The 1,153,433-nt window shown below is 37.5% G+C and overlaps 3 protein-coding genes, 1 long non-coding RNA gene and 1 other non-coding gene across 22 annotated transcripts; all 5 read right to left on the bottom strand.

The window, feature by feature from the left end:
- Nucleotides 1-556,838: 556,838 nt before the first annotated feature.
- On the bottom strand, nt 556,839-557,781 carry LOC145163180 (uncharacterized). The gene has a single exon (XM_079082041.1). The coding sequence runs from the start codon at nt 557,720-557,722 to the stop codon at nt 556,898-556,900; it is 825 nt and encodes a 274-aa protein (XP_078938167.1). The 5' UTR covers nt 557,723-557,781; the 3' UTR covers nt 556,839-556,897.
- A 196,419-nt stretch (nt 557,782-754,200) lies between these two features.
- Nucleotides 754,201-754,307, bottom strand: LOC145168245 (small nucleolar RNA R71). The gene has a single exon (XR_013741812.1). It is a non-coding gene; the product is annotated as a small nucleolar RNA R71 (small nucleolar RNA).
- A 72,019-nt stretch (nt 754,308-826,326) lies between these two features.
- Nucleotides 826,327-829,265, bottom strand: LOC145164984 (uncharacterized). The gene is made up of 3 exons (XM_079083625.1): nt 829,001-829,265; nt 828,387-828,865; nt 826,327-826,506 (listed from the first exon to the last, which is right to left on the bottom strand). Exons 1-3 carry the CDS (start codon nt 829,263-829,265, stop codon nt 826,327-826,329), a joined length of 924 nt encoding a protein of 307 aa, XP_078939751.1.
- A 2,224-nt stretch (nt 829,266-831,489) lies between these two features.
- On the bottom strand, nt 831,490-832,257 carry LOC145164985 (uncharacterized). Its single transcript, XM_079083626.1, has one exon. The coding sequence runs from the start codon at nt 832,255-832,257 to the stop codon at nt 831,490-831,492; it is 768 nt and encodes a 255-aa protein (XP_078939752.1).
- Nucleotides 832,258-1,051,185: 218,928 nt separating this feature from the next.
- On the bottom strand, nt 1,051,186-1,055,723 carry LOC145167706 (uncharacterized). 18 transcript variants are annotated; one of them, XR_013741374.1, is made up of 11 exons: nt 1,055,353-1,055,723; nt 1,055,160-1,055,230; nt 1,055,003-1,055,056; nt 1,054,881-1,054,928; nt 1,054,684-1,054,770; nt 1,053,903-1,054,008; nt 1,053,562-1,053,647; nt 1,053,329-1,053,419; nt 1,052,649-1,053,214; nt 1,052,240-1,052,542; nt 1,051,186-1,051,502 (listed from the first exon to the last, which is right to left on the bottom strand). It is a non-coding gene; the product is annotated as an uncharacterized LOC145167706 (long non-coding RNA). The 18 variants fall into 18 exon arrangements; XR_013741376.1 differs by lacking the exon at nt 1,055,160-1,055,230; XR_013741375.1 differs by lacking the exon at nt 1,054,881-1,054,928 and having other exon boundaries at nt 1,054,956-1,055,056.
- Nucleotides 1,055,724-1,153,433: the final 97,710 nt, after the last annotated feature.

Below are 1,153,433 nucleotides of genomic sequence, written 5' to 3' on the forward strand. Positions count from 1 at the left end.
GAGGTCAACTATACAACTCACTACCTTGAACTGGAAGTAGTGATATTTGCTCTGAAGATCTGGAGACATTACTTGTATGGCACGAAATGCACAATATTCACGGACCATAAAAGTCTTCAGCATATCTTCGACCAGAAAGAACTGAACATGAGACAACGACGTTGGGTGGAGCTACTGAACGATTACGAATTCGAAATTCGTTATCACCCCGGTAAAGCCAATATAGTAGCTGACGCCCTTAGCATAAAAGACTACTCGGGACGTCGAGTAAAGTCATTGACCATGACTATCCATTCACACCTATCCACACTGATCAAAGAGGCTCAACTTGAGGCCTTGAAACCCGAAAATGTGGCAGGTGAATCTTTATGAGGAATGGACAAGAACTTATAAATCAAAGGTGATGGAACCCGAAATCTCATGAATCGGATCTGGACACCAAAGTTTGGTGGTTGCAGAGAGGTTGTCATGAATGAAGCGCACAAGACAAGATACTCCGTTCACCCGGGTTCAGACAAAATGTATCTGGACCTTAAGAAACTTTATTGGCGGCCAAACATGAAAGCTGAGATTTCTACCTTTGTGGGCAAGTGTCTTACTTGTGCCAAAGTTAAGGTAGAACATCAAAAGCCTTCGGGTCTACTGTAACAACCAGAAATTCCCGAATGGAAGTGGGAGCGGATTACAATGGATTTCATAACCAAGCTACCCAGGACAACGGGTGGTCATGATACCATTTGGGTAGTCGTCGACATATTAACTAAGTCCGAACACTTCCTGCCAATAAAAGAAACCGATAAAATGGATAATTTAACATGAAATACATCAGAGAAATAGTTAGACTGCACGGTGTACCAATATCAATTATCTCAGACCAAGATAGTAGATTCACCTCACGATTCTGGTAGTCACTACAGAAATCTCTAGGAACAAATCTTGAAATGAGTACAGCGTACCATCCTCATACTGATGGGAAAAGCGAGAGAACCAGACAAACGCTGGAAGACATGTTAAGAGCTTGTGTGATAGATTTTGGTAGAGCTTGGGATACCCATTTACCACTAGCTGAATTTTCTTACAACAATAGCTATCAACTAGCATCAAAGTTGCACCCTTTGAGGCTCTCTATGGTCGTAAGTGCAGATCTCCTCTGTGCTGGGCTGAAGTGGGCGATACACAATTGGTAAAGAACCAAGTACCTGATAGTACTCTAACCGGTCCCGAGATCATTCGTGAAACCACAGAAAAGATTGTCCATATCCAGGAACAATTGAAAGCTTCTAGAGATAGACAGAAGAGTTATGCGGATAAACGACGAAACCCTTGGAATTTCAGGTTGGTGACCGCGTCTTATTAAAGGTCTCACCCTGGAAAGGAATGATACGTTTCAGCAGACATGGAAAACTAAATCCAAGGTACATCGGACCATTCGAGATTCTTTCTAGAATTGGCCCGGTTGCTTATAAACTCAAATTACTGCATGAACTCAGTAACATTCATTCTACTTTTCACATCTCTAATCTCAAAAAGTGTATGTCTGATGAGACTCTTGTAATCCCACTTGACGAAATCGAGTTAAACGAGAGTCTACACTTCGTGGAAGAAACAGTAGAGATCATGGATAGGGAAGTCAAACGAACAAAACAAAGTCGTATCCCGATAGTGAAGGTTCGCAGGAATGCAAAACGAGGACTTGAATTCACATGGGAACGGGAGGATCAAATGAAACAAAAGTATCCGCACCTCTTTCCCTAGTCGTACTATATCTCTATAGTCTTAATTATGGGACGAAATTCCCTTTAACGGGGGGATAATGTAACAACTCATTCTTTTGAGTCAACAAAAGTCAATGAAATACACACTAGTTCAATCAAAGCTTGCACTAGATCAAACAAAGGGTTACATTTATTCATATCTAAGTTTAATACTTAGCTTAATTCATATTATATCTTAGTATAATTGTGATTATACCAAGGAATTTTACTTGAAAGCTATACCCTTGAAATCATGTAAAAGCCTAAAACAAGTCAATTGTGTACTAGTGAAAGTTAAAGGAGTTAAACTGAACAATTAAAGGAACTTGTGAAATATATTAATGTATATATATATATATATATATATATATATATATATATATATATATATATATATATATATATATATATATTGAAATCGGTTTTGGATCATTAACGCAATCCAAAAATCGAACACCCTTTTTGGATTAAAAGCAAAACTGAATTCCCCACAAGAAAAGAGGCTTGACTGAATTGTAATTTTTCTTTGACCTTAGAAACCGAATTCTCCATTTGATGACACTAGGACCGAATTCTTCTTTCTATTTGACCAAGAAACCGAACACCCTTCGTTTTATCCCACTTTAGGACCGAAAACATGGTGAATTTGGTCATATAGGACCAAATTCTCAAAGATAAACTCATAAATTGGCCGAAAACCTCCATAGTAATCTCTTAGACACAATTACCAAAGCTTACACCGCCTTATGAATTACCTTCATATTTAAGGAACAAAAAGGATTCATTCAAACAGTTACAGTAAACAAAACTTTCTCATATGCTCTCAAGTATCAAACAGTTACTCAGTTAATCTTCAAACACTCAAGAACACGGCGTACATCTGCATACATATTTCTTTCACAAATTAATACGTAATTCTTATAAACTATTGATTTATTATAATAGTTTACTTAATATTTGATTATTAATCGATATTACGTATATAATATTATTAGGATACGTTTGTTAACACGTATTCTATACCGGGAATCGTCACTACCACCTCGTTATCACCCAAGAAAACACATACAAGGTGAGTTCATACCCCTGCATTTTTACTATTTTTCATTATTTTAGGGGGGATACAAGTTTAACACAAGATTATTGTGTTTACAAATAAATTATTTTTAAATGTTTTATAAACTCTTTTTAACATATATTTTGCCAAAATTATATATATATATATATATATATATATATATATATATATATATATATATATATATATATATATATACTAATAATTCGTTTTATTTCCTTTTCCTTGTTTGGATGTGGGCTTAGGGTAAAGTTACTTGTCCGAAAGTCGTTTCAATTTTATATATATATATATATATATATATATATATATATATATATATATATATATATATATATATATAGGTTTAGGTTCTATGGAAAGCAAAAAAACCCTAAAAATCATAAAAATGCATAAAAGAAATACTTAGAGATCACAAAACTTTTTTTTGAATTTTTTTATCAAAAAATCGCAGCTTTTAACATAAAATCGCTGAAATATTTTTTGAAAAAAAAAATTTAGAAAAAAAAAATGATTTTTTATTTTTTTTTTTCAACGAAATTGTCAAAAAGGCTGCGATTTTTTGATAAAAAAATTCAAATTTTTTTTTTGTAATGTCTAGGTATTTTTTTATGCATTTTTAGGGTTTTTTTGTTTTCCAAATAACTCTTCCCTATATATATATATATATATATATATATATATATATATATATATATATATATATATATATATATATATATATAAAAGTTACTTCAATCAGTTTCATTACCCTTTATAGCATGCCGAGCAAAGGGGTACATTCATGAATAGTCATACTCAACAGAACATACATATAAATTATAATAGGTATAATTTATGATACAAGAACTCTATTTTACTAGTCAAGTATACAAGGTTGCACTATTTTACTAAGACAATGATACAATTCAAGGCTAAACACGTATGTACAATTTACTTTACATTTCTAGTATACTAAACAAGGAACATAGTAACAGTCATTTATTTCAGAATGACTGGGATTTCATTATTATATACGTAAGCGTCAATATGGTTTGACGTACAATGTTCAGTTGCTTATTCATTTAGGCAATACTATTAAAGTCCTGATATTATAACCAGAATCTCACGAAAGAGAGCGAGACAAATGTGTATAGATCTATACGGGATTGACAATCCCGCACTCAGACTGTTCGCTACAGTTCGGCTGGTATGCCTATGAGTGACAAATGTCGTTAACAGTTCTGACGCCTACAAAGCGTCATATCAGGCCATCTAGTCATAGTATGGTTATAATAACTCACAAAAGATATGAACAAGTACGACTAGTATATAAATAATTAAACCAAAGAGTATGAATACAAAGTACTGGTTTTACAATGATACAATTTACAGTAGTATATTATAGTTTACAATCACAGCTGGTGGAGCCAGGCACACTCACATTTACAAGATTTTCAAAGAGTACAATTACAGAATCTGGCAAACATAAATAATACAGAAAACATTTCATTTTATAGTTTTATTGTGAATTAAAACTATGTTATACTATTTCATAGTACAATAACACTTACACAGAACGATTTTATGGGATTAAAACTACTTTTCAGTTACATCAGAAAATATTGGATTTTCTGGAACAGTAAACATACTCTCTATTTCAAGGAACAGAAAACAAGCTCTTAAACATAAATACTGATGCACTCACTCAACTTAAATGTTGATACTCTCTTTTCAAAATACTTGTATTCTCAGGGAACCAGTAATCAGGTACATCCTCGAGATTTTGAGAAGATGGAGCAATATAGAGCCATGCTTTCAATCTTTTGTATATATCTATTTTGGTGTCAATATACAATGATTGAACACGCATGTAAAACTTATACTTTTTAAATGCAATGGTTTTTGTACTTTGATTACTATAATGCATGTGTTGTGATACTTATCATGAAGTCATCCACCCCCGGACGTTTCCGCCGCTCCGGTTTGGGGGTGTGACAGCATGTGAAGAAACTTTCACATTTGGATTGAATGCTTTTTCTTGACAAATGCAGTTGGGATTTTTGGATCTCCTGAAATTCTTTCTTTCTTTCAGATTTTTGTTATATCTCGCATTTCTTTGACCTTTTTGAGCTACGAATTGCTCAGAGGATTTATGACTGATGATGTATCACTTGGAACTTTCTTAGTTCCACTTGGACTCCCCTTTTTATAGCTCGAGTTGACTTTGTTCAGCGGTTCTGCTACGTATCTGCTCTTCGTTTTCCAAGACGTCATTTCAGAGAGACCTTTGTTTTCATCTGCATTGTCGATTGGAGTTGACCAGAAAAATTCAACAAGCCATCCTTATTGTCATCTTTGACCATGGACGTTAGTTCTGCAGTATGATTTTTATTCAATCCCTTGGTTGCGAAAACCTGATTGGGAACAGTTTGAACCTTTGGGAAAAAAGTTTCTTTTTCTTTTAAAACTTTTGATTTAACTTCAGAAAAATGTGCTAACTCAACTGAATTTTCAGAGATTAAGACTTTCGCAGGTTCAGGTTCACTTTTAACAAATTCAGAGCAATCAACTTCATCCTCCACACAGATTTCACTCATATCACTCTCATCATCAAATTCAGATGTATTTTCAACATTAAGTTTATTTTTTGAACTCAACTTAGTGTTTAATGAGTTAAACTTCTATAAATATCAAATATAATTTTCTCATTGTCATTTTCATCCAAAAGTTGTTTCAACATATGTTTGTGATCTTTGGACTGTATGTAAGATTCAATTTTGTCCATCCCTATTCTGTAAGCATACGAGACTTCGTTAGATGAGACGATGGATTCGCACCTGTAACAATCTGCATCGATTTCGTCCTCATTCAATTCGAGAAAGGGAAAAATTATCTTATGAATTTTCTTTCCAATATCACAATGAAGATGTAACCGGGTGATAATAAAATAAAGTCTTTTAGAAATTAAACAAAAAATGTTTCGCTGTTTTAAAAGCCCCAAATTATCTCTTTGCAAATAAATCAACTCATCCCTAGACCTATACAGATCCAACTCCAACTTTTCAATCAACATGCGTCTCTCTTCACATTTGTTCGAAACCCTACCGAGTTGATCGGTTAAGTTAGAATTATTCAAACGAGTTATTTTAAACTTTCACTGAAACTAGAGACTGTATATTTTAGATCATCTAATTCAGTTTCATATTGAGACATAGGAATATTCAGAGATTTAAGAATGGTGTGTACCTTGTTTATCACCTTCTCACACTCGCTAATCTACTCAGGGACAGGTTTCGTAGTGAAACAGTTGTCGGAGACACGGCCGCCTTTAGTAGTGTATCCTCTAAGCTCCGAACCTTCATTTGTCTCCATCAAGAACCTTCCACTGAACTACAAAACATCATCTTTCGCCACGAAGCTTTTCCCGTGAGTCGGCCTACGAACCTCTTCGTCCTCGGAGTCAGTTGACCATACTTCGACTCTGCCAAACTCATCATCCTGTTCTTGCACAATTAAAACAGGTTTAGCATCATCAACACTTTTCTTCTTCTTGATTTCCTCCAGCTTTCTGAGGAAATAAGCCTCATCATCCTCATCTTCCTTCTTCTCATTCATTCTCTGTAGCATGCACTCCTTTGCTAGATGATTTTTGCCATGACAATAGTTACAGTCATAGCCGGAGTCACATACAAGTTTCTTTTCTTTCTTCGCTTCTTCCTTTTGAGAGTTTTTCGTACTCTCATCCTTCACCTTCTCAGAACTATAACTCCCCTACTAGTTTTGGTTTTTGTTGCCACCGAAATTCTTCTTTGCGAACCTCTTTGGGTTGGACACCATCATAGCATAATCTTCCTTGGAGAGTTCACAATCGGAGAGATCTGACTCCGAACCATCATCAACTATCTTATTACCTTTTTCCACAAGAGCTAACGAACCCATGCTAGAAACTATTTTTCCCTCACTTGTCACTTCGTCTTCATGTGATCTCAGAATACCAACGAGAGTTGCCAAGGAGTAGTTTTTGAACTGCTCATGTGCTTTAACAGTCGACACCACAGCTTTCCACTCAGACCTTAACCCGTTCATAAACATTACCTTCTGCATGTTGTCGATTTAATGAAAATCTGTAAGAACCAGATGTGTAAACCTAAAATCTAGTTTAGGGTAAAATAAAGATCAAGATTCAACGTCTGTAATCGATGAAATCGAAGAAGACCGAAAACTCAAAATCCTACTAAAGCGGAAACGCTAATAGCTCTTTTAACAAAAGAGATGTGTATGGATTACATAGTCTCCTGCTCTGATACCAATTGTTGAGAATAAAACTTGAATGATCGATAGATTCAAACAGGTAAATGAATTAAGAACACAGAATGAAGATCAATTGTGTTGAATGATTAATAATCACACCCTTAGAAGAGCTCGATGAAGAACTACTACTGTAAAGGTTGTGTACGGTTTACAAGATTGACAAAACGACGATTACAAGATATGGTGCAAGCATGCACTTTAAATAGCTAAACCCTAAAAATAAATAACCCGGTGGATACGCCTAACCCGCTAGAAAAAACATGGACTAAGTAATAAAACAATTGATGCAATCCATATGACCCAACAGATGTCATGAACAGTTTTGGCATTGTTGATCATGGAAGCCCAATATTTTGCCACGAGTTGATAGCTTCCTCCTTCAGCTACTGTTGTTGCACTTGTTGTGCCTTTCGTGGTTGCACTTCTGATAGGCTATACTTTTGTGGTTTGGGCTAGGCATTCTAATGTATAGGTCTTGGTAGGATGTTAGAGTGTGTTGTGGTGGTTGTGGTTTGTTAGTGGGTGTGTGCGGCCATACACGTGTGTGCGGCCGCACACACTGTGTGTGGTCATACACGTGTGTGCGGCTGCACACTTGTGTGCGGCCATACACGTGTGTGCGGCCGCACATGCTGTGTATGGCCGTACACGTGTGTGCGGCTGCACACTTGTGTGCTGTTTCATGTGGTATAAATAGTCTGAGTCTGTGTCAGTTGATGAAGGACGTATGTGAGTGACGGATGTGTGTATGTTTCCCAAGGTGTACCTGACATTTATACGTAATAGATGTGTGCATGCTTGGCTTTATTATCCTTCTACTCCTTCTACACTCTGTTTGATTGTTTGCATTTCATTGATTACTGATTTGGATCTATAGATCGGGACTTACAATTGGTATCAGAGCCTATTCAGTGTCAATTTAAAGAATCATAAGAGTGTGCGGTTGAAGATAGTTGTGGTTTTTGAGGTGCATTTATAATTTTTATTGAGAAACTGCTTCGAATCATTGTTTTTACTAAGTTTGGAACCAAAATTCATTCAAGAATCTAGTATTTTTGGGTGTGCGGTTGAAACTTTGAAGGAGGACGGTTGAACGAGTGCTGCCAAGTGTACGGTTGACGTGTGCGGTTGAGTGTACTGTTGAGTGTGCTGTTGGAGTGTACTGTTGAGTGTGCGGTTGGAGTGTGCTGTTGAGTGTGCGGTTGGAGTGTACTGTTGAGTGTGCTGTTGGAGTGTACTGTTGAGTGTGCGGTTGGAGTGTACTGTTGAGTGTGCTGTTAGAGTGTGCGGTTGAGTATACTGTAAGGGTGTACGGTTGGAGTGTGCGGCCACACTTATATTAATTAAAGAAATTTTTGTTGTTCAAAAATGGAATCTCAAAGCATGTCTGCTCATCATGAATTGGATGCTATTATGGGTACCACTTCTCGCATTCCCCGGTTGCTGTCGGCAGAAGGATTTCCTGAATGGAAATATCGAATTGAGAAGTACATCAAAATGAAAGATTTCAAGATATGGTTGTTGGATTACTGTCTAAGTCCATAACTATAATTGGTATGTACTTGACCCGACTCGGCATGGTCCATTTGGGTTGCATGGCATCGGAACATTTGGATAGACCGTTTATGAGGAAAAGACATTTTGTGACATATTAATATATTATAAGTTCTAATATATTAATATGAAATCATGTTATTTAATTAGTATTGATCAAGAATTAATTTGGACTTAATTTAGTGATCAAAAAGAGAATAATTAAATATATGGGGATTGATTGTGTAAATCATTCATTCTTATATATGTGGGCTTATGATCCATGATTCCTTTATGTTGGGTTTAACCCATATGGTGATCCATGGATACTCCATGGAGGTTAAAACCCATGGAGCATAAGGAATGGGTAAAGTCATGAGTTACATGGTGTAACCCTAATAGCCACACTATATAAGAACCCCTTTAGTTCAAGAAATTGGCACTAGTGATACATATTTTGAGGGCTAGCCGATTTGAACATGTATGTCTTCTTCTCATGGTTATTCCAAGAGTTCATGATGTTGTGTGAACCATTTGAGGTGTCACACTTGGGGCACTAGGCTCTCAAGCTTCATAGAGTCAAGCAACAACAACAAGGTATGTATTCTATCTATTTTAGTATCCTAGTATCAATGTTTTGGTATGCTAGTTAGGATAATACATTGGATAATCATATTTGCATGTATAATAGAGAAAACATAGATCCAAGGTATTTAGGGTTGCATGTACACTTAGGAGTGTTAGAATGCTCAAAACCCATCAGTGGTATCAGAGCCTAGGCTTGTTTTCAATTATACTTGATGCAAATTGCTAAAAAATGTTGAAAAAGTCGAATTTCGGGCATTCTGGGCACTGGACTCGCCGAGTCCACTGATGAACTCGCCGAGTCCATGAAGAAAATCATCCTACTCGGCGAGTAGGTTGATACACTCGACGAGTAGGAGCCCCTGACAGCATATCTTCGAGTTTTTTGGCTAGAAATGGACTACGAACATTACCATAAGCTGTTTTTGAACCTATAATCCTGTTTTTGATGTGGTAATGTTCATACTAATCCAATTTCAAAGATAATTGTCAATAGATTCATGTTTTGTATTAGTTTAGCGATTAGGCTAATTACATGAAAAAGTTTGATTAAATTATCTTGTTCTTATGAGTTGCTTAGATTAATAGAAAAGTTAATTGATTATGTGTTTTCAATCCATTTTAATCTAAGAGTTGATTCTAAAATGTGTTTTTGTAACTTGTCCTCAAGTTATATGAAAAGTCACATTTAAGTTTCATAAAACTCATAAAAGTTGGTAATGGTTACAAACATGAAGAGTCTTGTCCTCAAGTTATGGAGGTTCAAGAGTCACTTCATTAAGTAATAAAATGTGTAACCTTAATTAATTCCATAAATTACAAAATAAAGAAAAGTTACATTCTTTTTTTAGTTTAAAGTCTTCCATAACTTGTCCTCAAGTTATGGAACTTGAAGAGTTTTTTAATTAAAACTACTTTAAACACATAAGTTATGGAATTAATTAGTTTTGAATAGTTTCAAAACTTGCCCTCAAGTTTTGGAATTTGAAAAGTTTTCTCTTATGAATACTTTAATTCCAAGTTAGCCCTTAGAATTTTAAAAGTTAAAATTCATACCCTTATACTATTATTATAATTTTAATTATATAGATATGTATAAGATAAAGTCAATCTTACCGTTAGTAGGCCTCATTCACGAAGCCGGTCTATAAGGGGGGTATAAGGTTACTGCCTATAAAATGGCAGTTTAATGGGTGTCTCCACTCTCACCCACCGCTTCCTTGACTGGTGGAGGGTCGTTAGCCGAACGGGTAGGAAAGTACTATAATTCTCCCTTCATTAAAAGTATTAATGATAAATACTAAGTAACTAAACACTTGTACATTCCCAATCTTAGTTACTTAGGAAAATGTGAAAAGGTGCTAACCCATGAAATTACACTTTGTACCTTACCAAGTCATTAGTGGAGCGTGTGTGGTTAACCCGCACACTAATAAGGACTAGTAAGAGTGGCAAAGAGTAAATTGACTCTATTATAGATCGGTGGAGCGTGTGTGGTTAACCGGCACATTGATTAGGTGATAAAGTTAAGGGTACCAAGTCAATTTGCATGGTTATTCACACCTTGTTTGTGATCCTCGGCATCCCAGTCACAAACTTGAGAGGGCACAATCGAGATTCAAACATGCCATTGAAAGTTCAATGTATCTCAAAAGATCTAGGAGTTTCAAATCCAATTAAAACTTAATTATATTTCGTTTTTCATGGTGGAAATTGGTAAATCGTCATTTACCTACCTTCAACTATTTTATAACTTGGATTACGGCATCCCTCTTCCAGTTATAAATAGGTTGTTGGGTCCTAGCCTTAATATTTCATATTGGGTGTTATATTAAGGACTTTAAATCAACTCTCTTGAATATCTCCCAAAAGATGATCTTCCCAAATCTCTTGAAACAAGCTTTCCTAAATGAAGATGATGTCCCATGGAAATCATACTTCTTTCACCTCCTCCAATTATTCTCCCTAACCCACAAGTTCCTGAAAAGTTTAAGGTCACTCAAGCAAAGGTCTATATATGATCACATCTTGGAGATGTAGTCAGATATTGACAAGCCGGGAGAGTTGGGTGTCAAAGTCTTGAGAAAGTTGGTGACTCAACTATTTTCTAAGTCACATAGTGAGTTCCTTTGGGACTCCTATGAAACAGACTATGACAAGACCCTTAATGATCTTATCTATTTGCTAAGATCAACTTCCTAAAACTTTATGGACATTGTCAATGATGACATTGGATATCCAGTAAAGCTCTCTCTTCCCAATGGAAAGGGATCGGCCATAGTCAACTCGGTTGACCAAATGGTAAAAAGAACGGCTAAGTCTGAGATAGTCCCATTATCAAGGGTCTATTGCCAAAGAAAGGGGCATTGGTTACGAAGCTGCCAAATTTACCTAAGGATATTAAAGTCAATAAGTTTGACTCTACTTCGGGTAAAGTCCACTATCTAACTCTGCTAAGTTTCTATTCTGAGATTCTTGATACATGATGTGACTGGGTCACATGTTGATGTTTTAAGAATCAAAGAAAAAGTGAAGAAACTTAAAGAAAGAATATGTTGAATCTGATGGCATAGATGGATTTCTATCGCATAGTTTGAAGATCGGATTCTTGAGCTACTTCTTAAGAGTTATGATATATTGCTTAGGAATAAATAACAACAAAGTTTTCATGTGCTTTTGCATTGTAAGGATAGTTTTTCCGCAAAGTTTTAAAATAAAAGGAATTTTTTTTTTTGATTTTATTTATTTTAAAATATCCTTACAATGGCATTTGTGAAAACTTTTGTTGCTTATAAGATTCCATTAAGAGCAAGAGTGGAAATATGAATTTGATTCTTTCATTTGTGGTAGTGTCTAAATTTACCAAATAAGGAAAGATTCACATCACCTAAGTTTCAGTTGGATAGAAACTTGGAATCATGCAAGTTGTATAGCATGATGAATAAGAACTTTCAAGCATTGGAAAAATTAAGACTAACTACTTGTTCACATGGATGTGTGAGTCAAGTAAAGGATCGAGTACACATTCTTGTGCACTGATCAAGCCCACCACAAATAATCGTTAAGACTATTCGTCATTATTTACTAAAATTCAGTAAATATGGTTGTACTTACAAGCTTAAGTGTAATTCTGAGACATTGGAAAAGGTTTCAATGTATGGCAGAGCGAATAAGAAGAATCAACTTAGGCAGAAAGATAAAAGTTTCTCAAATCTGAAAAGATGGGAGAGTACTTTAGTATCATGTTATATAATCATCTTAATGATTAAGAGACCTTATCACAATTCATCCTCTAAGTGCATTCTGGTAGCTAAGAAGAGGAGCTATGAATTGTTGAAGTGGTTAAATCAAGAAGATGATTTATACTTCGTTCCAAAAACAATTCTTAGAGTTATACTCTAAGATTGTAACTTGAGTGACATGTCTTAAAGAAGGTTTAAAACACTTGTCAAATGTAAGAGTAAAAGTTTTCTACTCTTGTACACTTGAAATTGGTAAGTTGTGATGTTTTGGATAAAACAAAGACCAACTAAGGCCAATTGTGTGAAGTGTTTGTCTTGATTAGAATCCACACTATCTCTTGAATATCTGACAAGAAAGTCTTATATGTCAAGAGGACAGTAGGAGTCTTAAAGGTCTTGAAAGTCTCAAGAACTAATCAAGAATAAAACCTGAAGTTCTTCACTAGCACACGACTTGAGGTTTATAACCTATCGTGTCGACATGTCTGTGCCTATTCAAGTTGGCTTTGCATAGGAGTTCTGAGAGTTCTCAATTGGTTGCACAGCTACTTGGAAGCAATGGCAGGCCCTTGAGCTGCCAAATGGCAAGAATTTAAGATTGCACAAGTTTAATCCATATAAGTGTGGATTTGTCAGTAACCTTGTCTTGTGATTATGGTTTTGACAAAATTCATATGGATAGGAACTCATACACCATAAAATCTAAGTGTCATAAGGTTTCTCTCCGATTCATGAAAATGATGGTGAGGAAACACTTTCACTAAGTAGATTTTAGCTAGATAGCAATTGTGATATTTGCATTCTCAAAGTCGTTAGTGGAGCGTGTGTGGTTAACCAGCACACTAACATGGACTTGTGAGAAGTGGTAAAGGTCTAAACAATCGAGACTATGATTACGGCATCCCTTTTCATAGTTCTTAAAATTGTTTAGACACACCTGTGAGCTATCTAAGATAAGGTATATGATATTGATAAAGTTTTATCAAAGCAATCTAGTATCAGAAATCTGAACTTTGGTAAGAAAGTCAATAAAGTATTGATTTGTAGAAGTCCAGCTGATTTCTGATTACATGTCAAAGCTAGTGGGAGCATGAGTGTTATGCTAATAATCATCATGTTAGTGGGAGCATGATAATTATGATAAAGATTGCAAGTTAGCAATGTTAATTATAGAAAACAAAAGTTTCAATTCGTGAGGCTGCAGGGGTTGAAAAAGTTGTTTTGCTATAATTAAGGGAGAGGAAATTATACTTCATTTCAATTCTAAAAGCTTAGATTGAGGTTTTAAGTCGTATTTAGTCAAGGATATATATATGAATTTCATGTTGGAATGACTCAACATAAGGAAATTCTATATATGGGTCCATTATTTGCGTTCTAAAATTCGATTATGATTACAGCATCCCTTTTCATAATCTGAATTATGAGAACTTGGCAAATAGAAATGGAAATGTTATAGCAAAAGACTGGTTTAGTCTTTATGTGAGACATCATGACTCGTGTCCCATATGCTTCAGATATAGGATCGATTACATGTGCTATATTTATCCTTTCTAAAATTTTCCAAATGCCTGGGGCATTAAGAAGGGAAAAGGTCTAGAACTGGATATGACTAAAAGGATTAAGCAATTGTCGAGGACAATCTAAGGTTTACCAAAGATTGGTTGCTCAAGGACAGTTGGAAGTATCGTGTTAATTCTGGAAGGACCATATTGACATAATCTGTAAGGAGGCAACTCTTGTTCAGAAGTGATAGTCAAAATGGAATATGGAAATATTTCAAAGTTGGAAATTATTCAATCTGTGTAAGATTAGGAAACTTAATGCAAGAAGGATGTTTCCAAGGAGTTGATCTCCTTGGAATGCTCTGTAATGGTTGTTGTCAAGTCTTTCTGACTCTGTGCATAATCATTACAGGAGGATCAATGCATATAAGTTTAGAATCTAACAGATTTCAGTAAATGGAATGAATTTGGAATTCTTGCATTTGCAGTAAGGATTTGGGACTGTGAAAGAGGATCATTGGAGTTATGTTCAATTGATCTAATTCACAAAGTGAAGATCATAGACAAACATAGTATGCATACTTGGTGTATGGTATGACTAGTGTTTAGAAAACATAGTGTACATGCTTGGAGCATGGGACAACTATTGTTTTAAATTCAAGAATAAAGTTGATAGCTGAAACAGTATACAATGAATAATGTGTAATCATATGGTGATAAATAAAAGGTGTTTTATTTATGTTCATAGGTTTTGATACCATATTAGATTCTATTATTATTGTGTTTCATTTTGCATGTTTTGACTTCCAGAATAACTAGGTCGTTCTTCCTGATTGACTAAGTTATTCAAACTATCCACAGTCGGTCATATGTTGGAAGTAGATATGAATCAAGACTGTCATGGGTTGGCTTGTAGAGGTCTAAGATGTTGGACAAGGGGCTACAACACTCATGAGTGCTCATAAGTTCTGAGTATTGGATTCAACCCGCGCTCATTGGAATCACTTCATGGATTTTATCACGAGTGATCATGAGACGATAATATCTTATATTCTTCAAACCTAGAGATATGAGTTGTTACTATGAGTTGGTTGTACATTGATTGCACGAAAACGCATTCGGTAACTCGGTGTTATAAAACGTGCCTTTGTGTATGATTCAACAAGTAGTAGAACAAGCCATATGAGTCGAAGTTTATCCATTCCTTTTACCTTCGGGATAAAAGCGATATCTGTGGGCCCCTCGATGATTTGATGATGACAAATGGAAGTGCTCGGCCGAGCCAGGACTGATTTGATTTGTTCAATTAGTTAGTCGTCATAAATCGGAAATCGGGAAACAACAAATGGACAGAGAGAATGATTATAATCCATGTCTCAGTCCATATGATATCTAGAATGGAGGAATATATGATCCCTTATCTAATGGACAAGTCATTGACAAAGGTCAGAGTTCATCTACAAGGTCAGAGTTCGACAGCGGCTTTTGAGAGCTACGATTGCCAGTTGGTTCCTGAAGTCATACGCAAGTGGGAGACTGTTGGATTAGTGTCTAAGTCCATAACTATAATTGGTATGTACTTGACCCGACTCGGCATGGTCCATTTGGGTTGCATGGCATCGGAACATTTGGATAGACCGTTTATGAGGAAAAGACATTTTGTGACATATTAATATATTATAAGTTCTAATATATTAATATGAAATCATGTTATTTAATTAGTATTGATCAAGAATTAATTTGGACTTAATTTAGTGATCAAAAAGAGACTAATTAAATATATGGGGATTGATTGTGTAAATCATTCATTCTTATATATGTGGGCTTATGATCCAAGATTCCTTTATGTTGGGTTTAACCCATGTGGTGATCCATGGATACTCCATGGAGGTTAAAACCCATGGAGCATAAGGAATGGGTAAAGTCAAGAAATTGGCACTAGTGATACATATTTTGAGGGCTAGCCAATTTTAACATGTATGTCTTCTTCTCATGGTTATTCCAAGAGTTCATGATGTTGTGTGAACCATTTGAGGTGTCACACTTGGGGCACTAGGCTCTCAAGCTTCATGGAGTCAAGCAACAACAACAAGGTATGTATTCTATCTATTTTAGTATCCTAGTATCAATGTTTTGGTATGCTAGTTAGGATAATACCTTGGATAATCATATTTGCATGTATAATAGAGAAAACATAGATCCAAGGTATTTAGGGTTGCATGTACAGTTAGGAGTGTTAGAATGCTCAAAACCCATCAATGGCGCAGTATTCTAAGAGGTCCAATCCGCATCACAATTACATTGGAAGATGGAACCATAACTGACAAGTGGATTGAAAATTACATGGACGATGATTTTGAGAGAGTCGAGGAGCACGAAAAGGCTCTTGCTACACTTACCATGGCATTATCTCCGGAAATTACTCAAGGTTTCCGTGAATATACGTCAGCAAAGGCTTTATGGGAAGCACTGATTGAAGTCTATGAAGGCAATGAAGACATGAAACAGAGTCGCCAAGACATGTTGCGACAGAAGTTCAATATGTTTAACCATGTCTTGGGAGAAACAATTGAAAATCAGTTGCAAAGGTTTATCACACTTACCACAGAAATGAGCTCTGCTGGTGTTATGGTTACACGATCTGAGATCAACAAGAAATTGCTGAATTCTTTACCAAAGTCCTGGGATATGAATGTCTCAGTGATCAAAAAGACCAAAGATCTGAACCGTTTAAGTTTGGCTGAAACAACGGCAATCATTAAGGCTTGTGATCTCGATGATAAGCAAAGGGAAATTAATCATGTAATTCATACTCCACGGCAAATCTTGGGATCCAAACCACCAACAACACTGCTTTTTCAAGCTTTACTACCTCTCAATTTCCTCCAGTTTCTCATGTTCCACAAGTTCAACCCTATGTGACTCATCAACCTACCTCCTACGTGATCCCTCAAATGCAACATATTCAAGTTTCTCAACCTCAAACTTTATCTCAAAAAGTTGGTTCTATTGTTGGTTCATCCACAGCTGCACCTAGTCAATCTCAAGGGTTCAGTTCTCAAGAAAAAGAAGAAAATCTGGCCCTCGCCACTGGTCTGGTGAACTGTTATAACGCTTTTGTAGCTGGAGAGCTTTCCCCACAATTATCTTTTGCTGACCTAGACCAGATCCATCCTGAGGATGTGGAGGAGATGGACATCACTTGGCAAATGGCCATGGCTGTCTTTAGAGCAAAGCAGTTCTCCAAGAAGACAGGGAAAAACAACTGGAGTGTAAACTCTGACAAGAAAGTGGGGTTCAACAAAGGGAAGCTGAGATGCTACAATTGCCATGAGCCTGGTCATTTTGCAAGGGAGTGTCCAAGGCCAGACCGAAGAGAGAACTCTGAAAGAACCATGGTACCGGTGACCTATGTCAACAAGGGATCTTCTTCAAGCAATCAGACTGCCAACTTGGCAATGGTAGCCCAATCCTTTGATTGGGAAGATCAAATTCAGGCTCTGAATATTTCAGGACCTGAAAATGCACATCTTGCTCAGATCAAGGATGGTGTTGAGGAAGAAGCAGAAAGAGACCCGGAAGAGGAAATGATGAATCTTCAGTTTGCGTTCATGGTGCAAACTTCTTCTGAGCTAGTTAAACCCGAGGTCAGTGAATTCGGCTGCTCTCAATCTTGTATAAAAACTGTTAAATTCTTACGTGAGCAAATTGAATTAATCAAGAGAGAGAACGAGGACCTTAAGTATGAGGGTTACACACTTAGGAAAAATCAAAAGCCTTTAAAAACACAATTAGATAATAAAATAAAGGACTTTAAGAAACTACAAGAAGATTACAGCAACAAATGCGAAAACTATGATCATATCAAAAGAAAATTTGCTGCTGTGACCGCTGAACTTGACTCATTGAAAAATCGTCTTGAAAATACTGAATTTATTTTTAACAAGTTCGATGGGTCAAGTGAAGTAGTTGCAAAAATGATTGAAAAACAAATGCAGTGGAAGGACATTACCTATGGAAACCAAAAGAAAGTAGGATTAGGTCTTGAGAGTGTCCCTCCTCCATTCAATCATACTTACAATGTTATTCCTCTATCTCAAGAAGAAATTAATAGATAACCTTTCATGATTTATGGAAAGCATGCTGCTGAACAAGCAACATGCTCTACTGATAAAATTTTGGATACTAACATTTCTACCTTAAGTGCAGATGTGTCAGTAGTTCAAGGGGAGCATGAAGCTGAAAAGTCTGAGTCAAATAACTCTGTGTCTAAATTTGGTGTTGAGTTTTGTGATGAGTCTGTCTTAAATTCTAAAACTGATGTGTTTGTTTCTGGTGGCGTGTTATTTCAGAATGATAAGATTGAAAATAATGATGTTGTTTTTTATTATGTTGCTAAATCTGATTCGAGTGCTTCTACTTCTTCCACGTTTGCAACACAACCTAGTGCTTGTTCTTGCAAATGTGAAAATGCTAGAAAAGATAAGAAAAACCAGAAATCTGACAAGAGCAGTACCACTTCAAAAGATAATAATCAAATCTGTTTCAACTGTGGTACTGCTGGTCATATTGCCAGAAATTGCCCAAACCGGATGTTTGTGCATCATATGTCAAAAAGGGGAGAGAATGAGTCTAGAGGACGATCGTTAATTAGAAAATCCTCCAGAACTCGCTCTCGTGATGATGACTGGAAAACAAATCAAAACAAGAAAATGGCAAGTTTTCAAAAGAACAAACAGGTTTTCAATAAATTCACAAACCGTTTGCCTAAATCGACCCAAGCTAAGTCAAATTTGATTTCGTCAAAGAGTAGGTCTGGATCTCCAAACTCTTCGAGTAGAAAATCCACCGGCTCGAAGCAAACTGAGAAGAAAGCTATTTCAAAACCTAATTTTCAATGGCTGCCAAAAATAAAATATGATCAGTCATCATCCTCCTCTGTATCTGTTGAAAAAGAAAAATCAAAGGAAAATTTGAAAAATGAATCTGTGAAAGTTAAGGGTCAACCCAGGACTGTAATGACCTGGGTCCCCAAATCTAAATGATTCCGCTCATCGTGGAGGGACAGTTGCGGAGGAATGTCGTCAGACCCTGGTATGTCGACAGCGGCTGCTCCCGGCACATGACTGGAGATATCTCCCAATTGCAACATTCAGACATTTAATGGGGGATATGTCTCCTTCGCGGGCGGAGAAGGCGGAAAGATAACGCAAAAAGGAACGGTGACGAACGGAGTGCTTAGTTTTGAGAATGTCAACTATGCTCCTGAGCTGAAGCACAGTCTGCTGAGCGTTTCTCAAATCTGTGACAAGGGTTTCTCAACACACTTCACCGATTAAGAATGTCTGATCTTAAAGCCAGGCATTGTCATTCCGGAGGAGTGGATTCTTGTCAAATCTAAGCGGGATGGGAATGCCTATATTATCGACATGAACAGTAATGTACCCGATGAAGTCACTTGTCTCTTTTGCAGAGTCTCAGAACAAAACGCAATGTTGTGGCATTGTCGACTTGGCCATGCAAATGCAAAGAACCAAAACCGGCTTGCTAAGAACGAAATGGTCCGTGGTCTTCCTGTCAGAGATTTTATTACTTTTGAAAAATGTGTTTCCTGCGCTCAAGGCAAACACCATCGGAAACCACATCTACCAAAGCAGGTCAACTTCATCAATCAGGTGCTTTAGTTGTTGCACATGGACTTGTTTGGTCCGGTCAACGTTCTCAGCATCAACCAAAATTCGTATTGTCTCGTTGTGATAGATAATTTATCTCGTTTCACGTGGGTCTTCTTTCTGTCCAACAAAGCTGGGATCGCTGACCTCATCAAGAGGTTCATTGTAATGATCGAGAACCAAACCAACCACCGAGTGAAAGCGCTACGCACAGATAACGGAACAGAGTTCAAGAACGATGTTCTTGATCATTTTTGCGCTGAGAAGGGTATTGTGCGTCAGTATAGTTCTGTTCGGACACCACAACAAAATGGTGTTGTTGAGCGGAGGAATCGGACGCTACAAGACGCAGCAAGGACGATGCTCTGTGATTCCAAACTTCCAGTTTTCTTTTGGGCGGAGGCGATCAACACAGCTTGTTACGTTTAAATTCGTGTTCTGATCAACAAAGCCCAGATGAAAACCCCATATGAGATTCTCTATGGACACAAGCCATCTGTCAGCCATTTCCGAGTATTTGGCTGCCCTTGCACCCTTCTCCGCTTGGAATCCAACCCAAAATTCAATGCAAAAGCCGATGATTGTTACTTTGTCGGTTACGCTGCTCGTACTGCTTACAGGGTATACAACAAGAAGACGAAACAAATCGTGGAGTCTTTTGATGTTCGTTGGCTTGAAGAGAATGAGACGGACGCTAGGGTGGGTCCGGATTGGCTATTTGACTACACATCGCTATTCAAATCTTTTTGTGTGTCGTCCAATAACCAAGCTGGGTCTACCTCTTGCTCGAAGACTATTATTGAAGACGAAGATGAAGAGGTTGTCTACAGACCACCATTGGTTTCTGCTACTGATCCTCCGGTGGAGCCTACTGTTCCAATTGCTTCTCCTGAGTCCTCAACACAACAATCTGCTCCAGATATTGATGCTACTCCTCTAACTCCGGTCGAAAGAGAGTTCATGAACCAAGATGCTTCCGCTGTCACTCAGAATCTGATGGATCTTCTCTTTCCCGATCAAATTGCTGATGAGTTTGTAGCAAATCCACCAAACAAAGCTGGTACATCTACCGTGGATTCTTCAGCACATGAAGGAGCTGTTAATATTCATACTCTTCCCGTTTCACTCAATGACATCAGTCACGAAATCCCCTCTCGCATACAGCGCGATCACCCAATAGAGAACGTTATTGGCCAGCAGGGTGACGGAGTTCAAACGAGAAGTCAGAGTGGAGACGTCAACACATGTCTTTATTCTTTCGTCATTTCTCAAATAGAGCCCAAAAACGTCGAAATGGCTTTGAATGAGCCCAGCTGGGTGGATGCCATGCATGACGAGCTCAAACAATTCGAGAAGCTCAGGGTTTGGAAGTTGGTGGAGCTGCCTAGAGGCAAGAAATCTCTCGACACCAGATGGGTGTTTCGTAACAAGCAAGACGATTCGGGTGTCATTGTCCGTAATAAGGCGAGATTGGTAGTCCGTGGGTTCAGGCAAATTGAGGGTCTTGATTATACAGAAGTCTATGCTCCGGTGGCGCGCTTGGAGGCTATTCTTATCTTCCTCGCCTATGCTTCCTACATGAACTTCACCGTATACCAAATGGACGTCAAGACGGCTTTCCTGTACGGCAAGGTGAAGGAGGAGATTTATGTTGACCAACCTCCTGGGTTTGTTAACTCAAAACTTCCCAACCATGTCTACAAGTTAGACAAGGCTTTGTATGGGCTGCATCAAGCTCCTAGAGCCTGGTATGCTACCCTAGCACAACACTTGCTCAATCATGGCTACTCACGCGGCACTATTGATCAGACCCTATTCATCAAGCATGTCGGTCCAGATCAAATTCTTATTCAAATCTATGTGGACGACATCATTTTCGGGTCGACGAGTCCTCAGCTATGCACGGAGTTCGAGGACGTCATGAAAAAGCGGTTCAAGATGAGTTCATTGGGGGAGATGACCATGTTTCTGGGGCTTCAGGTCAAACAATCTTCAGCCGGAATCCTGATTCATCAAGCCCAATATGTGAACGATATGCTCGAGAAGTTCGGGTTCAGAGACGCTAAACCTGCCTTGACGCCCATGGCGGAGAGACCACTGCTGACTCCTGATCTTGAAGGCGAATCCGTAGATCAAACGTACTACAGATCAATGATCGGATCGCTGATGTATCTGACTGCAAGTCGCCCAGACATTATGTTTACGGTCTGTCAATGCGCGCGCTACCAGGCTAATCCTAAACTGTCTCATCTTATTGCTGTTAAAAGGATTTTTCGGTACCTCAAAGGCAGCCCAAAACTGGTTCTTTGGTATCCGAAAAATTCCGAATTTGATCTTTATGCTTTTGCAGACAACAATTACGGAGGTTGCGAGCTTGACAGGAAATCGACTTCAGGCGGATGTCAATATCTCGGAGATAGGCTGGTGTCTTGGCAATGCAAGAAGCAGCATACTGTCTCGACCTCAACAACAGAAGCAGAATACGTAGCTGCGTCTGCCTGTTGTTCTCAAGTCATATGGATCCGACATCAGCTGTTGGATTACGGTTTGAACTTTCAAGAAACCCCTACATTCTGTGATAATGAGGCTGCGATTCAAATTGCTAAAAATCCGGTCCAGCACTCAAAAACCAAGCACATCGACATCAAAGTTCATTTTATTAGAGATTGTTATGAGCGCTCGCTCATTCGGCTAGAACAGGTTCCCACTACTAATAATGTGGCGGATCTGTTCACTAAGCCGTTTAACAAATCTCGATTCGATGTGCTGGTAAATTTTTTGAAAATGATTCGCTTTGAGGATTAATTTTTGTTTAGGTTAGCTTAAATTTGCGCATTTCAATTTCATTCTCACCCATGCACAAATTTAGGGGGAGAAATAAACTAAAACCAAACAAAAATTAGAAAATCAGAAAATCCAAAAACAATAGAAAATTCAGAAAATTCAAAAACAATAGAAAATCAGAAAAATCAAAAATATTATTGTGAAGTGATGTGCTGGGAAGTGATATCAGATTGTGATAACAGACAATCTGAGTTTGTGTAAAGTACCAAAGCTGAATTGTCTAGGCTTTGTGTTCGATGCGCTGGTAGGCACGAAAAAATTAATGGACTTGACTAGGTGCAGATGAACTTAAGGAATCTAGAGACTTGATAAACTCTGACCTAGATAGTTCCATTTAGCCTGACAATACGACGCTTGGATAGGTTGAGCAGGGAGATATTCATGAGAATCCACCAGTCACATTAAAGAATCTGTATCTAGAACCGTGGTTTAACTTTTCCTTGATGTACGGATTTTGTCCTTAATTCCGATATTGACGGGGCGACTGGGGAATTTCGATAAAGTAGGTCTGTAGGAAATTATTTTCTTTCTCTCCTACTGTTAATCATATGTTGCCTCCTCTGTGTGATCGAAAGATCCGACCTGGACTGCAGCATATGCAACTCTATTTCTCTGCATCTTCTATCTATGCAATTCTTCCTATCTGTTAGCCATATGTTGTCTCCTTTGCGTGATTAACAATCCGACCTGGTACACAGCATATGCAACCATCTACTTCTCAATCCCTCTGACATTCTAGTCAGTCATATGTTTCACTCTCTGCGTGATTGAAAGATCCGACCTAAAGTAAGGAGTATCTCGGAAGCTCTTGATTATTGGGGTATGTCAGGAAGCGGGAAACATGTTCTAGTACACTTAAAATTGAACAATTCTAGATTGTATGTAGATCTCGCTGCTCAACTTAGGTGGACAACAATATCCTTGGTCGTCGTCAGATAAATGGTCCTTAGGGATTTTTATCTAGTAACTTAGGATCAATCTGTCTTGTCACTGATAGCAGTCCTAAATTTTGTCACAATTTTTCGTGCTTAAGTGGACCACAATACCGGCGATCGACCAGATATATTCATGAAAGGAGAGGTACTGACAAATGGAAAATGATTATCTAACAACTTTGATCCCACAATCTCAAAAGGTTATTAATTTCAGTTAGAGGTGAAATTTAGGTTAAAATTCAAAATTTAGTTTTCTTTTTATTTTATTTTACTTTCATTTTTAGGTTTGATAAATTTTTTAGAAAATGTTTTTATTTTATGTTATTTTATTTTGTTTTATTTTGAAATTAATCCTCCAAGAGTTTTATTTTTAAAAAATTGTTTTGGGTTTTGGGCTTTATAATTTTTTAAATGGATGCAGCCCACCGGGTTATGGATCCGGGTTTGGATCAGGTATTTAAGGGAATGGATCCGGTTACGACAGAGATGATGTAGCGGTGAATTGTGGTGTGAATGAGAACCCGTTGTCCAACGAAGTCCTCAATGACTTCTTCATAGATATCGATGATGGTGCCAATCAAACACCGGAGATAAGGGAGAAAGCTGATGCTCAAGAGACGGTGCCTCCGTCTACCGTTCAGATGGTTGATTCTTCAACTCATATGGACACATCATCAGGGACTCCTCCCCTTGATAATGTGGTTCCTACATCCGAGTCAATTACAAGTGATTCCCTGACAACTCTGACCTCCCAGCCTCCTTTGAAGAGACGCAGAAATGATCCAAGGATGGGAGTACTTTTTCCTGACCCAACTCAAACCACAGAGACTCCTTCATCTACAACATGTGCTCATTATTGATAAAGAGTGATTCATGCTAGCCGCAAACCAAGGGGGAGATTGATAGGCTATACTTTTGTGGTTTGGGCTAGGCATTCTAATGTATAGGTCTTGGTAGGATGTTAGAGTGTGTTGTGGTGGATGTGGTTTGTTAGTGGGTGTGTGCGGCCATACACGTGTGTGCGGCCGCACACGCTGTGTGTGGCCCTACACGTGTGTGCGGCTGCACACTTATGTGCGTCCATACACGTGTGTGCGGCCGTACACGTATGTGCGGCTGCACACTTGTGTGCTGCTTCATGTGGTATAAATAGTCTGAGTCTGTGTCAGTTGATGAAGGACATATGTGAGTGACGGATGTTTGTGTGTTTCCCAAGGTGTACCTAACATTTATACGTAATAGATGTGTGCATGCTTGGCTTTATTCTCTTTCTACTCCTTCTACACTCTGTTTGATTGTTTGCATTTCATTGATTACTGATTTGGATCTATAGATCGGGACTTACAACTTCCCTTTTGAATGCTTCAAATTTTCTCATTCCAGACTCTGAATTTGGACGGTAGCGAGTCCAAGAGTCATCTGATGCGTAGCCGTCAAATCCTTGATTCGCTGAGGTGTCCCTCGGGTTCATGGTTCCTTACACATTTGTGCTCTCCATGCCTAAACCACTTGTAAGTAATGATGGTGGTATAGGATTTCCAGAGCTTCCTCGGTCTCCTTGATCTAGAATCAAGTTTGGCCCCGGATCTGTTCTGGAAAGGGATGAGAAAGAAGTGCCCTGCTGTGGAACTTGTGTATCAAGTGTACGTGTGACTCGAAGCAAAATGGAGTTCAACTCCTCAGGTTCAAATACGTGCAACCTGGACGCCCTAGAGACCTTAGGGCGACTCGTAACAATTAGATCCACTTGGGTTCCAATTGGGGGTATGTCTCAATCGTGTGATGAAACAGATACACTTGATGTATCTGAGTGGTGAGTTTGGGTTTTTGACGGTGAGTCTGCGGTGACTCGAACAACTACTGGAGTCTTTTGAGAGACTCTGGTATGTGACATGGTATGCATTTGGCTATGACTAGGGTTTAACTTCAGATTCTTTCTCCTAAACACGTCTTGGGATTCTGAAATCTCATCTTGGTTTTCATCAAGAACATTGACAGGTATGTCATGAACCGGAGTTGTAGGGGTAGGCTCTACGATTTGATCTTTTCTTTTCTTTGAGGGAGCAACTCCCTTTTTCACAATGTTCTTGGGAGTTTTCCTTTTGACAACAAGATATTTGACTCTTTTGGGTTTTGTTTGAGGATCTTGGTATGTGGTAGTCTGTGGGTCCTGTGTTGCGGTGAGCTGACTGGGTCTTGGCGGGGAAGAGTGATATGGGGCAATATCACTCGTAGCCATGACATGGTCATCCACCTCTATGGTAGTGAGTCCAATGGACTCTAGGATGTACATAGGCTGTCTACGAATAGGACCAAAAATAGTTTGATCCTTGGAAGCAGTATACCTTTTGAGATCGCAGGCTGATAAAAGAGTTGTGTCATTGCGCATGCTGAGTTGAGCATCCTTGTGTAGATCATGTATGCACAATGACCAGAACCTTGCAAATGTAAGCTCTGTCATACTTTCTTTCGGTGCTTCCTTGGAGATGTATTGCAAGAAATCATCCCATATGATTTGACCAAAATTGACTGCATTTCCAGTGAAGATGCTTTATATGATTTCTAGCAGCTTGATCCCCATCTTATCTGTCCCTCCTTTTCTGCCTGAGAGACATCTAATCACAAAATGGCAAACGAATTGCCATACAGCTGGTAGTTAGTTCATCTTGAATTCGCCTACACCTTTTAATTTCGCCTGATACCCCATTTGGTAGAGGGCAAAATACACATCGGTTGTGCTTGGAGGGTAAAATTTCGTTGAAGGCAGCATTCTTAGATTAATTACAGAAAGGAACTTTTCCTTGGTGAGAACCACCAAAGAATCATCAATCAGATTCATATGAACCTCATGAAGGTTATTGCTAGGTTGGAAAGCTGAGAAGGAACATTTGAAAAGAACCGTCATTGGAACTGCTTCAGTAAAAGAGTCGAATGCACCAAACAAGGGGTGATTGGGAAGAAACTTGATCATCAACTTAATGGATTCATTATAGGAAGGATGATCTTCAAAGATTCCTCTAAAGTTACTGGCTTCATTGGGCTTTTCTGGTCAAAAAGTGGGTGTGGGTCTTGGTCCAATTAGGCAAACGGTAAAGTGGCCATTTACCCTTAATATATGTTATTAGTCAGGGATGGTAATCCAATTATTAATTGGCTGTTTATTTTCTTGTGATAGTTCAGAGATTTTAGTGAGCCAACAGCCGGAGGTTTTAGTATGATTTATCAGTGTGAGGTGAATCTTCCTTACTATAGTTGTGGGTCGAAGGCACTAATGTCGGCCCTCGGATTAATATCCTGTTATGCATGCTTTGGTACAGTTGAGATCTGCATCCTGGTAGATAGGCTGATGTTATGCCATAGTGATCTGCTAGATCGGTATCCTAGTAGATAGGATAATGTTATGCTTAGTGATGTGTAAGATCTGTTTATTTGTTTGCTGGCTGGTTAATAATATGTTTATCTGTATTATGTGCACATGTGTGGTAGGTGGCTGAGGGTTCACTACTTTTTGCATAAGCCAACAGGCCGGGGCCTTTCAACCCAATGGTTGAGGGCCTAGGGTATTCCATCCCGAGGATGATTGGACCCACAGTATGTTAGCATTCCAACCCGATGGTTGAGGGGCCTAGGGTATTCCAACCCGATGGTTGATTGGACCCATAGTATGTTGGCATTCCAACCCGATGGTTGATTGGACCCATAGTATGCTATTGTTATATACGTGTTATTTGTTGTGTTGGCATTTTGGGGGAACTCACTAACCTTTGGGCTTACAGTTTTGGGTTATGTTTCAGGTACCTCTGATTATTGTGGGAAGGAAAAGGCTTGATCGTGCACCTCCTCATGTTGTGTTTTTGTGATTTTTGGAAAAACTCTGATGTTGAACTTGTTTTGAAAACTAAGATGTAACAATTACGATTTTTGGGTTGGTTTGAAAAAGTTTAAATTTTATGAAATTTGATGGATGTTACATCACTACTTCTTTCTGAAAACCCTAACCCTAGACCGTCACTCTCCATCATTTGTACACCCTTTCTCACCTTCAATATCCAATCTGCCCTTAGTGAAAATTAGGTTCATCTTAATCCAAGTTTAAAATTTTGTATGTTGGTTGGGGAGATGTTGTACCAAAAGGAGGATGTAGTAGCATGGATCTGTATAACACATCCAAGATTGTTTTTGTAAGCATCATCGATTTCTTTATGTATTTTTGATTTTCGTTTTCTTTAGTGTTCAATTGATTTTTTTTTTTTGCTTTTCTTTCCCGTGACTTACAACAAAAGAAAATTGATTTCTACATGTATTTTGATTTTCTCGACCGTTTTCATTTTTTCAATTAAACTTATATATATATATATATATATATATATATATATATATATATATATATATATATATATATACACACACACACACACAAGGTTGGGATTGAGAGAATTATTCTCCGCCAATCATTTAATTTTAACGCAAAACGATTTGGCGTAATTGGTTGACGGAGGATGACTAATATTCATATATGAATTATAAATATAAGTGTATTCATATATGAATTCACCACCTTTCCTCCGCCACAAATTACCACCACCGTCGCCATCTCCACCACCACCACCACCTCCGCAACAAACCACCACCAATCACCGTCACCTCTGCCACAACCCACCGCCATCATATTCAAATATGAATAACCACTTCTATAGTTGTAAAGAAATCGAGTATGAATAACGAGATCAGTGTCAAGTAAGAATGATGAACACAAGATCTAAATAAAGTCTGTTTGGCTCAATTATGCTTTCAGAAGTACAGAGAGTGTTTAGACAAAATCACAAAAGTTCTTATCTATCTCTAGTATGCATACCATATATATAGGGAACATGAAAGCACACAAAAAATACAAGAGACTGAAAATTAAAACTTCGATACATAAAATGCGCTTATAATAAAATAACAACCCATCGAAACTATCCATGACCTTCAACACCTCACAACAACATTCGACATCTACATATTGTACAGAAAAGGATTTGTCATCATATTGCACATCACACAAAACCTGCAATCAGTGAAAGAATTTAGGTCCCCAAGCCTATTTGGGTCCTTGGTGATTAGATTGAAAAACATTGTGAAATGAAGATCCTAAAATCCAATTACGAACTTTAGATTTGAGACTATCAATTACGTCAACTTCGTTAGTTAAAGGCACAGAAATGTAATCATTCACAGGTTTAGAATTTTCACTGACTTTCGCCTTTTGCTTCTCAGTTCGTTTCTCATTATCCTTTGCTTTCTGAATAGCTCTTCATTGCTTGACTGAAGGATTCAATTCCTTCGATGAAGAACTTCCATTTGAAGATTCATTTAGATACTTTTCCTAAGCATCTTTGATTTGTTGTTGAGAAAACTTCCCTGATTGAAATGATTTCCCTTTTCCTTCGAGCCAATGGTTAATGTTTTTCACATCTGACTTGCCTTTGACATACGAAACTTTGGAGATTTGTTTTGTAGGAGGATTGGGAAAATTTGGTTGTTTCGGTGTGAAAGACACATTTCTTTTAGAATGAAATTTATCAAATCTTTGAGTTAAAAATGCCGGTTTCGTTTGAGAAGAAAAACGATTTTGAACAGTCTTTGGATTATTCAAAAATCGATTTTGTCTTGAAAAATGATTTAGTGAAAACCTTGTTTGATGATTTGAATTGAAAATCCTTGATGATTGATGATTTGTAAACTTCGTTGCATTTGATGTGTGACCATATGTTTGGGAATCTGATTTGGACTCTTGAGTTTTAGACTTTGAAAAATCATTTTGTGGTTTATTTGGAGACAAATCTTTTTGAGTTAGAGCGGGATTTTTCTTATTTTCAACTTTCTTTTGAGAAGTAGTCTGAACTGATTTTTATTTTTTTTGTTCAGATGATTTATTAGCAAAACATTTGGTTACTTTATAGACTCAATGTTTTGCCAAAAAAATTTCTTTCTTGCTTGTCTCTTTGAAATACCACTTTCTTTCGAAATCTTTTCAATTTGTTCCTTAAACTCTTAATAATTAATTTTGACATGTTGTGAAACAATGTCAACTTGTTTTGAAACATATTTTGAATTTTCAGATTTTTCAACCCAAATTCGTTATGGTTTTTGTCGTTGAAAAGTGTAAGAATTCTTTGTTAGATTGTTTTCGACAGTACTTTGGTTTGAGAAAAATCCTTCTTTTGATGCCTTCTTGTTATCCTCTTCAATCATTTTATTAAACTCATGTTTAATATTATCACTATTTCCTGTTGTGACAAAAACCTGATTCGGAAAGATAACCTCGTCTGAGCATTTGAAATTTGGATACACAACTGTATTTTTTTCAAGGTAATGAGAACCTTTTTCCTTCATAATTGTGTCGAATTTCTCAGTGTCGTCAAAAACCTAAACAACTACAACACTGGGAATTGATGTTTCTTTCGGAACATTATCATCATCATCATCACTGTCTTTTTGACTATCTTCGACAGTCACACGGTCAAGATCATGAACTTTCGAAGTTAAGGGTAGAGTAGTGTCAATTTTAACCATAGAATCATTACATTTTTCTTTGCCTTTAGCCATTGAAGTGACATTAATGACAGACAACTGAGAACAATCAATAACTTCCTCCTCTTCAATTTAAATAATATCATCAGAATCATCTTCGATATCAACAAAATTAGTTTGAGAGTCAGATTTCGAATTCTCAGTTCTTTTCAAAAAAATTATTTGTTCATTTTTGGTCAAGGTTTCATTTACAATATCAACTAATTCATTAACATCCAGACATTCATCAATTTTCACTATACCATATGCATATCTATTATCTGGAACCTTATCGAATTCAATAATTGTCTTTTCACAATCATAGGAAATATAGACAATTTTCTCCCTTTTGAATGCTAAAAAGGGCAAAAGTTTCCTATGTTGTTCTTTGCTAATATCCGATGAATGATGCAATGCTGTCAATTTAACATATAATCGTTTGGCTGAGTTACAGTAGATATTTCTTTGTTTTAACAACAATTTAACATCAGCACTTAAACTATCCCTATCACACATAAGATTTGTTATATAAACATCTAAGTAATCTATTTTCGCTTTCTTCGATTCTAACATCCTCTGAGTTTCTAAGAGTAGTGTGTTCGACTTCTTAGCATCATTACTAGCAGAAATAAGTAGATCATTATCATAAGTAATAGCTGCATTAAACTCAGATAGAATCGAATCATATGCACTAGAGGGAATATTAAAAGATTGTAAAAGAGAACGTAACTGAGAAGTCATTGGTGATTTGTGTGAAGATGTCGAAAAAAAAGCACTTCCCGGTAATTTTCTCTTCCTCTTCTTCCTCATGCATCGCGAACATAGCCCCATATGTAGGGTGTCACATCTCATCATCATCAGAACCAGATGACCAAATCTGGTATGTTCCCTCTTCTTCATCCATACCTTTGTCTTTGCACGAACCTCTTCCAATCTCTCAACATAGTAAGCTTCGTCTTTATCCTTGTTCTTTTTTTCATCTTGCTTTCGCAGCATACAGTCACTGGCCATATGATTCGCTCCATTGCAATAATGGCAGTCGAATCCAGAATCACCTTTCAGCTTTTTCTCTTTCTTCTCTTCCTCAGCGCGAACTTCCTTCTTTTCAACTTTCTTCTCTTCATTCCCAGATTTTCTAGCAAAACTTCCCTTCACGTCACTTGTATTAGACTTTGCATTGAAAGCCTTCTTGAAAAATTTCTTTACTTGATTGATAGTGTAAAATGCCACTGCTTCGTCATCAGAGTTGACAATCAGGCCTTCATCTTCCTAATTCTCCTTCTCAGCAACCTCTTTCTCAGCAACCTCTTTCTCAGCTTCTCTTCCAGTAACTTTCGAAACAAGTGCAAGTGGACCACCTAAACTGATCTTTGATTCCTCAACAATTTCATTCACTTCGGATTCATGTGCTTTCATCACATTGTAAAGATCATTCAGAGAGAAGTAATCAAAACTTTGTTGTGTCTTTATCATGAGGCTGACATTTCTCCATTCCTTCCGAAGACCCATGATGAAAGTGAGATTAAACTCCATTGTTGACCGTATGACTCCATATCGGTTAAATTTGAATATAAGCTCATTAAGACGATCATAATAAGATTCAATGGTCTCTCCTTCCATCTGCTTGAATTCTCCTAATTCAAACAAACATTGTTTGACTAAACTGATCTTCGTTTTTTCGCTTCTTTGATACTTTTCTTTCAAAGTATCCTAAATCTCTTTTGCAGTCTTAAAGCTACGCACGTAATTGTAAACAACAGGAGGAAGAGCACCTATGAGTTCTCTCATACACTTCTTTTCATTCTTCAACAATCTTCAGACTGTTCATTGAGATTTTGATTGTTAAAAGAAGTTCCAATACTCTGAACAGCAGCAAGAGGACGAACATCACCGAGAATACACTTCAAAAGTTCGTCATCAATTCCGTTCAAGTAATCATCCATTCGATCAGCCCACTGATCGTATAACTCAGGAATCAGCACTGGAATATTCGTTGATGAACCAAGGAGATGAGAGTAAGAAGTCATCATGTTCATGTTGAAGTTCGCCATTGTTGTACGGAAAATTTTAAGAAAAGCTCAAATCAAATTGTGTCACACCCCCGAAACCAGACGGCGGAAACGTCCGAGGGCTCGCGTGACTTAAATTGAATATCATCACAATGAATATACATGAATCATAACATAAACATCACCATGCATCAATACATTACAATTGATATTGTTCACATCCAGTACATTGTTTTAAATATTACACATTCATAACATAAATTGTTTGAGAGTTTTCAAAACATAACATCCTAACCTACTTGATATTACCCTTCAGCTTACCTGTTACCTGAGAATACAAGTTATTTTGAAAACGGTCAACATATGAAATGTTGGTGAGTTCATAAGCAGGGTTGTGATAAAAATGATTTGTGTAGTTTATAAAACCCAGAAAATCCGATATTTTCTGAAAAGACAATTGTTTACCAAAGTGTGAAGATCCATAAGTTGATGCATGAATGATTTGAAAACGTGTATAAAAGGGAGTTTTGTATTATAGTTATAGAAAAATACGAGCGAGTGGTGTTGATTTCCTCGAAAAACCCGATGTTTTCCGATAACATAAAATATAATTGTTTTTCAATTTGCTATACCGCCACAACGAATGATTTTGATTACTCTTCCTTGATTACTCGGATGGTATTGGATTAATTAATTATGTGAGTCGTTATAACCATGCATAATAATGACTATTTCGTCTGTCTTGGCAACCTAACGTACGCCGGGATTGATCTTAAGATTTTGACTATTTCGTCTGTCTTGGCGAACAGCTGAGGTGTGGGGGAGTCACCCCCGTATAGATCTATACACAAACTCTCGCTCTCCTTCCAGGAGACTTTGATTATAACTACAGACTACGAACGACACTTAGAGGTGTCGCCCGTTATTACTCACTTAATCCAAACAACATTGATTACTATTGATTAACGACCTGAATTTGTTTACTTTGATTACACATAAGCCTAACAAACGAGGAGAAGAGGAATACAAAGTCCTGCTACTTTTGTGAGTTATTTTAGACTGTTGGGTATACGAAGGACACGTTGGCCCATTTCGCATTTGATTTACTTGGACCTTACTAGCAATGCTAATGGGCCACTAAGGCCCAATGGCACTTAAAAACCATTGAGGGTCCCTTAAATATGAAATTGGGTCATAGAAGGCCCAATAACATTTATTATTATTATCCATTGGGCCCAAAAATCATGTTAATGGCTCACAAAGGCCCAACAAGCATGATTGGAACTTTCAAGCCCAAAGTTTTGACTGTTTACTTGTTTTAGGTATTGTATAATTGTTGGAAGGTTTGATTGGACGATTGTTATTTTTGTATCGACACGAGACCGGTCGATTTGTTTATAACGATATTTGGATTTATACGTATATTCATCTCTCTATTTTCACGAGTTGTAGTTTTTGGTATTTTTGATTCAATTATCTTAAAAATAAAATAATTGGTTCAAAATGTTGGTTTGACCCTTTTCAGTCCTTCTTTAATAAAAATAACAATTTTAGTCCTTTATATATACAAAAGACATTTTAAGCCCTTAAACCATTTTCTTGACACCTTTGACCCATAGACTTGTTCAAGTGATATTTTTAACCCAAAACTTATTCTTTGGCAGTTTCAGCCCTTCCAGAAAAGTGTTTTTCGGTTAAAGCCCAAACTTTTTGCAACTTTTACAATTTTGGCCCAAGATCCAAAAACTTTACATTTTTGATCCTTTTTGGTAAAGAAAAGCATTTTAACCCTTGAAATAGTTTTGTTTAACTTTTTATCCACTGTTTTGAGGAATTTATCATTTCAGCCCCTTGAAAATCATGTTTTTCGCAATTTTGGGCTTAATGGGCCGAAAAGCCCAAAAATTGGCCCATTAAGCTACAATTTACATTTCAAGTTCTTTGAAGAGCATAATATTCATAAAAATACTTATTTTAACTGTTTTGACTCTTTTGATCCTTAAGAAAACCGTAAATGGCAATCTTTACCCAAACTTTTGTTTATTTGACAAGTTAAACCCAAAAATGGGTTTTATGTTACAATATGTTTATCATAATCTTGGAGGGTAAAAGTCTTAACTTGTTTAGTGTAATACATCTTAGATCATGTTTGTTTTCCTTCTTGGGCCATAGATTTCGAGATTTCATTCCTTTTTGTTTACATATTCAACACATAAGCACATAAAATCACACATACATACATGAAATCATACATAGCATACACATACACATAGATCTACACATTTTACTTGCATTCTCCCCCATAAAAACTTGTAAAAATCGAAAAGAGAGGGCTATGAACTCACCTTGAGTTTGTGGGTTCGGTTTTGAAGAAGAATGGAAGAAGTTTGATGCTATTCTCGGCCTAGCAAGCTTCTTGGAGGATCTTTGGCTTAGATGAGTTCCAAGAGGCTAGATCACGAATTTTGTATGAGTTAAGGAGAGATTTTTGATAAAACAAAGAGTCTAGATTATGGATCCAAGCATCAACTTACCTAAGATGATGTCTCTTATGGAAAATCCTTCTTGAAAGCTCTAAGCTCTTAAATCTCGAAATTTTTTATGAAGAAGCAAGAGTGTTCTTTAAGAGTGTTTGGAGAGAATTTGTGAGGTGTGTCTTTCCCTTGTGTTCTCGGCCGAAGAAGAAAAAGAGAGGAGAAGAGAGAGAGTTGCATGGATGTATGGGATTGAGTATTGTTTAGTGGTTAGTTTGCATGGATATCCCATGTATAATTGTGATGTGGCATGTAGGAAAGTCAACTCTTCCTCCCCATGTTTTGTGGTTTGGGCCGAGAGAGGGAGAAGAAAGAAAAGAAATTTGGCCTTTTGTGCTTAAGCCCATATTATGGTCCAATTAGATGATTTTTGGCCCAATTGGTCTTTGGAGAGGGTTCACGGCCCAAAATAAATCAAGGAATGATTTTTATGGCCCATTAGGGCTATTTAGATTTGTGATGGCCCAATAAGGCCCATTGAATATAACCTAGTTCATTTTAGGCTTATAAGGCCCAAAATATTAAGTTTCATGCATATGGGTCCAATTAGGGCCCATTTAAGAGTTCTAAGTCCAAAATAGTCAAATTGGAAGCTTATTGGTCCATTAGGCCCAATAAGAAAATCCTAATCCAAAAATAAACTTAAATCGGGATTTTTGGGGTTTCCAACCTTTGTTGACTATTTGAATGCTTGTATAGGAATTTTGTTGTCATTGATTTAACACAATACATGTTCTCAAGTTTAACTACAATGTCACTCTTTGTCAAGTGTTTACAGCGTATCAGAATTCCTAGTTGTGACATCATCCCGCCGTTAGAGGGAATTTCGACCCGAAATTCTTTTGAAAGGTAGATTTGAGAATGCGAGAATAGGTGAGGGTACTTCTGTTTCATTTGGTCTTCACGTTCCCATGTGAACTCTGGTCCGCGTCTCACGTTCCATCGAACTTTCACAATCGGAATGCGACTTTGCTTAGTACGCTTCACCTCCCTGTCCATGATTTCGACTGGTTCCTCTATGGACAGAAGATTCTCGTTAATTTCGATTTCTTCTAATGGAATGACGAGAGTCTCGTCGGATAAGCACTTCTTTAAATTGGAAACATGGAACACGGGGTGTACACTGCTGAGCTCAGCGGGTAGCTGCAGTCTATAAGCCACTGGACCGATTCGGGCAAGAATCTCGAAGGGTCCAATGTATCGAGGGTTTAGTTTTCCCCGCTTCCCAAAACGAATCACCCCCTTCCAGGGAGAGACCTTTAATAACACCCTATCCCCGACTCTAAATTCCAAGGGCTTTCGCCGCTTATCGGCGTAGCTCTTTTGTCTGTCTCGTGATGATTGCAGTCGGGCCCTGATCTGAATTATCTTCTCGGTCGACTCGCGTATGATTGCTGGTCCCGTTAGTGCATTGTCTGATGTTTGTCCTTTTGCTAACTGAGTGTCTCCTACCTCAGCCCAACACAACGGTGATCTACATTTATGCCCGTACAATGCCTCGAAAGGAGCGACTTTGATGCTTGAGTGATAACTGTTGTTGTACAAGAATTCGATCAAAGGCAAGTGGATATCCCACGACTTTCCAAAGTCTATCACGCATGCACGAAGCATGTCTTCTAGTGTTTGAATGGTTCGCTCGCTTTGCCTGTCCGTTTGTGGGTGGTAGGCAGTGCTCATGTCGAGTTACGTTCCCATAGCTTTCTGAAGCGATTGCCAAAAGTGTGACGTAAACCTACTATCTCTATCTAAGATGATAGATATTGGCACTCCATGGAGTCTCACGATTTCCTTGATATAGATCCTTGTCAGACGCTCCATCTTGTATGATTCTCTTATTGGCAGGAAATGAGCGGATTTTGTTAATCTGTCAACTATTACCCATATGGTATCCAAACCATCAGTCGACTTGGGTAGTTTGGTCACAAAGTCCATAGTAATCCTTTCCCATTTCCACTCAGGAATTACTGGTTGCTGTAATAATCTCGAGGGCTTCTGATATTCCACCTTTACTTTAGCACATGTGAGGCATTTGCTAACGTAAGTGGCAATCTCTGCCTTCATGTTAGGCCACCAATAATGTTGCTTGATATCTAAGTACATTTTATCTGAACCCGGATGGACGGAGTATCATGTTTTGTGGGCTTCATTCATGACTACTTCTCTGAATCCCCCAAGTTTAGGGACCCAAATGCGGTTCATGAAGTAATATGCTCCGTCCTCCTTCACTTCGAAATTCTTTTCCATTCCACGTAACGCTTCGCTCGTTTTGTTTTCTGCCTTCATGGCATCCGACTGAGCTGCTCTGATTTGCGAGGTCAGGTGGGATTGGATGGTTATGGAGAGAGTCTTCAAACGACGATTTGAGTAATCCTTCCGACTCAAGTCATCAGCTACTACGTTAGCATTACCTGGGTGGTACTTGATTTCGCACTTGTAATCGTTCAGCAACTCAACCCATCTTCATTGCCTCATGTTTAACTCCTTTTGATTTAAGATGTGCTGGAGACTCTTGTGGTCAGTGAAAATGGTGCACTTGGTACGATAAAGGTAGTGCCTTCAAATCTTCAGGACGAAGACCACAGCTCCTAATTCCAGATCATGGGTGGTATAATTCACCTCATGTGTCTTTAGTTGCCGGGACGCATAAGCTATCACCTTTCCACGCTGCATGAGTACACAGCCTAAACCCTGATTCGACGCATCACAGTAAACTACAAAGTCTTCTGTTCCTTCCGGTAGTGATAGTACCGGCGCACTGCAGAGTGCTTGCGTCAGAGTTCGGAATGCAGCTTCTTGCTTATTTGTCCATTCGAAGGGTACGCCCTTTTGTGTAAGCAAGGTAAGTGGCTTGGCTGTTTTGGAGAAGTTCTGAATGAACCTCCTGTAGTAGCCTGCGAGACCTAAGAATTGACGAATTTCGGTGGGTGTTGTTGGGATCGCCCATACTTCGATGGCTTTGACTTTAGAAGGATCCACATGTATCCCTTCTTGACTAACAACATAACCTAAAAAGTTCACACTACGGAGCCAAAACTCACACTTAGAGAGTTTTGCGTACAACCTTTCGGTTCGCAGGGTTTCCAGGATTTGTCGGAGATGTCGGCCGTGTTCTTCTTCGCTTCGAGAATAGACGAGGATATCGTCGATGGAAACGATGACAAAGTTATCGAGGAATGGTCGGCAGTTTCGATTCATTAGGTCCATGAATGTGGCAGGGGCATTCGTTAGACCGAAGGGCACTACGACAAATTCATAATGTCCATAACTAGTTCGGAAGGCGGTTTTGGGGATATCCTCCTCCCGGACTTTGAGTTGGTGGTATCCAGATCGCAGATCTATCTTAGAGAAGTGACTTGCTCCTTGGAGTTGGTCAAATAGATCGTCGATTCTTGGAAGTGGATAGCGGTTTTTGATAGTGAGCTTATTAAGTTCCCTGTAGTCAATACACATCCTAAAGGTACCGTCTTTCTTCTTAACAAAGAGAACCGGAGCTCCCCAAGGTGAGAAGTTGGGTCGGATGAATCCTTTGTCCAAAAGTTCGCTGAGTTGACTGGACAACTCTTGCATCTCCGCAGGAGCCAATCTGTAGGGTGATTTGGCGATGGGAGTAGCTCCTGGCACTAGATCAATTCGGAATTCGACTTGTCTTTCTGGGGGTATCCCCGGAAGATCCTCCGGAAAGACATCCGGGAAATCGCAAGCCACAGGGATGTTTCGAATATTGATCTCTTCTTTGGACTTATCCACTATATGAGCTAGAAACGTCAAGTCCTTCTTTCGTAGATACTTATGTGCCTTAATGCACGAGATAAGACGAAGGTTCGTGCTGGGTTTATCTCCGTATATAATTAGGGTTTCGTGATTTGCGAGGTAAAGGCGAACGGCCTTCTCGTGACACATAATTTTAGCATGGTGGGGGCTTAACCAGTCCATGCCGATAATCACCTCAAAACTCCCAATGGAAACAGGCATTAAGTTTATTTGAAAGACGTGATGATTTAAGGCCAGGGTACATCCGATGTAGATTTCCCCAGCGGATTCTGTTTTCCCATTAGCCATTTCCACCGTAAAGGTTTCATTAAGCTTCTGAGGTTGTTGTTTTAACAAGTGTTTAAATTTATTACTCACAAAGCTTCGTTCTGCCCTAGTATCAAATAGGATGCATGCATAAGTGTGGTTTAGGAGAAACGTACTGGTGACAACAGCAGGATCCTGAACCGCTTCTCCCTGACCCATGGTCAACACTCTTCCTGTTCCTCCATTCCCAGGGTTGTTGTTGTTGTGGCAGTTTCTACGGAAATGCCCAGTCTTTCCACACCCATAGCAGGTGGGGCTTGATCCTGCATTATTGCCGATGTTGTTGGTGTTGTTGTTGTTGTTGCGGTTGTTGTTGTTTCCTTGTTGCTGGTTTTGTGGAGGATAGGTCCTGCAATATTTTGTCGTGTGACCCTTCTGATTGCAACTGGTACAATGCATCTCTCTGCATTCGCCATTATGATGAAGACTGCACTTGTTGCACTTTGGGAGATTCTCGGAATACTGCCTAGGGGAACTTGGATTAGCTGAGACTGGAGCATGTGGTGTGGAGGGAACTTGGGTGGTTGCAGCATTGACTGTCACTGTTTGTTGTTTCTTTGACGACTCTGAGCCTTGTCTCCCTTTTCTCTTGTTGTTCTTTCCCTTCTTATTGGCACTCTCCTTCTTGCCTTCAGTTTCCACTGGCTTCTCGCCCTTCTTGTTGTTGTGGTCGTACAGTTTCTTAGCCAACCTCTTGGCACTGTCGAAGGTTTCAGGATTTGCAGCTATCACATTTCCTTGAATTGGGGAGTTTAATCCCCAGATGAATCGTTCGATCTTCTTTCCCTCTGAAGTGATCATGCCAGGGCACAATAGTCACAGCTCGCTAAACCTTGATATATATGCATCTATATCAGAGTTTCGGACGGTGAGATTCCACAGCTCTTGCTCCATTTTCTGAATCTCGCCTCGTGGGCAGTACTCGGCCATCAGCATTTCTTTCAACTCCGCCCATGGCATAGCGTTGGCTACGGGGAGAGTCATGGCCTCTACATGTCCATTCCACCAAGTGAGAGCCTGGTCAACAAATGTGCATGCGGCAAACTTCACTTTCACCTCCTCGGGGCATTCACATATTTCAAATACTGATTCCACCTTTTCCATCCATCTCTTTAGGGTTATCATTCCACATGTGCCATTAAAGGTTCGTGGCTTGGCGTTGGTGAAATCCTTGTAGGAGAATGTCTTGGTAGGTCCTTGATTTATTCCGTTTTTCGAACTTCCAGCTCCTTGTCCATTGACTCCACCATTGTTCCCTTGGTGGATTTGCGCCATGGTCGCAATAACCGCATCAGATACAGCTGCTTGGAATACAGCTGAGTTGACTTCGGGTGTGGTTGGTTCAGGGTTTCCACGGGTTGGTCGTTGGGGCATCTTTCTGTCATTGAACGGAAAGATGTTGAGCGCCTATGATTTTTGTGAGATTGTGGTCCTATAAACTAGGTGTATGGTGTATACTTAAGTGGTTCCGCATGTTATCATACAATCATGGATACATAACACATAACAGATAACAACATCACAATAGAACACATAAAATTTTCCATTAATATTATCCGCATTTTTGTTACATGAAAATTTGCTCGAAGGGGCATACATAAGTGGTGCAAGTTCGGCAGCGTAACGACTCTATGAGTAGTGTAATCACTTAAACGTAGAGTCGATGGTACATAGCATAGCTCATATAATCATAATACTAAGGATAGATATGACTAGTCCTAGTCATGGTGGGATGTGCCAGGGGGTGGTGCTGAAGAAGTGGACGCTCCCTGAAGGCGAGCCACCTGTTGTTCTGCGTCTCGGAGGCGAGTCTCCCACCTCACATGCCTCATGTGGAACTCTCGGATAACCTCTCGCGTCTCCTGTTCTGCACGCTCAACTCCAGTCCGCATCTGGTGCATCTGATCGACGGTGCTCTGAGCTAGGTCGCCAGTGTTCCGCAATCATCTCACCATGATCGGAAGCGCGCAATCAGCTGGTCCTCCCTCCCTCAAGTCGTAGAACTCGTGTGCCATGCCAAACGGAGGTCGCTGTCCCTGCTGTCTGGTCCACCTCCAAAGATCGATACCCCAGGGGGGTGTAGGACCAGTCGAGCCCATCCGGTGAGCGGGCACCCTAGTTGGGTAAGGGGGGTTGATGACTTCGGACTTCGTGTCCGAATCACCATCATCGCTAGGTTCCTCCTCGAAGTCCTCTTAGGCTTCTTCTTCTTCTTCCAGGACCTCCACGGGCTCGGCAGGTCCGCCCTCGACTTCCACCTCAGGTTCCTCTTCAGACCCTTCATCAGGGTCTTCTTCAGGTTCCTCCTCCAGCCATCCGTTATTTCCCTGATTAGGGAAATACGGATCTCCGGGGTGATGGAAGTCGGCCATACAGTCTGCGAGAGTATATAAATGTACTAATATTATTCCTAAGATGTCTTAGTTATTATGTAATTTGAGTTGATGTTCTTTTCTTGGTAACAAGGGGTATGTTTTTAGGTTTACCGTCCATCGAGGTTTTTACCGAGGCATGTGATAGTTGTACTTCGAAGAAAATGTAGTTGATCAGGCTACATTCACCCCTTACTACAACCATGAACAGTCCCGACTTAACCGAGATGTCAACATTATCTTATTTGATTTGGTATTATGTTCTTTTTCCTATATCGCACAAGTAAAGGTGTTTTTATCGTTGTGTTTTATTTTGTTTTGTTCAAAGTTGTTTTAGTCCCTCTTTGGTTTATAGTTGCATATCAATGTGTGGTTAGATATGCCAGTTCACTATAAACAGAGCTCTGATACCAACCTATCACACCCCCGAAACGAGACGGCGGAAACGTCCGAGGGCTCGCGTGACTTAAATTGAATATCATCACAATGAATATACATGAATCATAACATAAACATCACCATGCATCAATACATTACAATTGATATTGTTCACATCCAGTACAATGTTTTAAATATTACACATTCATAACATAAATTGTTCGAGAGTTTTCAAAACATAACATCCTAACCTACTTGATATTACCCTTCAACTTACCTGTTACCTGAGAATACAAGTTATTTTGAAAACGGTCAACATATGAAATGTTGGTGAGTTCATAAGCAGGGTTGTGATAAAAATGATTTGTGTAGTTTATAAAACCCAGAAAATCCGATATTTTCTGAAAAGACAATTGTTTACCAAAGTGTGAAGATCCATAAGTTGATGCATGAATGATTTCAAAACGTGTATAAAAGGGAGTTTTGTATTATAGTTATAGAAAAATATGAGCGAGTGGTGTTGATTTCCTCGAAAAACCCGATGTTTTCCGATAACATAAAATATAATTGTTTTTCAATTTGCTATACCGCCACAACGAATGATTTTGATTACTCTTCCTTGATTACTCGGATGGTATTGGATTAATTAATTATGTGAGTCGTTATAACCATGCATAATAATGACTATTTCGTCTGTCTTGGCAACCTAACGTACGCCGGGATTGATCTTAAGATTTTGTCACCCTAGACTGGCCGAGTCTAACTGTAGCGAACAGCTGAGGTGTGGGGGAGTCACCCCCGTATAGATCTATACACAAACTCTCGCTCTCCTTCCAGGAGACTTTGATTATAACTACAGACTACGAACGACACTTAGAGGTGTCGCCCGTTATTACTCACTTAATCCAAACAACATTGATTACTATTGATTAACGACCTGAATTTGTTTACTTTGATTACACATAAGCCTAACAAACGAGGAGAAGAGGTATACAAAGTCCTGCTACTTTCGTGAGTTATTTTAGGTTGTTGGGTATACGAAGGACACGTTGGCCCATTTCGCATTTGATTTACTTGGACCTTACTAGCAATGCTAATGGGCCACTAAGGCCCAATGGCACTTAAAAACCATTGAGGGTCCCTTAAATATGAAATTGGGTCATAGAAGGCCCAATAACATTTATTATTATTATCCCTTGGGCCCAAAAATCATGTTAATGGGTCACAAAGGCCCAACAAGCATGATTGGAACTTTCAAGCCCAAAGTTTGAATGTTTACTTGTTTTAGGTATTGTATAATTGTTGGAAGGTTTGATTGGACGATTGTTATTTTTGTATCGACACGAGACCGGTCGATTTGTTTATAACGATATTTGGATTTATACGTATATTCATCTCTCTATTTTCACGAGTTGTAGTTTTTGGTATTTTTGATTCAATTATCTTAAAAATAAAATAATTGGTTCAAAATGTTGGTTTGACCCTTTGCAGTCCTTTTTTAATAAAAATAACAATTTTAGTCATTTATATATACAAAAGACATTTTAAGCCCTTAAACCATTTTCTTGACACCTTTGACCCATAGACTTGTTCAAGTGATATTTTTAACCCAAAACTTATTCTTTGGCAGTTTCAGCCCTTCCAGAAAAGTGTTTTTCGGTTAAAGCCCAAACTTTTTGCAACTTTTACAATTTTGGCCCAGATCCAAAAACTTTACATTTTTTATCCTTTTTGGGAAAGAAAAGCATTTTAACCCTTGAAATAGTTTTGTTTAACTTTTTATCCATTTTTTGAGGAATTTATCATTTCAGCCCCTTGAAAATCATGTTTTTCGCAATTTTGGGCTTAATGGGCCGAAAAGCCCAAAAATTGGCCCATTAAGCTATAATTTACATTTCAAGTTCTTTGAAGAGCATAATATTCATAAAAATACTTATTCTAACTGTTTTGACTCTTTTGACCCTTAAGAAAACCGTAAATGGCAATCTTTACCCAAACTTTTGTTTATTTGACAAGTTAAGCCCAAAAATGGGTTTTATGTTACAATATGTTTATCATAATCTTTGAGGGTAATTTTCTTGACTTGTTTAGTGTAATACATCTTAGATCATGTTTGTTTTCCTTCTTGGGCCATAGATTTCGAGATTTCATTCCTTTTTGTTTATATATTCAACACATAAGCACATAAAATCACACATACATACATGAAATCATACATAGCATACACATACACATAGATCTACACATTTTACTTGCATTCTCCCCCATAAAAACTTGTAAAAATCGAAAAGAGAGGGCTATGAACTCACCTTGAGTTTGTGGGTTCGGTTTTGAAGAAGAATGGAAGAAGTTTGATGCTATTCTCGGCCTAGCAAGCTTCTTGGAGGATCTTTGGCTTAGATGAGTTCCAAGAGGCTAGATCACGAATTTTGTATGAGTTAAGGAGAGATTTTTGATAAAACAAAGAGTCTAGATTATGGATCCAAGCATCAACTTACCTAAGATGATGTCTCTTATGGAAAATCCTTCTTGAAAGCTCTAAGCTCTTAAATCTCGAAATTTTTTATGAAGAAGCAAGAGTGTTCTTTAAGAGTGTTTGGAGAGAATTTGTGAGGTGTGTCTTTCCCTTGTGTTCTCGGCCGAAGAAGAAAAAGAGAGGAGAAGAGAGAGAGTTGCATGGATGTATGGGATTGAGTATTGTTTAGTGGTTAGTTTGCATGGATATCCCATGTATAATTGTGATGTGGCATGTAGGAAAGTCAACTCTTCCTCCCCATGTTTTGTGGTTTGGGCCGAGAGAGGGAGAAGAAAGAAAAGAAATTTGGCCTTTTTGTGCTTAAGCCCATATTATGGTCCAATTAGATGATTTTTGGCCCAATTGGTCTTTGGAGAGGGTTCACGGCCCAAAATAAATCAAGGAATGATTTTTATGGCCCATTAGGGCTATTTAGATTTGTGATGGCCCAATAAGGCCCATTGAATATAACCTAGTTCATTTTAGGCTTATAAGGCCCAAAATATTAAGTTTCATGCATATGGGTCCAGTTAGGGCCCTTTTAATTGTTCTAAGTCCAAAATAGTCAAATTGGAAGCTTATTGGTCCATTAGGCCCAATAAGAAAATCCTAATCCAAGAATAAACTTAAATCGGGATTTTTAGGGTTTCCAACCTTTGTTGACTATTTGAATGCTTGTATAGGAATTTTGTTGTCATTGATTTAACACAATACATGTTCTCAAGTTTAACTACAATGTCACTCTTTGTTAAGTGTTTACAGCGTATCAGGATTCCTAGTTGTGACAAATTGAGATCAAACGGCTAAAACACTCAGAATTCAACAATCGAACACTCGATTTTACAGCTAGAACGCATAATCGACTCACGACAGAAGATCTAAGATGATTTTCTGAACCAAAAGAGCAGAAAATTGAAATCTAGAATGTGACTCAAAACTTTTGCAAAAACTCAGAAAATCAGAACAATTCTGTATGAATCCTGCTCGGATACCAAATGTAGTTGTAAAGAAATCGAGTATGAATAACGAGATCAGAGTCAAATAACAATGATGAACACAAGATCTAAATAAAGTCTGTTTGGCTCAATTATGCTTTCAGAAGTACAGAGAGTGTTTTGACAAAATCACGAAAGTTCTTATCTATCTCTAGTACACATCCCATATATATATATATATATATATATATATATATATATATATATATATATATATATATATATATATATATATATAGAGAGAGAGAGAGAGAACATGAAAGCACACAAAAAATACAAGGGACTGAACATTAAAACTTCGATACATAAAGTGACCTTATAATAAAATAACAACCTATTGAATCTATCCATGACCTTCGACACCTCACAACAATATTTGACATCTACAACTTCCTCTATACTTAATCATATATAAATATATGTATTCATATATGAATACACTTATTCATATATGAATATACATATCCATATACATATTCATATACGAATATGAACAGTTCCATTGGCACGGTACGCTGAAGCATTTAAGCGGCAGATTCGAAATGCGTGACCCATATTCATTCACTATTTCTCAATTTTTTTCTGAATTGAACCCTTATATATATATATATATATATATATATATATATATATATATATATATATATATATATATATATATGTATGTATGTATGTATGTATGTATGTATGTATATATGTATGTACGTACGTATGTATGTATGTATGTATGTATTGTTGAGAGAAAAACTTGAACAAACATTAGTACAAGATAATGTTGCGGAATAATAAGTTAATCTCAAAGGATCTTGTTAGCTCAACAATAATAAATTAGAAGTGTTAGACACCAAGTTGATTCATAACAAGGATTGCATGCAAACACAAGTTAGTAAATGTGATAAACTTAAAGTGAAGAGGGAGTCTCTATTTATAGAGTCCCGAAAAGTTACATTGGAAATAAACAAATACTAAACTACTGACTTTAGTGACCATGCAATGTTCACTGGACAAAACAAAGTAAACACGCTAAGTCAGTAAAGTAACATGGAAGTCTTCATTCAATCGTTCAACTCTACGGTAGTACTCCAAGTCTGCGGTTCGCAACAGATATGTAACATCCAAAAAATCGAGGATAAAAATTTCATTTTCATTGTAATAAAAACATAGATGTAACTCGATCCAAACATTAAAAAACATTTCTAATTAACACATCTATCAGAGTTGAATCCCAAAATCACATATTGCGGAAAACACGGGTGTATGCGTTGCGATCAAGTCGGGCCCTTCACTTCCGAACTGGAAGTACCTGAAACCAAAACCACAAACTATAAGCACGAAGCTTAGTGAGTTCCTCAAATACCACATATAACACAGACATATTGTCAGGCATATCTGGGTGCCCGACCTACCCTTCGGTCTTATTCGAACCGATTACGGGGTCAATCCCACCCCCTACCATTACCATATAAGATCATGCATATCTCACATAAACATCAAACAATACGTACCACCTTAATAACTATCATAAAGACAATCAATAAGCTATATCAATACTAGTGGGTCGGCCTTGGTGCCTTCGACCTACAGATTCTACGAAGGGAGACTCACCTCGAATGCAGAAGCTCACTGAAAGAAATCCTTAGCTACTGCCCTAACAAATTCCCAAGCTATCAATACTAATATATCACCCAATTAGAAATTGAGTTCTAAACCATGATCCATAATCCAAACTCGGGGTAAATTGACCATTTTACCCCTGGTCCAACAAGACTCACAACCAAGGCCCAAGCCCCAAAACCAATCAAGCCTAAAACCACAAGACCCATAAAAGCCCTCTAATGGCCCAATTTTCCAAATTGGCCCCAACCCCAAATGTGCCTTACCCAAAAGTCCAACGATTCCTGGTCTAATGATAATTCTCCGATGGCCCAAAGGTCTAAGCCCATTGGGCCCACTAAAGTCCAAAACCATTGGGCCAACCAAGGCCCAATACAAAATCTTGGCCCAACTAGACATGACCAAAAGTCCCAAAACTCTCAAATTCTTCTGACCAAAAACCTAACAAAAAACCTAACCGAAAACCGAAGCCAAAACATGAAACAAGCCCAAAGAACCATGAACGCGAGGCGTACGCTCAGCCTACACTGGGCATACTTGAGGAACCTGGATCGTGACCAAATATGACGTACGTTGGGCGTTCCTCTAGTTATGCGGGGCGTAACCGCAAATCCTCCAAACTCAATTTATGACTAAACCGATTAAGCACTTTACGTCGAAACTTCAGGGAACCTCTAACTAAAGCTCTTAATGCATAAAGTCGGCACCTTTATGAATTTGCATGACCCAAAGGGACCCAATAACCATTTTAATCCACTAAAACCCAATCAAGAACATGCATAGACCTTATCTAAGCATCAATCAAGCATTTTTATAAACTTACACCCTCATATCTGCTAAGAGTGGCAACTTAAATCTTCTAGAGTGGTCTCCTACCACTAGATCTTGCTCATGTGGTCAAAATGGAACCAAAACCCACATAATCTTAGATCTCAACTTCAAATGATCAAGCTAAGAACTTTTTACCTTCCAGATCCACAAGCCTTTCCTAGAACCACCACCTTGAACCAAGCCACCAGTTCTTGAAATACACTAGAATCCACCAAAAATGCACATACAAGAATCACCACACTCTTGGATGAAGCTATAGCTCGATATTTAGGGTTTATGACAATAGAGGATGAAAGGGAGGCTCACACCTGAAACTTAAGGTATTTAAATAATGAGCCAGGCCTAAAAATTAGGGTTTTGGAACTCAGCACACTACGCTAGGCGTAGTTTTTGTACGCTGGGCGTATAGTTCTAAGTATCGCCTTTCACTTATCCATCATTACGTTGGCGTACCCCCAGCTTACGTTGGGCGTACCCAACCAAACACACGCATGCATCCTTGCATGTAGGGGACTGCCTTGCTAATTATTTCCATTAAGGACCAAAACTGCCAATAACTTCAAAATACCATAACTCCTTCATCGTAGGTCGGTTTCCAACGGACCTTATATCCACAATAAGGTGGCGAGAAGCCCTATGCTCCTAACAACACACCCAAGCCTTAAAACCCCTAAACAAAACCCTAAATCCACAAAAGACTAAGATATTAAATTACGATTATACCTTTGGCTTCCGAAGACACAATCGAATACTTGTATCACTTATACCATGACAACTACACCTGAAATGGGCTAAATCCTTCCTTCCCCAAAGCCCTAAGCCTCATGACAACTAATGACTGGGCCGCAACCTCAAGCAACGAAGCAAATCTGAAACCGAGTGCTACAACTCTCCCCCACTTAAACTAGATTTCGTCCTCGAAATCGCCCCTTACTAACACCCATATCATAACAAACAACCTGAGGAACGCAACCGAGGAATCAACCCATAAGAAAACCTTCCCGAGATAACCGAAATTCCACCCCGAAGAAAACAAACCTTAAGCTCCCGTGAAACCACTTCCGCCTATCCAAAATCTAAAATCTATAGTGGTTTGTCTCCCCGACATACCGCCCATGCTGAATTATTATCATGCCAAAACCTCATCGAATAACTGACCAACCATAGCACTTCCAACCCTAATTATCCTGATGCAACCTACGAAAACAAAGTCACTAACCATAACCAGCTGTAGAATACTTATACCTGATAGAAGGCTCAGATAATCCTTTGAGTAGAAGATTCATCCCTGCAACAGTTAGAATCATACGAGAGTTGCACAACAGGGTCAAATGAATTACTCTGAGATTATTTAACTTAACTGCAAGTGACTTAGCACTTCCGATTAACAAGCAACTCCACACACACGAATCCTCAAATCACTACTTGTGCCCGAAACATCATGCTGCCTCTAATCTGCTCTCCAAATGAACCGAGACCTCCCTGGTCCCAACTTATCTACCAATTATCTGGAATACTTGATTCCTGTCCGGTTGATGAGCCAAAGAACACCCTCACAGTCGCCCACGCAACTTCCGAAAGAAAACTTCAATAGGCAACAGCTACCCGAACCATCTCAACACCAAACCCGGTGCTAAGCTGAATGCTACAGGACCAACCGTCGTCTTACCTCATACCCGGTCTCCCACGACCTACTAATCCTCGATTCCAAACATGTTGTGGCCCTCTCACATCCTTGCGAACAGACCCGCCTTGGACTAAACCATCTGAAGAAATCCGCGAGCAATTCACAGATCTACCACAATCTCATCGCTGAACAGGGACCGATGAATGCTATGGGCCACACCGCAGTCTTACAACACTCCCATACTAACTGAACAATAGTAAATGATACAGGCCACCCCACATTCTTACAACACTTATACACTGTCACTACCGCCGGCTGATGCCTTACCGCTAATCTATCTATCCGAATATCATCCATATTTCAACACGCACTTAACCAAACTCCCCGACCAAGCTCGAATCATGACTAGAACCCCACCCTGGCTTCCCTTCCCGAAGCTTGCTAGCTGACACCAAGAAGATGTGAACCCAATGTTGGGAAGTTTCTTGAACTCCCAACTCAAGCAATCCTCAAACCAGACAGCCACTTGGGCCGCCCTCCTCCCTGACGGGGATGCGAAACTCACCCTAGTTCAACACCTGCTTCTGATCCTGAATACTTGGGCGATTCCCCCCCACTTTCGTTCGACTAAGTTCTCACAGCTCACGGGAATTGATGGATTCCTAATCCTTCTTACCCTCTAATAATCAAACTGCTGACAACCTGCGCTTACCAGGACTAGTGCTTCATCACTAGCCAAACCCCAAAAATCGCACAATCTCTAAAGACCAGATGAATTCTTCCTGAATCCTAGCGAACTAATAACCCTAGATGCCTTTAAATGATACCATGCTCGAATCTTGAATTTCAACTAACCAACGTTCCGACCAAAACCTCAACAATAGACTGCTTCCCTTAGCGCTTCTAAAAGCCAACCCAAGCACAATGGCTGAAATTACCGACTCCTGATGACACTGGAAAACCAACCCACTGAATCCTGGCCGCAGACCTTCTACATAATGCCCCTACACCGATCTTAACCCCAACCCAAGATAACATTTAACACTCCAAACCCGCCAAAAAGGGAAACAACCTTTCGCTAACCACTAACAACTCACGGCATGCAAATGGCATATGACATAACTTTGAAGATATAACCCAAATATAAGAAGAGAAAACAAACCCAGAGGATATGCTTACCCAACCGATGCAAAACAACGAAATACATATAGAACTGAAAAGAAGCAAAAGATACATACCCGCAATCATTGCCTGCTAGAGTCCTGATCTCCTCTGACTTACACTGGTAAGTCCTTAATCCTTTCCGCTCGGACTCCTGCTCTACCCTCTCATCCATCGGTGATCCTCAAAGTAGCCAGAGCAGGCGCACTCACTGATCCTCCCCTCAACATCAGACAGCCGGCCTTCTTGTGGACCACCTGATTGCATATAAAACATAACGGGCTTGCCCCCTAAGGACAATCCCTGTTGACATGACCAACCCTGCCACACTTGTAGCAGCCCAAACCCCTGGAACGTCAAACTATCGTGTGGTTTCTCGCACGTACTGCACAGACCCAAGAACTGATGGCCTCTTAAACGCTTATCAGAAGTTATGGGTCTCTTCCTGGGACCCTCCACTATATGCACCTGATCTAACCCTCTCTTCCCGAGGTGCTCCAAATCAATCTCCCGCTCTTGGGCCCTAAAAACCATATCATTCATGGTCTCGCACCCTGAAATACTCACAAACTTCCTGATGTCATCCTGCAACATATCATGATCCCTCACCTTCTTCATTTCCTCATCTGCGACATACTGCGTTACCAATAAGGCCCTCTCCCTGAACTTGGCAGTGATCTCTGCCACAGTCTCAGTAGTCTGGCGGAGATCCAAGAACTATCGCGCCAACTGTTGTACCTCATTTGTTGGTGCAAACTCAGCTCAGAACCTGGTCGAAAAGTCATATCGTGACATAGCATCAACCGCATCAGCACCCAACTCACTACCAACCTCCTCCCACTAATCTCGTGCCCTGACCTTCAATAGGTTGGAAGCATATCTGACCTTCACCCCCTCGGGGCAGAAACTCACCCTGAACGCGTTAGCTATATCCGCTAACCACCTCCTACTGACAATGGGGTCCCTCTCCCCATGGAACGCAGGAGCTCCAGAAGCACGAAACTCCCGGAAAGAAAGAGTGCGAGCTCCAATGATAGTCATAACCTCCCGCAACTGCTCGCTAATTGGCTCAGCACCTGCACCTGATCCGGAACCCGAACCAGAACCAGAACCACCTCCATGAGTGATCATCTCCAAACCGAAATACGACAAGCCAACAATCAAAACATGCCCCAAGAATCCTCCCCTATAAGCTTCTTAGATTCTCCGAGACTCTCATCGATTCGAGTATGGATCTTGTGCTTTTCGTACTACGGGCCCAATACTACCTTCCACACCTATCCATACTTTCCTCAGCAATCCTCCTGAATCCTCTAAGTGACTTCCTTAAACCAATACACCCAAAACTCACTAAACCGCACTTCTAAACCCACTGAAGCATATCCTAGGCTCTCCTACGTTCCCGACCTCACCCATCCCTCAGCTGTTGAAGGATTCCCATTAATGTCAACTAGCAACCTCATGAATATAGTCTCATGCAACAAAGATCAAATAATCCTTTGAATAAAAGAATCAATCCTAGAACGGTTGGACTCAAACAAGAGTTGCGCAATAGGGCCAAGTCCATCACTCTGAGATTATCCAGCCTGTGTCACATTTTACTTAGCACACTCCCTTAGTAGCTAACTCACATTGCTAAGAGTCCCACAAAGCACAAAGCAAGCAGCATTCGTACAATGGAAAACTAACCAACATACTCTAATCAAGCCATTCTATCCTCTAATCAGGAATCTAAAGTAGCATGAAATTATAAAGCTCATACAATCAGGCATAAAAAGGCATCTCTCCTATCACATAATACTGAGCAGATCCTTAGCCCTAATCTAGCATGCAATTCTCATAATCATAGCATATATCATAATAAACATGTATTAGTATTCTGGGAACCACTTAGTTGAGCTCAGCCGATTGCACACATCACACCCCTTTCTTGATTAAAAAAATTCCTTTTAATTAAATATTAATTTATAAAAAAATTCCACCAACCCTCAGTTTAAGTTCAGGCACACCCGAGAGTATGCCCGAATCCCTCAAACTAAGGCTCTGATACCAACTTGTAACATCCCAAAAATCAAGGATAAAAATTTCATTTTCATTATAATCCAAAAAAAAGATGTAACTTGATCCAAACATTTAAAAACATTTCTAATTAAACTAATTATCAGAGTTGAATCCCAAAATCACATATTGCAAAAAACACGGGTGTACGCGCTGCGATCAAGCTGGGCCCTTCACTTCCGAACTGGAAGTACCTGAAACCAAAACCACAAACTGTAAGCACGAAGTTTAGTGAGTTCCCCAAATACCACATATAATGCAAACATACTGTCAGGCATATCTGGGTGCCCGTCCTATCCTTCAGTCTGATTCCAACCGATTACGAGGTCTATCCCACCTATACCACTACTATATAAGGTCATGCATATCTCACATAAACATCAAACAATACATACCATCTTAATAATTATCACAAAGACAATCATTAAGCTATATCAATACTAGTGGGTCGGCCTTGGTACCTTCGAACCACAGATTCTACGAAGGGAGACTCACCTCAAATGCAGAAGCTCACTGAAAGAAATCCTTAGATACTGCCCTAACGACTTCCCAAGTTATCGATACCAAAATATCACCCAATTAGCAATTGAGTTCTAAACCATGATCCATAATCCAAACTTGGGATAAAGTGACCATTTTTCTCCTAGTCCAACAAGACTCACAACCAAGGCCCAAGCCCCAAAACAAATCTAGCCCAAAACCGCAAGATCCATAAAAGCCCACTAATGGCCCAATTTTCCAAATTGGGCCCAACCCCATATGGGCCTTACCCAAAAGCCCAACGATTCCTTCTACAATAATTATTCTCCGATGGCCCAAAGGTCCAAGCCCAGTGGGCCCACTAAAGTCCAAAACCATTGGGCCCACCAAGGCTGAATACAAAATCTTGGCCCAACTAGACATGACCAAAAGTCCCAAAACTCTGAAATTCTTCTGACCAAAAACCCAACCCAAAACTGAAGCCCAAACATGAAACAAGCCCAAAGGCCCATAGAACCACGAACGCGGTGCGTACGCTCATCCTACGTTGATCGTACTCGAGGAACCTGGATCGCGACCAAAGAGGAGGTACGTTGTCCATACCTCTAGTTACGCGGGGTGTGACTGCAGATCCTCCAAACTCAATTTATGACTAAACCGATTAAGCACTTTGCGTCTAAACTTCAGGGAACCTCCAACTAAAGCTCTTAATGCATAAAGTCGGCACCTTTATGCATTTGCATGACCCAAAGGGACCCAATAACCATATTAATCCACTAAAACCCAATCAAGAACATGCATGGACCTTATCTAAGCATCAAGCAAGCATTTTATAAACTTACGACCTCAGATCTGCTAAGAGTGGCAATTCAAAGCTTCTAGAGTGGTCTCCAACCACTAGATCTTGCTCATGAGGTCAAAATGGAACCAGAACCCACATAATCTTAGATCTCAACTTCTAATGATCAAGATAAGAACTTTTTACCTTCAATGAGCTGAAAATGTAGCAAAGAGTCCAGATCTACAAGCCTTTCCTTGAACCACCACCTTGAACCGAGCCACCACTTCTTGAAATACACTAGAATCCACCAAAAAATATACATACAAGGCTCACCACACTCTTATATGAAGTTAAAGCTTGAGATTTAGGGTTTAAGAAAATGGAGGATGAAAGGGAGGCTCACACCTGAAACTTAAGGTGCTTAAATAGTGAGCCAACCCTAAAAATTAGGGTTTTGGAACTCAGCACACTACGCTGGGCGTACAGCTCTAAGTCCTGTGTTTCACTTATCCATCATTACGTTGGGGTACCCAGCCAAACACACGCATGTATCCTTGCATGTAGGGGACTTCCTTGCCAATTAATTCCATCAGGGACCAAAACTGCCAATAACTTCAAAATACCATAACTCCTTCATCCTAGGTTCGTTTCCAATGGACCTTATATCCATGAAAAGGTGGCGAGAATCCCTACGCTCTTAACAACACACCCAAGCCTTAAAATCCCTGAACAAAACCCTAAATCTACAAAAGACTGAGATATTAAATTACGATTATACCCTTGGCTTCCGAAGACAGATTACAATACTTGGATCACTTATACCATGAAAACTATAATTGAAATGGGCTAAATCCTTCCTTCCCCGAAGCCCTAAGCCTCATGAAAACTAATGACTGGGCTGCAGCCTCAAGCAACGAAGCAAATCTGAAACCGAGTGCTACAAGATAAGATCAGTCTTTGGTAGTCATTTTCTTCTACGGTATCACCAACAATCCAGGTTTGCAATTCCTTAGCTAAAGATGGTCACTTTTTATTTCAACAATTTCCTCCAAAGTGACCTCTTAGTTGTTTTCTTCACTTGTTCAATTTGCGGAACCGGATGATAATCCACCATAATTTTCTAACTTCGAACAACCACTGGATTCTTCTTGAGATTTCAAACTTGACTTCATTAGTAGTGTGCTTCGATTTTTGCACTGAAGCTAGAGTGATGTCTAGTTGTTTCTTGGTCAGTCGATGGATTGCGGTTACCAGAATGAAGTATTTGGGACCACCTTGAGCTCTTTTGTATACGACCCCTAGCTCAGGAAAGTTTGTTGCTCAAAGTGACATTTCTTGGATTCCTTCAGTGTAGGTTGGCACAGGATCGAAGTCAGGAAAATCGAACTTCTTGGCAAGGACTGGATGAATTTCTGCATAAATCCTTCCAAAGTTGCATATCAATGCCTTGAGGAATTCACAAGCTCTTTCATAAGCAACTTTCATCTTTGGATGTTTTTCAGCTTTGAACTGAAACCCCCGAGCTATCAAGAATGTTTCTTTTGGGTTCATGTTCACAAAGTCTGCTTGGGTTCGAATGTATTCATCTCCTCTTCTGGTCAGGGTGTATTGATAGAATTCAGCCTTCATGAATTTTCTCACTTTGTAGTTCTTTACCCCGTCTGGTCTATCATTAGAAGAGATTTAGGAGATAAAATTCAGCCTTCATGGTCTATCAAATGATTGGAAGACTGGAAAAAACTTGGAGTTTAGGGAGATGGGTATGTCCCAGTAACCATCTAATGGTGGTTCAGCGTAGGTGAGGATTGGATGATAATCATCATCAAGTAGTATGCGGGTAGTATTTACCCAATAATTGTTGTTGTACTTGTTCTGCCTTTCGTGCTTGCACTGCCCTTTTGAATGCTTCAAATTTTCTCATTCCAGACTCTGAAGTTGGAAGGTAGTGAGTCCAAGAGTCATCTGATGCGTAGTCGTTAAATCCTTGATTCGGCGAGGTGTCCCTCGGTTTCATGGTTCCTTACACATTTGTGCTCCCCATGCCTAAACCACTTGTAAGTAATGATGGCGGTATAGGATTTCTAGATCTTCCTCGGTCTCCTTGATCTAGAATCAAGTTTGGCCTCGGCTCTGTCTGGCAAGGGCTGAGAAAGAAGTGCCCTGCTGTGAAACTTGTGTATCAAGTGTACGTGTGACTCGAAGCAAAATGGAGTTCAACTCATCGGGTTCAAATACTTGCAACATGGATTCCCTAGAGACCTCAGGGCGACTCATAACAATTGGATCCACTTGGATTCTAATTGGGGGTATGTCTCCATCATGTGATGAAACAGATACACTTGATGTATCTGAGTGGTGATTTTGGGTTTTTGAGGGTGAGTATGTGGTGACTCGAACAACTACAGGAGTCTTTTGAGAGACTCTGTTATGGTCCATGGTATGCATTTAACTATGACTAGGGTTTAACTTCAGTTTCTTTCTCCTAAACACGTCTTGGGATTCTGAAATCTCATCTTGGTGTTCATCAAGAACATTGACATGTATGTCATGAATCGGAGCTATAGGGGTAAGCTCTGCGGTTTGAGCTTTTCTTTTCTTTGAGGGAGCAACTCCCTTTTTCACAATGTTCTTGGGAGTTTTCCTTTTGACAAAAAGATATTTGACTCTTTTGGGTTTTGGTTGAGGATCTTGGTCTGTGGTAGTCTGCGGGTCGTGTGTTGCGGTGGGGTGACTGGGTCTTGACGGGGAAGAGTGATATGGGTCAATATCACTCGTAGCCATGATATGGTCAGCCACCTTTATGCTAGTGAGTCCAATGGACTCTAAGATGTACATGGACAGTCTACGAATGGGACCAAAAATAGTTTGATCCTTGGAAGCAGTATACCTTTTGAGATCGCGGGCTGAGAAAATAGTTGTGTCATTGCCCATGATGAGTTGATCATCCTTGTGTAGATCGTGTATGCACAATGACCAGAACCTTGCAAATGTAAGGTCTGTCATACTTTCTTTCGGTGCTTCCTTGGAGATGTACTGGAAGAAATCATCCTAGATGATTTTACCAAAATTGACTGCATTTCCAGTGAAGATGCTTTATATGATTTCTAGCAGCATGATCCCCATGTTGTTTGTCCCTCCTGTTCTGCCTGAGAGACATCTGATCACGAAATGGCAAATTAATTTCCATACAGCTGGTAGTTTTTTATTCTTGAATTCGCCTACACATTTTAATTTCGCCAGATACCCCCATTTGATAGAGGGCAGAAAACACATCGGTTGTGCTTGGAGAGTAAATTTTCGTTGAAGGCAACATTCTGAGATTAATTGCAGAAAGGAACTTTTCCTTGGTGAAAAAACACCAAAGAAGCATCAATCAGATTCAGATGAACCTCTTGAAGGTTGTTGCTAGGTCGGAAAGATGAGAAGGCACATTTGAAAAGAACCGTCATTGGACCTGCTTCAGTAAAAGAGTCGAATGCACCAAGCAAGGGGTGATTGGGAAGAAACTTGATCATCAGCTTAATGGCTTCATTGTAGGAAGGATGATCTTGAAAGATTCCTCTGAAGTTACTGGAAGCAATCGAAGGAGAGAGGTCCTTGATTGTGGATTCAGACCTTGTTGGACGAACTGAGTCGGAAGCTTTTGATTGCTTCTTTGAGATTCCAGACTTCACCATTTTTGCAGAAAAAGAGTTTGAAGAACTTGCAGAAAGCTTTTGAGCAAGAAGGTGAAGAAGATGAGAGTTTGTCGTAAAGAGTTCAGATAGCGTAAAAGCTATCTTGGGAAGATATGGGGTGTGTCTGATTTGAGTCTCAAGAAGAAGACCCAAATGAAGCGAGTAAAATCATCAACAATAAACAGAATATATTTCTTGTGGTGAAGACTGGCTACGGTATATGGACCGCAGAGATCAATGTGAAGTACCTCTAATGGTTCAACGATTGAAGAATCAACTATCAGAGGATGGCTACCCTTGGTTTGTTTTCCACATTCATAGGCTGGATATAACTTATCATTGTTGTACTTCAGGATTGGTGGTCCACGGACTAATTCATCGGTGACCAGGTTGTTGACGTATCTGAAGTTAAGGTGAGCTAGTTTCCGGTGCAATAGCCAACTTACTTCAGACACTGCTTTGGCCAGAAAACACAACTGCGGTTTGCCAATGATCAAAGAGACGTCCAATGGGTACATTGTCCCTTCAGTTTTGTACTTGATCAAGCAAGTGTTTCTATCATTCGTCAAGATGTAGCAGTATTCATTATCAAATTCAACACGTTGACTAGCCTTACACAATTGACCAACACTTATCAAATTGTGTTTGAGACCCTCTACGTAAGCAACTCGTTGAATGGAGAAGCTTCTCGTAGTCAATACTGCATAACCCCTTATGATTCCATTTGCATTGTTTCCAAAAGTGACGTGTCCACCATTATAGATTGGCCTGAAACCGCAGAGGTATTCCAACCTTCCGGTCATGTGCAAGTAGTAGGAACTATTGATTAACCATTCTTTTTCTTGTTCCTCCTTGCACATTGCCTACAAAATCAGAGGGTTAGTTTGGGCACCCAAACAAGTTTGGAGCCCTGAGTAACGTGGGACGCTTTCTTAACCAATGCATGCTCGTGAGACTTGTGGACAGGTTTCTTTTCTAATTTTAGTCCAAGTCTAGGATGTTTTACATCTTTTGAGAAATTACGTGGACGGATCAGACTTGAGTCTTTGAGTGGGTAGAACCAAAGGCAAGATTTTTCTCGTTTATCCAGAAACCATATTTGGTTAATGGTCTGAAGGAAGTGGCTTTTTCCTTGCGACCGTTCCTTGCAGTGTGTTTTATGAGAGTGTCCTTGGGACTTGAAGCAGGCTTGTCATGTGGTCTAGTCTTAGGTTTTGACTTTGTGACTGACTAAGGTGATTTTGAAAGCCTTGGTGTTGGCAAAATACCCTTCCATTTTGGATTAGTTAAGGAATCTTGTGAAAGTGACATGACTTGTTTTTGACATTTTGAAAAATTATTTTGAAAATATGTTGTCACAATAATTTCCTTTTTGTTTGATCCCTCGTCTGCAGTGTGTTTTTGAAAGGTTTTTGCAGTGAGAATCTTGACTTGATTTTTGAAAGTTTTACTCTTGAAATCAGCTTCCCGTTTTTCACATCGGGATCTAATCTCCTTTTGTAAAGCCAGTTTTGCTTGTTTTCTTAGTGAGACCACATCAGAAACATTTTGTTGCAGTTTTTGAAATTCTGTGATTAAGATGAAAATCGAGGACTTGATTCATCAGAACTAGAAAGTTCATGACTTTGTGAACATTAGCCGAATTCAAAATTATTAATTGGCAATTCGTGCAATATGGGTTGAAGAGTGGTTGTGCATTGGACTGGGGTCTGCGGTAGAGAGATTGAACTACCACAGAGTAAGTCAAAGGTGACTTTTGATTGGGATATGTTTTGGAGGATAAGGATGGACTATTTTCAACTAAATCAGTTCCTTCCAAAATAATTTCTTCACCCACATCTGAACTTGATTGAGAGCCAGGACTAATTATGCCAGTAGTGGGTATGAACTCGTTTGAAATACCCGAGGATTCAGGAAGAATTTCCTCAATGACACAATTGTTGCTAAGATCACGAAGTCTACCGAAGTGACATTGAATATCTTCGAGATACGTTTTGTCATTGACTGGATAATGAAAAGTTCTATCTGGTGGGACATAGGGACATTCAGTTTTGAACCGGGGAGAGATGGTCTCATCGGTTGAGTACCCATTAGACCATCCCCAGTTATAAGTGTTGTCTACGATCCCATTGTTAACTAGATTCTCAATAGCTTCACTTTCATTAAACGGTTTTTCAATTAAAAGATTTTAACGTACAATATCTTTTCGGGAAAGATCTCGTTGATTTAAAGCAATATCTAACTGAGTTTCACTTAACATCCAAGCATCTTTTTCTAACAACAAGTCTTTCTCTAGCATAATGACCTTAAGGTTTTTGTCTTCTAGTCTTCCTCTCACATGGTACATCTCTTGGGAAGCTATGTTCTTTTCATCTAAGGCTTTGTTGTAGTCTGAAAGGACGTCATCACAAGTGTCATTAAGTCTTTCTAAGTAAGGTCCACAATCATGCATGTTGTAATTATTAGACTAAATCATAATTTTTACTTGTTCAACGATGCTGAGAGTTCCATCTTTTGCCATGTAGCAGTAGTTCTTTTGAAGGTTTGATGATCCGTTTTCTTCACTAGTTGCCACCATGCAAATTTTTCCTTTCTTTTTGTTGTTGTCCATTTCTTCATCTTCATCACCTAAAGACCAAACTTGATGATCCCTTCTGAATTGAGCCACATAAGCTCTTGCTTTTTCTCTTTCCTCAATCTCTTGAGCCATTCTAAGATAAAATGCCTTGTCTTTCACCACATTTGCTTTGTAGTCTTTGGCAAAGTGGTTTTCCTTGTGACACTTATGGCAAATAATGACACTATCTTTGTCTTCAGTAGTGGTACCGGAGTCTGAAGGTTTGTTGTTCTGTGGTGGCTCCTTTGAAGAAGTGTTATGCGAATGTGAAGGATGATGAGTAGATGAGGTTGTTCTGCGGTATGTGAAATGAGTTGCGTGTTGGTTTTAATAAAAAAAAGGTTGAGTGTGCAGAGAATTAAGGGACAAAAGGTGATGGGATTGGTCAAGTCACATTGTTTTTGTCTTAGAGGGAAAATAAGTGTGGAGGACCCTTTCCAAAAAGAGTAACAAGGACAAATGTCTTTTTGCAAACCAATTAACACGTTCAAAATCTTCTACACTAAAGATTCACAGCAACAATTTAAAGATGAAAGGCATGAACATCATACCTTTTTTATGATGAACTTAAGAAGTTGCTGGGAAAAAATCTTCACAGAAAATTCTCCACTTTCATCAATAATAAGCCCAAAATTTTGTGTCTCATTTCCAAGGCATAAATAAAATGCCTGGAGCAAAATCTTCAACAATTTTTAGACCACAAAAATTTTCTTCTCCCATTTTCTTCTTCTTCAACAACATCATCAGAACACTTTGTAAACTTGGATTTTTCAGCAGAAAAATAAACAAACAATTGCAACTTTTTATTCTTTTAAGCTTGAATCAACACTCAAAAATAGCAAGAATCATCATAAAATTTTCCAGTTTGAACCCGAAAATTCTTGAAAAAATCGAACAATCTTCAAGATAATCACCGATCAGGAGTCGTTCCCTTGAACTAGTCGCTTAAACCTTCAAGGTACGACTGTGATACCAATTGTTGAGAGAAAAACTTGAACAAACGTTAGTACAAGACAATGTTACGGAAAAATAAATTAATCTCAAAGGATCTTGTTAGCTCAACAATAATAAATTAGAAGTGTTAGATTTTGGAAATATAAAGGAAATAAATAGCAACAAGTTATATCAAGTAAACCCCAAGTTGATTCATAACAAGGATTGCATGCAAACACAAGTTAGTAAATGTGATCAACTTAAAGTGAAGAGGAACTCGGGATATCAGTTAAGATAGATAGAGATGAACGATCTTTGTATTGCGATAATAGTTCTGGAAATGGGTAATTGTTAAATGAAGAGGGAGTCTCTATTTACAGAGTCTCGAAAAGTTACATTGGAAATAAACAAATACTAAACTACTGACTTTAGTGACCATGCAAGGTTCACTGGACAAAACAAAGTAAACACGCTAAGTCAATAAAGTAACATGGAAGTCTTCATGCAATCGTTAAACTCTGCGGTAGTACTCCACTGGTTCACCACAGGTAAGATCAATATTCGGTAGTCATTTTCTTCTACGGTATCACCAGCAATCAAGGTCTACGGTTCCTTAGCTAAAGAGTGTCACTTTATATATATATATATATATATATATATATATATATATATATATATATATATATATATATATATATATATATATATATATATATATATATATATATATATATATATGCTTGTAAAGTAAATATACATTTTTTAGAATCATTAATAAATATTTTATACTTTGTAGAAATATAAATATATATTTTTTTCGTTTTCAGAAGTATGTATATGATTTTAGAAGCATGAATGTGTATTTTTAGGTTTTTCAAAAATATAATTATAATTTTTAGAAATATACATACGTATTTTTACTATAATTATATTTTTTTAGAAATATATATAAATATTTTTACTTTTTTTGAACATATAAATACATTTTATTTGATATCTTTTTAAATACGTAAAAATACATATTTATTCTACTAAGTAACATATTACTATTACAAAAAAATATATTTATACTTATAAAAACATAAAGATATGTGTTTATATTTTTAAAAATGTCACTATACTATTAAATACAAAACCTATGTTTTACGTTTTAACCCATATAAATAGGCAAAAAAAATTATATATAAAAAAATAACATTTAAAATAATATAAATAAGATGCTTAATTAAACATTTTTTGTATATTAATATTTTTTTGCATAAAGACATACAATATGAAAAAAAAATGCTTAGTATGAAAAATGTAAAAAAAATTATAAACTAAAAAGCTTTTTTACGAATTTAATATAAAGGTAATCTGAATACATGTAACTGAATATAACAATGATTTTCATTTTTTCTTGTTTTTTTCTTATTTTTTATTTTTTATTTTTTATTATTTTTTTTTCTAAATTTTCAGTTTTAACACACAAAAAAATGGTGTTTGCACAAAACCGTATTAAAAAAAAAAATAAAAAAAATTGATGTCAATATCCCCATTAAAAATATATACTTCCCATTAAACTCCCATATTTTGCCAATCAAGTTATTAAAGGTATAGAGTCGCCTATTGAATAATCACTCGTAAATTTTTTTATTTTCATAATAGAGCTTTGGTATTGGTTTTGGGAAGAAAGCATACTTCCACAGGAAGACGGAGGTTAATCTAAACAAACTCAAGGAGGACATAAAACTTTGGTTGTTCTCGTTAAGGCGGGGTCCGATTTGTATAAAACTGAATTATATAATTGGATAATTTTGATTTGACTAATTGGTTTGTCTATTCGTATTTTTGGATTGGATTTCATCAAACCGAATCATTATTTTGGATTTGGATTTAGATTTGTTTTGGTTTATAAAATAAGAATCGAATATTAAAAAAACGAATAGCAATTTATTATTTATATATTTTTAATATATCTACAATTATTTATTAATTTTATAAATTATTTTTTCCAAAAAAGTTCAAAAGTTTTCACCTAATAAAAAAATTAATATACATTTTCTCTCAAAAATATTTTATCTATTAAATATTAAATTATAATATACTTTCTTAGTAGTTGTTTATAAATTTTAAATTACAACTAAATAATTTGTTTTTGCTTCTTGTGTAAAAATTGGATAATGTTATAATTATATATCGTTTTAAAATGTTATGCATTTTCAAAATCGAATTATAATTAGATTGGATCGGATCGAGTTTAAATTTAGTTTGGACAATTCAGATCCATATTTTGAAAAACGAAATCAATTTGAATTTACTTAATTGGATCGGATCAAACCGATCCATCCAAATGAACATCCCTAGTTCTCGTTATTTAAATAGAGAGGAAAATGGTTTTAAAAAAAATGAACTTTCATGCCATAACAAATATATATGTTTATTTTCAAACTAAAACAATATAATACCCAAAATGATACTTATTTATGAAAAAAGGTTTATGTTTTCCTAAAAAAGTATTAAATTTATAAAAATTGATAATAATTTGACCTAAGAATAGTAAATAATATAATTAATTAGTTGGGACCATTAACAGCCTTTTTAAAGGCAAAACCACAAGGGTTATGAAAGTGAGAGTATTGATAACAACAAAAAGGAGAAACGTTGGTTCCAAGGATCTGGTCATCATACCATCCACACTAGGAGTTTTAATTCAATAATTTAAAAATTATATATATATATATATATATATATATATATATATATATATATATATATATATATATATATAGAGGTTTAGGTATTCAAAATAATTATTGTGTTATTATATGTATAAATGTGGGCCAATCAAAATTTAAAATAAAAATAAATAATTAAATAAATAAATAAGGGTAAATAGGTAATTTGATAATTAGTTTCCACAAATAATATCCTATAATTATGGTAACCATTGACTTCATCTACCTAGGTTTTCTCCATCCATCGTCGGCTTTTTAAAACCACCACCTATTCGATCCTAACACCATTACTGTCGAGGTTGAAGGGCACATCTGACAGCCCCCAGCCATCGGAGCATCACTATCAACCGACGATGCTCTACCACCGCCACAACCTATCTCAGACATCAATTTCTCTATTGCCGATACACCAGAGGATCTTGATCCAGAGAAAGAGAGAAGGCGTTCGTTGAACACATGAGTAATTAGGAGCAGATGAGGAAAAAGGTCGGGATACGCTTGAAAATCCCCTTCTGTTCAACAATTCTACACAGTGAGGAGTCTGCCAGCAATGGCAGCAATCGGTGGAGGAAGCGTTTCCTCAAATTCAAAATCATCATCATCTGCTTCCACTCATCGGCGACGGTGGTCCTGGCTTCAGCGTCACTCCGCTCCCGCCTTCCCTGTCCGTTTTCTATGCCGATTCTTCTATCACTCAAAATTCAGGTATATGCTTGTATCTGTGTGCGTGAATTGATTATTCCAATCGATTCAATGTAAATGAGACTTTTTTTAACATAAATTGTACCGGTCTTGATTTCAAGGGTTTTATTTGTGTAGAGGTTTAGGGGAGGGTTTAAGCCAGTGGCGATCTGTAAGTGTAACTGTAGTTGCAAATAGGTATAGTGTAAAAGAGGTTGTGTCAATGACCTTCTTCTTATATGTAAAGTACAAAGTGAAGGTAGTTTGTCACTATTTTCACATCAAATTTACTTCTTCTTATATGATAAAAATCAATTTGTTTATGTAGATGATTCAATGGATGATATTGGTGCGATTCCAATTCTTTTGGAATGGAATCACGAATTCCAATTCTGTTGGAATGGAATCATGAATTCTAATTCTATTGGAATAGAGTATGGATATTTTCTCACTGATTTATGCATGTTCTACAATTATTGGTTATTGGTTTTGGTGCAATTCACAAGTCCACATATTTTTCCAAAGGAATTTAGTTTTTTATTTTTCATTTGCTAATGCATTATTGGAATCTAAACTACAATTTGGTTTTGTTTTTACAGAAGTTGATGCTTGAAGAACGGACCACAAAATTGAAAGTGATTCTAAGCAACATTATTCTTTTAGAACGTATAAGTGTCGTTGTTAGATTTTGATGTTTTCTTTCCCGTTTTGAAAGTTTTTTTAGTTTTATTCTTTAACATTATTCTTTTAGAATGTAATTCTTAACAATTGTTACATGTATTCTATAAGAAATAATTATTATTTTTTTATTTTTCAATTGATTGTTCAAGAATTTGTTATTTTATAAGAAGTTTTTAAAGTCATGATCAAGAAATAGGTTCAAGAATATTTTTATTATTTATGGTTCAAGAATATTTTTATTTTCGAATATACCCATAAACATATTCTGTCAGAATGTCCGAATTAAAAAAATTATAATTCGTAAAATTGGATTTTTAAAATTAATAGAATCTATGATTCCTTAAAATATGCAATTTTCCATTATTAAATATATATTAATTGACTAAAATACCCTTGTAATTAAATTATATGATATTTTTCAATTATATTTAATTCAATAATATGTATTAATCACTTTCTTAAAATAAGTAAAAAATTGATTGACCTACATTTATGCATACAATAACACAATAATTACTTTGAATAAAATAACTTAAGTCTATATATATATATATATATATATATATATATATATATATATATATATATATATATATATATATATATATAGGGTTGAGATCGGTTGAGAACTCAAAGTTTCCCGAGAACCCAAGAACTAAAAGTGGAGCGTTGGATCAAAGTTAATTCGTTAAGAACATGATCGTCATCTTACCAATCTCATTTAATGTTTTAATTTTTTTGTGTTATTTAATATATTCATATAAATGTCTAAAAATTAACAAAATAACTAAAAATTTCGGATTTATTTTTTTTAAAAAATTAATTTTCGATTTTTTTAAAAAATGGAGATTTTTTTAAAAAAAATGGAGATTTTTTAATTTTTTTCAAAAAATATGAATTTTTCAAAAAAAAATTAAAAAAAATATTTTTTTAAAAACTGCATCTTTTTTCAAAAAAAACTGCATTTTTTTTCAAAAAAAAAAAACAAAATTTTTTTAAAAAAAACTGCATTTTTTCTAGAAAAAAATTGTATTTTTTTTTCAAAAAACTGCATTTTTTTCAGAAAAACTGCATTTTTTTCAAAAAAAAAAATGCGATTTTTATAAAAAAGTGCAATTTTTTTTTCAAAACTGCATTTTTTTAACAAAAAAATCAACGTTTTAGGTGCATATATGCATATTTCTTATACTATAATATTCGTAAGTAAATTATAAAAAATCTCATTTTTATTAATCAATCTATAAACATAATACAAGTATTTTATTCGATACAAAATAAAATATAAAAAAACTACAAAGATTCACGGTGTTATCATTTCTTCATATCAAGATTTCCATATTTTCTTCAATTTATCACTTTTCACCTCTTCAATATTTTCAACAAATTCTTCAAAACCTACAAGAAAGTTTTAAAAAAATAATTGATTAATGCAAGGACACTCAGAAAAATGCACAAGTATATATCATGTAAGATTCACATGTGATTATATCATGTAAGATTCAAATGTGATTATATAATGTGATATTCACATGTGATTATATCTTTTAAGATTCAAATGTGAAATTCACAAGAAAATTAAAAAAAATAATTAACAAAGACCACTCACACAAAATGCATGTGTGCATATTGATGTAATTCATATGTGATTCACTAGTGATTTACATGTGAATCACATGTAATTCATATGTTATTCACTTGTGATTTACATGTGAATCACATGTAACTGATATGTAATTCACTTGTGATTTACATGTGAATTACATGTGATTAATATGTGAATTACATGTAATTTATATGTGAATCATATATGAATTACATGTGAATCACAAGTAATTCATATGTGAATTAGATATTATATACATGTAAATCACATGTAATTCATATGTGAATTAGATATTATATACATGTAAATCACATGTAATTCATATGTGATTCACTAGTGATTTACATGCGAATCACATGTAATTCATATGTGATTTACATGTGAATCATATGTGAATTACATGTAATTCATATGTGAATTACATGTAATTCATATGTGAATTACATGTAATTCATATGTGAATCACTTGTGATTTACATGTGAATCACACGTAATTAATATATGAATTACATGTGATTTACATATGAATCATGTGTGAATTACATGTGAATCACATGTAATTCTTATGTGATTTACATGTAATTCATAATTACATGTGAATCACATGTAATTCATATGTGATTTACTTGTGATTTACATGTAAACCACATGTAATTCACATGTGAATTACATGTGATTTACTTATAACCGTCACACCATTATTCAGACAAATACAAAAATTCAAGAAAATTCGAACATGAACCATTATCAATTATGATTGACCTGATAGAAGAGTTGTTGGATGACACTTTGAATCATATCGACATGGAGATCCTTGTTCTTCTTCCAAGTCTTGTTCTTCCATTTTTACTGTTGAGTTCTCATGCATATATCATTTTATATTGCATTGCTTCCCGTGAATGCAATCTGTAAAACATGCTTCCTTCCATGCATCTCCAAAGGCCTGTTATGTAACATACATGAAAATAAAAAGAATCCCCTTAATGACTCCATCAATACACTCAAGAAAGACTATATATATATATATATATATATATATATATATATATATATATATATATATTCACCTTTGTGTCATCAGAAACTCCATCTCCAACAGCACCAAAGCTATCAACATTCATAAGAACCCTGACACCACGTTCATCACCTGACAATGATGGCAAGTCAGAATCATCTTCTATTTTTAAACTTTTATCCTCAAGCATGTCCAAGGAGTCAGAAAAATTGCTTTCTGCATACTCACAAACCAACAATAGAGACAGAGAAAGAAAAGAAATAATTACAAGAGTGCTCATGATTTTGTTGTTGTTTGTTTAGATTAAATCATGTTTTGAGTCACCAAATAAGCCTCAAAACAATCTTTCAAAGTCCTTCTATGAGAATTGGTGGTGGAAGAAATCCAAGTTCCTATTTGTGCAACCTACTTTGTATTCCACCAAATATTTTATACATTGATGAGTGGGTTGTGAGTGGGATTGATATTTTTATTGTTTGACATGCCACGTCTGTTAAGAGGCTAATTTTTACCCTTATGGGTGTTCTTAGTGATGGCTTAATGTGTTAAGTGGTCAAAAAGCCTTTGAAATCCAAAGCTGAAAAATTCATGTAACGCCCCGATTCCCAGCTATTGTTTAAATAAGAATTTAATAGGTTTCAAGGCCTACTCGACGAGTTGGTTGCCCTACTCGTCGAGTAGCAACGGGTTTGGTACGCGTGTTTAGTGACCTACTCGCCGAGTCCATGAAGGGACTCGACGAGTAGGAGCTGGCAGAGGAAACCCTAAATCCCGGGGTTTTGTACCCTATTTAAGGAAGCATAAGCCTCTTTTGGCCTCTTTGCAGTTCTAGAGAGCTCTTGAGAAACCCTAATTTGTGTGGTGCTCTATTGTGTGTGTATTAAGCTTGGGAGGAAGATCTTTGGAGAAGAGGAACTTGGAAGGCAAGGGAATTGGAGCAAGGAAAGTGTGGGAATCAGAATCTACCTCAGTTAGCATCTTCCAGAGGTATCAAGTCGCCACCTTTACTTCTTTTCCCTTCTAGATCTCTTTTTGGTTGAGTTTGGGGCTTTTATGGATCTTTGAGTTGATAAGGTGGACTATGGGCTAGATCTGAAGTTGTAACTTCAGATCTGGACCCTTCTTAAGTCCTAGAGTCATAAAGTTTCTGGTTTGGGCGTGAATGAAACCTCTTTGAGTATGAAACCCCCATTGTAAGCTTGGATTTTGACATTAAGAATCTTGGTAGTTATGCATGCACGTAAAGTTTGCAACTTTACGTGAAAAGCATGCCTTAGAAGCTTGGATCTGTAGTTTGGAGCCGTTGCATGGCTCAATTGAGTCTGTATGGCAAAAAGGACTGAAGGGACTCGGCGAGTCGCATGGTCGACTCGGCGAGTCATATGAAGATAGGCATGAACTCGGCGAGTTGGAAGAACAACTCGGCGAGTCCAATGAAGATTGTCGTAGACTCGACGAGTGTATGAACAACTCGGCGAGTCGGATGAGGTTTCCCCAACTTATGTATGCGCGGGTAACTGTCGAGTTGCAAGAAGGAAGCTCGACGAGTGGCCTTAGGGTCTCGATCGTAAACCAAAGGAACTCGACGAGTCACTCGGGTGACTCAGCGAGTGGGTTAGTACTTCAAGGAACTCGGCGAGTAGCCGAGGGTACTCGGCGAGTCCAGGTCAACATGGACTGTTGACCTTGACTGATGACTTTGACTTTGACCAGGATTGATTAGTTGGCTTATGGGTATGATTATACTATGGTTATAGGTGGTGGAGTTTGTGGCAGTGATCCGAGGGTTGAAGTTTATCTACCGAGTCGACATCTGCAAGGTGAGTTATCCTCACTATATCGATAGGGTGTAAGGCACTAAGGCCGACGCTTTTAGTTGTTATCGTTATGGTATGCTACATGTGGATGTGATCTGTTAGATCGGAATCAGGATAGACTGTATGTTATGCTCTTATGATCTGTAGGGATTGATGTGTTAGTGATCTGCTAGGTCAGTGCTCTAGTTATAAGAGATTGCTATGTTTGATGCTCATTGAGATAGATATGTTTGATGGTTGTATATGCCAGTATATGTTAGTTATGCGCACATGGTTTCTTGCTTGTTGCTTGGGTTGAGGCGGTCCTGCTTTGTGCTAAAGGCCAACACACCCTATGAGCGGTCTGGGAATTCTGTAGGCCCATGTGGCGGTCCAGTCATGCCGAAGGCTCGGTATAGATTCAGTTGGACTGTAGGCCCTGTAGGGCGGTCCAGTCAGGCCGATGGCCCAGTATGCATGTTGATTGTTTGATTATTACGGATATGGTATTATCAGTGTGGTATTGGTATTTTGGGGGGTAGATCACTAAGCCCTCGGGCTTACAGTTTTCGGTTTATTGTTTTAGGTACTTCAGGAGTTTATGGCAAGGCGAAGGCGTGACCTTACCGCTCCTCATCCTTATGATTTGGCTTTTGGGACACTCTGATTGAATAATGAATTGAAAACATTTTTGTAAACAATACTATTGGGTTTTATTTATGCTTGAAAATTTTAAATTTGGCGTAAAATTTTTGGATATGACAAGTTGGTATCAGAGCCTTGGTTTGGGTGAATTGGGGGAAACACACGTGTGAACCCCGTCTCAAATCAAGGAAATTTTCGGAATAAATTCTAAAATGGTTTTCAAAATAAAGGATGGAGGATGCAGAGGGTACGATCAGCCGGAGCCTGTAAGTAAACCCCAAAATACCATACAGTTATTATGATATGTTAGAACAGCATGCTAGTGCTAGGCTAGGGATCTTCAGGAATCGCATGATAGACTTGCCTGATTATATCATGCCTACTAGCCTAGGGTTTCTTGTATATGGAATTGACATCATTACTGTAGTCGTTAGTATAGGCGTCACGGCTGCGCGTAATCAAGATCTTATAGCATGAGAATGTTTGATCCAGTCTACGGATAGGATCGGATATTCGAAAGTCTATTGGGTCCAGTGTTATGTGCGACTAGCCTGCACTAGCACTGCAGGGGTTGATGAAAGTTTCATGGATGTGTGGGTTGTGAGGAGCTGTGAGATCAGTTGTGGGATAGGCGATGTTTCCCTAGGAGTAAGGGTTGAGCGCATATTATGTTGATGATAGTGTTAGGGTGTTGTGGTGATACTTGAGACAAATATGGGTAGGTGTGGAAGGTAGTATGGGCCCGTACTACTGAAAGCACATGACCCATACGCGTAGCAAGGAAGTCACAACCCCTAGGGTTTGTAGGTTTTGGTCTCCCGATATTATGTTATTTATATGATGACTTGAATATGTATTTCAGTATGGTGGTGACGAGACGTGTTGCTACTGGATCCGGATCAGGATCAGGATCAGGATCAGGATCGGGAGACGGAGGGTCAGAGGTGCCGATAGCACCTGAGCCCATGGTACAGATAGGGACCGAGGAGTTGGATGCCAGGATCCGGGAGATTATGCACGACGAGATTGCTGCAGTGTTCCAAGCGCAGCTGCCAGAGATGTTTGGGTCGATTAAGACCGCGATGGTCGAGTACTTTGATGAGCGATATGCAGCTCTAGCAGAGACAGCTGCCGCTGCAGCCACTTCGGCTGTAACTGCGGCAGGGGTTGGAGGAGGAGCCAGCAGGGCTTTCTAGTACCGGGACTTCGATAATACGAAGCCCCCAACGTTTGATGGTATACAGGATGCGATCAGGGCTATGAGGTGGTTATCTGACGTGGAGGGATGTTTCTTCACGTGTTCATGTCCTGCTGACCAGAAGGTCAGGTGTGCCCTGAACCTGCTGAGGCTTGGGGCAAAGGACGGGTGGAGATTGACGACAGGGTCGTGCACGGATGATCAGCGAGCTGCTGTTACTTGGGAGCAGTTCCGGGATATGTTCCGCACCCACTACGTTCCACGTGTTGAGCGGGAGCGGCTTGCTCATGAGTTTTTGACATTGAGACAGGATGGGGAGTCAGTGATGGAGATCACTCGTATGTTCACGGAGAGGGCTATGTTCTGCTCGGAGTTTGCTTCAGAGCAGTCTCAAATGACTCGTTATCTGAGTATGCTCAAGACTGATATTTGACAGTTTGTTGCTACGCAACGTTGTGAGACTCTTTTGGATCTTCAGGAAGCCGCGAGGCGGCGCGAGTTGGAGATAGAGCTGCAGTTGAAGGAGCAGGGTCAGGTTCCGGCACAGTCTCAGCCGACACCTAAGCGGTCCAAGACCGCTGATACTCGGACCGGGGGTCAGCAGAGCCGCACTTGTGGAAAATGTGGCAGGGGTCATTCAGGGATTTGTCGAGCAGGAGGTGGTTGCCACAAATGTGGCAAGGAGGGGCACTATGCCAGGGATTGTCGCCAGTCCGCCCCTCCAGCAGATATGAGGATTTGTTATCATTGTCATCAGGTTGGTCACGTGAAGACCAACTGCCCGCAGCTCGCCGCCAAGCCGGCTCAGGGATCCGCACCGGCTACTTTGAGGATTGGGGATGGGAGGCCAGTCAAGGCGGAGCCTCCGAAGGCTCAGGGGCGCGCCTTCCAACTCACGGCTGAGGAGGCCAAGGCAGCACCATATGTGGTTGCTGGTATGTTTCTATTTTCTGTTTCAGTCATTTTATCTATGTTGTGCTTATCGTTGGTGCATGTGTTTAGGTACATTTTTAGTAAACTCTTTGCCTGCATTGGTTTTATTTGACTCGGGGGCGAGTCGGTCGTTTGTATCTCAGACTTTCAGTAGAGAGTTCAGTGTGTCGGTAGATGAGCTTGAGTGTCCGTTGCGAGTTTCGATCGCCAACGAGCACGGGATTTCTGCTTCTTCAGTTTACCGGGGATGCGAGTTGGAGATTTTCGGGGTATCATTCCCGATAGATTTGATTCCTATTCCCATGGGGGAAGTATGTGTGATCGTAGGGATGGATTGGCTCAGCCGGTTTGGCGCCATGATCGACTGTGAGGGACAGCGAGTAGTAGTTCGAACCCCAAGTGGGGGAGAACTGGTGGTATATGGTGAGGGCACCAGAGTAGGATCAGGGTTTTGTTCGGCCGCCAGGGCTCGACAGTATATTCAGCATGGATGTGCAAGTTATTTAGCGTGTGTGGTGGACACGCGGGTCAGGGATCGGACTTCAGTTTCAGAGGTCCCGGTGGTTAGAGAGTTTGCTGACGTGTTTCCAGAGGAGTTACCTGGAGTGCCTCCGGAGAGGCAGGTGGAGTTCAGGATTGATCTGGTTCCGGGGGTGGCCCCTATCGCTAAGGCATCGTACCGACTGGCACCGCCAGAGATGCAGGAGTTGTCATCTCAGTTGCAGGAGCTGCTGGGTAAGCAGTTTATTCGTCCGAGTAGTTCCCCATGGAGAGCATCGATCCTCTTCGTCAGGAAGAAGGACGGTTCGTACAGGATGTGCATCGACTACAGGGAGTTGAACAAGCTAACGGTGATGAACCGTTATCCACTCCCAAGGATAGATGATCTTTTCGATCAGCTGCAGGGTGCATCTTGGTTTTCCAAGATCGAATTGAGATCCGGGTATGACCAGGTCAGGATGAGGGAGGAAGAGGTGGAGAAGACCGCGTTTCGAACTCGTTATGGTCATTACGAGTTCGTGGTGATGCCGTTTGGGCTCACCATCGCACCGGCAGTATTCATGGATTTGATGAATTGGGTCTGCAGGCCGATGCTCGATCGCTCGGTCATTGTGTTCATAGATGATATCTTGGTGTATTCCAAGACCCGAGAGGAGCATGAGGAGCACCTCAGGGAGCTGCTGGAGGTTCTGCGACGAGAACGGCTGTATGCCAAGTTCTCGAAGTGTGAGTTTTGGTTACGATAGGTCCAGTTCCTCAGACATCTCGTTAACCAGGAGGGGATTTTGGTCGACCCGACCAAAGTCGAGGCGGTTATGCAGTGGGAGATTCCGAAATCTCCCTCCGACATCAGGAGTTTCTTGGGATTAGCAGGGTACTACCGAAGATTTATTCGAGATTTTTCCAAGGTTGCAGTACCCCTCACTCGTCTAACGAGGAAGGGGGTGGATTTCCGGTGGGGCCCTGAGCAGCAGAGGGAGTTTGAGACCCTCCGGCGATGTTTGTGTGAGGCGCCAGTGTAGACGCTCCCCGAGGGAGTCGAGGATTTCGTAGTATTTTGTGATGCGTCCATCACAGGTCTGGGGGCGGTCCTCATGCAGAGGGGACGGGTTATAGCCTATGCATCACGGCAGCTGAAGCCGCATGAGACGAAATACCCTACGCACGATCTTGAGTTGGGAGCGGTGGTTTTCGCTCTCAAGATTTGGAGGCATTATCTGTACGGGGTCCGATGTACTATATACACAGATTGCAAGAGTTTGAGGCACATCATGGATCAGCCGAACCTGAATATGAGGCAGCGCAGGTGGCTGGATGTAGTCAAGGACTATGATTGTGAGATCCTTTACCATCCTGGTAAAGCGAATGTTGTTGCGGACGCTTTGAGCCGCAAGTCAGCTGGGTCTTCTACCCTGGCAAGGTGTATGAGGAGAGCGGTGGATTCCCCGCTTGTGAGCTTGATTAGGAATGCTCAGGTCGAGGGCATGAGACCAGAGAACTGGAAGATGGAGCGGATTAAGGGCGAAAACGCCCGGTTTGTTCAGGATAGCCACAGATTATTGACCCGACACGGTCGGGTTTGGGTTCCGATGTCCGGAGGGATCCGGCAGACAGTGATGGAGGAGGCTCATAAGTCTCACTTTTCTATACACCCGGGGGCCACCAAGATGTACCGGGATTTAAGTTTGAGCTACTGGTGGTCGTGCATGAAGCGAGAAATCGCTTGGTACGTCGAGAGGTGCTTGACTTGTAGTATGGTCAAGGCCGAGCAGCAGAGGCCGCATGGTAAACTGCAGCCCCTGGAGATTCCCATGTGGAAATGGGAACAGATCACGATGGACTTTATTACCAAGTTGCCAAGAACGACGAAGGAGCTTGATGCTATATGGGTCATCGTGGATCGATTGACCAAGAGTGCCCATTTCTTGGCCATACGGGAGAGTTCGTCGGCCGAGAGATTGGCTGATATGTACGTCAGCGAGATTGTCTCTCGTCATGGGGTTCCAGTCTCCATTGTCTCTGATCGGGATGTCAGGTTTACTTCCCGTTTTTGGCAGAAGTTCCACGAGGAACTGGGTACGCGGCTGCACTTTAGTACAACTTTCCATCCGCAGACCGACGGTCAGAGCGAGCAGACCATTCAGACCCTCGAGGATATGTTGAGGGCGTGTGTTATTGATTTCGGTGTAAGCTGGGATTCTCACCTACCGCTGGCAGAGTTCGCCTACAACAACAACTATCATTCCAGTATTGGCGCCGTGCCTTTTGAGCTGTTGTATGGTCGGAGATGTAGAACCAAGGTCTGTTGGGGTGAAGTTGGACACAGAGTGATGTGTCGAACAGAGGTAGTCTTGCAGACTACCGAAAAGATCCAGCAGATCAGACAGCGGCTGCAGACCGCTCAGAGTCGGCAAAAGAGTTACGCTGATAGATGCCGATCGGATTTAGAGTTTCAGGTTGGTGACATGGTACTTTTGAAGGTCTCGCCCTGGAAGGGTGTGATCCGCTTCAGGAAGAGGGGAAAATTGGGTCCCCGTTATATTGGGCCATTCAGGATTATAGCCAGGGTTGGCAAGGTGGCTTATAGGCTTGAGCTACCAGAGGAGCTCAGCCGAATTTATAGCACGTTCCATGTTTCGCATTTGCGGAAGTGTATTATGGACCAGGAGGCAGTAGTATCGATGGTTGATATTCAGGTCGATGAGCGCCTGAATTACGTGGAGAGGCCTGTAGCCATCTTGGAAAGAAAGAAGAAGATTTTGCGGAATAAAGAGATACCTTTGGTAAAAGTGTTGTGGGAGCATCAGAGAGGATCCGAGTGGATGTGGGAGCCGGAGGCAGAAATGCGGGAGCATTACCCGTCATTGTTTATTCCAGCAGACTTCGAGGGCGAAGTCTAGTTCAAGTGGGGGAGAATTGTAACGCCCAGATTCCCAGGTATTGTTTAAATAAGAATTTAATTGGTTTCAAGGCCTACTCGACGAGTTGGTTGCCCTACTCGTCGAGTAGCAACAGATTTGGTACGCGTGTTTAGTGACCTACTCGCCGAGTCCATGAAGGGACTCGACGAGTAGGAGTTGGCAGAGGAAACCCTAAATCCTGGGGTTTTGCACCCTATTTAAGGAAACATAAGCCTCCTTTGGCCTCTTTGCAGTTCTAGAGAGCTCTTGAGAAACCCTAATTCGTGTGGTGCTATATTGTGTGTGTATTAAGCTTGGGAGGAAGATCTTTGGAGAAAAGGAACTTGGAAGGCAAGGGAATTGGAGCAAGGAAAGTGAGGGAATCAGAATCTACCTCAGTTAGCATCTTCTAGAGGTATCAAGTCGCCACCTTTACTTCTTTTCCCATCTAGATCTCTTTTTGGTTGAGTTTGGGGCTTTTATGGATCTTTGAGTTGATAAGGTGGACTATGGGCTAGATCTGAAGTTGTAACTTCATATCTGGACCCTTCTTAAGTCCTAGAGTCATAAAGTTTCTGGTTTGGGCGTGAATGAAACCTCTTTGAGTATGAAACCCCCATTGTAAGCTTGGATTTGACATTAAGGGCCTTGGTAGCTATGCATGCACGTAAAGTTTGCAACTTTACGTGAAAAGCATGCCTTAGAAGCTTGGATCTGTAGTTTGGAGCCGCTGCATGACTCAATTGAGTCTGTATGGCAAAAACGACTGAAGGGACTCGGTGAGTCGCATGGTCGACTCGGCGAGTCATATGAAGATAGGCATGAACTCGGCGAGTTGGAAGAACAACTCAACGAGTCCAATGAAGATTGGCGTAGACTCGACGAGTGTATGAACAACTCGGCGAGTCGGATCAGGTTGCCCCAACTTATGTATGCACGGGTAACTGTCGAGTTGCAAGAAGGAAGCTCGACGAGTGGCCTTAGGGTCTCGATCGTAAACCAAAGGAACTCGACGAGTCACTCGGGTGACTCGGCGAGTGGGTTAGTACTTCAAGGAACTCGGCGAGTAGCCGGGGGTACTCGGCGAGTCGAGGTCAACATGGACTGTTGACCTTGACTGATGACTTTGACTTTGACCATGATTGATTAGTTGGCTTATGGGTATGATTATACTATGGTTATAGGTGGTGGAGTTTGTGGCAGTGATCCGAGGGTTGAAGTTTATCTACCGAGTCGAAATCTGCAAGGTGAGTTATCCTCACTATATCGATAGGGTGTAAGGCACCAAGGCCGGCCCTTTTAGTTGTTATGGTTATGGTATGCTACATGTGGATGTGATCTGTTAGATCAGAATCAGGATAGACAGTATGTTATGCTCTTATGATCCATAGGGATTGATGTGTTAGTGACCTGCTAGGTCAGTGCTCTAGTTATAAGAGATTGCTATGTTTGATGCTCAGTGAGATAGATATGTTTGATGGTTGTATATGCCAGTATATGTTAGTTATGCGCACATGGTTACTTGCTTGTTGCTTGGGTTGAGGCGGTCCTGCTTTGTGCTGAAGGCCAACACACCCTATGAGCGGTCCGTGAAGACTGTAGGCCCACGTGGCGGTCCATTCATGCCGAAGGCTCGGTATAGATTCAGTTGGACTGTAGGCCCTATAGGGCGGTCCAGTCAGGCTGATGGCCCAGTATGCATGTTGATTGATTGATTATTACGGATATGGTATTATCAGTGTGGTATTGGTATTTTGGGGGGTAGCTCACTAAGCCCTCGGGCTTACAGTTTTCAGTTTATTGTTTCAGGTACTTCAGGAGTTCATGGCAAGGCGAAGGCGTGACCGTACCGATCCTCATCCTTATGATCTGGCTTTTGGGGCACTCTGATTGAATAATGAATTGAAAACATTTTTGTAAACAATACTATTGGGTTTTATTTATGCTTGAAAAGTTTAAATTTGGCGTAAAATTTTTGGATGTTACAATTCAGCAAAAATTACAAATCTGTCCCTATATTGGAAAAATTATAGAAAAATCACTAGGAATCGAATTAATGATCCGTAAACTTTCAACGTTTCCATTTTGAATCTAGTTTATCCATTAATTTTTTGATAACCTGTTGTTGCTTCTAACTTAGGTGAAAATCACATTTTTCACCAGCTGGTCAGAATTTAGCTGCATTGATAGGCAGTTTTGTAAAAATCATATAAAATTGTAGAAAAATCGTTTGGACCTTCAAAAGTACATTCTGAAAAGATAAAAGTCTAAACTTCTGGAATATGAAATAAAAACGGAAGTTATACAGGTTTCAAGTGTGCTAAAATAGCTTTAAACAGTTGCTGTTTTGGGTCCAAAACTGAGAATTTTAATTGTTAGTTAATTTAGGTGTTTTGGCTCATGATTTATAAGTTGTGAATACTGTTTTTTGATGTATAGAAATCAAATGTAGACGTGATATTTTAATTTATATGTATTAATTAATTAATACATATAAATCAAATGGCTGAACCAATAAAGCCAATTGCATGCCAGATGTGTGTAAAAGATCTGAAGTGCAAGGAGTCTAAACAAACAACAACAAAATCAATCTTACATTAAAACATTTCACAAGAAAAGTAGATGAAAATGAAAGACATTAAGACAACATGTATCACCTGATTAATGGTGCACCTCATGTACCTAGGGCTGCAATTTCCATGTATCACCTGATTAATGGTGCACCTCTTGCCATAACTATAAACAATTCCCAATTGTCCTTCTTAAACTAGAAGTAGTATACCATATATCCTTTGTATATATTCCACAATTCAATATGCTGGTTGTTTTCAACAATACTCTACTACAGACATATATGATATACTAGAAGAAAAGAAAACAAAATAGTCAAAGAGGTCAAACAGAAGTCAAAGCTGGAGTGAAAAGTCAACCGAAGTTGTTAGCATGTAGCTAATGGGTTAGTTACACAACAAAATAGTTACCAGTGTGACTGCATATAGAGAGATTGGAGAAGAGATTAGATCATTCTTGAATTATAGTCATCAAAATAAACATTATGTTTCTTGCCCAATTTCTGTAAATTCTTTTCTTTTTCTATCAATAGTCATCAATATTGTAACATCAATATTAATTACATATGAGTTTATAAAATACTAAAAAAGTACGCTTAAATCCCCTTTCCAAAGTCAATGAACAAAATAGACTGAAACAAGTACTGGTTGATCATTTTACTAAAAATCCATCATCAATATATGATATTAATATATAATGAAGTCTTAACATGTTCCCTAAACCTTGTTCCAGCTATCATTTGGTTGACATCAAATTCTCAATTTCATTAATTACCATTTCTAATTCACTTTAAACATCATTACCCATTTTAACACAGAATTGACAAGATTAGGTCAACAAACACAATCTCAACTCAACTTGTCTTGACTTAGCTTACATCCCAACAACTAATCATCTTACCAACATTAATTTAACACAACTTAAACAAAAACAGAATCATACCTTGACAAAAACAGAATTGACAAGATTAGATTTTGAAACCGAAACGCATGTGAAGAAATCAGTCAACGACTTGAGCAGCCGACGCCGATTGAACCTCTGAATCGAGAGGTCTGACGCGATAGAACCTCTAGTTGATTTGTTAGGGCACCGAACTCCGAGAGAGAAGAATGACGTGATTTACCCCTGAGGATCATCTTCTCTAATCAAATATTCCAGAACTGAGGATCATCGATCTTCTCTAAGACTCTAAATCCGGTGAAGCTTCAATCGACGCCAAAAAAGGAGAAGGAGGAGCAGTTGTCGCGGCTTGCGGTGGAGAAAAAGGAAATCGATTCCATTTTCCAGATCAATGACGACTAAAGATAACGACGATGAGGAAGAAGTGAAGAACATGAGCGAAGAGAGAGAACGGTGGGGGTTGAATCAGGGTAATTCATCACTAAAATGCCCCTGAATCATTTAATTATCATGCCCCCGTGTTGTTTTTTTCAAGTATTTACAAAAATGCCACAAAGGATCCTAACCTTTTATTATTTTGATCTAACGGCCCTGGTTTGGTTCTCGGGTTCTCGGGAAACTTTGAGTTCTCAAAAGATCCTAGCTATATATATATATATATATATATATATATATATATATATATATATATATATATATATATATATATATATATATAAGATTCATGGTTTTGTATTTATTGATGTTTTTCCTAAACTATTTATAAAAATCGGTTTTAGTTTGTTTTATTTATTATTTTTAAAAGGAAATTTTGATTGAAAATTTTAGGACGTTAAAGCAGCGTTATTATTATTATATATATATTATGGAAATTCTTTCTTATGAATAGTGAACTTCCATAATTTTTGTCTATTTTAGTCCCTGGACTTTATGTTGTTTTTTTGGCAGAATTGGTCCATGTACTTTGGCAACTTTGGTCCTCATTTTTTAGCCATTTTGACACTTTTGGTCATTGTAATCGATATTTTAACATTTTTTAGGAAGTTTTTAATATTTAAAGTTTGGCCACAAAACTTTAACGGTTTGACAACTTTGATCCCTTTTCTATTTAGGAACCTTTTAATATTTAAAGTTTGGCCACATAAAGTTGTTTTTTTGGCAGAATTGGTCCATTTACTTTGGCAACTTTGGTCCTCATTTTTTAGCCATTTTGACACTTTTGGTCCTTGTAATCGATATTTTTACATTTTTTAGGAAGTTTTTAATATTTAAAGTTTGGCCACAAAACTTTAACGGTTTGACAACTTTGATCCCTTTTCTATTTAGGAACCTTTTAATATTTAAAGTTTGGCCACAAAACTTTAACGGTTTGACAACTTTAACGGTTTGACAACTTTGGTCCTCATTTTTTGGCATTTTCACACTTTTGGTCCTTCTAATCGCTATTTTTACATTTTTTAGGAACCTTTTAATATTTAAAGTTTGGCCACAAAACTTTAACGGTTTGACAACTTTGATCCCTTTTCTATTTAGGAACCTTTTAATATTTAAAGTTTGGCCACAAAACTTTAACGGTTTGACAACTTTAACGGTTTGACAACTTTGGCCTCATTTTTTAGCCATTTTGAGACTTTTGGTCCTTGTAATCGATATTTTTACATTTTTTAGGAAGTTTTTAATATTTAAAGTTTGGCCACAAAACTTTAACGGTTTGACAACTTTGATCCCTTTTCTATTTAGGAACCTTTTAATATTTAAAGTTTGGCCACAAAACTTTAACGGTTTGACAACTTTAACGGTTTGACAACTTTGGTCCTCATTTTTAGCCATTTTGACACTTTTGGTCCTTCTAATCGATATTTTTACATTTTTTAGGAACCTTTTAATATTTAAAGTTTGGCCACAAAACTTTAACTGTTTGACAACTTTGATCCCTTTTCTATTTAGGAACCTTTTAATATTTAAAGTTTGGCCACAAAACTTTAACGGTTTGACAACTTTGGTCCTCATTTTTTAGCCATTTTGACACTTTTGGTCCTGGCCACAAAACTTTAACGGTTTGACAACTTTGATCACTTTTCTATTTAGGAACCTTTTAATATTTAAAGTTTGGCCACAAAACTTTAACGGTTTGACAACTTTGGTCCTCATTTTTTAGCCATTTTGACACTTTTGGTCCTTGTAATCGATATTTTTACATTTTTTAGGAACCTTTTAATATTTAAAGTTTGGCCACAAAACTTTAACGGTTTGACAACTTTGATCCCTTTTCTATTTAGGAACCTTTTAATATTTAAAGTTTGGCCACAAAACTTTAACGGTTAGACAACTTTGGTCCTCATTTTTTAGCCATTTTGACACTTTTGGTCCTTATAATCGATATTTTTACATTTTTTAGGAACCTTTTAATATTTAAAGTTTGGCCACAAAACTTTAACGGTTTGACAACTTTGATCCCTTTTCTATTTAGGAACCTTTAAATATTTAAAGTTTGGCCACAAAACTTTAACGGTTCGACAACTTTGATCACTTTTCTAAAAACTTGCTAATTCCTACCGCTTTAATTCTTTAGCCATTTTGACACTTCTGGTCCTTGCAGTCAAAACTTTTACATTTTTTCATAAAAACATGAACAAAACGGTCCGGGGCAAAGCCCGGGCTTGTCATCCTTGCACTTTCTACGTCTGTCATATTTATCGATTCGGAAACAACATTGAAAGCTTCTGCCCCCCGCGTAGCGGGGGTAACCTTTCTAGTTTATTATTATAGAAAAATTCCTTAGCATTCCGACGGTCGTGGGTGGAGGTTGTGTTTGGTTGTTTAAACGAAAGTGAAGGACAATGAACTAAGGAAAACTCATGTAGACACACTAGAGGGTTGTCGGATGCTGCGTACCTTTGAGAAGTTCATAGTATACCAGAAATAGAATAAGCCCATAAGTTAAGTTATAGCCCATATCTATTACTTATCAGCCCTCCCAGTTATTAAAATTTAAACGATTATCATATATAAAAAACAATGATGGTGAGAATTGTGACCAAATTAAAGATCATGTTTAACTTAAAAGCCCACTACCTCCACCTTTTTCTTATATTTTAATTGGCCTGTTGATTATGTACGTATCTATGTTAATTCGTCACTAACTATAGTTTTTTTTTATTATGGCCTGTTGATTATGTACGTATCTATGTCAATTCGTCACTAACTATAGTTTTTTTTTATTATATCCTCATATGTTGCTTAATGTATCTTGTAATTGACGATTAACCAAGATTGATTAACCAAGATTGTCAATACTTATTTATATTCCTCCACAATGTTTCACCTATTTATATTCCTCCACAATGTTTCAGTTAAGAATTTGTTTCTGGCTTCACAATTACATCTACATGGTTTCAATTTTCTAAATAAATTTTAATTCTTATTACATATATTATTTTCTATAACTTATAATTAATATTTTAATTATTATTGATAATTTATTATATTATAACTATAGGGTAAATCATGAACAAAGAAAACCATCGATTCTTTTTGTGTGACACACAATTGTATCCGGTTAGTGATACTAATTAAAATCGATTTAGTTCCTACTTCATTATCTATTTCTTTTTGAATTTTACAACCCTTTACATATTTTGATATAAAAAAATATTTTAAATTCTTATTAAAAGGTAAGTCCGTTATCCTACAATTTTGGCTCCGCGGATAAGGGTTTATAGCAAGCCTTGATGAACTAAGAAACTAGCAACAACTCATCAACCACCTGCCTTCTTCGGTGATGATTTTTCGTTGTCTCTGGCTGCGAACTCTTCCTCATCCTCTCTCTTTCTTATATAACATGGAGATTTCGTTCCCAAAGGGTTAGAGTTTAGCCCAATAGATAATAGGTTGAACTATCTTTTGTCTAGTGGTCCATGGGTTCAACCTAACTTTTACACTCTAGTCTTAGACTTTCAAATTTAGCCAAAAATAACCGCTAAGCTAAAAGATTTAATAAAACAAGTTCATAATTTATACCTTTTTAGTCCCTCACTTGAAATGGACCATTTTATATTTAAACAGTTATTTGGAGTTATCTTTTATTAATTTTATTTATTAACGTTATTATTTTTTTAATATATATATATATATATATATATATATATATATATATATATATATATTGTCCAAAGTTTGGAATAGTGAACATGGTGGGTTTTTGGCAGAAATGGTCCTTTGGTTATAGGTGGGGTTGCAACTGTGTTTCTTTTCTTTTAGAGGTTTTTTTATGCCATTTTTTATATTCTTTTGTATACGTGTTGTTTTAAATTTGCTTAACCACTTTATGCTCCAATCAGGTTCGAATTTGTGTCCCATTGCCTCTAGAAAACCCTAAACCACTCTTGGGATGGATTTATCTACAGGTCGGCGACCAATGGATCGACAATGCTTTTGATACATGTTCTTACTAATCGAACCAGAAGCCCACCGCTCTCAACCATCCAAATCGCTAAATCTGTGCCTACTTCCACCGCTTTCGAACCCAAACTCAAATGGCCGTTCATCGGCTTCTTCTTCTCCACATTTACTGTCGCCATCTTTGCTTGAATCTTAACTACGTACTCTACACCTTTCGGCCTTCACCATTTGACATCCCACCATTTGAATCGCTTTAAAAAGAGAAAACTTTGTTGTCGCCGACAACACCGGGAGGTGGTTGGCGGGGACGACGATTGACTCGACTGTACTCGGTGAACTCACTCATTAGTGATTTTTTTCCTCGGTTCCCTGTATACGTCCGTTCTGTTGTCAGTCTATCGTCGGATTCATCACCGCCTAACTCCAAACCGGAATGAGTACAACGTTTGGTCTTCGATTTCGGCTTCAATGTCCGCTTCCATCACTACCTGTTTCTTAGGTTACATGCCATTGAACGAAGCCTCCGCTTGGGCTTCTACAAATTCCGATAATCGATACTTTTACAGGTAAATTCAGGTACGTTGGTGGTGAATAGCCCAAATGTAACACCCCGTTTATTTAATAAATAAATAGACGAATTAATAAATGAATAATAGCCCTAAAAGCGGAATAGTGTAGCAAGGAGTTAGTTTTGGGGTTAAAAAGTTATAATTGAAAGTTTAGGGTGTTAAATGGTAAATTTCGGACTCAATTTGTAAAGAGTTTTGAAGGCTGGGGTTAAAAGGGTAACATATGGACTTTATTTAAGAATAATTTGTAAAGGAGGGGCTGAATGGTAACTGTGGGACTAAATATGAAAGGAATTATATGAGCGGGGGTGGGAAGAGTAAATTATGGCCTTGGTTTGAAAGAAAAAGGGAAGTGAGGGACTGTTGTTGTCATTATGGCAAAATTTTAGAATAGAGTCGGGTATTTAAAGGTTCCGCAAACCCTAACCCTAGTATGAAGCAATCAGCCGCCGCACCACCTCATGTTTCCCCCCACCGGCCGCCACCCTACCCTCTTGCTTCTCCGACCAACCAAGCCACCGGCGAACCATTGTGCCAGCGAAACCGTTCTTTGCTGCTGCTTTCGCTGCCGACGAAGGCAACAACCGTGGTTCCAGCGTGCGAGCAAGGAAGATCGGAACTCGAAGTCGCGATTGCCACCTTTGCCGCCTCCCTCCGAGTCACTTCCTCAAACTGGTACCTCTCCATGGTTCTGCCGTCGCCCAACGCCACCAGGTGGCGGTGCTGTGTGTGCTTTGGGCATGGGGGATCGTACTTCAACCCACCTTGTGGAGTTTGTGCGTGTTTTAGTCATCACCACGGGTGTGTGTGTAAGGGTCGAATTGTTGTAATAAGTCGAATTGTATTTTTGTCTCGTCGAATGTTTTGTTATGTATTTTACTAAGGCGCTTTTTGTTCGAAGCGTTAGTGTATATGCCTTAGTATATTTTTTGTACGCTTTCGGTTCCCTATAAATAGGGATATTTACTAGAGTTAGATAAGAGTTTTTACAGACCTGTCTTTGTTCTCTGTAAACATTCGAAAGCGTAATAGAGCTGAAACAAGATCATATTTACATCTGGTGTTCAATCTCTCATTCTTAATTCATTTGATACTCTGATTCGTTTAAACTCGATTCTTTGATTCATCAATTGGTATCAGAGCAGGAATCACATCTGTGATCTGATTTTCATCCATTCAAAAAGTTTTTGAATCAAAATTTTGGTTCGAAAGTTTCCGCACTTTTTGATCGTGAAAAATTTGTCTAGATCTTAGTCTGTGATTTGATTCTGCATTTGAATTGTTGAATCGAGTGTTCTTCTAGCAATTCCGATTTGATTCAACTAGTTTATTTTAAAATTTCCAAATATTCTTAAGAATTTTCAAAATCAACTTCCATACAACAATGGCGAGTTTCAATCTCAATTCGATGACCTCATTTTCTCATCTGTTAGGATCATCAACCAAAATTCCAATGCTAATCCCTGAATACTATGATCAGTGGGCAGATCGTATGTAGGATTATCTAAATGGTATTGATGAAGAATTATGGTCATGTATCGCTGGTAATGTCAATGTTCCAGTGACTGTTCAAGCAATTGGATCATCTTCTACAAATTCTGGTGTTGATAATCAAACTGATCTTCTGAAGAAACTAGAGAAGAGGTGTATGAGGGAATTACGAGGAGCTTTACCTCAAGTTGTGTACAATTATGTAAGGAGTTGTACAACTGCAAAGGAGATCTGGAACAATCTGAAAGATAAGTTTCAAGGAAGTAAGAAGACAAAAATCAATTCAGTCAAACAGTGTTTGGTTGAGCTGAAAGATTTCAGACAAAAAGAAGGTGAAACAATTGAAGTTTACTATGATCGACTGAACGAGTTAATCTATCGTTGTAATCGCTATGGAATTACCAGGACTTCAATGGAATTCAATCTCATTTTTGTGATGGGTCTTCGAAAAGAGTGGAGAAGCGTAAGTATGATGGTGAAGAATCAGCAAAGTTTTGATACATCAACTCTCAATGATTTGTACAATCAGTTGAAGACACACAAAACTGAGGTAAATGAAATTGCTGAGGAGACGAAGCTGAATTTGGGAGGTCCATTGGCACTTGTGTCAAAGATATCTGAGAAAGAAGCTGAAAATGGTGATTCTGAGGAAGAAGAAGGATTCATCATGAATTCGGATGATGAGGCAATTGCTTTTTACTCGAATAATCGTGTTAAGAAGTTTTTTGAAAAGCCGTTCAATCCGAAGACTAAGCTTGCTGAGGTAAAAAGGAAGTGCAGTGAGTAAAACTGTTGATGAGGAGAAAAAGAAAATTGAGAAGAAAGATTCGAAAATGTCTGAAGGAAAAATCGAGAAAAAGCTGAAAGGTGATGCTGGTGTAGATTGTCATTATTGCAACGGAGCTAATCATCTTGCGAATGATTGTATGCTTCGAAAGAAGGATGAGAGGAAGAATAAAGTTAAAGATGAGGCGTATTATGCAGAGAAGCTTGAGGAGGTTCGTGCAAAAGCCAAAAACTTGTCATTGGTTGCAAAAGGTGAACATGAGGATGAAGATGGAACGTATCAAATCTGGTCATCCGGATCAGACGATGAAGAAATGAGGAATCCAACACATGGAGAAATGTATGCGAAAATGGAGGAGGACTCAGATGACGAGGAATTCGAAGTGAAAGGACGATGCTTCGTATCCAAGACAGCAGACAAATCCCCAATGACAACAAAGGTACGTAAAATTCTCGAATCTTTTAATATTCCTACACATGCTTATGATTCTGAACTAATATCTTTTGATGAGACGGTTACTTATTTTGATTCAATTGTTGTGTCTGCTAGCAATGAGGCCAAAAAGTTGTCAATGGAGTTGTTAGAGACCAAAAAGCGATTAGAAATAAAAATAAGTAAAATTGATTGTTTGGAATTACAAATAACAAATATTATGTGTGATAGGGATACTTTATCAAGTGATGTTAAACTTTTGCTAGCACAAAGAAACATTTATTGTAATGCTGCTAAAAGACTTTATGGAAAATTAACTGATTTACATCATTCATGTGAAATAAGTAAAGAGCTACATAGAAAATTACTACCTTTTCTAGCATACGAAAGAGCTAAGGTAGATAATATTTCGTATGATTGTGAGCAAATTATTGCTGATTTTGACAAAGTTCCTGATGATAGATATAAATATGGAATTGTCAAAATTGATGAATGTCTTGATGCGAATGAATTAGTTAACATAGTGAATGATACTTTGACTAAATCTGAACAAATTCAAATTTTGAAAAAGACTGAGAATTCAACATCTAATTCTCAATCTAATTTTGCTAATATTGAAGATAATTCTGACAATATTAGTGAAATTAGTGAACTTGAGGATGTTGATTGTTCCCAGTTGTCTGTTGTTAATATTGCATCAACATTTAAAGGAAAAGAAAAAGTTAAGGATTTGATGGTTGAGAAAGAAATTGATATACCTTCAACTTCGAAAGTTTGTGATATGAACTTCGTGGATATCAAAGACAGTCAAACTGATGATAGCGATGATGAAAATGAAGAGAAAATTTCGAAGGAAAAGAAATCTTCAAAGGAAGAAGAAACTCCACGAATAGTGGTTCATCAGGTGTATGGTGATACACAGAAGTTCGAAAAAGTAATGACTGAAAAAGGTGAACATTACCTTGAAACAAATACTGTGGTTTATCCAAATTTCAAGTGTACAGATGATGTCATTTTTCCAAATCAAGTTTTCGTAACAAGTGGAAATGTTGATAATATCAAACCAGAATAAAGAAATTAGTTGAGGAGGATAATTCAAAAACAACTGATGAAGGTTTTTTCGCAAATTAAAGCACAGTTGAAAACAACTTAACAAAGAATTCGTACGTGTTTCAACGTCAAAAACCACAAAGAAAATGGGTTGAAAAATCAAAAATTGAAAAAGAGAATCCAAAACAAGTTGTAAAGGAAGATGAAAAAGTTGTCAAACTTAACTCCAAGGAATTTAAAGATCAAATTGACAAATTTTCGAAGGAAAACAACATTTCAAAAAGACAAACAAGAAAGAAAATATTTTGGCAAAATGTTGAGTCGCAAAAGATGTCTGAATCACAATCACCCAAAAATGTTTTCAAAGCTAAAAATTCCTCTTTTTCAACAAAACCTCAACATTCATCTCAATCAAATCATTCAAAGTCTGAAGTTAATAAACAATCAAGGTTTTCGAAAGTTTCAGAAACTAATATTCCAAGAAAATTTTCAAATAACTCAAATCCAAATCAAAAATTTCTTCAACGTCAACATTTTAAATCAACAGTTGATACATCATATGCTCAATCTTTTACAACAAATCCAAAAGTTTATTTTGTTCCTCAAAAGCCAAATTTTCCTAATCAAACGAAGAAAGAAACTATGAAAATTTCACGAGAAAAAGGAATGACTTCAAGGAAGAACATTGATCATTGGCTTGAAGGCAAAGGAAAGATGTATCAGTCGAATACATTTTCAAAGGAGCAAATTCATGAAGCATATGAGAAGTATGTGAATACTTCATCAAATGGTAGTTCATCTTCTAAAGATTCGAACATATCAGTCAAAGCTTGGAAACCAGTAATAAAAGCAAAGAATGTTCATTCACAAACTCAGAATTCGCAGGGTAATGTCAGTGAACATTCGAAACCATCAAATACTTATGTTTCGGTTCGTTTAAATGAAGATGTAAACTTAATTGATAGTCTCAAAACCAAAGTTTGTGATTGGGTTAAAAGTTCTTCATTACATTCTAAATTGAAATCTAATTTCCAAGGACCCAAAATGCCTTGGGTACCTAAATTTTTCCACTGATTGTAGGTACTATGTGACGAGCAATATGATAATAAATGGTACATCGATAGTGGATGCTCTCGTCACATGACTGGGAAAAAGGAGAATTTACGTGATTTTCGAAGTCTAAAAAATGCTGGAGTTGTGAAGTTTGGGAACAATAAAAAATGTCAAGTCAAAGGATATGGGAAAATCACGAACGGACAATTCACAGTGAATCGTGTGGCGTATGTTGAAGGTCTTCAACATAACTTGATAAGTGTTTCCCAACTTGTTGTGGGCACTGGAAATCAAGTTCTTTTTAACGAAGAAGGAAGTGTTATTTCGAATGTCAACACAAAAGAAGTGTTATTGAAGTCCAAAAGGAAAGGTGACATGTTCACTTTGGACATCAATCTGATAGTAGGGAAACCTGCTATATGTCTTCTTTCGAAAGCAACATCAGACTTAAATTGGCTTTGGCATCGAAGACTCTCTCATCTTAATTTTCGAAACATCAATAAACTAGTGGTACAAGATTTGGTAAGAGGTTTACCTGTACTTAAATTTGACAATGATTCTTTATGTGCAGCTTGTGAAGTTGGAAAGCAACATAAACAAAGTCATCCAATTACGATAGATTCGAAAATTATTGCACCTTTGGAGCTCTTATATATTGATTTGTGTGGTCCTTCGACAGTTTCAACTGTCAACAAGAAAAAGTACATTTTAGTTATTGTTGATGACTTTTCCAGATTTACCTGGGTTTATTTTCTCAGGCTTAAATCCGAAGTTGCACAAATCATGATTGAATTTATCAAAAAGATGGAAACAACATTGAAGAAGATTGTTCGAAAAATTAAGAGTGATCATGGAACTAAATTTAAAAACAAGGTCCTTGATTTATTTTTGGTGGACAAAGGGATTTCGCATAACTTTTAATCTCCATACACACCACAACAAAATGGTGTTGTTGAACGAAGAAATAGGTCTCTATGCGAAGCGGCAAGGATTATGTTGGCATATGCGAATCTTCCACAATATCTTTGGGCTGAAGCAGTATCCACCACATGTTTTACTCAAAACAGATCTTTCATTCATCGTCGTTTTAACATTACTCCATATGAAATTCTCAACAATCGAAAACCTAACGTCAAATTTTTTCATGTTTTCAGATGCAGGTGCTTCATTATGAATCTCTAGAATAATCTTACGAAATTTCAAGCTAAAGAAGATGAAGGGATTTTCTTGGGATATTCACATAATTCAGTCGCATATCGTGCGTTGAACAAAAGAACACGAAAAGTTGAAGAAACTTTTAATCTTACATTTGATGATTACTACATTAAACAAACTACATCGCAGTTTGAAAATCATCCTATTCAGAAAAACATACAAGATGAATCTGAATCCTCACAAACCTTAGATATTGATTATGATCTAATTTTTTGGAATTTCAGATCATGCTGTTGATGCTGAAATAAATGCAAATGATAATCATCTCTCTGAATTAACAAAGCTTACTGGTGATTCAACATCAACTTCTCTAGAGAAAGGCGAAAGTATGCGAAACAATCCAGTGGAGGGGGAGCAATTGGATTCGAATATTCTAGTTGAGGAAGAGCATTCTTTCGAGGGGGAGAATGGAAGAGTGAATGCTAATGTTGAGGGGGAGCATGATGTTGAAAGGGAGCAAAATGTTGAGGGGGAGCATTTAGAAAACATTGAGAATAATAATGATTTTGATGATGTTTGTTCGATTGCAGGTTCAGAGAATGATGATATATACGAAGATGCACCATTGGAATTTGATCCAGCATATCCGCCAATGGAAAAATGGACAAGAGATCATCCGAAGAATCAAGTAATTGGGAATCCACAAGAGGGTGTTTTAACAAGAGCTCAAGTTCGTGCAAAGAATGAGGTATTGAATACTCATCAAGAATTTTGCATGTTCAATGTTTTCATCTCTAAAATTGAACCAAAAACAGTTAAGGTTGCAATGGAACACTCAGATTGGGTTGTTGCAATGCAATCTGAATTGTCTAAATTTGAACGCAACAAGGTTCGGAGATTAATTCCTAAACTTGAAATTTTTTCGATTGTCGGGTTAAAATGGATTTTTAAAAATAAAACCGACAAATATGGAAATATTGTTCGAAACAAAGCCAGACTTGTTGTTAAAGGATATTCACAACAAGAAGGAATCGACTATGAAGAAACTTTTGCCCCTGTCGCAAGATTCGAGGCGGTTCGTATATTTCTGGCTTATGCAGCTCACACAGACTTTGATGTTTATCAAATGGACGTGAAATGTGCATTTTTAAATGGAGAGCTTGAAGAAATAGTTTACGTAGAACAACCCCCAGGTTTTATTAACGAAGAATATCCAGATCATGTTTATATTTTAGATAAGGCAGTTTATGGTTTGAAACAGGCACCAAGAGCATGGTATGCAACTCTTACTTCATTTTTGAAACAATCTAAATTTAAACAAGGATCTGTTGACCCCACATTATTTCGAAAGAAAGTTGGGATTCATCTAATGCTTGTTCAAATTTATGTTGATGATATTATTTTTGGTTCAACTGACCCTGCTTTATCTAGAGAATTCGAAGATTTGATGAAAAGTAAGTTCGAAATGAGCATGATGGGAAAAATCAATAATTTTCTTGGATTGAATATTCGTCAAAGCAGAGAAGGGATTTTTATTAATCAAGAAAAATATACGAAGAATCTGCTAGAAATGTTTGGATTGACGAATAGCACAAAGTTACGAGTTCCAATGGCAACTGGCATAAAGTTGACACCTTCGTTAGATAAACCTGCAGTTGACATAACTCTTTATAGAAGCATGATTGGTTCATTACTTTATCTTACAGCAAGTAGACATGATATCATGTTTTCTGTGTGTAATTGTGTAAGGTATCAGTCTAATCCACGAGAACCACATCTCACTGCTGTGAAGAATATATTTCGTTATCTTAAAGGAACAATTTCGTTAGGATTGTGGTATCCTTCGAAAACCGGGTTATTTGTACAAGCATATTCGGATGCAGACTTGGGTGGATGTAATCTTGATAGAAAAAGCACAAGTGGTGGATGTTAATTTCTCGATGGCAAATTGGTGAGCTGGCAGTCGAAAAAGCAAACATGTGTCTCAATTTCAACAACTGAAGCAGAATATGTGGCTGCTGCTGCTTGCACATCACAAATTATATGGATTCAAAGCCAATTGCGTGATTATGCAATTAATATGAAAAAGATTCCATTATATTGTGACTCTCAAAGTGCAATAAGAATTTGTCATAATCCTGTGCAGTATTCGAAGACTAAACATATAGCTCTTCGTTATCATTTCATCAAAGATCACGTGGATGATGGGAATATTGAAGTACATTTCGTGAAAACAACTGATCAGTTAGCTGATATTTTCACGAAAGCTTTAGATGAAAAATCTCTTGTGAAAATTATAGAAGGACTTGGAATGATCGATGGAAATTCTGTTCCATGTGAAAAAGGCGAATGATGAATGACTAGGAATGAATCAGAGGCGCTGAATGAAAGACAAAACAATAACCGTCAGCATTCAGAGGTTACTGTTCATAGTCAACGCTTCGACCCCTTCGAATTCATAAATTTGTCACTTATTTTAAGGGTTCATTCAGAGGTTACTGTTCATAGTCAACGCTTCGACCCCTTCGAATTCGTACATTTGTCACTTATAAGGGGATGATAAAATTTCGTATTTTTGCAACAAGTACAGTTTATTTTCAATTTTCGAAAAATCAAAAATCCAAAAAGATTTTCTTTTGTTTTGTCATTCAATTTTCGAAAACTCAAAAATCCAAAAAGATTTTCTTTTGTTTTGTCATTCAATTTTCGAAAAATCAAAAATCAAAAAAGATTTTCTTTCGTTTTGTCATTCAATTTTCGAAAAATCAAAAATCCAAATAGATTTTCTTTTGTTTTGTCATTCAATTTTCGAAAAATCAAAAATCCAAAAAGATTTTCTTTTGTTTTGTAATTCAATTTTTGAAAAATCAAAAATCCAAAAAGATTATCTTTTGTTTTGTCATTTAATTTTCGAAAAATTCAAAACAACAAAAATATTTTAATTCTTGCAGAACATCATGAAGATATAAAGTGGATTATGCTTGCAGTTCTAGGGTCAGGTACATCTTTTTTCGTATGAATCAATACATTTTTCATCACTTGAACTAGCTAAGTTGTCCCTAGAAGCATGCTGCTGCATGTTGTCCAAAGCCTCCAATGACTCAATGTGTGTGTACAAAAGCCGTAATGAAATTCTTCATATGAAAATTTCTTCCCAATCAGGCTTATATTCACATTAGTCTCTGAGCTACCTGACTCTTCTCAAAATGAGTTAAGAGTTTACTGTTTGGTCCAAATATAACAGAGGTACTTTTCTAGTCTTACATCAATCTTTTTCACCTATAAAGTTCTTACACGATCACACACGAAGACATATGTCCGAGAGGTCTCTGATCAAGCCCATCGAGACTTAGACATATCAAAAATCTGTGTTTATGATCTGACATCATGAGACCGTGATGAAAGTGAAACCCAATTTTCAATATACTTTTAAGGAATTGACGGGGAACAATGTTCCAGATTTTCACGAAACATTTATTTCAGTACCTAAATTCGAAACTCAAAATCATATTCATTTCAAATGAGTGGTCATGATCAAACATTCGAAACCCATGATGTTTGTTACCCAACAAGATCCAGCATAATCTTTTTTTTCCTGAATATGATTTCCGAGTGAGTTTCATTCGAAAGTCAATGACACTTAAAATTTTTCAAAGAAAACTTGTCACTGACTACACTGGTTAAACAAGTAATTTCTGTTACAATTTATCACCTTATGTTTAGGATGATATGTAACGAATTTTTTTTTGCCTACCCACGAATAATTATAAAAGAAGCCCTTTGATACTTATCAACAAGTACTCGATTGTAATTCACGGGAAACCACACAAGCTGTTGATCATTTTTCTTAATGATTAACGAAGCGATCTTTGCCCGGGATTTCATCTGCTTTTGTGTCAAATTGAAATTTTGACATCACTATATCCCAAAATTTTCTTATCTTTGTTTCTTGTCTACATTCTTTGGAACACTGCACTTACGAAATCCTTGAGGTTCTGAGTAATACCAACTCAGGATGATGATTTCAAACATCTGGCATATGACTTCGCTTTTCATCCCAAAAGTGAAAGAGCCCTGCTTCCATACGAAGGGTCCTGACGGTTACAATCATCTTGGGGATAACAATAAAGGTTGTCTATAAATGACGTATGATATTCTGTCCGATTTTCAAGGAGATGTGACAGCTACTTTTTGACGCATGGCTACTTTTACGCAGTAATGGTCCGATTTTCAAGGTGCCACGTCGGATTTCATTAAATACCTATCCCGCTTCAAATTCAAACTTCATGGTTACATATAAAAGGGGATTCAAGGGTTCATTATCAGTTTACGCGATCAAAAAGAAAAATTCCCAAATTCTCTGATCATCAAAGTCTTCAAACCCTAACAATGGCGACTTCTGTTCATGTTGATGCTGATCCTTCTCAGACCACTGAAGATGTCTCTTCATTACCAATAATGAAGATTCAAGCAACAAACTATTACTTGGAGGGTGATGTTTCTCAATACCCGGAAGAATTGAAGATACTAATAGTTGCCTTGAAGAACTCTGTCTTGTCTAAGGCGATGTTTAGTTCATTCTTAGTTCCAATGTCATGGCTTTCTCAAGCAGGATCAACTGCTACTTACAACAAAGCTTCTGATACAATTACTTTTCATCTGGTGAACGACAAAAAGGTCAGACTATCCAAGAAACTCTTTTGCCAAATTCTTGAAATTCCGAATTCACCTCCATATGTTGCTTTCACATTTCCTCAAATTGTCAATATGTTTAATGAGATGGGATATCAGCCTCCACTATAAAAAATCGGTGATTTTAAGAAATCTGGTCTTCCACGACTATGGAATTTCTTATTTGGAATTTTTCTAAGGTGTTTAACTGGGAGAACAGTTGGTCTTGATAAAGGAAGAATGGAGGTTTATGCAATGGTTGCTGGAATCTCTTATGATCTTCAAGTGGATTATTCTACACAATTATGGAAGGAATTCCAAAAGAGTGTAGAACACACGAATGCTATTCATGGTATTTCGTGTGCAAGATACTGGAGTTTGATTTTGCAATACTTTTACAACAAGGAAAGGATTTTGGTACCCAATGATGAAGCAAAAGCTGTTTTTCAATCATACCACTATCCAAAGGATGTCACAGATAGTGCTGATGTGTTTCCATCAGTTGCTCGTATTCCCGATGCAATGCTTAAAAGAGTTGATCCTTCGAATTCTGTCTTGGTGGCATATTTGAAGACCATTGATTCTACAATCGAAACTGGCATACTATTGGGAAGAGATGATAAGAAATCCAAGAAGATGAAGAAGACTGAAACAGAGTTAAAATCTTTGAAATCTCCAAAGAAGAAGCCTCAAACGGCTGAAGTGTCTGTTGCTGAGACTCAATTGATTGAGCCTATTATTGAAGAAACACAAGAGCATGTAGTTATTCCTTCGAAGACTGGAATGTTTCGAAGAATCAAAATGAAGTCAACCCATAAAAGCAAGTCTCCTACACATAAAGTCGTTCGAAAACCTCAAATCACTCATCAAGGTATTTTAATTAGAGAAGTGCCAGCACCTGTTTCTCCGGTGTCCAAGAAACGAAGGGCTGAGGATATGGCAAAACATTTGTCAAAGAAGAAGAAGAAGAAGACCCGGAAACTCATGATTTCTGCTGAGTCAACAGAAGATGATAGTGAAAGAATTCCAGAAACACCAGAGACTACTCTTCATGTACAAAGTTTGACTCCTGAGCAGACAATTGTCATACCACCTGAAGATTCGGTTGCCAAATCAGTTTATGAGGAGGTATGAACTTCAGGCATCCCTGAAAACGTATCTGATACGGATGCAAATGTCAATATGGATGATGGAGATGCGAAGAATGAAGCTCAAGGCCAATCTACTTCTGCTCCTTTCGAAAGTATTGTTTCTTTACCACCATCCATTATTCCCACTACCTCAACCACTGATTCCCCTACCTTCGAAAATATAATTAATCAGCCATTCATTTCTATTTTTTCTTCTCAATCTACTGATACACCCCAACCTAATTCAACTATTCAAGAAACCATTCTTATGGAAACAGAAACTGATACTGAGGGGTTTGGAGGTACGTTTGAAGAATTAGAATTTCATGAAGAGGAAGAGGCGTTTCCAGATCATATGCTGCTGACCATGAAGCAATTTAAAATTCTAAATCAGAAGTTGAATTCTATAATTCAATCTCAAGCTGATCTAGGGGGTGGTTCGTCTGGTTCAAGTTTGGAAGTTGATTCTTTGTTAAAAGTGTTCGAAGCCAGAATTATCAGTAAAGTATCGGGGATGATTAAAGACTCTGAATCTCGACTTTTGGAGAAGGTTGATCATATTGATCAAAATAATGAAATTCATATCAATTCTCAAAATTCGAAGTTTGCCAGTGATGTGAAAGAATTGAAGAATGTCACAAAAGAAAGGCATGTTCTTTTTGTTCAAGAAGTGAAGAAAGTAAGGGAAGATGTCAATTTGCAAATTCGTGAACTCCGTGAAGATATGCAAAAAGAGATTGCAAATGTTCAACAAGATTATGCGTCTCTGAATCAAAAAGTTGACATCATTTGTGACGCAGTCACAAGATTTGTTAAATTGTATGAAGATTTGAGTCCACAAATTACTCAACTTTCCACATCCGAAAGTTCCAACTTTTTGGAAGTGATCACTTTGTTAAAGGAGCTAAAAGATCTATCAGTCAAGCCGGTTTCTTCTTCCCTAATTACTCCTGAATTTTTATCACAAAAATTCATACAATTCGAAGCACTTCTCAACAAGCAACTTGCTCCTATATTTCGCATTACAAGCCTTCTTCCAACAACATATGCCCCACCTGTTTTCACAGGGGTGCAAGGGGGAGAAAGAAAAACTGGTGAATCAAAGGCGAGTGATGAAGATGCGAAAGTTGTAGGAAAGGTATTTTCTTCAAAGATCCCAACAACAAAGCCAATTATTGTTTCTGCTGAGATGGTTACTTCAACAGTCGTGACAACGTTACCTATTACAAGACCTATTTCGAAAGGAATTGTGATTGGTAAATCTACAGAGACTGGTGAGAGTGGTTCGAAACCAAAAGCAGTAATTGATACTTTAGCCTTGAAAGATAAAGGGAAATTGATTGTTGTGGAAAAGTCGAAAGAAGAAAAGAAGGCTGAAGCAGAAGCTGAAATTAAAAAACTAAGGTTGATTCAAAGCATTATGACTCAGCATGCTGGTGATCCGAAGGGAATGGACAAAGGTGACCCATCCAAACACTACAATTACGAAACAATTGAGGCCAAGGTTGCATTCAATCACATGTATTCATTTGAGAAGAAACCAAAACAAAGTTATTTGGTTACGAATACTGATGCAAGCCAGTTGGATTTTCCAATAAACGAAATGATGTTTATCATGCCTCAGTTCAAAGCAGAAGGAAATTTTAAAGGAAAGGATGAAGGTACACACATGAAAATCCGTTTTCATGCTGTTCTTGCAAAAGCCCCTGAGGAAGTGTGGTCATTGATTAAAATCAAGAAAGTGATCAGTATGAAAAAGGATGTGGTATTCGAAAACACAGTCCAAAATTTCAAGTATGTGGTTGTCAGGGCAAATGGAAATATTTGTGAGTTTACTGTTGCAGATTTTCCATTAATGAACTTGTATGATCTTATAAAAGTTGCATTAATTCTAAAAGACAAGTCATTTTCATACCTTAAAAACACAGAACCTGATGAATTCAAGCTTGGAGTTGCTCACATCAAGATTTCCATCGAAAATTATTATGAGTGCTTGGCTCTTACAGATGTGGAGTTTGCTACGGCTAAAGGTATGGAAGTTAAAGTTCCAATGGCTCCTACGAAGACTCAGGCAGAATTGAAGAAGTATGCTGATGGTGAAATCTGCCTAAAGCCTTTTGGAATGGTCTTCGCAGGAAAAGACAAGGCTGGTAAAGCAAAACGTTTCTTATTCCAGGCATGCGAAGTGGAAAGGTATACAACGTCTCAATATACGAATTTAATTGTTCGTATGAATCATTGTAAAAAGAACAATGACGGAGATAAGAAAGAACTAAAGAAGATAATTGTGACAACCGTCAATTTTGGCCAAGTCAAAGTCAACTAAAGTCAACAAGTCAAACCGGTCAACTCATCTAACCCTTGTATATTAGGGTTTCCATTATGATCTTATTGAACAGCTCGCAATCCTAATACAAAGAATCACTTAGAGTTTTTTTCACGTGTTCGGAAATTCTAAACCCTAATCAGGGCAAGTGATGAAACTACTCGATAAAACCTTAATCCTTAACCCTCGGGAGCATATAACAATCATAACAAGACTTAACGAGGTTTACAAACCTTGAATTACGGAGCCAAACACTCAAAAAGGTCACAAAAGAAGTCTCTCCCAATCTCTTTCACTCTAACTCTCCCAAAACTCTCTAAGTAGGAGGAATCTCTCCAAGTATGTGAAATCTCTCCCAGATCTCTCCAAGTATGTGAAATCTCTCACAGATCTCCCAAGAATGTGAAATCTCTCCCAAATCTCTCTTTGTATGAGAAATCTCTCCAAGAATGTGAAATCTCTCCCAAATCTCTCTCTGTATGATAAATCTCTCCAAGAATGTGAAATCTCTCCCAAATCTCTCTCTGTATGAGAAATCTCTCCAAGAATGTGAAATCTCTCCCAAATCTCTCTCAAAATGAGAAATCTCTCCAAGAATGTGAAATCTCTCCCAAATCTCTCTCAAAACCTCTTTTGATCTTTTGTAATCATTTGGGGCATCCCGACACTTGACTTGGTGAAAAACCCTTCGAAACGGGACGATGCCTTGGAAAATAGCCTTTTAGGGCCGAAGTCCCCCTATAGGGACCAAACCTTCCTTGAACCGGAGTCTCCTTGAGTAGCCGCAGCTAGCGAGCCGCAGCCGGCGAGCCGCAGCCACCGACCGCAACCACCGACCGCAGCTACCTGGAGCTCCGCATCCGAGACGCCTCCGGTCCTACCTGCCGAACCCGCCTGCGGTACCAGCTCGGACCGCAACCCCTTCTCCCTTCGGATCCACTTCAGCGACCAAGATCGGAATCACCTCCTGACTTCGGATTTTGCGTTTTTCACCCGGTTTTCGACCCCGACTCCGTTTTAAGCCCGTTTTTAATTATTTTGACGAGGGATTTTCACCCAAACTTATATTTTGATATATAAGACCCCATATATTCATAAATTCAGCATATTTTTAGGGAAAACATTATTTAAGAATAAAATCTATTAAGTAAGATCTTATGGTGGAGTGTTGACTTCGCCTTAGTGTATGACACAAGCAACCACCCACACCCACTCCATGACCAGCCCACACCCCTCCCCACCATACCTGGTCATTCAAGAGTACTTTCCCCACCATTTGACCAGCCATACTCTTGGTCAAGGCTGAAATCTATCCTCTCTCCTAACACTTTCTCTCATTTCTCTCATTTTTCCTCCAAAGAACAAACACTTTTCTCTCACTTCTATCTCTCTCAAATTCGAGATTCAAGGGCTGATCATCAAGTTTTCCTTCACTTTTGGTAAGTATATTCATCCTCCATATAATTATTTCACTTCCTTCTACACAAATCATAGATATCTTACACAAATATCGTCATATTTGTTATTAGATCTTCAAATCTTCAAGCATCTCCCAAGTGTTCTTGAGTTGAACACTTCTTTTCTCCATCATCCATCTACTGAAATCACTCAAGGTGAGTTCATACCCCTATCTTTTCATGTTTTTCTTAAGTTTTAAGGGGGGGGGGGGATACAAGTTAAAACACCAAGAACACAACTAAACTCATTTAACAGCCTTCATCAGAAAAGTTCAACTCCATTCACGGACTGTTTTGGTCAACTTAAACATTTTAGTTTTCAAAACTGTATTAGGTAAAAATATCTCAGGTTCATACCTTTAAAATGACTATTTTCACATCTCCATACGATTTTTCTACGATTTATGGTGATTTTTACAAAACTGCCTATCATTTCAGAAACAAATTCGGAACAGTCTGTGAATATGAACATTTTAACACAAGTTAAAGACTTAAAATCATAATAAAAATTATGAATAAACTAGACACATTTTGTGAACTCGCAGAATTTACGGAATCAGTTTTCGACTTCGTATGATTTTTCTAGGATTTTTCTAAAACAGTGTAGAAAGGTAAAAATCTAGATAACAATTTATAACTTTCATCACACTTTGTAACTTGTTGAGCAAAGTGTTAATATTGAAGATTTCATATATTACATGTGTTTCTTGATGTGGTATAATTACATAACAGATAAATACTCACTGAAGTATAAGAATCCTCCACCATTACCATTAGTACAAAACAAGAATGATAAACATAGTTATATTTTGCCATACATTCGACTTACATAGAAAAGGGTTCTTATACACCACAAACAAATATACTAAACTATAATAGGTATAGTTAGGTTGCATATACATTACAAACATTTTGATAAGCTATAATAGGTATAGTTTATGTTCATTTACATTACAAAAGGTTTTCATACAAAAAGGGGTACAAATACAAAGTACCGGTCTTATACAAAAAGGGGTACAAATACAAAGTACCAGTTTTCATACGAAAAGGGGTACATATACAAAGTACCGGTTTCATACAAAAAGAGGTACAAATACAAAGTACCGGTTTTATACAAAAAGGGGTACAAATACAAAGTACCAGACTTTCATACGAAAAGGGGTACAAATACAAAGTACCGGTTTCGTACCAAAAAGGGGTACAAATACAAAGTACCAGGTTCACACAAAATAGTTTTTATGATATTAAAACTATATTTCATCTAGAATTCTTAGACTTCAGCTATAATTGCTAAGTGTATATGCTAGAGTTATATAAGAATCTAGTCACAATCGACTTAGAATTGGTGGGCCCGCCTCATCTCCTGTTCCTTGTTTGGTTGTGGACCTAGGGCAGACCCATTATATTCAACGGTCTATTTAACTTAAATTTTATATAACTTATATACACTGGGCGATTATAGAAGGAATCTATGGGTCCCTCTAGGGTTCATTATCGCATAACTTAGAAGCATTCATTTCACACTTACTAAAGAAAATATTGGATTTTCTGGAAATCAAACTCTATCGCTTTTACAAGGAAAACGGTTTCATTCTCAAACAAAACTCTTATGAACTCACCAACTTAATTGTTGACACTTTTTCAAAACTACTTGTATTCTCAGGAAATCAGTGAAACAGGAAAACATCAGCACTTTGAGGATGGGACGTTAAATCATCAAACAGTTTATTTTGTCATCATAATGTAATTGATTAACATGTAAACATATACTATGGTGTAACCTTTTCAATTATATTTATGATGGTTGTATTTACTTTGAGCACTATTATACTCGTTGTTGTGATACTTTACATGAAGTCCTCCACCCCCGGACGTTTCCGCCATCCTTGGTTTGGGGGTGTGACAATAATCTCCTGGTACACGGAGATTCGAAGAGTGATGCTGTACTCCATCCAGCTTCTTACAAATTAAGTAGTTCGACTTTGATTACAAAGGGGGAGATTGTAAGGGTCGAATTGTTGTAATAAGTCGAATTGTATTTTTTCTCTTCGAATGTTTTGTTATGTATTTTACTAAGGCGCTTTTTGTTCGAAGCGTTAGTGTATATGCCTTAGTATATTTTTTGTACGCTTTCGGTTCCCTATAAATATGGATATTTACTAGAGTTAGATAAGAGTTTTTACAGACCTGTCTTTGTTCTCTGTAAACATTCGAAAGCGTAATAGAGCTGAAACAAGATCATATTTACATCTGGTGTTCAATCTCTCATTCTTAATTGATTTGATACTCTGATTCCTTTAAACTTGATTCTTTGATTCATCAGTGTGTAGGTGAGATGTTGGCTGGAAAACGTAAGAAGGCCACCATGGCAGCCATTGCTGTGAATGCTTCCCTGCCGCCGTCAAGACCGCCGCTGCCGCCTCTCCATGGTTCTGCCGTCGCCCAACGCCACCAGGTGGGTGGCTATGTTACTGTTCCGGGCATAGGGTGTTGGTGTGTGTTATTTCTGTGATGTAAGGTTGAGTTTTGTGTGGCCGGAAAACCAAGGAAGCCACCATGTAACATCCCAAAATTCAAGACCAAGATTTTCATTTTAATTAAGTTATTATATAAAACCAACAGTATAAAAACATTCATATTAATATCTCATGTCAAAACCAAAGTGTCAATAATCAAAACATATTATTATAAAACCATATCAGAGTGTAATCCCAAAGATCTAATGTTCAGAAAACATAGTGTGATGCGCTGTAATCAAGCCGGCTCCTTTTCTTTAAAAACGAGTACCTGAAACCAAAACTGTAAACCGTAAGCACGAAGCTTAGTGAGTTCCCCCATCATACCACATACCATACAGTAACATACATAGCCAAGCATATCTGGGTGCCGGCCTCCCCTTCGGTCTATTTCAACCGGATAGCTGCCTAGCATATCTGGGTGCTGGCCTCCCCTTCGGTCTTTTTCAACCGGATAACTGCCTAGCATATCTGGATGCTGGCCTCCCCTTCGGTCTGTTTCAACCGGATAACGAGGACTATTTCACCCCTACCACTACCACATAATAACATATCATTAACATACTGCAAGGCATGCATGGGTTCTGACAACCCCTTCGGTATCTTTCAACCGGTATCCGGGGACTATTTCACCCCTACCACTACTAACATGTATCACATAGCATCCTAGCACACAAATATAACATATAAGAGCATAACAGATAATTATCACAGAGACAATCATCTAACAAACAACTCCTACTAGTGGGCCGACATTGTGGCCTTAGACCCACTTCTACTGGAAGGTAACTCACCTCACACTGCTGAAGCCCCGCAGACACAACCCCAACTGCTGGATGACAGGTTCCTGAACTGTCAACATCAAAATAACACCCAATTAATAATTGGGTTCCAATACATAACCATAAGTCCATGCTTGGGGGTAAAAGACTACTCTACCCCTAAAAGTCCAACTATGGCTCAAGGCCCAACATATGGCCCAATTTCATATAACCATTAAGGCCCAAACTATGGCCCATCTATGGCCCAATTTTCCAAATTGGGCCCAAATCCCTCACATGGGCCTTACCCTAAAGCCCATTAAATTATTCTAGTCCATTTGCTTATTCTTGGATGGCCCATTAATAACCCAATTACCAAAGCCCAATAAAAAGGCCCAACTCAAGGCCCAATTAAAAATTAGGGTTTCTTACATGAAATGATGATTAGGGTTAAGTGTTCATACTTAACCCCTTAAAGACTTAATCCATCAAGTCGAATATTGCTTTAGGTTGATTGCAAATGATTATTAATTAATATATTAAGTTTAGTGAATAATTCAAGTGCGGGTCCCGATCAAATTCCCAAATTAGGGTTTCACAAAAAATCACAACTAGGGTTAAGTGTTTCTCACTTAACCCATTAAGGACTTAATCCATTAAGTCCATCACTCTTCTAAATAAATCATATGGTGCGATTGGGCTTTATACACAATTCCCATTCCAATGGCCCAAAAGTGGGTCCCGATAAGTCCAAGGCCCATAAATCCAATATTAGGGTTTTCTAAACCCTAATTAGGGTTTCCAAACCCATCTTAGCCCAATAGGCCAGTAGCTAGTTCTTTTGATCAATTAAGGTTCATTAGGCCCATTAGTCACATGTTTGGGCTTTTATGGTCAATTAGGGCTTCATTGGGCCCACTAGGGTTTTAGTCACTTTGTCCTAACATTCCAAACGAGTCACCATACAAACGAGGCACACCGTCACCCAACACGACGACCGGTGGCGGCAGGAGGCGGCAGCCACCACCTCACAGTGGTGGTTTTGACTTTCTTTCCATTATTCCATTTTTGTTACAATTTACAATGCCAATCCCAAAATAAACACACACACTAATGCTAAATACACACACACACATAACCACCTTGTGGTGGCCGGTGGTGGCGAGTGGCGGCAGCCACCACCTTACAGTGGTGGTGGATTTCCGGCCAACAAATGAGAATTCCACATAACTCCATCAACCCCACACTCAAACACATAGTAAATCGAACATACAACTATATCACACACACACGACCACCTCTCACGGTGGCTGGCGGCGGCAGAAGAAGCATTTTAGCGGCAACAGCGGTGTTGACAGCGACGTCCACCATGGCCAGCAGCCATGGTGGTTCTTCTCGGCTACTAACGACGTCCGGTGGCAAGAGTTTGTTGAGGAAGCGCCGACAGCGTGATCGCAGGTGGAGGAGTGGTGATGAACGCAACAAGGGGCGGAGATCGTGCCTTCATCGGAGACGACCATGGTGTCGCGACACCCGGTTCCTTCAACTGAGGTGGCGGTTAAGAGGACTCTGGAAAGACGGTGGTAGTCGAACGGGGAGGTGGATACCCGTGGTCCTTGTCGTCGTTTTTGATCGGAAATGGCATGTCGGCGGCTCACGTCTTCAGCGGCAGAAGAACAACGCCGGTGGAGGAGGTGTACGGTGGTGCGGCACCGGAAGGGAGGCACAAGGTGGAGAGATGGCGACTGCACTCTATGAGTTAGGGTTAGGGTTGGGACGGGGGTGACGGGTTTAAATACCCTGATCCCCTTAACTAGTTTCCATAATGTCACAATTAGTCCCCCCTTTCGCATTTTCTTTCAAAGTCCGCCCATATTTTTCCCTTTTAACCCCATCCATGTAAATCCCTTACAAATTAAGTCCGATATTTTACTAAGTTGCCCCTCCCTCTACAATTATTTTCAAATGAGGTCCATAATTAACTCTTTAGCCCCTGTTTTCATAAATCCTTTCATATTAGGCCTAATACTTACCAAACATCCCCCTGTCTTCTAAAATCTTTACAAAATAAATCTCCAATTTATACTTTGACCCCCGAATACTCCAACTTATGGCATTTGGCTTCCCAAACCAACAGCTTGCTATATAATATTAATTTTAGGGCTACGATTCATTCATTAATTTTGTCTATTTATTTATTAAATAATCGGGGTGTTACAACTCTCCCCCACTTAAATTAGATTTCGTCCTCGAAATCATTCCTTACCATTCCTTACATGCCACACCACACAAGTAACATGGCCAAAATTCTCGGGCAACCGTAACAAATCCTCGCAGGGTTCTAACACCTGATGATGAACGAATTCCTTGCAACATGATCACATCCATCCAGTCTGAAATATGTAGTCTCAAGATGGTCTGACTCCCTGACATGCTACCCATACCGAATCATTGTCGCTGAATCCAATCCACTTGTCTCTCAACTGACTACTCAACTTCTGCTAACTCGAGGTTCCCACTGGAAAACAGTACCACAGATCTAATTATCCCTGTGGATCCCTTATACTTGGCATAGGCTCAGCTAATCCTGCTGTGAATGTCTTATCACTTACCAACCAATCAGTTTCTTCGTTCGCACCTGCAAACCTGAAGCACTAATACTGCCCGAGACAACATGATGCCACACAGTTGCTTTCCAAAATCTACCGAGACCTTCCTGGTCTCAATTCATTTGCCAGTTATCTGAAAAACTGGGTTTCGGCCCGACTGCGTAGCCAAAGGACTCCCACTTAGTAATCTCCCACAACATCTGAACGAAATTCCTTCTCTGGAACTAGTTGCCACTAGTTATCATGTCACTGTGGCTCTAACAACCTTCTGATCTAACTGGTCGGATCCCTATGCCGAATCCTAACGTCATCAAGTCCAGGGCTAAAAGTGATTGCTACATGACCAATGGTAGACTTATATCACAAACGGCCTCATACAGTCCATTGCTCCCCTGATCTCATAACTGTAGTGGCGTTCCTACAGTCTTATCATTGGGTCAACCAGGTCTAATTCCCTCTGGGGAAATCCATAAAACAATCCGTGGATTTGCCACGCCCTCATTGCTACACTCGAAATGGTGGGTACTACAATTCCTTCCGCGTTCTAACAACGCGCTCATGCCATCTACCAACCTAGTGAATGCTACGACTACACCCCCAGTCTTACAACACTCTAGCACTATCTGGCTGCTAGTGAATGCTACGGCTACACCCGTAGACTTACAACAATTTAACATTATCTGACTGCTAGTGAATGCTACGGCTACACCCGCAGACTTACAACACTTTCCATACTACCTAACTGTTAGTGAATGCTATGACTACCCCCGTAGTCTTACAAAAATTTCCATAACGGTCGAACACGCACTCGACCTAACACATAACTGAACTTGAGTCCTAACTGGAGCTCTAACCTGGTTCCCAAAACTTGTTTTCTGAGAGTCTCGAAGGCTGCCTACTGCTCAGGCCCCCAGTGAAAGGCCACCGACTTCTTGGTCAGTCGGCCAAAGGAATCGCAATCTCGGAGAAGTCCCGCATAACTCTCCGGTAATAACCCGCTAGACCCAGGTAACTCTGAATCTCAGTTGGAGACCTCGGAATCTCCCACTGCATCACGATCTCTATCTTGGCCAGATCGACCAGAATACCCTTCTGGTTGACAAGGTGCCCAAGAGACTGCACCTAGCGCAACCAGAACTCACATTTGGTGAAATTTACAAAAAGTCTCTCCCCCACTTAGATTCGACTAAGTCTTCATGGTACGTGAGAATTGAAGGATTCCCAATCCTTATTAATTCCTAATAGTCCAGTGCCGACAATCTGAGCTTACCAATGCTAACGATCAATTACCAGTCAAACCTTAAGATCGCCCGTCCTCTGAAATCTTGAAGAGTACTCTTGAAATCTGGTACAGTCTGACGCCTCAGCCCATCTCCCATGTTGTCAACTGAAGGCCTCAATCTTCACTCTGGCTGACGAATCCTCGTTCCCACTTCCAATCTTGCAGTACCACTGAACTCTAACCGAACACAGCCCATGCGAAAATACAATTCTCTTGAACATCCAATGAACAACCACTTATGTATCTAACACCCGCAACTGACACTACCATTTTCATGCTACCAGACCTGTCCTAGCAACGGTAGTGCCTTGGGCTTCCAAGGTTCTTCCATAGACAACTGTCGACCATACCGGAACCATGATAGAACCACTGAACGCTGATTTCACTGTAGAACTATCGCTCTAACCCTGACTGAGTATCCTCTAAATAATACTCCTGCACAGATCCCGACAAAGATTCGGAATGATAATGGTCTATGCGGAACCCACTCCGCAAGATGCATCCGCCTGTGGGTTCATCAAGGACTTTTCGGCATGCGTGATGGCATATATGATCCTTGATAACCCAAACAATGGTAGAGAACCGACCCGAGATCTAACTTGTCCAAACTCGATCAGAATTCCAAAGTGGTACGTATTCCCAACATCCATCTAGTAGCAGCAGAAGATGACATACCCGCAACATCTGGAGGAATCCTAATCACCTTTTGCTGACATGACCAACCCCGCTACCCTGTAGCAGCCTAAACCCTTGGAGCGACAAACTCCCTTGTGCACTTTCCCGTATGTGATGCACTGACTCCGGGCCTGCTGGCCTTTCACCCGATGATCAGAAGTCATGGGTCTCTTCCCGAGACCCTTTACTATACGCACCTAGCACGAACTTCTCTTCTCAAAGTGCTCAAAATCGATCTCACATCTGAAACCTCTTGGAAATCATATCCTTCAGGGTCTGACACCCTGTCATGCTCACTAGCTCACTTGCCAATGGCTAAGCTGCTACAACTGGAACATCCTCTATCCCCTAAACCGGGTCACAAACTTCTCCCCGAAGCTTCTCAGATTCTCCAAAACTCTATCGATTCGAGTATGGATCCTGTGCTTTCAGTAGTACGGGCCCAATACTACCTTCCACACCTATCCATACTTTCCTCAGCAATCATCCCGAATCCTCCGAGTCACTTCCTCAAACTGGTACCCTAAATGCTCGCTAGCAGCGCAACCAAGTCCACTAAGTCATTTCCTAGGCTTCCCTAGGTTCCCATACCCACCCAGTCCTCAGCTGCTGAAAGATTCCCAGTAATGTCAACTAGCTACCTCATGAATATAGCCACATGCAACAAAGATCAGATAATCCTTCGAGTAAAAGAACCATCCCTAGAACGGTTGGACTAAAACAAGAGTTGCGCAATAGGGTCAAATCTATCACTCTGAGATTATCCAGCCTGTGCCATATGTGACTTAGCATATTCACTTAATAACTAACTCACATCACTAAAAGTCCCACAAAGCACAAAGCAAGCAGCACATACAATGGAAAATCTAACCATCATATTCCAGTCAAATCATTCTATCCCCTAATCATGAATCTGTACATGCAATTCAAAGGCTCATACAATCAGGCATAACCTAAACAGGCTATCCTATCACTGACTGATCAGTACTAGCATTCAAATCTACAAGCACATACAATAGGCATATAAGGCATCCTCCTAGATCCTCAACCCTAATCTAGCATGCAATTCTCATAATCATATCATAACATAACATATCATAACATGTATGGGTATCTTGGGGAAAACTTTCTTGAGCTCGGCTGATTGCACGCATCCCACAACTTGTTCTTTTCAAATTTCTTTTCTCTTTTCAAACTTCTTTTTATAAGATGCTTTTACTTTTTAATTTTTTTTCATACCAAGTCCTTAGTTTGAGTCCAAACACACCCAAGAGTGTGCCTCAATCCCTCAATCCAAGGCTCTGATACCAACTTGTAACATCCCAAAATTCAAGACCAAAAATTTCATTTTAATTAAGTTATTATATAAAACCAACAGTATAAAAACATTCATATTAATATCTCATGTCAAAACCAAAGTGTCAATAATCAAAAAATATTATTATAAAACCATATCAGAGTGTAATCCCAAAGATCCCATGTGCGGAAAACATAGTGTGATGCGCTGCGATCAAGCCGACTCCTTTCCTTTAAAAACGAGTACCTGAAACCAAAACTATAAACCGTAATTGGGTTCCAATACATAACCATAAGTCCATGCTTGGGGGTAAAAGACTACTCTACCCCTAACTTGGCTTGATTCAAGCCCAAGGCCCAAACAAAAGGCCCAAAAGTCCAGCTATGGCTCAAGGCCCAACATATGGCCCAATTTTATATAACCATTAAGGCCCAAACTATGGCCCATCTATTTATTTATTAAATAAACGGGGTGTTACACACCACCACCACCGTGAGGTGGCGGCTGCCACCACCTACCACCACCGGCCACCACAAGGGTGGTTGTGTGTGTGTGATTATTTTGAGTGTGTGTGTTTATTTTGGGTTATTTCATTGTAAAATTGTAATAGTGGCTAGAATAATGGAAATAAAACTCAAAAACACCACCGTGAGGTGGTGGCTGCCGCCTCCCACCGCCACCAGCCGCCGTGTTGGGTGGCGGTGTGCTTGTTGTGTTTTGATTCGTTGGGATGTTTGGACAAATGGACTAAAACCCTTATGGGCCTAACAAAACCCTAATGGGCCTAATAAACCCTAATTGATCTAAGGACTTGGTATTGGGCCTATTGGGTTGGAAACCCTAATTAGGGTTTAGAAAACCCTAATTTTGGATATATGGGCCTTGGACTTATCGGGACCCACATTTGGGCCATTGGAATGGAATTGTGAATTGCACCCAATCACACCATATGATTTATTTAAAAGAGTGATGGACTTAATGGATTAAGTCCTTAATGGGTTAAGTGAGAAACACTTAACCCTAATTGTTATTTTATGTAAAACCCTAATTTCACTTGGGCTTTATGTTGGGCCTTTCTATTAGGCTTTGGTGATTGGGCTATTAATGGGCCATCCAAAATCAAGTATATGGACTAGAATAATTTAATGGGCTTTAGGGTAAGGCCCATGTAAGGGGTTTGGGCCCAATTTGGAAAATTAGGCCATAGATGGGCCATAGATTGGGCCTATATGATTATGAGATATTGGGCCATTAGAAATGCCAAATGTTTGGACTGGACTATATGGTTGGACTTCAGAATAAGACCATGTAAAGGTTTGAGCCCAATTTGGAAATTTGGGCCATATGTTGGGCTTTGATTCATAGTTTAACTTTTGGGACTTTGGATTGGGCCTTGAGTTGAATCAAGCTAAGGTAGGGGGTAAGACAGTCTTTTACCCCAAGCATGGTTTTATGATTTTTTGTGTTGGTACCCAATTATTAATTGGGTGTTGTTTTGATATTAACAGTTCGGGAAGCTGTCATCCAGCAGCCGGGGTTTCGTCTGCGGGACTTCAGCAGTGTGAGGTGAGTTACCTTCAAGTAGAAGTGGGTCGAAGGCACCAATACCGCCCCACTGGTAGTTGATTATAGATGAGATGATTGTCTTTGTGATAATTGTCTGGTGGGCTACTATCTGTTATGTGTTATGTGCTAGTATGCTATGTTTTATGTGATAGTGGTAGGAGGGGTAGGATAGACCCCAGTATCAGTTGTAAGGACCGACAGGGTAGGTCAGGCACCCCAGATATGCCTGATAGCATGTTTATGATATGTTGTATGTGATAGTGGTAGTAGGAGGGGAATAGTTCCCATGCTATGGTCATAAGGAGCGAAGGGTGGGTCTGGCACCCCAAATATGTCTGACAGTATGTTTATGTTATGTTATTACGTAGTAGCAGTAGGGGGTGAAATAGTCCCCGTAGCCGGTTGAGATAAACCGGAGGGTAGGTCGGCACCCCAGAATGGCGTGACAGGGTAGGTCGAGCACCCCAAAAATGCTTGACATGGGTAGATCGGGCACCCTAGAATTGCCTGGTAGGGTAGGTTGGGCACCCCAGAATTGCCTGGCAGGGTAGGTCGGGCACCCCAGAATTGCCTGACAGTATGTGTATTGTATGGTATGCGATATGATGGGGGAACTCACTAAGCTTCGTGCTTACGGTTTTCAGTTTTGGTTTCAGGTACTTCGTTTTCAAAGGAAAGGAGTCGGCTCGATCGCAGCGCATCACACTATGTTTTCCGCACATGAGATCTTTGGGATTACACTCTGATATTATTTTATGATAACATGTTTGACTATTGACACTTTGGTTTTGACATGAGATGTTATTATGGATGTTTTTATAGTTATGGTTTTATAATAACTTATTTAAAAATGAAATTTTTGGCCTTGAATTTTGGGATGTGTATGGATAAGGTGGTGTTTTATCTATTCAATTTTGATTCCCTTTTCTATAAATTAGCCACTAACTGAAGCTTAAAAGACAAGAGCTCCTTCCATAGTCGGAAGGTAATTCTCTACCTCTATTGTCGGCTTTTTTAGGTATCTTCAATTTGCTATTTTTTTATAAAATTTTCGTAGCTTTTATACGAAATTGGGCGTGCTGGGGAAGATGGGTGATACATGTTCATCAATATCATCACACTCAGAACGAGATATATTGAATTGAATCAATGGAAGTCTTGATTTCAAAGGTAGAGTCGCAAATAAACGGAAAACCGATGGATAGAAAGGTACTCCGTTTATCATTAGTACTTTTTTTTTAATTTTTCATATACTAAGTATTGAAATTGAGGATTTGAAGTTCATCTATTGTATTTAACGAAGGAGATGAAGGAATCGCTTCCAGATGTATGTGAGTGATTGGGTTCAGTTCTCTGAATTGGTGAGAGCCCATGAAAACAACGACATCGATACTTCCTCCATTTCACATCTCTGGTGAACTGCACAGATTTGTTCTTACTTCTCCTTCTCTTTAAGTCAACGACCCTGTCACCACCTAACATCCACAATCGCTTTTGAAAAACGATTTGTTCTTGATTTGCACATATTAAAAGTAAGAAGGAGGTTAATGAAGAAGGCGTAAGTGAAAGTGAGCCTATTTTATTGTTTATTATGATGAAGGTTGTTAAATATTTTTATGTTTTAAAGTGAAGAATATAGGGTAGATGCACTAAAATGGATTGACCTATGCAAATTTCGATAAATTGCAGGTTTTGGATCAAGGAAAATTGGACAAATGCCTTCTTGACACTGAATTCCTTACTACAACTTTAAAGGTATGTCTACATGAAATTAATTAGAAATATATATTATATAGTTTTAGTTGGCATATCAGGGTCTTCAAGAATTTTGCTAACTAATTCGTTACTTTGTTGACTACCTTGTAGAAAGACCAAACGAAAAGGCTAAAAAGTTGCTCGCGAGAAGAATAGAACCTCTTTATTAAGGTATATACTAGAAAATTAGTAACTTTAACGTCGGGTTAATTTGCTCTACTTTTTATCTGTTTCTATTTGGAAGGGGAATCTCAAGGTTCTTTCCATATACATTTTTTTGTTTGTTTGTATTTCACCATTTGTGTCCTATTATACAGATTAAGCTTGTGGTCGTATGGAAGTGAAGCGGCTTCCAAGGTAACTGTGCTAAATTTCCATTATTTTCCTGTTTGTTATAGGATTTTGTTTTAATTGGATTTCATCATGCATAGAGACCATATTCAACTCAAAAGAGAAATAACTCAAAAGACATTCTAGTAAGTCAAGATCTCTAGATTTAAGCTCTTAATTGTTGCATCAAATTCATCGACACCAAACTAAGTCATGCAAGACCACTTTCCAAACAACACCATGGTCTAGAAGCTAAATAAGGAACTCAAGGGCTTTGGAGTTCACTCAAACTCCAAGGACAAGAAGATTGGGACCAAAACACTCATAAAATGACATAGAACAAGATCTAAAGATGCAAGGAGCAAGGTTGCGACTTTATACCTCCACAAGGTCTGAAATGAGATGAAGATGTTCGATCTAAGCTATTACCAAGCTTACAAACCACAAGATGGATTCCTTCTTCCTTCAAGCTTCGCAAAGATGGCTTCACCCACTCAAAATAAACATAAATAGGACATGGTTAGGGTGGCGATCGATTTCAGAGGATGGAGGCTGCCAAATAAGGCAGCCTTAGGAGTTAGTGCCTTTAAATAGGGCACTAATCCTGGAATCTAGGGTTTTAAACCCCATCCGCCACCACATCGTGCCCACGGCCTAGCCATATCGTGGTCATTCGCGGATGCATGCATTCTGAACCGGGCTGCCGCATCATGGTCATTCCATCACCATGTCGTGGCCAAGAAAAAATCCAAAAACTTATATTTAATAAAATTTATTTTGGAAGAACCATACCAGAAATTCGGGAGTAACAACTCTCCCTTACTTGAATCAAATTTCGTCCTCGAAACCTGTTGCTACAAATAACTCAGGGTAATGCTTTCTCATTTCCTCCCCGGGTTCCAAGTCCATTTGGAACCCTTCCGGAGCTGTGAACAAACAATCCAACAACTTGAAAGCGCCCATTTGTAACAAATGATACTCTATCCAACTGTAAGACCCAACTTTAAGCGAAACCCTCTTAAACCGGGAAACTTTCATAGTTGCTACTACAAACCAACTCCATCCACTCCCATATCCTCCCAGAAGAGAGCATCATCATCTCCACTAAAAACCAGCTCATTCAAACTTCATATCACAGGTCCAAACACAAACGAATACCCCTAGGGAATCCACTCCCATACCCTCCCAGAAGAGAGCAACATCATCTCCATTATCACATAGAGCCTCGAAAAGGCCATGCCCCAACCTGAGATGGACTCCTCAGGTAGATGAGTGGATTAAGGAGGACAACATTGGAGTTTATGAGGTAGGTGAGTCATCTCAGGCTCCATTACTAGGTCTCATTCCAAGGTCTCTGACCGATAGGGCGATATCTATATTAGTTCCATGAGTAGCTCGACATTTGGATATGATACATCATTAAGAGGAGGATCTTTGTTCATTGGTGATGGATGTTAGATTGTTGACTGATAGAGTTCGTGAGCTAGAGTAGGGTAGAGATACTGACGAGATGAGATTCCTTGAAACGTCCCAATAATTAAGACAAAAAATTTTCGTTTTTAAATTAATAAAACTATTATCCAAAACATCATCATAAAAATCATGGTGGTACAAGTGTATCAACAACATCACAAAACATCAGAGTAACATAAAATGCAGAACTAAGTGGTGTATGCACTGCAATCATCCCAAGCTCTTCCCCTATGAACTAGAAGTACCTGAAAACATAAACTGAAAACCGTAAGCACAAAGCTTAGTGAGTTCCCCAAAATACCACATACTGTACATAATAAACATATAATAGGCCCTGCCCGTCATCGGGCCCAGCCAGACATCGGGCCCCGCTTGGTATACATATAAACATGTAAACAGATAAACAAATAACATATGCATAAATCACATAGATAAATACTATACAGAATGGTCATCGGGCCCCGCTTGGTAAACATATAAACACATAACATATGCAAGAGTCACACAAACATCTAGCATCCTAAACGTAATAAACCATGGGTCGGTATTGGTGCCTTCAACTCACTAAACACAGTGAGGAAACTCACCTCTAGCTGCTGAAACACTCAAATGAATCTCGGTGTGTTGGTCCGAAAAATCCCCCCGCTATCATCATCAAAATAATATCCAATTAATAAATGGATCTCGACCCATAACCAAGAATCTAAGCTACTTAGCCCATAACCAGGGTAAAAGACCATTTTACTCTTTTTCTTACTTGGCCCAAAACAAAGGCCGAGCCCAATTACTCAAATGGCCCAAATCCTAAATGGCAACCTAAAGCCCAAATGGTCCAATCTTCCAAATTGGGCCCAAAACCCATCATGGGCCTAAATCCAAGGAAGCCTAAAATGCTAGTCAAAAGCCTAAATCAGAAGTCTAATGGCCCAATCTTAAAAATCCAAAGCATGGCCCAAATCTATGAACGCCAAGCCCATGCGTCCATCTGCTGAGCGTACCCCACTCGTATGCCCAACGTATGGCTCAAGCTCCCAAACAACTTCATTAAGCACATAAACAGTTAAGACCTTTTGCCAAACACTCAGATCTAGTTACTAAGGGTGACTTAATACGTAAAGTTGGCAACTTTACACCCATGCATGTAGGATTGTAAGCGAGCCGAACTACTCGTGAGCTACTCGGGATCGACTCGCTAAAAACTCGACTCGCTAAAAACTCGACTCGAGATCGAATTAAACGAGCCTGAGCTGAGCTCGAGCCTAAATGAGCCTATATATATATATATATATATATATATATATATATATATATATATATATATATATATATATATATATATATATATATATATATATATATATATAGGCTCGTTTAGGGTCGTTTAGGCTCGCGATCCCACTAAATGGTTCACGAGCCGAGCTGGAGTATCATTTTAAGGCTCTAATGGAGCTCGAGCTTCTTCAAAATTAAACGAGCCGAGCTCGAGTTTGGTAAGGCTCGGGCTCGGCTCGACTCATTTAAACCCCTACATGCATGGCTTAATTGGACCCAACACTCAAAAAGAAGCTTTATAAAGCTCTTAACACCTGCATGGACCAATATCTTACATAAAGTTTGCATTTTTATGAACAAGGGACCTCCATGGAGCTAAGATCTAAAATCCATTGCTTCTGGTGTAGATTAAAAGTTCAACTTTAACTCAAAAGACTCAAAAATGCATAAATAACACCATAAAATAGATCTAGCAGAAATGACCATCAAGGTGAGATTTTTACGCCAAAAGGCTTGAAAATGTGAAGGTAACTCTGGATCTACAAGCTTAAGCTTTTCCTCCATGTGTTCCTCTTCTTCTTATTCACCACAAAACACCAACAAACTCACTTTCAAGCTCAAATCTCACCAAATGCACTTAGGTTTTCGTTTTCAGGGTATAGGGAGATAGAGGGTGGTTAATAAACGTCCAAGAGGTGGTTTAAGTGGTTTAAATAGGACGAAAACCCTAAAAATTAGGGTTTTCCCAAAACATGCGTACGCCCAGCGTACTCCCACGTACGCCCAACGTACGTGGGTGAAGTCCGCGACCAGCAAAGAGCTAGTATGCTAAGCGTACTCATAGAGTACGCCCTACGTACTAGCCAAGGACCAAAATGTAAAGATTTTTTCAAGAAGGGCTAAAAGGAAACTTACCACAATATGAGTGTTACAATTCTCCCCCACTTGAATCTGACTTCGTCCTCGAAGTCCGCTGCCCCAAACAACTATGGGTAATGCTCCCTCATATTGTCCTCTGGCTCCCACGTCTATTTTGAACCCTTGAGATGATGCCAATGGACTTTCACCAACTCAACAACCTTGTTCCTCAAGGTTTTCGTCTTCCGGTCAAGAATCGCCACCGGTCTCTCGATATAATTCAGGCGATCATCCACCTGAATATCCTCCAATGGAACCACCACTGAATAATTCACTAAACACTTCCACAACTAAAAGATGTGGAATGTGCTATGGATTTGACTGAGCTCCTCGAGAAGTTCCTAGCGATAAGCAACCCGGCCCACTCGGGCTAAAACGCTGAAAAGATTGATGTACCTGGGGCCCAATTTGCCCCTCTTCCTTAATAGGATGACACATTTCCAAGGTGATACCTTCTGGGGAACCATGTCCCCAACCTGGAAATCTAGATCTGATCGGCGCTTGTCGGCATAACTCTTCTGCCGACTCTGAGCTGTCTGGAGTCTACTCCGAACCTACTGAATCAACTCGGTAGTATCGAGTACCACTTTGCTGCTCCCCATGACTCGCTGACCGACCTCACCCCAACATATCAGGGTCCTGCATTTCCTCCCATAGAGCATCTCAAAACGAGGTCGATCAATGCTGGTGTGATAATTGTCGTTATACAAAAACTCCGCCAAAGGGAGATACGTATCCTAACTCCCATCGAAATCAAAAACACATGACCGAAGCATATCCTCCAAGGTTTGAATAGTCTGATCGCTCTGACCATCGATCTGTGTGTGGAAAGCCGTACTGAAATAGAGACGAGTACCCAAGTCATCATGGAACCTCTTCCAATATCTGGAAGTGAGCTGGACATCCCTGTTTGAAACCACCGAAACCGGCACCGCATTCTGTGCTATGACCTCCCTGATGTATACCTCAGCCAACTTCTCCGCAGAGATACTATCCTGAATTAGGATAAAATGCGTGCTATTGGTGAATCGATCCACAATGACCCAAATTGAATCCACTCCGCACACAGTTCGAGGCAAACTCGTAATGAAATCCATGGTAATCTCCTCCCATTTCTAAACGGAAATATCCAACTGCTGCATCTTGACGTGAGGTCCCTGATGCTCGGTTTTGACTTTGTTGCAAGTCAAGCACCTCTCTACATACCAAGCTATATCCCGCTTCATGCAGGGCCACCAAGAATCAGGACGAAGATCTCTATACATCTTTGTCGCCCCAGGATGAATGGAGAATCACGATTCGTGTGCCTCCTCCATTAGAATCTGACGCACACCACCCCAATATGGAACCTATACACTCTGATGAAGATTCAATAACCCACGGCTATCATAATAAAAATAAGCCACCTGAGCCACTATGCATCACTCTTTCGGTGCTCTTCCTTCATAGCCTCGATCTGAGCCTCTCGAATCCGTTCCAAAAGCGGAGTAATCACGGTCATCCTCAAACAAATATCCCTGATCGGAGCTGCGACCGCCTTGCGGCTAAGAGCATAGGCCACAACATTGTCCTTCCCTGGATGGTAAATGATCTCACAATCATAATCCTTCACCACATCCAAAAACCGGCGTTTCCTCATGTTCAATTTCGGTTGATCCATCAGATACCTCAGGCTCTTGTGATCTGTGTAAATAGTACACCGGACCCCATAGAGGTAATGTCGCCAAATCTTGAGGGCGAAAACCACAACCCCCAGGTCTAAATCATGTGTCGGATATTCGCCTCATGAGGCTTCAACTGCCTCGAAGTGTAAATGATCCCTCAACCCCTCTGCATCAGAACTGCACCCACACCCATGATCGAAGCATCAAAATAAACCACGAAGTCCTCAACACCCTCCGACAGGGTCAAAATTGGCGCCTCACACAATCTCTGCCTCAGGGTCTCAAAAGCTGCCTGCTGCTTAGGCCCCCAGCGGAATCGCTATCTTGGAGAAATCCTGAATGAATCTCGGTTAGTAACCTACTAAAACAAGGAAACTATGAATCTCAGATGGAGACCTTAGAACCTCCCATCTCATCACGGCCTCGACCTTGGCCGGATCGAGCAGAATACTATTCTGGTGGACAAGGTGCCCCAGAAACCACACCTAGCGCAACCAGAACTCACACTTGGAGAACTTTAAATAAAGTCTCTCCCTCCTCAGTGTCTCCAAAACCTCCCTCAAGTGCTCCTCATGCAACTTCTGGGTCTTGGAATAGACCACGATATCAACAATGAATATAATCACAGACCGATCCAACATCGGCCTGCATACGCGGTTTATGAGGTCCATGAACGCAGCTGGAGCATTGATGAGCCTGAAGGGCATCACAACGAAGTCGTAATGACCATAACGAGTCCGTAAGGCCGTCTTCTGCATATCCTCTTCTCTGAACCTCATCTGATCGTAACCTGAACATAGATCAATCTTGGAAAACCAAAATGCACCCTGAAGCTGGTCAAACAAATCATCAATCCTCGGGAGTGGATATTAGTTCTTCACCGTTAACTTATTCAAATCGCGGTAATCAATACACATCCAATGAGACCTACCATTCTTCTTCACAAACAAGATCAGTGCTCCCCATGGCAAACTGCTCAGTCGAATAAACCCCTTGTCTAACAGCTCCTGCAGCTGTGTAGACAACTCCAACATCTTTGGAGAAGGTAACCGATATTGTTCCTTGGCTATCGGAGCCGCATCTTCAACCAAGTAAATCCTATACTCCACTTGCCTCTCCGGAGGCACTCCAGGAAAATCCTCCAGAAACACATCCGGGTACTCCCGTACAATCGACACATCATCCACAGTCGCCTTACCCTTATCCCGACTCCCGAGTATCCATAGCATAGGCGACAAATTCGAAACAACCATGATAAAGATAGCGTTTTACTCTAGCCGCTGAACATAGAGTCGGCCCACATTGAGCTCTCTTTCCCTGAACCACCAACTCTCCCCCACTTGGAGTCGGAATACGCACTAACTGATGCTCACAATCGATCACCGCTCCATTGGGGCTCAACCAGTCCATCCTACGATAACCTTGTTCCCATGCAAAGGAATGAGAACCAAATAAATCAGATACTACTCGCTGAACATCTGAAGAACACAACCCTGCTGAAACCTCGGTACCTGAACAAATCGATCATCTGCAATCTCAACGTCTGAAGGACAATCCAGGTCCCCCGGAGTTCCAACAAACCTCTTGCTAAGCGCAAGCGATACAAAAGATCGGGTAGCCCCAGAATCAAACAATATCAATGCACAGATACCAATCACGAGGAACAATCCTAAAATAAAACACACAAATATAAGCAGGCAATACAACATAAATAAAGAGATAAGGAGGAGATACATAACCATCACCACATCAGGTGTTGTGCGAGCCTCATCGGCCATAAACGGAAAATCCATTCTCTTCACTATAGATGCATCCGCCTTGCCCAGGCGGCCATCAGTAATCCTCAACGTCGCTGGAGCGGGTGCTACCACTGGTCCCACTGCTGCCCAACTCGGAAAATGGGCATTCTTGTGGTCCCTCTGATTGCAATGGAAGCAAATCAGATCAGATACCGTGGTGGTGGTGGTAGTAGTAGTAGTAGAATCTCTGCTAATATGACCCGTCCGACCGCACTTGAAGCAGCCAGAACCACCCACCCTGCATGCCTCATTGTGTGTCTTTACACACTTGCCACAACGGCTCTGGCCCTGCTGGACTTTGGACCTCGAATCAAATACCTTGTGCCTCTTGCCTGATCCCCCTGAAACCTGAGCCTGGTTCGACTTCCTCTTCCTCCCCATCTCAAGATCAATCTCCCTCTCACTAGCTCTCGCAATCATATCCTCCACTGTCTTGCAACTGGATCGAATCACAAACTGCCAAATATCACTCCTCAAAATCTCATGGTATCTCGCCTTGTACATCTCTTTGTTCGCCACATACTATGGAACCAACAACGCCCTCTCACGGAACATCGCGGTGATCTCATCCACTGTCTTAGTAGTCTGGAGATGGTCCTGAAACTCCCTCGCCAACTGTTGCACCTCAATCACTGGTGCAAACTCAGATCTGAGTCTAGTCACAAAATCATCCCATGTCATCGAATCAACCGTCTCATCACCAACGGAGCGCCTAACCTCCTCCCACCAATATCGAGCTCTGTCTTTCATAAGATAGGAAGCAAGTCTGACATTTGCCCTATTAGGGCAACTACTAGTGCGGAATGCGTTAGCGGCATCCGCTAACCAGTGCCTACTCGCGATTGGGTCCTTCTCCCCGCAGTACTCCGCAGCCCCACATGTCCGGAAATACCTGAAAGTCAACAAACGTGACCCAATCAAAGCCACCATCTCAAAATGGAAAGAGCCCAAGCACACCTCCAACACCTCCATGATACCCTCCTTGATCGTACCAAAGATCACAGGAGTCTGCTCAATATGATGCGGGTAATCTCAGACGAAATGAACTCCCGTGTCTGATCATCCAAGTGCCCGACTCCAGAACCCGAGCCTGAACCCTCACCAACATCAAAACCACCAACTGGTCTGCCTAGAAGACTCACCATACTGAAAACAGACCGTATAAACCATCAGAATATGCATCAATATATATCGAGGAGTCTCATACTCTACCACTTTTCAACTTTCATCGTAGTTCTCCTTGACTCAAGTACGGATCCTCTGCTTCTAGTAGTACGAGCCCATACTATCTTCTACATCTATCCGTACTTTTCTCAAGGATCGCTTTGTATGCTCCAAGTCACTCCTTATCCACACATACAATCCTCCACAAAACAAGGCTCGCTTTGTATCCTAGGGCAATCACCACACCACTCTCTGCCATCAGCTGCAGAAGGAATTCCTACTAGCACCCTCTAACTAGCTCACGAATACAATTACATATCACTGACACCAGATAATTTTTCGAATGAAAGGTCTTACACTACCACGATTGGATTCAAACAAGAGTTGCGCAATAGAGTTAAAACCTAACCTTCTAAAATTATTTAGTTTCTGTAATATGTAACTTAGCATATTCGCTTACTAGTTAGCTGAAGTTAGTAAGAACTCATACAAAGCACAAAGCAAGCAACATTCGGGCATTGAGTAATCGGAATCAAGCATAACCTAATAAGGCCATCCTATGACAGACTGATTAGTACTAGCATGAAAGTCTACAAGCTTATATAGTAGACGTATAAACGAATCTCTCCTAGCATTCTATCATGTAAATCCTGAGCAGATCTTTAGCCCTAACTAGCATGCACTTCACAGATTCATAAATCAAACATATCATAAAACATGTATGGGTATTTTAAGGAAAACTTACTTGAGCTCGGTCGATTGCATGCACCACACCCTTTTCTTTTATTAGAAACCCTTTTATATAAAACATTTCTTTTTTGAAAAATTCTACTAAACCCTCAGTTTGAGTTCAGACACACCCGAGAGTATGCCCGAATCCCTCAAACTAAGTCTCTGATACCAACTTGAAACGTCTCAAAAATTAAGACTAAAATTTATGTTTTTCAATTAATAAAACTATTATGCAAAACATCATCATAAAAATCACGGTGGAACAAGTGTATCAACAACATCACAAAACATCAGAGTAACATAAAATGCGGAACTAAATGGTGTGTGCACTGCAATCATCCTGGGCTCTTCCCCTTCGAACCAGAAGTACCTGAAAACATAAACTGAAAACTGTAAGCAAAAATCTTTGTGAGTTCCCTAAAATACCACATACCATACATAATAAACATATAATAGGCCCCGCCTGTCATCGGGCCCCGCCCAGCATCGGGCCCTGCCCGTATCGAGCCCCGCTTGGTATATAGATTTTCCAGTCATTAGGCCCCACATGGTATATATATAAACATATAAAATTTAAACACATAACATATGCATAAATCACAAAGATAAATAGCATACAGAATGGTCATCGGGCCCTGCCCGACATTGGTCCGCGAACGGTAAACATATAAACACATAACATATGAAGGATTCACGCAGACATCTAGTATCTTAAACGTAATTAACCATGGGCCAACATTGGTGCCTTCGCCCCGATAAACACAGTGAGGAAACTCACCTCTAGCTGCTGAAACACTCAAATAAATATCGGTCTGTTGGTCCGGAAAATGCCAGCACTATCATCATCAAAATAATATCCAATTAATAAATGGATCTCGACACATAACCAAGAATCTAAGCTACTTATCCCATAACCAGGGTAAAAGACCATTTTACCCTTTTTCTAACTTGGCCCAAAACCAAGGCCTAACCCAAATCCTCAAAAGGCCCAAATCCTAAATGGAAACCTAAAGCCTAATGTGGCCCAATCTTCTAAATTGGGCCCAAAACCCATCATGGGCCTAAATCCAACGAAGCCTAAAATGCTAGTCAAAACCCCAAATCATAAGTCTAATGGCCCAATAAGGCCCAATCCTAAAATTCTAAAGCATGGCCCAAATCTATGAACGCCAAGCCCATTCGTCCATCTGCTGAATATGCGGGGCGTGCCCAGCTCGTATGCCCAGTGTACGCCTCAAGCTCCCAAACAACTTCATTAAGCACTTAAGCAGTTAAGACCTTTTGCCAAACTCTCAGATTTAGTCCCTAAGGGTGACTGAATACGTAAAGTTGGCAACTTTACACCCATGCATAGCTTAATGGGACCCAAGACTCAAAAAGAAACTTAATAAACCTCTTGATACTTGCATGGACCAATATCTTTCACAAAATTTGCATTTTTATGAGCAAGGGACCTCTATGGAGCTAAGATCTAACATCCATTGCTTCTGGAGTAGATCAAAAGTTCAACTTTAACTCAAAAGACTCAAAAATGCATAAATAACACCATAAAATAGATCTAACACAAATGACCATCAAGGTGAGAAATTTTTACCTCAAAAGGCTTGAAAATGTGAAGGTAACTATGTATATACAAGCTTAAGCTATTCCTACAAGTGTTCCTCTTCTTCCTCTTCACCACAAAACACCAACAAACTCACTTTCAAGTTCAAATCTCACCAAATCCACTTAGGGTTTCTTTTTCAGGGTATAGGGAGATGAAGGTTGGTCAATAAATTTCCAAGAGGTGGTTTAAGTTGTTTAAATAGGGTGAAAACCCTAAAAATTAGGGTTAGCCAAAACCATACGTACGCCCATCGTACGTGGGTGAAGTCCGCGACCAACAAAGAGCTAGTACGCTAAGCGTACTTATAAAGTATGCCCTGTGTACTAGCCAAAGACCAAAATGAAAAGAATTTTGAAACAAGGGCTAAAAGGAAACTTACCACATTAAGAGTGTTATAGTCCTACATGCCTACGATCATCCCGAGGAGGCTCATTCTAAGATCCAATAACAACAACTTCAGATAGGAAAGTTGCAGCATCGTGTGGACAGATTAGACCAGAGCGTTATGGTATCTGAGATCAGGGCGGTTACTTCAGAGGTGATGATCGACTATCTTCATTAGCCCAATCATCCTCAGGATGGAATGCCCTCATATCATAAGCAATTTGGTCCAATCAACCATCGGGTTGGAATACCAAACATGTCGGGTTCAATCAACCATCGGATTGGGATACCCCAAGCCTATTGACTGATGCACAAAGCAATCCAGCCTCACCACATACCATACAATCAAATCGGGTCCAATCAACCGTTGAGTTGGAATACCCTAGGCCCAATCAACAATCGGGTTGGAATTCCAATAGACAACGGGTCCAATCATCCTCGGGATGGAATAATGCCCACTTTCTGTTGGCTCATGCACATCGCAGTAAAACCTCAACCACCAAACAACATATAACCAGTCAACAGACAATTAGACAGATCTTACAAATCACTAAGCATACCATCATCCTATATACCAGGATACAGATATAACAGATCACTACAACATACAAACATATGATAAACCAGGATAACAATCCAATGGGCCGACTTTGGTGCCTTCGACCCAAAAGTACAGTGAGGAGAACTCACCTCTGAATCTGAATAGTAGTTGAATAGGTCCCGACCCTGAATATCAGCTCTACCCGCCACCTATTAATCAAACAGTGACTAATCCTTAGATACCACTCAAAATACCTCAAATACCCCTTATGTCAACTTGGTCAAAGTCAAAAGTCAAAGTCAACATTCCATGTTGACTCTAACATGTCGTGTTGCCCCTTGGCCATGTCCCACTCCGCTTGCATCCAAATTGTCGGGAAAATCCCAGCCAACATGACGTGTTGACTTAGAAACACGCTGTGCTTGCTCAAGTTCCAACAACTTAATACATTAAGTCGTTTTCTTTGAATCCAAGAGCTCCAAAGCTCAGATCTAGTCCAAAATGTGACCCAAAAGGATAAAGTTTCCAACTTTATCCATTGGGACTGCCCAAAAAGGTCTAAAACCCAATCCATAAAGCTTAATAATGCAATGGCTTAACCAATAAGCACTTAATCCTTAAAGTATAAACTCCATCCTTTCCAGAAGTGATTCTAACACCAAAATCATCCCAAAGGTTGGTGCTTTATAGATATACAAGTCTAATCCATGTCTTGTACCCATATTAGATCAAAATGGGGATTTATGACCTAATCTCTATGCATGACATCAATACTTGATTATAATCTAGATCCAAGACACTATTAGAACACCTTGACCTGTAGATTCATAAAGTGGCAAACTTTATGAGGTCTAACCACCCAAAAATGAAGAACAAGAAGCTAACAGGAAAAAACTCAAGATCTAACAACTTGGAATGATAAAAATTGAGTCTTGGACACTTACAAAGGTCCAGAAGAGTGCCAAGGTGAAGAATGGGGACTTGCTTTCTTGATCTTTGCTTCCTTCCTCCTCCTCCTTCCTTCTTTAACTTAAAAGAGCACCAAACTAGGTCAAAAATGGAGGAAGGTGATTAGGGTTTCTTTCAGGGTTTGAGGGAGTCTGAGGATAAACAAACCCTAGCCTCCTCATTCTTTAAATAGGGAGCAAAAACCCTAAAGATTAGGGTTTCATTCCAGCCATCAACGCGTTGTGTTCCAAGAGGCAACACACTGAGTTCTCATTAATGAAACCTGTGTTTCTTCTTATCTAGACATGCCGTGTTGGTGCCTCCACACGTCGTGCCCAATCCTCAAAAGGCGATTTATTCCCAAAATTTCTCCTCAAAATTTCGGGTGTTACAACTCTCCCCCCACTTAAATTAGATTTCGTCCTCTAAATCAGTTCTCGCTTCAGCTTCACGATGGAACCCTTAGCCGAAAACCCATGGATTTGATCGACTCTAAACCTCCTTGGCCAATCGTCATCATGCTTATCCCATACATAAATGCATAACTGCAATGAGAACCAAATGGAAAATAGAACCCCTGACTATTTACCGTTGTTGAAACCTCTATTCAATATAAGGCGACTCCCACACAAGTCTAATCTATATAACCACTGCAGGGACCACGTACAACACCAACATAATCCACAACTACCTAGCTATAAGACTGAACTTCTAGTGGGAATCACATATCTGAGGACTCTCAAAACTACAATCACCGAATCAACTATATGAATATGCTTCCCGAGACCCGAAATTAATAATGCACGACTCACATTTACCTATCGTTGAATCCACCCCTTTCTTGAGAGTATGATTACTACCAACCATGCGAGAAAAGAACCCAAACACATAAATCATGAATTTTCCACTATTCCCCAAATCCATAAGATACCCCTAAGAGCCTTTAATTAACCCGTGATTCCCTGACACTCCCTTCCAACCACTGTTGCTATGAGCAAGGATGAGAATTCCAAGAATTCCGCATTTACCTCCGATCCTTAACAACTCAGGTGTACCCCCATCTAGCAACACACACCCGGGGCATCAACGAAGAACTTTTGATTTGAGACTTCATAACCGATTCCCAACCTTGATAATCAACCCCTAAAACAGCTTGTGAACAAACAAGATTTATAATACAACAATTCCATAGAGACTTTCTGATATACGACTCATACTCCCAACAACCTTTAACTGTTCCCTTTATCCAAACCCATTGATTTGCGAGCCTCCCGACTTCCATCAATGCACCATTACGAAAAGTACCATAATCAGAAGAAATCAACAATCATGATTACTGGGCCTGCAGCCTATGCCTGGAATGTTCCCGCTATTACGCCGATTCTGTCGACATTACATCTTTCGTTTGGAACTCGCGACCCACACCACGGGCCAAAAGACTCTCATTCTCTTTCCACCGCCTTTTAGGGACCTAAACAATGTCCCTCTCATCGCTAACCGCACAACAAAACCATAACTATACTACTCCTAATTCCTTTCACAGAACTAGCTGCTACCAATGCAGAGCCCGACGAAATCATGGTCGCCCACGAACCGAGAACAGTGTTAGATAAGGTGTCTAAGTCCATAACTATTTCTGGTATGTACTTGACCCGACCCAGCATGGTCCATTTGGGTTGCATGGCATCATGCATTTGGATAGACTAAATGAGAGAAATAACACTTGTGGTTTATTAATATATTATAAGTTCTAATATATTAATAGTATTATTTAATTAGTATTGATCAAGAATTAATCTAGGATTAATTAAGTGATCAAAAGATGACTAATTAAATATATGGGTTGATCATGTAAATCATCCATAACTTGTATAGTGGGCTAAAAGGCTCCATGGATAATCAAGTTGGGTTAAACCCATTGAATGCTCCATGGGAGTTACAAACCCATGGGTCATGGAAATAAAGAGTCATGCCACATTAGGGTTTACATGGTGTAACCCTAGACGTGACACACTATATAAGCAACATGTTCTCCACCAAAATCGGCGACACTAAGAAACAAGAGGGCTAGAGCCGATTTTGCAAGTGTAAGATTCTCTCAAAGTTTACTCCTTTGCATTTGGTGTTGTGTGAAGCATTTGAGGCATCACACTTGGGGTGCTAGGCTCACAAGGTTTCAAGGATCATAATAGACAACAAGGTAAGTTATTCTATCTTTCATTCAAGTTAAAAATGTTCCCCATGTATGCTAGATAGGAATATAACCTTGGAATTCAACTTTGCATGATTATTAGACAAACATAGATCCAAGGTTATTAGGGTTGCATGTACACTTAGGAAGTGTTAGAATGCTCAAAACCCATCAGTGGTATCAGAGCCTAGGTTTGTTTGTTGTTTTTTTTTTGTGTGCAAACAGCTTGAAAAAAAATCGTTTTTTCTGTTTTCTGCTCGTATGAAAGTTTGCACATTTGTTGCTGGAAATGGACTAGAAACATTACCCTAAACTGTTTTGATGTTTTAAAGCTTGTTTTAGATGGTGTAATGTTTATGCTAATCCATTTACAATGGCAATTATTAAAATTACAAGTTTTTTTTAAGTGTAATTTTTGATTCTTGAAAGTGTTCATATTCATGTTCTTGAACTTATGAAGATTAGATGATAATAGGAATTATTTGTAACCTTCATGGTAGTTTAATTCATGATCATAATGTGTTTTAATGGAGTCCATAACTTGTCCTCAAGTTATGGAAAACCAAAAGTCTCACTTTTATTAAAGCCATTAAAAGAACACAAGAGTTATAAAAATGAAGAGTCTTCATTTTTATTACTCAATTAATTCATAAGTTAGAAGAAATGAAAAGTTTTGGAAGTTTACAAAACTTGCCCTCAAGTTTTGGAACATGTAAAGTCTTGATTAAAACTTTAGTTCCAACCCTTAGAATTTTAAAAGTTAAAATTCAACCCTTATACTTTATATTATTATAAGTTACTAATATATATATGTATAACAACAAGTCGTCTTACCGCTAGTACGCCTCATTCACGAAGCCGGTCTATAAGGGGGGTATAAGGTTGTTGCTTATAAAATGGCAACTTAATGGGTGTCCACTCTCACCCACCGCTTCCTTGATCGGTGGAGGGTCGTTAGCCGAACGGGTAAGACAAGGACTTATAAATTCTCATTAAAAGTATGATGAATATTATAAAGTAACTAAATGCTTTTATTAAATTCCCAATCTTAGTTACTTTAGGAAAATGTGAATAAGGTGCTAATCCATGAAATTACACTTTACACTTTGTTTAAGTCGTTGGTGGAGCGTGTGTGGTTAACCGGCACACTAACTTGGACTTAACAAGGTAGGTAAAGGGTGACTTAAGGTTTACCATAGCATCGGTGGAGCGTGTGTGGTTTACCGGCATATCGATTGAGTGATAAACCTTGAGGGTACCAAGTGATTTGCATGGTTACTTCACACCTCGTTTTGTGATCCTCGGTATCCCAGTCACAAAACTTGGAGGGCACACTCGAGATTGAAACATGCCTTTGAAAAGTTCATTGAATCTCAAAAGAATCTAGGAATTTCTAAGAACCAATTAAAAACCTAATATTTATATTTCGTTTTTCATGGTGGAAATTGGTGAATCGTCATTCACCTACCTTTCAAATATGTTATAGCTTGGATTACGGCATACCTCTTCTAAGTTATAATATATTGTGATTGGATCCTAGCCTTAATATTACATTTGGGTGTTTTATTAAGGACTCTCTTAATATCTAAACTAATCTTGTTCTCTTCTTTTAGATGTCTTCAAACAATGCTGCTTCTGGCCTAATCCTAATGGCTCCTTTACCCTTATGAACTTGTGTGGGAAAGTCACTTTTGATGGATCCAACTTCAATGAATGGATCAGAAACATCAGGATGATTACCCGCTATGAGGACAAAGAATATGTCCTTGACAAGGAGCTTAAGGAGATTGATGAGACCACTGCAACTCCCCAGGAGATCGCTGACTTCCGGGCACATGAAAGGGATGCTACAAAAGTGGCATGCATCATGTTGGCCACCATGACAGCGGAACTCCAAAAGTCCTATGAGGACTTCTACCCTTTTGAAATGCACCAAGATCTGATGGAAAGATACCATCAAAGTGCACGACAAGAGAGGTATGAAATCATATGCTCTATCATAACAACCATGATGAAGGACGGGGAATCCGTCACGAGCCACATGCAGAAAATGCAAAGGTATGTGGATCGGTTGCTGAAGCTTAATGTGAACTTCCCTAAGGAGCTTGCAATAGATATCATTTTGCACTCCTTACCATCGTGCTATGATCAATTCCGCATGACATATCACATGAATAAGGAAGAGGTCACACTCAGCAAACTTCAGGGACTCCTCAAGACCGCAGAAACAGGTCTTAAGGGTAAGTCGGTTGTTAACACTCCTACTCCAAACTCCGCCCCGGTTTTGGCAATCGGGAAAGGTAGAGGGAAGAAGAGGAAGAGCTCTTCGAAGGGTACCAAGGCTAGGACCCTTGATGGCTCTTCTTCAAGTGGAACCAAGAAAGGTTTTGTCACTCCTTCTTCTGACCCTAAAGAGGCTGAATGCTTCTATTGCCATGAAAAGTCACATTGGAAGCGGAACTGCCCAAAGTACCAGCAAGATGTGAAGGATGGGAAAGTTAAACCCAACCATGCAGGTATTTACACTATCTTATCTAATAACTCACCCCATTCTAACTCTTGGGTCCTTGATACCGGTTGTGGTATTCATATCTGTTCTGATTTGCAGGGACTAAGAAGAAGTGAGAATGTGGAGCATGGAAGAATAAACTTAATCATGGGGAATAGGAAAGCTTTACCTGTCACCAAGATTGGAGTTTATACTTTATCGCTAAGTAGTGGGTTTAGTTTAGATTTGAATAAATGTTGTTATTTTCCAGAAATGGCAAGAAATATTATTTCCTTTCATGCATTGTATAAACAAGGTTTCACCTTTTCATTTGATAATGAAGTTGGTTCGATTAATGCTTTCTTTAATAATGTTCTTTATTTTAAAGCATTACCTTGTGATGGTGTGTATGAAACTGTATCTGTGGTTGATAACTTAGGAAATAATGTATTGTGTATAACTTGGATAAAGCATCATTATGGAATTGTCGTCTTGGACATATAAGCAAGAAACGCATAGGCCAACTCCAAAAGGATGGAGTATTGGAGTCATTTGACCAAAAGTCAGATGATAGTTGCGAATCATGCTTACTTGGAAAAATGACAAAGTCACCCTTCACAGGTTCTTGTGAGAGGGGTGAAGGTTTGTTGGATCTTATACACACGGATGTGTGTGGGCCCTTTAAACATGCCACAAGGGATGCTAATCGTTATTATTTGACTTTTATTGATGATTACAGTAGATATGGATATGTCTACTTAATCAAGCATAAGTCAGAGACTTTTGAGAGGTTTAAAGAGTTTAAACAGGAAGTCGAGAATCAATTGGGCAGGAACATTAAGATGCTTCGATCCGATCGAGGTGGTGAGTATCTTAGTTCAGAGTTCCTCGACTATCTTAGGGAATGTAGGATTGTCTCACAATTGACACCTCCCAGGACACCGCAGTTGAATGGTGTAGCTGAGAGGCGTAATCGAACCTTGTTGGATATGGTTCGTTCCATGATGAGTCGAGCTTCGCTACCAATCTCATTTTGGGGGTATGCCTTAGAGACTGCCGCCCATATCCTTAATCTAGTTCCCACAAAGAAAGTTGCCAAAACTCCTCATGAGATGTGGACTGGTAAAGTACCCAAACTAGACCACATTAAGATTTGGGGTTGCAAGGCTTTCTTGAGACGCGAGACTCATGATAAGCTCGAACCTCGAAGTGAGAGGTGAATTTTCATCGACTACCCACAAAAATCCTTTGGTTACCTCTTCTACAGACCTAGTGAGAATGTGGTCTTTGTAGCTAGGAGGGCTTTCTTTCGAGAGAGAGAATTCATAAGCCAAGGAGACAGTGGGAGGCAAGTTGACCTTGAAGAAATTCAAGAGTCAAGTGGTGAAGGGACTTCAAACCCTAGCACTCAACTTGAGGAGGAAACTCCTGTTGAGCCAATTGACAAGTCTGTACCTCTGAGGCGTTCCACAAGGGTTAGGAATGCACCTGAGCATTACTATGGATTCCATATTACTGCGGAAGGTGATACACTTATCAGTGATGAGACACTGATAGGTCTGGATGAACCTAACAGTTACGCGGAAGCCATGGCAGGCCCTGAGTCAGCCAAGTGGAAAGAGGCAATGGACAGCGAGATACAGTCCATGTATGACAATCAAGTTTGGAACTTGGTTGAGAATGTACCAGGTCGTAAGACTATAGGGTGCAAATGGATCTTCAAGAAGAAGACCGACATGGATGGTAATGTACACACTTATAAGGCACGACTGGTTGCAAAGGGTTTCTCACAAACTCCGGGAGTTGATTATGATGAGACCTTTTCTCCAGTGGCCAAGATTAAGTCTATTAGGGTTCTGTTAGCCATAGCTGCATTTCATGACTATGAAATATGGCAAATGGATGTCAAAACCGCTTTCCTTAATGGAAAGTTGGCTGAGGATGTTTACATGAGTCAGCCAGAGGGTTTTGTCAATACAGAGTACCCTAATAAAGTGTGTAAGCTTGAGAAATCCATTTATGGGTTAAAGCAAGCACCTCGCAGATGGAATCTTTGCTTTGATGAGAAAGTCAAAGAATTTGGCTTTTCTAGGAGTGAAGATGAATCTTGTGTATATGTCAAGGCTAGTGGGAGTATAGTTAGCTTTTTGGTATTGTATGTGGATGACATACTACTCATAGGAAATGACATCCCAACTCTGCAGGAAGTTAAGTACTGGCTTGGGAAGTGTTTCTCTATGAAGGACCTAGGAGAAGCTGCCTATATTCTAGGGATAAGGATCTTGAGAGACCGGAGTAAAAGACTAATTGGACTTAGTTAGAGTACTTACTTGGATAAGGTGTTGAAGAGATTCGGCATGCAGGACTCCAAGAAAGGAGAGTTACCCATCCAGAGTAACGCCAGATTGAGTAAGACACAAAGCCCTAGTACTGAGGCTGAGATAGCAGAAATGAGTCGAATACCTTATGCTTCGGCTGTAGGATCGATCATGTATGCTATGACGTGTACTCGACCTGATGTAGCCTTTTCTTTGAGCATGGTTAGCAGGTATCAGGGGAACCCTGGCAAGGCACACTGGACTGCGGTAAAGAATATCCGCAAGTACCTACGGAGGACTAAGGACTGGGTCCTTACCCTCGGTGGGAGTGAAGACTTGAGAGTTGTTGGGTATAGTGATGCTAGCTTTCAGACTGATAGGGATAATTTCCGCTCTCAGTCAGGCTGGGTCTTTACCTTAAATGGAGGAGCAATTTCTTGGAAGAGTTCCAAGCAAGAGACAGTGGCTGATTCAACTTGCGAATCAGAGTATATAGCAGCTAGCGAGGCAGCAAAGGAGGCGATATGGCTGAAGAACTTCATTGGAGACCTTGGAGTTGTACCAGCTATTAAAGAGCCAATGGAAATTTTCTGTGATAGTGAAAGTGCAGTTGCCTTAGCCAAGGAACCAAGGGATCACGGGAGATCCAGACACATCGATAGAAAATACCATTTCATCAGACATCGAATAGAAGAAGGACTCCTCGTGGCAAAGAGGGTATCATCGGATGAGAATCCAGCAGATCCCCTCACGAAGAGACTGACTCGGGTTAAGCATCTCCAGCATGCTCGGAGCATAGGGCTGAAGGATGATATTAGATTTAGTAGTTAGATAACCTTGAAATTTGTAAAGTGTAATTGACATTAGATGATGAATAAAAGGTGTTTTATTTATGTGTAAAGTGTTGCTATCTCTTGTCGATCGTTTACTATATTTCTTTTGCATGTTTTGACTTCCAGAATAATTATGTTTGGTATATCATATTATTCGAACCTCCACAGTCGGTCATATGTCGGAAGTAGGTATGAATCAAGACTATCATGATTGGTTGCAGAGGTCTAAGTTGTTGGACATGGCTACAACACTCATGAGTGCTCATAAGTTCTGAGCATTGGACTCAACCCATGCTCACTGGAATCACTTCATGGAATTTATCTCGAGTGATCGTGAGACGGTAATATCATATAAGTCTTCAAACCTAGATATATGATTTGTTACTTATGAGTTGGTTATGCATTGATTGTACGAAAACGCATTGGTAACTCGATGTTATAAAACGTGCTCTTGTGTATAATTCAATGAGTAGTAGAACAAACATATGATTCGAAGTTTATCTGTTCCTTCTTGGATTAGAAGCTGATATCTGGGCCCCTCGATGATTTTGTTTTGACCTATGTACTGGGCCCGGTCAGAACTAAGTTGATGTGTTCAATTAAGTTCTTTGTCAAACAAATCGGAAATCGGGAAACAAACTGCTGGACACAAAGTAAGACATTGTTCCATGTATTTGTCCGACTGATATCTAGAATAGAGGATTATATGATCACTTATCTGAAATGGCGTATCATCATCTTCTCAGTTCCGAGAAACCTTGAAAAGAGCTACGATTGCTGATCGGATCCTGAAGTCATACTTGCAGTTATAGTTATTAGACTTATCCAAGTGGGAGACTGTTGGATAAGGTGTCTAAGTCCATAACTATTTCTGGTATGTACTTGACCCGACCCGGCATGGTCCATTTGGGTTGCATGGCATCATGCATTTGGATAGACTAAATGAGAGAAATAACACTTGTGGTTTAATAATATATTATAAGTTCTAATATATTAATAGTATTATTTAATTAGTATTGATCAAGAATTAATCTAGGAATAATTAAGTGATCAAAAGATGACTAATTAAATATATGGGTTGATCATGTAAATCATCCATAACTTGTATAGTGGGCTAAAAGGCTCCATGGATAATCAAGTTGGGTTAAACCCATTGAATGCTCCATGGAGGCTCCATGGGAGTTACAAACCCATGGGTCATGGAAATGAAGAGTCATGCCACATTAGGGTTTACATGGTGTAACCCTAGATGTGACACACTATATAAGCAACATGTTCTCCACCAAAATCGGCGACACTAAGAAACAAGAGGGCTAGAGCCGATTTTGCAAGTGTAAGATTCTCTCAAAGTTTACTCCTTTGCATTTGGTGTTGTGTGAAGCATTTGAGGCATCACACTTGGGGTGCTAGGCTCACAAGGTTTCAAGGATCATAATAGACAACAAGGTAAGTTATTCTATCTTTCATTCAAGTTAAAAATGTTCCCCATGTATGCTAGATAGGAATATAACCTTGGAATTCAACTTTGCATGATTATTAGACAAACATAGATCCAAGGTTATTAGGGTTGCATGTACACTTAGGAAGTGTTAGAATGCTCAAAACCCATCAAACAGGACCACAGATGCACCCTTAATCAAATTCAAAGGCTATCACCCAAAAGAACCATACGCATAATTCGTACCAAGCCCCAATGCTATCTTGTCCAACCCACATACACACAATGAATTACCACAATGCACATCCTTAGGGAACCCATAACCTTATCCAAAAGAGAAAAAATACCAAATTTCTATCGAACGACGAGCCTGAATCATTAAGAAAAGACATCCTCATGATCGATCGTAACAAGATTCCATACTTGATTGCGACTGAACATGTTCTACCAATACAAAACCAACTTGAGAAGACTTCTAAAGTGATCATGAATGCCACCCAACCCAAGCCTGCTATAAACTTAAATTCCACACCACCATTGAGGGTAAACATACCCATAGACCAAAGGAACATAAAACGTACTAAACTTGGTTATAGCTGGAAACATCCATAGAACTTCAACTGCCACAATTCAAAACCTTCAAAGTCTTTGTAGAATGACAAACGATGCAACCAATAATCGTGAATGCATTGAAATTAAATCGAATGAACCAAAACCCTCGTGGAGCTGAACGTACCAAATTTTGAAACTGATTCCTTGATCGATCTCTGACCAAGCTAGATTATAATTAGAAATCCATACCACCAGCTGACAATTTCCCTCTGCCACCGGTTCTCAATCTGAGTAATCCCAGCGGCTCCTCATCTATTCATTGGCACCCCCAAAAGGGACCAATAGCTGCAATGAGCTCCTTGATTACCAACCTCTTGCTGAGTGACAATCCATAAGTTGCCTGAACACATGCACACGATTACCACCTACTATATACCCCTTCCTTGGCTAAACCCTGAACCGAGATCCCACATACTCGCACCACAGATCCCTAAAAACATTCCTCAATACAACGAATCCGAACAGATCGATGATCCACCAAGCAGAATACCCAGTTCTCCTCTACTTAGGGTTCGAACTACCACCCACTGGTGTTGAAACCAAACCATAACTCAAACCGGCACAACCAGGCTCAACCATCCCTGACACTGGAATGCATAACACATGCACGATGATCTTCCTGATAAGGATCAAACAAATCCTAAGATAATCTTGAGTTTCAGCTGAATACCTCTGAAATTTTCCAATCATGACAACTTTAACATTAAGGATTCATTTCAAGAGCATAAGCCAAAACATACCCTCCTAGCCTAAAATCCAAACTGCCAATCCGGTACTTGACCTGCTAAAACCCAAGAACACGGACCCTTAATCACATCACAAAGCATCCATAATACATCAATCCACCTGCTCACTCCTTCCCCGAACTCGGAAAACAGAAAGGGAAAAATCCCCACCATAGATAGCGACATACAAAACCATCAATCAACCATTCTACTCCCAACTGCAATTCCCAAGCCAATCATAACGGTCGTCTAGGTCTGCACCAAGCCAACAACCTCGAGGCCTTGAAACCAACAAGCTCATCTAGGTCTGCACCAATCAATCCAACCCGATTTCGCCACTAGAGCCGAATGATTACCAGACCCATCCTCATGCCTGAGCAACCATAACCAAGGATGAACAGATACATAGCTACTATCACGAATCATGGTATCAAACCATGCTATCTTCCCCAACCAGCCCTTAGAATCCCCGAAACTCTCCTCGATTCGAGTATGGATCCTGTGCTTCCATTAGTATGGTACCAATACTACCTTCCATACCAATCCATCCTTTCCTCAAGAATCATCTCGGATCCTTTAAGACCTACTCATAATAATCATATTCCCAATACCTGCTCCCCAACGAAACAACCGCACTAAAAATACCTCATTGGCTCTCCTAGGATTCCCCACCTCCTCTGCCATCACTTGCTGAAGGGATCCAATGAATGTTAGAGAACCACTTCATGAATACAGTTACATGAAACAAAACTTAAATAATCTTTCGACAAAAGGACCCAACCCTGCAATGGTTAGACTCAAACGAGAGTTGCGCAATAGGGCCAAATCCTTCACTCTAGGATTATTTAATCTCCATAGCATGTAACTTAATGTATTCATTTGGTAGTTAGCCCACATCCATGTGAGTCCCACAAAGCACAAAGCAAGCAACATTCGAGCATTGGAGTCGACTGGCACTAAGACTTAATAAAGGCAGGCCGATCCTCATACAAAACTCTCGATCTTTAAATCCCAGCATCTTGTATATACCTTCATCTTGCCCTCACTCTCTTAAGAGTGGATATTCATTCCATGCGCTATCCGACCATGTACTGCAACCACTCATGAAACTTCCACCAGACCTGCAACACTCGTGTATGCTAATCATACATAACACTGAATCATATAGAAAGTAGAATACTCGATTATACCCTAAGCCCTTCATCAAAAAAGAATAGGAAATAAAGCTAAACCAAACATTCTCATCCTATAAAATCTTAGTTATGTACAACCATGATGCATACACTAAGCAACTACAATAATGTTGTCAATTTCATAAAAGGAAGATCCTTGGCTATCAGGCATCATATAATCAGGAAATTCTATCATGCAATTCCTGAAGATCCCTAGCGTATCACTAGCATGCTGCTCTAACATATCGCAATATCAAATAACAGTGTGGTAACTTGGGGTAAACTTACTGGCTCCGACTGATCGTACACATCACATCCTCTTTGATTATTTTGAAAACAATTTTATAATCATTTTTAAAACCTTTTTCCTTAGTTTGAGACTAGATTCACACGAGTGTTCCTCCAATTTGAAAATCATTTTTTTACAACCCATTTACTAAAAGAAGTGTTTACAAAATCATTGTTTCGAAAAAAAATATTTAAAATTAGACACTCCCAAGATCCAATTAGTCGTAAAACCAAGGATGTATACAGTCATGCCTCCGTCTTGCCACAATCACCTGAAGCACCTGAAAAATAAACTGAAACTGTAAGCACCAACCTTAGTGAGTTCCCCAAAATACCACCACACGAACATATAACATATACAAAAAAGCTTCCACAAATACTAATGCCTGACCCAATCAGCCTCGGGCAGGAATACTAGGCATGCTACGATAGGCCCATTCATTCTCTGGATGGAATACCCTCGTATCATAAGCAGTTTGGTCCAATCAACCATCTGGTTGGAATACCAAATATGTCGGGTCCAATAAATAATCGGGTTGGAATACCCAATTCCTATTGACTGATGCACAAAGCAATCCAGCCTCACCACATACCATACAATAAAATCGGCTCCAATCAACCATTGGGTTGGAATACCCCAGGCCCAATCAACTATCGGGTTTGAATTCCAATATACAACGGGTCCAATCATCCTCGGGATGGAATACCCTCGGGCCCAATCAACCATCGGGTTGGAATGCCCCAAGTCTGTTGGCTCACATACATAGTAGTAAAACCTCAACCACTAAACAACATATAACTAGTCAACAAACAATCAAATAGATCTTACAAATCAATAAGCATAGCATCATCCTATATACCAGGATACAGATCTAACAGATCACTACAGCATACCAACATATGATAAACTAGGATAACAATCTAATGGGTCGGCCTTGGTACCTTCGACCCGAAGTACACTAAGGAAAACTTATCTCTGAATCTGAACAGTAGTTGAATAGGTCTCGACTCCGAATATTAGCTCTACCCGCCACCTATTCATCAAACAGTAACCATTACTTAGATACCACTCAAAATACCTCAAATACCCTTTAGGTCAAACTTGGTCAAAGTCAAAAGTCAAAGTTAACGGTCCATGTTGACTTCAACACGCCGTGTTGTCCCTTGGCCACGCCGTGCTCCGCCTGCATCCAAACAGTCGGGAAAATCCCAGCCAACACGCCGTGTTGACTTAGAAACACGCCGTGTTGCCGAAGTTCCAACAGCTTAATACATTAAGTCATTTTCTTTGATTCCAAGAGCTCCAAAGCTCATATCTAGTCCAAAATGTGATCTAGAAGGATAAAGTTTCCAACTTTATCCATTAGGACTACCCAAAAGGTCCAAAACCCAATCCATAAAGCTTAATAATGCAAGGGATTAACCAATAAGAAGTTAATCCTTAAAGTCCGAAGTCCATCCTTTCCAGAAGTGATTCTAGCACCAAAACCATCGCAAAGTTTGGTGCTTTATAGACATATATGTCTAATCCATTTCTTGTAACCATATTAGGTCAAAATGAGGATTTATGACCTAATCTCTATGCATGACATCAAGACTTGATTATAATCCAGACCCAAGACACTACTAGATCACCATGACTTGGTGATTCATAAAGTTGCAAACTTTATGAGGTCTAACCATCCCAACAATCGAGAACAAGAAGCTAATGGGACAAAACTCAATATCTAACAACTTGGAATGATAAAAATTGAATCTTGGACACTTACAAAGGTCTAGAAGAGTGCCAAGGTGAAGAATGGGGACTAGCTAGCTTGATCTTTGCTTTCTACCTCCTCCTTCTTCCTTCTTTAGCTTCAAAGAGCACCAAACTAGCTCAAAAATGGAGGAAGGTGATTAGGGTTTCTTTCAGGGATTGAGGGGGGCTGATGGGGGCTGAGGATGAACAAACCCTAGCCTTGTCATTCTTTAAATAGGGAGAAAAAACCTGAAAGATTAGGGTTTTATTCCAGCCATCAACACCCCGTGTTCCAAAAGGCAACACGCCGTGTTGTCCTTAATTAAAACCACATTTCTTCTTATATGGACACGCCGTGTTGGTGCCTCCACATGCCGTGCCCAATCCTCAACAGGTGATTTATTCCCTAAATTGCCCCTCAAAATTTCGGGTGTTACAATTTAACCATTTAAAATCCGTGACCAAAAATTTCATTTTTAATTATGTAATTATAAAAGCCAGTAGTCTAAAAACATCAATAGTGTCATAATCAAAATTAATATCTAAAACATGTCATAACAACACAACATCAGAGTACAAGTCCCAAAGATCTCATGTGCGGAAAATCATAGTAGGATGCACTGCAATCATGCCGACTCCTTTCCTTTTGAAGAAGAAGTACCTGAAACCAAAACTGAAAACCGTAAGCACAAATCTGAGTGAGTTCCCCCCCCAGCATACCACATACCATACAACAAATACGTTTCGAAGCATATCTGGGTGCTGGCCTCCCCTTCGGTCTATTTAAACTGGATACTATCGAGCATATCTGGGTGATGCCTCCCCTTCAGTCTATTACAACCGGATAATGCCGATCATATCTGGGTGCTGGCCTCCCCTTCAGTCTATTTCAACTGGATACTGCCGAGCATATCTGGGTGCTGGGCTCCCCTTTGGTCTATTTCAATTGGAAACTGGGTGTATTTCACCCCTACCACTACCACATAATATCATAACACATAAGTACATAACCGCAACAGATTATGGCATACCAGACAATTATCACAAAGGCAATCATCTCTACTATAAACAACTACTAGTGGGCCGACATTGGTGCCTTCAACCCACTGCTACCGGGAAGGTAACTAACCTCATAATCGAAAGTCAAATACTGCTGCTCACGCTATCAGTTGCATCAGAGTACTCCACACCAAAGAATTCGTGCAATGAAACCCTTAGACTTACCCTCCTTCTCAATAATTGACAAAAAGTCAACTTAGGTCAAAAGTCAACTCCTTGGGTCAATGGTCAACTTTTCTTATCATTTTGTCCTCACGTCGTGACCTTCCTTGGCTCACGTCGTGATAGTCAACTCGACTTGGGTCGACACAACGAGTCAACTCGGTTCACTCGCCTCAGGGTTTCAGATCGGGGCAGTCGTTATGCTCACGTCATGAGACTATACTTCTCACGTCGTAAGAACTGTTATGTTAGCATTAAGTTCTTAATCCTTTAAGATGTGCATTGGGATTTTCCAGAATACCATATCTAGCCTAAAGGACCGTAAAAGTTATATATTTCCAGTCATTCATGTGCCATGCATGACTTAAACACTAGTTAGGTCAAAAGATGGGTGTAAACATCAAGATTCAAACTTGGAGTCCAAAACTTGCACCAAAATCCAGATCCAACGATTCAAATACAGCAAATAACTCAGTAGTCCATAAACTTGCCAACTTTGTGGACTTTGTGCAAAGAAGGCAACCATAACCTAGATCTAGCAAGGTTAACTGAAAAAGATAGGATCTTTATGACTTACAAAAGCTCACAAGCTCAGAAAATCCACAAGTAAGGGTTTATCTCGCCAAAAAGGAACCACCACAAGAGCTTCTTGCTCTTCTTCACGGAAATCAAAACACCAATAACACAATAATACCACCAATAATGGCTTAAGGGCTCAAGAGGGCCGAATCTAGGTTTTTTCAGTGACTTGGGAGTGAAAGAGGCTGAGGATGGGCGACCCTAGCCTCCTCATTTTGTTTTATAATCAATTTTTAGGGTTTGGAACCATCAGGCATGACTCACGTCGTGAGATCTTATGCCTCAAGTCGTGAGATTCAAGAAAAAGGGTCAAACAGTCAATGGTCCTACTCACGACGTGACCACTATGGCTCACGTTGTGAGCCTCTTCTAAATGCAAAAATTAATATTTTTAATACCTCAGGATTCGGATGCTACATACAAGCTACCTTTTGTCCCGGAATGGTCACCCCAGAATACAAGAAGATTGAGAAATACATTTGGGACTGCCCCAGCCCATTCAAGTATTCGTTACCGCCTCTAATCCGACCACCTATGATAGTGCCAAAAGGTTGGGCTTCAGCCTGACGAACCAAGAAATTCGTCGTGGCACCATGGTCCAAAAGGCTAATCTCCCAAAGGCGAGGAGTAAGAATAGGATGTTTGGAAGAGATTCCAAGGGAAGGGGTAAGTAGCCATTAGATTAGAAGCGTTAAGTGGTAAAAGCGTATCCAATTATAGCAGCAACAATAGAGACTACCACCCCGAGGCAATATACAAGGGGTAGTCCAAAGTGCAATAAGTGTGGTTATGATCACGTTGATGCTTGTTGGATTCATAGCTACTGTGGAAGGAAGGGAAACCTTGTTCAGAAGTGTAGGTTCCTAACACCTGCACCAACACCTATGAGGAATCAAGGAGCTGCAGCGGCAACAAGAAATAAAGCTTGTTATGGATGTGGAGAGGTTAGACATTACAAGTGGTTATGCCCAAATATAAAGGGACAAGAGGGAAATGCCAGAGGATGGGAATTCGTAATAGGTACAAGGGACGTCGTCCATGACTCAGCAATGGTTACTGGTACATACTTAATTAACGATCTACATGCGAACGTATTTTTTGATTATACTGCCGATAGAAGCTATATTACCCCTGAATTTAGGAGGTTACTAAATCAACCAACTAGTAAACTTAAGGAAACCTATATAGTAGAAATGGCCATGGTCAAATTGGTAGCAGCCAGGAAGTACTAGAGAGTTGCACTTTAGATTTAAATAAACACACATTTCGTGTCAACCTCATGTTTATGGTCATTGGAAGCTTCAACATTATAATAGGAATGGATTGGTTATCCCCTGATCAAGCCGAAAGTTTATGCTTTAAGAAAGTAACGCATCTTTCTTTGCCGAGTGGAGAATCCTTAATCGTCAATGAAAAAAAATCCTACTAAGAACCTTAGGATCATTTCCCATATGAAGGCCAGTAAATACCTACAGAATATGTATTACGGATTTCTATCCCATGTTGTCGATAAGAGAGACAAAAAAAAGAGATCAATGAAGTACCTTAGGTGTGTGACTACCCTGATGTATTTCCTAAGGATCTACCAAGATTACCACCAACACGTCAGGTCGAATTTCAGATTGATCTGGTTCCAGGAGCAGCGTCGGTAGCAAAGTCTCCTTATAAATTGGCATCGTCAGAGATGCAAGAGCTATCTGGCCAACTACATGGACTTCTTGAAAAGGCTTCATCAGACCAAGATTTTCACCTTGGGGATCGCCAGTACTATTTTTCAAGAAGAAGGATGGATCTTTCCGGATGTGCATCGACTATCGCGAGTTGAATAAATTGACCATCAAGAATCGGTATCCACTTCCCAGAATCGACAATGTTTTCGATAAAATTCAAGGATCAAGTTATTTCTCCAAGATCGAACTAATATTGAGATACCATCAACTCCGAGTCATGAAAGAGGACATTCCAAAAATTGCTTTCAAGACATGCTACAATCATTATGAATTCTTGGTCATGCCATTTGGATTCACCAATGCTCCACTAGTTTTCATGGATCTCATGAACCAAAAATGCAAACCTTACTTGGAAAAATTTGTGATCATATTTATCGGTGATATTCTAATATATACACAAACCGAGGAAGAGCATGGGCAGGATCTACGGATGATCCCGAAACTCTTAAGCAAAGAAAATATGTACGCCAAATTCTCTAATTGCGAATTTTGGATTAGAAAAGTACACTTTTTAGGGAACGTAGTTAGTAATAAAGGAATTCACGTTGATCCTTCAAATATTGAAGGTGTGAAGAACTGGGAAGCGCCCAAGATGCCAACCGAAGTGCGTCAAGTTCTAGGCCTCGCAGGATATTATAAGAGATTCATAAAGAACTTCTCCCAAATGGCCAAAACTCTCACAACATTAATGCAGAAAGAAATAAAATTTGTTTTGGGAGACAAACAAGAAGCTTCTTTCAAAAAAACTGAAGGAAATGTTGTCTAGTGCACCAATACTATCCCTTCCAGAAGGCACTGAAGACTTCATCATGTATTATAAATCTTCACATCTGGGATTAGGATGTGTATTGATGCAAAGAGAGAAATTTATATCTTACGCCTCACGACAGCTCAAGGTGCAAGAGAAAAACTACAGTAACCACAATCTGGAGTTGGGAGCTGTAGTTTTTGCCTTAAAAATATGGCGTCATTATGTTTATGGAACGAAATGCACAATCTACACGAATCACAAAAGTCTTCATCACATCTTCGATCAAAAGGATCTCAAAATGAGACAACGAAGATGGCTAGAAATTTTGAACGATTATGAATGTTAGATCCGTTATTACCCAGGCAGAGCCAATGTAGTGGCTGATGCCTTAAGCCGAAAGGAGCAAGTCAAACCCTGAAGAGTTAGAGCACTCACCATGACTATTCAGAAAAATCTGACCATATAGATTATGGATGCTCAACTTGAGGTTCATAATGAGGAAAACATAAGTACGGAAGGTCTGCGAGGATTGGAAAAGGCAACTCGAAATTAAGGATAATGGAGTAAGATATTTCATGAACCGAATTTGGGTTCCAAAATTTTGTGATACTAGGAAACTAATCATGAATGAATCTCACAAGACAAGATATTCCATTCACCCCGGAGCAGACAAGAGGAACTTAGACTTGAAGGAGCTTTATATGTGGCCAAACATGATCTAACGTCACAAAATTAAGACCAAAATTTTTCGTTTTTAAATTAAAAAAACTCTTATCCAAAACATATTCATAAAACCATGGTGGTATAAAGTGTATCAAAGACATCATAAAACATCAGACTAATCATAAAATACGGAACGAGGTGGTGTGTGCACTGCAATCATCTCGAGCACTTCCCATTCGAACCAGAAGTACCTGAAACATAAACTGAAAACCATAATCACAAAGCTTAGTGAGTTCCCCAAAATACGACATACCATACATAATAAACACATAATGGGCCCTGCCCGTCATGGGGCCCCGACCGATATCGGGCCCCAACTGGCATTGGGCCTCGCCCGACATCGAACCTCACTCGATATACAGATATGTTAGTCAATGGGCCCCGCCCGGTATACATATAAACATACAAACACATAAAGACATAACACATGCAATAATCACAAAGATATATAGCATACATAATGGTCATCAGGACCCGCCCGACATCGGGCCCCGCCCGGTAAGCATACCGGCACATAACATATGCAAGAGTCACACGGACATCTAGAATCCTAAACATAACAAATCATTGGATGAAATTGGTGCCTTCGGCCCGCCAAATACAGTGAGGAAACTCACCTCTAGCTGCTGAAATACGCAAAAGAATCTCTGCCTGCTGGTCCGGAAAGTCCCCACGCTATCATCATCAAAATAATATCAAATTATTAATTGGATATCAACCTAACCAATAATCCAAGCTACTTAGCCCATAACCAGGGTAAAAGATCATTTTATCCTTTTTCTTACTTGGCCCAAAACGAAGGCCCAAACCAACTACTCAAAAGGCCTAATACCTAAATGGAAACCCAAGGACCAATTATAGCCAAATCTTCCAAATTGGGCCCAAAACCCATCATGGGCCTAAATCTAGGGAAGCCCAAATACTAGACAAAAGCCCCAAATCAGAAGTCTATGGCCCAACAACGCCCAAACTTAGAAAGCCCAACTATGGCCTAAACCGAGAAGGCCAAGCCCAAAACGCCCACTGTTGAGTACACGAGGCGTACTCAGCTCGTACGCGCAATGTACTCCCCTGTCAACTATTGCTCTCCACTGAGCACTTAATCGGTTAAGATTTTTTTCTATACTCTCAGATCTGCTTCCTAAGGGTGACTTATTACATAAAATTGGAAACTTTACACACATGCATGGGTTAATGGTACTCAAAAAGAAGCTTAAAAGAGATCTTAATACATGCATGGACCAATATCCTTCATAAAGTTTGCATTTTTATGCACAAGGGGCCTAAATGGAGCTAAGATCTAGCATGCATTGCTTGTGGAGTAGATCAAAAGCTTATCTTTAACTCCAAGAGACTCAAAGATGCATAAAGAAACCATAAACTAGATCTAACATAAAATGCCATAAGGTGACAGCTTTATACCTCAAATGGCTTGAAATGATAATGATGAAGCTGGATTTACAAGCCTAAGTTACTCCCAAATAACCACTAAGAGTTCTTCTTCTTCTTGTTTCACTAAAACACCACCAAAATCTCACTAATAAGCTTAAGATCTCATAAGAGGCACTTAGGGTTCAATTTCAAGACACAAGATGATGGAGGCTGGTCAAACATGTCCAAGAGGTGTTATAATGATGCTTAAATAGGGTGCATACCCTAAAAATTAGGGTCTTCCCAAACTATGCGTATGCCCAGTGTAATTCCATGTACGCCCAGTGTGCGCCGGTGATGCTGTAACGTCCCAAGATAAAACCCATTTTTTTATTTTTAAGTTTATAAAACAATAAACCATATCGTTGTTATAAAACCAAGTTAATCAAATTTTATCGATACATCGTAATAATTAGAGTGGATCACAAAATGCGGAATCGAGTGGTGTGTGCTCTGCAATCATCCCGGGCTCTTCCCTTTGAAAACAGAAGTACCTGAAACATAAACTGAAAACCGTAAGTACAAAGCTTAGTGAGTTACCCAAAAATACCACATACCATACATATATTTGCCATGGGCTACCCCCATGGTCTTTTCCCTGAAATGCCTTAGGCTACCCCCATGGTCTTTCCTTAATGGGTTGCCCTCATGGTCTGACATCCAAGTGTCATGGGCTACCCCATGGTATTTCATACAAATGCTATGGGCTACCCCCGTGTTTTCCAGGAAAGTATCACGAAGATAACTAGCATTCCACATAAGAAGTAATGGGCCGAAATTGGTGCCTTCGACCCACGGATATAGTGAGGAAACTCACCTCAATCCGTTGATAATCAATTGAATGAATCTATGACTGCTGGTCCGGAAAATCCCCGTACTATCAATATCAATTAACATCCAATTAATATTTGAATTCCGACCCATAACCAAGAGTCTAAGCTACATAACCCAAAACCAAGGTAAAAGGCCATTCTACCCTTTGACTCGGTTGGCCTAAAGCCAAGGCCCAACTCAGCTACTTCCAAGGCCCAAATCCTAAATGATGCTCCAAAGCCCAATATGGCCCAATCTTCCAAATTGGGCCCCCAAAACCCATCATGGGACTAAATCCAAAGGAGCCTAAAAGATACAAACCAGAAGCCCAACATCGAAGTCTAATGGCCCAACAAGGCCCAACTAAGAAACCCCAACAATGGCCCAAACCTCAAAAATCCCAAAACGACGCACTGGGGAGTACGCCCAGCATACCCGAATGGTACGCCCCGTGTACTCGCCCTTGAAGCATAATATACAAGTCCATTATGCACAAGCTCAGCATTACGTTGAGCGTACTCCTAAGTACGCCCCACGTACTCCTCAAACCACCTTTTCACTCTAATAAGTCCTTAATCGGTTAAGACAAAGTGTCAAACTCTTAGATCTGATTCCTTAAGACAACTTATCACGTAAAGTTGGCAACTTTACGTGCTTGCATGGCAAAAAGGGACTCAAAATCTCAATAAGGACTTAACAAAGGTCTTAATGCTTGCATGGACCAAAATACACCCCACATATTACATTTTTAAGAACCATGGGACCGAATGGAGCTAAGATCTAGCACCCATTGCTTCTGGAGTAGATCAAAAACCCATCTTTAACACAAAGACTCCAAAATACATATAATACTCCATGAATTAGATATAACATATAAGATCATCAAGATATGAGCTTTATACCTCCAAAATGTAGATCAAGATGCAACAAACCTGGATCCAAAAGCTTCAAAAAATCCCACACCTCTCCAAGAACTTCCTTTTTCTTCTATGAACACCAAAAAGCATGAAATACCACCAAAAGCTCAAAACCCACTCAAATGAGGGCTAGGGTTTTCATTCTAGGGTTTAGAGGGATGGAGGCTGAAGGTATTAGAGTTAAGTGATGAGATAAGGAGCTTAAATAGGGTCCAAGACCCTAAAATAGGGTTTGGGTCTGACTGGAATACGCCCAATGTACTTTTTGTACGCCCAGCGTACTCCATAAGGCATGCACGATCACACTACTTAGTACACCCAACACACACCATTTTACGCCCAACGTACTGACCTCCTCACTTGTACGCCATGCGTACACATGTGTACGCCCCCGCGTACCTGCTTAGGCCCTAAAACCATGAATTTTTTAAAGGCCATAACTTCTTCGTTATAAGTCCATTTCCGATGATCCTTATATGCACGAAGAAGTAACGAGAATCCCTACACTTCTATCAACTCATAATTGCCTTAAAACTTCTCGAACAAAAATCCAATTTCCATAAAAGCCTGAACTAGCACTTTACCGAAATAGCCCTTGGCTCCAAAACACAAACCGAACACCCAAATCATCCAAATTACATTAACCACACCCAATTGGGTCTAAATCTATTTTACTCAAAGGCCCTAAGCCTGATTATTCTCGGTCTTCGGGTCACCACCCCACATAGGAAACGATTCGAAACAGAGTATTACAGATGCCCACGACCAACAATAGCTTGTACACTAAGCGTACTCATATAGTACGCCCCACGTACTAGCCAAGGACCAAAATGAAAGGAATTTTGCATAAAAGGGCAAAAAGGAAACTTATCAAAAACTTGAATGCTACAATTCTCCCCCACTTGAATCAGACGTCATCATCGAAATCCGTTGCCTTAAATAGCTCTGGGTAGTGTTCCCTCATCTCGTCCTCCAGTTCCCACATCCATTCTGAACCCTTGCGGGTGCTGCCACTAGACTTTCACGAACTCAACAACCTTGTTCCTCAAGGTTTTCGTCTTTCGGTTAATAATCACCATTGGTCTCTCGATGTAATTCAGACGATCATCCACCTGGATATCCTCCAATGGAACCACTGCGAAATCATCCATTAAACACTTCCGCAACTGAGAGACGTGGAATGTGTTATGGATCTGACTAAGCTCCTCGAGAAGATCCAAGCGATAAGCAACCTTACCCATTTGGGCCAAAACCCTGAAAGGACCGATGTACTTAGGAATCAATTTGCCTCTCTTTCTGAATCGGATGACACCTTTTGAAGGTACCACCTTCAGGAGAACCATCTCTCCATCCTGGAACTCTAGATCTTATCGGTTCTTGTCGGCATAGCTCTTCTGCCGACTCTGAGCTGTCTGGAGTCAACTACAAACCTACTGTATCAACTTGGTAGTCTTGAGTACCACCTCAATACTCCTCATAACCCGCTGACCAACCTCACCCTAACATATCGGGGTCCTGCATTTCCTCCCGTAAAGCATCTCAAAAGGAGGTCGATCGACGTTGGCATGATAGTTGTTGTTATATGAAAATTCTGTTAACGGAAGATACGTATCCGAACTTCCACTTGAATCCAAAACACACACCCGAAGCATATCCTCCAAGGTATGAATAGTCTGCTCGCTCTGACCGTCAGCCTGCGGATGGAAAGTCGTACTGAAATGGAGATAAGTACCCAACTTGTCATGAAATCTCTTCTAAAATTTGGAAGTGAACCGGACGTCCCTGTCTGAAAACCACCGAAATCGGCACCCCATGCCATGCTACACCTCCCTGATGTATACCTCAGCCAACTTCTCCACAAAGATACTCTCCTGAATCGGGATAAAATGTGCGCTCTAGGTCAATCGATCCATGATGACCCAAATCGAATCCACTCTGTGCGCACTCCCAGGCAACCTCATAATAAAATCCATCGTAATCTCCTCCCAGTTCCAACAGGAATATCCAACGGTTACATCTTGCCATGAGGCCGCTGATGCTCGACCTTGACGTTCTGACAAGTCAAGCACCTCTCCACATACCAAGCCACAACCCGCTTCATGCAGGGCCACCAATAACCAGGACGAAGATCTCTATACATCTTCGTCGCCCCGTGATGAATAAAGAACCTAGATTAGTGTGCCTCCTCCATTAGAACCTGACGCACTCCACCCCAATACAGAACCCATACTCTCCGATGAAGAGTCAATAACCCTTAGCTATCATAATCAAAGTAATCCACCCGAACCACTGTGTGCTCACTCTTATGATGCTCTTCGTAAATAGCCTAGACCTGAGCCTCATTAATCTGCTCCAAAAGCAGAGTAATCACGGTCATCCTTAACAAATATTCCTGATCGGAGCCGAGACTGGCTTGTGGCTAAGAGCATTGGCCACCACATTGGCCTTCCCGAAATGGTAAAGGATCTTTAAATCATAATCCTTCACCACATCAAACCACTGGCGCTGACATATATTCTGATTCGACTGATCCATCAGATACCTCAGGCACTTGTGATCTATGTAAATTGTACAACGGACCCCATAGAGGTAATGTTGCCAAATCTTGAGGGAGAAAACCATAGCCCCCAGCTCTGACTCATGCGTCGGATAATTCGCCTCATGAGGCTTTAGCTGCCTCGAATCGTAACCGATTATGCGACCCCTATGCATCAGAACTGCACCCAAACCCATGATCGACGTATCACAATAAACCACGAAGTCCTCAACACCCTCCGGCAGGGTCAAAATCGGCACCTCACACAACCTCTGTCTCAGGGTCTCAAAAGTTGCCTACTACTCAGGCTCCCAACGGAAAGTTATGGTGTTCTTCGTCAAATGAGTCAAAGGAACTACTACCTTGGAGAAATCCAGAATGAACCTCCGATAATAGCCTGACAATCCAAGGAAACTCCGAATAACAGATGGAGACCTCGGAACCTCCCACCTCATCACGGCCTCGATCTTGGCCGGGTCGACGAGAATACCGTTCTTGTTGCCCCAGAAACTGCACCTCACACAACTAGAACTCACACTTGGAGAACTTCACAAAAAGTCTCTCACTCCTTAGAGTCTCCAAAACCTCTCTCAAGTGCTCCTCATGCAGCTCCTGGGTCTTGGAATAGAGCAGAATGTCAACAATGAATACAATCATAGACCGATCCAGCATCGGCCTGCATACACGATTTATGAGGTCCATGAACGCGGATGGAGCATTGGTGAGCCCGAAGGGTATCACCAGGAACTCATAATGACCATAACGAGTCCGGAAGGCCGTCTTCTACACATCATCCTTTCTGACTCTCATCTGATGGTAACGCGAACATAGATCAATCTTGGAAAACCAAAATGCACCCTAAAGCTGGTCAAACAGATCATCAACCCTCAAGAATGGATAGCAGTTCTTCACTGTTAGCTTATTCAACTCTCGGGAATCAATACACATCCGATGAGACCCATCATTCTTCTTCACAAACATGATTAATGCTCCCATGGCGAAGTGCTCGGTAGAATGTGATGGGTTTTGAGCATAGAAAACAATCCCTATGTGTGCATGCAACCCTAATATGTTGGATCTAAGTTTTCTCTATTAGACATACAAGCATTTAACACAAAACAAGAAACCCTAGGAGGCAACTATAATTTTTCGAAAATAAGAATAAACTAGGGTTTAGATACATACCTTGATTATTATATTGTAATAACAATGAAATCCTTGAAGATCTTTGACTTGAGAGTAAGTATCACAAGTGTAACACCTCCAATGGCTCACAAGCACACAAAGCAAGAGGTTGAGAGGAGAGAGGAGGAAGATACTTCAAAATTTTGACTATCCTTAGGGTTTGATGGCATGAACGAAATCAATGGGGTTGAGGCTCCTTAAATAGTTGTTAGTTGCTTAGAGCCACAACTAGGGTTTGCTGGAGGAAACCCTAATTGCCAGCTTAAGGCCTAAGCAGCCCAAGGACTCCCATCCCTTAGGCCTTGGACGAAAATTCTAGGTCCTCCCTAGAAGTTTTCCTCCAACCCTTCTAGGGTGGTCCGAGAGCCCAAAACCACAACTATTAATTAATTTCTAAATAGCCCCTATACTTTTAATTAATTCCTTTAAACCAAAATTAATTCCAAATTAATTTCTGATTAAATATTAATTAAATAACATAATTTCTAATTAATATATTACTTTCATAATACATTAATAAATCATTTTATATATTAATTTTTTATTCCAAACAATAAATTCTTCTCTTTCTAAATAGGTCATCCTGTCTAGTTGCTAGTATGAAGGCAACCCAAAATGATTGTGCTTCTATCAATTCAAGTACATACCAATTATAGTTATGGGCTTAGACACCTAATCCAACAATCTCCCACTTGGATAAGTCTAATAACTATAATTGCAAGTATAACTTCAAAAATTGATTAGCAAATTATAGCTCTCAAAACCGTTGTCGAACTCTGACCTAGTCAGTAACGTGTCCTAGGATAAATGATCATATAACCCTCCGTTCTGCAAGATATCATGTGCAAAATGACGTGGAACAAAATCATTCTCATTTTCCAACAGTTTGTTTCCGAATTTCTGATTCGTAATGACAAAGAACTACAATTGAACACATCAATTAATTCTTGACCAGGCCCGACACATAAGTCAACACCAAATCATCGAGGGGCCCAAGATATTGCTTTTCCCGTTAAGGCAAAAGGAACAAATAAACTTTGACTTATATGCTTTCACTTTTTACTCATCAAATCATGTACAACAATACGTTTTGTAACATCAAGTTACTGATGCGTTTACACATTATCAATTCACAACCAACTTGTAAACAATAACTCATATATCTCTGTTTAAAGATTATACGATATTATCGTCTCAGAATTACTCGTGATAAATTCCATAAAGTAATTCTCTGAGCGTGGGTTAATCCAATACTTAAATTCCCCTTTCAAAAGTACCCATGAATGTTGCAACAAACCATTGCTATGTCTAAACACTTAATCAATCTACAACCCAATTCACGACAGTCTTAATTCATTACTTACTTCCAAAGTATGATCGACTGTGGATATTTGAATAATCTAATTGTTCGGGAAGTAAAACATGCAAAAGTGAAACACAATGATAAACAATTGACAAAAGATCGTAAACGATACTCATAAATAAATCTCAATTATTTAATCACCAAATGTCAATTACATTTATTTCTTACAAGTTTCTAAATATCTGTCTAATCACTAAAACTAATATCATCCTTCAGACCAATGCTCCTCGCATGCTGAACGTGCTTAACCCTACTTAGCCCCTTTGTGAGGGGATCAACAGGATTCTCTTCAGATGATACCCTCTTTACGATGAGGTGTCCTTCTTCTACCCTATGTCCGACGAAGTGATATTTTCTGTCGATATGTCTAGATTTGCCATGATCTCTATGTTCCTTTGTTAAGGAAAACGCTCCTTCATTATCATAGAAAATCTCCATTGGCTCCTTTATGGCTGGCACAACTTCGAGGTCTCCGATGAAGTTCTTCAACCATATAGCCTCCTTCGATGTTTCGCTTGGTGCGATGTACTCATATTCACAAGTAGAATCAGCCACCGTTTCCTTCTTGGAACTTTTCCAAGATATAGCTCCTCCAATAAGGGTAAACACCCAGCAAGACTAAGAACGGAAGTTGTCTCTGTCTGTCTGAAGGCTGGCGTTACTATTGATGGGTTTTATGTACTCTAACATTCCTATGGTGCACATACAAACCTAATGCTTTGGATCTAAGTTTTCTCTAATTATACATGCAACATTGTTTTTCCAAAGCATAAAGCCTAGACTAGCATGCAAGGTAACATTTAAATCATAAAAACAGTTAGAAGATTACCTTGTGTAGTAGCTTGCTTTTCTTTAACCTTTAGGAGCCTAGCACCTTAAGTGTCTTATAACAAACCAAGAATAAGAGAATGGACTTGAGTTAGAGGTTTGGGAGATCAAAATCGGCTGGCTACAACTCTAGTGTGCATAGGGTGCCGATTTTAGGTGTTAGGGACTTCTTTTATAGCTTAGGATTACAATCATGCAAACCCTAATGACTCTTCATATTTCTTAGTCTTTTGGGCTAAACCTTCTTGGACTTTCACATAGGTTTAGTCCAACTCTAATCAACATGAGTCATGAGTCCAACTAGAAGTATTACTGATTTACTTAATCAGTCCCTGTATCTTTAATTAGTTTCTTTTGATTACTAAATTAATATCAAATTAATTCTTGACCAATACTAATTAAATAATGTGATTTCTCAATTAATATATTATACTTATAATATATTAATAAATCTCAATAAGCTCTTCCTCAAGTATCCATCCTATCAAATTATTCCAGAGTGTTACAACCCAAATAGACCATATTATCATCGGTTCAAGTACATACCAATTATAGTTATGGGCTTAGACACCTAATCCAATAGTCTCCCACTTGGATAAGTCTAATAACTATAATCACCAAGCAAATGTGGAATCCTGACGCACCATTTAGATAAGGGATCGTATAATCCTCTGTTCTTCAAGATATCATGCGGACAAATACATGGAACATAGTCATACTTATTGTCCAGCAGTTTGTTTCCCGATTTCTGATTTGTTTGACATAGAACTTTATTGAACACGTCAATTTACTCCTGACCGGGCCCGACACATCAGTCAAAACAAAATCATTGAGGGGCCCACGATATCGCTTTTAATCCTTTTAACTAACTATTAGTTAAATCATACACAACACCACATTTTATAACATCGAGTTACTGATGCGTTTTCGCAATATTAGTGTACAACCAACTCATAATTGCCAACTCATATATCTTGGTTTGAAGATTATACGATATTATCATCTCACAATCACTTGTAATAAATTCTATGAAGTGATTCATGTGAGTGTGGGTTGACCAATACACAAATATTATTTCAAGAGTACTCATGAATGTTGTAGCAAACCTTTGCAATGTCTAACTCCTTAGACAATCTTACAAAACCCATTCATGATAGTCTACTTACATAACCTACTCCCAAAGTATGATCGACTGCCGATAGTTTGAATAATCTTATCATTCTGGATGTCAAAACATGCAAAATGAAGCAATAGTAAATAATTAACACAAGAAAGTAACTTTACTTATAAATAAAACTCCTTTTATTCAATCATCAAATGTCAGTTACATCTTAGCTATTACAAGTTTCTAAATATCTATCTAATCATTAAGACTAATATCGTCCTTCAGCCCAATACTCCTTGCATGCAACAAGTGCTTGTCACTGCCGAGTCCCTTTGTAAGGGGATTTGATGGGTTCTTCTCTGACCATATCCTATTCGCTACGAGTTGTCCTTCTTCTACTTGATGTCTTATAAAGTGATATTTTCTTTCGATGTGCCTGGATCTGCCATGATCCCTTGGTTCCTTGGCTAAGGAAACTGCACTTTCATTGTCACAGAAAATATCCATAGGCTCCTTTACAGCTGGTACAACTCCAAGGTCTCCAATGAAGTTCTTCAGCCATATTGCCTCCTTTGCTGTTTCGCTTGCTGCTATGTACTCTGATTCGCACGTTGAATCAGCCACAATTTACTGTTTGGAACTTTTCCATGTTATTGCTCCTCCATTAAGGGTAATTACGTAGCCTGACTGCGAGCGGAAATTATCTTTGTCAGTCTGAAAGCTGGCATCACTGTACCCTGTCACTCTCAAGTCATCACTCCCACCGAGGGTAAGGACCCAGTCCTTAGTCCTCCGCAGGTACTTAAGAATGTTCTTTACCGCAGTCTAGTGAGTCTTACTAGGGTTCCCTTGATATATGTTGACCATGCTCAAAGCAAAGGCCACATCAGGGTGAGTACATGTCATAGCATACATGATCGAGCCAACTGCAGAAGCATATGGTATTCGACTCATTTCTGCTATCTCAGCCTCTGTACTCGGACTCTGAGTCTTACTCAGCTTAGTATTACTCTGGATTGGTAAGTCTCATTTCTTGGAATTCTCCATGCTGAAACGTTTCAACACCTTATCCAAGTAGGTGCTTTGACTAAGTCCTATTAGTCTTTTACTCCTGTTTCTCAATATCCTTATCCCTAGAATGTAAGTAGCTTCTCCGAGGTCCTTCATAGCGAAACACTTCCCAAGCCAGGACTTAACTTCTAGCAAGGTTGGAATGTCGTTTCCTATGAGCAGTATGTCATCCACATACAACACGAGAAAGCTAACTATACTCCCACTAGCTTTGACATATATACAGAAGACTCATCCTCGCTTCTCGAAAAGCCAAACTCTTTGACTTTCTCATCGAAACAAAGATTCCATCTGCGAGATGCTTGTTTCAATCAATAAATGGATTTCTCAAGCTTACACACTCTATTAGGGTACTTTGCATTGAAAAAACCCTCTGGCTGATTCATGTAAACATCTTCAGCCAACTTCCCATTAAGGAAAGCGGTTTTGACATTCATTTGCCATATTTGATAATCATGAAATGCAGCTATGGCTAGCATAATCCTTATAGATTTAATCTTAGCCACTGGTGAGAAGGTCTCATCATAGTCAACTCCAGGAGTTTAAGTAAAGCCCTTCGCAACCAATCGTGCCTTATAAGTGTGTACTTTCCCATCCATGTCGGTCTTCTTCTTGAAGATCCATTTGAACCCGACTATCTTATGACCATGTACATTGTCAACCAAGTTCCACACTTGATTGTCATACATGGACTGAATCTCGCTGTCCATAGCCTCCTTCCATTGTGCAGACTAGGGGCTTGTCATTGCTTCCTTGTAGTTGTTAGGTTCATCCAAGTTTACCAGTGTACTATCACTAATAAATGTGTCACCTTCAGTAGTAATATGGAAACCATAAAACTCAGGTGCTTGTCTAACTCTACTAGAACGCCTCAGAGGTATGGACTCGTCAATCGGTTCAACAGGAGTTTCCTCGTTGGGTTGAGCGCTAGTGTTTGAGGTTCCTTCATCACTTAACTCTTGAAGCTCTTCAAGGTCAATTTGCCTCGCACTATCCTCTTGGCATATGAGTTCTCTCTCGCGAAAGATTCCTCTCCTTGCAACGAAGACAACATTGTCACTTGGTCTATAGAAGAGATTTCCAAAGGATTTCTGTGGGTAGCCGATGAAAATACATTGCTCACTACGAGGTTCGATCTTGTCCTGAGTTTCTTTTCTCACAAAAGCCTCGCAACCCCAATCCTTGATGTGTGCTAACGAGGGAACCTTCCCTGTCCACATCTCGTGAGGTGTTTTGGAAACCTTTTTAGTTGGGACTAGATTAAGGATATGGGCGGCAGTCTTTAAGGCATACCCCTAAAATGAGATAGGTAACGAACCATGTCCAGCAAGGTTCGATTGCGCCTCTCATCTACACCAATAAGTTGTGGTGTCCTAAGTGGCGTCAATTGTGAAACAATTCCACATTCCTTAAGATAGTCTTGGAACTCAATACCAAGATACTCTCCTCTTCGATCGGATCAGAGCATCTTTATCTTCCTGCCCAACTGATTCTCCACTTCTTGTTTAAACTCTTTGAACTTTTCAAAAGTTTCTGACTTATGCTTGATTAAGTAAATATACCCATATCTACTATAATCATTAGTAAAAGTCACATAGAAGCGGTTAGCATCCCTTGTGGCGGATCTGAAGGGTGCACACACATCAGTTTGTGTATGAGATCCAACAAACCCTCACCCCTTTCACAAGTACCATTGAAGGGTGACTTGGTCATCTTTCCAAGCAAACAAGATTCACAAGTGTCATCCGACTTTAAGTCAAATGACTCTAAAACTCCATCCTTTTGGAGTTGGGCTATGCGCTTCTTGTTAACATGTCCAAGACGACAATTCCATAAGCATGCTTTATCAAAAACATTGGACGAATCAATATGCAACAGATTATTTCCTAAGTTATCTAGAACCATCACAGTCTCATATATACCATTACAAGGTAATGCTTCAAAATAAAATGTACCATTATAATAAGCATTAATAATACCGATTTCAATATTAAAAGAAAAGTTAAAACCTTGTTTATACAAACTATGAAAGGAAATAATATTTCTCACCATATCAGACGAGTAACAACAATTATTCAGTTCTAAATTTAACCCACTTCTAAGCAATAAAGTATAAACTCCAATCTTGGTGACAGACGACTTTTTTCTATTCCCCATGATCAAGTTCATCTTCCCGTGCTCCACATCCCTACTTCTTTTTAGTCCCTGCAAATCAGAACAGATGTGAAAACCACATCCCGTATCAAGTACCCAAGAATTAGCATGTGATGAGTTATTAGACAGAATAGTATAAATACCTGCGAAGGAGGGTTTGATATTCCCATCCTTTATGTCCTGCAAGTATTTAGGGCAACTTCGTCTCAGTGCGCTTTTGTAAGTGGGTTGTGATAGACTCTGCATCCTTCATTTTGGTAGTAATCATGGAGGCTATGATTTCATACCTTTCCTGCCTAGCACTTTGATGGTACCTTTCCGTCAAGTCTTGGTGCATTTCATAAGGCCAAAAGTCCTCATAGGACTTCTGAAGCTCAGCAGTCATGGGAGCAATCATAATACACGACACTTTGGTCGCGTCCCTCTCATGGGCCTTGTACTCAACAATATGTTCGGGAGTAGCGGTAGATTCATCAATCTCCTTAAGCTCTTTATCTAGGACATATTCTTTGTCCTCATAGTGAATGACCATTTGGATGTTTCAAATTCAATCATTGAAGTTTGATACGTCAAACATGACCCTCCCACATGTGTTCATGGGGGAGAAAGAGCCTGAAGGGTTTGGGTTTGAAGCAGTGTTGGAAAACATCTGAAAAGAAGGACAAAGTTTAGATTAGATAATGATCCTTAATATAGCACCCAAATGAAATATTAAGGCTAGGACCCAACACGATATTTTACAATTCGGAAGAGGGATGCCGTAATCCAATTGCAAAATATTTGAAGGTAGGTAAATGGCGATTTACCAATTTCCACCATGAAAAACGAAATTGATTATTAAGTTTTAAATGAAATAAAATTCCTAGATTCTTTTGAGATTCATTGAACTTATCAATGGTATGTTTAAATATCGATTATGCTCTTCAAGTTTGTGACTGGGATGCCGAGGATCACAAACAAGGTGTGAATAACCATGCTAATTAGCTTGGTATACTTAATGTTACAAATCACCTAATCAATGTGCCGGTTAACCACACATGCTCCATTGATCCATGATTAACATCAAGCTACCCTTTGCCACACATTGTCAGTCCCAAATTAGTGTGCCGGTTAACCACACACGCTCCACTAACGACTTAACAAGGTGCAAAGTGAAATTTCATTGAATAGCAACATTTTCATATTTTTCCTAAAGTAGCTAAGATTGAGAATTTATAAAAGTTTAGTTACTTTAATAATTATCATTATACTTATTAATGAGAATTAATGTCCTACCCTACCCGTTCGGCTAACGACCCTCCACCAGTCAAGGAAGCGGTGGGTGAGAGTGGACACCCATTAAACCACCATTTTATAGGCATTAACCTTATACCCCCTTATAGACCGGCTTCGTGAATGAGGCTTATAACGGTAAGACTGAATTGTCTTATATATATATATATATATATATATATATATATATATATATATATATATATATATATATATATATATATAAGTATTAAAATTTAATATTATAATATTATAAGGGTTGAAATTTAAACTTTTAAAATTCTAGGGATTTGAATTAAAGTTTCATAAACGAGACTCTTCAAGTTCCAAACTTGAGGACAAATTATGAAACCTTTCAAGATCTCTTGAATTCTATAACTTACAATAGTTAATAGTTTCATAAATAAAGACTTTTCATATTCCATAACTTGAGGACAAGTTATGGAACTTTTCAAGAAACACATAGATCAAATTAAACTAATCCATTTATTATATAATTCATCATTTACCAATTTTACCTACTTCATATTCAAGATAGTTTCAAAATTTTCGAATAATTAGTTTTTCACAAAAAATTAATTATCTTAAAATTTGACAAACTTCATGTTTTGGATGGGGATAAACATTACCATATTAGTAAAATCAAATTTTATGAACCAAAACAGTTTGTGGTAATGATCCTAATCCAAAACAGGCCAAACACTCGAAAATTATGCCATCTGATGAGCCAACTCGTCGATCATGGCTTTGGACTCGTCGAGTTCATGGCAAAACTCATCCAACTCGTCGAGTCCATCTATGGACTCTTCGAGTTCATCAGGCAGTGGTCAGAAAAGTCGTTTTTCCAACTTTGAAAATCACACAATTGCATCAATATAATAGAAAACACCCATGGCTCTGATACCACTGATGGGTTTTATGTACTCTAACATTCCTATGGTGCACATACAACCCTAATGCTTTGGATCTAAGTTTTCTCTAATTATACATGCAACATTGTTTTTCCAAAGCATAAATCCTAAACTAGCATGCAAGGTAACATTTAAATCATAAAAACAGTTAGAAGATTACCTTGTGTAGTAGCTTGCTTGTCTTTGACCTTTAGGAGCCTAACACCTTAAGTGTGATGCCTCAAGTATCTTATAACAAACCAAGAACAAGAGAATGGACTTGAGTGAGAGGTTTGGGAGATCAAAATCGGCTAGCTACAACTCTAGTGTGCATAGGGTGCCGATTTTAGGTGTTAGGGACTTGTTTTATAGCTTAGGATTACAACCATGAAAGCCCTAATGACTCTTCATATTTTTAGTCTTTTGGGCTAAACCTTCTTGGACTTTCACATAGGTTTAGTCCAATTCTAATCAATATGAGTCATGAGTCCAACTACAAGTATTAGTGATTTACTTAATCAGTCCCTGTATCTTTAATTAGTTTCTTTTGATCACTAAATTAATATCAAATTAATTCTTGATCAATACTAATTAAATAATGTGATCTCTCAATTAATATATTATACTTACAATATATTAATAAATCACAATAACCTCTTTCTCAAGTATCCATCCTATCAAATTGTTCCAGAGTGTTACAACCCAAATGGACCATGCTATCATCGGGTCTAGTACATACCAATTATAGTTATGGGTTCATACACCTAATCCAACAACTATACCCCTTAACTCTTAAGTCATCACTGCCACCAAGCACAAGGACCCAGTCCTTAGTTCTTCACAGATACTTAAGAATGTTCTCGACCGCTATCTAGTGAGCTTTACCTGGATTTCCCGGATATCGACTAACCATGCTCAAAGCAAAAGCCACGTCAGGGCTAGTACATGTCATAACATACATGACCGATCCAATGGCGGAAGCATATGGAACTCGACTCATTTCTGCTATCTCTGCATTAGTACTCGGACTCTAAGTCTTACTCAGTTTGGTATTGCTCTGGATAGGCAAATCTCCTTTCTTGAAATTTCCATGATAAAATGCTTTAATAGTTTATCCAAATATGTACTTTGACTAAGTCCAATTAGTCTTCTACTCCTATTCCTCAAAATCCTTATTCCTAGAATATAGGCAACCTCTCCCAGATCCTTCATAGCGAAACACTTTTCAAGCCAAGGCTTAACCTCTTGCAAAGTTGGAATGTCGTTTCCTATGAATAGTATGTCATCAGCATACAATACCAGGAAGGTGACTATACTTCCATAGCTTTGACATACACACAAGATTCATCTTTACTTCTTGAGAAACCAAACTCTTTAACTTTCTTGTCAAAGAAAATATTCCATCTGCGAGAAGCTTGTTTCAATCAGTAGATTGATTTCTCAAGCTTACACACTCTATTGGGGTACTTAGCATCCACAAAACCCTATGGCTGAATCATGTAACCTTAGCCAACTTCCCATTAAGGAAAGTGGTTTTGACATCCATCTTCGAAATTGAGACGCAACAATGGCTAGCATAACCCTAATAGATTTAATCTTAGCCACTGGTGAGAAGGTCTCATCATAGTCAACCCCTAGGTTTGAGTAAATCCCTTTGCATCCAGTCTATCCTTGAAAGTGTGTACCTTTCCATCCATGTCGGTCTTCTTCTTGATGATCCATTTGCACCCAACTGTCTTACGACCTGGTGTATTGTCAACCAAATTCCAAACTTGGTTGCCATACATGGACTTGATCTCGTTGTCTATTGCCTCTTTCCACTTGGCAGACTCAGGGCCCGCCATTGCTTCCTTGTAGTTACGAGGTTCATCCAAATTTACCAGTGTGTTATCACTGATAAACGTATCACCTTCTGTAGTTATATGGAAACCATACAACACGGGCATAACGCTAACTCTACTAGAACGCCTAAGAGGCAATGACTCGTCAATTGGTTCAACATGAATTTCTTCCTCAGGTTGAGTGCTAGTGTTAGAGGTTCCTTTATCGTTTGACTCTTGAATTCTTCAAGATCAATTGTACTCCCACTGTCCTCTTTGCATATGAGCACTCTCTCGTGAAAGACTCCCTTTCGTGCTACGAAGACTACGTTTTCACTAGGTCTGTAGAACAAGTATCCAAAGGACTTTTGTGGGTAGCCGATGAAAATACATCTCTCACTTCGAGGTTCAAGCTTGCCGTGAGTCTCTCGTCTAACGAAAGTTTCACAACCCCAAACCTTGATATGTGCCAACGAGGGAACCTTCCTTGTCCATATCTCGTGAGGTGTTTTGGCAACCTTCTTTGTTGTGAAAAGATTAAGAATGTGGGCAACAGTCTTTAAGGCATACCCCTAGAATGAGATTGGAAGTGAAGCCCGACTCATCATGGAACGAACCATGTCCAACAAAGTTCGATTACGCATCTCATCCATACCTTTAAGTTGTGGTATCGTAGGAGGTGTTAATTGTGAAACAATTCCACATTCGTTGAGGTAGTCATGGAACTCGATACTAAGATACTCACCACCTCTATCAGATCTGAGCGTCTTGATCTTCCTGCCCAATTGATTCTCAACTGCATGTTTGAACTCTTTGAACTTTTCAAAGGTTTCCGATCCATATCTACTATAATCATCAGTGAAAGTCACATAGAATCGATTTGCATCTCTTGTGGTGGATCTGAAGGGTCCACACATATCTGTGTGTATGTGATCCAACAATCCTTCACGTCTTTCACAAGAACCAGTGAAAGGTGATTTTGTTGGATTAGTGTCTAAGTCCATAACTATTTTGGTATGTACTTGACCCGATGGTGCATGGTCCTTTTGGGTTGCCTTCACCAAAGCAACTTGATAGGATGAATTATGGAGAGAGAGGATTAATTATGATTTATTAATATATTATGAGAATAATATATTAAAGGATAAATCATATTGTTTAATTAATAACAGTCAAGAATTAATAAGAATTAATTTTGTGGCTAAAAGACATTAATTAAATAAAGGGGACTAGAACTATCAATTGTGTGACAGTTGAATATTGGGCTAATGGACTCCATATTAAAGGAGTGGACGAATTCTATGGGGAGACCCATTAGAAATCGTCCAAGGCCTCTAAGGAGGAAGTCCATGGGCTGCTTAGGGCCTAAGCATTCATATTAGGGTTTCCTTGTTAGATAACCCTAATAGCCTCACTATTTAAGGACCCCTAGGGCACCAAAAACGTGGTGAACTGATTCCTTAGGGTTTCTAAACGTTTTTGGGTGCCTCTCCTCTTCTCCTTCTTCATCCTCTTGCTCTTGGTGTTTGTGAGCCAAAAAAGGAGTGACACTTGTGACTCTAAGCTTTCAGAAGCAATTACAAGGAGGATTTGAGATTGTTATTACTACATAACAATCAAGGTAAGATCTAAACCCTATTCTTATGCTAATATCGATTATCACATGCTAGATCTGGGGTTTATGGCTTTGGATGATTATTGGATGTTCATTAGACAAACTAGATCCAAAGCTTTAGGATTTGCATGTACACCATAGGAATGATGTATTGTTCAAAACCCATCAGTGGTATCAGAGCCTAGACTGTTTGTTTGATGTATTTGATGCTTAATTGTTCATTGCTTGCTTGAGAATCGAAGTTTTTTTTTTTGCTTCTGACTGGCAGACTCGCCGAGTCCATTAATGGACTCGTCGAGTAGGTCCTACTCGACGAGTTCCATTGTGGACTCGACGAGTCCAGGGCTCTGGTGCCGGGATTTTCGAATTTTCTGCCAGATTTTGTTGAGGATAATTGCCAAAACTCGTTTTTCTTGCCAAAATCCGAATTTTTTAGTTTGGAATGATTATCCTCATCAAAATTGATGGATTTGGTTAAATATGGATAATATAGGATTATTATTAGTCAAATATTTGACCTAGTGGATTGGAAAAGTTTCAATTTACACCCCTTAGGTTTTATACTTTAAATTTGAACTTTAAAAGTTTTAGTTTTGAATTTTAAATACTTAAACCCTAATATTTTGAAAGGTTTTAAAATTTGTCCTCAAGTTTTGGAATTTAAAATTTTAATTAAAAGGTTAATTTGGAAATATTTAAATTCTAAACCCTAATGTTTTGAAATGTTTCAAAACTTGCCCTCAAGTTTTGGAATTTGAATTTTTGATTAAAAGTTTAATTTTTGAAATTTTAAATTCTAAAACCCTAGTTTTGAAAAAGTTCAAATTGCACCCTTATGGTTTTACTAAATTAATTAAGTGTATAATTAAAAGAGAGTTAATAAATCCATAGTGATATGGTTTACATTTAATTAAATTAAAAGTATAATTTATTAAATTAGACCACCTAGTATTTTAAAAGTGTAAAATACACCCTTATGCTATATATAACATTAAAGGTCTAATATTATATATGTATAACTTAAACTGCTAGTCTTACCGTTAGTAGGCCTCATTCACGAAGCCGATCTATAAGGGGGGTATAAGGTTATGGCCTATAAAACGGTCGTTTAATGGGTGTCCACTCTCACTCACCGCTTCCTTGATTAGTGGAGGGTCGTTAGCCGAACGGGTAGGATAGGGCAAACCCTTTCCATTAAAAGTATAATGAAGTATAAAGTAACTAAATGTTTTTACAAAATTCCCAATCTTAGTTACTTTAGGCAAAAGTGAATTTGATGCAATTTCATGAAATTACACTTTGTACCCTTGCGAAGACGTTAGTGGAGCGTGTGTGGTTAACCGACACACTAAATGGTTCTAAGCAAAGGTAGCAAAGGGTGACTCAATGTTTGTCATAGTTCGGTGGAGCGTGTGTGGTTAACCGGCATATCGAATAGGTGAATGTAACATTGGGGGCACCATGTATATTTGCATGGTTATTCACACCCTGTTTTGTGATCCTCGACATCCCAGTCACAAATCGAGGGGCATATCGAGATTTAAACATGCCATTGAAGAGTTCAATGAATCTCAAAGGATCTAGGAGTTCACTTACCTTCAAATGTTCTGCAATTTGGGTTACGTCATCCCTCTCCCAAGTTGTAGAGTATTGTGTTGGGTCCTAGCCTTAATATCTCATTTGGGTGATTTATTAAGGACTCAATCAACTAACTTGATTTTTTTTCCCATTTTGTAGATGTCTGAATCTAACCGTGGTCTTCCCGAATCCCAAGGAAAAGGTTTTCCTGCTCAAAGCGAAAGTCTGTTACACAATGAAGGTGAAAGATCGATCCTTGCATTGTGGACTAGCTTGGTTTCAATTGCTCCACCTCCTCCCATTATTCTCCCAAACCCACAAGACCGAAGAATTGAAAGGTTCAAAATCACTAAAGCCCTATGGGCGATGAAACATGAAGATGGAAAATCCGTGTGTGCTCACGTCCTAGGGATGAAATCACACATCGATAGGTTGATAATGTTGGGTGCGACTTTCCTAAAGGAGTTGGCTGTAGACTGGGTTCTTAAGTCACTCCCTGAATCATATAATAAGTTCAAAAGAGAGTATTATATGATGGATCTTAACGCGACCCTCATTGACCTAACTTACATGCTCATTGCTGCTGAATCAGAAATGATTTGGCAAAGTAATGGAGCATATTTGTCTGGTAATTCAACCAACCATGCTTCCGTGGTCGCTCCAGGAGAAGCCACCTGTTTCTGTTGCCAAGAGAAGGGGCATTGGATACGAAGCTGCCCAGAGAACCTGAAGAATCTAAGAGATGGGAGAGTCAAGAAGTATGACTCTACCTCAGGTAAAATCCACTATCTAACTCCATTAAGTTCCTATTCATTGATTCTTAATACATAATGTGATAAGATTACATTTAAATGTTTTGTAGGATCAGAGAAAAGAGAGGAAACTTGATGGAAGAGAAAGATGAGTCTTGTCACGAAGAAATGGATCACGATCGCATGGATTCAAAGATCAGATTTTGAGCTAGGAAGTTATGATAGATTTGTTAGGAATATTTGATTACATAGTTTTTCAGTTGATTTTGCATTGTAAGGACATGTTTTCCGCTGATTTGATGAATAAAATAATTTTTTTTTGTTTGACTTATTTATTTATATCATTGCAATGAAATCGTTGTGGAAAATTGATGTTTGCGTATTTCTATAATAAATGGATGTGATTCTTAGTTATATTATTTATGGAAATTTTCTTAGTAAGGAAAGATTCCCATCGCCCAAGTTTCAATTGGACAGAATCTTGGAATCATATGATTTGAATCATTTGATGTATGGAAATCTTGATACTTAGAAAATTTAAGACTAATTCCTTGACAAAGAGTCAAGTGAAGGACTAGGAGAACAGGTTCACGATGTTGTGCACCAGTTAAGTCTATCATAAATAACAATTAGATTATTCGTCATATTTACTAAAGGATTAGTGAATGTGGCTATGCTTATAGGATTAAGCATGATTCTGAACCATTGAAAAGTTTCAATGAATGACAGAACGAATGAGAAGAATCAATTAGGCAGAAAGATAAGAAGTTTCTCCAATCTAAGAAGAAGGGAGAGTACTTATGTATCAGATTTTATGATCGTCTTAATTGTAAAGAACCATATTAGAATCCATCCTCTAAGGATACCTTAGTGCACTAGTTTGGCTAAGAAAAAGGAATCAAGAATTGCTATAGTGGCTAAGTCGTTAAGATAAATCATACTTCGTTCCAATATCGAATATTAAAATTAAGATTGTGACATTGAGTGACACATCTTAAGTAGGTTTGTAACACTTATCAATTGTGGAATAGAGAAAGTTTTCTTATTCATACACATTTGGAATTTGTAAGTTGTGATGTCTTGAAGAAGACAAGGACCAACTAGAACAAATTAAATTAAGTGTTAGTCTTGATATAATTCCGCACTAACTCTTGAATATTTGTTTTGTCAAGAAATGTTTCTTGACAAGAGAATCATATATGTCAAGAGGTCAGTGGGAGTATAAATGATCTTGAAAAGCTCCAAGAACAAATCAAGAATAAACCTAATCAATGATCACTAGCGCACGACTTAAGGTTTGTAACCTATCATGTTGACAAAATTCTTTTTCTGTGCCAATCCTGTTGAGTGATTATGCATATGAGTTCTACGAGTTCTCAATAGAATGCATAAGGCAACCACCTTATTCAATGAAAGTACATTGACTGGAATAAGTGAGCTGCTAGATAACTTAGAAGCAACGGTGGGACCCTTGATGGCAAGAAATTAAGAATGAACAAGTTCTGTCCATAAGAGTTTGAATTTGTCACAAACATTATCTTTCGATTATGCTTATGGAAAATTCACATGGATAGGAACACATACACCATAAAATCTAAGTGTCATAAGGTTTCTCTCCTTCATGAAAATGATTGTGAGGAAACGCTTTCACTAAGAGAGATTTTAAGGAGATAGCGATTATGTAAATTGCATTCTCAAATTCGATTATGATTACGACATCCCTTTTCATAGTTCGAATTGTGAGATTTGGCAATCAGTCTGAACATTTGGGACTTAGTAAAATAGGTTCTGAATTAGTTTAGACACACATGTGAGCTGTCTTAGGAAAGGTGTGTGATTTTGAGAAGCTTAGATAAAGGCTTATCGAAGCATATCGTATTAGAAACAATGAACTTTGGAAGTCAATAAGTATTGTTTTCTAGAAGTTTAGCTGGTTTCTGAATACGTGTCAAAGCTAGTGGGAGCATAAATGTTATGCTGGAATGGATATAATCATCATGTTAGTGGGAGCATGATTATTATTTTAAGTATTGAAAGTTGGCAATATTAATTATATAAAAACAAAAGTTTCACTTTGCAAAGTTGCAGGGGTTGAAAAGTTGTTTTTGCTATAATTAAGGGAGAGAATGTTGTACTTCGTTTCAAATCTAAAAGCTTAGATCGAAAAATTTTAATTGAATTTAGTCAAGGATATATTTATTTGCATTCTCAAAGTTCGATTATGATTACGCATCCCTCTTCATAGTTCGAATTTTGAGAACACGGCAAATAGAAATATTATGACAATATTATAGCAAGAAACTTGTAAAGTATCACGTTTTCGCTGCGGATCGTATCACATACGCTTCGAGTATAGGATCGATTGCATATGCTGTAATATTCGACCATTCTAAAATTTTCCAAATGCCTAGGGCATTTAGAGGGAAAAAGGGAATAAAACCGGATTTGACTAAAATAATTAAACAACTGCCAAGGACAATCTAAGGTTCGCCAAGGATTGGTCGCTTGTGGATAGTTGGAAGTATAGTCATGGATGGATCATATTAGCATTATTATGAATAGATAAGATTCTATTTAGAATGAGTTGTCATATGGAAAATATGGAAATGTTTCCATATTGGGTGTTGGATATCGAGAATCATGTCTAGATTAGAAACTTTTATGCAAGAAGAATGTTCAAAGGAATGTACTTTGAATGTGAGACTTCACAGTTATGGAATTGTCTTGTAAACAGTTTCCAATAGAGCACTTTGTGATTTCATTGGCAAAGTCTTGGTGAATTTGGCGCTATGACATTACGAAAGGACCATTGCATAAAGTGTTAGAATCTAACATATTCTAGTAGTGGCGAGAATTTTGTATTCTTACACTAGTGGATTAGGAATTGTGAAATGAGTGTGATTGAAAATGTTATTCAATTATACTATTTCACAAAGTAAGGACCATAGGAAAACATAGTGTGCATGCTAAGAGCATGGGACAATTGTTGATATAATTCAAGTAAGAAGTTGATTACCCGAAACAACAAATAATGAGTAATCAATATGGTGATTAAATAAAATGTTTTATTTATACTCAAAGGTTTGAGGCCATATAGGATTAGTATTATTCTTGTGTTTCACTTTGCATGTTTTGAGTTCCCGAATAATAAGATTATTCAAACCATCCACAGTCGCTCATTCTTTGGAAGTAGGAATGAAAGAAGACTGTCATGAATCTGACTGTAGATTGTCTAAAGTGTTTTAGACATAGCAAAAGTTTGCTGCAGGGTTCATGAGTGCTACTATGAGATTAGAGTATTGGAATAAACCCACGCTTACTTGGATCGCTTGATGGATTTTATCACGAGTGATTGGTGAGATGATAATATCTTGTATTCTTGAAACCGAGATGTGTGAGTTGTATCTTGCGAGTCGGTTACACATTGATAATATGTAAACGCACCAGTAACTTGGTGTTATAATACGTATTGTTGTGTGTAATTCAGTGAGTAAGTACAAGCGAGCATTGAGTCGAAGTTTATCCGTTCCTTTTACCCAAAGTGGGATAAAAGCGATATCTGTGGGCCCCTCGATGATTTAGTGATGACACCCTAAGCGCTTGGCCAAACCAGGACTAAGTTGATGTGTTCAATTCTAGTCTGTTGTCAGTCGTCATAAATTGGAAGTCAGGAAACAATATATAGACAGAGAAAATGATTTAAATCCATGTCTCAGTCTATACGATATCAAGAATGGAGGAATATATGATCCCTTATCTAAAGGACACGCTTCTGATAAGATCAGAGTTGACAGTGGCTTTTGAAAGCTACGATTGCGGATCAGGATCTGAAGTCATATGCAGAATAGTTATTAGACTTATCCAAGTGGTAGACTGTTGGATTAGTGTCTAAGTCCATAACTATTTTGGTATGTACTTGACCCGATGGTGCATGGTCCTTTTGGGTTGCCTTCACCAAAGCAAGTTGATAGGATGAATTATGGAGAGAGAGGATTAATTATGATTTATTAATATATTATGAGAATAATATATTAAAGGAGAAATCATATTGTTTAATTAATAATAGTCAAGAATTAATAAGAATTAATTTTGTGGCTAAAAGACATTAATTAAATAAAGGGGACTAGAACTATCAATTGTGTGATAGTTGAATATTGGGCTAATGGACTCCATATTAAAGGAGTGGACTATGGGGAGACCCATTAGAAATCGTCCAACGCCTCTAAGGAGGAAGTCCATGGGCTGCTTAGGGCCTAAGCAGTCATATTGGGGTTTCCTTGTTAGATAACCCTAATAGCCTTACTATTTAAGGACCACTAGGGCACCAAAAACGTGGTGAACTGATTCCTTAGGGTTTCTAGACGTTTTTGGGTGCCTCTCTTCTTCTCCTTCTTCATCCTCTTGCTCTTGGTGTTTGTGAGCCATTAGAGGAGTGACACTTGTGACTCTAAGCTTTCAGAAGCAATTACAAGGAGGATTTGAGATTGTTATTACTACATAACAATCAAGGTAAGATCTAAACCCTATTCTTATGATAATATCGGTTATCACATGCTAGATCTAAGGTTTATGGCTTTGGATGATTATTGCATGTTAATTAGACAAACTAGATCCAAAGCTTTAGGATTTGCATGTACACCATAGGAATGATGTAGTGCTCAAAACCCATCAGATTTAGTCATCTTTCCAAGCAAACAAGATTCATATGTATCATCTGACCTTAATTCAAATGATTCGAACACTCCATCCTTTAGGAGTTGGACAATGTGTTTCTTATTGACATGTCCATGATGACAATTCCACAAGCATGCCATCACAAGGTAATGCTTCAAAATAAAGTACACCATTTTTGTAAGCATAAATAGAACCATTCTCTTTATCAAAAGAATATATAAAACCTTGTCTGTATAAACCATGAAATGAAATAATATTTCTAGTCATTTCTGACGAATAGCAATAATTGTTCAAATCTAAATATAACCCACTAATAAGCACTAAAGAATAAACACTAATCTTGCTAACAGGTGACGATCTCCTATTGCCCGTAATCAGGTTCATCTTCCCATGCTCAACATCGTCACTTCTTTTTAGTCCCTGCAAGTCAGATAAAATGTGAAAACCACATCCTGTATCAAGGACCCAAGAATTTGAATGTGATGAGTTTTTAGACAGGATAGTGTAAATACCTGCTGAGGTTGGCTTAACCTTGCCATCCTTTATGTCTTGCAAGTACTTGGGGAAGCTCTGTTTCCAATGCCCCTTGTCATGGCAGTAAAAGCGAGTAGCCTTGTTAGGATCAGAGGCAGGAGGAGCATCAGAACTGGATTTTCCTTTTGGTTCATTTCTTGACCCTGCTTGGGACTTTCCCTTCTAATTCTATTTCAAAGGAGCATTCCTCTGCTTCCCCTGTCCTTTTCCTAATGGCTAAGACGGGAGCAACAGCAGCAGGAGTGGAGGCAATATTCTTTCCCTTCATTCCACTCTCAGCAGCTCTAAGCAAGCTCTGAAGCCGCATCAATGTGGTTTCCTCCTTGTTCAAATGATAAGTCATGATAAACTGATCATAACAGCTGGGAAATGAGTGTAAGACTATGTCAATAGCCAATTCCTCCTCGAAGTTCACATTGAGTTTCAACAAACGATCCACATAACGTTTCATGCGTTGCAAGTGGGTTGTGTCAGATTCTCCGTCCTTCATCTTGTTGGTAATGAGGAACTTTACTATCTCGTATCTCTCTTGACGAGCTCGTTGATGGTACTTTTCCATCAAGTCCTTGTTCATCTCATATGGCCACTAATCCTCATAGAACCTTTGTAGCTCAGGAGTCATAGTATCCACCATGATGCATGCCACTTTGGTAGCATCATTGTAATGTCTCATATACTCAGACATTTCTTCAGGAGTAGTTGTTGTTTCATCAATTTCGTTCAACTCTTTTTTGCGTACATATTCTTTTTCCTCGAAGTGCAAAGCCATCTTGATGTTTCGAATCCAATCATTATAATTGGTGCCATCAAAGGTGACTTTTGAGAAAATGCTCAAGAGAGATAAGTGGTTCGAGGAGTTGTTGTTGTTGGAGGAACAAGAAGCATTGTTTGAAGTTGACATCTGAAAAAGAAGAAGGACAAGTTTTGATTAGATAAGAAAATCATTAATATAAAACCCAAATGAAATATTTAGTCTAGGATCCAACTAAATAATTCACAATTCAGTAGAGGGATGCCGTAAGCTAATTGCAAATTATTTAAAGGTATGTAAATGACGGTTTACCAATTTCACCATGAAAAACGAAATTTAAATCAATTAGGTTTCAAATGAAATTCCTAGATCTTTTGAGATTCATTGAACTATTCAATGGCATGTTTAATCTCGATTATGCCCTTTCCATTTGTGACTAGGATACCAAGGATCACAAATAAGGTGTGAATAACCATGCAAATTAGCTTGGCACTCTCGATGTCATTTATCACCTAATTAATCTGTCGGTTAACCACACATGCTCCATTAATCAATGATAATTTACGAGACACCCATTTCCACTCTTTATTAGTCCATATTAGTGTGTTAGTTAACCACACACGCTCCACTAACGACTTATATAAACTGCAATTTGCAATTTCTTGGATTAGCATCAAATTCACATTTTCCTAAAGTAACTAAGATTGGGAATTTAATAAAAACATTTAGTTATTCTATTTATTCCATTATACCTATTAATGAGAATTAAGTGTCCTATCAAACCCGTTCGGCTAACGACCATCCACCAATCAAGGGATCGGCCGGTAAGAGTGCATAACCAATGGCAGCCATTTTATAGGCTGCTTCTTTAAACTCACAGTATACATCGGTTTCGTGAATGAGGCGTACAAGCGGTTCGACTGACTTGACTTATACATATAATAAATATTAAACTTTTAATTTTACATATAGTATAAGGGTGTATTTTAAACATTTCAAAATACTAGGGTTTTTAAATCTTTTAAAATTTCGAAAATTAAAAAAACAATTTTAATTTTAATTTAAAAATTCAGAAACCTTGATTTAATAATTATCTATTAATTAACCTTTAATTAATTTATTAAATAATTTGGGGATTATCCATTAAATTAATCAAAATAATTTAACCTAATCCCAATCCCCTAAATTTCGAAAATATGGGAGGGATATGTATTAAAAATCCTCAGTTATCTTGTAAATCAAATAATAAGATAATTACCAAAAACAAGAACCCTACCCATCACCCTGATTTTCGAAATTACCATAACTTGGGGAGGAAGGCAAGGCTTTCAATCATTTCCTTAAATTCGAAAATCCTAAGGTTAAAAAACCCTAGATTTCGAAAAAATGGAGGCCAAAGGAAAAGGGTTAAAACCCTTTTGCTAATTTTCGAAAATAAGGGTTATAAACCCTAATTTGCGAAAAACACAAGGCCTAGGGTTTAATTGCCATAAACCGTAATTTTGTCAAGTTCAATCAATTGCCTCATATCTAATTGAAAACAAAAAACCAAATAGATCTGATACCACTGATGTGTTTTGAGCATAGAAAACAATCCTTATGTGTGTATGCAACCCTAATATGTTGGATCTATGTTTTCTCTATTAGACATACAAGAATTGAACACAAAAGAAGAAACCCAAGGAGGCAACTATAATTTTTCGAAAATAAGAATAAACTAGGGTTTAGATACATACCTTGATTGTTATATTGTAATAACAATGAAATCCTTGAAGATCTTGGACTTGAGAGCAAGTGTCACAAGTGTAACACCTCTAATGGCTCACAAACACACAAAGCAAGAGGATGAGAGGAGAGAGGATGAAGATACTTCAAAATTTTGGATATACTTAGGGTTTAATGGCATGGCCAAAATCAATAGGGTTGAGGCTCCTTAAATAGTTGTTGGTTGCTTAGAGGCAAAGCTAGGGTTTGCTGGAGGAAACCCTAATTCCGAGCTTAAGGCCTAAGCAGCCCGAGGACTCCCATCCCTTAAGCATTTGAAGAAAATTCTAGGGCCTCCCTAGAAGTTTTCATCCAACCCTTATAGGGTGGTCCAAGAGCCCAAACCCACAACTATTAATTAAGTGCTAAATAGCCCCTATACTTTTAATTAATTCCTTTTATCCCAAAATTAATTCCTGATTAAATATTACTGAAATAACATGATTTCTAACTAACATATTATTTTCATAATATATTAATAAATCATTTTATATATTAATTTGTTATTCCAAATAATAAATTCTTCCTTTTTCTCAATAGGTCATCCTATTTAGTTGCTAGTATGAATGGAACCTAAAAGGACTGTGCTTCTATCAATTCAAGTACATACTAATCATAGTTATGGTCTTAGACACCCAATCCAATAGAATGAACCCCTTGTCTAACAGCTCCTGCAGCTATATAGACAATTCCTGCATCTCTAGAGGAGCTAACTGATACGCTGCCTTGGCTATTAGATCCGCACCAGGTACTAGGTCAATCCTAAACTCCACCTGCCTCTCCGGAGGCACTCCGGACAAATCCTCTAGAAACACATCTGGGTAGTCCCGCACAATCGGCACATCATCCACGGTCGCCTTGCCCTTATCCCGGGTATCCATAACTTAGGCGACAAATCCGAAACAACCCTGATGAATATAACGTCTGGCCCTAGCCACTGAACATAAAATCAACCCATGCTAACCTCTCTCTCCCTGACCCACCAGCTCTGCCCCACTTGGGGTCCGGATATGCACCAACTGACGCTCACAATCGATCACCTCCCTATTGGGGCTCAATCAATCCATACCTATGATAACCTTGTTCCCATGCAAAGGAATGGGAACAGTGACGGAGCTTGAACATATAGTTTGGTGGGCCGAAAGTAAAAGAAAGTAAAATTAACGGATTTACACATAAAAAAACCAAATTTTTTCAGCCTTTAAACACCAAAATACCTACAATTATCGTTTTTAAACATAAAAGAAACCAATTTTTCAGCAATTAAACACCAAAAATACCTAGAATAAGAATTACAATTCAGCCCGACGACCTTTAAGGTCTTTAAATTCATCAATTACTGTCTTTGAATCAATGTTTTCAGCAATTTCCCTTTCTATGTAAACCACCAAATTGTTTGCGAGAAAGTCATCTGACATCTTATTGCGAAGACGGTTCTTGAATATTTTCATTGCAGAAAATCCCCTCTCTGTTGTTGCGGTAGAAACTGGAAGTGTCAAGATTAACCGAACCACTCTATCAAGCAAATAATACGTCTCACGTTTCTGAGTTTCAACAAGACCCTTGCAAAGGTCAGCAATAGGTGATACACCACTTAGCCTGGGATTCTTTGTCATATCGATATTAAAAATCTCCAACAGATATCGTAATTGAATTCTCTCTTGCTCTGTAAAATCTTCAAGATAATACTTCTCAACAAGAATACAAATCTGATCAATGTTAATCACTTTAGGGTGTTCTTTTGAAACTAAAGTAGAACTAAGACGTAACAACTCCATTGCTTGATCATTGAATCTACTATTCAACTCATGTAACTGCTTGTCCAATATGTATGTAAACAAATCTACTCGATAAAAATGTTCAAAACTAACATGATTATCTGTTTTTCGAGGCCGGTATCGAGTAGAAGTATATAGAGCATTCATATTTGGCATATCTATTTGATGTTTCTCACAAAAAAATTGTACCTGCGCAAGTAAAGAATCCCATCCATTGTTTCTGAAATCATTTAGACCCTCCCTTGTTGCTGAAACTAAATCCATGGCATTAAGAATATCTTGGGATTTCTTTTGTAGAGCTTGAGAAAGTATATCAGTTTTTCCCATTATTTCCTTCATCAAGTGAAGAATAAACACAAACTCAAATGATTTCAGGTAACAATAAGTTGCATCAGCATTTCCGCGGTGAGCATAAGTAGCAGATACGTCATCAATTATTCCTTGGAGCACAACACGAGTACAATCAAACATGTTAATCAAACTACAAATGGAATGAAAATGAGAACCCCAACGTGTATCACCAGCTCTTCTTAATGTCCCAACTTGATTCAATCCTTTTCCAGATTCAATTTCACCAAGTTCCAATAAATGTTCAATCTCAGTTGCCTTTGCCTTTTTCAACTCATCATGACGCTTACTAGAAGTGCAAACCACATTAATTGTAAAAATTAAGTTTGAAAAAAATTGGTGTACAGGAATAATTTCTCTTGAAGTAGCCACCGGTGCTAGTTGTAATCTGTGAGCAAAGCAGTGAACATAATATGCATAAGGACAATCTTTAAGAACAAGTGCCTGTAATCCGTTCCATTCCCCTCTCATATTACTAGCACCATCATACCCTTGGCCACGGATTTTACTAGCATCAAAATGATAGTGTAAAAGTTGTCTCCACATATGTGTTTTCAAGGTTAATGATAAGGTATCCCTAACATGAACCAAATCCAAGAACCTTTCCCTTATGATCCCTTCTGCATCAATAAATCTCAACACTATGGCCATTTGCTCTTTTTTAGACTCATCCCATGACTCATCAACCATGACACAAAAGTATGAATCCCCCACTTCACTACGAATATGCTTTCGAACTTTATTTGCAATAATACTAAGAATTTCTTTTTTAATTTCTCCAGAAGTATACTTTGAATTATAAGGAGCTTTCTCTAATATAACATTTGCAACTTCATCATTATAAGATGCTAGAAGTTTTAATAGTTGGAGAAAATTACCACGATTTTTGGAATTAGAACTTTCATCATTTCCTCGTAAAGCACAAGCATGGAATTTTAACCAACGAACTGTGTCAATCGAAGCTTTTAATCGTAAACGATTCTTCAATATTTGTGCTTCATTTTGCTTCACTATGATATTCTCAATCTGTGCTTCTTGGTTCATCAAGTTTTCAGCGAATGGAACTGCATTTTTATGTTGTGAACAAGCAACGCGCTTCAAGAATGCACAATTTTTCCCGTCATTAACTTTTTTCTAATTGTCAAATCCTTTAACAGTAAATGCATCATAACCATGACACACACTTGGTTTATCGTTAAATATATAACAAATAAAACAATAAGATGAGTGTGTTGTTGGAGAATATTCTAACCAATTAGGAAAAATGTTGAACCAAGAATATTGGAATCTACGAGGATGTTTATTTCAACCTTTAGCATGATACTCTTTAAGACGTATTTGGAAAGGTCCTAAAGTCATATAAGCTCGTCTTGCTTCTTCTATTAGATTAACCGGATAATCCCACATTTGTTTTCGTTTAGCAGGATCTCTTTCTAGTTGCTTAAGATCCACCTCATTAGGATTTGATTGTGTGGCTTCAGAAATGTCATTCTCTTGTTGTTGATTTCCATGTTCTTGCGGTTGTGGCTCACTTGTTGAAGCTTTTTGACGTTTACTCTCTTGCTTTTCATCAAGTGTTTCTTCATCATCCCCCATTCTTTTGAAAAAAGAATGAACGGTTTTTAACTTGCCCATTATTGTATCTATAAAAAATCAAAATGGATGAACAATTCATTCAAAATCAGCCAACTAACTTAAATTTCTGAAAAGAAAAAAAACCATTTAACAGTCTGTTCACACTTCACACTAATGTCTAATTACTTGATTCCTAAATTCCAACAAAAAAATGGAGGACCAATTCATAACCATCTAAGCTCATTCTAAACAAACAACAAGCAATTAGAGGAACAATGTGTGAAATCATCATACATCAATCACAGTTTACACTAACCATGTGAAATTCCAACAACAAGCAATTAACAATTAAGCAAATGGAGAGAGACTCAAAGAGGGAATTTAGAAATACTGTAACACATAATTAGAATTTAGAAAATAGGGAAGATAAAAATGGAGGCAAGAAAGTGGGAATTGAGACGCATACCTGATTTTCTTCCGTGAACAAGAACTGAAGAACAGCAGAAGCAGAAAATTGCTGGTGCAGAACAACAAGTATGTTCCGTCTGCGTCTGCAGGTGGACTCGTGGCCGGAGGATGGACCTGCGGTGGTGACTGAGTGGCGTGAGGCAGGTGTCCGTGAGTTCGTCGTTGATTAGCAGTGAGCAACGAACACCAGAGATGGGGATTGGGGATCAATTGGATTCACCGTTCACGTCTTGGGCTCTTGGCATGGCATCAGACAATTCACAATTGGACAGGAGGGGCCACAACCCAATTTACACATTCTTGGGCCTATATCTCAAAAAAATAACTTGTTTGGACTACTTCTGACCCAAAATTCAGGGGGGGGGGCAGGACCCCTCCTGGCACTATACAAGATGCGTCCATGAATGGGAACCAAATGAACCGGATACTGCTCGTTGAACATCTGAAGAACACGACCCTGATGAACCCTCGATACTCGGACATATACATCATCCCCAATCTCAACGTCTAAAGGAACATCCAGCTCCCATAGAGCCCCATCAAACCTCTTGCTAAGTGCAAGCAATACAAAAGATCAGGTAGCCCCCGCATGAAACAATACCAATGCAGAAATACCGTACACGAGGAACGATCCTAAAATAAACACACAAATATAAGAAGACAATTCAATATAAATAAAGAGATAAGGAGAAGAAACATGCCCGTCACCACATCCGGTGTTGTGCGAGCCTCCTCGGCTGTCAGCTGAAAAGTCCTCCTCCTCACCACAGTCACATCCGCCTTGCCCTGGCGACCATCAATGATCCTCAACGTCGATGGAGCGGGTGCTACCACTGGTCTTGCTGCTGCCAAACGTGGACAACGAGCCGTCTGGTGTTCCTTTTGATTGCAATGGAAGCCAATCAGATCAGATACTAGGGTAGTGGTGGTATTAGCAGTTAAATCCCTGCTAATATGTCCCGTCCGACCGCACTTGAAGAAGCCAGAGCCACCCACCCTGCACACCTCATCGTGCGTCTTGCCGCACTTGCCACAACGGCTCCGGACCTGCTGGCCTCTCTACCTGAAATCAAATACATTGGGCCTCTTTCCCGAACCCCCTAAAACCTGAGCCTGATCTTGCTTCCTCTTCCTCTCCATCTCAAGATGAATATCCCTCTCTCTGGCTATCACAATCATATCATCCAGTGTCTTGCAACTGGATTGGCTCACAGACTGCCAAATATCACTCCTCAGCAGCTCATGGTACCTCGCCTTCTTTATCTCCTCATCCGCCACATACTAAGGAACCAACAGTTCCCTCTCACGGAACATCGCGGTGATCTTAACCACCGTCTCAGAAGCATGGCGAAGGTCCTTGAACTCGCTTGCCAGCTGTTGCACCTCAATCACTGGTGCAAACTCAGTTCGAAATCTGGTCACAAGATCATCCCATGTCATCGAATCAACTGCCTCATCACCAATGGAGTGCCCAACCTCCTCCCACCAGTCTCGAGCTTTGTCATTTAGAAGACAGGAAGCGAGTCTGACTTTTTCCCCATTGTGGCACCATCGGGGCAACTGCTAGTGCTGAAGAAGTTAGCAACATCCGCTAAGCAACACCTTCTCGCAATTGGGTCCTTCTCCCTAAAGTAATCCGGAGCCCCACATGCCCGAAACTCCCTGAAAGTCAGCGGGCGAGCTCCCATCAAAGCCACCATCTCAGACCGAAAAACACTCAAATGCTTATCCAAAATATCCAGAATGCCCTCCTTGACCCTACCAAAGTCACAGGAGCCTGAATCCTCACCAGCACCAGAATCACCAGCCAGTCTGCCTCGAAGAGTCACCATACTGAAAATAGACCATATAAACCATCAGAATACGCATCAATATATATATATATATATATATATATATATATATATATATATATATATATATATATCGAGGAGTCTTATATTCTACAAGTTTCCTGGTTTCATCACAGTTCTCCTTGACTCGAGTACGGATCCTCTGCTTTCAGTAGTACAGGCCCATACCACCTTCCACATCTATCCATACTTTTCTCAAGGATCGCCTTGCATCCTACAATTTACTATTTATCCACACAAATAATCGTCCTCAAAACAAGGATCACAACGTTAAATCTCTTCCTAGGTTTTCTTAGGGCAATCACCATACCACTTCCCGCCATCATCTACAGAAAGAACTCCTACTATCACCCTCTAACTTGCTCATAAATACAATTACATATCACCGACACCAGATAATTCTTCGAATGAAAGGTATCACACTACAACGGTTGGACTCAAATAAGAGCTGCACAATAGAGTTAAAACCTCACCTTCTAAAATTATTTAGTTTACATAATATGTAACTTAGCTTATTCGCTTACTAGTTAGCTGAAGTTAGTGAGAATTCCTAAAAAGCACAAAGCAATCACCATACCACTCCCCGCCATCATCTACAGAAAGAACTCCTACTATCACCCTCTAACTTGCTCATAAATACAATTACATATCACCGACACCAGATAATTCTTCGAATGAAAGATATCACACTACAACGGTTGGACTCAAATAAGAGCTGCACAATAGAGTTAAAACCTCACCTTCTAAAATTATTTAGTTTACATAATATGTAACTTAGCATATTCGCTTACTAGTTAGCTGAAGTTAGTGAGAATTCCTAAAAAGCACAAAGCAAGCAACATTCGAGCATTGAGTAATCGGAATCAAGCATAACCTAATCAGGCATCCAATCACGGACTGATCAATACTAGCACGTAAGTCTACAAGCTCATACAGTAGGAATATAAAGTCATATCTCCTATCATTGTATCATGCAAATCCTGAGCAGATCCTTAGCCCTAACTAGCTTGTGATTCATAGATTCATAAATCAAAGCATATAATAAAATATGTATGGGTATTTTTGGGTAAACTTACTTGAGCTCGGTCGAATCCATGCACCACACCCTTTTCTTTTATTAGAAACCTTTTTTATAAAACATTTTTTTAAAAAAAAACTCTACCAAATCCACAGTTTGAATTCAGACACACCCGAGAGTATGTCCGAATCCCTCAAACTAAGGCTCTGATACCAACTTGTAACGTCCCAAAATTAAGACCAAAAGTTTTCGTTTTTAAATTAATAAATCTATTATCCAAAACATGTTCATAAAACCATGGTGGAATAAAGTGTATCAGATACATCATAAAACATCACAGTAATCACAAAATACGGAACGAGGTGGTATGTGTAGTGCAATCATCCTGGGCTCTTCCCCTTCGAACCAGAAGTACCAGAAAACATAAACTGAAAACCGTAAGCACAAAGCTTATTGAGTTCCCCAAAATACCACATACCGTACATAATAAACCCACAATGGGCCTCACCCGACATCGGGCCCTGCCTGGCATCAAACTCTGCTCTTTATACAGATCTATCAGTCATCGGGCCCCATATGGTATACATATAAACATGTAAACACATAAACACAAAACCCATTTGAAGCTCTCTATGGTCGAAAGTGCCGATGACCAATACGTTGGTCGGGAGTAGGAGATACTCAAAGAGCAAAGGAATTTGCAGGAGATACCCTGATAACTGGACCAAAAATTATCCATGAAACCACAGAGAAAATTATGCAAATACGAGAACGTTTGAAGACCGCTCGATGTCATCAAAAGAGTTATGCAGATGTCAGACGCAAATCCCTTAAATTCCAAGTTGGAGACATGGTAATGCTAAAATTCTCTCCTCATAAAGGAGTCATAAGGTTTGGGAAGCGAGGTAAGCTAAATCCAAGATACATAAGACCTTTCAAGATGCCCCAAGGACCTTTCGAAATCCTTGTACGGATCGGTCCAGTAGCTTGCCAGCTCAAGTTGTCCAAAGAACTCAACAACGTGCACAATGTCTTCCATGTGTCAAATCTCAAGAAGTGTATCTCTCATGATGCACTTATCATCCCTCTCGATGAGATTCAATTCAATGCCAAGCTGAATTTCATCAAGGAACCGATAGAAATTACAGATCGGGAAGTAAAAAGGATTAAGCAAAGCCGCATCCCCATAGTAAAGGTACGATGAAACTCTAAGCGAGGACCAGAGTACCCATAGAAGAGCAAGTACCCACATTTGGTTGAGGGATCCCGACCACAAGCTAAATTTTGGGACGAAGTTCTTTAAATGAGCGAGAATATGACAACTGGGAAAAACTTCATCACTGACAACCATTAGAAATTAGCTTAAATGTAATGGAGTATCAATGTTGTATTTCATGTTATAAATAAATATGATTAAGTATACTCTTACATATAAAGATAAATCGACTCATAGGCTCAAGAATTAGTGCCCAAAAAGTCTTGCCGTCATCTAAACCGATTAACATATTCGGAAAGTACACGCTGACATGATTCTAGGGATATAAGCTTCATAAAAATCTAACTTTGATTGGAGGAGTTATGATTTTTGTAAAAAGTAAGATCAACCACGTAATTAAAATTTTTAACGTCAAAATGGTATTAGGAGATCGGTCGAGTTTTGGATAATGTCACCAAAAGGAGAGTCGTAGTACTCCTCGAGATAATAAATTTAGGACAAAGAACGCCAAATGAGGAAGATATGACTTTTTATAAAATCATTTAGTTATACCCCCATTTTGCCAAAAGGTGAAAGTCAAAACTAGGCAAAAAACCTAAATATAAGTTGTAGTACTCGTTGAGATCATTGCAAAGATATAACGAGGGTAAAGATCAGAGCTCATATGCAAGAGATAGGAATTTCCCAAAATCATTTTTGTACGTGTGTCGACCGCGCCATGCACGATGTGCACTCTGCCCGCGGATTCAAGAAGATTGTGGGTGACATGGACCAGCGAGAGAGTGACAAATGGCGACTCCCGGATGGAGCCACGATGCTCATGTGCGATGTGCACAAATATTTATATGGAGTGCACCTCAAAATGCTTCTATAAATCGAAGTGTCCATAGAACCCTAGTACACACCTCTCAAATACCTCCCTCTTTCTCTCTGATCGAGCCAATCCATCCTGAGGCGGTCTCCGAAGTTTCGAGTCCTGAATCTACGCTACATCAACGAATCACGCTACTAGGGCGAGTTCACATCCCTAGTTTTATTGTTTTTAAATGTTTTATTGGAGGGGGGGGGGGAGGGGGAGAGAATACATGCTATCAAGCTATATCAATGAGTTTACAAAAATATTATTATTTGTAATATATATTAGTAGTTTATACAATACATAAAACGTTGGGATAATATTATGCCCTGTAGTTACCCTGCCTAAATTTAAGAATGATATTATGCCTAGTCGTTATAATGCCTAAAATTACACCGGAGTATTATACTTAGTTGTTATGCTGGCTAACTCCCTACGATAACATAGTACCTAGTCGTTGCTGGTCATACTTAAGGATAAACATTGTACCTAGTTGTTATTCTGCCCTAGTATCCTATCAATATCAAAATCATAATAATTATTATATGTATATGGTAATCTATATATATATATATATATATATATATATATATATATATATAAGTATTAGAATAATTATGTAAGAAAACTATATTAAAAGAAAACTTAAGGATAAGCAACGTACTTAGTTGTACTTCACCTTAATATCCTATCTAGAAATATCAATACAGAGGTAATTATATATATATATATATATATATATATATATATATATATATATATATATATATATATATATATAATTAGGAAAGGAAAACATACTAAAGGAAAAACTAAAGGGAAGAATAATAAAGAGAAATAATCATATTTTAAATGTTAAACAAAATAGTTGTTAAATGAGTGTTATTATTCATTCTTTAGCTGATTAAGTTCAGATAAACATGGCCCAAAAATTGTTAATGTTAAGTGAGCGTTAAAGGTATGCATAGTTCTATATGGGTTAACTTCTCCACATGCGGTTGCTTGCTACAACCCCAACATGCATAACTTTATAGTCTTTCAACGTCCAATGAAGCGTTGTGGAGGGGAAATTATCAAGTCAAATAGCTCGATTATAGAAACTCATTGTAACATTGTCCATCAACCTTAATTAATTAGAATACCTAGAGGGTAACACCTTAAAAGTAGTCATAGTATGAAAAGGATAAGAAAAAGGATCCAAATAGCTCGATTATAGAAACTCATTGTAACATTGTCCATCAACCTTAATTAATTAGAATACCTAGAGGGTAACACCTTAAAAGTAGTCATAGTATGAAAAGGATAAGAAAAAGGGATAAAGATCTGTAAAGGAAAAGATATATCATAAGTACAAAATGAGCAATTTATCCTAGAAACATAAGATATAAAGAATATGAATATTTTAATAGAATAAATGCTAAAACTATTCTAAAAAGTATAAAACCATAAAGTGACATCCCCATTTTTCACGGCGAAAAAAGACCAATTTGATTATGCTTATATAATTCAGAGTATTCTTTCGAAAAGTTTATTTATCTGGAATTTGTCCCAAAATGTGGTAATGAAATTAGCAAATTATTTTCTAAGAAATGTGTTTTATTAAAAACCTCGGTATGTCATCGTCAATATAGAAATATAAGCATAACGAACTATTACAGACCTTACGATAATTAAACTAGTGGCCTAATACTCCTCGAATCTTTTAGCAGAATGTATCTTTTATATCACTACTTGTGATACAATAAACTGAGTGGGTCAAGTTGCGAAACCTGGTGAGTACATAGGGTTTTCAACTCACAATAATGTAGTTGATATGTTTAATTATTAAACAATTAACCCAATTTCCCTTCCCCATTATCTTCTTCATTCTTAATGATCTCCCCTAAGGATCATCTATGTGACATCCCCATTTTCACGGCCAGAAAAGACCGATTTTTGTCTATGCTTTATAAAAAAATCAGAGTACTTCTTTTAATAAAAATGTTACGGAATTTGTTCCCAGAAAAACATGATAAATATGTTATCAAATCATTTCCGAAGAAAAGTATTTTTATTCATTTTAAAACATTTGGGATGTCATCGGCAATACAGAAACATAAGCATAAACAGAACTTACATTCATTTACACTAGTGATCTACATCTCTTTTAAATCTTTCAGTGTAAAGTAGCTTCATATGGACACTTGTGATACAAATAAGCTTGAGTGGATCAGGTTGGGAAACCGGGTGAGTACTTAGGGTTTTCAACCCACAGTAATATAATTATTATGTTTAATCATCAAACAATTAATCAACCCAATTACCCATTCCCGTTATCTTCTTTACTCTTAAGGATTTACCCTAAGAATCATCCAAAGGAATTGGCACGAAGTCCATCGTTGCCATGGTTTACTCAATAGGCACTAAGTCTAATAGTCGCCAGGGTTATTCTCTTTTGTCGACAGTATCGATTCTGAGACTCCTCTCACAACACATGTCAAGGGGTTTAGGCACTACGTTGCATAGTCGCCAGGGTTAATCTCTTCTCTCGACAGTGTCGTTTCCGAGACTCCTCTCACAACACATGTCAAGGGGTTTTTGGAGTACAGCTGGTGAGCACACAGTTCAAAACACCTACAGGTTGCGAGCCTGCTAATGTCCACTGTACTGTCTAGAATAATCCATGGTTGTCATCCATACTCTGCTGAATGACGCGACCAACACATGGGTAAAAGGCTTCTCTCATGGTTTACCTCTCACCCTTATCTCACGGTCTATATCACTTCTCATTTCATCATCCAACTCATATTTCATCTACCCTTGTTTTACCCAACATATTTTGTAGATAAAAAAAATACATTTACAGTTTAAATCATTTAAAACTTGTATAAAATCGTTCATCCAGCATACATAGCAAGTATACAGATAATATGCACACATAGCACGTAGTTTATATAAAATACTTCATATCTATGTGTAATATGAAAGTAACTATGCACTCACTTGATTAGGTGGTGACTCTGCACTTGGACAGCACTTCGTTACTTTTAAAACAATTTCGTTCCACAAAACCTAGTATCAATACCACTAGGGTTTAGTCTAATATTTACCGAGACTAATTAATAGTCTAGCCATTATTACTATTATATAAGCGTTAAGAAACACTCTTATATATCTTATAATAATAGCCCAAATAATTATTTTAAGGTCCTAATAATGTTACCATAATTAATTAGAAGCTATATTAAAAATAGCATAGGCGTAGCTTACTTACAGCGGGTTTTCTTAAAAATCGGGCTTCGCTTGGAGCAGCGTTTCCGAGCCGAAAGGCTCTTTTCTCGGGGCTTCGGGAGCCTCGGGGCTTCCTTCGGGTGCTAGGGCGTTTACCTAGACTTTAGGGGGGGGGGGGTTAGGGAGCTTAAAGAGAGAGTATAGAGAGAGAAAGAAGAGGGTTAAGGGCTGAGGAAATGAGGGAACCCGACACCCTTATTAATAGGCTGAATTCCTGATGGACTCGTCGAGTCCAAGTACTGACTCGCCGAGTCCATGCCACATGTCAACTTTCTGGTGGCCAAACGTGTGTGGCCTGTATTGTGCCACGTCACCCCTTTTAGAGCAGCACCCTGCCGACTTCTAAACCTCGTAACTCTCGCATACAAGATCCGTTTTTGGCGTTCTTTTTTTCCACGCGTAGGTAAAGACAAGATCTACAACTTTCATTTAGACTCCATCGGCAAATTCTCGACTGATCTTAAATTTAACAGTAGAAGGAGATTAGACCGTTAATTGACCGCGGAAAATTCGTAACTCCTTCATACGGACTCCGTTTTCGTCTGTCTTTTTACCGTTGAGTTCCTATTAATGAGATATTCAACTCTCATTTAGGTCGCGTAAGCCAAAAACCGCTCGAACTAAAATTCGAGTTTCGGGTCGTGCACTGCTAAGCCGAATCTTAGAAAAATCATAACTTCCTCATACGAAGTCAGATTTGGGCATTCTTTTTTATGGATGTTATCGGTTTAACATATTCTACGACTTTCTTTTAGATTACTCATTCCTAAAACTCTTCTATCGTAAATTCGCTATTTACGCTTCCTGGTGCCGTGCCGGTTCCGTTGCGAAACTTCGACGGGTGATAACTTCTTCGTTATAACTCGGATTTCGGCGTTCTTTATATGTACGGAACCCATGAGACATATTCTAAAACTTTGTTAAGATTATTTATGCTAAATAATCTTTTGTCGAAAAGTCGTTTTTGACCCCTATTATCTCTAAATTGACTAGCCCGGATCTACGGGCGTTACAATTATCTCCCCCTTAGGATGATTACATCCCAGAATCATCAACGAGACAGGGCTCACATGATGAATCAATACGTTATCTCTTCATCCTAAGGAATAACCGTAACTTTGATGATTCTTCGAATGAGTATCTAACTCTAAGACTTCCTGAATGCAGGCGGTGCCCGATCTTGGACCCGCTCTCTATCTCATGTTAGACTTTCAATCATGATCTTCATGTCATGATCTCGATCTTTATTGGAGAATCCTTCTTTAACAAACTTGAGATAAGTTTCTTCCTTCGATTATCATAATAGACCGATGGGTCATGTTCTAATGACCTCTCATCGTGTGATGCATTGCTTGGACTCAGGTATTTTGGAGTCAAATTCCAGAACAGATTATACCTTCCTTCATGTTCTAATCACATATTAAAAGGTAGCATTTCTATCTACAAGAAACTATCGTGATACCTCTACCTATCGCTTTGATTTTATTTCAATCTTCCGGCTTAAGTCAGATGCTACATCAAACTTGGTTCTCTGAACCACGTAACATACTCATCGTAGTCGGACTCAATTCGATATGAACACTACGGTCGGAATAACAATCATCTTCATTATCATTACCAAAACGATGGTAACGACATATTTGAATAAAACTGTATCAATTACTAGCTTCTTGGTAACCTTGTGACTTTCCCTGATCCAAGTGTGAGTCCTGTGCTTCCGGTAGTATAGGCCTCTACTACCATCCACACCTACTAATACTCGTCCCAAGTATTGTCTCGCAGTCCCCTAGTTCTTATTTCTTAAAAGCACAAATCAATTTAACACATATGAATGTGTCCAAATAATCATAAATATTTCCCTAGACTCTACTAGGACTTCTTATATGCATATCTTCAACAACAATTCTGCTTCAACTCGGTTGGTGATGGAAACACCAGACGATAGGACAACTTTAGGAATTACACCAATCGTTCTATCATCCCGCCAATCAAATGTGTACCTTCGTACGTACCATACTCCTCGATACGTAACGCTATTTTATCAGACGTATTCTAAAAGCAAGATACCACTTTTACGATATCTTCCGATAGGTATCATTCACTATCATAAGCCTTCTCACCAAGACGTTATTTATTCAATTCGCTACGAGTCTTCACCAAGACGTTATGTTCACGGAAGCATGCGTTCAGTGTATCGAGACGAGAATATAGATAGTGAAGATTTAGACGCGTATTCCTCCTGATTACTTCGAAAAATTACATGCCAGTTCTAATATCGAAATTAAATGTTTAGAAATTTGAGCACATAAAATTTCCAGATCCGGTCGGCAACAGACCATAGATCCGATCAGACATTTAACATCATAAATCATTTAGCACATAAAAGCATGTTAGGCATTTTCCCTAAATTAGCTAGTGCTTGTGTCTATTCAGGTGTATTACCTAAATTTTATTAGACACACTCCTCACAATCATTGCTTAGCATTCTAAGTTTAAGTCTAGAAATAAATCCATATTCCTAGTTCGCTTAAACTAATGCTCTGATACCAACTGTGACATCCCCATTTTCACGGCTAGAAAAGACCGATTTTTGTCTATGCTTTATAAAAAAATCAGAGTACTTCTTTTAATAAAAATGTTGCGGAATTTGTTCCCATAAAAACATGATAAATATGTTATCAAATCATTTCCGAAGAAAAGTATTTTTATTCATTTTAAAACATTTGGGATGTCATCGTCAATACAGAAACATAAGCATAAACAGAACTTACATTAATTTACACTAGTGACCTACATCTCTTTTAAATCTCTCGGTGTAAAGTAGCTTCATATCGACACCTGTGATACACATAAGCTTGAGTGGGTCAGGTTGGGAAACCTGGTGAGTACATAGGGTTTTCAACCCACAGTAATATAATTATTATGTTTAATCATCAAATAATTAATCAACCCAATTACCCATTCCCGTTATCTTCTTTACTCTTAAGGATTTACCCTAAGAATCATTTATTTCTCGTTCATTTATTCCTAAGGATCATCCTAAGGAATCGACAGGAAGTCCATCGTTGCCATGGTTTACTCAATAGGCACTAAGTCTTATGGTCGCCAGGGTTATTCTCTTTTGTCGACAATATCGATTCTGAGACTCCTCTCACAACACATCTCGTCTATCGACAATGTCGTTTCCGAGACTCCTTTCACAACATATGTCAAGGGGTTTTTAAAGTACAGCTGGTGAGCACACAGTTCAAAACACCTATAGGTTGCGAGCCCGCTAGTTTCCACTGACTGTCTAGAATAGTCCGTGGTTGTCATCCATACTCTGCTGAATGACGGGGCCAACACATGGGTAAAAGGCTTCTCTCATGGTTTACCTCTCACCCTTATCTGACGGTCTATATCACTTCTCATTTCATCATCCAACTCATATTTCATCTACCCATGTTTTACCCAACATATTTTGTAGATAAAAAAAATACATATACAGTTTAAATCATATAAAACTTGTATAAAATCGTTCATCAAACATAGATAGCAAGTATACAGATAATATGCACACATAACATGTAGTTTATATAAAATACTTCATATCTATGTGTAAGATGAAAGTAACTATGCACTCACTTGATTAGGGGGGGTTTACCTAGACTTTAGGGGTGGTTAGGGAGCTTAGAGAGAGAAAGAGTATAGAGAGAGAAAGAAGAGGATTGAGGGGTGAGGAAATGAGGGAACTCGACACTCTTATTTATAGGCTGAATTCCTGATGGACTCGCTGAGTCGAAGTACTGACTCGCCGAGTCCATGCCACATGTCAGCTATCTGGTGGCCAAACGTGTGTGGCCTGTATTTTGCCACGTTATCCCTTTAGCAGCAGCACCCTGCCGAATTCTAAACCCCGTAACTTTCGCATACGAGCTCCGTTTTCGACGTTCTTTTTTTCCTTGCGTAGTAAAAACAAGATCTACAACTTTCATTTAGACTCCATCGGCTAATTCTCGACCGATCTTAAATTTAACTGTAGAAGGAGATTAGACCGTTAAATGACCGCGAAAAATTCGTAACTCCTTCATACGGACTCCGTTTTCGTCTGTCTTTTTACCGTTGAGTTCCTATTAATGAGATCTTCAACTCTCATTTAGGTTGCGTAATCCAAATACCGCTCAAACTAAAATTCGAGTTTCGGGCCGTGCACTGCTAAGCCGAATCTTAGAAAAATCATAACTTCCTCATACGAAGTCAGATTTGGGCGTTCTTTTTTATGGATGTTCTCGGTTTAACATATTATACGAATTTCGTTTAGATTACTAAGGCCAAAAACTTTCTATAGTAAATTCACTATTTACGCTTCCCGGTGCCGTGCCGGTTCCGTCGCGAAACTTCGACGGGTCATAACTTCTTCGTTATAACTCGGATTTCGGCGTTCTTTATATGCACGGAACCCTTGAGGCATATTCTACAACTTGGTTAAGATTATTTATTCTAAATAATCTTTTGTCGAATTGACTAGCCCGGATCTACGGGCATTACAATCTATGCTGACAGTACTAGTTCAGGTATTCCTTTGTGACACTTGTCAGTAGGTTTTCTTCAATGTTCATTCCTAGAGATTTATCTTGGGGATCATCTTCTTTATTGATAGTATTATTTTAGGGATTCCTCCCAATATACATGTCAATAGGTTTTAGAGTACATCTAGTGAACACATAGTTCAAAAACACCTATAGGTTGCGAGCCTGCTAGCGTTCCATGAGAGTGTCTAGAATAGTTTGTGGTTGTCATCTATACTATGCTAAATAAGTATATCTCCTAGTACTGAAGTGCTAGTAAGTCAAGGCCTATTATTGGTTTCATCTTTCATCACTATCTCCCTTTCTATTCTAAAAATCACCTTATAATACTCCATCTAACATAGCACATTTTGGGTACAATTAATAAGTACATATAGTATTTAATTATCTAGATACTTTATAGCTATGCGTAAGATCAAAGTAACAATAAAAGTAACATAACACATTTCGGCAGCGCTTCACTTCATACTTTGAAAAGGCCAAGACGCATTGATTATTAAGTCTTAGTCTAGTTTCGTAATCCTGGTGACTATAATAATTATAATATAGATTCCTTAATAATCCTAATGTATACATCAAGTTCTATCTAGTAAGGTTTATCCAGGCAGGACAGTTGGGAGGCAAGATCATTTTGGCATAATAGCTTTTCTGATATCCAGTAACCAAGCCAACATGACCATTCTAGACACCTCTCCTATAAGTAGACAATCAGTATAACGTCATGAAAATATTGATAAATCTCATTTATAGGCTCATAATAACGACTTATGACTATTAATATAAGTTACATTGAAAGAGATAGAGTGTAGCTTAACTTACATAGATTTTTTTTCCTGACAAATGTCTTGAAATCGCATTGGCAGAACTGTGGCCTGCTAGCTACTAGATGTTGGACTCTCAAGGGTTGTAGGGCTATTCTAGAATACCAAAGACTTGGAAAAAATGGGAATACAATAGAGGGAATTCGAGAGAGAGAGAGAGAGAGAGAGAGAGAGAGACTTGAAGGGATAAGGGAAATGGGCTGCATACAGAATGCTATTTATAGGAGTGAAAATACACATGCGATCCATTCACTAGGCTTGCACAAAATGCACTATGATGACGTCGGTCCACTGGTTGGTTGACACGTATCCTGATCTGAGTGGGGCTACGTGGCTGACTTCGGGTACAAGTTATGTGCGACATGCACACGCGTGCCGATTTTTAGATTTTCAAAATTGCGTATCTTTTTAATACGAGCTCCATTTTTTATGTTCTTTATATCCACATATAGCTATTAATGGGATCTAAAACTTTCACTTAGACCCCATCGGTTAATTTTGACTTTAATTTTAAAGTTATATTTTTAACAGGCTTAGATTGTAAAGTCCGTTAAAAATTCACAATTCTCTCATATGATATCCATTCTCGATTGTCTTTATATCGACATAATCATATGGACGAGATATCTAACTCTCGTTTAGATTGTTTTTCCTAACTATCAACCGATCTCTACTCTGGTTTCCGAACTGTATACTACTACGCTAAAACTTCTAAAAATCCTAACTTCCTCTTACTAAGTCAGATAGGGACGTTATCTATATGCACGCTCACGGTTTAACATATACTATAACCTTCATTTAGATCTATTAGGCGAAAAAGTAATGCATCAAAAATTTACTTTTTATGATATGTAGAGTTATGCCGGTTTAATCGCGAAACTTCGAAGAAGCATAACTTCTTCATACGAAGTCGGATTTTAGCATTCTTTATATGTACGGAATCCTTGTCGCGTACACTATGACTTTGGATAAGAATATTTATCCTAAATAATCTTCTATTTAAAAGTTATTTTTAACACTTATTATCTTTAAATTTACTAGCCCGAATCTGTGGGTGTTAAAATTAACTCCCCCATAGGATGATTACGTCCCAGAATCATCAACAAAACAAGGATTGTATAATGACTCCGCGTGTTACCTTTACATCCTAGGTCATAATCGTAAATCTTTATGTCTTTATATTGAGTTATTAACTCTAAAGCTTCTTGACTGTTAATGGTGCTAAATTTTGTGCTTGCTCTTCCTTCTAAATTTGATCTTTATTGGAGACTACTTGCTCCTTCTTAAGTAGACTCAACCTATTCTACGACTCCTATAACAAACAGAATGGTCATGCTCTAATGACCTTCCATCGCATGATGCAATGGCTAGACTCAGGTCTCTTTGATTCAGTGTCCCTCATGAAGGATACATTCCTTCATGTTCTAATGTTATGTAATTATGTTATAGTAGGTAGCATTTCTGGTTACGGGGTGCTTAGTCTTTAAAGACAACCGAGTTACTTCTATTGATCACTTCAATTATCTTTTCCTTCAATCTAAATTCAGACGCAACGTCAAACTTATTTCGTATATTATCATAGTCAGACTCGATTTACCATGACCACTAAGGTCGAAATAACATCCATCTTCTTAGTGATTACCAAAATGATGGTAACGACAAACATGAACAATATGAATATAATTATTAGTTCCTTGGTAACCTTGTGACTTTCCCTGATCCAAGTGCGAGTCTTGTGCTTTTGGTAGTACAGGCCTCTTAGTTCCTCGCAGTTCACCAAGTCAAAATCACTTAGCCACTTAACACATACTAATGTGTTCAAACAAGCACATATCACAATTATTTGTTGACTCTACAAGAACGCTCTCTCCTTGCAATAGGTTTTACTACTTTGATTTGATGTAAGTTTTACTATCTTCCAAATGTCTTTGTATAAATCCTTTCTTGTGTAGTGCCCTGTCTGCAAGGTACACTTTACCAGAATTTGTTCTAGTAGTATATGGTAAACGTTTTCAATCTTATTCTATTTAGAGTATCGAAAATAATAACTAGGGTTTTCATTAATTCCGAAATAATTACAATCTTTATATACACTATGCCTACTACATTAGGTCACATCTTATAATACAATGTGTATGAGACGACTATTTTATTCCATAGACACCTTGGATAAGAAACTTCCTTCTATTGGCTTCCTGAGTTTACTTCTGCTTCCTCCTTCACTGCCCTAAGTGTCATATGAGATGCTCGAGCACATTGCCTTCTTGTCTACACTCAAAGCATACCGTCTTGAGGCATCTATATTCTTTGGTATAGTGTCGAACTATTCCACACTTGTAACATATCACATCTTCCTTGCATTGTCCAAAATGCTTCTCTCTGCATTTTTCACACCATTTTGGCTCCTTTTTACCCCCAGTCTTCTTGTCGTTGGGGTTTGGTTTTGAAAACTTATTCTTTTTGTTGGACTCTGAGGATCCTGCATTGATCCTTTTTCCTCCGAGTTCAGCTTGGGTGGAGGTCCTTCCTTTAATCATGTCTTCAAGGGATCTGGCAATTCGGATGGTTGTTGTTAGAGTAGTTGCTAATTTCACCATTGGACTAAAATCCGATGGCAATCCATTAGCTAATATTTCTATCTTGGAGTGTTCGGTAGGAACCAAGTGAGGAACTAATTTCATCTTCTCGGTAAAGGTTGTAGGTACTCACTAACGCTCATAATTTCTTTCTTCAGATTTTGGAATTCCTTGCTTATTTTTTAGAGTTATCTTTTTGAGAAGTATTCCCTTTTTAACTGCACAAGGAAGTCTTCCCACGACATCTTCTATTCTTCTCCCTTTGGCATAGAGAAGATCACTCATTTCCACCAAATTAAAAACTTTGTAGTTGTCTGGTTGCGAAGATTGTCTTCTGTCTGTCGCTTCAATCGTAACAGTCAAATGCCATATCCATTTCATAAATCCAATCCATAACTGCCGTTAGCATTGGCTTCCCGGAAAGGCTTGGTCGTTGGGTTGCCATGAAGTCACCATACTTGCATCCATCTCTATAAACCTCTTCTTCAACATTATCCTTTTTACTCCTTTGTGGTTCAGCATGTCTATTGGCGCTACTACAGTTTCCTTTTTGTAAATGTTCCTTATTAAACTTAGATTTCACAATTAGTGCACTAAGTTCATCCTTATTCTTCTGAAGTAGTTGTTTTGTCTCTTCCATTTGATAATCTAACATTTCCTATATCATTGCCATCATGATTGGCTTGGGTGCGGTTACTGCCTCTGGTACATGGTCGATCACCCGAGGCTCAGGCTGATGGTTTGCATTATCATCTACTAATCCGCTACGTACCCTCAACATCACGTTCTATACACTGAAACAGGCGTTTAGTGTATCCACATGTGAATATAGATAGGGAAGGTTTAGAAGCGTAATCTTCCTTATTACTCTGAAATGTTACATGCCAATTCTAATACCGTAATTAAAAATTTAGAAGCCTGAACACATAAAATTTTCTACTTCTATCTTGAAAACATACCTTAAAGTAATCTAGATAGGCAACCTAAGGCATGTTATTCTATAGATCATTTAGCACATAAAAGCAAATTAGGCATCTTATCCTAAAGTAAGCTAGTGCTTGTGTCAATTCAGGCGTACTACCTAAATATAATAGACACGCATCTCACGATCATCGCTTAGCATTCTATGTTAAAGTCTAGAAATCCTCTAAATTCCTAGTTCTCTTAAACTAAGGCTCTGCTACCAACTATGACATCCCCATTTTTCACGCCCAGAAAAGACCGATTTAATTATGCTTATTTAACTTAGTGTATACTTTTGAAAAGATTATCTATGCAGAATTTGTCCAAAAGCGTGGTAATGATATTAGCGAATTATTTTCGAAGAAATGTGTGCATAAAAAACCTCGGGATGTCATCATCAATACAAAAACATAAGCATAACAAAATATTACATGCCTTACATGTTGGAACCTGAAAGTGAACCTTTAGCAATCTTGAATCCTTATGTAAATTCCAAAGTCAGCTGTAGTTCCGAAGTGAAGTCTGCTCCGAAATCTGTTAGTGTCCGGACCTGATGTTAAGTTGGTGATGTGAAGAAAGAGAGTGAAGGCATTCCAGAATGAACCTTGTGTCCGGAATGTTTGCTGTTCCGGAATCTGTATTTTATCTTTATGTATTAAATGTATTTGTGATTTGTTTGATTTAACTTGTCATAGGACTTAGTCCTTTTGTCAACACAGATATTCAGAGTGTCAGATGTAACTCTTTTATCCCGTCCTATGTATGTAATCGGTTAGTACCATGTTTCTTATACTCTTATTTATAGGAGCATTCAATGTTAAATCAACAGACAAATTTGTTCAAACTTTTTAGAAATATTTCATTTACTTCACTCTCTATCCAACATTCTCTTTGTTCTTCATTTATTAACTTTACTTTGATCTTAATTCTCATTCATCATTTATGGCTTGAACATGTGTTGATTACATTAACTCAGACTTGACTAGAATATTCATTATAAAGCAAACATTGATCTTAAAGTATTAATTCAAGGTTTGAGTTTTCAAACCTTGTCCCTGCGCATCAGATCAATTTGTTCTCTCAATTGGTATCAGAGCTTCAATGATTGTCCTTTGAATCCATAAGATCAGATTATAGTTGGTTTGAAATTACCTTGGTATTTCAACCATTTCTGTGTTAAGGATAAAAGTTCTTCTATATACCACTTTTCCTTGAAGATACCTTAACTTCAATGGCTGCTTCTAATACTCAACATATGATTTCAATGCAAATAGCAAATAGTGTGGGTGGCCCTACACGTGCCCCACTGCCAGTTTTTGAAGAATATGATCACTGGAAAGTTATAATGGAAAGATTTTTACTAGCTAAAGGATGTGTTGATATTTGGAGATCCATCAAAGAAGGTCCTCATGTTCCTGTAAGAACAGTTGTGGGAGATGCTGCTGCTCAGCTTATGGGTCAAGATGAGACTCGTCCAGCTCCTTTAACTGCAGATGATATTGAGAAGCTGCATGCTGATCAAGTCGCTTTCTCAGAAATGGTGTTTAGTGTTCCTCCCTCACTCTTTGAACACATTAAGTTGTGTAAATCAGCAAAAGAGATTTGGGACACTCTTCAAGATCTGATCAAAGGTTCGGAAAACATGAAACAAAAGCGTCTCACCTCAGTTGTCAATGATTTTGACACCTTCAGTACCACTCCTGGTGAATCAGTAGCCTCAACATCTAACCGTTACTGAATCGTAGTCAACAATATGACTACTCATGGGATTGTCCAAACTCCTTTGGAGTACAATCTTAAGTTCATTAACAGTCTCGGTAAAGGATGGGGAAATGTGAAATCTTGTCTTCAAAGTAATGGTTATTTGAAAAAGTTAAAGCTTTATCAACTTTTTGATGAACTTCAAGCACATGAATCTAATGTTGCTCAAACTATAAGGGAACTCTCTGGAGTATGTGAAATCTAATGTTTGCTTTTCCGAAATCTGTATTTTGTCTTTATGCATTAAATGTATTTGTCATTTGTTTGATTTAACTTGTCATAGGACTTAGTCCTTTTGTCAACACGGATATTCAGAGTGTTAGATGTAACTCTTTTATCCAGTCCTATGTATGTAATCGGTTAGTACCATGTTTCTTGTACTCCTATTTATAGGAGCATTCAATGTTAAATCAACAGACGGATTTGTTCAAACTTTTTAGCAATATTTCATTTACTTCACTCTCTTTCCAACATTCTCTTTTTTCTTCATTTATTAACTTTAATTTGATCTTAATTCTCATTCTTCATTTATGTCTTCAACATTTGTTGATTACATTAACTCAGACTTGACTGGTCTATCCAGACTTGACTGGTCTATCCAGACTTGACTAGAATATTCATTAGCAATAAGACATTGATCTTAAAGTATTAAATTAAGATTTGAGTGTTCAAACCTTGTCCCTGCGCATCAGATCAATTTGTTCTCGCATTACAGTAATTAAACAAGTGGCCTAATACTCCTCGAATCTCTCAATGGAATGTATCTTTTATATCGCTACCTGTGATACAATAAATTGAGTGGGTAAGGTTAGGAAACTGTTGAGTATTTGGGTTGCGCCATTGGGCTTAGTTAGTTTGGTCCATATGTATTCACGGTTTGGGCCTGTCCAACCATGTATTGTTTTTAGGGTTTAGTATATATAGTGCATGCATGCATTATATTAATAATGCTTCTTGAATATTTCCTTTAACAAGTGTTGTAACCCTAGCACGCCTCTAAAGTAGAAGTTCTTCATCGAGCTCTTCTGAGGTGTTGTTGTTTTAATCATTCGACATTCGTTTGATTCATAGTGGTTATTGTCTGTTTGATATTTGTTTGAATCTATCGATCTAAGACAATATTATTCTCATTAATTGGTATCAGAGCAGGAGGCTGTGTAAATCATACGCATCTCTTCTGTTTGAAGAATTTTTTTAGGGTTTCCGCTTTTATTGGATCTGTTAAGCCGTCATTCCTTCATTGACGTTGTTCATAGATCTCGATATTACCCTATTCAATCTTTACAAATCTGATTCTTAGCAGATATCTGAAAAGGTCATCATGTCTCACGAAGATTCACAAACCAATCCAAACAATATCTCCAACAGCATTGGATCTACAACCAGAATCCCGATTCTATACACTTAAGATTATGAAGTTTGGACGCATCACTTTGAGGACTACGTCGTTGGTTCCGAAGACAATGGTTATCTTATCTGGGAAGCAATAACATTGGGTCCTTTTGTTCATTCTGGTACAAATAGAACTATTAAGACTCAAAAGGAGTACAACAAACTCTTACCTGATGTGGAGAAGATTCCTCAAGAAGAAAAAGATAAGTTGTTGTGTAATGTTAAAGCCATGAGAATGATTCGATTTGCTTTACAGTCCGATACTTTTCGTTTGGTAAGCCCATGCACCACGGAAAAAGAGATCTGGGATAGACTCAAAGTGTTGTATTCCACTGATGAAGATCTAGAGCATTCTATCCAAACTCTATTGCTCTCTGAGTTCGGTGCTTTCCAACAAAAGCCAGATGAAAAACTTATTCAGGCATTCGATCGTTTCAACCATCTTTTGAGCAAGATGATCAAGCACGGTATTGGAAGAGAAGTGATCGAACAGAAGGTCACATTTATGAATGGTTTAAGACCTGAATGGATGGTTGTAGTATCAACTGTGAAGGCTCACGAGCAGTTTAAAACCTATTCATTGGCGAAGATGGTGGGTATTCTCAAGTCTCATGAAAGTGTTGTGACAAAGGAAGCGAAAGTGGTGTCTGGTATGGGATCCTTGGCCCTTCTCTCTAAAGCGGAGAATGTGGCAGAGGATGAAGAAGAGTGAGAGATGTCAGAATGTGATCTGACAAGCGAAGAGTATGCAATGATGGTTTCCAACCCGAAGAGGTTTGCTCGCAAAAAGTTTCCTATTGCCAAGCACCAAAACTGGCAGGGAAGCTATAGCTCAGAAAAGGCGAAAGAGGAGATCAAAAATACTCCTCAGAAAGAAGAAGAGAAGAAGGAGAGCAAACTGGTAGGAGACTCTGGATACGATTGCAACTTCTGCCATGGCAAAAACCACTTTGCCAAAGATTGCATATTAAGAAAGCTATCGGAGAAGAAGGAGGGTGAAGATGATGAAGCATACTATATGCCCAAGCTGGAGGAGATAAAGAAAAAGAAAGCCTCTAACAGTTCAATGAATGCTTTGATTGTGTAGGATAATGTTGTGGATGATGAGTTCGGTGGCATAGAGGTCTGGTCTACAGAATCTGAAGATGAAGAAGTATGTAAACCCACACATGGCAAGGTATTTGTGTCGAAAGAAAAGAATACTGAGTTTACTGGGAGATGCTTGATGGTGACAGCTGGAGTGTCACAAATGAGGGGCTACACAACCGAAGGCGAGTATGATGAGGCGAATCAGAAGGAAGATAAGTTTTTTGCTGCCAAACCTGTGAGCGAGAGGATCAACGACTGCGATCAGTTGATAAAGAAGGTACAATCCATTCTCGAATCACTTAACATACATGTAACAAACTATGAAAAGGAATTAAACGATTTGAAATTCAAATTTTCTAGTTTAAGTGGTAGTCTAATGCAAACACGCCTCACAAATGCTAACCTAACCGATCAAATTAGCAGGGTGACATCTAAGAATGAGGAGCGAAGGATGTGGATAGAGAAGACGGAGTTAGAGTTAGTTAGGACGAGAGATGAAGTTATTTATTTGCAACGTGATAACTAAATGTTTATATACAAATATCACTTAATTGCATTTAGATTGTGAAATTGGCAAACAGATTCACAAAATGATTTTGCCCTTCCTAGAGTTAAAGGAGAACGAAGTTGATATTGATGGTTATAACTGTGAATCTATTATCTCTTCAGATAATATCTCTGAGGCCTATAGGGTTGGTCTGGACAAAATCGAGTCCTTTATCAAGTCAAAAGACCATAAGGACATGCTCAAAAATCTTTTGGACGAGAATGATAAATTGAAAATTAAGACCGAAACCATACAGAAATTTGACTCATTGAATGCCAAGTTAAGTTCATAAAACAAAATAAATGTTGAAAACACTTCTGAATTTGACGAGGACAGTGATATGAGTGAAATTTCTATAGAGGATGTGGTTGACTGTTCAGAATTTGTCAAGAGCGAAACCGAACCTACCAAAGGTCTTATATCTGATAATTCGGTTGAGTCCACTCGAGTGTCCCAAGATAAATCCAAAGTTCTGAAACCGAAAGCAGTGGTTTATCAAAAGGTACAAACTGTACCAAATCAGGTATACACCACGTCAGAAGTTACTAAGAAACACACAATTGAACTGACAGCCATAGTGAACGAAGATAATGCAGGTGACTGTGATAATTATTTTTGGTCTGCTCCAATCGACAATGCAGATGAGATGGTCAGTTTATCAGAGAGAACCTCATGGAGGGTTAAAGGCAGATACGTGGCAGAACCACTCAACAAGCCTACAAGATTTGATGTACCAAGCACAAGTGGTACCAAAGAAATCCCAACCGAACCAATGACGGCTGCAAGCGAAACCTCTTCATTAAAGAGAGAAACTCATGTTGAGAGACCGAAGCCAAGAGCAAACATACACAAGTGTCAAAAGCTTCTTGCTGAACAAAAACGCCAGCGACACAAAAGATATCAAAAGAATCTCAATGAAATGAAGCAGTTTTGGAACTCCCAAAACTCCAATTATGTTCGCACAGAAAAGGCGTCAAATCTCAAGGCGAAATATGGATCAAAGGATAATTCTGATCCATGCACTCACTGCCAATCCTGCAGTCAAGCGAACCGAAAGCCTAGTTTCGGTCCCAATACTTGCAGCGACAAGAACCGAAAGACTAGTTTCGGTCCCAAGACTAACCTTGATAAGAACCGAAAGACAAGTTTCGGTCCTAAATCCCATCCTCCTCATTCTCGACCAAAGCAGAATCCTAACAAGGATGTCAAGGATAGCAAGGGAAAAGGGAAGCTCGTCTCTGAAGACAAAACACAAATAAAGAAGACGTCAGCTAACCCTAAGAATCACGAAAACAAGTACGATAAGAATCAAAACAAAAATCCTCAATCTGATTTAAACAAACTCAAGGTCTTGACCATCAAAAGGAAAGACGCAACCACACTAATAAAAAGAACTTATATGGTTGATCTTTCTATTGTTATTCCCTGTTCCGTAAAAGGCTCATGTGGACCCAAGCATCTTTGGGTTCCTAAATCTGCTTGATTTTTGCAGGTTATAAGTGAGGAGCAGTTCGACGACGAATGGTACGTTGATAGTGGCTGCTCACGTCACATGACAGGAAGGAGGGAAGAGCTAAGGGAGTTTCGGGCTCTTAAGGATGGTGGATGTGTGAAATACGGGAATAATTCATATGGCACAATCAAAGGCTACGGAATGATCACAAACGTAGAATTCTCGATCCGTAAGGTAGCATATGTAGAGGGATTAAAGCACAATCTCATCAGTGTCTCTCAACTGGTTGTGGGAACTGGGTTGAAGGTCTCGTTCGATGATGAAGGTTCGGAGATTGTTGAAAAGAAGATGAAGACTGTCCTGTTAAAATCAAAGCGAGAAGGCGAAATGTATCCTCTAAATCTTAATCCAATTCGAGGAAAGCCGGTTGTATGCCTTTTAACGAAAGCACACTCTGACGAAAGTTGGCTATGGCACCGAAGGCTCTCACATCTCAACTTCAAGGATATCAACAAGTTGGTTATCGAAGATCATGTATGAGGACTTCCACTTCTTAAATTTGATAAGGAACACTTGTGCATAGCATGCGAGATGGGAAAGCAAAGCCGAAAGAGTCATCCCATAATTGTCAACACAACGATCATTGAATCTCTTGAGCTTCTTCACATCGATCTATGTGGTCCTTCGACCATAGAAAACATCGATGGTAGTAACTACATTTTAGTTATTGTTGATGACTTTTCTCGTTTCACCTGGGTTTTCTTTCTTAAACATAAATCAGAGGCAACTCCAAAGCTCAAAGCAAGTGGAACTTTAATTGCGAAAGGTGGTTAGAAATGTCCGAAGTGACAATGGGTTGGAATTCAAAAGCCAAGATTTTGAAGAATTTCTTGCTGAAAAGGGAGTGTCTCACAACTTCTCTGGTCTCTATACTCCACAGAAAAATGGCGTAGTTGAAAGGCGAAACCATTCGTTGTGTGAAGCGGCCCGAACCATGCTCAGTTTCGCTTGTCTACCTATGTACTTCTGGGCTGATGCAATTGCTGTTGCGTGCTATACCCAGAACCGAACCTTCCTCATTAAGAGATTTTCCACTCCAAGGTGCTTTATTTTCAACTCCAAAGAGAACCGAAACAAGTTCGATGTAAAGGCAGATGAAGGGATTTTTCTTGGTTACTCACTAACTTCAAAGGCATATAGGGTTTTGAATAAACGTTCAAAGAAACTTGAAGAAACCTACTATGTCACCTTTGATGATAACTATGTGAAGAAACTTCAATCCAGCAAAGTACCGACAGAGGAAATCTTTCCAAAATCAGGTCAAGTATCGGTTCCAATTTCCAATATATTTGAAGAATGCATGTTGCTCTTTGATGAACTAGAGAGAGCAATTCATTCTGAGGCAAAAGCAACTGACAACAAGATCGACAACTTGAAGAAAATTATCGATGAAGCAGCAAAAGAAATGGAAAGCGAACATGAAGGACCAACCGAACAGCCAGGTCAAAGTGAACCTCACGGTCAAAGCGAACCTCACAGTCCAAGCGAACCTCAAAGCTCAAGCGAACCTCAAGTTCAAGACGAACCCCAAAGCTTGAGTGATCCTACTCATAAATGTTCTACATTCCAGGGGGTAGAGTTCATCTACACCAAGGCGACCTGACTTACCATTCCAGGGGAATAACCCATCTCCAACAATGACCCATGAAAGTCGAATCGAGGGGAAGAATTCTAAACCAGATGTTAAGCTTGTTTCGTCTTTCGAGGGGGAGAAAAACAATACAAATGACGAAGATTCTCAATCAGAATTTGAAGAAGAAATAAATGTCAAATTGTATCTAGCCTATGATCCAAACTACCCTCCTCTCACAAAATGGAAAAAAGATCATCCAAAGACTCAAGTAATCGGTGAAACATATGAAGGCGTTCTTACTCGGTCTCAAATAAAAGCAAAGCAAACTGCTCTGTTCTCCCAAGTAGAATTTTGCATGTTTAATTCGTTCGTCTCGAAAATAGAACCAAAAACGATTTATACTACACTCGATCACTCCGATTGGGTACAGGCAATGCAAGACGAACTCCACGAGTTTGAGCTAAATCGAATCTGGAGACTGATTCCCACACCAAAGGCAAGGCTGGTTGTCAAGGGATATTGTCAGGAAGAAGGTATAGATTACGAAGAAACCTTCGCTCCTGTAGCAAGGTTAGAATCCGTTCGGATCTTTCTGGCATATGCTGCACATAAAAACTTTGAAGTATTTCAAATGGATGTCAAGTGTGCCTTCCTGAATGGAGAACTAGAGGAGACTGTATATGTTGAGCAACCACTGGGTTTCGTGAACGAAAGGTACCCTGATCATTGCTATATTCTGGATAAAGTCGTCGATGGTTTGAAGCAAGCTCCTGGAGTCTGGTATGAAACCCTTACTCGATTTCTAAAAATGTCCAAGTTTAAACAAGGTTCGGTTAACCCAACCTTCTTTCGCAAGAAAGAGGGTGACCACTTAATTATCGTCCAAATTTACATCGATGATATCATCTTCGGTTCCACGATTCCCAGCCTCACAGCTGAATTCAGGAAGTTGATGGAGACTAAGTTTGAGATGAGTTCAATGGGTCCAATTAACTTTTTCCTTGGCTTGAACATCAGACAGGGAACCGAAGGCATATTTATTAATCAGGAGGCGTACACGAAGACACTACTGGCTAATTTTGGCATGATGGGAGATTCCAATGTAAAGGTTCCTACGGCATTTGTGTGACAACCTGAAATTTCTATCTTGTACAACCGTTCAATTCAATCAAAGTCAGACTTGTTATTGACTATCTTTTAGCCCTGTTAAAGGTCTGTTTGGGTGTTTTAAGCCTAGTATCTTAAAGGATAAAGTGTTAGGAAGTATCGCATAGAGTTCAGTGTGCATCATACAAGCCGGAAACTCCACCATAAGGAGTTTACGGCCGTAAACTAGAGTTTACGGCTGTAAACACCTCCTTGGCCGTGAACTCTTCCCTTCACATGAGATATTCCTTCATTTTTCACCTTTTTTTCACACTTCCATCTCAAGAACTCGATTTTCTCTCAAGTATCATCAAGAACTTTCATCTTGATCTTCAATCTTGTAAGTAATGTTTCCATTTTCAAGTTGATATTCTTCTATACCTAGTGAAGATTCATGTTTTCATCCATGAAATATCTCTTTTTGAGTAGATCTTCAAGTTTCTCCACTTTCATCAAGAACACCTACTTGTTCTTGGGTCGTGAACTCATTTAAAGCCTTCAAAAACGTGAGTATATCTTCTATCTCCTAGTTAGACTTGTTAAACTCTTGATTCTAGCCTTAGATCATCATAAAATACATGAACATCAAGAGTTTACGACCGTAAACCCTTGCACGGCCGTAAACTCTTGTGTTGGTGGATGTTTTGGCCCTTAAATTCCATTATATTTGAGCCTAGAATCGAAAGCACTTGTTGAATGCTTGATAGGACCATAAAACACCTCATTTGCAAGTCCTCCCATGAGTGTACGGCCGTAAACCCCCTTGACCGTACATTCTAGGGCCGTATACTCCCTTAGGCCGTAAACACAATGGTCGTAAACTCCATTGTGTGGCCGTAAACCCCTTAGATGCAATCCTTTGTGAATGTAACACTTCCATATAAGTGTTTCTTAGTTCCTAAGGTAAATCTCTATCATGATTAGTTGCTTATACACTAATTATATCCATATATATGTCATTATATGCTTATTAGGATCCGTTTGTGCTCGAGACTTCACTTGACACTTAGCATCCTACAATCGATCTTACTTTCGTATCACTCACTATAGGTGAGTTCATACCCCTTAACTTATCTTTTAAATGATTTTAAATGCTTTTATGGGGGGGGGGAATACAAGTAGAACTATTATAGTTATTATAATAATCACATGTGATTAATAACTATCAAACAAGTGGATTTTCTTATACTTCAAACTGTTTTATCAAGTAAACTATTTCAAAACACTTTATAGACTGACATCAAGTCATCGATAACCATTCAAATGGTCAAAACCCTTTTTATATGCTAAACTCTTTATTAAACTCTTTTAAACTTATATATTGTAAAAAATCATGTCTATATAGATATAGTGTAACAACCCGAAATTTCTATCTTGTACAACCGTTCAATTCAATCAAAGTCAGACTTGTTATTGACTATCTTTTAGCCCTGTTAAAGGTCTGTTTGGGTGTTTTAAGCCTAGTACCTTAAAGGATAAAGTGTTAGGAAGTATCGTATAGAGTTCAGTGTGTAGTATACAAGCCGAAAACTCCACCATAAGGAGTTTACGGCCGTAAACACCTCCTTGGCCGTGAACTCTTCCCTTCACATGAGATATTCCTTCATTTTTCACCTTTTTCACACACTTCCATCTCAAGAACTCGATTTTCTCTCAAGTATCATCAAGAACTTTCATCTTGATCTTCAATCTTGTAAGTAATCTTTCCATTTTCAAGTTGATATTCTTCTATATCTAGTGAAGATTCATGTTTTCATCCATGGAATCATTCTTTTTGGTTAGATCTTCAAGTATTCACACTTTCACCAAGAACACTCACTACTTCTTGGACCGTGAACCCCCTCCCAAGCTTCAAAAATGTGAGTATATCTTCTATATCCTAGTTAGGCTTGTTAAACTCTTGATTCTAGCCTTAGATCATCATAAAATACATGAGCGTCAAGAGTTTACGGTCATAAACCCTTGCATGGTCGTAAACTCTTGTGTTCGTGGATGTTTTGCCCCTTAAACTCCCGTATATTTGAGCCTAGAATCGAAAGCACTTGTTGAATGCTTGATAGGACCATAAAACACCTCGTTTGCAACTCCTCCCATGAGTGTACGGCTATAAACCCCCTTCACCGTACACTCTAGGGCCGTATACTCCCTTAGGCCGTAAACACAATGTCCATAAACTCCATTGTGTGGCCGTAAACCCCTTAGATGCAATCCTTTGTGATTGTAACACTTCCATATAAGTGTTTCCTAGTTCCTAAGGTAAATCTCTATCATGATTAGTTGCTTATACGCTAATTATATCCATATATATGTCATTATATGCTTATTAGGATCCGTTTGTGCTCGAGACTTCACTTGATACTTAGCATCCTACAATCGATCTTACTTTCGTTTCACTCACTACAGGTGAGTTCATACCCTTTAACTTATCTTTTAAATGATTTTAAATTCTTTTATGGGGGGGAGGGGGAATACAAGTAGAACGATTATAGTTATTATAATAATCACATGTGATTAATAACTATCAAACAAGTGGATTTTCTTATGCTTCAAACTGTTTTATCAAGTAAACTATTTCAAAACACTTTATAAGTCACTTTATTTCCTGTTCCTTGTTTGGTTGTGGACTTAGGATTGATAAGTCACTTTATTTCCTGTTCCTTGTTTGGTTGTGGACTTAGGGTATCCGGTTATTTGTCCGAGTGTCGTTTGAATCTTAGTTATATATTATGTATATCTATATAGATATAAAAGTTCTTACATCAGTTCAACACCTTTGGGTAGCAAAGGTGTACAAACATACTCAGTCATTCAAACAACATTCTAGTAAACTATAATAGGTATAGTTTAGAGGTTTACTACTCACTATTTCTAGTACAATGAAACATACAAGAGTCAGTTCATTCACGAGTCAATACAAAATTACTATTATGAGAAACAGAAAGAACAAACTATGATGAGAAACTAAGAGAACATACACTACCCTATACAAAGAGAACATACTATACACTAGAACAGAGAGAACATACAATACACTAGAACTATACAAACACTAGAATACTATAACATTAATGTGAGCCACTACTTCATGGCATGTCAATGTACTGCTGTGTCACGTTTTGTAACCAGAGTCTTCTGGAGGGAGAGCGTGAATTTGTGTATAGATCTATACGGGACTGACCGTCCTACACCTTGCTGCTAGCTACAGTGGGACCTGCAGGTCTACGGGTGACGAATGTCATACCATTTCGACGTCTTTGATCGTCGTGTTTTACTAGTCAATCAAGTATGGTTACAATCATATCACATTTTACCTTAATTAACAAACTAGTTTAAGGTAGTTAGTACATTGGTAGTTACTTATATATAATACTACAGTACATCTTAAATTTTCCCATTGCATTCACATTGTGATCTTCTCACATAATCGGTAATGTAAACTATATTTAGTAATGATAGTCATACTTGGGAAAGATACACACTTTTACAAACAAACAACATACGGAACATTCGGGCCTTCGTAGAAGGCTACTTTTTAGTAGAAAATATAGGATTTTCTAGGAGATACAAACATTTACTACAAACACTTACAAACATTTACATCAAACATTTACAAACACTTTCATACAAACAATGACACTAAATTACTTTTGAACTCACCAGCTTTAATGCTGATCTATGCTTTCAAAATAACTTGTATTCTCAGGTCACCAGTACACAGGTACCGATGACCAGGTTTTGAGAAGACGGAGCTTTCATGACTCGTCTTTATTTTGATTATCCATTTTTGGTGTCTTATAAACTACAGAACACACTTGTATTAAAATTATATTATTAATGCAATGGATGATGTTGTTGCTTGTTTACTATTATGCATTGTTGTGATATTGTACATGACGTCCGCCGCCCCCGAACGTTTCCGCCGTTCCGGTTTTGGGGTGTGACATATAGTTCTATAAGTAAGGTTGAAAGGACTTAGGATTGATAAGTCACTTTATTTCCTGTTCCTTGTTTGGTTGTGGACTTAGGGTATCCGGTTATTTGTCCGAGTGTCGTTTGAATCTTAGTTATATATTATGTATATATATATATAGATATAAAAGTTCTTACATCAGTTCAACAGCTTTGGGTAGCAAAGGTGTACAAACATACTCAGTCATTCAAACAACATTCTAGTAAACTATAATGAGAAACTAAGAGAACATACACTACCCTATACAAAGAGAACATACTATACACTAGAACAGAGAGAACATACAATACACTAGAACATACTATACAAGCACTAGAATACTATAACATTAATGTGAGCCACTACTTCATGGCAAGGGAATCTACTGCTGTGTCACGTTTTGTAACCAGAGTCCCCTGGAGGGAAAGCATGAATTTGTGTATAGATCTATACGGGACTGACCGTCCCACACCTTGCTGCTAGCTACAGTGGGACCTGCTGGTCTACGGGTGACGAATGTCATACCATTTCGACGTCTTTTATCGTCGTGTTTTACTAGTCAATCAAGTATGGTTACAATAATATCATATTTTACCTTAATTAACAAACTGGTTTAAGGTAGTTAGTACATTGGTAGTTACTTATATATAATACTACAGTACATCTTAAATTTTCCCATTGCATTCACATTGTGATCTTCTCACTTAATCGGTAATGTAAACTATATTTGGTAATGATAATCATACTTGGGAAAGATACACACTTTTACAAACAAACAACATACAGAACATTTGGGCCTTGGTAGAAGGCTACTCTTTAGTATAAAATATAGGATTTTCTAGGAGATACAAACATTTACTACAAACACTTACAAACATTTACATCAAACATTTACAAACACTTTCATACAAACGATGACACTAAAATAGTTATGAACTCACCAGCTTTAATGCTGATCTATGCTTTCAAAATTATTTGTATTCTCAGGTCACCAGTAGACATATACCGATGAACAGGTTTTGAGAAGACGGAGCTTTCAAGACTCGTCTTTATTTTGATTATTCATTTTTGGTGTCTTATAAACTACATAACACACTTGTATTAAAATTATATTATTAATGCAATTGATGATGTTGTTGCTTGTTTACTATTATGCATTGTTGTGATACTGTACATGACGTCCTCCACCCCCCGAACGTTTCCGCCATTCCGGTTTTGGGGTGTGACAATTTGGAACGAAGTTAACACCATCTTTGGAGAAACCGGTTGTAGATATGACCCTCTATCGGCAAATGATAGGGTCTCTAATGTATCTTACAGCTAGTCGACCAAATATTATGTTTTCTGTTTGTTACTGTGCTAGGTTCCAAGCTAATCCACGTGAACCTCATATGGTGGCTGTTAAGAACACCTTCAGATATTTGAAGCGAACCTCATCTCTCGGTCTATGGTATCCTGCTAAATCAGGATTTTTCGTTCAAGCATTCTCTCATGCTGACCTTGGTGGATCTGGTTTGGACCGAAAGAGCACTACAGGCGGATGTCAATTCCTCGATGGTAAACTTGTCAGCTGGTAGTCCAAGAAACAAACATGCGTTTCACTCTCTACTGTCGAAGCTGAATATATTGCTGCAGCATCTTGTACTTCACAGGTCATTTGGATACAAAGCCAACTTAGAGACTATGGCTTAAACATGAAGAAGATTCCACTTTATTGTGACTCAAAAAGTGCTATTCGGATATGTCACAATCCAATGCAACACTCCAAAACGAAACATATAGCATTGAGATACCATTTCATCAAAGATCACGTTGAAGATGGTAACGTGGAAATCCACTTTGTTAGATCTGTTGATCAACTAGCTGACATCTTCACGAAAGCCTTACCTAAAGTAAGTTTTAATAAAATTCTCCAAGGATTAGAAATGAAGGAATCTGAATTAGTACCGAAACCACTTTCGCCTCATTAAAAATGATCAAGCGAAATAGAGCGAACGCTCGGTCTATTTCGGCTCCAGAATTTTCGGGAACCGAAATGGATCGAACGCGAAATAGAGCGAACGCTCGGTCTATTTCGGCTCCTGATTTTTCGGGAACCGAAATGAACCGAACGCTTGGTCCATTTCGCTTCACTACTTTTAGGTGAAGTTTCGGTTGTATAGTTTGTACACTATGTACATTTTTTTCAATTCCTTTCTTTTCATAAAACTCAAAAATATTTTCCTTTCTGTTTTTATTTCTTTTTCAGAAAATTGATAAAATCCAAAAATATTTTTTTGTTTTTGTTGCTTTTCATTAAAATCAAAAATTCGAAAAATATCATTGAAAGGTGTCATCGATCATTCAAATGATGGAGTTGGGACAAGTATACATTTCTTTATCTTAGTACTAGCTAAGTGTCCCTAGAAGCATGCTGCTGTATGTAGACTAAAGCCTCAAAGACTTCAAGTGAATCCTTACTGGTTTGATATACACAAATCAAATCTTCCCAATCAAGCTGATAAACCACTTATGTCATGAGCTACCTTACTCGTCTCAAATTGAGTTAAGAGTTGTCTGCTCGGTCCTTATTATATAGTAGAGGTACTTTAGGTTCTTTAACCTCCTTATCACTCTTCTCCATCTCATTTCGGTTCATAATTGTAACCCTTGAGACTCTCAGAATTTACCACTGAGGTTTATGGTTACACAACATCTGTGTTAATGATCTTAACTTCGTTTCACCACGTGCTAAGTGAAACCCAAAATCCAACACCAATAACGAATTGACGGTGAACAATCAAATGTTCTAGTTTTCACCCACGTTTTAACGAAACCACTTTAGTGGACGGTACCAAGAAATCTCTTTTTAATTATTGTGCGATCTTTATGAAATTGTCTGACACCCAGGCTTTTCTTCCCATAAGATCCAGTTTATATTTTTGTTTTTGAGATTTCTACAAATATCACCAAGTCACTGAATATATTATCTAACCTACCTGTTTAATAGGCTACACTGGTCTCACAAGTACTTCATCCCACTTTCGGTCTTATGTCAAGTACTGAAGTTTGGTTGAACTAAGCCACCCTTTATAGCTTAATTTTGACAAGATGCATTTCAATGTTTCTTAATAAACATTTGATCATATTTCAACGGGAAACCACACAGACACTTCTAAGTCTCTCTTGACTTTGAAGGAAGCGATTCGTGCCCGGGATCCATAGTTTCGTGTCTAAATAGACATCACTTAAATCCCACAAATACTTTGCGTTATTTATTTTCTATTGGCACACTCTTGCATGAAGATCATTTTGATTTTCCCAATTCTTGTTCGTGGTTCTAATGGCAATTTTTCAGATTTGATGTTTCGGTTGTAAATGCTATGGTGGTATACTATGTTAAGGCGCGACCATTGCCAGCCTCATATGAAGCGAAAGGGTTTGTCACAGTTTGCAAAGGAATTTGAAAAGTTTTTGAAGTTGAAACGGCGGTAACAAGATAAGATTTCAAACTGGGTCATTGGATAAGATTTGCAACGTGCGCGTGAATTTGAAACGGTTCCTAACATCACGCCTGATGACGTCTTTTTAGGGAAACACAGCTGTCAAATAGCGCTTTTTGAGGCGCCGATTCAGAAGATCGTCGAATCATTACTGTGGATTTTGTATCTCTCCTGGAGATGGTATATAAGGTTTTCTCACACCCCTTGTACCACTTTACCAATTCACAACTCTCTCAAGAACACACCGGCGAATTTCTACTATTCATCTTCTTATTCACACCTGCAACAATGGCTGAATCTTCATCTGTTTATGAACAATCTGCCCAGTCCTCTCTTCTCACCATTAAACCAAATAAAAACCACATCATTGATCTCTCACCTTTCCAGTATGATCCCTACATGCTGCAAGTGGTTGAATGCCTCAAATATTCACCACTTGTAGTTACCCTAACCAAGGTGGAGTATGTTCCAATGTCGCTACTTTCTCAAATCTACTCAATCGCTGTTTACGATAAAGCCAAGGAGCGAATATTATTTGAGATCGTCAATCAAAAGACGTCGATTTCAAAAGCTAGGTTTTGTATGTTGCTAAGGATTGCTATCGACGAATCCATGATTAACCCTGATTCCATCACCAACACTCAACTCTTCACAATGTTCTATGATATGGGGTACACCGAGGTTCTCACCACTGTCACAAAGTTCAAGAAATCATGTCTTCCTCCTCAGTGGAATGGTCTATTTACCCTCCTCTCTAAAGGTTTATCGAAGAGGGTTGTAGGTTCTGATGGCGCGAGCAAGGCGTTCATGACCCTTCTCTACGGTCTGTACCATGGTGTTAACATGGACTTTGGATCTATCTTATGGTCTCAACTGGTTTAAAGTATTGGTTCTACTTCACGCTACTCTGAAATCTCTTGCGCTAGGTTTTGGACTCTCGTTACTCAATGGGCGATGGAGAAGTTTCACGTTCCAACAATGGCGGACTCACTGATTGCTACTTTCCACACGACGAAGATAATTGTCTCCGATCCATCCAAGTTTCTCTTTGTTGGTTCGTGTGACAACCCGAAATTTCTATCTTGTGCAACCATACAATTCAATCAAAGTCAGACTCATTTCTGCTATCTTTTTAGCACTGTTTAGGGTCTGTTTGAGTGTTATAAGCATAGTACCTTCAAGAAGAAATGCTAGGAAGTGTATTCTAGAGTGCAGTGTGCAGCATACAAGCCGGAAACTCCATTCATAAGGATTTTACGGCCATAAACTAGAGTTTACGGCCGTAAACACCTCCTTGGCCGTAAACTCATGTCCATATATGAGTTTTATCTTCATTTCTAGTCATTCCTTACACTTCCAAGCCTAGATTTCGGATTCTCTCTTAACTATCATCAACATTTTCACATTGATCTTCAAAAGACAAAGCATTCCTTCCATGTTATTAGATGTTATTCTTCTTAGTCTAGTATCACCCTTTGATTTCATCCATGAAATCATTCATTTTGGTTAGATCTTCAAGTATTCACACTTACACCAAGAACAACTACTAGTTCTTGGACTGTGAACACCCCCTTCAAGCTTCAAAACGTAAGTACCCTTTCATATACTAGTTATACTATAGAAGCTCTTAACATACACCCTTGATATCAACCATTTCCCAAGATCAATGAGAGTTTACGGCCATAAACATCTCCCTTGGCCGTAAACCCTTGTTAAGGTTCCTAGTTTGGCCATAAACTCTTCTTAAGGCTAGGAATGGGTCAAGACACACTTCCTTGATGCTGAATAGAACCATAAAACACTTTTTGGCATATGTATTCATGAGTGTATGGCCGTAAACACATAGGGCCGTAAACCCTATGGCCGTAAACACATTGGGCCGTAAACACAATGGCTGTAAACTCCATTGTGTGGCTGTAAACCCCTTAGATGCAATCCTTTGTGAATTAAACACTTCAATCCAAGTGTTTCCTAGTCCCTAAGGTGGTTTCCTTGAATGATTAGTTGTATATACACTAATTATATTCATATATGTATCATTATATGCTATTAGGATCCGTTTGTGCTCGAGGCTTCACTTGACACTTAGCATCCTAGATCGATCTTTCATTCATATCACTCACTGTAGGTTAGTTCATACCCCTTAACTTATCTTTTAAATTGCTTTTAAATGCTTTTATGGGGGGGGGGGGGAATACAAGTAGAAACATTATAGTTATCCTATCAATCACATGTGATTAATAACTATCAAACAAGTGGATTTCTTATATTTCAAAACTGTGTTATAAAACAAACTGCTTCAAATCGTTTTATAAACTCTTTTACATATTAAATCCTTTATTAAACTCTTTTAAACTCAAATATTGTCCAAATCATGTCTATATGGATATAGTTATATAAGTAAGATTGGAAGGGCTTAGGACTGATAACTCGCCTTATTTCCTGTTCCTTGTTTGGTTGTGGACATAGGGTATTTAGTTGTTTGACCGAATATCGTTTGAATCTTAGTTATATATTATGTATATGTATATAGGTATAAAAGTTCTTTCTTCCAGTTCAATACCTTTGGGTAGCAAAGGTGTTTAAACAATAACAGTCATTCAAACAACTTTACTAGTAAACTATCATAGGTATAGTTTAGGAAGTCACTACTTACTATTTCTATAACACTGAAACATACAAGAGTCAGTTCATACATGAGTCAGTTCAAACATACTATAATGAGAAATAGAGAGAACATACTATACACTAGACAGAGAGAACATACATTACACTAGTACATACTATACACTAGACAGAAAGAACATACAACACACTAGAACATGCTATACAAATACAAGAATACTATAACACTAATGTGAGCCACTACTTCATGGCGCGACAATATACTGTTGTGTCACGTTTTGTAACCAGAGTCTCCTGAAAGGAGAGCGTGAATTTGTGTATAGATCTATACATGATTGACCATCCTACACATTGTTGCTAGCTACAGTGGGACCTGCAGGTCTACGGGTGATGAATGTCATACCATTTCGACGTATTTGATCGTCGTGTTTTACTAGTCAATCAAGTATGGTTAGAATCATATCACATTTTACCTTAATTAAACAAACAGGTTTAAGGTAGTTAGTACATCGGTAGTTACTTAGATAAAACTACAGTACTCCTTTATTCTTCCCATTTCATTCACATTGTGATCTTCTCACATAAACGGTAATGAGAACTATATTTTGGTAATGATAGTCATACTTTGGGAAAATACTCACTTTTACAAAAGAACAAACGTAAAGAACAGTTAAGTCTTGGTAGAAGACTACTTTAGTAGAAAATATAGGATTTTCTAGGAAGTTTACAAACATCTACATCAAACACTTACAAACTCTTATATCAAACATTTACAAGCACTTTCATACAAACAATGATACTAAATTACTAATGAATTCACCAGCTTTAATGCTGATCTACACTTTCAAAATAACTTGTATTCTCAGGTCACCAGTAGACAGGTACTGATGACCAGGTTTTGAGAAGACAGAGCTTTCAAGACAAGTCTTTATTTTGATTATTCATTTTTGGTGTCTTATAAACTACAGAACACACTTGTATTAAAATTATATTATTAATGCAATGGATGATGTTGTTACTTGTTTACTATTATGCATTGTTGTGACACTGTACATGACGTCCTCCGACCCAGAAGGTTTCCGCCGTTCTGGTTTTGGGGTGTGACAGTTCGGTTCCGGAATCCATGTACAGGTGTGTTTCCAATGAAAGCAAAGTGATAGCTGAGTCCAAGAAGCTACCCCCTACAGGGCCAAGGTAGCTTACTCCCGAAATGCAAAGCTCCCTAGACGCAGCAGATAAACCAGCGAAAAGAGGGAAGAAGCCTGAAAGAAAAGGGGAGAAGGAAGGTCAATCCTTTGAAGTTTCAACTCCCAAGAAGCGAAAGTCTGAACAAGCAGCCCCTACTGCTCCAAAGAAACGAAAGACTAAGAAGAAGGCACACAAGCCGAAGGCTCCTTCTCCTTCTTCAAGTGACTCTGACTACGTTCCATCGGACCCACAGCCCGAACCAGAGTCCAGTGATGAAGACGTTTCTCAACACGAAAGCCCGCCTCAAGGTAATTCACCTCCACCCTCACCAACTCATGAAGGTAAACTCACCACCTCCTTCTCCTACAAAATCGGTTCCTATTACCATTGCTCCGTTCCCTCCTCCCCTCTCATCTTCCACTACAACCTCAATTCCAATTCCAACCCCTTTATTCACTGAAGTTACCACAACTACTAACTACTACAACCGAACCTAATATTCATGTCAACGTATCTGATACGGGGGCACCTACTTCTGAATCTGAACCCCCAATTACCTCCAAACCTTTATCCCCACCTCCCTCACACGAAACTGACACTTTTCTTGGAGGAGCCGAAATGGAATTCGACTCTATTTATTTTAGTCCATATCGAGTACAGAGCGATGATGATGATGACACTCTTGTCATGAAGAGGCATATAAAGGATCTGAATAACAAGCTTGATCAATTGCTTTCTTCCTCTTCTACTTCCAGTAATGCATACTCTGAAGCAGCTATCAAGGCTCTGTTGGCAACCTTTGTCAAGGAGCATGACACTTCCATTACTAATGTTGTCAAAGCTATCGATGCTTCCACTTCCATATGTTAGAAAGCTTCTATTGCAGTCGAAGCCTCCACCAAAGATTGCAAGCAAGTGACTGCAAACGTCGAAAAACTAGTTTCTGATGCTCAAATTTTTCTTGACTCTGTTCAGGCTGCAGCTCAGAAGAATGCTCAAATGGTGAATGCTTCTATTGATAATCTTACCCACTCGCTTCAGGCTGAAAAGAAGCACTTTGAGGAGGAACGCAAAGCTATTCAGACTGCCAACACCGAACTTCACACATCCGTTCATACCCGTCTTACTCAACTTGAAGCCGAACTCGCTGTGGAAAGCAAGATAATGGATGAGCTGGATTGTCGAACTTCTCATCTTAAAATTAAGATTTTGAAGCTCAAGACGGCGACCGAGGAAATTGAAGAACTTAAGTCTGAGCGTGCAATTGTTAAAAGCTTTGTTGGTGATGTGCATTCTATTCTTCTACATCTTTTGGAAGCACATGACTCGGTCCTTACCATCTCGATTCGACGCCACTTGGCTGAGAAATTGAGACCTGCTCTAGACATTCTAAGCAGGATTGAAGGTGTTCTGGAGCCCGTTGTCCCTCCGAAACAAGGGGGAGAAAATGTTACTCAGGGCCAGGGTCAATCACAACAACCTCCAAAAAGCAAACCCATCACCCAACCGAAAGTCACTGCTGAACCGAAGGGTAATGAAGCTTCGGGCAGTATGAAGGACAAACGAAAGAAGAAAATTGGTGATGATGATGAGGATGAAATCGATGATGTGACTGATACAGGAGAAAAAGCTTCCAAAATAAAAAACCTCAAAGTCAAGCCTAGTGATCGAGAGATTGAGGAAAAGGTTCGTAAAGCGAAGGAAGAATTTGATAGGGAGGGGAAACAAAAAGAAGAGAACGATGTATTAGAACAGAGGAAATCTATGTTCCCTCTGTGGACTATGGAAAAGATTCTGAAGGAGGTAATTGAAGCTCCAAGCACACATTGGATCGAACCGGTCCTTTCATTCGATCTTTAGAATTCCAAGTATTCTTAATTTGATATGCCAATCACACGAAAGGCATTCATCTTTCATTGTTTTGAGTCAACAGTTGTCATCCCCTCTCCTGACCCGAAGGTTGATCGAGACCCGATCGAGTACTATCTTGAGTTCTCTCAACCTCAATACCTGACTTGGAGTAAACAGAAAATCACAACAGTCAAGGTGTTGAAACCCACTCTGGCAGGGACGTTTATCAATATCAAATTCAAAGTGACCCGAGGCTCAGACAGTTCGGTTTAAATGATCTCCCTCGCTGATTTGCCAAATTTGAATCCCCATGACTGGATTCTCATGAACAATATTTTGTTGACTAATCAAAAGGAGTATGAGTCTATCATAGATCACATCAAGCGAATGCTTGTGTGCTATATTCTTGAAGTCGCAAAAATGGATCAGGAAATCGCCTCTGCCTTGAGCAGGAGACCCACTATCAAGCCAATAGGGAAGGCAAGCGACATCAACTTGATGATGAAGGGTAAAATCGACCCACAATTTCATACAGTCATGTTCATCAGGGGCGAAGGTCAAAAATACATGTTCGCTCTTGTTGACAAACACCTGTTCTCCACTTCATGCTTGGATCATATTCTCGATATCATACACAGGTGAACTCAGAACAGTGAAGCTGATAAGAAGATGTTTTCAGATATGCTTCGGTGGTACATTAACTTTTGTCAAACTCTTCTTGCCATCATCCCCAAGCTGTTCAAGACTGTGACGAAAACCACAGTTAGTCAACCGAAGTGATATCTCGCCTCAATTGGCGCAAAGGGGGAGATAGTTGAGTTTATGGGTTGCGCCATTAGGCTTAGTTAGTTCGGTCCATATGTATTCAAGGTTTGGGCCTGTCCAACCGTGTATTGTTTTTAGGGTTCAGTATATATAGTGCATGCATGCATTATGCTAATAATGATTCTTGAATATTTCCTTTAACAAGTACTGTAACCCTAGCACACCTCTAAAGTAGAAGTTCTTCATCGAGCTCTTCTGAGGTGTTGCTGTTTTAATCATTCGACATTCGTTTGATTCATAGTGGTGTTCATTGTTTTCTATTACTTGTTATTGTCTTATTGATATCTGTTTGAATCTATCGATCTTAGAGAATATTATTCTCATTAGAAACCTATTCAGTACATAGGGTTTTCAACTCACAATAATGTAGTTCATATGTTTAATAATCAAACAATTAACCCAATTTCCCATCCCCATTATCTTCTTTATTCATAAGGATCTACCCTAAGGATCATCTATGATGACAGTACTAGTTTAGGGATTCCTCTGTGACACTTGTCAGTAGGTTTCCTTCTATATTCGTTCCTAGAGATTTATCCTGCGGATCATCTTCTTTATTGACAATATTATTTTAGGGATTCCTCCCACTATACATGTCAATAGGTTTTAGAGTACATCTGGTGAACACATAGTTAAAAAACACTTATAGTTTGCCAGCCTGCTAGCGTTCCACGAGTGACGAGACTGTCTAGAATAGTCTGTGGTTCTCATCTATACTTTGTTAGATGACTACATCTCTTAGTAAGTCAAGGCTTATTATTTTTTCATCATTCATCACTTATCTCCCTCTCTAATGTATTCAACCCTCATTACATATTTCTACCCACTACATTATAGCTAAGAAAATATATATATATATATATATATATATATATATATATATATATATATATATATATATATATAGTAAATCATATAAAAATCATCTTATAATACTCCATCTAACATAACACATTTTGCGTAAAGATAATAAGTACATATAGCATTTAAGTATCTAGATACTTCATAGTTACGCGTAAGATGAAAGTAACTATACACTCATTTGAAAAAGTGGACGACTAATGATTTCGGGAGTGCTTCACTTCATACTTTGAAAAGACCTAGACACATTGAGTACTAAGTCTTGGGGCGTGTTCGGCAAAATTAGCTGGTAGCGGGTGGCTTGTAGCGGGTAGCGGGTAGCTTGTAGCTTGTACCATTTTGTTTAACGCTACATGAAGTAGCATTTGGATTTGGAGCGTTTTGTTTAAACTAAACGCTAGAAGCTTGTAGTGCCGAACGAGACTTTCTGTTCAAAACGGAGTGTTTTGTCAAACGCTAGAAGCCAGAAGCTCTCAAACGCTCCCAAATGCTCCGTGCCGAACATGCCCTTAGTCTAGTTTTGTACATTACAGTCTAGATTCTTCACTAATCCTAATGTTTACATAAAGATCTATCAAGTAAGGATCAGTGAGGCAGGAGAGTTGGGAGGCAGAACCATTTCAGCATAATAACTTTTCTGAAATCCAATAACCAAGCTAATGTGACCATTCTAGACACATCTCCTGTAAGTAGATCAATAAGTATAACGACATGGAATTAGCCATAAATCTTATTTATAGGTTCATAATAACGACTTATGACTATAAATATAAGTTACACTGAAAGAGATAGAGTGTAGCTTAATTTACACATATTTTTTACTTGACAAAAGTCCGGAAATCATACTGGCAGAACTCCGGCCTGCTAGCTACTAGATGTCGGGCTCTCAGGGGTTGCAAGGCTACTCTGGAATACCAAAGAGTAGGAAAACAATGGGGCTACAGTACAGAGAATTCGTGAGAGAGAGAGAGAGATAGAGAGACTTGAAGGGATGAGGGAAAAGGGATGTATATTGAATTCTATTTATACGAGGAAAAATACACATGTGCGCCAAACAATATGATGAAGTCGATCCACAGGTTGGTTGATACGTGTCCTAATATGGGTGGGGCTTCGTGGCTAACTTCGGGTGCAAGCTATGCGCAACGTGCGTGCGTGTGCCGGTTTTTATAATTTCAAAATTGCGTATATTTTTCATACAAGCTCCATTTTTTGACGTTCGTTATATCCACACATAGAAATTGACGAGATATACAACTTTCATTTAGAACCCAGCGGCTAATTTTGATGATAATTTTAAATTTATATTTTTAATAGGCTTAGACTGTTAAAGTCTGTTAAAAATTCATAACTCTCTCATATGATATCCGTTCTCAACTGTCTTTATATCGACGGAATCATATGGATGAGATCTTCAACTCTCCTTTAGATTGTTTTTCCTAACAATCAACCGATCTCTACTCCGGTTCTCGAGCCGTATATTGCTATGCTGAAACTTCTAAAGATCCTAACTTCCTCTTACGAAGTCAAATTGGGACATTCTCTATAGGCACACTCATAGTTTAATGACTACTAAAACCTTAGTTTAGATTTCTTAGGCTGAAAAGTAATCCATTGAAAATTTACCTTTTACGATACGTAGAGTTGTGCCAGTTTAATCGCGAAATTTTGAAGAAGCATAACTTTTTCATACGAAGTCGGATTGTAGTGTTCTTTATATGTACAGAATCCTTGTGACGTACACTATGACTTAGGCAAAGATTATTTATCCTAAATAATATTCTATTTAAAAGTCATTTTGAACGCTTATTATCTCTAAATTGACTAGCCGAATCTGCAGGTGTTACAATCAAAACCTGTAAACTCACCAATATTATGTTGACGTTTTCAAAACCCATGTATTCTTAGTGAAATGTGTATAAGAGGCAGTGGAGTGTTGAAGAATTCTACAAGTGGCTCGAGGAACTCTTATTTGCTTAGTTATGATTAGGAAGTGTGCTTGTCTATCAAACAATGTAGCCCATTATTATTATTAATTAAAATAAATGTTTGTGTTATATTTTTATGTATTTTCAATAAACCTTCCTCCAAGATCCAACATCCTAATGTCACACAACCCGACGTTTCTACCTCCGATCGGGGGTGTGACTCTCTCTCTCTGATATGTGTGTGTGTGTGTGTGTGTATATATATATATATATATATATATATATATATATATATATATATATATATATATATATATATATATATATGTCATATCTTAATATTTTAGCCTTAATTATTTCTATTTAGAACTAAAACGTACTTATAATGTTTAAATTTTTATTTTACAGGTATAATTGTTGCTAGAGCGGAAACAAAGCGAAAAATGCGAAAAGTGGACTTGGATTGCAAAAAAGCAGAAGAAAGGCTGAAGAGGTCCATTACGCCTAGCGTAATGGGAGTACGCCCATCGTACACTGAGTTTCTCGAGTAAGCCCAGTGTAACGGTGTTGTATGCCCAGCGTACCGGGCTAGGTGTTCGGATGCAGATCGTGATTACTTCCTTATTACACCCCGTGTAAACTGACTTACACCTAACGTACGTAAGTCGGTTCCAAAACAAAAAAATTACGACTTTCGGTCAACCAGAACAGAGAACTCAAATTTCATTGATCCTTGGTCGAGAAGTAACCTTCCTTCTGCAGTTTTGAGAGTGTAGAAGGCGGCCGGAAGGCCGTTAAGCTGACAAGAGCGACGATTTGAGGGATTAGAGAGTGGATACATGTCGGGGTTCATGTGGATTGTTGTCCTGACCATGATTAGCATTCCATTGTGTTTACTTTCTGATTTGGGTGTTAAAGCGTTTCACTTTGTTTTTATGATTGAATGAATCTTTACGTTTATGGTTTAATTCCTATTTGGATTGTTTATTCTTATTTAATTTACTTTGTCAAGTTTGATTAAAAGATCCATATGTGTTAATGATTGTCACTTTGTTCCCTATTGGTGATTTAATAGAGTTTTGATGACCATCTGACTGTGTTAATTTGAATCATAGTTGTCTAGTGACCATTGGCCATTATGCCTAGAGTTGGATCAAAACCTAGGGTTAGGAAAGAAAGTGGTGAAATTTAATGTGTGTGCATGAGTAGATGACCATTCTATGCATGATTTAACTCCTATGATCATGAGGGTTAAATAAGATCAAATCTTTCTTAATACGAACTAAATACTGGTTTGCATGATTGTTTGTTCACTTAATCAATGAATTAATAGTTGTGTTAAAATCAAAGGATTAGTAGCATGAACATGACGCTAGCCATATTAGGAATCAGTGAATAATGAATAAATATCCACTGTATCAGTAGTTAACCATTATTTTGAGATGTAATTTATCTAGAACAAAGTACCTAATGAAATTTATCTTCCTGTCAGTTTATCGATATTTGATGCTAAGTGTTATTTGAGTTTTAATAAAACCTTTCTTATTGCTTTTGTATGTTTTGTGTAACACATAATCAAACATTCTAAAATTAATTCACCACCGTTCTCTATGTGTTCGACACCTGGTTTTACCACAACTATACTATTGCACGACTAGGTACACTGCCTAGTATGTTTATTAGTGATGTTGAGATAAAAATCAGTTTTATAACTTTAAAACTTTAGTAATTTATATAGATATAGATATATAAATAAATATATATATATATATATATATATATATATATATATATGTATGTGTGTGTGTGTGTGTATATATATATATATATATATATATATATATATATATATATATATATATATATATATATATATAACACATCAAGTTTTTGGTGTCGTTGCCGGGAACAATATTTAATTAGTGTGGTTTATTTGATTATTCCTTATTCGTTTTAATTTTTAGGTTTATTTTATTTTATTTTTTAATTTTGTTGATGACATGTCACTTGTCGGAGGGTTTTTGTTGTTGGCTTAAGTATAATTTAATTATAAAAAAGTGTCCAATGGTGGTAGAATAAAAATAATTGAAATTGAACGCATCAACGAATATATGTCCAACGTAAATCTAATTATGCCTTGCATACATTAAAGAGGATCGCGACTTAGAAATCTAACAACCAGTACGCCCAACGTACTTTAGGATTACGCCCCGCATACTTAAGGAAAACGTGATTCCGGAACTGACCCACACCGCGTACGCCCCGCATGCAAAAGGCATACGCCCAGCGTAAATCATCATCACAGGTTATATCGTTCTTCCTTATTTCTTTACTCTTTCATTTCTTTTCCAAAACACGTTGTGTTGGCTTGTACTCAACAAAAAGATCCGCTTTTTCTTATTTCATTGCTAAATTCGACACTAAGGTATGATTCTCGTTAACCTTTTTACTTTAATTTGTGTTTAATTCCAAGCAATTTGCTGCATTGTGCGAAATTAGAAATCTAGGGTTTATACCATTTCTGATTTGGGGTCGATTTTTCGTGCAATTGGTGCTAGAAAATACTTTAATTGACTGATTAAGACCCTAAGAACTAAACATTTGGACTGATTTTGGCCAAGAACTCGACAAGCAACTCAGTGACTTGTGCCTCTATACGTACGCCCAACGTACATTGAACGTACACCCAACGTACAGACATGCACAACTCTCGATTTTTCTATTCTAATTCTGTTTCAAATCTGGTTTTGTGGTGGTTTGTTTTGTGCTTAATGTTTGCAGATTATGGCTAGAGGAAATCAAAGAAGAAACCAAACTCCCGAGGAAATAACCGATCACCGTTTTTTGCAATTCCCACAATCTTTGAACGAAGGAACTCGTGCTAGATATCAAGAAAAACTCAGTTTACTACTCACCAAAGAAATAGAGATCACGCCATCACTCGATTGGGGATTGGCAACTCAAACTGGACTTGATGAACTAATTTGGGATTTTTTGACATGCACCCACTTAGACTCGAGCGAGTGCCTTTGTTTGTATGCCGAGGTTGGGACAGATTGTTCAGGATACAAGAACTTTTTTAGCGGGAATTTTCGCTGGAGTTTTATTCTACAGTTTCCCTTGATACTAGGATGACCCCTGATGACAGGACTGTTGAATAATGTTTTTGTATGTGACCATCACTGAAATAAGACGAACTGTTTTGATACTATCTAACAAATATTATCAGTTATTTCAGGATAAATCAATGCGTAATCAAAACGGCATATACAAAAACACGTGAATGACAAAAACGCAAAGACGTAAATTCACAACTCGACAAGTCTCAAACCGCATGAAGATAAGAATCTCAAGACTCAAGTCATGCAACTCAAACCACTTGCAAAACCGAATACAAGATCAAAAACGAATCAAACCAAAGCAAGATGATTCACGAACCCGACTCGACTCGCATACCAAACCACATGGATCAAAAACAACCGATACCAACACCCAAAACAACCGACACCCAAAACAACCAATACCAACACCCAAAACAACCGATACCAACACCCAAAACAACTGATACCAACACCCAAAACAACCAATACCAACACCCAAAACAACCCATACCAACACCCAAATCAACCAATACCCATACCCAAATCAACCAAGACAACATACCCACCTTACCAACAACAACCTTCCAAAACAACCAGAAATACCTGAAATACAATTACATAAAAACCAGTGTATTTGTCTTACTGTATAAACAATTGAGTAACAGAATTTTGAATAAATTTTATGTTACTTATACCTGATTGAACATTCAACAAATAGAGACACAGTCTATTAAGATCCAGTCCAACCCTAAGCCGTTCAGTCATTTATTTGACAAACGTACTTTATAGACCAGTCGTTCCACAAGTCCAGTTCAAAACCCACCTACTATATCTATATTTATATATTTTATTACAGCTTTATGTCATTTAAATACTGTCATTTATTTCATTTATAGCTTTCAGTCATTTATAGCTTTCTAGTATTTATTTATTTCGCATTCTCGTCATTCGCTGGTTTTCGTATTTTCCGTTTTGATCACGCATTCATGCAACCTGAAATAACTGATAATATTTGTTAGATAATACAAATACAGCTCGTCTTATTTCAGTGATGGTTACATACAATGTCACATACAAAGACATTTTTCAACAATTTCCCCCTATGTGATCATTGCTGAAATAAGGACAGGTATGATATAATCACATTGACAGTTTAACTTTTGATGATTCGAGATAAAAGATTTGTCAACTGATTAAATATATATATCTGTCACCCAGTAACTAGGTATCCGAGCCTTTTATTTGTGGTAATCAGATTGTTATATATTTCTAACAAGGACAATATTTTCATTTCGACTTGGTGGAGTAAGTAGGGAGTGCAGTGCAATTGAGCTTGTCATGAGATTTGGAGTTTATACTTTGGATGAGACAAGGAATGTCCACTTTCCGACGTTTCTTGTTGATCGTGTTATGGGACGGCCTTCTAACTACAACGAAAATACATTTTGGGCTGAGATTACATGAGGAGTGTATATACTGTCAACCGTAAGAGGATAAATGATTCGCTTCACTATGTACAGATTGCTGCATCGATTTGATCTCCATTTCTCTCACACATCACAAGAATGATGAGAGAGTGTCTTCTTCTGATTTGTTTTTCCTGTGGATGTTTGTTACACCAAGGAGGCACCTGAACCTCCTAATTGCTTTAGCCACTTATATGGGGAGGAGGGCCAGGGGGCTTCTAAAGGATAGCCCAATTTGTTGTGGGCACTTCATCACACGTCTGGCTAGATCTTATTTATTATTGACGAGAGATATCACGAGATCGATGGTGTTTTATGACGCTAGAACGATGAGTTTACAGTTGTTGGAGTCGATGAGGGTACTTGAGCGTGTTGAGGATGGTATTCAGAGGATAGGACCAGATGACATGGCTCACGAGGAGGGTGTTGCTGAGCCAGATCCTGAGAGACGAGGGAGGCGTAGACCTGTTCCACGAGGAGCCCATCAGGGACCACAGCAGGAGATTGATCTTAGTTACTTATCTCTGCATATGGATAACCGGTTTGATTACTTTGAGACTAGGAAACAGTGGTTTGAGGGGGCATTGACTGGATTATTTGCTTCACATGCTTATCATCATCCAGTTCCCTTTCCTCCACCATATAGACATAGGGGTGATGGAGCAGGGCCATCTGGGACGGAGCAGGACGACGAAGATGATGATGAGTGACTGAGTTATCCTTTTTATTTTATTTTATTATTACTTTATTTTTGGTTTATTAGACTTAGTTTAATTTTTATATTGGTGTGTATTTAATTTGTTTAATTTAGGATATTTTATTTATTTGATGTAATTTTGTTTTCCATGTTGATGCTCTTTGATCTCTAAGATTTTTGCAGACTTTTCGCCCTTAGAAAGCTGGCAGTAAGTTTAGCCGATAGGACCGACTGTTGTTTTATCACAAGAGAAAAAGTTGTGTGAGAGTTTGAAGTTGACAATCGAGAGCCACAACTTTCAATAAGTGTGGGGTGCGTGTCGATTTCGTGAGAGATTATTTTTTCGAAGAGTGACGTTTCTAACTATATATTGATTCCTATGGCATGGAAGAGCTATTCCCACGCCATCGAGTTTTATTTCGACGCAAAGCAGAAGTATCATCCCGACTGCTACGACATGGTTGACACTTTCCTATGTCGTGGGTGAGTTTTTAATTGCGAGAGGAGGCTGCCATTCTAGACACCATGACGTGGTCAACACTTACCACGTCGTGGCCATGCTATGATTTGCAATTCAGATTTTTCCTCATTCAACGAAACGACGTGGTCGACACTTCCCCATGTCGTGGTCACTATACATGCATTATTTGCAATCCTTTGCACCACATTTCAGAATTCAGTGTTCTTGGTTTTATTTTCCGGCACATTCAAAAGCAGCAGTTCCAGTTTCCAGTCTTCCAGCAAATTTATGGAACAACTTTTAGCAGCCCCATTCGATCTCACCACTACTACCCCAGGGGAGTCTGCTCCCTTTTCTCAATTTTTACTGCTTTTATGTTCTTAAATAGTTGTATGCATACAATGAGGAAATTCTATGAAATAAGTGTGGGGTAGGGGTCAAAAAAAGAATTTAAGTTTCAATTGGAAAATTTAAAATTGCTAGATCAGAAAATTTTAAAATTTTATAAACTTAAAAAATGATTTAATATGAAATCTAGTGATAAATAATTTTTCGTGCTAGTATTGTATGGGGTGATCCGATGCGAGCCCAAATGTTTACCTAAGCCAACACATGTTATAGTGTATTTGTGGATTCCCATTCTTAGTGAAAAGTCATGAAATATGAAAGATAATCTGGTAGTTTGTACGATGTAATAAGTTTTACAGCGTGTACTTGAAATCTATCCAGGAGAGCTTATGTAGTCATTGCACTTAGACTAATACCTCTAACCAATAAAAGTTGAAGTTAAGTTCCTTGCTTAAGCATGTAGGGTTTGAGTGAAAAAAAGAGAGATAAGAGAGAGAGACAAAGAGAGATTGCAAAAGTTGAAAGAATTTTTGAGCTATCAAAGTATGAAAATCAAAAGATCAAAAATTATGAAGAATCAAAAGTTGAAGATACAAAAAATCAAATAAGAAGGTGGTGAATTTAAACAAATTGAAAAGCAAATATCAAAGAATATATGAACTCAAAGAGGTCCATTTTAGTATCAAAGTTGTAATTCTTTCTAGAATTTATGTATGTTTGGTAGTTTAACCAAAAAATACATTGGGGTTAAGAAAGATTTATGGGGATGGATTTGGAGGATTGTAAAAATAAATGTCGTATAAGCTAAGGGGTGAAGGTTCATCAGGATTGTGAGTATTTAGGAATAGGAAGTTTTTAGGAATTATAGACACAAATACATGCATTGTGGTCTTGGGATAATGGTTGGGTTTAAAATGGATTGTTTTATGCGATATTGGTAAATTAAAAGTCAGTTTTCTTAGGGGAAAGAAAAGGTTAAGTGTGGGGTATTTTGATATTTGTATATATATATATATATATATATATATATATATATATATATAGACACACAGACACACACACCATATTTTAATATTTTAGCCTTAATTAGTGCTATTTAGAACTAAAAGTTACTTATAATGTTTAAATTTTTATTTTACATGTATAATTCTTGATGGAGCAGAAACGATGCGTAAAATGTGGAAATTAGACTTGAATTGCAAAATGCGGAAGAAATGCTAAAGAGGCCCATTACGCCCAACGTAATGGAGGTACACCCGGCGTACATTGAGTTTCTAGAGCACGCCCAACATAATGGTGTTGTACTCCCAGCATACTAGGCTAGGTGTCCGGATGTAGATCGTGATTGCTTCCTTATTACGCCCCGCGTAAATCGACTTATGCCCAGCGTACGTAAGTCAGTTCCAAAACCTATAAATTGTAATTTTCAGTCAACCAGAAGGGAGAACTCTATTTTCATTGATCCATGGTCGACAAGTAACCTTCTTTCTGTCGTTTTGAGAGTCTAGAAGGCGGTCGTAAGGTCGTTAAGCTGACATGAGCGAAGATCTGAGGGATTAGAGAGCAGATTCAAATCGGAGATCATGTGGTGTGTTGTCATGACCATGATTTTCATTCCACTGTGATTCCACTATGTGTTTACTTTCTGATTTGGGTGTTAAAACCTTTTACTTTGTGTTTATTATTGAATGAATCTTTGAGTTTATGGTTTAATTGCTATTTAGATTGTTTATTCCTATTTAATTTATTTTTTCAAGTTTGATTGAAAGATCCATATGTGTTAAAGATTGTTACTTTGTTCTCTATTTCTGAATTAATTGATTTTAGGTGACCATATGACTATGTTAATTTGAATCATAACTGTCAAGTACCATTGGTGATTATGACTACAATTGGACCAAAACCTATGGTTAGGAAAGAAAGTGGTGAACTTTAATGTGTATGCATGAGTAGATGACCATTCTATGCATGATTTAACTCCCATGATCATTAGGGTTAAATAAGATCAAATCTTGCTTAATACGAACTAAATACTGATTTGCATGATTGTTTGTTCACTTGATCAATGAATTAATAGTTGTGTTGAAATCAAAGGATTAGCAGCCTGACCATGATGTTAGTCATATTAAGAATCGGTGAATAATGAATAAATATCCATTGTATCAGTTGTTAGCCATTATTTTGAGATATAATTTATCTAGACCAAAGTACCTACAGAAATTTGTGTTCCAGTCAGTTTATCGATAATTGATGCTAAGTATTATTTGAGTTGTAATAAAACCCTTCTTATTGATTTTGTGTGTATTGTGTAACCTGTAATCAAACTTTCTAAAATTAATTCACCACCGTTCCCCTTGTGTTCGACACCTGGTCTTACCACAACTATACTATTGCACGACTAGGTACACTGCCTAGTGTGTTTATTAGTCCGATTAAGATAAAATCAGTTTTACAAATTTAAAACTTGAGTGATTAATATATATATATATATATATATATATATATATATATATATATCTATTCTTCTAATCGTAATCTAAAGACATAGAAAAACTGTTCTCTTCCTCTGATCGTCATTCCCTTCCTTTAATCGTTACCAGAAAGCATAACCCTATCGATTTCATATATACATCAAATCAATTCTATGTGTTCTTCTTCCACTGCTTTGTGTTCTTACTCTGCTGCTATGCCTTCACTATATTCCAATATGATCTATTTTTTTAGTTTTCTATCATACATACATACCCATGTGCGAAACTCTATCTTTCTGTTAGACTATTTGTTGAGTATTTGAGATATTGAAACTGATTTGGCATGTTTGGTTATTTAGGGTTAATCGTTTTATGATTCCCTATGGTGCCTTACAGTAGAAGTTCTTCATCGAGCTGTTCTAAGGCATTGGTTTTATATTAAGGCATTGGTTTTATATTTTTGGTAAATATTTTATGTTCCCTATAAATAATCATTAGGTTAGATTTTGAAAAAAGGCTTTTTCCTGATTAGGGTTTTCTTTGTACGTTCAGATCCTTATCAATATACACAAAACCTTTATCAGATTACATGCATATTATGGTAAGCTTTTTCCTGATTAGGGTTTTCTTTGTACGTTCAGATCCATATCAATATACACAAAACCTTTTTCAGATTACTTGCATATGGTGGTGATTGATTCTTGATTGTTATTGATTTTCCGCATTCGTCATCTCGGATTTACTCCCAACAAGTGGTATCAGAGCGGGTTCTTGTAGATCTCAGCGATTATTTCAAGAATCGATCTTGTTTATGGTGATATTGTATCATAAATCTCACCTTGTTCTTCACGTTTTGTAAGTTTTCTGAAAAGAAAAAGTTAAATATCTCTTACTATTGTAAAATCTTGTTCAGATCTTTTATCTTCTACCCATTCTTTCATCTGATTTGTTCTTGAATCTTGTTTTAGAAGAAAAAGAAGAAGAATTTCGTGTTTTGTCAAAGTATTTGTGACAACCCGATATTTTAAGTCAATGTAATGTTCAAAAAGCCAAATAATATTAAACGATTTTTTATGTAATAAAATGGCGTCAAAAATGAAGTGTTCCAAAGTCCCATTTGGGTTTCATAAAATGCTAGATATATTGTCAAGGTTTCCAAATATATAAAGAACACCCAAATCCGAGTTATAACGAAGAAGTTATGACCAATCGAAAATCCGCGACACAACCGGTAAAACACCGTTAAGCGTAAAAAGTGAAACTTCAATAAAATGCTTTTTAGTCTTAGATATCTAAACTAAAGTCGTAGATTATGTTAAACCATGAGCATACATAAAAAAAACGCCCAAATCTGACTTCGTATGAGGAAGTTATGATTTTTCTAAAATTTCAGAACAGCAGTAGACAGCTAAAAACTCGAAATAAAGATCGAGCGATTTTTAGCCGACGCAACCTAAACGAGAATTGAAGGTCTCGACAATAGTAGTACAACGGTAAAAAGAAAGACGAAAACGGGCATCAGATGAAGAAGTTACGGATTTTTAACGGAATTATCCTGTCCCGGCCTATTTAAAATATAATATTAAAAATTAAATTCAAAATTAGCCGACGGAGTCTAAATGAAAGTTGTAGAGTATATTCTCACCTACGCGTGGATATAAAGAACGTCGAAATCGGAGCTCGTATGCGAGAGATATGAATTTTGGAAGTTCGAGGCACGCACACCAACCTTATCCGAAACTCACAACGTGAGCAAGAGACTCACGACGTGAGTCTATGACTGATGTGTGCCAGAACTAGACCACCGGGCGTCGCGTCTACAGACCAGACTCACGACGTGAATCCCAAGAACTCACCTTATAAATAGCATGCGAGACTTCCGACCTTCCTTGCCCAATTCTCTCTTCTCTCTCACTTTTACTCCCCGTTTAGCATCCCGAGACGATCCCGACTTCCCGGTTTCATACCTCAGTCCCGACGAAGGTCCTAAGCTCCGAAATTCCCAAGAATTACACCACTTTCCGGTCGAGGTGCCGCCCGAGAAAAACTCGTTTCCTTCAAATCACAACACTTTCCAGGTGAGTTCATAACCCTTATTTTCACGTCTTTTTCATGTTTTAGGGGGGGGGGGGGGGGAAATACAAGTGAAACACGAGATAAACTCACATCTAAAATACGCATCGCTAGATATGTTTTCAAATACTTCATCTGCATTTTGTTTATAAATGATAAACAATATTTCTACCAACGTTACTCCTTACATGCAAAGTTGGTATTACACCGAGCTCTTATCCTCAAATGAAACACACTTTCGAAAAACTATAATGGGTATAGTTTACGAGTTATTCATAACATCTTTACATAAACACTGAAAAAGGAACTATTTTCATAAAGACTTTTCATTCCGTAAATCTTTTGATACTATGTTTTGTGAGACACTCATCTTCAACGTACTTTCGAGTATGCATTTCAAGTCCTGTATTATAAACCATAATCTCTTGGAGGGAGAGCGTGATACTTGTGTATAGATCTATATGGGATTGACAATCCCGCACCTAAACTGTTAGCTACAGTTAGACCAGCAGGTCTGGGTGACAAACGTCATAACACTACAACGCCTGAAGAACGTTGTTACAGGCAGTCTGGGTCAATAGCATGGTTATAAAACTCACATGGAAGTATTAAAATAAGTTCGATTTATGAGACTCTTGAATGCATTCAGTAAATACATTATTTGAGTATAAATACACTTTCACCATTTTGAGCACGAAAGATACTATTGCACTCCAGCCTTTGGAACTTTTTCAAACTATATGTAGAAAATATTGGATTTTCTGGAAAACACGTTCAGTTATTTTTAGTAAAGGACATACAAATTTCAGTACAAAAACGCTTATGAACTCACCAACTTAATTGTTGACACTTTTTCAAAACTACTTGTAATTCTTAGGGAATCAGTAATAAAGGTAACCATCAGCTTTCGGAGAAGGAACGCTAAGGCGTCTATTATCAAAACATTTTAAATCATCATATTTGTAATATTCTTTTGAAACTTGTATTACACGCAACAATGTAAGTGTTTATTATATTTATGATGGTTGTGTTTACTTTCTTTACAATATTCAACTGTTATGATACTACGTGAAGTCACCCACCCCCCGAATGTTTCCGCCATTCTGGTTTGGGGGTGTGACAGATTGGTATCAGAGCATTCTTTATAGTGAACTAAGTATATCGAACCACATAAGATATACAAACTATAAATGCAAAGGGACCAAAAACCCTCTGACAAAACGTTTTCATAAACGATACTTTTAATAAATTAAAATGATATATATATATTTTTAAAAGTACAAATACACGCATGCATCGGTCTCGTATCATAGCAAAATTTTTATAAAAGTATTAAGGCAAGTTGCGATACTACGACTAGGCCTTGGGGTGTGTAATCAAATCGAGAATAAATATAGCCTGATCAACTATATTTATCCTGGATGTGACTAACGTATGTCGAGGAATGGTCGTAGTGAGCAACAAGTCAAAAATTTACCAAAGAAAATACTTGAATCAAACTTACAAATTTGAAATACTATAGGAGTATTTTATAAAACCATAAGAGCTATAGAAATCGTGCGAACCTCGATATTTAGTTAAATTTAGGAAATCATCAAATAAATAAATAATATTATTTATCAAAAATTTCCTTTTTACTCCCGAGTTTTTATAAAAAAATTCTCTTGCCTCTATTTCTCAACTAGACAAAATGGCAGGATTCCACATTCCCGGGGATCCCTACTACTCTAACCAGGGTAATGGAGGCTGGATTGAAGAGGACCCAGAGGAAGATCCTGAAGAGATTCCCGAGGAGGGGCCAGAAGAGGATTTCGAAGAGGATCCCGAGGAAGACCCAAATGAAGAGACAGAAGAGGAAGGAGATGGTGGGAGCACTGACTCAGAACCCGAGATTTACAATCCTCCCCGAGGAGCAGCAAATCCCCAAAGGAACTTTCAGGGCCCGGCGCCCCGCTGGGCTGTGGATCTGAAGCGATGGAGCAGGGAACAAGGGCAACGCCCACCCTACGGCATGGCACGAGGCTTTTATAACCTCAGCAATGGGGGTTCAGCTGACAGAGCACTCCTTGTCATGGTTCATCGCATTGCCAACCAAGGCGACCAAGCAAGAGCAAATGCCAGCCAACTCTTGGACATTGGGGCCACCGTTGCTGTCACTGCGGTACGTCTTCGTCGTCTGGACAAAGAACATGAGCAGACAATAGAGCACACCTTTTCCCTTCAGAAAGACATTACTGCTGCTAGAGCCAAAGTAAGGGAGTTCCATAAGAACCAAGCCGCAATGGAGAGGCGTATCATCGAGGCTGAACGACAAGTAGCCCGAGCTAAGGCTTCCACAACCACATACCATGGTCCGCATCGTGCTACCCGCTCGGAGTAGAGCGCGTACTACTGGCGCTATATTTATACCTATCGGCCTAACTGTTGGTGTTACCTTTTCTTGTATAAATGTAAACCCGACGGATTGTGAGTACACAATTCGGAGGCCGGAATGCTGTCAAATTTTCCCATTTTCATTTATGTACCCTAGACCTATAAAAGGTCAAAATTTTCCTGATCGTTGTATCATATACTAATATCAATGAAATTGACACGCATTTATTATTTCCTTGAGTATTCCATTTAATTCTTAAAAGAATCATACACTTATTTTTGAAAGTTTCCATAACATGCAAAAACCAGAACTGTTCAGAACCAAAACTAAAACCTTCCATAATCATTTCTAATGACTTATCAAGGATTCGTCTCTTAACTTGTGGCAGAATAATGCCACCAAGAAGAAATCCTCGACGCTTCAATAATACAGGAACACCAACACCACCTCCACCACCCCCTCCGTCGATGGATGCTGCTACCTTTCAGGCTGCTGTAACAGCTGCCGAAACTGCAGCAATGACACAAATGAGTAACAACGGATCAGGAGGAGGAATAAACAGCTCTACAAATGGCCAAAACCAGAGTCGTTCCGGGGAATGTACTTACAAATACTTCTCCAACAGCAAACCCATCCCCTTTAATGGAACTGGGGGAGTGATGGCTCTATCCCAATAGATAGAGAAAACGGAAGCCGTTCGAGATATGCTCATGCCCCGAAGTGAGCAAAGTAAAATTTGCCTCCTGTACTTTCTCTGAATGAGCCCTAACGTGGTGGAATGGCCACGTCAAGTCACTAACTCTGGTGGTGGCAAACTCCATGGGTTGGGAGAACCTGAAGCAAATGCTATTACGAGAGTACTGCCCAAGGGGCGAGATCCAGAAACTTGAACAGGAACTTTGGGAATTGACTATGGTAGGCTCAGACATCACAAACTATACGAATAGGTTCAGTGATTTGACAATACTTTGCCCAGGGATGATGGCCCTTGAAAGCAAGAAGGTGGAAAGGTATATCTGGGGGCTGTCGCCCTAGCTTCGAGGAAGTGTGCTAGCTTCCAAACCCACGACGTTCGACAGTGCCAAACAACTGGCACAGTCCCTCGTCGATCATGGGGTCTGCCAAGGTGTCATGACCATCGTCCCGGAACCAACCAAAGGAAGCAACAACAATAACAGCAATGCCAACAACAACAACAAGAAGTTTTGGAACAAAAGGAAAGGTCAAACTTCGCAAGTACCTTCAAAGAAACAAATAGTGGCGGTCCATGCTGCTACTGCCCCCACTGTTGTCCCTGATACCCCTACGCCGGTAAAACAATATGTTGGGAACCTACCAGAGTGCAACAAATGCAATTACCATCACAACGGGAATTGCCGGGAGATGCACTGTAAAAACTGCGATAGGAAAGGGCACACTGCCCGTTTCTGTAGGTCACCGGCGCGACCAATCACCCAAGTTCCTGGTGCTGGAGTGAGCCAGGCATGTTATGTGTGAGGGGAAACAGGGCACTACAAGAGGGATTGCCCTAAGGAAAAGAATGCTGGCGGTGTAGGAAGAGTGCTGGCAATAGGGCAGAACGAGGCAATAGCCGATCCCACAGTGGTTACGGGTACGTTTCTCCTCAACAACATTTATGCATGCATACTCTTTGACTGTGGTGCGGAGAGAAGTTTCGCGAGTCATAAATTCAAACACTTACTTAATCAAAAACCCCAAGCACTAAATAAAATATTAACAGTAGAAATGGCAAACGGTAAAACGGAAAGCGCAAACGATATGTACATAGGTTGTACGTTAAATTTAAATGAACACTCGTTCCAAATCGATCTTATGCCGATTACTATAAGGAGTTTTGATGTCATCATCGGTATGGACTGGTTAAGCCTTCACCATGCCAATATACTTTGTCACGAAAGGGCCGTTCGCCTCAATCTGCCAAGCGGCAAAACTCTTATCATTTATGGGGACAAACCCAGTACCAATTTACAAATCATCTTTTGCGTCAAAGCCCGAAAATACCTTCGCAAGGAATATCATGCCTTTCTAGCCCACGTGGTAGACAAGAAACGAGAAGTGAAAGACATTAAAGACATTCCGGAAGTCTGCAATTTCCCCGACATTTTCCCTGAAGATCTTTCAGGAGTCCCACCAGAACGTCAAGTCGAGTTCAGGATCGACTTGATTCCCGGAGCTACCCCAGTAGCAAAATCGTCGTACCGTCTAGCACCGGTTGAAATGCAGGAGTTATCCAGCCAGCTGAACGAACTTCTAAGCAAGGGATTCATCAGACCGAGCTTCTCACCTTGGGGTGCGCCAGTCCTGTTCGTAAAGAAGAAGGACGGATCTTTTCGCATGTGCATCGATTACCAAGAGCTGAACAAACTCACGATCAAGAACCGATATCCCTTACCGCGCATAGACCATCTATTCGACCAACTACAGGGAGCGAGCTACTTCTCAAAGATCGATTTAAGATCTAGGTACCACCAGCTGCGAGTCCTGGAAGGAGATATTCCCAAAACGGCATTCCAGACTCGCTATGGTCACTACGAGTTTGTAGTGATGCCCTTTGGATTGACAAATGCACCGACAGTGTTCATGGACTTGATGAACCGAGTATGTCGTCCTTTCCTGGACAAATTTGTGATCGTATTCATAGATGATATAATCATCTATTCAAGGAGCAAGGAGGAACATAGCCAACACCTCCGACAGGTCTTGGAAACATTAAGGACAGAGAAGCTTTACGCAAAATTCTCAAAGTGCGAATTTTGGATTCGGAAAGTAGATTTCCTAGGTCACGTGGTCAGCAAGGAGGGGATACACGTGGACCCTTCCAAAATCAAGGCAATCGAGAACTGGACAACTCCAAGGACTCCAAAGGAAATCCGACAATTCTTGGGCCTTGCTGGGTATTACCGAAGGTTCATACAAAACTTTTCGAAGGGTGTAACCTTCAGCTGGGGAGGAAAACAAGACGTTGCATTCCAAACCCTAAAGCGATCTCTATGCAGCGCACCTATATTATCTTTGCCAGAAGGAACAGAAGACTTCGTGGTCTATTGTGATGCGTCAAACCAGGGGCTTGGATGTGTCCTGGTGCAACGAGGGAAGGTCGTCGCATACGCCTCGAGACAAATCAAGACGCACGAGGTCAATTATACCACGCACGATCTCGAACTAGGAGCAGTCGTCTTCGCTCTAAAAATCTGGAGGCACTATCTCTACGGCACGAAATGTACAATCTTTACCGACCATAAAAGCCTTCAACACATCCTCAGTCAAAAGGAACTCAACATGAGACAAAGACGGTGGTAGAACTACTAAACGATTACGAATGCGAAATTCGTTTTCATCCCGGGAAAGCTAATGTAGTAGCCGATGCACTCAGCCGAAAGGAATACTCGGGCCGCCGAGTGAAATCCTTAACAATGACCATCCACTCACACCTGTCCGCACAAATCAAAGAAGCACAGGAAGAAGCCTTGAGGCCAGAGAACGTGGTAGGTGAAGCATTGAGAGGAATGGACAAAAACTTTGAAGTCAGGCATGACGGAGTTCGTTGTCTCATGAACCGGATCTGGACACCAAAATTTGGTGGATTCAGGGATGTTATAATGAATGAAGTTCATAAAACTCGCTACTACGTACATCCCGGCTCAAACAAGATGTACTTAGACCTCAAGAGGTTGTATTGGTGGCCGAACATGAAAGTCGAAATAGCTACCTATCTAGGCAAATGTTTGACTTGCGCCGAGGTCAAGGTGGAATACCAAAAGCCCTCGGGATTGTTGCAACAACCGGAAATACCCGAGTGGAAGTGGGAGCGGATAACCATGGACTTCATAACCAAGTTACCCAAGACGGCAAGCGGACTCGACACCATCTGGGTGATCGTCGACAGGTTAACCAAATCCGCGCACTTCCTACCAATCAAAGAAACGGATAAACTGGAAAAGCTAACCAGAACATACATCAGAGAGATTGTACGACTGCATGGTGTACCAATATCCATTATGTCGAACCGAGATAGTAGATTCACCTCGAGGTTCTGGCAGTCGCTACAAAAATCTCTAGGAACAAGGTTAGACATGAGTACCGCTTATCACCCACAGACCGACGGCCAGAGTGAGAGAACCATACAAACCTTAGAAGATATGCTAAGAGCTTGTGTGATCGATTTTGGTAAGGCGTGGGACACCTATTTACCATTGGTCGAGTTTTCGTACAACAATAGCTATCACACTAGCATCAAGGTTGCCCCATTCGAAGCCCTCTACGGCCGTAAGTGCAGATCACCTCTGTGCTGGGCTGAAGTGGGTGACACACAACTAGCAAGAGGACAAGCAACCGACAGCACTGTCACTGGACCATAAATCATAAGGGAAACTACAGATAAGATTGTTCAAATCCGGGAGCGACTGAAGGCTTCAAGAGACAGACAAAAGAGTTATGCGGATAAAAGACGGAAACCCTTGGAATTCCAGGTTGGGGACCGGATACTACTAAAAGTCTCACCTTGGAAGGGATTAATACGTTTTGGAAAGCGTGGGAAACTAAACCCAAGGTATATCGGACCATTCGAGATCCTTGCCAGGATCGGCCCGGTGGTATACAAACTTCGATTACCGCAGGAACTCAATAACGTACACCCTACCTTTCACGTGTCGAACCTAAAGAAGTGCTTGTCCGATGAGACCCTCGTTATCCCTCTAGACAAAATTGAAATCAACGAGAATCTCAAATTCATAGAAGAGCCAGTAGAGATCATGGATCCGGAAATTAAAAGAACTAAACAAAGTCGCATACTCATTGTGAAGGTCCGTTAGAATGCTAAGCGAGGACCTGAATACACCTGGGAGCGCGAGGATCAGATGAAACAAAAGTACCCACATCTTTTTCCTAGTCCATAAACTCTGTCTTAGATTAAATTTCGAGACGAAATTCCCTCTAACGGGGGGATTATGTGACAACCCGATATTTCAAGTCAATGTAATGTTCAAAAAGCCAAATAATATTAAACTATTTTTGATGCAATAAAATGGCGTCAAAAATGAAGTGTTCCAAAGTCTCATTTGGGTTGCATAAAATGCTAGATATACTGTCAAGGTTTCCAATCGAAAATCCGCGACACAACCAGTAAAACATTTGCGACACAACCGCGACACAACCAGTGTTCCAAAGTCTCATTTGGGTTGCATAAAATGCTAGATATACTGTCAAGGTTTCCAATCGAAATTCCCTCTATAACGAAGAAGTTATGACCAATCGAAAATCCGCGACACAACCAGTAAAACACCGTTAAGCGTACAAAGTGAAACTTCAATAAAATGCTTTTTAGTCTTAGGTATCTAAACGAAAGTCGTAGATTATGTTAAACCATGAGCATACATAAAAAGAACGCCCAAATCTGACTTCGTATGAGGAAGTTATGATTTTTCTAAAGTTTCAGAACAACAGTAGACAGCTAAAAACGCGAAATAAAGATCGAGTGATTTTTAGCCGACGCAACCTAAACGAGAATTGAAGGTCTCGACAATAGTAGTACAACGGTAAAAAGACAGACGAAAACGGGCATCAGATGAAGACGTTACGGATTTTTAACGGAATTATCCTGTCCTGGCCTATTTAAAATATGATATTAAAAATTAAATTCAAAATTAGCCGACGGATTCTAAATGAAAGTTGTAGAGTATATTCTCACCTACGCATGGATATAAAGAACGTCGAAATCGGAGCTCGTATGCGAGAGATATGAATTTCGGAAGTTCGAGGCACGCACACCAACCTTATCCGAAACTCACGACGTGAGCAAGAGACTCACGACGTGAGTCTATGACTGATGTGTGCCAAAACTACACCACCGGGCGTCGCGTCTACAGACCAGACTCACGACGTGAACTATCCCATGTTCACGACGTGAATCCCGAGAACTCACCCTATAAATAGCATGCGAGACTTCTGACCTTCCTTGTAACATCCCGAAAATATCAACTAAAAATTTCATTTTTAAATTAGGTTAATACATAAAAAACATCGTTATAAAACATTCATAATATTAATTTATGTCTGAAAACCGGTAACATCATAGTAAAATATTCAGAGTACATCCCAGAAATCCATAGTGCGGAAACAAGAGTGTATGTGATATGCCGCTACCGCGCCAGCTCCTTTTCCCTAGTTGAAGAGATACCTGAAAACAAAACTATAAAACGTAAGCACGAAGCTTAGTGAGTTCCCCCATAATGCCACATACCATGCAATCATATAATGAACAGCTAAGAGATACGGGCCTCGCCCACACCCATAGAGATACGGGCCTCGCCCACACCCTACTAGCTAGGAGATACGGGCCTCGCCCACACTCTACTTTCTGTGAGATACGGGCCTCGCCCACACTCTGCCACTAAACCATAACATACAAGTATCACACAGACAACAAGTATAAGCAATTCTATCATACTGGCATATATCACAATTAAACTCGGCTATGAGATACGGGCTCCGCCCACACTCCGATACTAACAAATCGTCTATACGGGCTGGCCTTGGTGCCTTAGACCCGTCCCTACAGGAAGGAAACTCACCTCGAGAGTAGCTGCCGAAAACCTGCTCCGACTACGCCTGGCTGCCGCACCGGTAATCCCTCCGGCTATAAATCCGTAAACATGGATTAGGTACTCATAAATACCCCTAAGGTCAAATGACCGGTCAAAGTCAACTCCTTGGTCAAAGTCAACCTTCTGATTGACTGGACTCGCCGAGTCCATATGACGACTCGCCGAGTCCTTCTATGTCTAGCCCGACTCTGACTCATCGGGTCCCTGTTGCCACTCACTGAGTCAGCCTGACTCGCTAGACGGGGACAACTAACAAACCCGCGACTGGACTCGCCGAGTCCAAGGGGGTGACTCGCCGAGTCCGACGAACAGATCTCGCAAATCGCTCCAATCTTCCATCAGAACATCAACCTTGGAGATTTGGAGATTCTGGGACTATAGCTACACGTTAAATTGCTAATTCCATGTGCGACTACGGAGGGTTGGACCTCCTACACTTAAACCCTTCTTATCCTAGTGACTGATCATATGAATCGCCGAGTTGGAAGAACAACTCGTCGAGTTCAAGGCTATATTCAAGGGACTCGCCGAGTTTGAAGAACGACTCGCCGAGTACTAGGCAATCTCCATAGGACTCGCCGAGTTGTTTATCCAACTCGCCGAGCCTAAGGCCATCTTCATGGAACTCGCCGAGTGCACTTTGGCACTCGCCGAGTACCCTTCGACTCTTCACCCAATCTGGCCAAAACTGAGACATGCAATGGTTCCAACCCATAAATCTAAGCTCCTAGGGTATAAACACACGGAGTTTGGGAGGTTTAAGGTCTTGAAATCCACATATAAGGGACAAAAAGGGAATCTATTATACTAAAGATTAAGAAGGAGCTTTCTTACCTGGTTAGGAGCTTCTCCCAGGGTAGATTTCGGATCTACCACACTTCCTTGCACCCTCCAACTTCCTCCTTCTTCTCTTAAGCTTCAAGCTTCCTTCACCCAGCCAAAATCACTCACAAGGATCAAAATGGGCTAGGGTTTCGCTCTACAGTTCTTTTGGAAGAGAATGGGATGAAATGGGTGTTTTAGAATGGGTAACATGGGGTGAAATGTCTGAAAATAGAGCTTCATCCAGACAGGTGGACTCGCCGAGTCCATGCATCGACTCGCCGAGTTCACCGCTCAAATCGCGTGTCCACCCTGCTGCTACTCAGCGAGTCGGGACGTAGACTCGCCGAGTTCGTGGCAAAATTAAAATAGAAACTTAAATAAAATCATACCATGAACCCGGTGTTACATTCCTTGCCCAATTCACTCTTCTCTTTCACTTTTACTCCCCGTTTAGCATCCTGAGACGATCCCGACTTCCCGGTTTCATACCTCAGTCCCGACGAAGGTCCGAAGCTCCGAAATTCCCGAGAATTACACCACTTTCCGGTCGAGGTGCCGCCCGAGAAAAACTCGTTTCCTTCAAATCACCACACTTTCCAAGTGAGTTCATACCCCTTACTTTCACGTCTTTTTCATGTTTTAGGGGGGAAATACAAGTGAAACACGAGATAAACTCACATCTAAAATACGCATCGTTAGATATGTTTTCAAATACTTCATCTTCATTTTGTTTATAAATGATAAACAATATTTCTACGAATGTTACTCCTTACATGCAAAGTTGGTATTACACCGAGCTCTTATCCTCAAATGAAACACACTTTCGAAAAACTATAATGGGTATAGTTTACGAGTTATTCATAACATCTTTACATAAACACTGAAAAAGGAACTATTTTCATAAAGACTTTTCATTCCGTAAATCTTTTGATACTATGTTTTGTGAGACACTCATCTTCAACGTACTTTCGAGTATGCATTTCAAGTCCTGTATTATAAACCATAATCTCTTGGAGGGAGAGCGTGATACTTGTGTATAGATCTATATGGGATTGACAATCCCGCACCTAAACTTTTAGCTACAGTTAGACCGGCAGGTCTAGGGTGTCAAACGTCATAACACTACAACGCCTAAAGAACGTTGTTACTGGCAGTCTGGGTCAATAGCATGGTTATAAAACTCACACGGAAGTATTAAAATAAGTTCGATTTATGAGACTCTTGAATGCATTCAGTAAATACATTATTTGAGTATAAATACACTTTCACCATTTTGAGCACGAAAGATACTATTGCACTCCAGCCTTTGGAACTTTTTCAAACTATATGTAGAAAATATTGGATTTTCTGGAAAACACGTTCAGTTATTTTTAGTAAAGGACATACAAATTTCAGTACAAAAACGCTTATGAACTCACCAACTTAATTGTTGACACTTTTTCAAAACTACTTGTATTTCTCAGGGAATCAGTAATACAGGTAACCATCAGCTTTTGGAGAAGGAACGCTAAGGCGTCTATAATCAAAACATTTTAAATCATCATATTTGTAATATTCTTTTGAAACTTGTATTACATGCAACAATGTAAGTTTTTATTATATTTATGATGGTTGTGTTTACTTTCTTTACAATATTCAACTGTTATGATACTACGTGAAGTCACCCACCCCCCCGAATGTTTCCGCCATTCTGGTTTGGGGGTGTGACAGTATTTATGTTCAGATCTACTTTATCTCTCTAGAAATCATCTCAGATCTGTTTTCTCTCTCTAGAAACCATCTCAGATCTGTTTTCTCTCTCTAGAATTCTTATCAGATCTACTTTCTCTCTCTTCAAGTTATGTCACTTGTTGAAGATCTAATGGATGAAACGAATTAATTGTTTGACTCCATTTTAGAACTTGGATTAAAGGTTACTAAACCAATCTATGGTGTTAACAAAGTGACTACGTTTCAAATTAGTTGTCAATATATGTTGAAGGATGTTACTGAGTTGTATAATCTTATTGTTGATAAGAAAATATATGAATACTCATGTGTTAATAACGGTGAGTTAAAAAAGAATAAGAGAATAGTAGAACAATTTCGTATTATTCATAGTCATCTAGATCGAGAAAATAAACAACAGATTTTAGAGATGATAAGAGCTGAAAAGAAAAAGGAAGATGCTCTTGATGTTCTTGGTGTTCTTGGTGAAGTTCATAATGTTGTTCATGTTTCTGAAGAAAAGATTACTCCAGATGTTCTTGTTGAGGGGGAGTCAAGTGCTTCACGTTTTTAAGAAGTTCTACAATTCGAATCTAGATATTCTAAAAACGAATCTCGTTGCAAAAATTTAGAAGTAGTGAATGTGAAGAAGTTTTGTTCAATTGGAACTCAAACAGATGAGTTTTTATGTTCTGATGATGTTTTTGAAGGATTGGTACCTTATAGAAAGCCAATAATTCAAGATGTTCAGATTTACCAAACTCCCAAGGATTGTGTTCAAAAGTTTTCAAATGTTCAGATTCAGAAAGATGAAGAAGTTGTTCATATCTGAAATTCGTTTCTAAAGCCTAGAAATCAGAAAAGAAAGAAAAAGATGAAGAGGAAGAAGAAGAAGAAGAAGAACAAGAAGAAGAAGAACAAGAGTAAAATGAAGAAGGTTTGGATGCCCAATGTATAAGTACCTAATGCATGTGAAAAGTTTCAGAAAGCTGAAGTCTAGAATGTTCAAAGAAAATTCAATTTTTCTTCAGATGAATATGTTAGAAGTTGGAGAAAAGAGAAAAGAGAATTTGGTTGGTTTAATGAAATTTATGGAAATTTTTGTTTTCCAACTAAAAAGCAGGTATTATTTTCAAAAGATGATCGTTTCTCTTCAAATAAATGGGTGTGCAAGAAACCAACTTCAATGTTGAATTTTAAATGGGTACCAAAGGTGTCATAAAAAGTTGTCTTTTATAAAAAAAAGGGACAAAATCTGGTGAAATCTGGTGAAGATTCAGTAAAAGATATGAAATTATGTTGAAAAATCAATTTTTATTGATTTTTAATGGTTGGTAATGACAAAAATGTGAAAAGTTGAAAAAGTGGGTGAAAAAGGACATTTTCTGCAAAAAGAAGGCTGCCATCTGACACTTTTCAGCAAAAGGGATGCAAGCCGTCAGTTCACTGTAACAGGAGGGTCAAATTTGGTTTTATGGAAAAATAGGGGTTAGATTCGGAGTTATTGACAAAAAGAGGTTGTTTTCGGAATTTGGGCGAAATCTGCCATTTCCTTCAATCTTTAAGGGTTACTTTCGGAGTTAACATACAATTGATGGTGTCGGAACCGGTGTGTATCAGGGTCACCTGTAAACGAAGGTTCGGAGCTTCAAAGCTGAAATTGGGGTTCTAATCTCAAAATTGAATTCAGAACGAAAGCGATTGGAATTAATTTTTCTCACCGCCAAGCGTTCAGAATTCACTGTTCATCTTCGAGCGTTCGCAACCGTTCGTAGTTCTGTCGTTCGCAGTTCTAGGCTCGGAGTGATTCGCTACTACAAGACTTTCGGAGTTTATGAATTCGGAGGTTGAAATCGTTCGGAGTTCTGAAACTCGAAATCGCATTATGGTTTTGATGGTCCACTGTGTTCATACACCGAATTCTCGGAATCTCTCTCGGAATCGGAATTTACAGTTAATCCGAACGAAACTGTAATTGATTCGAAATTGAAATTATTCTAAGATCGAGATTGACGTTCGGAGTTTACTGGAGTCGGAAGTAAAAAAAAATGGAATTGGAAGTTGCATTCTTTCGTTGTTAACTGGTCTCGATAATCTGATTCGATGCTGTTATTGGTATCACGAATCGGAGTTATAAATTGAATCGTAGAGGTATGCAGTCGATCGGAGGCATTTGATTTCTTCAAATCTGATTTTGACTTTTGAAAGTCAAATAATGTGTTCGCATGTGATTAAATGAAGAAGACGCTTCAATTTACATCTTCAGTCCCCAAATGTTTGCAAACTTTATAGTTTTAACCCCCTTGGAAGATGTTATTTGTTTCAGCGTTACAATGAAGAAGATGGGTTATATTTTCAACTTCTGTTCCCTGACTTTCAGAACTTCACAGATTTAACCCCATATCCAAAATTCTTTTAAAATTTTATGGGTTTTTCCATTTTTACCTCTTCTTACAAAAATATTTTCACTTATTATCCTTTTCTTTGGTCTTATTCTTTTCAAACCCTTCTAAATAATTGCTTCTTATTCTATTCTTTTTGTCTAATATTTAAAAATCGAAAAATACAAAAAGAATTTTTTTTATTTTTTCGGTTTTAATTTTTGAGAATTGGGTATATTCTAAAAGGATTTAGTTCATCTAAGGGGGAGTTCGCATTTAGAAGATGATATTTGTTTCTCTCGCTTTGATGACCCTGTGTGTTGACGAGTCTCACAATTTAGGGGAGAAATGCCAAGAAAATCGAAAATCATGATCTTCATCAGTTTCAACATCCAGGGGGAGATTGTTGAGTATTTGAGATATTGGAACTGATTTGGCATGTTTGGTTATTTAGGGAAGCCTTTTTAGAGTTAATTGCTTTATGATTCCCTACGGTGCCTTTACAATAGAAGTTCTTCATCGAGCTCTTCTAAGGCATTGGTTTCATATTTTTGGTTTCATATTTTATGTTCCCTATAAATAATCATTAGGTTAGATTTTGAAAAAAAGCTTTTTCCTGATTAGGGTTTTATTTGTACGTTCAGATCCATATCAATATACACAAAACCTTTATCAAATTACTTGCATATTATGGTAAGCTTTTTCCTGATTAGGGTTTTCTTTGTACGTTCAGATCCATATCAATATACGCAAAACCTTTATCAGAGTACTTGCATATTATGGTGATTGATTCTTGATTGTTATTGATTTTTCGCATTCATCATCTCGGGTTTATTCCCAACACTATTATATTTGTTATGTGAAGTATTTTTGTTTCTATAATAAGTCATTTGTTTATCATATTCAAGTCAATAATTTTATTTCAACCCTAATTATATAGATGACTAATTTTTGGATTATAATTATCATATGGATTTCTCGATTTCCCTTTACAAGTAACTAAAATTACCCTTTCCCCATAACCATTCTAATTTTGTTCTGACTATCATATATATCCTCTTTCAATTTGACACGAAACCCATAGTGAAATCAACGATTTAATGTTGATAGGCCTCAAGAATGTATCTCATTTGTTTTCATCTTCTATATCTGTTATTTCATATTGACTCATGATTTGATGCTTTTTTCTCATTATCTATTGGAAATTCATATTATCATCTACTACAACATTCTAAGTTCATTAGCATATCTATAACTTTATTGTGATATGTTTGGTATTTGAACCTCACCTTTAACATGAATTAAAAAGTTGTTTATTGGTTGTTATAAGTATGTCTTTAAGTTTGTTTAGTAGGAAAGATAAATGGGTTTGTACTTATCATAAACTTCCATTTTGATTTTTTCAATGTTTATATTGATAAAGAAGGATATGATCTAATGTTGATGATGTTTTGATGCAGGTTTGATTTTGAGTTTGATTGTTTGGGTTATATTCTTCAGATCATGTTTTAAGATATGTTGATGGCTATAACCTACCACATTGAAACAAGATGTTGTGGGACTAAAAGAAGCAATTAAAGTTGCACATGATAATTATGTGTTAATATTCAATGAAGTTCAAAAAGCCTAGAAAGTTTATTTTTCACTACAGTCAAGTTTGAATGTTTATGACTTTTAAAAACTGTATTTTCATTTTTAATTATCTATAAAGTTTCTCATTTTGCTAATATTTTCCTTTACTGATTTGATACATGCATATAATATTATTCTTGCTGAAAAGCATAAAACAAAGAAGGATGAGAATATTGATATGAAAATTCAACCTACAAATGTTTCCATGAAACATGAAGAAGAACTTCAGAAACATGATTCCCTAACTGAGGTAACCTAAACACATTTAGTAATAAAATTAAAACTAAAAAATCCAATGGGTTGATGCTTTTTTAGAGTTGCATGAAGAAAATGAGAAGCTATGTGTGCGATTGACATAGTAGGTAACTTCACTGGGAAGTCAGGTGGCATTAGGCACACCACCCAAAATTTAAAAACCAGGTCGATGACATTGGAAGGTGAAATATTTATAGTTTCAAGATTTTTCTTTTCATTAACTAATTTTGAACACAATTTTCATTTAATGTAACTTACGAGAATAACATTAATAATATGAAATCATACAACAAATATTGTCCTTTCTCTCCTAAACAACCTAATGGCACACTAGCATTGGTGACAACTCGTCAAGATAAGATAAAGTCAACCCCACTAGGGGAGTATCTCACATATGCTTTGAATGAGTTTGACCTAGAACAATATGATACCCTTCATGCTATTTCTAATGGAGCAAACAAGCTACTAATGCTGGTATAATTCTCTTGTTTTTGGATTTTGAAATAATTTCTTGAATAAATTACATTTTTGGTCCATGCATATGGGTAAATTTGGTCCAAAAAACTTTTCTCTTGTAAAATTTTTCCATATTTGAGGTTCTTCTAACATTTTTGGTCACTTTTTAATTTAGAATGACTAATTTTAGTCCTTGAGTATAGATTATTTTTATAATTTTAGTCCCAGTATGTCTTTTAATACCCTTTATGTAGAACTTACTGGATAACTTATTGTACTTTCCATGAACTTATTTTATTTTCCATGAAATTTTACTGTTAAGTTATTGTATGTTTTTTATGCAGGAAGCATTCCAATATCTTCTTAGAAAGTAGGAAGGTGATCGATCCATGTGGGAATATCATTTTGCTATAGCTGTTGTCACTATCACATTCTTGCCTATTCAAATTCCAGATCTTGAAGTAGGTTCCATAAATATAATAAATTGAAAATTTTGTATTCTAACAGATAATGAGTTACCATTTGACATCCTGTATTGCATTGTGTTCAAGTTAATGGATCATAATTATGCTTTTTTTTATTAATATATCAACAACAATATATTATTATCTAACTAGAAGAAGAACCAATGTTCCGCATGGGTCAGAGTGTATTTTTTGGAAAACTTTTCACATTTAGTCGTCTAGTAATAAGATTTTTAGAAAGTATATAGGAAGTAGAATGTTATAATAAACAAAAAATAGAAACTGGAATGCTATTTTTTGGACATTAAAGTTAACCATGAAGTCAAATAGGAGACTTCTACCTTTACTATACCAACTACAAAACCTTCTATAATGCAACATCAACATCTTATGGAGCTATCAACATGAAGGGTGTTGTCCTGCTGTCTTGGTAGATGAAATTACAAAAGATGATTCATCCCTTCACATGGTGGTTTATCTATAAACAATGTTAAAGTTATTGTTTCAACTGAGAAATCAACATAATCTTGATAGAAGGGTAAAATGGTCATTTGCTGACAGCATAAATCCACTTCCCAAAATACCATTTACCAATGAGGTTATTGAAATGAAGGAGATTGTGATCACATGTAGTTCTGATTAGATCAATTTTAGGAATGTGCTTTGGTTTATTTGTGTGTTACAACATCCTACTTCTATTTCTTTATGTTATATCAATCTACTTTCAATTTCTTCTCTTATTAGGACATTATACTCTAAAAATATAGCAAATTAGGCAGTGAAATTTGCTTTTAATTTGGATGCCATTGTTATAATTTGGTAAAATTTTGAAAATATAATGATGCTATAATGGACATATCAATGAAAATATGTTGCTATTTCTTTCATTAAACCTAAAACAAACAAACGACATAAATTCAGTTATATCATAGAAAAAAAATTGCAAGACGATACCTCCTTAGAAGTATAAGGTAGAAGGATACATCTTTCACGTGTTTGTTGAATGATTCATCAAGTGCAAATGAGAGGTTTACTCGGCTTGAAGAAGAGGTTCAATGCTATTACATAATCTTTTCATTTTTTTCGTTTAATTTACTTGTATTGAGCTTTCACAGTGTGACAAACCTTGAATCGAATATATCATGGCCTGCCCTTTCATCTTCTTGTCGAGCCTTTTCATTACACATCCTACCTTTCATAAAATTTTATAAATTCAATGTTTAGATAGGCAAACTCTTGATTTTTACACAAAAGTTTCCTTACATCCATTTTAGTTAATCTCCAAGTTAGTTTTTTGAGATCTGGAATCATAAAGGTTGTAGAAACTTTCTATAATTTCGTTTAAACTAAGTTACATGGATTTCTATTACATTATCTGAGAGATATGTTGCATATTCTTGTTTTCAACTTGCATATGTAGTTGCAGTTGCAACCTTCACAATAGAGTGTTTATGTTAAGTAAAACCAAAATAATCAAAAACATACAAGGTGATGCACAAAAAAAATTCCATAAATAGATAGACTGACAGACAAATCAAGTCATGGAAGTGTACCATATACGAAGTATCATATCTGCCAAATTTATTATCTTAACGTCAATTTATTATCGATTTTTTATATTATCTGAGATTATTATAGTGTAAAATTGGTTTTCTCTTAATGCGTTTAGTAGATTTGTTTATTTTTATTAAAATATTACCAAATTATTAATTATGTAATATGAAGAATAATGTTGCATGCATTCATTACTTCTTGATTAACACAAAAATAATATAAACTTTTATTTTAATAAATAGCTTACCAAAAAAGTCTATATTACCAACTGAATAAGGTTTACGTGTATAAAATAGTTTATAACGACGACAAAATAAAGTTGGAGTTGGTAGGAGAAAATGGTGGATTTGTGGAAGTTACCTGCAACCTTAATACAAAGGAAATATCATTTTGTTTAAGGTGTTCCTCACATGTTATAAATGACATAGTTTTAGATAAATATGTTTGATTTCAGCAAAAGTGAAAAGCCTTTTTAACACATATACCTCTCCAAGATGTATTTCATTCAGTTCAGTCATTGATGGTGTCCTCTCGATAGTGTGAACCTGAAATTAAATGCAGCAAACAACATTAAATCACATAAATTGACTGGGATATAACAAAAAAATGGTTTGATTATAAAATTATTCAGCCTAACCTACAAGAAAGCAGAATGAAGGGAGATCTTTACAACAATTCACTTTCAAACCATTTAAATATTATCCAATTATAATGAACATTTTACCATTTTTTGCTCCTGTATGGTTTCAAACATACGAACAACAGGCTATATGAAGAAAAGAGGCAAACCATATAATCATAGTTCCAAATAACGTACTTGTATTTATTGCATTATTATAGTAGATCAACATTTGTTCACCTTGCTCACAGCACAACAAGATATCCATCTATTGAAACATCCAAATAGACAAAAGGGTTCTTCTTGCTCATTTTCTTTGTATTTGGGACTAGTGTGACAACCCGAAAATTTTTGCCTTGTAAAGTCAGTACAATCAACCTTAAGTCAGACTCGCTCCTGCTATCTTTTAGCACTGTTTAGAGGCTGTTTGAGTGTTCTAAGCCTAGTACATTCAAGGAATGAGTGTTAGGAAGTACTTGCTAGAGTCACTGTACAACATTCAAGCCTTAAACACCACCAAAAGGAGTTCACGGCCATAACACATGAGTTTACGGCTGTAAACTCATGGTTGGCCGTAAACTCCCCCCTTAAGTCTCATTTCCTTCACTTTTCTTTCATTCTTACACTTTCAACTCAAGAAACTTCCATTCTCTCTCAAGTATCATCGAGCCTTTCACCTTGATCTTCAAATATGTAAGTGAATTCTTCCTTTGTTTAGTTGATTCACTCATTAATATAGTATCACTCCATGATTTCATCCATGAAATCATCCCTTTTTGGTTAGATCACCAAGAACACCAAGAACACACACTTGTTCTTGGTGGCCGAAAACTCCTCAAAATCCCTCAAAACTGTGAGTATTCCATCTATCATCTATTTAGACATGTTAAACACTAGATCATAGTCTTGAAACAACCACCTTAGCATAAACATCAAGAGTTTACGGCCATGGAATCTCCCTTGGCCATAAACCCTTGTTTTGGTCATGTCTTGAACCTTAAACACTTCTAGACACTTGCTATCCGTTAGAACACTTGAACCTTTGAAACCCCTATGATTTAAGACCCAAAATGACACCATTTGGAGTGTTTACGGCCGTACACTCTTGGTGTGGCCGTAAACACCTCAAAACCCTCCAAAAGGTTAGTTTTGCTCATCCTCTTGTTGAGCCATAGTCCCACAAGCTTCCCTATCATTCAATCACCCTTTTGTGCACATTTTACCATGAGTTTACGGCCGTAAACTCCATGGCCGTAAAACCATGGTCGTAAGCACCAGTTGGTGGCCATAAACATCCCTTTGATGAATCACATGTGATTCTAACACTTAGTCCAAGTCCTAAGGGTGTTTCCTAGCATGTTAGTTGCTTTAAACACTATATTCATGCCAATATATGCCATTATATGTCATTAGGACTCGTTTGTGTCTCGGGAATTCATTCGTGGAACTTCTCATCCTTACGCGCTTATTCGTTTAAATCACCCACATAAGGTGAGTTCATACCCCTATAATCTATCTTTAAAACTGTTTTAAATGATTTTAAGGGGGGGGGGGGGAATACAAGTTGAACACAATGATAATTGTATAAACGTTTATTTTAAACATCTTTCAAAGGATTGCTTATGTTTTTATAAGTGATCAAAACATTTCAAAAACTCTTTTTAAGTTATGTTACTTTATAGTTTATAAAACTCCGTTTTTAAAGTACAACCATAACTTAGTGGATAAATGAGTCTTTTCAATAACAGTTCAAGTAAACATACTAGTAAACTATAATAGGTATAGTTTAGGGGTTCAGTTCATACTAGATACTAGAACATACTATAAAAAGAAACAGGGAGGAAGATACAATACAAGATAACAGAAAGAACATACTATGATACTATAACAGAAAGAACATACTAAATGCTATAGCAGAAGAACAATACAGGATCTAATTATACCAATAATCACTAACTCATTGTTCTAAACAAAAGGTGATAGTAAATTGGGTATACATGATCATATAACTTTAAAGTGAATTTACGCGGCCTAGTAATTTGTTTGCGGAAGTCGCGTTTGGTTTCCAGAATCTCTTGCAGGGAGAGCGTATAGTATGGGTACTATTCATCACATTATGACCTTAATAAAACAAACTTGTTTTAAGGTAATTCAGTAGTTCAGGATGTCATTTCAAATGACAACTGTGTACTTACATTTTTCCATTACTTTCATATTGTGACAGTTCCACTTGAAAGTTAATGCAAGCTATTTTCGAGTTAATATAGTTATAAACTAGGGAAAACTTTCATCTTTTCAAACTACAAACAGAACAGTCGAGTGATGCTAACTTTATGATTCCTTAGTGTATACATCAGGGATATATATTAATCGGATCCGACATGTAGTAGGATGTGTGCTTTCCGCTTCATTTCCTGTTCCTTGTTTGGTTGTGGGCTTAGAGCAGATTCACCCAGCCTACTCTTTATTCGATCTTAGCTATTTATATATTCCATATACACCAAGTAATCATAAGGGGTACCAGGTATGGGCCAGGTCATAGGACACTAATTCAATGCATCGTTTTCTAGTACAAAAGATACTTTTCAAATAGAACATTTGGTAGACAAAACTAGAAACTTACCAGTAAACAGTTTAATCCATTTTATTAAACCAATATAACTTAAAGGACCTTAGGTGGTTAATTCTATAATACCTTAGTTTATACATCGGGGTTATATATAATTAATACCCGATAGGTAGTTGGATGTGTGCTTTCCGCCTTACTTCCTGTTCCTTGTTTGGTTGTGGGCTTAGGGCAGATTCACACCACTTACTATCTATTCGATATTAGATTATATATAGCTAGTATAAACTAAGTGATTATAAAAGGAACCATTGTGGTTACCATTTTTACTAAAAGAAATAAGGGTTGTCATAAAGAATGTTTTCATCAAATATAAAGGAACTATTGCAGTTAACTCCGTGAGTACCAAGTGAATACACCAGGGTTATATACAACGATGATCTAACAACCAATGGGATGTGTGACTTCCGCCTCATTTCCTGTTCCTTGTTTGGTTGTGGGCTTAGGGCAGATTCACACAACCGATTGTTTATTTACTCTGGGTTTTATATAACTTGTATCCATTTAGTACTCATAGAAAGGATTGTAGAGTCATTTTTACTTATCTTTCATCAAAGCAGGAAATATAGGATTTTCTGGAGGAACATGCGAACTTTTTTAAAAAGAACTTACAACTTACTTACATCACTAAAATCTTATGAACTCACCAGCTTAAATGTTGATCTACTCTTTCAAAATAACTTGTATTCTCAGGAGACCAGTAGACAGGTACGCGCACCGGGATTCAGAAGCTAGAGCATAATAGCTTCATGTCTTGTTTTGTTATTTACATATGTAGTCTATGTTTTGTGATCCACATACTTTGTAAACACTTTCTTTCTAATGAAATGGTTGTTTATTACTTTGATTACTATGATGCATGTCTTGTGATACTAAACATGACGTCCTCCGCCCTCGTACGTTTCCGCTGTTCCGGTTTTGGGGTGTGACAGATTGGTATCAGAGCATTGTTTGTAGTGAACTAGTATATCAACCGATAAAAAGATATACAACTATAAATACAATGGGGCCGAAGTGCTCTGGGTAATAATATATTTTAAATATATAACAATACCTTATAAAAGTATACATACGTGCTTATACATATATACATACTAGAACAAGTATCACAAGAAGAACAGAACATAAGTATTTAAAGGTTGAACATTGCGGTCAAACCTGGACAGTTATGTAATCATAGCTAGGATCAATATAGTCTGATCAACTATATTCATTTGAGATGTGACCGACATGTTTTTGGGAGTGATGTGGTGTTGCAACAGTCTTAAAACTTACCTAACTCTATTCAAGGGATTACTAGATCAGTACACAAAGTTAGAATACTATGGGAGTATTTTATGATACTATAGCATGATAACAAGTTTAAAACATACCAAGTTCATTACATTAAAATACTATAGGTGTATTTTAGGCACTATAAATAACTTATGTGATACCTTAAAATACCCTTACGGATAGATCTATAATTTCAGAGTCTATACTTTCAAGGTTTTATATAATTGAGATTTTATAGACTTAGAATTTGTGATCTACGCTTTACTACCTGTTCCTTGTTTGGTTGTGGTTTTGGAGTAGGATCACTCATTCGAAGGTCTATTTAATCTTAAATTATATACAACTTGTATACATTGTGTAATTATAGGAGGACTCTGTAAGGATCACCCCATAATGTTTCACTTAAATCTCATAGATTCTTTAGACACTTCCAATCTCGGACGACAAACCCAGATAGAGGTAACTACTTCCTCATAGCAGTCAACAGAAGAGTCAAGGAGGAACAAGAGCAAGTTCATGAGAAGTTTTCAAAGAAGGATCAGCCGAAGTAACCAAAACGTCTTATTCATCACACTAATAAATAATAATCTTGTTTAACTTAATTAGTTCATGGAGACACTGCTCATACTATGTGTTAGGATTGTTTTCTTTTCGTGCAGCTGGTAACAGTTATTCAAGTCACAGAGATTCATTCGAGGATAGCCACTTCTGATTCATAAAGTTTATTTGTATAAACTTCCTTTTATGAATTGTTTCCAGAACCCTGTGAAAGTCCGAACCAATTACATTCAGAACTAGGATAACCTTAGTCTTTCAGCTTTCGGCTTATATCCACTGCTATAGACTTATTTCCATCTCATCTTTGTATTATTTTTTTAGAAAAGATGCCTCCTCGTAGATCAAACAAACGCACTACTCCGATAACTCCAACTCAAACTCCACCACCTCCTCCTCAGTTTAATCCTGCTGCTCTCCAAGCAACGATATCAGCTGCTGTGGCAGCTGCTCTATCTCACATCAGCGAAAGTGGTACCTACGGGACTGGTAGCGGTACCCACTTAACAAACCCAGGAGTTACTCACGGACACCCAAGGGAGTGTTCGTACAAAGACTTCAGGAACTGCAAACCCAAATGCTTTAATGGAAATGGAGGAGTCGTCGCTCTGATGCGATGGTTCGTGAAAACATATTCGGTCTTCGCAATCTGTTCGTGCCCAGAAGGAAGCAAAGTGAAGTTTGTTACCTGCACCTTCTCCGACAGAGCTCTGACATGGTGGAATAGCCATGTTAAGTCTCTGACCCTATCAGTGGCTAACTCAATAGGTTGGGAGAACCTAAAAGATATGATGTCGGAAGAATACTGCCCGAGGGGAGAAGTTCAAAAGCTGGAACAAGAGCTATGGGAGCACACTATGGTCGGCTTGGACATAGTGACCTACACTGACAGGTTTAACGACCTGGTAGCACTGTGTCCAAGGATGGTTAACACGGAAAGTAAGAAGATAGAAAGGTACATCTGGGGTTTATCTACCCCGATTCAAGGAGATGTGTTGTCTTCTAGACCAACTACGTTCGATAGCGCCAAGCGCCTGGCCCAACGACTCATTGACCATGGAGTCCGCCATGGCGTGGTGGTCCCCGTTCCCGATCCATCTAAGAGAGGGGACAATAAATAAAATTTGGGGAAAAAGAGGAAGGAGCGAACCACACAGGAAACCTTGTAGGAGCAACAAAAGGGTTCTATATACGCCGCCACAATGCCTACCGCTCCAGCACCTACCAGTCGATATGCTGGAACTCTCCCGAAGTGTGGAAAGTGAAACTATCACCACACCAGTGTATGACGGGAAATGCAGTGCCTGAACTGCCACAGAAAGGGACACACAGTCCGTTTCTGCAGGGCACCGGCTCAACCGATCTCCCAAGTCCCCGGTGTTGAAGAAAACCAAGCCTGTTATGGCTGTGGTGAGATTGTTCACTATAGAAGGGACTGCCCGATAACAAAGAACTCAGGAGCGGATGGACGAATTCTGATGATCACCGCAGGAGAATCTACCCCGGACTCGCCAGCGAGCAGCAGTACGTTTTCGAAATAAGAATTACTTTAAAAATTAATTTATATTTATATAAGATTAAAACTTGGGGAAAACATTTAAAAGTAATTGTAAATAACTCACTTTTCGGAACAAGTCACAGTATTCAAGAGAACTAAAAGATCCGTTCAGAGAAGCTATGATGGCTTAATATGTACATCAGGGTTGTGCATAGCTAAGATTTTGCAGACTTAGAGTGAGTGATTCCGCCTTAATTCCTGTTCCTTGTTTGGTTGTGGATTTGGAGCAAAGTTACTCAGTCGACTGTCTTATTCATCTTATTTATTCATAACTTGTATATTCCAGGCGATCATAGTGGTACCAAGGAGGATCATAGTATAAAGTATCGACACTAGTTATCAAAACACTTGCATTGTATGTGCTCGCTCATCGCGGTACGATACGTAGAAGTGTTAACATCAAGGGGAAAACAGAAAACACTAGAACATTTACACAGAGTACATTGTCGAACACTCTATGGATACATCATCGTATAACAAACATTTCTTTCAAATTGGCCAAACTTTTGTTCAGTAAAGAGTCCGTTGCTATCATTCGTCATGAGTTGGCGTAGTCCTCACCATACTAAGTTCATATGTTTCCAACGCCTCGACCGTCAAATTCACGAAACCCTTGTCATTTGTAACGACGGCCCAACCCAGACCTCGACATAGTCTACCTCGTATTCAAAACCCCGAAGTACTCATGCGAAGAGTATTTTGCCCTCCGAAACCTTGCCGCCGTATATTCGACAAACCTTTAGAATTACCACTCGTCCAACAGATCAAGTTCAAGCAAAGAGGCTAAGGACGAATACAGCCCACCTATCACTAATAAGTGTATACGCTAGAGTGGTATATAATCATTATTATGTAGATTTAGTATGTGTGTTTCCGCCCTATCTCTTGTTCCTTGTTTGGTTGTGGACCTGGGGCAGATTCGCACATCCGACCATCTTACTAATCGTAATTATATATGACTTGTATACACGAGGCAATGATATATAGACCAGGTATAAATCCTATCATGAGCGTAAGGGCAAAGTCGCCAGATCTACGAGTGAGTTTTCTGCCAATCAAAGGAGCACAATCCCAGCAGTGCTGCTAAGAAAGCTAATTTCGGGACGAAATTCCCTTTAACAGGGGGATGATGAGACAACCCGAAATTTTTTGCCTTGTAAAGTCAGTACAATCAACCTTAAGTCAAACTCGCTCCTGCTATCTTTTAGCACTGTTTAGAGGCTGTTTGAGTGTTCTAAGCCTAGTACATTCAAGGAATGAGTGTTAGGAAGTACCTGCTAGAGTCACTGTACAACATTCAAGCCTTAAATACCACCAAAAGGAGTTCACGGCCATAACACATGATTTTACGGCCGTAAACTCATGGTTGGCCGTAAACTCCCCCCTTAAGTCTCATTTCCTTCACTTTTCTTTCATTCTTACACTTTCAACTCAAGAAACTTCCATTCTCTCTCAAGTATCATCGAGCCTTTCACCTTGATCTTCAAATATGTAAGTGAATTCTTCCTTTGTATAGTTGATTCACTCATTAATCTAGTATCGTTCCATGATTTCATCTATAAAATCATCCCTTTTTGGTTATATCACCAAGAACACCAAGAACACACACTTGTTCTTGGTGGCCAAAAACTCCTCAAAAGCCCTCAAAAGTGTGAGTATTCCATCTATCATCTAGTTAGACATGTTAAACACTAGATCATAGTCTTGAAACAACCACCTTAGCATAAACATCAAGAGTTTAGGGCCATGGAATCTCCCTTGGCCGTAAACCCTTGTTTTGGTCATGTCTTGAACCTTAAACACTTCTAGACACTTGCTATCCATTAGAAAACTTGAACCTTTGAAACCCCTTTGATTTAAGACCCAAAATGACACCATTTGGAGTGTTTACGGCCGTACACTCTTGGTGTGGCCGTAAACACCTCAAAACCCTCCAAAAGGTTAGTTTTGCTCATCCACTTGTTGAGCCATAGTCCCACAAGCTTCCCTATCATTCAATCACCCTTTTGTGCACATTTTACCATGAGTTTACGGCCGTAAACTCCATGGCCGTAAACACCAGTTGGTGGCCATAAACATCCCTTTGTTGAATTTTAAATGGGTACCAAAGGTGTCATAAAAAGTTGTCTTTTATAAAAAAAAAAGGGACAAAATCTGGTGAAATCTGGTGAAGATTCAGTAAAAGATATGAAATTATGTTGAAAAATCAATTTTTATTGATTTTTAATGGTTGGTAATGACAAAAATGTGAAAAGTTGAAAAAGTGGGTGAAAAAGGACATTTTCTGCAAAAAGATGGCTGCCATCTGACACTTTTCAGCAAAAGGGATGCAAGCCGTCAGTTCACTGTAACAGGAGGGTCAAATTTGGTTTTATGGAAAAATAGGGGTTAGATTCGGAGTTATTGACAAAAAGAGGTTGTTTTCGGAATTTGGGCGAAATCTGCCATTTCCTTCAATCTTTAAGGGTTACTTTCGGAGTTAACATACAATTGATGGTGTCGGAACCGGTGTGTATCAGGGTCACCTGTAAACGAAGGTTCGGAGCTTCAAAGCTGAAATTGGGGTTCTAATCTCAAAATTGAATTCAGAACGAAAGCGATTGGAATTAATTTTTCTCACCGCCAAGCGTTCAGAATTCACTGTTCATCTTCGAGCGTTCGCAACCGTTCGTAGTTCTGTCGTTCGCAGTTCTAGGCTCGGAGTGATTCGCTACTACAAGACTTTCGGAGTTTATGAATTCGGAGGTTGAAATCGTTCGGAGTTCTGAAACTCGAAATCGCATTATGGTTTTGATGGTCCACTGTGTTCATACACCGAATTCTCGGAATCTCTCTCGGAATCGGAATTTACAGTTAATCCGAACGAAACTGTAATTGATTCGAAATTGAAATTATTCTAAGATCGAGATTGACGTTCGGAGTTTACTGGAGTCGGAAGTAAAAAAAAATGGAATTGGAAGTTGCATTCTTTCGTTGTTAACTGGTCTCGATAATCTGATTCGATGCTGTTATTGGTATCACGAATCGGAGTTATAAATTGAATCGTAGAGGTATGCAGTCGATCGGAGGCATTTGATTTCTTCAAATTCTGATTTTGACTTTTGAAAGTCAAATAATGTGTTCGCATGTGATTAAATGAAGAAGACGCTTCAATTTACATCTTCAGTCCCCAAATGTTTGCAAACTTTATAGTTTTAACCCCCTTGGAAGATGTTATTTGTTTCAGCGTTACAATGAAGAAGATGGGTTATATTTTCAACTTCTGTTCCCTGACTTTCAGAACTTCACAGATTTAACCCCATATCCAAAATTCTTTTAAAATTTTATGGGTTTTTCCATTTTTACCTCTTCTTACAAAAATATTTTAACTTATTATCCTTTTCTTTGTTCTTATTCTTTTCAAACCCTTCTAAATAATTGCTTCTTATTCTATTCTTTTTGTCTAATATTTAAAAATCGAAAAATACAAAAAGATTTTTTTTTATTTTTTCGGTTTTAATTTTTGAGAATTGGGTATATTCTAAAAGGATTTAGTTCATCTAAGGGGGAGTTCGCATTTAGAAGATGATATTTGTTTCTCTCGCTTTGATGACCCTGTGTGTTGACGAGTCTCACAATTTAGGGGAGAAATGCCAAGAAAATCGAAAATCATGATCTTCATCAGTTTCAACATCCAGGGGGAGATTGTTGAGTATTTGAGATATTGGAACTGATTTGGCATGTTTGGTTATTTAGGGAAGCCTTTTTAGAGTTAATTGCTTTATGATTCCCTACGGTGCCTTTACAATAGAAGTTCTTCATCGAGCTCTTCTAAGGCATTGGTTTCATATTTTTGGTTTCATATTTTATGTTCCCTATAAATAATCATTAGGTTAGATTTTGAAAAAAAGCTTTTTCCTGATTAGGGTTTTATTTGTACGTTCAGATCCATATCAATATACACAAAACCTTTATCAAATTACTTGCATATTATGGTAAGCTTTTTCCTGATTAGGGTTTTCTTTGTACGTTCAGATCCATATCAATATACGCAAAACCTTTATCAGAGTACTTGCATATTATGGTGATTGATTCTTGATTGTTATTGATTTTTCGCATTCATCATCTCGGGTTTATTCCCAACACTATTATATTTGTTATGTGAAGTATTTTTGTTTCTATAATAAGTCATGTGTTTATCATATTCAAGTCAATAATTTTATTTCAACCCTAATTATATAGATGACTAATTTTTGGATTATAATTATCATATGGATTTCTCGATTTCCCTTTACAAGTAACTAAAATTACCCTTTCCCCATAACCATTCTAATTTTGTTCTGACTATCATATATATCCTCTTTCAATTTGACACGAAACCCATAGTGAAATCAACGATTTAATGTTGATAGGCCTCAAGAATGTATCTCATTTGTTTTCATCTTCTATATCTGTTATTTCATATTGACTCATGATTTGATGCTTTTTTCTCATTATCTATTGGAAATTCATATTATCATCTACTACAACATTCTAAGTTCATTAGCATATCTATAACTTTATTGTGATATGTTTGGTATTTGAACCTCACCTTTGACATGAATTAAAAAGTTGTTTATTGGTTGTTATAAGTATGTCTTTAAGTTTGTTTAGTAGGAAAGATAAATGGGTTTGTACTTATCATAAACTTCCATTTTGATTTTTTCAATGTTTATATTGATAAAGAAGGATATGATCTAATGTTGATGATGTTTTGATGCAGGTTTGATTTTGAGTTTGATTGTTTGGGTTATATTCTTCAGATCATGTTTTAAGATATGTTGATGGCTATAACCTACCACATTGAAACAGGATGTTGTGGGACTAAAAGAAGCAATTAAAGTTGCACATGATAATTATGTGTTAATATTCAATGAAGTTCAAAAAGCCTAGAAAGTTTATTTTTCACTACAGTCAAGTTTGAATGTTTATGACTTTTAAAAACTGTATTTTCATTTTTAATTATCTATAAAGTTTCTCATTTTGCTAATATTTTCCTTTACTGATTTGATACATGCATATAATATTATTCTTGCTGAAAAGCATAAAACAAAGAAGGATGAGAATATTGATATGAAAATTCAACCTACAAATGTTTCCATGAAACATGAAGAAGAACTTCAGAAACATGATTCCCTAACTGAGGTAACCTAAACACATTTAGTAATAAAATTAAAACTAAAAAATCCAATGGGTTGATGCTTTTTTAGAGTTGCATGAAGAAAATGAGAAGCTATGTGTGCGATTGACATAGTAGGTAACTTCACTGGGAAGTCAGGTGGCATTAGGCACACCACCCAAAATTTAAAAACCAGGTCGATGACATTGGAAGGTGAAATATTTATAGTTTCAAGATTTTTCTTTTCATTAACTAATTTTGAACACAATTTTCATTTAATGTAACTTACGAGAATAACATTAATAATATGAAATCATACAACAAATATTGTCCTTTCTCTCCTAAACAACCTAATGGCACACTAGCATTGGTGACAACTCGTCAAGATAAGATAAAGTCAACCCCACTAGGGGAGTATCTCACATATGCTTTGAATGAGTTTGACCTAGAACAATATGATACCCTTCATGCTATTTCTAATGGAGCAAACAAGCTACTAATGCTGGTATAATTCTCTTGTTTTTGGATTTTGAAATAATTTCTTGAATAAATTACATTTTTGGTCCATGCATATGGGTAAATTTGGTCCAAAAAACTTTTCTCTTGTAAAATTTTTCCATATTTGAGGTTCTTCTAACATTTTTGGTCACTTTTTAATTTAGAATGACTAATTTTAGTCCTTGAGTATAGATTATTTTTATAATTTTAGTCCCAGTATGTCTTTTAATACCCTTTATGTAGAACTTACTGGATAACTTATTGTACTTTCCATGAACTTATTTTATTTTCCATGAAATTTTACTGTTAAGTTATTGTATGTTTTTTATGCAGGAAGCATTCCAATATCTTCTTAGAAAGTAGGAAGGTGATCGATCCATGTGGGAATATCATTTTGCTATAGCTGTTGTCACTATCACATTCTTGCCTATTCAAATTCCAGATCTTGAAGTAGGTTCCATAAATATAATAAATTGAAAATTTTGTATTCTAACAGATAATGAGTTACCATTTGACATCCTGTATTGCATTGTGTTCAAGTTAATGGATCATAATTATGCTTTTTTTTATTAATATATCAACAACAATATATTATTATCTAACTAGAAGAAGAACCAATGTTCCGCATGGGTCAGAGTGTATTTTTTGGAAAACTTTTCACATTTAGTCGTCTAGTAATAAGATTTTTAGAAAGTATATAGGAAGTAGAATGTTATAATAAACAAAAAATAGAAACTGGAATGCTATTTTTTGGACATTAAAGTTAACCATGAAGTCAAATAGGAGACTTCTACCTTTACTATACCAACTACAAAACCTTCTATAATGCAACATCAACATCTTATGGAGCTATCAACATGAAGGGTGTTGTCCTGCTGTCTTGGTAGATGAAATTACAAAAGATGATTCATCCCTTCACATGGTGGTTTATCTATAAACAATGTTAAAGTTATTGTTTCAACTGAGAAATCAACATAATCTTGATAGAAGGGTAAAATGGTCATTTGCTGACAGCATAAATCCACTTCCCAAAATACCATTTACCAATGAGGTTATTGAAATGAAGGAGATTGTGATCACATGTAGTTCTGATTAGATCAATTTTAGGAATGTGCTTTGGTTTATTTGTGTGTTACAACATCCTACTTCTATTTCTTTATGTTATATCAATCTACTTTCAATTTCTTCTCTTATTAGGACATTATACTCTAAAAATATAGCAAATTAGGCAGTGAAATTTGCTTTTAATTTGGATGCCATTGTTATAATTTGGTAAAATTTTGAAAATATAATGATGCTATAATGGACATATCAATGAAAATATGTTGCTATTTCTTTCATTAAACCTAAAACAAACAAACGACATAAATTCAGTTATATCATAGAAAAAAAATTGCAAGACGATACCTCCTTAGAAGTATAAGGTAGAAGGATACATCTTTCACGTGTTTGTTGAATGATTCATCAAGTGCAAATGAGAGGTTTACTCGGCTTGAAGAAGAGGTTCAATGCTATTACATAATCTTTTCATTTTTTTCGTTTAATTTACTTGTATTGAGCTTTCACAGTGTGACAAACCTTGAATCGAATATATCATGGCCTGCCCTTTCATCTTCTTGTCGAGCCTTTTCATTACACATCCTACCTTTCATAAAATTTTATAAATTCAATGTTTAGATAGGCAAACTCTTGATTTTTACACAAAAGTTTCCTTACATCCATTTTAGTTAATCTCCAAGTTAGTTTTTTGAGATCTGGAATCATAAAGGTTGTAGAAACTTTCTATAATTTCGTTTAAACTAAGTTACATGGATTTCTATTACATTATCTGAGAGATATGTTGCATATTCTTGTTTTCAACTTGCATATGTAGTTGCAGTTGCAACCTTCACAATAGAGTGTTTATGTTAAGTAAAACCAAAATAATCAAAAACATACAAGGTGATGCACAAAAAAAATTCCATAAATAGATAGACTGACAGACAAATCAAGTCATGGAAGTGTACCATATACGAAGTATCATATCTGCCAAATTTATTATCTTAACGTCAATTTATTATCGATTTTTTATATTATCTGAGATTATTATAGTGTAAAATTGGTTTTCTCTTAATGCGTTTAGTAGATTTGTTTATTTTTATTAAAATATTACCAAATTATTAATTATGTAATATGAAGAATAATGTTGCATGCATTCATTACTTCTTGATTAACACAAAAATAATATAAACTTTTATTTTAATAAATAGCTTACCAAAAAAGTCTATATTACCAACTGAATAAGGTTTACGTGTATAAAATAGTTTATAACGACGACAAAATAAAGTTGGAGTTGGTAGGAGAAAATGGTGGATTTGTGGAAGTTACCTGCAACCTTAATACAAAGGAAATATCATTTTGTTTAAGGTGTTCCTCACATGTTATAAATGACATAGTTTTAGATAAATATGTTTGATTTCAGCAAAAGTGAAAAGCCTTTTTAACACATATACCTCTCCAAGATGTATTTCATTCAGTTCAGTCATTGATGGTGTCCTCTCGATAGTGTGAACCTGAAATTAAATGCAGCAAACAACATTAAATCACATAAATTGACTGGGATATAACAAAAAAATGGTTTGATTATAAAATTATTCAGCCTAACCTCCAAGAAAGCAGAATGAAGGGAGATCTTTACAACAATTCACTTTCAAACCATTTAAATATTATCCAATTATAATGAACATTTTACCATTTTTTGCTCCTGTATGGTTTCAAACATACGAACAACAGGCTATATGAAGAAAAGAGGCAAACCATATAATCATAGTTCCAAATAACGTACTTGTATTTATTGCATTATTATAGTAGATCAACATTTGTTCACCTTGCTCACAGCACAACAAGATATCCATCTATTGAAACATCCAAATAGACAAAAGGGTTCTTCTTGCTCATTTTCTTTGTATTTGGGACTAGTGTGACAACCCGAAAATTTTTGCCTTGTAAAGTCAGTACAATCAACCTTAAGTCAGACTCGCTCCTGCTATCTTTTAGCACTGTTTAGAGGCTGTTTGAGTGTTCTAAGCCTAGTACATTCAAGGAATGAGTGTTAGGAAGTACTTGCTAGAGTCACTGTACAACATTCAAGCCTTAAACACCACCAAAAGGAGTTCACGGCCACAACACATGAGTTTACCGCTGTAAACTCATGGTTGGCCGTAAACTCCCCCCTTAAGTCTCATTTCCTTCACTTTTCTTTCATTCTTACACTTTCAACTCAAGAAACTTCCATTCTCTCTCAAGTATCATTGAGCCTTTCACCTTGATCTTCAAATATGTAAGTGAATTCTTCCTTTGTTTAGTTGATTCACTCATTAATATAGTATCACTCCATGATTTCATCCATGAAATCATCCCTTTTTGGTTAGATCACCAAGAACACCAAGAACACACACTTGTTCTTGGTGGCCGAAAACTCCTCAAAATCCCTCAAAACTGTGAGTATTCCATCTATCATCTAGTTAGACATGTTAAACACTAGATCATAGTCTTGAAACAACCACCTTAGCATAAACATCAAGAGTTTACGGCCATGGAATCTCCCTTGGCCATAAACCCTTGTTTTGGTCATGTCTTGAACCTTAAACACTTCTAGACACTTGCTATCCGTTAGAACACTTGAACCTTTGAAACCCCTTTGATTTAAGACCCAAAATGACACCATTTGGAGTGTTTACGGCCGTACACTCTTGGTGTGGCCGTAAACACCTCAAAACCCTCCAAAAGGTTAGTTTTGCTCATCCTCTTGTTGAGCCATAGTCCCACAAGCTTCCCTATCATTCAATCACCCTTTTGTGCACATTTTACCATGAGTTTACGGCCGTAAACTCCATGGCCGTAAAACCATGGTCGTAAGCACCAGTTGGTGGCCATAAACATCCCTTTGATGAATCACATGTGATTCTAACACTTAGTCCAAGTCCTAAGGGTGTTTCCTAGCATGTTAGTTGCTTTAAACACTGTATTCATGCCAATATATGCCATTATATGTCATTAGGACTCGTTTGTGTCTCGGGAATTCATTCGTGGAACTTCTCATCCTTACGCGCTTATTCGTTTAAATCACCCACATAAGGTGAGTTCATACCCCTATAATCTATCTTTAAAACTGTTTTAAATGATTTTAAGGGGGGGGGGGGGGAATACAAGTTGAACACAATGATAATTGTATAAACGTTTATTTTAAACATCTTTCAAAGGATTGCTTATGTTTTTATAAGTGATCAAAACATTTCAAAAACTCTTTTTAAGTTATGTTACTTTATAGTTTATAAAACTCCGTTTTTAAAGTACAACCATAACTTAGTGGATAAATGAGTCTTTTCAATAACAGTTCAAGTAAACATACTAGTAAACTATAATAGGTATAGTTTAGGGGTTCAGTTCATACTAGATACTAGAACATACTATAAAAAGAAACAGGGAGGAAGATACAATACAAGCTAACAGAAAGAACATACTATGATACTATAACAGAAAGAACATACTAAATGCTATAGCAGAAGAACAATACAGGATCTAATTATACCAATAATCACTAACTCATTGTTCTAAACAAAAGGTGATAGTAAATTGGGTATACATGATCATATAACTTTAAAGTGAATTTACGCGGCCTAGTAATTTGTTTGCGGAAGTCGCGTTTGGTTTCCAGAATCTCTTGCAGGGAGAGCGTATAGTATGGGTACTATTCATCACATTATGACCTTAATAAAACAAACTTGTTTTAAGGTAATTCAGTAGTTCAGGATGTCATTTCAAATGACAACTGTGTACTTACATTTTTCCATTACTTTCATATTGTGACAGTTCCACTTGAAAGTTAATGCAAGCTATTTTCGAGTTAATATAGTTATAAACTAGGGAAAACTTTCATCTTTTCAAACTACAAACATAACAGTCGAGTGATGCTAACTTTATGATTCCTTAGTGTATACATCAGGGATATATATTAATCGGATCCGACATGTAGTAGGATGTGTGCTTTCCGCTTCATTTCCTGTTCCTTGTTTGGTTGTGGGCTTAGAGCAGATTCACCCAGCCTACTCTTTATTCGATCTTAGCTATTTATATATTCCATATACACCAAGTAATCATAAGGGGTACCAGGTATGGGCCAGGTCATAGGACACTAATTCAATGCATCGTTTTCTAGTACAAAAGATACTTTTCAAATAGAACATTTGGTAGACAAAACTAGAAACTTACCAGTAAAGGGTTTAATCCATTTTATTAAACCAATATAACTTAAAGGACCTTAGGTGGTTAATTCTATAATACCTTAGTTTATACATCGGGGTTATATATAATTAATACCCGATAGGTAGTTGGATGTGTGCTTTCCGCCTTACTTCCTGTTCCTTGTTTGGTTGTGGGCTTAGGGCAGATTCACACCACTTACTATCTATTCGATATTAGATTATATATAGCTAGTATAAACTAAGTGATTATAAAAGGAACCATTGTGGTTACCATTTTTACTAAAAGAAATAAGGGTTGTCATAAAGAATGTTTTCATCAAATATAAAGGAACTATTGCAGTTAACTCCGTGAGTACCAAGTGAATACACCAGGGTTATATACAACGATGATCTAACAACCAATGGGATGTGTGACTTCCGCCTCATTTCCTGTTCCTTGTTTGGTTGTGGGCTTAGGGCAGATTCACACAACCGATTGTTTATTTACTCTGGGTTTTATATAACTTGTATCCATTTAGTACTCATAGAAAGGATTGTAGAGTCATTTTTACTTATCTTTCATCAAAGCAGGAAATATAGGATTTTCTGGAGGAACATGCGAACTTTTTTAAAAAGAACTTACAACTTACTTACATCACTAAAATCTTATGAACTCACCAGCTTAAATGTTGATCTACTCTTTCAAAATAACTTGTATTCTCAGGAGACCAGTAGACAGGTACGCGCACCGGGATTCAGAAGCTAGAGCATAATAGCTTCATGTCTTGTTTTGTTATTTACATATGTAGTCTATGTTTTGTGATCCACATACTTTGTAAACACTTTCTTTCTAATGAAATGGTTGTTTATTACTTTGATTACTATGATGCATGTCTTGTGATACTAAACATGACGTCCTCCGCCCTCGTACGTTTCCGCTGTTCCGGTTTTGGGGTGTGACAGATTGGTATCAGAGCATTGTTTGTAGTGAACTAGTATATCAACCGATAAAAAGATATACAACTATAAATACAATGGGGCCGAAGTGCTCTGGGTAATAATATATTTTAAATATATAACAATACCTTATAAAAGTATACATACGTGCTTATACATATATACATACTTGAACAAGTATCACAAGAAGAACAGAACATAAGTATTTAAAGGTTGAACACTGCGGTCAAACCTGGACAGTTATGTAATCATAGCTAGGATCAATATAGTCTGATCAACTATATTCATTTGAGATGTGACCGACATGTTTTTAGGAGTGATGTGGTGTTGCAACAGTCTTAAAACTTACCTAACTCTATTCAAGGGATTACTAGATCGGTACACAAAGTTAGAATACTATGGGAGTATTTTATGATACTATAGCATGATAACAAGTTTAAAACATACCAAGTTCATTACATTAAAATACTATAGGTGTATTTTAGGCACTATAAATAACTTATGTGATACCTTAAAATACCCTTACGGATAGATCTATAATTTCAGAGTCTATACTTCCAAGGTTTTATATAATTGAGATTTTATAGACTTAGAATTTGTGATCTACGCTTTACTACCTGTTCCTTGTTTGGTTGTGGTTTTGGAGTAGGATCACTCATTCGAAGGTCTATTTAATCTTAAATTATATACAACTTGTATACATTGTGTAATTATAGGAGGACTCTGTAAGGATCACCCCATAATGTTTCACTTAAATCTCATAGATTCTTTAGACACTTCCATTCTCGGACGACAAACCCAGATAGAGGTAACTACTTCCTCATAGCAGTCAACAGAAGAGTCAAGGAGGAACAAGAGCAAGTTCATGAGAAGTTTTCAAAGAAGGATCAGCCGAAGTAACCAAAACGTCTTATTCATCACACTAATAAATAATAATCTTGTTTAACTTAATTAGTTCATGGAGACACTGCTCATACTATGTGTTAGGATTGTTTTCTTTTCGTGCAGCTGGTAACAGTTATTCAAGTCACAGAGATTCATTCGAGGATAGCCACTTCTAATTCATAAAGTTTATTTGTATAAACTTCCTTTTATGAATTGTTTCCAGAACCCTGTGAAAGTCCGAACCAATTACATTCAGAACTAGGATAACCTTAGTCTTTCAGCTTTCGGCTTATATCCACTGCTATAGACTTATTTCCATCTCATCTTTGTATTATTTTTTTAGAAAAGATGCCTCCTCGTAGATCAAACAAACGCACTACTCCGATAACTCCAACTCAAACTCCACCACCTCCTCCTCAGTTTAATCCTGCTGCTCTCCAAGCAACGATATCAGCTGCTGTGGCAGCTGCTCTATCTCACATCAGCGAAAGTGGTACCTACTGGACTGGTAGCGGTACCCACTTAACAAACCCAGGAGTTACTCACGGACACCCAAGGGAGTGTTCGTACAAAGACTTCAGGAACTGCAAACCCAAATGCTTTAATGGAAATGGAGGAGTCATCGCTCTGATGCGATGGTTCGTGAAAACAGATTCGGTCTTCGCAATCTGTTCGTGCCCAGAAGGAAGCAAAGTGAAGTTTGTTACCTGCACCTTCTCCGACAGAGCTCTGACATGGTGGAATAGCCATGTTAAGTCTCTGACCCTATCAGTGGCTAACTCAATAGGTTGGGAGAACCTAAAAGATATGATGTCGGAAGAATACTGCCCGAGGGGAGAAGTTCAAAAGCTGGAACAAGAGCTATGGGAGCACACTATGGTCGGCTTGGACATAGTGACCTACACTGACAGGTTTAACGACCTGGTAGCACTGTGTCCAAGGATGGTTAACACGGAAAGTAAGAAGATAGAAAGGTACATCTGGGGTTTATCTACCCCGATTCAAGGAGATGTGTTGTCTTCTAGACCAACTACGTTCGATAGCGCCAAGCGCCTGGCCCAACGACTCATTGACCATGGAGTCCGCCATGGCGTGGTGGTCCCCGTTCCCGATCCATCTAAGAGAGGGGACAATAAATAAAATTTGGGGAAAAAGAGGAAGGAGCGAACCACACAGGAAACCTTGTAGGAGCAACAAAAGGGTTCTATATACGCCGCCACAATGCCTACCGCTCCAGCACCTACCAGTCGATATGCTGGAACTCGCCCGAAGTGTGGAAAGTGAAACTATCACCACACCAGTGTATGACGGGAAATGCAGTGCCTGAACTGCCACAGAAAGGGACACACAGTCCGTTTCTGCAGGGCACCGGCTCAACCGATCTCCCAAGTCCCCGGTGTTGAAGAAAACCAAGCCTGTTATGGCTGTGGTGAGATTGTTCACTATAGAAGGGACTGCCCGATAACAAAGAACTCAGGAGCGGATGGACGAATTCTGATGATCACCGCAGGAGAATCTACCCCGGACTCGCCAGCGAGCAGCAGTACGTTTTCGAAATAAGAATTACTTTAAAAATTAATTTATATTTATATAAGATTAAAACTTGGGGAAAACATTTAAAAGTAATTGTAAATAACTCACTTTTCGGAACAAGTCACAGTATTCAAGAGAACTAAAAGATCCGTTCAAAGAAGCTATGATGGCTTAATATGTACATCAGGGTTGTGCATAGCTAAGATTTTGCAGACTTAGAGTGAGTGATTCCGCCTTAATTCCTGTTCCTTGTTTGGTTGTGGATTTGGAGCAAAGTTACTCAGTCGACTGTCTTATTCATCTTATTTATTCATAACTTGTATATTCCAGGCGATCATAGTGGTACCAAGGAGGATCATAGTATAAAGTATCGACACTAGTTATCAAAACACTTGCATTGTATGTGCTCGCTCATCGCGGTACGATACGTAGAAGTGTTAACATCAAGGGGAAAACAGAAAACACTAGAACATTTACACAGAGTACATTGTCGAACACTCTATGGATACATCATCGTATAACAAACATTTCTTTCAAATTGGCCAAACTTTTGTTCAGTAAAGAGTCCGTTGCTATCATTCGTCATGAGTTGGCGTAGTCCTCACCATACTAAGTTCATATGTTTCCAACGCCTCGACCGTCAAATTCACGAAACCCTTGTCATTTGTAACGACGGCCCAACCCAGACCTCGACATAGTCTACCTCGTATTCAAAACCCCGAAGTACTCATGCGAAGAGTATTTTGCCCTCCGAAACCTTGCCGCCGTATATTCGACAAACCTTTAGAATTACCACTCGTCCAACAGATCAAGTTCAAGCAAAGAGGCTAAGGACGAATACAGCCCACCTATCACTAATAAGTGTATACGCTAGAGTGGTATATAATCATTATTATGTAGATTTAGTATGTGTGTTTCCGCCCTATCTCTTGTTCCTTGTTTGGTTGTGGACCTGGGGCAGATTCGCACATCCGACCATCTTACTAATCGTAATTATATATGACTTGTATACACGAGGCAATGATATATAGACCAGGTATAAATCCTATCATGAGCGTAAGGGCAAAGTCGCCAGATCTACGAGTGAGTTTTCTGCCAATCAAAGGAGCACAATCCCAGCAGTGCTGCTAAGAAAGCTAATTTCGGGACGAAATTCCCTTTAACAGGGGGATGATGAGACAACCCGAAATTTTTTGCCTTGTAAAGTCAGTACAATCAACCTTAAGTCAGACTCGCTCCTGCTATCTTTTAGCACTGTTTAGAGGCTGTTTGAGTGTTCTAAGCCTAGTACATTCAAGGAATGAGTGTTAGGAAGTACCTGCTAGAGTCACTGTACAACATTCAAGCCTTAAATACCACCAAAAGGAGTTCACGGCCATAAGACATGATTTTACGGCCGTAAACTCATGGTTGGCCGTAAACTCCCCCCTTAAGTCTCATTTCCTTCACTTTTCTTTCATTCTTACACTTTCAACTCAAGAAACTTCCATTCTCTCTCAAGTATCATCGAGCCTTTCACCTTGATCTTCAAATATGTAAGTGAATTCTTCCTTTGTATAGTTGATTCACTCATTAATCTAGTATCGTTCCATGATTTCATCTATAAAATCATCCCTTTTTGGTTATATCACCAAGAACACCAAGAACACACACTTGTTCTTGGTGGCCAAAAACTCCTCAAAAGCCCTCAAAAGTGTGAGTATTCCATCTATCATCTAGTTAGACATGTTAAACACTAGATCATAGTCTTGAAACAACCACCTTAGCATAAACATCAAGAGTTTAGGGCCATGGAATCTCCCTTGGCCGTAAACCCTTGTTTTGGTCATGTCTTGAACCTTAAACACTTCTAGACACTTGCTATCCATTAGAAAACTTGAACCTTTGAAACCCCTTTGATTTAAGACCCAAAATGACACCATTTGGAGTGTTTACGGCCGTACACTCTTGGTGTGGCCGTAAACACCTCAAAACCCTCCAAAAGGTTAGTTTTGCTCATCCTCTTGTTGAGCCATAGTCCCACCAGCTTCCCTATCATTCAATCACCCTTTTGTGCACATTTTACCATGAGTTTACGGCCGTAAACTCCATGGCCGTAAACACCAGTTGGTGGCCATAAACATCCCTTTGTTGAATTTTAAATGGGTACCAAAGGTGTCATAAAAAGTTGTCTTTTATAAAAAAAAAGGGACAAAGTCTGGTGAAATCTGGTGAAGATTCAGTAAAAGATATGAAATTATGTTGAAAAATCAATTTTTATTGATTTTTAATGGTTGGTAATGACAAAAATGTGAAAAGTTGAAAAAGTGGGTGAAAAAGGACATTTTCTGCAAAAAGAAGGCTGCCATCTGACACTTTTCAGCAAAAGGGGTGCAAGCCGTCAGTTCACTGTAACAGGAGGGTCAAATTCGGTTTTATGGAAAAATAGGGGTTAGATTCGGAGTTATTGACAAAAAGAGGTTGTTTTCGGAATTTGGGCGAAATCTGCCATTTCCTTCAATCTTTAAGGGTTACTTTCGGAGTTAACATACAATTGATGGTGTCGGAACCGGTGTGTATCAGGGTCACCTGTAAACGAAGGTTCGGAGCTTCAAAGCTGAAATTGGGGTTCTAATCTCAAAATTGAATTCAGAACGAAAGCGATTGGAATTAATTTTTCTCACCGCCAAGCGTTCAGAATTCACTGTTCATCTTCGAGCGTTCGCAACCGTTCGTAGTTCTGTCGTTCGCAGTTCTAGGCTCGGAGTGATTCGCTACTACAAGACTTTCGGAGTTTATGAATTCGGAGGTTGAAATCGTTCGGAGTTCTGAAACTCGAAATCACATTATGGTTTTGATGGTCCACTGTGTTCATACACCGAATTCTCGGAATCTCTCTCGGAATCGGAATTTACAGTTAATCCGAACGAAACTGTAATTGATTCGAAATTGAAATTATTCTAAGATCGAGATTGACGTTTGGAGTTTACTGGAGTCGGAAGTAAAAAAAAATGGAATTGGAAGTTGCATTCTTTCGTTGTTAACTGGTCTCGATAATCTGATTCGATGCTGTTATTGGTATCACGAATCGGAGTTATAAATTGAATCGTAGAGGTATGCAGTCGATCGGAGGCATTTGATTTCTTCAAATCTGATTTTGACTTTTGAAAGTCAAATAATGTGTTCGCATGTGATTAAATGAAGAAGACGCTTCAATTTACATCTTCAGTCCCCAAATGTTTGCAAACTTTATAGTTTTAACCCCCTTGGAAGATGTTATTTGTTTCAGCGTTACAATGAAGAAGATGGGTTATATTTTCAACTTCTGTTCCCTGACTTTCAGAACTTCACAGATTTAACCCCATATCCAAAATTCTTTTAAAATTTTATGGGTTTTTCCATTTTTACCTCTTCTTACAAAAATATTTTCACTTATTATCCTTTTCTTTGGTCTTATTCTTTTCAAACCCTTCTAAATAATTGCTTCTTATTCTATTCTTTTTGTCTAATATTTAAAAATCGAAAAATACAAAAAGAATTTTTTTTATTTTTTCGGTTTTAATTTTTGAGAATTGGGTACATTCTAAAAGGATTTAGTTCATCTAAGGGGGAGTTCGCATTTAGAAGATGATATTTGTTTCTCTCGCTTTGATGACCCTGTGTGTTGACGAGTCTCACAATTTAGGGGAGAAATGCCAAGAAAATCGAAAATCATGATCTTCATCAGTTTCAACATCCAGGGGGAGATTGTTGAGTATTTGAGATATTGGAACTGATTTGGCATGTTTGGTTATTTAGGGAAGCCTTTTTAGAGTTAATTGCTTTATGATTCCCTACGTTGCCTTTACAATAGAAGTTCTTCATCGAGCTCTTCTAAGGCATTGGTTTCATATTTTTGGTTTCATATTTTATGTTCCCTATAAATAATCATTAGGTTAGATTTTGAAAAAAAGCTTTTTCCTGATTAGGGTTTTATTTGTACGTTCAGATCCATATCAATATACACAAAACCTTTATCAAATTACTTGCATATTATGGTAAGCTTTTTCCTGATTAGGGTTTTCTTTGTACGTTCAGATCCATATCAATATACACAAAACCTTTATCAGAGTACTTGCATATTATGGTGATTGATTCTTGATTGTTATTGATTTTTCGCATTCATCATCTCGGGTTTATTCCCAACACTATTATATTTGTTATGTGAAGTATTTTTGTTTCTATAATAAGTCATGTGTTTATCATATTCAAGTCAATAATTTTATTTCAACCCTAATTATATAGATGACTAATTTTTGGATTATAATTATCATATGGATTTCTCGATTTCCCTTTACAAGTAACTAAAATTACCCTTTCCCCATAACCATTCTAATTTTGTTCTGACTATCATATATATCCTCTTTCAATTTGACACGAAACCCATAGTGAAATCAACGATTTAATGTTGATAGGCCTCAAGAATGTATCTCATTTGTTTTCATCTTCTATATCTGTTATTTCATATTGACTCATGATTTGATGCTTTTTTCTCATTATCTATTGGAAATTCATATTATCATCTACTACAACATTCTAAGTTCATTAGCATATCTATAACTTTATTGTGATATGTTTGGTATTTGAACCTCACCTTTGACATGAATTAAAAAGTTGTTTATTGGTTGTTCTAAGTATGTCTTTAAGTTTGTTTAGTAGGAAAGATAAATGGGTTTGTACTTATCATAAACTTCCATTTTGATTTTTTCAATGTTTATATTGATAAAGAAGGATATGATCTAATGTTGATGATGTTTTGATGCAGGTTTGATTTTGAGTTTGATTGTTTGGGTTATATTCTTCAGATCATGTTTTAAGATATGTTGATGGCTATAACCTACCACATTGAAACAAGATGTTGTGGGACTAAAAGAAGCAATTAAAGTTGCACATGATAATTATGTGTTAATATTCAATGAAGTTCAAAAAGCCTAGAAAGTTTATTTTTCACTACAGTCAAGTTTGAATGTTTATGACTTTTAAAAACTGTATTTTCATTTTTAATTATCTATAAAGTTTCTCATTTTGCTAATATTTTCCTTTACTGATTTGATACATGCATATAATATTATTCTTGCTGAAAAGCATAAAACAAAGAAGGATGAGAATATTGATATGAAAATTCAACCTACAAATGTTTCCATGAAACATGAAGAAGAACTTCAGAAACATGATTCCCTAACTGAGGTAACCTAAACACATTTAGTAATAAAATTAAAACTAAAAAATCCAATGGGTTGATGCTTTTTTAGAGTTGCATGAAGAAAATGAGAAGCTATGTGTGCGATTGACATAGTAGGTAACTTCACTGGGAAGTCAGGTGGCATTAGGCACACCACCCAAAATTTAAAAACCAGGTCGATGACATTGGAAGGTGAAATATTTATAGTTTCAAGATTTTTCTTTTCATTAACTAATTTTGAACACAATTTTCATTTAATGTAACTTACGAGAATAAAATTAATAATATGAAATCATACAACAAATATTGTCCTTTCTCTCCTAAAAAACCTAATGGCACACTAGCATTGGTGAAAACTCGTCAAGATAAGATAAAGTCAACCCCACTAGGGGAGTATCTCACATATGCTTTGAATGAGTTTGACCTAGAACAATATGATACCCTTCATGCTATTTCTAATGGAGCAAACAAGCTACTAATGCTGGTATAATTCTCTTGTTTCTGGATTTTGAAACAATTTCTTGAATAAATTACATTTTTGGTCCATGCATATGGGTAAATTTGGTCCAAAAAACTTTTCTCTTGTAAAATTTTTCCATATTTGAGGTTCTTCTAACATTTTTGGTCACTTTTTAATTTAGAATGACTAATTTTAGTCCTTGAGTATAGATTATTTTTATAATTTTAGTCCCAGTATGTCTTTTAATACCCTTTATGTAGAACTTACTGGATAACTTATTGTACTTTCCATGAACTTATTTTATTTTCCATGAAATTTTACTGTTAAGTTATTGTATGTTTTTTATGCAGGAAGCATTCCAATATCTTCTTAGAAAGTAGGAAGGTGATCGATCCATGTGGGAATATCATTTTGCTATAGATGTTGTCACTATCACATTCTTGTCTATTCAAATTCCAGATCTTGAAGTAGGTTCCATAAATATAATAAATTGAAAATTTTGTATTCTAACAGATAATGAGTTACCATTTGACATCCTGTATTGCATTGTGTTCAAGTTAATGGATCATAATTATGCTATTTTTTATTAATATATCAACAACAATATATTATTATCTAACTAGAAGAAGAACCAATGTTCTGCATGGGTCAGAGTGTATTTTTTGGAAAACTTTTCACATTCAGTCGTCTAGTAATAAGATTTTTAGAAAGTATATAGGAAGTAGAATGTTATAATAAACAAAAAATAGAAACTGGAATGCTATTTTTTGGACATTAAAGTTAACCATGAAGTCAAATAGGAGACTTCTACCTTTACTATACCAACTACAAAACCTTCTATAATGCAACATCAACATCTTATGGAGCTATCAACATGAAGGTTGTTTTCCTGCTGTCTTGGTAGATGAAATTACAAAAGATGATTCATCCCTTCACATGGTGGTTTATCTATAAACAATGTTAAAGTTATTGTTTCAACTGAGAAATCAACATAATCTTGATAGAAGGGTAAAATGGTCATTTGCTGACAGCATAAATCCACTTCCCAAAATACCATTTACCAATGAGGTTATTGAAATGAAGGAGATTGTGATCACATGTAGTTCTGATTAGATCAATTTTAGGAATGTGCTTTGGTTTATTTGTGTGTTACAACATCCTACTTCTATTTCTTTATGTTATATCAATCTACTTTCAATTTCTTCTCTTATTAGGACATTATACTCTAAAAATATAGCAAATTTGCTTTTAATTTGGATGCCATTGTTATAATTTGGTAAAATTTTGAAAATATAATGATGCTATAATGGACATATCAATGAAAATATGTTGCTATTTCTTTCATTAAACCTAAAACAAACAAACGACATAAATTCAGTTATATCATAGAAAAAAAATTGCAAGACGATACCTCCTTAGAAGTATAAGGTGGAAGGATACATCTTTCACGTGTTTGTTGAATGATTCATCAAGTGCAAATGAGAGGTTTACTCGGCTTGAAGAAGAGGTTCAATGCTATTACATAATCTTTTCATTTTTTTTGTTTAATTTACTTGTATTGAGCTTTCACAGTGTGACAAACCTTGAATCGAATATATCATGGCCTGCCCTTTCATCTTCTTGTCGAGCCTTTTCATTACACATCCTACCTTTCATAAAATTTTATAAATTCAATGTTTAGATAGGCAAACTCTTGATTTTTACACAAAAGTTTCCTTACATCCATTTTAGTTAATCTCCAAGTTAGTTTTTTGAGATCTGGAATCATAAAGGTTGTAGAAACTTTCTATAATTTCGTTTAAACTAAGTTACATGGATTTCTATTACATTATCTGAGAGATATGTTGCATATTCTTGTTTTCAACTTGCATATGTAGTTGCAGTTGCAACCTTCACAATAGAGTGTTTATGTTAAGTAAAACCAAAATAATCAAAAACATACAAGGTGATGCACAAAAAAATTCCATAAATAGATAGACTGACAGACAAATCAATTCATGGAAGTGTACCATATACGAAGTATCATATCTGCCAACTTTATTATCTTAACGTCAATTTATTATCGATTTTTTATATTATCTAAGATTATTATAGTGTAAAATTGGTTTCTCTTAATGCGTTTAGTAGATTTGTTTATTTTTATTAAAATATTACCAAATTATTAATTATGTAATATGAAGAATAATGTTGCATGCATTCATTACTTCTTGATTAACACAAAAACAATATAAACTTTTATTTTAATAAATAGCTTACCAAAAAAGTCTATATTACCAACTGAATAAGGTTTACGTGTATAAAATAGTTTATAACGACAACAAAATAAAGTTGGAGTTGGTAGGAGAAAATGGTGGATTTGTGGAAGTTACCTGCAACCTTAATACAAAGGAAAGATCATTTTGTTTAAGGTGTTCCTCACATGTTATAAATGACATAGTTTTAGATAAATATGTTTGATTTCAGCAAAAGTGAAAAGCCTTTTTAACACATATACCTCTCCAAGATGTATTTCATTCAGTTCAGTCATTGATGGTGTCCTCTCGATAGTGTGAACCTGAAATTAAATGCAGCAAACAACATTAAATCACATAAATTGACTGGGATATAACAAAAAAATGGTTGGATTATAAAATTATTCAGCCTAACCTCCAAGAAAGCAGAATGAAGGGAGATCTTTACAACAATTCACTTTCAAACCATTTAAATATTATCCAATTATAATGAACATTTTACCATTTTTTGCTCCTGTATGGTTTCAAACATACGAACAACAGGCTATATGAAGAAAAGAGGCAAACCATATAATCATAGTTCCAAATAACGTACTTGTATTTATTGCATTATTATAGTAGATCAACATTTGTTCACCTTGCTCACAGCACAACAAGATATCCATCTATTGAAACATCCAAATAGACAAAAGGGTTCTTCTTGCTCATTTTCTTTGTATTTGGGACTAGTGTGACAACCCGAAAATTTTTGCCTTGTAAAGTCAGTACAATCAACCTTAAGTCAGACTCGCTCCTGCTATCTTTTAGCACTGTTTAGAGGCTGTTTGAGTGTTCTAAGCCTAGTACATTCAAGGAATGAGTGTTAGGAAGTACTTGCTAGAGTCACTGTACAACATTCAAGCCTTAAACACCACCAAAAGGAGTTCACGGCCATAACACATGAGTTTACGGCTGTAAACTCATGGTTGGCCGTAAACTCCCCCCTTAAGTCTCATTTCCTTCACTTTTCTTTCATTCTTACACTTTCAACTCAAGAAACTTCCATTCTCTCTCAAGTATCATCGAGCCTTTCACCTTGATCTTCAAATATGTAAGTGAATTCTTCCTTTGTTTAGTTGATTCACTCATTAATATAGTATCACTCCATGATTTCATCCATGAAATCATCCCTTTTTGGTTAGATCACCAAGAACACCAAGAACACACACTTGTTCTTGGTGGCCGAAAACTCCTCAAAATCCCTCAAAACTGTGAGTATTCCATCTATCATCTAGTTAGACATGTTAAACACTAGATCATAGTCTTGAAACAACCACCTTAGCATAAACATCAAGAGTTTACGGCCATGGAATCTCCCTTGGCCGTAAACCCTTGTTTTGGTCATGTCTTGAACCTTAAACACTTCTAGACACTTGCTATCCGTTAGAACACTTGAACCTTTGAAACCCCTTTGATTTAAGACCCAAAATGACACCATTTGGAGTGTTTACGGCCGTACACTCTTGGTGTGGCCGTAAACACCTCAAAACCCTCCAAAAGGTTAGTTTTGCTCATCCTCTTGTTGAGCCATAGTCCCACAAGCTTCCCTATCATTCAATCACCCTTTTGTGCACATTTTACCATGAGTTTACGGCCGTAAACTCCATGGCCGTAAAACCATGGTCGTAAGCACCAGTTGGTGGCCATAAACATCCCTTTGATGAATCACATGTGATTCTAACACTTAGTCCAAGTCCTAAGGGTGTTTCCTAGCATGTTAGTTGCTTTAAACACTATATTCATGCCAATATATGCCATTATATGTCATTAGGACTCGTTTGTGTCTCGGGAATTCATTCGTGGAACTTCTCATCCTTACGCGCTTATTCGTTTAAATCACCCACATAAGGTGAGTTCATACCCCTATAATCTATCTTTAAAACTGTTTTAAATGATTTTAAGGGGGGGGGGGGGAATACAAGTTGAACACAATGATAATTGTATAAACGTTTATTTTAAACATCTTTCAAAGGATTGCTTATTTTTTATAAGTGATCAAAACATTTCAAAAACTCTTTTTAAGTTATGTTACTTTATAGTTTATAAAACTCCGTTTTTAAAGTACAACCATAACTTAGTGGATAAATGAGTCTTTTCAATAACAGTTCAAGTAAACATACTAGTAAACTATAATAGGTATAGTTTAGGGGTTCAGTTCATACTAGATACTAGAACATACTATAAAGAGAAACAGGGAGGAAGATACAATACAAGATAACAGAAAGAACATACTATGATACTATAACAGAAAGAACATACTAAATGCTATAGCAGAAGAACAATACAGGATCTAATTATACCAATAATCACTAGCTCATTGTTCTAAACAAAAGGTGATAGTAAATTGGGTATACATGATCATATAACTTTAAAGTGAATTTACGCGGCCTAGCAATTTGTTTGCGGAAGTCGCGTTTGGTTTCCAGAATCTCTTGCAGGGAGAGCGTATAGTATGGGTACTATTCATCACATTATGACCTTAATAAAACAAACTTGTTTTAAGGTAATTCAGTAGTTCAGGATGTCATTTCAAATGACAACTGTGTACTTACATTTTTCCATTACTTTCATATTGTGACAGTTCCACTTGAAAGTTAATGCAAGCTATTTTCGAGTTAATATAGTTATAAACTAGGGAAAACTTTCATCTTTTCAAACTACAAACAGAACAGTCGAGTCTAGTACATTCAGTAGAAAGGGGCCTATAATGCTAACTTTATGATTCCTTAGTGTATACATCAGGGATATATATTAATCGGATCCGACATGTAGTAGGATGTGTGCTTTCCGCTTCATTTCCTGTTCCTTGTTTGGTTGTGGGCTTAGAGCAGATTCACCCAGCCTACTCTTTATTCGATCTTAGCTATTTATATATTCCGTATACACCAAGTAATCATAAGGGGTACCAGGTATGGGCCAGGTCATAGGACACTAATTCAATGCATCGTTTTCTAGTACAAAAGATACTTTTCAAATAGAACATTTGGTAGACAAAACTAGAAACTTACCAGTAAAGGGTTTAATCCATTTTATTAAACCAATATAACTTAAAGGACCTTAGGTGGTTAATTCTATAATACCTTAGTTTATACATCGGGGTTATATATAATTAATACCCGATAGGTAGTTGGATGTGTGCTTTCCGCCTTACTTCCTGTTCCTTGTTTAGTTGTGGGCTTAGGGCAGATTCACACCACTTACTATCTATTCGATATTAGATTATATATAGCTAGTATAAACTAAGTGATTATAAAAGGAACCATTGTGGTTACCATTTTTACTAAAAGAAATAAGGGTTGTCATAAAGAATGTTTTCATCAAATATAAAGGAACTATTGCAGTTATATACAACGATGATCTAACAACCAATGGGATGTGTGACTTCCGCCTCATTTCCTGTTCCTTGTTTGGTTGTGGGCTTAGGGCAGATTCACACAACCGATTGTTTATTTACTCTGGGTTTTATATAACTTTTATCCATTTAGTACTCATAGAAAGGATTGTAGAGTCATTTTTACTTATCTTTCATCAAAGCAGGAAATATAGGATTTTCTGGAGGAACATGCGAACTTTTTTAAAAAGAACTTACAACTTACTTACATCACTAAAATCTTATGAACTCACCAGCTTAAATGTTGATCTACTCTTTCAAAATAACTTGTATTCTCAGGAGACCAGTAGACAGGTACGCGCACCGGGATTCAGAAGCTAGAGCATAATAGCTTCATGTCTTGTTTTGTTATTTACATATGTAGTCTATGTTTTGTGATCCACATACTTTGTAAACACTTTCTTTCTAATGAAATGGTTGTTTATTACTTTGATTACTATGATGCATGTCTTGTGATACTAAACATGACGTCCTCCGCCCTCGTACGTTTCCGCTGTTCCGGTTTTGGGGTGTGACAGATTGGTATCAGAGCATTGTTTGTAGTGAACTAGTATATCAACCGATAGAAAGATATACAACTATAAATACAATGGGGCCGAAGTGCTCTGGGTAATAATATATTTTAAATATATAACAATACCTTATAAAAGTATACATACGTGCTTATACATATATACATACTAGAACAAGTATCACAAGAAGAACAGAACATAAGTATTTAAAGGTTGAACACTACGGTCAAACCTGGACAGTTATGTAATCATAGCTAGGATCAATATAGTCTGATCAACTATATTCATTTGAGATGTGACCGACATGTTTTTGGGAGTGATGTGGTGTTGCAACAGTCTTAAAACTTACCTAACTCTATTCAAGGGATTACTAGATCAGTACACAAAGTTAGAATACTATGGGAGTATTTTATGATACTATAGCATGATAACAAGTTTAAAACATACCAAGTTCATTACATTAAAATACTATAGGTGTATTTTAGGCACTATAAATAACTTATGTGATACCTTAAAATACCCTTACGGATAGATCTATAATTTCAGAGTCTATACTTCCAAGGTTTTATATAATTGAGATTTTATAGACTTAGAATTTGTGATCTACGCTTTACTACCTGTTCCTTGTTTGGTTGTGGTTTTGGAGTAGGATCACTCATTCGAAGGTCTATTTAATCTTAAATTATATACAACTTGTATACATTGTGTAATTATAGGAGGACTCTGTAAGGATCACCCCATAATGTTTCACCTAAATCTCATAGATTCTTTAGACACTTCCATTCTCGGACGACAAACCCAGATAGAGGTAACTACTTCCTCATAGCAGTCAACAGAAGAGTCAAGGAGGAACAAGAGCAAGTTCATGAGAAGTTTTCAAAGAAGGATCAGCCGAAGTAACCAAAACGTCTTATTCATCACACTAATAAATAATAATCTTGTTTAACTTAATTAGTTCATGGAGACACTGCTCATACTATGTGTTAGGATTGTTTTCTTTTCGTGTAGCTGGTAACAGTTATTCAAGTCACAGAGATTCATTCGAGGATAGCCACTTCTGATTCATAAAGTTTAATTGTATAAACTTCCTTTTATGAATTGTTTCCAGAACCCTGTGAAAGTCCGAACCAATTACATTCAGAACTAGGATAACCTTAGTCTTTCAGCTTTCGGCTTATATCCACTGCTATAGACTTATTTCCATCTCATCTTTGTATTATTTTTTTAGAAAAGATGCCTCCTCGTAGATCAAACAAACGCACTACTCCGATAACTCCAACTCAAACTCCACCACCTCCTCCTCAGTTTAATCCTGCTGCTCTCCAAGCAGCGATATCAGCTGCTGTGGCAGCTGCTCTATCTCACATCAGCGAAAGTGGTACCTACGGGACTGGTAGCGGTACCCACTTAACAAACCCAGGAGTTACTCACGGACACCCAAGGGAGTGTTCGTACAAAGACTTCAGGAACTGCAAACCCAAATGCTTTAATGGAAATGGAGGAGTCATCGCTCTGATGCGATGGTTCGTGAAAACAGATTCGGTCTTCGCAATCTGTTCGTGCCCAGAAGGAAGCAAAGTGAAGTTTGTTACCTGCACCTTCTCCGACAGAGCTCTGACATGGTGGAATAGCCATGTTAAGTCTCTGACCCTATCAGTGGCTAACTCAATAGGTTGGGAGAACCTAAAAGATATGATGTCGGAAGAATACTGCCCGAGGGGAGAAGTTCAAAAGTTGGAACAAGAGCTATGGGAGCACACTATGGTCGGCTTGGACATAGTGACCTACACTGACAGGTTTAACGACCTGGCAGCACTGTGTCCAGGGATGGTTAACACGGAAAGTAAGAAGATAGAAAGGTACATCTGGGGTTTATCTACCCCGATTCAAGGAGATGTGTTGTCTTCTAGACCAACTACGTTCGATAGCGCCAAGCGCCTGGCCCAACGACTCATTGACCATGGAGTCCGCCATGGCGTGGTGGTCCCCGTTCCCGATCCATCTAAGAGAGGGGACAATAAATAAAATTTGGGGAAAAAGAGGAAGGAGCGAACCACACAGGAAACCTCGTAGGAGCAACAAAAGGGTTCTATATACGCCGCCACAATGCCTACCGCTCCAGCACCTACCAGTCGATATGCTGGAACTCTCCCGAAGTGTGGAAAGTGAAACTATCACCACACCAGTGTATGACGGGAAATGCAGTGCCTGAACTGCCACAGAAAGGGACACACAGTCCGTTTCTGCAGGGCACCGGCTCAACCGATCTCCCAAGTCCCCGGTGTTGATGAAAACCAAGCCTGCTATGGATGTGGTGAGATTGTTCACTATAGAAGGGACTGCCCGATAACAAAGAACTCAGGAGCGGATGGACAAATTCTGATGATCACCGTAGGAGAATCTACCCCGGACTCGCCAGCGAGCAGCAGTACGTTTTCGAAATAAGAATTACTTTAAAAATTAATTTATATTTATATAAGATTAAAACTTGGGGAAAACATTTAAAAGTAATTGTAAATAACTCACTTTTCGGAACAAGTCACAGTATTCAAGAGAACTAAAAGATCCGTTCAGAGAAGCTATGATGGCTTAATATGTACATCAGGGTTGTGCATAGCTAAGATTTTGCAGACATAGAGTGAGTGATTCCGCCTTAATTCCTGTTCCTTGTTTGGTTGTGGATTTGGAGCAAAGTTACTCAGTCGACTGTCTTATTCATCTTATTTATTCATAACTTGTATATTCCAGGCGATCATAGTGGTACCAAGGAGGATCATAGTATAAAGTATCGACACTAGTTATCAAAACACTTGCATTGTATGTGCTCGCTCATCGCGGTACGATACGTAGAAGTGTTAACATCAAGGGGAAAACAGAAAACACTAGAACATTTACACAGAGTACATTGTCGAACACTCTATGGATACATCATCGTATAACAAACATTTCTTTCAAATTGGCCAAACTTTTGTTCAGTAAAGAGTCTGTTGCTATCATTCGTCATGAGTTGGCGTAGTCCTCACCATACTAAGTTCATATGTTTCCAACGCCTCGACCGTCAAATTCACGAAACCCTTGTCGTTTGTAACAACGGCCCAACCCAGACCTCGACATAGTCTACCTCGTATTTAAAACCCCGAAGTACTCATGCGAAGAGTATTTTGCCCTCCGAAACCTTGCCGCCGTATATTCGACAAACCTTTAGAATTACCACTCGTCCAACAGATCAAGTTCAAGCAAAGAGGCTAAGGACGAATACAGCCCACCTATCACTAATAAGTGTATACGCTAGAGTGGTATATAATCATTATTATGTAGATTTAGTATGTGTGTTTCCGCCCTATCTCTTGTTCCTTGTTTGGTTGTGGACCTGGGGCAGATTCGCACATCCGACCATCTTACTAATCGTAATTATATATGACTTGTATACACGAGGCAATGATATATAGACCAGGTATAAATCCTATCATGAGCGTAAGGGCAAAGTCGCCAGATCTACGAGTGAGTTTTCTGCCAATCAAAGGAGCACAATCCCAGCAGTGCTGCTAAGAAAGCTAATTTCGGGACGAAATTCCCTTTAACAGGGGGATGATGAGACAACCCGAAATTTTTTGCCTTGTAAAGTCAGTACAATCAACCTTAAGTCAGACTCGCTCCTGCTATCTTTTAGCACTGTTTAGAGGCTGTTTGAGTGTTCTAAGCCTAGTACATTCAAGGAATGAGTGTTAGGAAGTACTTGCTAGAGTCACTGTACAACATTCAAGCCTTAAACACCACCAAAAGGAGTTCACGGCCATAACACATGATTTTACGGCCGTAAACTCATGGTTGGCCGTAAACTCCCCCCTTAAGTCTCATTTCCTTCACTTTTCTTTCATTCTTACACTTTCAACTCAAGAAACTTCCATTCTCTCTCAAGTATCATCGAGCCTTTCACCTTGATCTTCAAATATGTAAGTGAATTCTTCCTTTGTTTAGTTGATTCACTCATTAATCTAGTATCGTTCCATGATTTCATCTATAAAATCATCCCTTTTTGGTTATATCACCAAGAACACCAAGAACACACACTTGTTCTTGGTGGCCAAAAACTCCTCAAAAGCCCTCAAAAGTGTGAGTATTCCATCTATCATCTAGTTAGACATGTTAAACACAAGATCATAGTCTTGAAACAACCACCTTAGCATAAACATCAAGAGTTTACGGCCATGGAATCTCCCTTGGCCGTAAACCCTTGTTTTGGTCATGTCTTGAACCTTAAACACTTCTAGACACTTGCTATCCATTAGAAAACTTGAACCTTTGAAACCCCTTTGATTTAAGACCCAAAATGACACCATTTGGAGTGTTTACGGCCGTACACTCTTGGTGTGGCCGTAAACACCTCAAAACCCTCCAAAAGGTTAGTTTTGCTCATCCTCTTGTTGAGCCATAGTCCCACAAGCTTCCCTATCATTCAATCACCCTTTTGTGCACATTTTACCATGAGTTTACGGCCGTAAACTCCATGGCCGTAAACACCAGTTGGTGGCCATAAACATCCCTTTGATGAATCATATGTTATTCTAACACTTAGCCCAAGTGCCTAAGTGTGTTTCCTAGCATGTTAGTTGCTTTAAACACTATATTCATGCCATTATATGTCCTTAGGACCCGTTTGTGTCTCGGGAATTCATTCGTGGAACTTCTCATCCTTACGCGCTTATTCGTTTGAATCACCCACATAAGGTGAGTTCATACCCCTATAATCAATCTTTAAAACTGTTTTAAATGAATTTAAGGGGGGGGGGATACAAGTTGTACACAATGATAATTGTGTAAATGTTTGTTATAAACATCTTTCAAAGGATTGCTTATGTTTTTATAAGTGATCAAAACATTTCAAAAACTCTTTTTAAGTTATGTTATTTTATAGTTTATAAAACTCCGTTTTTAAAGTACAACCATAACTTAGTGGATAAATGAGTCTTTTCAATAACAGTTCAAGTAAACATACTAGTAAACTATAATAGGTATAGTTTAGGGGTTCAGTTCATACTAGATACTAGAACATACTATAAAGAGAAACAGGGAGGAAGATACAATACACGATAACAGAAATAACATACTAAGATACTATAACAGAAAGAACATACTAAATGCTATAGCAGAAGGACAATACATGATCTAATTATACCAATAATCACTAACTCATTGTTCTAAACAAAAGGTGATAGTAAATTCGGTATACATGATCATATAACTTTAATGTGAATTTACACGGCCTAGCAAATTGTTTGCGGAAGTCGCGTTTGGTTCCCAGAATCTCTTGCAGGGAGAGCGTATAGTATGGGTACTATTCATCACATTATGACCTTAATAAAACAAACTTGTTTTAAGGTAATTTAGTACTTCAGGATGTCATTTCAAAAGACAACTGTGTACTTACATTTTCCCATTACTTTCATATTGTGACAGTTCCACTTGAAAGTTAATGCAAGCTATTTTCGAGTTAAGATAGTTATAAACTAGGGAAAACTTTCATCTTTTCAAACTACAAACAGAACAGTCGAGTCTAGTACATTCAGTAGAAAGGGGCCTATAATGCTAACTTTATGATTCCTTACTGTATACATCAGGGATATATATTAATCGGATCTGACAGGTAGTAGGATGTGTGCTTTCCGCTTCATTTCCTGTTCCTTGTTTGGTTGTGGGCTTAGAGCAGATTCACCCAGCCTACTCTTTATTCGATCTTAGCTATTTATATATTCCGTATACACCAAGTAATCATAAGGGGTACCAAGTATGGGACAAGTCATAGGACACTAATTCAATGCATCGTTTTCTAGTACAAAACATACTTTTCAAATAGAACATTTGGTAGACAAAACTAGAAACTTACCAGTAAACAGTTTAATCCATTTTATTAAACCAGTATAACTTAAAGGACCTTAGGTGGTTAATTCTATAATACCTTAGTTTATACATCGGGGTTATATATAATTAATACCCGATAGGTAGTTGGATGTGTGCTTTCCGCCTTACTTCCTGTTCCTTGTTTGGTTGTGGTCTTAGGGCAGATTCACACCACTAACTATCTATTCGATATTAGATTATATTTTGCTAGTATAAACTAAGTGATTATAAAAGGAACCATTGTGGTTACCATTTTTACTAAAAGAAATAAGGGTTTTCTTAAAGAATGTTTTCATCAAATATAAAGGAACTATTGCAGTTAACTCCGTGAGTACCAAGTGAATACACCAGGGTTATATACAACGATGATCTAACAACCAATGGGATGTGTGACTTCCGACTCATTTCCTGTTCCTTGTTTGATTGTGGGCTTAGGGCAGATTCACACAGCCGATTGTTTGTTTACTCTGGGTTTTATATAACTTGTATCCATTTAGTACTCATAGAAAGAATTGTAGAGCCATTTTTACTTATCTTTCATCAAAGCAGGAAATATAGGATTTTCTGGAGGAGCATGCGGACTTTTCTAAAAAGAACTTACAACTTACTTACATCACTAAAATCTTATGAACTCACAAGCTCAACTTACTTACATCACTAAAATCTTAAGAACTCACAAGTTTAAATGCTGATCTACTCTTTCAAAATAACTTGTATTCTCAGGAGACAGTAGACAGGTACGCGCACCGGGATTCAGAAGCTGGAGCATAATAACTTCATGTCTTGTTTTGTTATTTACATATGCAGTCTATGTTTTGTTATCAACATACTTTTTAAGCACTTTCTTTCTAATGAAATGGTTGTTTATTACTTTGATTACTATGATGCATGTCTTGTGATACTAAACATGACGTCCTCCGCCCCCCGAACGTTTCCGTCGTTCCGGTTTTGGGGTGTGACAACTAGTCAATCCAACATTCCTCAAAAGCACTCTTTCTGCGCCTTACATGTTCAAAAAGAAAATGGTTTAATAGACAAATAACTATAGCATAATATGGACAAACAAATTACAGCCATTGTTATATTAAAACTATTTACACAGAAACTATGAAACATCATAGGGTATCGCGTGCAATAATCCATGCACCCCAAAAGATGTCCACATATGATGTTGTAAATTTATTTTAGTACTTTATAGTGTATTTAAAGAGTTAAATACACTATCTTTTTATGCCATAGTGGCCACTCTTATGTTGCTTAGTATGATGCTAACAGGTCGGCGACAAAATACAGATTTGAAACCAATATATACACATAAGGCATTATAAAAAAAACTAATATATTAACTGAACATAAACCCTAAAACAGAGAAACTTATAATTTACATATAGACATTGAAATTAGCAAATTAACCCCACAAACAAAGTTGGAACTAGGCTTACATCATAAATAATCTTTATGTTGTGAAAAAAATAAACATGTTTATTCAATAGACTACCAATAATTTTCATGGGAAAAGCTACACAATCCACATCTAATTACACAAGCCAAATAAGGGTTGTTGTACTCATTTCTTCTGTGAAAATAAAAACACAAATCGACAGTACAATCAGAAAGAACAAAATACAATTCCAAATGCACCTGACTTATGAAAGAAAAAAACATAATCAATTAGTAATTATTTCTACTTACTTTTTACAGCAGCTCAAAACTTTAGAGACGGAGGCATAGACAATTTTGAAATCAATTTTAGGCTTTTGTTATCCACCACCAGTGGACACATAGGCGATTGGGTGTAGTAACGTTAGTCTGCCTTCTTCTCCCGCCGTTGCTGACGTCAAATGGAAAGCTTTAGATCAATGAAAGATGACGATGCACATTAAATTCCGATTGAGTGTTTCCCTGGTCGATTGGTAAATATCATAGAGCATACCTCGGTGGAGAAGGCGGTGGAGAATGGAGCAAATCGTCTGGTAGTAGCGAATGGAGTTTGATCCAGAGAGATGGAGATGATAGACAGATAATACAATATTATAAGCTTCTGATTGGAATAGATAGGCGTTGATGATGTAAACCCCGAAGACCCGATGAAGACGAAGGATGGAGCCGATAAGGTGTCACTTTTAGCAGGATCCGATAAACAATACCCGACGCGGGTAATGTTCATAAGGGGAACCAACGATTAATGTGTGTGTGTGTATATATATATATATATATATATATATATATATATATATATATATATATATATATATATATATATGACAAAAGTACATAAATAGTCCTTGTGGTTGACAAAATAGACAAATTTAAGTCCTTATGACGAATTGTTTGCATAAATGGTTCTTATTGTTTCAAAATGTTACAAAGATGGTTTTTTAACTAACAGTGATAACTTTTACAGTTAATTCCTTTGTGAAATCACACATATGCCCTTCCTGTCATAGGGACCGTTTATGTAATTTGTTCATGTCATAAGGACCATTTATGTAATTTTGCTGTTATTTATTATCTTCTTATTTTATTTTATTTAAATTTTTTATGAATTAAACTTTTTTGAGGTTTTGTACAAATATAGTATTTAATTTTTTTTGCTTATATTTGTTGATAATTTTGTTCAAATAAGTTTCTTAAATTTTTTGACGTTTTATTCGAGTACATTTAGTAAAGTTTTTTTTTATATTTTGTTCGAATAATTTTTTTGACGTTTTGTTCGAATACATTTTTAATGTTTTTTTTTACTTTTTGTTTTATTTATACGGAAATTGAGTAATTTAACCATTTTTTAATGTATTTTATAAAAAAAAATAACCACTTTCTTTTTTTGAAATAACGACTTAGTCAGCAATGTATACATTCTGGGCCATATGACTAAATGTGTCAAATCCGGCTCGGTACTGTGGTCCCTTAGTCCAAGACATCCATTTCGTACTATGTTTTGGACTTCTGTGTTCCAGTCTATTCCAACTTTGAAAAATGTCTTTTACCGGTGAAGAGTTCTAACATTTATGGATATGTGTCAATTGTTTGTATGATTATATGTGATTATATGTTCAAAATAAAGTTGAAGTGTTTTTTGTATGATTGTATGTGATTATTTGGAAATAATTCGTTTTGCTTCGATTTCGGTAGTTAGTTATGATTAATTGGAATTAATCACATACAATTATAAAAAATCGAAGCAAAACGAATTATTTACAATCCGTACTACTGTAAAAAAATAATTTCAATTAATCAAAATTAATCTTCGAAACCGAATATGAACGAATTATTTCAAATTAATCACTTATAGTCATACAAAAACACTTCAACTTTATTTTGAATATATAATCATACAAAAAATTAACACATACCCACAAATGTTTGAGGTTTTCACTGATAGAAGACATTTTTCGAACCTATAGTAGCCTAGATCAGAGAAATTCAAACATAATACGGAGTGGGGGTTTTTGACAGGGGGACCACAATATGGGGTCAGATCTAACTCGTTTAATATGAATTTCGGACGAAAGTTTTATTTTTCAAAAAAAAAAACGAAATTAAAAGGGGTTATTTTAAAAAATTACAATACAAAAATGGTTAGATTACTCAATTACTCTATAAAAAACAAAACGTAAAAAAATATAGTAAAAATGTTTAAAATGTATTCAAGCAAAACATCAATTAAATTTATTCAAACCAAACACAAAAAAAATTAATACATGTATTCGAATAAAGTGTCAAAAATTTTTAAGAAATTTAATTGTACAAAAAATCAAAAAAAATATAAGAAAAAAATAAAAAAATTAGAAAAAACATAAAAAAATTAATTCATAAAAAATATAAATAAATAAAATATAAAGATAATAAATAATAGACAAAATTACATAAATGGTCCGTACGGCTTTAACAAATTACATAAATGGTCCGTATGGCTTTAACAAATTATATCTTCAATATTACATAAACGATTCAAAAAACTTACAGTTTGTTGATTTGTCAAATATGTTTTGATTTAACAATACCTTTAATATATTTTTAAATAAATATATTTTGAGCTAATTACTAATTTAGCAAAATTGAGAAAGTAATTAATCATTTTTAGCCAAAAATTAGGAATTGTCCCAAAATAGCCCATGAAACCGTAGGTTTTTAGAATCATCTACTGTTTCGTGTTTAGTATAATTATTTTTTTTCATTTTGAAGATATAAAACTATGGTTTTCTCTCTATAAAATACGGTTTCCCAAACCGTAGCGTACGGTTTTGGGTTAAATCTACGGTTTCCTTTTTTTTAATGAAAACTACAGTTTTAGGTTGAAGTCTACGGTTTTGTGTTAAAAAGCTACGGTTTTGTGCGTTGTGGACTTGTACACTGTAGGTTTCGTAAGAAACGTACGGTTTTAATTTTTTTTTTTCAGATTTTTTAAAAAAAAAAGTTATCCTCATATACAAAAAACTACTCCTAATCAACAATACGGTAAAATTTTGATTAAAAATGGACGTATCTCGTTATTCTTTGAGTGTTCTATTGAGAAAAAAATAGTAGACAATAGAAGAAAAAATGAGGAAAAAAGTAATCTAAACTGAAAAATTAGACATTATATACTATGGGCCAATGGGCCACAAAACAGTAGACGGGCCACAAAAAAGTAGTCAATTGCGACGAAAGAGTAGTTTTCGAAGGTTGACCGTAGTCAACCCTCGTTCACCATAGTCAACCCTCGTTCACCATAGTCAACCCTAACCTATCTACTATTTTGTGGGTTAGTTTTGGCTAATGTGTTTTTTTTTGCTAATTTTAGATATGTAATTAGTATATTTGGCTAGATTAGTATTTTCCCCATATATTTTTACAATCTTCATTAAACCGTTTTAAGCAAACATGTCATTTGTCTTATTTAATATTGTTTTTTAATTATCAATCCAATGTCAAAAAAATCCAATCTAAATAATATTAGTCCAAAAATTTTCCGATACCACACGTGTTTATTCCAACAAAAATACAATTGTTGGTAAAATGGTCCAATTTTTTTTACCAACACCAATTATGATGGTTTTAGCAGATGTTCAATCTGCATCAGATGAATGTTACTTATGTCACAAATATTTATGGAGTACATTACTTGGTAAATAATTATTAGCATGTATGGTACTTTCTTGCTAAATATTTCTTAATATATATTGTACTTTCTTTACAAAGTAGATTACTATATAAAAAAATATTTAGGAAAAATCCATTTTCACAAATATTTACAAAGTACATTGCTTATTAAATATGTAACACTCAAAAATTCAAATAAAATTTTCCATTTATAAACCATCAAGTGAGCCATATATTCCAAACCAACAACGTAAAAATGTAATTTTTAAAACGTCAGAGTAAATCAAAAGTAATCAATGTGGAAAAGCCATCATGAGATTATGTGCAATCAAGTCCTTTGGTGCTGGAAGTACCTGAAAATGTTTAAACCATAAAACCGTATGCACAAAGCTTAGTGAGTTCCCTAAAATACAATATACCATACCTGTAATAAGGATTGCTATGGGCCAAACATAGTCTTAAAGTCATTATTAACCATGAGCCAATCATGATCTTTCCTTGATACACAAGGAGCCAAATCCTGGTCTTATGTACAAGTGCCAAGAGCCACCTTCTGGTCTTCCTTGCGAACATGACAAAGACAAATAGCAACATACAATTACTACCGGGGGAGGGGGCGGGGGCAAACTCTGGTCTTGCATAAAATTTTCCAAGAGCCTTCATCTGGTCTTTTATACATATGTCAGGGGCCACGACCTAATCTTCCATGCAAGTATCACTAAGACAACTAGCATCCTACATAGTATAGCGAGAAGACTCACCTCAACCCTATATACAAGATAAGCCACCCACTCGAGCCGACGTTATCAATCCTGCTTTTGCGAAAGATATCCATAATAAAACCCTAATTAACAATTAAGGAAATGCGTAACTTATGAAGGGTCTAGGCTCATGATTAAAACTTCTTTATGCGAAATACCATTTTATCCTTCCAATACTAAGTCTCAACTAGCTGACCAAAAGTCAAACCGATCAAAAAGCCAACGGTCAACCCTCAGTTGACTTACGCTCAACATAGCACAGTAATCTACGCCCATCGTAGAGCTACACCCATCGTACAGAGGCTACACGTAGCATAGGGCCCATGATCCTAATTTTTTTTAAGCTATTAATACAGCAAGCCACACTCTCAAACTCCCAGATCCGATCTAAATGAATGTCTTAATGGATTAAGTCTCTAACTTTATCCCTTTGCATGGACAAGAAGAGAACAACACCAAATTCTAAGTCCATATTGTCACCTTTTGCTCAAGAACTCATGCATGGATAAATGAGAGTGCCCAAGTTCTTATTTTTATGACTCAATAACCTCAAAAATAAAAGGAGGCACTCAAATGGTCTAGAGTAACCCATACTCACAAGGACCAAGATTATGGGGGAAAAAGCATAAAACTCATAACCATACTAGATCTAACATGAAAGGGCATCAAGATGAAAGCTTTATACCTTCCAAAGATAGATGTTGGCTTGGAAATCCGAGATCTACACACCTTGAAGCTTTCCACTTTATTCTATAAACACCTTCCTCCTCCAAAGAGCACACAAAACTTTCTTAAAGCTCCAAAACTCACAATTGGTGGCTACGGTTTCAAGAAGTTAGATCGCTTAAATAAGGCTCAAAACCTTAGGGTTAGGGTTTTAGTTAGCAGTAGCTATGCCTTGCGTAACATAACCTACACCATATGTAGGTCATTAAACTCGCGTCCAGAATTCATCACCTACGCCAGTGTAGACCAAACTTCCCTATTTCCAATTCAATTTCAAACAACCATAACTTCTTAATTTCAACTCAGTATTCGGCGTTCTTTATATGCACGGAAAGGTATTGACGAGTTCTACAATCCTATCTAGTTACTTTTGGCATAACTCATGTCGAACTAAAATCGTAACCATGCAATAAGCGCAACATATAACTTTTCCATATTTACCCCTTCGATTCCAGCATACAAATCAAGGGCTTAGGTCTAATGATCAATATTAACAACATTAAATAAGGTCTAAACTTTATTTCCTCAAAGCCCACAGCCTTTAAAAGATCGAATTACGACCCACAATCCAGAATTAAAAACATCCCAGAATAGGGTGTTACAACTATTCCCCACTTAAATTGGATTTCGTCCTCGAAATCCTTCTCGGTGAAAATATATGAAAATTGTTGGATTAGGTGTCTAAGCCCATAACGATAATTGATATAAACTTGAATTGATTGTAGCACAATCCTTTTGGGTTGCCTTCAAACCTGGAAATTGAATAGGATAACTTTTAGAGAGAGAGAGAAGAATGATTTATTAATTTATTACTTGGTTAATAAATTAATTAGAAATCAAAATAAATGATTTATTAATGTATTATGGAAATAATATATTAAGTAGAAATCATATTGTTTAATTAATACTTAATCAGAAACTAATTTGGAATTAGTTTTGGGATTAAAGGAATTAATTAAAACTACAGGGACTAAAGGTGACAATGGTTAATAGTTGAGCATTGGACAATTTTAGAACCTCCGTAATGAGGGGATAAAGAAATCTAGAGCATCTCTATGGTTTCGTTGGGCTCTAAGGGTGCCTTGGATGCCTTAGGGAGGAAGTTAAGGGATTATGGTTATCTTGGATACACCTGCCTTATCCAATACCTTCCTAACACCTATATAAACCCTCCTTAGGGTTAAATTTTGGTTATTACTCCTCTAAGAGCCTAACGACCAAAATTTCTCTTCTATTACTCTCTCTATAGTATTCATAGGTTGCTTGAGTTTGTTTGGGAACCATTAGAGGCGCGACACTTGTGGCGCTTGCTACCAAAGGTCTTTCAAGCAAGGATTCAAGATTGTTTACAACAACAATCTTAAAGGTATGTTTTATAACCCTTTTATGTGATTTTCGATTATACACTTGGGATATAGGGTTTATACTTTGTTGTTCAATATTGTATGTTCAATTAGAGAAAATATAGATCTTCAGTTAGGGTTGCATGCACACATAGGTTTGTATGGTATGCTCAAAACCCATCTGTGGTATCAGAGCCTAGGTTTAGTTTTCTACTGAATTGATACTAATATAAACTTGAACAAGGGGGAGAAAACATAATCATCATTCTGTTCTTCGAACTCGACGTGTTGGACTGCAACACGACGTGTTGGTCCTCCAACTCGGTGTGTTTGTGTGTCAGATCCTGATTTCGGATTTTCTTGCCTAACTTGATTTATTTGATTAACATTTGGTAATTATCTTTTATTAAATCTGCCATAATCCGATTTTGGTAATATTATATAATTAAATAAGACTTAAATATAAGGAGATAATTATGAATTGGCTAATGTTGATTTTATTTAATTATAATTATCCTTATGGATATGATTAATAATTTAATTGATTGTTTAATTAAAGGATAATTAATATATCCATTATTGGTTACTAAATAATTAATTTGATTATTAAGTGGACTTAATAATTAATGTTAATTTAGGGTTGTTTGAGATTTAAATTAAAAGTTTAATTTTTGAAATTTAAAATGTAAATTCTAAATTACATCTTTATGGATCTCATTGTTAATTTAATTAATTGATTAATTAAAGGATAATTAATAAATCCATAATTGGGTTAAGTTTAATTAAGTTAAAAAGTTTAATTTATTAAAGGATTAAACCCTTGCTATTTTAAAATGTTTTAAATACACCGTTACATTATATGTAGCATTAAAGGTTTAATATTATTGTATATATAAGACAAGTCAGTCGAACCGCTAGTACGCCTCATTCACGAAACCATACTATACGAAGAGTTTAAGCAAGCGACTTGTAAAATCACCGCCATTGGGTATCCATTCTTACCCACCGCTCTCTTGTATGGTGGAGGGTCGTTAGCCAAACGTATTTGATTGGACATAACTTCATTAAAAGTATAATGACATAAAGTAACTAAACTGTTTTCTAAAATCCCACTTTTGGCTACTTTAGGAAAAATGTGAAGCGTATGTGGTTAACCGACACACTAATATGGGACTAATGTTGTTGGCTATGGGTGTCTCGTAAATTATCATTGATTAATGGAGTGTATGTGGCTAACTGGCACATTAATTAGATGATAAATCATATCGAGAGTACCAAGCTAATTTGCGTGGTTATTCACATCTCGTTTGTGATCCTCGGCATCCAAATCACAAAGTGAGAGCATAATCGAGATTAAACATGCCATTGAATAGTTCAATGAATCTCAAAAGATCTAGGAGTTTCATAATATTGAAATTGGTAAATGCTTTACCTACCTAAAATAGATTCGAACTTGATTACGACATCTGTCTTCAACATTCAAATCGAAAATATGGATCCTAGCCTTAATTTAAATTTTTGGGTTAATAATTAAGGGTTAAAATCAACTAACTTGAATTCTCTATTCTCCCTTTATAGATGTAGAGTCAAGACAAGAATGGTTCTCCTCATTCTTCTGGAAATGTTTTTTCCTTATCTGAAGATGATCTTCCACATGTTGATCAAGGTGAAAGAATGTTCCCTTCTTCAAGCATTGGTGGAACTGGAAATCGTGCTTCTCCAATTCTTCCTCCACCTCCTCCAACAACTCTCCCCGAGCCACGTTTTATTCAAGCTGCAAAATACGAAGTCACTCAAGCCCTATTGGCTAGTAAACATCAAGATGGAAAGTTTATGTGTGCGCATGTTCTAAAAATGAAATCACACATTGACAGATTGGGAATGTTGGGTGTTGTTTTCCCAAGGGAGCTACCCATTGACTTGGTTCTACTTTCGCTTCCTGACTCATATAGTTAGTTCATTAAAGACTTCTATGAGAGGGACCACGATGTGACCCTAATCGATCTATGAGAAGGACCACGATGTGACCCTAATCGATCTGACATATATGTTGATTGCTACTGAAGCAGAAATGCTTAAGAGCACAATTCAAGCGAATATGTTTGAAGGATATTTCTCCTAAGTTTCCATGGACATTGTAAATGGAAACATTGGTAGTCCAGAAAAGGTTTCTCTTCGCAATGGAAAGAGATCGACCAAGGTCAAACCGTTTGACCATATGGTAAAGAGAAAGGCTAATCCAGAGATAATCCCATTTTCTAATCTTAAAATGTCCACATGTTATTATTGCCAATTGAAGGGGCATTGAATACGAAGCAGTCCAGAATACCTGAAAGATCTCAGAGATGGTAAATTCAAGTCGTATGACTCTACTTTAGGTACATCCAGTATCTAACTCTACTTTATTAAGTTCTTATTCATAGATTCTTAATACATGATGTGATAGTCACATTTTGATGTTTTTTGCAGGATCTAAGAGAAAGAAGGAAGCTTGAGTAGAGTAATTTGAATCTGATCGTGAGATATGGATTTCGATTGCATGGTTCGATGATCAGATTTTGGAAGCTGCTGCATAGGAGTTATGATAGATTAATAGATTGCTTAGGAAATATCTAGAAACATAGTTTTCATATTCTTTCATTGTAAGGACAAATTTTTCCGCATATTATCAATAAAGTGAATTTTTTATTTATTTACTTTGTATTTCCTTGCAATGACATTTATGAGAATTAGTGGTTATATTTCTATTATTAGCAATGTTAAATATTGATTTGACTCTTAATTATGTCGTTTGTGGAAATGTCATAATCAACCAAGTGAAAAGGAATTCTCATCACCCAAGTTTTATTCGGACAGAAACTTGGAGTCATACAACTCGAATTGTGTGATGTATGAGAATCCTGATCAATTGAAGATCATGACTAATTCATTGATCACATGTTTATGTGAGTCAAGTGAAGGACTAAAGCATCTAGTACACATTGATATGGACTATTCATATCCACCACAAAGGACGATAAGTATATTCGTCATGATTTACTGATAGTCAGTAAACATGGTTGTGCTTATAAGATTAAGCATAATTCCAACACCTTTGAAAAGTTTCAAAGAGTAGCAGAATGAATATGAAGAATCAATTAGGTAGAAAGATAAAATTTTCTCCAATCTGAAAGGAAAGGACAGTACTTTAGTATCATGTTTTATGATCATCTTAATGGTTATGGAACTTTATCACAATTGATCCTCAAAGAATGTCTTAGTGCAATTGTTTGACTAAGAAGAGGAATCAGATATTGGTGAAATGGTTTAATCAAGAGATGAGTCATACTTGTATCAAATCAAGTTTTAGAGTCATACTTTAGTAACTTCAAATCGTATCTTGAAACTTATTTCAAACTAAGTAGGTTTATAACACCTCATGAAATGTGGAGTAATATTGTTTTCTTACTCTAGCACATTTAGAATTAATAGTTGTGATGTTTTGGTTAAAACAAAGGATAAAATAAAACCAATTTAATGAAGTGTTATCTTGTCGAGAATCCACACTAACTTTTGAATATTTGTTTTAGCTTGTCAAGGATTGTTCCTTGAGAGAGAAACTTATATGTCAAGAAGTCAGTGGGAGTCTTATTGGTCTTGAAGATTTTCAAGAGTCAATCGAGAATAAACCTTTTAGTTATCACTAGCACACGACCTGAGGTTAATAACCAATCGTGTTGATACATTTTTGTTTTTGTGCACCTTCCTGTTGTGTTGGAAATGCTTATAAGTTCTATGGTTCTCATTCGACTGCAAAAGGCAGAGCACGTTGGGCATTGATAGTACATTGGTCAATAATGGTGAGCTGCTTAACAACACAGAAGCACTAGTAGGCCCTCGTGCTACCACAGGGAAAGAAACTAAGAATAAGCGAGTTCAGTCCATGAAAAGAAAAACCTAAAATTGATTTTGGTTTTGTCCTATACCTTATCTTATGAGTATAGGTTGGAATTGATAAATTCACATGGATAGGAACGCATACACCATAAAATCTAGGTGGCAAAAGGTTTCACTCTAATTCATGAAAATGATTATGAGGAAACACTTTTGCTAGTAGATTTTAAATCTGATTAATATCATTACGGTTAGCAGTTGTGATAATTGCGTTCTCCAATTCGCATATGATTACGACATCCCTTTTCATAGTTCGAATTGTGAGAAATTGAAAGAAATAGTTTGAACATTAAGGACTTATAGCTATAAGTTCTGAAACGGTTTAAACACACACATATGTTATCTGATGAAGGTGTATAAGCTTTAAAAGTGTAGATGAAGACTTATCGAAGCACCACGTATCAGAAATCAGAACTTTAGTAAGAAAGTCAATAGTATTGATTTCTGGAAGTCCAGTTGATTTCTCGATACATGTCATAGCTAGTGGGAGCATAATTGTTATACTAGTGGGAGCATAATTGTTATGCTAAGTTTTGCAAGTTGGCAATACTATTTGTAGGAAACAAAGTTTACAAATTTGCAATTTGCAAATTTTGGAAACTATTTCGCACGAAGAAATATTTAAGGGAGAAAGCGCTTATACTTCATTTCAAATCTAAAAGTTTAGATTGAAGTTTTAATAAAACTAGTCATATATGAATATCGTGTTGAAATGATTCAACATAGGAAATTCGATATATGTATTATTATAGCAAGAGACTGTCAGGTCTTTATGTAAGACATTATGTATCAGATCCCACATGCTTTGTATATAGGATCGATTACATATGCTATAATATTCACTTATTCTGATTTTTCCAAATGCCTAGGGCATTGAAAGGGAAAAAGGACTAGAACAAGGTGTGACTAAAGTTGTTAAACAACTGTCAAGAACACTCTGAGGTTTACTGAAGAATGGTTTCTTATGGACAGTTGGAATTGTGGTATTAATTTGGACGGACCATATTGACATAATTCTAAATGAAGGTGAATCTTGTTCGGAATTGATGGTCATATGGTAATATGGAAATATTTCCATAGTGGGAATTGGTTATTGAAATCTACATGTGAGTTAGAAACCTTAGCGTAAGGAAGGTGTTCAAGGAGTTACCTTGAATTTTATACTTCATCACCATGAAATTGTTTTAGTAACAAAGTTTTAATGGAGCATTTTGTGACATCATTGGCTAAGACTCCGTGACTTTGACTCCACGTCATCACAAAAGGATACTGCATGCAAGGATAGACTCTAACACATTTAGTGGTGACAAGAATTTTGAATTATTACACTTGTAATAAGGATTTGGAATTGTGAAATAAGCATCGTTGGATTTATGTCCAATTGATCTGTTCACAAAGGAAGGACCATAGAGAGATTTAGTATGCATGTTTAGAAAATGGCGTGACTGATGTTTAATTCAAGCGTGTAGTTGATTAATCGAAACATTATACAATTAATAAAGTCTAATTAATATGGTGATTAAATAATAAGTGTTTTATTTATATTCAATAATTTTGAGACCATAGTTAATTAGATTATTGTTGTGTGTTATTTCGCATGTTTTACTTCCCGAATTATTGGATTATTCTAACATCCACAGTCGATCATACTTTTGGAAGTAAGTAGTGAATTAAGACCGTCATGAATCAAAATGTAGATTGTCAAAGGGGTTAGACATAGCAATGGTTTGCTGCAGTATTCATGAGTACTTTTAAAATGGGGATTTAAGTATTGGATAAACCCACGCTCAGAGAATTACTTCATGGATTTTATCACGAGTAATTTTGAGACGATAATATCTTATATTCTTGAAATGGAGATATATGAGTTGGTTTTTAAAAGTCAGTTGTGCATTGATAATACGTAAACGCATTAGTAACTTGATTTTGTAAACCGTATTGTTGTGCATGATTTTATGAGTGAATAGTGCAAGCATATAAGTCGAAGTTTATCCGTTCCATTTGCCCTGACGGGAAAAGTGATATTTGTGGGCCCCTCGATGATTTGATGATGACATCTAAAGTGCTTGGGCAAGCCTGGACTGAATTGATGTGTTCAATTAGTAGTATGATTTCAGTCGTCATAAATCCGACATCGGGAAAAAAAATCTTTGACAGAGAGATTGATTATAATACATGTCTCATATCCATACGATATTTAGTAGAATGGAGGAATATTTGATCACTTATCTTAGGACGTGTCACTGACTGGGTCAGAGTTCGACAGCGGCTTTTGGTAGCTACAATTTGCTAGTCAATTTTGAAGTTATACTTGCAACTATAGTTATTATACTTATCCAAGTGGGAGACTGTTGGATTAGGTGTCTAAGCCCATAACTATAATTGGTATAAACTTGAATTGATTGTAGCGCAGTCCTTTTGGGTTGCCTTCAAACCTGGAAATTGAATATGATAACTTTTAGCGAGAGAGAAGAATGATTTATTAATTTATTACTTGGTTAATAAATTAATTAGAAATTTAAATAAATGATTTATTAGTGTATTATGGAAATAATATATTAATTAGAAATCATATTGTTTAATTAATATTTAATCCGAAATTAATTTGGAATTAATTTAGGGATTAAATGAATTAATTTAAACTGCAGGGACTAAAGGTGACAATGTTCAATAATTGAGTATTGGACAATTCTAGAACCTCCCTAATGAAGGGGGGGGGGGGGACAAAATATGGAGCATCTCCAGGGTTTCCTTGGGCTCTAAGGTTTCCTTGGATGCCTTAGGAAGGAAGTTAAGGGATTAGGGTTATCTTGGATACACCTGTCTTATCCAATACTTTCCTAACACCTATATAAACCCTCCTTAGGGTTAAATTTTGGTTATGACTCCTCTAAGAGCCTAAGGACCGAAATTTCTCTTCTATTACTCTCTCTCTATAGTATTCCTTGGTTGCTTGAGTTTGTTTGTGAACCATTAGAGGCGCAACACTTGTGGCGCTTGCTACCAAAGGTCTTTCAAGAAAGGATTCAGGGTTCTTTGCAATAACAATTTTAAAGGTATGTTTTATAACCGTTTTATGTGATTTTCGATTATACACTAAGGATCTAGTGTTTATACTTTGTTGTTCATTATTGTATGTTCAATTAGAGAAAATGTAGATCTTCAATTAGGGTTGCATGCACACATATGATTGTATGTTATGCTTAAAACCCATCAAAAACAACACCAATGAATTCTATAAGCTCCATCCAAATAATTCGAAGTCAAGGAATCCATGAAGAAAATCGATATACCACCCAGAATCCCATAACTGCCAACAACAACTTCTATTGATAACTCGAAACGAACAAAGCCTTTCCAACTCCGAATATCTCTCTGATAACTAGAAAATAGAACTCCTGACCATTCACCGATGTCGGCAACCTCGCACCCAAATACGAAGATGATTCCCAACACAAGTCTTAACCATTGTTGCCATACCAACATATAAATCACATCCTGCTAACCAAACATTCACATTTTGATCTATCCGAGATCTCCCTTGTTTCGTGCTGACATACCAATTAACTGGAGTATAGAATCCCTGACCGATTCTGAAGTTGATAACCTCACACACGGATGCACTACGAGACTCTAACCAAGAGTCTAACTGACAAAGGCTATCCTAGAATGTTCTCTAACACAGCTCCAACAACCCTCATGATCGAAAAAAGGACGACATAATTAACTAATACACGAACGTTAGTTAGTCCACTTCACTCCAAACGAATGTTGTCGTCCCATACGTAGTCTTACATCACACCCGGCCCGAAGTCGGCCTACAACCTTCCTCAATCCTATGAATGATGTGGCCCTCCTACAGTCTGAAAACCCTTCCTACAAGATTCTAACTTAACCTAGTGAAGGTTACGAGCCAAATATTAGACCCTCAACTACTCATCAACCTCGGTAATGCTACGTGCCACCACATATTCTTACAACACTTCCACAACTGCCTACCAACCTAGCGAATGCTAAGAGCCACCCCACTGTTTTACAACACTTCCATACTGTCTACAAACCTACTAAATGCTACGGGCTACCCTGATGTCTTACAACACTTCCACTCTGCCTACTAACCTATTGAATGTTACGGGCCACCCCGTAGTCTTACCACACTTCCACTCTGTCATGGGCTCAAGCCATGGTCTAGCAAACTATCCACATGAATACCTCACCAAAAATCAACACCAGCCGAAAATCCCAACTTGCTAAACCCAACCAAGTGTTTGGGTCATGCTTCGAATCTCAAATCCTTAATCAGAAAAAGAACAAGCAGATAGGTCCATACACAACCCTCAACCTGGACCAAGTTACGAAACAAAAATATGTCACTACCGATGCTTTACTTCCTTGAGTGAGATAACCTTAATTCCCAACATTTCTTCTATGTTTACAACAAACCAGTAAACATTATCCTTTGCATAAGCCCTGGCTCAAACCAAAACCAAAATTTGCTATCCACCTGACCTTGGATATGAAACTCCAAGTTGACTCGCACTTAGAGATATTGCCATTAATCCTAACAATTTTAACCCACTTGGATTCAACCAAATTCTACCAACTACATAACTACTCGAATCCCCAATTCGTCCATAATTTCACTACTCAAGATCATCACTATCCGAAGCTTGCTAGAATAAGATTCCATGACCAAGCAATCAAGTGTACACGCACATCCCAAAACGAAAATAAACACTTCGCTAAACTTGACAAAAGATTCACGCCTCCAAAGCATCTTTCATTGATACCACTCCAATATCCCTGAACAAATCAACCGAAGAAAATGAAATAATAAACTAGCTATCTAAATTGGATTGTCAAACAATCCAATAATCCACTTGTTGTTGAGCAGAACCCCAACTGAACACATTTACCACGCTTTGAAGGCATGAATCCGACCGATCCCTAATACCTTGCAACCATGAAGGGTATCTACAATCCTGAACTCAAAAATCCAAAAGACCTACACTGCAACTAACTCGGACCCAACTCATTGAAATCATCAGAGTCAATCCAGTTGTTGATCCTTCAAGTAGAACGCTCAGCTCTCCACCTGCTAGGGATCACCCTTTCATTGGCCGATACCTCCCACCTCGAGCCTAAAACCGTCTCATCCAGACAGCCTCCAAACATGATTCTAAGCATGCGAAAAGGAATATGAAGATTCCTCGATCGGCAATAACTCGACAATTATAAAGAAACTGCGATCCTTAGGTGGAGACTTAAATAATCAAACCATAGCGTTTCACACACACAATCACATAATCATAAGCATATATAATAATAACATGAAGGAATATAATATGATACATACCTACGACAACATCTGATGGAAGTTAGATCTCCTCATCCTGCAACCGAAATGCTCGGCTCCTCACCATGGGAGCCTCCACTCTTCCCTCGCGGCCATTAATAAGCCTCAAAGTAGTTGGAGCAGGTATCCTCACTGCTCCACATGTCAACCCCAGATAGTCAACCTTCTTGTGGCCGACTTGGTTACAGTGAAAACAAACCATAATTTATCCCAGGGGATAATCCCAACTGGCATGACCAATCCCACCGTACTTATAGCAGCCATGCCTCTCGATCGACAGACCCCATTGTGCGGTTTCCCGCATTTTCTATAATGGCCCTAGCCATTCTAGTCTCTAGCTCATGAATTGAAAGTGTTGGGCTTTTTCACTGAGCCCTCTGTTGTCAGAACTAGAATTGGGTTCCGCTTCCTCAAAAGCTTCGAATCAATCTCCTGTTTCCCGGCTCTGGAAATCATATCCTCCAAGGTCCTACAACTGGACATGCTCACAAACTCCTGAATATCACCCCTCAACATATCATGATACATCATCTTCTTCATCTCCTCATCTGCAGCATACTGAGAAATTAACATAACCCTCTCCCAGAACATGGTGGTGATGTACGCCACAGTCTCCATTGTTTGGAGAAGGTCCTAAAACTCCCTCGCCGACTGCTGCACCTCAATGGCATTTTCAAAATCTACCCCAAACCTTGTCATAAAATCAATCCATTGCAGGGCCGCCACAAACTTAGCTCCCAAATACTGACCAACCTCCTCCCACCAGTCGCAGGCTCCATCCATCAAAAGGAAATATACAAATCCTACCTTTGATCCCTCTGGGAAGAAACTAGTTCACTGAGCAATCTCCATGTCAACAATCCACCACCTACTAGCAATGGGGTCCTTCTTCTCGAAGCACTCTAAGGCTATGAATGCTTTGAACTCCTAAAAAGAGAGATTTTGGCCTCGATCTGACTAGCCAAAATCTCTACACGAAAAGTCTGAAACCGATCATCTAATAACTCTATGATCCCCTACTTGATGGTAACGAACATCATAGGAGTTTCCTCCAAAATACTGCGAGCAATCTCAGACATAACAAACTTGCATGTCCTCTCATCGATCGACTCAGCACCACAGCCTGAACCTTAAGCAGAACCGGAACCTCCTCCATGAGTCCTCAGCACCATTCTGAAATGCAGCCAAACAAATAATCAAAACATACCCAAATAATTCCTCATCCTTCAAGCTTCTCAGAATCCTCGTGAATTTCCTTGATTCGAGTACAAATCTTGTGCTTTTAGTAGTAAGGGCCCATATACTACCTTCCATACCTATCCATAATTTCCTTAAGAATCATCCTGAATCCTCTAAGTCACCTCTTTATACTCATACTCCCAAAACCCACTAAACAGCGCACCATTCGCACTAAAGCACTTCCTAGGCTCTCCTAGGATCCCCACCTCACCCTGCCATTAGCTATTGAAGAACTACTATTGATGTCAACTAACTACTTCATGAATACAATTACATGCAACAAAACTTAAATAATCCTTCAACTAAAAGACCCAACCCTACAACGGTTAGACTCAGACGAGAGTTGGGAAATAGGGCCAAATCAATTATTCTAAAAATATTTAACCTTTGCAGCATGTAAGTTAACATATTCATTTAATAGTTAACGCCCATCAGTATGAGTCCCACAAAGCACAAATTAAGTAGCATTTGTGTAGTAACAATCAATAGGCCACAAAACCTAAAAAGGGCATCCCCTATCTCGCTAACTTCTGCAATGTTAGGAACTTCTACCAAAATTATCAGTTGCCTTATGCATGCAAACTATACACAATATGGGATCAAAAATATTGTCGAATAAATGACTCTACCCTAAGTCCATAACCATAATAGGAACATGAAATAAGGCTAAATCAGTCATTCTAGGGCTATATGATCCTAACCGTATAAAATTCTTAAAGATACACTTAGCAAATAATTCCATCAACATTGATTTCAAAATAAGGCAAACATTCAATTCCCCATAGGCTACAAGACATCACAAATCACTAAATTTTATCATGAATTTTCTGAAGCTATCCTTAGAACTTTACTAATATGCTAATATTTCATAACATATAACATATAAACATGTATGGGCATTTTGGGAATCAGTTACTTGAGCTCAGCTGATTGCACGCATCGCACCAATTTATTTTGTAAAAAAAATTTAGAAAATTTATTTTCTTTCAAAAGATTACCAATTCCCCAGTTTGAGTTCGGACACTCCCAAGATTGTGCCCAAATCTCTCAAACCAAGGCTCTGATACCATCTTGTAACGTCCCAAAAAGTCCAATAAAAATTTCCATTTTCAAACCATGAAGTCATACAACCATATATTCCAAACCACCAAGCTAAAAATGTAATTTTTAAAACATCAGAGTAAATCAAAAGTAATCAATGCGGAAAGGCCATCATGGGATGTTGCGCAGTCAAGTCAAGCCCTTCCCTTTGGAACTGTATGTTCTTGAAAATGTTTAAACCATAAAATCGTAACTATAAAGCTTAGTGAGTTTCCCAAAATACCAGATACCATACATGTAATAGGGATTGCTATGGGCCAACTATAGTCTTATCGTCACTATCATCCATGAGCAAATCATGGTTTTTCCTTGCTACACTAGGAGCCAAATCCTGGTCTTATGTACAAGTGCCAAGAGTTCACAAAGACAGCTAGCAACATACCATAACTATCGTGGGCCAAACCCCGATCTTGCATAATATATTCCAAGAGCCACCACCAGTTCTTTCATACGTATGCATGGGGCCACGACTTGGTCTTCCATTCAAGTATCACTAAGAAAACTAGCATCCTACATAGTATATTGAGAAGACTTATGTCAACAATGTAGACAAGATAAAGCTCCTACTCAAGTCGATGATATCAATCCTCCTTTTGCTAAACATATCCATAATAAAACCCTAATTAACAATTAAAAAATGACTAACTCATGAAGGGTCTAGGCTCACAATTAAACTTCCTTTGGGCAAAACACCATTTTAACCTTCCAATACCAAGTCTCAACTATTTGACCAAAAGTCAAACCGGTAAAAAAAGTTAACGGTCAATCCTCAGTTGACTTACGCTCAGTGTAGCACACTAATCTACGCCCAACGTAGGGCCCTTGATCCCAAAAACTTCTATTAAGATCTTGATACAATAAGCCACACTCTCAAATTCCCAGATCTGATCTAAATGAATGTATTAATGGATAAAATCTTTGACTTTATCCCTTTGCATGGCCAAAAAGAGCACAACACTAAATTATAAGTCCATATTGTCACCTTTTGCTCAAGAACTCATGCATGGATAGATGAGAGTGCCCAAGCTCTCATTTTTATGACTCAATAACCTCAAAAACAACAAAGGGGGGATCTTAGATGGTCTGGAGTAACCCATACTCACAAGGACCAAGATTATGGGGACAAAAGCATTTAACTCATATCAATACTACATCTAAGATGAAAGGCCATCAAGATGAAATCTTTGTACCTTCCAAAGATAGATGTTGGCTTGAAAATCTCAAATCTACTCACTTTTAAGCTTCACACTTGATTCTACAAACACCTTTTCCTCCAAAGAGCACATAAAATATCTAAAAGCTCCAAAAATCACAAATGGTGGCTAGGGTTTCAAAGGAACGATATGAGGAGATGGATGTTGGTAATGGGAAGGATTCCAAGACGTTAGAGCCCTTAAATAGGGCTCAAAACCTTAGGGTTATGGTTTTGGTCAGCAACAGCTTCACCCTGCGTATTATAACCTACACCATACATAGGTCATTAAACTTGAATCCAAAATTCAGCATCTACGCCCATTGTAGCTTTCCTACGCCCTACATAGAGCAAACTTCCCTATTTCCAATTCCACTTCAAACAACCACAACGTCTTTGTTTCAACTCCGTTTTCAACGTTCTTTATATGCAGAAAAAGGTATTGATGAGCCCCACAATCCTATGTAGTTACCTTTGGGTTAACACATTTCAAACTAAAACCATAACAATACAAGAAGCCTAACATACAACTTTTCCCATTTTAATGCTTCGGTTACAACACACAAATCAAGGGCTTAGGTCTCATGATCAATATTATGATAAAATAAGGTCTATAATTTATTTCCTCAAAGTCCAAAGCCTTTAAATGATCGAATTACATCCAACAGTTACACGAATATTATTTAATTCAATTGATTAGTTGATTACATGAAACAGTCTACAATAAATAAATTCATAATTGTTATGGTGATTAAATAATACCGATTTATTTATATTCCATAGCTTTGATACCCTAATTAATTAGTTTATTATTGTGTTTCACTTTGCATGTTTAAATCCCTGAGTAATTTAGATATTATTCAAAAATTCCATAGTCCGTCATACTTTTGGGAGTAGGTAATGATTTAAGACTGTCATAGAGTGTTAACAGAATAATTCAAGGTAAAGAGGTATTAGATGAAGACTTCTATTATGCTCATGAGTCCTTAAAATGTTTTAAGTATTTGATAAACCTATGCTTAGAGATTACTTCATGGATAAAATCACAAGTAATTCTAAGACGATAACATCTACTATTTTTCAAACGAAAATACATAAATTGTAATTTGAAAGCCAGTTTTTCATTGGTATTACGTAAACACATCAGTGACTTGATGTTATAAAACGTAGTGTTATGTGCAATTTGATGAGTAAAGGTTATAATTATATAGTTAAAGTTTGTTAGTTCCTTTTGCCTTAACTGGAAAAGTGATATCTTTGGGCCCCCTCGGTGATTTGAGTTGATCTATTTGAACCAGGCCTGGTTTGGACTATATTGATGTGTTCGATTTTGTAGTCTAAATTAGATCATAAAATCGGAGACTGGGAAGAAAACAAATGAACATGAGGTTGAACATTTAATCCATGACTCTATTCATACAATATCTTATAGAACGAAGGAATACCTAATCACTTATCTTAGGGCCAACGTTTGATTTGAATCAGATGTCGGTAGTGGTTTTGGAATGCACACTTTGCTGTTTGGTTCAAGGTTGTATTTTGAATTGTAGTTATTGAATTATCCAAGTGGGAGGCTATTAGATTAAGGTGTCTAAGCTCATAACTAAATTGGGATATTCTTGCAATTAAAAGTGAAGTCCTTTTTGGGTTTTCCTCATAACTAGAAATTGATTAGAATGAAATATGTAGATAGAGGATAATTTATTAATTATTATGTGATTAATAAATTATTTGGAAATTGTAATAAATGATTTGTTAATATATTATATGGTTAATATATTAATTAGAAATAGATAATTTATTTGTTAATTTATTATGTGATTAGTAAATTAATGTGAGATCAATGATTAAATAATTGATTTTTTAATTTATATAGTTTAATAAATTAATATGAAATCAATAAGAATTAGTTTAGAATTAATCATATTTAATTGGAATTAATTTCTGGATTAATTAGAATTAATTAAAGGTCCAACAGTTGAATTGTAGTTGTTCTTAATTGAGCAAAGAAGGAAAATTCTAGAACCCATAGGGTGGTGGACGATTTTGGGAAGGATTCTAGGGTTTCTGGAATATTCCTAAAGCCGATAAAGATTAACATATTTGAATAGATAAAATAGTATTATTTTATTATTCAAATCTAGGGTTTCTTTATGTCATCCACACTATAAATAGGACCCCAATGAGCCTTAATTTCGTTTACGAAATTCCCAAGAGGATACTATGGCCAAAAATTCTTTCCTCCTCTCTCCTCTTCATTTTAGGGTTTCTAGGGTTTTGGTTGTGAGCCATTAGAGGAATTCTAATTTTGATGCTTGCTTTCTGAAGACTAAAGGAAGGATTCAAAGGATTGTGATATGAGCATATTTATACATATATTCTACATCATATCTTAATATTTTTAGCTATTTTTATGCCCATTATAGAACAAAAGGTACTTAATCTATTGTATGATGTGTTGTAGTGGTAAAGACATGCTCGGAGCAAAAAGGAAGCTGGAAGCTGGGAATTTGGATCAAGGCTAAAATGAGGAAAAATATACTTATCTCGTCGTGGTGACATTCCCACAACGTGGCGTTTTGGATTTCCCCGATGGATCTAGAAGACTTGAAAAATACAGGATAAACATGAAGGCCACGACGCGGTGGACTTACCACGCCGTGGTGGTTTGATTTCGGGAAAACTATATATACAAGTCATAATCCTCCGAAAATTCAACTTTTGCTGGAGCTATTTTCATCTTTTGAAGGCCAAGAACACACGTTGGAGCTTTTAGTTGTAGAAGATTCATTATAGATTGGATTTGAGAGATTTGAGGCAATACAACTTCCTATTACGTTTTTCTTCTTGAGTTTAATCATGAATGTTAATTTGAATTTCTTTTTTATGTGTTTACCTGATGAAATCATACGCTAAAAACCTATGACTTTCATTTAGATTAGATTGCTTGACTTTTAATGGTTTGATTTATGGTTTGGATTGTGATTAGTTGGTTATTTGTTACTTTTGCTTATTAAAGAACTCTATATGCTTATAAGATCTACTTTTTTGTTTATTGTTGAGTTTAATTAAGTTTGCATGACCATCACTCTTGATTGAACTTGAATGTTATGATCTTTGTGAATTGCAAAATTGTAGGACTAGTATTTTGATCAAAACCTAGGGTTAAATAGAAAATTGGGTAATTGTAGGAGTTAAAATATGATGACCAATCATATATTGACTTGAATTAATAAACCAAATTAATCAATCAGTTATAAGTCTAATTTAAATCGAACCGAACACTAGTGAATTTGTTATAATATCCGCCTAATCACCGTATGAATGAACTTATTTGTTAAATGATTAGGTTTGTAAACATTAACCTGGTCATTTATGGAATAGGTAACCAACTAAGCACTAATCCATTTCACTTCCATAAATCAACCATAATAGCAAGTATGTCGAAGCTAAACGGAAGTCACTCAATTACCTTGGTTAAAATCATATTTTGTGTTTCTTGATTTTAATTTTATTTTTTTGTTTCATTAGTTGGCAATAGTTAGTTTGGTTAATTAAGTTTCTAGTCTCGCAAAACTAGAGAAAGCCCATTTTCCTTTAATCAAATAGTAATTTATGTAGTTAGTAGATAAAATTAGCTAAACATTTTGTTCCCTGTGTTCGATACCCGACTATTGTACTATCCTATTTTCAACAAGGTACACTGCCTTAGGAACTAATAATTAATTATATTAGTAGGTTAAAGTTGTTAATAATTATTTACTCATCAAGTTTTTGGCGCTGTTGCTGGGGAACAGTCCATTTTTAGTTAATTTGAATATGCTATTTTATTAGGAATTTCTCTGTCTATTTTCTTTTAAATTATCGTTTAGGCTTTTTTTTTCTGTTTGACTTACCACGTCGTGGTCATAAACAGCACGTCGTGGTGTCGTAACAGTTTCAATTTTATTTTTTGTGTTGTTCTTTTTACGCGTCTCATTTGTTTTTGTTTCAGTTAATTATGACCAAAGGATCAATGACACCAATCATACCACCATTTGATGATCCCGAGTCAAAATTCCATATGAAGAAGACAACCAAATTCGGAGAATCAAGCAAAAGGACTCTAGAAAGCGAATTTGATAGTTTTGAGAAGACTCCTCACAAAAAGGAAGCGGGTTACGAGCCAGAAAGCAAACAACAATCAGACAAAGTAAGCAAACCCTGGAGCGAACCAAAAGACAATATGACGAACATTTCCAACATGACGATGAAGGCATACAAGTCATGGATGTGTGAAGACAACGAATCGGGGCTTGTGCAACCCACAATTCCCAATACGGCCAGCTTTAAACTAAAAGGACACATACTTGCTCAACTGAAAGACATACCCTTCTGTGGGAAAGACCACGAGGACGCCTACAAGCACCTTGATGAGGTCAATGACATCGCCGACTACTTCAACATACCAAACATACCATGCGAGATAGTTTTCCTAAGAATTCTCCCCTTTACTCTTAAGGGTGCAACAAAAGATTGGCTGAAGGAACTACCTCTGGGCACAATAACAACATGGGCACAAATGCGGGAAGAGTTCATACAACAATTATGCCTACCATCTAAAGTTTCCAGGTTGAAGAAAGTTATTGCAAATTTTGAGCAACAAGTTTAGAAACTATCCTCAAAATGATCTAAATATGCAACAAGAAGTCTCGATTTTCTATGATGGGGTAAATGTCACTACTAGGCAACTCCTTGATTCTTAAGGGCACTCACAAAGAAAGAATCGGCCGTGATGAAGGAGCTAGTCGAGGAATTTTCCAAACATTCAAGAGAATATCATAACCCTCGGCAATATGTAACTAGGGGAATCGTGAATTCGTCTTTGGATGACATGGAGGTGGTCTTAGAAATGTTTCATAACATGGATAGGAGGATGAATGAAATGGATCAAACAATCCATGCTATAAGAGTGGGGTGTGAAAACCGTAACGGGTCGCATTTAACTAGAGACTGTGATCTTGATGAAAATGGAAACCGAAAGGCCAAAGCTTGCTATTCGACAGGTGATCGTTATAATGAAGACTGGAGAAGGACCAAAAAGAAGTGGTTACCTTTGTTGGATAAGGTTTCTAAGTCCTAAACTATATTTGGTATGTACTTGACCCGATTTAGCATGGTCCATTTGGGTTGCACTTCACCGGAACAATTTGGACTTTTGAGAAGAGGATATGTATGATTTATTAATATATTATAAGTTATAATATATTAATATGAAATCATATTATTTAATTGGTAGTGATCAAGAATTAATTTGTAATTAATTTTGTGATCAAAAGAGACTAATTAAATAAACGGGAATTGATTGTGTAAATCATTCATTCTTGTATAGTGGGCTTATGATCCATAATTCTTTATGTTGGGCTAAACCAATGTGGTGACACATCGATACTCCATGGATGTTAAAACCCATGGAGCATAAGGAATGTGGAAAGTCATGCACATTAGGGTTTGCATGGTGTAACCCTAATCATGATTCACTATATAAGTAACCCCGTAGCTATCAAATTCGGCAGTAGTGTGTGTGTTTGCAAGAGTGTAGCCGATTTTGTGAGCATTAGAGTTCTCTTCCAAGTTTCCAAGTGTTAGTGGTGATTTGTGATTCCACTTGAGGCATTCACATTATTGGTGCTAGGCTCTTGAAACTCCAAGCAACAAGCTACAAGAAAAGGTATGTTATCTAACTTGTTTTATTACCCAAGTATCAAAGCTTTGTATGCTAGCCAGGGTAATACCTTGGAAATTGAGAGTTTGCATGTATAACAGAGAAAACATAGATTCAAGGTATTTAGGGTTGCATGTACACCTTAGAAATGTTAGAATGCTCAAAACCCAATAGTGGTGTCAGAGCCTAGGCTTGTTTTCAATTATACTTGATGCTACTTGTTGTTTGAAGTTGAAAAAATCAAGTTTTATGCATTCTGACTGATGAAATCACCGAGTCCACTGATGGACTCGATGAGTCCATGTACAAATTGAGCTACTCGACGAGTCCAGTTCATGGACTCGCCGAGTTGGCTGGGCAGAGTGCAGAAAATCAATTTTTTGGCCATAAATGGATAGGATCATTACCCCAAACTGTTTTGAATCATAAAAATATATTTTTTAAGATATGGTAATGATGATGCTCATCCATTTGAAATGTGATTGTCAAAATTTCATGTTTTGTATTAGTTTATATGATTAGTCAAATTACATGGAATTTGTTTGATTTGACTTATCTTGTTCATATGAGTTTAATCAAGAATTTGAACATGCTCGTTAGTTTAATTGATGATCTTGATGATTTAATGGACTCCATAACTTGCCCTCAAGTTATGGAATTCCAAATGTTTTTCCATTTAAATGAATCATTAAAAGTCATAGGTTATAGAAAAAAGAAGAGTCTCATTTTAAAAGACCATTAAAGTCATATGTTATGAAGTTGAAAAGTTGTGAAGAGTTTCAAAACTTGCCCTCAAGTTTTGGAATTTCTAAAGTCACACATTAAAATTTTAATTCCAAACCCTAGAATTTTAAAAGTTTAAAATTCAACTATTATACTATTATAATATTATAAGTTTAATAATATATATATATATATATATATATATATATATATATATATATATATATATATATATATATATATATATATATATAAGAACAAGTCAGTATTACCGTTAGTAGGCCTCATTCACGAAGCCGGTCTATAAGGGGGGTATAAGGTTACTTCCTATAAAATGGTGGTTTAATGGGTGTCCACTCTCACCCACCGCTTCCTTGACTGGTGGAGAGTCGTTAGCCGAACGGGTAGGACAAAGACTATAATTATCATTAAAATTATAATGATAAATATAAAGTAACTAAACCATTACTAAATTCCCAATCTTAGTTACTTTAGGAAAATGTGAAATTGATGTTAACCCATGAAATTGCACTTTGCACCTTACCAAGTCGTTAGTGGAGCGTTTGTGGTTAACCGACACACTAACATGGACTAGTAAGGGTGGCAAAGGGTAGCTTAATTTTTGTCATAGATCGATGGAGCGTGTCTGGTTAACCGGCACATCGATTAGGTGATAAATGACATTAAGAGTACCAAGTATATTTGAATGGTTATTCACCCCATGTTTGTGATCCTTGGTATCCCAGTCACAAACTTGAAGGGCATAATCGAGATTTAAACATGCCATTGAAAAGTTCAATGAGCCTCAAAGGAATCTAGGAATTTCAATTCATCTAAAACCTAATAAATCAATTTCGCTTTTCATGGTGGAAATTGGTAAATCGTCATTTACCTACCTTCAAATATTTTTCAACTTAGATTACGACATCCCTCTTCCAAATTGTAAAATATTGTGTTGGGTCCTAGCCTTAATATTTCAGTTTGGGTGTTATATTAAGGACTCTATATCTAATCTAAACTTTGTCTTTCTTCCTGTTCAGATGTCTTCCAACAATGCTGCTTCTGGCTCAAACCCTACCGGCTCCTTCTCTCTCATGAATCTTTATGGGAGAGTCATCTTTGATGGAACTAAATTCAATGATTGGATTAGGAACATAAGGATGGTCACTCGTTATGAGGACAAGGAATATGTCCTCGATAAGGAGCTGAAGGAAATTGATGAGTCTGCTGCAACTCCTCAAGAAATTGCTGATTTTAGGGCACATGAAAAAGACGCCACCAAGGTAGCTTGTATCATGATTGCCACAATGTCCCCTGAACTCCAAAAGTCCTATGAGGACTTCTACCCTTTTGAGATGCACCAGGACCTGATGGAAAGATATCACCATAGTTCTCGTCAAGAGAGGTATGAAATCATCTCTTCCATGATAACACCTAGGATAAAGGATGGTGAAGCCATCACGGGCCACTTGCAGAAGATGTAAGGTTTGTGGACCGATTGCTAAAGTTGAATGTGAACTTCCCATAGGAGCTGGATATTGATATGATACTACACTCCTTACCTCCATGTTATGATCAGTTCCTCATGACCTATCATATGAACAAGGAGGAGGTCACACTTAGCAAACTTCAAGGACTTTTGAGGACAGTCGAAACTGGTCTCAGAGGTAAGTCGGTTGTTACTACTCCTACCACCGCCCCTATTTTGGTAATCGGGAAAGGTAAGGGAAAGAATAGGAAGACCTTTCCAAGGGTCACAAGGGAACGTCTCTTGAATGGTCCTCTTTTAGCAAGACTAAAGTCGGTCCTGCTACTCCCTCCTCCAACCCAAAAGAAGTAGAGTGCTTCTATTGTCATGATAAAGAGCACTGGAAGCGAAGCTGCTTAAAGTACTTGCTGGATGTTTAGGATGGGAAAGTAAAACCCACCCATGTAGGTATTTACACTATATTATCTAATAACTCACCACATACTAATTCTTGGGTCCTTGATACAGGTTGTGGTATTCACATTTGTTCCGATTTGCAGGGACTAAAAAGAAGTGAGGATGTGGAGCACAGAAAGATAAACTTAATCATGGGGAATAGGAAAGCTTCACCTGTCACCAAGATTGGAGTTTATTCTTGATTGCTTTGTAGTGGGTTGAAATTAGATTTGAATAAATGTTGTTACTCGTCTGAAATGGCGAGAAATATTATTTATTTTCATGGTTTGTACAAACAAGGTTTCACATTTTATTTTGATAATGAAATTGGTGCAATAAATGCTTATTATAATGGTGTTTTTTTAAAGCATTACCTTGTAATGGTGTATATGAAAATGTGATGGTTCTAGATAACTTAGGAAATAATGTATTGCATATTGATTCATCCACTAGTTTGGATAAAGCATCCTTGTGGCATTGTCGTCTTGGACATGTCAACAAGAAGCGCATAGGCCAAGTCCATAAGGCTGGAGTCTTGGAATCATTTGAATTAAAGTCAGATGATAGTTACGAATCTTGTTTGCTTGGAAAGATGACTAAGTCACCCTTCATTGGTACTTGTGAGAGGGGTGAAGGTTTGTTGGACCTCATACACACAGATATGTGTGGACCCTTAAAAACCGCCACAAGAGATGCTAACCGCTTCTATGTGAGTTTTACTGATGATTACAACAGATATGGCTATATCTACTTAATCAAGCATAAGTTAGAAACCTTTGAGAAATTCAAAGAGTTTAAGCAGGAAGTGGAGAATCAGCTGGGCAGGAAGATAAAGATGCTCCGATCTGATCGAGGTGGTGAGTATCTTAGTATTGAGTTCCTAGACTATCTTAAGAAATGTGGAATTGTTTCACAATTGACACCTCCTAGGACACCACAGCTTAATGGTGTGGCTGAGAGGTGCAATCGAACCTTGTTGGACCTGGTTCGTTCCATGATGAGTCGAGCTTCGTTAACTATCTCATTTTGGGGGTATGCCTAAGAGACTGCCGCCAATATCCTTAATCTAGTCCCTACTAAGAAGGTTGATAATACACCTCACGAGATGTGGGCAGGGAAGGTTCCCTCGTTAGCACACATCAACGTTTGGGGTTGCGAGGCTTTCGTGAGACGAGACTCATGACAAGCTCAAACCTTGGAGTAAGCGGTGTATTTTCATCGGCTACCCACATAAATCCGTTGGTTATCTCTTCTACAGACCGAGGGACAATGTTGTCTTCGTTGCGAGGAGAAGAGTCTTTCGAGAGAGAGAATTCATAAGCCAAGGAAATAGTGGGAGGCAAATTAACCTTGAAGAGCTTCAAGAGTCAAGCGGTGAAGGAACCTCAAACACTAGTGATCAACCTGAGGAGGAAATTCCTGTTGAGCCGATTGACGAATCTGTACCTCTGAGGCGTTCTACAGGAGTTAGGAATACACCTGAGTTTTATGGTTGCCATATTACTAAAAAAGGTGATACACTTATCAGTGATAGTACACTGGTAAATTTGGATGAGCCTAACAGTTACAAGGAAGCCATGACAGGCCCTGACTCTGCAAAGTTGAAAGAGGATATGGACATCGAGATTCAGTCCATGTATGACAATCAAGTTTGGAACTTGGATGAAAATGTACTGGGTCGTAAGACAGTCGGGTGCAAATGGATCTTCAAGAAGAAGACCGAAATGGATCTTCAAGAAGAAGACTGAAATGGATGGGAAAGTACACACTTATAAGGCACGACTGGTTGCGAAGAGGTTTACTCAAACTCCAGGAGTTTACTATGATGAGACCTTCTCACCAATATCTAAGATTAAGTCTATTAGGGTTATGCTAGCCATTTCTGCATTTCATGATTATGAAATATGGAAAATGGTTGTCAAAACCGCTTTCCTTAATGGAAAGTTGGCTGAGGATGTTTACATGAGTCAGCCAAAGGGTTTTGTCAATGCAGAGTACCCTAATAGAGTGTGTAAGCTTGAGAAATCCATTTATGGATTGAAACAAGCATCTCATAGATGGAATCTTTTTTTCGATGAGAAAGTCAAAGAGTTTGGCTTTTTAAGAAGCGAGGATGAGTATTGTGTATATGTCAGAGCTAGTGGGAGTATAGTTAGCTTTTTGGTACTGTATGTGTATGACATACTACTCATAGGAAATTACATCCCAACCTTGCAGGAGGTGAAATCCTGGCTTGGGAAGTGTTTCGCTATGAAGACCGTGGAGAAGCTGACTATATCCTAGGGATAAGGGTACTGAGAGACAGGAGTAAGAGACTAATTGGACTTAGTCAAAGTATCTACTTGGACAAGGTGTTGAAGAGGTTCAACATGCAGAATTCCAAGAAAGGTGACTTACAGATCTAGAGCAATGCCAAACTGAGTAAGACTTAGAGTCCGAGTACAGAGGCTGAGATAGCTGAGATGAGTCGATTACCATATGCTTTCGTTGTTGGCTCGATCATGTATGCTATGACTTGTACTCGCCCTGATGTGGCCTTTGCTTTGAGCATGGTCAGAAAATATCGGGGGAACCCTGGTAAGGCTCACTGGACTGCAGTAAAGAATATTCTCAAGTACCTGCGAAGGACTAAGGACTGGGTTCTTGTCATCGGTGGGAGTGATGACTTGAGAGTGACAGGGTATAGTGACGCTGACTTTCAGACCGACAAAGATAATTTCCGCTCTCAGTTGGGTTGGGTATTTACCCTGAATGGAGGAGCAATTACTTGGAAAAGTTCCATGTATGAGACCGTAGTTGATTCAACGTGTGAATCAGAGTACATAACAGCAAGCAAAGCGGCGAAGGAGGCGATATGGCTAAAGAACTTCATTGGAGACCTTGGAGTTGTACCAACTATAAAGGAGCCTATGGAAATTTTCTGTGACAGCGACAGTGCGGTTGCCTTAGCCAAGGAACCAAGGGATCATGGCAGATCCAAACACATTGACAGAAAATATCACTTCATAAGACACAATATAGAAGAAGGACTCCTCGTAGCAAAGAGGGTATCGTCAGAAGAGAACCCAACAGATCCCCTCACGAAGGGACTGAATAGGGTTAAGCATTTACAGCATGCGAGACGCATCTGGCTGAAGGACGATATTCGTTTTAATGATTAGATAGCTATTTCTGAAACTTGTAAAAGATAAAATGTAATTTACATTTGATGATTAAATAAAAGTTGTTGTTTATTTATGAGTAAAGTTACTATCTTGTGTCAATTATTTACTATTGTTTCAATTTTTCATGTTTTGACTTCCAGAATAATAAGATTATTCAAACTGTCCACAGTCGATCATACTTTGGAAGTAGGTATTGAATCAAGACTTTCATGAATTTGGCTTGTAGATTGTCTGAAATGGTTAGACATTGCTATGACATTCATGAGTGCTCATAAGTTCTGAGTATTCGATTAAACCCACGCTCACTTGTATCACTTCATGGAATTTATCTCGAGTGATCGTGAGACTATAATATCATATTAGTCTTCAAACCAAGAGATATGAGTTATTGACTACGAGTTGGTTGTGTATTGATATTACGAAAACGCATCAGTAACTTGATGTTATAATACGTGCTGTTGTGTATGATTTGCCGAATAGTTAGTACAAGCATATGAGTCGAAGTTTATTTGTTCCTTTTAGCGCTTATAGGATTAAAAGCGATATCTTGGGCCCCTCGATGATTTTGTTTTGACTTATGTGTCGGGCCCGGTCAGAACTTAATTGATGTGTACGATTAAGTTCTATGTCAAACAAATCGGAAATTTGGAAACAAGCTGCTGGACAATAAGTATGACGTTGTTTGTCACACCCCCGAACCAGACGGCGGAAACAATGATTATACATGAAACACAACATAAACTTCACCATGCATTAATACATTACAACTGACATTTTTCACATCATGTACATTAACTAAATATTACATATCCATAACATAAATTGTTTGAGAGTTTTCAAAACATAACATCCTAACATACTTGGTATTACTCTTCAGCTTACCTGTTACCTGAGAATACCAGTTATTTTGAAAACGTCAACATATGGAATGTTGGTGAGTTCATAAGCAAGGTTGTTATAAAAATGTTTTGTGTAGTTTATAAAACCCAGAAAATCCGATATTTTCTGAAAAGACAATTGTTTATACCAAAGTGTGAAGATCCACAAGTTTGTGCATGAATGATTTCAAAACGTGTACAAATAAGAAGTTTTGCATTATAGTTATTGAAATTACAAGTGAATGGTGTTGATTTCCCTGAAAAACTCGATGTTTTCCGATAATATAATATGATTGTTTCGAATTATTATATCGTCATAACGAATGATTATGATTTTCCTTGATTACTCGGATAGTATTGGATTTATTTATTTATGTGAGTCGTTATAACCATGCATGATAATGACTAGTTCGTCTGTCTTGGCATCCTATCGAACGCCGAAATTGATCTTAAGATTTTGTCACCCTAGACTGGCCGAGTCTAACTGTAGCGAACAGCTGAGGTGTGGGGGAGTCACCCCCGTATAGATCTATACACAAACTCTCGCTCTCCCTCGAGGAGACTTTGATTATAACTACAGACTACGAACGACCCATAGAGGTGTCGCCCGTTATTACTCACTTAATCCAAACGAAATTGATTACCATTGATTAACGACCTGTATTTGTTTACTTGAACTGAAGGTAAGCCTAACAAACGAGGAGAAGAGGATTACAAGGTCCTGCTAATTACGTGTGTTATTTAAGGCTGTTGGTTATACGAAGGACGCGTTGGCCCATTTCACATTTGATTTATTTGGACCTTACTAGCAATGCTAATGGGCCAGTAAGGCCCAATAGCACATAGAAGCCATTGAGGGTCCCTTAAACATGTAATTGGGTCACAGGAGGCCCAATAGACACGTGTTATTATTGTTAGGCCTAAAAGTCATGTCAATGGGCCACGAAGGCCCAATAAACATGATTAGGATCTTTCAAGCCCAACTATTTGAATATTTACTTGTTTTAGGTATAGTATAATTGTCGGAAGTTTGATTGAACAATTGTTAAATTCGCAACGGCACGAAACTCGTCGATTGTTTATAACGATATTTGAAAATATATGTATATTCTTCATTCTATTTTCATAAGTTGTAATTTGGTATTTTTGACCCAAATATCTTAATAATAAAATAGTTGACTCAAAATATTGGTTTGACCCATTCAACCCCTTTCTTTTTAATAAAAATGACAATTTTAGTCCCTTATTTAAAAAAAAAGACATTTTAGGCCCTTAAACCATTTTCTTGACATTTTTGACCCATAAACTTGTTTAAGTAATGTTTTTAGCTCAAAATTTATTCTTTGGCAGTTTCAGCCCCTTCAGTAAGGAGTTATTTTCGGCTAAAGTCCAAGTTTTTCTCAACTTTTACAATTTTTGGCCCAAATTCCAAAAACTTTACATTTTTGATCCTTTTTGGAAAACAAAATCATTTTTACCCCTGAAATAGTTTTGTTTACGCTTTTTACCCCCTTTTTTGAGAAATCTACCATTTCAATCCCTTGAAAACCATATTTTCGCAAATTTTGGGCCTATGGGCCGAAAAGCCCAAAAATTGGCCCATTAAGCTACAATTTACATATCTAGTCCTTTGAAGAGTATAATATTCATAAAAACATTTATTTTAACTGTTTTGACTCTTTTGATCCTTAAGAAAACCGTGAATGACAATTTTAACCCAACTTTTGTTTATTTGACAATTATAGTCCAAAAATGAGTTTTATGTTGCAATATGTTTATTATAACTTTAGAGGGTAATTTTCTTGACTTGTTTAGTGTAATATATCTTATATCACGTTTATTTTCCTTCTTGTGCCATAGATCTTGAGATTTCTTTCCTTTTTGTTACATGTTTACCACATAAACACAAAAAATCACACATACATACATGAAATCACACATAACATAACATACACATAGATCTACACATTTTACTTGTATTCTCCCCCATAAAACTTGTGAAAATCGAAAATAGAGGGGTATGAACTCACCTTTTCTTGTTGTTTTCGATTTGAAGAAGGAAGGGAAGAGTTTGATGCTATTTTTCGGCCCTAGCAAGCTTTCTTGGGTTGATTTCGTAGTTAAGAAGCTTCTAAGGTGTAGATCACGAAAATGGTGTGAGTTAGGAGGAAGTTTTGATGAAATAAAGAGACTAGGTTTTGGATCTAAACAATAACTTACCAATGATGATGATTATTGTGGAATAACCTCCTTGAAAAGCTCCAAATCTCGAAAATTTGGAAGGAGAAGTGAAAGTGTTCTTGAGAGAATTTGGAAAGAGTTGGAATGAATTATGTGTGTGTGTGTGTGTTGATACTCTCGGCCGAGAGTAGTAGAAGGAGAAGAGAGAGAGAGATGAAGGGATGGTGCATGGAAACATGTGAGATTTGCATGGAGATCCCGTAGGTATTAAGGAGGTGGTTAATCCTCCTTAATCCTCTAATTTCCCTTTTTTTTCTTTTACTTGGGCCGAGAGAGAGAGAAGAGAGAAAAGGATTTGGGCCTTTTGTGCTTAAGTCTCCTAATGAGAAGCCCAAGCTATTGGTTTTCGGCCCAATGGGCCCTTAAGAGGTTTTACGGCCCAACTTGTATAAAGAATGAGTTTTATGGCCCTTTAGGGCTAATTAGATTTGTTATGGCCCAATAAGGCCCATTAAAGATAAACTAGTCCATTCTAGGCTTATGAGGCCCAAAATGTTAAGTTCCATGCAAATGGGTCCAATTAGGGTCCATTTAAGAGTTCTAAGCCCAAAATAGTTAAATTGGAAGCTTATTGGTCCATTAGGCCCAATAAGAAAATCCTAGTCCAAAATGGACTTAAATCGGGATTTTTAGGGTTTCAAATTTTTGTTGACTATTTTAATGCTTGAATAGGGTATTTAATGGAATTTTGTTGTCATTGAATAAACACCATACATGTTTTCAAGTTTTAGCTAAAATGTCATTCTTTGTTAAGTGTTTACAACGTATCAGAATTCCTAGTTGTGACATCATCCCCCCGTTAGACGGAATTTCGTCCCGAAATTCTTTTTAAAGCTAGATTTGAGAATGCGAGAATAGGTGAGGGTACTTCTGCTTCATCTGGTCTTCGCGTTCCGATGTGAACTCTGGTCCACGTTTCGCGTTCCACCGAACTTTCACAATCGGAATGCGACTTTGCTTAGTACACTTCACTTCCCTATCCATGATTTTGACTGGTTCTTCGATGAACAGGAGATTCTCGTTGATTTCGATTTCTTCTAATGGAATGACGAGAGTTTCGTTGGATAGGCACTTCTTTAAATTGGAAACATGGAACACGGGGTGTACACTGCTGAGCTCGGCGGGTAGCTGCAGTCTATAAGCCACTGGACCTATTCGGGCAAGAATCTCGAAGGGTCCAATATATCGTGGGTTTAGTTTTCCCTGTTTCCCAAAACGAATCACTCCTTTCCAGGGAGAGACCTTTAACAACACCCGATCCCCGATTTTAAATTCCAAGGGCTTTCGCCGTTTATCGGCGTAGCTCTTCTGTCTGTCTCGTGATGATTGCAGTCGGGCTCTGATCTGGATTATCTTCTCGGTCGTTTCGCGTATGATTTCTGGTCCCATTAATGCATTGCCTGGTGTCTGTCCTCTTGCTAACTGAGTGTCACCTACCTCAGCCCAACACAACGGTGATCAACATTTACGTCCATACAATGCTTCGAAAGGAGCAACTTTGATGCTTGAGTGATAACTGTTGTTGTACGAGAATTCGATCAAAGGCAAGTGGGTATCCCACGACCTTCCAAAGTCTATCACACATGCGCGAAGCATAACTTCTAGCGTTTGAATGGTTCGCTCGCTTTGACCATCCGTTTGTGGGTGGTAGGCAGTGCTCATGTCAAGTTGTGTTCCCATAGCTTTCTGAAGTGATTGCCAAAAGCGTGAAGTAAACCTACTATCTCTATCTGCGATGATAGATATTGGCACTCCGTGGAGTCTCACGATTTCCTTGATATAGATCCTTGTCAATCGTTCCATCTTGTATGACTCTTTTATTGGCAGGAAATGAGCGGATTTTGTCAACCTATCAACTATTACCCATATGGTATCCAAACCATCAGTCGTCTTCGGTAGTTTGGTCACAAAGTCCATAGTAATCCTTTCCCATTTCCACTCGGGAATTACTGGTTGTTGTAATAATCCCGAGGGCTTCTGATATTCCACCTTTACTTTAGCACACGTGAGGCACTTGCTAACGTAAGTGGCAATTTCTGCCTTCATGTTAGGCCACCAATAATATTGCTTGATATCCAAGTACATTTTATCTGAACCCAGATGGATGGAGTATCGTGTCTTGTGGGCTTCATTCATGACTACTTCTCTGAATCCCCCAAGTTTAGGGATCCAAATGCGGTTCATGAAATAATATGCTCCGCCCTCCTTCACTTCGAAATTCTTTTCCATTACATGTAACGCTTCGCTTGTTTTGTTTTCTGTCTTCATGGCATCGAACTGGGCTGCTCTGATTTGCGAGGTCAGGTGGGATTGAATGGTTATGGAGAGAGTCTTCACACGACGATTCGAGTATTCCTTTCGACTCAGGGCATCAGCTACCACGTTAGCCTTTCCTGGGTGGTACTTGATTTCGCACTCATAATCGTTCAGCAGCTCAACCCATCTTCGTTGCCTCATGTTTAACTCCTTTTGATTTAAAATGTGTTGGAGACTCTTGTGGTCAGTGAAAATGGTGCACTTGGTACCATAAAGGTAGTGCCTCCAAATCTTCAAGGCGAAGACCACAACTCCCAATTCGAGATCATGGGTGGTATAATTCACCTCATGTGTCTTTAGTTGTCGGGACGCATAAGCTATCATCTTCCTACGTTGCATGAGTACACAGCCTAAACCCTGATTCGACGCATCGCAGTAAACTACGAAGTCCTCTGTTCCCTCTGGTAGTGATAATACCGGTGCACTGCAAAGTGCTTGCTTCAGAGTTCAGAATGCAGCTTCTTGCTTATCCGTCCATTCAAAGGGTACACCCTTTTGCGTAAGCAAGGTAAGTGGCTTGGCTGTTTTGGAGAAGTTATGAATGAACCTCCTGTAATAGCCTGCGAGACCTAAAAATTGACGAATTTCGGTGGGTGTCGTTGGGATCACCCATCCTTCGATAGCTTTGACCTTAGAAGGATCCACATGTATCCCTTCTTGACTAACAACATGACCTAAAAATTCACACTACGGAGCCAGAACTCACACTTAGAGAGTTTTGCATATAGATTTTCGGTTCTTAGGGTTTCTAAGATTCGCAGGAGATGTCGGCCATGCTCCTCTTCGCTTCGAGAATAGACTAGAATATCGTCGATGAAAACGATGACAAAGTTGTCGAGGAATGGTCGGCAGATTCGATTCATTAGGTCCATGAATGCGGCAGGGGCATTCGTTAGACCGAAGGGCATTACGAAAAATTCATAATGTCCATAACGAGTTCGAAAAGCGGTTTTGGGGATATCCTCTTCCCGGACTTTGAGTTGGTGGTATCCGGATCGCAGATCTATCTTAGAGAAGAAACTTGCTCCTTGGAGTTGGTCAAATAGATCGTCGATTCGCGGAAGTGGATAGCGATTTTGATAGTGAGCTTATTTAGTTCCCTGTAGTCTATACACATCCTAAAGGAACCGTCTTTCTTCTTAACAAAGAGAACCGAAGCTCCCCAAGGTGAGAAATTGGGTCGGATGAATCCTTTGTCCAAAAGTTCGCTGAGTTGGCTGGACAGCTCTTGCATCTCCGCAGAAGCCAATCTGTTGGGCGATTTGGCGACGGGTGTAGCTACTGGCACGAGGTCAATTCGGAACTCAACTTGTCTTTCTGGGGGTATCCCCGGAAGATCTTCAGGAAAGACATCCGGGAAATCGAAAGCTACTAGGATGTCTCGAATATGGACCTCTTCTTTGGACTTATCCACTATATGAGCCAGAAACGTCAAGTCCTTCTTTCGTAGATACTTCTGTGCCTTAATGCACGAGATAAGACGAAGGTTTGTGCTGGGTTTGTCTCCGTATATAATTAGGGTTTTGTGATTTGGGAGGTAAAGGCGAACGGCCTTCTCGTGACACATAATTTCAGCATGGTGGGGGCTTAACCAGTCCATGCCGATAATCACATCAAAACTCCTAATGGATACATGCATTAAGTTTATTTGAATGACGTGATGGTTCAAGGTCAGGGTAGATCCGATGTAGATTTCCCCAGTGGATTCTATTTTCCCATTAGCCATTTCCACCGTAAAGGTTTCATTAAGCTTCTGGGGTTGGCTTAAGGTTTCCACGGGTTGGTCGTTGAGGCATCTTTCTGTCATTGAACGGAAAGATGTTGAGTGCCTATGATTTTTGTGAGTTTGTGGTCCTATAAACTAGGTGTATTGCATGTACTTAGGTAGTTTCACATGTTAACATACAATCATGGATACATAACACATAACAGATAACAACATCACAATAGAACACATATATTTTTCCATTAATAATATCCGTACTTTGATACATGAAAATTTGCTTGAAAGAACATACATAAGTGGTGCAAGTTCGGCAACGTAACGACTCTATGAGTAGTGTAATCACTTAAAAATAGAGTCGATGGTACATAGCATAGATCATATAAGCATAACACTAAAGACGGATACGACTAGTCCTAGTCATGGTGGGATGTGCCAGGGGGTGCTGCTGAGGAAGTGGACGCTCCCTGAAGGCGAGCCACCTGTAGTTCGGCGTCTCGGAGTCGAGCCTCCCACCTTACCTGCCTCATGTGGAACTCTCAGATAACCTCTCGCGTCTCTTGTTCTACACGCTCAACTCTAGTCTGCATCTGGTGCATCTGATCGGCGGTGCTCTGAGCTAGATCGCCAGTGTTCCGCAATCGTCTCACCATGACTGGAAGCGCGCGGTCAGCCGGTCCTCCCTCCCTCAAGTTGTAGAACTCGCGTGCCATGCCAAACGGGGGTCGCTGTCACTGTTGCCTGCTCCACCTCCCAAGGTCGATACCCCAGGGGGGTGTAGGGCCATTTGGCCCATCCGATGAGCGGGCACCCTAGTCGGGTAAGGGGGGTTGATGACTTCGGACTCCGCGTCCGAATCACCGTTATCGTTGGGTTCCTCCTCGAGGTCTTCAGCTTCTTCTTCTTCCAGGTCCACCACTGGCTTAGCAGGTCCGCCCTCGACTTCCGTCTCAGGTTCCTCTTCAGACTCCTCCTCAGGGTCTTCTTCAGGATCCTCCTCCAACCATCCGTTATTCCCCTGATTAGGGAAATACGGATCTCCGGGGTGATGGAAGCCGGCCATACTGTCTGTGAGAGTGTATAAATGTACTAATATTAATCCTAAGATGTTCTAATTATTATGCATTTTGAGTTGATGTTCTCTTCTTGGTAACAAAGGGGTATGCTTTTAGGTTTACCGACCATCGAGGTTTCCCCGGGGCATGTGATAGTTGTACTTCGGAGAAAATGTAGTTGATCAGGCTACATTCACCCCTTAATACAACTAGGAACAGTCCCCACTTAACCGAGATGTCAGTATTATCTTATTTGATTTGGTATTATGATCTTTTTCCTATATCGTACAGTTAGAGGTGTTTTATCGTTGTGTTATATTTGTTTTGTTCATAGTTGTTTTAGTCCCTCTTTGGTTTATAGTTGCATATCAATGTGTGGTTAGATATGCCAGTTCACTATAAACAGAGCTCTGATACCAACCTGTCACACCCCCGAACCAGACGGCGGAAACGTCCGAGGGTTCGCGTGACTTAAATTGAATATCATCACAATGATTATACATGAAACACAACATAAACTTCACCATGCATTAATACATTACAACTGCCATTGTTCACATCAAGTAGATTGACTAAATATTACATATCCATAACATAAATTGTTTGAGAGTTTTCAAAACATAACATCCTAACATACTTGGTATTACTCTTCAGCTTACCTGTTACCTGAGAATACAAGTTATTTTGAAAGCGTCAACATATGGAATGTTGGTGAGTTCATAAGCAAGGTTGTTATAAAAATGTTTTTGTGTAGTTTATAAAACCTAGAAAATCCGATATTTTCTGAAAAGACAATTGCTTATACCAAAGTGTGAAGATCCACAAGTTCGTGCAAGAATGATTTCAAAACGTGTACAAATAAGAATTTTGCATTATAGTTATTGAAAGTACAAGTGAATGGTGTTGATTTCCCCGAAAAACCCGATGTTTTCCGATAATATAATATGATTGTTTCGAATTATTATACCGTCATAACGAATGATTATGATTTTCCTTGATTACTCGGATAGTATTGGATTTATTTATTTATGTGAGTCGTTATAACCATGCATGATAATGACTGGTTCGTCTGTCTTGGCATCCTAGCGAACGCCGGAATTGATCTTGAGATTTGTCACCCTAGACTGGCTGAGGTGTGGGGGAGTCACCCCCGTATAGATCTATACACAAACTCTCGCTCTCCCTCCAGGAGACTTTGATTATAACAACAGACTACGAACGACCCTTAGAAATGTCGCCCGTTATTACTCACTTAATCCAAACGAAATTGATTACCATTGATTAATGACCTATATTTGTTTACTTAAACTGAAGGTAAGCCTAACAAACGAGGAGAAGAGGATTACAAGGTCCTGCTAATTACGTGTGTTATTTAAGGCTGTTGGTTATACAAAGGACGCGTTGGCCCATTTCACATTTGATTTATTTGGACCTTACTTGCAATGCTAATGGGCCACTGAGGCCCAATAGCACATAGAAGCCATTAAGGGTCCCTTTAACATGTAATTGGGTCACAGGAGGCCCAATAGACACGTGTTATTATTGTTAGGCCTAAAAGTCATGTCAATGGGCCATGAAGGCCCAATAAACATGATTAGGATCTTTCAAGCCCAACTATTTGAATATTTACTTGTTTTAGGTATAGTATAATTGTCGGAAGTTTGATTGAACAATTGTTAAATTCGCAACGGCACGAAACTCGTCGATTGTTTATAACGATATTTGAAAATATATGTATATTCTTCATTCTATTTTCATAAGTTGTAATTTGGTATTTTTGACCCAAATATCTTAATAATAAAATAGTTGACTCAAAATATTGGTTTGACCCATTCAGCCCCTTTCTTTTTAATAAAAATGACAATTTTAGTCCCTCATTTAAAAAAAAGACATTTTAGGCCCTTAAACCATTTTCTTGACATTTTTGACCCATAAACTTGTTTAAGTAATGTTTTTAGCTCAAAATTTACTCTTTGGCAGTTTCTGCCCCTTCAGTAAAGAGTTTTTTTTTTCGGTAAAAGTCCAAGTTTTTCGCAACTTTTACAATTTTTGATCCTTTTTGGAAAACAAAATCATTTTTACCCCTGAAATAGTTTTGTTTACCCTTTTTACCCCCTGTTTTGAGAAATCTACCATTTCAATCCCTTGAAAACCATATTTTCGCAATTTTTGGGCCTATGGGCCGAAAAGCCCAAAAATTGGCTCATTAAGCTACAATTTACATATCTAGTCCTTTAAAGAGTATAATATTCATAAAAACATTTATTTTAACTATTTTGACTCTTTTGATCCTTAAGAAAACCGTGAATGACAATTTTAACCCAACTTTTGTTTATTTGACAATTATAGTCCAAAAATGAGTTTTATGTTGCAATATGTTTATTATAACCTTAGAGGGTAATTTTCTTGACTTGTTTAGTGTAATATATCTTAGAACATGTTTATTTTCCTTTTTGTGCCATATATCTCGAGATTTCTTTCCTTTTTGTTACATGTTTACCACATAAACACATAAAATCACACATACATACATGAAATCACACATAACATACACATGCACATAGATCTACACATTTTACTTGTATTATCCCCCATAAAACTTGTGAAAATCGAAAAAAGAGAGGTATGAACTCACCTTTTCTTGTTGTTTTCGATTTGAAGAAGGAAGGGAAGAGTTTGATGCTATTTTTCGGCCCTAGCAAGCTTTCTTGGGTTGATTTCGAAGTTAAGAAGCTTCTAAGGTGTAGATCACGAAAATGGTGTGAGTTAGGAGGAAGTTTTGATGAAATAAAGAGACCAGGTTTTGGATCTAAACAATAACTTACCAATGATGATGATTATTGTGGAATAACCTCCTTGAAAAGCTCCAAATCTCGAAAAGTTGGAAGGAGAAGTGAAAGTGTTCTTGAGAGAATTTGGAAAGGGTGGGAATGAATTATGTGTGTGTGTGTGTTGATACTCTCGGCCAAGAGTAGTAGAAGGAGAAGAGAGAGAGAGATGAAGGGATGGTGCAGGGAAACATGTGAGATTTGCATGGAGATCCCATAGGTATTAAGGAGGTGGCTAATCCTCCTTAATCCTCTAATTTCCCTTTTTTTTCTTCTACTTGGGCCGAGAGAGAGAGAAGAGAGAAAAGGATTTGGGCCTTTTGTGCTTAAGTCTCGTAATGAGAAGCCCAAGCTATTTGTTTTCGGCCCAATGGGCCCTTAAGAGGTTTTACGGCCCAACTTGTATAAAGAATGAGTTTTATGGCCCTTTAGGGCTAATTAGATTTGTTATGGCCCAATAAGGCCCATTAAATATAAACTAGTCCATTCTAGGCTTATGAGGCCCAACATGTTAAGTTCCATGCAAATGGGTCCAATTAGGGTCCATTTAAGAGTTCTAAGCCCAAAATAGTCAAATTGGAAGCTTATTGGTCCATTAGGCCCAATAAGAAAATCCTAGTCCAAAATGGACTTAAATCGGGATTTTTAGGGTTTCCAATTTTTGTTGACTATTTGAATGCTTGAATAGGGTATTTGATGGAATTTTGTTGTCATTGAATAAACACCATACATGTTTTCAAGATTTAGCTACAATGTCATTCTTTGTTAAGTGTTTACAACGTATTAGAATTCCTAGTTGTGACATTGTTCCATGTATTTTTCTGGCTGATATCTTGAGAACATGGGATTATATGATCACTTGTCTAAAATGGCGCGTTCTAATTCAAAAAAGTTTTAAGAGCTACGATTGCTGGTCGGTTCCTGAAGTCGTACTTGCAACTATAGTTATTAGAATTATCCAAGTGGGAGACTGTGGGATAAGGTGTCTAAGTCCATAATTATATTTGGTATGTACATGACCCGATTTAGCATGGTCTATTTGGGTTTCACTTCACCGGAACAATTTGTACTCTTGAGAAGAGGATATGTATGATTTATTAATATATTATAAGTTATAATATATTAATATGAAATAATATTATTTAATTGGTATTGATCAAGAGTTAATTTGGAATTAATTTTGTGATCAAAAGAGACTAATTAAATAAATGAGGATTGATTGTGTAAATCATTCATTCGTATATAGTCGACTTATGATCCATAATTCTTTATGTTGGGCTAAAACAATGTGGTGACCCATGGATATGAAAATCCATGGAGCATAAGGAATGTGGAAAGTCATGCCCATTAGGGTTTGCATGGTGTAACCCTAATCATGACTCACTATATAAGTAACCCCCTAGCTATCAAATTCGGCACTAGTGTGTTTGTGCAAGAGTGTAGCCGATTTTGTGAGCATTAGAGTTCTCTTCCAAGTTTCCAAGTGTTAGTGGTGATTTGTGATTCCACTTGAGGAATTCACATTATTGGTGTTAGGCTCTTGAAACTCCAAGCAACAAGCTACAACAAAAGGTATGTTATCTAACTTGTTTTATTACCAAAGTATCAAAGCTTTGTATGCTAGCTAGGGTAATACCTTGAAAATTGAAAGTTTGCATGTATAATAGAGAAAACATAGATCCAAGGTATTTACGGTTGCTTGTACACCTTAGGAGTGTTAGAATGCTCAAAACTCGACAACCTTATGATGAATACAAGAAAGCCAAGGAATAGAAGTATGAACAAAAGGGAAGACGTTTTTACCGAAAATAGGAACCGACTCCCGAAAAGAAACCCGATTTCGAGACAATGCATGCTCGTTTAGTTGATGCATTAGAGAAGAGATACGAAGATACCGAAGCAGTACTAAGGAATCAGCAACCTACAATAAAGAACATTGAGCAACAAATTGGGTAACTATCAAAGCAATTCAACGAAAGACTACCAGACACACTTCCTGGAAACAACGAACAAAACCCGAAAGGAGCTCACATTACAACCAGAAGTGGGAAAATTGTTACCCATTTGACTCCTATTACCAACAGTACCCCGAATGATGAGCAGGAAAAGCGAGAAGCAAGTAAAGAAAAAGATTTTGAACAGTCACCACGATGTGGTAAAGACACCACGTGGTGGCAAGCACCTGTAAGCAAATTTGTTGAACCCGTTAAGCCATACCGCCCACCGCTTCTTTTTCCCGGTAGAGCAAGGCAAGATAAAAATGAAGAATACTACCAGAAGTTCCTAGATCACATCAAATCCCTTCAAATCAATATCCCTTTCATTGAAGCCTTAGCTCAAATGCAGAAGTATGCAAAATTCCTCAAGAATCTCCTAACAAACCGGAATAAGATGGGGGAGGTATCAAAAGTGTTAATAATGAAATCTGCTCAGCTACTATGTCGAACATGCTACCAAAGAAGATCGGGGATCCGACTAGTTTAACACTTCAGTGCCAATTCGGGAATCTAGCCACAAGCCACGCTCTAACCGGTTCGGGAGCAAGTGTCAGTTTAATACCCTATTCATTCTTCAAGAAAATTGACCTCCCATAACATAGACCAATCCAAATGGCCATCCACTTAGCAAACAAAATGGTGACCTTTCCAAGAGGAATTTGTGAAGATTTATTATTTTAAATTGACAAATTTGTTTTTCGCCCAGATTTCATTGTTTTAGACATGGAGGAGGATGAACAAGTACCAATTATTCTTGGCAGGCCTTTTTTGAGCACCACCCGAGCCTTAGTTGACATAAAAGAAACTAAAGTCACTCTTTGAGTTGGAGAGGAAGTGGTCACTTTTAGGGTTGATAGAGCCATAAAGCATTCAAGAATAAGTGATGGTATGGATTTCTCGGTAGATGTGTTCGATGAAATTTTGTAGAAAGAGCTTGGAGGATGGAAGCTAGTGAAGAATCACCGCGACGTGGTACTAACACCACGACGTGTCAACCTCGATTTACTCGACCAGACATAAAAACTGCAACACCACGACATGGAAAGATGCCCATGTCGTGGTCACTGACCAAAAACACAAAACTGAGTTGAAAGCTTTGCCCAAACATCTGGAGTATGCATTTTTGGAAGAAAATGAAGAAAAGGCAATCATCAAAGAAGCTGATCTCACACAAAACGAGAAGGAAAGCCTAATAGAAGTATTGAAGAAATGAAAGAATGTCATCACATGGAAGATAACCACCATCAAAGGAATTAGTCCCTCATATTGTTCACACAAAATCAATTTATAAGAGGGAGCAAAACCAATGGTGCAACGCCAAATAAGATTAAACCCGAACATGCAAGAAGTAGTGAAGAAAGAGGTAGTCAAACTCTTGGATTCCGGTATCATTTACTCAATATCGGATAGCCAATGGGTGAGTCCGGTGCACGTGGTACCTAAAAAAGGAGGCATGGCGGTAGTAACAAACAAAAAAATGAGCTCATTCCAACAAGAACGGTAACCGGTTGGTGTTTGTGCATCGATTATCGCAAGCTAAACGATGTCACATGCAAAGGGCATTTCCCTTTACCATTTATTAATGAAATTATCAAAAGATTATCAGGTCACCTTTATTACTGCTTTTTAGATGGTTTTTCAGGATACTTTAAAATCCCTATTGATACTCAAGACCAAGGAAAGGCCATGTTCACTTGCCCAAGTGGGTCCTTTGCTTATCATCAGATGCCATTCAGGTTATGTAACGCACCCGCCATGTTCCAAAGATCCATTATGGCTATTTTTCACGATATGGTCGACAAGTTCGTAGAAGTCTTCATGGACGATTTTTCTGTTTTTGGGTCCTCTTTTGAAGATTGCTTGTCCAACCTAGATTTGATGCTTGTAAGATGTGAAAAGACCAACTTGGTCTTAAATTGTGAAAAGTGCCATTTTATGGTCGAAGAAGGGATTGTCTTGAGAGAAAAAGTCTCCAAATAAGGGATAGAGGTGGATCGTGCAAAGGTTGGCACTATAGCCAATCTACTACCTCCAACAAACGTGAAAGGGGTAAGAAGTTTTATGGGCGACGCGGGATTTTACCGCCGATTTATAAAGGATTTCTCAAAAATTACAAGGCCTTTAACCCAAATTCTTTCGAAAGATGCCACATTCGATTTCTCAAACAGATTCCTTGAAGCCTTTCAATTATTGAAAGAAAAAATTTAACCAATACCCCTATAATGATCGCCCCGAATTGGAAACTTCCATTTAAGATCATGTGCGATGCTAGTGATTTTACGGTTGGAGCGGTCCTTGGACAAAGGGTTGATAAACATTTTCAGTCGATATATTATGCAAGCAAGACACTAAATCCAGCTCAAGAAAATTACACTACCACCAAAAAAGAGTTTCTTGTTGTAGTTTATGCTTTTGATAAATTCTGGCCTTACTTAGTTTTATCTAAAACTATTTTCTTTACTGAACATTTTCCCTTAAGTATCTTTTTGCTAAACAGGATATTAAGCCAAGACTGATCCGATGGGTGCTAGTTTTGCAAGAAATTAACATCGAAATAAGGGATAAAAGGGTATGGAAAATGTGGCGACCGATCACCTCTCGAGACTAGAAAAACCGGAAATGGAAAAATTAGAAGAACACAAGATTGGAGACGAATTTCCCGAAGAATATCTAATGGTAATCGCAGGATAGGTGCCATGGTATGCTAATATAGCTAACTATTTGGCTAGTGATTATCTTACAAAAGGATTGACTCATCAATAAGAGTAGAAATTATTTTCCAAGATCAAGTACTACTTTTGGGATGAACCATATCTCTTTAGAAGTTGCACAGATGGAATGATAAGAAGATGTATATTCAAGAAGGGAAGTTTGGAAATCTTGAAGTATTTTCATAACATGCCCACCTGAGGACATCACGGAACGCATTACACGACAAAAAAGGTATTTTTTCGGGATTCTATTTGCCAAAAATTTTCAAATATGCCACCAAATTTGTTAAGGAATGTGATTCGTGCCAACGATCGGGTAACATATCATCCCGAAACGAGATGCACAAAATAGCATCCATGTTTGTAAAGTATTTGATATTTGTGGCAGTTTACTATATTTCAAAATGGGCGGGAGCACAAGCCTTACTAACAAATGATGATCGGGTGGTGATAAGATTCCTAAAAAGATCGTTTTCACATTTTGGTGTACCAAGGGCTTTAATAAGTGATCGGGGAACTCATTTTGCAAATGAACAACTAGCCAAAGTGTTACAAAAATATGGTGTATATAATAGGTTTGCAACACCTTGCCATCCACTAACAAGTGGGCAAACCTAAGTCACAAATCGGGCGCTAAAAAGAATTCATGAACGATCGATTGGTAGCAACAAGAAGGAGTGGTCAGAAAAGTTAGATGATGCATTGTGGGCATTTCGTACCGCCTTTAAAATACATATTGGTACTACACCATATTGGTTGGTCTTTGGAAAAAATTATCATTTGCCGGTAGAGATTGAACACAAGGCATTTTGGGCTTTGAAGACTTGTAATTTTGAGTTGGCTGAACTACGAACTAATCATCTAATGCAATTGAAGGCCCTAGAGGAAATGATAAATGAGCATACACAAGCTCTTTGATCTATAAGGATGTCACACCCCCAAACCGAAATGGCGGAAACGTTTGGGGGTGGATGACGTCATATGTAGTATCACAACAATTGCATCATAGTAATCAAAATAAACACAACCATTACATTGAATATATATAAAAGGTATTTACATCTGTTTGATTCATATTTATATACATCAAAAGTAGCAAAATATAAAGAAGTGACTCTATATGCTCCGTCTTCTCAAAAGTCTGTTGAGGTACCTGTCTACTGATTTCCTGAGAATACAAACGGTTTTGAAAAGAGTATCAGCATTAAGCTGGTGAGTTCATAAGGATGTTTTTGAAATGAAAACTTGTTAATGAAGCAGTGAAAAATGTTTATATGTTTCCAAGAAAATCCAATATTTTCTATTGTATGAGTTTGTTACAGTGATCTATAAGTACGAAAACCCTGGCTATCACTAGTATGTATAGAATGTTCTATTGGAAAACCCTGGTTACCACCAGTATGTATAGTAGTTTCATTAATTAAAATAAAACCAATGAAGAATGAAATCCCATAATCAAAAGGTTAGTTTATACTATTGTGAGTCGTATAACCATGCTTGATATGACCTAATGACCTTTACAACGTTCTTCAAGTGTCAGATATATGACATTTGTCACCCCAGGCATCCATTCCTAACTGTAGCTAGCAGTTCAGGTGTAGGATTGTCAGTTCCAAATAGATCTATTCACAAATCTCACACTCTCCCTCCAGGAGACTCTGGTTATACTATGATAGGATTTAGTTCAGTACCCCAAAGGGTACAATTTGAAGTAGTGTCTCACAATCCTGTATTAACTAGTTTACGTGTTGTGTTATATTCTCATGTACTTAAATCTAAATGTATGTCTTGTAGAGTATAAATAATTATACTTACATAATTATTCAGTAATGTACTATTGTTATCCGAAAGGTAGTTATGTATATCATAAACTAAGTCTGTCATAGTTTATATGCATGTAAATGTAAAACCGTGTATTGAAATCCCGAACTATACCTATTATAGTTTGTATGTATGTATGTTATGTACTTGGTTTGTGTATTGATCTGAAAACTATGCAATTATGCTTGTAAGTTGAAAACGTCCCATTATGCTCAGCATGTTACAAAAGGGATAAAATATCTAAATATTTTATAAAAAATGTGGAAACCGCATGGTTGTATCAATTGCATCAGTTTTAAGCGTGTTGAAATCCTTTTGTATAAATTCACAAAATCATTTGTGTTTGGCTTGTATTCCCCCTGAAAACGTTAAAATAGTAAAAGCATAGGGGTATGAACTCATTGTTGGTTGTGTGAAATGTCGGACAATGAAACTGGGAGTGAAGACCATCGGGTTGATGTACGCGGCACTTAACGGGATCCTAATATCAATTAAATACATATATGCATTTTATTAGCGAAACCATTATTTATAGTGTTGGAAAAACACTTGCTTTTGGGTTAGGAATGTTATCGGGACTCGATTGAATCAGAAAAAGCAGGTTTTCAGCCAAGTTCACGACTTGGGAATGTTTGCGGCCGTGAAGGGGATTACGGCCGTGAACTGTTCTCGGTCGTGATCTGATCTCGGCCGTGAACGGTTTACTGCCCTTGAAGGGTTCACGGTCTATCAAAGGTTTGAAGGGTTCACGGCCGTGAACTCAAGAACAGAAACACTTGATTTTGATGAAAAACTAATATTTTGATGCTCCAAAACGAGTTCCAAGGCGGATAGTGTGATAGATGAAGAGAAATCTTGAGTTTTCGGGTGATGATTTTTAGAGAGAGAAAGGGTGTTCGCGGCCAGAAAAAGTGTAAATGAGGGTAGGGGTCACTTATATATAGGGGGTTTTCATGGTCTGTGGTGGGGGCCAGCAGCTGTGAACGGGTTTACGGTCGTGATCGGTTCACGGCCGGGAACACCAGTCAGGCCGGAAACTGTTGATTTTTGAAAGAATTTCGGGTTTTCGCGCGATTTTGGTTCCGACTCTCCTTTAAAATTTAATTATATATAACTTCAATGATTTTCCAAACCATAAGGATTTAACGGAACTAAATAAAATTCAAAATTTATTTAACGAAATCGGCTAACGTTAACGGAAAAAGGTTCGCATTGTCACAAAGGACAAAACGAAGTAATGGCATGATGCGAGGTTAAGAGGACATGAAGATTTTCAAGAAGGGCAAAAGGTTCTCTGTTTAGCTAAAAAATGAAGCTTTTTCTCAGGAAATTACAGTCACGTTGGGACGGTCCATTTAATGTGAATCAAGTATTTCTACACGGGGCTATAGAGTTGATTGCAAGAGATGGAACTCCTTTCAAGGTTAATGGACATCGGGTAAGTCATTATGAAGAAGGAGTGACAATTGAAGAAACTGAAGGAGAAACCGTGAAGTTTGTAGTAACCGCATCAACTTAGAGCAAGAAGGAGTCTGACTCACGACTCCCCAAAAATAAGCGCTTGTAGGAGGCAACCTATGGTTTAGATTTTGAATTTTCTTTCCCTTTTCTTTTATTTGCTTTATTTTCGTTTATTTTGCTTTATTTTTCACTCCTCTAAATCTCTTTATGGATTCTGTTAAGAGAACTAGCATTAAATGAGTATGGGGTGTAATTTTTTAAGAAAACTTTGCCTAAAATATATTAATTTATTTACCACGACGTGGTGACTTTACTGAAGTCAATAACAAGAATTTCAATAAAACACCAGGACGTGATGTAAAAACCACAACGTGGTTACTGTTCACTTGCAGTCAAATTTAGGGTTTTAATCCTAATCAATCATTTTGTTCTTTTACTTTTCCCCCTCATTCTCGCCGTGTTGCTCCTCCCATGAAATCCTCTACTTTTCTTCTTCCTATTTGAAGCTTTTCTAAGGCAAACGTATGCATTTAACTTGTTTTTCATAGTTAATATTCGAGTATTGTTGTATCCATGGTATGAATTTACCGTTATGAACCATTATTTAGGGATTTAGAGAGTTAGGGTTCCACAAATTAGTTCAATTCGGTCTTGATTTTGGGTGTTCTTCCTATGAAACATTCTCTAAAACATGTATTTTTAATGGCCTAAGTAAAACCCATGACTTAATTTGAGTTTAAATGGCCTGGAATTGTTCGATTACAGTCTCGATATATGTACTGTTCGTCGACAACGACAACTCGTCATGGTGCTCGTTGTGGTCACTATTAATTCAGTTTACGTTGACCGGTTTTCTTTCTAACTTTAAATTTTTTGTTTGGGATTGTGTTTTATGTTTCTTTTGCAAAAAAAGCAGAGCCGAGGTCGCAGAAATCAACCCGGGCGTCGTCCCAACTTCCAATGGTACACTTTTCCGAACATTGTAGCTCCCAAGGTATTGATTCAATGAAACGAGAAGCTTGCTTGGTCGAAGGAACGAATAGTTCATGTACTGGCGTAGATTAGTTGGACTTAGATGGATAAGGTCGGTTTGTCCGAATCAATGGAATTGTTTCTCACGAAATCTTTTGATGGGGTTCAAGGTTGTTTTGTTTGTATGGCGTGGAGACACCTTTTCCATATCCAAGAACATGTGTATAAGGAATTGTGTGTGGAATTTTTAGGTATGGTGCATTTCCGAAGAAAAATAGGCATCCATGATCCAAAAAATATCACTTTTTGCTTAGGGGGGGAACAGAGAGAACTAAGTTTGGCTGATTTTGCTATGAGGATGGAGCTTTATCAACCATCCAAGGTGCACAGAGAATCATAAATTGAGTTTACTGCTCAATGTCTCAGGTTGACTGAAGGGTTCAAGGAAGACCACTGTTGGCCAAACATTGCTAATGGGGTGTACTAATTTAGGACAACCCAAAAAAGTGAAATGCGGCCTCCTCTCCATCGCCTTTTGCACTGACTAATTACCAAAACTATAAACCAAAGGCATGAGAGGGACAAGATCATAAGTTTGGATGTTTTCTATTTGTGGAGCCGTATTACTCCGTAGGCACGTATTAATTTTCCTTATCATGTGGCTGATTTTTTGGCAACCCACGCAGAAAAAGATCACCAGGGGTCTCCTTTGTATGGGGGAATGTTGATCACCAGGTTGGCAAGGTCGTTTGGAGTTCTCCAGAAACGGGGAGTTTTTATGTTGAAACTGGAGCGTAGTAAACCTTTTAGTCCACTCCTCTACAAACGAGAAAAATATTGTGGTGGACACTGGGTATGGTAACTTTTCTATTCCAAATGACAACCCACGAGACCGACCCGAAAGGCGAGTATGAAAATGGCCTGATGATCATGAATAAGAGCCACCCGTCATTCCTATTGAGGATGCGTTGCCCATGGACCCATAAAATGTTGCTTTGCGCCGGTATCAAGACAACTTAGGGCAAGGTGTTAATTACACCAACATGCTCCTCGACCTTTTGCAGCATAAGAATCTACAATGCTAAGAGAGTATCCAATCTCGTACCCATACATTCCGACATGGGATGAGCTTTGGGAGGAGCATCGACGTTGAGTCGGCGGTAACAGGAGTGGAGAAAATGATGAGCAGGAGTGAAATTACCCTTTTATTTTTTTGAAGTGGATTTAAGACAATTTTATTTTAGTTGGTTTTCTTTGGTTTGTTTTATTTTATTTTCTTACATAATGGTAATTTAGGATTTAAATGTTTTGTTTTATTTGTTTCCTTGTTTTACCATGTTTTGTCTTTAGATTTCCCAGTGGTTTGAGTTTGAGAGAGGAGTATTTTTTGCGAGAGAATTTGATGAGTTTAAGTGAGGGTTTAGGAAAGCGGTGAGAGAGGCGAGATTTGAGCATATCAAGCATTAATTTGATCACCCAAGTTGATGAGTCACGTTTCTAGAAGTTCACATCATCCTTAGTGACGAATTATTGAAGATATCTATTGTGAAATGCACCTATTTTTCGCATTCTTCCACCCACCATGATTTGGTCACAGTTACCACAACGTGGTGTCATTACAGAAAATGAAACTTAATTTGCACCCATTTACCTGTATGTGGTGACTGTTTCAAGTCAACTTTTTGATTCTTTTTCCGACACCTTACGAAGTACAACAAGTCCAAGTCTTGAAGACAAGTTCCATAGCAGTCACAAACTTCCATTAATACACATATAGGCGAGCGATCCTACACACAAGCAACACGATCAATATTGCAACTTCTATCCCAAGGGAGTCTATTCCTTTTTCTCCCTCTTTACTTTTATGTGTTGCATAGTTTGAAATGAGAGCATTGCATCAAATAAGCATGGGGTAGGGGGTTTATTGCATTAAGAAAAGCATTTGATTTTTCAAAATTTGTATAAAATTGCCAGTTTTTACAATATGCAGTCATATAAACTTGAAATAATAGCTTAATTTAGGAAAATGTAGCTAATTAAAAAAAATTCTAGTATTGTGTGGGATGATCCGATGAGAGCCCAAATGTTTACGTGGGCCAACACATGTTATAGTGTATTTGTGGCTTCCCATTATTAGTGAAAAGCCATGAGATATGAAAGAGAATTTGGTAGTTTTTATGATGTAATAAGTTTTGCAGCGTGTAGCTGAAATCCATCAACGAGATCTTATGTAATCATTGCATTTAGACTAATACCTCTAAACAATAAAGGTTGAAGTTAATCTCTTTGCTTAATCATGTAGGTTTTGAGTGAAAAGAAGTGAGATAAAAAAAAGAGAGAAATTACCAAAAGTTGAAAGAATTTTGGAGTTGTCAAAGTATGAAATCGAAAGATCAAAATTTTTGAAGAATCAAAAGTTGAAGATACAAAAAATCAAACAAGAAGGTGTTGAATTCAAAGAAATTGGAAAGCAAATATCGAAGAGATGAATTCCATTGATATCCATTGTGGTATCAAAGTTGTAATTCTTTCTAGAATTTATGTATGTTTGGTAGTTTAACCAAAAATACCTCGAGGTTAAGAAAAATTTATGGGGATGCATTCAGAGGGTTTCAAAAAAAATGTCGTATAATCTAAGGGGTGAAGGTTCATAAGGACTGTGATTATTTACGAATGGGAAGTTTTTTAGGAATCATAGACACAAATACATGCATTGCGGTCTTGGGATAATGGTTGGGCTTTAAATGGATTGTTTTATGCAATATTGGTAGGATAAAAATCAGTTTGCTTGGGGGTAAGCAAAAAATAAGTGTAGGGTATTTTGATATGTGTATATCTATACATATATTTTACATCATATCTTAATATTTTTACCTATTTTTATGCCCATTATAGAACAAAAGGAACTTAATCTATTGTGTGATGTGTTGTAGTGGTAAAAGACATGCTCAGAGCAAAAAGGAAGTTGGAAGCTAGGAATTTGGATCAAGGCTAAATGAAGAAAAATATACTTACCATGTCGTGGTAACATTCCCACGGCGTGGCGTTTTAGATTTCCCCGATGGATCTAGAAGACTTGATGAATATAAGATAAACACGAAGGCCTTAACGTGGTGGACTTACCACGTTGTGGTGGTCTGATTTCGGGAAAACTATATATAGAGGTCATCATCCTCTGAAAATTCAACTTTTTATGGAGCTATTCTCATCTTTTGAAGGCCAAGAATACACCTTGGAAGTTGGAGTTGCAGAAGATTTATTATAGCTTGAATTTGAGAGATTTGAGGCAATACAACTTCCTATTATGTTTTTCTTCTTGAGTTTATTCATGAATGTTAAGTTGAATTTCGTTTTTATGTGTTTACCTACAGAAATCATGGGCTAAAAACCAATGACATTCGTTTAGATTAGATTGATTGACATCTTATGGTTTGGATTGCGATTAGTTGGTTATTTGTTACCTTAGCTTATTAAAGAATCTCTCTATGCTTATGAGAACTACTTTTCTATTTATTGTTGAGTTTAATTAAGTTTGCAAAATTGTAGGACTAGTGTTTTGACCAAAACCTAGGGTTAAATAGAAAAGTGGTAAATAATTGTAGGAGCTATTATATGACGACCAATCATATATCGAATTGAATTAGTAATCCAAATTAATCAATCAGTTATAAGTCTAATTTAACTCGAACCGACCACTAGTGAATTTGTTAGTTTATCCACCAGATCACCGTATGAATGAACTTATTTGCTAAAGGATTAGGTTTGTATAACGTCCCAAAGCGTATGATCCAGAAATTTCATTTTTAATTTAAATAAAACAATATTCCAAAATCATTATCCACACATTTCAAATAAAAATAAGTGTATCAAACGTCATATCAATCAGAGTATTATCACAAAAGCAGAATCCATGTGGTGTGTGCAATGCAGTCATCCCGAGCTCTTCCCCTTAGAACCAGAAGTACCTAAAACATAAACGGAAAACTGTAAGCACAAAACTTAGGGAGTTCCCCAAGGTACCGCTTACCAAACATACAAAACATAATGTTCCCTTCCCAAACACTATAACGGGCCCCACCCTAACTCGCATAAAGGGCCCCGCCCAATGAGTATAACGGGCCCCGCCCTAACACACATAACGGGCCCCTCCCATATACAATTCATAATACATAACATGAAATAGCATACTGAATATTCATCGGGTCATGCCCAGTAATCATACATGCACATAAACATACTAGTGTCGTACATATAATAGGTAATCTAGCATAACATATCATAGGTCGGCATTGGTGCCTTCGATTCACTAAACATGGTGAGGAAACTCACCTCTGAATCTGAGCGATAGTTGAATAGGTCCCGACTCCGAATATTAGCTCTACCAGTCACGTAAACAGTAACCAATCCATAGATACAATTGAAAATACCACAATACACCTCCCCCTAGGTCAAACTTGGTCAAAGTTAAAAGTCAAAGTCAAGGTCAACAATCCATGTTGACCCCACGCTGTGTTGACTTGCAAACACGCCGTGTTTCACCATCATCTAAATATCCGGGAAAACCCCAGCCAACACGATGTGTTGACTTGGAAACACACCATGGTTGCCTGAGTTCTAACAACTTAATACATTAAGCTGCTTTCTTCAACTCCAGGAGCTTCAAAGCTCAGATCTAGACCAAAATAAGATTTAGAAGGGTAAATTTTCCAACTTTATCCATTAGGACTACCAAAAGGTCCAAAACTAAAACCAAAAAGCTTGATAATGCTAAGGCTTAACCAATAAGCACTTAATCCTTAAAGTCTAAAGTCCATCCTTTCAAGAACTGATTCTAACACCCAAACCATCTCAAAGGTTGGTGTTTTGTAGACATACATGTCCAATGCATGTCTTGAACCCATATTAGATCAAAATGAGGATTTATGTGCTAATCTCTATGCATGGATTCAAAACTTGATTATGGACCAGATCCAAGACACTACTAGATCACCTTGACTTGGAGATCCATAAAGTTGCAAACTTTATGAGATCTAACCATTCTGATATTCAAGAACTAGAAACTAGAGGGACAAAACTCAAGATCTAACAACTTGGAATGATAAAAATCGAGTCTTGGACACTTATAAAGGTCCAAAAGAGTGCCAAACTGAAGAATGAGGGCTTGTTTGTTGGATCTGTGCTTCCTACCTCCACCTTCTTCCTTCTTTAGCTTGAAAACACCAAACTTGCTCAAAAATGGGAAGGAAAGATGATTACGGTTGCAAAGGATCATTTAGGAGAATGGAGGCCGATAAAGAGACCAGCTTTTGGGGACTTAAGGAGATCATATAGGGTGCAACACCCTTAAAATTAAGGTTTTCTCCACCAGCCACCAACTAGCCGTGGAACGAAACCATCACGTCGTGTTGGTCTAGTAAACTTCGCGACCCAAAGGCTTATCAGCATGCTATGGTGAGGCTTCAACATGCCGCGGCCAAAGAGAAATCATGGACAATTTGGAATTAATTTCATACCTCAAATCGAGTGTTACAAATCTCCCCCACTTGAATCAGACTTCGTCCTCGAAGTCCGCCGCCCAAAATAACTCTGGGTAGTGTTCTCTCATCTCGTCCTCGGACTCCCAAGTCCACTCTGATCCCTTGCGGTGCTGTCACTGCACCTTCACCAGCTCTATTACCTAGTTCCTCTAGGTTTTCGCCTTCCTATCCAAAATCGCCACCGGTCTCTCAATATAATTCACGCGCTCATCCACCTAAATATCCTCCAATGGTACGACTTCGGAATCATCTGCTAGCACTTCTACAGCTGAGAGACATTGAATGTGCTATGAATCTGACTGAGCTCCACTGGAAGATCCAAACGATAAGCAACCCAGCCCACCCGAGCCAAACCCCTAAAAGGACCAATATACTTGGGGCCCAACTTGCCCCACTTCCTGAATCGGATGACACCTTTCCAAGGTGACACCTTTAATAGAATCACATCTCCCACCTGGAACTCTATGTCTGACCGACAGCTGTCAGCATAACTCTTCTGCCGACTCTGAGATGTCTGGAGCCTACTTCGAACATGCAGAATCAGGCCAGTTGTCTTGAATACCACCTCAGTACTCCTCATAACCCGCTGACCGATCTCGCCCCAAAAAATCGGGGTCCTGTATTTCCTCCCATAGAGCATCTCAAAACGAGGTCGATGAATGATGGCTTGATAACTGTTGTTATACGAAAATTACGCTAACGGAAGATACGTATCCCAACTCCCTCCAAAGTCCAACACGCACACTCGCAACATATCCTCAATAGTTTGAATAGTACGCTCACTCTGACCATCGGTCTGCGGATGGAATACTGTACTGAAATGAAGACGAGTGCCAAACTCGTCATGAAACCTCTTCCAAAACCTGGAAGTAAATCGGACGTCCCTGTCGGAGACCACTAATACCGACACCCCATGACGTGCCACCACTCTCTGATATAAAATACTCTCCTGAACCGAAATGAAATGTGGGCTCTTGGTCAAACGGTGATAAAACCCACTCTGTACGCAGTCGTGGGAAGCTTGGTGATAAAACCCATGGTGATGTCTTCCCATTTCCATACGGGAATCTCCAACGGCTGCATCTTGCCGTGAGGACGCTGATGCTCGGCCTTGACCTTCATGCAGGCCAAGCACCGCTCCACATACCATGACACATCTCGCTTCGTGTAGGGCCACCAATAATTAGGATGAAGATCCCTAAACATCTTCGTATGAATAGAGAACCTCAACTTGTGAGCCTCCTCCATCAGAATCTGGCGTACACCGCCCCAATACAGAACCCAAACTTGCCGATGCAAAGTCAACAATACACGACTATCATAATCGAAGGGAGCTACCTGACCCACAATACGCTCGCTCTTCCTTCATAGTGTCAACCTGTGCCTCACGAATCCACTCCAGCAATCGAGTAATCACGGTCATCCTCAAACATATGTCTCTTCTTAGAGTCGCGACCGTCTTGCGGCTGAGAGCATCGGCCACCACATTGGCCTTCCCCGGGTGATAAAGAATCTCGCAATCATAATCCTTAACCACATCCAACAATCGACGCTGCCTCATATTCAAATTCAGCTGATCCATCAAATACCTCAGGCTCTTGTGATCCGTTTAAATGGTACAACAGACTCCATAGAGCTCATGCTGCCAAATCTTGAGGGTGAAAACAACCGCTTCCAACTCCGGAACATGCATCGGATAACTCGCCTCATGAGGCTTCAGCTTCCTCGAAGCGTAAGCGATCACGCAATCCGTATGCATCAACACATCCACCAAACCTGTGATCTAAGCATCACAATAAACCACAAAATCATCAACACCCTCTGGCAGGGTTAAAATCGGTGCCTCACGCAACCGCTATCTCAGAGTCTCGAAAGCCACCTGCTGCTCAGGCCCCTAGCGAAAAGTAATCGTCTTCTTGGTCATTCGGGTGAAAGGAACAGCTATCTTGGAGAAATCCCGGATGAATCTCCGATAATAACTAGCCAAACCAAGAAACCTTTGAATCTCAGATGGAGACCTCGGAACCTCCCACTGCATCACGGCCTCGACCTTGGCTGGATCGACCAAAATACCCTTTTGGTTGACAAGGTGCCCCAGAAACTGCACATCGCACAACCAGAACTCACAGTTGGAAAATTTTGCGAAAAGTCTCTGCCTCCTCAAATTCTCCAACACTTCCCTCAAGTACTCCTCATGCTGCTCCTGAGTCTTGGAATAAGCCGAGATATCATCAATAAATACTATCACAGACCGGTCCAACATCGGTCTGCACATGCGGTTCATGAGATCCATGAACGCGGCTCGAGCATTGGTGAGCCCAAAAGGCATCATCACGAACTCGTAATGACCATATCGAGTCCGGAAAGTTGTCTTCTGCATATCCTCATCCGTGACCCGCAATTGATGATAACCCGATCGCAATTCAATCTTGGAGAAACAAGTTGCACCCTGAAGCTGGTCAAAAAGATCATCAATCCTCGAAGGTGGATAATGGTTCTTCACTGTTACCTTATTCAACTCCCGGTAATCAATGCACATACGATGACACCCATCCTTCTTTTTCACGAATAAGATCGGTGCTCCCCAAGGCGAACTGCTCGGTCGAATAAATCCCTTGTCTAACAGCTCTTGCCGCTGTGTAGACAACTCCTACATCTCGGGAGGAGCCAACTGATATGGTGCTTTGGCTATCGGAGCAACAAATAGAACCAGATCAATCTTGAACTCAACCTGCCTCTCCGGAGGCACCCTAGGCAAATCCTCCGGAAATACATCCAGAGCATCCCGCACAATAGGCACATCATCCACGGTCGCCTTACCTTTATCTCGGGTATCCTTAACATAGGCATCATAACTAGAACAACCATGTTAAAGTTAGCGTCTGGCCCTCGTTGCTGAACAAAAAATCGGCCCACGCTGAGATCTCTCCCCATGAACTACTATCTCTCCCCCACTAGGGGTCCTAATCCGAACAAACTGTTGCTTAAAATCGATCACTGCCCCATTAGGGCTCAACCAATCTATGCCCACGATAACATTGTTCCCACACAGAGGAATGGGAACCAAATCGACCGGATACTGCTTGCTAAATAACTGGAGAGTACAACCCCGATGAACCCTCGCAACCCGAACAGACCTATCATCAGCAATCTCAACATCTAGAGGACAATTTAGCTCCACAGAGCTTCAGAAAACCTCTTTCTCATCGCAAGTGATGCAAATGATCGGGTAGCCCACGAATCAAACAATACCACTGGAGAGATACCGTTCACAAGGAACGATCCTAAAATAAAACACATAAACATAATCAAGAAATTTAATATAAATAAAGAGATAAGGAGAAGATAGACCTGCTCTTCACCACAGGTGCATCTGCCCGACCTTGGTGGCCGTCAGTAATCCGAAGAGTTGCAAGAGCGGGTGCTGACACCAGTCCTACTGCAGCCAAACTTGGACAATGGGCCTACTTGTGGCCCCTCTGATTGCAGCGAAAGCAAATCGGATCAGATACCAAGGTGATGGTGGTGGTAGCACTACAATCATTGCTAATATGACCATTTCGACCGCACTTGAAGCAGCCAGAACCACCCACCCTCCACTTCCCCTAGTGCGACCTGCTGCACTTGCCACAGTGGCCTCGACCTTGGTGGCCCTTTCCTCTCGAATCAACAACCTTGGGCCTCTTGCCCGAACCCTCAGCACTCGACACAAAATTTGGCTTCCTCTTCTTCTCCATCTCCAGATCCATCTACCTCTCCCTAGCTCGTGCTATTATATCCTTTAGCGTCTTGCAGCTGGATCGGCTCGCAAACTGCTGAATGTCACTCCTCAACATCTCATGATACTGGGACTTCTTAATCTCCTTGTCTACCACATACTGCGGAACCAGAAGTGACCTCTCTCGAAACATAGCAGTGATCTCAGCCACCTTCTCCGTAGTCTGGGGGGATCTTGAAACTCTCGCGCCAACTGTTGCAACTCGATCACCGGTGCAAAATCGGCTCGGAACCTGGTCGAGAAATCATCCCATGACATCACATCAACAACATCACCACCCACTGCGCGCCCTACCTCCTATAGAGTTTTGAGCATTCTAACACTCCTAAGCTGTACATGCAACCCTAGAAACCTTGGATCTATGTTTGACTAAGATACATGCAAAACGATTTTTCCAAGGTTCATAATCCTATCTAGCATACATGGGGAACTTATGAACATAAAAGTTAGCTAGGAAACATACCTTGTAGTAGATTGGATTCCTTGAAACCTTGTGAGCCTAGCACCTCAACTGTGATGCCTCAAATGTATCACACAACACCAAATACACTTGGATTAAACTTTGAGAGAAATGTCACACTCCTTGAAATCGGCTAGCCCTCTTCTTTCTTGCTTAAGTGCTAATTTTGGTGAACATATGGATCCTTATATAGTGTGTTACAATTAGGGTTACACCATGTAAACCCTAATTGTCATGACCTTTCATTTCCATGACCCATGGGTTCTATAAACACCATGGAGCATCCTATGGGTTTTAGCCCAACTTGATAATCCATGGAGCATAAGCCCACTATACAAGTATGGATGATTTACACAATCAACCCATATATTTAATTAGTCTTCTTTTGATCACTTAATTAATTCCAAATTAATTCTTGATCAATACTAATTAAATAATCCTATTAGTATATTAGAACTTATAATATATTAATAAACCATAAGTGTTATTTCTCTCTTTTTAGTTTACCCAAATGCGTGATGCCATGCAACCCAAATGGACCATGCTAATCGGGTCAAGTACATTCCAAAAATAGATATGAACTTAGACACCTAATCCAACAGTCTCCTACTTGGATAAGTCCGATAACTATAACTGCAAGAATGACTTCAGGAACCGATTAGCAATCGTAGCTCTTTCAAGGTCTTGCGGAACTGAGATGATGATGATACGTCATTTAAGATAAGTGATCAGATAATCCTCTGTTCTAGATATCAGCCGGACAAATACATGGAACAATGTCTTACTTATTGTCCAGCAGTTTGTTTCTCGATTTCCTGATTTGTTTGACATAGAACTTAATTGAACACATCAACTTAGTTCTGACCGGGCCCGATACATGGGTCAACACAAAATCATCGAGGGGCCCAGATATCGCTTCTAATCCAAGAAGGAACATATAAAATTTGACTCATATGCTTGTTCTACTACTTGTTGAATCATACACAAAGGCACGTTTTATAACATCGAGTTACCAATGCATTTACGTACAATCAATGTACAACCAACGCATAGGCAACAAATCATATCTCTAGGTTTGAAGACTTATATGATATTACCGTCTCACGATAACTTAAGATAAATTCCATGAAGTGATACCAGTGAGCGTGGGTTGAATCCAATACTCAGAACTTATGATCACTCATGAGTGTTGTAGCCATGTCCAACAACTTAGACCTCTACAACCAACTTATGACAGTCTTGATTCATACCTACTTCCAACATATGACCGACTATGGATAATTTGAATAATATGTATACCAAACATAATTATTCTGGAAGTCAAAACATGCAAAATGAAATGATAGTAAACGATCGACAAAAGATAGCAACACTTTACTCACAAATAAATACACATTTTATTCATCATCAAATGTCAATTACACTTTACACATTTCAAAGTTATCTAACTACTAAAACTAATATCATCCTTCAGCCCTATGCGCCTTGCATGCTGGAGATGCTTAACCCTGCCTAGTCCCTTCGTGAGGGGATCTGCCGGGTTCTCATCCGATGATACCCTCTTTGCCACGAGGAGACCTTCTTCTATTCGATGTCTGATGAAATGATATTTTCTGTCGATGTGTCTGGATCTCCCGTGATCCCTTGGTTCCTTTGCTAAGGCAACTGCACTTTCATTATCACATAAAATCTCTATTGGCTCCTTTATAGCTGTTACAACTCCAAGGTCTCCAATAAAGTTATTTAGCCATATAGCCTCCTTTGCTGCCTCGCTTGCAGCTATATACTCTGATTCGCAAGTTAAATCAGCCACTGTCTCCTGCTTGGAACTTTTCCAAGAAATTGCTCCTCCGTTTAAGGTAAAGACCCAGCCTGACTGAGAGCGGAAATTATCCCTATCAGTCTGAAAGCTAGCATCACTATACCCAAATACTCTCAAGTCATCACTCCCACCAAGGGTAAGGACCCAGTCCGTAGTCCTCCGCAGGTACTTGAGAATGTTCTTTACCGCAGTCCAGTGAGCCTTGCCAGGGTTCCCCTGATATCTGCTGACCACGCTCAATGCAAAGGCCACATCAGAACGAGTACAAGTCATAGCATACATGATCGAGCGTACAGCGGAAGTAGACGGTACTCGACTCATTTCTTCTACCTCAGCCTCTGTACTTGGACTCTGAGTTTTACTCAGTCTGGCGTTACTCTGGATCGGTAACTCTCCTTTCTTTGAATTCTGCATGCTGAATCTATTCAACACCTTCTCCAAGTAGGTACTCTGACTAAGTCCAATTAGTCTTTTACTCCTGTCTCACAAAATCCTTATCCCTAGGATATAGGCAGCTTCTCCAAGGTCCTTCATAGTGAAACACTTCCCAAGCCAGGACTTAACTTCCTACAGATTGGGATGTCATATCTTATGAGTAGTATGTCATCCACATACACTACCAAAAAGCTAACTATACTCCCACTAGCCTTGACATATACACAAGATTCATCTTCACTCCTCGAAAAGCCACACTCTTTGACCTTCTCATCAAAGCAAAGATTCCATCTGCGAGGTGCTTTCTTTAATCCATAGATGGATTTCTCAAGCTTACACACTCTATTAGGGTACTCTGTACTGACAAAACCCTCTGGCTGACTCATGTAAACATCCTCAGCCAACTTCCCATTAAGGAAAGCGGTTTTGACATCCATTTGCCATATTTCATAATCATAAAATACAGCAATGGCTAACATAATCCTAATAGACTTAATTTTCGCTACTGGTGAAAAGGTCTCATCATAATCAACTCCCGCAGTTTGAGAAAAGCCCTTTGTAACCAGTCACGCCTTATAAGTGTGTACATTACCATCCATGTCGGTCTTCTTCTTGAAGATTCATTTGCACCCGACTGTCTTGCGACCTGGTACATTGTCAACCAAGTTCCAAACTTGATTGTCATACATGGATTGTATCTCGCTGTCCATAGCCTCTTTCCATTTAGCAGCCTCAGGGCCTGCCATAGCTTCCGTGTAGCTGTTAGGTTCATCCAGACTCACCAGTGTGCTATCACTGATAAGTGTATCACCTTCCGCAGTAATATGGAAACCATAATAATGCTCAATTGCATTCCTAACTCTCGTGGAACGCCTCAGAGGTACAGACTCTTCTGTCACTACTTGACTCTTGAATTTCTTCAAGGTCAATTTGCCTCCCACTGTTTTCCTTGGCTCATGAATTCTCTCTCACGAAAGACTTCTCTCCTTGCTACAAAGACCACATTATCACTTGGTCTGTAGAAGAGGTAATCAAAGGAATTTTGTGGGTAGCCGATGAAAATACACCTCTCACTTCGAGGTTCGAGCTTATCGTGAGACTCGCGTCTCATAAAAGCCTCGCAACCCCAAATCTTGATGTGGTCCAGATTGGGAACTTTTCCGGTCCACATCTCATGAGGTGTTTTGGCAACCTTCTTTGTAGGAACTAGATTAAGCATATAGGCAACAGTCTCTAAGGCATACCCCCAGAATGAGAATGGTAGCGAAGCTCGACTCATCATGGAACGAACCATATCCAATAAGGTTTGATTGCGTATCTCAGCCACACCATTAAGCTGTGGTGTCCTGGGGGTGTCAATTGTGAGATAATCCCACTTTCCTTAAGATAGTCAAGGAACTTTGTACTAAGATACTCACCACGTCGATCAGATCGAAGCATCTTAATGTTCCTGCCCAACTGATTCTCCACTTCTTGCTTGAAATCTTTGAACCTTTCAAAGGTCTCTAACTTATGCTTGATTAAGTAGACATATCCATATCTACTAAATAATCAGTAAAAGTCACATAGAAGCGGTTAGCATCTCTTGTGGCGGTTCTGAAGGGTCCACACACATCAGTGTGTAGGAGGTCCAAAAAAGCCTCACCCCTAGCACAAGTGCCAGTGAAGGGGACTTTGTCATTTTCCCAAGCAAACAAGATTCACAACTATCATCTGACTTCAGCTCAAACGAATCCAAGACTCCATCCTTTTGGAGTTGGCCTATGCGTTTCTTGCTTACGTGTCCAAGACGACAATGCCATCAAGATGCTTTATCCAAGCTAGTGGAAGAATCGATACACAATACATTATTTCCTAGGTTATCAACAACCGACACAGTTTCATATACACCATCACAAGGTAATGCTTTAAAATAAAGGACATTATTATAGAAAGCATTAATACCACCACAATCATTATCAAATGAAAAGGTAAAACCTTGTTTGTACAAACCATGAAAGGAAATAATATTTCTTGTCATTTCGGACGAGTAACAACATTTATTCAAATCTAATACTAATCCACTACTTAGAAACAAAGAATAAACTCCAATCTTGGTGACAGGTGAAGCTTTCCTATTCCCCATGATCAAGTTTATCTTCCAATTCTCCACATTCTCACTTCTTCTTAGTCCCTGCAAATCAGTACATATGTGAATACCACAACCTGTATTAAGGACCCAAGAATTAGAATGGGGTGAATTATTAGACAGAATAGTGTATGTACCTGCATGGTTGGGTTTAACTTTCCCATCCTTCACATCTTGCTGGTACTTTGGGCAGTTGCGCTTCCAGTGCGACTTTTCATGGCAATAGAAGCATTCCGCCTCTTTAGGGTTAGCAGAAGGAGTGACGAAACCTTTCTTGGTTCCACTTGACGAAGAGCCATCAAGAGACTTTCCCTTGGTACCCTTCGAAGGGCTCTTCCTCTTCTTTCCTTTGCCTTTCCCGATTGCCAAGACAGGAGCCACGGTAGGAGTAGGAGTGGTAACAACCGATTTACTCTTAAGACCAGTTTCTGCGGTCTTCAAGAGTCCTTCAAGTTTGTTGAGTGTAACTTCCTCCTTGTTCATGTGGTATGTTATACGGAATTGATCATAACACGATGGTAAGGAGTGCAAAATGATATCTATTGCTAACTCCTCGGGGAAGTTCACGTTTAGCTTCAGCAAACGGTCCACATACCTCTGTATTCTCTGCATGTGGGCCGTGATGGGTTCACCATCCTTCAACCGGGTTGTTATCATGGAGGAGATGATTTCATATCGCTCTTGACGAGCACTCTGATGGTAGCGGTCCATCAAATCCTGGTGCATCTCAAAAGGATAGTAGTCCTCATAGGACTTTTGGAGCTCAACTGTCATAGTGGCCAACATGATGCATGCCACTTTAGTAGCATCTCTTTCATGGGCCTCGTATTCAGCGATCTCCTCAGGAGTGGCAGACGGCTCGGGTACCTTAAGCTCCTTGTCGAGAACATATTCTTTGTTCTCATACCGAGTGACCATCTTGATGTTCCTGATCCAATCCATAAAGTTGGATCCATCAAAGATGACACTCCCACAAAGGTTCATGAGAGAGAAGGAGCCGGTGGGGTTTAAGCCAGAAGCAACATTGTTGGAAGACATCTGAAAAGAAGAAAGACAAGTTTAGTATAGATATAAGGATAGTCCTTAATAACACCCAAATGTCATATTAAGGCTAGGATCCAATCACAATATATTATAACTTAGAAGAGGGATGCCGTAATGTAAGTTATAACATATTTTAAAGGTAGGTGAATGACGATTCACCAATTTCCACCATGAAAATGAAATTAATTATTAGGTTTTAACTGGTTTTGAAACTCCTAGATTCTTTGAGATTCATTGAACTTTTCAATGGCATGTTTCAATCTCGAGTGTGCCCTTCAGGTTTTGTGACTGGGATGCCGAGGATCACAAAACAAGGTGTGAAGTAACCATGCAAATTACTTGGTACCCTTAATATTTACCCCTCAATCGATGTGCCGGTTAACCACACGCGCTCCATCGATACTATGATAAATATTAAGTTACCCTTTTCCTACCTTTTTAAGTCCAGATTAGTGTGCCGGTTAACCACACACGCTCCACTAACGACTTAATCAAAGTGCAAAGTCTAATTTCATGGGTTAGCACCTTATTCACATTTTCCTAAAGTAACTAAGATTGGGAATTTATAAAAACATTTAGTTACTTTATATTCATCATACTTTTAATGAAGATTTAAAGTCCTTGTCTTACCCATTCGGCTAACGACCCTCCACCGATCAAGGAAGCGGTGGGAGAGAGTGGACACCCATTAAGCTGCCATTTTATAGGCAACAACCTTATACCCCCCCTATAGACTGGCTTCGTGAATGAGGCCTACTAATGGTAAAACGACTTTGTTCTTATACATATATAATTATTATTAAACTTATATTATTATAAAGTGTAAGGGTTGAATTTTAACTTTTAAAATTCTAGGGGTTGGAACTAAAGTTTACTAGATGACTTTACATGTTCCAAAACTTGAGGGAAAGTTTTGTAACTTTACAAAACCTTTCAATTCATAACTTATGAGTTATTGTTTATTAAAAATGAAGAATCTTCATTTTTGTAACTTATGTGTTCTTTTAATGGATTTATTACAAAGTGACTTTTGGTTATCCATAACTTGAGGACAAGTTATGGACTCCATTAAAACACATCATGATCATGAATTAACTATCAATCAATAGCACATAATTCCTATGATCTAACAAGAACTCATAAGAACATGAATATTCATATCAAAATTTCAAGAACATATGAACACATATAAACATGGAATTTTGATATTAGCCATTGTAAATGGATTAGAACAACCATTACACCATCAAAAACAAGTTTTAAAACACCAAAACAGTTTAGGGTAATGTTTCTAGTACATTTCCAGCAGCAAAAGTCAAAAATCTGCACTCTGCCTGACCAACTCGTCGAGTGCAAGAACTGACTCGCCGAGTTGGTTGAATATAGGCTTGGACTCGTCGAGTCCCCCCATGGACTCAGCGAGTTCCCTGTGCAGCCAGCAAGAATTTCGATTTTTTTCACTATTTTGCATCAAGTATCAAACAAACAAGCCTAGGATCTGATACCACTGTAGGGTTTTGAGCATTCTAACACTCCTAAGGTGTACATGCAACCCTAGAAACCTTGGATCTATGTTTGACTAAGATACATGCAAAATGATTTTTCCAAGGTTCATAATCCTATCTAGCATACATGGGGAACTTTTGAACATAAACGTTAGCTTGGAAACATACCCTGTAGTAGATTGGATTCCTTGAAACCTTGTGAGCCTAACACCTCAAGTGTGATGCCTCAAATGTCTTACACAACACCAACTACACTTGGAGTTAACTTTGAGAGAAATGTCACACTCCTTGAAATCGGCTAGCCTCTTCTTTCTTGCTTAAGTGACGATTTTGGTGAACATATGGATCCTTATATAGTGTGTTACAATTAGGGTTACACCATGTAAACCCTAATTGTCATGATCTTTCATTTCCATGACCCATGGGTTCTATAAACACCATGGAGCATCCATGGAGCATCCTATGGGTTTTAGCCCAACTTGATAATCCATGGAGCATAAGCCCACTATACAAGTATGGATGGTTTACACAATCAACCCATATATTTAATTAGTCTTCTTTTGATCACTTAATTAATTCCAAATTAATTCTTGATCAATACTAATTAAATAATTCTATTAATATATTAGAACTTATAATATATTAATAAACCATAAGTGTTATTTCTCTCATTTTAGTGTACCCGAATGCATGATGCCATGCAACCCAAATGGACCATGCTAATCGGGTCAAGTACATTCCAGAAATAGTTATGAACTTAGACACCTAATCCAACACCTCCTCCCACCAGGAAGCAAGCCTGATCCTGTCCCGCTCGGGGCAACAGCTAGTGCGCAAGGCTTTACCAACATCTGCTAACCTCCTCCTGTTAACTATCGGCTCATTCACCCCGTGATAATCCGGAGCTCCACATGCAGGGAACTCCCTGAAGGTCAAAGAATGCGTCCCAACCAATGCTACCATATCTTTGAGAAAGGCGCTCAACCGCTCGTCGAAAATCTCCAGAATACCCTCCTCGATCATGCCAAGGAGCACATGAGTCTGCTCGAGGATACTGCGCATAATCTCATACAAGATGAACTCCCTTGTCTGGTCATATAGCTGCCCGACTCCAGATCCTGAGCCCGATCCCTCGTCAGCACCGGAGCTGCCAACAGGTCTGCCTCGCAACGTCACCATACTCAAAATGGAACATATAAACCATCAGAATATGCATCGATACATATATATATATATATATATATATATATATATATATATATATATATATCGGGTAATCACACACTTTACAAGCTCCCTGGTTTTATCACAGCTTTCCTCGAATCGAGTACAGATCCTTTGATTCAAGTAGTACGGGCCCGTAATACCTTCCACATCTATCCATACTTTCCTCAACAATTGCCTTGACTCAACCAAGTTAATTTATATGCATACAACTTTCCCTCACAAATATGGTTCCCAACACTAGATCCCATCCTACATTTTTCCTAGGGAAAAATCTATACCACTCTCTGCCATCAGTTGCCGAAGGAACTCCTGCTAACTCCCTCTAACTAGCTTATGAATACAGTTACATATCACTAAAACCAGATAATTCTTCGAATGAGAGGTCTGACACTACAACGGTTGGACTCGGACAAGAGTTGTGCAATAGAGTTAAAACCTAACCTTCTAAAATTATTTAGTTCTCATAATATGTAACTTAGTATATTCGCATACTTGTTAGATGAAGCTAGATAGAACTCCTAAAAGCACAAAGCAAGCAGAATTCAAGCATCAAGTAACCAGAACCAAGCATAACCTAATTAGACCATCCTATCGTTGGCCGATCAGTACTAGCATGCAAGTCTACATGCTCATACAATAGGCATATAAAGGCATCTCTCCTAGCATTCTACTATGCAAAAACTGAGCAGATCCTTAGCCCTAACTAGCATGCAATTCATAGATTCACAGATCAAATCATATAAGTTAACATGTATGGGTAATTTGGGAAAACTTACTTGAGCTCGGTCGATTGCATGCACCACACCATTCTTATTTTATTAAAACTCTTTTTATAAAACATTTTCTTTTTGAAAATTCTACCAAACCCTCAGTTTGAGTCAAAACACACCCGAGAGTGTGTCCGAATCCCTCAAACTAAGGATCTCATGCCAACTTGTAACGTCTTAAAGAGTATGATCCAAAAATTTCATTTTTAATTTAAATAAAACTATATTCCAAAATCATTATCCACACATTTCAAATAAAAATAAGTGTATCAAACATCATATCAATCAGAGTATTATCACAAAAGCGGAATCCTCGTGGTGTGTGCGATGAAGTCATCCCAAGTTCTTCCCCTTAGAACCAGAAGTACCTGAAACATAGATGGAAACCGTAAGCACAAAGCTTAGTGAGTTCCCCAAGGTACCGCATACCAAACATATAACACATAACAGGCCCCGCCCAAATAGTATAACGGTCCCCGCCCTAACTCGCACAACAGGCCCCGCCCAATGAGTATAATGGGCTCCGCCCTAGCTTGCTTAACGGGCCCCGCCCACATACAATTCATACTACATAACAAGTAATAGCATACATAATAATCATCAGACCCTACACATACACATGCTAGTGTCACACAGATAGTGGGTAATCTAGCATAACAGATCATGGGTCGACATTGGTGCCTTCCACCCGCTAAACATGGTGAGGAAACTCACCTCTGAATATCAGCGCTACCCGTTACCTAAACAGTAACCAATCCTTAGATACAACTCAAAATACCTCAATACCCCCCCCTAGGTCAAACTTAGTCAAAGACAAAAATCAAAGTCAAGGTCAATAATCCATGTTGACCCAACACACCGTGTTGACTTGCAAACATGTCGTGTTTTGCCATCATCCAAATAGTCAGGGAAACCCAAGCCAACATGCCGTGTTGACTTGCAAACACGTCGTGGTTGCCTGAGTTCCAACATCTTAATTCATTAAGCTGCTCTCTTCAACTCGAGGAGCTTCAAAGCTCAGATCTAGACCAAAACAAGATTTAGAATGGTAAAGTTTCCAACTTTATCCATTGGGACTACCAAAAGGTCCAAAACCCAAACTATAAAGCTTGATAATGAAAGGGCTTAACCAATAAGCACTTAATCCTTAAAGCCCGAAGTCCATCCTTTCCAGAAGTGATTCTAACACCCAAACCATCTCAAAGGTTGGTGCTTTTTAGACATACATGTCCAATGCATGTCTTGAACCTATATTAGGTCAAAATGAGGACTTATGAGCTCATCTCTATGCATGGCTTCAAAACTTGATTATAGACCAGATCCAAGACACTACTAGATCACCTTGACATTGAGATCCATAAAGTTCCAAACTTTATGAGAACTAACCATTCCAATATTCATGAACAAGAAACTAAAGGGACAAAAATCAAGATCTAACAACTTGGAATGATAAAAATCGAGCCTTGGACACTTACAAAGGTGCAGAATCCAAACTGAAGAATGAGGGCTTGCTTGCTGGATCTTTGCTTCCTACGTCCACCTTCCTCCTTCTTTTGCTTCAAAAAGAACAAACTAGCTAAAAAATGGGAGGGAAAGATGATTAGGGTTTTCTCCACCAGCCGCCAACATGCCGTGGAACGACACCATCACGCCGTGTTGGTACAATAAACTTCGCGTCCCAAAGTCTTATCGCCACACCGTTTAGAGGCTTCACCACACTATGTTCAAAGAGAAATCATGAACAATTTGGAATTAATTTCATACCTGGAATCGAGTATTACAGCAAGTATATCGAATCTAAACGAAAGTCACTTATTTACCTTGGTTAAAATCATCTTTTGTGTTTCATACTTTTAATTTTAGTTTTTGTTTCATTAGTTGACAATGGTTAGTTTGGTTATTTAAGTTTCTAGTCTCGTAAAACTAGAGAAAACCCCTTTTCCTTTAATTAAATAGTAATTTAGGTAGTTAGTAGATAAAATTAGCTAATCATTCTATTCCCTGTGTTCGATACCCGGCTATTGTGCTAGCCTATTTTCAACAAGGTAGAATGCCTTAGGAAGTATAATTAGTTACATTATTAGGTTAAACTAGTGCATAATTATTTATGCATCAGATTGCTTTCTATAATAATTCAAAGGTATGTAACCCAACTTTATAGATTTCGATTTTACTAAGGTTAGGGTTCTTGTTGTTCATTGTATGTTGCATTCATTGTATGAAAACATGGATCCTTATATGTTGCATGTAACATTAATTGTTAAGAGTTTATATGAAAAGTATGATTTCTATCTAGTAGATACCTGGAGTACTATTCTCTTCCAGACTTTCTTTCCAAATAAGAGGAGCAGATCCTCTTCCAGTGTCTAGTTTCTCCACAAAAGAAACAACATCCATCTATGTGGGCCTTATTGGATTTCTTGGGCTTGGAGGTGTTCAACACATGGGCCTCCTAAATTACACAAGGTGACTATTTTGGGCCTTGAACTATTCCTAGTTTGATGTTAGAAACATATTTAGCATCACAGTGATGCCTTTACTAGGTATCATGTTCAGGCTTATTGCTCAAAGAAAATAGTTTAGGACTTGGACCTTTACATGTATACAATTTCATATCTCTCACGAGATTGTCTCTTAAGACATGAACCCATTCATTGAAGTTGTATCTATTGAATGTTATTGTTTCATTAAGTCATTAAAGAAAATGACAATTTCATGGTAATGAGAATGAATTATTTAATACAAAATTTTAACAAAATTCATTTAGAATTTTTAAATATTTAAACTCTTTAATATTTAATACCCTTTTAGTTTCGAAAAACATTAATTATCAAAGACTAGGATTCAAGTTGCAAAACAAATAAATGGTTAGGTATCATTTATCCCGTCCATTTGGATTTAACCTGGTAGAATCGATTATCAAATATATCTTACTATATAATTCCTAGAGTTATGGGATCGCTAATAACAAAATTTAATTAGACATGTTTGATCTCATTTATGCCTCGAAACTCTCTTGCTTAGGCATCCTTTATCAGAAAAGATTTCTGATCAAATCGTCCAATTTGAAAAACATGTGTAATCGGCCTATAACTTGGTTATAGAAATCGCGAAGGCATCCCGACCATCAAAACATAAACAATAAGCGGTTTGGTATCCTTTATCCCACTAGGGCATACAAGCATTGTGAGAGTGCTTTTGAAAAAGGATTGCATAGATTTGAGGTTTGTAAAATGGTCTTTTATATGTTTTATAATTCTAGTTTTAAAAAACATATGATATCATGGTTATTACATGCATATAATAAACCATGGTACCAATTTTCTAAAGAAAATCACCTTTTAAAGGTTCTATATGAAAAGCTAGTTTTTGTATAATTTGACGTGATTCACTTTTAATAACCGTTATTAAGTTTCAGTGCATTTCAACCTTTTATATCTTTAATAAAACTTCATTTTGTTACTTATATATTTGGAGTTTGTATAAGTTATAAAAATCACCATTTTAAAACATATATTTGAGTATTTCAAAATTTTACATTATCAACGTTTTATAAAAAAAGATTTTATTTTAAACCAATAACTTGTTACATATTATGTCCAAATTATAAATTCTGAAAACTAAACTTAATGTGTCTATTTTGTCCAAAAATTATTTTAGCATGTCAAAAACTAATTTATCAACCATACATAATAATTGCATAACAACACAATCATGCATAAAATTATATGTGCATAAGCATAACCAGCTAATGATATTTTTGTGAGTCAACACAAAAAACGCGAAGTCCATTACTAAAGGGACATTTTAAGGGACCAATAATCTTCTTGTAATGTTGTTGTAGATGAACCTACTTGAGAAAACACCTCTTGCTTGCAAAAGATTGGAGAAACTGCTTTAAAACAATATTTCATCAATATGAAACACTTTTCAAAAAAGGTTGCATTAGGTCCAACAGCTCCAAGGGAAGCTGTCGACAACAAAACCTTTTGCAACATATTGCTGAAAAGGTTGCCCTTGTCCCCTGCACACCTACAAACCTCAAAATTTGCATTCTTCTCTTCAAAAAATGGCTCCAACTTCATTTCTTGTTACATTTTTGTACAAATAAATTATTTCTACCCACTAATCTATTATTTACAAAAATAAACTGAGAAAACTAACCTATTTAATTTATTACATACCATATGAATAATTAAATTATTACAACCATTTTTATAGTAAAAACAACAAACACAACAACATAATAAACATAATGGTCTTTTGCAAGTTTATGCACATCATACGTATCAACATATACATAAAACAATCTTTGTTTTTCTAAGACAACTTTAAATGACAAAAGATGCATGAAACTTTTGTCACATAAAATAACAATTAAAAAAGTTGTCAAAGAAAATATGTATGAACTTGTTTTTATACAAAACTAAGTTATCCATGTTCTCCAAAAACTAAGATTTCCAAAAATCAAAAAATCTAACCAAACTTGTAAGGTGGCTCTGCTACCAATTGTTGGGTTTTTATTCAAAAATTATTTTCATAAACATAAATTTAAGGCAACGGAAGACTTCATAATTTGAATATCATAAAACAAGTTTATAACCCACCAAGGATCTTCTTGCAAAGTTTGGATAGAAAACAAGAACCAAAGAAGAAGATGGAGAAAAATTACAACCTTTGTAGTTCTTTGGATCCTCTTGGGAGGCTTGGTAGTTTATGGATAATGATGAAATTTAGAGACACCGACAATATATCAACTAGATGTAGAATGCTAGTTTTTTTGTATATAACTCTTAAGACTCTTAAGCTTTACGTTCTTATGAAAATAAGAGCATAAAGAGAGAATCAAGAAGCATGTGACCTCCATGTGTTCTTAACGAAACTAGAGAGAGTGAGATGAAGAGAACAAATTTCGAATTTTTGCATGGGTTAAGACAAGATAATGAAAGCCTCACTTTATATACAAAATATTTGGTCCAGAAGTTCTTAAGACTTTAAGAACCCATGCCCCTAAACGTAATGTGTTCCCAATGGTTCAAGGCATGCCTTTCTTTTGAACAAATTAATCAAAAGACCATCACTCCTTATTTTAATCATATTATCCACGCTTTTCCTTTTAGAGGAGTGTTCTTTTCATTAAACAAATGAAAAGACCATACTCACTTTTGTCTAGCCATATTTCGAAAATGTGAAGGCAAAAGAAGACAAAAGCCTTTTATATTTTATAAACCAAGTTTATAAAATATAAACTTTAACTTTTTGATAAAATACAAAAGAATTTATCTAGTCCAAAATGTTGTGCATGACTTATTACTTCATACCATATGAATTATATATAATGTCACTTGCTAATGAAAAAATTATTATTTCCTAGAATTAAATAATTTCCAATTTAATTATAAGAGTTTATTGAATATTTAATAAAATCAATTTCTAATAAATAATCAATTATATCAAGTTGTTGTTAGTGTGACCCTTTACTATCATATGTTAATTAGCAATATCACTTTAATATGATTCTTGAACATACTAGATCTTTCAATCTCTCAGTTGTGCAAGATTCATATTAGACTGATATAGAAAGTGGTGAACGGCTTGCAACATTTCATTGCCCCCATCAACATACGACTTTGTGCCATTCTATCAACACCCAATTCCCAAAAAGCTCCAAGCTACAATTGGTGTATATAAGGTAAGTTAATCAGTTATTGCTTTGTCACAGACATCATGTTAAACATGAGATACGGATCGCTATCAATCTCATATGGTGTTCAACTTTTGGTAAGGCGCCTTAGATGTCTAAATCTCAACACATAAGAGGAAAAAAAATCCCATATTCACTACATAAGCCTCTTGCATTGTCTATACCATACCTGAAAATGACGTTTATAACTGCCCGGTTAAGGACCAGCGTTTGACCATATCTAAGCATAATACTCCCTACACTTAAGTCCTACTATGCATGTCAGGTGTTAAGGATACAAAGATAGTACCTTTTAATCGATTATCATTCATGATATCGATCCATGAGATGATGTTGATGCAGCTCAGTTCAATATTACTTCTCTAACAAGTACCTATGAAACTTGGTTACATTCATGTAGTGAAAGTCAACCAATCCAATTCATATTAGTCTTACTTCATAATTGCTCCCACAATCATAACCTACTATGAAATTTTAGAATAATAAGATTATTCATGGATTAAACATGTTAATATAGAACACAACAAGTATTGATGTTATGATCATATCACAGTATATCAAAACATTAAATAATAGTTGTTGTTATTGTATTCCAATATCCAAATACTAAACCCAAATCAGACTTTCGAGAATAATAAAGTCTTATAGTTAAAGTGTGACCAGTCATACTTATCTTAAAAGAAGGACTTTATTAATGGGTTCGACTAAACTTAATTTGTGTGAATTATGTGAATACTATCATATCCATATTTGACTTTACTCTAGGTATAGTTAAATATCTTGGAGTATATGATTGGTGTTCTTTTGTGACATAGAGTCTCTTAGCTCGATTTAAGTAAACATTCGATGTCACAAAGATTTATATGTAATCCTTGAATGGCTGAAATCAACATAGTTTTTCAATGAACTCCTTCATCCAATCATATTAGATTTCAACTTATAAAGTAGTGTATTCTTTTTTTTGTAGTATATTGTGTCATTTTATTTTGATTGTACCTCATTCCAACAAAAATTACTCTTCATCCCTCAATGAAGTCATAATCCAAATATAATTCATGATTATACATATTTTCTTAGAAATCATAAGCTTATGTAGCTGTATACATGAAGATTTTATTCTAAACTATATGTCTCATATACATTCTCTTAGAATGTTCCTATTATCATCTGGTGACTTAACCATGTATTCAATTGGTATATTATGATATGCTAATAGCATGATCATATACCAGGTCTTATGCATAATATGGCATAAATGATGGATTTATTTTCCAAGAAAATCAAATATAAATTATTTCAACTAGTTCAAACCTATGAGCTAGGTTCCTTTTGAGGGTGAATCAAATTCAGTTCCATGTGACAATGCTAAGGTTCCACTAGAGGAATGTTCTATCTTGATCTTTTTCAAGATGTTGTCAATATATGTGTAAATATATAAAACTTTAAACGTTCATTTTATCTATCTCTATATATTTTACATTCCAAGAATGTATCTTATCCTTCCCAAGTCTTTCATTTCAAAAACACATTCTGAGTCAAGTTGAAAAGGCCTGACATGGTCACAGTGTAATTTCTAATGATTAAGTATTTCTCATTCATACAATTTTAGGAATGTCACTATGAACCCACAAGTTCTTAGTAAACACATATGTTCTATTCATTTTGATATAAAAGCATACCTTGTGGTTTTACATTAAAATGATGATTGAAACATTGAGATGTTTGCTTTATATCCAAAAGTGGATCTCAAGGTTTACACATTTTGTTAGGATAACATGGATTAAAAAAATCTTCAGGCTAATCCATATAGATGTCTTCTAGTAGATGTCTATTAAGAAAAGCGGTCTTTCTTGAAATCTATTTGCTATATTTCATATTGAGAATATGAATTTGTAGTAAATAATATCCTTGTTGATCTAATCATAGCTAGTTGTGAAAAAGGTTTGTGATGTGATTTATGAGCTTTGGTTTGGCTTGCGGAATTAAAGAACGCACAATGAACATGGTGATTTTGGTGTTTAAGAGATGCATTCGATTATGTATGGTGTTAGAAAAAGGGATCTAGATCTAAATCTACATAAATAACACACACTTGCACACTCAATTTTACATCTCTCAAGCACACCTCCATAAGTGGTATGAACCCACCTTATATAGAGGTGTTTCCATGTCTCTCTCTCACTCTCTATCTCATGTCACAAGGCTAATGCACCACATGCAAGTGGGTCTACAAAAGTCAAACCATTTACAAAGTCATACATGGATAACTTTGTACCCCAACATTCTCCCCCTCAAAGTTTGGAATGAATGACCCACTTCAAATCTTCCAAAATCGAGCAACTACGCGATCTGAGCCTCAAGCGTGACGCATGTAGAGATGATCTTCAAATCTTCAATTCTTCCATGTTTTTTCAATTTGGGCTCTAGGATGTGAGACCAAACGAACCGAGCATCAATAAATGATCAAGAGTTTCTCAATCTCCAAATAATCACCCTAAAGTTGAGCATAAAAATACACCCTAAAAATCTTCAATAAGTCCAAACCCATCTCGAACCGAAATCACTTCCGAATCTCTAATCGCATCATTTCATAAACTTCAAAAATTCAAGGTCACTTCGGTCTTCAAGTTCGCGTAATATGAAAAATTCAACTTTGAATTTCCATATAAATTTCTCCCCCTTTTTATAATCGAAATATGATTATAAAACCATCAAGGAAAGAAAACGTGCTCTATTCAGAATTTTTCGTGTCAAAACTCTGCCTTAACATGTGGCATAAACTTTGTGCTTCAATCCGGAAAATCCAAAAAATCTTCAATTTTTAGCTTCGTTCACGGACCGCCTTTGACAAAATTTCTCAAAAATGGGTACAAATTGTCTATTTCCAAATTCTGCAGTGACCCAGTGCGCCCAAAACAGCCAAAAATGCGAAACTCTCCCCCTTTTTCGAAACTGGGTAGAAAGCGTCAGTTCGCATAAACTGCAGGGGCCTGAAATGCATATTCTTCAATTTCTCAGGAAAATCAGTCCAATTTCGAAATTGGGTATGAACAACCAAAATTTTGAAACTTCAGGGACTACTTTTGAAATTTTTTCCACTTTTCTTCAAACTTTCGAAAATGTCCCCAAATATCGAAAGTGTGTAAAAGGTGTCAAACATTTAAAAGTTCAAGGGCCAATTTCAAAACTTCTATTCCTTCTCCATTCGTTACCCAAAATATCAAAAAAATTTCCTCAACTTGCGAAACTTTATCCCAATACACAAACTTTCGTTAGTTCCAGCCAAGAAGTCGACACCAAATAAAACTTTCGTTAGTCAACACCCGGTAGAAACTTTCGAAATTTTCAGCACTTTCCGATTCGTTATCAAATTTTCGAATCATTGTAACCCAAATTATCCTTTTCTTTTTCATTCTCAAATTCGTGAATCCTGTAACAATGTTCATCAAAACCTTCGTTAGTCCTTGAACACCAAAACCTTAGTTTCGTTATTTCCCCAACCCAAATTTTCGAAGCATTCAATTACCCTCTTCAATTGTTCGTGAATCAAGTGACGAAAGATTCCTTCTCCTTCCCAACTTGTTACCAATTTTCGAAATGAACACAAAATCTTCGCTAATCTCAGCCACTTCCCAAACACAGTCTTTGTTCTTAGATCAATCCCAAACTCGTGTAGGGACTGTCGACAGTGAATTCCATTGACCCTAAGCCTTCGAAATCCAAATCACCCAAGTCGATATCGATTACACCCATTCGATTATCACACCTTCAATTATCGACATCAAAAAATTAAGACCCCAAAAACGAATTCCAAACCTTCGCTTTTCAACAAATAATGTCGACTTCAGGAACAAATCAAATTTCAGAATTCGATTTTGACTAGATTAACTCCCAACTCCAACACCTTTCGACTTTGAATCAACATCAGGAACCATCTGTTCATCCCAAATTGATGACCGTTGACAACGAAATTAATAAACCTTCAAAATCGTTCTTACAGTTCTTCCCAAACCCAACATATCTCCATCATTATTCTTCTTGCAATTATTCATACGAACAATGAAGTTCGTATATTGCGAAGTAGTATCTCTTTCTATCTCTGAAGACTGGAATAAAAACCTCTTAGCTTTGCCATTCTTATCTTTTCCTGCAAAGACCAATCCAAAAGGCTTTAAGCATATCTCCCCATCAGCATATTTCTTCAGTTCAGCTTGAGTCTTCGAGAATTCCATAGAAACTTTCACTTCCTTTCCCATTGCTGATTCTAACTCCACATCAGTCAATGCTAGACAATCATAGTAATTGTCTATGAAGATTTTGATATGGGCAAGACGAAGCCTCAATACAACTTTGTCAGTCCCTTGAAGTTGCGAAGCCTCCATGTCTTTCAAAATTAATGCAACTTGAATCAGGTCATTCAAGTTCATTAGAGGAAAATCAGCAACCGAGAAATCACATACTTGATTTTTCGCTCTTACAACATGATACCAATTGATGTGATTTATGAGCTTTGGTTTGGCTTGCGGAATTAAAGAACGCACAATGAACATGGTGATTTCAGTGGTTAAGAGATGCATTCGATTATGTATGGTGTTACAAAAAGGGATCTAGATTTAATCTACATAAATAACACACACTTACACACTCAATTTTACATCTCTCAAGCACACCTCCATAAGTGGTATGAACCCACCTTGTATAGAGGATTTTCCATGTCTCTCTCTCTCACTCTCTATCTCATGGGCTAATGCACCACATACAAGTGGGTCTACAAAAGTCAAACCATTTACAAAGTCATACATGGATAACTTTGTACCCCAACAGTTTGATCATAGTCAATGTCATGAGTATGATAAGAACCATTGTCAATGACATGAGTATGAGAAAATCCTTTTATAACAAGTTTTGCTTTAAATGTGCATAGTAATACATGTAATGTAAAATTTCTAGAAGAACCACTTACTCCTTCTAGCATTGCTATAAAGAGAAAGTTTAATCAAGACCATACTTGATTATCATACATGGATTAAATCTCATATTCATGACTCTAAGTCAGTAATCAAATTTGAGATCTGACATAAAATTTTGGTATTTGATGAATTTACTAGAAATCATCAATAAAAGCTCATCAAAGATAGATTCCACATTTCTGAAGTCATAGATGATTTCTACCACTAACGCGAACAATTTATGTTTGGGACTAGCTATTATTCATGTAACATCCCGATGTCAAAGTAATTTCAATCACAACCCTATGTTTGGATAATTTGTTTATTTTAGCCCTTGGAAATGGAAAAGATTGCATGAATGGCCCTTGGTGGAATTGTGGTAATTTAGGCTTTAAGTTAGTAGGCTAGGCGTATGATGCGTACGTTGAGCATACTAGGGCAGACCCTAGTACACTGGGCGTACACCTCGTATGTAGGGTCTACACATAGGATGTCGAAACCCTAGTTTTTAGGGTTTTGTCCCCTATATAAACGTCATTATAACCTCATGTCCCCTTCCTTCTTCAGCCTCCCTCTGTGAGATCGACCCCAAGCAAACTCTAAGTGAAGAAGTGCATTTTTTGGAGCCCATTGGAGTGTTTAGACTAGTTCTTCAAGGTGAAGAGTGAAGTATGAAGGGTTTGGAGTTGGGAAGAACCTTGGATCTGTGATTTCTACCTTGTTTGCAACCTCCAGGAGGTACAGAGCTTGCAACTATAGCACTCCACCTTGTAGATCTATATTTTTATTATTTTAAGACACTTTTTGGTCCTAAAATGGTGATTATTAAGCGGGGCATGTTCTTGACCCATAAAGTCGTCCTTTCATACCTTAAGAAGGGTCTTAAGTCATAAAAATGGAGTCTTAATGGTTAGTTTTGCTCCATGCCTTTTTTAGAAGGTCTTAATGTATTAAGATGTTGAGTTAAGCACTTAATGCACATGCAAAGACATAAAGTTGGAAACTTTATAACTCTTGAGGAAGATTTAGCCTCGGATCTGAAAGTTGGATGTAAGAGCTTAAGGCATTAAGCTCTTAATAAGTTTTGGGAAGGTTGGGCGTACGTATTGTGCAACTTGAGTACGCAGCGTGTACGAGGTTAACTCTCACGTCTGGGGTCAAGGTTTGGGTACGCCCCACGTACCTTTGGAGTACGCCCCGCATACGAGTTATGTGTCGACTCGACTGAGTTGACTCATCTAGGTTGACTCGCATGGGCTGACTCAGTTCACTTATTGATTTTGACCGGTTTGACTTTTACTTTGACTTTGACCAAGTTTCACATAAGGGTATTTTAGGTATTTTGGATTGTTGGTAAGAATTGCTCATTTGTATGTATAGGTGACAGTTAGAGTTGAGATTCAGAGTCCGGACCTCATCAACTATTGTTCAGACTGTGAGGTGAGTCTTGCTGACTATACTTACGAGTCAAGGGCACCAAGGTCGGCCCAATGGATTGTATATCCTGTTACATGATAGTATGTTGTTATGCTGTAGAGATTAGGGATGAGCATATGGACCGGGGAACCGGGTGGAGCCGGTCCCGACACCGGTACCAGAACCGGAACCCAATGTAACCGGTCGGGCCGGGACCGATACTATAATTTCGTCAATTTTTTGGAACCGGGACCCGGTAAGAATCGGTTGTTGTTACCGGCCCAAAACCGGGAACCGGACCGGATAACTCACTCAAATTTTGAAAGTTGCATAACTCACTCAATTTAACTTTTTTTGACCTGAATTATTTTCCTACATGTATATTATCATTTGTAGTTAAGTTTAGACTATAAAAACACTTGATTTGGTTAAAAATTGAATGAGTTACAAGCCCCGCAAGGAAGGGTGTCAAATCAGAATTTTTTTTATGTTTCAGCAATTAAATGCAATGTGACTTTGTTGTTCAAATATGCATAACTCACTCAATTTAACTTTTTTTGACCTGAATCGTTTTTCTACATGTATATTAGGATTTGTAGTTAAGTTTAGACTATAAAAACGCTTGATTTGGTTAAAATTTGAACGAGTTACAAGCCCCGCAAGGAAGCGTGTCAAATCAGAATTGTTTTATGTTTCAGCAATTAAATGTAATCTGACTTTGTTGTTCAAATGTGCATAACTCACTCAATTTAACTTGTTTTCACCTGAATCCTTTTCCTACATGTAGATTAGGATTTTAGTTAAGTTTAGACTATAAAAACACTTGATTTGGTTAAAAATTGAATGAGTTACAAGCCCCGCAAGGAAGGGTGTCAAATTAGAATTTTTGTTTATGTTTCAGCAATTAAACGTAATCTGACATTGTTGTTCAAATGTGCATAACTCACTCAATTTAAGTTTTTTTGACCTGAATCCTTTTCCTACTCTTATTTTAGGTTTTGTAGTTAAGTTTAGACTATAAACGCTTGTTTTGGTTAAAAATTTGAATGAGTTACAAGCCCCGCAAGGAAGGGTGTCAAATCAAAATTTTTTTTTATGTTTCAGCAATTAAATGTAATGTGACTTTGTTGTTTAAATGTGCATAACTCACTCAATTTAACTTGTTTTGACCTGAATTTTTTCCTACATGTAGATTAGGATTTTTAGTTAAGTTTAGGCTATAAAAACGCTTGATTTGGTTAAAAATTGAATGAGTTACAAGCCCGGCAAGGAAGCGTGTCAAATCAGACCGGTTCCAAAATCGAAAACCCGGCAAAAATCGGACCCGGAACCGGAACCGGTAGAACCGCCGGGCCGGTTCGGTTCTTGATTTTAGCCGAAGCCGGTTCCCGGGTCGGGTCCGGGTTGGGCCGGTTCAGGCCGGTTCGGTCCGTTTGCTCATGCATAGTAGAGATCTGTTAGATTGGTATCCTCGTATATAGGATGTTAGCATGCGGTAATGATATGTGAATCTACCTGTTTGACTGATGGAAGCTTATATGTTTATTGTTATATGTATGTCGACATGTTATGGTTGGTTGGGTTGAGGCGGTCCTACTTTGTGTTGAATACCAAGATACCCAGGGCGATCTGGATAGACTGTAGGCCCTGCGAGGAGGTCCAGTCAAGCCTAAGGCCCGACGAGCGGTCCGAATAGGCTGTAGGCCCTGTGAGGCGGTCCAGTTATGCTGAAGGCTCGTGAGCAGTCCAGATAGGTTGTAGGCCCTGTGGGGCGGTCCAGTCAGGCTGAAGGCTCTGTTATGCATGATGTTGTTTGATATGTTGTATGTGGTGGTACTTTGGGGGAACTTACTAAGCTTTGGCTTATGGTTTTTAGTTGTTGTTTCTGGTACTTATGATGACTGCGGGAAGGCGAAGGCGTGACCGTACACATCCTGGATTTTTATTTTGTTGATCTTGGGAGACTCTAATTTTAAATATTTTTTTGGAAACAATGGTTTTGTAAACAATTTTATTAGTAAAACGGTTGTTTTAAAAAGTTTAAATTTGTTGTGATTTTTGGGATGTTACAAGTTGGTATCAAAGCCTTGGTTTGAGCGAATTGGAAGAACATCTGTGAATCCAATCTCAAACTAAGTAACTGCAAAGGCTTTAAAAATGATTTTCAAATTGTTTTAAAAAATAATCAAGAAAGGATGTGATGTGTACGATCAACCGGAGCCTGTAACTAGACCACAAGTTACCACATTGTTATTTGATGTTATGTTATGTTAGAACAACATGCTAGTTGTAGGATAGGGATCTTTAGGAATTACATGATAGAATTACCTGATATAAGATGCCTTATTTCCTATAGAGTTTTCTTGCTGATTATTGTATCACTCTTGCGGGTGTAAACTAACTACTAATTGAATACGTTAAGTCACATCCTGCATGGGTTAAATAAGTTTTGGGTAAAGGATTTGGTCCTACCGCGCAACTCTTGTCTGAGTCCAACCGTGGTATGGTTGAATCTTTTAATCTAATATTATTTAGGTTATGTTGTGTGTGATTGCATTCATGCAGCAGTTAACTGGCACCAATAAGGGTCGTTTGGCAATTGATGGCAGGGTGAGGTATGGAACCTAGGATAACCTAGGGGTATGTAGTACTCATGATGTGCTTTTATCAAGTGTTGGGAGTGTCATTATGGATGAGTAATTGTGTGAGTGGTCGGCATGAGAAGGAATGTTTTACCCACTCTCGAGAGAGAGTAAAGATAGGATGGATGTGTATTTTCGTTGTTGTATTAGTTTTGGGTGGTTGTAATGATGCTTGAGACAAATACGGGTAGGTGTGGAAGGTAGTATGGGCTCGTACTACTGAAAGCACAGGACCCGTACGCATAACAAGGAAGTTACAACCCCGATGGATAATCTTGTCATGTGGTTGTAGAAATATGTATCGAGGCATTTCTAATGCTTTTGCTTTGTTTTCAGTTTGGAGGCATTTTTAATGCTTTTGGTTTGTTTTCACAATTATGTTTAACCAAGTATAATATAACTAAAACTACTATAGTTTTTAATAAAGTTAATTTGGTATCTTATGCTAAATATTAGAAATTTATTAGAAAGGAAGTCATAGACCATAGTGTATAGTTCCTTAATAATTATTTTCTCTACTACGTAGTGAAAATATTATTAGGAATCTTTTATATATAAATAAGATCTACATATGTCAAATAGACTACATTATTTTCCTTCAAGGATCCCTTTCTTGAAGTTGGAATATGTGAATATTATTTATATAATAAAGATAACAATGTCAAAGATGAGTTTGATTTAAAACAAGTTTCAGTCAAAAGTATTTTGCATATAGAACTTGTTATTTATAAAACATTAATATTTACTTTGCATTAGGTCCAACAGCTCCAAGGGAAGCTATCAACAGCAACACCTTTTGCAACACATTGCTGAAAAGGTTGCATTTGTCCCTGCACACCTCTAAACCTCGAAAATTGTATTCTCGTCTTTAAAAAATGGCTCCAACTTCATTTCTTGTTACATTTTTGTACAAAGAAATTATTTCTAACAACTAATCTATTATTTACAAAAATAAACCAAGAAAACTAACCTATTTAATTTATCACATATCATATGAATAAATAAATTATTACAACTATTTTATAATAAAAACAACAAACACAACATCACAACAAACATAATGGTCCTTGGCAAGTTTATACACATCATACGTATCAACATACACATAAAACAACCTTTGTTTTTTTCTAAGACAACTTTAAATGACAAAAGATGCATGAAACTTTTGTCACATAAAATAATAAATTAATAAAGTCGTCAAAGAAAATATGTATGAACTTGTTTTTATACAAAACCAAGTTATCCATATTCTCCAAAAACTAAGATTTCCAAAAATCGAAAAATCTAACCAAACGTGTAAGGTGGCTCTAATACCAATTATTGGGTTTTTTATTCAAAAATTAGTTTCAAAAACGTAAAATTTACGCAACGGAAGACTTGATAATTTGATTAACATAAAACAAGTTTATAACCCACCAAGGATCTTCTTGAAAAGTTTGGAAAGAAAACAAACACCAAAGAAGAAGATGGAGAAAAATTACAACCTTTGTAGTTACGTGGATCCTCTTGGGAGGCTTGGAAGTTGATGGAGAATGATGAACTTTAGAGACACCAACAATATATCAACTTGATGTAGAATGCTAGTTCTTTTGGATAAAACTCTTAAAACTTTTAAGCTTTATGTTCTTATCAAAATAAGAACACAAAGAGAGCATCAAGAAGCAAGTAATCTTCATGTGTTCTTAACAAAACTAGAGAGAGTGAGATGAAGAGAAAAAATTTCGAATTTTTGCATGGGTTAAGATAAGTGAATGAAAGCCTCACTTTATATAGAAAATCTTTGGTCCATAAGCTCTTAACACTTTAAGAACTCATGCCCCTAAAGCCTATGTTTTCCCCATGTTTGAAGTCATGCCTTTCTTTTGAATAAATTAATCAAAAGACCATCACGCCTTATTTTATTCATATTATGCATGCTTTTCCTGTTAGAGGAGTGTTCTTTTCATTAAACAAATGAAAAGCACATACTCTCTTTTGTCTAGCCATATTTCGAAAATATGAAGGCAAAAGAAGACAAAAGTCTTTTATATTTTATAAACAAAGTTTATAAAATACAAACTTTAACTTTTGGGTAAAAGAAAAAAGAATTTATCTAGTCTAAAATGTTTTTCATGACTTATTAATTCATACCAAATGAATTATATATAATGTTATTTGCTAATGAAAATTATTATTAACTAGAAATAAATAAATTCTAATTTAATTATAAGAGTTTATTGAGTATATATTAAAATAAATATCTAATAAATAATCAATTATATCAATTTATTGTTAGTGTGACCCTTTAGTATCATATGTTAATTAGCAATATCACTCTAATACGATTCTTGAGCATACTAGATCTTTCAGCCGACCCTCGAATAGTTTTGATTTCTTGCCATTTACGAAAAAAAATAATGTCCTCTGCACGAGCGATGGAGCGGAAAGCCTCGTCCACCTCCCCTTGAAGTGAAACACAAGAGGGACAAAACCTCACATCAAAACTTGCAAGAATTAACACAAGAAAAAAATAAGAGGAAGGAAGGAAATGAAAACATACATACCATTTACAACATGACACTGATAATTAACCAAAGCAGGAGGCAAGGGATTAGGCACCATCGTCATATCTCGTATGAAATCCTCAAAATGATGAGGCGTCGGTGGACATTTGTGTTTACGAGAAGAGGACAAAGTCGATGATAACATAGCTTCAGGATCAAAAGACAGGAGAAGCAGTAGTGTTGCATTAGAAGAACATACAAAATGAATACCTAAAAGTTGCTCGGGGGAAAACTCTTCCGACCAGAATTTGGGTCAAAGCATATCTGAATCGGAAACATGGAATGTCAGATTGGACTCCTCATCAACAACCACACATCTAACATTATTTTTTTAGGAGAAATGTCACCAACAATATACGAAATCAAGTCAAAAGAGCTTCTGCTTCCCTCTATAACATTAAATATGCAAAGGAGACAAAAAAAACATAAGCATTTATATTAGGTGAAAGAATAAGGGGCACACAAAAAAAACAAGGATATATTACCAAATCAAGAAAAATATAACATTTATTACTAACCTGGATGATGGACTGATAAAACTGGCAGTTGATGTCTAGCTTCCAGAATCGGGCTCATATGACACAGAGCTAGCACAGGTTCTCCATAAAAGGATCTTTTAATACAAAAACGAGAAAAAAAAGGAATATATTTGAACATATACATGGTCAATGGTACATCTTCATCTAGATCAGGCAAGGGCCCAAGAGTAAAAGGATGGTAGATACTACTTGAATCAATCCAACAAAACTTACTCTTCCATCCACTGTTCGTACCAGGAAGTTCAGGAGAAAGTGGGAAGTGATGAATACTAAAGGAATACCAATCCCTATACTTTTTAAACGATAAAAGTGTCGAAACAACAAAACATGCAAAGGAATGTGATGAGCTACACAAAAGGCTTCGAATGTAATAGACTTTAATACGTCGTTCGGGAAGATATAAATCAGATGGACGATATAAAAACATAAAACCTCTAAGAAAAAAGAGTTAGGAGGAAGCCTCAATCCATATACAATGTACCAAAGATAGACTTTATTGGTATTATGCAAAACATATAAATCCTATGTGTGCATGCAACCCTAAATAATTGATCTACGTTTTCTCTAATTGAACATACCACTTGAAAAACAAAATAGAAAACCCTACCATACTACTACATATTTCGAATTTCACCAATAGGGTTAGAATAATCATACCTTGATCACTATATAGTAATAGCAATTCAAATCCTTGTGTTGTTGAAGCCTTGAGAGCAAGCGTCACAAATGTCACGCCTCTAATGGTTCACACCCAACACTAGCAAAGGAAGATGATTGAGAAGGAGGAGAGATGTTGCAAAATCGGCTGGAATTATTCTAAAGAACAGATGGCCGAAATTCATTGGGTACTAGCCCTATTTATAGTGCAGTCTGGAAACCCTAGATAAGCCCAAATCCAAGATTATCTTAAATCGGGTAATTATCCACTTTCTTATTTATTCACCAGGGATTATTCTAGAAACCCGTAGGCTCCAAGAAATCATCGCCACCTTATGGACGGTTCTAGATTGCCTCTTGCTTACCTATTGAACAATTACAATTCAGTCCCTTCACTTTTAATTAATTCTTTTAATCCTAAAAATAATTGCAATTAAATTCTGAATAAATATTAATTAAATATTCATATTTCAAACTAATATATTATTCTCATAATATATTAACAAATCATTTATATTAATTTATTAATCAAATAATAAATTAACCTCATTCTCCAAAATCATCTTTCCAGTTGCTAGTTTTGAGGGCAACCCAAAAGGACTGTGCTACTATCAATTTAAGTACATACCAATTATAGTTATGGGCTTAGACACCTAATCCAACAGTTTCCCACTTGGATAAGTCTAATAACTAAAGTTGCCAATATATTCTTCAAAAACCGATTAGCAAATTGTAGCTCTCAAAGTTGATGTTGAACTCTAACCCAGTCAGTTACGTGTCCTAAGATAAGTGATCAAATATTCATCTGTTCTACAAGATATCGTATGGACATGAGATATGGATTATAATCAATCTCATTGTCCATGTTTTGTTTCCCGATTTCTGATTTATGACAACTAAGATCAAACTAGTAATTGAACACATCAATTCAGTCTAGGCTTGGCCAAGCACTTTAGATGTCGACATCAAATTATCGAGGGGCACAGAGATATCGCTTTTCCCATTAGGGCAAAAGGAATGGATAAACTTCAACTTATACACTTGTACTATTCACTCATCAAATCACACACAACAATATGTTTTATAACATCAAGTTACTGATGTGACGTATTATCAATGCACAACCGACTTGTAAACAACAACTCATATATCTCCGTTTCAAGAATACAAGATACTATGTGACAACCCGAAATTTCTATCTTGTAAAGTCAATCAATTCAATCAAAAGTCAGACTTGTTTCTAGTACACTCAAGGATTGTGTGTTAGGAAGTGTTGGCTTGAGATCATTGAGTTGCAATCGAGCCGGAAACACCATCAAAAGGAGTTCACGGCCACATCTAGGTTCACGGCCGTGAACCCATCCTTGGCCGTGATCAACTCTCATATATATGGAGTTGGCTCATTTTTCTTCACTTCTTCAAAATCCAGCCGTGAACATCAATTCTCTCTCAATTATCTTCAACCGTGAACACTTCTAAAGGCCTCAAAAACATAAGTATCTCATCCATCTTCTTGTTGTCCATTTAAAACACTTGATTCCACCTTTGATTCAACACCTCTTTGCATGATTCTTCAAGAGTTCACGGTCGTGAACCCTTCATAGGGCCGTGAACCCTTCTTAGATGCAAGTTTGGACCGTGAACCCTCCATCTTTGGCTGTAAACCCTTCATAGGATCAAGCTTGGACCGTGAACACATCATGTGTTCTTAAGCCGTGAACCCTTCTAAGGCCGTGAACTCCTAGAGTTTGGCTGTGAACACCTTTCAACCAATCATTTGTGATTCTAACACTTCATTGAAAGTGTTTCCTAGTTCCTAAGGTTGTTTCCCTTACATGTTAGTTGTTATATACACTAATTGTATACATATATGTGTTATTATATGATTAATAGGATACGTTTGTGCTCGAGACTTCACTTGGCATACTTAGCATCCTATATCGAAATTTCATTCGAATCACTCACTACATACGAGTTCATACCCCTACCACTACACTTTTAAATGCTTTTTAAATGCTTTTAGGGGGGAATACAAGTAGAACACAATGAAATTGTGTTAACCATTTACATGTGAAAACAACATCCAAAAGGATTTCTTATACTCAAAACTTGTTAAAACTATTTTAAAGCTTTTATAAACTTCTTTTATATCAAATCATATTCGTCTATCTTTTTTCGAATAAGTATTCTTTAAAAGACTTAGGACTATTGCTAGATACCATGACTCCTGTTCCTTGTTTGGTTGTGGGCTCGAGGTAGGATCACTAGTCCGAATGTCGGTTAAATCATAGTTATACTTATTAAATACATATATGAATATTAAACCCATTTTTAAGGATTATACTTAACTTAGTTGCTTGGTGAGTAATTGAGTCTTTTCTACAAATCAGTAACAGTCAAACAATCATACTAGTAAACTATAATAGGTATATTTTAGAGGATTACTACATACTACTTCTAGAACAGTGAAACTTACATGAGTCGGTTCTTACATACTATAACTAGAACAGAAAGGAACATACATACTATAACTAGAACAGAAAGGAACATACATACTATAACAAGAACAAGATAACAATAATGTGAGCCACTACTTCATGGAATAGCAATATACTTGTTGTGTCATGTTTTGTAACCAGAGTATCATGGAGGGAGAGCGTGAGTTTGTGTATAGATCTATACGGGATTGCCCATCCTACACCTTGCTGCTAGCTACAGTGGGACCTGCAGGTCTATGGGTGACAAATTTCATACCATTTCAACGTCTTTTGCTCGTCGTGTTTTATACTAGTCAATCAAGCATGGTTATAACCTCATCACATTTTACCTTAATTTAACTTATTGGTTTTAAGGTAGTTAGTACTTCAGTAGTTACTTTATACAATACTACTGTACATCTTCATTTTCCCATTACATTCATATAGTGATATTCTCACATAAAAGTAATGCAAACTATTTTCTAGTAAAGGTAGTCATAAACTTGGGAAAACATTCATTTTTACGAGAAAACAAACTTACAAAACAGTCGGGTCTTGGTAGAAGACTACTTTCCATTTTAGTAGAAAATATAGGATTTTCTAGGAAGAATACAAACATTTATATCAAAACACTTACAAACATTTTCATCAAACTAATGCAAACATTTGACACAAAAATACTTATGAACTCACCAGCTTAAATGTTGATCTGCTCTTTCAAAATAACTTGTATTCTCAGGTCACCAGTAGAAAGGTACATATGACCAGGTTTTGAGAAGACGGAGCATATTCAAGACTCGTCTTTATTTTGATTATATATTTTTGGTGTCTTACAACTTTGTACAGAACACACTTGTATTAACTATATTATTAATGTAATGGATGATGTTGTTGCTTGTTGTACTATTGTGCATTGTTATGATACTGAACATGACGTCCTCCACCCCCGAACGTTTCCGGCGTTCTGGTTTAGGGGTGTGACATATTATCGTCTCAAAATTACTCGTGATAAAATCCATGAAGTAATTCTTTGAGCGTGGGTTTATCCAATACTCAAAATCCCCATTTTCAAAGTACTCGTGAACATTGTAGCAAACAACTACTATGTCTAAGCCCCATAGACAATCTACAATTCAACTCATGACAGTCTTAATTCGCTACTTACTTCTAAAAGTACGAGCACCTGTGGATTTTTGAATAATCAAATTATTTTGGAAGTAAAACATGCAAAGTGAAACGAAATAATAACCTAATTAACTATGGTCTCAAAACAATTGAATATAAATAAAACTCTTATTATTTAATCACCATATTAATTAGACTATATTCATTGTATAATGTTACGAGTAATCAACAAAACAGTTGAATTAAACATCAGTCATGCCATGTTATAAACATGCATACTATGTCTCTATATGGTCCTTACCTTGTTAACAGATCGATTGGACACTAATCTAATAATGCTCCTTTCACAATTTCAAATTCTTGTTACTACTTAATGTGTTAGAGTTCAACCTTATATGAAACATCCTTTTTGAATTGTTGAGGCTTCAAAGTCACAGAGACTTTGCCAACAATATTACAAAATGTTCCATTGAAACGTTTTTACTTAAAACAATTTCAAGGTAACGAAGTCTCAAATTCAAGATACACTCCTTGAACATCTTCCTTGAATTAAATTTTTTAACTCATACATAGATTCTAATCATCAACTCCCATTACTGAAACATTTCCATATTCCCATATGACTATCAATTCTGAACAAGAGTCACCTCCACTAAGAATTATGTCAATATGGTCCGTCTAAATTAATACTATACTTCCGACTGTCCACAAGATACCAATCCTTTGGTAAAACCTCAGAATGTTGTTAACAGTTGTTTAACTACTTTAGTCACACAAAGTTCTAGAATTTTTCCCTCTCAATGCCCAAGGCATTGGAAAAAATCAGAACAAGTGAATATTATATCATATGTAATCAATCTTATATCTGAAGAATATGGGACTTGATTCATAATGTATTACATAGAGACTTGATATCCGATCAATCTCTTGCTTATAATATTTCGATATATTGAATTTCATATGTTGAACCAATTCAACACGATATTCATATATGTTTGATGTCGAAAAATATATACCTACTATTAGTTTTACCAACTATTTAACTAGCTATTCGACTAAAGGCAGTGTACGTTTTCGCAATTAGTATAGCACAAAATAGTCGGTTATCGAACACAGGGAAAGTATTTAATTAATTAACCTAATTACTACTAAATTAACCTAAAATTGAAGCAAAAGTTAAAAATGGTTTTTTTATCAGATTTTGCAAGTTCAAAAAAAATTTATTCACTCAACTATCAAATTCAATCAATGACTAAAAATACTTCTGTTTAATTTGAATCCACTTCTCCTCAATGGTTAGATACTAATTATGGATAATTCACATTCGTTACCAATTATTATATTATTAGTAATTTAAGTATAAATATACTAATGTTTAACTAATTCATGTAGAACTATACATGGTCACACATAATATAACACATAATCAATTATGAATTATGAATGGAGCTATGTAGGATTGATTACACAAACACAATTACGGTCATAATCTATCTTCTCCAGCACAGCTAAATTTAATTACCTTAATTACTAATCTAAGATTTTGTCGACCCTAGCTCTAGCAGTTCAGTGGTCATTAAATTACTAGGTGTCAAGTTCATGTAATTTGATAATCACTAAGCTACACAGAACATGAATTAAAGCAATTTACGTATCAAATATTAGCATGCTAGGTATTAACAATCAAACACACGCATTTAACCAACTAGTAAGATCCATAGTTTATAAACTAATTCATGAGTTGAAGCTTCATCTAGCTAAAGAGAAGCCACTAGATTCAGCTACTCATGGATGAAATCGAACACACAAACTCAATTATTAAAAACATAGTCAAATGTACCAACTTAAAGTAAAGGTTATAATCTCCAATCACTTCTTCTTCCTTGGATACTAACACTTGAATTCTATGGCTTGTTTCCCTTCAGAAATTATCTTCTAAACTTTCCAATCTCCAGAAGAGCTCCCCAAATCGTAAGTACCAAGGATTTATATAGGTTTTGAAAATTACCCTGCTCAAGTCGTGACATAGGGAAGCTCACGTCATGAGCTCAGTCATAATCCATATCGAACACGGATTCTATCCTCCGAATGTTTATCTTCTAGAATGTTGTTACACACGCCGTGAGAGGTTATTTCTCACGTAGTGAGGTCGTCTTTTATCTGAAATATTCATCTTTTAAGCATCAATCCTCCAAAGTTCCGATCTTTGTTGCTTTTGGTCCTTATTCTTCAAGATTGCTCATTTTGGCTGCAAATTACAATTAAATCTTATAAGTACCATATATCTCTGCAAATAACCAAAATATTAATAAAAATAGATTACAATATTGTCTAAAATGTGTATAAATATGGCAATATCAATGTCCAAGACTAAGTTCTTTTAAACCCTTCAATCTAAACTTTTAGATTCGAAATGAAGTATAAGTGCCCTCTCCCTTGAGCCTTTACTATAGCGAAACAATATCCAAAGTTTGCAACTTGCAAATTTGTAGACTTTGTTTCCTATAATTAGTATTGCCAACTTGCAAGACTTATCATAACAATTATGCTCGGATTTGCACAACAATTATGCTTCCCCTACCTTTGACATGTACCCAGAAATCAACTGGACTTCTAGAGATCAATACTTTTTGACTTCCTTACTAAAGTGTAAATTTTTGAGACGTGATGCTTCAAAAAGTCTTCATCTAGACTTCTCAAGCGTATACACCTTCATTAGATAGCATATGTGTGTGTTTAAATCCTTTCAGAACTTATAGCTATAAGTCCTGAACGTTCAAGCAGTTCCTTGCCATTTCTCATAATTCGAACTATGAAAAGGGATGTCGTGATCATATTGCGAATTTGAGAATGCAATTATCATAACCACTAACCATAATGATATTTATCAAATCTTTAAAATCTACTAGCAAAAGTGTTTCATCATAATCATTTTCATGAATTAAAGAGAAACCTTTTGCCACCTAGATTTTATGGTGTACATGTTCCCATCAATGTGAATGTATCATTTCCAACCTACAGTCATAAGACAAGGTTTATGACAAATTCAAATTCTAATTTAGCTTTCATGGACCAAACTTTACTTGTTCTTAATTTCTTGCCCTCTGGTAGTACAAGGGCCTACCAGTGCTTCCATGTTGTTAAGCAGCTCACCCATATTGATCAATGTACTATCACTAACCAACGTGCTATGTCTTTTGTAGTCAAATGAGAACCGTAGAACTCATAAGCATTGCCAACCCAACTGGAAGGTGCATAGAAACAAGAATGTCTCAACTTAACACGATAGATTATAAACCTCAGGTCTTGTGCTAGTCATAAATAAAATGTTTATTCTTGATTGACTCTTGAAACTTTTCAATACCAATAAGACTCCCACTAACTTCTTGACATATAATTTTCTCTCTCAAGGAGTATTCCTTGATGAGCAAAAAAATATTTAAAAGTTAGTGTTGATTCACGACAAGAAATACTTCATGAATCGGTCTTAGTTCATCCTTTATTTTTAACCAAAACATCACAACTTCCAATTCCAATGTGTTAAGAGTAAGAAAACATTATTACTCCACATTTCAGGAGGTGTTATAAACCTACTTGGTAAGCTTCAAGATACAATGTGTAGTAATTAGAGTATGACTCTAAAACTTGATTGGAACACGAAGTGTGACTTATCTCTCGATTGAATCATTTCAACAATATCTGATTCCTCTTCTTACTCAAACAATTGCACTAAGATATTATTTGAGGATCAATTTTGATATACTTCCACAATGATTAAGATGATCACAAAACACGACACTAAAGTACTCTCATTTCCTTTCAGATCGGAGAAACTTTTATCTTTCTGCCTAATTGATTCTTTTTATTCGTTGTGCTACCTATTGAAACTTTTCAATGTATCAACATTGTGCTTAATCTTATAAACACAACCATATTTACTGAAGCATCAGCAAACCATGACAAATAGAGTTATTATCCTTTGTGGTGGATCTGAATAGTCCATATTCATATGTACAAGATCCATTGGTTCTTCACTTTGACTCACATAACATTTGATCAATGAACCAATCATAATCTTCCAACGATCAAGATTCCCATACATCATGCAATTCAAATTGCATGACTCCAAATTTCTATCCAATTGAGACTTGGTCGATGAGAATTGCTTTTCACTTGGCTAATTATGACAATACCACAAGCGATATAACAAGAATCAAATCCACAACTAATATTGCTAATAATAGAAATGTAACCAACATTTTCATAAATGTAATTAGAAGGAAATATAAAGTAAACCAACCAAAATTTCACTTTTATTAATAATAAACAAAAAAATTGGAACTTGTCCTTACAACGCAGAAATGAAAAAAAAAATTCTAGACATTTCCTAAGCAATCTATCATAACTCCTAAACAGTAGCTCAAAAATATGATCATCGACCCATGCGACAGAAATCCATCTCTCGCGATCAGATTCAACTTACTGTTCTTAAGTTTCCTTCTTTCTCTTAGATCCTGCAAAACATCAAATTGTGAATATCACATCGTGTATGAAGAATCTACGAATAGGAACTTTTTAAAATAATGGAGTTAGATAATGGATGTACTTGAAGTAGAGTCACACGACTCAACTTTACCATCTCTAAGATCTTTCAGGTAGTATAGACAGCTTCGCAACCAATGTTGCTTCAATTGGCAATAGAAACATATGGAGTCTTTGGGGTCAGCACATGGAACTTTCTCAGAACCAACCTTTCTCTTTACCATACGATCAAACGGTTTGACCTTGGCTGATCCCTTTCCATTGGGAAGAGAAATCTGTTCTGTACCACCATTGTCGCTATTGTCCATGGAAACTTTGGAATTAGATCCTTTAAACACTTTTGCGTTTTTTGTGTTGTTAAGCATTTCTGCTTCAACAACAATCAACATTTGTGTTAGATCAATTAGGGTCACGTCGTGGTTGCTCACATAAACGTTCTCAATGAACTGACTATATGAATCAGCAAGCGAGACTAAAACCATGTCAATGGCTACGTCATTTGGGAAAATGACACCCAGCATATCTAATCTGTCAATATACGATTTCATTTCCAGAATATGCATAAACACAGACTTTCCATCTTGATGTTTAAATATCAATAGGGCTTGAGTAATTTCGTACTTTTCAACATGAAGAAAGCATGACTTAGGTAGAGTCAATGGAGGTGGAGGAGGAAGAGTTGAAGAATCTTGACTTCCAGTTCCACCATTGCTTGAAGAAGGGAACATACTTTCACCTTGATCAGAATGTGAAAGATCATCTTCAGAAGGAAGAAGAAAACCAATTCCTAAAGAACGAGGAAGACCATTGTTGTCTGAACTTGACATCTATAATAGGAGAAAAGATAATTCAAGTTAATTGATTTTAATCCTTAATTATTATCCCATAAATTTAAATTAAGGCTAGGATCCATATTTTCGATTCGAACCTTGAAGAGGGCTGCCGTAATCAAATTTGAATCTATTTTAAGTAGGTAAAACATTTACCAAATTTAATCTCATAAAACTCCTAGATCATTTGAGATTCATTGAACTATTTAATGGAATGTTTAATCTAGATTATGCTCTCACTTTTGTGACTGGGATGCCAATGATCACAAATGAGATGTGAATAACCATGCAAATTAGCTTGGTACTCTCGATGTCATTTATCAGCTCGTTTTAATGTGTCAGTTAACCACACATGCTCCATTAATCAACGATAATTTTGATGACACCCATTACCACCCTTTATAAGTCCCCCATTTGTGTGTCGGTTAACCACACACGCTCCACTAACGACTTGCAAAGTGTAATGTGAAATTTCATGGATTAGCATACAAATTCACATTTTCGTAAAGTAACTAAGAGTGGGATTTAAAATAGTTTAGTTACTTTATATCATTATACTTTTAATGAGATTAATTTGTCCTATAAAACCCGTTTGGCTAACGATCCTCCATCATACAAGAGAGCGGTGGGTAAGAATGGATACCCAATGGCAGTCATTTTGTAGGCCGCTTCCTTAAACTCCCCTTATAGTATGGTTTCGTGAATGAGGTGTACTAACGGTTCGACTGACTTTTTTATACATAATATACATACATACATATATATATATATATATATATATATATATATATATATATATATATATATATATATATATATAATATATACCTTTTAATTATATACATAGTATAAGGTTTATTTTAAAACATTTTAAAATTCCAAGGGTTTAATCTTTTAATAATTTAAACTTTTAATTAATTACTTAATTAAATTAATAATAAGATCCATAAAGAAGTATTTTAAAACTTTTCAAAATACCAAATATTATTTGACATTAATTATTTATATCAATTAATATCTAGATTTATTTATACACTTAAAAATAATCATATTAATCAAAACAATTAATTAAGTCAAATACTTATCTCCTAACTTCTAGGCTTGTAATTTATCATCATAGATACACCAAAATCGGATTTGGAGGATAAGAATAGCAAGTAATTATCATATAATAGCAAACTAGGCAGATAAGGCACAAAGCCGTGTTAGGTCGATTTTTGCGGTCAACGCATCGTGTTGGAAGAATAACACGATGTGTTTGATGAATAGAATGACCATTCTGTTTTCTTCTCCTTGTTCAAGTTCAACCATTGTATCAATTCAATAGAAAACTAAACCTACGCTCTAATACCACTGATGGGTATTATGCAAAACATATAAATTCTATGTGTTCATGCAACCCTAAATAATTAATCTACGTTTTCTCTAATTGAACATACAACTTGAACAACAAAACTGAAAACCCTAGCATGCTACTATATATTTCAAAATTCACAAATATGGTTAGAGTAATCATACGTTGATCACTATGTAGTAATAGCAATTCAAATCCTTGTGTTGTTGAAGCCTTGAGAGCAAGCGTCACAAATGTCACACCTCTAATGGTTCACACCCAACACTAGCAAAGGATGATGATTGAGAAGGAGGAGAGAGGTTGCAAAATCGGCTGGAATTCTTCCAAAGAATCGATTGTCGAAATTCATAGTGTAATAGCCTTATTTATAATGCAGTCAGGAAACCCTAGATAAGCCCAAGCCAAAGATTATCTTAAATCGGGTATTTATCCACTTTCTTGTTTATCTACCAGGGATTATTCTACAAACCCTTAGGCTCCAAGAAACCGTCCCCACCTTATGGATGGTTCCAGATTGTCTCTTTCTCAACTATTGAACAATTACAATTCAGTCCCTACACTTTTAATTAATTCTTTTGATCCTGAAATTAATTCAAATTAATTTCTGATTAAATATTATTATTTTAAATTAACATATTATTCGCATAATATATTAACAAATCATTTATTTCAATTTATTAATAAATAAATAAATTAACCTCATTCTCCAAAATCATCTGTCGAGTTGCTAATTTTGAGGGCAACCCAAAAGGACTGTGTTACTATCAATTTAAATATATACCAATTATAGTTATGGGTTTAGACACCTAATCCTACAAGAATCCCACCTTACCATCAGGAGCATCAAGAATGCATGAAGAACAACACCATGCACAGAGGAGAGTTGGTATTCATGCGCATACTTGTCCAATATAAAACTGTCAACCTCAGAAGAAATGGAAGACTCATTACAAGCCATAGCAGACATGACGCGAAAAGCAAGAAGGATAAGAGATTAGAAGATTCTAAAATAATGTTTACCCACTATATAAAGAATGAGACCTATTAAAGCATTAATTAAACAATCCAGTCATCTAAACATATATGACTAACCGGCTACCGGAGCATCTAATGCAAACCTATATTGCTTACGTGTGAGACATTTTGCCTATTAAGAAAGATTTCAAAATCTAAGCGACAAAACAAATTAGCGCCATTATTTTACCCTTCAGACTAGGGGCTAAATGGTGTACAGGGAACTGCCGATTGGCCCAACACCGACCTACTCACAACAAACCAACAAGTAGTAAAGAATATAGGTGTAGGCCAAAAGCAAACCATGTCATCCCAGCAATTACAAACCGATTTAGCAAACGACAAAAGACAATTGTCTAAAATAATCAACCATAAGGCAATATGAATACACAACAAGTAAAGATGCAAGAAGAAAACACATATCCCCAAAGGTCCGCAACCACAAGATTGCAGCAACAATACAATAATAAAATGATATCAAGGACTTAGTTGTCTTTACCAGTGTAATGTGCACCATCGGGTAAAGAGTTGCACCGACCCCGACCGACTTGTCTATAAAAACCCTCAACAACATGGAAAGAGGGTAAGGCTTTCTAAACCTTAGAACTCTTCGCAATTTATATTTACAACACCAAGAGCAATATTTGATTTAGGCATCGGAAAGCAATATCGGGGTCCAACCGTCGATATGACTTTCTAACCTATTTGTTGTTCCATTTTGCAGTGGGTCTTCGTGAGTGCCCATTAGGAAAGGTTGTGGATAACCATCTACAGTGTATCCGGAAGCCCATGGAGCAACACCCGAGCAACTACTCAATTTCATCTTACAAGGGTAAAAAAATTAAAAATTTAAATTTGTATTACGATGCAACTACTTAAAAAAAGTATTTCTAACTACTATATTCTCTAGGTCCAAAAACAAAGTAATATGTTATTATATTTGATCGGAATTTGTTTGGATACCACTATTACTAGATATTCCTATGTCCGCCCCTAGATAAGGGTGTGGATGTTGATTCAGTGCTTTGCCCAATTTACAATGGACAATACGAAACTTTGGCCAAATTGCTTCTTTATTGTTCCTTGCCTATGCTTATTTAGTCACTTTGTAGTACTTGTTTGGATAAGACAAGTCCTCATAATTAAGTGTTTGAAAGAACCAAGTGAGCGGATTCGATCAAGTTTTCAAGCTAATCAACAAAAATGTCTTGAGGTCGCTATTTTTTATGGTTCTCTGGGTTATTTGGATCTTTTGGAACAAAATCATTTTCAGAATGACAAAATCTATGAACGCAGAGCTCGTTGAGAGGATCTTTACTTAATCGTTTTTTCCCACCGTTCCAAAAATAAAACCTTCTATTTTTTATAGTCGAATAAGTTTAACATTTTCAATTGATTAAAGTTTAAAACTAATTGAATTTTAGATATCAAATTAAAGGAGCAAAAGTTTAACATATTCAATGATTACTTATAGTACAACTTTCAACATAAAATTGTTATATTATTATCATTTAACTATTTGTTTCTAAGAATGATCTAGAAACTTATGGGTTCTATTTTATTCATTACCAATTATTCTTATTCTCTTTTATTAAAATAGAACGTGAGATTGGATTTGTGTTGTAATAAATAAGTTAAAAGTATATACCGTCCAGTCCTCCACCATCCCAATCATTTCATTCTAAAGATTATAGATACGTTGTATTAATTTTATAATATTATATGGAAACATAAATATTCTTTAAAATTTTAAAATGGAAAAATCAGTTGGCCCATGTCAACTACTTCTGTCAATACACCACGATGCACAACGGCATCTACTTTTTTTATTTGTATTTTTTTTAAATATCTATTGTTCGTAGAAGGTCTGGAATAAATATAAATTAACAGAAAAAAGTGGATTTAAAAGGATTGATTTTAACAATTTTTTAACGGTATAAATGGTATTAAAAACTAGTAAGAAGCTAGTCTAATAAAATAAAAGTTACATCGCATAAATTAAAAAAATCGAATTATGAAGTCCCAATAAAAGGACGACGACATGCACTTGTCAAATAAATCTATTTTCTCTAGTGCTCACTTTGTCAAAAAAAAAAAAAAAAAGCATTCCAAAAATACCAAAGAGGCGACCACAACGTTTAAGGAGTTTGCTTCAAAAAAATCCTTATTCATTAACATGTTTTAGACAATTAGACGTAACGTTGTATCCCTGAAAACCAACACTAACCAATCTATACATGTATCAAAGACCACGACTAAGCCCTATCATAATACCGAAGGAAGGTCAATGTATCCCTTATCCGTATTATCTATATTAAGAACCTTAAGTGTTTTTTTGTTCTTTTTAAATGTAAAAGGTCCATAGTTCGCGGACTATATCTGCAGACATCTAAAGAAGAAAAAAAAGTGAACCACACGTCTCTAGTCCGTAAAAAAAATTGAAATATAAATAAACTCGTTATAATTACATCTTAATTTTTTTATATTTTTTTATATATCAACCAACACTAAATTGTATACTACAAATTGTAATTACTTCACTAATCAAAACAAAATTTAACAATATTATTATGAGGAACATTTAAAAAAAATAATTGTATATTTTTAGAACATTAATGGAAATGAATATGTTAAAAGAAAAAAAATTAATTTATAAAAGAACACTAATTTGTTAAATGGAGAAATTAAAAAAAATAAAGATATAAAATATTTGTAAACAAGTTTCTCAAAAAACTAATTTTGTAAAGACTTCATAAAAATGTTATAAAAAACTTATAAAAAAAAGTAATATATATATATATATATATATATATATATATATATATATATATATATATATATATATATATATATATAGCTAGGTTCATGTGTTTTTTTACATCTATTATTTACTCGTAAGGATAATTCTGGACCAACAGATAAGTAGAATCAATGATCATGATCTGAGGGTCTTTGTATATTACAATAGCGTAACATGTACCACATAATCACATAAATTTCTGCATAAGGGTATTGTTGCTAGGTGGTTGCGCGGATGCATGTGTGGTTACCCATGTACGAGCTTCTTCCAATGAGCACTCACGACAACACACTGCCTGAAGTTGACAAATATAGGTTAGAAAGCCATACCGAGGGTTGGACCCCAATGGTGCTCTCCGATGTCTAACTTAGAAGTTATATATGGGGCATGTATGTGGAACTTGCTAGAATTGCGAAGAGTTAGGAGTTACCTCCTTTGAGTTGGACGGGGTCATGCTTTATAAGCAAGTCTGGGACCGGTTCATGGTTGCTTCTTTTGGGTTTTGCGTTGATCCTTATGATGCTTTCCTTTTTATTAAAAATTGTATTACCTTTTCCGTGATTCCTGGGGATGCTTCATAGGGTGTGTACGGAAGTAGGGTGATTCCTGTCCTATATTCTCGATATCATTCCTGCACTTGCGACTATTTTACTGGGCGGGGTGCATTGGCTGGCCTGGTGTTATGTGGGATTGAGCTCATACCCCATTAGATAATTTTGGTCAATTAACCTATATTAAAAAAAGGAAAATTTTGGATTTTAAGGGATAATTAATACCCTTATTTTTTGAAAATCTGAAAATTTTAAATTAATTCTAATATAATTTTTTTAAAAAAATAACTGATTTTATTCTGCCAGAATGACAGAAAGCCAACCATAAACTAGTAAATATATTTTCGATTTTATTCTTGCAGAATATGGTTCCATTCAACATATTTTTACAATTAACACGCTTAAAGCATTATACAACATACTATCAAGAATATCATTTTCTAAAGAATACAAATGTTATTCTTTAACAATCACAAATTACATTAATTCGTAATGTATAAGACTATAAACAAATATTACATTCATTTTGAAAAAAATATGATTAATAATGGTTTAAGAATTACATTTATTCTTAAAGATTAAAACTAAGAATGGTTAAAAAACATCAAAATCTAACAAAAACAGTAATCCATTCTGAAAGAATATTATTGTTAAGAAACACTTTATACATTGTGGAAGAATACATTTTGTTAGAATACACTTTCATTCTCCATGTTTTCTTCCTTTTACACATCAATGACAGCTTCTTTAAAACCTAAATCCACAAAGACAACATAATCAACTTTCAAATATTAAAAAATTCCGTGCATTATAAGAGAATAAAAACTATAAATTCTGACAAAATATTGTACGTATTAAAGAATTGTAATTTATTCTAATAGAATTTAATCCTCACACTGCAATGAAAAAACATGGGGTCTTATAGGCATGAAAAAATTTATGCAAAACCTCAAGAAATACATATAATTTTCAACAAATATACCTTAGAGTAACATTAAAAGAAATAACATTGAATCTTTCAAAACAAAAAACATAACCCAATATTTAATACCCACAATGAATATAAAAGAATTAAAGAATCAAAAGAAATAAAAAAAATAAAAAATGGACACAGTGGTTGTATCTTCAAAAAGTAATTTGATTCAAAGTTATTTGAATCATCATACAAAACATAAAAATATCAAAAAATATCATAAGCAACAATATTTACACAATCAAAACCCAAAAATCTCATTACCTTTGAAGAATTTCAGTTTTTTTTGTTGTAACGTCCTGAAAAACCAATGTAAAATTTTCATTTGTTTAAAAAAAACAAATAATCATACAACGAGTTGTTTTAAAACCAATCAAAATGAATATATGATTACAACATTAGAGTAACATTATCAATTGTCAATGCAGAAAACTCAGAGGATATGTGTCGTCACGCCGGTCCCTTCCTTTTTGAACCGAAAGTACCTGAAACCATAAATATGAAACTGTAGGCACAAAGCTTAGCGAGTTCTCTAAAATACCACATATACAGACATATACATATAACAACACATGGTTGTGTCAGGTCCGTATCAACCCAATATGACAACATGTAGTTGTGTCGGGTCCGTATCAACCCCGAGTCCATAATGACTCTATATAACAACTTGTAGCTGTGTCAGGTCCGTATCAACCCATGGGTCCATTTCACGCCACATATATAAGCATACAAACATATAAGAATGAGTCAGAAAGACAACAAGCACATACAAACATATTAGCAAGTGTCACAAAGACAACCATCATCCTACAAACATAATCCAATGGGCCGACATTAGTGTCTTTGACCTACGAGTATAGAAGAGGCTCACCTCTCAATCTGAAAGAATAGCTGCATCGATCACTACTCTAAAAGTTATCTCTATTGGTCACCTATACAGTTAATAGGAACCCAAATCTCAAACTATAAATCAAATTACCTAAAATGCCCTTAGGTCAAACTTTGTCAACCCTGGTCAAAGTCAAAGTCAATGGTCAAGGTCCAAAAGTCAATATTTCTTCCCATCGGGGTACTCCCTACCTACCAAGAGAGTACACCCAACGTACTCTGATTTTGACCAAAAAAGGGGCGCTGACCGTGTGCGCGCAACGTACCACTAGGTATGCCTAACATATGCATCCCAGTCTCAAAACTCCGTTAAGAGCTTATTCCATTAAGTCCTTATGTCCAAAACTCAGATCCAATAAGACATCACAACTCTTGTATGGAAGGTATAGAAGGGCCAAGATCATATTTTTATGCTTCATAATAGCTCCATAATAGATAAGGTTTCCAACTTTTTCCATTAGAATGGTCCCAACAAACAAGATCTAGTCTTTAAGTCTCAAAGGGACCCAAAATAACATCTTTTTCAACTTAATCCATTAAGTCCTAGTCTCTAACCTTCAGATATGAATCAAAATGATGTTTAGATGGATAAAGTTTCCAACTTTATCCATAACAAGGTCACACACTTTCAAGATATAAACTTTATGCACTTAAAGTGACAAAAAGCTCATAAAACCCAAACCTAGCTAGATCTAACATTTTCATCATCAAGATTCAAACTTTATACCTCTAAAAGAAAGATAAAGGCGAACAAAGTCTGGATCAACAAGCTGTAATGCAACCAACACTTATTCAATGAGTTCTTTCTTCTCCAAGGTGCACCAAGAACACTCCAAAGCACTTAAAAGCACATTCTTTTTGCTCACAAGTCTCAATCTAAGGTTAAGCTTACAAGAGAGGGTGTTGGAGAGGTGGAGGCTGAGAATGGAATGGGTTTAGGGAAATTAAGGAGCTTAAATAGGGCTCAAACCACGAAAATACGATTTAGGTACTGATCGCGTACGCCCTGCGTACTATGGATGCCCTAGTACACCCTGCGTACTCCGCTTACGCCATTCGTACACGGCTAACCTAAAACCCATCCTAACTTCAAACAGTCGTAACTTCTTCATTCCAACTCCGTTTTTAACGTTCTTTGTGTTGGGTTTTATGTACTCTAACATTCCTATGGTGCACATACAACCCTAATGCTTTGGATCTAAGTTTTCTCTAATTATACATGCAATAGACGTTTCCTAAAGCATGAATCCTAAACTAGCATGCAAGGTGATATTTGAATCATAAAAACTAGTTAGAATGTTACCTTGTATAGTAGCTTGAATGACTTGGCCTCACGAAAGGTTAGCACCCCAAGTGTGATGCCTCAAATGGAATCACAAAACACCAAGAGCCACTTAGGATGAATATGGAGAGGTTATGGAGACTAGAAATCGGATTCTCCTTTTTGGAAAGCAAGGTGTAGCCGATTTTAGCTTATCAATACATATATATATATATATATATATAATATCAAGGGTCATGTGTAACCCTAATGCATACACATTAGCCCATGACCCATCTATTTGATTTGGATAAATACTTCATGTATTAATCCATAAGCCCATCACAAATCAAACCATGGCTCATTATCCCAACTCATATGTATCAATTTAATTAGTCTCTTTTAATCACTAAATTAATTCTTAAATTAATTCTTGATCAATACTAATTGAATAATATTATTTATCAATTAATATATTATACTTATAATATATTAATAAATCATAAATAACCTCTTACTCAAATATCTTTCATAACATATTGCTTTGATGAATGCAACCCAAATGGACCATGCTACTATCGGGTCAAGTACATACCAATTGTAGTTATGGGCTTAGGCACCATTTCCAACAGTCTTCCACTTGGATATGTCTAATAATTGTAATTGCCAATGTAACTTAAAATCCGATTAGCAATCGTAGCTCTCAAAAAGGCACTGTCGGACTCTGACGCGTCCATTAGATAAGTGATCATATAATCCTCTGTTCTACAAGATATCATGCAGACAGATTCATGGAACATAGTCATACTTATTGTCATGTAGTTTGTTTCCCGATTTCCGATTTGTTTGACATAGAACATAATTGAACACATCAATTTAGTTCAGACCGGGCTCGACACATAAATCAAAACAAAATCATCGAGGGGCCCAAGATATCGCTTTTAATCTTCTTAGGATAAATGGAACAGATAAACTTCGACTTATATGCTTGTGCTAACTATTCATTGAATCATACATAATAGCACGTTTTATAACATCGAGTTACTGATGGGTGTTCGCATTATCAATGTACAACCAACGAATAATCACCAACTCATATATCTTGGTTTAAAGATTATACAATATTATCGTCTCACAATCACCCGTGATAAATTCCATGAAGTGATATGTGAGCGTGGGTTTAGTCTAATACTCAAATCTTATTACATGAGTACTCATGAATACTACAACAAACTTGTGCTATGTCTAAACACCTTTAGACAATCTACAGACCCATTCATGACAGTCTAGCTTCAATACCTACTTCCAAAGTATGATAAACTGTGGATAGTTTGAATAATCTTATTATTCAGGAAGTCAAAACATGCAAAGTGAAACAAAAGAATAATCGCATCCAATATGGTCTCAAAACTTTTGAAGATAAATAAAACACCTTTTATTCAATCACCATATTGATTACAAATTATTCATTGTATAATGTTTCGATTAATGAACTTAATACTTGATTTAAAACAATAGTTATCCCATGCTCCAAGCATGCACACTATGTTTACCTATGGTCCTTTCTTTGTGAAATAGATCGATTGAATACATCTTCCATGAAACTCATTTCATAACTCCAAATCTTTATCCCCAGTGTAAGAATACCAAATTCTTGTCACTACTAGAATGTGTTAGGTTCTAACCTTTATGCAATGATCCTTTTGTAATGTCAATGCACCAAAGCCACAGAGACTTGGACAATGAAATTACAAAGTATTCCACTGGATATTGATAACAAAACAATTCCATGGAAGCGAAGCCTCAAATTCAAAGTACATTCCTTTGAATATCCTTCTTGCATAAAAGTTTCTAACCTACACATAGATTCTTAATGTCCAACTCCCATTATGGAAACATTTCCATATTTGCCATATGACAACTCATTATTAATAGAATCCTGTCTATTCATAATAATGTCAATATGGTCCATCCATTACAATACTTCCAATTGCCCACAAGCAACCAATCTTTGGAGAACCTTAGATTGTTCTTAGCAATTGTTAAACAACTTTAGTCATATCCGGTTCTGGTCCTTTTTCCTTCTTAATACCCTAGGCATTTGGAAAATTCAGAACACATAAATATTATAGCATATGCAATTGATCCTATACCCGAAGTATATGGGATACGATTCATAATGTCTTGAATAAAGACATGATACTTTACCATTCTCTTGCTATTATATTTCCATATATAGAATTTCCTTATGTTGAGGTATTCCAACATAACATTCATATATATCCTTGACTAAATTTAATTAAAATCTTACAATCTAAGCTTTTAGATTTGAAATGAAGTATGAGTTCCTCTCCCTTAATTATAGCAAAACAACTTTTCAAACTCTGCAACTTTGCGAATTGAAACTTTTGTTTTCTATAATTAACATTGCTAACTTGCAACACTTACCATAATGATTATGCTCCCATTAGCATAACAATTATTTCTTTAATAGCATAACACTTATGCTCCCACTAGCTTTGACATGTACCCATAAATAAGCTGAACTTCTAGAAATCAATACTTGTTGACTTTCTTACCAAAGTTCAGATTTCTGACACGAGATGCTTCGATAAGGCTTGATCTAGGCTTCTCAAAGTCATACACCTTTCCTTAGATTGCTCACATGTGTGTCTAAACTATTTTAGAACATACAGTAATAAGTCTCCAATGTTTAGACATTTTGTCATTTCTCACAATTCGAACTATGAAGAGGGATGTCGTAATCATAATCGAATTTGAGAATGCAATTAACACAACCGCTATCTTCTCAAAATCTACTTAGTGAAAGTATTTCCTCACACTCATTTTCATGAAGTGGAGAGAAACCCTATTACACTTAGATTTTTTGGTGTACGTGTTCCTATCCATGTGAATTTGTCATAACCATAATCATAAGACAAGGTTAGTGACGAATCCAAACTCATATGGACTGAACTTGCTTAATCTTAATTTCTTGCCACCTGGTAGCACAAGGACCTACCATTGCTTCCAAGTTGTTCTGCAAACAATTGAGCACTCATAGAACTCACATGCATTGTCAACTTCAACTGTAAGGGGCATGGAAACAAGAATATGTCAACACGATAGGTTATAAACCTTAAGTTGTGTGCTAGCGATAAACAATAGGTTTTATTCTTAATTAGTTCTTGAAACTTTCAAGATCTTTAAGACTCCCACTGACTTCTTGACATATAAGATTCTCTTGTCAAGAAACATTCCTTGACAAGCAAATATTCATGAGTTAGTTTGGATTCTTATCAAGAATGACACGTCATATAATCGATCTTAGTTGGTCTTTGTTTTATCCAAAACATCACAACTTACCAATTTCAAATATACAAGAGTAGAAAACATTTTACTCTACATTTGATAAGTGTTATAAACCTACTTAAGAAATGTCACTTAAGTTACAGTCTTAGAGTACGACTCTAAGACTCGATTTTGGACCGAAGTATGATTCACCTTTTGATTTAACCATTTGAACAATTCCCGGTTCCTCTTCTCAGCCATACAAGTGCACTTAGAGGATTAATTGTGATATGGTTCCATAATCACTAAGATGATCATAAAACACGATAATCAAGTACTCTTCCTTCTTTTCAGATTGGAGAAACTTTTATCTTTCTGCCTAATTTGATTCTTCTTATTCGTTCTGCTATACATTGAAACTTTTTCAACGATTCAAAATTACACTTAATCTTGTAAGTATAACCATGTTTACTAAACTTTTAGTAAATCATAACCAATGGCCTTTATCATTCTTTATGGCGGACCTGACCAATGCACAACCAAGTGTACCCGATCCCTTAGTCCTTCACTTGACTCACATATACATGTGAATAAGGAATTAGTCTTAATTTCCCAAAGACAAAAGTTCTCATTCATCATACAATACAAGTTGCATGATTCCAAGTTTCTATCCAATTGAGACTTGGGTGATGATAATATTTCCTTATTTGGTAAATCTTGACACTACCACAAATGAAAGAATCAAATCCATTGCTTAAGAATAGAAACACACAAACATAAGTTTTCACACAAGCCATTGCAAGGATAAATATAAAACAAGATAAAATCAAAATTTTATTTATTTATAAAATGAAGAAAAACTTTTTCCTTACAACGCAATTACAAATGAAAACTATGTTACTAAATATTTCTAAAAAATCTATCATAACTCCTAAGCAGCAGCTCAAAATTCTGATCTGAGAACCATGCCATCGAAATCCATCTATGCGCGATCAGACTCAACTTACTCTTCCTTTAAGCTTCCTCTCTTTTCTTTGATCCTACAAAACATCAAAATGTAATCTTATTACATCATGTATTAAGAATCTCCAAATAGGAACTTAATAGAGTTAGATAATGGACTTACCTGAAGCAGAGTAAAACATTTTGACTTTACCATCCTTGTGGTCCTTCAGGTAGCTATGGCAGCTTCACAATCAATGCCCCTTCTCTTGGAAATAGAAGAAAATGGACACTTTCGGAATGGTACATGGGACAATTTCAGACTTAGCTGTAGGAACCTATTTTTTATACGAACGTTGGATGCAGAAGAATAATCTTGAGATTTATCGTGTATCAAAATATAAAAATATGAAGAACATGATGAGAATTCTTAGAAGATGAGAAAGAAAAGAGAGATAATAATAATATTCATGAAGAACATTGGTGGGAGAGAAAACTCTCCCTAGATAGGAGAAATCCCACCACTTTCTCTCTCTAGAGATTACATTTTAGAAAAGATGCATAGAAAGAAAATGACCACCTCTTCCTTTATATAGGAGGGAGAGATAAAATACCCCAATGATACAATAAAGGGAAAAATACAACCTAACTATCACTCATTATTTGTAGAGCATTTCCATGCTCCAACATTAGCCTTTCCCTTTCCTGTGGAAAGAGAAAACTTTTCTGGACTTCCAATGTTTCCATTTTCAGTGTCCATGGAAGTTTGGGAAGTAGATTTTTGTAACAACGTAAATTTTCAAACCAAATTTTTCATTGTTAAAACACATAAAATTCATATATCATACTTAATAAAAATCATAAGTGTCTCAATGTCGACATAAATCAAAAGTCAAATCCCAGAACCCTCAACATAATCTTGAACAGATGTGTACAATCACGGCGGTGCCTTCCCGCGATCCTCGGAAGTAACTGAAACACATAACACATAACACGGTAAGCACGAAGCTTAGGGAGTTCCCCAAAATACCACGCACAAAATAATTAGCCTCTCGAGGCTATAGCTCTGTAAGACCCTCCGGTCAATGTGTATTAGTGGGACCCTCCAGTCCCACGACTCGTTGGACCCTCTGGTCCGGTCTCTGTGAGGACCCTCTGGTCTCACTGTTCGTTGGACCCTCCGGTCCGGTCTCAGTGAGGACCATTCGGTCTCATGGCTCGTTAGACCCTCCGGTCCGGTCTCAGCAATACATAATATAGCAAATATCACACAGACAAGATGCATAATATCACATAACCCAAATAAACATATAAGAATCTCCGGTCACACAAAAATTACCACTCTAGGTAAAGTATAGTGAGAAGACTCACCTCGTAAGCTAGCTAGTGAAATCGCATGATCGGAATCCTCGATCTAGCCTTCGCCTATCACAAGGAAAATATCTCTAATTAATACTCTCCTCTCACTCGACTGCACCATTCATTGGTCTCTCTTACGCTCTTAGCCCTAGAAATGGGTAAAAGACCATTTTACCCTTCCCTAACCTCCATTACTCAATTTGACCAAAACTTAAAGTCAATCGAAGTCAAAATCTAGTCAATAGTCCCGAAACTGACCAGACTCGCCGAGTGCACTCGTGCGACTCGTCGAGTCCCATCAATTCTCGACCATCTCATGAAGATCCAGCTCGTCGAGTTGACCCCTAACTCACCGAGCTCTCGCATGATCCAGCTAATCGGGACAACCCTAATCTACTTGTCGAGTTGGCTCATCAACTCGGCGAGTCCATTCAGACTCAACTTGCATTCAGACGATTTTAAGGTAGGATACTTTCCCAAACTCCATATCTAAGCTCTCTAGGCTTGAATATCACGTAAAGCCTTGAGCTTTACGTTCATGCATGGCACAAAAAGGCTAGAAGTGCCATGAACAAGCTTGAGAAGAAGTTTCTCACTCAAAGGGCTAACATGGCTGAATAAAGCAGGGGACTTTCGACTCTAGGGACCTCACAAGGTCTAGATCTGATGTCCAACTCTAAGAAGGTGCTCAAAACCTTCAAGGTCTTCGTAGAAGTTGAAAATTAAATCCTAACTCTAAGACCAAGAGATCTATCCATACAAAGAGAAAGGTCCGAACTTTATACCTCAAACAGAAGCTCCTGGACGTATAAGCAATAGATATAACATCCTCTTTACAATCCTTGATTGGAATCCTCCTTCCCTCTACCAAAATTCACCCAAAAATATTAAGTAAGGCTCAAAACTCTCTCAAAAGCTCAAGGGGGCGATTAGGGTTTCTTCTTAGTGAGGTGTGGCTGCAAATGAGGCTATAAGTGCCTTTAAATAGGCCCCAAACCCGGGGATCTAGGGTTTCCACTCACAGCGCCTACTCGGCGAGTCTACTCTCGGACTCGTCGAGTAGATCATTAAACTCACGTGCCCAAACCCGCTTCTACTCGGCGAGTTATAGTACCAACTCGTCGAGTAGATCAATGAACCTCAAAATAAATAATTAAAATAACATACCTGGGAATTCAGATGTTACAATTCTCCCCCACTAGAATCAGACTTCGCCCTCGAAGTCATGCTCCACAAATAACTCTGGATGCTGCACCCGCATCTCTGACTCTAGCTCCCAAGTCAAATCAGACCCTCTCCGATGCTGCCACTGGACCTAAAATAGGGGCACTTCCTTGTTCCTCAGAACCTTCACCTTTCGATCCAAGATCGCGATCGGCCTCTTAATATAATTCAGGCTCGCATCTACCTGAATGTCCTCCAGTGGTACCACTGCCATTTCATCGGCTACACACTTCCTCAAATGCGACACGTGGAAGGTATTATGGATCTGACTCAACTTCGCAGGTAGCTCCAACTGGTATGCTACCCTACCCACTCTGGCAGTCACTCTAAAAAGGACCGATGTATCGGGGTCCCAGCTTACCCCGTTTCCGGAATCGGATCACCCCTTTCCATGGGGATACCCTAAGGAGCACAAAATCCCCGACCTGAAATTCTAGCTCAGACCGTCGTCTATCCGCATAACTCTTCTGGCGACTCTATGCCATCAGTAACCTTTGTCTGACCTGCTGAATCTGCTCAGTCGTTTTCAGCACTATCTGTTGGGTTTTGAGCATTCTGACACTCCTATGGTGTACATGCAACCCTATAAACCTTGGATCTATGTTTTCTCTATTATACATGCAAATATTAAATATTCCAAGGTTTCATCCTAACTAGCATATTATGAAGCACCTATACTACAAAGTTCTAGTTAGATGACATACCTTTTGATGTAGCTTGATGTCTTCAAGCTTTAAGAGCTTAGCCCCAATAGTGTGGAAGCCTCAAATGGAATCACAAATCACCAAAACACCTTGGAAGAAATTGAGAGAATATGTATGCATACTAAAATCGGCCCACTCTTATTTTCACACACTTGTTCCAATTTTGTGAGCCAAGGACCCCTTTATATATTATGGAGGATTAGGGTTACATCCATGTAAACCCTAATACCCATGACCTTTCATTTACATAGGATCCATGGGTTAAAAGCTCCATGGACCATCCATGAAAGCTTAGCCCAACCTAAATGAACTTGGCCCATTCCATATATATAAGAGTCCATATTTAATTAGTTCTTTTTGATCACTTAATTAATTCTAAATTAATTCTTGATCAATACTAATTAAATAATATGATTCCATATTAATATATTAGAACTTATAATATATTAATATAAATCATAAATATACTATTCTCAAAAGACTATCCATATAAATTGTGCCGGTGAAGTGCAACCGAAATGGACCATGCCGGGTCGGGTCAAGTACATACCAAATATAGTTATGGACTTAGACATTAATCCAACACTATCTTCGTGCCACCCATCACTCTCTGACCTACTTCTCCCCAGCAGATGGGAGTCTGACACCTTCTCCCATACAGAAGCTCGAAGGGAGGCATACCAATACTCGAATGATAGCTGTTGTTGTAGGAAAACTCAGCCAGTGGTACGTAGGTGTCCCAACTTCCTCCGAAGTCGATGACACATGCCCGCAACATGTCCTCGAGCGTTTGAATCATCCACTCGCTCTGCCAGTCCGTTTATGGGTGATACGCCGTACTGAAATGCAAGCGCGTGCCCAACTCCTCATGAAACTTCTTCCAAAACCTGGAAGTAAAATGCACGTCTCGATCCGACACCATTGGAACCAGTACACCATGACGCGCTATCACTTCTCTCACATAGATCTCAGCCAATATCTCCACAGAAGAGCTCTCACTAATAACAAGGGAGTGAGCACTCTTCGTCAGTCGGTCCACAATCACCCAAATCGCGTCAACTCCTCACGTAGTCCTTGGCAATTTGGTGATAAAGTCCTTCCAGATCTGTTCCCACTCCCACTAGGGAATCTCAAGAGGCTGCAATGGACCATGTGGGCGCTGGTGCTCTGCCTTGACCCGACGGCAGGTTAAGCACCTCTCAACTACCCAAGCAACATCCCTCTTCATACAGGGCCACTAATAGTCTCTCTTTAGGTCCAAATACATCTTAGTAGCCCCGGGATGGATCGAGAACCTCGATCTATGAGCCTCCTCCATCAGTATACGCTGAGCTCCGGCCGTATAGGGCACCCAAATCCGCCTTCGGAAAGTCATGAGTCCTCGACTATCCGACACAAACTCGGATACCTGCCCAATCAACCGTTCCCTCTTGCGGTTCTCCGATTTCACGGCCTCCGTATGAGCCTCTCGAATGGTATCCAAGACTGGAGTCATCACTGTCATCCTCATACACACATCTCGAATCGGGGCACTCTCCGCTCTACGGCTCAGGGCGTCGGCCACCACGTTAGCCTTGCCCGGATGATACAGGATCTCACAGTTATAGTCTTTCACCACATCCAACCACCTCCTCTGCCGCATATTTAGGTTGGATTGATCCATGAGATACTTCAGACTCTTGTGGTACATATATATGGTACACCGAACCCCATACAAGTAGTGGCGCCAGATCTTGAGGGCGAACACTACTGTCCCTAGCTCTAGATCGTGGGTGGGATTGATGGGTTTTGAGCATTCTAACACTTCCTAAGTGTACATGCAACCCTAATAACCTTGAATCTATGTTTTCTATATATACATGCAAATTTCTTTTTCAAGGTTATTTCCTAACTAGCATGGCATGGGGATTACATAAAACATAAAACTAGTAGAAATACATACCTTGTTGTTGCTTGGATTCCTTCAAGACTTTGTGAGCCTAGCACCCCAAATGTTGTGCCTCAAATGCTTCACACAACACCACAAGACTTGGAATAACTTGAGAGAATACTTCTAGCACTCAAAATTGGTTATGCCCTCTCTAGTAACACTAGGTCCACTAGCTCTACTAGGTTTTGCTAGCCATAGGGTTCCTTTTATAGTGTTGTCACAATTAGGGTTTACACATGAATGCCCTTAATTGTCATGACTCTTGATTTCCCATGACCCATGGATTTGTAACTCCCATGGACTATCCATGGAGCTCCATATGGTTACATCCATAACCCATAAACCATGGATCATTAATCCACCATAAAAGAATTGATGATTGTCATAATCAACCCTATATATTTAATTAGTCTCACTTTGATCACCAAATTAATACTAGATTAATACTTGATCAATACTAATTAAATAATACTATTATTAATATATTAGAACTTATAATATATTAATAATGATAAGTGCCTTATTCTCTCATTTAGTCTATCCAAGTATTGCAATGCCATGCAACCCAAATGGACCATGCCGGGTCGGGTCAAGTACATACCAAATAAAGTTATGGACTTAGACACTATATCCAACAGTCTCCCACTTGGATAAGTCTAATAACTATATTTGCAAATATGACTTCAAAATCCGACTAGCAATCGTAGCTCTTTCAAAGTCTCTCGGAACTGAGATGATGATGATACGCCATTTAAGATAAGTGATCATATAATCCTCTGTTCTCATGATATCAGCCGGACAAACACATGGAACGTGGTCTTACTTATTGTCCAACATTTGTTTCTCGATCTCTGATTTGTTTCGACATAGAACTAAATTGAACACATCAATTAGGTTCTGACCGGGCCCGGTACATAGGTCAAAACCAAATCATCGAGGGGCCCAGATATCGCTTCTATTTCTAGAAGGAACAGATAAACTTCGACTGATATGCTTGTACTAACTACTTGTTGAATTATTCACAAAGGCACGTTTTATAACATCGAGTTACCAATGCGTTTTCGTACAATCAATGAATAACCAACTGATAGTCAACAACTCATATCTCTAGGTTTGAAGATTTATATGATATTACCGTCTCACGATCGGTCGAGATAAATTCCATGAAGTGATGCAAGTGAGCGTGGGTTGGATCCAATACTCAGCCCTTATGAGTACTCATGAATGTTGTAGCAACCATTGCATTGTCCAAAGCACTTTTAGACAAATCATACAAGCCAAATTCATGACAGTCTTAAATCAATACTTACTTCCAAAGTTTGACTGACTGTGGATGGTTTGAATAATAACATAATTATTCTGGAAGTAAAAACATGCAAAATTGAAACATAGTAAACAATCAACACAAGATAGTAACACCTTACTCATAAATAAATAACAACTTTTATTTATCATCAAATGTCAATTACATTTTACAAGTTTCAGGAATCTAATTATTGAAACTAATATCATCCCTCAGCCCAATGCGCCTCGCATGCTGTAAATGCTTAACCCTGCTCAGTCCCTTCGTGAGGGGATCTGCCGGGTTCTCATTTGATGATACCCTCTTAGCCACGAGGAGTCCTTCTTCTATTCGATGTCTGATGAAATGGTATTTTCTGTCAATGTGCCTAGATCTCCCATGATCTCTTGGTTCCTTAGCCAAAGCAACCGCACTTTCGCTGTCACAGAAAATTTCCATTGGCTCTTTTATAGCTGGTACAACTCCAAGGTCTCCGATGAAGTTCTTTAGCCATATCGCCTCCTTAGCTGCTTCACTTGCTGCTATGTACTCTGATTCACAAGTAGAATCAGCTACTGTCTCCTGCTTGGAACTTTTCCAAGTAATTGCCCCTCCATTTAGGATAAAGACCCAGCCCGACTGAGAGCGGAAATTATCCCTATCAGTCTGGAAGCTAGCATCGCTATACCCTTCCACTCTCAAGTCATCACTGCCTCCGAGGGTAAGGACCCAATCCTTAGTCCTCCGCAGATACTTGAGAATGTTCTTTACCGCTGTCCAGTGTGCCTTGCCAGGGTTCCCTTGATATCTACTGACCATGCTTAAACCAAAGGCCACATCAGGGCGAGTACAAGTCATAGCATACATGATCGAGCGCACAGCGGAAGCATATGGTATTTGACTCATCTCAGCTATCTCAGCCTCTGTACTCGGACTCTGAGTCTTACTCAGCTTGGCATTACTCTGGATTGGTAATTCTCCTTTCTTGGAATCTTGCATACTGAACCTCTTCAGTACCTTCTCCACATAAGTACTTTGACTAAGTCCAATTAGTCTCTTACTCCTATCTCTCAATATCCTTATCCCTAGGATATAGGCAGCTTCCCCAAGGTCCTTCATAGCGAAACACTTCCCAAGCCAGGACTTAACCTCCTGCAAGGTTGGGACGTCGTTTCCTATGAGAAGTATGTCATCCACATACAACACCAAGAAGCTAACTATGCTCCCACTAGCCCTGACATACACACAAGACTCATCCTCACTCCTAGAAAAGCCAAACTCTTTGACTTTCTCATCAAAGCAAAGATTCCATCTGCGAGATGCTTGTTTCAATCCAGAAATGGATTTATCAAGCTTACACACTCTATTAGGGTATCTTATATCGACAAAACCCTCTGGTTGAGCCATGTAAACATCCTCAACCAACTTTCCATTAAGGAAAGCGGTTTTGACATCCATTTGCCATATTTCATAATCATGAAATGTAGCTATGGCTAACAATACTCTAATAGACTTAATCTTAGCTACTGGTGAGAAGGTCTCATCATAGTCAACTCCTGGAGTTTGAGTAAAGCCCTTCGCAACCAGTCGCGCTTTATAAGTGTGTACCTTCCCATCCATGTCGGTCTTCTTCTTGAAGATCCATTTGCACCCAACTGTCTTACGACCTGGTACATTGTCAACCAAGTTCCAAACTTGATTGTCATACATGGACTGAATCTCGCTGTCCATAGCCTCCTTCCATTTAGCAGACTCAGGGCCTGCCATGGCTTCCCTGTAGTTATTAGGTTCATCCAAATCTATTAGTGTACTATCACTAATAAACGTATCACCTTCAGTGGTGATGTGATAACCATAATAAAAATCAGGTGTGTTCCTCACCCTAGTGGAATGTCTTGGAGGTACAGACTCATCTATCGGATCAACATGAGTTTCCTCCTCAGGTTGGTCGATAGCATTTGAGGTTCCTTCACCACTTGACTCTTGAAGCTCTTCAAGGTCAATTTGCCTCCTACTGTCCCCTTGGCTTATGAATTCTCTCTCACGAAAGACTCCTCTTCTTGCTACAAAAACCACATTATCACTGGGTCTGTAGAAGAGGTAACCAAAGGATCTTTGTGGGTAGCCGATGAAAATACACCTCTCACTTCGAGGTTCAAGCTTATCATGAGTCTCACGCCTCACGAAAGCTTCACAACCCCAAATCTTGATGTGGTCCAAATTGGGAACTTTCCCAGTCCACATCTCGTGAGGTGTTTTGGCAACCTTTTTAGTAGGGACTAGATTAAGGATATGGGCGGCAGTCTCTAAGGCATACCCCCAGAAAGAGATTGGTAACGAAGCTCGACTCATCATGGAACGAACCATATCCAACAAGGTTCGATTGCGCCTCTCAGCTACACCATTCAACTGTGGTGTCCTGGGAGGTGTCAATTGTGAGACAATCCCACATTCCTTAAGATAGTCAAGGAACTCAATGCTAAGATACTCTCCTCCTCGATCGGATCAGAGCATCTTGATGTTCCTGCCCAATTGATTCTCAACTTCCTGCTTAAACTCTTTGAACTTTTCAAAGGTTTCTGACTTATGCTTGATCAAGTAAATGTATCCATATCTACTGTAATCATCAGTAAAAGTCACATAATAGCGATTAGCATCCCTTGTAGCAACTCTGAAGGGCCCACACACATCCGTGTGTACAAGGTCCAACAAACCTTCACCCCTATCACAAGTACCTGTGAAGGGTGACTTTGTCATTTTTCCAAGTAAACAAGACTCGCAACTATCATCTGACTTGAGGTCAAATGATTCCAAGACTCCAGCCTTTTGGAGTTGGCCTATGCGCTTCTTGTTAACATGTCCAAGACGACAATGCCACAAGGATGCTTTATCCAAGCTATCTGAAGAATCAATATACAACACATTATTTCCTAGATTGTCTACAACATTCACGGCTTCATATACACCATCACAAGGTAATGCTTTAAAGTGAAATACATCATTGTAATAAACATTAATAGCACCATTTTTATTATCAAATGAAAATGTAAAACCTTGTTTGTACAAGCCATGAAAGGAAATAATATTTCTCGCCATTTCGGGCGAGTAACAACACTTATTCAAATCTAACATTAACCCATTATTAAGCAATAAAGAATAAACTTCTATCTTGGTAACAGGTGATGCTTTCCTGTTGCCCATGACTAAGTTTATCTTCCCGTGCTCCACTTGCTCACTTCTTCTTAGTGCCTGCAAATCAGTACAAATGTGAATACCACACCCTGTATCAAGCATCCAAGAATTAGCATTAGATGAGTTGTTAGACAATATTGTGTAAATACCTGCATGGGTGGGTTTAACCTTCCCATCCTTTAGATCTTGCAGATATTTGGGGCAGCTTCGCTTGAAGTGTCCCTTATCCTGGCAATAGAAGCACTGTGCTTCCTTTGGGTTTGAAGAAGGAGTAATGGGACCTTTCTTTGTCCCACTTGAAGAGGAACCATCAAGAGTCTTACCCTTGGTACCCTTCGAAGGGTTTTTCCTCTTCTTACCCTTTCCCTGCCCAATAGCCAGAACAGGGGCTATTGAAGGAGTAGAAGTAGCAACCGCTTTACCCTTAAGGCCATTTTCAGCTGTCCTTAAGAGTCCTTGAAGTTTGCTAAGTGTGACTTCCTCCTTGTTCATATGATAAGTCATACGAAACTGATCATAACTTGGAGGTAAGGAATGGAGAATGATGTCAATCGCCATTTCCTCAGGAAAGTCAACATTTAGCTTTAGTAACCGGTCAACGAACCTTTGCATCTTCTGCAAGTGACCGGTGATGGGTTCACCATCCTTCATCCTTGCGGTTATCATGGAGGAGATGATTTCATACCTCTCCTGACGCGCACTCTGATGGTACCTTTCCATCAGATCCAGGTGCATCTCATAGGGGTAGAAATCTTCATAGGATTTTTGAAGTTGAGGAGTCATGGTGGCCATCAGGATGCATGCTACTTTAGTAGCATCCTTTTCATGTGCAACAAACTCCGCAAACTCTTCAGGAGTAGCAGTGGCTTCACTCACAACCTTAAGCTCCCTATCGAGGACATATTCTTTGTCCTCATAGCGGGTAATCATTCTGATGTTTCTGATCCACTCATTGAAATTTGATCCATCAAAGATGACCTTACCACACAAGTTCATAAGGGAAAAGGAGCCTGTTGGGTTTGAGCCAGAAGCATTGTTGGAAGACATCTGAAAGGAAAGAAAGACAAGTTTCATTAGATTAGGAATCCTTAATAATTCACCCAAATGAAATATTAAGGCTAGGATCCAACAAACTATTTATAGTTGGAAGAGGGATGCCGTAATCCATACTATAAAATATTTGAAGGTAGGTAAATGACGATTTACCAATTTCCACCATAAGAACGAAATATTTTTATTATTAGGTTTTATTGGTTTTGAAACTCCTAGATCTTTTGAGATACATTGAACTTTTCAATGGCATGTTTGAATATCGATTGTGCCCTCTCAAGTTTGTGACTGGGATGCCGAGGATCACAAACAAGGTGTGAATAACCATACAAATTGACTTGGTACCCTCAACAATATTACCTAATCGATGTGCCGGTTAACCACACACGCTCCACCGATCTATAATAAAGTCAAGTTACCCTTTGCCACTCTTACTAGTCCATGTTAGTGTGCCGGTTAACCACACACGCTCCACTAACGACTTGGTAAGGTACAAAGTGTAATTTTATGGGCTAGCACCAATTTCACATTTTCCTAAAGTAACTAAGATTGGGAATTTATAATGTATAGTTACTTTATAATTCATTATACTTTTAACGAGTATTTAAAGTCGTATCCTACCCGTTCGGCTAACGACCCTCCACCGATCAAGGAAGCGGTGGGTGAGAGTGGACACCCATTAAGTCACCATTTTATAGGCAACAACCTTATAGCCCCCTTATAGACCGGCTTCGTGAATGAGGCCTACTAACGGTAAGAATGACATATTCTTATACATATCTATATAATAAAATTATAATAATAGTATAAGTGTTGATTTTTAAACTTTTTTTAAAAATCTAAGGTTTAATTTGGAATTAAAGTATTAAAGTGTAAGACTTTTCAAATTCCAAAACTTGAGGGCAAGATTTGAAACTATTCCAAGTCTCTTCAATTTGTAACTTATGAGTTTTAATGGTTCATAAAATGAACACTCTTCATTTTATGAAACTTCTTTAGTTCTTTAATCACAATTAAAAGAAGTGACTTTTGGTTATCCATAACTTGAGGACAAGTTATGGACACCATCATTGCCATTAAGATCATGAATTAAACATACATGGAGGTTACATATAATTCCTATGATCTTCTAAAAACTCATAAGAACACAAATTCATGTCAAGCAATCATTATCATTTTGAAAGCCATGTAAAATGGGTTAACATAATCATTATCATTTTGAAAAACAGATTTTACAAGTCCAAAACAGATTGGGATAATGATCTTAATCCATTTCCAGCAACAAAACTCGAAAAAACTGCCCAGCACGCTCCTACTCGTCGAGTGCATTATTCTACTCGTCGAGTAGGATGAATTTGTTCATGGACTCGGCGAGTCCTCCCCATGGACTCGGCGAGTCCAGTCGTCAGAATGCAGAATTTTCGATTTTTAAGCAGTTTTGCATCAAGTATACATAAAACAAACCTGGGCTCTGATACCACTGATGGGTTTTGAGCATTCTAACACTTCCTAAGTGTACATGCAACCCTAATAACCTTGAATCTATGTTTTCTCTATATACATGCAAATTTCTTTTTCAAGGTTATTTCCTAACTAGCATGGCATGGGGATTACATAAAACATAAAACTAGTAGAAATACATACCTTGTTGTTGCTTGGATTCCTTCAAGACTTTGTGAGCCTAGCACCCCAAATGTTGTGCCTCAAATGCTTCACACAACACCACAAGACTTGGAATAACTTGAGAGAATACTTCTAGCACTCAAAATTGGTTATGCCCTCTCTAGTAACACTAGGTCCACTAGCTCTACTAGGTTTTGCTAGCCATAGTGTTCCTTTTATAGTGTTGTCACAATTAGGGTTTACACATGAATGCCCTTAATTGTCATGACTCTTGATTTCCCATGACCCATGGATTTGTAACTCCCATGGACTATCCATGGAGCTCCACATGGTTACATCCATAACCCATAAACCATGGATCATTAATCCACCATAAAAGAATTGATGATTGTCATAATCAACCCTATATATTTAATTAGTCTCACTTTGATCACCAAATTAATACTAGATTAATACTTGATCAATACTAATTAAATAATACTATTATTAATATATTAGAACTTATAATATATTAATAATGATAAGTGCCTTATTCTCTCATTTAGTCTATCCAAGTATTGCAATGCCATGCAACCCAAATGGACCATGCCGGGTCGGGTCAAGTACATACCAAATAAAGTTATGGACTTAGACACTATATCTAACAGGGATATCTCATCTCATGAGGCTTCAACTACCTCGATGCATATGCTTTCACGTGTCCTCTCTGCATTAGTACCGCACCCAACCTGGATATAGATGCATCACAATAAACCACAATGTCCTCCATTCCCTCGGGAAGAGCTAACACCGGGGCTTCGCACAACCTCTGGCGAAGAGTCTCAAATGAGGTCTGATGCTCGGGACCCCATGTAAAAGTAATGCCCTTACGGGTTAATCTGGTGAGGGGGATGGCAATCTTGGAGAAATCTCGGATAAATCCCCGATAGTAGCCGGCCAATCCCAGAAAACTCCTGATCTTGGTGGGGGATCTCGACACCTCCCACCTCATAACAGCCTCAATCTTAGACGGATCGACCAAAATCCCATTCTGATTTACGAGGTGTCCCAGGAACTGGACCTCTCGTAACCAGAAATCACACTTGGAGAATTTGGAATAAAGCCTTTCCGATCTCAATACTCCAAGAATCTCTCTCAAATGCTCCTCATGCTGCTCTCTGGATCTCGAATACACCATAATATCGTCGATGAACACGATCACCGATCGATCCAGCATAGGCCTGCACACCCGGTTCATGAGATTCATGAACGCCGCCGGTGCGTTGGTGAGTCCAAAAGGCATCACCAAGAACTCGTAATGCCCACAACGAGTTCTAAAGGCCGTCTTCTGGATATCCTCCTCACGAACTCTCATCTGATGATATCCAGACCTCAAATCGATCTTGGAAAACCAAGAGGCACCCTGCAACTGATCGAACAGATTATCGATCCTCGGAAGTGGATAACGGTTCTTGACCGTCAGCTTGTTCAACTCCCGGTAATCGATGCACATCCGATGTGAACCGTCCTTTTTCTTGACAAAAAGGATCGATGCTCCCCACATCGAGCTACTCGGTCGGATAAAGCCCTTCCCCAACAGCTCCTGGAGCTATAAGGATAACTCTTGCATCTCCGGTGGCGCAAGGCGATAAGGTGCCTTGGCGATAGGCACCGCTTCCGGAACCAAATAAATCTGGAACTCCACTTGCCTCTCGGGAGGCACACCCGGTAACTCCTCGGGAAAGACATTCGGGAACTCACTCACTATCGGGACCTCAACGATAGAACTCGGTCTCACAACAGCAACTCGTGTATCCATCACATACGCTACACAACCCTTGCAACCCTACTGTAGACTTTGCCTCGCTCTGGCAGCCGAGCAGAATGCTGTCCCAGATCGGGTACCCTCGCCATACACTGTAAGCACTCCGCCACTAGGGTCTCGTATGGTCACCAACTGGCGCTCGCAGTCGATCACAGCTCCGAATCGACTCAACCAGTCCATGTCCACAATGACACAGTCATCACCCATCGCGATTGGTACCAGATATATCGGGAACTCAACACCAAAAATATCAAGTACACGTCCCCGGATCACATCAGAAGCAAACACCACACGCTCATCAGGTATGGAAACTCTCATAGGTCGACTCAACGTCTCTCGCTGGATGCTGATGAGACGACTAAACGCTAATGATACAAAGGATCGACTCGCACCCGAGTCAAACAACACAAGGGCAGGTACATAACTCACAAGAAAGGTACCTAAGCATATTACAATATAAGCACAATGCAACTTAACAATAGAATAAGTAAAAGAACACATACCGGCCACGACATCAGGTGCTGCGCGAACCTCCTCCGCCGTCAGCTGAAATGCTCTACCACGGGCTCTCGGTGTCTCGGCCTTCACCGACCGTCCATCAGTAACGCACAATGCAGTAGGCACAGATCACTGTGCTGATCCCTGAACGAGCTGGGGACACTCGGCCTTCCTATGGCCGGTTTGGCTATAGTGAAAGCAGACCGCAAACCCCTTGGGGCAATCCCTCGCTATGTGCCCCTCCTTTCCATACTTGTAGCAAGTCCCTTCTCGACATGTCCCCTCATGACTCTTGCCACACTTCCCACAAGTACGGCCCTTCTGGCCTCCTGGTCTCGAATCTGCGGGCTTAGCCCGCTTGGCTGCCGGCTGAGACTGTGCCTGCCGCCAATCCCTCCCCTGAGACTCCGCCTCCTCCCTGGCCTGAGTCTCCAGCTCAATCTCCCTCTTCCGGGCATTTGCCTGAAGGTCTGTAAATGTCCGATAAGTCGAGTTCGACACGAACTCACGTATATCCCTCCTCAAAATGCTCAGATACCGACTCATACGTGCCTGCTCAGTAGACACGTGCTCAGGGCAGAACATCGCCCTCTCGTGGAACATCCTCGTAATCACTGCGAATGAATATGTCCTCTGCTTGAGGGACAGGAACTCCTGGGCCAATCGTTCCCTCTCCACCGGGGGAATATACTCATCTCGGAACATGGAAGTAAACCTCTCCCAAGTCACGACAGTGTGCTCTGCGGGAGTAAAGTGAGCTGTCACAAACTTCCACTAATCCTTCGCTCCCAAGCGAAGCTGGTTCAATGCGAATTGCACCCTCAAGTGCTCTGGACATGAACAAGTGTAAAAACACCCCTCGATATCAGAAATCCATCTCATCGCGGCAATCGGATCCTCAGTCCCATCAAACTCTGGTGGCTTCGTGTTGCTGAACTCCCGGTACAACAATGAGTCACCCCCCTGTGGCCTGGCAGCAACGACAGCGGCGGTGGCTGCAGCGGCAGCCGCCTCGGTAACAGCATCATATCACTCTTCAAACGTCTCAATCAAAGTGGTCTTAATAGACCCAAACATCTCCGGTATCGCCTCTCGAATGGATGCGGCCACCTCCTCGTGGATCATCCTGCGAATCTCCTCGTTGCTGGTACCACTGGTACTACTGCCCCTTGGGTTGTGGCGCGTACCCACCATGATGTCTCTGAAACACTACACAAAATAATCAGAGACTCGCTCGAGTATACTCACACTCGATCGCTCGACCCTACCCATTCCATAGCATCCCAAGGATTCTTACTTGGACTGCTCACTTACTCGGTGTTTCCTGTGACATCCCCTAATTTCTCGGCCAGAAAAGACCGATTTTCGTTTATGCTTTTTAAAATAAAATCAGAGTAATCCTTTTAAAAGGTGTTGCGGAATTTGTTCCCATAAAAACATGATAATTATTTATCAAATCATTTATGAAGAATTGTATTTTATTCACTTAAACCATTGGGATGTCATCGTCAATACATAAACATAAGCATAAACTGAACTTACACTCACTTACACTAGTGATCTACATCTCTTTTAATCTCTCAGTGTAAAGTAACTTCGTATCGATACCTGCGATACAAACAAACTGAGTGGGTCAGGCTTGGGAGCCTGGTGAGCATATAGGGTTTTCAACCCACAATAAATAATTTATTATGCTTAAACATCAAACAATCAACCCAATTACCCAATCCCCATTATCTTATTTATTTCTTAAGGATTTACCCTAAGAATCAAATCTCACTCATTCCTAAGGATTCATCCTAAGGAATAGACACGATGTCCATCGCTGCCCAAGGTTCATACAACAGGCACTACGTCACATAGTCGTCGGGTTTATACAATAGGCACTACGTCTCATAGTCGCTAAGGTTTATACAATAGGCACTACGTCTCATAGTCGCCAGGGTTTATACAATAGGCACTACGTCTCATAGTCGCCAGGGTTTATACAATAGGCACTACGTCTCATAGTCGCCAGGGTTTATCTAATAGGCACGAAGTCACATCGTCACGAGGGTTTATCTAATAGGCACGAAGTCACATCGTCGCCAAGATTTATACAACAAGCACTAAGTCCATAGCTGCCAACATACTAAATCCGTAGCTACCAACGTACATCTATACTGTACAAAATTCATAGCTACCAACGTACATCTATACTGTAATTCTATCCCTCATACTTTATCTACCCATGTTTTACCCAACATATTCGAAGATAAAATATATATACATTTTAAATCATTTTAAACATGTATAAAACATTCATTCAACACCCATATCGAATAAACAAACAAATATATACACATAGCACGTATTTTACATAAAATACTTCAGATCTATGTGTAAGATGAAAGTGACTACACACTCACCTGATTTAATGAAAATCGGGCAGCAATTCGTTTCCTAAAACGATTGTTTCTAATAAAACCAGGAGTTTTATTGAGAAATCGGGCTCTGCGAAAGGTCGGGCGTCAAAACCGAAAAGATAAATTTTCCGGGTCTTCGGGCACTTCGGGGCGTGTTTCGGGCGTTGGAAATAATCCCGGGGCTTCGAGGGAAGTCAAAATAGTAAAAATATGGAATAATGGGTGAAAAATGGCAAAATACTCAAAATACCCGGGTAATCTCGCAAGGCCACTATTTATAGGGGAGAGCTGAGAGGGTTCGGGCGAGAAAGAGGAGTCAGCGAGGCATGTGGCATCAGCAGCGAAGCCCAGGTGGTGACCGCGGAGCGAAGCAGCTGGCTCGGACACGCGGCAGCTTCTGCGAGGCCTCGGTTCGGACAGCTGGAGGCTTCTTAGCGGACCGAGCTTCGGTCCAATGGGGAAAAAGGGTGACGACTTCGGACCAATCAGAGGGTGACACGGGTACTGCGGTCCAATCAGCAGCGAGCACATGTCCGACACGTGTAAGCCTCGCATGCGAGGGTGACGTGTCCAAAGATGACTCATCCGAAATTTCTCGAAAATTGTGCCAAATCTTGTAAAATCCATAACTTTCTCATACGGGCTCCGTTTTTGACGTTCTTTATATGCATGCGTAGAGAAAACTATGCTCTACAACTTTCGTTTAGATTTCGTTGGAAAATTTTGATTTTCTTTTTATATTATTATTTTTAACAGTTCGGGACTGGTAAATCCGTTAAAAATTCATAACTTCTTCATCCGACGTCCGTTTTCGTCAGACTTTTTACCGTTGTACTACTAATGACGAGACCTTCGATTCTCGTTTAGGTTGTGTCGGCTAAAATCACTCGATCTAAAATTCGAGTTTTTAGCTGTCTATTGCTAAGCTGAAACTTAGAAAAATCATTACTTCCTCATACGAAGTCGGATTTGGGCGTTCTTTTTATCGAACTTCTCGGTTTAACGAATACTACGAGTTTCGTTTAGATTACTAAGGCTAAAAAGTAGTTTATCAAAAACTCACTTTTTATGACATTCGGCACCGTGCCGGTTTGTCGCGAAACTTCGACAGGTCATAACTTCTTCGTTATAACTCGGATTTCGGCATTCTTTATATATCCGGAAACCTTGAGACATATACTACAACTTGGTTAAGATTAATCCTTCTAAATAATCTTCCATCAAAAAGTTGTTTTTGATGCTTATCGTCTCTAAATTGACTAGCCCGGATCTACGGGCGTTACATTTCCAGTAGTACGGGCCTAATACTACCTTCCACACCGTGTCTGTATTCACCCCAAGTCCTCCTCCTAGGATCCGAAATCGCAAGTACGCTATATCTCGACAAACACAAACTATTCTCTTAGTAAGCTCCTCATAACTCCTCTCTGCTACATACTTGTACTCAAAGCAAATCATAGGTAACAGTAACTCCTAGGCTAAGGCATCACAAATCAGGTCACTCTAGCCCTGAAATATGAAATACCTAGCCTACTCTCTAGCATGCATAATATATCCCATAATATCTGATAACACAGAAAGAAATGGTATTTTGGGAAATCACCGTTCGGGCTCTGGCTGATTGTACACTTCGCTCTTTCTCGTTTTTCTCTTAGAATTCTTACTTGTTTTTAAAAAAATCGTTTCTCTTGAAATTTTTTCTCAAATCCTCAGTTAGAGTCCAGACATACCCTAAGGTGCATCCGAATCCCTCAAACCAAGGCTCTGATACCAACTTTTAACAACGTAAATTTTCAAACCAAATTTTTCATTCTTAAAACACATAAAATTCATATATCATACTTCATAAAAATCATAAGTGTCTCAATGTCGACATAAATCAAAAGTCAAATCCCAGAACCCTCAACATAATCTCGAACAAATGCGTACAATCACGCCGGTGCCTTCCCGCGATCCTCGGAAGTACCTGAAACACATAACACATAACACGGTAAGCACGAAGCTTAGTGAGTTCCCCAAAATACCACGCACAAAATAATTAGCCACTCGAGGCTATAGCTCTGTAAGACCCTCCGGTCAATGTGTCTCAGTGGGACCCTCCAGTCCCACATATCGTTGGACCTTCTGGTCCGGTCTCTGTGAGGACCCTCTGGTCTCACTGTTCGTTGGACCCTCCGGTCCGGTCTCAGTGAGGACCATTCGGTCTCATGGCTCGTTAGACCCTCCGGTCCGGTCTCAGCAATACATAATATAGCAAATATCACACAGACAAGATGCATAATATCACATAACCCAAATAAACATATAAGAATCTCCGGTCACACAAAAATTACCACTCTAGGTAAAGTATAGTGAGAAGACTCACCTCATAAGCTAGCTAGTGAAATCGCATGATCGGAATCCTCGATCTAGCCTTCGCCTATCACAAGGAAAATATCTCTAATTAATACTCTCCTCTCAGTCGACTGCACCATTCATTGGTCTCTCTTACGCTCTTAGCCCTAGAAATGGGTAAAAGACCATTTTACCCTTCCCTAACCTCCATTACTCAATTTGACCAAAACTTAAAGTCAATCAAAGTCAAACTCTAGTCAATAGTCCCAAAACTGATCAGACTCGCCGAGTGCACTCGTGCGACTCGTCGAGTCCCATCGATTCTCGACCATCTCATGAAGATCCAGCTCGTCGAGTTGACTCCTAACTCGCCGAGCTCTCGCATGATCCAGCTAATCTGGACAACCCTAATCTACTCGCCGAGTTACCTCATCAACTCGGCGAGTCCATTCAGACTAAACTTGCATTCAGACGATTTTAAGGTAGGATACTTTCCCAAACTCCATATCTAAGCTCTCTAGGCTTGAATATCACGTAAAGCCTTGAGCTTTACGTTCATGCATGGCACAAAAGGGCTAGAAGTGCCATGAACAAGCTTGAGAAGAAGTTTCTCACTCAAAGGGCTAACATGGCTGAATAAAGCAGGCGACTTTCGACTCTAGGGACCTCACAAGGTCCAGATCTGATGTCCAACTCTAAGAAGGTGCTCAATACCTTCAAGGTCTCCGAAGAAGTTGGAAATGAAATCCTAACTCGAAGACCAAGAGATCTATCCATACAAAGAGAAAGGTCCGAACTTTATACCTCAAACAGAAGCTCCTGGACGTATAAGCAGTAGATCTAACAGCCTCTTCACAATCCTTTCTTGGAATCCTCCTTCCCTCTACCAAAATGCACCCAAAAATCTCAAGTTAGGCTCAAAACTCTCTCAAAAGCTCAAGGGGGGTGATTAGGGTTTCTTCTTAGTGAGGTGTGGCCGAAAATGAGGGTATAAGTGCCTTTAAATAGGCCCCAAACCCGGGGATCTAGGTTTTCCACTCACAGCGCCTACTCGGCGAGTCTACTCTCGGACTCGTCGAGTAGATGATTAAACTCACGTGGGAAAACCCGCTTCTACTCGGCAAGTTATAGCACCAACTCATCGAGTAGATAAATGAACCTCAAAATAAATAATTAAAATAACATACCTGGGAATTCGGATGTTACAATTTTCCAATCAAATTTGCTTTACCAGTACGCCAAATCATTGCTGATTCAGCAGCAACAAGCAAATAGGTAAGATCGATAAGGGTCACGTCGCGGTCTGTCATATAGTAATCTTTAATAAACTCACTATATGAATTAGGAAGTGATTGAAGAACCAAGTCAACATCCTACTTCCTTGAGACAACGACTCCTAACATTCCCAGCCTGTCAATGAGTGACTTCATCTCCAAAACATGTGTACACACAGACCTTCCATCTTAGTGTTTGCTTGCCAATAGGGCTTGAGTGACCTTGAACTTTTCAAGTCTTTGAACTTGTGGGTTAGGGAGAATAATTGGAGGAGGTGAAGGAAGTGAAGTATGATTTATGGGAATATCTTCTTCATGAGGAAAGCTTTTTCCAAAAGATTCGGGAAGACCATAGTTGTCTGAACTAGACATCTAGAAGGGAGAAATTCAAGTAAGTTGATTTAAGCCCTTAATATACCACCCAAATTAAATATAAAGGCTAGGACCCAACACAATAATTTACAATTCGGAAGAGGGATGTCGTAATCCAATTGCAAATTATTTGAAGGAAGGTAAATGACGATTTACCAATTTCCACCATGAAAAATGAAAATGAATTTTAGGTTTTAAATGAATTGAAATTCCTAGATCGTTTGACATTTATTGAACTTTTCAATGGCATGTTTAGTCTCGATTATGCCCTCTGAAGTTTGTGACTAGGATGCCGAGGATCACAAACAAGGTGTGAATAACCATGCAAATTAGCTTGGTACACTTAATGTTACAGATCATCCAATCAATGTGCCGGTTAACCACACATGCTCCATTGATCCATGATTAACATCAAGCTACCCTTTGTCACACATTGTCAGTCCCAGATTAGTGTGTCGGTTAACCACACGCGCTCCACTAACGACTTAACAAGGTGCAAAGTGCAATTTCATGGGATAGCACCATTTTCACATTTTTCCTAAGTAACTAAGATTAGGAATTTATAAGTGTTTAGTTACTTGGTATTTTCATTATACTTTTAATGGAAGTTTGTGTCTTGTCCTCCCGTTCGGCTAACGACCCTCCACCACTCAAGGAAGCGGTGGATGAGAGTAGACACCCATTAAACCACCATTTTATAGGCAGTAACCTTATACCCCCTTATAGACCGGCTTCGTAAATGAGACCTACTAACGGTAAGACTGACCTTTAACTTATACATATATAATATATTAGAATTTTAATTTTGTATAGTATAAGGGTGTATCTTAAACTTTTAAAATACTTGATGGTTTAATCTATTAATAAATTATACTCTAAATTTAATCAAACTTAAACCATATGATTATGGATTTAATAATATTCTTTTAATTAAACATTTAATCAACTATTAATAAAGTTCATCACGGTTGAATTTTAAACTTTTAAAATTCTAGGGTTTGGAATTAAAGTTTCATAAATGTAACTTTTCAAGTTCCAAAACTTGAGGGCAAGTTTTGTAACTTGTCAAGAATTTTGACATTCATAACTTATGAACTTTTATGTTGCATGAATGAGACCTTTCAAATTCTAAACTTGAGGACAAGTTATGAAACCTTTCAAAACTCTTTGAATTCTATAACTTACATTAGTTAAAGGTTTCATAAATAAAGACTTTTCATGTTCCATAACTTGAGGACAAGTTATGGAATATTTCAAGAACACGCATAGATCAAATTAACTAATCCAATTATGATAGGAAGATTATTTACCAATTTGACCTAATTTGATTCACATTCAAGATAGTTTCAAATTTTACAAATAACTAGTATTTCACAAAAAACACGTAGTTATCTTAGAATTTGACAAACATCATGTTATTGGATGGGGATTAACATTACCATATCATTAAAATCGAATTTTATAAACCAAAACAGTTTGTGGAAATGTTCCTAATCCAAAACAGGCCAAAAACTCGAAAAATCTCCCATCAGATGAGCCAACTCGTCGCGTTCAAGGCAAAACTCATCCAAATCGTCGAGTCCATATATGGACTCGTCGAGTCCATCAGACAGTGGCCAGAAAATTCATTTTTCAACTTTGAAAATCACACATTTGCATCAATATAATAGAAAACCAACCTGGCTCTGATACCACCGTTTGGTTTTATGTACTCTAAGATTCCTATGGTGCACATACAACCCTAATCCTTTGGATCTAAGTTTTCTCTAATTATACATGCAATAGACATTTTCCAAAGCATGAATCCTAAACTAGCATGCAAGGTGATATTTGAATCATAAAAACTAGTTAGAATGTTACCTTGTGTAGTAGCTTGAATGACTTGGCCTCAAGAAAGCTTACCACCCCAAGTGTGATGCCTCAAATGGAATCACAAACACCAATAACAAATTAGGATGAATATGGAGAGGTTATGTAGACTAGAAATCAGATTCTCCTTCTTGGAAAGCAATGTGTAACCGATTTTAGCTTATCAATATATATATATATATATATATATATATATATATATATATATATATATATATATATATATATATATATATATATGTGTGTGTGTGTAGAATATCAAGGGTCATGTGTAACCCTAATCCATACACATTATCCCATGACTCATCCCTTTGATTTGGATAAGTACTTCATGTATTAATCCATAATCCCATCACAAATCAAACCATGGATCATTAGCCCAACTCATATGTATCAATTTAATTAGTCTATTTTGATCTCTAAATTAATTATTGATCAATACTGATTAAATAATATGATTTGTCTATTAATATATTATATTTATAACATATTAATAAATCATAAATTAACTCTTACGCAAATATCCTTCCTAACATATTGCTTTGATGAATGCAACCCAAATCGACCATGCTACTATCGGGTCAAATACATACCAATTATAGTTATGGTCTTAGACACCTTTTCCAACACTTTATATCCATGAAAAGGTAATGAGAAGCTCTGCAATCCTATCAACCTCCTTTGCCACAAAACTTAAATATTCATAAAAGTCCTGAACTATCACTTTACAATTATACCCTTGGGCTCAAAAACACCAATCGAACTCTTGGATCACCTATTCTACATTACCCACATCCAAATGGGTCTAAAACACTCTTTCCCCCAAGGCCCGAAGCCTTATGATAAATGATCTTCGGGTCACGACCCCAAATTACGAAAGGATTCGAAGCACGGTGTTACCTTTGTATCAATCGCAAAAATTACATCACTCGGTGGCTGATGATGACTTCTTTTCTCAGATGTCAGTACTCGAACAGTAAGCACATTGTTAATATATGCAATCTGAGTTATAAAAAAGACTTCTGTGAGCTACAAAATGTAAACTTTAATTCAAAAAGAGAAGAAGGATTGGTTATTTAAAAACATACCCATCTAAGATGTTGCATAATGAGATTTTATCAGATAAATCTTCAAGAATCCTTGAAGCTTTAGAAGGTGAACCGCTAAGAAACATCGTTGACAATGGAACAGTTGGGCACCGGAGCACACATCTAGTGTCATAAAACTAGGGATGTCAACGAGACCAAACGAGAATGGAAATAGCTGCCCCAGCACCCGCCCATGAAATAGGTTATTGCCCCCGCCCCCGCCCCCGAATCCCCCATTTACATAGCCCCCGATCCCGCCCTCGAATACCTTTATCACCCCGATCCCGCCCCCGTTCTCCCATTTTATAGTCTTAAAATTGACTTTTTTTTTTTGCTAAAAAATTGTTATATTTTAGGCTAAAAAAACTATTTTTCATAACTTTAAAAGCTTAAAATCTAGTTTTTTAACAACTAAGAAATTGAAATCCAACATTACAAAATGACAAATCCAACAAACTTACAAATATAAAATACGAAAAATCCAACATTACAAAAAAAGTATGTGTCCAAAAATATATGATGAATTCACTATCGTATCGTCGTATGTTGTGAAGTGGAAGAAAGTCAAGAAATCCTAAAATTAGATAATGTATTGTTATTTTCTATATATATATATATATATATATATATATATATATATATATATATATATATATATATATATATATATATATATATATATATACTAAATATATATTTTTTATATAAATATATAAATTGAGCCCCGCAGGAGTACGGGACGAAAATATCTACTCCCGCCCCCGGTCCCGAAAATAAAATGAGGTGTAATTCCACTCCCGCCCCCGAATGTGTTAAAAAAATTAATCTCGTACGTAATTGGGGTCCCACGGGAGCATGGTCCCACAAATTTTTTTACCATCCCTACATAAAACTTTATTCCAGATCATAATATAGATATGATGAATGTGAGCTAAAATGAAAATTTCATCTGATAGAAGTTCATCGATAGCAGATCTTGGGGAAGGGAGGGGGGAGAGAGAGAGAGAGAGAGAGAGAGAGAGAGAGAGAGAGATGTACCAACTTTTATGGAGGCATCACCTTATGTGATATTACGAGGGATGACATATAACAAAAAATTGTGGGTTTCATATCATTATTTACATTGTTGTTGTGATTTTGAGCCACAACGCTCATAATCTCATCTAAAGACCCTTCTCATCGTCATCACCATTGATGCTGAAAAAAAAAGTGAAGGAGTATGAGAAAACGATCATCAAAAAAGGTTAAGGAGAATCACCTGAAACGATTTACAGGGAAGTAGGGGAGTACCGGTAAAGAAAGATGGTGATCAATAGTCGATCATTTGAGCTCTAGAATTACATCACACTCTCATGATTTTGTTCTCATGGTGTCGGGAATTGAGTAGAAGGACCGACCTTTTTAGAGAAATTCCATTTTCTGATTTCCAACTAGACGATGATGATGATGATGATGATGATGATGATGATGATGATGATGATGATTGTTTGCTGTTCGTGGAGACGGGATATAGATTTTAATAAGGTTTGGAATGGGGAAAAATTAGACCGATTCAATCGGTACGTGTGTGTTTGTTTGTATGTGTGTGTGTGTATGTGAAGACCATTGGTAAATATATGATGTTTGTTACCTTAATTTTAGGGTATATATTAATTGAATTATTATTTTTACCATAATTTGATATACTAAGATTTCTATTATACCCTTTTATGAGTTATTAATGATTTTGTTTTTGTTTAGTTCTAATTGTTTCTTACATACATATAATATTTGTTGAAAACATATTAACCCAACTCTCTCTCTCTCTCTCTCTATATATATATATATATATATATATATATATATATATATATATATATATATATATATATATATATATATATATAATAATAATAATAATAATAATAATAATAATAATGACTAACTTATTCCACCTAAAAGGAATACTATTAAGATGTGTTGGTCAATATAATTGCTAGTCGAAACAAGTGTATTTTTATATTCAGGGCTATCATTGATAAACAGAAAATGAAAATGACTAAATTTTTGTATCGCTTCAATGCGGGGCAAAGTATATTGATGATGAGGGTTGAATTGAGAAATAATGTTGATAATCAAATCATTGGCAATCAAAGCCTTGAATTTTTATTTTGAATGATAATTAATATTTATTTGTTTTCAAAATCAAGAGGCTCGTTTATGTGCTTTTTTGTCTTAATAAAACATTCATCTTCGTATAATTAATTTGTGCTAATATGATAATTATTATTCAGCCACTCCATCATACATAATTGAGTGGAGAAAATTGTATAAAACTTAGAAATATTATCAAAATGACACACTTGAATCAATAACATTGGAACTGTAGAACCTCGATAATTTAATACTCGATAAATTAATAACATTGGTACAGTAGAACCTCTATAATTTAATACTCGATAAATTTATAACCTCGATAAAATTAATAATTTGTCTGGTTCCAACTTGAGACCAGTAAAAAATTGGACACAATCCATAAAATAAAGAAATAATAATTTTTTTTAAAATCCCAATGTAAATATATTGGTCCCAGCGAAAATATAAATTAATAATTACTAAAATATTCCAAAATTCTAGAATTGTCTGGTAAAAAATGAATCTAAAGTCACTTTTTTTTTGTGAACTTCAAATCTATATTGAGTTCATCTTTAGATATGTCAATTGCACTTAAAAGTTGAAGCACTGTATTCTCGTATTGTAACAAAAAGTTATGCATAGTTGTTGCTGCTTGCAATGCTTCTTTCCGAGTGACTGGTTCCAAAGGTACTGAATCATCATCAACTTCATCATCACCGAGTATTGAACGGTATATGCGATAATTTCTTCAATGCTTTGAACCTCGTACCATTCATTATTTTCACCTGGATAATCCAACAACTCATTTCACATCCATTTTGTGTCGATAATGCATTCCCGTAATCAAGTTCTCAAGCTCACGAATGTCTTCTCTAGAATTTACATCGTATAAATCATTTGAGCCGGCTGGATTAGCCGAACAAATTTTACAGTATCGAAAGCAATTTGCTAGGGACTCTTGTTTCATATTTCTCCAAGCCGAGACGACCATGTTCATGACATCTAAAATATTAATCTTTTATGGGGAAGATATGTCCAACTGATAACCTTCCAAAATCCTACGATAAAACCTTTTTCGGTAGTACATTTTAAAGGCTCTAATTATCCCAACATCATCTGGTTGAATTTTTGAAGTCATGTTCGGCGGTAGAAAAAACATCTTGATGTTTTGCAACCCTTTAATATTTTTTGAATGGGCTGGACAATTATCCACTACCATGAGAATTTTTCAACCGTGTAATTGATAATCTAGCAAACAAACATATTCTTCGAAAACGAACCCAGTCATCCATGCTCGTTTGTTGGCACGGTATTCACAATCTTGGCTATTCATGTTGACATTGTTAAAACAACGTGGCTTTGCATACTTATCCGTAGAGGAATTTTTTCCGAGCCATCCGCATTGCAGTAGATAACAATTGTAAGTCTTTCCTTGTCCTGTTTCCTACCTTCAAGTTGTTTTGTTGCAAGTGAATGGTCAGCTTGTAACCTGTAAAACAAACCAGTTTCATCCATATTAAAAACATCTTTCACTAGAAATTTATTATTTTTTTCCCTTATAGACTCCAATTTATTCTCCATGTCATGTTTGTCGACTGAGCCACTTTCTCTGAATCGGTGATACGATTTGATATCGTGCCGTAACTTGAATTTCTCAAGCCAACCCTGTGAAAGATTACGCTCAGAAGAATCATGTGGATACAAAAGCTTCAACGTCACAACCGCCTTCTTTATGATTAACTCTCCTGTTATATTCACATGCTCTTGATGTTGGACAAACCATTCATAAACAACTTTCTCCATGCCCGAATACTTGGCTGGTTTGTGACGCTTGGAAGATCCATCTTTGTGAAAGTTAGCCGACTCCGATGATCTGTTAAAAGTGTTTGATATTGTTCCTTGATTAACTTTCAAATCGAAAGTTTTGTCAACCCACTTCACTAAATCTTTTTGAGTGCATCCTTGGTGATCTCTTGATACTCGCATAACAGTTTTCGTTTTTGATTGGTCATCATTGATTTTTTAACACATTTTAGTTTAGAAGCCATAGTTGATGTGATTTTAAAATTTATCATTAGACATTTTATAGTGATCAATCTAGATCTATGTACATTGAACTTGACAAGTTCATTAAAGTGTGAATGTATATAAGAATTTTGAAGGTCTTTGTTTCTGTTTTATTGAAATAGGTAAAGTGAGCGGACATGGAAATTTTGAAGGTCGATGCATTAATTTGAGAGTTGCTCATGAATAGAAGTCAACTCTTTAAATTAATAATTTATTAATTTATCGATATAATAATATCTTCCTAAACTAATAAAATATCTCAGCGAAAAATTATTAATTTATAGTGGTTTTACTGTATTAGTAAAAGGCATATTGTATATAAGAATCCCTAAAAATAGCCCCATATAATTTGCATTAAGTATCAAAGTGTCCTTTACACAAAGCAACACAAAAATCATATTGAAAATAAGTTCAAATATTAATATAAATAATATATAATTTAAAGTTGATATACTAAAAAATAATACAATTTACATTATAGAGCAAAAATATTATAAACTGATTATATAAAACATATATAAATTATTTGTGGCAACTAGTTAAAAAGAAAGAAAATATTTGTGGCAACTATGTTTCACATTTATGCAACATATATAAATTATATAACCACGATACACACAGTTAAAAAGGTAACCATAATATGCAATGCCCTAAACTGAAACATGTTAAAGAAAATTATGCGAATGGTCTTTGTGGTTTGGGGTTACTTGCACGCTTCGTCCCTAGAACTTTTTTTAACTCGGACAATCCATGAAACTCTATTTTTGTTACCCGACCAGTCCCTCACTTAAGATTTCCGTGTGTTAGGTGTTAGTAATCCCCACGTGAGTAGCACGATGGGGGCATTTTTGTCCTTTCACATGTATAACAAATTAGCAGAAACACATACACACATACACTAATCAGAGGAAACCTTTTCATTCATCAAACCCAAAACCCAAATCGACTGATAATTGTAACTTCCCAAAAATAAGACCCAAAAATTTCATTTTTAAATTAGTAAAAACTAGTATTCCATAAACATCATCATAAAAATTCAAATGAAACAAATGTATCAATCATCATATCAGATCAAAGTAAGTCAAGAAAATGCAGAACAAGGTGGTGTGTGATCTGCAATCGTCCCGAGCTCTTCCATTTGAAAACTGAAGTACTTGAAACATAAACTGAAAACTATAAGCACAAAGCTTAATGAGTTCCCCAAATAGTACATACTATACATATGTTTTCCATGGGCTACCCCCATGGTCTTTTACATGAATGCCATGGGCTACTCCCATGGTCTGACATCCAAGTGCCATGGGCTACCCCCATGGTATTTCCTTGAAATGTCATGGGCTACCCCCATGGTCTGACATCCAAGTGCCATGGGCTACCCCCATGGTCTTTCCTTGAAATGTCATGGGCTACCCCTATGGTCTGACATCCAAGTGCCATGAGCTACCCCCATGGTCTTTCATACAAATGCCACGGGCTACCCCTAGGGTCTTCCAAGCAAGTATCACAAAGACAACTAGCATTACAGAAAACAAGTAATGGGTCAGCATTGGTGCCTTCGACCCAATGATATAGTGGGAAGACTAACCTCAGACAGCTGAAACCCACATATACTCTCTGTCTGTAGATCCACTAACAATCTCGCGTTATCAATTACCCAAAATAACATCAAATTAATAATTGGGTCACGACGCACACTAAGAGTCCAAACTAGGGTTAATGTCCTTTTTACCCTTCCCTATGCTTTGCCCAAGGCCCGAGCCCAAACCAATAATCCAAAGGCCCAACTTCCATATAAACACCCAAGACCCAAGTATGGCCCAATTTTCCAAATTGGGCCCCCAAAAACCCTTTATGGCCCTAAAATCCAAAGGAGCCCAAAAGGCACAGCCTAGAAGCTCAAAAAGAAGTATAATGGCCCAAAAAAGCCCAAACTAGAAAAACCCAACAATGACCCAAACCTCAAAAGCCCAGAACGACTCTCTGCGGAATACGCCCAACGTAGTAGAGACGTATGCCTCGTGTACTCGAGCATAAAGCACAACATACAACAGCCTGATGCATAATCCTCGCATTACGCTGGGCGTACCTCCTCGGACGCCCAACATATTAGTCAGGAGTCCAAAACCCATATTTTGCTCTTAATGGGTTAAGTGAAGATGTCCAAAACATAGATCTGGTCCCTATCAAAGGTCTTAACCAATAAATTTTACAACTTTACTCATAAGCACGACTTACTGTGACTCTACACTTAAAGAAAGAACTAAATAAGAGCTTAATACATGCATGGACCAAAGTCTTTCATAAAGTTTCCATTTTTATGAACAAATGACCTTATTAAAGCTTAGATCTAACATCCACTACTGCTGGAGTAGATCAAAAGTTCACCTTTTTCATCAAGGGACTTAACAATGCCAAAGAACTCCATAAAATAGATCCAACCACAAAGATCATCAAGGTCAAACCTTTTTACCTTTAGAAGCTTGAAAATGGAAAGATACTCCTTGATCTAGAAGCTCAAGCCACACCTCTAAATGATTCTATTCTTCTTCATCTTCTCAAGACACCCATCAAGCACATACCAATATCAAATCACCAAATTGCACTTAGGGTTCGGTTCTAGGGTTAAAAATGGGTGGAGAAATGTAAATATAACTTAAGAACAAAAAGAATGATGGATAAAGATATTTGACTTGAAAGATTTTTGTATTTGATGTGAAGAGAATATTGCTACTTCATGGTTAAAATAAAAATCATCTCCTTAAATAGGGAAGGAGAGCAGTAAGACAAAATACAAGACTTACATAGAGAATGTAAATCTGATAAGTCAGAAAAGCTGACACACACTATTTACTCAATTTTGTCCTCGGAACTGTTCAATCAATAAAAATGACAAGGAGCATTTAATGCTTTTACAGACTCTATTACATAAAAAACTAGGAATGTCTCAGATAAGTCTTCATCTTCGAAGAAGACTGATTTAGGAGTTCTTTACATCTCGGAATGGAATTGACTTCGATTCTGGTTTGGCTTCGGATTGCTAGAGGTTCCCTTTTATGTATCAACAATCTCCCCTAAGTGAACTTAGCAATCAATAAAATCATTTGGCTTCATCAAACACAAAGATATAGGCATTGTGTATCTAGTTTCAGACTTCCAAATACCATTTTAGGTGTTTGATGTACTTCTTCTTCACATGCTTAGGAGAATCACTTTTTGCAGCTTTGGAGATGAATTTTTGAAGGCTCTTCGTTAGAACTAGATATTTTTCAAGAACTCTAAAGAATTCTTTTCGGTTGGTCTTCTTTTTTAGAGAGACATAGTTGAGTTCCGGTTTTTCAATGGGGCCTTCTGCCAAGATCTGAGCTTCAGGTATTTCGTAAGTGATTTTCGCCAAAACGTTATCGGTTCCGAATAAGTGAGAAAATTCAATGTCGGACCTGAAAATTTTAAAATGTAGTCCTTCAAGCAACTGATTGCAGCACTGTAAGCTAAGATGCTTGAGTGAGTTGTTTGGCGATGGTGATAATATCATTGGGGTTGGAGGTGACTTTGGGAGAAGTATTGCGATAAAAACCCTTCTATGACCCTTTGGGGTCGATTTTGAAGTTAGGAAGTAGATTGGAGCAAGGATTCGTATCTACACATTCAATTTGCTTAGTTTAATGATGTTTTTCTTAGTTTACCTTTTGTTTATGTATTCATCAGTTGTGATTATGGGATAAAACCCTTTCTTTTGTTTAGATTAGATGAACTCCTGAATACTATGTGTTGATTTCTTGTTTTATGGGTTGATGAATTTTGTTTTTGCTTTAAATATTGTTTGATAAATCTAGACCTAGTTTGTTAAAGTTTCTATCTTTGTTACCTTGTCTCAAGTTTTGTGTACTTAAACTGTAGTTAGTTGCATGAACTTGGTTTACCTAGTTGTTTATGACCATTAAACTGCTAGAGCTAGAGATTGACCATATCCTAGTATAGGTGATAAGTTAGTTGCTTAACTGTGTTAGAGAGCAGTATCTGATCATAATATTTGCTCGCTTACTAGACTTGACCAAAGAATAGTAGTCTGTAGATTATATCATTCCGAGTCCAAATTACCATTAAAATCAATTTGATGTCCTTAACTTGCATGATCATTGGGGTTAAAGTTTTTAAATTGACTTATGCTATTTAGTCTGACCATGATGACTAGTAACTATTATTTGGTAACTTAGAAAATTAATCCATTGTCTTGAAATCAACCATAGGAAATAGGCGGGATTCAAAGCTAAACGAAAGTATCCTTTAGTCTTGATTTAAAATCGTCTTGCTAGTTGTTTACTTTAGTATTTAGTTTGTTATTTTAATTTAAGTTTTTCTGAATTTATAAAATCAGATAACAACCCCCATTTTAGTTTGTTTTTCTTAGTTTAGCTTTTAGGAGTTATTTTATTATTTAAATACCATTCCCTGTGATCGACACCTGACATACCTAAACTATCCTATAATTCTACTAGGTACACTACTTAGGTACATTCTAGCTAGTTAAGTTCGTTAGGTTATAAAATTAAAACTAGATAGGTATAACTTTTGCACACATCAAGTTTGGTGTTGTTGCCGGGGAACGACTATTTCAGTTGTTAATTTAATTGCTTTAGGTTAATCGATCCATTTTATGGGGTAAAAACCGCAAAAAGTTATTTTCCTGCATATATTTTTTTTGTCTGATTTGTAACCATGTAGTGGTTATCTTTACCAGGTCGTGGTCACGTTGCAGTTATTTTTTAGTTCGTTTTTAGTTTTTATTCGTTTTACGCGTGTGTTTTCTAGTTTTTTCTTGCAGAAAATATGGGGGACATCACGACCATGTCAATGGAAGAGTACAATCGACATATGAGGAACGAAAACATATGGGGTCTTGATCCACCAAAAATCCCAACCACGACAAAGTTTGAACTACTAGGACATATTCTTGGCATGCTAAAAGATCTAACTTTTTATGGGAAGGAGCACGAGGACGCCTACGAGCACATAGAAGAGGTGGTGGAGATTTCAAATTATTTTAATGCTCCAAACGTGAGTAAAGATGCGGTGATGCTTCGACTGTAACACTCCAAATCAGGTAAATACCCTTTGTACCCTTGATATGAAAAAGTATAGCATAATGGTCCCTTCAGTACGATGGGCGTACTTCAGGAGTACGCTTGGCGTACTAAGGATGGATGATCGCAGAGGGCCAACACGTACACTGGGGGTACCAAAGGGTACGCGGGGCGTACGTGACGAATATTCAAAACCCTAATTCTCGGACTTGACACCTATTTATTCATCCTTAAGACTCTTGGACTGAACCCTAATCAGCCTCCATAGCCTGATTTCGCCCTTTTACCCCAGATTTCCTTGTACGAGTATTCTTGAGCTTAAAAAGTGTATTTGTGGCCATTTTAGAGATTATTCAAGAAGAAGAAGTTAGTGAGCAAGCTTGGTGTGGCATTAAGCTTCAAGATCCTGCATCTAGTTCATCTTGAGGAGCTTCTGGAGGTATAAAGTCTTAATCTTGCCATCTTATTCATTAGATTGACTTAGGGTTTGCTATATTGTCCCTTTTTATGTTCATGAATCATCTATTGGGAGTTAGAGCAACTCCAGAGCTTAGGAAGAGTAGATCTGAGGTCCCTTAGTTCATTCATACCATAAAAATGCAGTCTTGATGGGTGTTTTGACCTCATACATGAGTTAAGACCCTTGGAAAGGTCTTAATTGGTTGTAAAGGGTTGTGGGGAGCATATGGAGCATGCAAAGGAAAAAAGTTGCCAACGTTATGCCTTAAGACATCTTAATGGACTCAGATCTAAAGTTGGACGTTAATTTCTCAAAGATTAACAGCTTAACGGTCATTTGTGCATGCCTGACTTCTACGCCGCACGTAGTAGCATGTACGCAATGCGTACGGCTTGAAGAGCTAGTACGTTGAGCGTACTAGAGTGGTATGCAAGGCGTACGCACTCAGATTGGTTTGGTCTTGTTTTGGGATTGAAAGCCTATTGGGCCTTATTCAACGTTGGGTTTGGTTCCCTTTTAGAGTTTTGGGCGGATATTGTGTTTTGGGGCCATAGTTATTTTAGTTGGGTCTTATTGGGCTATGTGGCCCATTAATAGATTTGGACATGGATTTTGAGCCCATTAGCAAAGGGAAGACCCTTGGGCCATTAAGAAAGGACTTGGGCGTAGGTAATTGGGTCCTTCAATCAGATTGTGTTTAATCCTAATTTTGGGTTAATTGTATTATTGTTCAGCACTCGTGGTTTCAGACTGTTAGGCAAGCAGTGTTTGAGTTCAGCAGACAGAGGTGAGTCTCCTCACCATACCAATGGGTCGAAGGCACCAAGGCCGGCCCATTATTTATTATGTGGTATGCTAGTTGATTATGTGGTATGTGTTATGCTAGTTTTCTTTGTGATACTTGCATGGAAGACCCCGGGGGGAGCCCGTGGCACTTGAATGTCAGACCGTGTGGGGGAGCCTATGACACATAGGTGTAAGACCCTGGGGGGAGCCCACAGCATCTTGGAGTAAGACTGTAGTGGTAGTCCACAACATCCTTATATGTTTAAATACATGTCTTATGTAGTATATATGTGATTATATTGTTATGTGATTATGTGGTTTATGTGGGGTATGTTACGGGGAACTCACTAAGCATTATTTTACAGTTTGTTGGTTGTTTCAGGTACTTCAGGATCTAAGGGCAAGGCCCGTCATGATGGTGCGGCGTGCACTCTCCGACATTTTAGTTCGGACACTCTGATGTTTTGAATAATTTATCTGATGTCATGGATTTTTGATAACAAATGTGATTGAAATGCTACATTTTATGAAAATGATTTTGTACTAAAAATGAAGAATTTTATTGGAAATTTGGGCTGTTACAAGTTGGTATCAGAGCCTTGGTTTGAGGGATTCAGGCATACTCCCGAGTGTGTTAGAACTCAAACTTCTTAAAACTAATTTCTTGTAAGAAAAAGGGAGAGTGCAATGCGTGTAATCGGCCAAGCCCAAGTAAGTATTTTCCCCAATATGTTAGCCATGCTATATTGATTTTTGGAATGTGATAATTGGATGGATTTTCACTACGTGTATGCTTTAAAAATTGTATACAGTTAGGATCTTATAGCCTTAGAACAATTGATTTGGCCTTGTTTCCTGTTCTTTGTTTGGTTGTGGTCCTAGGGTAGAGTCTGCTATTCGACAATCTATTTAATCATGTTCTGCGTATAATTTGCATGCATAAGGAAACCTGTTAGGATTGATTTGAGTTCGGGTTTGATGGGGTTGTGTAAATCTTAGGATAGTCTAGGATTTGAGTTATGCAGTAGCCTGTGAGATATGTTTTGTTCTGGGACGAATTAGAGTTATCAGGCAGAGCCTTGGGGAAGGTACAGGTAGGTGTGGAAGGTAGTATTAGGCCCGTACTACCGGAAGCACATGACCTGTACCCGAACCAATGTTAGATTTGGAAGCTCTAAGGAGACTGGTGTTGAAGGATCCCCTATTTGAATATCTTGATCATTCTGTCTTATGGTATTTCAGTGCAGTATGGTGGTGACACGTCATGGAGCAAGGGATCAGGATCAGGATCTGGGTTGGGCTACGCTACTGAGCCTATTGACGAGAGGCTGCACGAGCTTATTGTAGCCGAGGTTACGAGGGGCATTCTTACCACTACCCCAGTGATTTTCGGGACCGTCAATAAGAGGATGCTGGAGATCATGAAGGAGCGGCTCAGCTCTTTCCGAGCCGAGATTGCTGCAGGCCAGGTCGGGGCCCGAACTCCATCGTTCCGGGAGTTCAAGGCATGCGGGGCGCCTGAGTTCTTTGGGGTTAAGGACCCCATTGTTAGTCAACGCTGGGTGGCAGACATGGAGAATAGCCAACACACGACCTTTTTCCCCGAGGCGGAAAAAGTGGGGTTTGCTTCGTTTATGTTGATGGACCAAGCCAGGGACTGGTGGGAGGAGGTGACCCACCAGGTGGGATCAGTTGGAGTGGCTGAGATGTCATGGGAGGAGTTTGTCAGGCGTTTTGATTTGGACTTTGCACCATACATCGAGGTGAAACGGATTATGAGGGAGTTCCAGGAGCTACAACAGACCACCGAGACTGTGGCGGAGATCACCGCCAAGTTTCGGGAGCGAGCATTGTTGATTCCACAGTACGCTACGAATAAGGATATGAGGAGGACGATGTATCATTCCATGTTGAGGGATGATATCCATGAGTTCGTGAGCTTTTTAGAGTGTAAAACCCTGAATGAGATAGCGGAGAGGGCCCGGGAACGAGAGATTGAGTTAGAGCTCCGCACAAAACGGAAGCCGGAGCAGGTTCAGGCGGATGTAGGCCAGGCTAAAACGCCTAAGACCTCTGATTCTTCTAGTAAGGGCCAGCAGGGTCGTGGCCGGTGCGCCAAGTGTGGTAGGCTGCATGTCACACCCCCAAAACCTATGAACGGCGGAAACGTTCTGGGGTGGAGGACGTCATGTACAGTATCACAACAATGCAAGTAGTAAACAAGCAACAACATCATCCATTTCATTAATAATATAATTTCATACAAGTGTGTTCTGTCAAGTTTTAAAGACAGCAAAACAATATACATCAAAAATGTAAGATGAGCCTTGAACGAGCTCCATCTTCTCAAAACCTGGCTCCGGTACCTGCCTACTGGTGACCTGAGAATACAAGTTATTTTGAAAGAGTTTATCAGCTTTAAAGCTGGTGAGATCATAAGTATATTAGTGTCTGTGTTTGTATGAAAGCATTTGTAAGATGTTTAGTAAAATGTACTGTATATGTTTGTAAAAAGTTTGTATTTGTTTGAACTCTCCTAGAAAACCCTATGTTTCCTACTAAAAGTAGCCTTCTACCAAGGCATCTAGTGTCTGTGTGTGTATCTCTTGTAAAAGTGTGTATTTTCCCAAATCCGACTATCATTAACCAAAAATATAGTTTTTACATCATTGTTTATTGTGTGAATAACACAAAGTAAAATGTAAGGGAAAATGTTATAGTACCGTAGTGCTGTATTAAGTAACTACTGCTGTACTAACTACCTTAAGCCAAATGTAAAATTTTAAGGTAACATGTGATCGGCTTGTATCTTGCTACCGACTCAATAGTAAAACGACAATGTAAGATGCCGTAAAAATGACGTTTGGCACCCGTAGACTTGCAAGTCCCACTGTAGCGAGCAGCAAGGTGTAGGATAGTCAATCCAGTATAGATCTATACACAAACTCATACGCTCCCCAATTAAGGAGATTCTGATACAAAAACAGTCATGGCAGGTAGTGCCATGCCCTGTTTAATGGCTCACATAAATGTATTATTGTAAATGTTATGTGATTTGTGTGCTAGCTGTATTGTGTGTTCTTTCTCTGTCTAGCCTGTATGTTTGTTTCTCGTCATAGTGTCTATTGTTTGTTTCTCATCACTCTGTTTTATGTTTGTTTCTCATCACTCTGTTTTATGTTTGTTTCTCATCACTCTGTTTTATGTTTGTTTCTCATCATAGTATGTACTGACTCATGTATGAACTGACTCATTGTATGTTTCATTGTTCTAGTAATAGTATCTTCCTAAACTACCCCTATGATAGCTTACTAGCAATGTATGAACATGTTTGTATACCCTTGCTACCCAAGGGCATGTAACTGAATGAAGGAAATAACCTTTCATATCCATATACATATACATAATATATAACTAGGATTCAAACGACCTTCGGACAACTAACCTTGATACCCTAAGTCCACAACCAAACAAGGAACAGGAAGTAAGGTAGGCTAGCAGTCCTAAGTCTTTTCAATCCTACTTATATAACTATATCTATATAGATACACATAATATAAGTTAAAAAGAGTTTAAGTAAAAGTATTTGATAAGTAAAAGCGTTTGTAAGTAGTTTGAGGTAAAACAGTTTGATCAACAGTTTGAAAAGTAAGAAAACCATTTGTTTGGTAGTTATTAATCATAGGTGATTGATATAATAACTATAGTTGTTCAACTTGTATTCCCCCCATAAAAGCATTTAAAAACATTTAAAAGGTTAATTAAGGGGGTATGAACTCACCTGTAGTGAGTGGTTTGGATGTACTGAAGAGATAGGATTGCTAGGTGTCAAGTGAAGACTTGTACACACATAATGATCCTATTTAACATATAAATACACATATATGTATTCAATTAGTCTTTAAACAACTAATTTATAAAGTTAAGACATCCTAAGACAAGTTAAACACTTTATATAAGTGTTATAAGTCCCAAGGATTGCATCTAAGTGTTGTAGGACCAAGCTATGGGGTTTTGGGTTCAAGGGAATCCCTTTCATGAGTTTACGGTTTCTTGACCATAACCACATGAGTTTACGGTCGTAAACACATGAGTTTACGGCCGTAAACTCACACCCCTTTGACCATTTGTTGTTTTGAAGGTTTCTAAGTCCTTAGAAGTGTTTCCACTTGAAGTATAAGTCTATGGAAGAAGTTAGGGCACCATTTCACTCCTATTTGGAGTTTACGGCCCTAGGACCATTTCCCTTTGGGTTTACTGCTGTAAACCGCTATGGATGATGGTATTTTGATGTTTTCAAGTCCTAAACACATTAAGGTATAAGTCTAGACTAGTTTCCAAGGCTAAGGAAGTGACTAGGGTCACTTTGGCCCCTTAAGAAGGGTTAACGGTCCAAGGTGTTCTTGGACCGTAAACACCTTTGATCTTGGTGTTTCCTTGTGTTTTCTTGATGTAAAGATGTGTAGCAAGCTTAAACATACTCTAGGATAGAAGTACTTACAATATAGAAGCTTGAAATGAGCCAAAAGTCCAAGAACACTAGTGTGTGTTCTTGGTGTTCTTGGTGAAACTTGAAGATTTGATCTTTTGGAAAGATCTAACGGATAGAAGTGTGTTAAATCACTAGATTAAGTGATATACTAACTTAAAAGGGCTAGAAACACTTACTAGATTGAAGATCTTGAATAAAACTTGGATGATACTTGAGAGGATTTGATATTTGTTGAGAATTTGTAAAAATGATATAAAATGACTAAGTGTCATATATATACTCTCAAATTTAGGGTTTTTGGCTGTACATATTTTATTCAGGCAGTAAACTCCAATTTCTTGGAGTTTAGGAATAACAGTGATGCACTATAACCCTAGGGCATCCTCTCCCCTGATATCTCCTAAAGTGTAAATCCTAAAATACTCAAACTTATTCCAAAAAGTCTGAAAATTTAACAGTAACTGTTTTGACTTCTATTGACTTGACATGTTGTACAGAATAGAAATTTCGGGTTGTCACATCATCCCCTCCTTAGAAGGAATTTCGTCCTGAAATTAGAATTTAAGCAAATAAGTAGTTACAGATAACTAAGTAAAAAGACGAGGATATTTCAGTTTCATCTGATCCTCTCGCTCCCAAGTGAATTCAGGTCCTCGCTTGGCGTTCCAGCGAACCTTCACTATCGGGATGCGGCTTTGTTTCGTTTGCTTGACCTCCCGGTCCATGATCTCTACTGGTTCTTCCACGAAGTTGAGGCTCTCGTTGATCTCGATCTCGTCGAGTGGGATTACAAGAGTCTCGTCGGACAGACACTTTTTCAAGTTCGAGACGTGGAAGGTAGAATGTACGTTACTGAGTTCGCTCGGTAAGTTAAGTTTGTAAGCTACAGGGCCGATTCTGGCAAGAATCTCGAAAGGCCCAATGTACCTTGGATTTAGCTTTCCACGCTTTCCGAAACGTATTAAGCCCTTCCAGGGTGAGACCTTTAATAGAACACAGTCGCCCACCTGGAATTCCAACGGTTTCCTTCGTTTATCAGCGTAGCTTTTCTGTCGGTCTCTGGAGGCTTTCAATCGTTCACGAATCTGAACGATCTTCTCCGTTGTTTCCCGAATGATTTCCGGACCTGTGAGAGTGCTTTTAGGAACTCGTCCCTTAGCTAACTGGGCATCACCCACCTCAGCCCAGCACAGAGGAGATCTGCACTTGCGGCCGTAGAGGGCCTCGAATGGAGCAGCCTTTATGCTTGTGTGATAACTGTTGTTGTAGGAAAATTCGACAAGGGGTAAATGAGTATCCCATGATTTCCCAAAGTCAATCACACAGGCTCGTAACATGTCCTCCAAGGTTTGGATAGTCCTCTCACTTTGCCCGTCTGTCTGTGGATGGTAGGCTGTACTCATATCCAGCCTAGTTCCTAGGGAATTTTGTAGCGACTGCCAGAACCTAGAAGTGAACCTACTATCTCTGTCCGAGATAATGGATATAGGAACACCGTACAGTCGTACAATCTCTCTAATGTAAGTTCTTGTAAGCTTCTCCATCTTGTCTGTCTCTTTGATAGGCAGGAAGTGCGCGGACTTGGTCAATCTGTCGACGATGACCCATATGGTATCAAGTCCACCCGTTGTCTTGGGTAACTTGGTTATGAAATCCATAGTGATCCGCTCCCACTTCCATTATGGGATCTCAGGCTGTTGAAGAAGACCTGAGGGTTTCTGGTACTCGACCTTGACCTTTGCGCAAGTAAGGCATTTACTTATGAAGGTAGCAATCTCTGCTTTCATGTTAGGCCACCAGTATAACTTTTTAAGATCCAGATACATCTTATCTGAACCTGGGTGGACGGAATAACGAGTGTTGTGCGCCTCGTTCATGACCAAGTCTCTGAAACCACCAAGTTTCAGGGTCCAGATCCGATCCATGAGATAATAGGATCCGCCACCTTTGACTTCCAAGTTCTTATCCATCCCACGAAGGGATTCACTGTTCACATTTTCAGGTTTCAAAGCGTCGAGCTGAGCTGCCTGTATTTGTGTGGATAAGTGTGAATGGATAGTCATAGTCAATGATTTGACTCTACGACCATAATATTCTTTCCGACTTAGGGCGTCAGCTACTACATTGGCCTTGCCGGGATGATAACGAATTTCGCATTCGTAGTCACTGAGTAGTTCGAACCACCGTCGTTGTCTCATGTTGAGCTCCTTCTGGTCGAATATATGCTGCAGGCTCTTGTGGTCTGTAAAGATTGTGCTCTTCGTACCGTACAGGTAGTGTCTCCAGATCTTCAAAGCAAAAACAACTGCTCCTAGTTCAAGATCGTGGGTCGTGTAGTTGACCTCATGTGTCTTCAACAGTCTCGAGGCATAGGCGATGACCTTACCTCGCTGCATCAGAACACATCCGAGACCTTGGTTTGATGCATCACAATAGACAACGAAGTCTTCTATCCCTTCGGGGAGGGATAGTATTGGTGCGGTGCACAAGGCTCGTTTGAGCGTTTGGAATGCTCTCTCCTGCTTTTCTTCCCAGTCAAAGGGTACGCCCTTCTGGGTAAGCGTTGTAAGAGGCTTTGAAATGCGGGAGAAGTTCTGAATGAACCTGCGATAGTAGCCAGCGAGGCCTAGAAATTGACGAATTTCTGTAGGCGTCTTCGGTGCTGACCAGCTCTCAATGGCTTTGATTTTGGATGGGTCCACGTGGATTCCCTCTTCGCTAACCACGTGCCCTAAGAATTCGACTCGTCGGATCCAAAATTCACATTTCGAGAACTTCGCATAAAGCTTCTCTGCGCGCAGGGTTTCTAAGACTAATCGCAGATGTTGGGTATGCTCCTCCTTACTTCGAGAGTAGATAAGTATGTCATCGATGAAGACGATGACGAACTGATCCAAGTAAGGACGACACACCCTATTCATCAAATCCATGAATACTGCAGGCGCGTTTGTTAATCCGAATGGCATCACTACGAATTCGTAGTGCCCATAACGAGTTCGGAAGGCTGTCTTTGGAACATCCTCTCCTAGTACTCGTAGCTGGTGATATCCGGATCTTAAGTCGATTTTGGAAACGAAATTCGCCCCTCGAAGTTGATCGAATAAGTCGTCTATCCGAGGCAAAGGATAACGATTTTTGACGGTCAATTTGTTGAGCTCCCTATCGTCGATGCACATACGAAATGATCCGTCTTTCTTCTTGACGAACAAGACTGGAGCTCCCCAGGGTGAGAAGCTCGGTCTTATAAAGCCTTTGCTGAGCAGCTCGTTAAGTTGACAGGATAGTTCTTGCATCTCTGCAGGTGCTAGACGATAAGGCGATTTGGCTACGGGAGTAGCCCCTGGAACTAAGTCGATTCTGAACTCGACTTGTCGTTGCGGAGGTAATCCTGGTAGCTCTTCTGGAAAGATGTCGGGAAAGTCGCGTACTACTGGAATGTTCTGAATAGGTTTCGTTTCTTGGTTCACATCGACCACATGAGCAAGGAATGCGCGACATTCCTTTCGCAAGAATTTCTGAGCTTGAATGCTCGAGATGATACGAAGGTTCGTGCCGGGTTTGTCGCCATATACTACTAGGGTTTCGCCAGACGAAAGATTAAGGCGGACAGCCTGTTCGTAACACATGATGTCGGCACGATGAAGACGCAACAAATCCATGCCAATGATGACGTCGAAACTTTTAATTGAGACCGTCATGAGATCGATCGAGAATGAATGGCTATCTAGGGTTAAGGTACACCCTATGCATATGCAGCTAGTGCTCTCTGTCGTCCCATTAGCCATTTCTACTGTGAATGGTTCTTTGAGTGCTCGTGATTTTTGCTTAAGTAAATGAGCAAATTTTTGGTTCACGAAGCTCCTCTCCGCTCCACTATCCAATAGTATACAAGCATAAGAGTTGTCGAGGAGAAACGTACCAGTGACCACTGTGGGGTCGGCAACCGCCTCCTCATGGCCTATAGCCAGAACTCTTCCTACTCCACCGACAGTCCCTGCCTTGGGGCAGTTCCTTTTGTAGTGGCCCACATCGCCACAATTGTAGCAAGCTTGGCCCACTCCAGCGCCGGGGACTTGGGTGATTGGCCTCACCGGAGATTTGCAGAAACGGGCTGTGTGCCCCTTCCTGTTGCAGTTTACACACTGCATTTCCCGGCAGGCTCCCACATGGTGGTAGTTACACTTGTTGCATAGCGGCAAACTTCCAGAATACTGCTTTAATGGAGCAGCAGCAGTGGCAGGTGTTGTCGCACTATGAACTGCCACGATCTGCTGTTTCTTGGCAGCCTTCTTCTTTTTCTTGTCATCCCAGAATTTCCTCTTGGACTCTGCAGTTCTGGCGGTTTCTGAGATGGCCAGGGTGGTTGTTGCAGCAGGGGTACGGACCCTGTGGTCAATTAGCTGCTGTGCCAATCGCTTGGCACTATCAAATGTAGTGGGGCGTGATGACAATACATTTCCCTGGTATGGTGACATTAGCCCCCATATATATCTCTCGATCTTCTTTCCCTCTGTATGAATCATGTTGGGATAGAGGGCCACCGGTTCACAGAACCTGGCGGTATATGCGACGATGTCGGAGCCCTTCATGGTTAGGCGCCAAAGTTCTTCCTCCAGCTTTTGGATCTCGCCTCTCGGGCAGTACTCCTCAATCATGAGGTCTTTCATGGTGCCCCAGCCCATATCATTTGCCACCACTAGAGATAGTGACTTAACATGGCTATTCCACCATGTTGGGGCTTTTGATTCGAAGGTGCAAGCGGCAAACTTGACCTTGCTTCTCTCCGGGCACGAGCAGATTTCAAAGACCAATTTTGTCTTCTCGAACCATTGTGAGAGTACAATGACTCCGCCAGTTCCCCTAAAGGACAATGGCTTGCAGTTTGTGAAGTCTTTGTAGGAGCACTCTCTCGAGCGCACAGGGGTTTCAACCTGAATAGTCGGAACAGGAGTCCCTCCTCCAGTGGAACTTGAGGAATGATATTCAGCCATGGATGTAGCCACAGCCGCAGCTATAGCAGCATTTAGAGCTGCTGTATCAAATTGAGGAGTAGGTGGAGTTGGTGCGGGAGGATTGAGTCTTGTTGATTTACGTGGAGGCATCTTTGAACTGAAAGTTTAGAAAGATGAAAACATTGATAAGAATTTGATAGAAATATGATGAGAATGACTCATGGACTAACTCTTCATAGCCCAACAGCGTAATTGAATGAATACTTGAATGAAGATGAAAGCCTTTGGATAATAATTTCCATTAGATTAGATATCTGTCAAAGACACTGGGATTACAGATGTAACAAGTTCGGGAAAAATGACCTATAAGTAGGTCTTACATCAACCAAGATTGGAAAATTTTGACAGAACTACGACCTAATAATTGACCTAACAGGTCTAAGGTTGAACAAGATAGGAAATTAGCCTAAAGTTTTTACATAAACTAGGTTATATCCAAAAGAGAAGTCGATAAGACTCTAACGGCGACGAGAACTGCTAGAGTGAGTTCTTGAATCCGATAGGAGACGCTCTATGTCCCTCACACGCCTATCAGACCTTGCTTGCTGAGTTCGAAGTTCCCTGACTTCGGCTCGGGTTTCAGCAAGTTCCCTCTGAAGCATTGCATTACTAACCTGAGCCCTTTCATGAGCGGACTCCAGCTGGCGAATGCGGACAGTGTTAACACCAGAATTGGCATCCACTTCTACTACCCGGTCGATAGCTGCTCGACCCTGCTCGGTGTTCCGAGCAATCCTACGAACCATGATAGGTAGGACCCTATCAGCTGTACCTCCCTCAGTAAGGTTGTAGAAACTTCTGTCTCCATTGTAGGGAAAAGGTTGACCTTGTTCCCGACTCCACCTATTCAAGTTTGTGGCCCATAGAGGTGTGGGTCCTTGGAATGCGGGACGAGGGTTTGGGTTTTGAACAGCTGGGGGTTGGTTGTTGACTTCTGGCTCCGAGTCGGAACCATCAGAAAAACCTTTAGCTTCATAATCATCTAAAGGGATTGGGTGATTATCTTCTGGTTCTTCTTCCAGCCATCCTGCGTTGTCGTGGTTGGGATAGTACGGGTCTCCGGGAAGATGAAATCCAGCCATTATATCTACGCGAGAAAAGGGATATAAGAAATAACTAAATTAGACTAACTAATTAGATAATTATAAGATGATCTTTATTAGTTGCTTCAATACTTGCTTAAAGCAAACTAGTTACATGTAACGCAGACAGGATAGACCTTCGAATAAGTGACCCTAACCCTAAGCCCACAACCAAACAAGGAACAGGAAGTAAGGCAAAGATCACAGATTCTAAGTCTATGACATCTTAGCACATATGACCTTAGTGTATCCACTAAACAACCATTGATATACTAATAAAGACCTTTAGTTTTCAAATAAGTAATTATTGTAACACAAAATACTCCTATAGTATTTTTAAGTTTAATGTTCTGTTCTACTGTTCTCATTGTAGTAGTGTTGGTAAGTTTTTAGACTTGTTGTAACCTCACAACCACACTTAGGCACATGCTAATCACTCCTCAGATAACGTAGTTGATCAGGCTAGATCTTCCCAGGGTTGACCATATGTCTCTAAGTCTACTTGTGCTGTCCAACAATCGTAATACTTTTGTTCTGTCCTAGTGACACTGATTTTAGTATGAATGCAGGTATGTATACTTTATTAAATATTTTATTATTTAAATTATAAACTCTTCATCAGAGTATTTTAAATCCCGCTTGTGTTTATAGTTCGTATATCTTTAATGGGTTGATACACTCGATTCACTATAAACAATGCTCTGATACCAATCTGTCACACCCCCAAAACCTATGAACAACGGAAACGTTCTGGGGTGGAGGACGTCATGTACAGTATCACAACAATGCAAGTAGTAAACAAGCAACAACATCATCCATTGCATTAATAATATAATTTCATACAAGTGTGTTCTGTCAAGTTTTAAAGACACCAAAACAATATACATCAAAAATGTAAGATGAGCCTTGAACGAGCTCCATCTTCTCAAAACCTGGCTCCGGTACCTGTCTACTGGTGACCTGAGAATACAAGTTATTTTGAAAGAGTTTATTAGCTTTAAAGCTGGTGAGATCATAAGTATATTAGTGTCTGTGTTTGTATGAAAGCATTTGTAAGATGTTTTGTAAAATGTACTGTATATGTTTGTAAAAAGTTTGTATTTGTTTGAACTCTCCTAGAAAACCCTATGTTTCCTACTAAAAGTAGCCTTCTACCAAGGCATCTAGTGTCTGTGTGTGTATCTCTTGTAAAAGTGTGTATTTTCCCAAATCCGACTATCATTAACCAAAAATATAGTTTTTACATCATTGTTTATTGTGTGAATAACACAAAGTAAAATGTAAGGGAAAATGTTATAGTACTGTAGTGCTGTATTAAGTAACTACTGCTGTACTAACTACCTTAAGCCAAATGTAAAATTTTAAGGTAACATGTGATCGACCTGTATCTTGCTACCGACTCAATAGTAAAACGACAATGTAAGATGTCGTAAAAATGACGTTTGACACCCGTAGACTTACAAGTCCCACTGTAGCGAGCAGCAAGGTGTAGGATAGTCAATCCAGTATAGATCTATACACAAACTCATACGCTCCCCAATTAAGGAGATTCTGATACAAAAACAGTCATGGCAGGTAGTGCCATGCCCTGTTTAATGGCTCACATAAATGTATTATTGTAAATGTTATGTGATTTGTGTGCTAGCTGTATTGTGTGTTCTTTCTCTGTCTAGCCTGTATGTTTGTTTCTCTTCATAGTGTCTATTGTTTGTTTCTCATCACTCTGTTTTATGTTTGTTTCTCATCACTCTGTTTTATGTTTGTTTCTCATCATAGTATGTACTGACTCATGTATGAACTGACTCATTGTATGTTTTATTGTTCTAGTAATAGTATCTTCCTAAACTACCCCTATGGTATCTTACTAGCAATGTATGAACATGTTTGTATACCCTTGCTACCCAAGGGCATGTAACTGAATGAAGGAAATAACCTTTCATATCCATATCCATATACATAATATATAACTAGGATTCAAACGACCTTCGGACAACTAACCTTGATACCCTAAGTCCACAACCAAACAAGGAACAGGAAGTAAGGTAGGCTAGCAGTCCTAAGTCTTTTCAATCCTACTTATATAACTATATCTATATAGATACACATAATATAAGTTAAAAAGAGTTTAAGTAAAAGTATTTGATAAGTAAAAGCGTTTGTAAAGTAGTTTGAGGTAAAACAGTTTGATCAACAGTTTGAAAAGTAAGAAAACCATTTGTTTGGTAATTATTAATCATAGGTGATTAATATAATAACTATAGTTGTTCAACTTGTATCCCCCCCCCCATAAAAGCATTTAAAAACATTTAAAAGCTTAATTAAGGGGGTATGAACTCACCTGTAGTGAGTGGTTTGGATGTACTGAAGAGATAGGATTGCTAGGTGTCAAGTGAAGACTTGTACACACACAATGATCCTATTTAACATATAAATACACATATATGTATTCAATTAGTCTTTAAACAACTAATTTATAAAGTTAAGACATTCTAAGACAAGTTAAACACTTTATATAAGTGTTATATGTCCCAAGGATTGCATCTAAGTGTTGTAGGACCAAGCTATGGGGTTTAGGGTTCAAGGGAACCCCTTTCATGAGTTTACGGTTTCTTGACCATAACCACATGAGTTTACGGTCGTAAACCCATGAGTTTACGGCCGTAAACTCACACCCCTTTGATCATTTGTTGTTTTGAAGGTTTCTAAGTCCTTAGAAGTGTTTCCACTTGAAGTATAAGTGTATGGAAGAAGTTAGGGCACCATTTCACTCCTATTTGGAGTTTACGGCCCTAGGACCATTTCCCTTTGTGTTTACGGCCGTAAAACCCTATGGATGGTGGAATTTTGATGTTTTCAAGTCCTAAACACATTAAGGTATAAGTCTAGACTAGTTTCCAAGGCTAAGGAAGGGACTAGGGTCACTTTGGCCCCTTAAGAAGGGTTTACGGTCCAAGGTGTTCTTGGACCGTAAACACCTTTGATCTTGGTGTTTCCTTGTGTTTTCTTGATGTAAAGATGTGTAGCAAGCTTAAATATACTCTACGATAGAAGTACTTACAATATAGAAGCTTGAAATGAGCCAAAAGTCCAAGAACACTAGTGTGTGTTCTTGGTGTTCTTGGTGAAACTTGAAGATTTGATCTTTTGGAAAGATCTAACGGATAGAATTGTGTTAAATCACTAGATTAAGTGATATACTAACTTAAAAGGGCTAGAAACACTTACTAGATTGAAGATCTTGAATAAAACTTGGATGATACTTGAGAGGATTTGATATTTGTTCTTGAGAATTTGTAAAAATGATATAAAATGACTAAGTGTCATATATATACTCTCAAATTTAGGGTTTTTGGCTGTACATATTTTATTCAGGCAGTAAACTCCAATTTCTTGGAGTTTAGGAATAACAGTGATGCACTATAACCCTAGGGCATCCTCTCCCCTGATATCTCCTAAAGTGTAAATCCTAAAATACTCAAACTTATTCCAAAAAGTCTGAAATTTTAATAGTAACTGTTTTGACTTCTATTGACTTGACATGTTGTACAGAATAGAAATTTCGGGTTGTCACACTGTATAGTGGGGTTTTCCAAGCGGCAGGGTTAGGATGTTATGCGTATGGCCAGCCGGGCCATGTGAGCAAGGATTGCCGCAAGAAGGGCTTGATATGTTTCCACTACAACCAGAACGGCCATAAAAAGGCCCGATGGTCCGAAGTTGCAGGGAGGAGGAGGAGCAGTGGCGGCACATGCACCCGCTACAATGAGGATCACTAATGGCCGCGCTGCCAAGGCGGAAGCTCCTGCGGGGAAGAGCAGCGCATTTTAGCTGGCCACAGAGGAGGCTCAAGCTGCACCAGACGTCGTGGCTGGTACGTAATCTATGTTTCCTGTTTGATATTATTTTTTTATGCTTATATGTATATATGTGTGCTTGTATAGGGACCTTTTTGGTCAATGGTATCTCGACTCATGTTCTTCTCGATTCAGGAGCTGCCCGATCATTTGTATCACTTGCGCTTAGGAAGAAGTTCCGGGATGCTCCCGGGACTTTGGATTCCCCGCTGGAGGTTGAGATTGTGTATGACCGCATCGTGAGTGCTACGAGGATATATCGGGATTGCGTCCTGAATGTGTTTAGGGAGAGGTTCCGTGTTTAGGGAGGGGCCAATGGGGCCATGATAGACTACGAGCGGCAACTGGTAAGAGTTCAAACCCCAAGTGGAGGAGAACTGGTTATACAGGGAGAGAGGGCCTCGCAGGGGCCAACTCTCTTTTTAGCTGCGAGGGCTAGGAGACTTCTCCATCAAGGTTTTTCAGGATTTTTGGCATACATCTCGGATATGAGGGTTAAGACTATTGGATTAATGTCTAAGTCCATAACTATATTTGGAATGTACTTGACCCGACCCGGCATGGTCCATTTGGGTTGCACTTCACCGACATAATTTATATGGATAGTCTTTTGAGAATAGTATATTTATGATTTATATTAATATATTATAAGTTCTAATATATTAATATGGAATCATATTATTTAATTAGTATTGATCAAGAATTAATTTAGAATTAATTAAGTGATCAAAAAGAACTAATTAAATATGGACTCTTATATATATGGAATGGGCCAAGTTCATTTAGGTTGGGCTAAAGTTTCATGGATGGGCCATGGAGCTTTTAACCCATGGATCCTATGTAAATGAAAGGTCATGGGTATTAGGGTTTACATGGATGTAACCCTAATCCTCCATAATATATAAAGGGGTCCTTGGCTCACAAAATTGGCACAAGTGTGTGAAAATAAGAGTGGGCCGATTTTAGTGTGCATACCTATTCTCTCAAGTTCTTCCAAGGTGTTTTGGTGATTTGTGATTCCATTTGAGGCTTCCACACTATTGGGGCTAAGCTCTTAAAGCTTGAAGACATCAAGCTACATCAAAAGGTATGTCATCTAACTAGAACTTTGTAGTATAGGTGCTTCATAATATTCTAGTTAGGATGAAACCTTGGAATAGTTAATATTTGCATGTATAATAGAGAAAACATAGATCCAAGGTTTATAGGGTTGCATTTACACCATAGGAGTGTTAGAATGCTCAAAACCCAACAGTGGTATCAGAGCCATGGGTTGTTTTCTGTTATATTGATATATTATAAGTTCTAATATATTAATATGGAATCATATTATTTAATTAGTATTGATCAAGAATTAATTTAGAATTAATTAAGTGATCAAAAAGAACTAATTAAATATGGACTCTTATATATATGGAATGGGCCAAGTTCATTTAGGTTGGGCTAAAGTTTCATGGATGGTCCATGGAGCTTTTAACCCATGGATCCTATGTAAATGAAAGGTCATGGGTATTAGGGTTTACATGGATGTAACCCTAATCCTCCATAATATATAAAGGGGTCCTTGGCTCACAAAATTGGCACAAGTGTGTGAAAATAAGAGTGGGTCGATTTTAGTGTGCATACCTATTCTCTCAAGTTCTTCCAAGGTGTTTTGGTGATTTGTGATTCCATTTGAGGCTTCCACACTATTGGGGCTAAGCTCTTAAAGCTTGAAGACATGAAGCTACATCAAAAGGTATGTCATCTAACTAGAACTTTGTAGTATAGGTGCTTCATAATATGCTAGTTAGGATGAAACCTTGGAATAGTTAATATTTGCATGTATAATAGAGAAAACATAGATCCAAGGTTTATAGGGTTGCATTTACACCATAGGAGTGTTAGAATGCTCAAAACCCAACAGTGGTATCAGAGCCATGGGTTGTTTTCTGTTATATTGATGCAAATGTTTTATTTTTAAAGTTGGAAAAAAAAAGAAAAAAAAACATGACGTTTGTCAAATTTTAAGATAATTACTTGTTTTTGTGAAAAACTAATTATTTGTAAAATTTGAATCATTTGTTATATGAGCTGAATTAGGTCAAATTTAGTAAAAGATAAAATGATATGATTATTTTATTAGTTTTAAAAGTTTGATCTAAAGAGTTTTTTGAAACCTCCATAAGTTATGGATATGAAAAGGTTTTTAAAAAAAATTGATTCAAAGTTTTTTATGGAGTTACAAAACTTGGTCTTAATGTTTTAAAGAATTCCATAACTTGTTCTTAAATTATGGAACATGAAAAGTTTCATCATAAAACAAGTATTTAACTCCATAAGTTATGGAATCCAAAAGTTTTACAGAGTTACAAAACTTGCCCTCAAGTTTTGGAATTTGGAAAAAGCTTTTTTATGATAAAAAAAGAATTGAATTCTAAAACTCTTGGGTTCATAACTTAAACAATTAATTAAATGGTTTTAATTTTGAATTTAATAATTGGAATTATGATGTTTTATTGAATAATTCAATTAACTCTTATGGACTTTATTAATAGATAATTAAACTGTTTAAATAAAAGAGAATTAATAATTCCATAATGACATGGTTTAAATTTAATTAAATTAAGAGTATAGTTTAATTAATAGATTAAACCACCAAGTATTTTAAATGTCTAAAATACACCCTTATACTATTATAATATTAAAAGTTTAATATATTATATGTATAAGAGCAAGTCGTCTTACCATTAGTAGGCCTCATTCACGAAGCCGGTCTATAAGGGGGTATAAGGTTACTGCCTATAAAATGGCAGTTTAATGGGTGTCCACTCTCACCCACCGCTTCCTTGACTGGTGGAGGGTCGTTAGCTGAACAGGTAGGACAAGGACTATAATTATCCCTTCATTAAAAGTATTAATGAAAAATACTAAGTAACTAAACTTTTTATAAATTCCCAATCCTAGTTACTTAGGAAAATGTGAATAAGGCGCTAATCTATGAAATTACACTTTGCACTTTGTTTAAGCTGTTACTGGAGCGTGTGTGGTTAACCGGCACACTAACCTGGACTTAACAAGGTAGGCAAAGGGTAACTTAATGTTTATCATAGTATCGTTGGAGCGTGTGTGGTTAACCGGCACATCGATTGAGAGGTAAATATTAAGGGTACCAAGTATATTTGCATGGTTACTTCACACCTTGTTTTGTGATCCTCGGCATCCCAGTCACAAAACCTGAAGGGCACACTCGAGATTGAAACATGCCATTGAAAAGTTCAATGAATCTCAAAAGAATCTAGGAGTTTTAAAACCAATTAAAACCTAATAATACATTTCGTTTATCTTGGTGGAAATTGGTGAATCGTCATTCACCTACCTTCAAATATTTTATAGCTTGGATTACGGCATCCCTCTTCCAAGTTATAAAATAGTTTGTTAGGTCCTAGCCTTAATATATCATATTGGGTGTTATATTAAGGACTTAAATCAACTTTACGTGAATTTCTCCCATTGTTGATGTCTGGTTTTAGACAACAATGATCTTCCCAAACCAAGCTTTCCTAATGAATATGACTTCCCGAGTTTGGCTCATGGAAGTCATACTTCTCTTCCTCCACCTCCTCCAATTATTCTCCCTAACCCACAAGTTCAAGGTCACTCAAGCCCTAATGGCAAGCAAGGTCTATATGTGGTCACATCTTAGAGATGAAGTCACATATTGACAAGCCGGGAGAGCTGGGTGTCAAAGTCTTGAGAATGTTGGATGTTCAATCACTTTCTAAGTCACATAGTGAGTTCCATTGGGACTACTATGAAACAGACTATGACATGAACCTTAATGATCATATCTATTTGCTTGGTGCTGCTGAATCAGCAATGATTTGGAACGATAGTAAAGCAAATTTGATTAGAAGATCAACTTCCCAAAAAACTTTATGGACAGTGACAATGGTGACACTGGAAATCCAGAAAAAGCATTCTCTTCCCAATGGAAAGGGATTAGCCATAGTCAACCCGGTTGACCAAATGGTAAAGAGAAAGGCTAAGTCTGAGATAGTCCCATTAGCAAAGGGTCCATATGTTTATTTTGCCTAAGGAAGGGGCGTTGATTGCAAAGCTGCCAAATTTACCTAAGGATGTTAAAGTCAATAAGTTTGACTCTACATCAGGTAGAGCCCATTATCTAACTCTGTTAAGTTCTATTCTGAGATCCTCATTACATGATGTGACTGGGTCACATGTTGATGTTTTAAGAATCAAAGAATAGAGAGAAATCTTAAAGGAAGTATATGCTGATTCTGATCGCGAAGGTGGATTTCGATCGCATCAGAATTTTGAGCAGTTGCTTAAGAAGTTATGATATATTGCTAAGGAATAGATAACAACAATTTTCCATGTGGATTGTAAGGATAAGTTTTTCCGCAAAGTTTTAAAATAAAAGAAAATTGTTTAATTTTATTTATTTGAAGTATCCTTACAATGACATTTGTCGAAAATTGTTGCTTACATGATTCCACTGACAGCAATATTGGAAAATGGATTTGATTCTTTCATTTGTGGTAGTGTCTAAATTTACCAAATCAGGAAAGTTCCTCATCACCCAAGTTTCAATTGGACCGAAACTTGGAATCATGCAAGTTGAATAGTATGATGAATGAGAACTTTCAAGCATTGGAAAATCAAGACTAATTACTTGTTCACATGGATGTGTGAGTCAAGTGAAGGACTAAAGGGATCGAGTACACATTCTTGTGCACTGTTCATGTCCACCATAAAGCTCGTTAAGACTATTTGATTTACTAAAGTTTAGTAAATATGGTTATACTTACAAGTTTAAGTATAATTCTGAAACATTGGAAAAGTCTCAATGTATGGCAGAACGAATGGGAAGAATCAAATTAGGCAGAAAGATAAAAGTTTCTCAAATCTAAAAAGATGGGAGAGTACTTTAGTATCATGTTTGTGATCATCTTAATGATTTAGAAATCATATCACAATTAGTCCTCTAAAGGTCATCTTAGTGCATTATTATGACTAAGAAGAGGAGTCATGAATTGTTGAAATGGTTAGATCAGGAAGATGAGTCATACTTCGTTCCAAAACAATTCTTAGAGTCATACTCCAAGATTGTAACTTGAGTGACATATCTTAAAGAATGGTTTAAAACACTTGTCAAATGTAAGAGTAAAAGTGTCCTACTCTTATACATTTGAAATTGGTAAGTTGTGATGTTTTGGATAAAACAAAGACCAACTAAGGCCAATTGTGTGAAGTGTTTGTCTTGATAAAGAATCCGCACTATCTCTTGAATATTTGGCAAGATAGTCTTATATGTTAAGAGGATAGTGGGAGTCTTAAAGATCCTAAAAAGAATTTCAAGAACTAATCAAGAATAAAACCTGAGGTTCTTCACTAGCACACGACTTGAGGTTTATAACCTATCGTGTTGACATAGTATGTGCCCATTCCAGTTAAAGTTGGCTTTGCATAGGAGTTCTGAAAGTTCTCAATTGGTTGCATAACAATTTGGAAGCAATGGCAGGTCCTGTACTGCTAGGTGGCAAGAAGTTAAGATTGCATAAGTTCAGTCCATATGAGTTTGGATTTGTCATTATCCTTGTCTTGTGACTATGGTTTTGACGATTCACATGGATAAGAACAAATACACCATAAAATCTAAGGGTCATAAGGTTTCTCTCCGATTAATGAAAATGATGGTGAGGAAACACTTCCACCAAGTAGATTTGAAGCAGATGGCAAAAGGTCTAAACAATTGAGACTATGATTACGACATCCCTTTTCATAGTTCTGAAATTGTTTAGACACACATGCTTGCTATCTAAGGAAAGGTGTAGGATTTTGATAAAGTTTTATCAAAGCATCTCGTATCAGAAATATGAACTTTGGTAAGAAAGTCAATAAAGTATTGATTTTTAGAAGTCCAGCTGGTTTCTGAGTACATGTCAAAGCTAGTGGGAGCATAAGTGTTATGCTAATAATCATCATGTTAGTGGGAGCATGATAATTATTGTTAGTGTTGCAAGTTAGCAATGTTAATTATAGAAAACAAAAGTTTCAATTCGTGAGGCTGCAGGGATTGAAAAAGTTGTTTTGCTATAATTAAGGGAGAGGATATACTTCATTTCAGTTCTAAAGGCTTAGATTGAGACCTTAATCATCCTTAGTCAAGAATATATATATATATATATATATATATATATATATATATATATCTATATATATATATATATATATATATGAATTTCATGTTGGATTGGTTCAACTTAAGGAAATTCTATATATTGCGTTCTCAAAATTTGACTATGAATGATATACTTCATTTCAGTTCTAAAGGCTTAGATTGAGACCTTAATCATCCTTAGTCAAGAATATATATATGAATTTCATGTTGGATTGGTTCAACTTAAGGAAATTCTATATATTGCGTTCTCAAAATTCGATTATGATTACGACATCCCTCTTCATAGTCAAATTTTGAAAAACATGGCAAATAAAAATATTGTAGCAAAAGACTGGTCTAGAATCATGTCTTTATGTGAGACATCATGAATCGTGTACCATTTGCTTTGGCTACAGGATCGATTGCATGCGCTATAATATTTGTCATTTTGGAAGGACCATATTGACATATTCTGAAAAGAGGCATCTCTTATTCAGAAGTGATAGTCAAAATGAGAATATGGAGTTGTCTCCATAGGTGGAAGTTATCTGTGTAAGATTAGAAAACTTAATGCAAGAAGCATGTCCAAAGCAATGTACTTTGAATATGAGACTTAGTTTCCATGGAGTTGATCTCCATTGGAATACCTTATAATGACTGTTGACAAGTCTTTGTGACTTTGTACATATTCATTACAGGAGGGACAGTGCATATAAGTTTAAAATCTAAACAGATTTCAATAAATGATAGGAATTTGAAATTCTCACATTTTTCGATAAGGATTTGGGAGTGTGAAATTAGAATCATTGAAATTATGTTCAATTGGTTTATTTCACAAAGTAAGGATCATAGACAAACATAGAGTGCATACTTGGTGTATAGCAAAGCTATTGTTTAAGAAAAACATAGTGTACATGCTTGGAGCATGGGACAACTAGTGCTTTTAATTCAAGTATAAAGTTGATAAAACCGAAACAATGAATAATGAGTAATCAGTATGGTGATAAATAAAAGTGTTTATTTATATTCATAGGGTTTGATACCATATTTGATTCATTTATTCTTGTGTTTCACTTTGCATGTTTTGACTTCCAGAATAACTAAGTTGCTCTTCCTGAATGATTAAGTTATTCAATCCATCCACAGTCGGTCATATGTTGGAAGTAGATATGAATCAAGACTGTCATGGGTTGGTTTGTAGAGGTCCAAGTTAGTGGACAAAGTGGTGCTACAACACTCATGAGTGCTCATAAGTTCTGAGTATTGGATTCAACCCACACTCATTTGAATCACTTCATGGATTTTATCACGAGTGATCATGAGACGATAATATCTTATATTCTTAAAACCTAGAGATATGAGTTGTTACTATGAGTTGGTTATACATTGATTGCACGAAAACGCATTGGTAACTCGATGTTATAAAACGTGCCTTTGTGTATGATTCAACAAGTAGTAGAACAAGCCATATGAGTCGAAGTTTATCCATTCCTTTTACCTTCGGGATAAAAGCGATATCTGTGGGCCCCTCGATGATTTAGCGATGACACATATGAGTGCTTGGCCAAGCCAGGACTGATTTGATTTGTTGAATCAGTCAGTCATCATAAATCGAAAATCGGGAAACAACAAATGGATAGAGAGAATGATTATAATCCATGTCTCAGTCCATATGATATCTAGAATGGAGGAATATATGATCCCTTATCTAATGGACAAGTCATTGACAAGGTCAGAGTTCGACAGCGGCTTTAAGAGCTACGATTGCCAGTTAGGTTTTGAAGTCATACTCAATAATAGTTTTAGACTTATCCAAGTGGGAGACTGTTGGATTAATGTCTAAGTCCATAACTATATTTGGTATGTACTTGACCCGACCCGGCATGGTCCATTTGGGTTGCACTTCACCGGCACAATTTATATGGATAGTCTTTTGAGAATAGTATATTTATGATTTATATTAATATATTATAAGTTCTAATATATTAATATGGAATCATATTATTTAATTAGTATTGATCAAGAATTAATTTAGAATTAATTAAGTGATCAAAAAGAACTAATTAAATATGGACTCTTATATATATGGAATGGGCCAAGTTCATTTAGGTTGGGCTAAGCTTTCATGGATGGTCCATGGAGCTTTTTGTTGGGTTATGAGCATTCTAACACTCCTAAGTGTACATGCAACCCTAAATACCTTGGATCTATGTTTTCTCTATTATACATACAATTATGAACATCCAAGGTATTATCCTAATCTAGCATACAAAATAATAAATATAACAAGATAGAATACATACCTCTTTGATGTAGAATGTCTTCATGAAGCTTGAGTGCCTAGTGCCCCAAGTGTGACACCTCAAATGGTTCACACAACACCAAATACACTTGGAATAACTTGAGAGAAACTTGAACACTCCTTGAAATCGTCTAGCCCTCGCACTCACACATTAGTGCCCGATTTCTTGAGCCATGGGATTCTTTTATATGGTGGCTATTAGGGTTACACCATGTAACTCATAACTTTACCCATTCCTTATGCTCCATGGATTTTAACCTCCATGGAGTATCCATGGGTCACCCCATGGACTTAGTCCAACATAAGGAATCTTGGATCACAAGCCCACATATATAAGAATGAATGATTTACACAATCAACCCATATATTTAATTAGTCTCCTTTTGATCACTTAATTAATTCCAAATTAATTCTTGATCAATACTAATTAAATAACCTTATTAATATATATTAGAACTTATAATATATTAACCAACCTTAAGTGTTATTTCTCTCATTATAGTCTATCCAAATGCATGATGCCATGCAACCCAAATGGACCATGCCGGGTCGGGTCAAGTCTTACCAATTATAGTTATGGACTTAGACATTAATCCAACAGTCTCCCACTTGGATAAGTCTAAAACTATTATTGCGTATGACTTCAGGAACCGATCAGCAATCGTAGCTCTCAAAAGCTTCTGTCGAACTCTGACCTTGTCGATGAACTCTGACCTTTGTCAATGACTTGTCCATTAGATAAGGGATCATATATTCCTCCATTCTAGATATCATATGGACTGAGACATGGATTATCAATCATTCTCTCTGTCCATTTGTTGTTTCCCGATTTCCGATTCATGATGGCTGACTGATTGAACAAATCAAATCAGTCCTGGCTTGGCCAAGCACTCACATGTATCATCTTTAAATCATCGAGGGGCCCACATATATCGCTTTTATCCCGAAGGTAAAAGGAATGGATAAACTTCGACTCATATGGCTTGTTCTACTACTTGTTGAATCATACACAAAGGCACGTTTTATAACATCGAGTTACCAATGCGTTTTCGTGCAATCAATGTATAACCAACTCATAGTAACAACTCATATCTCTAGGTTTTAAGAATATAAGATATTATCGTCTCATGATCACTCGTGATAAAATCCATGAAGTGATTCAAATGAGCGCGGGTTGAATCCAATACTCAGAACTTATTAGCACTCATGAGTGTTGTAGCACCACTTTGTCCACCAACTTGGACCTCTACAAACCAACCCATGACAGTCTTGATTCATATCTACTTCCAACATATGACCGACTGTGGATGGTTTGAATAACTTAAGCATTCAGGAAGAGCGACTTAGTTATTCTGGAAGTCAAAACATGCAAAGTGAAACACAAGAATAAATGAATCAAATATGGTATCAAACCCTATGAATATAAATAAACACTTTTATTTATCACCATACTGATTACTCATTATTCATTGTTTCGGTTTTATCAACTTTATACTTGAATTTAAAACAATAGTTGTCCCATGCTCCAAGCATGTACACTATGTTTTCTAAACACTAGTCATGCCATACACCAAGTATGCATACTATGTTTGTCTATGATCTTTACTTTGTAAAATAGATCAATTGAACATCACTCCAATGATCCTCTTTTCACAGTCCCAAATCCTTACTGCAAATGCAAGAATTCCAAATTCATGCCATTTACTGAAATCTGTTAGATTCTAAACTTATAAGCATTGATCCTCTTAATGATTATGCACGAAGTCAGAAAGACTTGACAACAATCATTACAGAGCATTCCAAAGGAGATCAGCTCCTTGGAAACATCCTTCTTTCCTTAAGTTTCCTAATCTTACACAGATTGAATAATTTCTAACTTTGAAACATTTCCATATTCCATTTTGACTATCACTTCTGAACAAGAGTTGCCTCCTTACAGATTATGTCAATATGGTCCTTCCAGAATTAACATTATACTTCCAACTGTCCTTGAGCAACCAATCTTTGGTAAACCTTAGATTGTCCTCGACAATTGCTTAATCATTTTAGTCATATCCAATTCTAGACCTTTTCCCTTCATAATGCCCCAGGCATTTGGAAAATTTTAGAAAGGATGAATATAACACATGTAATCGATCCTATATCCGAAGCATATGGGACACGATTCATGATGTCTCACATAAAGACTAAACCAGTCTTTTGCTATAATATTTCCATTTCAATTTGCCAAGTTCTTAAAATTCAGATTATGAAAAGGGATGCCGTAATCATAATCGAATTTTAGAACGCAAATAATGGACCCATATATAGAATTTCCTTATGTTGAGCCATTCCAACATGAAATTCATATATATATCCTTGATTAAATACGATTAAAATCTCAATCTAAGCTTTTAGAATTGAAATGAAGTTTATTAAATACGATTGAAATCTCAATCTAAGCTTTTAGAATTGAAATGAAGTATAATTTCCTCTCGCTTAATTATAGCAAAACAACTTTTTCAACCCCTGCAACCTCACGAATTGAAACTTTTGTTTTCTATAATTAACATTGCTAACTTGCAACCTTTGTCATAATTATCATGCTCCCACTAACATGATGATTATTAGCATAACACTTATGCTCCCACTAGCTTTGACATGTACTCAGAAATCAGCTGACTTTCTTACCAAAGTTCAGATTTCTGATACTAGATTGTTTTGATAAAACTTTATCAAAATCATACACCTCTCTTAGATAGCTCACATGTGTGTCTAAACAATTTTAGAACTATGAAAAGGGATGCCGTAATCATAGTCTCAATTGTTTAGACCTTTGCCACTTCTCACAAGTCCATGTTAGTGTGCCGGTAAACCACACACGCTCCACTAACGACTTTGAGAATGCAAATATCACAATTGCTATATAGCTAAAATCTACTTAGTGAAAGTGTTTCCTCACCATCATTTTCATGAATCGGAGAGAAACCTTATGACACTTAGATTTAAAAAGTGTATGTATTCTTATCCATGTGAATTTGTCAAAACCATAATCACAAGACAAGGTTAGTGACAAATCCAAACTCATATTGATTAAACTTGTGCAATCTTAAATTCTTGCCATTTGGCAGCTCAGGTGCCTGCCATTGCTTCCAAGTAGTTGTGCAACCAATTGAGAACTCTCAGAACTCCTATGCAAAGCCAAATTGAATAGGCACAAAAATCTCAACACGATAGGTTATAAACCTCAAGTCGTGTGCTAGTGAAGGACTTTAGGTTTTATTCTTGATTAAGTATTGAAACTTTCAAGAGCTTTAAGACTCCCACTGTCCTCTTGACATATAAGACTCCCTTGTCAAATATTCAAGAGATAGTGCGGATTCTTTATCAAGACTAACACTTTACACAATTGGCCTAAGTTGGTCTCTGTTTTATCCAAAACATCACAACTTACCAATTTCAAATGTACAAGAGTAGATAACCTTTTACTCTTACATTTGACTAGTGTTAACAAACCCTCTTTAAAATATGTCACTCAAGTTACAATCTTGGAGTATGACTCTAAGAATTGTTTTGGAACGAAGTATGACTCATCTTTTTGATTTAACCATTTCAACAATTCATGACTCCTCTTCTTAGTCATAAGAATGCACTAAGATGACTTTAGAGGACCAATTGTGATATGGTATCTTAATCATTAAGATGATCATAAACATGATCATAAACATGATACTAAAGTACTCTCCCATCTTTTCAGATTTGAGAAACTTTTATCTTTCTGCCATACTTTGATTCTTCTTATTCGTTCTGTCTCACATTGAAACTTCTCCGATGCTACAGACTTATACTTAAACTTATAAGTATAACCATATTTACTGAACTTAAGTAAATCATGACGAATAGTCTTCTTGATCTTTTATGGTGGACTTGACCAGTGCACAAGAATGTGTACTCGATCCCTTAGTCCTTTCCTTATTCACATAAGGAATTAGTCTTAATTTTCCAAGCTGAAAGTTCTCATTCATCATACTATACAACTTGCATGATTCCAAGTTTCGGTCCAATTGAACCTTGGGTGATGAGAATCTTTCCTTATTTGGTAATATTAGACACTACCACAACCGAAAGAATCAAATCCATTTTTCCAATATTGCTATCAATGGAATCTTATAAGCAACAACTTTTTCACAAATGCCATTGTAAGGATACTTAAAATAAATAAAATCAAAACCTTTTTCTTTTATTTTAAAACTTTGCGGAAAAACTTATCCTTACAATCCATATGAAAACCTTGTTGTTATCTATTCCTAAGCAATATAAATATCATAACTCTTAAGTAATAGCCCAAAATTCTGATCACCGAACCATGCGATTGAAATCCATCTTCGCGATCAGAATCAGCATGTACTTAATAGAGTTTGACAATGGACTTTACCTGAAGTAGAGCCAAACTTATTGACTTTAACATCCTTAGGTAAATTTGGCAGCTTCGTAACCAATGCCCCTTCCTTTGGCAATAGTTACCTATGGACCCTTGATAATGAGACTATCTCAGACTTCGCCTCTCTCTTTACCATTGGGTCAACCGAGTTGACTATGGCCGATCCCTTTCCATTGGGAAGAGAGAGCTTTACTGGATATCCAATGTCATCATTGTCAATGTCCATAGCGTTTTAGGAAGTTGATCTTAGCAAATAGATAAGATCATTAAGGGTCTTGTCTTACTCTGTTTCATAGGATTCCCAAAAGAACTCACTATATGACTTTGAAAGTAGTTGAGCCACCAACTTTCTCAAGACTTTGACACCCAACTCTCCCGGCTTGTCAATATGTGACTACATCTCCAAGATGTGATCACACCTAGACCTTGCCTTGCCAATAGGGCTTGAGTGACCTTAAACTTTTTAGGAACTTGTGGGTTAGGGAGAATAATTGGAGGAGGTGAAAGAAGCATGATATCCATGGGACATCATCTTCATTTAGGAAAGCTTGTTTCAAGAGATTTGGGAAGATCATAAATGTCTAGACCAGACATATTTTTGGGAGATATTCAAGATAGTTGATTTAAAGTCCTTAATATGACACCCAATATGAAATATTAAGGCTAGGACCCAACAAACTATTTTATAACTTATAAGAGGGATGCCGTAATCCAAGCTATAAAATATTTGAAGGTAGGTGAATGACGATTCACCAATTTCCACCATGAAAAACGAAATAATTTATTAGGTTTTAATTGGATTTGAAAGTCCTAGATCTTTGAGATTCATTGAACTGTTCAAAGGCATGTTTCAATCTCGAGTGTGCCCTTCAGGTTTTGTGACTGGGATGCCGAGGATCACAAAACAAGGTGTGAATAACCATGTAAATATACTTGGTACCCTTAATATTTACCCATTAATCAGTGTGTCGGTTAACCACACACGCTCCACCGATACTATGATAAATATTAAGTTACCCTTTGCCTACCTTGTTAAGTCCAGGTTAGTGTGCCGGTTAACCACACACGCTCCACTAACGACTTAAGCAAAGTGCAAAGTGTAATTTCATGGGTTAGCACCAAATTCACATTTTCCTAAGTAACTAAGATTGGGTATTAATAAGAGTTTAGTTACTTAGTATTTATCATTAATACTTTTAATGAAAGGAGAATTATAGTCCTTGTCCTACCCGTTCGGCTAACGACCCTCCACCAGTCAAGGAAGCGGTGGGTGAGAGTGGACACCCATTAAACTGCCATTTTATAGGCAGTAACCTTATACCCCCCTTATAGACCGGCTTCGTGAATGAGGCCTACTAACGGTAAGACTGACTTTACTCTTATACATATATATAAATATTATTAACTTATAATATTATAAAGTATAAGGGTTGAATTTTAACTTTTTAAAATTCTAAGGGCTAACTTGGAATTAAAGTATTCATAAGTGAAAACTTTTCAAATTCCAAATCTTGAGGGCAAGTTTTGAAACTATTCAAAACTAATTAATTCCATAACTTATTAGTTTAAAGTAGTTTTAATTAAAAAAAAAAACTCTTCAAGTTCCATAATTTGAGGACAAGTTATGGAAGACTTTAAACTAATTAATAAAAAAAATAACTTTTTTTTATTGTAACTTATGGAACTAATTAAGGTTACACTTTTTTTTAATTTAATGAAGAGACTCTTGAACCTCCATAACTTGAGGACAAGTTATGGAGTCATAAAACCATTTAATTAGAACTAGACTCTTCATTTTGTAACCTTTGCGAACTTTTATGAGTTTTATGATTCTTAAATGTGACTTTTCATATAACTTGAGGACAAGTTACAAAAACACACTTTGGAATCAACTCTTAGATTAAAATGGATTGAAAACAACTATTTCACACAACTTTTCTATTAATCTAAGAACCTCATAAGAACAAGATAATTCAAATCATCAATCTTCAAGAAATTAGCATGAACATACAAACTAATACAAATCTTGAAATTATGACAATTATCTTAGAAATTGGATTAGCATGAACATTACCACATCAAAAACAAGTTTATAAGTCCAAAAACATCTTAGGGTAATGTTCCTAGTCCAATTCCAGCCAAAACAATTGAATATATGCATCCAACTCGATTTTTCAGCTACTTTTGCAAGTATAACAAGAAAACAAGCCTAGGCTCTGATACCACTGTTGGGTTATGAGCATTCTAACACTCCTAAGTGTACATGCAACCCTAAATACCTTGGATCTATGTTTTCTCTATTATACATACAATTATGAACATCCAAGGTATTATCCTAATCTAGCATACAAAATAATAAATATAACAAGATAGAATACATACATCTTTGATGTAGAATGTCTTCATGAAGCTTGAGTGCCTAGTGCCCCAAGTGTGACACCTCAAATGGTTCACACAACACCAAATACACTTGGAATAACTTGAGAGAAACTTGAACACTCCTTGAAATCGTCTAGCCCTCACACTCACACATTAGTGCCCGATTTCTTGAGCCATGGGATTCTTTTATATGGTGGCTATTAGGGTTACACCATGTAACTCATAACTTTACCCATTCCTTATGCTCCATGGATTTTAACCTCCATGGAGTATCCATGGGTCACCCCATGGACTTAGTCCAACATAAGGAATCTTGGATCACAAGCCCACATATATAAGAATGAATGATTTACACAATCAACCCATATATTTAATTAGACTCCTTTTGATCACTTAATTAATTCCAAATTAATTCTTGATCAATACTAATTAAATAACCTTATTAATATATATTAGAACTTATAATATATTAACCGACCTTAAGTGTTATTTCTCTCATTATAGTCTATCCAAATGCATGATGCCATGCAACCCAAATGGACAATGCCGGGTCGGGTCAAGTCTTACCAATTATAGTTATGGACTTAGACATTAATCCAACAGTTTTAACCCATGGATCCTATGTAAATGAAAGGTCATGGGTATTAGGGTTTACATGGATGTAACCCTAATCCTCCATAATATATAAAGGGGTCCTTGGCTCATAAAATTGGCACAAGTGTGTGAAAATAAGAGTGGGCCGATTTTAGTGTGCATACATATTCTCTCAAGTTCTTCCAAGGTGTTTTTGGTGATTTGTGATTCCATTTGAGGCTTCCACACTATTGGGGCTAAGCTCTTAAAGCTTGAAGACATCAAGATACATCAAAAGGCATGTCATCTAACTAGAACTTTGTAGTATGGGTGCTTCATAATATGCTAGTTAGGATGAAACCTTGAAATAGTTAATATTTGCATGTATAATAGAGAAAACATAGATCCAAGGTTTATAGGGTTGCATGTGATGGGTTTTGAGCATTCTAACACTTCCTAAGTGTACATGCAACCCTAATAACCTTTAATCTATGTTTTCTCTATATACATGCAAATTTCTTTTCAAGGTTATTTCCTAACTAGCATGGCATGGGGATTACATAGAACATAAAACTAGTAGAAATACATACCTTGTTGTTGCTTGGATTCCTTCAAGACTTTGTGAGCCTAGCACCCCAAATGTTGTGCCTCAAATGCTTCACACAACACCACAAGACTTGGAATAACTTGAGAGAATACTTCTTACACTTGAAAATCGGTTATGCCCTCACTAGAAACACTAGGTCACGATTTTGCTAGCCATAGGGTTCCTTTTATAGTGTTGTCACAATTAGGGTTTACACATGAATGCCCTTAATTGTCATGACACTTGATTTCTCATGACCCATGGGTTTGTAACTCCCATGGACTATCCATGGAGCTCCATATGGTTATAACCAAACCCATAAACCATGGATCATTAATCCACCATAAAAGAATTGATGATTGTCATAATCAACCCTATATATTTAATTAGTCTCACTTTGATCACCAAATTAATACTAGATTAATACTTGATCAATACTAATTAAATAATACTATTATTAATATATTAGAACTTATAATATATTAATAATCATAAGTGCCTTATTCTCTCATCTAGTCTATCCAAGTATTGCAATGCCATGCAACCCAAATGGACCATGCCGGGTCGGGTCAAGTACATACCAAATAAAGTTATGGACTTAGACACTATATCCAACAGTCTCCCACTTGGATAAGTCTAATAACTATATTTGCAAATATGACTTCAAAATCCGACTAGCAATCGTAGCTCTTTCAAAGTCTCTCGGAACTGAGATGATGATGATACGCCATTTAAGATAAGTGATCATATAATCCTCTGTTCTCATGATATCAGCCGGACAAACACATGGAACATGTTCTTACTTATTGTCCAACATTTGTTTCTCGATCTCTGATTTGTTTCGACATAGAACTAAATTGAACACATCAATTAGGTTCTGATCGGGCCCGGTACATAGGTCAAAACCAAATCATCGAGGGGCCCAGATATCGCTTCTATTTCTAGAAGGAGCAGATAAACTTCGACTGATATGCTTGTACTAACTACTTGTTGAATTATTCACAAAGGCACGTTTTATGACATCGAGTTACCAATGCGTTTTCGTGCAATCAATGAATAACCAACTCATAGTCAACAACTCATATCTCTAGGTTTGAAGATTTATATGATATTACCGTCTCACGATCACTCGAGATAAATTCCATGAAGTGATGCAAGTGAGCGTGGGTTGGATCCAATACTCAGCCCTTATGAGTACTCATGAATGTTGTAGCAACCATTGCATTGTTCAAAGCACTTTTAGACAAATCATACAAGCCAAATTCATGACAGTCTTAAATCAATACTTACTTCCAAAGTTTGACTGACTGTGGATGGTTTGAATAATAACATAATTATTCTGGAAGTAAAAACATGCAAAATTGAAACATAGTAAACAATCAACACAAGATAGTAACACCTTACTCATAAATAAATAACAACTTTTATTTATCATCAAATGTCAATTACATTTTACAAGTTTCAAGAATCTAATTATTGAAACTAATATCATCCTTCAGCCCAATGCGCCTCGCATGCTGTAAATGCTTAACCCTGCTCAGTCCCTTCGTGAGGGGATCTGTCGGGTTCTCATCTGATGATACCCTCTTAGCCACGAGGAGTCCTTCTTCTATTCGATGTCTGATGAAATGGTATTTTCTGTCAATGTGCCTAGATCTCCCGTGATCTCTCGGTTCCTTAGCCAAAGCAACCGCACTTTCGCTGTCACAGAAAATTTCCATTGGCTCCTTTATAGCTGGTACAACTCCAATGTCTCCGATGAAGTTCTTTAGCCATATCGCCTCCTTAGCTGCTTCACTTGCTGCTATGTACTCTGATTCACAAGTAGAATCAGCTACTGTCTCCTGCTTGGAACTTTTCCAAGTAATTGCCCCTCCATTTAGGATAAAGACCCAGCCTGACTGAGAGCGGAAATTATCCCTATCAGTCTGGAAGCTAGCATCGCTATATCCTTCCACTCTCAAGTCATCACTGCCTCCGAGGGTAAGGACCCAATCCTTAGTCCTCCGCAGATACTTGAGAATGTTCTTTACCGCTGTCCAGTGTGCCTTGCCAGGGTTCCCTTGATATCTACTGACCATGCTCAAAGCAAAGGCCACATCAGGGCGAGTACAAGTCATAGCATACATGATCGAGCCCACAGCGGAAGCATATGGTATATGACTCATCTCAGCTATCTCAGCCTCTGTACTCGGACTCTGAGTCTTAGTCAACTTGGCATTACTCTGGATGGGTAATTCCCCTTTCTTGGATTTTTGCATGCTGAACCTCTTCAGCACCTTATCCAAGTAAGTACTTTGACTAAGTCCAATTAGTCTCTTAGTCCTATCTTTCAATATCCTTATCCCTAGGATATAGGCAGCTTCCCCAAGGTCCTTCATAGCGAAACACTTCCCAAGCCAGGACTTAACCTCCTGCAAGGTTGGGACGTCGTTTCCTATGAGAAGTATGTCATCCACATACAACACCAAGAAGCTAACTATGCTCCCACTAGCCCTGACATACACACAAGACTCATCCTCACTCCTAGAAAAGCCAAACTCTTTGACTTTCTCATCAAAGCAAAGATTCCATCTGCGAGATGCTTGTTTCAATCCATAAATGGATTTATCAAGCTTACACACTCTATTAGGGTATCTTGTATCGACAAAACCCTCTGGTTGAGCCATGTAAACATCCTCAGCCAACTTTCCATTAAGGAAAGCGGTTTTGACATCCATTTTCCATATTTCATAATCATGAAATGCAGCTATGGCTAACTATACTCTAATAGACTTAATCTTAGCTACTGGTGAGAAGGTCTCATCATAGTCAACTCTAGGAGTTTGACTAAAGCCCTTCACAACCAGTCGCGCTTTGTAAGTATGTACCTTCCCATCCATGTCGGTCTTCTTCTTGAAGATCCATTTGCACCCAACTGTCTTACGACCTGGTACATTGTCAACCAAGTTCCACACTTGATTGTCATACATGGACTGAATCTCGCTGTCCATAGCCTCCTTCCATTTAGCAAACTCAGGGCCTGCCATGGCTTCCCTGTAAATATTAGGTTCATCCAAATCTATTAGTGTACTATCACTAATAAATATATCACCTTCAGTGGTGATGTGATAACCATAATAAAAATCAGGTGTGTTCCTCACCCTAGTGGAACGTCTCGGAGGTACAGACTCATCTATCGGATCAACAGGAGTTTCCTCCTTAGGTTGGTCGATAGTATTTGAGGTTCCTTCACCGCTTGACTCTTGAAGCTCTTCAAGGTCAATTTGCCTCCCACTGTCCCCTTGGCTTATAAATTCTCTCTCACGAAAGACTCCTCTTCTTGCTACAAAGACCACGTTATCACTGGATCTGTAAAAGAGGTAACCAAAGGATCTCTGTGGGTAGCCGATGAAAATACACCTCTCACTTCGAGGTTCAAGCTTATCATGAGTCTCACGCCTCACGAAAGCTTCACAACCCCAAATCTTGATGTGGTCCAAATTGGGAACTTTCCCAGTCAACATCTCGTGAGGTGTTTTGGCAACCTTTTTAGTAGGGACTAGATTAAGGATATGGGCGGCAGTCTCTAAGGCATACCCCCAGAAAGAGATTGGTAACGAAGCTCGACTCATCATGGAACGAACCATATCTAGCAAGGTTCGATTGCGCCTCTCAGCTACACCATTCAACTGTGGTGTTCTGGGAGGTGTCAATTGTGAGACAATCCCACATTCCTTAAGATAGTCAAGGAACTCAATGCTAAGATACTCTCCTCCCCGATCGGATCAGAGCATCTTGATGTTCCTGCCCAATTGATTTTCTACTTCCTGCTTAAACTCTTTGAACTTTTCAAAGGTTTCTGACTTATGCTTGATTAAGTAAATATATACATATCTATTGTAATCATCAGTAAAAGTCACATAATAGCGATTAGCATCCCTTGTAGCAACTCTGAAGGGCCCACACACATCCGTGTGTACAAGGTCCAACAAACCTTCACCCCTATCACAAGTACATGTGAAGGGTGACTTTGTCATTTTTCCAAGTAAACAAGACTCGCAACTATCATCTGACTTGAGGTCAAATGATTCCAAGACTCCAGCCTTTTGGAGTTGGCCTATACGCTTCTTGTTAACATGTCCAAGACGACAATGCCACAAGGATGCTTTATCCAAGCTATCTGAAGAATCAATATACAACACATTATTTCCTAGATTGTCTACAACATTCACGGCTTCATATACACCATCACAAGGTAATGCTTTAAAGTAAAATACATCATTGTAATAAACATTAATAGCACCATTTTTATTATCAAATGAAAATCAAAAACCTTGTTTGTACAAGCCATGAAAAGAAATAATATTTCTCGCCATTTCGGGCGAGTAACAACACTTATTCAAATCTAACATTAACCCATTATTAAGCAATGAAGAATAAACTCCTATCTTGGTAACAGGTGATGCTTTCCTGTTGCCCATGACTAAGTTTATCTTCCCGTGCTCCACTTGCTCACTTCTTCTTAGTGCCTGCAAATCAGTACAAATGTGAATACCACAACCTGTATCAAGCACCCAAGAATTAGCATTAGATGAGTTGTTAGACAATATTGTGTAAATACCTGCATGGGTGCGTTTAACCTTCCCATCCTTTACATCTTGCAAGTATTTGGGGCAGCTTCGCTTCCAGTGCCCCTTTTCTTGACAATAGAAGCATTGTGCTTCCTTTGGGTTTGAGGAAGGAGTAATGGGACCTTTCTTTGTCCCACTAGAAGAGGAACCATCAAGGGGCTTACCCTTGGTACCCTTCGAAGGGGTTTTCCTCTTCTTACCCTTTCCCTGCCCAATCGCAAGAACAGGGGCTGCTGAAGGAGTAGAAGTAGAAGTAACAACCGCTTTACTCTTAAGGCCATTTTCAGCTGTCCTTAAAAGTCCTTGAAGTTTACTCAGTGTGCCTTCCTTCTTGTTCATATGATAAGTCATACGAAACTTATCATAACTTGGAGGTAAGGAATGGAGAATGATATCAATCGCCATTTCTTCAGGAAAGTCCACATTAAGCTTCAATAACCGGTCAACGAACCTTTGCATCTTCTGCATGTGACCGGTGATGGGTTCACCATCTTTCATTCTGGTTGTTATCATGGAGGAGATTATTTCATACCTCTCCTGACGCGCGCTCTGATGGTACCTTTCCATCAGATCCAGGTGCATCTCATAGGGGTATAAATCTTCATAGGATTTTTGAAGTTCAGGGGTCATGGTGGCCATCATGATGCATGCTACTTTAGTAGCATCCTTTTCATGTGCAACAAACTCCGCAAACTCTTTAGGAGTAGCAGTGGCTTCATTCATAACCTTAAGCTCCCTATCGAGGATATATTCTTTGTCCTCATAGCGGGTAATCATTCTGATGTTTCTGATCCACTCATTGAAATTGGATCCATCAAAGATGACCTTACCACACAAGTTCATAAGGGAAAAGGAGCCTGTTGGGTTTGAGCCAGAAACATTGTTGGAAGACATCTGAAAGGAAAGAAAGACAAGTTTCATTAGATTAGGAATCCTTAATAATTCACCCAAATGAAATATTAAGGCTAGGATCCAACAAACTATTTATAGTTGGAAGAGGGATGCCGTAATCCATACTATAAAATATTTGAAGGTAGGTAAATGACGATTTACCAATTTCCACCGTAAGAACGAAATATTTTATTATTAGGTTTTATTGGTTTTGAAACTACTAGATCTTTTGAGATACATTGAAATTTTCAATGGCATGTTTGAATCTCGATTGTGCCCTCTCAAGTTTGTGACTGGGATGCCGAGGATCACAAACAAGGTGTGAATAACCATACAAATTGACTTGGTACCCTCAACAATATTACCTAATCGATGTGCCGGTTAACCACACACGCTCCACCGATCTATAATAAATTCAAGTTACCCTTTGCCACTCTTACTAGTCCATGTTAGTGTGTCGGTTAACCACACACGCTCCACTAACGACTTGGTAAGGTACAAAGTGTAATTTTATGGGCTAGCACCAATTTCACATTTTCCTAAAGTAACTAAGATTGGGAATTTATAATGTATAGTTACTTTATAATTCATTATACTTTTAAGGAGTATTTAAAGTCGTATCCTACCCGTTCGACTAACGACCCTCCACCGATCAAGGAAGCGGTGGGTGAGAGTGGACACCCATTAAGTCACCATTTTATAGGCAACAACCTTATACCCCCCTTATAGACCGGCTTCGTGAATGAGGCCTACTAACGGTAAGAATGACATATTCTTATACATATCTATATAATAAAATTATAATAATAGTATAAGTGTTGATTTTTAAACTTTTTAAAAATCTAAGGTTTAATTTGGAATTAAAGTATTAAAGTGTAAGACTTTTCAAATTCCAAAACTTGAGGGCAAGATTTGAAACTATTCCAAGTCTCTTCAATTTGTAACTTATGAGTTTTAATGGTTCATAAAAAATGAAGACTCTTCATTTTATGAAACCTCTTTAGTTCTTTAATCATAATTAAAAGAAGTGACTTTTGGTTATCCATAACTTGAGGACAAGTTATGGACACCATCATAGCCATTAAGATCATGAATTAAACACACATGGAGGTTACACATAATTCCTATGATCTTCTAAACTCATATGAACTCAAATTCATGTCAAGCAATTTCAAGAAAATCATATAAACATATACAATACTTGAAAATTGATAAAAGTCATGTAAAATGGGTTAACATAATCATTATCATTTTGAAAAACAGATTTTACAAGTCCAAAACAGATTGGGATAATGATCTTAATCCATTTCCAACAACAAAACTCGAAAAAACTGCTCAGCACGCTCCTACTCGTCGAGTGCATTATTCTACTCGTCGAGTAGGATGAATTTGTTCATGGACTCGGCGAGTCCTCCCCATGGACTCGGCGAGTCCAGTCGTCAGAGTGCAGAATTTTCGATTTTTAAGCAGTTTTGCATCAAGTATACAGAAAAAAATCCTAGGCTCTGATACCACTGATGGGTTTTGAGCATTCTAACACTTCCTAAGTGTACATGCAACCCTAATAACCTTGAATCTATGTTTTTTCTATATACATGCAAATTTCTTTTCAAGGTTATTTCCTAACTAGCATGGCATGGGGATTACATAGAACATAAAATTAGTAGAAATACATACCTTGTTGTTGCTTGGATTCCTTCAAGACTTTGTGAGCCTAGCACCCCAAATGTTGTGCCTCAAATGCTTCACACAACACCACAAGACTTGGAATAACTTGAGAGAATACTTCTTACACTTGAAAATCGGTTATGCCCTCACTAGAAACACTAGGTCACGATTTTGCTAGCCATAGGGTTCCTTTTATAGTGTTGTCACAATTAGGGTTTACACATGAATGCCCTTAATTGTCATGACTCTTGATTTCTCATGACCCATGGGTTTGTAACTCCCATGGACTATCCATGGAGCTCCATATGGTTATAACCAAACCCATAAACCATGGATCATTAATCCACCATAAAAGAATTGATGATTGTCATAATCAACCCTATATATTTAATTAGTCTCACTTTGATCACCAAATTAATACTAGATTAATACTTGATCAATACTAATTAAATAATACTATTATTAATATATTAGAACTTATAATATATTAATAATCATAAGTGCCTTATTCACTCATCTAGTCTATCCAAGTATTGCAATGCCATGCAACCCAAATGGACCATGCCGGGTCGGGTCAAGTACATACCAAATAAAGTTATGGACTTAGACACTATATCCAACAGCATGTACACCATAGGAGTGTTAGAATGCTCAAAACCCAACAGAGACCACGGCAGATTTGGGCAGTGTACCGGTTGTACGGGACTTTCGAGATGTCTTTCCTGAGGAGTTGCCCGGGGTGCCTCCGGAGAGGCAGGTAGAGTTTCGCATTGATTTGCTTTCGGGTGATGCTCCGATAGCCAAGGCACCGTGCCAGCTAGCTCCGCCTGAGATGCAGGAGCTGTCTATTTAGCTTCAGGAGCTGCTAGACCAAGGGTTTATTCGTCCAAACAGCTCTCCGTGGGGAGTACCGATCCTGTTTGTAAAGAAGAGGGATGGGTCACACAGGATGTGCATCGATTATCGGGAGCTGAGCAAGCTAACGGTGAAAAACCGTTATCCGCTTCCGGGGATCGATGATTTGTTCGATCAGCTTCAAGGTGCATCTTGGTTTTCCAAAATTGATCTTCGGTCAGGGTACCATCAGATGAGGATATACCGAAGACAGCTTTCAACACTCGGTACGGTCACTATGAGTTTGTGGTGATGCCATTCGGGCTCACCAATGCCCCAACAACATTCATGGACCTCATGAACAGGGTGTGTAGATCGATGTTGGATCGGTCTGTGATCGTTTTTATCGATGATATCTTGGTCTATTCTAAGACCAAGGATCAGCACGAGCAACATTTGAGAGAGGTATCAGAGACACCGAGGACGGAAAATCTTTATGCCAAGTTCTCAAAGTGTGATTTCTGGTTACGGGAGGTGTAGTTTTTGGGGCACATCATGAACCAAGAGGATATTTTAGTTGATCCAGCCAAGATTGAGGCAGTGATGCGATTGGAAATACCGAAGAATGCATTTGAGATCCGTAGCTTCTTGGGCCTAGCGAGGTATTAAGGGATATTTATACAGGATTTCTCCAAGATCGTTGTACCTTTGACTCGCTTGACCAAGAAGATTGTGACTTTTTGGTTGCGCCCGGATCATCAGGTAGCTTTCGAGACCTTGAGACAGAGGTTATGTGAGGGCCCAATTTTAGCACTACCCGAGGGGTTGGATGATTTGGTGATGTATTGTGATGCGTCTATCACATGGTTTGGGGCTGTTTTGATGCAGAGGGGGCATGTTATCGCGTACGCCTCGAGGCAGATGAAGCCTTACGAGGCGAACTACCCCACTCACGACCTGGAATTGGGTGCGGTGCCCTCAAAATCTAGAGGCATTACTTGTATGAAGTTCGGTGCACCATCTATACTGACCACAAAAGTTTGAAATGTTTGATGGATCAACAGAACCTGAATTTGCGGCAGAGGAGCTGGTTGGATGTATTAAAAGATTATGATTGCGAAATTTTGTACCACCCCGGAAAGGTCAACATGGTGGCCGATTCCTTGAGCCGCAAGGCGGCGAGTACTCCGATTGGAGATGTCTGTTTGAGGATGACGATGATTTCCCCCTTGTTAGATATGATCAAGGAGGCTCAGGTGGAGGGTTTGAAGAAAGACAACTGGAAGATAGAGCGGACTCGAGGACAGATTCCCTTGTTTGTTCGGGATGGTCGGGGTCTTTTGACACAGTGTGGCCAGGTGTGGGTACCGGTATCTGGGGGAGTGAGATAGAATATCTTCAAGGAGGCACACAAGTCCAAGCTCTATTCATCATGGGGCTACAAAAATGTATAAATATCTATGGTTGAGTTACTGGTGGCCCTGCATGAAGCGAGAGATCACTTGGTTGGTGGAGCGGTGATTGACCTGCAGAAAGGTGAAGGCCGAACATCAGAGGCCTCACACCAAGGTTCAGCCGCTACCCATTCCCATGTGGAAATGGGAAGAGATCACCACAGACTTTATCACGAAGTTACCGAGGAAGGCGAGGGGTGTGGATTCCATTTGGGTCATTGTGGACAGATTGACGAAGAGTGCCCATTTTATTCCGACCTCTGAGAGTATCTCTGCTGAGAAGTTAGTAGATATCTATGTGTGAGAAGTGGTTGTCATACGTGGTGTGCCGGTATCCGTGGTCTCGGACCGCGATGTACGATTCACCTCAAGGTTTTGGAGGAAGTTCCATGAAGAATTGGGCACCTAGTTACATTTCAGCACCGCTACCACCCTCAGACCGATGGTTAGAGCGAGCGGAAGATTCAGACGCTCGAGGATATGCTTCGATCTTGTGTACTGGACTTTAGAGGGAGTTGGGATACATTCCTCCCACTAGCAGAGTTTTCATATAACAATAGTAATCATGCTAGTATTGACCGACCCTTGTTTGAGATGTTGTATGGTCGGAGGTGCAAGACTCCCGTATGTTGGGGCAAGGTAGAACATCAAGTTATGGGAAGCACTAAAGTGGTGCTTAAGACTACCGAGTTGATTCAGTAGGTGCGTGATAGGCTGGGAGTCACGCAGAGCCGTCAGAAAAGTTATGCTGACCGGCGCTAATCAGATCTCGAGTTTCAGGTGGGAGATTTCGTTTTGCTGAAAGTGTCACCATGGAAGGGTGTTAGTAGGTTTAGGAAGAGGGCAAGTTGGGGACCCGGTTTATTGGTTCGTTCAGGATTTCTGCCCGAGTCGGCAGGGTTGCTTATTGACTGGACCTCCCAGATAAGCTGAGTCAGATTCATAACACCTTCCATGTGTCCCAGCTTCGGAAGTGTGTCACTGACGAGGTTGCAGTTATCTCTTTAGACGACATTCAGGTAGATGAGAGCGTAAACTACATCGAGAAACGCATTACGTTTTTGGGTAGGAAGACTAAGGTTTTTCGTAATAAGGAGGTGAAGTTAGTGAATGTGCAATGGCAGCACCGAAAAGGCTCCAAATAGACATGAGAGCCGGTAGATGAGATGCGGGAGCATTATCCGGATCTGTTTGCGTCTGTGGACTTCGAGGATGAAGTCTAGTCCAAGTGGGGGAGAGTGGTAACACTCCAAGTCAGGTAAATACCCTTTGTACCCTTGAAATGAAAAAGTATAGCATAATGGTCCATTAAGTATGATATGCGTACTTCAGGAGTATGCTTGGCGTACTAAGGATGGATGATCGCGGAGGGCCAGCATGTACGCTGGGCGTACCAAAGGATACGTGGGGTGTACGCGACGAATATTAAAAACCCTAATTCCCAAACTTGACACCTATTTATTCATCCTTAAGCCTCTTGGACCGAACCCTAATCAGCCTCCATAGCCTCATTTCCCCCTTTTACCCCATATTTCCTTGTGAGAGTGTTCTTGAGCTTAAAAAGTGTATTTGTGGCCATTTTAGAGATTATTCAAGAAGAAGAAGTTAGTGAGCAACCTTGGTGTGGCATTAAGCTTCAAGATCCTGCATCTAGTTCATCTTGAGGAGCTTCTAGAGGTATAAAGTCTTAATCTTGCCGTCTTATTCATTAGATTGAGCTAGGGTTTGCTATATTGTCCCCTTTTATGTTCATGAATCATCTCTTGCCAGTTTGAACAACCGCAGAGCTTAGGAAGAGTAGATCTGAGGTCCCTTAGTTCATTCTGTAAGTCCCCAAAAACTAAGAACCAACTAGTGATCAACACAAAGAACAAGCCAAAATGATAAGAACAAGAAGGAGTAGAAGCAAGATTGATCCAAATTGCACACGTTTATAACAGCTGAAAACGACAGGTACAATGGACTCAAAACACACACACTTGACCGTAAACTACTTCTGCAATCTGACATCTACTGACACTATTTACAGGGAACAGAGACTAAAAGCATATGTACAGCTGTAAACCCGTTTACAGACATAAACACGTTTACAGACATAAACACCATACAGACCGTAAACACCACCCAACCATAAACCCATACAAATACATGAGCAAATACAAACACAGCGTATACAAATGAATGCCTAGCTTAAACCAACTAAACGTGACCTAACAGTCTCCCCCTTGGTTTGATGCTAGCAAGAACTCAATCTTTCTCAATGATCAGCACGTCAGATCTTCCCATGACCCCCAACCACATCTTCTTGTTAATAATCTCAGCGATCATACTCGTAAACTCTTTAGCGGCATACTCGAGAATCTCTTTCTTGACCATCATTTCATGTTGAGCCAAAGTGTGAATGTCACATTCACCAAACTGTAGGAGATCCTACGCCTCAACAACACGAAAGACACCAGCTGGGAATTTGATTACAGCAGTGGCTGTGGCCTCTTCGAAAACCCAATATTCCATATCGTGAATAGATCCATCACAGAAATGCTAAATAATGGTAACTTCATTCATTTGCTTTGGAGGAGGCCACATCATAGTTTTCATGGCTTTTTTGGTTTTTGGGTCAAGAACATCTTTGGCTTTCTTCACAAAGATTATGCTGTCTTCATTCCATCAAACTTCCTCTGTAGTTGATTCTCTAAAAAGAGTTTGAAGTCACTCCCTCGAGGATCATTTGATGGGTTGTATAATGGAGCATTAGCAAGTTCAGTAAGATCTACTTTTGTCCAAGAACCAAATTCATTCTTGTGCCGATAGTATTCTGATTTTCCGCTCTTTCTTTTTACCATCCAAATATCTAATTTATCATGAAATGCCCACATCAGAATTCCTGATCGGTCGCCATATTTAGTTCTGAACCACTTGTTTTCGAGCTCAGTCACTGTCTATTGAGGCTGGTCTCCACGAACATTCTTGTCAGAATTCTTCATGAAAATCCATTTCCCCTTCTTTTGAGTAGAGATTCGCTTCTAGGCTAGCTTCATGGTAACTCTGGGAATAGCTTGAGCAGGTTCGACCTCAAAGCGGTCAACAATACGAGTGGTTCTGACAGGTGGAGGATCATCAAGTGGATCTTGTTGAGATGCTTGGGCAGGGGCACTGAGAGGAGTCTCGACCGCACTTGTCTCTCCGCTGGATGTTGTGAATTTGTTGCCAAATTCACTTATCATCTTGTTCTTCAGATCGAAGTATCCAACAGAGAGAGAGCCGAGATTGAGCTGCAGAACTGAAATTTGTTGTGATTTTTCAAGGTTTTCTTTTTCAAGATCAGAAACTCTAACGTATAGAGTTCCTATCAAACATCTTTCTCAATGATCTTCTGGTTTAAAAGTCCAATCTCTGCTTGGAGCTCAGAAATTAATGGATCAACTCCCCTGGAACTCCCTGCACCAATAGATATCCCTTTGCCTCGGGGTGCAGTGTTAAAATCCTTTTGAGCTAAGAACCTGGCAAGCCTCTCCGAGGCAACATCGTGCGCAGGTTGGGGAGTTGATGCGCCACCAGGAGCTGAAGAACTCCCGGCTTGAAAAGATGAGCGAACAGTGCTGGGCTCCTCATGCACTGTCTGACTGTCAGAATGGGTTGGTTGGGTTGGAGTATTGGCTGCAACAGACTATTGAATATCTTGAGCTTGTTCCATGATAAGCACTCCCAGCCTTGGATCGGCTCTTCTCCTTTTAAGTGGAGGCTGGGAGGCTTGTGTCTCATGAAGATCACTCTCAGATGGCGTAATGGTTGGAGTAGCATCTTCTCGGGGAGGAATCCTCACAGTAGATTCCAGATTAACAATAACATCGACCATCTGATCAGTTGATGGAGGTGGCACTTTAAGAACATTAACTTCTCCCCCAGTCTCCGTTGAAGGATTTACAACATCATTGATGCCAACAAAAAACAAATTGAGGTCATCATTGCTTGGCTCAAAATCAATACTCTGCTCGAAATCAAAGCATAAATCATCATTATCAAAAACTGATAAATCATCACCTTGAACCATTTCAGCTCCATCATCATCCTCATCATCATCAAAATCTAAGACATTTTCCTCTTGACCCATCTCATCATCACCTTCGTCATTATCATCATCATCATTGTCATCTACATTAGTCACTGGCAGATGTTCCTCTGTTGTTCATCACTGGTACCATTGTCCTGTCATGGTTCTCTCTTCTATCTGGCTTCGGACAATCACGAGCAAAGTGTCCTGGCTCGTGACAGTTGAAACATCTTAGCTTTCCTTTGTTAAACCCAACCTTCTTATCAGCATTCATGCCCCATTTGTTTAGCCCTGAATACCACCATTGCAATCTGTCAGGTAATATCCATTTCCTCCACATTCTTTGGGTGAATTTGGTCAAGATCAGCAAATGAAATTTGCGGAGGCAAGTCTCCAGCCACGAAGGCATTGTAGAAATTTACTAGACCAGAGGCGGGGTGTGGGTTTTTGGAAAGGCATGATTATATGGAATGGTGAAAGCTTGATTCTATGGGACAGTGATTGAAGAGAAGGCATTGTTTGATGAAATGCTCAGATTTGCTGTGGAGTAGGAGTTCACCTGGTTTATCTCACATTTCTTATCATCCAAATCGCAAGCTTTAGTGATAGCCATCGTTTCCTCCAGAGTGAGTCGGTTGAGATCTTTGGTTTTCTTGATGACAGAAACGTTCATGTCCCATGACTTGGGAAGATAATTCAACAGTTTCTTGTTAATCTCAGATCGTGGTACAAAAATTCCAGCTGTGCTCATTTAAGTGGTGAGTGTAATGAATCTTTGGAGTTGTAAGTCCCCAATCTACTTGTGTATCAATTAGATCCGTTTGATGGTGCGGAATCCCAATCAAACGGATGATGCCAGATCAAATGAAGAAGAAGGAGAAGAAGAATAACTTGAATCTATGATGTATTGACGATATGAATGAAGATCCTTACAATAGATTCACACACACTCTCTTCTTCTCTCTTGTTTCTCTCTCTAGAACACACCTTAGAATACACACACTTAAGCTCCTTGTCCTACTTACACCCATATGCACTCCTCACCCTATATATATGAGACATGGGCCGTGAACAGGTTCACGGCCGTAAACCTGTTCACGGCCGTAAACACAGCCGTAAACTCATAAAACAATACAGAAAAATACAATTGCCTAGAAAAGCAAAGTATAAACCATAATTTTGACCCAACAATCTCCCCCTTGGTTTATAGCTTTATTTTCTATTGACCCAACAAACCCCCCCTAAAAAGTAGCTGGATTTTCTTGTTAATATTCATTGGGAGCTTGGCTTCAGCATTAATCTTCAAATTTCTTCACAGCATCGAACATATGAATCTTCAATAAATGACTTCATCTTGAGCAGTTGGGATTTCTGCAGAATTTGACATTGAACGCACATTGGGCGAGGAGGCTTCTTGTACTGATTCTTGAAAGATAGCGCTTTCAGCTTGAGAATCTTCAGAGAGAATATCAGAGAGAACTAATCTTCTGGATCACTTCAGCAGGTTTAAGATAGCAGCAGACTGATTGAGGAGGCTTCAATGCAATCCGTCACATAATCTTCAAGTGCAACTTCACCTTGCTTCTGGGGTTGAAAGATTGAATGTTGAAAGAATAATCTTCATTTCTTGCTCCTTCGAATGAAAAATTCTTCGATGCTCACGGATGAAGCATTGGCTTAGAAATTTTCGACACAATCTCCATGAGTCTTATCTATAACTGAAATCACTTTTCAAGACAAAACAAAACTAAAAGAAAACTTAGCACACAAATTAAAACAAAAACAAAAATATTTTTTTGGATTTTTAATTTTCTGATTTTTGTTTGATTTTTTTTTTATTTTTTTAATTTTAATTTTTTTTTATATTTTTCTGATTTTTGTTTGATTTTTGAATTTTTAATTTTAATTCTCCCCCTAAATTTGTGCATAGAGGAAAACTATGAACAAATTTAATAGAAACAAAAATTACTAACTAGATTTAAAGCATTTTGGGATCAGAGTTGTGAGACAATCTTAACTTGTTTATCGGTACCTTCACCTTCATGAATAGATCTGGTCAATTGCCGGTATTGTGGTCCACTTAAACACAAAGGATTTCGACAAACTTTTCTAAATAAACCATTTAGCTAACGACGACCACGAGTATTGTTGTCCACTTAAATTAAGCAGCGAGATCTACATGCAAACTCTAAATGGTTCAATTTTAGTTGCACTAGAACGTATTCCCCACTTCCCGATATACCCTGATTATCAAGAACTTCCAAAGAACTCCTTACTTTAGGTGAATAGACAATTATTAAGGAGGAAGTTAGATTTAGAGATAGATGCATATGTTGTGTCCCAGGTCGGATCTCTTTCAATCACGCAGAGGGGACAACATATGACTAACATAGATAGAAGGATTGAGAGGTAGAATATTGTATATGATGTGTTCCAGGTCGGATATGTTTCAATCACGCAGAGGAGACAACATATGGCTAACAGATTGAAATAGTTTCATAGATAGGGAGGTGCGTAGAAATAGAGTTGCATATGCTGCATTTTAGGTCGGATCTCTTCCAATCACGCAGAGGAAGCAACACATGACTGACAGATAGAAAACAAGAAAATAATTTCCTACATACCTACTTTATTAGAACCCCTAGTCGCCCTATCAGAAACAAAATTAAGGACATAAGTCCGTACATCAAGGAAAAGTTGAACCACTATTCTAGATGCGTATTAATTTAGTTTATCCCGTGGGTTCCCGTGTTTATCTCACTGCTCAATCTACCCAAGCGTCGTATGGTCAGTCCAAACAATTCTATCTAAATCCACACTATCAAATCCTTCGTGCCTACCAGCACATTAAACACAGAGTCTAGACAATTCAGATTCAGATTGCCTGTTATCACATGATTATATCACTTCCCGAACAATACCTACTGACGAAAAACTATAAGAAAATAAAGTTTGTCTTCAAAATGAATCAGTATAAGATAAACTCAGGAGTATAGAGAAGAAAACGCAAACCGTAATTCACCAACTGAATTTTCATCCTGAAGGTCTGAGAACAGCACGCATAATCTCATAACAGATCCGAAAATTCTTCATGCCATTAAGCACTAACCCCATTTGTGATCTGTTCCTTTCCTCCCTTCCGGCAAAGGACACATACTCTCAAACAATGTTCTGAGTGTTGTACGGTTAAGAGATGTCCCCTGTCATGTGCCTGGAACAGCCACTACCAACAAACCGAAGTCTGATGATATGCCTCCATAGCTGCTCCGACACAGAGCGGGATCAGTTGGTCTTTGGAACCCAGTCCATTTTGAAATTGGGTCGACCTTTGTCATCTACGCAAGATACATTCTCCCAGGACATGTCCTGTTTATCACAAACAGAGGATGTAGAAATATTAGACGGATTAGGTGACTTAGGAGATTGAACCTTTGGTACCCATCTGTTGTTAGGTTTAACCCATTTCTTTTTCGATCCGATGGATGCCTCGGCACTTGATTTTGAACTTGTAGTCGGCTGCCGAGATGACTTTGACCTAACCGGTCTTGGCCTCACAGGAGCATCTCTTGAAATTGGCTTCTTAGTCGGCATTCCCTTCTTGCCCTTGGGATTTTGATTCTTGGCCTTTGGAGTTTGATTCTTGGCCTTCTGGGCATTCCGGTCACCATGGTCTGAACGTGACCTTGAGGGGTTTCTTTTGAAGTATCTCCCTCTTGGTGCGTTCTGCCAGCCTTGTGCATAGTAGGGAACGTATGCGCGATTAGGATAATTTCTGGCAATGTGTCCAGGTGTTCCACAGTGAAAACATGTCTTTTTCTTCACTTTGAAGTTGTTTCTTCTTGCCCCTAGTGGCATATCCTTGCCTTGTCTCTGATTGTTCCCACATGCACACTTGCAACAAGCCGTCGGTTGTTTCACTTGATTTGGTGGCCTGTACTTCTCAACAGCAGGTTAATTAGAAGCAGCGAAGTTTGAAGCAACAGATTCAGAGTTCAAGGAGACATTGGTTTGTTCAGTGGTGTTCTCCTTGTTCTCATCCTCTGCTACTTTACCTCCTGGCACAAATGCAGCTGGTTTGCCATATTGAAGATGTGTCTCCCTGTCAATTTCTTCCTGTGTCATAGGGATGGATGTGTAGTTATGATTGAAAGGTGGAGGAACACTATCATACCCTAGACCTTTTTGCTGGTTATTTTTAAATTGCAAACAATGGTCTATCATGTTCGCAACTACTTCGCTTGACACATCAAATTTTCTAAAATCAAAATCTGCATTTTGAAATTTGCTTTTTAATGTGTCAAGCTCAGCAGTTAATTCAGCAAGTTGTCTCTTAACATAGTCATAGTTTTCACATTTATTACTATAGTCTTCCTGAAGCCTCCTAAAGTCTTTGATTTTTGCTTCTAATTCAGCCTTTAGGGGTTTCTGTCCTTTCCTGAGTTGATATCCTTCGTATTTTAGGTCGTCAACTTCCCTTTTTAGCAAATCATTATGTTCACGAAGAATTTTAATATATCTTCACAAGATGGAGTACATGAAACTTCATTGACCAGGATGTTTGCGGAACTCATTGTTTTTCCACACTTCAAAGCGTCAAGTTCTTCAGTTACAGCAGCAAGACTAAGACAATTGAGATCTTTTGTCTTCTTGATGACAACCACGTTCATATCCCACGATTTCGGAAGTGAATTCAGCAACTTTTTGTTTATCTTAGATTTAGTTAAGAAGATCCCAGCTATATTCATCTCAGTAGTAAGTGTAGTAAATCGCTGCAACTGAGCTTCCAGGGTTTCTCCAGGGATATAATTGAACATGTTGAACTTTTTTCTTAACATATCCTGACGACTCTCTTTCATGTCTTCAATTCCCTCGTAGACCTCAAAAAACATTAAAAGCACAACTAGAACCCAAAATCAAACTTAAAAGTCAAACTTAAAAATTCAAACCGAAAATCTAAATTTGAAAATCAAAGTCTAAAGTCAAAAGTCAAATTTTAAACGTTAAAGTCAAAATTTTAAGTAAAAAGTCAAAATTAAAAGTCAAAGATTAAAAACTAAAATTTTGGTTTGAAAATGGAATTTAAAATTAAAAGGAAATTGAATTTGGGGTTAAAAGTGTCAAAAATGCGAAACTAGAAGCGACTGGGAGTCCTTTTAAATTAAATCCGGAGGAAATGAAAGAAGTGACTTGGTAGTTCAACTGGTAAGGCGCAAGGGAAAGGAGGCGGATGATCTGGGTTCGATCCTTGCAACCCCCAAAATCTATTTTGATTATTTGCTGCAGCGCGTGCAGGAGGAGCTTGAAGCATCTGAGGCGAATTCCCTAGCCGCACACGTCCTAGCCGCACACGGAGTCGCACACCTTTAACCAGCCGCACACCTTCAACATATGCGAAGAAAAAAACGACGTTTTTCACACTTTTTGCTCCAAAACTCGATCCAAAACTCGTTTTTATGAAAAACGCGAAGAACAAACCCCCCCTAATTTTCAGAGATCTATCCAAAAACGCAAAAATCCTTCAAAAATAAGATCAAATAAGCTCCAGATCTGACAAAATTGACTGATACAATTCAAGCTTTGATACCACTTGTAAGTCTCCAATCTACTTGTGTATCAATCAGATCTGTTTGATGGTGCGGAATCCCAATCAAACGGATGATGCCAGATCAAATGAAGAAGAAGGAGAAGAAGAATAACTTGAATCTATGATGTATTGAAGATATGAATGAAGATCCTTACAATAGATTCACACACACTCTCTTCTTCTCTCTTGTTTCTCTCTCTAGAACACACCTTACAATACACACACTTAAGCTCCTTGTCTTACTTACACCCACATGCACTCCTCACCCTATATATATGAGACATGGGCCGTGAACAGGTTCACGGCCGTAAACCTGTTCACGGCTGTAAATACAGCAGTAAACTCATAAAACAATACAGAAAAATACAATTGTCTAGAAAAGCAAAGTATAAACCATAATTTTGACCCAACAGGAGTTGAGCCTCAAGAGATTCCCCAAGAACATGGTTAAACAAGTTGAACTTTTTCGAATCATGTCTTGTCTACTCCGCTTCATGTCATCATTACCCTCATAAACCTCAATCAAGAAATCTCGATATTTTATGATGGAGTCAATGTGTGCACTCGCCAACTTCTAGACTCTCAAGGGCCCATGCAAAGAAGGATCCGACAACAAATAAAGCTTTAATTGAAGAATTCACCAAGCATTCAAGGGAGTATCACAACCCAATTGGGAGGATCTCACAAGAAGAAAAGCGAATATAGATGGAGTTTCTGAAGTCTTAATGATTGTAATGGCGAAACTCGACACCATAGAAAATAGGCTTACAAAGATGGATGGATCAATTAATGTGGTACACGATAGATGTGAATCTTGTAAAGCACCTTACTCTACAAGGGATTGTGAATTGGAATACAATAGAGCTCAATACACGGCAAAATATCAACAACTAGAGCATAATCTCTACCAACTAGAACGAGTCCAATCCGAGAAGATAGATGCTCTCGAGTCGATGCTATTTATATTCATGCAAGCTAGCGAAAAAAGACATGATGCAACTGATGCAACACTTATAGATCAACAAGCATATGTTTTGAGCATCCACACACAAGTTGGGCAATTAACAAAACTTGTGCAAGAAAAGCTATCGGATCTATCTTCAAGAAAAGTCGAGTCAATCCCTATAGCTCAAGTCATGGCCATTGATACTGAAGAAGAATATGAATTGGTGCATATGAAGAACCTTGAAGAGGAGTCTAATCAGTACCTCGAAGTAAAAAAGAAAGAAGAAGAAGAGTGTCGTGAAGCTGCCCACGTCGCGGCAACACTTGATGGCCATTTGCTCGACACCACAACGTGGCGTTGCTTTCCCACGTCGTGGCAGCGGTTCAACACATTTTTCAAGAATGGTTCTTTGATTTCATTCGATCCGGCACATTTGCATTCACATGAAGAAGGTCCAGAAGTACTGTTTCTAGCGATTATATGAGAAGTCTAAGCTTTCCACACAAGTCTCAGAGTTCGATCTCGCCACTACTACTCAAGGGGAGTCTTTTCCAGTTCTTCTTTTTAAATTTTTATGTTCTTTAATTGTTTTAGTATGCAATGGGGACATTGCATCATTTAAGTCTGGGGTTGGGAGTTGAATTTAGGAAAAAAAAAAGCATTCTGATTAAAACAAAATGACTAGGATTAAAAAAATTATTAGAAAGATTTCAAATAATAATCTAAAATTAAATCCAATGATAATTAACAAATTAAATGCTAGTATTGTGTGGGATGATCCGATGAGAGATCAAATGTTTACCTGAGCCAATATTTGTTATAGTGCATTTGTGGCTTCCCATTCCTAGTGAAAAGTCATGAGATATGAAAGGTAATCTAGTAGTTTGAATGACATAAAAAGTTTTGCAGCGGGTACCTAAAATCTATCCACGAGAGCTTATGTAGTCATTACACTTAGACTAATACCTCTAACAAATAAAGGTTGAAGTTAACCTCCCTTGCTTAAGCATGTAGGATTTGAGCAGAGAAAAGTGATACATATATATATATATATATATATATATATATATATATATATATATATATATATATATATATATATATATATATATATATAAAGAGAGAGAAATTGCAAAAGTTGAAAAAATCTTGGAGCTATCAAAGTATGAAGATCAGAAGATCAAAATTTCTGAAGAATCAAAAAGTTGAAGATACCAAAAATTAAAGAAGAAGTTGTTGAATTCGAAGAAATCAAAGAGCAAATATTAAAGAAGAGATGAATTCGAAGAGTCCATTGTGGTATCAAAATTGTAATATTTCTTTCTAGATATTATGTATGCTTGGGAAGCCTAAACAAAAATACCTTGAGGTTAAGAATGATTTATGAGGATGGTTGCCGAGGGTTGCAAAAATGAGCGTCGTATAAACTAAGGAATTATAGGCACAGATACATACATTGCGGTCTTGGGATAATAGTTGGTGATGTGTGCAAATAGCTACACCTAATTTTACGACCTATCCTACTAGCTATTCGACCCAGGGAAGTGTACCCTTTCATAAATAGTATAGCACAAACAGTTGGGTATCGATCTCAGGGAACGAAATTAATTATTTAACCTACTCCCTATTAAATTAACCTAAAATTCATAGCAAAAGTAAAAGGGTTTTTTTTATCTAATTTTGCAAGTTTAGACAAACTTAAATTCTCAACAACTATTCAATCAAATATTAAAAACAATTTTGTTAGTTTGAATCCACTTTCCCTCAATGGTTAGCTATTAATTATGGACAATTCTCGTTGATTACCAATTATGTATTATTAGCAATTCAAGTCCAAATTTACTAATGTTGAATCAATTCATGTAGAGCTATGCATGGTCATACATAATTTAACACAGAATCAATTATTATATAGGATTGGAGCTATGTAAGAGTGAGTTAACAAACACGATTATGGTAACAATATGTGTTCTTCAACACAACCAAATTTAATATATAATTACTTATCTAAGATTGGTTCGATCTTAGCTCTAATAATCTGATGGTCACTAAATTACTAGGTAGTCAAATTCATGCAGATTAATGGCCACTAATTACACAGAATATGAATTAAAGCAATCTAGTATCAAATTTAGCATGCTAGGTATAAACAATCAAACACAAGCCATTAACGAACTAGAAAAATCCATATTAACATAACCAAACCATGGGTTCGAGCTTCATCTAGCTAACTGAAGCAGCTAGATTTAGTTACTCATAATAACAATCAAGCAAGTAAACTTCATAATTGAAAACATAATAATGTACCAAACTAAGAATAAAGTATGATCTTCTTTTTCTTCCTTGGTTTCTGACGTCTTTTTCCTCTGAAAAACGTCTCTGGAAACTCTATTCTCTCCAGCCAACCTCTAAAATTCGTAAGAATTAAGGATATTTATACTTTTCGAGATTTTGAACTCCACGTCGTAGATTAGGATTCCATGTCGTGAATTTGGATGAATCCTTATCGGGCAAGGACTTCGACTTTCCGTGTACTCATCTTCCAGAATTATCAATGCCACGTCGTGGAAGTGAAGTCCACGAGGTTGCTTCAACTTTTTATGTGAGCTTTCTTTTCTTTAAATTTCCAAGCGTCCAAAATCCATCACTTGTCACTTTTAGTCCTTGTTCTTCAATAATGCTCCTTCGAGCTGCAAAATACAATTTTAATCTTTTAAGTACCACTTATATATGCAAATAACTAAAATATTAATCAAATTACAACCAAATATTGCCTAAAAATATGTATAAATATGGCAATATCATATACCACACACTTAGCTTTTGCTTGCCCTCAAGCGAAACTAATTATGTTTAATTCAAACCTTCATCACTAGCATCACATAGAACAATCGATTTTGAACTCAGCCATTATACCAAGACCTCAACGCGCATATTTGTGTCTAAATCTACTAATAACCTCCCCAATCCTAGCTACTCACAATCCTTATGATCCTTCACCCCTTAGCTTATACGACACTCATTTCTGCAACCCTCAAAATCAATACTCATAAATCTTTCTTAACCTCAAGGTATTTTTGGTTAAGCTACCCAAACATACATAATCTAGAAATTACAACTTTGGATACCACAATGGAGCTCTTTGGAATTCTTCACTTCTTTGATATTTGTTCTTTGATCTCTTTGAATTCACCACCATTTTGTTTGATTTTTTAGTATCTTCAACTTTTTGATTCTTCAGAATTTTGATCTTTTGATCGTCATAATTTCATAGCTCTAAAATTCTTACAACTTTTTGGTAATTTCTCTCTCTTTTTTTTAACATGTATCACACTTCTCTTTTTTTTATATACCTCACTTTTTTCGCTCAAAACCTACATGCTTAGGCAAAGGGGCTTAACTTCAACCTTTAACTTCCCGCTCACGAAAACTCATGAAATCTACAACAAAACAAGTTATAGATAAGAAAAGAAAATACCCATCCATCATTTGGTTACAAGTTTTAAACATAAAAACAAACAAGCAAATTTCAAATATAGGAATATACGGGAAATGAGGTGGTATTGTGGGAGGTCGCTCCATATTCATATATGTACATAAAGCATCGAGCACTTTGGTGTTATAGTTGACTCCTCCACGGATATTATCCAAATATAAACCAACCCGACTTTGAAATGGATCGATCGGTATCCCACTCTCAAACTGTTAAGGTGGTTGTTGCGAATGGCCTCTCTCTCCGCGAGATCTAACATTGCGTCTCCCTCGATGCCTAGGTTGTTCCCCTTGTTCCTCCACGGGTTGCTCAACCTCTTATGGAGGTATAACAAATCCTCCTCCTATGTTTACCACGACCGAAATTACACTCAAAACTTGGATAGTCAATTCATTATCCGGAAAGCATGTGGGGTTCCTAATAAAATTAGGACTCAAGATACCATAAGACCGGGCAAGTCCGGTGACTAAGTGTCCACCCGTAATGGGAATACCAAGTCTAGAATTAGTCGCCTTCCTCCCCATGAACCGTGCAAGCATATAAGGGATGTCACAAAAAACGTCGGGTGTAATTATGCTCCACAAATGAAACAAATTCTGAATAGGCAACGGATCCCCATGATTCTTATGATTGAGAACGTGATGAGGCGATGCAGAAAACGGTAAACGGGGATTCTGGATTTGTCCTTCGCTTGCATCATGAGAATTGTACCCGTGATTAGAAATCGTTCTCCAAAACTCGACATCAATAACGTCTGAGGTGAAATCTCGATCACACCCTTGTAAAAATAGCACAAAATATGGTGATTGTGTTTCCTCCTCAGTGTAAAGTCGCATGCTCCATGCAAACTCCCTAAGGATACACTCGCGGTACACTGCCCCTAAATGAAAAGCAAGTGCCTGATCGTAGTTGGGATTGGTGGTCTTATCCTCAAAATTTACGTTAGCGAAAAAGTCAACCGATAATTCCCGATAAACTGGATCTTGAATAGCAAAGAGATTCCTCCAACCGTTGCATGTGAATGAAAACCCATCTCCCACAAATAATTTTGACCAAAACCTTTCCAACTCCACAACCATCCCTACTCCGCACAACCATGCCCAATCCACAATAGGAGCAATTGCGAACTCGCGTTTGTAAAACCACCCCAACCGATTCTCATAATTATTTAGCATAGCACGAGAGAGGTTTTGAGGGAACCGGTAAAGTGGGTGGATACATGACACATCAATAGGATCTTGTTCTTGTGGAATTTCTCTGTGAGGGCACATTGCTCCTGAAATAGAAAATAACAAACCTAACAAACCAAACCCACCAAGAGATTAAATAACAACACAAAATTGAAAAAAAAAACTTGTCGCCCAGAATCCACGTCGTGGATTTCCAACCACATCGTGGACACAGTTTGTGTCGTGACTTCTGGACGGACCAAGTAAGGTCAAAATCAACCAACAATTTCACTTGGGGTATGTCTATCCTGTATATCTAAGTTCTTACATGACACATGCATTCTAAAATAATCAACCAAGCGACTAAATTTCAGGTATTTCATCTCCAAGAAAAACCCTAACCACTAAATGCACAAAATTAGGAGAAATTAAGAAGAGCATGGAATGAAACACTTAGCAAATGTTGTTTTATAACATGTAAAGCAAGAAATTGTAGGAGTGTATTGCAAAAATCAGGTGTGGGGTTACTGTTTGTCTCGTTCGTGTGGATGAAAGGTAAAAGAGAATGTTTTGGTCAAAGACTTAGTATAAACTGGTCCCCCTGCCTTTTCAGAGCCCGCGTCGTGGGCTAGAGTCCACGTCGTGGGCTCGTCTGCTGGGATTAGAAGGAGCGGGTCAATTTAGTTCACCACTAGGTGGCTGTTAGGCCACGACATGGTGTCGCAAAAATGCCAACAAGTCCAAGTTTGTTCCTTAAAACCTTAATTTTATTTCTAAAAATTATTTCAAGCAATATTTATGAACCCACCACCAGATTTCTTCTTTTCTAAACGTTAAGAGGACTTAGATGATTTTTATCCTAGAAATGCAAAAACTAAACATGCCAAAACGAAAATAATTTCAAACCGAGCTCGGGTTGCCTACCGAAAAGCGCTTCTTTTTGTTTGAGTCATGAGCCGGACTCCGTGCCGCTCCATGTTGAATTTGTTAGAGTGTCCATCACCAATTGTGTTTTCTGCTCCTTCCATTTTCTTTTATAGGCTTGAAATCTTCTAATATAAGCCTTTTTAGAGTTCTCCTTTTTACTCTTCGAATTCTCTTCTTTAAATTTTCTCTTTACCGCTTTGTTCACCACCAGTGTCCATTTTTCTTCATTCTTCAGCTAAAATGATTCAACTTCCATAGTTGTCTGGTTAAACCTTGAAGTAACCTCTTCATCATCACTAGAAATTAATTCTTCTTCACTCTCCTTACTTACCCAAGATGTTGGAGTTTTATAAGCAATTACTTCAAGGACCTTTGGAATGGATGCTCTTGGCTTTGTATTCCTAACTTGTTGGATAGACTTAAGTTCTTCTTCCATAAGTTCTTCACCTTGAGCATTACCATTTTGAAATCCATTTTCTACCCCAAAGGTAACTTCATCATCTCCCACTCTTAAAGTAATTTTGGACTCGCGAATATCCACCAAGGCCCTAACAGTATTTAATAAAGGATGACCAAGAATGATTGGGAAATTGGCATCTTCCTTCATTTCCAAAACAACAAAGTCAATTGGAAACACGAATTTCCTAATTTTTACCAAAATATCCTCCACAATGCCCCTTGGATGTGTCACTGATCGGTTAGCCATGTTAATTGTCATTCTTGTAGCCTTTAAATCCGGAAGATTTAGCTTTTGATAGAACGAGTATGTGACAACCCGAAATTTCTATTCTATACAACCACTCAATTCAATAGAAGTCAGAACAGTTTCTGCTAACTTTCAAGCTTTTTGGAATAAGTTTGAGTGTTTTAAAGTTAGTGCTTCAGGAGATAACAGGAGAGAGGATGCCTTAGGGTTTATTGTGTATCAATAAAGTTCCAAAAACTCCAAGAGTTTGGAGTTTACGGCCCAAATGGTATTAGGGTCGTAAACCCTAATGACTATATAAGTGACACTTAGTTTATTTTTAACTTTTTTTCACACTTCCAAGTCTAGAACCAATTCTCTCTCAAGTATCATCCAAAGTTCTTCAAAAATCTTCAAGAAAGTAAGTGTTTTCTTCCTTTTTTAGTTGATATCTACCCTAATCTAGTGATCTTACATGATTTCATCCATGAAATCATTCCATTTGTGTAGATCTTCAAGTGTTCTTAGTTTCACCAAGAACACCAAGAACACACACTAGTGTTCTTGGACTTCTAGCACCTTTTCAAGCTTCTACATAGTAAGTACTCTTACCTTGACTTGTTATAAGACTTGTTACACTTCTAAAACATCTAGAAATCACAAGGAAACACTAGATCAAAGGTGTTTACGGTCCAAGATGTTCTTGGACCGTAAACCCTAACAAAGGGGCCAAAGTGTGCCCTAGTCCCTTACCAAGCCTTGGAAACTAGTCTAGATCCCATCCTTGATGTGCTTAGGACTTAAAACATCAAAAAGACCATAAACCATATGGGTTTACGGCCGTAAACACATGGAGAAGTGGTCCATGGGCCGTAAACTCCATTTAGGAGTGAAATGATGCCACAAACACTTCCTAGGGCTTATACTTGAAGTAGGATGCTTCCTTATGACTTGAAAGGCCTCAAAACACAAAATGGTGGAAGTGCCATGAGTTTACGGCCGTAAACTCATGGGTTTACGACCGTAAACTCCAAAGGAGTTGGTCACAAAACCGTAAACTCTAATAGAGGGTCCCCTTGAACCCTAAACTCAATAGCCAAGCCCTACAACCCTTAGATGCAATCCTTAGGACTTATAGCACTTAAATGAAGTGTTTTACATGTCTTAGGATGTCTTAACTTGGTTAATTAGTTGTATTATAACTAATTGGATACATATACGTGTCATTATATGTTAACTAGGATCCTTGTGTGTGCTCAAGTCTTCACTTGACACTTAGCATCCTATATCAATCCGTTCATCCAAACCACTCACTACAGGTGAGTTCATACCCCTTAATTAACCTTTTAAATGTTTTTAAATGCTTTTATGGGGGGATGCAAGTGGATCTATTATAGTTATTATATCAATCACATGTGATTAATAACTACCAAACAAGTGGATTTCTTAGTTTTCAAACTGTGTTTTCAAACAAACTTCTTCAAACTGTTTTATCAAACTCTTTTACATACCAAATGCTTTTATAAAACTCTTTTACATGTCAAATACTTTTACTTAAACTCTTTTACACTTATATTCTGTTAAATGTATATCTTTATAGATATAGTTATATAAGTAGGATTGAAAGGACTTAGGACTGATAACTCACCTTACCTTCTGTTCCTCGTTTGGTTGTGGACTTAGGGTATCGGTTATTTGTCCGAAGGTCGTTTGAATCCTAGTTATATATTATGTATATGTATATAGATATAAAAGTTCCTTCTTTCTATTCAATGCCTTTGGGTAGCAAAGGTATACAAACATGTTAATACATGAAAATCACATTACTAGTAAACTATAATAGGTATAGTTTAGGGAGATACTAATACTATTACTCGAACAATGAAACAGACAATGAGTCAGTTCATACATGAGTCAATACAGTACATTACAATACATATAGTACATACTATACATTATACAAGAGAACATACATGCTAGATAGAGAATACTATGATGAGAAACAAACATAATACATAGTGATGAGAAACAAACATAATACATAGTGATGAGAAACAAACATAATACATAGTGATGAGAAACAAACATAATACACAGTGATGAGAAACAAAACATACAGGCTAGACGGAGAAAGAACACACAATACAGCTAGCACATACATATATATATACATATACATATACATTACTTATAGTTATGTGAGCCACTTAACGGGGGCATGTCACTACCTGTTATGACCCGTTTTATATCCAGAATCTCCTTAAGTGGAGAGCGTATGAGTTTGTGTGTAGATCTAAACTGGATTGAGTATCGTACACCTTGCTACTCGCTACAGTGGGACTTGCAAGTCTACGGGTGCCAAACGTCATTTCTTATGCCGTCTTACATCGTCGTTTTTCTATTAGTCGGTAGCAGGGTACAGGCCGATCACATGGTACTTTAAATAATAATTGGTTTAAGGTAGTTAGTACAGCAGTAGTTACTTAATACAACACTACAGTACTATTTCATTTTCCCATTACATTCACTTTGTGAACATTCACACAATGCACTGTAATGTAAAAACTATATTTTTGGTTAATGATAGTCAGATTTGGGAAAATACATGCTCTTACAAGAGACACACACACAGACACTAGATGCCTTGGTAGAAGGCTACTTTTAGTAGGAAATATAGGGTTTTCTAGGAGAGTTCAAAACGTCTTACAAAACATCTTACAAAACATCTTACAAATACAGACATTAATATACTTATGATCTCACCAGCTTTAAAGCTGATAAACTCTTTCAAAATAACTTGTATTCTCAGGTCACTAGTAGACAGGTACCGGAGCCAGGTTTTGAGAAGATGGAGCTCATTCAAGACTCATCTTTCATTTTGAATTATATTCTGGTGTCTATAAAATTTGGCAAGAAATACTTGTATTAAAATTATATTATTAATGCAATGGATGATGTTGTTGCTTGTTTACTACTATTCGTTGTTGTGATACTGTACATGACGTCCTCCGCCCCAGAACGTTTCCGCCGTTCTTGGTTTTGGGGTGTGACAGATTGGTATCAGAGCATTGTTTATAGTGAATTGAGTATATCAACCCATAAAAGATATACAGACTATAAATACAATGGGATTAAAATACTCTGACCAAGAGTTTATACTTTTAAATAATAAAATATTTAATTAAGTATACATGCCTGCATTCATACTAATATCAGTGTCACTAGGACAGAACAAAATTGTTACGATTGTTGGGCAGCACAAGTAGACTTAGAGACATATAGTCAAAACTGGGAAGATATAGCCTGATCAACTATATTATTCGAGGAGTGACTAGCATGTGCCTAAGTGTGGTTGTGAGGTTGCAACAAGTCTAAAAACTTACCAACAATACCACAATGAGAACAATAGAACATAACATAAACCTAAAAATACTATAGGAGTATTTTATGTTACTATAAACTATTTATGTGCTATATTCTTATATCCCTTTTCTCGCATAGATAATATGGCTGGATTCCATCCCCACGGCAACTTGTACTTCCCTAACCAAGGTAATGATGGAGGGTTTGAAGCAGAGCCAGAAAATGATCACCCAATCCTTATGGAGGATCACCAGGCTGAAGGCTTTGCAGATGGTTCTGACTCCGAGCCTGAAGTTGAGAACCTACCCCCGATGGCTCTTGTCCCAAATCCTAACCCTCGTCCGGCTTTTCAAGGCCCGACGCCTCCATGGGTGGAAAGCTTGGAAACATGGAGCCAAGGGCAAGATCAGCCCATGCCATTTAATGGAGACCGAAGCTTTTATGACCTGAGCGAAGGGGGCTCAGCAGACAGAGTCTTGCCAATCCTGGTCCGCAGAGTGGCCCGAAATGAGATTCAAGGCAGGACAACTCTCCATCAAATCACGGAAGTTGTCACCAATGAGAGAATGCATACCCTCCGCACCATTCGTCTAGAAGATGCTCGTGATAGATCTAGAGTAGACCAGGAGACCTTGCAGGAAGAGCTAGCTGAAACTCGAGCTGAAGTCATAGAGCTCCGAGTACGTCAAAGGGTGTACGAAAGATACTTACTTGATATGGAGCGTCAGCTGGCTGAACTGAGGGTTCACCCAAGGGATAATCATCCCCATTAGGAGATATTCTACCTTCTCTCCCGGATAGAAAGAATAGTCCTCCTATCTATGCTCCAAGTAGCACTTTTCTAAGTAACTAACTTTGTATTGTAAGGGCTTTCTAGTTAGGCCAGTATGCTTTTGCTACTTCGGATATGATGTAAGACCTACTCCAAGGTTATTTTTCCCATATATATTACATTTTAAATATCAATGATATTGTCAGTCGGCTAAATTCTATGCCAATCTCTGTTCAGATACTTTCGTTTTGCTATCGTTAGAATCCTATCTAAACCCTCACTTCATCGAATTAATGAGCTATGGTGAATTAGCTCAACGATTCCTTCCAATCCTTGTCAAAGGTTGGATAGCGATCGTCTTATAACCATTCCAGGAATTTACTTCTACTCGTTACTAGGACTGCATCATAGGGATGTAGGTCAAACCCTCGACAACTTACTCCTACTCTTTTCATGAATGGTCGAAATACTCCTAAGTTCAACCATAATCACTCACGAACTCTTTTTCTTTTCCATAACATAATCATGTCATCACCCAGAAATAACAAGCCGAGCAATGAAACCCCTATCCTTCATATCGACGCCGCTACTTTCCAAGCCGCAGTATCAGCTGCCGTGGCAGCTGTCCTTGCATATCTCAGCACTAACAACACAAGCAAGGTTGACAAGGGGGTTGACGATTCCGATCGTTGTATCAATCCGGGAAACCAACAAATGATAACAGTCACAGACTTGCAAAGCCGTAAAACCGAGAAAAGAAAACGAAAGCGCCAAGCCTAAAAGGAGCGCAAGCGATCCCAAAGACTTGCCATGTAACAGCAACAAGTGGCAACCCCTGCCATCCCAGTACCGATCAGACCATACGAGGGAAAGCTTCCAAAGTGTGAAAAGTGTAGCTTTCATCATAATGAGGCTTGCCATGAAATGCAATGCTGTAATTGCCACAAAATAGGGCACCATGCTTGTAGCTGTGGAGCACCGGCACGATCCGTCACTCAAATCCCTGGCATCGGAGTCAGCCAGGCTTGCTATGGTGGTGGTGAAATCAGACACTTTAAGAGGAATTGTTCGAAAAGGAGGAACAACGAAAGCAACCGTGTCCACATAACTCTGACCCGACACATCATTTCCGCCACTGATGCGGGTGCAAGCCAGATGTGTCATCTATGTGGTGAGATAGGACATCTCAAGAAGGATTGTCCAATAACGAATAACTCTGGCGCAGATGGGAAAATACTAAGGATCACAGCCGCAGGAGAAACTACTCCGGACCCACGTTGAAATATTAGGGCGTTTCGTTTTAGTAGACTTATAAACTGTTAAAAACTAGTGCAACTCGAGTCTTATCTTTTTGGCAAGACCCCGTCAGTCAAGGGACTCTCGTGCTGCGTATACTTGCTTTTTGTAGTATACCCTGTTCGCAGCAGTAGTCTTATAGATAAATCTGAAGTACTTAAACTCTGTAGAAGTTGCACTGTCATATTTTGTAACACCTTTATGACCTAGTCTAACGCCTTTTATTTCGAGTAGTCCGACATTATCGTTTAACTTGAGTAAATTCGTTCCTCGCAATGCCAGTTTCATGCGTAAATTCTTTTCTCCGAAATCGCCTTTCTGGCAAAGCCGTCATTCCAGAACTCCGAGGTACTCATGCAGATAGTACCTTATGCCTCGTATCCTTCCCGAAGTCACTTCAGCAAAACTCCCCAGAGTACCACTCGTATAGTACGTCAAGTTCAACCCGAAGATCCATAAGGTTGATCTATCGCTAGAGAAGGTATATGCAAGGGTGGTATATAATCAAGGTTCTAAAGGCTTAGAATTGATGATTCCGCTTTAACTTCTTTTCCTTGTTTGGATGTGAGCTTAAGGAAGAATCATTTATTCGACTGCCTTTTCAGTCTTAATTATATACGACTCGTATACACGAAGCTGTGATTGATGAACCAAATATGACTTCTGATATGAACTTTAGGACGGAGACTGTCCAAGACTACGAGTGATCGTACTGCCATGAGGATAAACTTAGAATCCAATCAGGTACTTTTCCCACCAATCGAGACAATAGATTCAAATAGAATAGAAAACTCCCAGGATTTCCTCCGCAACGTCAAGACGAGTTCAAAATCGACTTAGTTCCAGGGGCTACTCCAGTAGCCAAATCGCCCTATCGTCTAGCACCTGCAAAGATGCAAGGACTGTCCTGTAAACTTAACGAACGGCTCAGCAAGGACTTCATAATCAAGTTGCCCAAGACAACGGGTGGACATGATACCATTTGGGTCATTGTCGATAAATTGACCAAGTCCACACACTTCCTGCCTACCAAAGAAACAGACAAGATGGAGAAGCTTACAAGAACTTAACTTACCGCGCGAGCTCAGTAGCGTACATTCTACTTTCCACGTCTCGAACTTGAAAAAGTGTCTGTCCGATGAGACTCTTGTAATCCCACTCGACGAGATCGAGATCAACGAGAGCCTCAACTCCGTGGAAGAACCTATAGATATCATGGACCGGGAGGTCAAGCAAATGAAACAAAGCCGTATCCCGATAGTGAAGGTTTGCTGGAACGCCAAGCGAGGACCAAAATTCACTTGGGAGCGAGAGGATCAGATGAAACTGAAGTATCCTCGTCTTCTTACTTAGTTATTTGTAACTACTAATTTGCTTAAATTCTAATTTCGGGATGAAATTCCTTCTAACGGGGGGATGATGTGACAACCCGAAATTTCTATTCTGTACAACAACTCAATTCAATAGAAGTCAGAACAGTTTCTGCTAACTTTCAAGCTTTTTGGAATAAGTTTGAGTGTTTTAAAGTTAGTGCTTCAGGAGATAACAGGAGAGAGGATGCCTTAGGGTTTATTGTGCATCAATAAAGTTCCAAAAACTCCAAGAGTTTGGAGTTTACGGCCCAAATGGTATTAGGGCCGTAAACCCTAATGACTATATAAGTGACACTTAGTTTATTTTTAACTTTTTTTCACACTTCCAAGTCTAGAACCAATTCTCTCTCAAGTATCATCCAAAGTTCTTCAAAAATCTTCAAGAAAGTAAGTGTTTTCTTCCTTTTTTAGTTGATATCTACCCTAATCTAGTGATCTTACATGATTTCATCCATGAAATCATTCCATTTGTGTAGATCTTCAAGTGTTCTTAGTTTCACCAAGAACACCAAGAACACACACTAGTGTTCTTGGACTTCTAGCACCTTTTCAAGCTTCTACATAGTAAGTACTCTTACATTGACTTGTTATAAGACTTGTTACACTTCTAAAACATCTAGAAATCACAAGGAAACACTAGATCAAAGGTGTTTACGGTCCAAGATGTTCTTGGACCGTAAACCCTAACAAAGGGGCCAAAGTGTGCCCTAGTCCCTTACCAAGCCTTGGAAACTAGTCTAGATCCCATCCTTGATGTGCTTAGGACTTAAAACACCAAAAAGACCATAAACCATATGGGTTTACGGCCGTAAACACATTGAGAAGTGGTCCATGGGCCGTAAACTCCATTTAGGAGTGAAATGATGCCACAAACACTTCCTAAGGCTTATACTTGAAGTAGGATGCTTCCTTATGACTTGAAAAGCTTCAAAACACAAAATGGTGGAAGTGCCATGAGTTTACGGCCGTAAACTCATGGGTTTACGACCGTAAACTCCAAAGGAGTTGGTCACAAAACCATAAACTCTAATAGAGGGTCCCCTTGAACCCTAAACTCAATAGCCAAGCCCTACAACCCTTAGATGCAATCCTTAGGACTTATAGCACTTAAATGAAGTGTTTTACATGTCTTAGGATGTCTTAACTTGGTTAATTAGTTGTATTATAACTAATTGGATACATATATGTGTCATTATATGTTAACTAGGATCCTTGTGTGTGCTCAAGTCTTCACTTGACACTTAGCATCCTATATCAATCCGTTCATCCAAACCACTCACTACAGGTGAGTTCATACCCCTTAATTAACCTTTTAAATGTTTTTAAATGCTTTTATGGGGGGGATACAAGTTGATCTATTATAGTTATTATATCAATCACATGTGATTAATAACTACCAAACAAGTGGATTTCTTAGTTTTCAAACTGTGTTTTCAAACATACTTCTTCAAACTGTTTTATCAAACTCTTTTACATACCAAATGCTTTTATCAAACTCTTTTACAAGTCAAATACTTTCACTTAAACTCTTTTACACTTATATTCTGTTAAATGTATATCTTTATAGATATAGTTATATAAGTAGGATTGAAAGGACTTAGGACTGATAACTCACCTTACCTCCTGTTCCTCGTTTGGTTGTGGACTTAGGGTATCGGTTATTTGTCCAAAGTTCGTTTGAATCCTAGTTATATATTATGTATATGTATATAGATATAAAAGTTCCTTCTTTCTATTCAATGCCTTTGGGTAGCAAAGGTATACAAACATGTTCATACATGAAAATCAAATTACTAGTAAACTATAATAGGTATAGTTTAGGGAGATACTAATACTATTACTAGAACAATGAAAGATACAATGAGTCAGTTCATACATGAGTCAATACAGTACATTACAATACATATAGTACATACTATACATTATACAGGAGAACATACATGCTAGATAGATAATACTATGATGAGAAACAAACATAATACATAGTGATGAGAAACAAACATAATACATAGTGATGAGAAACAAACATAATACATAGTGATGAGAAACAAACATAATACACAGTGATGAGAAACAAAACATACAGGCTAGACGGAGAAAGAACACACACTACAGCTAGCACATACATATACATATACATTACTTACAGTTATGTGAGCCACTTAACGGGGGCATGGCACTACCTGTCATGACCCGTTTTGTATCTAGAATCTCCTTAAGTGGAGAGCGTATGAGTTTGTGTATTGATTGACTATCCTACACCTTGCTGCTCGCTACAGTGGGACTTGCGAGTCTACGGGTGCCAAACGTCATTTCTTACGACGTCTTACATCGTCGTTTTTCTATGAGTCGGTAGCAGGTTACAAGCCGATCACATGGTACTTTAAATAATAATTGGTTTAAGGTAGTTAGTACAGTAGTAGTTAGTTAATACAACATTACAGTACTATTTCATTTTCCCATTACATTCACTTTGTGAACATTCACACAATGCACTGTAATGTAAAAACTATATTTTTGGTTAACGATAGTCAGATTTGGGAAAATACATGCTCTTACAAGAGACACACACACAGACGCTAGATGCCTTGGTAGAAGGCTACTTTTAGTAGGAAATATAGGGTTTTCTAGGAGAGTTCAAAACATCTTACAAAACATCTTACAAAACATCTTACAAAACATCTTACAAATACTTTTGTACAAATACAGACATTAATATACTTATGATCTCACCAGCTTTAAAGCTCATAAACTCTTTCAAAATAACTTGTATTCTCAGGTCACTAGTAGACAGGTACCGGAGCCAGGTTTTGAGAAGATGGAGCTCGTTCAAGACTCATCTTTCATTTTGAATTATATTCTGGTGTCTATTAAATTTGGCAAGACATACTTGTATTAAAATTATATTATTAATGAAATGGATGATGTTGTTGCTTGTTTACTACTGTTCGTTGTTGTGATACTGTACATGACGTCCTCCGCCCCAGAACGTTTCCGCCATTCTTGGTTTTGGGGTGTGACAGAGTAAGACATTAGATTTATGCTAGCTCCAGAATCACCTAAAGCATAAGTCTTCAAATTATTCCCAAACTCACATGGAAGAGTGAGGCATCCAAGATCTCCCATCTTCTTTGGTAACTCTCCCATAATCACTTTAGAAATCTACTAACTAATTATTACCTTGGAATTCCTTTCTAATTGCTGGTGAGTGTCAAGTAGATTTTGCAAGAATTTGGCATATTCAGGCACTTGCGACAATGCTTCAATAAAAGGAGTATTAACTGAAATACCCTTTACTTGTTTCATAAACTTCAAATGCTCCTGCTCCAGTGGATGAATATGAGCTCTTGACGGAAACGGTAAAGGAGGACGATAAGCTTGAACGTTATCAAAAATCTTCCGATCAGACCCTTCCCACATTGTGGGATTTGATTCCCCACGTCGTGAGTTTGGTGTTTCAGCAACATTTTTTTCTTCGAGTCATGACTTCTTCGAGCTTGGTCCGGATTGATGAGGGTCGACTTCAAGTGCTTCAAGGGACTCAGAGATGGTATCCTCTTCAGTTTCTATTACCATTACATGTGATTGAGGCTTTTTCTCAGGAATTTTTGTAGATAATTTTTCTTGTACAAAAGTAGTTAGTTTACCTAGTTGGACTTTGATATTTTGGATTGATGCTTGGTGATTTCTTAGCAAAGCTTGATGGTCCTTCATGATATTTTGATGTTCCCTTATCACTGCATCGATCTCATCGTGTCTTTTCTCGGAAGCCTCCATAAAGCTATGTAACATAGACTCAATATTAACTTTCTTCTTAGGAGGTGGTTGATCTTTTTGGTATAATCCTCGGTCAGTCTGCCGATATTTTTCTTCTTTCCGCTTCTTATATTCGTCATACGCGGTAACCACTCCTTCTTTGGTTTCCTCTAATTTTCATCATACTTATCTCCACTTGAGTAGAAAACTTGCACATTTTTATTCCCATTATAATCCAAGTAGCAGTCTTTGGTCAAGTGTGGACCATTGCACCTTTCACATCGAACTCTAGTCGCATGAAATGACTGGTCCATCTTTGTCATTCTCCGGTCCATAGTATTTAGCATGGCTAGTACAACAACCATGTCTTCGGAATTTCCTCCCCCAATTCCTTTTACTCAATCATGTCTTGGATTGTGGTACTCATGAGAATGCTTCGAGAACTCTTTAATTAAGTCCTTAATTTCAGCCGGATTTTTCTTCGTAAGTGGTCCTTGAGAATCAAGGAGTTGCCTCGTCATGACATTCATCCCGTCATAAAAGAGAGACACTTCTTGTTGTATGTTAAGGTAATTTTAGGGAAGTTTCTTAGTAACCCTTTATAGCGCTCCCATGCCTCATAAAGTGACTCACCGGGTGGAAGTGCTTTCAACCAATCTTTTGCAGTTCCCTTAAAAGTAACGGGAAGCATCCTTAACAAAATTGTCTCTCTAGGAACATTCAGGACATTGAAATAGTCTGCAATGTCATTGACCTCATCTAGGTGCTTATAAGCATCCTCATGATCCTTCCCAGAATATGGTACGTCCTTAAGCGCAGTAAGAATGTGTCGTTTCAATTCGATTGTTGCAGCGACGGGAATTTTGGGTTGTACTAAACCGGGACCGGTGTCCTCTCGGATTCTCTTCCTGTATGCCTCCATGGACATATCATCAATGTTTTCCATCTCGTTCTTAGGCTCGTCCTCAAAATCACTTTCTTCAAACTCGGGTTCAGTCTCGTATTCGGTATCTTTTGGATTAGAATTTTCTTCAGAGCTTTCAAACTTGCTCTCGTCCTTCTTTTGATTGCTCGACTCTCTACGTTCATCCCTTTCTCCTTTCGAAAAAATGATTTAAGGTCTTTAAAAGGCGACATCTTTGGTGGTTGGTTTTCTCCTACGTTTTTATCCGACTTATTGTGAAGGGCCGACTCCGAATCTTCAAGTGGTGGTACTAAAGGTGTGTTGGAACCTCTGGTCATGAACTACTGTAATAAAAAAAATGTAAATCTAAACAAAAACTAAACAAAAATCGCCTATTGACTGGTCACCACGACATGGTATAGAGCACCACCTCGTGTTGTCGTAGAAAATCTAAAAAGAAGCGAAAAACGTAAAAAAAACGTAAAATGACTGGACTCATGTCCTAAGCTTAAGGCTCACATTGTGAGTTTTGTAACTAAACAAAAACTAATGCTGAAACTTAACTCTTTGCAGGTTTTACCCCACAAAAAGGATCAATTAACCTAAAGCAAATAAATTAACAATCAAATAAGCCGTTCCCCGGCAACGGCGCCAAAAACTTGATGCGTGCAAATAGCTACACCTAATTTTACCTCCTATCCTACTAGCTATTCAACCCAGGGCAGTTACCCTTTCACAAATGGTATAGCACAAACAATTGGGTATCGATCTCAGGGAACGAAATTGATTATTTAACCTACTCACTATTAAATTACCCTAAAATTCTAAGCAAAATAAAAGGTTTTTTTATCTAATTTTACAAGTTTAGACAAACTTAAATTCTCAACAACTATTCAATCAAATATTAAAAACACTTATGTTAGTTCGAATCCATTTTCCCTCAATGGTTAGCTATTAATTATGGATAATTCTCGTTGGTTACCAATTATGTATTATTAGCAATTCAAGTCCAAATTTACTAATGTTGAATTAATTCATGTAGAGCTATGCATGGTAAAACATAATTTAACACATAATTAATTATTAGATAGAATTGGAGCTATGTAAGATTGAGTTAACAAACACAATTTTGGTCACAATATGTGTTCTCGAGCACAGCCAAATTTAATACTTTAATTACTTATCTAAGATTGGTTCGATCTTAGCTCTAATAATCTGATGGTCACTAAATTAATAGGTAGTCAAATTCATGCAGATTAATGGCCACTAATTACACATAATATGAATTAAAGCAATCTAGTATCAAATTTAGCATGCTAGGTATAAACAATCAAACACAAGCCATTAACCAACTAGAAAAATCCATATTAACATAACCAAACCACGAGTTTCAGCTTCATCTAGCTAACATAATCATCTAGATTTAGCTACTCATAATAACAATCAAGCAAGTAAACTTCATAATTGAAAACATAGTAATGTACCAAACTAAGAATAAAGTATGATCTTTTTCTTCTTCCTTGAGTTCTGCCTTCTTTTTCCTCTGAAAAATTGCCTCTGGAAACTCTATTCTCTCCAGCCAACCTCTAAAATCCGTAAGCATTAAGGATATTTATACTTTTTAAGATTTTGTACTCCACGTCGTTGATTAGGATTCCACGTCGTGAATTTGGATGAATCATTATCAGATAAGGACATTGACTTTCTGTGTACTCATCTTCTAGAATTATCCATGCCAATCCGTGTAACTGAAGTCCATGGCGTGGCTTCAACTTTTTACGTGAGCTTTCTTTTCTTCAAATCTCCAAGCGTCCAAAATCCATCACTTGTCGCTTTTAGTCCTCGTTCTTCAATAATGATCCTTCTAGCTGCAAAATACAATTTTAATCTTATAAGTACCACTTATCTATGCAAATAACTAAAACATTAATCAAAATACAATTAGATATTCCCTAAAAATATGTGTAAATATGGCAATATCAGTTGGATTTAAAAAGGATTGTTTTTTGCGATATTGGTAAGTTAAAAATCAGTTTTCTTGGGGGAAAGCAAAGGTTAAGTGTGGGGTATTTTGATATGTGCATATCTACATATATAGTTTACATCATAGCTTAATATTTTTATCTATATTTATGCTTATTATACAACAAAAGGTACTTATTATGTTTAATATCTGTTATGTAGTGTAAAAGACATGCTCGAGGAGCTAGAAGCAGGAAAATGCAATCTTATGCACGAAGAAGAAACAAGAAGGATATTGTTGGACAGCTTGACCACTCGTCAGTATTTTAACCATATCACATGACTCGTCAGTATTTTGGCACGCACCACACCCTTTCTAATCTTAGAACCCTTTTTCTTAAAAAATACTTTTATTTTTCAAAACTTTACCAAATCCTCATTTTGAGTTAAGACACACCCAACGGTATGTCTGAATCCATCAAAGTAAGGCTCTAATACCAACTTGTAATGTCCCAAAAATAAGACCCGAAAATTTGATTTTTACATTAGTAAAAACCAGTATTCCATAAACATCATCATCAAAATTCAAATGAAACAAATGTATCAATCATCATATCAGATCAGAGTAAGTCAAGAAAATGCGGAATGATGTGGTGTGTGCTCTGCAATCATCCCCAACTCTTCCATTTGAAAACTGAAGTACCTGAAACATAAACTGAAAAACGTAAGCACAAAGCTTAGTGAGTTCCCCAAATACCACATACCATACATGTGTTTTCCATGAATCACTCTGTATTATTCACGCTATATGAGGTAACTTGAGAGTGTGTACGGTAGGAGCTATAATAATTGGTTTTATTATAAGTACTGTAATTTAGCTAATGATCCTAATGAACTATTTGTCATATATGAAGTTAACACTTTTGTTATCTATAAAAAAACATGTTTACATGAAACGGGATAACAGTAACACCTAGTTTTTGGATGTTTCTATTATTAGGATAGCATACCATAAATGGATCTAGTAAAGGTTTTGGGCTTTGAAGGAAATATACTTTAGACCCTATCAGATTTTCATAACGTTAAGTTAAGTGATTAAAGCCATAAAATTCTGCTTCGAAGCAAAAATGGTAAAATAGGGAAAGTTATATATTGGGCTTCTTGCATGGATCATGCTTTTAGTTGAATATTTATTAATCCAAAAGTAATTACATAGGGTTGTGGGGCTCGTTAATACGTTTCTGTGCATATAAAGATCATCCAAAACGGAGTTGAAACGAAAAATTTATGGCTATTGGAAGCTGGATTCGAATTTAGTGAAAACCCTTTGTCACGATTTGACAGCAATGGTGTAACGATGTGAGGGCTGTCATGAGGTGAAAACTAGGCAGCCTAAGCCCACAAATTTTTAGGGTTTTCTATGTATTTAAAGTGTGGTTCCATGTTTTTGGGGTATTTTTCTATCCTCCATCTCATTTAAGGCCTCCTGAGAGAAACCATAGCCTCCCTTTCACCACTTTGATCCTCCCCTCTCCTCTCTCATCCATTTTTGGAGTTCCTGGTGGATTTTTTAGAGAATATCTTTCAAGATGGAGTTTTGGAGACTTTCTTAAGAAGATGTGAACTTCCAACTATCTTTTGGACCTTGGGTATGATTCAAGTTTTCAACTTTATGCTTATAAGTTGCTAGATCTAGATTCTAATCTTGTTTTTGGCCTATTAAATGAAGATTGTGTTTTGGATGTGATAAATTTACTACTTCATCATTCCACCTTATCACAATAGTATTTTCGTCTATGGATATGATGTTTCATGGTCTTTTGGGCACCATGCTTTTAGGATCTTATTTTGGTTATTTTCACGTGGCTTGTATTCAAGACATGAATGACTAAAAACCTATGATTTTTATGGTCCTTTGGGTTGGGGAGATCCTTCTGGAAAGTTGGAGTTGATGACTTAATGGATTAAGGAATCATTAGTATTATTTTTTAGACTGTGGTCATGTCGTGACCTACAGAGTACCACAACGTGATAATGGTGGATCTCGCGACTATCTTGTCTTGTTATCCTTACGACGTGATGAATGAGGGTTCACGTTGTGGTGCGTTCTCATGACATAAACAAAGGTTGGTCACGAAGTGAGGGTCATCTGTTAGTGTTGATTACTATTGACTTTGACTTTCAACATTGACTTTTGGCATGGGTTGACTTTTGGTCAAACTAAGGGTTTTGGAGTGTATAGTGAGATGGTACTCTTTATCGGTGTTTGGTGCCATGTAGGACCAGTCGTCACTGGGAGAAGAGTTATGGTGTTTAGTTGTTACTTGTGAGGTGGGACTTCTCACTACACTCCTTGCTTGAAGGCACCAGTTTCGGCCCACTGAATTATATAAGTAGAATGCATGTGTCTATGGGGCTATTGTTCGTATGAATGTATGTTGTATACATGGATCCGATCTAGTTTCAGAGTCACTACGGACTCGGGGTTGATACGGACCAGATGGAGTCGATCTAGACTCAGAGTCAACATATGTTGAGAGACTGCATGAAAGGAAAAGGAAAAGGCAAGGGTTATTGTTGGTATGATTGTGCTATGTGAGCCATTCTAAGATACCCAAAAGTGTCACATATGACCGCAGCCAAATAGATACTACGGTATCTGAAAGGAAGCAAGTCTCTTGGATTATGGTACCCCGCAGGCAATGATTTCAGCCTTCAAGCATTCACAGATGCGGATCACGCCGGATGCAGACTAGATCGAAAAAGCACTTCAGGTGGATGTCAATTTCTGGGTGGAAGACTCGTCAGCTGGTCATCAAGGAAACAAAGTTGTGTATCTCTGTCTACCGCAGAAGCTGAATATGTGGCCGCAGCCAGCTGTTGTTCACAAGTCCTATGGATGAAGACACAACTTATGGACTACGGATACAAAATGTTGCGGATACCAATTTACTGCGACTCTGAAAGTGCTATAGCGATTTCTCATAATCCTATTTAGCACTCCAAGACCAAACATATTGAACTACAGTATCACTTCATCAAAGACCACATCCTGAAGGGTAATATTGAACTCATATTTGTTCATACTCATGAAGAGATTGTTGATGTATTCACAAAGGCACTTGACTCTTCAAAGCTCAACACTTTCTTACAAATGTTAGGAATGATGAATACGGACCTACAATTCTTCTTGAATTGATAGGCATTGCAGACCATCCTTGGTCTCTGTTGCGGTCCTAACTGAAAGATACTTATGAGAGATGGTTTTGGTATATCCTGTGTACTGCAGTCTATGTATCGCAACCATATATCATATTTATCCTTCACTGGTCCTTCTTGTTTGTTATTACTAACTTATTGTACAAGTGCTCTCCTCAGTTCTTCTACCGCAGTCTATGTACCACACATCTACTCATCCGCAATAGCAAAGGATCCATCCGCAATGAAGTTTCCATCCGCAATCACAGTGATAATTTCTCAACTGTTTCATTAATCCTTGAATCATGGTGTGCTATTTAATGATCTTTCATTAAATAAAACATTAAATAAAAAAAACATTCCTTGAGAAACTGTCTCATTCTCTTTTTGAATAAACCTTGTGTCAGACCTATTTTAGGTATGATGACAAAAAGAACGTTTTTCCATAAACACATCCTTAATCTGTCTTTTCCTCTTACCCAGCACGTCCCATCCGTTACAACTTCTTTTCCCCTTACCACACGATCACCTGACGTGATGATGTACGTCTGACTTTTCATTAAATGCAAATCCCTTTTTGGTAAAATCCAAAAATTTTGAATCGTTTCATAATGTGTGGCTAAGATTTCATCTCCCAAAATCAAAAGAACCCCCAATTTTTTTTACCTTATCTTTTTCTTACCTAGGGTAATATGCCCTTGCCTTTTCCTTATCTTCCAACTCTTGAGGCATTCTAAGGTAGAATGCTCTGTCTTTTATTACATGGGCCTTACAATCTCTTGCAAAGTGATTCTCTTTGTTGCATTTGTGACAAATTACAACATCAGTCTTGTCTTCTGAGGGAGTACCGGAGTCAGTGGTTTGAGTAGACTGCGGAGCCTCCTTTGGTTGATTATTTTGAGATTGTGCTGGTGGATGAGAACTTTTGGGATATCGAGGATGGTTATTCTGGCAACTGAAGTTATGGTTGAATGGAGGTTTGTTGAACTGATGATTCTTGCGGAAGGAAGGAGGTGGTAGACGGTTGAACTGTTGGCTAACCAGAGCAATAGCCTTCTGAAATTCTTCTTCATCGTCATACTCTGAGTCAGCTTCGTATGACTGCGGTGGAGTGTCATACGAGGGAGAGTAAGATTGATTATGTGGAGCTTGTGCTATGAGAGCAAGTGGTCCTCCGAAGTCAGCACAGTCTTTGAGTACGGTGGATTCTTGTGCTTACAGTTCTCCATAGAGCTTGTAGAGTGACAAAGAATGAATCTTTCTATCGCCTTGGACTATCATCTTAGCCGTAGTCCAATGTCTTCACAAACCATTCAGAAACTGAAGATTTGTTTCATGGTTACTGTGGATGGTGCCCGCATTGGATAACTTGGTGACTATCAGGTTGAGCCTTTTGAAGGAGTCTTCCAAGCTTTCGCCAGTATGAGCTTTGAAGTTGTTGAATTCATTGAGTGCGGTAGTAAGCTTCTTGTCTTGTGCTTGTTCTGAGCCTTCATACAAATTCTTGAGAACTTCCCAGATCTCTTTTGCTTATTTGCAATTTATGATAATATCGAAGTTGTCAGGAGCAACTCCACAGGAGATTTCATAAAAAGCAACAACATCATTTTCCATTTTATCGAGATCATCCTTGGTGGGACGGTTCATGACTGGTTGAACTCCTCCTAGTCTGGTTGTAGCTCCGTCAGTTTGGACTGGTGTAAGGACTGGGACATGTGGTCCTTCTTCTACGGATCGCCATACATCTCTACCAAGTCTCCTTAAGTATCTTTCCATTCTCTGTGACCAGTGATGATATTCTTTTGCTACCAGTATTGGGGCTCGATTAGAACCACCAACACTGTTGGAAACATTCAGAGATAACGATTGTGCCATATTTTTGAAGTTTTTTTTTTAAGAAATGAGCTTTAGTGGTATAGAAGGCCCTTTGAAAATCAGAGTTCCGTTTTCAAAAAGCAACCACTATGGCTCTGATACCAATTGTTGAGAGAAAAACTTTGAGACACACTTGAATAAACGTTAGAACAAGTAGATTGCGGAATAGTTAATCTCGAAGGATCTAAAAGCTCAACAATAATATTAATAAGTTAGAGTTAGATTGTTAGAGGCTTAGTTGCGGAAAAGTAAAGAAATAGAAATGACAACAATTGTTATATCAAGTATACACATAAGTTGATTCATAACAAGGAATGCATTCAAACCAAGTTAATAAGGAAGATCAAACTTAGTGATTAAGTCCCAGAAGACTTGCTCCGGAGAGAGGTTATAATCAGTTATGTTCTAGTACGATTTGAGAGTAAGAAGGGATGTGTAGTAAGATAGAGAGATAAAAAAGATATCTTCAGAAATGTTAAGAGTTGTAATTAAGTAAGAACGAATGAGCTCTATTTATAGAGACTCAGAAAGTACACTAGATTACATCTCTAAGAGTAGCCATGCAAGGCATACTGGACACTAGAGAGTATTACAACAAAAGACAAGTAAAGTAATCTAGTAAAGAGACTGCGGTAGATAGTGACTCCGGATGCGGTTGCTGATGAAGGAGCTTGACTGCGGGTGCTTGTCGGCTGCGGTAGCTGAAGTTCAAGAGGGTCACTTTTCATGATTCAATAGAATACATTAAGTTGCATGCAACAAGGATTAAATAGTTTTCGAGTGTTTAATTTGGCCTATTGTGCAGCTGTTGTCTGAGTCCAAACATTGTAGTGCAGGATCTTTCACTCGAAGGACTATTTAGTCCTTGATACATGTAATGTATTTGTAAGATAGTTAGTTGACATTGGTAGGAGTTTGTTTTGTAGCTGATAGAAGGGTGGGGGTGAGTGTTCGTAGTGATCTTGGGGGAGTACTAGAGTGTGTTGGTGTGAGAACTTGTGTATGAGGAAGTCTAAGTTAGGAATTTAGGCAATTTGTGATGGCTTTCCTAAGCATTCGGGTGTGCTCATACACATAGCAGTGGTAGATTTCCTAGAAAAGCATTCTAGCACGTGCTCATGCATGAGAAGAATCCTAGAAAGAGAGAGTCTAGGATGAGCGGTGGTGTGTGCATGTGGTGGCGCGACTATCTAAGATTGATACTGGTCTGGTGTAGTGACTTAGGGACTTTGAGGCAATTCTTGGGACACGTACATATATGTGTGGAAGGTAGTATCGGCCCATACTACCAAAAGCAACGGATCCGTACGGGGATGAGGAAGAGTCAAAAAGGTTCTAAGGAGCTGGTGGAGGATAGATAGTGTGGTATTGCACTATTGTTGATTGCAGTCGTCTCCGTCATCGTCGGCCTGTCAGCTATGATTTTTCAGATTGAGACCGGTAATCATTTGTGAATTAGTGTACGTAGCTTTTTGGGTTTGGTTAGTTCAGACCTGTGTGGGTTAGCTGATTTAGAGGTATCGAGGGCCTTGCTCGAAGTAGTAACAGTTTGAGTAATAAAACTCAAGAAGGAAGTTGTTGTGATGATTGACTCGAGGATTGTAGCCTAAAGCTGAGTGGTCAGCCGATGGCAAGGGATGTTACTTTCTGCATTAGGGTGGTGTTTTCCCTGCCTCTTATACTCGAGGGAGGAGAAAGCGGATGTGGGTCAGTCGATGGTTAAGATAGGAGATGGTGATCTCCTCATCGGTTTTGCTGAAAGAAGGTGCATTTTCGTTCGCAAAAAATCGTCTCTTTGTCACAACAACGGGATGTTGTGACACGATTGTTCTTATGGTTCGATGGCCAAGGTGAAGGCCATGTCGCAAGTAGAATATGTATCATGAATTGGAGAAGATCCGGTGTAACCGAAGAGACATCGAGTTGTTCCTATTTTGGGTAAAAGTGTTATGTAGATATGATGGGTTTGTCAGAGCTATGGTTTGAGCATATGTAAGGGATTCCTGAAGTTTCAACAGGAGGATGAGGTTGTGGATCAACTCTCTAAGTGTAAGGTTTTATGTGCATAAGATCAGTTCGGAAGGTGCTTAGTCTATCTAATGCTGTTCTGGTCATATTCTCTATGTTTAAGTTGGCAATGTTGGGGGAAAGGCTGAAGTCTCCTTATGAGATTCAAAGTTTTCTTGTTCGAAGGTCCATCTTGTGCTGTTTCATGCATTCTGAGAGTCAAGTCGAGTATGTTCATGGTTAAGCCGGTCTGAGGCTTGGGTGTTGTAGACGTCAGTCGATGAGGGTTCGAACCGTAAGTGGAGGGCGAACTGGGTATCCTGCTTGGAATATTATTGGTCAATTCTATTTTTATGGTTTCATCACGATGGTTCAGAGGAATCTGCAGTTCAAGTAACCTAGATTTTGGTTCAGGTTTATGGCTGCGTGGCGGAAAGAAAGTGTGTTGCCATAGAAATGCTTATAAGTAAGAAGTTTCTCATTGTAAGGATCTATCGGAGTCCTGCATGGTTACGGAAAATTTAAAGATTGTGAGTATAGATTAGGTTATTTTGAAGTTTATACTTTCAGGGGCACAAGCATTGTCTTCGCAACAGGAATCTAATTGGTAACAAACTTGTTATGGTCAGTAGTTCCTTTCAGAATCCCCATGGATCTTGATAAAGGAGCATAGAATCGCTCGAGTTGTGCCTCAGATTTATTGATCATGGTAAGCCCAAGATATGAGTTAGTTATCCTTGGTTGAGATGGGCAAATTGTTAATCGGCCTCAGATTTTGGTAAGAGTATTTTTGCGTGGACTTTTGTTTAGTACGTGTGGGTTCGAAGGGTTTAGCTTTCAATCCAATTCTCATCGTTGGTTATTTCGTTCTTCATCATCATTTGAGGATATTCGAAGGCTTCAATCTGTATCAGCTAAAGGTGCAATCGATGCGTCAACCATTCTTCAAGTTCTGTGAAGTATATATTTTGGTCTCTGTATAGGTGTTCTATCGATTGCATGGTTATGGAATTGTTATTCCTAGTGGGTTTGAGGTGGCATTTGTCCTTAGTTATTTCAAGTTTGGATAATGGAGCAATGTTGTTTAGTTTTTTCAGGAATTATCGTGGTTACACAAAGTTAGGTTTCGTCCGGTCATGTCGAGTGGGTTGGTATTTGGATTGATTCAATCAGGATTTTGAAAAACTTTTCGTTTACTTTAGGAATTTTTCTCCGAAATTAGAAGTTTTATTAGTCTATTTGCGCATTGGATGGATATGTTTGGCTAGATTAAGGTGTGGGATCTTGTTTTGGTTGATAGAAGAATGCGTCTATTAGCGGTTGAGGTTCGTCGTTTCGTTGGTAGTTCACTCTTTGGGTAAGGTTATGTTACAGAAGAAACACAGTCGGCCTGAGGAGCATTATAGTTTCTCCAGAGAAGTATACAATGTTGTGTTCTGAAGTTCAAGCAAGCGCCCAACTATCTATCTTGTTTCAGGTTTTATGCGGTCATGTTTCGTTTGATGATGTGTCGGTGGCAGTTTGGACTGTGGAAGAGTTGTGTGTTGCAGAATGGTATGGCTCTTTGGTTTTGGCAAGTGTTGAGTGGGTTATTATTGGGTCCCTGCACATCAATAGGAGGATGGCAGTGTGCTAGTAGGTCAACTGGGTGGTGGTTGAGAGTTTTCATGTATGCGGTTGGGTAATGGCAAGAACAGTGAGGAACCATGAGAGTCTCATCCAAATTGTTTGATGATATTACGATGTGTCATGAGCCATTGTGGATTTCACTTGTATGAGCGGGGCCAACAGTTGTGATGGGATTTATGTACTCTAACATCCCTATGGTGCACATACAACCCTAATGCTTTGGATCTAAGTTTTCTCTAATTATACATGCAATGTTCTTTTTCCAAAGCATGAAGCCTAACTAGCATGCAACTTTGATATATGAATCATAAAAAAAAACTAGTTAGATGATTACCTCTTGTAGTAGCTTGTAGAACTTGTCCTTATAAAAGCTTAGCACCTTAAGTATGATGCCTCAAACAAGTCACAAACACCAAGAACAATTAGAGGGATATGAGAGAGGTTTAGGAGACAACAAAGTTGGCTAGCCACTTCTAGGAATACATGAGTGCCGATTTTGGAGCTAAGGGAACACATTTATAGTGTAGAATTCCAACAGTCACTTCTTAACACTAATTCATACACTTTGGCTTTTAATCCAATAACACTTCACGAACTCTTATATGAACTTAGTCCATTACTAGTTAATCATGGATCATTAGCCCAAATTATATGTTTCACTGATTTACATAATCAACCCCTAATAATTTAATCAGTCTCTTTTGATCACTAAATTAATTCCAAATTAATTCTTGATCAATACCAATTAAATAATATGATTTCTCAATTAATATATTATTCTTATAATATATTAATAAATCACTACTAACCTCTTTCACAAATATCCATCCTATCAAATTGTTTTGGTGAAGGCAACCCGAAATTGACCATGCTACTATCGGGTCAAGTACATACCAAATATCCATCCAAAAACCGACTAGCAATCGTAGCTCTCAAAAGCCGCTGTCGAACTCTGACGCGTCCATTAGATAAGGGATCATATATTCCTCCATTCTACAAGATATCATATAAACTGAGACATGAATTATAATCATTCTCTATGTTCATGTGTTGTTTCCCGATTTCCGATTTATGACGACTGACTAATTGAACAAATCAAATCAGTCCAGGCTTGGCCAAGCGCTTAGGGTGTCATCACTAAATCATCGAGTGGCCCACAAATATCACTTTTATCCCTTTTAGGGTAAAAGGAATGGATAAACTTCGACTCATATGCTTGCTCAATTTACTCATCAAATCACACACAACAATACGTTTTATAACACCAAGTTACTGGTGCGTTTACATATCATCAATGTGCAACCGACTTGTAAACTTTAACTCACATGTATTGGTTTCAAGAACATAAGATATTATCGTCTCACAATCACTCATGATAAAATCCATGAAGTGATTCAGATGAGCGTGGGTTTAATCCAATACTCAAATCCTATTGCAGGAGTACTCATGAACACTGCAGCAAACTTGTGCTATATCTAAACACTTAAACATTCTACAGTCAGATCCATGACAGTCTTACCTCATTACTTACTTCCAAAGTATGATTGACTGTGGATGTTTGAATAACCTAGTTATTCGGGAATTAAAACATGCAAAGTGAAACACAAGAATAATCGAATCCAATATCGTCTCAAAACTTTTGAATACAAATAAAAACACCTACTATTTAATCACCATATTGATTACATATTATTCACTGTATAGTGTTTCGACTAATCAACTTAGTACTTGAATTAAACAATAGTTATCCCATGCTCCAAGCATGCACACTATGTTTACCTATGGACCTTAATTTGTGAAATAGATCAATTGTAAAAATTTCCAATGACACTCATTTCACAATTCCAAATCCTTATTGTAAGTGTAAGAATATGAAATTCTCGCCACTAGAGATTGTTACAGGACAATTCCACAGATACGAAGTCTCATATTCAAAGTACATTCCTTTGAACATCCTTCTTGCATGAAGGCTTCTAACTTACACATAGATTCCCATTATGGAAACATTTCCATATTTGCCATGTGACAATCCTATCTATTCATAATCATGCCAATATGGTCCATCCATTACTATACTTCCAACTGTCCATAAGCAATCACTCTTTGGCGAACATTGGATTGTCCTTAATAGCTGTTTAACAACTTTGGCCATATACGGTTCTGGTCCATTTTCCTTCTTAATTCCCTAGGCATTTGGAAAATTCAGAACACACAAATATTATAGCATATGCAATCGATCCTATACCCGAAGCATATGGGACACGATTCATAATGTCTTGCATAAAGACATGATAGTTTACCATTCTCTCGCTATAACATTTCCATATATAGAATTTCCTTATGTTGAATCATTTCATCATAACATTCATATATGCTCATGACTAAATTCTCTTAAAGTCTCAATCTAAGCTTTTAGATTTGGAATGAAGTATGAGTTCCTCTCCCTTAATTATAGGAAAACATTTTTTTTCAAACTGTGCAACTTTGCAAACTTCTGTTTTCTATAATTAGCATTGCTAACTCGCAATACTTAACTTAATAATTCTACTCCCACTGGCATAATAATTACATTCTTACAAGCATAACACTTATGCTCCCACTAGTTTTGACATGTACCGAGAAATCAGCTGGACTTCTAGAAATCAATACTTATTGACTTTCGTTCCAAACTTGAGATTTCTGATATAAGATGCTTTGCTAAGACCATATCTAGGCTTCTCAAGCTCATGCACCTTTCAGTAGAAAGGTCATATGTGTGTCTAAACAATTTTAGAAGTTACAGCAGTTAGTCGCGAATGTTCAAACCTTTTGCTATTTCTCACAATTCGAACTATGAAGAGGGATGTCGTAATCATAATCAAATTTGAGAATGCAATTAACACAACTGTAATCTCTTTAAAATCTACTTAGTGAAAGCGTTTCCTCACAATCATTTTCATGAAGCGGAGAGAAACCTTTACCACTTAGATTTATTGGTGACAAATCATATCCATGTGAATTTGTCAAAACCATTATCACAAGACAAGGTTTGTGACAAATCCAAACTCATATGCACTGAAATAGTTCAATCTTAATTTCCTATCATCTAGTAGTGTTACACCCCGGCCGTCGGCGGAAACACCGGGCGGTGTAACGTCATTTCTTGTATCATAGTTATCAACATCCTGAAAACACATGCATTTAAATATACGTCAACATAAAGTTGGTGAGTTCACAGGTTTTGACTCCATATAAAAATAATACTTTTTCCGCGTTCAAAAGTATAGTTTTGAAAGTATCATTTTGACTCTCCAAAATTTAGTATATATATCCTAGGTATAATGGTTTACTTACCAAATAAGTCTATACCTATAAGTCTCATATATTATAAATATAAATGTTTGTAATTCCATACAAATGAAAGTTACTACGTATAAACCTTATTTCAATTCTATACGAGTATGTGTGTTAGGTATAATTATCTAGTTAATATACGAGTAGTACCTAGGGTATAAGTAGGGGAAACTTATACTTAACATTAATACTTGTATACGACAAAGTATAATGTTTCTAACAATTTGCTACCATGAACCTATAACCGCTGCTATGACATAATACCTCTGATAAAACCCACTCATGATTTCCATGAGGACAACCCACTCATGATTTCCACGAGGACAACCCACTCATGATTTCCATGAGGACAACACCGTACGATTCATCGATGCCAGAATAATAACAAGTAAAAAGGATAGTTCGTCACTTGCTTATGGTTGACTGTAGCTAACAGTCACAAATGGGGTGGTCAACCCGTATATTAATTATACATGACTTCCTCGCTCACACGGGATTAACGGTTACAGTTTAGAGGATTTCCGCTAAGATCTTAGTTGATGAATACAATTACTTATGTAGACTTCGACGGCTTCCTATAGCTCTAACAACAAAAGCATCTTCATGTATAAAACCCTAAGTTACTAGACTATGCTTTTAAACATTACTCCTAACTTCATAACATTTAGGCAGTATAACAGTAATAGCTTGAAGTAAAATCAGGTTTTATCTTGACATAAAACCAATAACAACAACAACATATAGCATACCAAGTTTTATCTTGTCATAAAACTAACAATAACAACATACTTTATAAATTAACATATAGAACTTCCGAATATAACTTCGGAACTATATCGCACACAACATATATATAGAATCCTAAGTATAACTCAAGATCTACATTAGTATACTACTATAACAATAACATGCTAACAACTTTACGATATTTGTATACTTTCAGATACAAAATAACTATATCCCGGTTATTATAACTATCTATGTTGATACTAATATACTATCATATAGATATAATAATAAAATTTATATAATATTTAGCATGCATTTTCCCCCGAAATATTAGAAAGTGGGGCCGTGAAACTCACCCTAGTAGCGTGATCTATAGAATCTAAACGGTCAGAGGCTCATCATTGTCAGGCTCGGGAAGGGAAACGGCATTCGGAAACGAGAGAGAATGAAAGGAAAAGGTGTAAGGAATGAATGAGCTTTGATCGCTATTTATAGGCTGTTCTGGGCCATTTCACGTCGTGACATACCTTGGGTCACGTCGTGAACATCCATGAGTCACCACGTAGCTTTAACACGTGTTTTCTAGCCCCTATTAGTGTCTGTGACACGTTTCACGTCCTGAAATTAATGTTCACGTCGTGAACCATGGCGGCTAGGGTTTCGGCCACGTGTCATGCACTTAGACAGCTGCATCTTCTGAAGCTCATAACTTTTGCATACGAACTCCGTTTTTTACATTCTTTATATCCACGCGTAGGTATTTACGAGTACTACAACTTTGTTTTAGACTACAATAGCTAACTCTAAGTGTATTTTAAAATCATATTATTATATAAATTTATAGTGTTCGGTTTATCATAACTTCTTCACGCGAAGTCAGATTTGGACATTCCCTATATTTTTGGAATCGTATGGACGTATAAAGAAAGTTCATATTTGTATTAGAATTTATCATGAACTACATAGTACGTTTATCACATTACTAGTTTACAAAATCACATTACATGATTGGCATAATCACATGTGATTGTTATTGACCTATTTTGACTGGTGTTACATTCTCCCCCCGTTATAATAACTTCGTTCCGAAATTTATCTTGTGGATGGGGTTTTGTTAAATAGTTGGGGAAAATATTATGTATACTGCTTAGCTCTTGAGGTAACTTGAGTTGGTATGCGACAAAACCAATTCTTGCTAGAATTTCAAAAGGTCCTATATACCGTGGGTTTAGTTTGCCTCGTTTCCCAAATCGAATTACGGCTTTCCAAGGAGAGACCTTTAACATTACTCTATCTTGAACTTGGAATTCCAAAGGCTTACGTCTTACGTCAGCATAACACTTCTGACGATCACGTGCTGCCTTTAATCGATCCTTAATTTGCACAATCTTTTAAGTTGTCTCGTGGATTATTTCTGGCTCGGCACATAAGGAATCACCTATATGTTCTCTAGCCAATTGTGTGTCTCCAACTTCTCAGTGCAAAAACTACAGCTCCCAATTCAAGGTCATGAGTAGTGTAATTATTCTCATGCACCTTAAGTTGTCATGATGCGTAGGCAATAACTTTTCGTCTTTGCATTAACACACATCCCAATCCTTGATTTAATGCGTCGCAGTATACCACAAAATCTTCTGTCCCATCTGGAAGGGATAGGATTGGTGCACTACACAACATTTGCTTTAGTTTCTGAAAAGTTGCTTCTTGTTTCTCTTCCCAGTTGAACTTCATATCCTTCTGGGTTAGTGTTGTAAGTGGCTTGGCTATTTTGGAGAAATTCTCTATGAATCTTTGGTAATAGCCATCAAGTCCTAAGAATTGACACATTCTATTGGCGTCTTCGGTGCTTCCCAATTTTTGATTGCTTCACCTTTGGAGGGTTCGACATGAATCCCTTTTGTTGCGAACCACATGCCCTAAAAATTGTACTTCTCTACTCCAAAATTCACATTCGGAGAATTTGGTGTACAACTTTTCTTTTCTTAGTAGTTCCAAGATTATTTGCAAGTGTTGACCGTGTTCTTCCTTGGTTTGTGAATATATCACTATATCATCGATAACTACTATCACGAATTTATCCAAGTACGGTTTGCAAACACTATTCATGAGGTCCATGAACATTGCTTAACTAGGAACTTAGATTGACCATACCGAGACCTAAATGTTGTCTTCGGAACATTGGCTTCTTGTACTCCGAGTTGATGGTATCCTGATCTGAGATCAGATCTATCTTGAATCTTCTAAAATCTTCAAGTGTTTTAGTCTATTAACCACCGTATCCAATTTTAGTTGTGCATCGGCCTGACCATAATTAAACATAGGTGATCAGTCTACGTTTAGTTGTGGTTCGTACCATATACAATAAAACTCGACTAAGTAGTTTGACCTAAAACCTTGCGTTGAATTATTATCGAGGGTTTGGGTTTTCTATATTTTTGGGTTATATACATGTGTTCTCATCGCGGGACTGAGTTCATACATAACTCTATATCTTTGTGTTTGATGTATTCACGAGTATTATTAACTATTGTTTGTTACTTCAGGTCTAGCTGATAAGGCACCGGCCAGTCAGGACAGTCGGTGGGCAGGATCATTTTAGCATATAGTTGTTCTGAAATCCAGCAACCCAAATCGACATATATATCCTGTCACCACTCCCGTAAGTAGTCCTTCAGTAGAATATTTAATAATACTTTATCTTATAGGCTAAGGGATATACCTAAACCTAACAGAGTAAGCCCTAAACTATAGTCGTGCTTTCCTAAGAAAGTACTAATTCACTATAGTTAATAGCTCTGATACCAATCTGTCACACCCCGGCCGTCGGCGGAAACACCGGGCGGTGTAACATCATTTCTTGTATCATAGTTATCAACATCCTGAAAACACATGCATTTAAAAATACGTCAACATAAAGTTGGTGAGTTCACAGGTTTTGACTCAATATAAAAATAATACATTTTGCCACGTTCAAAAGTATAGTTTTGAAAGTATCATTTTGACTCTCCAACGTTTAGTATATATATCCTAGGTATAATGGTTTACTTACCAAATAAGTATATACCTATAATTCTAATATATTATAAATATAAATGTTTGTAATTCAATACAAACGAAAGTTACTACGTATAAATCTTATTTCAATTCTATACGAGTATGTGTGTTAGGTATAATTATCTACTTAATATACGAGTAGTACCTAGGGTATAAGTAGGGGGAAACTTATACTTAACATTAATACTTGTATACGACAAAGTATAATGTTTCTAACAATTTGCTACCATGAGCCTGTAACCGCTGCTATGACATAATACCTCTGATAAAACCCACTCATGATTTCCATGAGGACAACCCACTCATGATTTCCATGAGGACAACCCACTCATGATTTCCAGGAGGACAACACTGTACGATTCATCGACGCCGGAATAATAACAAGTAAAAAGGATAGTTCGTCACTTGCTTATGGTTGACTATAGCTAACAGTCACAAGTGGGGTGGTCAACCCGTATACTAATTATACATGACTTCCTCGCTCACACGGGATTAACGGTTACAGTTCATAGGATTTCCGCTAAGATCCCCAATATTAGTTGATGAATACAATTACTCATGTATTCTTCGACGGCTTCCTATAGCTCTAACAACAAAAGCATCTTCATGTCTAAAACCCTAAGTTACTAGACTATGCTTTTAAACATTACTCCTAACTTCATAACATTTAGGCAGTATAACAGCTATAGCTTGAAGTAAAACCAGGTTTTATCTTGACATAAAACCAATAACAACAACAACATATAACATACCAAGTTTTATCTTGTCATAAAACTAACAATAACAACATACTTTATAAATTAACATATAGAACTTCCGAATATAACTTCGGAACTATATCACACACAACATATATATAGAATCCTAAGTATAACTCAAGATCTACATTAGTATACTACTATAACAATAACATGCTAACAACTTTACGATAGTTGTATACTTTCAGATACAAAATAACTATATCCCGGTTATTATAACTATCTATGTTGATACTAATATACTATCATATAGATATAATAATAAAATATATATAATATTTAGCATGTGTTTTCCCCCGAAATATTAGAAAGTGGGGCCGTGAAACTAACCCTAGTAGTGTGATATATAGAATCTAAACGGTCAGAGGCTCGTCGTTGTCAGGCTCGGGAAGGGAAACGACCTTCAGAAATGAGAGAGAATGAAAGGAAAAGGTGTTAGGAATGAATGAGCTTTGATCGATATTTATAGGCTGTTCTGGGCCATTTCACGTCGTGACATACCTTGGGTCACATCGTGAACATCCATGAGTCACCCCGTAGCTTTAACACGTGTTTTCTAGCCCCGATTAGTGTCCCTGACATGTTTCACGTCGTGAAATTAATGTTCACGTCGTGAACCATGGCGGCTAGGGTTTCTGCCACGTTTCATGCACTTAGACAGCTGCATCTTCGGAAGCTCATAACTTTTGCATACGAACTCCATTCTTGACGTCTTTATATCGATGCGTAGGTATTTCCAAGTACTACAACATTGTTTTAGACTCTAATAGCTAATTCTAAGTCTAATTTAAATTCATCTTATTATATAGATTTATAGTGTTCGGTTTATCATAACTTCTTCACGCGAAGTCAGATTTGGACATTCCCTATATTTTTGGAATCATATGGACGTATAAAGAAAGTTCATATTTGTATTAGAATTTATCATGAACTACATAGTACGTTTATCACATTACTAGTTTACAAAATCACATTACATGATTGGCATAGTCACATGTGACTGTTATTGACCTATTTTGACTGGTGTTATAAGTAGCATAAGGGTCCTACCATTGCTTCCATGTTGTTGAGCAGCTCACCCCTAGAGATCAATGCACTTTCCATTGATCAAGGCGCCTTGCCTTATGCATTCAAAGAGAACTCAAAAAACTCACATGGATAGTCAAACTAACTGGAATAGGCATAGAAACAAGAATATGTCAACACAATAAGTTATCAACCTCAATTCGTGTGCTAGTGATAAACAATAGGTTTATTCTTGATTAGTTATTGAAACCTTTTTCTAGATCTTTAAGACTCCCACTGTCCTCTTGACATATAAGATTCTTTTTTCAAGAACTATTCCTTGAAAAACAAATATTCTAGAGTTAGTGTGAGATCCTATCAGGACAACACTTCATGTAATTGGTCTTAGTTGATCTTTTTTTTGTCCAAAACATCACAACTTACCAATTTTAAATGTGCAAGAGTAAGAAACATTTCTACTTCACATGTCATGATGTGTTATAAACCTACTTAAGATTATGTCACTAAAGGCACAATCTTGGGGTATGACTCTAAGACTCGGTTTTGGAACGAAGTATGATTCACCTTTTGATTTAACCATTTCAACAATTTCTGATTCCTCTTCTTAGTCATACAAGTGTACTAAGGTGTCCTTAGAGAATCAATTGTGAAATGGTTTGATAATCACTAAGATGATCATAAAACACGATACTAAAGTACTCTCCTTTCCTTTCCGATTGGAGAAACTTTTATCTTTCTGCCTAATTGATTCTTCTTATTCGTTCTGCTAATCACTGAAACTTTTTCAATGATTCAGAATTACACTTAGTCTTGTAAGTATAACCATATTTACTAAACCTTTAGTAAATCATGACGAATAGTCTTTATCATTCTTTGTGGTGGATCTGACCAGTCCACATCATTGTGTACTAGATCCTTTCATCTTTCACTTGACTTACATATATATGTAAACAAGGAATTAGTCTTAATTTCCCAAGTACCAAGATTTTCATTCATCACATGATTCAAATCATATGATTCCAAGTTTCTGTCCAATTAAAACTTGAGTGATGAGAATCTTTCCTTACTTAGTAAATTACAACACTACCACAATTGATATAGCTAAGAATCAAACCATTTTCAACATTGCTATTAATGGAAACACATATAAACAACAATTTTGTCACACCCCCAAACCGGAACGACGGAAACGTTTGGGGTCGGAGGACGTCATGCTTAGTATCACAACACATGCATCATAGTAATCAAAGTAACAAACAACCATTGCATTAATATTAAAGTGTTTACAATGTATTAGATTCACAAAAGATTGAATCCAAAATTAAATAACAAAACAAGACATGAAACTACTATGCTCCATCTTCTGAATCCCTAAGCGTGTACCTGTCTACTAGTTTCCTGAGAATACAAGTTATTTTGAAAGAGTAGATCAGCATTTAATCTGGTGAGTTCATAAGGATTTTAGTTAAGAAAAGTATATTATAAGTTCTTTAGAAAAGTTCGCATGTTCCTCCAGAAAATCCTATATTTTCTGATGTGATGAGTGTTAAGTAAAAATGAGTCTATAATTCCTTCTATGAGTACTAAATGGATACAAGTTATATACAATTTAGGTTAAACAGACAATCGATTGTGTGAATCTGCCCTAAGCCCACAACCAAACAAGAAACAAGAAATGAGGCGGAAGTCACACATCCCATTGTTTGTTAGATCTTCATTATATACAACCCTGGCGTATTCATTTGGTACTTACGGAGTTAACTGTAATTGTTCTTTTATATTTGATGAAAATATTCCTCAATAAAATCATATATTTCCTTTATTAAAAATGGTAACCACAATAGTTCCTTCTATAATCACTTAGTTTGTATTAGTTATATATAATCTAATATCGAACGGACAGTTAAATGTTTGAATCTGCCCTAAGACCACAACCAAACAAGGAACAGGGAATGAGGCGGAAGTCACACATTCCAATGCCTAATGGATATTAATTATATATAACTCTGATGTATAAACTAAGGTATTATATAATTAACCACTTAAGGTCGTTTATGTTCTACTAGTTCAATAAGAAGTATTAAACCTTTTATAAATGATTTTCTAGTTTCACTAACTCTATTGTGAAACATTGTTTTCGGTACTAAGTGTTATTGTTTTCAGAAAGATCTAACGAAACTGATTACCTTAAAAGAACGATGTTTACCATAGAAAATCCTATATTTTCTATAAAACCGACTGGTTGTCTATGTTGTTCCTAGATTGAAAAGCACAAGTATGCTCAAAATACTTACTTTGATGAAATCTAGTTTTATTGATATGTTAAACTGAATAAAGTCGTGGTTGTTTTGGAAAACCTGGTGTGACGATACTACCCTCCTATGATCAGTTAATACACACGAGTTGTATATAACCGAGATCGAACAGACAGTTGAATGGGTGAATCTGCCCCAAGCCCACAACCAAACAAGGAACAGGAAATGAGGCGGAAAACACACATTCCACTGTCTATCGGACTTTAGTTTTATCTAACCCTATGGTATGTACTGAGTAATCACATAGTTAATATCCCTTGAGATTTTTCATGGAAAGTATATTACTACGTAAATATATCGTTTTTATCTATTTGTGAGTTTTATCGACCATACTAATTTGACTAGTGTAAAACACGACGTATTGTAGACGTAGAAAAGAATATGACATTTTTCACCCGCAGACCTTCCGGTCTGGCTGTAGCTAAAAGCGAGGTGCGGGATTGTCAATCCCGTATAGATCTTTACACAAACTCACGCTCTCACTCCAGGAGACTATGGTCATAAGGGTAGACTTCCATTGGTACTTAAGTAAGTACCGAAGGCGTGTCTCACAAGCTGGATTAATGACTTTACAAGTAATAATGCGGAAAAAACTTTTTTATAATTAACAGATAAGTTTATAAAAAGATCATTTTGTTTTTTAAACTAAACTTATTAAAGTTTATAAGTTTATTTCCATGTTCTATTCAAAGTTTCCTGCTCTAAATACGGTTCATTGGTACAAAGACATAATAAGCAATTTATATTTTAAAACACAACATTTCTTGTGTTTTACTTATATTCCCCCCCCCCCCCTAAAACATTTAAAAACTTTAGAAAAGACATGGGGGTATGAACTCACCTTATGTGGGTGATTCAACCGAAGGTTCGATATAGAATGATAAGTTCCACAAGTTAAGTCCTGAAGCACAAACAAGTCCTAAATGACATAGAATGATACATATAGGCATGAAATTAGTGAATCTAACTACAAAGGTGATCGGGAAACAACCTAGGATGCAAGAATAACTCACCAAAGGAGCGTTAGAAGCAAGTTAGAAGGGTGAAATGGAGTTCACGGCTAGGCTTGAGGTGTTCATGGCCCTATGGGGTGTTCACGACCCAAATGATGAATGGTTCATGGCCCACTTGAATGGTTCACGACCCAAAGGTGAAGAACACTTGAAGATCTTGTGCATTGGTGAGTGTTTGAAGGCCTTTTGTGGTATACCAAAGAGATGTACAAGAAAAGGGGTGTTTAAGGGAAGAAGAGGGTGTTCTTGAGGATGATACTTGAGAAAGAATGGGAAGGATTCACGGCCATACGATGAATAATGAAAGAAAATGAAGTGAACATATATATATATATATATATATATATATATATATATATATATATATATATATATATATATATATATATATATATATATATATATATATATATATATATATATATGGGAGTGTTTGCGGCCGAGGAGTTCACGGCCATGAACCGAGGGTTCACGACCTCGTTTACGGTCCGAGGTTCACGGCTCCTTTCACGGCTGCGAAGCTTTGTGGTCAATATGAAGGTTCTCGGTTTCTAAGGCTTTTCCCTTCCAAACTATAACACACTTAGTGACAAGGCTTCAAAACTTATAAACCAAAAATCCATCTAATTTAAGATCATGGAAGGAATAAGTTTGACGAAAGTGGACTTTTATAAGAATAAAATTTTTGGGTTGTCACAAATTTTCACAAATGCCATTGCAAGGAAACATAATCAAAAATTTTCTTTATTTATAAAAAGTGCGGAAAAACTTGTCCTTACAATGCAATTACAAATGAAAACTATGTTGATATCTATTCCTAAGGAATCTATCATAACTCCTATGCAGCAGCTCCAAAATCTGATCATCGAACCATGCGATCGAAATCCATCTCTTCGCGATCAGACTCAGCTTACTCTTCCTTTAAGCTTCCTTTCTTTTCTTTGATCCTACAAAACATCAAAATGCAATCTTATCACATCATGTATTAAGAATCTATAAGTAGGAACTTAATAGAGTTAGATAGTGAACTTACCTGAAGTACAACCATACAATTTGATTTTACCATCTCTTAGATCTCTCAGGTAGTCAAGGCAGCTTCGCAACCAATTCCCCTTCTCTTGGCAATAGAAACAAACAGACTCTCTCGGAATGGTACACGGGACAATCACAAACATAGCCTTTCTCTTTACCATTTGGTCAAATGGTTTGACCTTGGCCAATCCCTTTCCATTGGGAAGAGAAATCTTTTCTGGACTTCCAATGCCGCCATTGTCAATGTCCATGGAAGTTTGGGAAGTAGATCTTCCAATCAAGTTTTCTTTACCAGTGCGCCAAATCATTTCTGATTCAGCAGCAATTAGCAAATAAGTAAGATCGATAAGGGTCACGTCGTGATCTTTCATATAGTACTCCTTAATGAACTCACTATATGACTCAGGAAGTGACTGAAGAACCAAGTCAGAAGCCAGCTTCCTGGAGACACCGACACCTAACATTCCCAGCCTATCAATATGCAATCTCATCTCCAAGACGTGAGCACATACAGACTTTCCATCTTTGTGTTTACTTGCCAATAGGGCTTGAGTGACCTTGAACTTTGCAAGTCTTCGAACACGTGGGCCAGGGAGAATAATTAGAGGAAGTGGAGGACGAGAAGTATGATTTCCAGTTTCATGATCGAAACGTGGAACATCACCTTCATGAGGAAAGCTTTTTCCAAAAGATTCAGGAAGACCATAGTTGTCAAAACTAGACATCTTAAAGGGAGAAATTCAAATGAGTTGATTTAAGTCCTTAATATAACACCCAAATGAAATATTAAGGCTAGGACCCAACACAATATTCTACAATTCGGAAGAGGGATGTCGTAATCCAATTGTAAAATATTTGAAGGTAGGTAAATGACGATTTATCAATTTCCACCATGAAAAACGAAAACGAATATTAGGTTTTAATTGAATTGAAATTCCTAGATTCTTTGAGATTCATTGAACTTTTCAATGGCATGTTTAATCTCGATTATGCCCTTCAAGTTTGTGACTGGGATACCGAGGATCACCAACAAGGTGTGAATAACTATGCAAATTAGCTTGGTGCTGTAGAAGACATTTATCACTTAATCAATGTGTCGGTTAACCACACATACTCCATTGATCTATGATAATCTACGAGCTACCCATTGCCATCCTTCATTAGTCCAATATTAGTGTGCTGGTTAACCACACGCGCTCCACTAACGACCAATAAGGTGCAATGTGCAATTTCATGGATTAGCACCAAATTCATATTTTTCCTAAAGTAACTAATATTGAGAATTTATAAAAGGTTTAGTTACTTTATATTTTATTATTCTTTTAATGAGGATTTAAATGTCCTGTCAAACCCGTCCGGTTAACGACTCTCTACTGGTCAAGGGTGCGGTGGGTAAGAGTGTATATCCAATGGCAGTGATTTTACAGGTCGCTTCCTTAAACACCCCTTATAGACTAGCGTCGTGAATGAGGTCTACAACCGCGAAGACTGACTTTTAACTTATACATATATAATATATTAAACTTTTAATTTTATAAAGTGTAAGGGTGTATTTTAGAGATTTAAAAATACTAAGTGGTTTAATCTATTAATAAATTAGACTTTTAATTTAATTAAACTTAAACCATGTCATTATGGATTTGTTAATTCTCTCTTTTAATTAAACACTTACTTAATTTAATAAAGCCATAAGAATTGAATTTTAGACTTTTAAAATTCTAGAGTTTAGAATTAAAGTTTCATAAGTGACACTTTTCAAGTTCCAAAACTTGAGGAAAAGTTTTGTAACTAATCAAAACCTTTTTTAATTCCATAACTTAAGGAGTTAATATTTCATGAATGAGACTTTTCAAATTCCATAACTTGATGACAAGTTTAGTAACTCCTTAAAAAAACTTTTGAGTTCCAAAACTTGATGGCAAGTTTTGTAACTCTTCAAAAACATTTAGATCAAATTTTAAACTAATAAAATAATCATATATCTTTATCTTTTAGCAATTTGACCTAATGCAACTCATATAGCAAGATGATTCAAATTCTACGAATACTTAGATTTTTCACAAAATCAAGTAATTATCTTAAAATTTGACAAGATAATCACAATTCAAAATTTACAAATGATTAGTTTATCATATAATCTAATAATTATATTAAATTTTGACCACTATCTTTTAATTTAGATGAGGATAATTATTTTCATAACATAAAAATCAAATTTTGATCAACAAAACAATTTTTAGTAATTATCCAAATACAAATTAAGCCAAGAAATCCGAAATCTACCATCAGACCCGTCACCACCTCATGGTGATTTTGACCACCTCGTGGTCATTAGGCAGAGTCCAAAAAAAAACGATTTTTTCAGCTCTGAATAATTACCAATGCATAAATATAACAGAAAACACCCATGGCTCTGATACCACTGATGAGATTTATGTACTCTAACATCCCTATGGTGCACATACAACCCTAATGCTTTGGATCCAAGTTTTCTATAATTATACATGCAATATTCTATTTCCAAAGCATGAAGCCTAACTAGCATGCTGTCACACCCCCAAACCAAGGATGGCGGAAATGTCCGGGGGTGGAGGACTTCATGTATAGTATCATAACAACAATTGTAATAGTAATTCAAGCAAACACAACCAACATATATATAATTGAAAAAGTTACATCATTGTATAAATTACATGTTTACGAATCAATTACAATATGTTGACAAAATATGAAATAGTAGACGCCTTAGCGTCCCATCCTCAAAAGCACTTGGTTACCTGTTTAATGATTTCCTGAGAATACAAGTTGTTTGAAAAAGTGTCAACACAAAGGTTGGTGAGTTCATAAGCTTTTGTTTGGTATTATTAAAAGTCTTTCGTCTGTAAAAGTAGTATTTGTTTTAGAAAAATCCAATATTTTCCTTAAAATGTATATGTAGTCTTAAATCCAAAGACCGAAATGTATAAGTAACTTTTCTTACTTATAATAAATAATGTAAGTTTAAATCGACATAAACTCGTTTAATTTTAATGAAGTTCCCGTAAATTCCAATATTCATTAATACTTTATGTGAGTTTATTAAAGCCTTTTCTTGTAAAAGTAGTGTTCGTTCCAGAAAATCCAATATTTTCCTTAATGTGTAAATGTAGTCTTAAAACCCAAAGACCGAAATGTACAAGTAGTGTTCGTTCCTTATAGTAAAACAATGCAAGTTTAAATCGACATAAACTCGTTTGATTTTAGTGAAATCCCCGTAAATTCTATGTTTGTTAATACCACATGTGAGTTATTATAACCATGCTATGACCTAGTTGGCCTGAAACGACGTTCTTCAGGCGTCGGAAATGTTATGACATTTGTCACCCCAGACCTGTCGGTCTAGCTGTTGCATGCAGCTAAGGTGTGGGTTTGTCAGACCCAATATAGATCTATACACAAGTATCACGCTCTCCCTCGAGGAGACTCTGGTTATAATACAGGACTTATTTGTAAATTGAATCGAATGTCTCACAGAAGTCATTAACGAATTTACGTGTAGTGTAATGAAAACTTGGTACCGTATGGCCGTACCTTGCTTAATGAAAATATCCTTTGTATAAATGTACCCTTTTTAAATGTATGTGTTATGTAATGTTTCATAAAGTCATTAACGGAATTACGTGTTATGAAAACTTGGTACTGTATGGCCGTACCTTGGTTAATGAAAATATCCTTTGTATAAATGTACCCTTTTTAAATGTATGTATTATGTAATGTATCATAAACTATACCTATTATAGTTTATCAACCAAGGGTAGTACGTAGTAATGTATGCAAACTATATTCAAAATAGTTTATTAAATGTTTGAATGTATCGGTTGTACTTTGATTATAATCACTTGTTATTCTTTATATTTTATATGTCCAAATCCATTTGTAAACTGATGTGTGTCTAAATATTAAGATAAAATGTCATATATTGCAATAACATATAATCACATAAAGATATACACCTTGCTCAACATTTTACAAGGTGAAATGAAATTGACAACAACTTTTTGTTGTATACAGTTTTTGTTACTGTTCTTAGAAAATTTATAGAAAAATCATCAAAGCTCTAAATCCAAATCCACAAATTCTGAGAGTTTGGAATATGAGTCTAGTTTGTTTGTAAATTTTATCATGATTTTTAGTGATCTATAACAGAGGTGAAAATGTTCATAATCACAGACTGGTCCGGGTTTGCCTCTGAAATGATAGGCAGTTTTGTAAAAATCACCATAAATTGTAGAAACGTTATATGGAGATGTGCAAGTAGCCATTTTAAAGCTAAGAGTTTGAACTACTTGCACATGGAACAGTTTTGAAAACTAAAATATTTAAGTTGACCAAAACAGTCCGTGATCGAAGTTCATCTTTTCTGATGTAATCTGATAGAAAAAGTTTAATTGTGTTCTTGATGATTTTACTTGTATTCCCCCCTTAAAACTTAAGAAAACATGTAAATATAGGGGTATGAACTCACCTTATGTGGTTTCAGTAGATGAAAGTGAGAGAGAGGAAGTATTCAACCCAAGAACACTAAGAAGATGTCTTGATGATTCGAGAATCTAACACCGAATAAGATGGAATTTGTGTAAGATATCATTGATTTGAGTATAATGGAGTGTAATAATTATATGAATGATGAAGATACTTACTAATTGAAGAAAGAAATCCCTGGAGAAAGCCTTGAAGTTGAGAGAAAAGATGAGAGAATTTTGGAGAGTGTTCTTTGGTTGTTAAGTGTAGAATGAAAGGACTTTATGGAGAATGAGGAGAGAGGATCAATCCTCCAGCTCTTAGAACGTGGGAAGAGCTGGAGATTGGGTGTAAAGGTCCACTAAGGTGACAAGGAGTAGTGGAAAAGAGTGGCTGATCATAGAGTGAGGTGGTGGTGGTTTGCTTTTGCCATAAATTAAGGAAAAAGCAAATATTCCCTCAATAATTAGTTCCACCACTAATTCTTTTAATATATTTTTATAAAAACCCTGGGGATTTATATATTTTGGGACCTTAGTTTATAAAATAAAGTTTTGGGTGAAAATCCCACGGTAAAATAATGAAAAACGGAGTTAAAACGAAATCGTAGTCGAAAAACCGGTAAAAATAGGCTGTCTGTGAGGCCTCTCGGATGGGGGTCGAGACTTCGGATTCGGACAAGGACTTCGGTCCTGGGGCTTCGGCCTGAGAGCTTCGGATCCTGCGAGCTTCGGATCCTGATCCCTTCGGATGAGAGGCTTCGGTCATGAAGTTTCCGTTTTGGGTCCTTAAGGCTATTTTACCCGTTTTTACCCCGTTTCAAGTGGTTTTTGACCCGGTTAAGGGTCGGGATGACCCGAATGATTCCAAAAAGTTATGGGAACTTTTAAGAGAGATTTGGGAGAGATTTCAAATAGAAAGAGATAGAGTGAAAACGATTTAGAGAGGTTTCGTTTGTGATTAATTTGAGTGTCCGGCTTCATAACGCAAGGTTCGTAAACCCCGTTAAACCGTGTTTTAGTGTCGTACACACTCCCGATGAGTGTGCAATAATGTTTTATCGTTTTGGTTCAATGTTTATTGCATTTGAGACTTAGGAAATTCAACACACGAACTTTCCAAATGATGTTTCTCTCATTAAAATATTGCATTGTACAGTAATTACATAGTGTAAACCCTAATATACAAGGGTTACTTGAGTCGATTGGTTTTGACTTGTTGACTTTGTTTGACTTGGACTTGACTCAATTTTTGACGGTTGTCACATCATCCCCCCGTTAGAAGGAATTTCGTCCCGAAATTTGCATTTGACTGGGACATCAAGAGTTTGGGAAAAGATGTGGGTATTTTTGTTTCATTTGATCTTCGCGTTCCCAGGTGAACTCAGACCCTCGTTTAGCGTTCCAACAGACCTTCACGATGGGAATACGACTTTGTTTCGTTCGTTTGATTTCCCGATCCATGATTTCGACTGGTTCCTCCACGAAGTGGAGATTTTCGTTAACTTCGATTTCGTCGAGTGGTATTACGAGTGTCTCATCAGATAAACACTTCTTTAGGTTCAACACGTGAAATGTGGGATGTACTTTGTCGAGTTCCTGAGGTAATCGAAGTTTGTATGCTACTGGCCCAATCCTAACAAGGATTTCGAATGGCCCGATGTACCTTGGATTTAGTTTCCCGCGTTTGCCGAATCGTATCATTCCTTTCCAAGGGGAAACTTGTAGTAGTACACGATCACCCACCTGGAATTCCAAGGGTTTGCGTCGTTTGTCTGCGTAACTCTTTTGCCGATCGCGAGACGCTTTCAGTCTTTCTCGAATTTGAACGATCTTTTCTGTGGTTTCCCTTATGATTTCAGGGCCAGTGAGGGTGCTATTAGAGACTTGCCCTCTAGCTAGCTGTGTATCCCCCACCTCAGCCCAACACAGGGGTGATCTGTATTTGCGACCGTAAAGAGCTTCGAATGGAGCGACTTTGATGCTAGTATGATAGTTGTTATTGTAGGAGAATTCGATAAGCGGTAGATGGGTATCCCATGCTTTACCGAAGTCTATCACACAAGCTCTTAACATGTCTTCCAATGTTTGAATGGTTCGTTCGCTCTGTCCGTCGGTTTGTGGGTGGTAGGCCGTACTCATGTCAAGCCTAGTTCCCAATGATTTTTGTAGAGACTGCCAAAACCGTGAGGTAAATCTACTATCTCTATCGGAGATAATGGATATCGGCACACCATGGAGTCGTACAATCTCTTTGATGTACGTTCTAGTCAGCTTCTCCATCTTGTCGGTTTCTTTTATCGGTAGGAAGTGTGCTGATTTGGTCAATCTGTCTACGATTACCCATATGGTGTCAAGCCCGCCCGATGTATTAGGCAGCTTGGTTATGAAGTCCATGGTTATTCGTTCCCACTTCCACTCAGGTATATCCGGCTGTTGTAATAGCCCGGATGGTTTCTGGTATTCGATTTTGACCCTGGCGCAAGTCAGACACTTGCTCACATAGGTAGCAATCTCAGCTTTCATGTTCGGCCACCAGTATAATTTCTTGAGGTCCAGATACATCTTATCTAACCCGGGATGGATGGAGTATCGAGGCTTGTGTGCTTCATTCATGACGACGTCTCGGAGTCCACCGAACTTCGGTGTCCAGATTCGATTCATGAGATAACGTACTCCATCATCCTTGACTTCTAAGTTTTTATCCATTCCCCTTAATGTCTCTCCTGCCACCTTTTCTGGTTTCAAAGCTTCTAGTTGAGCTTCCTTGATTTGTATGGTCGTGTGGGAATGGATCGTCATTGTTAAGGATTTTACTCGGCGGCCCGAGTACTCCTTCCTGCTTAGAGCATCAGCCACTACATTGGCCTTGCCCGGATGATAACGAATTTCGCACTCGTAGTCATTCAGCAACTCTACCCATCTCCTCTGTCGCATGTTGAGCTCTTTCTGATTGAGGATATGCTGAAGACTTTTGTGATCAGTGAAGATAGTGCATTTCGTGCCGTAGAGGTAGTGTCTCCAGATCTTCAAAGCGAATACCACTGCTCCTAATTCCAGGTCGTGCGTAGTATAATTAACCTCGTGCGTCTTAAGCTGTCTTGATGCATACGCGATAACCTTCCCTCTCTACATGAGCATACATCCGAGGCCTTGATTCGAAGCATCACAGTACACTACGAAGTCTTCGGTTCCCTCTGGGAGAGACAAGATCGATGCGCTGCATAGGGCTTGTTTTAACGTTTGGAAAGCAGTTTCTTGTTTATTTTCCCACTTGAATATCACACCTTTCTGCGTCAAGGTGTTGAGTGGTTTCGCAATCTTGGAGAAGTTTTGTATAAATCTTCGGTAGTAGCCAGCAAGCCCAAGGAATTGTCGAATTTCGGTTGGCGTCTTGGGTGCTGACCAATTCTCGATTGCCTTGATCTTGGAGGGATCCACATGTATGCCTTTCTCACTTACCACATGGCCAAGGAAATCCACTTCTCTAATCCAGAATTCACACTTAGAGAACTTAGCATAAAGCTTCTCCGCTCTTAGTGTCTCTAGCAGTTGGCGTAGATGTAGGCGATGCTCTTCTTCGCTTCGCGAGTAGATCAAGATATCGTCGATGAATACGATTACAAACTTGTCTAGGTAGGGTCGACACACTCTATTCATTAGGTCCATGAATACCGCAGGTGCGTTTGCTAAACCGAAGGACATCACCACAAACTCGTAGTGCCCATAGCGAGTTCTGAATGCAGTTTTGGGAATATCTTCTTCTTGAACTCGTAGCTGATGGTAACCTGACCTTAGGTCGATCTTTGAGAAGAAATTTGCTCCTTGGAGTTGGTCGAAAAGGTCGTCGATTCGGGGTAGAGGATATCGGTTCTTGATGGTGAGTTTGTTTAGTTCTCGATAGTCGATGCACATGCGAAAGGATCCGTCCTTCTTCTTTACAAAAAGGACTGGTGCTCCCCAAGGTGAGAAGCTTGGTCTGATGAACCCTTAGCTCAAAAGCTCGTTCAACTGACTAGACAACTCTTGCATTTCTGTTGGTGCGAGGCGGTATGGAGCTCTGGCTACGAGGGTAGCTCCGGGTATTAAGTCAATTCTGAAATCGACTTTCGTGCGAGTGGTACACCAGGAAGATCTTCTGGGAACACATCCGGGAAGTTACACACTTCGGGGATGTCTTTGATGTCTTTCACGTCTTGTTTCTTGTCTACTACGTGGGCCAAGAAGGCGTGGTACTCCTTCCGGAGATACTTTTGGGCTTTGATGCATGAGATGATTTGTAAATTCGCACTAGGTTTGTCACCATAGATGAGTAGGGTTTCATCATTTGGTAGATTGAGGCGAACGGCCCTTTCGTAACATAGAATGTCGGCACGGTGAGGAACTAATCAATCCATCCCGATGATTACGTCGAAGCTTTTTATGGTGACCGGCATCAGGTCAATTTTAAATGTATGGTTGTCTACAGTGAGAGTACACTCTGAGTATATATCGCTAGTGCGTTCTACTTTCCCATTTGCCATTTCTACTACATAAGTATCCTTTAGTGATTGGGGATTTTGTTCAAGTAATTGTTTATATTGGTGGCTCACGAAACTCCTCTCCGCTCCACTATCGAATAGTACGCATGCATAAGAGTTACTGAGGAGAAACGTACCGGTAACCACCGCGGGATCCTCAACTGCTTCCCCATGTCCTATTGCCAGGATTCTACCTACTCCACCAGCATTAGGGGCTTGTGCTTTGGGGCAGTTTCTTTTGAAGTGACCTGCGTCTCCACAGTTGTAGCAGGTTCGGGTTGCCCCCGTACTGGCGACTTGGTTGATTGGTCGAGCCGGCGCTTTACAGAAACGAGCAGTGTGCCCCTTCCTGTCGCAGTTGTTACAGTGCATCTCCCTACAAGCACCATTGTGGTGAAAGTTGCACTTGTTGCACTTGGGTAGGGTTCCAGCATATGGCTTCGGTGGTGCTGGAGTGGTAGCAGTAGTGGCAGCATAGACAGCAACAGTTTGTTGCTTCTTAGCGGGGTCTTGTGCTGGTTGGCTCTTCTTTTGGTTCCAAAACTTCCTTTTGTTGTTTCCCCCTTTTGATTGATCAGTGGTGGTCGCTATAGTGCCTTGGCTGGCTCTATGGTTGATAAGTTGTTGTGCCAATTCTTTGGCACTTGCAAAAGTAGTGGGTTTCGAGGCTAGTACGCTATCGTGAATCCGGGATGTTAGTCCCCAGAGGTATTGTTACACCTTCTTATCTTCTGGAGTGACCATTGCTGGGCAGAGGAGGGCCAATTCATTGAATCGGGTGGTGTAGGTTTCAAGGTCGGAGCCCGTCATCCTGAGGTTCCAAAGTTCTTGTTCTAGCTTTTGAATTTCGCCTCTCGGGCAGTACTCCTTCATCATCAAGGTTTTTAGTTCTGCCCAGGTTATGGAGCTAGCCACTTCGAGAGTAAGTGAACGAATCCGGCAGTTCCACCAAGTAAGGGCCCGACCGATGAATGTGAAGGCTGCAAACTTAACTTTGTTCGCTTCGGGGCAAGAGCACACTTGAAAGACTACTTCGGTCCTTTCAAACCATTGCATTAAAGCGATGACTCCCCCGCTCCCATTGAAACTGTCGGGTTTGCCATTGGTGAAGTCTTTGTAAGAACAGTCTCTTGTGCGCACCCATCTGTCGCCCTGGTTAGAGGGTGTAACACCTGGCCCAGATCCACCATTCCCATTAGAGACAATTTGGGACACGGCTGCCGCTACTGCTGCTGCTATTACAGCTTGGAGTATTGTTGGATCAAATTGTGGAAGCGGCGGCAGAGGTGTTGGTGATGGTGGTGGAGGTGTCAGTGATGGTGATGGTGGTGGAGGTGTCGGTGATGGTGATGGTGGTGTTGGTAGTGGTGGTGGAAGTGTCGGTGATGGTGAGGGAGGTGTTGGTAGTGGTAGTGGGGGTGGTGCTGTGCTGCTAGATAGTCTAGTCTCCTTCCTTGGCGGCATGGATCTGTCATAAGTTGTAAACCAATGTTCTTTTAGTAAAAGTATATTTATAGGAAAATATTTTATACATAAAGTATATTATTACGTTGTTTTCCGGTATGTTTACGATACATACGATTTTATACTTTTAATTGACCCAATACATTGGGTTATGAGGTAAAATGAAAGTATAAAATATTTTATTTGAGTTTCCTTGTTTCCAAGTATATGACCGTTTGTAAAAGTTTCACACTTGTATTCCCCCCTTAAAACTTAAGAAAACATGTAAATGTAGGGGTATGAACTCACCTTATGTGGTTTCAGTAGATGAAAGTGAGAGAGAGGAAGTATTCAACCCAAGAACACTAAGAAGATGTCTTGATGATTCGAGAATCTAACACCGAATAAGATGGAATTTGTGTAAGATATCATTGATTTGAGTATAATGGAGTGTAATAATTATATGAATGATGAAGATACTTACTAATTGAAGAAAGAAATCCCTGGAGAAAGCCTTGAAGTTGAGAGAAAAGATGAGAGAATTTTGGAGAGTGTTCTTTGGTTGTTAAGTGTAGAATGAAAGGACTTTATGGAGAATGAGGAGAGAGGATCAATCCTCCAACTCTTAGAACGTGGGAAGAGCTGGAGATTGGGTGTAAAGGTCCACTAAGGTGACAAAGAGTAGTGGGAAAGAGTGGCTGATCATAGAGTGAGGTGGTGGTGGTTTGCTTTTGCCATAAATTAAGGAAAAGCAAATATTCCCTCAATAATTAGTTCCACCACTAATTCTTTTAATATATTTTTATAAAAACCCTGGGGATTTATATATTTTGGGGCCTTAGTTTATAAAATAAAGTTTTGGGTGAAAATCCCACGTTAAAATAATGAAAAACGGAGTTAAAACGAAATCGTAGTCGAAAAACCGGTAAAAATAGGCTGTCTGCGAGACCTCTCGGATGGGGGCCGAGACTTCGGATTCGGACAAGGACTTCGGTCCTGGGGCTTCGGCCTAAGAGCTTCGGATCCTGCGAGCTTCGGATCCTGATCCCTTCGGATGAGAGGCTTCGGTCATGAAGTTTCCGTTTTGGGTCCTTAAGGCTATTTTACCCGTTTTTACCCTGTTTCAAGTGGTTTTTGACCCGGTTAAGGGTCGGGATGACCCGAATGATTCCAAAAAGTTATGGGAACTTTTAAGAGAGATTTGGGAGAGATTTCAAATAGAAAGAGATAGAGTGAAAACGATTTAGAGAGGTTTCGTTTGTGATTAATTTGAGTGTCCGACTTCATAACGCAAGGTTCGTAAACCCCGTTAAACCGTGTTTTAGTGTCGTACACACTCCCGATGAGTGTGCAATAATGTTTTATCGTTTTGGTTCAATGTTTATTGCATTTGAGACTTAGGAAATTCAACACACGAACTTTCCAAATGATGTTTCTCTCATTAAAATATTGCATTGTACAGTAATTACATAGTGTAAACCCTAATATACAAGGGTTACTTGAGTCGATTGGTTTTGACTTGTTGACTTTGTTTGACTTGGACTTGACTCAATTTTTGACGGTTGTCACACATGCAACTTTGATATATGAATCATAAAAAAAACTAGTTAGATGATTACCTCTTGTAGTAGCATGTAGAACTTGGCCTTATAAGAGCTTAGCACCTCAAGTGTGATTGCTGAAACAAGTCACAAACACCAAGAATAATTAGAGGGATATGAGAGAGGTTTAGGAGACACCAAAATCGGCTAGCCACTTCTAGGAATACATGAGTGCCGATTTTGGAGGTAAGGGAACACATTTATAGTGTAGAATTTCAAGAGTCACTTCTTAACCCTAATTCATACACTTAGGCTTTTAGTCCAATAACACGTCATGGACTCTTATATGAACTTAGTCCATTACTAGTTAATCGTGGATCATTAGCCCCAATTATATGTTACACTATTTTACATAATCATCCATTATTAGTTTAATCAGTCTCTTTTGATCAATAAATTAATTCCAAAATAATTCTTGATCAATACCAATTAAGTAATATGATTTCTCAATTAATATATTATTCTTATAATATATTAATAAATCACAAATAACCTCTTTCTCAAATATCCATCCTATCAAATTGTTTTGGTGAAGGCAACCTGAAATGGACCATGCTACTATCGGGTCAAGTACATACCATATATAGTTATAGGCCATAACAAGTTGTGGAGTGGATAGCCGTGTGTTGGTTTGTTTGTCGTGTGGCATAGACGGGTGTTTATGCAGTATAGTGTTCTTACTGGTAGCTTAGTGACCGACAGGTTGAGTTGGACAGTTATAAGGCGTTGACTGGAAAGGTCTTGATTATATATTAGTATTTTAGAATTGGTTTTCTTCCTTGTGGATTCATGTTCCCTTTATGATAAGGTTTCGCGTGAATTAAGTTACAAGTGATGTGGGAGGTTATAAGTATTTTGGATGTTTTGATAGATGGTTGTGCACCTGATCTGTTGTGGGAGATTGAGTGTCACGTGAGAGTTTGTATTGACCATGATCATGCTTATGGGAACATTTGGTTAGTCATGACTCGTTTGTATTTGAGAACTTTTAGGCGATTCCAAAATTTAAGATGTGTTGGAATCCTTAATTGAAATGTTTGAGTGTTGTTATGCACAGCTTAGCTGTGTTCCTGGTCAGAGACTTGGGGTAAAATGAGAAGTGGATGATCGTCAGCCATTATGTATGTCTCTAGAGTTTGGACTGTTGGGCTCCCGATTTTATGTAGTACATTGATGGAGATGGTTAGTAGATACAGTTTTGGAAGTTCCCGTTTAAGTGGCTTCACAATGAGTTGGGTCTTAGGTTTTGAGAGATATGTAGTTATTGCAATTGATCGTTTTAATTGACTAGGTTTGTTTGTTTGCATCAGTTAGGCTCCAGAAGGTCTCTTGATCTTTCATGATCTTTTCGGGACCATGCTTGAACATAGGATCTTATTTTCGTTATTTTGACCTAGCTTGTGTTCAAGACATGCATTGGACGTGCATTATCAAAAATCTATGACTTTTATGGTCCTTTGAGTTGGAGAAAGCCTTCTGGGAAGTTGGAGTTCATGAGTTAATGGATTAAAGAATCAAACTATTAGGATTATGCTTGAGACTATGGTTACGTCATGACTAGGAGAGTGTCACGATGTGACGACGGAGGATCCCGGGATTATCTTGTCTTGTTTTTTTCACGACGTGACCAAGGAGGGTTAACGTCGTGGTGCATTCTCACGACTTTAACCATTGACTTTCGGTATTGGTTAACTTTTGGTCAAACTAAGGGTTTTGGAGTGTAGACTGAGACGGTACTCTTTATTGTTGTTAGCTGCCTTATAGGATCAATCGTCACTGGGAGACGATTTGTGGTGTTTAGCTGCTATATGAGAGGTGGGTCTTCTCACTATACTCGTGGGTCGAAGGCACCAATGTTGCCCCACTGAATTGTGTATGTAGGATGCATGTGTCTATATGAATATTGTTGGTACGATTGTATGTTGTACGTATGGAGCCGATTTGGGCTCAGATTCACTACAAACTCGGGGTTGATACAGACGTGATGGATTCGATCAGGACTTGGAGTCAATACAGAGTCATGGTTGATACAGTCTCGAGGTTGATGTGGACTCGATGGTGTCGATCTGGACACGGAGTCAATACATACTTGGGGTTGATATTTACCCTATATAGTTGTGGTATGTGGTATTTTGTGGAACTCAGTTAGCTTTGTGCTTACAGTTTTGAATTAAATATTTTGCACGTTCTTATCGGATTGCGAAGGCGGGACTGCGCATACACATCAACAGTTTTATGATTCAATATTCTGCATTTTCTTCTTTATAACTCTCATTTCTGAATATTTTTTTATGAACAACTGGTTTGAAATGAATGTAATTTTTAAAAGTGGGTGTTTATTCTATTTTAAAAATAAAAAAAAAATTAGCGTGGGTATTTGGGATGTTACAAAAACACTAAGCATACCTCGCTATAATTCTTCTTTACACATGAACAATAAACAATTCAAAATGGTGAAGTGCAACATATTAGATCAGAGAAGAATCATGTAGACTTGTTCACCAAGTCACTCTCACAGTATTCGTTCCAAAACATTATTACAACCATTGGACTTTGGAAGCTCTCTGAGCTACCTAAATGACATCATTGACATGTATCTGTTGGATTAGGTGTCTAAGCCCATAACTATAATTGGTATGTACTTGAATTGATAAGAAAACAGTCCTTCTAGGTTACCCTCAAACCTAGCAACTGCACAAGGAAATTATGAAAGGAGAGAAATTAATTTATTATAAGATTAATAAATTAATATAAATGATTTATTAATTTGTTATGAAAATAATATATTAATTAGAAATCATAATATTTAATTAAGAGTTAGGCAGAAATTAATTGGAATTGATTTTGGGGTTAATTGTATTAATTATAAAGTACAGGGACTAGTTTGCAATTATTAAATAGTTGGATGGAATGTTCCAGAACCTCGTTGGAGGAGGTGGACGAAATTCATAGAGGAAACCCTAATGATTTCATCCAAGGGCCTTGGATAAGGCTTCTGGATTAACTTGGGCCTTAAGCAAAGGAACATTAGGGTTATCTCTTAAACCCTAACTACCTCAACTATAAAAAGAGCCTTCTAGCTCCCAAATTCGGCCACTCCTTCTTGAAGAAACCCTAGGCCAAAATTACATACTCCTCTCTCTCTCTCTCTCTATAGTTTCCTTCTTGCTAGCTCTTGGGTGTGATTCCATTAGAGGCATTACAATTGTGATGCTAGGCTTCCAAGAAGATCAAGATCTAAGGATTACCCATTGTTTACTTTAACAATTGAAAGGTATGTGATTCTATAACCCAAATTAGTTATTTTAGAAAATAGCCTCTTCTCTTATGGTTCTTGTCTTTGCAATTCAAAGTTATATGTTCAATAGTTAAAACATAGATCCAAAGTAGGTTGCATGTGAACTTAGGAATTTTTTTTCTAGTTTATTTGTTTTACCTAAAACCCATCAGTGGTATCAGAGCCATTGGTTTTGTTGTAAATTGAATTGCTATAATAGTTGAATTGCAAATTAGGGTTTATAGTTATTAAACCCTAAAGGTCAATGTAATCGAAATTAGGGCTTTGGTTTGAGGGGTTTTCGAAAAACCCTAGCCTCCATAAACCCTAATCGAAATTAGGGTTAGGGTTTTGAAATACCATAGCAACTCTCCCTTGATTTCGAAATTGCCTTAGGGATTTAGGGTTCCTATTTTGGATAATTGTTATTTAATTGGTTTAATTGGATAATTGGTTTACCAAGTATATTTACATGGTTATTCACATCTTCTTTGTGATACTCGACATCCAAGTCACAAATAGAAGAGCATAATCTGAGATTAAAACATGCCATTGAAAAGTTTCAATGTATCTCAAGAGAATTATTTTACTTCATTTTGTTTCGTGTTATGGTGGAATTAGTGAATCGTCATTCACTCACCTTTATGAAATTCACACTTGGATCTCGGCATCTTATTTCTAAGTTGTGAACCCTCATAGTTGGATCCTAACCTTAATATTATATCTTTGGGTTATTATATTGAGGTATCCTAAAATGTAACTAAAACTATCTTCTTTTGCAGATGTCTACTCCTGGAAAAACTTATGCTTCATCATCCTCCAACCACAACTTCTTTTTGCTCTGCATTTGCTCCAAAGTCGCTATGGATGGCTCAAACTATAACGATTTGATGCGAAATATCAAAATGGAGCTTCGATTTGAGCACAAAGAATATGTCCTTGAGAAGGAGCTCATTGAGATTGATGAAACCAAAGCCACTCCCGAAGAATATGTTGCCCACAAGAAGTATTATGACGATGCAACCAAAGTGGCTTGCATCATTGTCGCAACCTTGTCTCCAGAATTGTAGTGGTATTATGAGGACTACTGGCCTTTTGAGATGAACAAGGACCTTATGGAAAAGTACCATAAGAGAGCTCGTCAAGAAAAATTTGATGTAGTCAAGTCACTTATGGCATGCAGGATGAAGGATGGGGACTTGGTTGTTAGTTATGTGCAAATAATGCAAAATTACATAGAGCGTTTGCTCAAGCTCAATGTGCATTTTGATGAGGAATTGGTCATTTACATGGTCTTGAACTCATTGCCCGATTGTTACAGTCAGTTCATCCTAACTTACCATTTGAACTGCACCGAGCAGACATTGGCCCAATTTCACAACTTGTTGCAGACAGCTGAGGCAGGCATGAAGGGTAAAAGTATAGCCTCCACTCTTGCTAGTGCCCCCGTCTTGGCTATTGGAAAGGGAAAGGGGAAGAAGAGGAAAGGTCATCCTAAGAAAAATTGGAAGGGCAAGGCCCAAGCTGGGTCGTCTGGTAGTGGCCTAAAGGCCAAGCCCAATGCTGTCATTACCAATGTTTCTGACCCAAAAGATGCTGATTGCTTTTTTTGCAATGACAACGGGCACTGGAAACGAAGCTGCCCAAAGTATCTGGAGGATATCAAGGATGGCAAAGTAAAGCCATCTTCAGCAGGTATTTACACTATTTCTTCTAATAACTGATTATCTTCTCATTCTTGGGTCCTTGATAAAGGATGTGGTTTTCACATCTGTTCTCATTTGCAGGGGCCAAAATAAAGTGAGGAAGTGGAGCGAGGAAGGATAAACATGATCATGGGAAACATAAAGTCTTCACCAACAACCAAGATCGGAGTTTATCAACTTTTGATTAGTAATGATGTTAGATTAGATTTATTGAATTGTTCAAACATGGTTTTAAATATTCTTTTAATGATTTGAATGGTTCAATTTCTGTTTATAAGAATGGAAATCTTGTGGTTGAAGCTTTACCTTGTGATGGTGTGTATGAAACAGTGACTTGTGTTGATAGCTTAGGTAATAGTGTGTTTAATATTGACTTGTCAAATAGTGTAGACAAGGCATGGTTGTGGCATTGTCGTCTTGAACACATTAACAAGAAACGCATAGCCCAACTGGAAAAGGATGGAGTGTTGGAATCATTTGACCTAAAATTAGATGATATGTGTGAATCTTGCCTTTTGGGAAAGATGACAAAATCACCTTTCACAGGAGCATGTGAAAAAGGTGAAGGTTTGTTGGACCTCATAGATACTGACGTGTGTGGACCCTTCAGATCAACCACAAGGAATGCTAATCGATTCTATGCGACTTTCATCGATGATTATAGCAGATATAGGTATATCTACTTAATCAAGAATAAGTCAGAAACCTTTGAAAAGTTCAAGGAGGTTAAACATGAAGTCGAGAATCAATTGGGCAATAAGATAATGATGCAGAGAGTATCTCAGTATCGAGTTCAACGACTATCTAAAGGAATGTCGAATAGTTTCACAATTAACTCCTCCAAGGACACCACAGTTAAATGGTGAGGCTGCGAGATGTAACCGAACCTTGTTAGACAAGGTTCGTTCTATGATGACTCGTGCTTCACTTCCTATTCATTTATGGGGGTAGGACTTAGAGACAGCCGCCCACATCCTCAATCTTGTCCCTACAAAGAAGGTTGCCAAAATACCTCACGAGATGTGGACGGGGAAAGTTCCCTCATTAGCACATATTAAAGTTTGGGGTTGTGAAGCTTTCATAAGACAAAAGACTCACGACAAGCTAGCTGCTAGAAGTGAGAAATGTGTTTTCATTGGTTACCCGAAATAGTCTTTTGGATATTTATTCTACAGACCTAGTGAAAACGTGGTCTTTGTAGCACGAAGATGAGTCTTTGTAGAAAGAATGCTCATATTCAAAGAGGACAGTGGGAGTACCATTGACCTTGACGAAATTCAAGAGTTAGTCAATGAAGGAACCTTAAATGACACTAGCACTCAACCAGAGGAAACATTTCTTGTTGAACTAGTTGATAACTCATTACTTCTTCGTAGATCCACTAGGGTTAGTGGGCCAACTAAGTTATATGGTTTCCATATTACTTCAGACGGTGACACATTTATAGGTGATTGGACAATGGTAAATTTGGATGAACCAGCTAATTACAGGGAGGCAATGGCAGGCCCAGAGGCTTCCAAGTGCAAAGAGGCAATGGACAGCGAGATAAAGTCCATGTATCACAACCAAGTTTGGAATTTGGTTAATAATGTACCAGGTCGGAAGACAGTTAGGTGCAAATGGATCTTCAAAAAGAAGACCGACATGGATGGAAATGTTCACACATTCAAGGCTCGACTGGTTGCAAAAGGTTTCACTCAAACCCTGGGGGTTGACTATGATGAGACCTTTTCACCAGTACCTAAGTTTAAACTATTAGGATATTACTCGCCATAGCTGCCTTTCATGACAATGAAATTTGGCAGATGGATGTCAAGACTGCTTTCCTTAACAGGAGGTTGGCTGAGGATGTTTACATGAATCAGCCAGAGGATTTTATTGATGAAAAGTTTCCCAATAGAGTGTGCAAGCTTGAGAAATCCATTTATGGATTGAAACAAGCATCTCGCAGCTGGAATCTTTGCTTCCATGAGAAAGTCAAAGAGTTTGGTTTCTCTAGGAGTGAATATGAGTTTTGCGTGTATTTTAAGGCTAGTGGGAGTAGAGTAACTTTTCTGGTGCTATATGTCGATGACATATTACTCATTGGTAACGATGTTCCATCCTTGAAAGTTGTTAAGTATTAGCTTGGAAAGTGTTTTGCCATGAAAGACCTTGGAGAAGCTGCCTATATTATTGGGATTAGAATATTGAGAGATAGAAAGAAGAGACTAATTAGACTTAGTTAGAGCACATACTTGAACAAGGTACTAAAGAGATTTAGTATGGAAAATTACAAGAAGGGAGAGCTACCTATCTAGAGCAATGCCAAATTGAGTAAGACTCAATGCCCGAGTATAAATGAGGAAATAGCTTACATGTGTCGTGTACCTTATGCTTCCACTGTCGGATTGATCATGTACGCTATGACATGTACTCGCCCTGATGTGGCCTTTGCTTTGAGCATGGTCAGCGGTTATCAGGGAAATATGGGTAGAGCTCAATTGACAGCGGTTAAAAATATACTCAAGTATTTGCAAAGGACAAACGACTAGGTCCTTGTACTTGGTGGCAATGATACTTTGAGAGTAGATGGTTACAGTGATGCCAACTTTAAAACGGACAGGGACAACTTTCGTTCACAATCTGGCTGAGTATTTCTACTGAACGGAGGAGCAGTTACTTGGAAAAGTTCCAAGCAAGATACGGTGGCTGATTCTACTTGTGAATCAGAATACATAGTAGTGATTGAAGTGTCGAAAGAAGTAGCTTGGTTGAGGAACTTCATCGGAGATATCAAAGTTGTTCCAAGCATTCAGGAGCTTATGGAACTGTTCTGCGATAATTAAGGAGCGGTTGCCTTAACAAAGGAACCCATAGATCATGGTAAAACCATACATATCAACAGAAAGTACCATTTCATCATACATAGAGTAGAAGAAGGCCATCTTGTTGTAAAGAGTGTATCATCTGAGGATAACCCAATAGACCCCCTCATAAAGGGTCCGAGTAAGGTTAAGCATATTCAACATGCTCGTAGCATTGGACTGAGAGATGATATTAGTTTTAGCAGTTAGATTAGTTTTTTTCTGAAACTTGTAACAAAGTAAATGTAATTGACTTTTGGTGATTAAATAATAAAGTATTATTTATAAGTTTGTTTAATGCCTTCTATCAATTGTTTATTATTGTGTTTCATATTTTGCATGCGTTACTTCCCGAATAATATGATTATTCAAATTCCACAGTCGCTAGTACTTTTGGGAGTAAGTAGTGAATTAATACTGTCATGAATTGGATTGTAGATTGTCTAAGGGAGTTAGACATAGCAATAAAATTGTTGCAATGTTCATGAGTACTCAGAAATGGAGATTTGAGTATTGGATAAACCCTCGCTCAGAGTATTACTTCATGGAATTCATCACGAGTAATACTGAGGCGATAATATCTTCTAATATTGAAACGGAGAAATATGAGTCTGGAATTTACAAGTCGGTTATGCATTGGTGATACGAAAACGCATCAGTAATTTGGTGTTATAAAACATATTGTCATGTATGGTTTGACGAGTAAAAGATACAAGCATATGAGTCAAAGTTTATCCGTTCCTTTTGCCTAACAGGAAAAGCGATATCTATGGGCCCCTCAATGATTTGGTGTTGACTTATGTGTTGGGCCTAGCCAGGGCTAAATTGATGTGTTCAATTCGAAGTCCTATATCATCACAAATCAGAAGTCAGGTAACATAGATTCTGGACAAAGAGATTGATTGCATTCCATGTCTTATGTTCGGGGATATCTTGCAGAATGAAGGATTATATTAACACTTATCTTAGGACACGTAACTGACTGGGTCAGAGTTCGGCAACAACTTTTGGAAGGTACAATTTGCTGGTCGATTTAGAGGTCATACTAGCAATTATAGTTACAAAGTTATCCAAGTGGTAGACTGTTAGGTAGGTGTCTAAGCCCATAACTATAATTGGTATGTAATTGAATTGATAGTAGCACATTCCTTTTGGGTTGCCCTCAAACCTAGCAATTGGATAAGGAAATTATGAAAGGAGAGAAATTAATTTATTATAAGATTAATAAATTAATATAAATGATTTATTAATATGTTATGAAAATAATATTAGTTAGAAATCAATATACTTAATTAATAGTTGGCTAGAAATTAAATGGAATTGATTTTGGGGTTAACTATATTAATTATAAAGTACATGGACTAGTTTGCAATTATTAAATAGTTAGATGGAATGTTCCAGAACCTCCTTGGAGGAGGTGGACGAAATTCATAGGGGAAATCCTAATAATTTCGTCCAAGGGCCTTGGATAAGGCTTTTAGATTAGCTTGGGCCTTAAGCAAAGGAACATTAGGGTTATCCCTTAAACCCTAGCTAACTCAACTATAAAAGGAGCCTTCTAGCTCCCAAATTCGACCACTCCTTCTTGAAGAAACCCTAGGTCGAAATTGCATACTCGTCCTCTTTCTCTCTCTCTCTCTCTCTCTCTGTATATATATATATATATATATATATATATATATATATATATATATATATTCCTTCTAGCTAGCTCTTGGGTCTGATTCCATTAGAGGCATTACAATTGTGGTGCTAGGCTTCCAAGAAGATCAAGATTTAAGGATTACCAATTGTTTAATTTAACAATTGAAAGGTATGTGAATCTATAACCCTAATTAGTTATTTTCGAAAATAGCCTCTTCTCTTAGGGTTCTTATGTCACACCCCCAAACCGAAACGACGGAAACGTTCGGGGGTGGAGGACGTCATGTATAGTATCACAACAATTGCATCATAGTAATCAAAGTAAACACAACCATTACATTGAATATATATGTATTTACATCTGTTTTATACATAATTTGTATACATCAAAAGTATAGCAAAATATAAAAGATGTGACTCTATACGCTTCGTCCTCTCAAAATCTACGGGAGTACCTGTCTACTGATTTCCTGAAAATACAAGCGATTTTGAAAGAGTATCAGTATTAAGCTGGTGAGTTCATAAGCATGTTTTTGTTAATGAATCTGTGAAAATATTTGTATGTTTCCAAGAAAATCCAATATTTTCTAAAATATGAGTTTGTTACAGTGTTCCATAAAGTATTGGTTTGTATGCCTGATTACCACCAGATGTATTGTATGATGTTGTTTTGAATGAAAACCCTTTTGCATGCAAACCCTGGCTATCACCAGTATGTATAGAATATTTTATTTGAAAACCCTGGATAACACCAATATGTATAGTAGTTTCATTAATGAAAATAATATTAATGAAGAATGAAATCCCGTAAACAAAAGGTTAGTTTATACTGTTTTGAGTTCGTATAACCATGCTTGATATGACCTAGTGACCTCTACGACATTCTTCAGGCGTCAGACGTTATGACATTTGTCACCTCAGGCATGTCTGCCTAACTGTAGCTAGTAGTTCAGGTGTGGGATAGTCAATCCCGAATAGATCTATTCACAAATCTCACGCTCTCCCTCCAGGAGACTCTGGTTATACTATGATAGGATTTAGCCCACACCCCGAAGGGTACAATTGAAGTGATGTCTCACAACCCTATATTAACTAGTTTACATGTAATGTAATGTTGACTTGTACTTGAATCTAAACGTATCTCTTGTAGAGTAAAAATAATTATACTTAAATAATTATTTAGTATGGTACTCTAGTATTCAGAATGTAGTAATGTATCCCATAAACTATATCTGTCATAGTTTAATTGTTAATGTATAATGCTGAGATGATAAAACTGTGTATTGAATCCCAAACTATACCTATTATACCTTGGATGTGTGTTAAGTACTCGGTTTGTGTATTAATCTGGAAACTATGCAATTATAGTTGTGAGTTGAAAACTTGCCTTATGCTCAGCATGTTACCAAAGGGATAAGATATATAAACATTTTATAAAATGTATTAATCTTTTGGTTGTATCAATTGCATAATTTTTAGTCCTGTTGAAATTCTGTGCATAAAGTTCACAAAAACCATTTGTGTTTGACTTGTATTCTCCTCCTAAAACGTGAAAATAATAAAAGCGTATGGGTATGAACTCACTGTTGGATGCGTGTATGTCGGACAATGAGACTGGAATGAGGACCCTCGAGTTTGTTTTACGCGAAGTTAACGGAATCCTAATAATAATTAAACACATATTTGTATTTAAATTAGCGAATCCATTAGTTAAAGTGTTAGAAAAACACTTGTTTTTGGTTAAGGAATGTTACCGAGACTCGATCGAAGAGGAAAAGTGGGTTTGCAACCAAGATTCACAATGTAGGGCTGATTGCGGCCGTGAAGGGATTACGGTCGTGAACTGTTCTCGACCGTGAACAGTTTACTTCCTGTGAAGGGTTTATGGTCTTTGAATGGTTCACGGCCTGTTCTTGGTGTTCTTGAAGAAAATATGAAGATTTGAAGGGTTCACGTCCGTGAACTGATTTCGGCCCTTGAAGATTTGAAGGGTTTACGGCCGTGAACTCAAGAACAAAAAATGCTTGATTTGATGAAAAGACGGATGTTTGATGCTCTAAAACGAGTTCTAAGATGGATTGAGTGATAGATGAAGAGAAAACTTGGGTTTTCGGGTGGTGGTTTTTAGAGAGAGAAAGTGTGTTTTTGGCCAGGAAAGTATAAATGAGGGTAGGAGCACGTATATATAGGTTGGGTTCATGGTCGGTGGTGTGGTCCACCAGCCGTGATCGGTTTACGGTCGTGATTGGGTTCACGGCCGTGAACACCAATCAGACTGGATTTTGCTGATTTTCGAAGAAAAACTCGGGTTTTCGCGTGTTTTTGGTTCCAACTCTTATTTAAATAAATAAAACAATTTTCTAAATCATAAGAATTTAACGGGACAAATAAAATTCGAAATTTTCTTTAACGGAATTTGATTAACGTCGACAGAATAAGGTTCTGGTTGTCACATCATCCCCTCGATAGAGGGAATTTCGTCCCGAAATTCAAAAATGAATACGATTATGGACTAGGTAAAAAGATGTGGATAATTCTGTTTCATATGGTCTTCGTGCTCCCAACTTAATTCAGGTCCCCGCTTGGCATTCCAACGGACCTTCACTATCGGGATGCGACTTTGTTTGGCTCGTTTGACTTCCCTATCCATTATTTCAACTGGCTCTTCCACAAAGTTAAGACTCTCATTGACCTCGATTTCATCGAGTGGAATTACATGGGTCTCGTCGGATAAACACTTTTTGAGGTTCGAGACGTGGAAGACGGGATGTACGTTGTTAAGTTCTTGGGGTAAACGGAGTTTGTAAGCTACGGGGCTGATCCTGGCTAGGATCTCGAAAGGCCAAATGTATCTTGGATTTAGCTTTCCACGCTTTCCAAAGCGTATCTTGCCTTTCCAGGGTGAGACGTTCAATAGAACGCGGTCACCAACCTGGAACTCTAAAGGTTTTCATCTTTTATCGGCGTAGCTCTTTTGTCTATCTCTTGAAGCTTTTAGTCGTTCTCGGATTTGTACGATCTTTTCTGTGGTTTCTCGGATGATTTCTGGGCCAGTGAGAGAGCTATCAGGGACTTGACCTCTAGCTAGTTGCGTGTCACCCACCTCAGCCCAACACAGAGGGGATCTACACTTACGACCATAGAGGGCTTCAAACGGTGCAACCTTGATGCTAATGTGATAGTTGTTGTTGTAAGAGAACTCGACCAATGGCAAATGGGTATCCCACGACTTACCAAAGTCGGTAACGCACGCTCTCAACATATATTCTAGGGTTTGAATGGTTCTCTCACTCTGCCCGTCGGTCTGTGGATGGTAAGCTATGCTCATATCCAGCTTAGTTCGAAGAGCCTTCTGCAATGACTGCCAAAAACTCGAAGTGAATCTGTTATCACGATCAGAGATAATGGACATAGGCACACCATGCAGCCGAACTATCTCTTGAATATAGGTTCGGGCCAGTCTCTCCATCTTATATGTTTGTTTGATTGGTAGGAAGTGGGCAGACTTAGTCAATCTATTGACGATTACCCAGATAGTGTCATGGCCACTCGGGGTCTTGGGCAGTCTGGTAATGAAGTCCATTGTGATCCGTTCCCACTTCCACTCAGGTATTTCTGGCTGCTGAAGTAGACCTGAGGGCTTTTGATATTCCACCTTCACCTTGGCATAAGTCAGGCACTTTCCTACGAAGGTAGCAATTTCTGCTTTCATGTTTGGCCACCAATATAGCTTTTTGAGATCCATATACATCTTATCCGAACCTGGGTGAACGGAGTATTTAGTCCGATGAGCTTCGTTCATGACAACCTCCCTGCAACCGCCGAACTTTGGGGTCCATATCCGGTTCATGAAATAATAAACTCAGTCTCCCTTGATCTCTAAGTTCTTTTCCATTCCCCTCAAGGCTTCATCCAATATGTTCTCTGGTTTTAAGGCTTCCAGCTGAGCCTCTCTGATTTGCACGGACATATGGGAATGGATGGTCATTGTAAGTGCCTTCACTCTGCGACCTGAATACTCTTTCCTGCTGAGGGCATCTTCTACTACTTTGCCCTTGCCTGGATGATAGCGTATTTCACACTCGTAATCATTGAGTAGCTCAACCCATCGCCGTTGCCTCATGTTCAACTCCTTTTGATTGAAAATGTGTTGTAGGCTCTTATGGTCGGTGAAGACGGTGCACTTGGTTCCGTAGAGATAATGTCTCCAAATCTTTAATGCGAAAATCATTACTCTCAACTCCAGGTCGTGAGTTTTATAATTGACTTCGTGTGCCTTCATCTGCCTCGAGGCATAGGCAATAACCTTTCCTCGCTGGATGAGCACACAGCCTAGGCCCTGATTGGATGCATCATAGTAGACAACGAAGTCCTCCGTCCCTTCTGGCAGAGACAAGATAGGTGCGTTGCATAAGGCCTACTTCAATGTTTGGAACGCAGTGTCTTGACTTTTTCCCCAACTAAAGGTTACACCTTTACGAGTCAGGGCGGTTAGATGCTTAGCTATTCTGGAGAAATTCTGGATAAACCTGCGATAGTAGCCAACAAGACCCAAGAATTGACGGATTTCTGTGGGTATGGGATAGTCAATCCCGAATAGAACTATTCACAAATCTCACGCTCTCCCTCCAGGAGACTCTGGTTATACTATGATAGGATTTAGCCCACACCCCGAAGGGTACAATTTAAGTGATGTCTCACAACCCTATATTAACTAGTTTACGTGTAATGTAATGTTCACTTGTACTTGAATCTAAACGTATGTCTAGTAGAGTAAAAATAATTGTACTTAAATAATTATTTAGTATGGTACTCTAGTATTCATAATGTGGTAATGTATCCCATATACTATATCTGTCATATTTTAATTGTAAATGTATAATCCTGAGATGATAAAACTGTGTATTGAATCCCAAACTATACCTATTATAGTTTGCATGTGTATTAAGTACTCGGTTTTTGTGTTGTTCTGAAAACTATGCAATTATAGTTGTGAGTTGAAAACTTCCATTATGCTCAACATGTTACAAAAGGGATAAGATATCTAAACATTTTATAAAATGTGTTAATCTTTTGGTTGTATCAATTGCATAATTTTTAGTCCTGTTGAAATTCTGTGCATAAAGTTCACAAAAACCATTTGTGTTTGACTTGTATTCTCCCCCTAAAACGTGAAAATAATAAAAGCGTAGGGTATGAACTTACTAATGGATGCGTGTATGCAGGAAAAAGAGTGGAATGAGGACCCTCGAGTTTGTTGTACGCGAAGTTAACGGAATCTTAATCATAATTAAACACATATTTGTATTTAAATTAGCGAATCCATTAGTTAAAGTGTTAGAAAAACACATGTTTTTGGTTAAGCAATGTTACCGAGACTCGATTGAAGAGGAAAAGTGGGTTTGCAGCCAAGATTCACGATGTAGGGCTGATTGCGGCCGTGAAGGGATTACGGCCGTGAACTGTTCTCGACCGTGAACAGTTTACTGCCTTTGAAGGGTTTACGGTCTTTGAATGGTTCACGACCTGTTCTTGGTGTTCTTGAAGAAAATATGAAGGTTTGAAGAGTTCACGGCCGTGAATTGATTTCGACCCTTGAAGATTTGAAGATTTCAAGGGTTTACGACCGTGAACTGAAGAACAACAATGCTTGATTTGATGAAAAGGCGGATGTTTGATGCTCCAAAACGAGTTATAAGATGGATTGAGTGATAGATAAAGAGAAGACTTGGGTTTTCGGGTGGTAGTTTTTAGAGAGAGAAAGTGTGTTTTCGGCCAGAAAAGTATAAATGAGGGTAGGAACACGTATATATAGGCTGGGTTCATGGTCGGTGGTGGGGTCCACCAGTCGTGATCGGTTTACGGCCATGATTGGGTTCACGGCCGTGAACACCAATTGGACCGGATTTTGCTGATTTTCGAAGAAAAACTCGGGTTTTCGCATGATTTTGGTTCCAACTCTTATTTAAATAAAAGGAACGATTTTCTAAATCATAAGAATTTAACGGTTCAAATAAAATTCATAATTTTATTTAACGAAATTTGATTAACGTTGACGGAATAAGGTTCGGGTTGTCACATCTTATCTTTGCAATTCAAAGTTATATGTTCAATAGTTAAAACATAGATCCAAAGTAGGTTGCATGTGAACTTAGGAATTGTTTTTCTTGTTTATTTGTTTTACCTAAAACCCATCGGTATCATGTACCCAGTTGTGTACATGTAAACATAGCTTCAGATGTATGCTTAGCAACCTCTTGAGTGCATGTGATGGGGAGTATCCTGACAAATGTTTGTGTACTTTTTTATCTTTAGTTTAAAGAATTTCCTATTTGGTGTACCTCGAAAAACTTGTTTTTAATGAGACACAAAGCGTATCCCATTCTCACTAAGCATTGATAAATCAGGGGGAGAAGCTAATTGAAATACTTTGTTAACCATTGTTTACATTTTTGTCTTTTGTTTAGAGTTTTTGTCCCACTAGGTCTTGTTGTAACAAGGTTTTAATGAGATACTTCACATATGATTATTTCCTTCGCGCTAGTGTAACATCCTAAAAATCAAGGTAAAATATTCATTTTTAAAACCCAACCAAAAACCATAATTCTTTACAAAACATTATTTTCACAAACAATAATAAAAAATTAGATTATCTCAAGAATCCAATAACATAAAACCATAAAAGATGTGCATAATTACGTCTTTGCTTTTCCACGATCATCTGAAGTACCTGAAACATAAAACTTAAATCGTAAGCCAACGCTTAGTGAATTCCCCAAAGTACCATAAACAACCAATACAAATAACAACATGCATATATGAGCCTTCAGCCTGACTGGGTCGCCTCGCAAGGCCTAAAATCTATCTGGATCGCTCTCCATGCCTTCGGCATGACTGGACCGCCTCGCAGGCCTTCAATCTATCTGGAACACCCCGGGTATCTTGACCTTCAGCACAAAGCAAGACCACCTTAACGCAACAAACCACATGTTGTTGACATATATACAATAACAATCAATAACCAGCAACATAAGTAATCATACATATCTAGCAATCTAACGCATACTTAGTTAACATAGGTTATCATACAAATATACCGGTCTAACACATACTCAGCATAACATCAATCCAATATATTAGGATACAAAATCCAGTGGGCCGACCTTGGTGTTTTCGACCCACAAGTTCAGTGAGGAAAACTCACCTTACAGTCTGACGAAATAGTTGAACAACACGTTGCTTTGAATACGAACTCTATCGATCACCTTTACAGCAAACAGTGACCAAATCTCAGTCTACAACTCAAAATACCCAAAATACCCCTAGGTCAAACATGGTTAAAATCGTGGCCAAGGTTAAAGGTCAAAAAGTCAATCGAGTTTACTCAGGCAGAGTATGCCCGACGGACTCAGATATTACGCCCATCGTAATGCATTTCACTCGGCCAGAAAGCGGGGTCTCGACCAGGTACGTGCACCGTACAATAAGGTACGCCCAGCTACGTACCTGCCAACTTTTCCTTATAATAAGTGCTTAATCTATTAATTCCTTTCGTCCAAAGCCCAGATCTAGTCCCAAATAGTGTTCTAAATCATAAAGTTTCCAACTTTATGATCTTACATGGCTATTAAGTGTCCAAATATTAAAATCCTAACATCTTTACACATTAAGACATCATAACCTTTGCATGGTAGGAAAAAAAGTGCCAAGATCGTAGTTTTATCACTCTAAACACTCTAAAACGTCCAAAATGACAACTCATTTGGTGTAGAGTAGCTTCTACCCAAATGGACGAAGATTATGGGGCTAATAAGCACAAAACTCCACATCTAATAAGATCTAAAGAAATAGCCAACAAGTTCAGAGCTTTATAGCTTTTGGAGGTTGCCCAAGGAGTGTAAAACTCAAATCTACCAAGCTTGGAGTTCCTTCCTTGCTTTCCAATGGTTTCCTTCCTTCAAGAGTGGACAACAACACCGAAAATGAGCTCAAAACACCACCAATTATAATTAAGGTTTGTAAGGGACGAAGTTGGCAATGGAGACTGATGAGGGGAAGAGGTTTTTGGAGTTAATGATACTTAAATAGGGTCCGAACCCTAAAAATTAGGGTTTTGCCTTCAATGACATATGCCCAACATACTAGACAAAAGGCGTGTTCCTCATAATTCAACCATGGGACCAATTTTGCAACAATATCTCATATTAAGGGTCAAAAATATAAATTACATGGATAATGAACGTTACATCAAGACTTCCACATCTTACTTTTTTATCTTTCGACTATAGTTTTTGTCCCAAAGGGTAATCCACAACAAAGTTTTTTAACGAGGCAAATGTTTGATGTATTATCTGAATATAGAAAACGAAGAAGTACTAGTACAATGTAAATATAAATAGCAAGGGGGAGTCTTGTAAATCATAATATACAAATAGTTGCTTGCGTTTAAGTCTTTCATAAGTAAGACTTATTTATATAAGCCATACAACCTTTGGTTTACCCAACATTTGACTTATTGAGTTGTTATGTCCTTGTAACTACATTTGAAACAATCAATGAATTGAGCTGCTTACCATACATCACAATTCAAATTATTACCAACACATCCAAAAAAATTAACGTCGGAAAATAACAGAATATAACATGAATCGTCATCGAAAAATAAGAAATGGAACAAATTTAACGCTAACCAGGAAATTATCTTTGGAAGTTCTTATACCAGGTATTGAAAATCCTCGCGAATCACTGTAGCATTTCTACTTTACTTCTTAACTAATCACTACCCTCGTTTTGTGTTTACATAAACCAGAAAACATATCACAAAAATTCCAATGTTCAGTCTTTTTATATACCTTTTGTGATAGTTACGAAACTGGCATATCTCTAAAAGCATTTACAAACCTGTTTTGTGGACAGATCGGACCTGGGTCGGGTCTGGGTCAAATATTTCCAACATATGTGTTTGTCATATTTTTGCGAAGTGCTTGGTTGCTTTATAAGTTGCTATCTTTTTTCTAATATTTTGTATTTGTATTAGTCATCATTTTGCTGACAAAAAAATGAATCGATCATCTCTTTTATCAAGCTTTCTACTATCATGTTCAACATCTGGTGCATTTTTTGATCCTTGCTAGTTGATGAGCTATACTATGTTTGAAACTTAAACAATGTACGAATGTTTCATTTATTTATTTTATAACCATAACAAGAAGCATATCGTACCATGATTCTGATTCTACTATACTTTACAACACATTTTATATGGAAAGTTATCGGGATTAGCCTATGTATTTTAATTAAGGGCTTCGCATGTGTTTCTGTTTCCATGTTTGATGTTTCTACCGATGCTTCTTATTGTGTTTTTGATGTATCTCTGTTGTCTGTAATACATGTTTTGCAATTGGTTTTTGTTATTGAAATAAAAAATCAAATGTGGATAATCTGACAGCATCAACTAGACACTCGTGTTGCATTGTTTAAAAAAAAAAAAAAAAAAAAAAAAAAACTTTTATGAGACTATTCAATGCAGAATATTATATATGCATGCAACCATAATATAACAGTTTGCATGTGTCATCATTTCCTTATTTTAAAATTCTTGTGATCCCTTAACCAAACACAGTTCAATCACCACGTGTTTTCCACTATATTGACTACGTAAACCCTAATTATGGATCAGAGTTTAAGTCCACCTATGTTATGTAGTTACTGCACAGAATTTGAACTTTTCCATGTCGATTCTTGAGACCAAGAAATGTCAAAAGAAATTAATCTGTAAAATATACAACTTCATTATTGTTTTTAAAATAAAGATACAAAAAAAAAGTCAATGTTCGGTTTCCGTTTTGAAGCCTTTGTTTTTTAACTTGCATTCCAAAGCTACTTGTGACAAAGAACATAAAGGTTTTATGGTTTTTGATCCGATCAGATGTGGGAAGTTAACCATGGCTCGTGAACCCCGAATCTTGAATGCTGCTTGATCGTAAGCCAACGCGGCTTCTTCAGGTGTAGAGAATGTTCCAAGCCAAATTCGAGCACCTTTCTTACATGGGTTCTTTATCTCAGCTGCAAACTTTCCCCATGGTCGTCTCCTTACGCCTCTAAACCGTCTCCAATCTTTAGGTTTTTGATCACTTTTCTGTATCTTTTCGACTTTTCCAAGTGAGAAATCAAGTTTAAACTGCGCTTCCTCCGTTAAAATCTGTGAGCACGGGCTATGAAGTGTAGGTCCGACTTCCCAATTTGTAACTTGAAAGATATTTGAGTTATCTGAACCAAGAATTATCGAGGAATGCGATTGAGATCTGCTTGAACTAGGGCTCTTAGTCGATTCACTGCATGAACTCTCTATAGAATTATCATGAAAAACTTGATTGTTGATACTATTGCTAGCCCTAGGGCTACACACCCTTGAATTGCAAGAACTTATTACAGAAGAAAGAGAATCGACATATGAATCTACAGTGAATGATTGTTCGATGGATGTATCAAACGAGTAAGGGCTTGTGAAGCTTGAACTCCGGCTGTAAAGTCGTTTGTCGAATGATGAATTCCTCGCCGGAAAAGAACAAGAGATGTCGTGATCTTCAAGAAGGTGTTTTCGAACAAATTCAAGCATGGCAGTATCAGAATCTGAGAGACTTTCTGACATATTGATAGTAAATATCTGGCTTTTGGTTAATAAAAGTGATCCGGTTTATAGAGTTTCTTCTTGGTGTGCGGAACGAATGGTTTGAGGGTATATCCTAGGACTTCTATATATATATATATATATATAGCCAATCTATAAAATATATAATCATGTAACGAGAAATAAGATTTTAGAATTGTTTGATTTGAACAAATATATAATTAATATTTTTAGTAATTAATATATTAGATGCCAAATCAAGTACTCTTACTACAATACAAGATAATGTGTGTGTTGAAGGAAAAGAAAAATACCTATCATGACAGATCGATTTTTTTTTAATCAACATATCGATTTTCTTATGTTATTAGAACTTTGTTTAATCCTATTTTAGATTGTTTTCCATTATCAAAAAGAATTTGGTTTTATCCAACGATCTTGAAAACGAAAACTAATTATTAACAGAAGGATAGTTATCAAAAAGCTTATAATTCAGCGGCATCAGATGATGCTTCTCTCTTGAGGTCGAGAGTTCAAGTTTTATCAAATCCCGCCGTGGACATAAGTGTTAGTTTAGAAATATATTATATATTTATATTTGCCGGTTAAAATTTAAAAAAAAATAGCTAATGCTTTTATAATTGGGCTTACCATGTACCAAATAACATCCATTAATTATATATCATTTACAACACACAAAGGTTAAAATATTTGTGATGAATTTAAACATTTTTTTTAATTATGAATTGATCACCACTACACAATATGAAAATATAATATCTATTTTGGAACTTCATAATTATATCATACCACTCGTAATTAGGGCTGTAAACGAACCGAACGAACACGAACAAAGGCTTGTTCATATTCGTTCGTTTAAGTTAGCCGAACAATCAAACGAACACGAACGGATAAACGAACAGATTTTTCTTGTTCATGTTCGTTCGTTTAACAAATTGTCTTGTTCATGTTCGTAAACATGCTAAACGAACATAAACAAACAAAGATAAACAAATACAATTGAACATATATGAACATAAACGAACTATAATATAGTAATGTAATAAAAAAACAATTGAAAATATATGAACATAAAAAAACTTAAACGAACGAACATAAATGAATGGAAATGAACAACATAAACGAACGTTCACGAACGTAAATGAACGAACGAGACCATTGTTCATGTTCGTTCGTTTAACTAAGTGAAAGAGAATTTGTATTCATGTTTGATCATTTATTAAATAAACGAACATAAACAAACTTCCCGCCGAACAGTTCACGAACGGTTCGCCGAACGTTCAGTTCGTTTACAGCCCTACTCGTAATATTACATCTTTCTTACCTTTTGAATATCTACCACAACAATAATGTGATGTTTGTTTTTTTGAGGTAATTATTTACAGTCTACGAATCACATCTGTAGACCTCTGCAGTAGAAGAGGTGGACCGAAAGTTTGCTGCATGAAAAAAAAAGTCGTTTGTTTTTTTAACATATACAGGCTATTAAAATAAACTAAAATATAAATAAATTGATTTTTTTAAACTTCAAAGTGATTTTTTTTAATATTTTTATGACTTTATTATAAATAATTAACAAATGTAGATAAACTTTTATGTATTATTGTAAAAAAGAAAACAAGGTTGCAGAAATCAGGATTAATCGTGGATAAATCGTTTGACGTTCTCCAACCGATTAAGATGAGGGGTGCTTGTCGGAAATTAAGGATTAATCAGGTTTGACGGGATTAATCGGTCTTTGCGGAATTAATCGGTCAACAAAAGTCAACAAAAGTAAAAAAAAAGATTAAAAAAAGTCAAAAAAGTTAAAAAACAATTCAAAAAATCAACTATTTTTTACTACAAAATTTTCAAATCTTCAAAATTTCAAATATTATACCAAAATGTGAATATTTTCGTATTTTCAAATTTTCAAATTTTCAAATTACAAATTTTCTTATTTTCTAATTTTGAATTACTTGTTTTTCTTAAGATATATTAATCTGTAATTAATTTTAACAACTTATTAACAATCTATGGTCCCCAATTAATCTTCGTCAAAGCTGATTCATCTCTTAACCGCAGTCGACCGTGGAGCTACAGTCGAACGATTTTTACAACCTTAATAAAAAGTGAAACTAAAATGTTATGACTTAACGTATATATTTGATAAAAACCAACAATTTTGATCGCAAATTTATACATAAACATTGTAACTAGGAATCAAAGAACTTGATACATAAATGGATAGAAATAAACTTAGATTTTTTTCAATTAAATCAATTAAAAACGTACTATAAATATTTTCCCAATAAATTGACGATACTGTATTGAATAATGTTTTATAAAATTTTGTACAGAAAAAATAAGAATATATGATGATTTTATTTTCATATTTATATAAACAACTGCAACAACCATTATTGTAATAAATCTTAATTATTTATAAATTTATAAAAAATATCATGTTTGTGTCGTTGAACCTTTTTTTTAGGTATTGTAACTTTTTTTTTCAAATTGTTTATCATTAATAAAATTGAAATAAATAAAAATTAAAAAATACTAAAAAAATAAAGATATATGTGTTTTTTTAGGCTAGAAGATATCTGAAGATATTAGAAGACTCTGATCCACATCTGCGTCAAGAAGAGGACGCCCAAACATTTTTAGGTCTGCAGTCTTCAGGAAAATAAACAGTCTGCGAAGGCTAATGTCTTCGCATGGTCTGCACGATGCAGATAGAAGAGGCCAAGAAGATATGCAGACAAAAAACAAACAACAACTAAGTAAGCATCTGCAATGATATTTTTCTTTTGTCACCCCATTGTACCTTGGGTTGGGTTGTCAACCCATTGTATCTCACTATATAACTCTTTTCTTTAAAAATAAAGTCTTGATGTTAAAAAAAATTAACGTCGCCGTATTTTAGAGGCGACACACTTTAACAACAACATCAGGTCAGACACACGTGGTCTCGTCACTATAGTATGTGTCACCACTAAAAGTGACGCCGCTAATGCTTAGGGTTGTGATCTGTGTGCCTTCATTCGTAGTTGTTAAATCTATATGTATATCTAATAAGTATGAGGCCGTAACATATGAAATGGAGGACCCCTTTAGAGGTGTTATTGTCGCCGCTAAAGTTTGTGAGAATAATATTGAGTAACTTTCCCCCAAATTAATTATGTGATGTCACAAAAGAGTATCAGGGATCGCCACTAATGCTAAACCATGTCGTCGCTAATGCTCTCAGTAGATAAAGCACGACCTCACATTCACTTTTCTAGTTTACATGCACACAAAGCTTCATTCCACACCGCCGACAATCATAAACTCGAAACCACCAACAAATCTTACATTTTGGTGAAGAGCTAGTATTCCGACGGCGAACTCGATTAGCAATCACCGCCTCTGTTGGCCTTCCTCCCTTTGGTTGCATTCCTCTTTATTGGAGCACAAACCACCACATTGACCACTCTGCTGCACCATCGACGATGAAGCTCCAAACACCGACAAACCCTTGCTTTCAGGGAAGAAGTAGTATCCACCAACAACCACCATGTAATGTCCAAAAAGTACTACATAAAATTTTGTTTTAAATCAACCAAAATATTTATTCATTACTTTCAAAAATAGAGATAGTAAAAAAAAGTATTTCCATATCAGAGTGGTAAGAAAATCATAAGTATGAAATCTTCTCTGGGTGCAATGCAATCGTGCCAATCTCTTCTCCTTAAAACCTTAACTCAACGTAGTCAATAGCTAACCAGCTCACACATCCAAGAAATGAGTACTACACACCACATGATCATAAAGGTCAGAAATAAGATATAGATGCTAGATCAAAGCCAAAGACAAGCTTCTAATCCACAAAATGGACTCATTTTTCTTCCAAGCATCACAAAATAGCTCCAAGCTCTAAAAACACACACGAAAAGGCTAGGGTTTGAGTAGACGTCATTGTCAAATGATGGAGGTTTCCTAATGAGGCAGCCCGAAATCTAGGGTTTTGAGCCCTAGCCTCCGTCATGTCGTGGCCAAGAGCGTGCCACGTTGTAGAGGTTCACGAATGCGCGTTTTTTAGAATCGGGCTGCAACCTTGTGGTCATTCCATCACCACGTCGTGGCCTAGGAAAACTACCAAAACTCAATAAATGAAATTAAATTAAGAAAAACCATACCAGGAAACATGTGTTACAACTCCCCCCCCCCCCACTTGAATCAGATTTCATCCTCGAAACTCATTGCTACAAATAACTCTGGAAATTACTCCCTTATCTCATCTTCAGTTTCCCATGTCCATTCGGAACCCTTACAATGTTCCCATTGTTGGGTTTTGAGCATTCTAACACTCCTAAGTGTACATGCAACCCTAAATACCTTGGGTCTATGTTTTCTCTATTATACATGCAATTACGAACTTTCCAAGGTATTGTTCTATTCTAGCATACAAAACTTGAACAACACAAGTTAGAATAACATACCTTTTGTTGGTGCTTGTCTTCATGAAGCTTGAGTTCCTAGTGCCCCAAGTGTGACACCTCAAATGGTTCACACAACACCATAAGCACTTGGAATAACTTAGAGAGAAATTAGTACACTTCTCAAATCGGCTTGCCCACCATGTAATACACTAGACCCGATTTTCCAAAGAAAGAGATCATTATATAGTGTGTTACAATTAGGGTAAACCCTAATTGTCATGCCTTTCCATTTCCTTGGATCCATGGGTTCAAATACACCATGGAGCATCCATGGAGCATCCTATGGGTTTTAGCCCAACTTGATAATCCATGGAGCATTAGCCCACTATATAAGTATGGATTATTTACACAATCAACCCATATATTTAATTAGTCTTCTTTTGATCACTTAATTAATTGTAAATTAATTCTTGATCAATACTAATTAAATAATCTTATTAATATATTAGAACTTATAATATATTAATAAACCTTAAGTGTTATTTCTCTTATTTTAGTCTATTCAAGTGCATGATGCCATGCAACCCAAATGGACCATGCCGGGTCGGGTCAAGTATTACCAATTATAGTTATGGACTTAGACATTAATCCAACAGTCTCCCACTTGGATAAGTCTAAAACTATTATTGCAAGTATGACTTCATAACCCGACTAGCAATCGTAGCTCTCAAAAGCTTATGTCGACCTCTGACCTTGTCGATGAACTCTGACCTTTGTCAATGACTTGTCCATTAGATAAGTGATCATATATTCCTCCATTCTAGATATCATATGGACTGAGACATGGATTATAATCATTCTCTCTGTCCATTTGTTGTTTCCCGATGTCTGATTTATGACGACTGACTAGTTTGAACAAATCAAATCAGTCCAGGCCCGGCCGAGCACTTACATTTTATCATCACTAAATCATCGAGGGGCCCACATATATCGCTTTTATCCCATTAAGGGTAAAAGGAATGGATAAACTTTGACTCATATGCTTGTTGTACTACTTGTTGAATCATATACAAAGGCACGTTTTATAACATCGAGTTACCAATGCGTTTTCGTACAATCAATGTATAACCAACTCATAGGCAACAACTCATATCTCTAGGTTTGAAGAATATAAGATATTATCGTGTCATGATTCACTCGTGATAAAATCCATGAAGTGATTCCAAATGAGCGTGGGTTGAATCCTATGCTCAGAACTTATGAGCACTCATGAATGTTGTAGCAACCATTGTTATGTCTAATGCACATTAGACAAATCATACAAGCCAGATTCATGACAGTCTTGATTCATATCTACTTCCAACATATGACTGACTGTGGATGGTTTGAATAGCTTAGTCATTCGGGAAGAATGACCTAGTTATTCTGGAAGTCAAAACATGCAAAGTGAAACACAAGAATAATACTTATCTAAGCACCATATTGATTACTCATTATTTATGTTTCGATTAATCAACTTAATACTTGAATTAAAAACAGTAATGATGCCATGCTCCAAGCATGCACACTATGTTTGTCTAAACAATAGCTATGTCATACTCCAAGTATGCACACTATGTTTACATGGTCCTCTCTTTGTGAAATAGATTGATTGACAACATTTCAAATGATGCTTATTTCACAATTCCAATCCTTATTGTAAATGTAAGAATACCAAACTCTTTCCATTTACTATAATCTTTAGATTCTAAACTTATATGCAATGATCCCTTTGTAATGACTATGCACAAAAGTCACAAAGACTTGGCAACAGACATTGCAGAGTTTTCCAATGGAAAGCAATTCCATGAAGTCTCAAATTCAAAGTACATTCCTTTGAACACCCTTCCTCGCATTAAGTTCTTTAATCTTACACAATTTCAAAGAATAACTTCCACCTATGGAAACAATTCCATATTCCCATTTTGACCATCACTTTTGAACAAGAGTTGCCTCTTTTCAAAATATGTCAATATGGTCCTTATTCTATACTTCCAATTGTCCATGAGCAACCAATCTTTGGTAAACCTCAAATTGTCCTCGACAATTGTTTAATCATTTTAGTCATGTCCGATTCTATTCCTTTTCCCTCTTAATGTCCTAAGCATTAGGAAAATTTAGAAAGGATGTATATTATAGCACATGCAATCGATCCTATATCCGAAGCATATGGGACACGATTCATGCTATAAATTTTTTTATTTACCATGTTCTCACAATTCGAACTATGAAGAGGGATGTCGTAATCATAATCGAATTTTAAGAACGCAACATATATAAAATTTCCTTATGTTGAACAATTCCAGCATAACATTCATATATATCCTTGACTAAAGTTGATTAAAATTTCAATCTAAGCTTGTAGAATTGGAATGAAGTATAACATCATCTCCCTTAATTATAGCAAAACAACTTTTCAAAACGAATTGAAACTTTTGTTTTCTATAATTAACATTGCTAACTTGCAACATAATCATCATGCTCCCACTAGCATAACGATTATTATCTTACTAGCATAACACTTATGCTCCCACTAGCTTTGTCATAACCATAATCACAAGACAAGGTTAGTGGCAAATCCAAACACATATGGACTGAACTTGTTCAATCTTAATTTCTCGTCACCCGGCAGCACAAGGGCCTACCATCGCTTCCAAGTTGTTATGCAAACAGTTGAGAACTCTCAGAACTCCAATGCAAAGCCAACCTTAACTGGGATGGGCACAGAATATGTCAACACGATAGGTTACAAACCTCAAGTCGTGGGCTAGTGATTAACAAATCTCTTGATTAGTTCTTGGACCTATCTTAAGATCTTTTTAAGACTCCCACCGACCTCTTGACATATATGATTCTCTTTGTCAAGAACCATTCCTTGACAAAACAATTATTCAAGAGTTAGTGCGGATTCTTATCAAGTTAAACACTTTTCACAATTGGTCTTAGTTGGTCTTTGTTTTATTCAAAACATCACAACTTACCAATTTCAAATGTACAAGAGTAGGAAACATCTCACTCTACATTTGACAAGTGTTATAAACTTTCTAAAGATTATGTCACTCAAGGCTCAATCTTGGAGTATGACTCTAAGATTTGATTTTGGAACGAAGTATGATTTATCTTTTGATTTAACCATTTCAACAATTCATGTTTCCTCTCCTTAGCCAAACAAAATGAACTAAGGTGTCCTTAGAGGATCAATTGTGATATGGTTTCATAATCACTAAGATAATCATAAAACAAGATACTCAAGTACTCTCCCATCACTTCAGATTGGAGAAAATTTTATCTTTCTGCCTTATTTGATTCTTCTTACTCATTCTGTCTATCATTGAAACTTCTCCAATGATCCAGAATTATACTTAAACTTGTAAGTATAACCATATTTACTAAACTTTAGTAAATCATAATGAATAATCTTATCAACTTTTGTGGTGGATCTGACTAGCACATAGCCAAGTGTACCCAATCCTTTAGTCCTTCACTTGACTCACATATCCATGTGAACAAGGAATTAGTCTTAATTTCCCAAAGATGAAAACTTCTCATGCATCACACAATACAATTTGCATGATTCCAAGTTCCTAACCAACTGAAACTTGGGTGATGAGAATCTTTCCTTATTTGGTAAATTATACTACCACATATGAGAGAATCAAATCCATTTTCCAATATTGCTGTTAATTGAAACATATAATCAACAATTTTTCACAAATGCCATTGTAAGTATATTTAAAATAAATAAAATCAAAACTTTTCTTTTATTTTAAAACTTTGCGGAAAAACTTATCCTTACAACCCATATGAAAACCTTGTTGTTATCTATTCCTAAGCAATATGTCTCAACTCTTAAGTAACAGCTCAAAATTCTGATCACCGAACCATGCGATCGAAATCCATCTTCGCGATCAGAATCAGCATATACTTCCTTTAAGTTTCTTCATTTTTCTTTGATTCTTAAAAAATCAACATGTGACCCAGTTACATCATGCAATAAGAGTCTCAGAATAGAAACTTAATAGAGTTAGACAATGGACTTTACCTGAAGTAGAGTCAAACTTATTGACTTTACCATCCTTAAGATCTTTCAGGTAAATTTAGCAGCTTCGCAACCAATGTCCTTCCTTTGGCAACAGAAACATATGGACTCTTTGGAAACGGTACATGGGACTATCACAGACTTAGTCTTTCTCTTTACCATTTGGTCAACCGAGTTGACTATGGCCAATCCCTTTCAATTGGGAAGAGAAAGTTTTTCTGGACTTCCAATGTCACCATTTTCAATGTCCAAATAGGTTTGGGAAGTAGATCTTCCAATCTAATTTGTTTTACCAATGCTCCAAATCATTGCTGATTCAGCATCATCAAGCAAATAGGTAAGATCATTAAGGGTCATGTCATAGTCTGTTATCACGAAGTGACTCAAGAACCCAGTCAACAGCCAACTTTCCTCAAGACTTTGACACCCGACTCTCCCGGTTTGTCAATATGTGACTTAAACTCTAAGATGTAAGCACATATAGACTTTGCTTGCCAATAGGGATTGAGTGACTTAGAACTTATCAAGTCTTGAAACTTGTGGGATAGGGAGATTTATTGGAGGAGGTGGAGGAAGTGAAGTATGATTCCCAGTCCCACTAATGCACACCAAAGGGATTGATCTTTCACCTTAGTTGCCATTTGGGATATCATCTTCATTAGGAAGCTTGTTCCTAAAGATTTGGGAAGACCATAGTTGTCTGAAGGAGACATCTATAAGGGAGAAATTCAAGTTAGTTGATTTAAAGTCCTTAACATAACACCCAATATGAAATATTAAGGCTAGGACCCAACAACCTATTTATAACTGGAAGAGGGATGCCGTAATCCAAGTTATAAAATAGTTGAAGGTAGGTAAATGACGATTTACCAATTTCCACCATGAAAAACGAAATGTAATTAAGTTTTAATTGGATTTGAAACTCCTAGATCTTTTGAGATACATTGAACTTTCAATGGCATGTTTGAATCTCGATTGTGCCCTCTCAAGTTTGTGACTGGGATGCCGAGGATCACAAACAAGGTGTGAATAACCATGCAAATTGACTTGGTACCCTTAACTTTATTACCTAATCGATGTGCCGGTTAACCACACATGCTCCACCGATCTATAATAAAGTCAAGTTACCCTTTGCTACTCTTACTAGTCCTTGTTAGTGTGTCGGTTAACCACAGACGCTCCACTAACGACCTGGAATGGTACAAAGTGTAATTTCATGGGTTAGCACCTATTTCACATTTTCCTAAGTAACTAAGATTGGGAATTTATAAGTGTTTAGTTACTTAGTATTTATCATTATACTTTTAATGAAGGGAGAATTATAGTCCTTATCCTACCCGTTCGGCTAACGACCCTCCACCAGTCAAGGAAGCGGTGGGTGAGAGTGGACACCCATTAAACTGCCATTTTATAGGCAGTAACCTTATACCCCCCTTATAGACCGGCTTCGTGAATGAGGCCTACTAACGGTAAGATTGACTTCATCTTATACATATCTATATAATTAAAATTATAATAATAGTATAAGTGTTGAATTTTAAACCTTTTAAAATTCTAAGGTTCTATTTGGAATTAAAGTATACATGAGGGGTAACTTTACAAATTCCAAAACTTGAGGGCAAGTTTTGAAACTATTCAAGACTTTTCATTTCATAACTTATGAGTTTAATGGTTCATTAAAATGAAGACTCTTCACTTTAATGTAACCTCTTATTCTTTAATAACACCTTTTAAGAAGTGATTTTTCAACATCCATAACTTGAAGACAAGTTATGGAGTCATTAAACAATTTAATGGAATAACTCTTCATTTTTTATGTAACCTACAACACTTTTATGAGTTTTTAAGATTCATAAATATGACTTTTCACATAACTTGAAGACAAGTTACAAAAACATATTTTATGAACTTCTTTTAGATTAATATGGATTGAAAACAACTAAAACACAATTTTTTCATTATCAATCTAAACTAACTCATAAATCAAGGAAACATAAAATTCTTGGAAATTCATAGCTTGAGGACAAGTTATGAACTCCATACAATTTTTCATCAAGATCATGAATTATACTAACAAACAATTTGCACATAATTCTTATGATCTAACAAAACTCATAAGCATGATCATTCATAATCAACAATTTTCAAGAATAACAAAAACACATATAAACTTGAAACTTTGATTATAGCATTTAAATTGGTTTAACATAATCATTACCACATTAAAAACAAGTTTTATGAGTCCAAAACAGTCAAAGGTAATGATTCTAGACCAATTCCAGCACCAAAACTCGAAAATATGCTGTCAAGGGGTCCAACTCGTCGAGTGCATGAACAAACTCGACGAGTTGGATGCTTTTTGCCTTGGACTCGTCAAGTCCCTTCATGGACTCGACGATTCAGCTGTGCAGACAGCAACAAAATTCGATTTTTAAGCAGTTTTTGCAAGTATAACAAGAAAACAAGCCTAGGCTCTGATACCACTGTTGTGTTTTGAGCATTCTAACACTCCTAAGTGTACATGCAACCCTAAATACCTTGGGTCTATGTTTTCTCTATTATACATGCAATTATGAACTTTCCAAGGTATTGTTCTATTCTAGCATACAAAACTTGAACAACACAAGTTAGAATAACATACCTTTTGTTGGTGCTTGTCTTCATGAAGCTTGAGTGCCTAGTGCCCCAAGTGTGACACCTCAAATGGTTCACACAACACCATAAGCACTTGGAATAACTTAGAGAGAAATTAGTACACTTCTCAAATCGGCTTGCCCTCCATGTAATACACTAGTCCCGATTTTCCAAAGAAAGAGATCATTATATAGTGTGTTACAATTAGGGTAAACCCTAATTGTCATGCCTTTCCATTTCCTTGGATCCATGGGTTCAAATACACCATGGAGCATCCTATGGGTTTTAGCCCAACTTGATAATCCATGGAGCATTAGCCCACTATATAAGTATGGATGATTTACACAATCAACCCATATATTTAATTAGTCTTCTTTTGATCACTTAATTAATTGTAAATTAATTCTTGATCAATACTAATTAAATAATCTTATTAATATATTAGAACTTATAATATATTAATAAACCTTAAGTGTTATTTCTCTCATTTTAGTCTATCCAAGTGCATGATGCCATGCAACCCAAATGGACCATGCCGGGTCGGGTCAAGTATTACCAATTATAGTTATGGACTTAGACATTAATCCAACAGCCATTACACCTTAACCAAACCCACATACGTGTTAGGTAAGTTCTTCATCCTCTTGTTAATAATTGCAACAGGTGTGTCCATGTAATTTTGGCGCTCATCAACCTGAATGTCATCTAAGGGAACCACTACGGAATAATCAGCCAAACACTTCCAAAACTAAGAGACATGAAATGTTTTATGAATTTGGCTAAGTTCGGTGGGGTAAATACAGTCTGTATGCAATCGTGCCCACCCGGGCGATAAATCTGAATGGGCCAATAAATCTAGGGCCTAACTTGCCCCGCTTCCGAAACCAGATGACACTTTTCTAAGGCGACACTTTCAAAAGATCAAGATCTCGCACCCGCTAAATCAACTCAGTAGTCTTGAGCACCACTTTGGTGCTCCCCATTACTTTTTGACCGACCTCACCCTAGCAAATCGGAGTCCGACATTTTCTCCCATAAAGCAAATCAAAGGGAGGCATACCGACGCTGGCGTGGTAACTATTGTTGGAGTAGAACTACGCTAAAAGAAGGTAGGTATCCCAACTCCCACCAAAATCCAACACGTATGCAACAACATATCCTTAATTGTTTGAATAGTCCGCTCACTCTATGTATCAGTGTGCGGGTGGTAGGCGGTATTGAAAAGTAACCGACTACCCAACTCCTCCTCAAACTTCAAACAGAATCGGGAAGTGAAACGGACATCACGATCTGAAACCACCAAGACGGAAACCCTATGTCGTGAAACCACCTCCTTTATGTAGATCTCGGCTACCTTTTCCGTGGATGAACTCTCCTGAGTTAGGATGAAGTGGGCGCTCTTGGTCAACCAGTTGACAATAACCCATATATAATCAACCCCACGTGCCGTCCTCGACAACTTCGTGATAAAACAGATACTGATCTCCTCCTATATCCACATGGGAATGGGTAACAACTGCAACTTGTCGTGTGGTCTCAGATGTTTGGCCTTGACATTCCGACAAGTCAACCACCGTTCTACGTACCACGTTATCTCCCTCTTCATATAGGCCACCAATAGCTTAGTCTCAAGTCTCTATATATATTTTTAGCCCCCGGATGGAACTAAAACTTCGACTTGTGTGCTTTTTCTAACAATGTTTGCCTAACCCCATCAGATGACGTAACCTAAACCCTATCACATTGACTCAGTAACCCACGCCTATCCTGATAAATAACGGAAAATGGCCTTCGATCCTCTCTTCCTTCCAATTCTACTTCTTCAATCCATCAACTTGCGGAATGCTTATTTGGAAATCAGAGTATTCATTTTAAAGAATAATATTGCGGAATGTAAGGGTCGAAATTATATTGTAAGGTGTCGAAATGTAATGTTATTTTACAAAGGCATTTTGTGTCGAAACTAGTATGCTTAGTCCTTTCTAATATTTTGTATGCTTTACTGTTTTCCTATAAATAGGAACTGTTACTTAGAGTTAGATAAGAGTTTTTTGTGAGTCTGTCTTGTCTATTCTCTCTTTGTAATCGTGAAGCATAATTGAGCTGAAACAAGATCTTATTTACACTCTGTGTTCTTAATTCTCGTTACTCTGATTCTACGTTCATTACTTGATTCAATACTTCATCAATTGGTATCAGAGCAGGAATCATATCTCTGCGATCTGATTTTCATTCTGAATCAAAAGGTTTTTGAATCAAATTCTGGATTCAAAAGTTTTCGCACCTTTTGTTTTGAAAATCATAATTGATCTACAGTTGTGATTCGATTCTGCAACTGACTTGTTGAATCGAGTGTTCTGCTTGAAATCTCTGATCGTTTCAGCTATTTGTTTCCAAAAACTCTTAAGTTTTTCTGAAAAATTCATCCGTACATTCATGGCTAATTTCAACCTGAAGTCAATGACATCCTATTCTCACCTGCTAGGATCTTCAACTAAGATTCCTATGCTCATCTTTGAATACTATGATCAGTGGGCAGATCGCATGCAAGACTACTTAAACGGGCTGGATGAGGAGCTCTGGTAATGTATTACTGGAAATGGTACCCCTCCACCAAATGTTAAAGCAATTGGATCTTCATCTGGAACTTCAAGTGTTAATGATCAATCTGATAGACTGAAGAAAGTTGAGAAAAGATGTATGAGAGAATTGTGTGGTGCGTTGCCTCCTGTTGTCACTATTGTCATGATGCAAATCATATGTCTACTGATTGTATGCTTCGAAAGAAGGATGAAAAGAAAAATAAAGTGAAAGACGGAGCATATTATGTTGAACGCTTGGAGGAAGTAAGGGCAAAAGCAAAAGGAATCTCTCTTGTGGAAAAAGGTGAGGATGATGATGAAGGAACATACCAAATCTGGTCCTCAGGTTCTGATGACGAGGAAATGCGTAATCCTACGCATGGGTCGATGTATGCCAAGTTTGAGGAAGAAAGTGATGAAGCGGTGACTGTTGTTTTTTTATGACCAAAGGAGGAGATAAATCACCCATGACAACAGAGGTACGTTCTATTCTTCAATATTTTAATATTCCTTTAAGTGCATATGATTCTGAATTAATTGCTTTTGATGGTACTGTTGCTTATTTCGATACTTTGGTTATCTCTGCTAGTAATGAAGCTAAGAAATCAACTTCTCAGTTGCTAGAGGTTCAGAAGCAGTTAGATTTCAAGAAAATAAAAGTAGAAAGTCTAGAGTGACAGATTACAAATATAATGTGTGATAGGGATTCATTGAGTAGTGAAGCCAAATTGTTGTTAGCTCAAAGAAACATATATTGTAATTCTGGAAAAAGACTCTACGCAAAATTAACTGCTTTGCATCATTCATCTAATATAAGCAAGGAACAACATAGGAAGTTATTACCTTTTCTAGCTTACGAGAGAGAGAGAGAGAGAGAGAGAGAAGGTTGATAATATTTCTTATGATTGTGAGAAAACAATTGCAGAATTTGATAAAATTCCTGATGATAGATATGCTTATGGAATTGTGAATATAGACGACAATCTTGATGCAGATGAATTTGTTGATATTGTAAATAATACATTGACCAAAACTGAACAGATTAAATTTTTGAAAAGAACTGAGAATTCGACATCTGATTCTCAATCTAATTTTGCTGATATTGAAGATAATTTTGATAATATTAGCAAAATTAGTGATTTTGAGGATGTTGATTGTTCTCAGTTGTCTATCATTAATGTTGCCTCTAAGTCTAAAGGAAAAGAAAAGTGTAATGATTCGTTGGTTAAGATTGACACTGACAAACCCTCAACTTCGAAAGTTTTTAATTTCGATCATGTGAGTGTGAGAGATAGTCAAACTGATAGCAGTGATGATGAAACTGGTGATGAAGTTTCGAAAAAACCACCACCAACAAGTAAAGATTCGAAAGAAACAACAATTCCACGAATTGTTGTTGATCAGGTGTATGGTGACACTGAAAAATTCGACAAAGTAATGACTGAAAAGGGTGCTCATTATCTGGAAACTAATCAAGTGGTGTATCCAAACTTCAAATGTTCAGATGATGTTGTGTTTCCAAACCAAGTGTTTGTGACAAAAGGAAATGTCGAAAACATTAAACCAGAATTTAACAAATTGATTAAAGAAGATAACAAACAAACATGTGATGAAGGATTGTTTGCAAATCAAAGTATTATCGAAAATAATCTCACAAAGAATACATACAGTTTTCAAAGACAAAAACCTCAAATAAAATGGATTGAAAAACAAAAGGTTTCAAATGAAATTCCAAAACAAATTGAGGAGCAAACTGAACAAGTTGTCAAAATCAACTCAAATGAATTTAAAGATCAAATTGACAACTTTTCGAAAGATAATGAAATTTCAAAAAGAGAAGCTCGAAAGAAAATTTCCTGGCAAACTGTTGAGTCTCGAAAGAAACAAAATGGATTGACAAAGAAAACATCTGAAAAGACAGAGTTCAAATCTGTTAAGACAAAGTCTTCGTCAAATTCAGACAATCAGAAAAATCCCGCTCATTTGAATAAATCATTGTCTGAATCCATTTCACAGACTATATTTTCGAAAGATAAAACTCAAGCCACTACATCATTTTTGAAAAATTTCAATCATTCATCACAGAAAATTCGAAACCAAAATTTCACAAATAGGTTTTCTCCTCATTCACAACAAAGATTTTCTCAAAATCAAAATTTAAATCACAATCCTCCACCAACTCAATCAAAGAATTTTCAAAATCGATTTTCACGTAACACAAATGTCGAAAACAGTGTTAAAAATCGATAATTTGGAAAATATTGATTTCACTCCACAAAAACCAAATTTTCCAAATCCTTCTGGGAAGCAGAATTCTAAAGTTTCATACACAAAGGGTTCATCAAACGTGAAGAATATCGACCATTAGCTTGAAGAAAAAGGAAAGATGTTTCAATCTCACAATTTTTCCCAACAACAAATTCGAGAAGCTTATGAGAAATATGTGAATGATTCTTCAAACGGAAGTTCATCTTCAAAAGAATCAAATATTCCTGCGAAAACATGGACATCAGTTTCAAAAGATAGACATGTTGAGAAACAAACTGAGAACAAAAAGGCGAATGTCAGTGACAATCCTAAACCTTTGAAAACTTATGTTTCTACTCCTTTACCTAATGATGTCGACTTAATTGATACTTTCAAATCAAAAGTTCGTGATTGGGTTTTAGGTTCTTCATTTCACTCGGTTTTCGAAACTAATAACCAAGGACCGAAACAGCCTTGGATACCTAAAATCTTTCATTAATTACAAGTTTTGTGTGACGAGCAATATGATGATAACTGGTACATTGATAGTGGTTTCTCTTGTCACATGACTGGAAAGAAGGAGAATTTGCGTGATTATCGAAGTTTGGAGAATGCAGGAGTAGTTAAATTTGGAAACAATCACAAGTGTCAGGTGAAAGGATATGGCAAAGTCACGAATGGGAAGTTTAATGTTAAGAGAGTCGCATATGTCGAAGGTCTTCAACATAACTTGATAAGTGTTTCACAACTTGTTGTGGGCACTGGCAATCAAGTGGGGTTTAACGAAGCAGGAAGCATCATTTATAATGTTAACACTAAATAAGTTTTGCTCAAATCCAAACGACATGGGGACATGTTTACTCTTGATATCAAACCAATCGTTGGAAAACCCTCAGTGTGTTTACTCTCGAAAGCTTTAGCTGATGTTAGCTGGCTTTGGCATCGAAGACTTTCTCACTTGAATTTTCAAAATATCAACAAATTGGTAGTTGATGATCTTGTCTGCGGTTTGCCTGTGTTAAAATTTGATAATGATACTTTATGTGCAGCTTGCGAACAAGGAAAACAACATCGCAAAGGTCATCCTGTGGTTATTGATTCAAAGATTGTTGAACCTTTGGAATTACTTCACATTGACTTAAGTGGACCATCGACTGTTGAGACACTCAACAAGAAACGGTACATTTTAGTTATTGTTGATGATTTTTCAAGGTTTACTTGGGTTTATTTTCTCAGGTTAAAATCTGAGGTTGCTCAAGTAGTGATCGACTTTATCAAGAAGATAGAGATCAGCTTAAAGAAGAAAGTTCGAAAAATCAAAAGTGACAACGGTTCTGAATTTAAGAATAACTTTCTTGATTCGTTTTTAGTTGATAAAGGGATTTCGCATAATTTCTCTTCACCATATACACCTCAGCAGAATGGTGTAGTGGAGAGAAGAAATCGTTCTCTCTGTGAAGCAGCACAAACAATGCTTACATATGCGAATCTTCCTCAATATCTTTGGGCTGAAGCTGTTTCCACTGCATGTTTTACTCAAAACAGATCGTTTATTCATCGTCATTTTAACATTACTCCGTATGAAATTCTTAATAACCGAAAACCTAATGTCAAGTTCTTTCATGTTTTTGGTTGTAGGTGTTTTATCATGAATCTCAAAGATAATCTTTCGAAATTCCAGTCCAAAGCTGACGAAGGAATTTTCTTGGGATATTCTCATAATTCGGTTGCATATCGAGTTTTGAATAAACGGACACGCAAAGTGGAAGAAACATTTAATATATCCTTTGATGATTATTATGTTAAACAAGTTGAAAAATGTTTTGATCAAAAACCAATTATTAATGAATCAAATGTTGAGTCTTAAATTTCAAATTCGACAGATTTTGATTATGAATTAATCTTTGGTACTCCAGATATGGCTGCTGATGCTGAAGTTAATGCAACTGATAATCGCATACTTGAAGCTTCAAAGCATTCTGATAATTAGACATTGACCCAAGATACTTTAGACTTGAATTCAACATCGAATTCTCCAAGAATTGGCAAAAGCATGCTAAATGATCAAGTGGAGGGGGAGCACTTGCATTCGACAACTCAGGTTGAGGGGGAGCATTCTTTCGAGGGGAAGTATAGGAGATTGAATAATGATGTTGAAGGGGAGCATCCTATTGAGGGGGAGCAAAATGATTCAATTTTTTTGAATAGTGATCATAATGAAAATTTTCATGATTCAAATGACAATGTTTCTGTTGAAGGATCTGAAAATGACGAAATGTTTGATGATGCACCATTGGATTTTGATCCAGCATATCTACCGTTAGATAAATGGACAAGAAATCATCCAAAGGAACAAGTTCTTGGAAATCCACAAGACGGTGTATTAACAAGAGCTCAACTTCGTGCAAAGAATGAGGTACTTAATGTTCATCAGGAGTTTTGCATGTTTAACGTTTTCATTTCGAAAATTGAACCAAAAATAGTTAAGGTTGCAATGGAACAATCAGATTGGGTTGTTGCAATGCAATCTGAATTAGCTGAATTAGAAAGAAACAAGGTTTGGAGATTAATTCCTAAGCCAAAAGACGTTTCACTAGTTGGGTTAAAATGGATTTTCAAAAATAAAACAGACAAAGAGGGTAATATTGTTCGAAATAAAGCTAGGCTTGTAGTAAAAGGTTATTCGCAACAAGAAGGAATAGACTATGAAGAAACCTTCGCCCCTGTCGCAAGACTCGAGGCAGTTCGAATATTTTTGGCCTATGCAGCTCATAAAGATTTTGATGTTTATCAAATGGATGTGAAATGTGCATTTTTAAATGGAGAACTCGAAGAGACAGTGTATGTGGAACAACCTCCAGGTTTTGTAAATGAAGAATATCCTAATCATTGCTATATTTTAGATAAGGTTGTTTATGGGTTAAAACAAGCACCAAGAGCATGGTATGGAACTTTAACTTCTTTCTTAAAACAATCGAAATTTAAACAAGGATCAGTTGATCCCACTCTCTTTCAAAAGAAAGTTGGGGATCATCGAATGCTTGTTCAAATTTATGTTGATGATATTATTTTTGGCTCTACTGACCCTGCTTTGTCTAATAAATTCGAAAAACTGATGAAAAGCAAATTTGAGATGAGTATGATGGGAAAAATCAACAATTTTTTTGGTTTAAATATTCGTCAAAACAGAGAAGGGATATTTATCAATCAAGAAAAATATACCCAGAATTTTCTTGAAAAATTTGGGTTGACGAATAGCATGAAATTACGAGTACCAATGGCGACTGGAACAATGCTCACACCTTCGTTAGATAAACCTGTTGTTGATTTAACTTTATACAGGAGCATGATAGGTTCGTTACTTTACCTCACTACAAGTCGACCTGATATTATGTTTTCTGTTTGTAATTGTGCTAGGTATCAGTCAAATCCTCGAGAACCATATCTCACTGCAGTCAAGAATATTTTTGGATATCTCAAAGGCTCAACTTCGTTAGGATTGTGGTATCCTTCAAAAACTGGATTCTTCATACAAGCTTTTTCAGATGCTGATTTAGGAGGCTGTAATCTTGATAGAAAAAGCACAAGTGGCGGATGTTAACTTCTGGATGGGGAGTTAGTAAGCTGGCAGTCGAAAAAGCAAACATGTGTTTCGATTTCCACAGCAGAAGCTGAATATGTTGCTGCTGCAGCTTGCACTTCACAAATCATATGGATTCAAAGTCAACTACGTGATTAAGCAATCAACATGAAGAAAATTCCGTTGTATTGTGATTCACAAAGTGCAAAATGCATTTGTCATAACCCTGTGCAACATTCGAAAACCAAGCATATTGCTCTTCGTTATCATTTTATAAAAGATCATGTGGAATATGGAAACATTGGAGTTCACTTTGTGAAAACAACTAATCAACTGGCTGATATTTTCACAAAACCATTAGATGAAAAATCATTTGTGAGAATTTTTGAAGGACTTGGAACGATAGATGAAAATTCAATCCCTGGAACAATTTCAAAGAATGAAGAGAGTCAAACTGCAAAAATGTCGAATCAGAGGTGCTGAATGATCTTCAAAAGAATCTCGTTAAGTGTTCAGTAGTTACTGTTCACATTCAGCGCTTCGACACGCTTCGATTTCGACATTAAGTGAAATTTTCTTTATTGATTAATTTTCGTTAGTTTGTCAAAATTTTGTTAGTTTCACATAAAAAAAATTTCGATAGTATGGTACAAAATTTTTGGTAGATTGCTAAGTTGTTTTTCTTTTTGAAAAATCAAAAACACCAAAAATATTTTTGTTTTGTTTTGTTTTTGAAAAATAAATTCCAAAAATATTTTCTTATTTTTGTTATTGTTTCTAAAATAAAAAATACAAAAATATTTTCTTTTTGTTTGATTTGTTTTGTAGAAAAGCTTGGAACATGAAACAGAGGATGAACAAATTTTAAGAAGTAACATGCTTGCTGTTTCACGGGAAGGTACATTTTCGACATCTTATGTACTAGTTAGGTTGTCCCTAGAAGCATGCTGCAGCATGTCGACCCAAGCCTCTTTTGACTCAATGTGTGTCTGAAGCCTTAATGAAATATTCATCACGAAAATTTCTTCCCAATCAGGCTATATTCACATTAGTCCATGAGCTACCATACTCTACTCAAACGAGTTTAGAGTAATCTGCTGAGTCCATCAAAAAGTAGTGGTACTTTTGAAATTCTTTAACCAATATTTTTCATCACAACGTTTTTACACTTTCACACACAATGACATATGTCCAAGAGATCTCTGGTCAAACCAATCAGGATTTAGACATATCAAACTTCTGTGTTAATGATCTAACATCATGAGACCGTGATGAAAGTGAAACCCAAAATGTCCAACTCACTTAAGGAATTGACGGGGAACTTTGTTCCAGATTTAATGAAACATTTGTTTCAGTACCAACTTTCGAAACTCCAAATCATATTCAATTCTTTTGAGTGATCTTGATCAAATAGTCGAATCCCACGATGTTTGTTACCCAACAGGATCCAGCTAACATTTTTTTCTTGAATATGATTTTCGGGTGAGTTTCATTTGAAATTCGATGTCACTTCATATATTTCTTCCAAAGCATATTTGTCACTGACTACACTAGTTATACAAGTAGTTTTTGTTACAATTACTCGCATTTATGTTAAGTGCTGATATTTAACGAAATCACAAACCACCCAAGAAGCTTGTCAAAAAGAGGCCCTTCGATACTTCTCTACAAGTATTCGATTGTAATTCACGGGAAAACACACAAGCTGCTAGTCATCTCTCTTGATGAATAGCGAAGTAATCTTTGCCCGGGATTTATCTGCCTTTATGTCGAAATAATTTTTTCGACATCGCAAAACCAAAATTTTATTTTCTTGCTTCTTATATTTTTCTTTGACACACTGCACTCACGAAATCCTTGAGGTTCCGAGTATTACCAACTCAGGCTGATGATTTCGACAGTCTGGCATATGACTTCGTATTCAAACCCTAAAATGAAAGAGGGCAACCTCAATTCCGAAGGTTTTGTTCTTATCCACTTGTACTCACGAAGAGACTATTGATGTGACGGTTTGGTTACTGTGCTTATTTCTCGGAGATCATGTCCTATACTTTTTCTGACATGGCGTATATGACGGTTACTGGTGCAACTTTCAAGGTCCACGTGCCATGATCTTTTATTATAACCGTTTGAAATTCAAAAGCGGATACATATATAAAGGGCAACTGGATCAGCATTCCAAGTTTACGCGTTCTACAAACTCTCCAAATGATTTGTTCTTTATTCCTTTCTTGATTCTCAAAGAAAACCCTAATCATCGCTGATCTTCAATCAAACAACACTGACGATGCATCATCTTAACAACCCCTCGTGAAGATTCAAAGTACAAATTACCAAGTTGACGATGATCTTTCTATCTACCCTGAAGAACTCAAGATGCTAATTGTGGCTTTACAACATTCTGTTTTATCGACTGCAATGTTAAGTGCATTTGCAATACCAATGTCCTGGTTATCAATGGCGGGTTCTACTGCATCCTACAGCAAGACGATGGATACTGTGACTTTCAATTTAGTCAATGAGAAGAAGTTTCGTCTAACCAAGAAGTTGTTTGTCAAAATCCTTCAAATCCCTAATTCTCCACCTTTCTACAAAGTCTCTAATGAACAAGTGTTACACATGTTCAATGAGATGGGTTAGCAACCTACTCTCACAAAGATCAGTGATTTCAAGAAATCGTCTCTTCCAAGTTTGTGGAATTTTCTGTTTGGGATTTACTTTCGATGTCTTACTGGTCGAAGCGTTGGTTTAGACAAAGGGTGTATGGAGGTATATGCTATGGTTGCTGGTATTTACTATGATTTACCTGTCGACTATGCAACTCAGTTGTGGAAAGAATTCTTGAAAAGCATTGAAAATACGAATGTGGTTGATGGGATTTCATGTGCAAGATATTGGAGTCTCATTCTCCAATTTGTCTATGAGAAGAAAGGTATTTTGGTGCCGGCTGATGAATCTAAGGCTGAATTCTTGAAGTATCACTATCCCAGGACGATTGAAGATGATGTAAATATTGTTCCCACAGTTGCTAGAATTCCTGATGGGATGCTCAAGAAGGTTGATCCTTTGAATCCTGTATTAGAGGCTTATCTACTTTCCATCAACACAAATGATGGACTTGGTATTTTGCTGTCAAAACCTGATGAAGGCTCTTCGAAGAAATCTCGGAAGTCAAAGACTGTCTCAACTCATGAGAAAATTGATAAAAACACAACTGTTTCTAAGTCACCAAAGCAGCTAATTCGAAGAAGTCTGAGAAATCTCAGGAAACTGCCCAACCTGATTCTACCAAGCAGCTAATTCCCACAAAGTCTGGTGTCTTAAAGCGTATCAAAAAGATGTCTTATAGACCCAAAACATCTCCTGAGAGGTCATCTAGTTTTTCACCATCAATGATTCGGAAGCCCCATGTCACTAGAAAAGGTGTTGTTCTTCGTGAAGTTCCTATGCCTGTATCACCATTATCAAAGAAGCGCATGGCTGAGGATGTTGCAAAGCATATCTCTAGCAAGACCAAGAAGCCAAAGAAGCGAAAATTGATTCTTCAGACTGATGAAGACGAAGAAATTGTTCCTGATTCTCCACTTGGTAATCCTTCCTCTCCACAGAACTCACCTGTCAAGTCAACTTTCGAAATGACTGGAGTTGTAAGTAGCTCTGTGGAAACTTCGATAGTTGACACATCTACTATTTTTGGTGAATCCACTCATGTGTCGATTCATATGAAGAATTTGGACATACCACCCGAGGTTTCGTTAACTGAATCATCCTATGAGGAGGTTCGAACCTCAGACATTTCTACACACATATCTAATACAGATGTAAATGTCAATATGGGTGAAGGAGTTTCGAATGATGAATATATTGTTGTTTCTCAAGGTATTCTTGAACCTGTCACTGTTCAAACCAATACTTCTTTACCACCAATAGTCACCTCTATTGCTACACCCACTCATTCTCCTACTTTTGATATGGTCATTGATCATCCCATCACTTCTCTCTTTTCATCCCAATCCACTGACCCGCCTAAACCTCTTAACGATGATGATACTGATGATGGAGGGTTTGGAGGATCATTTGCTGATTTGGAATTTGATCCCGAAGAAGAAGATATCCCAGATCATATGTTGATGTCCGGGGAGCAGTTTAAGATTCTAAACAAAAAGCTCAATTCAGTACTTTAATATCAAGCAGATGCAGGGGGTAAGAATTCGTGAGAACGTCAATCACAAGATTGAAGAACTGAAGGTTGATGTATCCAAAGAGCTTCATGAGATGGATACCAAATACTCTTCTCTTCTTGAGAAAGTTGATATTATCGCGGATGCTGTTACAACATTTGTTAAAACTCATCAATCCTTTGATCATAAGTTTGATGAGAAAGCAGCAACTGATGTTATAAGTTTTGAACGAGTTACTTCTATGCTTGACGAATTGAAGAGCATTGTTTCGAAACCTAGTTCATCATCCCTTTTTACTCTTGAGTTTCTTGATCAGAAGTTTCGTTATTTCGAAGCTGTAATTCAAAAGATGTTGGCTCTGTTGTCTCAGTTTGCCACTATCTTACCAACGAATGCCCCACCTGTTATTATAGGGGTTCAAGGGGGAGAAAAGGTGAATGTTGGTAAAGGAGAAGGTGCATCCGGTATTACAAATGAATAAGTAAAAGTAGTTGGCAAAGTTTTTACAACTCACATTCCCAGTTCAAAACCAATAATTTCGCAAGTTGAACCCGTACCATCAGTTGTTGTTATTGCAAGGCCAATCTCAAAAGGCATTGTAATTGGGTAAAATGTTAAAGAGGGAAGTAGTTCGAAACCCAAGGAAACAACAAAACCTTCAGACAAAGGGAAAACAATTCTTCTAGAAAAGACAAAAGAACAAAGAAAGGCAGAAATTGAAGCGGAGATGGAGAAGCAGCGTCATATTCCGAGTATTTTGATGCTTCGTTCAAGTGATCCACCTACAATAAACAAAGGTGATCCAACAAAATTGCACAGTTATGAAAACATTGAAGCCAAAGTTGCATACAACGAAATGTATGAATTCGAGAAAAAGCCAAGAAAGAGTTATGCAATTGAGAACTCTGATATGAATCAGCTTGAGAAAAAGGATGATTTTTCTCACATGAAGCTGAGATTTGAGAACAAGCATGATTTTTATCACATGAATCTGAGATTTCATGTAGTGTTGGGGAAGGAACAAGAAGAGGTTTGGTCACTGGTGAAGATTGTTCGATTACTTGGTATATCGAAAGGGGAAATGTTCGAAAATATGCTTCAGAATTTTCGATACCATGTGGTGAGGGCAAACAAAGTACCTTTCGAATTTTCCATTGTTGATTTTCCTTTGATGAACTTGAATGATTTGATTCAAGTTGCATATATACTCAAGGATTTGGATGCTTCTAAACTCCATAACACAAGCAAGGATGTGTTTAAATTGGGTCTAGGTCATCTAAAACTTTTCATAGACAATTACTATGATTATCTTGCTATGAAAGACATTGAGTTGGCTGCTACAATGTAAAAGGAAGTTGTTGTTCCCAAAATCAAGGAAATGAATGAAGCTCAGATGAAGAAGAATGTGGATGGTGAAATATGTTTGAAGCCTTTTGGTATAGTTTTTGCTGGGAAGAATAAGAAGGGAAAACCATCGAAGTTCTTTTTCCAAACAAGCAAAATTGAAAGATATACAACTGCTCAGTATACGAACTTAATTTTTCGTATGAATAGTTGTAAGAAGAATAATGATGGATATAAGGTGGAACTAAAGAAGGTGATGAATTGGTATGCTGAGATTCGAAGAACATTACACTTGGCTGCTTAAGTTTTGATCAACTGATTTTGACACTGCTTACAAAGGGGGAGATTGTAAGGGTCGAAATTATATTGTAAGGTGTCGAAATGTAATTTTATTTTACAAAGGCATTTTGTGTCGAAACTAGTATGCTTAGTCCTTTGTAATTTTTAGTATGCTTTAGTGTTTTCCTATAAATAGGAACTATTACTTAGAGTTAGATAAGAGTTTTTTGGGAGTCTGTCTTGTCTATTCTCTCTTTGTAATCGTGAAGCATAATTTAGCTAAAACAAGATCTTATTTACACTCTGTGTTCTGAATTCTCGTTACTCTGATTCGATGTTCATTACTTGATTCAATACTTCATCACGAAATTTGTTCCCAGAAAACATGATAAATATATTATCAAAGCATTTCCAAAGAAATGTATTTTGTTTATATTAAAACTTTGGGATGTCATCGTCAATACGGAAACAAAAGCATAAACAGACCTTACATTCATTTACACTACTGATTTACATCTCCATTAATCTCAGTGTAATGTAGCTTCGTATCGATACCTATGATACAAGTAACCTGAGTGGGTCAGGTTGGGAAACTTGGTGAGTACATAGGGTTTTCAACCCACAATAATAAAGTTATTATGTTTTATCATCAAACAATTAACCCAATTACCCATCCCCATTATCGTCTTTATTCTTAAGGATCTACCATAAGAATCATCTATTCTTTCATTCATTCACTCCTAAGGATTGTCCTAAGGAATAGGCACAAAGTCCATCGCTGCCAGGGTTCATCTAACAGGCAATAAGTCCATAGCTGCCGATGTTATCAGTTAGGAATTAAGTCCATAGCTGCCAATATCCATTTATATGACACAAAATCCATAGTTGCCAACGTTCATTGGTAAGGCACTAAGTCTATAGTTGCTGGGTTTATCTATTCGGCAATAAGTCCATAGTTTCCAGGGTTTATCTATCAGGCACTAAGTCCATAGCTGCCAGAGTTTATCTATCAGGCACTAAGTCCATAGTTGACGATGTTCATGTATATCATCTTTCATCTCTCATCATTCATCTCATCTTTCATCTCTCGTCTCATCTCATCTTTAATTTACCTATTTTTACCCATCATAATTTTATGTATAAAATACATATATAGTTTAAATCAAGTGAAACATGTATATTTTATTCATCCAGCATAGATATCATGAACACATATAATATACACACATAACACGTAATTTATTTTAAATACTTTATATCTATGTGTAAGATGAAAGTAACTATGCACTCACTTGTTAAAGTGATGATTCCAAACACGGGCAGCGCTTCGCTTCTAACGATTCTATTTTCCTTCGACGAAACTTAGAATTATTATCGCTAAGTTTTAGTCTAATCTTTATTGCGACTAATTATTAGTCTAGATTCATCATTAATTCAAAGTCTACTTTCATGATCTATCAAGTAAGGAACAATCAGCGAGGATCATATCAGAGGTAGGGTCCGTTTGGTATACGAAGTATACTGTTTGGAAATCCCACTTTAAACACCTCACTAAATCACATCCTAGACATCATTCCCATAAGTAGATCAATCAACATAATGACTTGCAATCGCTGATAAATCTTGTTTGTAGGTTCATAATAATGAAAATGAACTTAAACATATGTTATACTTAAAGTACGACAAACATAACTCAACTTATAGTGGGTTTAGCGAGGAACCAGGCTCTGCGTGGCAGAACTTCTGAGCTGAAAAGCTCTTTTTCTCAGAGCCTTCGGGCGCTCCAAGGCTTTCCTCTAGCACCTTGAGGTTACTAGGGCTTTGGGAGGGTTTTGGGAGGCTTAGAGAGAAGTTAGAGAGAGAAGTGAAGGGGTTTTGGTGTGAGAAATGAAGGAACCCTCGTATACTATTTATAGGCTGTATTTTGGACCTACTCGTCGAGTTTTGGCCTCCAACTCGTCGATTTGGTGCCACATGTCACCCTCTGGTGGCAAGGCTTGGGGAGAAAGCAATGGTCCAGATTAAGCCACGTCACCCCCTTCACAACAGCACCCTTCCGTCTTCTAAATTCCGTAACCTTCACCTACGAGCTCCATTTTTGACGTTCTTTATATCCATGCATAGGTATTGACAAGATATACAACTCTCCTTTTGACTTGATCAGCTAATTCTGTTGGGTTTTGGTATAATACAACATCGTATGGTGCACATACAACCCTAAATACCTTGGATCTGTGTTTTCACTAATTATACATGCAAATGGTTTCCAAGGTATTGAACCTATAGCTAGCATGCAATTGTCATACAAACTACATAAAATACTAGATAGTGTAACATACCTTTTTGTGTGGCTGGAAGTCTTGATGTATTTGGCCTTAAGAACTTAGCCCGAATAGTGTGGAAGCCTCAAATGAAGTCACAACACATCAAGGACAAAGGTAGGACTACAGAGAGAATCTACATGCACTCTAAAACCTTCATGAACTCCAAGAACATGCACGCACTCTAGGGTGTGACTAGCGGTGGCGGTTTTAGGTCATAACATATGTATTTATATGTGTTGAATTCTAAGAGTCATGGGTATAACCCAAACCCATATCCATGGGTTTTATGATCCATGATTCATGTGGCCCAACTATTTATGTATCCATACATAAACTTGGTCCAACATGGATCATAAGCCCAACACATATAAATATAACTAATTACCATAATTAGTCCCCATAGTTTTAATTAGTCTCTTTTGATCACTAAATTAATTCCAAATTAATTCCAAATTAATTCTTGATCAATACTAATTAAAACATATGACTTCATATTAATATATTAGAACTTATAATATATTAATAAATCATATATAACCTCTTCTCTCAAAAGTCCATCCTAACAAATTGTCCTGATGATATGCAACCCAAATGGACCATGCTACTCTTGGGTCGAATACATACCAATAATAGTTATGGGCTTAGACACCTAATCCAACAGTCTCCCACTTGGATAAGTCTAAAACTATTATTGTATATGACTCCAAAACCCGACTAGCAATCGTAGCTCTTAAAGCCGCTGTCGAACTCTGAACAAATCAATGACGCGTCCATTAGATAAGGGATCATATATTCCTCCATTCTAGATATCATATGGACTGAGACATGGATTATTATCATTCTCTATGTCTATTTGTTGTTTCCCGATTTCCGATTTATGACGACTGACTAATTGAACAAATCAAATCAGTCCAGGCCCGGCCGAGCACTTACGTTTGTCATCACCAAATCATCGAGGGGCCCACAGATATCGCTTTTATCCCTCCAAGGGTAAAAGGAATGGATAAACTTTGACTCATATGCTTGTTCTACTACTTGTTGAATCATACACAAAGGCACGTTTTATAACATCGAGTTACCAAATGAGTTTACGTGCAATCAATGTATGACGAACTTATAGGCAACAAGTCATATCTCTAGGTTTGAAGAATATAAGATATTATCGTCTCATGATCGCTCGTGATAAAATCCATGAAGTGAGTCAAATGAGTGTGGGTTTAATCCAATACTCGAATCCTTATTCCAGGAGTACTCATGAATGTTGTAGTAACTCTTACTATGTCCACTACCTTGGACATCTACAAACCCGATTCATGACAGTCTTGCCTTAATACCTACTTCCAATGTATTATCGACTGTGGATGGTTTGAATAGCTTAGTCATTCGAAAAGAATAACCTAGCAATTCTGGAAGTCAAAACATGCAAAGTGAAACACAAGAATAATACTAATCATTCTATGGTCCCAAGCACCTTTGAGAGTAAATAAAACACCTTTTATTTAAACACCATATTGATTACTCATTATTCATTGTATAATGTTTAAAATAATCAACTTTATACTTGAATTAAAACAATAGTTGTCCCATGCTCCAAGCATGTAAACTATGTTTTCTAAACACTAGTCAAGCCATACACCAAGTATGCACACTATGTTTAACTATGATCTTTATTTTGTGAATAGATCAACTGAACATGATTCCAATGATGCCCATTTCACAATCCCAAATCCTCATTGTAAATGTAAGAATTCCAAATTCCTGCCATTTACCGAAATTTGATAGATTCTAAACTTACATGCATTGATCCTCTTGTAATGACTATGCACAAAGTCACAAAGACTTGTCAACAATCATTACAGGGTATTCCAATGGAGATCAATTCCATGGAAACAAAGTCTCACATTCAAAGTACATTCCTTTGAACATCCTTCTTGCATTAAGTTTTCTAATCTTACAAAGATTTGAAGAACAACTTCCACCTATGGAAACCTTTCCAGATTCCCATTTTGACTATCACTTCTGAACAAGAGTTACCTCTTTTCCGAATATGTCAATATGGTCCTTCCAAAATTAACACTTATACTTCCAACTGTCCATGAGCAACCAATCTTTGGTAAACCTCAGATTGTCCTCGACAATTGCTTAATCATTTTAGTCATATCCAATTCTAGACTTTTCCCTTCTTAATGCCCTGAGCATTTGGAAAATTTAGAAAGGATAAATATTACAGCACACGTAATCAATCCTATATCCGAAGCATATGGGACACGATTCATGATGACTCTTTTGCTACAATATTTTTTATTTGCCATGTTTTCAGAATTTGACTATGAAGAGGGATGTCGTAATCATAATCGAATTTTGAGAACGCAATATATATAGAATTTCCTTGTGTTGAACAATTCCAACATAAAATTCATATATATATATATATATATATATATATATATATATATATATATATATATATATATATATATAAAGATGATCAAAATCTCAATCTACGCTTTTAGAATTGAAATGAAGTATAATTTCCTCTCCCTTAATTATAGCAAAACAACTTTTCCCAATTGAAACCTTTTGTTTTCTATAATTAACACTTAACATAATGGTCATGCTCCCACTTACATGATAATTATTAGCACAACACTTATGCTCCCACTAGCTTTCACATGTACTCAGAAATCAGCTGGACTTCTAGAAATCAATACTTTATTGACTTCCTTAACAAAGTTCAGTTTTCTGATACGAGATGCTTTCATAAGAATTTATCAAATTCATACACCTTTCCTTAGATAGCTCATATGTGTGTCTAAAAAATTTTAGAACTATGAAAAGGGATGACGTAATCATAGTCTCAATTGTTTAGACCTTTGCCACTTCTCACAAGTCCATGTTAGTGTGCCGGTTAACCACACACGCTCCACTAACGACTTTGAGAATTCAAATAACACAATTGCTATCTACTTAAAATCTACTTAGTGAAAGCGTTTCCTCACCATCATTTTCATGAATCGGAGAGAAACCTTATGACACTTAGATTTTGTGGTGAATGAGTTCCTATCCATGTGAATTTGTCAAAACCATAATCACAAGACAAGGTTAGTGACAAATCCAACCTCATATGGATTGAACTTGTGCAATCTTAACTTCTTGCCAACTGGCAGCACAAGGGCCTGCCATTGCTTCCAAGTTGTTATGCAACCAATTGAGAACTCTCAGAACTCCTATGCAAAGCCAACTTTAACTGGAATAGGCACAAAAATGTCAACACGATAGGTTATAAACCTCAAGTCGTGTGCTAGTGAAGAACTTCAGGTTTTTTTCTTGATTAGTTCTTGGAACTTTCAAGAGCTTTAAGACTCCCACTGTCCTCTCGACATATAAGACTCTCTTGTCAAGAACCATTTCTTATCCAGGGTCAGTGCAGATTCTTATCAAGACTAACACTTCACATAATTGGCCTTAGTTGGTCTCTGTTTAACTCAAAACATCACAACTTACCAATTTCAAATGTACAAGAGTAGAGACACATTTTACTCTTACACTTGACAAGTGTTACAAAACTTCCTTAAGATATGTCACTCGAGTTACAATCTTGGAGTATCACTCTAAGTCTTGTTATGGAACGAAGTATGATTCATCTTTTTTATTTTAACCATTTCAACAATCCACGATTTCTCTTCTTAGCCAAACAAATGCACTAAGATGTCCTTAGAGAAACAATTGTGATATGGTTTCATAATCACTAAGATAATCATAAAACAAGATACTCAAGTACTCTCCCATCTTTTCAGATTGAGAAACTTTTATCTTCCTGCCTTATTTGATTCTTCTCATTCGTTCTGCCATACATTGAAACTTTTGCAATGTTTCAGAATTATACTTAACCTTGCAAGTATAATCATATTTACTAAACCTTAGTAATCATGACGAATAGTCTTATCGATCTTTGTGGTGGACTTGACCAATGCACAAGAATGTGTACTCGATCCCTTAGTCCTTCACTTGACTCACATATACATGTAAACAAGGAATTAGTCTTAATTTTCCAAAGATGAAAATTCTCATTCATCATACAACTTGCATGATTCTAAGTTTCTACCCAACTGAAACTTGGGTGATGAGAATCTTTCCTTATTTGGTAAATTATGACACTACCACAGTCGAAAGAATCAAATCCATTTTCCAATATTGCTATCAATGGAAACATATAAACAACAAATTCTCACAAATGCCACTGTAAGGATATTTTAAAATAAAATAAAACCTTTTCTTTTATTTTAGAACTTTGCGGAAAACCTTATCCTTACAATGCAAATGCATGTGAAAAACTATGTTGTTATGTATTCCTAAGCAATCTATCACAACTCTTTAAGTAACAACTCAAAATTCTTCCTTTAAGCTTCCTCTTCACTTTGATTCTTAAAACATCAAAATGTGATCTAGTCACATCATATAATAAGAATCTCCAAATAGGAACTTAATAGGGTTAGATAATGGACTTTACCTGAAGTAGAGTCAAAACTTTTGACTTTACCGTCCTTACAGACTATCAGGTAAATTTGGCTAGCTTCGCAACCAATGCCCCTTCCTTTGGCGATAGAAGGTTTGGGAAGTCGATCTTCTAATCAAATTTGCTTTTACAGTGCTCAAAATATTTTACAACTCAATATTTTACAACTTGGAAGAGGGATGCCGTAATCCAAGTTATAAAATATTTGAAGTTAGGCGAATGACGATTCACCAATTTCCACCATGAACAACGAAATAATTTATTAGATTTTAATTGGTTTTGAAACTCCTAGATCTTTTGAGATTCATTGAACTTTTCAATGGCATGTTTCAATCTCGATTGTGCCCTCTCAAATTTTGTGACTGGGATGCCGAGGATCACAAAACAAGGTGTGAATAACCATGCAAATTCACTTGGTACCCTTAATATTATCACCTAATCGATGTGCCGGTTAACCACACACGCTCTACCGATCTATAATAAACATTAAGTTACCCTTCGCCACTCTTACTAGTCCGTGTTAGTGTGCCGGTTAACCACACACGCTCCACTAATGACTTGGTAAGGTACAAAGTGTAAATTTCATGGGTTAGCACCAAATTCACATTTTTCCTAAGTAACTAAGATTGGGAATTTATAAGTGTTTAGTTACTTAGTATTTATCATTAATACTTTTAGTGAAGGGAGAATTATAGTCCTGTCAAACCCATTCGGCTAACGACCCTCCACCAGTCAAGGAAGCGGTGGGTAAGAGTGGACACCCATTAAACTGCCATTTTATAGGCAGTAACCTTATACCCCCCTTATAGACCGGCTTCGTGAATGAGGCCTACTAACGGCAAGACTGACTTTTACTCTTATACATATATATAAATATTAAACCTATAATATTATAATAGTATAAGGGTTGAATTTTAAACTATTAAAATTCTAAGGGTTTAACTTGAAACTAAAGTATTCATGGGGGGAAACTTTACAAATTCCAAAACTTGAAGGCAAGTTTTGAACAATTCAAAAACCTTTTCAATTCCATAACTTATGAATTTAAAGTAGTTTTAATGAAAACTCTTCAAGTTCCATAACTTGAGGACAAGTTAAAAAACATTTAAGGAAAAAATAAACTATTCATTTTCATAACCTATGAGTTTAAAGTAGTTTAATGAATAAACTCTTCAAGTTCCATAACTTGAGAACAAGTTATGGAAGTCTTTAAAATCATTCAAGAAAATAAGACTCTTCATTTTTCCTAACTTACGGAAATCTTATGAGTTTTAAAGAATCATAAATGTGACTTTTCATATAACTTGAGGACAAGTTACAAAAACACATTTCATTAGAAACTTTAAGATTAATATGGATTGAAAACAAATTATCACATAACTTTTCTATTAATCTAAACTAACTCATAAGAACAAGATAATTCAAGTCAAACAATTTACATGAAATTAGACTAACCATTAAACTAATACAAAACATGAATCTATTGACAATTATCTTTGAAATTGGTTTAGCATGAACATTACCACATCAAAAACAGGTTTACAAGACCAAAAACAGCTTAGGGTAATGTTTCTAGTCCAATTCCAGCCTTAAAAGTCGAAAATATGCTGTCAGGGGGTCCAACTCGTCGAGTGCATGAACCAACTCGACGAGTTGGATGAATTTCTTCATGGACTCGGCGAGTCCAGCACTCAGACAACCAAAATTTTCGATTTTTTTCAGCCATTTCAGCAAGTATAACATGAAAACAAGCCTTGGCTCTGATACCACTGTTGGGTTTTGGTATAATACAACATCGTATGGTGCACATACAACCCTAAATACCTTGGATCTATGTTTTCACTAATTATACATGCAAATGGTTTCCAAGGTATTGAACCTATAGCTAGCATGCAATTGTCATACAAACTACATAAAATACTAGATAGTGTAACATACCTTTTTGTGTGGCTGGAAGTCTTGATGTATTTGGCCTTAAGAACTTATCCCCAATAGTGTGGAAGCCTCAAATGAAGTCACAACACATCAAGGACAAAGGTAGGACTTGAGAGAGAATCTCCATGCACTCTAAAAGCTTCATGAACTCCAAGAACATGCACACACTCTAAGGTGTGACTAGGGGTGGCGGTTTTAGGTCATAACATATGTATTTATATGTGTTGAATTCTAAGAATCATGGGTATAACCCAAACCCATATCCATGGGTTTTATGATCCATGATTCATGTGGCCCAACTCTTTATGTATCCATACATAAACTTGGTCCAACATGGATCATAAGCCCAACACATATAAATATAACTAATTACCATAATTAGTCCCCATAGTTTTAATTAGTCTCTTTTGATCACTAAATTAATTCCAAATTAATTCTTGATCAATACTAATTAAAACATATGACTTCATATTAATATATTAGAACTTATAATATATTAATAAATCATATATAACCTCTTCTCTCAAAAGTCCATCCTAACAAATTGTCCTGATGATATGCAACCCAAATGGACCATGCTACTCTTGGGTCGAATACATACCAATAATAGTTATGGGCTTAGACACCTAATCCAACAAATTCTTGACCGATTTTAAATTTAACAGAATGAGAAGATTACACTGTTAACGCCGTATAAAATTCATAACTTCTACATACGAACTCCGTTTTCGACTGTCTTTTTATCGTTGAGCTCCTATTAATGAGATCTTCAATTCTCATTTAGGTTGTTTCGGATAAAAATGACTCGGTCTAAAATTCGATTTTCGGGTTGTGTACTGCTATGCTAAATCTTAGAAAAATCATAACTTCCTCATACGAAGTCAGATTTGGACGTTATTTTTATGCACGTTCTCGGTTTAACGTATACTACGACTTTCATTTAGATCGTTAAGGCTAGAATGTAATTTATCAAAAATTCACTTTTTAATTTAGGCGGTGCCGTACGGGTTTTGTTGTAAAATTTCGGCGGGTCATAACTTCTTCGTTATAACTCAGATTTCAGCGTTCTTTATATGTGCAGAACCCTTGCGACATATACTATAACTTGGTTAAGATTATTACTTCTCAATAATAGTCCATAAAAAAGTCATTTTTGATGCTCATTGTCTGTAAGTTGACTAGCCCGAATCTGCGTGCATTACAATTATCTCCTCCATAGGATGATTACGTCCCAAAATCATCAACGAGATAGTGCGTGTATAATGACTCCATACATTATCTCTTTATCTTAGGTAATAATTATAACCTCTATGTTGGATTTCCAACCGTAACCTTCGAGTTACAAAATTGATCCGTATTGGAGACTCCTACTTCTTCTTAAACAAACTTAACTTAAGAGAAGTTCTTTCCTTCGATTATCATGACAAACTGATGGGTCATGTTCTAATGACCTCTCATCGTATGATGCAATGCTTAGAATCAGGTCTCTTAGAGTCAAATTCCCGAATGGAATATACCTTCCTTCATGTTCTAATGTGATATAATCACATTCTAGCATGTAGAACTTCTAGCAACAAGCTTCTTACTTTAATAATGATCGCGATACTTCTATTGACGGCTTCAATTATCTTTTACTTCAATCTTATAGCTTAAGTCAGATGTTACATCGATCTTGGTTCTCTGAACGATGTAACACACTCACCTTAGTCGGACTCGATTTGATATGACCACTAGGGTGGGAATAAAAATCATCTTCTTAGTCATTACCGAAACGATGGTAACGACAGACATGAACTAAACAAAATCTATTACTAGCTTCTTGGTAACCTTGTGACTTTCCCTGATCCAAGTGCGAGTCTTGTGCTTCCAGTAGTATAGGCCTCTACTACCTTTCACACCTACTCATACTCTTCCCAAGCATTGTCTCGCAGTCCCCAAGTTCTTATTTCCTAAAATCACAAAACAATTTAACACATACGAATGTGTCCAAAATAATCATAAAAATTTCCCTAGACTCTATTAGGACTTCTTCCATGCGTATCTTCAATCATCAATTCTGCTTCAACTCGGTTGGTGGTGGAAATTCCAGACGATGGGATAACTTCATGGATTATACCAAAAGTTCTTTCTTTCTGCTAATCAAAAGTGTACTTCTCCTGTACTAGACATATTATTTATTAGACATTTTCTAAACGCAAGATACCGCTTTTATGATATCTTTCGATAGGTATCATTCACTATCGTAAGCCTTCTCATTTTCTCCATTTTCTCAGTTCGCTACGAGTCCTTATCATGACATTCTATACACCAAAGCAGACGTTTGTTGTATCGAGACGAGAATATAGATAGAGAAGGCTTAGACGTGTAATCCTACTAATAACTACGAAAAGTTATATGCCAGTTCTAATATCGTAATTAAACGTTTAGAAATATGAACACATAACGTTTCCAGATCCGGTCGGCAACATACCATAGATCCAATCAAATAATGACATCATAAAGCATCACAAATCATTTAGCACATAAAAGAATTTTAGGCATCTTCCCTAAATAAGCTAGCGCTTGTGTCTATTCATATGTACTACCAAAATTTATGAGACACACTCCTCACGATCATCGCTTAGCATTCTAAGTTTAAGTCTAGAAATTTCCAACAGATTCCTAGTTTGCTTAGACTTGGCTCTGATACCAACTATGACATCCCCAAATTCACGGTAATTTTAAAATTTTTATTTATGCTTATTTGGAACTTAAAGTATTCATTTTAAAGAATAATATTGCAGAATTTGTTCCCAGAAAACATGATAAATATATTATCAAAGCATTTCAGAATAAATGTATTTTGTTTACATTATGACCTTGAGATGTCATCGTCAATACAGAAACATAAGAATAAACAGACCTTACATTCATTTACACTAGTGATTTACATATCCTTTAATCTGTCAGTGTAATGTAGCTTCGTATCGATACCTGTGATACAAGTAAACTGAGTGCGTCAGGTTGGGAAACCTGATGAGTACATAAGGTTTTCAACCCACAATAATAAAGTTATTATGTTCTTTATTCTTAAGGATCTACCATAAGAATCATCTATTCTTTCATTCATTCATTCCTAAGGATTGTCCTAAGGAATAGGCACGAAGTCCATCGTTGTCGGGGTTCATCTAACAGGCACTAAGTCCATAGCTGCCGATGTTATCTGTTAGGCACGAAGTCCATAGCTGCCAATATCCATTTATCGGACACTAAATCCATAGTTGCCAACGTTAATTAGTAAGGCACTTAGTCCATAGTTATTGGGTTTATCTATTTGGCAATAAGTCCATAGCTGCCAGGGTTTATCTATCAGGCACTAATTCCATAGCTGCCAGGGTTTATCTATCAGGCACTAAGTCCATAGCTGCCAATGTTCATCTATATCCTCTTTCATCTCTCATCATTCATCTCATCTTTCATCTCTCATATCATCTCATTTTTAATTTACCTATTTTTACCCATCATAATTTTATGTATAAAATACGTATACAATTTAAATCAAGTAAAACATGTATATTATGTTCATCCAACATAGATGTCAAGAACACAGATAATATACACACATAGCACATAATTTATAATAAATACTTCATATCTATGTGTAAGATGAAAGTAACTATGCACTCACTTGTTAAAGTGATGGTTCCAAACTCGGGCAGCGCTTCGCTTCTAACGATTCTATTTTCCTTCGGTGAAGCCTAGCATTATTATCGTTATGTTTTAGTCTAATCTTTATTGCGACTAATTATTAGTCTAGATTCATCATTAACTCAAAGTCTACTTTTATTATCTATCAAGTAAGGAACGAACATGTAGGATCATATCGGAGGCAGGGTCCGTTTGGTATACGAAGTATACTGTTTGGAAATCCCACTTTAAGCACCTCACTAAATCACATCCTAGACATCATCCCCGTAAGTAGATCAATCAGTATAATGACTTGGAATCACTGATAAATCTTGTTTATAGGTTCATAATAACGATAATGAACTTAAACATAAGTTATATTTAAAGTATGGTAAACATAACTCAACTTACAGTGGGTTTAGCGAGGAATCGGGCTCTGCGCGGAAGAACTTCTGAGCCGAAAAGCTCTTTTTCTTGGATCCTTCGGGTCCTCCGGGGCTTTTCTCTAGCACCTTGAGGTTACTAGGGCTTTAGGAGGGTTTTGGGAGGCTTAGAGAGAAGTTAGAGAGAGAAGTGAAGGGGTTTTGGTGTGAGAAATGAAGTCACCCTCACATGCTATTTATATGCTGAATTTTGGACCTACTTGTCGAGTTTTGGTCTTAACTCATCGAGTTGGTGCCACATGTCACCCTCTGGTGGCAAGGCTTGGGGAGAAAGCAATGGTCCAGATTAAGCCACATTACCCCTTCGCAGGAGCACCCTTCCGTCTTCTAAATTCCGTAACTTTAGCATACGAGTTCCATTTTCGACGTTGTTTATATCTACACGCAGGTATTGACAAGATCTACAACTCTCATTTTTACTCGATCGGCTAATTCTCGACTGATTTTCAATTTAACAGTATGAGAAGATTACACTGTTAGCGACCGTGTAAAATTCATAACTTCTACATACGGACTCCGTTTTCGATTGTCTTTTTATCGTCGAGCTCCTATTAATGAGATCTTCTATTCTCATTTAGGTTGTTTCGGCTAAAAATCGCTCGATCTAAAAGTTGATTTCCGGGCTTTTCACTGTTATGCTAAATCTTAGAAAAATCATAACTTCCTCATACTAAGTCTGATTTGGACGTTCTTTTTATGCACGTTCTTGGTATAGCGTGTACCATAACTTTCGTTTAGATCACTAAGGCTAAAAAGTATTTTATCAAAAATTCACCTTTTATGTTACGCGGTGCCATGACGGTTTTTCCGTAAAACTTCAACGGGTCAAAACATCTTCGTTATAACTCGGAGTTCAACATTCTTTATGTGTACGGAAACCTTGTGAAATATACTATAACTTGGATAAGATTATTCCTTCTAAATAATCTTCCATCAAAAAGTATTTTTTGACGCTCATTGTCTCTAAATTGACTAGGTAAAATTTGCGGACATTACATATAACTTTTCCCTTTTTACCCTTTGGCTCCAGCATACTAATCAAGGGCTTAGATCTGATAACCAATATTATCAACCTTCAGCAAGGCCTAAACTTTACTTCCTTAAATCCTAAATCCTTTTCAATGATCTAATTATGGTCCACAAACCATGAATTAAGAAACTTCTTGAAACAGGGTGTTACAACTCTCCCCCACTTAAATTAGATTTCGTCCTCGAAATCATTCTTTAATACTTCCTCTGCCAGACCAGTCGACCTTGCCCAAACTTCCTGAGTTTTTATTAGGTCTGAGAAGTAATCCCATAGAGACGACCTTCTTCTAACACTTCTATCAAAGCCCAATCTTAGTAGAAGTCACTTATCCTGACAAAGAAATGAACCTTAACACTCTGTCCTCATCCAACGAAAGATAACCCAACTGCTTTGGCTAAAAGTTGAATCCTTAAGCCATATCTGACTTCCTGACAGATAGAACCATCCCATCTCACATCCATAAAGACTCTAATCTGCATCCTGAAGCGTACAAGACCCTTCCGACTCTGAATATCTCACTGACAACTGGGAAACAAAACCCCTGACCATTCACTATGCCATACCGACATACAAATCACATCCTTCTAACCAACATTCACATTTTCAATCTATCTGAGATCTCCTGATTCCACGCTAACCTTCTGGTGAACTCTGATGTAAAATCCTTAACTGTATGCTGAGTCTGACAACCTCGCACATTTTCGTACAACGATACTCTGCCGAATAGTCCAACTGATAAAGGCTACCCTAGCTTATCTGCCACACGGTTCCAACCCGCTGATCACTGGGCTTTCCTACTCTACACTTTTTCTAACTCCGATTATGCCAGGTACTACCGGTTCCGACCCTCATGAGTCATACACTTACTAATTCACGATACACCGTGACACCATCTAATCTGCTGGTACACTAAAGATCAAAGATCCTACTGATATTTCCATCATTCCATCACTTGTTCGGAGACTTATGAACAAGAGAACATTCACTGAGCATATCCTCGAATTTCTGAATCGTCTGCTCACCCAAGATAACCTAACCAGATAGGCCTTGCCTACGGGTATCACCCAAACTATCGTAGCCAAATGGGCCTCTCCCATGGGTCTCACCCAAGCTAACGTAGCCAAATAGGCCTCACCTATAATTGAGAGCTATACTAGCCTAAAACATCGTCACCGCTCTAAAAACCCTCATGTCCAGCAAGGAGCGGCCCAACACCAATAACGGTTCCGAATTAAGCCATGTGAACGTTGTGATTCTCCCACAGTCTAACAACCACTCCGACGATGGAATAACTTGTCCTATTGAGAGATATGTTCTAATTCATAGACCTACAACACTTTGATAATAGACATGGGCCCGGTCCACGGTCTTTTCAGATATATACAAAATACCCGACTAAAGTCAATATGGGCCGAAACCCCATCCTGCTAAACCCCAATCAGGTGTTCGGGTCATGCTTTGAACCCCAAAGCCTTCATTAGACAAGAACATGAAAATGTATTCTAACCCAACTGTCTACCTAAACAAAATCACGAACCCATAATACACCACCACTAATGCTTAATGTCATCAGGAAAGACAACTTAAATTCTTAACATATGTCTCTGTGCTTACAACCAACCAATGAACATTGTTCCTTACATAAACCACGACTCATACCATAATCAGAAAGTGGCTATCTACTTGCCCTTGGTTATGATATTCCAAGTTGACCCGCATTTAGTATTATTACATTAATCCCAATTGATTCTCCCCCCACTTGGATTCAACTATGTCCTAACATCTTCATAAGCATTCGAGTTTCCTAGCCAGCCCAACACGTCCTCTAGTTGGTTCTTGCCACCCACGCCTTTCATGACTTGGTCATGAGAGGATCTGAATTCCTCAAACAATTCCACAAGTTTTACTATATGACTACAACTCATAGCGACAAAACCCCAAGATTTCCAACTTGTGATCACAAACCGTATCAATGCACAACCCAACCATAAACTTCCTCAACACAAAACAATATCCAAATTTTAAATAACCGAACCCACATGAGCACAACTTATCAACAAAACTCCGGGAAATGAAATACACTTCTCCACCATCCTAACCAAAAGTACAAATGTCCATCGCTCCATATTTTACAAAAGATCGACATAGCCAAAGGTTCGAGAACTTATACAACTCGAACACCCTTGAACAACCTCGACGGCTAAACAATCTTTACGACGTAACTCACTGAAAGCATGAAGATGACAATAACTCACCTTGTATTTTCTTTCTGACCAATCTCTTATACCCCTCAAACACAAAAGATATCAACCGTCTTGAATTCCAAAAACATCCAATGTACTTACACTGCAACTTCCCTCTACCCATCCCGATGAAACCATCAAAATCAATTCGGTTGCTGATCCTCCAAGCATGATACTTAGTCTTCCTTTACTTAGGGCTTAATCTGTTGTTGGCTGATGTCTCTCATGTCGAATCCTGAAACCGATTTATCCAAATACCCTGTAAACATGACAATTAAGTGATGGAAAACGTAGGTTACAAAATCTATGCACTAAGCAGAAAAATATTTAACAATTAAATGATTAGGGCACATGAGACCTTTTGAGGATCTATGTCTTTCCCATATAGGCAACATACTATGAATTATCATCCTATAAACCTTTTCTATGAAAAACAAATTCATAAGAACAAGAAGCTTACCTTAAAGATTGTTATTGCAAACAACATTGAATCATTCTTAAAATCTTTTAGCAGCTAGCACCACAAGCATCGTTCCTCTGATGGTTCACACCCAAGAATAACAACTAAGGATTATGGAGAGGGAGAGGTAATTTTCGGCCAGATCTTTATCTTGGGAAGGATTACCAAATTTGTGAGGGGTATAGCGCTTTATATAACTGAGGTGACTTAGTGCTAAAGCTAGGAAACCCTAAATCCCTTTGCTTGGTGACTAAGCAGCCCATTCCCCTGATCTAAGGCGCTTGGACGAAAACTCCTTTGGCTTGCCCAAGTGATTTTCGTCCACCTCATCCAATGAGGTCCATGGGCGTCTTTCCTTAACTTTCAATAAATAACCAAACAGACCGTACACATTTAATTAATCCAATTAATCCCAAATTAAATTCTATTAACTTATGATTAATTATTAATCAAATATTACTATTTCCCATTAATATATTATTCTCTTTATATATTAATAAATCCTTTATTCCAATTTATTAATCAAATAATAAATCATCTTTCTCTCCAAAATAATCATTTCCAGTTGCTAGGTTTGAGGGAAACTCAAAACAACTGTGCTACTACCAATTCAAGTTTATACCAATTATAGTTATGGGCTTAGACACCTAATCCAATAGTCTACCACTTGGATATGTTTGTAACTATAGCTGCCAATATAGATTCCAAATTGATCAGCAAATTGTAGCTACCAAATGTTGTTGTCGAAGTCTGACCTAGTCAGTTACGCGTCCTAAGATAAGTGATCATATAATCCTCCGTTGTGCAAGATATCATTCGGACTTGAGACATGAAACAGAATGAATCTCATCGTCCAATACTTTGTTTCCCAATTTCTGATTTGTAATGACATAGAACTTCTAATCAAACACATCAATTAAGTCCTGGCCGAGCCCGACACTATAAGTCAACACCAAATCACTGAGGAGCCCAAAGATATCACTTTTCACGTTAAGGAAAAAGGAACATATAAACATTGACTTATATGCTTGCACCTTTTACTCATCGAATCATGCACAACAATATGTTTTTAACATCAAGTTACTGATGTGTTTAAGTATCATCAATGCATAACTGATTTGTAAACCACAACTCGTATATCTCAATTTCAAGATTATATAATATTATCATCTCAGAATTACTCGTGATAAATTTCATGAAGTAATTCTCTGAGCGTGGGTTAATCCAATACTTAAATCTCCATTTCAAAGTATTCATGTACATTGTAGCAATACCATTGCTATGTCTAAAACTCTTTAGACAATCTACAATTCAATTCATGACAGTCCTAATACATTACATACTTCCAAAAGTACGAACAATAGTGGAATTTGAATAATCAAAATTATTCGGGAAGTAAAATATGCAAAAACGAATCACAATAATAAACAATTGACAAAAGGTGGTAAACAAACTCATAAATAATTCTCTATTATTTAATCACCAAAAGTTAATTATATTTGCTTTGTTAATAGGTTCAACTAACTATCAAACTACTAAAACTAATATCATCTTTCATACCAATGCTCCTAGCATGTTGAACATGCTTGACCCTACTCAAACTCTTTGTGAGGGGATCTGTAGGATTCTCTTCAATTGACACCATCTTTACAACGAGGTGACCTTCTTCTACTCTATGTCTGATGAAATGGTATTTTTTGTCGATATGTCTTGATTTGCCATGATCTCTTGGTTCATTAGTTAAGGCAACCATTCCTTCATTATCACAGAAAATTTCCATTGGGTCTTTGATGGCTGGAACAACTCGAAGGTCTCCAATGAAGTTCTTCAACCAAATTTCCTCCTTTGATGTTTTGCTCACTATTATGTACTCTAATTCACAAGTAGAATCAGCCACTGTCTCTTGTTTGGAACTTTTCCAGGGTACGGATCCTTTGTTCAAGGTAAACACCAAGCCAGATTGAGAATGGAAGTTATCTCTGTCTGTTTGAAAGTTGGCATCACTATACCTTGTGACTCTCAATGTATCACTGCCACCAAGCACAAGGACCTAGTTCCTAGTTCTTCGCAGATACTTGAGAATATTCTTAATTGCTACTCAATGAGCTCTTCCTGAATTTCCCTGAAAACGAATGACCATGCTCAAAGAAAAATCCATATCAAGATAAGTACATTTCATAGCATACATGATAGATCTAACGACAGAAGCATATGGAACTCTACTTATTCGGATATCTCTACATCATTAGTCGGGCTCTGAGTCATACTCAGTTTGGTATTACTATTTATAGGCAATTTTCCTTTCATGTAATTCTCCATGCTAAAACGTCTTAGCACCTTTTCCAAGTATGTACTTTGACTAAGTCCAATTAGTCTTTTACTCCTGTCTCTCAAAATGCTTATCCCTAAAATATAGGAAGCCTCTCCTAGATCTGTCATAGTGAAACACTTTCGAAGCAAAGACTTAAAATCTTGCAAAGTTGTAATGTCGATTCCTATAAGAAGTATGTCATCAACATAAAATACTAGGAAGTTTACTATACTCTCACTAGCTTTGACATATATACAAGATTCATCCTCACTTCTAGACAAACAAAACTCTTTTACCTTCTCGTCAAAGCAAAGATTCCATCTACGAGAAGCTTGTTTCAATCCATAGATTTATTTCTCAAGCTTACACACTCAATTTGAATACTTTGCATCTACAAAACCCTCTGGGTGACTCATGTAAACAACCTCAACCAACTTCCCATTAAGGAAAGCGATTTTTACATCCATTTGCCAAATTTCGTAGTCATGAAATGCCGCTATGGCAAGAATTATCCTAATAAATTTAATCTTAGCTACTGATGAGTAGGTCTCATCATAGTCAACCCTTGGGGTTTGAGTAAAGCCCGTTGCAACCAGTCGAGCCTTGAAAGTGTGTACCTTTCCATCCATGTCGGTCTTCTTCTTGAATATCCATTTGCACCCAACTGTCTTACGACCTGGTACATTATCAACCAAATTACAAACTTGGTTGTCATGCATGGACATGATCTCGCTGTCCATTGCCTCTTGCCATTTGGCTGCCTAAGGGCCTGCCATTGCTTCCATGTTGTTAGCAGGTTCATCCAAATTTACCAATGTACTATCACTAATAAACGTATCACCATCTATTGTAATATGAAAACAATATAACTCATGTGGCATTCCAACTCTACCGGAACGCCTAAGAGGTAATGACTCGTCAACTGGTTCAGCTGGAATTTCATCCTCTGGTTGAAGCCTAGCATCTTTAAAGGTTCCTTCATCGTTTGATTCCTGAATCACTTCAAGATCAATTGTACACCCACTGTCCTTTTTGCATATGAGCTCTCTCTTGTAAAAGACTCATATTCGTGCTACAAAGACCACGTTCTCACTAGGTCTGTAGAACAAATATCCAAAGGACTTCTGTCGATAGCCGATGAAAATACATCTCTTACTTCGAGGTTCAAGCTTGTTGTGAGTCTTTCGTGTAACAAAAGCTTCACAACCCCAAACCTTGATATGTGCTAACGAGGGAACCTTCCCTTTACACATCTCGTGAGGTGTTTGGGCAACCTTCTTAGTTGGGACAAGATTAAGAATGTCGACGTCAGTCTCTAAGGCATACCCCCATAATGAAATTGGAAGAGAAGCTCGACTCATCATGGAACAAACCTTGTCAAACAAGGTTCGATTGCGCCTCTCAGCCACACCATTAAGTTTTGGTGTCACAGGAGGTGTCAATTGTGAAACTATTCCACATTCATTTAGGTAGTCGTGGAACTCGATACTAAGATACTCACTGCCTCTATCATATCTAAGCATCTTTATCTTCCTACCCTATTGATTCTCGACTTCTTGTTTACACTTTGAGCTTTTCAAAGGTTTCTAACTTATGCTTGATTAAGTAGAAATAGCCATATGTACTATAATCATTAGTAAAAGTCACATAGAATCGATTAGCATCACTTGTGGTGGATCTAAAGGGTCTACACACATCTGAGTGTATGAGATCCAACAAACCTGTGAAAGGTGATTTTGTCATCTTACCAAAAAGAAAAGATTTGTATGTATCATCTGACCTAAGTCAAATGATTCCAACACTCCATGCTTTTGGAGTTGGGCGATACGTTTCTTGTTAACGTGTCCAAGACGATAATGCCACATGCATGCATTGTCTATACCATTAGATGAATTAATTTGAAAAACACTATTACGTAAAATGTCTACAATCATCACATTTTCATACACACCATCACAAGGTAAAGCATCAAAATAAAAAAAAAACACCATTTTTATAAGTAGAAATAGAACCATTTTCATCATTAAAAGAATATCTAAACCTTGTTTGAACAACGCATGAAAGGAAATAATGTTTCGTGTCATTTCTGATGAGTAGCAACAATTTATTAAATCTAATCCTAACCCACTACTAAGCACTAAGCCATAAAATCCAATCTTGGTGACAGGTGAAGATCGCCTAATCCCCATGATTAAGTTCATCCTTCTGTGCTCCACATCCTCACTTGTTTTTAGCCCCTGAAAATCAGAACAAATGTGATATCCACATCCTGTATCCAGGACCTAAGAACAAGAATATCATGAGTTATCAGATAAGATAGTGCAAGTACCTGTTGAGGTTGGCCTTACATATGCCCCGTGTCATTGCAGTAGAAGCAAGTGGCCTCTGTAGGGTCAGAAACAGGGGAGCATCAGAAATGGGTTTTCCTTTGGGTCCATTCCTTGATGAACCAACTTGAGACTTTCCCTTCTACTTTTTCCTAGGAGGACCTTTCCTCATTTTCGCTTTCCCTTGACCAATGGCGAGAATGGGAACACTAGCAGGAGTGAAGGCAACACTGTTTCCCTTCATTCTTGATTCAGTTGTTCTCATGAGGTTGTGCAATTGAGACAAAGTAGTTTCATTGTTGTTTAAATGATTGGTAAATATGAACTGATCATAACAACTTGGAAAAAGGTTTAACACTATGTCGATTGCCAACTCTTCATAAAAATTCACATTCAACTTGATAAGTCTGTCCATGTATCGTTCCATTCTCTAAATGTGGCTGCTAAGAGAATCACCCTCTTTCATCTTGCTAGATATGAGGGACTTTATGTTGGATTTGGTGTCTAAGCCCATAACTATAACTGGGATGTAGTTGACCCGATTGTAACATGGTCCTTTTGGGTTGCCTTCACCAGTGCAATTTGATAGGATGGAATTTTGAGGATAAGGTTATTTATGATTTATTAATATATTATAAGTATAATATATTAATTGAGAAATCATATTATTTAATTAGTATTGATCAAGATTTAATTTGAAATTAATTTAGTGATCAAAAGAGACTAATTAAATATACGAATCTGATTAAGTAAATCAATTATTCTTATAGTGTGGGCCAATGATCCATGGTTAATTAGGATGGGCTAAACCAACATGGATAGTCCATGGAGGTTTAACCCATGGACCCTAAGTAATGTGAAGCGTTATGGTGCATTAGGGTTTGCATGGATGAAGCCCTAGACTTTGTAACACTATAAAAGCACACCCCTTGAGCCAAAATCGGTTGCCCCAATCATTCTAAGAGAGTGATAATTGATTTTGAGCTAACTAGCCTTTTCTCTCAAGTATCCTCATGCATTTGGTGTTTGTGACATATTATAGACATCACACATGAGGTTCTAAAGCTTACAAAGGCCAAGAGCAACAACTACATCAAGAGGTATTCATCTAACTATGAGTTTTGTATTGTACATCCTCCATTGTATGCTAGTTAGGATGTATCCTTTGGAAAATTGAAAATGCATGTATAATTAGAGAAAACATAGATCCAAAGCATCTAGGATTGCATGTGCACCATAGGAGTGTTATAGTGCTTAAAACCCAACAGTGGTATCGGAGCCGAGGATTGTTTTCTGTTATATTTGATGCTTGTTAATTTTGAAAGTTGAAAAAAATCGATTTTATGGCCTATGACTGATGAACTCGACGAGTCCACCGGCTGACTCGACGAGTCCACTCAGTAAAAGGGCAACTCGACGAGTCTAGTTCATGCACTCGTCGAGTAGAGGCTCCTGTTTGCAGAAATTCGAGTTATTGGCCAGAATTGGACTAGGATCATTACCACAAACTGTTTTGTAATCATAAAAAATTATTTTCTGATTTGGTAATGATGATCCTCATCCAATTAAAGGACAATTGTCAAATTTTAAGATAATAAGATATTATTTGTATTATTTGATATGAATTTCCTTGTAATGAGTTAGATTAGATCAATAGTGAAAATATATGATAATGTTGTTAGTTAAAATTGATCTAAGTTTTTCTTGAAGTGAGTTTTTGTAACTTGTCCTCAAGTTATATGAAGAGTCTCATTCATGAACATTAAAAACTCATAAGTTTTCATATGTTATGGAAGCCAAAAGTTTTGAAAGTTACAAAACTTGCCCTCAAGTTTTGGAATTTGTAAAGTCTCACTAATGAAACATTTAGTTCCAAACTTTAGAATTTTAAAAGTTTAAAAGTCAACCCTTACACTATTATCATATTAAAAGTTAATAATATATTATATGTATAAGTAAAAGGTCAGTCTTACCGTTAGTAGGCCTCATTCACGAAGTCGGTCTATAAGAGGGTATATGGTTACTGCCTATAAAATGGTGGTTTAATGGGTGTCCACTCTTACCCACCGCTTGCTTGACTGGTGGAGGGTCGTTAGCCGAACGGGTAGGATAGGACATTAATTTTCGCTAAAAGTATAATGATAATTAGAAAGTAAGTAAACTTTTATTAAATTCCCAATCTTAGTTACTTTAGGAAAAATGTGAAAATGGTGCTATTCCATGAAATTGCACTTTGCACCTTGCTAAGTCGTTAGTGGAGCGTGTGTGGTTAACCGGCACACTAATCTGGGACTGGAAAGAGTGGAAAAGGGTAGATTGAAGTTAATCATAGATCAATGGAGCGAGTGTGGTTAACCGTCACATTAATTAGGTGATTTGTAACATTAAGAGTACCAAGCACATTTGCATGGTTATTTACACCTTGTTTGTGATCCTTGGCATCCCAGTCACAAACTTTAAGGGCACAATCGAGATTTAAACATGCCATTGAAATGTTCAATGAATCTCAAAAGAATATAGGAATTTCAATCCACTTAAAACTTAATAATCAATTTCGTTTTTCATGGTGGAAATTGGTAACTTGTCATTTACCCACCTTCAAATATTTTGCAATTGGATTACGACATCCCTCTTCGGAATTGTAAAATATTGTGTTGGGTCCTAGCCTTAATATTTCATTTGGGTGCTATATTAAGCATTCTCATCTAATATAAACTTTGTTCTTTTTCTTTTTAGATGTCTATCCCAAACAATGCTTCAGGCTCCAACCCTTCTAGCTCATTCTCCCTCATGAATTTGGTTAGGAGAACTATCTTCGATGGGTTAAACTTTAACGATTGGATAAGAAACATTTGTATGGGTTTTCGCTATGAGAACAAAGAATATGTCCTGGATAAAGAGCTGAAGGAAATTGCTACTCCTTCAACCAATCCAAAGGATGCAGAGTGCTTCCATTGTCATGGAAAGGGGCATTGGAAACGAAGTTGCCCCAAATACTTGTAGGACATTAATGATGGGAAAATAAAGCGCACCTTCACAGTTATTCACACTATTCTTTCTAATAACTCATCACGTGTTAATTCTTGGGTCCTAGATACAGGTTGTGGATTTCACATTTGTTCTGATGTGCAGGGACTAAAAGGAAGTAGGGATGTGGAGCACGGGAAGATAAACTTAATCATGGGAAATAGGAAAATGTCTTCTGTCACCAAGATTGGAGTTTATTCTTTATTGCTTAGTAGTAGGTTAGAATTAGAATTGAATAATTGTTGTTACTCGTCGGAAATGGCGAGAAATATTATTTCCTTTCATAGTTTGTATAAACAAGGTTTTACCTTTTCTTTTAATAATGAAATTGGTAGTATTAATGCTTATTATAATGGTACATTTTATTTTGAAGCATTACCTTGTAATGGTATATATGAAACTGTGATGGTTGTAGATAACCTAGGAAATAATGTGTTGAAATCAGAGTACTTCTTTTAATAATGTGTTGAAATCAGAGTACTTCTTTTAATAATAATATGAAACTGTGATTGTTGTAGATAACCATTTTCACGGCCAGAAAAGACCGATTTTGTGTATGCTTTATAAAAATCAGAGTACTTCTTTTAATAAAAATCTTGCGGAATTTGTTCCCAGAAAAACATGATAAATACGTTATCAAAGAATTTCCGAAGAAATGTATTTTTATTCATTTTAAAACATTTGGGATGTCATCGTTAATACATAAACATAAGCATAAACAGAACTTACATTCATTTACACTAGTGATCTACATCTCTTTTAAATCTCTCAGTGTAATGTAACTTCATATCGACACCTGTGATACAAATAAACTGAGTGGGTCAGGTTGGGAAACCTGGTGAGTACATAGGGTTTTCAACCCACAATAATATAATTATTATGTTTAAACATCAAATAATCAACCCAATTACCCATCCCCGTTATCTTCTTTACTCTTAAGGATCTATCCTAAGAATCAATTATTCCTCGTTCATTCATTCCTAAGGATCATCCTAAGGAATCGGCACGAAGTCCATCGTTGTCAATGACACAGCTGTCAAGCACAACTACTAGTTCTATCACTTAGCCGCAGCTACCAGAATTGTGACATTCTATGTGAGCCGCAGCTACCAGTATTGTCCTTCGAGCACAGCTGCTAGGGTTATCTCGTTTATTGACAGTATCGTTTTCGAGAGTCCACTCGCAATACATGTCAATGGGTTTTTAGAGTACACCGGTGAACACATCGTTCACAACACCTACAGGTTGCGAGCCTGCCAGTGTTCCACTGGACTGTCTAGAATAGTCCGTGATTGTCATCCATACTCTGCTAGATGACGGGGCCATCATTTGGGAAAGGCTTCTCACATCGTCCACCTCTCACACTTACCTCGTGGTATATAACGCCTCTCAACTCATCATCCAATTCATATCCCATCTATTACATCTACCCATGTTTTACCCAACATATTCTCGTAGATATATATATATATATATATATATATATATATATATATATATATATATATATATATATTTATACAGTTTAAATCATTTAAAACATGTATAAAATCGTTCATCCAGCATAGATAGGAAGTATACAGATAATATGCACACATAGCACGTAATTTATTTAAAATACTTCATATCTATGTGTAAGATGAAAGTAACTATGCACTCACTTGAAAATGTGGTGAATCTGAACTCAGACAGCGCTTCGCTTCTTAAAAATAATTTCCTTCGACGAAACCTAGTATTATTACCACTAGAGTTTAGTCTATTATTCGCCGAGACTAATTAATAGTCTAGCTATTATTACTATTATATAAGCGTTAAACAATACTTATATAACCCATAATAATAGCCCAAGTACTTATTATAAGTTCCTAATAACGTTACTATAATTAAATAAACGATATATTAAAAATAGCGTAGGCGTAGCTCACTTACAGCGGGTTTTATAGAAAACCGGGCTTTGCTTGGAGCAGCGTTCCTGAGCCGAAAAGCTCTTCTTCTCGGAGCGGTCGAGCACTCCGGAGCTTCCGCCTCGTGCTAGGGAGGTTCCCTAGGCTTTTCGGGGGGTTTCGGGGCTAGAGAGAGGTTCTAGAAAGAGAGTAAAGAGAAGAAAGAATGAGAAAGGTGTGAAGAAAATGAGGGTGGGAGAGGTTCTATTTATAGGGTGAAAAATGGCTGAACTTGGTGCCACATGTCACCATCTAGTGGCAAGACTTGGGGAGAAAGCAATGGCCAAGATTGTGCCACATCACCCATTTTCGCACAACACACTTCCGACTTCTAAACTCCGTAACTTTCACATACGACCTCCGTTTTTGACATTCTTTATATCCACGCGTAGGTAAAAATAAGATCTACAACTTTCATTTTGACCCTGTCGGCTAATTATCGACCGATCTTAAATTTAGCAGTACGAGGAAATTATACTCTTAAATGTTCGCGTAAAATTCATAACTTCTACATACGGACTCCGTTTTCGTCTGTCTTTTTACCGTTGAGTTCCTATTAATGAGATCTTCAATTCTCCTTTAGGTCGCGTAGGCCAAAAACCGATCGATCTAAAATTCGAGTTTCGGGTCGTGCACTGCTATGCCAAATCTTAGAAAATTCATAACTTCCTCATACGAAGTCAGATTTGGGCGTACTTTTTTTGTATGTTCTCGGTTTAACGTTTTCTACGACTTTTGTTTAGATCGTTAAGGCTAAAAGTCGCTCTATCGTATATTCACTATTTACGTCTCCTGGTGCCGTGCCGGTTCTGCCGTAAAACTTTGACGGGTCATAACTTCTTCGTTATAACTTGGAATTCGGCGTTCTTTATATGTACGGAAACCTTGAGACGTATTCTACAACTTGGTTAAGATTATTTATTCTAAATAATCTTTTGTCGAAAAGTCGTTTTCGACCCCTATTATCTCTAAATTGACTAGCCCGGATCTACAGGCGTTACAATTATCCCCCTTAGGATGATTACGTCCTGGAATCATCAACGAAACATGGATCACATGATGACTCCATACGTTATCTCTTCATCCTAAGTCATAACTTTGATGTTTCTTCGAACGGGTATCTAACTCTTAGACTCCTTGACTACAGGCGGTGCTCGATCTTGCATCCGCTCTCTATCTTATGTTAGACTTCCAATCATGATCTTCATGTCACGATCTCGATCTTTATTGGATACTCCTTATTTAACAAACTTGAGATAAGTTTCTTCCTTCGATTATCACAATAGACCGATAGGTCATGTTCTAATGACCTCTCATCGTATGTTGGAATGCTTAGACTCAGGTCTTTTAGAGTCAAATTCCGGAACAGACTATACCCTCCTTCATGTTCTTATCACATCTTAAAAGGTAGCATTTCTAGCTACAAGCAACTGTCGTGATACCTGTGCTGATCGCTTTGATTATCTTTCATTTCAATCTTCCGGCTTAAGTCAGATGCTACATCGAACTTGGTTCTCTGAACCTCGTAACATACTCATCATAGTCGGACTCGGTTTGATATGAACACTAGGGTCGGAATAACAATCATCTTCTTAGTCATTACCGAAACAATGGTAATGACATACCTGAACAAAACGGAATCAACTACTAGCTTCTCGGTAACCTTGTGACTTTCCCTGATCCAAACGTGAGTCCTGTGCTTCCGGTAGTATATGCATCTACTACCTTTCACGCCTACTCATACTCGTCCCAAGTATTGTCTCGCAGTCCCCAAGTCACCATACAAGAAAATCACATAACAGTTTAACACACCAGATAACAAAACGAAGGCTTTATTATTTCTTGAAACTATTACATAGGTGTTCGAGTTCACCCTATACTATGCCTCTAACAGGTTACATTATACGATACTATCCCTTGGTTACTTCATAACTCGATCTTTGGATATTAAGCATTCACTCCTGAATCCTTGCATTGTTATCTGCTTCGTCAAGGATCATTTGAAATGCTCTCGCCTTTGGCTTTGGCGGCACATTTGGCTTTGTAGCCCCTTCTCTCTTTGGGCAGTCTTGCTTGAAGTGACCTTCCTCGTTACATGCGTAACATACCCTTTTGTTGAATGTACACTCATTGGCGTAATGCCCATGCTTTCCGCACTTGAAACAAGTCACCTTTTCACCGCATGTTCCAGAGTGTTTATTTTTGCACTTCTCGCACCATCTTGCTTCACTTCCTCTTCCTCCTCCAGACTTCAGGAATTTGGTCTCCTTGTTAGACCTTGAAGATCCTTCAAATTTCCTCTTCTCGCCAACTTCAGCTTTCTCCAGACCCTCTTCCCTAATCTGAGTCTCAACATTCCTGGCTGCCCAGATGGCGGCTTTCAAAGTGGTTGCTTGCTTAACCATTGGACCAAAGTCCGTTCATAATCCATGGGCAAACTTGTTGACCTTGGAGAGCTCAAATGGAACTAGGTAAGGAACAAGCTTCATCTTCTCCGTAAAACTTGCAGCATACTCAGTGACACTCATCCTTCCCTTCTTCAGATTTTGAAACTCATTGTTGATCTCTAGGATATCCTGCTCAGAGCAGTACTGCATTTTCAGTTGCACCACGAAATCTTCCCAAGACATCTTGCTTGCTTCTCCCTTGGGCATCGTGTTAGCTAGTAGCTTCCACCAGCTCAATACTCCAGACTTTAACAGAGGGATCGCGAGAGAGGTCTTCTGTTTGTTGCTACACTCGCAACTCTCAAACATTGTCTCCATCTCTGAGATCCTGTCCATAACTTCCACCGGTGTTGGGATTCCAAAAAGACTTGGGGGTTTTGATGCCATGAAATCATTGTACTTGCATCTACGTCTGTCATTTCCTCCATCCTAATTGTTTCGTCTAACTATCGGTGGGTCGGCTCGACCAACCGTCCCACTGTAGTTCCCTCCTTCTGACTGCCCATCACTGAGCTCGGGCTGTTCAATAGGCACCGTAAGTTCCTCTCGATTTTGTTGAAGTAAACACCTTGTTTCCTCCATCTGACGATCCAACATCATTTGGATCATCGCTTGTACTCCGGCCATGGTTATTGGCTCAGTAGCGGCTACCGCAACCGGTATTTGCTCAATCATTGGGGGTTGGTTTCTGTTCCCATTAGCATTTCCGTCTCCACTGCGGGTTCTTGCCATTTTGATCTATACACCGAATAAGGTGAATCTAGATCTTTATTTAGGATAGTCGTTTAAATCGTCCTTATCACTCCGAAACGTTTACATGTTAGTTCTAATATCTTAGTCGTACGTTTAGAATCCTAAACACATAAGGTTTCCAGATCCGGTCGGCAACAGACCATAGATCCGAACAAATAACAACATATTAGGCATAAATCATTTAGCACATAAAGTATATTAGGCATACTTTCCTAAATAAGCTAGTGCTCACATCTTACAATCATCGCTTAGCATTCTTAGTTTAAGTCTAGAAATAAATCCATATTCCTAGTTCTCTTAAACTAATGCTCTGATACCAACTGTGACATCCCCATTTTCACGGCTAGAAAAGACCGATTTTGTTTATGCTTTATAAAAATCAGAGTACATCTTTTAATAAAAATCTTGCGGAATTTGTTCCCAGAAAAACATGATAAATACGTTATCAAAGAATTTTCGAAGAAATGTATTTTTATTCATTTTAAAACATTTGGGATGTCATCGTTAATACATAAACATAAGCATAAACAAAACTTACATTCATTTACACTAGTGATCTACATCTCTTTTAAATCTCTCAGTGTAATGTAACTTCATATCGACACCTGTGATACAAATAAACTGAGTGAGTCAGGTTGGGAAACCTGGTGAGTATATAGGGTTTTCAACCCACAATAATATAATTATTATGTTTAAACATCAAACAATCAACCCAATTACCCATCCCCGTTATCTTCTTTACTCTTAAGGATGTACCCTAAGAATTAATTATTCCTCGTTCATTCATTCCTAAGGATCATCCTAAGGAATCGGCACGAAGTCCATCGTTGTCAATGACACAGCTGTCAAGCACAGCTGCTAGTTCTATCACTTAGGCACAGCTGCCAGAATTGTGACATTCTATGTGATGCGCAGCTACCAGTATTGTCCTTCGAGCACAACTGCTAGGGTTATCTCGTTTATTGACAGTATCGTTTTCGAGAGTCCACTCGCAATACATGTCAATGGGTTTTTAGACTACACCGGTGAACACATCGTTCACAACACCTACAGGTTGCGAGCCTGCCAGTGTTCCACTGGACTGTCTAGAATAGTCCGTGGTTGTCATCCATACTCTGCTAGATGACGGGGCCATCATTTGGGAAAGGCTTCTCACATCGTCCACCTCTCACACTTACCTTGTGGTCTATAACGCCTCTCCACTCATCATCCAACTCATATCCCATCTATTACATCTACCCATGTTTTACCCAACATATTCTCGTAGATATATATATACAGTTTAAATCATTTAAAACATGTATAAAATCGTTCATCCAGCATAGATAGCAAGTATACATATAATATGCACACATAGCACGTAATTTATTTAAAATACTTCATATCTATGTGTAAGATGAAAGTAACTATGCACTCACTTGAAAAGGTGGTGAATCTGAACTCAGACAGCGCTTCGCTTCTTAAAAATAATTTCCTTCGACGAAACCTAGTATTATTACCACTAGAGTTTAGTCTATTATTCGCCGACAGTAATTAATAGTCTAGCTATTATTACTATTATATAAGCGTTAAACAATACTTATATAACCCATAATAATAGCCCAAGTACTTATTATAAGTTCCTAATAACGCTACTATAATTAAATAAACGATATATTAAAAATAGCGTAGGCGTAGCTCACTTACAGTGGGTTTTATAGAAAACCGGGCTTTGCTTGGAGCAGCGTTCCCGAGCCGAAAAGCTCTTCTTCTCGGAGTCGTCGAGCACTCCGGACCTTCCGCCTCGTGCTAGGGAGGTTCCCTAGGCTTTTCGGGGGGTTTCGGGGCTAGAGAGAGGTTCTAGAGAGAGAGAGAGTAAAGAGAAGAAAGAATGGGAAAGGTGTGAAAAAAATGAGGGTGAGAGAGGTTCTATTTATAGGGTGAAAAATGGATGAACTTGGTGCCACATGTCACCATCTAGTGGCAAGACTTGGGGAGAAAGCAATGGCCAAGATTGTGCCACATCACCCATTTTCGCACAACACACTTCCGACTTCTAAAATCCGTAACTTTCACATACGACCTCCATTTTTGATGTTATTTATATCCACGCGTAGATAAAAATAAGATCTACAACTTTGATTTTGACTCCGTCGGCTAATTCTCAACCGATCTTAAATTTAACTGTACGAGGAGATTATACTGTTAAATGTCCACGTAAAATTCATAACTTCTACATACGGACTCCGTTTTCGTCTATCTTTTTACTGTTGAGTTCCTATTAATGAGATCTTCAATTCTCCTTTAGGTCGCGTAGGCCAAAAACCGCTCGATCTAAAATTCGAGTTTCCGGTCGTGCACTGCTATGCCAAATCTTAGAAAATTCATAACTTCCTCATACTAAGTCAGATTTGGGCGTACTTTTTTTGTATGTTCTCGGTTTAACGTTTTCTACGACTTTTGTTTAGATCGTTAAGGCTAAAAGTCGCTCTATCGTATATTCACTATTTACGTCTCCTGGTGCCGTGCCGGTTCTGCCGTAAAACTTTGACGGGTCATAACTTCTTCGTTATAACTTGGATTTCGGCGTTCTTTATATGTACGGAAACCTTGAGACGTATTCTACAACTTGGTTAAGATTATTTATTCTAAATAATCTTTTGTCGAAAAGTCATTTTCGACCCCTATTATCTATAAGTTGACTAGCCCGGATCTACGGGCGTTACAATATGGCTATATCTACTTAAAAAAGCATATGTCAGAAACCTTTGAAAAGTTCAAAAAGTTTAAGCAAGAAGTGGAAAATCAATTGGGAAGGAAGATAAAGATGGTACGATCTGATCGAGGAGGAGAGTATCTTAGTATCGAGTTCCTAGACGATTTTAAGGAATGTGGAATTGTTTCAAAGTTGACGCCACCTAGGACACCGCAATTGAATGGTGTGGCTGAGAGGCGCAACCGAACCTTGTTGGTTATGGTTCGTTCCATGATGAGTCGAGCTTCATTACCTATCTCATTATGGGCGTATGCCTTAGAGACTGTCGCCCTTATCCTTAATCTAGTCCCCACTAAGAAGGTTGCCAAAACACCTCACGAGATGTGGATAGGGAAGGTTCCCTCGTTGGATCAGATCAAAGTTTGGGGTTGAGAGGCTTTCGTGAGACACAAGACTCACGACAAGCTCGAACCTCGTAGTGAGCGATGTATTTTCATCGGCTACCCACAGAAATCCTTTGGATATCTCTTCTATAGACCGAGTGACAATGTTGTCTTCGTTCCGAGGAGAGGAGTTTTCCGAGAGAGAGAACTCATATGCCAAGAGGATAGTGGGAGACAAATTGACCTTGAAGAGCTTCAAGAGTTAAGTGATGAAGGAACCTCAAACACTAGTGCTCAACCCGAGGAGGAAACTCCTGTTGAACCAATTGACGAGTCCGTACCTCTGAGACATTCCAGTAGAGTTAGTGTTCCACCTGTGTTGTATGGTTTTCATATAACATCTAATGGTGATACATTTATTAGTGATAGTACATTGCTAAATCTGGATGAACCTAACAACTACAAGGAAGCTATGTTAGGTCCCGAGTCTGTTAAATGGAAAGAGGCAATGGATAGCGAGATTCTGTCCATGTATGACAATCAAGTTTGGAACTTGGTTGACAATGTACTGGGTCGAAATACAGTCGAATGCAAATGGATCTTCAAGAAGAAGACCGACATGGATGGGAAAGTACATACATATAAGGCGCTAATGGTTGCGAAGGGCATTACTCAAACTCATGGAGTTGACTATGATGAGACCTCTCACCAGTAGCGAAGATTAAATCCATAAGGGTTATGCTAGCCATAGTTGCATTTCATGACTAGAAATATGACAAATGGATGTCAAAACCGCTTTCCTTAATGGAAAGTTGGTTGAAGATGTTTACATGTGTCAGTCAGAGGGTTTAGTCAATGAAAAGTACCCTAATAGAGTGTGTAAGCTTGGAAATCCATTTATGGATTGAAACAAACATCTCGCAGATGGAATCTTTGTTTTGATGAGACAGTCAAAGAGTTTGGATCTTCGAGAAGCGAAGATGAGTCCTACGTATATGTCAAAGCTAGTGGGAGTATAGTTAGCTTTCTGGTATTGTATGTCGATGACATACTTCTCATAGGAAACGACATTCCAACTTTGCAGGAAATTAAGTACTGGCTTGGGAAGTGTTTCGCTATGAAGGACCTTGGAGAAGCTGCCAATATCCTACGGATAAGGATATTGAGAAACATGATTAAAAGACTAATAGGACTTAGTCAAAGTACCTACTTGGATAAGATGTTGAAGCGTTTCAACATGGAGATAGCAAGAAAGGTGACTTACCTATCCAAAGCAATACCAAACTGAGTAAGAGTCAGAGTCTGGGTACAAAGGCTGAGATAGCAGAGATGAGTCGAGTACCATATGCTTCTGCGGTTCGCTCGATCATGTATGCTATGACTTGCACTCGCCCTGATGTGGCCTTTGCTTTGAGCATGGTCAGTAGATATCAAAGGAATCCTGGTAGAGCTCATTGGACTGCAGTAAAGAACATTCTTATGTACATGTGGAGGACAAAGGACTGGGTCCTTACCGTCGGTGGGAGTGATGACTTGACAGTGACAGGGTATTGTGACACCGGTTTTCAGACCGACAGAGATAATTTGCGCTCTAAGTCGGGCTGGGTGTTTACCCTAAATGGAGGAGTAGTAACATGGAAAAGTTCCAAGCAGGAGACTATAGATGATTCCACGTGTGAATCATAGTACATAGCAGCGACTGTAGCATCGAAAGAGGCGATATGATTGAAAAACTTCATCAGAGACCTTGGAGTTGTGCCATCCATAAAGGAGCCTGTGGAAATTTCCTGCGATAATGAAGGGGCGGTTGCCTTAACCAAGGAACCGAGAGATCATGGTAGATCCAGGCATATCGACAAAAAGTACCACTTCATAAGACATCAAGTAGAAGAAGGACACCTCATGGTGAAGAGGAAATCGTCAGAGGACAACCCAGCAGATCCCCTCACGAAGGGGCTGAGTAGGGTTGGGCACTTCCAGCATGCAAGGGGCATCGGGCTAACGGACGATATTAGTTTTAGTGATTAGATAAATAGAAACTTGTAATAGCTAAATTGTAATTGACATTTGACGATTGAATAAAAGTAGTTTTATTTATTTGTAAAGTTACTGTCTTGTGTCAATTATTTACTATTGTTTCACCTTTGCATGTTTTGACTTCCAGACTAATAAGATTATTCAAACTATCTACAGTCGATCATACTTTGGAAGTAGGTTATGAGGTAGACTTTCATGAATCTGACTTGTAGATTGTCTAAGGTGTTAGACATAGCAAAAGTATGCTACAACGTTCATGAGTGTTCCTGAAATAAGATTTGAGTATTGGATTAAACCTACACTCCCCTGAATCACTTCATGGAATTTATCACGAGTGATTGTGAGACGATAATATCATATTGTCTTTAAACCAATATAAATGAGTTGTTGACTACGAGTTGGTTGTGCATTGATGATACGAAAACGCGTCAGTAACTTGATGTTATAAAACCTATCATTGTGAATGATTTAGTGAGTAGTTAGTACAAGCATATAATGTCGAAGTTTATTTGATCCTTTTATCCTAAGAGGATTAAAAGCGATATATTGGGCCCCTCGATGATTTTGTTTTGATTTATGTGTCGGGCCCGGTCAGAACTAAATTGATGTGTTCAGTTATGTTTTATGCCAGACAAATAGGAAATCGGGAAACAAACTGCATGACAATAAGTATGACTATGTTCCATGTATTTGTCCTCATGATATCTTGAAGAACAGAGGAATATATGATCCCTTATCTAAAGGACGTGTCACTGACTAGGTCAGAGTTCGACAACGGATTAGGAAAGCTATGATTGCTAATCGGATTTTGAAGAAGCATTGGCAGTTATAGTTATTAGACTTATCGAAGTGGGAGACTGTTGGATTTGGTGTCTAAGCCCATAACTATAACTGGGATGTACTTGACCCGATTGTAGCATGGTCCTTTTGGGTTGCCTTCACCAGTGCAATTTGATAGGATGAACTTTTGAGAACCTAGCCTTTCTAACACTATAAAAGCACACCCCTAGAGCCAAAATCAATTGCCCCAATCATTCTAAGAGAGTGATAATTGATTTTGAGCTAACTAGCCTTTTCTCTCAAGTCTCCTCTTGCATTTGGTGTTTGTGACACATTAGAGGCATCACACTTGAGGTGCTAAAGCTTTCAAAGGCCAAGAACTTCAACTACATCAAGAGGTATTCATCTAACTATGAGTTTTGTATTGTATATCCTCCATTGTATGCTAGTAAGGATGTATGCTTTGGAAAATTGAAAATGCATGTATAATTAGAGAAAACATAGATCCAAAGCATCTAGGGTTGCATGTGCACCATAGGAGTGTTATTGTGCTTAAAACCTAACACTTTACCACATCGTACTTTTCCTTAGGAGCTCGCTTATGGTATTTCTCCATAAGGTCCTTGTTCATCTCCTATGGCCAGTAATCCTCATACTGTCTCTGCAATTTAGGAGTCATAGTGGCCACCATGATGCAAGAAAGTTTTCTTGCATCACTGTAGTATTTCTTGTAGACGACCATTTCTTCAGGAGTGGCATTTTCTTTGTCGATATCATCCAATGGTCGCTCAAGGACATACTCCTTATCTTCGAAACGAAGGGTCATTTTTATGTTGTGCATCCAATCGTTGTAGTTGGTGCCAGCCAATGGCACCTTGGAGCAGATGTTCATCAAGGAGAAATTGTTGTTTTTATAGGAGGAAGATGAACAAGAAGCATCATTTAGAGCAGAGATTGTTGTTTTTAGTTAGATAAGAATAATCCTCAATATAACACCCAAAATGAAATATCAAGGCTAGGAACCAACTAAATAATTCACAACTTAGAAAAGGGATGTCGTAATCTAAGTGTAAATTATATAAAGGTAGGTAATGACGATTTACCAATTTCACCACAAGAAAACGAAATTTGAACAAATTAGGTTTTTTTAATAATTCCCAGATCTTTTGAGATTCTTTGAAACTATTCAATGACATGTTTAATATCGATATTGCTCTTTCATTTGTGACTGGGATACCGAGGATCACAAGCACGATGTAAATAGCCATTCAAATTTGTTTGGTACTCTCGATGTCATTCATCATCTCATTTTAATGTCTCAGTTAACCACACGCGCTCTATTAATCAATGATGATTTTCGAGACACTCATTGCCATTATTTATTAGTCCCTATTAGTGTGTCAGTTAATCACACATGCTCCACTAACGACCTATAAAGTGTAATGTGCTATTTCATGGGTTAGCATACATATCACATTTTTCCTAAAGTAACTAAGATTGAGAATTTTAATAAAAATGTTTAGTTACTTTTTAATTCATCATACTTATTAATGAGATTTAATTTGTCCTATCAAAACCGTTCGACAAACGACCATCCTCCAATCAAAGAAGCAGTAGCTGAGAGTGGACACCCATTCAACTACCATTTTACAGGCAGTTTCCTTATAACCCCTTATAGATCGAATTTGTGAATGGGACGTATGTAACATACACGTTCAGTTATCATGTTTTGTAATTTTAAAAAATGAATAATATTATGAAATATTATGTGATTTTGAGCGTTGAGTTCTAACAGATAGTTTTTTTTAGAAATGAAGTAAAACTATGTTTAGAATCACTCGGAAAATATTGGAAGTCTTATGAGATTCCAATCTAATGTCAAATATTGAAATTTAAAGAAAATATAAAATTTGAAATAAGTAAAATTTTATTATTGAAAGTTTTAGATAATTTCATTAGAAACATTTAGGCGAAAACCTCATCGAAATCCGAGTTATAACGAAGACGTTATGACCAAACAAAGATCCACGACAAAACCGGAATTTTCATAAAAAGAAAGTCATGAAAGTCGTAGTTTTCGTTAAACCGAGAATTTTCATAAAAAGAACGTCCAAATCTGACTTTGTATGAGGAAGTTATGATTTTTCTATGTTTCGGAATAGTAGTAGACAACTAAAAACTCGAAATAAAGATCGAACGATATTTAGCCAACACAACCTAAACGAGAATCGAAGGTCGCGTCAATAGTAGTACAACGGTAAAAAGACTGACGAAAACGGACGTCGGATAAAGAAGTTATGAATTTTTAACGGATTTTCTTGTCCCGGTCAGTTAAAAATAATAATATTAAAAATAAATTCAAAATTAGCCGACAGAGTCTAAACAAAAGTTGTAGAGTATATTCTCGCCTACGCGTGCATATAAAGAACGTCAAAAACGGAGCTCGTATGCGAAAGTTATGGATTTTAGAAATTAGGGACACAAAAATCGAGAAAAATGTGAAATCTGAGAAAAATCGCATGGTCAGAGTTCGGCCACGTCACCTTGCATGCGAGCCTGCCCCGTGTCTGATGCCGATGTGTCATCCGAAGCAGTTGCCGACGCGTTTCCGACACGTGTCGCCGAATCTCGCACCCGAATGCGCGGTCCAATCTGAGACCGCCACCTGCCCTCGCCTCGAATCCGACGCCAGGCCTCGCATCTGTTGCCGTGTATCTCCTTCTCGGCCGTCGATCTTCGGACTCGCACCCTATATAAAGGAGGGTGCGAACCCTCCCGGATATATTTTAGAAAATTGCCCATTTTCACCCCTAAACTAATATTTCTTTCATTTCAACCTTCCCCGAAGCCCCGGGATCATACCAAACATCTGAAATACGTTCCGAAGTGCACGAAGACCCCGACAAATTTATCTTTTCGGTTTTGAAGCTCAACCCTCGCAAGGCCCGGTTTTCAATAAAGCTCCCGGTTTTCATCAAAGAAAGTTATTTATTAGAATGAAGTGCTTCCCAAATTACTATTTTAACCCCCGATTATTTCACTGTTAGTTTAGTATATAGGAACAATTGTATGTTATGTGTTATATGTGCTATGTGCTTTTTCCATGTTATTTTCCCGTGTTATTATTTTGTTCTATTTTGTTAGCAAAGTTGTACCTTTGGCCATGTGATAAGTGAAAGGACTTAGATTCAGAGTGGTATTCGTATGTAGCCTCTGGCCGTGTAGAGCATGTGTCGCAAGAGAATGACTTCTACCCCTATGGCATTGGCAGAAGGTTAGATAGGGTTGAAAGCCTGAAATCTACCATAATGTTTAATTAGAAATTGTATGTCTTTTGTGCCATTTGGGCCGAAGCGTTATTGATGTATATCAAGTATTGAAATTGTTATGTCTTATTAATTGATATGAAAAGCTTGTCGCATGATTCACATATGCCTTTGTTGTTCCTTGTTCCCTTTGCTTCTGCCATATTGAAGTATATATATGGCATAACATTATATTGTATCTATTATTGAACTCACTAAGCGTCATCGCTTACCCCTCTCAGTGTTTAACAATTCCAGGTAATGAGAATCTAGTATAGCCACATACTGTTGGAAGATTTAGATTAAGTTTATACTATTATTTTTGTACTTGGGTTTACGTTTGTATAAAAGCTTAAATATCCTGGGTAGTTATGTAATATACTAAAACTTAGTCGGTTTGTATCCAGTCTTTTGTAATCAAATTATCAATGTAAAATATTGTTTATAAATATGCATGTAGCATGTTTTGGAGTAACTTGGAGTGATAATATTGTGAAGTATGAAAGTTAGGGTCTTTCAATCATGGTACCAGAGCTGTAGTTTAAGTGAACTAAATACCACGGATTGGTATTTAGACTTAAACCATCGGAAGTTCAATATATGAACTGATTCGTTGTAAGTATATGGATACACACCATACGAAAGATTTAAGTGGGTTATTGGGTAGTGATAAACCTTAGTATTCTAAAATATTAAGTTACTTCAAGAATTTTCAGAGAATTAGTTTAAGTGAACTAGGATTTTTGAGAATTTCTAGACTTAAACATGGATTGCTAAGGGATGATCATACGACGTGTATCTAGTATATTTTAGGTTGAATACCTAAATGGACACAAGCACTAGAATATTAGAAGATATATGCCTTATATTCTAATATGTGCTAAATGATAAATGAATATAGTGTGCCTTAGGTTGCTTACCTATATTGCTATTACTTGAGAAATTTTAAGGTCTGTTACCGACCATAGTATGGAAGAGGAAATTTTATGTATTCCAGATTTAAAAATTTCTATATTAGAACTGATATGAAACTTTTCTAAGTGATAAAAAGACTTATGATAGTCGTCATCGATAATTTTATAGATAAACGATCGAGGGATATTGTAAAATAATATTTATCAAGTGATATCGTAAATAGTGTATTAATACCTATAGAGTGGTGTTGCACATTTCAAACTATGTCTAGTGAAATAATAACACCGTTGGAAGAATGTTGTGTATTCGAAGTACATTCAGACGAGATGAATGTTTTGGCATAACCGATGAAGTTGTTCCACCACTGTCCAAATTGAAGCAATAATTGCTTATAGAGTAGGAAGAACCGAAGATGGTGATCAATACTTCGGCAGTATCGTAATTGATGTTGTGTAATATTTAGAAGAATTAAATGAAGATCAAAGGAAAGGCTAATGAAGTTTTCAGACTCAATAGGCCAAGACTTTGCCAAAACATTTGATGTAGTATGTATTTCAGACTTAGTATTTAATAATACTGAGTGACAATTTACTTCTATTACATCCTTATGAAAGTTCCATCGTGTGATTAGGATGGTGAAATAGGTTATTTTGTTGTGAAAAGGCTGAGTGACTTACTTGTTAGAGTAGGTAGAGTACTTAGTTGAAGAAGATATACACTTATAGTATTGTATTAGAAGAGATGTTTGGAATGAAAGAGAACCAAGTTGAAACTAGTAGAACATGCTGAGATGCAGCTATAATGCAGACTTCTTTGAATAGACTCCTATGAAGAAGACATAAAAGATACAACCATGAGAAGAAGACTTACTCAGATACAGGAATGACGATGTCATGAAAGGATAATGAAATGAATAAATATGCATAGTGACTTGCATGAGTTAGAAGATGATGCAGATAGTTAGAGACCGTTTATCTCTACACTACTATAGTAAATTCTGGCATAGTGTGTCTTGCAAAGTATACACTACCCGAGAAAGAATTTATATGAAGAATTGGAAGTAAAATTTCTATCGACCTATGAAAAAGTATTAGGATATACTAAATCGAGCATATGCATGAGAAGAATCTTAGAAGGCGATTATAGGAAATCGAAGATATGATTGATAGAAACGTGAAATCCCTAGTTGAGTCTAGGAGAAATTGTTCTATGTACTTGTTTGAACACACTCAGGTGTGAAAAGTTGTTTTGTGAAAACTTTTGAATGGTGACTTGGGAATTACGAGACAATACTTGGGACGAGTATGAGTAGGTGTGAATAGTAGTAGAGGCCTATACTACTGGAAGCACAAGACTCACACTTGGATCAGGGAAAGTCACAAGGTGACCAAGAAGCTAGAAAATTGATTCCGTTTTTGTTCGAGTATGTCATTACCTTCGTTTCGGTGATGACTAAGAAGATGATTTTCGTTCAGACCTTATTGGTCATAAAGAGTCGAGTCCGATTAATATAAATCTGCGAAGTGAGTTGATTGGTTCAGAGAACCATATCTTGTGTAGTGATGAAATTTCAATCAGAATATTGAAGAAGTAGATGGTCAAAGTAGTCGATAGAAATATAACAATCTTCATTAAAGGATTGAGCAACCATTAGCTAAAGATGTTACCTATTATGAAGACGATGAAAATTTAGTTATTCATGGAAGGATTACAGTATGAAATCCGTGAATTCGTAATTAATCGAAATATTCTATCATTTGAAAAGTTATTGAGTATGCCCGAAAGCGTGATCATGACTTAGAAATACATGGTGCTACTCTTTCTGTTCCGACACATCCACTTTTCGATAGAACTGTTTCTGTTTCTTCTATTTTATTGGCTTGATCTGATACTAGCAGAGTAGCACTATCTCATAATACTTTTCATGACCGCGGTCGGTCACAATCTTTTCATCTTTAGTCATCATCATGTCGGAAATGTGGGAAGAATCAGCAAGGTCAATGAAGAACAGAAAAGGACCGGTGATTTGCTATGGATGCGGAGAAACGGGTCATGTAAAGCCCGTTTGCCCGAGGATGAACGTTACATGCTATGCTTGTGATGTTACTGGCTATAGGAAACGTTTCTGCCCTACTCTTATTAGCCAAACGGCAGGAAGTCAAGTTTCCGTTCAACAACCAATAGGTACTTCAACTAAAAAGGACGAGGTGCCAAAAGCTAAAGACCGAGCATTCCAGATTACCGCAGAGATGGCACGTGAGGACCCGAATGTTGTGACTGGTTCATTTCTCGTCAACTCTAGACCTGCTCACATTGTATTTGATTCTGGCGCCTCAAATTCTTTTGTGCCTCATGAATTCACGTATTCCTTCCAAATTTCTTATTATTTATTCGCCCAATCATTTCATATAGATACCACGGGAAGTGTATCATTACTTGTTGATAAAATCTATAGAGATTGTGTCATAGAAATTGAAGGTTATAATTTTCTTGCTAACCTGATTCCTATCTCCTTGCCCAACTTTGAAATTATTCTCGACATGAATTGGTTGTCAAAGAACCGCACAGAACTCTTGTGTTACGAAAAGATGGTACACATCCCTATCGAAGGGAAGAATCCTATTTATGTCTACGGTAAACAAAGACTTAAAATCTTAAAAAAAAAATCTCTTTCATGGAATAATTGGTCCAATAAACACTAATTTCTAGGACCCAATTAAACACTCAAATGAGAAATTAGGGCTAGGACCCAACACAATTATTTACAATTCAGAAGAGGGATGCCGTAATCTAATTGTAAATAATTTGAAGGTAGGTAAATGACGATTTACCAATTTCCACCAAGAAAAAACAAAAAGGATTTTAAGTTTTAAATGAATTGAAATTTCGAGATTCTTTTGAGATTCATTGAACTTTTCAATGGCATGTTTAAATCTCGATTATGCCCTTCAAGTTTGTGATTGGGATACCGAGGATCACAAACAAGGTGTGAATAACCATGCAAATGTACTTGGTACTCTCGATGTCATTTACCACCTAATCAATGTGCAGGTTAACCACACACGCTCCATTGATCTATGATAAACATCGAGCTACCCTTTGCCACCTTTGCTAGTCCCAAATTAGTGTACCGGTTAACTACACACGCTCCACTAATGACTTGGCAAGGTGCAAAGTGTAATTTCATGGAATAGCATACATTTTCACATTTTTCCTAAAGTAACTAAGATTGGGAATTTATAAAACATTTAGTTACTTTAGTAAATCATTATACTTATTAATGAGGAATTAGTTGTCATATTCTAACCATTCGGCTAACGACCCTCCGCCAATCAAGGAAGCGGTGGGTGAGAGTGGACACCCATTAAACCACCATTTTATAGGCAGTAACCTTATACCCGCTTATAGACTGGCTTCGTGAATGAGGCCTACTAACGGTAAGACTGACTCGTCCTATACATATATATAACTATTAATCTTATTATATTATAATAGTATAAGGGTAGAATTTTAAACTTTTAAAACTTTAGGGTTTAGAATTTAAATATTAAGATTTTTAATCAAAATTTAAATTCCATAACTTGAGGGCAAGTTTTGAAACTTTTCAAAACCTTCTAGATCAAATTTCAAATAATTTAGTTAATCAAATAATTTGTGATTATCTAAATTTGACCTAATTCAATTTATGGCAAGATAATTCAAATTAAATAAGAAAAATAATTTATTTTATCACATAAACAAGTAATTATCTTATTATTTAACAATTATCTTCTAATTGAATGAGGATAATCAATACCATATTGAAAAAATCGGATTTTATCAATTAAAAACATTTATGGTAATTATCCCAACCCAATTCTAGTCAAAATCCTGAAAAATCTACTAATAGATGAGCCGACTCACCGAGTCACAGAATGGACTCGTCGAGTAGCCCTGAGTCGTCGAATTCATCAGGGGACTCGACAAGTTCATCAGGAAGAAGCAGATTTTTTGACTTTTTAAGCTTTGAATAATTTAGATATGCATCAAATACAATAAAAAAACGACCTAGACTCTGATACCACTGATGGATTATGAGCAAAACATCAATCCTATGGTGCACATGCAAACCCTAAAGCTTTTGTAACACCCATAAAATTCGAGCCAATTTAAAACTTTTTAAATCATTTGAAACCATTCAATTATTACACTTTGTTTTCAAAACAGTTTATACATCAGAGTTCCCAGAAATCATAATCATCAATTGAGGAAGTGTATGGTCACGCCTTCGCCTCCCCGCGGCCATCCGCTGAACCTGAAACAATAAACTGAAACTATAAGCCCGAAAGCTTAGTGAGTTACCCCTAAAATACCAACCTCATATAACCATAATCATATCATATCAACAAATACAGAACAACATGCATACTGAACCCTCAGCTTGACTTGACCGCCTTGCAAGGCCTACAGTCTACCTGGATCTATCTCGAGCCTTCGGTATGACTGGACCGTCATGCAGGTTCACAGTCTATCCGCACCGCTCGTTGGGTATGTTGGCCTCAACCGCATGAAGCAGGACCCTGCCTCAAACCACCCATCAACAATAACCATGTGCACATAAATAACATATACTGGCATATATATAATAGCCATACCGATCTAACAGATCATCAATCATAGCAACATGCTATAACCAAGATACCGACCTAACCAGGCCACTAACATAGCATCATCCTATATACCAGGATACCAATCTAACAGATCATAATAGCATAGCAACATCCTAATCATGATACCGACCTAACCGGTCACTAACATAACATCATCCTATATACCTGGATACCGACCTAAACCAGGTCACTAACAAAGCATCATCCTATATACCAGGATACCAACCTAACAGATCATAATAGCATAGCAACATCCTAACCAGGATACCGACCTAACCAGTCACTAACATAACACCGTCCTAATTACCAGGAGGCAGATCTAACAAAACAATAAGTATATCATGGGAATACTCGGATACAAATCCGATAAAGGGCCAGCCTTGGTGCCATAGACCATGTTGATATAGTGAGGATAACTCACCTTGCAATTCCGGACTGAACCATGAAATCACGCTCCCGAAACACTGCCCCAAGTTCTAACACCTATAAACATCAATGATCCAATTCATAAATACCCGCTTATCAATTATTCTCAAAAGTCAAAACGGTAAACCCTCGGTCAAAGTCAAAGTCAACTATCAAGGTCAATAGTCCATGTTGACCTCAACTCGTCGAGTACCCTCAGCTACTCACCGAGTTCCTTGCATAACTTGCCAACTCGCCAAGTCACCATGCCACTCGCCGAGCCCAAGGCTATCTTCATCGGACTCGCCGAGTTGTTCATCCAACCCGTCGAGTTCAAGACCATCTCCCTATGACTCGCCGAGTCTACCATGCGACTCGCCGACTCCCTTCAGTCCTTCATCCATACAGATGCTTTTTAAGCCATGCTAAGACTCTATACTGCAGATCCAACTTCCCAAGGCATGCTTATCACATAAAGTTGCAAACTTTACGTGCATGCAAGGCTATAATGACTCATAATGCCAAATCCAAGCTTTAAATGGGGTTTTACACTTTAAGAGGGATGGGTTCATACTTGCCAAAGCTGATAGCTCTATGAACTTAAAAATCAAAGAGAGTTCAGATTTGAAGTTACAACTTCAGATCTGAGCTCATACCCAAGAATAGCTTCATAACCAAGCCAAGAAGCCCTAAACTTCATCCAAAGAGATCTAGAAAGGAATGAGGCCAAGATCATGAATTGATACCTCAAATGAAGCTAGCTAAGATAGACTTCAGACCCACAAACGTTCTTGCCTCTAACTTCTTGATCTTCAAGCTTCTTGCATCAAGGTCTTCTTTCCAAGCATGAAATTTACACTAATATGGAGCACACACACGAATTAGGGTTTCTCGACTCTCAAGAGGTTGCAAAGGGACTAAGGGAGGCTAATGATCCCTTAAATAGGGTGCCAAACCCCGAAAATTAGGGTTTCACCCTCCAGCTCCAACTCGTCGAGTCACTCTTCCGACTTGGCGAGTTGGTCACTTAAACAAGTGGCCCAAAGTCGCTGCTACTCGACGAGTCAGGCAACCAACCCGTCGAGTAGATCTTGAATTCACGAGAATTTATAACCATAAATTGGTATTCGAGAATCGGGGCGTTACAATTCTCCCCCACTTGAACTAGACTTCGTCCTCGAAGTCTGCTGCGGTGAACATCCTCGGATAGTGCTCCCGCATCTCTGCCTCCAGCTCCCACATCCACTCGGACCCTATTTGGTGTTCCCACTGTACCCTTACCAAAGGTACCTCCTTGTCCCACGGAACCTACACCCCTCTCTCCAGAATGGCCACAGGCCTCTCCACATAATCCAGGCGCCCAACGACCTGAATGTCATCGAACGATACTACCGCCTCCTGATCCATGACGCACTTTCGCAAGTGTGAATCGTAAAAGGTGATGTGAATCCCAATCGAACCTCTTCGTAAGTTCTATCCTTCATGCCACTTGCCAACTTGAAAAATCCTGATGATCCAAAGTATCACAAACCCAACTTTCCCCTTCCTGAAGCGAACCCTTTTTGCTGACATGATAATGCATCCTTCAGCTCTCAGAATATCATACATAATCAATCCACTAATGAATACAACACTCATGCCTGGCCCAATCAGCCTCGGGCTGGAATACCAGGCGAGCCTACAATGGCTCCAATCATCCCTAGGATGGAATACCCTCGTATCCCTCACATGTTTAGCCTATGTAAGCGTTGGTTTTGTTGTAATTAGTCGAAGTATGTTTAGCACACTTCGTATATTTTGTAATGTATTTTCCTAAGGCGCTTTTATGCGAAGCTTAAGTGTTTATGCCTTAGGATACTTTTTGTACACTTTCTGTATCCTATAAATAGGGTCATTTACAAGAGGTTAGATAAGAGTTTTTACAGACATGTCTATTATTCTCTGTAAAACACGAAAGCGTAATTGAGCTGAAACAAGATATTATTTACATCTGGTGTTCAGTCCCGCAATCTTACTTACGTTTATACTATGATTCATTTCATACTCGATTCTTTGATTCATCAATTGGTATCAGAGCAAGAATCACGCATGTGATCTGATTTTCATTTGTTCAAAAAGTTTTTGAATCAACTTTTTGGTTCATAAGTTATCGCGCTTTTTGAAAGTGAAAAATTCATCTAGATCTTAGTTTGTGATTCGATTCTGCACTTGAATTGTTGAATCGAGTGTTTGTCTAGTAATTCCGATTTGATTCAATAAGTTTGTGATCAAATTTTCAAAGTTTCATTAAAATTCTCAAAATCATCTTCCGTACAACAATGGCGAGCTTCAATCTCAATTCCATGACCTCGTTTTCTCATTTGTTAGGATCATCGACCAAAATTCCAATGTTAATTCCTGAATACTATGATCAGTGGGCTGATCGTATGCAGGATTATCTGAATGGTATTGATGAAGAATTATGGTCATGTATCTCTAGAAATGTCAATCCTTCGGTGAATGTTCAAGCAATTGGATCATCTTCTGCAAGTTCTGGAGTTGAAAATCAAACTGATCGACTGAAGAAACTGGAGAAGAGATGTATAAGGGAATTACGAGGAGCTTTACCTCCAGTTGTGTACAATTACATAAGGAGTTATACAACTGCTAAGGAGATCTGGAACAATCTGAAAGAAAAGTTTTAAGGAAGTGAGAAGACGAAAATCAATTCAGTCAAACAGTGTTTAGTTGAGCTGAAAGATTTCAGACAAAAAGAAGGTGAGACTATAGAAGTGTATTATGATCATCTGAACGAATTAATCTATCGTTGAAATCACTATGGAATCACAAGGACTTCAATGGAATTCAATTTGATCTTTGTTATGGGTCTTCGGAAAGAGTGGAGGAGCGTGAGCATGATGGTGAAGAACCAACAAAGCTTTGATATTTCAACTCTAAATGATCTGTACAATCAATTGAAGACACACGAAAGTGAGGTCAATGAGATAGCTGAGGAGTCGAAGATTAGTTTGGGTGGTCCATTGGCTTTGGTCTCAAAGGTTTCGGAGAAAAAAGTGCTTGAAAAAGATGATTCAGAGGAAGAAGAAGGATTCATCATGAATTCAGATGATGAGGCGATAGCATTTTATTCGAACAATCGTGTTAAGAAGTTCTTCAAAAAGCCGTTCAATCCGAAGGCTAAGCTAGCTGAGTTGAAGGGAAGTTCTGTGAGTAAAGTTGCTAGTGATGAGAAGAAGAAGGTTGAGAAGAAGGATTCAAAACTGTCTGAGGGGAAGAGTGAGAAGAAGTTAAAAGGTGATGCTGGAGTAGATTGTCATTATTGCAATGGTGCCAATCACCTTGCAAATGATTGTATGCGCAGGAAGAAGGATGAGAGGAAGAATAAGGTGAAAGATGAGGCATATTACACGGAGAAGTTGGAGGAGGCTCGTGCGAAAACTAAGAATTTGTCACTTGTTGCTAGGGGTGAACAAGAGGAGGAAGGAACTTATCAGATCTGGTCATCTGGATCAGACGATGAGGAGATGAGGAATCCAACACATGGCGTAATGTTTGCGAAGTTAGAGGAGGACTCAGATGAAGAGGAGTACGAAGTAAAAGGGAGATGCTTCGTATCCAAAGGAGCAGACAAATCTCCAATGACTACAAAGGTACGTAATATTCTCAAATCTTTTAATATTCCTAAACATGCTTATGATGTTGAACTAATATCTTTTGATGAGACTGTTACTGATTTTGATTCAATTGTTGTGTCTGCTAGCAATGAGGCCAACAAGTTGTCCACGGAGTTATTAGAGACGAAAAAGAGATTAGACAAGAAAATAAGCAAAGTTGATTGTTTAGAATTACAGATAACAAACATAATGTGTGATAGGGATACTTTATCTGCTGAAGTAAAACTTTTGCTTGCACAACGAAACATTTACTGTAATTATGCTAAGAGATTATATGGCAAATTAACTGATTTACATCATTCATGCAAAATAAGTAAAGAACAACATAGAAAATTACTGCCTTTTCTAACATACGAAAGAGCTAAGGTAGATAATATTTCGTATGATTGTGAGAAGATAATAGCTGAATTTGACAAAGTTCCTGATGATAGATATAGATATGGAATTGTCAAAATTGATGAATGTCTTGATACAAATGAATTAGTTGACATAGTGAATGATACTTTGACTAAATCTGAACAAATCCAAATTTTGAAAAAGACAGAGAATTCAACATCTGATTCTCAATCTAATTTTGTTGATATTGAAGATAATTCTGATAATATGAGTGAAATTAGTGATCTTGAGAATGTTGATTGTTCCCAGTTGTCTATTGTTAATGTTGCATCTACATCTAAAGGAAAAGAAAAAATTAAGGATTTGATGGTTAAGATTGAAACTGATAAACCTTCAAGTTCGAAAGTTTGTGATTTGGACTTCGTGGAAATCAAAGATAGTCAAACAGATGATAGTGATGATGAAAATGAAGAGGAAAATTCGAATAAAAAGCAATCTTCAAAAGAAGATAACATTCCACGAATTGTGGTTGATCAAGTTTATGGTGAAACCGAAAAATTCGAGAAAGTGTTAAATGAACAAGGTGCTCACTTTCTTGAAACGAATACTGTGGTTTATCCAAATTTCAAGTGTACAGACGATGTCATCTTCCCAAATCAAGTATTCGTAACTACTGGGAATGTGGAGAATATTAAACCAGAGTTCAAGAAGTTAGTTGAAGAAGATAATAAGAAAACGTCTGATGAAGTGTTCTTCGCAAATCAAAACACCGTTGAAAACAACTTAACAAAGAATTCGTATGTTTTTGAACGACAAAACCACAAAGAAAATGGGTTGAAAAATCAAAAATAGTGAAAGAAGTTTTGAAACCAGTTGTTGAGGAAACTGAAAGTGTTGTCAAACTAAACTCAAAAGAATTCAAAGATCAAATTGACAAATTTTTGAAAGAAAATAACATTTCAAAAAGACAAGCAAGAAATAAAATATTTTGGCAGACTATTGAGTCTCAAAAGATGCCTAATGAAACGACAAACCTTGTTAAGTCAGTGAATTCAACAATGTTTTCAGAAAAGAAGAAAATTCCCGCTCAAACAAATAAATCTTTGTCTGAATCAAATTCATCCAAAAATGTTTTCAAGTCTAAACATTCATCTTTTTCGATAAATAAAAATACACCTTTTCAAACAAATCATTCAAGGTCTGAAGGGAATAAGCAAACTAAATTTCGAAAGTTTCACAAACCACACTTCCAAGAAAATATTTCCATAAACAAAATGAAAATCGTTTTTCTTCAAATTCACCAACGTTTTCTCAACGTCAACATTTCAAATCGACTGTGGATACATCTTATGCTCAATATTTTCTTGAAAAACCAAAAGTTGATTTCGTTCCTCAAAAGCCAAATTTTCGCAATCTTACGAAGAAACAAACTTTGAAACTTTCGCATGAAAAAGGGATAACTTCAAGAAAGAATATTGATCATTGGCTCGAAGGAAGAGGCCAAATGTATCAGTCATACAAATTCTCAAAGGAACAGATTAACAAAACCTATGAGAAGTATGTGAATACTTCATCAAACGAAAGTTCATATTCTAAGGATTCGAACATCTTGGTTCAAGCATGGAAACCAGTAGAGAATGCGAAGAAAGTTCAATCACAAACTAAGAATGTGAAGTCTTATGTCAATGAACATCCGAAACCAACAAAATCTTATGTTTCGGTTCCTTTAAATGAAGATGTAGACTTAATTGATACTCTCAAAACCAAAGTTTGTGATTGGGTTAAAAGTTCTTCATTTCATTCTATGTTGAAATCTAATTTCCAAGGACCCAAAAAGCCTTGGGTACCTAAATTCTTTCAATGATTGCAGGTTCTATGTGACGAGCAATACGATAACAAATGGTACATTGATAGTGGTTGCTTGCGTCACATGACAGGGAAGAAGGAGAATCTACGAGATTTTCGAAGCCTGAAAAATGTTGGAGTTGTTAAATTCGGAAACAATCAAAAAATGCCAAGTCAAAGGATATGGGAAAATCACGAATGGTAAATTCACAGTGAATCGAGTTGCTTATGTTGAAGGACTACAACATAACTTGATAAGTGTTTCACAACTTGTTGTGGGCACTGGCAATCAAGTACTCTTTAACGAAAAAGGAAGCATTATTTCGAATGTCAACACAAAGGAAGTTTTGCTCAAATCGAAGAGGAAAGGTGACATGTTTACATTGGACATCAATCCGATTGTAGGCAAACCGGCTGTATGTCTTCTTTCGAAAGCTACATCAGACATTAGCTGGCTTTGGCATCGTAGACTTTCACATCTCAACTTTCGAAACATCAACAAACTTGTTGTTCAAGATCTGGTAAGAGGTTTACCCGTACTTAAATTCGATAATGATTCTTTATGTGCAGCTTGTGAAGTTGGCAAGCAACATAAACAAGGTCATCCGATCACGATCGATTTGAAGATTGTCGAACCACTGGAGGTTTTACATATTGATTTGTGTGGACCATCGACAGGTTCAACAATCAACAACAAATGGTACATTTTAGTAATTGTTGATGATTTTTCAAGATTCACGTGGGTTTATTTTCTCAGGCTAAAATCCGAAGTAGCCCAAATCATGATTGACTTCATCAAAAAGATGGAAATAACGTTAAAGAAGACTGTTCGAAAAATCATGAGTGAGCATGGAACTGAATTTAAGAACAATGTTCTTGATTCGTTTCGGGTGGACAAGGGCATTTCGCATAATTTTTCGTCTCCATATACACCACAACAAAACGGTGTAGTTGAACGTAGAAATAGATCTCTATGCGAAGCCGCAAGGACTATGCTGGCATATACGAATCTTCCACAATACCTTTGGGCAGAAGCAATATCCACCGCATGTTTTACTCAAAATAGATCTTTCATCCATCGTCGTTTTAACATTACTCCATATGAAATACTCAACAATCGAAAACCTAATGTGAAATTCTTTCATGTTTTCAGATGTAGATGTTTTATTATGAATCTCAAGGATAACCTTTCAAAGTTTCAAGCAAAAGCTGATGAAGGAATTTTCTTGGGATATTTGCATAATTTCGTCGCATATCGTGTGTTAAACAAACGAACACGAAAAGTGGAAGAAACTTTCAATCTTACCTTTGATGATTACTATATTAAAAAAACTGAAAATTATTTTGAAAATCAACCAATTCTTCAAGAAACACAAGATGAATCTGAACCTTTACAATCATTGGATATTGATTATGAATTAATTTTTGGTATTCCAGATCAAGCTGCTGATGCTGAAATTCATGCAAATGATAATAATATTCGTGAACTATCAAAGCTTAATGTTGATTCAACATCAAATCCTCAAGAAATAGGCGAAAGTATGCCTCATGATCCAATGGAGGGGGAGCACTTGGATTTAAACACTCTGGTTGAGGGGGAGCATTCTTTCGAGGGGGAGAATGAGAGAATGGATGTTGATGTTGAGGGGGAGCATCAAGTTGAGGGGGAGGATTCAGGTAATAATGAAAATTTTCATGATTTTAATGATGAATGTTCAGTTGCAGGTTCATAGAATGATGATTTATATGAAGATACACCTTTGGATTTTGATCCTGCTTATCCACCAATAGAAAAAATGGACAAGAGATCATCCGAAGGATCAAATAATTGGAAATCCTCAAGAAGGAGTATTGACAAGAGCTCAAATTCGTGCAAAAAATGAGGTATTAAATACTCATCAAGAATTTTGCATGTTTAATGTTTTCATCTCTAAAATCGAACCAAAGACAGTTAAGGTTGCAATGGAACACTCAGATTGGGTTGTTGCTATGCAAGATGAATTGTCTGAATTTGAACGAAACAAGGTTTGGAGATTAATTGCAAAACCTGAAGATGTTTCGATTGTCGGGTTAAAATGGATTTTCAAAAACAAAACCGACAAAGATGGAAATATCATTCGAAACAAAGCCAAACTTGTTGTTAAAGGATAATCACAACAAGAAGGAATTTATTATGAAGAAACTTTTGCCCATGTCGCAAGACTCGAGGCTGTTCGTATATTTCTGGCATATGCAGCTCACAAAGACTTTGATGTTTATCAAATGGACATGAAGTGTGCATTTTTAAACGGAGAGCTCGAAGAAACAGTTTACGTGGAACAACCCCCATGTTTTATTAACGAAGAGCATCCTGATTATGTATATATTTTAGATAAGGCTGTTTATGGGTTAAAACAAGCACCACGAGCATGGTATGCAACTCTTACTTCTTTTTTGAAGCAATCTAAATTTAAACAAGGATCTCGTTGACCCCACATTATTTCGAAAGAAAGTTGGGAATAATTTGATGCTTGTTCAAATTTATGTTGATGATATTATTTTTGGCTCAACTGATCCTGTCCTGTCTAAAGAATTCGAAGATCTAATGAAAAGTAAGTTTGAAATGAGCATGATGGGAAAGATTAATAATTTTCTTGGACTGAATATTCGTCAAAGCAGAGAAGGAATTTTTATTAATCAAGAAAAATACACGAAGAATCTGCTAGAGAAGTTTGGATTGACGAATAGCACGAAGTTACGAGTCCCAATGGCAACTGGAGTAAAGCTGACCCCTTCGTTAGATAAACCTGCTGTTGATCTAACTCTTTACCGAAGCATGATTGGTTCATTACTTTATCTTACGGCTAGTAGACCTGATATCATGTTCTCTGTGTGTAATTATGCTAGGTATCAGTCAAATCCAAGATAACCACATCTCACTGCTGTGAAGAACATCTTTCGTTATCTCAAATGAACTATTTCGTTAGGATTATGGTATCCTTCGAAGACTGGGTTCTTTGTTCAAGCCTATTCAGATGCAGACTTGGTAGGTTGTAATCTTGATAGAAAGAGCACAAGTGGCGGATGTCAATCGCTCGATGGCAAGTTGGTGAGGTGGCAGCCGGAAAAGAAAACATGTGTATCAATTTCAACTGCTGAAGCAGAATATGTGGCTGCAGCTGCTTGCACATCACAAATTATTTGGATCCAAAGTCAATTGCGTGATTATGCAATTAATATGAAAAAGATTCCATTATATTGTGATTCACAAAGTGCAATAAGAATTTGTCATAATCCTGTGCAGCATTCGAAGACTAAACATATAGCTCTTCGTTATCATTTCATCAAGGATCACGTGGAGGATGGAAATATTGAAGTGCATTTTGTGAAAACAACTGATCAGTTAGCTGATATTTTCACAAAACCATTGGATGAAAAATCGTTTGTACGAATTTTAGAAGGACTTGGAATGATCGTTGGAAATTATGTTCCATTCGAAAAAGGAGAATGATCGTTGACCAAGAATGAGTCAGAGGCGCTGAATAAATGATAAAGCATTGTTGTTCAGTGTTCAGAGGTTACTGTTCATAGTCAACTCTTCGACCCCTTCAAATTCGTATATTTGTCACTTTTCAGGGGTTGATAAAATTTCGTGTGTATGCAACAAGTATCTTTCATTTATTTTGTCAATTTTTTTTTCGAAAAACTCAAAAATCCAAAAATATTTTCGTTTGTTCTATCTTTATTTTCGAAAAATCAAAAACATCAAAAAGATTTTCACTTTATTTTCGAAAAATCAAAATTACAAAAATATTTTGCTTCTTATTTTCTTTTAAGAACTTTGTTGTAGATATTCATGAAGATACGCAGAGGATAATGCTGGCAGTTCTAGAGTCAGGTACATCAATCATATGAATCTTTGAATTTTTGAATTAGTTAAGATGTCCCTAGAAGCATGATGCAGCATGTTGTCCAAAGCCTCCATTGAATCAATGTGTGTGTACGAAAGCCTTAATGAAAATTTTCATACGAAGATTTATTCCCAAATATCTAACATTTTTACGAATTGACGGGGAACCTTGTTCTAGATTTTTACGAAACATTTGTGTCAGTACCTAAATTCGAAACTCCAGATCATATTCGTTTCGTATGAGAGGTCTTGATTAAACATTCGAAACCCACGATGTTTGTTACCCAACTAGATCCAGCATAATTTTTTTTTTCTTGAATATGATTTCCATGTGAGTTTCATTCGAAATCCAAAATGCCACTTAAAATTTTGCAAAGCATACTTGACACTAACTACACTGGTGAAACAAGTAATTTCTGTTACAATTACTCACCTTATGTTTAGGTTGATATGTAACGAAATTTGTTAAGCTACCCATGGAGCCTTATAAAAGAAGCCCTTCGAAACTTCTCTATAAGTATTCGATTGTATTTCATGGGAACATACTCAAGCTGTTGATCGTCTCTCTTGATGATTAACGAAGCAACCTTTGCCCGGGGTTTAACTGCCTTCGTGTCAAATTGATATTTTGACATCACAATATCCCAAATTTTTTTTATTGCTTCTCGTCTAAATTCTTTGGAACACTGCACTCACGAAATCCTTGAGGTTCTGAGTAATACCAACTCAGGCTGATGATTTCAAACATCTGGCATATGACTTCGCTTTTAGTTCCAAAAGTGAAAGAGCCTTGCTTTCATCCGAAGGGTTCTGACGATTACAATTCTCTTGGGGCAAATAATACAGGCTGTATTTCAGTGACGTATGTTATTCTGTCCGTGTTTCAAGGAGAAGTGACAGTTACTTTTTGACGCATGGCTATTTTTATGGAGTAGTGGTCCGATTCTCAAGATGCCACGTCGGATCTCATTAAATGCACATCCCGCTTCAAATTCAAAATCCAGGGTTACTTATAAAAGGGGATACAAGGATCTTTTATTTGTTTACGCGTTCAGAAGAAAGATTCTCAAATTCTCTGTGATCTTCAAAGCTTTCAAACCCTAACAATGATGACTGCTGCTAATGTCAATGCTGATCCTTCTCAAACCACTGATGATGTGACTTCATTACCGATTATGAAGATTCAAGGAACAAAGTACCAAGTGGAGGCTCATGTTTCTCAATACCCTCAAGAACTAAAGATGTTAGTAGTCGCTTTGAAGAGTTCTGTTCTTTTTCTATTCCGATTTCATGTCTTTCTCAAGCAGGATCAACGGCTACATACACAAAAGCTTTTGGAAATCCCTAATTCACCACCGTATGTCGATTTTTCCTTCCCTCAAATTGTTCATATGTTCAATGAGATGGGCCATCAACCTCAATTATCAAAGATTAGTGACTTTAAGAAGTCTAATCTTCCTAGAGTTTGGAATTTCTTATTGTTGGATTAATGTCTAAATCTATAACTATATTTGGCATGTACTTGACCCGACCCGGCATGGTCCATTTGGGTTGCACTTCACCGTCACAATTTATATGGATAGTCTTTTGAGAATAGTATATTTATGATTTATATTAATATATTACAAGTTCTAATATATTAATATATAATCATATTATTTAATTAGTATTGATCAAGAATTAATTTATAATTAATTAAGTGATCAAAAGTAACTAATTAAATATGGACTCTTAGATATATATATGTGTGGTGGGCCAAGTTCATTTAGGTTGGGCTAAGTCTTCATGGATAGTCCATGGAGCTTTAACCCATGGATCCTAGGAAATGAAAGGTCATGGGTATTAGGGTTTAACCCTAATCCTCCACACTATATAAATGGTCTTATGGTTCATGAAATTATGCTAGTGGCTAGTGTGGATACACTAAAGAGGGCAATAACCGATTTCATAGTGTGAGCCAAGTATCCATATTCTCTAAAGGTTTTCCAAGGTGTTTTTGTGATTTGTGATTCCACTTGAGGCTTCCACACTATTGGGGCTAAGCTCTTAAAGCTTGAAGACATCAAGCTACATCAAAAGGTATGTCATCTAACTAGAACTTTGTAGTATAGGTGCTTCATAATATGCTAGTTAGGATGAAACCTTGGAATATTTAATATTTGCATGTATAATAGAGAAAACATAGATCCAAGGTTTATAGGGTTGCATGTACACCATAGGAGTGTTAGAATGCACAAAACCCAACAGTGGTATTAGAGCAAGGTTGTTTTCTGTTATATTGATGCAAATGTTTTATTTTCAAAGTTGGAAAAAAAGGAAAAAAACATGACGTTTGTCAAATTTTAAGATAATTACTTGTTTTTGTGAAAAACTAATTATTTGTAAAATTTGAATCATTTGCTATATGAGTTGAATTAGGTCAAATTTAGTAAAAGATAAAATGATATGATTATTTTATCAGTTTTAAAAGTTTGATCTAAAGAGTTTTTTGAAACCTCCATAAGTTATGGATATGAAAAGGTTTTCAAAAAAATTGATTCAAAGTCTTTTATGGAGTTACAAAACTTAGTCTTAATGTTTTAAAGAATTCCATAACTTGTTCTTAAGTTATGGAACATGAAAAGTTTCATCATAAAACAAGTATTTAACTCCATAAGTTATGGAATCCAAAAGTTTTCAAGAGTTACAAAACATGCCCTCAAGTTTTGGAATTTAGAAAAAGTTTTTTTATGATAAAAAAAAAGAATTGAATTCTAAAACTCTTGGGTTCATAACTTAAACAATTAATTAAATGGTTTTAATATTGAATTTAATAATTGGAATTATGATGTTTTTATTGAATAATTGAATTAACTCTTATGGACTTTATTAATAGATAATTAAAGTGTTTAATTAAAAGAGAATTAATAATTCCATAATGACATGGTTTAAATTTAATTAAATTAAGAGTATAGTTTAATTAATAGATTAAACCACCAAGTATTTTAAATGTCTAAAATACACCCTTATACTATTATAATATTAAAAGTTTAATATATTATATATATAAGAGCAAGTCGTCTTACCATTAGTAGGTCTCATTCACGAAGCCGGTCTATAAGGGGGGTATAAGGTTACTACCTATAAAATGGCAGTTTAATGGGTGTCCACTCTCACTCACCGCTTCCTTGACCGGTGGAGGGTCGTTAGCCGAACAGGTAGGACAAGGAGTATAATTCTCCCTTCATTAAAAGTATTAATGATAAATACTAAGTAACTAAACCTTTTATAAATTCCCAATCTTAGTTACTTAGGAAAATGTGAATAAGGTGCTAATCCATGAAATTACACTTTGCACTTTGTTTAAGCTGTTAGTGGAGCGTGTGTGGTTAACCGGCACACTAACCTGGACTTAACAAGGTAGGCAAAGGGTAACTTAATGTTTATCATAGTATCGTTGGAGCGTGTGTGGTTAACCGGCACATCGATTGAGGGGTAAATATTAAGGGTACCAAGTATATTTGCATGGTAACTTCACACCTTGTTTTGTGATCCTCGGCATCCCAGTCACAAACCTGAAGGGCACACTCGAGATTGAAACATGTCATTGAAAAGTTCAATGAATCTCAAAAGAATCTAGGAGTTTCAAAACCAATTAAAACCTAATAATACATTTCGTTTATCTTGGTGGAAATTGGTGAATCGTCATTCACCTACCTTCAAATATTTTATAGCTTGGATTACGGCATCCCTCTTCCAAGTTATAAAATAGTTTGTTGGGTCCTACCCTTAATATATCATATTGGGTGTTATATTAAGGACTTAAATCAACTTTACGTGAATTTCTCCCATTGTTGATGTCTGGTTTAGACAACAATGATCTTCCCAAACCAAGCTTTCCTAATGAATATGACTTCCCGAGTTTGGCTCATGGAAGTCATACTTCTCTTCCTCCACCTCCTCCAATTATTCTCCCTAACCCACAAGTTCAAGGTCACTCAAGACCTAATGGCAAGCAAGGTCTATGTGTGATCACATCTTAGAGATGAAGTCACATATTGACAAGTCGGGAGAGTTGGGTGTCAAAGTCTTGAGAAAGTTGGATGTTCAATCACTTTCTAAGTCACATAGTGAGTTCCTTTGGGACTACTATGAAACAGACTATGACATGAACCTTAATGATCATATCTATTTGCTTGGTGCTGCTGAATCAGCAATGATTTGGAACGATAGTCAAGAAAATTTGATTAGAAGATCAACTTCCCAAAAACTTTATGGACAGTGACAATGGTGACACTGGAAATCCAGAAAAAGCATTCTCTTCCCAATGGAAAGGGATTGGCCATAGTCAACCCGGTTGACCAAATGGTAAAGAGAAAGGCTAAGTCTGAGATAGTCCCATTACCAAAGGGTCCATATGTTTATTTTGCCAAAGGAAGGGGCGTTGATTGCAAAGCTGCCAAATTTACCTAAGGATGTTAAAGTCAATAAGTTTGACTCTACATCAGGTAGAGCCCATTATCTAATTCTGTTAAGTTCTATTCTGAGATCCTCATTACATGATGTGACTGGGTCATATGTTGATGTTTTAAGAATCAAAGAATAGAGAGAAATCTTAAAGGAAGTATATGCTGATTCTGATCGCGATGGTGGATTTCGATCGCATCAGAATTTTGAGCAGTTGCTTAAGAAGTTATGATATATTGCTAAGGAATAGATAACAACAATTTTCCATGTGGATTGTAAGGATAAGTTTTTCCGCAAAGTTTTAAAATAAAAGAAAATTGTTTAATTTTATTTATTTGAAGTATCCTTACAATGGCATTTGTGGAAAATTGTTGCTTAGATGATTCCACTGACAGCAATATTGGAAAATGGATTTGATTCTTTCATTTGTGGCAGTGTCTAAATTTACCAAATCAGGAAAGTTCCTGATCACCCAAGTTTCAATTCGACCGAAACTTGGAATCATGCAAGGTGAATAGTATGATGAATGAGAACTTTCAAGCATTGGAAAATCAAGACTAATTACTTGTTCACATGGATGTGTGAGTCAAGTGAAGGACTAAAGGGATCGAGTACACATTCTTGTGCACTGGTCATGTCCACCACAAAGCTCGTTAAGACTATTTGATTTACTAAAGTTTAGTAAATATGGTTATACTTACAAGTTTAAGTATAATTCTGAAACATTGGAAAAGTCTCAATGTATGGCAGAACGAATGGGAAGAATCAAATTAGGCAGAAAGATAAAAGTTTCTCAAATCTGAAAAGATGGGAGAGTACTTTAGTATCATGTTTGTGATCATCTTAATGATTTAGAAATCATATCACAATTAGTCCTCTAAAGGTCATCTTAGTGCATTATTATGACTAAGAAGAGGAGTCATGAATTGTTGAAATGGTTAGATCAGGAAGATGAGTCATACTTCGTTCCAAAACAATTCTTAGAGTCATACTCCAAGATTGTAACTTGAGTGACATATCTTAAAGAAAGGTTTAAAACACTTGTCAAATGTAAGAGTAAAAGTGTCCTACTCTTGTACATTTGAAATTGGTAAGTTGTGATGTTTTGGATAAAACAAAGACCAACTAAGGCCAATTGTGTGAAGTGTTTGTCTTGATAAAGAATCCGCACTATCTCTTGAATATTTGGCAAGATAGTCTTATATGTCAAGAGGATAGTGGGAGTCTTAAAGATCCTAAAAAGAATTTCAAGAACTAATCAAGAATAAAACCTGAGGTTCTTCACTAGCACACGACTTGAGGTTTATAACTTATCGTGTTGACATATTCTGTGCCCATTCCAGTTAAAGTTGGCTTTGCATAGGAGTTCTGAAAGTTCTCAATTGGTTGCATAACAACTTGGAAGCAATGGCAGGCCCTGTACTGCCAGGTGGCAAGAAGTTAAGATTGCATAAGTTCAGTCCATATGAGTTTGGATTTGTCATTATCCTTGTCTTGTGACTATGGTTTTGACGATTCACATGGATAAGAACACATACACCATAAAATCTAAGGGTGATAAGGTTTCTCTCCGATTCATGAAAAGGATGGTGAGGAAACACTTCTACCAAGTAGATTTGAAGCAGATGGCAAAAGGTCTAAACAATTGAGACTATGATTACGGCATCCCTTTTCATAGTTCTGAAATTGTTTAGACACACATGCATGCTATCTAAGGAAAGGTGTATGATTTTGATAAAGTTTTATCAAAGCATCTCGTATCAGAAATCTGAACTTTGGTAAGAAAGTCAATAAAGTATTGATTTCTGGAAGTCCAGCTGATTTCTGAGTACATGTCAAAGCTAGTGGGAGCATAAGTGTTATGCTAATAATCATCATGTTAGTGGGAGCATGATAATTATTGTTAGTGTTGCAAGTTAGCAATGTTAATTATAGAAAACAAAAGTTTAAATTCGTGAGGCTGCAGGGATTGAAAAAGTTGTTTTGCTATAATTAAGGGAGAGGATATACTTCATTTCAGTTCTAAAGGCTTAGATTGAGACCTTAATCATCCTTAGTCAAGAATATATATATGAATTTCATGTTGGATTGGTTCAACTTAAGGAAATTCTATATATTGCGTTCTCAAAATTCGATTATGATTACGACATCCCTCTTCATAGTCAAATTTTGAAAACATGGCAAATAAAAATATTGTAGCAAAAGACTAGTCTAGAATCATGTCTTTATGTGAGACATCATGAATCGTGTACCATTTGCTTTGGGTACAGTCGGTCATATGTTGGAAGTAGATATGAATCAAGACTATCATGGGTTGGTTTGTAGAGGTCCAAGTTGGTGGACAAAGTGGTGCTACAACACTCATGAGTGCTCATAAGTTCTGAGTATTGGATTCAAGCCGCGCTCATTTGAATCACTTCATGGACTTTATCACGAGTGATCATGAGACGATAATATCTTATATTCTTCAAACCTAGAGATATGAGTTGTTACTATGAGTTGGTTATACATTGATTGCACGAAAACGCATTTGGTAACTCGATGTTATAAAACGTGCCTTTGTGTATGATTCAACAAGTAGTAGAACAAGCCATATGAGTCGAAGTTTATCCATTCCTTTTACCTTCGGGATAAAAGAGATATATGTGGGCCCCTCGATGATTTAGTGATGACACATGTGAGTGCTTGGCCAAGCCAGGACTGATTTGATTTGTTCAATCAGTCAGTCATCATAAATCGAAAATCGAGAAACAACAAATGGACAGAGAGAATGATTATAATCCATGTCTCATTCCATATGATATCTAGAATGGAGGAATATATGATCCCTTATATAATGGACAAGTCATTGACAAAGGTCAGAGTTCATTGACAAGATCAGAGTTCGACAGCGGCTTTAAGAGCTACGATTGCCAGTTGGTTTTTAAAGTCATACTCAATAATAGTTTTAGACTTATCCAAGTGGGAGACTGTTGGATTAATGTCTAAGTCCATAACTATATTTGGTATGTACTTGACCCGACCCGGCATGGTCCATTTGGGTTGCACTTCACCGTCCCAATTTATATGGATAGTCTTTTGAGAATAGTATATTTATGATTTATATTAATATATTATAAGTTCTAATATATTAATATATAATCATATTATTTAATTAGTATTGATCAAGAATTAATTTATAATTAATTAAGTGATCAAAAGGAACTAATTAAATATGGACTCTTAGATATATATATGTGTAGTGGGCCAAGTTCATTTAGGTTGGGCTAAGTCTTCATGGATAGTCCATTGAGCTTTAACCCACGGATCCTAGGAAATGAAAGGTCATGGGTATTAGGGTTTAACCCTAATCCTCCACACTATATAAAGGGTCTTATGGTTCATGAAATTATGCTAGTGGCTAGTGTGGATACACTAAAGAGAGCAATAACCGATTTCATAGTGTGAGCCAAGTATCCATATTCTCTAAAGGTTTTCCAAGGTGTTTTGGTGATTTGTGATTCCACTTGAGGCTTCCACACTATTGGGGCTAAGCTCTTAAAGCTTGAAGACATCAAGCTACATCAAAAGGTATGTCATCTAACTAGAACTTTGTAGTATAGGTGCTTCATAATATGCTAGTTAGGATGAAACCTTGGAATATTTAATATTTACATGTATAATAGAGAAAACATAGATCCAAGGTTTATAGGGTTGCATGTACACCATAGGAGTGTTAGAATGCTCAAAAACCCAACACTTATTTGGTATTTTCTTAAGGTGTTTAACTGGACGATCAGTTGGACTTAACAAAGGACGAATGGAGGTATTTGCCATGGTGGCTGGGTTATACTATGATCTGCAAGTGGGTTATTCTACTCAGTTGTGGAAGGAATTTCAAAAGAGCATAGAAAACACGAATTCTCTTCATGGCGTTTCGTGTGCAAGATATTGGAGCTTGATTTTGCAGTACTTCTACGACAAGGAGGGGATTTTGGTGCCCAATGATGAAGAAAAAGAAGTTTTTCACGCATACAATTGTCCGAAGGATGCAACAGATGATACTGAGGAGTTTCCCTTTATGGCTCGTATTCCTGATGCTATGTTAAAATGAGTTGATCCTTCGAATTCAGTTTTGGTGGCTTATTTAAAAACCATTGATACTACTATTCAAACTGGGGTATTGTTACAAAGGGAGGAGAAAAAGTCAAAATGATTGAAGAAGAATGAATTTGGTTCTTCTGAAAAGCCTGTCACGGCATCTAAGCCTAAAAAGTCTCCAAAGAAGAAGCCAATTACTGTTGAAGAGCCAGTGGTACACGAAGTATCTGTTGCTGAGACTAAATCGATTGAGCCTGTTGTTGATAATCCTCTAGAGAAAGTGAACATTCCTTCGAAGACTGGTGTTTTTCGAAGACTCAAATTGAAATCTAAACATATATGCATGTCTCCAACACCTAACGTGGTACGAAAGCCACAGATTTCTCATCAAGGTGTTTTATTTCGTGAAATACCAACACCTGTTTCTCCATTGTCAAAGAAACGAAGGGCTACAGATATGGCCAAACATATTTCACAGAAGAAGAAGAAGAAGACAAAAAAGCTAGTGATCTCTAATGAGTCAACAGAAGATGATGAACAAATTCTAGAAACTCCAGAAGAAAAACTAAACAACGAATGTTCAAATCCTGAGCAGACTTTTGTCATTCCACTCGAAGCTTCGGTTGCCAAGTCATCTCATGAGGAGGCACGAACTTCAGACATCCCTGTAAACGTATCTAATACGGATACAAATGTCACTATGGGTGAGGAAGGTTCGAAGAATGATGAACAAGGTAATCCTGATACTATTATCTCAGAAACTTTTGTCTCTTTACCTCCACAAATCACACCCATTACATCAACCACAGACTCACCCACATTCGAAAATATCATCAATCAACCTTTTACTTCTATCTTTTCTTCACAATTCACTGATCCACCCAAAAACGATTCTCCTGTTCAAGAAACAATTGTTATGGAAACTGAGACTGATAACGAAGGTTTTGGAGGAACCTTTGAGGCGTTGGAATTTGATGACGGAGAAGATGATTTCCCAGATCATATGCTTATGACGATGAAGCAGTTTAAGATCTTGAATACGAAGTGAAATTCTATCATTCAATCTCAAGCTGATCTTGGTGGTGGTTCATCTGTGTCAAGTTTGGAGGTTGACACAATGTTTGAAATGTTTGAAGCCAAGCTGGTGACCAAAGTCTCTAGGATGATTAGAGACTCGGAAACAAGAGTTTTGGAGAAAATTAATCATAATGATCAAAACAATGAGATCCGGATCAATGCTCAAAATTCGAAGTTTGTTGGTGACTTGAAAGAATTAAAGACAGTGGCCAAGGAAAGACATGTCTTGTTTGTTCAAGATGTCAAGCGCGTTCGTGAAGATGTTAATTTGCAGATTCGTGAACTTCGCGAAGACATGAAAAGAGAAATTACAAGTGTTCAACAGGATTATGCATGTTTAAATCAGAAAGTTGACATAATTTGTGATGCTGTCACCAAATTTGTCAAATTGTACGAAAATATGAGTCCTCAACTTACTCATCTTTCTACAACAGAGAGTAAAAATTTTGGAGAAGTGATTTCTATGCTAAAGGAGTTGAAAGAATTGTCAGTCAAGCCTGTTTCGTCATCTTTGATCACGCCTGAATTCTTATCTCAGAAGTTTGTTAAATTCGAAGCAATTTTACAAAAGCAACTGGCCCCTTTATCTCACATATCAAGCCTTCTACCAGCAACAACAGATGCCTCACCTGTTTTCACAGGGGCGCAAGGAGGAGATAGAAAAACTGAGGATACGAAGGCTGGTGGTGAAGATACGAAGGTTGTGGGAAAAGTGTTTTCTTCGAAGATTCCGACAACAAAGCCAATCATAGCATCTGCTGGGCCAATCACTTCGACTGTTGTAACAACTGTGCCAATGACAAGACCAATCTTGAAAGGAATTGTGATTGGTAATACTATTGATACGAGTGGAAGTGGTTCAAAACCAAAAGAAGTGATAAATGAGCCAGCCTTGAAAGATACAGGTAAAGCCAAGATTGTGGAAAAGACAAAGGAAGAAAAGAAAGCTAAAGTTGAAGCTGAACTGGAAAGAATCAGGGTGATTCAAAGTATCATGGTTCAACGTGCGAAGGATCCTCCAGGTTTGGAAAAAGGAGATCCTGCTAAACTCTATAGTTATGAAACTATTGAAGCAAAGGTGGTGTACAACAACATGTATTCTTTTGAGAAGAAACCGAAGCAAAGCTATGTGATTACAAATACTGATGCAAGTCAGCTTGACTTTCCAATAAATGAGATGATGTTCATTATGCCACAGTTCAAAGCTGAAGGAAACTTTAAAGAAAAGGATGAAGGAAACCACATGAAAATTCGTTTTCATGCTGTTCTAGCAAAAGCCCCTGAGGAAGTATGGTCTTTGGTTAAGATCAAGAAAGTGATTAGTATAAAGAGAGATGTGATATTCGAAAACATTGTGCAGAATATCAAATATATTGTGCTCAGGGCAAATGGAAAAATTTGTGAATTTACAATTGCTGATTTTCCATTGATGAACTTGTATGATCTTATACAAGTTGCATTGATTCTTAAAGACAAATCACTTTCATTTCTTTAAAACACTGATCTAGAAGAATTCAAGCTTGGAGTTGCTCACATCAAAATTTTCATTGAGAATTATTATGAGTGCCTGGCACAAACTGATGTTTAGTTAGCAACAACAAAAGTAATAGAGATAACTGCTCCTATGGGTCCAACAAAGAAACAAATTGATTTGAAGAAGTATGCAGATGGGGAAATTTGTTTGAAACCGTTTGGGCTGGTCTTCGTAGGGAAGGACAAGGCTGGAAGAGCAAAACACTTCTTATTCCAAGCATGCGAAGTGGAGAGATATGCAACGTCTCAATATACGAATTTAATTGTTTGTATGAATCAATGTAAGAAGAATAATGAAGGAGATAAGAAGGAGCTGAAGAAGATTATCTCCTTGTACACAGAGATTCGAAGAGTGATGATGTATTCCATCCAACTTCTTACCAATTGAAGACTTCGACTATGATTACAAAGGGGGAGATTGTAAGGGTTGATTTTGTTGTAATTAGTCGAAGTATGTTTAGTACTCTTCGTATATTTTGTAATGTATTTTCCTAAGGCGCTTTTATGCGAAGCTTAAGTGTTTATGCCTTAGGATACTTTTTGTACGCTTTCTGTATCCTATAAATAGGGTCATTTACTAGAGGTTAGATAAGAGTTTTTACAGACCTGTCTATTATTCTCTGTAAAACATGAAAGCGTAATTGAGCAGAAACAATATATTATTTACATGCGGTGTTCAATCTCGCAATCTTACTTACGTTTATACTCTGATTCATTTCATACTCGATTCTTTGATTCATCAGCCTAATTAACCCTCGGGTTGGAATACCAAACATATGAAATCCAGTCAATCATAGGGTCCGGTCATCCTCAGATTCGTCACAACCGAGTGCAACTCCCCTGAATCTTCAACAATACACCCAATCCTAATGCGCTCCTACAACAGACATAACTAACACCATCTCTATGCCCACAGCCTATGACTGGAATTCCCTTACGTGGTCCTCAGCATAGGTCTGGATTGCCTCTAAGCCCACAACATGAGTCTGGTATGCCCTCCCCGGCCCTCAACTCATGACTGGAATGCTCCTGATGACCGATCGACACTACTGTCGTCACTTCAGTTGCCCAACACTCCGACCCTGCGGATATCCACTTTCCTCTGCCACTCGAAGGGCCTAATCAACGCTCCTATCATCAACGAACAACATAACGATACAAAACTACTACTACACATGAATCCCAAGTCATAAACCCACTTCAACTCTTCCTGCTGCCACATGACGTTTCTCAAGCGAAGTCGAAACCTCCTTGGTCCCAAATTGCATGCCCACAACCCGAACATCGGACACCTCACCGATTACTGAACCAAAACACACACACAAACAGCAGTCCCATGCGTCTTCCCGAAAAGAAACCGACTGGCTGGACTTGCTTCCACGCCCTGCCACCATCTCCTGCCAACATAATGAACGTTAGATGACCCACGCCAGCCTCACATCCCACCTGGTCTTTAGTGACCCATCTCCTCCTTACTTCAGACACGCTATGGCTCTATCGCAGATGGAACCGACCCAAGACACATCACAATAACTCAAACCATCATCAACATACCTACCAGTACGACACTCAAATCTAACCCATATCACCCCCTTCGGGTTAGAATACCAACATGTCTAATCAATTCAACTATCGAGTTGAAGTTCTCAGGGTTTGTTGGCCTACCGCCTCAACCCTACCGCTCCCTTCGAGCCTTCGTGCCTACGACTTAAAGTCGGCCCGCACCGGGCATCTTGGCTTACTGCATAGATCAGGACCGCCTCAACCCTATCCAAATGTCATAGACGATCATGAGAAAGATCTAACCCGGTTCCCAGAACCTGAATGACAGGATATTCTAACCCCAAACCTTCCCAAAATTGACGAATACTCATTCGGATCCACTCTCAGTCCCCAACTGGAGTATTACCCGATCCCAGAAGATGAAACCTCGGAGACACTCCGAACTGATGAGATCACAAATATCCTTTAAACTCCTTTCGTCCTCTAATAACGACTTCCAATCAACCAAAATACATCAGAGTCCTCATCCTACTCCAACAGAATGTTCAATACTTGGAACAGACCTATTGATTGCTATAGCATAGCAGTATACTCAATACCCCAACATAGATCTACAAACATATACAAAGTCTTCAGCATAACTGGACCGCCTTACCAGGCCTTCAGCCTATCTGGACCACTCTCAGAACTTTCAGCATGTCTGGACCGCCTTCCGGGCCTTCAGCCTGTCTGGAACGTTCTCCGAGCCTTCGGTCTGACTGGTACGCCCCACCGGCCTTCAGTCTATCCGGACCGCCCTAAATTGTTGAGCATTTCCTTAGCCCACCACTCCAGACGCTCTCTCCCATGCATCCTATTCTAACCCACTTGGGGCTTTGAACCCCTGATCTACTCCGGGGACTACAACCCCGGCCTAACCCTAGGCCACAAGCCGATCGTCCACACTCTCGGAAACCGTGGTCTGTTCCCTGACCCGCGTATCTACCACATACGCTAAATAACCCATATACTCGTGATGGATGTACTGCCGAGCCCTGGCAGCTAACCAGGCCCTTGATCTATCAATGCAAACCCTCCGAGCTGAGCACACACTCCACCGAACACCTGTACTGAACTCGGTTCATGACTAGAACCCCAACCTGGTTCTCCAAATTCCGCTATCATGCACCTCGAAGACACGTTTCTTATACTGGGGAGTTTTACCGAACCCCCAACTAATACGACCCTCAAACCAAACAACCACTTGGCCTCCATTCTCCCTGTCGGGTTGTGTAACTTATCCTGATTTAAAACCTCTCCTGCTTTTCATCCCGGGGAAACTCTCCGCCACTTAGATTCGACTAAGCCCTCATAATAAATGAAAATTGGAGGATTCCCAATCATTCTCACTTCCCAACGATCAACCCGTGACAACCAACTCTTTCCCACTAGTGCTCCATTACCAGCCAATCCTAATTGATCACACACTCCTAAGAACCTGATGAACACTTACTGAATCCCAGGGAACCCGGAAAATCCCTAATGCTCGAATACTCCCACATTCAATCTTGAAGTCCAAAAAGCAGATGCCCCAACTGATATACCAACAACGAGCTACCTCCCTTGGCGCCTTCACCCGCCAATCACTAACGATTACTAAAACTGCTGAATCCTGACAACGTTGATTAACCATCCTGTGGAACCCTGTCCGCAGACATCCCACATAATAACCTTCTTTCCAATGTGCCCCAAGTGAATCTCCCGCTCTCGGCTCTAGAAATCATATCTTTCAGAGTCTCGCGCCTTGACTCACTCACCAGCTCAATCATCCACAGCTGAACTGCAGTAGCTGAAATAACCTTTGCCCTAAACCGAGCCACAACTACTCCAAGACATAGTCTACAATCCCAAAAGTGCGATAGATCGCACAATCCATCCTTACCGCCCGATACAAGAGATCGAAGGTGAACCGGACCTCACCAAATACTTATGCAACATCGACCCACCCGCGCTCACCAGCGCTGAACTACTGTCGCCTATCCCGACGACTAACTGACCCCGAGCTGGAAATACAACCTGATCCTAGGGTCACAAGCCTGCTCATTCCTTTGAGCTCGCAAAGCTGAAAAGGGCACGATCCTTGCCCTAGAACGACATTCATATCCATCAATTAACCATTCTGCTTCCAGCTGTAAAACTCCAGCTGATCATAGTCGTCACTCCCTTCCGGAGTCCTCGCGACTCGCATTCCGGCATCGAGCAAATCCCGCAGAATGTAATGAGTACAGAACATCTCTCGGATCACAAATAACCGCAGCCCTCGGCTCATTAGAATAAGATCCTATAACAAGTCCCGGTACTGGAAAGCTCGACTAGCTCCTCCCCCTGCGTCGTTACAGCTGCTGTAGCTGCTGCGGCAGCCGTATCAGCAAGGCTGCATAGCGCTCATCGAAATACTCAAACATGGCGGTCTCTTAATAGACCCGAACATCTCTGGTAACTGTCCCCAGACGAACTCGATCACCTCCTCCCGGATGATCTTACTGACAAGGTCCTCTGACAATGCTGGCCTATCCTGGCTGCCAGCTCCCGATCCTAACCTGGATCCGATCTCAAGATGTCTCGTAACCACCATTCTGGTAAGACACCAGAAAGATCTCTGGTAATCCATATAATGACAGGGGACCAACTCCCAACCCAACCCTAGGGGTTGTGACTTCCTTGCTACGCGTATGGGTCCTGTGTTTTCAGTAGTACGGGCCCATACTACCTTCCACACCTACCCATATTTGTGTCAAGTATCACCACAACACCCTACTAATACATATAGCGAGCGCTCAATCCTCACCCCTAGAGGAATGCTAAATCTCTCATAACTGGCCTCACGGCCTCTCACGACCCATCCATCCATGAAACTTCCACCAACCCCTGCAGCACTAGTGTATGCTAGCCATACATAACGCTGGACCCTATAGACTTTCAAATATCCAATCCTACCCTAAGCACTAATCAATAAGAATAGAACATAAGGCCAGATCAAACATTCTCAAGCTATAAGATCTTAATTATATACAGTTGTGATGCATGCACAAGACAACTACAGTAATGATGTTAATTACACATAAAGGAAACCCTAGGCTAGCAGGCATCATGTAATCAGGCAATTCTATCATGCAATTCATGAAGATCCCTAGCCTAGTACTAGCATGTTGTTCTAACATATCACAATATCAAATAAATGTATGGTATTTTGGGGTCTACTTACTGGCTCCGACTGATCGTACCAAGGCTCTGATACCAACTTGTAACACCCATAAAATTCGAGCCAATTTAAAACTTTTTAAATGATTTGAAACCATTCAATTATTACAATTTGTTTTCAAAATAGTTTATACATCAGAGTTCCCAGAAATCATAATCATCAATCGAGGAAGTGTACGGTCACGCCTTTGCCTCCCTGCGGCCATCCGCTGAAACTGAAACAATAAACTGAAACTGTAAGCCCGGAAGCTTAGTGAGTTACCCCCAAAATACCAACCTCATATAACCATAATCATATCATATCAACAAATACAGAACAACATGCATAATGAACCCTCAGCTTGACTGGACCGCCTTGCAAGGCCTACAGTCTACCTGGACCTATCTCGAGCCTTCGGTATGACTGGACCGTCATGCAGGTTCACAGTCTATCCGGACCGCTCGTCGGGTATGTTGGCCTCAACCGCACGAAGCAGGACCCCGCCTCAACCCACCCATCAACAATAATCATGTGCACATAAATAACATATATTGGCATATATATATATATATATATATATATATATATATATATATATATATATATATATATATATATATATATATATATATATATATATATATATATATAACAGTCATACCGATCTAAGAGATCATCAATCATAGCAACATCCTATAACTAGGATACCGACCTAACCAGGTCACTAACATAGCATCATCCTATATACCAGGATACCAATCAACATATCATAAAAGCATAGCAACATCGTAATCATGATACCGACCTAACCGATCACTAACATAACATCATCCTATATACCAGGATACCGACCTAAACCAGGTCACTAACAAAGCATCATCCTATATACCAGGATACCAATCTAACAGATCATAATAGCATAGAAACATCCTAACAAGGATAACGACCTAACCGGTCACTAACATAACACCGTCCTAACTACCAGTACGCAGATCTAACAAAACAATAAGTATATCATGTGAATACCCGGATACAAATCCGATAAAGGGCTGACCTTGGTGCCGTAGAACCTGTTGATATAGTGAGGATAACTCACCTTGCAATTCCGGACTGAACCATGAAATCACGCTCCCGAAACACTGCCCCAAGTTCCAAAACCTATAAACATTAATGATCCAATTCATAAATAACCGCTTACCAATTATTCTCAAAAGTCAAAACGGTCAACCCTCGGTCAAAGTCAAAGTCAACTATCAAGGTCAACAGTCCATGTTGACCTCAACTTTTCGAGTACCCTCAGCTACTCGCCGAGTTCCTTGCATAACTTGCCAACTCGCAGAGTCACCATGTCACTCGCCGAGCCCAAGGCAATCTTCATCGGACTCGACAAGTTGTTCATCCAACCTGTCGAGTTCAAGACCATATTCATATGACTCGCCGAGTCTACCATGCGACTCGCCGAGTCCCTTCAGTCCTTCATCCATACATATGCTTTTTAAGCCATGCTAAGACTCTATACTGCAGATCCAACTTCCCAAGGCATGCTTATCACGTAAAGTTGCAAACTTTACTTGCATGCAAGGCTATAATGACTCATAATGCCAAATCCAAGCTTTAAATGGGGTTTTACACTTTAAGAGGGATGGGTTCATACTTGCCAAAGCTGATAGCTCTATGGGCTTAAAAATCAAAGAGAGTTCAGATCTGAAGTTACAACTTCAGATCTGAGCTCATACCCAAGAATAGCTTCATAACCAAGCCAAGAAGCCCTAAACTTCATCCAAAGAGATCTAGAAAGGAATGAGGCCAAGATCATGAATTGATACCTCAAATGAAGCTAGCTAAGATAGACTTCAGACCCACAAACGTTCTTGCCTCCAACTTCTTGATCTTCAAGCTTCTTCTATCAAGGTCTTCTTTCCAAGCATGAAATTTACACTAATATGGAGCACACACACGAATTAGGGTTTCTGGACTCTCAAGAGGTTGCAAAGGGACTAAGGGAGGCTAATGATCCCTTAAATAGGGTGCCAAACCCCGAAAATTAGGGTTTCACCCTCCAGCTCCAACTCGTCGAGTCACTCTTCCGACTCGGCGAGTTGGTCACTTAAACACGTGGCCCAAACCTGCTGCTACTCGACGAGTCAGGCAACCAACCCGTCGAGTATATCTTGAATTCACGAGAATTTATAACCATAAATTGGTATTCGAGAATCGGGGCGTTATAGCTTTGGATCTAGGTTTTTCGAATTGTACATGCAATAATCATCGAAAGCTTATAAACCCAAATACTAGCATACAAGATCGAAAACTACATCTAATAAACAAGTTAGAATGTTACCTTTGATTGTAGCTTGATAACCTTGAGCTTTTGAGAACCTAGCACCTCAAACGCGATGCCTCTAATAGATCACAAACACGAAAGCAATTGGAGAATATTACAGAGAGAGGGGAGAGGCTATCTTCGGCTCTAGTAATCCTTCTAGGGTTGTGGTAGCCGAAAATGTGACGCCTAGGGGTCTTTATATAGGTGAGGAATTAGGGTTTCTGTTAAAGACCTAATCCGATTGCTTCGGCTCCGAGCAATTCATAGGAATCTTCCAGAACGCTAGACTTGGACGAATTCTTATGGGCTATCCATAAGATTTCGTCCACCCCTATCTTTAGGGATCCTCGGCCCATTTTGCAATTATCTGATAATTACAATATCAGTCCCCTGAATTCACTTAACCTCTTTTGACCACAAAATTAATTCTAAATTAATTCTTGACCAATGTTAATTAAATAATATGATTTCTCTTTCTATATATTATTCAAATAATATATTAATTAATCATATTTATCCTCTTTCTCAATTATTCTTCCAGTCAAGTTGCTTTGGTGAAGGCAACCCAAAAGGACCATGCTACAATCGGGTCAAGTACATTCCAAATATAGTTATGGGCTTAGACACCTAATCCAACACTTACTTCGGTTCAAACTAATGGTGCTCAAGCTAGACTAGGTGGAGGTCAAGTTGTAATGAATCGTCCCACTAAAGATAATTTGGATAAAATGGAAAGTGATGCAGTTGCTTTTTATGAAATCTCGTACGGAGTGGCCCCATAAAACTTTGACATCATCATCAACTGCAAACCAGTCAATGAAATTTGGGATGTTGTAAAAAACTTGTATGAAGGTTTTGAGCAAGCTCAAGACAAGAAACTCACCACCACACTCAACGAGCATAACAACTTCAAATTCTATGCAGGTGAGAGTCTTGAAGACTCATTCAAAAGATTCAATCTTATCATCACAAAGTTATCAAATGTTGGCACCGTCCGAAGCAATCATAAAACAAACCTTCAGTTTCTCAATGGTTTGGGAAAGCATTGGACTACGACAAAGATGATAGTCCAAGGAGATAGGAAGAATCACACACTATCTCTATTCAAGTTGTATGGTGAACTTCTGGCACATGATTCAACCGTGCTAAAAGATTGTGCAGACTTCGGAGGTCCACTTACCCTCATAGCTCAAGCCCCACAAAGCAAAACCACCCAATCATACGAACCTTAACGTCTTTCATATGACAATCTACCGCAGTCCAATGAAGCTGATACGGAATGTGATGATGAAGAAGAATTTCAAAATGCCATTGCCCTGGTTAGCCAACAATTCAATAGGCTACCACCAACCCCATTCCGTAAAAATCAGCAGTTTAACAAACCACCCTTCAACCGCAACTACAATCCTCATAGAAATCATTCTCGATATCCCAGAAATCCTCACCCGTCTCCGCAACCACAAAATACTCATCAACCCAAAGAGGCACTGCAGTCCATCAAGACAACTGACTCTGGTACGTCAACTGAGGACAAAAATGATGTTATTATTTGTCACAAAATGCAACAAAGAAAACCACTTTGTTAAAGACTGCAAAGCAAATGTGGTAAAATATAAATCATTCTACCTTAGAATGGCTCAAGAGATGGAAGAGAAAGAAAAGACAAGGGCATACGTGGCCCAAGTAAAAAGGGTTCATCAAGTGTGGTCATCCGGAGATGAAGATGAAAATCTTAACAACATCAAGGGCAAAGGAAAAATTTGTGTGGTGGCAACTACTGATGAGGATGGATCAACACAGCTGGATTTACTACTGCTTCATGGAAAAAGATGGAACTGTAAGATTTATCGAACAGGTAAAACTCATGATCCAATCTAATAATTACAACATGCATGATTGTCAACCCTTTTTGGACAAAATTAATGACACTTGTGTTGCCGTCCTTTCAGACTATAACAAGGCATTAGATGAGAAGAATATAGCGTCCCAATAAATGTTTCATGTGAGAGGACGTCTTGAAGACAAGTGACTTAAAGTTGCCATGTTAGAAAAGGATTTAGTGTTAGAAAAGGATGCCAGAATGTTGTGTGAAACACAGTTAGGAATTGCTTTGAATCAAAGCGATCTAGCCCAAAAAGAAAATGTATGCTTAAAGGTTTTAATCGAAAAGTTGTTTAATGAAAGTGAGGCTATTGAAAATCTTATGAATAATAGGAATATAAATAATACATACAATTGGGGTTTGTCCATTGGGTCTGCAACCGTAAATGACTCATCACCTCGATTTAACAAAGATCGTCCATATGTCCCTCCGGATCGAGAGTTTCATTTCCCTGTCAATGATAAAACATTTCCCAAAGACATAAGATGTCGCTTAGGTAAACTTCATGAACTGAGTAACAATTGTGTTATTGAGGAAATTCTTCCCGAATCCTCTGATCCAATACCAGTCACTAACACAAATTGTCCCAATTCTCAGTCATCTTCGGATGTAGATGAAGAAATTGTTTTGGAAGGACCAAACTTAGCCAATAATTGCACATCTTTACCTTCCGTAGAGTGTCCCAACAAAAATTCATCCTTGACATACTTTGCGGTAGTTCAGACTTCCTTACCGCAGACCGCAGTTAAAAGCACAGTGATCATTAAGCCCATCCATCATGAATTACCAATTGAAAATTTTGAGTATGGTCAATGTTCATAAAATCCTGAACTCTCTAGTTTAGATGATTCCAGTCCTCATTTTTCAAAGCAGTGAAAATATTCCAAGAAACCGCAGTTTACATTTCAGACTACGGTTCTCCAAAAACTCTTGCAAAATTGGTTTTTAAAGAACATCTCAAGTCTCGAAACAAAAAGCGGGATGATAAATACAAAAAAAATTTCACACATCCCAACGTTTTCAAAACAAAAGAATTTAGAAAAACCCATCAATGACAAAAATCTTTCGAAAATCACTGCATTTAGAGACTTAGCCAAAAAGCAGAGTTATGTAACAAAAACTTTTTCAAACTCTCCGGCAGAACCCCAAAAGAGAGTCGCATCTTTACAAAGGTATATTTTTCAAAATTATTCCTTAAAATATCCAAAATGGAAAGGTCTTTTCCCAACCCCTAAATCTGTAATGTCACCTCAGTCACCTCTTAAGTCAAAACCTTGGAGAAATTGACGTGTAATCACCTTTTCAAGTCCCAAGGTTTCTGCAGCCAAAAGTCATTCATGGACCAGACAAAAGACTAGGACTACACACTCCGGACCAATGTCCAATTTCGGTGTCTCGGTAACGCCTCTTTCCTTTGAACTTTATCTTTTGAAAACATCCCGTCCAACTCCACCTCGTAACACTCCCAAAGTTCCCAAATACCCAGGACTAGGTCTAAATTCATACACGAAATCTGTCTCTAAGATACACATACATGAATCTAGTCAGAAAGTTTCTCATTTGTCCCCGGGCTCCAAACTCGTTTGGGTGCCCAAAATAACCCATTAATTTTGTAGGCAATGCGCAAGGTGGAACAAGAAGATGAGTGGTTAATTGATAGTGTCTGCTCCTTGAACATGACCGGGAGGTTAGAATAGCTTCGGGACTTCAGCCCTATATGTAACGGTGGACATGTCACATTCGGCAACAATCCGAATGGTATCATCAGGGGTTACGGTGTGCTAACAACATGAAATTTCTCAATCCAAAAGGTTGCTTACGTGGAAGGCCTCAAACACAATCTCATCAGTGTAGGACAACTATGCAAAGCAGGTCACAAGGTTGAATTTGATAATGAATACTGCTACATCATGAATAGTGATAGAAGCACCTGCTTGATCAAATCCAAGTCCAAAGGGACAATGTATCCTTTGGATGTCTCATTGATTGTTGGCAAACCGCAGCTGTGCTTTCAGTCCAAAGCAGTGTCCGAAGTTAGCTGGTAGTGGCACTGCAAACTAGCTCATCTTCACATTCGGTATATCAACAACCTGGTCACCAAGGAGCTTGTCTGAGGTCTCCCCATCCTAAAGTACAACAATGATACACTCTGCCCAGCTTGTGAGTGTGGAAAGAAAACAAAGGGAAGCCATCCACTCATTATTGATTCTTCAATTTTAGAACCATTAGAGTTGCTTCATATTGATCTCTGCGGTCCATCTACCGTAGCCAGTCTTCATCATAAGAAATATATACTGGCTATAGTTGATAATTTCACTCGTTTCACTTGGGTCTTCTTCTTTAGACTCAAATCAGAGACACTGCAGGTCCTGATTAACTTCATCAAAGAGATCGAGCTCCAAATCAAGTTACCAATCCGAAGAATCAGAAGTGACAATGGAACAAAGTTCACTAATCACCTCTTGAACAATTTCTTGGTTTTCAAAGGCATCCGTCACAATTTTTCAGCTCCCTACACACCGTAGCAAAATGGAGTTGTAGAGCGAAGAAATTACACATTGGTTGAAGCAGCCAGATCAATGTTGAACTTTGCCAACCTTCCACTATACTTCTGGACTGAAACAGTGGCAACTACGTGCTTTGTGCAAAACCGATGCATCATTTGCAAGTGTCTAACAACCACAAACCAATTGTCAGATTCTTTCACTTTTTTGGTTGCAGATGTTTTGTGATCAACAACAAGGATCATCTTAACAAATCTGCACCCAATTCAGATGAAGGCATTTTTCTTGGCTACTCTACCAATAAAGTGGCCTACCGGGTTCTCATTAGACGAACGAGACTGATAGTAGAAAGCTTCGATGTTAAATTTAATGAATATTATGTCCGCAACACTGCTCCTTTAACTGAAACAAATTTATCCTGGAAATTGATATCCCAGCCTCTTCGGGTAACCTAAACATAGTTGAAGTTAACTATGATGACCTATTTGATCCCACAGAGACGGCACATCTTTCTGAAGTATCTGGTCCATCTCTCTCTGATGATTTGTCACTCAATAGTTCCACCTCGCCGGTTCAGGAGGAAAGTTCAACTCCGGTTCAGACAACCAACGAGGTTCCAGTACTTGAAGATGCATCACCGATATCTACTCACATAATCCAAACTCAATCAAATGCTACTTCAGACACTGAGGATGAAGAAATTGAAAACAGTGACACATTATCAGACTCAAGGACACATTCATCTGTTCACGGGGAACTCCCATCTGCAATTCAGGAGGAACCTCATTCCACAACTGCAGTTCAAGCTCCTACAGTCCAAGATTCTTCTGTGGGGTGCTCTCCAGTCGAGGGGGAACTACCGTCTCCAACTGCAGAATGCTATGATGTTGAAGATATTCCCTCTACCGCAGCCGCTGATCACCTACAAACCTGCCTTCACATCTGGACAAAAGATCATCCTCCGGGTCAAATCATGGGTAACCCATCCGTAGGCATACAAACTCGATCTTCTAGTAATCTAACGGACCACTGCCATTACGCAGCCTTCATGTCTGCAGGCGAGCCCCGAACCATAAAAGAAGCACTCATGGAGCCCGACTAGATCACTGCAACGCAAGAAGAACTAGCTGAGTTTGAAAGAAACACGGTGTGGAAGCTTGTACCGAAGCCAAAAGACCACTCAATCGTCGGTACTAGGTGGATGTACAAGAACAAGCTTGACGAATCTGGTGTGGTGATAAGAAACAAAGCAAGACTTGTTGCTAAGGGGTACAGTCAACTGGAAGGCGTTAACTATGATGAAACTTAAGCCCTTGTAGCCCAAATGGAAGCCATATGCATCTTCTTGGCGTATGCGGCACATAAGAACGTCAAGGTTCACCAAATGGATGTAAAAAGTGCCTTCCTCAATGGTGAACTGAAGGAGGAAGTTTATCTGCAACAACCTCCAGGCTTCGAAAGTCATGAATTTCCAAACTACTGCTACAAGCTTGAAAAGGCAGTCTACGGTCTCAAACATGCTCCAAGGGAATGGTATGAGACTCTTTCAGAGTTTCTCGTCGTGTCCGTGTACAAAAGAGGTGTGATTGATCCCATTTTATTTAGAAGGGAAAATGGTAATCACTTAATGCTCGTCCAAATATATGTAGATGATATCATCTTTGGTTCAACAGACCAGAATATGGTGGATTACTTCGCAAAGCTCATGACAAGCAAATTTCAAATGAGCATGAATAGAGAGACCAATTTCTTTCTAAGTCTTCCATTAAAACAAGTCCCTCAAGGGATTTTCATCCATCAAGAAAAATACACCTCGGAGCTACTGAAGAAATATTCAATGGACAATTGCTCCTCAGCTAAAGTCCCAATGGCTTTTGGATACAAGATCTCTGCTGATCCTACCGGAGAGTCAGTGGATCTCAAAACTTGTCGAGGAATGATTGGGTCATTGATGTACCTAACAGCAAGTAGACCAGACATTGTGTTTGCCACATGGTAATGTGCTCGATACCAAGCCGAACCTAAAGTATCACATCTGACCGCAGTCAAACAAATCTTCAGATACCTTAAGGGAAACAAAGCTCTAGGCCTCTCGTACCCAGTAGGAAACGACTTCAGCCTACAAGCCTTCACTGATGCGGATCATGCCGGTTGTAGATTAGATCGAACGAGTATCTCTGGTGGCTGCCAATTTCTAGGAGGAAGATTAGTCAGCTGGTCTTCGAGAAAACGAAATCGTGTCTCGTTGTCTACCGCAGAGGCAGAATATGTGGCCCCAGCCAGTTGCTATTCTCAAATTCTTTGTATGAAAACTTAATTGATGGACTATGGGTACAAAATGCTGCGGGTACCAATTTATTGTGACTCAGAGAGTGCAGTTGCGATTTCTCACAATCCAATTCACCACTCAAAGTCGAAGCACATTGAATTGCAGTACCACTTCATCAAAAACACATATTTAAATGTAACATCAAACTAATTTTTGTTTCCACACATGAGGAAATAGCTGATATTTTCACAAAAGCACTTGATGCGACTAAACTGAATAGCTTTCTAGAAATGTTAAGAATGATGAATCCTGACTCGTAATTCTTGAAGCATTCTCTTCACTGCGGATCTAGAACAATATATTTATCATATGTGTACTGTAATCAAATATGATATATATATATATATATATATATATATATATATATATATATATATATATATATATATATATATATATATATATATATGTTCTTTGGGTCCTTAACTCCTTTTATTTCTAACTGTTTGATCAAGTGTTTCCTCAGCTCAAGCTACCACAGCCATACCATATCTCAACCATAGTCATCATCTTTCACCGCAGTCTCATTAAAGGATCCCACAATTACTTCATAAATATTTTGATAACATCGTATGTTATTTAATGGTTCTCGTGAAATAAAAATTCCTCATAAAAGCGAAACATTCATTTTGTAGCATACAACGTTTCAGTTTCTTTCAAAATCACTTTTTTGTGTCAGACCTATTTTGGGCTAAGAAACAAATAAATCGTTTTTCCATAAAAGAAGTATTTTGAGAAAATCTTTTTGTTTATTGTGTCATGTCTCATAGCCCCCAAACTGTCAATTCTGTTTTAACATCTTCTTTTTTACAAAGGATAAAACCCCGTCAACACATATTCCACAACGTGTGATCATGGGCCTGATAGTCATTAAATGCCCCGGTTTCCAAGCAAATCTTTTATTTTTTTTTAATTTTCTTTTTCTGTGGTGGATAATGGCTAAAATCCAAAGGTTTTTACCATTAACAGTTTAAAAAAGTTAATTCCAACAAACTTTGAAATCCGGATGTATAAAAACCCTCTTTTCCTCCCAAGAAAGCTTTACGGTTTCTGAATCGCTAATCGACGAACAAGCTTCATCTTCTTCCTTCTTGCACAAAACATTTTTCCTACAAGTTCCTCAAAATCTTTCTTTTAACAATGGTGAAATATGGTTTTTCCAAGAAGCAATCAAAGGCCTCAGGGCCAGCGAATCCAACTGGTTCAGACACAACGATCAAGGTTCAATCTCCAGCCATTGCTTCAAGCAACTTTAAGGTTGTATTTGAAGATCAACCTCACTACAATGACACAATTCGCCTAATGATCCAGTTCATTCCATTTCATCCATTTTTTGGTGCTTTTGATGCATTCACTGATGTCGTGCCACTCCCCACACTATTCAAATGTGCTTTTTCTGCATATCGACCACTCCATAACCTTCAAGAAGTGCACCTGCACTTAATTGATGATTCACTGGTCGTGCTCACAAAGAACAAGTTTCTTGAAGCCATCAATCTCCGAGCTCCTCCCAACACCAATTTTTTCTCACCAAGCACATCCTACATCATCATGACTCTGTATCAGATGAGGTACCAAAAGAAACTGAATGGGATTGGCGAGTTCAAGAAGAATCAATTACCGACGGTGTAGCAGTTCATCTGTCACTTTGTGATCAGAAGTTTGTCCGGCAGAACAGGTGGCACAGACAACATGGGGATCAAGCTTCTCGAGCTTGTGTGGAGCATCTTCACCGGCAACGCGGTCAACTTCGGTCAAATATTGTGGGATGACTTTCTACTATACATCTCGAAGGAGACTCCTCGACAAGATGCTACATAACTTACTTTTGCTCGTTTTTGATCTCTCTGCGTCTCAGATCTTCACAAGGAGGTGAACCTAGATATGGGTGACGATTCCACACTTTTTATCACCCGTGACTTGAAAAGGTACACCCCTTCCAAAGATCAATCTATTTTTGGACCTCTTAGGAGACTACCTGGACACATCCTGGAGTCTATTAGACTCAATTCTCATGAAGTCACTGACCACATTGAGGTTACAGATGGTATTGACCCACACCATTCCTCCCCACCTCATCCCAGTCAGGCTCTTGTAGTTCCTACCAAAACCCAAGGTCCTTCTAGTACCGCAGTTCCTACTTCAACCTCAGTCTCGTATATCGAAGAACAATCTTGTCAACCAAATCCCAAGCGTCGTAAGCAAATTGTTTTCTCTAATAAAGCTCCCCGCAACATAGTAAGAAAGGGTGAAAATCCCTCCAAGAAACGCAAGTCCATGGCTATTGAGTCCTCAGATGAAACTCCTCCCTCTCCCTCTGAATCTCATGACATCCCTGTCAATGTTGAAAAAGGCTCTGATCACGACTCCAGTGATCTTTTCAGACACAAAAAGCTGAAACTTACCCCTAGTCATAGCCAAATTCGTGACCAGGCTCATACCTCAATCTCTAGAAAGACTCTGGTAGTCCTTGGAGCCCCTGCAGGCTTATTCGATGCAACTCTCTCTTCCTACTCAGATACAAAAGGTGTATCTGTTTCAACAGAACATGGAGACAGCACCCTAGTTGAATCCCAAGAGGATCTTATTGGTACAAAATGCCCTAAAGTCTCCAGGGTAGCACACTTACATAGTTTTGAACCTGGGGAGTTGTGCTCCATCCTTCTTTCTATAACAGAAACACTATAAACACCTGACCAACTGCAGGGCAATTCTTCCGAACTTGCCAAAACCGAGTCGAGGCCACACTTGACAACAGGTCAAGGAGACCAAGGAAGCTCGGGAAATCCTACTCCGCCACCATTACAGACAAGTCGTTTAGGCGTGGTGAGAGCAAACGTGCAAGGATCCACGAACCCAGGGGACACCCCGGTGCAAACTCAAGGATTTGACGGATACTGTTCTGACGATTCCTGGACTCGGTACCAACCCAGTACTGAATCCGGAATCAGAAAATATGAAGCTTTTCATAGGGCGTTTCAAGCACGTAAGGCTCATCAAACTCAAGAACTTCAGCAATGGGAAAAGGATATCCAAACCATAGCTAAGTACTGGGATGATGCATTCAGCAACGCGAAAACTGTCCATGATATCCTGCGGATTCAAGAATGGATGTCCACAATGGAAGCCACGGTGCAACAAGCTCATAATCTTCAAGATGGTGCTGGTCCATCTCAGCCTCCTCCAAATGCTAAAAATCATGACTCAAACGCTGATGATACCGCAATAGAGATCAGCTCAAGTCCGATGTTTAGACTTGATGATCTGGATGTTGATGAAATTGATCAACCTGCTCATTCAGACGATTTTGTGATGATTTTTAATGAAGAAGAAGAATCAAGTGGATCCCAACACTCCACCTCAAAGCCAAAGGTGTAGTTTCGATTGTATCGAGTAAATCAAACAAAATCAGAGTTAGAAATGATTTAGAACACAAGATCTAAATATAATCTGTTTGGCACGTTGTAATTGTTGGACCAGTTAAATACAAGAGGTTGAAAGAGAATACGAATACAATGACGAAAGTTCTTGACCTCTAAAGTATCCTTCTCATATTTATAGGGAAAACTGAAAGCAAAAAAAATATAAGGACTTCGACATCTAAGCTTCGTTATAAAAGTAGTCCTTAAAATAAACATACAATCCTAAATTTCGACATTACAAGTAGCAAAGATAATTTTGATATCTCACAACTTTCGAACCCCAACATTCTCCCCCTTTGTGAGAAGTGTCGAATCTAAGTCATTAATATCTGGATTTATTGATGCCTCGAACTTCTAATTGTTGCATATCAATTCATTATCATCCTTAAATCAGCCTTGTCTTTATCATTGTTTTTGTTACAGTGATTCATACGAACCATCGGATTCATATAATGAGCTGTAATATATCTTTCAATATCACAGGCTTGAAACAAAAACTTTTTTTTCCTTCCATTCTTGCTTCTTCCAACAAAAACTATTCCAAGAGTCTTTAGGCATATCTCTCCATCATCATAAGGCTACAGAACAGCTTTGCTCTTAAAGACTGATTGAGGAACAGTAATATCCTTTCCCATTGTTAAAGCTAATTCAACGTCTGTCAAGGCTAGACATTCCAAATAATTGTCTATGAAAACCTATATATGAGCAAGACCTAGCAAATAATCTTATTTTCTTGTACTCTGAAGTTTTGTTTCATTGTTGACCTTAAGAATCTTCGCGATTGAGATAAATTCATTCAGATTCATAAGAGGAAAGTCAGCAACAATTGTTCGCCCTGATCACATGATATCAAAAGTTTTGAAGTACACCCTCGAATAAAACATCTTTCGATATATTCAAAACTCGAACTATCTTGACGAGTGACCACACTTCTTCTTCTTCTTTCCCAAGTACTGCATGAAATAACTTCTTGAAATCTTCCTTGTCATCAAACTTGTCAACAATCTGATATTGCAAAGTAAGATACATCATCTTGTTGATAGGAAAATCAAGCTGATTCAAATCTAAGTTATCAGTTGCATAACTCATCTTTGGTTTCTTCTCAAAGTCATGCATTTCTGCAAGAACTACCACAGCTTCAATATTCTCATAGTTATGAAATCAACTGGGATCACCTTTGTTCAAAGTTTTGGGATCATTCTGAAGAAGTCTGAGAATACTTTGAATATGTCGTTGTTTTTCCATTTCAGCTTCAATCTCTGCTTTTCTTTCTTCCTTTGACTTTTCAACAACAACTGTTTTTCCTTTGCCTTTATCTTCTTTAGTGGGTGTGGGTTTCGAAGATGAACTTGAACCACCAATAACAATCCCTTTTTCCAAAGGTCTTGTTGTTGCTGCTGTTGAAATTACTGGATTTTTCCTCATTGGCATAGTTGTTGAAATTTGAGTTGTCAGGACTTTTCCCACAATTTTTGCATCACCACTAACATCTCCACTTTACTTCCCAGAAGATCCTTCACCTTTACTTACTCCAACCACCTTTATTTCTCCCCTTTGCACCCCTGTAACAACAGGTGGGGCATCCGTTGGAAGTAAGTTCAACAATTTTGAAAGCAGAGCCAATTCGGATTGAATTTTTGACTCGAGCAGATGAAACTTCTGAGTGAAAAACTCAGGAGTGAATAGAGAAGAAGAACTTGAACTCGACACCATAGTCTTGAATTCACCCAGCATTGCATCAATATTTCCAAACTGTTTCATTTCCAACTCAGCCTGCGCATCCATCTTGGGAAGCATAGAACTGTAAGACTGAGCTAGTTTAGTTACAGCCCCAACAATAATATCCACCTTCTCAAGAATTAAAGAGTAAATTTTTATCACTTCCTGTAATTCCTTTGCCATGTCTGATCTTAGCTCTTCAAGCTTTTGATTGACATCTTCTCGAATAGTTTTGACATCCTGAAAATACATAACATGTCGTTGTTTGGCAACTGTTTTCAATTCCTTCAGTTCACCATTGAATGTCGTCGTTTCGAAAGTACCCAGTGGATAAGTATCAACGAAGGTTACAAAGCACATCTAAACATAAGAGTGACAACTTGTAAACAAAATTACATGTTTGACCAGTGTAGTAAGTGACAAGTAGGCTTTGGAAAATTTATGAATTAACGAAGGTTAAGAATGACACTCATACAAAAACCATATTCTTTAAACCAAAATTATTCCTAAATCCTATTGCGTAACAAATGTCGTGGATTTCAGACATTTGATCAAGATTACTACAAAAGAAAGAATATGATTTTGAGTATTGAAAATACGTACTGAAACAAAAGTTTAGTTAATATCTGGAACAAAGTTCCCCATCAATTCCTTATTTTTCGAATGTTTGGGTTTCACTTCCATCACAGTCTCATGATGTTAGGTCATAAACACAGAGGGTTGATATGTCTAGATTCTGATTGGTTTAGACCAGAAATCTCTTGGACATATGTCATTGTGTGTGATCGTGAAAGAACTTTAGGATTAAAAAAGGTTGGTTCAAATGAGTAGAGTATGGTAGCTCAATGACTAACGGGAATATAGCCTAGTTGGGAACAATCCTCAAAATGAGAGATTCATTAAGGCTTCAAAACCCGTTGAGTCGTGGAGGCTTGGGTCGACATGCAGCAGCATGCTTCTAGGGACATCCTAACTAGGACATATATTCGAAAGTATACCTTTCCCTTAAGCAGCAAGCATAAACCACCAAAAATCATCGCTAGAAACTACACAAGAAAATATTAACAAAAACACAAGAACACAAAAATCGAAAGAAAATAAAATCTTTTTGGTATTTTTGATATTTTTGAAAACGAAATACAAAAAAAATGAAAATCTTTTTGTTGTTTTTGATATGAAATGAAAATGAAAATATAACAAAAAATATTTTTGGTATTTTTGATATTGAAATTGAAAGAAAAAAGTAGAGTAAATTTAAGAATTGACTAAATTAACAAAGATTTTTGTCAAACCATTGAGCATGATGTCGAAAGCAAAGCATGTCGAAGCGTTGACTATGAACAGTAACTGCTGAATCATGAACAATAACCACTGAATCGACATATTTTCGACACTTTTGGCTTTTCATTCTAACGAAGGTAGTCCATGAGCTGATCAGTGGTCTTTACAAAATGAACTTCTATGTTTCCATCTTCAACATGGTCTTTTATAAAATGATAACGAAGAGCAATGTGTTTGGTTTTCAAATGTTGCATAGGGTTATGACAGATGCGAATGGCACTTTGTGAGTCACAATACAACGAAATTTTCTTCATGTTGATTACATAATCACGCAGTTGACTTTGTATCGATATGATTTGAGAAGTGCAAACTGCAGCAGCAACATATTCTGCTTCTGCTGTGGAAATCAACACATATGTTTGCTTTTTCGATTGCCAACTTACTAACTTCCCATCCAATAGTTGACACCCACCACTTGTGCTCTTTCTATCGAGATTGCAACATCCTAAGTGAGCATCTGAGAATGCTTGTATGAAGAAGCCTGTCTTCGAAGTATCCTACAATCCTAACGAAGTTGTGCCTTTGAGATAGCGAAATATATTCTTGACTGCAGTTATATGAGGTTCTCTGGGATTTGATTGGTACCTGGCACAATTGCATACAGAAAACATAATATCGGGTCGACTAGCCGTGAGGTAAAGTAATGAACCTATCATGCTTTGATACAATGTGAGATCAATAGCTGGTTGATCCAATGATGGATTTAGCCTTGTTCCAACAACCATTGGTACTCTCAGCTTTATGCTATTCGTCATTCCAAATTTTTCCAGCACATTTTGTGTATACTTCTCTTGATTGATAAATATGCCTTATCTGCTTTGACGAATGTTTAACCCCAAAAAATTATTTATCTTCCCCATCATACTCATCTAAAACTGGCTTTTCATCAATTTTTCAAATTCTCTTGACAAAGCAGGGTCAGTAGAACCAAAAATAATATCGTCGACATAAATTTGAACAAGCTAAGATGATCCCCAACTTTCTTTCGAAAGAGAGTGGGATCAACCGATCCCTGTTTAAATTTCAATTGTTTTAAGAAATTTGTAAGAGTTTCATACCATGTTATTGGTGCTTGTTTTAACCCATATACAGCTTTATCTAAGATATAACAATGATTAGGGAATTCTTCGTTAATAAAACCTGGATGTTGTTCAACATACACCGTCTCTTCGAGTTCTCCGTTGAGAGAAGCACATTTGATATCCATCTGGTAGACATCAAAATCCTTGTGTGTTGCACAAGCCAAAAAAATCAAACTGCCTCGAGTCTTGTGACGGGTGCGAAGGTTTCCTCATAGTCTTAACCTTCTTGTTGTGAATAACCTTTAACTACTAGCCTAGCTTTGTTTCGAACAACATTACCATCTTTATCAGTTTTATTTTTAAAGATCCACTTTAAAACCACAATAGAAACATATTTTGGTTTGGGAATTAACCTCCATACCTTGTTTCTTTCGAATTCAGGTAGTTAAGATTGCATAGAAACAACCCAATCAGGATGTTCCATAGCAGCCTTGACTGATTTCAGTTCAATTTTCAAAAGAAAAACATTGAACATGCAAATTTCCTGGTGAGTATTAAGTACCTCATTCTTTGCACGAATTTGAGCCCTTGTTAATACTCCAGCTTGTGATTCACAAAGAATTTGTTCATGAGGATGATTTCGAGTCCATCTATCCAATGGAGGATATGCTGGATCGAAATCCAAATATGCATCTTCGAATGGTTCATCATTCTCTGAACCTACAATAAACACATTATCAGTCGTATCATGAAAAGTTCCAGTTTGTGTATTAGAATTATTTGTTTGATTTTCATTTTGCTCCCCCTCGACAAAATTTTCTTCTTAATACTCCCCCTCGACATCAACATTCATCCTCCTATTCTCCCCCTCGAAAGTATGTTCCCCTCAACCTGAGTAGTAGATGTCAAGTGCTCCCCCTCCACTTGATCACTTTGTAAAACTGGCAGACTTTCGTTATAGACCAGAGAATTTGTTGTCGATTGATTATCAGCAATTTGTTCGATTACTGTCGAATCTTCGGAATGTTTCGATGCTTCAGGAATTCGATTATCCTCAACATGGATTTTAGAATCAATTGCCCTATCAGGATTACCAAAAATTAAATCAGAATCAAAATCTAATGAATTAACACTTTCAGATTCAAAATTTGATTCATTAATGATTGGCTTTTGTTCAAAATGTTTTTCAACACTTTTGACATAGTGATCATCGAATGTGAGATTAAAAGTTTCTTCGATCTTCCTTGTTCACTTGTTGAGCACCCTGTATGCCACAGAATTATGAGAATATCCTAAAAATATTCCTTCATTAGCCTTAGACTGAAATTTTGAAAGATTATCCTTAAGATTCATAATGAAGCACCTGCAACCAAAAACATGGAAAAATTTTACATTCGGTTTCCTTTTGTTAATGATTTCATAAGGGGTAATATCGAATCTTCTATGAATAAAAGACCGATTTTGAGTAAAGCAAGTAGTAGAAACAGCTTCTGCCTAGAGATATTGTGGAAGATTCACGTATGTCAACATCGTCCTTGCTGCCTCACATAACGAACGATTTCTCCTTTCGACAACACCATTCTGTTGAGGTGTGTAAGGAGAAGAGAAGTTGGGCGAAATTCCTTTACCATTCAAAAGCGAATCGAGAACCTTGTTTTTGAACTCAGATCCATTATCACTCTTGATTTTGCAAACCTTTTTCTTCAGACTTAATTCGATATGTTTGATAAAATCAATCATCATTTGAGTTGTTTCTAATTTCAAACGAAGAAAATATACCCAAGTAAACCTGGAAAAATCATCAACATTACCAAAATGTACCTCTTTTTCTTGAGTGTTTCAACTTTCGAAGGACCACAAAGGTCATTAGGAAGAAGTTCCAAAGGTTCGACAATCTTGGAATCAATCACAACCGAATGACCTTATCGATGTTGTTTTCCTTGTTCGCAAGCTGCACAAAGAGAATAATTATCGAATTTTAACACAGGCAAACCTCGAACAAGATCTTTTACCACTAATTTGTTCAAATTTTTAAAATTCATATGTGACAATCTTCGATGCCACAGCCAGCTAATATCTGAGGAAGCCTTCGAAAGTAAACAAACTGAAGGAACACCAACAATGGGTTTGATGTAAACATATCTCCTATTCGTTTTGATTTAAGAAGATCTTCTTTTGTTTCAATGTTAGATATTACACTTCCTTCTTCATTAAAAACAATTTGATTGCCATTTCCCACAACTAGTTGTGAAACATTGATCAAATTGTGTTGAAGACCTTCGGCATAAGCAACTCTGTTAACTGTAAACTTCCCATTGGTCACTTTCCCATAACCGTTGACTTGACATTTGTTGTTATTTCCAAATTTCACCACACCGGCATTGTACAGACTTCGAAAATCTCTCAGGTTTTCCTTCTTCCCAATCATGCGACAAGAGCAACCAATTTCGATATACCATTTGTCATCTTATTGCTCGTCACACAAAACCTGCAATCATTCAAAGAATTTAGGTCCCCAAGGCTGTTTGGGTCCTTGGTTATTAGAATAAAATGCTTGATGTATCGAAGAACCAATTATCCAATTTTGATCTTTTGATTGAGACTATCAATTAAGTCCACATTGTTATTTAAGGGTATCGAAATGTAATCATTCGAAGATTTAAAGTCAACATCAACATGCACCTTATTCTTCTTAGGTTCTGTCTTACTGACTTTTTCTGTCGGAACTTCTCTCCATTTTTTAACAGAAGGATTTGATTCTTTTGACAAAGAACTTTCATTTGAGAATTCATTTAGATACTTCTGATATGCATCCTTAATCTGTTCTTGAGAGAATTTCCCATACTGAAATCGATTTTGATAACCAACGTTATTATTTGGAAAAAAATTTGTGAATTTGAAAACTAATTTTGATAAGGAACACGATGATAAGTCCTTTGTTTGTTTGATTGAAAATCACTTATCTGAAAGTTATTTTGTGAAAACCTTGGATTGTTAGAATTCTTAACAAAATCTTTTTGTTAACTTTTCACATAATTCTCATGATAAGTATTAGACTACATTTATTTGTATGTCTCTTTGTATTCTTTGTGTAGGTTATATGTAATTATTGTATGTCTCTTTGTATTCTTTGTGGGGGTTATATGTAATTATCTCCACTATATAACGAGCATAACCCCATGTCTTTTGATATGGATTCATTTACACATGGTATCAAGAGCCAACCCCCTTCCTTTCCCTCATTAAACTTTTGATCCCTCCTCTCCTCTTTACTTCTTTTTGGTTTTCTTCTTCCCCTCTCACCGGAATTCCATCACCACCGTCGCCTCATCATGTCAACATCCAACCCCAATGATACCACCCTTCCCATGAACACCATCCTTCACATCATCACAATCCGCCTCTCCTCCACTAATTACCTTCTATGGGTAAATCAAATGACCCCACTCCTCTCCTATCAACAACTTCTTGGCCATGTTGATGGCTCTTCTAATGCCCTTCCATCATCTATTACGATTGATAACAAGACCACCGTAAACCCGGAGTTTGTGTAGTGGCAAGCCGTGGACAAACGCGCCCTCATTTTGCTTCAAGCATCTCTCACCGAAGAGGCATTTTCTGAGGGGGTGGGTCTTTCCACCGCCCATGCTGTTTGGACAGCTCTCGAGTCCGCCTACGGAAACTCTTCTATGGAGCGAGTTCAGAATCTTCATGATCAACTTCGTCTCCTTTCTAAAAGTACCGCTTCTATTTCAGATTATGGTCGGCGTTTTAAGGCTATTTGTGATCAACTAGCAGCCATTGGTCACGCAGTTGATGAATCCAGCAAGTGCCATTGGTTTTTATGTGGTCTTGGTGGCTCTTTTGAATCCTTTTCTATGGCGATTCATGTGTCCCATCATGCTCACCTTTTGAGTGATTTGCTTGCCCAAGCCGAGGGGCATGAAATGTTTCTTACCTCGATCCTTGGTTCGTCGCCACCTCCCGTTTCTTTCACTACCGAGAATCCTCCCGAGTGCACCTCATCAGCTGTTGGGCGAGGCCGTGGGGCTCCTCGTGGTGGCGGCGCTCGCGGTGGTCGTGGCTGTGGGCGTCGTTCCCATCATTGCCAACTATGTCGTACCAATGGCCAATATGCAAAACAGTGCCTGCAACTGTCCTCATTTGCCTCTTCGGCCCCCATGAATGACACCGACTTGGTGAAAGTCTTTCTAGCCAAATGTAATGTCAATAATACTCCCGGCCCGGATTGGTATGTTGATTCTGGTGCCTCGGTTCATATGGTTTTCCTCAGGATCGGTTTCTCAACCCGCACCGTTCAATGGTGATGGCTCGGTTCAATTTGGTAATGGTAATACTCTTCCTATTTTTTCTATTAGACATTCTTCTCTTGCTAATAGACTTCGATTACGGGATGTGTTAGTGGTTCCCCGTCTCTTGAAAAATTTACTCGCCATTATCCGGTTAACTTATGATAATGATGTGGATGTTCTTTTCTCCAAATATAATTGTGAAATTCAGGACCGAGAAATGAAGCGGGCTCTAGCTCGCGGACGATGTGATCATGGGCTCTACTTTCTTCCTAATAAACCGGTGGCGCATGCTTTCTTTGCTCGGAATGGATCGAAGGACTCTTTTGAGTTATGGCATTCCCGTTTGGGACATGTGTCGTTTGACACAATTTCTTTGTTAAATAAACTTGGACATGTTTTGGTGTCTTCTATTTTACCTAAACCGGTTGTATGTTCGCCGTGCCAACTAGTGAAATCACATCGCTTACCCTTTTATAATAATGATAAACGTGCTGCTTGTATTTTAGATTTGGTGCATTGTGACCTTTGGGGCCCATCTCCGGTTACTTCGGTTGATTCTTATCGCTATTATGTGACGTTTGTTGACGATTTTTCCCGGTTCACATGGCTTTATCCGCTTAAGTCCAAATCGGACTTTTATATGTTGTTTGAGATGTTTATTACATTTGTTGAAACGCAATTTTCCACTAGAATTAAAACCTTTCACCGTGATGGGGGTACAAAATTTTTGAACAAAATTGTTAAAATTCTTTTGCAAAAACATGGGATTTTTCGCCAAATATCATGCCCGTATACCCCACGACAAAATGGGTGGGTTGAACGGAAACATCATCATATTATGGAAATCGGGCTCGCTATGATGTTTCACGAGCACATTCTTGCGTCTTACTGGGTGCATGCTTTTAGCTCTGCCGTGTTTATTATTAATCGGTTACCCACCAAGGTTATTAACATGAAGTCGCCATTTGAGGTGCTGTTTCATCGGGTGCCCTCATATGACACTTTTCGTCCTTTGGGATGTCGTGTGTATCCTTATTTGCGTGATTATGCAGCTCATAAACTCTTTCCTCGGAGTATATCGTGCGTCTTCATTGGTTATCATCCGCAATATAAAGGCTATCAATATCTTGACCCGGTTTCCTCACGCATCTTTATTACTCGACATGCCTAGTTTGATGAGACTTATTTTCCCTTTGGTGGGTCTTCCGACGCAGCTCCCATGACATCTTGGCCTTTACATGAGTTTTTTTGGAGATGTTTCAAGTATCCCGATGCCCTCCTCCTCGCCTATGGCTCCTCCAAGGTCGGATGCCCTGTCTCCGCACACTGCTCCGTGTGCAGTTTTCCCGTAGCCTGTTTCTGTCGCACTTGAGATCACCGGGCCTCCCTCAACAGCCATCGATCCCGCCTGAGATTTTTCTCCAAATATTTTTGTGAAATTCACCTGAGGTCACCCCTTTCAGTCTGAATATCTTTGACATTCACATAGTCAGGGTAAAACACTTTTGAAGTAGAGGGTTGGTCTTTGTCAACTTTAATATTCGAATCATGACATATTTCTTTACCCTTAGCTAATGATTTGACATTAATGACAGATAACTGAGAACAATAAACTACTTCCTCTGCTTCAGTTTCACTGATAGTGTCATCTTCGATATCAACAAAGTTGTTTTGAGGGTCAGAAGTCGAATTCTCAGTCTTTTTCAAAATCTTGATTAGTTCATTTAAAGTGAAAGTCTTGTTAACTATATCAACAAGATCATTAGAATCTAAATGTTCATCGATTTTCACTATTCCGTAGTGATATCTATTATCGGGGACTTTATCAAATTTTGAAATAGTCATCTCACAATCATAAGAAGTTGCATCAACTTTTTCCCTTTCATATGATAAGAATGGTAGAAGCTTCCTATGTTGTTCTTTACTTATCTCATTAGGATGATGCAATTCAATCAGTTTACAATAGAGTCTTTTAGCAGAATTACAATAAATATTCCTTTGCTTTAACAAAATCCTATTATCTGCATTCAAACTATCTCTATCAATCATAATGTTCATTATTTGCAACTCTAGATGATCTATTTTCGCCTTCTTCGCCTCCAACATCCTTTGGGTTTCTAGTAACCGAGTACTACATTTTTTAGCCTCATTGCTAGTAGAGATCACTAGATTCTTAACATAAGTAACAGCATCATCAAACTCAATTAACATAGAATTATAAGCACTTGAAGGAATATTAAAGGATTGAAGTACAGAACGAACCTTTGAAGTCATTGGCGCTTTGTCTGCTAATGTTGAAACAAAGCAATGACAAATAATCTTCTCTTCTTCATCCTCCTCAAACTTCGCAAACATGGCTCCGTGTGTTGGATTTCACATCTCTTCATCATCCAAGCCAGAAGACCATATTTGGTATTTGCCCTCATCCTCATCTTTTCCTCTTGCAACCAGTGACATCCCTTTCGACTTTTCCCTCACTTCTTCCAGCTTTTCGGAATAATATGCCTCATCCTTAACCTTATTCATCTTTTCCTCTTTCTTTTTCAGCATGCAGTCATTAGCCCTGTGATTTGCTCCATGAAAGTGTTGGATTAGATGTCCAAGCCCATAACTATTATTGGTATGTACTCGACCCGAGAGTAGCATGGTCCATTTGGATTGTATATCACCGGGACAATTTGTTAGGATGGATTCTTGAAAGAAGTTTATATATGATTTGCTAATATATTATAAGTTATAATATACTAATATGAAATCATATGTTTTAATTAGTATTGATCAAGAATTAATTTGGAATTAATTTTGTGATCAAAAGAGACTAATTAAATCTATGAGGACTAATTATGGCAATTAGTTATATTTATATGTGTTGGGCTTATGATCCATGTTGGACCAAGTTTATGCATGGATACATAAAGAGTTGGGCCACATGAACCATGGATCATAAACCCATGGGTATGGATTTGGGTTATACCCATGACCCTTGGAATCAACCATATAAATAGGTTGCTTCATGACCAAAAATGTGTACTTCTTTTCTTAGAGAAACATGTTGGTTTTTGGATGCATGGAATTCTCTCTCAAGTTCCACCTTTGTTCATGATGTGTTGTGACTTCATTTGATGCTTCCACGCTATTGGGGCTAAGCTCTTAAGGCCAAATACATCAATACTTCAAGCTACATAAAAGGTATGTTACCCTAACAAGTATCTTGTATGGTATATGTCAATTGCATGCTAGTTATAGGCTTAATACCTTGGAAACATCATTGCATGTATAATTAGTGAAAACATAGATCCAAGGTATTTAGGGTTGTATGTGCACCATAGGATGTTGTAGTATACTAATCCCAACTGTGGTATCAGAGCCATGGGTAGTTTTCAAATTATATTTGATGCTACTTGCTGAAAAAAAGCTGAAAAAATCGAATTTTTTGCTGTCTGGATAGGGGACTCGATGAGTCCACTGAGGGACTCGACGAGTCCATGTGTAATCTCATCCAACTCGTCGAGTTGGTTCTTGCACTCGGCGAGTTGGAGCCCCTGACAGCATATATTCGAGTTTTTTGGCCTGTTTTGGATTAGAATCATTACCACAAAGTGTTTTTGTTCATAAAATTTTATTTTGATGTTATGGTAATGTTTATTCTCATCCAAATAAAGGATAATTCTCAAAGTGTCAAGACTTGTTTTTGTTATGTGATTAGCTAAGATCTTGAAAATTGTTGATGAGAATTATCTTTGCTTATAAGTTTGATCTTGTTCATAGAAAAATTACATGATTATTGTGTTAATTGGTAATTTGATCTTAATGGTTTTTGTGAACTCCATAACTTATCCTCAAGTTATGGAAAATGAAGAGCTTTTCATTTAAAAGCACATTAAGATTCATAGGTTATGAAATTGGAAGAGTCTCTTAATTTTAATGTTTTCATAAAATGATTTTATGTCTTCCATAACTTGTCCTCAAGTTATGGAACTTGAAAAGTCTTTCATAAAAACCATATTAAACTCATAAGTTATCGAAACCAAAACTTTTTGAATTGTTCAAAACTTGCCCTCAAGTTTTGGAATTTGTAAAGTTACCCCCCATGTATACTTTAATTCCAACCCTTAGAATTTTAAAGTTTAAAATTTAACCCTTATACTATTATAATATTATAGGTTTAATATTTATATATATGTATAAGAGTAAGTCAGTCTTACCGTTAGTAGGCCTCATTCACGAAGCCGGTCTATAAGGGGGGTATAAGGTTACTACCTATAAAATGGCAGTTTAATGGGTGTCCACTCTCACCCACCGCTTCCTTGACTGGTGGAGGGTCGTTAGCCGAACGGGTAGGACATGACATTAATTCTCCCTTCATTAAAAGTATAATGATAAATACTAAGTAAGTAAACTCTTATGAATTCTCAATCTTAGTTACTTTAGGAAAATGTGAATTTGGTGCTAACCCATGAAATTGCACTTTGCACCTTGTTAAGTCGTTAGTGGAGCGTGTGTGGTTAACCGGAACACTAATATGGGACTGACAATGTGTGGCAAATATTAGCTTGATGTTAATCATAAATCAATGAAGCGTGTGTGGTTAACCGGCACAATGATTGGGTGGTTGTAACATTAAGTGTACCAAGTTAATTTGCATGGTTATTCACTCCTTGTTTGTGATCCTCGGCATCCCAGTCACAAACTTCAAGGGCACAAATCAAGATTTAAACATGTCATTGAATAGTTAAATGAATCTCAAAAGATCTAGGAGTTTCAATTCATTTAAAACCTATTGTTACATTTCGTTTTTCATGGTGGAAATTGGTAAATCGTCATTTACCTACCTTCAAATATTTTGTAGCTTGGATTATGACATCCCTCTTCCAAGTTATAAAATATTGTGTTGGGTCCTAGCCTTAATATTTCATATTGGGTGCTATATTAAGGCCTTAAATCAACTAAACTTGAATTTCTCCCTCATAGATGTCTAGTTATGACAACTATGGTCTTCCTTATCCTTTTGGATAAAGCTTCACCAATGAAGATGATATCCCAAATGGAAATCAAGGTGTAAAATTAATCCATTTGTTGTGCATTAATGGGACTGGAAATCATACTTCACTTCCGCCACCTCCTCCAATTATTCTCCTTATCCCACAAGTTCTTGAGAAGTTCAAGGTCACTCAATCCCTATTGGCAAGCAGTGTCTATATGTACTCACATCTTGGAGATAAAGTTTCATATTTACAAGCTGGGAGAGTTGGGTGTCGAAGTCTCAAGGAAGTTGACTGTTGACTGGTTTCTTCAATCACTTTCCGAGTCATATAGTGAGTTCATTAAGGACTACTATGTGACAGACCACGACATGACCCTTAATGATCTTACCTATTTGCTTGTTGCTGCTGAATCAACAATGATTTGGAGCACTGTTAAAGCAAATTTGATTGGAAGATCTACTTCCCAAACTTACATGGACATTGACAATGGAAACATTGGAAGTCCAGAAAAGTCTTCTCTTCCCAATGGAAAGCGATCGGCCATAGTGAACCCGGTTGACCAAATGGTAAAGAGAAAGGCTAAGTTTGATATAGTCCCATGTACCATTACTAAAGAGTCCATATGTTTCTATTTCCAAAGGATGGGGCGTTTGTTGCGAAGCTGCCTTATTTACCTGAAAGTTCACTAGGATGGTAAAAGTCAAAATTTTGACTATGTTTTAGGTAAAGTCCACTATCTAACACTATTAAATTCCTATTTGGAGATTCTTATTAAATGATGTGACTAGGTCGCATTTTGATGTTTTGTAGAATCGAAAAAAAGGGAGGAATCTTAGAAGAATAGTATGTTGAATCTAATCGCGAAGATGGATTTCGATCGCATGATTCGAAGATCAGAATTTTGAGCTGCTGCTTAAGAGTTATGATAGATTGCCTAGGAATAGATAACAACATAGTTTTCATATGTATTTGCATCGTAAGGATAAGTTTTTCCGCAATTTTAAAATAAAAGGAAAATTTTGATTTTATTTATTTTAAGTATCCTTACAATGAGATTTGTGAAAATTGTTGTTTATATGATTCCATTAATAGCAATATTGGAAAATAGATTTGATTCTTTTATTTGTGGTAGTGTCATAATTTACCAAATAAGGAAAGATTCTCATCACCCAAGTTTCAGTTGGATAGAAACTTGGTATCATGCAACTTGTATTGTATGATGAATGAGAATTTTCATCTTTGGGAAATTAAGACTAATTCTTTGTTCACATGTATATGTGAGTCAAGTGAATGACTAGGAGATTGGGTACACTTGGTTGTGCACTGATGAGGTCCACCACAAAGAACGATAAGGCTATTCGTCATGATTTACTAAAGTTTAGTAAATACGGTTGTGCTTACAAGTTTAAGTATAATTCTGAAACATTGGAAAAGTTTCAATGTATGGCAGGACCAATGAGAAGAATCAAATTAGGCAGAAAGATAAAAGTTTCTCCAGTCTGAAAAGATGGGAGAGTACTTTAGTATCGTGTTTTATGATCATCCTAATGATTATGGAAAACCATATCACAATTGATTCCCTAAGAATATCTTAGTTCATTTGTTTGGCTAAGAAAAGGAATCGTGAATTGTTGAAATGGTTAAATCAAAAGATAAATCATACTTCGTTCCAAAAATTGAGTCTTAGAGTAATACTCTAAGATCGAGCCTTGAGTAACATAATGTTAAGAAGGTTTAAAACACTTATGAAATGTAGAGTAAAATGTTTTCTACTCTTGTACATTTGAAATTGGTGAGTTGTGATGTTTTGGATAAAACAAAGACCAACTAAGGCCAATTGTGTGAAGTGTTTGTCTTGATAAGTCCGCACTAACTCTTGAATATTTGCTTTGTCAAGGAATGGTTCTTGACAAAAGAATCTTATATGTCAAGTGGTCAGTGGGAGTCTTAAAGATCTTGAAAAGTTTCAAGAACTAATCAAGCGTATTGTTTATCACTAGAACACGACTTGAGGTTTATATCCTATCGTGTTGACATATTCTTATTTATGTGCCTATTCCAGTTAAAGTTGAGTATGCATATGAGTTCTATGAGTTCTCAATTGTTTGCATAACAACCTGGAAGCATTGGTAGGCCCTTGTGCTTCCAGGTGGCAAGAAAACTAAGATTAAACAAGTTCAGTCCATATGAGTCTGGATTTGTCACTAAACTTGTCTTGTGATTATGGTTATGACAAATTTACATGGATAGGAACACATACACCATAAAAATCTAAGTGTCATAAGGTTTGTCTCCGATTCATGAAAATGAGGATGAGGAAACGCTTTCACTAAGTAGATTTTAAGTAGACAGCACTTGTGATATTTGCATTCTTAAAGTCGTTAGTGGAGTGTGTGTGGTTAACCGGCACACTAACATGGACTAGTGAGAATGGAAAAAGGTCTAAACATTATGATTACGGCATCCCTCTTCACAATTGTTTAGACACACATGTGAGCTATCTAAGGAAAGGCGTATGATTTTGGGAAGCTTAAATAAAGTCTTATTGAAGCATCTCTTATCAGAAATCTGAACTTTGGTAAGAAGGTCAATAAATAATGATTTCTAGATAAATGTCAAAGCTAGTGGGAGCGTAAGTGTTATGCTAATAATTATCATGTTAGTGGGAGCATGATTATTATGTTGAGTATTGCAAGTTAGCAATGTTAATTATAGAAAACAAAAGTTTCAATTTGCAAAGTTGCAGGGTTTGAAAAGTTGTTTTGCTATTATTAAGGGAGAGGAAATTATACTTCATCCCAATTCTAAAAGCTTAGATTGAGATTTTAATTTAATTTAGTCAAGTATATATATGAATGTTATGTTTGAATTGTTCAACATAAGGAAATTCTATATATGGAAATATTATTTGCGTTCTAAAATTCGATTATGATTACGACATCCCTTTTCATAATTCGAATTATGAGAACATGACAATTAGAAAAATATTATAGCAAAAGACTGGTTTAGTATCATGTCTTTATGTGAGACATCATGAATCGCGTCCCATATGCTTCGGATATAGGATCAATTACATGTGCTGTAATATTCATTCGTTCTAATTTTTCCAAATGGCTAGGGCATTAAGATGGAAAAAGGACCAGAACTGTATATGACTAAAATGATTAAACAATTGTCGAGGACAATCTGAGATTTACCAAAGATTGGTTGCTCATGGACAGTTGGAAGTATAGTGTTAATTTTAGAAGGACCATATTGACATATTCTGAAAAGAGGCAACTCTTGTTCAGAAGTGTTAGTCAAAATGGGAATATGGAAATGTTTCTGTAGGTGGAAGTTATTATTTAAATCTGTGTAAGATTAGGAAACTTAATGCAAGAAGGATGTTCAAAGGAATGTACTTTGAATGTGAGACTTCGTTTCCATGGAATTGCTCTCCATTGGAATACTTTGTAATGTCTGTTGCCAAGTCTTTGTGACTTTTGTGCATAGTCATTACAAGAGGATCATTGCATATAAGTTTAGAATCTAACAGATTTCTGTAAATGGAAAAGAATCTTGTATTCTAACATTTATCATAACGATTTGGAATTGTGAAATGAGCATCATTGAAATGTTGTCAATTGATCTATTTCACAAAGAAAGGACCATAGGTAAACATAGTGTGCATGCTTGGAGCATGGCATAACTATTGTTTTAATTCAAGTATAAAGTTGATTATTCGAAACATTATACAATGAATAATGAGTAATCAATATGACTCAAAAGTTTTGGGACCATATAGGATTAGTACTATTCTTGTGTTTCACTTTGCATGTTTTGATTTCCCGAATAACTAGGTTATTCAAACCGTCCACAGTCGATCATACTTTGGAAGTAGGTATTGAGGCAAGACTGTCATGAATGGGTCTGTAGTTTGTCTAGGTGGCGTAGACAGTTGCAGCATTCATGAGTGCTCCTGGAATAAGATTCAAGTATTGGATTAAACCCATGCTCATTTGAATAACATCATGGATTTTATCACGAGTGATCATGAGACGATAATATATTATATTCTTCAAACTGAGAGATATGAGTTGCAGTCTACAAGTCAGTTACACATTGATAATGTGAAAACGCACCAGTAACTTGGTGTTATAAAACGCATTGTTGTGTGTGATTTGATGAGTAAATAAATCAAGCATATGAGTTGAAGTTTATCCATTCCTTTTACCCTTGGAGGGATAAAAGTGATATATGTGGGCCCCTCGATGATTTAGTGATGACAAACGTAAGTGCTCGGCCGGGCCTGGACTGATTTGATTTGTTCGATTAATAGGTCGTCATAAATCGGAAATCGGGAAACAACAGATAGACAGAGAGAATGATTATAATCCATGTCTCAGTCCATATGATATCTAGAATGGAGGAATATATGATCCCTTATCTAATGGACATGTCATTAACTAGGTCAAACTTTGACAGCAGCTTTAAGAGTTACGATTGCTAGTCGGGTTTTGGATTCTGACTTGCAATAATAGTTTTAGACTTATCCAAGTGGGAGACTGTTGGATTAGATGTCTAAGCCCATGAATATTATTGGTATGTACTCGACCCGAGAGTAGCATGGTCTATTAGGGTTGCATATCAGGACAAATTGTTAGCGGTGATTCTTGAGAGAAGGTTATATATGATTTGTTAATATATTATAACTTATAATATATTAATATGAAATCATATGTTTTAATTAGTATTGATCAAGAATTAATTTGGAATTAATTTTGTGATCAAAAGAGACTAATCTATGAGGACTAATTATGGTAATTAGTTATATTTATATGTGTTGGGCTTATGATCCATGTTGGACCAAGTTTATGCATGGATACATAAAGTGTTAGGCCACATGAACCATGGATCATAAACCCATGGGTATGGATTTGGGTTATACCCATGACCCTTGGAATCCACCATACAAATAGGTTACTTTATGACCAAAAACATGTACTTCTTTTCTTAGAGAAACATGGTGGTTTTTGGATGCATGGAAATCTCTCTCAAGTTCCACCTTTGTTCATGGTGGGTTGTGACTTCTTTTGAGGCTTCCGCACTATTGGGGCTAAGCTCTTAAGGCCAAATACATCAAGACTTCAAGCTACATAAAAGGTATGTTACCCTAACTAGTATCTTCTATGGTATATGTGAATTGCATGCTAGTTATAAGCTTAATACCTTGGAAACATCATTGCATTTATATTTAGTGAAAACATAGATCCAAGGTATTTAGCGTTGTATGTGCACCATAGGATGTTGTAGTATACTAATCCCAACAGACAGTAGTGAAAATCAATTCCCGAATTTCCCTTTAGCTTTTTCTCTTGTTTCGAATCTTCACTCTTAACCTCTTTCTTCTCAAACTTCTTCTCATCACTAACTTTTCTAGTGTTACTTCCCCTCATTTCAACAACTTTCGACTTTCTATTGAATGGCTTCTTATAAAACTTCTTTACTTTGTTGTTAGAGTAAAAAGCCACCGCTTCGTCGTCAGTGTTGACGACAAGACCTTCGTCTTCAGAGCTTTCCTTCTCATTAACTTCCATCTCTTTTAATCTTTCCGATACTTTCGAAACCAATGCTAATGGACCTCCCAGATTGATTTTTGACTCTTCGGCTATTTCATTTAGTTCTGTTTCGTGAGCTTATAACAGATTGTAAAGATGATTAAGAGTCAAAAAATCGAAGGTTTGTTGTGACTTCATCATCAAGCTCACATACCTCCATTCCTTGCGAAGCCCCATTATGAAATTAAGGTTGTATTCCATAGTAGACCTGGTAATTCCATACCTATTACACTTGTAGATGAGCTCGTTTAGACGATCATAGTATTATTCGATCGATTCATAATCTTTTTGCTTAAACTCCCTTAATTGAATCAAACATTGCTTGACTGAACTTATTTTGGTCTTCTCACTCCCCTGATACTTTTCCTTTAGTGTATTCGAGATTTGTTTTGATGTTTTTCAAGATCGAACGTAATTATACACAACAGAAGGAAGAGCACCACGAAGCTCTCTCATGCATCTTTTCTCATTATTATGTAGCCTTTTAGTTTGTTCAGTAACACTTTGAGCTGATGCAGAAATTCTAATGCTTTGAACAGATGAAGGTGGATGAACATAATCAGTAATCCACTTCCATAGCTCTTCATCGAGTCCATTCAATTAATCCTCCATTCGATCAGCCCATTGATCATAATATTCTGGAAATAGCATAGGAATCTTAGTTGAAGATCCTAGCAAAATGCGAGAAATAAGCCATAGTATTCATGTTGAAGTTCGCCATTGTTGTACGGAAAAATTCAGAGAAAAGCTTGAGAAATTTGAGATGAATAAGATGAATCAAACAACAAATGAACACCGGAAACTCAATTTGACAATCGGAATGCATAATAAAATCAAAACTGAAGATCTACAAGGTTTTCAGGATCAAAAAGTGCAGAAACTTTTGAATCTAGAACGAGATTCAAAAAGCTTTTGATACAGAAGAATATCAGATCAAAACAGTTTGATTCATACTCTGATACCAAATGTAGTTCCGACTGTATCGTGTAAATCAAACAAAATCAGAGTTAGAAATGATTTAGAACACGAGATCTAAATATAATATGTTTGGCACGTTGTATTTGCTTGAACAGTTGAATACAAGAGGTTGAAAGAGAATACGAATACAATCAGGAAAGTTCTTGACCTCTAAAGTATCCTTCCCATATTTATAGGGAAAACTGAAAGCACAAAAAATATAAGGACTTCGACATCTAAGCTTCGTTATAAAAGTAATCCTTAAAATAAACATGTAATCCAAAATTTTGACATTACAAGTAACAAAGAATATTTCGACATCTCACAACTTTCGAACCCTGACAAAAGGAAAAGAAGAAAAAGAAGAAGCTGACAGTGTCTAGAAAGGAATTTCTCTCGTTACAATCCAAAGTCGACTAAATTCTGGCCGCAGTCATCATTCAGCAACCGCAACAATCAGATACTGCTGGACCGCAGTCTCTGGCTGAACGAGTGGAAAGATTAGAAACCAGAGAACGATTGGCTGCAGAGAGAATAAACTTGAAGGTTGAAATGGGTATTCGAGCCCTTGACAACAATCAAACTACGGATCACAAAAAATTCCTCTCCACTGCTGAAAACCTTATCAAAGAGGTGACCGCACTCAAAACAAAAATGAAGTCTTCTTTGGAAAGTCAAGCCATTAATTCAAAGAACCTCGTAGAAGAAATGAACAATTCTTATGAGTCTGCTCTTGTGGTGCTACAAACAACCATCAATGGCCTGAGACGTTCTCTCACGGAAACTCGACTGTTGACGAAATTTTGCGTTTAACCAAAGAAATCTACAATCTTCTATTCAACACCGAAGTTCCTTCTAATGTTCAACTCTCTGACCTGATCAAGTCTCAATTTGATAAAACTTTTTTGTAGATTGATGGCCTCAGACAGTGGTTTGAGGAGCAACAAATAGTTTCTGCCTCAAAAGGGGGAAGTGAACACTCTAATCAACATCAATCTTCCCCAAGAAACTCCACTGCTGGTCCTTCTCATGAAAGGATAGTGACTCCGCAACCATCCCCACAACAGACAACTTCGGTTCACTCTCCACTTCATCATCAAACTCCTCCAGGTGTGGCTCTAAACAAGCTTCCAACTCCGGTGCAATCTCATCATTCTCCTCCACCGCAACAAGATCCCCCGCAACATGAAGTTCAACATCAAGAAACTCCTCTTCCAGAACTCCTCATCATCTCAAGAATTTGGAACCCCATATGTCTTCGGATCACTCCAATGACTTGCCCACTACTTGTCAAAGGAAAGAACACTGGAGAGCAGCCAAATTAGCAGAACAAATCTGGAGAGAGCATGGTTTTGACACTACCATTGATGGAACTCTCATTCATTCTTGGGTAAACCCCACCAGAAGGTTACTTGATTCTGATTACAGGCCAGTTTTGACTTATGCTGAGCCACCTTCTGATGGATACTAGGACATTCCGATTTTTCCCAACTCTAAATTCTTTCCTGTCTTTGAACCTTTCGATCTTAGCCTCCCAGAGCATCAAAGGCTGCCGCTTGAGTTTGAGCGTCTAAACCAGTTCCAACCCAAGCATGGATCTAAGTTTGAAAGCATTTGGTCTAATGATAGACCATCAGCAGTGAAGAGCTACAAGACTAGAAAGTTCATGAAGACGAAATTTGTTCAGTATGAGCTTACGAGAAGAGAAGATGATTACATCAGGACTCCAGCAGATTTCCCTTGCATGAATCCTGAGGAAGTGTTTTTGATTGCAAGGGTGTTTCAAATCAAGTGTGAGAAACATCCGAATATGAAGATTGCGTATCAGAAAGCCTGTGAGTTTCTCAAGTCAGCAGTTTGTGACGTTGCTAAGATCGATGCGGATATCCATCCAGTGCTTGCCCAAAAGTACAATCTCCCAGCTCTTGAACTTGCACCAGTGTTCACCGAAGGATATCAAGAAAGGTCCTTAGGAGTAACCAACTTCCCTGAACTTGGAGTTGTGTTTAAAAGAGTCAACAGTAATATCAAGTACTTTATTCCAATCACCGCAATGCACCGTCTGACCCGCAGACAACTTGATGTTACTATAACTTCAGTTCAGAGATCTAAGCACACCACCGAGGAAGTGAAGTTTGAGATTTCGAGAAGAATCACTTGGCTAGGTGAAGTGAGGAAGTTATGGTGGCTTCTTATCAAATTTCTGAAGCTCAATCAGTAATGGAGAATTTGAAGAGGTCACTTAGGGGAAAATGTTAAAGCAAAAAGTGACCCTCTTAAACTTAGTCATACGCAATCATCCTTGTCTACCGCAATCTGTTCTTTTCTGTACTGCAACCTGACTTAGCATGATAACCTTAGTTTATCCAATGGACCTTGCATGGCCATTCTAGTCAGTAGTTTTATTATTTTTTTTATTCCTAATGTAACTTTTGGAGACTCTATAAATAGAGTGCTCATATCTTTTATCAAACACACTCTACTCACCGCTTCTACTTCTTATCTCTTATCACTTATCTAAAACGATCTTTTGATCTCTCTCTCTGAAATATAAAGATCACTTTCTCTTATCTTTATCTTAGTTACTTACTGATCATAATCAAAGATCCTCTTCACTTTAACCTGATCTCATTTACTAACTCGTGTTTGAATGAAAACTGTGTTACAAATCAGTTTGGTGTTTACTTGATATAACTTGTCTTTACATTTCCTTTACATTTCAGCACTTTACATTTCCGCAACTAACAATCTAACAAATCTAACTTATTATTGTTGAGCTTTCATGATCCTTGAGATTAACTTATTCCGCAATCATATACTTGTACTAACGTTTGTTCAAGTATTTCTCCAAAGTTATTCTCTCAAAAAAACTGTATAGGAAATAACGCATAATACAACAGGCAATTCTATTATGCAACTCCTAAAGGTCCCTATCCTACAACTAGCATGTTGTTCTACTATATAATAATAAATAGAAGTGTGGGTAACTTGGGGTATACTTTCTTGCTCCAGGTAATCGTACACATCACATCCTTCCTTGGTTGTTTTTTTGAAAATAATTTTGAAAACCATTTAAAAACTTTTGCAGTTCCCTAGTTTCAGTATGGATTCACACGAATGTTCATCAAATTCTATCAAACCAAGGCTCTGATACCAACTTGCAACACTCCATAAATAAAAAAAATTTAAAATTTTCAAAATCAACCATTAACCAACATTGTTTAAATATGGGGTCATCATTTCAAAAAAACCTTATTTTCTGGACCGCTCTACGAGCAGCCGGCCTGATTGGACCGCCTCGTAGAGCCTATAGCCTATCCGGTCCGCTCTACGTGCTGCCACCCTAACTGGACCACCTCACATGGCTTACAGTCTATTCGGTCATCCCCGGATGTCTTGGCCTATAGCACAAAGCAGGACCGCCTTTACCTAACACAATATATCTACATATGTAACAAACAATAATAAACATAGAACCAAAAAATACAGATAATCATACAGATCTACCAATCACTCAAATGCTAGCATATCACTATCCTATAATCAAGATACATAATCTAGTGGGTCGGCATTGGTGCCGTCGACCCATGGTACAGTGAGGAAAACTCATCTCTCAGTCCAAACAAATAGCTGAATAAATCTCTACTCCGAATATCGCCTCTACCCGTCACCTATTATTCAAATCATGGCCCTACTTAACAAAATATCAAAATACCCTTTGGCCAAAAAATTTCAAATCCTAGTCAAAGTCCAAAAAGTCAAAAAGTCAACCGAGCCAACTCAGCTGAGTACCCCCAACATACTCAACTTGTACGCTTCATGTACACAATGTCCAAAATTCGGGCTCTCATTGCATACGCACGGCGTACGCTCATGTACAACTAGCGTACATTGGCTGAATGAAATCCTTCCGTTTAAAGGCTTTGTCCGTTAAGTCTTTTCATCCAAATGCAGATCTAGCCCCCAAATATCATCTTAAGTCATAAAGTTTCCAACTTTATGACTTTGCATGGATAGGAAGTTCTCAAAACTAAAAGACCTAACTTCTTAGCCCATTAAGACATCACAACTCTTGCATGGAAGGGATAGAGGGGCCAAGATCATACTTTTAAGGTTCATAATAGCTTCATAATGGATAAAGTTTCCAACTTTATCCATTAGAATGGTCCCAACAACCAAGATCTAGTCTTTAAGTCTAAAAGGGACCCAAAAGTGCATCTTTTTCAACTTAATCCATTAATTCCAAGTCTCTAACCTTCATATCTGAATCAAAATGACGTTTAGATGGGTAAAGTTTCCAACTTTATCCATACCAAGGTCACAAACTTTCAAGATCTAAGCTTTATGCACTTAAAGTGACCAAAAGCTCATAACACCCAAAACTAGGTAGATCTAACAATTTCATCATCAAGATTCAAACTTTATACCTCTAGAAGAAAGATCAAGGTGAACAAAGTATGGATCTACAACCTCCAATGCAACCAACACTTCTTCAGTGAGTTCCTTCTTCTCCAAGGTGCACCAAGAACCCTCCAACGCACTTAAAAATGCCTTCTTTTTCCTCACAAGGGTCAGTTTAGGGTTAGCGTTTCAAGAGAGGGTGTTGGAGAGGTGGAGGATGAGAATGGAATGGGTTTGAGGAAGTTAAGGAGCTTAAATACGGCTAAAACCACGAAAATAGGGTTTTGGCAATAATCGCGTACGCCCTGCATACTCCTGCTACGCCCAGTGTACTAGGGATGCCCAAGTACGCCCAACTTACTCCCTGTACGCCTTGCGTATGCGGCTAGCCAAAAAATCATCCTAACTTCAAACGGTCGAACTTCTTCGTTCTAACTACGTTTTCGTCGTTCTTTATATCCACGAAAAGGTGTTCAACTCTACAATATTATCTAAATATCTTGGACTAAACCTCTCTAGCAAAAATCCATATTTCATGCAAGAACCTGGCCGGGTGACTTTTCCCTTTCTACCCTTAGGTCCAAAACGCATTTCAACAGTAAAATCTCTTAACTATCATTACCTCCATCCACAAGGACTAAACTTAGCCTCCTTAAGGCCCAAAACCTTACAAAATCGACTTCCAGTCCATGGCTCAAAAACAGAAGGAAACAGGATGTTACAAAGTATACTCATATCTCATTATCATTCCTGGTGGAATGATACTCGTATCTCAGTCTCATTCATATAGTAAATATACTCATATCTCATTCTCATTCCTAAAGGAAAGATACTCATATCTGCATCTATTTCCCAAAGGAAATATACTCATATCTCATTCTCATTTTTGAAGGAAAGATACCATATCTTAATCTCATTCCCAAAGGAAATATAATCATGTTCCTAACGGAATATCAATCTCATTTCCTGAGGGGATTATGTTCATGCTCCCGAAGGAATATTAATCTTGTTTCCCAAAGGAACTATGCTCATCGCATGATCTGCTACATGTATATATATATATATATATATATATATATATATATATATATATATACTCTAATCATATACTTACATACTCGGATACATGATATCTCTGTATTTTCATCCTCTATCTTTAGCCCATATTTTGATGGCATTCACTTAGGGGCACAAAGTTCTCATACATACATGTATAAATAAAAAATTTAAACATATAATAATCATAAGAAAGTGAGAGAGTAATAACTCACCTTATCAGTTAGTAACGCTAACTGTCCCACTTTAGCTCCTTTGTCAATTATTGTATCTTGATCAATCCTTTGCTCTTAGGCCTACTCATACACATTCACAAGCATCTTAATACCTATCTTAGCCTATTAAGAGCTAAATTACTCTTAAGATCAACATAATCACTTAATAGGCTAAAACTCTATCTTAAAATCTTAGTTAATTGAGAACTTAATCTTTTCAAAATACCTAATTCATTATAAACTAACTCTAAAGCATCAATTACTTAAAATTACTAGTTAGGGTTTCAAACCCTAATTCTCAATAGGTTGATTTCACCATGGAAATCACTTCCCAAGCTTGCTCAAAACTTCTAAATACTCTCAATAAAATTTTAGACAAGAAATAGGTCAACGAATTTAACGTATCTTACCTAACTAAAAATTTCACCAAATGGATAAATCTTTACCTTAATGGAGACATGATGAAAATCATTTCAATCCACCATCTCTAGCTCGTCTTAGCATCAATTTGGCAGCAAAATCACCCCATCTCAACCCCCAATCGATCCCCCATGAAGAATGATCAAAATGATCTATTAAACGGTTGTTGTGATAAAGGTTGGTCATGTCGTCGTATTTGGGAATCAACAAAGTATGTTGTTGATTCCATCCTAACTCAAGACAATTTTTCTTCCAACGTCAAATGCACATAACTTCTTCGTTTATTATACGTTTTCAATGATATATATATCCACACGAAGCTAGGAAGATATTATACAACTCTATTTAGTCATTCTCACTGAATTAATACTTTTCTTAATCAATTAAGTCAAAAATTTGGCCTAAAAGCATAAAAATACCAAGTTTACCCTTTTGGCCAAAAACGCATTTCTCATGCATTCTTTCTCTAGAACTCACTCATCTAACCTCTTATAGTGACTTAAACTTGTTTTTCCATCTTAATGAAGTTAAAATGTAACGCCCCATTTCTGGTATGTAATCTAAATAAAGTAAGTTTCATTTCTTAAGGGGTACTCGACGAGTCTGTAGCCCAACTCGTCGAGTAGAGACGGGATGTTCATGCATTTTAAGTTGGCTACTCGGCGAGTCCATATGAAGGGACTCGGCGAGTCTGCCTGTCTGGATGAAGCCCTAATTTCAAGGGTTTGTACCCTATATAAACGTCATTATAGCCTCCCACCCCAGCCTCCAGCACCTTCAGAGCATTTCCCCTGTAAACCCTAACCCCCATTGTTGAGCTTGAGTGTGTTTGTGCTAGTTTGGAGGTTTTGGAAGAGAAAGAAAGAAGGAAGGATCCAAAGGAGAAGAAGAAGATCCAGAGTCTTTTGATCATCAGCCTCACATTCTGGTACTAAATCTTGTACCTTGCTTGTTATTTCCATTTGATAGTCTTGTATGCTTAAATGTGCTTCTTTTTGGGACTTTTTGGATCCAAACTCGAGATTGGGACTCCTATAAGGAAATGGATCATAGATCTGAGTATATTTGAGTTGTAGGAGCTCAAAGTAGCTGCCTTTATGCACCCAAGGTCGAGTTCCAAACCTTAAGACCCCATTCTTAGCTTATTTTGATGTTGTAGCCTCATTTCTTCATGCATGCACATAAAGTTGGAAACTTTACGTGTAAAACCAACCCTAAGAGCCTAGATCTATGATTTGGAAGCACTGAAATCGATTAGAATCGACTATATAGTAATAGCATGCTTGGGACTCGGCGAGTTGTTCTTCAACTCGGCGAGTTGTTCTTCAGGCTCGACGAGTTGTTCTTACGACTCGGCGAGTCGCAGACTGGACGTGTTCATATGATGAAGGAGAACTCGACGAGTTGTTCATATAACTCGGCGAGTCGGATGAAGTTAGACTCGATTTATGTATCGAAGAAGAACTCGTCGAGTCTTCGCCAAACTCGACGAGTAGAAGCGAGTAGAGGACTAGAACGGATGAAAGGGACTCGGCGAGTTGACGGCCCAACTTGGCGAGTCCGGTCAACTGGAAGTTGACTTTGACCAGGAAGTTGACTTTTATCGGGGGTAAAATAGTCATTTCACCCTCAGTTTAGTTATCAGTATTTGATTGAGTATATTTATGGGAATTGTAGTCGGGGAGATACCGGAGCAGCAGCAGACAGTTCCTGAGTAGCTTTTTCAGCATCCAGCTTACGAGGTGAGTTTCCTTCCAGTAGGAACGGGTCTACGGCCACAATGCCGGCCCCTTTAGTTAGCAGTAGTTCCAGACTTCGGTCTGATGTAGTAGTTGAGAGTGCTTGATGTCTTTGTGATTCAAGTATGATTTTGTGTTATGTGTTCTGGATTTCGGTCCAATGCAGTATGCAGTATATGTGTTGATGCTACTAGTTGTGATTATGCTATGCTATGTTCAGTTAGTTCCGGACTTCGGTCCGATGCAGAGGGCAAGGCCCTGGTTAGTTCCGGACTTCGGTCCGATGCAGTTTCCGGACTTCGGTCCGATGCAGAGGGCAAGGCCCTGGTTAGTTCCAGACTTCGGTTCGATTCAGTTTCTGGACTTCGGTCCGATGCAGAGGGCAAGGCCCTGGTTAGTTCCGGACTTCGGTCCGATGTAGTGGGCACGACCCAGTAGTTGCTTTATATGTTATTATGTGGTATGTGGTATATTAGGGGAAACTCACTAAGCTTTGTGCTTACAGTTTCAGTTTTTGGTTTCAGGTACTTCCGCAAGTAAAGGGAAGAGCTCGGGATGATGGCATGGCACACACCACAGTTACAGTTTTATCTTGGGAGTTTTATTCAGATATTTTGATATGATTGATACAGTATTTGTTTTGACACATTTACATGACTTTTGAGTTACTCATTTTATGGTTCTTAGTATGTATGACATTCGATGATGTGATTTTAGTAATATTAAAACAAAAAAATTTTGGGTAGTATTTTTGGGTTGTTACAAGTTGGTATCAGAGCCTTGGTTTGAGGGATCCAGGAACACTTTCGGGTATGACTGGACTCAAACTAAGGAAATGGTAAGAGATTTTCAAAAAGAAAAAAAATGTTTTCGAAAGAATTTTTGCAAAAGAAACTTAAAAAGTTAAGAGTTTTGAGAAAAGGAAAAAGGGTGTGGTGCATGCGATCAGCCAAGCTCAAGTAAGTACTCCCAAATTACCCATACAAGTTTATGTTATAATTATCAGTTTCAGTTTCAGTAGAACAGCATGCTAGAATAGGACTAAGGATCTAGGAGGATGCCTTATGTGCCTGTTATATGTGTTTCAACTTATTGAGAATTCTATGCTAGTATGAAGTAGACAGCAATAGCGTAGCCTATTTAGGTTATGCCTGATAGTGTGAGCTTAGCATTGTATGCTAGTACAGTTTCTCGTTATGAGGATAGATTTGCTTGAGTGGTTTCCTGTGTCCGAATGCTGCTTGCTTCGTGCTTAGTAGGACCCGGAGTAATGGGAGTTAGCCATTTGGTGAATACGTTACGTCACATGTTATCAGGGTTGAATAGTCTAAAAGTGTTGGATTTGGCCCTATTGCGCAGCTCTTGTTTGAGTCTAACCGTTATAGGGACGAGTCCTTTACTCGAAGGATTATCTGAGCCTCATCACATGTGATGGTATTCAGGTGACGGCTAATTGGCATTACAAGGAGGCCTTCAGCGGCTGAGGACTGGGTTGGGTTGAGTCAGAGATTTCCCTAGGGCAAGCCTAGGATGAGAGTAGCAGAGATCAGTAGCAGTAGAAGTGGCTTGGTGGAGTCGAGGCAGTACTTGAGGAAAGTACGGATAGATGTGGAAGGTAGTATGGGCCCGTACTACTGAAAGCAGAGGATCCGTACTTGAACCAAGGAAAGCTGAGATGAGACCAGGAAACTGGTAGTAGTAGAGATCCCTCGAGATATATCAGCGTTTCGGACGTTTGTCATGATGTGTTTCAGAATGGTGGTTTTACGCCCTAGACCAGCAGTCGGCAGTTCAAGTGTCGGGGAGGGATCAGGACCAGGCTCGGGGACCGAGCAGTTGGACGAGCAGACTAGGGAGTTTCTCTATTCAGAGATTACTCGCACCATAGTTGAGCAGACTCCTGTGATCTTCGGTTCGATCAAGGAGGGTATCTTAGAGCTGATGGACGAGAGGTTGAGCACCTTTCGTGCTGAGGTGGCGGCCATGATGGGGTCGCGCACACTCACTTTCAGGGAGTTTCGGGCTTGTGGAGCTCCAGATTATCATGGGGCGCGGGACCCCATAGCGAGTACCAGATGGTTCGCTGATGTTGCCAACGCTTTCTGCACCAGCAGATGTCCCGAGGGGGACAAGGTCAGACTAGCATCCTGTCTTCTGAAGGACAGGGCACGAGATTGGTGGGAGGAGGTCGGACATGTCATCGGGGATGATGCAGCGCTTGATGCCATGACTTGGGTTGATTTTACTACCAGGTTGAGAGCCGAGTTTGCACCGGTTATTGAGATGCAGCAGTTAGCCAGGGAGTTTCAGGATCTCACTCAGACTTCAGAGACAGTGGCGGAGATTACCGCCAAGTTCAGGGAGAGGGCTCTTCTCGTTCCTCAGTATGCAGCTGATGAGGAAATGAAGAAGGCCCGTTATCATGAGATGTTGCGGAGTGATATCCGCCAGTTTGTGAGCCGGTCCAGCTGTAAAATGTTGGATGATATGATTGCGAGGGCTCGTGAGAGAGAGATAGATTTAGAGATGGAGAAGAAGAGGAAGCCAGAGGCGGTATCTGGCATAGGGAGTTCGGGCAAAAAGCCCAAGGTATCGGATCACAGACCTAGAGGACAGCAGAGCCACAGTCGGTGTGGCAAGTGTGGGAGATTGCACGATGGGGCGTGCATGGCAGGTAGTTCTGGTTGCTATAAGTGCGGCCGGACCGGGCATATGAGTAGAGATTGTTCAGCTACTACTACCGCCACTGCAGCAGCTGATCTGATTTGTTTCCATTGCAATCAGAGGGGACATAAAAAGTCCGAGTGCCCGAGTTTAGCAGCAGCAGGGAAGGTGGCAGCACCTGCCCTTGCTACTTTGAGGATTACAGACGGCCGTCAGGGCCGGGGTGAGGCGCCAGTGGCGAAGAGTAGAGCTTTTCAAATGACAGCAGAGGAGGCACGAGCGACTCCTGATGTGGTGACGGGTATGTATATTCCTCTTAACTCTTTAGTGATATTGATTGTTTCTCATGATTATATGTTTTCGTATAGGGTCGTTCTTAGTGAACGGCATTTCAGCTACAGTATTGTTTGACTCGGGGGCTACCCGATCATTTGTGTCTCTTGCACTTAGCAAGAGGTTTAGCAGAGCTCCGGGGGAGCTGGATTGCCCACTAGAGGTTGAGATAGCTGAGGACAGGACCGTCAGGGTCGCGAGAGTTCATAGGGCGTGTTCGTTGCAGTTATTAGATGAGCAGTTTTCAGTGGACTTGGTTCCCATTCCCCTGCGAGGGAATAAGGTTATAATGGGTATGGATTGGCTGAGCCCCAATGGGGCAGTGATTGATTGTGAGCTGCAGTTAGTGAGGGTTCGCACTCCCAGCGGGGGAGAGTTAGTGATTCAGGGCGAGAGGCTACAACGCGGACCGATACTGTATTCAGCAGCGAGAGCGAGGCGCTACGTTCAGCAGGGTTGCGTAGGGTACGTCGCCTATGTCATAGATGCTCGGGAGAAGGGTAAGGCGACGGTTGACGATGTGCCAGTAGTACCAGAGTACCCGGACGTATTCCCAAAGGATTTGCCTGGAATACCTCCAGAGAGACAGGTCGAGTTTCGGATTGACCTGGTTCCGGGTGCGGCTCCGATAGCCAAAGCACCGTATCGGTTGACTCCTCCAGAGATGCAGGAGTTGTCTACGCAGCTGCAGGAGCTGCTAGACAAGGGTTTCATCAGGCCGAGTAGTTCACCATGGGGAGCCCCGATCCTTTTCGTGAGGAAGAAGGATGGGTCGCACCGTATGTGCATAGATTACCGGGAGTTAAACAAGGTAACGGTGAAGAACCGTTACCTACTTCCGAGGATAGAAGACTTGTTTGACCAGCTTCAGGTAGCATCTTGGTTCTCCAAGATTGATCTACGGTCAGGATATCACCAGATGCGGGTCAGGGATGAGGATGTGCAGAAGACCTCTTTTAGGACCCGCTATGGTGATTATGAGTTTGTGGTGATGCCGTTCGGGCTCACCAACGCTCCAGCCGTGTTCATGGATCTCATGAACCGCGTATGCAGACCGATGCTGGATCGGTCTGTGATAGTGTTCATTGATGACATCTTGGTTTATTCCAAGACTCAGGAGCAGCATGAGGAGCACCTGAGAGAGGTGCTAGAGACGCTGAGGAGGGAGAGACTTTTCGCAAAGTTCTCCAAGTGCGAGTTCTGGTTGCGCGAGGTGCAGTTCCTTGGACACCTCGTCAACCAGAAGGGTATACTAGTGGATCCGGCCAAGATAGAGGCCGTGATGCAGTGGGAGGTCCCGAGATCTCCAACTGAGATTCGGAGTTTCCTAGGATTAGCAGGGTACTACAGGAGATTCATTCAGGATTTCTCCAAGATAGCAGTTCCGCTCACCCGACTGACCAAGAAGTCGGTGGTGTTTCGCTGGGGGCCTGAGCAGCAGGCAGCATTTGAAACCCTCAGGTAGAGATTGTGTGAGGCGCCGATTCTCACCCTGCCAGAAGGAGTAGAGGATTTTGTATTCTACAGTGATGCTTCGATCACAGGTATGGGAGCAGTGTTGATGCAGCGAAGGCATGTGATAGCTTACGTCTCTAGACAGTTGAAGCCTCACGAGCCTAACTATCTGACGCATGACTTAGAGTTGGGGCAGTAGTGTTTGCCCTCAAGATTTGGAGACATTACCTCTATGGGGTCCGCTGTATCATTTACACGGATCACAAGAGTTTGAGGTACCTCATGGATCAGCCGAATCTAAACATGAGGCAGCGCCGATGGTTAGATGTGGTAAAGGACTACGATTGTGAGATGCTTTATCATCCGGGCAGGGCCAACGTAGTGGCCGACGCCCTGAGCCGCAAGCCGGTAGCCGCCCCGATCAGGGATATTTGTTTGAGGATGACGGTGATTACTCCATTGTTGGAGCAGATCAGAGAGGCACAGGTTGAGGGCCTGAAGGAGGAGAGACAGAAGTGTGAGAGGATTGTGGGTCGAGTAGCTTCCTTTGACTATGACAGTCGAGGATTGTTGACCCTTCATGGGAGAGTTTGGGTACCGTACTGGGGAGGAGTAGGGCAGGTACTGATGGATGAGGCCCACAAGTCTCGGTTTTCCATCCATCCAGGGGCGACGAAGATGTACAGAGATCTTCGACCCGACTATTGGTGGCCCTGCATGAAGCGGGACGTAGCTTGGTACGTGGAGAGATGCCTGACCTGCAGGAAGGTCAAGGCGGAGCATCAGAGACCCCACGGCAAGATGCAGCCGTTAGACATTCCCGTGTGGAAATGGGAGGATATCACCATGGATTTCATCACTAAGCTTCCCAGGACCGCACGTGGAGTTGATTCGATTTGGGTCATAGTGGATCGGCTGACCAAGAGTGCGCATTTCATACCGATTCAGGAGAGTATATCGGCCGAGAAGCTAGCTGATATTTATGTGCGCGAGGTAGTGGCACGGCATTGAGTGCCTGTCTCGGTGGTGTCAGACCGAGATGTCCGGTTTACTTCCAGATTTTGGAAGCAGTTTCATGACGAGATGGGTACTCGTCTCCATTTCAGCACCACTTTCCACCCTCAGACGGATGGACAAAGCGAGAGGACGATTCAGACCCTCGAGGACATGCTTCGGGCATGTGTACTAGATTTCGGCGGCAGTTGGGATACGTATCTTCCGTTAGCGGAGTTTTTGTAAAACAACAGCTACCACTCCAGTATAGACCGACCTCCCTTCGAGATGCTCTACGGGAGGAAGTGCAGGACCCCAATATGTTGGGGTGAGGTCGGTCAGCGAGTCATGGGGAGTACAGATGTGGTACTCAAGACCACAGAGTTGATCCAGCAGGTCCGTAGCAGACTGCAGACTGCGCAGAGTCGGCAGAAGAGTTACGCCGACAGAAGGCGTTCGGATTTGGAGTTTTAGGTGGGCGATATGGTCCTCCTGAAGGTATCACCCTGGAAGGGTGTTATCAGGTTTCGAAAGAGGGGCAAGCTGGGCCCCAGGTTCATTAGTCCTTTTAGGGTTTTGGCCCAAGTAGGTCGGGTCGCCTATCGGTTGGATCTTCCAGCAGAGCTTAGCTAGATCCACAACACTTTCCATGTTTCACAGTGGAGGAAGTGTTTGGTGGACGAGTCAGCGGTTGTACCCTTGGAGGATATTCAGGTTGATAACAGCCTGAATTATATCGAGAGACCAGTTGCGATCTTGGATCTGAAGACGAAGACCTTGAGGAACAAGGTGGTTCAGTTAGTGAAGGTGCAGTGGCAGCACCGAAAGGGTTCGGAGTGGACGTGGGAGACCGATGAGGAAATGAGGGAGCATTATCTAGAGTTGTTTACAGATTCAGCAGCAGCAGACTTCGAGGACGAAGTCTAAGATAAGTGGGGGAGAGTTGTAACGCCCCATTTCTGGTATGTAATCTAAATAAAGTAAGTTTCATTTCTTAAGGGGTACCCGACGAGTTTGTAGCCCAACTTGTCGAGTAGAGACGGGATGTTCACGCATTTTTAAGTTGGCTACTCGGCGAGTCCATATGAAGGGACTCGACGAGTCTGCCTGTCTGGATGAAGCCCTAATTTCAAGGGTTTGTACCCTATATAAACGTCATTATAGCCTCCCACCCCAGCCTCCAGCACCTTCAGAGCATTTCCCCTGTAAACCCTAGCCCCCATTGTTGAGCTTGAGTGTGTTTGTGCTAGTTTGGAGGTTTTGGAAGAGAAAGAAAGAAGGAAGGATCCAAAGGAGAAGAAGAAGATCCAGAGTCTCTTGATCATCAGCCTCACATTCTGGTACTAAAGCTTGTACCTTGCTTGTTATTTCCACTTGATAGTCTTGTATGCTTAGATGTGCTTCTTTTTGGGACTTTTTGGATCCAAACTCGAGATTGGGACTCGTATAATGAAATGGATCATAGATCTGAGTACATTTGAGCTGTAGGAGCTCAAAGTAGCTGCCTTTATGCACCCAAGGTCGAGTTCCAAACCTTAAGACCCCATTCTTAGCTTATTTTGATGTTCTAGCCTCATTTCTTCATGCATGCACATAAAGTTGGAAACTTTACGTGTAAAACCAAACCTAAGAGCCTAGATCTATGATTTAAAAGCACTGAAATCGATTAGAATCGACTGTATAGTAATAGCATGCTTGGGACTCGGCGAGTTGTTCTTCAGGCTCGACGAGTTGTTCTTACGACTCGGCGAGTCGCAGACTGGACGTGTTCATACGATGAAGGAGAACTCGACGAGTTGTTCATACAACTCGGCGAGTCGGATGAAGTTAGACTCGATTTATGTATCGAAGAAGAACTCGTCGAGTCTTCGCCAAACTCGACTAGTAGAAGCGAGTAGAGGACTAGAACGGATGAAAGGGACTCGGCGAGTTGACGGCCCAACTCGGCGAGTCCGGTCAACTGGTAGTTGACTTTGACCAGGAAGTTGACTTTGACCGGGGGTAAAATAGTCATTTCACCCTCAGTTTAGTTATCAGTATTTGATTGAGTATATTTATGGGAATTGTAGCCGGGGAGATACCGGAGCAGCAGCAGACAGTTCCCGAGTAGCTTTTTTAGCATCCAGCTTACGAGGTGAGTTTCCTTCCAGTAGGAACGGGTCTACGGCCACAATGTCGGCCCATTTAGTTAGCAGTAGTTCCAGACTTCAGTCTGATGCAGTAGTTCAGTGTGCTTGATGTCTTTGTGATTCAAGTATGATTTTGTGTTATGTGTTCCGAATTTCGGTCCGATGCAGTATGCAGTATATGTGTTGATGCTAGTAGTTATGATTATGCTATGCTATGTTCAGTTAGTTCCGGACTTCGGTCCGATGCAGAGGGCAAGGCCCTGGTTAGTTCCGGACTTCGGTCCGATGCAGTTTCCGGACTTCGGTTCGATGCAGAGGGCAAGGCCCTGGTTAGTTCCGGACTTCGGTCTGATGCAGTTTCCGGACTTTGGTCCGATGCAGAGGGCATGGCCCTGGTTAGTTCCGGACTTCGGTCCGATGCAGTTTCCAGACTTCGGTCCGATGCAGAGGGCAAGGCCCTGTTTAGTTCCGGACTTCGGTCCGATGCAGTTTCCGGACTTCGGTCTGATGCAGTGGGCACGACCCAATAGTTGCTTTATATGTTATTATGTGGTATGTCGTAGATTGAGGGAAACTCACTAAACTTTGTGCTTACAGTTTCAGTTTTTGGTTTCAGGTACTTCCGCAAGTAAAGGGAAGAGCTCGGGATGATGGCATGGCACACACCACAGTTTCAGTTTTATCCTGGGAGTTTTATTCAGATATTTTGATATGATTGATACAGTATTTGTTTTGACACAGTTACATGGCTTTTGAGTTACTCATTTTATGGTTCTTAGTATGTATGACATTCAATGATGTGATTTTAGTAATATTAAAACAAAAAATTTTTGGGTAGTATTTTTGGGTTGTTACATAAAACATCATATTATCATCTTTTTTCTCATAAATGACCAAATTACCCTTTTTGGTTAATATTTAACTAAAAGCCAATCTTTCTAAATTTTGGTTTGTTAAAACTCTTCCCCCCTTTAAGGGATTTTGTCCTAGAAATCTTTTCTTACTCTCTCCGTAATTTTCTCACTCCATTACCTCTTTTCTAAAGTTATTCTCTTCCTTAACATCATAACCTAAAATAACAAACTACTTTGTAATTATTTGTATTTTCAATTCAATGACCAAACTTTCTCAATTCCTTTACTCTAAATGGTTGTTAAGGGACGTCTATTGCTTTATCTACTCCTATGAAATCTTGTGGCATGATCAATATCGTTTTTCATCTTTTGTACCACTTTTACCCACCCATTGGCATTACTTATCTTTTTCTTTCCATTTTTCATATGTGTGGTGTGAAACCAACAAATATCTTAACTATGTACTTTTTTCTCGCCACTCATCATACTCGTACTCTCTCTCATATCGTGTATTATTATCTCCTACTATTCTCAAGATTTTTTCTATTTTACTCTTCACCTTAATAGGTTTATCATACATCTTGTTATACTCGGTGTTCTCTTATCTTACATAAAATGCTTTATCGCATCATATGTTTATCTTAACTAGTTATAATATTCTCAATATAAGTGATTTATATTCTTTCTACATAAACATATATGTCAAGGTGAACATTTTAGTTAGCAACACCATTCTATAAAAAAAATCTTGTATCGGCTCTTGTAATAAAAAGATTTACATCTCATTTTTTATCATTAACTTAATTCCTTTTCAATCATATCTTTTAAATTCTCCTTTGATCCTTAACCTTTTCTCAATTATCTTGATCATTCAACATCCTTACTCTTACTTTGAATCTTAATCATTTCTTTCGCAACTTGTAGTATCTTATGTATCACCACTTAAATTTAGTTATTTTCTCTTGACCCTTTTCTCACACATCATTTTGGTACTCGACTTACAACTCATCTATTAAGTCACGGGTATATCACTAACATCAATAAATTGATACTCATAATCGTGTAATCATTCTATTAGGTATTGTTACTTATTTTCCAACAACTTCATACAATTCTCAATCTTTACGGAATACATGAATCTTAAATCAATCGTTTTAATTGTCTATACTTCAGACCTTTCCACTATTAGTAAATAAAAATAATTTGTCTCCCTTTTTGGTTCTTAAAACATTCAAATCATTCTCAATGCGAGAAATCTCTTCAATACTCGCATCATCGCTACTCTACTCAGATAACTCATATTTATCACTCAACTTAATTGGATTGGTCATTCAGATAAATATTAATCATTCTAATCATTACCACTTGCTGGAATCAATCACTCGAATCACTCAATTAGATCTCTCAAATCAATCACTCGTGGTAATCACTCTAATCAATATCACTTGCTCAATTTAATCACTCGAATCGCTCAGATCAATTGGATCGACTTTTAACATCAATAACTTAGATTAGTGACTCCAATCAATCATTTAGACCAATTGGATTAGTTACTCAGATCAATGTCACTCTCTCATTTCAAACACTCAAATGACTCAATCAACTACATCACCCACTCTAATCAATCACTCAAATCAGTTTCTAATCGCTCAGATCAACCACTCTAGTAAATGTCAATTACGCAAATCAATCTATCAGATTAATCAATCAAATAAATATTAATTTCTCAATCAATCACTCGAATCTCATATTAATTTCTCAAATTAATCACTCATGTCAATTTCTGAAACGAATCAATCAAATTCACTCGTTTGAATTACTCATGTCAAATGGATCAACTTCTCATATTAATCACATGAATAAGTGACTCACATCAGTTATTTAGGTCAGTTAGATCAATTGCCCAAACTCATATCACTCACTTGATTCATTTTCCCAGATTAACATGATCAATTGGATCAATCACTCAAATTAATCACTTTGATCAGTTACTCAATTCAATCAAACAAATCTCATATTGGGATTAGGTTTCATTATCTCTCGATGGCCCATCCTCACACCCCATAACGATCATTATAGATAGAATATTATGTTATTAGGTCTCGTCACCTATCAGAGACTCAAATCACGACCATCATCTACATGAGTAAACTCAATAATCTCTCATGGATCTATCATATAAATCTCCTGATCTCAATCAAAATCATCATCATGAAGCTTCAATTTATATATGTTTATATCTTACATTTTTTTACCCAAATCTTTAATGTTGGTTAATCTACTATACTCATAATAAATCAGGTTCTTTGTCTTCACATATCTTTAACCGTGTATCATGATCTCTTAGTATGGTTTATCATAAACCGACTCATAATCTTTGCTCCTCATATATTCTCTATAGTTTAAGACTAGAATTGAATACACCAAACCTAATTCACTTAACCTATAAGTCTAACACTAACTTGTGACACCCTCTTTCTATAATATATAATCTATGATAATTATCAAAATTTTATTTACAAACACAGAAAATATACACAAAACTTCAAAGTTTTTATATCCCATGTTGAATCGATTAAACACACTATAAATTTATCTATTTATGTAAAATGAAGAATACAAAAATAGCATAATACTATTTAAATCTTAATTTTGTGCTCCTGTCTTTTCTTCCAGTACCACGACTGCAAATACCTGAACCTGCAAAACATAAATCTCTTCTACATTAGACACTAGGTCTTGTTGTGACATCCCTTGTTTCTCGGCCATAAAAGACCAATTTGTTTATGCTTTCTTTAAAAATCAGAGTATCCTTTGTAAAGAATAATATTGCGGAATTTGTTCCCAGAAAAACATAATAAATATGTTATCAAAACATTTCTGAAGAAATATATTTTAATTATATTAAAACATTAGGATGCCATCGTCAATACAGAAACATAAGCATAAACAGACCTTACATTCATTTACATTAATGAATTACATCTCCTTTAATCTCTCAGTGTAATGTATCTTCGCATCGATACCTATGATACAAATAAACTGAGTGGGTCAGGGTGGGAAACCAGGTGAGTACATAGGGTTTTCAACCCACAATAATATAGTTATTATGTTTAATCATCAAACAATTAACCCAACTTCCCATCCTCGTTATCTTCTTTATTCTTAAGAATCTACCCTAAGAATCATCTATTCTTCATTCATTCATTCCTAAGGATTGTCCTATGGAATAGGCATGAAGTCCATTGACGCCAGGGTTTATCTAACAGGCACTAAGTCCATAATTGCCAATGTTTATCTAATAGGCACTAAGTCCATAGCTGCCAACGTTCATCTATAGGGCAGTAAATCCATAGCTTCTATCGTACATTCTTAAGGCGCTAAGTCCATAGCTCCCAGGGTTTTTAGAGTACTTCTAGTGAACACATAGTTCAAAAACACCTACATGTTACGACCGTGCAAGCGTTCCGCTGGACTTTCTAGAATAGTCAGTGGTCGTTATCTATACTCTGCTAGATGACTGGATCATCGTTTCAGTCAAGGCTTCTCGTCATCTTCCACCACTCATCATCTATATCATCTTTTATTTCTCAACATTCATCTACCAAGTGTGAGTCTTGTGCTTCCGCTAGTATAGGCCTCTACTATCTTTCACACATAATCATAATCATCCCAAGTATTGTCTCGCAGTTCTCTAATCACCATACAAGAATTTCACATAGTCATTTAACACATCGGATAACATAATTAACGTTTATATTATTTCTTAAAAAGATTACATAGGTATTCAATTTCAACCTACATTATGGCTCTTATATTAGGCTACAGCACATGATACTATCTATATGGATACTTTATAGATCCTTACTCCTAATCGCTTGTATCGTCACCTGCTTCATCAAGGATCATCTGGAATGCTCTTGCCTTTGGATTTGGCGCATTCAGTCTTGCTGCTTCATTTTTCTTCGGGCAATCTTTTGACATATGCTCCTTGTCTCCACATCCGTATCATACCTTATCATTAAAAGTACAATCCTTGGAATCGTGACCGATCCTCCTAATTTATATCAAGTCACTTATCCATCGTATCTCCCATAATGCTTCTTTTTACACGTTGCACACCACTTGGCTCCATACTTTTGGTCATTCAAGTTAGACTTCGAGAATTTTCCTTTCTTAATGGATCTTGATGATCCGTAAAGCTTCCTCTTTTCTCCTACCTTATCTTTTTCTAGAGCCTTTTCTCTTACCTAGGTCTTTACATTCTTAGCTGCCCAGATGGCGGCTTTCAAGGTGGTCGCTTGTTTGACCATTGGACCAAATTCTATCGGTAATCCATTGGCAAACTTGTTGACCTTGGAGATTTCAGTTGGAACCAAATAAGGAACAAGCTTCATTTTCTCCGTAAAACTTACAACATACTCGGTCACACTCATCCTTCCCTTCTTCAGATTCTAAAACTCGTTGTTGATCTCCAGAAGATCTTGCTCAGAGCAGTACTGTATTTTTAGTTGCACCAAAAAGTCTTCCCAAGACATCTTCCTAGCTTCTCCCTTGGGCATGGTATCAGCTATTAGCTTCTACCAGCTCAGTACCCCTGACTTTAACAGTGTAACTACGAGAGCGGTCTTCTGTTTCTTGCAGCAGCCACAACTTTCAAACATCATCTCCATCTTAAAGATCCAATCCATGACTTCCACTGGTGTTGGGCTTCCAAAAAGACTCGGTGGTTTGGATGCCATGAAATCCTTGTACTTGCATCCACATCCATCATTTCCTCAATTGGGTTGGTTTCTTCTAACCATACGTGGCTCAGGTTGACTGACAGCCTGACTAAAGTTTCCTTCCTCTAACTGTTCAATGTTCAGTTCAGGTTATACAATGGGTACAGTAGGCTAATCCATGTTCCGTTGAAGAAGAAGCCTCACCTCTTCCATCTGACGATCTAACATTATTTGTATCACTGCTTGTACTCCTGCAATTTTGATTGGCTTGGGTGCAGCTGCTACCTCTGATGCATGCTCAATCACTCGTGGTTCAGGCTATTGGTTTCCATTAACATTTCCTAATCAACTGCGAGTTCTCACCATTTCGATCTATATACTCTATCAGATGTTCAGTATATAGCGACGGAAATTAAGATAGGGAAGGCTTTATTTACGATAGACATATAAATCTCCTTATAACTCCCAAAAGTTACACGCGAGTTCTAATATTGTAATTAAACTTTTACAAATTTGAACACATAAAATTTCTAGATCCGGTCGGCAACAGACCATAGATCTGATCAAACGATAGCATCATAAAGCATATAAGGCATCTTATTGCATAAATTATTTAGCACATAAAAGCAATTTAGGAATCTCCCCTAAATAAGCTAGTGCTTGTGTCTATTTAGGTGTACTACCTAAAATATATTAGACACACTCCTCACGATCATCGCTTAGCATTCTAAGTTTATGTCTAAAGTTTCCTACAAATTCCTAGTTCGCTTAAACTAATGATGTGATACAACCTGTGAAATCCCTAATTTCTCAGCCAGAAAAGACCAATTTATTTATGCTTTTTTGAAAATCAAAGTATCCTTTTTAAAGAATTATATTGCGGTATTTGTTCCCAGAAAAACATGATAAAGATGTTATCAAAGCATTTCCAAAGAAATGTATTTTAGTTATTTTAAAACGTTAGTATGTCATCATCAATACAGAAACATAAGCATACACAGACCTTACATTCATTTACATTAATGACTTACATCTCCTTTAAAATCTCAGTGTAATGTATCTTCACATCGATACCTGTGATACAAATAAATTGAGTGGGTCACGTTGGGAAACCTGGTGAGTACATAGGGTTTTCAACCCACAATAATATAGTTATTATGTTTAATCATCAAACAAAACCCAACCTCCCATCCCCATTATATTTTTTTATTCTAAGGGATCTACCCTAAGAATCATCTATTCTTCATTCATTCATTCCTAAGGATTGTCCTAAGGAATAGGCACGAAGTCCATTGCTGCCAGGGTTTACCTAACAAGCACTAAGTCCATAGCTGCCAATTTTTATCTAATAGGCACTAAGTCCATAGCTGCCAACGTTCATCTATAGGGCACTAGATCCATAGCAACCAATGCCATTCATAAGGCACTAAGTCCATAGCTTCCAAGGTTTTTAGAGTACATCTGGTGAACATGTAGTTCAAAAGCACTACAGGTTGCGAGCTTGCTAGCGTTCCAATGGACTGTCTAGAAGATCTGGGTTTAAGTCAAGGCTACTCATCATCTTCCACCACTCATCATCTATATCTTCTTTTATATCTCATCATTCATCTACCCATCTTTACTCATCATAATTATAGGTATAAAATACATATACAATTTAAATTGAATAAAACATGTATATTTTATTCATCCAGCATAGATATCAAGAACACAGATAATATGTACACATAGCATGAAATTTATATTAACTACTTCATATGTATGTGTAACATAAAATTAACTATGCGCTCACTTGTTAAAGTGATGACTCCAAACTCAAGCAACGCTTCGCTTCTAACAATTTTATTTTCCTTCGACGAAACCTAGTATCATTATCACTAGATTTTAGTCTAATATTTATTGCGACAAATTATTAGTATAGAGTTATCATTAACTCAAGGTATACGAGCAATATTTTTTTTCTTGTACTATATATAAGTGTTAAACAATATATTTCAACTACTATGTACAGACAGGGGCCAGACAGGAAACACCAGAGGGCTGTACCATTTTGGCATTTAAGTTATTCTGAAATCCAACAACCCTATGCGGCCCTTCAAACCAGATTCCCCGTACCGCGAGCAGTTAAAAGGTATTATAATAACACTTTCTATAACTTATAAAACGTAGCACATATATTGTTTATAGGTTCATAATAACGATAATGAACTTAAACGTAACTTATACTTAATGTAGGGTAAGTATAACTTACTTACAAGGGGGTTTTAGCTAGGAGTCGGGCTGTGAGCCTTCTGGTGCTCCGGGACTTGCCTCTAACACTTGCAAAGTGCTAGGGAATGGGAGGGGCTAAGGAAGGTATTTGAGAGAGAAAGAATGGGAAATGTGTGAGGTAATGAGGCGATTTACGCCTCTACTTATCGGATGTATAGGGACGATTCGTGTCGTGAACTTTGCATTCGCGTTGTGACCTTGCGTAGGTACCAAGGATTTGCCTGGTGCTGACACATGGCGTAGGACGCAGATAAAACAACCATTCTTAAAAAATTGATAACTTTCACATACGAGTTCCGTTTTTGAATTTGTTTATATCCACGCCTAGGTATTGACAAGATCTACAACTTTCGTTTAGACTCTGTCGGCTAATTTCGATTTATTTTTAAAGTTATATTTTAATAGGATTAGACAGTTAAAGTCCGTTAAAAATTCATAATTTTGTCATCCGACGTCCGTTTTCATCTGTCTTTAAAATCGATCGATAAAATTCAATTTTCAGGCTGTGTACAGTTATTCTGAATCTTAGAAAAATCATAACTTCCTCATATGAAGTCAGATTTGGATGGTCTCTATATGCATGCCCTCGGTTTAACGTATACAACGAATTTCGTTTATATCTCTAACTCTAAAAAGTAGTTTATCAAAAATTCACTTTTTACGTTACACGGCGTCGTGTCGGTTTAGTCGTTAAACTTCAACGGGTCATAACATCTTCATTATAAGTCAGATTCAGCATTCTTTATATGCACGGAATCCTGGTTACATATACTATAACTTTGTTAAGATTATTTACTATAAATAATCTTCTATAAAAAAGTCAGGTTTTTTGTGCTTATTACCGCTAAATTTACTAGCCCGAATCTGCAGGCGTTACAATGGTGAGTTATTCTCCTATATTTTGTTACTCTCTTTTCTCGGAGTTCATAATCGTCATCATAGTTACTTCTCCAATCATCACATACTCTGTCTCTCATACTCTATTCAATGTCATCTATACTCATCCTAAAATGTTCTGTTATATCGCATTTCTGTTAAGTCTTGTTCACTCTGTATATCTCTACTTAATCTTATATATATATATAAAATCAAGATCAAATAAGAAGGAAATTTGCGTAAGAAGGTAAATTTTTTATATACGTATTCTTTTAGCAAAGAAACGAAATGAATCATTAGATGATTCACAAGAAAAAATTCTCAAAAAAAAACTTCATTATTCATTTTTAATTAAATTAAGCAGAATTTCACTTTTATGACAGTCTTAGTGAATATCAAGAAAATCGTTGAAATGTTTTTTTCTGGGAATTTGTTTTTTTTGTAAATCATGTTATTTTTGATTCATCTAGTGATTGATTTGTTTTTCTCGCCAAAAAAATATGCCAAAAAAATACCTCTTATCTTCCTACCAATATATATATATATATATATATATATATATATATATATATATATATATATATATATATATATATATATATATATATATATGTAGCATCTCATGCTCAATCTCGTATACTCTATACATCTCATTTCATATTGAGTCTCGTAAACTCCATATAGCTTATCTCATACACTTTGTATGCCTCATCAAAATTAGGTATCCTATACTATATGTATATCTCATCTCATTCTAAATCTCAATCTCATGTACTTTGTATATATCATCTTTCTCTATCTTGTATACTTTGTCGTATCTCATTTCTGCTCATTCTCATATGCTTTGTATATCACATATCTACTCAATCTCGTGTGCTCTTATCTCAATCTCATTATCGAAGGAAATCTACTCATATCTCAGTCTCGTTCTCGAAGGAAGTACACTCACATGTTAATCCTATCTCCGGAGGAAGTATACTCATATCTCATTGTCATTCCCAAAGGAAAGATACTTATACATTAATGTCATTCCCGAAGTAAATATACATATATCTTATTTTAATCCCTGAAGGAAAGATACTCATATCTCAATCTCATTCCTAAAGAAAATATACTCATATCTCATTCTCATTCCTAAAGGAAAGATACTAATATCTCAATCTCATTCACAAAGGAAATATAATCATGATCCTGAAGGAATATCGATCTCAAATATATATATATATATATATATATATATATATATATATATATATATATATATATATATATATATATATATTCATGCTCTATCTTTAACTCATAATTTGAAGGCATTCAGTTAGTGCCACAAGGTTCTAATACATACAAGCATACATATAGAATTTAAATATAGAATAATCATAACAAGTGTTAGAATCATAGCTAACCTTATCAGTTAGTGAACAATCATTGTCCCACTTTATCTCATTCGTCAATTACTGCATCTAGATCAAACTTTTTCTCTTAGACCTATTCATACATATTCACAAGCATCTTCATACTTGTATTAGCCTATTGAGAGCTTAATTACTCTTGAGATCAAAATAACCACTTAATGGGTTAAAACTCTATCTTTCTTTCTCTATCTGAAAATCTTAATTATTTAATGAATTAAGGACTTCACAATACCTAATTCATTATAATATAACTCTAAAACATTAACTACTAAAAATTACTAGTTAGGGTTATAAACCCTAACTCTAAATAGGTTGATTTCACCATGTAAATCACTTCTCAAGATTGATTAAAGCTTCTAAAAACTCTCAATAACATCTTAGACAATCAATAGGTCAATCAGTTCAACCAGTCTTACATAACTATCAATCTCACCAAATGGATACATTTTTACTATAATGGTGAGAGGATGAAAATCCTTGCAATCCACCATCTCCAGCTTGTCTTGGCATCATTTTGAAAGCAAAATCGCCCCATCTCAACTCCCAATCGATCCCCCATGAACAATGATCAAAATGAGCTCTTAAAACAGATTATATTATGTTTTCAGTGTGTTTCCATGTCGTGACAAATGTTGGTCACGCCGTCGTATCTGGGAATCAACAAAGTACATTGTTGATTCCATCCCAGCTCGAGACAATTTTTTTCCAACTTCAAACGGGCATAATTTCTTCATTTCTTATCCGCTTTTAGTGATTTTTATGTACACGCGAAGCTAGGAGTATATTATACAACTCTATTAAGTCACTTTTCACTGAATTAATATAGGTCGTAATCTATTAAGTCACGAAGTTGGCCTAAAAGCATAAAAATACCAATTTTACTCTTTTGGCCAAAAATGCATTTCTGCTGCATTCTTTCTCTAGAACTCACTCATATATCCTATTATAGTTACTTAAACATATAAGGATGATGACTTTTCATTTTGATTTAAGTTTCCCATGTGAGGTTCGACCTTGTCGTATGTTTCCATCGCACTAGCACCAAGTCAATCATCTTATGTCGTAATTTCTTCCTTTTATGGTCAATGATTGCTTCAGGATCTTCAACCAACCTTCTATCTTCACCAATCCTTAATTTTGAAAGTGGAAGCATATCCACTTATTATCCTGAGTAGTCCCTTAGGTGACAAACGTGAAAGGTATTATGGACACCTTCTAGCTCAGTGGACAATTCAAGCTTGTAAGCTTGATTCCCTATTCTTTGAAGTACTTTGAATGGTCCTATAAAATGAGGACTCAACTTTCCATGGGGAGGCTTTAAGTAAAACTTGATCACCGACATCAAATGTTATCGGTCATCGCTTCTTGTCTGCATAGCTTTTCTGACGACTTTGAGCAACTAGAATCCTTTACATCATTAATTTAAACTTCTATGTGGTTTGATGTACTATCTCAGGACCTGCAAAGTGTTTCCCTCTTGCTTCCAACCAACATGATGTTGGATTTGGTGTCTAAGCCCATAACTATAACTGGGATGTACTTGACCCGATTGTAGCATGGTCCTTTTGGGTTGCCCTCACCAGTGCAATTTGATATAATAGACTTTTGAGAATAAGGTTATTTCTGATTTATTAATATATTATAAGTATAATATATTAATTAAGAAATCATATTATTTAATTAGTATTGATCAAGAATTAATTTGCAATTAATCTAATGATCAAAAGAGACTAATTAAATATACGGGGACTGATTAAGTAAATCAATGATTCTTATAGTGTGGGCCAATGATCCACGGTTAATTAGGATGGGCTAAACCAACATGGATAGTCCATGGAGGTTTAACCCATGGAGCATAAGTAATATGAAGGGTCATGGTTCATTAGGGTTTGCATGGATGAAACCCTAGCCTTTGTAACACTATAAAAGCACACCCCTAGAGCCAAAATTGGTTGCTCCAATCATTCTAAGAGAGTGATAATTGATTTTGAGCTAACTAGCCTTTTCTCTCAAGTCTCCTCTTGCATTTGGTGTTTGCGACACATTAGAGGCATCACACTTAAGGTGCTAAAGCTTTCAAAGGCCAATAACTACTACTACATGAAGAGGTATTCATCTAACTATGAGTTTTGTATTGTATATCCTCCATTGTATGCTAGTTAGGATGTATGCTTTGGAAAATTGAAAATACATGTATAATTATAGAAAACATAGATCCAAAGCATCTAGGGTTGCATGAGCACCATATGAGTGTTGTAGTGCTTAAAACCCAACAGTCGTATCAGAGCCTAGGATTGTTTACTGTTATATTTGATGCTTGTTAATTTTCAAAGCTGAAAAAATGATTTTCTGGCCTCTGACTGATGAACTCGACGAGTCCACTGGCTGACTCGACAAGTCCACGCAGTAAAAGGGCAACTCGACGAATCCAGTTCATGCACTCGTCGAGTAGAGGCTCTTGTTTGTAGAAATTCGAGTTCTTGGCCAGAATTAGACTAGGATCATTACCACAAATTGTTTTGTAATCATAAAAAATGTATTTTCTGATTTGGTAATGATGATCCTCATCCAATTAAAGGACAATTGTCAAATTTTAAGATAATAAGATATTATTTGAATTATTTGATATGAATTTTGCCTTGCTATGATTTAGATTAGATTCATAGTGAAATTATATGATAATGTTGTTAGTTAAAATTGATCTAAGTTGTTCTTGAAGTGATTTTTTGTAACTTGTCCTCAAGTTATATGAAGAGTCTCATTCATGAACATTAAAAAATCATAAGTTTTCATAAGTTATGGAAACCAAAAGTTTTGAAAGTTACAAAACTTGCCCTCAAGTTTTGGAATTTGTAAAGTCTCACTAATGAAACATTTAATTCCAAACCTTAGAACTTTAATAGTTTAAAATTCAACCCTTATACTATTATAATATTAAAAGTTTAATAGTATATTTATATGTATAAGACAAGTCAGTCTTACCGTTAGTAGGCCTCATTCACGATGTCGGTCTATAAGGGGGTTATAAGGTTACTGCCTATAAAATGTTTGTTTAATAGGTGTCCACTCTCACCCACCGCTTCCTTGACTGGTGGAGGGTCGTTAGCCGAACGGGTAGGATAGGACATTAATTATCGTTAAAAGTATAATGATAATTATAAAGTAACTAAACTTTTACTAAATTCTCAATCTTAGTTACTTTAGGAAAAATGTGAAAATGGTGTTATTCCATGAAATTACACTTTGCACCTTGCTAAGTCGTTAATGGAGCGTGTGTGGTTAACCGGCACACTAATTTGGGACTGGCAAGAGTGGCAAAGGGTAGCTTGATGTTAATCATAGATCAACGGAGCGTGTGTGGTTAACCGACACATTGATTAGGTAATTTGTAACATTAAGAGTACCAAGAACATTTGCATGGTTATTCACACCTTGTTTGTGATCCTCGGCATCCCAGTCACAAACTTGAAGGGCACAATCGAGATTTAAACATGCTATTGAAAAGTTCAATGAATCTCAAAAGAATCTAGGAATTTCAATCCAATTAAAACTTTATAATCAATTTCATTTTTTATGGTGGAAATTGGTAAATCGTCATTTACCTACCTTCAAATATTTTGCAATTGGATTACGACATCCCTCTTCCGAATTGTAAAATATTGTGTTGGGTCCTAGCCTTAATATTTCATCTCGGTGTTATATTAAGGATTCTCATCTAATCTAAACTTTGTTCTTTTTCTTTTCAGATGTCTATCCCAAACAATACTTTAGGCTCCAACCCTTCTAGCTCATCCTCCTTCATGAATTTGATTGGGAGAACTATCTTCGATGGCTCACACTTTAACGATTGGATAAGAAACATTCGTATGACCCTTCTCTATGAGGAAAAAGAATATGTCCTGGATAAAGAGCTGAAGGAGATTGATGAACAAACTGCTACTCCCGCACAACTCGAGGAATACAGGGTTCATGAGAGGGACGCGACAAACGTGTCGCATATAATGATTGCTACCATGACTGTTGAGCTTCAAAAGTCCTATGAGGACTTCTGGCCCTTCAAAATGCACCAAGATTTGATGGAAAGGTATCATCAAAGTGCTCGGCAGGAAAGGTATGAGATCATTGCCTCCATGATCACAACCAAGATGAAGGTAGGAGAATCCATCACGGCCCACTTGCAAAAGATGCAGAGATATGTGGACCGCTTGCTGAAGTTGAATGTGAACTTCGATGAAGAGTTGGCCATTGATATCATCCTACACTCATTGCCTTCTTGTTATGATCAGTTCATAATGACCTATCATATGAACAAGGAGGAGGTCACTCTTAGCAAGCTTCAAGGCCTTCTAAGAACTGTAGAAAGCAACTTGAAAGGTAAGTCGGTTGTACCTACTACTACTATTGTTACCCCTGTTTTGGAAAGTGGACATGGGAAAAGGAAGAAGAGGAAGGCTCCTTCTAAGATCTGCAAGGAGAATTCTCTTGATGGATCCTCTTCCAGTAGGACCAAAGCTGGTTTTGCTAATCCTTCTACCAATCCAAAGTATATAAAGTGCTTCCATTGTCATGAAAAAGGGCACTGGAAATGAAGCTGCCCCAAATACTTGCAGGAATTAAGGATGGGAAAATAAAGCCCACCTTCGCAGGTATTTACACTATCCTTTCTAATAAACCATGACATGCTAATTCTTGGGTCCTTTATACAGGTTGTGGATTTCACATTTATTCTGATGTGCAGGGACTAAAAGGAAGTAGGGATGTGGAGCAGGGGAAGATAAACTTAATAATGGGAAATAGAAAAATGTTGCCTGTCACCAAGATTGGAGTTTATTCTTTATTGCTTAGTAGTTGGTTAGAATTAGAATTGAATAATTGTTGTTACTCGTTGGAAATGTCGAGAAATATTATTTAATTTCATAGTTTGTATTAACAAATTTTTACCATTTCTTTTAATGATGAATTTGGTAGTATTAATGCTTATTATAATGCTACATTTTATTTTGAAGCATTACCTTGTAATGGTATATATGAAACTGTGATGGTTGTAGATAACCTAGGAAATAATGTGTTGAATATTGATTCGTCCAATGTTTTGGACAAGGCATGCTTGTGGCAATGTCGTCTTGGACATGTCAACAAGAAGCGCATAGGCCAACTCCAAAAGGCTGGAGTTTTGGAGTCATTCGACTTGAAGTCGGATGACACTTGCGAATCATGTTTTCTTGGAAAGGTGACCAAGTCACCCTTCACTGGTACTTGTGAAATAGGTGAAGGTCTGTTGGATCTCATAGACACTGGTGTGTGTGGACCCTTCAGAACCGCGACAAGGGATGCTAACCGCTTCTATGTGACTTTTATTGATGATTACAACAGATATGGCTATATCTACTTAATCAAGCATAAGTCAGAAACCTTTGAAAAGTTCAAAGAGTTTAAGAAATAAGTGGAGAATCAATTGGGCAGGAAGATAAAGATGTTGCGAGCCAATCGAGGAGGAGAGTATCTTAGTATCGAATTCCTAGACTATCTTAAGGAATGTGTAATTGCTTCACAGTTGACGCCAACTAGGACACTGCAGTTGAATCGTGTGGCTGATAGGTGCAACCGAACCTTGTTGGATATGGTTCGTTCCATGATGAGTCGGGCTTCGTTACCTATCTCATTCTGGGGGTATGCTTTAGAGACTGCCGCCCATATCCTTAATCTAGTCCCTATTAAGAAGGTTGCCAAAACACCTCACGAGATGTGGAAAGGGAAGGTTCCCTCGTTGGATTACATCAAAGTTTGGGGTTGCGAGGCATTCGTGAGACGCGAGACACACGACAAGATCGAACCTCGTACTAAGCGATGTATTTTCATTGGCTACCCACAAAAATTCTTTGGATATCTCTTATATAGACCGAGTGACAATGTTGTCTTTGTGGCGAGGAGAGGAGTTTTCCGAGAGAGAGAACTCATATGCCAAGAGGACAGTGGGAGGAAAGTTGACCTTGAAGAGCTTCAAGAGTTAAGTGATGAAGGAACCTCAAACACTAGCGCTCAACCCGAGGAGGAAACTCCTGTTGAACCAATTGATGAGTATGTACCTCTGCGACGTTCTAGTAGAGTTAATGTTCCACCTGTGTTGTATGGTTTTCATATAACATATGAGGGTGATACATTTATCAGTGATACTACATTGATAAATTTGGATTAACCTAACAACTACAAGGAAGCTATGGAAGGTCCCGCGTCTGCTTTTCCTTTTATTGGGCATTTTACAGAAATATTCCCTGGCTTCTTGTACTTGAAGCAGACGACAAAGTCGCTGAAATGCTTCTTCTTGCACTAGTCGCACCACTTCCCTTTTTGGTTGCTCCGAGACTTGCTATTTGACTTTGAATACTTGTTATTATTGTTGTTGTGGTTTTTGTTATTGTTTCTTGAGGACCCATCAACTTTCCACTTTTCACCGACTTCAACCCTGTCGACTAGTTTTTTATGATCATACTATCCACAAACTTTGCATCCTAGATAGCTGTTTCTAAAGTTTGTGCCAGCTTAACTGGCACATAATAGTCCGATAGAAATCCTTTGGAGTACCTGTCAATCTTAGCCAGATTGTTAGGGACCATACGCAGTGAAAAATCCATTTTATCAATGAAAGCATTAGTGTACTCATCAATAGTCATGCTTCCCTTTTTCAATGTCAGGAGTTGATTCTCTAACACGAACATATCTTCAGCTAAACAATACTTCCTTTTCATGTTGGTCAAAAACTCTTCCCATGTCAGTTGTAACAACTTTTTTAGGGCTTAATGTCTTCTCTAACGTGTTCCACCAATGGATCGTTGCACCCTTAAATTGTCTTACGATGTAGGTGGTTTGAATCTTTCTAGTGCAACTTCAAGTGACGAAAGCTAGTTCCATTTTTGAGTTCCAATCCATTACTCCCATTGGATCCCCCTTCTCATTAAATGATGATGGATTGCAAGTAGTGAACTCCTTATACCTGCAGTAGCCCCTTGGTTCATCATTTCTTCGGATCTTCGAGTCTTTCGGAGGAGGGAGTGGTCCTTGATGACTTTTCGAGTCATCATTTCCTTCCTATACCGTCATTAGATGAGTAGGAACCGGTCCATTATTATCTTTCTTAATGACTATTGGTTCGTTAACCACTGGTGTCCCAACTCTTGCAGTGGCCAAATCTTGAGCTAAGAGCTCCCTACACTCACGTTGTTGTTGATCGAGCGTTTCTTGCATCATTGTTCGAGCTTCATTCATCGAGATTTGAGTAGCTCCTACTCCGACGTTCTGAGGCGTTGGACCTCCTTTGTTATTGATGTCTCTACTGCTCCTCATGATCGTCAATTCGTTTTACAGTCGTAGAGGCGAGTAGTCTAGTATGACAATGTACTACTTAATATTTATATGTATATTTAGCACATAATAGTAGCTAAGGCATTTTAGCAATTAAGGCCTCTTGCTATAGCTTGCTAAAGCTTAGGTATATAAAAATTTGGGCATCTATCCTAAGCATCCTATCGAATAACTCACCTATCATATTTAGCTTCTAAGTCTAAGTCTATACATCTATCAAAATTCCTAGTTCACTTAAACTAATGTTCTAATACCAATTGTGACATTCCCTATTTTTAAAAACCAATTAAAACACTTTCTTTATGCTTTATAAACTGAGATGTGAAAATTCTTAGTTAAATAAAACTTTTTTAATATAAAAAAAGTTATTTTATTAAAACCTTTGAGGATATTATTCGTTCGTACCCGAACATACATTACATCGTAAAATATAAAAAGGTCCTGAAAACTACTTATTACAGGCGCATCTATTTATTCCACTCAACATCCTAACTAGACTATAGTAGCCTTGATTCCACTACCTGTGATGTATAAAAATGATTGCGTAGGTTTGGGAAACTTGGTGAGATGTATAGGGTTTTCAAGCCCATAATATATTAATGCTAATATGTAGGGTCGAAACGTTTATAGTGACGAGTCAAATTGGTATAAGTCTCTAAGGAATCGAAATCCAAATGATTTCGACTGTCTATGTATTTACAAGGCAGTATTTGTATTCGAAGCTAGAATGTTTAGTCCTTGTATTTTTCGTTGTGTCTGTTGTACCCTATAAATAGGGTAAATACTAGAGTAGAGCGTAACTTTTGAGCACTACCCACTGTAAACACTCTTGATACTTTATAGTCTCTTCAGACTTAATACGAGCCAACCAGATTATATTTACATCTTGTGTTCTTAACTGTTTTTTCTTGAATCGATTGTGTTTGTAAATCAAACCTAGCACACTACATTTGGTATCAGAGCAAGATTCATCCAATCGATTCTAGTTTTCTCGTTTTTTCATCTTTTTTTTACTTACTCTTTCCAATTCAAAAACTTCCGCAATTTGAATCAGGAAAAATTGATTTATCGATTGTTTTGAATAGATTATGCACTCTGCATGTTAGATCGATTATTTTCTAATCACTATTTTTTTGATTACCTTCCAAAATCTCGTTTTAAATCCAAAAATCCTCTTTCTTCTAAAATTCCGTAAAATAATGGCGAACTTCAATCTTAACACAACGATAAACTTCTCTCACCTGCTCGGATCATCAACTAAGATTTCGATGCTGATTCATGAGTACTATGAGTAGTGTGATAATAGGAGGGAAGACTATCTCAATGGAATTGATGAATATCTAATGAGATGTATCAACAATGGAGAATTCAATCAGGGGATGTTAGTCAACATTGGTTCAGCTGCTACAAGTGATGACATTATCACTCAAGGAAAGAAGATGAAGGTGAACGACAAGAAATGTCTACATGAACTACGTGGTACTCTTCCAAAAGTAGATTATAATTACATCTGAAGTTGTAAAACTACAAAGATAGATATGGGATACATTGAAGGAAAATTATCAAGGTAATGAGAAGATAAAGAAAAATTATGTGAAGAAGTGTTTGTTGGAATTAGGTGAGTTCAAGAAAAAGGACAACGAATAAATCGAGTCATACTATGATCGATTAATTGAACTGATATTCAAATGTTCTCGATACGAAGTGACTCGTTCGTACTTGGAGTTCAATCTCATGTTTCAGATGGGATTGAGAAAGGAACAGAGAAACATAAGCTTGATGATCAAAACTGAAGAAAGTTTTGATGGTTACTCATTGGCAAATCTGTACGATGTTCTGAAAGATCATGGGAGTGAAATTAATGAAATTGTTGAAGAAGGAAAGTTAAGTTTGGGAGCACCATTAGCACTGATGTCAAAAGTGACTGCAAGGAATCTGAGGTCGAATCTGCTAAAGAAGATAAACTTAAGCAAGAAGGTTTTATGTTTAACTCTGATAATGAAGTGGCTGCTTACTACTCAAACAAAAAAGTAAAGAAATTATTCAAGAAGCCGTTCAATCCAAAGTTCAAGAACAACAATAAGTTTCAGGGAAAAAGTTCAAATGGAAAGAATGTGAAGGTTGAGTCAAAAGAAGAAAAGAATGATGTGAAGAACTTGGTTGAAAAGAAAGAGCTGAAGCTAAAAGGTGAATCTAGTTACAACTGTAACTATTGTAATGGATCGAACCATCTAGCAAAGGGTTGCATGCTCAGAAAGAAAGAAGAAAAGAATGAGAAAGTCAAGGATGAAGCATATAAATTTGTTCTCAAACAAAGGGAATTTCTTTCATGGCCAGAGCAGGAGATGAGGAAGAGGGTACTTATCATATTTGGTCATCTAGTTCTGATGACGATGAGATACGTAATCCGACTCACTGAGCCATGTACACGAAGCTGGAGTAAGATGATGAGGAGAAAGTGAATTTTGAAGAAATGAATGAAGAAGAAATAACTGGACGTTGTTACGTGTCCACTAAATCAAGGAAATCACCAATGACTGTCAAGGGATGTGATCTTCATAACTCATTTAAAATTCCTTCATCTATTTATAATAATGCTTAAGCTGGATTTGATAATACTTTTTCTTATCTTAATGACGTGTTAATCTCCATGAGTAGTGATGCAGAACTATCCAAGTCCCTTGACTATGATGCCAAAAACATATTAGAGGAAAAGAAGCGTGTGATAGAAGCTTTAGATTTAAGAATCACTAAATAGTGTATAGTGGTGAAGGGATCGAGGCCAACAAAATTAATAACCCTAAATATTACACACTAAAATAGTGTATAGTGGTGAAGGGATCGTATCCACGGAGATTGGTTCAATTTATAACTCTATGGGAAATCTCTTTGCAAAAGTACTTGTAAAATGACAATAAAATAAAAATGGGGGTTTTGATCTTTTTGAAATACTTTAATTAAAACTAGAATTAAACTAGAACTTAAATGAACAATTTGGCAAAAATAAGAATTTGATGTGAAATCAATAAGAGAAAGATGGTTGACTTAAGGTTTCCTCACTTTGACTTTTGATGAACATATCATTAGAATCCAATGGTGCAATACTTGATTTAAATCTTTAATTTGGCTATAGTAATCCAAGAAGCTTGAGATTACCTAGACTTTTCTCAGTTTTTAAAATGGTTAGAGAAGCTCATAACAATTTCCTTAGTCAAAGTCACAATTTCCATTAAGCATGTAATTAGTGAAAGTCAACTAGCATTAAGAACCAAAACGTCACCAAATCCAAGAGGAGTCAAATGCTTTCACTACCATGTTGGAGGAAATGTTTTTATGATTGTGTGAAGAAAAAACAACACAAAAACCATTTTTTGCTTGCTAATTTGAGGATCGTTTACTTAATCAATAAATTAGCCAACTAATCACCACAAACACATTTAAACTCATGAATAAAAACATACAAGTAGTGATAAGATGTTAAGACACAAAACATTCCCATAAAGATTTAACAACATGCTCATGGATTCTTCAACATTCAACAAAAGTTCAAAGGATTCAACAAAAGTCAACCAAGATTAGTTTAGCCAAGCATGGCTAAACTCAAATAAACAAAGTTAGAGAAGATTGTACCAAACATTAAACAAGAATCAAGAGGTAAAAAGATGATGTTCTTGAGGTGTTCTTGGCCTTCCAAAGTCTTCAAAACTCTAGAGAGAATGCTCAAAAATGGGATGTCCAAGAGTGTGCAAAAGTGGCACACCAACCTTCCCCATATAGCTCAAAAGAAGAATTTCCGGAATTTCCCCTGCAGGAGGTTGCGCGACCCACGTGTTATTGCGCGGGTGGTCCCTGGATGTAGCATTTTTTAGGTTTGGGCCTCCATAGCTTAGCCCACTTGGCCCAGTTCGAGTCCAATCAGCTCCAAGTCCATTTTTCTTCAAGTTTTCTTCATTTTAAGCCCAATTTGGCTTCTCCAAATCCTCCAAAGCTCGTGAACTCGCCCGATTAATAATCTACACACGCTTGAATATTCTACCGCATCTTGTAAGTTTAAAGTTTATTTCTACCAAGCCTTCAATTAATCATCAAGCCCATAATCCTTGTTTTCTACGAATTCCCATCGCTTTCCATACGTCCCGACACTCTCGCTCCGCTAGACCCGAAAACCTGCAATTATGCTCACAAAATTCGAAAGTACCCGAAATAGTCATAAAATAACAAAAAGGAAAATATGCATGGAAATTATCTAAATTATGGATGAAATAAACTAAAATAAACTATAAAAAGAAGTAAATAAAATAAACTATCAAATCACCCCAAGCTTAAACCTTACTTGTCCTCAAGTAAGACAAGACTAAAATGAACTCGGGATGAACTATCTTAAGAAAAATAAAAAGAATGGATAAAACCGCGGAACCTGATCACAGTTAGTCAACATGGTCAGAATTAATCTTGCTATTATCTCATGACTTTTTCATCCGATGACAATGGAACCATAAACCACATCCAGGACAACTCCTCTAGGTGAGTAAGGAGGGATGGTCAGTCGCAGCCCCAATGGAACATGCATACAATGAAGAACATCTGTAGTAGGGAGAAAGCAGTTGGATGGGCTCGAGTGGAGCTCTTCTTTAAGTGTACACTCTTATCACGAAAGTTGTGTGATCTCACGTCTGTCGGCCACTCGCAAATGTGATTGGGTTTCATCGCTCGGGCACCATTGTAGGAATCAGTTCACTTAGTGTTGGCCCAAATCTCCTGTAGTATCCGACTCGACAGTCTCTCTAACATCACTAATTTGCGAAAAGAAACAACTCGATCTTATACAACAAAACATTCCTAAACAAATAATTAAGTATCAAACGCCGGTTGACCAAAATGTAGGAAAATTTGTTCAATAATTGAACCGGTCACCCATCCAAGATAATCGTGGCTTGGAATCTGCTTGGGGTTTTTTTTTTAAGAACACAAATACTAGTAAACTTGAAGGTAATTCACTAACATATTGAATTTTTTATCAAGAACACTTTTTTACTCGAAATTTGGTTCCCAAAAATATGTAAGTGGAACCGCAGGGTAATAATAATAATAATAATAATAATAATAATAATAATAATAATCTGAATGGTCTAAGTGTGAAAATGACCATGTGTGGAGCATAGAGATGTAAGCTCCTTTTCAAACTTGTGATTTTTCAAAAATAATGGAAATGTCCAAATGTGGACTAAAAGACTCTCTAATACCCTAAGAAAATCGGGAAAAAATATGGTGATGCAAGGAGACCGGATATAGATTCTACTCGGGGACAAGCACCAGTGCTTCATCCTAACGGTTCAAACATGATCAAGTGTGATCCTCTCGGCGGCATGGACCGCAAGGCTAAAAAAACATCCATTGCTATAGTATATCCTACAGTTGTTGGTATTGCATGCATAATTCTTCATGAAACTACATGGCCATGATTACTTACCCCTTTAAGCTTCCAGCATCTGATCCTGAGTATGAAGTCCCAAACTGTAGCTAGTGGTTCCCGGTTCGATGGGTGAGATTACAACAAGATCCTGGACCAATAATGATACAATAACTATGAACCTGTTCCATAACATCCAAGGGGGTGAGAATAAACAGACAACAAAATGCATGAATGCTAATGCCCTAAGCTAAATGTTATGCAAGTTAACCTAAAACTAAAATGATATGCAACCTAACTAAAAATGCATGAAAAAATAAAAGGAAAAGGAAATGCCCCACCCCAAGCTTAAGAACAAGCATTGTCCTCAATGCTTAAGGTAAGGGCAGAAATGACCTAAATCGGAGGATCGGGAGGCGGAAAGTGTCTGTGGCGGTGGTTTCGTGAAATTCCGACCGGTAGAACTCCGACAATCTTGATTTTTTTCGGCGAGGTGGGTATTGGAAGGTTATGTTCTTGAGAGGAATGGAGTGAGAGGTCAAGATAGTTAAATGAAGAAGAATGGAAGCTGAACATTTTAATCTATGGGTCAACAAGGGTCAATTCCGGTCAATGTTGGTCAAGAAAAGTCAAAAGGTCAACTCATTAAAACCTTTGGTCAACACCTGGTCAAATAATAGCCAAAAATAGCCCAAATTGCCCATCAAAGTGCGCGGGTCGCGCAGAGTAGCAGACGGGTCGCGCAGACCTTGCAGTTAAGTCTTGGCCCAATGTCGCTTCATCACAACTGGCCACGCAACCCACCCGCGCAACAGCACGCGGGTCGCGCAACCCGCTGATTCCGATCTTCATTTTTGCTTCTTTTTCTTCGTTTCTTCGCATTTTCTTGGATTGGAAGGCCCCGAACATATGGAAACACTTAATTCGTCAAAGATAACTCCAAAAGAAACATTAAAACATCTTCAAAACTTCTTTATTGGAATTCAAAGACACGAAAGCACAGTGCTTTCCAAAAATGCCCTTCTTTAACGTCTTTGGCGAGACGCCCCCAAACTTCACTTGAACACTTTGGGGCGTCCAAATGGATGAAATCTTGTACATTTGAATCAAGACCTTCATTGAATGGCTTCAATCGATGTCCATTAACCTTGCAAATTTTCCCCGTGTCGACATTTTTTAATTTCCACACCTCCATTGGGACTCTTTTCTTGTATTTGACTTTCTTTTTATGGGAGAACCATATCAGACTTAGACCTTTGATAATAGCAATCATCCAACCATATTCTTTCTTGTACTTGCTCATTAAGGTGACCAACTCTTCCCTATTTGACATGGTGGTTGAGTAGGTGACCGGTTGGGCGTCTTCTTTCTCGGGATACGTATCCTTTGAAGGGTCCGACATATTTATCGTTTCTGGATCTTGTGGTTGTTCTACCACTGGATTTAGTTTCTCAATGGTAGTGGGTGGCTCAAAATCTCTTTTGTTAACCTTTATTACTTCCTTTACAGTTTCATTGACAACATTCTCAAATTATTCCTCCTCTTTGACAGCCTCTTCCACTTCTCCTTCTTCCTCTTCTTCATATAACACTCTTGGGCCATCAAAACTTTTATCATCTTTCAAAGGAATGGAACATGTGCTATGCGATGGGATCTCTTCGGATGGTACATTATATTGAGCTTCCATTATACTCATTGATTGAGCAATTTGTGTTATTTGTTGCTCTAAGCTTTTGAGACTAGCTTGGGTTGTTTCCTGGAAAATTTGGGTAGAAGTGGCAATGCTTTTCACAATGTCCTCTAAGGACATGCTTGGCGTTTCAGTTTGTTGAGGAGGGTAAGGATAGGGTTCTTGGAACTGTGGAGTTGGTTGGTATTGGTTATTTCCCCATGTTTGGTATGGGTTTTGGTATTGGTTATTCCCCAAACTTGGTTGTTGTCCCACCATTGATCATGTTGAGGATGATCATAACTCCATTGGTTTGACCGGTAGTAGCTTCCCTTATCTTGTACTTCTTCCCATTCTCCTTGTAAATATGGACACATGTCGGAATGTTGTCCATTTTGGGCACAAAAATCGCAAAGAATAGGCATTGGCTGCACACTTTGGTCACTTTCAATCATCATAACTAACTGAGCTAGCTCAGAAAGTTGGTCTTCAATGCAAGGAGTGTTCATTTCCAAGCCATACTATTTTTTTTCAATTTTTGAGTATTAAACTAGAGTACCTGCACAATGAGATCTAGGCATAGAGAAACAAACTGATTAAATATAAACCAATCCCCGGCAATGGCGCCAAAATTTGGTGGTTGTCGAGGCCAACAAAATTAATAACCCTAAATATTACACACTAAAATAGTGTATAGTGGTGAAGGGATCGTATCCACGGAGATTGGTTCAATTTATAACTCTATGGGAAATCTCTTTGCAAAACTACTTGTAAAATGACAATAAAATAAAAATGGCGGTTTTGATCTTTTTGAAATACGTTAATTAACACTAGAATTAAACTAGAACTTAAATGAACAATTTGGAAAAAATAAGAATTTGATGTGAAATCAATAAGAGAAAGATGGTTGACTTAAGGTTTCCTCACTTTGACTTTTGATGAACATATCATTAGAATCCAATGGTGCAATACTTGATTTAAATCCTTAATTTGGCTATAGTAATCCAAGAAGCTAGAGATTACCTAGACTTTTCTTAGTTTTTAAAATGGTTAGAGAAGCTCATAACAATTTCCTTAGTCAAAGTCACAAATTTCATTAAGCATGTAATTAGTGAAAGTCAACTAGCATTAAGAACCAAAAAGTCACCAAATCCAAGAGGAGTCAAATGCTTTCACTACCATGTTGGAGGAAATGTTTTTATGATTGTGTGAAGCAAAAACAACACAAAAATCATTTTTTGCTTGCTAATTTGAGGATCATTTACTTAATCAAGAAATTAGCCAACTAATCACCACAAACGCATTTAAACTCATGAATAAAAACATACAAGTAGTGATAAGATGTTAAGACACAAAACATTACCATAAAGATTTAAGAACATGTTCATGGATTCTTCAACATTCAACAAAAGTTCAAAGGATTCAACAAAAGTCAACCAAGATTAGTTTAGCCAAGCATGGCTAAACTCAAATAAATAAAGTTAGAGAAGATTGTACCAAACATTAAACAAGAATCAAGAGGTAAAAAGATGATGTTCTTGAGGTGTTCTTGGCCTTCCAAAGTCTTCAAAACTCCAGAGAGAATGCTCAAAAATCGGATGTCCAAGAGTGTGCAAAAGTGGCACACCAACCTTCCCCATATAGCTCAAAAGAAGAATTTCCGGAATTGCCCCTGCAGGGGGTTGCGCGACCCGCGTGCTATTGCGCGGGTCGTCCCTGGATGTAGCATCTTTGAGGTTTGAGCCTCCATAGCTTAGCCCACTTGGCCCAGTTCGAGTCCAATCAGCTCCAAGTCCTTTTTTCTTCAAGTTTTCTTCATTTTAAGCCCAATTTGGCTTCTCCAAATCCTCCAAAGCTCGTGAACTCGCCCGATTAATAATCTACGCACGCTTGAATATTCTCCCGCATCTTGTAAATTTAAAGTTTATTTCTACCAAGCCTTCAATTAATCATCAAGCCCATAATCCTTGTTGTCTACCAATTCCCATCGCTTTCCATACGTCCCGACACTCCCGCTCCGCTAGACCCGAAAACCTGCAATTATGCTCACAAAATTCGAAAGTACCCGAAATAGTCATAAAATAACAAAGAGGAAAATATGCATGGAAATTATCTAAATTATGGATGAAATAAACTAAAATAAACTATAAAAATAAGTAAATAAAATAAACTATCAATAAAACTTTGATGGTTGTAGACAATTTAGAAAATGATGTGTTGTGTATTGATTCTTCCAATGATTTGGATAAAGTATGCTTGTGGCATTGTCGTCTTGGACATGTCAACAAGAAACGCATAGCCCAACTCCAAAAGGATGGAGTGTTGGAGTCATTCGACCTTAGGGACGATGACGTGTGCGAGTCTTGTTTACTTGGAAAGATAACCAAGTCACCCTTCACTAGCACTTGTGCGAGGGGTGAGGGTTTATTGGACCTCATACATACAGATGTATGTGTACCATTTAGATCCACCACAAGGGATGTGTGCCGCTTCTACGTGACTTTTACCGATGATTATAGCAGATATGGCTATATCTACTTAATTAGGCATAAGTCAGAAACTTTTGAAAAGTTCAAAGAGTTCAAGCAAGAAGTGGAGAATCAGTTGGGCAGGAAAATCAAGATGCTCCGATCAGATCTAGGTGGAGAGTACCTAAGTCTTGAATTCTACGACTACCTCAAGGAATGCGGAATTGTTTCGCAATTAACGCCACCTAGGACACCACAGTTGAATGGTGTGGCTGAGAGGCGTAATCGAACGTTGCTAGACATGGTTCGTTCCATGATGAGTCGTGCTTCACTACCTATCTCATTCTTGGGGTATGCCTTAGAGATTGCCGCCCATATCCTTAACTTAGTCCCTACGAAGAAGGTTGCCAAAACACCTCACGAGATGTGGACAGGGAAAGCTCCCTCGTAGGCATACATCAAGGTTTGGGGTTGCGAGGCTTTCGTAAGACGAGAGACTCACGACAAGCTCGAACCTCGTAGTGAGCGATGTATTTTCATCGGCTACCCGCAGAAGTCCTTTGGATATCTCTTCTATAGACCGAGTGACAATGTTGTCGTCGTTACGAGGAGAGGGGTTTTCCGAGAGCAGGAACTCATAAGCCAAGGGAACAGTGGGAGGCAAATCGATCTTCAAGAGATTCAAGAGTCGAGCGATGAAGGAACCTCCAACACTGGTGCTCAACCCGAGGAGGAAACTCCGGTTGAACCGATTGACGAGTCCTTACCTCTTAGACGTTCCAGTAGAGTTAGTGTTCCACCCGTGTTGTATGGTTTTCATATAACGAGTGAGGGTGATACGTTTATTAGTGATAGTACACTAGTGAATTTGGACGAACCTAACAACTACAAGGAAGTCATGGCAGGCCCGAAATCTGCGAAATGGAAAGAGGCTATGGACAGCGAGATTCAGTCCATGTCTGACAACCAAGTTTCGAATTTGGTTGACAACGTGCCAGGTCGTAAGACGGTCGGGTGCAAGTGGATCTTCAAGAAGAAGACCGACATGGATGGGAATGTACACACCTATAAGGCTCGATTGGTTGCAAAGGGTTTCACTCAAACTCCTGGAGTTGACTATGATGAAACCTTCTCACCAGTTGCGAAGATAAAGTCTATCAGGGTGATGCTGGCCATTGCTGCATTTCATGACCATGAAATATGGCAGATGGATGTCAAAACCGCTTTCCTTAACGGGAAATTAGCTGAGGATGTTTACATGGCTCAGCCAGAGGGTTTTGTCGATGTGAAGCACCCTAATAGAGTGTGTAAGCTTGAGAAGTCCATTTATGGACTAAAACAAGCATCTCGTAGATGGAATCTTTGTTTCGATGAGAAAGTCAAAGATTTTGGTTTTCAGCGAAGCGAGAATGAATCGTGTGTATATGTCAAAGCCAGTGGGAGTATAGTTAGCTTTCTCGTATTGTATGTTGATGACATACTACTCATAAGAAACGACATCCCAACCCTGAAGGAAGTTAAATTCTGGCTTGGGAAGTGCTTCGCTATGAAGGACCTCGGAGAGGCTGTCTATATTCTGGGAATAAGGATAGTGAGAAACAGAAGTAAGAGAATGATAGGACTTAGTCAGAATACTTACTTGGACAACGTACTAAAATGTTTTAGTATGGAGAATTCAAAGAAGGGGGAGTTACCAATCCAAAGTAATGCCAAGTTGACTAAGACTCAAAGCCCGAGTACCGAAGTCGAGATAGCAGAAATGAGCCGAGTACCATACGCTTCCCCAGTTGGCTCGATTATGTATGCCATGACTTGTACTCGCCCTGATGTAGCCTTCGCTTTGAGCATGGTCAGCAGATATCAGGGGAACCCTGGCAAAGCACATTGGACGGCAGTCAAGAATATTCTTAAGTACCTTCGGAGGACCAAGGAATGGTTTCTAGTCCTCGGTGGGAGTGATGACTTAAGGGTGCGAGGGTATAGTGACGCCAGTTTTCAAACCGACAGGGACAACTACCGTTCGCAGTCGGGCTGGGTCTTTACTTTAAATGGGGGAGCAGTGACTTGGAAGAGTTCCAAGCAGGAGACCGTAGCTGATTCAACATTTGAATTGGAGTATATAGCGGCGAGCGAAGCGTCAAAGGAGGCAATATGGTTGAAGAACTTCATCGGAGATCTTGGAGTTGTTCCAGCCATAAAGGAACCCATGGAAATTTTCGGTGATAATAAAAGGAGCGTTTGCCTTGACCAGGGAACCCAGGGATCATGGCAGATCTCGACATATCGACAGAAAATATCACTTTATTCGACATCGGGTGGAAGAAGGACTCCTCGTAGTGAAGAGGGTATCGTCAGAAGATAACGCAGCAGATCCCCTTACAAAGGGACTGAGTAGGGTTAAGCACTTGCAGCACGCTAGGAGCATCGGGCTGAACGACGATATTAGTTTAGATTAGATAAGTTTAGAAACATGTAATAGATAAATTTAATTGACATTTGATGATTAAATAAAAGGGTATTATTTATAAGTAAAGTTACTGTCTTATGCTTATTATTTACCTATTGTTTCATTTTGCATGTTTTGACTTCCTGACTAATAAGATTATTCGAATGTTCCACAGTCGCTCATACTTTGGGAGTAGGTATGAAAGAAGATTGTCATGAATTGGTGTGTAGATTGTCTACAGTGTATTAGACATAGCAAAGGTTTGTTGCAACGTTCATGAGTGCTTATGAGTTTGATTTGAGCATTGGATTAGACCCGCGCTTGCTGGAATCACTTCATGAAATTTATCACAAGTGATCACAAGATGATAATATCATATGGTCTTAAAACCTAGATATATGGTTTGTTGTTTACTAATTGGTTGTGCATTGATAATGCGTAAACGCTTTAGTAACTTGACGTTATAAAACGCATTGTTGTGTTTGATTTGATTAGTGGATAGCAAATGTGTATAAGTCGAAGTTTATCTGTTCCTTTTATCCAAAGAGGGTAAAAGGGATATCAGTGCCCCTCAATGATTTTGTTTTGACTTATGTGTCAGGCCCGGTCAGGACTGAATTGATGTGTTCAATTAAGTTCTATGTCAATGATTTTGTTTTGACTTATGTCTCCGGGTCTTGGGAAAACTCAGATTTGAAATAATGCTTTTGAAACAATGACTCTTTTTGTAAACAATATTGATGCATGGTTGGTTTTTAATATTTTAAATTTATTTGATTTTTGGAGTGTTGCAATATTTTACCTTGAAAGCATATATAAATATGTTTAGGTTGTAGTCAATTTGTAGTTTTATTTTTGTACTTTGTTGGGATGAGTGGGGTTGTGAAGTTTTGTAAATACGGTCTTTAGTTGACAGTACAATTATTCCCAAACTATCCAACCAATTCATGTATCATGATATTCACAAACAAAAAACTTTAAAACGATATTCTATAAATAAAATGTATTTTATCTTTAAAGTGTATATAAATATGTTTAGATTCTTTGTCAATTTTTAGTTTTATATTTTTTTACTTTGACGGGATGAGTGAGGTCATGAAGTTTTGTGAATACCGTCTTTAGTTGACTGTACAAATTACAATTATTCCCAAATTATCCAACTCCAAGGACATCTACGTTGCCAAAGAAACCATTAGTTATATCAAAACAATTAGAATTGATATTTTAAAATTAATTATATGTCAAATTGATGTATCATGATATTAGCAAGCATAAAATTTTAAAACGATATTTTATAAATAAATGTATTTTACCTAAAATGTGTATATAAATCTTTGTAGGTTGTACACCAATTTGTAGTTTAATTTTTTTACTTTGATGAGATGAGTGAAGTTGTGAAGTTTTATAAATATCATCCTTAGTTGATTGCTAAATTGTTCCCAAATTATCCAACCCCAGTGATATCTACATTACCAAAGAAACCATTATTTACATCAAAACAATTACAAATGATATTTAAAAATTAATTGTAAATGGTAAAAGACATGATATATATTTAATTACTCAAAGTTGGATACAAAGGCTAAAAATCTTCCTTCACAGTTTAACAAAGCAACCAGCTGTAAACCCCCTCTTGCAAATAATATAGCAAACACACATGAACAACAACCTCGTTTGATAAATGATTAATAGATTTATCAATTGTGGTCTTTATATGTTCCATCCTCACTAGGTCACTTGGAACAACCATATGAAACACACGAAATCAGAATTAGTAACCTTCCGAAGATGGGAGATAATCATCAAACTGGAAACTAGTTACAAGGTAAAATTTCTTCCTCCCAAAGGTTAGCTTGTAGTCCCCGGTCTCATAAAATATTTCCTCTACATCACTTTGAGCATTTGTGACAACTTCTTCGTAAAAAAATCATAATAAAAGGGTCTCATTCTATCCATGTAGGAATATCAATGGACCTACCACACCACATTGTCTGAAGATAGACTCAAATGTTAGTCGATGTTTTAGCTTATCAAGAATATCCGCACCAATTGCAAATTTGCATGACATAGTAAGAGATGCATAAAAAATACAAAGATAAGTCTGAAGTATTCATCACGACACTAAAAGGTTATGAACGTGAACATAAACTAGTTATCTAATGTAACATGTTACCAATGGAAAATAAGTAGCTTTCAATGGCTTTAGGTACGAATTAACATTCCATTCTGACACCTTTTTTGGATTTCAGACATCTTCTTTGCATACCAGACCACCTTATTGCGGTTAATATTATTTAATAAAAATATGACAAAATTGCAAAAAATGGTCCCTGTGGTATGCATTTTTTGGGGGTTTTAGTCCAAACCTCGACTTTTTTGGATTGGTGGTCCTTTGAGCTAGTTTACTTGTAGTTTTGGTCCCTGTCGAAACTAAAAAGACTATTATACCCTTAATGAATTTCGTTTTCATTTTTCTTTCATTTTTTAAAAATTGTTATTATTATTAATTATAAAATTGGGCCCACGTCTCTCTCTCTCTCTCTCTCTCTCTCTCTCTCCAAGCTGAATCATAGAGTCCCCATCGCCAATTTCTTTCCTAGCCCCAACTTTCATCGAAATCCAACAGCCCTCCTACACCTCAAAACACATACACACACATAAACATACAATGAAGAACACCATTAATAATGCTAAAGAGATGGTGGCAGACCCCATCATCTTTCTTCGACCCCACTTGCTCTATTTTTGGGTTGTTTTCTCCAGCGAAAGAATATAGGAGGTTTCAGGATTGGGTGATTTTTGGGGATGGACAAAACTACTTGAAATCAAAGAAGATTACCAAAGATTAATTTGCATAAGTGAGCTTAACTACCTTGAAATCGAACCTACTTGGTATTAGGTTTACCTTAATTGTTGGGTAAGAAGAGGAACAAATGAAGGGCTCTGGTGGTTTCAGATGATGCGAAAGGGGTTTTCTCTGATCAACGTCATTTCTTTGCGTCACCAGGTTGATCAAGAACGGATTCAAGATATCTATCGAGAACGATTTTCTGGAGGTCCACCCAGTGAATATCCGAGGGGATTGGCTGGCTTCTTCAATGTTACATGTACGATGGAAGATGGAAGCTTGAGGGTGAGAGAAAGACAAGATTGAAAACAGGTGTGTTTGTGATCCCCCGCTAAAATCTCTCCAATTGACGATGGAATCTCACCGGAAAACTGATTTTGTGAGAGACCAAGTTCCAAAAGTGACCTATGAGATTAGCAAATCTCTGGTGGGATCCCCCCTGCTTAAACGATTATCACTAAGGCATAACTTTGTTTAGCCATAACAGGAGTCGAAAAGTAGGAACTGAACTAGAAATTTATTGGCATCAAGAAACGAATGGGTTAGACGTGAAAGTTTTTCGAACTCCGGTGGGATCCGACCCGTTTAATCTTTGAGTTTGCTAAGGTCATAGAAAGAGAACGAGAGAGGGTAGCGGGCATGGATGTGTCGAGGATGGAATCCCTGAATTGGGGGTGAAAGGGATGAACTTTTTTTTTCTAGGTTGTTTCTTTGGCAGGGAGAGAGAGAGAGAGAGAGAGAGAGAGAGAGAGAGAGAGAGGCCTTATATTTTAATTTAATAAAACATTAAATTAAATAAAAAAAAAGATAAAAAAATATTATGAGGGCATATTAGACATTTCAGTTTTGCGAGGGACCAAAACCACAACCAAAGTAGCTCAAAAAGACCATCAATCCAAAAAACCCCAAAAAAATGCATACCACAGGGACCATTTTTGCAGTTTTGTCTAAAAATATATATACAAGTAAGGAAAGCAAGAACTAACCTAAAAATACATATACAAGTAAAAAAAACAAGAACTAAGTTGTAAAACCTCGGAATTGTAAGATATATAATTAATTGTGCATAGAAAATACAGCATTTAATATATAAAAAATAATCACAGTTTTATTATGTGCAATTTAATCGTTTTCTACGATATTTGTTTAATTTCAGTTGAATCAATATCAGTGACAATACCTACCATAAACTTTTTGAAAAGATGTTTAGAATTTTTTAAACTATTAAAAATTCACAAGACAAAACACATTTAGATACAATGCATTTACATATGGAGGTTATCTGAAATAGAGAAATTTCTATTTACAAAACTTAATAGCATTTCACATTCAATTAAAATATCAAAATATTTAAATAACCAAGAATCCTTTCTATTATGAATTTACGGAAGCTATTTTAAGAATTGTCATTATAGGATTCTTTGAATTATGAAAAAACAGTTAACATTCCATAAAGTTTTGGACTATATATAAGAGATGTTCCTATGAGTTTGAGGGGATACATAAAATTAAGTCGTCTAGCCTTAATCAAATTAATGTTTTGAAATTAAAAACAATTTAATTATTTGATCGTGAATGTTATCGATTGCATTTATTTATTATTTTTCGGAAGACTGTTGTCTTAGACGATATATTTGAAATCTATTATTTCGCCTAAATCGACGTAGCATGGACATGTACCCCGGGTCGTAGAATCTGTGTATATGTTCATGCATGAGCATGAAGGAGAATGGAGGCTAAAGAAAACTAGTTTTGATTATTCAACTTCTAGAAAGTAAGGGTTAATTAATATTATTGAAGTTTCAAAAGATGATTATTATCGTGAGATAGAATTTAGATTTAAGTGAGTTGGTGAAGGACCTTTGTTAGGTAAAAATAGATAGCAACATGAGATGTAATATTCAAATAAATAAATATAATAATAGGATAGTCAAAATTTAGTTTACTTATTATTGTGTAATGAAACAAATATTTTCCCTCAAATGAATGGAGTATGGCGAACCCATAAAGGTATATCCTTTATACTCTTATACAAAATTTGATGTGAATTAGTGGGTTGTTAAATGTTGTCAATTCTTTTTAAATTGTACATTATTGTAATATAAAAGCAGTAACATCTACCTGGTCTCCACCTCATTTTAATTTATATATCTTTTCTGGCTATTCAATAAATATACATAAATAGAGACATGTGTAAGAGTTTCTTATATGTTGTGACAAGTTGCAAAGATTAATCAGTTCCGTATTTTGTATCTTGTAATAGATGTTTTGAGTTTCGGATTTTCTTTCCCTGAATAATGCTTAGCACTGCTATTATGCTCTTTACTGAATGTGTATGTTAGTGTGAGTTGTTTCTTAGACATTCACATGGTCCGGTCCTAGGTGTCCTTATTTGATTGAATAGCATATACCTTCAGTTCATTTTTCCAATAAATGTGTGTGTAAGACCGTCTGAATTTCTAGTTCCATCATCAACGTTAGTTTTCATTATGTTCCTTTGTTAAACTAATCTTTTTGCTTGATTACATTAAAATATGAGGTTCAAAGTGTAATAAAATGTTTCTTCAACATGTACATGTGTTAAGGAGTCATTTTGTGATACTCCGAGGGTCAATTATGGAAGTTGTAGGGTATTTAAGTGAGGCTAACCCTAGAATCTGGGTTTGTAACCCTATTTGCAGCCAACATCATCTATTTTGAGTGTGTTCTTGTGAGGTCCCTTTTCCTATTAATCAAGTGTGATTCAAGTGAAGAAGAATTAGATTTTTTTTTATATTTTGGTGGTGTAGTGATTGGCTTCTTGTTTCATTATGTCATGTGAAGTTATTTGAGGTAAGAGCATATTCATTAACTCATTTTTTTTATAGTTATTCAATAAAAATCGGAGTTGTTGAGTTTATGAACAAGCATGGTGATTTTTAGCAAAAGTTAGAAATCTGGAAATAATTGTAGATTTGTCTTGCAAGGGTTGTAGAGGCCATTATGATCCAATTTAGACAACATCACCATAGAACAAAGTTGTGGTAGATCGGGTCTAGTTTCTAGAATCTCCTATATCATCCAATTTGGAGTTGTAGATTATGTTTTATGCTCAAACCCTAAACATGGGTCAATTTGGGAAATTGTAAAACCCTAATAAAATGAGCATAAACCTAGTTGTAATGTTAACTGTGTATTTGTAGACATAGTAAAATTGAAAACACTTAGTAATATGACTATTTGTGTTGTATTAAGAGAGGTTGTGATAATCTCAAGTGTTTATGAGACTTTAAGTGGGAATAAGCACTTTTGTGACAAAGGTGAGTCAGTCTTTGTTGCAAATCTAGTACATAGTTCGGAATTCGCATTTAGAACAAATCAGTTGATCTAAACTTAATATGCTATGTTATATGTCCTTATTTGTGTGTGATATATGTGTTGTATATTTGTTGCTCTACTGTGCAAGATGTTATTCAGATGTTGTACATGCTATATAATCTTTGTGATGAATTCATATGAAATGGGATGTTAGGTAGTGTGATAAATATGTTTTGAATGTGTTATGTGACGATTTATGCATGCTACATTTCTGGAGATATGCTTGTCTATGATGTAGGAAATCTACATACCAGTGATGTATTATGCTTTAATATGGTGTTGATAAAATACGCTTGATTACATAATGTAATATGTTATAATATGGTGTTGTTAAAATGTTCATTATTGTATAGTGATGTATAGTGTTCTATAGTAATGTAATATGATTTAATATGGTGTTGATAAAATATGCATGATTTCAAAGTGATGTATAGTGTTGTATAATGATTTCATATGCTTTAATAAGTGTTCGATAAATTATGAATGATTACCTATTGAAGAATAGTGATGATTGGTGTGTAGCCCTTGTGTGTGAATTAATAATAAATGACTTAATATGGGGAATACACTTAAAAAGGGCAAGGGTAGTAACCTAAACTTAGTTGTATATCCTATGCTGATTTAGTGATGGCCTAATAAGTTAATAGAGTACCTATAGGAGAAGAGCTTAATCCAAGGTGATGTAGAGCGGTTTTTCTAGACATCCATCTCGATACAAGGTCTCTAAAGGAGGGTCTAGGGTGATGATGGTGTGGTGTTGACATTAAACATCATGTTTTAATGGGGGTAATGGTGATAAAAATACCAATTGTACCAGTCTCAAACGACAACACATTTTAGTTCTACATGCAAGTCGAATTAGCAAACGTAACGTATCGAGGGCAATGTTATGTGTGCGACTCGCACCTCACTTAGTGCATTGGTTCGTGTCGTTTCTGTTAGAAGTGAATGATGTAATTCCTTATTCAGTTAACGATGATATAGACCCATAACAGCAAAGAATAAGGCGATTTATTATGCAGAGAAAAAATACGATGAATTAAGTGAAGAATAATCTGATGACGTAAGCAAATAAACAATGCAATGTAGAAAGCAAAGAATAATAAAATTAGTAATCATAACGAAGAGAAACTATTAATAACTACAATGAAGATTAAGAGTTTTAATACATTTTAAGCTATAATTTGGTAAAATGCATAGATGTTTGATACTGATTAAATTAAATTACATTTTGCAGCCAAAAGGGACATTCTTGAAGAAAAAGGCCCAAAAATGACAAAAGTTGAAACCTAGAAGGACTGGAGCTGAGTTAGGAGTTTAATGGAGCTTAAAAGAAAAGAAAATCATGCATATACAAGTCCCACGACCTGACATTATGAAGCCCATGACATGGAATCAAGAAGAATCTCAATGATATGCATGATAATAGAGCACACGAAGTGAGTTATTACCATTCACATCGTAAGAAGCAAGTGCCAAAAGATTACTATGCGGAGTACAAGTTTCCTTGCTGATTACGGATATCTACTAAACTCACGACGTGAGCACTATAATCCCACGAGGTCAAGAGCAATTTTAGGAAAACTATATAAACCAATTGCTAGATTGACAAGAGGGAGATGGAGGGGAGTTTTTCTAGAATTCTATGTCGATTTCAGAACGAGAAAAGTGCGAAAAAACAACCCTTGGAAGGAGAAGTCGATTGGAGATTAGAGATTTGAAGATTTTTAGCAAGAATTCACATTACACATTCGGTTTGCATTAGATTGCATGTATAACTTGAATTCTTATGTGTTTTTGTGCTTATTGTGTGCTATGAGTAACTAAATCATTAGGCTTTCATTTAGTGTAAATGAACCATAATATTATATGTTAGTTTCTTGCTTTATAGGGATTTTTATGAAGTTGGTTTAGCTTGTGTTTGATTTTTCATTGCCTAACATGATAAATTTCTAATCTTTATTGCTTGGATTCAAGTTAAGTGTAGTTGAATGGCCATTTTGCTTGCATAAGCTTGATTACCTAGTATTTTATAATCATTAAATTGGTAGAGCTAGGATTTGCCCAATCTTATATTAGATAATAAAGGTAATAAATATATGTGTTAAGAACATAATTTATCATAATTGTGTTTGGTTATTTGTCTTGATCATAGATAATAATATAGATATTTCTCACATAGCCAATAATCATTAATAATCAATTCTTTGTTTACTCGTGTATGATCATTACATAGTAGTTCATGAATTGGTGAAATCATTAGAGATCGGATCAAGTCTGCTAATAATATTTATATTGGTAACCAACCGAATAAATCCATGTTTACAAACTAACCATAGGAAAAAGGGGTATTCAAAACTAAACATAAGTGTCTTCATGATCTTGATAACTTTCGTTCTTAGTTAAGTGTTTTGATTACCTAATTAAATTGTTAAGTTAATCTGAACTTGCAAAATCAGATAAAAAAACCGTTTTAGTTTATGTTTTTAGATTAATTTTTATTAGTTATTTTATAGATAAATTCCATTATGTATGTTCTAATAGGGAATCTAGGTTACAACTACAATGACTTAAGCGGAAAAACAATCAAACAATTCAATTGATTAGGGCACATGCAACCTAGTTTGATCTATGTCTTTCATCTATTAGCAACATACTATGAACACTAGCATACAAAAACTTTCATATGAATAAACTAATTCATAAGATACAAAAACTAACCTTTAGATTGTTATTGTAAACAATCTTGTATCCTTCTTCTTCAAAACATTGGTAGCTAGCACCACAAGCGTCGTGCCTCTGATGGTTCACACCTAAGGCTAGCAACTAAGGATTATGGAGAGGGAGGAGGAGAATTTCGACCAAAAGTATCTTAGGGTTAGGATTGCCGAAAGTGTGAAGGCCAAGGCTCCTTATATAGGTGAGGTAGCTTAGAGCCAATGCTAGAGTTTAAGGGAGGAAACCCTAATCCATTTGCATGGTGAGCAAGCAGCCCACAAGCCTCCATCCAAGCGACTTTGGAAGAAAATTCTAGCCCCTTCCTAGAAGATATCATCCAACCTCTCATAAGGAGGTTCTAGAGCCTTTTCCTCAACTATCAATAAATTGCTAAACAGCCCCTACACTATAGATTAATACAATTAATCCCAAAATTAATTCCAATTAAATTTTGATTAATCATTAATCAAATATCATAATTTATAATTAGTATATTATTCTCATAATATATTAACAAATTATATATTTCAATTTATTAATCAAATAATAAATCATTCTCTCTCTCTCTCTCTCTCTCTTTCTCCAAAATACTCCTATCCAATTGCTAGCTTTGAGGGAAATCCAAAAGGATTATGCTACTATCAATTCAAGTTTATACCAATTATAGTTATGGGCTTAGACACCTAATCCACCTGTCTCCCACTTGGATAAGTCTGATAACTATAACTGCCAATACAACTTCCAAATTGATTACCAAATTGTAGATACCAAAATCCGTTGTTGAACTCTAACCCAGTCAGTTACATGTCCTAAGATAAGTGATCATATAATTCTCCATTCTACAAGATATCATTCACACATGAGACATGGAATATAATCGATCTCATTGTCCAATACTTTGTTTCCCGATTTCGGATTTCTAATGACATAGAACTTTAAATCAAACATATCAATTTAGTCATGGTCGGGCCCGACACTATAAGTCAACACCAAATCACCAAGGGGCCCAAATATATCTCTTTCCACGTTAATGCAAAAGGAACGGATAAACTTTAACTTATATGCTTGCACCATTTACTTATCAAATCATGAACAACAATATATTTTATAACATCAAGTTACGGATGTGTTTTCGTATCATCAATGCACAGACAACTTGTAAACTACAACTCATATATATTCGTTTAAAGATTATAAGATATTATCGTCTCAGAATTACTCGTGATAAATTCAATGAAGTAATTCTCTGAGCGTGGGTTAATCCAATACTTAAATCTCCATTTCAAAGCACTCATTAATATTGCCGCAACACTATTGCCATGTCCAAAACTCTTTAGACAATCTACAATCCAATTCATGGCAGTCTTCATTCACTACTTACTTCCAAAAGTATTATCGACTGTGGATGTTTGAATAATCCAATTATTCGGGAACTAAAAAAATGCAAAATGAAACACAAAATAAACCATGGACAGAAGGTAATAATCCAACTCCTAAATAAATCTCCATTATTTAATAATGAAAAGTCAATTACATTTATTATGTTACAAGTTTCAAAATAACTATCTAACTACTAAAACTAATATCATCTTTTAGACCAATGCTCCTAGCATGTTGAACGTGCTTGACCCTACTTAGACCCTTTGTGAGGGGATCTGTAGGATTCTCTTCTGATGACACCCTCCTCATGAAAAGGTGACCCTCTTCTACTTTATGTCTGATGAAATGGTAATTTATGTCGATATGTCTTGATCTGCCATGATCTCTTGGCTCCTTTGTTAAGGCAACCGACCCTTCATTATCACAGAAAATTTCCATTGGATCCTTGATGTTTGGAACAACTCGAAGGTCTCCGATGAAGTTTTTTTTAACAAAATAGGCTCCTTGTATGCTTCGGTTGCCACTATGTACTCCGATGAAGTTTTTTAACCACTAGGTTACCGCTACTCCATTTAGGGTAAACACCCAGCCAGATTGAGAATGGAATTTGTATCTGTCTGTTTGAAAGTTGGTGTCCCTATACATAGTTACTCTCAACGTATCACTGCCACCAAGCACAAGGACCCAGTCCTTGGTTCTTCGTAGATACTTAAAAATATTCTTAACTACTATCCAGTGAGCTCTACCTGGATTTCCCTGAGAACGATTGACCATGATCAAAGGAAAAGCCACATCAGGGCGAGTATATGTCATAGCATACATGATAGATCCAATGACAGAAGCATATGGAACACTACTCATTTTTGCAATCTCTGCATCAGTACTCGGGCTCTGAGTCTTACTCAGTTTGGTATTACTTTGTATAGGAAGTTCTCATTTCTTGGAATTTTCCATACTAAAATGCTTTAGTACCTTTTCCACGTATGTACATTGACTAAGTCTAGTTAGCCGTTTACTCCTGTCTCTCAAAATCCTTATCCCCAGAATATAAGCAGCCTCTCCCAGATCCTTCATAGCGAAACACTTTCCAAGCCAAGACTTAACCTCTTGCAAAGTTGGAATGCCAGTTACTATAAGCAGTATGTCATCAACATACAATACCCTGGAAGGTTACTATACTCCCACTAGCTTTCATATATACACAAGATTAATCTTCACTTCTAGAGAAGCCAAACTCTGACCTTCTCCTCAAAGCAAAGATTTCATCTGCGAGAAGCTTGCTTTAATCCATATATTTATTTCGCAAGCTTACACACTCTATTTGGATACTTTGCATCCACAAAACCCTCTGGCTGACTCATGTAAACATCCTCAACCAACTTCCCATTAAGTAAAGCGGTTTTTGACATCCATCTACCAAATTTCATAGTCTTGAAACGCAACTATGGCTAGCATTACTCTAATAGATTTTTATCTTAGCTACTGGTGAGAAGGTCTCATCATAGTCAACCAATGGGGTTGGAGTAAAGCCTTTCATAACCAGTCGAGCCTTGAAAGTGTGTACCTTTCCATCCATGTCGGTCTTCATCTTGAAGATCCATTTGCACCCAACTGTCTTACGACCTGGTACATTATCAACCAAATTCCAAACTTAGTTGTCATACATGGACTTGATCCTGCTGTCCATTGCCTCTTGCCATTTGGTAGCCTCAAGGCTTGCCATTGCTTCCTTGTAGTTAGAAGATTCATCCAAATTTACCATTATACTATCACTAATGAATGTATCACCATCTGTAGTAATATGGAAACCATAAAAATCAGGTGACATTCTAACTCTACCGGAACGCCTAAGAGGTAATGACTCATCAATTGGTTCAACTAGAACTTTTTCCTCAGGTTGAGCCCTAGCGTCTTCAGAGGTTCCTTCATCATTTGATTTATGAATCTCTTCAAGATCATATGTACTCCCAATGTCCTTTTTGCATATGAGCTCTCTCTCGCGAAAGACTCCCCTTCATGCTACAAAGATCACGTTCTCACTAGGTCTGTAGAGCAAATATCCAAAGGACTTTTATGGATAGCAGATGAAAATACATCTCTTACTTCGAGGTTCAAGCTTGTCGTGAGTAACTCGTCTAACGAAAGCTTCACAAACCCAAACCTTGATATGTGCTAACGAGGGAACCTTCCCTGTCCACATGCCGTGAGGTGTTTTGGCAACCTTCTTAGTTGGGACAAGATTAAGAATGTGGGTGGTAGTCTCCAAGGCATACCCCCAGAATGAGATTGGAAGAGAAGTTGGACTCATCATGGAAAGAACCATGTCCAACAAGGTTCGACTACATCTCTCAGCCACACCATTAAGTTGTGGTGTCCTAGGAGGTGTCAGTTGTGAAACTATTACACATTCCTTGAGGTAGTCGTGGAACTCGATACTAAGATGCTCACCTCCTCTATCGAATCTAAGCATATTCATCTTCCTGCCAAATTGTTTCTCAACATCATGCTTAAAATCTTTGAACTTTTTAAAGGTTTCTGACTTATGCTTGATTAAGTACATATAGCCATATCTGCTATAATCATCAGTAAAAGTCACATAGAATTGATTTGAATCCCTTGTGGTGGATCTGAAGGGCCCACATACATTTGTGTGTATGAGATCCAACAATCCTTCACCTCTTTCACAAGAACCAGTGAAAGGTGATTTTGTCATCTTTCCCAATAAACAAGACTTGCATGTATCATCTGACCTTAAGTCAAATGATTCCAACACTCCATCCTTTTGGAGTTGGGCGATGTGTTTCTTGTTAATGTTTTCTAGACGACAATGCCACAAGCAAGCTATGTCTATACCATTAGACGAATGTAAGTCCCTAATCTGCTTGTGTATCAATCAGGTCCGTTTGATGGTGCGGAATCCCAATCAAACGGATGATGTCAGATCAAATAGAAGAGAAGGAGAAGAAGAATATGATGAATCTTGTATGTATTGATATGAATGAAGATCCGGATACAAGATTCACACACACTAACACACACTCTCTTTTCTCTCTCTCTAGAACACCTTCAAATACACACACTTAAGCTCCTCTAGTGTTCATCAATCTATTCCTCACACCCTCACCCCTATATATACTCGACTGGGCCGGCCTTGGGTTTACGGCCGTAAACGGAGTTTACGGTCGTAAACACCCATTGGGCCGTAAACAGAGTTTACGGTCGTAAACCTGTTTACGGCCGTAAACACTACTTGGTCGTAAACCTGACCGTAAACACATATAATATTACAGAAAATTACAATCAACTAGAAAAGCAAAGTATAAACCATATTTTTGACCCAACAATCTCCCCCATGGTTTATAGCTTTCTTTTCTTTTCTTAATTGACCCAACAAGCTCCCCCTAAAAATTAGCTGGTTTTTCTTCATAATCTTCATTGGGAGCTTGGCTTCAGCTTTAATCTTCAAATTCTTCACGACTTCAAGATGAACTTGATGAATCTTCAATGAATGACTTCATCTTGAGCAGTTGGGCTTTTCTTCAGAATTTGGCATTGAACGCACATTGGGTGAGGAGGCTTGACGTACTGATTCTTGAAAAATAGCATTGAGAATCTTCAGAGAGAACATCAGAGAGAACAAATCTTTTGGATCACTTCAGCAGGTTTAAGATAGCAACAGACTGATTGAGGAGGCTTCAATGCAATCCGTCACATAATCTTCAATTGCAGCTTCACCTTGCTTCTGGGGTTGAAAGAATGAATGTCGAAAGAATAATCTTCATTTCTTGCTCCTTCGAATGAGAATTCTTGGATGCTCACGGATGAAACTTTGATTCAGAAATCTTCAACACAAACTCCATGAGTTTCATCTTCACCTGAATTCACTTTTCAAGACAAAACAAAACTAAAAGAAAAATTTAGCACACAATATTTTTGGATTTTTCATATTTTCTGAAAAAGAAATAAAACAAAAATAACACTATTTTTTTAATTTTTTTTTAATTTTTTGAATTTTTTTAATTTTTTTTTTTTTTTTTTTTTTTTGGTTTTCAAAATTTTTAATTCTCCCTTAATATTTAAATTAGAAGAAAACTATGAACAAATTTAACAAAAATAAAATGATATCTAACTTTAAGAGTGATTTGGGATTAAAGTTATTAGAGAGCCCTAATCCACTTTTCGGTACCTTTTATCTTCACATCTTTGTCTGGTCGATCGCCGGTATTGTTGTCCACTTAAACACGAAAAATTGTGATAGATTTAGGACATACTATTTGTTATAAGACAAGGTGAACCTAAGTTCCTAGATACTATATCTGATCCTAAGTTCCTAGATATTACATCTTAAGGACCATTCATCTGACAACGACCAGGGATATTGTTGTCCACCTAAATTGAGCAGCGAGATCTACAGACAATCTGTAAGTGTTCAATTGTTAATTGTACTAGAACATGGTTCCCGCTTCCTGATATGCTCCAGTAATCAGGGATTCCAGAATACTCCTTACATCGGGTGAGCAGACAATCATTAAGATAGAAGATAGATTTAGAATGCATATGCTATACACCCAGGTCGGATTTCTTCCAATCTCGCAGAGGGTGAAACATATGACTAACTGAAGTTTTAGAGGGATTGAGAAGTAGAATGGTGCATATACTGTGTACCAGGTCGGATTATGAGTCACGCAAAGGAGATAGTATATGGCTAACAGACAGAAAGAATTGCACAGATAGAAGATGCAGAGAAATAGAATTGCATATGTTACAGTCCAGGTCGGATTTTGAGTCACGCAGAGGAGGTAACATATGACTAACAGATAGATAGAGAAAGAAAACGATTTTCTACAGATCTAACTCATCGGAATTTACCAGTCGCCCCATCAATACCGGAATTAAGGACATAATCCTCACATTGAGGAAAAGTTAATCCACAGTTCCAGATACGAGTTCTTTAATATGACCAGTAGATTCCCATATATATCTCCCTGCTCAACCTATCCGAGCGTCGTATTGTCAGGCTAAACGGATTTAACTAGGTTAAGATTTGTCAAGTCTAAGAATTTCTTAAGTTCAACTCTGCCTAGTCAAGTCCATTTAGAATCTTTCATGCCTACCAGCGCATCAAACCCAGAGCATAGACCCTTCAACTTTGGGTACGTTACGCAGACTCAGATTGCCTGTTATCACTTGATAATATCACTTCCCAAAACATCTCACTCAAACTCATTTCATTAACCAACATATTTTTGGATTTTTGGATTTTCTAATGTTTTTGGATTTTGTTTAAAACTTTCTAATTTTTTTTGTTTTGTTTTTATTTCTCCCCCTAAATTTGTGCATAGGAGAGAAACGAAAGTAAATGCGCAAATTTAAACTATCCTAAAACAAAAATTAGTCTTTAAAGTGAATCAGCTTACGAAAAACTCAGGAGTATAGAGAAGAAAACTCAAACCGTAAGTCACCGATTGAATTTGCATCCAGAAGGTCTGAGAACAGCATGCGTAGTCTCAGAACAGATCTGAAAATTCTTCATGTCATTAAGCACTAACCCCGTTTGTGATCTCTTCCTTTCTTCCTTTCTTTCCTTTCCCGCAAAGGACACATACTCTCGAACAATAGTTATGAATGTTGTACAGTTGAGAGATGTCCCCTATCATGTGCCTGAAACAGCCACTACCAACAAACCGAAGTCTGATGATATGCCTCCATAGCTGCTCCGACACAGAGCGGGATCAGTTGGTCTTTGGAACCCAGTGCATTTTGAAACTGGGTCGACCTTTGTCATCCTTGCACGATACTCTCTCCCATGACATATCCTGCTTATCACAAACAGAAGATGTAGAAACATTAGAAGCATTAGGAGATTTGGGAGAGTGAACCTTCGGAACCCATCTGTAGTTGGGTTTAACCCATTTCTTTTTCGATCTGATGGGTGGCTCAGTACTTGCTTTTGAACTTGATGTCGGCCGTTGAGATGACTTTGATTTTGACTTCACGGGAGCATCTCTTGGATTTGGCTTCTTGGCCGGCATTCCCTTATTTCCCTTGGGATTCGGATTCTTGGCCTTGTAGGTTTGATTCTTGGCCTTCTGCGCGTTCCAGTCACCATGGTCTGAACGTGACCTTGAGGGGTTTCTTTTGGAGTATCTCCCTCTTGGTGCGTTCTGCCAGCCTTGTGCGTAGTAAGGAACGTATGCGCGATTTGGACAGTTTCTGGCAATGTGTCCAGGTGTTCCACAGTGAAAACATGTCTTTTTCTTCACTGTGAAGTTGTTTCTTCCTGCCCCTGGTGGCGTATCCTTGCCTTGTCTCTTGTTTTTCGCACAGTTACAACAGGCACTCTGTTTCACTGGAAATGGTGGCCTGTATTTCTGAACAGCAGGTTGATCAGAAGCAACTGAGTTCGAAGCAACCGATTCAGAGTTCAAGGAGATGTTGGTTTGTTCAATGGTGTTCTCCTTGTTCTCATCCTCTACTACTTTACCTACACATGTAACAGAAACATCAGGAGCATCAGGATTATCAACATTAATAATGCCTCCTGATACAAAACCAGCTGGTTTGCCATATTGAAGATGTGCCTCCCTGTCAATTTCTTCCTGTGTCGAAGGGATGGATGTGTAGTTATGATTGAAAGGTGGAGGAACACTATCATACCCTAGACCCTTGTTTTGATTATCTTTGAATTTTAATTGGGTTTCAAATAAGGAGTCGACTGTCTTACTTGACGCAGTATAATTTTTGAAACTAACATCAGTTTTTCCACACTTAATTTTCAAGGCGTCAAGTTGTTCGGTTACAGCATCAAGTTGTCTCTTAATATAGTCATAATTTTCACACTTGTTGCTGAATTCTTCCTGAAGCTTCCTAAAGTCCTTTATTTTTGTTTCTAACTGGGCCTTTAGGGGTTTCTGTCCTTTCCTGAGTTGATAACCTTCATATCTCAGGTCCTCAACTTCTCTTTTTAATAAATCATTATGTTCACGAAGAAGTTTAATCGTGGCTTCACATGATTGAGAACATGAAACTTCACATGATTGAGAACAAGAAACTTCATTGACCGGAAGGTTTGTGGAACTCATTGTTTTTCGACAATTCAAAGTGTCAAGTTCTTCAATTACAGCAGCAAGACTAAGACGATTGAGATCTTTTGTCTTCTTGATGTCAGCCACGTTCATATCCTATGATTTCGGAAGTGCATTCAATAGCTTTTTGTTTATCTCAGATTTGGTCAAGAAGATCCCAGCTATATTCATCTCAGTAGTGAGTGTGGTAAAACGCTGCAACTGAGCTTCCAGGGTTTCTCCAGGGATATAATCGAACATGTTGAAATTTTGTCTTAACATCTCCTGACAACTCTCTTTCTTGTCTTCAATTCCCTCGTAAACTTCAAAAACTATTAAAAGCACAACTAGAACTTAAAAGTCAAACTTAAATTTAAAAAAAAGCCCTTTGACTATAAACCTCAAAAGTCAACCTTAAAAGTCAAATTTAAAAAGTCAAACTCAAAAGTCAAACTTGAAAAGTCAAACTTAAAAGTCAAACCGAAAATCTAAATTTGAAAATTTAAAAGTCAAACAAGAAGGTCAAAGTTTAAAGTCAAAGGTCAAACTTTAAAGTCAAAGTCAAAACTTTAAGTAAAAAGTCAAAAATAAAAGTCAAAATTTAAAAACTAAAATTTTTGGTTGAAAATGGAATTTAAAATGAAAAGAAATTGAATTTTGGGATGAATTTGTCAAATTGCGAAACTTGGATGCGAGAATGAGATGTTAAGTTTAAAATTTCGAGGGATTGAAACAAATGATCTGTTGGTCGAGTTGGCTAAACGCGCTGTGGCAATGACCTAGAGGTTCCGGGTTCGATCCCCGGCACCCCAAACTTCGCGTCCCTTTTTATTGAAGCGCGCCTGAATCCCACTGATGCTGCCGAGCCGAGCCGATCCGTCCTCCAAGCAGCGATCCACCAAGCCGTATTCCGAGCCGAGCCGCAGACGATTCGAGCCGTAAACCGCCGAGCTAAGTACTCCGAGCCGCAAGCCGCCGACCGTAAACTCCGGACCGTAAACCTCGGACCGTAAACTCCGGCGACCGTAAACACGTTTACGGCCGTAAACTCCGGACCGTAAACTCCGGCGACCGTAAACACGTTTACGGCCGTAAACTCCGGACCGTAAACTCCGGAAAACCCTAGCCGCAGCCGCCGCCGACCGTAAACACTTCGGAAATCGCTGTTCTTGACGAAAAACAGCGTTTTTGCCCCTTTTTGCTCCAAAACTCTATCAAAAACTCGTTTTTAGGAAAAACGCGAAGAAGAAACCCCCCTTATTTTGCCAAGATCTATCCAAAAACGCAGGAATTTTTCAAAAATAAGATCAAATAAGCTCCAGATCTGACAAAAATTGATTGATACAACCAAGCTCTGATACCAATTGTAAGTCCCTAATCTGCTTGTGTATCAATCAGGTCCGTTTGATGGTGCGGAATCCCAATCAAACGGATGATGTCAGATCAAATAGAAGAGAAGGAGAAGAAGAATATGATGAATCTTGTATGTATTGATATGAATGAAGATCCGGATACAAAATTCACACACACTAACACACACTCTCTTTTCTCTCTCTCTAGAACACCTTCAAATACACACACTTAAGCTCCTCTAGTGTTCATCAATCTATTCCTCACACCCCTCACCCCTATATATACTCGACTGGGCTGGCCTTGGGTTTACGGCCGTAAACGGAGTTTACGGTCGTAAACACCCATTGGGCCGTAAACAGAGTTTACGGTCGTAAACCTGTTTACGGCCGTAAACACTACTTGGCCGTAAACCTGACCGTAAACACATATAATATTACAGAAAATTACAATCAACTAGAAAAGCAAAGTATAAACCATATTTTTGACCCAACAACGAATCAATTTGAAAAACACTATTACCTAAATTGTCTACAATCATCACAGTTTCATACACACCATCACAAGGTAAAGCTTTAAAATAAAAAACACCATTTTATAAGCAGAAATAGAACCATTCTCATCATCAAAAGAATATCTAAAACCTTGTTTAAACAATGCGTGAAAAGAAATGATATTTTGTGTCATCTCTGACGACTAGCAACAATTTATTAAATCTAATCCTAACCCACTACTAAGGACTAAGCCATAAACTCTAATCTTGGTGACAGGTGAAGATCGTCTATTCCCCATGATTAAGTTCATCCTTCCATGCTCCACATCCTCACTTCTTTTTAGTCCATGAAAATCAAAACAAATGTGAAATCGAAATCTTGTATCAAGGACCCAAGAACGAGAATATGATGAGTTATTAGATAAGATAGTGTAAATACCTGCCGAGGTTGGCTTCACCTTGTCGTCATTGATATCCTGCTAGTATTTCGGGTAGCTTCGTTTCCAATGCCCCTTGTCGTCATTGATATCCTGCAGTAGAAGCAATTGACCTCTTTGGGGTCAGAGACAGGGGAGCATCAGAACTAGATTTCCTCTGGGTCCTTTACTTGACGAACCAGCTTGGGATTTTCCCTTCTAGTTTTGTTTGGGAGGACCTTTCCTCTTTTCCCTTTCCCTTGCCCTATGGCCAGAATAGGAGCACTAGCAGGAGTGGAGGCAATACTTTTTCCCTTCATTCCTGCTTCAGCTCTTCGAAGAAGGTTTTGTAATTGAGAAAAAGTAGTTTCATTGTTGTTCAAATGATAGGTCAATATGAACTGATCATAACAACTAGGCAAAGTGTTCAACACAATGTCGATTTCCAACTCTTTATCAAAATTCACATTCAGCTTGATGAGCCTATCCACGTATTGTTGTATTCTTTGTATTGTTGCATTCTCCCTCCTTCATCTTGCTATAAATAAGGGACTTTATCACCTCGCACTTTTCTTGACGAGCTCGCTTATGGTATTTCTACATAAGGTCCTTGTTCATCTCGTACGACCAGTAATCATCATAGTGTCTTTGCAATTTTGGAGTCATTGTGCCCGCCATGATGCACATAAATTTTGTGGCATCATTATAGTGTTTCTTGTTAGTGACCATTTCTTTAGGAGTGATCTTCTCTTCGTCGATCTCATCCAATGGTTTCTCGAGGACATATTCCTTGTCCTCAAAATGAAGGGTCATTTTAATGTTGAGCATCCAATTGTTATAGTTGGTGCCAACCAATTGCGCCTTATAGTAGATGTTCCACAAGGAGAAGTTGTTGACTTTGGAGGAGGAGTAGGAGGAACCAGAAGCATCAGTTGCAGTAGACATCTATAAAAGAAAGACAATTTTAGTTAGATAAGAATAATCCTCAATATAGCATCCAAAATGAAATATCAAGGATAGGATCCAACTAAATAATTCACAACTTAGAAAAGAGATGCCATAATCAAATTGTAAATTATATAAATGTAGGTAAATAACGATTTACCAATATCACCATCGAAAAACGAAATTTGAATGAATTAGGTTTTTAAATGCAATTCCTAGATCTTTTAAGATTCATTGGACTTTTCAGTTGCATGTTTAATCTCGATTATGCTCTTCCATTTGTGACTGGGATACCGAGGATCACAAACAAGATGTGAATAAACATGCAAATTATCTTGGTACTCTCGATGTTATTTATCGTCTCATTTGAATGTGTAAGTTAGCTACATGCGCTCCATTAATCAATGATAATTTTCTATACACCCATTGCCACTCTTTATTTGTCCCTATTAGTGTGTCGGTTAACTACACACGCTCCACTAACGACTTATAAAGTGCAATGTGCAATTTCATGGGTTAGCATACAAATTCACATTTTCCTAATGTAACTAATATTGGGAATTGAAAAATAAAGTGATTTAGTTACTTTTTAACTCATTATACTTATTAACAAGAATTAATTTGTCCTATCAAAGCCGTTCGGATAACGACCCCTGATCCATCAAGAAAGTGGTGGGTGAGAGTGGACACCCATTTAACCGTCATTTTATTTGTAGTTTCCTTATACACGCCTAATAGATCAACTTCGTGCATGAGGCGTACTAGCGGCTCGACTGACTTAGTCTTATACATATACTATATATTAGACTTTTAATGTTACATATATTATAAGGGTGTATTTTAAACTTTTCAAAATACTAAGGTTTATAATAAATTTCAAAATTAAAATAATTTAAATTTAAGATAAATCAAATATTATTTGACATTAATTATTAAGTTCCATTAATATCCAAATTAATTATTTAAACATTTAAAAACTCAATCATATTAATCACAAAACAATTAATCAAGTCGAATATTAATCTCCTAAGTTCTAGGCCTTAATATTATCATCATAGATACACCAAAATTGGATTTGAGGATAAAATATAGCAAGTATTTATCATATAAAAGTTGTCAAGGCACATTTGGTCCAAATGTCTGGATCTGACCGAGCTCACGTCGTGAGCTGCGACTAAACCAAAACCAGGTTTCTTTTTCGATTCACTAATGTGCAAATACATGAAAGAAATCCCTAGGCTCTGATAGCACTGATAGGGAATATAAGTTACAACTACAATTCCTTAAGCGGAAAAACAATCAAACAATTCAATTGATTAGGGCACATCCAACCTAGTTCGATCTATGTCTTTCATCTATTAGCAACATTATATGAACACTAGCATACAAAACCTTTCCTATGAATAAACTAAGATACGAAAACTAACCTTTAGATTGTTATTGTAAACAATCTTGTATCCTTCTTCTTGAAAACTTTGGTAGCTAGCACCGTAGGCGTCGTGCCTCTGATGGTTCACACCCAAGGCTAGAAACTAAGGCTTATGGAGAGGGAGTAAGAGAATTTTGGCATGAAGTCTCTTAGGGTTAGGAATACCAAAATTGTGAAGGCCAAGGCTCCTTATATAGGTGAGATAGCTTAGAGCCAAAGCTAGGGTTTAAGGGAGGAAACCCTAATCCATTTGCTTGGTGACTAAGCAGCCCACAAGCCTCCATCCAAGAGCCTTTAGACGAAAATTATAGGCCCTACCTAGAAAATTTCATCCAACCTCTCATAAGGAGGTACTAGAGCCTTTTCCTCTACTATTAATAAATTGCCAAACAGCCCTTGCACTATGGATTAATCCAATTAATCCCAAAATTATTTCCAATTAATTTATGATTAATTATTAATCAAATATCATAATTTCTAATTAATATATTATTCTCATAATATATTAACAAATTATATATTTCAATTTATTAATCAAATAATAAATTATTATCTCTCTCTCTCTAAAATAATCTTGTGTAATTGTTAGCTTTGAAGGCAACCCAAAAGGATCATGCTACTATCAATTCAAGTTTATACTAATTATAGTTATGGATTTAGACACCTAATCCAGCATGTTTGATACCCAACTTACTTTACTATACTATAAACTTACTAGGTACACTGCTTATAAGTGCATTAGTAGATAAGTTAGTTAGGTTTTTAAATTTAAAAGTTGATAGGTAATATATTGCATGCACATCAAGTTTTTGGCGCCGTTGACGTGGAGCGGCTAATTTCAATTGTTAATTTAATTACTTTAAGTTAATCGCTCCTTTCTGTGGGGTAAAAACCACAAAAAGATAATTTTCTATAAAAAATAAATTATCCTGATTTTACAGATTTCACGACTTGAGCTTCACCTCTCACCACGTGAGTTCTAATGTTTTCAGTTTTTCGTTTATTTTATTTTTAGTTCATTTTTACATGCTTTTATTTGGTTTTATTTCAGTGATTTATGACCCAAGGATCCAGAACTCCAATAGTTCCACCATTTAAAGATTCTGAGACGCCTTTCCATAAAAAGAAGGACAAAAAGGTTGACAAATCGAGTAGCACCTTCCAATTTGACACGTACGAAAGGTTTGAGAGAACTCCAAACAAGAAAGGAAGCGAATACGAGCCAGGAACTAGAAGCGAATCGAAATATGATGCAAAAAAAGAGGTCGGAGAGATGGCGAACATAACCACCATAAAGATGGAGGAATACAAAAGTAGAGTGCAAAACGACAATGGTCCAGGTCTAGTTCCACCAGAAATTCCAATAGCAACAGGTTTTGAGCTAAAAGGACATATCCTCTCGATGCTCAAAGACATACCATTTTCCGTGAAAGACTATGAAGATGCTTTCAATCATATCGATGAAGTTTTGGAAATTGTCAGCTATTTTAATGTTCCAAACGTTACAAGCGATGCGGTTTACTGAGAATGCTTCCATTGACACTTACTGGAGATGCAAAAATTTAGTTGAAGTGTTTAGCACCTGGCACTATTAGAACCTAGCAGAACCTTCATGAAGCATTCATCGAGCAATTCTACCAGCCTTCAAACATCCCCAAACTCAAGAGAACGATTGCTAACTTCCAACAAAACGATGGTGAGTCCTTGTACAAAGCTTGGGAGAGACATAAAGGTCTTTTAAGAAATTTCCCTCAACATGACTTCAACGTGCAACCAGAAGTCACTTTTCTCTATGATGGAGTGAATGTGACTGCAAGGTAATTCATTGATTCTCAAGGACCAATGACTAAGAAGGATCCATGTAACGTCCTAAAATTTAAGACTAAAAATTTTGATTTTTATATTAGCAAAGCCATTATCAAAAACATTCTCATAAAACCATAGTGAAATCAGAGTATGTCAAAATCATCCAATACATTGGAGTCAAACAAAATGTGGAACAATATGGTGTGTGTGGCGTGATCATCCTGAGCACTTCCCCTTCGAACGACAAGCACCTGAAACATAAACCGAAAATCATAAGCATGAAGCTTAGTGAGTTCCCCAAAATACAGCATACCATACATATCTTCCAGCTCAAGGCTGTGTCAGGTGTATTTCACCCTCGGGTCTATTTCACCCCTAGTCTATTTCTATTAATGTGTCAACCCAAGCCGTACCGGGTCTATTTCACCCCTGGGTCTATTTCACCCCTGGGTCTATTTCAACTCATATGTCGGCCCAAGCCTTACCGGGTCTATTTCATTCCACATACATATAGCAAATAGCCACACTAGCAAATAACACATACAGCAGGAGTCACAAAGACTACAAGCACATAACATATCCTAGTGTCCTACAGTATAGTGATCATACTCACCTCGATCCTCCTGATAAGGAAATATGTATATTGTTGCAATCGGTAATCACCTCATTAACCAAGCAAAAAAATCCCTATTTAATAATTACGTCAATAACCATAACTGTGGTCCCTACTCCTCAACTTCACTCCTAGGGTAAAAGACTATTTTACCCTTCCCTCATTAGGCCCAACTAACTTGGCCCAAAAATCCAATAATGGCCCAAGGCCTAAAAATGGCCCTACTCATAAACCTAAGGCCCAACCATGGCCCAACAGACATAAGGCCCAAAATCCAGTTAAGGCCCAAAGCGTAAAAGAATCCCGAGTCCAAAAAGGGCCCAAAAATGCTGAAAGTCCACTTCACCGAGTACGCTCGGCATACTCCTCGTACTCGCGAAGTACGAGTGTTGACTCGAAAACGGGAAGTTGACCTAGTACCCATAATATACCAGGAATTACGCCCCGCGTACCGCCCAGAGTCCCGTTTGTCCAATTTTTTCTTAATCACGTAAGCTCTTAACGTCCAAACCTCAGATCTACTTCATTTCAAGGTATTAATACATAAAGTTTGCAACTTTATCACTTCGCATGACTTAATGGGACCCAAAACCAGATTTTGTCCATTAAGACCCATAGTAAGGGCTCTAACTCATGCATGGTCAACTAAGATTCATCAAGATAGCATTCCTTTGCACAAGGAACATCACAGGGGTTAAGATCTAGCATTCCTAGCTCCTGGAGTGGCTCAAACTCACAAGGAGACTCATAAGACCATAATAAGCCCAAAAGAAAGCCCTAGTCTCAATCTAACACAAAGAGGTATCAAGATGAGAACTTTATACCTACAGGAGCTAGCAATTTTGATGAAGATTCTAGATCTACAACCACAAGTCTAACCAAAGCTTGATCACCAAGCACCACCTTCTTTAATGCATACAAAAACAACACAATTTTACTTCCAAAGCTCAAGAACGCACTATAGGAGGCTAGGATTTTGTGGGGAACCGTTAGAGGGAAGGAGGCTGATGAGGAAGCAGCCTCATGCCTCATAATGATGATTATATAGGGTACAAACCCTAAGATTTAGGGTTTGTGCTCTACTTGATTACACCCCACGTACGCATGGTACGCCCAACGTACATAGGGGTTGTCCGAAACACACATGCAAAGGGAAGTACGCCATGACTACCTTGTGTACGCCTATCGTACTCATTCATAGACCAAGGTTAATTGAAATAAGGCTAATGCTCATACTAGCAACTCGGGCGTTACAATTCTCCCCCACTTGAATCAAACTTCATCCTCAAAGTCTGCTGCCAGAAATATCTCTGGGTAATGCTACCTCATCTCATCCTCAGCCTCCCAAGTCCATTCTGAACCCTTCTGGTGCTGCCACTACACCTTCACCAACTCCACAACCTTGTTGCTCAAGGTTTTCTTCTTCCTGTCGAGGATCGCTACCGGTCTATCAATGTAGTTCAGCCGGTCATCCACCTGAATATCCTCCAGTGGAATCACTGTGGAATCATCAACCAAACATTTCAGCAACTGAGAGACGTGAAATATGATGTGAATTTGATTTAGTTCCTCCGGGAGATCCAAATGATACGCTACCCTCTCCACCCGGATTACAACCCTGAAATGACCAATATACCTGAGGCCCAGCTTGCCCCACATCCTGAATCAGATGACACCTTTCCAAGGTGAAACCTTCAGGAGGACCATATCCCCAACCTGGTACTCCAGGTCTGACCGACGCTTGTCGGCATAGCTCCTCTGCGGACTCTGAGCTGTCTGAAGTCTACCACGGACCTGCTGAATCATCTCAGTCATCTTGAGTACCATATTGGTACTTCCCGTCACCCGTTGACCGACCTCGCCCTAGCATATACGGGTCCTGCACTTCTTCCTATAGAGCATCTCAAAAGGAGGTCGGTCGATACTGGCATGATAATTTCTGTTATACGAATATTCTGCTAACGGAAGATACGTATCCCAACTGTCGCCGAAATCTAGAACATATGCACGTAGCGTATCATCCAATGTCTGGATGGCCCGCTTGCTCTGACCATCCATCTACGGGTGAAAGGTCGTGCTGAAGTGCAGAAGAGTACCCAACTCCTTGTGGAATTTCTTCCAAAATTTGGAAGTGAACTAGACATCCTTGTCTGAAACCAGTTAAACCAGCACCCTAAGCCGTGCGACAAGCTCCCTGATGTAGATGCCAGCCAAATTCTCCTCAGAGATACTCTCCTGAATTGGAATGAAATGAGCGCTCTTGGTCAATCGATCCACGATGACCCATATCAAATCGACTACGCGTTTTCTGTAGGGTCGAAATATATTGTAATATGTCGAAGTTTGTGTAATTGTACTCTTCGTATGTCTTGTTATGTATTTACTAAGGTGTCTCATGTACGAAGCTTAACGTCTAAGCCTTAGTATTTTTCGTACTTCCTATTTCCTATAAATAGGAGTTGAGTATTGAGTAGATAGTAAGAGTGAGAGAGTGATTGTAAGAATTCACCCTTTTTACTATCGTTTTGTACTCGTGTTCATCGGAAGTAATAGAGCTGAAACCATATTCTATTTACTTCTCATGTTCAAATTACATTTGATTTACTCTGATTTGTTTCATACTCAATTATCACTTCATCAATTGGTATCAGAGCGGGTCTTCAAAGATCAACGTGATTTTTTGAAGAATGATTCTCGGTTTGGCAACATTTGTCATAATTGGAGCATTATTGGTGAGTCTCTCTCTATGATCTCTCTTAATTTCATTGAATCGTGCGTTGCGTTCTTGATTTTGATCGTTTTGATTCATTGGATTAAATTTGTTTCAAACCCCATTGATGATCCAATAAAATTTTTTTAGATCAAGCCTAAATCAATTATTAAATTCATTCGATATTATTGTTAATTGATTGAATATCATTTGACCATATATTATTTTATCATTCACTGTTCATCACGAGCCCAAACAAAAATTTTGAGTACTGTTCATCAAATTCCAAGCCCAAACTTCTTGAATCTGTTACTGTTATGAACCTTTTTGAGCCCATAAACCAATCGATCCGATATCAATATGATTGAAGCCAAAAAATCATTAAAAGTTACGTTTGAGTGAATCTATTCGTCATCTGCTCTCACGAACATACATATGTTCATAAATCGAGTTCCGATTCTAATGATCAAACATTTCGTTTTTGTTTCTTCATTCCTAATATTCGATTTCTACTTGTGATTCAAAACTTGTGAATCAATTTAATTTGTTTTGTTCTATTACAAATCGATTGTGATCAAGTTGAAGCTAAGAAATCGTCAATTTCTTCCTTGATTTGGATGAATATGGTCATGAACAGTTGAAGGAGATGAAGAACAGTTGAACAAACACTTTTTGATCTGAAATTTGTTTTGAGAATCATCAATTTTATGTTTATTGATCTTTGACTTCGAAAAGTCAAACTGTGAAAAGTTGGAATTCAAGAGATGAATCGGTGAATCGTATGATGAAATCGATAGTTACAAGATATTTTGAGGTTAAAAGAGTCGAAATCTATTCAGATTTTAGTTTAATTTCGAATTTGGAGGTGTCGACATTCTTGATGACGAACTCTATTGGAGTTGGTGGGTGTGTTTTTGGGATGGTTGACGATTCGTGAATGAGAGAATCAGTTAATGAAGGTCAATATGGGTTTGAGTATCGAATGATTTGGTTTTGGATCGATTTTGAGGTAACGATTTCGTGAAGTTGGGTTCTTGAATTAAAAGGCGAAACTTTGCTGGTTTTGTTAACGAAGTTGAAAGATGAATTGAGAAGGACTGTAATAACGAAATATCGATTCAGTGGTTGAATGATTCAGCGGCTTCGCATGCCTTCGTTTTCGTTAAAATGGTGTTGGGGAAATTTTTCGTTAGAATGGGCTATGGATTTTTAACGAAGTGACGAAGAACAAAAATTTTTAAAAATGGTGCAGTGAAAAAAAAAATATGTGTTGGAAAATATTTTCGTTAGAATGGGTTGTGAATTCGTGATTGAAACTAACGAAATTGGGGAAGAAAAATTTTTGTTGCTGTTTAACGAAAATGGGCAGATGATTTTGTACTAAGGGATGAAGTTTCGTACGTTGCCTATAATTTTGTTAAAACGAGAATGGGGAAGAAGAAACCCAAAGTTTCGTAAATGGCCCTTGAAGTTTTGAGAGTATGCCACATATTCCAAATTTTCGACAGTTAGAGAAAATTTCGACAATTTAATGCAATAAGGCAAATGTTACGAAAATGGCCCCTAAACTTTCGATAGTTTAACACTTTTTCCAAATTTTCGACAATTGGATAAAAGTTTCCTTAGTTTTGAAGGGACATAAAGAATTTTCGACAACAGCCCCTGGTGTTTCGACAGTTTGACACTATGGTCAAAATTTCGACATTTTTTTGAACAAAGGGCAGAATTGTCGAAATTAGTCCCTGAGGTTTCGAAAATTTGGCTGTTCATACCAAAATTCGAAAAAGGATTGATTTTGCTGAAAATTTGAAGAATATGCATTTCAGGCCCCTGCAGTTTGTGCAAATTGACGCTTTCTACCCAGCTTTGGAAAAGGGGGAGAGTTTTGCATTTTTGGCTGATTTGGGCGCACCGGGTCACTGCAGAATTTTGAAATTGACAATTTCTACCCATTTTTTAGAAATTTTGTCAAAGGCGGTCCGTGAACGAAGCTAAAAATTGAAGATTTTTTTCGGTTTTTCGGATTGAAGCACAAAGTTTATGCCACATGTTAAGGGGGAGTTTTGACACGGAAAATTCCGAATAGAGAACGTTCTCTTTCCTTGAAGGTTTTATAATCAAAATTCGATTATAAAAAGGGGGAGAAATTTATATGGAAATTCGAACTTGAATTTTTCATATTACGCTGATTTGAAGACCGAAGTGACCTTCAATTTTTGAAGTATACGAAATGAAGCGATTGGAGATTCGGAAGTGATTTCGTTTCGAAATGGGTTTGGCTTTATTGAAGATTTTTGGGGTGTGTTTTTATGCTCAACTTTTGGGTGATTATTTGGAGTTTGAGAAGTTCTTGATCATTCGTTGATGCTCGGTTTGTATGGTCTCACATCCTAGAGCCCAAATTGAAGAATCATGAAAGAATTGAAGATTTGAAGTTTATTTCGACATGTGTCACCCTTGAGGCTCGGATCGCGTAGTTGCTCGATTTTGGAAGATTTGAAGTGGGTCATCCATTCGTAACTTTGAGGGGGAGAATGTTGGGGTACAAAGTTATCCATGTATGACTTTGTAATGTGTTGACTTTTGTAGACCAACTTGCATGTGGTGCTTTAGCCTTTTGACTCAGGATATAGAGAGTGAGAGAGAGACATGTAAACACCACTATAAGGTGGGTTTATTCCACTTGTAGAGGTGTGCTTGAGAGGTGTAAAAGTTGAGTGTGTCCCCCACTTGGATTTTTCGAACGTACTTTTTATTCTCCTTCTCTATTTCATGTTCCTCACTCATCATAAGGTAAAATTTATGTGTTTAAACCCTTTTATTTTACTGATTTTATGTATTTAGAACCTAGGGGTCGTTTTTAGGTAAAATTTATGTGTTTAAACCACTAGTGTTACTTGGGTTTGATTTGGCTAAAGTAGTGTTCGATTTCAACATTGCCCGACTAACTGTACTCGGGACGTGAGCTATGAGTCCCACGACGTGAGAATTTGGTAAGCAACCTCATTTGTTTTCCGTTTACTTAATATGTTTTGGTTTTCGTTTTGGTTTTGTTTGTTGGGTATTTTATAGGTCCGAAGGTGATGTGTCCAACCTTCACCCATTTTACGATTTCCCGAACGACCTTCCGCAAGAAATTTTGAACAATTATACCAAGAAGTTGGGGTGGCTTCATAACCGAGAATTTGAAACCGTATCTTACAAAAACATTTGAAGAAAATGGTTTTTCAATTATTTATAATGGTTGGAGGAACTTGTTCTCAATTAAGGAGCTCGTTTACAAAGAATTGTGTGTCGAATTTTTCTCAACCATGTAATTTGAAACAAGTACGGTGGACCCACATTTAACGGGTGCACAAATGTTCCGACATGGCGGCCATTATCGAAAGAGTAGTCTAGTTGAGTTCGCATGGAGGATGGGATTGCACAACCAACATGAAGCCATGTCTCTTCCCTTTGACATATTTGTACGGTCTTTTGAACGATACTATTCATTGGGGGCAAATGGTTATGGGTTTTGGATGACTATAGCTAATGGAGCATTTCACTAGGGGGTATCTCAAGAAATTCATATCCGGTCTCCTATCCAACGCCTCATCCATCGCCTCGTTACATTTTCAATGAATCACAAGAAACATGGTGACAGTATAACGAGTCTCAAATTATTTTTCATTTAGAGTATTATCACACCCGGAGTTTGCTGCAGCATCCCTATTTCATTGCTCAATACTTGGGGGGGACAGTTAGTTCGAGAGCTGGAAGTCCAATATCGGGTGGACACTTTGTAACATACTTGGAAAAATCGTATGGAGTATTTATTCTGGGGTTGACTCGTACTTAGACTTTCATCGAGGAGAATGATCTTTCCTGGAGTTATTTGGAGTCCATGATGTGATAGTGAACTTGGGCGGATTCTGGGGGATACCAGCTGACGATGAAGCAAGACCTTTAAAACAACCGGAAGAGCCACAGAGACAGTGGGGACGAAGGAACATGAGAAGTAGAGGTGAGAGAGGGGTTGACTCGTAATTACACTTGCATTAAGGGTAATGATATTTCCTTGAGTTATTTGGAGTCTATGAATGTGATAGTGAACTTGGGCGGATTCTGGGGGATACCAGCTGACGATGAGGCAAGACCTCTAAAGAAACCGGAAGAGCCACAGAGATAGTGGGGACAAAGTAACATGAGAGCTAGAGGTGAGAAAGGGCAACCCCAACAACAGGACTTACCATTAGGAGCAGTACCAACCGACCAATTCCAAAGTCGGGTTGGTTATTATTTGGACAATATTTGATGGGTAGCGCATTACCGAAATCAGGGGTTGGATGGTATTTATTCGCATTTTCATATGGAGTGCCAACCCAACATGCCACCGCATCCCTACATTCGGAATTGGGAAGAGATATAGGCGTCGCGCAACTTTGGGGCTGGATCGAGTGAAGCACAAGGAGATGGAGATGATGAATGATAAAATTATCCTTTTTATTTTTAATTGAGTTTTATTTAGTTTTTATTCTTGGTTTATTTTTTATGTGTTTAATTTGTGTTTTAATTTTGGTTTGTTTAAAACATGTAACCGAATGGTGTTATGTTTGTTTTCTTATTGCAACCAAGGTGTTTTTTTATTTTTGCAGAGTTGTTAAATTAATGAGAGATAAAGTCGTGACAGTTTCCATTTAAGAATCGAAGAACAAAATTTTTGATAAATGTGGGGTGACATTCGTGTGTGAAGGAAGAGATATTAATGAAAAGATAGAGATGTAGAAAAATTAAGAGTCTTTAAAAGGGTCTTAAGCAGTTAAGAGCTTAATTGAAAGTTTTCCACATGAAGAATTTGTGAAGATTTCATCGCGATTTGAAATTCAATTTATCTATACTAACATCGTAACTCCTCTATTCTCACGACGTGAGGCTTCAGATGATTGTAAATTTCGCTCTACCTTTCGACCTTACAACATGGCATATGCTTTCCCACATTATGATGCATTATTTTGAAGTTTCTTGCACCACACTCCTTGAAGATGCAAATCTTTGGTTCAATATTTTATCCGACACCTTCACAAGTAGCAGCAAAAGTTAAGTTCCATTATATATTAAAGATGTTCGAGCTTTCCCACCAATAAATCATATTTCGATCTCGCCACTACTACCCTAAGGGATTCAGTTCCTTTTTCCCCTTTTATTGTTTTTCATGTTCTTTAGTTATTTTAAGCAAATGAGGGTATCATATGAAATAAATGTGGGATAGGGGGTCAAAAAAGGATAATCAATCATACAAATAATATAAATTAGAAAAATACTAGAAATTTAAAATTAATTAATATGCTTGCAAAAATAGTCTAAAAATTCTAGTTATTTTTAGATTTTTGATAATATTGCATTTGGGCTAGTTTTGCTAGTGCTATATGGGATGATTTGATGCGAATCCTAAGATTTAGTTGAGACAATATGTTATAGTATATTTGTGGCTTCTCAGTCTTAGTGAAATCGTAGGACAAAAACGCAATCATATTTAGTTTAAGGGACATAAAATGTTTAGCATTCTGTACAAGGTACTGTATTCAGGAGAGATTATGTAGTCATTGCACTTTTGATTAATACATTTAACCAATGAGGGTTTAAGTTAAGTTCTCTTTCTTAAACATATGTTTTTCTTTTTAGGATTTTTAATTTTTGAGTGAAAAAAGTGAGTTATGAAAAAGAAAAAAAAAGAGAAAAAAATTGCAAAGTTCGAGTATAAGAGTCTACAAACTCATAAAGATCAAGAAATATTATGAAGAAAAAGTTCAAAAAGTTCAAGTTATTGAAGACTCAAGTTAAAGAATAAGAAAAAATTGCCAAGTTATTATTTTTGTAATTTTTCTTTCAAGGTAATTTTTCCATATGTATGCTTGGGAGCTTAACCAAAAATACCTTGAGGTTAACAAAGATTTCCAATGATGGATTCTGAGGAATGCATAAAATAAATGTTGTATAAAATAAGAGGGGAGAGTTTATGAGAATCGTAAGTATTTAGGGCTAGGAGGTAATTAGGATCTAGACACAAATACATGCATTGAGGTAAGGCACAATTATTGGGTTCAATTTGGATTGTCTTTTGTGATATTGGTGGGCAAGGTCTATGTGATGTATAAAAAGATATGTTTTGTATGAGGGCAAGTAAAAGGAAATTGTGGGGTATTTTGATATTTCCATATTTATACATATATTAGGCACTATTTTAATACATTTTAAGCTATACTTTGCTTAAATGTGTAGAAATTTGATACTTATTGGGTTAAATTATATTTTGTAGCCAAAAATGACACTCTTCAAGAAAAAGGAACAAAAATGACAAAAGATGGAACCTGGAAGGACTGGAGCAGAGCTAGGAGCTTAATTGAGCTTAAAAGACGAGAAAATCATGCAAATACAAGTCCCATGACGTGGAATTATGAAGCCTACGATGTGGAATCAATAAGAATCTCGATTATATGCATGATAAAAGAGCTCACGACGTGAGCTATTACCATTCACGTCGTGAGAAGCAAATTCCAGAAGATTAATATGTGGAGTACAAGTTGCCTTGCTTATTAAGGATATCTACTGAACTCACGACGTGAGCACTATAACCTCACGACGTGAGGAGCAATTTTAGGAAAAATATATAAATCCATTGATGGATCGACAAGAGAGAGAGGGAAGGGAGTTATTTTGGAATTCTGAGTCGATTTCAGAACTATAAAAGTGTGAAAAACAACCCTTAGAAGGAGAAGTTGATTGGAGATTAGAGATTTAAAGATTTGTATCAAGAATTCGCATTAAACATTTGGTTTGGATTAGATTTAGCATGTATAGCTTGAGTTCTTATGTGTTTTTGTGTTTATTTTATGCTATGAGTTGCTAAATCATTAGGCTTCGTCTAGTGTAGATGAACCCTAATAGAATGTGTTAGTTTCTTGCTTTATATGAATTTTATGAAGTTCGTTTAGCTTGTGTTTGATTTATCATTATCTAGCATGTTAAAGTTCTTGTAACACCGGGTTCATGGTATGATTTTATTTAAGTTTTTATCCTAATTTTGCCACGAACTCGACGAGTCTGCGTCCCGACTCGCCGAGTAGCAGCAGGGTGGACACGGGATTTGAGCGGTGAACTCGGCGAGTCGATGCATGGACTCGGCGAGTCCACCTGTCTAATGAAACTCTATTTCAGACATTGCACCCTATTTTACCCATTCTAAAACACCCATTTCGTCCCATTCTCTTCCAGAAGAACTGTAGAGCGAAACCCTAGCCCATTTTGATCCTTGTGAGTGATTTTGGCTTGGTGAAGGAAGTTTGAAGCTTAAGAGAAGAAGGAGGAAGTTGGAGGGTGCAAGGAAGTGTGGTAGATCCGAAATCTACCCTGGGAGAAGCTCCTAACCAGGTAAGAAAGCTCCTTCTTAATCTTTAGTATAATAGATTCCCTTTTTGTCCCTTATATGTGGATTTCAAGACCTTAAACCTCCCAAACTCCGTGTGTTTATACCCTAGGAGCTTAGATTTATGGTTTGGAACCATTGCATGTCTCAGTTTTGGCCAGAATGGGTGAAGAGTCGAAGGGTACTCGGCGAGTGCCAAAGTGCACTCGGCGAGTTCCATGAAGATGGCCTTAGACTCGGCGAGTTGGATAAACAACTCGGCGAGTCCTATGAAGATTGCCTGGTACACGGCGAGTCGTTCTTCAAACTCGGCGAGTCCCTTGAATATAGCCTTGAACTCGGCGAGTGTTCTTCAAACTCGGCGAGTCATATGAACTGTCACTAGGATAAGAAGGGTTTAAGTGTAGGAGGTCCAACCCTTCGTAGTCGCACGTGGAATTAGCAATTTAACGTGTAGTTATAGTCCCAGAATCTCCAAATCTCCAAGGTTGATGTTCTGATGGAAGATTGGAGCGAATTGTGAGATCTGTTCGTCGGACTCGGCGAGTCCAGTCGCGGGTTTGTTAGTTGTCCCCGTTTAGCGAGTCAGGCTGACTCAGTGAGTGGGAACAGGGACCCGATGAGTCAGAGTCGGGCTAGACGTAGAAGGACTCGGCGAGTCGCTATATGGACTCGGCGAGTCCAGTCAATCAGAGAGTTGACTTTGACCAAGAAGTTGACTTTGACCAGTCATTTGACCTAAGGGGTATTTATGAGTACCTAATCCATGATTACAGATTTATTGCCGGAGGGTTACCGGTGCGGCAGCCAGGCGTAGGTTGAGCGGGTTTTCAGCAGCTACCCTCGAGGTGAGTTACCTTCCAGTAGCGGTGGGTCTACGGCCACAATGCCGGCCCACCAGTAGGAGTTGTATGTTGGATGATTGTCTTCTTGATATCATCTAGGTTTGCTACTACCTGATATGTTATGTGCTAGTATGATATGATGTTATATGCTAGTAGCAGTAGGGGAGATAGTCCCCAGGGTTTCCGGTCGATAGGGCCGAAAGGGGTAGTCATACCCAGTCATGTTAGACAGATTATGGTTATGTGATATATGTTATGTGGGAGTAGTAGAGGGGTGAAATAGTCCTCAGTATCCGGTCGAAAGGACCGAAGGGGAGGCCAGCACCCAGATATGCTGGGCAGTATCCGGTCGAAAGGACCGAAGGGGTAGGTCGGGCACCCAGATATGCCTGACAGAATCTGTATGTTATGTGATTGTATGGTATGTGGTACGATGGGGGGAACTCACTTAGCTTCGTGCTTACGTTTTATAGTTTTGTTTTCAGGTACCTCTTCAGCTAGGGGACAGGAGCCGGCGCGGTAGCGGCATGTCACACACTCTCATGTTTTCCGCACTATGGATTTTCTGGGATGTACTCTGAATATTTTACTATGATGTTACCGGTTCTCAGACATAACTTAATATTATGAATGTTTTGTAACGATGTTTTTATGAATTAACCTAATTTAAAAATGAAATTTTTAGCTGGTATTTTTGGGATGTTACAGTTCTAATCTTTATTGCTTTCATTCAAGTTAAGTGTAGTTGAAGGACAATTTTTATTACATGAACTTGATTACCTAGTAGTTTATGATCATTAATTTACTAGAGCTGGAATTTGCCCAATCTTAGATTAGGTAATAAAGGTAATAACTTTATCTATGTTAAGAACATAATTTGATCATAATTGTGTTTGGTTATTTGTCTTGATCATAGATAATAATCTGGATATTTATCAAATAGCCCAATTATCTTTAATAATCAATTGTTTGTTTACTTGTGTATGATCAATACATAGTAGTTCATGAATTAGTGAAATCATTAGAGATCGGATCAAGATTGCTAATAACATTTAAATTCGTAACTAACTGAGTAAATCCATGTTTAAAAACTAACCATAGGAAAAAGGGGGATTCAAAGCTAAAAAGAAGTGTCTTCATAATCTTGATGACAATCGTTGTTAGTTAAGTGTTTTGATTAGTTAATTGAATTGTTAAGTTAATTTGAACATGCAAAAATCAAATAAATACGCCCCATTTTAGTTATTGTTTCTAGATTAATTTTTATTAGTTATATTATAGCTAAATTACATTCCCTGTGTTCAATACCCAGCTTACTTTACTATACAATAAACTGACTAGGTACACTTCCTATAAGCACATTTGTTATATTATAGCTAATTTCCATTCCCTGTGTTCAATACCCATTTTATTAGTTATATTATAGCTAAATTCCATTCCCTGTGTTCAATACCCATTTTAGTTATGGTTTCTTGATGACAATTGTTGTTAGTTAAGTGTTTTGACTTCTAATTAATTTATTAACCAAGTAATAAATTAATAAATCAATTTTCTCTCTCCAACAGTTTTCCTATTCAATTGCCAGATTTGAAGGCAACCCAAAAGGACTATGCTATTATCAATTCAAGTTTATACTAATTATAGTTATGGGCTTAGACACCTAATCCGACAAGAACTTCATGAATTCCAATTAAGATGGAGAAGTCATCTCACACCGAAGACCGCCTACCAAAACTGCTATCGAAGCCCAATCTTAGCAGAAATCACATACCCTAACGAAGAACGAATCTTACCATTTTGCCCTCAGCCAACAAAACAAGATCCAACGGCTTCGCCTGGAAATTGAAGACACTATAATATGTCTGACTTCCAGACATAATCATTCAAACCATGACCATGATAACTCTAATCAACAATCAGAAATGAGCCAAGCCCATCCGATTCCAAATATCTCACTAATAACCAGAAAACAAAACCCTTGACGATATGCCTGCAACATCATTCTTGAATATGAAGGTGACTCCTTATACGAGACATAACTAAGGGTGCCACACCAATATATATATATATATATATATATATATATATATATATATATATATATATATATATATATATATATATATATATATCGCATCCTGCTAACCAACTAGTTCCAAGGTATCCTACTAAAAGAATGAAATGCAAAACTCGTAACCGATTGTTGAAGCTGACACACTCACACACGGGTGCCTATGAGACTCCAACCAAGAGTCTAAATGGTAAGGTTATCCTAGCCTGACCATAATGGCTCCATCGGTAAACTTTGCAACCTGGGAACCCATCAGTCTAATTGTAGAAACAATGCGCTAGAATCGAAGATCATCCCTTGATCGTTCTTACCCCTACTCCTGACTAGGATCACTGCCTAGAAACGCATAATGAACTCTCAGAACATTCCGAACGTGAATTACAACAAATTCCAATACATAATTCATGCCCAAAAGATTTTGTATACACACTTGACTTCCTACAAGTTGTCATGCCATCACTGGCCTGGAGACTATCGACTAACACCAAATGCCCTGACCATATCCTAGAACGTCTAAATGCACCGTTTACCCAAAATAACATACTTAATAGGCCTTGCCTACAAGTCTCACCCCAGCTAACATATCCAAACGACCTCTCCCGTAGTCTAACAATCACTCCTTTGATAGTCTAACTCATCCTAGTGAATGCTACGAAACAAGTGATAGAATTACGACACTTCAACAATTGTCTACTGACCTAGTGAATGCTACGGCTAACCTTCAGTCCTACAACACTTCCATAACTGTCCACCAACCTAGTGAATGCTATGGCTACCCCGCAGTCTAACAACACTTCCATAACTTCCTACTAACTTAGTGAATGCTATGTTAGGTTTTAAGCATTCTAACACTCCTAAGGTGTACATGCAACCCTAAATACCTTCGATCTATGTTTTCTCTATTATACATGCAAACTTGAACTTTCCAAGGTATTACCCTAACTAGCATACAAAACTTTGATACTTGAGTAATAAAACAAGTTAGAAGACATACCTTTTGTTGTAGTTGGAAACCTTGGACCTTTAAGAGCTTAGTGCTCCAAGTGTTGCACCTCAAATGGAATCACACAACACCACCAACAATTGGAATAACTTGAGAGTAGATTATATTGCACCAAAATCGGCTAGTCCTCACTTGTGTATCCACTAGTGCCAATTTCATGAGCCTTGGGGTTTCTTATCTAGTGTGCACATTAGGGTTACACTATGTAACTCATGACTTTCCACATTCCTCATGATCTATGGGTTTTAACCTCCATGGAGTATCCATGGGTCACCACATGGGTTTAGCCCAACATGAAGAACTATGGATCATAAGCCCACTCTATAAGAATGAAGATTTACCAAATCAATCCCTATTTATTTAATTAGTCTCTTTTGATCACAAAATTAATTCCAAACTAATTCTTGATCAATACTAATTAAATAATATGATTTTATATTAATATATTATAACTTATAATATATTAATAAATCATAAATATCCTCTTCTCACAAAAGTCTATCCAAATTGTTCTGATGTCATGCAACCTAAATGGACTATGCTACTCTCGGGTCAAGTACATACCAATAATAGTTATGGGCTTAGAAACCTAATCCAACAGTCCCCCACTTGGATAAGTCTAATAACTATTATTGCAAGCATGACTCCAACCCAAATAGCAATCGTAGCTCTTAAAAGTCGATGTCGAACTCTGACCTAGTCAATGACGTGTCCATTAGATAAGGGATCATATATTCCTCCATTCTTGATATCATATGGACTGAGACATGGATTATAATCATTCTATCTGTCCATCTGTTGTTTCCCGATTTTCGATTTATGACGACCGAATAATTGAACAAATCAAATCAGTCCAGGCCTGATGGCATCACTAAATCATCGAGGGGCCCACATATATCGCTTTTATCCACATGGGGTAAAAGGAACGGATAAACTTCGACGCCAATGCTCGCTTGTACTTACTCATCAAATTACACACAACAATATGTTTTATAACAACCAAGTTACTGGTGCGTTTACATATGTCAACGTGCAACCGACTCGCAACTACAACTTACACGTCTCCATTTGAAGAATATAAGATATTATCATCTCATGATCACTCGTGATAAAATCCACGAAGTGATTCAGATGAGCATGGGTTGAATCCAATACTCGAATCTTATTCCAGGATCACTCATGAACATTGTAGCAAACTTGTCCTAGACAAACTACAGACTCATTCATGACAGTCTTGCCTCAATACCTACTTCCAAAGTATGATCGACTGTGGATGTTTTGAATAACCTATTTATTCGGGAAGTCAAAACATGCAAATCGAAACACAAGAATAATACTAATCCTATATGGCCCCAAAACTTTTGAGCCATATTGATTACTCATCATTCATTGTATAATTTTTCGAATAATCAACTTAATACTTGTAACGCCCTCGTTTATTGCTTGGCATCATTTTAAAATTTGTATTTACGGCGGTCGACGATTGTAACCTTTTAAGAATAAGTGAAAGAGAATTATTCAAGTATATGCGTTTATATATTATATGCATGGAAATTTGACAAATATTATATGATATTTGTGTAAATATATATATATATATATATATATATATATATATATATATATATATATATATATATATATATATATATATATATATATATAAAACAAAATAAATATGGCTAAAATAAACGTTAAAAATAAAAAGATTATTTAAGATAAATAATCTTAACGAAAATTGTAAGGATAGAAAATCTCAAACTATATAAGATGTATTTGGTTTAAATACATTCAAGAGTAAACCCAAGTAGTAAAACGGTATTTCTATGTTACACTCGTTTTTCGATGATATATTTTACGATGTTAGTCATCAATTATTAAATTTAGATAGTCGTAAAATAATATATTTGGTGATATTTTGATATAAGGATAATAATAATTTGATTTTATATTATATATTTGTAAGTTATGATTCTTACAAACTATGTGTGTATATATATATATATATATATATATATATATATATATATATATATATATATATATATATATATATATATATATATATATATATATATATATATATATATATAAGAGATCAACTTATGTAATTGTAACAAAATAGACGTTTTATGCAAGGTTCTAAATAATGTGAGGTGTGACTTGGCGGCAAGGTAAAAGTTAAGCCATGACAAGCCTTGGCGAGCCATGACGTTTTTCAAGGCGTGACTATTTTATATATATTAAAAGAGATAAATCATATAATTATTGATTTTTATCAAGTATATCAAGTTTTTAGAAGTGTTATATTAGTATTTAATATAAAAAGTTAACAAAAACTCAATTATTTTAGGCCCGATAAAAAAATTCAAAAAAAACAAAAAATACTCGCGCCTTGAAAAAAAACTCGCGTCATATCGCGATAAGGCGCCTTGCCACGTTATTTGGGCGCCACGCTTAACAAACCCGTCTTGGACGTTTTCGTAACGGCTACACCACACCTCGCGCCATGGCACGCCTTGAGGCACGCCATGGCGCGTTCTTAGAACCATGGTTTTATGTGCTATTGCTCTAAACAACTATTTATAAATATTTTATATCCAAATAAAAATAAATAGAGAGAAACCCCCTAAATAACGTGTACATGGACTATTGGCCAATATACGAGAGATATATTAAAATAAAAAGAAATGATACATGTATCATGTAGATAAAGGAATGCAGTTTGTAGGTGATACGTGTCCATCAAATTAAGAGATCCATACCCTCCAATTGATTGTTAACAGTATACTTGTAATTTAGATGAATGACCAACGTTTAAGAATTGTATGGAGCCTTTCAAGAGTCGGTTTATATTTTAGTATAAATAGGAGAATCATCTTTAAGTTTTGATCGTACCATATAATTATTATTTTAGAGAAAATAAAGCCATTGTTTTAGAGAGAATAGATTATCATGGAAATTATTCAACCACTCCGTAAGTCAGAAATATACATCCATCGTATCAAGTGAGTGTGTAGTAATTTTCATCTTACACTTAGATATAAAGTATTTTCAATAAAATATGTGCTATGTGTATATTTATTGTTTGTTTATTTGAGATGGGTGTTGAATGAATGTTTTATACAGGTTTTAAAATGATTTAAACTGTATATGTATTTTTATCTACAAAAATGTTGGGTATAACATGGGTAGATGAAATAGTTGATGTGTGTTAAAATGATGAGAGGTCTCGATGTTGTAGTTGTTGTTGTTGTTGTTGTAGTCATCTAGCGGAGTATAGATGACGACCACGGAACTTTCTAGACAGTCTAGTGGAATGCTAGCAGGTTCGCAACCTGTAGGTGTTGGTGAACTATATGTTCGTTGGTGTACTCCATCCCCCTCATGGTTGTCTTATTTGACATAAATTGTTGAGGAATCCCTAAAGCAGTGTTGTCACCCTGATGAAAATCCTTAGACTAGGTCCCTTATGATAGGTGTTTAGGGACGTAAAGTGAGGATAACAGGAACGGGTAATCAGGGTTATTGTTGGTAGATGAAATTAATAAATTTATTTTTGGTTGATGAATTTAATAAATTTATTATTATTTGTGGGTTGAAAACCATGTATGCTCACCAGGCTCCCAAGCCAGACCCACTCAGATTTTTATATTACAGGTAGTGGACCCCGAGCATAGTCGGATGATGATGAGAGATTTTTGGATTATAAGCCAGTAGTTGTATATAACTGTTGTAAGGCTTATAATGTACTGTTTATGCTTTTGATCTGTGTCGGAACATGACATCCCGAGGTTTTGATATATAATGAAAATATATATTTCTTTAAGAAATGTTTTGATAATTTTTTTTATCATGTTTTGTTTTGGGGACAAATTCTGCAACATCTTTTAAAATATTACTCTGATTTTATTTTAAAAGCATAAATTAAATCGGTCTTTTCTGGCAGAGAAATTTGGGGATGTCACAGTACTTGAATTAAAACAATACTTATGCCATGCTCCAAGCATGCACACTATGTTTGTCTATGGTCCTTACTTTTTGAAATAGATCAATTGAAAAACATTTCATTGATGCTCATTTCAAAATTCCAAATCCTTATTGCAAGTGTAAGAATTTCAAATTCTTGTCACTGCTAGAAAGTGTTAGATTCTAAACTATCATGCAAAGATTCTTTTGTAATATCTAGGTGCCAAAATTCATGGAGACTTGACCAATGATATTACAAAATATTCATTTGGAGATTGTTACAAGACAATTCCATGGAAATGAAGTCTCAAATTCAAAGTACATTCCTTTTAACATCTTTCTTGCATAAAAGTTTTCAAACTTTCTCATTTATTCTTCAACTATCAATATGGAAACATTCCATATTTTCCATACGACAACTCATTATTAATAGACTCCTGTCTATTTATAATAGTATCAATACGGTCCATCCATTACTATCTCCCAACTGTCCTTAAGCGACCAGTCCTTGACAAACCTTAGATTGTCCTTAACAGTTGTTTAACCACTTTAGTCATATCCGCTTATATTCCTTTTTCCCTCTTAATGCCCTAGGCATTCGGAAAATTAGAACACGAGAATATTATAGCATATGAATCGATCCTATACCCGAAGCATATGAGACACGATTCATAATGTCTAACATAAAGACATGATACTCAATCAGTCTTTTGCTATAATATTTCTATTTCCCAAGTTCTCATAATTTTGATTATGAAGAGGGATTCCGTAATCATAATCAAATTTTGAGAACGCAACTAACATTTCCATATATAGAATTTCCTTATGTTGAACCATTCCAACATAACATTCATATATATATATATATATATATATATATATATATATATATATATATATATATATATATATATATATATATATATATATATATATGACTAAATTTGATTAAAATCTCAATCCAATCTTTTAGAAGTGAAATGAAGTATTAATTCCTCTCCATTAATTATAGCAAAACACCTTTTCAAACCCTGCAACTTTGGGAATTGAAACTTTTGTTTTCTATAATTAACATTGCTAACTTGCAACACTTACCATTATGATTATGCTCCCACTAGCATAATAATTATTATCTTACTAGCATAACACTTATTCTCCCACTAGCTTTGACATGTATTCCGAGATCAGCTAGACTTCTAGAAATAAATACTTATTGACTTTCTTACCAAAGTTCAAATTTCTGATACGAGATGCTTCGATAAGACTTTATCTAGACTTCTCAAAATCATACACCTTTCCTTAAATAGCTCACATGTGTGTCTTAACAATTTTAGAACTTACAGCCATAAGTCTGAAATGTTTAGACCTTTTCCATTTCTCATAATTCGAACTATGAAAAGGGATGCCGTAATCATAATTGAATTTGAGAATGCAAATATCACAATTTCTATCTCCATAAAATATACTTTTGAAAGTGTTTCCTCACCATCATTTTCATGAATCGGAGAGAAACCTTATGACACTTAGATTTTATGGTGTATGTGTTCCTATCCATGTGAATTTGTCATGACCATAATCACAACACATGGTTAGTGACAAATCCAAACTCATATGGACTGAACTTATTCAATCTTAATTTCTTGCCACCTGGCAACACATGGGCCTACCATTACTTCCAGGTTGTTATGCAACCAATTGAGAACTCTCAGAACTCACATGCATAGTCAACTTTAACTGGAATGGGCAAAGAAACAAGAATATGTCAACACGATAGGCCACAAACCTCAATTCGTGTGCTAGTGTTTAACAATAGGTGTATTCTTGATTAGTTCTTGAAACTTGTCAAGATCTTTAAGACTCCCACCGACCTCTTGAAATATATGATTCACTTTGGAAAGGAACATTACTTGACAAACCAATATTCAAGAGTTAGTGCGGATTCTAATCAAGACAAACACTTCACAGAATTGGCCTTAGTTGGTCTTTGTTTTATCCAAAACATCACAACGTACCAATTTCAAATGTACAAGAGTAGAAAACTTTTTACTCTACATTTGTTAAGTGTTTTAAACCTTTCTTAAGATTATGTCACTCAAAGTTACAATCTTGGAGTATGACTCTAAGACTTGTTTTGGGAACGAAGTATGACTCATCTTCTTGATTTAAACTATTTCAAACAATTCACGATTCCTCTTCTTAGCCATACAAATGCACTAAGATGTCCTTAAAGGGTCAATTGTGATATGGTTTTTCCATAAACTTTAAGATGATCATAAAACACGATGCTAAAGTACTCTCCTGTCTTTTCAGATTGGAGAAACTTTTATCTTTCTGCCTAATTTGATTCTTCTCATTCGTTCTGCCATACATTGAACCTTTTTCCAATGTTTTAGAATAATACTTAAACTTGTAAGCATAACCATGTTTACTAAACTTAAGTAAATCATGACGAATAGTCTTATTGATCTCTGTGGTGGATCTTGACCAGCGCACACCCGGTGTACCCGATCCCCTAGTCCTTCACTTGACTCACATATACATGTGAACAAGGAATTAGTCTTAATTTACCAAAGATGAAAATTCTCATTCATCATACAATACAATTTGCATGATTCCAAGTTTCTTTCCAATTGAAACTTGGGTGATGAGAATCTTTCCTTATTTAGCAAATACTCGACACTACCACAAACGAAAGAATCAAATTCATATTGCTAACATAGAAACATACAAACATCAATTTTCACAAATGCCATTGCAAGGAAATATAATAAAATAAAACAAAATTTTATTTATTTATAAAATGCAGAAAAAACTTTTCCTTACAATGCAATTACAAATGAAAACTATGTTATTACATATTTCCTAGCAATCTATCATAACTCCTAAGCAGCAGCTCAAAAATCCGATCTTCGAACCATGCGATTGAAATCCATCTTTGCGATCAGATTCAGCATACTCTTCCTTTAAGCTTCCTTCCCTTTGCATGATCCTACAAAACATCAAAATGCAACCTTGTCACATCATGTGTTAAGAATCAACAATTAGGAACTTAATAGAGTTAGACAGTAGACTTACCTGAAGCAGAGTCAAACTTTTCAATTCTACCTTTTCTCAGATCTTTCAGGTAGTCAGGGCAACTTCGCAACCAATGCCCCTTCTCTTGGCAATAGAAACATATAGACTCTTTGGGAATGGTACACGGGACAATCTCAGACTTAGCCTTTCTCTTTCCCTTGGAAAGAGTAATCTTTTCTGGACTTCCAATGTTTCCATGGTCAATGTCCATGGAAGTTTGGGGAGTAGATATTCCAATCAAATTTGCTTTTCCAGTGCGCCAAATCATTGCAACAAGCATAATAGTCCTTAATGAACTCACTATATGACTCGGGAAGTGATTCAAGAACCCAGTCAACAGCCAACTTCCTCGAGACAACAACACCGAATACTCTCAGCCAGTCAATATGTGACTTCATCTCCAAGGCGTGAGTACACACATGCCTTCCATCTTGATGTTTCATTGCAAGTAGGGCTTGAGTGACCTTGAATTTTTCAAGTCTTTGAACTTATGGGTGAGGGAGAATTATTGGAGGAGGTGGAGGAAGTGAAGTATGACTTCCACGATCCAACCGCGGGACATCATCTTCAAGAGGAAAGCTTGTTCCAAAGGATTTGGGAATACCATATTTGTCAGAACTAGACATATACAATGAGAGAAATTAAAGTTAGTTGATTTAAGTCATTAATATAACACCCAAACGAAATATTAAGGCTAGGACCCAACACAATATTTTACAATTTGGAAGAGGGATTGCGTAATCTAAACTGCAAAATATTTGAAGGTAGGTAAATGACGATTTACCAATTTCCACCACAAAAAACAAAAAAGAATTTTAGGTTTTAAGTGAATTGAGACTTCTAGATCCTTTGAGATTCATTGAACAATTCAATGGCATGTTTAAATCTCGATTGTGCCCTTCAAGTTTGTGACTGGGATGCCGAGGATCACAAACAAGGTGTGAATAACCATGCAAATTAGCTTGGTACACCCAATGTTACAACCACCTAATGAATGTGTCGGTTAACCACACACGCTCCATTGATCTATGATTAACATCCGGTTACCCTTGCCACAAACTGTCAGTCCAGATTAGTATGCCGGTTAACCACACACGCTCCACTAACTGCTTAACAAGGTGTAAAGTACAATTTCATGGGTTAGCACCATATTCACATTTTTCTAAGTAACTAAGATTGGGAATTTATAAGTGTTTAGTTACTTTATATTTATCATTATACTTTTAATGAAGGGAGAATTAGAGTCCTATCCTACCCGCTCGGCTAACGACCCTCCACCAGTCAACGAAGCGGTGGGAGAGAGTGGACACCCATTAAATTGCCATTTTATAGGCAGTAACCTTATACCCCCCTTATGGACCGGCTTCGTGAATGAGGCCTACTAACGGTAAGACTGACTTTGGTCTTATACATATATATATATATATATATATATATATATATATATATATATATATATATATATATATTAAACCTATAATATTATAATAGTATAAGGATTGAATTTTAAACTTTTAAAATTCTAGGGTTTCGAATAAAATTTTTCTAAAGTGACTTTACAAATTCCAAAACTTGATGGCGAGTTTTGAAACTATTCAAAACCTTTCATTTCTAAAACTTATGAGTTTTAATGATTTTAATGGAAAAGACTCCTGGAATTCCATAACTTGAGGACAAGTTATGGAGTCCATTAAAAAACATTTAGATCAACAATTAAACTAACAAGCATGTCAAATAATTTCTATGATCTAACAAACTCATAAGCATGCATAATTCATATCAACAACTTTCAAGAATTAAATAAACTTAATATAAAACTTAAAACTTTGACAATTATCTTTCAATTGGACAAGCATGATCATTACCATATCAAAAAAACAGGTTTCATAGCTCCAAAAACAGTTTAGAGTAATGATCCTAATCCAATTGTTAGCCAAAACTCGAAATTCTGCAACCAGGTGCATCACCACGTTGTGGTAAAAGCTGCAACGTCGTGGTGAGCAGTCAAATGCAAAAATAGCAGAATTTCAACTTTTGAAAAACAAGTAGCATCAAGTATAATGGAAAGCAAGTCTACGCTCTGATACCACTGTTGGGTTTTAAGCATTCTAACACTCCTAAGGTATACATGCAACCCTAAATACATTGGATCTATGTTTTCTCTATTATACATGCAAACTTGAACTTTCCAAGGTATTACCCTAACTAGCATACAAAACTTTGATACTTGAGTAATAAAACAAGTTAGAAGACATACCTTTTGTTATAATTGGAAGCCTTGGACCTTTAAGAACTTAGTGCCCCAAGTGTTGCACCTCAAATGGAATCCCACAACACCACCAACAATTGGAATAACTTGAGAGAAGATTATATTGCACCAAAAATGGCTAGCCCTCACTTGTGTATCCACTAGTGCCAATTTCATGAGCCTTGGGGTTTCTTATATAGTGTGCACATTAGGGTTACACTATGTAACTCATGACTTTCCACATTCCTCATGATCCATGGGTTTTAACCTCCATGGAGTATCCATGGGTCACCACATGGGTTTAGCCCAACATGAAGAACTATGGATCATAAGCCCACTTTATAAGAATGAATGATTTACCAAATCAATCCCCATTTATTTAATTAGTCTTTTTTGATCACAAAATTAATTCCAAACTAATTCTTGATCAATACTAATTAAATAATATGATTTCATATTAATATATTAGAACTTATAATATATTAATAAATCATAAATATCCTCTTCTCACAAAAGTCTATCCAAATTGTTCTGATGCCATGCAACCCAAATGGACCATGCTACTCTCGGGTCAAGTACATACCAATAATAGTTGTGGGCTTAGACACCTAATCCAACATGCTACAACTACCGCACATTTTTATAGCACTTCCACAACTGCCTACCAACATAGTGAATGTTACGGCTACCCTGTATTCTTATAAAACTTCCACAACTTCCATGGGCCCAGCCCATGATCTTGCAAGCTACCCACAACAATACCTAATAAAAAATGAATATGAGACGAAACTCCAACTGGCGTTCAGGTTGTACTTCAAACCCTAGATCATTTATCAAAAAAGAACATGTAGAGATGTCCTAACACAACCCTGAACCTGGACCTAATCATGAACCCGTAAAGTGCCACTACCGATGCTTCATGTCCACGGACAGGATAACCTGAACCTTCAACATTTGCCTCCTCGATTACAACCGAACAATGAACATTATTCCAAGCATAAACCCCGACTCATGCCACAACCAGAACTAGATCTCCACCTGCCCTAGTATATGAAAGTACCCATTGATACTCACTTGGAAATATTCCCATCAATCCAAACGATTCTCCCCCAGTAGGATTCTGTTGCACTCCGCCAACCTCATAACCATTGGATTTCCGAATCATCTCATAACCTCACTACTCTACCACTATCATCCTGAGATTACAAGAACCAAGATTCCAAGACTAAACAATCTAGGGTACACCCACCCCAAAACCAAGTTAAGAACTTCATTGTTCTTGACGAAAGAATGCCACATCCAAAAGACCTTTCCCTGAAACAATTTCAAATCCTTGAACAAGCTCAATTGATGACAAAGAACGAGTAAACTCACTATTGGAACAGATAGATAACCAATCTAACAAATCACTTGCTACTAGGAAAAACCCAAGCGAACAAGAATAAACCACGCCCTGAAGGTATGAATCTGACAACAGCTAACCTTATACCAATAATTTGACCAATACTTCATTGCCTCACAACCATGAACGATACCTGTAAATCCCGCATTCAAAGCCAATATGCTCACACTGCAATTTCCTCAGACTAGTTATGCTGAAACTTCATGAAAGAAAAATCTTGCACACAAAGCTCATCAAAAGAAAGAGGAGGAGGAACACTAATATTGCATTCTTGTACATGAAACATATTCCACCGATGATGATGATGATCATCATCATCAGCGAATATAATTTTAGGATGACAAAAATACAAATGTAGTACTTCTATACATAGGACATACCCACGAATCATCCATCTCATCGAGCAGAGTTCTACTCTCCGTTCTCATCACACACATACCCTGAATCTGATACTACACATCGTCAAAACTTAATTGAACTAAGCATCCACTGTAGGTCTTTAGGTTATAACAATGACCATTTCGTAATTTAGTGTACATATTTTACATAGAGTATTAGGTATTTTAATTTCTCATTAATAATACTTTTATTATTATTACCATAAATAATATCATATATACACATCTTAACACATATAGAACCATATCTGGTTCGCACAACGTATAACATCGAATATACTTCTAACACATATTTCAGTCAGTAAGCATATATATTTTACATATAAACTGTCAACATATATTTAATACTTTTAATTAGTACTTGTATTAAAATCATGTTCATGAAATTACCTATGCACTCACCTAACTAGTTAGTGGAAACTAACTACTATCGTGGTTCCAAGCCCAACACTGCTTGCCAACTTATTATCTTGCCGAAACACCAACCAATGTGATTCCTTCATCTTAAAACTTCTATAATCTTCAACTTTCTTTTATGTTTGCTCATATTCCTTGGATGATATAATTTATTTATCCAAAGATTTATATATATATATATATATATATATATATATATATATATATATTTATCTTTTTCTATAAATATATTTCCATCTAAATTGTATATTATATATAATGTTAATTGTAGGGTACCTTACCAACAGTATACTATCGGTTTTAAGATTTTGTCCACATAGGTTTCTCATATTGGAAATTTGTTCCCTAGACCCCTTTTGGTGGTCAACAGGTCATCAACTGGTCAATGGTGGCAACATCAATTTTGAGTCGGCTACCCGATAACTTTAATCCACTTCTCGACCTTCACAGTTATTGACTCTTTTTAATCGGTGACTTGCTCTTGCCAGCGACAACATATTCCTTCTACTTTCCACCACCTTCTCCACCGACGTCTGCTATCAGATGTTTACAAATCGACCAGGGAAATGGTCCCCCAGAGTTTAATCTGTTCCATCCTCTTGCATCGATTTGCAACTTTTGATTTTGGGATGGAGTTGTTTAATCGCGTCTTCCTGCTCTAAAATGGCTTCTTCATTTACCCATTTCATGTTTACAGTGGTAGGACAATTTGGAGCTGGTGAAAGTATTTGGTTGAATCGGAAACAAATTACACAACTCGGAAACAATTTCTCTTACTCTCCTTCTTTAGCTGGTAGAAGAAAGACAAAATCATTGCAATATATGTCTCACTTATCTAGAAAATCCTAGACATGTTCTTCTTTATTTCAAGATTGGAATGTTCTTCTTCATTTATTTTGATTATTTGTTGATGTTTCCTTGATTCTTTTTTCTGCTCTAAAGGCATATTGGTTATTCTTTTTTGTTCAGTTGATTATCATTACACATGTCGCACAGAGGTATGTCTTTTTTAGATATATCTTTTTTTTAGATGTGATGAATGATCATTTTAACGAATATCTGGAGTATCAAAATTATATCACTCAAGGAATTATAGTGTTTCATCTTCTTTACACTTATTAATTAACATTTGGTGGTATTTACTTTGTAGCTGACAAAGTAAATTGATGTCACCCTGAGATCTGATTCCGGAAAAAGAAATTCAAGATTTCAACCGATCTTGAGTGGTATCTTTTTGACATCTCTCCCTCTCTCTGAGCATCAACTTTGTCTTTTCTTTCTCCCTCTCCTCTGTATCTTGACTATGAAGGCTTCTAATATGTTCTTATTTTTCTATGGAACTCGATTTCTAATTCATAATACATAAATCTGGACTATTCTATTTTTTATTGTTTGAATTTTATTATGTCAGATACTGAAAATTGAGGGTGGGATAGTGTATGGAGTTATTTGTTATATAGAGTTATGGTTTGGAAATGATGTGAGGTTTAATTGTGAGGCAACCCTGATTTACATATTCTTTAACAATACTTTTGTGTTAATTATGCAGGTTCTATAAGATATTATTTAAAAAGCAACAACCTTTATTTCCTTGAAGTACAATGTCTGGAAACAACATTTTGAATGTACTAGGTCTAGAAAAAAGCATACAACTTTCATCTTCTTGAAGACTTTTTATGGAGTATTTTCCTTACCTTTTTCGAAATCAAGAATTGGCTTTGGTTGAAGCTCGATGGACAATCAGAAAGGGTCTTACCCTTCAAAGTAATGTTCAAATTAATTATCTCCAATCACATTCAATCAATAACCCAATAACAATCTGTGCAATATACTTTTTTCTATATGAGGTATCATGTTATACCAATAAAATTCACATAGACTCTATATTTATAGTTATTATCATTAATCCCTAGAAAACTCATGGATCATCTACCTATATGTTTCAATTTTCTCTTTGCTTACTTTAGCAAAATATTTTTTTCTCATTTTATTTGATTTTTCTTATTCTATCATTATTTAGATATAGATCAATCATATAGCATATGGTCAAGCAATACATCTCTTCTTCTCCTTTTTCTATAAATCACATCCAATTGTTTTCACTTTTCCAGATTCCGTATACAACAAGCACATGTTTAATGTGTTGGAGGTAAATGAAACCAGCTAAAAAAGTTGAACTGATCAAACATTCATATTTATCATCACGAGAGGTGTTGGAGGTGATGTGTTTGAGCTCACTAATTTGCATGCATGTAATCATATCATTTTCTTTCTACTCGTTTGTCTGTTTTCTAGTTTTGATGTAAAGGACCAATGATGGTTGGGAAAGAGGGTGATATATTTTTTTATCATGCTAAATGGCAACAAAAACAAAATTGGTTCATACAACCCCTATAACTACTCAAATATTTGATCACCACATGCTTTTACAGGTATCTAAAAGTGAAATATGATGAAAACTAATATCGGTAATCTGTGCGTAGTGATAAGTAGTTTTAATTAGAAACAAATTTTGGAAAATCCAGTGAAATCCAAATGAATAGGTAGAGTTTTATGACTACAAACTCTTTAAACTTGGTTCTGGACCTCAAAATAACACATTATTGATACGTAATTAAAATCTAAAAATTTCACTCTCTTTTGTAGAGACCATAATACTTCAAAAGTGTTCTTTCTTATCAGAAACAAAAGAACAAATCTCCTGAACCAAATGTAACTTTTTTCACGTTTTTATTGCTTACATGGGAGCTCTCTCAGAAGGCGAGTATTCAGTTGAATTTGTATCACTATGAGATCTTGAAAAAAATGCCAATTCTAGATATATTTTTGAATTACATATTTCTATTTATGACCATATATATATATATATATATATATATATATATATATATATATATATATATATATATATATTGTTTTTTATCTTCAAACATCATGTACACAAGCAAATCACTAATAACGAGTTACCAAAGAAATTTTAATGGATTTACTGCCCTTTTTGACAGTTCTGCTCATGCTTCATTTTGATTAGGTGTGCTTTGGTGTTTCTCTCGGCTGCTTTGCTCCTGTGCTGTGCTTATCTGTGTTGTGCTTATCTGAAATTTGTCCCAAATTATTGAACAGGCTAGAAACCAAAGGTGGAGTGTTGAGGTGTTTGTAACCTTTTTTTGTCAATCTTCCAAATAAAATGACTAATTTGGTCCCTGACTATAACTGATTTTTTTTTCAATTTTGGTCACATTTTGTTGTTATAGGGACCAAAAATGTTACAAAAACCTAAAACAATGACCAAATTTACAAGACAAAACTTATTTTGGATAAAAATTGAAAAAGTTAGTTATAGTCGAGGGGTAAAAATATGATTTACCCCAAATGAAAATAACTTGCTTTCTTTTCAAAAACTCTAATCCAAAATTTTCAACAGTGTCGATCAATAATCATAACAGATATTACAAAGATTGATTACATTTAACTGAGAATTTCAAGTATTTATTTCAGGATTATAATGCCACGGTGAAGTTTTATTGGGCCCCATTTTTGGTACAATCAAACTATGATGATCGAGAGATACACAAAATAATAGACATAATCATCATGCCTGAATATATCAATATGTATGGTGAAAACTGGAAAAATGTTGACTACTTGCTCTTCAACGCATACATTTGGTGGATGAACACAACAAGCATGAAAGTCTTGTAAGCATCACTTCATATACTTTTTTTAAAATTTTACAATTTCCCTATTTTATTTTATTTTTATTTGCAAATAATTCATCGTAAATTTGATGAAACAGGAGAGGATCGTTGATGAAGGAGCAACCAAATATCATGAAATCAAGAGGCCTTTAGCATATGCAACGCATTTTTGATTATTCGTTTGTTATAGCGTTTCTTCTTATTACATCATTGTATTTTGAAAAATCAACCCACTTCTAGCAAATGCCATTTAAACAAATAATTTGAAAGTACGATGCTATAATTAGACATATATATGCAGAGTTCAGGAACACACTTGCCTATTAACTTTTGGTTTGTCTTTTTTCCTACCAGCAATGAATTGAATAGAAGAAAGCGAACGCCAAATATGTTGTGAAACGAGATAAAAAAGATAGAGCCAAAGCTGCGAAAACTGCAATCCGGAGAGCTAAACAGATTATAGAGTTGATTATTTCATGTGGGTGGGATTTCTTTGAAGGTACAAGAATCCATTATTTCGTGAGTTTGGGATTACTTTGCATGCATTTGTTTCATTTCATGTGTATATATATGTTGCCAAAACCAAACCAGAAATCATATTAGCTTCATTTTGTAAATGATAGAAATATATAATCTTGTGCAATTATGGATTCGAAACTGATCCAATCAGCAATGGTATTTACTATAGCTACCTTCTTTTTCATATCTTATATGTAGTGTGTATATTTAAGTGTAATTTTCATTTACCAAATGCAACACCAAAATATTGTGTTATGTCTGTCATATCGGGGAACTGAAATCACCTTTTACATCAAGAAACACATGGATCTCCAGCAAATTAAAGGGTGGGAATCCCCAATGCTCATCGAGAACTATTAAGAGATGAAAATGTATTTCAATACATATGTAAGTGGTTAGGACTCCAACAACATAACAACAATACACCTGCTAAAATGTAATGTTGGAGCAATGAATGAAATGCTGAACAGACAGTTTACACTGCTACACTTACGTACGGTCCTTGGAAGAACGAATGTAATGCTGGGATGTACATAGTACTTTATTTCCACAATTCCATATAAATATTTTAACATGAAGTTTTATGTAGTTTGAAATGATTACAATATGTAATTCAAGTAGTAAAAAGGAAGTTTTATCACTTTAAAATAATTGCAGTATACCACTTTAAAAAATAACACCTCCGAACCTCGCAACGCGGACGAATCTTTTCTAGTTTATAGTTGAAAGTTAAACTACTATCTGAATAATACGTATTACCCAAATTCTTAATCACCTACAAATATTAAAACGTGTATTTTTTCTATCTTAGTACAAATAAATCTAATTACAAACAAGTATCACTTAAATTGACACCAACTATAAACATACATATAAACATACATATGGATATGACTCACTTCCTAAACACGTAGTTTTTCTTATGACCACTCATTATGCGAGTATCATATATATATATATATATATATATATATATATATATATATATATATATATATATATATATATATATATATGCTTAGGTTATTATATTCAAAGTAATTATTGTGTTATTGTATGCATAAATGTGGGTCAACCATTTTACTTATTTTAAGAAAGTGATTAATACATATTATTGAATTAAAGATAATTAAAAAAATACTATCTAATTTAACTAGAAGAGTATTTTAGTCAATTAACTTAAATTTAAAATAGGAAAATTGCATATTTTAAGGAAAAATATATTCTATTAATTTTAAAAATCTGATTGTAAGGATGATAATTCTCCTAATTTGGATATTCTAATAGAATATGTTTATTACTATATTGAAAAATTAAAAAAATGCTTGAACCATAAAAGAATACACATTCTAACATAATATATATTTTGATTTTATGAACTTATTGTAGAATAACAAAATTTTGGATACAAATTAATTTTTTTTCATTACATTCTTAGAAAAGAAAATTTTTTATATAATATTCTATGATAATGTTATACTTATTAATAACAAAGAAACGCGATATATAAATAATTCTACCAGAATATACTATTACATATAGTTTTTTCCTTATATTGTATATTATTCTGCTAGAATAATCCATTCTTTTTGGAAGATTGGTGGTCATTGTTCATCTTCATCCCATACAATGTTATCCATTCTTTTTGGAAGATTGGAATTCAAGATTCTATTCTGACAGAATCGGAATTCAAGATTCCATTCCAATAGAATGTTGTAAGGTTCATATGTACCCTGTCTTGCTTCGATATCTCTCATTTCGTTCCCAGCCAAGAAAACAAGAACATTCTTGCTTCGATGTCTCTCCACTTCTAATTAATATTGATACAATGTTGAATTTTAGGAATATGGAACTCACAGATTCAACAAAATCATCAGCAATACTAACAAGAATGTCATCAACTTTAGGATCCAATCATTCACCTGGATCAATCTGTCCATTACAGATACCCAAAAAAGTTTTTTCAAAAGTTTCAATTGTTTTAACTTATATTATGTAGCACTTCATATGAAAGAAATTGATGAAAGATGCTCACTTGAGCAACGATCTCATGGATGCTTCTTTTGCTTATAATCCTATTACAAAGCTCTTGAAAATTCTGCAGATAAGATGATCATAACTTGACATCATCATCAATGATCAATCTAATGCATTCATATGTATCATGAATGTTATGTAGCATTACAATTTGATATTAGAACAGGAGAGACAAAAATACTAACTTGTGATGCAGTCTGATTATTAGCACCTGTCTATGGTCTAAGAGAAGATTACAGAGGTCTCTGGGGATGCGATGCAAGAACTCCACTTGGTCGCAGTGAAGAATTGGAACCAAGAGATCCGATCATTCCTACTCCCTGCATTCCAGATATTGATTGCCTCACCATAAATATAAACACGGATTTTAATGTTGGAGACAAAAAACTGCGATAATGAAATTAGGGCAGAACGAAATTGCCATACCTGTGGAGTGCTAGTACTGGTTGCATATTCTGGCATACTAACAGTACCAGGATGGCCTAATCCTTTATGAAACTGTGAACCGAACGAAGATGGAGTCAATGACGAAAACGAAGTGGGAGGCTGCAGAGAAGGATCATGTGCAGGAACTCCTATGGCCATCCCGCCCCTCTGCGTCGGTGGGATTGAAGTTAACGAGGAAGAAGGGATTGAAGAATGGTTGGTTATGGAAGAAAATTGAGAGAAAGGAGAAAGAATTGTCACTGGAGGCGCTCACTCCCTGCAATCCCTCTATGAAACTGTGGACCAAACGAAGATGGAGTCAATGACGAAAACGAAGTGGGAGGCTGCGGAGAAGGACCATGTGCAGGAACTCCTATGGCCATCCCGCCCCCCTGCGTCGGTGGGATTGAAGTTAACGAGGAAGAAGGTCGATGTTTTCTATCTAGGGTTTTAAAGCGGTAAATGTAAACGATTTTGCCTAAATTAAAGGGTTTATGATTTGAATAATTAATTATGAAAATTAATTAAAAGCTAAGATTACAATTTTACCCATATCTAGGTTTTTAAATTGATTGGTCCACATTTATGCATACAATAACACAATAATTACTTTAAACACCTGAACACACACACACACACACACACACATATATATATATATATATATATATATATATATATATATATATATATATATATATATATATATATATATATATATATATATATATATATATATATTGGCGGCCTTGGGGTGGTGTGAGTGTGCGGTTGCATTGGGTCTCCAATCGTAATGGGCATCAGAATGTGAATTTTCTTTAATAGTATATTACTAAAAAAAGTTCGAAGAAAATAATAATATGCACATTGAAGTACAACCGCATGTTACAAATCTCATTTATATTATTAGCAATAAAAATTATGTTTGTCAAAGTAGTTGATTTTTTTTTGTCTATAACGGAAAGAAATTTTCTTAATAATATTTTTCAAAAAAGATATGAGGCCTTAATCTAATTTTTAAACTGGGTTTTTAAAATCTCAGGACCGGATATATATATATATATATATATATATATATATATATATATATATATATATATATATATATAGAGAGAGAGGTTCATGTGTTCTAACTATTTATTAGTAGGCGAATCCCCGCGCGTTGCGCGAGAATAGAATTATATAGTTAAAATAATAACTTTTACCAAATTATTATTTAATATTTCTACTTTGAAACAAAATGTTATTAGTAAAGCAAATATATAGTTAACATATTAGTTTTATTAAATGTTATAGTTTAATTTTTATGTCATTGTGATATATACAATTATTTGATAATTTTATAAACCGTTTAAAATTGTGTAAATTATATTTCAAATGAATGATAATATAACGGGTAACAAAACGTATGAACAAAAATATGAATTGCAACTTTTAGTAACATAAAAATAGAAAATCATCTATTATAACATTTGTATTAAAAAAGATATATATACAACGAATAATAACAAATATTAAAAATAAACACTATAACTTTTAATAACATAAAAACACTAAAACATCTATTATAACATTTATATTAACTCTTCGTATTTAAATCACAAATCTCTTCAAATACATTAATGTTTTAATGAGCAAAACTTTACAACCTTATAAAAAAAATGAAAATAAAAAGTTATTAGTGATTACTAATTAATAATCATAAGTTAAAAACTCTTGAGTTGTAACTAATAAATATACATAAATTAAAAAACTCTTGAGTTATAGTGTGAGTTTCAAATGAATGCGGTAGTTGGAAATATATTATTATTATTATTATTATTATTATTATATTCGTCTAAATATATGGTTTTAATGCATCATTTTAATCATTTCAATTATTAAACATAAAGATTTTTAATTATAAATTTATAACATACATAAGTGCATATATATGTTAAACAAATCACATATAATATATATATTTTCGTAAATGTCATATGTAATTCTTGTCGTAGTAATATGGATAAATTATTTTCATATGAAGAACATATCATGATAAGTCTATCATAATTACATATCAAATGTTCAAAATTATGTTATATTTTAAATATTGTCTTTTAAATATGTCGTGTAGAATAACCCAACAAAAAAATAATAGAAAATAAACATAATCAAAATAGAAAAACTACAGTCAAATAAATAAGAGCATTGGGTGGTTGAATATATAAATAAAGATGTTACATAAACATACATTTTAATCAAAAGAAAAAACTAACATTCGTCAACTTTGCTTAAACAAAAAAACCTATATCCATTTTATGAATCTTCTTTCTTCATTTAACATCATTCAACCATAGAAACTTGATGACAATTCTTCACTAACCTGGAATCAAAATATTTTTCTTGAAAAAGAAGAATCAGAAAGATATTCCAAGCAAAACATTGATGTTTGGAGAATCACATTCAAGATTGAGTAATACACACAATTGGCATATAAAGATTAAATGAGAAACTGAATATAAAGAAAGAATAGAAAAACTTCATTTGTTTTGGTTGAAAGAAAAAATCATATTACAATTACCATCGTTGCGACATAACCCATTTCTTCAAATCATCATATTTGGATCGTGAATGCTCAACTATATGAAAACTTTTGAATCACAATATCTTCAAATCCTTCTTACATGTAAGATTTTATATAACACAAAAGACTGGCCTTTTTATAGTAAACTTTTCACTAAATGTTAATTAAACATAATATAAGTTATAAAACTTTTGAGTGTTAAATCATAATTAAGAAAACTTTTGAGTTGCATTAGTTAAAAAATGGGGTTTCAAATGAATGTGGTCTGAGGAAGTTAAAAAATGAGTTTCAAATGTATGAGATTCAAGAAAAAATGTTAGCTTTATAAGTATGTATGATGTGGATGTAGGAATGATTACAAGCCAATCATTTCAAAAGGGTAATTTTGTACTTATATATATATATATATATATATATATATATATATATATATATATATATTCATTTTTATAAAACAAAAATAAAATCTATTATATATGGAGAATCCCTAAGAAAATGCAACAATTCTATTTAAATCTAGATGTTCTAAATTACAGAAACCCTACGACTCGAAGTTTACTACCAATCTCCAATTTTATTTTAAATCTCTTTCGTTCATCACTCGGAAGTCGCCGCCGATTCCATTATCGTCTTTTGCTTCTCCCTTTCTCGTCGTTGAAGCCCGCCCCTAGTAAGAAATCTTCTCCAAATTCCGATTTTATTATTTGTTCATTTTCATTTTCTGATTTTGCTTTGTGTTGAAGTATTCGTCGTCAATCCATAAAAGAACATCTCGATTTTTTATTAATTTTCAATTACTACACATAGCAAAAGTACTTTTCAATTGTTTATTAATTTTCAATCACTAGATATATTTTGACAGTTTTATACTTTTGTTGTATATTAACAATTTTTTTGTTATATCATAGTAAATCAATAATCGTTTTAATGTATATTAAGATGGTTATAGTAAATCCATAAAACAAATCATAGTCAAAATACTTTTGATGTATATCTTTTGAGTTACTTTTGAATATTATCAAATTTCACAGTAAAAAACATTTCTACATTACTCGATCATTTATATGATTTGTTGTTTAGCTTTTCATTAGTTTATTTTTTAACCACTAAAACCATTATTGATTATAGGTTGTTAAACGATTAGTGATGATAGGTTGTTAAATGATAAATCCACACAGGTTATTTAAGCTTCATTTTAACTATTCTAATATCAAACAAGAAGGAATCAAAAGCTTATAAATGTATTTCAATATTTTCCTATGATTTTGCATACTCACCAACCGAATGATTTTCATGCCCACCAACTGTTTGATGTTATTTCTTAAACAATCATTTATTTTCTTATTGCCTTGTTCCCAAGTTTTTTTGCAAATTTATTAAAGGAAAGGGAACGAAAATTTTGACAGAAAGAAATGGAGGTGAAGGAAAATATTCATTATTCCGTCTTCCCGAGTTCGAGAGAAATGAAAGGTGATGAAAGGAAAATTTGTTTTGTGTTCCCAAGTTAGGAGGAAAAGAAAATAAAACTTAAAATTTTCCTTCCCATCACTTTCTTCCCAAATCCGCCCAATTTGGGAGGAAAATTTGGAAGGCAAATATGACTCTAAAATCCTTCCCCTCCCCTCACTTTCCGTCCATTAATGAAACTCGGGAACACGATTTTCCTTCGACACCCCTCACTTTCTCTCCGTATCCTCCCATTTCTATCCTTAAGTAGAACTCGGGAACAATGCGTATATGTTCGAACTAATCTGAGTCTTTTTTTTCTTTATTCAGCCATGTGGATGAGTTTTATAAGTACCTTAATATGCTACCATCATTCTTACATAAAGTGTGTATCATATTCTGGTGTTGTTATAACTATCTAATCATAATCGACAATTTTATAATTTTATTAGAATAATCTGTACAGAGTGTTATATTCTAACATAATCATATAAGAATCACTTTGTCAGGATTCTTTTGGAATTATATTTTAGGTAACAATTTAAAATGGCTAATTGTATTGAACTTTTTGTATGCGTTCTTTGAGATATATTGTTTACGTTTTTACTAAATATGTTAGTTGACCACTCTGTTAGAACATACATAAAGTCAATCTCAAAAAGTTTTTTGATCTTGAAAATTTGTCAATTCTTTTAGAAACATTCTTTTAGATTAAGCTATATGTATTGCTTTTTATATTTATAAAATTCTGAAAGAATTAAAGTTGATGATAATATTCTTGTAGTAGTATGCTACTTATATAGTTTTTTATGGGTTTAGGTTTTGAAGAGGTTGTCATTGATATGGAATCAAGTTCAAGAACATACGAACATATACATGAGAAAGACTTGGAATCGAGTTCAAGAACAAGTGTATTCTACCAAAAATTACATTGTTATGATTATACATCACATTTTCGTAAAAATGGTTTGAATCAAGTCGAGTATTTTAACCATTCAAGGAGATCAAGTGTATTTGTTCAAGTATTGTATATTTAAGAATGCTATTTGTTAAGAATGTTGTTCATTTTTATGACATTTTGTTAGAATATTTTGTAAAAATATGTATGAATTTGTATTTAAGTTTGGATGTCTATAGATATATAAGAATGTTGTTAATATTCAACTGGGGGTTCAAGAATTTTGTTATGCTTCAATAACATTCTAACAGAACGTTTTCATAGAATATCTTTTTAACAAAATAACATTCTGACAGAATAAAATCAATTATGCTTACAAATTTTGAAATTAAATTAATTTAGAAAAAAAAAATCAAATTTTTAAAGTAAGAGAATTGATTATTTCCTAAAATCCGAAATTTTCCTTTTTCAATTTATGTTAATTGACTAAAATACATTTGTAATGAAATTAGGTGATATTTTTCAATTCTTTTTAATTGAATAATACATATTAATCACTTTCTTAATATAACTAAAATAAGTGGCTCACAATCATTCCTACATCCACACAATAATTAGTTAGAATGCAATAACCTAAGCCTATATATATATATATATATATATATATATATATATATATATATATATATATATATATATATATATATATATATAGACACAATTGCAAAAATGGTCCCTATGGTTTGCCAATTTCTTTGGGTAAGGTCCAAAAAAAAGTTTATTAGCAAAAAAAGGTCCTTATTTGGTGGTTTACCTGTGGTTTTGGTCCCTATTTAATTAACTTTAACATTTGGCTGTTAACTTTTTTAAAATGACAATTGTATCCCTAGGGACTATTTTTGCAGTTATCTCTTTTTACCAAATTACAAGGACCATTTCTGCAATTCTTCTTTTTAAATATTTTAAATTATTATATATTAATTCTTCTTTCTTTTTAATTTTATTGAACTATTATTCATTAATTCTTTTTTTAATTTTTTGTTGGATTAATTTTTTTATCTGATTATTATATATAAGTTAATTTTATTTTTAATATATAATATTTATATATTAATAAATATTATATTAGTATATTATTAATTTCTTTTAACTATTTTTTAAAATCTTTTTATTGGATTATTTTATTTTAAAAAAATTATTAGGTTTTTTCATTGGATTATTACATTTAATTTATTATATGCTATATATAATAATAATATTTTTGTGGATCATTAATTTTTTTTAAATGTATAATATTAATTCTTTTTAATTGTATGGTTCTACCACAAAGTCTTCGGAATACGCAAAAGCACCGCATCCCATTGTCGAAAATCGCCGAGACCACCGCTAATCACCTTCATCGGAGGTCCGACGGAAACACTACTAACTTGTTTCACCCAACGCTGCTATCCAGTAGCCACCTGCGACAACCTCTTCACAATCCGTCAGAATCCTTTATATTTGCCACTAAGCCGATCGTTTTTCACTAGAACCATTACTATTTGAACCACCAAGAAGTCCAACCCAAATACCCCTGTCAGTTCCTCCATTTGTTGCCTTTTACCAGCTTACGCCACAACTACCTGGTCAGTTCCTCCATTCGTTGCCTTCCACAACCCATGCATAACCTTATAACATCGAAGCTTCAAGCCTGCACTACCTAAAAAGATCTAGCGGTGGATCTGGTAGTTTGAAAACCCTATATCTAACATTGTAGCCATTGATTGCAGTGTGGGTAGTCAATTGGTGTAGTTTTGGTTGAGAATGATGGATTGTAGGCAACGATGGACGATTTCCGACAAGATGATGTGGCGGTGCAAGGTGGTAGAAAGCAACGAATGGAGGAACTGACGAGGTAGTATGATTTTGTGGCGTAAGCTGGTAAAATGCAACAAATGGAGGAACTGACAAGGGTGTTTGGGCTGGACTTCTTGGTGGATCAAATAGTGATGGTTGTAGTGGAAAACGATCGGCTTAGTGGCAAATATAAAGGATTATGACGGATTGTGAAGAGATTGTCGTAGGTGGCTACTGGATAGCAGCGTTGGGTGAAACAGGTTGGTAGTATTTCTGTCGGACCTCCGATGAAGGTGATTAGCGGTGGTCCTGACGATTTTCGACAATTGGATGCGGTGCTTTTGCGTATTCCGAAGACTTTGTGGTAGAACCAATAAATTAATAATAATTAATAATATACATTTAATAACAAATTTATGATCCACTAAAATACTATTTATTATATATAGAATATAATAAATTAAATGTAATAATCCAATAAAAAAATCTAATAATATTTAAAAAAAATAATCCACTAAAAAAATTTAAAAAAATAGTTAAACGAAATTACTAATATAATAATACAATATTTATTAATATATAAATATTATATATAAAAAATAGAATTAACTGATATATAATAATCAGATAAAAAATTAATCCAATAAAAATAAAATTAAAAAAGAATTAATGTATAATAGTTCAATAAAATTAAAAAGAAAGAAGAATTAATATATAATAATTCAATAAATTTAAAAAGAAGAATTGCAGAAATGGTCCTAGTAATTTGGTAAAAAGAGAAAACTGCAAAAATGGTCCCTGAGGGTAAAATTGTCATTTTAAAAAAGTTAACAACCAAATATTAAAGTTAACGAAATAGGGACCAAAACCACAGCTAAAACATCAAATAAGGACTTTTTTTGCTAATAAACTTTTTTTGGACCTTACCCAAAGAAATTAGCAAACCACAGGGACCATTTTTGCAATTTTATCATATATATCATCTTAGTTACGTGGCTTCTTTTTATATACATGCACAGTTAAATGCAAATCGTTATAATTTCCAATCAAATATATAATAATAAATTTAAACCACAAAGTATAACTTGCTCTTTCTCTTTTAGTCATATAAACTTTAACTTTATTGATTAATATAAATGTATATCTTTTTACTACTACTTCAAACTATATAGAAATATTTCCTAGTGAATAATATAAATCATAATACTGTAGGTACCACAAAATATTTTCAAATACATAAAAGATATTACTTTACAACCGATCTAAATTTGAATATTGATAACTAACCTCGTAAAATATACTTGAACAATTATTTTCGAAAAATGGGTGTAACACAAAATTACCGTAAAATATTGTTTCACTACTCGAGTTCACCGTCAAATTTATTTTGACCTAATACATCTTATAATATGCACAGTGAGATTATAGGATCGTTATAACTTTCATTAAGATTATTTATCATAAATCATCTTTTTATTTTTAAACATAATTCTATAAATTTATAATAAGGTTGTATACAAATATTATAATATGCAGAGTGGACAAATATTATTTTCGAAAAACGTAATCATCTTTTTATTTGTGGTTTGCCTGTTTTGAAAATTTGACAATGATTCGTTATGTGCAGCTTGTGAACAGGGTAAACAACATTGTCAAGGTCATCCAATCACAATTGATTCAAAGATTTTTGAATCGTTGGAACTACTTCAGATTGACTTGTGTGGTATTCGACTGTTTAGTCTCTCAATAAGAAGAAGTACATGTTATTGTTGATGATTTTTCATAATTTACTTGGGTTTTGTTTCTTAGATGGAAGTCGGAAACAACTCAAGTAATGATCTATTTTATCAGATACATTGAACTAAGTTTGAAGAAGAAAGTTCGCAAGATAAAGAGCGACCATGGATATGAGTTCAAGAATCGAATTCTGGATTTGTTTTTGACAAATTTGGGAATTTCTCATAATTTTTTGTCTCCTTACACACAACAACAAAATGGTGTTGTCAAGAGGAGGAATCGTTCTTTGTGGGAGGCGTCTAGGACCATGCTCACATATGCAGATTTGCCTCAATACTTTTGGGCAGAAGCAGTTTCAATAGTTTGTTTTACGCAAAATCGTTCATTTAATAATCGTCGTTTCAACATCACACCTTATGAAATCATTAACAAAAGGAAACCTAATGTGAAGTTTTTCCATGTTTTTGGTTGTAAATGTTTCATAATGAATCTCAAAGATAATCTTTCTAAATTGTAGATGAAAGCTGATGAGGGAAATTTCTTAGGATATTCAGAGAACTCTATCACATATAGGGTGTTGAACAAGAGAACAAGAAAAGTTGAAGAAACATTCAATCTCACATTTAACGATTATTATGTCAAATAAGTTGAACAAGAATTTCCAAAGAAACCTATACTATCTGAAATAAATGAAGAATTTGAGCAAATGCTTATTTTTTATGTTGATCTTGATTCAATCTTTGGTATACCTAACATGGCAATTGATGCTGAGATCAATATTGAAGATACTCAAGTACCAGAAGCGTCAAGCACTCAGATGATCCGTCAATCACTAACGAAGAAAATGAAGCTCATTCGTCATCAACCTCAAGAAGCAATGTCGAAATAACAGAAAGTTCAGCTGATGGTCAAGTGGAGGGGGAGCACTTGATTTCTTCAACTCATATCTGAAGGAGAATTTTGAATTCTCGATCTCTAGTTGTGGGGGAGTTGTTGACTTCTCAAGCTAGTTTTGAGGGGGAGCACTAGACAATGAATCCAATGGTTGAGGGGGAGCTAAGCGGAACGAATCATGATGATAGTGATGCTCATGGTGATGAATTTCATGATCTTAATGATAATATGTCTATTTCAGATGAATTATCGGAAGCAGAAGAGACATTTGAGGATGCACATTTGGAGTTTGATCCTACATTTCCTCCTATGGAGAAATGGGTGAGGGATCATCCCAAAGAACAAATTCTTGGTGATCCCAGTTCGGGTGTTTTAACACGAGCACAGGTTCGAGCCAGGAATGAGGTTCTAAATGTTCATCAGGAATACTGTATGTTTAATGTCTTTATTTTAAAATTGAACTGAAAACAGTCGATAATGCATTAGAACATGCCGATTGGGTTGTTACGATGCAGTCTCGGTTGGCTGAATTCAAAAGGAACAAAGTTTCGAGGTTAATTCCCAAACCTGGTGATGTTTCGATTGTTGGTATTAAATGGGTTTTTAAAAAATGGACAAATAAGGAAATATAGTTCGTAACAAATCTAGATTAGTCGTGAAAGCTTATTCTCAACAAGAGGAAATTGATTATGAAAAAACTTTTGCCCCTGTCGCAAGACTAGAGGCTGTATGAATTTTTCTTGCTTATGCAGCTCATAAGAATTCTGACATCTACCAGATGGATGTTGAACAACCATCTGGTTTTGTAAATAATAAGTATCCTCATCATTGGTATATCCTTGACAAAGCAGTTTATGGGTTAAAACAAGCACCTCATGCTTGGTAGGCAATGCTAACCAATTTTTTGAAAATCATTAAATTTAAGCAAGGATCAGTTGATCCCACTTTATTTAGTAAGAAATTAGGGGATCACCTAATTCTTGTTCAAATTTATGTCAATAACATTATATTTGGTTCTACTGGCCCTTCATTATCAAAGGAGTTTGAGGAGCTTACGAAGAGTCAAATTGAAATGATCATGATGGGGGAAAATCAATCATTGGGTTTGAACATTCATCAGAGCAAGGAAGAAATATTCATTAATCAAGAAAACTATACACGAAACCTAATTGAAAGATTTGGAATGGCGAATTGCTCGAAAGCTAAAGTTCCCATGGTAGCCGTCACTCGCTTAGGTCATTCGTTGGATAAGCCAACGGTTGATCTCAAAACATATAGAAGCATGATCGGCTTGTTATTGTACTTAAATGCAAGTCGACAAGATATAATGTTTTATGTGTTTAATTGTGCTAGGTATCAACCGAATCCAAGAGAAACCCATCTTATTGCTATGAAAAACATTTTTCATTATCTTCATGGAACTTTGACTCTTATATTATGGTATCCATCGAGTACATGATTCCGTATTCAAGCTTTCTCAGATGTTGACATGTGTATCGACTTCGATAGTTGAGGTTGAATACATTGTTGTTGCGGCTTGTACTTCCCAAGTGATCTGGATTTAGAGTCAACTACGTGACTATGCGATTAACATGAAGAAAATTTTAGTTTATTGTGATTCTCAAAGCGCAATTTTCATATGTCATAATCCAGTTCAACATTCCAAAACTAAGCATATTGCACTTCGATACCACTTCATTAAAGATCATCTTGAATATGGGAATATTTAAGTTTATTTCGTTAAAAAAACTGACCAACTTGCTGATATTTTCACAAAACTATTGCACGAAAAATCATTTTTGAGAATTTTAAATAGGTTAGGAGTGATGGAAACTTGTTATATTCCTAATTCTAACTATTTTTTTTTTAAATTTGATGTGCGAAATTTCTGGACTGACTTTCGTTATTTGTCATACTTTCGTTCAGAGGTTACTATTCCAATTAAGTGTTTGACTTGCTTTGCATTCAACATTGTTTTTGATTCATTCAACACAAGTTAACATTTAGCGAATGGGAAGAGTCTCTCAGTGGGAAGCACATACTTTTGGGTGTTGATACATGAAAATGACCCTCGAAAGCGATGGATCATGTTGAAATATCGGAGACTTGCTTTTAATGATTGCAGTAAAGCCTTTGTTTATGGATCGTTAGTGAAGAGTTGTGAGGGTCAATACTAAATACTTTGAATACTGTAATGGTGGATAGTGACCCATAGAATATTATGTTTTTTTGTCTTTTGTAGGCCGAAGTGTCACAAACGTAATGTTCACCTTTTCTAACATTGTGTGTTAGATAAGTTTTGTTAGTCCAGGCATGGCAAGCATAGCATCCTAACTTAGGAGTATTTTATTGTTTATCATGTACTAAGTTTTACTATAAATAGATGATTATGTTAATCGATGTATTTACCACTTCTCATAATTTCATTGTATTACTCTTTATTTAATGCAAGTCTTCATTATCTATTGCTTATGTTGTTCGTCATTTAATAACTAGTGTTTGAATGCAAACCTTGTTAAGAATCACCTAAGTATTATTACTTGTTTATGTTTATTGATTAATCTTGTTGATGTGTTCTTCCATATTCTTCTGCATATTTCTCTATTGTTAAGCTTATCAAAGATCCATTGAGATTAACTTACGTTTTCCGTAAATCAATATCTCAACCAAAGTTTTTCTCTCAACAACTGGTATCAGAGTCATACTGTTTGATTTTTAATCTTCTTTTAGAACATAACTCATTTTGTAAAGAAAAACTCTGATTTAAAAAGCCCTTTATACCACTTAGCTCAATTCTTTTGAAAATCTATGGAAATATGGCACAAGCTTACTATTTAAATGTATTTAACAATGTTGGATGTTCGAATAGAGCTCCAATACTTGTTGCAAGTGAATATCATTACTGTTCATAAAGAACGGAGAGATATTTTCAAAAGACTTGGCAAGGATGTTTGGCGATCTATAGAATAAGGACCACATGTACCTGTCCTTACACCTATTGTCAATGATGGTGCTCAAGTTAGACTTAGAGGTGGTCAATTTGCCATGACCAGAACCACCAACAATGATATTGAAAAGATGGAGAAAGACGCAATCGCTTTCTATGAAATATAATGTGGTGTTTCTCCTGATAACTTTAACATCATTATTAACTGTAAATCTTCCAAAGAAATTTGGGAAGTGCTAAAAAATCTTTATGAAGGTACTGAACAGGCACAAGACAAGAAGCTCACCATTGCACTAAATGAGTTAACACACTTTAGAGCTCTTCCTAGTGAGAATCTTGATGACTCCAAAAGATTCAATCTCATCGTCACCAAGCTATCAAAAGTTAGAACTGTAAGAATCAATCATGAAACTAACCTCCAGCTTCTTAATGTTTGGGAAGATAATGGTGTTGGATTAGTGTCTAAGTCCACAACTATATTTGGTATGTACTTCACCAGACTCGGCATGGTCCATTTGGGTTGCATGACATCATGCATTTGGATAGACTAAAATGAGAGAAATAACACTTAAGGTATATTAATATATTATAAGTTCTAATATATTAATAAGATTATTTAATTAGTATTTATCAAGAATTAATTTGGAATTAATTAAGTGATCAAAAGAAGACTAATTAAATATATGGGTTGATTGTGTAAATCATCCATACTTGTATAGTGAGCTAATGCTCCATGGATTATCAAGTTGGGCTAAAACCCATAGGATGCTCCATGGTGCTTTTGTACCCATGGATCATGGAAATGAAAGGCCATGACAATTAGGGTTTACATGGTGTAACCCTAATTGTGACACACTATATAAGCATCTTATTCTTGACAAAATCGGTCACTATGTGTGTATGGTGAGGGCTAGCCGATTTCATGAAGTGTATCATTTCTCTCTAAGTTATTCCAAGTGCATTTGATGTTGTGTGAACCATTTGAGGTGTCACACTTGGGGCACTAGGCTCTTAAGCTCCATGGAATCAAGCTACATCAAAAGGTATGTCTTCTAACTTGAATTATTCCATATGAATCAATGTTTTGTATGCTAGTTAGGATAATACCTTGGAATATTCATATTTGCATGTATAATAGAGAAAACATAGATCCAAGGTATTTAGGGTTGCATGTACACTTAGGAGTGTTAGAATTCTCAAAATCCATCAGTAGTATTAGAGCCTAGGCTTGTTTTCAATTATACTTGATGAAAATTGCTGAAAAAAGCTGAAAAAATCAATTTTCTGGCTGTCTGGGCACTGGACTCGTCGAGTCCACTGATGAACTCGCCGAGTCCACTGATGAACTCGCCGAGTCCATGAGGAAAATCATCCTACTCGTCGAGTAGGTTCATACACTCGATGAGTAGGAGCCCGTGACAGCATATTTTCGACTTTTAAGGCTGGAATTGGACTAGAATCATTACCTTAAGCTGTTTTTGAACCTATAAACCTGTTTTTGATGTGGTAATGTTCATTCTAATCCAATTCAAAAGATAATTGTCAATAGATTCATGTTTTGTATTAGTTTAATGGTTAGGCTAATTTCATGAAAAAGTTTGATTTGAATTATCTTGTTCTTATAAGTTGCTTAGATTATTAGAAAAGTTATGTGATAATGTGTTTTCAATCCAAATTAATCTAAGAGTTGATTTTGTAACTTGTTCTCAAGTTATGTGAAAAGTCACATTTAAGATTCATAAAAATTCATAAAGTTTTCCATAAGTTATGAGTAAGGAAGAGTCACATTCTTTTAATGGTTTAAAGTCTTCCATAACTTGTCCTCAAGTTATGGAACTTGAAGAATTTTTTAATTAAAACTACTTTAAACTCATAAGTTATGGAATTGAATAGTTTTTGAATTGTTTCAAAACTTGCCCTCACGTTTTGGAATTTGTAAAGTTTTCCCCATGAATACTTTAATTCCAAGTTAAGCCCTTAGAATTTTAAAAGTTAAAATTCAACCCTTATATTTTATAGTAATATAAGTTAATAATATATATATATATATATATATATATATATATATATATATATGTATAAGAGCAAGTCAGTCTTACCGTTAGTAGGCCTCATTCACAAAGCCGGTCTATAAGGGGGGTATAAGGTTACTGCCTATAAAATGGCAGTTTAATGGATGTCCACTCTCACCCACCGCTTCCTTGACTGGTGGAGGGTCGTTAGCCGAACGGGTAAGACAAGGACTATAATTATCCCTTCATTAAAAGTATTAATGATAAATACTAAGTAACTAAACCCTTTATAAATTCCCAATCTTAGTTACTTAGGAAAATGTGAATTTAGTGCTAACCCATGAAATTACACTTTGCACTTTGCTTAAGTCGTTAGGGGAGCGCGTGTGGGTAACCGACACACTAACCTGGATTTAACAAGGTAGGCAAAAGGGTAACTTAATGCTTATCATAGTATCGGTGGAACGCGTGTGGTTATCCAGCACATCGATTGAGGGGTAAATATTAAGGGTACCAAGTAGATTTGCATGATTATTCACACCTTGTTTTGTGATCTTCGGCATCCCAGTCACAAAATTTTAGACGGCACAATCGAGATTGAAACATGCCATTGAAAAGTTCAATGAATCTCAAAAGATCTAGGAGTTTCAAATCCAATTAAAACCTAATATTCCTATTTCGTTTTTCATGGTGGAAACTGGTGAATCGTCATTCGCCTACCTTCAAATAATCTATAGCTTGGATTACGGCATCCCTCTTCCAAGTTATAAAATATTGTGTTGGGTCCTAGCCTTAATATTTCATATTGGGTGTTATATTAAGGACTTTAAATCAACTATCTTGAATATCTCCCAAAAGATGTCTGGTTCAGACATTTATGATCTTCCCAAAACTCTTGGAACAAGCTTTCCTAATGAAGATGATGTCCTGGAAATCATTCTTCACTCCCTCCACCTCCTCCAATTATTCTCCCTAACCCACAAGTTCTTGAATAGTTCAAAGTCACTCAAGCCCTATTGGTAAGCAAGGTCTATATGTGATCACATCTTGGAGATGAAGTCACATATTGACAAGCCGGGAGAGTTGGGTGTCAAAGTCTTGAGAAATTGGTTGTTCAATCACTTTCTAAGTCTCATAGTGAGTGTCCTTTGGGACTACTATGTAAAAGACTATGACATGGCCCTTAATGATCTTATCTATTTGCTTGGTGCTGCTGAATCAGCAATGATTTGGAGCACTGGTAGAGCAAATTTGATTAAGAAGATTAACTTCCCAGACCTCAATGGACATTGACAATTGGTAACATTGAATATCCAAAAAAGCTTTCTCTTCCCAATGGAAAGGGATCGGCCATAGTCAACTCGGTTGACCAAATGGTAAAGAGAATGGCTAAGTCTGAGATAGCCCCATGTACCATTCCCAAAGGGTCCATATGTGTCTATTGCCAAAGGAAGGGACATTGGTTGCAAAGCTGCCCTATTTACCTAAAAGATCATAAGGTTGGTCAAAAAGTTTGACTCTACTTCAGGTAAGTCCACTATCTAACTCTATTAAGTTCCTAATTGGAGATTCTTATTACATGATGTGACTGGGTCACATGTTGAAGTTTTAAGAATCAAAGAAAGGAGAGGAAGCTTAAAGAAGAGTAAGCTGATTCTGATCGCGAAGATGGATTTCGATCGCATGGTTCAGTGATCAAAAATTTTGAGTCGCTGCTTAAGAGTTGTGATAGATTGCTTAGGAATAGATAACAACATAGTTTTTCATATGCATTTTCATTGTAAGGATAAGTTTTTCCGCAAGTTTTAAAATAAAAGAAATTTTTTTGATTTTATTTATTTTAAGTATCCTTACAATGGCATTTGTGAAAAATTGTTGTTTATATGTTTCCATTGATAGAAATATTGGAAAATAGATTTGATTCTTTCATTTGTGGTGGTGTCATAATTTACCAAATAAGGAAGATTCTCATCACCCAAGTTTCAGTTGGATAGAAACTTGGAATCATGCAAGTTGTATTGTATGATGAATGAGAATTTTCATCTTTGGAAAAATTAAGACTAATTCCTTGTTCACATGTATATGTGAGTCAAGTGAAGGACTAAGGGATCGAGTACACATTCTTGTGCACTGGTCAAGTCCACCACAAAGTTCGATAAGAGTATTCGTTATGATGGTTATACTTACAAGTTTAAGTATAATTCTAAAACATTGGAAAAGTTTCAATGTATGGCAGAACGAATGAGAAGAATCAAATTAGGCAGAAAGACAAAAGTTTCTCAAATCTGAAAAGATGGGAGAGTACTTTAGTATCATATTTTGTGATCATCTTAATGATTAAGAAACCATATCACAATTGGTTCTCTAAGGACATCTTAGTGCATTCCTATGGCTAAGAAGAGGAATCATGAATTGTAGAAATGGTTAGATCAAGAAGATGAGTCAGTCTTCGTTCCAAAACAAGTCTTAGAGTCATACTCTAAGATTGTATTTTGAGTGACACATCTTAAAGAAAGGTTTATAACACTTGTCAAATGCAAGAGTAAAAGTGACCTACTCTTGTACATTTGAAATTGGTAAGTTGTGATGTTTTGGATAAAACAAAGACCAACTAAGGCCAATTGCGTGAAGTGTTTGTCTTGATAAAGAATCCGCACTATCTCTTGAATATTTGGCAAGAGAGTCTTATATGTCAAAAGGACAGTGGGAGTCTTAAAGATCCTGAAAGAATTTCAAGATCTAATCAAGAATGAAACTTGTAGTTTATCACTAGCACACGACGTGAGGTTTATAACCTATCATGTTGACATATTCCTATTTCTGTGCCCATTCCAGTTAGATTTGGCTTTGCATATGAGTTCTGAGAGTTCTCAATTGGTTGCATAACAACATGGAAGCATTGGCAATCCCTTGTGCTGCTAGGTGGTAAGAAGTTAAGACTGCTCAAGTTCAATCCATATGAGTTTGGATTTGTCACTAACCTTGTCTTGTGATTATGGTTTTGAAAAATTCACATGGATAGGAACACATACACCATAAAATCTAAGTGTCATAAGGTTTCTCTCCGATTCATGAAAATGATGGTGAGGAAACGCTTTCACTAAGTAGATTTTAAGTAGATAGCAATTGTGATATTTGCATTCTCAAAGTCGTTAGTGGAGCGTGTGTGGTTAACCAGCACACTAACATGGACTTGTGAGGAATGGAAAAGGTCTAAACAATTGAGACTATGATTACGGCATCCCTTTTCATAATTCTGGAATTGTTTAGACACACATGTGTGCTATCTAAGGAAAGGTGTATGATTTTGATAAAGGTTTTATCAAAGAATCTCGTATCAGAAGTCTGAACTTTGGTAAGAAAGTCAATAAAGTATTGATTTCTAGAAGTCCAGCTAATTTTTGAGTACATGTCAAAGCTAGTGGGAGCATAAGTGTTATGCTAATAATCATTATGCAAGTGGGAACATGATAATTATGATAAGTATTTCAAGTTAGCAATGTTAATTATAGAAAAACAAAAAGTTCAATTGGGAAAAGTTGTTTTGCTATAATTAAGGGAGAGGAAATTGTACTTCATTTCAAATCTAAAAGCTTAGATTGAGGTTTTAATCATCTTTGGTCAAGGATATATATATGAATTTCATGTTGGAATGGCTCAACATAAGGAAATTCTATATATGGGTACATTATTTGCGTTCTAAAATTCGATTATGACTACGACATCCCTTTTCATAATCTGAATTATGAGAACTTGGCAAATAGAAATATTATAGCAAAAGGACTGGTCTAGTATCATGTCTTTATGTGAGACATCATGAATCGTGTCCCATATGCTTCGGATATAGGATCGATTCATTTGCTATAATATTCATCCTTTCTAAAATTTTCAAAATGCCTGGGGCATTAAGAAGGGAAAAGTTCTAGAATTGGATATGACTAAAACGATTAAGCAATTGTCGAGGACAATCTAAGGTTTACCAAAGATTGTTTGCTCAGGGACAGTTGGAAGTATAATGTTAAATTTTGGAAGGACCATATTGACATGCTCTGAAAGGAGGCAACTCTTATTCAAAAGTGACAGTCAAAATGGGAATATGGAAATGTTTCATAGTTGGAAGTTATTCGATCTGTGTAAGATTAGAAAAACTTAATGCAAGAAGGATGTTTCCATGGAGTTGATCTCCATTGGAATACTCTGTAATGTCTGTTGACAAGTCTTTGTAACTTTGTACATAGTCATTACAAGAGGGTATGTGCATATAAGTTTTAAATCTAACAGATTTCGATAAATGATAGGAATTTGGAATTCTTACATTTTCGATAAGGATTTGGGAGTGTGAAAAGAGAATCATTGAAATTATTTTCAATCGATCTAGTTCACAAAGTAAGGATCATAGATAAACATAGAGTTCATACTTGGTGTATGGCAAAGATATTGTTTAGAAGAACATAGTGTACATGCTTGGAGCATGGGACAACTAGTGTTTTTAATTCAAGTATAAAGTTGATAAAACCGAAACAATGAATAATGAGTAATCAGTATGGTGATAAATAAAAAAGTGTTCTATTTATATTCATAGGTTTTGATACCATACTAGATTCAATTATTCTCGCGTTTCATTTTGCATGTTTTGACTTCCAGAATAAACTAGGTCATTCTTCCCGAATGACTATGTTATTCAAACCATCCACAGTCGGTCATATATTGGAAGTAGATATGAATCAAGACTGTCATGAGTTGGCTTGTAGATGTCTCAGATGTTGGACATAGCAAAGAGGTGCTACAATACTCATGAGTACTCATAAGTTCTGAGTGTTGGATTCAACCCGCGCTCATTTGAATCACTTCATGGATTTTATCACGAGTGATCATGAGACGATAATATCTTATATTCTTCAAACCTAGAGATATGAGTTGTTACTATGAGTAGTAGAACAAGCCATATGAGTCGAAGTTTATCCATTACTTTTACCTTCGGGATAAAAGCGATATCTATGGGCCCCTCGATGATTTAATGATGACACATGTGAGTGCTTGGCCAAGCCAGGACTGATTTGATTTGTTCAATCAGTTAGTCATCATGAATCGGAAATCGGGAAACAACAAATGGACTGAGAGAATGATTGATAATCCATGTCTCAGTCCATATGATATCTAGAATGGAGGAATATATGATCCCTTATCTAATGGACAAGTCATTGACGAGATCAGAGTTCAGTTACAACGTCAAAGTTCGACAGCGGCTTAAAGAGCTACGATTGCCAGTCGGTTTTGAAGTCATACTCAATAATAGTTTTAGACTTATCCAACTGGGAGACTGTTGGATTAGTGTCTAAGTCCATAACTATATTTGGTATGTACTTGACCCGACTCGGCATGGTCCATTTGGGTTGCATGGCATCATGCATTTGGATAGACTAAAATGAGAGAAATAACACTTAAGGTTTATTAATATATTATAAGTTCTAATATATTAATAAGATTATTTAATTAGTATTGATCAAGAATTAATTTGGAATTAATTAAGTGATCAAAAGAAGACTAATTAAATATATGGGTTGATTGTGCAAATCATCCATACTTGTATAGTGGGCTAATGCTCCATTGATTATCAAGTTGGGCTAAAACCCATAGGATGCTCCATGGATGCTCCATGCTGTTTTTGTACCCATGGATCATGGAAATGAAAGGCCATGACAATTAGGGTTTACATGGTGTAACCCTAATTGTGACACACTATATAAGCATCTTATTCTTGACAAAATCGGTCACTATGTGTGTATGGTGAGGGCTAGCCGATTTCATGAAGTGTATCATTTCTCTCTAAGTTATTCCAAGTGCATTTGATGTTGTGTGAACCATTTGAGGTGTCACACTTGGGGCACTAGGCTCTTAAGCTCCATGGAATCAAGCTACATCAAAAGGTATGTCTTCTAACTTGAATTATTCCATATGAATCAATGTTTTGTATGCTAGTTAGGATAATACCTTGGAATATTCATATTTGCATGTAAAATAGAGAAAACATAGATCCAAGGTATTTAGGGTTGCATGTACACTTAGGAGTGTTAGAATGCTCAAAACCCATCAAATGGACCACCACAAAGATGATAGTCCAAGGAGATAGCAAGATAAAACTCTGTCACTATACAAGCTCCAAGGTGAACATCAAGCTCAAGAGTCTACAGTAATGAAAGACTGCACAAATCTTGGTGGACCACTTGCCCTGGTAGCACACACACTGCAGCTTACCAATAGAACACCTCAATATCCTCATACATGAGAGTCGTCATATCAAGTTCCATATGAAAACACTCCTCAGTCTTATGAAGCTGATACAGAACCAGAGGACAAAGAATAATTTCAAAATACCAATGCTCTTGTAAGTCAACAATTCAACAGACTTCCACTGCCATTTACTCGAAATAACCAACAGTTTACCATACCTCCTTTTAACCGTAACTACAACTCATAGAACAACTTCTCTCAATATTCACATCAAAGATACCCTAGAAATTCATCATACCAACCACATCCTTAGAAAACACCTCTGAGGTTAACCAATCCCACCGAAGCATCACAGACAGACAAATCAACTGACACCGGAAGTAACACCGAAGACAAAAAGGATGGAGTTCTTATCTGTCATAAATGTCACAAAGAGAACCATTTGGCAAGGGATTTTAAAGTCAATTTGGTGAAAGAAAAGGCATTCTATCTTAGAATGGCCCAAGCGATGGACGACAGGGAAAGAGAAGTTGGAAAAGCCTTCATGGCACAAGTGCGAAGAGATCATCAAGTATGGTCTTCGGGAGATGCAGATGATGAACTGGACAACAAAAGAAAAAGAGGAAAGATTTGTTTGGTTGTTCGGAAAGGCGACAACACCGAGGATGGTTCAACTAATCTGAATAAGAACTACTACAACATGGATAGAGAAGGAACCCTCAACATCGTGGAACATGTAAAACTTATGATCCTGTCAAATAATTATAGCATGCATGACAGTGAACCTTACCTAAAAAAACTTACTGAAACGTGTGTTGACGTCCTTACAGATTACAACAAAGCCTTAGATGAGAAAAACATAGTGACCCAAGAGTTGTATCACTTGATAGGAATACTAGAATACAAGAAGCTTAAGGTCAATATGTTAGAAGCAGATTTAAAACTATAAAAGGATGTTAGGTTGCTTAGTGAAACTCAGTTAAACATTGCTTTCAATCAATGTGATTTAGCCCAATCAGAAATTGTACGTCTGAATCTTTTAATTGAAAAACTGTTTAATGAAAGTGAAGCTATCGAAAATATTGTGAACAAGGGCTCCATTGACAACATGTATAACTGGGGATGGTACAATGCTTGTCTCACCAAAGAGAAATCTTCACCGAGATTTGGTGTCGATCATCCATATGTAACACTTGACATCTATTTCCCAGTTAATGACAAGACTTACCCTGAGGACATTCAATGTCACCTCAGAAAATTGCATGATTTAAGCAAAAATTGTCTAATTAAAGAGAACCTCCTTGAGAATTCGGGTATCTCTGAAAGTTGTCACTCAATAAACAAGTTGAATCAAAAGTTTTTTCTTATCATAAATATTTTGAATCATATTATGTTCAATATTTTTGTAAAACTTAATATTTCTTAAAATTAAAAATAAATACTTAATAATTTTATTTTTGAAAAATTCTTTTTACAAAGTCAATAGTATATTTAGTAGAAGTATGACTTAAATTTTTATTATTTTTGTAGATTTTTTTTCTAGGATTTTTATAAAAATAAAATAAAAAAGTATTTTTTTTTTTCAAATTTTTATGATTGTGCTTATTTTGTAGACAATTAAATTTTAAGAACTTTGATCTTTTCAGATTTTTTTTTTCAAAAAAAAAAGTTATGGCCAAAAAACGAAGTGGGAGAGAAAAAACTCAACAAATGATGGTTTGACATGTGGTAGAGAGAGAAGAATGAGGGGAGGGGGGGGGGGGATTTCTTTATTTATTTATTTCATTTAACCTCGAAAAAGTTAACCTTTACTGTAAAATAAATAAAATCAGTTTTTTAAATCATGTGACAAAGATTTGTACTCGCAGTCCTCACTTATTTTTGAATACTCTCTCTCTCTCTCTCTCTCTCTCTATATATATATATATATATATATATATATATATATATATATATATTCGTTTTAGAAAGTGTAAAAGTAAATCAATATGAAGTTTGAGTAAACTATATAAAAACAAATATGAGTTGGGAAATACTATAAAGAAAAAAATGAGAGGCACCAAAAATGAACCATAATTTGAATAACTTGAAATACATATAAACGATTAAATTTTAGAGGTTGTAACATTCTAAAATAACAAAAGTCTAACAAAAACGAAGGACCGGTAATTTGTGAATAAGAGAAGAGTTTAAGGACTTTAGATAGCTTATGAATATTGAACATGATCCAAGGGCCATTTATGTAAATTTGTATCATCAACGCAACATAGCAATACTCCTAGTATATATATATATATATATATATATATATATATATATATATATATATATATATATATATATATATATATATATATATATATAGGTAGAGGTTCATTTGAGACCAAAAGTTTTTTGTGAGACATGGGAACAACATCTTAGCCTTTGATCAAAATTGATCCTATGGCTCATAAAAAACATGATTAAGACTTATTAATGTACCTGATTTGTTAATTAAGGGCAGATTAGTCATTGTTAGGTTAAACAGATCATCAACATACATGTTACAAAAATTAGCTTCATATTCACGTAATCAGGATTTTATCTCCTTCGATCTTCAAGTCTCACACCAGATCATCATTGCTATAGGATAAATATTCATTGATCGATCAATCATCCTTCATATCAAAATCATCATATTCAGGAAATCAAGATCTTCATCGCCTTGAATAGGTATGTATTTCTACCAGATCTACGTGATTTTGAGATTGACATTCATTGATTTATCAATTATCCTCTCCTATCAAAATCTCAGCTATTAAATTCACGATTTTAGTGATTTGCTAGTTCATCTTCTTTATTCTTCATCTGGTGATTGTTTGAGTTGGAGTCGTTCAATTGTAATTGCAAAAATAAGTCAATATTTTCATGATTTTCTTAATCAATTTTGTTCAATCGCAAATTGCAAACCACAGAAGGATAAGTAAGAATCGATTTTATTCAATTCATCATCAAGAATGAACAATTTCTCCATTATAGAACTTCAACAACTCATCATTAGTAGCAATTGATGTACCATCTATTTGAGGACAGAAGAATTGGAGAAGTAATTATTTGATACGCCAACTGTTTGATGAAATGCCTAAGAGAATAATCATAAATTAAGTTCTAATGCATTTAAACTCTAGACATGCTCCTAATTAACTGCTATCTAGTAGCAATTTATGGCGTTGAAGTGTGAACTTTACATATATAGGTTGAAGATAAGCACAATAGAACAAAATCGTTACATCAAGTCAAGTGATCATGCACCTTCACTAACCTTGAAATGGAAATGGATACTTATCAAAAGTTTTTTTTCCTTTGGTTTGTCTCTACATGATTAAATCATATTCTTGTTGATATAAATGTTATTCTTTTTCCATAATATTTATACAAGTACACTAAATGGTGTATATATGAAAGATTGGTGCAATTATTGTAGGGAAATCTCAGACCATGTTGATGCTTGAAGCTTGAAGCTTGAAGCTTGAAACATGTTTCCTCATTGTTTTTATTATTTTGATTATTTGAGTGAAAGGTTTAGATTAGTTACTATCCTCCTTGTCAGTAGTATGTGAAGTAAATGATGAATTTGGACCAGTTTAGCATGAAGCAGAAGTGGTACTTGGTCCCATTTCATCATATTTTTATCACATTACATAGTACATAGTATATTATTCTGATTAGAATAACTGAAAAGCATTACTCATACCTCCTTACATATTCAGAAAATTAAGTTTAGAATACAATTTTGTAAATATTTATACAATAATAAATATTAATGGAATACTTTTTTGTAGGTCAAATTAATGATGGTGCTGAAGAATCACACTCAAGCAATGAATTCGTTTCATCTAATGATTATTTAGTTTGAATTCTGGACATTCTACATGTACAGATATATAATGTTATAGTCTACTTTGATTTTTGTTTGTTGAACTACTCAATTAGTTCCATATTTCGTTTAGAATATGATACATGATATAGTGCATACATTTAATGATATAGTCTATTATTATATGTTCTATATTGATGATACTGATATCTTATTGAAGTGTATAATTCTAATTTTAATAATTTATAAGTGTAATATTCTAATATACATTTATAAATGATGATGTAATTGAATTTGTTTTCTTACTATGACTAATATTCTAGATTTGATTATTGTTATGTGTTACATTCTACATTGATATTTGTTGTTGATATAATCAAGTAGTGTTATATTTTAAAAAGCTCATTACGTATAAACTTCTGAAAACTAACAACATATAACATTATTCTAATAGAATGTTCTACATATACTACACATTATTTTCATGTAATAAATTAACTTATTTATTTAAAAACCTATAACATAATTCTATTAGAATACAGATAACATATAACATTATTCTATTTGAATATTCTACATATACATACTATTTTTATTTAATAAATGAAATTATTTAACAAGAAACCTATAAAATTATTCAATTAGATTATCAACATGATACATCATGCGTTAGATTCAAATGAGATGACCCTAATATTCTACGTATAACTTAAAATATCCGAGAACATTATTCTATCGTAATATTCTATATATAACTTTTGAAAAGATGTCATATATAATATTATTATATTAGAATATTTTATATAAACACATTATTTACATGTAGTAAATCAACTTATTCAATTGAAAACTTAGAATATTATTCTATTAGAATATTCTACATATAACTTCGAATATCCTAGGACATTATTCTATAAGAGTATAAAAACAGCCAATTATTAATTAAGAAATATTTTATTAGAATATTTTACATATAACTTAAAATATCCGATAACCTTATTCTATTATAATATTCTACATATAACTTTTGAAAAGATGTCATATACAATATTATTATATTAGAATATTATATATATACACATTATTTACATGTTGTAAATCAACTTATTTAATTGAAATCTTAGAAGATTATTCTATTAGAATATTCTACATATAATTTAGAATATCATAGAACATTATTTATAAGAGTATAAAAAAGTCTAATTTAATTAAGAAATATTTTATTAGAATATTCTACATATAACTTAAAATATCTAAGAACATTATTCTATCATAATATTCTACATAAAACTTTTGAAAAGATGTCATTTACAGTATTATTATATTAGAATATTCTATATATACACATTATTTGCATGTAGTAAATCAACTTATTCAATTGAAAACGTAGAACATTATTCTATTATAATATTCTACATATAACTTAGAATATCCTAGAACATTATTCTATAAGGGTATAAAAAGCCTACTTTCAATAGAATGTTATACATATAAACTTTAAATATAAACTCATGTAATATGAGAAAGATGTTACTGACATTACATGACACAAAACTAAAACATTACAAGTACTATTCTTGTAAATACATAACTGAATATCGACATTATACATCATATATTCTAAAATTACAACTATAATGTCATTTGTACTTGTTCATATTCTGTTGACGCGTCTTGATCATATGACGAGCTATAAGACGAGATATCATGAAGTATGACTTTTTTTTGCCTTTATCTATTTCTGATGATAGAAATTGTTCAACATTCTTTCTTTTAGGATCAAAAACTCCTTTTTCCCTTGATTTAGTAGTTTTTTCATTTCAACTGTATCAAAACATAAGCCATACTTTTATTAAAACAATAAAACTAAGATATAAACAAACAATTTATTATACCAGAATATTCTAACATTCTGACAATAATTAACAATATGAAAATTGTTTAATAAATAATTTACAATTACAGGATTTTATTTTATTTTCACATTTAATTTTACACAAATCTAATATGATCCAGACATTATTAACAATACATAAAGTAGAATATATGAGATAAAATAACAAAAAAACATAACTGTCCAAATGGGGTACTGACTCCAAATAAAGTTTATATTCCTTTAATTTTGATTGTAATATCTAGTATAATTCAAACAGGAGATTTAATATTATATAAAATACAAAAGATCAGATAACCTAATCACCTAATCAGACCTTTATGTTAATAGACACCACTAACCTAAACCAACAATTTCATTAGCTTTCGATGTGTATCAAACACTAATCCTAGCTACAGTAAACAATTTCAAAAATATTTAACCAAAACTACAATAAAGAAATTCATTTCTAGCCCCAACTATAGTGAATTTGAATCAAACTCTAACCATAACTACAATATAAATTTCAGAAAAATAATTCATAAATTTGAATAAATAGAATAATAACTTCCTGAAGCCTATTACAACAGATGATTTAAAATCTACATTATCTAGAATCCAAATCTGAGTCAGATATTACTGAACTAAAACATAAAGAGATGAATTCGATTATATCAAGATAGAATAACAAATTCTCACAAAATATTACAGTTTTGACTTATCAAAGTAAGCAGTAACAACTGGTTAATCAATAAAATAACATCTGAAATCAAATTTATAAAGTAACACCTAACTTAACAAATCAGAATACCTAGAATATTAAGTTATCAAATGTTATTTTACTAATATTTTTACTGGAATCTAACTAATCAAACGAAGTAACATCTTAATCAAATTAAGAAGTATCATATGACTTATCAAACCAGAATACTCAGAATATTAAGTTATCAAACAATATTTCACTAAATTTTTAATAGATAATCCAATTACTCAAACAAAATAAAATCTAAAATCAATTTAGGAAGTAAGTTATGACTTATCAAATTAGAATAAGTAGAATATAGTTGCATCATTTTATAAATTCAATCAACAATCCTCATTCCATTGCATCTCATTTTATAAATTCAATCAACAGTCCTCATTCCATATCATAAAGTAATACTAGTATATGAATTAGCTTTGACTTATCAAATTAGGGAGTAAAATTATGATTAATTAATAAAATAACATCTTAAATCAAATTAGGAAGTAACATCTGATTTATCAAATTAGAATACCTAGAATATCAAGACATTAACCACTATTTTACTAAATACTTTTTTAGAAGTTCATATATTTATTCCAACAAAGTAACATCTAAAACTAAATTAGAAATTAACATGTGACTTATAAAATCAGAATACCTAGACTATAAAGTTATCAAAAACTATTTTACTAAATGTTTTTCCAAATCATCTAATTAGTCAAAGAAAATAACAGATTGAATCAAATTAGGAAGTAACATGTGACTTATAAATCAGAATATCTAGAATATCAAGTTATCAAACATTATTTTACTATTTTTTAATAGATGATCTAATTAATCAAATAAAACATCTAAAAGCAACATCTGACTTATCAAATTAGAATATGTAGAATATCAAGTTATCTAACAGAAATGTCCTTAGTGTTTACTACATCATGTAATTACCCAAACAAAATAATATATAGAAATAAAATTATACTGATTAGAATACTTAGAATACACATATATGATAACCTATTTCACATCATTTGTAATAGTAGATAATTAATCGATTTTGGGGAACTGGGGTTTACGTGATTGTTATTGCTCATGTGTTGTGTTCTTACCGATATAAATATCAACTCTATATTTATTTATGACATATGAAACTTTGACAATGACTAAACACGACAGTTAAATAACAATCACACTGTTAGCACATGCGTTAGATCTTATATATTCTATCGTTCAAGAAATATAAGCTCAAGCCTACACTTCAAAATTGTTATGAATAAAAATTTATATGTAATATTTTTAAAGATTTACAGCATTCACACAAAATCAAAATCTAGAATACTATTAGATTTCGAAAATTGGCATATTCCACTATTATATTATAACAACTGTGGATTTAATTCAAACATAAAAGATTGAATTTTGAAAATCAAAATGGGTTGTAACTTACTGTCGAGTCTTGGCACACGATCATAATCAGAATCCTCTAAAATTTAGAAAAGCAAGAAAGTTCAAGTCCCCAAAACACAAGAAAATTTGGTTTTAACAAAAAAATAAAATTGATATGAAGTTATAGCTGAAATACCTGTAATATCTTGACAATTTTTGGTAATAATGTCCTCAAGATCATCTTATGGTGTAGATTTTGAATCACGTTGTGTTGATGTAGCCATTTTCGATGATAGAAGCCTATGTATTCTATTTTAACATGAAATAATTAAACGAATGATAGATTCCCACATAAAAAACATAATTCATTTGATCGGTGAATAAAAACCAACATAAATATATATATATATATATATATATATATATATATATATATATATATGATTTAATCCTCAAAATAGATTAAAACAGTGAAGGAGAAGACATAAACTTAGCGAAATTAACTCTTTTTGAGAAACATTGGGTTAATTGGGAGAATGGCTAAAAATGTGGATACGATCTAGGGTTTGATTTGACCAACTAGGGTTTTCTGAATTAGAATATGTAGAACAAGAATTATTCAGCAGGTTAATTACACAATCTGAAATCTAAAGGTTTGAATTAATACCTGTTTTGCGAAGTGAAGTAGTGTATAATCATAGTATGCTTCTGTAGAATGAGGCATCTCCCTGATTGTTTCAATGTGTCTATCATGGTGAAGTGTAAAACAGATTAAAACCAAAAACAAATTGTTGAATTTAGAAAGAGATGAAAGATTTATGAATCAGTTTCTAGGGTTTTGAATGCACAAATCTGAATCGATATTAAATTTGAGATCATCTGTAAATAAGGTTTTTTTTGGAGGAAGCAAGATGCAACATGAAGAGATGTTGAATGACAGTGGATTATGTTGACGGATAGAAGATATATTGTCAAAACTACCCCTCTGTGTCCTTCCTCTAATCCTAAAGTTTGATCAATTTGCAAAATTGCCACCGCCCTTATTTTTCAATTTGAGTTAATTATACACATAGATTATTATAGATTAGTGGTTCAGATTTTGTCCACACGTCTCACAAAATATCATTGTCTCATATGAACTCAACCCTATATATATATATATATATATATATATATATATATATATAAAGAGAGAGAGAGAGAGAGAGAGAAAAGAGAGAGAGAGAGAGAGAGAGTGAGAGAGAGAGAGATAAAAAAAAGTTTTATTGAGATCATTATCTATTAGGCTATGGGGAGTGGCTGCGATACAACTGCACATCTGCCACGCTAGAGTTGAGGAACACCGCCCCCATTATGCGCTTTGGGACACGGTTTGGCCGCATGCGGCTAACTTTGGCCGCACTCCTTTTCTTTTTCTCCTCTTGTGTTGTATCTTGTTAGTCCACTACGCCCACCCCACAGTTTTCTTTCTATGTGGAGGTCTTTTTCATGGTAAAATCATGACAGCAGTCATCGTATGATCAAATTTTCAACCGATAGATTAAAAAGGCACACCATTAAAATTATAAATGCATAAAACTGAGTTAAATACCCCTAAGCCCCATCTCGTGTATATCATTATTAAAGTATCGCTTCATGCTTCCTTCGTGTATATCCGACACTTCATCACCTGGCATAATTGATCGGAGGTTACGCTACGATCCAACGACTGAGTTTTGTTTTCTGTTCTTTATAAAATATTAAGCTTCTTTTTATGGTTATCCGATTTTGCATCTGATGATACACGATATGAACAAGAAATCATTCATTTTTTGTGTTGAATTCTCCTTTACTATTTTGTTACATGTTACGTTCGTTGATTTTTTAACTTCATAACATGTCGTATTTCCTTCCAACATATGCATAAGAACTATCTTCTGTCTAAAATCAAAATCATACGTTTTTATCTATATCTTTGCAATGATTTTCATCTTCATATCTTAATTTGATACTAATTTCTGCAAGATTCATTCTAAATTCATATCATTTTTGTATATCGTAAAAATATTCAAAACATAATAGACTCTGATAACATGTCCAATAAGTTCCTTTTTCTCCTCATTCACTTTGTTGCCTTCTACCAGATCAAGAAATAAATGATTTTCAGAAGTTAAATGAAAAAGATTAGAGATTTGAGAATTACATACAAAGTGTTTGTGAAAATGTCACAAAGAGATTTATTGTAGGTAAATTCATGTTGGAACATTTTGCTTGGTTTGATTGTGCCAGAGACCAATTTAAGGGCCGATGTAATCACAAATTTAGCTAGGTTTGTGAATTTAAGGTAGATTTGGTTTCTTTTTGCGCTTTAAGAATAATAAAACTTGAGAGATTATAGAATGTAAATTGTTGAAAAAAATTCAAAAAAATGTTTTTTTTCTAGTGAGGTGTATATATGCACATTTTACGTGGACAAACACAAATGTGCATGCACACATCACCACTATAGACATATAAAAACCATAAACATACATATATGCATATTTTAAATATAAATAATGTATATAAGTCTAATGAGTTAAGGTGCAACCATTTAATTTTAGTGGTTGATATTTGATCCTAATGGTACATGTGTATAAAATGCATATGTGTACACATGTACTGCGCATATATATATATATATATATATATATATATATATATATATATATATATATATGTATGATATATATATATATATGTATGTATGTGTATGTATGTATATTTATGCATATATATAAATGTATATATGTATATGTGCATATATGAATATATGTACGTCTACACTTCCATATATATATATATATATATATATATATATATATATATATATATATATATATATATATATATGTGTGTGTGTGTGTGCGCGTGCGTGCGTGCATAAGCACGTATTTTTTCAATGTTTTTAATATGTATTTTAATCATTTTATGAATGTTCTTGTAGATTTAGAAGCATTTGTGGAGGAAACCCAAGAATTGAAAGCGATAAATTGAATAAAATATGGTAGTCAAAGATTGAACAAATGTAGATACTTTGAATTGTTCTTGTATTTTTTTTGTTATAGTTGGCGGAGATAATATGAAATATGAATATTATACATGTTTTTTTATTAATTTATTTGAATATGTACACATACGAATTATTGGATGTTTATATAGACACATTTTACGTGTACAAACATAAATGTACATATTTACACATCACCAATATAGATGTGTAAGTCCCAAATTTGCTTGATGTATCAATCAGATCCAATTGATGGTGCGGAATCTCAATCAATTGGATGATGCAAGATCTAATGAAGAAGAAGGAGAAGAAGAATAAGATGAATCTTGAATTATTTGATGATTAGAATGAAGTTCCTTACAAGATTCACACACACACTCTTCTTCTCTCTACTTTCTCTCTCTATCACACATTGAATTACACACACTTAAGCTCCTCTCTCTTTTGGCTGTGTACACTCCTCGCCCTTACAACTATATATATTAACCGCAAATGGGTTCACGACCGTGAACATGTTCACGGCCGCGAAACACCTTACAACCGTGAACACCCAAACTTTTAACCCAAACAGCCGTAAACACCAGACCGTTTACGGTCCTAGACTGAAAAATACAATTGCCTGGAAACCGTGAACACCCAAACTTTTAACCCAAACAGCCGTAAACACCAGGTCGTTTACGGTCCTAGACTGAAAAATACAATTGCCTAGAAAAGTAAAGTATAAACAATATGTTTGACCCAACAATATGTTTAAAAAAACATTGAATATATATATATATATATATATATATATATATATATATATATATATATATATATATATATATATATATATATATATATATATATATATATATATATAGATGTCTACTTATAGTGGCTAAAAAAATTATGAATTATGGTACATTTTTTTTTTTGCAAAAAACTAAGTTCTAAAAGTTCGAAAAACGAAAAAAAAAAAAACAAATAAACCGTGTTTTGTTGTGATCCGGTATACGTACAGTTTACTATGGTACAATCTTTTAGATTAATGGTTGAAACGTTGATCCTAATGATCTCAAAAAAATTAATAATCTTAAAGGATCACATATAATCTTAAAGGAATATATATATATATATATATATATATATATATATATATAGAGAGAGAGAGAGAGAGAGAGAGAGAGAGAGAGAGAGAGAGAGAGAGAGAGAGAGAGAGAGAGAGAGAGAGAGAGAGAGAGAGAGAGGTTCATATGTGGATACATAATTATTGTTTGGATGTAGGGATTGTTGTGCAACACTCAATTTCAAAAACTTGAATAAGGGTAAAATTGTAATCCTAATTATTAATTAATCTTGATAATTAAATAATTAAATCATTGATCCCTTTAATTTAGGCAAATGAATTTAATTATTTAAAACCCTACCACAAAGACGTCGACCTCGACTTACCTTCTTCATCCTCCCTCTCTACCGTCGGCCACTTCTATCGCCTTCACACCACCGTAATTCTCCGATTCATATCTCCTATTTCTTTAATATTCTTAACTGTCTTTACCAAAATCCAAAAGCAATCCTCAATCCATGATGTTCAGAAGCGTCTATTGGTTTTCAAAAAAACAAGATTATTCACCTTTTTTAACGTTTGCATCGGTAATGTTTTTATTAGATTTTTAAGCGAGTTTCATAATGAGATTCTAATTTAATCTTTGTAAAATTATTTTAATTATGCCATCCTTCTTGGACGTAGTTACGACATACGAGGAACGCCATTTTATTTGACTCTCAATAAAAGAGGTTTATCATATGTTCATTTAACTTTATACAATTATTTTAATTTAATCATAGTCCTCATACTCCTTTTAGTTCATTTAATCCTTTTGTTTTTTACATTTTGGTTCCAGCCTATTTTTACTTCTTTAGTGTTATGGATTCTATGACACATTTTGATTACATGAAACAAAATTGTATGTATATTTAAGCATTTATTTCTTAAAATTCATGAATTTGTGTTTGTTTTGTTAAATATCTGTTTCATAAAACTTGAATATGAATGGAAGGTTTACGAGATGAAAGATCAACCGTGTCGTAAATAAAGAAGCAAGAACAAAGATCGATCGTGTCGTCAATAAAGAAGCAAAAGCAAAGTGTAACATCGCATCCTTTCGTCACAACATTCTTTTAAGAATAAGAATGTTCTCCGTTCTTAAAGAATATCGACAATTTCTTAAATAATGGTGTTTTATTCTTAAAGAATGACCCATTCTAGCAAAATATCTCACTCATTCATTTGTTTATTTTTTCATTGTTAAAGAATGTAGTTGGTTTGAATTCTAAAACAAATATATCAGTTTTTTTTTTCATTTTGACTATATGATTCTTTTGAGAATGTAAGTATGAGCACGTCATTTAAGTCTTATTATTTTAAGAATTTATTATATTTCCTTTAATTTTTTTTAAAACTAATATAAAGAAAGAAGTCATGTTATTAAAGAACGAGTCGTATTCTTTAAGAATCAATTTCTTTCAAAATATTTACTGATTATTAAAACATATAATATATTAGATTACATCCACGTATTCTTAAAGAATAATATGCATAATTAATAGTACTTATGAAATAATAATTATAGGAAAAAAATTTAAACAAATTGAAATACTAAAATCCATAAAATTTTTTAAAAAGTAACAATATATGGAGGTATGCAAGAATTTTGGGATGAGGTAATCGGTTACAAAAATATACAACGTTTCCTATTTTGATAGCAATGCTAATGTACAAAAATCCCCGTTTTCATTTAATGAAAAGCTATTAATTTATTTGTTTAATTTAATTATATGGGATAATTAATTTCTTAATTTAATAAAAATGATTGGACCACAATGATCCCTACATCCACAAAATTTTTTTTTTTTTTTTTTTTTTTTTTTTTTTTTTTTTTTTTTTTTTTTTTTTTTTTAGAGAACCTGCAAATCTAATCTACTCCTAAGCTAACAATACCTATTCCACCTAAGTCCACGACGAGACTTGAACCCTCGACCTCAAAGAGGAAGGACATCACCTGATACCGCTGGGCTACAATAGTTATCATCCACATTATAACCTAACTCTCTCTCTCTCTCTCTCTCTCTATATATATATATATATATATATATATATATATATATATATATATATATATATATGTGTGTGTGTGTGTGTGTGTGTGTGTGTTCAGTAGATAATCAACTGCAAAGGAAAGGGTTGTAGACTTTACAATTGACGCACATACATCAGATTATAACAAAAGTCACTTCCTTTTTTTAATTTAATTTTAGGCTATTTTTTATGAAAATAAAAGCCGAATATACCGTTGTTCATGATTTTTCGTTCTTTTTCAACAGAGATGCATGTTGATATATAATATGACTTTTTTTTCAAAAAAACTCCACTTCATTTATTTTGTTTTTTTTAAGTTAAGGTCTATTTTTTATGGAAAAAAATTCATAAATATATCAAAATTCATATTTTTATGGTACTCTTTATCATAGATTCATATTGATGTTAAAAAAAACAAAATTTCAGTTCGGATTCACATTGTGAATTTGCTTAGATTCGCATTGTGAACATGCTCAAATTCGCAGTGTGAACCTGCTCAGATTCACAGTGTGAATAATAAATAGTAAGTTAGATTCACAATCTGAATTCTGAAAACTAAATTATATACAGTTCAGATACATAATGTGAATAAATCTATTTGTTGATTTTATAAAACTAAATTACGAGTAATCAAAACGTTAAAAAATTATAAAACTACACTGAAATATATTTCAATTCATATGTAAATTTAACTTAATTTGTTAATGATCAAAAGAGTTGAAATAGTATGTCAGATTTACATTGTGAATGTTCAAATTAAAATATTTACAGTTCAGATTCACAGTGTGAATCTAAACTGATCGAGTTTTTTAATCAATGTTGATGTTTATTAATAGAGGAAAAAAATTGAGATTTTTGGTATAATTAGTTTTTTTTTATAAAAATATAGTTATTGAAAAAAAACAACAACAAAACGAAAGGGGTTTCCTTCGGAAAAAAAATTTGTGTTTTATATCAACATGGTTCTCTATGAAAAGATGACGAAAAATCGTGAACAACGTGTTAAAACCGTTGGCGTGCACGATTTAAACAAATAAAAATGCTCTATTGCACTAACAGGTAGTACACGTAAGCAGGGTCGGATCCTCAGGGACACGTCCTAAAGTTTACACCTCTTTGCGTAAGGCGTGAACTAATTCTTGATGAGTGCAATAAACATAAAAGGGGGGGGGGGAGTATTTCTGAAAATTTAGACTAATAAAAATAAAAAATGATAAAAGATTAACTGAATTTAAAGTGATGAAAATTCAAGTAAGAGAGAGCAATTTCAGTTTCGCGGTGACTCCCCTGATCATGTAATTAACCTTCAACACAATGTTTGACTGTGCACTTGTTCAAACTGGTATTGAAGTTCATTAACAAGCTCTAATGACCTATATTACAAAAATTATTTAATCAAAATAAGTTCTTTAAATTAAACCTAACTTTTTACCCAATTAACCAAACAAGCTCTTTATTAACAAATAAAAGTTGCATTAAACACAGTGTAATTTCCCAGTAAAGTCCAATACCTCTCATAAGCTCGAAGCGTAAAAACTTGTTTGATCAATCCATATTATAGTTAACCCTAAACGCAAAATTAATCTAATATATGTCACTTTTTACCAACTAATCTAGACAATTACTGATCTAAACAATTAGATGACTAGAATGATTCACAAACAATTTAAGTGGGCAACAGAAATTGAAATCAAAATCAAACACTGAATTAAACACAAAATTGATCAAACTAAGCAGTAATCACAGTTAAACATAGTGCCTAATGATTAATCATACGACAAGGTTATGTCTTGCGAAACTAAAATCTGAGTTTTTAGCTTGACATGGCTAAAAACGGATTACAAACAGTAGAAAATAGAGTCTAAACGACAAATCATACTAAACAATGAAAAGAAATTGAATCGTCTCCTTTATATATGCGTTCTTCACTTGAAACCCTCTGAAAATCGCCTTAGAATCGCCAATTAGGGTTACTGGATAAGTGTGGGGCTCTATTTATACGTCCAGAATCAAAAACTCCGTTCATGCGATCACATAGAGACAACCTGCGATCGCATGTATCATCAAAAACGCGTCACAGGTCTTTTAAATGAAGTACGATACCATTTCGAGACATTTTGACCAACCTGCGATCGCATATACAGAACCTGCGATGGCATGTATCTCTTTTTTTCAGCCTGATGAATTTTTGGCACGAAAAATCCACGAAGCGAAGCTGCGAGCCAACCTGTGATCGCAAAGGGTATACCTGCGATCGCATAGGGACAACATGCGATCGCATGTTGTCATTTTCGCGTCTTTTGATCGTCGTTCCTCCTTCGAAGCAGTTCTTGATCATTCCTCGGCATCCTTCTCTAGTCTAGGCTCTAGTTAAGCTCCAAAGCATCCACTAACGCATCCCGAACTCGCGTAATCCTCCATGTGCTCCAAATTGCCCTGAAAAATTATAACAAAAGTGAGCAGTACGGGAGTTAGTTAGCATTTTATGACAAAATACCGAGGAAATCGTGCTAAAAGATGCATATAAAAGGCATCTAACTAATCTCCCCAAGTTTAGACCTTACTTGTCCTCGAGTAAGGAAAGGATAAACGTGGTAATCAGGATGGAGGGCAAGAGTAGTAAAGGAATAAACAAGACACACTAACAACCTAAGGAAAAACCTAACTACAAGAAGGATAGGAAAAGAACAGAACAAGAAATAAAATGTGGATGCCAAAAATAAAGAAAATGAATAATGAACGAAAATAATATGAAAAAGAGAAACAAACAACTAAAATTAAACATGCTTCTTTTTTTTATATTTTTTATACAATCAGACTTTACATCGAAATAGGGCTCCAATCACTAACACCAAAGCAACCATCCTGCTACCTTCCATGTATCACAGACTCCCAAAGTGAGGAAGACCACAAAACGGTGTAACCCAATAATCAAACTCTAGTTTTATTTAAACTTTATACCTTAATTAGCTTTATGAGCAAAAATAACATAGTCTGGATCTCATGTCCTTAAGACTAGATGGTCAAGAATCGGAATCGACGCATCCTTAAGAACCCGCATGACCAAATCAGCTTTCGCCGAAGCAGCAAGGACCAACCCCCGTAGGAGCCCGAGCTCTATGCTTTCACTTTTTCGAGAGCCACACGTATCATATCACACAGATATTTGTTCGCCAGATGTAACTTTGAAACGGCTTCTAACTTGATTGAACTTTGATTTGTACTTCGTTTTGAGCTTGAATTCTTCAATCTCTCTCTTTTTTTTTGGAATTTCTTGAAATTTCTTCACTTGAGTACTTGAAATTCATTGATTTGGGCACTAGATATAACGTTGTACCTTTTCTTGTTTCTTGACTGTGTGGTTCTGATACTTAAGCTTTCTGTTACTGCAAGGGTAACGCGTGTCAACAAATAGGGCCATGTTCTGTGGGTTCAGAGTTGCCGATAAAGATTCTTTTTAAACATTCAGAAGCAAATCATCCTAAAGTTGTTATTACCGCCCACTAAACATTTCAGTACGCCATTTTTTTATTATCTAAGGTTGGGGTCTCGAATCACGGTGTCTTGGGTCCCCAAGTTATGACATCTGATTCTACACTTCCAATAACAATCAGGTCGCTTCGGATTTTTTCATTTTTAATTCTCAATATCCCACTTCATGGAGCTATCATATGTAAAAAATATCATCATCTCATATATATTTTTAAAATATTTTTTTAATTTTTTTTTGAAATCATGCAAATGTGAAATGCAGCAAAATGGAAATATATTTTTTTAGAAAAAACTAGGAAGAAAATAAAATAAAAATTAAGGACATAAATGAAAATTCTTTTTGGATTTTTTTTAAACTTTTTGTTTTTAATTTTAGAAAAAAAAGACAAATTAAAACTTTTTACAAAAGGATAGCTAATCACCTCCCCAAGCTTAAAATTAAGCATTGTCCTCAATGCTTAGGGATGAGTGGAAGACGACTACTCTGGCGAGGATGGAAAGCGACGGAAGAACTCGTCGCAGAAATCAGTAAAGTCCTCGCGATAACCTAAGACCTCGTCACGATACCCGGAAACCTGAGTGCTATAAAGCTGATAATTGAGGCAGAGACCGGTCATAGTCTGCTGAAGAGCAGCAATATCCTGACGGAGGTCAAGATAGTGCTGGTAAGTGAAGGGAGAGTTGGGGTCAGGGTGAGATGGCTGGGTGGGCGAGGGGTGATCCTGAAATTTAGTCTGCATTGGATGAGGCTGGCTATAGGAGATCGGTGGGGGGTCTATGTAATCTGGGTGCATAGTGGACGAAGATGGTCGATTAGAATGTGGACACGGGGCCTGCAGTGACCTACGTGGGCGAAGAGGTGGTGGAAGGTTCGATGGAAGAACCCACACAGTCTCGCTAATGGGGTCAACGAGGGCGATTACATCAAGAGTAGTGACCTTGAAGTAAGTGGATCGGCCAAGCATCCAAACATACCCACCCGGGGCGGAACGTAACATGTGCATTGCCCGAAGCTTCTGCAGGGTCAAACAGAAGGATTCAGTCGTAAAGAAGGTGTACTCTGGGGGACTCAACTCTACGAGGGTGCGACAATGACGGTGATCAGACCACCACAACGAATGACACCGTCGATGCGAAGGTTCGAAACTCTGTGGAATCTTTTGATGATCAAATCACCAAAATGAGGGCGGTACGATCCGGTGATCATGCACCACAAGATAAAAAGCTCGGCTTTGCCGGCATTGGTAGTCTCAATCTGTGCGTAAAGAATATTGCAAATAATTTTCAAAGCGATTTTTAGGACTGGGTGGACAATGCTGGTCTGAACGGATTGGGACGAGTCATAATGATCCAATCCTGTAATGGAGTGCCAAAAATCGCGCACGTCGAAAGCAGGGGCAGGCTAAGATAAGTTGGTGGCGGGGGTATGGGAAAAGGTGCACAACTCGTCAATATAGATAGAGTGAGGGGTGCTAAAAATGCGAAAAGCAAAGTTTCCCTCCTGGTTGACCTCACTCAGTGTAGCTAGGAACTCTCGGGTCAATAAATGACAAGTACCAAAATCTGCACCTAAAAGACGCTCCCAATTAATGTTGGCGAAGAGTGCACGAACACCATCATAAATATGGAGTTCCCGCATTAATGTGCGGCTGGGGGCAAGAGCTGTGGCAAAATTTCTCGTTCCTGAAGCCGCTGAAAACAGTCTAAGGTAGCCTGGGAGCCTAAATCTAAGGTCACATTGTCCACTTAGACGGTGTACGATGGGTCCGGGATGTCAACATTTCGGAGTGAACGGGAAGGGATAGGAGGCATTTTCAAGTCAAGACTGGGACAGATTTGGCACAATTTCTAGATAATCAATTATCAAGCAAAAAAAAATTATAACTACTCCCAAAGTGGATACGCAAGCCCGCACAAATATATGACAAAAAAAAAGAGTTCGGTTTCAGAACGAATATACCTGACTGCGCCCTGAGCAGCAGTATATTTTTCACGTCTGAAAAAGTTTTGATTTTTGAAATTCCGTCTGGATGAACCTCTTCTGAATTGCGTCCCGAGCAAATGTTTCAACTTTTCGGGGCCTGCGGAGTGCTAACGGAGCGTAGATCTAAAAAAGAAACTCACAAAAATTCAAATTTCAAAATGAAGAAAAATAGATTTTTAGAGAATTTTCAACCGTTAAAACATGATTTCGTTACCGTAGAGATGTTGTAGAAGTAAAACAGAAGAGATTGATACCTTGTTTGCTTGATTTGGTTGAAAAATGAGTGGTTTGAGTGATTTTTGGTGACAGAACTTGGAAATAAATGGAATCCAGAGAGAATTTTGTAGTTGTGGTGGTTACAAATGAGGCATGCGACCCGTATATATAGGAAAAAGTAAACCTGCGACCGCATGTACTGGGCCTGCGATCGCAGGTTTTTTAAAAACTATACCGTTCGTTGATTTTTCGATGCAGGTAACGTCTAGATGTGCAAATTTGATACATGCGATCACATGTATATAACCTGCGATCGCAGGTTTTATGAAAAATACTGGATTCGATTATTAAAGGTTCAAGGGTATGGAAGGGTGCTAAAAACTGATCCATGCGATCGCATGTATAGAACTTGCGACGTAGGTTGTAAAACAATTACCTTATTTCGTTCTCTTAAGGGTCGAGGGTATAACTGTGATAAAAACTTGATACATGCGATCGCATAGGATAAACCTGCGATCACATGGACCCTTTCTTTGTCAAAAAATCGTTCCAAAAATCTTCGACTACGTTCTGCGACCCAAAAAGCATGCCATGCGATCGCATGGACTGGGCTTGCGACCGCATGTACCACCAAAACTGAATTTTTCAACATTTTTCAAATTCTATCCGTTCCTTTTTTATTAAAAACACGATTCAGTTAAAAAGAGACGACCTAAGTAACTAAAAACACACCAAAAATGAAAATAAGTTGGAAAAACGAAAACCAAAACAAATGCCAGGGTTGCCTCCCGGTAAGCTGCCCGTTTTTACTGTCGTTGGCTCGACATTGTTACTTGGTTTCCTCAATTGCGGTAAGTCGGGGCCTCGACGACCTCCACTTCTTCATTTGTAACTTGAATCCCTTCGTAAAATGGTTTGAGACGATGACCATTTACCTTAAAAATCTTTCCTGTTTGTTCACTCTTAATTTCTATGGCACCATGATCAAACACGTTAGTAACAACAAAAGGTCCCACCCAATGAGACCTCAATTTACCGGAAATAAGTTTGAAATGAGAATGATATAAGAGTCCCTTTTGACCGGTAGTAAATACCTTTCTTGAGATCATCTTGTCGTGAAAAGCTTTTGTCTTCTCCTTATAAATTGCTTCGTTCTCGTAAGCATCGTTCCAAATTTCTTCTAACTCTTGGATATCCAATCTTCTTTTCTTACCCGCTTCATCCATGCTCATATTCAACTTTTTGACAGCATAATATGCTCGATGATCCAATTCAACCGGTAATCGACACGGTTTGCCAAAAACAATTCGATATGGTGACATACCGATAGAAGTTTTGTATGTTGTCTGGTGAGCCCATAACGCATCATCCAATCGAATAATCCAATCTTTCTTGACCGGATTGATGGTTTTCTCTATAATGCCCTTAATCTGTCTGTTTGAAGCTTCATCTTGCCCGTTGGTTTGTGGGTGTTATGTTGTGGAGACCCGATGTGTGACATCATATTTCATGAGGACTGCTTCGAGGGTGCGGTTGCAGAAATGTGTACCCTGATCACTAATGATGGCTTTTGGTGTCCCAAACATAGAAAATATATTTGTCTTGACAAAATCAACTACAACCTTGGCATCGTCTATTAGTGTAGCTTTTGCCTCGATCCATTTGGACACGTAATCAACATCAAGTAAGATGTACACAAACTCGAAAGATAGCGGAAACGGACCCATGAAATCTATACCCCAAACATCAAAGATTTCACACACTAAGATTGGAGTAGGTGGCATCTGATTACAAGATGTCAAAGACCCAGTCATTTTGCACCTTTCACATGTTTTGCAAAACAGAAAAAGTCACGAAAAATATGAGGCCAATAAAGACCGATGTCCAAGACCTTGTGTGCAGTACGTTGTGGACCATAATGCCCTCCACAAGCTTCTGAATGGCAGAAATTCAGAATTGACTTGACTTCATTTTGAGGCACACATCTTCTAATCACCTGATCAGCACAGTGCTTCCATAGATACGACTCGTCCCAAATGTATCTTTTTGCCTCCTTCTTTATTTTATCTTTCTGGGCCCAGGTAAGATGTGAAGGTAGTTCTCTGGAGACCAAGTAGTTTACTATATCAGCAAACCAAGGAGGGTTCTGAATAGCGAATAGATTTTCGTCAGGAAACGTTTCGCGAATCGGTGTCGGGTCTTCAGGTGGAGTGAGCCGGCTCAAATGATCAGCTACCAAGTTTTCTCTCCCGCTTTTATCCTTGATCTCTATATCAAATTCCTGTAGCAGCAAAATCCATCTGATCAACCTTGGCTTTGAGTCTTTTTTAGCAAGAAGGTACCAAATAGTTGCGTGATCAGAAAAGATTTTAACTTTCGTGCACAACATATATTGTCTGAATTTTTCCAATGCAAACACAATTGACATCAACTCTTTTTCTGTGGTGGAGTAATTTTCTTGGGCGTTGTCCAAAGTTTTTGATGCGTAGTATATAACGTGGGGATCCCGGTCTTTTCTTTGTCCTAAAACAACTGCAACAGCAGTGTTATTGGTGTCACACATTATCTCGAATGGTAGACTCCAATCTGGGGGCTGAATAATGGGGGCAGAAGTAAGAAGATTTTTCAGCACATCAAAAGCCTTCTTGTAGTCTTCATTGAAGTCAAACTCAACATCTTTTTGCAACAAGTGGCACATGGGAACGGATATCTTCGAAAAATCTTTTATAAACCTCCTGTAAAAACCTGCATGGCCAAGAAAGGAACGCACCTCCCGAACATTCTTCGGGTAGGGTAAGCTTTTTATAACATCTATTTTTGCTTTGTCTACTTCCAAACCTCTTTTTGAAACAATATGACCAAGAATCAGACCTTGTTCAACCATAAAGTTACATTTTTCAAAATTTAAGACCATTGTTTCAATACATCTTTGTAAAATTTTTGTGAGGTTTTTCAAACAAATAACAAAGGAGTCTCCATAGACGGTAAAATCATCCATGAAGACTTCTATTGTATTCTCGACATACTCAGAAAAGATACTAACCATACACCTCTGAAAGGTAGCGGGTGCGTTGCAGAGTCCAAAGGGAATACGCATGTACGCGAATGTCCCGAAAGGGCAGGTGAAGGTCGTTTTCTCCTGGTCTTCTGGAGCAACTGGAATATGATGGAAGCCTGAGAATCCATCCAAACAGCAGTAATGGGATTTTCCAGCAAGCCTCTCTAGCATCTGATCTATGAATGGGAGAGGAAAATGATATTTCCAGGTGGTTGCGTTTAATTTCTGTAATCGACACAAACGCGCCATCCATTCTGAACCCGAGTTGGAACCAGCTCTCCTTCCTTGTTCTCTACCACTGTCACCCCAGCCTTCTTGGGTACAACTTGAACTGGCCTGACCCATTTGCTGTCAGATATTGGGTATATCATCCCAGCATCAAATAACTTCACAACTTCTTTTTTAACCACCCCCATCATTGGTGGGTTTAATTTGTGTTGGGCTTACCGCGATGGATTATAATCTTCTTCCATCAAGATTTTATGCATGCAGAGAGATGGGTGAGTCCTTTGATGTCTACAATAGTCCACCCAATTGCGCTTGTATACTCCTTCAAAATTCTGATCTGCTCCAACTCTTCTTTTTTTGACAACTTGTTGGATATGATAACTGGTAATGTTTCTTTTTCTCCTAGATATGCATATTTCAGGTGCTCCGGAAGTGTCTTCAGCTCCAAGATGGGAGCTTGCACTACAGAAGCAAAAAGTTTGGAGTTAGAAATTGGTAATTTAAGAGTTTGGGTACCATACCTCAACTTTCTCTGCTGGTCCAGATGGGCTGACATCTCTTGAACTTCTCTGTCAAACACATAATTTTTTAATAAAACCTGAGCTGCATTAATAGACAAATTTCTGTGGAGCACTAATGCTAGTGACTCATGGTTAGCAATCTCAAAATATTTTGCAGATAATGGTTCAATTACATCAATAAAATTAAGGGCTGAAACATCATCAGGATAACGCATGGCGTCAAAAGAATGGTCACCCCAAAAGATTGGAACCTGAATTTGGTGAGTCATCATCTCCCATATCTAAAACATAGAAATCAGCTGGAAAAATGAGTTTATTCACTTGAACCAAAACGTCCTCCAGCACACCTTTTGGGTGCACCAGATAACGATCAGCTAACTGAATGATGACTCCCGTTCTTTTTAAAGGCCCTACCCCGATAGTTTTAAAAAGTGAATATGGCAAAACATTTATAGAAGCTCCTAAGTCCAACATAGCTCGTGCCACTGAAAGGTTCCCCAACTTGCAAGGAACAGTAAATACGCCTGGATCCTTACACTTTGGGGGTGGCCTTTTCTGTAAAACAGCTGAAACATTCTCACTTACTTTAACTGTTTCGTTTCCTTTTAATTTTCTTTTTAAAGTACATAACTCTTTTAAAAATTTAGTGTATCGGGGTAGTTGTTTAATTGCATCAAGAAGGGGAATATTTACCTCAACATTTCTAAAGAAATCAATAATATCTTTGTCTTCCTTTTCTTTTTTCGTGTTTTTCAGTCTTGAGGGAAAAGGAGGAGGTGTAATTTTCACTTCAGCTTCAACATGTCTATCTTTTTTCTGCACCTCTTCAGTTGCCTCAGATTCTTGCTCAACCACGATCTCTTCTTCCTCATCTTCTTGCTGATCTGGTCCTTTGTTGTTTTTACCACTTCTGAGGGTGACAACACAAGCATTGTGCTTCGGTTTTTTCTCAGTCTGAGATGGGAATTTTCCTTGTATTTGTGCTTCTAGTTTGCTCATAGAAGTCGCAAGTTATGATACCTGTTGCTCCAGATTTTTGATGCTGGACTTTGTTTCATTCTAGAAAGATTGGGTACTGGTAGCAAGAGTTTTAACTATGTCTTCCAAAGACATGCTGGAACTACTAGCTTGTAACTGAACAGGTGATTGCTGAAAGTTGCTTTGGTGCTGATTTTGCTGAAATCCAGGTGGAGCTTGGTATTGGTTCCTTTGCTGGAAGTTCTGCTGAGGCCTTCGCTGGAAATTGTTATTTTGAGGCCCTCCCCAAGCTTGGTTGTTGCGATGCTGATCAAATGGCCTTTGCTGAATTCCTCCCATAGCTTGAACAGATTCAGTGTCTTCTTGAGGTAGTGGGCACATGTTTGTTGGATGCCCAGTTTTGCAGCAGATCCCACAAGGTTTGACTTTTGCTTCAATACCTTTTTCTTTTGTCAACAAAAGGACAACCTTTTTCAATTCTGAAATCTGAGATTCCAGGTGGGCATCACTTATTTCTTTGACTCCTCTTGGCTGGTCTGGGTACCATTCTTCTTCAGTTGTTGAATGCCTAGATTCATTTGCCAGCTTTTCAATCAAGGTCCGGATCTCTGTTGGTGTCATATCTGAAAGTGACCCTCCACTTGATGCATTTATGAGTCGCCTCTCCATGGGTATCAAGCCTTCACAAAAAACATTGGTACAACCGATAATCACTAATGCGATGTTGAGGGCATCGGACCAGCAACTTCTTGAAACGCTCCCAATAAGTGTGGAGAGCCTCTTTTTTGCCTTGCTTTATACCAAGAATCTCTCTGCGTAGGTTTGACACTTAGCCTCAGGAAAATATTTCTCTAGAAAAAGTTTGGCGAGTTCATTCCAGCTTGTTATTGAACCAGACGGGAGGTCATATAACCACTCCTTTGCTGCATCTTGAACTGAAAAAGGAAACGCCCTTAGTTTGATCTGGTCTTCAGTAACTGTGTGGGGTTTCATTCCAAAACAGGCGACATGGAATTCCTTAAGAAATTTGTGAGGGTCTTCATTCTCAAGGCCTCGGAACGGGGGAAGCAGATGGATTAAACTGGATTTGAGCTCAAAGTTCTGAGCTTCTGGAAAGGTGATACACAGAGGTTGTTGGGTAACCTCTTGTGTTGCCCATTCGCGGAGAGTCTTTTCAGCATTGTCTCCGTTTTCGCTCATGATGGATTTTGTTTCGGTTTCAGAAGAATCTGTGAGTTCGGGTTTGTCTGAAGATGATGATGAGTATGTTTTGAACGGGCTGTTAATGGGTGAAGTAGGTGGTGCTTCTGGAAAATGTTGAAATGAGGCTTCAGATTCATTCCACAAGGGAGTGCCTTGTGGTGTGGATATTTTGTAATGCGAGGGGGAGGGGGGGGGAGAGGTTGAGGTTCCTGCTTGTTGCTTCCGAAGTTTTGCCTCCTTCTTTAGCTTCCTAACAGTCTTCTCAATCTGTGGATCAAAAATTAGAACACCTGTACGTGAAGATCTTGACATAAAACTATTAGTGTTTACCGTGTCCCCGACAACGGCGCCAATTTGTTATAACCGTTGTCGTGCACGATTTAAACAAATAAAAATATAAATAAATATGCTCTATTTCACTAACAGGTAGTACAGGTAAGCAGGGTCGGATCCTCAGAGACATGTCCTAAAGTTTACACCTCTTTGCGTAAGGCGTGAACTAATTCTTGATGAGTTTAATAAACATAAAAAGGACCGGGGGGGGGGGGTGGGTTATTTCTGAAAATTTAGACTAATAAAAATCAAAAATTATAAAAGATTAACTGAATTTAAAGTGGTGAAAGTTCAAGTAAGACAGAGCAATTCCAGTTTCGCGGTGACTCCGCTGATCATATAATTAACCTTCAACACAATGTTTGACTGTGCACTTGTTCAAAATGGTACTGAAGTTCATTAACAAGTTCTAATGACCTCTATTACAAAAATTATTTAATCAAAATAAGTTCTTTAAATTAAACCTAACTTTTTACCCAATTAACCAAACAAGCTCTTGATTAACAAATAAAAGTTGCATTAAACACAGGGTAATTTCCCAGTAAAGTCCAATACCTCTCATAAGCTCGGAGGCGTAAAAACTTATTTGATCAATCCATATTAGAGTTAACCCTAAACGCAGAATTAATCTAATATATGTCACTTTTTACCAACTAATCTAGACAATTACGGATCTAAACAATTAGATGACTAGAATGATTCACAAACAATTTAAGTGGCCAACAGAATTTGAAATCAAAATCAAACACTCAATTAAACACATAATTGATCAAACTAAACAGTAATCACAGTCAAACATAGTGCCTAATGATTAATCATACGAGAAGGTTATGTCTTGCGGAACTGAAATCTGAGTTTTTAGCCTGACATGGCTAAAAACGGATTACAAACAGTAGAAAATAGAGTCAATGAAAAGAAATTGAATTATCTCCTTTAGATGTGCGTTCTTCACTTGAAACCCTATGAAAATCGCCAGGAATCGCCAATTAGGGTTACTGGATAAGTGTGGGGCTCTATTTATACGTCCAGAATCAAAAACGTCGTTCATGCGATCACATAGGGACAACCTGCGATCGCATGTATCATCGAAAACGCATCATGGGTCTTTTAAATGAAGTACGATACCATTTCGAGACATTTTGACCAACCTGCGATCGCATATACAGAACCTGCGATCGCATGAATCTCTTTTTCTCAGCCTGATGAATTTTTGGCACGAAAAAACCACGAAGCAAAGCTGCGAGCCAACCTGCAATCGCAAAGGGCCTACCTGCGATCGCATACGGACAACATGCGATTGCATGTTGTCATTTTCGCGTCTTATGATCGTCGTTCCTCCTTCCAAGCAGTTCTTGATCATTCCTCGACATCCTTCTCCAGTCTAGGCTTTAGTTAAGCTCCAAAGCATCCACTAACGCATCCCGAACTCGCGTAATCCTCCATGTGCTCGAAATTACCCTGAAAAATCATAACAAAAGTGAGTAGTACGGGCATTCTACAAAATAATCACGAAACGCGAAATACATGAAAATAATCGGGAGTTAGTTAGCATTTTATGACAAAATACCAAGGAAATCGTGCTAAAAGATGCATATAAAATGCATCTAGCACAACGGTATATTCGATTTCTTGTTTCGATAAAAAATATGGCTTAAAAAAATTTTAACGAAAAAAAGGTGAGTTTTTTGGCAAAGAGTTGAGTTTTATGGTATAATCTGAGGTTTGTGCGTCCAATGTACAAGTGTACACACATTCCCTCCCTTGACTGTTGATCATTATGTTTTCTGACGCTCAAGATTGGTTCATTGGTTCCTTGTTAATATGTAACATCCCAAAAATCAGAGTAAAATTTTCATTTTTCGAAAACAACCCCAAGACAGTATTTGTTTACAAAAACATTGTTTCAAAAGTATAACTCATAAATCAGAGTATCCCAGAATCCAATAACCTAAAATCTGAAGGATGTGCACAATCATGCTTTCGCCTTGTTACAATCATCTGAAGTACCTGAAACAAACTGAAACTTTAAGCACGAAGCTTAGTGAGTTCCCCCAAAGTACCACTACACAAACATATAACATATACAATAATGCATGTTGGGTCCACAACCTCCTAGTTGGATTACACTAGCCCACAACCTCCCAGTTAGATTGCCCTGCATATAATGTACTGGGTCCAGAACCTCCCGGTTGGATTGCTCTGGTCTGTTGACTAACCTCACTAAGCATTACTCTCAACCCCAACATAACATGTCGACATATAACAGATAATATACACATTCAACAAACAGATAACTATATAGCTAGTAATCATGTAGTCCTATAGATCTACCAGTGTAACGCATATCAGTAACTATCATATAATTAAATAGGTATATCACATGATCAACAAATCATAACTAAGTATCTAACAGGATATCAATCTATTGGGCCAAATTTGGTAACTTCGACCCATAAGTACAATAAGGAAAAATCACCTCTAACAGAAGATAGCTGTAGCAACACTCGGTCTGTTGCGAACACTACTCCTCACACTAAACATAATCTAGAAACGACTCTAGTCAATAACTAAGGTTTTATCCCATACCAATGGTCCACTCATCCTTCATCATATTAAGGGCAAAAGACTATTTTGACCCTTTCCCTACAAGACCCAACTAATCCAACCCCAAAACCCTAAATGACCCAAGGCTCAAAATCGATCCAATGGGCTTCTGAGAGAACACCTGACATCCACTCAATGATGCCTGGCGTCCAAACATCCATCGTTCTAACCCAAATGCCTGGTGTAACCACAAAATCCCAAATCCTTAACCAAGGTCTTAATAGATTAAGACCTAACGTTCAAACTTCAGATCCAATGTTAAAAGAACGTCTAAAGTCATAAAGTTGCAACCTTTTTGACTTTGCATGGCTACAAAGCGACAAACACCAAAATCTAACTTAAATCACACTCTAAAGTTCCAAAACTCTTTCATAGAAGAGTATCAAGGTCCAAGCTTCCATTTTTATGCTTCGAGACCCTCCAAAATGCTTGAAAGGACACCCCAAACCTCTAGAGCATTCCAACTCACAAAAGTCAAGTTCTTGGGACCAAAACACCATGAAACTACACTTAAGCAAGATCTAATAAAGATGTCATCAAGATCTAAACTTTATACCTCCAAAAGGTGCTCCAAGATGCCAAGAGTCCAGATCCAAAGGATAGAGAGCTACACCAACACTCCAAAGATGTTGCTCCTCCACCAGGAACACTAAAATGATACCAAAATGCTACTCCAAGGCTCCAAAACACTCACACACACACTTAGGGTTTCGAAATGAGGGATATAGGGGACGGATGTTGGAGATAAGAAACGTTTTGAGGCTATAATGGCCTTTAAATAGGGTGGAAACAGTAAAATTAGAGTTCGTCCTCTGCATGCGAACGCCTGGCATCCAAAACTTACACCTAGAGTCCATTCCCAAGGCCTGGCATTTGGGACCAAAATGCAAAGTTAATACAAAGCAAGGCCAATCAATGATAATACCTAGAAACTGGCATTACAAATCTCCACCACTTGAAACAGACTTCGTCCTCTAAGTCACTCCTTGCCACTCTCTAGGCATACCTGACAATTTTGACAATTCATCCCCATGCGAGTCTCTACTAGAGAGTCATTATAGAGAACAACACCGATATATTCCAAAACTTCCTTAACCACCTTAAATTTAAGGCTTCATATAAAGAAAATTCGAGGAACCACTCGGAAGCCCGCATCTGCCGACCAACAACTCCTTAACTTGAAAATGCCCAACCGCAAACAGAAGTGTAAGACCCAACGTCCACAAAGCACCATTCAAACTGGGAACTCTCAAATTTACAACCGCGAATCAACTCCATCAATATACTTCCCAAACCGTGTACCCATCAGTCTAAACCTCAGAATCCATACCCTAAGACTGATTATCATATACATGTCGTACTTACCCTTAGTCCCTAACTAAGAACACCACCAACCCATGCAAAATAATACTTAAAATGTAACATCCGAAAAATGAAAATAAAATTTTCACTTTTATATTCATTTAAATTATACGATAATCATATAAAAACAGTCGAGAGTATATCATAATAACAAATTATTAGAGTATAAAATCCCAAAATCACGTGATGTGGAAAATCATAGGTGGATGCGGTGCGAATAGGCTGGGCCCTTCCCTTTCGAGCTGGAACTGCCTGAAACATAAACTGAAAACCGTAAGCGCAAAGCTTAGTGAGTTCCCCCAAGATACCCCATACCATACATATATACATAACAAACAAGCTTATCCAGGTACTCACAACCCCTTCGGTCTCTTTCAACCGGTACCGGGTATATTTCATCCCCTTCAATCTCTTTCAACCGGTAATGGGTATGTTTCAATCCCTTCGGTCTCTTTCAACCGGTATCGGGTCTATTTCATCCCTACCACTACCACATAACAACATAAAAAAAAGAGTCATAGAGACATCAAGCAAATACAGGCATAATAGACAATTGTCACGAAGACAATCATAATACTACAAGAATAAACGAGTGTGCTAGTATTTGTGCCTTCGACCCACAAATATAGTGAAGGAAACTCACCTTAGACTGAAGATATCAAATCACACTCGGTCTCCTGACTCGCGAAATCCTCTCACTAGATCACAAGTATAAAACCCTAAATAGAAATTAGGTCAATAATCTTACCCGAGAGTCCAAACCCTAAATTCAGACTTAAGGGTAAAAATGATGCTTAAACCCTGCCTTATTGGGCCTACCCTATCAAGGCTCAAATCCAAACTAGCCTAAAATGCATTCCAAGTCCAACTAAAAAAAGGACCCTAAGGCCCAATCACGGGCCCAAGAACTCTATGATGGCAAAAGGCTCATAAATGACCTAATACTCAAATAGGCCCAAGGCCCAAACTTGACCAAGGAAGAAGCCCAAAAAATCCCTAGCCCAAAACAACAAAGCCCCATAGACAGACGTATGCGTGACGTACCTGGCACATACGCCCGACGTACGCTGCTAATCCGGAAATCGGGGCGCTGACCTAGTACGCGCAACGTACTCATGAGTACGCCCGACGTACTGGTCAGACAACGATTCATGAAGAGTTTATCTTAACCCATTAAGCTTTTGACGTCCAAAATCAGATCCAAAGTCATTATTGTTTATTAATCCATAAAGTTTCAAACTTTATGCTTTTGCATGACTTAAGGGGACTCAAACCATGGATTAAGCCTTTTTTCTCCCTTAAGTGGTCACCAACTCATTCATGGTTGAGTTCTAACCTCCAAGATATGATTTTCAGGACATCATGCAACCCTAAGAGCCCAAAAGGACACCTCAAATGTTCTGGAGGAGTCCATACTCCAAGAGACCAAGTTATGGGACCAAAAGATTCTAAGTTTTTCCCTAAACCTAGATCTAGAATTAGAAAGAGCAAGTTTCATACTTTATACCTCAATGACATAAAAATGATGAACAACCCATGGATCTACAAGCTTCTTCTTGTCCTTTGCTTCTCCTTAAGCATCCTTCTTCTTCAAGATCACAACAGGAACATCCAAAACTCTTAGTAAGCTCAAAAATGCTTTTCAAGATGGCTAGGTTTCGAGATTAGCACAAAAGGAAATGGGTGTTGATATGGTGAAAGGCTTGAGGGGTTTAATGAGCATAAATAGGGTGCAAAACCTAAAAATTAGGGTTTTCACCTGGCTCGCGTACGCTCTGCGTACGCATGGGTATGCCCAGCATACGTAGGGGACGCCCTATCTTTCCGCATGCATGGGAGTATGCCGTACATACCTTCTGTATGCCCAGCGTACTCGGGACGTTACCTGGCGAATCCGGACGTTGCAACTCTTCCCCACTTGAATCAAACTTTGTCCTCGAAGTCTACTGTCCCAAATAATTCAGGGTAATGCTCCCTCAATTTTTCCTCAGGCTCCCATATCCACTCAAAATCCTTGCGGTGCTGCCACTGTACTTTCACCAACTCAACAACCGTGTTCCTCAAGGTTTTCGCCTTCTGGTTAAGGATCGATACTGATCTCTCAATATAATTCATGCAATCATCCACCTGAATATCCTCCAATGGAACCAATATGGAATCATCAACCAAATATTTCCATAGCTAAAAGTCATGAAATGTGTTATGGATCTTACTAAGCTCCTCGAGAACATCCAAGTGATAATCCACTCGGCCCACCCGGGCCAAAACTCTGAAAGGACCGATGTAACTGGGGCCCAACTTGCCCATCTTCCTAAATCGAATGACACTTTTCCATGGTGATACCTTCAGTAGAACCATATCCCTGACCTGGAATTCCAAGTCTGACCGACGTCTGCCTGCGTAGCTCTTTTGTCGACTCTACGATATCTGAAGGCTACTCTGAACCTGTTGAATCAACTCGGTAGTTTTGAGTACCACTTCCGTACTCCTCATGACTCGCTGACCGACCTCACCACAACATATATGGGTCATGCACTTACTCCCATAGGGCATATTAAAAGGAGGTCGATCGATGTTGGCGTGATAACTGTTTTTATATGAAAACTCTTCCAAAGGGAGATATGCATCCCAACTCCCACCCGAAATCCAATAAACATGCCTGAAGCATATCCTCCAGGGTCTGGATAGTCCGATCACTCTGTCTGTCAGTCTGTGGGTTGAAAGTCGTGCTGAAGAGCAGACGAGTACCCAACTCCTCGTGAAACATCTTCCAAAACCTGGAAGTAAACCGGACATCCCTGTCTGAAATCACTGAATCGACACCCCATGCCATGCTACAACCTCCCTGATATATATTTTAGCCAACGTCTCCTCATAGATACTCACATGAATCAGAATAAAATACTCTCCTGAATCGAATCCCCTACGTGCGTTGTCCAAGGCAACTTCGTGACGAAATCCATGGTAATCTCTTCCCAATTCCAAACGGGAATGTCTAACGGCTGCGTCTTGCCGTGAGGCCGCTGATGTTCGGCCTTGACTTTCTTGCAAGTCAAGCACCACTCTACATACCAAGTTACATACTGCTTCATAAATGGCCACCAATAATCAGGATGGACATCTCTACACATCTTTGTCGCTCGGGGATGAATAGAGAACCTCAACTTATTCGCCTCCTCCATCAAAACCTGCCGCACACCACCCCAATACGGAACCCACACCCTCCGATGCAGGTTCAATAACCCTAATTTATCATAATCGAAGGAAGCCACCTGACCCACAATGTGCTCACTCTTTTGATGCTCTTCCTTCATAGCCTCAATCTGAGCCTCTCGGATCTGCTCCAAGATTGGGTTAATCACTGTCAGCCTCAAGCACACATCCCTGATCGAACTGTAAGTAATAATGTGACCCCTATACAACAGAACTGCACCCAGACCTGCGATCGGCGTATCACAATAAACTACAAAATCCTCAACACCCTCAAGCAGGTTCAAAATCGGTGCCTCACATAATTTCTGCCTTAAGATCTCAAAAGCTGCATGTTGCTCAGGGCCCCAACAAAACGCGAAGGTCTTCTTCATCAACCGAGTCAAAGGAACCGCTATCTTGGAGAAATCCTGAATGAATCTCCGATAGTAACCTCCCAGACCAAGGAAACTCCAAATCTCAGATGGAGACTTCAGAACCTCCCATCCCATCACCACTTCGACCTTGACCGGATCGACCAGAATACCATTTTAGTTTACAAAGTGCCCCATAAACTACACCTCGCGCAACAAGAACCCACAGTTGGAGAACTTCGCATACATTCTCTCCCTCCTCAACGTCTCCAATACCTCCCTCAGATGCTCCTCATGCAGCTCCTGGGTCATCGATAAACACAATCACATACCGATCCAACATGGGTCTGCATATGCGATTCATGAGGTCCATGAATGCGGCCGGAGCATTGGTGAGCCCGAAGGGCATCACCAAGAACTCGTAATGACCATAACGAGTCCGGAAGGATGTATTCTATGTATCCTCCTTTCTGACCCTCACCTGATGATAAACCAAACGCAGATCAATCTTGGATAACCAAGATGCACCCTGAAGCTGGTCAAATAAATCGTCAATCCTCGGGAGTGGATAATGGTTCTTCACTGTTAGCTTATTCTGCTCCGGTAGTCGATACACAACCGATGGGACCCATCCTTCTTCTTCACAAATAGGATCAACGCTACCCATAGCGAACTACTCGGCTGAATGAACCCTTTTGTCTAACAGCTCCTGCAGCTATATAGACAACTCCTCCAACTCTGGAGGTGCTATCCAATAAGGTGCTTTGGCTGTCGGAGTCAGACCGGGAACCAGGTCAATCCGAAAATCCACTTTCCTCTCCAAAGGAACTCTAGGAAAATCATCAGGGAACACATCCGGATATTCCATAACGACCGACACATCATCCACAGTCCCCTTACCCTTCTCCCGAGTATCCATAACAAAAGCGACAAATCCAGAACAACCCTGCTGAAGATAGCGACTGGCCTTAGCTGCTGAACATAAAATCGGCCCGCGCTGAACTCCCTCTCCGTGAACTACCAACTCTCCCCCATTTTCAGCCCGCATACATACCAATTTCTGCTCGGAGTCAATCATTGCCACATTGGGCCTTAACCAATCCATCCCTACAAGAACCTTTCTCTCACGCAGGGGAATAGGAACCAAATCAATCGGATACCACTCGATGAACATAAATAAATAAAGAGACAAGGACAAGAGACATACCCATCACCATATCTGGTGCTGCACGAGCCTCCTTGGCTGACAGCTGAAAATCCATGCTCCTTACAACAAGCGCATTCGCCTTTCCCTGGCGTCCATCAGTAATCCGCAAAGTCGCTGGAGCGGGTGCTACCGTTGGTCTCGCTGCTGCTAGACTCGGGAAATTGGCCTACTTATGGCCCTTCTGATTGATATGCAAGCAAATCAGATTTGTCATCTGGGCGGTGGTGGTGGTAGGAGTATAATCCCTGCCAAAGTGCCCTGTCCTACTGCACTTATAGCAGCCCGAACCACCCAACCTGTAGGCTCTGTCATGAGTCTTGTCGCACTTGCCAAAGTGTCACCGACCCTGTTGTCCCCTAGATCTAGAATCAAATCCCTTAGCTTTCTTAGCCGAAACCCCAGTCATCTGCCCCTGTTCTTCCTTCGTCTTGCCCAGGTGCTCCAAATCAATCTCCCGCTCTCGGGCCCTAGCTATCATGTCATCCAATGTCAGACAAGCGGAAAAACTAACAATCTCCCGAATATCTGATCTCAACATATCGTGGTACCGAGTCTTCTGCATCACCTCATCTGCAACATAATGGGGTACGAATAGAGCTCTCTCCCATAACTTAGAAGTGATCTCAACCACGGTCTCAATCGTTTGTCGTATATCCAGGAACTCCCTCACTAGTTTTTGCACCTCAACAGCTGCTGCAAACTCTGCTCTGAATCGGGTCACAAAATCTGGACAAGACATGTCCTCAATGGTGGGGGCTCCTAGAGTATAGCTAACCTCCTCCCACCAATGCCGAGCTTACTCCCTTAGACATCCCGTAACTAGTCGAATAGAGTCTTCTGCATCACCTCATCTGCAACATAATGGGGGTACGAATAGAGCTCTCTCCCATAACTTAGAAGTGATCTCAACCACAGTCTCAATCGTTTGGCGCCCCACATCCCTTGAAATCTCTGAAGGAGAGAGTGCGGGCCCCAGACTGGCTAGCAGTCAGGTCGACCTAAAAATCCGAAGACGATCCTCCATCAACTCGATGATATCCTCCTTGATCAACCCAAGCATCAACAGGGTTGCATCAAGGATCCTCTAGTAATCTCAGAAGCAATGAACTCCCGTAAACCCTCATCAATTGATCCGGTGCCAGTGTCCAAACCGGATCCAGATCCTGAACCTCCTGCTCGACCGTGTGTCATCACCATGCTGAAACATAACACATAAACAATCAGTACACACACAAAGAGGTTCACGCTCTCGAGCTTCCTAGATTCATCGTGGTCCTCCTGGTCTCAGGTAGAGATCATGTGCTTCCAGTAGTATGGGACTAATACTACCTTCCACACCTATCTATAACCTTCTCGAGGACTACCCCAACTCCTCTAAGTCACTCTCTTTTCATCTAATACTCATCCCCTAGTACCAAGCATCCATAATCTAGGAACTCCCTAGGGTTCCTTTCCTCACCACTCGCTGCTATCAGCTGTAGAAAGAGCTCTCACTAATATCATCCAACTACCATACGAATACAAATACATACTATCACTACTAGATAATTCTTTGAATGAAAGGTCCCACACTACAACGGTTGGACTCAGACAAGAGTTGCACAATAGAGTTAAACCTATCCTTTTAAAATTATCGAATCCCTATAATATATGACCAAACACATTCATCCAGTAGTTAGTTGGTACTAATAAATTCCTAAAATCACAAAGCACGCTACATTCAAGCGTCAAGTAGTTCAAGTCAGAAAACAGCCTAAACAGGCCATCCTGTCAGATAACTGATCTCATACTAGCATGAAACTCTATAAGCTTATACAATAGGCACATAAATGTATATCTTCTAGCATTTTATCATGCAATTCAAAGCAGATCCTTAACCCTAATCTAGCATGCGATTATCACATCATATCATGAAATATAACACGTATGGGTATTTTGGTAAGACTTACTTGAGCTCGGCTGATTGCACGCATTGCACCCCTTCGGTCTCTTTCAACCGGTATTGGGTATATTTCAACCCCTTCGGTCTCTTTCAACCGGTATCGGGTCTATTTTCACCCCTTACCACAACTTGTAACATCCCAAAAATCCAAATGGAATTTTCATTTTTAAATTCATTTCAATCATACGGTAATCATATAAAAATAGTCGAGAGTATATCATAATAACATATTATCAGAGTATAAAATCCCAAAATCACATGATGCGGAAAATCATAGGTGGATGCGGTGCGATCAGGCCGAGCCCTACCCTTTCGAGATGGAAGTACCTAAAACATAAACTGAAAACTGTAAGCATAAAGCTTAGCGAGTTCCCCCAAAATACCCCAAACCATACATACATAACAGACAAGCATATACGGGTGCTCGCAACCCCTTCGGCCTCTTTCAACTGGTATCGGGTCTATTTCACCCCTACCACTACCACATAACAACAAAACAAAAGAGTCACAAAGACATCAAGAAAATACAGACATAACAAACAATTGTCACGAAGACAATTTTCATACTACATGCATAAATGAGTGGGCCGACATTGGTGCCTTCGAACCACAAATACAGTGAAGGAAACTCACCTCAGACTGAAGATATAAAATCACACTCGGGCTGCTGACTCATGAAATTCTCTCACTAGAGTCCAAACCCTAAATTCATACTTAAGGGTAAAAAGGTTGCTTAAACCCTGCCTTATTGGGAGTCCAAACCCTAAATTCATACTTAAGGGTAAAAAGGCTGCTTAAACCCTGCCTTATTGGGATTACCCTAGCAAGGCCCAAATCAAAACTAGCCTAAAATGCATTCCTAGTCCAACTAAAAAAAGCACCCTAAGGCTCAATCACGGGCCCAAGACATCTATGATGGCCTAAAGCTCACAAATGACCTAATACTACAAACGGGCCTAAGGCCCAAACTCGATCAAGGAAGAAGCCCAACAAATCATGAGCCCAAAACACCAAAGGCCCACATATAGACGTACGTGCGACGTACCTGGCATGTACGCCCAACATATGCTTCTAATCTGGAAATTGGGGCGCTTGCCTTGTACGCGCAGTGTACTCATGAGTACGCCCGACGTACTGGTCATACAACCATTCATCAAGAGTTTGTCTTAACCCATTAAGCTTTTGACGTCTAAAATTTGATCGAAGGTCATTATAGTGTATTAAGCCATAAAGTTTCAAACATTATGCTTTAGCATGACTTAATGGGACTCAAACCATGGATTAAGCCTTTTATCTCCCTTAAGTGGTCACCAACTCATGCATGGTTGAGTAGTCCATACTCCAAGAGCCCAAAAGGATTACTGAAATGGTCTGGAGTAGTCTGTACTCCAAGAGACCAACTTATGGGACCAAAAGATGCTAAGTTCTTCCCAAAACCTAGATCTAGAATTAGAATGAGCAATTTTTAGATTTTATACCTCCAATGAGCTAGACATGATGAACAACTCCTAGATCTACAAGCTTATTCTTGTCCTTTGCTACTCCTCAAGCCTCCTTCTTCTTCAAGATCACAAAAGGAACACCCAAAACTCTTAGTAAGCTCAAGAATGCTCTTCAACATGGCTAGGGTTTCGAGATTAGCACAAAAGGAAATAGAGGCTAATAAGGTTAAAGGATTGAGGGGTTTAATGAGCTTAAATAGGGTGCAAACCCTAAAAATTAGGGTTTTCACCTGGCTCACGTACGTCCTGCATACGGATTGGTATTCCCAGCGTACGTAGGGGACACCCCGTCTTTGCGCATGCATGGGAGTACGCAATACGTACCTTGTGTACGCCCAGTATACGTGGGTCTAGTTCACAGGTAAAAGGAATTTAATGCAAGAGTTTTTACCTGGCGAAGCCGGATGTTACATAAAAGACACTGATCGTGAATTTCACCCAACCCTAATTCGGAGATTGTGCTAAAAAACATAAATACACACTTAACTTCCTGACAAGTCATCATTATCCCATTGCTCCCACATGCATAATGATGGTCCATCCAATAATTTCACGTTGTATCCAAATCCCTTATCAGCCCATGTGTACCTACACCTGACAGATCACTAGAGACATCTACAACAAACTTCGTGACTCGAGATTCCAGAACCAATAGCTAACACTGGTAACCAAGCTTCTAATAAACAACCTACATGGAAATGGGATCCACCAATGCAAGCATTCATTAAGTGACTTCCGATGTAGAACCAATACATCAACCAAACAACTTTTTCTAACCACGTGATTCAAACCAGCCGGTCCCTGAGTCTCCCGAATCCCAACAATGCACTACCATCCAATGAATTACATACAGAAATAAATAAACATGATCACTGGGCCCACAGCTTATGTCTGGAATATCCCTACACGGTCCTCAACATAAGTTCAAATTGCCTCCGAGCCCACAACATGTACCTGGAATACCCTTCCCGGCCCTCAGCCCATGACTGGAATGCTCTTGGTATCTTGGCTTTCCAAATGACTACCTATCCCAAACAAGTTAATGAGATAAACGATCTTGATACCTAGGAGTCTCATCCCATTGACTACTGGTTTCTGCCCACATGGAACATACAACCACTTGTTCACGATACATCGTGACACCTTCTAACCACTAAAACGATAAGCTTATGGTACTACGCCTTTCTTGTCGTCGTTCCATTATTAGCCTGAAGACTCACGACTAGCGCCACGGGGTCTAAAGATACTCAACCATCAAGCCACTGTTTTGCAGAAAACTCATTCAACATTCCTTTCGACACTAATCGAACACGACCCTAGCCATACCCTTTTATCACACACAATTCCCTCCACAACACGGGTTGTTACTAATGCAAAATTTAGGCGAAAAAATGTTCGCACACATTCAGAGAATGAGATAGGTGGTTGCATTCTTGTTCTAATTCAAAGGATATAACCCAAATTAGAACTATGCATATAATTCGAACCAAGTGCTCCATTGTTGTCTTGTCTAGCGCTCATACGCCCCTCATGACAATATCTAATGAACTTATCTCCGTACACACCCTCAAGAGAATCCTCTAACCAACCCTGGATCTACTGCAATATTCCTTCCTCACAACCTTACCCAAAGGGTGAAGTGTCAGTAGATCTAATGAAATTACGATCCTTAAATGTTATCAGAAACATCCTTATGAACGACCAAAACTAGATCCCACACCTTGATAGAAACTGGATAGATTCCAACAATACATAACTAGCTCGATAAGACTTCCAAGGTGATCTAGAAATGCTGCCAAAACTTTAGTCAGATCAATCCCACTACAACTTCTACCGACACGACATGCCAAAATTAGATTCTACTCAGATCAAAGTCACACCTAGAAAACTAAACAACGATGCCCCAACATCCGAACTTTCAATAGCAAAGGACAAGTGCCAAAATTGAGGCTGCTATGAACCAAAATTCCACACCACAGTTCAGGGTAAAAATACCTAGAAAACAAAGAAAATATAAAACATATGGTACTTGACGATAGGTTGACGCATCCATTGAACTTCAACTGACACAACTCGAAACTTTTGAAGAACCTTCTCTTTGATGATGAACGAAATGACCAATAATCGAGGATGCATTAACATTTAATCCAATGAACCAAAACCCACGCGGAGCTGAACATACCCATCTCTGAAACGGATTTACCGATCAACAACTGCCCAATCTAGATTATAAATAGCAATCCATACAACGAGCTGCCAAATCCTTCAACAACCGATACTCAACCTGAGCGATTGTAACAACCCAAAAATACATATGAAATTTTGTTTTTAATTTCATTCAAATAACACGAAACTAATATCAAATTAGCCAAAAAGAGTATCATAGTGACATATTATCATAGTACAATTTCCCAAAATCTCTAAATGTAGAAACCATAGGGTGATGCGGTGCGATCATGTTGGGCCCTTCCCCTTCGAATTGGAGGTACCTGAAACATAAACTGAAACTGTAAGCACAAAGCTTAGTGAGTTCCCCCAAAATACCACATATTAAACAAACATACTGCCAAGCATATCTAGGTGCTTGCATACCCCTTCGGTCTATTTCAATAACATATTATCAAGCATATCTGTCTGATTGCCTACCCCTTTGGTCTATTTCAACCGGATACTATCAAGTATATGATGAGTTTTGAGCATTCTAACACTCCTAAGGTGTACATGCAACCCTAAATACCTTGGATCTATGTTTTCTCTATTATACATGCAAACTTTCAATTTCCAAGGTATTACCCTAGCTAGCATACAAAACCTTGAGACTTGGGTAATAAAACAAGTTAGATAACATACCTTTTGTTGTAGATTGTTTCTTGGAGTTTCAAGAGCCTAGCACCAATAATGTGAACGTCTCAAGTGGAATCACAATTCACCACTAACACTTGGAAGCTTGGAAGAGGACTCACTAGCTCACAAAAATCGGTCACTCCTTTGTCAAGACTCTAGGTGCCAATTTCTTGAACCAAAGGGCTTCTTATATAGTTTGGCTACATTAGGGTTACACCATGTAACTCATGACTTTCCACATTCCTCATGATCCATGGGTTTTAACCTCCATGGAGCATCCATGGGTCACCACATGGGTTAAGCCCAATATAAGGAATCATGGATCATTAGCCCACAATATAAGCATGAATGATTTACACAATCAATCCCTACATATTTAATTAGTCTCTTTCGACCACAAACTTAATTCCAAATTAATTCTTGATCATTACTAATTAAATAATATGATTTCATATTAATATATTATAACTTATAATATATTAATAAATCATTACATATCCTCTTCTAAAAAGTCCAAATTGTTCCGGTGAAGTGCAACCCAAATGTACCATGCTAAATCGGGTCAAGCACATACCAAATATAGTTATGGACTTAGACACCTTATCCAACAGTCTCCCACTTGGATAAGTCTAATAACTATAGTTGCAAGTACGACTTTAGGAACCGAACAGCAATCGTAGCTCTTAAACTTTGTTGAACTAGAACGTGCCATTTTAGACAAGTGATCATATATAATCCTCTGTTCTCAAGATATCATCCAGACAAATACATGGAACAACGTCATACTTATTGTCCAGCAGTTTGTTTCCCGATTTCCGATTTGTTTGACATAGAACTTAATCGAACACAACAATTGAGTTCTGACCGGGCCTGACACATAAGTCAAAACAAAATCATCGAGGGGCCCAAGATATCGCTTTTAATCCTCTAAGGACTAAAAGGAACAGATAAACTTCGACTCATATGCTTGTACTAACTATTCGCCAAATCATACACAACAACAGGTTTTATAACATCAAGTTACTGATGCGTTTTCGTACTATCAATGCACAACCAACTCACAGTCAACAACTCATATATTTTGGTTCGAAGACTTATATGATATTATCGTCTCACGATCACTCAAGATAAATTCCATGAAGTGATACAAGTGAGTGTGGGTTTAATCCAATACTCAGAACTTATCTCATGAATGTCATAGAAATGTCTAACCATTTCAGACAATCCACAACCCAAATTCATGACAGTCTTGATTCAATACCTACATCCAAAGTATGATCGACTTTGGACAGTTTGAATAATCTTATTATTCTGGAAGTCAAAACATGCAAAATTGAAACAACAGTAAGTAATCGACACAAGATAGTAACTTTACTCATAAATAAACAACAACTTTTATTTAATCATCAAATGTCAATTACATTTTATCTATTACAAGTTTCAGAAATAACTATCTAATTATTAAAACTAATATCGTCCTTCAGCCCGATGCGCCTCGCATGTTGTAAATGGTTAACCCTATTCAGTCCCTTCGTGAGGGGATCTGTCGGGTTCTCTTCTGACGATACCCTCTTTGCTACGAGGAGTCCTTCTTCTATCTTGTGTCTTATGAAGTGATATTTTCTGTCAATGAGTCTGGATCTGCCATGAGCCCTTGGTTCCTTGGCTAAGGCAACCGCACTGTCGTTGTCACAGAAAATCTCCATAGGCTCCTTTATAGCTGGTACAACTCCAAGGTCTCCAATGAATTTCTTCAGCCATATCGCCTCCTTCGCCACCTCGCTCGCTGCTATGTACTCTGATTCGCACGTTGAATCAACTACGGTCTCCTACTTGGAACTTTTCCAAGTAACTGCTCATCCATTCAGGGTAAATACCCAGCCCGACTGAGAGTTGAAATTATCTCTGTCGGTCTGAAAGTTGGCGTCACTATACCCTGTCACCCTCAAGTCATCACTCCCACCGAGGACAAGAACCCAGTCCTTAGGCCTTTGCAGGTACTTGAGAATATTCTTTACCGCAGTCCAGTGAGCCTTACCAGGGTTTCCCTGATATCTGCTGACCATGCTCAAAGAAAAAGCCACATCAGGGAGAGTACAAGTCATAGCATACATGATCGATCCAACATCGGAAGCATATGTAATTGACTCATCTCAGCTATCTCAGCCTCTGTACTCTGACTCTGAGTCTTACTCAGTCTGGCATTGTGCTGGATCAGTGAGTCACCTTTCTTGTAATTCTCCATGTTGAACCTTTTCAACACCTTGTCCAAGTAGGTACTTTGACTAAGTCCAATTAGTCTCTTACTCCTGTCTCTCAATATCCTTATCCCCAGGATATAGGCAGCTTCTCCAAGGTCCTTCATAGCGAAACACTTCCCAAGCCAGGATTTTACCTCCTGCAAGGTTGGGATGTCGTTTCCTACAAGTAGTATGGCATCCACATACGGTACTAAGAAGCTAACTATACTCCCACTAGCTCGAACATATACACAGGACTCATCCTCACTTCTCGAAAAACCAAACTCTTTGACTTTCTCATCGAAACAAATATTCCATCTGCGAGATTCTTGTTTCAATCCATAAATGGATTTCTCAAGCTTACACACTCTATTAGGATACTTAGCATCGAGAAAACCCTCTGGCTGACTCATGTAAACATCCTCAGCCAACTTTCCATTAAGGAAAGCGGTTTTAACATCCATTTTCCATATTTCCTAGTCATGAAATGCAGCAATGGCCAGCATAATCCTAATAGACTTCATCTTCGCCACTGGTGAGAAGGTCTCATCATAGTCAACTCATGGAGTTTGTGTAAAGCCCTTCGCAACCAGTCATGCCTTATAAGTCTGTACCTTCCCATCCATGTCAGTCTTCTTTTTGAAGATCCATTTGCACCCGATTGTCTTACGACCCGGTACATTGTCAACCAAGTTCCAAACTTGATTGTCATACATGGACTGAATCTCGCTGTCCATAGCCTCTTTCGACTTTGTAGACTCGAGGCCTGCCATGGCTTCCTTGTAACTGTTAGGCTCATCCAAATTTAAAAGTGTGATATCACTGATAAATGTATCACCTTCTGTAGTAATATGGAAACCATAAAACTCAGGTGTGTCTTATATATTTTAGGTAGTACACTTAAATAGACACGAGCACTAGCTCATTTAGGGAAGATGCCTAAAATGATTTATGTGCTAAATGATTTGTGATGCTTTATGATGCCCTTATTTGATCAGATCTATGGTCTGTTGCCGACCGGATCTGGAAATTTTATCTGTTCAGATTTCTAAATGTTTAATTACGATATTAGAACTGACATGTAACTTTTCGGTGTAATAAGGAGGAATACGCGTCTAAATCTTCTCTATCTATATTCTCATCTCGATACACCGAACGCATGCTTCCGTGAACATAACGTCTTGGTGAAGACTCGTAGCGAATTGAATAAATGGAGGAAATGAGAAGGCTTACGATAGTGAATGATACCTATCGGAAGATATCATAAGAGTGGTATCTTGCTTTTATATACGTTTGATAAAATAATGTTACGTAAAGAGGAGTATGGTACGTATGAATGTACACATTTGATTGGCGGGATGATAGAACGATTGGTGTAATTCCTAAAGGTGTCCTATCATCTGGTGTTTCCACCACTAACCGAGTTGAAGTAGAATTGTTGTTGGAGATATGCATGGAAGAAGTCCTAGTAGAGTCTAGGGAAAATTATGTGATTGTTTGGACACATTTGTATATGTTAAAATTGTTTTTGTGATAATAACATGGAAAACTTCTAGGCAATACTTGGGACGAGTATGAGTAGGTGTGAAAGGTAGTAGAGGCCTATACTACCGGAAGCACAAGACTCACACTTGGATTAGGGAAAGTCACAAGGTTACCAAGAAGCTAGTAATTGATTCCATTTTGTTCAAGTATGTCGTTACCATCGTTTCGGTAATGACCAAGAAGAAGATTGTTATTCCGACCCAACTGGTCATATCAAATTGAGTTCGACTAAGATGAGTATGTTACATGGTTCAGAGAACCAAGTTCTATGTAGCATCTGACCTAAGCCAGAAGATTGAAGTGAAAGATAATCGAAGCAATCAAAAGAAGTTCCGTGATCGTTTTTAAAGTAAGAAGCTTGTAGCTAGAAGTGCTGCATGCTATAATATGATTATCTCACATTAGAACATGAAGGAAGGTATATTCCTTTCTGGAATTTGACTCTAAGAGACCTGAGTCTAAGCATTGCATCATACGATGAGTGGTCATTAGAACATGGCCCATCGGTCTATTACGATAATCGAAGTAAAGTCTGTTTACGAAGGATCAGAAGTTTCCAGTAAGGATCAAGATTGTAACTCGAAGGTTACAGTTGAAAGTCCAACACCGTATGAAGAGCGGGTGCAAGATTGAGCACCGCCAATAGTCAAGAAGTCCAAGAGTTAAATACTCGTTTGAAATGACATAAGAGTTACGATTATTAACTAGGATTAAGAGATAACGTATGGAGTCATTATACAAGCCCTGTTTTGTTGATGATTCCGGGACGTAATCATCCTAAAGGGGAGATAATTGTAACGCCCGCAGATTCGGGCTAGTCAATTTAGAGACAATAAGCGTCAAAAATGACTTTTTAATAGAAGATTATTTAGAATAAATAATCTTAACCAAGTTATAGTATATGTCACAAGTGTTCCGTACATATAAATAACGCCGAAATCCGAGTTATAACGAAGAAGTTATGACCCGTCGAAGTTTTACGGCAAAACCGACACGACACTGGGAATCGTAAAAAGTGAATTTACGATAAAATACTTTCTAGCCTTAGCGATCTAAACGAAAGTTGTAGTATATGTTAAACCGAGAGCGTGCATAAAAAGAACGCCAAAATCTGACTTCGTATGAGGAAGTTATGAATTTTCTAAGATTTGGCATAGCAGTGCACGACCCAAAACTCGAATTTTAGATCGAGCGGTTTTTGGCCTACGCGACCTAAATGAGAGTTGAAGATCTCATTAATAGGAAGTCAACGATAAAACGACAGACGAAAACGGAGTCCGTATGAAAGAGTTACGAATTTTTCACGGTCATTTAACAGTATAATCTCCTCCTACTGTTAAATTTAAGATCGATCAAGAATTATCCACGGAGTCAAAATGAAAGTTGTAGATCTTATTTGTACCTACGCGTGGATATAAAGAACGTCAAAAAAGAAAGTTGTAGATCTTAGTTGGCCATTGCTTTCTCCCCAAGTCTCGCCATCGGATGGTGACATGTGGTACCAAGTTCAGCCATATTTCACCCTATAAATAGAACCTCTCCCACCCTCATTTTCTTCACACCTTTCCCATTCTTTCTTCTCTCTACACTCTCTCTAAACCTCCCCAAAGAAATCCCCGGAGCGGTCGACGGCTCCGAGAAGAAGAGCTTTCGGCTCGGAAGTTCTGCCCCTGTAGAGCCCGACTTCTAGCCAAACCCCCTCGTAGGTAAGATACGCCTACGCTATTTTAAATATAGTTTTTATTTAAATATATTAATGTTATTAGGACCTTATAATAAATATTTGGGCTATTATTATGAGTTATATAAGTGTCGTTATAATATATTTTTAACCACTCGCGGTACGGGGAATCTGGTTTAAAGGGCTGCATAGGGTTGTTGGATTTCAGAAGTGCTATATGCCAAAATGGTCCTGCCCTCCGGTGTTTTATGTGTTGCCCCTGTCTGTACATAGTGGTTGGAAAATATTGTTTAAACGCTTATATAATAATAATAATGCTAAGACTAATAATTAGTCACGGTAAATATTAGACTAAAATTTAGATATAATAATGCTAGGTTTCGTCGAAGGAAAATAGAATCGTTAGAAGCGAAGCGCTACCCGAGTTTGGAATCATCACTTTAACAAGTGAGTGCATAGTCCCTTTCATGAACATGATTTTAATACAAGTATTGATTGAAGTATTAATTATATGTTTATGTGCGAGTTAACTGATGTTGCCTGAAATACATGTTAAAGAACATACCTGATTATATATGATGATTTAGGATAAAGAATAAACCTAAATTAATTATGAGGAATATTGGGTAGTATTTTCTTACGAGTACGAGTGAGTTATACTCAGAGAATAGAACTTTAGTACATGTCATTGATCCGGGAGCATGGATTAGACATAGTCATTGTCCCTAGTCCGAGAGTATGGATTGGACATAGTCAACTGTCATTAATCCGGGAGTACGGATTAAGACATAGTCAGTTGTCCTTAGTCCGGGAGTAAAGATTAAGACATAGTCAGTCGTCCTCAGTCCGAGAGTATGGATAGGACATAGTCATTCGTCGTTAATCCGGGAGAATGGATTTACACATAGACACTTGTCCCTAATCCGAGAGTATGGAATGGGCACAATTATTGATCCGAGAGCATGAATTAGGTCCGAGAGTATGGGTTAAGTAAGAGGTAAAATTTAAGGTCCGAGAGTATGGATAGTCTCGTTGTAAGGATTAACGGGGTGGGGTAAGAGTTGCGTATATATATATATATATATATATATATATATATATATATATATATATATATATATATATATATATATATGGTGAAATTGTATATTTTGTGAGTTCTAAATTAAATATATGATATAACATTGTGGGATTGAAATCCCTATGTACTCACCAGGTTTCCCAACCTGACCCACTCAAGCTTATTTGTATCACAGGTGTCGATACGAAGTTACATTACACTGAGAGATTAAAGAGTTGTAGATCACTAGTGTAAAAGAATGTAAGTTCTGTTTATGCTTATGTTTTTGTATTGACGATGACATCCGAAATGTTTTAAAATGAATAAAAATACATTTCTTCGGAAATGCTTTGATAACGTATTTATCATGTTTTACTGGGAACAAATTCCGCAACATTTTCACTAAAAGAGGTACTCTGATTTTTATAAAGCATAAACAAAATCGGTATTTTTTGGCCATGAAAATGGGGATGTCACACACACCCCCAGAATGAGATAGGTAACGAAGCTCGACTCATCATGGAACGAACCATGTACAATAAGGTTCGATTGCGCCTCTCAGCCACACCATTCAGCTGTGGTGTCCTAGGAGGTGTCAATTGTGAAAAAATTCCAGATTCCTTAAGATAGTCTAGGAACTCGATACTAAGATACTCACCACCTCGATCAGATCGGAGCATATTTATCTTCCTGCCCAGCTGATTCTCCGCTTCCTGCTTAAACTCTTTGAATTTCTCAAAGGTTTTTGACTTTTGCTTGATTAATTAGATATAGCCATATCTGTTGTAATCATCAGTAAAAGTCACATAGAAGCGGTTAGCATCCCTTGTGGCGGTTCTGAAGGGTCCACCCACATCTGTGTGTATGAGGTCCAACAAACCTTCACCCCTCTCACAAGTACCAGTGAAGGGTGACTTAGTCATCTTTCCAAGCAAATAAGATTCGCAACTATCATCTGACTTTAAGTCAAATGATTCCAAGACTCCAGCCTTTTGGAATTGGCCTATGCGCTTCTTGTTGACATGTCCAAGACGACAATGCCACAAGGATGCTTTATCCAAACGAGTACAAGAATCAATATACAATACATTATTTACTAAGTTATCTACAACCATCATAGTTTCATATACACCATTACAAGGTAATGCTTTAAAATAAAAAACACCATTATAATAAGCATTTATTGCACCAATTTCATTATCAAAAGAAAATGTAAAATCTTGTTTGTACAAACCATGAAAATAAATAATATTTCTCTCCATTTCAGACGAGTAACAACATTTATTCAAATCTAATTTCAACCCACTAAAAAGTGATAAAGAATAAACTCCAATCTTGGTGACAGGTGAAGCTTTCCTATTCCCCATGATTAAGTTTATCTTCCCGTGCTCCACATCCTCACTTCTTTTTAGTCCCTGCAAATAAGAACAAATGTGAATACCACAACTTGTATCAAGGACCCAAGAATTAGTATGCGGTGAGTTATTAGACAATATAGTGTATATACCTGCACGGGTGGGTTTTACTTTCCCATCCTTAATATCCTGCAAGTACTTTGGCAGCTTCGCTTCCAGTGCCCCTTATCATGACAATAGAAGCAGTCTGCTTCTTTTGGGTTGGAGGAGGGAGTTGCAGGACCGACTTTAGTCTTGCTAGAAGAGGACCCATCAAGAGACTTTCCCTTGAGACCCTTGGAAGGGGTCTTCCTCTTCTTTCCCTTGCCTTGCCCGATTGCCAAAACAGGGGCGGTGGTAGGATTAGTAACAACCGACTTACCTTTGAGACCAGTTTCGGCTGTCCTCAAAAGTCCTTGAAGTTTGCTAAGTGTGACCTCCTCCTTGTTCATATGATAGGTCATGCGGAACTGATCATAACATGGAGGTAAGGAGTGTAGTATCATATCAATAGCCAGCTCCTCAGGGAATTTCACATTCAACTTTAGCAATCGGTCCACAACCCTTTGCATCTTCTGCAAGTGGCTCGTGATGGCTTCACCATCCTTCATCCTGGTTGTTATCATAGAAGAGATGATTTCATACAGCTCTTGACGAGCACTCTGATGGTATCTTTCCATCAGGTCCTGGTGTATTTCAAAAGGGTAGAAGTCCTCATAGGACTTTTGGAGTTCAGGAGACATGGTGGCAAGCATGATACAAGCTACCTTGGTGGCATCTTTTTCATGTGCCCTAAAATCATCAATTTCTTGAGGAGTTGCAACAGCCTCATCAATTTCCTTCAGCTCCTTATCGAGGACATATTCATTGTCCTCATAACGAGTGACCATCCTTATGTTCCTAATCCAATCATTGAAATTAGTTCCATCAAAGATGACTCTACCACAAAGGTTCATGAGAGAGAAGGAGCCGGTAGGGTTTGATCCAGAAGCAACATTGTTGGAAGACATCTGAAAAGGAAGAAAGACAAAGTTTAGATTAGATATTGAGTCCTTAATATAACACCCAAAATAAAATATTAAGGCTAGGACCCAACACAATATTTTATAATTTGGAAGAGGGATGCCGTAATCCAAGCTGCAAAATATTTGAAGGTAGGTAAATGACGATTTACCAATTTCCACCATGAAAAACGAAATCAAATCATTAGGTTTTAGATGAATTGAAATTCCTAGATTCTTTTGAGATTCATTGAACTCTTCAATGGCATGTTTAAATCTTGATTATGCCCTTCAAGTTTGTGACTGGGATACCAAGGATCACAAACAAGGTGCGAATAACCATACAAATATACTTGGTACTCTTAATGTTATTTATCACCTAATCGATGTGTCGGTTAACCACACACGCTCCATTGATCTACGGCAAACATTAAGCTACCCTTTGCCACCCTTACTAGTCCATGTTAGTGTGCCGGTTAACCACACACGCTCCACTAAGGACTTGGTAAGGTGCAAAGTGTAATTTTATGGGTTAGCATCAATTTCACATTTTCCTAAAGTAACTAAGATTGGGAATTTATAAAAGGTTTAGTTACTTTATATTTATCATTATACTTTTAATGAGAATTATAGTCTTTGTCCTACCCGTTCGGGTAACGACCCTCCACCAGTCAAGGAAGCGGTGATGAGAGTGGATACCCATTAAACCACCATTTTATAGGCAGTAACCTTATACCCCCCTTATAGACCGGCTTCGTGAATGAGGCCTACTAACGGTAAGACTGACTTGTTCTTATATATATATATATATGTATATATATATATATATATATATATATATATATATATATATATATATATATTAAACTTATAATATTATAATAGTATAAGGGTTGAATTTTAAACTTTTAAAATTCTAGGGTTTGGAATTAAAGTTTTAATGTGTGACTTTACAAATTCCAAAACTTGAGGGCAAATTTTGAAACTCTTCAAAACTTTTCAACTTCATAACATATGAGTTTAATGGTCTTTTAAATTGAGACTCTTCATTTTTCTATAACCTATGACTTTTAATGATTCATTTAAATGGAAAATTTTTTGGAATTCCATAACTTGAGGACAAGTTATGGAGTCCATTAAAATCATCAAGAACAACAATTCAACTTACAAGAATGTTCAAGTTCTAGATTAAACTCATATGATCAAGGTAATTCAAATCAAAAAAATTCCATGTAATTTAGACTAATCATATAAACTAAAAAAAAGCATGAAATTTTGACAATCACCTTTCAAATGGATGAGCATGATCATTACCATATCTTAAAAAACATATGTTTATGATTCAAAATGGTTTGGGGTAATGATCCTATCCATTTGTGGCCAAAAAATCGTTTTTCTGCACTCTGCCCAGCCAACTCGGCGAGTCCATGAACTGGAATCGTCGAGTAGCTCAATTTTTACATGGACTCGTCGAGTCCATCAGTGGACTCGGCGAGTTCATCAGTCAGAATGCATAAAACTCGATTTTTTTCAACTTCAACCAACAAGTAGCATCAAGTATAATTGAAAACAAGCCTAATCTCTAATACCACTGATGGGTTTTGAGCATTCTAACACTCCTAAGGTGTACATGCAACCCTAAATACCTTGGATCTATGTTTTCTCTACTATACATGCAAACTTTCAATTTCCAAGGTATTACCCTAGCTAGCATACAAAACTTTGATATTTGGGTAATAAAACAAGTTAGATAACATACCTTTTGTTGTAGATTATTGCTTGGTGTTTCAAGAACCTAGCACCAATAATGTGAATGCCTTAAGTGGAATAACAAATCACCACTAACACTTGAAAGCTTGGAAGAGGACTCACTAGCTCACAAAAACCGGCCACTCCTTTGTCAAGACTCTAGGTGCCAATTTCTTGAACCAAAGGGCTTCTTATATAGTGTGGCTACATTAGGGTTACACCATGTAACTCATGACTTTCCACATTCCTCATGATCCATGGGTTTTAACCTCCATGGAGCATCCATGGGTCACCACATGGGTTAAGCCCAATATAAGGGATCATGGATCATGAGCCCACAATATAAGAATGAATGATTTACACAATCAATCCCTATATATTTAATTAGTCTCTTTTGACCACAAACTTAATTCCAAATTAATTCTTGTTCAATACTAATTAAATAATATGAATTCATACAATATATTATAACTTATAATGTATTAATAAATCATACATATCCTCTTCTAAAAAGTCCAAATTGTTCCGGTGAAGTGCAACCCAAATGGACCATGCTAAATCGGGTCAAGTACATATCAAATATAGTTATGGACTTAGACACCTTATCCAACAGTATATATGGGTACTTACAATCCCCTTCGGTCTATTTCAACCGGATATCGGGTCTATTTCACCCTACCACTAACACTTAATACCATAACATGAATCGCAGAGTCATCAAGCATATATTGGCATAACTGACAATTATCACAAAGAAAATCGTCTCACTACATCATAAACTAGTGGGTCGGCATTGGTGCCTTCAACCCACGGATACTGCGAAGGAAGACTCACCTCAGACTGAATATATGAAATCGCACTCGGTGGATGACTTGTGAAAACCTCTTCCTAACGCACAAGCATAAAACCCTAATTAGAAATTAGACCACATTCTAACTCGAAGGTCCAAACCCTAATTCTTGACTTAAGGAAAAAGGGATTCTTTAACCTTGCCTCATTGGGCCTCCCTCCCTCCATGTCCCAAATCCATACAAATTCCAAAAAGGCATCCAAGCCCAACTATAAGGCCTCTAAGGCCCAATATGGCCCAAGAACACCTAACATGGCCTTAGGCCTAAACATGTCCTGATACAACAGGTGGGCCTGAGGCCCAACCTAAAAAAGTCCAAAAGCCCATCACTAATCAAGCCTAAAAATTATCTAAGCCCACAGACTGCGTACATGGCTTGTACGCCCAACGTGTGCTGATGACCATTCGGAGTTGGGACACTAACCGAGTTCGTGCAGCGTACTCTAGAGTACGCCCAACGTATTGGCCAATCAACCCATTCTCATTCCCAAGTCTTAATCCATTCAGCCTTTCTGTCCAAAACTTAGATCCAAGCTCAAAATAATGTTTTAAGCCATAAATTTGCAAACTTTATGCTTTTGCATGCATGGATGGGGCTCAAACCATGAATCAAATCCATTAACTCACTTGGATGGTTACTAACACTTGCATGGTTGAGTCTTAACCACCAAGATCCGATATTTATGACTCAAATCACTTCTAGGAGTCCAAAAGGACAGCTCAAATGGCGTAGAGTTGCTCATGCTCCAAGAAACCAATCTATGGGACCAAAAGATGCCATATTCTACCCTAAATCCAGATATAATCTTGTAATGATCAAGGTTCAAACTTTATACCTTCAATAGGCTAGAAATGGTACATAAACCTTGGATCTACAAGCTCCTTCTTCTTCTTTGCTTCTTCCCAAACCTCCTTCTTCTTCAAAACCACCAAAGAACACCAAAACACTCAAGGTAAGCTCAAAGATGAACTCAAGAAGGCTAGGGTTTGATATTGACACTAAAAGGGCAGTGGAGGCTAAGAGGGTAACAGACTAATGGGACATAAGTTCTTTAAATATGATGTAAACCCTAAAAAGGGTTTCCCCTAACTTGAGTACGCCCAACGTACCTTGGGGATCACTCGATGATGTGCATGCAAGGAGTATGTCGTGCGTACCAAATGTATTCTCAGTGTACTCACGAGTCCTCCACCACCTTTTCACTTGAATTAAAATAGAATGAATCATTAAATTCATACCTGGTGACTCGGGTGCTACAAATCTCCCCATTTGAATCAGACTTTTTCCTCGATGTATGATGTCGAAAATAACTCTCATTAATGCTCCCTCATCTCATCCTCCTGCTCCCACGTCCACTCTGAACTCTTGCGACGCTGCCATTGCACCTTAACCAACTCAACTACCTTGTTCCTCAAGGTCTTCATCTTCCTGTTGAGGATCACTACTAGTCTCTCAATGTAGTTCAGGCGGTAGTCCACTTAAATGTCCTCCAATGGAAGCACTGCGGAATCATCAGCCAAACATTACTACAGTTGTGAGAATTGAAAAGTATTGTAAATCTTACTAAGCTCCTTCAGAAGAACCAATTGATAAGCTACCCTGCCCACCCGGGCTATAATCCTAAAAGTACCGATACACCTAGGGCCCAACTTGCCCCGCTTCCTGAATCGAATGACACCTTTCCAAGGTAACACCTTCGGGAGAACCATATCCCCAACCTAAAACTCTAGGTCCAATTAGAGTTTGTCGGCATAGATTTTCTGCCGACTCTGACCTGTTTGAAGTCTGCTACGAACCTGCTGAATCAACTCGGTGGTCTTGAGTACCACCTCGGTGCTCCCCATGAATCGCTGACCGATCTCGCCCCAACATAATAGGGCCTGCATTTCCTCCCATAGAGCATCTCTTAAGGAGGTCAATCAATACTGGCGTGATAACTGTTGTGATACCAAAACTCCACCAAAAGGAGATACGTATCCCAACTACAATCGAAATCTAAAACACACTCCCAAAGAAAATCCTCCAAGGTCTGAATAGTCCGCTCACTCTGACCATTTGTGGGTGGAAAGCCATACTGAAATGTAGACGAGTACCCAACTCGTCGTGGAACCTCTTCCAACATTTGGAAGTAAACCAGACGTCCTTGTCAGAAACCATAGTAACCGGCACCCCATGTCATGCTATGACTTACCTGATGTATACCTCAGCCAACTTCTCTGCAGATATACTCTTCGCGCTCTTGGTCAATCGATCTAAGATGACCCAAATCGAATCCACTCCCCGCACAGTCTGAGGCAACTTCGTAATGAAGTCCATGGTAATCTCCTCCCATTTCCAAATGGGAATATCTAACGGCTGCATCTTGACGTGAGGTTGTTGATGCTCGGCCTTGACTTTCCTGCAAGCCAAGCACCTTTCCACGTACCAAGCTACATCTCACTTCATGCAGGGCCACCAATAATCAGGACAAAGATCTCTATACATCTTCGTCGCCCCGGGATGAATGGAGAATCTCCATTTGTGCGCCTCCTCCATTAGAATCTGACGCACACCACCACAATACAGAACCCATACTCTCCGATGGAGAGTTAATAGCCCTCGGTTATCATAATCAAAAGAAGCCACCTGACCCACTATGCGCTCACTATTTTGATTCTCTTCCTTGATTGCCTTAATTTGTGCCTCTCGAATCTGCTCGAAAAGCGGAGTAATAACTGTCATCCTCAAACAAATATCCCTGATCGGAGCCGCGACCGCCTTGAGGCTAAGAGCATCGGCCACCATATTGGCCTTCCCCGGATGGCAAAGGATCTCATAATCATAATCCTTAACCACATCTAACCACCGATGTTCCCTCATATTCAAATTCAGTTGATCTATCAAGCACCTCAGGCTCTTGTGATCCATGTAAATAGTAAACCAGACCCTATAGAGGTAATGTCGGAAAATCTTGAGGGCGAAAACCACAGCCCCCAACTCCAAATCATGCGTTAGATTGTTCGCCTCATGAGGCTTCAGCTTCCTCGAAGCGTATGCAATAACATGACCCCTCTGCATCAAGACTACGTCCACTCCCATGATACAAGCTTCACAATAGACTACAAAATTCTCAATACCCTCTGGCAGGGTTAGAATCAATGCCTCGCACAATCTCTGTCTCAAGGTCTCAAACGCTGCCTGCTGCTCAGGCCCCAATGAAAAGTGGCAGTCTTCTTTATCGGTCGGGCCAGGGGAACTGCTATCTTGGAGAAATCATGAATGAATCTCCGGTAATATCCTACCAACACAAGGAAACTCCGAATCTCAGATGGAGACCTCGAAACCTCCCACCTCATTACGGCTTCCACCTTGTCCGGATCGACCAGAATAGCATTTTCGTTGACAAGGTGCGCCAGAAACTGCACCACCACCTCGCACAACCAGAACTCTCACTTGGAGAACTTCACATAGAGTCTCTCCCTCCTCGGGGACTCCAACACCTCTCTGAAAGTGCTCCTCATGCTGCTCCTGGATCTTGGTATAGACCAAGATGTCATTGATGAATACAATCATAAACCGATCCAACATCGGTTGGCACATGTGGTTCATTAGGTCCATGCATGCGGCTGGAGCATTGGTGAGCCCAAATGGCATCACCACGAACTCGTAATGACCATAACGAGTCCGGAAGGCCGTCTTCTGCACATCGTTCTCTTTGACTCTCATCTAAGGATAACCCAAACGTAGATCAATCTTGGAAAACCAAGATGAACCCTGAAGTTGGTCATACAATTGATCAATCCTCAGGAGTGGATAACAATTCTTCACCATTAGCTTATTCAGCTTCTGGTAGTTAATACACATCTGATGCGACCCATCCTTCTTCTTCACAGACAGGATTGGTGCACCTCACGGTGAGCTACTCGGTCGTATGAATCCCTTTTCTAACAGTTCCTATAGCTGTGTAGAGAACTCATGCATCTCTGTTGGAGATAACCGATATGGTTCTTTGGCTATCGGAGCCGCACTAGGAACCAAGTCAATCTAGAACTCCACCTGCCTCTCTGGAGGCACCCCAAGAAAATCCTCTGGAAAAACACATCCGGGTACTCCCGCACAATCGGCACATCATCAAATGATGCGTTACCCTTCTCTCGGGTACCCACAACTTAGGCGACCAAACCATAACAACCCTGATGAAGATATCGTCTGGCCCTAGCAGATGAGCATAGGACCGACCCACGCAGAGTTTGCTCTCCATGGACCACCAACTCTCCTCCACTTTGGGTCCAAACACGTACCATCTGGTGCTCACAATATATCACCACCCCATTGGGGCTCATCCAATCCATTCCCAATATAACCTTGTTCCTGCTCAAAGGAATAGGAACCAAGTCGACCGGATACCGCTCACTAAATATCTCTAGAACGCAATCCCGATGAACCCTCGATACTCGGACAGATCGATCATTTGAAATCTCAACCTCTAACAGATGATCCAGCTCACTCGGAGCTCCAACAAACCTCTTGCCGATTGCAAGAGACACGAAAGATCAGGTAGCCCTCGAATCAAATAATTTCAAAGCAGAGATGTGTTCACAAGGAACGATCCTAAAACAAAACACACAAATATAAGCAAAGAAATCAACATAAATAAACGGTTGAGGAGAATAGACATACCCATCACCACATCTGGTGCAGCACATGCCTTCTCGGCAATCAGCTGAAAGGCCCTGCTCCTCACAACAGGTGCATCTGCCTTGCACTGGCAGCCATCAGTAATCCGTAGAGTCGTTGGGGCAGGTGCTACCATTGGTCCTCCTAACGGTAAACTCGGGCATTTGGCCTTCTTGTGGACCCTCTGATTGCAACGAAAGTAAATAAGATCTGATATATGGGTGGTGGTGATAATAGCAGTACAATCCTTGCTAAAGTGCCCTGTCTTGCCGCACTTGTAGCAGCTCGAACCACCCGCTTTGCAAACCCCATCATGCGACGTGCCGTATTTGCCACAACGGCTCCGACCCTGCTTGCCCTTCGACCTAGAGTCAAAACCCTTGGGTTTCTTCGCTGAAACCCCAACCATCTGCCCAGAATCTGCCTTCCTCTGCCTTATGTGCTCCAAATCAATCTCTTGCTCCTGCGCCCTGGATATCATTTCCTCTAAAGTCGGGCAGGCAGAAAAACTAACGAACTCCCTGATTTCAGATCTCAACAAATCATGGTATCGGGTCTTCCTCATTTCTTCATCAGCTGCATACTGGGTTACAACAATGCCCTCTCTCTGAACTTGGCTGTGATCTCTGCCACAGTCTCAGTCGTCTGCCTCATGTCAAGGAACTCCCTGGCTAACTGCTGCACCTCAACAGCTGGTGCAAATTCTGCTCGAAACCGGGTCACAAAATCTGGCCAGGTCATGGCCTCAATAGTTAGGGCTCCCAAAGCATAGCCGACCTCCTCCCACCAATATTATGCTCGCTCCCTCATATATCTTGCAGCGAACCTGACCTTCGACCCCTCGGGGTAGAAGCTCGTCATCTGAGCACACTCGATGTCGGCTATCCAATGCCTGGCTGCGATGGGGTCCTTCACCGCAAAGAAATCTAGTGCCCCACATCCCCTTAAGTCCTTGAAGGAGAGTGTGCGGGCCCCCGACTAACTAGCGGCTAGATCGTCCTGAAGATCCGAAGGTGATCCTCCATCAGATCCATGATACCCTCCTTCATCGACACGAACATCACCAGGGTCGCACCAAGGATGCCTCTAGTAATCTCTAGCGCAATGAACTCATGCAATCCCTTATCAATTGGACCGGTGCCCATGCCCGATCCAGATCCAGATCCTAAACCCCCTGCTTTGTGACGTGTCACCACCATACTAAAACATAATAAACGATTAGTAAACAGACGATAAGGTTCACACTCTCGAGTTCCCTAGATTCATTGTAGTCTTCCTGGTGTTGGGTCTAAATCCTTTGCTTTCAGTAGTACTAGCCCAATACTACCTTCCACACTTATTTAGACCCTCCTCAAGGACTACCCCGATTCCTCCAAGCCACTCTTCTTAAGTGATACATTCCTCAAACTATAAGGCGTCCTACACACCGAAGTATCTCATAGGGACTCCCTAAGACTCCCTTCCTTACCCCTCTTTGCTATTAGTTGTAGAAGGAACTTCTACAAATACTACCTAACTACTACATGAACATAATTACATAGTACTAGTAATAGATAATTCTTCGAATGACTGGTCCCACACTACAACTATTGGACTCAAACAAGAGCTATGGAATAGAGTTACACCTATCCTTCTAAAATTATCCAATCACAATAATATGTAACCGAACGCATTCATCCACTAGTTAGTTAGTACCAACAAAATTTCCTAAAGCACAAAGCATGCAATATTCAAGCATCAGACAATTCGACTGAAAACATACTCTATACAGGTCATTCTAATAGGTATCTAATTTGATACTAGCATGCAAATCTAAAAGCTCATACATATAGGCACATAAAGACATCTCTCCTAGCATTCTGTCATGCAATTCTGAGCAGATCGTTAGCCCCTAATCTAGCATGCAATTCTCATATCATAGCATAAAACGTATAAATTGTAGGGGTATTTTGGGAAGGCTTTCATGAGCTCGGCTGATTGCACGCATCACACCCCTTGTCTTTTATTAAAAATGCTTAGGTTAAAATGTTTCTTTTTATGAAAAACCTACCAACCCCTCGATTTCAGTCCAGGCAAACCCGTGAGTATGCCCGAATCCCTCAAACCAATGCTCTGATACCAACTTGTAACATCCCAAAAATATAGATAAAATTGTGTTTTTAATTTCATTCAAATCACATGAGACTAATATCAAAGTAGTCAAAATAGTATCATAGTAACATATTATTAGAGTAGAATTTCCCAAAATGTCTAAATGAGGAAACCATATGGTGATGTGGTGCGATCATGACGGGCCCTTCCCCTTCAAACTGAGGGTACCAGAAACATAAACCGAAACTGTAAGCACAAAGCTTAGTGATTTCCCCCAAAATACCATATAGTAAACAAACATATTGCCAAGCATATATGGGTGCTTGTCTACCCCTTCAGTCTATTTCAACCGGATACTATCAATCATATATGGGTGCTTGCCTACCCTTTCCGTCTATTTCAACCAGATACTATAGAGCATATTTGGGTGCTTGCAATCCCCTTCGGTCTATTTCAACCGAATACCGGGTATATTTCACCCCTACTACTACCACATAATATCATAACAGGAATCACAGATTCATCAAACAAATACAGGCAGAACTGACAATTGTCACAAAGACAATCATCACACTACATCATAAACTAGTGGCCGGCATTGGTGCCTTCGACGCACGGATACTGCGAATGAGGACTCACCTCAGACTGAAGAGATCAAATCGCACTCGGTGGATGACTTGCGAAAACCTCTTCCTGAAGCACAAGCATAAAACCCTATAGAGAAATTAGACCACATTCTAACTTGAATGTCCAAAATCTAATTCTTGACTTAAGGAAAAAAGGGCTTCTTTACCCTTTCCTCATTGGGCCTCCCTCCCTCCAAGGCACAAATCCATAAAAAGTCCAAAAAGGCATGCAAGCCCAACTATAAGGCCTCTAAGGCCTAATATGGCCCAAGAACACCTAACATGGCCTTAGGCCCAAAAATGTCCTGATACAACAGGTGGGCCTAAGGCCCAACCTAAACAAAACCAAAAGCCCATCACTAATCGAGCCCAAAACTCATCTAAGCCAATAGACTGCGTACACACGCCGTACACGGCTCATACGCCCATCATACGCGGATGACCATCTGGAGTCGGGACACTGATCCAGTACACGCAACGTACTTTAGAGTACGCCCAACGCATTGGCCAATCAACTCATTCTTATTCCCAAGTCTTAATCCATTCAACCTTAACGTCCAAAACTTAGATCCAATCTCAAAATAACATATTAAGCCATAATGTTGCAAACTTTATGCTTTTGCATGCATGGATGGGGCTCAAGCCATGAATCAAGTCCATTAACTCACTTGGATGGTCACTAACACTTGCATGATTGAGTCTTAACCACCAAGATTTTTATGACTCAAAACACGTCCAAGAGTTCAAAAGGACATCTCAAATAGCCTAGAGTTTCTCATACTTCAAGAAACCAAGCTGTGGGACCAAAAGATGCCATATTCTACCCTAAACCTAGATCTAAGCTTGTAATGATCAAGGTTCAAACTTTATACCTTCAATAGGCTAGAAATGGTTCATAAACTATGGATCTACAAGCTCCTTCTTCTCCTTTGCTTCTTCCCAAACCTCCTTCTTCTTCAAAACCACCAAAGAACACCAAAACACTCAAGGTAAGCTCAAAGATGCACTAAAGAAGGCTAGGGTTCGACATTGACACTAAAAGTGCAGTGACGGTTGAGAGGGTAAGAGACTTGAGGGACATTAGTTCTTAAATAGGGTGCGAACCATAAAAATTAGGGTTTGCCCCTGACTTGAGTACGCCCAGCGTACGTCGGGGATCACCCAATGATGCGCATGCATGGAGTATGCCGTGCATACCAAATCTACGCCCAACGTACTTACGAGTCCTCCATTATTTTTTACTTGAATTTAAATAGAATGAATTATTAACTTCATACCTGGTGATTCGGGTGCTACAACGATCCTAGCGCCACCTCATTTATTCATTGGCATTCCATAAAGAACCAATGGCTACAACGAGCTTGTTGACCGACTACTTCTTGCTGAGAGACAACTCGTGTATCTCCAGATCACATAAATCCGATAGCCACTTGCTCTACACCCCCGGCTTGACCAAATCTTGAACCGAAATTCCGCATACTCGCACCGCAGATCCCTATGAACCATTCTTCCGACACCACAACTCAAACAAATTGATGATCCTCCAGAGAAGGACCAAGAAAACCTTAAGAGATTATGAATTTCAGATGAAGACCACATAAAGTTTCCAATCATAACCACCTTTACTATCCAAGCAAATGTGTAAGCAAAACACCAACTTACTATTCAAAACATACTCTCGTCACCTGCAATCCCGACCGTCAACCTGGTACCTAACCTGCCTATATCCAAAGAAAACGGACCATTGATCGTATCACTAGGCATCCATATAACATCAATATTCATGCGCATTTCCACGATGTCATATTGACGCCAAACACCGCAACCAACTAGCCCCGTGTTGGGTTTACATCCTAACTCTGAAAGTCACAAGCCTGCTCACTCCTTCTACGAACTCGGAAAACTAAAAGGACATAATCCTTGCCATAGATAGCGACGTTCCAATCCATCAGTCAACCACTCAGCTTCCAGCTGTAATCCTCAAGCCGATCATAACAATCATTTCCTTCTAGAGTCTTTGCAACTCAAATGCACGGCCTCGAGCGAGGCCCTCAAGAACTCAAAACCAACAAGCTTACCTAGGTCTGCACCATACAGACCCAAACTGACATGGACACCTAAGCCCAAACAATCACCAGACTCATCCTCAGCTTGAACAACCATAACTAAGAGATCGATTGATATGGAACCACTTCCACGAATCATAATGTTAACCATGCTATCTTCCCCAGCCAACTCTTTAGAATCCCCGAGATTTTCCTTGTATCGAGTATAGATCATGTACTTCCAGTAGTACAGGCCTAATACTCCTTTCCACACCTATCCATACCTAATCAATACCTAATCAATAGCATAACAACCACTCTAAAGAACTTCCTAGGCTCTCCTAGGATTCACCACCTCCCTTACCACCAGCTGCTGAAGAACCCATATTAATGTCAGCTAACCACATCACGGATACTATTATATACAACAAAACTTAATTAATCTTTCGACTAAAAGACCCAACCCTACAATAGTTAGACTTAGACAAGGTTGCACAATAGGACCAAATCCCTCACTCTAAGATTATTTAACCTTTGTGGCATGCAATTTAACATATTCATTTAATAGTTAACTCAAATCAATATGAGTCCTAAAAAGCATAAAGCAAGAAGCATTCGAGCAGTGGAGTCGACTGGCACTAAACACAATAAAATCAAGCAGATCCTCATACAAAATTCACGACCTCTAGGCTCAAGCGTTTAGGATACACATTCATCCTATCCTCACTCTCTCAAGAGTGGCTAATCATTCCCCACACTATCCTATTATGAACTGCAAGAACTCATGAAACTTCCACGCTAATCATACATAACGTTGGATCCCATAGAGAGTAGAATACTTGACTCTACCCTAATCCCTTAATCAGACAAGAACATGAAATAAATCTAAATCAAACATTCTCAGGATATAGAATCTTTGTTATATACAACTATGGTTCACAGACTAAGCAACTACAGTAATGATGTCAATTTCATCTAGCATATAAGAGGTTCTTGTAGGCTATCAGACATCATACATCAGGCAATTATATTATGCATATCCAGAAGATCCTTAGTCTATCACTAACATCCAGTTCTACCATAATCATCATAAACAAGTAACAGTGGTAACTTGGGGTAAACTTTCTTGCTCTGGCTGATCGTACACGTCTCACCCTTCCTTCGTTACTTTTGAAAATAATTTGAATTTAATTTAAAAATAATTTGAAAACTTTCACAGATCCTTAGTTTGAGTCTGGATTCACACGAATGTTCATCCAATTCACTCAAACTAGGGCTCTGATACAAACTTGTAACATCCCAAAAATCGGAATAAAATTTTCATTTTTTCAAAACAACCCCAAGACAATATTTGTTTACAAAAACATTGATTCAAAAGTATAATTCATAAATCAGAGTATCCCAAAATCCAATAACATAAAATCCGAAGGATGTACATGATCACGCCTTCGCCTTGTCACAATTATCTGAAGTACCTAAGACAATAAACTGAAATTGTAAGCACGAAGTTTAGTGAGTTCCCCCAAAGTACCACCACACAAACATATAACATATACAATACTACATGTTGCGTCCACAACCTCCCGGTTGGATTACCCATGCCCACAACCTCCCGGTTGGATTACCCATGCCCACAACCTCCCGGTTGGATTGCGCTGCATATAACGTACTAGGTCCACAACCTCCCGGTCGGATTACTCTGGCCCACAACTTCCCGGTTGAATTGCCCTGCATATACCGTACTGAGTACATAACCTCTTGGTTGGATTACCCTGGCCCACAACCTCCCGGTTGGATTACACTGGTTTGTTGATTAACATCACAAAGCAGCAGTCTCAACCCCAACGTAACATGTCTACATATAACAGATAATATACAAATTCAACAAACAGATAATTATACAGCCAGTAATCACATGTAGTCTTATATATCTTCCGGTCTAATGCATATCAGTAACTATCAGATAATCAAACAGGTCTATCACATGCTCAACATATCATAACTCAGTATCTAACATGATATCAATCTATTGGGCTGGCCATGGTGCATTCGACCCATAAGTGCATAGAGGAAAATTCAGCTCTCACAGAAGATAACTGAATCAACACTCGATCTGCTGCAAACACTACTCGTCACACTAAACATAATCCAAAAACAAATCAAGTCAATACCTAATGTTTTATCTCATACCAATGGTCCAATTATCTTTCATCATATTAAGGGAAAAAAACCATTTTGCCCTTTCTGTACAAGTCCCAACTAATCCAAACCCAAAATCCTAAATAGCCCAAGGCCCAAAATCGATCCAATGGGCTTCTCAGAGAACGCGTGGTGTCCACTCCATGATGCCTGTCATCCAAACGTCCAGCGTTCTAACCCAAATGCCTGACGTAACCATAGAATCCCAAATCCTTAACCAAGGTCTTAATGGCTTAAGACCTAACGTTGAAACTTCAGATCCAATTCTAAAAGAACGTCTAAAGACATAAACTTGCAACCTTTATGACTTTGCATGGCTACAAAGAGCCAAAAACCAAAATCTGACTTAAATCACACTCTAAAGTTCCAAAACTCTTGCATAGAAGAGTATCAAGGAGAAAGCTTGCATTTTTATGATTCTAGACGCACCAAAATGCTTGAAAGGACAGCCCAAACCTTTGGAGCATTCCAAACTCAACAAAGTCAAGTTCTTGGGACCAAAAGAACATAAAACTATACTTAAGGAAAATCTAATAAAGAACTTTATACCTCCAAAAGTTGCTCCAAGATGCCAAGAGTCCAGATCCAAAGGCCAGAGAGCTAAACCAACACTCCAAAGATCTTTCTCCTCCACCAAGAACGCTAAAATGATACCAAAATGCTACTCCAAGGCTTCAAAACACTCACACACACACTTAGGGTTTCGAAATGAGGGCTATAAGGGATGGAGACTAGAGATAAGAAATGTTTGGAGGCTATAATGGCCTTTAAATATGGTTAAAACGCTAAAATTAAGGTTTGTCCTCTACGTGAAAACGCTTGACGTCCACAAACTTACGCCTAGCATTCCATTCCCAACGCCTGGCCTTTGGGACCAAAATGCAAAGTAAATACAAAGCAAGGCCAATCAATGCAAATACTTGGAAACTAGTGTTACATAATAATGGTTTTTATTGAACCTCATATATATATATATATATATATATATATATATATATATATATATATATATATATATATATATATATATATATATATATATATATGGTCCAGTTCCGGTGAGGACTCAATAAATAGTGAAGACTATGAGGACAATTCTCCACCACCCATTCCATGAAGGGTACAAACGTCAAACCTAAATGCTTGGCCGTGGTGTGTTCGCATGCGACCCACGTCCGTTGTAACTAATACGGATTTGAGGATTTAAGCACGTGTGGTGAACGTCCATGGAACGCCAATTAAGTGGGTTTTATCATTTATTTTCGTTTAGTTTGGTTTTTTTATTTTTCCTTAAAAAATATCGCAAGAGAATTAAACAGATATATGCTCAGTTTTAATGTTTTTATTTTTTTTTCATTTTTCTAATTTTTTTTTCGTTTTTTTATTTAATTTTTTTCGTTTATATATATATATATATATATATATATATATATATATATATATATATATATATATTTGTTTTTTTTAAATATCTTTACTACATACTTGAAGATACTAATGTTTTTCTTTATTTTTGTTTCTATTTTTTATTTTTATTTTTGATTTACATTTTTGATTTTTTAAACTAAATATCGATTTGAGTTTTTAATGTTTAACAATTATAAAATTTTAAATAAGAAGAATATTAAGGCTCATAATATTTTTCGTTTATGCTTTTCTTGAATCGTATTATTTTTGAAGTAAAAAATTTTGAATCAAATTATTTTGAGGAGTAAATTACACGAATCGTCCATCGTGTAGGTGCCAAAAGGCACTGTTAGTCCCTATTTTCAAAAATAACTCGGACCGTCCCTAATATGTTTAAAAGTTGCACATTTCGTCCCCAATTTCGTTAATTTGACCTAAAAAGACAAATTTACCCTTATTTATTTCTTTTTGATTTTATATATATTCTTATATAATTATTTATGTTATTATAAAAGCTTATGAGTCCCACCTCTAACTCCTTCCCCTCTCTCTAACAGGAGAAGACTCTATTTCAAGCCATCGGAGTTTCAAATATAAGTTTTAGATTGGAGTTTCTGATATGGGTTTGGAGGTAGAGCCACATCGTCGTTTCAGAACGGACAACTCACAAAGCATACCGTTTCTTTCTTTTTTTTGTTGATAACCTCTCCGGTGAACAGAATAACCACACCAGAGGTGAATTGGACCATACCTTCTTTTTTTTGTTGTTATCTTCTCCGATGAACGGAATAGATGCAAATTTGATGATCCGGTGGAGCTCGTGGTGTTTAGGGGGATTTATGAAGAAAAAAAAACGATCATCCCTCTTTCTCCTTTAAACCCACTGATCGGAGAAGAGGAGACGACGCCATGGTTGACTTCTCCGATGTGCATCTAGAAGAGACATCGTCTCCATTGTTGGTCCATGGTTGCTCGATTTCTGGTTCATCATGATACAAGAACTTCAGGCACGATTTATGGAACACGTTTGAATCTGAATATGGGTTTTATCCTTTGTTCATTCTAGGAGAGACATTGTCTCTATTATTGGCCAATGGTTACTCGATTTTTTATTCATCTACTATTCTTACCGGAGACGACATCTTCATGTCCACCGATGTCATCATCTCTTGCACCAACCCTATTATCTATCTTTCATAATCCCCTTCCCCTCTCTCACCAGACCTCCAACACCATTACCCTAAGATTTGTTATTTACTATGACAACGATTAAGCATCTGTAATTTAAAATCAACAAATCAAACCAAGGATATGAGAGATCAGGGAGCTTGAAGAGTTCCAAACCAAAAATAGAACATATCATCGTCATGAGGGCGATTCCCAGACGATTTAACAAGAAATCGATTTAACCAAGTGATTTAGAGTTTGTTCCAGGTGGGGATTATATATTGACGTGAAATTGGATGTGAGTTCAGGTCTTACTGGTGCAATACCGATAGAGAGGGCAAGAGAGATGGAGAGATATAGGGTGGTCGTAGAAGATGACCGGTGTAGGATTAAAGGAAGGGGAAGAAGAATGTCGATCGAAAGAGAAGGATAACTGGTGGGTGTGGCGTGATTTGGGGGGGGGGGTGGTGGTTTCGAACGCATATAGAGGTGGCGATGGTTGCGACGGCGACGACAGAGAAAGAAAAAGAAGAGATGTGTGGTTGTGGTTGGTGACGACTTCATGGTTGGTGGCGACTTCGTGAATGGTATGCAGATCTATGACGGTGGTGCACAGGCAGCGAACAGAGAAGCAGTGATGGAGCGGTAGATGGTGGTCTTCATCTGGAGACCTGGTTTCAATGATGTAGAAGGAAAATGGGAAAACGAAGGGAAGGGGGAGCCGGTAGGGGTGGGTTGATTGGTAGGGTATTTTGTTTTTTGTTTTTCCTTAAATATAGAAAAATGATAAATAAATATTAAAAAATTAAAAAAGAAATTATTAAGGGTAAAAATGTCATTTTATGTCCACAGGGACGACCCGAGTGAAAAAATAATTATACATGGACGGTCCGAGTTAATTTTCAAAAATAGGGACTGAACGTGCTCTTTGGCACCTGGACAAGGGACGATTCGTATAATTTACTCTATTTTGAATCTATTTTAAATAAAATCATGTTTAAAACAAATGATTTTAGATCAATAATATATTCAATTAAATATTGTTTTTGTTCAAAAAAAAATTATGAATCATTATATATTTATAATTATTTAATTTTGAATCATAAAATATATAATTAAGGATTATAAAATATTTGAGTTTAAATATTTTTAGCTCATAACAAATTAAGTATCTTGAACAAGTTGAATCTAAAGTTTTTTTTAATCATAAATAATTTGAATCATCACATTTTGGATTACAAGTATCTTTTAAATTTTTATGATCTTCGGAAATCTTTTTTGGGTTTTTTTATAAAAAAAATAAAAAAATAAATTTATTTTCAAATTTTCATGATTGTACTCATTGTAGAGAATTAAATTTTAAAAACTTTGTTTTTTCATATTTTTTTCAAAGAAAAAAAAATTATGGCCAAAAAAGAAAATGGGTGGAAAAAAACCCACCAAATGAGTACGGCAAAGATTTGTCATCGTAGTCCTCACTTATTTTTGAGTGGTCACTCTATCCAACTTATATATATATATATATATATATATATATATATATATATATATATATATATATATATATATATATATATATAGGCTTATGTTATTCTATTCTAACTAATTATTGTGCGGACGTATGGACAATGTTATTCTTTGAGAATAATAAAGAAAATACGTTGTTTGATAATATAAATACGTTTAATCTTACATAACTATTGTCATTGACACAAATTCTCAGTAATTAAATCGTCTATAAGGTTATTATTATACACTTATTATTATTATTCATATTTATGTCAGAATGTTGTCAGAATGTTTATTGAGTCGTATTCTGTCAGAATGAAAATGAGTGAAAAACAATGTATGAGAACAAAAATAAATAATAATTAGCGAGAATGAATGAAAATGACGATATTTTTGTAAGGTTGAACGTATTCGCATTGCTGAACAACTTATTCTCTTAGTTCTCATAGAATAACATTGTCCACACATCCGCACAATAATTACTTATAATACTTGAACGTAGCTCTCTCTCTCTCTCTCTCTCTCTATATATATATATATATATATATATATATATATATATATATATATATATATATATATATATATATAGGTTTAGGCTCTATGGAAAACTAAAAACCCTAAAAAAACCCTAAAAATCATAAAAATGCATAAAAAAAAATAGTTAGAGATCAGAAAAACTTTTGGTTGAATTTTTTTTATAAAAAAACACAGCTTTTTCTTAAAATTCGCTAAAAAAAATAAAAAAAAAAAAAAAAAATTTCCAAATTTTTTTTCAGCGAATTTGTATAGAAAGCTCCGATTTTTTCAAAAAAAAATTCAAGAAGAAGTTTTGTGATCTCTAAATATTTTTTTTATGCATTTTTAGAGTTTTTTTGTTTTCCAAATAACTATTCCGTATATATATATATATATATATATATATATATATATATATATATATATATATATATATATATATATATATATATATATATAAAATAGAATTGTTTTGATAAACTGAGTTTTCATTTAATATAAGTGCCATGATCATATAATATAGTATAAAAGCATATATAATTAAACAATGTATCCATGCATCCATTTGTTTTAACCTTTACAGATATCCAACAAAGAATAAGATCCTATTGTTCTTTTTTTAATCAATTAAATTTTAGCATATACGCATTGTTTGGTATCATTTTCATTATTTTAAACGACTGTAATTTCGTCGAGTGTTTACGTAAGATTCGTAAACATATGTTTATTCGTTTATATTCCCTGATCCTATGCGCTACAAACTGTGTAGGGTGCGATATGTTATATGTAACACGCATCCGCAAAGTGAAAGTGATGTCCTTTTGACATTTTTTTTCCTACAGATAGGGTGGCGGTGAATTTATTACAAAGTAATAGATTTAGAGCATCTTCATTTGAAGTAGGGGCGAGCATTTGGACCGAACCGGACCGGACCGGACCGGACTGCGCTTGGACCGGACCGTTTATGGAGAATATTGTGGACCATGGACCGGACCGGATGAGTCGTGTCCGTGTCCGTGTCCGGGTCCGGGTCCGTGTCCGGGGTTTCCGCTTCTTGGACCCGTTTGGACCGGTACAACTTTAATTGCATAGAGTACAAGTCGTTAAAATAAGATTTTAGGTTTGATATGATACAACTTGTAAAAATGATTATGTTTCCGTTTCATGCATAACTAATCTACCTTGATGATATAATATTATAAGTTGCAAAATTAATTTTCCAAATAAAATCAACTAACATATAAATCAAGCTCACCAAGATCCCTTTCATATGATTTATCTATCAAATATACATAAAATTCAAAATTATAGTATAAAATGATAATTAAAAAGTTGAAATATTTCAGCTTTGATAGCTCAAATTTGAAGGATTGTAACTCACTGAATATAATACCAAAATCAATAAAATTATAGTCTAAATTTATCTACAAACTGTAAACTAAATGTTGGAAAAAACCTCAGGTCAATCCGACTTAAAACGAATGAGTTATGATTGTTTAAAAAATTTTACAGATTACAAAATTTTAAAAAACTTGCTGAAAAGCTGAAAATTTTCAGCTTTGATAGCTCAACTTTGAAAGACTATAACTCATTGAATATAATACCAAAATCAACAAAATTATAATCTAAATTCATTTACAAACTGTAAATTAAACGTTGGAAAAAACCCCGTGTCAATCCGACTTAAATTGAATGAGTTATGGTTGTTTAAAAATTTTCACAGATTACAAAATTTTAAAAATGTTGCTGAAAAGCTGAAAATTTTCAGCTTTGATAGCTCAACTTTGAAAGTCTGTAACTTATTGAATACTATACCAAAATCAACAAAACTATAGTCTAAATTCATCTACAAACTGTAAGTTAAACATTGGAAAAAACCGCGTGTCAATCCGATTTAAAACGAATGAGTTATGGTTGTTTAAAAATTTCACAGATTACAATTTTTTTTTTTTAAATCAGGTCCAACCGGTTCTAAACCCGGTAAAAACCGGACCGGACCGGGACAAAAACCGGACCGGACCGGGATGGATTCCTAGAACCGAGAACCGGCCCGGGGGTCCAAAAAAACGGTCCGGTCCGGTCTACCGGTCCAAATGCTCACCCCTAATTTGAAGTGTCTTGTAGAGATAATTAGAGTAAGTTACAAGCATGGTCTTTGAGTTTCCAAAATTTATAATTTTGGGATTCAAACTTTTAGTTTTGCAATTTTGGTTTTTATTTTGATATTTCATGTTAATTTTGGGACCTTTCCGATTGGCATTAAAGTTCACTCTTTAAGATGTGCATGTACGTTGCTCAATAGGGTATTGTGATTCTCTTTTCTCTGATTGCCGTCATGTTCGCATCATTGATCTTTATTTACATAGGACCCTTGTCTTGGGGATTGGTTTATTCCAAAAATGTTTAATGGATCAACACAGCAGAAGAAAATACAATTTTAAATTTCATTGTTATATCTAAAGTCAGATTTAACTAAAACTAACTATGACCACCAACAACAACCGTAGGATGTATCCTCAAATATAGGGATCATTTGGTGTCAAGAAACAGTAATCATGATTGATCACCTGTACCGATATCCATACAAATTGGAAAGAGTACTAGAAAACCAACCGATCATAACTAGTCCTCCTACTTTATTTACCTAAGGTCTTCGATATATGACCTCAAAAAGTGAAGAAAAGAGTGCCAATTTTGGTAGATTAAGAACAAGCTAATTAGGGTTTGTGTTATATAAGATCATCCACAATACCCACCACTAACTAGGGATCTTATTCGAGTCGGAACATGACCGAACCGATTCGAACCCGAATAACCCGAAAACCAAATAAGGATATTTGCATGAACCGAAAACCGAACTGATTAACCAATACGGGTTCGGTTCGGTTATTACCCGAATAACCCGAATAATATGTAAAAGATGATTAAGGACCAAATATAACCGAAAAAAAACGAATAAACCATATTAGAATTTTATAACCCGAATAACCCGAATAATAGAATAACAATATGTTTTTATACATCAACATAAACATTCAAGGACTAATATAACACAATAACACATTGAGAGAATAACGTTTACATAGTATACTAACATAATGATAATTAATTATTACTTGAGTTTCTTGAGTTGGAGCCCAATTTTTCATGACTAGACAAAGTAGGAATTCGTGAATCATTAAAGACAATAATAGGATTTGTTGATTTTTGAAAGCTTGAAACAAGAGGAAAGACCGATAGAAGTGATTTCAAGTTTGAAAATAGATGAGAAGATTGATTGATTTTGAAACGACGAGAACAAGCGTAGGTTTTTTTTTCCTGTTATGAACGACGATGATAGAAGTGTGAATCATGATTTTGATTTATATCGATATGAGAAAGGGGAGGAGGAATGCTTATTCGGTTTGGGTATTTAGAACAAAATAAACTCTTATTTGGGTAACCCGAACCAAACAACGCTAGAACCAAATAAGCATAATATAGATACCCGAAACCCGAATCGAATTGCTTATTCGGGCCTAATTCGGTTCGGTTCGGGTTTTCAGACCAAATTCTCATCCATTCCACTAATCACAACGGTGAGTGTCACATCATCACAACAATCAACCACTAAAACTATGTTATACCTATCACTAACACTCCATTCCACATCAAATCGTTTTTTTAATTCAAAAGTATAATAAAACCATACAATTTTTTTTAGCTGTTTTTTCATTAAAAAATCATTACATTAATTTAAAATACTATATTACTTAAAAAAACTAGAATAAAAAAAAACAAACAAACATAAAAAATAATAATCTTCGTTCATGTTTTGTTGGTACAAATACTCTGTGACAAATTCTCGAAGATTGAAACACGTTTTACTGTTATGTATTTCAACAACTCATGCTAAAAATTCTGTCGTTCCGGGTACAAACTCTTCAATTGTGTTAGAATCAATAATTTCCCATGAAGATTTCTTGTATTCCATACGAAACATATACATACCAATTACAATAATGGGCTACCATAAGTTGATTACATACAATAGGCCACTTAGGATAAAAGGCTAACAAGTTAAGTAAATATACACAAAACATATATACACTAACAACCCCCCGTAGTCTGGACGGGAGATCTCGAGCGGATGTTCAGACTAGATCTGAAGTCAAGAAAGAAAGAAGACGGTAGCTCTTTCGTGAAAATGTCAGCATATTGAAATGAGGATGGGACATGAAGAACGCGAACCTGTCTCATTGCAACCTTATCCCGCACAAAATGAATGTCAATCTTGATGTGTTTAGTGCATTGATGTTGAACCGGATTGGAAGATAAGTAAACGACACTGACATTGTCACAATATACCAGAGTAGCAGAGATTGGTTGGTAAAGTGGCTCACGGAGAAGATTGCGTACCCAACTTGTCTCAGCAACAAAATTAGAAACACCTCGATACTCAGCTTCGGTTGTAACATCCAAATTTTCAAGGCCAAAAATTTCATTTTTAATTAAGTAACTTGTAAAATAGTTTACCAAAAACATTGCCAATGTCATATCAATTTATAAAACCGAACAACGTGTCTCAAAACCATATCACCAATAGTAATAAAAATCAGAGTACAATCCTAGAAAACTCAATGCGGAAATCATGTGTGTGTGTGTGTAATGCGCTGCTACACCGCCGGCTCCTTCCCTTTAGATGAAGAGGTACCTGAAACCAAAACTAAAAACCGTAATCACAAAGCTTAGTGAGTTCCCCCCATCATACCCATACCAAATAATGCATAATCCTCGGTATCTTTCAACCGGTAACTGGCAGGCATAGCCGGGAGCTGGACTCCCTCTCGGTATCTTTCAACCATTAACTGGGAATTAACCTCCCCTTCGGTATCTTTCAACCGGTAACTGGGAACTAACCTCCCCTTCGGTATCTTTCAACCGGTAACCGGGGACTATTTCACCCCTACTACTGCTAACACATACTAAGCATAATAATCATATCAAGCACATTAATTATATCAAGCACAGTAAGCATATCACATATCAATCCTAGATAATCAAAAAGATAATCATCTATCCAACACTCTCACTTGTGGGCCGGCATTGTGGCCGTAGACCCACCCCTACTAGAAGGAAAGTCACCTCGAAGTCGTGTAGTGTCTGTACTGATCTCGGTGTGGAAATCGACTCTCCCCGACTCCTAAATCCCTACACGACAACTCTTCTAAGTTATCAACTCATACTCGTAACCCTTACAAGGGTCACTCAATCCAAGTCAAAGTCAAAGTCAAATCTATGGTCAAAGTCAACTTTGGGTAAAAGTCAACATCTGGTTGACTCAACTCGCCGAGTTGGCCCATCAACTCGTCGAGTCCCCATATCCACAAAAAGCCATAATCCCGTCCCTACTGGTCGCGTCTAGCAAGAGCTCGACGATTTCGCCTTCAACAACACATCGGACAATCTTCAACCGACCCGCCAAGTTCGTCCTTGAACTCGCCGAGTTGATCTTCATCCATAAGAATATGTTTAGCCTATAGCTCGCTGAGTTCCCTTTGAACTCGCCGAGTTCGTCTTCATGTGGCTGGGACATTGCCTTGAACTCTCCGAGTCTCTTCATCCACTCGCCAAGTCCTATGATTCCCAAGTCCCTAGTGAACCTGAACAACTGGGGGAACCTTCGATCCTAACAACTGGTCCATAACAAAAAGGATTTGGTGGAAAATACACCCCGACTCGCCTTGTCCCAAGAACGACTCGCCGAGTCCCTCTATGTCCAAAACTATACATTCGATTATAATGGGTCTTAACGCGTCAAAACCATAGATATGGCCTCCCAGGGTCCATTTTATACGTAAAGCTTCAAACTTGATGTACATGCATGGGGCCTTTGGCTCAAAAAGCCATAAAAGGAGGTCTACAAGATGCATGGGTCTCTCATGGCCACAAAGTTGGCACCTTTATGCCATGAGAACCCTCCAAAGTCCAAGATCTGAAGCCATATCTCCATATTACACCCCACAACCCAAAAATGGCTTAGAAATGCCCTAAAGGTATCAAAATCCAAGCCCTAAGTTGATTAAGCACATGGAAAGTCAAGATTGAAGCTTTTTACCTTAAATGAGCTGGAAATGGAACACAATCTCTGGACCTTCTAGCTTCAACTTGAACTCCCAAGCTCCTTCCTTCTTCTCAAGCTTCACAACCCCCAAAAATGCACAAGAAAAAGCTTAAGAGCACTCAAACAAGACTAGGGTTTCAGTTTAAGGTCTTCTGGAAGTGTGAGGGACGATGGAGGCTGAAATGGGAAGAGATAAGTTGTTTAAATAGGGTGCAAAACCTAAATATTAGGGTTTTGTCCAGACAGCTCCTACTCGTCGATTCGGTCTTCCGACTCGTCGAGTAGGTCACTTAAACCCCCGATTAACAGTCGTGTCTACTCGACGAAGAAATGTTGAAATTTACTCTAGGACTCGACGAGTTGGCCATCCAACTCGCCGAGTCCTAGAGTAAATTTCAACATTTCTTGAATTTAAATACGTACCAGGAATCAGGTGTTACATCAGCACTAGACCGGGAAATAGTGCCTTGTCGTTTAAAAGACCAAGATAGCAGATTCGCGCCAAGAAGAACACAATAGCCGGATGTCGAGCGTCTAGTAGAGGGACAACCGACCCAATCAGCATTAGAATAAGCTACTAGACCTCGTGAAGGAGAAGAGTATAACTTTAAACCATGATCCATAGTCCCTCGAACATAATGAAGAATGTGTTTGAGAGCCGAGAAGTGGGGCTCCCATAGGTCATTCATAAACAAACAAACTTTTTGAACATCATATGTGATATCGGGGCGTGTGAAGGATAAGTATTGCAGAGATCCCACCAGGCTGCGATAAAGAGTAGGGTCGGATACTGGAGGACCTATGCCATCAAATTTGGCATAAGTGTCTGCCGGTATGTGAGCAGGTTTGCAGTTAAGCATGTTTGCTCGTTCCAGAATCTCATGGGCATATTTTTGTTGAGAAAGAAACATGTTGTGACTGTTGCGAGTAACCAAAATGCCCAAGAAATAGTTTAAAGAACCCAAATCTGTCATAGAGAACTCGGATCAACGATTCTTTATAATCTGTTGAAGAAGACCTATGGATGAGGCAGTCAAGACAATGTCATCAACATAAAGCAGTATATAAGCAATTTGAGCACCCTGCTGATAGATGAAAAGAGACAAGTCTGATTTGCTGTTAATGAACCCAAGTTTAGTAATAAAATGTGTGAATCTATGATACCACGCCCGAGGAGCCTGTTTGAGGCCATAAAGAGACCTCTGAAGGAGACATACATGATCAGGAAGAGATGGATCACGGAATCCTGGTGGCTGATGCATATATACCGTTTACTAAATATGTCCATGAAGAAAGGCATTTTTCACATCTAACTGATGAACAAGCCAATGGTATGAAATAGCAAGGTTGAGAATAGTCCTGATACTAGATGGTTTGACTACGGGACTGGATTAATGTCTCATCATAGTCAATGCCTGGTTGTTGGTTGCGGCCGTTTGCAACAAGTCTTGGTTTATATCGTGCTAGAGAACCATCTGCATTAATTTTCTTTTTGATAAGCCAAATACAGTTAACAATATTAGCATCGGGTGGTCGAGGTACAAGTACCCAATTTCTATTAGATATAAGTGCATTATATTCTTCTTTCATTGCATTTAGCCAATTAGGATCTCGAAATGCTTAAGAGTAATTACGAGGAAGAAGAGAGATAGGTAAGACATCAGGGTTAAGATTGAGCCTTTGTATTTGTTTAGAGATCCCGCATCGAGCACGGGTTAGCATGGGACGAGTGTTTATAGGAGCGGAAGACGTGACAGGAGATTGAGAATTGGCGGTGGATGGTAAAGAAGCACTGGGAGGGGATGTACGGACGATATTAGTGTTGGTTGGAGAGGGAACGTGGACTGGTAAAGAAACATCGATAGGAGAGTCAACGTCGGCAGTAGGAGCATCACCGGTGGATGAATCAAGGGGGTGAAGAGGGTTGGTTGGGTCGTTGTAAGAATTACGAGACTCCTTGTGATCCATGTAATCGGGAGGTTGGTTTGGTGTCATAGAGCCAAAAGGAAAAACAGATTCGTCTAATGTGACATGACGAGAAATAATAATTTGCTTTGTATGAAGATTAAGACACCTGAAACCTTTGTGGTGAGACAGATAGCCAAGGAAAATGCAAGTCACAAGTTGAGGTTCAAGTTTGTGAGTGTTGTTTGTTTAAGGATATCAAAGACACCCGAACACACGAAGGTTATTATAGGAGAGAATTTTTCGAAACAGTTTGTGATAGGTTGTATCATTTTGAAGAGTAGATGACGGGAGAATATTGAGGAGGTGAGTTGCGATATGAAGGGCTTCCACCCAATATGTAGGTGGAAGAGGATCTTGAAAAAGAAGAGTGTGAATGGTGTTGTTTATGGAACGAATCATTCTCTCAGATTTACCGTTTTGAGGAGATGTATAAGGACATGAAAAACGCATGTGTATGCCATGATTGTCACATAAGTCATGAAATTGATGATTGTCAAATACGTTGCCATCATCACGTTGAAACATTTGAATATGAGTATGAAATTGATTTTTGATATATGCACGGAAGTGAAGAAATTGGGAAAACACTTCAGATGTCATACGTAAAGGGTAAACCCATAGAAAATGAGAGAATTGATCAAGAAAAATGGCATAATATTTAATACCACTATGAATTATGACATGAGAAGTCCAAACTTCCGAATGTATAATTTGAAAAGGAAACATAGAATGAGTTTTAGATAAAGAAAAAGATAAACGAGTATGCTTCCCAAGTTGACAAGCATGACATAATAACTTAGAATCTCTTTTGTTACAGGAGATGGAATTATTGGAAAGTAAATGCTGAAAAACTTGTTGGCCTGGATGTCTAAGTCTTTGATGTCATGTGGAAGAACTGACACTAAGGAAAGATTGAGGAGTTGAAGAAATAGTTGGGTAGAGATAACTCGTACTATCACACCGAAGGAGGGTTTGTTTGGTCAGGAAGTCCTTCACAGAAAAACCAACATCATCAAACTCGATAGAACATTTGTTATCATGAGTAAATTTACGCACATAAACAAGGTTTTTAATAATTTAAGGAGTAATAAGGAAATTGTGTAAATGAAAAGTACGAAAGGGGTTAAGACCGAGAGTGGATTGACCAACATTGGTGACCGGAATTCGAGATCCATTACCGACTAACACAAAAAAATTATTACACTTATTACTAAAGGAGTTGAGTATACCTGGATTACTGTGAAGGTGCGTGGTGGCCCCAGTATCCCTATATCATTCTGAGTTTCCTGGATCTTGAAGACTCATAGAACTAAATTCTTGAGGGAGCGAGGTGGCTTGATCCGTATTAGAGGGATACTAAAAAAAATACATTGTGTGAGGCTACATCGTAGGCTGAGCTGTTGAATACATGGCCTGAGGGTATTGGACTGCATTGCTGTTGGGCCAAGTACAATTATTTGGAGCCAAATTGGGCCAATATTGTTGTGGGTTGCGAGTAAAGTTGTTATTATTAGGCCAGTGGGCCATTGTAGGATGCAAAGGAAGTAGCCCACGTTGAAGTGGATAGTTCATCTGCCAAGAACACGCACCTCCCCAGCCGCCAACGAAGGGAGAAGGTTCGTTGCCGCCAGACCTGCCATGACGACCGCCTCTACCATTGCAACCCCCTCTGCCACGACGGTGGTTCCGACCACCACCCCTTCCGCCGGTTTGAATGCCGCCACGAGATTGTCGGCTGTGATGTTTAATATTCAACATTGTTGGAGAAGAAGGGTTGCCGGAATGGGAAGCCTAACACATATAAATATAACTAATTACCATAATTTGTAACACCCGGTTTCAGGTACGTATTTAAATTCAAGCAAAACTTCATATTTTACACGGGGACTCGGCGAGTTGGAGGCCCAACTCGTCGAGTAGGTTCGACTTCGGATATGGAGGGGTTAAGTGACCTACTCGACGAGTCGGAAGACCGACTCGGTGAGTAGGAGCTGTCTGAGTGAAACCCTAAATTTGAGGGTTGCACCCTATTTAAACACTTTATGAGGCCTCCACCCCAGCCTCCATCGCCTCCAAACCTTATTCACAAAACCCTAATCAACTTTTGAGTGTTCTTGAGCTATTTTGTGCCATTCTTTGTGATTTGAAGTTTGAAGAAGGAAGGAAAGACTTGGAGATTCAAGAAGAAAGTCAGTATATCCAGAGATTTGGTTGCATTTCCAGCTTGTTGGAGGTAAAAAGCTCCAACCTTGACTTCTTATTTGTTAGATCTACTTTATGGCTTGGATCTTGACATCTTTGGGGGTAATTCTAAGCCAGTTCGGGTTTAGAGTGTAATGTAGAGTAATGGATTCAGATCTTGAACCTTGGAGGGTTCTCATGGCATAAAGGTGCCAACTTTATGGCCATGAGATCCCCATGCATCTTGTAGACCTCATTTTTGGGTCTTTTGAGCTTAAAGACCCATGCATCGACGTAAAGTTTGTGACTTTACGTGTTATATCGACCCTAGGAGGTCAGATCTACCCTCTGGATGAGATGAGTTCAAAAGAAATTGAGTTTATGTACATGGACTTTGGGGGACTTGGCGAGTCGTTCATGGGACTCGGCGAGTCGGGTATTGCTTCCCCAACCTTTTCTGTTTCTGAGGAATATGGTTGAGTCTAGAAGGGCACCCATCAAGATGGACGTGATTATGGACTTGGAAATCATGGGACTCGGCGAGTGTATGAACAAACTCGGCGAGTCCAAGGCAATCTCCCAACCCATGAAGACGGACTCGACGAGTTGTTCATAGAACTCGACGAGTCGTAGACTGGACACATTCATATGATGAAGATGAACTCGACGAGTTGAAGGATGAACTCGGTGAGTCGGTTGAAGATGGTCCCGATTTTATGGATGAAGGAGAACTCGTCGAGTTCTTGCTAGACTCGATGAGTAGAGACGGGGGTTGTATCATTTTGAAAGAATAGGGACTCGACGAGTTGGTGGACCAACTCGGCGAGTCAAGTCAACTGGAGGTTGACTTTGACCAAAGTTGACTTTGACTTTGACTTTGACCTGGACTTAAGTTGACCCTTGTAAAGGAGGGTTGTGGGTACGGATTAGTAATCAAGGAGGGTTGTTGTGTAGAGATTGAGGGTTTGATACGAGAGGATTTCCGTACCAAGGATTGTGCAGACACTACGCGACATCGAGGTAAGTTACCTTCCAGTAGCGGTGGGTCTACGGCCACAATGCCGGCCCACCAGTAGGAGTTGTATGTTAGATGATTGTCTTTGTGATATTCATCTAGGTGTGCTACTACCTGAGATGTTTATGTGCTAGCATGATATGTTTTATGTGGTAGTGGTAGTAGGAGGGGAATAATCCCCAAGTTCGGTTATTAGGAACGAGGGGTAGGTCGGACACCCCGGTATTTCTGATACGGGTAGGTTGAGCACCCCAGTATGCTTAGCAGGGTAGGTCGGGCACCCAGATATGCCTGGCATGGGGTAGGTCGGGCACCTCAGTATGCCTGACAGTATGTGTTATGTATGGTATGTGGTATGATGGGGGAACTCACTAAGCTTCGTGCTTACAATTTTCAGTTTTGTTTCAGGTACCTCTTCAGCGAAGGGGAAGGAGCCGGCGCGGTAGCTGCACATCACATTCACACAGGATTCTGCACTTTGAGATATATGGGATTGTACTATGATTTTATTACTATTTTTATGACATGATTTTGAGACATGAGATTATGTTTTTATGAAATGATGTGAGTCGATGATGTTTTCTTATAAATGTTTTCTAAATTATTATATCAAAATGAAATTTTTGGTCTTGAAAATTGGGATGTTATATAATTAGTCCCCATAGATTTAATTAGTCTCTTTTGATCACTAAATTAATTCCAAATTAATTCTTGATCAATACTAATTAAAATATATGATTTCATATTAATATATTAGAACTTATAATATATTAATAAATCATATATAACCTTCTCTCAAGAGTCTATCCTAACAAAGTGTCCTGATGATATGCAACCCAAATGGACCATGCTACTCTCGGGTCAAGTACATACAAATAATAGTTGTGGGCTTAGACATCTAATCCAACAGTTTCCCACTTGGATAAGTCTAAAACTATTATTCCAAGTAAGACTCCAAAACCCGACTAGCAATCGTAGCTCTTAAAAGCCGTTGTCGAACTCTGACCTAGTCAATGACGCGTCCATTAGATAAGGGATCATATATATTCCTCCACTCTAGATATCATATGGACTGAGACATGGATTATAATCATTCTCTCTGTCCATTTGTTGTTTCCCGATTTCCGATTTATGACGACCGACTAATTGAACAAATTGAAATCAGTCCAGGCCCGGCCGAGCACTTACGTTTGTCATCACTAAATCATCGAGGGGCCCACAGATATCGCTTTTATCCCTCCAAGATTAAAGGGAATGGATAAAATTTGACCCAAATGTTCGCTTGTACTTACTCATCAAATTACACACAACGATATGTTTTATAACAACCAAGTTACTGGTTGCGTTTACATATGTCAATGTGCAACCGACGCGCAACTACAACTCACACGTCTCCGTTTGAAGAATATAAGATATTATCGTCTCATGATCACTCGTGATAAAATCCATGAAGTGATTCAAATGAGCGTGGGTTTAATCCAATACTCGAATCTCATTCCAGGAGCCCTCATGAATGTTGCAGCAACTTTTGCTATGTCTAAACACTTTAGACATCTACAAGCCCAATTCATGATAGTCTTGATTCATACCTACTTCCAAAGTATAATTGAATGTGGAGAGTTTGAATAACCTAGTTATTCGGGAAGTCAAAACATGCAAAGTGAAACACCAGAATAATCGAATCCAATATGGTCTTAGAACTTATGAATATAAATCAAACACCTTTTATTTATCACCATATTGATTACACATTATTCATTGTATAATGTTTAGAATAATCAACTTAATACTTGAACTGAAACTATAGTCATGCCATGCTCCAAGCATGCACACTATGTTTGTCCAAACAATGGTTATGCCATACTCTAAGTATGCACACTATGTTTGTCTATGAGCCTTACTTTGTGAAATAGATCAATTGAACATGATTCCAATGATGCTCATTTCACAATCCCAAATCCTTACTGCAAATGTAAGAATACAAGATTCTTTTCCATTTACTGAAATCTGTTAGATTTTAAACTTATATGCATTGATCCTCTTGAACGACTATACACAAAAGTCACAAAGACTTGGCAACAGACATTTACAAAGTATTCCAATGGAGAGCAATTCCATGGAAACGAAGTCTCAAATTCAAAGTACATTCCTTTGAACATCCTTCTTGCATTAAGTTTTCTAATCTTACACAGATTTAATGAATAACTTCAACCTATGGAAACATTTCCACATTCCCATTTTGACTATCACTTCTGAACAAGAGTTGCCTCCTTTCAGAATATGTCGATATGGTCCTTCCAAAATTAACACTATACTTCCAATTGTCCATGAGCAACCAATCTTTGGTAAACCTCAGATTGTCCTCGACAATTGCTTAATCATTTTAGTCATATCCAGTTCTAGTCCTTTTTCCCTCTTAATGTCGTAGGCATTTGGAAAATTTAGAATGGATGAATATTATAGCACATGTAATCGATCCTATACCCGAAGCATATGGGACACGATTCATGATGTTTCTCATAAAGACATGATACTTGACCAGTCTTTTGCTACAATATTTCTTATAATTTGCCTTGTTCGCATAATTCGAATTATAAAAAGGGATGTTGTAATAATAATTGAATTTTAGAACGCAAATAATGTAATCATGACTAAATTTGAGTAAAATCTCACAATCTAAGCTTTTAGATTTGAAATGAAGTATAATTTCCTCTCCCTTAATTATAGCAAAACAACTTTCCAAACCCTGCAAAGTACATTTTGCAAACTGAAACCTTCTGTTTTCTATAATTAATATTGCTAACTTGCAACACCTAACATAATAATCATGTTCCCACTAACATGATAATTATTATCATAACACTTATGCTCCCACTAGCTTTGACATGTATCCAGAAATCAGCTGGACTTCTAGAAATGAATACTTTATTGACTTTCTTACCAAAGTTCAGATTTCTGATACGAGATGCTTTGATAAGACTTTATCAATATCATACACATTTCCTTAGATAGCTCACATGTGTGTCTAAACAATTTTTAGAACTATGAAAAGGGATGCCGTAATCATAGTCTCAATTGTTTAGACCTTTGCCATTTCTCACAAGTCCATGTTAGTGTTCCAGTTACTCACACACGCTCCACTAACGACTTTGAGAATGCAAATATCACAACTGCTATCTACTTAAAATCCATTTAGCGAAAGTGTTTCCTCACCATCATTTTCATGAATCGGAGAGAAACCTTATGACACTTAGATTTTATGGTGTATGTGTTCCTATCCATGTGAATTTATCGCAACCACAAGAGGAAGTTAGTGACAAATCCAAACTCATATGGACTGAACTTGTTCAATCTTAACTTCTTGCCACCTGGCAGCACAAGGGCCTACCATTGCTTCCAAGTAGCTATGCAAACAATTGAGAAGTCATAGAACTCACATGCATAGTCAAATTTAACTGGAATGGGCACATAAACAAGAATATGTCAACACGATGGGCTATAAATATAGTGATAAACAACAGGTTTTATTCTTGATTAGTTCTTGAAACTTTTCAAGATCTTTAAGACTCCCGCTGATACTTGTCAAGAACCATTCCTTGACATCACAAAGACATATAAGATTCTCTTGTCAAGAACCATTCCTTGACAAAACAAATATTCAAGAGTTAGGGCAGATACTTATCAAGATAAACACTTCACACAATTGGTCTTAGTTGGTCTTTGTTTTATCCAAAACATCACAACTTACCAATTTCAAATGTACAAGAGGAAGAAAACATTTTACTCTACATTTGACAAGTGTTATAAACCTTCTTAAGATTATGTCACTCAAGTTACAATCTTGGAGTATCACTCTAAGACTCATTTTTGGAACAAAGTATGATTTATCTTTTGATTTTAACCATTTCAACAATCCACAATTCCTCTTCTTAGCCAAATAAATGCACTAAGATGTCCTTAGAGAATCAATTGTGATATGGTTTCATAATCACTAAGATAATCATAAAACAAGATACTCATGTACTCTCCCATCTTTTCAGATTGAAGAAACTTTTATCTTTCTGCCTAATTTGATTCTTCTTGTTCATTCTGCCTTACATTAAAACTTTTCCAATGTTCCAGATTTACACTTAAACTTTTAAGTACAACCATATACACTAAACTTTAGTAAATCATGACACAATCTATCCCAACTCTTAAGCAACAACTCGAAATTCTGATCACCGAACCATACGATCGAAATCCATCTTCGCGATCAGAATCAGCATATTCTTCTTTTAAGCCTCCTCTCTTTTCTTTGATTCTTAAAACATCAAAATGCGACCTAGTCACATCATGTAATAAGAATCTCAAAATAGGAACTTAATAGACTTAGAGAGTGGACTTTACCCGAAGTAGAGTCAAACCTTTTTGACTTTACCATCCTTATGATCTTTCATGTAAATAGGGCAGCTTCACAACAAATGCCCCTTTTTTGGCAATGAAAACATATGGACTCTTTGGGAATGGTACACGGGACTATCTCAGACTTAGACTTTCTCTTTACCATTTGGTAAATTTGGTTGACTATAGCCGATCCCTTTCCATTGGGAAGAGAATACTTTTCTGGACTTCTAATGTTACCATTGTCAATGTCCATGGAAGTTTCGGAAGTAGATCTTTCAATAAAATTTGCCTTACGAGTGCCCTAAATCACTACTGATTCAGCAGCAACAAGCAAAAAGGTAAGATCAATAAGGGTCATGTCGTGGTCTGTCGCATAGTAGTCCTTACTGAACTCACTATATAACTCGGAAGGTGATTAAAGAACCCAGTCAACAGTCAACTTCCTTGAGACTTCGACACCCAACTCTCCCAGCTTGTCAAAATGTGACTTCATCTCCAAGATGTGAGTACATATCGACACTGCTTGCCAATAGGTATTGAGTGACCTTGAACTTTTCGAACTTGTGGGTTAGGGAGAATAATTGGAGGAGGTGGAGGAAGAGAAGTATGATTTCCATGATCCAACCACGGGACATCATCTTCATTAGGAAAGCTTGTTTCAAGGGATTTGGGAAGATCATGGCTGTCTGAACTAGACATCTACAATGGGAGAAATTCAAGTTAGTTGATTTAAGTCCTTAATATAACACCCAATATGAAATATTAAGGCTAGGACCCAACACAATATTTTATAACTTGGAAGAGGGATGCCATAATCCAAGCTATAAAATATTTGAAGGTAGGTAAATGACGATATACCAATTTCCACCACGAAAAATGAAAAAGAATTTTAGGTCTTAAGTGAACTGAAACTCCTGGATCCTTTGAGATTCATTAAACTTTCCAATGGCATTTTTAAATCTCGGTTGTGCCCTTTCAAGTTTGTGACTGGGATGCCGAGGATCACAAACAAGGTGTGAATAACCATGCAAATCAACTTGGTCCCCTTAACTTTATCACCTAATCGATGTGTCGGTTAACCACACGCGCTCCACCGATCTATGATAAACATTAAGTTACCCTTTGCAACTCTTACTAGTCCATGTTAGTGTGCAGGTTAACCACACACGCTCCGCCAACGAATTGGTAAGGTACAAAGTGTATTTTAATGCGTTAGCACCAAATTCACATTTTCCTAAAGTAACTAAGATTGGGAATTTAATAAGGTTTAGTTGCTTTATATTTATCATTCTACTTTTAATGAAGGGAGAATTAATGTGCTGTCAAACCCGTTCGGCTAACGACTCTCCACCAGTCAAAGAAGCGGTGGGTGAGAGTGGACACCCATTAAACTGACATTTTATAAGCAGTAACCTTATACCCCCTTATAGACCGGCTTCGTGAATGAGGCCTAGTAACGGTATGACTGACTTCCTATTATACATATATATATATATATATATATATATATATATATATATATATATATTAAACATATAATATTATAATAGTATAAGGGTTGAATTTTAAACTATTTAAAACTAGGGTTTGGAACTAAAGTATACATGGGGGGGGGGGTAATTTTACAAATTCCAAAACTCGAGGGCAAGTTTTGAACAATTCAAAAACTTTTGGTTTCCATAAATTATGAGTTTAAAGTAGTTTTAATGAAAAAACTCTTCAAGTTCCATAACATGAGGTCAAGTTATGGAAGACTTTAAAACATTTAAAAAAATGAGACTCTTCATTTTCATAACTTATGGAAATCTTTTGAGTTTTAAAACTCATAAATGAGACTTTTCATATAACTTGAGGACAAGTTACAAAAACACATATTATGAACAACTCTTAGATCCATTTGGATCGAAAACAATTATCACATAATTTTTTCCTATTAATCTAAACTAACTCATAAGAACAAGATAATTCACATCAACATTTTTCAAGAATCAAATGAACTTAATATAAAACTTGAAACTTTGACAATTATCTTTGAAATTGGATTAGCATGATCATTACCACATCAAAAACATGTTTATAAGTTCAAAAACAGCTTAGGGTAATGATTCTAGTCCAATTCCATCCAAAAAGGTCAAAAATCTGCACTCTGGGCCTCATACTCGCCGAGTGTATGAACCTACTCGATGAGTAGGATGAATTTGTTCATGGACTCGGCGAGTCCATCAATGGACTCGGCGAGTCCACAGTCCAGACAGCCAGAAAATCGATTTTTTCATCAATTTGCATCAAGTATAAATGAAAACAAGTCTTGGCTCTGATACCATTGATGGGTTTTCTATGCTATAACATCCTATGGTGCACATACAACCCTAAATAACTTGGATCTATGTTCTCACTAGTTATACATGCAAATGGTTTCCAAGGCATTAAAACTATAACTAGCATGCATTTTACATAAACCATATAAGATACTAGTTAGGGTAACATACCTTTTATATAGCTTGAAATATTGATGTATTTGGCCTTAAGAGCTTAGCCTCAATAGTGTGGAAGCCTCAAATGAAGTCACAACACATCATGGACAAAGGTAGAACTTGAGAGAGAATTCCTTCCACACCAAAATCAACTCCATGAGCTCCAAGAACTAGAAGTGGCGATTTTGGCTATGGAGTGACCTATTTATATGTAGGATTCCAAGGGTCATGGGTATAACCCAAATCCATACTCATGGGTATTATGATCCATGGTTCATGTGGCCCAACTCTTTATGTGTCCATACATAAACTTGGTCCAACATGGATCATAAGCCCAACACATATAAATATAACTAATTACCATAATTAGTCCCCATAGATTTAATTAGTCTCTTTTGATCACTAAATTAATTCCAAATTAATTCTTGATCAATACTAATTAAAACATATGATTTCATATTAATATATTAGAACTTATAATATATTAATAAATCATATATAACCTTCTCTCAAGAGTCTATCCTAACAAATTGTCCTGATGATATGCAACCCAAATGGACCATGCTACTCTCGGGTCAAGTACATACCAATAATAGTTATGGGCTTAAACATCTAATCCAACAATAATAACCAATGCAATGTGTTTTAAACAACTCTTTCCAGGAATCGTAGTTCAGACGATCCAGGTCTAGGAGGAGAGGAACATAAGTTTTTATGTTCCTGATGCCATAGATCTTATCATTGACATGTCGTTTGGGATCAGAAGAACTTGTACCAGTCATTGTAGATGAAGTAAGAAAAGAAAAAAGAAAAGAAGATGATGAAGATCAGCAAAAGAAGAAAACGAGAAGGGCTGAAACGATGGAAAAATACGTTGTTGTGGGATCGGCTAGGGTTGATACCATGTTTAATTCAATAATTTCCCATGACGATTTCTTGTATTCCATACAAAATTTATACATACCAATTACAATAATGTGTTGGATTAGTGTCTAAGTCCATAACTATTTTGGTATGTACTTGACCCGATTATGAGCATGGTCCTTTTGGGTTGCCTTCACCATAGCAATATGTAGGATGAATTAAGGAGAGAAATGTTTAATTATGATTTATTAATATATTATAAGAATAATATATTAAAGGAGAAATCATATTGTTTAATTAATATTAGTCAAGAATTAATTAAGAACTAATTTAGTGGCTAAAAGAGATTAATTAAACTTAGGGGACTGGATTTGCAATTATAAGATCATTACAATTAGGCTATGGACAACCTAATAATATATAGGTTGGACGAATTCTATGGGAAACCCATTAGAAATCGTCCAAGGGATATGTTAAAGGAGTCAATGGGCTGCTTAGGGCTTAAGCAGCCAGATTAGGGTTTCCAAGTTGTAAACCCTAATAGCCTACATGTATATAAAGGACCCTTAAGCCCCAAAAACGTAGTGAATGATTCCTTTAGGGTTTCCAGCCATTTTTGGTGCCTCCTCTCTCCTCCCTCTTCATCCAAGTTGCTTAGTGGTGTTTGTGACTGCATTAGAGGTGCAACACTTGAGGCACTAAGCTTTCTAAAGCCAAGGATTGATTGTTATTGCTATATAACAATCAAAGGTAAGATCTAAACTCTAATTTCAGTTATAGTTTATTAGATCTAGGGTTTATGGCTTTGGATTATCAATTGCATGTTCATTAGACAAACTAGATCCAAAAGCTATTAGGGTTTGAATGTACACCATAGGAATGATGTATTGCTCGAAACCCATCAGTGGTATCAGAGCCTAGGGCTGTTTGTTAGTGAATTTGATGCTTATTTTATCGAATTTTGGCTGAAAATCGAAAATTTTGAGGTTTTTCCACTGGACTCGCCGAGTCCATGGCTGAACTCGCCGAGTCCATAGTGAACTCGACGAGTCCAAGCCTGACTCGACGAGTCAGAGAGTCAGATGGAGCTGATTTCGGGATTTTGACCTATTTTGGCTGTGGATAATTACCTAAAACGTTTTTTATTAATGAAATCCGATTTTATCAATATTTGGAGATTATCCTTGCCAAAATAGAAGATAATTGTCAAAATTTAGATAATCTTTTGTTTTATTAGATAAAGATTGATTATTTGTAATTTGGATTTGAATTATCTTGTGAAAAAGTTTCAAATTTCCCCTTTAGGTTTTATAGTTTAAATTTGAACTTAAAAGTTTTGTTTTTGAAATTTGAATAGTTAAACCCTAATGTTTTGAAAAGTTTCAAAACTTGCCCTCAAGTTTTGGAATTTAAATTTTTTATTAAAAGTTAATTTTGAAATATTTAAATTCTAATCCCAAATGTTTTGAAAAGTTTCAAAACTTACCCTCAAGTTTTGGAATTTAAAAGTTGATTAAAAGTTTGATTTTGAAATGTTAAATTCTAAAACCCTCGCATTTTGTAAAGTTCAAATTACACTTTTATGGTTTTATTAATTAATTAAGGTGTATAATTAAAAGAGATTTAATAAACCCATAAAAGTTTAAAATACACCCTTATACTATATGCAACATTAAAAGTCTAATATTATATATGTATGAGTAAAAAGTCAGTCTTACCATTAGTAGGCCTCATTCACGAAGCTGGTCTATAAGGGGTGTTTAAGGAAATTGCCTATAAAATGGCGATTGAATGGGTATCCACTCTTACCCACCGCACTCTTGACTAGTGGAGGGTCGTTAGCCGAACGGGTAGGATAGGACGAAACCTTCCATTATAAGTATAATGAAGTACAAAGTAACTACATGCTTTTACAAATTCCCAAATTCTAGTTACTTTAGGCAAAATGTGAAATTATATGCTAATCCATGGAATTACACTTCGTACCCTTGTCAAACGTTAGTGGAGTGTGTGTGGTTAACCGGCACACTAATTTGGGATTGACATTGGTGGCGAAGGGTGGCTCGATGTTTATCATAGATCAATGGAGCGTGTGTGGTTAACCGGCACATTGATTAGGTGATAGTATCATTGAGTGCATCACGTAGATTCGTATGGTTATTCACACCTTGTTTGTGATCCTCGGTATCCCAGTCGCAAATTTGAAGGGCATAATCGAGATTAAACATGCCATTGAAAAGTTCAATGAATCTCAAAAGATCTAGGAGTTTCAATTCATTTAAAACTTAAACTTCATTTTTGTTTTTCATGGTGGGAATTGGTAAATCGTCATTTACCTACCTTCAAATATTCTGCAACTAGATTACGGCATCCCTCTTCTAGGTTGTAGAATGTTGTGTTGGATCCTAGCCTTGATGTTTCATTTGGGTGTTACATCAAGGATTCTTATCAACTAACTTGAATTTTCTCCCGTTTTGTAGATGTCTAAATCTTACAATGGTCTTCCCAAGTCCCTTGGAACAAGCTTTCCAAATGAAGATGCCGTTCCACGATACGATCAAGGAAATGAGAGTCATGCTTCACTTCCTCCACCTCCTCCAATTATTCTCTTTAACCCACAAGTTCAAAGGCTTGAAAAGTTCAAGCTCACTCAAGCCCTTTTGGCAAGTAAACACGAAGATGGAAAACCTGTGTGTGCACACATCTTAGAGATGAATTCACACATTGATAGGTTAAGGATGATGGGTGTCGATATCTCAGAAATGTTGGCTGTTGAGTGGGTTCTTTAGTCACTTCCTGAATCATATATTGAGTTCGTTATAGAGTACTATATGATGGACTATGACGTGACCCTCATTGATTTGACCTATTTGCTTATAGCTGCTGAATCAGAAATGATTTGGCGTGCTGATCGAGCAAATTTGTCTGGCAAATCAAACTCCCAAACTTCAATGGACATTGAAAATGGTGACATTGGAAATCCAGAAAAGGTAAATTCTGAGATAGTTCCTTGTGCCATTCCAAAAGAGTCCATCTTCTTCTACTGCCAAGAGAAGGGGCATTGGAGACGAACGTGCCCTGTTTACCTGAGAGATCTAAGAGATGGGAGAGTCAAGACGTATGGCTCTACTTCAGGTAAAATCTATTAACTAACTCTATAAGTTCCTATTCTTCGATTCTTAATACATGATGTGATAAGATTACATTTTGATGTTTTTGCAGGATCGAAGAAAAGAGAGGAAGCTTAAGGAAGAAGCATGCTGAATCTGATCACGAAGAAATGGATTTCGATCGCATGGACTCGAGGATCAGATTTTTGAGCTGCTACTCTAGAGTTAGGATAGAATGATAAGAAATATGAAATAGCATAGTTTTTCAGTTGAATTGCATTGTAAGGACAAAATTTTTTCCGCAATAAAATAAATTTTGATTTTGTCTTATTTATTTATCCTTGCAATGGTGTGTATGAAAAATTGATGTTTGATTCTTTCTATTGTTAGCAATAATGGATTCTTTATTATGTTATTTGTGGAAATGTCGAGAATTTGCCAAATAAGGGAAGATTCTCATCGCCCAAGTTTCAGTTGGACAGAAACTTGGAGTCATGTAACTTGGTTGCGTGATGAATGAGAAACTTCATATTTGGAAATTAGACTAATTCTTTGACAAAGTGTCAAGAGAAGGACTAGGAGATCGAGTACACTAGGTTGTGCATTGATCAAGTCTACCACAAGAGTGATAAAGATATTCGTCATGATTTACTAAAGTTTAGTAAATATGGTTATACTTATAAGATTAAGTATAATTCTGAGTTGATTGAAAGAGTTTCAATAAATAGCAGAACGAATAAGAAGAATCAAGTAGGCAGAAAGATAAAAGTTTCTCTATTCTAAGAAGAAGGGAGAGTACCTTTTATTGTGTTTTATGATAAGTCTTAATGATTAAGAACCATATCTCAATTGATCCTCCAAGTGAGTCTTAGTGCAATTGCATGTCTAAGAAGAGGAATCGAGAATTGTAGAAATGGTTAAATCAAGAAGTCAATCATACTTCGTTTCAATATCAAGTCTTAGAGTCAAGATTATGACATGAGTGACAAGTCTTTAGTAGGTTTATAACACTCAACAAATGTGGAATTGGAAAAAGTCTCCTTATTCCTGCACATTTGAGATTGGTAAGTTGTGATGTCTTGGATAAGACAAAGACCAACTAGAACCAATTATGTGAAGTGATAGTCTTGATAAAAACTACACTAACTCTTGAATATTTGTTTTGTCAAGGAATGTTTCTTGAGAAGAGAATCTTATATGTCAAGGAGTCAGTGGGAGTCTTATTGGTCTTGAAAAGTTTCAAGAACAAATCAAGAGTAAACCTAGTTAATCATCAGTAGCGCACGACTTAAGGCTTATAACCTATCGTGTTGACATTATTTTGTTTCTGTGCCATTCCAATTAAGCTAAATATGTATGTGAGTTCTATGAGTTCTCATTTGAATGCATAAAGACAAAGCACCTTGATCAATGGAAAGTACATTGATATGTAAGGGTGAGTTGCTAAACCACTTGGACGACATGATGGGCACTCGTGTTACCATGAGGCAAGAAATCAAGATTGAACGAGTTCAGTCCATATGGTTTTAGATTTGTCACAAACTTTCATTTTTGACAAATTCACATGGATAGGAACACATACATCATAAAATCTAAGTGTCATAAGGTTTCCCTCCTTCATGAAAATGATTGTGAGGAAATGCTTTCACTAAGAGAGATTTTAAGAAGATAGCAATTGTGAAAATTGTATTCTTAAATTCGATTATGATTACGGCATCCCTTTTCATAGTTCGAATTGTGAGATTTGGCAATTGGTCTGAACATTTGGGACTTAGTAACATAAATTCTGAATTGTTTAGACACACATGTGAGATATCTAAGGCAAAGGTGTATGAGCTTAAAAAGCTTAGCTAAAGGCTTATCAAAGCATTAGGTATTAGAAATATGAACTTAAGGAATTCAATAAGCAGTGTTTTCTGGAAGTTCAATTGTTTTCTGAATACATGTCAAAGCTAGTGGGAGCATAAGTGTTATGCTGGTAAGAAAATAATCATCATGTTAGTGGGAGCATGATTATTATGTTAAGTATTGCAAGTTAGCAATATTAATTATAGAAAACAAAGATTCACTTTACAAAGTTGCAAGGGTTGAAAAGTTGTTTTGCTATAATTAAGGGAGAGAATATTATACTTCGTTTCAAAATTCTAAAGCTTAGATCGAGAAACGTTAATAAATTTAGTTAAGGATACATAGTGCATTCTCAAAATTCGATTATGATTACGGCATCCCTCTTCATAGTTCGAATTGTGGGAACAGGGCACATAAAATATTATGGCAGAAGACTGATAAAGTATCACGTCTTTATGTGAGACATTATGCATCATGTCCAATACGCTTCGGGTATAGGATCGATTGCATATGCTATAATATTTGACCATTCTAAAATTTTCCAAATGCCTAGGGCATTAAGAGGGAAAAACGACTAGAAATGGTTTTGACTAAAATAATTAAACAACTATGAAAGGACGATCTGAGGTTCACTGAGGATTTGTCGCTTGTGAGTAGTTGGAAGTATAGTACTGGATGGAATATATTGACATTATTATTAATAGATAAGATTCTATTAAGAATGAGTTGTCATATGGGAAATATGGAAATGTTTCCATTAATGGGAGTTGGATATTAAGAAATATGTCTAGATTAGAAACTTTTAGGCGAGAAGGATGTTCAAAGGAATGTACTTTGAATGTGAGACTTCACGTCTATGGAATTGTCTTGTAACAATTTCCGACAGAATACCTTGTAATTTCATTAGCTGGGTCTTGGTGACTTTCGTGCTGTGACATTACGAAAGAATCATTGCATAAAATGTTAGAATCTGACGTATTCTAAAAGTGGCAAGAATTTGGTATTCTTATACTAATAATAAGGATTGGGGATTGTGAAATGAGCTTCATTGGAAAAGTTTTTCAATTGATCTATTTCACAAAGTATGGACCATAGGAAACCAAAGTGTGCATGCTTGGAGCATGGGACAATTGTGGTTATAATTCGAGTAATAAGTTGATTTTTTGAAACAGTAAGCAATGAATAATGAGTAATCAATATGGTGTTTAAATAAAAGTGTTTTTATTTACGCTCAAAAGTTTTGGGGCCATATATGATTAATATTATTATTGTGTTTCACTTTGCATGTTTTGACTTCCAAAATAATTGGGTTATTCGAACCTCCACAGTCGGTCATACGTTGGAAGTAGGTATTGAGGAAGACTGTCATGAATTTGTCTGTAGATTGTCTAAAGTGTTTAGACATAGCACAAGTTTGCTGCAGAGTTCATGAGTGCTTTGATAAGATTAAAGTATTGGATTAAACCCACGCTCACTTGAATCACTTCATGGATTTATCACGGGTGATTAGTGAGACGATAACATTGTATATTCTTGAAACCGAGACGTGTGAGTTGTTATTTGCTGGTCGGTTGCACATTGATGATAAGTAAACGCACCAGTAACTTGGTGTTATAAAACTTATTGTTGTGTGTGATCCGATTAGTAGGTGCAAGCGAGCATTTGAGTCGAAGTTTATCCCTTCCTTTTACCCAAAGTGGGATAAAAGCGATATCTGTGGGCCTCTCGATGATTTAGTGATGACACCCTAAGCGCTTGGCCAAGCCGGGACTAATTTGATGTGTTCAATTGTAGTCTATTGTCAGTCGTCATAAATCGGAAGTCGGGAAACAGTATAGAGAGAATGATCGAAATTCATGTCTTGTGTCTATACGATATCTTGAGAATGGAGGAATATATAATCCCTTATCTAAAGGACACACGTATCATAAGATCAGAGTTGACAGCGGCTTTTGAAAGCTACGATTGCTGATCAGGTTCTGAAGTTATACAGAATAGTTATTAGACTTATCTAAGTGGGAGACTGTTGGATTAGTGTCTAAGTCCATAACTATTTTGGTATGTACTTGACCCGATTATGAGCATGGTCCTTTTGGGTTGCTTTCACCATAGCAATATGTAGGATGAATTAAGGAGAGAAAGGTTTAATTATGATTTATTAATACATTATAAGAATAATATATTAAAGGAAAAATCATATTGTTTAATTAATATTAGTCAAGAATTAATTAAGAACTAATTTAGTGGCTAAAAGAGATTAATTAAACTTAGGGGACTGGATTTGCAATTATAAGATCATTACAATTGGGCTATGGACAATCTAATAATATATAGGTTGGATGAATTCTGTGGGAAGCCCATTAGAAATCGTCCAAGGGATATGTTAAAGGAGTCCATGGGCTGCTTAGGGCTTAAGCAACCAGATTAGGGTTTCCAAGTTGTAAACCCTAATAGCCTACATGTATATAAAGGACCCTTAAGCCCCAAAAACGTAGTGAACGATTCCTTTAGGGTTTCCAGCCGTTTTTTGTGCCTCCTCTCTCCTCCCTCTTCATCCAAGTTGCTTAGTGGTGTTTGTGACTGCATTAGAGGTGCAACACTTGAGGCACTAAGCTTTCTGAAGCCAAGAATTGATTGTTATTGCTATATAACAATCAAAGGTAAGATCTAAACCCTAATTTCAGTTATAGTTTATTAGATCTAGGGTTTATGGCTTTGGATTATCAATTGCATGTTCATTAGACAAACTAGATCCAAAAGCTATTAGGGTTTGCATGTACACCATAGGAGTGATGTATTGCTCGAAACCCATCATAATGGGCTACCATAAGTGGATTACATAGAATGGTCCACTTAGGATAAAAGTCTAACAAGCTAATTAAACATACACAAAACATATATACACTAACAAATTGGAATAACTACGTCATCTGTATCATATGTGCAGATCGATCTATCTTCATTTTCAATAAGAATATTAGGCGTTATAATACATGAACTTAACATTTGTTTAATTCTATCCTTATCCCAGAGTCATGTAGAGTATTTCATAACATGTCTGGTTTGATTGAAGACTCCAAATGCCCTTTCGATATCCATCCTAGCTGATTCTTGTTTTTTTTGTGAGCAACTTTGTCTTTTCACTTCGCGGAACCAAGTATAACTTCATGAATGTAGAATAATCAGGGTATATCCCATCACAAATGTAGTAGCCATATTGTACGAATGCACGTTCACCACGAACGACATATCAGGTGCTTTGTCGGTCCAAATATCGTTGAAAATAGGGGACTGACCAATAACATTAATGTCCTTGTTAGACCCTGCAACTCCAGAGAACGAATGTCATATCCACAAATCCTGAGATGCAACAACTTCTAGTATTATACTTGTTTCACGTATATCACCTCGAGTAAATTGATTGTGCCATACATTTGAACATTTTTCACACGCGACATGCGTACAATCAAGACTACCAATCATTCCCAAAAATCAATTTCTCTCTTCATGATCCATATATAATATTCGAATATCATTTGTGGTAGGTTTACACAAATATTCTTGGTGAAAAATCTCATACAAAAATGCGCAAAACCAATCTACACAATCAATTGCGGTCCTCTCAGGTACTTTCAATACTCATCGGATGCATCAAAGGCTATACTGTATCCCAAATATCTAAGTGCAGCCGCATATTTTTGTATACTACTAAAACCCATTCTTCCTATAGGATCAGGTTTTTGTTGAAAATAATCATAACGGACATCTAAAAACATTACTAATAGGTAAAAATAGAGCCTTATTTAGACGGAAACGACGCCTGAACGAGTCATCATTATAAAGACAATTATCGTCAACGTAATCACATACCAATAAGTCATGTGCAACTTTGCGAACTCGATTGACAATCGCTCTTGAATACGAAACAGACGAACTTTCTTCATCTTGTATGTGTTGCCCAACATTAAAGAACATCGAGATGAATTCTCCGTAATCATCGGAATCGAAATTCTTAAATAAATCCGTAAATATGTTTTTATGAGAGTATATGGTTTGAATGTAAAAAAGTTTATGTAAATACAATGTTTATATAGGTAAGGTTTATATATTTTAAAAAAAATAATGAATTCAATTTTTTGACCGTTGAACGGCTCAAAGAGAATAAATTGTTTTGATTGGTCGTGATCGATCGTCGAAAGCAACATGTAGAACTACGAAAGTGCCCGACCACGAATGGTCGGGGTGGTGTGCTTGTACAACGCTTGTGGCCATGTAGACCACGTGTCGTTTCATCATTGGTATTCCGGAAGGTCTAAGCTTATTTGGTTTAACTACCTATCAACTTTCTTTTTTACATAAACTTTTTAGTTAGATTTTCAAATTTGTTCTCAAGTCAATCAGTTTATTAACTCAATCTATTAATTAATTAACTGGTTTCATTAAACAAATTGTTTTTTATTTAATAAATTAACTTTATTTTCTATTTCTGTTGCCAATAATAATAAATAACAAATTATGTCTAACCTTAAGATTGTGAAAGAATTGACATTTACAAATAATGGTGCTTCCCATGTGAATAATAAGACTAAAGGATGACTATGTCGACCATGAAAGCTTTACTATAATTCTTTTATTTACGTATTCACTTCATGAAGATCAATAACGTTGTTAACCTACGTTTTTACATTGTGTTGTAAATGGGAAAGTCTATGCACTTTTAAATTAAAATGTATCATGGGGTATATATAATGCCTACATGGTCACTATATGGGTAGTCAAACGAACTATGTAAATTTATACACGAATTTGATTGCATTGCATAACACTTAGATTACATTGTTGGCATACCATTGTTCTATCAATATATAAAAGTTGATCTATATTTTATATGATTTTCTTTAGGAGGTGATTTGGATGTCTGATGTTTTATAGATATATTTGTAAGCATAAGTTGATAGATGTGTACATTTAGCACACAAACACAACTGTATACACATAAACCATGCCATCCCAACATCAAGTGTTTTCATCGAAGACTACCTTAACATATAACTACAAAATACCAATATGTAGTCATATATCATGTTAACACACTATAGTTGTTATGGCATGATCTAGTAGGACCATTTTTGCATCGATTTGGTGACTTGACCATTCATGAAGCTCCCTTATTTTTGGAAAACATCTAGCAACATGTTTACATTTATTATGTTGGAAAGTGATATGTGGTAACATGTATATGATACTCACTCTCATAAAAGATTATTATCATCAAGATGTTTTGATAATACATACTGAGGATTCGAAATATACATGGAGGATGATGTAGAAGAGTTTGATGACCGCAACTATAAAGTAGAATGACATACTACTAGATATTGTAAGGAAAAACATCTTCACGTTAAAAGAAAATGACAAATAAATGAGGATGACAAGAAAATGGGAAGTTGGTATAAGTATGCAACATCCATCGCATGATGATTTTAAATAAGTTCAGAAATCAATTTGCATAATCCAAATATAGTTCTAGTTTGAAGATTTAAAAGTTGCAGAAATAGTTGGGTCCTAGAAGTCTAAAAATCCATAAGTAGCTAATCATACATGAGGAATTGATATTTGGTAAAAAAAACATAAGTTTAAAATATTTGTGGTCTTTTAAAATCCCATGCTTTTCCATTTCTATTTTTATTCTCAAAACCTAATTTAAGCACATACTAAAATACAAGTGTTAAGCTCGGTGAAGCCTAGTGAGTCTACTTGGGGTCAACGTTTTTAAGGAAAAAATGGTTGCGATCATCCAATTTCAAAAGCATACCCTCATAAAAATTATTATCAACACTATTTCATTCAAACATTTGAGAATAATCTTCTAAGTGATATCAAAAGTTTCAACTTTTTTAGTAAAAATTGAACATGTAATGCACATGCAACTACTCCTAATCGCAAGTCCCAAATAATGGCATGGACTTTGGGCTCATTTAACAATCAAGCAAGAGGTGTTGGAAAGGAGGAAGAAGGATGTGGCAATCAGCTTAAGGGAAACGAAAAAGATCTCTTATGTTTAAGCATGAGATGTGTAGACGGGAGTCTTGATGTTGTAGAAGCTACTCATGACGTATGCTTAGAACCTGTGAAGCAAACAAATATGTGTGACATGTCCATTTTCATGGCCCGAAAAAAACTTTTTCTTTATGCTTATTTAATTTAGAGTATTATTTAGCGCGGAATTTGTTCCCAAAACATTATTTTTATCGAAGCCTTTTCGAAGAAACAATTTTCATTAATATATAAAATTTGGGATGTTATAACAAATACAAAACATAAGCATAAACTTGTCTTAACAGGCCTTACAACATCTTATTGTCCTAATGGTCCACATCTCCTTGAATCTCTCATCAGATCCAAACATCACTACTTATGTACATTTGTACCGCTACCTGTGATACAAAGAAATTGAGTGGGTCAGACTTGGGAGGCGTGGTGAGTACATATGGTTTTCAACCCATAATATTATAAATAAATTGTTTACTTACATATTTCACATCAAACAATTAACCTGATTACCCATCCCCGTTTTCTTGTATATATTCATCTCGGAGGACATGTCCTAAGGATTATCACAAGCAATAGGTTGACACTACTTCTTCGGGGATTCCGAAGCAATAAAGAGACGATAAGGGAAATAGAGTACACCGCATGAACACGTACTTCATCACCTATAGGTTGTGAACCTGCCACTGTTCCACTAGACTATCGAGAATAGCTTGTGGTTGTCATCTATACTATGTTAGATGACTACATCGCACATCGCTAGTAAAGTCATGACCTCTCCTCATTACTTTTCATCTCTCATCACCCATCTCTACTAGTATATTATAAGTATGAAAATATATATACGATTAAATAAAAATCATATCATAATGATTCATCTAACACATAATATCTTAATCACATATAGCATTTAATTATCTAAATATTTCATATATATATATATATATATATATATATATATATATATGTGTGTGTGTGTGTGTGTGTGTGTGTGTAATACGAAAGTAATTATGCACTCATTTGTTAAAAGAGGATGACCGGTGATTTTGGAAAGACCTAGGTACAAATATCACTAAGTCTTAGTCTTATATTCCTTATGACCAATGATAGTGTAGATTTCTCATTAATCCCAATGTCTACGTCAATATCTATCAAATAAGGAACAATCATGTAAGATCATATCGGAGGTATGGTCCGTTTGGTATAAATAGTATACTGTTTAGAAATCTCACTTTAAACACCTCACTAAATCTAGTCTAGATACCATTCCCATAAGTAGATCAATTAATATTATGAGTGGTATCACTGATAAATCTTATTTATAGATTCATAATAACGAATATGGATATAAATATAAGTTACACTTGAAGCATAATAAGTGAAACTTAACTTACATAAATTTTAGCGAAAACCGGGAAATTTGCAGGAGGAATCTCGACCCAAAAGCTTCTAATTGTCAGGCTATCTGACACCTAGAGCCTCACTAAAGATCTTCCAGAACTCCGAAGAAAACCTCAAAATTTTGGAATTATGGCCAAAGAAAACTCGGAGAGGAGGGGATTAATTAGTGTGAGGAAATGTATGCATAAACCACATCTATTTATAGGATTACAGAAGACACGCCACGCCTTATGGTGGTCGTGTCCGGTTCATCTAGGTGTCATGTGTCAAGTGCTCATTCATCTGCGTCATTCTTCTAGAACATGCCATGTGTCACCATTTCGTGTTGTCACGTGTCCAAATCTTGTGGTGCCACGTCACTTGGTCTCGCGGAAGAGTCGGACACCGAAATGCCACGTGGCGCCTTTCTGGTGGTGCAACATCATCACAACAGGTAATTTCCTGAAATCTTCGAACGGCCATAACTTTTGCATACGAGTTCCGTTTTTGACGTTCTTAATATTCTCATAATCCAATTGATGAGCTCTACAACTTTCCTTAAGGTCTCAACAGCTAATTCTCATTCTATTTTAAATTCACATTTTTAAAGAGATTAGATTGTTAAAATCCATGTGAAAATCATAACTCTTTCATACGAACTCCGTTCTCGACTTTCCTTATATCGACAGGTTCATATTTACGAGATCTTGAATTCCCGTTTACATTGATTGGCTAACACTCAATCGATCTTAATTTCGGTTTCTGTGTCGCACACTGCTATACTGAAGCTTTGAAAAATCATAACTTTCATCATACAAAGTCCGATTTCGGCGTTGTTTATATACACACTCTCTCTTTTACGATTACTACGGATTTTTTTAGATTACTTCAGCTAATAAACAACCTATCTTCAATTTAGTTTTTATGACGCGTATAGTTGTGTCGGGTTGATCGCGAAACTTCGAAGAAGCATAACTTCTTCATACGAAGTCGAATTAATCACTCCTTATATCCATGAGATAGTCATTACGACCAATACATCTTTAGCTATGATTATTTACTATATCTTAAATGTCTAACACGAATTTGCGAGCATTACAATATGTGAGCTTCTATCTAGTAAAAGGACGAAAGGCAACCTCATACACTCTCCATCTCAAAGTTATTTTCTTGTGTGTGTGTTTGTGTATGGGTCTCTCTCTCTCTCTCTCTCTCTCTCTATATATATATATATATATATATATATATATATATATATATATATATATATATATATATATATATATATAGTGTTTGTAAATTGTAGATTTCTTTAAAACAAATATATTATGTAGAAGACATATTCATAGTTTTAAATATCAAATTCATAGTTTAATAAAAATATTAATTCACTAATACTCGGTTTAATATTTTCATACATACATTCATTCATATTTTAACACAAAATTTATATAAAATATACAAATTAAAAGAATCCATTTTTAGTTTAATTCATAAAATTCACAACATAATACAATCCAATATAAACAAATTCACTTATTTAAAGAAGTCAAACCCAAACTCTACGACCACCCCCACCAACTACCACACACCACTACCAACCACTTGTGTAACCTTCGTAATAAACCAATTAATTTAATTATTCAAAGTTTAATGCAACATATTTATAAAAACTAATACATTCTAACATATTTATACATCACAAAAAATAAATATATTCACAAGAAAGTTAATAAAAACATTCATACATAAATCTTTCATATTTTAACACAAAATTCATAAAAAAAAATCACCGCTTAATACAATCAATTTACAAATTAATAGAGTCAACTCACAGTCCAATACACAAAATTCACAGTTTAATATAATAAATTCACAATTTGATACACAAAAATTATGTATTCATATCTCTATTTTTAACTTAAAACTTATATTTCTACATTCAAATATGAAGGCTAGTGCATCTTTCAAAGTTTCTTTTACATAATATTCACAATTTAAATTTCACATACTTTATTCAAAATTAGATAAAATCAGATATATGTATAATGCTTATTTCATCTTATATTTCAGAAGCAAACAAAAAAATTATTAAAAAATCACAACTTAATACTAGTCAATTCACAACTTAATATAGTTAATTCACAGTTTAATAAAAAAAATTACAGCTTACAATAGTCAATTCACAATTTAAACAAAAAATTCACACGTTAGTGCAATCAATTCACAGTATAAAACACAAAAATAACAACTGAATACATAAAATTCACAGCTTAATACAATAAATTCACAGTTTAGTTCACAAAAAAATGCATTTACACCTATATTATCAACACTCTTAATCAGTCGATTTACAGTTTAATACACAACTTTCACAGCTTAATACAACAAATTCACAAGTTAATACAAAAAATTCATAGCTTAATATAGTCAATTCATATTTTAAACAAAAAATTCACATCTTAATGCAGTCAATTCACCGTTTAAAACATAAAAATCATATCTTAATACACAAAATTCACAGCTTAATACAAAAAGTTCACACTTTAATACACAAAAAGTATGTGTGCATAGCCATATTAACAAATGGAAACAAAAAAATAAGAGATTTAAACATTAAATTCACAACTTTATAGAAGAGAAAATAATCAAAGCAAAAATCAACATACTTGATGCATATCTGGTGGAGTTTCACCGGTGACCAGAGTAAAAGAGATGAATATGAGTTGTCGGTGTTTCACCGGAGTTGAAAAGCAGCAGCAACGGAGACGCTGCACGGAGGTCTTTGATCTGGTCTGTCAATCTCACTGGAGCTTCTAGACCTGAAGGCGTAAATCATAGATCTAAAGTCAAAAATAATAGATTTGTCACCGAAGATCATAGATATGGACCAAACCACTTCAGATCTAAGAGTCTTGTTGATGGAATCACATGTCTAGGGTTATGCCTAGGGTTTAGAACGAGAGGTAGCGGAAGGAACATTGTTCAGACGCTTTGGTAAAAGTGGTGATGTCGTCGGAGAAGGCAACAAAGGGAAGAATTGGCGACAGTGGGGCGACGGTGGTGGGTTTCAGTTGCCAGGAGGCATCAATGGTCATTCTAATGGTTGTTCACAGTAGTGATTTCTAGATCAAGATCTGATTCGTGGTGGCGGTTTTGAGATATAGATTTGATGTATATCCGGTGAGATTTCATGTATAACTGATGTAAATCTAGTGAGATCTGATGCAGATCTGGTGGTTCATTGGAGATCGGAGATGACAGTAGCCGAAGTGAACAGAGGATATGGTAATAGAAATGAATGGAGGAAGAGGTGGTGGGGTTGGTGGAAAGTCATTGGAGTAACGTTTAATTCACCGATGGTAGGGGCGACGACGGTGGGTATAACCAGAGGAAAAAAGAAGGAAATATGAAGAGTGTTTTTGAAGTTTTGTGAAATGAAGCATCTGATCATATCTATGTTGCACAAAAGTAATGTTGACCTAAATGTCATTGTTGCTTTTTGGCCATCTATAAAAAAAAATCAAAATATTTGAAAATACGAAAATACGAAAATACCTTAATGATAGCCTAAAAATAAGTGGTTCTTAGGTGTAGCATCTATAACGCCCCGATTCTCAGGTAGTGCTTAAATAAGATTTTTGGGTTGAGCTCTACTCGACGAGTTGGTTGACCTACTCGTCGAGTAGCAGCGGGATGGGATCGCGTGTTAAGTGACCTACTCGACGAGTCCATATTGGGACTCGGCGAGTAGGAGCTGGCAGATGAAACCCTAAATCCCGGGGTTTTGAACCAAATTTAAAGGAACCTTAGCCTCCCTTGGGCCTCTTTACAGTTCTAGAGAGTCCTTGAGAACCCTAATTCGTGTGTGTGTGCCTATTGTGTGTTTGGAGCTTGAGAAGAGGATCTTTGGAGGGAGAAGGCTTGGAGGAGAAGGAGATTGGAGCAAGTAGAGTGCGGGAATCAACACTTATCTTAGTTATCATCTTCTGGAGGTACCCAAATCACCGTTTTTCCCTTGTAGATCTCTTTTATTGGTTGAGTTTTAGGGTTTTGTGGAATATTAAGTTGGTAAGATGAGCTATGGGCTAGATCTGAGGTTGTAACTTCAGATCTGGACCCCCCTTGGATTCTAGAAGCATAAAGTTACAGTTTTGGTCATGATTGAGGTCCCTCTTGAGCATGAAGCTCCATTAAGAACTTAAAATAGGCATTTAGAGCCTTTATAGTCATGCATGCACGTAAAGTTTGCAACTTTACGTGATAAGCATGCCCTAGAAGCTTGGATCTGTGATTTGGAGCCGCTGCATGGCTCAAATCAAGTCTGTATGGAAAAAGGACTGAATGGGCTCGGCGAGTCGCAAGGTTGACTCGACGAGTCACATGAAGATGGCCGTGAACTCGACGAGTTGGATGAACAACTCGGTGAGTCCGATGAAGATTGCCATAGACTCGGCGAGTTGAAGAACAACTCGGCGAGTTTGATGAGTTTTCTCCAGGATATGTATGAGTGTGTATCCGTCGAGTTGCAAGGAGGAAACTCGACGGGTGGCCTTAAAGTTTTATCGAAAATCGAGGGAACTCGGCGAGTCACCCCGATGACTCGGCGAGTTGGAATGTGCTTCAAGGAACTCGACGTGTAGCCGAGGGTACTCGGCGAGTTGAGGTCAACATGGACTATTGACCTTGACTGAGGACTTTGACTTTGACCAGGGGTTGTCTAGTGGGTTATGGAGTACCTTATAAGGTTAAGGACTTATGAGTATGTTGTACTATGATATTTGGTGGTGGGGCCTATGTCAAGTGATCCGAGAGTTGGAGTTTACCTTTCGAGTCGACATCTGCGAGGTGAGTTATCCTCACTGTATCGATAGGGTCTACGGCACCAAGGCCGGCCCTTTAGTTGTTATTGTTATGATATGCTTCATGTGATTATGATCTGTTAGATCGGAACCAGGGTAGACAGTATGTTATGCTCTTATGATTCGTAAGGATTGGTATGTTAATGACCTGCTAGGTCGGTACTCTAGTTACGAGAGAATTCTATGATAGATAGTCAGTGAGATAGATATGTTTGATGTTTGTATATGCCAGTATATGATAATTATGTGCACATGGTTATTTTCTTGTTGGTTGGGTTGAGGCGGTCCTGCTTTGTGTTGAAGGCCAACATACCCTATGAGCGGTCCGGGGAGACTACAGGCCCACGTGGCGGACCAGTCATGCCGAAGGCTCGGGATAGATTCAGATAGACTGTAGGCCCAGTAGGGCGGTCCAGTCAGGACGATGGTGTTTTTCCCTTGTAGATCTCTTTTATTGGTTGAGTTTTAGGGTTTTGTGGAATATTAAGTTGGTAAAATGAGCTATGGGCTAGATCTGAGGTTGTAACTTCAGATCTGGACCCCCCTTGGATTCTAGAAGCATAAAGTTACAGTTTTGGTCATGATTGAGGTCCCTCTTGAGCATGAAGCTCCATTAAGAACTTAAAATAGGCATTTAGAGCCTTTATAGTCATGCATGCACGTAAAGTTTGCAACTTTACGTGATAAGCATGCCCTAGAAGCTTGGATCTGTGATTTGGAGCCGCTGCATGGCTCAAATCAAGTCTGTATGGAAAAAGGACTGAATGGGCTCGGCGAGTCGCAAGGTTGACTCGACGAGTCACATGAAGATGGCCGTGAACTCGACGAGTTGGATGAACAACTCGGCGAGTCCGATGAAGATTGCCATAGACTCGGCGAGTTGAAGAACAACTCGGCGAGTTTGATGAGTTTTCTCCAGGATATGTATGAGTGTGTATCCGTCGAGTTGCAAGGAGGAAACTCGACGGGTGGCCTTAAAGTTTTATCGAAAATCGAGGGAACTCGGCGAGTCACCCCGATGACTCGGCGAGTTGGAATGTGCTTCAAGGAACTCGGCGTGTAGCCGAGGGTACTCGGCGAGTTGAGGTCAACATGGACTATTGACCTTGACTGAGGACTTTGACTTTGACCAGGGGTTGTCTAGTGGGTTATGGAGTACCTTATAAGGTTAAGGACTTATGAGTATGTTGTACTATGATATTTGGTGGTGGGGCCTGTGTCAAGTCATCCGAGAGTTAGAGTTTACCTTTCGAGTCGACATCTGCGAGGTGAGTTATCCTCATTGTATCGAGGGTCTATAGCACCAAGGCCGGCCCTTTAGTTGTTATTGTTATGATATGCTTCATGTGATTATGATCTGTTAGATCGGAACCAGGGTAGACAGTATGTTATGCTCTTATGATCCGTAAGGATTGGTATGTTAGTGACCTGCTAGGCCGGTACTCTAGTTACGAGAGAATTCTATGATTGATAGTCAGTGAGATAGATATGTTTGATGTTTGTATATGCCAGTATATGATAATTATGCGCACATGGTTATTTTCTTGTTGGTTGGGTTGAGGCGGTCCTGCTTTGTGCTGAAGGCCAACATACCCTATGAGCGGTCCGGGGAGACTGCAGGCCCACGTGGCGGACCAGTCATGCCGAAGGCTCGGGATAGATTCAGATAGACTGTAGGCCCATTAGGGCGGTCCAGTCAGGCTGATGGCCCAGTATGCATGTTCATTGATTGATTGTTACTGATATGGTATTGTCAGTGTGGTATTGGTATTTTGGGGGTAGCTCACTAAGCCCTTGAGCTTATAGTTTTCAGTTATTGTTTCAGGTACTTCAGGAGATCGTGGCAAGGCGAAGGCGTGACCGTACCGATCCTCATCTTTATGATCTGTTTATGGGACACTCTGATGAAAAATGATTTGAAAACAATTTGTAAACAATCACTAATTTGGGTTTTAATTGTGAATGGAAAAGTTTAAATTTGGCGTAAATTTTATGGATGTTACAGCATCCCACAAAATATATAGATATTTTTCATTTATAAAATAGATTAAACAATTGAAACTTTTATCTCAAAACCCATTTAGTGACATTTTTTTGATTGCAACCATCCATTATCAGAGTTGAATTTACAAAACCGAAGAGCTTTTCTCACGAACAACAGGCAAAAAATATTTAATCCACAACTATAAGTATAAAGTATAGTGAGTTCCCCAACATACCACATATGTTACCATATATATAATGCATCCACATAAAATCCTCGGCTCTAAGGTTGAACAACAAAATCTCTTATCGACATTTATATATCATATGTAACGAGACCAACCTAATAGTGTACTGGTCCAACCTTACTCACATATTGGGCCCTGGCCAACCTGTATAACGGGCCCTGTCCACATACATAATGAACCCCACCCACATACGTAACGAGCGCCGCCCACATACAACATAGGGAAGACCTAACCGATCTAGAATGTCATCATATTAAATGTCCTACACTGCTCAATCAACCGTATTACACAATCAATAGGCAAGACCCTTCGAGTCTATAACACAATGAAACTGAGTGTCCTAAACTTCGCATGCATAACAAGGAGCGATCCTAGTCAACTAGAATACTGGTACTCTAACAGTACCACTACCCTAACATACAAAATATATACAATGAGATACATGGTGTAGTGAAACTCACCTGAATACAGCTGGAAGTCCACACCCCTCGAACGCGAGTCAACACTGGCGAAACCGCAAGCACGTACCACCTATTAAAAATTGGAGTGTAATACTTAGTCCAAGAATCAAATCCTACCAATTTTGACAAAAAACTCAAAATGATCAAAAGTCAAATTTTCGGCGCTACGGTTATCGTAGGCCAACGCTCGATGTAGCTCAATGCTACACTTATCGTAAACTATTTATAGGATCAACTTTTTGTTTATGTGCTTAATATGTTAAGTGAATAACCCAAACATTCTAGAAGTCCAATATAATCAGAAAGGACTCATAAAAATCAAAACTTTATGGACATGCATGTCCTATGAATGTCCTACACCATTCTAGGTAAAAATGGTGGATGTATGACCTTGAACCCATACATGACACTAATACAAGTCCAAACTCTAGATCCAAAAGACAGAACCTTCCAAGTACATTCAAGAATGATAAAGTTGCAAGCACTATCTAGAGTTTTTCCTTGAACTCCAACCAAAACCACAAAAAAGAGACCCAAAGACCATAATATGCAAGATCTAGTAAGATAAAATTATAATGTTAGGAACTTGATGACATACATAGGTCCACAAGATGCACAAGAAGTTAGGTCTCTTCTGGAAACACTCACTCAAGCTCCAAAGAATGACGAACTTCCTTGAACACTCCCAAAATGGAACCCACAAGAAGCAAAAGGGGGGAGAAGATGGAAATAGAGGTTATGGTTTCATTCTTTGGAGGATAGAGGTTGATATAAAGAAACCCTAATAGTTAGAGATGCTTGAATAGTGTCCAAGCCCGAAACCTAGGCTTTTGTGCCAACAGCAGCACTACGCTCAGCGTAGCACATACCTACGCTCGGTGAAGCCCTACGCTCGACGTGGCTCCCATATGCTCAGCGTAGGAACGTAATCTCAAAATTCATCAATTAATACTAACAAAGGGCATTCGAAAAACGAGTGTTACAACTCTCCCCCACTTAAGTTATATTTCATCCTCGAAATTTGTCCTTACCAGTTACTCCGTAAACACCCTCCAGTCCATTTGTGAGATTTGAAAGCCCACTCCCCTATAAATGGACTACCAATATTCCTACCACTGGAATCTATAACTACGTTGTAAGAATCCTGAATCCAAATGAAAGTTCATTCCCAAGCAAAAATTTACAAAAGGTCGAAATCTCATCCACTGTAGCACTAAGACAATACTCTAAACAAACGACCTCCTTTTGAATCAAAAGTCAATTCAATCCTTAGTGAGAAAGACGTGACCTGATGAAGAACGGACACAATCATGCCACAACTAACCAACATTGAGAAGAGCTAACTTCCTTAACCATAGTTTGAAGAGTCCAAGATGATGCCTGCATTATAGGTAGACAGGGTCACCCTGTACATCAACCATGCTGACCAAAAAACTCATAGATCTGATCCAACCAAAACCTCTTCCAGGCTCGCGCTGTCTTTCTTGATAACTTGAAAATGAAATCAACGACGTACAACTGAAGTCGACAACCTCATACATAGACGCACACGAAACTCCGACAAAAGCCTAACCGACAAAGGCTAACCTAGCCTATACACCAACGTGCCTATAATAGCCCTAAAGTATAAAGAAAATGACAAATAAACAAACAATGACAGGTATGTTTCAAACCAAGTGAATTCTATGGTCCTCCCATAGTCTTGCAATTACTACCCCACTGCATTTTTCTTGCCATGGTTCCTGACATGGTGTTTCATATGGCTGCCATGGTACCCACCATGGTCTTTCATACAGCTGCCATGGTCTTTCATACGTTTTCCATGCTACCCACCATGGTCTTTCATATGGCTACCATAGTACCCGCCATGGCCTTTCATACAAGCTACAAGATGACAAACATAAACTGACACGAGACGGACCCCTATTCTACTTGATCCCATCAGGCATTCGAGTCATGCTTCGAACCCAAATGCCTTCATCAAACAAGAACGGGAAGAGAGGCCCTCACACAACCCTAGACATGAGCCTACTCACTAACTCTATCTTGCGGTGTTACCGATGCTTCTAGTCTTCCAAACGAGATAACCTTGAATCATCAACATTTGCTTCCCTGATCACAAGTGACTGCTGAACAACATTCCTTGCATAAGCTCTAATCCTAAAAACATTCTGAGCCTTCTAACCTTTAACCTTCAATAAGAAACTTTGGGATGACGTACAACTCTAAAATCATTCCATCTGATAAAGCGATTCTCCACCACTTAGAGTTGGATAGATTCGGATGACCTCATAACCATTCAAAATTCTGGCCCAATGTCATAACTTCATCATTTGGTTCCTAATAACCATACCTGATATCAAAAGGCATAAGAGAATCTGAATTCTAAAAAAAAAGACCAAACACTTCTTACATCTACTACCCCACAACAAAAAGAAATCTAGCCATACATAATCATTCAAAATAGAACCAGGGTTGGTTTAGAAAATACCATTCAACAGATCAGTCAAGATTACATATTAAACAATCAAACATAACTAAAAAGGAATAGAATGCACCATAAAATACTACATTTGACCACATTAAAGAAAACCGATAACTCAAACCCAAGCCCTTGGGACTCCAAGTGTCTTATGTCGTCCATTCTGGTAACTGCCAAGCTAAAGGTGTCGGATCGAAAACCATCCCTTTTGCTCTCTAAGGACAATCATCCATAACATGGCCTGGATGAATACAAATGAAACACACCCTCGATTCCCTCTGACTATAGTCCCGACTGTAGTGACCCTCCTGACCGCTTCTGAAACATCTAGAAACCGACATACGACAACTAACCGAATGAGCCAAACCATACTGACCACAAAACCCCTGAGCCTTTCGATCTTCTGAATGAATGTTAGAATCACTGACCTTCTTGAATGTTGTTTTTGATGTGTGAATTTGATCTTATTTTCTCTTTCGTTTCTAGCTCTCCAACTCCAACTCTTTTTCCATAGATGCCTCCACCAAATCGGAAAGAGTCTTATGACTTGAGATGCTTACGTGGTCCCATATTTTATTCCTCAACATATCATGGTAACAAGTCATCCTTATCTTCTCTGAAGCCACATACTGTGGGCAAAACAATACTCTCTCTCTGAACTTGCCGGTGATCTCAGCCACCGACTCTGTAGTCTTCTCAAGTGAAAAATATTGATAGGCCAACTGTTGAAACTCAAACGTCGGCAAGAACTCATTCTTGAATATAGTGATAAAATCCTCCCATGTCATAAACTCGAATGCACCTGGTTCGAGACTCTCAACAACCTCGCACCACCAATCCCTAGCTCTATCGCGCAAAAGACATGTTGTAGATATGACCTTGGCCTCTGACGGACAAAACTGGTGCAAAAGGCATTCTCTATATTGGCAATCCATTTCATAATGACAATAGGCTCCTTCCTCCCAATAAAATGTGGAGCCGTGAAAGCATCAAACTCCTTGATGGTGACTTTGCTGCCCCATGGCCGACTGGCGTCCAACTCGGCTCATAGAATCCTAAAGCGCTCGTCTACCATTAAAATCAACTCATCTTTGATAGTGTTGTTCAAACAAGGAAAACCCTCTTTTATAAACCTCGAAATCTCTACACCTATGATGTCGCAAACATCCCTCTCACTCACACTTAAATCTCCAACACGAAAGGTCACCCTTCTAAATCTAAAAAACGAAAAGAACAAACAGAATCAATGCACAATGATAATCCACACCATGCATACCCACCTAAAAGTTCCTTGGTATTTTGGTAAAAGTTCCTTGACCCAAGTATGGATCTTTAGCTTTCAGTAGTATGGGCCGAGTACTACCTTCCATACCTATCCATACTCGTAACAAGGACTGCTCTAAGTCTCCCAAGTCACTTCCCATCACTCCTATAAACTCCTTACACACACGTAAGCGTCTAAACATATGCATAATACTATACTTCTTAGACTCTCTCTCTCTCTCTCTAGAATTATCCCTAAACTCCGAACAATCCTCAACTTGCCATACAAGAAATGACTCATGAATGCGTAGTTATACATAATTCAAAATGAAATAGACATTCAAATAAATTTCTTAACCCTAAAACTACAACCAGACAAGAAACAAGCAATAAGGCCAAAACAGAAATTCGCAGGCTATAAGAATGTAGATATGTACAACCGTTATGACATTCATTTAACAGTTCAACAATATCTTACAAAGATTCTGAAACACATACTGCAATCATCACACACAAGGCATAGGAGGCATCTATACAAATCGGGCAGCTCTAGCATGCAATCCCTGAACAAACCCTTTGTCTACAATGTAGCATGCTTAGTAATTCATAGGACAAATACATAAGTATATGAGTATATTAAGAATCATTTACTTCCTGAGTTTTGACTAACTATACGCATCGCATCCTCCAATTATTATAAAACATTTTTAGAAAATCATACTATTGAATAAAAGCATTCTCTCTCAAAAACTTATTTAGAAAAAATATATATGTCCTTTGTTTCAGTTCAGATACAGCGTAAGGAGCGCCTGAATCCCTCAAACCAAGGCTCTGATACCAACTTGTAACGACCCAAAAATTACATTGACATTTTTCATTTATAAAATAGATTAACCAATTAAAAGCTTTATCTTAAAAAACATTGGGTTACATTTTTTGATTGGTACCATACATTATCAGAGTTGAATGTACAAAAGCACGGAAACGGATATCTTCAATGTGTGTGTACAGTCCCATCGAGCTCTTCTCATGAAAAACTTGAAAAACATTTAATGCACAACTGTAAGCATAAAGCATAGTGAATTCCCAAGTATATCACATATTCTACCATACATACAATGCATCCACATGAAATCCTCGAATCTAACATCGAACAACTAAATCTCCTATCCTCATACATATATCATACGTAACGGGCACAACCCAAGAGTGTACTTGCCCAACCCTACTCACATAACAGGCCCCGCCCAACCTGTATAACAGGCCCCACCCACACACTTAATGTGCCCCGCACACAAATATAATGGGCCCCCCCAAGGAGTATAACGTGACCCACCCACACCCAACCTTAACTAAATTTCCAAGGGCCAAATCCTAGTCTTTCATACAATACACAAATTAGTATGTGGTCATAGATAAGATAGACAGTCGAAAATGTGGTCCACCTGAAAGCAATAAATCAGACAAGAACCATGCAACCAAGCTATAAAGTCCCAAAAATCAAAACACAATTTTCATTTAAAAATAAAAGTATTTATTTGAATTACAACCTCAAAGATCTAGGTAAAACCATTTGATTCAAAAGATTTATCAAAGTATCGTCAAGAAGTTATTGTGGATGTGGTGCAATCGATCTGTGGCCTTCCGTTAATATATGAAACCCAGAAAACATTTAAACATGAAACCGTAAGAACAAAAATTAGTGAGTTCCTCAAAATACCATGTACCATACGTAGTAGGTTGTACTTAGACACAATTTTGTACCCAATTCCTCTTGTAGACTTCTCCAAAACCTTGACGTGAAACGACTATCACAATCTGATACAATCGTTAAAGGAACACTGTGAAGTCTTACTATCTCATTCACGTAAGTATTTGCAACATCGAGCTTTCTCGTCGGCCACCAGTAGTAGGGTTTCAAATCCCTATACATTTTCGTGCTGCCAGGATGAATCGAGTACATGGTCTTGTGAGCTTCCTCCGTCAGAAGATCTCTTATTCCTGCCATCTTAGGTACCCAAATCCTATCTTGGAATACCTTCAGTCCTTGACCGTTTGTGTCGAACACTAACGTTTTGCCCAACCGTTCTTCCTTTCGGTTATTTTTCTCTAAAGCTTATTCTTGAGCTTTCTTGATACTTTCTACAATCGTTGAGACAACTTCGATTCTTAATGCCCATGGCCTTTTCTTTTCAAGACTCACTTTTCAGCTTAAAGAATCAGCTACCACATTTGCTTTACCAGGGTGCTAAAGGATTTCACAATCGTAATCCTTAAGCAACTCTAGCCAGCGTCGTTGTCTCATATTCAATTCCTTCTGATTAAAGAGATACTAAAGACTCTTATGATCAGTGAAAAGTTTGTACTTTGTGCCATTAAGTTAATGCATGCATATCTTTAGGGCGAATACTACCGCTGCCAACTCCAAATCATGAGTGGGGTAGTCCTTTTCATGTTCTTTCAATTGCCTCGATGCATATGCTATCACCTTATCCCTTTAGGTCAGAACACAACCTAACCCAACTCCAGATGCAACTCTATAAACTGCGAAGTCTTCAACTCCTTCAGGTAAAGAATGAATCGGTGCTTCACATAATTTCTTCTTTAACTTCTTAAATGCTTCCTTATGCTTCTCACTCCAAGTATAAGTAGCTCCTTTGTGGGTCAAAGCTGTCAATGGAGCAGCTATCGAAGAAAAGCCTTGGATAAATCTTCGGTAATATCCATCTAATCCCAGAAAGCTTCGGATCTCCTTGGGACTTTTCGGTTGTTCCCACTTCATCACAACTTCAATCTTCGCTGGGTCAACCATGATCCCTTCTTGGTTAAACACATGACCCAAAAATTGGACTTCTTGAATCCAAAAATCACATTTGGAGAACTTTGCATACAACTTCTCCTTTTTTCAGTACTTCTAACACTTCTCGCAGATGCTTGTCATGCTCCTGCTTGCTTTTTGAATAAATCAAAATATCATGTATGAAATAGATCGAACCTTGCAGCTGATCGAACAGGTCATCAATCCTTGGCAATGGTTACTTGTTCTTTATTGTTGCCTTGTTCAGCTCTCTGTAATCTATGCACGTTCTCCTGCTCCCATCTTTCTTCTTTACGAATAACACCGGAGCTCCCCAAGGCGATGAACAAGGTCTAATGAAACCGTTGTCCAACAACTCCTGAAGTTGCGTCATGAGCTCCTTCATCTCCGTCAGTGATAATCGATATGGTACTTTTGCTATTGGTGGTGTTCCTGGTAACAAGTCTATTCTAAACTCCGCTTGTCTATCAGGGGGCAATCCAGGAAGATTTTTGGGAAAAACTTCCGGATAGTCACACACCACTGGTATACTTTGCATATGCTTTTTCTCCTTCTTAGCATCGATTACAAATACCAAGTATGAGGTGCATCCTTTAGACAAATATTTTTTGGCTTTCATTAGGGAAATGATTCCAGAATTTACTCTGCGATTGTCTCCGTATACCATAAATGACTCTTTTCCAGGCGGGTTTACCCTCACTATCTTATTCTTGCACAGTATCTCGGCATCATTGGCGCTAAGAAAATCTATCCCTAGAACGATGTCGAAACCATTCAACTCAATGGGTAACAGCTCCTCGTGGAATTCGTTTCGGTTTAAGTCGATGACAATATTCTTAATACAATCGCTAACAGGTATGAATTTGCCACGAGCAACTTCTAGAATTAGGGCATTATCAATTTTTCTGTAGGCAATGCTAGTCTTTCATCAAATTTATGTGATATAAAGGAGTAATTCGCTCCAGAATCAAACAATAAATTGGCAGGCAATCCATTTACAAGAAAGGTACCCGAAGCGACATCTGTTGCATCCTTTGTGGCTTCCAATGTCATCTGGAAAGCTCTGGCTTTTGGCTTTAGTGGGAGATTAGGCCTTTCTACATCCTTCTTCTTCGGGCAATCCTTCAAAATGTGCCCTTCTTTGTGGCATCCACAGCACACCCTTTTGTTGAATGTGCACTCGTTGGCATAGTGCCCTGACTTTCCACATTTAAAACAAGTGACCTCCTCGCCACATTTCCCAACATGTTTCTTCTTACACTTGTCACACCACTTCGCTTCGGCTCCTCCTCTGAATTTCCTCGAACCGGACTTCAAGAACTTGCTCTTCTTGCTGGACCTCGAAGATCCATCAAAATTTCTTTTCTCACCAACCTCTACCCTCTCCTGACCCCTTTCCTTTAACTGGGTTTCCACATTTTTAGCTACTCGGACTGCTGTCTTCAGAGTACCTGCCATCTTGATCGTTGGGCCGAAGTCCGCTGGTGGTCCGTTTGCGAACCTCTCAATTTTTGAGAGTTCAGTTGGCACTAATTATGGAAATAACTTCATCTTTTCGGTAAATGCGGTAGCATAGTCGTCAACGCTCATTTTCCCTTTCTTCAAGTTCTGAAATTCATTGTTTAGATCTATCAGATCTATTTGTGAGCAGTACTGCATCTTTAACTGCTCCAAGAACATTTCCCAAGACATTTTCAGGGCTTCTCCATGTGGATTCGTGTCTGCCAATAACTTCCACCAGCTTAAAACTTCGGTCTTCAGTTGTCCGACCGCAAAAACAGTTTTTTTGCTTGTCACTACAGTTGCAGCTTTCAAATACCATCTCCATTTCGGAGATCCAGTCCATAATCTCTACACGTTTTGGGCTTCTGGGAAGACTTCGAGGTTTGGCGCCCAAGAAATTCTTATACATACGCCCATCTCTGTTGATTTCCCTTTCTGAGTTATTCCTTTCTGCCACTATGGGTTCCACTTGACTGACAGTACGACTGTAATTTCCTTCCTCTGACTGTCCGTCATTTAGTTTAGGTTGTTCAAAAGGCACTGAAGTTTCATTCCTATTATTCAGCAATATTTGCCTCATTTCTTCCCTTTGTTCAGCCATCATTGTCTGAATCAAGGCTTGTACTCCAACCAGTGTAATTGGTTCTGGTGCAGCTTCTGCTATAGGCACCTGTTCCATCACTTGGGGTTGAGGTTGCTGATTTCTATTTGCATTTCCAGATCCACTTTGTGTTCTTGCCATTTTGATCTATACACCAAATTAGGCGAATTTAGATCTTTATTCACGATAGATTTTAAAATTCTCCTTATCACTCTGAAACGTTTACATGCTAGTTCTAATATCGTAGTTGTACGCTTAGAATCCTGAACACATAAAGTTTCCAGATCAGGTCGGCAACAGACCATAGATCTGCACAAATAATATCATATATGGAAACATATAACATTTAGCACATAAAAACTATTTAGGCATCTTTCCTAAAATATACTAGTGCTCGTGTCTAAAATATGGTAGACACTCATCTCACGATCATCACTTAGCATTCTAAGTTTAAGTCTATAAATCCTACAAATTCCAAGTTCGCTTAAACTAATGCTCTGATACCAACTGTGATATCCCCATTTTTCATTTCCAGAAAAGACCGATTTAGTTTATGCTTTTAAAATAAAATCAGAGTAATCTTCCAAAGGGTGTTGTGGAATTTGTCCCCAAAAAAAAATATGATAAAAATTTACCAAATCATTTCTTAAAGAAATGTATTTTCATTATATAACAAAACCTCGGGATGTCATGTTCCGATACAGGCCAAAAGCATAAACAGTACATTATAAGCCTTACAACAGTTATTTACATCTATTGGCCTATAATCCAAAAATCCCTCGTCATCATCCAACTATGCTCTGGGTCCACTACCCGTAATATAAAAAGCTGAGTGGGTCAGGCTTGGGAGCCTGGTGAGCATGTAGGGTTTTCAACCCAAAATAAATAAATTTATTAATTTCATCAATCAGCAATAAATTTATTAATTTCATCAACCAACAATAACCCTGATTACCCGTTCCCGTTATCCTCACTTTTCGTCTCTAAACACCTATCATAAGGGACCTAGCCTAAGGATTTTCATCGGGGTGACAACACTTCTTTAGGGATTCCTCAGCAATTTATGTCAAATAAGGCAACCATGTGGGGGATGGAGTATACCGGTGAAGACTAAGTTCATAAACACCTATAGGTTGCGAGCCTGCTAGCGTACACTGGACTGTCTACAAAGGTCCGTGGTCGTCATTTATACTACGCTAGATGATTGAAACAACAACAACTTCGAGGTCTCTCATCATTTTAAAAGACATCAACTATTTCATCTACCCATGTTTTACCCAACATATTTTTAGAAAAAAAATACATATACAGTTTAAAACTTGTATAAAACATCTATTCAACACCCATCTCAAATAAACAAACAATATAATTACACATAACACGTATTTTATAGAAAATACTTCATATCTATGTGTAAGATGAAAGTGGGTATACACTCACTTGATTTAACGATGATTGGACAAAACTTCGTCTCTTAAAAAAATCTTTTTTTTATGACGCCGGAATATTTTCTTAAAAACCGGGCTTCACGAGGGCAGAGTTTCATCTCGAAAAAACTCTTTTCTCGGGATCTTCGGGCTCTCCGCGGCTTGCTTACGATGCTAGGAAGGTATTCTAGGCTTAGGGGGTTTTAGTGTAGTTTAGAAGAGAGAAAAAGGGTGAAAGATGAAAATTTTATAAACAAAATCAGGATGCCTCGCATCCTATTTATAGGAGACCGAAGCTCCTTATTACGTTGGGCGTAACTTCCTGGTACGCGGGGTTTACTGCTTCGTTTAGTTCTTTGCTGGGCGAAACTTCGTACGTTAGACGTACGAAGGGATCAGCTTGGACGCGTCAAGGATACGACACGTATCCATCATGCAAAGGAGTAGGGGGTGACTGACTCCGGATCACGTACACGAGTACACTGGGCGTACTTCTGTACACTGGGCGTAATCCTTCGGACCAGCCTCAAAGTTTGTGTCTAAAACTTCAAAAATTCGTAATTTCGCATACGAACTCCATTTTTTACGTTCTTCATATCCACGCGTAGGTGAGATTATACTCTACAACTTTCATTTAGACTCCGTCCTCTAATTTTGACTTTATTTTTAAAGTTATATTTTTAACAGGCCGAGACAGTAAAAGTCCGTTAAAAATTCATACCTTCTTCATCAGACGTCCGTTTTTGTCTGTCTTTTTTCCGCTGCACTACTATTAACAAGATCTTCGATTCTTGTTTAGGTTTTGTCGGCTAAAAATCGTTCGATCTCATATTCGAACTTCGGGCTCCATACTGCTAAGCCGAAACTTAGAAAAATTATAACTTTCTCATACGAAGTCAGATTTGGGCGTTCTTTTTATGCACGCTCTTGGTTTAACCAACACTACAACTTTCGTTTAGATCACTAATGCTAAAAATCACTTTATCGTAATTTCACTTTTTACGTCACAGAACGTCGTGCCGGTTCTGTCGCGAAACTTCGACAGGTCATAACTTCTTCGTTATAACTCGGATTTCGGTATTCTTTATATCTCCGGAATCCTTGTTTCGAACACTACAACTTTCTTCATAGATATCGGGTTCATCAAATATTTATTTTCGATGCTTATTTTTATCCTTAACTTATTAAATCATAATAATTAAGCATAAAACACATAATACTCAAATAATACATCTTATTATTTCAAAACAAATTACAAAGGTTGGCCTAGACTATTACATCATCTTTATTGCCTAGCCTAGAAACACGGGCGTTACAGTAAAGGTTTTTCGTAACAAGGAAGTACCTTTGGTAATGGTATGGTGGCAGCACCGGAGGGGCTCCAAGTGGACCTGGGAGCCGGAGATTGAGATGAAGGAGGATTATCCGGATTTGTTCACCACAGCAGACTTCGAGGACGAATTCTAGTTCAAGTGGGAGAGATTTGTAACATCGTAAGGTACATGTATTTCCTAATTCATCCCTATAATTTTATTATATGACATTTTGGTCCCCAAGTCCAAGAGAATGTGCCTTGAAGCCCTAGTGGCAATATTGTAATTTCAGGTACTAGGGCGAGGACTGATCTGGTCGGGGAGCAAGCCAGACATAAGTTGTGGTCCCCGAGGGCAAACCAGACTTATGTTGTAGGCTCAGGGGTAATCCAACCTTTTAGATGTGGACCCATCACATGTTGTTATTGCATATGTGTTATTTGCTATGTGTTGGTATTTTGGGGGAAACTCACTAAGATTTGGGCTTATAGTTTTGGGTTATGTTTCAGGTACATCAGATGACCGCGGGAAGGAAAAGGCGTGATCGTGCACCTCCTCGTGTTTTGTTTTATGATTTTGGGAAAACTCTGATAATAAACATGTTTTGAAAACTATTTTGTAAACAATGATGGTTTGTGGTTTGTTTGAAAAGTTTAAATTTTTCATGAATTTTATGGATGTTACAAAAATTATCCAACGATGTCTAAATAAAGTTGTAGCTCTCGTCCATAGCTACATGTGGATATAAAATCTGTCGAAAACGGAGCTCGTATGAAGATGATATGATTTTTTATGAAAATATAATTTTTCACATGCACCCGCGCACAAAGATAGCATGAGCGACGTGCACTGACACTCCACCCAAAAGGTGACACATGGAACCATCCATTGATCGACGCATCACCCTTATCTGACCAGATATGCGGCGTACACCACATTTCAGCCTATATAAACCCTCGAGTTCCAACCATTTTCTCACCCTAACTCCACCCTAATCCTATAGAGCTCTTTCCAACCCTTAATCCAGATACTCCAGAGTTTCTAGTTACTTTAGCGAAGCCCTGAGGTGTCAGATAGCTAGTGAATTGAAGCTCCGGGATCAGAGTTCTGCCAGCATAATCGCTAGTTTTGAACATAATACTTTGTAAGTTAAGCTACACTTAATTTATTCAAGTGTAACTTTTAATTATAGTCATATTCATTATTTTGAACCTATAACTAAGATTTATCACTGATTCCAAAGTCATTATACTAACTGATCTACTTACAGGCATGATGTCTAGGATGGATTTAGTGAGGTGTTTAAAATGCGATTTCCAAACAGTATACCCTATATACCAAACGGACCCTACATCTGATATGATCCTACCAGGTTGCTTATTACTTTGCAACAACCCGTTATTTTAAGTCAATGTAAATCAAACTTATTCAAATAAAAATCTAAACGGTAACGATCCAAAATTTCAAATAAAATTTTCATTTTTAATTAACCAAACATTCCCATAAAATGTGAAGTAACATCAACCGTTTTTTTCAAAATTCATAACATTAACATTTTATTCAAAACATCAGAGTATCCCATTAAAACAATTATCGGAGAGTGCACGTGTGACAACCCGAAATTTCTATCTTGTAAATCCATTTAATTCAATCAAAACTCAGACTTGTTTCTGCTATCTTTTAGCATTGTTAAGGGTCTGTTTGAGTGTTCTAAGCCTAATAAATTCAAGGATTGTGTGTTAGGATGTATTAGCTAAAGTTCAACGTGTTGCATTCGAGCTGGAAACTCCATTACAAGGAGTTTACGACCGTAAACTCTTGACAGCCGTGAAATCCTCCCTATATCTTATACTTCCTTCATTATTTCTTCGCTTCTCACATTTCCAAGTCAAGAAACACTCATTTCTCTCTCAAGTATCATCAAGAACACTTCCATTTCTTTTCAAATTTGTAAGTGATTCTTCATTTGTTTCTTTATATCTATCTTGATCTAGTTAAACCCTTTGATTTCATCCATGATTCAACTCTTTTGGGTTAGATCTTCAAATCTTCATTCTTTTCTTCAAGAACACCAAGAACACACACTAGTTTCTTGGGTCGTGAACACCCTATAGGCTTCCAAAACGTAAGTATCTCTTCCATATACTTGTTATTCATTAGAAGCTCTTGATTTCCATCCAAGAATCAACCATTTTATGCATGAACTTGAAGAGTTTACGGCCGTAAACCCTTCATGTGGCCGTAAACCCTTCTTAGTTCCTGAGTTGGCTGTAAGCCCTTCAACCCATGGCCGTGAACTCCCATTTATACAATCATATGTGATTGTAACACTTCATTTCAAGTGTTTCCTAGTCCCTAAGGTCGTTCCCTTACATGATTAGTAGTTATATACACTAATTGTATGCATATATATGTGATTATATGTCTAATAGGATCCAATTGTGCTTCGGGACTTCATTTGTGATCTCAAGCATCCTATATCTATATTTCATTCGAATCACTCAAAACAAACTGTTTCAAATCATTTTATAAACTGACATCAAGTCATCAATAACCATTCAAATGGTTAAAACTCTTTTATATAATAAACTCTTTATCGTTTTACAAAACTCTTTTAACTTATATATTGTCAAAATCATGTCTGTATAAATATAGTTATATAAATAAGGTTGAAAGGGATTAGGACTGATAACTCGCTTTATTTCATGTTCCTTGTTTGGTTGTGGACTTAGGGTATAGGTTGTTTGTCCGAAGGTCGTTTGAATCTTAGTTATATATTATGTATATGTATATAGATATAAAAGTACATACAATCAGTTCAACACCTTTGGGTAGCAAAGGTGTACAAACGTGAACAATCATTCAATTACAGAGTTTACTAGTAAACTATAATAGGTATAGTTTAGGAGAATAATACTTACTATTTGTATAACAATGAAAACTTATAAGAGTCAGTACATACATGAGTCAGTTCAAACATACAATAACTAGAAAATAAAGGAACATACAATAACTAGAACAGAAAGGAACATAAAATAACAAGAAAAGAAAAGGAACATACGATAACAAGAACAGAAAGGAACATACAATAACAAGAAACAGAAAGGAACATACACCCTTTGACAAGAACAAGATAACATTAATGTGAAACTACTTCACGGCTTAGCAATATACTTGTTAGGTCGCGTTTTGTAACCAGAGGCTCCTGGAGGGAGAGCGGGCATTGTGTGCATTGATCTATACGGGACTGACAAGCCCGCATCCCAACTGTTCGCTACAGTTTGGCCGGCAGGCCAAGGGGTGACAAATGCCACATCAGTTTCGACGCCTGCAGGTTGTCGTGTTAAACACTTGTCAATCAGTATGGTTATAACCACATCACATTTTAACCTTAATTAAACAAATTGGTTTTAAGGTAGTTAATGTTTCAGTAGTTACCTATTACAACATTACTGTACACTGTCATTTTCCCATTACATTCATATAGTGATCTTCTCACATAAAAAGTAATGTAAACTATTTTCTGGTAATAATAGTCATATATTTGGGAAAACACTCACTTTTACAAAAGAACAAACATACAGAACAGTCAGGTCTTGGTAGAAGACTACTCTCCATTTTAGTAGAAAATATAGGATTTTCTAGGAAGTATACAAACTTTACATCAAACATTTACAAACTTTACATCAAACATTTACAAACTTTACATCAAACACTTACAAACATTTTCTTCAAACTTATACAAACATTTGACACTAAAATACTTATGAACTCACCAGCTTTAATGCTGATCTACTCTTTCAAAATAACTTGTATTCTCAGGTCACCAGTAGACAGGTACACTGGACCAGGTTTTAAGAAGACGGAGCATGTTCAAGACTCGTCTTTTATTTTGATATATATATTTTTGGTGTCTTACAAATACATTAAGAACACACTTGTATTAACTATATTATTAATGCAATGGATGACGTTGTTGCTTGTTTTACTATTGTGCATTGTTATGATACTGAACATGACGTCCTCCGCCCCCAAACGTTTCCCCCGTTCTGGTTTGGGGGTGTGACAGCACGCCACGCCATCATGCCTTGCCCTTGCCCTTAGGCTCAGATGTACCTGAAACAAATCAACAAACTGTAAGCTAATGCTTAGTGAGTTCCCCAGAGCATACCCCACACACAATCCACATAACACATATCATATTAGCTATAAAAGCTACATATATCACATAAGCCATGCATACAAACATGTAAGGATGTCGTGGGCTCCTCCCAAGGTCTTACTCCAAGATGCCATGGGCTCCCCCACATGGTCTTACACCTGAGTGACATGGGCTACCCCATGGTCTTTAGCTGGAAAGCCATGGGCTCCCCCACATGGTCTTACATCCAAGTGTTATGGGCTCCTCCCATGGTCTTTGCTTGAAAATCTATGAGCTCCCCACATGGTCTTACATCCAAGTGCCATGGGCTCCTCCCATGGTCTTCCCTGCAAATATAACACATATAGATAACATAACACTAAGCATAACTAACTATCATACCACATATCTCTACCACAACAAGTGTACCACATATCACAAAATGGGCCGACCTTGGTGCCTTAGAGCCATTGGTATGGTGAGGACACTCACCTCTCGAGTGTTGAACTGACAAGCTAAGATAAGATATATCCCATACATTGCTCATCATCAACTGCCTATAATCAACATATTATTAACTACTCATAATCCCGTAAATACCCTTAAAGTCAACCCTGGTCGAAGTCAAGGTCAACGGTCAAGGTCAATAGTCCATGTTGACCTCAACTCGTCGAGTGCATCCTAGCAACTCGTCGAGATCCTCCCGAGTTCATTCCACTGAATCCCGAGTCAACTCACTGAGTCACCTTTGTGACTCGTCGAGTTCATCAAATGTACGGAAAACATATAGTGCATTCAGACTAAAACCCTAATCCTTCACTACACTTAATCAGAAACTCAAAACCGGGTAAACCATACCCCGACTTGTTGAGCCAACTCAGGGACTCGACGAGTTCCTTCAGTCCCTTTTATGTTCAACCCTTTTTAGTGGGATCTAAGGTCCCAAACTTCATATCCAACCTCCCCTAGTGCAGGTACCACGTAAAGTTGCACACTTTACGTGCATGCAAGGCCCTCCAAGGCTATAACATCATAACTAAGCTTACTACAACGTTTTAGTGCATGGAAAGGGCCTAAGCTGGATAAAGTGAGCAAATTTATGTCATTGGGGACCTATAGTGGTCCAGATCTGGAACTATATCCTTGTGATAGTCCAGATCCGAGTATGACCCTATTTTGCACCTAAAAGTGACCATATCCTTCCATGAAATGAGATCTAAGAAAATAGAGATCAAGTTGGTAACTTTTTACCTCTAATCTGATGCTCACATCCAGTAGATGTTGGATCCCAAGCCTTCTCCTCTCTTCAACCTCCTCAACCTTCAAGTTTCCTTCTCAAAAGCACAAGTTTTACTCTCTAAGACTCACACACACTCAAGGAAGCTCAAATATGAGGCTAGGGTTTCTTTTCGGGCTGTAAAGACGATGAGGGAGGCTACAAATGAGCCATAAATCCTTTAAATAGGGTACACACCCCTGAAAATTAGGGTTACTCTCTACAGAGCCTACTCGTCGAGTCGGGGCCTTCCGACTCGTCGAGTAGGATTTAAATCCCGCGTCCACCTAATAGTCTCTACTCGACGAGTTGGAGCTCTCCAAGTCGTCGAGTCCATGCACAAAACCCAAAAAAATTAGATAAATTAAATAATACTTGGAACAGGCGCTACAAATCTCCCCCACTTGAACTAGACTTCATCCTCGAAGTCTGCTGGCCCATATAAATTCGGGTAGTGGTCTGACATCTCGTCCTCCGGCTCCCATGTCCATTCGGAGCCCCTGCGGTGCTACCATTGCACCTTCACCAACTTCACTTCCTTGTTCTGAAGAACCTTGTTCTTCCTATCTAAGATCGCAACAGGCCTCTCAATGTAGTTCGGGTTCTCATCCACCTTAATGTCGTCCAGAGAAACGACTGCGGCCTCCTCGGTGACACACTTTCGAAGTTGTGACACATGGAAGGTGTTGTGAATCTGACTGAGCTCATCTGACAGATCGAAACGATAGGCCACCTTTCCTACTCGGGGTAAAATCCTGAATGGGCCAATATATCATGGCCCTAGCTTGCCCCTCTTCCGAAACCTGATGACTCCCTTCCTTGGCGACACCTCTAGTAACACAAAGTCCCCCACCTGGAACTCAAGATCCGATCACCGCCGGTCAGCATAGCTCTTCTTATGACTTTGTGAGACTTGTATCCTATCACGCACCTTCTGAATCAACTCGGTCGCTTTAGCACCACCTCGGTGCTCCCCATGACCTGGTGCCCTACCTAGCCCTAACAAACATGGGTCCTACACCTTCGACCATACAACATCTCAAACGGGGGTCGGTCAATACTGGCGTGGTAAGTGTTGTTGTTTGAAAACTCTGCCAATGGGAGGAATGTATCCCAACTCCCTCCAAAATCCAACACGCATGCCCGAAGCATATCCTCAAGTGTATGCATCGTCATCTCACTCTGGCTATCCGTCTGGGGTGGTACGCCGTCCTAAAATGCAACTGATTGCCCAGTTCCTCGTGGAACTTCTTCCAGAACCTAGATGTAAATCGAACATCTCTGTCAGAGACTATCGACACTGGTAACCCGTGTCTAGCCACGACCACTCGCACATAAATATCCGTCAGCTTCTCCGCGGATATACTCTCAGAGATCGGAATAAAGTGGGCACTCTTCGTCAACCTGTCCACGATCACCCATATGGCGTCCACACCCCTCGCTGTCCTCGGTAACTTCGTGATGAAGTCCATAGTGATTTCTACCCACTTCCACATGGGAATGGATAGCGGCTCAACCGTGCCATGAGGCCGCTGATGCTCGGCCTTAACCTTCCTGCAGGTCAAGCACCGCTCCACGAACCAAGCGATCCCCCACTTCATGCAGGGCCACCATTAGCTCAGTCTCAGATCTCTATACATTTTGGTAGCCCCCGGATGTATAGAGAACTTGGACTTGTGTGCCTCCTCCAGTATTTTCTACCTCACTCCTCCAGTCACCGGTACCCACACCCGGCTGCATTGTGTCAGAAGACCTCGGCTATCCCGAACAAACAAGTGATACTGACCCTAGATCCGCTCTATCTTCCAGTTCTATTTCTTCACCCCCTCTACCTGAGCCTATTTGATCATATTCAATAATGGAGAGATCACCGTCATCCTCAAACAAACGTTCCCAATCGGGAACCGGCCTCCTTGCAGCTCAAAGCATTGGCCACCACGTTGTCCTTCCCTTGGTGGTACAAGATCTCACAATCATAGTCTTTCAGGACGTCCAATCACCTTCTCTGCCGCATGTTGAGGTTATGCTGATCCATTAAATACTTCAAACTCTTATGATCAGTATAAATCGTGCATCGTACTGGATACAAGTAGTGCCTCCAAAATGTTGAGGGAAAATGTAACATCCCCATTTTTACGGCCAAAAAAACCGGTTTTGTTTATGCATTATATAAATCAGAGTTGCTATTTTAATAAAAATGTTGTGGAATTTGTTCCCAGAAAAACATGATAAATACGTTATCAAAGTATTTCCGAAGAAATGTGCTTTTATTCATTTTAAAACATTTGGGATGTCATCGCCAATATAGAAACATAAGCATAAACAGAACTTACATTCATTATCACTAGTGATTTATATCTCCTTAATCTCTCAGTGTAATGTAACTTCATATCGACACTTGTGATACAAATAAACTTGAGTGGGTCAGGTTGGGAAACCTGGTGAGTACATATGGATTTCAATCCCACAATTTTATATCATTATATAATTTAGATCTCACAAAATATACAATTTCCCTTATATATAATCGACTCTTTCCCCACCCTGTCAATCCTCACAACGAGACTATCCATACTCTCGGACCTTCAATTTTACCTCTTACTCCCGGATCTAATCCATGCTCTCAGATCAATATTTATGCCCATTCCATACTCTCGGATTAGGGACAAATGTCTATGTTTAAATCCATACTCCCGGATTAAGGACGAATAACTATGTCCTGTCCATACTCCCGGACTAAGGACAATTGACTAAGTCTTAATCCATACTCCCGGATTAATGACAGTTGACTAAGTCCAATCCATACTCTCGGACTAGGGATGAATAACTATGTCCAATCCATGCTTCCGGATTAATGACATGTTTAAGGGTTCAATTATCCATGTATATCTCACTTGCACTCATAAGGAAATACTACCCGATATTCCTCATAATTAATTTAGGTTTACTCTTTATCCTAAATCATCATATATTATCAGGTATGTTCTTTAACACGTATTTCAGGCAACATCAAATAATCGGTACATAAACATATATTTAATACTTCAATCAATACTTGTATTAAAATCATTTTCATGAAAGGGACTATGCACTCACTTGTTAAAGTGATGATTCCAAACTCGGACAGCGCTTCGCTTCTTAACAATATAATTTCCTTCGACGAAACCTAGTATTATTACCACTAGATTTTAGTCTAATATTTACGGTGACTAATCATTAGTCTATATTTGTCATTAACTCAGAGTCTACTTCATGATCTATCAAGTAAGGAACAACCAGGTAGGATCACCCGACACCTCTATTTATAGGCTGGCTGGCAGCCCATCTCGTCGAATAGGAGGACCTACTCGTCAAGTCCATGGCCAGGTGTCACCATTTGGTGGCTAGCTTTGGGGAGGAAGCAACGGCCAGGATTTCGCCATGTCACCCGATTTCGCACAACTCATTCCCGATTTAGAAAAATCATAACATTCGCATACGATCTCCGCTTTTGACGTTCTTTATATCCACGCGTAGGTATTGACAAGATCTACAACTCTCCTTTTAACTCTATCGGCTAATTCTCGGCTGATTTTAAATTTAACAGTAAGAGAAGATTATATTGTTAAATGACCGCGTAAAATTCATAACTTCTACATACGAACTCCGTTTTCGTCAGTCTTTTTATCGTTGAGCTCCTATTAATGAGATATTCAATTCTCATTTAGGTCGCATTGGCCAAAAACCGCTCGATCTAAAATTCGAATTTTGGGTTGTGCACTGCTTTGCCAAATCTTAGAAAAATCATAACTTCCTCATACGAAGTCAGATTTGGGCGTTCTTTTTATGTATGTTCTCGGTTTAACGTATACTACAACTTTCATTTAGATCTCTAAGGCTAAAAAGTAGTTTATCAAAAATGCACTTTTTACGATTCCCGGTGCCGTGCCGGTTTTGCCATAAAACTTTGACATGTCATAACTTCTTCGTTATAACTCAGATTTCGGCGTTCTTTGTATGTAGGGAACCCTTGTGACATATACTATAACTTGGTTAAGATTATTTATTCTAAATAATCTTCTATTAAAAAGTCATTTTTGACTCTTATCGACTCTAAATTGACTAGCCCGGAGCTGCGGGCGTTACAGCAAACACCAGTGCCCCAATTCCAAGTCGTGAGTGGGGTAATTTTGCCTCATGAGGCTTCAACTGCCTCGAGGCATAGGCTATCACATGCCCCCTCTACATCACTATCGCCCTAACCCTGAGATCGACGCATCACAGTACACCACCAAATCATCTAATCCCTCGGGTAGTACTAGAATCGGAGGCTCGCATAACCTCCGTCTCAGCGTCTCAAAAGCCAACTACTGCTCCGTGCCCCATCGAAATGTCACATTCTTCTTAGTCAAGCAGCTCAATGGCACAACAATCTTGGAGAAATCCTGGATAAATCTCCGAGAATAACCTGCTAAACCCAAGAAGCTACGAATCTCGGATGCGTTCTTCGATACTTCCCACCGCATCACTGCCTCAACCTTGGCTGGATCAACCGAAATGCCCTCCTGATTAATGATGTGCCCCAAAAACTATACCTCTCGCAGCCAGAACTCACACTTGGGGAACTTTGCATAAAGCTTCTCCGCCCTCAGAGTCTCCAATACCTTTCTCAAATGCTGCTCATGCTGCTCGTTGGTCTTAGAATACACCAGGATATCATCAATAAAAACGATCACCGACCGATCCAGCATCGGTCTGGACACTCTGTTCATGAGGTCCATGAACGCTGCTGGGGCACTGGTGAGCCCAAATGGCATCACCACAAACTCATAGTGCCCATACCGAGTCCTGAAAGCTGTCTTCGGTACATCCTCCTCTCGAATCCTCATATGATGATACCCTGACCAAAGATCAATCTTGGAAAACCAAGACTCACCCTGTAGCTGATCAAACAAATCATCGATCCTCGGTAGCGGATAAGTGTTTTTCACCGTTAGCTTGTTCAACTCTCGGTAATCAATGCACATCCTGTCGGATCCATCCTTCTTTTTCACGAATACGATTAGAGCTCCCCACGAGGAACTGCTCGGATGGATAAACCCTCGGTGTAGCAGCTCTTGAAGATGCGTAGATAACTCCTGCATCTCAGGCGGTGCTAGACGGTACGGTGCCTTCACTATCGGAGCGGCACTCAGCACCAAATCAATGCGAAACTCCACTTGCCTCTCCGGAGGCACTCCCGGTAACTCCTAGGGAAAGACATCCCGAAACTCCTGTACAACCGGCACACTGCCCACGTCTGTCGTGGGCTCGACCCTCGTATCCGAGATATATGCCAGAAATCCCATACAACCCTGCTGCAAAAATATCCTACCTCTCGCAGCTGAACAGAGGGTTGGCTCCTGCGATGCCCTCTCCCCATGAATAACCAGTTCTCCCCCACTTGGAGTTCGAACCCTCACCAACTAGCGCTCGCAATCCATCACAGCCCCGTTGGCCCCCAAACAGTCCATCCCAGAAATCACCTTCAGCCCTCGCAATGCTATCGAAACTAGATCAACAAGAAACCTCTCTCCAAGCACATTCAGGACACAGTCTCGGTACACCCTCGCAACACTCACAGTGCGGTCCTCTGCAATCTCAACCTCAAGCGGGGAACCAAAAGTCCCCGGCGCATCCCGAAACTTCTTGCTAAGTGCAAGAGATACAAATGACCGGGTAGCACCAGGGCCAAATAGAACGTGAGCCGACATACCTTTGACCGAAAAGGTCCCTATACATAAGCACGGTACACACATAAGCAATGCAAATAAATATAGAGCAGGAGAATGGAATACGTACCAGCCACAACGTCTGGCGCTGCCCGAGCCTCCTCAGTAGTCAACTAAAATGCGCGGATCTTCACCATTGGACCATCCGCCTTAGTAGGGTGCCATCAGTAATCCTCATCGTGGCGGGCACAGGCACCGCCACTGCTCCTCCCCCTCCTTGCAACCTCAGACAATCGGACCGCTTGTGGCTGGTCTGGTTGCAGTGAGAACAAAACAGGCCCTTCTTGGGGCAATCCCTGCTCAAGTGACCCCGCTGGACACACGCATAACATCCTGAGCCCACTATCCGACAAGCCCCACTGTGCGGTTTACCGCACTTGCCACACCAGCCACGGCCCTGCTTGCCTTTACTAGAAGAATCTGAGGTCTTAGACTTTTTAGCCTGACCTACTGATGTCTGTTCCTGCTCCGACTTCCGTTTTGTACGGAACTCCAACTCCATTTCCCGCTCACGAGCCTTCTCCACCATCTCATTTAGGGTTTTGCACCCTGTAAAGCTCACAAACTCCCGAATATCATCCCTCAGCATGGAATTGATGGGTTTTGAGCATCCTAACAACCTTAAGGTGCACATACAACCCTAAATGCTTTGGATCTATGTTTTCTTTAATTATAGATGCAATTTCATTTTCCAAAGCATTATCCTAACCAGAATACAATCATGGGTACTTGTATAATAAAAAAAAACTAGTTAGATGACATACCTTTTCTTGTAGCTTGATTCCTTGGACCTTTAAGATCCTAGCACCCCAAATGTGATGCCTCAAAAGCTTCACACAACACCACCAACAATGGAGGGCTTGAGAGAGAGTATCTTGCACTAAATTCGGCTATAAAGGGGGTTCTTATATGGTGTGGCAAAACTAGGGTTACACCATGTAAACCCTAATGTGCATGACCTTCCATATTCCATAGGCTCCATGGGTTTAAACATCCATGGACCATCCATGGGTTGTGACATTGGTTTAGCCCAACTTAAAGAACTATGGATCATTGGCCTACATTATAAGAATCATTGATTTACACAATCAATCCCAAATATTTAATTAGTCTTTTTTATCACAAAATTAATTCCAAATTAATTCTTGATCAATACTAATTAAATAATATGATTTCATATTAATATATTAGAACTTATAATATATTAATAAATCATAAATAACCTCTTCTCAAATGTCCATCCTTCATATTGTTCTAGTGCCATGCAACCCAAATGGACCATGCTACTCTCGGGTCAAGGACATACGAAATATAGTTATGGACTTAGACACCTTATCCAACAGTCTCCCACTTAGATAAGGCTAATAACTATAGCTACAAGTATGACTTCAGGATCCGACTAGAAATCGTAGCTCTTAAAAGCCTCTGTCGAACTGTGACGTGCCATTTTAGATAAGTGATCATATAATCCTCTCTTCTCAAGATATCAGCCGGACAAATACATGGAACAACGTCATACTTATTGTCCAGCAGTTTGTTTCCCGATTTCCGATTTGTTTGACATAGAACTTAATTGAACACATCAACTGAGTTCTGACCGAGCACGACACATAAGTCAAAACAAAATCATCGAGGGGCCCAAGATATCGCTTTTAATCCTCCAAGGACTAAAAGGAACATATAAACTTCGACTCATATGCTTGTACTAACTACTCATTAAATTGTACACAACAGCACGTTTTATAGCATCAAGTTACTGATGCGGTTTCGTACTATCAATGTACAACCAACTCATAGTCAACAACTCATATCTCCTTGTTTGAAGACTTATATGATATTATCGTCTCACGATCACTCGAGATAAATTCCATGAAGTGATACAAGTGAGCGTGGGTTTAATCCAATACTCAGACCTTATGAGCACTCATGAATGTTGTAGAAAACCTTTGCTATGTATTATATAATTCAGACAATCTACAAGCCAAATTCACGACAGTCTCGCCTCAATACCTACTTCCAATGTATGATCGACTGTGGATAGTTTGAATAATTTAATTATTCTGGAAGTCAAAACATGCAAAGTGAAACAATAGTAAATGATTGACATAAGATAGTAACATTACTTATAAATAAAAAACACATTTTATTTAATCATCAAATGTCAATTACATTTCAACTATTACAAGTTTTAAAAAAGCTATATAATCATTAAAACTAATATCGTCCTTCAGCCCGATGCACCTCGCATGTTGTAAGTTCTTAACCCTACTCAGTCACTTCGTGAGGGGATCTGATGGGTTCTCCTCTGGCGATACCCTCTTTGCTACGAGGAGTCCTTCTTCTATTCGATGTCTTATAAAGTGATATTTTTTGTCAATGTGCTTGGATCTGCCATGATGCCTTGGTTCCTTGGCTAAGGCAACTGCACTCTCGCTGTTACAGAAAATCTCCATAGGCTCCTTTATAGCTGGTACAACTCCAAGATCTCCGATGAAGTTCTTCAGCCATATCGCCTCCTTCTCCGCCTCGCTTGTTGCCATGTACTCTTATTCGCACGTTGAATCAACTATAGTGTCCTGCTTGGAACTTTTCCAAGTTATTGCTCCTCCATTAAGGGTAAATACCCAGCCCGACTGAGAGCGGAAATTATCCCTGTCGGTCTGAAAACTGGCGTCACTATACCCCATCACTCTCAAGTCATCACTCCCACCGGGGGTAAGGACCTAGTCCTTAGTCCTCCGCAGGTACTTGAGAATGTTCTTTACTGCAGTCCAGTGAGCCTTACTAGGGTTCCCATGATATCTGGTGACCATGCTCAAAGCAAAGGCCAGATCAAGGCGAGTACAAGTCATAGCATACTTGATCGATCCAACCGCGGAAGCATATGGTATTCGACTCATCTCAGTTATCTCAGCCTTTGTACTCGAACTCTGAGTTTTACTCAGTTTGGCATTGCTCTGGATCGGTAAGTCACCTTTCTTGGAATCCATCATCCTGAATCTTTTCAACACCTTTTCCAAGTAGGTACTTTGACTAAGTCCACTTAGTCTTTTAATCCTGTCTCTCAATATCCTTATCCCCAGAATATAGGCAGCTTCTCCGAGGTCCTTCATAGCGAAACACTTCCCAAGCTAGGACTCACCCTCCTGCAAGGTTGGGATGTCATTTCCTATGAGTAGTATGTCATCCACATACAACACCAGAAAGCTAACTATGCTCCCACTAGCCTTGACATATGCACATGACTCATCCTCGCTTCTCGAAAAACCAAACTCTTTGACTTTCTCATCAGAACAAAGATTCGATCTGCGAGATGCTTGTTTCAATCCATAAATGGATTTCTCAGGCTTACACACTCTATTAGGGTACTCTGCATTGACAAAACCCTCTGGCTGACTCATGTAAACATCCTCAGCCAACATTCCATTAAGGAAAACAGTTTTGACATCCATTTGCCATATTTAATAATCATGAAATGCAGCTATGGCTAGCATAACCCTAATAGACTTAATCTTCACTACTGGTGAGAAGGTCTCATTATAGTCAACTCCCAGAGTGTGAGTAAAGCCCTTCGTAACCAGTCGTGCATTATAAGTGTGTACTTTCCCATCCATGTCGGTCTTCTTCTTGAAGATCCATTTGCACCCGACTGCCTGCCAAGGCCTCCTTATAGTTGTTAGGTTCATCCAAATTTATCAGTGTGCTATCACTGATAAATGTATCACCTTCTGCAGTAATATGGAAACCATAAAACTCAGCTGGAACTCTAACTCTATTGGAACGCTTCAGAGGTACGGACTCGTCAATCGGCTCAACAGGAATTTCCTCCTCAGGTTGATCTCTAGTGTTTGAGGTTCCTTCACTGCTTGACTCTTGAAGCTCTTCAAGGTCAATTTGCCTCCCACTGTCTCCTTGGCTTATGAGTTCTCTCTCATGAAAGACTCCTCTTCTCGCCACGAAGACAACATTGTCACTCGGTCTGTTGAAGAGATAACCAAAGGATTTCTGTGGGTAGCCGATGAAAATACATCGCTCACTTCGAGGTTCGAGCTTGTTGTGAGTCTCACATCTCACGAAAGCCTCGCAACCACAAACCTTAATGTGTGCTAACGAGGGAGCTTTCCATGTCCACATCTCGTGAGGTGTTTTGGCAAACTTCTTAGTTGGGACTCGATTAAGGATATGGGCGGCAGTCTCTAAGGCATACCCCCTAAATGAGATAGGTAACGAAGCTCGACTCATCATGGAATGAACCATGTCCAACAAGGTTCGATTGTGCCTCTCAGCCACACCATTAAGTTGTGGTGTCCTAGGTGGCGTCAATTGTGAAACAATTCCACATACCTTAAGATAGTCAAGGAACTCGATACTAAGATACTCAGCACCCCGATCGGATCGGAGCATCTTTATCTTCCTGCCCAGCTGATTCTCCACTTTTTTTTTAAACTCTTTGAATTTCTCAAAGGTTTCTGACTTATCCTTGATTAAGTAGACATAGCCATATCTATTGTAATCATCAGTAAAAGTCACATAGAGGCGGTTTGCATCCATTATGGCAGTTCTCAAGGGCCCACACACATCGGTGTGTATGAGATCCAACAAACCTTCACCCCTTTCACAAGTATCAATGAAGGGTGACTTGGTCATCTTTCTAAGTAAGCAAGATTCGCAAGTGTCATCTGACCTTAATTCGAATGATTCCAAAACTCCAGCCTTTTAGAGTTGGCATATGCGCTTCTTGCTGATATGTCCAAGACGACAATGCCGCAAGAATGCCTTATCCAATTCATTGGAAGAATCAATATGCAACACATTATTTCCTAAGTTGTCTACAACCATCACAGTTTCATATACACCATTACAAGGTAATGCTTTAAAATAAAAAAACACCATTATAATAAGCATTAATAGCACCAATTACATTATTAAATGAAAAAATAAAACCTTTTTTGTACAAACCATGAAAGCAAATAATATTTCTCGCCATTTCATACGAGTAGCATAAATTTTTCAAATCTATTTCTAACCCACTACTAAGTAATAAAGAGTAAACTCTAATCTTGGTGACAGGTGAAACCTTCCTATTCCCCATGATCAAGTTTATCTTCCCGTGCTCCACATCCTTACTTCTTTTTAGGCCCTTCACATCAGAACAAATGTGAAATCCACAACATATATCAATGACCCAAGAGTTAGAATATGATGATTTTTTAGACAGAATAATATAAATACCTGCATGGGTGGGTTTAACCTTCCCATACTTGACATCCTGTAAGTATTTCATGCAGCTTTGCTTCCAGTGCCCTTTCTCATGACAATAGAAACACTCTTCTTCCCCTTCCCTTGTCCAATTTCCAGAACAGGGGCAGTTGCGGTAGGAGTAGAAACATCATTTTTACCTTTGAGACCACTTTCAGCAGTCCTCAAAATCCCTTGAAGTTTGCTAAGTGTGACCTCCTCCTTGTTCATATGATAGGTCATGCAGAACTGATCATAACATGGATGTAAGGAGTGTAGAATGATATCTATAGCCAGCTCCTTAGGGAAGTCCACATTTAACTTTAGCAACCGGTCCACAAACCTTTGCATTTTATGCAAGTGACCCGTGATGGGTTCACCATCCTTTATCCTTGTTGTTATCATGGAAGAGATGATTTCATACCTCTCTTGACGAGCACTCTGATGGTATCTTTCCATTAGGTCCTGGTGCATCTAAAAAGGGTAGAAGTCCTCAAAGGACTTTTGGAGTTCAACTGTCATGGTGGCCAACATGATACAAGACACCTTGGTGGCATCCTGCTCATGAGTCCTAAACTCAGCGATCTCCTCAGGAGTAGCAGAAGACTCCTCGATTTCCTTAAGCTCCTTGTCTAGGACATATTCCTTGTCCTCATAGTGAGTGACCATCCTAATGTTCCTAATCCAGTCATTGAAGTTGGAACCATCAAAGATGACTCTCCCACACAAGTTCTTGAGAGAGAAGGAGCCAATACGGTTTGAGCCAGAAGCAGTGTTGGAAGACATCTGAAAAGAGAGAAAGACAAAGTTTAGATTAGATAATAGTCCTTAATATAACACCCAAAGAGAAATATTAAGGCTAGGACCCAACACAATATTTTACAATTTAGAAAAGGGATGTCATAATCCAACTTGCAAAATATTTGAAGGTAGGTAAATGACGATTACTAATTTCCACCATGAAAAACGAAATTGATTATTAAGTTTTAATTGGATTGAAATTCCTAGATCCTTTGAGATTCATTGAACAATTCAATGGCATGTTTAAATCTCGATTATGCCCTTCAGGTTTGTGACTGGGATACCGAGGATCACAAACAAGGTGTGAATAACCATGCAAATGTGCTTGGTACTCTCGATGTCATTTATCACCCAATCAATGTGTCGGTTAACCACACACGCTACATTGATCTTATGATAAACATCGAGCCCACCCTTTGCCACCCTTACTAGTCCAAGTTAATGTGTCGGTTAACTACACACGCTCCATTAACAACTTGGCAAGGTGCAAAGTGCAATTTCATGGATTAGCATCAAATTCACATTTTCCTAAAGTAACTAAGAATGGGAATTTAATAAAACATTTAGTTACTTTATTATTATCATGATACTTTTAATGAGAATGATAGTGCTATCCTACCCGTTTGGCTAACGACCCTCCACCAGTCAAGGAAGCGGTGGGTGAGAGTGGACACCCATTAAACCACCATTTTATAGGTAGTAACTTTATACCCCCCTTATAGACCGGCTTCGTGAATGAGGCCTACTAACGGTAAGATTGACTTGTCCTATACATATATATAATTATTAAACTTATAATAGTATAATAGTATAAGGGTTGAATTTTAAACTTTTAAAGTTCTAGGGTTTGGAATTCAAGTATTCTTAAGTGTGACTTTACAAATTCCAAAACTTGAGGGCAAGTTTTCACACTATTAAAAACTTTTCATTTTCTTAACTTATGAGTTTAACAGCTTTTATGAAAATGACTTTTGGTTTTCCATAACTTGAGGACCAGTTATGGAAACCATTAAAAGGCATTTAGATCAAAAATTAAACTAGCAAGGAGTGTCAAATAATATATATGATTTAGTTAAACTCGTAGGCAAAGATAATTCACACCACCAATTTTCAAGAAATTAGCTAATCATATAAACTAATACAAATCTTGAAACTTTAACAATTATCTTTTAACTGCACAAGCATGATCATTACCTTATGAAAAAACAGGTTTCATGGTTCAAAAAACAGTTTGGGGTAATGATCCTAATCCAATTTCTGGCCAAAAGTCGAAAATATGTCCACTGAAGCACCAACTCGGCGAGTACATGAACTGGACTCGTCGAGTTGATCATTTTCTAAGTGGAATCGGCGAGTTCACTGAGCAGAATGTAGAAATTCGATTTTTTCAACTTTGAATACCAATAAAACATCAAGTATAATAGAAAACAATCCTAGGATTTGATACCACTGATGGGTTTTGAGCATCCTAACAACCTTAAGGTGCACATACAACCCTAAATGCTTTGGATCTATGTTTTTTCTAATTATACATGTAATTTGATTTTCCAAAGCATTATCCTAACCAGCATACAATCATGGGTACTTGTATAATAATAAAAAATACTAGTTAAATGAAATACCTTTTCTTGTAGCTTGATTCCTTGGACCTTTAAGAGCATAGCACCCAAAATGTGATGCCTCAAATACTTCACACAACACCACCAACAATGGAGGACTTAAGAGAGAGTATCTTGCACCAAATTCGGCTATAGCTCTTCCAAAGACTACCTGGTGCCGATTTTAAGAGCCAAGTGGGTTCTTATATAGTGTGGCAAAACTAGGGTTACACCATGTAAACCCTAATGTGCATGACCTTCCATATTCCTTATACTCCATGGGTTTAAACCTCCATGGATCATCCATAGGTTGTAACATTGCTTTAGCCCAACTTAAAGAACTATGGATCATTGGCCCACATTATAAGAATCATTGATTTACACAATCAATCCCCATATATTTAATTAGTCTCTTTTAATCACAAAATTAATTCCAAATTAATTCTTGATCAATACTAATTAAATAATATGATTTCATATTAATATATTAGAACTTATAGTATATTAATAAATCATAAATAACCTCTTCTCAAATGTCCATCCTTCAGATTGTTCTGGTGTCATGCAACCCAAATGGACCATGCTACTCTCGGGTCAAGTACATACCAAATATAGTTATGGACTTAGACACCTTATCCAATAGGAATGATACCTCGTCCGCCTCATATCCTCGTCTATAGCATACTGTGGGATCAACAGTGCTTGTTCCCGAAACTTGGCGGTGATCTCTGCCACAGTCTCGGTGGTCTGCTGAAGGTCATGAAACTCCCTCACAAGACATTGCACCTCAATAGGTGGTGCAAACTCCAAGTAAAACCACCTAACAAACTCGGCCCAAGTCATCTCATCCACACCGGCTGCTCCCACCTGGCTAGTCACCTCTCCCCACCAGTCTCAGGCTCTGTCTCTTAGCATACATGAAGCAAAACCCACCGTCGCCGCATCAGGTCAAGAAATCGTGCGTTGGGCATTCTCTATATCCGCCACCCAGTGTCGGCTAACAATGGGGTCCCTGACCCCAAAAAACTTCGGCGTCCCACACGCCTTGAACTCCCAGAATGAGGGAGTTCGGGCCCCAACCTGGCCTGTAGCAATCTCGGCTCTGAATGCCCTGAGCCTCCCCTCCATAATCTCCATCGTACCATCCTTGACCGTCCCAAAGATAACTGGGGTAGCATCAAGGATTCCCCTCATAACCTCAGCTGTAATGAGCTCACACAACCTCTCATCGATAGGCTCGGTACCATCGCCGACCCAGATGCAGATCCCAATCCGGATCCCCCAGCTCCATGTCGTCTCATCACCATACTGTATTGCAATACCATAAAATAGGTCTTATGCTTTCAGTAGTACAGGTTCAATACTACCTTCCACACCTGCTTGTACCTTCCCTAGGGGTCTACCTGATAACTTCAATTCGTCCTAAAATAAATCATATCCTGCAGACTACAAAATATCTCAAACCTTAGGCGACCCTAATATTTGCTCTACCCATATCAATCATACCAATCATAACCGGTTGCCTTTATGCATGCAAATTATACACAGAAAAGGATGAAATAGGCTTTCGAATAATAGATTCTACCCTAGGACCACAACCAGACAAGGAACAGGAAATAATACCAAATCAATCATTCTAAGGCTATAAGCTCTTAACCGTATACAATTTTAAAAGCATACACATAGCAAAATCCATATGATTATTATAACTCAAGTATCAGTATAACATGGAATAAGAAGCTTTAAATTAGTCAGATCTAAACTTAGGTTGAATGTCTTAACGGATTAAGATATTTAGTAAACGATTTGAAAATCCAGGGAGTACGCTGTGTGTACTCCTGACTACGAATAGCGTAGTCTGACTGTTCCCCGTTGCATGCTTGATCAGCTGTACGCCCAGCGTTAGGAGTAGTACACCCAGCGTACTCGCGGGGTGTTGAATTTCTGTTGACTGTTGCTGACTTTGACTTTTGGTCAAAGTTTAGGGTTATGGACCTAGGGAGGGAAAAAATGGTCATTTTTGCCCGTAGAAGGATTACCCGTCGACCTTGGACTCGTGAGTGGTTTGGACCTTAATTTTAATTAAGGTTAATTATTTTGTTAATTAGGCGGAGTCTAGATCCGGCAGTTCGGGTGCTAGGTTTTCATGTCATTGGTATCAGGTGAGTCTCCTCACTTACTCTTACCTGTATGGTAGCATAGTTGTCATATTATGACCAGTTGGGTCTAGATGTTTTGTTATGTTATGTTGTGTGCTGATATGATATTCGTTGTGACTGGGGTTGCTGATAGCCAATCTAGTGTTACGGATAACCTTTCGAGCACGCTGTTAGCTCACCGGGACTAATGATAGTCCCAGGGTTGCTAATAACCCATAGCTATTTGTTTATGTTGTGTTTTATATGGTGTATTGGGGAACTCACTAGGCTTTGTGCTTACTGTTGTTGAATTGTATGTGACATGTACTTCGGAGGACCTCGGGAAGGCGAAGGTCTAATTGTACAAACGCATTGGGAATTTATTAGTGGGACATGATCTTTTTGTACAGTGATAACTATGACAATTGTGTTTTGAAATGACTTGTAATTGATGTGGTTGTGAAACTATGTCTTTGGAAGTTTTTAAAATCAAAAACAATTTGGTCTGAAATCCGAGATGTTACAATTTGGTATCAGAGTCCTGGTTTGAGGGATTTGGATGAACCTTTGGGTGATTCCAAACTTAAACTGAGGGTTTGAACAATTTTAAGAACTTAACAAGGAATGAAGACTTTTTACAAGAGGAAAAACCCAGAGAAGCAGTGTGTACAATCGACTAGCGCTCGAGCGACAGTTTCCCAAAATACCTCATTTTTATTTTAGTATTGCAGAGCAGACATGTTATATTAAGAGAAATTAGGATTACATGGTAGCTAAGTGTAGGATAAGGAATGTTGTTGAAACAATATAAATGTTGTGTGATTAATGATGCCTATGCCTAAGAATTCATTCCTTATGATATCGAATGAGCATTAATTATTTGTTTTGCGTATGCCTTATAGTTGTACATAGCTAGGATTTTATAGCCTTAGAATGTATGATTTAGCTTTTCTTCATGTTCCTTATTTGGTTGTGGATTTAAGGTTGGATCATTTATTTGAATGTCTATCGAGTCTCGTACTATGTACAATTAGCATACGCGAGGAAAATGGCGAGGGCAACGGAGATCCCGTGAGGTAGAGCAGTGTTGGGAGTGGTCTAGAACTAGTATCTAGACGTTTGTTGAGGTTCTCAGGAACCAGTAGGGCGAGTCCATTGCTATTATGAGGAGGTAGAGTTCTTGGGGTCTCAAGGGTGCGACCCGAGACATAGTACGGATTAGTGCAGAAGGTAGTATTGGGCCCATACTACTGAAAGCAATAGATCCGTATGCGACTCGAGAAATAATCTTGAGGGAATAGAGAGCTTGTAGGGGTGTGAGAGTCGATATATGTGTTTAGCTTGTGCTGATGATTTTCTTATGCATTTCAGTATGGTGGTTACCTGAGGTTCAGGCTCCAGCGACCCTGAGAGGCCGAGTGTCAGTGATGATGAGATTCACAGGATTATTGCCGCGGAGGTGGCAGTGGCAATCTGAGAGGCTATTCCAGAGATGTTTGGGTCTATTAAGACAACATTGATTGAGACCTTTGATGAGCGTTATGCCGCTGTCTCTGAGGCTGGTGCTACTGCAGGGGGTGATTCGTTGTGGTACCGGGAGTTCACCAACACGAAGCCACCCGAGTATGATAGGACCTAGGATCCAATCGCCGCTATAAGATGGATCTATGATGTTGAGGGATGTTTCTATACTTGCTCCTGCCCGAAGAATTTGAGGGTCCGGTTCTCTTTGAACCTGCTTCGCTTGGGAGTGAAGGACTGGTGGAAGTTTGTGACAGTTGACTACACGCCTACAGAGCATGTTGCGATGAGTTAGGAGAGGTTTACTGTGATGTTCAGGGATGAGTTTGTGCCCACAGTTGAGCGGGAAAGGTTTGTTGGATAAAGTGTCTAAGTCCATAACTATATTTGGTATGTACTTGACCCGACTTGGTATGGTCCATTTGGGTTGCATGGCATCACAACAATTGGATAGACAAAATGAGAAAAAAGGACACTGATGATTTGTTAATATATTATAAGTTCTAATATATTAATATGAAATCATATTATTTAATTAGTATTGATCTAGAATTAATTTGGAATTAATTTTGTGATCAAAAGGAGACTATTTAAATGTATGAGGATTGATTGTGTAAATCATTCATTCTTATATAATGGGCTTATGATCCATGGTTCATAAGATTGGGCTAAAACCCATAGGGTGCTCCATGGATGCTCCATGGAGGTTAAAACCCATGGATCATGGAGTAAGTGAAAGGTCATGCACATTAGGGTTTGCATGGTGTAACCCTAATTGCATGACACTATATAAGGAGCCTCATATTGAGCAATATCGGCACTTAGACTAAAAGGAGAGGGCTAGCCAAATTTGTGATACAAGTGTTCTATTCTCAAGTTATTCCAAGAGTTTTGGTGTTGTGTGAAACATTTGAGGCATCACACTTGGGGTGCTAGGCTCAAAAGGTCTTAAGGAATCAAGCAACAACAAAAGGTATTTCATTCTACTAATTTTACGTTACATATACCTCATGATATGCTAGATAGGATGAAACCTTGGAAAAATCAATATTTGCATGTATAATAGAGAAAACAGAGATCCAGGGCTTCTAGGGTTGCATGTACATCATAGGAGTGTTACAATGCTCAAAACCCAACAGTGGTATCAGAGCCTAGGCTTGTTTTCTGTTATATTGTTGTTTGTATGTGATTTTGCAAAGTTAGAATGCTGTCTGACAGATCAACCCGCCAAGTCCATAAACAGACTCGACGAGTTGATGGTTTTATTCATGGACTCGACGAGTCTGTTCTTGCACTCGGCGAGTCTGATGAACAGACAGCATGATGTTCGGCTTTTTTGGCCATAATTGTGTTAGGATCATTACCTGTAACTGTTTTCAATCATTTAAACTGTTTTTTACGATATGGTAATGATTATCCTAATCTAATTACAATGTAATTGTCATAATTTCAAGAATTGAATTAATATGATTATGATAATGTCTTGAACTTTGATGATATGAATTGTCTTGCTTCTATGAGTTTGAATATGATCATGCTTGCTTGTGTGATGATTATGATTAAGTAAATCCATTATGCATATGTTTTAATGTAGTTCATAACTTGTCCTCAAGTTATGGGTAACCAAAAGTCTTTTTCCTTTAAAGAGCCATTAAATAAAACTCATAGGTTATAAAATGAAGAGTCTTCATTTTATGAGCCATTAAACTTATAAGTTATAGAAATGAAAGGTTTTGAAAAGTTTCAAAACTTGCTCTCAAGTTTTGGAATTTGTAAAGCCACTTAGAAAACTTTAATTCCAAATCCCTAGAATTTTAAAAGGTTAAAATTTAACCCTTATACTTTATAATATTATAAGTTAATAATATATATATATATATATATATATATATATATATATATATATATATATATATATATATATATATATATATATGTATGTATAAGATCAAGCCAGTCTTAGCGTTAGTAGGCCTCATTCACGAAGTCGGTCTATTACGGGGTATAAGGTTGTTGCCTATAAAATGGCAGCTTAATGGGTGTCCACTCTCACCCACCACTTCCTTGATTGGTGGAGGGTCGTTAATCGAACGGGTAGGACAAAGACTATAATTCTCATTAAAAGTATAATGATAAATATAAAGTAACTAAACCTTTATTAATTCCCAATCTTAGTTACTTTAGGAAAATGTGAAATAGGTGCTAACCCATGAAATTATACTTTTCACCTTGCTAAGTCGTTGGTGGAGCGTGTGTGGCTAACCGACACACTAACCTGGACTTAACAAAGGTGGCAAAGGGTGGCTTAAGGTTTATCATAGATCGATGAAGCGTGTGTGGCTAACCAGCACATTGATTAGGTGATAAAATTAAGAGTACCAAGTTAATTTGCATGGTTATTCACACCTTGTTTTGTGATCCTCGGCATCCCAGTCACAAACTTGAAGGGCACAATCGAGATTTAAACATGCCATTGAATCGTTCAATGAATCTCAAAAGATCTAGGAGTTTCAATCCAATTAAAACTTAATAATTTATTCTTTTTTTCATGGTGGAAATTGGTAAATAATCATTTACCTACCTTCAAATATTTTGTAGCTTGGATTACGGCATCCCTCTTCCAAGTTATAAGATATTGTGTTGGGTCCTAGCCTTAGTATTTCATTTGGGTGACTTATTAAGGATTTTTTATCTAATCTAAACTTGTCTTTCTTTCTTTTCAGATGTCTTCCAACACTGCCACTGGCTCAAACCCTACAGGCTCCTTTTCCCTCATGAACTTGTGTGGGAATGTCACTTATTATGTAACTAATTTCAATGATTGGATTAGGAACATCAGGATGATTACTCGCAATGAGGGCACGGAGTATGTCATTGATAAGGAACTGAAGGTTCTTGATGAGTCGTCTGGTACTCCTAACGATATTGCTGACTACACTACCCATTAGAAAGATGTCACTAAGGTGTCTTGCATCATGTTGGCTACCATGCCAGTGTTGTATAAGGTGTCTAAGTCCATATCTATATTTGGTATGTACTTGACCCGGCTTGGCATGGTCCATTTGGGTTGCTCGGCATCTCAACAATTGGATGGACATAATGAGAAAAAGGACACTTATGGTTTGTTAATATATTATAAGTTCTAATATATTAAAATGAAATCGAATTATTTAATTAATATTGATCAAGAATTAATTTGGAATTATTTTTGTGATAAAAAAGAGACTAATTAAATATATGAAGATTGATTATGTAAATCATTCATTCTTATGTAGTGGGCTTATGGTTCATGATTCACTAGATTGGGCTAGGACCCAATGGGTGCTCCATGGAGGTAATAACACATGGATCATGGGGGGAATGAAAAGCTATGCACATTAGGGTTTACATGGTGTAACCCAACGTGTGACACACTCTATAAAGAACCTCATATGTAGTAAAATCGGCCACTAAGACAAGACAAGGAGGGCTAGCCGATTTTGTGATCAAAGTGTTCTTCTCTCAAGTTATTCCAAGAGTTGTAGGTCTTGTGTGAAACATTTGAGGCATCACATTTGGGGTGCTAGGCTCACAAGGTCTTAAGGAATCCAAGCTACAAGAAAGGTATGTCATTCTACTAGTTTTTTATATTACAAGTACCCCATGCCATGCTAGTTAGGATGAGAACCTTGGAAAATCAAATTTGCATTAATATTAGAGAAAACATAGATCCAAGGTTTCTAGGGTTGCATGTACACCATAGGAGTGTTAGAATGCTCAAAACCCATCAGTGGTATCAAAGCCTAGGCTTGTTTTCTTTGTATTTGATGCAAACTGCTTGAAAAAAATCGATTTTTCTGCTCACTGTTCAGTGAAATCGCCGAGTCCATGGGGGCACTCGACGAGTCCAAGTTAAAATGCATCCTACTCGTCGAGTAAGTTCTTGCACTCGGCGAGTAGGAGCCCCTGTGTGCACAATTTCGAGTTTTGCTGCTGGAAATGGACTATAATCATTACCCTAAACTGTTTTAGACTTATAAAACCTGTTTTTGATGGTGTAATCATTATGCTAATCCATTTACAATGGTTATGATCAAAATTTTATGTTTTATATGTGTTTATATGATTCTTGAAATTATTGATATGAATGATCATACTTATGAGTTTTAGATTAGTGTAATTCTTGATCTTGATGCCTATTGATGGAGTCCATAATTTGTCCTCAAGTTATGGATTACCAAAAGTCACTTCTTTAAATTGTCATTAAAGAGCCATAGGTTACATAAAGTGAAGAGTCTTCATTTTAATAAACCATTAAACCCATAAGTTATGAACATGAAAGGTTTTTAATAGTTTCAAAACTTGCCCTCAAGTTTTGGAATTTGTAAAGTCACTTTAGAAAACTTTAATTCCAAACCCTAGAGTTTTAAAAGTTAAAATTCAACCCTTATACTTTATAGTATTATAAGTTAATAATATATATTTATATGTATAAGAGAAAGTCATTTCTACCGTTAGTAGGCCTCATTCACGAAGCCGGTCTATAAGGGGGGTATAAGGTTGTTGCCTATAAAATGGCAGCTTAATGGGTGTCCACTCTCACCCACCGCTTCCTTGACTGGTGGAGGGTCGTTAGCCGAACGGGTAGGACAAAGACTATAATTCTCATTAAAAGAATAATGAAATATAAAAAGTAACTAAACCTTTTTTAAATTCTCAATCTTAGTTACTTTAGGAAAATGTGAAATTGGTGCTAACCCATGAAATTACACTTTGTACCTTACCAAGTCGTTGGTGGAGTGTGTGTGGGTAACCAACACACTAACATGGACTAGTAAGAGTGGCAAAGGGTGACTTAATATTTATCATAAATCGGTGGAGCGCGTGTGGGTAACCAGCACATCGATTAGGTGATAAAGATTGAGGGTACCAAGTAAATTTGCATGGTTATTCACACCTTGTTTGTGATCCTCAGCATCCCAGTCACAAACTTGAGAGGGCACAATTGAGATTTAAACATGTCATTGAAAAGTTCAATGAATCTCAAAAGAATCTAGGGGTATCAATCCAATTAAAACCTAATAATTTATTTCATTTTTAATGGTGGAAATTGGTGAATCTTCATTCACCTACCTTCAAATATTTTATAGCTTGGATTACGGCATCCCTCTTCCAAATTATAAAGTATTATGTTGGGTCCTAGCCTTAATATTACATTTGGGTGTCTTATTAAGGATTCTATATCTAATCTAAACTTGTCTTTCTTCTTTTCAGATGTCTCCCAACAATGCTGCTTCTGGCTCAATCCCTACCGGCTCCTTCTCTCTCATGAATCTTTGTGGGAGAGTCATCTTTAATGGTTCAAACTTTAATGATTGGATCAGGAACATCAGGATGGTCACTCGTTACGAGGACAAGTAATATGTCCTCGACAAGGAGCTGAAGGAAATTGATGAGTCTACTGCTACTCTAGAGGAGATCGTTGACTTTAGGGCACATGAGAGAGATGCTACCAAGGTGGCATGTATCATGTTGGCCACAATGAAAGCTGAACTCCAAAAGTCCTGTGAGGACTTTTACCCTTTTGAGATGCACATGGACTTGATGGACCGCTACCATCAAAGTGCTCGTCAAGAGAGGTATGAAATCATCTCTACCATGATAACAACCCGAATGAAGGATGGTGAAACCATCACGGGCCACATGCAGAAAATGCAAAGGTTTGTGGACTGTTTTCTCAAGTTGAATGTGAACTTCCCCGAGGAGTTGGCTATTGATATCATACTGCACTCCTTACCTACTTGTTATCATCAATTCTGAATGACATATCACATGAACAAGGAGGAGGTCACACTTAGCAAACTTCAAGGGCTCTTGAAGACCATTGAAACTGGTCTTAAGGGCAAATCGGTTGTTACTACTCCTACTCCTACCGCCGCCCTTGTTTTGGCAATCGGGAAAAGTAGAGGGAAGAAGAGGAAAAACCCTTCGAAGGGTACCAAGGGAAAGTCTCTAGATGGATCCTCTTCAAGTGGAACCAAAGGTGGTTCTGTCACTCCTTATTCCAACCCAAAAGAAGCTCAATGCTTCTATTGTCAGGAAAAGGGGCATTGGAAACGAAACTGCCCCAAGTACGTACAAGATGTTAAGAATGGGAAGGTCAAGCCTACCCATGCAGGTATTTATACTATATTGTCTAATAACTCACCACATACTACTTCTTGGGTTCTTGATACAGGTTGCGGTATTCATATATGTTCTGATTTGTAGGGCCTAAGAAGAAGTGAGGATGTGGAGCACGGAAAGATAAACTTGATCATGGGTAATAGGAAAGCTTCACCTGTCACCAAGATTCGAGTTTATTCTTTGTTGCTAAGTAGTGGGTTAGTATTAGACTTGAATAAGTGTTGTTACTCGTCTGAAATGGCGAAAAATATTATTTCCTTTCATGGATTATACAAACAAGGATTTACTTTTTCATTTGATAATAAATTTGGTGGTATTAATGCTTTTTATAATAATGATCTTTATTTTAAAGCATTACTGTGTGATGGTGTATATGAAACTGTGTCGGTTGTAGAAAACTTAGGAAATAATGTATTACATATCGATTCTTCCACTAGTTTGGATAAAGCATCCTTGTGGCATCGTCGTCTTGGACATCTTAACAAGAAGCGCATAGGCCAACTCTAGAAGGCTGGAGTCTTGGAGTCATTTGAATTAGAGTCAGATGATAGTTGCGAGTCTTGTTTGCTTGGAAAAATGACAAAGTCACCCTTCACTGGTACTTGTGCTAGGGGTGAAGGTTTGTTGGACCTCATACACACTGATGTGTGTGGACCCTTCAGAACCGCCACAAGGGATGATAACCACTTCTATATGACTTTTACTGATGATTACATTAGATATGGTTATGTCTACTTAATCAAGCATAAGTCAGAAACCTTTGAAAAGTTCAAAGAGTTTAAACAGCAAGTGGAGAATCAGTTGGCCAGGAACGTTAAGATTCTCCGATCTGACCGAGGAGGAGAGTATCATAGTACAGAGGTCCTTTACTATCTTAAGGAATGTGGAATTGTTTCACAATTGACACCTCCCAGAACACCACAGCTTAATGGTGTGGCTGAGAGACGCAATCGAACCTTGTTGGACATGGTTTGTTCCATGATGTGTCGTGCTTCGTTACCAATCTCGTTCTGGGGGTATGCCTTAGAGACTGCTGCCCATATCCTTAATCTAGTCCCTACCAAGAAGGTTGCCAAAATACCTCACGAGATATGGAATGGGAAAGTTCCCAATTTAGACCACATCAAGATTTGGGGTTGCGAGGCTTTCGTGAGATGTGAGACTCAGGATAAGCTCGAACCTCGAAGTGAGCGATGAATTTTCATCGGCTACCCACATAATTCTTTTGGTTACCTCTTCTACAGACCCAGTGAGAATGTGGTCTTTGTGGCAAGAAGAGGGGTCTTTCGTGAGAGAGAATTCATAAGCCAAGGAAACAGTGGAAGGCAAATTGATCTTGAAGAACTTCAAGAGTCAAGCGGTGAAGGAACCTCAAACCCTAGCGATCAACCTGAGGAGGAAACTCCTATTAATGAGTCCGTACCTCTGAGGCGTTCACGAGAGTTATGAATCCACCTGAGCATTACTATGGTTTTCATATTACTGCAGAAGGTGATGAATTTATCAGTGATAGGACACTGGTAAATCTGGATGAACCTAACAACTTTAAGGAAGCCATGGCAGGCCCTGAATCTGCCAAATGGAAAGAGTGCATGGATAGAAAGATTCCGTCCATGTATGACAATCAAGTTTGGAACTTGGGTGACAATGTACCGGGTCGTAAGACGGTCGGGTGCAAGTGGATCTTTAAGAAGAAGACGGAAATGGATGGCAATGTACACACTTATTAACTGCGACTGGTTGTGAAGGGCTTTACTCAAACTCTGGGAGTTGACTATGATGAGACCTTCTCACCAGTAGCGAAGATTAAGTCTATTAGGGTTTTGCTAGCCATAGCTGCATTTCATGATTATGAAATATGGCAAATGGATGTCAAAATGGATTTCCTTAATGGAAAGTTCGTTGAGGATGTTTACATGAGTCAGCCATAGGGTTTTGTCGATGCAAAGCACCCCAATAGAGTGTGTAAGCTTTAGAAATCCATCTATGGATTGAAACAAGCATCTCGCAGATGGAATCTTTGTTTCGATGAGAAAGTCAAAGAGTTTGGTTTTTCGAGGAGTGAAGATGAGTCATGTGTATATGTTAAGGCTAGTGGGAGTATAGTTAGCTTTTTGGTATTGCATGTGGATGACATACTACTCATAGGAAATGACATCCCAACCTTGCAGGAAATTAAGTCCTGGCTTGGGAAATGTTTCGCTATGAATGACCTTGGAGAAGCTGCCTATATCCTAGGGATAAGGATATTGAGAGAAAAGAGTAAGAGACTAATTGGACTTAGTCAAAGTACCTACTTGGATAAGGTGCTGAAAAGGTTCAGCATGCAGGTTTCCAAGAAAGGTGACTTACCAATCCAGAGCAACGCCGAATAGAGGTTGAGATAGCTGAGATGAGTTATGTACCATATGCTTCCGCTCTGGGCTCAATCATGAATGCTATGACTTGTACGCACCCTGATGTGGCCTTTGCTTTGAGCATGGTCAGCAGATATCAAGGGAATCCGGGCAAGGCTCACTGGACTGCGGTGAAGAATATTCTCAAGTACCTACGGGGGACTAGGGACTGGGTCCTTACCCTTGGTGGGAGTGATGACTTGAGAGTAGTGGGGTATAGTGATGCTGGTTTCCAGACTGATACGGATAATTTCCGCTCTCACTCGGGCTGGGTCTTTACCCTAAATGGATGAGCAATCACTTGGAAAAGTTCCAAACAGGAAACAGTGGTTGATTCAACTTGCGAATCAGAGTATATAGCGGCAAGCGAGGCAACAAAGGAGGCAATATGGCTAAAGAACTTCATTGGAGACCTTGGAGTTGTACCAACTATTAAGGAGCCTATGGAGATTTTCTGTGACAATGAGGGTGCATTTGCCTTAGCTAAGGAACCAAGGGATCACGGCAGATCCAGGCACATCGACAGAAAATACCATTTCATTAGACATCTGATAGAAGAAGGACTCCTCGTGGTGAAGAGGGTATCATCGGATGAGAACCCAACAGATCCACTCACGAAGGGACTGTGTAGGGCTAAGCATTTGTAGCATGCGAGGAGCATCGGGCTGAAGGATGATAATATTTTTACAGATTAGATAGTTATTCTGAAAATTGCAAAATGTAAATTGACATTTGATGATAAATAAAATTTGTTGTTTATTTATAAGTAAGGTGTTGCTATCTTGTGTCAATTATTTACTATTGTTTCAATTTTGCATGTTTTGAGTTCCAGAATAATTACTTTATTCAAACTCTCCACAGTCAGTCATATGTTGGAAGTAGATATGAATCAAGACTGTCATGAATTGGGTTTGTAGATGTCTAAGGTGCTAGACATAGCAAACGGTTGCTACAACATTCATGAGTGCTCATAAGTTCAGAGTATTAGATTCGACCCACGCTCACTTGTATCACGTCATGGAATTTATCTTGAGTGATCGTGAGATGGTAATATAATATAAGTCTTCAAACCTAGATATATGAGTTGTTGATTATGAGTTGGTTGTGTTTTGATTTTACGAAAACGCATTGGTAACTCGATGTTATAAAACGTGATTTTGTGTATAATTCAACAAGTAGTTAGTACAAGCATATGAGTCGAAGTTTATCTATTCCTTCTAGTCCTTGGAGGATTAGAAGCGATATCTGGGCCCCTCGATGAATTTGTTTTGACCTATGTATCGGTCCCGGTCAAAACCAAATTGATGTGTTCAGTTTAGTTCTATGTCAAACAAATCGGAAATCGGGAAACAAATTGCTAGACAATAAGTATGACATTGTTCCATGTATTAGTCCGACTGATATCTAGAACAGAGGATTATATGATCACTTATCTTAAATGGCGCATCATCATCATCTTAGTTCCGCGAGACTTTGAAAGAGCTACGATTGCTGGTCGGTTCCTGAAGTCATACTTGCAACTATAGTTATTAGACTTATCCAAGTGGGAGACTGATGGATAAGGTGTCTAAGTCCATAACTATATTTGGTATGTACTTGACTCGGCTTGGCATGGTCCATTTGGGTTGCTCGGCATCTCAACAATTGGATAGACATAATGAGAAAAAAGGACACTTATGGTTTGTTAATATATTATAAGTTCCAATATATTAATATGAAATCGAATTATTTAATTAGTATTGATCAAGAATTAATTTGGAAATAATTTTGTGATCAAAAAGAGACTAATTAAATATATCAGGATTGATTATGTAAATCATTCATTCTTATGTAGTGGGCTTATGGTTCATGATTCACTAGATTGGGCTACGACCCATTGGGTGCTCCATGGATGCTCCATGGAGGTAATAACCCATGGATCTTGGGGGAATGAAAAGCCATGCATATTAGGGTTTACATAGTGTAACCCTACATGTGACACACTGTATAAAGAACCTCATATGTAGTAAAATCGGCCACTAAGACAAGACAAGGAGGGCTATCCGATTTTATGATCAAAGTGTTCTTCTCTCAAGTTATTCCAAGAGTTGTAGGTCTTGTGTGAAACATTTGAGGCATCACATTTGGGGTGCTAGGATCACAAGGTCTTAAGGAATCCAAGCTACAATAAAGGTATGTCATTCTACTAGTTTTTTATATTACAAGTACCCCATGCCATACTAGTTAGGATGAGAACCTTGGAAAATCAAATTTGCATGAATATTAGAGAAAACATAGATCCAAGGTTTCTAGGGTTGCATGTACGCCATAAGAGTGTTAGAATGCTCAAAACCCATTAGTCAGCAGAACTCCAGAAATCCTATGAAGATTTCTAGCCTTTTGAGATGCACCAACACCTGATGGAAAGGTACCATCAGAGTGCTCATCAAGAGAGGTATGAAATCATCTCTTCCATGATAACAACCAAGATGAAGGATGGTGAACCCATCACCGGCCACTTGCAGAAAATAAAAAGGTTCGTGGACCGGTTGCTAAAGCTAAATGTGGACTTTCCTGAGGAGAAGGCTATTGATATCATTCTACACTCCTTACCTCCAAGTTATGATCAGTTTCGCATGACTTATCATATGAACAAGGAGGAGGTCACACTTAGAAAACTTCAAGGACTTTTGAGGACCGCTGAAAGTGGTCTAAAAGGAAAATCGGTTGTTACTTTTACTCCTACTACTACCCCTATTCTGGCAATCAGGCAAGGTAAGGGGAAGAAGAGGAAAACCCCTTCGAAGGGTACCAAGGGAAAGTCTCTTGATGGCTCCTCTTCAAGTGGAACCAAAGGTGGTCCCATCACTCCTTCTTCAAACCCAAAGGAAGCACAATGCTTCTACTGTCAGGAAAAAGGGCACTGGAAGCGAAGCTGCCTCAAATACTTGCAGGATGTTAGGGATGGGAAAGTAAAACCCACCCATGTAGGTATTTACACTATATTGTTTAATTACTCATCGCATACTAATTCTTGGGTTCTTGATACAGGTTGTGGTATTCACATTTGTATTGAATTGCAGGGCCTAAGAAGAAGTGAAGAAGTAGAGCACGGGAAGATAAACTTAATCATGGGCAATAGGAAAGCATCACCTATTACCAAGATTGGAGTTTATTCTTTATTGCTTAGTAATGGGTTAACATTAGATTTGAATAAATGTTGTTACGAATCTTAAATGGTGAGAAATATTATTTCCTTTCATAGTTTGTACAAGCAAGGATTTACCTTCTCATTTGATAATAACATTGGTGTTATTGATGTTTTTTATAATGGTGTATTTTATTTTAAAGCATTACCTTGTGATGGTGTATATGAAACTGTTTGATTGTAGACAACATAGAAAATAATGTATTACATATTGATTCTTCCATTAGTTTGGATAAAGCATCCTTGTGGCATTGTCGTCTTGGACATGTTAACAAGAAGCGCATAGGCCAACTCCAAAAGGCTGGAGTTTTGGAATCATTTGACCTAAAATCAGATGATAGTTGCGAATCTTGTTTACTTGGAAAAATGACAAAGTCACCCTTCATTGGTACTTGTGCTAGGGGTGAAGGTTTGTTGGACCTCATACACACTGATGTGTGTGGACCCTTCAGAACCGCCACCAGGGATGCTAACCGCTTGTATGTGACCTTTACTGATGATTACAGCAGATATGTTTATATATACTTAATCAAGCATAAGTCAGAAACCTGTGAAAACTTCAAAGAGTTTAAGTAGGAAGTGGAGAATCAGCTGGGAAGGAAGATCAAGATGTTCCGATCCGATCGGGGTGGTGAGTATCTTAGCATCGAGTTCCTTGACTATATTAAGGAATGTGGAATTTTTTCACAATTGACACCTCCTAGGACACCACAGCTGAATGGTGTGGCTGAGAGGCGCAATCGAACCTTGTTGGACATGGTTCGTTCCATGATGAGTCGAGCTTCATTACCAATCTCATTCTAGGGGTATGCCTTAGAGACTGTCGCCCATATCCTTAATCTAGTCCCTACTAAAAAGGCTGCCAAAACACCTCACGAGATATGGACTGGGAAAGTTCCCACTTTGGACCACATCAAGATTTGGGGTTGCGAGGCTTTCGTGAGGCGCGAGTCTCACGACAAGCTTGAACCTCAAAGTGAGAGGTGTATTTTCATCGGCTACCCACAAAACTCCTTTGGTTACCTCTTCTACAGACCCAGTGATAATATGGTCTTTGTGGCAAGGAGAGGAGTCTTTCGTGAGAGAGAGTTCATAAGCCAAGGAAACAGTGGGAGGAAAATTGACCTTGAAGAGCTTCAAGAGTCAAGTGGTGAAGGAACCTCAAACCCTTGCAATCAACCTGAGGAGGAAACTCTTGTTGAATCAACTGACGAGCCCGTACCTCTAATACGTTCCACTAGAGTTAGGAATGCACCTGAGCATTATTATGGTTTCCATATTACTGCGGAAGGTGATACATTTATCAGTGATAGTACACTGGTAAATCTAGATGAACCTAACAACTATAGGGAAGCCATGGCAGGCCCCGAGTCTGCTAAATTGAAAGAGGCTATGGACATCGAGATCCAATCCATGTATGACAATCATGTTTGGAACTTGGTTGACAATGTACCGGGTCGTAAGACAGCCGAGTGCAAATGGATCTTCAAGAAGAAGACCGACATGGATGGGAAGGTACACATCTACAAAGCGCAACTGGTTACGAAGGGCTTTACTCAAACTCTGGGAGTTGACTATGATGAGACATTCTCACCAATAGCAAAGATTAAATCTATTAGGGTTGTGCTAGCCATAGTTGCGTTTCTTGACTATGAGATATGGCAAATGGATGTCAAAACCGCCTTCCTTAATGGAAAGTTGTGTGAGGATGTTTACATGAATCAGCCAGAGGGTTTTGTCGATGCCAAGTACCCTGATAGAGTGTGTAAGCTTGAGAAATCCATCTATGGATTGAAACAAGCATCTCACCGATGGAATCTTTGTTTCGATGAGAAAGTCAAAGAGTTTGGCTTTTCGAGAAGCGAAGATAAGTCTTGTGTATATGTCAAAGCTAGTGGGAACATAGTTAGCTTCTTGGTATTGTATGTGGATGACATACTACTCATAGGAAATTACATCCCAACCTTGCAGGAGGTAAAGTCCTGGCTTGGGAAATGTTTCGCTATGAAGGACCATGGAGAAGCTACCTATATCCTAGGGATAAGGATATTGAGAGAGAGGAGTAAGAGACTAATTGGACTTAGTCAGAGTACCTACTTGGATAAGGTGCTGAAAAGGTTCAGCATGCAGGATTCCAAGAAAAGAGACTTACCGATCCAGAGTAACGCCAAACTGAGTAAGACTCAGAGTCCGAGTACAGAGGCTGATATAGCTGAGATGAGTCATGTACCATATGCTTCCGCTGTGGGCTCGATCATGTATGATATGAATTGTACTCGCCCTGATGTGGCCTTTGTTTTAAGCATGGTCAGCAGATATCAAAGGAACCCTGGCAAGGTTCGCTAGACTGCAGTGAAGAATATTCTCAAGTACCTGCGGAGGACTAAGGATTGGGACCTTACACTCGGTGGGAGTGATGACTTGAGAGTGGTGGGGTATAGCGACGCCAGCTTTCAGACTGATAGGGATAATTTCCGCTCTCAGTCGGGCTGGGTCTTTACCATGAATGGAGGAGCAATTACTTGGAAAAGTTTCAAGCAGGAGACAGTAGCGGATTCTACTTGCGAATCAGATTACATAGCAGCAAGCAAGGAGGAAAAGGAGGCGATATGGCTGAAGAACTTCATTGGAGACCTTGTAGTTGTACAGCTATAAAGGAGCCCATGGAGATTTTCTGTGATAGCGAGAGTGTAGTTGCCTTAGCCAAGGAACCAAGGGATCACGACAGATCTAGGCATGTCGACAGAAAATACCATTTCATTAGACATCGTATAGCAGAAGGACTCCTCGTGGCAAAGAGGGTATCATCAGATGAGAACTCAGAAGATCCCCTCACGAAGGGATTGAGTAGGTTTAAGCATATACAGCATGCGAGGCGCATCGGGCTGAAGTATGATATTAGTTTTAGTAGTTAGATGGCTTTCGAAACTTGTAATAGTTGAAATGTAATTGACATTTGATGTTTAAATAAAAGGTGTTTTTGTTTACTAGTATGTTACTGTCTTGTGTCAATCATTCACTATTGTTTCATTTTGCATGTTTTGACTTCCAGAATAATTTTATTATTCAAACTATCCATAGTCGATCATACTTTGGAAGTAGGTATTGAAATAAGACTGTCATGAATTGGATTTGTAGATTTGTCTAAAATGTATTAGACATAGCAATGGTTGTTGCAACATTCATCAGTGCTCATAAGGTCTGAGTATTGGATTCAACCCACGCTCATTTGTATCACTTCATGGAATTCATCTCGAGTGATTGTGAGACGGTAATATCATATGAGTCTTCAAGCCAAGAGATATGAGTTGTTGAACTGTGAGTTGGTTGTACATTGATAGTACAAAAACGCATCAATAACTTGATGTCATAAAACGTGTTGTTGTGTACAATTTGATGAATAGTTACTACAAGCATATGAGTCGAAGCTTATCTGTTCCTTCTTGTCCTTGGAGGATTAGAAGCGATATCTTGGGCCCCTCGATGATATTGTTTTGACTTATGTTTCGGGCTCGGTCAGAACTAAATTTATGTGTTCGATTAAGTTCTATGTCAAACAAATCGGAAATCGGGAAACAAACTGCTAGACAATAAGTACGACGGTGTTCCATGTATTTGTCCAGCTGATATCCTGAAAACAGAGGATTATATGATCACTTATCTTAAATGGTGCATCACCCTAGTTCCGCGAGACTTTGAAAGAGCTACGATTGATGGTCGGATCCTGAAGTCATACCTGTAACAATAGTTATTAGACTTATCCAAGTGGGAGACTGTTGGATAAAGTGTATAAGTCCATAACTATATTTGGTATGTACTTGACCCGACTTGGCATGGTCCATTTGGGTTGCATGACATCACAACAATTCGATAGACAAAATGAGAAAAAATGACACTTATGATTTATTAATATATTATAAGTTCTAATATATTAATATGAAATCATATTATTTAATTAGTATTGATCAAGAATTAATTTGGAACTAATTTTGTGATCAAAAAGAGACTATTTAAATGTATGAGGATTGATTGTGTAAATCATTCATTCTTATATAATGGGCTTATGATCCATGGTTCATAAGATTGCGCTAAAACCCATAGGGTGCTCCATGGATGCTCCATGGAGGTTAAAACCCATGGATCATGGAGTAAGTGAAAGGTCATGCACATTAGGGTTTGCATGGTGTAACCCTAATTTCATGACACTATATAAGGGGCCTCATATGGAGCAATATCGGCACTTAGACTAAAGGGAGAGGGCTAGCTGAATTTGTGATACAAGTGTTCTATTCTCAAGTTATTCCAAGAGTTTTGGTGTTGTGTGAAACATTTGAGGCATCACACTTGGGGTGCTAGGCTCACAAGGTCTTAAGGAATCAAGCAACAATAAAAAGTATGTCATTCTACTAATTTTATATTACATATACCTCATGATATGCTAGATAGGATGAAACTTTGGAAAAATCAATATTTGCATGTATAATAGAGAAAACAGAGATCCAAGGTTTCTAGGGTTGCATGTACACCATAGGAGTGTTAGAATGCGCAAAACCCAACAAGGTTCGCCCAGGAGTTCCTGTACCTCAAACAGAGGACAAAGACAGTGACTTAGATCACCAGGATGTTTCATTAGAGGGCTTTGTTTTACCCTGAGCAGGTATCGACGGAGCAGACCTGTATGGCCTGGTATTTGAGTGTTCTGAGGAGGGATATCAGGGAGTTTGTGGTGAAAACACGTATAGGAAATTGGCTGAGCTACATACCATTACCAGGAGGAGAGAGATCGAGCTAGAGACTCAGGCTAGGGAGGAGTGAGAGGCCCAGGGTAGGGACATGAGGCCAGTGCAGTCCTAGCCGATGACTAAGGAAGCTAAGCATGTTGATTTGAGATCTGGAGGCCAGAGGGGCCGCACTTGCAGAAAGTGCGGCAAGACTCAAGAGGGACCATGGCGGTCTGGGTAAGCTTGCTACCTATGTGGCAAGGAGGGTCATATGGCTAGGGAATGCCCCAAGGGATTTCGAGTTTGTTTCAGCTGCAATCAGATGGGCCACATGAAGGCCGATTGTCTGCAACTTGCATCCAGGACGGTTCAAACTCCCGCCCCAACGACGTTGCGTATGACCGATGACCAGCAAGGGAAGTCCGAGGCACTGAGGGCTCGAGGCAGAGATTTTCAGTTGACAGCAGAGGAGGCCCGTGCAGCTCCAGATGTTGTGGCTGGTTTGTATTCCTAATATTTATGTTGATTTATTTATGCTTCTTATATTGTTGATTGTGTTGGTACATTCCTTCTGAATTATATGCATGCGCTTGTGCTATTTGACTCAAGTGCAAGTCGGTCTTTTGTGTCATCATCTTTTAGTCGTAGTTTTAGTATTCCGCGAGAGTCTTGAGTAGGCCCTTGAGGGTCTCGATACCAGATGAGTGTCATGTCTCAGCTACGGATGTCTACGGGGGTTGTGTGCTGGAGATTTTCGGTGGTGGATATCCGATTGATCTCATCCCTATCTCGATGGGGGATGTTTGTGCGATCATGGGTATAAATTGGTTGAGCCAGTTTGGGCTCTGATCGACTGCGAGCGCCAGTTAGTGACACTCTGAGATCCTAGTGGGGGAGTGTTGACTATCTACGCTGAGGTTACTAGATCGCGATCAACCTTCTGTTCTGCCGCCAAGGAAAGGCATAGTTTACAACATGGGTGTATGGTTTTTGTGGCATATGTGGTGGATGCTGTTGGGTTTTAGTATACTACAACATCCTATGGTGCACATACAACCCTAAATACCTTGGATCTATGTTTTCTCTATTATACATGCAAATATGAAGTTTCCAAGATATTACCCTATACTAGCATACAAATATCATATACTTGGGTAATAAAATAGATAGAATACATACCTTTTTTTATGTAACTTGTCTTCATGAAGCTTGAGTGCCTAGTGCCCCAAGTGTGACACCTCAAATGGTTCACACAACACCATGAACACTTGGAATAACCTTGAGAATAAGGATACTTTGGTTCTCTCTAGTGAAATCGACCTTGCCCTTTTTGTGTACACACACTAGTGCCAATTTCACCAACCAATGACATCTTTATATAGTGTGGAGATTAGGGTTAAACCCTAATACCCATGACCTTTCATTTCATATGATCCATGGGTTAAACACTCCATGGACTATCCATGAAAGCTTAGCCCAACCTAAATGAACTTGGTCCATCACACACATATATCTTAGAGTCCATATTTAATTAGTTCTTTTTGATCACTTAATTAATTATAAATTAATTCATGATCAATACTAATTAAATAATATGATTATATATTAATATATTAGAACTTATAATATATTAATATAAATCACTAGTATCCTTTTTTTTCCCCATCTTGTCTATCCAATTGTCCCGATGCCATGCAACCCAAATGGACCATGCCGGGTCGGGTCAAGTACATACCAAATATAGTTATGGACTTAGACATTAATCCAACAGTCTCCCACTTGGATAAGTCTAAAACTATTATTGAGTATGACTTCAAAACCCGACTAGCAATCGTAGCTCTCAAAAGCTTCTGTCGAACTCACGTGTTAACTGAACTCTGATCTTGTCAATGACTTGTCCATTAGATAAGGGATCATATATTCCTCCATTCTAGATATCATATGGACTGAGACATGGATTATAAATCTTTCTCTCTGTCCATTTGTTGTTTCCCGATTTCCGATTTATGACGAACGACTGATTGAACAAATCAAATCAGTCCTGGCTTGGCCAAGCACTCACATGTGTCATCGCTAAATCATCAAGGGGCCCACAGATATCGCTTTTATCCCGAAGGTAAAAGGAATGGATAAACTTCGACTCATATGGCTTGTTCTACTACTTGTTGAATCATACACAAAGGCACATTTTATAACATCGAGTTACCAATGCGTTTCCGTGCAATCAATGTATAACCAAGTCATAGTAACAACTCATATCTCTAGGTTTTAAGAATATAAGATATTATCGTCTCATGATCACTCGTGATAAAATCCATGAAGTGATTCAAATGAGCGTGGGTTGAATCCAATACTCAGAACTTATGAGCACTCATGAGTGTTGTAGCACCTCTTTGTCCAACATCTTAGATCTCTACAAGCCAACCCATGACAGTCTTGATTCATATCTACTTCCAACATATGACCGACTGTGGATAGTTTGAATAACTTAGTCATTCAGGAAGAATGACCTAGTTTATTCTGGAAGTCAAAACATGCAAAATGAAACACAAGAATAAATGAATCAAATATGGTATCAAACCCTATGAATATAAATAGACCACTTTTATTCATCACCATACTGATTACTCATTATTTCATTGTTTCGGTTTTATCAACTTTATACCTGAATTAAAAACACTAGTTGTCCCATGCTCCAAGCATGTACACTATGTTTTTCTAAACAATAGCTTTGCCATACACCAAGTATGCACTATATGTTTGTCTATGATCCTTACTTTGTGAAATAAACCAATTGAACATAATTTCAATGATTCTAATTTCACACTCCCAAATCCTTATCGAAAAATGTGAGAATTTCAAATTCTTATCATTTACTGAAATATGTTTAGATTTTAAACTTGTATGCACTGACCCTCTTGTAATGAATATGTACAAGGTCATAAAGACTTGTCAACGGTCATTACAGGGCATTCCAATGAAGATCAACTCCATGGAAACTAATTCCAACAACATTGCTTTGAATATCCTTCTTGCATTACGTTTTCTAATCTTACACAGATAACTTCCACCTATGGAGACAACTCCATATTCTCATTTTGACTATCACTTCTGAACAAGAGATGCCTCTTTTCAGAATATGTCAATATGGTCCTTCCGAAATTAGCACTATACTTCCAACTGTCCCTGAGCAACCAATATTTGGTAAACCTTAGATTGTCCTCGACAATTGCTTAATCCTTTTAGTCATATCCAATTCTAGACCTTTTCCCTTCTTAATGCCCCAGGCATTTGGAAAATTTTAGAAAGAATGAATATTATAGCACATGCAATCGATCCTATATCCGAAGCATATGGGACACGATTCATGATGTCTCACATAAAGACATGATACTAGACCAATCCTTTTGCTACAATATTTCTATTTGCCAAGTTCTCATAATTCAGATTATGAAAAGGGATGTCGTAATCATAATCTAATTTTAGAACGCAAATAATAGACCCATATATAGATTTTCCTTATGTTGAGTCATTCCAACACAAAATTCATATATATCCTTGACTAAAGATGATTAAAACCTCAATCTAAGCTTTTAGAATTGAAATGAATTATAATTTCCTCTCCCTTAATTATAGAAAAAACAACTTTTCAACCCCTGCAACTCCACAAATTGAAACTTTTGTTTTCTATAATTAACATTGCTAACTGGCAACCTTTATCATAATTATCATGCTCCCACTAACATGATGATTATTAGCATAACACTTATGCTTCCACTAGCTTTGACATGTACTCAGAAATCAGCTGGACTTCTAGAAATCAATACTTTATTGACTTTCTTACCAAAGTTCAGATTTCTGAGACGAGATTGCCTTGATAAGACTTTATCAAAATCATACACCTTTCCTTAGATAGAATGCATGTGTGTCTAAACAATTTCAGAACTATGAAAAGGGATGTCGTAATCATAGTCTCAATTGTTTTGACCTTTTGCCATCTGCTTCAAATCTACTTGGTGGAAGTGTTTCCTCACCATCATTTTCATGAATCGGAGAGAAACCTTATGAACCTTAGATTTTATGGTGTATGTGTTCTTATCCATGTGAATCTGTCAGAACCATAATCACAAGACAAGGTTAGTGACAAATCCAAACTCATATGGACTGAACTAAATCTTAATTTCTTGCCACCTGGCAGTACAAGGGCCTGCCATTGCTTCCAAGTTGTTATGCAACCAATTGAGAACTCTAAGAACTCATATGCAAAACCAACTTTAACTGGAATGGGCGCAGAAATAGAAGTATGTCAGCACGATAGGTTATAAACCTCAAGTCGTGTGCTAGTGAAGAACCTCAGGTTTTACTCTTGATTAGTTCTTGAGACTTTCAAGACCTTTAAGACTCCCACTGTCCTCTTGACATATAAGACTCTCTTGTCAAATATTCAAGGGATAGTGCGGATTCTTTATCAAGACAAACACTTCACACAATTGGCCTTAGTTGATCTTTGTTTAATCCAAAACATCACAACTTACCAACTTCAAATGTACAAGAGTAGGACACTTTTACTCTTACATTTTACAAGTGTTATAAACCTTTCTTTAAGATATGTCACTCAACTTATAGTCTTGGAGTATGACTCTAAGACTTGTTTTGAAACGAAGTATGACTCATCTTCTTGATTTAACCATTTCAACAATTCATGACTCCTCTTCTTAGTCATAAGAATGCACTAAGATGTCCTTAGAAGACCAATTGTGATGTGGTTCTTAAATCATTAAGATGATCACAAAACATGATACTAAAGTACTCTCCCATCTTTTCATATTTGAGAAACTTTTATCTTTCTGCCTAAGTTGATTCTTCCCATTCGTTCTGCCATACATTGAGACTTTTCCAATGTGTCAGAATTATACTTAAACTTGTAAGTATAACCATATTTACTAAGCTTTAGTAAATCATGACGAATAGTCTTAACGAGCTTTGTGGTGGACATGACCAGTGCACAAGAATGTGTACTCGATCCCTTTAGTCCTTCACTTGACTCACATATACATGTGAACAAGGAATTAGTCTTAATTTTCCAAAGATGAAAATTCTCGTTTATCATACTATACAACTTGCATGATTCCAAGTTTCTATCCAACTGAAACTTAGGTGATGAGAATCTTTCCTTATTTGGTAAATTTAGACACTACCACCAATGAAAGAATCAAGTCCATTTTTTTTCCTTAATATTGCTATCAGTGGAATCATATAAACAACGATTTTTCACAAATGCCACTTGTAGGGATATTTAAAATAAATATAAAATTAAAACCTTTTATTTTATTTCAAAACTTTGCAGAAAAAACTTATCCTTACAGTACAAGTGCATATGAAAAAGTTGTTGTTATCTATTCCTAAGCAATATATCATAACTCCTAAGTAACAGCTTCAAAAATTCTGATCACCAAACCATGTGATCGAAATCCATCTTCGTGATCAGAATCAGCATGTACTTCCTTTAAGTTTCTTCACTTTTCTTTGATTCTTAAAGCATCAACATGTGACCCAGTCACATCATGTAATGTGAATCTCATAATAGAAACTTAACAGAGTTAGATAGTGGACTTTTACCTGAAGAAGAGTCAAACTTCTTGACTTGATCAACCTTATGATCTTTCAGGGAAATAGGCAGCTTCGCAATCAATGCCCCTTCCTTTGGCAAGATAAACATATGGACTCTTTGGTAATGGGACTATCTCAGACTTAGCCTTTCTCTTTACCATTTGGTCAACCGGGTTGACTATGGCGCCTTTCTCTTTACCATTTGGTCAACCGGGTTGACTATGGCCAATCCCTTTCCATTGGAAAGAGAATGCTTTTTCTGGGTATCCATTGTTACCATTGTCAATGTCTATTGAAGGTTTTGGGAAGTTGATCTACTAATCAGATTTGCTTTACTAGCCTTCCAAATCATTGCTGATTCAGCAGTACTAAGAAAATAGATAAGATCATTAAGGGTCTTGTCATAGTCTGTTTCATAGGAGTCCCAAAGGAACTCAATATGTGACTTAGAAAGTGATTGAACCACCAACTTTCTCAAGACTTTGACACCCAACTCTCCCGGCTTGTCAATATGTGACTTCATCTCCAAGATGTGATCACATCTAGACCTTGCCTTGCCAATAGGGTTTGAGTGACCTTGAACTTGTGGGTTAGGGAGAATAATTGGAGGAGGTGGAGGAAGTAAAGTTCCAAGAGATTTGGGAAGATCATAGATGTCTGAGCTAGACATCTTTTGGGAGATATTCAAGATAGTTGATTCAAAGTCCTTAATATAACACCCAATATGAAATATTAAGGCTAGGACCCAACACACTATTTTATAACTTGGAAGAGGGATGCCGTAATCCAGGCTATAAAATATTTGAAGGTAGGTGAATGACGATTCACCAATTTCCACCATGAAAAACGAAATAATTTATTAGGTTTTTAATTGGATTTGAAACTCCTAGATCTTTTGAGATTCATTGAACTTTTCAATGGCATGTTTCAATCTCGAGTGTGCCCTTCAGGTTTTGTGACTGGGATGCCGAGGATCACAAAACAAGGTGTGAATAACCATGCAAATATACTTGGTACCCTTAATAATTTACCCATTAATCGATGTGCCGGTTAACCACACGCGCTCCACCGATACTATGATAAACATTAAGTTACCCTTTGCCTACCTTGTTAAATCCAGGTTAGTGTGCCGGTTAACCACACACGCTCCACTAACGGTTTAAACAAAGTGCAAAGTGTAATTTCATGGGTTAGCACCAAATTCACATTTTCCTATGTAACTAAGATTGGGAATTTATAAAAAGTTTAGTTACTTAGTATTTATCATTAGTACTTTTAATGAAGGGAGAATTATAGTCATTGTCCTACCCGTTCAACTAACGACCCTCCACCAGTCAAGGAAGCGGTGGGTGAGAGTAGACACCCATTAAACTGCCATTTTATAGGCAGTAACCTTATACCCCCCTTATAGACCGGCTTCGTGAATGAGGCCTACTAACGGTAAGACTGACTTGCTCTTATACATATATTTATTATTAACTTATAATACTATAAAGTATAAGGGTTGAATTTTAACTATTAAAATTCTAAGGGCTAACTTGGAATTAAAGTATTCATGGGGAAAACTTTACAAATTCCAAAACTTGAGGGCAAGTTTTGAAACTATTCAAAACTCTTGGATTTTCATAACTTATGAGTTTAATTAAAGTTAAACATTTTATTTAATGAAGAGACTCTTGAACCTCCACAACTTGATGACAAGTTATGGAGTCATAAAACCATTTAATGAGGGCAAAACTCTTCATTTTGTAACCTATGACAATTTTTATGAGGTTTAAGATTCATAAATGTGACTTTTCATATAACTTGAGGACAAGTTACAAAAACACATTTTATGAACTATTTCTAGATCAATTTGGATTGAAAACAACTAACACACAATTTTTTTTATTAATCTAAATTAACTCATAAAACAAGGTAACACAAAAAAAACTTTTCATGTTCCATAACTTAAGAACAAGTTATGGAATTCTTTAAAACATTAAGACCAAGTTTTGTAACTCCATAAAAAACTTTGAATCAATTTTTTTTAAAACATTTTCATATCCATAACTTATGGAGGTTTCGAAAAACTCTTTAGATCAAACTTTTAAAACTAATAAAATAATCATATCATTTTATCTTTTACTAAATTTGACCTAATTCAACTCATATAGCAAATGATTCAAATTTTACAAATAATTAGTTTTTCACAAAAACAAGTAATTATCTTAAAATTTGACAAACGTCATGTTTTTTTTTCTTTTTTTTTCAACTTTGAAAATAAAACATTTGCATCAATATAACAGAAAACAACCCATGTCTCTGATACCACTGTTGCGTTTTAGTATACTACAACATCCTATGGTGCACATACAACCCTAAATACCTTGGATCTATGTTTTCTCTATTATACATGCAAATATGAAGTTTCCAAGATATTACCCTATACTAGCATATAAATATCATATACTTGGGTAATAAAATAGATAGAATACATACCTTTTTTTTATGTAACTTGTCTTCATGAAGCTTGAGTGCCTAGTGCCCCAAGTGTGACACCTCAAATGATTCACACAACACCATGAACACTTGGAATAACCTTGAGAATAAGGATACTTTGGTTCTCTCTAGTGAAATCGGCCTTGCCCTTTTTGTGTACACACACTAGTGCCAATTTCACCAACCAATGACATCTTTATATAGTGTGGAGATTAGGGTTAAACCCTAATACCCATGACCTTTCATTTCATATGATCCATGGGTTAAACACTCCATGGACTATCCATGAAAGCTTAGCCCAACCTAAATGAACTTGGTCCATCACACACATATATCTTAGGGTCCATATTTAATTAGTTCCTTTTGATCACTTAATTAATTATAAATTAATTCATGATCAATACTAATTAAATAATATGATTATATATTAATATATTAGAACTTATAATATATTAATATAAATCACTAGTATCCTTTTTTTCCCCATCTTGTCTATCCAATTGTCCCGATGCCATGCAACCCAAATGGACCATGTCGGGTCGGGTCAAGTACATACCAAATATAGTTATGGACTTAGACATTAATCCAACAGATACTCGGGTTGAGAAGAGGGATCGCCTTTTTTTCTGATGTTCCGTTGGTATGGGACTTTCCTGATGTTTTTCATGAGGAGTTACCGGGTGTGCCTCCTGAGATGTAGGCGGAGTTCCGGATCGATCTGATTTTGGTTGCGGTGTTAATCGCCAAGGCACCATACCGTCTTGCATCTCCTGAGATGCATGAATTATCCTCTCAGCTGTAGGACCTGTTGGGAAAACGGTTCATTAGACCGAGCAGGTCTCCATGGGGAGCTCCGATCCTTTTCATCAGGAAGAAGGACGGTTCGCACCGTATGTGCATTGATTATCGAGAACTGAACAAGTTGAAGGTGAAAAACCGTTACCCTTTGCCAAGGATAGATGAACTTTTTGACCAACTGCAGGGGGCGTCTTGGTTTTCCAAGATTGATTTGAGGCATCAGCAGCGTTCATGGATCTCATGAACCAGGTATTTCCAACTGCAGCGTTCATGGTTTTCCAAGATTGATTTGAGGCATCAGCAGCGTTCATGGATCTCATGAACCAGGTATTTAGGCCCATGTTGGATCGATCAGTGATCTTTTTTTCAATGATATTTTGGTATATTCGAAGACTAGGGAACAACATGAGGAGCACCTGCGAGAGATTCTTGGGATCTTGAGGATGGAGAGGCTTTATGTCATATTCTCCAAGTGTGATTTCTGGTTGAGAGAGGTTCGGTTTTTAGGACACCTTGTCAATCAGAGCGGTACTTTGGTCGACCCAGCCAAAATTGAGGCGGTGATGCAGTGGGAGGTGCCGAGATTTCCTTCTGAGATTCAGAGCATCCTTGGTTTGGCAGGATATTATCGGAGATTCATCAGAGATTTCTTTAAGATTGTTGTTCCTCTCACCAAGTTGACCAGGAAGGATGTTGCATTTAGTTGGGGGCCTGAGCAGCAGACATCATTCGATACTCTTCGTCAGAGGTTGTGTGAGGTCCCATTACTTGCCCTCCCGGAGGGAGTTAAGAATTTTGTAGTCTATTGTGATGCATCCATTGCGGGTATAGGTGTTGTGTTGATGTAGAGAGGGCATGTGATAGCCTACGCTTCGAGGCAGCTTAAGCCTCACGAGATGAGGTACCCCACTCATGATTTGGAGATAGGGGCACTGGTTTTTTCCCTCAAGATTTGGTGCCACTATCTCTATGGTGTTCGGTGTACCATCTACATAGACCATAAGAGCCTGAGATACCTTATGGATCAGCCTAATTAAATATGAGGCAGAGGAAATGGTTGGATGTATTGAAGGACTACGATTGTGAGATCTTGTATCATACAGGCAAGGTCAATATGGTGGCCGTTGCCTTGAGCCGGAGAGCCACGAGTACCCCGATGCGAGATGTGTGTATAAGGATGACAATGATGACTCCAGTTTTAGAGATCATCAAGGAAGCATAGTCTGGGGCCATAAAAGAAGAAAACCGTAAGATTGGGCGGGTGATCGGTCAAGTTTTGGCATTTAATATGGACAGTAAAGGGCTTTTGACTCTCCGTGGGCGGGTATGGGTGTCGTATGCGTGTGGGGCCTGACAGATTTTGACGAAGGGGGCCCACAAATCAAGATTCTCTATCCACCCGGGGGCCACAAAGATGTATCTTAACTTGAAGCATGATTATTGGTGTCCATGTATGAAGAGAGATGTGGCATGGTTTGTGGAGAGATGTTTGACCTGCCGAAAGGTCAAGGCAGAGCATCAGCGCCCTCATGGCAAGTTGCAGCATCTGGAGGTTCCCCTATGGAAAATGGAATACATTACTATGGATTTCATTACTAAGCTATCGAGGACAGTGACAGGTGTTGACAATATCAGCATGATAGTGGATTGTATAACAAAGGGTGCTCACTTCTTAGCCATTAGTGAGAACTCTTCTGCAGAGAATTTGGCCAAGATTTATGTTTGTGAGGTGGTTGCTCGGCATGGGGTGCCGACATCTATTGTGTCTGACCAGGATGTGCGCTTTACTTCCAGATTCTGGAAATGATTCCATGGGGAGTTGGGTACCCGACTACATTTTAGTATCGTGTACCTGTTGGTGCATGTAAATGCTCCACAAATAATGAGTCTTTATTAGGTTGTATTTTCCCTTATTGTATTTTAGGTGTATTTACTCTCCCTCATATATAAAGGGAGAGGTGGTCACTTTTTATGTAGTACTACTATTGCACTTTTCTAGCATGTAATCTCTAGAGAGAGAAAGTTGGTGGGTTCTCCCACCCAGGGAGAGTTTCTCTCCCACCATGTTCTTCATGCAATATTATGATTATTCTCTCTTGTTCTTGGTCTCTTTTTATGAACTCATAATATGTTCTTTGTGTTCATACTTCTAAAAACACGATTAATCTCGAGATATCTTACTTCCGCATTCACCGTTCGTTATAAAAATGAGTCTCTACAATTGGTATCAGAGTCGTACCTTGAAGATCTCACGATTAGTTCAAGGGAACGACTCCCGTTCGGTGATTATCTTGTGATTTTTCCGTGTTTCTTCAAGAAAAAATTTTCGGGTTTCTTACCGGAATTTTTTTTATGAAGTTCGTTCTTAGCTCTATTTTCTGGGTGATTCTATCTTAGTAAAATAAATTGGTGCTGCTGCTGCTCGTTCTATTTATTGCTGGAAGAAGATGTTCTTAAAAGTGATTATTATTTTGCTGTTGAAGAAATGAAGAAAAAAAAATGGGAGAAGAATTAATTTTGTGGTCTCTTAAAAATGTTGAAGATGTTCTCCAGGAGGTTGTTTTTCTTGGATGTGAAGACACAAAGATTAATGGGCTTATTATTCATGAAGAAAGTGGAGAATTTCTTTTGAAGACTTTTTCCCTGCACTTTTTCTCATCATAAGAGGTATTATCTTCATATCTCTCAATTATAAAATTGTTGTTGTGGATCTTTGATTTGAAGAAATTTGGACGTATTATTTGTTTGCAAAAAGTCAATTATCCTTGTTACTCTTTTGGGTAAAGAGTATTCCACTATTTGCTCCCTCAAAAAGACAAAAACCATGTGACATTGTCCTTTCTCATCACCTTTTGTCCCCTAAAAAACCCCCTGCACACTCTTCCTTTTGCCTTCCCAAGACCACATGTTGACTTAAAATGCTTTATAAAAAGATTCCCTTATTAAAATATGAATAAATGGCCTTTGCGGTACCATTTTTCATGAAAAAATAGCATTTTTCGTCACCTGTTCAGCCCTTTCCGGACCCCCGAACCGCAGCCAAAAACTGCCTACCGGAGTCCCCTTAGAAGCCTACCCGCAGCCCTTCTCAGCCCCTGATCCGAAGTCCCTACCCGCAGCCTCTTGGTCCGCAACCGAGAGACCGAACCCTATTCCTTACCTGCTGACCGCAGTTGCGGTACCTGCCTGCTGACCGAAGTCCTTCTTCTCAGACCGAGGTCCTCGCACCGCAGGCGCTCCACTGCAGTTCGGTTCGGACCGCAGGCGTCTTTCTCCATCTCGGACCGCAGCTCGCTTCCTCTTGCCTCCTCGCCTACCGCAGTCAGCCTAGCCACTTCGTCCACCGCACTCAAGACCATCCATCCGCAGCCCACCATCCGCACCCAACCCTTCCCACCGCAACCACCTCCCACCCAAGCCACCCTCTCTCATCCGCAACCACCCTCCAACTTCGGATCTTCTCCTCTTCAGTCCCTCCTCAACTTCGAATCCCTTTCTTCAGCCCCCCTTCCTCCTTCTTCTTCCTTCAGCCCCTCTCTCCTCCTCCTCCTCCCCCCTCCTTTCCACCTTCTTTTTCCTCCCCTCCCCTCCTTTTTCCCCTCCTTTTTTTTAAAAACCCTCTTTTTTTCAAGACTTTATTTTTTTTTTTTTATTATTCAGATTTTTTTTCTGCATTATTTTTTTTTAATTAAATTTTTTTTCAGCCAATTTTTATTTTGCCATTTATTTTTTTTAACACCAATTATTTATTTTAGCCATTTTTTTTATTAAAACCAATTTTTTTATTACACCAATTATTTTTTTTAACACCAATTTTTGCTACAACCGAACCTTGGATTGTCACATTGGTTCATTTCATGCCGGTTATTATTATTGAAAGAATATTCCTACCGCAGTCGGACTTCATATTATTTTTGTGATGCTTGCACCGCAACGGAGATTAATCAACAAAGTTGTTTCGCATTCTTCACATTATGGGATTTTATGACTTGTCGCTCTTGATTTTTGGTTGACGAATCATGTATCTTGAGCATGTGGACTTTACTTTCTATTGAAGACCACTTCAAGTGTTCCGGCACCGCAGTTTGTATATTTGGATATATTTTTGGCACAACAGATTATTCTCAGCATAGTTTCAGCAACTATGTCACCCGCCTCCTCATGACCGCAAGAATATCTCTTTTACTCTGTCTCGTTTCTTATCGAGACCCTTCATACATCTAGGGAGAGCTTCTCTATTAGCTCTTGGTATCCGACACTCTCCATCCGATGATTTGTTGATTTTTGATATCCGGTCATTGGTTATCAAAAATAGGGAGAGAATATCATCCGGATTTGGTTATTATGATTGTTTGAGTTTGGATTTTTGAAGATTTCTGAAGACGATTATTTATTTACTGATGCGATGTGGCACTTCTTTTTGGTCTTTACGGATCAAATTTTTGGCATTACTCGATGTTTTCCAATTCAGATTATTTATTATTCGGACTCTACCACAGGATGATTTTGTGTTCGCATCCGGTTCAGATCTTATGGTTTCACGAGTTTGGATTTGTGATATGTTGAAGACGAAGATTATTTTGGCAATGTGACGTGGCACTTATTTTTGGTCCTTGGATCAAATTTTCGGCATTGCTGGACCATGTTTTTGGACTCACATTATTTTTATCCGGACTTCATTTTATGGATGCTTCACATTTTTAGCAGGTTATTCTTTGAAGAATTTCGGTGTATTATGATTCGAGAACTCGAGATGTTTTTTAGACTTTTGAAGCCGAAGTGTTTCTTTTATTGGATCTTCTACTTGCTCATGGTGACCTTCTTCTTCCGGTGATTATGACTGGTTTGAAGATTTGGATCTTATTTTTTCTGCTTCATTGGTTGTGCTTTGAAGACGAAGACCTTCATTGTTAGAGATCCATGGCCAATTTCAGACTTCACAGACACTTCAGAGTTTCAGAGACATTTCAGCACTTGGTTTCATTTTATTACCACACTTGCTAGTCGGATTACTGTATTATAGCCTTGTATCACTTATTGGATCTCTCATCATTTGTAAGCATTTAGGGAGAGAATGTTGGTGCATGTATATGCTCCACAAATAATGAGTGTTTATTAGGTTGTATTTTCCCTTATTGTATTTTAGGTGTATTTACTCTCCCTCATATATAAAGGGAGAGGTGGTCACTTTTTATCTAGTATTACTATTGCACTTTTCTAGCATGTAATCTCTAGAGAGAGAAAGTTGGTTGGTTCTCCCACCCAGAGAGAGTTTCTCTCCGACCATGTTCTTCATGCAATATTATGATTATTCTCTCTTGTTCTTGGTCTCTTTTTATGAACTCATAATATGTTCTTCGTGTTCATACTTCCAAAAACACAATTAATCTCGAGATATCTTACTTCCGCATTCACCGTTCGTTATGAAAATGGGTCTCTACAGTACCATTCGCAAATGGATGGACAGAGCGAGCGGACGATTCAGACGCTCGAGGATATGTTGCGCGCTTGCGTTATTGATTTTGGTGGGAGTTGGGACTCCTATCTTCCTTTGGCTGAATTCTCTTATAATAATAGCCATCATGCCAGTATCAGTATGCCCCCGTTCGAGCTCCTTTATGGTCGGAGGTGTCGAACTCCTATTTGTTGGGGCGAAGTGGGGCAGAGGGTCATGGTGAGCACGAAAGTTGTGCTCCAAACGACAGAGCTTATACAGCAGGTTCGGCAGAGGCTTTTGACTGCACAGAGTCGTCAAAAGAATTATACGGATCAAAGGCGCTTTGAGTTAGAGTTTCAGGTGGGGGATTTTGTGCTCTTGAAGGTGTCACCCTGGAAGGGTTATATCCGCTTCGGGAAGTGGGGCAAGTTGGGCCCCAGATCCGTTGGTCCTTTTCAAGTGTTGGCCTGTGTAGGCAAGGTGGCTTACAGTAACAACCGGAAAATTTAGGCCAAACAAAGTCAACAAGTCAGCTCAGTCAACTCGAGTTGTACTAATACATTATGGTATAAAACTATGTTTCCTAATGTATGTCTTCCAAGTATAATACAAAGTATATATATATATATATATATATATATATATATATATATATATATATATATATATATATATATATATATATATATATCTCCCATATCTCTCTCTACCTCAAATGTCTCCCAAATATCTCTTGCTATCACAAATCTCTCCCAAATCTCTCTATGTATTTCAAAAATCACACTTCTTACCCCGGAACACTTCTTACCCCGGAACACTTCTCACCCCGGAACACTTCTCACCCTGGAACCTTCTGACTCCAGAACTTCTAAGTGACTCCGGAACCCTCGCAAATCTGAACCCCACTCTGGATTTTTGACCATTTCGAACTTTTTCGTCATTTTATGAGATTTTGACGTCGGTAATTCCATCAAACTCGTATTTTTCATAACTTAGACCCTCAAAACTCCTATTTTAGGCCAAATATGAAGCTTGGAACATATTTTCTTAAGATTATATTATTATAATCACTCACTTGTGTAGCCACTTGTATGGACACTTAGCTTCCCAAATTGATAAGTACACCTTCGAATGCAAACATCAACTCAACATCACCTCACTTTTCTTCATATATAATGCACAAAATGGAGTTCATTCACACTTCCAGTAAACGAATATTCTCCTTATTTCTCTCCAACTCAAACTCCTTTACTTTCAATACTCATATTCAAACCATTTCAAGGAGCACATTTCTTCAAGATTTACCCTCAACTCATTATTGTAAGTTTATATAACTCTAATTTTTTTGCAAAAATATCATGGTTAGTATCATCTAAATCACACATTATTATGTGTTTAAAACCATTAGGATTACGACATCCTTCCTACACTTTAACTCGAAGATCACTGATTTTTATGTCGTTATCTAACCGCAACTACACATAAGGTGAGTTCATACCCCCATATTTTTCTCATCTTTTTTTCTATGTTTTAGGGGGGGGGGGATACGAGTAACACACAACAATATTCTTGTTATAACGCAAACATTTAAATACATTATTTTACTATTTTTACGAAGAGTGTTAAATACACGAAACGGTTTTACTAGCAATCGCATATAATTTCATGAACAACATTTTTATAAACGTTACATTATTCACAGAAATACATACATACATACATACATACATATATATATATATATATATATATATATATATATATATATATATATATATATATATATATATATATATATATATTTCGAGTACAAACCAAATTATTTCATCAAAACGTTACAAATATAGTTTACGAAACTTTACCCCTTTGTAACTCGTTGAGCAAAGGGTAATATTATACAAAGTGCATATAATTGTTTTACGACAATTTCGACGTTATCCTGGAAATATTGGATAATGTCATTTACAAACGTTTTCCTTCCAAAAACGCGTACACTCGTTGATTGGAAATTGTGAGACGCTGCCTTCAAATCGTACCTAACTGAGGTATATTCACAAGTCCTGTATTTATAACTGGAACCTCCGATACGAGGACGTGATACTTATGTATGGATCTATACGGGACTGATGATCCCACACCCTAGTTGTTAGCTACAGCCAGACCTGCAGGTTATGGGTGACAAATGTCATAAATATCTCGGCGCCTGAAGAACGACGAGGCAGGCACCATATCTTAAAAGCACGGTTATAGAAAACTCACATATTGAGACAACGTTACGTATGTTTTTACACGAAAACACCCTTCTTCAAACGGTTTTATATACAAATAAAACTACCTATTACTACTTTAATGTATGGAAAACACTGGTACATTTCGGTTTCGGAACTGTTACAGCTTGCATCTCATTCATTAGAAAATATTGGATTTTTCTGGAACAAACATTAACATATTACAAGTGAAAGGGTTATATTTCATTATTAGAAAATATTGGATTTCTGGAACAAACATTAACATATTACAAGTGAACAGCTTACATTTCATTATTATAAAATATTGGATTTTCTGGAACAAACATCCTTATTTTACAAGTGAACGGCTCACATTTCATTATTAGAAAATATCGGATTTTCTGGAAACAAACACGATATCTTTTCACGGAAAGGCTTACTATTTTCATATAAACTCTTATGAACTCACCAACTTAAATGTTGACACTTTTTCAAACAACTTGTATTCTCAGGAAACTAGTAAAACAGGTAAAAACCACCTTTTGAGGATGGAGCGCTAAGGCGTCTAACAAGTTTTTTTTGTCATCATATTATTATTGACTTTTGGAACATGTAACACTTACAATGATGTAACTTGTTCCAATTATATATATGATGGTCATGTTTGCTTTCTTTACTATTATTCAACTGTTATGGTACAATACATGAAAGTCATCCGCCCCCGGACGTTTACGCCATCCTGGTTTGGGGGTGTGACAGATTGGTATCACAACATTGTTTATAGTGAACTAAGTAAATCGAACCACATAAGATATACAAACTATAAATACAATGGGACTAAAACTCTCTGACGTAACATTTTCGGAAAAATATACTTTGGAATATTATAAGTATTATTTTTATAAAAGTATACATATACCTACTAGGAACAGTGTCATAATAAGTAACATATAAAAAGTATTTAGATAAATTGAACCCTACGGTTAAGCCTAGACAGTTATATAATCATATATGGGATAAATATAGCCTGATCAACTATATTTATTTGAGATACGACCAACATGTGTTTGAGAATAGTCGTGGTGAACAACGGGTCTAAAACTTACCAACACTACATGCCAAGAAACACAAGAACAAAACATAAAGTTAAAGTACTATAGGAGTATTTTATAACACTATAGGACTATGCAACTAGACCCTTCGTGTGTCTCTTACTGCTATTCTTATGCAGTAGTTAAGACACTTTGTTTTGGATAATGCTCGATTCTTAGACATTATCAAAGACTTATCCTTATTCCACTCTCAAACCTTATGACAAACAGATGCAACCATGTAAATCTATTAGGCATATCAACAAACACCTCATACAAAGACACTCTAGAACCAAACATAAAGTTGAAAATACTAAAGGAGTATTTTATGATGCTATAGAACCACACACTTAGATTCTCTAGGTACCTCCGTTCTCGCACAGACAACATGACCGGATTTCAACACAACGACCCCTACTACCCGACCGCAATAGCCAACAGATGAATAGATGAAACGATAACCGCCATAAGACGAAAAATCCTTGTAACTGAAACTAGAATAATCATAACAGAACAAGGAACGAAAGAAGCCAATCGCAAGATGTGCGAGATGACAGGACACTGTGTGTACCATTTTGATATACGATAGACTAGTATTGTCTAGGGAGATTAGTGACTATACTACTCAGACTACGTGGTGGGCTCATTACACCTTTTATCACAACTAGTAATAGTAAATCGAGCAAGGTACTCCCTCCCAAAACCCATGAAACCCGACCAACTTGAAATTTTCGACACCTATATTCTATTTTGTAAAATATAACATTTGTACCATACCTACTCCCCCTCACTATCTTAAAAATATCACTGGGATGTTGGCCGAAACATTGAGAATCGTACAGTAAAATGTAAAAATTTATATGTGTATATAAATAGATGGAATACAACTAGCAACGACCATAGTTACTTACGAACTCCTTTTATTCCATACAGCAAGAATCATGCCATCACACGGAAGTAACCAGCACACCGACACAACACCCGCTCTACATATGGACCTCGCCACATTCCAAGCCGATGTAGCAGCCGCTTCAGCAGTCGCCGTGACAGCCGCCATGACACAACTTAACGCTAACAATACAAACGAAAATAAGAACGGCGCTGACAAGTCAATTCGCAGTGACAACCAAGGACATCAACGAATGTGCTCCTACAAGGGCTTCCCAAATCATGAACCTAAGGACACCCATGGAGATAAAGGAGTACTACCCAAGAAACAAAAGCCCTGGAACAAGATAAAGGGCCGTCCGACTCAAGGACCCACCAAAAGACAACAAATTGTGGCAGCTCATACCACCACTGTCCCTACCACCTCAGTATCGGCTAAACCATATGTTGGAAACCTTCCAAATTGCAGCAAGTGCAACTGTCTTCACCGTGGAGCCTATCGGGTGATGCATTGCGAGAATTGCAATAAGAATGGGCACACCGTCCGTTTCTGTACGACACTGACCCCACAAGTCACTCAAACCACAAATGTCAGAGTAAGCCGAATTTTCTACGAATGTGGTGAAGCATGACATTTCAAGGGGGAGTGTCCGAAAGCTAGGAATTTCGGAAATGTAGGCATAGTTCTAACAATAAAGCAGGAGGAAACCGGGAATGAACCGACCATGGTTAGCGGTACGTTTCTCCTCAATCACTCGTATGCATGCATACTTTGCGTTAGCAATATCAAGAGGAATTCGCGAATCACAATTTAAAAATATATTTTGATAAAAGCTACAATCACTCAACGAAACATTCACAGTACAATTAACAAATAATAAAATTGAAAGCACCTAAAATATATGTGTAGTATGCACTCTGACCCTCAAACAACCAGTTCTTTCAAATAGACCTAATGATAATTACAATAGGGAACTTCGACGTGATCAACAATATATTTTAAGTTAATCTTCACTATGCTAATATCATGTGTTATGAAAAAGCCGTTAGCCCTGATATACCAAGTAGCAATCCCCTCGTCAATTATGGCGACAAACCCGACACAATCCTTCAAAACATCTCTTATGTCAAGACTCAGAACTATCCACACAAGAGGTGCCACTCCTTCCTAGCATGCGCTGTAGATGAGAAAAGGAAGCGTAAAACACCTAGGACGTCCCAGAAGTCCGTAAACTTCCCAAAGTATTCCCAGCAGACCTCTCGGGGATACAACAAGTCAAGTTCAAGAATCGGCCTAAAATGCAGTAGTTATGGAAAAAGTAGTTGTAGTTACCCTCTAACCCCAAACTAATCACATCACTCCTGTAGGAAACTAAGGACCCATGCTGGTAACCTATCACTGCTAAGTGCATACGCGAGTGTGGTATATAATTAAGATTCTACGGACTTAGGATGTGTGTTTCCGCCTTACCTCCAGTTCCTTGTCTGGTTGTGGACTTAAGGCAGAGTCACTCATCCGACCGTCTTATCAATCTTAATTATATACGACTTGTGTACACAAGGTGATGATAGATGAACCAGGTATGACTCCTACCATAAACTCCAGGACAAAGCTGCCCGGGACTATGAGTGGACAAACTACTATTCGGGTAAACGTAGACAAATAAACCAAACCCACACCCTCCCTACCGATCAAAACAGCAGACAAAATAGAGAAGATCCGCTAGAACGTCAAGCGAGGATCTGAATTTGCTTGGGATCGAGAAGATCAGAAGGAACAGAAGTATACACATCTTTTTCCCCGCGCTTGGAGTCCCACTCAAAAATTCTAATTTCGGGACGAAATTCCCTCTAATGTGGGGGATGATGTAACAACCAGAAAATTTAGGTCAAACAAAGTCAACAAGTCAACTCGACTTGTACTGATACATTAAGGTTTAAAACTATGTTTACTGATGTATGTCTTACAACTATAATACAAAGTATATAGCTCTCTCTCCCATATCTCTCTCTACCTCAAATCTCTCCCAAATATCTCTTTCTGTCTCAAATCTCTCTATGTATTTCAAAAATCACACTTCTTACCCCGGAACACTTCTTACCCCGGAACACTTCTCACCGTGGAACCTTCTGACTCCGGAACTTCTAAGTGACTCCGGAACCTCCTGACCACCTCCGGAACCCTCGCAAATCCGAACCTCACTCCGGATTTTTGACCATTTCGGACTTTTTCGTAATTTTATGAGATTTTGACGTCGGTAATTCCATCAAACTCGTATTTTTCATAACTTAGACCCTCAAAACTCCTATTTTAGGCTAAATATGAAGCTTGGAACATATTTCATAAGATTATATTATTATAATCACCCACTTGTGTAGCTACTTGTTTGGACACTTACCTTCCCAAGGTGATAAGTACACCTTCCAATGCAAACATCAACTCAACATCACCTCACTTTTCTTCATATATAATGCACAAAATGGAGTTCATTCACACTTCCAGTAAACGAAAATTCTCCTTATTTCTATCAAACTCAAACTCCTTTACTTTCAATACTCATATTTAAACCACTTCAGGATCACATTTCTTCAAGATTTACACTCAACTCATTATTGTAAGTTTATATAACTCTAGTGTTTTTGCAAACATTTCATGGTTAGTATCATCTAAATCACAAATTATTATCTGTTTAAAACCATTAGGATTACGACATCTTTCCCGCACTCTAACTCGAAAATCACCGATTTTTATCCCGTTATCTAACCACAACTACACATAAGGTAAGTTCATGCCCCTACATTTTTCACATCTTTTTCCTATGTTTTAGGGGGGAATACAAGTAACACACAACAATATTCTTGTTATAATTCAAACATTTAAATACGTTATTTTACTATTTTTACGAAAAGTGTTAAATACACCAAACGGTTTTACTAGCAATCGCATATAATTTCACGAACGAAATTTTGATAAACGTTGCATTATTCACACAAATACATATATATAAATATATATATTTCGAGTACAAAACATTTATTTCATCAAAACGTTACAAATATAGTTTACGAAACTCTACCCCTTTGTAACTCGTTGAGCAAAGTGTAATATTATACAAAGTGCATATAATTGTTTTACGACACTTTCAACGTTATCCTAGAAATATGGGATAATGTCATTTACAAACGCTTTCATTCCAAAAGCATGTACACTCGTTGATTGGAAATTGTGAGACGTTGTCTTCAAATCGTACCAAACTGAGGTATATTCGCAAGTCATGTATTTATAATCGGAACCTCCGATACGAGGGTGTGATACTTGTGTATAGATCTATACGGGACTGATGATCTCACACCCTGGTTGTTAGCTACAGCCAGACCGGTAGGTTATGAGTGACAAATGTCATAAATATCTTGGCGCTTGAAGAACGACGAGGCAGGCACCATATCTTAAAAGCACGATTATAGAAAACTCACATATTCAGACGACGTTACGTATGTTTTTACACGAAAACACCGTTCTTCAAACGGTTTTATATACAAATAAAACTATCTATTACTACTTTAATGTATGGAAAACACTGGTACATTTCGGTTTTGGAACTGTTACAGCTTGCATCTCATTCATTAGAAAATATTGGATTTTTCTGGAACAAACATTAACATATTACAAGTGAACGGCTTAAATTTCATTATTAGAAAATATTGGATTTTCTGGAACAAACATTAACATATTACAAGTGAACGGCTTACATTTCATTATTATAAAATATTGGATTTTCTGGAACAAAAATCCTTATTTTACAAGTGAACGACTTACATTTCATTATTAGAAAATATCAGATTTTCTGGAAACAAACACGATATCGTTTCACGGAAAGGCTTACTATTTTCATATAAACTCTTATGAACTCACCAACTTAAATGTTGACACTTTTTCAAACAACTTGTATTCTCCGGAAACTAGTAAAACAGGTAAACACCAGCTTTTGAGGATGGAGCGCTAAGGCGTCTAACAAGTTTTTTTTGTCATCATATTATTATTGACTTTTGGAACATGTAACACTTACAATGATGTAACTTGTTCCAATTATATATGTGATGGTCATGTTTGCTTTCTTTACTATTATTCAACTGTTATGGTACAATACATAAAAGTCATCCGCCCCCGGACGTTTCCACCATCTTGGTTTGGGGGTGTGACAGATTGGTATCATAACATTGTTTATAGTGAACTAAGTAAATCGAACCACATAAGATATACAAACTATAAATACAATGGGACTAAAACTCTCTGACGTAACATTTTCGGAAAAATATACTTTGGAATATTATAAGTATTATTTTTATAAAAGTATACATATACCTACTAGGAACAGTGTCATAATAAGTAACATATAAAAAGTATTTAGATAAATTGAACCCTACGGTTAAGCCTAGACAGTTATATAATCATATATGGGATAAATATAGCCTGATCAACTATATTTATTTGAGATACGACCAACATGTGTTTGAGAATAGTCGTGGTGAACAACGGGTCTAAAACTTACCAACAATACATGCCAAGAAACACAAGAACAAAACATAAAGTTAAAGTACTATAGGAGTATTTTATAACACTATAGGACTATGCAACTAGACCCTTCGTGTGTCTCTTACTGCTATTCTTATGCAGTAGTTAAGACACTTTGTTTTGGATAATGCTCGATTCTTAGACATTATCAAAGACTTATCCTTATTCCACTCTCAAACCTTATGACAGACAGAACCACACATAAAGTTGAAAATACTAAAGGAGTATTTTATGATGCTATAGAACCACACACTTAGATTCTCTAGGTACCTCCATTCTCGCACAGACAACATGACCGGATTTCACCACAACGACCCCTACTACCCGACCGCAACAGCAAACAGATGAATAGATGAAAATATAACCGCCATAAGACGAAAAATCCTTGTAACTGAAACTAGAATAATCATAACAGAACAAGGAACGAAAGAAGCCAATCGCAAGATGTGCGAGATGACAGGACACTGTGCGTACCATTTTGATATACGATACACTAGTATTGTCTAGGGAGATTACTAACTATACTACTCACACTACGTGGTGGGCTCATTAGACCTTTAATCACAACTAGTAATAGTAAATCGAGCAAGATACTCCCTCCCAAAACCCATGAAACCCGACCAACTTGAAATTTTCGACACCTATATTCTACTTTGTAAAACTTAACATTTGTACCATACCTACTCCCCCTCACTATCATAAAAATATCATAGGGGTGTTGGCTGAAACATTTAGAATCTTACAGTAAAATGTAAAAATTTATATGTGTATATAAATAGATGGAATATAACTAGCAACGACCATAGTTACTTACGCACTCGTTTTATTCCATACAGCAAGAATCATGCCATCACACGGAAGTAACCAGCACACCGACACAACACCCGCTCTACATATGGACCTCGCCACATTCCAAGCCGCTGTAGCAGCCGCTGCAGCACTCGCCGTGACAGCCGCCATGACACAACTTAACGCCAACAATACAAACGGAAATAAGAACGGCGCTGACAAGTCAATTCGTTGTGACAACCAAGGACATCAGCGAATGTGCTCCTGCAAGGGCTTCCCAAATCATGAACCTAAGGACACCCACGGAGATAAAGGAGTACTACCCAAGAAACGAAAGCCCTGGAACAAGATAAAGGATCGTCCGACTCAAGGACCCACCAAAAGACAACAAATTGTGGCAGCTCATACCACCACTGTCCCTACCACCTCAGTATCGGCTAAACCATATGTTGGAAACCTTCCAAATTGCAGGAAGTGCAACTATCTTCACCGTGGAGCCTGCCGGGTGATGCATTGCGAGAATTGCAACAAGAATGGGCACACCGTCCGTTTCTGTAGGACACCAACCCCACAAGTCACTCAAACCACAAATGTCGGAGTAAGCCGAATTTGCTACGGATGTGGTGAAGCAGGACATTTCAAGAGGGAGTGTCCAAAAGCAAGGAATGCCGGAAATGTAGGCATAGTTCTAACAATAAAGCTGGAGGAAACCGAGAATGATCCGACCAGGTTACCGGTACGTTTCTCCTCAATCACTCGTATGCATGCATACTTTTCGTTAGCAATATGAAGAGGAATTCGCGAATCACAATTTAAAAACATATTCTGATAAAAGCTACAATCACTCAACGAAACATTCACAGTACAATTAACAAATAATAAAATTGAAAGCACCTAAAATATATGTGTAGTATGCACTCTGACCCTCAAACAACCAGTACTTTCAAATAGACCTAATGCTAATTACAATAGGGAACTTCGACGTGATCACCAATATATTTTAAGTTAATCTTCACTATGCTAATATCATGTGTTACGAAAAAACCATTAGCCTTGATATACCAAGTAGCAAGCCCATCGCCAATTATGGCGACAAACCCGACACAATCCTTCAAAACATCTCTTATGTCAAGACTCAGAACTATCCACACAAGAGGTGCCACTCCTTCCCAGCATGCGCAGTAGATGAGAAAAGGAAGCGTAAAACACCTAGGACGTCCCAGAAGTCCGTAAACTTCCCAAAGTATTCCCAGCAGAGCTCTTGGGGATACAACAAGTCAAGTTCAAGAATTGGCCTAAAATGCAGTAGTTATGGAAAACGTAGTTGTAGTTACCCTCTAACCCCAAACTAATCACATCACCGATGTAGGAAACTAAGGACCCATGTTGGTAACCTATCATTGTTAAGTGTATATGCGAGTGTGGTATATTATTAAGATTCTACGGACTTAGGATGTGTGTTTCCGCCTTACCTCTTGTTCCTTGTCTGGTTGTGGACTTAAGGCAGAGTCACCCGTCCGACCGCCTTATCAATCTTAATTATATATGACTTGTGTACACAAGGTGATGATAGATGAACCAGGTATGACTCCTACCATAAACTCCACGCCAAAGCTGCCCAGGACTACGAGTGGACAAACTACTATTCTAGTAAACGTATACAAATAAACCAAACCCACACCCTCCCTACCGATCAAAACAGCAGACAAAATAGAGAAGATCTGCTAGAACGTCAAGCGAATATCTGAATTCGCTTGGGATCGAGAAGATCAGAAGGAACAGAAGTATACACATCTTTTTCCCAACGCTTGGAGTCCCACTCAAAAATTCTAATTTTGGGACGAAATTCCCTCTAATGTGGGGGGATGATGTAACAACCGGAAAATTTAGGTCAAACAAAGTCAACAAGTCAACTCGACCTGTACTGATACATTAAGGTTTAAAACTATGTTTCCTGGTGTATGTCTTACAACTATAATACAAAGTATATATCTCTCTCCCATATATCTCTCTACCTCAAATCTCTCCCAAATATCTCTCTCTATCTCAAATCTCTCCCAAATCTCTCTATGTATTTCAAAAATCACACTTCTTACCCCGGAACATTTCTTACCCCAGAACACTTCTCACTGTGGAACCTTCTGACTCTGAAACTTCTAAGTGACTCCGGAACCTCCTGACCACCTCCGGAACCCTCGCAAATCCGAACCTCACTCCGAATTTTTGACCATTTCGGACTTTTTCGTCATTTTATGAGATTTTGACGTCGGTAATTCCATCAAACTTGTATTTTTCATAACTTAGACCCTCAAAACTCCTATTTTAGGCTAAATATGAAGCTTGGAACATATTTTCATAATATTATATTATTATAATCACCCACTTGTGTAGCCACTTGTCTGGACACTTAGCTTCCCAAGGTGATAAGTACACCTTCCAATGCAAACATCAACTCAACATCACCTCAGTTTTCTTCATATATAATGCACAAAATGGAGTTCATTCACACTTCCAGTAAACGAAAATTCATTATTTCTATCAAACTCAAACTCCTTTACTTTCAATACTCATATTCAAACCACTTCCAGGAGTACATTTCTTCAAGATTTACCCTCAACTCATTGTTGTAAGTTTATATAACTCTAGTGTTTTTGAAAACATTTCATGGTTAGTATCATCTAAATCACACATTATTATGTGTTTAATACTATTAGGATTACGACATCCTTCCCGCACTCTAACTCGAAGATCACCGATTTTTATCCCGTTATCTAACCGCAACTACACATAAAGTGAGTTCATACCCCCACATTTTTCACATCTTTTTTCTATGTTTTGGGGGGGGAATACAAGTAACACAAAACAATATTCTTGTTATAACGCAAACATTTAAATACGTTATTTTACTATTTTTACGAAAAGTCTTAAATACACGAAACATTTTTACCAGAAATCGCATATAATTTCACGAAAAAATTTTTGATAAACGTTGCAATATTCACACAAATACATATATATAAATATATATATTTCGAGTACAAAACATTTATTTCATCAAAACGTTACAAATTTAGTTTACGAAACTTTACCCCTTTATAAATCGTTGAGCAAAGGGTAATATTATACAAAGCGCATATACTTGTTTTACGACACTTTTGACGTTATCCTGGAAATATAGGATAATGTCATTTACAAACGCTTTCATTCCACAAACATGTACACTCCTTGATTGGAAATTGTGAGACGTTGTCTTCAAGTCGTACCTAACTGAGGTATATTCGCAAGTCATGTATTTATAACCGGAACCTCTGATACGAGGGTGTGATACTTGTGTATAGATCTATACGGGACTGATGATCCCACACCCTGGTTGTTAGCTACAGCCAGACCGGCAGGTTATGAGTGACAAATGTCATAAATATCTCGGCGCTTGAAGAACGACGAGGCAGGCACCATATCTTAAAAGCACGGTTATAGAAAACTCACATATTCAGACGACGTTACGTATGTTTTTACACGAAAACACCCTTCTTCAAACGGTTTTATATACAAATAAAACTACCTATTACTACTTTAATGTATGGAAAACACTGGTACATTTCGGTTTTGGAACTGTTACAGCTTGCATCTCATTCATTAGAAAATATTGGATTTTTCTGGAACAAACATTAACATATTACAAGTGAACGACTTATATTTCATTATTAGAAAATATTGGATTTTCTGGAACAAACATTAACATATTACAAGTGAACGGCTTACATTTCATTATTAGAAAATATTGGATTTTCTGGAACAAACATCCTTATATTACAAGTGAACGACTTACATTTCATTATTAGAAAATATCGGATTTCCTGGAAACAAACACGACATCTTTTCACAGAAAGGCTTACTATTTTCATATAAACTCTTATGAACTCACCAACTTAAATGTTGACACTTTTTCAAACAATTTGTATTCTCAGGAAACTAGTAAAACAAGTAAACACCAGCTTTTGAGGATGGAGCGCTAAGGCGTCAAACAAGTTTTTTTTGTCATCATATTGTAATTGACATTTGGAACATGTAACACTTACAATGATGTAACTTTTTTTCCAATTATATATATGATGGTCATGTTTGCTTTCTTTACTATTATTCATTTGTTATGGTACAATACATGAAAGTCATCCACCCCAGACGTTTCCGCCATCCTAGTTTGGTGGTGTGACACTTACCGGTTGGAGCCACTGGAGGAGTTGAGTCAGATCCATGATACCTTCCATGTATCCCAACTGAGGAAGTGTATAGCCGATGAGGCGGCTGTGGTTCCCTTGGAGGACATTCAAGTCGATGATTGCCTGAATTATGTGGAGAGGCTTGTAGCCATCTTGGATCGTAAAGTGAAAACCTTGAGGAACAATGTAGTGAACTTGGTCAAAGTTCAGTAGCAGCACCATAGGAACCGAAGTCCGAGATGCGTGAGCAGTATCCTGAGCTGTTTTCGGAGGATGACTTCGAGGGCAAAGTCTGATTCTAGTGGGGGAGAATTGTAACATTCCAAAATGAGGTGCAATTATCGTTCTTGAATCTTTCCTTAAATTGTCAGAATTAGTCCCTAAAAGAGAAATATTGGCTTGTGAAGTATGTGGGGCGTACGCATGAGTACGTACAGCGTACTCATGCACCATGTAGAATCGCGGAGGGCACCTAGTATGTTGGGCGTACCCAGGGGTACACTGGGTGTACTAAGCTCAGATGCAAAACCCTAATATTTCTTTGGTATCTATATAAAGAACATTATGGTCTCATTTCTAGCCACCCTTATTAGCCTCCAACCCTCTCTAAAACCCTAATCTCGTGTGTGTGGCTTGTGTGTGTGTTTTTGCAAGTTTTGATTGATTCTTGGCTCATTTGGTTCAAGCAGAAGGTACCATCAAGCTTAGAGATCCAAAAACTCCTCACCTTTATGCATCATTTTCAGGTATAAAGCTTATACCTTGGCTAGTATTCTTTTACATCTCTTTAGTGTAAGATTTATGAGCTTAATCCCCAAGTTTGGACCTTTCTGATTTTGGGACTCTCCAGAGAGTTTAGGTTGTCCTTTTATGCATCTTAAGGCATCTAGATGGATAAAAATGCTTGCTTACTTCCTTTTTGTCTCATGCATGAGTAAAGTAGTTTGGAATTGATGAAATGATGTTTTAGCCTCCCACAGCCATGCAAAGGCTTAAATCCCACGACTTTATGAAATAAGAAGATTTAAATTAGTCAGATTTGAAGTTGGGTTGAATGTCTTAACGGATTAAGACATTTCGTAAAGGATTTGGAAATCTGTGGAGTACGCCGTGCGTACTCCTGACTACGCGCCGTGTAGTCTGGCTGTTCCCCATTGCATGCTTGATCAGCTGTACGCCCAACGTTATGAGTAGTATGCCCAACGTAGTCGTAGGGTGTTGGCTTTTTGTTGACTTTCGTTGACTTTGACTTTTGGTTAAAGTCTAGGGTTTTGGACCTAGGGAGGGGCAAAATGGTAATTTTTTCCCCTAGAAGAATTAACCATGTACCTTGGACTCGTGAATGGTTTGGACCTTAATTTTAGTTAAGGTTTATTATTTTGTTAACTAGGCGGAGTCTACATCCGGCTGTTCAGGTTCTAGGTTTTCGTGTCATCAGTATCAGGTGAGTCTCCTCACTTACTCTTACATGTTCGGTAGGATAGCTGTAATATTATGACCAGCTTGGTCTAGCTGTTATGTTATGTTATGTTATCTGTTGATATGATATTCGTTGTGACTGGGGCTGCTGATAGCCAACCGGGGGTTGTAGATAACCTTCCGAGCATGTTATTAGCTCACCGGGATTGCTGATAGTCCCAGGGTTGCTGATAACCCATAATTGTTTATTTATGTTGTGATGTATGTGGTATATTAGGGAACTCACTAAGCTTTGTGCTTACAGTTGTTGAATTGTATGTGGGAGGTACTTCGCAGGACCGCGGGAAGGCGAAGGTCTAATTGTACACACGCACCGGGAATTTATTACTGGGACATGATCTTTATGTACTCTCATAACTATGACACTTGTGTTTTGAAATGACTTGTAATTCATCTGGTTGTGAAACTATGTTTTTGGAAGTTTTAAAAATCGAAAAAAATTTGGTCTGAGATATGAGGTGTTTAAAATACCCCCTGATTTATTTCAGTACCATACCCTTGTTTAGTTCTCGGGTTCTCATGAATATATGGGTTTTCAATTGATCATTCCTCTCTCTCTCTCTCTCTCTCTCTCTCTCTCTATATATATATATATATATATATATATATATATATATATATATATATATATATATATATATATATATATATAGTTGTTAACCCGTGACTCGACTCGTGACTCGAAACTATAAATTTCTACTCGCGACTCGACTCGTAAGAGTCATGATTATATATTTCTATTTTGTTATTTATTTATATATTTATAAAATAAGGAATATAATACACATGTTTACACATAATATTGGTTGAATATTAATGACAGTTTACAAAAGTATTATAACTTCACTAGTTATGACTTATGAGTAAGACTCATAATTTTCTCCATATACATGTCACCTGTACAAAAATCATACAAAATAGAACATAGTATGAAAAAATAACCCAACTAGCGAGATAGAATAAAGCCAAATGCAAAACACCAAAACCATTAGCACAACATCGTATTCAAGCTTCAAAGTCATCATCAACATCGTCCTTATCTCCATCTAAAACAATGGTTGTTTCATGGAGTTCGTCCTTATCTCCCTCCTTAACTTCAAACTCATCCTCTATATCATTATTAACAAGTTTCATTTTTCTTTTGTCACTAGAAAGAGGCACATTGTTAAGGTTCCTGTGTCCTACAAAAGAATTAAAAGTATACATAAATGTCGAGTATTTTATAAATTAAGGTAAAATAAGATATATGGTTTGTATATTGTAATACACATAGTTACCTCTCTTTATTTTGTTGCTACTTGTTCCCTCATCCTCTTTAAAGCATTCGTGAATATCCATCCACGAGATATTTTCCGAGAGACATGTATCTTCCTTCTCTATAATCCATTCATCATCGAATCCATATCCGATAAAGAAATTGGATTGTATGTTTCACCTCTTTCTTGTCGCTTTTGAAGCCTTGTATTAAGGTTAATGTTGTATTTCACAAATACTAAAACATTTAACCTTTATTGCTCCAAACGATTCCTCTTTTAAAAGTGTACATGATCAAATGTGCTTCAATTCCGCTCACATCCTGTGCCACTACATGTGAGACTTGACACACGAATGGCTAGATGTGGAAGTTTCGGGTACTCATCTCCATAGTTTATCCACGACTTCGCTAGTTGCATCTTCTTTCTCATTTCAACAGTTGCGGATAAACCAAACATTCCAATGCTATCATTGAACTTATCAAGTTGTTCATGGATTTTTATGCATGTTGGTCTATCATACATCTTCTCAGTCACACTGTACAATCCAAGTTTAACTTCATAATCGGCCTGAAAGTTCTTGTCAAAATGGAGGCTATTTTAAAAATAAAAGTAACAATAATATATTTTTACAATATAAATGTAGTAAATAGTTTTAATCTCATAAAGAAAGGTTAGACCTTGGATTAAAATTGTATCTCGTGACATGAAGGGGCCTATGGAGTTGCATATCCCACCTACGATCGATCTTTTCCCAAACGGGTTGATATCTTTTTTCAACACCATTAAAATTCCCCTTTATTTGTTCTTTTGCATGATCCATGGCTTCATATACATATCTCATTATTGGTTTTACAACTCCATCTATAAGCCTCAATACTTTGTAAATGGGAATTACACAACTCATGCCATATTTGATTGCTTTCGAGAAGTTAACATCAACAAGAATTATGTTTTCAACCAATATCCCATCATTTGTTCCAACAAGTTTAGAATCAATTTACTCTTCTGAAGCAAACAATTCTTGAATAGAAGTCCTTAACTCATGATACCTTTTCAATGTAAGAAATGAGGTAGGAAATCTTGTAACCCCCGCTCGAGTCAACACCCGATCACCGGTAAACCTTTGAAACAATGACATCAAAACACCATGTCGATAGATGTACACGGTTACTTTCTTTGCTTTTTCTATGGTGTCCTTGAAAGTTTTACCGTCTCCTATGTCTTGTAGCATCAGGTCAATTAAATATGCAGCACACAGTTACCAAAATAAGTGAGGTCTCTTTTTTTCTAGCATGGTACCAACTAACACATAAGTCGAGGCACTATCGCGACGACTTGAACTACGTTCTCCTCTCCAACTTCCTCCACAAGTGCATGAAGCATTTAAAATAATTTTTTGGCATCTTTAGCAAATGAAGATGTGTCTATGGATCTCACAAATATTGTGTCGCTTGGACTATTAACTAGAAAGTTAGTTATTGACCTTTGCTTTCCATCTGTCCAACCATCCGACATAATAGTGCACCCGGTCTTCTTTCATTCATTTTTGAATTTTTTTTAACCCGTTGTCCACGCATTCTACTTCTTATTTTAAATATATAAGTCTTGCTTCATGATAAGAAGGAAGTTTTAATCCAATACCATACTCCCCCACAAGTGTCAAAGCTCCTTTCCATAAAGGAGACTTCACAAAATTAAACGGTAAGTCTTCACCATATAAGAGTCAGCAAAAAGCACGTACTACAAGCTCTATTTTCTTCAACGTTTGATTCATATTTGCATGTATTTGTTTCTTAACAAATGAATTTAAGGTCCCATCTTGGTTCGTGCTCTCTTCATTACTAATAATTTCAAAGCATTCATCATCTTTAGCCTTCGCCTTTTTTGCTTTAAACACCGACAACATTTTTGCAAACCTGTCTTTGATTATTTCATCAACCACTGAACATGCTACACTGTCTTTCTTGGTTCTTGCAATATGATTTTTCATTTGATAGATTCCTCTAGACATAATTTTTTGGCAATAGCTACATTGCACTCTCAATCAGTTTGTTGGGTCTGCCTTTGTATAATGGTTCCAAGTGAGATCATGCATTGCTTTTTTGTTTTGGCATGATTAATATCTACACATGACAAATCAAAGAGAAAATTGATAAATATTTCAAAACAACAACTAAAAGTAAGACTAAATATGTATTTATGTAATCTTTATTTTGATAAGGTATTGATTTGTTTTTGTTTTTGCAAATCATGCCTGTGAATAAAACAAACACCTACTGCAAGATGATGAAACTTTATTTTATTCTAGGCCATAAAGCAAACGCCTACATCACGTTACTTGGGAGTAGATGGGTTCATGGGGTGATATATATATATATATATATATATATATATATATATATATATATATATATATATATATATATATATATATATATATATATATATATAAAAGTAAAGTGGGAGGAAAAGATGTAACCTCAAAGATAGTAAGAGAGCTTGCTCCACCCCTTTAATATATTTGTCTCACTCCCGATATGCATATCACTTAAATAAGGAACAACTATATGCACAAAAATCTAACACGCTTACCAGGTTAAGTGACATGAAAAAAACACAACAATTTACAAATGCTAAAGAAAAGAATGTAGAAAGATTACCAGTGAAGTGAAGAATTGCCAACACTACTTGCTGCAAAACCTTGATCGGTGACTTAACATGAAGAAGAAACATGAAATCGCAGAGAAAAATGGAACGGGACGGGAACATGGGTTACTATCGGCATTTTTTTTAAACGATATTATATGTTATTAGCTGTAAACGATATCTAGTAACTGTGAAACCCATAGATATTAACCAATGGATATTAGACATTAAGTCAAGCCTATTTCTGAGTCCATTTATGAGTCACCTCTTTTTAGGTTATATTTGACTCGACTCGTACGAGTCTAACAACTCTTTATATATATATATATATATATATATATATATATATATATATATATATATATATATATATATATCTTGAAATTCAACTTCAGCCACTTATTTCTCATTTACAGCTATAACGTTACAGCGTACCGGTGCAGCTAAAGAGTTATAATCATAAAGAATTATTCAGCGTCACCCGTTCCCTTTTCCTCCGCTACCTTTCCCACCACAACAACCGCCACCACCACCACATTTGCCACCAATCGACCATACCACTGCCACTTCCTTCACCTATGCCACTGCCACCACCACCTCCTATGCCACCAACCACCACAATCAGATATGATTACTCAATCTGTAAACAAACATATATGTACAATCATTTATAATTACACATATATATAAACATGTATAATCGTATATGATTATACCTCTCTGCCATATAATCATTTATGATTAGGCATACCCCGTTGTTGTCGGTACACTAGAGATTTCGAGCGACAAATGAAAAATATGTGGCTGAAATTAAATCTCAAGATCTCTATTGCTTTAGAATCTCAAATAAACCGTCATATATATATATATATATATATATATATATATATATATATATATATATATATATATATATATATATATATATATATATATATATATATATATATATATATATATATATATATATGGTGAGGTTCAATAGAGAACCATAATTAACAAGAAACCAAGGAACCAATCGTGAACGTCGGAAATCATAATGATCAACGGCCAAGAAAATAGATATACATTTGTACATTGGACGCACACACACCGGATTATATCAAAAAATCCACCTCCTTACCAAAAAACTCACCTCTTTTTTTTCGTTTAAATTTTTTTAGGCCACTTTTTTATCGGAAAAAAAGCGAATATACCGGTGTTCACGATTTTTTGTCCTCTTTCCATAGAGATCCATGTTGATATATAAAAAACGAAAAAAAAAATTTCGAACAAAATCCACTTCATTTTGTTATTTTTTTCAATATTTAAGTTTAATTTTACCCAAAAAAAAAGTAATTATACCAAAATATTAATTGTTTACTCTATTAATAAACATAAACAACCGATTAAAAAAAAACTCAATCTGTGTAGATTTACAATGTAAATCTAAACTTTAAATATTTCAATTTTTAACATTCACAATGTAAAAAAAACTCGATCAGTTCAGATTCACACCGTGAATCTGACTTACTATTATTCACACTGTAAATAATAGTGTGAATCTGAACAGGTTCACAATGTGAATCTAAACTGAAATTTTGAATATTTTTTAACATCATTATGAATCTATGTTTAAAGAGTACCAAAAAATATAAATTTTGATAAATTTATTAAGTTTTTTCTATAAAAGAATAGACCTTAACTTTTCAAAAAATAAAGAAAATTAAGTGGGTTTTTTGAAAAAAAAATCTTTTTTATATATCAATATGGATCTCTATGGAAAGAGAACGGAAAATCACGAACAATGATATATTCGGTTGATCGTTTTAAATTTCGACGCTTTAGATTGGTTGATTGGTTCTTTGATTAATAATGGTTCTCTATTGAACTTATATATATATATATATATATATATATATATATATATATATATATATATATATATATCTTACACCTTTATAAAGCTTACATAAATTGGACCCCACTAATTTTTAAGACTTTATCTTAAAAAACAAGGAGATTGATTAATGGCCATTGGATTTTTGATGGATGGTATAGATTCAAAGTTACATGATCCGTGTGAAATAGAACGAACCAATCAAAATCTAATTCAATTCTTTAACCTTACATATAAATATCATCGGCCATTATGAGTAATATAGCCACAAAACCATCAAACTTCATCAGCATCCTCATCTCTCTAACCTTGTACGTGCCTTCTCCTCAACCCTAATTACCGCCACAAAAACACCGCCACCACCCAAAGAGAAACACATCATCGGTTCCACATTCTTACGTCGCTTTTTCTTCTCCAAAACGTTTTGAGCATACTATTTACAAACCCTAAGACCCTAAGAAGTTCATCCATCTCCGCCACCTATTTCACACAGTAGTGCTAGCTGCGAGCCACCCTCAGTGAACCACCTGCATGACATCCTCAACGCATTGCAAGGGAGTTACATTCACCGCAACCACCCTTACCGTCGACACATCCGCTGAACACCAATAGTTTTCAATGTCATCATTAAACCATAGATGTATATTGTCACTGCCTCCATCAACGTTCTTTACCGCTGCCTCCGACGACACAGCTGCTGAATACTAGCAATACCCGCCGGCACCAAGAAATCCTAAATGTATACTTTCGCCACCACCATCAGTCTCAGATACTCGCTCTATCTTCCGAAGTCACTTCTGGGTTTGATAAAAAATACAACTAAATATATGGCTGTTTTGAAACGAAATTTTGTTAGATCGATAACATTTAGGCTGTGGTGTTTGTTTCTTTACGGATCTTGAAACAAATATGTGTTAGATATGTTTTAAGATAAAAAAAAATCCTCATTTTCAGTGTGTAAATATGTCTCGATCCATATAGAGATCCATTTGTGTGCGTTATTTATATGTGCAAGCTACAGATCTGTTTGTTTATTATATATACGTAATTTGTCTTTTGATTATGTACTAGAATGTTATGTGAGGTGTATTTAGATGAGATCTGAGAAAAGAAATGAAGGTCCGGTTCTCCCATTTTTTCTGATTTGTAGTCAGTATTTTGAACATTGTGATAGGGAGAGTACCTATATATATATAGAGAGAGAGGGTGTAATTTGTTTTATATAATGGAGAATGTAATTAGATTGATTTTAATATTTTATCAAGAAAATGACAGAATGTTTGATTTTTGTGAGTTTTTGTTAAAAGTAATTTAGAAAATGTGGTTGTTTCCATTACAGTATATATGTTGTATTGTAATGAGCTTCATCTTAGTTAATTATTGTCTATGAGCTTCATTTTTGTTCTAGGTTGTATTTTTCTTGGATTTTTCCTTAGTAAAATCGATTTAATGTTTTTACCCTTCACTTTTCAACTTTTGAACAATCTTAAAAGGAATACATCAGTTCTGATGCTCCAACTTTGAACAAATTATATGTGAAGGCAAAAGTTTCTTATATTTTTGGTGCTGAGAAAAGCTCCATCAATTTATGATAAAGTTTAATAGAAACTTGGATTCGGGTTTAGTATGTTTATTTTTTTGATGGTAAATATGTATTTTGGTTATCCATTTGTCATATGATCTTTTGTTGAATTTCTCTTTGTTTGTGTAGGAGCAACTATTTGCAGATTATCTCTGTCAAGAAATTTGATGGTCACAATAAAATTGCTGAAATCTTTGTGTTTATTTGTGTGCTTTATTTTACTTTAAATGTCCCAGATCTATAATTTTTCTTTGTCATTTATTTCTTATGACAAGACTTTTGTCTATTTTGAAGGTGAAGGAGGCATGGATTCTGAAATTTAGGTTTGTGATTATTGGTGTCGAATTGAAATGATATATTTGAAGCCTCACTTAACAAAAAGTCACCTAATGCTTTTGAACCCTTCATTTTTTTTAAATGTTTCATCCTTGCAAAAGGTTTAGAATTGTGTAGTTCATGGAATTTTTATCCTTGGTTTTTGTTTTTATTTTTAGTTTATTTGGGATTTTTTTCTTATTAGCTTGTATATTTTTGTAACTATTTTACCAGGTAGTATTATTTAATTACAGGAACTTAATCTACTCCCAAGATCAAGAACTGAAGTTAGTTGATATGGATTATGGTGTAAAATTCATTTTGGTTGGTAAATTTATAATTTATCATTTACTGTTTATGTTCATTTTTTAGTAAACCTAGAACAAATCAATTAGTCAATACACTTGAATTTTCTGTTAATTTGAAGAAAGCACGTTTATGCAAAACACTATCATTTCAGAAGGACAATCATTGGTGTCATTCCATATGCTAACTATGAAATTTGTTTGAAGATCTTAAAAGGGTATTTATTATGTCAAAACTGTTTATGCTCATTTTCTTTTTTTGTTAACTTGTGTTTGGGAACAAAAATATTGAATCAAAGTTAGACACTTCATACAACATCAACCACCAAACTTGTGATGAATAAAAGTGAAACACCTTACATTGAACTACGAGCATTACTTCTTTTTTGTATTTTGGTAAGAAACAGTGTTTGATTTGCAATGAATGGACAGTTATAAAGATTCAAAAACTCATTACTGTTGTGTGTTTCAAATTATTATACTTGGTTGCCATTATTGGCTTTGGTGCTGTTTTTTTAGCTTAGTCTATACATGTATTGGTATCTTTTTACTTAATGTCTCAATTAGATTTCATTCATGTAGGGTTTGTGATGTCATTAATGGTGCACTGTGCACATGTGTCATGTGGTTTCGTTCACGTTAAATATTAGTGCTAAATACCTAAATAAACGAATCAATCAACTGATTTTGATGGCTTATGTAAAAATGAAAAAATAATGTGATTTAATATGTGGTATTTATATACTTTTATGAGTAAGCAATGTTGACTTAAAATAGTTTTAAAAAAATTCAATAAAGAATCAATAACAAAAAGTTAATTAAATTTTCCTTACTTTTTTATAATATTTAAATTTAAGAATTATTTAAAATACAAGCAAATATTAAAAGGAAAAAAAGACAACTTCGACAAAATGAGCATAAATTGTTTATTTTGACAATCAATTGTTTAAATAAAGTTCATTGAAAATAAAGTTTATTTCAATCTAATTATTGAACCTTATAATCAAAACGGTTTAAAGATATAAATAAGAATTTGTTTATAATTTGTTTGGAAATGCGATGTCTTGGAAATAGAATAGAAGTTGTATCATATCTTTTATATTGCATTACAATTTATAAAATACTATTAATGTTATACATGTATAAAACAATAATAAAAATAGCGAATATAAAAGTTGTATCCCATCTTTTATATTGTGTCACCATTTATAATATACTATTAACATTATATGCATAATACAACAATAAAAATAATAAACCATAAATTTAATAAATAAATTTGAACTATTCATAAAATGAACATGAATATAATATTACTAATTTTACGCCAATAATTCTATATATAGTTTTCTATATATTTCATATTATTTATAAGAAACTTATATCGACATATAAGTGTTCGATTCATACTTCACTGAAAGGAAACGATGTTACGGGCCCCAAAACGAAACAAATTTTTGGAAGGAAACTAATCGTCGGAATAAAACAAATCGTCGCCGCCACACCACGCGGGTATCCTACAAGTACATATATATATATATATATATATATATATATATATATATATATATATATATATATATATATATATATATATATATATAGAGAGAGAGAGAGAGAGAGGATCGGGTGAGAACTCATTTTTAAGTGAGGACTCGTGAGTACACCTTAAAAAAATTGAAAAACAAAATCTAAAAAAAATACAAATCATAAGATCGAGCATAGATCTATGTCCGAGAGAAAAAAAATTGGATCATTAAAATTGAATCATGGATCATAATGATGCAAAATAAAATATTAAAATTGAATCATGGATCAATCTTAATGATGCAAAATATTTTTTTCCAAATTTTTTTCTCCCCGACATAGATCTATGCTCAATTTTATGATTTGTGTTTTTTTTAGATTTTTTTTTCAAATTTTTAAGGTGTCCTCACTTTAAAATGAGTCCTCACAGAAACCGGACCCTGTATATATATATATATATATATATATATATATATATATATATATATATATATATATATATATATATCTGTTGAGAACTCATAATTTCCCGATAACCCGAGAACAAAAGATAGAGTGTTAGATCAAAATTAACTAAATCAGGGCATGATCGTCATCTTACCAATCTCATTTAATGTTTAATTGTTTATGTTATTGGAAATATTAATAAAAATGTCTAAAATTTAACATAATAAATTAAATTTTTGGATTTTGTTCTATAAAAAATAATATTTTTTTATTTTTTAAAAATGCAGATTTCTTAATTTTTTTTTTGAAAACATGTATTTAAAAATATATATATTTAAAAAAAAAACTGCAGTTTTTTTATAAACAGTAATTTGTAAAAATCCGTAATTTAAAAAAAAAACTATAATATTTATAAAAAAACTGTAATTTTCTTATAAAAAAAATTAAAGTTTGAGATGCATTATATGCATATTTTTTCAAGTGAATATACACATATTCTTATACTATAATATTCGTAGGTAAATCATAAAAACCCATTGTTATTTACTAATCCATAAACACAAAAGTAAAAGTATTTTATTCGATACAAAATAAAATATAAAACACAAAAAATGTTATAAAATTTCAAAGCGTTTTCATGTCTTCGTGTCAAGATTTTCATATTTTCTTCAGTTTATTACTTTTCACATCTTCAATATTTTCCATAAATTCTTCCAAATCTACAAGAAAATTAAAAAAAAAATTATTAATGCAAGAACACTCACAAAAAAGCATATGTATATATCATGTAAGATTCACATGTGATTATATAATGTGATATTCACATGTAATTGTATCTTTTAAGATTCAAATGTAAAATTCGCAAGAAACTTTTAAAAAATAATTAACGAAGAACACTTACACAAAATACATGTATGCATATAGACGTAATTCATATGTAATTCACTTGTGATTTACATGTGAATCACATTAAATTCATGCGTGATTTACTTGTGATTTACATGTGAATCACATGCAATTCACATGTGATTCACTTGTGATTTACATATGAATCACACGTAATCTGTATGTGATATACATGTGATTCATATGCAAATAACATGTGATTTACATGTGAATCACATGTAATTCATATGTGATTTACTAGTGATTTACATGTGAATCAGATGTAATTCATATATGCTTTACTAGTGCTTTACATGTGAATCACATGTAATTCATATGTGATTTTGTGATTTACATGTGAATTACATGTGATTCATATGCAAATTACATGTGATTTAAATATGAATCACATGTAGTTCATATATGATTTACTAGTGATTTACATGTGATTCATATGCAAATTACATGTGATTTACATTTGAATCACATGTAATTTATATGTGATTTACTAGTGATTTACATGTTGTGAATGACATGTAAGTCATATGTGATTTTGTGATTTACATGTGAATTACATGTGATTTATATGCAAATTACATGTGAATCACATGTAATTCATATGTCATTTACTAGTGATTTACATGTGAATCAGATGTAATTCATAGGTGATTTTGTGATTTACATGTGAATTACACGTGATTCATATGCAAATTACATGTGAATCACATGTAATTCATATGTGATTTACTAGTGATTTACATGTGATTCATATGCAAATTGCATGTGATTTACATGTGAATCACACGTAATTCATATGTGATTTACTAGTGATTTACATGTGAATCACATGTAATTCATATATGATTTTATGATTTAAATGTAAATCACATGTAATTCAAATGTTCAAAACTTGTTATGCTTGGTGGATTAGGTGTCTAAACCCATACATATAAGTGGTATGTACTTGACCCGAGAGTAGCATGGTCCATTTGGGTTGCCTTCACCTGAGCAATTTGATAGGATGGACTTTTGAGAATAGGTTATTTATGGTTTATTAATCTATTACAAGTATAATATATTAATATGAAATCATAATATTTAATTAGTATTTATCAAGAATTAATTTGGAATTAATTTAGTAATCAAAAGAGAATAATTAAATTAAAGGGGACTAATTATGTAAACTGGTGATATATATGGTTTAGGTTTTTGATCCATGATGGACTAAGTTTATGCTAGAGTCCATGAAGAGTTAGTCCACATGGATCATGGATAATAAGCCTAAGTGTATGGATTAGGGTTTACCCATTACTCTTGGATTCCTACACTATATATATGATACCCTATAGCCTAAAATTGGTTGCACAAGTTTTGCACTAGAATGTTCTTGGAGTTCATAACCGATTTTGTGTGCTAGTAACCTCTCTCTCAAGTCCACCATTTGTGCATGGTGTTTGTGAACCATTTGAGGCATCACACTTGAGGTGCTAAGTTCTTAAAGGCCAAAACTACAAGCTACAACAAAGAGGTAATTCTATAACTCAATTATATGTTGTTTATGTTAATTGTATGCTAGTTGTAGGCTTCATGCTTTGGAAACAATATTGCATGCATAATTAGAGAAAACATAGATCCAAATTATTTAGGGTTATATGTGCACCATAGGTTGTTGTAGTATACAAAACTCAACAGTGGTATCAGAGCTAGGTTTGTTTTCTGATATATTTGATGCATGGCTTATTTTTTCCAAGCTGAAAAACTGTTCTGGCAGCACCTACTCGACGAGTAAATAATTGGACTAGACGAGCAGGTTGTTTTTTTCCTTGAACTCGATGAGTCCTTAGTTGGGCTCGATGACTTGGTTGATCAGACAGCAGTTTTTCGGGATTTTTGGCCTGTTTTGGATTAGGATCATTACCACAAAATGTTTTAGTTCATAAAATTTGATTTTGTTGGTATGGTAATGATTATAGTCATCCAATCAAAAGATAATTGTCAAAATTTCAAGATTTGTATTAATTTATATGAGAGGCTAAATTCTTGTAAATTGTTGATATGAATTGTCTTGCCTTATGAGTTAATTTAGAACATCAATATTATATGATAATTTTGCTTGGTAAATTTGATCTTAAATGGTTTTTAAAGTCCTCCATAAATTGTCCTCAAGTTATGGAACATGAAAAGTTTTTTCATAAAAAAACCATATTAACTCATAAGTTATGGAAAGAGTTACAAAACTTGCCCTCAAGTTTTGGTATTTGAAAAGTGTCAAATTAAAAAACTCTTGTAATTAAAAATGTGTAACTCTTGGGTTCATAAATTAAAAAAAAATTAATTAAATAGTTTTTAATTTTGAATTTTTATATTTAGAACCTTGAAGTATTTGAATAGCTCAAATTGCACCTTATGGACTTTATTAAATTAATTAAAGTGTTTAATTAAAAGATAATTAATAATTCCATAATGACATGGTTTAAGTTTAATTAAATTAAGAGTATAATTTATTAATAGATTAAACCATCTAGTATTTTAAAAGTTTAAAATACACCCTTATACTATATAAAATTAAAAGTTTAATAATTATATATGTATAAGTTAAAAAGTCAGTCTTACCGTTACTAGGCCTCATTCACGAAGCCGATCTATAAGGAGGGTATAAGGTTACTGCCTATAAAATGACGATTTAATGGGTGTCCACTCTCACCCACCGCTTCCTTGACTGGTGGAGGGTCGTTAGCCGAACGGGTAGGATAGGACATTAATTCTCATTAAAAGTATAATGAAAATACCAAGTAACTAAATACTTATAAATTCCCAATCTTAGTTACTTAGGAAAAATGTGAATTTGGTGCTAACCCATGAAATTGCACTTTGCACCTTGTTAAGTCGTTAGTGGAGTGTGTGTGGTTAACAGACACACTAAATTGGACTAACAAGGGTGGCAAAGGGTAGCTCGATGTTTGTCATAAATCAATGGAGTGTGTGTGGTTAACCGACATATTGATTAGATGATAAATGACATCGAGAGTACCAAGCTAATTTGCATGGTTATTCACACCTTGTTTGTGATCCTCGGCATCCCAGTCACAAACCTGAAGGGCACAATCGAGATTTAAATATGCCATTGAAAAGTTGAATGAATCTCAAAGGATCTAGGAATTTCAATTCACTTAAAACTTAATTCATTTAAAATTTTGTTTTCGTGGTGGAATTGGTAAATCGTCATTTACCTACCTTCAAATAATTTGCAATTGGATTACGACATCCCTCTTCCGAATTGTAAATTATTATGTTGGGTCCTAGCCTTAATATTTCATTTGGGTGTTATATTAAGGACATAAATAAACTAAACTTGAATTTCTCCCTTGTAGATGTCTAGTTCTGACAACTATAGTCTTCCCAAATCCTTTCTTTATAAAGATGATATTCCATAAGACGATCAAGGTGAAAGATTAATCCCTTCTTCGTGTTGTAGTGGCACTTCACTTCCTCCACCTCCTCCAATAATTCTCCCTAACCCACAAGTTCAAAGACTTGAAAAGTTCAAGGTCACTCAAGCCCTATTGGCTAGCAAACACCAAGATGGAAGGTCTGTGTGTGCACATGTCTTGGAGATGAAGTCACACATTGACAGGATGGGAATGTTGGGTGTCGTTGTTTCAAGGAAGTTGGTTGTTGACTTAATTCTTCAATCACTTCCTAAGTCATATAGTGGGTTCTTTAAGGACTAATATATGGGATATCACGACATGACCCTTATTGATCTAACATATTTCCTTGCCGCTGCTGAATCAGCAATGATTTGGCGCACTGGTAAAGCAAATTTGGTTGGAATATCTACTTCCCAAACTTCCATGGACATTGACAATGGCAACATTAGAAGTCCATGTAAGCTTTCTCTTGCCAGTGGAAAGGGATCGGCCATGGTCAAGTCATTTGACCAAATGGTAAAGAGAAAGACAAAGTCTGAGATTGTCCCGTGTACCATTCCAAAAGAATCTGTTTGCTTCTATTGCCAAGAGAAGGGGCATTGGTTGCGAAGCTGCCATTTCTACCCGAAGGACCACAAGGATGGTAAAGTCAAAATGTATGACTCTACTTCAGGTAAGTCCACTATCTAACGCTATTAAGTTTCTATTTGGAGATTCTTAATACATGATGTAATGTAATTACATTTTGATGTTTTGTAGGATCGAAGAAAAGAAAGGAAGCTTAAAGGAAGAGCATGTTGAATCTAACCGTGAAGAGATGGATTTCGATCGCATGGTTCGATGATCAGAATTTTGAGCTGCTGCTTAATAGTTATGATAGATTGCTTAGGAATATATAACAACATAGTTTTCATATGTATTTGCATTGTAAGGAAAAGTTTTCCGCAATTTAAATAAATAAAAGATAAATTTTGATTTTATTTTATTTTAAGTTTCCTTACAATGGCATTTGTGAAAATAGTTGTTTATGTGTTTCCATTGATAGCAATATTGGAAAATGGATTTGATTCTTTCATTTGTGGTAGTGTCAAGATTTACCAAATAAGGAAAGATTCTCATAACCCAAGTTTCAATTGGATAGAAACTTGGAATCATGCAACTTGTACTGTGTGATGAATGAGAACCTTCATATTTGGGAAAATTAAGACTAATTCCTTGTTCACATGTATATTTGAGTCAAGTGAAGGACTAGGGGATCAGGTACACTTGGTTATGCGCTGGTTAGGTCCACCACAAAAAACAATAAGACTATTCGTTATGATTTACTAAAGTTTAGTAAATATGGTTATGCTTACAAGATTAAGTGTAATTCTGAATCTTTGAAAAAGTTTCAATGTATAGCAGAACGAATAAGAAGAATCAATTAGGCAGAAAGATAAAAGTTTCTCCAAACTGAAAAGTAGGGAGAGTACTTTAGCTTCATGTTTTATGATTATCTTAGTGATTATGAAACCATATCACAATTGATCCTCTAAGGACATCGTAGTGCATTTGTATGGCTAAGAAGAGGAATCGTGAATTGTTGAAATGGTTAAATCAAGAAGATAAATCATACTTCGTTCCAAAATCATATCGTAGAATCATACTCCAAGATTGTAACTGATGGGTTTTGAGCATTCTAACACTCCTATGGTGTACATGCAACCCTAGAAACCTTGGATCTATGTTTTCTCTAATATACATACAAATTTGATTTTTCCAAGGTTCTCATTCTAACTAGTACCATGGGGTACTTGTAATATAAAATTAGTAGAATGACATACCTTTGTTGTTTCTTGGATTCCTTAAGACCTTGTGAGCCTAGCACCCTATATCTGATGCCTCAAATGCTTCACACAACACCACAACTCTTGGAATAACTTGAGAAAAGAACACTTTTACTCAAAATCGGCTAGCCCTCCTTGTTCTTGTCTTAGTGGCCGATTTTGCTTACTATGAGGTTCTTTATATAGTGTGTCACATGTAGGGTTACAGCATGTAAACCCTAATGTGCATGGTTTTCATTTCCCCCATGATCCATGGGTTTTAACCCCCATGGAGCATCCATGGAGCACCCAATGGGTCCTTGCCCAATCTAGTGAATCATGGACCATAAGCCCACTATATAAGAATGAAAGATTTACATAATCAATCCTCATATATTTAACTAGTCTCTTTTGATCACAAAATTAATTCCAATTTAATTCTTGATCAATACTAATTAAATAATATGATTTCATATTAATATATTAGAATATATTAACAAATCATAAGTTTCCTTATTCTCATTTTGTCTATCCAATTGTTGAGACGCCATGCAACCCAAATGGACCATGCCAAGCCGGGTCAAGTACATACCAAATATAGTTATGGAGTTAGACACCTTATCCAACAGTCTCCCACTTGGATAAGTCTAATAACTATAGTTACAGGTATGACTTCAGGATCCGACCAGCAATCGTAGCTCTTTCAAAGTCTCGCGGAACTAAGATGATGATGCGCCATTTAAGATAAGTGATCGTATAAACCTCTGTTTTAGATATCAGCCGGACAAATACATGGAATAATGTCGTACTTATTGTCCAACAGTTTGTCTCCCGATTTCCGATTTGTTTGACATAGAACTAAACTGAACACATCAATTTTGTTCTGACCGGGCCCGGCACATAGGTCAAAACAAAATCATTGAGCGGCCCAGATATCGCTTTTAATCCTTCAAGGATTAAAAGGAACAAATAAACTTCGACTCATATACTTGTACTAACTACTTGTTGAATCATACATAAAAGCACGTTTTATAACATCAAGTTATTGATGTGTTTTCGTGCAATAAATGCACAACCAACTCATAATCAACAACTCATATCTCTAGGTTTGAAGACTTATATAATATTACCGTCTCACGATCATTCGAGATAAATTCCATGAAGTGATACAAGTGAGCGTGGGTTTAATCCAATACTCAGAACTTATGAGCACTCATGAATGTTGTAGAAAATTTTGCTATGTCTAACACCTTAGACATCTACAAACCCAATTCATGACAGTCTTGATTCATACCTACTTCCGACATATGACTGACTGTGGAGAGTTTGAATAAAGTAATTATTCTGGAAGTCAAAACATGAAAAATTGAAACAATAGTAAACAATTGACACAAGATAGCAACACTTTACTTATAAATAAACAACAACTTTTATTTAATCATCAAATATCAATTACATTTTACAAGTTTTAGAAATAGCTATCTAATTACTAAAACTAATATCATCCTTCAGCCCGATGCTCCTCGCATGCTGCAAATGCTTAACCCTACACAGTCCCTTCGTGAGGGGATCTGCTGGGTTCTCATCTGATGATACCCTCTTTGCCACGAGGAGTCCTTCTTCTATTCGATGTCTAATGAAATGGTATTTTCTGTCGATGTGCCTGGATCTCCCGTGATCCCTTGGTTCCTTCGCTAAGGCAACTGCACTCTCGTTATCACAGAAAATCTCCATAGGCTCCTTTATAGCTGGTACAACTCCAAGGTCTCCACTGAAGTTCTTCAGCCATATTGCCTCCTTCGCCGCCTCGCTTGCTGGTATGTACTCTGATTCGCAAGTTGAATCAGCTACTGTCTCCTGCTTGGAACTTTTCCAAGTAATTGCTCCTCCATTTAGGGTAAAGACCCAGCCCGACTGAGAGCGGAAATTATCCCGATCAGTCTGAAAGCTAGCATCACTATACCCCACTACTCTCAAGTCATCACTCCCACCAAGGGTAAGGACCCAGTCCCTAGTCCTCCGTAGGTACTTGAGAATATTCTTCATTGCAGTCCAGTGAGCCTTGCCTGGATTCCCTTGATATCTGCTGACCATGATCAAAGCAAAGGCCACATCAGGGCGAGTACAAGTCATAGCATACACGATCGAGCCTACAGCGGAAGCATACGACACTCGACTCATCTCAACTATCTCAGCCTCTGTACTCGGGCTCTGAGTCTTACTCAGTTTGGCGTTCCTCTGGATTGGTAAGTCACCTTTATTGGAATCCTGCATGCTGAACCTTCTCAGCACCTTATCCAAGTAGGTACTTTGACTAATTCCAATTAGTCTCTTACTCCTGTCTCTCAATATCCTTATCCCTAAGATATAGGCAGCTTCTCCAAGTTCCTTCATAGCGAAACACTTCCCAAGCCAGGATTTAACCTCCTGCAAGGTTGGGATGTCATTTCCTATGAGTAGTATGTCATCCACATACAATACCAAAAAACTAACTATACTCCCACTAGCCTTAACATATACACAGGACTCATCCTCACTCCTTGAAAAACAAAACTCTTTGACTTTCTCATCGAAACAAAGATTCCATCTGCGAGATGCTTGTTTCAATCCATAGATGGATTTCTCAAGCTTACACACTCTATTAGGGTGCTTTGCATCGACAAAAGCCTCTGGCTGACTCATGTAAACATCCTCAGCCAACTTTCCATTAAGAAAAGCGGTTTTGACATCCATTTGCCATATTTATTAATCATGAAATGCAGCTATGGCTAGCAAAACCCTAATAGACTTAATCTTCGCTACTGGTGAGAAGGTCTCATCATAGTCAACTCCCGGAGTTTGAGTAAATCCCTTCGCAACCAGTCGCGCTTGATAAGTGTGTACATTCCCATCCATGTCGGTCTTCTTCTTGAAGATCCATTTGCACCCGACCGCCTTACGACCCGGTACATTGACAACCAAGTTCCAAACTTGATTGTCATACATGGACTGAATCTCGCTATCCATGGCCTCTTTCCATTTGGCAGACTCAGGGCCTGTCATGGCTTCCTTAAAGTTGTTAGGCTCATCCAAATTTACCAGTGTACTATCACTGATAAATGCATCACCTTCCGTAGTAATATGAAAACCATAATAATGCTTAGGTGGATTCCTAACTCTTGTGGAACGCCTCAGAGGTACAGATTCATCAACAGGAGTTTCCTCCTCAGGTTGATTGCTAGGGTTTGAGGTTCCTTCACCGCTTGACTCTTGAAGTTCTTCAAGGTCAATTTGCCTCCCACTGTTTCCTTGGCTTATAAACTCTCTCTCTCTCTCTCTCTCTCTTTCTCTCTCTCTCTCTCTCTCTCGAAAGACCCCTCTCCTTGCCACAAAAACCACATTCTCACTAGGTCTGTAGAAAAGCTAAACAAAAGAATTCTATGGGTAGCCGATGAAAATACATCGCTCACTAAGAGGTTCGAGCTTGTCCTAAGTCTCACGTCTCATGAAAGCCTCGCAACCCCAAATCTTGATGTGGTCTAAATTAGGAACTTTCCCAGTCCACATCTAGTGAGGTGTTTTGGCAACCTTCTTGGTAGGGACTAGATTAAGGATATGGACAACAGTCTCTAAGGCATACCCCCAAAATGAGATTGGTAACGAAGCTTGACTCATCATGCAATGAACCATGTCTAACAAGGTTCGATTGTGCCTCTCAGCCACACCATTAAGCTGTGGTGTTCTGGGAGGTGTCAATTGTGAAACAATTCCACATTCCTTAAGATAGTCAAGGAACTCTGTACTAAGATACTCTCCTCCTCGATCGGATCAGAGCATCTTAATGTTCCTGCTTAACTGATTCTCTACTTCCTGTTTAAAATTTTTGAACTTTTCAAAGGTTTCTGACTTATGCTTGATTAAGTAGACATAACCATATCTATTGTAATCATCGGTAAAAGTCACATAGAAGCGGTTAACATCCCTTGTGGCGGTTCTGAAGGGTCCACACACAACTATGTGTATGAGGCCCAACAAACCTTCACACCTAGCACAAGTACCAGTGAAGGGTGACTTTGTCATTTTTCCAAGCAAACAAGACTCACAACTATCATCTGACCTTAATTCAAATGACTCCAAGACTCCAGTCTTCTGGAGTTGGCCTATGCGCTTCTTGTTAACATGTCCAAGACGACAATGCCACAAGGATGATTTATCCAAACTAGTGGAAGAATTGATATGCAATACATTATTTCCTAAGTTATCTACAACCGAAACAGTTTCATATACACTATTACAAGGTAATGCTTTAAATAAAAGAACACCATTATAAAAAGCATCAATACCACCACATTCATTATCAAATGAAAAGGTAAATCCTTGTTTGTACAAACCGTGAAAAGAAAAAATATTTCTCGCCATTTCGGACGAGTAACAACACTTATTCAAATCTAACACTAACCAATTACTTAGCAATAAAGAATAAACTCCAATATTGGTGACAGGTGAAGCTTTCCTATTCCCCATGATCAAGTTTATCTTTCCGTGCTCCACATCCTCACTTCTTCTTAGCCCTACAAATCAGAACATATATGAATACCGCAACCTGTATCAAGAACCCAAGAAGTAGTATGTGGTGAGTTATTAGACAATATAGTGTAAATATCTGCATGGGTAGGTTTGACCTTCCCATCCTTAACATCTTGCATGTACTTGGGGCAGTTTCGTTTCCAGTGCCCCTTTTCCTGACAATAGAAGCATTGAGCTTCTTTTGGGTTGGAAGAAGGAGTGACAGAACCACCTTTGGTTCCACTTGAAGAGGAGCCATCAAGAGACTTTCCCTTGGTACCCTTCAAAGGGGTATTCCTCTTCTTCCATCTACTTTGCCCGATTGCCAGAACAGGGGCGATGTTAGGAGTAGGAGTAGTAACAACCGATTTACCCTTGAGACCACTTTCGGCGGTCTTCAAAAGTCCTTGAAGCTTGCTGAGTGTGACCTCCTCCTTGTTCATGTGATAGGTCATCCGGAACTGATCATAACAACTAGGTAAGGAGTGCAGTATGATGTCAATAGCCACCTTCTCGAGGAAGTTCACATTCAACTTCAACAAACGGTCCACAAACCTTTGCATTTTCTGCATGTGTCCCGTGATGGATTCACCATCCTTCAATCGGGTTGTTATCATGGAAGAGATGATTTCAAACCTCTCTTGGTGAGCACTCCGATGGTAGCGGTCCATTAGGTCCATGTGCATCACAAAAGGGTAAAAGTCCTCATAGGACATCCGGAGTTCAGCTCTCATTGTGGCCAACATGATACATGCCACTTTGGTAGCATCTCTCTCATGTGCTCTAAAGTCAGCGATCTCCTCTGGAGTAGCAGTAGACTCATCAATTTCTTTCAGCTCCTTGTCGAGGACATATTCCTTGTCCTCGTAACGTGTGACCATCCTGATGTTCCTGATCCAATCATTAAAGTTTGAACCATCAAAGATGACTCTCCCACAAAGGTTCATGAGAGGGAAGGAGCCGGTAGGGTTTGAGCCAGAAGCAGCATTGTTGGAAGACATTTGAAAAGAAGAAAGACAAGTTTAGATTAGATATGGAATCCTTAATAAGACACCCAAATGTAATATTAAGGCTAGGACCCAACACAATACTTTATAACTTGGAAGAGGGATGTCGTAATCCAAGCTATAAAATATTTGAAGGTAGGCGAATGACGATTCACCAATTTCCACCATGAAAATCGAAATAAATTATTAGGTTTTAATTGGATTGAAACTCCTAGATCTTTTGAGATTCATTGAACTTTTCAATGGCATGTTTAAATCTCGATTGTGCCCTCTCAAGTTTGTGACTGGGATGCCGAGGATCACAAACAAGGTGTGAATAACCATGCAAATTAACTTGGTACCCTTAATCTTTATCACCTAATCGATGTGTCGGTTACCCACACGCGCTCCACCGATCTAGGATAAACATTAAGTCACCCTTTGCCACTCTTACTAGTCCATGTTAGTGTGTCAGTTGCCCACACATGCTCCACCAACGACTTGGTAAGGTACAAAGTGTAATTTCATGGGTTAGCACCAATTTCACATTTTCCTAAAGTAACTAATATTGGGAATTTATAAAAGGTTTAGTTACTTTATATTTATCATTATACTTTTAATGAGAAATATAGTCCTTTTCCTACCCGTTCGGCTAACGACCCTCCACCAGTCAAGGAAGCGGTGGGTGAGAGTGGACACCCATTAAGCTGATATTTTATAGACAACAACCTTATACCCCCCTTATAGAGCGGCTTCGTGAATGAGGCCTACTAACGGTAAAACTGACTTGCTCTTATACATATATATATATATATATATATATATATATATATATATATATATTATTAACTTATAATACTACAAAGTATAAGGGTTGAATTTTAACTTTTAAAACTCTAGGGTTTGGAATTAAAGTTTTTCTAAAGTGACTTTACAAATTTCAAAACTTGAGGGCAAGTTTTGAAACTATTCAAAACCTTCATACTCAATAACTTATTAAGAAAATTCTTTTGGAATTCCATAACTTCAGGACAAGTTATGGAGTCCATTTATTGACATTAAGATCAAGAATTACACTAACAAACAATTTGCAAATAATTCATATGATCTACTAAAACTCATAAGCATGAACATTCAAATCAACAATTTCAAGAATCATATAAAACATATATGAAACTTGAAAATTTGATAATAACCATTGTAAATGGATTATCATAATCATTACCACATCAAAAACAGGTTTTATAAGTCCAAAACATTTTAGGGTAATGATTCTAGTCCATTTCCAACAGCAAAACTCGAAAATCTGCACACAGGGCCTCCTACTCGCCGAGTGCAAGAACCTACTCGACGAGTAGGATGAATTTTCACTTGGACTCGTCGAGTCCCCACATGGACTCAGCGAGTCCATTGAACAGTGAACAAAATTTCGACTTTTTCAAGTAGTTTGCATCAAGTATATAGAAAACAAGCCGAGGCTCTGATACCACTAATGGGTTTTGAGCATTCTAACATTCCTATGGTGTACACGCAACCCTAGAAACCTTGGATCTATGTTTTCTCTAATATACATGCAAATTTGATTTTTCCAAGGTTCTCATTCTAACTAGTATACCATGGGGTACTTGTAATATAAAATTAGTAGAATGACATACCTTTGTTGTTGCTTGGATTCCTTAAGACCTTGTGAGCCTAGCACCCCAAATGTGATGCCTCAAATGCTTCACACAACACCACAACTATTGGAATAACTTGAGAGAAGAACACTTTTAATCAAAATCGGCTAGCCCTCCTTGTTCTTGTCTTAGTGGCTGATTTTGCTTACTATGAGGTTCTTTATATAGTGTGTCACATGTAGGGTTACACCATGTAAACCCTAATGTTCATGGCTTTTCATTTCCCCCATGATCCATGGGTTTTAACCCCCATGGAGCATCCATGGAGCACCCAATTGGTCCTAGCCCAATCTAGTGAATCATGGACCATAAGCCCACTATATAAGAATGAAAGATTTACATAATCAATCCACATATATTTAATTAGTCTCTTTTGATCACAAAATTAATTCCAAATTAATTCTTGATCAATACTAATTAAATAATATGATTTCATATTAATATATTAGAATATATTAACAAATCATAAGTGTCCTTATTCTCATTTTGTCTATCCAATTGTTGAGATGTCATGCAACCCAAATGGACCATGCCAAGCCGGGTCAAGTACATACCAAATATAGTTATGGACTTTGACACCTTATCCAACAGTAACTTGAGTGACACGGTCTTAAGAAAGGTTTATACCACTCATCAAATGTAGAGTAAAATGTTTCTTACTCTAGTACATTTGAAATTAGTAAGTTGTGATGTTTTGGATAAGACAAAGACCAACTAAGACCAATTGTGTGAAGTTTTTGCCTTGATAAGAAACCGCACTAACTCTTGAATATTTGTTGTCAAATAATGTTTCTTGACAAAGAGAATCTTATATGTCAAGAGGTCAGTGGGAGTCTTACAGATCTTGAAAAGTTTCAAGAACTAATCAAGAATGAACATATTGTTAATCACTAGCGCACGACTTGAGGTTTGTAACCTATCGTGTTGACATATTCTTGTTTCTCTGACCATTCCAAATGGAAAGAAATTAAGATTGAACAAGTTCAGTCCATATGAGTTTGGATTTGTCACTAACCATGTCTTGTGATTATGGTTATGACAAATTCACATGGATAGGAACACATACACCATAAAATCTAAGTGTCATAAGGTTTCTCTCAATTCATGAAAATGATTGTGAGGAAACGCTTTCACTAAGTAGATTTTAAGGAGATAGCAATTGTGATATTTGCATTTTCAAATTCGATTATGATTACGACATCCCTCTTCATAGTTTGAATTATGAGAAATGGCAAAAGGTCTAAACAGTTGAGACTTATTGTTGTAAGTTCTAAAATTGTCTGGACACACATGTGAGCTATCTAAGGAAAGGTGTATGAGTTTGAGAAGCCTAGATAAAGTCTTATCGAAGCATTTTGTATCAGAAATCTGAACTTTGGTAAGAAAGTCAACAAGTATTGATTTCTAGAAGTCCAGCTGATTTTTGGGTACATGTCAAAGCTAGTGGGAGAATAAGTGTTATGCTAGTAAGATAATAATTATTATTCTAGTGGGAGCTTAATTATTATGGTAAGTGTTGCGAGTTAGCAACGTTAATTATAGAAAACAAAAGTTTCAATTCGCAAAGTTTCAGGGTTTGAAAAGTTGTTTTGCTATAATTAAGGGAGAGGAATTCATACTTCATTTCGAATCTAAAAGCTTAGATTGAGATTTTAATCGAATTTAGTTATGGACATATGTGGATGTTATGTTGAAATGGTTCAACATAAGGAAATTCTATATGTGGAAATATTATAGCGAAAGACTGGTAAAGTATGATGTCTTTATGTGAGACATTATGAATCGTATTCCATATGCTTCGGATATAGGATCGAGTACATATGCTATAATATTAATATGTTCTAATTTTCCAAATGCCAAGGGCATTAAGAGGGAAAAGGGACTAGAACGAGATACGACTAAAATGTTTAAGCAATTGTCAAGGACAATCTGAGGTTTACCAAAGATTGGTTGCTTATGGACAGTTGGAAGTATAATATAAGTTTTGGAAGGTCCATATTGACAAGTTCTGAGAAGAGCTAACTCTTGTTCAGAAGTGCTAGTCATATGGAATTATCGAAATGTTCCAAAAGTAGAAGTTAATCATAAAATCTATGTAAGATTAGAAAACTTAATGCAAGAAGGATGTTTAAAGGAATGAACTTTGAATATGAGACTTCATTTCCATTGAATTGCTCTCCATTGGAATACTTTGTAATGTCTGTTGCCAAGTCTCTATGACTTTTGTGCATAGTCATTACAGGAGGATCATTGCATATAAGTTTAGAATCTAACAGATTTTAGCAAATGGCAAGAATTTTGTATTCTTACATTTACGATAAGGATTTGGAATTGTGAAATGAGCATCATTGAAATGTTTTTCATTGATCTATTTCACAAAGAAAGGACCATACGAAAATATAGTGTGCATGCTTGGAGCATGGCATAACTATTGTTTTAATTCAAGTATTAAGTTGATTAATCTAAACATTATACAATGAATAATGTGTAATCAATATGGTGATTAAATAAAAGGTGTTTTATTTATATTCATAAGTTCTGAGACCATATTGGATTCGATTATTCTTGTGTTTCACTTTGCATGTTTTGACTTCCAGAATAATAAGATTATTCAAATTATCCACAGTCGATCATACTTTCGAAGTAGGTATTGAGGCAAGACTGTCATGAATCTGACTGTAGATTGTCTAGGTGTCTTAGACATAGCACAAGTTTGTTGCAGCGTTCATGAGTACTCCTGGAATAAGATTCGAATATTGGATTAAACCCGCGCTCATCTGAATCACTTCATGGATTTTATCACGAGTGATTGTGAGACGATAATATCATATATTCTTAAAACAGAGATGTGTGAGTTGTAGTTTACAAATCGGTTGCACATTGATGATGCGTAAACGCACCAGTAACTTGGTGTTATAAAACGCATTGTTATGTGTAATTTGATGAGTAAATATAGCAAGCATATGATCGAAGTTTATCCAATCCTTTTACCCTTAGAGGGATAAAAACGATATCTGTGGGCCCCTCGATGATTTAGTAATGACAACCCTAAGTACTTGGCCAAGCCTGGTCTGATTTGATTTGTTCAATTAGTCAGTCGTCATAAACTGGAAATCGGGAAACAACAGATGGACAGAGAGAATGATTATAATCCATGTCTCAGTCCATATGATATCTTGTAGAATGGAGGAATATATGATCCCTTATCTAATGGACGCGTCATTGACTGGGTCAGAGTTCGACAGCAGCTTTTAAGAGCTACCATTGCTAGTCGGTGTTTGAGTCGTACTTGCATTTATAGTTATTAGACTTATCCAAGTGGGAGACTGTTGGATTAGGTGTCTATGCCCATAACTATAATTGGTATGTACTTGACCCGAGAGTAGCATGGTCCATTTGGGTTGCCTTCACCAGGGCAATTTGATAGAATAAACTTTTGAGAAGAGGTTATTTATGGTTTATTAATATATTACAAGTATAATATATTAATATGAAATCATAATATTTAATTAGTATTGATCAAGAATTAATTTGGATTTAATTTAGTGATCAAAAGAGACTAATTAAATTAAAGGGGACTAATTATGTAAATTAGTGATATATATGGTTTGGGTTTTTGATCCATGATGGACTAAATTTATGCTAGAGTCCATGAAGAGTTAGTCCACATGGATCATGGATAATAAGCCCAAGTGTATGGATTAGGGTTTACCCATGACTCTTGGATTCCTACACTATATATATGATACCCTATAGCCTAAAATTGGTTGCACAAGTTTTGCACTAGAATGTTCTTGGAGTTCATAACCGATTTTGTGTGCTAGTAACCTCTCTCTCAAGTCCACCATTTGTTCATGTTGTTTGTGAACCATTTGAGGCATCACACTTGAGGTGCTAAGTTCTTAAAGGCCAAAACTACAAGCTACAACAAAGAGGTAATTCTATAACTCAATTCAATGTTGTTTATGTCAATTGTATGCTAGTTGTAGGCTTCATACTTTGGAAACAATATTGCATGTATAATTAGAGAAAACATAGATCCAAAACATTTATGGTTGTATGTGCACCATAGGATGTTGTAGTATACAAAACCCAACAGTAGTATCAAAGCTAGGTTTGTTTTCTGTTATAATTGATGCATGGCTTATTTTTTTCAAAGCTGAAAAACTGTTCTGACAGCACCTACTCGACGAGCAGGTTGTTTTTTTCCTTGAACTCGACGAGTCCTTAGTTGGGCTCGATGAGTTGGATGATCAGACAACAGTTTTACGGGATTTTTGGCCTGTTTTAGATTAGGATCATTACCACAAAATGTTTTAGTTCATAAAATTTGATTTGTTGGTATGGTAATGATTATACTCATCCAATCATAAGATAATTGTCAAAATTTCAAGATTTGTATTAGTTTATATAAGAGGCTAATTTCTTGTAAATTGTTGATATGAATTGTCTTGCCTTGTGAGTTAATTTAGAACATGAAGATTATATGATAATTTTTCTTGGTAAATTTGATCTTAAATGTTTTTTAAAGTCCTCCATAAATTGTCTTCAAGTTATGGAACATGAAAAGTTTTTTCATAAAAAACCATATTAACTCATAAGTTATGGAAAACCAAAAGTTTTCAAAAGTTAAAAAATTTGCCCTCAAGTTTTGGTATTTGAAATGTGTCAAATTAAGAAACTATTGTAATTAAAAATGTGTAACTCTTGGGTTCATAAATTAAAAAAATAATTAAATAGTTTTTAATTTTGAATTTTTATATTTAGAACCTTGAAGTATATGAATAGCTCAAATTGCACCTTATGGACGATATTAAATTAAATAAAGTGTTTAATTAAAAGAGAATTAATAATTCCATAATGACATGGTTTAAGTTTATTTAAATTAAGAGTATAATTTATTAATAGATTAAACCATCTAGTATTTTAAAAGTTTAAAATGCACCCTTATACTATATAAAATTAACAGCTTAATAATTATATATGTATAAGTTAAAAAGTCAATCTTACCATTAGTAGGCCTCATTCACGAAGCTGGTCTATAAGGGCGTATAAGGTTACTGCCTATAAAATGGCGGTTTAATGAGTGTACACACTCACCCACCGCTTCCTTGACTGGTGGAGGGTCGTTAGCCGAACGGGTAGGATTGGACATTAATTCTCATTAAAAGTATAATGAAAATACCAAGTAAATAAACACTTATAAATTCTCAATCTTAGTTACTTAGGAAAAATGTGAATTTGGTGCTAACCCATGAAATTGCACTTTGCACCTTGTTAAGCCGTTAGTGGAGCGTGTGTGGTTAACCGACACACTAACTTGGACTAACAAGGGTGGCAAAGGGTAGCTGGATGATTGCCATAGATCAATGGAGCGTGTGTGGTTAACCGGCACATTGATTAGGTGATAAATGACATCGAGAGTACCAAGCTAATTTGCATGGCTATTCACACCTTGTTTGTGATCCTCGGCATCCCAGTCACAAACCTGAAGGGCACAATCGAGATTTAAACCTTCCATTGAAAAGTTAAATGAATCTCAAAGGATGTAGGAATTTCAATTCACTTAAAACTTAATTCATTTAAAATTTTGTTTTCGTGGTGGACTTGGTAAATCGTCATTTAACTACCTTCAAATAATTTGCAATTGGATTACGGCATCCCTCTTTCGAATTGTAAATTATTGTGTTGGGTCCTAGCCTTAGTATTTCATTTGGGTATTATATTAAGGACATAAATAAACTAAACTTTAATTTCTCCCTTGTAGATGTCTAGTTCTGACAACTATGGCCTTCCTGAATCCTTTCTTTATAAAGATGATATTCCACAAGACGATCAAGGTGAAAGATTAATCTCTTCTTCGTGCTGTAGTGGTACTTCACTTCCTCCACCTCCTCCAATAATTCTCCTTAACCCACAAGTTCAAAGACTTGAAAAGTTCAAGGTCACTCAAGCCCTATTGGCTAGCAAACAACAAGATGGAAGGTCTGTGTGTGCACATGTCTTGGAGATGAAGTCACACATTGACAAGCTGGGTGTTGGGTCAAAAATATGGTTTATACTTTACTTTTCTAGTCAACTATATTTTTCAGTTTAGGGCCGTAAACTATATGGTGTTAGCGGTTGAGTGTTCACTGTTGTAAGGTGTTCACGGCCATGAACCCATTCACGGCCCATGTGCCATATATATAAGTGTTAGTGGTGAGGTCATAAAAAAAGGACAGTTCACGGCTAAGAGAGAGAAGAGAGAGAGAAAGGAGCTTAAGTGTGTGTAAGTGTGTGAATCTTGTGTAAGGGAACTTCATTCTCATCATCAATTCAAACAAGATTCATATTATTATTCTACTCCTTCTTCTTCATTTTGATCTGGCATCATCCACTTGATTGGGATTCCGCACCATCAAGCGGATCTGATTGTTGCACAAGTAGATTTGGGACTTACAAGTGGTATCAGAGTGTTTACGGTCAAGGGGGAGAATTAAAAAAAATTCAAAAATAAAACAAAAATCAGAAAATTTAAATGCAACAATGACTGAAAAGCAACTAAAATTTAAAGATAATCAAATTAAAAAATATTCAAAAATCAAACAAAAATCTAAAAATTAAATATCCAAAAATAGTGTTATTTCTGTTTTATTTCTTGCTCAGAAAAAAAAATCAAAAATCCAAAAATATTTTTGATTCCGTTTTAATTTTCAGAAAATATGAAAAATCCAAAAATATTGTGTGCTAAGTTTTCTTTTAGTTTTGTTTTGTCTTGAAAAGTGAATTCAGATGTAGATGAGACTCATGGAGACTGTATCGAGATTTTCTGAGCCAAGGCTTCATCCGTGATCATCGAAGAATTCTCATTCGAAGGAGCAAGAAATCAAGACTATTCTTTCAACATTCAATTTTTCTATCCCAGAAGCAAGGTGAAGCTGACTTGAAGATTATGTGACAGATTGCATTGAATCCTCCTCAATCAATTTGCTGCTATTCTTGTACCTGCTGAAGTGATCCAGAAGATTAGATCTCTCTAATGTTCTCTCTGAAGATTCTCAAGCTGAAAGCGCCATCTTTCAAGAATCTTTTCAAGAAGCCTCCTCACCCAACGTGCGTTCAAAGCCAAATTCTGAAGAAAAGTCCAACTGCTCAAGATGAAGTCATTTATTGAAGATTCATCATGTTCATCTTGAAGCTGTGAAGAAATCAAAGAATAATGTTGAAGCCAAGCTCCAAATGAAGACTGACAAGAAAAGCCAGCTACTTTTTTAGGGGGAGTTTGTTGGGTCAGTTAGAAAAGAAAGCTATAAACCAAGGGGGATATTGTTGGGTCAAAAATATGGTTTATACTTTACTTTTCTAGTCAACTATATTTTTCAGTTTAGGACCGTAAACTATATGGTGTTTGCGGTTGAGTGTTCACTGTTGTAAAGTGTTCACGGCCGTGAACCTGTTCACGGCCGTGAACCTGTTCACGGCCCATGTTTCATATATATTAGTGTTAGTGGTGAGGTCATAAAAAGAGGACAGTTCACGGCTAAGAGAGAGAAGAGAGAGAGAGAAAAGAGCTTAAGTGTGTGTAAGTGTGTGAATCTTGTGTAAGGGAACTTCATTCTCATCATCAATTCAAACAAGATTCATATTATTATTCTACTCCTTCTTCTTCATTTTGATCTGGCATCATCCGCTTGATTGGGATTCCGCACCATCAAGCGGATCTGATTGTTACACAAGCATATTTGGGACTTACAAGTGGTATCAGAGCTTGGATTGTATCAATCAATTTTGGTAGATCTGGAGCGTATTTGATCTTATTTTTGAAGGATTTTTGCGTTTTTGGATAGCTCTTAGCAAAATAGGGGGTTTGTTCTTTGTGTTTTTGATAAAAACGAGTTTTTGATCGAGTTTTGGAGCAAAAAGAGGTGAAAACGTTGTTTTTCACGTCATCTGAAGCAGTGTTCATGGCCCAGAAGAAGGGTTCACGGCCCCGAGTCCGAAGAAGCTTTCACGGCCTAACTTGGTTGCGGTCCTTGGAGTTCACGGTCCTCAGGTTCACGGTCGGCCTCGCGTTCACGGTCTTCACCTCACACAATCACGGTCCTCGCGTTCACAGTTCTTCGCCTCGTTCCCGGTCCACCTCGTTCTCGGTTCCAGCACGTGTCCGGTCGGTCCTCACACGCGTCTTCTTCGCAGCTTCTTATTAAAAAAATTAGGGGTTGCAAGGATCGATCCCAGGTCACTTGTTTTCAACTTCCAGCGCCTTACCAGTTGAACTAGCTTGCCTCATGTTACATTCCTCCCGGATTTAATTCAAAAGGACTCCATTTCGAACCCAATTTCGCAATTTTGACAAATTTTGCCCAAAAATCAATTTTTCTAATTTTCAAATTTCATTTTTAACCAAAAGTTTTGACCTTTAATTTTTGACTTTCTAAATTGACTTTTGACTTAATATATACATATATATATATATATATATATATATATATATATATATATATATATATATATATATATATATATATATATATTGAGTTTGACTTTTCAAGTTTAACTTTTAAGTTTGACTTTCTAAATTTGACTTTTAAGGTTGACTTTTGAGTTTTTAGTCAAAGGGCATTTTTGATAAAAATGAGTTTTGCATCCCTTCCGATCAATGACGTTTCATGTACTCCATCTTGTGAAACTACTATTAAGTTTCTTCGTGAATAAATCGATTTATTAAAAAGAGAAAATGAGGAACTTAAATATGAGGGGTACCAACTTAGGAAAGGCCAGAAACCATTGACAGAACAACTAGAGGCCAAGACTAAGGACTTTAGGAAATTACAGGCAGAGTACAGGGACAAGTGTGTCCATTATAGATATCTTAAGAAAGATTTTGATGTTGTGACTGCCGAACTTGATGCATTAAAAGCAAAATATAATGATGCTGAATTCAACTTTAAGAAATTTGATGTATCAAGTGAGGTAGTTGTGTCCATGATTGACAATTGTTTAAAATTTAAAGGTAACCAACAAATGGGTCTGGGGTATGAAAGTGTTCCTCCTCCTTTCAATCATGCTTTCACTTTCACCCCTTTGACTCAAGAAGAAATATAAAATGAAGCACACCTTCAGTATGGCCAACCCCCTGCTTTAGCTTCAGTTAAAACTGAACGATCAGGACCAACTGAGGGTGTTGAGGTGAAGAATATTGATGAATCTACTTCATGTGCACGTAAAGTAGCGGAAGATGAGAACAAGGAGAACACTACTGAACAAACCAATGTCTCCTTGAACTCTGAATCTGTTGCTTCTAATTCTGTTACTCCTAACAAACCTGTTGTTGAGAAATACAGACCACCAATTCATGATAAATAGAGTGCTTGTTGCAAGTTTGAATGTGGGAACAACAAGAGACGAGGCAAGGATACGCCACCAGGGGCAGGAAGAAACAATTTCCCAGTGAAGAAAAAGACATGTTTTCACTGTGGAACACCTGGACACATTGCAAGAAACTGTCCTAATCGCGCATACGTTCCCTACTACGTACAAGGCTGGCACAACGCGCCAAGAGGGAAATACCCCAAAAGAAACCCTTCAAGGTCACAATTACGAAATGGTGACTGTAATGCGGAAAAGTCCAAGGATTCATCTTCCAACAACAAGAAGGGTATGCCCGCCAAGAAGTCCAATCCAAAAGATGCTCCACCGAAATCAAGATCAGTCAGATCAAAGTCATCTCAACGATCGGCTTCTAGTTCAAAAGCAAGTACTGAGGCACCCATCGGATCGAACAAGAAATGGGTTAATCCCAACTACAGATGGGTACCAAAGGTTCAATCTCCTAAATCTCCTAATGCTTCTAATATTTCTACATCTTCTATTTTTTATAAGCAGGATATGTCATGGGAGAGAGTACCTTGCAAAGATGACATAGGTCAACCCAGTTTCAAAATGGACTAGGTTCCAAAGACCAACTGATCCCACTCTGTGTCGGAGCAGCTATGGAGGCATATCATCAGACTTCGGTTTGTTGATAGTAGCTGTTCCAGGCACATGATAGCAGGCATCTCTCAACTGTATAACACTCAGAACATTGTTTGATAGTACATGTCCTTTGCGGGAAGGGAAGAAAGGAAAGGATTGTAACGCCCGTAGATCCGGGCTAGTCAATTTAGAGATAATAGGGGTCGAAAACGACTTTTTGACAAAATATTATTTAGAATAAATAATCTTAACCAAGTTGTAGAATATGTCTCAAGGATTCCGTACATATAAAGAACGCCGAAATCCCAGTTATAACGAAGAAGTTATGACTCGTCGAAGTTTCGCTACGGAACCGGCACGGCACCGGGAAGCGTAAATAGTGAATTTACGATAGAGGACTTTTTAGCCTTAGTAACCTAAACAAAATTTGTACTATATGTTAAACTGAGAGCGTGCATAAAAATAACGCCCAAATCTGACTTCGTATGAAGAAGTTATGAATTTTCTAAGATTCTGCATAGCAGTGCACGACCCGAAACTCAAATTTTAGTTCGAGCGGTTTTTGGCCTACGCGACCTAAATGAGAGTTGAAGATCTCATTAATAGGAACTCAACGGTAAAAAGACAGACGAAAACGGAGTCCGTATGTAGAAGTTATGAATTTTACGCGGACATTTAACAGTATAATCTCCTCGTACTGTTAAATTTAAGATCCATCGAGAATTAGCCGACAGAGTCAAAATGAAAGTTGTAGATCTTATTTTTACCTACGCGTGGATATAAAGAACATTGAAAACGGAGCTCGTATGCGAACGTTATGATATTTTGAAAATCGGCTAATTTTCACCATGTGTGCGATGCCACGTGTCAGCACCAGGCGAAACCTTGGAGCCTACGCAACACCACGACGTGGTGAGAGGCACCACGACGTGGTGACGCCCCAGGAAGCCTATAAATAGAGGTGTCAGGTTCCCTTCATTCTTCGCACCATCCATCTTCAGTTTCTCTCTCTACTTTCTCTCTCTAAGCCCCAAAACCCCCCCAAAGCCTAGGGTAACTCCCTAGCACGAGGCGGAAGCCCCGGAGCGGCCGACGGCTCCGAGAAAAGAGCCTTTCGGCTCGGAAACGCTGCTCCAGTGAAGCCCCGATTTTCGAGAAAACCCGCTGTAAGTGAGCTACGCCTAACCTATCTTTAGTATAGCCTATGTTTCAATATAGCAACATTATTAGGACCTTAAAATAATTATTTGGGCTATTATTATGAGTTATATAAGAGTGTTGCTTAACGTTTATATAATAGTAATAATGGCTAGACTATTAATTAGTCTCGGTAAATATTAGACTAAACCCTAGTGGTAATGATACTAGGTTTTGTCGAAGGAAGTTGCTTTAAAAGTAACGAAGTGTTGTCCAAGTGCAGAGTCACCACCTAATCAGGTGAGTGCATAGTTACTTTCATCGTACAAATAGATATGAAGTATTTTATTTAAATTACGTGCTATGTGTGGATATTATCTGTATACTTGCTATCTATGCTCGATGAACGATTTTATACAAGTTTTATATGATTTAAACTGTATATGTATTTATATCTACATAATATGTTGGGTAAAACATGGGTAGATGAAATATGAATTGGATGATGAGTTGAGAGGTGATATAGACCATGAGGTAAGGGTGAGAGGTGGACGATGTGAGAAGCCTTGTTCCCAAATGCTGGCCCCGTCATCTAGCAAAGTATGGATGACAACCACGGACTATTCTAGACAGTCCGGTGGAACACTAGCAGGCTCGCAACCTGTAGGTGTTGTGAACGATGTGTTCACCTGGTGTACTCTAAACCCTGGCGACCATGCAGACTTGGTGCCTAAACCTTGGCGATCATGCAGACTTGGTGCCCGTTATATAAACCCTGGCGACCATGCAGACTTGGTGCCTAAACCTTGGCGATCATGCAGACTTGGTGCCTGTTGTATAAATCCTAGCGACTATGCAGACTTAGTGCCTAAACTCTGGCGACTATGCGGACTTAGTGCATGTTGTATAAATCCTGGCGACTATGCAGACTTAGTGCCTAAACCCGGTGACGATGGACATCGTGCCGATTCCTTAGGATGATCCTTAGGAATGAATGAACGAGGAATAGTTGATTCTTAGGGTAGATACTTAAGACTAAAGAAGATAATGGGGATGGGTAATTGGGTTGATTGTTTGATGTTAAAACATAATAATTATATTATTGTGGGTTGAAAACCCTATGTACTCACCAGGTTTCCCCACCTGACCCACTCCAGCTTATTTCTATCACAGGTATCGATATGAAGTTACATTACACCGAGAGATTTAAAAGAGATGTAGATCACCAGTGTAAATGAATGTAAGTTCTGTTGATGCTTATGTTTCTGTATTGACGATGACATCCCAAATGTTTTTAAAATGAATAAAAATACATTTCTTCGGAAATGATTTGATAACGTATTTATCATGTTTTACTGGGAACAAATTCCGCAACATTTTTATTAAAGGAAGTACTCTGATTTTTATAAAGCATAAACAAAATCGGTCTTTTCTGGCCGTGAAAATGGGGATGTCACAGTTGGTATCAGAGCATTAGTTTAAGCGAACTAGCAATATGGATTTATTTCTAGACTTAAACTTAGAATGCTAAGGAATGATTGTGAGGAGTGTGTCTAATAAAATTTAGGTAATACACCTGAATAGACACAAGCACTAGCTAATTTAGGGAAAATGCCTAACATGCTTTTATGTGCTAAATGATTTATGATGCTTTATGATGCTAAATGTCTGATCGGATCTATGGTCTGTTGCCGACCGGATCTGGAAATTTTATGTGCTCAGATTTCTAAACGTTTAATTACGGTATTAGAACTGGCATGTAACTTTTCGTAGTAATAGGGAGATTCACACGTCAATCGTAAATAAAATCTTTCTTATCTAAATTCTCGTCACTACACACCAAACGTTTAAATTGGTGTATAGATCGAAATGGAAAGAACCCGAAGTGGAGTCGGGAACGCAAATGGAAACAGGAATCAACCTCCAGTGGCTGAGCAAATACCTGTTGTAGTAGAAGCTGCATCTGAACCAATCACCATGGCTGGAGTACAAGCCATGATTCGGGCTATGTTAGTTGAACAAAGGGAAGAAATGAGGCAGATGTTGCATGAAAATAGGGACGAACCTACCATGCCCATTGAGCAACCTGAGCTGATTCCCGAGCAATCTGAGGAAGGGAACTAAAGCAGGACCGTTGGTCAAGCTGATCCGCCGGTGATTAGGAGAAACAATCAAGATGGAGGAAATGACGGACGTGGATGCAAGTACAAGGATTTCATGGCATCTAAACCCCGAGTCTTTCTGGAAGCCCAACACCGGTGGAAGTTATGGATTGGATCTCCAAGATGGAGACAATGTTTGAGAGTTGAGAGTGTAGCAACAGACAGAAGACCGCTCTCGCGGTTCCTCTGTTAAAGTCTGGAGTACCGAGTTGGTGGAAGCTACTAGCTAATACGATGCCCAAAGGAGAAGCAAGCAAGATGTCTTGGGAAGATTTCATGGTGCAACTAAAAATGCAGTACTGCTCTGAGCAGGATCTTCTGGAGATCAACAATGAGTTCCAAAATCTGAAGAAATGAAGGATGAGTGTCACTGAGTATGCTTCAAGTTTTACGGAGAAGATGAAGCTTTTTACTTACCTAGTTCCAACTGAGCTCTCCAAGGTCAACAAGTTTGCCCATGGATTACCAGCGGACTTTGGTCCAATGGTCAAGCAAGCAACCACCTTGAAAGCTGCCATCTGGGCAGCCAGGAATGTGGAGACCCAGATTAAGAAAAAGGGTCTGGAGAGAGCTGAAGTTGGCGAGAAAAGGAAGTATGAAGGATATTCAAAATCTAACAAAGAAAGGAAATTCTCAAAGTCTGAAGGAGGAGGAGGAGGCGAAGCTAAGTGGTGCGAGAAGTGTAAAAAGAAACACTTCGGGAAATGTGGCGAGGAGGTGACTTGCTACAAATGTGGAAAGACAGGGCATTACGCCAACAAGTGTACATCCAACAAGAGGGTGTGCTACAGATGTAACAAAGAAGGACATGTTTCTAAAGACTGCCCGAAGAAAAACGAGGCAGCAAGGCCAGAAACGCCACCAAGGCCAAGGGCATTCCACATGATCCTCGACGAAGCAGAAAACGATGCAAGAAATCGAGGATGAGTAGTTCATATCCGAAGATCGAGTTATGCAGTAGCCATAGTATCGTATGATGTAGCCTACTAGAGGCGTAGTTTAGGGTGAACTTGAACACCTATGTAATCATTTCAAGGAATAATATAAAACCTTCGTTTTGCTATCTGATGTGTTAAGCTGTTAAGTGATTTTCTTGTATGGTGACTTGGAAAACTACGAGACAATACTTGGGACGAGTATGAGTAGGTGTGAATGGTAGTAGAGGCCTATACTACCGGAAGCACATGACTCACACTTGGATCAGGGAAAGTTACAAGGTTACCAAGAAGCTAGTAATTGATACCATTTTATTCAAGTATGTCGTTACCATTGTTTCGGTAATGACTAAGAAGATTGTTGTTATTCCGACCCTAGTGGTCATATCGAATTGAGTCCGACTAAGACGAGTATGTTACATGGTTCAGAGAACCAAGTCCGATGTAGCACCTGACTTAAGCCGGAAGAATTAATCAAAGCGATCAGTAGAGGTATCACGACGGTTGCTTGTAGCTAGAAATGCTACCATTTAAGATATGATTAGAACATGAAGGAAGGTATAGTCTGTTATGGAATTTGACTCTAAAAGACCTGAGTCCAAGCAATACATCATACGATGAGAGGTCATTAGAACATGACTCATCGGTCTACTATGATAATAGAAGGAAGAAACTTATCTCAAGTTTGTTAAAGAAGGAGTCTCCAATAAATATCGAGATCGTGACATGAAGATCATGATTGGAAGTCTAACATGAGATAGAGAGCGGGTCCAAGATCTGGCACCGCCTGCATTCAGGAAGTCTTAGAGTTAGATAATCGTTCGAAGAAACATCAAAGTTGCGGTTATTACTTAGGATGAAGAGATAATGTATGGAGTCATCATGTGAGCCCTGTTTCGTTGATGATTATGGGACGTAATCATCCTAAGGGGGAGATAATTGTAACGTCCGTAGATCCGGGCTAGTCAATTTAGAGATAATAGGGGTCGGAAACGACTTTTTGACAAAATATTATTTAGAATAAATAATCTTAACCAAGTTGTAGAATATGTCTCAATGGTTCCGTACATATAAAGAATGCCGAAATCCGAGTTATAACGAAGAAGTTATGACTGGTCGAAGTTTCACGACGGAACCGGCACGGCACCGGGAAGTGTAATAGTGAATTTATGATAGAGGACTTTTTAGCCTTAGTAATCTAAACAAAAGTTGTAGTATACATTAAACCGAGAGCGTGCATAAAAAGAACGCCCAAATCTGACTTCGTATGAAGAAGTTATGAATTTTCTAAGATTCGGCATAGTAGTGCACAACCCGAAACTCGAATTTTAGTTCGAGCGGTTTTTGGCCTACGCGACCTAAATGAGAGTTGAAGATCTCATTAATAGGAACTCAACGGTAAAAAGACAGACGAAAACGGAGTCCGTATGTAGAAGTTATGAATTTTACGCGGACATTTAACAGTATAATCTCCTCGTACTGTTAAATTTAAGATCGGTTGAGAATTAGCCGACAGAGTCTAAACGAAAGTTGTAGATCTTATTTTTACCTACGCATGGATATAAAGAACGTCGAAAACGGAACTTGTATGCGAAAGTTATGAATTTTTGAAAATCGACTGATTTCCACCCTGTGTGCGATGCCACGTGTCAGCACCAGGCGAAACCTTAGAGCCTACGCAACATCACGACGTGGTGACACCCCAGGCAGCCTATAAATATAGGTGCCGGGTTCCCTTCATTCTTCACACCATCCATCTTCACTTTCACACCATCCATCTTCACACCATCCATCTTCACTTTCTCTCTCTAAGCCCCAAACCCCCCCAAAGCCTATGGTGACTCCCTAGAACAAGGCAGAAGCCCCGAAGCGCCTGACGGCTCCGAGAAAAGAGCCTTTCGGCTCGGGAACGCTGCTCCAGCGAAGCCCGGTTTTCGAGAAAACCCGTTGTAAGGGAGCTACGTCTAACCTATCTTTACTATAACCTATGTTTCAATATAGCAACATTATTAGGACCTTAAAATAATTATTTGGGATATTATTATGAGTTATATAAGAGTGTTGCTTAACGCTTATATAATAGTAATAATGGCTAGACTATGAATTAGTCTCGGTAAATATTAGACTAAACCCTAGTGGTAATGATACTAGGTTTTGTCGAAGGAAGTTGCTTTAAAAGTAACGAAGTGTTGTCCAAGTGCAGAGTCACCACCTAATCAGGTGAGTGCATAGTTACTTTCATCTTACACATAGATATGAAATATTTTATTTAAATTACGTGCTATGTGTGCATATTATCTGTATACTTACTATCTATGTTGGATGAATGATTTTATACAAGTTTTATATGATTTAAACTGTATATGTATTTATATCTACATAATATGTTGGGTAAAACATGGGTAGATGAAATATGAATTGGATGATGAGTTGAGAGGTGATATAGACCATGAGGTAAGGGTGAGAGGTGGACGATGTGAGAAGCCTTGTTCCCAAATGTTGGCCCCGTCATCTAGCAGAGTATGGATGACAACCACGAACTATTCTAGACAGTCCATTGGAACACTAGCAGGCTCGCAACCTGTAGGTGTTGTGAACGATGTGTTCACCTGGTGTACTCTAAACCCTGGCGACCATGCAGACTTGGTGCCTAAACCTTGGCGATCATGCAGACTTGGTGCCTGTTATATAAACCCTGGCGACCATGCAGACTTGGTGCCTAAACCTTGGCGATCATGCAGACTTGGTGCCTGTTGTATAAACTCTAGCGACTATGCAGACTTAGTGCCTAAACCTTGGAGATCATGCAGACTTGGTGCCTGTTGTATAAACCCTGGCGACTCTGCAGACTTAGTGCCTAAACTCTGGCGACTATGCGGACTTAGTGCCTGTTGTATAAATTCTGGCGACTATGCAGACTTAGTGCCTAATCCCCGGTGACGATGGACTTCGTGCCGATTCCTTAGGATGATCCTTAGGAATGAATGAACGAGGAATAGTTGATTCTTAGGGTAGATCCCTAAGAGTAAAGAAGATAATGGGGATGGGTAATTGGGTTGATTGTTTTATGTTAAAACATAATAATTATATTATTGTGGGTTGAAAACCCTATGTACTCACCAGGTTTCCCCACCTGACCCACTCCAGCTTATTTCTATCACAGGTATCGATATGAAGTTACATTACACCGAGAGATTTAAAAGAGATGTAGATCACTAGTGTAAATGAATGTAAGTTCTGTTTATGCTTATGTTTCTGTATTGACGATGACATCCCAAATGTTTTTAAAATGAATAAAAATACATTTCTTCGGAAATGCTTTGATAACGTATTTATCATGTTTTACTGGGAACAAATTCCGCAACATTTTTATTAAAGGAAGTACTCTGATTTTTATAAAGCATAAACAAAATCGGTCTTTTCTGGCCGTGAAAATGGGGATGTTACAAGGATCACACATGGGGATTGTGCTTAGCGATGTGAAAAATTTTCGGATCTGTTTTGAGATTATGCGTGCTGTTCTCAGACCTTCTGGATGCAAATTCAATCAGTGACTTACGGTTTGATTTTTCTTCTCTATACTCCTGAGTTTATATTAAACTGATTCATTTTTAAGACAATTATTTAGACAATTTTTTATTTTCTTATATATTTATTGGGAAGTGATATAAATATGTGATAACAGGCAATTTGAATCTGTGTAAGGTACCAAAGTTGAATTGTCTAGGCTCTGTGTTCAATGTGCTGGTAGGCACGAAGGATTTGACAGTGTTGATTTAGATAGGATCGTTTGGACTGACCATACGATGCTCGGGTAGATTGAGCAGTGAGATAAACACGGGAACCCACGGGATACACTAAATTAATACGCATCTAGAACTGTGGCTTAACTTTTCCTTGATGTACGGACTTATGTCCTTAATTCTGGTTCTGATAGGGCGACTGGGGAGTTCTGATAAAGTAGGTTTGTAGGAAATTACTTTCTTGCTTTCTATCTGTCAGTCATATGTTGCTTCCTCTGCGTGATTGGAAGAGATCTGATCTGGATTGCAACATATGCAACTCTAATTCTACCCACCTCCTTCTCTATGCAATTCTTTCTATCTGTTATCCATATGTTGTCCCCTATGCGTGATCGGAAGATCTGACCTGGGATACAGCATATGCAACATTCTACCTCTCAATCCCTCTATCTCTGTTAGTCATATGTTGTCCCCTCTGCGTGATTGAAAGAGATCCGACCTGGGACACAACATATGCACCTATTTCTAAATATGACTTCCTCCTTAATAACTGTTTGCTCACCTAAAGTAAGGAGTCCTTAGGAAGTTCTTGATAACCAGGGTATATCGGGAAGTGGGAAACACGTTCTAGTGCAACTAAAATTGAACCATTTAGAGGTTGTCTGTAGATCTCGCTGCTTAATTTAAGTGGATAACAATACCCGTGATCGTCGTCAGCTAAATGGTATATTTAAAAATTTTGTCGATATCCTTCGTTTTTAAGTGGACCACAATACAATTGACCAGATCTATTCATGAAGGTGAAGGTAATGATAAACAAAGTTAAGACTGTCTCACAACTTTGATCCCAAATATTTTTGTTTTTGTTAAATTTGTTCATAGTTTTCCTCTATGCACAAATTTAGGGGGAGAATTAAAAAAATTCAAAAATCAAACAAAAATCAGAAAAATTAAATGCAACAATGATTGAAAAGCAACTAAAATTTAAAGATAATCAAATTAAAAAATATTCAAAAATCAAACAAAAATCTAAAAATTAAATATCCAAAAATAGTGTTATTTCTGTTTTATTTCTTGCTCAGAAAAAAAAATCAAAAATCCAAAAATATTTTTGATTCCGTTTTAATTTTCAGAAAATATGAAAAATCCAAAAATATTGTGTGCTAAGTTTTCTTTTAGTTTTGTTTTGTCTTGAAAAGTGAATTCAGATGTAGATGAGACTCATGGAGACTGTATCGAGATTTTCTGAGCCAAGGCTTCATCCGTGATCATCGAAGAATTCTCATTCAAAGGAGCAAGAAATGAAGACTATTCTTTCAACGTTCAATTTTTCTACCCCAGAAGCAAGGTGAAGCTGACTTGAAGATTATGTGACAGATTCCATTGAAGCCTCCTCAATCAATTTGTTGCTATTCTTGTACCTGCTGAAGTGATCCAGAAGATTAGATCTCTTTATTGTTCTCTCTGAAGATTCTCAAGCTGAAAGCGCCATCTTTCAAGAATCTTTTCAAGAAGCCTCCTCACTTAACGTGCGTTCAAAGCCAAATTCTGAAGAAAAGCCCAAGTGCTCAAGATGAAGTCATTTATTGAAGATTCATCATGTTCATCTTAAAGCTGTGAACAAATCGAAGATAAATGTTGAAGCCAAGATCCAAATGAAGATTGACAAGAAAAGTCAGCTAATTTTTTAGGGGGAGTTTGTTGGGTCAGTTAGAAAAGAAAGCTATAAACCAAGGGGGATATTGTTGGGTCAAAAATATGGTTTATACTTTACTTTTCTAGTCAACTGTATTTTTCAGTTTAGGACCGTAAACTATATGGTGTTTGCGGTTGAGTGTTCACTGTTGTAAAGTGTTCACGGCCGTGAACCTGTTCACGGCCCATGTTTCATATATATTAGTGTTAGTGGTGAGGTCATAAAAAGAGGACAGTTCACGGCTAAGAGAGAGAAGAGAGAGAGAGAAAAGAGCTTAAGTGTGTGTAAGTGTGTGAATCTTGTGTAAGGGAACTTCATTCTCATCATCAATTCAAACAAGATTCATATTATTATTCTACTCCTTCTTCTTCATTTTGATCTGGCATCATCCGCTTGATTGGGATTCCGCACCATCAAGCGGATCTGATTGTTACACAAGCATATTTGGGACTTACACTGGGAATGTTGGGTGTCGTTGTTTCAAGGAAGTTGGCTGTTGAATTGATTCTTCAATCACTTCCTAAGTCATATAGCGGGTTCTTTAAGAACTACTATATGGGATATCACGACATGACCCTTATTGATCTAACATATTTCCTTGTTGCTGTTGAATCAGCAATGATTTGGCGCACTGGTAAAGCAAATTTGGTTGGAAGATCTATTTCCCAAACTTCCATGGACATTGACAATGGCAACATTGGAAGTCCAGAAAAGATTTCTCTTCCCAATGGAAAGGGATCGGCCATGTTCAAGTCATTTGACCAAATGGTAAAGAGAAAGGCTAAGTCTGAGATTGTCCTGTGTACCATTCCAATAGAATTTGTTTGCTTCTATCTCCAAGAGAAGGAGCATTGGTTGCGAAGCTGCCGTATTTATCCGGAGGACCACAAGGATGGTAAAATCAAAATGTATGACTCCACTTCAGGTAAGTCCACTATCTAACTCTATTAAGTTCCTATTTGGAGATTCTTAATACATGATATAATGTAATTACATTTTGATGTTTTGTAGGATCGAAGAAAAGAAAGGAAGCTTATTTATTGGGGAAAGAGGACAAATCCTCGGAAAATTTATTGATTTGTTTGAATTAATAATGGAGGTATTTTGGTATTTCAATAAAGAAAGGAAGGATAGAATTCAGTCACTTCCATCCATTTGCCGTCAAAACACTCCCAATTCCGACAGGAATCCACAAACCAAAATTTAGCTAAAAAGGTTAAGTTAAGGGGTTATACCTTGGAAATCACTTTCCCTAGATGCTCAGAGCTCATTTTACAAGCAATATGCTTGTATTCGGGAGTAGTATTGAAGTATTCTCATTCCTTCATCCGGGAAACAATCATGTCAACGCTTTTGTTAATATCAGCTTGAGACCGATTCACAACACCAATCCGTGGAAACTTTAGCCTATAAGATTTCCCTTCCAACATCTATTGTAGTACAACTCACAATTACATTACATTACCTTCATTATAAATAAACAAAAACAAGAATGCTAATTTCAAGACCCAAATCACATCAACTGCATCAGTACCCTTCTCCATTAGGTCAATCTTAGTCAGAACTCCAAAAGTCCTCTCCCCTATACATTCACATTAATCAAATTAAAATAATAACCAACACAACAAACATCAATAAAAAAGGCATACATCAAAAAACAACACAATATGTTTACAAAACTTATGGATGTACTTTACGATCAATTTTGATAGCATCAGATGTAACAAGATCTTGGTTGGCGGGAGAAACTACCAGAATAATGAAATTAGGCTGCAAGGCAAGCAGTTACAAAAATAAGTATGTTTTCAGTAGTTGACCATTATCATTGAGGGATAAATAAGTAAATAGTTGTGTGATCAATAGGAGTTCTAAATATCTGTTGAAGTATAAGCATATAAATAAACACCAAAATAATAAAATAAGTATCTGTTTAAAAGGAAGAGAATGATTAAAATGCATGCTCGTGTGATCATTTCTTTCAAAAGTTTCCAATGAGGGTCTTTATCAAAATTTGATGAACATGTGAGAAGAGGCCTAGAGCCTTTTGAGATGGTTTCCAATGAGTTTAACTCTTCCATTGTATAAACTAGAATAAAACATTGAGAAAATTAACATATATGTTTTTTTATTATCATATATAAAGATTCAACATAATCAAATCAGAAGCAATTTTAATCAATTACTTGTATTCACTAAAAACTTTACAGATGAACCATTAGGGCATTTGGACATCCACAAGTAAAGATCTTTGTGTTTTCTGCATTGAAAATGAGAATGAAAATGTAACTAAGATAAACCATTGAAATATACTATGAGATGTTGATTACCTATAATGGATCTTTCTCTGATACATGACAGAGGTGTTGATGTTAATTGGTATGAGAAAATTACTGATACATAAAAATGAAAATGTTGAAAAACTATTCAATGGCCATGTTTTCATAATGGATTCGTTTTTGTGATAAGATGAGCAGCTCTTAAGTTCATAGATAATCTATGATTCAGAAACAGGTCAGGGAGAACAAATGTATCAATAGCGGCGGTCAAATCGATTCACAGTAAAAGCATCTTCAGTGGAGAATGTATCCATTCGAGGAGATGAAGGAGACTCAGGCATGGATTAGATCAGTTGATCCATGGAACGAAATCGATCAATTGAAACGTGATATATGCAGAAAGCAAGGTAGAGAATTCAAAACTTTGAAACCTGATATATGCCTTAGCTATCCTTTTTGGATCTTAGGAACCGAACAAAAACTAGAAAATTCAATGATCAGAAGAAAATTAACTTTAATGATAAATTGTTGATGGTCGACGGAGAGAGAGGGAGGCTGATGTGGAAGATCTTTGACTGAAAGAGTAGTAGACCGATGTAGGGAAGAAGGAGAAGAGATCGTCAATTTATAGGAGACGATGGCGATGGTGTAGGTCTTACAGGATGTGATGGCGGTGATGTGGTTTCTAGGGTAGATTGACGAACTTCATGGCAGTCATGTAAACATTTACATAGAAATCATCCACCAGAAGGTATCATCATCGAAACTCAGAACGAAGCGTCTGGTTTGATGTTCTCTAAACGGGGTCAATATCTATATCCCTAAAATACCTCCAATTCCATTTTGTTTCAGTACCCCCGTTCGTTTACTTTTCTAATTATTTATAAAAATGTCACAAAACATCTTGACCATCCTTTTTTTGATCTAACGAATGACTTTTAGTTATCGGGTTCTCGGAAAAATATAGGTTTTCAAATGATCATTCCTCTATATATATATATATATATATATATATATATATATATATATATATATATATATGTTCAATGGAAAATATTTATTTTTTACTGTGAAAACATTTGAGAACAAAATTTGGTCAACACAATTTTATTTATATATTTATAATTTATTTATTTGATAAGTAAAAATAACATTCCCCACCCCACGCATCCCATCCCACCACCCCACCAACTCTACCGAAAGTCTTGTTTCTCTCATCATCTTTTAACACCGGAGCACTATTGACACCACCGGACCTCCGCCAGGTTACCCGACCTCCACGAGAATCTCATAATCATTGGACTGTCTATACTCGTCCCTACATCGGAAACCATAGGTCTCGCTAGCTCCGTCTCTTCTTGCTTCTTTGATTTGCTTGTCACCACCTCTCCGCTTCACTCGTTCCTCATCCGACATGAGTTTCCAACAGAACACGAGCATCCCTAGATCGAGCCCTTACAAGTCACAAGTCACAACCTCCTTATTCAGATCAGATGGCTAGCCTATGGCGAGTCTTGATGGGCGATTCACATCCCAACGCTGATGACGAATCCATGAGACTACCACCTCTTCATTCTCTCCAGATCTGCTTGTGTACCTCCTACCGTCAAAAACCAGCTGTATTTGCCTCTCATATTCCAAAATCATCATCGGATCTTGTTATACCAGTCACAACCACCAGATTTCATTTAGCGGTCATCAGATCTAGTTTCACCAAATCGATCTGAAGCAGAAAAAACAACCAGTTCCTCTCTCTCGTTATAACATTTTACAGACACAAAATTGAAAATGTAGATCTACTCTTTCTTTTTTCCTTCACCTCTGTGACGGTGCCTTGATGAAGGTCCGAAGACGTCGAAGGCTGTCCGACGACATCCACGGCAATCCGACGACGTCAACGGCGGTCCGACGACATCGACTCCGGACAAACGATTATTTAGGAGTAGAGAAAGCTTGAAGTAATTCATTACATGTTGATGGATTTTAGAGCTCTAGGGTTACGTTTTGTAGGAAACGGTGCAATTAAAAGAGCAATTGTGGAAGGTTGTGGTGGTGTGTCCGGTGGGTGGAGAAGCCAAGAATGAAATCCAGCTTTTCCTTGAAAATGCAGAAAAAACTAATACATCCATTGACTGCTACAGTTAATGCGTCCATTGACTGCTACAATTACTATTGCAGGAGGTAGCTCAAGATTTCAAGGTAATTTTAATTAATGTTTTTATAAAAATATCTAAACCTTTGTATGAATTAATTTTTTTTTATAAAAATATCTAAACCTTGGTATGTCTAGTTATGATGCACGTGTAAGTTTTTTTTTATTATTATTTGATTTTTTCTCTACTGTGAATGAAGTTGCATAAGATTTATATGTATCATATTTATAAATAGCCTCTTAATAATTATACATGCCATGTATTTATATATATTTTTTCTCCAATGGAGAATAAGGTTGTAATAATTTTTTAAGTATGTAATTGTTAGCTCATGTTAGGCTTATTTTCACGAAAATGTCGAGCTTTGATTTAACTATTTTAGTTTCAATTTTAGTTTATTTTATTATTTACGGTTAATATGTTTATTTTACTAAATTTATTCGGTTTTGAAATACATAATAATTTTGTTTTATTTCCTTAGAAATTTCACTTTAGCAGTTATAGTTTAAATAAGTCATTAGGTTATCCTAATATTTCATAAATAGTCATGGGAGTCAAATTCGACATTGAATCAAAAGTACAATTCTCTTAAAAATGAAAATGGAATATGATCACCGTTCCAATAGATTTTTTTGTATTTTGCTTGAAAAGAATGGGATAAAATAGAATCACACATCCAAAAAACATCCAAAAAACGTATGTCATCATGTTACTTAGACCTTTTTTGATGTATGATATGTATAAAAATTTATGGTATTGAATACATACAATCAACTATGATTAAATACTTGAGAAAAATTATTGAATCGAGACGTGAAAATGAATATTGTCCATATAAATCATATGTGATTAGATACATGTAATCATATGTGATTATATGTATCTAATCATATATGATTTATATCTTACTAAATATACAAAATCACATGCGATTAAATAAACGACAAAAAAATATGTGATTAAATATATAAAATCACATGTGGTTAAATACACAAAAAAAATTGAATCGATAATTCATATGTAGTTAGATACATATAATCACATGTGATTAAATCCTATGTGATTAGATATGTAAAATCATATGCGATTAAATACATATAATCATATATGATTTAATCATATATGATTCAATCATATGTGATTAAATCACATGTGATTTAATGACATATAATATATGTATCTAATTACATATGATTTACCGTGTATTTAATCACATATGATTTATATATTTAATCACAGAGGATTATACATGATTTATATGGATAAAATTAATTTCCATGTTTTTGATTCAATAGTTGTACTTTGTCCACCTTAATCATATGTGATTAAATATATATAATCACGTGTGATTAAATAAATGAGAAAAACTATTGAATCGACGTGAAAATGAGTATTATCTACATAAATCATATATGATTAAATACATGAGTACAATTATTGAATGAAGAACGTGAAAACAAATATTGTCGACATAAATCATATGTGATTAAATATTAATCACATGTGATGTGATTAAGTACATGAGACCAACTATTGAACCAGAAACGCAAATATGAATATTGTCCAAATAAATTATATGTGATTAAATACATATAATGTGTCTAATCATATATGATTTATGTAAACAAGTCATTTACGCGTTCTCGATTAAATAGTAGTTCTCGTATATTTAATCACATATGATTATATGTATTTAATTACACATGATTTATATTGACAAGATTCATTTTCGCGTTTTCGATTCAATAGTTCTCGTGTATTTAATCACTTATGATTTCTACGCACAAGATTCATTTTTGTGTTTAAGATTCAATAGTTGTTCTTTTCCCCATTAATCATATGTGATTAAAGATATATAATCACATTTGATTAAATACATTTGATTAAATACATGAGAAGAATAATTGAATCGAAAATGCAAAAATGAATTTTATCCACATAAATCACATGTAATTAGATACATATAATCACATGTGATTATATATATCCAATCACATATGATTTATGTGGACAAGATTGATAATTTCCACATCAATCATATGTGATTTTCATCACGTGTGATTAAATACAAGAAACTAACTATTGAATAAAAAAATATGAAAATGAATATTATCCACATATGATTATATGTATTTAATCACATATGATAAATATAATCACATGTGATTATATGTATTTAATAACATGTGATTTATATGATTAAATAAATATAGTCACACATGATTTATGTGATTATATGCATTTAATCACATATTGTGTTGGTGGTTATAGGTAGTTAGATATGGATGTATAGTTTCCAACATATAAATGGACTGATGTAATTCTTAATAGATTAATACAGTTTATTCTAAGAGTGTTGAGTGGTCCAGAAAGTGACAACTAAAAGTTTCCAACTTGTAAATTTAATATAAAATAAGCCAAAAATCATTCGAATGAAATCTTTATATTTCTGAAAAGATAAAAAGGGGAACTTTACCAATATAATTTTATCAAAATTTAATAATGGGTTGAAAGGTAAGAAAACGTATCCCAAATAGAGGACTATAATCAAAGAGAAAATAAGGAAATATGTACATAAGTTTTTTAAGATTAATACAACAAACACAAGCTAAATAATGTCATAATTTTTGTGTAGGTTCTCGGAAAGGAAATGATCCATCTTGCTCATGCTAGCTAATTTTCAAGATCAAGGAGGTGAGTACTAACTCTCCTATTATGTAGGCATTACTTGTTTTATTTTATTGTTCACACATACCCTAATAAAATGTGATTATGTGTATCTAATCACATATGATTTATGTAGCTAAGATTATTTTTTGCGTTCTCGATTCAATAATTGTTTTTTATTTTCCACTTTAATCATATGTGATTAAATACATTTAATCAGATGTGATTATATGTTTCTAATCACATATGATTTTATTTGGAAAAAACAAATATTGTCTATTTAAATCATATGTGATTAGATACATACAATCACATGTAATTATATACACGATAACAAATATTGAACCAAGAACGCGAAAACAAATCTTTATCCAAATTAATCATATGTGATTAAATACATATAATCACATGTGATTATATGAATCTAATCACATATGATTTATGTGGAAATAATTCATTTTTGCTTTGTCGATTCAATAGCTGTTCTCATGTATTTTATCACATGTGATTATATGTATAATCATATGTGAGTAAGTACATGAGCACAACTACTGAATCGAGAAGAAAAAAATGAATATTGTCCACCTCAAATCATATGTGATTATATACATATAATCACATGTGATTAATTACACAAAAGCAATTATTCAGTCGAAAACGCAAAAATAAATATTGTCTACATAAATCATATTTGATTAAATACATATAATCACATGTGATTATATGTATCCAATCATATATGATTTATGTGGATGATATTCATTGTCACATTCTCGATTCAATAATTCTTCTTTGTCCACTGTAATCATATTTGATTAAATATATATAATCATATGTGATTATATGTATCTAGTCACATATGATTTATTCCGACAAAAAATAATGATGTCTATACTGTAATTATATGTATCTAGTCACATATGATTTATTCCGACAAAAAATAATGATGTCTATATAAATCATATGTGATTAGATACATATAATCACATATGATTATATACACAAGAACAACTATTGAATCGAGAACACAAAGATAAATATTGTCCACATATATCATATGTGATTAAATGCATATAATCACATGTGATTATATGTATCTAATCACATAGAATTTATGTGGAAAATATTTATTTTCGCGTTCTCGATTCAGTTATTGTTCTTGTGTGCTTAATTACATGAGATTATATGTATCTAACTAGATATGATTTATATGGACAATATTCATTTTCACATTCTTGTTCAATAGTTGTTCTTGTACATTTAGTCACATATGATTTCTGTACACAAGATTCATTTTCGCGTTTTTGATTAAATAGTTTTTCTTTTTCCACATTAATCATATGTGATTAATACATACAATCATAAATGATTAAATACATAAGAAAAAATATCGAATCATGAATATTATCAACATAAATCATATGCGATTTGATACATATAATCACATGTGATGGGTGGTGGTGGTGGCGGGTGGTGGGTGGTGTTGGTTGGGTGGTGAGTGAGTGGTGTTAGTGAGTTTTTTAATTGCTTGTATCTATTTTTTGATTTATATGAATATTATTTTATAATTTTAATTAAAAAATTGTGTGGTCTAAATTTGTTCTCAAATGTTCTCGCGATAAGAAGTGTTCTCGATTGAACGCTCCCCTATATATATATATATATATATATATATATATATATATATATATATATATATATATATATATATATATATATATAAATTAAAGATTAAAATTAAGTACGGAAACATTATCACGTTTGATTTTAATTTCAATGTAATAGACGGTGATTAATGTGATACGAACCAATAACCACCATTAATTTACAAACATATTGTAATATATATATATATATATATATATATATATATATATATATATATATATATATATATATATATATATATAAAGTTCAATTGAGAAAAAAAAAAGGTTGAGAATGGGAGAATTATTCTCAGTCACACATTTACTTTGCCGCAAAACACTTAGGCGTACCGTCGGAAATGGATAACGGATAAATATATATTTTCCAACCAAACATTTTTCATTAAATTATGCTAATCATTACTTTAATATACACAAAAACATACTTTTTTTGTTTTTTGTATTTTTAGAAAGTCATTTTTATCGAAAATTTATTTTAAATATATCAAAATTCATAATTTTTTATTCTCTATAAATAGACATCTATATTGATATAGTTTTAAGATAAAATAATTTTATTTTTTTTTAAAGTTTCAGCTTTCGTTATTCATAAATGAATAAAAATCTATCAGATTTTTATTACAGTACATTCGTTATTCACTTATGAATAAAACGTATGCTTAACTCTGTTTTTTATATTTTAAGTATCGTTCATATATCAATATGACAAGTAATAAAGTTTTCTTACTTAAAATATATTTTTTACATCATCTTTCGTCATATATTATGTTTATATATGAATAAAACGTGTATTAGTTGTCGTCATATTTTATATTCATATATGAATAAAACATTTATCCGATTTTTGTTACAGTTAATTTGTTATTTATATATGAATAAGTAGTATAAATGATACTTAAACTGTAAAAAAAAATTAATTATATATTTTTATTAATAAGTGAATAACGAATGTACTGTAGCAAAAATCTGATGCATTTTTATTCACTTATAAATAACGATAGTTGAAAATATAAAAAAAAAATTTATTTTATCTTAAAAGTATATCAATATGGATGTCTATTTGTAGAGAATAAAAAATCATGAATTTTGGTATATTTAAAATCATTTTTCGATAAAAATAGCTTCTCAAAAATTAAAAAAAAAAAACGAAAAAAACTATGTTTTTGTATATATTAAGGTAATGATTAGCATAGTTTAAGGAAACATGTTTTGTTGGAAACACATGTGTATTCCTTATCCATTTTCGCTGGTACAACGGAGGCTTTTGCGGCAAAAATAAATGAGTGGCTGAGAATGATTCCCCATTTTCAACCTTTTTTATTTTCTTAATTGAACTTACCTCTCTCTCTCTCTCTCTCTATATATATATATATATATATATATATATATATATATATATATATATATCTCTTAGAAAACTGTTATATAAAATTTCTTTTTCTTTTAAATAATCTCTAATTGTTAGAAATAGTTTAAATTTCCCTTTTCTTCAAATTGGTGTTATGATATAGAAAGTATTTATTTTGAACCAAATTGTAACCATGTTTATATATATATATATATATATATATATATATATATATATATATATATATATATATATAGAGAGAGAGAGAGAGAGAGAGAGAGAGAGAGAGTGTGTGTGAGAGATGTTCATGTGTTCCTTATATCTATTGTGTGTTAGAATGCACAAATAAAAATTTAATAATAATTAAATTCTTTAATAAAATAAAAATAGATATAAAATGATTTCCATAATTATATGTATATTAAATGATATCGATAATTATAATTCTAGTTTTATGGAAACTAATTAAATTTGTTATTAGTGTCAGCAATGATATTCTGTATGAATGAATTCACATCTAGTTTTTCATGTATGGGTTCGAGTTTTATTTCAGGACCAACTCACTTAAAATACAAAAAAGTTGTCTGAAACATGGTGAATGAGAGTGTATTCTACTAGAATACACTTTTATTATACTAGAATACATTCTTAGACGGTGTTTAGGAGTGCTTTTAGATAAAATTGCTTATTGTCTTATAGTGGTGTTAAAGGAAGTTTTTTAAAAAGGGTTAGGATTAGCTTTTATGGTGAAAAAGTCAATAAACCAATAAGTTCAAAAGTATTTGACTTAAAAAATGCTTTTTGAAGTTATTTTGGTTAAAAAGTCATAAGCAGTTTTAAAAAACCAAGTTTTACATGCTTATTAAAAAATGTTTTTTGAAGCTTATGGAAAAACTATTCTAAAAAGTGTTTTTGAGTTTGTCAAACACTTTTTTTTTTTACTTATTAGCTTTTCAAAAAGCCAATAAGCCAGTAAGCTGTTTTGAAAAGCAATCTCAAACGCCTCCTTATTCTGCTAGAATAAACTCTCATTCTACTATAATACACTCCCGTTCTCCATGTTCTACGCAACCTTGTTGTATTTTAAGTGAGTGAGTCCTGAAACAAAGCACAAACATATACATGAAAGCCTAGATGCGAATTCATTCTGAAAGAATATTATTGCTGACATTAATGACGAACTTAATTAATTTCCATAAAAAATGAATTGTAATTATTGATATCATTTAATATTCATATAATTATGGATATTATTTAATATCTATCTCTATTTGATTAAATAATAATTTAATTTTTAGTAAATTTTATTGGTGTATTCTAGCAAATAATAGATTAGGTGTGAGACTCATGTATTACATGAGTTTATTTAAAAGAAAAATTAAATATGAAGTTCTAAACATTTGAAGTCTGAATGTATAAAAAAATAAGAAAATTATTGAATTATTAAAATTAAAGTGTTTTTTCTCTTTTAGATTTAAACAAATAATTTATATAAATAAATAAAGGTAACTAATAAGAGTTTAATTTAGTAATTTTGAAATTAGAAGGGAAATATATTAATGAAAGTTGATATGCATTTATTATTATATTTAAATATTATGTGAAATTTAATAAAATAGAAAAACAATAAAATGACATGTGTAAAGAAATTTTTAAAAAATAAACATATTGCATAATACATTAGAAAAGAACAAATGACAAAATGATTTTGATTTATTAGGGAGTACACCGGAAATACATAAACCTCTTTCGAGATGATAATAAAAGTGGGACTCACCAACATTTCTAAAAAAACACTGCATGCGTGTGTGCTTAATAAAACCCACCTTCCGTCCTTTGTCAATTTCAGTACCGATTCACTAAATAAATAAATAAAACTGCATGTTTTTTTTTTATTATTAGCCGGATTGATTCAAGAAATCGTTTACAAACCCTGTAATATCGAGTCAATCACAGTCACAGTGGGCTACAAGAAATTTAATAAACTAAACCTAATATTTAAAATTGCATGTGGCATAAAAGTAATAAGATTGTTTAACCATAATGATAAAATGTATTGGCGATATGTTTGTTTGGGAAGCAAAATTAATAACTAGGTGGGAACCCCGCAAGGTGGGAACCCCGCAACATGCGACAATTTTTTCCGTTGTGTGTTATTTGTAAATGTTATTTGATCAATTATAATTTTTTTGTTGTGGGTCGTCGGATAAGTTATTTTTCGAAAAATATACTTCATGGGTTTATCGTTTGGTTGATGGGATGGAACTGGACAGCCGGCCACCTTTTGCAATAGTGAATCTGCGTCCTTTTTCGCAGAAATTGTCCCTTATTATCGTTTAGTTGTTGTTTTGGTTTTGTTTTTATACCTGGATTGTATTTGTTTAACTACTTTGAAAATAAATAGTGTAATTAAATACATAAATAAATAAATAAATATGAATATTTTGTGTTATAGCTCTTTTCGTTCTAAGAGAATCGATTATTTATGTTATTAATGTATAGTTTGTTGGGAATTGTGTGATAGGTGTAGTGATGACAACATCGTAAAAATCAACAGAATGGTATAGTATCAATTTACAAAACATAAATGCATGATGGATTGATGGAAAATCAAATAATCAATGCACCATTCGACTTTGTTATCAAACTTTATGGCCTTTAGAAATAGCTTCTCGACTGAAAATCAAATACCATAAACGCAGGAGTAAATGGTTGTAAGCAACGATAATTATATTTATATCTAATATTGTATATACTTAATCCATTAAATTTTAAATACCATAAACAAAAAGGAGAACAGTGTTCTCCTGTCCATTAACATAATATCTTGGTCCTACACTATTTCCACATGTGTTTTGTTAAAACATTTGCATCTAACTTCAAACTCCCTTTTTTATGCCCTACAAAAAGTTGTGAAAGTGATGCCTTTTTGCCAAGAAAAAACCTGCTTCTTAATTATGTTACCTTCCAATCCGTTTGTCGTAGCTTTCACTTGTTCTCTTACTTCAATGAAAGTTGATGTTGAAGAAGGATACCTAAATCAGACGACTCTTCGTTCATAACTTTGACAGCACTAAACCCGGAAATAAGTAAGAGGATGTCAATATTGAATTTAAAGCAAGAAAAATGTTTTTATTTGCTTCCCAATTCCAATTTTCATATTAGCCCTCACAAGTGTGATTTACTCAAATTTTATGCATCCATGTGTTTAACACAATGTCATATAGCTAAATAATATGCCCAGAGTGTTCAAAACATTCAGAAAGCTTCATGGAGCATTTTTAGCCATTTTCCACTTCGACCCCTTTTTGACATTTTTCTCATTTAGGCATCCTACTTGCCTAAATGTGTTTTATTTAGGTTCTAGAATGAAATTTCATGAATATTTCATACCAAACCTGTTTTGATAATAAAAAAAAAAATACCTAGGTTGTCAAACCTCTTTGAATCATTTACTATATACTCATTTTAACAATCTATTTTCAACAAAGCCTCTAAAAATGACAAGTTGTCAAGTTTATGAAGTTCATAGCAACATATTTGTGTTTTTGCTTTAAATTTCAAGCTTCTAATCATGCATATAATTTTCATTAGTTGCTATTTTACTCAAAGTCAAGGTTTGACCAAAACAGAAAAAGTCAACTGTCACTATTCATCATCTTCAACCTCAAGAAAATGGAATTGATTCATGCATTTATGTTCTTGAACTCAAACTATGATGCATTTCTATAATCTATCATAAATTTCAACATGTATGGCATTATTTCAAATACTATCTCAAGAAAGTACTTAGGGTTCCATGGATTAAACCTTAATATGAAGAAGTTGCTGAAATTGAAATCATTAGGGTTGTTTTATGCTTAATCGACCATTGTAGCCCCATCACCCACCTCTATTGATTGTCTGGTCGACATGGTCACCATCTTCGATAAAAGAACAGAAACAGCACACCAGCGCTTCCTTCCCCTTTCTTCCAACTGTTTCCCTTTCTCGTCTTGTTTCTCTGAATAGATTCTTTTATCTAATATTGTATATACACAATCGATGTGTGTGTGTGCGTCTTGTTTTTGGTTTGAGCACACAAAGAGAACACAAACCTGCTTCTTTTATTTCCTGCATCAGGTAGAACTTATCAAACCCGGTTAGTGTGCAAAAGACCAGATTACCCTTACTTCCTTGACTTGGATAATTTCAGCAAAATTTATGATTTTTTTCTTACCTTTACAGCCTCGTAACTCGGCCATACGAACTCCGATTTGGACAAACTTTATATCGTTGGAAAGCCTGTTAGGAGTAGTACTAAAAGTTCCATGTTATTTGTTTCATCCGAATCTCTCCAGATCTGAGGTTATTCAGCCCTGAACATGGTGGTCAATGAACGTTTCAGCATTTCATGTGTTTGAACAACCAACTTCAAGCAACCATATCTCATTCATTACAAACCCATTCTGTCCGATTCTTTTTTCTGTGTATTCTTTGCTTTACATACTACAACTTTCCAGAACAATGTTATTTCTAATTTGCCATAGATTTTGACTTATTAAGCTCCAAAGCAAACCTCAGTCTTATCCTAGCTGATTATTACCCACAAAGCAAACCTCAATATCATAGATGAAGATAAATATTAGTCATTTGGCTTCATGTTGAATGGCTTCAGAAACAGAACAATTTCTACAGAATAACAAACAAAAACAAATGGGAGAAGACAAAAAACACTTCCTTTCCAAAAGTGGGAATCATCCGTTGAAATGCTGCAATTATATCTCGTAATTTCTCCATTCTAACCTGCAGAAAACATAGTCTATAAATTACTTAAAACAATCTCTCAGTTCATTCTATTTTTCATATAACTTACCAAATTTTCACAAATACATAAATACTTTATAAGAAATCAATTACCAATATACAAAACTGTTGAAAGAGGATATTTGCTTTTGTATACTTCATCTTTACCTTCAACGAATACTATTAAATCTTTGTATACACCAACCTGAAACATTACCAAAATCCATTAAAAACTTATACAACTCATAAGAACAACTTAAAGCAGCATTTACTCAACTTATCTTTATTATGTTTTCCATAACAATTGTAAAGTTATAGAAAAAACAGATGAAAGATGGAAAGTTTACCCTCACCACATGCCAATGATGAAGGCAATGTCGATGAACATACTCTGATGTCCCTCTGCAGTTGCAGGGTGCACCAAAATCACGGCCTAAACAATTGCAGAAACAACTCATATATATATATATATATATATATATATATATATATATATATATAAGTTTAGCAAGGAAGTTATTACAACTTTTAATCATAGTCAATAAAAATAAAAATTGTAATAATAGGCCCATAAAATAATTACTGAAAATAATCCATGTTGACATAAGATGAAGTGTTATAACCCAAAAATATAAAATAAGAAAATTTAATTTAAAATCCAAATCAGCAATAAATAGATCAATCTTACCTCCTTCAGTCGCTAGCTTAGGACTTAGGTTACTATGTTGTTGACATTCTTGCCCCACTTACACACAACCCGTCACTCCCATGGCAGTTTTGAGATGGCAAAACCCCTAATCCAGCCGACACAGATTTCATATGTGTAAGAATTAATAGCCATGTCAGCAAACCGAACCACATATTGAGACAAAATTAGAATCTATGTTTGTTTATTTCTTATATAATAGTATAACCTATCCCGATGTCATTCACTAATGGACATTTTTCATTTTCACCCTTTAAACACTAACGCAAAAAGCTGAGCGAATTGAATATATATAATATGTGAAAACAAATTCTTCATTGGTGTTTGGTTTCAAAAGTTGATACAAATGGAAACGAAACAAATAAAAATCATTTGAATCATATGGAAGCCTTCAATGATAGTTCATAACAGCTTCAGGAAGATAAAAAGCACACATTTGTAAATATAAATGCATTTTATTGAAATGGGTGGTTATCAAATGCATTTTGCAATCGCCTTGCAATCTATTTTCCAAAAGTACTTACAAAAGACCATAAATTTAAACTAACTTGCTTTAAAATAAAAACAGAAATTGGAAATCAACCTTTAAACAAAAAATCTCATTCTATGGATTTACCTACTGTGCCAGACTCCCAATTACAAATTTAGTGGGAGTAACCAACAAAACATTGAGATGAGCTGATTGATGAAATTCACATGGTCATTACATATAATACATGCTGGGCAGAAGATACATAAAGGAAAATTTAGCTAAGTGATTTACCTGTCTACTCGAAATATCTCCCTCTCAATCGATCTCCTCTATTCTTCAATTTCATATGTCGGTGGCTGGACATAAAAGATGTACACCCTGTGTGGCAGAAGTCGAGATAATAGTCAGTTTCGAGACAAATTTGACAGTAAATTGGCACCCTGTGTGGAACAAAACCTCCAAATCAAACAAAAAATGCTAAAAAATACCATTAAATATTAGCTTCATATACGTCGGTCAGACTACGAACATAAACCCTAGAAAAAAATGAACGAATATAAAACCTGGTTATAAACATCGAAATTCGAGAAATCGAGTAGCAGCTCCTAACCGACACAGCAGATAATCGAAATCGCCAACAACCATCAACCCATGATTCCTCAATCTTGACAAAAGAAACGGAAAAAGCATCGAAATCTATGAAACCTTCGTGAATTAAAGCGGGAATTTAAATCCATGAACCCCCAAAATTGAAATCAATAGACTACCGACGGTGATGGGAAGAAAGGTGATATTATGAGTCATCCATACCGACCGCCTTCGTCGCCGGTGTTGGAGACTTTGGGGAACACGGAAGTGACGAAAAAAAAAGACAAAAAAAAAAAGAGTTGATCAAAATCAACGATTGAGATTATCGACTGATATTGGCAACCGGTTTGAAGCATGGGATGAACTACTAACCTCTTATGAAGAACCGAAGTCACCTGAATCGAGTTGGTAGAGACAATCAGCCAACGGTGTTCACTCGCTAGACGATGACGGTTACCAACCACAACCGACGCCGTTGGCACTTGTCATAGAGGAATCGAGAACTCAGAACAACTGTGAGTTCGATTTGTGGCATTCGATTTGGATGTGTTTGTTTCCAAACGATGATCAACACGTGTAGGGACCAAATTGTCAATACCACAACAAAAGAGGCAGAGTTGGTGGTGGGCAATCGCCTATAGGGCGGTGGTGGAGAGACCCTTTTTGGGTTTATTGAGACGAAGAATCTAGAGCTCAGGTAAAATCAGAGATAACAAAAAAGAAGGAAAATATCTACGGAGGGACTAAACTGTAATTCACATTGACACACAAAGCAATATAGAGGGACCGGAAATGTAATTCAAGCGAAGAAACATGGACAAAAGGAGCAATGTTTACTGTTCTTTTGTTCCACAATTTTAATATATATATAATAATGATCTAATTCAAGCGACCAAACATGGACAAAAGGAGCGATGTTTACTGTTCTTTTGTTTCACAATTTTAATATATATATAATAATTATGTAATCCAACAAAATCAATCTAAAAATATCAATGATTTAAAAATTGGTTTTTTAGTTGAACCGGTATGTTATTAGTTTATGATTTAATCGATTTGATCGACGGATCGTTTTCGTCATTTTTTTTCTTTTTCCTTCATATACATACATATATTAAAACAAGCAACCACAACCATTGTATAAATATTAAAGTGTTTACATTATATTTGATTCATAAAAGATTGACTCCAAAAGTAAATAACAAAACAAAGACATGAAGCTACTATGCTCCATCTTCTGAATCCCTATGCGTGTACCTGTCTACTAGTTTCTTGAGAATACAAATTATTTTGAAAGAGTAGATAAACATTTAAGCTGGTGAGTTCATAAGCATTTTTGTTATAAAAAGTGTACTCTAAGTTCTTTTTGGAAAAGTTCGTCAGTTCCTCCAGAAAATCCTATATTTTCTGATGTGATAAAATGATAAGTAAAAATGACTCTACAATTTCTTCTATGAGTACTAAATGGATACAAGTTATATACAATCTAGAGTAAACAGGCAATCGATTGTGTGAATCTGCCCTAAGCCCACAACCAAACAAGGAACATGAAATGAGGCGGAAGTCACACATCCCATTGTTTGTTAGATCTTCATTGTATATAACTCTGGCGTATTCATTTGGTACTTACAGAGTTAACTGTAATAGTTCTTTTTATATTTGATGAAAATATTCCCTTAAGAAAATCATATATTTTCTTTAGTAAAATGGTAACCATAATAGTTCCTTCTATAATCACTTAGTTTATACTAGTTATATATAATTTAATATCGAACGGACAGTTAAATGTGTTAATCTGCCCTAAGCCCACAACCAAACAAGGAACAGGAAATGAGGCGGAAGTCACACATTCCACTGCCTATCGGATATTAATTATATATAACTCTGATGTATAAACCAATGTATTATAGAATTAACCATTTAAGGTCCTTTATGTTATACTAGTTTAATAAGAAGTATTAAACCCTTTTATAAATAAGTTTATAGTTTCACTAACTCAATTGTGAAACATTGTTTTCGGTAACAAGTGTTATTGTTTTCAGAAAGGTCTATTGAAAACTGTTTATCTTAAAAGAATGATGTTTACCATAGAAAATCCTATATTTTCTATAAAACCGACTGGTTGTCTATGTTGTTCCAAGATTTAAAAGCATAAGTATAATCAATATACCTACTTTAATGATATCTAGTTTAGTTGGTAAGTTAATACTGAATAAAGACTTGGTTGTTCTGGAGAAACTGATGTGACGATACTACCCTCCTATGATCACTTAATACATACGAGTTGTATATAACCGAAATCGAACATACAGTTGAATGGGTGAATCTTCCCCAAGTCCACAACCAAACAAGGAACAGGAAATGAGGCGGAAGTCACACATTCCACTGTCTATCGGATTTCAGTTTTATCTAACCCTATGGTATATACTGAGTAATCACATAGTTATTATCCCTTGAGATTGTTCATGAAAAGTATATTACTACGTAAATATATCATTGTTATCTATTGTGAGTTTTACGACCATACTAATTTGACTAGTGTAAAACACGACGTATTGTAGACGTCGAAAAATAGTGACATTTGTCACCCGCAGACCTGTCGGTCCGGCTGTAGCTAACAGCGAGGTGCGGGATTGTCAATCCCGTATAGATCTATACACAAACTCATGCTTTCCTCCCAGGACACTCTGGTCATAAGGTTAGGCTTCTGTTGGTACTTATATGAGTACTCGAAGATGTGTCTCACAAGCTAGATTAACGACTTTACAAGTAATAATGTGGAAAACCCTTTTTATAATTAATAGATAAGTTTATAAAAAGATCCTTTTGTTCCTTAAACTAAACTTATTAAAGTTTATAAGTTTATTTGTATGTTCTGTTCAAAGTTTCATGTTCTAAATACAGTTAATTGGTACAAAGACATAAGAAGCAATTTATATTTTAAAACACAACATTTCTTGTGTTATACTTGTATTCTCCCCCCTAAAACATTTAAAAAGTTGGAAAAAGACATGGGGGTATGAACTCACCTTATGTAGGTGATTCAATTGAAGATTCGATATAGAATGATAAGTTCCACGAGTGAAGTCCCGAACACAAATGAGTCCTAAATAGCATGAAATGATACATATAGGCATGAAATTAGTGAATCTAACTACAAAGGTGATTAGGAAACAACCTATGATGCAAGAATAACTCACCAAAGGAGTGATAGAAGCAAGTTGGAAGGCTGAAAGGGAGTTCACGGCCGTATGGGGTGTTCACGGCCCAAGAACACATGAGTGTTCACGGCCCAAGTTGAAGGGTTTACGACCTTGAGGAAGGGTTCACGGCCCTATGAGTTGTTCACGGCCCAAGAACTTGAAGAACACTTGAAGATTTTGGTGTTTAAGCAAGTGGTTGAAGGCCCTTTGTTGTATTGTAAGGAGATACAAAAGAAAAGGGATGTTTAAGGGAAGAAAAGAGTGTTCTTGAGGATGATACTTGAGAGAGAATGGAAGAGATCACGGCTAGAAGAAGGATAATGAATGAAAAATGAAGCAAACTCTTATATATAAGCCTAGTTCACGGCCTAAGAAGGGTTCACGGCCGTGAACATGGTTTACGACCGTGAACCTCACTTGATGAGGTTTATGGCCCGAATGCAATACTCTTAACTCGTTTCCTTAGTGGTTCACTTCTTAACACGCAACCCTTACACATACTCGGTCTAGAAACCTATAAGTTTGACCTTAAGTTGATGTGTTTGACCTCACAAGATAGAAATTTTCGGGTTGTGACAGTTTGGCCGTATTTTTCAAATTTTGACCAATAGAAACATTGCATCTGCTTCTCGATCTTGCTTCAATGAAAACACATACCATTAAAAACATCAGTTTCATATCATCATCAAAACCATTTTGTAACATCCGCTTTTCAGATATGCTTCTTTTGAGTTAAAATCTTTTAAATCTATATTTTTAGGGTTTTGGCTTGGTCACGACGTGGTGATGGAGGAATAAAAACTTGGCATCTTCAATTGAGGAACGCTTATTAACGAGGCACCACGACGTGGCAAGGTCTTGGCTATGACGTGGTGGCGACCGGGGTTCAAAACCCTAGATTTTGGGATTGATGTCCTATTTAAAGGCACTAACTATAACGTCCCAAAAATCCAGAACCAAAAATTTTGTTTTAATATTAAATAAACACCAACCAATCGTGGTAGTCAAACCCATAAGAAAGTCATAGTGTATCAATAATCATCCAAAATACATCACAGTCAATAAAGCGGAAAAATCATGGTGTATGTGTGATGCGATCATCCCGAGCTCTTCCCCTTCACATTGGAAGTACCTGAAACATAAACTGAAACCGTAAGCACAAAGCTTAGTGAGTTCCCCAAAATACCACATACCATACATAAAATGGGCCCCGCCCACCATCGGGCCCCGCCCGATATACATACAAACACATATAATACATGCAAGAGTCATAAAGACAACTAGCATATTATAACATAATCAAATGGGACGACATTGGTGCCTTTGACCCGGAAGTACTATGAGAAGACACACTTCGATAAAAAATATCAAATCTCAAACCCGAGTCTGCTGCACAACGACTCCTCACACTAAAAACAATCAATACCAACCCTAGTTACTATCTAAGGTTAAGCCCATAATCATAAGGCCCAATAATGACCCAAAACCAAACTAGGCCCACTAATGGCCCAAGCCCAACTAGAGAACCCTAAGGCCTAATATAGGCCCAAAAGTTCCAAAATGGCCTAAAGCCAACGGTCCAAGCTTCAACAGCCGAACATCACGTCGTGACCATATCAACTTGCCCAGTCGCCATTCCAATCATCGTCACGTCGTGGCCACTCCCGGATCATGTCGTGACCTAAACCGAACAAAACAGTCGCGAATGGCATGTATTCTCATGACATGGCAGGCTCATCCTCACGTCGTGAGCGCTGCCTTGGCCATCTTTGAGCATTAAGCTCTTATTCCTTAAGCCATCACTTGGGACTTTCCTGAGGGTCTTCCCTCACGCAAAGGATAATAAAAATCATAGCTTTTTTAGTCATGCATGTCCAATGCATGACTTAAACACTCACTACGTCAAAAGAGGGAAAATGAGATCAAGACTCATGCTTGGAGTCTAAAACTAACTTCAAAACTCAGATCCAAAGCTTATAATACAGAAGTTGTCTCAATGAACGATAAAGTTGCCAACTGTATGGATCCCATGCATGTTATCCAACTCAACCATGCAAAAAGGAGCTTAAAAACCTAGATCTAGCATGCATGAGGTAAAAAGGCCAGAGCTTTACGACTTACAAAGGTCCTAAATCTATGCAGGAAGGTGAGGTAGAAGCTGGATTGCCAAGACAATGCTACACAAAGTCTTCTTCCACTTCAGTGAGCCAAAGATTATCAAATAAGTTCTTCAAGGTCAACAAAAATGGCTAAGGACCTCAAGCAGGTCGAGATTAGGGTTTTTAGGAAACTAGAGAGTGAGGTAGGTTGAGGATGGGCAACTCTAGCCCTCTCATTTCATTAAACACTCAAGCATTAGGGGTTTGGATCATCAGGCCATTCTCACGTCGTGAGGCTTCATACTTCACGTTGTGAGATTCGAAAATGCAGGTCAAAAAGTCAATGGTCACTCACAATGTGACCACCATATCTCACGTCGTGACCCTCTTCCAAAAGGTTAGAAATTCAAGAAATTAAGTACCTCCATGATTCGGATGTTATAATTCTCCCCCACTAGAATCTAATTTCGTCCTCGAAGTCTGTTTCCACAAATAACTCGTAAGAATGCCCTATCATATCGACTTTCGGCTTCCACATCCATTCCAAACCCTTTCGGTGTTGTCACTGCACCATCATGAGATCTACAGCCTTGTTTGGTAGAGTATTCGTCCTCTTGTCAAGGATCACTACTGGTCTCTCTATATAATTCCGCATCTGAGAGACATGAAAAGTGCTATGAATCTAACTGAGCTCCTTTGGCAGATCCAAACGATACGCAACCCTGCCTACCCATGCTAATACCCTGAAAGGACCAATATACCTCGGGCCCAACTTACCTCGCTTCCTGAATCAGATGACTCCTTTCCAAGGTGACACCTTTTGGAGTACCATATCTCCAACCTGGAACTCCAAGTCTGACTGGCATCTGTTTGCATAGCTCTTGTGTCGTCTCTGTGTTGTCTGAAGTCTGCCGCAGACCTGCTGAATCAATTCTGTCATCTTGAGTACCACTTTGTTACTCCTCATGACCCGTTGACCGACCTCTCACCAATATATCGGGGTCCTACACTTCCTCCCGTAGAGCATCTCAAAAGGAGGGCGATCAATGTTGGCGTGATAACTGTTGTTATACGAAAATTCTGCCAAAGGAAGATACGTATCCCAACTACCGCCAAATTCCAGTACACATGCCTACAACATGTCCTCAAATGTCTGGATAGTCCGCTAACTCTGACCATCAGTCTGCGGTTGTAAGGTCGTACTGAAATGCACACGAGTACCCAACTCCTTGTGGAACCACTTCCAAAAAATGGAAGTAAATCGAATATCCCTATCAGAAACCACAGAAAGTGGCACCCCATGTCATGCCACAACCTCCCGGATGTAGATATTTGCCAGCTTCTCTGCCGAAATGTTCTCCTGGATCGGAATAAAATGTGCTCTCTTGGTCAATCGATCCACGATGACCCATATCGAATCAACTCCACACGCTGTCCTAGGCAATTTATTGATAACATCCATCATAATCTCCTACCGTTTCTAAACAGGGACTTCCAACAACTCCATCTTGCAGTGGGGTCACTGATGCTCTGCCTTGACTTTTTTGCAAGTCAAACACCTCTCTACATACCAGGCCACGTCTCGCTTCATACATGGCCCCCAATAATAAGGTCAGAGATCTCCACACATGTTTGTCGCTCCGGGATGAATAGAGAATATCGGCTTATGCGCCTCCTCCATACATGTTCTGGTGCTCTTCCTTCATAGCCTCAACCTAAGTCTCGAAAATATGCTCTAATAGTGGGGTAATCACTGTCATCCTAAAACACTAATCCATGATCGGGGTAGCAACCGCCTTGTGGCTGAGAGAATTGGCCACCACGTTGGCCTTCCCCGGGTGATAAAGGACCTTACAATCATAATCCTTCACTATGCCCAACCATCTACGTTGCCTCATGTTCAGATACGACTGACCCATCAGATACCTCAGACTCTTTTGGTTCGTGTAAATAGTAAAACGAACCCCATAGAGGTAATGTCACAAAATCTTGAGGGCGAACACTACGACCCCCAACTCTAAATCATATGTAGGATAATTCACCTCATGAGGCTTCAGTTGCCTCGACGCGTAAGCGATCAGATGACCCTGCTGCATCAGTACTACACCCAAACCCATGATCGACACATCACAATATACCACAAAGTCCTCAACGCCCTCCGACAGGGTCAGGATCGGGGCCTCACATAATTTTTGCCTCAGAGAAATCCTCAACCCGTGATTAGGCCCCTAATGAAAAGTGACTGACTTCTCCGTCAACCTGTTCAAAGGAAACGCTATCTTGGAGAAATCCTGAATGAATATCTGGTAGTAGCCTGCTAATCCTAAGGATACTTTGAATCTAAAATGGAGACCTTGGAACCTCCCACCTCATCACCGCCTCAATCTTGGCTGTATCAACCACAATACCGTTCTGGTTGACAAGGTGTCCCATAAACTGCACCTCGCACAACCATAACTCACACATAGAGAAATTTTCATAAAATCTCTCCCTCCTCAGGGTCTCCACTACCTCTCTCTGATGCTCCTCATGCTGCTCCTGGGTCTTGGAATAGACTAGGATGTCATCAATAAACATAATCACAGACCGATCCAGCATAGGCCTGCATACGAGATTCATGAGATCCATGAATGCGGCTGGAGCATTAGTGATGCCCTTCGGGCATCACCACAAACTCGTAATGACTATAACGAGTCTGGAAGGATGTCTTTTGCATATACTCATCTCTGACCCTCATATGATGACAACCCGGACACAAATCAATCTTGGAAAACCAAGATGCACCCTGAAGATGGTCAAATAAATCGTCAAGCCTCGGGAATGGATAACAGTTCTTCATCGTTAGCTTATTCAGCTTCCGATAGTCGAAACACATTCGATACGACCCATACTTCTTCTTCACAAACAAGATCGGTGCTCCCCATGGTGAACTACTCGGCCGAATAAACCCCTTGTATAACAGCTCCTGCAGTTGTGCAGACAACTCCTGCATCTCTGATGGTGCTAACCGATAAGGTGCTTTGGCTATTGGAGTCGCACCAGGAACTAAATCAATCTGAAACTCCAGCTGCTTCTCCGGAGGCACACTAGGAAAATCCTCGGGGAACATATCCGGGTACTACCGGACAATCGGTACATCATCCACATCCTCCCTACCCTTTTACTAGGTATCTATCACTTAAGCAACAAATCCATAACAACCCTGTGGAAGATAGTGTCTGGCCCTAGCTGCTGAACAGAGGATCGGCCCACACTGAACACCCTCTCCATGAATCACTAACTCTCCCCCACTTGGGGTCCGAATATGTACCAACTGATTTTCGTAATCAACCATTTCTCCATCGGGGCTCAAGTAATCCATCCCTACAATCACCTTGCTCTCACACAGTGGAATAGGAACCAAATCAATCATGTACCACTCACTGGACAACTCCAATATACACACCCAAAGAACCCGCGATACCCGTACATGACGATCGTCATCAATCTCAAAATCTAATGGATAATCCAGCTCATTTGAAGCATCAACAAACCTCTTACCGAGTGCAAGAGATACAAAGGATCGGTTAGCCCCCAAATTAATTAAGACCAGAGACGAGATATCGTTCACAAGGAACGAACCTATAAGAAAAACACAGATATAATCAAGAAAAATCAAAATAAATAAAGAGATAAGAAGGAATACATAGCCGTCACCACATCTGGTGCCACACGAGCCTCCTCGGCTATGAGTTGAAATGCCCTGCTCCGCAAAACAGGCGCCTCCGCCTTTCCCTGACAGACATCTGTAACCCGCAAGGTCGCTGGAGCGGGTGCTACAACTGGTCCTCCCGTTGCTAGACTCGGGCAGTGGTCCTTTTTTATGGCCCCTTTGATTGCAATGGAAGCAAATCAGATCAACTACATGAGTGGTAGTGGTGGCAGTGCAATCCCTGCTGATATGACCCGGCCTGCCGCACTTGAAGCAGCCAGAACCACCCACCTTATAAGTTCCCTCGTACGTCTTGTCGCACTTGCCGCAGCGACCCCGACCCTTTTGTCCCCTCGATCTTGAATCAAATACCTTGGGCCTCTTGCCCAAACCCTCTGAACTATGAGCCTGATTTGGTTTCCTCCTTTTCTCCACGTCAATCTGCCTAATTCGGGGTCGTGACCCGAAGATCAGTTATCATAAGGCTTTAGGCCTTGGGTAAGGAGAGATATACACACCTCTGTGTGTGGATAATCTAGATTAGGTGATCCAAGAGTTTGGTTTGTGTTTTGAAGCTCAAGGGTATAACCGTAAAGTGATAGTTTGGGCCTTTTATGAATTTTGGATTTACGTTTGAAAGGTTTTAAGGCAAGAGTGAGTTGATAGAAGTGTAGAGCTTCTCATTACCTTTTCGGGGTATAAGGATCGTTGAAATCGGTCTTAGAATGAAGAAGTTATGGCCTTCAGAAGTTTGGTAGTTTTAGGGCTAATCCTAGTAATTTGGGCGTGCATAAGAGTATGTTGGGGCATCCTAGGAAGGAGGATTGCGGGTGCCCATTGGAGTACATTGGGCATACCAGGAGTACGCAGGTCATACTCTAGTAAGGTGCAAACCCTAATTTAGGGTCTTGGACCTTATTTAATGGCCTTAACTCATCTCCAAACCATCCCTCCTTCAGCCTCCATCCCACTAAACCCTAAATATGAAACCCTAGCCTCCATTTGAGTAATTATTGAGTTTTGGTGTGATTTCATGTGTTTTGGTGCCCATTGAAGAAGAAGGTGCTTCTTGAAGGAGAGTTGGATTGCTAGGAGCTTTTAGATTCAGGCTTGGTTTTCCTTTCTACATCTTCTGGAGGTATAAAGTCTCAATCTTGATGGATTCTTTGTATAGATCTAGTTTTGGGTGGTATTTTATCATGTTTTGGTCCCATGGTTGTGGTTCTAGTGAGTAGAAAATACTCCAGAACCTTTGAGTCTCATATTTGGCCCTTGTTGAGGTTATTAAGTCATAAAGTTTGGATGTTGTGGAGTTTATTCCCTTCACGCAATTATTGGTGACATTTTATGAAGATTAGGAAGATTAGATAATGGTTTGGACCCCATTAAGCCATCCAATGTCATAAAGTCATGAACTTTGTGACTTAAGTCACCCCTTTAGTGTCAGATCTGTGTTTGGATGTTCTTCTCTTAACCATTAAGAGCTTAATGGCGACTTTTGGCCCTCTGATGAGTACGTTAGGCGTACGTAGGAGTACGCTCAGCGTAATGGATGGTTCATGCTTCAGCGACTTGTACGTTGTGGATTAGCGGGCTATACACGGGGAGTACTCCCGAGAAGTCCCCATTTGTTTGCTTTGTCGAGTTGTAGTGTGCGCATAGATGGGCCGTACGCAGGGCGTACAAGTTGGTATGCAGGGTGTATGCTTCTTGATTTTCGGCCACCTTTTTATACTCTAGTTTTGTGGACCTTATGGACTTGGGCCTATTTTGGGCCTTAGGACTCTCTATTTGGGCTTGGGCCATTAGTCGGACTAGTTTGGGCTTTAGCCATTATTAGGCCTCATGATTTATGGTCTTAACCTTAAGAATGTAGCTAGGGTTGGTAATGATTGTGTTCAGTGTGAGGAGCCATTGTGTAGCCGGTTTGGGTGCAAGATTTTCTATCTTCTGATTGAGGTGCGTCTCCTTATTATGCTTGGTGGGTCGAAGGCACCAATGCCGGCCCACGATTTATTAGGATTAGGATGCTAGTTGTATGTGTGACTCTTTCATGTGTGGTATGTGGTCTTATATCGGGCGGGGTCCGATGCCAAGTTGGGCCTGATGAGTGTATTGTATGCTATTTATCTTAGTCATTCTTGCATATGTTTTATGTGTCTATATGTATGTGGGGCAGGGCCTGATGCCAGGCGGGGCCTGATGAGTGTGATGAGGCGGGCCCATTTCATGTTATTGACATATCTGTTTCCAGCAGGGCTCGACGCGGGGCGGGGATCGATGTTTTGTCGGGCATGGCCCATTGTATGTTTAGTATGTATGGTATGAGGTATTTTGGGGAACTCACTAAGCTTTATGCTTACGGTTTTATGGTTATGGTTTCAGGTACTTCCGGTACGAAAGAGAAGGGCCTGACTTGATCGCAGCACTGTTGGATAAGATGTCTAAGTCCATAACTTTATTTGGTATATACTTGACCCGACCCGACATGGTCTATTTGGGTTGCACTTCACCTGAACTATTTGTATGGATAGTCCTTTGAGAATTGTATGTTTATGATTTATTAATATATTATAAGTTATAATATATTAATATGAAATCATATTGTTTAATTAGTGTTGATCTTAAATTAATTTAGAATTAATTTGGTGATAAAAAATGTGACTAATTAAATATGGGCTCTTGTATTTATATAGTGTGGGCTAATACTCATTTGGAATGGGCTAGGCTTGCATGGGAGACCATGAATAGTCCATAAAGCTTTTAACCCATGGATCCTTGGAAAGGAAGAGTCATGGGTATTAGGGTTTACATGGAATGTAACCCTAATCCTCCACACTATATAAAGGATTCCTTGGCACTTGATTTGGTACTAGTTGTGTGTGAGAAAGGAGGTAGCCGAATTCTAGAGTGTGCACATACATTCTCATAGTTTTCCAAAGTTTGTGGTGATTTGTGACTTCCATTTGAGGCATCCACATTATTGGTGCTAGGCTCTCAAACTCCAAGGAATCAACCACTACTAAAAGGTATGTAATTCTTCTAGCATTTTATGATTCAAGTTCCCCATGCCATGCTAGTTAGGATGTAATCCTTGGAAATTTATCATTTACATGTATCTTAGAGAAAACATAGATTTAAGGTTTCTAGGGTTGCATGTACACCTTAGGAGTGTTAGAATGCTCAAAACCCATCAGTGGTATCAGAGCCTAGACTTGTTTTCTTGATACTTGATGCAAATTGTGTGAAGTGTTTGTCTTGATAAGAATCCGCACTAACTCTTGAATATTTGTTTGTTTGTAGGAATGGTTCTTGACAAAGAGAAACTTATATGTCAAGAGGATAGTGGGAGTCTTATAGGTCTTGAGTGTTTCAATAACTAATCAAGGATGAAACCTATTGTTATCGCTAGCACACGACTTGAGGTTTGTAACCTATCGCGTTGACATAATTCTTGTTTATGTGCCTATTCCGGTAAAGTTGACTATGTATGTGAGTTATGTGAGTTCTCAATTGTGTGCATAACAACTGTTGGATAAGGTGTCTAAGTCCATAACTATATCTGGTATGTACTTGACCCGACCCGGCATGGTCCATTTGGGTTGCATGGCATCATGCATTTGGATAGACTAAATGAGAGAAATAACACTTGTGGTTTATTAATATATTATAAGTTCTAATATATTAATAGTATTATTTAATTAGTTTTGATCAAAGATTAATTTGGAATTAATTATGTGATCAAAAGATAACTAATTAAATATATGGGTTGATTGTGTAAATCATCCATAACTTGTATAGTGGGCTAAAAGGCTCCATGGATTATCAAGTTGGGTAAAACCCATAAGATGCTCCATGGATGCTCCATGGGAGTTACAAACCCATGGGTCATGGAAATGAAGAGTCATGTCACATTAGGGTTTACATGGTGTAACCCTAGATTTGACACACTATATAAAGAACATGTTACTCACCAAAATCGGCTACACACACAAAGAACAAGAGAGGGCTAGGCCGATTTTGAGTGTTATACATTCTCTCAAAAGTTATTCCAAGGCATTTGGTGTTGTGTGAAACATTTGAGGCATTACACTTGGGGTGCTAGGCTCTCAAGGTTTTTTCAAGGAATCATAACAAATACAAGGTATGTAATTCTAGCCATCTTTTATGATTAAAGTTCCCCATGCATGCTAGATAGGTTTATGAACCTTGGAAAAAGTATTTTGCATGTATTCTAGACAAACATAGATCCAAGGTTTTCTAGGGTTGCATGTACACTTAGGAGTGTTAGAATTGCTCAAAACCCTTCAGTGGTATCAGAGACTAGGCTTGCTTGTCAATACTTGATGCAAAATAGTGTTAAAAATCGATTTTTGAGCTCTCTGCACAGGGGACTCGCCGAGTCCATGGGGGGACTCGACGAGTCCAAGCGAAAATTCAACCAACTCGGCGAGTCAGTTCATGCACTCGACGAGTTGGTCATGCAGAGTGCTATTTTTCGATTTTTGCTGCTGGAAATGGACTAGAAACATTACCCTAAACTGTTTTGGTGTTTTAAAACTTGTTTTAGTTGGTGTAATGGTTGTTCTAATCCATTTACAATGGCTAAATATCAAAATTCATGATTTTATGTGTTCTTGAATTTTTGATGTTCATATTCATGTTCTTATGAGATTAGATGATCATAGGAATTATTTGTAACTTTTACTAGTTTTAATTCTTGATCGTTATGTGTTTTAATGGAATCCATAATTTGTCATCAAGTTATGGATCACCAAAAGTTGTTATCTTTTAAAGTTTATTAAAATCACATAGGTTACATAAAATGAAGTGACACTCATTTTAATGAACCCATTAATCTCATAAGTTATGAATTGAAGAGTTTTGTAAAGTTACAAAACTTGCCCTCAAGTTTTGGAACTCGTAAAGTTAACCTAATAAACTTTAGTTCCAACCCTTAGAATTTTTAAAGTTAAAATTCAACCCTTATACTATATAATATTATAAGTTTAATAATATATATATATATATATATATATATATATATGTATATATATATATATATATATATATATATATATATATATATATATATGTATGTATAAGATCAAGTCGTTTTACCGTTAGTAGACCTCATTTACGAAGCCGGTCTATAAGGGGGGTATAAGGTTGTTGCCTATAAAATGGCAGCTTAATGAGTGTCCACTCTCACCCACCGCTTCCTTCATTGGTGGAGGGTCGTTAGCCGAACGGGTAGGACAATGACTTAAAATTGTTATTAAAAGTATAATGATTATTATAAAGTAACTAAATGTTTTATAAATTCCCAATCTTAGTTACTTTAGGAAAATGTGAATAAGGTGCTAATCCATGAAATTACACTTTGCACCTTGTTTAAGTCGTTGGTGGAGCGTGTGTGGTTTACCGGCACACTAACTTGGACTTAACAAGGTAGGCAAAGGGTGACTTAAGGTTTTTTTTCATGAGGTCGGAAGGGGCGCGTGTGGTTTACCGGCACAACGATTAAGTGAAAAACATTAAGGGTACCAAGTAATTTGCATGGTTACTTCACACCTTGTTTTGTGATCCGCGGTATCCCAGTCACAAAACATGAAGGGCACACTCGAGATTGAAACATGTCATTGAAAAGTTCAATGAATCTCAAAGAATCTAGGAGTTTCTAAAACCAAATAAAACCTAATAACCATATTTCGTTTTCACGGTGGAAATTGGTGAATCGTCATTTACCTACCTTTCAAATATGTTATAGCTCGGATTACGGCATCCCACTTCTAAGCTATAATATATTGTGATTGGATCCTAGCCTTAATATTACATTTGGGTGTCTTATTAAGGACTATCTCTATATCTAAACTAAACTTGTTTTCTTCTTTTCAGATGTCTTCCAACAATGCTGCTTCTGGCTCAAACCCTACAGACTCCTTCTCTCTCATGAACCTTTGTGGGAGAGTCATCTTTGATGGATCCAACTTTACAGATTGGATCAGGAACATCAGGATGGTCACTCGGTATGAGAACAAGGAATATGTTCTCGACAAGGAGCTTAAGGTACCCAAGCAAACTGCTACTCCTGAAGAGCTTGCTGAATATGAGACACATGAAAGAGATGCTACCAAAGTGGCATGCATCATGATGGCCACTATGACAGCCGAGCTCCAAAAGTCCTATGAGGACTACTATCCTTTTGAGATGCACCAGGACTTGATGGACCGCTACCATCAAAGTGCTCGTCAAGAGCGATATGAAATCATCTCTTCCATGATAACAACCCGAATGAAGGATGGTGAACCCATCATGGGCCACATGCAGAAAATGCAAAGGTATGTGGACCGTTTAATGAAGTTGAATGTGAAATTCCCCGAGGAGTTAGCAATAGACATCATTTTGCACTCCTTACCATCGTGTTATGATCAATTCTGCATGACATATCACATGAACAAGGAAGAAGTCACCCTCAGCAAACTTCAAGGACTCTTGAAGACCACCAAAAGTGGTCTAAAGGGTAAGTCGGTTGTTACCACTCCTACTCCTACTCCAAACTCCGCACCTGTCCTAGCAATTGGGAGAGGTAGAAGGAAGAAGAGCAAGAACCCTTCGAAGGGTACCAAGGGTAAGACCCTTGATGGCTCCTCTTCAAGCGGAACCAAGAAAGGTTTCGTCACTCCTTTTTCTGATCCCAAGGAGGCTGAATGCTTCTATTGCCATGAAAAGGTGCACTGGAAGCGAAACTGCCCAAAGTACCAGCAAGATTTGAAGGATGGGAAAGTAAAACCCAACCATGCAGGTATTTACACTATATTATCTAGTAACTCACCCTATTCTAACTCTTGGGTCCTTGATACCGGTTGTGGTATTCATATTTGTTCAAATTTGCAGGGACTAAGAAGAAGTGAGAATGTGGAGCATGGAAAGATAAACTTGATCATGGGGAATAGGAAAGCTTCACCTGTCACCAAGATTGGAGTTTATACTTTGTTGCTGAGTAGTGGGTTTACTTTAGATTTGAATAAATATTATTATTCGCCTGAAATGGCAAGAAATATTATTTCCTTTCATGCTTTGTACAAACAAGGGTTTACCTTTTCTTTTGATAATGAAATTGGTGGAATAAATGCTTTCTATAATAATGTGTTTTATTTTAAAGCATTACCTTGTGATGGTGTGTATGAAGCTGTGTCTGTTGTAGATAACTTAGGAAATAATGTGTTGTGTATTGATTCTACTAATGATAATAACTTGGATAAAGCATCATTATGGCACTGTCGTCTTGGACATGTAAGCAAGAAACGCATAGGCCAACTCCAAAAGGATGGACTTTTTGGAATCATTTGACCTAAAGTCAGATGATAGTTGTGAATGATGCTTACTTAAAAAAATGACAAAGTCACCCTTCACAGGTTCTTGTGCTAGGGGTGAAGGTTTATTGGATCTAGTGCACACGGATGTGTGTGGACCCTTCAAAACTGCCACAAGGGATGCTAATCGTTATTATGTGACTTTTACGGATGATTATAGTAGATATGGATATGTCTACCTAATCAAGCATAAGTCAGAGACTTTCGAAAGGTTTAAAGAGTTTAAACAGGAAGTAGAGAATCAATTGGGCAGGAACATTAAGATGCTTCGATCCGATCGTGGTGGTGAGTATCTTAGTACAGAGTTCCTCGACTATGTTAGGGAATGTGGGGTTGTCTCACAATTGACACCTCCCAGGACACCACAGTTGAATGGTGTAGCTGAGAGGCGTAATCGAACCTTATTGGACATGGTTCGTTCCATGATGAGTCGAACTTCGCTACCAATCTCATTCTGGGGGTATGCCTTAGAGACTGCCGCCCATATCCTTAATCTGGTCCCTACAAAGAAGGTTGCCAAAACACCTCACGAGGTGTGGACTGGAAAAGTTCCTAATCTAGCCCACATCAAGATTTGGGGTTGCGAAGCTTTCGTGAGACGCGAGACTCACGATAAGCTTGAACCTCGAAGTGAGAGGTGTGTTTTCATCGGCTACCCACAGAAATCCTTTGGTTACATCTTCTACAGACCTAGTGAGAATGTGGTCTTTGTAGCAAGGAGGGCTGTCTTTCGAGAAAGAGAGTTCATAAGCCAAGGAAACAGTGGGAGGCAAATTGACCTTGAAGAAATTCAAGAGTCAAGTGGTGAAGGAACCTCAAACCCTAGCAATCAACTTGAGAAGGAAACTCCTGTTGATCCAATTGTACCTCCAAATGTGCCTCTAAGGCGTTCCACAAGGGTTAGGAATGCACCTGAGCATTACTATGGTTTCCATATTACTGCGGAAGGTGAGACACTTATCAGTGATGTAACACTGGTGAGTCTGGATGAACCTAACAGCTATGCGGAAGCCATGGCAGGCCCCGAGTCTGCTAAATGGAAAGAGGCAATGGACAGCGAGATACCGTCCATGTATGACAACTAGGTTTGGGACTTGGTTGACAATGTACCAGGTCGTAAGACAGTTGGGTGCAAATGGATCTTCAAGAAGAAGACCGACATGGATGGTAATGTACACACGTATAAGGCACGACTGGTTGCAAAGGGATTTTCTCAAACTCCGGGAGTTGATTATGATGAGACATTTTCACCAGTAGCCAAGATTAAGTCTATTAGGATCTTATTAGCCATTGCTGCATTTCATGACTATGAAATATGGCAAATGGATGTCAAAACCGCTTTCCTTAATGGAAAGTTGACTGAGGATGTTTACATGAATCGGCCTGAGGGTTTTGTCAGCACAGAATATCCTAATAGAGTGTGTAAGCTTAAGAAATCCATCTATGGATTGAAACAAGCACCTCGTAGATGGAATCTTTGCTTTGATGAGAAAGTCAAAGAGTTTGGCTTTTCGAGGAGTGAAGATGAATCTTGTGTATATGTCAAAGCTAGTGGGAGTATAGTCAGCTTTTTGGTACTGTATGTGGATGACATACTACTCATAGGAAATGACATCCCAACCTTGCAGGAAGTTAAGTCCTGGCTTGGGAAGTGTTTTGCTATGAAGGACCTTGGAGAAGCTGCCTATATCCTAGGGATAAGGATTCTGAGAGACCGGAGTAAAAGACTAATTGGACTTAGTCAGAGTACATACTTGGAGAAGGTGCTGAAGAGATTCAACATGCAAGATTCCAAGAAAGGAAAGTTACCCATCCAGAGTAACGCTAGATTGAGTAAGACTCAGAGCCCGAGTACCAAGGTTGAGATAGCAGAAATGAGTCGAGTACCTTATGCTTCTGCAGTAGGTTCGATCATGTATGCTATGACCTGCACTCGTCCTGATGTGGCCTTTACCTTGAGCATGGTCAGCAGGTATCAGGGGAACCCTGGTAAGGCTCACTGGACTGCGGTAAAGAACATTCTCAAGTACCTGCGAAGGACTAAGGACTGGGTCCTTACCCTTGGTGGGAGTGATGACTTGAGAGTTGTAGGGTATAGTGATGCTAGATTCCAGATTGATAGGGATAATTTCCGCTCTCAGTCGGGCTGGGTCTTTACCTTAAACGGAGGAGCAATTTCTTGGAAAAGTTCCAAGCAGGAGACAGTGGCTGATTCAACTTGCGAATCAGAGTATATAGCGGCAAGCGAGGCAGCAAAGGAGGCTATATGGCTAAAGAACTTCATTGGAGATCTTGGAGTTGTACCAGCTATTAAAGAGCCTATGTAGATCTTCTGTGATAGTGAAAGTGCAGTTGCCTTAGCAAAGGAACCAAGGGATCACGGGAGATCCAGACACATTGACAGAAAATACCATTTCATCAGACATCGAATAGAAGAATGACTCCTCGTGGCAAAGAGGGTATCATCAGATGAGAACCCGCCAGATCCCCTCACGATGGGACTGGGCAGGGTTAAGCATCTCCAACATGCAAGGAGCATAGGGCTGAAGGATGATGTTAGTTTTAGTAGTTAGATAACTTTGAAATTTGTAAAATGTAATTGACATTTGATGATGAATAAAAGTTGTGTTTATTTATGAGTAAAGTGTTACTATCTTTTGTCAATCGTTTACTATTATTTCTTTTGCATGTTTTGACTTCCGGAATAATTATGTTTGGTATATCATATTATTCAAATTATCCACAGTCGGTCATATGTCGGAAATAGATATGAATTAAGACTGTCATGAGTTGGTTGTAGAGGTCTAAGATGTTGGACATGGCCTCAACACTCATGAGTGCTCATAAGTTCTGGGTATTGGAATCAACCCACGCTCACTGGCATCACTTCATGGAATTTATCTCGAGTGATCGTGAGACGGTAATATCATATAAGTCTTTAAACCTAGAGATATGTCTTGTTGCCTATGAGTTGGTTATGCATTGATCGTACGAAACCGCATTGGTAACTCGATGTTATAAAACGTACCTTTGTGTGTAATTCAACAAGTAGTAGGACAATCATATGAGTCGAAGTTTGTCTGTTTCTTCTTGGATTAGGAGCGATATCTGGGCCCCTCGATGATTTTGTATTGACCCATGTACCGGGCCCGGTCAGAACTAAATTGATGTGTTCAATTAAGTTCTATGTCAAACAAATCGGAAATCGGGAAACAAACTGGTGGACAATAAGTAAGACATTGTTCCATGTATTTTTCCAGCTGATATCTAGAACAAAGGATTATATGATCACTTATCTTAAATGGCGTATCATCTTCTTCTCAGTTCCGAGAGACCTTGAAAAGAGCTACGATTGCTGGTCGGTTCCTGAAGTCATACTTGCAGTTATAGTTATTAGACTTATCCAAGTGGGAGACTGTTGGATAAGGTGTCTAAGTCCATAACTATATCTGGTATGTACTTGACCCGACCTGGCATGGTCCATTTGGGTTGCATGGCATCATGCATTTGGATAGACTAAATGAGAGAAATAACACTTGTGGTTTATTAATATATTATAAGTTCTAATATATTAATAGTATTATTTAATTAGTTTTGATCAAAGATTAATTTGGAATTAATTATGTGATCAAAAGATAACTAATTAAATATATGGGTTGATTGTGTAAATCATCCATAACTTGTATAGTGGGCTAAAAGGCTCCATGGATTATGAAGTTGGGTAAAACCCATAAGATGCTCCATGGATGCTCCATGGGAGTTACAAACCCATGGGTCATGGAAATGAAGAGTCATGTCACATTAGGGTTTACATGGTGTAACCCTAGATGTGACACACTATATAAAGAACATGTTACTCACCAAAATCGGCTACACACACAAAGAACAAGAGAGGGCTAGGCCGATTTTGAGTGTTATACATTCTCTCAAAAGTTATTCCAAGGCATTTGGTGTTGTGTGAAACATTTGAGGCATCACACTTGGGGTGCTAGGCTCTCATGGTTTTTTCAAGGAATCATAACAAATACAAGGTATGTAATTCTAGCCATCTTTTATGATTAAAGTTCCCCATGCATGCTAGATAGATTTATGAACCTTGGAAAAAGTATTTTGCATTTATTCTAGACAAACATAGATCCAAGGTTTTCTAGGATTGCATGTACACTTAGGAGTGTTAGAATTGCTCAAAACCCTTCAACAACTTGGAAGCAATGGTAGGCCCTTGTTCTACCAGGTGGCAATAAATTAAGGTTGAACAAGTTCAATCCATATGGTTTTGAATTTGTCACTAACCTTGTCTTGTGATTATGGTCGTGACAAATTCTCATGGATGGGAACACATACACCATAAAATCTAAGTGTCATAAGGTTTCTTTCTGATTCATGAAAATGATGGTGAGGAAACGCTTTCACTAAGAAGATTTTAAGTAGATAGCAATTGTGATATTTGCATTCTCAAAGTCGTTAGTGGAGCGTGTGTGGTTAACTGGTACACTAACATGGACTTGTGAGAAATGGCAAAAAGGGTCTAAACATTATGATTAGGGCATCCCTCTTCATAATTGTTTAGATACACACATGTGAGCTATCTAAGGAAAGGTGTATGAGTTTGAGAAGCTTAGATAAAGTTTTGTCAAAGCATCTCGTATCAGAAATCTAAACTTTGGTGATGAAAGTCAATAAAGTATTGATTTCTAGAAGTCCAGCTGATTTCTGAGTACATGTCAAAGCTAGTGGGAGCATAAGTGTTATGCTAGTAAAAGAATAATTATCATGCTAGTGGGAGCATGATTAGTATGTCAAGTAAAATAATAATTATTATGCTAGTGGGAGCATAATTAATTATATTGCAAGTAAGCAATGTTAATTATAGAAAACAAAAGTTTCAATTCGTGATGTTGCAGTGGTCGAAAAAGTTGTTTTGCTATAATTAAGGGAGAGGGTATTATACTTCATTTCAATTCTAAAAGCTTAGATTGTCAGATTTTAATTATCTTTAGTAAAGGATATATATATATATATATATATATATATATATATATATATATATATATATATATATATATATATATATATATATATATATATATATATATATGAATTTTATGTTGGAATGGTTCAACATAAGGAAATTCCATATATATTGCGTTCTCAAAATTCGATTATGATTACGGCATCCCTTTTCATAGTCAAATTATGAAAACATGGCGAATAAAAAAATATTGTAGCAAAAGATTGGTCTAGGATCATGTCTTTATGTGAGATATCATGAATCGTGTCCCATATGCTTCGGATATAGGATCGATTACATGGGCTATAATATTTATCCTTTCTAAATTTTCCAAATGCCTAGGGCATTAAGAAGGGAAAATGTCTAGAATTGGATATGACTAAAATGATCAAGCAATTGTTGTGGACAATCTGAGGTTTACCACAGATTGGTTGCTGATGAACAGTTGGAAGTATGGTGTTAAATTTTGGAGAGGAACCATATTGACATATTCTGAAAGAAGGCGACTCTTGTTCAGAAGTGATAGTCAAAATGGGAATATGGAAATGTTTTTCCATATTGGGAGTTGGATATTAAGAATCTATGAGAAAGTTAGAAGCTTTTATGAAAGAAGGATGTTCAAAAGAATGTACTTTGAACTTGAGACTTCGTCGCCTTGGAATTGTTTTGTAACAATTTCCAGAGGAATGTATTGTAATATTGTTGGTCAAGTCCTTGTGAATCTTGGTACCTAGACATGACAAAACAATATTGCATAATAGTGTAGAATCTAACACATTCGAGCAGTGACAAGAGTTTGGAATTCTTACACTTGCAATGAAGATTTGGGATTGTGAAATGAGCATCATTGGAATCATGTTCAATTGATCTATTTCACAAAGTAAGAATCATAGAAAAACATAGTGTGCATACTTGGAGTATGGCATAAATATTGTTTAGAAAACATAGTGTACATGCTTGGAGCATGGGACAACTATTTTTTTAATTCAAGTATGAAGTTGATAAATTGAAACATTATGCAATGAATAATGTGTAATCAATATGGTGATGAATAAAAGGTGTTTTATTTATGTTCATAAGTTCTGAGATCATATTAGATTCGATTATTCTTGTGTTTCACTTTGCATGTTTTGACTTCCAGAATAACTAGGTTATTCATTCCGAATGACTAAGTTATTTAAACTCTCCACAATCAGTCATATGTTGGAAGTAGATATGAATCAAGACTGTCATGAATTGGGCTTGCATGGGAGACCATGAATAGTCCATAAAGCTTTTAACCCATGGATCCTTGGAAAGGAAGAGTCATGGGTATTAGGGTTTACATGGAATGTAACCCTAATCCTCCACACTATATAAAGGAGTCCTTGGCACTTGATTTGGTACTAGTGTGTGTGAGAAAGGAGGTAGCCGAATTTTAGAGTGTGCACATACATTCTTATAGTTTGCCAAAGTTTGTGGTGATTTGTGACTTCCATTTGAGGCATCCACATTATTGGTGCTAGGCTCTCAAACTCCAAGGAATCAACCACTACTAAAAGGTATGTAATTCTTCTATCATTTTATGATTCAAGTTCCCCATGCCATGCTAGTTAGGATGTAAACCTTGGAAATTTATTATTTGCATGTATCTTAGAGAAAACATAGATCCAAGGTTTCTAGGGTAGCATGTACACCTTAGGAGTGTTAGAATGCTCAGAACCCATCAGGCACATCCACCCATGTTTCAGCAACTTGATGATTTTGGGATTGTACTCTGATAACTATTTTATTATGATATACTTTTGGATGTTTGGAAGTAGATAAATGGTGTTTTTGGTTGGATTAATAAAAAAAATTACCTTAGAAATTTTTGGGTCGTTACAAGTTTGTATCAGAGCCTTGGTTTAAAGGATTCGGGCACACTCTCGGGTGTGCCTGAACTCAAACTGAGGAATTGGTAATCCTTTTGAAAGAAAATAAATTTTCTAAAAAAAATTATAAAGAAAAACGGGGGAGGGGTGATGCGTGCTATCTGCCGAACTCAAGTAAGTGATTCCCAAAATACCCATACATCTTTGTTATGTTATATGTTATGAGAATAGCATGCTAGATTAGGGCTAAGGATCTGCTCAAGATTTCATGCTAGGAGAGATGTCTTTATATGCCTGATTATTTCAGCTTTTAGAGTTGTATACTAGTATGGATTTCAGATGATTGGATGGATTGGCCTGAGATGTGATGCCTTGTAGCCTAGGAGGAATTGGATGCTATATTAGATTTGGAATCTTTCTTGGTACAAAGTGAACTCGTGATGTCCTTGTTTGGTTGTGGTTTGGAGTATTATTGTATGAATGTTGCTTGCTTTATGCTTTGTGGGACTCTTGATGATGTGAATTAATTATTAAGTGAATATGTTAAGTCATGTGTTACATAGGTTAAATATTCTTAGAGTGACTGATTTAACCCTACTGCATACCTCTTGTATGAGTCTAACCGTTGTAGGGATGAGTCTTTTACTCGTAGGATTATCTATGTTGTGTTGCTTGTGATTGTATTCATGAAGTAGTTAACTAACATTATTGGAAGTCCTTCAGTAGCTGATGGCAGGGTGAGGTTGGGAACCTAGGAGATCCTAGGAAGTCTTATACCCGATTTTTATGCGCAGTTCAACGGGTATGTGGGGTACCAATTTGAGAAAGTTATTTAGAGGATTCGAAGTGATTCTTGAGGAAAGTATGGATAGATATGAAAGGTAGTATTGGACCCGTACTACTGAAAGCACAGGATCCGTACTCGAATCAAGGAACGTCACGAAAATTCTAGGAAGTCGGTAGAGGGTTGGATTGCAGAGATTTTAAGTATTGGCTAAAGTATGTTGGATTGATGATAACATTTTGGGTATGAGATGACACTTTGGTCTTGTTGAATAGGATGTTACTGTCTGGACGGGAAGCAGATTCCTCTGAGATGGGTACATAAAGCACAAGATTTCGTGACTGGATTGTCACCGAGGTTTAAAAGATTTTACTAGAGGAGTTTCCCGGTATCGTTGGTCGGATCACTGACAGGCTGATTGTCAAATTCAAGGAGCGAACCGTAATCTTGCGTGCTACGAGAGTAGTTGATGAGGCTGCTAGTGAGAGTAATCTGGATGTGGAGGCACGACAAGGAAACAGAAGGCGGACACATGACTCAGGACAATTGGAGGGAATTGGGAAGTTCGATACATCTGACCTGGGTACTGGAAGTCAAAAGAACTATGAGATATGTGGCAAGTATGGGGGAACTCACAGGTTTGTTTGTCACAAGTTCATGTGTTTCAAATGTGGGGAAAGAGGGCATGTGCACGGGGATTGTAAGCAGGATAATATATGTTTTCATTGTCACCAATCATGTTATTTCAAGTCCAGCTATCCAGCATGGGTGGCAGAAGGGGTGCAGGCCCCAACACTCATCGTCCCTCGGGAGATCAAATTCAAGCCGCAAGTAATCATCGGTATGTATTTTGAGCTCAATTTCATAATGATATTTGTATCTAGAATAAGTATGCTTTTGGCTAGTGTTGTATCATCGGATCAAAAACCTTTTTGTATGGTATGATTGTTAGAACCATATCAGAATTTCTACAACTTCATCGGGTCAGAGTTCAGTCCTCAGGGCACTTCATAATTCAGATGTGTGTAGATCGCTCTTGCTAGGTTAGAAGTTGTGTCATTGGAAAGCTTCCAATAACCCCATTTAAGGTTTAGGGTTCCTCTGTTATTGACTAACTCATCGTTCATAGAATTTTCATATGCCATTTTGCATACAAAATATCATGTTGAAAGGTGGTTGGATGAGCGGGTTATAGGCATCAACTCAAGAGGAGACAATGAGTGTTAGCATGACCCTTACAGAGAGTGAGAGTAGTGCTTTACTTGGAAGATCAACATTTGGATTAATTATGTTTGTTACGACATAATGGGTTGGAAAGAGTTGTAGAGTAAGTTCATTAGCTTATTGGAAGTCAATCTAGAAAAGATCGGTCACGATTGAGAGGGGTAAGGGATTGGTCAGAACGTGAGTGCAGGATGAGGAACAGACAAATTCATGTCTTTAGAAATGTAAGTGTGGTACTCGCATCAGAAGCTTTTAGGAAAGGATCTCGTGGAAGTTGGGCGCCTCATCTGGTACAACAAAATCAAAATTTAGGAGCATTTGAGTCGCTCAGGATGGATGTCAGCTAATTGTCGACAAGATTTGAAACAATCACTACTGCTAGTAGGGCAAGAGCAGTAGTGAACCATCACTCCAGAGTGTATGTGAAGAATTAATCGCACGAGATTGTTCTGGATTTTGGATTTTCGAGAGGATTTAAATGGACCTTGTTTGAAATGTATCTAGTACATCGATTTTTGTGATACAGGGATCATCATATTGGTGATTCGTACGTTCCAGACGAGGGTTATAGTTGCTTGTCACAAACTGAAATGACTTGAAGATTTGAAACTGTATCACGGGAAGAGCTTGGGATTACTGAACTTTCTGAGATTTCAGGAAGCATTCATCTGGTTTTGGAAAGTGTGTGATCGCTAAGATTGGCTAGTAATGGAACACTAGTTGTTGTAAGATTGTGAGATGGATTATGAATCCATCAAATTCCTTGTGAATTGGAAGATCACAGTCGAATCCAAGTGGGTGAGAATGGTTCGGTCTAAAGGTTGCACAGGAATGAATATTCATGTTGAGGTTCGTGTTAAGGCCTCCCTGCCTGTTATTGTCTAATTAAGGATTTGGGGTTCGAATCATGACCCGAACACCTAATTTGTGGAATAGTCGGATGCAGGTTCGACTCATGCTGATTATGGTTGGAATGGTAGATGAAGAGTAAGACCATAGGATGGATCCATGGGAGTATGGAAGTGTTGTAAGACTATGGGGGTAACCGTAGCATACACAAGGATGATAGGTGAGCAGGGAAGTGTTGTAAGTTTGCATCATAGTCGCAACATTCACCCGAATGAGGCTAGGACATGGTTGGAGTGGTTGTTGGGCTGAAAGGAGATCAGCGCATGCGTCGGGTGGGACCCGTGGGCGTGGCCCATTCAATTGTGCAGGATGGGTGAGACCCATGGGCGAGGACTGTATGGTTATGATAATGCGGGTGAGACCCTGTGGAGATTGGTTGGAGCAAGGTATTGGACTATGTTTAGAGTGGGATAACTCTGTGGTCAATGATTGGTATCCGTGTAATGTATAGGCTAGGGTAGCCTTTATTAGTTAGACTCTCAGTAGGGGCATGGTGGTTGGACCAGCTGTGACACTGTCAGTCTCAGCGGTCGATTAGGGATTTTATATCTCAGTTTAGTGGAAGGTCATCATGAAATCAGAATATTTCGGATAAAAAGGGCAAGTGTAAATCTTTGGATTTCGGGATATCAGTCATGTATCGGGTTGGAAAATGGACGATACTCGCGTTGGGAGTCGTCTTTATATAAAAGGTCTTTTCACCAGCAAGTTATGGTTAAGGAATCTGTCTGCCAATGGTATCAGTTGGATGGTTTAGGATCAAAAGGATGTTTCTCAGTTCAGATTGCAGTAAGAGGACCTAGTAATTATGTTTCGGAATGGTCCATCTGTTTGTAGGTCAGGCAAAGTTTAGGGGGGTTCAGAATTATAGCAGTGAGGTTTTGGTTCGTCAGTTAAAGGATCAATGATTTGTTCACCATTAAGAGTATAAGTTCTGATAAGGTTGGGTTTCGATGGTATCTTTGGAGGGTCGCTAAGAGTATGAATCAACCTTTCCGGCGATTCGGGGAATCGATAGGTACTGGTCGGAGCGTTTGGTTTCCAGGAGGATGGTAAGGAGTGATTTCGAGGAAGAAATATAATTTAAGTGGGGGATATTTATAACACCTTGGTTTGAATCATTTCCTAATTCGGGTCCGTGACCCGAAGATTAGTTATCATAAGGCTTTGGGCCTTGGGGAAGGAGAGAGTTAGACCCCTTTGGGTGTAGATAATGTAGACTAGGTAATATGAGAGTTCGGTTTGTGTTTTGGAGCTCAAGGGTATATCCATAAAGTGATAGTTCGGGCCTTTTATGAATTTTGGATTTACGTTCGAAACGTTTTAAGGAAATAGTGAGTTGATAGAAGTGTAGAGCTTCTCATTACCTTTCCGGGGATATAAGGATCGTCGAAATTGGACTTAGAACGAAGAAGTTATGGCCTTAAGAAGTTTGGTGGTTTTAGGGATAAGCCTAGTATGCTGGGGGTACATAGGAGTACGTTGGGCGTACTAGGCGGGAGGATCACGAGTGCCCATTGTAGTATGTTGGGCGTACCAGGAGTATACAGGGCATACTCCAGTCAGGTGCAAACCCTAATTTTTGGTCTTGGACCCTATTTAATGGCCTTAAATCAACTCCAAACCCTCCTACCTTCAGCCTCCATCCCACTAAACCCTAAATACAAAACCCTAGCCTCCATTTGAGTAATTCTTGAGTTTTTGGTGTGATTTCATGTGTCTTGGTGCCCATTGAAGAAGAAGGAGCTTCTTGAAGGAGAGTTGGATTGCTTGGAACTTGTAGATCTAGGCTTGGTTTTCCTTTCTACATCTTCTGGAGGTATAAAGTCTCAATCTTGATGGATTCTTTGTATAAATCTAGTTTAGGGTGGTATTTTATCATGTTTTAGTCCCATGGTTGTGGTTCTAGTGAGTAGAAGATACTCCAGAACCTTTGAGCCTCATATTTGGTCCTTTTTGAGGTTATTAAGTCATAAACTTTGGATCTTATGGAGTTTAATCCCTTCATGCAAGTATTGGTGACCTTTTATGAAGATTAGGAAGCTTATATTATGGTTTCGACCCCATTAAGCTATGCAAAGTAATAAAGTCAGGATCTTTATTACTTAAGTCACCTCTTTAGGGTCAGATCTGTGTTTGGACATTCTTGCCTTAACCATTAAGAGCATCATGGCGAGCTTTTACCCTCTAATGAGTACGATAGGCGTGCGTAGGAGTACGCTCACCGTAATGCATGGTTCAAGCTTCAGCGACTTGTATGTTATGCATTAGCAGGCTTTACGTTGGGCGTAAGTGTCTAGTACGGGGAGTTTTTCCCCAGAAATCCCCATTTTTCTACTTTGTCGAGTTGTACCATGCGCATGGATGGGTCCTACGTAGGGCATACAAGTTGGTACACAGGGTGTACGCTTCTTGGGCCCACTTGATTTTGGGCCACCTTTTAGGACTCTAAGGTAGTGGACCTTATGGACTTGGGCCCGTATTAGGCCTTAGGACTCTCTATTTGGGTTGGGTCATTAGTGGGCCTAGTTTGGGCTTGGGCCATTATTGGGCCTCATGATTTATGGGCTTGTCCTTGAGAATGTAACTAGGGTTGGTGTTGATTATGTTCAGTGTGAGTAGTCATTGTGTCGTAGGTTTGGGTGCGAGATTTGCTATCTTCTGATTCAGGCGAGTCTCCTTATTATGCTTGGTGGGTTGAAGGAACCAATGTCGGCCCATGATTTATTATGATTAGGATGCTAGTTGTCTGTGTGACTCTTTCATGTGTGGTATGTGGTATTATATTGTGACATCCCCAATTTTCTCAGCCAGAAAAGACCGATTTCGTTTATGTTTTTTAAAATAAAATCAGAGTAATCCTTCAAAAGGTGTTGCGGAATTTGTCCCCAAAACAAAATATGATAAAATTTATCAAAACATTTCTTAAAGAAATGTATTTTTCATTTCATCACAAAACTCGGGATGTCCACATCGATACAGACCAAAAACATAAACAGTATAATATAGGTCTACAACAGATATTTATATCTACTTGTCTATAATCCAAAATCCCTCGTCATCGTCCAACTTGCTCTTGTTCCACTACCTGTAATATAAAAAGCTGAGTGGGTCAGGCTTGGGAGCCTGGTGAGCATATAGGTTTTCAACCCACAATAAATAAATTTATTAATTTTCATTAATCAACAATAAATTTATTTATTTCATCAACCAACAATAACCCTGATTACACGTTCCCGTTATCCTCACTTTACGTCCCTAAACACCTATCATAAGGGACCTAGCCTAAGGATCATCATCAGGGTAACAACACTGCTTAAGGAATACTTCTGTAGTTTCTTAAGGTTCCACCCTAAGAATCCTCACAACTACACGATCTATACTTTCAGATCTAAAATCAACCTCTTTTCCTAATCCATACTCCCGGATCTAAAATTTACCTCTTTACCTAATCCATATTCCCGGATCTATAACTGTGCCCCTTCCATACTCTCGGGCTAGGGACAATTAAGTATGTCTTAAACCATACTCCTGGATTAATAATATATAACTATTGTCTTAATCCATACTCCCGGATTAATAACAAATAACTATGTCTTAATCCATACTCCCGGATTAATAACAAATAACCATGTCTTAATCGATACTCCCGGATTAATAACAAATAACCATGTCTTAATCCATACTCCCGGATTAATAACAAATAACCATGTCTTAATCCATACTCCCGGATTAATAACAAATAACGATGTCTTAATCCATACTCCCGGATTAATAACAAATAACTACGTCTTAATCCATACTCCTGGATTAATAACAAATAACTACATCCTATCCATACTCTCGGACTTAGGACAGTTGACTAAGTCTAAACCGTATTCTCAAAAAACATCTACAGTGTACGAGCCTGTTAATATTCCACTGGACTGTCTAGAAAAATCCGTGGTCGTCATCTATACTCCGCTAGATGACTACAACAATGACAACAACAACAACAACAACAACAACATCGAGACCTCTCATCATTTTAACACACATCAACTATTTCATCTACCCATGTTTTACCCAACATATTTGTAGATAAAAATACATATACAGTTTAAAACTTGTATAAAACATCTATTCAACACCCATCTCAAATAAACAAACAATATAATTGCACATAACACGTATTTTATAGAAAATACTTCATATCTATGTGCAAGATGAAAGTGACTACACACTCACATGATTTAACGGCGATTGGACAGAACTTCGTCCCTTAAAACAATCTTTTTCGATGAAACGGGGATGTTTTCTAAAAAAAGGCTTTGCGCGGGCAGAGTTTTGACTCGAAAATTTATTTTCTCGGGGACTTCGGGGCTTCGGAACTTGCTCCGGGTATTAGGGATGATATCGGGACTTCGGGGGTGTTAGGAGAGTTTGAGAGAGTAAAGGGTGAGAGAGAGTGAAATTTTAAACAAAAATTCTGAAGTCTTGCTTTCTATTTATAGGTGCTGAATCACGAATTACGTTGGGCATAAATCCAATGTACGCTGGGCGTACTTCATTGTGGCTCTGTACGCTGAGCGTAAACCAGTACGCGGCGTGTAGGGTGATGCGTGGCATCAAACATGTCGAACCTGCGTAAAACGTGTCGTATGCAAAGAGGGTGTTTGATGTGGCCGACTCCGGATCACACACACGAGTACGCGGGGCGTACACAGATTGTCCAAACTTCAAAAATCCATATCTTTCGCATACGTCCTCCGTTTTTGACGTTCTTTATATCCAGCGTAGGTATGATCGTGCTCTACATCTTTCGTTTAGACTCCGTTGGCTAATTTTGATTTAATTTTTAAAGTTATATTTTTAACAGGCCGGGATAGGAAAAGTTCGTTAAAAATTAATAACTTCTTCATCCGATGTCCGTTTTCGTCTGTCTTTTTACCGTTAAACTACTATCAACAGGATCTTCGATTCTCGTTTAGGTTGTTTCGGCTAAAAATCACTCGATCTAAAATTCGAGTTTCGGGCTGCATACTATTGTGCCAAATCTTAGAAAATTCATAACTTCCTCATACGAAGTCAGATTTGGACATTTCTTTTTATGCACGCTCTCGGTTTAACGTATACTACGACTTTCGTTTAGATCGCTAAGGCTAAAAAGCGCTTTATCGTAAATTCACTTTTTACGTCACACAACGTCGTGCCGGTTCTGTCGCGAAACTTCGACAGGTCATAACTTCTCCGTTATAACTCGGATTTCAGTATTCTTTATATCTCCGAAATCCTTGTTTCAATCACTACAACTTTCTTCATAGATATCAGCTATATCTAACATTTTACTTTCAACGCTTATTTTTATCCTTAATTTATTAAATCATAATAATTAAGTTTAAAGCACATAATTCCATATAATTCATTCTTATTACTTCAAGACAAGTTACAAAGGTTGACCTAGATTATTACCTCGTCTTTAATGCTTAGCCCAGAAACACAGACGTTACAATTCTCTCCCCTTAGAATTATTCCGTCCTCGGAATCATACATCAGGAAACAAATGCGGATAGCGACTCATCATGTCACTCTCCATATCTCAAGTGAGATTTGGCCCATTCGTATGTTTCCATCGCACAAGCACTAAATCGACCATCTTGTGTCGCAAATTCTTAGTCTTACGGTCAATGATTGCCTCAGGTTCTTCAATTAACCTCTTGCCTTCCTCCAACCTTAATTCAGAAATTGGAATTATGTCGGGAACTTCTCCCGTGAACTTCCTCAAATAACACACGTGGAAAGTGTTATGAATACCATCTAGTTCTTCTGGTAGTTCTAGCTTGTAAGCTTGGTTCCCAATCCTCTGGAGAACTTTAAACGGTCCAATAAACCTTGGACTCAACTTTCCCCGAACCACGTAACATATTCATCTTAGTCGGACTCAATTCGATATGACCTCTAGGGTCGGAATATCAATCATCTTCTTAGTCATTACCGAAACAATGGTAACGACATACTTGAACAAAAACGAAATCAATTACTAGCTTCTTGGTAACCTTGTGCCTTTCCCTGATCCAAGTGTGAGTCCTGTGCTTCCAGTAGTATAGGCCTCTACTACTATTCACACCTACTCATACTCGTCCCAAGTATTGTCTCGCAGTTTTTTTTCCAAGTCACTATTCAAAAATTTCATATAATCATTTAATACATCAGATAAAAAAACCAGGGTTTATATTATTTCTTGAAACGATTACACAGAGGTTCAAGTTTACCCTATACTATACATTTAATAGTCTACACCACATGTTACTATTCACATTGCTACTTCATAACTTGATTTTCGGATATGAAGTCCTCATTCTTGATTCCTCGCATCGTCACCTGCTTCATCGAGGATCATTTGGAATGCCCTTGGCTTTGGCTTTGGCGGTTCATTTGGCTTCATTGCCCTTTCCCTATTCGGGCAGTGTTGCTTGAAGTGTCCTTCTCCACCACACTTAAAGCAGACTTCTCTCTGGGTTGTGCATTCAAAGGCATAGTGACCAGTCCTCCCGCATTTGAAGCATGTCACTTCTTTAGGACATCTCTCAGTGTGTTTCCTTCTGCATTTATCACACCATCTTGCTTCACCTCCTCCTCCTTCGAACTTCGAGAATTTTCTTTTCTCGTTGGATCCTAAAGTTCCTTCCAACTTTCTTTTCTCGCCAAATTCAACCTTGCTGGCGGCTCTTCCCTTGATCATCTCTTCAACAGACTTGGCAGCCCAGATAGCTTCCTCCAGAGTAAGTGTCTGACGCACTGGCACCGCATACTTCCATGGAAGTCCTTTTACGTACCTGTCGATTTTTGTTAGTTCGTCTGGGATAATACGCAAAGCAAACTCCATTTTATATGTGAAGTTATTAGTGTATTCATCGATGGACATGCTTCCCTTCTTTAATGTCAGAAATTGGTTCTCTAGCTCAAGCAGATTTTGGGCCGAACAGTACTTGCGCTTGATGTGCACCAAGAACTCTGCCCAAGTCAGTTGCAGTGGCTCATTATGGCTTAGGGTCTTCCCCATAGTGTTCCACCAACGAACAGCGCCACCTCTGAACTGACGCACTGCAAATATGGTTTGTAACTTTCCTTGGCAACCACATGTCAAGAAGGCTAATTCCATCTCCGAGATCCAATCCATTACTCCGACGAGATCTTCCTTTCCAGTGAAAGTTGACGGTTTGGAAGTCATAAAATCTTTGTACTTGCATCCATTTCTCTCGACGCCATCCTCTTGGTTATTCCTCCTAACCACAAGCAGTTGAGTTTGACCAACAGATCTACTGTAATTTCCTTTTTCTGACTGACTGTCATTTAACTCAGGTTGTTCAACATGCATTGAAGGTTCATCCTTGTTGTTCAACAATTGTCTTATTTCTTCCCTCTGTTCAGCCATCTTAACCTGAATCATGGCTTGAACTCCAGCCATTGTGATTGGTTCTGGTGCAACTTCTACTATAGGCACCTGCTCAATCACTTGGGGTTGAGGTTGCTGATTCCTATTCGCATTTCCAGCTCCACTTCGGGTTCTTGCCATTATGATCTATACACCAAATTAGGCGAATTTAGATCTCTATTCACAATAGATATTTAAATTCTCCTTATCACTCCGAAACGTTACATGCTAGTTCTAATATCGTAGTCATACGCTTAGAATCCTGAACACATAAGGTTTCCAGATCTGGTCGGCAACAAACCATAGATCCGAACAAACAATATCATATATGGCAAACATATAGCATTTAGCACATAAAAGCATTTTAGGCATCTTTCCTAGAATATACTAGTGCTCGTGTCGAAAATATGGTAGACACTCATCTCACAATCATCGCTTAGCATTCTAAGTTTAAGTCTACAAATTCTATAAATTCCTAGTTGGCTTAAACTAATGCTCTGATACCAACTATGACATCCCCAATTTTCTCAGCCAGAAAAGACCGATTCCGTTTATGCTTTTTAAAATAAAATCATAGTAATCTTTCAAAAGGTGTTGCGGAATTTGTCCCTAAAACAAAATATGATAAAATTTATCAAAGCATTTCTTAAGGAAATGCATTTTTCATTTCATCACAAAACTCGGGATGTCCACATCGATACAGACCAAAAGCATAAACAGTACAATATAGGTCTTACTACAGATATTTATATCTACTGGTCTATAATCCAAAATCGCTTGTCATCGTCCAACTATGCTCTTGTTCCACTATCTGTAATATAAAAAGTTGAGTGGGTAAGGCTTGGGAGCCTGGTGAGCATATAGGTTTTCAACCCACAATAAATAAATTTATTAATTTTCATTAATCAACAATAAATTTATTTATTTCATCAACCAACAATAACCCTGATTACCCGTTCTCGTTATCCTCACTTTACGTCCCTAAACACCTATCATAAGGGACCTAGCCTAAGGATCATCATCAGGGTAACAACATTGCTTAATGAATAATTCTGCAGTTTCTTAAGGCTCCACCCTAAGAATCCTCACAACGACACGATCTATACTTTCAGATCTAAAATCAACCTCTTTACCTAATCCATACTCCCGGATCTAAAATTTACCTCTTTACCTAATCCATATTCCCGAATCTATAACCGTGCCCATTCCATACTCTCGGGCTAGGGACATTTAACTATGTCTTAATCCATACTCCCGAATTAGTAATAAATAACTATTGTCTTAATCCATACTCCCGGATTAATAACAAATAACCATGTCTTAATCCATACTCCCGGATTAATAACAAATAACCATGTCTTAATCCATACTCCCGGATTAATAACAAATAACCATGTCTTAATCCATACTCTCGGATTAATAACATATAACCATGTATTAATCCATACTCCCGGATTAATAACAAATAACTATGTCTTAATCCATACTCCCGGATTAATAACAAATAACTACGTCTTAATCCATACTCATAGATTAATAACAGATAACTACGTCCTATCCATACTCTCGGACTAAGAAAAATTGACTAAGTCTAATCCATATTCTCGAAAAACATCTACAGTTTACGAGCCTGTTAATATTCCACTTGACTATCTAGAAAAATTCATGGTCGTCATCTATACTCCGCTAGATGACTACAACGACGACAACAACAACAACAACAACATCGAGACCTCTCATCATTTTAACACACATCAACTATTTCATCTACCCATGTTTTACCCAACATATTTGTAGATAAAAACACATATACAGTTTAAAACTTGTATAAAACATCTATTCAACATCCATCTCAAATAAACAAACAATATAATTACACATAGCACATATTTTATAGAAAATACTTCATATCTATGTGTAAGATGAAAGTGACTACACACTCACATGATTTAACGACGATTGGACAGAACTTCGTCCCTTAAAACAATATTTTTCGATGAAACTTGGATGCTTTCTAAAAAAAAAGGCTTTGCGCGGGCAGAGTTTCGACTCGAAAATTTATTTTCTCGGGGACTTCGGGGCTTCGGAACTTGCTCCGGGAACTAGGGATGATATCGGGACTTCGAGGGGTGTTAGGAGAGTTTGAGAGAGTAAAGGGTGAGAGAGTGAAATTGTAAACAAAAATTCGGAAGTCTTGCTTTCTATTTATAGGTGCTGAATCACGAATTACGCTGGGCGTAAATCCAAGGTACGGTGGGCGTACTTAATTGCGGCTCTGTACGCTGAGCGTAAACCAGTACGCGGCGTGTAGGGTGATGCGTGGCATCAGACGTGTCGAAACTGCATGAAACGTGTCTTATGCGAAGAGGGTGTTTGATGTGGCCGGCTCCGGATCACACACACGAGTACACTAGGCGTACTCTTGTAAGCGGGGCGTACACAGATTTTCCAAACTTCAAATATCCATATCTTTCGCATACTTCCTCCTTTTTTTACGTTCTTTATATCCACGCGTAGGTATGATCGTGCTCTACAACGTTCGTTTAGACTCCGTTGGCTAACTTTGATTTAATTTTTAAAGTTATATTTTTAACAGGTCGGGACAGGAAAAATCTGTTAAAAATTCATAACTTCTTCATCCGACGTCCGTTTTCGTCTGTCTTTTTACCGTTAAACTACTATCAACAAGATCTTCGATTCCCGTTTAGGTTGTTTCGGCTAAAAATCACTCGATCTAAAATTCGAGTTTCGGGTTGCATACTGCTATGCCAAATCTTAGAAAATTCATAACTTCCTCATACGAAGTCAGATTTGGACATTCTTTTTATGCACGCTCTCGGTTTAACATATACTACGACTTTCGTTTAGATCACTAAGGCTAAAAAGTATTTTATCGTAAATTCACTTTTTAAGTCACACAGCGTCGTGGCGGTTTTGTCGCGAAACTTCGACATGTCATAACTTCTTCGTTATAACTCGGATTTCGTTATTCTTTATATCTCCGAAATCCTTGTTTCAACCACTATAACTTTATTCATAGATATCAGCTATATCTAACATTTTATTTTCGACGCTTATTTTTATCCTTAATTTATTAAATCATACTACCTCCGTCCTAATTTGATAGTCCACTTTTAACTTTTGAAGTTTTTTTCTTCAATCTTGACCTTAAATATTTTTGTTTTTGATAGATAATACTTAATGAAAAATATATGAATGAATTGTATTTTAAATATTTTTTCGTTGTTATAAGTTTTATCAAGTAATATATAATACAAATAAAAGTATTTATGATTGAAGTTGAAGAAAAAAGACTTCAAAAGTCAAAAGTGGACTATCAATTTGGGACGGAGGGATTAATAATTAAGTTTAAAGCACATAATTCCACATAATTCATTCTTATTACTTCAAAACAAGTTACAAAGGTTGACCTAGATTATTACCTCATCTTTAATGCTTAGCCCAGAAACACGGGCGTTACATATATCGGGCGTGGTCCGATGCCAAGTTGGGCCTGATGAGTGTATTGTATGCTATTTATCTTAGTGATTCTTGCATATGTTTTATGTGTTTGTATGTATGCCGGGCGGGGCCTGACGAGTGTGATGACGCGGGGCCCATTTCATGCTATTGAAAGATCTGTTCCGAGCGGGGCTCAATGCCGGGTGGGGCCCGATGGATTGTCAGGCATGGCGTATTGTATGTTTGTTATGTTTGGTATGAGTTATTTTGGGGAACTCACTAAGCTTTGTGCTTACGGTTTTATGGTTATGGTTTCAGGTACTTCCGGTACGAAAGGGAGGGGCCCAGCTTGATCGCAGCGCATCCACACATGTTTCCGCAACTTGATGATTTTGGGATTGTACTATGGTAATTGTTTTATTATGATATTTTTTGCATGTTTGGAAACATATAGTTGGTGTTTTTGGTTGTATTAAAATTAAATTTTTACCTTATAATTTTGGGTCGTTACAGCCACATACTGCGCAACATGTAACGTCCTCTCTCAGAACATAGCAGTGATCTCTGTCACCATCTCAGTAGTCTGACGAAGTTCCTGAAACTCCTTCGCCAGCTACTGGACCTCAATCATCGGTGCAAACTCAGCTCGAAACCTCATCACGAAATCCACCCTAGTCATCAACTCATCTCCTTGCCTCCTAAGGCGTGTCCTATCTCCTCCCACCAGTCTCAAACTTTTTTCTTTCAAAAGACAGGAAGCCAGTCTGACCTTTGCTCCCTAAGGACAACAGCTAGTGCGAAAGGCATTCTCGACATTCGTTAACCAACGTCTGATCACAATCGGGTCCTTCTTCCTGAAGAACTCTGGAGCCCCACAAGCACATAATTCACAGAAAGTCAAAGTGCGAGATCCCATTATCGCTAAAATCTCAGTACGAAAAGCGCCCAAGAGCTCATCAATAATCCATGATACCCTCCTTAATCGTATCGAAGATCAGAGGAGTCAGCTCAAGGATACTGCGAGTAATCTCTGATGAAATGAATTCCCGTATCTGCTCATCCAAAAACCCGACCCCAAATCCCGAACCCGAACCATCACTGGCACCAGAACCACTACTAGAACCTCCTCGAGGGACCACCAAACTAAAAATAAACCATTCAAACCATCATAACATATGTATACTCGAAGAATCCCAAATTCTACAAGCTCATTGGTATCATCGTGACTTTCCTTGACTCAAGTATAGATCCTCTGCTTGCAGTACCAGTAGTATGGGCCAATACTATCTTCCAAATCTATATGTACATTCCTCAAGGATCGCCCTCAATCCTCCAAGTCACTCCCTTATCAATCCAAACAATCCTCAACCAGACAAGGCTCTAGGAACTGAATCACCTCCTAGGTTTTCCTAGGGCTACCACCATACCACTCTCCGCCATCAGCTGGAGAGGGAACTCCCCATAACACTCTCCAACTAGCTTACAAATACAATTACATACCACCGACACAATATAATTCTTCGAATGAAAGGTCTCACACTACAACGGTTGGACTCAAACAAGAGCTGCACAATAGAGTTAAAACCTAACCTTCTAAAATTATCTAGTCTCAATAATATATAACTTAGCATATTCGCTTACTCGTTGGTTGATGTTAATGAGAACTCCTAAAAGCACTAAACAAGTCTACAAGCTTGTAAAGTAGGCACATAAAGGCATATCTCCTAGCATTCTATGAAGTAATCTTTAGCAAATCCTTAGCCTTAATCCAACATACGATTCACAGGTTCACAATTCAAAGCATAACACGAAACACGTATGGGTATTTTGGGAAAACTTACTTGAGATCGGTCGATTGCATGCACCAAACCATTTCTTTTATTTAAAAAACTCATTTTATAAAACATTTCTCTTTTATGAAAAATCTACCAAACCCTCAGTTTGAGTACAGATATACCCGAGTATGCTTGAATCCCTCAAACCATGGCTTTGATACCAACTTGTAACGTCCCAAAAACCCATAAAGAAAAATTTTATTTTTGTATTAAATAAGCATTAACCAAACATGGTAGTCAAACTCATAAGAAAGTCATAGTGTATGAATAATCATCCAAAATACATCAGAGTCAATAAAGTGGAAAAATCATGGTGTATGTGCGATGCGATCATCCCAAGCTCTTCCCCTTCAAACCGGAAGTACCTGAAACATAAACTAAAAATCATAAGCACAAAGCTTAGTGAGTTCCCCAAAATAAAAATACCATACATACAATGGGCCCGCCTGGAACAATGGGCCCGCCTGGAACAATGGGTGCTGCTCGGCATCAAACCCCGCCCGGTATACATACAAACACATAATACATGCAAGAGCCACAAAGACATCTAGCATACTATAAAATAATCCAACGGGCCGTTATTGGTGCCTTCGACCCGCAACTTTTGTGAGAAGACTCACCTTGATAGAAAGTAGCAAATCTCACACCCGAGTCTGTTTTACAACGACTCCTCACACTGAACACAATCAACACCAACCCTAGTCAGTATATAAGGTTAAGCCCATAATCATGGCCGAAGACTCACCTCGATAGAAAGGCCCAATAATGGCCGAAGCCCAAACTTGACTCACTAATGGCCCAAGCCCAACAAGAGAACCTTAAGGCCCAATATAGGCCCAATAGTTCTAAAATGACCTAAAGTTAATGGTCTAAGCTTCAACAACTGACCCTCACATCGTGGTCGGCTCATGGTCACACTATGAGCATTAAGTCGACTCGGTCCCAACTCAGCCAATCAACTCGCCCAATCTAGATTCCAATCATCTTCAAGTCATGGTCATCCCCGGGTCACGTCGTGACCTAAACCGAACAAAACAGTTGTGGATGGCATGCATTCTCACGACGTGGCAGGCTCATCCCCATGTCGTGAGCGTTGTCTTAGCCAGCTTGGAGCATTAAGCTCTTATTCCTTTAAGCCACTACTTGGCATTTTCCAGAGGGTCTTTCCTCACTCAAAGGATAATAAAAATCGTAGTTTTTTAGTCATGCATATCCAATACATGACTTAAACACTCACTAGGTCAAAAGAGGGAAAATGAGATCAAGACTCATGCTTGGAGTATAAAACTAACTCCAAAACTCAGATCAAAAGTTTATAATACATAAGTTGTCTCAATGATCCATAAAGTTACCAACTTTATGGATCTGATGTATGCTATCCAAATCAACCATGCAAAAAGGAGCGTAAAAACCTGGAGCTAGCCTACACGAGGTAAAAAGGCCAGAGCATTATGACATATAAAGGTCCAAAAGCTCTGCAAGAATGTGAGGTAGAAGTTGGATTGTGAAGAGAATGCTCCAAAAAAGTCTTCTTCCACTTTAATGAGCCAAAGACTACCAAATAAGTTCTTCAAGGTCACAAAAATGGATAAGGACCTCAAGCAGGTCGAGATTAGGGTTTCCAGGAGGCTGAGGATGGGCAACCCTAGCCCTCTTATTCCATTCAATACTCGAGCATTAGGGATTTGGATCATCAGGTCATTCTCATATCGTGAGGCTTCATACCTCACATCGTGAGATTCGAAAACGCAGGTCAACAAGTCAATGTTCACTCACGACGTGACCACCATATCTCACGTCGTGTCCCTCTTCCAAAAGGTTAGAAATTCAAGAAATTAAGTACCTCCATGATCCAAGTATTACACTAACTCCTAGGCTTGTCTCATTTGGAAGCCTCCACCCTCTGAGATCAAATATCACCCAAACCCTAGCCTCTATATGTGTGTTTTGAGTTTGTGAGGCCATTTTTGTGAAGATTGAAGGAAGAAGGAGTCCATCTTGTTGCTTGTATGCTTGGTTCCAGCTTAGATCCAATATCTTCAACACATTGCTCATTACTTCTCTAGATCTTGTTCTAGGTAACTTTATGAGATTTTTTGTCCAAATCTTCTTATTCTTGGAATTTGAGTGAAATATAGAGCCTTTGAGTACTTTATTTGGTTTCTGGACCATGGTGGTGGTTAGAAAGATGAGTTGCATGAATTAGATTGGTGTCCACACATTTGGTGCAACCATTAAGAACTTAGGTTTAAAGATCTTGGCTTATTGGGATGTCTTAAAGGATAAAGTTAGAAACTTTACCCAACTTTACCCATCAAGACTTTGAGAAGGTTTAGATATGAGCTTTGGAGCTCTTGGGATTAAGGGTTAAGACCTTAATTCATTAAGTTGTAATGTCCAGTTTCCACGATGTGGTAGTATGCTTGCCACGTCATGGTGGCTGGTATCACCACGATTGTTTTGTCGTGAAGCTACCACGACATGACCTATGGGTGGCCACGACATGTAGGTCAACTGAGGTTGACTTTGACTATTGACTTTTTGACAAAGTTGACTTTTGGTCAACTAGAGGGTTTTAGGGTGTGGACTAAGAGAGTACTTCTATTTGATGTTAGGTGATTCGTAGTACCAGTCTTCACTATCTATGAGTTATTGTGTTTGTCTGCTATTTGCGAGGAGAGTCTTCTCACTGTCTTACCTGTGACATACTTGTGTGCATGTTAGACTAGTTGAGTCTTATTTGCTGATTGATGGTATATATGTTGTGTTTGAGTTGCTGATAACTGTAGGATTGTTGATAGTCCATAGGGTTGCCGATAACCCATAACTGTTTTATATATGATGTATTGTATGTGATATTCTAGGGAACTCGCTAAGCTTTGTGCTTACAGTTATGGATTTAAATGTGTTTCAGATACTTTAGATTATCTTGGAAAGGCAAAGACTTCACTGTACACCCTCTTCATCAGTTTTTGTTATTCCGTATTATTATGATACTCTAATTTTGGGATGACTGTATTTGATACTTATGGTTTTTCTTGACTTGGGTTTTTATGAAAATGATGTTTTTACCTAAACCAAAAATGAAAAATTTTGTTGTGAAAAAACAGGTGTTATACATTTTGACTCCCCAATAAAACTAAAATTTCAAACAAACAAGAGCTTCCTTCGAAATTTGTATGAAACCAAAAATAAAAAAACAAAGAAATCATTTAAGAACGAATCTTTCATGGATGCACCTCCATCGAAAGATGCATCTCTTTAACGTCCCAAAATCATAGATACAATTTTCATTTTTAGATTAACTGAAAAACATCAAGTGTTCATAACAAATTCAACAAAGTATGTCAAATGACAGAAATCATCAGAGTACAAGTCCAAATCATAGAGAAAACGTGGAACATGGGTGGATGCGTTGCGATCATGATGGGCCCTTCCCTTTTGTGCTAGAAGTACGTGAATCCATAAACATAACTGTAAGCATAAAGCTTAGTGAGCTTCTCCAAAATACCAAATACAATAAACATGTATATATAAGAACACTTGGTTGTGTCTGGTCTGTATCAATCCCATATGACAACATGTAGCTGTGTCGGGTCCGTATCAACCCTCGGGTCCATATCAACCCATATGATAGCAAGAGGCTATGTCGGGTCTGTATCAACCCCCAAGTCTATAATGACTCTGAGCATGGATTTTCTAAATATAACATTCAATCATATCATGTAGTCACACAAACATGTACATCCAACACATACAAAACAGTGGGCCGACGTTGGCGCCTTCAACCCACTAGTATGGTAAGAAGACTCACCTGACAGACAAACGAAAAATAGCTGAACATTACTCTACTCTGAAAATCTGCTAAACCGAGCACCTATTCAATGATATGACCGATTAACTATCATTAAAAATACTCAAATTACCCCTTGGTCAAACTTAGCCAAACAAGGTCAAAGGTCAAAGTCAACGACCAAGGTTGACCCTTTACGTCGTGGCCATCCTTGGCCACGCCGTGGCCTTTAAACGGCAAAACAGACGCGATTTTCCCCAGTCGCCACGCCATGACTGCCTAGGTCATGCCGTGGGAACTAGATCCAAAACATCCTAATGAGTTAAGTTGAATCCTCCAATTCCAAAGGTTCCAAAGTCAAGCTCTGATCATTTCTAACATCCAAATGGGTAAAGTTTCCACCTTTATCCTTTGGGATCCATCAAGAGGTCTAGATCTCAAGTCCTAGATCCAAAAAGGTGCTTTATAGACCTGCATGTCCAATGCAATTTTTGGACTCAACTTAGGTTAAAATGGGATTTTATGACCAAAATTTCTTGCATGGCACAAACCAACCACCAAACTTCAGATCTAAACCATGAACTATTCCAAATGAACTAGAGATTCATAAAGTTGAAACCCTTATGAAATCTCCATATCCCATCTAACAAGATCAAGAAGAAAATGGGACAAAATACAAGATCTAGCACTTTGTAATAAAAAAGCTTGGAACTTGGGGACTTACATGGGTCCATAAGATGCACAATGAGATGGTGAGAAGAGTTTCTTGCTGAATCCAAATCTAGAAATCACCTCCTTCTTCTTCAAATCCCCAAAAATCAACATAAAAAGCTTAGAGAGCAATATTGGTGGTTAGGGTTTTCTTGGAGGCTAAGAGGGTGTGATGGAGGATGAGGGTGAGCAACCCTAGCCATCACATTCCCTTAAATATGACGCAAACCATAGATATTAGGGTTTCTCATTAAACAACTGCCACGTCATGGCTATAGGCTGCCACTCCGTGGTGGCCATTCAAAATCCATGATACAACGACCATCATCATGTCGTGGGATGCCTTTACCATGATGTGGTACTACCCAAAATCCAAAATACATTAATTTAAATACCACCACGAATCCGGATGTTACAACTATCCCCCACTTGAATCAGACTTCATCCTCGATTTCCGCTACTACAAATAACTTTGGGTAATGATCCCACATCTCCGACTCAGGTTCTCACATCTCCGACTCAGGTTGCCACTGGTCTCTCCACATAATTCAGACGATCATCGACCCGAATATCGTCCAAAGAAATAACCGCGGACTCATCATCCACACACTTCTGAAGCTGAGAAACATGGAAAATGTTGTGAATTTAGCTAAGCTTATCAGGTAAATCCAGCCGGTATGCAACCTTGCCCACCCGGGCGATAATCCTGAAGGGACCGATAATTCGGGGGCCCAGCTTGCCCCGCTTCCGAAATCAGATGACACCTTTCCAAGGTGACACCTTCAGAAGCACCAAGTCCCCCACTTGAAACTCGAGGCTTGAACGCCGCCGATCTACATAACTCTTCTGCCGGCTTTACGCGACCCGCAACTTGTCGCGTACCTTGTGAATCAACTCAGTAGTCTTGAGTACTGCCTCAATACTCCCCATGACCCGATTCCCAACCTCCACCTTGAAAACAGGGGTCCTGCACCTGCTCTCATACAACATCTCAAACGGTGGTCGGTCAATGCTAGCATGATAACTGTTGTTGTAGCAAAACTCAGCCAGTGGAAGGTAAGGATCTCAACTCCCTCCAAAATCTAACACACATGCCCGAAGCATATCTTCAAGTGTCAGAATCGTCTACTGACTCTATCCATCGGTCTAGGGTGGTATGTTGTGCTGAAATGCAACTGAGTGCCAAAATTCTCATTAAAATTCCTCAAAAAACTGGAGGTGAAACAAACATCCCGGTATGAAACCACCAAAATTGGCACTCCGTGTCCAACCACCACCTCCCGAATGTAAAGTCAGCTAACTTCTCAGCAAATATACTCTCGGCAATTGGTATGAAATGTGCACTCTTGGTCAATCTATCTACAACGAACCAGATAGAACCAACTCCATGTGTCGTCCTGGGCAGCTTTGTGATGAAAATCTATAGTAATCTGTTCTCACTTCCACATAGGAATGGGTAATGGCTGCATCTTGTCGTGTGGTCTCTGGTGTTCGGCCTTGAATTTCCTGCAAGTCAGGCACCGTTCAACAAACCAAGTTATTTCCCTTTTCATACAGGGCCAGCGATAACTCGACTTCAGATCCCTATACATCTTCGTGGCCCCCGGATGGATCGATAATTTTAACTTATGTGCTTCCTCCAGAATTGCCTGCCTCACTCCACCAGTAGTTGGAACTCAGACTCTACCACACTAATTCAACAACCCCCGACTATCTCGTACAAATAAGGGAACCTGCCCTTTGATTCGCTCAGCCTTCCAATTATCCCTTTTCAACCCTTCCACCTGAGCCTTTATAATCAAATCCAAAAAAGCTAAAGTAACAACCATCCTCAAACAAATATCCTCGATAGGAGAACTCACAGCCTTATGGCTCAAAACATCAGCCATCATATTGGCCTTCCTGGGGTGGTACATGATCTCACAATCATAATCCTTCACCACATCCAACCATCTCCGCTGTCGTATATTCAAATTTGGTTGATCCATCAAGTATCTCAAACTCTTGTGGTCATTGTAAATAGTACACCTAACCCCATAAAGATAATGTCCCCAAATCTTGAGGGCAAACACCACAGCCCCCAACTCCAAATCAAGCGTAGGATAATTCGCTTCATGAGGCTTCAGCTGCCTTAAAGCGTAAGCAATCACATGACCCCTCTGCATCAGGACAACTCCCAAACCTGAAATAGAGGCATAAAAATAAATCAAAAAATCATCCAAACCCCTGGGAAGCGTGAGGATCGGGGCCCCGCACAATCTCTGCCCCAACGTCTCAAAAGCCAATTGTTGATTAGGCCCCCACCGAAAAACCACATTCTTCTTCGTCAAGCGGGTCAAAGACACTGTAATCTTGGAGAATTCTTGGATAAATCTCTGATAATACCCTGTGAGTCCTAGGAAGCTCCGAATCTCAGATGAGGTCTTCAGGACATCCCATCACATCACGACCTCTATCTTGGCTGGGTCGACTAATATACCCCCTGGTTGACGATATGCCCCAAGAACTGACATCGCGCAACCAAAACTTACATTTAGAGAATTTGGAATACAACCTCTCCCTCCTCAGGGTCTCCAACACCTCTCATAAGTGCTCCTCATGCTACTCCTTGGTCTTGGAGTAGACCAGAATATCATCAAATAACCACTATCACCTATCGATCCAAAATCGGCATGCAAACCCAGTTCATGAGAACCTTGAACGCTGCTGGTGCATTGGTGAGCCCGAATGACATCACCACTAACACATAATGACCAAAACGAGTCATGAAGGTCGTCTTCTGCACATCTTCGTCTCTGACCCACATCTGGTGGTAACCTGATTGCAGATCAATCTTGTAAAACCAAGATACACCCTGTAAGTGGTGAAATAAGTCATCGATCCTCGGAAGTGGGTAACGGTTCTTCACTATTAGCTTATTGAACTCCCAGTAGTCAATGCACATCCTGTGCAAACCATCCTTCTTTTTCACGAACAAAATCGGTGCTCCCCAAGGTGAGTTGCTCGGTGGAATGAACCCTTTGTCTAGCAGGTGTAGACAACTCTTGGATCTCCTGTGGTGCCAAGCAATATGTTGCCTTGGCTATTAGAGCCGCCCCAATAACCATATCAATATGAAACTCCACCTGCCTCTCGGGAGGCACTCCTGGAAAATCATAAGGAAATACATTGGGAAACTTCCGAACAATGGGCACCTCACTCAACTCTGTCATGCCCTTAACTCGAGTGTCTACAATATAGGCTAGGAACCCCGAACAATCCTGCTGAAGATATCTCCTGGCCCTCGCAGCTGATCAGAGAGCCTACCCATGTGAGGCTCCCTTGCTAGGAATAACTAGTTCTCCCCCACTTGGGGTTCGAACTCTCACTAGCTGACGCTCACAATCAATAATTGTCACACCCTCGAACCAGGACGGCGAAAACTGTTGGGTTTTATACACTACGACATCCTATGGTGCACATACAACCTAAATGCTTTGGATCTATGTTTTCTCTAATTATACATTCAATATTATTTCCAAAGGATTAAGCCTAGAACTAGCATACAATTGATATAAATAACATAGAATTGAGTTATGGAGTTACCTCTTTGTTGTAGCTTGTAGTTTTGGCCTTTAAGAACTTAGTGCCCCAAATGTTGCACCTCAAATGGTTCACAACAAACCTTAGACAAAGGATGACTTTTGAGAGCGTATTCTTGCACTAGAAATCGTCTCCATGAACTCTTAGAACATTAGGTTGGTGATTTTAGCTATGGGATGCTCTATATATATGTTAGGAATCCAAGAGTCATGGGTAAACCCTAATCCATACTCTTGGGCTTATTATCCATGATCCATGATTCAAGTGGGCTAACTCTTTATGGATTCATCCATAAACTTAGTCCATCATGTATCATAAGCCCAAAACATATATATAACTAATTTACACAATTAGACCCCATTAATTTAATTAGTCTCTTTTGATCATTAAATTAATTCCAAATTAGTTCTTGATCAATACTAATTAAATCATATGATTTCATATTAATATATTAGAACTTATAATATATTAATAAATCATAAATAACCTCTTCTCAAAAGTCCATCCTATCAAATTGTGGTGGTGATATGCAATACCAATTATAGTTATGGGCTTAGACACCTAATCCAACAGTCTCCCACTTGGATAAGTCTAATAACTATTATTGCAAGTATGACTCCACAACCTGACTAGAAATCGTAGCTCTTAAAAGCCGTTGTTGAACTCTGACCTAGTCAATGACACGTCCATTAGACAAGGGATCGTATATTCCTCCATTCTAGATATCGTATGGACTGAGACATTGATTTTAATCATTCTCTCTGTGCATCTGTTGTTTCTCGATTTCTGATTTATGACGACTGACTAACTGAACAAATCAAATCAGTCCAGGCTTGGCCAAGCACTTAGGTTTATCATCACTAAATCATCGAGGGGCCCATAAATATCGCTTTTATCCCTCTAAGGGTAAAAATAATGGATAAACTTTGACTCAAATGCTTGCTTGTACTTACTCATCACATCACACACAACAATATGTTTTATAATACCAAGTTAATGGTGCGTTTACATATGTCAATGTGCAACTAACTTGAAACTACAACTCACATGTCTCCGTTTCAAGAATATAAGATATTATCGTCTCACCAATCACTCGTGATAAAATCCATGAAGTGATTCAGATGAGCATGGGTTTAATCCAATACTCGAATCTTATTCAAGGAGTACTCATAAACATTGTAGCAAACTTGTGTCATGTGTAAACGCCTCTAGACAATCTACAGACCCATTCATGACAGTCTAGCTTCAATACCTACTTCCAAAGTATGATCGACTGTGGATGGTTTGAATAACCTAGTTATTCGGGAAGTCAAAACATGCAAAGTGAAACACAAGAATAATCGAATCCAATATGGTCTCAGAACTTATGAATATAAATAAAACACCTTTTATTTAAATCACCATATTGATTACACATTATTCATTGTATAATGTTTCGACTAATCAACTTAATACTTGAATTAAAACAATAGTTGTCCCATGCTCCAAGCATGCACACTATGTTTACCTATGGTCATTTTTTTGTGAAATAGATCAATTGAAAAATTTCCAATGATGCTCATTTCACAAATCCAAATCCTTATTGCAAGTGTAAGAATTCCAAATTCTTGTCACTGCTAGAAAGTGTCAGATTCTAAACTATCATGCAATGATTCTTTTGTAATGTCTAGGTACCAAAAGTCAAAGAGACTTGACCAACGATATTACAACATATTCCTTTGGAGATTGTTACAAGACAATTCCACGGAAATGAAGTCTCAAATTCAAAGTACATTCCTTTGAACATCCTTCTTGCATAAAAGTTTCTAACTTTCTCATCTATTCTCTAACTCCCAATATTGAAACATTCCATATTTGCCATACGACAACTCATTATTAATAGACTTCTGTCTATTCATAATAATGTCAATATGGTCCATCCATTACTATACTTCCAACTGTCCTTATGCGACAAATCCTTGGCGAAACTTAGATTGTCCTTAACAGTGTTTAACCACTTTAGTCATATCCGGTTCTGTTCATTTTTCTCTCTTAATGCCCTAGGCATTTAGAAAATTAGAACACAAGAATATTATAGCATATGCAATTGATCCTATACCTTAAGCATATGGGATGCGATTCATAATGTCTAACATAAAGACATGAAACTTGACCAGTCTTTTGCTATAATATTTCTATTTCCCATGTTCTCACAATTCGAATAATGAAGAGGGATGCCGTAATCATAATCGAATTTGAAAATGCAATCAACATTTCCATATAGAATTTCCTTATGTCGAATCTTTTCAACATAACATTCATATATGTCCTTGACTAAATTTGATTAAAACTCAATCTAAGCTTTTAGAATTGAAATGAAGTATAAATTCCTCTCCCTTAATTATAGCAAAACAACTTTTCAAACCCTACAACTTTGCGAATTGAAACCTTTGTTTTCTATAATTAACATTGCTAACTTGCAACACTTACCATAATAATTATGCTCCCACTAGTATAATAATTATTATCTTACTAGCATAACACTTATGCTCCCACTAGCTTTGACATGTCCCCAGAAATCAGTTGGACTTCTAGAAATCAATACTTATTTACTTTCATTACTAAAGTTCAGATTTCTGATACGAGATGCTTTGATAAACCTTTATCTAGGCTTCAAAAATCATACACCTTTCCTTAGATAACTCACATGTGTGTCTTAACAATTTTAGAACTTACAACAATAAGTCTGAAATGTTTAGACCTTTTTCTATTTCTCACAATTCGAACTATGAAGAGGGATGCCGTAATCATAATCGAATTTGAGAATGCAAATATCACAACTACTATCTCCTTAAAATCTACTTAGTGAAAGCGTTGCCTCACAATCATTTTCATGAATTGGAGAGAAACCTTATGACACTTAGATTTCATGATGTATGTGTTCCTATCCATGTGAATTTGTCATAACCATAATCACAAGACAAGGTTAGTGACAAATCCAAAATCATATGGACTGAACTTGTTCAATCTTAATTTCTTGCCACCTGGCAGCACAAGGGCCTACCATTGCTTCCTAGGTTGTTATACAAACAACTGAGAACTCATAGAACTCACATGCATAGTCAACTTTAACTGGAATGGGCATAAAAACAAGAGTATGTCAACACGATAGGTTACAAACCTCAAGTCATGTGCTAGTGATAAACAATAGGTTTTATGCTTGATTAGTTCTTGAAACTTGACAAGATCTTTTAAGACTCCCACTGACTTCTTGACATATAAGACTCTCTTGTCAAGAGCCATTCCTTGACAAACAAATATTCAAGAGTTAGTGCGGATTCTTATCAAGACGAACACTTCACACAATTGGTCTTAGTTGGTCTTTGTCTTATCCAAGACATCACAACTTACCAATTTCAAATGTACAAGAGTAAGAAACATGTTACTCTACATTTGATGAGTGTTATAAACCTTCTTAAATTAATGTCACTCAAGGCACAATATTGGAGTATGACTCTAAGAATTGTTTTTGGAACGAAGTATGACTCATCTTCTTGATTTAACCATTTCAACAATTCACGATTCCTCTTCTTAGCCATACAAATGCACTAAGATATCCTTAGAGGATCAATTGTGAAATGGTTTTCATAATCATTAAGATGATCATAAAACACGATACTCAAGTACTCTCCTATCTTTCTAGATTGGAGAAACTTCTATCTTTCTGCCTAATTTGATTCTTCTCATTCGTTCTGCCACACATTGAACTTTTCCAATGATTCAAAATTATACTTAAACTTGTAAGCATAACCATATTTACTAAACTTTAGTAAATCTTGAAGAATAGTCTTATCATTCTTTGTGGTGGACCTGACCAACACACAACCAAGTGTACCTGATCCCCTAGTCCTTCACTTGACTCACATATTCAAGTGAACAAGGAATTAGTCTTAATTTCCCAAAGATGAAAATTCTCATTCATCATACAATACCAGTTACATGATTCCAAGTTTCTATCCAACTGAAACATAGGTGATGAGAATCTTTCCTTATTTGGTAAATTTTGACTCTACCATAAACGAAAGAATCAAATCCATTATCCAATATTGCTATCAACGAAAACATATAAACAACAATTTTCATAAATGCCATTGTAAGGAAACTTAAAGTAAAATAAAATCAAAATTTATTTATTAAAATTGCGAAAACTTTTCCTTACAATGCCAATACATATGAAAACTATGTTGTTATCTATTCCTAAGCAATCTATCATAACTCTTAAGCAGCAGCTCAAAATTCTGATCATCGAACCATGCGATCGAAATCCATCTCTTCATGATCAGAATCAGCTTACTCTTCCTTTAAGTTTCCTTTTATTTCTTCGATTCTACAAAACATCAAAACGTAATTACATTACATCATGTATTAAGAATCTCCAAATAGGAACTTAATAGAGTTAGACAGTGAACTTTACCTGAAGTAAAATCAAACATTTTGACTTTACCATCTTTGCGATCTTTCAGGTAAATATGGCAGCTTCGCAACCAATGCCCCTTCTCTTGGAAATAGAAACATATGGACTCTTTGGGAATGATACATGGGACTATCTCAGACTTAGCCTTTCTCTTTAGCATTTGGTCAAATGACTTGACCTTGGCCGATCCCTTTCTATTGGGAAGAGAAAGCTTTTCTGGACTTCCAATGTTGCCATTGTCAATGTCCATGGAAGTTAGGAAGTAGATCTTCCAATCAAATTTGCCTTACCAGTGTGCCAAATCATTTCTGATTCAGCAGCAACAAGCAAATATGGTAGATCGATAAGGTTCATGTCGTGATCTCCCATATAGTAGTCCTTAAGGAACACACTATATGACTTAGGAAGTGATTGAAGAACTTAATCAACAACCAACTTCCTTGAAACTACGACACCCAACATTCCCATCCTGTCAATGTGTGACTTCATCTCCAAGACATGTGCACACACAGACCTTCCATCTAGCCAATAGGGCTTGAGTGACCTTGAATTTTTCAAATCTATGAACATGTGGGTTAGGGAGAATTATTGGAGGAGGTGAAGGAAGTGAAGCATGATTTCCAATTCCAAGATCCAATCATGGAACACCATCTTCATAAGGAAGGCTTTTTCCAAAAGATTTGGGAAGACCATAGTTGTCTGAGCTAGATACCTACAAAGGGAGAAATTCAAGTTTAGTTGATTTAAGTCCTTAATATAACACCCAACATGAAATATTAAGGCTAGGACCCAACATAATATTTTACAATTCGAAAGAGGGATGTCGTAATCCAATTGCAAAATATTTGAAGGTAGGTAAATGACGATTTACCAATTTCCACCATGAAAAACGAAATTGAGTATTAAGTTTTAAATGAATTGAAATTCCTAGATCTTTTGAGATTCATTGAACTTTTCAATGGCATGTTTAAATCTCGATTATGCCCTTCAAGTTTGTGACTGGGATGCCGAGGATCACAAATAATGTGTGAATAACCATGCAAATTAGCTTGGTACACTTAATGTTACAAATCACCTAATCAATGTTCCAGTTAACCACACACGCTCTATTGATCTATGATTAACATCAAGCTACCCTTTTCCATGCACTGTCAGTCCCAGATTAGTGTACCGGTTAACCACACGCGCTCCACTAACGACTTAACAAGGTGCAAAGTGAAATTTCATGGGTTAGCACCAAATTCACATTTTTCCTAAGTAACTAAGATTGGGAATTTATAAGTGTTTAGTTACTTGGTATTTTCATTATACTTTTAATGAGAATTAATGTCCTATCCTACCTGTTCGGCTAACGACCCTCCACCAGTCAAGGAAGCGGTGGGTGAGAGTGGACACCCATTAAACTGCCATTTTATAGGTAGTAACCTTATACCCCCCTTATAGTCTGGCTTCGTGAATGAGGCCTACTAACGGTAACACTGACTTATTCTTATACATATATACATATACATATATACATATATATATATATATATATATATATATATATATAATATTATAAAGTATAAGGGTTGAATTTTAACTTTTAAAACTCTAGGGTTTGGAATTAAAGTATTCAAAAGTGAGACTTTAAAAATTCCAAAACTTGAGGGCATATTTTGAAACTTGTCAAAACTTTTGGTTTTCATAACTTATGAGTTAAATTTGGTTTTTACGAAAAACTTTTCAAGTTCCATAACTTGAGGACAAGTTATGGAAGACTTTAAAACCAGTTCAAACGACTCTTTAAAATGAGACCTTTCATTTTCCATAACCTATGAGTTTTAATGACCTTTTAAAAGAAAACCTTTTCATTTTCCATAACTTGAGGACAAGTTATGGATATCATTAAAATCGTTTAGATCATTATTTTAATTAACACAATAATCAAATAATACATACATGATCTAGTTAAACTCATAAGAACAAGATAATTCATATCATCAATCTTCAAGAAATTAGCCTAATCATATAGACTAATACAAATCTTGAAATTATGATAATTATCTTTTAATTGGACAAGCATGATCATTACCTTATGAAAAACAGATTTCATGGTTCAAAAAACAGTTTGGGTAATGATCCTAATTTAATTTCTGGCCAAAACTCGAAATTATGCACACTGGAGCACCAACTCGGCGAGTACATGAACTGGACTCGTCGAGTTGGTCTGTTTCTGAGTGGATTCGTCGAGTCACCCAGTGGACTCGGTAAGTTCACCAGTCAGAATGCAGAAAAAACAATTTTTTCAACTTTGAAAACTTAAGCAAGAATCAAATATAATAGAAAACAACCCATGGCTCTGATACCACTGTTGGGTTTTGTATACTGTAACATCCTATGGTGCACATACAACCCTAAATGCTTTGGATCTATGTTTTCTCTAATTATACATGCAATATTGTTTCCAAAGCATTAAGCCTACAACTAGCATACAATTGATATATAAATAACATAGAATTGAGATATGGAGTTACCTCTTTGTTGTAGCTTGTAGTTTTGGCCTTTAAGAACTTAGTGCCCCAAATGTTGCACCTCAAATGGTTCACAACACACCTTGGACAAAGGATGACTTTTGAGAGAGTATTCTTGCACTAGAAATTGTCTCCATGAACTCTTAGAACATTAGGTTGGTGATTTTAGCTATGGGGTGCTCTATATATATGTTAGGAATCCAAGAGTCATGGGTAAACCCTAATCCATACTCTTGAGCTAATTATCCATGATCCATGATTCAAGTGGGCCAACACTTTATGGATTCATCCATAAGCTTAGTCCATCATGTATCATAAGACCAAAACATAGATATAACTAATTTACATAATTAGTCCCCATTAATTTAATTAGTCTCTTTTGATCACTAAATTAATTCCAAATTAATTCTTGATCAATACTAATTAAATCATATGATTTCATATTAATATATTAGAACTTATAATATATTAATAAATCATAAATAACCTCTTCTCAAAATTCCATCCTATAAAATTATCGTGGTGATATGCAACCCAAATGGACCATGCTACTCTCGGGTCAAGTACATACCAATTATAGTTATGGGCTTAGACACCTAATCCAACAGAAACGTCTGGGGGCGGATGATGTCATTGTATAGTATCACAACAATTGAATATGAATGAAACATAGCAACCAAACGACATACATTGAGATAACAAACTTACATTGTTTACAAATTGTATTTGTTCACAAATTACACAAAAGTGACAGAAATGAAAATTTTAAAATGCAGCAAAATATCCAACATCCATAGCTCAAGTACCCGCTTACTGTGCTCCTGAGAATACAAGTTATTTTGAAAAGCGTCAACATAGAATGTTGGTGAGTTCATAATCATACTGGTATGAAAAGATTTGTAACATCTTTGTTTGAAATGATTTGTATGTTTCCAGAAAATCCGATATTTTCTTATGAAAATGGTTTGTAAGTATCGTTCCAAAATAGTGAATATGTGTGTGCATCTCTTTTGTTTGTTTGTTTGTTTGTTTGTTTTTGTTTTTTTGTTTTTCTTTTGTAATTGTATGTTCCCAGAAAATCCTATATTTTCTTTTGTATGAAAAGCGGTGGTCTTAAACCCTAGATCAGTAATGAAAACCAAGAGTGTACCGCGAGGAAAAATGCAGTTTTATATTTTATAAAACCGGTGAAGTGTAAGCTTCCCGTAAATCAAGATAGTATTGTTAATCCCTAAGTGAGTTATTATAACCATGCTTGATGTAACTGTTATGCCTGTTACGACGTTCTTCACGTGTCAGAATCGGTAAGATATATGTCACCCTAGACTGGCCCCGTCTAGCTGTAGCGAATAGCTCAAGTGTGGGGGTGTCAATCCCCGTATAGATCTATACACAACTATCTCGCTCTCCATGCAGGAGACTCTAGTTATAATGCAGGACTTAAAGTGTATGCTAGGTAGGTACGGTGAAATGAATGTGCCGCATTAGAGCCTTAACGAATTTACGTGAACCACGACTCCCTTTTTCTTGTATAATAACATAGTTATACTTTTGGGAAATTTATGACATGGATTTTTATGACACACAAATTATACCATTAATAACTTCCCTTATGTTTTTGTGTAAACTATTTATATAAACTTATATAAATATCGAGTTGCGTGTATTGTCTAACATAGATGTATGTTACCAAACACGAATCCTTAAGTTTTAACCTACCAAAATAGTTGTAACTAGAAATATAACGATTTTTGCTAGAAAGCTATTTTTAGTAAAAAATCACCAAAAACTTGTATTTGATACAACACATATTCTTCCTTATGGATGTTTGTTAAACACAATATGAGTTTATTTTGTACATCAACTTATACATACACACGATTTTGGTGTAGATAAAGTAATTTTACCATCTCTTATGCAAATATTTTTTCACAATTAAATGATAAAGATGAAACTAGAACATATTCATAAGATAAACATGTTTGGACTTGTATCCCCCCCTTAAGAGCATGAAAACTCGAAAAATGGGGGTATGAAGCTCACCTTAGTTGTTTTTGTGGAATATTTGAAGTGTTGTGAAGAGTTTGTGAGCCTAAACACTAATATGCTCTTGATGAACTCCTTGAAGCTTCTAACACCCTAAGAAAGTTAACACACAAATCTTGTGTGTAAAGAGGATAAAATTTACATAATAAGGTGTAAAAAGACTTGAAGTTGTTGAAACTACTTACCAAAAATCTAAGGACCACTTAGATGTTGAAGCACCTAACTTGTTCTTGGGGAATGGTTGAAACTTGAAGTTGGAAGTGTAAAAGGAATTTAGAAGAAGGAAAGAGTGAAGTTTGATGATAAAAAAATGGGGAGTGTTCTCTGGACGTGGTTTAAATGGGATGAATGATCATGAATATACGCTAGGTAACTGAGTGTGGTGCATGGTAGTTTGTTGGGTATATTGGTGTAAAGCTGAATCCTTTTTCCAAGCAAATCCTTAACGTACTAAAATCTAATAGAAAAATCCCCTGGAAACTACTTTTCATGAATTACTTTATGAGTTTGATGCCATAGGAAGGGGTTTGCGGTCTAGGCATGACCGTGAACCCTTCGTACACTTCACACAATGAGGATTTTGGTCATATAGGGTCTAAAATGGAGTTTGCGGCCAAGTGTGGCCCATTAGGGGTGTTTACGGCCAAAGTTAGCCTAAATGAGAGTGTTTTCGGCCAAGGGTGGCCCAAATGAGGGTGTTTTCGGTCTTGGATGGTTCTTATGGATATTTTTTCGTTTCTAGTTAATTGGAAACTCAAAAATGATGGCCTTATAATATGATAAATCAAGATTATGGCATAAGTACAAGTTGTTGTGTTAAAATCATTTGAGTTTTGTTTGATTTGCATTGATCATTTGAGGCTTATTGCAACATGAGTTTCAAGCGTATTTTATAAAACATCATTGTACCAAAGTTGAACATTACATACACACTTATATACAAGACCCTTTAGACTTGGTTTGACCCAGAAATTTTATAGTTGTGACATCATCCCCCCGTTAGAGGGAATTTCGTCCCGAAATTCGTCCTAAGGTAGCTCTCAAGAACTAAGGAAGAGATGTGGGTACTTTTGCATCATCTGGTCTTCACGTTCCCAGGTGAACTCAGGTCCTCGTTTGGCACTCCATCCGACCTTCACAATGGGGATGCGGTTTTGCTTTGTTTGTTTCACCTTCATGTCCATTATTTCGACTGGTTCCTCAACGAAATGGAGGTTTTCATTCACCTCAATCTCATCAAGCGGAATAATGGGAGTTTCGTTAGATAGGCATTTCTTCAAGTTTGATACATGAAAGACAGGGTGTACGTTGTTGAGCTCTGGTGGTAACTGCAACTTGTAAGCCACCGGACCGATCCTAGCAAGGATCTCGAATGGTCCGTTGTATCTTGGATTCAATTTTCTCCGCTTTCCAAAATGTATAATCCCTTTCCAGGGAGAGACCTTTAGCAATACACGATCGCCGAATTGAAATTCTAGAGGCTTCCGTCGTCTGTCAGCATAACTCTTCTGTCGGTCTCTGGACGCCTTGAGTCGTTCCCTAATCTGAACAATCTTCTCAGTTGTTTCCCTGATAATCTTGGGCCCAGTAAGAGTGATGTCTGGTACCTGCCCCTTTGCCAATTGTGTATCCCCCACCTCAACCCAACAGAGGGGTGATCTGTATTTACGTCCGTATAAGGCCTCAAATGGAGCGACCTTGATACTTGTGTGATAGCTATTGTTGTATGAGAATTCCACCAGCGGCAAGTGGGCGTCCCATGCTTTGCCGAAATCTATCACACAAGCCTTTAGCATATCCTCCAATGTTTGGATGGTCCTCTCACTTTAACCATCTGTTTGGGGATGGTAGGCAGTGCTCATGTCAAGCTGAGTTCCCAACGATCTCTGGAGTGACTGCCAATATCGTGAAGTAAATCTACTATCCCTGTCAGAGATAATAGATATCGGCACGCCGTGTAATCTCACAACCTCCTTTATGTAGATCCGGGTCAGCTTTTCCATTCTATACGTTTCCTTTATTGGCAGGAAATGGGCGGATTTAGTCAACTGATCGACAATCACCCAAATGGCGTCCCGCCCATCAGCCGTTTTAGGTAATTTGGTTATAAAATCCATTGTTATTCGATCCCATTTCCACTCGGGTATCTCTGGTTGTTGTAGGAGACCCGAGGGCTTCTGATACTCTACCTTAACTTTAGCACAAGTCAGGCACTTGGTCACGTAGGTAGCAATTTCAGCTTTCATATTAGGCCACCAATAGTGTTGTTTGAGAACCATGTACATTTTATCGGAACCCGGATGGACGGAGTACTTTGTTTTGTGTGCTTCATACATAACCACTTCTCTGAACCCATCGAACTTTGGTTTCCAGATCCGGTCGAAGAGGTAGTAGGCTCCATGCTCTTTGATCATAAGATTCTTGTCCATCCCACGCAAGGCTTCGTTAGTGATGTTTTCCGGCTTCAAGGCTTCCATTTGAGCCTCCTTGATTTGTGAAGACAAGTGGGAGTGGATAGTTATTGTTAGCGTTCTTGCTCGGCGACCCGAGTACTCTTTCCAGCTTAGGGCATCAGCCACCACATTGGCTTTGCCCGGATGGTACCAGATCGCACATTCATAATCGTTCAGTAGCTCAACCCATCGCCGTTGTCTCATGTTTAGTTCTTTCTGGTTCAGGATATGTTGGAGGCTTTTGTGCTCTGTGAAAATAGTGCATTTTGTCCCGTAGAGATGGTGTCTCCAAATTTTTAGAGAGAAGACTACAACTCCAAGCTCAAGATCGTGAGTGGTATAGTTCACTTCATGGGAATTTAGTTTCCTTGACGCACAGGCCATAACCTTTCCGCGCTGTATAAGTACACAACCTAACCCCTGATTGGAAGCGTAACAATACACCATGAAATCTTTCGTCCCTTCTGGGGTAGTCAAGACAGGGGCGCTGCATAGATTTTGTTTCAAGGTTTGGAAAGTAGCTTCGTGTTTCTTCTTCCAGATAAATGGTACACCGTTTTGGGTTAAAGTGGTGAGCGGCTTGGCGATTTTAGAGAAATTTTGTATGAACCTCCTGTAGTAACCAGCGAGGCCTAAGAATTATCTGATCTCCGTTGGGGTTCTTGGGGTTGCCTAGCCCACAATTAATTTGACCTTGGATGGGTCCACATGTATTCCCTCCTTATTGACCAGATGACCCATAAAATCCACTCTGCGGGTCCAGAACTCGCATTTGGATAATTTCACGTATAGCTTCTCCGCCCTTAGTGTTTCCAAAAGATGCCGTAGATGTTGATTGTGTTCTTCTTTACTTCGTGAATAGATGAGTATATTATCCATAAAAACAATCACGAAGTTGTCGAGATAGCTTCGGAAGACTCAGTTCATCAGGTCCATAAATGTTGCGGGCGCATTTGTCAAACCGAAGGGCATTACTACGAATATATAATGTCCATAGCGGGTTCATAACGCAGTCTTGGGAATATCTTCTTCTAGGACTCGAAACTGATGATAACCAGACCTCAAATCTATCTTCAAGAAGTAACTTGCTCCTTGCAGCTGGTCAAATAGATTGTCAATCCGGTGAAGAGGGTATCGATTCTTGACGGTGAGCTTGTTGAGTTCACGGTAATTGATGCACATATGAAATGACCCATCCTTTTTCTTTACAAATAAGACCGGAGCCCCCCAAGGTGAGAAGCTTGGTCTTTATAAACCCTTTGTCCAGTAGTTCACCTAATTGACTGGAAAGTTCTTGCATCTCCGCACGAGCTGACCTATATGGCGTCTTGGCGATTGGTGTGGCTTCGGGTAACAAGTCGATCCGAAATTCGACTTGTCGTTCGGGAGGTATTCCTAGAAGGTCTTCGGGAAACACGTCGGGAAATCGCACACCACCGGTATGTCTTTGATGCTCTTTTCTTCCTTCTTTTTATCGACCACATGATCAAGAAGGCATGGTTCTTTTTATGTAAACACTTTTGGGCTTTAATGCACGAGATGAGACGAAGGTTCGTACCGGGTTTGTCGCCATATATAACTAGGGTTTCGTTGTTGGGAAAGTGAAGGCGAACAGCCTTCTCGTAGCACATAATATCAGCACGGTAAGGGCATAACCAATCCATGCCGATGATCACATCAAAACTCCTTATAGTAACCGACATTAAATCAATTGGAAAGGAGTGGTTATTTAAAGTTAGTGTGCACCCTATGAATACTGTTGGATTAATGTCTAAGTCCATAACTATAATTGGTAAGACTTGACCCGACCCGACATGGTCCATTTGGGTTGCATGGCATCATGCATTTGGATAGACTATAATGAGAGAAATAACACTTAAGGTTGGTTAATATATTATAAGTTCTAATATATTAATAAGGTTATTTAATTAGTATTGATCAAGAATTAATTTGGAATTAATTAAGTGATCAAAAGGAGACTAATTAAATATATGGGTTGATTGTGTAAATCATTCATTCTTATATATGTGGGCTTGTGATCCAAGATTCCTTATGTTGGACTAAGTCCATGGGGTGACCCATGGATACTCCATGGAGGTTAAAATCCATGGAGCATAAGGAATGGGTAAAGTTATGAGTTACATGGTGTAAACCTAATAGCCACCATATAAAAGAATCCCATGGCTCAAGAAATCGTGCACTAATGTGTGAGTGTGAGGGCTAGACGATTTCAAGGAGTGTTCAAGTTTCTCTCAAGTTATTCCAAGTGTATTTGGTGTTGTGTGAACCATTTGAGGTGTCACACTTGGGGCACTAGGCACTCAAGCTTCATGAAGACATTCTACATCAAAGAGGTATGTATTCTATCTTGTTATATTTATTATTTTGTATGCTAGATTAGGATAATACCTTGGATGTTCATAATTGTATGTATAATAGAGAAAACATAGGTCCAAGGTACTTAGGGTTGCATGTACACTTAGGAGTGTTAGAATGCTCATAACCCAACAGTGGTATCAGAGCCTAGGCTTGTTTTCTTGTTATACTTGCAAAAGTAGCTGAAAAATCGAGTTGGATGCATATATTCGATTGTTTTGGCTGGAATTGGACTAGGAACATTACCCTAAGATGTTTTTGGACTTATAAACTTGTTTTTGATGTGGTAATGTTCATGCTAATCCAATTTCTAAGATAATTGTCATAATTTCAAGATTTGTATTAGTTTGTATGTTCATGCAAATTTCTTGAAGATTGATGATTTGAATTATCTTGTTCTTATGAGGTTCTTAGATTAATAGAAAAGTTGTGTGAAATAGTTGTTTTCAATCCATTTTAATCTAAGAGTTGATTCCAAAGTGTGTTTTTGTAACTTGTCCTCAAGTTATATGAAAAGTCACATTTAAGAATCATAAAACTCATAAAAGTTGGCAAAGGTTACAAAATGAAGAGTCTAGTTCTAATTAAATGGTTTTATGACTCCATAACTTGTCCTCAAGTTATGGAGGTTCAAGAGTCTCTTCATTAAATTAAAAAAAAAAGTGTAACCTTAATTAGTTCCATAAGTTACAATAAAAAAAAGTTATTTTTTTTATTAATTAGTTTAAAGTCTTCCATAACTTGTCCTCAAGTTATGGAACTTGAAGAGTTTTTTTTAATTAAAACTACTTTAAACTCATAAGTTATGGAGTTAATTAGTTTTGAATAGTTTCAAAACTTGCCCTCAAGTTTTGGAATTTGAAAAGTTTTCACTTATGAATACTTTAATTCCAAGTTAGCCCTTAGAATTTTAAAAGTTAAAATTCAACCCTTATACTTTATAATATTATAAGTTAATAATATTTATATATATGTATAAGAGTAAAGTCAGTCTTACCGTTAGTAGGCCTCATTCACGAAGCCGGTCTATAAGGGGGGTATAAGGTTACTGCCTATAAAATGACAGTTTAATGGGTGTCCACTCTCACCCACCGCTTCCTTGACTGGTGGAGGGTCGTTAGCCGAACGGGTAGGACAAGGACTATAATTCTCCTTTCATTAAAAGTATTAATGATAAATACTAAGTAACTAAACTCTTATTAATACCCAATCTTAGTTACTTAGGAAAATGTGAATTTGGTGCTAACCCATGAAATTACACTTTGCACTTTGCTTAAGTCGTTAGTGGAGCGTGTGTGGTTAACCGACACACTAACCTGGACTTAACAAGGTAGGCAAAGGGTAACTTAATATTTATCATAGTATCGGTGGAGTGTGTATGGTTAATCGGCACACTGATTAAGGGGTAAATATTAAGGGTACCAAGTATATTTGCATGGTTATTCACACCTTGTTTTGTGATCCTCGGCATCCCAGTCACAAAACCTGAAGGGCACACTCGAGATTGAAACATGCCTTTGAACAGTTCAATGAATCTCAAAGATCTAGGACTTTCAAATCCAATTAAAACCTAATAAATTATTTCATTTTTCATGGTGGAAATTGGTGAATCGTCATTCACCTACCTTCAAATATTTTATAGCTTGGATTACGACATCCCTCTTCTAAGTTATAAAATAGTTTGTTGGGTCCTAGCCTTAATATTTCATATTGGGTGTCATATTAAGGACTTTAAATCAACTATCTTGAATATCTCCCAAAAAGATGTCTGGTCTAGACATTTATGATCTTCCCAAATCTCTTGAAACAAGCTTTCCTAAATGAAGATGATGTCCCATGGATATCATACTTCTTTCACCTCCTCCAATTATTCTCCCTAACCCACAAGTTCCTAAAAAGTTTAAGGTCACTCAAGCCCTATTGGCAAGGCAAGGTCTAGGTGTGATCACATCTTGGAGATGTAGTCACATATTGACAAGCCGGGAGAGTTGGATGTCAAAGTCTTGAGAAAGTTGGTGGCTCAACTACTTTCTAAGTCACATAGTGAGTTCTTTTGGGAATCCTATGAAACAGACTAAGACAAGACCCTTAATGATCTTATCTATTTGCTAAGATCAACTTCCTAAAACGCTATGGACATTGACAATGATGACATTGGATATCCAGTAAAGCTCTCTCTTCCCAATGGAAAGGGATCGGCCATAGTCAACTCGGTTGACCCAATGGTAAAGAGAGAGGCGAAGTCTGAGATAGTCCCATTATCAAGGGTCCATAGGTAACTATTGCCAAAGGAAGGGGCATTAGTTACGAAGCTGCCAAATTTACCTAAGGATGTTAAAGTCAATAAGTTTGGCTCTACTTCAGGTAAAGTCCATTGTCTAACTCTATTAAGTACATGCTGATTCTGATCGCGAAGATGGATTTCAATCGCATGGTTCGGTGATCAGAATTTTGGGCTATTACTTAAGAGTTATGATATTTATATTGCTTAGGAATAGATAACAACAAGGTTTTCATATGGATTGTAAGGATAAGTTTTTCCGCAAAATTTTAAAATAAAAGAAAAAGGTTTTGATTTTATTTATTTTAAGTATTCTTACAATGGCATTTGTGAAAAGTTGTTGCTTATAAGATTCCATTGATAACAATATTGGAAAAATGGATTTGATTCTTTCGGTTGTGGTAGTGTCTAATATTACCAAATAAGGAAAGATTCTTATCACCCAAGGTTCAATTGGACCGAAACTTGGAATCATGCAAGTTGTATAGTATGATGAATGAGAACTTTCAGCTTGGAAAATTAAGACTAATTCCTTATGTGAATAAGGAAAGGACTAAGGGATCGAGTACACATTCTTGTGCACTGGTCAAGTCCACCACAAAAGATCAAGAAGACTATTCGTCATGATTTACTTAAGTTCAGTAAATATGGTTATACTTATAAGTTTAAGTATAAGTCTGTAGCATTGGAGAAGTTTCAATGTGAGACAGAACGAATAAGAAGAATCAAAGTATGGCAGAAAGATAAAAGTTTCTCAAATCTGAAAAGATGGGAGAGTACTTTAGTATCATGTTTATGATCATCTTAATGATTAAGATACCATATCACAATTGGTCCTCTAAAGTCATCTTAGTGCATTCTTATGACTAAGAAGAGGAGTCATGAATTGTTGAAATGGTTAAATCAAAAAGATGAGTCATACTTCGTTCCAAAACAATTCTTAGAGTCATACTCCAAGATTGTAACTTGAGTGACATATCTTAAAGAAAGGTTTAAAACACTTGTCAAATGTAAGAGTAAAAGTGTCCTACTCTTGTACATTTGAAATTGGTAAGTTGTGATGTTTTGGATAAAACAAAGACCAACTAAGGCCAATTGTATGAAGTGTTTGTCTTGATAAAGAATCCGCACTATCTCTTGAATATTTGGCAAGATAGTCTTATATGTCAAGAGGATAGTGGGAGTCTTAAAGATCCTAAAAAGAATTTCAAGAACTAATCAAGAATAAAACCTGAGGTTCTTCACTAGCACACGACTTGAGGTTTATAACCTATCGTGTTGACATATTCTGTGCCCATTCCAGTTAAAGTTGGCTTTGCATAGGAGTTCTGAAAGTTCTCAGTTGGTTGCATAACAACTTGGAAGCAATGGCAGGCCCTGTACTGCCAGGTGGCAAGAAGTTAAGATTGCATAAGTTCAGTCCATATGAGTTTGGATTTGTCATTATCCTTGTCTTGTGACTATGGTTTTGACGATTCACATGGATAAGAACACATACACCATAAAATCTAAGGGTCATAAGGTTTCTCTCCGATTCATGAAAATGATGGTGAGGAAACACTTCCACCAAGTAGATTTGAAGCAGATGGCAAAAGGTCTAAACAATTGAGACTATGATTACGGCATCCCTTTTCATAGTTCTGAAATTGTTTAGACACACATGCATGCTATCTAAGGAAAGGTGTATGATTTTGATAAAGTTTTATCAAAGCACCTCGTATCAGAAATCTGAACTTTGGTAAGAAAGTCAATAAAGTATTGATTTCTAGAAGTCCAGCTGATTTCTGAGTACATGTCAAAGCTAGTGGGAGCATAAGTGTTATGCTAATAATCATCATGTTAATGGGAGCATGATAATTATTGTTAGTGTTGCAAGTTAGCATTGTTAATTATAGAAAACAAAAGTTTCAATTCATGAGGCTGCAGGGATTGAAAAAGTTGTTTTGCTATAATTAAGGGAGAGGATATACTTCATTTCAGTTCTAAAGGCTTAGATTGAGACCTTAATCATCTTTAGTCAAGAATATATATATGAATTTCATGTTGGATTGGTTCAACTTAAGGAAATTCTATATATTGCGTTTTCAAAATTCGATTATGATTACAGCATCCCTCTTCATAGTCAAAATTTGAAAACATGGCAAATAAAAATATTGTAGCAAAAGACTGGTCTAGAATCATGTCTTTATGTGAGACATCATGAATCGTGTACCATTTGCTTTGGGTACAGGATCGATTGCATGTGCTATAATATTTGTCATTTCTAAATTTTTCCAAATGCCCAGAGGCATTAAGAAGGGAAAAGGTCTAGAATTGGATATGACTAAAATGATTAAGCAATTGTCGAGGACAATCTGAGGTTTACCAAAGATTGGTTGGTCAGGGACAGTTGGAAGTATAGTGTTAATTCTGGAAGGACCATATTGACATAATCTGTAAGGAGGCAACTCTTGTTCAGAAGTGATAGTCAAAATGGAATATGGAAATGTTTCAAAGTTAGAAATTATTCAATCTGTGTAAGATTAGGAAACTTAATGAAAGAAGGATGTTTCCAAGGCTCTGATCTCCTTTGGAATGCTCTGTAATGATTGTTGTCAAGTCTTTCTGACTTCGTGCATAATCATTAAGAGGATCAATGCATATAAGTTTAGAATCTAACAGATTTCAGTAAATGGCATGAATTTGGAATTCTTGCATTTGCAGTAAGGATTTGGGACTGTGAAAAGAGGATCATTGGAGTGATGTTCAATTGATCTATTTTACAAATTAAAGATCATAGACAAACATAGTATGCATACTTGGTGTATGGCATGACTAGTGTTTAGAAAACATAGTGTACATGCTTGGAGCATGGGACAACTATTGTTTTAAATTCAAGTATAAAGTTGATAAAACTGAAACAATGAATAATGAGTAATCAGTATGGTGATAAATAAAAGTGTTTATTTATATTCATAGGGTTTGATACCATATTTGATTCATTTATTCTTGTGTTTCACTTTGCATGTTTTGACTTCCAGAATAACTAAGTCGCTCTTCCTGAATGATTAAGTTATTCAAACCATCCACAGTCGGTCATATGTTGGAAGTAGATATGAATCAAGACTGTCATGGGTTGGTTTGTAGAGGTCCAAGTTGGTGGACAAAAGTGGTGCTACAACACTCATGAGTGCTCATAAGTTTTGAGTATTGGATTCAACCCGCGCTCATTTGAATCACTTCATGGATTTTATCACGAGTGATCATGAGACGATAATATCTTATATTCTTCAAACCTACAGATATGAGTTGTTAATATGAGTTGGTTATACATTGATTGCACGAAAATGCATTGGTAACTCGATGTTATAAAACGTGCCTTTGTGTATGATTCAACAAGTAGTAGAACAAGCCATATGAGTCGAAGTTTATCCATTCCTTTTACCTTCGGGATAAAAGCGATATCTGTGGGCCCCTCGATGATTTAAATATGATACATGTGAGTGCTTGGCCAAGCCAGGACTGATTTGATTTGTTCAATCAGTCAGTCATCATGAATCGGAAATCGGGAAACAACAAATGGACAGAGAGAATGATTGATAATCCATGTCTCAGTCCATATGATATCTAGAATGGAGGAATATATGATCTCTTATCTAATGGACAAGTCATTGACAAAGGTCAGAGTTCATCGACAAGGTCAGAGTTCGACAGAAGCTTTTGAGAGCTAAGATTGCTGATCGGTTCCTGCAGTCATACGCAATTATAGTTTTAGACTTATCCAAGTGGGAGACTGTTGGATTAATGTCTAAGTCCATAACTATAATTGGTAAGACTTGACCCGACCCGGCATGGTCCATTTGGGTTGCATGACATCATGTATTTGGATAGACTATAATGAGAGAAATAACACTTAAGGTTGGTTAATATATTATAAGTTCTAATATATTAATAAGGTTATTTAATTAGTATTGATCAAGAATTAATTTGGAATTAATTAAGTGATCAAAAGGAGACTAATTAAATATATGGGTTGATTGTGTAAATCATTCATTCTTATATATGTGGGCTTGTGATCCAAGATTCCTTATGTTGGACTAAGTCCATGGGGTGACCCATGGATACTCCATGGAGGTTAAAATCCATGGAGCATAAGGAATGGGTAAAGTTATGAGTTATATGGTGTAAACCTAATAGCCACCATATAAAAGAATCCCATGGCTCAAGAAATCGTGCACTAATGTGTGAGTGTGAGGGCTAGACGATTTCAAGGAGTGTTCAAGTTTCTCTCAAGTTATTCCAAGTGTATTTGGTGTTGTGTGAACCATTTGAGGTGTCACACTTGGGGCACTAGGCACTCAAGCTTCATGAAGACATTCTACATCAAAGAGGTATGTATTCTATCTTGTTATATTTATTATTTTGTATGCTAGATTAGGATAATACCTTGGATGTTCATAATTGTATGTATAATAGAGAAAACATAGATCCAAGGTATTTAGGGTTGCATGTACACTTAGGAGTGTTAGAATGCTCATAACCCAACAAATACATCGTTGGTTGTTTCTATTTTTCCGTTATCCATTTCAGCAGTAAATGTTTCGTTTAATGATTGAGGATTTTGGTTGAGTAGGTTCTTCAACCTATGACTCACAAAGCTCCTTTCTGCCCCACTATCAAATAAAATGCATGAATAGATGTTGTTGAGGAGGAACCTGTTGGATTAGTGTCTAAGTCCATAACTATTTTGGTATGTACTTGACCCGATTATGAGCATGGTCCTTTCGGGTTGCCTTCACCACAGCAATATGTAGGATGAATTAAGGAGAGAAAGGTTTAATTATGATTTATTAATATATTATGAGAATAATATATTAAAGGAGAAATCATATAGTTTAATTAATATTAGTTAAGAATTAATTAAGAATTAATTTTGTGGCTAAAAGAGATTAATTAAATTAAGGGGACTGATATTGTAATTATAAGATAGTTACAAAGTTGGGCTTTGGATTCATTAGATGGCAATGGACGAATTCTATATGGAGGTCCATAAAGAAATCGTCCAAGGACCTTCTGGAATGGTCCATTGGATTGCTTAAGGCCTAAGCAGTCAGATTAGGGTTTCCTAGTTGTAAACCCTAATAGCCTACATGTATATAAAGGACCCTTAAGCCCCAAAATGTGGTGAACTAATCCTTTAGGGTTTCCAGCCGTTTTTTGTGCATCCTCTCTCCTCCCTCTTCATCCAAGTTTCTTAGTGGTGTTTGTGACTCCATTAGAGGTGCAACATTTGAGGCACTAAGCTTTCTGAAGCCAATCAAAGCAAGGATTGATTGTTATTGCTATATAACAATCAAAGGTAATTACTAAACCCTTATTTCAGTTCTTATTTGATAGATCTAGGGTTTGTGAGTCTTGGATTCATTGCATGTATAATAAAGAAACCTAGATCCAAGCATTAGGGTTTGTATGAGCACATAGGATTGTTCTTATGCATAAAACCCATCAGTGGTATCAGAGCCTTGATTGGTTTCTGTTGTATGTGATGCAATTGTCATTTTTGTGCTGAAAATCAAAATTTTTTTGCCTCTTCCCGACTCTACTCAGCGAGTCAGTATCTGGACTCGGCGAGTTGGCCCTACTCGGCGAGTTCAGGACTGACTCGGCGAGTCCGGGAGTCTGACAGAGTATATTTCGGGATTTACTTGCTGTTTTGCTGTAGGATTGATGCCAAAATCGTTTTTTGATAATAAAATCCGAATTTTATTGTATGTAAATGATTATCCTTACAAAAACAAAAGATAATTTCAAATCTTTTGAATAATAGTTTCTTTATATGATAAATATAGATTATTCAAATTATTTGGTAATTATCTTGTGACTAAAATTGGATTAGGTCAAATATAGATAATCACTAAATTAATTGTTTGATTTATATTATTTGTTATTTGATCCTTAGTAAGTTTGAATAGTTTCAAATTACTCCCTTTAGGTTTTATAGTTTAAATTTGAACTTAAAAGTTTTGTTTTTGAAATTTAAATAGTTAAACCTTAATGTTTTGAAAAGTTTCAAAACTTGCCCTCAAGTTTTGGAATTTAAAATTTTGATTAATAGTTTAATTATGTAATATTTAAATTCTAAAACTCTAGTATTTTGAAAAGTTCAAATTACACCCTCATGGTTTTGTTAAGTTAATTAAAAGAGAAAGTTAATAAAACCACCTAGTATTTTAAAAGTGTAAAATACACCCTATACTATATATATGTAACATTAAACGTCTAATATTATATATATGAGTAAAGATTCAGTCTTACCGTTAGTAGGCCTCATTCACGAAGCTGGTCTATAAGGGGTGTTTAAGGAAATTTCCTATAAAATGGCGATTGAATGGGTATCCACTCTTACCCACCACACTCTTGACTAGTGGAGGGTCGTTAGCCGAACGGGTAGGATAGGACGAAACCTTCCATTATAAGTATAATGAAGTACAAAGTAACTAAATGCTTTTACAAATTCCCAATCTTAGTTACTTTAGGGCAAAATGTGAATTTGTATGCTAATCCATGGAATTACACTTCGTACCCTTGTCAAACGTTAGTGGAGCGTGTGTGGCTAACCGGCACACTAATTTGGGATTGACATTGGTGGCGAAGGGTGGCTTGATGTTTATCATAGATCAATGGAGCGTGTGTGGCTAACCGGCACATTGATTAGGTGATAGTAGCAATTGGGTGCACCACGTGATTCATATGGTTATTCACACCTTGTTTGTGATCCTCGGCATTCCAGTCACAAATAGAAGGGCATAATCGAGATTAAACATGCCATTGAAAAGTTCAATGAATCTCAAAAGATCTAGGAGTTTCAATTCATTTAAAACTTAAATTTCTTTTTCGTTTTTCATGGTGGGAATTGGTAAATTGTCATTTACCTACCTTCAGATATTCTTCAACTAGATTACGGCATCCCTCTTCTAGGTTGTAGAATGTTGTGTTGGATCCTAGCCTTGATGTTTCATTTGGGTGTTGCATCAAGGATTCTTATCAACTAACTTGAATTTTCTCATGTTTTATAGTTGTCTAAATCTTACAATGGTCTTCCCAAGTCCCTTGGAACAAGCTTTCCAAATGAAGATGACGTTCCACGATACGATCAAGGAAATGAGAGTCATACTTCACTTCCTCCACCTCCTCCAATTATTCTCCCTAACCCACAAGTTCAAAGGCTTGAAAAGTTCAAGCTCACTCAAGCCCTTTTGGCAAGTAAACACGAAGATGAGAAACCTGTGTGTGCACACGTCTTAGAGATGAAGTCACACATTGATAGGTTAAGGATGATGGGTGTCGATATCTTAGAAATATTGGCTGTTGACTGGGTTCTTCAGTCACTTCCTGAATCATATAGTGAGTTCGTTAGAGAGTACTATATGATGGACCATGACGTGACCCTCATTGATTTGACCTATTTGCTTATAGCTGCTGAATCAGAAATGATTTGGCGTGCTGATCGAGAAAATTTGTCTGGAAAATCAAATTCCCAAACTTTAATGGACATTGAAAATGGTGACATTGGAAATCCAGAAAAGGTAAATTCTGAGATAGTTCCTTGTGCCATTCCAAAAGAGTCCATCTGCTTCTACTGCCAAGAGAAGGGGCATTGGAGACGAAGCTGCCATGTTTACCTGAGAGATCTAAGAGATGGGAGAGTCAAGACGTATGGCTCTACTTCAGGTAAAATCTATTAACTAACTCTATAAGTTCCTATTCTTTGATTCTTAATACATAATGTGATAAGATTACATTTTGATGTATTTTTGCAGGATCGAAGAAAAGAGAGGAAGCTTAAGGAAGAAGCGTGCTGAATCTGATCATAAAGAAATGGATTTCGATCGCATGGAATCAAAGATCAGATTTTTGAGCTGCTACTCTAGAGTTAGGATAGAATGATAAGAAATATGAAATAGCATAGTTTTTCAGTTGAATTGCATTGTAAGGACAAAATTTTTTCCGCAATAAAATAAATTTTGATTTTGTCTTATTTATTTATCTTTGCAATGGTGTGTATGAAAAATTGATGTTTGATTGTTTCTATTGTTAGCAATAATGGATTCTTTATTATGTTATTTGTGGAAATGTTGAGAATTTGCCAAATAAGGGAAGATTCTCATCGCCCAAGTTTCAGTTGGACAGAAACTTGGAGTCATGCAACTTGGTTGCGTGATGAATGAGAAACTTCATATTTGGAAATTAGACTAATTCTTTGACAAAGTGTCAAGATAAGGATTAGGAGATCGAGTACACTAGGTTGTGCATTGATCAAGTCCACCACAAGAGTGATAAAGATATTCGTCATGATTTACTAAAGTTTAGTAAATATGGTTATACTTATAAGATTAAGTATAATTCTGAGTTGATTGAAAGAGTTTCAATCAATAGCAGAACGAATAAGAAGAATCAAGTAGGTAGAAAGATAAAAGTTTCTCTATTCTAAGAAGAAGGGAGAGTACCTTTTATTATGTTTTATGATAGGTCTTAATGATTAAAAACCATGTATCAATTGATCCTATAAGTGAGTCTTAGTGCAATTGCATGTCTAAGAAGAGGAATCGGGAAATGTAGAAATAATTAAATCAAGAAGTCAATCATACTTCATTCCAATATCAAGTCTTAGAGTCAAGATTCTGACATGAGTGACAAGTCTTTAGTAGGTTTATAACACTCAACAAATATGGAATTGGAAAAAGTCTTCTTATTCCTGCACATTTGAAATTGGTAAGTTGTGATGTCTTGGATAAGACAAAGACCAACTAGAACTAATTATGTGAAGTGATAGTCTTGATAAAAAGTACACTAAATCTTGAATATTTGTTTTGTCAAGGAATGCTTCTTGAAAAGAGAATCTTATATGTCAAGGAGTCAGTGGGAGTCTTAATGGTCCTGAAAGGTTTCAAGAACAAATCAAGAGTTAAACCTAGTTGATCATCACTAGCACACGACTTAAGGTTTAAAGCCTATCGTGGATGACATACTCCTTTTCTGTGCCATTCCAATTGAGTTAATATGCATATGAGTTCTATGAGTTCTCATTTGAATACAAAGCACCTTGATCAATGGAATGTACATTGATATGAAAGGGTGAGTTGCTTGGAAGACATGGTGGGCATTCATGTTACCATGAGGCAAGAAATCGAGATTGAGCACGTTCGGTCCATATGAGTTTGGATTTGTCGCAAACCTTGGTTTTGACAAATTCACATGGATAGGAACACATACACTTTAAAATCTAAGTGTCATAAGGTTTCCCTCCTTCATGAAAACGATTGTGAGGAAATGCTTTCACTAAGAGAGATTTTAAGAAGATAGCCATTGTGAAAAATTGCATTCTAAAATTCGATTATGATTACGACATCCCTTTTCATAGTTCGAATTGTGAGATTTGACAATTGGTCTGAACATTTTGGACTTAGTAACATAAGTTCTGAATTTCTAAGGCAAAGGTGTATGAGCTTACAAAGCTTAGATAAAGGCTTATCAAAGCATTAGGTATTAGAAATATGAACTTAAGGAATTCAATAAGCATTGTTTTCTGGAAGTTCAATTGTTTTCTGAATACATGTCAAAGCTAGTGGGAGCATAAGTGTTATGCTGGTAAGAAAATAATCATCATGTTAGTGGGAGCATGATTATTATGGTAAGTATTGCAAGTTAGCAATATTAATTATAGAAAACAAAGATTCACTTTGCAAAGTTGTTTTGCTATAATTAAGGGAGAGAATATTATACTTCGTTTCAAAATTCTAAAGCTTAGATCGAGAAATGTTAATAAATTTAGTCAAGGATACATAGTGCATTCTCAAAATTCGATTATGATTACGACATCCCTCTTCATAGTTCGAATTGTGGGAACAGAGCACATAAAATATTATGGCAGAAGGATGATAAAGTATCATGTCTTTATGTGAGACATTATGTATCGTGTTGAATACGCTTCGGGTATAGGATCGATTGCATATGCTATAATATTTGACCATTCTAAAATTTTCCAATTGCCTAGGGCATTAAGAGGGAAAAGGGACTAGAACTGGTTTTGACTAAAATAATTAAACAACTATCAAAGGACGATCTGAGGTTCACTGAGGATTTGTCGCTTGTGAGTAGTTGGAAGTATAGTACTGGATGGACCATATCGATATTATTATGAATAGATAATATTCTATTAAGAATGAGTTGTCATATGGCAAATATGGAAATGTTTCCATATTGGGAGTTGGAAATTAAGAATTTATGTCTAGATTAGAAAATTTTATGCAAAAAGGATGTTCAAAGGAATGTACTTTGAGTGAGAGACATCACATCTATATAACTGTTTTGTAACAATTTCTGATAGAGTACCTTGTAGTTTCATTAGCCGGGTCTTGGTGACTTTTGTGCTATGACATTGCGAAAGAATCATTGCATAAAATGTTAGAATCTGACATATTCTAAAAGTGGCAAGAATTTGGTATTCTTATACTAATAATAAGGATTGGGGATTGTGAAATGAGTTTCATTGGAAAAGTTTTTCAATTGATCTATTTCACAAAGTATGGACCATAGGAAACCAAAGTGTGCATGCTTGGAGCATGGGACAATTGTAGTTATAATTCGAGTAATAAGTTGATTTTCTGAAACAGTAAGCAATGAATAATGAGTAATCAATATGGTGTTTAAATAAAAGTGTTTTATTTACGCTCAAAAGTCTTGGGGCCATATAGGATTAATATTATTATTGCGTTTCACTTTGCATGTTTTGACTTCCAGAATAACTGGGTTATTCGAACCTCCACAGTCGGTCATACGTTGGAAGTAGGTATGAAGGAAGACTGTCATGAATTTGTCTGTAGATTGTCTAAAGTGTTTAGACGTAGCACAAGTTTGCTGCAGAGTTCATGAGTGCTTTGATAAGATTAAAGTATTGGATTAAACCTACGCTCACTTGAATCACTTCATGGGTTATCACGGGTGATTAGTGAGACGATAACATTGTATATTCTTGAAACCGAGACGTGTGAGTTGTTATTTGCTGGTCGGTTGAACATTGATGATAAGTAAACGCACCAGTAACTTGGTGTTATAAAACTTATTATTGTGTGTGATTCGATCAGTAGGTGCAAGCAAGCATTTGAGTCAAAGTTTATCCATTCCTTTTACCCAAAGTGGGATAAAAGCGATATCTGTGGGCCCCTCGATGATTTAGTGATGACACCCTAAGCGCTTGGCCAAGCCGGGACTAAGTTGATGTGTTCAATTGTAGTCCGTTGTCAGTCGTCATAAATCAGATGTCGGGAAACAATACATAGACAGAGAGAATGATTTAAATCCATGTCTCGCGTCTATACGATATCTTGAGAATGAAGGAATATATGATCCCTTATCTAAAGGACACGCATATCTGATAAGATCAGAGTTGACAGCGGCTTTTGAAAGCTACAATTGCTGATCAGGTTCTGAAGTTATGCAGAATAGTTATTAGACTTATCCAAGTGGGAGACTGTTGGATTAGTGTCTAAGTCCATAACTATTTTGGTATGTACTTGACCCGATTATGAACATGGTCCTTTTGGGTTGCCTTCACCATAGCAATATGTAGGATGAATTAAGGAGAGAAAGGTTTAATTATGATTTATTAATATATTATGAGAATAATATATTAAAGGAGAAATCATATATTTTAATTAATATTAGTCAAGAATTAATTAAGAATTAATTTTGTGGCTAAAAGAGATTAATTAAATTAAGGGGACTGATATTGTAATTATAAGATAGTTACAAAGTTGGGCTTTGGATTCATTAGATGGCAATGGACGAATTCTATATGGAGGTCCATAAAGAAATCGTCCAAGGGCCTTCTGGAATGGTCCATTGGATTGCTTAAGGCCTAAGCAGTCAGATTAGGGTTTCCTAGTTGTAAACCCTAATAGCCTACATGTATATAAAGAACCCTTAAGCCCTAAAAGCGTGGTGAACTAATTCTTTAGGGTTTCCAGCCGTTTTTTGTCGTCCTCTCTCCTCCCTCTTCATCCAAGTTGCTTAGTGGTGTTTGTGACTCCATTAGAGGTGCAGCATTTGAGGCACTAAGCTTTCTGAAGCCAATCAAAGCAAGGATTGATTGTTATTGCTATATAACAATCAAAGGTAATTACTAAACCCTTATTTCAGTTCTTATTTGATAGATCTAGGGTTTATGAGTCTTGGATTCATTGCATGTACAATAGAGAAACCTAGATCCAAGCATTAGGGTTTGTATGAGCACATAGGATTGTTCTTATGCATAAAACCCATCAGAACGTACCAGTGACTACTACTGGATCCTTTACAGTCTCCTCATGTCCTATTGCTAGGACTCTTCTTGTTCCCCCTACATTCTGATTGTTGGCCTTGGACAGTTTCTTTTGAAGTGGCCAGTCTCTCCGCACCTATAACATGCTTGACTTGCCCCAATGTTGTTGGGTTAGTTGTTCGATTGTGCCGGTGACTTGAAGTATCAGGCAATGTTCCCTTTCTTGTTGCAGGTTGTGCATTGCATCTCCCTGCAGGCTTCGTGATTGTGGAAGCGGCATTTGTCGCACATTGGCAGATTACCGGCATATTGCTTTGTGGGAGCTGATGTGGCAGGAGCAGTAGCGGCGTGAACTGCTGGGTTTTGAGTAAAAGAACATCCCTATGTGCACATGCAAAACCCTAAAGCTTTGGATCTAGGTTTCTCTATTATACATGCAAATTTATCCAAAGCTTACTAACCCTAGATCTAGCATAAAATACTGAAAATAACAACTAAAACAAGTTTAGATGATTACCTTTCACAAGTAGCAAGAATCTTCAACTTCAAGAGCTTAGTATCATAATTGTAATAACTCTAATGGCTTACAAACACCAAGGCAAGAAGATGATATAGAAGAGTGATGAGAATTTAAATCTCTATGATCGATAGATTCGTTAACAGATAAACAAACACTTAAGGAATAATGAACACGATAATGAATCAAACATGTGCTGAATGATTAATATGCTCCACCTCAAAAGAGCTCAACAAAGAACTTCAACTGTAGAGGTGTGCTAGGGTTACAGTACAATAAAAGAGTAATTATTATCAAGCGTATATTAAGATGATGCATGCATGCACCAATTTATACTAAACCCTAAAAACATAACACGGCTGGACAGGCCCAGACCGAGACTAATAAGGACTGAAGTAAAGGCCCGATGACGCAACTTCTCAAACCCAGCAATCTCCCCCTTTGCGTCAATTGAGGCGATAGACTAGTTCGGCACGACCTGAATGTTCTTCTTAATGGTCTTAAGCAGCTTCGGTATCATCGCCAGAATAGTATGACGAAAGTTGAGATACCATGAAATCATGTCGTTGAAGATCTTCTTGGCATCATCGTCATTAGACTCACATTTGTTGACTATCTCCAGAATGTGTTCAAGAGCGACAGTTAAGAACAGATGTTTGTCAGAAAGAGCGAACAGGCACTTTAGTGGAGGAGCCGAACCTCCAACATCCTTAGTAAACATCACCGTTAGATGATCGGTGTAAATCTTGCCCATACTCATTTTTTTCATGTCACTGACCCTTCCAATGGGTTTGACAGTTGGCTTCTTCCTTAGAGCAGCAACAATTACCTGATCAAGCTTCGCTACTTCATGTATATACGAAATTAACATTCTCTTTATGTGATCAAGAATGGGTTCGTATTTCTGATCACTTGACAACAAAATATTAGTCAACAGAATCCAGTCATGTGGATTAAGGTTCGGTAGATCAGCGAGAGAAAATTCATGAACCGAATTGTCTGATCCACGAGTAACTCGAAACTTGACATTGATAAACTTCCCCCGCAGCAACATGCTTCAGAACCCTGACCGTTGTAGTTTTCTTTGCACTCCAGGTCAAGTACTGAGGTTGCGAAAAAGCAAGGTAGTAATCGATCAGTTCTCTATCAACAATCGGGTCTGGAGAGGGAACATCAGCAATTGGATCAAAACAATGGAAGACGAATGCCCTTCGGGTTATCGGCATGTCAAACTGCACGTCCTTAGAATTAACCAAGTCAAAGGAAATGACTGGTTCAAGCCAATGAGTGCTTGGGGACTCAATTGCTTCTTTCAGCAAATTCTCCAACATCCATAACGGAAAAAGGGATTTGCTTCGCTCCAAAGTGTTCTGATCTGTAGCTTTCTTTTCGGTTTCTTCGGTTTCGTGTGTTTGTTTTAGTGACCCGTCATGATTCACATCTTCTTCCTCACCACTTTCATTAACAATCCCCTTTCCCTTATCTTGAGCAGTAGAACCCGAAGCTTCATTATCCTTCTGTTCTTTGATGTCAGTTGGTGTAACTGGAGGAGATTCTGTTGTTGAAATTTATTTTGGTGGAGGTTGAGTTGCTTCTCCCCCTTGTTTTGGAGGGACATCAGCCTCCGAAGCACCCTTGATTTTATAGAGAAGGCCAGGAGTTGGACGCATTTTCTCATGGGCATCAAGGATATCAACCAAAAGTGTATGAATATCAGTAACACAGGTTTTGACAATGGCACGTTCGGTCTGGAGATCATCAATCTCATTCTGTGCTGGGGCGAGCTTGAGAGAATGGATTTTGAGCAATGTGGTCTGTCGAACAAGCTCATCCATTACTTTACTTTCCAAGGCCAGATCTGCCTGGAGTTTATCTAAGCGAGAGTGGATCGACTTGATGAGAGTCGATTGATCAGATTGGAGGTCAGCCCGAACTGTTTCAAGCTTTAGGAGTTCGGCTTGTAGAGAAGAAACGAGCTTCTCAATGGAAGAAGTCACGATGTTGACTTGTTGTTGTGACTCAGTTTTAAGAGATTGCAAGGATTGTTTAGCATCAACCATTTGTTTTTCGACTTTTTTGGTCGCAGACTTAGTAGATTCATCAACAGCTTTGGTTGCTTTCTCAATTGATGATTCATGTTGTCGAACCAAAGTGGAAACTAAGGCCTTGATAACAGCATCAGAGTAAGCCGAAGTTGAGGGTTGAGTTGAAGAAGTGAGCAAAGCATCAAGATTTTCATGTAACGATTTGAGATGCCTCTTGGTGAAAGGGGCACCATAATCATCATCACTTTGTACAGTATAGGGACTGTAGTGAAAAGAATCAAAGTCCATATCAGTGCCACCGAGAACAGTGTCTGATTCGCCTGAGTTTTCTGGTGACAAGGGTTTGAGGTAATGGGGATTTCTGCACCAGAAGTTTGTGCCCCCGCATCAGATGCGTTGACAACCGGTGTGGATATAGTAGAAGTTGTGGTGATGGTAGCTTCAGTGAAAAATGGTGGTGGAAAAGCAACAGATGAGATGGGTTGAGTAGAAACAGGAGGTGGACATGGTGCAATTGTAATCGGTATTGAAGTACAAGATGCAGAAGGAGGAGGAGATGGAACCGAATCATTAATTGGTACCTCATAAGATGGAGTAGGTGGAGGCGAATCTCCTCGAGCCGAGCCTTCAGAGTGAGCACCTTCACGTTCACTTGATTCCTCCTGAACATGATCTGAAGGAACATAATCAGATTCACTTGAAGAATGATCCTTCAGTTTCTTTGCCATTTTCTTCACCTTTCGCCTCTTGGGTGCAGAAGGAGCTGCTTGTTTAGTCTTACACTTTTTAGGCGTAGCAGCTTTGGATGATTGACATTCCTTTTCCTTCTTTCGTTGATCACCCTTATTCCCCCGTTTCGCTGGTTTATCAGCAGCATCCAGCGAGCTTTGCATTTCAGGAGTGAGTTGTCTTGGTCCAGTAGGAGGAAGCTTCTTTGTTGGGTCTCGTTGTGTTGCGTCCTTGGGCTCAGTCCTTAGCCCAGTTTTGTTATCCGGTTCGGGCCTGTCTAACCGTATTTGTGTTATTAGGGTTTAGTATTTAAGGTGCATACATGCATCCTTTGTAGAGGGCGTTTGAATTATTATTCTGATCATTGTACTACTAAAAACCCTAGCTCGCCTCTATCGTGGAAGTTCTTAATCGAGCTCTGCTGAGGCGTGACTGCATTTGAATCATTAAGCATTACTTGATTCTATATCGTGTTTATTGTGTTTGTTTTCTTTTATTGTTTAGACTGTTGAAGATCTAATCGATCTAAGAGTTCTTAAACTCATCAATTGGTATCAGAGCAGGAGACTGTGTAATCCATAAATATCTCTTCTGTTGAAGAAGATCTTAGGGTTTTCCGCTTCGATTAATATTGTTAGAGCGGTCATTTGCTATTGACGTAGTTCTTTAAATATTTGATCTTACCCTAACGTTATTTACAAGTATGATTTTAAGCAGGTTTTTGAACAAACATCGTCATGTCCATGGATGATTCTCAGTCAAACCCAATCAATATCTCCAATAGTATAGGATCGATGACAAGGATTCCTATATTGTACACTCAAGATTATGAAGTTTGGACGCATTACTTTGAAGATTACGTGATTGGTTCAGAAGACAATGGATAGTTAATCTGCGAGGCGATTACTATAGGTCCATTCACTCACTCAAGCACTTCAAGAATCGTTAAAACTCAAAAGGAGTACAATCAACTCGTCAATGATGTGAAAGACATACCTCAAGATGAGAAGGAAAAGTTTCAGTGCAACATCAAAGCTTTAAGAATGATTAGGTTTTCTTTACAATCCGACACGTTTCGGTTCGTAAGTTCTTGCACAATGACAAAAGAAATATGGGACAGGTTGAAGGAATTGTATTCTACAGACGAAGATCTTGAGCATTCAATCCAAACACTACTGCTCTCAGAATTTGGTGACTTCAAGCATAATCCCGAAGAGAAGCTCATTCAAGCCTTTGATCGCTTTAATCATCTCCTTAGTAAGATGATGAAGCATGGGATTGAGAGGAAAGTCATTGAACAGAAGGTCACATTCATGAATGGTCTTAGACCCGAATGGATGGCTGTGGTGTCTACTGTGAAGGCACATGAACAATTCAAGACTTATTCTCTAGCAAAACTGGTGGGAATATTAAAGTCACATGAGAATGCAGTGACTAATGAAACGAATGTGGTTTCTAGTATGGGGTCCTTGGCCCTAATCACCAAAGGGAAGAATGCTACTGAAGAAGAAGAAGATTTAGATCTTTCTGAATATGATCTAACAAGTGAAGATTATGCATTGATGGTGTCAAATCCCAAGAAGTTTATCAAAAGAAGGTTTCCAGCAAATAAGAACTGAAACTGGCAGGGTAGCTATAGTGCCGAGAAAGCAAAGGAGGAACCGAAGAGTGTTTCTCAGACCGAAGAACCAAAGAAAGAAGTAAAACTTGGTGGTGATTCGGGCATTAATTGTCACTACTGTAGAGGCAAAAATCACTTCGCTAAAGATTGTATGCTGAGAAGGATGTCAGAAAAGAATGACGATGATGACGAGGAAGCAAACCTCATCCGACGATTGGAGGAAATCAAGAAGAAGAAAGTTGGATCTAATAACACTGTGAATGCTCTTATTTTGTAGGGAAATAATGTTGAAGATGAGTTCGGCGGAGTTGAAGTTTGGTCCACTGATTCTGAAGATGAAGAAGTGAGGAAGCCAACTCATGGCAGGGCTCTGATGGTAAAAGAAGAGGACGTTGCAGGAAAGTGTCTAATGGTGACCTCAGGGGTGTCACAAGTAAGAGGCTATACTACTGATGGGGGACTAGATGAAGCGAAAGAGCGAGAAGACAGGTGTTTTGCAGCAAAACCTGTCAGTGAGCAGATCATCGAATGCCATGAGTTGATCAAGAAGGTACATCTATTCTTGTTTCCTTACAAATCCCCAGAACAAACTATGAAACATAACTAAATGGATTGAAATCTAAATTTTCAAGTATTAGTGGTAGTTTAACTCAAACACGCGTCACAAACTCTAACCTAACTGATCAAATCAGCAGGGTATCATCGAAGAGTGAGGAGAGGCGTATATGAATTGAGCAGAAGGAGAAAGAGTTGATTAAGTCTAGAGATGAAGCTATTTATTTGCAAAGAGATAATTTAAAGCTTTTAAAACAACAAAATGTTTTCTGTCTAATTGCTAAACGATTATATTCCAACATTACTCAATTGCATCTTGATTGTGAAATAGGGAAGAAGATACATCGTATGATTTTACCCTTCCTTGATTTGAAGGAGGATGAAATCGATGCCGATGCATACAACTGTGAAAACGTTGTTTCTTTTGATGATATTTCTCCCACTTACAAAATTGGTCTTGACAAAATAGAGTCCTTCATAAAGTCAAAAGACCATATGGACATGCTCAAAAATTTGTTGGATGAAAATGACAAATTAAAAATGAAAACCGAAATTGTACAGAAATTTGACTCTTTGAATGCCAAGTTGAGTTCAGAAAATAAAATTGATATTGAAAAACTTCTGAATTCAATGAGGATGATGATATGAGTGTAATATCTGTGGAAGATGAGGTGGACTATTCCGAATTTGTCAAGAGCGAACCCTAAACTAACAAAAATCTTATTTCTGCAAATTCTGTTGAGTTCGCTCGTCTGTCCAAAGAAAAGACCAAAGTTCTCAAGGAAAAGGCTGTTATATATCAGAAGGTCCAAACGACTCGAAATCAAGTTTATGCAGTTCATGGAGTTACTAAGCAACAGACAGCTGAACTAACATCATTAGTAGCAAAAGATAATGATGATGGCTATGATGAGTTTTTCTGGTCAGCATCGATTGATAACGCTGATGAAACAGTAGGTCTATCTACAAAAACATCATGGAGAGTAAAAGGAAGGTATGTGGAAGAACCACTTAATGATCCTACACGCTTTGATGTGCCCAGCACAAGTGGTACCAAAACTCCTTCAGACGAATCGGTCATGAGGTCAAACAAAACCTCTTCGCTAAAGAGTGAAACTCATGCTCAAAGACCAAAGAAAAGGGCCAACATCCACAAAAATCCAAAACAGGTGTTAGAACGAAAGCATCAACGAAATTTGAGATACAAGAAGAATCTCACTGAAAGGAAACAGTTTTGGTGTTCTCAAAACCCTAATTACGTTCTCTATGAAAAACCCTCTAAGTCAAAGGAAGAAGCAAAAGCAAACTCAGCTTCCCGCACTCAACATAATGAAAACAGCCGAAAGAAGAGCTTCGTTCCCCTACTCAAAACAACCAAAAACAGAGTATCGGTCCACAAAGGCACAACAACCAAAAGAGAAGTAATGATCCTCAGATGGATGACAACCGAAAAAGAAGTTTCGGTCCTCAAGATGAGAGATACCAAAAGGGTGGTTTCAGTCACAAACCAACCAATGAGAGGAACCGAAGAGAAAGAAGCTTCGGCTCTCAACCAAGTAAGAGCAATGACCGAAAGCTTAACTCTGCTCCTAAATCTCATCTTTCTCATTATCATTCTCACTCACAGAATGATCGAAAGGGAAAAGGAAAGCTCTTTTAGGAAAATGAAAAGAAGACGACGTTTAAATCCAATTTCGAGAACCGAAAGTCTGCTGACGTCAAATTCTCAAATTCAAAAACTAAACCTAAAGTACTCAACTCTGATAAAATCAAAGTTTTTACCATAAAAAGAAAAGATGAAACAACCTTAATAAAAAGAACTTTTTTTGTTGATGTTTCTCTTACAATTCCCTATTCTGTAAAAGGCTCACAAGGACCCAAGAAACTTTGGGTTCCTAAATCTGCTTAATTTTTGCAGGTTATGCGTGACGAGCAATTTGACGATGAATGGTACATAGACAGTGGTTGCTCGCGACACATGAGAAGGAGAAAGGAAGAGCTGAGGGAATTTCGGACCCTTCAAGATGGTGGAAGTGTCAAGTATGGTAATAATTCTTTTGGTACGATCAAAGGTTATGGTATGATCACCAATTGTGATTTCTCAATACGAAAAGTAGCGTACGTTGAAGGTTTACAACACAACCTTATCAGTGTTTCTCAACTGGTGATTGGTACCGGGTTAAAAGTTTCGTTCAATGACGATGGCTCAGAGATTATTGAAAAGAAGACGAACAATATTCTGCTGAAATCGAAGCGAAAAGGAGAGATGTACCCTCTGAATCTCAATCCCATACGAGGGAAACCAGCAGTTTCCTTGCTAACAAAAGCTCACTCAAACGAAAGCTGGCTGTGGCACCGAAGACTCTCCCATCTCAATTTCAAAGACATCAACAAACTGGTGCTTGGGGATCATGTTCGAGGTCTTCCTGTTCTGAAGTTCGACAAAGAACATTTGTGTGCTGCGTGTGAAATGGGAAAGCAAAGTCGACAAAGTCATCCATCTCGAGTCAATACGAAAATTATTGAACCACTAGAATTACTTCATATTGATTTATGTGGTCCATCTTCAATCGAGAGCATTGGTGGTAACAGGTATATACTTGTAATAGTGGATGACTTCTCTCGGCACTTGGGTGTTCTTTTTGAAGCAGAAATTAGAGGCCACTTCCAAACTCAAACTCTTTATCAAGCAGATAGAAGTTCAACTACGAAAGACAGTTCGAAACATAAGAAGCGACAACGGGTTAGAGTTCAAGAACAAAGACTTTGAAGATTTTCTTGCAGAGAAGGGAACAACTCACAACTTCTCGGCTCCATATACTCCACAACAGAATGGAATTGTCGAAAGGCGAAACCGATCTTTATGTGAAGCAGTCCGAACTATGCTGAGCTTCGCATCTCTGCCTTTATATTTCTGGGCTGATGCCATTGCTGCTGCGTGTTTTACACAGAACAGATCTTATCTCAACAAACGGTTCGCCATTACTCCCTATTAGATCTTGAACAACCGAAAGCCTAATGTAAAGTTTTTCCATGTGTTCGGTTCAAGATGCTTCATCTTCAATTCAAAGGAGCACCGAAACAAGTTTGATGTGAAAGCAGACGAAGGAATCTTTCTGGGTTATTCCTTAACCTCCAAAGCATATAGGGTTCTCAACAAGCGTTCAAAGAAAATAGAGGAGACCTATTATGTTACCTTCGATGATAACTATGTCAAGAAACTGAAGACAAGCGAAGGTTCTGTGGAGGAAATATTTCCAATCTCTGGTCAAGTTATGGTACCCATTTCAAACCTCTTTGAGCAGTACATGCTGCTATTTGATGAACCTAAAAAAGCTATTCTCTCTGAATCTGAAGCTGCAGACAACAAGCTAGATAACTTGAAAAAGATAATCGATGATGCTGCAAAGAAAATGGCAGAAGAACAACCGGTAACAAACGAACAGCCTGCCACAAGCGAACCTCCAAAAGATAGTTTTCATATTCAGGGGGAGGGTTCGTCTTCTCCAAATAACCAAGATTCACCATTCCAGGGGGAGAGCTCATCATCAATACCAACCGAAAGTCGAGTCCACGGGGAGAATTCTGAGCCTGAAGCTGAGTAAGTATCATCATTCGAGGGGGAGAATGCGAATACAAACGATGATGATACTCATTCAGAACTTGAAGAAGAAGTGAATGCTGAACTGGATCCCTCATATGATCCTAATTACCCTCCACTCACCAAATGGACCAAAGATCATCCACAAACACAAATTATTGGTGATTCGACAGAAAAGGTTCTCACACGATCACAACTGAAAGCGAAACAAACTATACTATTCTCTAAAGTGGAATTTTGCATGTTTAATTCGTTCGTATCCAAAGTCGAACCGAAGACGATCAAGGCTGCACTTGATCATTCTGATTAGGTACAGGCGATGCAGGATGAACTCAATGAGTTTGAGCGAAATAAAGTGTGGAGACTGATTCCAACACGAAAGGATGCTTCCGTGGTTGGATTAAAGTGGGTTTTCAGGAACAAGATGGATAAGGAAGGAAATGTGATACGCAACAAGGAAAGATTGGTTGTGAAAGGCTATTGTCAAGAAGAAGGCATAGATTACGAAGAGACCTTCGCTCCAGTAGCAAGGCTAGAATCGGTTCGTATTTTTCTCGCCTATGCTGCACACAAGAACTTTGAAGTATTCCAAATGGATATGAAGTGTGCCTTCCTAAATGAAGAACTGGAAGAGACGGTGTATGTAGAGCAACTACCGGGTTTCATGAACGAGAAGTATCCAGATCACTGCTACATTCTGGACAAGGCAGTCTATGGTCTCAAGCAAGCACCAAGGGCATGGTATGAAACTCTAACTAGATTTCTCAAAATGTCTAAGTTTAAACAAGGTTCGGTTGACCCAACCTTCTTTTGTAAGAAAGAGGGTGACCACCTTATGATCGTTCAGATTTACGTTGATGATATCATCTTCGGTTCCATAAATCTCAGCTTAACAGCTGAATTTAGGAAGTTGATGGAGACTAAATTTGAAATGAGCTCAATGGGTCCTATTAACTTTTTCCTTGGCTTGAATATAAGACAGGGACCCGAAGGCATTTTCATTAATCAAGAGGCTTACACGAAGACCTTGCTCGCCAAGTTTGGAATGATGGGAGATTCGATAGTAAAGGTTCCTATAGCGTTTGGCACAAAACTAACACCTTCTCTGGACAAACCGGCTGCTGACATGACCCTTTATCGTCAGATGATAGGGTCTCTAATGTATCTAACAGCAAGTCGACCAGACATAATGTTCTCTGTTTGTTATTGTGCCAGGTTTCAAGCTAATCCACGTGAACCTCACCTACTAGCTGTGAAGAACATCTTTCGGTACCTAAAGCGAACCTCTTCTCTCGGTTTGTGGTACCCAACCAAATCAGGGTTCTTTGTCCAAGCATTCTCAGATGCTGATCTTGCTGGATGTGGACTGGACCGAAAGAGTACCACTGGAGGATGCCAATTTCTGGACGGCAAGTTTGTTAGCTGGAAATCCAAGAAACAAACTTGTGTGTCTCTCTCCACTGCCGAAGCAGAATATATAGCTGCTGCATCATGCACATCTCAGGTCATTTGGATACAAAGTCAACTTCGAGACTACGGTCTGAACATGAAGAAAATCCCACTATATTGTGACTCAGAGAGTGCAATTAGGATTTGTCATAACCCAGTGCAACACTCAAAGACGAAACACATAGCACTGAGGTATCACTTTATCAAAGATCATGTGGAAGATGGTAACGTTGAATTTCATTTCATAAGAACCACTGATCAATTGGCTGACATCTTCACTAAGGCCTTGCCTGAAGCAAGTTTTAATAAGATCCTACAAGGCTTAGGAATGATGGAAGCTGAATCTGTACCGAAATCTCTTTTGTCTCAATAAATGCTGGAAGCGAAATAGAGCGAACGCTGGGTCCATTTCGAGTTTGGTTCTTCTAGGGAACCGAAATGAACCGAACGCTCGGCCTATTTCGGGTTCGGTGTCACCGGGCTCGGTTCGCTTCTCATCTTCAATTGATGGTTTCGATTGTATAGTATGTATACTCCTTTCTCGCAATTCATTTTATGTTTTTTCTTTTATTTTCATAAAATTCAAAAATATTTCCTATCTGTTTTAATTCTTTTTCAGAAAAACTTATAAATACCAAAAATATTTTTCTTTTCTGTTTTATTTCTTTTCAGGAACTTCAAAACTCAAAAATATTTTCTTTCATTTTATTGCAATATGCTTCACTCTTAATGTAGTTTGTGTATAAGGGCTATTCTCTATAATGAAGCTGGGGCAGGTATAATTCTTTATCTATGTACTAGCTAAGTGTCCCTAGAAGCATGCTGCTGCATGTTGACCCAAGCCTCAAAAGATTTTGAGTGAAGCCTTAATGACTTGATATATACAAATCATGTCTTCCCAATCAGGCTGTCAAATTCACTCTAATCATGAGCTACCTTACTCTTCTCAAATTGAGTTAAGAGTTTTTCTGCTTAGTCTATCTTTTATAGCAGAGGTACATTCGATTCTATAACCACCTCATATTTATTCTCCATCATACTTCATCTCATAAATGTAACCCTTAAGACACTCAGCATTAACACTGAGGTTTACGGTTACACACCTTCTGTGTTAATGATCTTAGTTTCGTGCCACTACGTGCTAAGTGAAACCCATAATTCAAAACCTATAAAGCATTGACGGTGAACAATTAATTGTTCTAGATTTCACCATTTGAATTAACGAAATCACTTTTGTGAAAGTACCCTGAAATCTCCTTTTATTTTTGAGAGATCCTTATGAAAATGTCTTTCACCAAGACTTTTCTTCCCAAAGGATCCAGGTTTATTTTTTTTGAGGTTTCTAATTAACAATTATCAACAAGTCACTGAATATGTTCCAAACCAACTTGTTTAACATGCCACATCGGTCTCACAAGTACTTCGTTCTATTTTCGGTCTTATGTTAAGTATCGGAAACCAGAATTGAAGCGAAAGCCACCCTTAATAGCCTTATATATTAAAGATTCCTTTCAATGATTCTCAACAAGTACTTGATCGTAATACAACGGGAATCCAAACAAGCACTTTGAAGTCTCTTTTGACTTTGAAGGAAGAGGTTCGTGCCCGGGATCCACTGCATTATGTCTTCAATGACATCACAAATTCGCACAAATAGTTTGATTTATTTCTTTATCTTTGACACTATCTTGCACGAAAATTTTGAATTTTCCAAAAGTCTTGTTTGGTCATTCATAAGCTATTCATAAATATATAGCTTCGGTTACTAACAATGCAATGCAGTCATCTCCAAACAAAGGGATGCGTCGGTATAAAGAGTTTGGTAATTATGGTTATAAAGATTTGATTGAAGGTTCAAGCGATGACACAGCAGGACGTCTGATCGATTGATGATTTGGAAAGAGGATGAGTATGGAAATGCGCATGAATTTGAATCATTACCTAATTGTGCGTCATCGGCTGTTTTATCGGGGTTGCCAGTTGTCCAATCATGCCTTTTAGACGTTGTTTCCCAAATTAGTGGAATCGTTGCTTGCGATTTTTCTCTCTCTTCAAAATCGTATATAAGGATTTGATTTATGGAGGCTTCTTCACTACCACACTTCATCTCTCTCATGCAAAAGAAGATGATTTGATATTCACTGTTCATCTTATTCTTCTTCAAGCTTCAACAATGGCAGAATCTTCCTCCATTCAGGAAACCACTGCACGTTCCACTCTTCTCGCAATCAAGTCCAACCAGAACTTGTTGATCGATCTTACACCGTTCCTCTACGATACTTACATGTATCAAGTGGTGGAATGTCTAAAGTATTCCCCACTCATCAAAGCTCTGTCAACGGTGAAAGTCGTACCAATGGCATGCCTTTCACAAATCTATTCCACTGCTACGTATGACAGAGGTGCAGAGAAGATTTACTTCGACATTCTCAACCAGAAAGCTTCAATCTCCAAGATCCGATTTTGCTCATTGCTAGGGCTCACTTATGACGAATCAATGGTGAATCCTGATTCCATCTCCACAGGTCAGCTTTTCTCGATGTTCCGAACGAAGTGCAGGATCTGATGGTGCTAGCAAGTCTTTCATGACTCTGCTTTATGGGTTGTACCATGGTGTCAACCTTGATTATGGTTTGATTTTGTGGCTTCAACTTGTCCAAAGTTTGTCATCTGCTTCTCGCCACACAGAAATTTCATGTGCCCGATTTTGGACCATTATCACTCAATGGATTATGGAGCGTTATCATGTTCCTATAATGGCAGACTCACTGCTCTCCTCCATTGCTACATTTCATACCACTAACATCATTGTCACTCATCCGTCGAAGTTTCACTTCGTTGGCTCAATTCCTGAGTCAATGTATGCTTGTGTGTCTCCTACGAGCAAGATTATTCAGGAGTACAAGAAGCTCCCCTCTACTGGTCCAAGGGAACTTACTCCTGAAATGATAAAATCCATTGAGGAAGCATACCAACCTGCTAAACGGGGCAAGAAGCAAGAAGCGAAAAAGGGGGATAAAGGAGGTCAAGCATCAAAGGTTCAAACTCTAATAAAGCGAAAGTCTGAGAAGGCAGCACCTTCCCAGCCCGAGCAGAAGAAGGTCAAGAAACCTGCTCGGAAGCTTATTCTTCAGTCATCAAGCGACTCTGACTCTGAGTACGTGCCTCCTGGTTATCAAACTACTATTCCTAGCGAATCTGAGAGCGAAAGCTCAGATGATGAAGCTTCGGCTCATGGTGGTACACCACCTCGTTCGCTTATGCCATAGGAATATGTTCGCTCCCACACACCTTCTCCTTCACCTGTTTCCATTCCGATTTCCTTACCTCACACTTTCCCAATAATCACCTCTCAACCTTCCTCTACCATTCCCATTCCTTCACCGATTTTCTCTGAAGCTACAACAACAACCACTACCGAAGTTCAGACCAACGTATCTGATATGGGGGTTCGCACTTCAGCACCCGAAACCCCTGTTACAACCAAACCTCCATCACCTACCCAATCGACAGAGACCAATACCGTTCTTGGTGGTGAAAATTTTGATTATGACACCTTCTACTACATTCCCTACAGGGTGCAAAGCGACGATGATGATGATGCCCCTGTCACCAAGCGTCATCTCAAGGAGCTGAATGAGAAGCTAGATAAGCTGATGGCCTCCTCCTCTACTCAGGATTCCTCTTCTGAGTCTGCTATAAAAGGCTTGATGGCCACCTGGGTCAAGGAAAACTAAGCTTCCATCACCAAAGCCACTTCCGCTATTGATGCTTCGACAAAAGTATGCACCGAAGCGACCGAAAAAGTCGATAAACTAATCTCTATCGCAAACATTTTCCTTGAATCTTTACAGGCCATTGCAGAGCAGAATGCTAACAAGGTCAATGCCTCAGTTCAAACCCTCACTCAATCTTTTCAACAGGAGAAAGAACTATTTGAGGTGCTTCACAAGAACCTCACCTCTGATCACATCAAACATCATGCTTCTGTCAATGAACGTTTAAATCAACTTCAGGCAGATCTTGCCTTGGAAAACAAAGTGATGGATGAACTTGCTCTGAGGACCACTCAACTCATAACCCAGACTGTCACGCTTAATCAAGCGTACAAGGAACTTGAAGCACTACGTTCGGAGTGGTCTGTGGTTAAAAGCTCTGTTGGTAATGTTCACTCTATTCTCCTTCATCTTCTTGAAGCCTACAATTCCGTTCTTACTATCACGGTTCGACGTCATTTGGCTGAGAAGTTACGACCTGCTCTGGATATTCTTATCCGAATCGAGGATGTTCCGGAGTCTGTTGTCTCTCCGCAACAAGGGGGAGAAGGTCTGAAGTCTTCATCTCTACCATTGAAACCACATCAACCGAACCCGCAACAACCGAAACCGAAACCACAACAACCGAAGGTAGTTACTGAACTGAAGGGGAAAGAAGCTTCAGGTTCGGGTATGCAAGATAGGGGAAAAGGAATTGCTGATGATATTGATGATGAGGATGATGTTGATATTGAAGAAACGGTTCCTAAACCAAGTTCTCTCAAAGATAAGCCTACTGCTCAGGAGATTAAAGAAAAAGTCACTGAGGCCATTAATAAGGAGAATGAGAAGAGAGAAGCGAATCTCCTTAACCAGAGGAAATCGATGTTTCCTCTGTGGACGTTGGAAAGACTACGAAAGGAGGTTATTGAAACTCCAAGTTCACATTGGCTGGAGCCCGTTCTTTCATTTGATGTTGAGAATTCTAAAGATTCTCAATTTGACATGCCAATTACTCGCAGAGCCTTCATCTTTCACTGCTTTGAGTCTGTAGTGTCGATTCCATCTCCTGACCCGAAGGTTGATCAAGACTTGCTTGAATATTATCATGAATTCTCTCAACCTTAGTGTTGGATATAGTGTCTAAGTCCATAACTTTATTTGGTATGTACTTGACCCGACCCGACATGGTCCATTTGGGTTGCATGGCATTGCAATACTTGGATAGACTAAATGAGAGAATAAGGCACTTATGATTATTAATATATTATAAGTTCTAATATATTAATAATAGTATTATTTAATTAGTATTGATCAAGTATTAATCTAGTATTAATTTGGTGATCAAAGTGAGACTAATTAAATATATAGGGTTGATTATGACAATCATCAATTCTTTTATGGTGGATTAATGATCCATGGTTTATGGGTTTGGTTATAACCATATGGAGCTCCATGGATAGTCCATGGGAGTTACAAACCCATGGGTCATGAGAAATCAAGAGTCATGACAATTAAGGGCATTCATGTGTAAACCCTAATTGTGACAACACTATAAAAGGAACCCTATGGCTAGCAAAATCGTGACCTAGGGGTTACTAGAGAGGGCATAACCGATTTTGAGTGCTAGAAGTATTCTCTCAAGTTATTCCAAGTCTTGTGGTGTTGTGTGAAGCATTTGAGGCACAACATTTGGGGTGCTAGGCTCACAAAGTCTTGAAGGAATCCAAGCAACAACAAGGTATGTATTTCTACTAGTTTTATGTTCTATGTAATCCCCATGCCATGCTAGTTAGGAAATAACCTTGAAAAAGAAATTTGCATGTATATAGAGAAAACATAGATTCAAGGTTATTAGGGTTGCATGTACACTTAGGAAGTGTTAGAATGCTCAAAACCCATCAGTGGTATCAGAGCCTATGATTGTTTTCTGTATACTTGTTGCAAAACTGCTTAAAAATCGAAAATTCTGCACTCTGACGACTGGACTCGCCGAGTCCATGGGGAGGACTCGCCGAGTCCATGAACAAATTCATCCTACTCGACGAGTTGAATAATGCACTCGGTGAGTAGGAGCGTGCTGGGCAGTTTTTTCGAGTTTTGTTGCTGGAAATGGATTAAGATCATTATCCCAATCTGTTTTGGACTTGTAAAATCTGTTTTTCAAAATTGATAATGATTATGTTAACCCATTTTACATGGCTTTTGTCAATTTTCAAGTATTGTATATGTTTATATGATTTCTTGAAATTGCTTGACATGAATTTGTGTTCATATGAGTTTAGAAGATCATAGGAATTATGTGTAACCTCCATGTGTGTTTAATTCATGATCTTAATGGCTATGATGGTGTCCATAACTTGTCCTCAAGTTATGGATAACCAAAAGTCACTTCTTTTAATTATGATTAAAGAACTAAAGAGGTTTCATAAAATGAAGAGTCTTCATTTTTATGAACCATTAAAACTCATAAGTTACAAATTGAAGAGACTTGGAATAGTTTCAAATCTTGCCCTCAAGTTTTGGAATTTGAAAAGTCTTACACTTTAATACTTTAATTCCAAATTAAACCTTAGATTTTTAAAAAGTTTAAAAATCAACACTTATACTATTATTATAATTTTATTATATAGATATGTATAAGAATATGTCATTCTTACCGTTAGTAGGCCTCATTCACGAAGCCGGTCTATAAGGGGGGTATAAGGTTGTTGCCTATAAAATGGTGACTTAATGGGTGTCCACTCTCACCCACCGCTTCCTTGATCGGTGGAGGGTCGTTAGCCGAACGGGTAGGATACGACTTTAAATACTTGTTAAAAGTATAATGAATTATAAAGTAACTATACATTATAAATTCCCAATCTTAGTTACTTTAGGAAAATGTGAAATTGGTGCTAGCCCATAAAATTACACTTTGTACCTTACCAAGTCGTTAGTGGAGCGTGTGTGGTTAACCGGCACACTAACATGGACTAGTAAGAGTGGCAAAGGGTAACTTGACTTTATTATAGATCGGTGGAGCGTGTGTGGTTAACCGGCACATCGATTAGGTAATATTGTTGAGGGTACCAAGTCAATTTGTATGGTTATTCACACCTTGTTTGTGATCCTCGGCATCCCAGTCACAAACTTGAGAGGGCACAATCGAGATTCAAGCATGCCATTGAAAAGTTCAATGTATCTCAAAAGATCTAGGAGTTTCAAAACCAATAAAACCTAATAATAAAATATTTCGTTCTTATGGTGGAAATTGGTAAATCGTCATTTACCTACCTTCAAATATTTTATAGTATGGATTACGGCATCCCTCTTCCAACTATAAATAGTTTGTTGGATCCTAGCCTTAATATTTCAATTGGGTGAATTATTAAGGATTCCTAATCTAATGAAACTTGTCTTTCTTTCCTTTCAGATGTCTTCCAACAATGCTTCTGGCTCAAACCCAACAAGCTCCTTTTCCCTTATGAACTTGTGTGGTAAGGTCATCTTTGATGGATCCAATTTCAATGAGTGGATCAGAAACATCAGAATGATTACCCGCTATGAGGACAAAGAATATGTCCTCGATAGGGAGCTTAAGGTTGTGAGTGAAGCCACTGCTACTCCTGAAAAGTTTGCGGAGTTTGTTGCACATGAAAAGGATGCTACTAAAGTAGCATGCATCATGATGGCCACCATGACTCCTGAACTTCAAAAATCCTATGAAGATTTCTACCCCTATGAGATGCACCTGGATCTGATGGAAAGGTACCATCAGAGCGCGCGTCAGGAGAGGTATGAAATCATCTCCTCCATGATAACCGCAAGGATGAAGGATTGTGAACCCATCACCGGTCACTTGCAGAAGATGCAAAGGTTTGTTGACCGGTTGCTGAAGCTAAATGTTGACTTTCCTGAGGAAATGGCAATTGACATCATTCTCCATTCCTTACCTCCAAGTTATGATCAGTTTCGTATGACTTATCATATGAACAAGGAGGAAGTCACACTTAGCAAACTTCAAGGACTCTTAAGGACAGCTGAAAATGGCCTTAAGGGTAAAGCGGTTGCTACTTCTACTCCTTCAACAGCCCCTGTTCTGGCTATTGGGCAGGGAAAGGGTAAGAAGAGGAAAAGCCCTTCGAAGGGTACCAAGGGTAAGACTCTTGATGGTTCCTCTTCAAGTGGGACAAAGAAAGGTCCCATTACTCCTTCTTCAAACCCAAAGGAAGCACAATGCTTCTATTGCCAGGATAAGGGACACTTCAAGCGAAGCTGCCCTAAATATCTGCAAGATGTAAAGGATGGGAAGGTTAAACCCACCCATGCAGGTATTTACACAATATTGTCTAATAACTCATCTAATGCTAATTCTTGGGTGCTTGATACAGGTTGTGGTATTCACATCTGTACTGATTTGCAGGCACTAAGAAGAAGTGAGCAAGTGGAGCACGGGAAGATAAACTTAGTCATGGGCAACAGGAAAGCATCACCTGTTACCAAGATAGGAGTTTATTCTTTATTGCTTAATAATGGGTTAATGTTAGATTTGAATAAGTGTTGTTACTCGCCCGAAATGGCGAGAAATATTATTTCTTTTCATGGCTTGTACAAACAAGGTTTTTCATTTTCATTTGATAATAAAAATGGTGCTATTAATGTTTATTACAATGATGTATTTTACTTTAAAGCATTATCTTGTGATGGTGTATATGAAGCCGTGAATGTTGTAGACAATCTAGGAAATAATGTGTTGTATATTGATTCTTCAGATAGCTTGGATAAAGCATCCTTGTGGCATTGTCGTCTTGGACATGTTAACAAGAAGCGCATAGGCCAACTCCAAAAGGCTGGAGTCTTGGAATGATTTGACCTCAAGTCAGATGATAGTTGCGAGTCTTGTTTACTTGGAAAAATGACAAAGTCACCCTTCACAGGTACTTGTGATAGGGGTGAAGGTTTGTTGGACCTTGTACACACGGATGTGTGTGGGCCCTTCAGAGTTGCTACAAGGGATGCTAATCGCTATTATGTGACTTTCACTGATGATTACAGTAGATATGGATATATTTACTTAATCAAGCATAAGTCAGAAACCTTTGAAAAGTTCAAAGAGTTTAAGCAGGAAGTGGAGAATCAATTGGGTAGGAACATCAAGATGCTCCGATCCGATCGGGGAGGAGAGTATCTTAGCATTGAGTTCCTTGACTATCTTAAGGAATGTGGGATTGTCTCACAATTGACACCTCCCAGAACACCACAGTTGAATGGTGTAGCTGAGAGGCGCAATCGAACCTTGTTGGATATGGTTCGTTCCATGATGAGTCGAGCTTCGTTACCAATCTCTTTCTGGGGGTATGCCTTAGAGACTGCCGCCCATATCCTTAATCTAGTCCCTACTAAAAAGGTTGCCAAAACACCTCACGAGATGTGGACTGGGAAAGTTCCCAATTTGGACCACATCAAGATTTGGGGTTGTGAAGCTTTCGTGAGGCGTGAGACTCATGATAAGCTTGAACCTCGCAGTGAGAGGTGTATTTTCATCGGCTACCCACAGAGATCCTTTGGTTACCTCTTCTACATACCCAGTGATAATGTGGTTTTTGTAGCAAGAAGAGGAGTCTTTCGTGAGAGAGAATTCATAAGCCAAGGGGACAGTGGGAGGCAAATTGACCTTGAAGAGCTTCAAGAGTCAAGTGGTGAAGGAACCTCAAATGCTATCGACCAACCTGAGGAGGAAACTCCTGTTGATCCGATAGATGAGTCTGTACCTCCAAGACGTTCCACTAGGGTGAGGAACACACCTGATTTTTATTATGGTTATCACATCACCACTGAAGGTGATACATTTATTAGTGATAGTACACTAATAGATTTGGATGAACCTAATAATTACAGGGAAGCCATGGCAGGCCCTGAGTCTGCTAAATGGAAGGAGGCTATGGACAGCGAGATTCAGTCCATGTATGACAATTAAGTTTGGAACTTGGTTGACAATGTACCAGGTCGTAAGACAGTTGGGTGCAAATGGATCTTCAAGAAGAAGACCGACATGGATGGGAAGGTACATACTTACAAAGCGCGACTGGTTGCGAAGGGCTTTACTCAAACTCCGGGAGTTGACTATGATGAGACCTTCTCACCAGTAGCTAAGATTAAGTCTATTAGAGTATTGTTAGCCATAGCTGCATTTCATGATTATGAAATATGGCAAATGGATGTCAAAACCGCTTTCCTTAATGGAAAGTTGGCTGAGGATGTTTACATGGCTCAACCAGAGGGTTTTGTCGATACAAGATACCCTAATAGAGTGTGTAAGCTTGATAAATCCATTTATGGATTGAAACAAGCATCTCGCAGATGGAATCTTTGCTTTGATGAGAAAGTCAAAGAGTTTGGCTTTTCTAGGAGTAAGGATGAGTCTTGTGTGTATGTCAGGGCTAGTGGGAGCATAGTTAGCTTCTTGGTGTTGTATGTGGATGACATACTTCTCATAGGAAACGACATCCCAACCTTGCAGGAGGTTAAGTCATGGCTTGGGAAGTGTTTCGCTATGAAGGACCTTGGGGAAGCTGCCTATATCCTAGGGATAAGGATATTGAGAGATAGGAGTAAGAGACTAATTGGACTTAGTCAAAGTACTTACTTGGATAAGGTGCTGAAGAGGTTCAGCATGCAAGAATCCAAGAAAGGGGAATTACCAATCCAGAGTAATGCCAAGCTGAGTAAAACTCAGAGTCCAAGTACAGAGGCTGAGATAGCTGAAATGAGTCATATACCATATGCTTCCGCTGTGGGCTCGATCATGTATGCTATGACTTGTACTCGCCCTGATGTGGCCTTTGCTTTGAGCATTGTCAGTAGATATCAAGGGAACCCTGGCAAGGCATACTGGACAGCGGTAAAGAACATTCTCAAGTATCTGCGGAGGACTAAGGATTGGGTCCTTACCCTCGGAGGCAGTGATGACTTGAGAGTGGAAGGATATAGCGATGCTAGCTTCCAGACTGATAGGGATAATTTCCGCTCTCAGTCAGGCTGGGTCTTTATCCTAAATGGAGGGGCAATTACTTGGAAAAGTTCCAAGCAGGAGACAGTAGCTGATTCTACTTGTGAATCAGAGTACATAGCAGCAAGTGAAGCAGCTAAGGAGGCGATATGGCTAAAGAACTTCATCGGAGACCTTGGAGTTGTACCAGCTATAAAGGAGCCAATGGAAATTTTCTGTGACAGCGAAAGTGCGGTTGCTTTGGCTAAGGAACCAAGAGATCACGGGAGATCTAGGCACATTGACAGAAAATACTATTTCATCAGACATCGAATAGAAGAAGGACTCCTCGTGGCTAAGAGGGTATCATCAGATGAGAACCCGGCAGATCCCCTCACGAAGGGACTGAGCAGGGTTAAGCATTTACAGCATGCGAGGCGCATTGGGCTGAAGGATGATATTAGTTTCAATAATTAGATTCCTGAAACTTGTAAAATGTAATTGACATTTGATGATAAATAAAAGTTGTTATTTATTTATGAGTAAGGTGTTACTATCTTGTGTTGATTGTTTACTATGTTTCAATTTTGCATGTTTTTACTTCCAGAATAATTATGTTATTATTCAAACCATCCACAGTCAGTCAAACTTTGGAAGTAAGTATTGATTTAAGACTGTCATGAATTTGGCTTGTATGATTTGTCTGAAAGTGCTTTGGACAATGCAATGGTTGCTACAACATTCATGAGTACTCATAAGGGCTGAGTATTGGATCCAACCCACGCTCACTTGCATCATTTCATGGAATTTATCTCGAGTGATCGTGAGACGGTAATATCATATAAATCTTCAAACCTAGAGATATGAGTTGTTGACTATGAGTTGGTTATTCATTGATTGCACGAAAACGCATTGGTAACTCGATGTCATAAAACGTGCCTTTGTGAATAATTCAACAAGTAGTTAGTACAAGCATATCAGTCGAAGTTTATCTGTTCCTTCTAGAAATAGAAGCGATATCTGGGCCCCTCGATGATTTGGTTTTGACTTATGTACCGGGCCCGGTCAGAACCTAATTGATGTGTTCAATTTAGTTCTATGTCGAAACAAATTAGAGATCGAGAAACAAATGCTGGACAATAAGTAAGACCATGTTCCATGTGTTTGTCCGGCTGATATCATGAGAACAGAGGATTATATGATCACTTATCTTAAATGGCGTATCATCATCATCTCAGTTCCGAGAGACTTTGAAAGAGCTACGATTGCTAGTCGGATTTTGAAGTCATATTTGCAAATATAGTTATTAGACTTATCCAAGTGGGAGACTGTTGGATATAGTGTCTAAGTCCATAACTTTATTTGGTATGTACTTGACCCGACCCGGCATGGTCCATTTGGGTTGCATGGCATTGCAATACTTGGATAGACTAAATGAGAGAATAAGGCACTTATGATTATTAGTATATTATAAGTTCTAATATATTAATAATAGTATTATTTAATTAGTATTGATCAAGTATTAATCTAGTATTAATTTGGTGATCAAAGTGAGACTAATTAAATATATAGGGTTGATTATGACAATCATCAATTCTTTTATGGTGGATTAATGATCCATGGTTTATGGGTTTGGTTATAACCATATGGAGCTCCATGGATAGTCCATGGGAGTTACAAACCCATGGGTCATGAAAAATCAAGAGTCATGACAATTAAGGGCATTCATGTGTAAACCCTAATTGTGACAACACTATAAAAGGAACCCTATGGCTAGCAAAATCGTGACCTAGGGGTTATTAGAGAGGGCATAACCGATTTTGAGTGCTAGAAGTATTCTCTCA

This window comes from Lactuca virosa, chromosome 3, assembly GCF_052849685.1.
Source record: "Lactuca virosa cultivar CGN04683 chromosome 3, Lactuca_virosa_CGN04683_v6, whole genome shotgun sequence".
NCBI lineage: Eukaryota > Viridiplantae > Streptophyta > Magnoliopsida > Asterales > Asteraceae > Lactuca > Lactuca virosa.

Excerpts from the sequence above, each read along its gene's own strand:
- LOC145163180 (XM_079082041.1), bottom strand. The coding sequence starts at position 557,722 with ATGTCAGAAAGTCTCTCAGATTCTGATACTGCCATGCTTGAATTTGTT.
- LOC145164984 (XM_079083625.1), bottom strand. The coding sequence starts at position 829,265 with ATGACTGGGTCTTTGACATCTTGTAATCAGATGCCACCTACTCCAATC. Across the intron at positions 828,866-829,000 it reads AGCCATCATTAGTGATCAGG|AGAAAACCATCAATCCGGTC; the intron begins GTACACATTTCT and ends AGGGCATTATAG. Across the intron at positions 826,507-828,386 it reads AAACAGGAAAGATTTTTAAG|ATTGAGACTACCAATGCCGG; the intron begins GTAAATGGTCAT and ends CTTTACGCACAG.
- LOC145164985 (XM_079083626.1), bottom strand. The coding sequence starts at position 832,257 with ATGAGCAAACTAGAAGCACAAATACAAGGAAAATTCCCATCTCAGACT.